This window comes from Mobula hypostoma, chromosome 9 (genome assembly GCF_963921235.1).
Source record: "Mobula hypostoma chromosome 9, sMobHyp1.1, whole genome shotgun sequence".
Classification (NCBI taxonomy): domain Eukaryota; kingdom Metazoa; phylum Chordata; class Chondrichthyes; order Myliobatiformes; family Myliobatidae; genus Mobula; species Mobula hypostoma.
This window is the reverse complement of record NC_086105.1, coordinates 114,381,520-115,421,837: the sequence shown is the minus strand read 5'-3', so window position 1 is coordinate 115,421,837 and position 1,040,318 is coordinate 114,381,520. Positions and strand designations below refer to the sequence as shown.

General features: G+C 40.8%; 1 protein-coding gene across 2 annotated transcripts; it reads left to right on the top strand.

Moving 5' to 3' along the window:
* Positions 1-197,476: 197,476 nt before the first annotated feature.
* sdk1a (sidekick cell adhesion molecule 1a) lies at positions 197,477-977,056 on the top strand. 2 transcript variants are annotated; one of them, XM_063058961.1, is made up of 45 exons: positions 197,477-199,062; positions 459,858-460,014; positions 466,078-466,184; positions 478,661-478,808; positions 573,109-573,242; positions 664,747-664,858; positions 695,917-696,107; positions 696,845-696,928; positions 701,238-701,432; positions 707,340-707,456; positions 710,128-710,295; positions 730,839-730,941; positions 734,236-734,412; positions 736,043-736,179; positions 767,307-767,454; positions 771,818-771,958; positions 781,435-781,616; positions 788,097-788,212; positions 788,743-788,938; positions 802,967-803,065; positions 813,615-813,806; positions 814,933-815,054; positions 822,778-822,887; positions 831,047-831,197; positions 834,564-834,801; positions 837,997-838,112; positions 843,676-843,862; positions 861,854-861,952; positions 867,878-868,072; positions 881,888-882,089; positions 884,546-884,649; positions 893,192-893,262; positions 901,745-901,880; positions 908,131-908,187; positions 914,878-914,979; positions 915,077-915,192; positions 919,873-920,059; positions 927,611-927,748; positions 928,754-928,915; positions 953,762-953,887; positions 954,674-954,838; positions 963,948-964,085; positions 968,125-968,245; positions 969,571-969,700; positions 971,392-977,056. In XM_063058961.1, the coding sequence occupies exons 1-45, from the start codon at positions 198,468-198,470 to the stop codon at positions 971,668-971,670; spliced, it is 6,951 nt and encodes a 2,316-aa protein (XP_062915031.1). In that variant the 5' UTR covers positions 197,477-198,467; the 3' UTR covers positions 971,671-977,056. The 2 variants fall into 2 exon arrangements, with proteins under 2 accessions (XP_062915031.1, XP_062915030.1); XM_063058960.1 differs by having other exon boundaries at positions 459,855-460,014.
* The last annotated feature ends 63,262 nt before the right edge of the window (positions 977,057-1,040,318 follow it).

The following is a 1,040,318-nucleotide window of genomic DNA, read 5'->3' as shown; positions in this document are numbered from 1 at the left end:
GTTTTGAACAAGGGAACAACATTTGTAACCCTCTAATCCTCCAGTACTTCTCCCGTCCCTATTGATGATGCAAAGATCATCGCCAGAGCCTCAACAATCTCCTTCCTCGCCTCCCACAGTAGCCTGGGGTACATCTCATCCAGTCCCAGTGACTTATCTAACCTAATGCTTTTTTAAAAGCTCCAGCAAATCCACTTTCTTAATGTCTATAAAGTCCTTTTCCCTGGTGAATACTGAAGCAAAGTATTCATTAAGTACCTCCACTACCTCCTCCGACTCCACGCACACGTTTCCACTATCACACCTGATTCGTCCTATTCTCACATGGCTTATCCTCTTGCTCTTCACATACTTGTATAAAGCCTTGGGGTTTTCCTTAATCCTGTTCACCAAGGGCTTCTCATGGCCCTTTCTGGCTCTCCAAATTTCATTCTTAAGCTCCTTTCTGGCAGCCTTGTAATTTACTAGAGCTCTAATGGTACTTAGTTTCTTGAACATTTCATAAGCTTTTCTTTTCTTCCTAACTAGATTTTCCACATCCTTTGTATACCATTGTTCTTTTACCCTACCATCCTTTCCCTGCCTTAATGGAACATTCCTATACAGAACGCCATGCAATTGTTCCCTGAACATTTGCCGCATTTCTGCTGTGCATTACCCTGAGAACATCTGCTCCTAATTCATGCTCCCAAGTTCCTGCCTAATAGCATCATATTTCCCCCTACCCCAATTAAATGTTATCCCAAATTGTCTGCTCCTATCCCTCTCCAGCGCTATGGTGAAGGAGATAGATTTGCGGTCACTACCTCTGAGATGCTCTTCCACCAAGAGATCTGACACCAGACCTGGTTCATTTCCCAATATCAGATCAAGTACAGCCTCTCCTCCAGTTAGCATATCTATATATTGTGTCAGGAAACCTTCCTGTACACACCTCACAAACTCCACCCCATCTAAACCCCTTGATCTAAGCAGATGCCAGCCAGTATTAGGAAAGTTAAAATCACCATCACAACAATCATATTATTTTTGCACCGTTCCAGAATCTGCCTCCCTATCTGCTCCTCGACATCCCTGTTACTGTTGGGAGGTCTATAAAAAACACTCAGTAGAATTATTGCCCCTTCCTGTTTCTGCCTTCCACCCACACTGACTCAACAGATATCCCCTCCACGATTTCTTCCTTTTCTGCAGACATGAAGCTATCCCTGATAAGCAATGCTACACCCCCACCTCTTTTGCTTTTCTCCCTGTCCTTTTTGAAGCGTCTAAAGCCTGGCACAGTAGGCAGCCATTCCTGCCCCTGAGACATCCAAGTCTCTGTAATGGCCACAACATCATAGTTCCACGTATTGATCCATGCTCTAAGTTCATCTGTCTTGTTTATGATACTCCTTGCATTAAAATAGACGTATCTCAAACCATCAGGCTGAGTGTATCTTTGCTCTATCATCTCCCTATCCTTCCTCACAAACTCCCTACAAGTTGTCACTACTTGTGCACTACAGCCCCATCCTCTGCCTCTTCTCTTTGGTTCCCAACCCCCCAGCAAATCTAGTTTAAACCCTCCCCAATAGCATTAGCAAACCTCCCCACCAGGATATTGGCCCCCTCGAAATTAAGTGCAACCTGACCCTCTTGTACAGTTAACACCTGGCCCAGAAGAGGTCCCAATGATTCAGAAATCTGAATCCCTGCCCCTTGCTCCAATCCTTCAGCCACACATTTATTCTCCACCTCATTCTATTCCTATTCTCACTGTCGCGTGGCACAGTCAGCAATTCCGAGATTACTACGCTTGAGGTCCTGCTTCTCATCTTCCTTCCTAACTCCCTGTATTCTGCTTTCAGGACCTCCTCTCTCTTTCTACCTATGTCATTGGTACCAATATGTACCACGACCTCTGGCTACTCACTCTCCCATTTCAGGGTGTTGTGGACGCACTAAAAAACATCACAAACCCTGGCACCTGAGAGGCAAACTACCATCCGTGTTTCTTTTTCACCCCCACAGAATCACCTATCTGCTTCCCCTAACTATAGAGTCCCCTATTACTGCTGCCATCTTCTTCCGTTCCCTACCCTTCTGAGCCACAGGGCAAGACTCAGTGCAAGAAGTGCGGCCGCTGTTGCTTCCCCCAGGTAGGTCGACCTCCCAACAGCACTCAAAATGGAGTACTTATTGTTAAGGCAGATGGCCACAGGTGTGCTCTGCACTACCTGAAGCTCACCCTTCCCTCTCCTGACGGTCACCCACTTATCTGTCTCCTGTGGCCCCAGGGTGACTACCTGCCTCTAGCTCCCATCGATCATCTCCTCACCTTCCCTAACAAGCTGTAGGTCATCAAGCTGGAGCTCCAGTTCCCTAACTCGGTCTCTAAGGAGCTGCAGCTTAATGCACCCGGCGCAGATGTGGCCAGCAGGCAGGCTGAAAGTTTCCCAAATATCCCACATCTGATACCCAGAACAGAAAACGGGCCTTGCAGTCATACCCACTATTCTCAAGTTAGAGGGAAAAAGAGATAGGAAAGTGTCTTACCTTGCCTAGGCCCGTCCTCACCAAAGCCTCATTGAGCCAAAACCCTACTACTCTGACTCACGCTACTCCTACGATCGTTTCATTCGGCAGTTTCCCTTTTATCCCGGAACCTTCTCAGCGGCCTTGCGCGATGACGAGCTACTGCTCTTTTTGGAGCATGCAGGAAGCTAGGGTTCACTGCGACTTGACATACTTTGAGCTTCGTGTTGGGTGTGAGATATTGATATTCTTTTCTTAAGGTACCCAAAGGTTGTTCTAGTAATGGGGATTTTGGCCATGTAAATCCATCTTTACTGAGGGATGGCTCCCAAGACCAAACAACCACATTTTCTAGTGTTTCACTATGGTAGGGATCTATTATTGTGATAGGACAACCGCCTTTTTGTTCTTGGAACTGGGTGGCAGACCAGGTTATCTGGGAGGTAGGTAACTTGGTGAGGGAGGTGAGAGGGGCAACAATTTGGTGGTAGTTTCTGATCAAACAGCCGTAGAAGTTGGAGAAGACCAGGAAACGCTGTATCTATTTGAGGGAGCATGGTAGTGGCCACTCAACAATGGGGCACACTTTCTTTGGGCCATGCTTATGGCTTGGGGTGAAGATGTAACTCAGGAAGGAAATGACTGGGTTGTGGAACTGGCATTTTTCTAATTTGCAGTACAGTTGGTTTTTGAGGAGATGTTGAAGGACTGATTGGATGTGACATATTTGGTCTTGGGGGTCCCTGCAGAAGATGAAAATGTTGTCAAGTTAGTTGAACAGACCCTTGTGCAGCATATCTCAGAAGATCTTGGTAATGAAGGTTTGGGGGCTTGGAAAAATGGCAGGACTATTGGAAAGTACAAAAGGCATCACCAGGTGGGTGATTTGGCCAGTGGGTGTTATGAAGACTGTCTTCCACTTATCCCCCTGGCAGGTGCAGATCAATTTGTACGCATTCTGTTGATCCAGGTTTGTGGAGATCTGGGCCAAGCAGACTGTTTCATTATCCACTAAGGAGAGAGGGTAGTGATTCTTAATGGTGATTGTGTTGAGTCCACAATTGTCAATGCAAGGACAAAGGCCCCCATCTTTCTTTTTGATAAAGAAGAATCCTGCACCAGCAAAGGGGCTGGGAAGGGCGAATGAAGCCACACTGCAGCACCTCAGCGATGTAGTCATTTCGGGCTTAGGTTTCAGGAAGAGAGACTGAGAACAGACAGCCTTGGGGAGGGGTGGTGCCCAGAAGGAAGTCGACTGTGCAGTCATGTGGTCTGTGAGGTGACAGAGAGCTGGCTTCTCTTTTACTGAAAGCGCTGGCTAAGTTGTAATGCTCCTGTGGGAGTTTGGTGAGGTGAGGAATCCTTCTGTCTCCAGTGAGTTACAGGGTGAAGTTAACTGAGATTGTTGACAGGTGGGACCCATCTCAGCAGTGAACTGGCTGACCAGGCAAAGCAAGAGTCATGAATGGAGAGCCAGAAGTAACCCAGAACAAGAGGAGTGTTAGGTGCATGGAGCAGGAGGAATTAGATGGACTTGCAGTGCTCTCCATTGACTGTCCCAGACCCCCAAGGGCTGCGATGTTGAAGGAGTGAGCAATAAGTTCAATAGGAGGCTGAGCAGCACACAGAGAATCCAGTCCAGTAAGCTGCCTACTGCGCCAGCGTCCGCCAGAGCCTCCTGTGCACGTAGAGCCAATGGCGTTTGGAGTACAGAGAGACTGAGACAGACTATGGTGCTGCAATGAGGGGCCCGGAAGAGCTTGCCAGATAGGATTCAACTCGTCTCTGTCTGGAGGGGTTCTTTCCCAGATGCAGTGCACACTTGATGCGTTGGTGGTCGGCTGCTCTGCAGTACATGTTTCTCCACCAACACTCGTGCTCTTGGCTCTCGGGGGTGTGGTGTTAAGGGAGTTCTCTCTAGCTGCTTTAGTTCTGGAGATGTTGGTGAGGAGGGCCCTGCAGCATGAAATGGTTCTGGGAATAGAACTAGGGGGTCTGGTTGATGATCTGGGGGGTGCAGTCGGGGAGGTCATTCCATAAGATGCTTGTCAATATGGAGAGTCAGAGTAATGAGGCTTTTGAGGTCGGTGGACATCTCCTGGGTAGACAGCTCATCTTTCAAGCGCTTCAAGAGGCTGAGATTGTGACGGGCCAGCAGCACTTCTACACTCCAGCTGCTCTCCACTGCTAGGGTCCTGAAGCTTGATGCGCTGCCTCCCTTCCACTTCCTGGGTGGTTGAGGGCCTGGCACAACTCAGCAGTGAAATCCTCATATTTGGCACAAATGGGCATTTTATTGTCCCAGTTAGCAGTGGATGAGGTCAGAGCTTGCCCAGTCAAGAGGGAGGTGAAGGCGGCGATCTGGGCCCCGTCCATAGACAGCTGGGGCTCGAAGTATAAGGTGCAGTGGGACAGAAAGTTGCAGCACCAGGTCGAGGTTCCATCGAAGGGTTCAGGCACAGGAATCCAGAGGGAGGAGGGAGGAGGTTGACTGGTGCAAAGATGCTGTACGGGGGCAGTGAGCTGGAAGAGAGTGGTGAGCAGTTGGTCAAAGGTTTCCTGCTGCTCCTGGATTGTATACTCGAATCGGTGGATAACTTCCTTCAGGAGAGCATACTCTGCTGGGTCAATCGATGGTTTACTCATCTTGTCAGGGGATGTGGAGGAGGCTTGACCTGAAAGAAGAGCAGCAGAGAGGATTCAACAGTAACTGATAGCTTTCATACTAGACAGCAAAATAGCAAGACATGACAGGCAACAATCCAAGAGAGAACAGAATCTTAACACAACAGCCAAATGGTTGAGGTCAGCTGATTTGATGCATGAATGAGGACTGTGGATAAGTGCTGGAGTTAAGTCGGCTGCAAGTGAGGAGACTGGAATGAGCAGCAGATCAATCCTATTAGCTGCATAGAGACTGGGAGCTGCCTAAAAGAACAGGCCTGAGTGTAAGTTGATATTTCAAGTTGAGGCCCTGCATCAAGACTGAGAGGGAACAGGAAAGATTGCCAATATATTAGCAGTGCAATGAGGGTGGAATTGAGGCTGGTAGCTGATAGGTGGGAATAAATGGGCAGAGGATGAATGCAGATGTAATCAAGGGGTTGTGGGGAGTGCAGAGGCTGGTAGGTAATAAATTGAGTCAGATTGTGAGAGGATGAGAGAGATGAACAAAGAAAAGAAAACTAGGTACATATTTCAAACATTGTGTTGATATTACAGAACAGCTTGATTATTCCACTAAATAATTTTTAAAATTGCATAGTACTGGTTATCTCAACAAATAACAGATGCACTAATTTGAATCCAAACAGCTGCAGAAATTTTAGGACTTAAATGACAGAGACGGATATTTTATTTCCAGTTTCCATGATAAGTGGAGACTCCATAATTACAGCTATCTTTAATCAAAGACTTAATGTATTCACTAATGTATGCTTAACTCACTTGACACTGATAACCAAAGAAAAAGAACAGTTAACATATTTCTTGATCTTCTGATGATATTTTATCCAGTTTGTACTGTCTTATTTTCAAATAAATTTTCACATTTTAATTAAATCACTTTTTTATTTTTCTGCATTCCTTTCATATGTTAAATATTTCTTCATTTCTTGTTTTTTTTAGAGTAATTCCTATATTTTGACCTTGTTTGCAAAAATTTATTCTCACCACGATTGTATTTATACACTTGAAAATCATACTATATTATGGTTTCTGTTAAAGCTTGTAGTTATTACAAATTAAAATATTTAATTAAGGAAATTAAGAGCAATGAACAAATTAAGAAAGCAGTAGTCTAGTGCAGACCTTTCCAAACTTTATTTTTGGGTACCTCATCTCCTCCCATATTGACCAGTTTATGCTAGTGAGGCCACAGCAATGATGACAGATAAGATTCCACCTCAAAGCAAAGGTAGTTGTTGGGATGCCAGGCAGATAAGCAGAGAGACCCAATGCAAACTATCCAGCCTAAGCAGGAGGCACACAGGCCTTACCCTGCAGAAGCTAAGCCAGGTGGTGCAGAAGTGGATCACCCAGAGGATCAACCATCCAGGCCTGCCACCACCAGGCCCAGAGTGAGGGTCAGCCATCGCGCACTCCTGCTCCACCGGATGAGAGTGCGCCCAACTGGGGGCTCAAGCTTCAAGAGTGAGGTAACCCTTTGTTCTCAAAAGCCCTTCCCTGCTGTGCTGGAGTATCATGCCTTCAAGCCAAGGAGGTGCCTGAGGTCTGACTTCTGGCTTTGCCATTCAGCTCTTCAGCCCAATCCTGACACTAAGGACCAATAACAGCAGCTGGGTGATCATGCTAATAAGTACCCATGGCTTTACACTATCATGAACATATAACTCACCATTGTACAAATTAGAGTCAAAGAGAGAGCAGGAAAAGACCCTCCAGCCCACTGTGTCTGTGCCAACCATCAACCACCCATTTACAATAATTCTACACTAACCTCCTTTTTATTCCCAGTTTTATCAACTTCCACCAGATTCTACGACTTGCCTATGCACAAGGGGCAATTTATAGCAGGCTTACGAAGTTACGTGTCTTTGGAATGTAAGAGGAAACCCATACATTTACAGGGAGAATATGCAAACTCCATATCGTGTTGATAACATCCAAGGTCAGGATTGAACTTGAGCATCTTAGTGCTGTGACGTAATCACTCCACTAATTGGACTGCGCCCAATCAGCGAACAGGAGCACGAGAAGAAGCAGCAATTTCACTCTGGACCCCAGTTGAAGATTAAAAAGAGCGACAATTCATGGAAGTTTTCAGAATTGAATTGCACCCAATTAGTGAATGGGATTCATAAGAAGGGATGAATAAAAATAAGGCAGGAGCAAGCGGTGTGGCTATTGTGTGAGTGGGCCAGCGCTGGAGTGGCTTTGGCTCATCAGGCTCGGGCGAGGTAAGTATCTGGTCAGTTTCTTCTTCTTCTTCTTTATTCTTCAGAATATGTTTGTTAGGGTACAGTTAGTGGACTGAGGATGGCTCCAGGGGCTGTGTATTGTTTTTTGGTGTGAGATGTGGGAATTCTGGGAGACCTTCAGCCTCCCAGATAAAAGCATCTGCACCAGGTGGACCAAGCTGCAGCCCCTCAGGGAACATGTTAAGGAACTGGAGCTGCAGCTCGATGACCTTCGTCTCATATGGGAAGCTGAGGAGGTGATAGATAGAAGCTACAGGGAGGTAGCCACCCCTAGGGTGCACGAGGCACGCAACTGGGTGACTGTCAGGAGATGAAAGGGCAGCACAGAGTCCCCCTGTGGCTGATACCCTCAATAATAAATATAACATTTTGGTTTCTGTTGAGGGGGACAACCTACCGGGGAAAGCCACAGCGACCTGGTCTCCAGTACTGCGGCTCAGAGGAGAAGAGAGGTGAAGAGGACTGCAGTTGTGATAGGAGAATCCATAGTTAGAGGAAGAGAGGCAAGATTCAGTGGACGCGAGAGAGATGGTATGTTGCCTCTCAGGTGCCAGGGTCTTGGATTGGATCAATGGTATTCTAAAGGGAGCGAGTGAGCAGCCAGAAGTCTTGGTACATATTGGCATCGATGACACGGGTCAGAAAACTGAGGAGGTCCTGAAGAGAGATTTTAGGGAGCTAGGTAGAAAGCTGAGAAACAGGACCTCCAGGGTAGTAATCTCTGGATTGCTGCCTATGCCATGCACCGGTGAGGGTAAAAACAAGATGATTTGGCAGATGAATGCTGTGGAACTGGTGCAGGGGGAAGGGGTTTAGATTTCTGGATCGTTGGGATCTCTTCTGGAGAAGATATGACCTATACAAAACGGATGGGTTACACCTGAACCCAAGGGAGATCAATATCTTTGTGGGCAGGTTTGCTAGAGTTGTTGGGGAGGATTTAAACTAATTTGGCAGCGGAATGGGAAACTCACTGCTAGGGATAAGGATGGGGTAGTTGGTTTACAAACAGAAGCAGTGTGTAGTGATCCTGCTAGCAAGGGGAGGCTGATGATAGGGCAGAATTGAAAAGGGTGATGAATACAGGGCTGAAGGTGTTATATTTGAATGCATGCAGTATATGGAATAAGGTAGTTGAACTGGTAGCACAGTTTTAGATTGGCATGTATGATGTTGAGGGCAACACCAAATTGTGGCTGAAAGAAGATTATAGCTGAGAGATTAACATCCAAGGATGCACATTGCACCAAAAGGACAGGCAGGTAGGAAGAGGCAGTGGGGTGGGTTTTTTTTGGTAAAATATGAAATCTAATCATTAGAAACAGGTGACATTGGATCAGAAGGTATAAAATCATTGTGAGTAGAGCAGCTTGTGATTGAGTCCACTAGGGGAACAGCTATTTTGGATTGGGTGTTGTGTAATGAGAGCTTAAGGTAAAGAAACCCTTAAGAGCGTGTGATCATAATATTATATAATTCATCCTGCAAGGAGAAGCTGAAATCAGATATATCAGTATTACAGTGGAGTAAAGGGAATTGCAGAGGCATGAGAGAGGAGCTGACCAAAATTGATTGGAAGAGAACACTAGCAGGGATGATGGCAGAGTAACAATAGCTATAGTTTCTGGTAGCACCGTATAGATACATCCAAAAGAAGAAAAAGTATTCTAAAGGCATGATGATGCAACCGTGGCTGACAGGAGGAGTGAAAGCCTCCATAAAAGCCAAATAAAGGGCACATAATAGAGCAAAAACTAGTGGGAAGTTAAAGGATTGGGAAGCTTTTAAAAAAGCCAACAGAAGACAATTAAAACAGTCATAAAGAATGAAAGGATAGAGTACAAAGATATAAGATAGGCAATAATATTAAAGAGGATACCAAAAGTTTCTTCAGATATATAAAGTGTAAAAGAGAGTTGACAGTAGATACTGGACCACTAGAAAATGATGCTGAAGAAGTAATAATGGGGGACAAGGAAATGGCAGACAAACTGAATTAATATTTTGCATCTATCTTCATGGTGGAAGACATTAACTGTGTGGTGGAAGTTATAGAGTATCGGGGGCAGAAGTGAGTGGAATTGACATTACTAGGGAGAAGGTGCTTGGGCAACTGAAAGGTTTGAAGGTAGATAAGTCACCTGGACCAAATGGTCTACACTCCAGGGTTCTGAAGGCTGTGGCTGAAGAGATTGTGAAGGCATTAGTAATGATCTTTCAAGAATCAATAGATTCTGGCATGGTTCCAGAGAACTTGAAATTTGCAAATGTTATTCCACTCTTCAAGAAGGAAACAAGGCAAAAGAAAGGAAAGTATACATCAGTTAGTCTGACCTCTGGTTGGGAAGATGTTGGAGTCGATTTTTAAGGATGTGATTTGGAGTGCTTGGAGGCACCTGATAAAAGTCCAAAGGTCAAAGTCAGTATAGTTTCCTGAAGGCAAAATCTTGCTTGGCAAATCTGTTGGAATTCTTTGAAGAAATAACAAGGAGGCTAGACAAAGGAGAATCGGAAGATGTTGTGTACTTGGATTTTCAGAAGGTTTTTGGCAAGTTGCCACACATGAGGCTGATAACAAGTTAAGAGCCTGTGGGAAGATAGGAATATTGAGAGAGCATTGGCTGACTGGCAGGAGACAGCGAATGGGAATAAAGAAAGCCTTTTCTGATTGGCTGCCACGACTAGTGCTGTTCCACAGGGTTCTATGTTGGAACAGCTTCTTTTTATGTTATATGTCAATGATTTGGATGATGGAATTGATGGCTTTGTGGCCAAGTTTGTGGACGTTCGAAGATAGGTGGAGGAGCAGATTGTGTTGAGGAAGTAGAGAGGCTACAGAACTACTTAGACAGTTTGGGAGAATTGGCAAAGAAGTGGCAGATGGAATACAGTGTCAGGAGGTGTATGGTCATGCACTTTAGTAGAAGAAATAAAAGCATAGACTATTTTCTAAATGGAGAGAACATTCAAAAATCTGAGGTGCAAAGGGACTTGGGAGCCCTCATGCAGGATTCCCTAAAGGTTAATTTGCAGGTTAAGTTGATGGTGAGGAAGGCAAATGTCAGCTTTCATTTTGAGAGGACTAGAATATAAAAGCAAGGATGTAATGTTGAGGCTTTATAAGGCACTGGTGAGGCCTCACTTGCAGTATTGTGAGCAGTTTTGGGCACCTTATCTGAGAAATGATGTGCTGACATTGGAGGGGGTTCAAAGGAGGTTCACGAAAATGATTCTGGGATTGAAAGGCTTATCATATGAGGAGTGTTTGATGTCTCTGGGCCAGTACTCACTGGAATTTAGGAGAATGAGAGGGCATCTATGAAAAGATAAAAGGTTTTGATTAGAGTGGATGTGGAGAGGATGCTTCTTATGGTGGAGGAGTCTAAGGCCAGAGGACACAGCCTCAGATTAGAGGGACGCTCATATAGAACAGAGATGAGGAGAATTCCTGTAGACAGGGAGTGGTGAATTTGTGCAATTCATTGCCACAGGTGGCTGTGGAGGCCAAGTCATTGGGTATAGGTTGATAAATTGGGTATAGGCAGAAGTTGATAAATTCTTGATTAGTCAGGACATGAATGGATACAGGGAGAAGGCAGGAGATTGGGGCTGAGAGGGAAATGGATCAGCCATGGGGAAATAGCAGAGCAGACTCAATGGGCCAAATAGCCTAAACCTGCTCCTATATCTTATGGTCTTATAATTGCACCATTGTGCTGCCTTCAGTATCTATTTCTACACGTAGCCCCCAGATATAGCTTGTAAATTCCTGAGGATACAGATATTGCATTTCAGGAACATCTTATGATCATACGTATGGAAATGGGAAATAATTAAGCAAAATTACATCACTTTAACCTAGCCTTCTTCAGTAATCAGGAAGTGAAATTAATTTACTGTAAGAAAGTTTGACATTTCTTCTTACGCTTATTGGTGTAGTTAGCTATCAAAATTGACACAAATGTCTTGAAGAAAAATGGTTTTATTTTCAGCTCTGTATTTTTTTGGTAAAGATCTATGAGGCAATCAGGCGTTATTCAAATCACGAGTGTAAAGCAATATAAAAGGGTCTCAGTAGTCAAAGAATTAATTTAAAATGTGGTAATGTGAATGCAGCTTTCTGTTCTTAATGGTGGGTTTGTGTCATTGGCAGAAATTGGACATTTCTCTTTTTGGGAAGAGAGATGTAGAAATTTCAGTTTGTTTTTGCAGATGAACATTTGCAGCCTAAAGTAATTCACAGCCATTGGGCAACACCTGAATTTGATTTCTTGGATTAGTTACTTGTCAAATTTATGCTAAGCTAAGATAAATAATCTTTTACTCTCAGGCTCTGTAGGTTATCACTGAACAAACACAGAATATGGAACTTTAAACCTCAGGAATGACTGGGTTTTCAGTGATCAGAGCATCACATCTGCCAACAATGACACCAGGTTGGAAATAACATGTGAACCCACTGACCAGATTTAATTCAGGCTGTGATTCAGAAAATTAAATACAAAATCTAATCATTAAGATGAAACCTTAGCAGCTGTTTGTGAATTTAAGGCATGCATATGGTTTTCCTGAGCTTCCTGGAATTCCCGAGAGAAACAAAATCACAAAAATATAGCAAGGATCTGAGGAGCTGACAGGCAAATATGCTAATGAATGCTTCTGTCTCCCTGCTCTTAGCTTTAGTGATTCCATATAAATCTTTCTTTGGTTCAATTGTGATGGTCCCTTCCCAAAAAAATATGGATAGAAGCTTTAATAGGATTTGTGCTTACTTTGTCAATTTTGATATTCAATTTGGCTATTTTAGAACTTATCCATCACTTCTTTACAGATGTTAGTAGATCAACTGAGAGGCAACAAAATGGGAGTTCATCATTCTGTGGGATCCAGAAGCAAAACAGAAGGATAAATTTTAGGCATATCAAGAGGTGTTAAGAGAGGGACAGCACGGTAGTATTGTATGGTGGCCTTGTAGTGTCAGCAACACTGACCCTGCCACTGTCTATAAGGACTTTGTATGTTCTCCCCATAACTGTGTGGGTTTCCTTCACATGCTTGGGCTTCCTTCCAGATTCCAAAGGCGTACAGGTTTTGGTAATGATTCGTGAGTTATGGGCATGCTAAGTTGGTGTCGGAAGCGTGCCAACACTTGTGGCTGACCCCAGCACTATCCTGGCTGATTCGATTTGACGCAAATGACGCAGTTCACTGTATGTTGTGCTGTTTTGAGGTACGTGTGACAATGAAGCTAATCTTAGAAGTTGTACAGTACGCATTACCAAGATGCAACAACACATGACAGCAGGACAGCAAGAGTACAGATCATAAGAGACTATAACTTGTGAACATCACCTGTTAACAGAGGCTGAGTTTGGCTATTATAGATGCTAACTATCGGAAGAAACAGCCATTTAGTGCTTCAGGTCTCTTCTACCATTCAACATGATTATGGGTGATCATCTACCAAGTAGAAGTCAAGAAGGAAAAATGAAGAAAATGGCAATAGATATACAGTGAATTGGGAGATATTGGGACCAGTCCATTTTGGCCAAATTAAGCGGCTGCTCGAATGAGCAGAAATTTCATGGAAATAGTTAATAAGGTATATAAAAGGCAAACTACTGTTAAACCGAGTAATAAATTATGTATTTAAATAAATAACAGAATAAATTAGAACACTCCCAATACTACTACGGTACTATAAAACTGTGTTTAAGTTCCTGATAGTTATCAATGGAGAAATTAATTGAATGTGCACTGGTGTTCTTTTGATTGACTGTAAATGAACAAAATCAGTGCAGACACCTAATGCAGATAATGGACTACCTTCAAACAGTTCTTCCAACAACTGCATCCTCCAAATCTTCCTTTTTCCTTTTAATTGTAATATTCAAGATAATTGTCAACACCTTCAAATTCTTCATAGTTCCTAACTTACTGAGGTCGTGAAATCGTTTCATTTTCACTCCTAGCCATTTCTGGCATCTCTAAGCCTGAATGCTTGAAACCTCAGTGAGCAAAACAGTTCTGAATCGTCTTGCTGTTTATTACTCACCAACTACCAGTGCAAAAAAAAAATTTTAGCTTTTTGAACACAGACAGGCAAGTGACGCAATTTAAAAACTGTTTGCTATAAGCACAACATTGTGTCTAACAAGCACGTGACATGCACACGATTGACACTGTTTGGAAAATATTTGGCAACAGTCTCCTGCCCCAGTTCAGCAACATAGTGTTCCAAACTATTTTCTTGATTTGTTTCTGTTCCTTAAGAGTTGTCCCAAATAAGCAGATGCCCTGATTAACTGATGGCCCAATTAACCAGACTTCACTGTATTAGGATGGAGGCAAATATGCTCACCATTCCTGATTGAAGAAACACATTCTTGCTATAGTCTTTTGCAAGCACACCTAGCACACCTTCTTGGTGCCTCATGCTAACTTCCTCGTCCTACCGCATTGGGAGCATTACAACCTCCAACTTCCAGCATAATCCAGCATGGTAGTCAGTGCTTATTTCCTCCTAATTTCATGTTGTGTGTATACATAGTCTTTCAGCGTGCTTTTAAATAATTGATCTGATGCTGAATCATCCACGTTATCATAATAATAAGTAGAAAGCTCATGATATGATGTGTTAATCCTATGGCTGAATTAAAGTGACTTAAAAAGATATACAGACAAAATAAAAGTTCTCCCACTGCCAGTGTGTCAGAAAAATTAAATTTTAACCAGTGTTTGAGCAGAATTGCTTATCAACTACTAATCTTGATGTCTGCGCATTTAGTGTGTGGAACATGAAAATAAATTGGCCCAAAATATTATCTAGTGACCCTTGTCAAATGTGTTTGCCTGTGGAGATCAGTTAGACTATATTAGCTCAGGTGAGATGAAGCCTCTCAATAATTATTGTTTGAATTCACGTATTAAAAAAGAGGATGAGGTGCTGTGAGACATCTTGCATTAAAAGAAGCTTGAGAGAGTACCTTAAAAAAGAAGACAAAACAAGATTTTAAAGTACAGTAGATTCTAAAAATATGGAACAAAAACAGGAAAAAATAGCAGAAAGTATCCAATAGGTCAAGGAGAATCTACAGAAAGACAGGGAAAATCAGAATCGGATTTAATATCACCAACATATATTGTGAAATTTGTTAACTTAATGGCGGCAGTACAATGCAATGCATGATAAATATAGAGAAAAATAAATAAATGAATAAATTACAGTAAGTATATATTATTATTAAATAGTTAAATTAAAAATAGTGCAGAAACAAAAATAATAAAAAAGTGAGGTAGTGTTCGTGGGTTCAATGTCCATTTAGGAATCAGATGGCAGAGGGGGTGAAGCTGTTCCTGAATTGCTGAGTGTGTGCCTTTAGGCTTCCCTATCTCCTTCCTGATGGTAACAACAAGAAGAGGGTGTGTCCTGGGTGCTTAGTAATGGACACTGCCTTTCTGAGGTACTGCTCCTTGAAGATGTCTTGAATACCACCCATGATGAAGCTGAGCATGTAATTTTACAACTTTCTGTAGCTTCTTTCGATCCTGTGCAGTACCCCCTCCCCCTCCCCCTCCCCCATACCAGACAGTGATGCAGCCCGTCAGAATGCTCTCCATGGTATATCTGTAGAAGTTTTTCAAGTGTCTTAAGTGACAAATCAAACCTCATCAAACTCCTAATGAAATATAGCAGCTGTCTTTCCTTCTTTATAGCTGCATCGATATGTTGGGACCAGGTTAGATCCTCACAGATCTTGACACCCAGGAACTTGAAATTGCTCACTCTCTCCACTTCTGATCCCTCTATGAGAAATGGTTCCCATTTTTCAGAAGTCTCAGGTAATGGTCTCAGGTAAATTAAAAGTTGTGAATATTGTAAATATTAGGGTAACAGAAAAAAATGCTGTGTAAACCCAACAGATCTGTTGAGCAAACTGAGTTTCATTTCTAACGGCCTTATTTCTAGTGGTGATGAGTCAGCCTGCAGAGGAGGGGTTAACACCCTGACATAGTGGTGCCAAATAACAATCTCTCCCTCAATGTCCAAAAAACAAAAGAGCTGATCGTGGATTACAGAAGGAACAGAGACAGGCTCGCCCCGATCAACATCAATGTGACTGCAGTTGTGAGGGTGAGTAGTTTCAAGTTCCTAGGTATACATCTCACCAAAGATCTCACCTGGACTGTATGCACTGGCTGTGTGGCAAAAAAAGCACAACAACATCTCTTCCACCTCACGCGACTGAAGAAGTTTGACATGAGCTCCCAAATACTTGAGAGCATCCTGACCAGGTATATCATCGCCTGGTATGGGAAATGCACCTTGATCGCTGGGCACTGTAGAGAGTGGTACAGACAGCCCAGCACATCTATGGATGTGAACTTCGATCCACTGAGGACATTTACACAGCAGGTGCGTAAAGAAGGCCTGAAGATCATCAGGGGACACCAGTCACCCCAACCATAAACTGCTTCAGCTGCTTCTGTCTGGCAAACGATACCGCAGCATTAAAGCCATGACCAATAGGCTATGGGACAGCTTCTTTCTACAAGCCATTAGACTTATAAATTCATATGTCTATACATTGCAACGGAGTAATAGCGCAAAGATTTTTACTCCCTCTCCTCGTGGGATGGATGTAAGATTTAAATAAATTCAAATTAAAATTCAAGGTCAGTGACTTTCCATAGGAGCCGAAGTGTTAGCTCTGTTTCTTTCACCAAATATGCTGTCCAACTTGCTTCTGGCATTTTAAGCTTCTATTTCAAATTTACAGCAAATGCAGTTTACTTGTTCTGTTTTTGTGAGAAATAGTGATGCTTAGGTAAGCACAGGCAGAGAAACTGCTTTCAGTGTGGATACAGAGAAAAGAGAAAAACCAATTGTCAACAAAGTCAGGGGGGCTGGAGTGATGAAATGGTGAAGTAGGTGATGATGCAAGGTAAAATCCAATGGTACAAGGGAATAATAATTAAAAAGAACAAAGAATGGTCTGGAGGAGGTTTTAATTCTGAGACTAGGCCATTATGATCATCTGATTGTGGAGGATTGTTCAGATGATAGGCATCAACTTCAAGCACCAATTCATTTTCTCCTCCCATATATATACATACCGGCTGAGCATTTTCAATAGATTCTGTCTTATTTCATTATTAGTACCTAATGTCTGGAAAAAATAGGAGCTATAACAATCAATTGATATGAAATTGGGTCTGGAACTGAAAAATAGTGACGTGGACCAAAATGAATGCTTGAGTGGTAACCAGCAGGGCTTGAGTAATTTAGAAACTCCAGATTGACCTTCAGCTTGAGGCTAAGTTAGTCACTGTAAAATTAGGCTATTATTATCCACCCGACTCTCACTTACCAGATTTTTCTCATACTTGTTCTGCATGTGTTTTATAAGAATGAGGCTCGTTAAATGGAGCATTGGTCATGACCAGATAAGTTTTATAGCTCACACTTCAAAGATATCACTTCAAATGTAAGACAACTATTAGAAAAGACAAATTTGACTTTGTTCAGATTTGCCAAGTCTCTAGTATTCATCTTGTAGATTTTTATATTAACAGATCAAATGCAAATGCACGAGAACAATTAAAGCAGGATTTAGAATATGATTTTTAATGTTATGATTGAACATTCATTTATAAATTACAATTAAAATTAGTTCAAGAAGGGCAGTGCTTGCTGGACATTATGGTTGAAGGTGGGAAATGTTTTGGAGTATGACCAACTAGAGTTAATAGCACCACCTATGCATGTTGGAGTAAACACTGCAAGGAGGAAGTGGTACAGGCAAATTCAGAAAGGAACTATAACAAAGAGAAACCAAAGTGGCTGAGCTCTGCAACACAGAAACACTAGTCAGTAGCAATAACAACTCTTCTGAAACTAAAATGGTGCTTGCACAAAACAAATGTACAGTGAGTCACCAAATAATGAATGGGTTTATGAAAAGGAGGGGGGAATAGCAACAGAATTTACAGAAACTCTACTGCGAACCCTGTGCAGTGCATTCAGACTCCTTGTCACGTAAGAGCACGTGTAAAACCTCAAATAAACCAAGGGAGCACTTTCTACCACCGTTCACATCTCTCTTTTACCAACAATACAAAACAGAGCTAGTGAGAGTGAGAATCTATTATAAAGCCTCGTGAAATGAAGATGTTCACTGATTGAACCTCCATGGCCCGAATTCGGAGAAAAAAGTGACATCACAAGCAAGAGAAAATCTGCAGATGCTGGAAATCCAAGCAACACGCACAAAATGCTGGAGGAGCTCAGCAGGCCAGGCAGCATCGATGGGAAACAGGAGTCAAGGTTTCGGGCCGAGACCCTTCATCAGGACTGGAGAATAAAAAGGTGAAGAGTCAGAGTAATAAGGTGGGGGGAGGGAAGCAAGAAATACAAGGTGATACGCGAAACTGGGAGGGAGGAGGGGTGAAGTAAAGAGCTGGGAAGCTGATTGGTGAAAGCAATACAGAGTTGGAGAGGGGGGAATCTGATAGGAGAGGACAGAAGACCATGGAAGAAAGACAAGGGGGGGAAGGAGCACCAGAGGAAGATGATGGGCAGGTAAGGAGAGAAGGAAATGGAAATGGGGAATGGTGAAGGAGGGTGGGGGCATTCCCAGAAGTTCGAGAAATTGATGCTCATGCCACCAGGTTGGGGGCTACCCAGACCGAATATAAGGTGTTGCTCCTCCAACCTGAATGTGGCCTCATCACAACAGGAGAGGAGGCCATGGAATGACATGTTGGAATGGGAATAAGAAGTGGAATTAAAATGGGTGGCCACTGGGAGATCCCACTTTTTCTGACAGAGCATGGGTGCTTGGAGAAGCAGTCTCCCAATCTACATTGAGTCTCACTGATACACAGGAGTCCACACCGGGAGCATGGACACAGTCTATGACCCCAACAGACTCACAGGTGAAATGTTGCCTCACCTGGAAGGGCTGTTTGGGGCCCTGAATGGTAGTGAGGGAGGAGGTGTAGGGGCAGGTGTAGCATTTGTTCCACTTGCAAGGATAAGTGCCAGATGGGAGATCAGTGGAGAGAGATGAATGGACAAGGGAGTTACATAGGGAGTGATTCCTGTGGAAAGCAGAAAGTGGGGGGCAGGTAAAGATGTGCTTGGTTGTGGGATCACATTGGAGATGATGGAAATTACGGAAGATTATGAGCTGGACGTGAAGGCTGGTGGGGTGGTAGGTGAGAACAAGGGAACCTCATCCTTGGTGGGGTGGCGGGAGAACAGGGTAAGAGCAGACGTGCATGAAATGGAAGAGATGCTGTTGAGGGCAGCGTTGATGGTGGAGGAAGGGATGCCCCTTTCTTTGAAGAAGGAGGACATCTCATTTATTCAGAATGAAAAGCCTCATCCTGAGAGCAGGTGCAGCGGAGATGGAGGAATTGAGAGAAGGGGATGGCATTTTTACAAGAAACAGGATGGGATGAGGTATGGTCCAGGTCGCTGTGAAAGTCAGTGGGTTTATAATAGACACCAGTAGATAAGCTGTCTCCAGATATAAAGTAGTATTTCTGTTTGCATTTAGTTTTCTCCATGTTCACTCTTTGTTATTATTGTTATTAGATTAGATTAGATTCAACTTCATTGTCATTGTGCCAGGTACAGGTACAAAGCCAATGAGATGCATTTAGCATCTGACCAGAATTATTCGCAATTTTAAAAATAATACAAGTCTATAGAAGCACGTCATTCTAACCTCCTACCACCCTCACGTCCCTTACTCAGTAAACACATAACATGAACTTAATGTGCAAAAATAAGAAAATACCAAAATAATAAGGAGCCTTTTGTATTGCAAAGCCCTTGTTTTTCCACATATTTTATAACCATCATGCACTGTGCTCAACATTTTTAATTCTCCTGAGAAATAAGTAGCTGTAACTAACACTTGCAAGCAAGATAGGCAACTGCATGATTTCTTGTTCCCTTTTCAACCCAAGTAGTAACACAATCTGGTGAGTTTTTGTAACCTACAAAGATGTCTGGTACTTTTCACAAACTGAGGATGTCCCAAAGAACTTTTCAACCAATGAAGCACGGGGTCCACATTGTAGCTGTTGACAGATTCACAATACTTGTCCATTCCATGTGATGGAATTGAGCAGAATGTTATGCTTATTAAAAATATATTTACATCATAATTGGACAGTCAGCTTCTGCAGAGTGAGAAGTAAAATTAATGGTTCAGGTTGATTGATAGAAAGGATTATTCTTTCTATTAAGTACTGTGAATCTGTCAACAGCTATAATGTGGACCCTGTACTTCATTGGTTGAAAAGCTCTTTGGGACATCCTCAGTCTGTGAAAAGTACCAAGCATCTTTATTTATAGATTACAAAAAGTCACCAGGTTGTGTTACTACTTGGGTTGAAAAGGGAACAAGAAATCATGCAGTTGCCTATCTTGCTTGCAAATACTAGTTGTAATTACTTATTTCTCAGGAGAATTACAGTACTTGATAGCTATAAAATGTATGAGAAACAAGGGCTTTGCAACTCAAAAGGCTCCTTACTATCTTGGTATTTTCTTATTTTACACATTAAGTTCACGTTATGTGTTTACTGGTTAAAGAAGGTGGTATGAAGTAAGACAAACGGACTTTATGTTATTGAATAACCGCTGGCTCCATTAGTGTTTTAATATTTTAGTCTCTCCTTGTGGGAATTTTTTTAGAAAAAATATAATCAGGAAAATATTAATAGCCACTTGGAGACATATGGATGTTAAAGATAAACTGGTATGGATTTGTTAAAAGCAAATCATTTGTGTTTTTTATGTAAAGTCCAAGAAATGTTATGACAGAGAAGGAGTCTATTCGGCTCATTGTGTCTGGACTGGTAAGAAAAAGAGCTATTCAATCTAATCATATTTATCCAGCTCCATTCTGACTTGCAGCATTGGATATTTAGCCTTGCAGATTGCACCTCGTATTGCTTTTAAATGTGATGATAATTTCTGCCGCCAACCCCCTTTCAAGCAGTGTGTTCCAGAGTCCTGCCACTCTCAAGGATAAAAACCTTTTTCTCATCTCTTGTCTAATCCTTTTACTTTGACTGGAGTGGCAGAGTAGAGCAGCAAGTCTCCAGAGCTGCCTCACAGCTGCTGTCTCCTTCGAGGTTGTACATCCTTCTTGTGACTTCTTAGATTTTCCCTAGGTGCTGTGGGTTCCTCTCACATCCCAGACATGTACCGGGTAATTGGATACTGTAAACTAGTCCTCATATAGTTAGATAATAGGAGAATCCGGCTGGAGTTAATGGGCATGTGAGAGAGATTAGGCTGGAAGGGGAGCAATGATATTGAACTGAGACCGAGCGCAGATGATGGGCCAAATATGCCTCCTCATTTTTGACCTCCCTATTAGGTGCAAAAATGGCTGTCCTCTTTATCCTATCTAAGTTTGAATGATTTTATACACCTCGGCCTCTCAGCCTCTTCACTTCCAAATAAAAAACAGCTCAATTTTATCCAAAATTTCTCCATAGTTTCAATTTCTTTTATCCCGATAACATCTTTAGTAATTTCCTCTATATCCTCTCCTGTGAAATCACATCTTTCCTGTTGTGCCCAGAACAGTCCTTCAGCAGTGGCCTAACTAGTAGAGCATACATTTCGTATGTAACACCGGACTCTCATTTCTGAGGAGACCCTATCTGCAAGGCTCTGGATTTAATGTCAGGTTGAGTAGCTCTTTTTGGAATGAGGTACAAGAGACAGAAGATTATAGAATGCTGGAGGAACTCTGTGGGTTAGGCAGCATCTGTGCAGAGAAAGGGACAGTGATGTTTTGGGTTGAGACTCTTCATCTGGACTGCTAGGAGTCAGAAACATGCAGTCTGGGATTGGGGAACTATGAGGCTGGAAAGCCAGCCCAGATGAAAGATTTCAAACAGAAATGTCAATGGTCTATTTCTCTTCAGAGAAGCTGCCTGACCCATTAAGTTCCTCCAATATTTTGTTTGTTGCCCTTTTTGGACTGGCCTGGCTAAACCATCTCTTTCTTCTGAGAGACTTTCTAGGATGGTTTTATTAAATGTTTAAGTTCATGGAATAGGACTCAGCACAAAGCCATGGCTGACATCCATACCTTTCCTTGATCTTGCAACATTATAAACTACATTGTAATGATATGAATGAAAAAGAAAATCTATCAAGAAGGTCCTCTTTGATAAGTGGGTTAATGGCAGCTTTCTCTTTCCCTCTGCAATGAAGTTTCTTTGACTTTCCTCACCATGAATAATTTATCAATAAACAAAGAGAGCTTGGAAATAGATCTACATGAGCACTTCTGATATGAAAAAATATAACTTAATTGAGATTTCATCCAAATTATAGAAAAAGGCATTGTTTATAGTTTTACATTATTTTATCAGTTTATTCTACTATTGGGAACTGAGAATTAATGTTTACGAGAACATTTGGAGCTGCAGCAGATTGATCTGGAAAAGGTATTACGAATTTTTATTAAACTGGGCTCTGGTCCAATAGAAGTCTGCTTAAGATAAAGTAAATGAGACACTTCAGCCTGTTATTTTACTCAGTTTAAAGCAAGATGATTGGGAGGAACATGCTTTCAAATGTTTTCAGAGATTATTCTTAGCATTAACCTCCTAACTTTTATGTTTACCTATGTTTATTACAGAACCTCCCAAAATTATGCTGTTAATCACTCATGACTGACATTATTTTGATTATTTGTTCCTGTGCACAGGCATTTGATATAAATAATATTTTGACATCAAAAGCAAATGTCATGTCATTTCCTCTCACACTTCAAAGCCACCCAGTTCAGTTTAGAAAACATCTTATTGCGAGGTACAGAGAAATTTGACTATCAACCCTTAATTCTTCAAAATGTCCAACAATCACCTGTTTGAAACCTGGGGAAATATCCATCAGGAAATCCCATGATACATTGTTTTGGGCTACTACCTCAAAGTCCACCTGTTCTATCAGATGTCAACCAGGAAATGAATCCCAGATTCTAATAGCACAATCTGTGAAGGAACAGGCAAACTGAGAACTTGTTGTCAGGACTATATTATATATTCAATAAACAACAATGTTCAGAATTAAATTTGTTTATAGCACTGGAAATGGTTCTTTTCCAAAATTGTACTACTTCCAGTGATGATCTCTGGATTCAGACTTAAATTGCATAACTTTCAAAGGCATAGATATAGAATAAAGGATGAGAGTGTCAGAGGGGATCTGTGCAAGAATCTTTTCATCCAGAAGGAGTTTAGAATCTGGAATGCATTCCCTGAAAGAGTGCAGGTGGAGGAAGATATTTTCACAACATTCAAGAAGTACCTAGAATTAAATCTTGAATTGTTAAGGCACAGAGACAATGATCCAAGTGCTAGTAAATGGGATTAGAACAGATGAGAACTTAATGGACTGCAGGGAGACAGTTAGATGAGCAATCTTTTTCAGTGTGGTATGACAATGACTATGATATCCAGACCAAATATGTTCCACATTATTGAAGCAAACATGGTTATTATCACCTGTTACAGTCAGAGTCACAGTTATCTGTCACCTGACAATTGTCTCAGTGGTAATTTTGAGCTAACGCTGATGACCCACATTTCAGTAAAGTCTCCATTCAAATTCTATCTGATAAATAATGGGAAAACTTTGGTGAAAGTATTTTTTGAGCATACTTGATTTTTAGACCATGGATTTCATTTGGTGGTAATAGTGCTATGAACAATCAAAATCCAGCAACTATTAGGAATCAGATCAATTTTACATTTAACCATATAACAATTACAGCACAGAAGCAGGCCATCTCGGCCCTTCTAATCTGTGCCGAACTCTTACTTTCACCTAGTCCCACCAACCTGCACTCAGCCCATAACCCTCCATTCCTTTCCTGTCCATATAGCTGTCCAGTTTAACTTTAAATGACAACATCGAACCTGCATGAAAACACCAAAATGACAGAAACAAAATTGAAACCTTCAGAGCAGAACCAACCCGTATAATAGAGTATAAAATGGAAAACCCAAACAAGAGATTTAAGCTCAGGAAATAGCAAGGAAATACGTCATACAAGGCATGATCAAGAGAACAAAAGCTTTGTGAGAGTTTATAGATAGTCTCAAACAAAAGCTTGCTGTATTCAAAGCCAGACTAAACAAATATATGAAAAGCACCAAAGAACACAGAATTATGAGTTCAGGAACAATAAGAAAAGTTCATTAAAGGATATTGAAACTAAATTTGATGCATCAGAATGTCTCCAACTCTTGTACAGAATCACAAACAAACACAGAGACAATGAACTTTTGGCCAAATGTCTGGTCAAACAGACCTATGCATAATTAAGAACAAGCTGGATTTGTGAGGAATAAGTACATTTATTATCAAAGAAGGTATATATTTTTTTCTTTAATTGGGTTCTTTTGGGTTTCTTGCTTTGTGGCTACCTGTGAGCAAGCAAATCTCAAGATTGTATAATTTATACATTCTTTGATAATAAGCATACTTGAAACTTAAAAAGAATACACTCACACAATTGAAGATATGTTAACACCTGATGGAAATAGTAGAAACAGTTATAAAAAATACCCTCAACCAGAAAAGTACTGGTATTGATAACATTCATAATTATTGGTATAAAAAATAACTTGCCTTCATCTACATCAACAATTTTCTTAAACCTCCTAAAAAAGAGTGCCCAAATTTTTGACAGAAATTAAAGCGCATCTCTTACTGAAAGGAAAACAAACATCACAAATGTCCCATCAAAATATCATCCTATCAATTGTTTACAAACTATATATAAAATTGTAACATCGTGCATTTGCATTTTTTTCCCTGTTCAAAAGGTGAAATTTGGGAATGTACTCTTCCAGTGCAAGTACATAATATTACCTAAGTTATATGGGACAAAAACAGACTATTCAGGCCACTATTCCATACTACCATTTTAACTGTACTCTAGCCTCTTCCAGTCTTTCATTAGCCAAATCCATCAACATAATCATTTTTAATCATTTTTTCCTTATATGCTTGTCTATTTCCTATCAAGTCTACCATTGTATCAACTCTTCCCTGCAGCTATAACAAGTAACAAGTCGCAACCTGAGAATGGTTGGAGTCCTATAATATTGACCTTGAGGGATTTGCAGATATGCATTAACGTACTTTGATTACCTGGTGGTGAATTATGCAGAGTCCATAAGAAAACAAGGATGTTCCTTTAGGACGGAGATGAGGAGGAACTTCTTTAGCCAGAAGGTTGTGAATCTGTGGGATTCATTGCCGCAGACGACTCTGGAGGCCAAGTCATTGAGTATATTTAAAGTGAAATTTGATAGGTTCTTGATTACTAAGTGTCAAAGGTTACAGGGAGAAGACAGAAGAATGGGACTGAGAGGAATAATAAATCAGCCATGGTGGAATAGTGGAGCAGATCCAATGGGCTAAATGTCTTATTTCTGTTCCAATGTCTTATGGTCCTGTGTCTGAAACCACAAAGTGACTGCATTTATAGAACAAAATATGATATGGATTAATCATATTTACATATATTTGAAAGAAAAGACTGGCATTTTTGTCAAAGCATAAACAAATTAATGTCTAATGCTGACTTTTATTTTTAATTATTTCTAAAAATAAAATGATATTTAATTATAGCAACTTATTTTGAATTCTATCAATTAAAATTTCAGGAATGCACATAGTTGAAGGGGTATAAGCAGACATTTACAGATATTATCATTGACAGAATGTGATTAAAAGTTTCATAGAATTACAAATCAAACTCGAAAATAAGTAAATGTGCATAAATCAATACAAATCTAACACACTTTGAGTCACTGTGTTCACTTGACACTTACAATACAGACATAAGAATTCTTTAAAAAATGCAACTGTAAGACTGTCTGCTCCACTTCCAGAATCCTAGCTGATAGTTCATTTATTAATGATTCCAGAGCAATATTTTCTTGCCAATCTGAGAATGTGGGATAATATGAACATCTATTGATGTTTACTGACAAAAATTGCATCCTGCCAGGCCATTGTGAAGACACAAACATAACATTGAAATACTACAAACAAGAGAAAATCTGCAGATGCTAGAAATCTAAGCAATACACACAAAATGCTGGAGGAACTCAGCAGGCCAGGCAGCATCTATGGAAAAGAGTATTGTTGACATTTCAGGCAGGACTGGAGAAAGAAGCAGAGTAGATTTAAAAGGTGGGAGGAGGGGAGAGAGAAACACAAAGTGGTAGGTGAAATCTGAAGGGGGAAGTAAAGAGCTTGAAAGTTGATAGGTGAAAGAGACAGAAGGCCATGGAAGAAAGAAAAGGGGAGAGGAGCATGAGTCAATGGGTGGGCAGGGAGATAAGGTGAGAAAGGGAAAAGGGGATGGGAAATTGTGAAGGAGAAGGGAGATGGGGGGCATTACCGGAAGTTCAAAAAATCAATGTTCATGCCATCACGTTGGAGGCTACCCAGATGGTACATACGGTGTTGTTCCTCCAACCTAAGTGTGGCCTCATCACAACAGTGGAGGAGGCCATGCATGGACATAATGGAATAGGAATTAAGTGGAACTAAAATGGATAGCCCCTGGGAGATTCCACTTTTTCTGGTGGATGGAGCAAAAGTACTTGGTGAAGCAGTCTTCCAATCTATGTTGGGTCTCACCAATGTACAGGAGGCCACACCAGGAGCACCAGACATAGTATATGACCCCAACGGGCTCACAAGTGAAGTGTTGCCTCACCTGGAAGGTCGGTTTAGGTCCCTGAATGGTAGTGAGAGAGGAGGTGTAGCACTTATTCTGTCTGCAAGGATAAATGCCAGGAGGGAGATCAAGTGGGAGGGACGAATGGATAAGGGAGTCGTGTAGGGAGTGATCCCTGTGGAAACTGTGGAAAGTTGAAAGTGGGGCGGGAGGAAGATGTGCATAGTGGTGGGATCCCATTGGAGATGGTGGAAGTTTCGGAGAATTACGTGCTGAACGTAGAAGCTGGTGGAATGGTAGGAGGGGACAAGTGGAACCCTATCCCTGGTAGGGTGGTGAGAGGATTGGGGTGAGAGCTGACGTGTCTGAAAAGGAAGAGATGCAGTTGAGGGCAGCATTGATGGTGCAGGAAGGGAAGCCCCTTTCTTTGAAAAGGGAGGAACATCTCCATTGTTCTAGAATGAGAAGCCTCATCCTGAGAGCAGATGCAGCGAAGACGGAGGAATTGAGAGAAGGGGATGGCATTTTTACAAGTAACAGGGTGGGAAAAGGTATAGTCTAGTTAGCTGTGAGAGTACTAGAATACTACAACTTTTCTTCAATCTGTTTTTTATTCTTTTCTAACTTTCTTATAATTTTTGAGAATTAAAATGAGCAGCAGTTTGCAATTTGTTAATGTAGATTCTTTTTCATTTCTAAGTTTACACATGTCTGCACCAAAATATCACTTTGGAGAGCATTTATGAAGTGCACAGGATGAAGAAAATCCTGTCTTCCAAGCAATACTAAACAAGGATAACATATTTATTCATAGCTTGTTGGATAATGGTGACTCTTTCAGTGAGGTTATCAAATTATACTTAGTTACGTTAAGCCAGCATCTTCAAAAACTTTTGAAAGTTTTAAATTAAGGAATTACAGCCAAAGAACTGGAGAAGCAATGGTGGATTACATCAATGAATAATGGATTTGTTGCAGTCTTGTAATTTTTGGAAGTTCCTAAGCCTTACACTGAAAAATTGGTTTGTGTGCTGCATACAAATCCTGACATGTCTTGCATCAGGTCCACAACATTCGAAAGGGGGAGGATGAAAGCCAGAAATCGTGGTACATTTTGGCACCAATGATATAGGTGGGCAAAGGGAGAATTGAGGGAGCTAAGTAGAAAACAGAAAAGCAGGACCTTCGGAATAGTAATCTCTGGATGACTGCCTGTACCAATCCCAGTGAGGGTAAGAATAAGATGATTTGGCAGATGAATGCATGGCTGAGGAATTAGTGCAGGGGGATTTTCTGGGGAAGGTATGACCTGTACAAAAGGGATGGGTTACACCTGAATCTGAGGGGGACCAATATCCTTGTGGGCAGGTTTGCTAGAACTGTTTGTGGAGGATTTAAACAAATTTGGCAGGAAGGTGGGAAACTGGGTGATGCGGATGAGGATAGGCATTTGGTATACAAGCAGAGTCAGTATGTGGTGAGACTATCAAACAGGACAGGCAGATAACAGGGAAAAATTGCAGTCAGTGGGATGTGTTGCAGTGCATCAGGAGGACAAATACAGGATCGAAGGTGTTGTATTTGAATGCATACAGTAGACGGAATAAGACAGGTAGTCTTGTAGCACAGTTAGTGATTGGCCGGTACGACATTGTGGGGATCAATCAGTCGTGGCTGATAGAAGATTATAGTTTAACTTCCATGGCTACACATAGTTTCAAAAGGACAGGCAGGTAGGCAGGGGGCAGAATAGCTCTGCTGATAAAAAAATGAAATCAAATCCTGAGGAAGAGGTGACGTAGGATCAGCAGGCGTAGAATCGGTGTGGGTAGAATTAAGGAACGGCAAGGGTAAAAAGACCCTGATGGACGTTATATACAGGTCTCTGAACAGTAGCCAGGATGTGGGCTACAAATTACAACAGGAGATAGAAAAGGCAAGTAAAAAGGGCATTGTTATAACAACATGGGTGATTTCAACATGCAGGTAGATTGAGAAAAATCAGATTGGTGCTGACTTTGGATCCCAAGAGAGAATTTGTAGAATGCCTGCGAGATGGCTTTTTAGAGCAGCTAATGGTTGAGCTCACTAGGGGATCTGCTATTCTGGATTGGATGTTGTGGAATGTACTGAATTTGATTAGAGAGCTTAAGGTAAAAGAACCCCTTGGAGAGAGTCATCATAATATGATAGAGTTCACCGTGCAATTTGAGAGAGAGAAGCTAAAGTCAAATGTATCAATATTACAGTAAAGCAGGGATTCCCAAACTCTTTTATCCTTTGGACCAATACCATTAAGCAAGAGGTCTGTGGACCCCAGGTTGGGAACCCCTGCAGTAGAGTAAAGGAATTACAAATGTATAAGAGAGGAACTGACCAAAGTTGATTGGAAGGAAACACTAGCAGGGATGACGGTAGGGCAGCAATGGCAGGAGATTCTGAGAGCAATTCAAAAGGCACGGGATAGATATATCCCAAAGAAGAAGAAGAGGTATTCCAAAGGCAGAACGATGCATCTGTACCTGACAAGAGATGTCAATGCCAGCATAAAAGGGCAGGAGAGTGTATATTATAGAGCAAAAATTAATGGGAAGTTAGAGGATTGAAAAGCTTTCAAAAACCAACAGATGTTGGGCATACTTCTTTTTATGATGTATTTCAATGATTTGCATAACAAATTGGTGGTTTTGTGACCAAGTTTGTAGACAATACAAAGATAGGTGGAGGGACAGGTAGTGTTGAAGAAGCAGGGAGGCTCCAGAAGAATTTAGACGGATTAGGAGAATGGGCAAAGAAGTGGAAGATGGAATACAAAGTGTGGTCATGCACTTTGGTAGAAAGAAAAAAAACATTTGAAATGGGGAGAAAATTCAAACTCTCAGTTGCAAAAGTACTTGGGAGCCCTCATGCAAGACTCCCTAAAGGTTACCTTGCAGGTTGAGTTGGTGGTGAGGAAGGCAAATGCAATATTAACATTCATTTTGGGATGACTAGAATATTTTTTTAAGAAAGGATATAAGGCACTGGTGAGGCCTCATTTGGAGTATTGTAAGCAGCTTTGGTCCACTTATCTAAGAAAGGATGTACTGACATTGAAGAAGATTCAAAGGAGGCTCATGAAAACCATTCCAGGAATGAAAGGCTTATCGTATGAGAAGTGTTTGCCTGTACTCACTGGAATCTAGAAGAATAAGCGGAGATCTCATTGAAACCTCTCTAGTGTTAAAAGGCCCAGATTCAGTGGATGTGGAGAGGTTTTTTCCTATAGTTGAGGAGTCCAGCACCAGAGGGCACAAACTCAGAATAGAGGGATGTCCATTTTGAATGGAGATGAAGAGGAATTTCTTTAGCCACAGAGTGATGAACCTGGAAACCAGGTCACTGGGTGTAGTTAAGGCAGAGGTTGATAGATTCTCAATAAGTCAGAGAGTGAAAGGTTACAGGGAGAAGGCAGGAGAAGGGTTGAGAGAGAAATGGATCAACTGTGATCAAATGGTGGAGCAGACTTGATGGGCCATATGGTCTAACCCTGCTCTGATGTCTAATGGCCTTAAGATCTCTAGTCTTAAGCCCATCATCCCTGCTGGGACATATGCCACCACTAGCAGCTCATCAGAGTCCTCTGCCCTGGGTCAGTCTTTCAAATTGCCCACGGTGAAGTTCCTTCCTCTCTCAGCGATGAGGTCTTTGGAGCTTCTGTCATTGTTTCTGTAGCTCTGGGTTTTTACAGAATGGGAGTCAAACCCATACCTGATCGTCCTCGTTTCACAGCCAGGCTTGGGATGTCTCTGTTACTATTTAAGTAACTGGGGTGAAAAAGTGGATGGATGGATTAGTAAGTTTGAAAATGATACAAAGATTGATGGGGCTGTGGGTAGTGTAAAAGATTACCAAAAGATAGAGCAGGATATTGGTCAGTTGATGTTATGAGTGGAAAATTACTGAGTTTAATCTGAGTAGGTGTGAAGTGTTGGACTTTGGAAGTTCAAATTGTAAGAGTACAAGATGTATTTAACTGCAGGACCCTTAACAACATTGAGTGTAGAGAGATCTTGGGGTCAAGTTCATAGCTCCCTGAAAGTGGTGCACGGATTGATAGAGTGGTAAAGAACGTGTATGGAATGTTTGCTTTTCTTAGTTGAGACATTGGGTTCAAGAGTCAGGAAATGACATTGGAGCTTTATAAAACACCAATTTAAGCCACATCTGGAGTATTACATTAAAGAAAGGATGTGGAGGCATTTGAGAGGGTGCACAGATGCTGCTTTAGAGGACATCTGCTATGGGAAGAGCTTGCACAGGCTTGGATTGTTTTATCTGGAGCCACGGAAGCTGAGAGGAGACCTCTTTGTTTATAGAATTATGATAGGCATAGATAGAGTGGGAAGGCAGAATCTTTTTTTCCAGTGTCAAAGTGTCTAACATTAGAGGGCAGGCATTTAAGGTGAGAGAAGTTAAGCTAAAAGAAGATGCAGGGAAAGGTTTTTCACACAGAGAGTGGTGGGTATGTGGAATGTGCAGTCAGAGGAGGCAAATACTACAGATGTGTTTGAGATGCTCTCAGATGGACACGAATGTGCAGGAACAGAGAGATATAAACATTGTGAAGGCAGAATTCGTTTAGTTAGGGATTTAATTACTTGTTTAATTAGATCAGCATAACATTGTGAGTTGAAGGACTTGTTCCTATGCTGTATTGTTCTGTGTTTCATGTTCCACTTTCCTTTCATAAAACCACATTGATATTGTTTGCAAACAACAGGAATTCTGCAGATGCTGGAAATTCAAGCAACATACATCAAAGTTGCTGGTGAACGCAGCAGGCCAAGCAGCATCTATAGGAAGAGGCGCAGTCGACGTTTCAGGCCGAGACCCTTCGTCCGATTGATATTGTTTGATAGCCTTGATTTCTTTCAATGTGGCTTACTGTAATATCACTGGCATTTTACATATTATACTTCAGCTACAGTGTCCTGCTTTCTGTCTTCCACTCTTTTCGAAGAAGAGTTCCATTTGCTCTTTTACAATCTTGTGAAACCTTCCCCAAATATTTGAAACTACTTGATAGCGAGTAAAGGCTTTAAAGCGTGCACAAAAAAGGCGTAGGTAAAATTGATGTTTAATATCTTCCAGGCTATCATGACCTGATGTTATAGAAACTTGTTATTATACCAAATTGATTGCCCTTGTAACTGACAAAAAGGACTTGAGAATGTTTGATGATTTTTTTAAAAGCTCATTAGGTGTGTTATAGTGAAACAGCAAATGTACGTCTGGGCACAAAATGGTTATGTATCTAGTCCGAATGGTAGATGAGAAATGACTGCAATCTATGAAAGAGAAGATTGGAGTGATATCAAATACACCAAAAAACTTCACAGAATACGGGGACTTCATCTGCATGTTAGAATATTACAACAGGTTTTACCACAAAGCCTATCATTATGATGAGGAGTAACGGCAAGTGCAGCATGAATGTATGGCAGGTCACTCCTGGTCTGCAATGACACTAAAACTTTTTCTTAAAATTCCTCTACTTATGGTTGGCTCTGTTATCATTCAGGTTGTGGTTAGATGTTACATGCAACCTATGATGTACAATGCCTATAAAAATAATTCAAACTCATGTTTTGAACTCATGTTTTGTTTTACAACATTGAATCACGATGGATTTAATTTGGCTTTTCTGACACTGATTAACAGAAAAGACTCTTTCATTTCAAAGTGAAAACAAATGTCTACAACTTGGTCTAAATTTATTACAATCATTAAACACAAAATAATTGATTACATAATTACTCACATCTTCACATTTAGTAGATGCAACTTTGGCAGTAATTACAGCCTTGAATCTGTGTGGATAGGTTTCTAATGCAAACAACAGGAATTCTGCAGATGCTGGAAATTCAAGCAACACACCTGACGAAGGGTCTCGGCCTGAAACATCGACTGTACCACTTCCTAGAGATGCTGCCCAGCCTGCTGCGTTCACCAGCAACTTTGATGTGTGTTGCTTGGATAAGTTTCTATCAGCATTGCACACCTGGGCACCACAATTTTTTTCCATCCTTCTTTACAAAACTGCTCAAGCTGTCAGATTGCATGGGGATCATGAGTGAACAGCCCTCTTCAAGTCCAGCCACAAATTCTCAATTGAATTGAGGTCTGGATTCTGACTTGGCCACTCCAGGATATTAACTTTGTTGTTTTTAAGCCATTCCTTTGTAGCTTTGGCTTTATACTTGGGGTGGTTGCCTTGCTGGAAAGCAAGTCATCTCCTAAGTTGCAGTTCTCTTGCAGACTGCATCAGGTTTTCCTCCAGGATTTTCCTGTGTGCTGCTTCACTTTACCCTCTACCTTCACAAGCCTTCCAGGGCCTGCTGCAGTGAAGCATCCGCACAGCATGATGCAGCCACCACCACGCTTCATGGCAGTGATAGTGTGTTTTTGACGCCGAACATAGTGTTTAGTCTGATGGCCCAAAAGCTCAAATTTGATTTCGTGAGACCTTAGAACCTTCTTCCAGCTGACTTCAGAGCCTCCCCACATGCCTTCTGGCAAATTCTAGCCGAGATTTTATGTGAATTTTTTTCAATAGTGGCTTTCTCTTTGCCACTCTCCCATGAAGCTGTGACTGGTGAAGCACCCGGGCAACAGTTGCCGTACGTGCAGTCTCTCCTGTCTCAGCCACTGAAGCCTGTAACTCCTCCAGAGTTGTCATAGGTCTCTTGGTGGCCTCCCTCACTCGGCCCCTTATTGCATGGCCGCTCAGTTTTTGAGGACGGCCTGCTCTAACCAGATTTACAGCTGTGCCATATTCTTTCCATTTCTTGATGATTGACTGTACTCCAAGGGATAAATAGTGATTTGGAAATTTTCTTTTTATCAATCTCCCTGACTTGTGCTTTTCAATAACCTTTTCACGGAGTTTCTTGGAGTTTTCTTTTGTCTTCATGATATAGTTTTTGCCAGGATACTGACTCACCAGCAGTGGGACCTTCCAGATACAGGTGTATTTTTACTACAATCAATTGAAACACCTTGACTGTACACAGATTTATATATAGCCAAGATACCTTAACTTATTATGTGACTTCTAAAACCAATTGGCTGCACCAGTGATGATTTGGTGTGTCATATTAAAAGGGGATAAGTACTTATACAATCAATTATTTTGTGTTTTAGATTTGTAATTAATTTAGATCACTTTGTAGACATTTGTTTTTACTTTGACTCGAAAGTTTTTTTCTGTTGATCAGTGTCAAAAAATAGCCAAATAAATCCACTGTGATTTAATGTTGTAAAATAATAAAATATGAAAACTTCCAAGGGGAGGGGTATATATTTTTATAGGCACTGTATGGACTCCTCGCCTGGTGACAGAAAATGGTAAGACTAATACACACTCATGAAAAAGATGTTGTTACTAATCGCTGTCATCCCAACTTGCTTTTGCAAGTCCCACATAGAAATCATGGTAGAAGACCATGATATTGTTGTTCATTTTCAGACTGAAGTTAGCCGTCCCTATGATGGCAACATCAAGTCTACAAAGATGGAAATATTATTCTTTAATTAATGCTATAATCTCACGTATTGCACTGCAAGACAGATTACAACTGCAGGTGATTGAAAAGCAAAAAAAAAAAAAAAATCCAGTGCTTGAAAACTGAAATAAATACAAAAAATCCTGCATGTACTCACCAGAAAGACTGAATGTTTTTTAAACATATGTATAACTGTCATGTTCTGCATTTGATGAAGTGTCATTGATCTGAAATATTAACTCTGCTTCTCTTTATTTACCCAGATGCTATATCATATTTTCAGCACTTTCTGTTTCAGTGCAGATGGTTTCTGAAGGCTCTTACATGAAAAGGCCACAGTGAATTTCAAATATAAGATGTTATGCAACATTTTGTTGATAACAATTTCCAGTTAAGGGCTGAAGAAATTGGAAAAATCATTCCAAAAAGTGCCATCCTAATATAGGTAGATGAATGTACGCTTACAGTGTCTAATAAATCTGAAGTCATTGTCTAATATTCAGATATAAATTACTAACAGATCAGGATTGTGTTAGATGAGATAATGAGTGATTATTTTTGGGGAACTTCAAGGGTGAATCTTAGGGGGACTCTATGCTTGTCAGCTTGTCATGGCTTATAGAAGGATGCAAGGATGGAGGCCTGTAGGCTTTGTTTATTAGCCTGGATGTTAAATTAGATTTAGTTGGCCAAAGTTCTGCAGCACATCTTCCAAGGATGTGAGCTTAGGGATGGAACCAGCCTTTGAAACTATTCAAAGGGTTCTCTTTGACTGTTTCAGATGAGATCCACATTTTAATATGGAGCCACTCTGTGGATGTTCACCATGGTAGAAAGACTCATGGGGTTTCAGAAGAACTAGCATCAGCCAATGGTCTATGGTTCTGTTCCAGACATTTTATTTGTAGCAGTGGAACAATTAGTGTCAGATCAGTCCATTCAGCATGTGGAGGAGTTTTAAAGAAATAACTGACGAATAATGAATTGAACATTTCTGTGCAGCAGAGAGTTGCAATCTTCTTTTGACGGCAACCTATCCACCATTGGGTATGCCCCTGGCTGTGAAGCTTGGCACGAGATGGGCCAGTTGTTTGCAAGGTTGTCTCCTGATGCAAGAATTACATGGTATTTCTTCACAACATACTTTACATTCAGTCACTCTATGGATAAATCAAACAGTGAAAGATAAATATATCCCCAGTGAGAATGAGTAATTCTTTTCTTAAGTGACATGTGAAATAGTTACATCTGACATGTCACCCTAGCTGCATAGGAAGTCACGTTCTCACCAGCTTCTTACTCAGAGACTCCAGACATTTGCCATTATTGGTGCTATTAAATAATAGTCAGGGAATGATCACCCAAAGCAGATATTCTGTGACATTCTTCCGAGTCACCTTGATGAATTGGTTCATTCTTTTCATTTTTCTGCTGGAATGACCAAGGAGAGCAATAACTTAAAAATGAAGGTGGCCACACAGGATTGATGACAACAATGTGGGGCCGCAGACCGTCCTGCACCTGTGCTATATCACGCAGCACCTCATAACTACAGCCTCTGCGCTGAAACCCTGTCAAGATCGACAGGAGACTTCTGTCAGCTTTGAGACTCTAAGAAGCATTGTTCCATATCTTTTTAAACCACTGTGCTGTGACATTAGAAGGGATAGGGAAAAAAAACACACTGATTCTGAAACTGAGAATGCTACCTGAGCAGCTAAATGGTACCCATTGCTAAATAAATGTTCACTTTACTTCCACTTCCATCTGAAACAAATATTGATGGTTAGAATTGAAACATGCAGAAAGACCAGGGAAATAGATTCCCTTATGTCCCCCAGAAAGTTATCTTTCTGAGCCATTTTGTTGGATATCTCTTCACCATCTCCATTTCCACCGTATAATCATCATTTACTGCAACCATTTACAGCAAATCCCTTTCGAATTGTTAAGTACTTTTGCTAACTAAATTGCATACTTGCAGCATATGCACTAAATGCTCAGGGTATTAGTGAATGGTTTAGGAAATCTCACTTCCAGGAAAATGCCACTCCATTGAGTGCAATTTAATGTGTTTGTTCAGTCAGGCTAGTAGAAAAGGACATGTGATTCTGCAGTATTTTTCACCATTCCAGGACACTCCAAAGCACTTTAGGTTCCATGAGGTATTTTTTCAAGCCTTCTTTCTGTGGTCGTGTATGGAAGTACAGTAGCAGATCTGTGCATATCAAGTGGACGTAATGTTTCCCAAACAATTCTTTCTCAAAAGTGTCCACAAATAGAACTTGAATCATAGAAGCATTAAGCAACCTTCACTTCCTTATTGGTAAGTGAATATTTCGCAATGACTAATTGTTTTCAGGTAGAAACATGGAAGATGTTACCTGGGAATGAGGAAGCAAGTGAAGCAGCAGGTAAATTGTTGGGTTTTGAAGGAATAGAGGAGAAAATTCATGGGAATGATTCTGGGAATGAAAGGATTAATGAATGAGGAGTGCTTGATGACTCTGGCCCTGTACTCGCTGGTGTTTAAAAGAATGGGAAGGAATCTCATTGAAACCTATCGAATATTGAAAAGCCTAGATAGAGTGGATGTGGAGAAGATGTTAACTATAGTGGGGGAGTCTAGGACCAGAGGGAGCAGACTCAGAATACAAAGACGACCCTTTAGAACAGAGATGAGGAGGAATTTCTTTAGTCAGAGGGGATGAATCTGTGGAATTCATCACCATAAGTAGTTTGATAGGTTCTTGATTAGTAAGGGTATCAAAGGTTATGGGCAGAAGGAAGGAGAATGGGGCTGAGAGGGGTAATAAACCAACCATGGTAAAATGACAGAACAGACTTGATGGGCTGAATGGCCTAATTTTACTTCTATTTCTTATAGTCTTTTGGAGTCTTTGGGGGTGGGGGGTATTGCAGACCATCATCATTCTCTTCATTGGCTCACACTGAGATAATATTTCCATCATTTCTATTTGTTCTTGCCTTCTGGTTCAATCTCTGATTCATTGCTGCAATGGATCTGTAGGGAAGGATGGTAGAAGCTGAGAGTGAGTGGTAAAATCATCGGCATGAAAGGAGAAAATGGAAGTAAAGAAGTTGCGCATACGTGCAAATGGAAGCAAAGAAGTTGGCACTAGGATGTGTGATGACACTTGCAGGCTGACCCCAGCACACCCTTGATTGTGTTGGTTATTAATGCAAACGGTGCTTTTCACTGTATGTTTTGATGTACACATGATAAATAGACTTGAATGTTGAATCTTGAATATTTTGTGTCAGAAAGACCGATAAATGTCCAACACCATTATGATGCCAGCCTCACTATATCTAAAGACAGGTATGCTCTCCAAGGAGTACCATGGGCTGCTAGATCAGAATGGATCCAAAGGTGAAGATATATGCTCATTCGCCCTGCCTTTGGCAGATGCTGAGCATCAATTTCTCCTGACTGACAACACAAGTTGAAGGCTTGGCATGGAGAGCATGTGCCAAATAATCAGGAAGAACTGGTGCAAAGAAAAAGAGATTGTTTTAGGTTGTGTTTGTGACAGCAATACATGACCGCAATACAAGAAATCCATTGATCAGAACATGTGGTCAAAGTACTCTTTAACAGTTGAAGGTATATCAGGCATCACTGCACAAAAGGAAGAAAAGATAAAAGCAGTGTGTCACATTGTTGTTCTTACTGATATTGTTAATCTTCTTAGGGCAAGGAAGTTGATACACACTACCAGTGCTATCTCCCACCCACATGCAACATTCCAAATAACGTTCATTCACTATGAATTCCAGTGTATTTATTTCTTGCAGATGTAAGCTATCACATAACATGCTTCAAATAAATTGGAAATGTGATAACCTCAAGTTTCAGAGAAGGCATTTTATGCAGCTGTAATATATATCTTTTCACAAGTAATGTTTTTCAGTGGAATGCATTCCATATGATTTTCACAATCTACAATGAAATGACAAAATGCATATGGGTCAAAAATCAATTAGCCAGCCAATTCATCAACAAGAGACATTAAAAAAATGTGAAGTAATAAAGTTAGTATGGATCATGCACTATTTGTTTAAGCAGTTGAATATATCTAGGCTTTTGTAGAACAAGTCACAGACAATTTACCAGGATAGAATGAAGGGGCTGCTGTTTGGGGAACAATTGAGCTGGTTTGGTCTATTTTCACTGGAGTTTTGGAGAATAAGAACTGATCTGAAACAGTCATATTGGATTATGAGTGGGCTTGATAGATTAGATGCATGGTTTCACAGTTGGAAAGTTGGTTATTTAAGGGCAAAAACACAAAAAGCTGGAGGAACTCAATAGGTCAGGCAGGATCTATGGAGAGGAATAAACAGTCGACATTTCAGGCCAACCCTTTATCAGAGCTGGAAAGGAAGGGAATAGAAGCCAGAATAGGTGGGTGAAAGGAAGAAGTACAAAGCTAGCAAGTGAAAGGTGAAACCAAGTGAGGTGGGTCATTTAAGGAATCTTTTCTCTCAAAGATTAGAACTTTCAAGCCAAGACTATCATCAACTGATCTAGGTTAGGCAATTCATTACACAACTCTTAATTAATCAAACCTTGAACTTTATTGTCTCTGCACAAACTCCAATGTAACAATGTTGACCCTGGACCAACAACTTAAAGTGTGAATTCTGCTGTTCCCTCTGTACCAACACTCACTCAGACCACCTGCTCCAATTTATAACACTGAAATAGGGGATGTCCCATTAGCCAAATGATTGACTCTTCTTCTCCCAGTCCCAGGCACGTGGGTGTTGCTTTCAATAGTAAGGTTCCATATTCTCATTGCGTGCATTCAAAGCTCTTCATTCTTATACTCTTCCCTTATCAGTTCAAATGTTGTGTTTCGATCTTGTTGGCTCAGGCCGGTCTGATTAATGTGTGCCAATTACCCATTTGCTCTAGTTCAAGCTAACATCTTTTTATTGCCCCTCTCACAAGTAACAACTTGTAATTAATGTCTTTTTGTTCTGAATCAGAGCAGACCAGCCAGTTACTCGGCTCAGGTTACTCAGGTCAGACAGACTCCCCTATTCATAAACATACAAGTTCTATCATACCAAGGAATCCCTTATAAATAAATTCTTATTTGAAAATGATCTCGAGTTCAGCAGATTATCAACACCATCCACTTTAAAGCACTTTGTTACAGCTGTTCCTGAGCAAAACCATTTCATAAGACAGATCACAAAATGGAGGTTCAAGAGCAGCTTCACAAAATGGCAGCCTCCATTCCTTCACCCACATAGCAAAAACAAAGACAATGGTTTATTTTCTTCCACTATCTTTGATGTTTTCTAAATTTGATGTTTTCTTCCATATCTTAATTTCTTCATGGTCAACAAGAGAAATATGGAAATTTTGAAGAATATGCAAAGCTGAGTCAATCCTGTCACACAGTTCTAACAGATTCCGATGGTAACTACTATGCAAGCATATATAAAGCCCACCTGACATCTTTTTAACTCTATGAAGTGTCACCTGCATCCCACCTGAAGTTTGATTTCTAGCTGAAGGAATTCTGTAGTTTGAATCTTTTCAGGGAAAAGTGACCTGCTACCAAGTGAGCAATGAGATGCCACTTGTGAGCAGAGAGCTGCTCTCAGTAGACACAAAGATACGACTCATGAGCTGTTTGCTGTTCTATGGGAGGCTGCTACTAAACAGCTCCTGCAGAACAGCTACAAAAAGATCCTGTATTTATTCTGCTGGTAAGAGCAAAGGAAATGCCACAAGTGATCAGATTGCTCTCGTACTGAAACAGCAACCTGGCATACAATGCCAAATGCAGAAGCAGAGATGTGCCACAGAACTCATTCTCACAGGCAGACTTCCGGTTAGAGCAGGACTCTATAGGTCCTGTATATAGCAGTATAGGAATGAACATGGTAAGGTCCGATATTTGTAATGTGAAAAATAACAAAGCATGCTGACTGAGGATATGGTTGCCTCCTGTCACTCAGGCACCAAATTACCTCCCTTCATTGGTTTGAAGGAAATAAGAGGGGTAACAGGATTTTCTCTGGGAACTAGAAAAGACTTAATGGGCCGAGAAGTATGAGATGAAGTCCGGACCTTTAATGTGTGTCCCACAATTCTTGATGTGTACTCAAGAGCTGCCATATAATTTAGTTAATGAAGGAAAAAGACCTGTTATTTATTTACTTATGTATTTATTTACAGATACAGCATTGAACAAACCCTTCCGGCCCAACGAACCATGCCACCCAGAAACCCACCTATTTAACCCTAGCCTGATCACAGGACAATTTACAGTGATCAACTATCCTACTAATCGGTTCGTCTTTGGACTAAGGGAGGAAACCTGAGCACCCGCAGGAAACCCACGTGCTCATGGGAAGATGATTCTTAGAAATATCTCTTGCTTGGTGTGGTCTTCGAGCTCTTTTAATGGAACCGTCCAAAGGAGGCAATGAGATGGTGAGGAACATGAACAAGGCAGCATAGTGAAATGAAATATCCACTCAGTGTTGCTTATTCACTCTATCTGCAGGATTAAAACCTACATGTACAAGTAATTAAGCATTAGCCAGAACTGATTTATTGAGCAGGATGGCATGACAATGCAGGATTCCTATCTGATTGGTTTGAACAGAGTGAGACACAGTCCTTCTCCTAGTTTCTTGTTATTCATCTTGAATTGTCCAAATATTTCAATATGGTTTAAACAAAACTTACGCCTCAATGTGAGATGTACGAAGCTACTGACTTCAAGAAGCCAATGTGGATTTCGTTGTTTTGAAACGTTAACCCCGCAGTGCATCTTCCTGTCCATTGTAGCCCCGTCTGTTCAATACACTATATATTGTTGTTTGTTAACCCTCAGCTGCATCAGCTTCATTAGGAATATTTGCTAATGATGTTGAAGAGCAGACACAAGTGTTAAAAATTTACAACCATTGTTATACCATATAAATGAAGCTGCTCTGAGTATGGAAGTCAGAGTACTTAAAGTAAGGAAATGGAGAGATATTGTGTAAAAATACTTAGTAACAGGGGGAAGTATTACTGTAATTTCTATCTACAGCACTTGGGGAAATTGTTTATTGGTGTAGGAAATAAATGGAATGTAGAGAAAGTTATCCATCTATTTTGCAAGGAAACCAGGATTGTGTAAGGTGTTCCTGTGAATTTTCTCACGATAGGGGATTTTTTTTTAATTGCACATCCACACATTGTTTCCTTCCTGAAGCATAATGACTCAGTTTGAGGCCATCAACCTTTTCTTAGTCTTCTGTTCCTGCTGGTTATTCACCTGTGTTACTCCTTCCTCAGGCTCAGGCACATGTCAGCTAGGCCATGCACCATGCGTGAAGTATACAGATTGGTGTGCACTGCATCATAGGCCCATGCTGCTGAGCACACCAGTCACTTACTTTAAGAGTCTGATGGAAATCCTCACCATTCTCCCTGCAGTTCCATGTCTGTTGTTGCACTGATGGTTAGCTGGGGTAGAGGGAGTGTGTACAAGTACCAAAAGTCTTTCAGCAAGAATCCATTTCTTGTAGCATTATCAACAGAAACTGCTAGGTAGTACAGATCCACCAAGCATGAAGGAGTCATGTGAACTCATTGTACTTACCAAGAGACAATTTTTCTTCGATTAGCAACCTGCATCCTCACAAAATAAGAAACCCTTTCCATTCATGAAGCTATCCAGGTTCGCCAACGGAACACATAAAGAACCCTCATAGAAATATGAGTACTTTTCATGGCAGCCTTCAGTTGTGGGAAATCAATCATGCTGGCAAATCTTAGTGCAGGCAATGCCACCTGCTGCTCACTAAAATCCAAGTAAATAAAGTCAAACTTTTCTAATAAAGAAACTGGGTGTCAGCTCTAATAATGTAATATGGAGCAAACTAAACTAAATGCCAGAGATTAGCAGTGGTTGCCTGGAACCTTGAAATGTTCATGAGGGATTTTACTCATTATTCTTGACAATATAATGAAACACCAAGAGACAAAGAGAGCTGCTAAAGCATAGGCATCTTGATTATTCCATTCACTCGAGTTACTTTGAGCATATGCTCCTTATCTTTCATGTATATCACACATTTACATACACTAGAATTAGAGAAAATTTATGTACACAGGAGGCTAACAGCCCAGCCGGCCTACAATTTTCAATAAAGGGCTGAACAGTACTATCCTAACTTTCAGCATTCAGTCTACAGCCTGGCAGATGAAGACACTTCAACGTAGCTTTCATATCTGTACAAGTAATGTGGGATTCTGCCTCCACTAGCATTACATTTAATAAATGTTCTGCACTCCCATCACCCTCTTATGAAAGGTCTTTTCCCGATTTTTTTTCATTTTGTATTGTAAACTACATTATGAGGGGTATAGAAGGGGTAAATGCAAGCAGATTGTTCTCCCCACTGGAGTTGTGAGAGACTAGAACTAAAGGTCATGGGTTAAGGGTGAAAGGTGAACAGGAGGGGAACTTCTTCACTCAGGTGTTGATGACAGCGTGGAATGAACTGCCTGTGAAAAGAGATGGACATGGGTTCGATTCTGACATTTAAGAGCAGTTTGGATAAGTATATGGATGGGAGTGGTATGAAGGGTGATGGTCCAGGTGCGGGTAGATAGGACTAGGCAGAATAACAGTTCTGCACGCACTAGAGGGGCCAAAGGGCCTGTTTCTTTGCTATAGTACTCCATGCCTTTATGACTGTATCACTCCAATCCACCCACCGATTATGTTAATTCAATTCTCATGGTTTTTGATCCTCTCTAAGAGAAAGGAATCCTTCCTATTCACCCTGTCTAAGCCCCCAGAATCTAACACACTTCAACAGAATGCCCAAAGAAAACAACCTGAGCTTGTCTAATCTTTCATCATAAGTACAGTTCTCCTTTGAACCATCTCCAGTGCAATCACACCTATCCTGCAATCTTGAGTTAACAACTGTTCATCAGTTTTCAAGCTGTGGTCTAACAAAGATTGATTGCAGTTCTGTTACATCCTCCCTTTACTTACTTTCTCAGTTAGTAATGAAAAATATCACTTTATTGATTTGTCCTGTTACCTTTAAGATCTGTGAAAATATACTCTAAGGTCCCTGCTTCTCCACACCACTTAATTATTGTATAGTTCCTTGAATCATTGCAACTTTTCCAATGATCATCTTGCCTTTCTCAGAATTAAATTCCATTGACCAATTCCCAGTCAAAATGACCAGACCATCTATTATCTCACTGCTGCCTATAGCTCTCCTTCTCATTGTCACTCATATACCCCATTTTGTATCATATCCTGACTTCTTTATTATACCCTCTACAATTAAGTCCATATTCTTTATGGATATGTATATAATCTGAAGTGTGGGACTGAATACTGAGTTCTGTGGAATCTAGCTAGTTTCAGCCTTGCTGGATGATAAGAAAAATTGTTACCTATTAACTTGTGCTTCCTATCATGAAGCCAATTTTGGATCATTTTGTTACTCTCCCTTGGAGACCATAGGATTTTACTTTTTTGATTAACTTACCCAATGGAAACTTGAATGCCTTGCTAAAATGCACTCTCCTCATTGGCCCATCTCTCCACCCATGCTTCCAGTTAAATCCTCAAAACAAAATCAATCAGGTTTGTCAGACTCAACCTTCCCTTGAGAAATCCACGCTGATAATCCATGCTGAGGTTTCCCTTTTTGAAAGAATGATTCATGTATTTTCATTATTGAGACTTAACCTTTGCAAATTTTTTTTAGCCACTTTGACCTTCTTAAAATGTGCCATCGGCACTGTATCCACTACCTTAGAAGCTATCTTTTTTTAAAAATTTCTCTCCATCTTTATTGGTTTAGCTTAAGGATTACATTAATGATAATGACTTTTTGATATTCTCCTGCATATCTCTGGCAAGAAGTAAGTGACTTAGAGGGACATGTGGCCATTACATGGACTTCTATTTCTTATTTTCACATAATAATTCTATGTATTGCATTCCAAAATCCTACTTCCAAATGTCAGATTTGTTAGGTGGTTTTCAGATATGGAATCTGCTGTGTTGTTCAAAATGTTCCTCTGTACGGCACAAGCCATAATCTTGGTTCTGTCTTAACTGCTTCTCTTCTTCTTTCCCTTCAAGATTTAGCTGATCTAAACAAATTGTGTTCTGACCTTGTGCATGTGCAACTCAGCTGTGGCATTATTCACTTGTTTAGCCATAGAGTCTCTTTGTTTAACTTGGGCACCTTTGTAACAGATGGTTTTCAGATGCTTCTTTGACAATTCTCATTTATACCTATATCCTCTCTACTGATTTCTCTAAGCTACGCTCAAACTGCGGTTCTTCACGGAGGTGGATTCCCATTCTTGGAGCTCACCGACCAACCGTTTTCGATATCTCCAAGAGTGGCATACAAGACGTGTGCATTGTGGTCAACTGATTCCTTGTCAGTGTCACCAACTGGAGCGTCACAGGAGAGTAGAACGTTGAGGCAGTGGCGACTGTCAGAAGCCTCTGCACTCGAGCGATCATTCTCTCTCGGTGGTGGGGACGAAGAGTCTGCTGGTTCTCAATTCGGGTGAACTCAAGTAAGTGTCACTGCAGACAGTAACACTGAAACAGCAAGCTGTTGGTCTCACCTCTCGCTGTGGAGGGGGTGACATGGCTCTCAACCTTGTTAGTTTGAGGGAGAGAGAGAGAGACAGAGAGAGATCCTGTGGTAAGCTCTAGTTTTTGCTACTGCTTGTGGCTATAAACTGTTGGTACAAATTAGAATTGTCAATAACAGCACTTAAAAACATCCATTACATGAGACGGAATTCTTTATCAGTTATTTCCATAGATGTTACAATTTTGCACAAGCTGTGAAATTTTAATAATTCAAAAACTTCGATTGAATTAGCTCAAGTTAAACCACACAGACAAAAATTAACACAGCACACAGACAAAGAAAGTGCTGACGTTCCTTTTCCAACACTTCAAGAAAACTTAAAGAAAAGGTCTTCAAGAAACCAGTATAAAAGTTTTACCTTTTTTCAGATTCCCATTTACAAATTTGAAGCTTTCCACAACTTCCGATAGTTTAGCATTGCAAAGAAGTTGAAACTTTTACACCAGTTCACTGAATGAAATAACTCTTGTTTTTATAGTGTTAAATATTTGCCAGCTTTCAATACATTACTGAACTAAATTCAACTAACATAATAATTTTCTCGTGCTCTTACATAGCATTATATTGTGACTGCGATTTCTCACAATTACAATTCATTTCCACTGTACTATTTATTCAAAAACACTTCCATACATTCCGTGAATGAACTGAAGGGTTCATGCACCCAATCATGTGCACCAAGGTTTCTGCAAGGCCATGTCTGAGTAGCCATATCGTCTCCTGTTCTAACGTGATCCTTGTCAAAATTATAACTTCACACTAAATGTTCTCACTGCTTTAATGCGTATTTAGTTTATTAACCTTTTCTTTTGTCTCATTAACTGCAAGTCATTTATAAATTTGCCAATGACACAACAATTGTTGGCAGAGTTTCAGATCATAACAACAACCTTGCACTTAACATCAGAAAGGGTAAGGAAATGCTTGTGGACTTCAGGAAGGGGAAGTTGAGGGAACACGCACCAGTCCTTATCGAGGAGCCAGCAGCAGAAAGGGAGAGCAGTTTCAGGTTCCTGGGTGTCAGCATCTCTGGAGATCTATCCTGGGCCCAACATATTGATGCAATTACGAAGAAAACACCACAGCAGCTATATTTTATTAGGAGTTTAAGGAGACTTGGTTATGTCACCAAAGGCACTTGGAAATTTCTACAGGTATACAGTACAGAGCATTCCAGCTGGTTGCATAGGGGTCTTCTTCCTGATATACTCATGGATGTTCTCCATTTCTTCCAGAATGTGGCCTTGACACTTCTGAGTTCCCGTCCTCCTTTACAGCAGCTGTGGATGGAAGCGTATACAACACATTTCACCACAGGTCCATGCCCACAAAAACTTTAGAAATGTCATGATACTGCTCATTCAGGGTTGGTGCTGCAATGTGCAGCAATAGTGCTGTGGCCATGTGCCATAATATCTCCTTATGTAGTTTGGTGTAAAGTTTTGCATAAAAGCACTTATTGATTCCACTGATTTAAAACTAGTACCAACAACATCGAAGAAATCACCAACGCAGTTACCTCCTAATTCAGTTTTTGTAAAGATGCCTGCATCCCCACTAAAGGGCATGCCCCTTTCTCACTAGGTAAGAGGTGCAGGAGCCTGAAGGCACACACTCAGTGATTCAGGAACAGCTTCTTCCCCTCTGCCTTCCAATTCCTAAATGGACATTGAACCCGTGAACACTACCTCACTTTTTTAATAAATATTATTTCTATATTTTGCATGATTTTTAGTCTACTCAATATACATATATTGTAATTGATGTACTTATTTATTATTATTATTATATATTATTATTTCTTCTTCTATATTATGTATTGCATTGAACTGCTGCTGCTAAGTTAACAAATTTAGATTAGATTAGATTCAACTTTATTGTCATTGTGCTCAGTACAGATACAAAGCCAATGAAATGCAGTTAGCATCTGACCAGGAATGCATAGAATAGTGTTATTTACAAAATAACTGCAATAAAAAGTAAGTGCTACAGCAAATATAAAAGTACTGAGACAGTACAATATGGGTGCAATACTGCTTAGTGCTGTGGTGTGAGGTTCAGCAGGGTCACAGCCTCAGGGAAGAAGCTCATCCTGTGCCTGCTGGTGCGGGAGCGGAGGCTCCTGTAGCGCCTACCGGATGGGAGGAGAGTAAAAAGTCCATGGTTAGGGTGAGATGCATCCTTGATAATGCTTTTTGCCCTGCCCAGGCAGCGTTTATGGTAGATGTTCTCAATGGTGGGCAATTGGGTGCCAATAATCCGCTGGGCAGTTTTCACCACCTGCTGGAGCGCTTTGTGGTCTGATACAGGACAATTGCCATACCACACTGAGATGCAGTTGGTGAGTATGCTCTCAGTGGTACAGCGGTAAAAGTCCGACAGTATCCTGGGACAGAGGTGAGCTTTCTTCATGCTCTGCAGGAAATAAAGGCGCTGTTGCACCTTTTTGATCAGGATGGAGGAGTTCAGAGACCAGGTGAGATCCTCGGAAATGTGGACACCAAGGAATTTGAAGTTTGGTACTTGTTCCACTACAGCTCTGTTGATGTAGATGGGGACGTGAGTGTGGCTCCTAGCATGCCTGAAGTCCACAATGATCTCCCTGGTCTTCTGGGTGTTAAGGGCCAGGTTGTTGTCGGCACACCACACGGCCAGGTGCTGGACCTCATCCCCGTAGGCCATCTCGTCATCCCCTCTGATCAGGCCAACTACCCTGGCGTTGTCTGCGAACTTGATTATGGAGTTAGAACCATGTACAGGAATGCAGTCATAGGTGAAAAGAGAGTACAGAAGAGGGCTCAGCACACAGCCTTGAGGCACGCTGGTGTTCAGGGTGAGAGTGGAGGAGGAGAGGTTGTCTAACTTAACTGATTGGGGTCTGTTAGTCAGAAAGTCCAAGGTCCAATTGCAGAGGGATGAGCTGATACCAAGCTGGTAAAGTTTGTTGATCAGCTTGGAGGGGATCACAGTATTGAATGCCGAACTAAAGTCAATGAACAGAATTCTGACATAAGAGTTGGGGCTGTCCAGGTGGGTCAGGGCAGAGTGAAGTGCTGTGGAGATGGCATCCTCTGTTGACCTGTTGGTGCGATAGGTAAATTGATGGGGGTCCAGGGTAGTGGGCAGACAGGATTTCAGTTGTGATAGAACCAGTCTCTCAAAGCTCTTTGCAATGATGGGGGTGAGTGCAACTGGACGGAAGTCATTCAGGCCTGTGGCAGTGTAATGCTTCAGCACTGGCACGATGGTGGCGATCTTGAAGCTTGTGGGGACAACTGACTGGACCAGGGACAGATTAAAAATGTCCGTGAAGACCCCGGCCAACTGCTCTGCACAGACTCTGAGCACACGACCAGGTATTCCATCCAGACCAGCTGCCTTCCGTACATTCACCCTGCTCAGGGTGGTGTAAACATCAGAGGTGGAAAGTGAGAGAGGCAGTTCACCAGGTGGGAGATCCGCTTTGAGGGTGACCTCCTTGTTCTCTTGGTCAAAGCAAGCGTAGAAGTAATTGAGCTCATCAGGGAGGGAAGCAGAGTTGGAAGGGGGCACAGTACTAGGTGGTTTGAAGTCTATAATGACCTGTATGCCATGCCACATGCGCTGGGGATCCGAGGAGTTGAAATGCTCCTTGATTCTCTGTTTGTATATGTGTTTAGCCTGAGAGATTCCCCTCCTCAGGTTGGCCCTGGCTGAGCTGTAAGCCTCCCGGTCTCCAGACCTGAAGGCTGAATCTCTGGCTTTGAGCAGGAGGCGAACTTCTCTGTTCATCCATGGTTTCTAATTGGGGAAAACTTTTATTTGTCTTTGTGATGTCACTATCTACACACTTGTTGATGTGCTCAAGGACAGAGTTGGTATATAAATCAATGTTAATCTGAGAGTCTGTGGTGGCATGGGCAGCAAACACGCTCCAGTCTATGTGCTGGAATTGGTGCTGAAGAGCAGAGTCAGCACCCTCCAACCAGATCTTAATAGTCTTCACTGGGGATTTCACACGTTTAATGACCTGGCTATACTTGGGAAGTAGAAACAATGAAAGATAGAAGAACTGTCCCAAGTGGGGAAGGGTATCTCAAGACACATGCCAGTGATAATAAACCTGATTCTGAATTCTGAATAATCGCCGGCTTCAGCAATATTAAACCCTGGTTCAATGTGGAGCTCAGAATGCTGTGTTTGGAGAATGAGGAAGGAATCAGGAATGGAGATAATGGGGAGCTCAAAACAGCCAAGTACAAACTGGACAAGGCAATCAGAGCTGCCAAATACCAATATTCAGTCAAAATGGAAAACCAATTTTCTACAAATGACTGGAAAGGCCTCCAGGTCATTACCACCTGCAAAGATTACCTCCTCCAAAAATGATTAAATGAGTCCTACTGCAGATTTGACTCACAGATCACACTTCAAAGACACCCACTCATCTGACCATCACCAATGCCCCACACCCTTTGTTGTCAAGGAAGAGGAGGCAAGAAAGCTGTTTCGGAAGCAAAATATCAAGAAGGCTACTAGCCCTGATTCTGTCTCCGCTGTCATCCTTAAACATTGCAATAACCAGCTGAATACAGTCTTTACAGAGATTTTCAATCAGTCTCTTGAACTATGCATTGTTCCAGGAAATCTATTATTATTATCTCAGTCCCAAGAAATGAAAGAGCACTGTACACAATGACTGCAGGCAAGTTGCACTCACATTAGTCATAATAAAGAATTTAGAAAGTCTGGTCTAGTCATTTTTCAAATCGATAACTCAAAATGTTCCAGGTGCCCTGCAGTTCACCTGCAGAACTAATGTATCTGTGGATGATGCAGTTAACATTGGCTTGGACTTCATACTACAGCACCTTGATTCCTGTGGTAACAACTGTATGCCAGAATTTTCCAAACATAACCTGATAGCGTAGTGGATAGCACAATGCTTTACAATAACAATGACCCAGATTCAGTTCCTGCCACGGGCTGTAAGGAATTTGTACGTTCTCCCCATGACTGCCTGAGTTTCCTCCGGGTGCTCTGGTTTCCTCCCACAGTCCAAAGATGTACCGGTTAGTAGGCTAATTGGTTATTGTAAATTGTCCCATGATTTGGCTCAGGTTAAATCAGAGGTTGCTGGGTGATGCAGCTTGAATGGCTGGACAGGCCTGCTCCATGCTGGAGCTCAATAAATAAAAATAAAAATAAAAATAAAAATATTTAATTCAAATGCATTTTGAATGTATTGTTACTCTGTGACTTTATAGATGTGAAAACTTGAGCTTCAGATTTTGCCATGCCTCTCATTAAGCTCAAAATTGGCATTTATCTGACCATACAGAAAATTGTCAGGACAATAAAAAGCAAGACAAATACAAAGTTTACTCTCTATCTCCTGCAGAGTGAGTAAACTGAGCTTTGGTGGTACTAGTTAGTAAGATTGCCAATACTCTGTTTTAGCTCCAGACTTCAAATAAAAAAAAACACAGACTATTCAATTTGCAAGTCAGAAACTAAGTTAGTCTGTGCTTACGTGCTACACGGTCTGAATAATAATCAGGAATGGACTGAGCACGCAGGACACTGACTGTCAACAGGATCCAGGAGTCCAACCATCTAACCTTGTAATTCAAATGTATTAAAGGTAACAAGAAACATCTGCCATTGCTGTTCTGCTGTCATCCCTGCTAGAGTCCCCTTCCAATCAACTTTGCCCAGCTCCTCTCTCATGCCTCTGTAATTCCCTTTACTCCACTATAATACTGATATATCTGATTTTAGCTTCTCCTTCACAAACTGCCTGGTGAATTCCATCATATTATGATCACTGCCTCCTAAGGGTTCCTTTATCTATGCTTTCTATTCAAATCTGAGTCATTACACAACACCCAATCCAGAATTGCTGTTTCTCTGGAGGGCTCAATCACAAGCTGCTCTAAAAAGCCATCTTGTAGGCATTCTACAAACTCCCCCTCTTGATATCCAGCACCAACTGATTTTCCCAATCTACATATATTGAAATTCCCCCATGATTAACGCAACATTGTCCTTTTTATATTCCTTTTCTCTCTTCCTTTTTGATTTGTAGCCTATACCCTGGCTACTGTTTGGAGGCTTGTATATACTGTAACTCCCATCAGAGACTTTTTACCCTTGCAGTTTCTAAAGTCTACCAGCGAGGATTCTACATCTTCCAATCCTATGTCACCTCTTGCTAAGGATTTGATTTAATTTTGATTTAATTCTGCTTACCAGCTTCTCCTTTCAATACAATGTGTATCCTTGGATGTTAAGCTGCCTACTACAACCTTCTTTCAGCCATGACTCAGAGATGTGCACAATATCATACCTGCCAATCTTTAACCGCATTACAAGAAGATCTACCTTATTCCATATATTGTGTGCATTCAACGATAATACTCTCAGTCCTGTGTTCATCACCTTTTTTGATTTTGGCCCCCTGTTACACTGCAACTCATTCCACTGACTGCTATTTTGCCCCATCATTTGCCTGTCCTTCCTGACAGCTGCACGACACAATGCATCTTGTTGTATACCAACTGTCTCATCCTCAGCCCTACCAGTCCGGTCCTTCACCCCCACAGTTCTCTCAAAGCTGCTCGCAAAGGTCTTGGTTCCCCTCATGTTCAGGTGTAACTTATCCTTTTTATACAGATCATATCTTCCCCGGAAGAGATCCTCATGATCCAAAAATCTGAAATTCTGCCCCCTGCACCTATTATTCTGCCAAAACATCCTATTCTTACCCCCACTGGAAAGTGGCACAGGCAGCAATCCAGAGAATACTTTCCTGGAGGCTCTGCTTTTCAGCTTTCTCCCAAACTCCCTATGTTCTCTCTTCAGAACCTCCTCCCTCTTCCAACGATTTCACTGTACCAATACTTCCAGCTGCTCACCATCCCCCTTGAGAATGCTGTGGACCCAGCCAAGGTACCCTTGACCCTGGCACCTGGAAGGCAGTGTACCATCTGGCTGTCTCTTTCATGCCCACTGAATCTGCTCTCTGCTCCTGTGATGATGGAATCCTCCATCACAACTGTAGTTCTATTCTCCCCACTTCCCTTCTGAGCCACAAAGCCATAGAGGCCCGGTCGCTGCAGCTTCTCCTTGGTAGGTTATATCTCCCAACAGTATCCTAAACGACATGGCCAAAGGGGTACTCTGCACTGGCTGCCTATTACCCTTCCCTATCCTAACAGTCACCCAGGTAACTGTCTCCTGCAACATAGGGATACACCCCCCCTCCATAACTCCTATTTATTACCTCCTCATTTCCCCATATGAGCCGAAGGTCATCGAGCTGCAGCTACAGTTCCTTAACATGGTCCTTAAGGAGCTGCAGCCCAGTGCACTTCATGCAGGTATAGTTACCAGGGTGACTGGAGGTCTCCCAGAGTTACCACATCTCACAGAACGTACCACTACCTCCGGACCCATTCTCAGTGTACTAACAGAAAAAAAAATTACTACAAATTTACTTATTCACTTACTTAGGACCTCTGTCTGTGCTTGCCCAAGCCTGTTGAGCCAAAGCCAGGCCACTTGAACACTGCTGCAATCCAACAATGGCCGCTCCGCTTACACATCCAATCTTTTCTGATTGTAGCCCACCGAAAAGAGCCAAAAGCACAGGAGCTCTTTTAAAACCTGGCGCTGTGTCATCAACAAATCTAGCACCGATTTCAGCCCACTGTAAAAAAATCCAACAACTCCTGGTGCAATCTCAACTTGGAGGTGAATGCCCTCAAAACCATATTGACTGCAGGAGAAATGTGTCTCCTCTCCACACTCTCATCATCGACAACATACAGTTTCCTGGGCACCATTATTTTTGCAGGAACGCATCTGGAAGAGCCATATCTCTTTCATTAAAAAAGGTTTTGGCAGTGGATGTAAAGCAGTTGATAACACTCCACCTTTCCCAGAACATACTGGGGCAATTCTACATTGTCATCATACAGAACATCCTCACATCAGCCATTACCGTCAGGTTTGGTACAGTACCCTCTCGTGTAATATGGAAACTGCCGTAGACTGTCAGACTGGCAGAAAAGGTCATTGACTGCTGTCTACCATCACTGCAGAGCTTATATCTGTTAGGACAAAGAGGCATGCCGAAAGAATCTTTGCAGACACTACCCACCCTGAAATCTGCCTTTTCCAAAAGCTCCCTTCTGGGAAGTACAATAGGGCTATTAAACCAAAAAAAATTATGACATTTTAAAAGTTTCTTTCCCCAGGCAGCTAACCTGATTAATCAGTATAGTTAGCTCCCCCCTCCACTCTATCTACAACTCATTTCACTGCACGGCACTGGAAACTCTTTAAACCACATTTCATAATACTGTTTGTGTATTTTATTCCATATCAACACTTTAACCTTTAACTTTATTTTTATATAGTCCTTTATTCTTTATAGTTCTTGAAAGTTGCTATTTTTCATTGGATGTCGAGCATTTACCAACTCACCACAGCAAATTCCTAATACAGGGGGCTTTGGTTAATTGGGACACACCAGAACCAGTACATTTTGCACCATTTAAGTGGCTGTCCCTGTTATGTTTGTGCAATTACATATCAATTAAGTAAAGACATACATGCAGAGATGACTTTAACTGATGTATTCATATTGCAAGGAGAGAGAGAGAGAGAGAGAGAGGGAGAGAGATCAATGTGCATCCATAGACAACAGATCAATGTGCATGGGTAAGTTATCATTTCATAAGTGGTGCAAAGGGTAGTCATTGCTCTAAAAGAAATAGATCCATACATTACACTTCCTTCCCCTTTAGATTAATGTAACATAAAACTGTACATGTAACAAAACATTCAATTTCCCTTTAATAAACCATATTCAAATAAACATCCTTTCACAATAACAGTCCAAAACTAACTTCGCCATCCTGAAGATTCAGTCTTTTGGGTGGTGCTCTTTTGCTTTCAGGATAGCGCCTTTGGGCCTATGGAGAGTTGATTGTGAGGAAATACCTCCTTGACTCCTTGATCTCCATTTTCAGATAAGCTTGTAACAAGTCAATCTTTGAAAACCTCTCCCCACCTGCCAAAGATGTGAAAAGTCTCTTCTATTCATGGCAGAAGACACTGCACAGTACACAGCACGAGGCTGGTGCTCACTTTGTAGTCCCCACATATGCAAACAGTGTGGCCTTCCCTTTCTTGATCGCCGGGACAATTGGCACGGTCCAATTGCTCCACTCAACCTCAGAGAGAATGCCAGACACTTCCAAGCTCTGAAGTTCAGCATCCTCTTTAGGACATAAGGCATGGGATGTGTTTTATGGAATTTTGGTATTGCTGCTTTAACCAGTTCAATTCTGGCCTTCGTACCTTTGAGTTTACCAATCCCCTTCTCAAACAGCTTCTCATTAGCATTAAGCAGTTGTGCCAGTCTCTGGTTAGTGTTACCATTTGTGCTGCTGTTGCCTGTTGATGGCACATTGAGAGCTTTGATTGTGTGCCAGTCTAGTTGGATTTTTCTCTGATATTGACACCCAAGCAGTACTGGCCCTTCACTTTTCACTTTTCAACACATAAAGCTCTAACTGCTGTGTTTGGCCTCCATATGTCACATTCACTTTTAGTTTGCCTTTGGGTGACACTTTTTTGTTTGTGTAGGTCTTTAGCATTACTGAGGTCTTTTCTAATGGTAGCTTAGAAAACAGTCTGCTGTATCAGCCTCTGAAACTATAGACAAAGCTGACCCCGTGTCCTGTTCCATTTTCAGTTTTACACCAGACACATCTATTGTGATCCATATGATTTTGTGATCTGTTTCAGTAATACTGTGCAGTTCTAGGCATGACAGCTCACCTTTGCCAGAATCTGTTGTCTGTTTCACTTTTGGTCACTTTATGCATTTGCTTTGTTTTGTGCTTGGATCTTCTCACTCTGTGCGGTTTTTCTCTCTGTGCTTTTTGTCTGACTTGCACACTCTCTCTGTGTGACCTTATCTGAGACACTTTCTGCAGACTTCTCCTTGAATTAACTTGTTACTTGCATCATGGGAGGATTTGCCACATTGATAACATTTTTGGCTTTTTGCACCATCCACGGACATGTTGTGTATTTCACGTTCTAAACTCCTTTTCTATAGTTCTGATGCCTCTATTTCTGCAGTCTCTAACAATGTTACAATAGTCAATGCCCATTCTAAAGTTAGATCTTTTTCGGACACTAGTCTCTTTTGAGTGCTTTGACTATGCATGCCATATACAGTACAAGCTCGTCCCTTAATGTATCAGAAAGTCCATCTCTAAAGTTACAGTACTGAGAAAGTTGCACAGTTCTGCAATGTATTCAGAAATGGAGGAATCCATCTATGTTCTTTTGATTGACTGTATATAAACAAAATCTAAACAGGTATCAAGTGCAGATAATGGATTGCCTTCTTACAATGCTTTAGATGTTTGCATTCTCAAAATCTTCATTTTCATTGTAACATTCTAGATGATTAACTTGTTGAAGTAATGAAATCGTTTCATTTTCACTCCTGGCCGTTTCTGCCTCTCTCAGCCTGAATGTTTGAAACTGCAGCAAGCAAAACAGTTCTGAGTAGTCTCATTGTTTATTTCTAGCTATTAGTGACAAGAATCACTGCTTTTTTTCAACACAAACACAGACAAAAGACACTGTTCTCCCTAAGCTCGCTGTAGTGTCTAATGGCCACATCAGTGTACGTGACTGACACTAGCTAGAAACTGTTCGGCAACAGTCTCCTGTCCCAATCAAGTGGTGTAGTGTCCCAAATAAATTTGAAGGGAATCCCAGCTATTCTCTCAAATTTAGCTTCTGTTCTTTACGAGTTGTCCCACATAAACAGCTGCCCCAATTAACCAATGGACAATAGACAATAGACAATAGGTGCAGGAGTAGGCCATTTGGCACTTCAAGCCAGCACCGCCATTCACTGTGATCATGGCTGATCATCCACAATCAGTACCCCGTTCCTGCATTTTCCCCATGTACTTTATACTTCGTACTTTATTGTCGCCAAACAATTGGTACTAGAACGTACAATCATCACAGCGATATTTGATTCTGCGCTTCACACTCCCTGGATTACAAATATTAAATATTAAAGATATTAAAAATAGTTAAAATTAGTAAATATTAAAAATTGAAATTATAAATCATAAATAGAAAATAGAAAAATGGGAAGTAAGGTAGTGCAAAAAAACCGAGAGGCAGGTCCGGATATTTGGAGGGTACGGCCCAGATCTGGGTCAGGATCCGTTCAGTAGTCTTATCACAGTTGGAAAGAATCTGGCCGTACGAGTCTTCAAGCTTCTGAACCCTATCCCGGAAGAAAGAGGGATGAAAAGTCTGTTGGCTGGGTGGGCCGTGTCCTTGATTATCCCGGCAGCACTGCTCCGACAGCGTGTGGTGTAAAGTGAGTCCACGGGCGGAAGATTGGTTTGTGTGATGTGCTGCGCCGTGTTCACAATCTTCTGCAGCTTCTTTCGGTCTTGGACAGGATAACTTCCATACCAGGTTGTGATGCACCCTAGAAAAATGCTTTCTACGGTGTATCTATAAAAATTAATGAGGGTTTTAGGTGACAGGCCAAATCTCTTTAGTCTTCTCAGGAAGTAAAGGCGCTGGTGGGCCTTCTTGTCAGTGAACTCTGCTTGGTTGGACCAAGTCAGGTCATTTGTGATATTGACCCCGAGGAACGTAAAGCTTTTGACCTGTTCCACTTGCGCATCACCGATGTAAATTGTGTTGTGCGGTCCACTACTCCTTCTGACGTCAACAACCAATTCCTTCGTCTTGCTGACGTTAGGGATATTGTCCTCGCACCATGCCACCAGGTTCTTAATTTCCTCTCTGTACTCAAACTCATCATTACCCGAGATACGGCCTACAATTGTTGTGTCATCGGCAAACTTGTATATTGAGTTTGATGGAAACTTGGCTACACAATCATGGGTGTACAGTGAGTACAGCAGGGGGCTGAGTACCTAGCCTTGTGTGGCACATGTGCTCAGAGTGATTGTAGAGGAGAGCTTGTCCCTTATTTTTACAGCCTGGGTCCTGTCTGTGAGGAAGTTGAAGATCCAGCTGCAGATCTGTGTGCTGAGGCCCAGGTTCCGGAGCTTAGGTATCAGTTTATTTGGAACGATGGTATCAAGGGCATGGTATTATCCCTTTACTCCACTATCTTTAAGAGCTCTACTCTTTCTTGAAAGCATCCAGAGAATTGGCCTCCACTGCCCTCTGAGGCAGAGCATTCCACAGATCCACAACTCTCTGTGTGAAAAAGTTTTTCCTCAACTCCGTTCCAAATTGCCTACCACTTATTCTTAAACTGTGGCCTCTGGTTCTGGACTCCCCCAATATCGGGAACATGTTTCCTGCCTCTAGCGTGTCCAATCCCTTAATAATCTTATATGTTTCAATCAGATCCCCTCTCATCCTTCTAAATTCCAGTGTATACAAGCCCAGTCGCTCCAATCTTTCAACATATGACAGTCCTGCCATCCCGGGAATTAACCTCATGAACCTACGCTGCACTCCCTCAATAGCAAGAATGTCCTTCCTCAAATTTGGAGACCAAACCTGCACACAGTACTCCAGGTGTGGTCTCACCAGGTGTGGTACAACTGCAGAAGGACCTCTTTGCTCCTATACTCAACTCCCCTTGTTATGAAGACCAACATGCCATTCACTTTCTTCACTGCCTGCTGTACTTGCATGCTTACTTTCAGTGACTGATGAACAAGGACACCTAGATCTCGTTGTACTTCCCCTTTTCCTAACTTGACACCATTCAAATAGTAATCTGCCTTCCTGTTCTTGCCACCAAAGTGGATAACCTCACATTTATCCACATTAAACTGCATCTGCCATGCATCTTCCTACTCACCCAACCTGTCCAAGTCACCCTGCATTCACATAACATCCTCCTCACATTTCACACTGCCACCCAGCTTTGTGTCATCTGCAAATTTGTTAATGTTACTTTTAATCCCTTCATCTAAATCATTAATGTATATTGTAAATAGCTGTGTTCCCAGCACCGAGCCTTGAGGTACCCTACTAGTCAGTGCCTGCCATTCTGAAAGGGACCCGTTAACCCCTACTCTTTGTTTCCTGTCTGCCAACCAATTTTCTATCCATATCAGTACCCTACCCCCAATACCATGTGCTCCAATTTTGCCCACTAATCTCCTATGAGGGACCTTATCAAAAGCTTTCTGAAAGTCCAGGTACACTACATCCACTGGCTCTCCCTTGTCCATTTTCATAGTTACATCCTCAAAAAATTCCAGTAGATTAGTCAAGCATGATTTCCCCTTTGTAAATCCATGCCGACTCGTACTGATCCTGTTCCTGCTATCCAACTGTGCCACTATTTCATCTTTTATAATTGACTCCAGCATCTTCCCCACCACTGATGCCAGGCTAACTGGTCTATAATTTCCTGTTTTCTCTCTCCCTCCTTTCTTAAAAAGTGAGATAACATTAGCTACCCTCCAAACCACAGGAACTGATCCTGAATCTATAGAACATTGGAAAATGTTTACCAATGCATCCACATTCTAGAGCCACCTCTTTAAGTACCCTGGGATGCAGACCATTAGATGCTGGGGATTTATCAGCCTTCAGTCCCATCAGTCTATCCAACACCATTTTCTGCCTAATATGAATTTCCTTCAGTTCCTCCATTACCCTAGGTCCTCTGGCCACTATTACATCTGGGAGATAGTTTGTGTCTTCCCTAGTGAAGACAGATCCAAAGTACCTGTCCAACTCATCTGCCATTTCTTTGTTCCTCATAATAAATTCACCCGTTTCTGTCTTCAAGGGCCCAACTTTGGTCTTAACAAGTTTTTTCCTCCTCACATACCTAAAGAAGCTTTTACCTCCTTTATATTCTTGGCTAGCTTACCTTCATACCTCATCTTTTCTCTCCATATTGCCTTTTTAGTTATCTTCTGTTGCTCCTTAAAAGTTTCCCAATCCTCTGGCTACCTGCTCATCTTTGCTATGTTATACTTCTTCTCTTTTATTCTTATACTGTCCTTGACTTCCCTTGTCAGCCACAGTCACCCCTTACTTCCCTTAGAATCTTTCTTCCTCTTTGGAATGAACTTATCCTGCACCTTCTGTATTATTCTCAGAAATACCTGCCATCGTTGTTCCACTGTCATCCCTGCTAGGGTATCTTTCCAGTCAACTTTGGCCAGCTCCTTCCTCATGGCCCCATAGTCCCCTTTGTTCAACTGTAACACTGACACTTCTGATTTTCCCTTCTCCCTCTCAAATTGTAGATTAAAACTTATCATATTATGGTCACTACCTCCTAATGGCTCCTTTACCTTGAGTTCCCTTATCAAATCCGGTTCATTACACAACACAAGATCCAGAATTACCTTCTCCCTGGTAGGCTCCAGTACAAGCTTCTCTAAGAATCCATCTCGGAGGCACTCCACAAACTCCTTTCCTTGGGGTCCAGTACCAAACTGATTTTCCCAGTCTACCTGCATGTTAAAATCCTCCATAACAACCGTAGCATTACCTTTGCGACATGCCAATTTTAACTCTTGATTCAATTTGCACCCTATATCCAGGCTACTGATGGCCCAATTAACTGGAATCCACTCTCCATGTAAATGCATATGATGAATAACGTTGGCCCTGATACTTGATCCTTAAAGATCCTTTTCAAGCACAAAAGAGAAATATGTAAAAGTTCTTGCGTCTTAGAAGTATTAAATTTATTAAGAAACTGCACAGTAGAAATCACTTAGAAACAAAGCTTCTAAGTGATTTTGTTTTCGCCAATTTATTTTCGTTTCTCTTAGGTTTCACTACAGACACAGAGGTGACCAAACACTTGTTAAGAATTACCTCTTATGACAAATTTGATTTCAATTGAATTCCATGAACTGCACCAGGTTACCACTCAAACAGCTGGCAGCCTGAATGTAGAGGCAGTAAACAGGTTTAAAGATATGAAGGAACACTTTACAGCTCACTTCAAGAAAGAGAGATGATACAAGAATTGACTTTGAGGGGAAAAGATATGAAGACTAAGTAACTAAAAATCAGTCTGATATAGGTTTTGGTCAAGTTGTTGCCAAGACTTCCGAAGTTCTCTAAACAAGCATTTAGAGAACTGCTGATTAATAATGGGCAGTGTGGACAATGATTTATTTTTCTGAGATGACAATGAGCAGTCATTGTTGTCCATGAGTCAAGAATAACCTCTACCACCGATTTGCATAAAGGTACTGAGATGACTTCGGAACCCAATCATGAAACCACAATCCTACCCACACATTGCAGACATTTCCTTACAGGTCATCTGCCTACTTTCTGGGAGCTCAGTCCTCTACCCTCCTCCTCTCTCAAACAGCTTCAAAGCCAAAGCTCTTTTCCTCTATTACTTAGAGGAAGAATAAGTCACCAGTGAGGCTTTCTCCTTCAGTATCTACATCAACTTTCCTGAGATACACTTTCAGCATAAATTTGCAGCAGTTCTTCAGACCACCTGAATGAGGGTGGGCTGGGGATGCAGGGCTTGCTTGGACAGATGAGAATCTGGTATCTGCATGCAGGTCTAATTCATGCAATGTAATCATTGCTTCAACACTGGTGATGATAGCCTTTGTTGACAATGCTGATGTTAATCTGGCGAACCTCTTACTTTTTGCAAATCACCTTCTGGAGCCACTGGTAACTTCTCAGATTCTTAAGGTGCTGTTGGTAGGTCACCCAAATTTCTCATCCATAGAGGACTGGGATGATGATCTGTATTATGATGTTCTCCCTTTGATGATGATCAGTGAACATACTATATACAGGACCTGTTTCACAAAGGTGGCATTTGTGCACTGGATACTATGCTGAATTTTTCAGCTGTTAGTGACATTTACAGAGAAAAAGTTTCCAAGGTAACAGTTGCATTCACCTTTTTCTTCATGATAATTGTGGGGGCTGATATTCATGGTATGAGGCAGGCTATTATAGCATTTTGATCTTCTCAGTGTTGTGAGAATTCTAGATTTTTTTTACAAGTGTGGCCTCAGGGTTATTCTCACTGTGCAGAAGAATGATGTTCCGCGAAACCACTGTAGACAAGTGTGTTCCCACAAGATCATCCAGCTTCCCCAAGGAGAAGCCCTGGTTGAACCATGGCTTCAATCTGCTGAGGGCCAGGTCACCGGCATTCAAGTCTGGTGACCTAGACAGTTACAAGAGGTCCACATAGAATACCCAGAAAGCCATCTCATGGGCAAAGTGGCAATTCTGGACCAAACTTGAATCAATGAGGGATGCTTGACAGCTGTGGTAGGGTTTGAATACCATCACCTCTTATAGAGTCAAATCAAACGACATAGGTGACAGCAGGGCTTTGCTTCCAGATGAGCTCAATGCCTTCTATGCTCACTTTCACTGTCCAAGTATGGAGGAACCATCATGATGACTCTATGATTTCAGTTTCAGAAGCTGGCGTGCGAGCAGCCTTCAGGAGGGAGAACCCACGAAAGCATCCAGACCAAATGGGGTACATGGCCAAGTACGAAAGTCCTGTGCTGATCAACAGACTGCAGTATTCATTGAGATCTTTAACCTCTCACTTTGGCAGTTTCAACTACCCACCTGCTTCAAGCAAACTTCAATTATACTTGTGTCTAATGAAAAATGTGGTAACCTGCCTCAGTGACTACCGTACAGTAGCACTTACATCCACTGTGATGAAGAATTTTGAGAGGTTAGTGATTAAATGTATCAGCTCCTGCCTGAGAAGCAACTTGAATCTGCTCCAATTTGCCTACCAGAGCAACAGATCCACAGCAAATGCCATCTCGTTAGCTCTTCACTCAACCCTGGAACATCTGGACAGCAAAGATGCATACTTTATTGACTGCAGCTTGGCATTCAATACTATTATCCCCTCAGAACTAATCAATACTCTTCAAGACCTTGGCCTCAATATCTCCTTGTGCAATTGTATCCTCAATTTCCTCACTTGCAGACCCCAGTCAGTTCCGATTAACTACAACATCTCCTCCACAATGTCCATCAGCACAGGTGCACCACAAGGCTGTGCGCTTAACCCCTGCTCTACTTGCTTTACACTTATGTCTGTGTGGTTAAGCACAGCTCTAATGCCAAATTCAAGTTTACTGACAACACCACTGTCATAGGCCAAATCAAAGGTGGTGATGAATCAGAAAACAGGAAGGAGATTGAAAATCTGGTTGAGTAGGATTATTATAACAAGCTTTTACTCAATGTCAGCAAGACCAAGGAGCTGAGTATTGACTTCAGGAGGAGGAAAGCAGAGGTCCATGAGCCTGTCCTCATTAAAGGATTAGGAGTGGAGAGTTTAGCAATTTTAAATTCCTCGGTGTTATCATTCCAGAGGAGCTGATCTGAGTCCTGCACATAAGTTCAATTATGAAGAAAGCATGGCAGCGCCTCTATTTCCTTAGGAGTTTGTGAAACTTGACATGACATCTAAAACTTTGAAAAAACTCTTATATATGTGTAGTGGAGAATATATTGACTGACTGCATCATAGCCTGGTATGGAAACACCAATGCCCTTGAATGAAAATCCAACAAATAGTAGTGGATATGGCCCAGTCCATCACAGGATACATGGTGACATCTACTGTATATACTTTGATAATAAATTTACTTTGAAGTTCTTAGCAAATCAAATATCAGTGCTGGTTGCTGCGGACACCCTAGTTTTCACTTCAGATGGTGACAATTAGAGAGTCATCCATTCTTTCTGAATTTGATGTCAACTGTACTGGGGAAACAACTTTTACAGGATTGGGGTGATAGCACATTCTGGCTCAAGCCCAGTTTGGATGACAAATTAATCCAGGCCTTTACTGAGAATGGCAATCATCTAATTGTGAAGAAGCACTTAATAAATTTTGGATGGCAGTCAGATATGTCCAGCACCTTACAATAGGTTTCATGTATGATGAGTTAAGGCCTTTGTCAATTCAGCGAAAACTACGTTCATGTCCTAATTTCCTTATTTTGATTCTGGGATAATTCCTGAATCTGGTGGGAACAAAGGTCATAACAGGATGGTCTAAACTCTGCATTGAAATGCCAGCAGGATTTCCTTGATAAAGAGAAACAATTGGTTTAAAAATGGGTCAGGATATTTCTGCTGTAAAGAGGAAGACAATGCCATAAATTCCACTGTTTGACTTACTTTCTAAATCACTTACATTTTGTGTCCTTAGGAATCTTCTCATTATTCCTGTTCTGAATCGATTCTGTAAGAATTCTTTACCTTCAGACTTGCAAACTTGAACTAGTTTACCATCCAACCATGTAGTCTTTTGCTTTTGATTTACATGAAATTATGTCATACTACTTTAGGGATGGCGTAGTGATTAGGAATGTTTTATTAGCAACTGGTGGTATCAGTGAAAAATGTCAATTCAGTGCAGTGAGAATGGATTTAGTCATTGCATTTGTGGAAACTGGCTTATGATTCATAAGTCTTGAAGTGATCCTTCTAAGATATGTCAACCTGTCTCAGGCACCGAGCAGTGTCAGACCAAAGCAACTTACACTGCAAGTGGTTCTTAAATCCTGAAGAAGCTCATGTCATGCTTCTGATATAAATCTCAATCTCATTGGCTTTTTCTAGCCACCACTCATTTCTGATGACATAGATCATCATTTGGGCATCAGCCTTGAGCTGCTGGAATGATTACTTCTTCTGCTGGTATTATCCAGTATACACTGATTCCATCACCAGGATCAGTTTAATGAAAATAATGCTAAAATGTCATGCCTTCTTTACCATAAACGTACATCATATGACTGAACAAGAGTAGAACATTTGATGTATTATGCAATATAAATTTCAACGGGCTCAAGAAAGCCAATGCAATCAAGTTAAAGTAGAAAGTTAGATTAAAATTTTGTTCCATGACAATAAAAAAGTACCAGTTGACAGGAATTTAAGGGACAAGAGAGATGCTTGATGTTTGAGATTTCGCCGAGCTTGGCAACTAGCTTGCAGATGTTTCATCACCAGTCAAGCTGACTTTCTCAGTGCGGAGTGTTTGGTTTTACTCACTGGAAGTGCTCGCATATATATAGGCCCCCGTCAGTCCTGATTGGCCATCTCTTCGGTTGACCTTTGAATTCTATTAGCTTGTGTTTTCTTGGCACTTAAAGGCTCATAGATGGCATCTATTTTGATATGTTTGCTTACAGAGTTATCAGAAGAGAACTACGCTTCTAAAACTTCTTGTGCCCACTTCGTGTTTGCCTGCGCCGGTTGAAGTGGTGTCCTTCTCGGTCTTCATGTATCGAGATCAGCAACAGTAGATCATGTCTCCATACCACTGGTTTGTAAGGGAGATGTATGCAATTCACCACAGCTCAGAATTAGGTTATTTTCTTTTAGCTTTTTGTTTAATTAAACTAAAACAAATAAGCCACAATTCCTAAATTTGCCAATTACATTGTTTTTGAGGGAGAGAGATCTGGGTTTGGTGGGCACAAAAATAATAAATAGAATTCAGTCCAGAAAAGTGCAAGGTAACATACACTGAAGAGCAAACAAAGCAAGAAAATACATGATAAGAAACATACTGTCAAAGAAAAAAGGGATCTTGGAGATCATGTCCACATAACCCCTGAAGACAGCACTGCAAGAAGATAAGCTAATTCAGAGGGTATAGGGAATGCTTGCTTTATTTGCAGAAGCATAAAATACAAGAGGGAAGTCACATAAGAACTGAATAAAAGATTAACTGGGCCACAACTTCTACATGCAGTTCTGTTCATCACACGGTGATTGATAAGATAGCACTAAGAATTTGCAGGGATTTACAAGAATTTTGTGAAAATGAGAAAATAGCATGGGTGTTTTTTTCTTTGGAACAAAAGAAATAGTGGACATATTTAGTTCGGTATGTAAAATTACTGTATGTGAGGACTAGACAGTGGAAATTGAAAGGAGTAATTCTTCTGAGCAGAGATATCTGTAACTATAGGACATTTATTTAAGCTAATGGGTAACAGAATCAGAGGAAAGCTGAAAACAAAAAAAAAATGTAATGCATCCAGTGGAAATCTTTGAAAGGGAGGTAGAGGAAGTAATTCTTAGCTTGTAGCTGGATAAATATTTAAATAGCCAGGAGCTGATAAGTGAAGTTTTTCAGAAGTCCAATTTACGTTAGAATGGAGATACTGGGCTGAATGACCACATGGGCTGATAAGTGAAGTTTTTCAGAAGTCCAATTTACGTTAGAATGGAGATACTGGGCTGAATGACCACATCACAGAAAATGAATCTCAAGGTGGTGTATGGTGACATATACACATACTTTGATAACAAATTTACCTTTCTGTGCAAAAATATCTTAATGTTAAACTAACATTTTCAAGAATAGTTATTATATAATCATTGTCACTCTCTTGCCTCCAAAACTGTAACTTTGCTTCAAGCTAAAAAATTTAAAAATGTTTTTTACTGATGCAATGCCTAGGATAAAGATGAAGGAAATAAAATTTGAAATGACTATTCAAACACAACTTCAAATCAAAAATGACCTTGGGAGTCTTTTGTGATTTTGGGAAATACTACAACACCTAACATGCAATGATGCATTTCTTAAGTAGAATGTTGCAATGGTGGAAGTCCAGCAGCCAATTTGTGCATAGTAAATTCTCACATATCACTAAATCATCTATTTTAATAATGTTTCCAGAGAAATATTTATAAAACAGAACATCCAGAGATGATATCACCACTCCTCTATAACATAGTGTCAAGAAAGCCTTTATCCCTTGCCTGAATTGCCTGAAGACTTAAACATAAGAAATAATGGATACTGTTGTCGTTGTTGTTGTCACTTTGCATTAAAATCCAGTCATGCAACAAATAGCCAAACAATAATCACAAATCAAACTCTCTTTCAATGTTTACACATTCAAGAACTATTAAGGAAAGGTTCAATGTAAATTATTTATGTACAGCATATTATTTCCTATCCCATCTATATTATTTTCAATTTGCATTTTTTATTTTCATTGTTCAACAGCAAGCTATTTGATTATAGCAAGAAACCGCAGGTGTGCAAAATACGAATCTAGTGGAAAGCTGTTAAATGCATGTAATAAAATTGCCTATAGGACTATTTAGTTTTGCAAGGGAAGATGTCTTCTACAATCATTGGTCCTTCCTTTCAAGAAAATTTATTTTCCTCAGAATTTTTTTGTTGTGTACTTTCCTCACCTCATTCCTTCCCTAAAGGAACTGCCTCATAGAATCATTTCAAATTTACAATGCCTACTCAGGCCATTCTGCTGCACGTCAGCTCAAGCTTCCTCCCACCCTTCTTCAATCAGTCCTGTTATTGTATTTATTCCCTTGTCCATCATGCATTTAATTAGTATCCCTTTAAATGTGTTCGTGCCATGTGACTTAGCATCCTGTATTGTTACCTCTGTCTCAGTAAGGAAGAAGTTCCAGAATTTATTAGTGATTTGCTTGCATTTATATTCCATTAAATAAACATTTAACACAGAATAAGACAATTCAGCCCAACTTGCTCATCCCTGTTGTATTTCTGAAAACTGCCCAACGTTGTTGATCTCTTTCCTACAAGTTATTGTTTGTTCAGAGATGCAGATGTGAAGATCACATCTGGATGCCATTCAGAAGGTGACAGAGAACCAATGGAAGCAATCTTTCTGTATCAACTCTATTAAATCCATTTATCAGTTTAAAACACTCTATTAGAGCATTCAAAAGGAATTCATCCTCCTGATATGTATATTTCACATTTATACATCATTTTTATGAATCTTCTCTGTTCCCTTTCCAGTGGCTCAACAACACTTTCATAATATAGTGTATTTCATAAGTTCAAAGCTCAAAGTAAATTTATTATCAAAGTACATATATGTCACCCTGAGACTCATTTTCTGTGGGCATACTCAATAACTCCATAAAAGAATCAATGAAAGACCACACCAACTGGTTGTTCAACCACTGTGCAAAAGACAACAAATTGTGCAAATGCAAAATAAAGAAATAATAATAATAATAAATAAATAAGCAATAAATATCGAGAACATGAGATGAAGAGTCCTTGAAAATGAGTCCATAGATCGTGGGAACTTTTCAGAAATGGGGCAAATGAAGTTGATTGAAGTTATCCCTTTTGGTTCAGGAGCCTGATGGCTGAGGGGTAATAACTGTTCCTGAACCTGGTGGTGTGAGTTATGCGGCTCCTGTACTTTTTTCCTGATGGCAGCAGCGTAACGTGGGTGCATAGGGGTCCCTGTTGATGGATGTTGCTTTCCTCCAATAACGCTCCATGTGGATGTACTGAATGGTGGGCAATGCTTTACCCCTGATTTACTGGGGTATATACACTACTTTTTGTAGGATTTTCCATTCAAGGGCAGAATTTATGCAGACTCCATATAGTTGAACCAAGATTCCATACAAATTTAGCATTGCTCCCTTATTTTTCAATTCTATCCCTCTGCAAGTAAATTCTACCAATTGGCTTGCTTTCTGCATGGATATTTTAACCAGTTGCACACATTCTACTGATATTTATGACCCCTAAATTTGATCTCCAGTAAATGGAAACAATTTTTCCACATTAACTTGATTTAACAGCTACACTTCCTTGATGGCCCTCAGATGACCCCTCAGCCTTCGCTTTTCTAGACAAAAAAAGGACAACCTGACTGGGTCATTACAGACTGCTATAGCTATTCATTTCTGCTATTATTCTTGTGCATTTGTTTCAGACCTTATCAGATACCTCAGTATCTTATTAATGTTGTCTCAGAATTTGCAGCCAGCGACAAAACTGAAAGTTCTCCACAAAGGTATGGTGATGTTTGTGACCTGAGCTTCCCTTTTTTCGATGTCAGGTGGCATCAGGCCAAAAGCAACGAAGCATTACAAAGAGCCTCGAATATGCATAAATGTATAGAGATATGCAAATCCTTCTGTAGGGCTCTCAGTATACTAGGTGGACTGTTAACTGTTGATCGCTTATTACCAAAATGGCTTCTCTGAAGTGCTATATTAAAATGGCTTCTCGTAATGTTAACTGCTGAGCAAGGGGTTCTCTGTAACTGCAATGTTTGGGTTATACAGGGAGATAATTGGAATTGTATTCATTTGTTAGCCAATGGAAGTCATGTTCTGTTATCTTGCATATGTGTGCTGAGTTGAGGAGCGCAGACTTTTTCGGGAGGTGAGCAGAGGGAACGTACGTGTGAGGAACAGACGGTGGTTCCCGGGCGGCGGTCACCGGACCTCAGGGGTTCGGAGGGTGGCCAGAGTCTTGGAAGGACGTTGTGGATGGAATTGGAGGTGTGAGCTCCAACGTATTAAAATATTATGTGCACAAGACTGATAAGTTACTTATGTGGTGCCTTTTCTTGTAGTTGTTTGTACTAACCCAGCACCAAAAATTTGCTATAAAGTATAATTCTTTACTTGCACTTTGTATATTGTTTCATATTTGTGTCGTGGCTGATCATTGGGCGACTCACACCTCATCCACACCAAAGCAATAGCACTGTTTGGCGGGGTCAACGGCTATTCACCCTAGGCAACGGGGGGGGTCAGTGGGGCAAAGACCCATACACTTACATATTTAAATATTTATGGAAGATTATAAAAAACACAGATAATATTAGATTTTAAGAACTGATAGTCTGATAACTAGTATTTTTTAATGTGTTGTTAAAAATCATGTGGATCAGATGCAAGATTTTCAGAATATTTTATAGCAAAACTAGTTTGTAAACAGTTTAAACTTAAAATAGTTCAAGTGAGCTCCCTTAACTGTACTGTTGGATCTGAGAAATCAGGTTTAGAGTTTTCACATGAAGCTAAGTGTGTATGAAAATTCCAAAGTTAACATAAGCTTCATGAAGAAAGGACAACAAAAAATAGCAGTCTGAAAGCTACTTCTATTGTGCAATCAACACGTAGGCTAGAAGTGTTAATTGTACAAGAGGAATAATAGCGATAGTTTATCTAATATTCTTCATTTTTCACATTTTAAATGTAACTTTTACATTCAGTACTGCTAAAAAACAATCTAAATGCTTGGTTTATTTCTTTTTTAAAGGGCTTATTAACATGGTGATTTGTGTAACTGAGTCCCTGGTTACTTTGTTCTTCTATAAGTAGCCATTTTGCTTGGAGCATACAGTTTTTTTTATTATTCCTGCCAAAGTGTACAGTTTCTCAATTATTCTATATTGAAATTTATTTGCTAATTAAATTCACATGCTGTAAGTTTATGGCACCTTAAATTTAGGAAAATTTTCCAAAATGTATTACAAAATTTTGGATTGTCACAATTTGGATACAAGCCACATTTGAAGATTTTCAGGCAGGTTAACAAGTATTTCAGTTTAAAAAAAAGCAGACTTTAATAAGAAGGAAAGAGAGATAGAGGAGAGGAGAAATTTAAGGAGGGGTTTGTGAGGCTAGCCCACTTTCAGCTGAACACACAGTGAGCAAAAGCAGAACAACCAAATAAAAGGTAATGAAGAAACTAAAACTTGAGGAGTTAAGATATCTCAGAGCAAACCAGAGTAGAAAGAGATTAGAGAGATAGGCAGGGGTTGCTTTAAGAGAAAGATGTAAATCTTAAAATTGAGGCATTTTAAGTCATGAAGCACTTCCATCACTTTAATGGAATTATATAATAGCTCTTAATCATTCATTGTTGGGATGTGAGCATCGCTAGCAAGACTAGCATTTATTGCTCATCTCTATTTGACATTGATATGTGGTCATGAGCCCCATTCAGAAACCACTGCAGTTTGTGCATCACTAAATGAATCCTGCCATTCTTCCTGTTATTTACATACTGTATCTGCATAATGTTGTAATCTTAGTACATTACCCTTAGTTTCTAAGGGATGAAATTATGTCATATGGCATTATTTATTTCCAAGCATGAGGTGATGGAAAATCAATCATCAAGAATAGATTATGTTTACACCCATTTCTGGATTGCATCCATCAGAAAATTTAAGCCGGCACTTTTGGAAGGGATCCAGATGTTTTCAACATCACATGTACCCCACTGTCATTAATCAATGTGCAATATAGGTTTCCAGACTTAATGTCTTAAATTGGAGCTCCAAGGTCTAGAAAACAACTCTCCCTTTTCAGCCATGTAAAAGCAAAATGCATCTCCATTGCCTATGGACCCAACAAGACTGGCAATTCAAAGACCACTCACATTATAATTAGACAAATCAGCAACCAAGTTCAAATGTTCATAGATGCCTTTTCTACTTTCTAATTTTCCCTAAATCATCACATATTATTACTTTGAGCGTAAAACAGCCACATGATTAATATTTACCATCTGTGGTTGCATTATTTATAACATTTTTTTGCCAAATATCACAGGCCGCTAAGGAAAAGGAGGAGGGACCAAGATGGGCACGTGTGTGAAATCCACATTTCAATGGAAGATATAGCTGCATTTCATTCTATCTTAACCTTTGAAAGAGCAATAAGGTACACGAGTCCACAAGGCCTGATAAGATAGACCACAGGTTATTGAGAAAGGGAAGAGAAGAGATTGCTGGGACCTTGACCAATATCTTTGTGTCCTCTCCAGCCACAGGCAAGGTCCCACAGGACTGGCGTGTTGCTAATGTTGTTCCATTATTCAAGAACAACAGTCCTGAAAACTATAGACCAGTGAATCTCACATCAATGTTAGGGAAGTTACTGGAGAGAATTCTTAGGGATAGAATTTATGAGCATTTGGAAAACCATGGCTTAATTAAGGAAAGCCAGCATGGCTTTGTGCAGGGCAAGTTGTGTCTTGCCAACTTGATTGAGTTCTTTGATCAGATAACCAGGGTGATTGATGAAGGTTGTTGTTACATGGATTTTAGTAAGAGATTCACAGGGTCCCTCATGAGAGGCTCATCCAGAAGATTAAGATGCATGGGATCCATTGTGTATTGGCCTTTTGGATTCGCAGCTGGCTTGCCTATTAAAGCTGGTTGTGATGTATATAAATAGCCTGGATGAAAAAGTAGATGGGTGGGTTAGTAAGCTTGCAGATGATACAAAGGTGGGTTTTATTGTGGATAGTGTAGAAGACAGGCAAACAAAACAGTGAGATATAGATCAGTTGCAGTTCTTGGTGGAGAAATGGCAGATAAACTTTAACCTGGCTAAATGTGAAGTGTTGCACCTTGGTAGGTCAAATGTAAAGAGACTGTACTCTGTTATTTGCAAGACTCTTAACTGTGCTGATGGGCAGAGGGATCCTGGGGTCCAAGTCATAGATCCCTGAAAGTGGCTAAACAGGTAGATATGGTGGTTAAGAAGGCATATGGCATGCTTGCTTTCATTAGTTGAGGCATAAGACCATAAGACGTAGCAGCAGAATTATGCCAATCAGCCCGTCGAGTCTGCTCTGGCATTCCATCATGGCTCTGTAATTCCCTTTATTCTATTGCAATATTGATACATGTGACTTATGCATCTCCCTCTCAAATTGCAGCATGAATTCAAGGGTCTGTTATACTAAGCTCCCTAATAAGATCTGGGTTATTGCACAACACCCAATCTAAGATAGACTTTCCCTAAGTATGCACAAGCACAAGTTGCTCTAAAAAGCTATCTCATATGCATTCAACAAATTTCCTCTCTTTCAACCTGACACCAACCTGATTTTCCCAATCCCCTTGCATATTGACGTCCCTCATTACAATTATGACATTACCTTATTACATGCCTTTTCCAGCTCCCTTTGCAATCTCAACCTCATATTTTGGCTACTATTTGGTAGCCTATATAAGATTTCCATAATGGTATTTTTATCCTTGCGGTTTCTTAACTCCACCCACAAATGTCACTTTTTGTAAAGATGTAATTCCATCTCTTACCAACAGAGCCACACTACCGCCTATGCCTTCCTGCCTGTCTTTTTGATACAAAGTATATCCTGTAATGTTAAGCTCCCAACTATGGCATTCTTCCAGCCACAACGTCATACTGACCATTCTCTAATTGTGCCACGAGTTCATCCACGCTATTCCGAATGCTATGCGTATTTAAATACAGCATCTTCAGCCCTGCATTCTTCACCCTTTTGAATTTTGTATCTGTGGCACAATTTAACTCTTTGCACAGTCTGCATTTGTACCCAATCATTGGTTTGTCCTTCTTTACTTTCATGTTACATTCATACATTGAGTTCAAAAGTCAAGAAGTTATACAGTATTGTAGTTTTATTAAACTCTAGAAACATAGAAACGTAGAAAACTTACAGCACTATACAGGCCCTTCGGCTCACAAAGCTGTGCCGAACATGTCCTTACCTTAGAACTATCTAGGTTTACCCATAGCCCTCTATTTTTCTAAGCTCCATCTACCCATCCAGGAGTCTCTTAAAAGACCATATTGTTTGCGCCTCCACCACTGCCACCGGCAGCCCATTCCACGCACTCACCACTTACCCTTGACATCTCCTCTATGCTTACTTCCAAGCACCTTAAAACTGTGCCCTCTCGTGCTAGCCATTTCAGCCCTGGGAAAAAGCCTCTGACTATCCACACGACCAATGCCTCTCATCATCTTGTACACCTCTATCAGGTCACCTCTCATCCTCTGTCGCTCCAAGGAGGAAAGGCCGAGTTCACTCAACCTATTCTCATAAGGCATGCTCCCAGGCAACATCCTTGTAAATCTCCTCTGCAACCTTTCTATGGTTTCCATGTCCTTCCTGTAGTGAGACAACCAGAATTGAGCACAGTACTCCAAGTGCGGTCTGACCAGGGTCCTATACAGCTGCAACATTACCTCTCAGCTCTTAAACTCAATCCCACGATTGATGAAGCCCAATGCACCGTATTGCTTCTTAACCACAGACTCAACCTGCGGAGCAGCTTTGAGTGTCCTCTAGCTAGGCTCTAGTTTTTTTAATGAGGTGACGAGGGTGATTGATGAAAGTAGATCTGTGGGATGTTGTCTACATGGATTTTAGTAAGACGTTTGTCAAAGTCCCTCATGGGAGGCTCATCCAGAAGTCTAAGATGCATGGGATCAATGGTGAATTGGCCATTTGGATTCAGAACTGGCCTGCCCATAGAAGAGAGAAAGCAGTGGTCAAAGAGATTCTTTCTAGTTGGAGGACTGTGATTTGTGGTGTTCCACAGGGATTTATATGCAATGCATGTCAATAAACTGGGTGAAAATGTAGATGGGTGGGTTGGTAAGTTTACAGATGATATGAAGATTGGCTGTGTATTGGATAGAGTAAATGAATGGTAAAGAATATAATGTGAAATGAGCAGAGAAATGGCAGATGGAATTTCACCCAACCAAATGTGTAGTGTTGCCCCTTGGTAAGTCAGATGTTAGGAGACACTGTACTATTAATCGTAAGACCTCAACGGTGTTGTTGAGAAGAGAGATCTTGGGGTACGCGTTCATAGATCCCTGAAAGTGGCTAAACGGGTAGATAGAGTGTTTAAGAAGGCATATGGCAGCTTGCCTTTATTAGTTGAGGCATTGAGTTCAAGAGTCAAGAAGTTATCTTGCAGTTTTATAAAACTCTTGTTAGGCTGCATCTGAAGTTTTGCATACAGTTCTAGTCACTCCAATATAGTGTAAGGGGGTTTCGACTTTTATGTTACTGCGGAGGTTAATTAAAATGGCATCTTTGTTATGTTAATCTGGGGAATGCGGCTTTGTTGTGTTAAACGCTGAGAAAGTTTGCGCTAGCAGCTTGTTTTGGTTTAGAGTGTGATAAGAAATATGTTATTAACCAATTGGGATAGTTGTTATGTTTTTGGTGTATTTGAAGATACTGTATGCGTAGGGTTTTGGGGCAGAAGGCGGGAGAGCGAGACAGAGGATGGACGAGGTGCTGTGATGTCCACTAACGGGGTCGGACCCCGAGGAGGGCGTTCAGTGAGGAGACGGAGATGGACCCGTGTGGAGCGTCTGGTCGACCACCGTTGTTGGTCCCAGGCGGCCGGTCGAGGTGGTCCGAGAGGTCGCAGGGTGAAGAAGAAGGTCCTTGAGCTCCAACGGTTTTGTGCACGAAGAGATTGAACTTTGATAAGTGTGGCGCCTTTTATTTTCCTTTTATATTTTATTCTCTCTTAATTATATTGTTCCAGTAATATCTATAAACTGTAAATCATATCTGGTGTATTGTCTGTTATTTGGGCGGGGTGGGGTACATCACACAGCATCCACACAAACTAATTATCCAGTTTGCCGGGGCCGAGGGCTGTTTCCCTAGACGACAGCGAGCCGAGCAAACCTGAGGGTGGCCGGTGGGGGCTACAATAGGAAGGATGTCAAGGGTACAGAAGAGGTTGACCAGAATTTTGCCTGTATTAGAGGGTGTGTACAATAACAAGAGTTCTTTGACTGTTTTCTCTGGAGCGATGGAAGCTGAAGGGAAATCTGATAGAGGCTTAAAAGACTACGAAAGGCATAGACAGAGTAGACAGACAGTATCTTTCCCAGGGTTGAAATGTCTAATACCAGAAGGCTGAGTGGGAGTAACTTCAAAGGAGAGTTGAGAGACTTTTTTTTAAAAACATAGAGAGGGGTGGGTGCCTGGAATGCGGTGCTTGGGGTAGTGGTAGAGGCAGATACATTGGAGACCTTTAAGAGGCTTTTAAAAAGGCGTGAGAATGTGAGGAAAATGGAAGGATATAGACATTGTGTAGGCTGAAGTGATCAGCTTAGTTAGTCATTTGATTACTAATTTAGTCGGTTCGGCACAACATTGTGGGCCAAGGGGCCTGTTCTTGCGCTGTACTGTTCCATGCTCTATGTTCTATGTAATGAGTGAAGTCTCCACAGGCTCAGAGTAAATAAACCAGTGATCACTGAGGCTGTGATATTCTACAGGCAAACATCTCACCCTGTGTTGAGTCTGCTTTCCTCGGGGTCACAGTCACTCTCAGCTTTCTAGCCTCATTTCAAGCTGCTGCTGTTGAACTCTTCAATGCTCTTTGCAATGTTTGGAAGGTCTCTATTGCTTTGTGCTCAAGGTAAAGCAACTTGGTGTAGGGGAAGTTCAGCAAGGAGGATACGGCATTTGGTGCTTGTGGATTTCACACAGTGCAGATTATCATCAAATGCACTGATGTGGCAATCAAGATTCTCCTGAAAAATCCAGATCTCTTTATGAATTGCAAGCTCTCCAAGTGGTCATTAATCATAAGTAGAATTTTCTTCAGGTCAGTGACATGTATCCTGGAAATTCACAGCCATTCTTAAGGCAACATGTTCTTAAGATTAAATGTTGCAAGACAAGGGTTGCCCACGACTTCCATGGCTTCTTTAGTCCTAACACCCACACTAACGTCTACAATGAAACCACAACATTACCATATTGATACTAGATAATACCATCAAGATGAGATTTTGTTCTCCTCATGTATCCAGGCTGCACATTCCAAGTAGATGTGATAACTTTGCAGTTGTTCAGTCTATTGCTGAGGTAACCATAAGATCAAGAACATGACTATGTGGCTCTTCAGAGAAATGAGGCTATGTCCAGACATGCTGTCAGGTTCAATGATAAAGCCTTTACCATTAAAAATGTTTTCATGAAGACAAAGCATCACTGTTAGCAGTCAGTTCCAGAGGAATAAAATGACTTGGGGATATATTGTATATTAAATGTTATACTTATTAAGATCTAGATAACCAGAGAAAACACCAGCAATCTTTAATAATTGTAGCCTTGAGGAAATGGCCAAGAAATTATGTTCACTAAAATTAAAGAAAACAAAAATACTTAATTATTAATGATCTATCTATAATGGTTGGAGTGTTTACGGACATCTCCAACCTCTCGTTTTGGCAGTTTGGGGTACCCACTGGCTTCAAGCAAACATCAGTAATAGCAGTGCCCAAGAAAAACATGGTAACATTCCTCAATGACTATCATCCAGTAGCACTTTTACATCCACCATGATGAAGTGCTTCAAGAGGTTGGATATGAAGCATATCAACTCCCTCCTGAGGAGCGACCTGCAGCCATTCCAATTTGCCTACCGTCAAAACTGGTTAAGAGTAGATGCCATTCCATTGGGCTTCACTCAGTTCTGGAACACCTGGACAATGAAGATGCATATGTCAGGATGCTCAACATTGACCACAACTCAGTGTACAAAGTTATTATCCCCTGTGTGGCTAAGTGTAGCTCCAATGCCGTATTTAAGTTTGCTGACAGCATCACTCTTAGTGGCCGAATCAAAGGTGGTGATGAACCACTATACACGAGTGAGATTGAAAATATGGTTGAATGGTGCCACAACAACAGCCACTCAATGCCATAAAAATCAAAAAACTGATTATCTACTACAGGAGGAAGAAGCCAGAGGCCAATGAGCCAGTCTTCATTAGGGATCGGCATTGGAGAGAGTCAGCAACTTTAAATTCCTTGGTGTTATCATATGAAAGGTTCTGTCCTGGGACCAGTGCACAAGTGCCATCACAAAGAAGGCACGACAGCTCCTCTGCTTTCTTAGGAGTTTGTGTAGAGTCAGCATAAAACCGCAGGACATAGGAACAGAATTCACCCACTTAGCCCTTTGAGCCTGCTCCATCATTCCATCATAGCTGATTTATTATCCCTCTCAACACCATTCTCCTGCCTTCTCCCCACAACCTTTGACACCCTGACTAACAAAGAACTATTCAACCTCTGCTTTGAATATACCCTATAACTTGGCCTCCAAGTGGCAATGAATTCGACAGATTCACTACTCTCTGGCTTAAGAAATTCCTATTTTCTAAACCCCTATACTCACTGTGCAGGAGCTCTTCCTTCTTTCTACCTATTGCTGTTGACAAGATGCACCACGAACTTTGGCGGCTCACCCTCCCTCTTGAGAATCTTCTGCAGCCTCTCTGAGACATTCTGGGAGGCATCACATCATCCTGACTTCTATTTCATGGCCATAGGATCCACTGTCCCTCCACCCCTACCTATTAAATTGCATATCACTATCACTCTGCCTGATGTTACCCTTCCCATGTGAGCCCCAGAGTCAAGCACAGTGTCACAGGCCTGGCCGCTGCTGCTGTGGCCAGATAGGTCATTCCCACAACCTCCCCCAACCCAGCAGTGTCAAATGGCTGCACTTGAAGCTGAGGGACAGTAGAAGCCTCATTAATGAAGCTTTCAGCTTCCAGCTCCAGCTTCAGTTCCTTGACATGTCATTAAAAACTTTTACAAACTCCTATAGATGCACAGTGGAGAATATCCTGATTGGTTGCAACATGGCATGGTAGGGGAATTAAGGCTTATGGGGAAAAGGCAGGTAGATGGAGATGAGTCCATGGTCAGATCAGCCATGATCTTATTGAATGGCAGAGCAGGCGCGACAGGTTGCACCTGAACCCGAAGGAGACCAATATCCTGGCGGGAAAGTTTAATAGAGCTGTTAGGGAGGGTTTAAACTAATTTGGCAGGGGGATGGGAACCGGAATGATAGAGCTGAGGAAGGGGAAAACAGAAATAAATCTAAGATAGTGAGCAGTGAAGATGTCAGGAAAGACAGGTAGGTGATGGGGCAAATTTGTAGCCATTGGGATGAGTTGCAGTGCAATAAAGTTGCAGTGAAATCAAAGCAAAAAGTATCAAATACTGGTCTTAAGGTGTTGTACTTAAATGCACGCAGCATAAGGAATAAGGTGGATGATCTTGTTGTACAGCTACAGATTGGCAGGTATTATATTGTGGCCATCACTGAGACCTGGCTAAAGGATGCATGTCTCTGGGAGCTGAACATCCAAGGATACATGGTGTATCGGAAGGATAGGAAGGTAGGCAGAGGGGGAGGTGTGGCTTTATTGGTAAGAAATTATATTAAATCATTAGAAAGAGGTGAGATAGGATCGGAGGGTGCAGAATCTTTATGGGTTCAGCTAAGAAATGGCAGGGGTAAAAGGACCCTGATGGCAGTTATTTATAGGCCTCCAAACAGCTGCAGGGATGTGGACTTCAAATTACAACTGGAAATAGAAAAGGCTTGTCAGAAGGGCAGTGTTATGATAATTGTGGGGGATTTTAACATGCGAGTAGATTGGGAAAATCAGGTCAGCACTGGATCTCAAGAGAGAGAATTTGTAGAATGTCTGCGAGATGGCTTTTTAGAACAGCTTGTTGTTGAGCCCACTAGGAGATCAGCTGTACTGGATTGGGTATTGTGTAATGAACCGGAGGTGATTAGAGAGATTGAGGTGAAGGAACCCTTAGGAGACAGTGATCATAACATGATTGAGTTCACTGTGAAATTAGAAAAAGAGAAGCCGAAATCTGATGTGTCGGTATTTCAGTGGAGCAAAGGAAATTACAGTGGCATGAGAGAAGAACTGGCCAAAGTTGACTGGAAAGGGACACTGGCGGGAAAGACAGCAGAGCAGCAGTGGATGGAGTTTATGCGAGAAATGAGGAATGTGCAAGACAGGTATATTCCAAAAAAGAAGAAATTTTCGAGTGGGAAAATGATGCAACCATGGTTGACAAGAGAAGTCAAAGCCAAAGTTAAAGCAAAGGAGAGGGCATGCAAGGAAGCAAAAATTAGTGGGAAGACAGAGGATTGGGAAGTTTTTAAAACCTTACAAAAGGAAACCAAGAAGGTCATTAAGAGAGAAAAGATGAACTATGAAAGGAAGCTAGCAAATAATATCAAAGAGGATACTATAAGCTTTTTCAAGTATATAAAGAGTAAAAGACAGGTGAGAGTAGATATAGGACCAATAGAAAATGATGCTGGAGAAATTGTAATGGGAGATAAGGAGATGGCAGAGGAACTGAACGAGTATTTTGCATCAGTCTTCACTGAGGAAGACATCAGCAGTATACCAGACACTCAAGGGTGGCAGGGAAGAGAAGTGTGTGCAGTCACAATTACGACAGAGAAAGTACTCAGGAAGCTGAATAGGCTAAAGGTAGATAAATCTCCTGGACCAGATGGAATGCACCCTCGTGTTCTGAAGGAAGTAGCTGTGGAGATTGCGGAGGCATTAGCGATGATCTTTCAAAAGTCGATAGATTCTGGCATGGTTCCGGAGGACTGGAAGATTGCAAATGTCATTCCGCTATTTAAGAAGGGGGCAAGGAAGCAAAAAGGAAATTATAGACCTGCTAGCTTGACATCAGTGGTTGGGAAGTTGTTGGAGTCAATTGTCAAGGATGAGGTTACAGAGTACCTGGAGGCATATGACAAGATAGGCAGAACTCAGCATGGATTCCTTAAAGGAAAATCCTGCCTGACAAACCTATTACAATTTTTTGAGGAAATTACCAGTAGGCTAGACAAGGGAGATGCAGTGGATGTTGTGTATTTGGATTTTCAGAAGGCCTTTGACAAGGTGCCGCACATGAGGCTACTTAACAAGATAAGAGCCCATGGAATTACAGGAAAGTTACATACGTGGATAGAGCATTGGCTGATTGGCAGGAAACAGAGAGTGGGAATAAAGGGATCCTATTCTGTCGGTTACTAGTGGTGTTCCGCAGGGATCGGTTTTGGGGCCGCTTCTTTTTACATTGTACATCAACGATTTGGATTACGGAATAGATGGCTTTGTGGCTAAGTTTGCTGACGATACGAAGATAGGTGGAGGGGCCGGTAGTGCTGAGGAAACGGAGAGTCTGCAGAGAGACTTGGATAGATTGGAAGAATGGGCAGAGAAGTGGCAAATGAAGTACAATGTTGGAAAGTGTATGGTTATGCACTTTGGCAGAAAAAATAAACGGGCAGACTATTATTTAAATGGGGAAAGAATTCAAAGTTCTGAGATGCAACGGGACTTGGGAGTCCTCGTACAGGATATCCTTAAAGTTAACCTCCAGGTTGAGTCAGTAGTGAAGAAGGCGAATGCAATGTTGGCATTCATTTCTAGAGGAATAGAGTATAGGAGCAGGGATGTGATGTTGAGGCTCTATAAGGCGCTGGTGAGACCTCACTTGGAGTACTGTGGGCAGTTTTGGTCTCCTTATTTAAGAAAGGATGTGCTGACATTGGAGAGGGTACAGAGAAGATTCACTAGAATGGTTCCGGGAATGAGAAGGTTTGAGAAACGTTTGTCCGCTCTTGGACTGTATTCCTTGGAGTTTAGAAGAATGAGGGGAGACCTCATAGAAACATTTCGAATGTTGAAAGGCATGGACAGAGTGGATGTGGCAAAGTTGTTTCCCATGATGGGGGAGTCTAGTATGAGAGGGCATGATTAAGGATTGAAGGGCACCCTTTCAGAACAGAAATGCGAACAAATTTTTTAGTCAGAGGGTGGTGAATCTATGGAATTTGTTGCCAGGGGCAGCAGTGGAGGCCAAGTCATTGGGTGTATTTAAAGCAGAGATTGATAGGTATCTGAGTAGCCAGGGCATCAAAGGTTATGGTGAGAAGGCGGGGGAGTGGGACTAAATGGGAGAATGGATCAGCTCATGATAAAATGGCGGAGCAGACTCGATGGGCCGAATGGCCTACTTCTGCTCCTTTGTCTTCTGGTCTTAAGGTCTTATATTCTTATGTTCAATGGCCAAGAATGAAAAAGCCAATAGAAAGTGACGGATCCAGCCCACTGCATCACAGGCAAAGCCTTCCCCACCCTTGAGCACATCTACAAGGAGTGCTGCCAAATCAAAGCAGCATCTGTCATCAAGAATCCCCATAATCCAGGCCAAGCTCTCTTCTCACTACTACCATCGGGCAGGAAGTACAGCAGCCTTGGGTCCCACACTGCCAGGTTCAGGAACGGTTATTGCTCTTGAACGGTCAGGCTCCTGAGCCAATGTTCAGAACTGATTCTACAACCTACAGACCAATCTTCAAGGATATTTTTACAACTCACGCTCAGCATTATTTTTATTTGCACAGTTTGCACTTCTGCACTTCAGTTGTTTGTTCGTCTTTGTCTATTTATGTGTAGTTTTTCATAAAATTTTACTGTATTTCTTATTTTTCCTGTACATGCCTATCACCACATCTGCCATTCCATCCCTTCCTTCTGCCACCTCCCATGAGGCAGAAGATACAAAAGCCTGAAAGCAAGTACCAAGGACAGCTTCTATCCTACTATTATAAGACTATTCAACAGGTCTTCAGTACAATAAAATGGAATTACGACCTCACAACCTACCTGTTATGGCCTTGCACCTTATCATTTGCCTGCACTGCACTTTCTCTGTAACTGTAACACTTTATTCTGCATTCTGTTATTGCCTCCCTTTGTTTCGAACGCCTTCATTCTATGGAAATGAAGGCGTCCAAAACAAAGATTTTCACTGTACCTCAATACATTTGATGATAAAATAGGTCAATTGGGAAAATCAGGTTGGTAATGGACCTCAAGAGAGTGAGTTTGTTGAATGCCTAAGAGATGGCTTGTTAGAGCAGTTTGTCGTTTAGCCTACAAGGGGATCAGCTATACTAGATTGGGTGTTACGTAATGAACCAGAGGTAATTAGGGAGCTTAAGGTAAAAGAACCCTTAGGAACCAGTAATCACTATGTGATTGAGTTCTACTTGAAATTTGATAGGGAGTAGGTAAAGTTTGATATAGCAGTATTTCAGTGGAGTAAGGGAAATTGAAGTTGTATGAGACAGGAGTTAGCCAGAGTAAATTGGAAGGAGCTACTGGCAGGGATGTCAGCAGAGCAGCAATGGCGTGCGTTTCTGGGAAAAATGTGGAAGGAGCTGGCCATGTGTATTCCAAAAATGAAGAAATACTCAAATAGTAAAATAGTACAACTGTGGCTGGCAAGGGAAGTCAAAGCTATCGTAAAAGCAAAAGAAAGGGCATACAACAAAGCAAAATTGATAGGTTCTTGACTGGACATGGCATCAAAGGTCACAGGGAGAAGGCTGGGAACTGGAGTTGAGGAAGAGGAAATAAAAAGGATCAGCCATGATTGTATGGCAGAGTAGACTTAATAGGCCAGATGGCCTAATTCTGTTCCTACGTCTTATGGTCTTATGGTCTAAAATCATGAGCACTGATGACCAAGTAGAGCTGCATCACTGCAATGAAGAGTTTCATGTAGTGCTCCTTAAGCCTTTTTCACAGTATTGATCCTTCCACAGAAGAGTTTTGCTGCATTGTTAACATCAGCACTTTGAATCACAATTCATGCTAATAAAGATACTCCTGTGGAGTGAAAAAATATTGAGCTGGAAGTATCATTTAAATCAGAAAATTACCTTCTTTTATGCAACTCAAATAAATTATCCTCAAGTCTACAAATGCTACATCCCGGACAACAAAGCACAGGTAACATTAATATTAACTTAGTGATCTCTTGACATTTCTTTTTCCAATATTTTTAGTAATTTATACATATAAAAATACAGAGTACAGGAAAAAGAATATATATGTCAATACATTAAACTAAATCACATATAAAGACTCCTTACCCTGTATTCGAACAAGTCAATTAATTTGTAACATTGAAAAATCATAATTTTATTATCTCTTGACATTTCAATGCTCATATATTTTAAATATCACAATACTCATCAGAAGGCGAATGATCATCAAAGAATAACTGCAGTTGTTGGTAAATTTTGTTGTTAGGTATCAGTAAATGGTATATAGTATTGATGAATGTGCAAATTATGGAAGCATTAAGATAAGGCACATCTTTTCCAATGGACCTAATTTGACATGGGACTACCATGTAACCATGTTTTAATACTCCAGTAATGCTCCAGGTTTCTCTGTATGTACAAACATATCCTTTGACTTGTCATTTGTGCTGCTGATCTGCCTGATAACAGTAAAATGGGTTAATTATTTTTAGAGAAGGAAGACTTTTTGTATGAAATAATGACTTTGCCAAAATGAAAAAGCAGGTATCCTGGAGAGATTCATAAGTTGCAACAGTGGCTCCAAAATGCCTGATTAAATGACAACTAATTACCATAATTCTGAATCCTTAAAACTGTGCTCTTAACATTTGAAACAATTCCAAAACAATTGATATACTGTATCCCTACAATTACAAAGTAATTGCATGACTTCTTTGCTTTTTTCCAACATATTTTAAAAGCCCGTGAGAGGCTTTGACTTTTTTTGTCTGATTATATGCTGACATGATGTTGGAAGAGTTGGATTTTACAAAAGGCCATCAGGTGACAGCACAGAAAGCTAGCTATTAAATATTATACACAGGGCAAATGGTAGTTTATTAATCGGACTGGGCTTCTCTCAGTGACAGCTAAACAAAATGATTAGATATGGGTAATTATGTTGATACAGATGTCACATAGAGCCTGTGATTAATCAGGAGTTATTTTCTTTCGCATAATTGTCAAATGGGCAGAGCTTGAGTGCAGAAGTCAAATGTTTTCCAGTAGTACTGGTAATATGAGTGATAGATTTTGCCCAACTTGCTAACAAATATTAGTCAATGTATTGGATTGAACTCCTAATAGTTAGGCAATGTATGTGTTACTCCGATTGGCTTCTATTCTAACTTTTCCAGTTATTGTTATACTTGCAAAATAAATCCATCATTCATCCAACTAGACTGTGGTATGTTCCCATATGCCACTTAAAAAAAACTATATTGTTTTCAACAGACCAGTTACATTTATGCATTATCAAAACAATAACAAAATATATACTGTATGATTAACAAGCAAACCATATTCAGTCTTTCCCCAAGTGACCTACATTGGCTTGTATTAATTTTATTTTAGTTATTCAGAGATACAGCACAGTTACAGGCCTTTTCAGCCCAACAAGCTTGTGCCACCCAATTACACCATTACACCCTCTGACCAATTAACCTATGTTCTAATCACTTCTCCATCTGCATCTTCAGAATAAGTAGTTTCTCTTCTGAATTTTACTGAAGGAATGCAGTCAACAGCCTCCTCCTCTGGAAACACTCTGTAGTTAAGAAAGAACTTGAAACATAGAACAGTACAGCACAGACCATTTGACTTTCATCCATGTACCTATGGAACATAGAATAGTACAGCACAGTACAGGCCCTTCGGCCCACAATGTTGTGCCGACCCTCAAACCCTGCCTCCAATATAAGCCCCCTACTTAAATTCCTCCATATACCTGTCTAGTAGTCTCTTAAATTTCACTAGTGTATCTGCCTCCACCACTGACTCAGGCAGTGCATTCCACGCACCAACCACCCTCTGAGTGAAAAAACCTTCCTCTAATATCCCCCTTGAACTTCCCTCCCCTTACCTGAAAGCCATGTCCTCTTGTATTGAGCAGTGGTGCCCTGGGGAAGAGGCGCTGGCTATCCACTCTATCTATTCCTCTTATTATCTTGTACACCTCTGTCATATCTCCTCTCATCCTCCTTCTCTCCAAAGAGTAAAGCCCTAGCTCCCTTAATCTCTGATCATAATGCATACTCTCTAAACCAGGCAACATCCTGGTAAATCTCCTCTGTACCTTTTCCAATGCTTCCACATCCTTCCTATAGTGAGGCGACCAGAACTGGACACAGTACTCCAAGTGTGGCCTAGCCAGAGTTTTATAGAGCTGCATCATTACATCATGACTCTTAAAATCTATCCCTCGACTTAAGAAAGGTAACACCCCATAAGCTTTCTTAACTACCCTATCCACCTGTGAGGCAACTTTCAGGGATCTGTGGACATGTACCCCTAGATCCCTCTGCTCCTCCACACTACCAAGTATCCTGTCATTTACTTTGTACTCTGCCTTGGAGTTTGTCCTTCCAAAGTGTACCACCTCACACTTCTCCAGGTTGAACTCTATCTGCCACTTCTCAGCCCACTTCTACATGCTATCAATGTCTCTCTGTAATATTTGACAATCCTCTACACTATCTACAACACCACCAACCTTTGTGTTGTCTGCAAACTTGCCAACCCACCCTTCTACCCCCACATCCAGGTCATTAATAAAAATCATGAAAAGTAGAGGTCCCAGAACAGATGCTTGTTGGACACTACTAGTCACAATCCTCCAATCTGAATGTACTCCCTCCATCACCACCCTCTGCCTTCTGCAGGCAAACCAATTCTGAACCCACCTGGCCAAACTTCCCTGGATCCCACGCCTTCTGACTTTCTGAATAAGCTACCAAGTGGAACCTCGTCAAATGCCTTACTAAAATCCATATAGATCACATCCACTGCACTACCCTCATCTATATGCCTGGTCACCTCCTCAAAGAACTCTATCAGGCTTGTTAGACATGATCTGCCCTTCACAAAGCCATGCTGACTGTCCCTGATCAGACCATGATTCTCTAAATGCCCATAGATCCTATCTCTAAGAATCTTTTCCAACAGCTTTCCCACTACAGACGTAAGGCTCACTGGTCTATAATTACCCAGACTATCCCTACTAACTTTTTTGAACAAAGGGACAACATTCGCCTCCCTCCAGTCCTCCGGTACCATTCCTGTTGATAATGAGGACATAAGAATCCTAGCCAGAGGCTCAGCAATCTCTTCCCTCGCCTCGTGGAGCAGCCTGGGGAGTATTCCATCAGGCCCCAGGGACTTACCCATCCTAATGTATTTTAACAACTCCAACATCTCCTCTCCCTTAATATCAACATGCTCCAGAATATCAACCTCACTCATATTGTCCTCACCATCATCAAGTTTCCTCTCATTGGTGAATACCAAAGAGAAGTATTCATTGAAGACCTCGCTCACTTCCACAGCCTCCAGGCACTTCTTCCCACCTTTATCTCTAATCGGTCCTACCTTCACTCTCGTCATCCTTTTTTTTCTTCACATAATTGAAGAATGCCTTGGGGTTTTCCTTTACCCTACTCGCCAAGGCCTTCACATGCCCCCTTCTTGCTCTTCTCAGCCCCTTCTTAAGCTCCTTTCTTGCTTCCCTATATTCCTCAATATACCCATCTGATCCTTGCTTCCTAAATCTCATGTATGCTGCCTTCTTCCACCTGACTAGATGTTCCACCTCACTTGTCACCCAAGTTTCCTTCACCCTACCATTCTTTATCTTCCTCACTGGGACAAATTTATCCCTAACATCCTGCAAGAGATCTCTAAACATTGACCACATGTCCATAGTACATTTCCCTGCAAAAACATCATTCCAATTCACACCCGCAAGTTCTAGCCTTGTAGCCTCATAATTTGCCCTTCCCCAATTAAAAATTTTCCTGTCCTCTCTGATTCTATCCTTTTCCATGATAATGCTAAAGGCCAGGGAGCGATGGTCACTGTCCCCCAGATGCGCACCCACTGAGAGATCTGTGACCTGACCCGGTTCATTACCTAGTACTAGATCTAGTATGGCATTCCCCCTGGTCGGCCTGTCCACATACTGTGACAGGAATCCGTCCTGGACACACTTAACAAACTCTGCCCCATCTAAACCCTTGGAACCAATCAGGTGCCAATCAATATTAGGGAAGTTAAAGTCACCCATGATAACCATTCTCCCTGTAGCTCTCTATCTAAGAGTCTCTTAAATATCCCGAATGTGATCACCTCTACCCCTATCCTTGGCAGTGCTTTCATCCACCCACCACTCTTTGTGCAAAAAAAAACTGTTTCAGCGATGACCCCTATAACTTCCTCCAACCACCTTAAAATTATAGCCCTTTGTGCGAGCCATTTCTACCTTGGGAAGAAATCTCTGGCTGTCCACTCTCTGCCACTTATCATCTTATACACCGCTATCAAGTTACCTTTCATTTTCCTTCACTCCAAAGAGGAAAGGCCTTGCTCGCTTAACCCATCTTCATAAGACATGGTCTCTAATCCAGGCAGCATCCTGGTAAATATCTTATGTACCCTCTCTGGTGCTTCCACATCCTCCCTACAATGAGTGGACCAGAACTAAACACAATTTTCCAAGTACGGTCTTCTTAATCACCCTATAAACTTGTGAGGCTGTTTTAAATTATCTATAGTCCTGGACCCCTAGATCCCTCTGTTCCTCCACATTGTTAAGAATACTTCCATTAACCCTGTATTCTGCCTTCAAATTTGACCTTCCAAGGTGAATCACTTCAGACTTTTTCTGGATTGAACTACATCTGCCACTTCTCAGCTCATCTCTGATCCTGTTAATGTCCCCTTTTAACATATGGCTTTTGACACTATCCACAGCTCCACCAACCTTTGTTTTATTTGCAAACTTACTAATCCACTGTTCCACTTCCTCGTCCAAGAACAGAGGTCCAGAACAGATTCCAAAGGAACTCCATTGCTCGCCAACCACCAGACAAAATACGCTCCGTTGACAACCACCACCTCCCTTCTATGGGCAAGCCAATTCTGAATCCACACAAGCAAATTTCCCTAGATCCCATGCCTCCTGATTTTCTAAATGAGCCTACCATGAGGAACTTTGTCGTACTAAAATCCACTTACTAAAACACCACATCCACCACTCCGCCTTCCTCAAACAATTCAATCAGCTCATAAATTCATGCTGACTATCCCTAATCACACCAGACTATATTTCTCCAAATGCACTTAAGTCCTGTCTCTAAGAATCTTCTCCAATAGTTTGCCTACCGCTGATGTAAAATTCACTGGTCTATAATTCCCAGGATTATCCCTATTACCTTTCTGAAACATTGGAATAAGGAATAACAGTTGTCACCTTCCAATCTTTTGGTACTACTCCTATGAACAGTGAGGATGCAAGGATCATTGCCAAAGGCATAGCATTCTCTTTCTTTGCTTCCCAAAATAAACTGGGGTATATTCCATCCAGTCCTGGGGACATTTCTGACCTAATATTTTCCAAAGTTCCAGCACATCCTCTTTCTTAATATCAACATATTCCAGCATATCAGCCTGTTTTATGCTATCCATACGTCCGTCAAAGTCCCTCTCATTGTAAATACTGAAGCCAAGTATTTACAGTATTAAGTACTTCCCCTGCCTCTTCTGACTCCAGGCACATGCTTTCTCTTTTATCCTGATTCGGTCCTTCCACCACTCTAATCATCCTCCTGTTCTTCATGGATGTGTACAACACTTCAGGGTTTTCCTTAATCTTACTCACCAAGGCCTCATATCTCCTTCTAGCTCTCCTGGTCTATTTTCAAGCTCTTTCCTGGCTATTTGTAACTCTCTAGAGTCCTGTCTGATCCTGGCTTCCTTAACATTAGGGATATCTCATTCTCCCTCTTGACCAGATGCTCCACATCAATTGACAACCGCAATTCTTTCACCCTACCATCCTTCCCTGCCACAATGGGTCAAACCTCTCCAGAACCCCATGTAAGCACTCCCTAAACAAACTCCGTATTTTATTGCACATCTGCTCTCACTCCATCCTCCCGCCACCCCACTAGGAACAGGGTTCCCCTGGTCCTCACCTACTGCCCCACCAGCCTCCGGGATCAGACAGGACTCTAGAGAGTTACAAATAGCCAGGAAAGAGCTGTAACATATTATTCTCTGTAACTTCCGCCATCTCCAACGAGATCCCTCAACTAACTACATCATTCCCTCCCCCCCGCCCCCGGCTTTCCGCAGGGATCGCTCCCTTCGCGACTCCCTTGTCCATTCGTCCCCCCCATCCCTCCCCACTGATCTCCCTCCTGGCACTTATCCTTGTAAGCGGAACAAGTGCTACACATGCCCTTACACTTCCTCCCTTACCACCATTCAGGGCCCCAGACAGTCCTTCCAGGTGAGGCGACACTTCACCTGTGAGTCGGCTGAGGTGATATACAGCATCCGATGCTCCCGAAGTGGTCTTCTATATATTGGTGAGACCCCATGCAGACTGGGAGATCATTTTGCTGAACACCTACGCTCTGTCCGCCAGAGAAAGCAGGATCTCCCAGTGGCCACACATTTTAATTCCACATCCCATTCCCATTCTGACATGTCTATCCTCCTCTACTGTAAAGATGAAGCCTTACTTAGGTTGGAGGAACAATATATTCCGTCTGGGTAGCCTCCAACCTGATGGCATGAACATTGACTTCTCTAACTTCCGCTAAAGCCCCATCTCCCCTTCATACCCCATCCGATATTTATATACACACATTCTTTCTCTCACTCTCCTTTTTCTCCTTCTGTCCCTCTGACTATACCCCTTGCCCATCCTCTGGGTTTTCCCCCCCTCCCACTTTTCCATCTCCCTGGGCCTCTTGTCCCATGATCCTCTCATATCCCTTTTGCCAATTACCTGTCCAGCTCTTGGCTCCATCCCTCCCCCTCCTGTCTTCTCCTATCATTTTGGATCTCCCCCTCCCCCTCCCACTTTCAAATCCCTTACTCACTCTTCCTTCAGTTAGTCCTGATGAAGGGTCTCGGCCTGAAAACGCCGACTGCACCTCTTCCTAGAGATGCTGCCTGGCCTGCTGCGTTCACCAGCAACTTTGATGTGTGTTGGTCCACATTTTATTGTGCGTTTCCTTGAGTACATCTGTTCCCATTTTACACTCCCAAATTCCTACCTAATTGCATTATAATTCACCCTCCCTCAAGTAAAAACTTTTCCACACCAAATGCTCCTATCCCTATCCAAGGCTATGCTGAAGGTCAGGGAGCTGTGGTCACTACCTCTGAAATGCTCACCTGTCTCAGTTCATTGCCTAGTACCAGATCTGGTATGACCTTTTCTTTAGTCAGCCTGCATACATATTGTGTCAGGAATCGTTCCAACAAATTGTAGTTCATATTGGCCTCTCTTAGTTCCACTTTTTTTAACGCACTCACCAATTCTTTCTTGTTGCCAGTTGGTGGGCTGAGCGTTCGAGGTCTGATGTTCTTGTTGCTATTTCTCAGTATAGATGATGTATTAATTTTTGTGCGAGAGAGGGGGTTGGGGCTTTGGGGTTTGATGTTTCCATGTGGGTGATCCTTTACTGTCTGTGCAAGGGCAGGTTTTGGGGTTTTCAAGTTTTTATTTCCTTTCCTTTTTGTGCAGGGGGAGAGGGGTTGATGTCTTTTCTTTCAACTACTTCTAAGGTTTTTCTGTATTTCATAGGGATCTGGAGAAGGCGAATCTCAGAGTTGTACTCTGCATAATAAAATAAACCTTTGAACCTTTGAATTCTTCCTGGACACACCTAACAGCTTCCACTCCATCTAACCATTTGGCAGTAAGGAGGTGCTAATCAATACTAGGGAAGTTGGAGTTGCCCATAATAACAAACCTTTCCAAAATCTGCCTTCTGATCTGTTCCTCGATGTCTCTATTGCTGTTGGAGGGAGGCCGGGTTTCTATAGAATATTCTCAATGGAGTGATTGCTCCCTTCCTGTTTCTGACTGCCACCCACACTAACTTAGTAGACAAACTATCAACGATGTCCTCCCTTTCTTCAGTTGTGATACTATCCCTGATTAGCAAAGCACTCCCCCACCTCTTTTATCTCTCTCCCTGTTGCTTTGAAAGATCTAAATACGAGAGCATTCCTGCCCTTGAGACAGCCAAATTTCTGTAATGAGGGAACATTGTAGTTCCATGTACTGATCCACACTCTAAGTTCATCCCTCTTGTTCTTAATACTTGCATTAAAATATAGACATTTCAACCCATCCCACTGACTACAATTATGACTTATCCAGTAGCCATCTTTCCTCACAGACTCTCTACATGTTGCATCTACCTTTACACCAACTGCTCCAACTGACCTATCACCCTGTTTCCCACCTCCTGCCAAACGTAGTTTCAAACCTCCTCAACACTCTAATAAACCTACCCACAAGGATATTCCACACGGAACGACCACTCTCCGCTGAACATTGATGACTCCTTCATAGAGATCGTTAAGAGCACCAAATTTCTTGGTGTTCATTTGGCGGAGAATCTCACCTGGTCCCTCAACACCAGCTCCATGGCAAAGAAAGCCCAGCAGCATCTCTACTTTCTGCGAAGGCTGAGAAAAGTCCATCTCCCACCCCCCATCCTCACCACATTCTACAGAAGTTGTATTGAGAGCATTCTGAGCAGCTGTATCACTGCCTGGTTCAGAAATTGCACCATCTCGGATCGCAAGACCCTGCAGCGAATAGTGAGGTCAGCTGACAAGATAATCGGGGTCTCTCTTCCCGCCATTACAGACATTCACACCACATGCTGCATCCACAAAGCAAACAGCATTATGAAGGACCCCACGCACCCCTCATACAAACTCTTCTCCCTCTTGCCATTTGGCAAAAGACACTGAAGTATTCATGCTCTCACGACCAGACTATGTAACAGTTTCTTCCCCAAGCCATCAGACTCTTCAATACCCAGAGCCTGGACTGACACCAACCTACTGCCCTCTACTGTGCCTATTGTCTTGTTTATTATTTATTGTAATGCCTGCACTGTTTTGTGCACTTTATGCAGTCCTGGGTAGGTCTGTAGTCTAGTGTAGTTTTGTGTTGTTTTACGTAGTTCAGTGTAGTTTTTGTATTGTTCATGTAGCACCATGGTCCTGAAAAACATTGTCTCATTTTTACTGTGTACTGTACCAGCAGTTATGGTTGAAATGACAATAAAAAGTGACTTGACTTGACGTCTTGATTATTTCGCTTGAGTTCAGAAGTAACCCATCTCTGTTGTGTAGGTCATACCTTCCCCATCAGAGATCCCAATTATCTACAAATCTGTAACCCTGTCTCCTTGCAACAATTTTTCAGCCACACATTCATCTGCCAAAATCGTCCTTTTTCCACCCTCACAGGAAAATGGCACGGACCGCAATCCAGATGTTACTACAGTTTGAGGTGTTGCTTTTCAACCTTCTACCTAGCTCCCTATCTTCTCTCTTCAGGACCTCATCCCTTTTTCTTCCTATGTTGTTGGTACCATCGTGTACCATAACTACTGGCTGCTCACTCTGTCCCTTAAGAATGCTGTGGACCTGATCTGAGGTGACCCTGACCCTGGGACCCGGGAGGCAACATACCATTGCAGGAGTCTCTTTCACATCCACAAAATCTCCCACCTGTTCCACTCACCTGTTCTCACTCCTTCCCTTCTGACGCATAGAGCCAGACTCCATGTTGCAAGTGTTGGACTTACTGATATCAGCACTAATGTTGTTGAATGTTTTGATGGTTATGGGGTTGCTGAGGACACTGCCGCGGGTAATAGATCACAATCTTAGATATAATATTCTGTAAATGTAACTGTCCATTGTCCATTGACTCTTTTATGTACATCTCCCATTGGAAATATGTCAAAGTCCAAGTACATCTATTAACAAAGTATGTATACTTTACGCATCCTTGAGATTTGCTCTCTTACAGGCAGCTACAAACAAACCCAACAGGCCCCTTTAAAACAAAAGAAGACTGTCAAACACCCAAAGTGCAGAGAAAAAAAAGAAAAAAAAACGTGCAAATGATAAAAGTAAGCAAGTAGCACTCAGAACTGAAGTTCACAAAAATGAGTTCACACTGTGATAGTCGCAAGCCCCAGCCACAGTTCAGTTCAGTGAGTATACCTCGCGGAGCAACGATTCTGATTTTGTCAGAAATGTGAACAGAAAGTGAGGGTTTAATTTAAAGATTGCATGGATGAACTACAACAATTGTTCATCCCAGTTTGGCAAAAGAATAAACCAGGGAAGGTAGTGCAGCCACAGCTGACAAGGGAAATTAGGGATAGTATCAATTCCAAAGAAGAAACATACAAATTAGCCAGAAAAAGCGGCACACCTGAGGACTGGGAGAAATTCAGAGTCCAGCAGAGGAGGATAAAGGGCTTAATTAGGAAAGGGAAAAATAGATTATGAGAGATAGCTGGCAGGCTACATAAAAACTGACTGTAAAAGCCTTTATAGATACGTGAAAAGAAAAAGGTTGGTTAAGACAAATGTAGTTCCCTTACAGTCAGAAACAGGTGAATTAACCATGGGGAACAAGGACATGGCAGACCGATTGAATAACTACTTTGGTTCTGTCTTCACTAAGGAGGACATAAATAATCTTCCGGAAATAATAGGGGATCGAGGGTCCAGTGAGATGGAGGAACTGAGGGAAATACATGTTAGTAGGGAAGTGGTGTTAGGTAAACTGAAGGGATTAAAGGCAGATAAATCCCCAGGGCCAGATAGTCTGCATCCCAGAGTGCTTAAGGAAGTAGCCCAAGAAATAGTGGATGCATTAGTGATAATGTTTCAAAGCTCTTTAGATTCTGGATTAGTTCCTGAGGATTGGAGGGTGGCTAATGTAACCCCGCTTTTTAAATAAGGAGGGAGAGAGAAACCAGGGAATTATAGATCGGTAAGCCTGACATCGGTGGTGGGGAAACTGCTGGAGTCAGTTATCAAAGATGTGATAACAGCACGTTTGGAAAGCGGTGAAATCATCGGACAAAATCAGCATAGATTTGTGAAAGGAAAATCATGTCTGATGAATCTCATAGAATTTTTTGAGGATGTAACTAGTAGAGTGGATAGGAGAGAACCAGTGGATGTGGTATATCTGGATTTTCAAAAGGCTTTTGACAAGGTCCTACACAGGAGATTAGTGTGCAAACTTAAAGCACACAGTATTGGGGGTAAGGTATTGATGTGGATGGAGAATTGTTTGGCAGACAGGAAGCAAAGAGTGGGAATAAACGGGACCTTTTCAGAATGGCAGGCGGTGACTAGTGGGGTACCGCAAGGCTCAGTGCTGGGACCCCAGTTGTTTACAATATATATTAATGACTTAGATGAGGGAATTAAATGCAGCATCTCCAAGTTTGCAGATGACACGAAGCTGGGCGGTAGTGTTAGCTGTGAGGAGGATGTTAAGAGGATGCAGGGTGACTTGGATAGGTTAGGTGAGTGGGCAAATGCATGGCAGATGCAATTTAATGTGGTTAAATGTGAGGTTATCCACTTTGGTGGCAAAAACAGGAAAACAGATTATTATCTGAATGGTGGCTGATTAGGAAAAGGGGAGGTGCAACAAGACCTGGGTGTCATTGTACACCAGTCATTGAAAGTGGGCATGCAGGTACAGTAGGCAGTGAAAAAGGCGAATGGTATGCTGGCATTCATAGCGAGAGGATTCGAGTACAGGAGCAGGGAGGTACTACTGCAGTTGTACAAGGCCTTGGTGAGACCACCCTTGGAGTATTGTGTGCAGTTTTGATCCCCTAATCTGAGGAAAAACCTTCTTGCCATAGAGGGAGTACAAAGAAGGTTCACCAGATTGATTCCTGGGATGGCAGGACTTTCATATGAAGAAAGGCTGGATCGACTAGGCTTATACTCGCTAGAATTTAGAAGACTGAGGGGGGATCTTATTGAGATGTATAAAATTCTAAAGGGATTGGATAGGCTAGATGCAGGAAAATTGTTCCCGATGTAGGGGAAGTCCAGGATGAGGGGTCAGAGTTTGAGGATAAAGGGGAAGCCTTTTAGGACCGAGATGAGGAAAAACTTCTTCACACAGAGAGTGGTGAATCTGTGGAATTCTCTGCCACAGGAAACAGTTGAGGCCAGTTCATTGGCTATATTTAAGAGGGAGTTAGATATAGCCCTTGTGGCTAAAGGGATCAGGGAGTATGGAGAGAAGGCAGGTACAGGGTTCTGAGTTGGATGATCAGCCATGATCATACCAAATGGCGGTGCAGGCTCGAAGCACCAAATGGCCTACTCCTGCACCTATTTTCAATGTTTCTATGTTTAATCAAAGATAGTCAGTCTAGTTTTGTTAAGGGGGAGATCCTGCCTGACTAATCTGACTGAGTTTTTTTTTGGAGGTAGCAATGTATTCATAGCATGGCGCAGTTGATGTAGTCTTTGACAATGAGGTCTTTGACAGGATTCCATGTCAAGTCAAGTTTATTGTCATTTCGACCATAAGCTGCTGGTATAGTACACAGTAAAAATGAAACAGCTTTCCTCCTGGACCCTGATCCTACATGAAACAACACAAAACTACACTAGACTATGAGAGACAGCACAAGGCTACATAAAACGACATAAAAACTGCACTAGACTACAGACCTGCACAAGACTACATAAAGTGCACAAAACAGTGCAGGGCAGTACAATAATTAATAAACAAGACAATACACACAGTAGAGGACAAATCACAATATAATAATAAGTGATGTAGGTGTCAGTCTTGACTCTGAGTACTGAGGAGTCTGATGGTTTGGGGGAAGAAGCTGTTGCACAGTCTGGTCGTGAGAGCCCGAATGCTTCAGTACATTTTGCCAGATGGCAGGAGGGAGAAGAGTTTGTATGGGGGGGTGTGTGGGGTCCTTCATAATGCTGTTTGCTTTACGGATGCCGCGTGTGGTGTAAATGTCCGTAATGGCGGGAAGAGAGACCCCAATGATCTTCTCAGCTGACCTCACTATCCGCTGCAGGGTCTTGCGATCTGAGATGGTGCAATTCCCGAACCAGGCAGTGATGCAGCTGCTCAGGATGCTCTCAATACAACCTCTGAGGAATGTGGTGAGGATGGGGGGTGGGAGATGGACTTTTCTCAGCCTTCGCAGAAAGTAGAGACGCTGCTGGGCTTTCTTGGCTATGGAGCTGGTGCTGAGGGACCAGGTGAGATTCTCTACCAGGTGAACACCAAGAAATTTGGAGCTCTTAATGATCTCAACGGAGGAGCCGTCAATGTTCAACGGACAGTGGTCGCTCCGTGCTCTCCTGAAGTCAACAACCATCTCTTTTGTTTTGTTCACATTCAGAGAAAGGTTGTTGGCTCTGCACCAGTCTGTTAGACGCTGCACCTCCTCTCTGTATGCTGACTCATCGTTCTTGCTGATGAGACCCACCACGGTCGTATCATCGGCGAACTTGATGATGTGGTTTGAGTTGTGTGTTGCAGCACAGTTGTGGATCAGCAGAGTGAACAGCAGTGGACTGGGCACACAGCCCTGGGGGGGTCCCCGTGCTCAGTGTGATGGTGTTGGAGATGCTGCTTCCAATCCGTACTGACTGAGGTCTCCCAGTCAGGAGTTCTAGGATTCAGTTGCAGAGGGAGGTGTTCAGGCCCAGCAGTTTCAGCTTTCCAGTCAGGTGCTGCGGAATGATTGTGTTGAATGCTGAACTAAAGTCTATGAACAGCATTCGAACGTATGCGTCTTTTTTGTCCAGGTGGAAGGTGGTGGCAATGGCATCATCTGTTCAGCAGTTGGGACGACATGCGAACTGCTGGGGGTCCAGTGAGGGGGGCAGCAGGGTCTTTATGTGCCTCATGACGAGCCTCTTGAAACATTTCATGATGATGGATGTGAGAGCAACAGGACGGTAGTCGTTGAGGCAGGACACTGATGATTTCTTCGGCACGGGGATGATGCTGGCGACCTTGAAGCACGTTGGAATGATGGCGCTGCTCAGGGAGATGTTGAAGATGTCCTGAAGAGAGATTTCCGGGAGTTAGGAAGGAAGCTGAGAAGCAGGACTTCCAGGGTAGTAATCTCAGGATTGCTACCTGTGCCACGTGCTAGCGAGTGCAAGAATGGTAGGTTCAGGCAGATGAATGTGTTCAAAAAGGACGGGTTACACCTGAACCCGAAGGGGACCAATATCCTGGCGGGAAGGTTTAATGGAGTTGTTAGGGAGGGTTTAAACTAATTTGGCAGGGGGTTGGGAACTGGAATGATAGAGCAGAGGAGGGGGAAAACAGAAATAAGTCTAAGATAGTGAGCAGTAAAGATGTTAGGAAGGACAGGCAGGTGATGGGGCAAATTTGCAGCCATTGGGATGAGTTGCAATGCAATCAAAGCAAAAAGTACCAAATACTGGACTTAAGGTGGTATACTTAAATGCACGCAGCATAGGGAATAAGGTAGATGATCTCATCGTACAGCTGCAGATTGGCAGGTATGATATTGTGGCCATCACTGAGACATGGCTGAAGGATGCATGTCTCTGGGAGCTGAACGTCCAAGGATACACGGTGTATTGGAAGGATAGGCAGGTAGGCAGAGGGGATGGCTTGGCTTTATTGGTAAAAAATGATATTAAATCATTAGAAGGAGGTGACATAGGATCGGAAGGTGCAGAATCTTCATGGGTTGAGCTATGGAATCGCAGGGGCAAAAGGACCCGGATGGCAGTTATATACAGGCCTCCTATTAGCTGCAGTGATGTGGACCACAAATTACAACAGAAATAGAAAAGGCTTGTCAGAAGGGCAGTGTTATGATAATTGTGGGGGATTTTAACATCAGAGTGGATTGGGAAAATCAGGTCGGCACTGGATCTCAAGAGAGAGAATTTGTAGAATGTCTGCGAGATGGCTTTTTAGAACAGCTTGTTGTTGAGCCCACTAGGGGATCGGCTGTACTGGATTGGGTATTGTGTAATGAACCGGAGGTGATTAGAGAGATTGAGGTGAAGGAACCCTTAGGAGGCAGTAATCATAACATGATTGAATTCACTGTGAAATTTGGGAAAGAGAAGCCGAAATCCGATGTGTCGGTATTTCAGTGGAGTAAAGGAAATTACAGGGACGTGAGAGAGGAACTGGCCAAAGTTGACTGGAAAGGGACACTAGCCTGAAGGACAGCAGAGCAGCACTGGCTGGAGTTTATTTGAGAAGTGAGGAAGGTGCAAAACAGATATACTCCAAAAAAGAAGAAATTTTCAAATGGAAATGGATGCAACCGTGGCTGACAAGAGAGTCAAAGCCAAAGTTAAAGCAAAGGAGAGGGCATACAAAGAAGCAAAAATTAGTGGGAAGACAGAGGATTGGGAAGTTTTTAAAAGCTTACAAAAGGAAACTAAGAAGGTCATTAAGAGGGAAAAGATGAACTTTGAAAGGAAGCTAGCAAATAATATCAAAGAGGATACTAAAAGCTTTTTCAAGTATATAAAGAGTAAAAGACAGGTGAGAGTAGATATAGGACTGATAGAAAATGATGCTGGAGAAATTGTAATGGGAGATAAGGGGATGGCGGAGGAACTGAACGAGTATTTTGCATCAGTAATCACTGAGGAAGACGTCAGCAGTATACCGGACACTCAAGGGTGTCAGGGAAGAGAAGTGTGCAGTCACAATTACGACAGAGAAAGTACTCAGGAAGCTGAATAGTCTAAAGGTAGATAAATCTCCTGGACCAGATGGAATGCACCCTTGTGTTCTGAAGGAAGCAGCTGTGGAGATTGCGGAGGCATTAGCGATGATCTTTCAAAAGTCGATAGATTCTGGCATGGTTCCAGAGGACTGGAAGATTGCAAATGTCACTCCGCTATTTAAGAAGGGGGCAAGGAAGCAAAAAGGAAATTATAGACCTGTTAGCTTGACATTGGTGGTTGGGAAGTTGTTGGAATCGATTGTCAAGGATGAGGTTACAAAGTACCTGGAGGCATATGACAAGATAAGCAGAACTCAGCATGGTTTTCTTAAAGGAAAATCCTGCCTGACATATCTATTGCAATTTTTTGAGGAAATTACAAGTAGGCTAGACAAGGGAGATTCAGTGGATGTTGTATATTTGGATTTTCAGAAGGCCTTTGACAAGGTGCCGCACATGAGGTTGCTTGACAAGGTAAGAGCCCATGGAATTACAGGAAAAGTTACATACATGGTTAGAGCGTTGGCTGATTGGCAGGAAACAGAGAGTGGGAATAAAGGGATCCCACTCTGGTTGGCTGCCGGTTGCCAGTGGTGTTCCACAGGGGTCCGTGTTGGGGCCGCTTCTTTTTATATTGTACATCAATGATTTGGATTATGGAATAGATGGCTTTGTGGCTAAGTTTGATGACGATATGAAGATAGGTGGAGGGGCTGGTAGTGCTGAGGAAACGGAGAGCCTGCAGAGAGGCTTGGATAGATTGGAAGAATGGGGAAAGAAGTGGCAAATGAAATACGAAGTTGGAAAGTGTACGGTTATGCACTTTGGCAGAAGAAGTAAATGGGCAGACTATTATTTAAAGAGGGAAAGAATTCAAAGTTCTGAGATGCAACGGGACTTGGGAGTCCTCATGCAGGATATCCTTAAGGTTAACCTGTATGTTGAGTCGGTGGTGAAGGAGGCGAATGCAATGTTGGCATTCATTTCTAGAGGAATAGAGTATAGGAGCAGGGATGTGATGTTGAGGCTCTATAAGGCACTGGTAAGACCTCACTTGGAGTACTGTGCAGTTTTGGGCTCCTTATTTAAGAAAGGATGTGCTGATGTTAGAGAGGGTCAGAGAAGATTCACTAAAATGATTCAAGGAATGAGAGGGTTAACATATGAGGAACGTTTGTCCGCTCTTGGACTGTACTCCTTGGAGTTTAGAAGAATGAGGGGGGAACCTCATAGAAACATTTCAAATGTTTAAAGGCTTGGACAGAGTGGATATGGCAAAGTTGTTTCCCATGGTGGAGGAGTCTAGTATGTGAGGGCATGATTAAGGATTGAAGGGCGCCCATTTAGAACAGAGATGTGAAGAAATTTTTTTAGCCAGAGGTTGGTGAATCTGTGGAACTTGTTGCCACGGGCGGCAGTGGAGGTCAAGTCATTGGGTGTATTTAAGGCAGAGATTGATAGGTGTCTGAATAGCCAGAGCATCAAAGGTTATGGTGAGAAGGCAGGAGAGTGGGACTAAATGGGAGAATGGATCAGCTCATGATAAAATGGCGGAGCAGACTCGATGAACCGAATGGCCGACTTCTGCTCCTTTGTCTCATTGTCTTATGCCAACTGGTCTGCACCTCCTCTGAGCACTCTGCCAGGAATATTGTCTGGTCCAGCAGCCTTCCATGGGTTGACCCTGCATACAGTTTTCCTCACATCGGCCACGGTAAGACACAGCACCTAGTCATAGGGAGGAGGAGTGGCCTTCCTCACCACCATGTCATTTTCCTCCTTGAAACCAGCATAGAAGTTGTTCAACGCATCTGGGAGGGAGGCATCACCAGCACAGGCAGGTGGTGTTGTCCTGTAGTTGGTGATGTCCTGAATGCCCTTCCACATACGCCACGTGTCGCCGCTGTCCTGGAAGTTGCTGTGGATTTGCTGGGTGTGTGCACGCTTTGCCTCTCTGATGGCCCGGGACAGCTTGGCCCTCGCTGTTGTTAGGGCTGCCCTGTCACATGCTCTGAAGACTGAGTCACAGGAGACCAGTCAAAAAGGTTGGAGCCCCTGGTATCCAAGCCAAATTAACAAATTGGATAAAAAAATAGTCCTTATACCTGTGAGAAGATGCATCTTCGGCAGACTGAAAGAGGCGCAGAATCAGACATGGAGTCCAAGGAACTATTGAGGAACTAAATGACTCGTTATGGAAAAATCCAAGGATCCCTCAAGATACGGCAGTGAAGAAGATATGCTGGCTATTTGCCTTCATGAAGCAAGTACAGAAGAGAAGAGATGGCTGTGAAACATGTTTATGAAACACTGACTTATCTACAGGGGGTACTGTGCACAGTTCTGGTCACCGCACTATAGGAAGGACAAGGTACTGCAAGACAGAGTGCAGAGTAGATTTATCCATCTGTTGTCTGGCATGGCGTATTTCAGTTCTGCAGAGAGACTGGATAGATAGTTTTGTCATTGGAGCAGAGGAAGCTGAATGGGACCTAAATGAAGTGTACCAACTTATGAAAGGTATACTTAGAGTGAGTAAGAAGAAACTTTTGCCCTCTAAAGAGTATCTAAAACTTAAGGACACAGTAAGGAACAGAAGGTTTAGGAAGAATTTTTCAGTAGAAAGTGACTGGAATCTGGAACACCCTGGTTGTGTGAATGATGCAGTCAGATGCTCTCACATTTAAGAAACATCTGGATAACTACTTGAATCATTATAGAATGGTAAGTTACAGCCTAAATGCCAGTAAATTGGATGAGTATAGACGGGTATTTGATGATTGGAATTGTTATACTGGACTGTAGTGCCACTCCTGTGGTAACTCTGTTGTTCTACACCACTTGGATCAAAACCAGCAGCAACAGAAAAAGCTTCCCTTTTTTTTTCCAGAAGACTCAAAACTCAGGCATGATCATTGAATCAAAACCTTCACTTTTTGGCATCTGAAGTAAAATGGCATCTTTTTTCAATGTTGTTCTTATCCCTCCATGCCAGTAAACTCAAGCTTGTTTGGAGTTGACTTTTCATGAACTACCACCTTGTACCTCATAAGGCTATGTGGAATAGCTTAATATTTAAATATGAATGTAGTTGCCTCTTTAAAAAACCTTCAACCTCACACTGGATGCCAGATGATAGATGAAATATTAAGATACGTTTGTTGTGGTTCCTTCTGAAAATCATTGACGTAGTACCAGTGAAACTGTGATGCATGACAAACACGATTTTCTTCCATAAATACTGACACAATCTAAGGCTGATTCTAGAGGGATGGTATTTCCATGGGCTTCACCGCCAACACCTTAGAATGACTGTCAATAATGAATAAGAAATAATCATGTCCCTTTTCACAAAAAATCTATCGACACGTGTTAAAAAGGTTTTGTTTTAGCTCTGTTCCCACATGCAATGTTATTTTCTTTTAGTTGCTCTGTACTGCTGATGATCAGTGCAGTGAGTCATCAGCTTCTCTGCATCTTAATTCAAAATCAGTTGACCAAACTGCTTTCCTTACTCCTATACATATTTCAGTCATTATCTTTGGTCTTGCAACACATACCCTGCTTTAAAAAATCCCTCATCACATGTCTTTTACACTTTTCCACATCCACTGTTATGATCATGAGAGGAACTCAATTGTCTTTGACCTGGACCCACAGCAATTTACTCTTCCAATAAACAATGATGATGAAAAAATACTATTGACAATTCTGTGAGGAAATGTAACTTTCCCAAGAACTTTCTCAGTTTGAGAAAATACTCTTTAATGCGTTTTACTCTTTAATTTTAGAATTTCCTGAAAAATTGCTTCAAAAGCATTGCTGAAATTTGAAGACGTTTTTCTTCTCCGTGCATAGCATTCACACTACTGTCTTGGCTACATCAGGTGTAATGTAATCCTTTTAAAATTGTGACTTTTCAAAAGTTCAGGAGAGAATTTAACAATATGCGGGAGTCATTATAATTTGATGGAGACACATTGTTGGCTATACTGACTGATCTTTCATTGCAGTAAGTTGGTGACCAGAAACTGAGGAGGTGAGATGGTGTAGCAGTATCCAGCAAGGAAACCATATGTGGGGGGTGATGGTGTGAGGCTAGAGGGTGATGACGAATGGGCATAATTGTAATAGACTATTATATTTCTTAAAGGGACCTAATTTGAACTGTGTTTCCAGCTGTAGAAAATATGATCAGGGATCACCCCAAGAAGGTCCCGTTTTGCCCCTTTGATTTCATATTTCAAAAGAAATATGAAGACATACTCCTCAATAAGCAGCATATGCTATCTATGTCTGTGTAGTGTGATTTAAAATGCCAGAAGTTGCATTGAGATGTGCTCTACATCCATTTGACTGTATAGCAGGGATACTTCCATTGTTCCATTGGCATTTCAGGTCCTTTGAAGATTCTGAATAAAAATCTTAAATTTGTAGAACATTATTTTCCTTTGCATTTATATCTTTGTACTGAAATTGAATTGTCGGCTGCATTGAATGTGACATGGTGCAATCCAAGTTACAGGCATCTGTATTCAATTAATTAATTCATTCCCATTAAGTTTTCATTATACTTTTCCTGTTATTAATATAAAATATTCAGACTTCTGTGCAAGCTTTGCCCCCATGATTTCATGTTTCATCACCCAAATGGAATTTTGTTTTAAGAGATACACACAGCAACTTGGAGCTGTCACCAATATCCTTTTATCTGCATTGGAGAAGATGTTTTTTGTTGATCAGACTGAATCAGCACGCCGTTTTCCAATTACAAGGATGACAAACTGCTGAGAAACAGTCACAATAATTAAACATAGGAAAATGTGAGCCAACTAATGAAGAGAATGGTGTAATCACTAGTGTAAAGCAAATGCCTGTACAATCAATTCTGCAGCTAATTGGGCTCTTATGAATTTCTAATAAAGTGAAAATCCATTTTAAACTTTACTGAGTAACATGGTTGATGTAAAGGCCAAACTTACAGGATAAAATGTTAGCAGATAATGCATTTGAGCTTCAGCATTTAATGTGATTGCAACAATAATTTAGAGTGCGGAGGTCCATTTCGGTTTGTAAATACTAAAGCCTTATTTAGATCCTCTGAATTTAGATAAACACACATAGTTGTAATAATAAGAGTTGGCTACTTGTTCAGATTATATGGAGATTGTTGGCAACGCAGAGTAGGATTTGCTTTATATAGCTGAGGCTGGCAACAGAGCTTCATAATTTCCATTCTTAAGCCACTTTGGAAAATAGAAACAGAAATAAGTTATTAGGACTCTAGAATCCTAGTGGTTCGGGTGGTTGAGTCACAATCCATTGATAATGAATTGGAATAATGTAATAGTTAGAATAAATAGCCAATTTACAAAGGTTTCTTTTCACATAAAATCCAGTTGAATTGCTTTCGGATCATATAACGCATAAAGTGTAACTCGACGTTAAAGAATGCCATGGCCATACTGCTTCACTAAATAGAGCAAGTTCTATAGTATTCAGCCACTTCATCCAAGCCATTTATATAAATTGCAAAATTGTGAAAAGTTGAGGCTCAGTGCTGATCCTGTTGATGCATCGCCTGTGCATCTAACTAATCTAGGCCCATTCACCACATTGAGGAGATTTTTAAAGAGACACTTAAATAGGCAAGTTTCTTATGCTAAGGCTGTGAACGACAGACTTAAACAGCCAGCTAGGGGAAATCATCATTCCTGCTTCCATTCTATCAATCTCCATGTGAGATTATTTCAATGTAATCACCTTTCATTTAATCACCATGTTCAACTCAAGCAGTGAACAACATAATAAAAAAAACTAAAGAGAGAACCTTGGATCAGCATACAGAGCATCAAGAAAACCCCAGGACAAATGTTCAAATCAATTCTTCTTAATTACTGTTCATAAATTGAATTATTTTGATTTGAAAATTGAGCAGAGACATATTAAGCAGGATTGCAACTTATCTTCACACTTATCCCAGTTTCCATCATAACTGGGCAAAGCCATGAATTCCTTGTCTATTTTTGAGGTGTTGACATGTAAATTAGGCATATAGTAATATGTTATGATGCTGCCATCACTTTTCCTTCCCTCAGTATGTCTCATTCTGCCGAAGCTGAATTATACTGCCTAAAACACAGGAAAAAGTGAACTTCTAACTGCTGCTCAGTCAATTTTCAGATTACCTGTGTCAGAGTGAAAAATGAAAAATATTTCACTTCAACAATGAAGCAGTAGAATGATAGTAGCCTTAGTGAATAAATTGCTGCTGAAACCATCCCCAAGCACACTTTTGAAAATAATGCTCAGTTATTAGTTTTATATTGTAAGGCCATTTTCCTGTGGCCATCTGAGCAACAGAAGAGGGTTTAAGTCAGTCAGATGATCACTGAATTGAATTGAATTGAATTGACTTTATTACTTACATCCTTCATATACACGAGTAAAAATCTTTACGTCACATCTCTGTCTAAATAGGCAATGTGCAATTTATAGTAATTTGTAATAAATAATATGTACAACAGGACAGCCAATATAACATAGAAATACAAATGTATCAGCATGAATTAATCAGTCTGATGGCCTAGTGGAAGAAGCTGTCCCAGAGCCTGTTGGTCCTGGATTTTATGCTGTGATACCATTTCCTAGATGGTAGCAACTGGAATAGTATGTGGCTGGGCTGACTCGAGTCCCCAGTGATCCTTCAGGCCCTTTTTACACACCTGCCTTTGTAAATGTCCTGAATAGTGGGAAGTTCACATCTACAGTTGCGCTGGGCTGTCCGCACCACTCTCTGCAGTGTCCTGTGATTGAGGGAAGTACAGTTCCCATACCACTGTCTGCTCTCAATTGTGCCCCTGTAGAAACTTCTTAGGATTTGGGGGCCCATATCAAACTCCTTCAACCATCTGAGGTGAAAGAGGCACTGTTGTGCTTTTTTCACCACACATCCGGTAAGTACAGACCACGTGAGATCCTCGGTGATGTGTATGCCGAGGATCTTAAAGCTGTTCACCCTCTCAACCCAGATCTATTGATGTCAGTAGGGGTTAGCCAGTCTCCATTCATCCTGCAGTCAACAGCAAGCTCCTTTGTTTTTGCAACGTTGAAGGAGAGGTTGTTTTCTTGACACCACTGTGTCAACGTGATGACTTCTTTTCTGCAGGCTATCTCATTATTATTTGAGATTAGGTCAATCAATCTTGTATCATCAGCAAATTTAATTATGAAGGAAAGAAAGAACTTGCATTCCCGAAACGTGGACTGTACCTCTTCCTAGAGATGCTGCCTGGCCTGCTGCGCTCACCAGCAACTTTGATGTGTGTTACTTGCATTTATCTTGCACCTTTTAAAATCTCTGGTTTACTCATGCGCTCTTAAGGCAATTAGATACTTTTTGAAGGTTGATCAGTCCTCAGTAAGTATAGCATGTATGCGCAGCAGCATCTCCTTCTGTACTATGGGTTCTGAATGTGAGTGTATTTTCTTGTTAACTTTCCACTCAAGATTAATAGATTCTCACAATAAATGGACAAATCTAATTGTATGAGCAATGTAAATTTTGCAACAATTTATAAAAATAACATTAATTGATATTTTTTCAACGTAAGTATGTGCAATGATTAGAAAGATAGCATAATTTGTGAATGGTGTAATATTTAGTGGAGATGAGAATGATACAGTGTATGGTCATGGCTTCAGATAATTTTTTGAAAATAAAATGTAAAATCCATGTTATACATTTCCTTTCCAGATTATTTTTAACCATCTACACAACTTCTTTTGAAACCCCTCCACAATATTTACTAATCTCATTTCACTCTCTCCTTCCTCGATGTCTAATCTATTTATGGACATTGACCTACAGAAGTAAAGTGTGGTGAAACAATGTTCCGCATAACATTATTTGCGTGTAATTCAAGTTGACACTTCAGTGTAATGCTGTTTGGAACATCCCCGATTCTAGTCCAAGGTTCAACAAGATCATGGCTGAGCTTAGAACATAGAACAGTATAGCACCATATGGGCCCTTCAGCCCATAATATTTTGACAACCTATATAAATCAACTTCACAATCAATATAATCCTTCCCTCCTACACAGCTCACAACCCTTCATTTTTCTGAGATCCTTGTGCATATCTAAGAATCTTTTATATGTCTCTATTGTGTCAGTCTCTATCCCCACTCTGGGCAGTGCATTCCAAGCACTCACAATTCACTATGTAAAAAAACTACCTCTGATATCCTCCATGAACTTTCCTCCAATCACCTTAGAAATATGTCCTCTCATATTAGCCATTGCTGCCCTGGGATAAAGGCAGTGGCTCTCTACTTGATCTAAGCCTCTTATCATCTTATACAGCTCTATCAAGTCGCCACTCATCCTCCTATGATCTAAAGAGAAAAACCAAAACTTGTTCAACCATTCCTCATAAGACATGTTCTCTGATTCAGGCAGCTTCCTGATAAATCTCTTGCACACACTCTCTAAAACTTTTACATGCTTTCTACAATGAGATGACCAGAAGTGAACACAATATTCCAAGTGACGTTCAAACATGATTTATAAATGCCACAATGACACTTTCCAGATGTGCTAGACTGTGTGTTCCCTGTAGGCAGAGGATTCTGGATTTGACAAGTACAACTAAGTGTTTATGTCGTGCATTCCTCTATCCCAGGACTACAAATTGAATCTATGGTAAGACCTTGTTATAAATCAAATCTAGCTACCAAGAAGACAGCAAATTATTTAGGACAGAACTGAACACTACTGTACAGTAAAGCAGACAATTTCAGCAACCAATATTTTAACCAATGGATAACAATTGTTCATACAATTACTGTCTTGCAATGACTCAGCACAGAGGCACGTTAAAACATCATTTATAAATACGAATTACAATGACACTTTGTAGATGTGCTGTGTTTCTTGTGTAGAGAGAATTCTTGCTGCTTGATTTGAAGAGCTCAGCTAAATGTTTGACTTGTATGCTCTTCTGTCCCCTTTGCCCCACTGATCTCTTCAGCAACTTGAAAGTGCTGACTTTAGCCATCTGTCTTCAATCTACTGTCCTCATGATTCATCACTCCCATTTTGATCCCCTGTCCCCTCCTGGTTCCCGCTAATCATCCACCCTTCTCTGTTCTCCTCTGACCATTCTAATCTCCTTGACACCTCACCCCGCCTCCCGATAAAAACATTGATCTCCTCTACTCCCCTTGCAAATTGTTGTTGTTTTCCTGCAAGTAAACCTGGAATCATTAGTCATAGAGTCATAGAACACTACAGCACAGAAACATGTCCTTTGGCCCATCTAATCCATCCCAAAACCACTGAAACTGCCTAGTCCCATTGACCTGCTCCAATACCATAGTCCTCCATGCACCTACCATCCATGTACCTATCCAAACTTCTCTTAAACATTGAAATCAAGCTTGCGTGCACCAGTTGTGCTGGCAGCTCATTCCATACTCTCATGACCCTCTCAGTGAAGAAGTTTACCCTCATGTTCCCCTCAACTCTTCACCTTTTACCCTTAACCCATGACCTCTGGTTGTAGTCCCACCCAACCTCAGTGGTAAAAGCCTGCTTGCATTAACCCCATCCATACCCCTCATAATTTTGTACACTTCTATCAAATCTCCTCTCAATCTTCTACCATTCCAAGGAATACAGCCCTAACCTATTCAATCTCTCCTTGTAACTCAGGTCCTCCTGACCCAACAACATCCTTGCAAATTTTCTCTGTACTTTTTCAACCTTGTTTACATCTTTCCTGTAGGTAGGTGACCAAAACTGCACACAATATTCCAAAATTAGGCCTCATCAATGTCTTATACAACTTCTGTATTCAATACAGTGATTTATGAAGGCCAATGTGCTAAAAGCTTTCTTTACAACCCTGTCTACCTGGGATGTTCCTTTCAACAAACTATGGACCTGTATTCCCAGATCTCTTTGTTCTACTACACTCCTCAGTAGAGACGGTGCAAGAAATGAGAAAGGATAGACTTGTGCTCGTATACAAAAGTGAAATGAATATTTATTTCTTAAAGAAGTAATGTTCACTTCTAAAGCAAATGGGAAAAAATATCATTTTGAAATCCTTGTCTTTAGTGCAAGAGATTTAGATGGGGCAGAATTTGTTAGGTGTGTTCAGGAAGGATTCCAGACACAATATATGGACAGGCTAATGAGGAGAGGGAATACTGGATTTAGTACTAGGCAATGAGCCAACTCAAGTGAAAGGTGAGACACAACCTCCTTGACCTTTAGCATTGCTTTGGACATGGATCAGAGCAGATGGGGCAGTATTTAATTGGCAGAGGGATATTTATGATGCTATTAGGCAGGAACTTGTGAGCATAAATCGGGAACAGATGTTCTCAGGGAAATATACAATGGAAACGTGGAGGTTGTTTAAGGAGCACTTACATAGGATTCTGGTTAGATTTGTCTCACTGAGACAGGGAAAGGGCGGTAGGGTGAAGGAACATGGTTAAAAAGAAAGGTGGCACATTTAGTCATGAGGGAGAAGGAAGAATATTTTAGGGTTATTAAGTCAAGATCAGACAGGGCTCTTGAGAGTTCTAAGTCTAATGTAACGGCTTCTCTGTAATGTTTCACTGCTAAGGTAACGGTTTCTCTGTAGCAGCAATGTTTGGGTTATGACTAGAGATAACGGGGGCTTTGGAATGTATGCTAGCCAATGAGCAGGATGTTGTTTTTTCTTGTGGGTCTGGGAGCAGGGATTTCACGGTCTTTTTGTCAGGGAGAGATGAAGAGAGAAGGTGTGAATGGAGAGTGTTGGTAGACCACCAGATGGAGTGGTGGAGTAGCGAGGGTCCGAGGGTCAGCTACGCTCAGAGGAGGTTGACATGGAACAAATGGACAGAACTGTGAGCTCCAACGTTGTGCATTAGACTGTTTCATGAGAATGGGCCCTTTTCTTTTTTTAGTTTCTTGACTAACCATATAGTCAAATTAAGAATTATAAAGCTCAGTCATTTAATCGCGTATTGTGTACTATTTTGTTATTTCATGATACTGATTTGTAACAGGGAACACACTGCACAGCATCCATCCTAACAAGATTTCTTAAGTTTGGCCGGGCTGAGGGCTGTCTTCCCCTAGATTAAACCACTAGATGAGTCGAGAGTTACATAAGATAGTCAGGAAAGGGGATGAGAAGCAACATAGGAGAGTTAGAAAGGGATATTAGAAGGCCTTGGTGTCCAGGATTAATGGAAACTCCAAGGTATAATACATATACTGTACATGAAGTACAGGAGGATGACTGAGTTAAGGGTGAGGGTAGGACAAAAAGGGATGAAATAGGAAACATGTGCCTGGAATTGGAAGAGGTAGGGAAGATCCTTAATGAATACTTTGCTTCAGTATTCAGCAGTGAGAGAGACTTGGCAAATGTGAAGTCAGTGTAGAACAGGTTAATGAGGTGACCAGAACTGAAAACAATATTTCAAGTGACGTTCAAACATGGTTTGTAAATATTACAATGATGCTTTTCAGATAAGCTAGATTGTGTGCTGAAACACATTGAGGTTAAGAAAGAAGATGTGTTGGAAATTTTGAAAAGCATTAGGATAGATTCGTTCCAGGGGCCAGATGGGACAATATCCCAAATTACTGCAGTAAACAAGAGAAGAAACTGCTGGGGCAATTGACAATGATCTTTATGTCTCAATGGTCACAGCAGTCGTACCAAAAGACTGGAGGATGGTAAATGTTATCCCTTAGTTCGAGTGTTAATAGGGATAATAATGGAAATTATAGACCATCAAGTGGTTGGAAAAGCTACTGGACAAGATTTATGAGCCTTTGGTGAAGTATAGTCTGATTAGGCATAGTCAGCATGGCTTTGTTACGGGCAAGTTGTGCCTCACTAGCTTGATTGACTTTTTCGAAGTGATAAAACATATTGATGAAGGTAGAGCGGTGGATGTGCTGTATATAGATTTTAGTAAAGCATTTGATAAGGTTCCTCAAGGTAAGCTCACTCTGAAAGTCAGGTGACATGCAGTCCGTGGAAACTTGACTGCATTGATTCAGAAATGTCTTGTCCACACAAGGTCAGGGGTGGAAGTAGGTGGAGTGTATTTTGCCTGGAGGTCCATGGCCTGTGATGTTCTGCAAGGATCTGTTCAGAGACTCCTTCAGTTTGTGATTTTTTTGTAATGGAATTGGGTGAGGAAGTGCAAGTGTGGCTAGTATGATTGCAGATGACATGAAGGCTCATGATGTTGTGGATAGTGTAGGCTATTGTTGTAGCTTAGAACTGGACATTGACAAGATTGAGAAATAACAAATGGAGCTCAGTCTAGAAAAGTGAGAAGTGATACACTTTGGAAGGTTGAAATTGAAGGCAGAATGCAAGATTAATAGCAGGATTCCTAGCAAGGTGGACGGACAGAGAGATCTTGGAGTCTAGTCCACAGATCCCTTAAAGTTCCCACACAAGTTGCTAGGATGATTAAAGGTGTTTGGTATGTTAGCCTTCATTAGTCACGAGACTGAGTTTAGAGAGCAGCAAGGTAATCTTGCAACTTTATAAAACTGGCTAGAGAGCACTTGGAAAATTGCGTTCAGTTCCAGTTGCTTCATTATAGGAAGGATGTGGAAGCTTCAGAGAGGTTGTAGAGGAGATTTACCAGGATTCTTTCTGGATTAGAGAACGCCTTATGAGGAAAGGTTGAGCAAGCTAGGGATTTTCTCCTTGTACTGAAGAAGGATGAGAGGTGACTTGATAGAGGTGTATAAAATGATAAGAGGCGAGGCAGAGAGGTGAGCCAATGTCTTTCTCCAGGGCGGCAATGGCCAAAACGAGAGGACATACTTTTAAGAGAGTGGAGGAAAGTATAGGAGGGATATCAGGATTATCTGTAATTTTTACATAGTGATGGTTAGTACATTGTCTGGGATAGATACATTAAGGGCTTTTAAATGATTCTTAGATAGACATATGGATAATAGAAAAAATGGAGGGCTTTGTGAGAGGGAAGAGTTCGATTGAGTAGATTAAAAGGTCAGCACAACATTGTGAACTGAAGGGTCTGCACTGTTCTATGTCCTAACAAGCAAGTTGATAAAAAAAAGAATTGGCAACGGAGAAGATGTGTTGCAGGCTCCCACCCTCAGTTATACATGTATAGCCAACAGGAGCATATGCATGGGACTGATTGTGGGACAAGATGTTATTTGGATTTATTAAATATATTGGGAAATTCACAAGAACACGCTGTACTTTTCATGCCAACACTTATTTCTGACATTAACTGCTACCTAGCAGATTCACATTTCTCAGTTCTATTACCGTCCAAAGCACTATCAATCTGTCAAATGGAAATACTCATTGCTTCACCATTAACGCTCCTCAAACTAAAGTTTCATCGTCGACAAAGAGAAAACATTTCTCCCCATCTGCAATCCTTACACTGCAATATGATTCCAGTTGGGCAAAAACAATTCCACAAGCATCTATGTTTACGCTGAGCCATCAAGCCAATGCATTGCCTCCCCTCTCAGGTATCATGATTGATCCTGTGACACAATAGCAGTGTCAGTATCCTGTTTCGAACAATAGCAGGAACATATAGGGATTGTCCTCCCTGTATTCTTACAGTGTCTAGCTGAAAGAAAATTTTACTTCATAAGTTTTATTGCTTTATTGCCACAGCATTTTTTTTATTTCCGTAAAACATCAAATAAAACCAAAGGATTCCCTACAAAAAGACATGATAATTGAAGGAAAATTACTCAGGTTGTAAAACTAGACAAGAATTGCACTGCTGAATTAAGGTTGACATTAACCAGCAATTTGAAATGACCCACTTGCTTCCAGTTCATTGACAGTTGAAGCTGTTTACTATAGGCAATTGTCTTCTGTGCACTGTCCTTTTCAGTCCACATTGTATTTCACTGGATAGTGTGGCTCAGATCAGGAGCGGAATAATTGAACTTGGGATGATGCATCCTTCCGTATAACCAAAATGATCAGAAAGAATCTGAAGAGACACTGAAAACTAATCTGGTCCCAAAAAGTGCAATACGTCTTGGGGAATCATTTAAGTAACTGAATTTATTCTAAATTTTATTCAAAAATTTTAAGAATGCAGTGAATAATAACCTAAATGGAAAAAAGTGAAACAGTTGTCAAAAGATAAATTCTTTGAAAGATTCATCTCATCTACACTGGCATTAGTAGTAAGATTTATTATTGTAAATATTATTTCACCTAAATATTCGAAGATAGTTACTGCAGACTTAAAATGAATAGACGAAAATTAGTACAGTGTTGAGAAAATGAATTTAAAAATACAGTTTTCCAGATGAAGCATAATGGAAAAGAGAATAGAAGCTTTGCACAGAGGTCAAGTCAAGTCAAGTCAAGGCATTTTTTATTGTCATTTCAACCATAACTGCTGGTACAGAACATAGTAAAAATGAGACAACGTTTTCCAGGACCATGGTGCTACATGAAATGATACAAAAACTACACTGATCTACGTGAGAAAAAACACAAAAACTACACTAGACTACAGACCTATCCAGGACTGCATAAAGTGCACAAAACAGTGCAGGCACTACAATAAATAATAATAAATAATAAACAAGACAATAGGCACAGTAGAGGGTATAGTAGGTTGGTTTCAGTCCAGGCTCTGGGTATTGAGGAGTCTGATGGCTTGGGGGAAGAAATTGTTACATAGTCTGGTCATGAGAACCCTAATGCTTCGGTGCCTTTTTCCAGATGGCAGGAGGGAGAAGAGTTTATATGAGGGGTGCGTAGGGTCATAATGCTGTTTGCTTTGCAGATGCAACGTGTGGTTTAAACGTCTGTGATGGCAGGAAGAGATGATGATCTTCTCGGCTGACCTCACTATCCGCTGCCGGGTCTTGCGATGCGAAATGGTGCAATTTCCAAACCAGGCAGTGATGCAGCTGCTCAGGATGCTCTCAATACAACCTCTGTAGATTGTGGTGAGGACTTTCCTCAGCCTTCGCAGAAAGTAGAGACGCTGCTGGGCTTTCTTTGCTAAGGAGCTGGTGTTGAGGGACCAGGTGAGATTCTCCACCAGGCGAACACCAAGAAATTTGGTGTTCTTAATGATCTCTACGGAGCAGCGACCTGTGAGAAATTGTAACGTGTAGAATAGCCGATACCTTTTCAGTAAGAGATGTAACTAGCATTCACAACAACAGAAGATAAAATATCTAAAAGGGAACAATCAGACAGTATATTGTAATAACCTGACTACACATATGATGAGTCTCACCCTCCTCCCAATACTTTGAAATATTACACAGTATTCATTTTAAACATATGCATCTTTCTTTAATTAATGTCATAGGAAAGTCCATTTGGTAAGCATGCTCAAGGTTTTTTTGCAAGATTGTATGGCAGCTTTAATTTTAGTTGTATTGATAATAAGATAAGAAAGTGTACTGGAGTAATTACTTATTCAGTACAGATGCATGGTAGTATCAGCTCATTTCTAGTAACAAGCTATTGTGCAAAACAGGGTGAGACCAATCACCAAGAGCAACATATTTCAATGCAGTTATGTGCTTCTCTGCAAAATCAACCTTGCAAAGGAACATTATAATAGATTTTTGTTGTAGAGTTTTAAGAAAACATTGTTATTAAAGCTTACGACAAATAATGATTTTCTTAAATATCATTATCACAATGGGCTTACCATCTGTTTGTACTAAAATGTTGCAAAAGGCATTTTCACTATTAACATTACAGGTTTTAAGGTTTGACAAAAGCCTAAACCAAATGAGATGTTTCATTCAGCAGCGACAGATTGCATTGCACAATTAAGTTTGGTTTAAAATACTGCTGATATTTATAACAACTGGTCCATTCACAAAAAAACAAGTACCTAGGTCATACTAACCTTTAATGAATAATTGTGGCATTTCTATTGACTTTTGGGAAAATATCTTTTGAAAGATCGCCAAGGACATTTATAGGTCTCTAACTCACAAAGTGTAAAACAGTGCCTCCAATGATATTTAAACTTGGCCATGTGAAGTTTGGTTACCCTGAACTCCCTGAGGGTGGTTTCTGTTGCTGGGATGTGAATTCATGAAGACAAGCAGCCCTCTGGTAACCTATTCACATAGCCATTTGTAAATAGTGAAAACTGCCAGGCTATTCGACTAAGTATGGCATCACAGATGCGCCCAGCATTGAAACACAGACTGTGCGTGGGTTTAAATGTTCACATATTCACAGATAACTAAGCATAAGAGGTCATAAAATAACATTCACAACGACGGTGCTGGAACACACCCTAGCTTTATTTTTTTCATATCTAACACGGAGATTCTGAAACCAACTTAGATTCACAACTGCTGCCTGACATGTGATCTTCTGCACTGGATAACTGAATCTCACAGCATACATTGATTTTATCCCAGGTAATTTCAGGGGTTTTAATCAGATCTCAACTATTTACTGCCTGTCACACCACTGGCATTTAGGGCAGCAATGAAGGTCCTCTGTCTCTGGCATAGTTCATGGCTTCCTTCATCATGTCAGTAACTTCCTCTCAGTTTTCACTATTGTCAGGCATGCAGGTCCTGGGTAGAGACTTAGGAATACCATTGCACTCAGATGTAGGAGGGTTCTTCAGTGTTGTTTCCGGAACAATTTTGTTTTACCAGTCAAGGTTGTTAGCCTTGAACTGAACCCCTGAACCTGGAGGACTGCTAGATCACTCCTAGTTTGTCCTCTACCCTTTGCCTGTATGGTATGGGTGACCCTACCAAGAGCTACCCTGACTCCAGCCAGTATAGCTCTCTGGGTCATTGAGACGTGCAAGCCACCAAACCATAAAAAGCAACACACATCAAAGTTGCTGGTGAATGCAGCAGGCCAGGCAGCATCTCCAGGAAGAGGTACAGTCGACGTTTCAGGCCGAGACCCTTCGTCATGACTAACTGAAGGAAGAGTGAGTAAGAGATTTGAAAGTTGGAGGGGGAGGGGGAGATCCAAAATGATAGGAGAAGACAGGAGGGGGAGGGATGGAGCCATAAAAAGGTTGTGGTCCTCTTGGAGGAGATCTCAACTAAGCTCATGTCAAAGTGTTGCCCACCATTACACTGATTCCCCTTCATGGATGGAGAAAATAGTTAAGATCTCAAACCATCCCTCTTCAAAGAAGTGTGTTTTCATAGTTGAACCAAAATTGTTGCAGGTAATGGAAATTGCAGATTAGACCAGCAAATGAATTAAATAATAAAATAAAGAGCAACTTTTGGGGATTTCAGATTAATGGAGATTTTAAGAAGGATGAGAAAATGTTGAAATATTACAGGCATGGCTTTATTTTAGTTTATTCTATCATGAAGAATTATATTTAGTAGCTGTTTTATTAATCTGATCAAAGAAGCTCACTAAATACAGCTGTCTCATTGAATTTATTTATTTATTTATCCGTTTGAGCCACTGAAAACCAAGAATATATGTACACAGACTCTTACAACTGGTTTCTTCTGCATATGTTGATATCTTTTGATGTTTCTCTAACTTAATTTTAAACATTTGAGAATAAAATTAAAATGTCTTCTTCAAAGCAGAAAGTTCTTGAACCATTTACTCGCGGTTAGTTATAACCAATATGAGCATGCATATACACATGGTTGAAGGTAATCCTATGGAAAATAACTAATCCCTTACATCGAGTTTTTAAATTACTTTGCTTGTGAACTGACAAAGCTTGTAAAGGTGGGTGCAACTGATTAATTTATGATCATGACAATGAAGGGTGACATGAAGAGACATCCATGCCTTCTCAGCAACACATACAAAACGCCTCAGTACAAATGAGCACTGTTTGTCGTGTTTAAGGACAATTGCTATATACGTATGTATTAATTGAAAGAGGATACTAAACCCTTTGTTTCTGGCCTCCATTCAAGAGTGGTGCTTTATCTGATTGTCCCAACCACAAGATTAGGTTAAATAGTTAACACCTTCCTTACAACTAACATTAAGCTTCCACCAAGCCAGATATAACATTTAAAGTTGATTGTTAGTCAACAAGATTCCATTGGCTGAAGGATAAAAAGGAGTACATTTCCTAGTTGGAGTATAATTTTACTTGTCTATCTTTATCATTTGGAACTATTTATCATTTACCATTGAACCTATTTATCATAGGTTTTATTGTGAATATTGTGTGGGTTTATTGACCAGAAGCGACACAAGCATTCTAAGTTGTGGGAATTCTGCAGGACAGAAAGCACTAATCATAAAGAGTTTCCTACAAAACCAGTAATTCCAGAGTCTTGTTGAAACAGAATCTCGGAGATTCTAAGATCAAAGAAAAAATTCTTGAACTACTAGCAATTTCAAGCTATGTGTTGTACTTGCTTGAGTAAAAAGGTGAGGTTCTGTAACAACCAAGGTAGATTACAGATGAGGAATGCTTTATTATCAACAACTCCTTGCACTTACATAGCACTTTTAACAAAATAAGAGGCAATTTGCAGAGTATTGCAAACTGAAATATTAAGACAAGTCACCAATTTGGCAGGGAAATTCAGCACATTAAGTGCCTGAAAGCATGACTGTCAATGATGAGTTAATTAAAATTGGGAATGTGCAAGAAGAAGTATTAAAAACAAAGATGTAATTTTTAATTTGTTGTATCAATACAAGAGATACCACCAATTTTATCAGTATGATATGAGTATTAAATTACCACATTAATAATCTGAGGCCTAGATACCTGGAAACAGGCTCAAATCCAAACATAGCTGATGGATAATTGAATTAAGTTGAATAAATAATATGAAATTAAAACACGTATCAGTATTAGTGTTCATAAAATAAACAGATTTTAATCAAAACAAAAGGTCATAACGAAGCTCAAATTCAGAACTGAACTTCATTGAAGGAAATATGTTGTCCCCATGCTGGCCGGTTGAGACTCCAGACCCACAGTCACATGGTTGATTCTAGTTGCCCCCTGAAGAATAGGGAGACAAGTGTTTAAGAAAGTGGATTCATGTCCAGAGCCTTGGACAATGATCAAGCAACAAAAGGTCAAGTCCCACCACAGCATCTGAAGAATTTCAATTCAAGCAACTGAAATCTGGGATATATTTAGTCAATTTGCCAATACTGACCATGAAACTACAAGGTCACCTGTAAAAAACCTTGTCTACTTTGTTAATGTTCTTCTGGACATGAAATATGCCTTTAATACCTCAGTTCAGCAGCAATTAAAAAGAGAATAAATGCAACACACACTTCTCATGAACAAATTACAAAAATTATAATCTCCCAGCCAGTCAATCCACGGCATTAAGCCATTGCATTTATATGCAAACTTAATACTGAATGAACCTCCAGCAAAGTAAAAGGATTTGTTGCACAATCACCCTGCAAAATCATCTCCACAAACATTTGGTGTTTCTCCACATCGATCATGGGTAAAACCCTCCCAAAAATTGAACATATCCACATGAAAGATTGCAATGAAAAAGCAGCATCCATCAAAAATCCTCACCACCTAGGCAATGTTCTCTTCTTGCTTCTGCTATCATGTAGAAGTTACAGGTGCCTCAAGACTTGCACCACCAGGTTCAAGAACAGTTACTACCCCTCAACCAGTGATGTATCTAAGGTATGGCACGTGCCCTGGGTGCCACTTGAAGGGGGGGGGTGGGCGCCACTGAGGAGTTTCTATTAAAGTCAGACAAGCCATTATCAGATAGTGAAAAAAGAATTTTCTTCAGATGTATGATCTGTCTTTGATTATCATGAATGAGAAGCACTAGGATGGCCTTATTTCAGAGCATTGTGTAAGAAGACTATGGAACGTTTCTTCAGGAAGAAGAAGGAAAGTGGAGCTGAAGGACGGAAGAGACGAAAGTTGGTGGCGGAGGAAGCCAAGAAGTCGAACAAGTTCTTCATGCCTTTCTTTGAAAAGCCCGGAACAAGTAGTTCGACACGTTCCATGGAGTCGCCTGCACGTGTTACAAGTTTGTTAGAATCCGAAGGTGGATCAAGTACAAATACATCACAAGCCGAGGAGGAAGTCAAGTCAGATAAATCCGAGTACGACGAGATTAAGAGTGAGACTGCCACAGAGAACATGGACGTGACAGGAGGGGAAGACAATGGTAATGGTGGTGATGTTGAGTTTATTGACGAGATTTTACCTGATGAGATTGAACCTGACGACACTGAACCTAGTGAACTGGATGGTGTCAAAGAGCCTGGAACTGTCATACCAGAGGTGATTGAACAGCATGATGTTGGACTTCTGAAGTTCGACAAGGATACTGGAAAAGCAATTCTGCCTGACGCGTTGAGAACAGAAATAATAAAGCTGGGTTCAAAGTATTTTCAGAACAATGAAGGGCCCTTCCTACCAACAAATAACCGCTCAATGAACAAACTCAGAACCTGGTTTTGCGAGGACACAGGGAGTCACTTCAGCTAGACAATTACTCCAATGTGGGAAATTTCCTTTGCTTACTGAAACGACTGGCCATCTTTGACCCTGTCATAAAAGTACACCTCACTCATTTGGAAAGTCATCCTGGATCCACGTCTTATCTTTCACTGGGTGTCCAGAACAAATTCATCCACATGATGGCATCTACTGTTCACCAGAGTTTACTGAGAAGCATTCGTAAAGCCAAGTACTATGGTCTCATGTTCGACTCGACTCCTGATCAGGCACACCGTGAGCAGATGTCTGAAGTAGTGAGATACGTGGAAGTTGATTTTGAGAGGAAAACAGTCCATGTTAGAGAGTCCTTCCTTAGTTTTATCCAGATAAACCAGAAGGATGCTGAGAGCTTGGTTGAAGACATCTTGAAACAGCTAGAGAAGAGCAAAATGGAGCTACAAGATTGTCGGTCACAGTGTTATGACAACACTGCTGTGATGGCTGGACCAGAAGTGGTGTTCATCAAAGAATAAGTGAGAAAAACAACCTGACAATGTTTGTGAATTGTGACAATCACTCACTCAACTTGGTGGGTGTACATGCAGCCAAGCAGGTTACAATGATGGTCACGTTTTTTGGAACCATCGAAGCACTCTACGTGTTTTTCTCTCGTTCAATACAGCAGTGGGAAAAACTCAAAGGACATGATAGACAATGAAATCGAGACCAGTGAAACAAGAAGTGACGCAAGGCAGCTGTACAACCACATGTTGAGTTACGATTTTCTGATTTTGCTAGGATTTTGGAACAAGTCCTCATTCGCATTGACTGTATTCAAAAGTGGCTGCAGGATCCTGCAGGAACTTCCATGGTGTTGCCCTGGATTTGAAACCCCTCTGAGATCATTTTTATGATGTAAGAGAAGTGTTGGTCAGTGAGTCACTCGAAGAAGGAGCCGGTCTCTGTCAAGAATGGAATATTGAAGTTGAAAGACGTCAGAGACGAAAGAAACAAATGGCTGATGAGAACTCGAGAGATGCTGGGCTAACAGCTAAGGAGGAAATGGAAAGAGTCATGAAGGGAACACTCGACCATCTTCACAGAGAAATGGATGAAAGGTTCACTCGTTTGCACGACACCGACGCCAAGTTTGGGTTCCTTCTCTATGTTGAGGGACTGTGTTACGGCGCTGACGGTAATGACCTAAAGAAGAAGTGCGAAAATTTGGGTGAATTGTACAGCTCTGATGTTGATGGACAGCAGCTATATGAAGAAATTTTGGATTGCAGAATGTTGCTATCAAGGTGGGTCAACATGAAAATATCAAGACCTGAAGAGCTTCTTGAAGTTATTGTTCAGTATGGAGATGAGAGTGTCTTCCCCGATCTTCGCATTGCTATTCAGATAATGCTAACCATCGCAGTTTCCATCGCCAGCTGTGAGAGATCATTCAGCAAGTTAAAACTAATACTTCCATATTTGAGAGCCTCCATGGGTCAAGGCAGACTCTGTGATCTTGCTCTGCTGAGTGTAGAAAGAGGAGAAACTGAAATAATTGACTTTCATCACATCATAGACCAATTTGCATCAGTGAAAGCAAGGAAGGTGCAGTTATAATTTTCATGTAGTGCCATAATTTGATAATTAAAAGATTAACGAGCTTGACTTCTATTTTTGAGCTGATATTATGATAAAGTTATCTAAAAGATGGGTGTCAGATATTTGGATAGGGGCGCAATTTCAGTGCTTGTCGTAGGTGCTATTTTTCCATAGATACACCTGTGCCCTCAACCATTAGGCTCTTGAATAAAAGGGAATAACTACATTCATTTAAAGACTGTTATAAAGTTATATTTAAGGATGGTACAGTGCCTATAAAAAAGTATTCTCACTCCTTGGAAGTTTTGATCTTTTATTGTTTTACAACATTGAATTACAATGGATCTAATTTGGCTTTTTTGACACTGATCAACAAAAAAGACTCTTGTGTCAAAGTGGAAACAGATCTCTACAAAGTGATCTAAATTAATCACAAACATAAAACATAATATAACTGATTGCATAAGTATTCACCCACTTAAATATGACACACCAAATCATCACTGATACAGCCAATGGGTTTTAGAAGTCACATAATTAGTTAAATGGAGATCACCTGCATGTAGTCAAGGTGTTTCAATTGATTTTAGTAAAAATACACCTGTAGCTAGAGGGTCCAACTGCTGAACCAGATGTAGTGTGTATTCAGGAAACTTGGTTGAAACCAACTTCAGACTTTGTGGCATATGGGTATACAATGATAAGGAAAGATAGAAATCTGGGGGGAGGAGGGGGTTGTGCTATGTTAATCAAGCAAGTTATACCATATAAGGTACTGGAAAAAGGAGATAATCAGGAATACATAGTGGTGAAAGTGTGGGAGAGAGGGGAGGGAGTGGTTATAATTAACTACTGCAATCCATGTAAAAGGTTGTATTTGGACAGCCTATTAAGGATACAAGGACAAAACAGACATAAAATAATGTGGTGTGCAGATTTCAATGCTCACAGCACAACATGGGGGGATCCGATTACAGATTCAAATGGAAAGGTAATTGAATATTTGATGGAAGCAAGGGATTTAATATGTATGAATGATGGTAGAGGAACAAGGATAAACATAACAACAAGAACTGAGTCAGTATTAGATATTATGTTAGTGTTTAATACCTTGGCTGGTGTTAGTAACTGGGGAGTTTGGACTGCTTCAGCAATAGGCAGTGATCACTACCCAGTTTTGTGTTCAGTGGGTGAAAGAGTTGAAGTAAGACCAGGTGGTGGAGTCCCAAAGTGGGAGTTTGGAAAAGCAGATTGGGGTAAGTTCTGGAAGTTGAGTGAAGAAGCATTGACAAAGATTGATATTTCTGGAAATATAGATGAATTAAACAGTCAGGTGACTTCAGCAATTATTATGGCAGCAGAAGGATATATACCCAGGAGTAAAAATAGGATGAGTAGAAAACTGGTACCATGGTGGACAGAGGAATGTTGTCAGGCTGTAAAAAACAGAAATAGAGCATTCAGGCTAGTTAAAAGAACCCATAATAGGCAGCATTTGGTTCAATATAAGAAGCCACAGGCAGTGGTGAGAAGAACTATACGTCAAGCTAAAAGGGCAAGTTGGAGGAGTTTCTGCTACAAAATGGAAAGAACAACACCTGTGGGAGAGGTATGGGGAATGATTAAGAGGATGGGAGGAGATAGAAGGTAATGGGAATATCCAGTAATGATATCTGAGGAGGAAACAGCAGTCTCCAGTAGGGATAAGGCTGAGATTATGGCCAAGTCGTTTGTACAGATACACAGTTCAGAAAATTTGTTGGAAGAAGGGAGAAGGAGAAGGGAAAGAACAATGAGTCAATGCCCAGGTGTGTTTAACAGGAGGGAAGAAACAGATGATATAATTGATGATCCATTTATGTTGGCAGAAATGGTGAGAGCAATAAAGAGATCGAGACCAACCTCCCCAGGGAAAGATCTGATATGCTATGTTATACTAAAAAATCTAGGAGAAGGAGTGTTCTTGAAGTTACTGCATTTTTATAACAGAGTGTGAGAGGAGGGAAGATTACCAAGTTCATGGAAAGAAGCAGTAGTAATTCCAATAAGGAAACCTGGCAAGGATCCATCAAAACCCACTAGCTACAAACCAATAGCATTAAAATCAAATATATGTAAGATAACAGAAAGGTTATCGTATGAACTTGGGAAGAGGGGAATGCTGGTGAGCTATCAGAGTGGTTTTAGGAAAGGAAGGAATTCCATGCACTCAGTGATAAGGTTAGAGACTGAAATAAGAAAGACCCAGGCAAATAAAGAGTCAGTAGTTGCAGTGTTCTTTGACATTGAAAAAGCCTATGATATGATGTGGAAGGAAGGATTGTTAATTAAACTGCACAAGATGGGGATTGGTGGGAGAGTGTTTAATTGAATTGAAGATTTTTTGTTTGATTGAAAAATTTAAGTTCGGATTGGATCAGAATTATCAAAACAGTACAGAGTGGGAAATGGCACACCTCAAGGTAGTGTGATTAGCCCGTTACTTTTCATCATTATAATCAATGATGTCTTCGCAAAGGTACCAGTGGATATCGGTAGGTCACGGTTTGCGGATGATGGGACCTTGTGGAAAAGAAGCAAGAACATGGAGCATATAATCAGGAAACTACAAGGAGCAATTGATGAAGTGGTGGAGTGGGGTTATGATTGGGGATGTAGATTTTCAGCAGAAAAAACTCATTTTGTATTTTTCACCAGGAAAAGAATTGAGGTGGGGAAGAAGTTAAGGATGTATGGGATTGAATTAGAAAGGATTGGATCATTTAAATTTCTGGGAGTTATATTTGATTCGAGATTAACATGGGCAGACCATATTAGGAAAGTTGAGGAGAAATGTGAAAAAGTAATAAATGTGATGAGATGTTTGACTGGTAGGGAATGGGGAGCAAGTTGTTCAGCGTTGAAGAGAATGTATGTGGCTTTAATAAGATCTGTGTTGGACTATGGAAATATAGCATATGGATCAGCAGCTAGGTCTCTTATAAGGAAACTGGATGTGATTCAGGCTCAGGCTTTGAGAGTGTGCAGTGGAGCTTTTAAAACATCACCAGTATCAGCCCTACAGGTATAAGTCGGAGTAATTCCTTTGAAACTAAGAAGGATGCAATTGATGGGAAACTACTGGGCTAATTTGCAGGGGCACAATAATTCTCACCCTGCAAGGGGAGTGTTGCAGGAGTGCTGGGAAAATGGGAGGTTTCAGAGGGATAACTTTAATCGGGTAGGGAATGATACTGCTAAAGAATGTGGAGTGTTTGATCTAAGGATAAGTCCTTCAGTAGTTTATCTGGTTGTAGCTCCATGGAAGCTTGTATGGCCTGACATACACTGGCATTTGTTAGGGGTAAAAAGCAAAGGAAAATTTAAAACTGATTTGGTAAGCGCATTTAACTGTCATGTGATAGAACAGTATAGTGACTATACTCAGATTTATACAGATGGTGCTATGGAACCTGAAACAGGAGTGACAGGGTTTGGGGTTGCTATACCAGCAAAAGAAATTGGAATCAGCAGAAGAACATCTAATAAGTTAGGGGTGTATACAGTGGAGATGCTGGCAGTGTTGGTTGCATTGCGATGGGTGGAGAAAGCTGGACTATTCAAAGCGTTGATATGCTCAGATTCATCCTCAGTTCTAGCAAGTTTAAGGTCTTTTCACTCAAACAGTTGGCAAGATGTACTTTATGGAGTCCTTCAGTCAGTCACAAGAGTTTCAAATCAGGGAGGTCAGGTAAAATTTCTATGGGTTCCAGCACATGTAGGGGTGAAGGGGAATGAGGGGGTAGATGAGTTGGCAAAGACGTCATTAAAGAAAGAAAATATAGAAATGCACATTAGTATCAGTAAAGCAGAGGTTAAGTGTGTAATCTGGGGGAAAAAATCAACCAAATGTGGCAAGAAAGATGGGACAGGGAGGGGAAAGGGAGGCATTTAAATTGAATACAAAAGAGTGTTGCAGGTACTAGGGTAGGTGGTGGATACAGAAGAGAGGAAACTGTGTGGACTGGGTTAAGGCTGGGGCACTGAGCATTAAACAAAACATTGAAAATGATAGGGAAACACCAGACAGGATTGTGTGAGGAATGTCAGGAAGAGGAGTCAGTAGAGCATGTAGTTCTGAGTTGCAGGAAGTATGGGATACAGAGAGAGATGATGAGAATTAATCTAAGGGAATAGGGGGTGGAGGAATTCACATTAAAAGGGTTGTTGGGCATGGGTGAGAGAGCACATGTCAGGGTATTTTTAGCTTTCTTAAGGGGTACTGGGTTTTTTTTAATAGGATATGATGGATAAGCAGGAATAGGTACTAAAATGGCCAAAGATGGGAGGATAGAGAGTAGATTAGGGTGTGTGTGTGTGTGTGTGTGTGTGTGTGTGTGAGTGAGATTGGGTGAAGGGATTTAGAAAGTAAGTCTATTGCACACTCCGGAGCAGAAGGTGGCGGTAATGCACCAGTAAGCTGGGTGCCAACCGCCATAAGACAAGAAGAAGAAGAAGGTGGTCCAACTACTGGTGAGTCAGTATCTTAGCAAAAACTACACCATGAAGACAAAAGAACACTCAGGAAATGGAAAAAATATAGCATGGCTGTAAATCTGCCTAAAGCAAGCTGTCCTCAAATACTGAGTGACTGTGCAAGAAGGGGACTAGTGAGGGAGGCCACCAAGAGACCTATGACAATTCTGGAGGAGCTACAAGCTTCAGTGGCTGAGATGGGAGAGACTACACATGCAACTGTTGCCTGGATGCTTCATTAGTCACAGCTTTATGGGAGAGTGGCAAAGAGAAAGCCACTGTGGAAAAAAAACTCACATGAAATCTTGGCCAGAGTTTGCCAGAAGGCATGAGGGAGACTCTGAACTCAGCTGGAAGAGGTTCTCTGGTCTGATGATCCAAACTTGAACTTTTTGGCCATCATGTTTGGTGTCACCCAAAAACCGCACATCATCAAAAACACATCATCCCTGCAGTGAAGCATGGTGGTGGCTACATCATGCAGTGGAGATGCTTCACTGCAGCAGGCCCTGGAAGGCTTGTGAAGGTGGAGGGTAAAACTAATGCAGCAGCATACAGGGAAATCCTGGAGGAAAACCTGATGCAGTCTGCAAGAGAACTGCAACTTGGGAGAAGATTTGTTTTCCAGCAAGACAATGATCCCAAGCATAAAGCCAAAGCTACACAGGAATGGCTTTAAAACAACAAAGTGAATGTCGTGGAGTGGCCAAGTCAGAGTCCAGACCTCAATCCAATTGAGAATTTGTGGCTGGACTTGAAAGGGCTGTTCACTCACAATCCCCATGCAATCTAATGGAGCTTGAGCAGTTTTGTAAAGAAGGATGGGGAAAATTGTAGTGTGCAGATGTGAAAAGCTGATAGAGACCTATCCACACAAACTCAAGGCTGTAATTGCTGCCAAAAGTACATTGACTAAATACTGACCTGAGGGGGGTGAGTAACTATGCAATCAATTATTTTGTGCTTTTCAAAAATTGTAATAAATTTAGACCACTTTGTAGAAATTTATTTTCACTTTTATACTAGAGTCTTTTTTGTTGATCAGTGTTTAAAAAGCCAAATTTAATCCTCTGTGATTCAATGTTGTAAAACAATAAAAGATGAAAACTTCCAACAGAGGTGAATACTTTTTTTAGACAATATATACTGTTATTTCATGCTCGTTATTTATTGTTATTTATTTATATCTGCATTTGCACAATTTGTTTACAGTTCCTGATGCTTAAAGTTACTGTTCTATAGATTTATAAGTATGCCCACAGAAAAAGTATCTTGGGGTTGTATGTGGTGACATGTATGTACTCTGATAATAAATTTTACTTTGAACTTTAGTGATTGATGTCTAAATTGAGAGAGGTACCATACAGATGAGAAAAACAGCACCTTCACATTGTAAATGAAAACTGCAGACGGTGGTCATTTGAAATAAATCAGAAATGATGGAAATATTCAGTAGGTCAGGGAACATCTGTAGAAGGAGAAACAGAATTGACATTTCAGGTTGAAGACTTTGCATCAGAACTTGGAAATAAAACAAATTTGGGACTTTAAATCTCCATCTCCCTCCCTGTCAGGCCTATCTCTCTGTAGCCTCGTGCATTGTTACAAATACAAGCTTGAGGAACATCGTGTCATCTACTCACAAACAAGAGAAAATCTGCAGTTGCTGGAAATCCATGCAACACACGCAAAATGCTGGAGGAACTCAGCAGGCCAGGTAGCATCTATGGAAAAAAAAAAGTACAGTTGACGTTTTGGGCCGAAACCCTTCAGCAGGACTAGAGAAAACAAGACGGGTCTCGGCCCGAAACCTCAACTGTACTTTCTTCCATAGATGTTGCCTGGCCTCCTGAGTTCCTCCAGCATCCTGTGGAAAGCAGAGGGGGTCGAAGGAGGTAAAGATATGTTTGGTGGTAGGATCCCTTTAGAACAGGGATCCCCAACCTTTTTTGCATTGCGGACCGGTTTCATATTGACAATATTCTTGCGGACCGGCCAACCGGGGGCGGGGGGGGGCGAGGGCGGGGTAGGGTTGCCAACAAACAAGAGTAGCAGTCAAATATGTTGGGTTTACCCCGAGAAAGACTATAATGACCATGAAGCCTTGCGCGGGCACCAGTGCGCATGCGTGTACGTGCCGATTTTTTTTCTACTAATCGTTTTTGGGGATTCTGTTCGGGGGGGTGTTAATCACGTACGCAATATAAGTGATAAGTGGCTAATACACTCAATTTCAATTCTAAAATAGTTTATCTAACGAATTTAATATTAAACACAGCGCGTATTTTCCTCGCATGAATATAGTGATAAGTCAATTATCAGGGGAGCTTGAAGTAAGTGTTGAACGAACTTCCAGTAGAAGTGGTAGAGGCAGGTTCGATATTATCATTTAGAGAAAAATTGAATAGGTATATAGACAGGAAAGGAATGGAGGGTTATGGGCTGAGTGCAGGTCGGTGGGACAAGGTGAGAGTAGCGTTCGGCACAGATTAGAAGGGCAGAGATGGCCTGTTTCCTTGCTGTAATTGTTATATGGTTATATAAGTCAATAGCATCATAACATTTTAAGTAACGTTTGGATATTAAACACACAGCACATATTTTCCCCGTATGAACATATAAAATCATTGCAACACACCAATATCGCTGAATCAGTGGGAGCCCTGGGCTTGTTTCCCTGCAACAAGACGGTCCTATGGAGGGGTGATGGGAAACAGCGATACTCGAAGGGGGTTCCTTATGTCCAGTCTATTCCGCAATTTAGTTTTCGTTGCATTCATTGCAGAGATATGTTGGAAATGGAAGCAACGTTTTCAGTGCTTTCATGGCTATCTCAGGATATTTAGCCTTGACTTTGATCTGGAATGCCGGCAGAGATGTTATGTCAGACATGCTTTTCAGCCCGCAGTCATTTGCAAGCTCGAGGAGTTGATCTCCTTCCCGCGCTGACATGGATGGTGTGTGCGTAATGACCCCGCGTGCATTCAAGCTCAACAGTGGGCGTGACAGGGAATGAGGAAAGGTGCAGCTGACTCATATCGCCAAATCATATCGTTTCCTCGCGGCCCGGTAGCGCATGCTTTGCAGCCCAGTACCGGTCTGCGGCCTGCTACCGGTCCACTGCTTTAGAGATGGTGGGAGTTGTGGAGAGCGATGTGTTGGATTTGGACGTACATAGGGTAGCAGGTAAGGATAAGAGGAACTCTATCACTGTTGAGGCAATGGGAAGATGTGGTAAGTGCACACGTTCAGATAATGGAGGAGATGTGGATGAGGGATGCATCAATAGTGGAGAAAGTGTAACCTCACTCTTTGAAGAAGGAGGATATCTCTGATGTCCTAGAAAGGAAAGCCACATCCTGGGAACAGATGCGGTGGAGATGAAGGAACTGAGAAAAGGGAAAAGCATTCTTACAGAAGATAGAGTGGGAAGCGGTTTAGTCAACGCCACTGAGGGACTCGGTAGGTTTATAAAATATATTGGTCAGTAATTTGTTTCCAGAGATGGAGACAGAGATATCGAGAAAGGGCTGTGTACATACATCTATTGATGCTTCTGCACACATCTTCAGTGATGTTCCTGGAATCATTGGGTGTTTTGGGTCTTTCAACATCATACAACCTCCTCCAGGTGACCCAGCCGGGGCTGATCAGACCCCAGCTTGTGTCCAGATGGCTTGCTACTTATGACTCCATGGCTCCCCTCTTTTGAGCCACAGCCATCTTGAGGTCCTCTCTGCCGCATCGGTGGTACTGCGGATGGCTCTCCTCTTCCTCTCTCCCTCGATGCCCAAAATGCTGAAGGCTCTAACTAAGGAATGGGCTACGAATCCCCTACAACCAACCTCCACTGGGAGACACCTCGCTCTTCATCCAGCCTGCTGACAGTTGCTGACCAGTCCTGCGTACTTGGAGAGCTTCCTTTCAAAGACCTCTTCCAAGCTATCCTCCCGTGGGACTGTCAGCTCCAGCAGCACCACTTGCTTTGTAGACTCAGACACTCGGACAATGTCTGGTCGCAGGGTGGTGGGAGGGATGTGTCGGAAATGGACCAAGTGAATTTAAGGGCAGGGTGGAAGTTAGAGACAAAGTTGATGAAATTGATGAGTTCAACATGGGTGCATGAAGCAGTACCAATGCAGTCGTCAATATAGTGGAGGAAGAATTGGGGAGCGTTGCTGGGGAAGGCTTGGAACATGGATTGTTCCACTTAGTGAATGAAGAGGCAAGCAAAGCTGGGCACCATGCAGGTGCCCATGGCTTCCCCTCAAGTCTGGAGAAAGTGGGAGGACCCAAAGGAGAAATTGCTGAGGGTGAAGGCTAATTCTGCCAGACAGACGAGGGTGATGGTGGAGGGGAACTGGTTGGTTCTTTTATTGAGAAAGAAGTGGAGAGCTTTAAGGATTTTTCGATGGGAGATGGAAGTTTTCTACGAACTGGACATCCACGGTGAAAATGAGACAGTCAGGGCCAGGGAATTGAAAGTTAGTGAAGAGATCAAGAGCTAGAGAAGTGTCAGAGATGTAAGTGGGAAGGGACTAAACCAAGGGGGAAAGAATAGAGTCGAGGTATGCAGACATGAGTTCACTGGAACAGGAGCAGGCAGAGACAATAGGCCTATCAGGACAGTTTGGCTTGTGGATCTTGGGTAGGAGATAGAAGTGAGCATTGTGGGTAAGGGAATTGTGAACTTGGTGGCAGTGGATGGGAGTTCTCCAGTGATGATGCATTAGCAGCTACTCAACAATATGAAAAATTGCTCTTAATTATTAACAAAGTGTTGGAAAGTGTTATCAACAGTGCTGCCAGGCACCACTCACTTACCAATAACCTGCTCACCAATGCTCACTTTAAGTTTCAATAAAACCACGCGGTTCCTGACCTCATTCCAGTCAAGAAGAACAAAAGAGCTGCATCTTAGAAGTGTCCCTTTATCATTGTCGTGGCTTTGACTATGTGGTATCAGGAAACCTTGGTAACATTAAAGTCACTGGAATTCATAAGGAAAACTCTCCACTCACTTGAGTCATGCCTCACACAACAGAACATGATTCTGCTTGCTGGAGATCAATAATCTCAGCCCCAGGACACCGCTGTAGGGATTGCTCAGGGCAGTGTTCTAAACTAAATCATCGTTGGCTGCTTCAGTAATGATATTCCCTGCCTCTTAAGGTCAAAAGTAGAATGTTTGCTGATTATTGAACAACGTTTATTTCCCAGTTCCTCAAATAATTATGTCGTCTACATCCGAACACAGCAGGATCGGAGCAACAAGCAGAGATGGGCAAAGTGGTAAACAACATTCATGTGAAACAGTTGCCTGCCAATAGCAAGAGAGAGTTTACTCCCTGGAAGCACATGGTATTTACTAAGACTGGGTTCCCATCATCAACATAGGCAATCCAGTTGACCTTAAACCTAATCATAAAAGTCACATTGATAGCTTGACTTCAAATGCCGACCACAATCTGGGCAATTTGCAGCGTGACTTATCCTGAGACTCTTCAGAGCCTCTCCATTATAGACGAGTCACAAATTAAAGGTGCAGTGAGATGTGCAATGGAATGCTATCTACTTGTCCTGGTGAGCGTCCAGTGCTCAAGAATGTCATCACCAGCAAGGAGAAAGCAAACTTCATTGGAACTCTATCCACCAGACTAAATGTTCACTTCCACCAGCTCTGGGACACTGTGACTGCCGAGGACGTGCACTGCCGCTATCACAGGACCCGTTAACTTCAATCTTCAGCACTCAGCTAGCTTGCAATATGTTACCCTCCATGTCACTCGTCATCCTACTTTTAAATATATCATTAAGCAAAAATACCAGAACTTCTCACCAAAAGAGATGAGACTACCGACACAAGGACCACAGCCATTCTGCAAGATGGCTCAGCATTCTGGGGGGGGGGGGAAATGGGCAAATAATAGTAGCCTTGCCATCCATGCCCTGATAAGCAGAAGTGAAGAAATAACACAATTGAACAATATTACAATCTACTGATCGCTTTTACCCTGGTCCTTACAAAGAGAATATTTTACCTTTCCCTCGCTGACACAGCAAGATGGTTGTTTAAAGTCACCATAGCAACAATTCTAGTCAATTTTACAATTTAAGAAGGCCATCACTATCAGTTTATTAAGATGTACAAATCAGTTTGATGAAAGAAAAAAATATAAAGTATTCTAGTGAGTGAATCGTACTTACCACCTTTATTAATAATGGAATGCAGTTAATCTGTAATTACAAATGTTACCAAACTTTAACACAATTGGAAAGAATTACTTTCTCATAATGGACAATCAATGCAGGCTCTCACTATCTTTGGCCTCTATAACAGTGTTCTGAAACATCCATCAACCTGCATGCCTTCACCGAGTAGATGCTCTGTATTCTGATTTCCAGAGACTGGATCTCTGAGAATTCATGTTGTAGGCAGGAATAACTGACCTTAGGTTCACCATGAATCCCCACAGGAACCTGAAAGAGCAGTCACCAGTTACTGTTCTGTTTTCATTTTAAACTGGAAGGACGTCAAGTTCAAAGTTATTCATCAAATGAATTGAGAAAAAAAGATACTGAAATACTTTTACTTAAGGTCACCCTCCACAGTTCAATATTAATAAACATTACAAAAACAGAGTAAAGGAAAAAATATAGGCTAGAAATTGTTCTGTTCACTGAAATGGTTTGTTAAAGTGGCGCTGTGTGAGTAAGCCTGTGTGAGACACACACGTCAAATTTTTGTGAGACCCACTTCAGACTAACATTTGCAATCAGTGGGGCTCATGACATACACAATAGATGAGGCCAATTAAACACACTTAAGAACATTGATCCCCGAACTCATATCATTGGACAGCTATTGAAGGAAGTTAACTGGGCAGCAGATTCGGGGAGGAAAGGTTGAGAGGATTCTGATGTGGAAAGAGGATTGAGGATATTGAAAATCAGGATTAGAGAAAGAAAGGTCAAAGGAAGCAAATATGGTCAGCTGGTGAAGGAGAACTGGGGTGGGAGGACAAGAACGAAGGTGTTGATATTTAGCCTGGCCAGGGAGAGAACTGACGTTCTCAGCTGTAGATGAGTCAGGGAAACCATCAGTTGGGTCATGTTGCTATTAAAATTCCAATGTAAGGTTCACAAAAATCATTGAATGACGCAGCAGAATTTCAAGATCAGTGACTTTATAAATAGAAAATCAGCTTGGTATTCCAGGAAAGGTCAAGCCTTATTGGTATCTATTCTTCACACATATTCTACCAATGTTCAATTAGTTTTTACGGGCAAGAACAGCTTGAATAGTATTTAGTTCTCAATCAATTTCACAAAAACAAATTATCTGGTCATGATCCTATTGTTGATTGAGGGAGCTTAGCACGTACAAATAGTTTCCCACATTATAACAGTAATTACACCTCATAAGGTCCGCATTGGTTTTAAAGTTCTTTAGGGCATCCTAATGCCATAAAAGAATTACAGAATTAGAAATTTACTGCTCATAAGGGAGACAGTCAGCCCACCACCTCTAAACTATCTAAAAAAAGCACCATTAGAAATTGGTCCAGTCAAGGACACAAACAAAGTACATGGACTAGCAGGGTCAAGTGCCCAACAATTATACTCCCATCTGTCCACCAACACTCATCTCTGAGCAAGTTATGGACATATATATAACATTATGTATAATTTTTAATGTGCTCCTCCAAAAGCAGCCAAATTTGAAACCCAACACCCTTCCCAGAAACCAGCAGCTTCGCTTGTTTACTGGCTGCAAGCAGTCAGTACCAGTTGCAGTCCCAAAATTCATTAATTAGCATTGAAAAGCTCAAAGATGTCGGCCACTGCCTAAATTGGTATGATGAGTTTCGCTGGGGAGGTAGAATGCAATTCGAATAGTTTGGTGGTGAGAAGCATCTGTTTGCAGTTTGTCTGATTAAGGAGGAGTTAAGAAGACCAATATGCAATTTGTCTTTCAGTAGGATTTTTATAGACAACGTGTTTGACTGCTGAGCACCAGAATATAGTGGTTTCGAACAAATTCCATTAAAGAATGCTGAATAACAGCATTGTAAAGCAAAAAAAAAAGATGCTGGAAATCAGAGATAAAAACAGAAAATGATAATATATAAACAACAGGAATTCTGCAGATGCTGGAAATTCAAGCAACACACATCAAAGTTGCTGGTGAACGCAGCAGGCCAGGCAGCATCTGTAGGAAGAGGTGCAGTCGACGTTTCAGGCCTAGTGTTAGTGTTAGTCCTGACGAAGGGTCTCGGCCTGAAACGTCGACTGCACCTCTTCCTACAGATGCTGCCTGGCCTGCTGCATTCATCAGCAACTTTGATGTGTGTTGTTAAATGATAATATATACTCAAGGTGATTATTTTCCACATTCTGCTTTTATTTGGAGTTATAGTTAGTCTTGTCTTTGGAGATCTCCATAAGAACATAACACCATATCCTTGGTGTTAATCCAGGGCTTTTAATAGGCCATGCAATTGAAAGCTAAGAAGGTTTGATTTGACTTTCAGAAGCTTAAAGTAATTATTATACGCCACTTAAGCCAGACAGTTCATGATAGATGTTGATTTCTCAAACTGATTTTTAAAAATCATAGAAAAATATACAACACATATCAGATTTTATCTTCCATTTTGTTATATTTGCTATAAACTTACATCGAGTATAAAGGCAAGTATGATACATTAAAATGAAACTGATTGCTATAGTCTTTCTGTGATATACCCTTATTCACTGTCTGTCCTCAAATTCTTCAAAGACAGCCCCCATAACAAGGTCCGCCATTCCTAATTGTTTCCATTAATTGGAATCCATTTTGTGTGTTATTATTTTATCCTCTTCATTGACTCAAAATGGGTCTGCAGCCACTTTTTCTGGTGCTCTCAAATAATTTGTAGCTTTTCTATTTGCTCCATTTTTTCATATATTCAACAATACAATTGTTCTTAGTTGATCAAGTTACTATTAGATTCAAATATGTGTCAAGCGCTATTTGATGAAAGCACTCAAGCAATTAACATTTCATAATTTTGCAAAAAAAGATAATAATTTAAGTGTAGTTTGGTAGTTTGGTTATTATGATAATTAGTAAATTCCACCTGCTCAACACTGCCCATGACAACCTACGCCAGAATTCTATCATCAAATTTTCCTGGCAATGCAATTCAATGTTACATATCTAATAACGGAACCTTTGTCAAAAACTGCCTCATCTCTAAGCTCTTGAATTCTCACTTTAATCAGTTCATCTCTAAGATCACTGATTCTGGCTTGCTCAATTTTTTTGGTTTAGTATCCCACCATTGGCATCTCTGCTTTCAGTTGCTTTGGCCTTGGAATTCCATTCCTGCATCTCTCTCCTCCTTAAGATGCTTCTGAAAACCTATCTCCTTGACCAAGCCTTTGCATATTTCCTGCATTAAAGCATATTGCTTCTGAAAACATCTTGTTAAAATTTCACTCTGTTAAGGAAATAGATAAAAGTATTCACCTCCGCCCCCCGGATTTAATTTGGCTTTTTTGAAACTGATCAACAGAAAAAAAAAACTCTTGTGTCAAAGGGAAAACAGATCTCAACAAAGTGATCTAAATTAATTACAAATATAAAACACAAAATAATTGATTGCATAAGTATTCACCCCCTTTAATATGGCACATTAAATTATCACTGGTGCAGCCAATTGGTTTTAAAGGTCACGTAATTAGTTAAATGGTCATTACCTGTTGTGCAGCCAAGGTGTTTAAATTGATTGTAGTAAAAAATACACCTGTATTTGAAAGGTCCAACTGCTGGTGAGTCAGTATCCTGGCAAAAGTTACAGTATGAAGTCAATAGAACACTCCAAGCAACTCTGCAAAAAGGTTATTGAAAAGCACAAGTCAGGAGATGGATACAAGAAAATTTCCAAATCACTCAATATCCATTGGAGTACAGTTGTCAATTATCAAGAAATGGAAAGTGTATTGCACAGCTGTAAATTTGCCTAGATGAGGCTGTCCTCAAAAACTGAATGACCTTGTCAGAAGGGGCTTAGTGAAGGAGGCCACCAAGAGACCTATGACGATTCTGGAGGAGTTACAAGCTTCAGTGGCTGACCTGGCAGAGACTGTGCATACAACAACTGTTGTCTGGGTGCTTCACCAGTTGCAGCTTCATGGGAGAGTGCCAAAGAGAGAGCCACTGAAGGGGGGGGGGGCGGGGGAGTGAAACTAACATCTTGGCTAGAGTTTGCCAGAAAGCATATGGGAAACTCTGAACTCAGCTGGAAGAAGGTTCTATGGTCTGATTAGATTAGATTAGATTATGAAGACACTCAGTCCTCATTTATTGTCATTCAGAAATGCATGCATTAAGAAATGATACAATGTTCCTCCAGTATGATATCACAGAAACACAGGACAGACCAAGACTAAAACTGACAAAAACCACATAATTATAACATATAGTTACAACTGCACAGCAATACCGTAATTTGATAAAGAGCAGACCATGGGCACGGTAAAAAATGTCTCAAAGTCCCGATAGCCCCATCATCTCACACAGACGGTAGAAGGGAAAAACCCTCCCTGCCATGAACCTCCAGCACCACAAACTTGCTGATGCAGCACCCTGGAAGCACCCAACCACAGCCAACTCTGAGTCCGTTCGAAAACTTCAAGCCTCTGGCCAGCTCTCTAATACCGAGCACCGAGCACCATCTCTGCCGAGCGCTTCAACCCCAGCCCCGGCGCCAAGCAACAAGCAAAGCCGAGGACTCGGGGCCTTCTCCTCCGGAGATTCTGGATCACACAGTAGCAGCAGCAGCGAAACAGGCATTTCAGAAGTTTCACCAGATGTTCCTCCGTGCTCTCACGTCTGCCTCCATCAAATCAGGATTGTGCACAGCACCCTACTTGACAGATAACAGATATTCATCACCACAGTGGCCACGCGTGCTGCGTTGCGCCGCCATCTTCTCCTCTCCTCATTTACAAATGAAACCAAGACTGAGTTATTTTGCCATCAGACTAAATGTTATATTTGGCATGTCAAACAGCAGGCATTATCAAAAGCACACCACCCCTACCAGGAGCAAGGTGGTGGCTGCATCATGCTGTGGAGATGCTTCACTGCAGCAGGCCCTGGAACGCTTGTGAAGGTAGAGGGTAAAATGCTACAAAATACAGGGAAATCCTGGAGGAAAACCTGATGTAATTTGCGGGAGAAATGCGACTTAGGAGAAGATTTGTTTTCCTGCAGGACAATGACCCCAAGCATAAAGCCAAAGCTACACAGGAATGGCTTTAAAAAAATATAATATCCTAGAGTGGCCAAGTCAGAGTCCAGTCCTCAGTCCAACTGAAAATTTGTGGCTGGACTTGAAAGGTCTGTTCCCTCACGATCCCCATGCAACCTAACAGAACTTGAGCAGTTTTGTAAAGAAGAAAGGGGAGAAATTATAGTGTCCAGATGTGCAAAGCTGATAGAGACCTATCCACACAGACTCAAGGCTGTAATTGCTGCTAAAGATGCAATCTGCTTAATACTGACTTGAAGGGGGTGAATATTTATCCAATCAGTTATTTTGTTTTACATTTGTAATTAACTTAGATCACTTTGTAGAGATCTGTTTTCACTTTGACACTAAAGAGTCCTTTTTTTTCTGTTGATCAGTGTCAAAAAGGGCAAATTAAATCCATTGTGGTTAAAACAATAAAACGTGAAAACTTCTGGGGGGAGGGGGAGTGAATAATTTTATAGGAACTGTATTTAAGTTGTGAATGTGTTTAATGACCATTTGTTTTCAGAATTCTGGGGCAGAATTTCATCATCAAATTTTCTGAGTATCTACAATGTAATGTTACATTCCTTGTTATTAAACGTTTCCAAAGCTGACTTAACCCTCAATTCTCAAATCCTCAACCTGAACTAATTCATCCCAATACTCTATATTCCTCTAATTCTGGTGCCTTGAATGTTTCTTAATTTGGCGTCAAAATTCTAAATCTAATAGATTTGTTGTTGTTGTTCTCTCCCCCCCACCCCAATTCCTACCAAACCCTTCATTGCTGCTTCTGTAGGTCCAGCAACTGATTGAAAATAGCGGGGAGACTAATGAAGAACAGTATCAGCAACAACGTAAGCTTGTATATTCTGCTGCTATGGAAACTGGGTTCAACTACAAAATCAGATACATGCAGCTGCAGTTCTGGAGGCTGACATGAATGAGGATGGCAGGCCTGCAGGAATAACATCTCCAAATAAAAGAGCCGGTGCAGATATGTCGATTTTAATTAGTTTACAGCCCTGATCTTATGAGTTCAGTGTCTGAATCTGAGATGGCTCAGATCAGGTGGAGCTGCCTCAAAAACCAATGAAGTTAGAAAAGCTTGGAAAAGACTGTGACAAGGAAAGTACGAAATCCATAAGCACGTGGATGGTTGGGGGCAATGCCTAAACATACCCAAAGAGAGATGTCCATTACTAGGATGCCATCAATAACCACTCATCTCTAATTTCCTCTAAACCAAGAAGGCAATTAAAATCAATCATGTTGGTGGGCCTGGAGCTGCAAGGAGGCAAGATGGCAAATTTCCTTCCCTGAGAAACAGAAAGGTTTTTGTATCAATCCAATAGCTGATAGTCCATTATTGATACTAGCTTTTCTGGTTAAAGGTGTATTCAGTTACAGTACTTGAATTTAAAGTTCCCAGCTACCTTGTTGTACTTTGAGTTCACAGATACTAGCCCAGTAATTTATTTATGATGCTGCCATTTCCATTTTGCTGTCACCTTCAAAACAACGCAAAAAAGCCTAGACCAAGTACACAGGACCATTTAATAATAATTAAATTCTAGGTATGCTCCTTTAGCTGAAGAGGATTGCCTGGAGAAAATGTTCAGCAAATAAGTTAACTTGAGTTAGTGAGCTACTCAAGGAAGAATCTTGGCAGCAAGTGGTCTGTCCAATTTAATTATTGCCTGTTGTGCTGCTGGTGTTTAGGGCAGCAATGAAGGTCCTCCATCTGTCTGTCCTTACCCGTCTTCTCCATTGTGCTCCAGATGTGGTTCAGGTTTATTTCTGCCACCACAGTATTTCACCAAGTTGTCTTAGCTCTCCCGCATTTCCTCCATGCTTCAGGGGTCCAATGAAGTGCTGTTCTAATAATGATGTTGGCCTCTCTTCTCATCGCATACCCAATCCATCTTCCACATTCCATGTCCTCTTGGTGACACTGAAGGAGTGAGGTGTGGTTGGACATCTTTCTTGGCCAAGGTCGCCTAGCTTGCCAGTGTTGTACATGGTTTGTACATCCCAGAAAACAATTCTGGTCTTGCTCTCGGCAGTCTTCAGGGCTTCTTGTGTCGTGTTGGTAGCTTCCTCTTGGTTTTCAGTACTGTCAGTCATGCATGTACTGAGTGGAGACACAGGAATACCGTCACACCACATATAGGATTCTTCATTGCCATTTCTGTAACAATTTTTTTGACCAGTCAGGGTTGCTAGCCCTGAGCTGAACCCCTAAACCTGGAGGACTAATGGACCACTCTTAGTCTGGTCTCTAACCTGACTCTAGCCAATGTAGCTCTCCAGGTCTTAGAAGCATGCAAGCCTCCAAACCCCACAGCAAGGTTGTGGTCGGCTTGGAAGCCTGTCTAATTTCTTAGTTGGAAAATGATGTTTGGCATGCAATGAACTAAATTGTGGGTAAACCTAAAAGGCTTGACAGTTCCTGCTGTTTCCTTGCAAAAGAATGAAAAGGAGGGGTCAAAATTTATGCTGGAAACCATGCACTAAAATAACAATGCACAGGACATCTCCAACAACCTTTCCGGTGTCGTACATAAAAATTCCTCAGTTCTTCGATGCTTTCCTTGAAATACTGGTAGAAGCAGAAAGCAATAGAGAGGTGGTTTAAACCTCAGGGGCGGAGAAGTGTCCAAATGAAAAGGCTTGGATGGAGGTTTCCAGGGAGATGAACGCCAGTCAAGATGCACTTTGGACTTGTGTTCAATGAAAAGAAAATGGTAATCTCATACACATGGTCACGTTTGTGTACCTGCACATGAAAGACCATACTCTTGCACTGCTCCATGCAACACATTGTTAGTCACAGTTATCTAACAATAAACACATATCAATCATTTCTAGATTGCAGTTCACCCCTTTTCAAGGCAATTAGGGATGTTCAATGAACATTATGTATCAGCTACTGGAACAAAAAACACCACTTAGAGACTAAGCATGGGATGGTTGATCCTGTATGACACGCTTTCCAATTAATTACACAAGGTTCCAAAGTCGAAGAATACATAATGTCCTTTATTAAGAAATTAACAACGCAAACAATCTTGAAGCAATAAATACTAATGAAACTAAAAGTCGTGATATAACAAGATAAGCATTCTTAGCGTATTACATGTACTTAAGCTTTCTTCAGCATAATTAAGCTGACTTAAGGGAACTTTAGTGATTTTAAATGTAACTAAGTGGTGAACTAAAGAGATCTCGCCTCTACCTCACCCCCCTTAGCTTAACTGAACAAAAGACAAAAGCATGAATACATAACTAAAATTCTTCGCTTCTTTCAGACCCCCATCCACATGACTGACTTCATAATAAATGCGCAACACAAAATGCAATGCAAATAGAAAATAGATACATGGTTCCTACACAGTTGATATACATATATATTCCATGAATTAGTTCAGAAAATGGAAAATGAACCAACTCAATGACATCTGCAACTGTGCATGAGGATGATCAACCTTCCAACATTACTGTGCTCAGTTCTGGTCACCTCACGACAGAAAGGATGTGGAAACCATAGAAAGGGTGCAGGGGAGATCTACAAGGATGTTGCCTGGACTGGGAAGCATGCCCTCTGAGAATAGGTTGAGTGAACTCAGCCTTTTCTCCTTGGAGCAACGGAGGATGAGAGGTGACCTGATAGAGGTGTATAAGATGTTGAGAGGCATTGATCATGTGGACAGTCAGAGACCTTTTCCCAGGGCTGAAATGGCTTGCACAAAAGGGCACAGTTTTAAGGTGCTTGGAAGTAGGTAGAGAGGAGATGTCAGGGGTAAGTTTTTTATGCAGAGCGTGGTGAGTTAGTGGAATGGGCTGCCGGCGGCAGTGGTGGAGGCGGATACGATAGGGTCTTTTAGGAGACTCCTGGATAGGTACATGGAGCTTAGAAAAATAGTGGGCTATGAGTAACCCCAGGTAATATCTAAATTAAGTACATGTTCGGCACAGCATCATGGGCCAAAGGGCCTGTATTTTGCCGTAGGTTTTCTATGTTTCTATTTCAATCCAACTCTGTGGAAATGTTCCTAAATTTAAAACAATACTAGACTTTGCTTAAAATTATACTCATTTTTATTCCTAACTGAATTTGATCTAAGCAGGTTAGCTTTGAAATTTAATGGTATATATATATTTTTATACATCCTACAACTAACATCTAGTCTGAGTCATGTACATGAAGACAGGTCTGATTAATAGGAAGGAGCCCTGCATCTGCACATTTTAAAAGGATCATCAATTACTTGTACTTTTGTTGGACCTGAGAAAAATCAATCATTGAATATTACCTACAATTACTATGCACTAATGTGATAAAGTTAATCACTGACACTGTTTTAGAGCACAAGTACTTGCACAAACTGTATTCACAAGAAACTGATAATAATAATACTGGAATCAACTGGTACAAGTACCCAAAGCACGTATTTTCATCCAAAATTAATTTTTGACTTTTTAAGGTGTTGCCTTAAATATTTGTTGAGTTTAATGAACAAACATCCTCCTTCATGCAGTCATATAAAAATCAAGTGAAAAATACAAAGGTTGTTGGGACAATCAGTTTTGTAGTAATGCAAATGAACATTTATCACCACATTTTTTGAGCTTCTTGCCAACCTTTGTCATTCAGGCAGATTTTAAACTTCCCCATGGGTATACGAATATCTTCATGCATATATTGAAACTCCCAGGAATAATCTGTCCCAAATATAAATTGCACAGAGAAAAATAATGATAACACTGAAGTAAAGCATTGTTAGTACATAATTATAATTACAGCAGTACAGTGCTTTTAAGTCTACAAACGTAGAAAGAAAACAGAACCACAAATTCTCAAGATATCATCCTGGCGCCAGACAGCCAGAACACTGATGACCTTTGAGTCCTGTGGACGATTGATCCCTTTTTGAAATACTGTCAAACTCAATAGAACTGACAGAGGAAAAGATGAACAGTAAGTCTCAAAGGTAGAATCTTTCCATTTGGGTTGCATTGTATATAGCTAATGAGGAAAAATCTAAAAGAAATTGTGATAGCTGCATGAAATTAATTTATTCCTGTAAACAATGATAAACAGTAACCTAATCACAACATTGTTTAAAGCATTATGGGACAGAATTTCCAAAAGAGCTCTTCCATGGTAACTTCAGTTTGCATTCGCACAGTCCCTTTAATGTGTAAATGTCTTAAGGAGCTTTATAGGTGCACTTTCAAACAAAAGTTAGCACTGAATAACATAAGAAGATTCAAGCTAGATAGCCAGAAACTTTAAGGATCTCTGTTGCATGAGGAGAAAAAGGCAGAGAAAGAATAGATTTTAGGGAGAATTCTGGAGCTTTTGGACTGGAAGCTGAGGAATAGCTGCCAGTGATGGAATGATTGAAATCAAGTTTACATAGGAAGAGAGAATTCATACAGTAAGAAATTAACATAAGTAGTGACAGTCAAGGCCTTAGATGAAGATGAAGAGAAGCTGGAGGAATTTAAAATTGAGACGACTGAAAATACTGAAATTAGAATGAATTAACAGTCCTGCTGAAGGGTCTTGGCCCAAAACTTCGACTGTACTTTTTTCCATAAATACTGGCTGGCCTGCTGAGTTCCTTCAGCAGTTTGTGTGTGTTGCTATTCATTTTCTCTCCAGGTTGCAACAAACATTGGCAATGATCTTACTTTTAATTTTTATTTTTCTTAATGTCACTCTTGCACCTTCATCCGTTGGCATATATTTAACAATTGAATAAAAGAAAAATAGGCTTTTATATCTCACCTATCACATCCATTTCATGGCATCCCAAGCACTTTTCATTCAATTAAGTACTCTTGTAACCACGAATCAAATGTTTATTTAACTGGCTTTTATTTGATTTTGTGGCCAAGTTTGTGGATGATACGAAATTCAGTGAAGGGCCTGTTAGTTTTGAGGAAGCAGGGTGTATGCAGAAGGATTTGGACAGGTTAGGAGAATGGGCAAAGAAGTGGTAAATGGAATATAATGTAGCGAAGTGTACGGTCATCAACTTTGGTAGAAGAAATAAAGGTGGAGGCTATTTTCTAAACAGAGAGAAATGTCAGAAAACAGAGGTACAGAGGGACTTGGGAGTTCTCATGCACAATTCCCTAAAGGTTAGTTTGCAGGTGGAGTCAGTGGTTGAGGGAAAGTAAATGCTATTATTAGCATTCATTTTGAAAAGACTAGAATATAAAAGCAAGGAGGAAATGCTGAGGCTTTATAAGGCATTGGTCAGACTGCACAAAGTATTGTGAGCAATTTTGGGGCCCTTCATCTGAGAAAAGATGTGCTAGCATTGGAGAGGGCCCAGAGGAGGCTCACAAGAATGATTCTGGAATGAAAGGGTTAACATATGAGAAGTGTTTGTTGGCTCTGGACCTGTACTTACTGGAGTTTAGAGAAATGAGGGTGTGGGGGGGATCTCATTGAAATCTATTGAATATTGAAAGGGCTAGAAAGAGTGGATATGGAGATGATGTTTCCTATAGTGGGGGAGTCTAAGACCTGAGGGCACTGCCTCAGAATAGAGGGATGTCTTTTAGAACAAAGGTGAGGACAAACTTCTTTAGCCAGAGGGTGGTGAATCTGTGGAATTCATGCCACAGATGGCTGTGGAAGCCACATCACTGGGTATATTTAAAGCAGAGATTGATAGGTTCTTGACTAGTAAATACATCAGAGGTTACAGGGAGAGGCTAGAGAATGAGATTGAGAGGGATAATAAATCAGTAATGGCGGTATAGTAGAGCAGACCCTATAAGTCTAATGGCCTAATTCTGCTCCTATAACTTATGGTCTTATGGTCTTGATGGAAGAATGGTCACATCGGAGGACATAAAACATTTCTGATTGCAGTCATACATAGGCAGACCCTGGTATCTTGCTTGAAGGACACCATTGAATATTGGGCATTTCTATTAAAATAAAAACTTCCACTTTTCATTTTTCTGGTGCTAATTCTTATTCCACTTAATTGCAAGGACAATTCAATAAATGAGCTCAATATTACCCACACTGCCCCAACAACTACACTATAGGTGATTTAGACTACTGAAAGGCGGTCTGTGCAATTAAATTGAACAAATTTAGAGATTTGAAGATAGCATCAGGAAGTGTACATAAGTTCCTAATTACAGATACAAGCAATAAAAAGCCTGCAAGTGTGATATCTACTCGTAGATTCATGTGCTAACCTTAAGGTTTACTTGGCCACTGCCAGGCACTAATCAGTAGAGGGTGCTGTGTGATCTAAATATGCACGTTATGACCACTGTGTAAAAATGGAATTCTACACTCTATAATGCATCAAATACATAATACATTCATGAGCACACATTATATAATCCAATTAATCTACTTATTTGGCTGATAATTTAACCCTTCTTTAAGCTAAATATGCAATAAATATGAGGAATTAAATCTTTCTATTGCTCATATTATGAAAGGCTCATCTATTTAACAAATAGAACCATCACAGAAAATTGTCATGTCAAATATTACTCGATGATGTCATTTGTAGAAAAACAACTCTGGTGAAGTATCTTCAAAATGGACTATTAACTATGATTCTCCTGCCAGAGATGTTCTCTGATCCACTGAGTGAATTGAACCTCTTATTTTATTTCAGACTTCCAGTATCTGCAGTTCTTCAAAATTCAGAAGGAAAGGTCTCACGGTTTCAGAAGTTTTGACATACAGATTGTGTTACTCTGCTCTTTAAAGCTCTAATGGTAGTGCGATAGCTTGAAAACCTTCACATGGATAGAGGGAAAAATCTTTCACCTATTATTCTATGACTACATCAAGGCTACATCAATGCCCTAAAGTACTCCCTGTTCTCAATCCACCATTCACTCCTCAAACCCTTTCAATGATAAAAGATGCATTAAGATCTCACTTCAAACATATCCAATATTCTCATGTTTGTCACACTCACTATCCTGCAAGTCTTAATTTAATAAGAGAACTGGTTTAATTTAATTCTGTCTTTTTTAACTTTCCATTTTACATAACTTCATTTAAAATATTAGATTTCTTGTATAATCAACCAAATAAGCTCAGTCCTTTGTTTGCTACCTTAATGAATTACTTAGTGGGGTGTATTAATGTTTATGCTGAATGTGAGAAATGTGTCAGCCATTATCCACATCCTCCATAGCTGATAAATGTGAAAATCCATTGTTACTATTTTGTAGGAACACCGGATCTCTGATATTTAATTCAAACATTACATTGTTCGATCGATAAACAAATAGACCGGCAAACAATGAAAAGTATCCGGTGCACCACACCCAGACATTTAATCTCAGATGTGCAGAAGCCTTGTAAACAAGGCAGCAATGTGCAAGCGAAGCAAAAAAAAATGAGGTTGTATAACTTCAAGTTATATTGGGGTTGAAACCGGCAATGCAGATAATGAATTGGGCAAGTAGATAATGAATTCAGAAAACAATCACAGGCAGATTCCCAACAGTAGTTAAACCTTTAATGTATTCAAAACCTATTTAAGGCCATCCTACCTAAGCTGCCATTACCGGTACGATGGAGACACAAGAGATTCGAGATGCTGGAATGTGGAGGAAAAGCATCCCGTTGGAGCAATTCAGTGACTCAAACAGCACAGAATCACAGAAACATAGAATATTACGTAGCATGGAAGATTCCAGAATCTAATGCCATTGATCTATTTGTACATTTTGGATTCTTTCCTCCCTACTTCCCTGAGCACATCTATGGAAATCATCTTAATGTGTCTGATGGCCAATGTCAGAACTTGTAATGAAACCATAGAAAACTATAGAAAAACTACAGCACAGAAACAGGCCTTTTGGCCCTTCTTGGCTGTGCCGAACCATTTTCTGCCTAGTCCCATTGACCTGCACACGGACCATATCCCTCCATACACCTCCCATCCATGTATCTGTCCAATTTATTCTTAAATGTTAAAAAAGAACCCACATTTACCACCTCGTCTGGCAGCTCATTCCACACTCCCACCACTGTCTGTGTGAAGAAGCCCCCCCTAATGTTCCCTTTAAACTTTTTCCCCTTCACCCTTAAACCATGTCCTCTGGTTTTTTTCTCCCCTTGCCTCAGAGGAAAAAGCCTGCTTGCATTCACTCTATCTATACCCATCATAATTTTATATACCTCTATCAAATCTCCCCTCATTCTTCTACGCTCCAGGGAATACAGTCCTAACCTATTCAACCTTTCTCTGTAACTGAGTTTCTCAAGTCCCGGCAACATCCTTGTAAACTTTCTCTGCACTCTTTCAAACTTATTAATATCCTCCCTGTAATTTGGTGACCAAAACTGAACACAATATCCAGATTCGGCCTCACCAATGCCATATACAACCTCATCATAACATTCCAGCTCTTATACTCAATACTTTGATTAATAAAGGCCAATGTACCAAAAGCTCTCTTTACAACCCTATCTACATGTGACGCCACTTTTAGGGAATTTTGTATCTGTATTCCCAGATCCCTCTGTTCTACTGCACTCCTCAGTGCCTTACCATTAACCCTGTATGTTCTACCTTGGTTTGTCCTTCCAACGTGCAATACCTCACACTTTCTGTATTAAACTCCATCTGCCATTTTTCAGCCATTTTCCCAGCTGGTCCAAATCCCTCTGCAAGCGTTGAAAACCTTCCTCACTGTCCACTACACCTCCAATCTTTGTATCATCAGCAAATTTGCTGATCCAATTTACCACATTATCATCCAGATCATTGATATAGATGATAAATAACAATGGACCCAGCACTGATCCCTGTGGCACACCACTAGTTACAGGCCTCCACTCAGAAAAGCAATCCTCTACTACCACTCTTTGGCTTCTTCCATTGAGCCAATGTCTAATCCAATTTACCACCTCTCCATGTATACCTAGCGACTGAATTTTCCTAACTAACCTCCCATGCGGGATCTTGTCAAAGGCCTTACTGAAGTCCATGTAGACAACATCCACTGCCTTCTCTTCATCCACTTTCCTGGTAACCTCCTCAAAAAACTCCAATAGATTGGTCAAACATGACCTACCACGCACAAAGCCATGCAACCAATGCAGCACAAAGAGCTTGCAACTAAGGTCTGAGTATTCAAAGTTCAAAGTACATTTATTATCAATGTGCATTTACAGTACGTCAACATATTCAACCCTGAGATTTATTTTTTGTCGCCATACTCAACAAATTCATAGAATAATAACCAGCACAGAATTAATGACAGACCGCATCAACTTGTGCGTTCAAGCTATGCAATTACATAAAGAAAGAAATAATAATAAGCAATAAATATCAAGAACATAGGATGAAGAGTCCTTGAAAGTCAGTCCATTGGTTGTGGGAACATTTCAATGACAGGGCAAGGGAAGTTAAGTGATTTTATGCCCTTTGGTTCAGGAGCCTGATGGTTGAAGGGTAGTATCTGTTCCTGAACCTGGAGGTGTGAATCCTGAGGCTCTTATACCCTCTTCCTGATTACAGCAGTGAGAAGAGAGCATGATCTAGGAGGTGGGAGAGTATATTCTGATGATGGATGCTGCTTTCTTGTGACATATGCTTGATGGTGGAAAGGGCTTTACCCGGGATGGACTGGGCTGTATCCACTATTTTTCGTAGGATTTTCAGGTTAAGGACATTGGTGTTTCTAGTCAATATATTCTCAACTAGATATCGATTGAAGTTTGTCGAAGCTTTAGATGTCATGTTGAAGTTTCGCAAACTTCTAAGGAAGTAGAGATGCTGCCATGCTTTCTTTGTTATTGTGCTTACATGATGGGCCCAGGTCAGGTCCTCTGAAATAACAACAGTGAAGAATTTAAAGCTGCTAAACCTCTCCACCTCTGATCTTCTGATAAAGACTGGCTCATACACCTCTGGTTTCCTTCTTTGGAAGCCTCTTGGTCTTGCTGACATTGAGTAAGAGGTTGATGTAATGGCACCACTCAGCCAGATTTTCAGTCTCCTTCCTATACGCTGATTGATCACCACCTTTGAGTCAGCCTATGACAGTAGTGTCATCAGCTAACTTGAATATGGCATTAGATCTATGGTTAGCCACACAGTCGTAAATGAGTAGAGCAGGAGACTAAACACATAGACTTATGGCGTACCTGTGCTGATGGAGATTGTGGAGGAGATGTTGTTGCCAATCTGAACTGACTGGGGTCTGCAAGTGAGGAAATCAAGGATCCAGCTGCACAAAGAAGGATCAGGTATCCCGTCTGGGCCAGATTGTTTTTGGAGGTTCACCCTCCTGAATGCTGCTCGCATGTTGTCCTCAGAGACTGAAATCATAGGATCATCAGGGGTTGAAGGAGAATGTGATGGCTCCTCCATGTTTTGATGGTCCCTCCATGTTTTGATGGTCAAAGTGAGCTAAGAAGGAAGTGCTGCTGTGCTAGCCCTGAAGACAATGAAAATTAGATTGTAGCTACCTCGTCTCTGGAGTTCTGATTCTCCTTGTCTTACGTCTATAATGACCACGACTATAATTTTAGTATTTGTTCAGCCAGCTGCAGCCAGTGTCGTTATGGTGGGTTGTATGCATTAATGTCTTTCATTTCTGTCATTTCCTCCAAGATCATTGACCAGTGGAACTAGGGACAAAGTAATCAATAAGTTAACAAGTTCATTTGACTGTGCTGAGACAAAGTTGGATTAAGGAATCAACACCAAAAAGCTTCTCCAAATTTAATTCATGCTAGTTCAGGAGATCAGGTTTATGAAGGAGTTCAAACATCTAATTATGATATTTTTCATTTCAGTTTTTTCCCAAAACCGCCACTGCAAAAATGCTAACAGAGATTTCTGAGCAATGGAATTTAAATTTAAATTCCAGATAAAATGACTGAATTCATGCCTCGTCAAACTCATAGATATAAAGGATTAAAAGTAATCTATCTGCAGTTCTTAAGTTAAAATAGTATTTCATTTGAAAACTTCAAACCAAAAACTGCTTTCAAACCATTGCAGTGTTCTTAAGTTCAAAGTACAAATTTCAAAGTAGATTTATTATCAAAGAATGTAGTTCACAATGAAAGATCAAGTCCATTTTCTGAATTACTGAACCTTTACTGTGAATAGTGTTTTTTTTAACCACTACGAGGACCCAACCTCATAAAGTCTATATTGGGGGTTAATTGTACATATTAAAAAATATTTGCTTCATTGGCCTTTACATATTGATCCTGACAAAGAGAATGTATAAGACTATTCAGTGAAGCATCACAAGCTCATTTCAATTAACAGCAAACCATCCTCCTTTTTAGAGCTGTACGCCACATTATTGTTGCAATATATTTCCAAGGACTTCTCTAATAATACTCTTGTGGTGTTAACGTGCAATGAAACAGAAAACTGTGTAGATTTAGCTTGATATCATGGACGTTTTGTCCTTGATAGCTGTTGTCCAAAATCCCACTGACTTGAAAATTAGATTTTTTTTGTTCTGTCATCAAAAGGATTCCAGCCTTAAGCAACATGTCGAACAAAGGCTGTAGGATATACATTTCAATGAATATTAGTTCTTTTCATGAAAATAATGTCAGTGAGATAAGGCTGTTTTTTTTTACATTCCAGATACAAAGCATGAAGCAAATATTTAATCCTCTGTGCTTCATCTGAAAAGTGAAGGAATTTTGATCATTTCTGTTTTTAGTTCTATAAAAGCTTACAAGATATTGAATTCAAAAAAATCTTTTCTCAAACATTACAGATCTGCAAAGTAGATGACTTAAATGTTTTTTAAGGATTATTTCACCCAAGGACAATGAGATTACTACAAACGTTTGTATATGAACATTCAAAATAATGTTACAAGGGAGATTTTTTAAAAAAAGATTGAACTACACCTTAGATATCATGATGAATTTTATAGATTTAATAATTGACTGGATATTATTGGCAGACACCAACTAATAAGATAAGAAAATTCTTCTTACTAATTAAGTCTACTATTTTGTTGAGATTGAAAAACAGAAACTTCACATAAGGACCTGCTTATAGTATTGAATTGAATTAAAATTGCACTGATCTTGCAAAATCGCCAGAAGTTTAATGAGCCCAGTACTATTTTTCATCATAAACAGCTGTGATGTTACATCAACAGCCAGTATTTAGACAAGGCTCTATTTCTGATCCATAAAGAAAGACTCGAGGGACAAAATCGAATGACACAGTACTTTTATATTCTAAACAGGAACCTTGGCTTCGTGCACCTCACCAGAATTATCATTTCATAAACACTCTGCTGGAAATGTTGAAGAGACTTTAGTGCTCAGAAAATAATTACAATGAGAGACTAGCTTACTCTTCAGATTTGATGATGAAGATAGATATTTTAGTTGAGTTTCTTTCTTTAAGATGTGGTTGTTTTAATTTATTTCTTGTTCTTGCAGATTTTGTGAAGTCTTCGGCCACATCTGTAGATGATTAATAGAATATCACTGCTTTATGGAACATTGCTTTCTTTGTTGTACAATCTGCCACCTACAAATGAAGGGAGACAAATAGTTAATTGCAGTACATTAGAAAAGAATTCTAGTGGAACATTAATATTGCTTCTGGTTTGGGGGAAACAGCCAGAGAAAAATGGAAGAGATCTGTGAAACCACATTAAAAGACACGTCCCTTGAAGGAAAAATTAACCTGGTTGTTCATTGCTCTGTGAAGCAGCCTACCGAAAGTTAATGGTTCCTTGATCCAACCTTTTATGAATAATTCTGAAGCTATTCATTTTATTTTTCTGAATTCTGTGCACTCACTCATAATGATACATGTCCCAACAAATATATCTCTGTAATACTAATTTTTTGTCAATGTTATATACAGATATCTCCTTTCAGTGTGAACAACCTGAACAAGGTTGCAACGCCTTACAGCTATAAAGACATTAGAAACATAAATTGTATGGATATGTGGACAAGCAATTAATTCTGATTGCATTAAATGGCACTTCAATAAGTTTCCTGTCCAAAACCAATTGCTGTTCCTTTCCGTGCCATGTGGCATATCAGACAGCAAGCTTGCCATTTCTTTAACATTTTTTGTCAACTTTTTACAAGGCTGAGTTACTAACTCGATGCTCAACCCAGCACAGATGGAAAGCATGCAAGGAGCCAGTCGGATTTGAACCCAGGACCACTCATGTCAGAGTCTGCTGCGGTTGCCACTGCACCACCAGCAGTAACAACAGCTTGCTTATAGCTACATCCTCATTCTTATTATGACCAGCATCCGAGCATGTTATGTTCTGTTTTGAGGTGTGTGTTATGAGTGATTTCTGTCAAATCAACAGAATATATATTTATTTTTTGTTTTTTTATTTCAAAATATACTTTATTCAAAAATAAATATATACAATAAACCATTCAATAACTTTTCATCCTTTACATACGTTTCCATTATACACAGTACATATCCGTATTTATAGCCACCCACGTGGCACTCCAGTAGTTCAGCTTAGCATATCATTGTTGAGGGGTATACTCCCCGCCCACCGACCCCTCCCACTCCCACAGGTGGAGAAACCTATACTGTGGTCCTTCCCCACTGAGCCCTTGCGGTGGCTGCACCAAGTTTCAGTGCGTCCCTCAGCACGTACTCCTGCAGCCAAGAATGTGCCGGTCGGCAGCATTCTCCCACGGACATCTCCATGTGCTGGTAGATCATCAAGTTTTGGGCCGATCAAAGAGCGTCTTTCACCGAGTTGATGATCTGCCAGCAGCACCGGACGTTGGTCTCCGTGTGTGTCCCCGGGAACAGCCCGTAGATCAGAGAATCCTCTGTTACGCAGCTGCTGGGGATAAACCGTGACACTAGCCCGTCCATCCTCCTCCACACCCTCTTTGCGAACTGGCAGTGTGCAAAGAGGTGGGTCACAGACTCCTCCTCACTGCAGTCCTCCCGTGGGCAGTGGGGTGCGGAGACGACGTTCCGGGCGTACAGGAGGGCTCTGACTGGGAGGGCCCCTCTCACCGCCAGCCAGGCGAGGTCTTGGTGCCTGTTGGTTAGATCTGGCGATGAGGCATTTTGCCAGATGAACTGGACAGTCTGCTCAGGGAACCACCCCACTGTGTCCATCACGTCCTTCTCCTGCAGTGCCTGCAGGACACTACGTGCCGACCACTGCCTGATGGCCCTGTGGTCAAAGGCGTTCTCCTGGAAGAACTTTGCTACGTAGGACTTACAATAATAATATCCACGAAATATGATGAATATAACACCAAAGAAATCTAAACCAAAAACAGAAAATTACAGAAAGTAAGCACATTTAAGTTGTAGAGAGCATTATTGACAAGATAATGATCATCAAATTTCAAGAAATCTATTAAAGGCGGAGGCGTAGCGAAGTTAAGATAGCCCTAAACAGCAAGTCCTTTGCTTGCATCTTCGGAAACAGCTCTATTTCCATCTTTAATATCTTTATTTTTCCCTTTCAGGGTTCTTTTGAAGACCCTGACCTGGAGTTATACACTGACTTCGGTTCTTTGCGGGAATGGGACCAGTTCTCGGGATTGCTGGACTGGCTGTTGTTCGGCACGCCAAGGGTTCGGCCTGAGAGTCCGGCTCAAATTCGGAAGCCTAAGCTCTCGGAGCTCTGAAGACGGGCAGATCGAGGGTCGGTGTAATGGCAGGAAACCCGCGTGTCGTCGGGGAAGTCAGGATATCTGCTGTGGGCCCGAAGACCTGGGATTTTTGCGGTCTTCAGGCACAAAGCTTGACAAAAGCAACATAACAGATTTTTAACATCGTAAACCAGCAAGTTGTTTGTTATTTCTCCCCACTCGCTGGGGAAAAAACGGAGACACCTCTTTCTCCTGTATTAGGGAGAGAGAGACTCTGTGATATGTTGAACACCGGATGAAACACAAAGTCTTTGGGGTACCTGCAAGTCTGTGTCTTTGCTATTGCTTTGCTCACACTGAGTGTTCAGTGCTGGTACCAATGCTTGCTTTATTTTGCTGGTGGGGGGAGGGGGGATTGTTGCTTGCTGCTGTTTACGCGCGGGAGGGAGGGGAGCTGGGGGGGTACTTTGGGGTTCTTATGTTTATCTGTCGTTCATTCATTGGGGCACTTTTCTGTTTTCATGGATGTTGGCGAACAAAAAGCATTTCAGGGTGTATATTGTATACATTTCTCTGACATTGAATTGGACCTTTGAACCTTCAAAGTTCAATAGTCAAGAGACAAAAAAACAATAAAATGAAACAAATTGAAGCTGAAAATACAGCCAGAACTGTGAAGAGAGAGAGAGAGAGAGAGAAAGGGATGGAGACACAAGAGCCTGCAAATGCTGGAATCTGGAGCAATCAATAAACTGGAACTCAGCAAGTGAAACAACAACTTTCGAGGCAAAGGGGTGGTCAATGTTTCGGGTCCAGACCCCCAGTGTCAAGACTATGAGCATAGAGAAGGATAGCCAGTGTGTGGAAATGAGAGGGAGAGGTGAGACAGAAGCTGGTAGGTATCAGGTGGAACCTGATCAGAAAGGTGTGGTGGGGGATTAATGGTATGGGCAGATAAAGACAGGTGGGGGAGCAAGTTCAGGAAAGGTGAACCAATATCGTGGTGGACAGGTACCGTATATGAGTGATGGGCAGATGGAGTCTGAATGGGAAGGAAATAAGTCTTGGTAATGGTATGGGGGGATAGAAAAGATGAATGAAGGGAGAGAAAACCTGGGTGGACTGGTGGGAGTGGGAGAGGAGCATAAAGGGTGTGGTCTGCCTGAAACCGTAAAATTTAATGTTCATACCATGGATTATAGGTTAACCAAGCATTCCTCTTCCAGTTTGTATTCGGGCTCACTATAGCAATGGAGAGAGCAGAGGACTGAGAAGTCTGTTTGAAAAATGGAAAGGGTTGTTGAAATAATATGTAATTGAGAGCACAAGATGGTCATAATAAACAGAGTACAGGTGCTCTGCAAACCAGTTGCCTTGTCTATCTTGATCTTGCCAATGCAGAGGAAGCAACCTAATGAGCACTGAATGCTACAGAAAAGGTTAAAGGAAGAGCTCTGCCTCACCTGGAGAATAGTTTACTTAGCTGGATAGGGGTAAGGGAAGAGAGAAAGGGATAACCATCTTCTATGGTTGTAGAGAAAAGTGCCAAGGGATGAGAAGGGGTGAGTGGGAATGGATGAACAGATCTGGAAGCCATGCAGGGAATGGTCCCTGTGGAAATCAGAGGCGGGGGGAGAGATGTTAGAAGTAGTGCCAACCCATTGGAGCTGGCTGAAATGGAAAGGATAATATACTGGATGTTGAGGCTTTTGGGGAGAAGTGGGGGGAGGGGAGTGAGAGCTGATGCTCAAGAAATGGCAGAAATGTGTGTGAAGGTTCCATCTGTCAACTACAGCAGGGGGGAAGGCACGTTTCCGGACCAAGTCAGACATTTCAGAATTCCAGAGTAGGAAGTCTCATCTCGAGAACAGATGCAGAGGAGGAGGTAAATTGCTCAGTGTTATCATTTCAAAGGATCTTCTGGGGCCCAGCACGCAAGTGCAATTATGAAGAAAGCATGGCAGCATCTCTACTTCCATAGGAGTTCATGAAGATTTAGCACGACATCTAAAACTTTGACAAACTTCTATAGATGTGTGGTGGAGAGTATATCAACTAGCTGCATCACAGCCTGGTATGGAAGCACCAATGCCCTTGAGCGAAAAATCCTACAAAAAGTAGTGGATACGGCACAGTCCATCACAGGTAATACCCTTCCCTCCATTGAACACATATACATAAAGCAGCATCCATCATCAATAACCCTCACCACCAGGACCTGCTCTCTTCTCACTGTTGCCATCAGGAAGAAGGTATAGGACTCTCAGGACTCACACCACCAGTTCTGAAACAGTTATTACCCCTCAACCATCAGGCTCTTGAACCAAAAACTTCACTCAACTTCACTTGTCCCATCACTGAAATGTTCCAACAACCTATGGACTCACTTTAAAAGACTTTTCACCTTGTGTTCTAATATTTCTTGTTTATTAATTATTATTATTATTATTTCTTTTTGTATTTACACAGCTTGGTGTACTTTACACACTGGTTGAACACCCAAGTTGGTGCGGTCTTTGATTGATTCTATTATGGTATTATTCAATTATGGATTGATTGAATATGCCCACAAGAAAATTAATCTCAGGATTGTATATGGTGACTTTGATAATAAATTTACTTTGAACTTTGAATTTTGAAATGTAACATTTTATGTTGGGTAGCAGTGTAGTTTGTGAAATTTAACAGCGAAGTTTCGGAGGATGTAGGCAAGAGGATATCACAGATGGAAGTTAATGTGGAAGAATGTGTAATCATCTACTTTAGCAGAGGAAGTAGTAAATTGTTTCCTAAGTGGCAAATGTTTGAAAAGTGTCTGTTTGCAGAGAGACATGGGTATCGCTGTACATAAATCACTGGAGGTAAACGTGAAACAAGTAAACAACCTTGGCCTTTATTGCAAGGGAATTGGAGTACAGGCCAAGATATCATACCCATTTCTGTAGGGCCCTGCAGATACCCCGTGCAAAATATTGAGCCAATGTCTGGTCTCTAACTAAGGAAAGATATACCAGCAATAATGAGAATGCAATGAATGTTCACCAGATTAATTTGTGGAACTAATGAGGATAAATTTAGTGGCTGTATACACTCTAAACTTCACAAAAAATAATAAATATCTCATTAAAATATTAAAAGTTCTTGTGGAACTTAACTAGGTAGATAATGGGCTATGGCTGGACCCAGAGGTCACAATCACCAAATAGTCATGACTGAAAAGAAAGGAAATGTTGACACCCAGAGGACAGGGAGTCTTTGGAAACGTCTCCACAAATAGCTGTGCAAGCTCTGAGAACATATTCAAGACTGACAGATTTTTGAATAGCAAGGAAATAAAAGGATATGAGGTTTGTGCAAATAAATAGCAGTGATAGAAGGGACAAGTGACATTACTGAACAGCAGTGTAGAGGCTGAGTGGCTTCTATTTTGAAAGTTCATCTGAATGAAAATCAATAGCCAGCAACATAAATGGTTGTCTGATATGCCTGGTATTTCCTTATTTCTGCACAGATGTGACTTGTTGTTGGTATTACTTTTACTGCATTGCCAGGCGGCTTGATAGCATGACAGAATCAGAAGCAAATACGAGAGATGCCAGCAATCTGAAGAAAGTCAGAAAATGCTGGGGATACCCCGTGAATCAGAATGTATCACTGGAGACAACAGATTGGCTGACACTTTTGGGCATGCACCCTTCACTGCAACCCTGCAAAAGATACTGTGTTTTGTATCTCCATTGCTATTCAATGATCAATCACTAGCAGATCTTCTCATCACAAGACAGCACAGATTACTTTTTCTATCTCCCAAGTGAAATATCTCATCATTGTAAGTACCAGTCAAGAACTGACAACACTCAATGTAGTCATAACCAGCATAATCCTCCTGTGCTGGAAGCAAGTATTTTACTGCCTGTACTACTAGGTCTTTTCTGTATCTCCAGGGACTGATGACACAGGGCAGTAAAAGTCTTGAGCAGTTTTGAATATTTCCCAAATAGGTGAACCAAAATGGAACATACGCTCTCTTGTGTTGCTAAGTAAAACATATGAAATGAATGTGAACATTCAGTACCAATAGCTTTGTAAGTGATACATGATAACATAAAAATATATGAAACAAATTGTATCCTGCAGAGATACAAATATAAACCATCATATAATTTTCATATATGCAGATCATACACTTTCATAGAAACAGAAAGCTACAGCCCATTACAGGCCCTTCGGCCCACAATGTTGTGCCAACCATGTAATCTACTCTAGAAACTGCCTAGAATTTCCCTACTGCATAGCCCTCTATTTTCCTAAGCTCCATGTACTTATCTCTCTTAAAGAGCCCTTGTCAAATTTCACAGAAAGCTTTTCATTGAGTTTTCCAGAAACTAGCAAAATGTGCTAATTAAGTTAGTAGTACTTAGAAGTTTTGTGTGAGTACACTTCACTGCTCAAAATCACAATACCACAGAGAGGTGAAGACCATTCCCATGACTCTAATGATTGATCTTGCAATGCAAAAATAGAGGAGTCTGGGTATTTCCAATAATTAATCCAAAAGTAATTTATTTGTCTATTTTAAATGGCTAAATTTTGGCTTGCTGTATAATCAACTGAAGTATTCTGTAACTGTAGTAAATAGCTAAGTAGTTTATGCAAGAAAAGCTACAGTGAATAATGGATACCAACACAAATGTGCAAATTATTTAGTAGCATGGCGGTACATTTTAATATCTGATTTATAGTACTTAAAATTTTAATATCTAATTACATATCATGCTTTATTTATTCTGTATGCATGTGGTCAGTCTATAAACATTTTTCACGCCTCACCTTATCAAAATCACAGTTCGAATGAATAGAATGTGTTGGAGATTAGAATTTTCACTCCTCTGCACCTCTTCCCACAGCTTTTCTCCAAATAAAACAAATTGTCATGGATGAGTCAAAAGCATGTTGAAACTATCCAAGCTAATGACAACCATTTAAATGCCAGTTTTTTAATCTTTAAATAGGCAATATATTTAATGAACTGATTTATAATCCCTCACACTTTAGAAGAATATATATACAAGTCCCTTGTTACCAAGTTAAACTGCTGATGAGGAACCATCTCAGAGTATCCTTTTTGTATGGGAATCCCCTGACCAAATATTAATGGGGGCAAGGTCTTATTCCTGCCATATTTCTCCTATTTGTGATATCAGTCATGGAGAACTGAATGCAAAATAGCTGTTCATAGCCTCACTTTAACTATTAATACTAAAGGACAAACCAGGGTACAAGAATGCGCAAGAGATCCCAGTAACAGTTCAGATCTCTGTTCACAATAGTTAAGCAATAGTTATGACTTTGAAGCATATTTTCCTCTGAAGAATTTTCTTGTTTTGCTACTGAAACTGCAATAATATTAAGTCAATCATAAAGCCATAGTTATAAGATCCCTAGAGTTGCTTGGAGTTTCCTAGAGGACTGGATGTTGGACAACCTTGCAACAGCCTGAAGTTCTTTCTCTGAAGAACATGTGGCTTATATTTTCACAAACCTTAACAATGGTTCCAAAGTATGGAAATTTTTCTTCAGTCTAGTGAAATGGCACAAGTTATCAATGAGATAAATAATTTATCTGCTGACATGTTGAGCAAGAGTGATTTTCATTGGACAGTATCTGATCCCTGGGCATTGTAAAATGAAAGAAATCCAAACTACATACAGGAATGAAAGAAGTTATCAAGAAGTTAAAAGTACTGCATTTGTCTTTAACAAAATAGCTCAAAATATCCTATTGATTGGAAACCCATTGTTATACTATATTTGAGGCTCAAATGCACTTCTTTAAAATAACTAAACATCTGCTAATTGATATCAGATGTGGAAATAAATATTCTCAGAAGTGTACATGTTAAATTAAAGCTAATAGCATCAGAAAAGGTTTAACAAAAGCACCAAGTGCCAAGAGAACAATTAATGGCTACACAACCAATTATATGTAAAAACTGATGTCATAACAAGATTGAACTTTGGCTCCATAATATTTAGTATCATAATTAATTAATACCAAATCTTCGCAGACAACAGCTGTCTTATTGATAAAGATGTACTAAGGCCTAGAAATTCTATAGTATAGCACATTTATTATAAACAAGAGAAAGTCTGCAGATGCTGGAAATCCAAGCAACACACACAAAATGCTGAAGGATCTCAGCAGGCCAGGGAGCATCAATTGTACTCTTTTGCATAGATGCTGCCTGGCCTGCTGAATTCCTCCAGCATTTTATGTGTGTTACAACATTTATTATGCCCAGATCTGTGATGATCACAGATCTACCCAGTTTCTCATTTATCCTTCCCTACCACTGAGCAAAATAATATTACCTGAAAATGAACTGATAAATGAGATTGGGTGCTTTGTCCTCGTGTTACATCTTTTAGTGACTCCATTATAATAGATTTCACATGTAATAAAGTCAATCAACTTAACAAAAATAACTGATAACTTGCACAATTTATTTTACAATATAAATGCAACTGACGAATGGCACAAGTCTTGAAAAATGGAACGGGTCTTACTACAGGAATGTCCTGCTCCTCCATAAGTTAGATTCTGTCTCTACAAGGCAGGATTGATGAAGGGTTTCAGCCAGAAACATAAACTATTTATTCCCCTCCATAGATGCTGCCTGACTAGTTGAGTTTCTGCAGCATTTTCTGTGTGTTGCTCAATATTTCCAGCATCTACAGAATCTCTTGCGTTTATACCTCTACAGGAGTATTTTCAAGGAAACTATCCTTACAAAAAGGTCATATTTCAATGAAACACTCCTTAAAGCTAAGATCATGTTTCATCTTCATATCAAGAGTGAAACATGACCTTACACCCACTCCAATTATTCTACAGCCTTTGACAATATTATCCATGGCCCTTTGGATTTCCTCCCATCACCACTTATCTCTCTGATATCCTCAACTTTATAACTGATCTCCTTCACAATCTCCTCCTGACTACCTGATCTAACCTCCCATGACCAATCATCTTCCAAGCACCAATCTCCCCCAAATTCCTCAATCATGTCCCTTGTACCAATCTATTCCCTGATCATTGTCCAAGCACTCCCAAACATCTCACTGGTGTATAATAAAGCTGGGAGTGCACAATTCTGTATGTAACAGAGGGATCTGTAGTTCTATAACTTAGGCAACCTAAAACACTCAAAACTTCTACAGATGTACTGTGGAGAGCATCTGACAGGCTGCATCATTCTCTGGTATGAGGGGAGGGGTGAATGCACAGATTCAAAAAAAGCTACAGAAGTTGTAAAATTAGTCAGCTCCAACTTGGGTAGTAACCTTCATAGTATCGAAGGCATCTTCAGGGAACGATGCCTCAGAAAGGCGGCATCCATTATTAAGGACCTCCATCACCCAGGATACTGTATCCTCTCTTCTCATTGTTACTATCAAGGAGGAGGTACAGAAGCCTGAAGGCACATTCTCAGTGATTCAGGAACAGCTTCTTCCCCTCTGCCATCTGATTCATAAATTGACATTGAACCCATGAACACTACCTCACCTATAAAAAAAAATTTGTTTTTGCCCACTTGTGATTTAACTATTTATTATACATATATACTTAATGTAATTGATTTACTTATTTATTCTTTCTATATTATCATGTATTGCCACTAAATTAACAAATTTCATGCCATATGCTGGTGAGATTAAACCTGATTTTGATTCTGATTTCCAGAACAATATGGTGGCTTTGAGGCTTCACACCAAATCGTGAAAATGCATGTTGTAGAAGCCCAATCTGATGGAAGTGTCAGAAAAGTTAAATTAGATATTAACAGTTCAAAAGCCTTAGCAATGAGTGCTAATATTATATATAATACAGAAAATAATAATTAGAAACTCAATGACAGTAAAAAGTACATTTCCAGAAAACAATTACAGTCAGCAAATGACTTTAATGAAATGAATATGCTGATCTAATGAATCTTTCAAGAAAGACAATGGGGAATAGCAAGATTGGGTGTGGGGTATGCTTCCTTTCAATTAGTTTTCATGTTTTGGAGTTACAAAACATAACAGTGGCAATGAAGTATTTTAAAAACAAACCTGAAGCAATTACTTACCTGACCAAAGTGCAGCAAGATGGTCGAGTTTAAAAAACGGAGCACATTTTTTCTTTAGAGCAGAAAATTTTCTTGAGGAAAGACAAATGAATTTTTAAAAAGGCAGAAAACAGAACAATTCACGGGTTCATAAACAGTGAGTATCAGGTTATAATAATCATTAAAAGGGCAGAAATGGCTGGCTATATCAGAAATTGATGCGTTTGATTACACAATACATAACTGGATATTGTATACAGAAAGGATTGAGCAGTATTTTAAAGCAAATGGAATAGCCATTGTGAAACAAGTGCCAGTGTTTGCTGAATGCATTGGATTTAAAGGCATACAGTTTACTTACAAGTTTGGCTGCTCCAACCAAACCAGCTAAAATTAGCTTTGCTGATATTGTGAAAGTAATGCAGAAATATTTAGAACCAAAGTCATTGTTGATAGCAGAATGCTTTAGGTTTCATAAGTGGAATCAAAAGGAAGGGCTGTTCATTTCAGCATACGTGGCTGAATTGAAGAGAATGTCTGAACATTGTCAGTTCAGTGACAGGCTTAACAATGCTCTGACAGATCGTTTAATTTTGAGGAATCTTACAAGAAAGCATTTAAAAACAGCTCCTAACTGAAGCACAACTTACATTTAAAAGAGCCGTTGAAATAGCTGTATCAATGGAAACAGTAGACAGAGATGTAATTGAGTTGCAGTCAGGAGTGAATGTGAGTGTGAACAAAATAGCAATGTCTAAACATAAACTGGCTGATCGAACAAACTGTGTACCATTGTGGCAGGTGCTGACATACACCTAATGCAGGTTTAAATGTGAACCTTGCAGAAAATGCAACAAAGTAGGGCATATACAAAGAGCATGTCAAGCAGACAAAAATAAACAGAGTGCACAGAGAGGAGAGAAGGATAAAAATTCAAGTTGCAGTTTCAAAAAGAGCACTAATCTGTATGCTGTTGAAGAAACATCTGATAATGATGAGAGTAATACAGCACTGAGTAGCCTTGAGATTTATAATATGAAAACTGACATGAGGCAAACCATATAACTTACACCTGAAGTGAATGGTGAGTTAATTAAAATGGAACTGATGCTGTTTGGCTGTTTCAGTCATTCCACAAAATGAATTTGGACAGCATTTCAAAGACACAGAACTGAAACCTGCAGATATGCAACTAAGGAACTTAGACTAGAGAAAAGATAACTCCTGTGGCAATGACATTCATAACAGTGGTTTACAACGATCAACAAGCCAATTTGGACTTGTATGTGGTAAAATCAGAATCAGAATCAGGTTTATTATCACCAGCATGTGTCGTGAAATTTGTTAACTTAGCAGCAGCAGTTCTATGCAATGCATAATATAGAAGAAAAGGAAAAAATGAAGTAAAATAATAATAATAAATAAATAAATTACAGTATAAGTATATTGAATAGATTTAAAATCATGCAAGAAACATAAATAATATATATTAAAAAGTGAGGTAGTGTCCAAGGCTTCAATGTCCATTGAGGAATCGGATGACAGAGGGGAAGAAGCTGTTCCTGAATCGCTGAGTGTGTGCCTTTGGGCTTCTGTACCTCCTACTTGCTGGTAACAGTGAAAAAAGAGCATGCCCTGGGTGCTGGAGATCCTAAATAATGGATGCTGCCTTTCTGTGACACTTGAAGATGTCCTGGGTACTTTGTAGGCTAGTACCCAAGATGGAGCCAACTAAATTTATTACCCTCTGCAGCTTCTTTTGGTCTTGTGCAGTAGCTCCCCCTCCCCCATACCAGACAGTGATGCAGCCTGTCAGAATGCTCTCCATGGTACATCTATAGAGGATTTTGTGTGTATTTGTTGACATACCAAATCTCTTCAATCTCCTAATGAAGCATAGCCGCTGTCTTGCCTTCTTTATAACTGAATCGGTTATGTTGGGACCAGGTTAGATCCTCAGAGATCTTGACACCAAGGAACTTGAAACTGCTCATTCTCTCCACTCTGATCCCTCTATGAGTATTGGTATGTGTTCCTTCGTTTTACCCTTCTGGAAGTCCACAATCAGCTCTTTCATCTTACTGACATTGAATGCCAGGTTGTTGCTGCGGCACCACTCCACTAGTTGGTGTATCTCGCTCCTGTACACCCTCTCATCACCATCAAATGGGTCAGCATTGTGAGGTTGTGATTGGCTAAGACAACTACAACTTAATTAGAGATCCATCCACCATTTGAGTACCACATCCCCTGTAATAGAGTCAACCGAAAGCAAATTAGGAAAGGTAAGGGATGATGCCACAGCAGTGTTCAAGGATGGCATTGGAAAACTCAAATATATAAAGGGAAAAATAGTGTTAAATGAAAATGCCACACCCAGGCTTTGCAAAGCTTGTCCAGTTCCTTATACCGTCGGTGATAAAGTAGTGCCAGTATGCCAGATTGCATGGAGGTTAAAGGAATTCTTTCCAAGGTTGATCATGAAGGATGGGTCTGTCAGGATCTCTGGTGATTTTAAGGTCACCTTCAACCTAGTACTGAAAATAGATCAATACCCTCTACCCAGGTTAGAGATATCTTCGCAAACCTTTCTGAAGGAAAACATTTCAGCAAAGTGGACTTAGCTGAGGCCCTATCTAGAGATGGAAGATGAGTCCAAAGTGTCTGTCCTCATTAGCACTTACAAAGGGCTTTATTAATATAATAGGCTTATTTTTGGAGCATTCTGGCTGAAAGCGAAGTACCAGATGATGCAGGTTGCCCAGGACCTCAGTGTTACCTGAGTGATATCATTGATATTGGTAAGGATGACAAGGAACATCTCCAAAATCTCATGTCAGTGTTAAAAAATTAGGTTATGTGCTCAGAGCACAAAGTAACAAGTGTGAAATCTTAAAACTAAACATCACTTACTGTGGTCACATCATCAATACACAAAGATGCAGAGAAAATTCAAGCAGTGGTGGATACAGGTGTCTGCCGCTTTTCGAACGTTCGCTTTATGAAACCTCAGTGTTACAAAAGACCTACATTAGTACCCTGTTTTCGCTTTCAGAAGGTGTTTTCACTGTTATGAAGAAAGACAGCGCACGAAAAAAATCAGCGCTTGATAAAAGGCAGCGCGTGCCCCGAGCAGCCGCTCTGCCCCGGATTCGGAACGGCATTGCTTTAACACATTGCATTGAGTAGCCATTAGCAAGATGAGTTCTAAGGTGTCAGAAAAGCCTGAAAGAGTAACGGTGTTACACTTAGCGTAAAACTAGACATAATTAAGTGTTTTGATCGTGGTGAACGAAGCAAGGACAAAGTGAGTTTGGCTTGTGGAAGTTGACGAAGATGATGTTGAAGAGGTTTTGGCATCCAATGACCAAGAACTGATTGATGAAGAGCTGATGCAATTGGAAGAGGAAAGGATAACAATTGAAACCAAATGCAACCGAATGCAGAAAGTGAAGCAACTGTGTGAGATTTTCGCTACAATGATAAAGTATGACTTTAATTTTGACATCGACATCGAGGCGGGCAGTCATAGGAGAAGATGAGCTGCCTGCCCTGATCGACGATGAGATGACACCCCTGTGTCCTGCCACCCCAACACCCGGGCCCCGGAGAGATACTGTACCGATTTGCGAAGAACGCAGCGGTAGCCGGGAAGCACACAGCACATCTTTAAGAAAAAAGCCGAAGTAAACATGCTAATTAATTAGGTGCCGCCTAGCACGTAATTGTCGGCCCAGATCAGAGGCGATGCAATCGGCAATCGCCTCTGATCTGCGCCGACATTTACATGCCGGGCAGCACCTAATTAATTAGCATGTTTATTTCGGCTTCTTCCTTAACGATGTGCTGTGTGCCTCCCGGCTACTGCTGCATTTTTTGTGGCAATGTATTGGGTCGGCGGCCTGGAGGGTGGGGGCCACTGCATCACCCAGCCTGCAACGACTCAGTCTAACACACCATCATCAGTGTGCTCGGCGCTGTTTTCCCAATTCCGGTAATTGATACTATACTGTACATACATTATTTCTACTTTATATTAGCTGTGTATTTTTACGTGTTATTTGGTAGATTTGGCAGCTTCATAGTTTAAAGGTTACTGGAGAGTGCGTTTATGCCAACAGCGCTTCCGTGAGATTTTCTACCGAGAGAGCTTGCGTGAGATTTTCGCTACGAAGATCTGTGCAGACAATTGTTGTAGAGAAGTATTTCTACTTTATATAGGTTATGTATTTATCATATCATTCCTGCTTTTACTATATGTTACTGTTATTTTAGATTTTATGTGTTATTTGGCGTGATTTGATAGGTTATTTTTGGGTCTACGAACGCTCACAAAATTTTCCCATATAAATAAATGGTAATTGCTTCTTTGCTTTACGACGTTTCGGCTTACGAACTGTTTCATAACAGTGCTACCTTCGGATGGCGGGGGAAACCTGTACCCCAACGCCAAAGGACTTGTCACAACTGAGGTCCGCTTTAGGATTTGTCAACTACTATGACAGTTTATTGCCTACCTGGATACTGTGCTCCAAAGCTTGAAATCATTACTACAGATTGGGGAAAAAAATGGCGATGGACAAAGTAGTATGAGTTGGTTTTCAAAAAAGTAGAGGATATGGTGACGTCAGGCACTTTACTGACATATTATGATCCACATCATCCAGTGAAGCTTAAACCTGCCAGTGACACCTCACCTTATGGTATAGGTGCAGCCATGTCACCGGTTATAACTGATGGAACTGATCACCTCATAGCCTTTGCATTATGTCCCCTTACTGCTGCAGAGAAAAATTGTGCATGAATTGACAGAGAGGCCTTGAGTCTGGTTTGCGGTGTAAACCGTTTCAACTAGTACTTGTATGAGGGAGCTACTGGTCATTACTGATCATCACTACTGTGCGATTGAGAATCTCCGGAGGGGAACGCCCCAAACCCTCAGCTTTGCCTATTGCCTGTTGCTAGGGCCAGGGTCGAAGCGCTCGGCAAAGATGGTGCTCAGTGCTCGGTGTCGGAGGGCTGGTCGGAGGCTCGAAGTTTTTGGATGGACTCAAGAGTCGGCTGTGGTCGGGTGCTGCATCGGCAAGTTTGCGGCGCTGGAAGCTCATGGCAGGGAGAGAGTTTTTCTTCCTTCTGGCGTCTGCGTGAGATGCTGGGACTTTCGAGACTTTGAGATATTTTTTACCATGCCCATGGTCTGTTCTTCTATCAAATTACGGAATTGCTTGCACTGTTGTAACTATATGTTATAATTATGTGGTTTTTTTGTCAGCATTTTTAGTCTTGGTTTGTCTTGTGTTTCTGTGATATCATTGCGGAGGAACATTGTATCATTTCTTAATGCATGCATTACTAAATGACAATAGAGGAGGACTGCGTGTCCTCATAATCTAATCAACCACTAGTGTCTGTTTTCAGTCCATGGAAGGGTGTTCCACCGATAGTAGCACCATGAATGCAGAGATGGGCTGCTTAATGGAGGACACAACTACAAGATGAAATTCAAGAGGACAGCTAATCATGGAATTGATGATGCATTGTCCCATTTACCTTTGGAAAAGGAGTTATCCAAAAAATTTACAAAGGAGGACACTCCCCTTGAAATACTCTCCCTAATGCAAATCAAATTCTCCCTATCATGACAGAGATGATCCAAAGGGAAACCAGAAAAGAGCCCACACTGTCTCAGGTCAACATAGCAACACAGAATGTCTGGAATGTGCAACAGAACCCCAGTTCTCCCATTTTCCCAGTACCAAGGTGAACCTGCCCTTGACAATGGTTGCTTTATGTGCGGATTGTGAGTTGTTGTACTACCCAATCTGAGAGGTGAACTGATGGAGCAGCCACATAGAACATAGAACATAGAATAGTACAGCACAGTACAGGCCCTTCGGCCTACAATGTTGTACCGACCCTCAAACCCTACCTCCCATATGAGCCCCCACCTTAGATTCCTCCATATACCTGTCTAGTAGTCTCTTGAACTTCACTAGTGTATCTGCCTCCACCACTGACTCAGGCAGTGCATTCCACGCACCAACCACTCTCCGAGTGAAAAAACTTTCCTCTAATATCCCCCTTGAACTTCCCACTCCTTACCTTAAAGCCATGTCCTCTTGTATTGAGCAGTAGTGCCCTAGGGGAGAGGCGCTGGGTGTCCACTCTATCTATTCCTCTTATTATCTTGTACACCTCGATCACGTCTCCTCTCATCCTCCTTCTCTCCAAAGAGTAAAGCCCTAGCTCCCTTAATCTCTGATCATAATGCATACTTTCTAAACCAGGCAGCATCCTGGCACATCTCCTCTGTACCCTTTCCAATGCTTCCACATCCTTCCTGTAGTGAGGTGACCAGAACTGGACACAGTACTCCAAGTGTGGCCTAAACTGAGTTTTATAGAGCTGCATCATTACATTGCGACTCTTAAACTCTATCCCTCGACTTATGAAAGCTAACACCCCAGAAGCTTTCTTAACTACCCTATCCACCTGTGAGGCAACTTTCAGGGATCTGTAGACATGTATCCCGAGATCCCTCTGCTCCTCCGCACTACCAAGTATCCTGCCATTTACTTTGCACTCTGACTTGGAGTTTGTCCTTCCAAAGTGTACCACCTCACACTTCTCCAGGTTGAACTCCATCTGCCACTTCTCAGCCCACTTCTGCATCCTGTCAATGTCTCTCTGCAATCTTTGACAATCTTCTACACTATCTACAACACCACCAACCTTTGTGTCGTCTGCAAACTTGCCAACCCACCCTTCTACCCCAACATCCAGGTCGTTAATAAAAATCACGAAAAGTAGAGGTCCCAGAACAGATGCTTGTGGGACACCACTAGTCACAATCCTCCAATCTGAATGTACTCCCTCCACCACCACCCTCTGCCTTCTGCAGGCAAGCCAATTCTGAATCCACCTGGCCAAACTTCCCTGGATCCCATGACTTCTAACTTTCTGAATAAGCCTACCGTGTGGAACCTTGTCGAATGCCTTACTAAAATCCATATAGATCACATCCACTGCACTACCCTCATCTATATGCCTGGTCACCTCCTCAAAGAACTCTATCAGGCTTGTTAGACACGATCTGCCCTTCACAAAACCATGCTGACTGTCCCTGATCAGACCATGATTCTCTAAATGCATATAGATCCTATCTCTAAGAATCTTTTCCAACAGCTTTCCCACCACAGACGTAAGGCTCACTGGTCTATAATTACCCGGACTATCCCTACTACCTTTTTTGAACAAGGGAACAACAGTCGCCTCCCTCCAATCCTCCAGTACCATTCCCGTGGACAACGAGGACATAAAGATCCTAGCCAGAGGCTCAGCAATCTCTTCTCTCGCCTCGTGGAGCAGCCTGGGGAATATTCCGTCAGGCCCCAGGGACTTATCTGTCCTAATGTATTTTAACAACTCCAACACCTCCTCTCCCTTAATATCAACATGCTCCAGAACATCAACCTCACTCATATTGTCCTCACCATCATCAAGTTTCCTCTCATTGGTGAATACTGAAGAGAAGTATTCATTGAGGACCTCGCTCACTTCCACCGCCTCCAGGCACATCTTCCCACCTTTATCTCTAATTGGTCCTACCTTCACTCCTGTCATCCTTTTTTTCTTCACATAATTGAAGAATGCCTTGGGGTTTTCCTTTACCCTACTCACCAAGGCCTTCTCATGCCTCCTTCTTGCTCTTCTCAGCCCCTTCTTAAGCTCCTTTCTTGCTTCCCTATATTCCTCAATAGACCCATCTGATCCTTGCTTCCTAAACCTCATGTATGCTGCCTTCTTCCACCTGACTAGATTTTCCACCTCACTTGTCACCCATGGTTCCTTCACCCTACCATTCTTTATCTTCTTCACCAGGACAAATTTATCCCTTACTTCCCGCAAGAGATCTCTAAACATCGACCACATGTCCATAGTACATTTCCCTGCAAAAACATCATCCCAATTCACACCCGCAAGTTCTAGCCTTATATTCTCATAATTTGCCTTTCCCTAATTAAAAATCTTCCTGTCCTCTTTGATTCTATCATTTTCCATGATAATGCTAAAGGCCAGGGAGCGGTGGTCACTGTCCCCCAGATGCTCACCCACTGAGAGATCTGTGATCTGACCCGGTTCATTACCTAGTACTAGATCTAGTATGGCATTTCCCCTGGTCGGCCTGTCCACATACTGTGACAGGAATCCATCCTGGACACACTTAACAAATTCTGCCCCATCTAAACCCTTGGAACTAATCAGGTACCAATCAATATTAGAGAAGTTAAAGTCACCCATGATAACAGCCCTGTTATTTTTTGCACCTTTCCAAAATCTGCCTCCCAATCTGCTCCTCTGTATCTCTGCTGCTACCAGGGGTCCTATAGAATACCCCCAGTAGAGTAACTGCTCCCTTCCTGTTCCTGACTTCCACCCATATTGACTCAAAAGAGGATCCTGCTACATTACCCACCCTTTCTGTAGCTGTAATTGTATCCCTGACCAGTAATGCCACCCATCCTCCCCTTTTTCCACCCTCTCTATCCCTTTTAAAGCACTGAAATCCAGGAATATTGAGAATCCATTCCTGCCCTGGTGCCAGCCAAGTCTCTGTAATGGCCACATGCTAGTCATCTAGGCATGGTCAAGATGAAAGCGCTGGCTCAAAGCTTTGTTTGGTGGGCCGGGATAGATCGGTAGATTGAGCCGCTTGCCGTGCACTGTTCAGGACGCCAACACTTCCAGAGGATGCCAACAGCACCATGTCTATATCACTGAAAACGGCCTGCATTGCCCCGGCAGATGATTCATGTGGATTTTGCTGAACCATTCAAGGGCAAAAATATATTAGTAGTAGTGGATGCAGATGCCAAGTGGCCAGAAGTGTTCGCGATAGCCTTTACTACATCCTCGCACAATGTTAGAAACCATAGAAACCATAGAAACTACAGCACAGAAACAGGCCTTTTGGCCCTTCTTGGCTGTGCCGAACCATTTTCTGCCTAGTCCCACTGATCTGCACACGGACCATATCCCTCCATACACCTCCCATCCATGTATCTGTCCAATTTATTCTTAAATGTTAAAAAAGAACCCACATTTACCACCTCGTCTGGCAGCTCATTCCATACTCCCACCACTCTCTGTGTGAAGAAGCCCCCCCCAATGTTCCCTTTAAACTTTTCCCCCCTCACCCTAAACCCATGTCCTCTGGTTTTTTTCTCCCCCTGCCTCAGTGGAAAAAGCCTGCTTGCATTCACTCTATCTATACCCATCATAATTTTATATACCTCTATCAAATCTCCCCTCATTCTTCTTCGCTCCAGGGAATAAAGTCCCAACCGATTCAACCTTTCTCTGTAACTGAGTTTCTCAAGTCCCAGCAACATCCTTGTAAACCTTCTCTGCACTCTTTCAACCTTATTTATATCCTTCCTGTAATTTGGTGACCAAAACTGAACACAATACTCCAGATTCGGCCTCATACAACCTCATCATAACATTCCAGCTCTTATACTCAATACTTTGATTAATAAAGGCCAATGTACCAAAAGCTCTCTTTACGACCCTATCTACCTGTGACGCCACTTTTAGGGAATTTTGTATCTGTATTCCCAGATCCCTCTGTTCCACTGCACTCCTCAGTGCCTTACCATTAACCCTGTATGTTCTACATTGGTTTGTCCTTCCAACGTGCAATACCTCACATTTGTCAGTATTAAACTCCATCTGCCATTTTTCAGCCATTTTCCCAGCTGGTCCAAATCCCTCTGCAAGCGTTGAAAACCTTCCTCACTGTCCACTACACCTCCAATCTTTGTATCATCAGCAAATTTGCTGATCCAATTTACCACATTATCATCCAGATCATTGATATAGATGACAAATAACAAGGGACCCAGCACTGATCCCTGTGGCACACCACTAGTCACAGGCCTCCACTCAGAGAAACAATTCTCTACCACCACTCTCTGGTTTCTTCCATCGAGCCAATGTCTAATCCAATTTACCACCTCTCCATGTATACCTAGCAACTGAATTTTCCTAACTAACCTTCCATGCGGGACCTTGTCAAAGGCAAGATTGATGCATTTTCACAAGGACTCAAGTCTGTGACAATGAACCATGGTTTGTGGAGGAACAGTTTCAGTCATTTTTGAAAATGAAAATGAATGGAAGACACCCAGCTACAAATGACTTAGTGGAAAGGTGCGTCCAGAGTCTAAAGAAAGCACTGCAAGTAATGTTAGCTGAACACACTACACTGACATTGAACCAGAGGCTTCATAATTTCCTCCTTGAATGTCACAATGCAGCGCATTCCCAACCAACATCTCACCTGCTATGCTGTTGCTGGGATTCTTGCATCCATGCTTGGATCTCCTGAACCCAATCTCAGAAGGAGTATGCAGGCCAAATAGCTGAGACAACTTAAGGACTCCTCAAACAAGGAAGTTCAATGTTTCATTCCTGGACAAGTATATTCCTGGTGAAAGACTACAGAGATAATCAAAAGTCGGGTACTGGGAAAGATTAAGGACAGAACGGGACCACTCTCCAACACAGTAGAGAGTGCATCTGCTATCACCTAGAGACGGCACATCAGTCAGTTGAGGAGAGCAGAGGCATTTGTTGGAGAAGAAAAGTGGCCAGGGTTTCAGAGCCACTTCCTGCAGTCCCAGAGTCAGCTCCTACAACCACTACGGAGGAGGCCCACAGTCACCAGTCTCACCTGCCAAGCAGAGTGACCCCCCCGTCAGAAAAGGTGTTATCTCACAAGAGTAAGAAATCCTCCAGAAAGTACGCCAATGGCGTAGGACATCACACCACCATGCCATACGTGTGCATCTCACTTGAAGTAAAAATGAACTGAAAATTGCATCTGTTGGCTCCTTTGTTTTCCTTTCAATTAGTTTTTTTTCATGTTTTGGAGTTCCAAATCTTAACAACTGTGATGATAAATTTACTTTGAACTTTAAACTTTGAAAGATGAGCCTTCTTTGGTAAGCTGTCTGGATGCAATATCATAAACACAAAATGACAGGATCTCCCAGTAGCCACCCACTTCAACTTTGCTTCCCACTCCCATTCAGATATGTCCATACATGGCCTCCTCTACTGCCATGATGAGGCTAAACTCAGGTTGGAGGAGCAACACCTCATATACCGTTTAGGTAGTCTCCAGCCCCTTGGTATGAACATAGAATTCTCCAACTTCCTGTAATTCCCTCCCCCTCCTTTCCTCTATCCCTATTTCACTCTGCCCCCTCCTCCAGCTGCCTATCACCTCCCTCATGGTTCCGCCTCCTTCTACTACCCATTGTATTTTCCACATTCCTTCTTCACCTTTCTTGCCTATCCCCTCCCTGCTTCTGCTCCCCCACCCCTTTATCTTTCCCCTTACTGTTTTTTCACCTGGAACCTACCAGCCTTCTCCTTCCCACCCTCCCCCCACCTTCTTTGTAGGGCCTCTGCCCTTTCCCTCTACAGTCCTGACGAAGGGTTCCGGCCTGAAACGTCGACTCATCGTTTCCATGGATGCTGCCCGATGAAGCCACACTCAGGTTGGAGGAACAACACCTTATATTCCGTCTTGGTAGCCTCCAACCTGATGGCATGAACATCGACTTCTCTAACTTCCACTAATGCCCCACCTTCCCCTCGTACCCCATCCGTTATTTATTTTTATACACACATTCTTTCTCTCACTCTCCTTTTTCTCCCTCTGTCCTTCTGACTATGCCCCTTGCCCATCCTCTGGTTCCCCCCCCACCCACCTTGTCTTTCTCCCTGGGCCTCCTGTCCCATGATCCTCTCATATCCCCTTTGCCAATCACCTGTCCAGCTCTCGGCTCTATCCCTCCCCCTCCTGTCTTCTCCTATCATTTTGGATCTCCCCCTCCAGCTTTCAAATCTCTTACTAACTCTTCCTTCAGTTAGTCCTGACGAAGGGTCTCAGCCTTAAACGTCGACTGTACCTCTTCCTAGAGATGCTGCCTGACCTGCTGCGTTCACCAGCAACTTTGATGTGAGTTCCTCCAGCGTGTTGTGAGTGTTGGATGCAATATCAGTTAAATAAGAAAGTGGCATACTTCTCCATGTGCAGTGAATATGCTCAGGCAAAGAAATATTACTATACAATTTTTCGCACTGCTTATCTTAAGCATAACACAAATACAAAACTAATCAAAAGTAAACTGTAAAAATGGAGTGATATCTTGCAAATCATATTTCTCACAAACTTCTGCATGATTCTAACATTAATTGGAAACTAGTATTAGTCCAAACAGACTTATGCTCCGAAGTGTAAGCTAAAACAGCAGAGATCCCTGTGGTGGCCTGGGTGATTCATCTCTATTACATCTAATTTCCTGCTATCTTTGCAGGAATGAACAATGCCTGGAAGCTAAAATGCTGGCAGGGGACCACCCATTCTGTGTCGTTAAATTCGAAAATTCTTGCTTGATATTTGTTTTAGCAAGTGGAAACTTGAGCTTGCATTTCACTGCTGTGTCTCAGCAACACATTCAGCTTCAATAAAGACTGCAGCAAGTGCAGAGTGGTAATATACCAAACTTCATTTATGTTTACTGAAAATTCACAGATACTTGGTATTCTGCCACTATTTCTGCTGTCTGTATATGCATTTGCTACGCGGCTTGAGGCAAATGGTTCATAACGGTTTGCATTGACATAAATTTTACTACTTTGAAATGGCAAAATGTCGTAAGTCCAAAGTTACGTGGGTGGTTTTAATGCTTAAATGCATTTAACAAAAAGTTTAAATGCATTTAAAATGAGTTATGGCTACCAATCGATAACACAGTACAGTATATGAAAAAATTCACTGCAACCTTGTCAGCAGTGTCAGAAATGAGCAAATCTCAGATCGCAATTTAAACTCTTCCATATACTGTACATTACAGTAAAAGAAAACACAGTTACTTGCAGCATTATGAATATCACAAGTATAACTGTTAACACCATAAAATGTTCTGCAAAGACATACTTATTCACCTCCTCCGATATCCAATAATGTCACAATGGCCTTTTAAACAGCCCTGGGTACAATATTGCTGCATTCTGCTTGTCATCTGAAGAGGTTTGTACATAACGTTCTGGGGCAATTATTTCCAAATTCGTGTGCATTCTGCATATTGCTAAATGTCTTTAAATCCAAGAGGTTGTTTCTTTTCCAGCAATCTGGTTTCTTAAGAATATTTTCTCACCTGCACCATAGGTGATTCTTGGGATTACTTGAAAGGCAAGGAGAAAATTGAAATATATTTAAATTCAATCCTTGAGAGCAACTAAGAAATTCGATACCAGATGCTGCAAGCATCACTTTGAATTTTCTGTAATCTTGAGTTCTACACCTTTATTTTTGTTGATTTTTTTAAACAAATAATTGCTAAACATGCCACATAGATTTCAGCAGACAAAGCTATTGTCACAAGACATTGCTCAATGGATTGAAACATAGTTTACTTTGTCATTGTGTTTCCTATCAATATTAACCTCAAAGTAAAGCTTCTGATTTTAGTCTGAGGCACATAGAAGGAAATAATTTGGCATCTAAATTGTATCATTTTAGAGTTCAGGATGTCCCAAAGCCCCTTGCAGCAAGTTAAGTACTTCTGAAATTTGATCATTTTTATAACATAGAAAATGAAGTGGGTCAGATTCCTTTAGTGGGAGAGGTTAGTGCTTGAGTCATCTTGTTCGTAAATATCCCTTGGCAACTGGTTTTACAGTGACATTGCCAGAGAATTGTATTCAATGAAAATATCCCCCTTCTGTAGAACAGGGGTGCACTTAGCAAAGGAAATCGATGAGGAGAACACAATAGCATCAGTAAGAGCTTACTGATCTTTTATATTTAATCAGTATTTATAATTTTATACTTCTGTATTATCTTTAGGAAGAGAACGTGGTGGACAAGGAAATAGATGATTCGTGTACAGGTCAGCAGCAATGCCACACCAAAGCCAGTTTCAAAATAAGTAACAAAATACATCAAGACAAAAAACTATTCTAAATTGGAAAAGGGTGAAAACTCTGGAAGGTTCTTTCTTTTTAAATCTTTTTATTGAATAAGTATACAAAAAGGTAAGCCATATAGGCACTAATACACTCTTAGAATATAATAAAATTACAGAAGATATTAATACAGAAAATAATGATACAAACAATGTAATTTAAACATAACATACTAAGGTAACATAATAGTATACTAATTTTTATATATATATATATCAATAGAGAAAAGGAAAAAAAAAACCCCAAAAAAAACCCACCATGCAACTAACTAAAAGCAAAGCAAAGCAATGGGCTAACTTGGAACCAAGTAGAGTTAAAGAACTTAAAATCACGTCCTCAAACCCGACCTCCATTAAAAACAGTAAAAAAAACAATAAGGGTATATAAATATGGAGCAAAAAAGAGAAGAAAAAAAAATTACATTAAATGAAAATATTAAATAAAAGATCTCCAGGTCTGTTCAAATTTAAGTGAGGAATCATAAAAATTGCTTCTAATTTTCTCCAAATTCAAGCATAATATCGTCTGAGAAAACCAAAAAAAAGGTGGTTGGAGCACTAAGCTCTTTCCAATGTTGTAAGATACATCTTTTCGCCATTAAAGTAAGAAATGCAATCATTCTACGGGCTGAAGGAGAAAGATTACTGGAAATTACTGGAAAGGGGCAGGTGGGGCATTAGTGGAAGTTAGAGAAGTCAATGTTCATGCCATCAGGTTGGAGGCTACCCAGACGGAATATAAGGTGTTGTTAAGTTGAGTATGGCTTCATCGTTACAGTAGAGGAGGCCGTGGATAGACATATCAGAACAGGAATGGGATGTGGAATTAAAATGTGTGGCCACTGGGAGCATGATCTCTAACTTCCGCTAATGCCCCACCTCCCCCTCATACGCCATCCGTTACTTATTTATATACACACATTCTTTCTCTCTCTCTCCTTTTTCTCCCTCTGTCCCTCTGACTATACTCCTTGCCCATCCTCTGGGTTTTCCCCCACCTCCCCCCCTTCCTTCTCCCTGGGCTTCCTGTCCCATGATCCTCTCATATCCCTTTGGCCAATCACCTGTCCAGCTCTTGGCTCCATCCCTCCCCCTCCTGTCTTCTCCTATCATTTTGGATCTCCCCTTCCCCTCCCACTTTCAAATCTCTTACTAGCTCTTCCTTCAGTTAGTCCTGACGAAGGGTCTTGGCCTGAAACGTCGATTGTACCTCTTCCTAGAGATGCTGCCTGGCCTGCTGCGTTCACCAGCAAATTTGATGTGTTTTGCTTGAATTTCCAGCATCTGCAGAATTCCTCGATTTAAAGTTATATTAGAAACTGTTTAAATATATCAGTCATGGATGAGTGATGCTCATTTCGTCTGCACTGACAGTAAGTACAATGCACTCTCTCTACTGCCCATTACACCACTGGTGTTTAGGGCAGCAATGCAGGTCCTCCATCTCTGGTGGTGTTCAGGGCTTCCTTCATCGTGTCAGTAGCTCAGTTTCCACTGCTGTCAGTAATGCAAGTTCCAGGTGGAGAGTCAGGAATGCATCACACTCAGATGTAGAAGGACTCTTCATTGCTTTTTCCGTAGCAATTTTGTTTTACCAGTCAGGGTTGTAGGCACTGAGCTGAACACCCGAACCTGGAGGACCGGTGGACTACTCTTAGTCTTGGCCTCTACCCTTTGACCTGTTTGGCACGGGTGATCCCACCAAGAGCCAGAACACAAAGCCCTGACTCCAGGTGACATAACTCTCTGGGTCATTGAACATAAGCCTCCAAACCCTACGATAAAGTTGTGGTCATCTTGGAGGAAATATGATGCACTGCTGGTCTTAATTTTACCTGCAGGTAATGGCTCGCAAGTTATAAAAGTTTTATTTTAATTCGAAGGTTGAATTGTTCTATGTAATTGTAAATAGAATGAGTGACTATCTGTGACAAATGGCATTTTTTTTCACATTTCAAGCTATGCTAAGAAATCCAAACAATACTTATATTTTATACCTACCTATTTCAAGTCAGAAATCAGTCATTCTGAATGCCAAGCAACCATGGGATTTAATGTTTAGCATCATACAACTTAAGAATAGGCCCTTCAGCCCATCATGTCTACGCTGACCATCAAGTGTTTATTTATACTGGTCCAGTTTACTGGCACTTGGTTTGTAGTGTTCTGTATCTGGGAAATCCAAGGCCACATCTAGATCCTCTTTCAATGTTGTTTGACCACTCACACAACTTGTATTGTCCTAATTCCATCTACTGTATCTTCTTAGTGGAAAAAAATCTTTATCTCATCTTCTCTAAACTTTTTATCCCTTACCCAAGAAATATATACTCTAGCTTTGGACACCGTTTTTACCCTTTTTATTCCCTGAGGTATCAATACACATACTTCGTTTGAAATAGATTACATACAAATAATAAAATATTGTCATTTTAAGTTATTACTTGAATGCAACAGAACTAAAGGAGTAAGACAAATTTGTCCCCTTAAGCTTGGTCTGCCATTTTGAAAGATTGCGACTGATTTGTCACTCCATTATCGAATGTTTCTTATTACCTATGATTAACAAAGGCCCACTAATGGCAAGTTTAAAGTAATAACTGAATAAATGATGTTTGTGAAAGAGATTTCTAAATTTCTAACATCATTTGCATTTTCTAGTTACACTTCAGAAGGACCTGCACATTGCTTCTAGTTCTAGATATTACAGCCAGCAGTAATAATTTTTTTGCCTACCCTTTCAATATACTTTAATGTTTTTAAATTTGATCAAATATGTGAGGCCTATATTTAATTGCTATTCTGTTGTTTCTAGCATTTTTACCAATATGAAATTGCTGTGTTCTACAATTTAGATTAGATTATGAGGACAAGCAGTCCTCTTTTATTGTCATTTAGTAATGCATTCATTAACAAATGATACAATATTCCTCCGGTGTGATATCACAAAACACAGGACAAACCAAGACTGAAAAAACTAACAAAACCACATAATTATAACATATAGTTACAACAGTGCAACAATACCATAACTTGATGAAGAACAGGCCATGGCACAGTAAAAAAGTTCAAAGTCTCTCGAATGTCCTACATCTCACGCAGAAGAAAGGAAGAAAACTCTCCCTGCCATGCCCGACCACAGTCCGATTCTGAGTCATCCGAAAATTTCGAGCCTCTGATTAGCCCTCTGACACCGAGTACCGAGCAGCATCTCTATCCAAATGATTCGACCTCAATCTCAGCTGCCAGCAGCAGGAAAAGCAGGGGATTTTGGGGCCTTCCCTCTGGAAGATTCTTGATTGCCCAGCAACAGCGGCAGCAAACCAACGTTTCAGAATTTTAGGTCCAAAGTGGTAACCTTATCTGAGACACATTTGCCACGGTCTTGCCTATCTGTTAATCTATAAATATTTCTAATATGCTTTTAGATGTACCAATGACAACTACTTTCTGCTGCTAACATTATTCTTCATTATGTTAACAGCACATTTTGATAGGTGGGTTTCTATTACATTAAAAAAAGTCTTTGACAATAATCTGAGTAGTTGAAAGTAGTTGTGAGCCAGTCGCAGTTGGGTGCCGGGGCTTCGCTGGCCATTCATTACAGCAGACTCTAAAACTCCTTGGAGTTAAAGGATTGCAGTGCAGAAGAGCTACCAAGAACATTCTGGAGGCTGTTGAAAAGGCCTCGCGGTGGCTGTGGATCCAGAAGGGGGATCCGTGGATTAGTGCGCCACTTGGACACAACTCAGGGGCTGATCACCCCCGGCTGAGTCGCTCGGTCGAGGTTGTCTGATGACTAAAGACCCGAAACACTCTATGACCCCGGATTCATCACTGAAGACGTGTCCAAGTAGCACCAGAAGGTGTATTCTACAACTAAAGCCAATAGTAGATCCTGAAGGCACACCACTTGACATGTCCTGCCAAATGGACACCCTGTTAATTTCTCTGTTCCTAGCTCCTACCATTCAATTGATTTCATGAGTTCAATTTTGGTTACAAACTACATCAAGATCCAGTTAAATAATCTCTTGTTCTCTAACTTAGTTCACCTCCTCAAACAAAGTCATGAGGATTGTCAGGTATGAACCTACCCTCTTTACATTGTGCTGGTTCTCTGATCACTTGAATACATTTTCATAGCTCAGAAATACATTGACGAAGTAAACAACTCTCAAGAATTTTACTTCCATTATAGAACATTTACTCCCATCTATCCCTCTTCACTCATGGTTCACTAATTTCTGGATGTGCATACTGTACCATTTCATAGCTGGTCTTAGGGAATCTGTACACACTGTCCACCAGGGAATCTGTGCATACTATCCACTGGGGAATCTGTGCACAATGTCCACTGAGGAATCTTTATAAACTGTCTACTGGAGAAATCTGTATACACTGTCTACTGGGGAAATCTGTATACAATGTCCACTGGGGATATCTGTATACACTGCCCGCTAGGGGCCTCTGTTCGCACTGTCCGCAGGGGGGTGGTGGCGCTCTGTGCGCACTGCCCACTGGGGTGTGTGGGGGTGCTCGATGCACACTGTCCACTAGGGACTTTGCATACACTGTCCATTGGGTAATCTGTATTCACGGTCCATTACAGACTCTGTATACAAAGTCCAGTGGGGAATCTGTCACACTGTCTTACATCTTTTTCCATTTCTTAATGTAGTCTCAACTGTCTGATCACCTTTCATTATATCATGTTTTATCATTGAGGTATCATTCTTAGTCACTAAGTCTAATCCTCGTCCCTTATCATTTTCTTCATTATTTCTATAAATTCTACAGGCTTAAGATGTAATTAATGCAGACTGACCTGACACAATGAAAAGTTACCAATTAGTATTAACTCAGAATATAGCAAGTTACTGCATACCACATATTGTGCAGAATAATCTGTGAAGATGAAAGAGTAATAGAAAATGCAATGGGAATAAATGAATCCCCAAAGTATGATTCGCAGCATTTGTTGTTCTCTCCTTTACACTTTACCAGCTATTTCCACAGCAGGGTAAACTGATCATGTGATTTCATTAAGGCATTGTGATCTTTATGCTATATGCTTTATTCTCTGCTTGTGGAATTGTGTAAATATTTGAGGGTGGAAATTGCCTGACAATGGGAAAAGAGCAGGGCGGAGAGACCAATGAGGCTGGTCCTTCAAAGAACCAGTAGAGGTACAATGGAAAACTGAACTTCCCAATGCGGTGTGAACCAACTAATCTATTCCCTTTCAGCTCAATGTAACGCACTGTAAAGATTCACTGCTAATGTAATGGCTCCTTTGTAATGTTTCACTGCTAAAGCTAATGTAATGGCTTCTCTGTAATGTTCACTGCTGAGGTAACTGTTTCTCTGTAGCAGCAATGTTTGGGTTATGGCTGGAGATAACAGGACTGGGGTCTGCATGTTAGCCAATCAGAGATTGTTGCTTTGTCTTATGTATCTGGAAGGATGCTTTTTCACAGTCTTTGTCGAGGAGAGATGAAGAGGAAAGACGTGTGTGGAGAGAGCTGGTAGACCACCAGATGGAGTGGACTGGGATCTGAGGGTCCGAAGGTCAGCAGCGCTCGGAGGAGACCGATGGTGGAAGTGAGTGAGCTCCAACGTGAACTTTTGACTTTTTCTTGAATTGGGCTCTTTTTTAATTTTCATTACTAATCCTACGTTCAGATTAAGATTCATAAAGTTCAATCATTTAATTGCGTATGGTGTACTGTCTGATATTTTGCATTGTGGGTTTGTAACTGGGCAGTACATTACAGAGCAACCACACAAATGTGATTTCCCAGTTTGGCGGGGCCAAAGGCTGTTTCCTCTAGCCTAGTAGTCACCAACCTTTTTAAGCCCAAGATCCCCTACCTCGACCTTAGTGAAAGGCAAGATCTACCTACTAAATCATTTAAAGAAAAAACAGCTCAGATTGTACTTCCAATTTGAGGCCTTTTATTTGGGTTAATTGTATCTGAATTACACAAAATACATTTGTCAAACTTTCAAATTCATTCAAACAAGAAAACACTGTAACTACCATATCAAACAGGCCATAGCTGTCTTTCTTTAAGAATATTACAATACTTCACACCTTTAATTCTAAGTTTCATTATTTAATTTTATTTCAACACGAAAAATAAATGAATAAAAATTGACTGTTGCACTCAGTGTGATGACTGGGGCTGAATACTTTCTGCTAGTTCCTTGAAATTTGGCTCATAACTACAGACAGCCAGACTGAGACAGTCTGTGAGGTGTCTGTCAGTAAGACAGCTCCTGTACTTAGAGTTAATAATTTTCATCTGTGAAAATGCAATTTCACATAGATAAGTCGACCCGAAGTAGGCACTGACTTTTAGTGCTATAAAACCAACGCACACACCACGCATTGCTGGGGTCCCATCAGTTGTAGTTGCCACCAGTTTATGAATGGGGTTGTCATTTTCACGGGCATTTTTTTAAAACTTGTTGTAAATATCCTCACCTTTTGTTCTCTCCTTTAATTGCAAAAGAGTGAGGAAGTCCTCCTTTGTTGTAAAGTCCTGGAAAGCCATTCTGACAAATACAACAAGCTGAGCTGTTTGCATTACATCCAGGGATTCATCGAATTGTAGTGAAAAATATCCATGTCCTCTGACAGTGACTCTACCCTCCTTGTCACTGTTGCAGGGCCAAGCGGTATATTATGTATTGCAGTTGTGATGTCGTTTTTGTTTTTAAAGTCATTGAAAACAGTCTCTGTGGTAATGGCCATTGCTTCCTTGAATAAATCGCCATCTGTAAAAGGCTTCTTGTGTTTAGCCAAAAGGTGACTTGCACGAAATGATGCTTCAATCGCAGCCTTATTTTGAGCAGCATGTTTTGTGAAAAACGATTGCTGGGCATTCAACCCAGCTTTCAGCTCAACTTTCCTGGCATGAATTGCGATCTTTGGGAGGTAAGTATCTTTAAATTTCTGGTGGTTGGTGTTGTGGTGCCGCTCCAGATTCCCTCTTTTAGTCAGTGCTTGTGTTTGGTGGCACAACATACATACACACTTGTCTTTCACCAAGGTAAATAGAAATTCCTCTTCCCATTCTGGAAGGAATTTGTATATTTTTGCCTTCTTTCGTGGAGCCTCCGCCATGCTATCAGGATATCACAAGCGAGTGCCATATATTGACGTTTGCGACAGTCTTTACTCTTATCGAATCTAATTGGTCACTTTGATGCAGCACAAGCTGCACTGAAAACGCAGTTCATGGAGGGGGTGCTACACACGTGTGCACTGGGCAGAAAGAAAGGAACTAAAACCCTGCAACCTGGAAACAATCTCTCTTTACAAACAGCTTTCAGTAGTGAAAGTATTGCTATGTTACTATTATCCTAATTAGAATTACTTATTTTTATAATGCTCACATTACAACAGTATTTGTGTATTTTTTTTTATTTTTTTCGGGATCGACTGGGAAAGTCTCAAAGATCGACCGGTTGTTTGCGATTGATGGGTTGGCGACCGCTACTCTAGACCAACTCGAGCTGGGCGAGCCTGAGGGTTACATCAAGATTACGAAAGGAACTACTAAACAAGGCGATGACTTAGTTCAAATTCGCAGCCCACAGTTCTTGGGTTAGACACAGCAAACAGCTCCAACAGAGTAAATACAACCTTGTCTCATATCGTCTCAAATACTTTAAAGTCAATGATGAGACAAGAGACCGCAAATGCTGGAATCTGGAATAACAAAAAATCTGCTGGTGTAACACAGCAGGTCAAGCAACATCTGTGAGGGGATAGGAACTAATGAAATTTCTGGTCGAAACACTGCATTATGACTGGACAGGACACATCAAGCTGTGCCAAATGGGAATTCCTGGAAAATTCCCGAGCCCTTGACAGGCACAGAAGCAAGTAGTATCATCAAGGAGGAGCTGGACAAGCCTGACCTCTATGTTTTAGAGTTTGAGCATTAACTGGTGTCATTATGTTATATGAAGGTTAATTGGGCATCCTGCAGTCACAGAGGATCTGAATGACCACCACAGAAACAATGAAAGCTGTCGTGTAGTTCAGGGCTCTTCCTTCAGTTAATCCTGACGAAGGGTCTTGGCCTGAAACGTCGACTGCACCTCTTCCTACAGATGCTGCCTGGCCTGCTGTGTTCACCAGCAACCTTGATGTGTGTTGTGTGTAGTTCAGAAGATGGCTGAGGCGATTTTGATCTTCAAACCGTGTTAGGTTCCAAATACAGACAAAGACAAGAGTTTTCTGTGACAATGGAGGAAGATCAAGAGAGGCATAATTCTAGGGGATGCAACAGATCTGGGAGCAGAAAGGCATTACTAACATCACAGACATGATTCCAGGATTGAACATTGCCATTCTGCTGCTAGGAATGAGAATATCAAAGCTGCTGCAAAACATTGCAGAGAAGGATAAACATCCAGAGGTGGTAGTCCATCTTGATACCAACAATATAGAGGGAGAAATGGATGAGATCCTCTTAGCAGATTTTAATGAACAAGCAAAGAAATTAAGATTAAGTATCTCAATTGTAACATTTTCTGTTGTCTCATGCCAGTGAATATAGAATTAGTCAGAGACATAAGGGATTGCAGATGCCTTCTACTGAAATAAAGAGGAAAACAACCTGCTGGAGGAATTCAGAGGGTCAAGTAGCATTGTAGAAGCAAAAGGATAGTTGGTATTTTAGGTCAAATGCCTCATTAGGAAATTGCAGCATTGTATAGATGAATTTGTGGGTGGAGAGATTTTGCAGGAAAAGATAGGTTTTAGATCACTGGGTAATCTAAAACCTATCAGTTCTGGGAAATGTTGTAACTGTACAGGCTTCGCAGATTGCGCCTCAACAGGTCTGTGATCTATATCCCCTTGGGTAGGCTTTCTAGTCCCATTAGAGAAGATTTAAAGTAGCTTGCCAGATGAATAGAAAACTGAGCAAAGATTCCGAACAGAGATACGCAGAATAGGACATGGAAGGCTGAAAATTAATAACAGACATTGAAATTCTGAGGGACCAAAGATTCCAAAATCAATAACAAAATAAAATATTCTGGTGATGCTAAATGGTATATTCCTTGCTAAATGCAAGTAGTATTATGAATAAGGCAGGCATGTTGAAGACATTGATAGGTGTTTGGGAGTGTGATATCAAATCTACTATTGAAATTTCCCTTAAAAAGGGAGATAGAGACTGGGGTCTAAAGGAAGGGGAAGGGGGAATATTGGTTAAATAACAATTATGACTATGAAATGAGATGTGTCAGAAAGATCATTAATTGAACCTATATGGGTTGAATTGAAAAACAAGACGGATAATAATTTCTGGATTACTCTATGTCATGGTGCTGGCTGGTGGCGTAGTGGCATCAGCGCTGGACTTTGGAGCAAATGCTCCCGAGTTCGAATCCAGCCGGCTCCCTTGCACGCTTTCCATCCGTGCTGGGTTGAGCGTTGAGCTAGCAACTCAGTCTCGTAAAAATAAGAAAGCATGCTAAAAAAATGCCATAATGACAGCGTCCTGATGACTCCACTCGGAGTTAAGGGCTTTCTTCTTCTTCTTATTCTTCTATGTCATGGTGCAGTGACTATAAAAATAGAGTGGCTACAATTCTGGATTTACTTATAGGGAATAAAGCCAGCCAAGTAGAAGGAGTATCAGTGAGCAGTGATCATTATTCAGTTAGCTTTAGTAAAGTAGGATAACAGAAATTAAGTCTCCACTTAGGGCAAGACCAACTTTACTAGTCTGAGAATTGATTTAGCAAAAGCAGACAGGAAGGAATTACTTGGAACCATAGGAGACACTTTAGATGAAGATTCAAAATTTCAGAGTAAACATGTTCTTATGTAGAATAATGGGGAAATTCCCAAATCTAGAGCCCCCTAGATGAGAAGGTGCAAGAACATAAGATAAGGCACAAAGAATTATATTACAAGCAAAGAATTTAAAATAGCAGAAAGCTTGGAAGAGAATAGCAATTTGTCAGAATGAAATTATAAGGACATTAAGAAAAGCAAAGAGACAATATGAAAAACATATTGGCAATTGGCATCATGGAAAATGCAAAGCAGCTCTATGAGTACAAAGAAAGAGAGAGAGGAGGAGGATAACTAAGAACAAAGCCCTTGAGAGATCTAAAATATGTTCTTTCTGGAGAAGTAGAGAATATGGGCCAGATTCTCGGTGAATATTTTGTAATAATCTTCAGAAAGAAGTGGTGTGATCCAAATGTTGTAATCAAGATGATTGACTGTGAAATACTAAATGGGAAAACAAACTAAAAGGAGAATTATTTAGGGGTCTATCATCTTTGAAAATGAATAAATTGCTAAGCCCAGATCTAATATATGTCAAGACAGTAAAAGATGAAAGAGTGGAAATTGGAGAGATCGTCCTACAATGTTTCACTCCTCTCTGGTTACAGGAGTGATGTCAGTGGGTTGGATGACTACTAATGGGGTAACATTGATAACATTGGTGGGGTGAGAGTGAGGAGGAGGGATATACCAAGCAATTACCTCCAGATGGTTTAACTTCAGAGTTGGGCACATTTTTGGGTTTCATTGTAAAGGACTGTATAAATCTTGAATTTTGAAAGACCTGAATTAATCAGGGACAAAATTCATGCCTACATTAAGGGAACACAGTACTTTACAATAAATTAGATTTTTTGAAGTGGTTATAAGGATGCTCAATGAGGACACTGTGATTGACGTAGAGAAATGGCAGACCGGTAAAAACAGTAAAAACCTTTTGGATCCTGTAAGTGGTGGCAAATTAGAGCAGAAGCAGATAACAAAGGGTAATGGAAGGCTGTTACCAATGGAGTTCCATTGTGCTTAGTGTTGTAACACAGATTAATAGTATAGATCTAAATGTGGGGAGCATGATTAAAAAAAAGGTTTGCAGATGATATAAGAATCTGTGTGCATAAGAGTGAAGAGAGAAACCTTAGACTGTAGAAATATAAAAATGGTCTGGTTACATGTGCAACATAGCATGGGAACTTACCCAAAAAAAAAGGTGCTGAGTTTTGTAAAAGTAAGAGCTGTCCACAGGTCTTTAAACATCGCAAGGCAGGTCAATAAATCAACAAAACATATTGGTAGATTTCCTTTATTAGCCAAGACAAGAATTTAACAGTAAGAATGTTAAACTAAAACTGTATATAATGTGAATTAAACTCAAGGTTGAGCGATCTATACACTTCTGGTTGCCACATTATAGGAAATATATAATTGTGGAGAAGAAATTTACAATGATGCTGCTAGAATTGGAGAATTGTGGCCATGGACAAAGAGCTTAGGTTGTTTCCTTTGGAGCGGAAGAGGATGAATGGAGACTTCACAGACATGTATAAGATTATGAGAGGCCTTTGTAAACTAAACAGGAAAATTTCATATTATTTAGAGACAGGCTTAAAAAACTAAGGGGCATAGATTTAATCCTATTTGTAGGAAGCTTGCAGGGGAACGAGGAAAAGATTTCTCACCTAACAGAAGGCAAGGGTTTGGAACTCACGGCCTGAAAAGCAGAAACCCTCATCACGTTTAAACATGTGCACTTGAAGAGCTGTGACCTCCATTGATGCAAACCTAACACTGGAAGATGGGCAACTCATGATGGGTGAAACGGTCCAGTTTGCAAATGTCCTATGTATTGATATTTCACTTTTTAATCAGAAATGGATAGCACATGGAAAAGTGGAAATGTAGAGTTTAGTAATTCTATGTTGCAGAATTATTCAGCAACAAACTGTTGCAACACTATTGCCAAGAGGTTCAGAAAATACCTGAGAAGAGTAAATTATAGAATAAATAAACAATTAGTCTTTACTACAACCAGTTGTACATGTGCCATTCAACTATTTTTGTAATTAAAAATCTTACCAGACAATAACATCCAAATGATAACATGAAATGCCTAGCTTCTCATTTTCATAGATTACTATTGATAGTTATACTTGAAACAGGTGCTTAAGATATATATCTGCTTTTCATTGTATGAAGTACACAGCAAAAATTATATATTTGACACATCTTTTCAATAAAGATGTCAGACTTCATCATATCAATATTTTTGCCTTGTTTCTTTACCCATCAATTTTTCCATCTGTTCTCATCTTTTAAAAGTAGTGTTAGACCACTGTTCCATAACCATCATTTATTTCTATGCAAGTCTATTGGGTGAAGTTATTCAGTGCAAGAAGGAACCATTAAAATATACTTTTTATATTCCTTGTGTGTCAAAATAGTGAATTTGGAGCACATGCACAATTTCATGGTGTCATGTCCTAGAGTGCATAATATCTTAGTAAATTTGGACCCATGGTCAGTTGTGAGAGATAGAGATAGATGGAGAGATAGATAGATAGATAGAGATAGAGAGAGAGAGAGAGAGAGGGGGGCGAGGGGGAGAGAGAGAGAGAGAGAGGGAGAGAATGAAAGAGATATACAGAGAGAGAGATAGATAGAGAGATAGCCAGAGATAGAGAGAGATACAGAGATAGAGATAAAGAGAAACTGAGATGGAGAGATAGAGAAAAAGATAGAAAGACAGAGTTATCAAAAAAGAAAAGAGAGGAAGAGATAGAGACAGAGAGATAGAGATAAAGGTATAGAGATAGAGAAAAATATTGAGAGAGATAGAGAGAAACAGAGAGAAATATAGAGAAAGGGGGATAGAGAGATAGAGGCTCCTACTCCTTGGTCTAAATGCACCACAGTGCAACTGAGGATTAGGCTTCCCAACCAACAGACCTCAGATAGTCAGGATGGAGGATGGATAACCACTCCTTCCTGCCCATCATCCTCAATATGGGTGCCTCCCAGAGCTGCGTGCTGAACCCATTGCTAACACGCTGCTCACACATGATTGCATGGCCAAGCCTGAGTAATCACATTGACAAGCCTGCTGATGATATGACAGTGATAGGGCTCATCAACAACAATGACGAGATGGCATACAGAGAGGAGGTGGAAATGCTCAAGACCTGGTTCCAGGCAAGTAATCTCCTCTTCAATTTCAACAAGGCAAAGGAGATGGTTACCAACTTCAGGAGAACTCTGCCCACTAATCCACTCCTCCTCACCTGCTACCACCAGTAATTGATCATTTCCTGTCACTTACCTTATGTACAGACATTCCTGTGCCTAGCGTTATTTTATGGACATACAATCAAACTCTGTATATAAGCTTATGTATTTATATTTATTTTGTTTTTTTATTATTTTGTTATCTAACTGTGTTTTTCTGTGCTGTTTTGGATCTGGAGTAACAATTACTTTGTTCTCCTTTACACTTGTATACTGAAAAATACATTAAATAATCTTGAAACTTTTGAATAGAGATAGAGAAAGCAAGAGAGACAGGGATGGAGAGATTGAGAGAGGTAGAGACAGCGACAGAGATAAATGAAAGGTGACTTAGTCAAGTCATTGATTTCTTGGAGCTCCGAACCAGGTATTGTGGTGCTCTGGGTGTGACATCAATTCCCAGAGTTCCAGGTCTATTGCCAACGACTGCATTTTCCAGAGCACATATTTATGTTTCTTCAATCAGTCCCTGTGCAAATACAGGACACTACTACTTTTCAGCTCTTCAACAAGACCTCCAGAGTAGTACCTGAACACTCCAACTCCATGTACTTTCATGACATGTCACACTTGTGAAATCATTAACAGCATCTATTTGATCTAAGATGCATTGTCCACCAACTAACTTGAAGTAAAGCAAGCGAGCTTTAACTGGAGCTGGACATACACGAGATAGGACTTCTGCAATGCATTCAGGTAATGAACAGTGTGGCTGGTTCAGGCTTTATGCTGAAATCATTGTAATGAATTGGCAGCGTGAAGTTGGAATGGTGCCTGGTTTGCAATCAATGGCCTCAAGTTAATACTACATTGTGATCTCTGTGCCCATTTTCAAAGTCTATCCAATTTATCTCCCAATGGATTCTACCAAAAGTATTCAGACTTCTTTCAAATGGCTGATTTGGAGCACCAGCTATAAATCTAGTTTAAGGTTAATTACCCAGGCTTATGCTCTTGAGGAGAGAGTTTGTTTCTTTGTAATGTCATAATGAAGTTTGTATAGAGGTCCAGATATCCTTATATAAATTTCATCAGGTTGCCACAGCACATTTCACAAGGCTCCTAACATACAATTTGCCCATCAACTAACTATGGTGGCAACGCCGCACTCAGATCAAATATAGCACTTCACAATTTTTGTGCTACAGGTGGTTTTCTATTGAGTCAAACTGGAAAGTTTACACTGAATTGTAGTTTCATTCCAAGCTTTTCTCCAACCTGCTGCAGTGTGGTCGTCTCAAGAGCAGGGCCTGAGCACGTGCTGGTAGGCTTCCAGCAGAGCATGCTGATGGATTGGTCTAAGATGCTCCTCGTGAAGTGACCAATCTGCATATAGATCTGTCATGGCAGTACTGACGAACACCGGTGACCATGGAATTGATGGAATATTCAGGGGTCTGATGATGGAAGTGATTGCTGAATTTCAGTTGAACATTTATTCATTTGGAATTAGTCCAGATAGGTACATGTTATTACACAAAGTATTAATGTCAGAAGCAAGGAATGGGGTCCCACCAGGCTGGCTGCCCTGCACATTTCAATGCTTCACCATATGCTCACCCACCTCCTGATTTTCACGGCATCTTTCAAAGGTGATGACTAAAAGGTTAACACATGCTTCTAGTGTCACATCTAGGAGGTGTGGGATTGGAACATGGTTGTTTCTGCTACAAAAGATGACATTGAAACAATCATGTGCTTTGTGACTTTTAAGATAGGTGTTGGATGTGAATGGATTTGGCCAGCCTTCACTTGCTGGAATACTGTGCCATTTGGTCACAAGGGTATAATTGGGCAGCGAGGGTTTGTTGGGCCAGAAGTGCCTGTTACCCTGCTTATCTCTAAATCTATTGAAAGGTCCAACATTATCATGTCTTCAACTTCACTGAAAGTTATACTTATTGCCATATTATCAGATACACAAATGTTCTTGAACCATAGTAGATTTATTGCTTTATTAAATATCGAAGCAGGTTAAACAGCATTTCTGAGGGAGTGTTACGTATCCCGTAACTGGGTTGCCAAACCAGCAGAAATGGATCACTCAGTTGGAGTGTGGATTACTAGAACTAAGAAAGTTTTATTAAAGAAACAAGCAACACAGTACTCTAATCAAGAAAGGATAATAAATGCAACAGTTCAGCAATGATAAACACACATGTACACAGAATTAAGATAACAAGATTAATCAAGCTCTATCGTTGTCTAGGGGTAAATGACCAGTTTCAAAGTGACACAAAGTCCAGTTCAATTTAGTTCAGTTCGCAGTAATCGTTGCCATGGCGATGGACAGTGGGTGGGGGGGGGAGGAGGGAGCAAAACGAATGACTATTCAACACAGCCTCCACACACACCTTCGCAGTCAGCTTTCGGGCGAGCCCTTTGTGATGTCATCTGAGGTCACCGACCGTGACCCCTCCGTTTCCAGATACGACCGTTTCTCTGCGCTGAACCTGGCACCCAGGCAAGGGTGGACACACACCAGGTTCCCGCCGATCCTGCCTTTCCACCCTGAGCGTCTAAGGCTGATCCCGCGATCAGCCGTCCAAGAGCTTCCCACCGACTTGTGAGAGGCGCACCGCTTCCAGGGTCTCGTTACCTCGGGTGTCGTGTCTGTCCTGCCTTAGCGAACCTGTCCCTTTTTATCCCCCTGCGGGGGTATCGCCTGTCCATCACTTCAAGCAGTTCAGGGTTCAAAGGGGGAGCCGCTCTAGACAGCTCTCTCTCCCGTCCCTTCATTACACACCTCCAAATGCTGTTCCATTGTCTTCCTTATCTCTCTCTCTCCCGAAGACAGGTGGCAGACTAACTGCTGATCACACAGGACAGCTAACATCTTATCTATGTGTATTCTTGTCACAGAGACTATTATTTAATCTAAGAGACTGCTTTCTTTGTTGAAAAGGCTGGTAGACATCAGTCAATTGATTTATAATGTCCATTGTATGCAAAGTACAGGAATTCAGATTAAATATTCTATATTTGATGACTTGAAAGTAGAAAATTTCCCCCAAAACAAAAAAAAGCTTATCATAAACATGAGAATGACAGCAGATGTTGGAAATCCAAAGCAACACGTTCAAAATGCTAGAGGAACTCAGCAGGTCAGGCAGTATCTATGTAAAATGAATAAACAGTCGACGTTTTGGGCCGAGACCCATCTTCAGGACTGAGAAGGAAGGGGGAAGATGCCAGAATAAAAAAGGGGGGAGCGAGGGCAAAAGGCTAGCTAAAAGGTGACAGGTGAGGCCAGGGGGGTGGGAAAGGTCAAGTACAAGAGAAGAAGGAATCAGATAGACGTGGAGAGTGGACCATATGAGAAAGGGAAGGAAGAGGTGACCCAGGGGAAAGTAAAAGGCAGGAGAAAAGAAGTAAAAGTAAGAATGGGAAATAGATGAAGAAGGGAGGGGAGGGAATTTTTTTTTAGCAGAAGGAGAAATCAATTTTCATGCCATTAGGTTGGAGGCTACCCAGACTGAATGTAAGGTGTTGCTCTCCACCATGAGTGTGGCCTCATCTTGACAGAAGGAGAGGCTGTGGATCTACACATTGGAATGGGAATGGGAAAAGGAATTATAATGTTTGGCTGCTGGGAAACAAATGCGTGCGTCATTAAACCTGTCATAACCAAAAACTTTAAGAACAAGATAACAGACTTTCTGTTTCACTCTCAATTTTCCAGCAAATGGTATTTAACATGTATGTTTTTTACCATAGAGGAAAAAAATCATAAATTTCATTATAAATAAATATCCTAGGGACTTGGATTAGCTCTTGAAGCACTGGCAAAATTTAATAAGAGATTGGGTTTGTGTTCTTGCCCTGATAATTTTTATCTTATTGAAATGTGTATAAGAGATAAAACAATTTTAGCGCCAAAATTAATTTTCTTACTTAATGGAGAAGGTAATATAATTTAACATTAAAATATTATTCTTTGCATAATTATTGCGTATAAGAGCTTAAAATTATATACATTTTTGCACCTTGTGATGAAGATCTGAAGGCAAGAGATACTCTTTGACAATTCTGTACCCTAAAATGAATATTTTGGTTAATTTCTCAGATGTTAAAATGATATGTGGAGCTCTAGTCTTTTAGAAACATAGAAAACCTACAGCACAATACAGGCCCTTCAACCCACAATGCTGTGCAGAACATGTACTTACCTTAGAAATTACCTAGTGTTACCTTGAGCCCTCCATTTTTCTGAGCTCCATGTACCTATCCAAGAGTCTCTTAAAGGACCCTGTCATATCCACCTCCACCATTGTCGCAGGCAGCCTATTTCAAGCACTCAGCACTCTCTGCGTAAAAAACTTACCCCTGACATCTCCTCTCTACCTACTTCCAAGCATCTTAAAAATGTGCTCTTTCGTGCAAGCCATTTCAGCCCTGGGAAACAGCCTCTGACTATCCACACAATCAATGCCTCTCATCATTTTATACACCTCTATCAGGTCACCTCTCATCCTCCACCACTCCAAGGAGAAAAGGCTGAGTTCACCCAACCTGTTCTTGTAAGGCATGTTCCCCAATCCAGGTAATATCCTTGTAAATCTCCTCTGCACCCTATCTATAGTTTCCTCATCCTTCCTGTAGTGAGGTGACCAGAACTGACCACAGTACTCCAAGTCTGGTCTGACCAGGATCCGATAGCTGTAATATCACCTCTCAGTTAAACTCAATCCCATGGTTGATGAAGGCTAATGCATTGTATGCCTTCTTAACCACAGACTCAACCTGTGCAGCAGCTTTGAGTATCTTATGGACTTGGACCTCAAGACCCCTCTGGTCCTCCACTATATTAATACTATATTCTGCTATCATATTTGACCTACCAAAATGAACCACCTCAGACTTATCTGGGTTGAACTCCATCTGCTACTTCTCAGCCCAGTTTTGCATCCTATCCATGTCCCACTGTAACCTCTGACAGCCCTCCACACTATCCACATCACCCCCAACCTTTATATCATCAGAAAATTTACTAACCCATCCCTCCACTTCCTCATCTAGGTCATTTATAAAAATCACAAAGAGTGGGGGTCCCAGAACAGATCCCTGAGGCATACCACTGGTGACCAACCTCCATGCAGAATATGACCCATCTACAACCACTCTTTTCCTTCTGCGTGCAAACCAATTCTAGATCCACAAAGCAAGGTCCCCTTGGATCCCATGCCTCCTTACTTTCTCCATAAGCCTTACATGGAGTACCTTATCAAATGCCTTGCTGAAAAATCCATATACACCACATCTACTGCTCTGCCTTCATCAACGTGTTTAGTCACATCCTCAAAAAATTCAATCAGGCTCGTAGGGGACAACCTGCCTTTGACAAAGCTATGCTCACTATTTCTAATCATATTATGCATCTACAAATATTCATAAATCCCGTCTCTCAAGATCTTTTCCATCAGCTTACCAACCACCGAAGTAAGACTCACTGGTCGATAATTTCCTGGGCTATCTTTACTCCCTTTCTTGAATAAGGGAACAACATCTGCAACCCTCCAATCCTCCGGAACCTCTCCCGTAATTGATGATGCAAAGATCATTGCCAGAGGCTCAGCAATCTCTTCCTTCACCTCCCACAGTAGCCTGGGGTACATCTCGACTGGTCCCGGAGACTTATCCAACTTTATGTTTTCCAAAAGCTCCAGCACATCCTCTTTCTTAATGTCTATATGCTCAAGCTTTTCAATCTGCTGTAAGTCATTCCTATAATCTCCAAGATCCTTTTCCGTAGTGCGTACTGAAGCTAAGTATTCATTAAGTACCTCTGCTATCTCCTCCAGTTCCACACACACTTTTCCACTGTAACACATGATTGATCCTATCCTCTCACGTCTTATCCTCTTGCTCTTCACATACTTGTAGAATGCGTTGGGATTTTCCTTAATCCTGTCCACCAAGGCCTTCTCATGGCCCCTTCTGGCTCTCCTAATTTCATTCTTAAGCTCCTTCCTGCTATCCTTATAATCTTCTAGATCTCTATCATTACCTAGTTTTTTGAACCTTTCGTAAGCTTTTCTGTTCCTCTTGCCCAGATTTTCAACAGCCTTTGTACACCACGGTTCTTGTACCCTACTATCCGTTCTCTGTCTCATTGGAATTACCTATGCAGGATGCTACGCAAATATCCCCTGAACATTTGCCACATTTCTGCCATACAATTTCCGTGAGAACATCTGTTCCCAATTTATACTTTCAAGTTCCTGCCTGATAGCTTCATATTTCCCCTTATTCCATTAGGCACTTTCCTAACTTGTTTGTTCCTATCCCTCTCCAATGTTATGGTAAAGGAGATAGAATTGTGATCACTATCTCCAAAATGCTCTCCCACTGAGAGACCTGACACCTGACCAGGTTCATTTCCCAATACCAGATCAAGTACAGCCTCTCCTCTTGTAGGTTTAGCTACATATTCTGTCAGGAAGCATTCCTGAACACACCTAACAAACTCCACCCCATCTAAACCCCTTGCTCCAGGGAGATGCCAATCAATTTTTGGGAAATTAAAATCCCCCACCATGACAACCCTGCTATTATTACACCTTTCCAGAATCTGTCTCCCTATCTGCTCTTCGATGCCCCTGTTACTATTGCGTGGTCTATAAAAAGCACCCAGTAGAGTTATTGACCCCTTCCTGTTTCTTACTTCCACCCACAGAGACTCAGTAGACAATCCCTCCATGACTTCCTCCTTTTCTGCAGCCGCGACACTATCTCTGATCAGCAGTGCCACGCCCCCACCTCTTTTGCCTCCCTCCCTGTCCTTTCTGAAACATCTAAAGTCTGGCATTCAAATTAACCATTCCTGCCCCTGAGTCATCCAAGTCTCTGTAATGGCCACAACATCATAGCTCCAAGTATTGATCCACATTGTAAGCTCATCCACTTTGTTCATGATGCTTCTTGCATTAAAATAGACACATCTCAAACCCTTTTCTATCACCTACCTATCCTCCCTCTCACACTGTCTCCAAGCTTTTCTATTTGTCAGCCAACCGCCCCTTCCTCCATCTCTTCAGTTCAGTTCCCACCCCCTAGCAATTCTAGTTTAAACTCTTCCCAAGAGCCTTAGCAAACCTCCCTGCCAGGATATTGGTCCCCCTTGTACAGGTCATACCTCCCCCAAAAGAGATCCCAATGATCCAGAAGTCTGAATCCCTGCCCCCTGTGCCAATCCCTCGGCCACACATTTACCCTCCAACTCACTCTATTCCCATACTCACTGTCGCGTGGCACAGGCAGTAATCCTGAGATTACTACCTTTGAGGTCCTGCTTCTCAACTTCCTTCATAACTCCCTGTAGTCTGCTTTCCCTGTTGTCTTTTTGTTCAGTAGTTGATATACAGAAGTGTCTGTGCTGTATCACAAAAGTGATACTTCCAGAAATTACTTCAACCTTATTTTAATTCAAAACCATGAACTCACCTTGTTCCTTCAATAGAGCTGTACAATTTATTTATGGAATGACAAAGTAATTATTGAATTCCGTTATTGAAATGTATTCGTCTGCAATTGTCCACAGAAGTACAAAATACCTGACAGCAGAAGGGAAGAAAGATGCAGCACAGTTATGTTAGTTCTGATCAAAGATTGCAGGTCTGATATACAGCCAGACGCATTCTCTTGTTATATAAAATTTTGTTTCTGTTCAGAAAACTGATTAATTTAAAGAAAACTTTCTACAGCTCCTCTTAACTCAATTTATTCCATGGCTGTGGCATCACTTTCAGGGATTCAGTGGATAATGTTCTGTCTGATATTTGTTTACTTTGTTATTATTTGCATGATTATTTCTTTTGATCATTGAGTGTCTGATGGTCTTTGTTATGTGGGTTTTTTAATTGTGTTTCTTTGTTTGTGGCTGTCTGCAAAAGACAAATCTCAAGGTTGTATACAGTATACATACTTCGAAAATTGACAGATTAATAACCATAGCATAAGAGCTTCAATTATTGTATCAGTTCAAAGTTCAAAGTAAATTTATTCTCAGAGTACGTACGTGTCACCATGTACAACCCTGTGATACATTGAAATTGCTCCCTTAAAGTCAAAACCGAATCGAAGGCAAGGACAAGTTACATAACTGTCTATCTAGCATTTCTATCAAATTTGCAACTTGGAAAGCAAATTGTAGCAGACAAGTGGAAATTCTTGAGATAGATATGAGCCTCCTTTTCTCCACCTTTAGATCCTTGGTAACATGTTTATTTTTCTAAAAAGCAATACAAGTAAATTATATTTGACAGGCTTGACTTGGCATTATATTCAACCTTAGCAAAAGGCTGTGATATTCTCTCCTGTGTGAGGTAGTTTCTACCTGCAGTACAATGTTGAGAAACTGGACAGTGCCATCTAGTGTGTAATGTGGAAAAGGGAACTGAAAAAATTGTGGGAGAAGCTGAAACAATTTTCTGGACCATGAATGTAAGGTAGTAGCCATATATGAAGAAGTGTTGGGTACAGTATACAAAATATGAAATTGAAGCTGCACAGGGTGATCTGGAAGTGCTCAGATAATGCGAGTTGTGAGGCTGGTAAATAGTAGGATCTATAAAAAGATCAGTAAATTAAATCTCTAGAAGATATGCTTAGTTTCGTCATGTTTAGGCATATGATGTGCTTGGTTTTAATCAATATTGCTCCTGAATGACAAAAACATGATTTTTTAAAAAAATAGTTTTTGAAACCCATTTTAAGATGGAGCCAAATCTGAAACTGTGAACACTCTGATCTGATTAGAGAAGAAAAACCTGAATTGCATAGGAAGTTAGCAAAGTGGCAATTAAATAAATAAGCAAAAACTTCTGCCATTAATTATACCTTCACACTCTGCAGCAGATGTTTACCAACATGCAATTCAGAAAGCTCCTTGTTAGTTATCGATCGCAGTTATTCTGGCTCTACTATATTTCAAACATGCTTTCGAATCATATTCAAGCAGTATTGTTGGATAAGTGAAGTAAAGTTGACTGGATCACAAAATAAACACCACACCATGAGCTGGAAGCTTTGTGCTGAGTATTATACAATAGACCATTTCACAAAAGCTTGACTTCCGTTTACAATATATTTAGGAGATATCAGTTTTCAGAAACTTAAAGAAATAAACTATGCCAGAGGAGTTACTTAAATGAATCCTTTAGTGATTGCTGTTGTCTTTTTCAGAATATAAAAAGCTCCTTTTGTGAGTAAACACAAAATACTCTGCAGATGCTGAGGTCAAAGCAACATGCACAACACACTGGAGGAACTCAGCAGATCAGGCAGCATCCGTGGAAACGAACAGAAAACGTTTCAGGCCAAGACCCTTCGTCAGGACCTAACGAGTTCCTCCAGCGTGTTCTTTTGGTGAGTGATCAATTTTTGCTCTATTTTTAAACCTTGCTTTTCTTGCTTTAATTTCCCAAATATAGTTAAAATTTGCAAATAAATTATTGTTGCCGCATCTAAATCTAGACTGTTGTCTGATTCATTAGGAGACACAGTAGAAACTGTACATACATTCGCATGAGGGTGTGGCTGTGATGTAGAGTATTTCTATTCCCCAATGATCAAGTCCAAGATTTTCAAAGCCAGATGAAGTGAGGCATGGCTTACTCATGGGAGATACAGTATATCATTACAAGGGAAGAACTACATCTGTGAATAATAAAGATTACAGCTGTTCACAATTTTGAAGGAGAGTTAGGGAAATTTGCCATTTATTACCAGAAATGTAGTGTTGGCCAGAAATAAATAAAATATGCTGTTATGCAAAATGATATTAGTTTTTCAAGTTGTCAAAGTAAAAACAGAGCTAATGAGAAACTTATTTTAGAGGAGGAGCACTTGGATTCAAAAATGTTATACTTAAATAAGTTAATGTGCGAAAAAGGAAATTATCTAGATAAAACTGATGGTTACGATGGGAGTTAGGAGAGTGGCTTGAGGAGATGGGGGATAAGATGACAATAGGGTTATCAGGAAAGTCAAAACGTAGGATAAGTGGAGCACAATTAGGTTTCATTGGTCCAATAATATTATCATTGCCACTAAACGAGAATATCCTTTGTATGATCTCCTTTGTGAAAACAAATCTGCAGGTTACATTTAATGTAATTTTAATACACTACTTATTTTTCATCCTGTAAATTTCATTGATAATTCCTTTACTTACTATACAAATGCAAATTCCAGGCCTTGGTTCTAATAATTACCTTACAGCAACCAACCTCTCCACTTGACAAAAATAGACCTAATCACTTACAGAACACATCCGTTTTAGTCTGTATCCTGAACCTCTGATCACATTCTCTTTAATTCTCCACCACACACCCACTTCAATTTTTTCCAGCCACAAACTATGGGGATTAATAACATGTAAAAAAAAAAGCCCTGGAAATAGCAATCAATTCCATTAGGCATCTGGCCTCAACAAGGAAGTAGCCACCATTTCATTTCATATAACAATTCCTGGCAATTGCATTGCCATTACATTTCCTCAAGATTCCCTTTGCTTTTATACTTGAACCATTTTGAATGCCACATGGTAACACCCCAGAGACTCCTCTCCAAGAAATTTACCATTCAAATCACTGTCACCTCACTAGCTCAAACTCACTTCCTGACAGAATTGTGGTAATAATTACGCCAGGAGTACAGCAGTTCAAAATGGACAACTGTGAATGCCAATAAGTTCCAAGTTACATTCCGTGTCCACATGTAATATGCATGTGTGTGTATATATAAATACTCTATAACAAAATAAAACGATTATATATATATATATATATATAAAATAGTAATCGTTTTATTGTGGGCCACCTTGTAGTTATTATTCAGTCTCCCTTTTCTCTCATTCCATCCCAACGTTGACTTCTTTCGCAAACACGAGGAATTCTGCTTTCCCTGGCTTTGTACTTACTTAAGAGCATTCTTTATTTATAACTACTTCACACCATGATTTATGAAGAGCAGCAACCTCGGCAGTTAACTTGCAATTTACACCAGCGTACTCCGAACCTCCGAGTATTTATTGTTTTCTTTTACCACTCCTCTTTTCGGTTGGGAGAAAGTCTTTTTTTTTCCGGACCAATCAATGACGAGATTCCGCTCACTAATGAGCAGACAGCACCTTTCTGTGGACCGTGCAATTAGAAACGGAGATCGCAATTTTAACCAATCAATGCCCCGATTCCGCCCGTTTGCCCTGCGAGAAGGATAGCAAGTCGGCCAATCAAACACGGGAACTGTCCCCGGCGGATTCTCAACCAATGCTGTTTCGAGTTATGGTTAATGGTGGTGGCCAATGGGGATGCGCTTGAGCTTTCTCCTGCTCGAAGCGAAGGAGTTTGTCTGGCGAGAGCGAAAGCGGCGGGGAAGGAAAAATTAGAAACTTCCGTTACAAATGCTTTACATCAACATGAAAGCGAGGAGGGAAGTAAACGACAAGGATTTATCTGCAGAAGTTAATGCTTTCTAGTCTCCAGGGGTTCAAAGTTTTCGGAATTTAGGTCCCCCTCCCCTAAAAGCATGTTGGATGTGTTTTTATATCTGTGCGTGTGGGGTGCTGTGTCCTTAGTACCGTTCAAAGCACAAACTGAATGATAAAACTTTGTCAACAGCAGGCTTTACGGCGGGGTGAAGGATTTGCTCAAAGTTGGGAGTTACTCCAAGTGTGGAGATGTAACTTTTGAGGTCGAGATTGAGTATTGTTGGATCTCATTAAAATTTCGGGATTTTACTTCTAGTACCACACTATTGGGGGAACAAGCAAACTTTCCTCGGAAATATAACATTTCCAGCATCTGCAGATTTTCTCGTGGTTGCGTTCGGAAATATAAACACGTTTTTTTAAAAAAAGCGCCCAGATGGTTGGAGTTAATTATCAACCCGGAGTTAAACGAGGGAGTTAAGTTCAAAGGGATTAATTATTACTGTCTGGAATTCCCCAGCTTCGGAACAGAAGGTGTCAGTGGAATTGCGAAAACAGATTTGGGAAGCAAACGCGCCCATTTCTACCTCTTTCCCCTGTGTCGGGGTGAAGGCGGTTGGAAGAGGGTATCGCGGCGGCCGTTCAGGAAATCAGGACTTTGGAGAGGGATCCGAACGCTGACCGGAGAGGTGCTAATCATTAATCTCCAGGCGGCAAAGGATTAAACCAAACCCGATCCTCCTCCTCATCGCAACCGGGCAAAAGAAAATACCAAGCAGCAGATCCGAGGTGGCGTTGATTTCTTTTTGAAAAGAGACGTTGGTTTGGGAGGAGGAATCAGCAACTGAAAGAGTTAATACCAAAGCATAATCAATTGCAAGAGAGCGATCTGACTGCACTAATCGAGGATATCAACAGATGATGGGAGACGCGAGTTCTGGACTGGTCGATAACCCGCTGACCGCAGTGTTAGTTGTGGATGGTGGTTGCCCAGAGGCTAAAACCCCGGGCCAGGAGGAGCTGATCCATCATTCGAGCGGGGAAACCGGGAAGGGGACACCGCACTCTGAGGCTCCGAGCCATAAACTAATTGTAAGACCAGCGACATTTGTAATCAATCATTCGAAGGATCGATGCCAAAGCACATATGTGCAAGGTCCGATTGGGACCTTTCACCTAAGAGGAGCCGATGAACAGGGTTCGGCTCAGCTCCCGCATTCAGCCCGTACTCAGGTTATCGGAATTGCCAAAGAAAACGAGAGTACGGACAGTGCAATCAGTAACCAAAGAGAAATAAAGCGAGGGCCTTGTTTGAGAGCTGTAATCAATAATCAGGTGATTAGGATCCCAAGTGGTAGTGGGATCGGTGCGGTCATGGAACCGAAATCGGGAGAATTAAAAAACACGGTCGGATTTGCCAGTGCGGGAAGAAACTTTAATATGTTTGGATGTTTTGGGAGATTGTGGACATTTGTGCTGTTTCATATCCACGTGCTACAGACCCTTGCGCAAGGTAAGATGAGACTAGTATTCAGTAGGTCTGAAATCATCCTCTGGCGTGGAGGCTTAAAATGCTGTTTACACGCAGTTTTGTGTTTCTTTAAATCGTGATTGCCGAGTAGAACAAGTGCGCATTGTAGTTTGACGATTTTATTTTTTATTTTTCAAAGTTGCTCCACGATCAATAAGAAAAGTAGCGATTTGAAAACTGCAGCCAGATAGCGCATCGAAAGAGTTAAACATGGAATTTTATACGCTATCATTTTTCACAGGCGGCTTACTTTCCAAACTGACTTGTAGTGTTAAGGAACAATTATCCATTGGCGACTAGGCTAATGAGACGGTGTCCTCTTTCAATTTCTTTCCAGGGAAGAAGAATAAATAATTAAAACATTAGGTATCTATCAGTATAAATTAGCGCCTTTACCGGCTCCACTTTTCATTGGCAATAGCAGTACCAAATACCAGTTCAAAGCAATCTCCCAATCCCTGTTCTGTTTTAATTTATTTTGATCTAGCAGTCTCCAATCTATGAACAGAACCCGCTCCAGTTTACCGATTAAAAGTGTTGTTGCTTCGCGATCGTCTTGTTTGATCTGTGATGAGTCACAGAAAGTATTAGATACAGAATTGTTTTTTTTAAACTCGGCGAATAAACCAGCGTCGCATCTTGTATGTTTTGCTATTGAAATTTAGTTTCTTGAAGTCGACATCATCATTTATATGCACTGGTACTTTATTCAAGTTCCAGTGCTCCTCGTATCCCAGGAAGTGATGTTTGTTTAGCAAAATGGAAAATTGCAAATCACTAGCATTTTAAGTTCCTATCGATTGAATGTTTTAAAGATTGGAGAACCTGTCGACTAACTTGTTTATTTAATATCCATATCTTCAGTTCATAGTTGTCATAGTTCGCTTTGCCTGTGAAAATAGTTTCAAATAAAGGACGGATTGATTAACCATTTGAAAGGATGTGGTATTAACATTTTCTTCTGAGCTAGATCTTGCATCGGTTGATTACAGTGGGATGGGCAGCCCATTAGGCACTAGCATCCAAATAAGATATCAACTCAGAATCAGGAGTTGATTCTCTGAGCTCCATTTTGCAGACTACCCAGGATTACTTTTAATATTAAAGCAGAAAGCTACCACTAAACCAAAAAACTCATTTTGGAAAAAAAATTTAAAAATACAAAAAGAGAACAATGGCACAGGTAAGTATGTTAAAAAGCTTACCGGAAATATACTCAGTTTTACTAATTTTGGAGGCAGTCCAACAGAGATTCACCAGGTTGTTCCTGGAGACGAGAGGGTTGGTTGTCCTTTTGCTGGCAGTTGAGGAAATTGGATCAGTATCCTTTGCAGTTAACAAGAGTAACTGATGAAATCTAAGGGGGCATTGCAAGGTAGATGTTTTCACTTGCAGAATTTTGAATGAGGAGACTGTTACAAGGTAAGGGAATGGTTGTTTAAAACAGATGCAGTAGGATTTCTTCTTGGTGAATCGCTGAAATTCAAGCATAGGAGGGTAGTAGTGGAGGCTAGATTATTGGAGGTATTTTAAGTGGAGATAAATTTTTGAAAAATCTGTGAATTGCGGGCAATGGGGAATTGGCACACAAAATAGGAGTGGAGATCATATTGAATAATGGAGCAGGTGGCCATCTCCTGCTTATATTTTCTTTGCATTCTTTTGATACTTGGAATATATTGCAGGGGTACCTAGTTGTTCAGAAATCCTGTTTCTGTGTGTTATCCCTCTGACATTTTCTTGAGTGCTTTATTAAACATTCATTGCAGGTAAAACTAAATGTTATATAGTTCTTTTTTAATTGCAAATCCCAAGAGAGCATTTGCAACTAAAATCATTAATCTGCATACCTGAATATCTGCTTTGAAGATCCGTAAAATAACAGAAGAAATGGATCATAAGGCATAGCAAGTCAACCACTTATCATAACAAGGAAGTTTGTCATGCATTCCATTCAGCAGGATGAGATGAACATTTTGCTCCAAGTTTAGTACTAATTAGCTTTTTTATCCCTCAAAGTGGCTGAGGTTTAATTGGTCGACAGTAACAAGTTAGGTGGCAGATTGTAAATTGCCAGGTGTAAATTGGGAGTAGGAAATTGCAAAGGGGCTGAAAATTGTTGATGAGAAAATACTTGAAAGGCCCAGGGAATGTTGGCCTTTACCTAATACACGCAATACATTCATTGGTTCTACAAAACTTTGGTCTGATCCTACTTAGGATGTTGTGTGTAGTTCTGGACATTTCTTGTGAAGAAACAAATGCTAGCATTGGAGGAAATACTAATCCAATTGATCCAGGAGCTGGATTATAAAGACGAGTTGTATGGAGTAGACTTCTACTGTAGTCCCTTGAGTGTAGAAGATTAAGGGACCTAATTGTCGTCTTTAAGGTGATTAAAGTTGCTAAGTAGATTGAAGCTCTACTCTGGTGGAAAAAAATGTTAACACAGAGACATAATCTTAAAATTCGTGTCAGGGAAGGTAATTAAAAGCTATTGTTTATTTTTAAATTTTGTAATACAGCATTGCGATGGGCCTTTCCGGCCCAGCAAGCCCGTGCTGCCCAGTTACACCCCAGTGACCAATAAACCTACTGACCCAAATATCTTTAGAATGTGGAGCAGCTGTAAAACACACGGTCACAGGGAGAACTTGCAAAGTCCTTATAGACAGCAGTGGGATTGAACCAGGGTTGCTGTCACTGTAATAGTGTTAGACCATCATGCCGTTCCTGAACGAAATCTTGGACACTGTTCCTCTTTCTAATTATGAACCTTCCACAAAGAGCAAATTCGTAAACCAAAAATTCATTGATTTTTATTAGGTAAGGATGTTGAAGACCTTGGGTCCAGAAATAATTGATGGAGATTTTTTTTTCTCCACCTACTCCACTTTTGCTGTTCGCAACTTACACTTTAACGACACAAGTAACAATACAACCTTTTCCTAACTTCAATATTGTATGCAAATTTATGACTATGTTGTTACATCAACCAAATATCAGAGGTTTGTAATGATAAACTACTTAATGCAAGTTTGTGTGCACTTGGAAAGAGGAAAAAGTCATTCATCCATTGCAAGTTATTTTAATTACTGTTTTCAGTAAGGTTTCTTTGAAGTTTAAGCATTTCTATGGAGCTCTCTGCATCTCACAATCCTCCCTATTACCACCTACTCCCTACCTTGGGTTCCAAATGTATAAACATATAAAAGATAGTAACTCAAAGTATAGCCTTGCTGTTGGATTGGTTAGTATTTTGTTTTCTTGTATGAATTTATATAAAACTCAATTTAATCCAGAGTAAATCATGCTAGCAGTCGTTTCAAGGTGAAACAACCATTGGGAAATTAGGCTGGGGACTTGAATGCACAATTGACATTGGGACTGCTGACGTTCTCCTGGTTTCAGGTGTTTGGTAGATGACGCCAGGCAGTATCTGTAGAAATGAGTACAGTTGGTGTTTCAGGCCGAGGCACTTCAGCAGGACTTGGATAAATAAAGATGAGGAGTAGAGTTGAAAAGTGGGGAGAGGGGAGGGAGAAACACAAGGACGCGTGGCCACTTTGGGTTTCATCCGGGTGCTCCGGTTTCCTCCCACAGTCCAAACACATACCAGTTGGTAGGTTAATTGGTCATTGTAAATTGACCTGTGATTAGGCTAGGATTAAATCGGGGGGGCGAGGAATTGCTGTTGCTGGGTGGCACAGCTCAAAGGGCCGGAAGGACTGATTCTGCGTCTCAATAAGTAAAATAAAATAAGAAAACTAAAGCTGTAGGTACAACTTTGTGGTTGTCTGGACAAGTCACAGCAGAAGCAGGATCACAGTGTGCTTCTCCCCCCCCCCCCCCAATATTTAAAGAGGCACTATTGACATGATGTGACTGTGGGTTTCTCAAAAATCTTCCCAAATTGCTAGAATTAGATTAGATTATGAGGACACTCAGTCCTCGTTTAGTGTCATTTAGAAATGCATGTATTAAAAATGATAATGTTCCTCCAGTATGATATCACAGAAACACAGGACAGACCAAGACTAAAACTGACAAAAACCACATAATTATAACATATAGTTACAACAGTGCAAAGCAATACTGTAATTTGATAAGAGCAGATCATGGGCACGATAAAAAAAAAGTCTCATAGTCCCAATAGCCCCAACATCTCACGCAGATGATAGAAGGGAGAAACCCTCCCTGCCATGAGCTTTCAGCGCCGCAAACTTGCAGATGCAGCATCCTGGAAGCACCCGATCACAGTCCGACTCTGAGTCCATCCGAAAACTTTGAGCCTCTGACCAGCCCTCTGACACCGAGCACTATCTCTGCGGAGCGCTTCGACCCCGACCCGGCCGCCAAGCAACAGGCAAAGCCAAGGATTCAGGGCCTTCCCCTCCAGAGATTTTGGATTACACAGTCGCAGCGGCACCGAAACAGGCATTTCACCAGATGTTTATCCGTGCTCTCACGTCTGCCTCCATCAGATCAGAATTGTGCATGGCACCCTACTTGACAGATTATAGATATTCATCACCGGAGTGGCCGAGCGCGCTTGAATGTACTAAAAGTAATAAATTAGTTGCAAGAGCAACTCAGCAGGTCAGGCAGCATCAGTGGAGTCAAAGGGGTGGTTGATGTTTTGGGTTGAAACACTGCATCGTGGCTTCCAATAGTGATGCTATGCTTTATTTCAGCAGTGGAGACCTTGGCACTGGAGACATTGGAATGACCATGACTGTTTGGGATTGGTCGGGGTGTTGGTAGTGGTCTTGTGTTGTGGGAGGTAAATCAGAGGCTCCTGGACTTGGTACAATGATATGCCATCAGCAAAAGTTCTACTTGCACAGGATGTATCAATTTTACTGAACAATGTATTCACAGAGTTAGGTTTTCTAATCCTGTTATCACAGAACAATTTCAAAATGTTGTGGGATGACCTTTGCCATGCTTTCATGCATGGACTGCCCGCTCTGTGAAAATCAGTGTCACGCTGGCTCACAGCTTCAGGAATATTCCACGTTCCTGCAGTGGACTTCTGCTTCATCTCCCAATTTGCTGTTCACTGCAGCTTTGGAGAGGATACTCAGGCTGAAGAATGATTTTACCTCCTTGGCAGTGAGTGCTTGGATCACTTCAGGGAATTGATTGTCGACTTCAGGAAGGAAAAGTCAAGGGACACCAGTCCTCATTGAGGGATCATTGTGGAAAGGGTGAGCAGTTTCAGTTTCCTGGGTGTCAGCATCTCTGAGGATCTATCCTGGGCCCAACATATTTATGCAATTATGAAGAAGGCATGACAGCGACTATATTTCTTTAGCGTTTAAGGAGCCTTGGTATATCACCAAAGATACTTGCAAATTTCTAGATGTGCCATTGAGAGCATTTTAACTGGTTGTATCACTGTCTGATATGGAGGGCCCACTACACACGAACTGAGAAAGCTGTAGAAAGTTGTAAGTCTGCCAGAGCTATCATGGGCACTAGCCTTCCCAGTATCCAGGATACCTTTACATTTTTCTGAATAATGATTGTAATTTATATTTTTTAATGTATTGCAACTTCTTGCTTCCCTAAAGCAACATATTTCATGACATTTACCAGTAACAGTAATTCTGATTCTGATTGATTTCATTGAGGAGGAAGAGTTTACTTTAAGGCACTGGATTTTTCACGGGATTGTCCATATGGCCTTGTCGTTGTGTGCACCGTATTTCACGACTTTGCGAACAGGAGGCAGGAACTGCTGGTGGTGCAAGAGTTGCAAAGGTACATGGAGCTTAGAGTTCAGAAGGGAAAGTGTGCAGAACAACAGTGGTAGATGAATATAGGTAGCTGCAAGGAGAAAGGCACTTTTCAGTATACACTGCCTTGTCTTCCAGCAAAGCAGATGTAAAGATTGTCCTTCTCCTCATGCCATATGTTGTGCTGAATTTGCATTTGTATTAGTTGCACTATTGACAACTGGTTACCTACCTTAACTCACTCTCTTAACTGTAAAGGCAGTCCTCAGCCTTTGAAGCCAACATGTGAGCAGCCTTCAGTAGGGTGAAGCCACAGAATGCATTCGGCCCAGGCGGGGTACCTGGCCAACTACTAAAAAACCTGTGCTGAATAAATGGCTGGAATGTTCACTGAGATCCTTACCCTCTTGTTTTGGCAGTCAGAGTTACCCACCTGCTTAAAACAGACTACAGTTATACTAGTGTCCAAGAAGAACGTGGTACCCAGTCTCACTATCATAGCACATACATCCACCGTGATGAAGTGTTTTGACAGGTTGGTGATGAAACACATTGATTCCTGCTTGAGAAGTGATTAGGGTCCACTCTACTTTGCCTGCTGGAGCATCAGGCCCATAGCAAATCCAATCTCATTGGCCCTTCGCTTAACCCTGGAATATTGAGACAGTAAAGATGTATACAACAGGATGCTCTTTATTGCCTACAGCTCAGCATTCAATACCACCATCCCCTCAAAACTAATCAAAAAGCTTCAAGACCTTGGCTTCATTACCTCCTTATGCAATTGGATCCTTGATTTCCTCACTTACAGACCCCGGTCATTTCAGATTAGCAACATCATCTCCTCCACAATCTCCATCAGCACAGGTGCACCACAAGGCTATGTGCTTTGCCCCCTACTCGACTTGCTTTACACTTTTGACTGTGTGGCTAAGCACAACCACAATGCATTTTCAAGTTTGCTGATGACACCAGTTGTAGGCCAAGTCAAATGTGGTGATGAATCAGAATATAGGAGGGCGGTTGAAAATCTGGCTGAGTGGTGCCATAGAAACATCCTCTTAATGTCAGGAAGACCAAGGAGAGAATGATTGACTTCAGGAGGAAGAAACCAGAGGTCATTGAGCCACCCTTCATTAGCGGATCAAAAGTGGAGAGGTTGGCAACTTTAATTTCCTTGGTGTTGTTATTTCGGAGGACCTGTCCTGGACCCAGCATGTAAGTGTGATTACAAAGAACACATGACAGCGTCTTTACTTCCTCAGGAGTTTGCAAAGATTCGGCATAACATCTAAAACTTTGACAAACTTCTACAGATATGTGATGGAGTGTATATTGACTGGCTGCATCACAGCCTGGTTCAGAAACACCAATTCCCTTGAACGGTAAATCCTACCAAAGGTACCTGTCCATCACAGGTAAAGCCCTCCCTGTCATTGAGCACTTCAATGTAAAACATTGGGGTAGGACAGCAACAATCATCATCAGAGACCCCGCCACCCAGGACATGCTGGTTCTCACTGCTGCCATCAGGAAGGTGGTACAGGAATCTCAGGACACTCCACCAGGTTCAGGAACAATTACTGTCCCTCAACCATTGTGCTCTTGAACCAAAGGGAAAAACTTGACTCAACTTGCCCCATCCTTGAAATGTTTCCAGAACTTATGGACTCACTTCCAAGGACTCTTTATCTATATTTATTTCTTATTATTCTTTCTTTTTGTATTTGCACAGCTTGACCTTTGCATACTGGTTGAACGCCCAAGTTGGTGCAATCTTTCATTGGTTCTATTATGGTTATTATTCTATTATGGATTTGTTGAGTATGCCTGCAAGAAAATGAACCTCTGGGTTGTATATAGTGATATATGTACATTGATAATAAATTTACTTTGGACTTTGACTTGCAGCTTCCCTTTATGACTTCCAGATTCTGGGTCTCTCCTTGCAAGTATTGGCCTTGGGGTCTTTCTGCAATTCTAAATTCTCTTGGTCGGTTCATGGTTTGATACAGAATTAAATCTTTTTCTATGAAGCATCCCCCTCCTGTTCCTTTGGTTCTCCTACTCCAAAGTGCTTTCACATCGGTAGTCCAGATAAGTCCCACCTATCTTTTCCATTTTTGTTTCATTGCAGTTGGGTTATCGTTGTTAAAGTACTTCACTGATTATGTAACATCGTTGTAATTGTTACTGCACCTCTCAAGTTGAGAACAATTGATTGCTCCTGATAGTTCATACAAGGACTTTATTCTACATATAAGTTTGAATATTTAGGTATTTTTGCTGTCTTCACCTAGGCTTGCAGTTATCTATTATTATACCAGTAACAATCAGCTCTCCTGTCCTTCGTTGAGGACTTGGATGGCATTGGAAGTGTTTTCAAGTTTGTTATCTCACTACTGCAAGGTAACCACTTCAAAGTAATTACGCTGTAGCTGTGAGGATGTTGTATTGGAGTATTGCCCTTATTTCGTGCTGGTTTGGTTCATTCTGTGATCAGCTGATCTGGAAATTCACTCTTTCAATTTAGCAATTTAGTTTTTTTTCCCCCTCTATTTCCTGATATACTTTCTTATCCTTGGAGAACTTCACAGACCATTAACTTCTGTGTGGTAGTTTCCAGTATGGTACACACTATCTTCTACTCTGTGGTGGATGTTTTAGCCCTCTAACCGCCACAGATCTGAGATGCTCCATTTATATGGAAGGATACGTTTCTGTGCAAATCTGAATACCCATTCCTCATTCTGGTTCCTCACAAGATTTAACACCAATAATCAGCTACCTCAGGTAATCTCTCACATGCTGCTTAGCAAGATCCACCTGCACTGATATAAAGCATCTGTAACTGAATCCCTAATTTGGACGCTGAACTTCGTTCCAGCACCAGTTTTCTGAACTGCAGGTTTTTATTTTTGACGAGAATATGATGTTTATTTGTGCACTGTTGACTGGGTGGTGATTTTCACTTTGATGAGTCAACCATAGTTACCATCTGCCGACTCTCACGTTTTTGTCCAAGTAGTTTTGCCAGGGTCTCGAGGGAGTCGTGACTTCCGTCATTGCATTTATGGCACTGATGAAAATGTTCTAGTCTTGCATCAAAACTGGGAGGTTTCTGCTTAAACCCTGCGTCCTCCCTTGGGAGAGACATTGTGGGTGCTGCCTTAGTCAGACCATCGTAGGAAGTGTCACTTTCTGATCAGTTTTTCATCTTGACATGCAACAATTGTGGAACCTGTATTCAGTTGAATATTGACTCATCAGGAGGTCTCATTTCAGTACATATTACCCGATGACAACTGCCATTACACAATGTCAGATACTTTTAAGACTAGTTTATTTCAGGGAACTTGATGGAAACAGATGAAATCAATTTACCTACTGCTTTAGAGTTAAAGCAAAAGACTTGCAGGCCATGATTGTAGAATTTGTCCTCCAGTTCTTCTAAACAAGTCTGCAGTATTCAGATCAATCAGATTGAGTTAGTTATTAATGCATTTGAATTTAATTTAATGAGGGTGGAAGGGATTGGAAATACTTAATATTGCACGTGGAAGTTGAGTGATATCTGAAAGCAAGAATGATTTTAGCAGGACTAGGTTCAATCCAAAGATGCCTTTTTGAGATGTTTCTCGTGTTCAAATCTTTTGCAGATTTATTGGTATGAGTGGTGTTCGAATTAATTTAATTTCAATTTTTGTGTCATTTAAAAAGAATATAATGTGAAAAGCAACATAACCTCAATTTCCCACCAGTGAAACTAACCCACATACAAGGTAAATGGTCAAAATCTTTATAGATGGGGAAAAAGTTATTTTTAAAAGAATATGCTGAGAGTAGTCAGAATAGGTCAGAAGTGTTAACCCTATAATGGATTTCCTTGAGATTAGGTTAGCTCAGGTGGATAAAGTGATTAGTGGCAGTCAGTACCATGTGGCTGTTGCAGAATGCGTTGCTGTCAGCTGATTGTTTATCAAAAATGGCCAATCTTGCCTTGTAAACAAATGTGGCAGCCAAAATGGATATGCTGTGGAACACACAAAATGCTGGAGGATCCAAGCAGCATCTATGGAAAAGAGTAAACAGGCGGTGTTTCCTGCTGAGACCCTTCATCAGGACTGGAGAAAAAAGATGAGAAGTCAGAGTAAGAAGGTAGTGGGAGGGTGGGAAGATATACTGGGTAGTAGGTGATAGGTGAAACCGGGAGAGGGGAAGGAATGAAGTAAGGAACTGGGAAGTTGAATGGTGAAGAAGATAAAGGGCTGAAGAAGGGGGAATCTGAGAGGAGGACAGAAAGCCATGGAAGAAAGTGATGGGGGTGGGTGGGTTTGGGCAGGTAAGAAGATAAGGTGAGAGAGGGTAATGGGGATGGTGGGGGGGGCATTATCAGAAGTTTGAAAAAGTCAGTGTTCATGCTGTCAGGTTGGAGGCTACCCAGATGGAAATAAGGTGTTGCTCCTTCAACCTGAGTGTGCATTGATTTCTCAAACTTCCTGAAGAAGGGTTTCGGCTTGAAATGTCAACTGTTTACTCTTTTTCCATAGATGTCACCTGGCCTGCTGAGTTCCTCCCAGCATTTTTATGTGTGTTGCTTTCAATTTCCAGCATCTCTGCAGATTTTCTTGTGTTTATGTAACCACTAGGGGCACAAGACCATAAGACATAGTAGCAGAATTAGGCCAATCAGCCCATCGAGTCTGCTCTGCCATTCTATCATGGCTGATCCCGGATTGCACTCAACTCCATACATTTGCCTTCTCACCATATCCTTTGCTGCCCTGACCGAGCAGGAAACGATCAACTTCTGCCTTAAATATACCCATGGACTTGCCCTCCACTGCAGTCTCTGGCAGAGCATGCCATAGATTCGCTACTCTCTGGTTTAAAAAAAAAAGCCTCTGTTCTAAATAGGTCACCCCTCAATTTTGAGGTTGTGCCCTCTAATTCCGGATACCCCCACCACAGAAAACATCCTTTCCACATCCACCCTGTCTAGTCCTTTCAACATTCAGTTGGTTTCAATGAGATCCCCACACATTCTTCTAAATTCCACTCAGTACAGGCCCAGAGCTGCCAAACGCTCCTCATATGTTAACCCCTTCATTCCTGGAATCATCATCGTGGCAGTGGGAATACATGGAAAAGGGAGAAAACCTCTTAGAAGGTAACTAAATAGCTATCCATTTTATAATAAAACTCAGCCTGATTGTTGAATCTATAATGTTCTTTAATATCAATGCATTTTATATCTATGTGAAGGGGTCAATGGTAGTGAAAATTGCTTGTATGTTTTTGTAATGGAAAGTGGCCATGGCTATTTTCTAGTTTTAATAAAATACCTTCTTGTGTGGTCCTGAGTTGTCACAGAGAAAGTTAACTACAGAAGTATTGGTTTGTGTACCTAACACTCTGACCTTTGCACTAGGTCTTTGCATTCCTTCAAAAGATAGTGTTGGAGTAAAGAATGCTGAATCTACATATTTAAGAAATGCCATGGGACAGAAGTTTCTACTTATTGCATTGCTTTAGTTTGAAGGAAAGCTCTTTTGCGTCATTGTGCTTCACGCATAAAAAAAGAAAATAATGTACTCTGCTCTGTTTCTAAAAATAGTGCTGTCGCACCTTTCTAAATACTTCAGTTCTATAAAAATTCTCACCATTAATTTACAGTACGAGGACAGAACAAGTTCATAGATACAAGACCAGGCAGGCCTTTATTTTTTTTTTAAGTTGTTGACATAAGTGCCAGACATGTAGTTGACTCCAGAGAGCATATACAATCCATTTTCCAGTAGGATTACTAAATTAGGGACAGCAGGAATGTGGCTGTCTTTATCCCCTTTTAAGTTAGCTGAGATTACTTCTTGCATTCCAACTGGGTCCGAATCAAAACTGTCTAATGTGTAGTTCTAGAGATGAACTTAAAACATTTATTACTTAGATATTCTAGTGTTTCATATGCCAAACTAATGGGTGAACTTGTTTCTAATTCTTATGGACCAGCTTGTAAAAAAAATTAACTATATCTTTTAGATTTGTAGCACTTGTTTGCAAAGATTTCACGTGAACCACTCTACCTGAAATGTTAAGTACTGCCAGTTATTTAACAAGCGATGACAAACAAGTCTTCTGATGCAAGTTCAAAAATGTCACATTTTAAAACAATATAATCAATAGTAATAATGAAGTAATTTCATATCCAGTGCTAAAATGAAATATTTACTTTTTAATGAGTGTTTAAGTTCTCAAAAATAATCAAGTGTAATGAAATGTATTGCATTTATTAATACTAACAGTAGAGATTTCTGAAAGTTAGAAAGACAAATTAGTTTAATATTGGTGTAAACATACTCAATTTCTTCCACTCTTTCTTTGAGACTGAATGAGAAACTGATTGAAGGTTTCAAATGGCCCTGCCTTGTTTTGTTTTCATATCTGTCATATTCCAAAGATTTGCAGTTGAACCCTGGCCCACTTGAGAAAAGTAAATAATTTTAACAATGGGACTGTGGAAAAAAATTAGGCCTGCCACTTATCTGTTGAAAACGCCTGTTCATTTTCAGGTTCCGTTCTGATTTCCTTTTTAACCAGAATGTTACTTGAAGTTAGAGAAAAGGAGGGAAACAAAATAAAAATTGGAGGCTATAGCTAAACCACCATGTATTAAGTTAAATGTTCCCCACCCAGTGTATTTTGTTCAGTACTTATTCATGTTTCGTATTAATCATATTGGAATGAACAGGAAATGTAAGCTTTTGGGAGTTTGCACAGAACAAATGAATGTTGCTAATTGCTTAACATTTTAAACCACAAATGCATTTGAATTACATGACGATTGCAGAGCTCTGCCCCGATTATAAATTTCACTTTTAAAAAAAATATATAATCTGTAAAGATTGAGTTATCTGCATATTGAGATGTTTTATATAATTATAACAGCTGATAGGATTATGCAGTTTTATGAATTAATTACTGCATTTCTTCTCTGTGCTGTACAGCAGAGAGCAAGTGGTAGCTGTGAAAAGAGAGACTGAACAACCAAAAAGACCCAACCATTAACACAGCCACCACTTAATTTTACCCACACTGCACCAGAAAATGTGGATCCTGCATTGGCCTCTACAGCCATCTGAGGACCCATCAATAGTCAGCCCTTTAGGAAAACACCCCACTCGACTGGAGAAATTGCTCCACTACAACTGCATGTCATCTTAAGCAGTGAAATTTAGGAGGTTAATTTTGTCCTGCATTTCAAAGTGTGGAGGGCAAAACACACGAGGGAGGGATATTGAGGTGCAGAGATCTGAAGAAAGGTGGTGAGTCCAATGGGAACTTGAGGAACAAGGGAGGGGTAGGCAAGTTTGAGTATGTTGGTTCTGGGTAGAGATTATGAATTGAGTAGTTCGGAAGTTACTTGGAATGAAATGAAGAACTGTGTGCCGTTACCTGGAACTGGTTTTGCTGTGAATTGTAACATATGGAATTTGTTTCTGCACTGGCAAGTAAAATCTGTAAACAATTTTCTCGTGCACAAGTGTGGTTGAATTCTAGAATGATGGATGTTTGAAGATGTACAAATTACAGAGCTGAGCATTCATACAGTGACAAGACTGTAGTGATTTTAAGGTTCAGTACTCTAGCCTGACTGTGCCATATTTTAAATTTTTTTTGCATCGTTTCTGTGACATCCATTTTTCTCAGCATTGTCAAAGCCTGAATTATATATTCTGCTCATCTTTTTTATAATAGACCTGTGAATCTTCATAACTTAATGTCCTTGATACTCTGAATCCTTTTAAATCTATCACTACCCTTTCAAAAATCACGTGAAAAAACTTAAAATTCATGTATTGCTCATATCTGGTGAGAAATAGGAAATTCTGCAATAATAGGGAAAAGAATAAAGTAGTTCAAAGTTGTGGTCCCTTGGAGGCAAGAGAGTGATAAATTAACATTTTTAAAATTCATCATCACTGCAGAAAAGATGTACATTTATGAAAAATAGAAGGAAACCTTAAGAACAATAATGTTGTTTGAATACGTATTGTAGCAGAAATATGAACTCTTATTAATTGTCAGTGTAAAAGCTTGGGTTTGATGTTTTGAACAAATGAACTAGAGAGATAGTAGATGCAGCAGAGATGATTTTCCAATAATCCTAGATTCTGGAACTGTCGTAACAGACTGGAAGGTAATAATTATAACACTGTATACTTCCCGTTTAAGGTGGTACTGGTGAAGCACAGCGAAGACTTGCTGGTAGCAAACAAAACTATTAACTACTCTATTAAGCAGACTTTTTCTTGGAAAGGATCACTGTCATCAGTAGCCTGTAACTTCCCTTTTGGAGTTGAGCTTTTGAACCACCTGTATGACCTGGCATTTTTTGTGGCGTGAACTGAAGTCTCGTTGGTGTAGGGTGGTTGCCGTGAGGTGGGTACGGCCCGAATTGAGACAGTGGGGCCCAGGCATGAGAGCAGGGAATGAGCCAATGTTTGGATATCAGTGGAATGGACCTGGAGCTGATCTGAAGCAACAGAACCAAGGCGAGGCAGAGTTGAGGCAGTGGGGCCTGAGAGTGAGGAGCACTGTTTGGCCGACCAGATTGGAAAGTGCGGGTAGAAACCAAATTGAAGCAGTGAGGCCTGGGCTCAAGAGTGCTTCGAAGTGGCAGGGCGGGGGTCTGAGAGTGAGGAATGACCCAAGGGTTAGCTGATTTAAGCGCTGGGCCAGATTGAAGCGGTCAGCGTGCTGCAGCCACAGAAGAAGGACGGACTGGTGTTCAGCTCGCTGTGTTGAACTGAGGCTATGACCTGCACCTAACGGGCTGCAGTGATGTGTGGCTTCGTGGCTGCAAACTCGCTTCCATGAACTTCAGTTCTGAATGTTATTTGAATACTTTATTGTTTTCACATTTTGTTATTTTTTCCTGCACATTGGGTTTTTGACAATCTCTTTAAAAAAAAAAATGGGTTCTGTTGGTTTTCTCTTTTGTGGCTGCCTCTAAGGAGATGAAGCTCAGGGTTTTCTGTACTATACATGCTTTGATAATAAATGTGCTTTGAACTTTGAAGAAAGTCAGGGGAGATAAAGGTGAATGTTACAAAGTTCTTGTAGTCTGGAAAATTTGAGTGAGGCTTGACAGGCAGAAGATAACCAAATCAAAGCACAAGGTAGTGAGTGGAAAAGCAAAGCTGAAATGGAACGTCAACAACTATATGGTGTGAGATTTGCTATTAAGAATGAACACCTCAGTCACTCACTTAATGAACGACACTAGTGGCCCTATGATTCAGTTCATTGCGAAGCTGCATGCTAATATCACATGTGAATGCGCCTCTCAGTGGTGTGGATGAGGCTCAGCACAATTTCTATTCCAACCTTCTGACTGGGTTGGGAGAGCAGTGGAAATCTTAACTGGCATCAGAGGTGAGTAGCTGATCTTCTTGAGTAAATTCAGTGTCACTGCCAGAAATCTTGAGGAAAATTGTGATCTGTATTGAGAGAGGAGGGAAAACTGATTCCAATAAAGTCCTCCTGACAAAATGCTCAGAGCACTCTCATTTAGGAGAAGAATCTTACAGTGCTTCGTAACAACGCTCTGCTTCAAGCACTGACACATAATTGCCTCCAAAGTACACCACAAAGATGTCTAGATGACACAAGTGTTGTCCTGATGCACCCTGTTCTCTCTGTCATCACTCCCCAGAGCCATGGTGGCATCAGAAATGTTGCCACAAAGTGATGCTGAAGGTCTCAATGTGACCACTGAGAAGCAAGAATACCTTAGGAGATTAAGAGTCTCCTCTCCCATGAGGAGGGTATTTTAGAGGACCTCAGAGATACAGTGGTATGGCCATTTTTCAAAAAAGGAGATGCATTTGGTTTTGATTGCTCCAGAGAAGGTTTGCTACTGTCTATCTCGAATAGGTCATAACAAGGGTACTCCTCTTCCCATGGGCTAAAGAGCGGCTCCCTGAATTGCAGTTTGGATTCTGATCACTTTGGAGCATAGTGGATGTGATCTTTGCTGTACGATGACTGCTGGAAATGTGGGGAGCAATGTCAACTGCTGTACATGACCTTTTATGACTTTTGCCTTTGGCTCTTGAGTCAGATTCAGGTGCTGTTCGAAGTCATTTCCATCCAGGTCATACGAGGTGTTTGCTGGGTTTACTGCCAAATCCCAAGAACTTGTAGAAGTGGCTTTCTCCCATTTAGTGGTGTTAACACCTGGCCTGAAGATTTCAGTTTCTTCAGTTTCCAATACCTGCTGTAACATTTGCATATTGATCCAGGGAAAGTGGCTCAGCACATTTAATGAGATAAGGGAGAATACTGGGGTTTGATGGAAATGACTGGCCTAGGGATGGGAAGTGCAGTAATGATACACGCATCTTTTCATGGATGTATCCTTCTTTACCCTCCCAGTGGATGAGAACTTTTTTTTTGCTTAGCAGATACTTGGAATTCTCACTAGATGCTTAGACAATGAGTGTTGAAGATTCTGATTTGATAAGAGAAGGAAGAAATATAGCGATTGGGTAGGAAATTTTGTGAGATACAGGTTTTGCAAAAATTTTGTTGAATTGTAAAACAAGATTGGGGCTTATAGCCTTGTGCTATTTTTATTTTAGTAACAGAATTAAGGTCTTGGATTGAAGGCATTTTAATTTTGTATTCCTATTCTGATTCACCTCTTTGTGGCTTCCTTCACTGTCTTAACAAAACATAAAGCTGAAACAGCTTTAGAATAAAGCCTCATTTTCCATCTGGGCTTATTGAAATCTTCTGTACAAAATATCAAATTCAACAGCTTTGGATGATTCACCTGGTTTGTCTGTATAAGAACTGGTCACTTCTGCTGTGGGTCATTCTTCCATTAAATTGATTCACTTTTTCTGCACTAAGACTGCCTGACCTGCTTGGTATTAAGAGCATTTCCACGTTCCTTTTGTTTTCTCACATGAACAAATTATCACTGTTGTGGATGTTGCCACTCCTATTGCCTTATTCCCATGCAGTGCTTTCTGCAATTAAAATTAATTTGCTTTCTGTCTTTCCTAATTTTGAGGAAGGGTGTTTGTTTCTCTTCCTATGGATGCTGCAGATGACCTGTTGAATGTTTCCAACATTTCCTATGACAAGTACAAAGATGCAGCAAAATAAGATTCAAATATACTTTAATTGAAGATTTGGTGACCAGTTCATATTACAGTAGCCTTTTGTGTTTTGCAGTCTTTGCTCTAGTCCTTTATTTTGGTCTGGTTTATTTTCAACAGTTCTAGTCATCCTGAGACATCTAGTTGACAGGATATAAAAATTCAGACTGCAGAGTATTTTGTGACTGTTGTCTGTTCCAGTATATAATCAGCTTCCTAGGATGGGCATGGAGCATGGAGAAACAATTTCGCTCTATATTTCTTCTACCCCCTGCCCCCCCCCTTCCTATCTCTTGACCTGGTATGAAATAGTCTATATTGTGCATGTAAAATTATTTCCCTGAAAACTGATGAAGCACATCCAAATGGAGAGGGTTTAACAGAATCCTAATCCTGGTTCTGCATGCTTGGTGTCATCCTGTATATTTTCAACCTGTGCTCCTTTTATTCCACTTTGTCATTTTTTTCTGTTTTCAATTTACAACTTTTCACATGAGCTCTCAGATGTTCGCACTCTTGGGGATGCAGTGCCTTAACTATTCATATGTTCCCTTTAACATTACAGTCTCTGTAGTTTTCTTTTTGTATTTGTTTTCACTGAATAATATGTCATGTTTTTATTTTAATTTGCATGTTATTACAATAATTTCCATACTGTTTTACTTGTACTCCCATTCTGTCCTTTGGTCTGTTTGTCTTCAAGTGCTGTTATTCTTTCTAGTTCTGGTGAGGGATTGCATCTAAACACATCTGAGCGAGCACTTGAACCAAGGCATAAAAGACTATGAATCTAATGCAGATAAATGGGATTAGTTCAAATGGGTTCAACAGTCAGTGTGAGTATGATGGGTCTGTTCTCTTCTGTATCATTCTATGACTCTTAGACACTAAAAGCAGTAGTCTGTTTCCTTTCTATAAAAGGTCACTGAGTTGTATGAAATGGCTGACATATTCTACTTTCGTTCAAAAGTTTCAGAATGTACAATTCTTGCTTAGCAAGAGCCATTTGGTTATGTGTCGGAACCACAGCCAATAACCTAATAAGCAGAGATAATTTAGCTGTTTGGAATGTAGGGTGCTTCAGGCAGTTCTGTATATTCTGGGCTGCCATTGTGAGTTTCTACTTGTGTACCTTTGGAATCTGAATTAACTGTTCAGCATTACACCACCTGTTGTCTGAATAAAAGCATTGTAATATGATTTTAAATCCTCTTTTCAATGTGTGAGAGAGAGAAGGAAAAAAAAGAAGTCTAAATATTGGAGGTAAGAGTGGGGCCTGCCTTGTTATGGTAATGGTGATCTGGTTGCCCCAAGGATACCCAATGACAGATGTCAGCACATTTTTATCAGGCTTGTATTTACCCCATTTTGCTCTTGATATGACGAAGGATGTGATCCTGTACAAGATTGATATGGAAAGTGCATTGGGCATGCAGGGATAAATTGAATTGTAGATATTCATTTGAATTTCTGGAACATGAAAACAGTCATTTCTGTTTTCTACTGGGAAATATCAATTTTTCATTTTTTCAGAAACACGTTTCTCTCACAGCGGCTGTGAAACAAGCTGTGAAACAAGAAGAGGTAATAGAGGCAAGTAGAATTACAGCATTCAAAAGCATTTGGGCGCATGCTTGGTTTGGAAAGGTTAGAGAAATATTGGCTAAGTTCAGGAAAATGAGACTGGCATAGGTAAGAATCTTAGTTGGCATGGACGAATTGAACTGAATGGCCTGTTTCCATGTTAACCAACTCTAAATTACTGCTGAAGACACAGCATTTTTTTCAGTGTTCCTCCTTAACTCTGGTATTCGATATTGTTTATCTTTTCATCTGTATGTTAAAGGAAGTCAGTTTGGAATTTATTGTGGAGCACCATTGTCTGCTTGGGAGCTTGTAGTCGGGTTTTTATTGCTTGAAGTTGTCACGCTGGCTTAAGTTCCACACAAAAGAGTTTCTTTGTGCTGGGTTAGCAAAATAACAAAAATTAAAAGATAATGTGAGGGTGTGACGTGGAGTCAGAAGAGGTTACAGAGGCTGGAATCTGGAGGAAGGCAGCAGGTCAGGTACCATCTGGGGAGGGAAGTGGACAGTCAGTGTTTGGAGTTGAGATCCTTCATCCGAGACTAAAAGGTAGAGGGGAGGTAGCAAGTATACAAAGATGGAGGGAAGAAGTGGAGCAAGAGTTGGCAGGCGATAGTAGGTGGAAGTAGGTGAGGAGGCATGATGGACAGATGGAGGTGGGGAGAGTTGGAATGGTGTCAGACGGTGAAGCAAAAGTGATAAGTGGGTTAATGATGATGGAATCTGAGAGGAATGTGGAGCATGGAATAAAGGGAAGGTGAAGAGGAGGGGAACCAGTGAGAGGAGTGTATGGGTGATGGGCAGGTGGGAAGGGAAAGAGATGGTGATGGGGGCTGGGTGGATCACAAAGAGACATAGTGAAATAAATTGAATGGTTGGCTGTTTTATTAGTGTAATGGAATTTTTTTCAATAAGTAATAGGGCAGATATAGTACAATGGTTATGATAAAATTATGTTATAATCATTATGATGACTCTGGGATTCTGAAGGCAAAAGCAATATAAAGCAAGCATTAAAAGGTGCAATCTTCCGTAAAGGTTTGCACACAGCAAACTCTAATAATCCACTTTCAGACCTTTTGGAAACCCTGGTGGTTTTGGCATCTGGCTCAGCTGGTAATTTTGCCATAGTCTCATGCCACTCGCAGCCACCCAGGTCTCAACATTCCACTCTCGTTCGCCAGGACCCAACTTTGAATGCTGTCTTTAGTCTGGACAGGGGTTTATTTCTTGCATTATACTGTAACCTTAAGGGGTACATTGAAGTATTTATTACAATACTGTGCAATATCTTTATAAACAAAATGAATGTATTTTTGTGTGTATCTGTCTGTCTTCTGGCCAGGCACCACTTTCACCCCAATCATACCTGATTATCAGTTATATTATGTTCTGAAGTTAGGAATTGAACAATAAACATCACTTAAATTACAAACTGTACATGTTATTTTCTAATTTATTCATGTGTAGTCTCATAATTTTTTTACTGATGCTAATTGTAGTCAGTGAAAACTTCAATAAAGTATTATAAACGGCTATTCAAGGAGGTAAATAAGTAGCAGATGCTCTCAACCAGGGGAAAAGTGAAATGCAATATAAACAAGTGGCCACTCTATTAGGTACACCTCATTAATGCAAACATCTAAGCCAATCATGTAGACATGGTCAAGAGGTTCAAGTGTAGTTCACACTATACATCAGAGTGGGGAAGAAATGTGATCTAAGTCAGTTTGTATGTGGAATAATTGTTGGCAGATGAGGTGGTTTGAGTATCTCAGAAACTGTTGATCTCCTTGGATTTTCATGCACAACAGTCACTAGGATTTACAGAGAATGGTGTGGAAAAACAAAAAAAAATCCAGTGATCAGCACTCTGGGTGAAAATGCCTTGTTAATGGGAATGGTCAGAGGAGAATTTCCAGATTGGTTCAAGCTGACAGGAAGGTGACAGTAACTCAAGTAACCACACGTTACAACAGTTGTATCCAGTAGAGCTTCTCTGAATGCATAATATATCGAACCTTGAAGCAGATGGGTTACAGAAACAGAAACTTCAACGTTCAAAGTAAATTTATTATCAAAGTGCATATATATCATCATATACAACTCTGAGATTAATTTTCTTGCATGCAATCACAGTAAATACAAGAAGCACAATAGAACCAATGAAAGATCGTACTCAATAAGACAGACAAACAACCTATGTGCAAAAAACAGCAAACTACAAATACAAAAAGAAATAATAAATAATTAAGCAATAAATATGGAGAACATGAGATGAAGAGTCCTTGAAAGTTTGTCCATAGGTTGTGGGAACGGCTCAATGTTGGGGCAGATGAAGTTGAGTGAAGTTATTCCATCAGTTCAAGAGCCTGATGATTGAGGGGTTTTAACTATTCCTGAACCTGATGGTTCGAGTCCTGAGCCTCCCGTACCTTCCTGATGGCAGCAGCGTGAAGAGAGCATGGCCTGGGTGGTGGGGGTCCCTGATGATGGATACTGCTTTCCAGTGACAGTGCTCTTTGTAGATGTGCTCAATGGTGGGGAGGGCTTTACCCATGATGGACTGGGCTGCATCCACTATTTTTTGTAGGATTTCCCTTCAAGGGCTTTGGTGATTCTATGCCAGCTCATGATACAACCAGTCAGTATACCCTCTGCCGCACATCTATCGAAGTTGTAAAAGTTTTAGATGACATGCTGAATTTTTGCATATTTCTCAAAGTAGAGGCACTGTCGTGCTTTCTTCGTAATGGCACTTAATGTGCTGGACCCAGGGTAGATCCTCTGACAGGAGTTGCTAACCATCCATCTCTGATCCCCCATTGAGGACTGGTTCACTGACTTCCAGTTTCCTCCTCCTCCTCCTCATGTCAATAGTGATCTCCTTGGTCTCGCTGACATTGAGTGAGAGGTTGTTGTGGGACTATTCAAGCAGATTTTCTTTCGCCAACCTGTATGCTGATTTGTCACCACCTTTGATTCAGCCAACAACAGTGGTGTCATCAGCAAACTTAAATATGGCCTTGGAGCTGTGTTTAGCCTCACGGTCATGAATGTAAAGTGAGAGCAGGGGACCAAGCACTCAGCCTTGTGGTGCACTGGTGCTGATGGTGATTGTGGAAGAGATGTTGTTGCCAATCTGGACTAACTGGGGCCTGCAAGTGAGAAAATCAGGTAATAAGGCATAGGTCTTGAAACTTATTGATTAGTTTTGAGGGGATGATAGTATGGAATGCCAAATTGTAGTCAATGAAGAGCATCCTGGTGTATGCATCTTCACTGTGCAGATGTTCTTGCATCAGCTTTCTGATGCTGGTGTTTATCCCCTCTCCAGATGCAAAGATAGATTATTAAGGCTTAAAGGGTCTTAATAAATGAGAGAATGTTTTTGGTAGTCAGCAAAATGATTCAAGCAAAGGTACAGTCTAATAACAGAATTAAAGGGAAAGCTAAATAAATATTCTATACTGTGGTTATTATGTGTGTATCACCCTGGTTCACATTTTTACTGCTGTGCTGTAGGTATTTCATTTTAGTGGTTCTGTAAGAGCAGTCTGTTTGTTTAGGTTATTGTCAGTAAGATGAAAGAGTTGATTGTGGACTTCAGGAAGGGTAAGATGAAGGAATACATACCAATCCTCATAGAAGGATCATAAGTGGAGAGAGTGAGCAGTTTCAAGTTCCTGGGTATCAAGATCTCTGAGGACCTAACCTGGTCCCAACATATTGATACAGCTATAGAGAAGGCAAGACAGCGACTATAGTTCATTAGGAGTTTGAAGAGATTTGCTATGTCAACAAATACACTCAAAAACCTCTATAGATGTATCATGGAGAGCATTCTGACAGGCTGCATCACCTGGTATGGGGAGGCGGGGGTTACTGCACAAGACCAAAAAAAAGCTGCAGAGGGTCGTAAATTTAGTCGGCTCCATCTTGGGTACTAGCCTATGAGTACCCAGGACATCTTCAAGGAGCAGTGTCTCAGAAAGGCAGCATCCATTATTAAGGACTTCCAGCACTCAGGGCATGTCCTTTTCTCATTGTTACCATCAGGTAGGAGGTACAGAAGCCTGAAAGCACACACTCAGTGATTCAGGAACAGCTTCTTCCCCTCTGCCATCCGATTCCTGAATGGACATTGAACCCTTGGATACTATCTCACTTTTTAAATATATATTTCTGTTTTTGCACGATTTTTAGTCTATTCAATATACATATACTGTAATTTATTTTATATTATGTATTGCATTGAACTGCTGCTGCTAAGTTAACAGATTTCATGACACATGCCGGTGATAATAAACTTGATTTTGTTATGAGATGCGGAGGAATGTGGATCAACCAATTAGGATGGTGAAACATGGAGGTTTTGTGAGGAACGCTAAGGTTGATCTTGGGGTTTTTTTTGTTCGGTGGGAGATGAAGAGAGAAGACACTGTGGAGAACCGGTCTTCGGATTCAACCCACTGGAGGGCTGTTGATAGAGCAAGGTGCTGGGATCTCCTGAAGATTGGTGAATATGTGCAACTTTTGGAAGAGTTGAGCTCCAACTTGTGCACATTTGACTGTTTAATTATTATGGACCCTTTTTGTTTTCTTTCTTTAAGAACCTTTAAGTTAAGATTCATAAATATAATTTCTTTAATCATCTTGGCACTGAGTTGTAACAGGGTAGCAAATTACACAGCATCCACACAGACTGGTGTTTGGGGTGGGAGAGCCTTCTGTATACCCTAGTCCTTCGCAACCAAGGAAACCAGCAGGGTTTCATGTGAAATTATCTGCACAGAATGCATAAAATATTCATTAAGAAAATTTGAGTATTTACAGAAACACGCTTTAAAGGCAATGAGATGTGAACAAGGAGAATGGACTGAAATAGGTACTTGTGTGTTGTGTAGTACCTGTCACTGGGCTGGATAATCTGTTTCAGCTCCGTAATAAGTCTGATTTTCTTCATTGCCTTGCATATTGAGCACTCCTGCCAAGTCATGCTTATCACCTCACACTTCCTCTTCCTCTCACGCTGTGCTGGATTGTGCTTCGTCTGTCTCATTTCATGTTTTTCCTGTGGCACCATTTACCACATGCAGTTCGAATCAGTCTGGGTACCTGGCTGCCGTCGTGCAAAGTGAACTCTGACTCGGCTGCCTGTGTTGGATTCTGAGACTCGGTCTATTGGAGTCGTATGTGGAACTGTCTCAGATCAAAGGTAAATGTGCAACTTGCATTGATGGATCCCAATGTAGTGCTGCGTTGGAGGGTCCTGGTTGTCATTGGAATGCCTAATATTGGACAGGCTTGCATGCAAAAGATTGATGGATAAAGATAAGTTCAAGTAACTTTTTTTCTTTGCATTGGCAGCTAGTGACGGAACCATAGATGCTGATACCAGTTACGATCTGGAATATTTCACCGCCTTGATTGGTCACAATGGCACTGAGCAGCTCTTGCTATCGGGTATTGAAGCGCCTTGTCTGAGATAAATTCTGTTCCCTTTGTATTCTGTATTTCTTCCAAGTTGGGTTATCATGTAGAGGACACAAGATCTTCTCTGATTGCGAAGCGAAGCTGTCTCAGGTCTGGTTAGTATTTGGATGGGGGCTGCCTAGAAATACTAGATGCCCATATTCCCTTTGTTTGGAACCACTCCTCCCCCATCTTCTCTCTTTCTGAGAACTCTCAGTTGCATTCACAAAACCGTACTATTCAGCTGTATCAAGTGTTGCTTAACTGATTGGTTTGTTGTGTTAGTTCTCTTAATCTAGGCACAAATTCCTTTATTTTTGTGGGAATAATTGCAAGGTCAACTGGGCAGAGTTTCCTTTTGATATGCGCATTTGCTGGTTCAGTTGATCTGCCAATTTTGTTCTTTGTGCTTAAATATAATCATTTAATAGAACTATCCTGCTTCCTTGACCATTTGAAGAGATGGCAGGGAAGATTAAATCATCACTGTTGTGGAATAGTGTAGGTCCACACGGACGAGAGAAGCAGAAAGTGGAATTGATTATCAAATATACCAAGATACAGCGAAAAGCTTGTCTTGCATTCTGCTCATCATGATCAAATCATTGAGGTCAGGCCCTCTGATGGTCAGGGTCAATTATGAGCAGTCTATGTGATGTGCAAGCCTGGACAGTACGATATAGAGGGGAAGCTGCTGCCCGTATTCCCCTCTCCGCACAACTGATGAATCAGAATGAATGGCACCAGTAGCATCTCAGGAGTTGCCAAGTCAGAGTTGAACCCAACGTAGGAGGACTGTCTTAGAGACTCGAGCTCCTGAGTTTTCTCTTTGGGTTTACTCCCAAAGCTTTTCCCATGAATGGGTATAGCCGCAAAGCAACTGAGTTTTGAAATCAGAGTTTTCCTTCTCATAAATGTGCTGCCAATCATGGCTGATAAGCCCCAGCTGCCCGAAGTAACTGGTTTTAAAGTGCCAATAACTTGCCTTGGCTCCTTCTGTAGAAGTGGCTCCACTGGGCTTAGTAGCTAAGCCACGTGTGAAAGCTAGGAGCCCCTGGCTATGACAAGCTTGAGGAACATATCATTGGGGTACGACAAGATAAACCAATACCAGAATGCAGGAGCTGGACTTAGTTGTCAGAGGCTATTTGAGACTCACATCATTGGGAGCATTTAATGGCTAGTGTGAACTTATCCTCACTAGCACCCTTGTCTGTGATAACCTTAAGGAACAAATCATTGAGGTACAACAAGATAAACCAATAATAGAGAACGAAGTGTAACAGCTACAGAGAAAGTGCAGTGCAGGTGAACAATAAGGTGGGAGCTCCTGAAAACATAAATTGTGACGTCAAGAGTCAATCTAGGATCCATTCAATAGTCTTGTAACAGCAGGGTAGAAACTGTCCTTGAGCCTGGTGGTAAATACCTTCAGGGTTTTGTGTCTTCAGCCTGATGGAAAATGGAGAATAGTGAATGTCTGGGGCAGGTGGTGTAGTTGATTGTGCTGTTTAACAGACAGTCCATGGGGGGGGGGAGGCAGTTTTTTGCTGTCAAGTGCAGATCGGTTGCCAAGCTCAGTTGTGATTCATCCAACTAGGCAACTTTCTATGTTGCGTTGATAAAATTAGTAAGGGTTGAAGGGGACGTGCCAAATTTCTGCAGCCTCCTGAGGAAGTGAAGGTGAGCTTACTTGACCATGCTGTCAATGTGGTTGGACTAGGTTGGGTTATTGGTGATGTTTTGTCCTAGGCCATTCCCGTACAGCATTAGTGAACTTGTTTTTATTCAAGACAATATAGTACTGCCCTCCATTACTTGTATTAGCATTTTGTTCTAGATGACTTAATTAACAATTTAAATTCTCTAGTGTCACAGTAGGATTTTAACTCTAATTTTAAGATTACTAATTGTGGCCTCTGGTGTATTAATCCAACCTTTAAAAAAGAATGCTCTGGTTACCTGACTGCCGAGCAGGTTTTTGAGGCTGAAAGTAATACTCTCGTTTTCAGTGTCCAAGTAAAACTGTAGCATGTTGGAACAAGGAGTGAGAAATACATCTGTGGAATTTATTACCAGAGACAGCTGTGGAGGCCAAGTTATTGGGTATATTTAAAGTAGAGATTGATAAATTCTTGATTAGTAAGGATGTCAAAGATTACTGGGAGAAGACAGGAGAGAGGTAATAAATCAGCTCTTATGGAATGGTGGCGAAGACTCGATGGTCTGAATGGTCTAATTCTACTCCTATATCTTGTCGTCTTAGAGAATCTTAATGAGGCAGAGCCAGGAAACAAACTATGAGAAAGCACAAGGATTCTAGAAAACAATTGACTAATGGGAAATGATGTTTACTCAGACTATATAAATGATAAACAATTTTTGGTTTTTATATTTTTTATGAGAGATATTAGCATTTCAGTTCATATGGCATTAAATGTAATGAACTTTTATTTTCTCCATTTTATTGTTATCCATGTCGAATATAAGCCTCTCCAAAAACCCGAGTTGGTCTTAAATAACAACACACATCAAAGTTGCTGGTGAATGCAGCAGGCCAGGCAGCGTCTCTAGGAAGAGGTACAGTTGATGTTTCGGGCCGAGACCCTTCGTCAGGACTAACTGAAAGAAGAGCTAGTAAGAGATTTGAAAGGGGGAGGGGGAGATCCAAAATGATATGGGAAGACCGGAGGGGGAGGGATGGAGCCAAGAGCTGGACAGTTGATTGGCAAAAGAGATATGAGAGGATCATCGGACAGGAGGCCTAGGAAGAAAGAAAGGTGGGGGGACCCCTCCCCCTTTTGGCCTTAAATAGCTACATTAGTCAACTCCTCCCTGTTCACTCTTTCCTCTCTGTCTGTTCCTGCTTTTTCTTTGTGTCTCCTCCTTCTCATCCCTTTCATTCCCATCCTACCTTTGCTGCTGCACTGGGGAATGTGTGGGGTGGAGCAAGTCGAGTAGCTGGAGTTGGGATGTGAGCGGCAGGCAAAAGCTTTAGCAGTGGGAGTAGAGGAAATAAGTTCAGTAGTTGGTTAGTTGATGTGGGTGGATCTAATATCCAAAATAGCAGCAGTCTTCGTGGCATTTGCTTTCTTTTCAAAAATTAATAATGTAATTTACATTTTATATTGCAGAGTTTAAAAAAATGAAGTTATTATTTCAAAATTGATTTTAGCTTGCAACCCATGCAGCGAATGTTTAAAAAACATTTCAGTGTACAGTTTCATTGGTTTCTCATCAAATACTGGATTATCTTTCTATTTTGCATCCCATTGTTGTGTGAAAGAAATCTGTTACTGCCTAACACAGCACATGAAAATAGGTGCAGGAACAATCCGCCAGATTCTTTGAGACTTCCCTGCTATTGATATGATCTATGTTGGCCTCTATTCTCCTGTGTCAATCTGTGAGCTATTAGTAAGACATGGAATGGGCTACTTCTCTTGTGCGGAAGGATGGACGATGCTATACTTTATGTGCTGAAGTTGAAAAGAGTCAATGGGGGATTTTGAAAGGATGTATGTGCAAAAGATGTTTATTCTTGTGAGAGAATCTAGTGCAATGGGTCACTTTAAAAATAGAGGCTATAAACTTTAAGACAGATGAGGCATTTTTCTATGTAAGGTTTATGAGTCTTTGGAGCTTATGGTGGAAGCAACACATTTGATTATTGTTAAGGCAAGGTACTGAATATAGATAGAATAAGTAAGGGGATGAAAGATTACAGCAGATAAGGGGGAAAGAGATTATAATTAGATTTGCGTTTTCGCAAACAGTGTGGCATGATTGAGAGTGAGAGTGACCTACTCTTGCCCTTAATTCCTATGTTTGTAGAATATAAAATAAATATCATAATTCATTTTTCTAGTCTTTTTCCAAGCGAAGTGTTGCAGCTTAATCTCAATTTAACATGGCCACTACCACAAAACAGTGGTCCTTTTTACATTATTGTTGGTTGTTATGATACTCCAGTTGTTAAGAAATGGTTTATCCACTGACACATAGTGAGAAATGCCACAAGCAATCTTCTGAAAATAAACGAAGATCAATCAACCTTTGAGATGCCTTGCTGATAGTCCATCTCACCTGTAAAATTTCTGTGGCTTTCTTCTCTTTGCACTTTAGTTAGTTGTATCATTAAAATACTTCTGATCATTAATCCAGGTTTGGCCCTCACAATTTGAGTATTGTTAGCGACTGGTGAAATGCATAACTTTTTTTTTAAAGAGCAGCAATTCATTAAAAACTTTCCTTTTTTCACACTGCCAGTAAATATCTTTGAGCATTATCTTTTTTCTCCTTTAGCTCTTTTACTTTAAAGAAAAGCTAGTGGAACCAGGCTTTTTCTGGTTATTCAAGTGTTTATGCACTATATCTTATTTCCAGAAAATAATGTGAACCAATTTCCTCTGCACACAAACCTGATTTAAGCATATTTACAAGAATGTCAAATTACTGTCTTAAATGAATTCCCCAGCTGTTTGCTGCTTGAAGTTACAAAAGTGCCAAAAAAATGCTCTGGTCCCTGATGAAATTGACCACCTTTGAGATATACTTCCCAATCTTTTTGCTATTCCCAAATGTTTTATAACTGGTGAAAGGAGTTCTATAAGTGTAAGTAATTCTCTTTTCAAAATTGATTAAGTGGGATTAAAGCTTCACTGATTACAAAATGTATGTATCTGTCCAATGCACTCAGGTCAGGCCGACTTTGCTGTCTTGGGTTGCATTTCAATCATTCATAAAGCAAGCTGGAAGATACAGTTGAGCATTGTGTTTGCAAATCATTGGTTGTTTAAAGTACATGTAAACAGATACTCTTTTTAATGGTATTTTCAATGATGGAAAAATAAAGCTTTGTGCTTTTTGTATTTGGTGATGTGGCAGGTACAACAAAAGTGAAATGCTAAGTTTACTTTGTCAGAACGATTTTTGAGTTTAGCTCATTTACATTTAGCAAATGACTTTGGCTGCCAGTCTTCATATCTGAATATGCATGCTGGACTTCATTTGGAGTTGCGGTGCTGAACAATGGGTTCCTAAAAGCCATGAATCCCAGACCAGACAATGCTGATTAAAATTCATTTGGATGTCTGTGGTGTGCGTGCGAGTATGGAGGTGTGGAGTTTCTGTACAGTTTCAAAGAAAACATTGTCCATACTTTGTAAGTATGAAATTGTCCTTTGATGTCTCGCACATAAAATACCAAGCCCCACATTGGGCCAGCGAGACCTTTCAACCGAAAGCGTCTCCGTATGATACCTGCTGTACCTTGTTTTGTCAAATAAAGAAGCTGCTTTGTATCTGTCAGGCTTTTTCTGGTGGCTTTATTCACGCAACAAAAAACTTTTGATATACATATAGGATGATATTGCAGTTTTGTAGATTGTCATTGAAAGCTTCAGCACCAAAGATTTTAAAAGGTATAACTTGTCCGTTCATTTTTCAAGCACTTAATTTTGGAATTTAAGCTTTGGTTTCAAAGGTACTTGTTTGAAATAAGAAATTATTGCTTTGCACTCCAGGATTCTATCCGGTCAGTAGGACCCTCCCTTGAGTGAGGATCCTAAAATTTATATAAAAAGTATTTTGAACTTGTGTCACAGACAAAAAAAAGTGCTGGTGGAACTGGTAAGCCATCTGTGGAGGGGAAGATACAGTCAGTGTTTTGGGCTCAAACCTCTCATTAGGACTGTTAAGGGAGGGGCCAGAAGCAAGAATAAGAAAGTGAGGGGTGGGAAGGATTACAAGCTGGCAGATGATAGGTGAAGGCAGGGGAGGGGGGTGAAGTAAGAACCTGGGAGATAATACGTGGAAGAGGTAAAGGGCTGAGGAAGAGGAATCTAATAAGAGGCAGTAGGCTATGGAAGAAGAGGAAGGTGGAGGGGAACCAGAGGGAGGTGATGGGGTGTGGAAAAGGGAAGGGCTGACGGGGTAACCAGAATGAAGAATGGAAGAAGAGCAGAGGGAAAGGGAGAAATTATCGGAAGTTGGAGAAATTGAGGTTTATGCCATCAGGGTGGAAGCTACCAAGATGGAATATGAGGTGTTGCTCCTCCAACCTGAGTTTGGCCTCATCATGGTAGTAGAGGAGACCATGGACAGAAATGCCAGAATGGGACATTATTTCCCTTTGCGCCTTTCCGGTGCTGATGAAGGGTCTCAGCTAAAAATCGTGACTGTTTATTTTCCTCCGTGTCTGCTGCCTGACTTGTTGAATTCTTCCATTATTTTGTGTGTGCTGTTGAACATTTCCTGCACCTGCAGAATATCTTGTGTTTTTGATCTTGTGCCATGCAAGATGAAGGAACTTGGAAGTATGAGGAAAAGCATATTTTATAAAATGAAAATTAAGAGTTTGTAATTAACGACTTGATAAAATTATGAATAGAGGTTAAACGATAACTGTTGAAATAGAACTATTTGAAATTGGGCAAAATTTGGGAAAAGGATGAAGGAGTAGAATTCAATTGAACTTTTAGGCTAAGTGGCTGCTTCTTGTGATGTACTTTTCCTTGACTTAGTCTGGACTCTCAAGAAGTCTCTGTCCATACCTTCTTGGTGCTGGTGCTGCAGTCTTCAGTCTCTGCCTATACTCAGGGAGTAGACGTACAGCTAGGTGATCAGACTTCCCGAAGTGAGGGTGTGGAATAGCACAGTAGGCATTCTTGATGGTGGTGTAACAGTGGCCCAGTGTGTTGTTTCCTCTGGTAGTGCAAGTGATCTGTTGATGGTAGTTGCTTAGTGACTTTTCTTCAGACTGGCCTGGTTAAAACCTCCCAAAACGATGGTGAAGGCGTTAGGGTGTACTGTTTTGTGCATGTTGATCCCATTGCTCAGATCTTCTAAAGGCTGCTTGACATTGCCCTGAGGAGGAATGTAAACTGCTACAAAATGACCGCAGAGAACTCCCGTGGTAGTTAAAAAGGACGGCACTTAACTGCTAGATATTCCAGGTCTGGTGAGCAGAATTGGGATGGCATTGATATACTTGTGCACCAGGAAGAGTTGATTATGAGGCATACTCCTCCACCTCTGCTTTTGAGATACTCTATGGATCTATCCTGACAGTATATGGTAAACTGTTGATCTGAATCCGGTATGGAAGGGGTTAACCAGGATTCTGTGAAACAAAGGACACAACGCGGTCCTAATGTCCCAAGGAATTGATTTGGGGAAGTTGGGAGGACATGCACCAGTCTTCATTGAGGGGTCAGCAGTGGAAAGGGTGGACAGCTTTTTGGGTGTCAAAATTTGTGAATGTCTATCCAGGGTCCGACATATTGATGCAATTGCAAAGAAGGCACATCTGTGGCTATATTTCGTTAGGAGTTTGAAGAAATTTGGTGTGTCACCAAAGACTCTTGCAAATTTCAGCGGATGTATTGTGGAGAGCATTCTTTTGGCTGTATCATTCATTGTCTGTTATGGACAATGCACATGGTCGGAGAAGGCTTCAGAGGGTTGTTGGCTCAGCTAGCTCCACTCTATTATGAGCACTTGGTCCCCCCCACTAATATGATGCCTCAAGAAGGTGTAATCAATCCATCATTAAGGACCCTTGCCATCCAGGACATCCCTTCTTCTCTTTCCTACCGTCAGAGAGGAGGTACAGGAGCCTGAGTGTTCAGATTTCTGAATGTTCCCTGAACACTACTTCGCTCTCTTTTTGCACTACTTTTTTATATTTTTATATCTTAACATTTTTTAGTATATTACATTGTGCTGCTGCTGCAAAACACCGTATTTCACGACATATGTCAGTGATAATAAGCTAGGTTTTGTTTCTGAAATAGCAGGAAATGTTTTTGGAAGTTTCTTCTGTGTAATCAAGACACACTAAGTAATTCCAGGACAGCTTACGATTCAATTTGCTAAATTAGTCAATGCCTGAGTTGTAAGCTGCATTAGGATCTGTTCATCTGTTTAACTGAAGTTACAGACTGAGTTTCTGTCCTTCCTTTGGCTGCAGGAACCAAGCAAGGCATTACTTTATTGGCTTGCAATGCATTTAATGTTTGAGTCAAATTTCTTGGCATCATTTTGGATAACTTCAGAGTTTCCTCGTTGTTTCCTGTCTTGTGCTTGTGTGCTATACCTAGACCAAAGGGAATGTGGTAAATGCAGTTGGTGTGCTGAGAGTTAGAGGGCACAGTGGAGTGATGTGGGTGACCCCTTTCTTGCTGTGGAGCTGCCCAGTGCTGTCCTGTAGGGCAATTGGCCCTCTGCTGAAGCAGTCTTAGGAGTAAGTAACATACATCAAAGTTGCTGGTGAACGCAGCAGGCCAGGCAGCATCTATAGGAAGAGGCGCAGTAGACGTTTCAGGCCGAGACCCTTCGTCAGGACTAACTGAAGGAAGAGTGAGTAAGGGATTTGAAAGCTGGAGGGGGAGGGGGAGATGCAAAATGATAGGAGAAGACAGGAGGGGGAGGGATGGAGCCGAGAGCTGGACAGGTGATAGGCAGAAGGGGATACGAGAGGATCATGGGACAGGAGGTCCGGGAAGAAAGACGGGGGGGGGGAGTGACCCAGAGGATGGGCAAGAGGTATATTCAGAGGGACAGAGGGAGAAAAAGGAGAGTGAGAGAAAGAATGTGTGCATAAAAAAGAGTAACAGATGGGGTACGAGGGGGAGGTGGGGCCTAGCGGAAGTTAGAGAAGTCAATGTTCATGCCATCAGGTTGGAGGCTACCCATACGGAATACAAGGTGTTGTTCCTCCAACCTGAGTGTGGCTTCATCTTTACAGTAGAGGAGGCCGTGGATAGACATGTCAGAATGGGAATGGGATGTGGAATTAAAATGTGTGGCCACTGGGAGATCCTGCTTTCTCCGGCGGACAGAGCGTAGATGTTCAGCAAAGCGGTCTCCCAGTCTGCGTCGGGTCTCACCAATATATAAAAGGCCACATCGGGAGCACCGGACGCAGTATATCACCCCAGTCGACTCACAGGTGAAGTGATGCCTCACCTGGAAGGACTGTTTGGGGCCCTGAATGGTGGTAAGGGAGGAAGTGTAAGGGCATGTGTAGCACTTGTTCCGCTTACACGGATAAGTGCCAGGAGGGAGATCAGTGGGGAGGGATGGGGGGGACGAATGGACAAGGGAGTTGTGTAGGGAGCGATCCCTGCGGAATGCAGAGGGGGGGGGAGGGAAAGATATGCTTAGTGGTGGGATCCCGTTGGAGGTGGCGGAAGTTACGGAGAATAATATGTTGGACCCGGAGGCTGGTGGGGTGGTAGGTGAGGACCAGGGGAACCCTATTCCTAATGGGGTGGTGGGAGGATGGAGTGAGAGCAGATGTACGTGAAATGGGGGAGATGCGTTTAAGAGCAGAGTTGATAGTGGAGGAAGGGAAGCCCCTTTCTTTAAAAAATGAAGACATCTCCCTCGTCCTAGAATGAAAAGCCTCATCCTGAGAGCAGATGCGGCGGAGACGGAGGAATTGCGAGAAGGGGATGGCGTTTTTGCAAGAGACAGGGTGAGAAGAGGAATAGTCCAGATAGCTGTGAGAGTCAGTAGGCTTATAGTAGACATCAGTGGATAAACTGTCTCCAGAGACAGAGACAGAAAGATCTAGAAAGGGGAGGGAGGTGTCGGAAATGGACCAGGTAAACTTGAGGGCAGGGTGAAAGTTGGAGGCAAAGTTAATAAAGTCAACGAGTTCTGCATGCGTGCAGGAAGCAGCGCCAATGCAGTCGTCGATGTAGCGAAGGAAAAGTGGGGGACAGATACCAGAATAGGCACGGAACATAGATTGTTCCACAAACCCAACAAAAAGGCAGGCATAGCTAGGACCCATACGGGTGCCCATAGCTACACCTTTAGTTTGGAGGAAATGGGAGGAGCAAAAGGAGAAATTATTAAGAGTAAGGACTAATTCTGCTAGACGGAGCAGAGTGGTGGTAGAGGGGAACTGATTAGGTCTGGAATCCAAAAAGAAGCGTAGAGCTTTGAGACCTTCCTGATGGGGGATGGAAGTATATAGGGACTGGACATCCATGGTGAAAATAAAGCGGTGGGGGCCAGGGAACTTAAAATCATCGAAAAGTTTAAGAGCGTGAGAAGTGTCACGAACATAGGTCGGAAGGGATTGAACAAGGGGTGATAAAACAGTGTCGAGGTATGCAGAAACGAGTTCGGTGGGGCAGGAGCAAGCTGAGACAATAGGTCGGCCAGGACAGGCAGGTTTGTGGATCTTGGGTAGGAGGTAGAAACGGGAAGTGCGGGGTGTGGGAACTATAAGGTTGGTAGCAGTGGAAGGGAGATCCCCTGAGCGGATAAAGTCGTTGATAGTGTGGGAGACAATGGCCTGGTGCTCCTTAGTGGGGTCACGATCGAGGGGTAAATAAGAGGAGGTATCCGCGAGTTGTCGCTGTGCCTCGGCAAGGTAGAGGTCAGTACGCCAGACTACAACAGCACCCCCTTTATCAGCGGGTTTAATAATAATGTTAGGATTAGTGCGGAGGGAGTGGAGAGCAGAGCGGTCCGAAGGAGTGAGGTTGGAATGGGGACAAGGTGCGGTAAAGTCGAGACGGTTGATGTCCCGTCGGCAGTTGGCAATAAAGAGATCCAGAGCAGGCAGAAGACCAGAGCGGGGTGTCCATGAAGAAGAGGAGGGTTGAAGACGGGAGAAGGGGTCATCGGTGGGGGTGGAAGAGTCCTTGCCGAAGAAGTAGGCTCGGAGACGGAGACGGCGGAAGAAAAGTTCCGCATCGTGGCAAACACGGAACTCGCTGAGGTGTGGGCGAAGGGGGACAAACGTGAGGCCCTTACTGAGAACAGAGCGTTCTGCCTCCGACAGTTGAAGGTCGGAGGGGATGGTAAAGACCCGGCACGGATGAGAGCTGGGATCAGAGGGGGGAGGGGGGAGGCTGGGGGTGTCAGTGGAGAGGGGAGGGTTGGGGTGAGAGGAAGATGGAGCCTCTGAGGGCCCAGGAGTTGACGGTGGGATCTGAGGAAGACGGGGCTGCGGAGTGGTGGTGGGGGAAGGGGAGACGGGAGTCACAACAGCAGCACATAAAGACCCGGCCTGGAGTTCAAGGCTGGAGTCGCAGTTGGTGGTTGCGCGATCGCTTTGAATGTCTCCATGGTCGTTGCTGGAGTCCGGGTTTTGAATATGTCCTGAGGTGTTGGAGCCGCCGAGATCAACGGCAGAGGCCGCAACCGAAAGTTCATGCCTGCTAGCGTCGGGGCCAGCAGGCTCTGGAGTCCGTAGATGTAGGATCTTGCGATCTTTGCCTAACATGACAAAGTCAAAGAAACGGCGATTGCAGGCGTGGATCCGACGGAGGATGAAATAGCGGGTAGGACCATTACAGACGGCGAAGAAAGTGTCCCGAAGGTGTGGAAGGGTCTGGGATAGGGACACCAAGTACCTCCTCATGGCGGAGAGCGTCGCCTTCAGAGCTTGACGGGAGAAGCGGCGAGAGGCAGAGTCAATGAAATGTGAGTACCTGGGATCCTCAGAAGGTCCAAATTGAGAGGCTTGGAAACGAATCCTAAAGCCAACTGGAGTAAGTTGGCGACGGAGGCACGTTCCAAGAAAGGATACATGGCAGTGATAGCGAGTTTGAGTCAAAGTCTGGTCGAAAAGTTGAAGAGCCGAAGAAATCACAGATGGGGAGCAGTGAGAGATGGTTTCACTGAACTCCCGTCGAAGAGAGGATCTAAACTTCTTCGGTGTAGGCATCACCGGAAGAGGCTTCGCAGTAGTGAATTTAAACGCAAACAACAGGAATTCTGCAGATGCTGGAAATTCAAGCAACATACATCAAAGTTGCTGGTGAACGCAGCAGGCCAGGCAGCATCTATAGGAAGAGGCGCAGTCGACGTTTCAGGCCGAGACCCTTTGTCAGGACTAACTGAAGGAAGAGTGAGTAAGGGATTTGAAAGCTGGAGGGGGAGGGGGAGATGCAAAATGATAGGAGAAGACAGGAGTGGGAGGGATGGAGCCGAGAGCTGGACAGGTAAGTGCTGTCTCTTTGCAAAAGAGTAAAACTTTTAAACCAGGCAGGTCATTGAAAGTAAAATCAGTAAGCGTGGATTCTTTAAACTGTATTTTACTCGGTCTTTTGGGGTAGTTTGTTCCATGTTTAACTACGGGTGAACAATAAGGGAAGATTGAGACCACTCTTAGTTGGAAATGGGGAATGTCACTGATATTAGGGTGAACAGCAACAGATTTTGCTAAGTCAAATTTCTTAATATGCAAATTGAAAATCAGAATTGGGTTTAATATCTTTGGCAAATGTCATGAAATTTGTTATGTGGCAGCAGTACATTGCGATACATAATAAACACTGTGAATTACAATAAGTATAAATAGTTAAATAAGCAGGCAAAAAAAGAGTAGAGATAGTGTTCATGGGTTCAATGTCCATTCAGCAGTCGAATGGCAGAGGGCAAGAAGCTGTCCCTGAACCACTGAGTGTGAGCCTTCAGGGTCCTGTACTTCCTCCCTGATGGCAACAATGAGAAGAGGGCATGTCCTTTTTGGAACATCGCTCCTTGAAGATGTCCTGGATGCTGTGGAGGCTAGTGCCCATGATGGAGCTCACTGACTTCACAACTTTCTGCAGCTTCTTTTGATTCAGTGCCGTGTCTTCCCTGCTGCCCATATTCCTCGCCCCCCCCCCCAACGACCAATACCAGGCGGTGATGCATCCGGTTTGAATGTTCCCCACAGCACTTCAGTAGAAAATTGCAAGTTTATTTGGTGGCACATCAATTCTCCACATTCTCAAAATGAAATTTAGCTGCTGTCGTGACTGCTTTGTAACAGAACAGTACTTCAAAATATGCATATGATACTTGCGTGGAATTTATCAATTAGGTTGGATAAAGCTGTTTCTTCTTCATTCACTTCAAAAGCTCTTGTCTTTAAATATGCCAAGCAATTGCACTGAAAATTTGTAATAAGTGTTTTGATTCCGCGAATTAGAAGTTTATGCATATGATCTCCATGTTACAGGAAAGTTGTGTTCCTGAAGGATGGCCCTTTTCATGATTTTCTGCGACCTGAAGCTGTGTCATCTGTGCATCCATTAAGAGAAATGTGTTGAAAACAAAAATAAAGAGTTGTCTGTTTATTTTTCTTCACATAAATACAGGCACTAAATTTTATTCCGTATCTCAATTTTTGGGAGTGATTTGTGTATTCTTTAAGACTGAAAATCCTTTACTCAAATGGCCATAACACGTGGGTCACCTGTTAGGTAAATGTAAATAGTTCATCATCATCATTATATCATTCTTTTCTGTCTTTTACGAATTGGTTACAAGAGTTGCTTCTATACTTTGTTCAGCTATAGAACATTAGGTTCATTTCAGAATCATAGTCAGGTTTAATCTCACTGGCATACATTGTAAAATGTTGTTTTGCAGCAGCAGTACATTGTAATGCACAAAAAATATAAATTACAAGAAATATATATATAAAAATTAAATAAATAGTGCAAAAAAGAGGGGAAAAAATGAGGTAATGTACATGGGCTGACTGTCTGTTCAGAAATCTGATGGCGGTGGGGAAGAAGCTGTTCCTAAAACATTAAGTTCATGTCTTCAGGCTCCTGTACATCCTCCTTGATGGTAGTGATGTGAAGAGGGCATGTCCTGGGTGATGAGAGTCCTGATTGATGGATGCCGCCATTTTGAAGCATTGCCTTTTGATTTGTCCTTGATGCTGGGGAGACTATTGCCCACGATGGACTGGCTGAGTTTGCAACTTTCTGCAGCTTTTTCCAATCCTGTGTGGTGGCCCTTCCATATCAAATGGTGATACAGCCAGTTCGAATGCTCTCCGTGGTTCATCTGCAACTAACATACCAAGTCTTTTCAGACTCCTAGTGAAATATAGCTGCTGTCGTACCTTCTTTGTAATTGCAAAAGTAATTTGGGCCCATAATAGATCTTTAGAGGCGTTGACACCCAGGAACTTGAAACTGCTCACCCTTTTCACTGCTAATCCCTCAATGAGGACTGGTTTGTGTTCCCTTGACTTCACTTTCCCGAAATCCACAATCAGTTCCTTGGTCTTAGTGATGTTGAGTGCAAGGTTGCTATTATTTTGACACCACTCAACCACGTGATCTATCTCACTCTTTTATGCCTCCTTGTCACCATCTGAAATTCTGGCAACAAGCAAATTTATAGATGGCATTGGAGCTCTGTCTATCCACACAGTCATTGGTGTAGAGAGAGTAGAGCAGTGGGCTATGTATTTCATTGTTCTGTGCTTTACTATTTTGACTGGCAACTGAAAGTCGATCTTGGGAAACAATTAAAATTCTTTAACTTCATCGCTTCATCATCCCTGAGGCCTGACCTGTCAGAAAACTCGAAGCAGGTGGTCATGATAGAACCGTGGCTTGGAAAGACGTGGTTGAGGAGGCATTTGAATATAAGAAAGCAGAATACCAGGAGCTGGTAGAGCAGTGCCAGTGATGGATGGAGGGTACAATGCCAGCTTTTAGAGGTGGGTTGTAGAGGTTTTGCTGGCTGCTCGCTCTGCAGTGCCTATTCTCCCTTTGGCGTTACGGGGACTGCAAAGAAAAGAACCATCTGGACCATCACAGAGGCTGCTGGGACACAGGCCAGGGCCTGATCAACCCTGGCTGGGTTGCCTGGGCGAGACTGATGTTGAAAGACCCAAAACACCAGATGATCTCGGGTTAAATCACTGATAATGTGACCCAGCACATCCTAGGATGTATCTTGGCATCATTCTCCTCCAATGTTACCGACTCTTTCAGTAAACTATCATGGTTTTCAAATCAGTTAATTTCTGTACTATGCTTCTGAAATACAAGCTTGTTTAAAATAACTCAGTGCTTGCATATTTGTGAGAAGGAAGGCTCTCTAGCTGTAGTTAAGAAATATTTTACTTTAATATGGCATTGGTTTTATGATGTTTATCAAAATAACCATGAGCCACTTTTATATCTTTAATGTAGATGCTTGACAAAAATGCCAACAAAGAGGTCTCTTCCAAAGTGGTTTCAGCTGAGTCATGTCTGGTATTCCCTTCTAATGGCAAAATGTATCATGAGCTTGACAATGCACCTTGCCATTCATATCTACTAATAGGAATGTGACAGCTTTTTTTAAAAAAAAGCTTCCAAGAATAGTTGTTCACCGCTTTAGGGCTTCACTAATGCTTATCCTCTGCAGCCGTGGTAATTCAGCTAACTGCAAATAATTCGACTTTCTTTGGCATCTGCAGCAGGTTATTTATAATCCAGTTAATTGCTGTACTATGCTTCTGAAATTGTAGGTTTGTTATGAAGAACACATTGCTGATACAGCTTGGAGAAGGAAGGTTCCAAAAATTGTTGAAAAGTCAAATTTTCAAAGTTAAAAGTTTCTCTTTCAATAATTAATTTGCTAATTAACTGTTTTATTAAAAGAACTTCAATGGCTGTATATTGTCTATAAAGTATAAAATTTAACCTTCAATTTGAACTGATCCACTTCTGCAATAGCACTTCGTGTATTGACATCTAATCTTGGGCTGTGTGACCCAAATAGAGGAACAGTGCCCACTGTTCCTCATGGTTCTTCAGCAACCATGTGTAAATGGCTGACATCATGGTACACTGGTCAGTACAGGTCCTTCTCAGCCCCAGGGGTCTGGGTTCACTCTGTGGATGCTATTTCTGTGCAGCTTACTTGTTCGAAACATGATTGTGTTGCAATTTTCCCACATTCCAAGCATGTGCTGATTTGTAGGTTATAGTGCAATCACTCTAGACAAGTAGGATGCTGGAGTTGTCTGTAAGTGGATCCTCAGGTGGTTGTAGAGTCTGATCCAGGATCCATATATTCTGGTGCAGTGTGGACACGAGTAAGTGGTGGCTGTGGCTGGTGTTCAGTCTCGCCATTCGCAGCTGCCGCTTGTTCTCTGTGGTACAGGGGAGGTTGCGCTCATGTAACACAGCTCCCTGTTGAAGAGATTTCCTTTGGGTGTGTCCATTGAATGCGATGTCCTCCCAGTGTTTAATGTAATGTTTAGTATCTTCAGGCTGATTTTGATGGTATTGTTGAAGCATTTCTTTGCCCACCAGGGGCTCACTGATCATCCTTTAACTGGAGTAATGGTCTGTTTGGGGAGACGCGAGTTCGGCATCTGGCTGACGTGACCTATCATCGGAGTTGGTGTTTTATCATGGGGAGGTTGCTGTTCATGTTGGTCTCCTCCAGTACACTGGTGTTATTAATGTCTGTCCTTGCAGCCAGTCCTAAAAATCTTAGGTAAGGATCTTTGATAAAATAGTTCCAGGACTTTCAGGTGCTTACTGTAGATGTTCCATGATTCAGCACCATACAGTAATGTAGGAGGGACAACTAATCGATCGACCAAAAGTCTTGATTGGACTTGCAGGTTGCAGGTTTCAAAGACTCTTTTCCTCAATCTTGCAAAGGCTCCACCAGTCAGTGGTTGATCTCCAAGCCAATGTCTGAATTGATTGGCTACTGTTGTGTGTGGCAGTGGATTGTGGGGGGGCGGGGGGTTGTTTGGCAGAATGGAGTCAATGAGAATGTGAGTGAAAATAGTTTGCCAGGATATAATTGCACGTAATCGGATTGGTTGGATTGCTCCTGAGAGCTAGGATTAATTTGAAACCAGTACTGTTTTTCTGTGTCATGAGAAATATGAAGGTGATTATCTGGCGAGGACAATATCAAACTGAAGTACAATAGTGTCATTTCCTTCCTGCCTTTATTTTGAAATACATGCAAGGGATGATATAATTGATCGTACATTGATGTTGAGTTAGGTTTGTTGTTGACCTCGAGCTGAAGTCTATTCTAACTTGTTAGTTTCATCTTGGCATTTTCTACCACTTGTAAAACCACTGATCACATTATTTTCCTCCAGTATCTTGCCTGTCTCAGTTGGACTGCTTTTGGTTGGTTATCAGTTCTGTCCGAGCATAACAAGAATGTTGGTAGTATGAAGTTTTATTTCCTATTGACGTCTTATTAATGATCTCTATCTAATCCCATGTGAATCTAGTTTTGTTGCCCCTCCCTATCCTCCCCACCAAGTTTTCACAACTTTTATTCCTTGGTTACAGTATCATAAGACACAAGGGGTGGCTGCTAAATTGATGACATAAGCTTTTCCTTTGTACTTTGCCCTTTCACTGACTCTTGCAATTTGCTTCCCCGTTTCCATTCTTTCTGACATGTTTTTCCCCTCCATAAATCCTTGATAAATCGCACATTCTTTTAACTAAGCATTGATAATTCCAGTTTCCAGTGTAGATTGTGTAAATTTACTAAATTGGCATTCTATTCAAACTTCTATCTTCTTTATCACAAACATAAATGCATTCAAGAAAGACTCAAGAGACTCCAGATGCTTGAATCTGTAACAAACTCACCTGCTGGATGAACTCATTGGGCAGAACAACATCTGCCGAGAGTGCAGGGCCTTGACCACAGGTGTCAATTCTCTTCCCTCCACAGCTGCTGTTGAATCCAGTGTCCATCCAGTGGCTTGATTTTGGCCCAAACTAATTCACCCTCTTTAGCAATGAATGCTTCTGTCAAAAGCTCAGCCCATCTGCTGCTGAAACATTCATCTATGCCCATGTCCCTCCCAGACTGTTCCATTGCCCATATTCTGCCCGTTATAAGTTTCATCTTGTTACATTAAAACCATCCTCTTTCTGCCAGGAAAATTGTTCACTGTTGCCAATTTCCATGCCAAGCAGCACTGATTCCCAGTACCCTTCCCAATGAAATTTTCATTCTGCTATTTAAATTGGACCCTACTCTCCTCCTTTCCTATCTTTTGTCATCTTCAACCCACAATTCTTATGATTACTTTCTTATCGCCTCACCTGCCACTCCCTTACGCACCATCACTTCTGTGCCGCCAAGTGCCGTCATTCTGGTCAGCTTTCTCTGTATTTCTTATTCTCTGTCAATCTTTGTGGTTAGTGCCTTGGTGGTTTTTGTATTATAACACTTTGTTTTCATTCACATCTACAATCCAAGCTTCATTTATTTCTTTTAACGTTGCTTCATTAAATTTCTAATATTTTTATGTTACTGATTGGTTGATTTGCATCAATTAGGTCTGTTTACCATTATAAGCATGTAAGTTTGTGGTTTTTTTTCTCTGTGAAGGAGAATATCAGCTACTGTACTTATAATTGGCTCCAATCTGCTTGGTAGCTTTTCCCAATATTCGTAAGTGGGGAGCTGGTCGCATCCATTCATTGCTTGGCTTTTAATTGCTTCAAGTAACTTGTCAGTGCATTACATAAACTTCAGGTAACACACACTTATCGAATGCAGTACTTCAAGTGCTGCACCAAAAATGCAGTGGGCTCTGGTTAATTGAGCCACCGGTTAATTGGGGAAGCCACTTATTTGGGACAACTCTTAAAGAAAAAAAACTAATTGAGAAAACAGCTGGGATTCTTTTTGTTTATTTGGAACACTATGCTGCCTAATTGGGGCAGGAGCCTTGCCAGCCAGTTTCTAACTAGCTTTAGTCGTGTTCAGTCGCGTGTCCATTAGATACAGCATTGTGCTTCGAGGAGAGTTTTTAAATAGCGTCAGTTACATGTGTTTGTGTCCAAAAAGCAGCGAGTTTTGTCTCTGATAGTTGGTGAGAAATAATCAGATTGGCAATTTAAAACTTTTGCTCACTGCGGTTTCAAGCATTTTGGAGATGCCAGAAACAAGTCAAGAGTGAAAATGAAGCAATTTCACTCGTTTAGCAAATTAGAAACTACGAAGTATTTGAAGGTATTGGCAATCATCTTAACTATTACAATGAAAGTTAGAATTTGGAGGATGTAATCATCGGCAGTGTTATATGAAGGCAGTCCATTATCTGCACTAGGTGTCCATGCTCGTTCATTGAATTGACTTTATTACTTGTACCCTTCATATACATGAGGACTAAAAATCTAAATGTGCAATGTGCAATTTATAATAAATAGTATGTACAACAGGACAGTCAATATAACAGAAATACAATTGTATCAGCATGAATTAATTAGTATGATGACCTGGTGGAAAAGCTGTCCTGAAGTCTGTTGGTCCTGGCTTTTATACTGTAGTCCAGTTTCCCAGATGGTAGCAGTTGAAACAGTTTGTGGTTGGGGTGACTTGGGTCCCCAGTTATCCTTTTTACATACCTGTCTTTGTAAATGCCCTGAGTAGTGGGAAGTTCACATCTCCAGATGCGCTGGGCTGTCCGCACCACTCTCTATAGAGCCCTGGGATTGAGGGAATTACAGTTCCATACCAGGCAATGATGTAACCTGTCAGGATGCTCTCAATTGTGCTCCTGTAGAAAGTTTTACAGTTCAAAGAAAGTGGCGTGGATGAATTCCTCCATTGATAAGTATTAGGAACTAATACACAGTGTTATTGTAGTGCAGTAGTATTGGTAGTGTTTTACTTTGTGCTGTATTTTATTTAAGTACATAATTTGTTGCTTAGTTTGTCTTTTTAATATATCTTTTTAACTATTTCCATGAAACTTTGATCTATTGGGGTCGCGACTTCAATGGGCCAAAGTGTACTGGTCCTGATGTATCCCAATGAACTGGAATCCACTCTACTTGCATTTGGATTCATTTTGCACAGTTATTATTTCTCAAACTGCATGTGTTATAAAATATGTACACTTGGAGTTTTCAATATCTGATCAGTCAATAGATGGAATAAAGTGGTACTCAAAGATGGGAATAACAAACTTCTATAAATCACAGTTGTAGAGAGGGGTAGAGTCTACAACTGAGACATGGGAAGAATCTGGAGAACTGAGGTCACAGGGAAGGCGTGGCAGTGTCAAGCGGATAGCATCCAAGGTCAGCATTGAACACTGTCTCCTGCATGTGAGGCAGCAGTTCTACTATGTGCACCGCTGGTAGAGTTGTACAGTGATGCAGTTTATTGAAACATGCATCTTACTCATTGTTCTTTAATGATATGCAGGTAGAGAGCCTAGAAAGGGTAGGGACTCCTGCTCATTTTCCAATTTAATTGTGTTACAAAAGGAATGTACAATAATCTATCCATATATGGAAACAGCAGTCTTGTTCAGAAGCCTTTGAAGCCTCATAGCCAAGTATCTTTTGCACCATGTGCTGCAGTCTTGAAACATGGAACAACTTTAAAAAAAAAATTGAATCATGTAGAACTTCAGCTGTTGCTGGCAGTGAATGTAGAATCAAAATCAGGTTTAATATCACTGGCATATGTTGTGAAATTTGTTAACTTTGAGTTAGGAGTACAATGCAATACGTGATAAATATAGAAAAAACTGAATTACAGTAAGTGTGTGTATATACAGTGTGTGTGTATATATATATATATATATATATATATATATATATATATATATATATATATATATATACACATTTTTAAAAAAAGTAGTGAGGTAGTATTCATGGGTTCAAAGTCCATTTAGAAATTGAATGGCAGAAGAGAAGAAGCTGTTCCTGAGTTGCTTAGTGTGCACCTTCAGGCTTCTGATGGTAATATTGCCCTGGGGGATGGGTGTCCTTTATGATTGACACCACGTTCCTGAGGCACTGCTCTTTGAAGATGTCTTGGATACTACAGAGGCTGGTATCCGAGATGGAGCAACTAATGTTACAACTTCCTGCAGCTTGCTTTGATTCTGTGCAGTAGCCACCCCCCCCCACACCCTCACCCCACCAATCCCAGACGGTGATGCAGCCAGTCAGAACGCTCTCCACGATATATCTATAGAAGTTTTTTAGTGTTTTAGGTGACAAACCAAATCTTCTCTAACTCCTAATGAAATATAGCTGCTGATTGGCCTTCTTTTCAATGGCATCAATATGTTGCGACCAGGTTAGGTTCTGAGAGATATTGATGCCCAGCAACTTGGAACTGAAGTGTGGATAAACCCTTGAGGTGGTCCTGCTGCTGCTGATTTTTCCTGCTGTTAGTGCATATGACAGAAAGTTCTTGAGTTGTGGGCACAGGAACATGCCTTTCAGCCCAGCACATAAGACACTGATTGTTTTGCTACCCTAATGCCACTTGTTCGCATTACATGTGTATCCTTCTATATCTTGCTTGTTTAAATGCATGTCTAAATGTCTCTTGAACATATTGTTTGCCTCTGACTTTAGATATCAAACTCTCCCTATGTTTAAAACAAAACTTTCTTCTCAAAATTCCTTTAAAATTCCTTCCTCTCACCTTAAACCTGCATTGTTTTACTTTTGATGTATCTTCCGTGGAGCGAAGTCTAGGTGTGGTTGAAACCAGTGTTATGTAAAGTTGTAACGTAATGTCCCAAATTTTATATTCTGTATCCTATCTTCACCACCTATCGACCAGGGAACTGAGAATTTAAACCCTATCATCTGCCTTTTGATCAGCATTCCTTTGTGCCCTATCACTTACCGTGTATATTCCTATTTGATTACCACGTGCCTTCATCTTCTGGTACAGACTTGCATGTGGGACTTTGTCAACAGCCTTATTAAAGTCCATATATGCAATATCTACTGCTCTATCTTCATTAACCTTCTCAGTCATATCCTCAAAAAAGAATCTTGGTCAAATTAGGGAGGCAGGTTCCCCCCCCCCCAAAAAAAATTATGCTGACTATCCCTGATCACCCCTTTGCCTTCCAATTGTACTGCAATTCTATCCTTTGGATTTTCTCCAATAATCCTGTTACCACTGACATGGGGCTCACCAGACTGTGGTTAACGAGCTTAGCCCTGCCCCGCTGCTTAAATGAAGGAAAAAGCATTAACTATCCTCACTTGTACCTCACTTGTATCGAACAAAGAAGCAAAAGTCTCCCCCAGAGCCCCAGCTGTCTTCTTCCTTGCTTCTTATAGAAACCTGGGATAGATCTCATCTGGCTCTGGGCATTTATCAATCCTGTATATATCTCATTACATCCAACACTTCCTCTTTCTTAATACTGATCAGTTCCAGATTGGCCAGCTACTCTCCCTGAATTTACTGCCTTCTATGTCTTCTTGTTTTAAGTACAATGAGAAATATAGCCCCACATCAGCTGGATAAACATATAGATTACCACTTAGGGCTAACTTTTGTTTTTCCTTGGCTACTCTTTTATATACTCCTTTTACACTTAGAGTATGAAAGTTTATTGCAGGATTCTGAAATCAGTTATTCATATTTGTGACCTGACACAGCTGGTTTGGTATCCTTGGCAACAAGTTGGTGTATCTGATCCAGCTCCTATTATTTCTGGGTTTTAGCTGTTTTTAAGTGTGTCTAGTAACTGCCAGTGTATTCATGTTTACACAGCATAATAATTTCTGTATTATTTAAACTTTTTTGAAATTAAACTCAATTTTTATCTTAAACTTTGTGCAAATTGCAACTTGGACCAATTTTCTGAGTACAGGTACATCTGTCCACTAAAGTTGAATTTATTTTTTACTTCTACCTTGATAAAATAGCAGGTTAGCTAAATAGCAGTTCAGCTAAACAGTTCAGTTTGGTAGACTTTTTGAAAACATTTATGAAGTATTAAAATCATTCAGATGCACATTTTTGATTTGCAAAGTTCAATGCAAACATTTTTATAGCTTGCTAAATTTTGTTTCCTATTGACCAGTATTTTTCAAATCTCTCCTGTTTCCCTATGTACATTAAAACAACAACTAAATGGAAGTTCAATTGCTTTGCATTTCCTTTTTTTTAGTATTTGCAATTTGATTTTTTGCTTCCATGAATGATAAATGACAATTACTTTGCAACCATTTTCTGTTGCCCAGAAACTCTGGAAACTTCCAATTGGGAGTCTTTGGCAATCTTGTTACAATTTTAGAACATAGGACATTGAATATTACAGCACAGTACAGGCCCTTCAGCACACGATGTTACACCAACCTTTTAACCTACTCCAGAGTCAATCTAACCCTTCCCTCCTATGTAGTCCTCCATTTTCTATTTTCTGTCATTCATGAACCTAAGAATTTTGTAAAGGTCCCTAATGTTTCTGCCTCTACCACCACCCCTGGCAGGGTGTTCCAGGCACCCACTACTCTATGTAAAAGAAACTTATTTGTGACATCACCCGATCTCCAATCACCTTAAAATTATGCTCTCTCAAATTAGCAATTTCCATCCTGGAGAAAGTCTCTGGCTATTCACTCAATCTATGCCTCATTATCTAGTGCATTCCCTATCAAGTCACCTCTCACTCCAAAGAGAAAAACCCTAGCTTTCTAATCCAGATGGCATCCTAGTAAATCTCGTCTGCACCCACTACAAAGCTTCCACATCCTCCTTGTAATGACCAGAAATGAACACAATATTCCATGTGTGATCTAACCAGAGTTTTACAGAACTGTAACATCACCTCTCTGTTATGGTTTGTATCTTCAAAACATTTTAGTAATTAAAAGGAAAACCAGAGAGCTGAGAGATGCGAGTCTTAGTTCGTGTTTACTTTAAGTGTGGTATGGCGTGGTAGTGTCATGATGTATGGAATTCATTTCTTTTTACATATAACCCCTAATGAATTATTTATATGAGTGCTTAATCAACAACATTTAAAATAACACTGAAATTCTACTTAAATATTAAATACACAACACTCAGCTCTTGAACTCAATCCAACGACTAATGAAGGCCAACACACCTTATGATTTCTTAACAACCCTATCAACTTGTGTGACAACTGTGAAGGGTCTATGGACATGGATCCCTCTGGTCCACATTGCTAAGAACACTGCCATTAATTCCATATTCTGCCTTTAAATTTTCATCTGAGGGAAAGGGGATTGATGGCATTTTCCTTACAATGCTCTCAGTTCTTGAAGATAAGTTAGAATTCACAATGGGAGGACGCATCAGGAAGATTGTATGGCTCTGAAGGTGCTGAGGGGTAAGTTAGAGAAGAATGTTGGTTTTAAGAAGGTAGAGCCCAGATTACACGCATATCTTTAAGTAATACCATGGTAAACCTTTGATTATGATCTGCATTATTGTTAAAAACCAGTCCCATCCTCATGTCTTGTGTGTAAGTGGAACTGTTGTGTTAGTGACCTGGCTGCAATTGTGTCATGCACACAAAATGCCAGCAACAGTTTCAACCCATGCCTTTCAGTGTTAACACACAAGTAGTCCTCCAACCCCAAAAGTTTGAAACTATTTGAATAGATAATCATATTTCCAAAATTTTCATTATTCTGCTTTTGTATTAAAGCTTTTCCTTTGACAGGATAGTGAATCTTCAGCATTCTCTACTCAAGAGGGCTACAGACGCTCAGTTTATTCAAGTCAAAGATCAATGGTTTGAATACCAGGCTTAGAACCAAGAGATTTGAGGTTCATGCAGGAAAGCTTTTGTGCAAAGGTTTTTTAAAAAAAAATCTTCCATTATCTTATTGGATATCAGAACAGGCAGGAGGGGCCAAATGGCCTAATTCTGTTTTAGTTTCTCATATTGTTCTAGCATCACTTTTTCCCTTCAATTTAACTTGTTCCATTGATTTTCATTTGAGATTGCAGTTCGTTGGCTGAGAGGCATAAGTTCCAACCAAAGAATCACAAAGTCACTGGAGCCTTCAGGGCTAACTTTTAGAATTGAATTGTTCGTGACTCTGGCTCCACTTAGATATATCCCTGTGCGGCTCTTAAAGCAAGGGAAGTTCTACTGGTATACAGGCCAATGTAGTCATAGTCATACTTTATTGATCCTGGGGGAAATTGGTTTTCGTTACAGTTGCACCATAAATAATTAAATGGTAATAAAACCATAAATAGTTAAATAGTAATATGTAAATTATGCCAGGAAATAAGTCCAGGACCAGCCTATTGGCTCAAGGTGTCTGACCCTCCAAGGGAGGAGTTGTAAAGTTTGATGGCCACAGGCAGGAATGACTTCCTATGACGCTCTGTGCTGCATCTCGGAGGAATGAGTCTCTGGCTGAATGTACTCCTGTGCCCACCCAGTACATTATGTAGTGGATGGGAGACATTGACCAAGATGGCATGCAACTTAGACAGCATCCTCTTTTCAGACACCACCGTGAGAGAGTCCAGTTCCATCTCCACAACATCACTGGCCTTACGAATGAGTTTGTTGATTCTGTTGGTGTCTGCTACCCTCAGCCTGCTGCCCCAGCACACAACAGCAAACATGATCAAGCATACCAGCCTTTTTTTTAACCAAATAAAAATAGTCTGGTTATTTATTTCTGCTAAGCATGGGACCTTTCTGTGAGCAATTGCCAGTTATGCCCCCCTGCAGTTGAACAGGGATTGGAGCCTTGAAAGTACTGTACTTCATTGACTCCTTGGAATACACTTTGGGGACCAGATTTGCTTTTAATCTGGATATTGTTGAACAGATTAAATTCTGTCAGTTAACTCTGAACTCCAAGCAGAAACTGTTTGATTTATGTTACAGAATGATGTTTTAGTACATGAGGTCCTGCGGTCTTGCTTTCTGAACCATCTTTTTGTTCCACTGGGGCTATAGATTCACACTGGGGCAATGTTTAACTTTGAACTCTGTTCTTTTTTCCCCAGTATTGCATAGGTTTGCTTTTGCCTGTTTTAAACCTGTGAAGTTGGGAAGAAGTTTAAGATGAACCTAAGAATCATTTTGCCATGTTCATTGCAAAAATGGTATTTGGCTATTTGGAAAAATGATGGTCCATGGGTTTGCAGTGTGATTAACAATACTATCCGTCTATGCATGCAAAGTCTGGGAATTGGCAGTGTACGTTAGCGTGTTGAAGTAGAAATTGTCTAGTTAAACTGCATAATGGAGACCTGAATTCTGGAACACCATCAAAATTTGAAAAATCACAAGTGATGGTGGGAGAAACATGGTAGTAATTGACATCACTGAATTGAGGTAATTACAGTATAGCAATGAGGAGGAGTGATTAATAGTGGTCTTTCAAAGGAGCAAATGCAGCTATATTGAAAGGAGATTAACACCTGCTTAATGGGGTGGAGACCAGACTGGGTTTCATGAGGCAGTAAAAGGATTATCTCTGGGTCTTTTGGAGAATGGCAGGAAAAACAAAACTGGTCTTATTCAGCAGAATTTAAAGTAGAGAGTGGGAGGGCAGTATAATAATAGATTGGGATTGAAGGAACCAAGATATAGAAGAATAAAGAAAGCATGGTTGAACAATGTTAAGAGAGGAGAGACAGAGTCCAAGAAAGGAAGAGTGGTAAACCTAAAGGAAGTGGTCAGACATTTAAAGTTATGCTAAAATATTTATTAATGTGGAATTTGAGTTAAAAAGGTGACATTGGTGTAGATATAAACAGATGGCAATCTGAAATCTTCTAAAGCAGAAGATCTCTAATGTTTAACTAATTTAGAGATTATATTGGGATGGTTTGCAGCATTGTTTTCATCATAAAACATTTTTCAGTTTATAGTTACAAGATGTGATAAAAAATATTTAGCAGAGTTGGGAAGAATATTGGCAGGCATACATGACTGTAAATCTGGGATGGGCCGGTGTTTTATGTTTGACCTTTTAAGTCTCTTTGTACTTTCTAAATGTTGGGTAGTTAAATATAAATAAGCTTGATCACTTTAATAGCCATTCGGGGGTTTGGTACAGAAACGCTGGCTAGCTGCCATTTGTGTCCACATAATCTGGCCTTCCATCATTTGTGTGGTTGCTGACTGTCATTAAAAAGATAAATTGATGTGTTTTTTGTTTTAATTGTATATGGCTGTATTAATTTTAAAATGTTATTTTAACTATTTCTGAATATCTCTGATCAGAGAGTCACAGAATTGGTAGAAAACACTTTTTGACAGCACATGTTATCAGAAGATCATCAGGCCGGTGTTGGGGTGGGGAAGTAGCTTCTGAAACTTGCAGTCTGCTCTCACTCAGGAAGGGCTGCAGCATGCAAATAGCTTAATGGGCATCCCATGAAATGCGTATTCCATGGGAGTATACATGCAGAACAAGGGCTGGGTTAAGCAGGATCAGTTAAATATAAACAAGAGCTACAAAGACTTAACTGGTCAGTTAGCAGAGGAAGTTTCTGTCTGGTTCATGGGATATGCAAGGCCCATGCAGTATGTGGAAGTAGTATATGACTCTCATGCAAATTGTCTGAATACAAAGTAAATTTCTAGATTATAAACTATTAATCTTAAAATCTTGTATTTTCCACTTTTTTGTGTTCTGCATTTTTAGCGATCTGTAAGTGCAAAGGAAGACAGCTGGATGTACATGAGCATATTGAATTTTTCACTGTTTTTGCATAATGTGTTGGGCTGTGTGTGTGTGTGTGTGTGTGTGTGTGTGTGTGTATATGTTACATCTGAAGAGATGCTTGATGTGTTTGAACGTGTGGTAAAGATGGCAAAATAGATCTGAAAGAAGACAAACCTCCAGTCCTATCTATTCCATATTATGTGACTAACGTTGCAACACTAATCTTGAAATAAGTTTCCAACAACATACTGCATCCTGGGTGGAATTCTCTGTTGCCGGGGAAGCTGAAATATTGAATCATCTTGGAGAGCATCCTGCCCTTCTACAACTCAGTCTTTTGCAGTTTTTGCTGGTTTTGCAGGCCAGTGATGTTATGGGGATGGAACTAGACTCTCTGACGGTGGTGTCTGAAAAGAGGATGCTGTCTAAGCTGCATGCCATCTTGGTCAATGTCTCCCATCCACTACATAATGTACTGGGTGGGTACAGGAGTACATTCAGCCAGAGACTCATTCCACCGAGATGCAGCACTGAGCGTCATAGGAAGCCATTCCTGCCTGTGGCCATCAAACTTTACAACTCCTCCCTTGGAGGGTCAGACATCCTGAGCCAATAGGCTGGTCCTGGATTTATTTCATAATTTACTGGCATAATTTACATATTACTATTTATGGTTCTATTACTATTTGTTATTTACGGAGCAACTGTAACAAAAACCAATTTCCCCCGGGATTAATAAAATATGACTATGATTATGACTATTTCTTCAATTATTTGAAGTCCAGTGTTCAGATTACAACTTTTGGGCAAAGAACTGCAAATTGATTGTCTCATATTTGAATCTGTGCCCATTTTTCTACTGTCCAGTCATATGAAAAGTTATCCATCAGAGTTTACTTGAACTCCTGAGCCTTATTTTTATATAGGATCTCCTCACAGAAACAACATACTTTTCCACAATTGTTTTTCATGACTGATCTCTTTTAAAACAATGAAGAAAGTCAAAGTCCAAGTACATTTATTATCAAGGTATGTATACCTTGGCTCATTCCCTGCTGCCTCGTTTGGGCTCGTACATGCCATGCCACAACCGTCCTGCACCTTCAAAACTTCAGTTCACACTGCAAAAATGCCATGGTCGTACAGGTGTTCAGAAGCTCAACTCTGAAAGGGAAGTTACAAGCTATTGATTGCAGTGATCGTTTGCCAGAGAGTATTTTCTTTGTTTTGTTAGCTACAGGCAAGAAGTTGCCGTGCTTCACCAGCGCCATCTTAAACCAGAAGCCATTTTATCTTCTGAGCAATGCTGATGTGTCTTTCATGATTCAATTGCATAACGTTTGTTAGAAATGTTTTTGCTTGATGGCTGAGTTGGAGAGTTTCCACACACGCAGTTGTATGGTTTGGGGAATTGGACTGTTTTGTTGTCAGCAGAATATTGTTTACTGGCAGACCATTTCAACACCCATTCCCATTCCCACACTGACCTGTCTTTCTCAGTATCATCTACTAGTAGGATTCAAAGTGGAGGAACAACATCTTGTATTCCACCTGGGCAGTTGACAACCAATTGGTAGTAATATCAGGTAATCCACACAAAACTCTGGAGAAATTTTAACATGGAGGGTATGAATATTGAGTTTTACAATTTTAGTTAACGTTTCATCCAGACACTCCCCCCCCCCCACCCCCACTTCCCCAACCTGCAAATCCTCTGGTCCTATTTTGTTCCATTTCCCATCGACATCCAGTGGCTCTTCACACACCGTAATTCCCTTCCTTCTCCTGGTTCCATCCACCCATTTCACACATAGATTCCCCTCACTGCCACCCCCCTCCCCAATTTGATTTCAGTGGCTGTTTATCTCTCCCCCGATGGTTCCCATTCACATCTTCTTTATTAATCAGAATCTAGCACTGGTAGCATCTTGTGTTCCTGCTCATCTCCTTCCAGCAGCTGCTCCATATCGTCACATGCCCCTCCCCCATCAGTTTTCCCCCTTTTCCCTCTCTCTGTCTGCCTCCATCTGTCACTTACCTCCCACTATCTTCAATCTTCATTCCTGCTTTTCTCCCCTACCTCTGTTCAGTCCACCAGTCACCTCAGAATTCTTTCTCGCCACTCCCCTTCTGCTCTTCATTACTGGCCATCTTGCCCCTCTGCTCTGTTTTGATGCAAGGTTTCAGCCTGAAACAGTGACAGTTCCTTTCCTTACTCAGATGCTTCTTGACCCACTGAGTTTATTGAGCAGTTTGTTGCTCCAGATTCCAGCATCTGCCGAATCTTATACCACCGTTCTGTATATATTCATTGTGCTGGCTCACTCTGGACGTGGCGAGTGATAGATGAATGGTGATTACACCTTTGTTCTTCATGAAGTTTATTTTATTGCTTGATGCATGTTGTTTTTCTTGCTTCATGTAGAATGAACTAGATTTGCTACTGATCAGCCAAAATGCATGCCATAGTGAACTGCTTGTTAGATTTTGCCTGGATTTCCCTTTTTGCATTGAGTCTTCCTGTCGTTTTGACAGATTTGAATTTGATTACCATGCATTGAGACGGTTCTACAATATACACTTGTGGGCTAATACTTCCCTCACACCCTTTTACGTTATCTCTGCTCTTTTGTGTCAGTTTCCAAATTGTACTCCTATTTTGCCCTCTTGCTTTGAATGGGATTTTAAAAAAATTAGTTTTGAAAGTCTGGGTTCATTACATGTATCTACAATGTACAATAGGGACTGAATGTTTTAGGTATATAATTTCAAGTTTTTTCTTCCCATTGTTATTTTGAAAATTACTGCAATTTTAAGATTTTACTTAATTGTAAGGCCATTTATTTTCTGAGACTTAGTAAAGCCAAATGCACTGAAATTCCTCTACTTTGCTATCTTATCCATGTTTCAAAGTACAGTGTAGGGGTCGTTGAAGTCCAATGTAAGCCTTTATTTTGGTCTGCTTGGCTGCAGACCCTCTGAAACATACACCTCATTGGTTCAGTGCTCCTCTTATGGGGCAAGCTTGACCAGTCCCAAGGCAATTGCACAATGCAGTCCTGAAATGAAGCCTCATATTTTGACCCCTTATTGTGGTACGTTGACGATGAATAAAACTGAGAGTGGGAAAACTCAGTAAGTTGAATCACAACTGTGTGGAGAGAAACAGCATGCATTTTAAGTTAATGATCAAAGGTACCACAATAAGGGGTCAAAATATGAGGCTTCATTTTCTTTTTGAAGTGTAGAAACCTAGCGTGGACTCTATTGGATAGGTCCACTTTCACTTCTTCTATAACACATTGATCTTAAAGCTTTGTTTCTGCATTCAGCTTGTACCAGACTCTTGAATTTTAACAAGCCGTCTGTGCCACCTCATTGAATGCCTCCTGAAAACCCAAGTACATCACATCAATGTGTAGCCATTTATCTGTCACGTTATCTTTTTAATCGTTTGTTTTCTGTAGTCCTTTAATGAACTAATTACATAGAACCACTTTGGCACCGTTTCCAAAATAATCCCGACTGCACCTATTAAGACCCCTATAAGTAATTGCACATAATTCACTGTTCTTGAAAGTCCATTTGCAATGTTTAATTTAAGTAATGGCAAAGTCTCAGAAGTGTGAGCTATTATGGAATAATTACAATGAGAACAGTGATTATTGAGGATTGGGAATGCATTGTCAGCTCTGAGGCTGAAAGAATGGAAAGTATCTGGTACTCAAGGTAAGTCTGTTAGTGAAGAATGCGTAAGGATTTCTATTAATACAGTTTAGATGCTTTTAAATGGTAAACTTATTTACATAAAAGTTTAAGGAGTGCATCTTGTGGCAATTAAAAACTTGTGATTACGTTGAGGTGTGCATGAAATTGCTTTCACGTTTTCGGCACAGCAACTTAATGAGCATTGTTGATGGGTCCCAACCCAGAATATCTTTATACTGGGTCTACTTGCACTCTTTGAAGTTTGCTGTAGTACTAGAATAGTGATTGTTTAACCATCCTTTTACCTGCGCAAAAATAGACCTAACCTTTATAAGAATGCATGGATTTTGCTACTTACCTGTTGTGATGTTGTATGATGTTGGTAGGGTTGCTAACTTTCTCACTCCCAAATAAGGGACAAAAGTAGCAGTCAGTACGGGACACTTGTGTTTACCCCGAGAAAGACTACCACAACCAGGAAGCCTTCCGCGGTGCGCATGTGTGTGCATGCCAGTTTTTTTTTCCTCTACAAGTCGGTTTTGGCTTAATCTTCCCGATTCTGTTAAATGAAACTACACTGTACATACATTATTTCTACTTTATATAGGCTCTGTATTTATCATATCATTCCTGCTTTTACTATATGTTAGTGTTATTTTAGGTTTTATGTATTATTTGGTATGATTTGGTACGTTTTTTTTGGGTCTGGGAATGCTCAAAAGTTTTTCCCATATAAATTAATGGTAATTGCTTCATCGCCTTACACCATTTCGGCTTACGAATGGTTTCATAGGAACTCTCTACCTTAGCGGGGGAAATACGGGACAAGGGCGGTCCTGTATAGGACAAACCAATTTAGCCCAATATACGGGATGTCCTGACTAATACGGGACATTTGGCAACCCTAGATGTTGATTTCTTTTGTGATGACCATTTAAAGAGCATGCATATTGGCCAAGGCCCATCGCAACCGAGAAACTTTGTGGCCTTTAACCAGAATCGCAGATTTCGATCAGCAGAGATACCGGGTACTGTAGTTTGTAGTCAGCTGACTTAATAGCAATGTTGCCAGGGTCAATTTCACCAGAGATTTAGGAGCCATTAAGATGACATGGAGTCGCATATTATGCGAACTAGCCCATCAGCATACCGAGTCCATGCCGATCAAGTATCCATTTAATCCAACCCTACATCCCTTTCTCAATTCTGTAACTCACCCACATATGGGGAACAATTTACAATTGCCAGTTAAGCTACTAATCAGTGCACCTTTAGAAGTGAATGGAACCAGGAGCACTGAGAGGAAAGCTAGTGTAGACCCTATTGGATAGTTACGTTTCCATGGCCTCGGAGAACTTGCAGACTCCACACGGATCAGGATTAAACTCTGGTCATTGGAAATATGAGACAGCAAGCCTACTAGCTGTACCACTGTGTACCACTGTTCTTTCATTTATTAGAGGCCACATGGAAACATAATGAGAAAATACTAATTCCTTGAATTACTTGATCTGGCCTGTAAGAGATCATTTAGATTTAAAGGTGGTATCTTGAGAATTATTGAAATATTGGTCTTCCTTGTTCAAACTGCAGCTCTGAGCTTGCTGTGTTAAATAGAGGATATGAGGTTATCAGAGCAGCCTCTCCTCTGCTGAGCATCATAACCAGAGTGTCATTTTCCTTATAAATGCAGCATTTGAATTTTTTTCCCTTTGATAGGCATATTTCTTGATCTAACTCTCTCAAATTTTAATGTTGGTGCTCTGCTCTTCCCTCTAATTTTAACGTTCTGATTTTTGGACCAAAATGATTTCTCAGTTCATTGAGGAAATTAATTATCAGCTTTCAATATGTCCCCAGTACTGGTTTTTCACTTGTCAGACATACATTTTGTTTGTAATAATATTTCTTATGACAGTTGGGATCAGTTTGCTCTTGCATGTTTTGCTTGAAATCATGTTTCCCTTCATATCCTAGATGGAATTTGAAAAGGATGTTTACATTCTCTTTCTCCATTCCACTCTCATTTCGTAACCCTAATTGCTCGAGAAACATGTCTTAAATTTGTGAAGGGATAATTTATAGTTATATTCACTGAATTCTAGTCGCTGAAAATGTTATTAACAGCTTTGGTCAAATGGGCTTAGGAATTAGATAATGTAATGATACTTCTCTATTTCGGACACATCTCAAGAACTGATGAGACACTGGAACGCGCTGTGCTTAAAGGCAGAGTAGAAGGAAGCCACTCCCGAGGCAGACAGAGGACAACCTGGATCGCCAACATCAAGAAGTGGACCAGCCTCACCGCCAGCAATGCAAGAGGTTTGACTGCCGACAGATCGCAGTGGAAGAAAGTGGTCGCTGAGGCTCTGGCAGAGTATGGCACATGATGATGATGATGAATGATTCTTCGTGCTTGAGAAAAGTAGTATTTTGTGATTTGTTTTGTGTCCATTTGAAGTTTGACCAGGCACTTGATGGTTTGCGGTCATGAGCTGTGAGACATTATATTGGTGCATGAAGAAGAAGAAAGCCCTTAACTCTAAGTGGAGTCATCAGGACGCCGTCATGATGGCGTTTTCTTAGCTGGCTTTCTTATTTTTATGAGGCCAAGTTGCTAGCTCAATGCTCAACACAGCACGGATGGACAGCGTGTAAGGGAGCCGGCTGGATTTGAACTTGGGAGCCTTTGCTCCGAAGTCCTGCACTGATGCCACTATGCCACCAGCTGGCTATATTGGTGCATAGTTTGAGAAATTTGACAGTTTTTCCCGGAGCAACGATTGTTCACATTCTTGTAATTGGATAACTAGGTCTTGTAATGCATTGTTAGAGCAGAAAGCCTCTAAATTAAGACTTATTTAGATTTTATCTTTCTCTATCCCATCATTGATCTACCCTGATTCTCCAGAATGTCTTGACACCCTTTTATTGCCTGCAACTGCTTCCTCTCCCAGTACCATAGATCTTTTCTTTAAACCAGGGGTTCCCAACTTGGGGCCTATGGATCCCTTGCTTAATGGCATTAGTCCATGGCATAAAGAAGGTTAGGAACCCTGCTTTAAGTCCTCACCAGTTTGCAAATTTGGGACCACAACTGAAACAATTCTTGACATGCTGCATCAGCCATTTAGACAGCAATTTCTTGCCCTGCTCCTCATAATTCAGTCTTGTTTGTTGTTACTGTATTTTGAAAGTAGTAATTTGTGTTCAGTTTAAGAATTTACCAGATGGTGGCCATTTGTTTTTTCAACCTTGGGAATCATAAATGTCAGAAATCTGAGACTGATGGGTTCTTCAAGAGTATCTAATAGTTGAATGATTTGTAAGTTATTTAAAAAATGCTTTTACTGCTTAAGTATTTGCAGAATATACCTTTTAACCACGCGTCTTAATCAGAAGGCGAGAGAATTATCTCCTCTCAAATAACTTCTGGAATGTATGCAAAATCTAACTGATGTTGGTAGATACACATTTTTAAACTATCAGTTACAGGCATGCTTTCCTTCATTTGGCAGAACACTTTCTATCTTCATTTTTTTTGCCCCAAGGACGTCAAACAGCATATTATTTTAATTTTAGCCAAATATCTCATGCCTTTCTACAAATTAAACATTTGCTATACAGCTGGCAACCTCAAGTCAGCAATGTTGGGATTTTAATGATCATATCTGTTTACATGGAAATTTGCTGTATTGACACGTATCTTCACAAAATGTTTTACTGAACTTACACTAATTATTTTGATCTTGTTTTGTGATGTAGCTCGTCTGCAGTATTAGCTGATTATAATAACTATTTTTCCGTGTTGTCTTTCACTTTGAGTTATCTGAAATTCTCTCTTGTGTGTCCCTGTGGAAGTGCAAGACCTTGCTTCTCAGTATATCATTGGGAAATTTGTAGTGTTTCATCTAGCGGTGAGGAGCTTCAAATTCCGTTATTTGGGAGAATCACATTTGATTAAGAATTAAGCAATGTATATGCTTCCAATTGCAAGTACTGTAAAACATGTATAGTGCTTTTCAGGATGCAAGTGGCTTCAAATGTGATAGTTTGAAATGAAGAGCATGTTAGACATAGCTGCCACTTCATTAAGCATTAAAATTTTATAATCTTTGAAAATTGTCTTAATTTTAACTGCAATTAGATTTTATCTTGTTCAAACTGTGTGTCATTACATTTAGGCTGACATTTACTGAAGAATAGAATCTCTTGAATTTAAGAGTAAATGTTCTGCTGTGAGCTTTGAATAAGTGGGAGGTGCAGTTTGTTTTATCAGGACAGATATGTGGCTAATGATGTAATTATAACTTGCATCATAGATCATAGTGTTTGAATCAGAAAGGTAATGGGGAATTAGCAGCATCGTCCCCTTCTGCTTGAAGTGCTAAACAGCAGCTGCTAAACTATCTAAAAACCCATTGTGGAACAAGCTGGTGTTATTCTAAATTTAAATTAGTAATTATTATTATTTTAATGTTCTTTTTTGCTACTTTGTACAATTCTTCCTGTTTTGAACTTGTGAATAAATATCTTTCACAGCTTGGGGATAGATAAAATATTTATCTTCATCTTTTTAAATTTTGCAGGTTTACTGTTCTTTATATTTTGTACATGGTAAAATAATTCTGGTTTAATTTATTTACTCTTCTGGCCAATGACTCTTGTTCATCATTTTCATTGTTGCTGAACAAAAATGTCAATTGTAATGAAATTTATTAAATTCACTGCTAATTGAAATATGAAATGTATGCTCAGGTGTCACTCCATTTTCTTCTTGGGTAGTTACTCTGGATTGAGGATGATATCCCCAATAACCCATGCCCACTGGCACTTGGCAGTGCATTATCAGTCAATGCTTTCATGTTCCCTTTGGCTTTTCCTCGTCCCTTTTTCTCCCCCTGGTATCCTTCTGGGAACTTGGCTTTGTCATTGACACGTTCACCCTGATCAATTTCTGGGTGGAACTATTGACCAGAAACTCGGTGGACTGACTAACTTCATTCTAATCTACAAGAACAGATCAGAAGCCGTGGATCCTGTAATGAGTGACTCACCTCCACACACCAAGGCCTTGCCACGGTTTATAAATATAGGCACCCATTAGTCTCATGAGACCATGGATTTGCACCTTGGAAGGTTTCCAGGGTGCGGGCCTGGGCAAGGTTGTATGGAAGACCAGCAGTTGCCCATGCTGCAAGTCTCCCCTCTCCACACCACCAATGTTGTCCAAGGGAAGAGCATTAGGACCCATACAGCTTGGCACCGGTGTTGTCGCAGAGCAATGTGTGGTTAAGTATCTTGCTCAAGGACACAACACGCTGCCTCAGCCAAGGCTCGAACTAGCGACCTTCAGATCACTAGATGGATGCCTTAACCACTTACAAGGAACTAATTTGGATGCTGATAGTATTGCCTCATTAAGTGTTCAAGGGCAATTACTCTCTGCAACCAGAATGCCATCTAGGACAAAGCAGCCTGCTTGATTGGCTGGTGAACAATGTCTGCAGTGTATACTATTTGGAAAATGCACTGTATCTATTGGTCTAGGCCATCTAACAGCTCGTCATAAAATGCTTGTCTCTACTACCAAGTAGAAGGTGGCAGCGGGTGTTGAGAAAACTGCCACAGGAAGGTTCCCCTGAAGGTTCTGCACAATCCTAATGTGGGAATATGTCACCAGTCCTGCAGCATCACTGCCTCAGTCTAGGAGTTCCCTACCCAACAAGGCTGTTGTGCTGTCAGCAGAGGTTTCACGAAGATGGTTCATCACTGTCTTAAGGGCAAGCAAATAGATTTGCATTTTCAGGGACATCCAGACCCTGAAAATGAATATATATAAGAAAGTTTACTTTTGGACTTGACTTCCATTCCCAACCTCTTGAATGACCTTCAGTAAACCCAGTTTCCTGTCATCTACTCTGCTTTCCAATCCACTTCAGTCTTCAGCCCTCCCCCCCACTTCCTGTGAATCTTTTGCCAAGTTCCAAGAAACTTCTCCTCTCTATCTCTTTACTATCGCTTTCTCTCTTCCCTCTCAAATGCACAGACTCTGTCTCGCTATTTCTACTGCCCAGCGCTCTGTCCGTGATCACACTCTGCAGTACTGGGGAAGAAGCATAGGAAAAATTATAGCGTGCATTTGTTGTGTATGAGGCCTGTCCTACCATACATCATAATGCGAGAATCTTGGGGTCTCATCTCAAATAAGACACATTTCTGCCTGAAAACACGTCGATAGATTTCTAGCCCAAGGTTATTTTTTTAAATCCTTCCCCTGCCACTCCTCTGAGATAGACAAGTTAGTTCACTGCAAAACATACCTAACTTCCAAATTTTTCGGTCATTTGGTATTTTAATTCAAAGGCAGTCAGCCAGGTTGGGAAGCTGTGAACTACTCTGGGACAACCAAGGCAAGCTGGATAAATTTCGGCCGAGTCATTTAGAAGTGCCATCAGATTTCTGCATGACTTCAGTGGGTGTCTAATCCACTGCTAAAACCAGCAGCTTTAATATTAAAATCCAGCAGTGGTGTGAAAAGTGTTGCTGCTCTATTTGTAACCACTTCTCTACCCTTTTCACACTGAGGAGGGAAAGCTGAAATTCTTCTCTACATGACTTGGAAGAGGAAGATTAGTGTACCATCACTTACAGTACCTTTAAATATTGACAGAAAATGAAGTGATTTCAGCATGTTGTTCACTACTTGCTAACTGTAATCTCTGTGAAAAAAGTAATTCAACGTATCTCTAATGTTGAAATGCATCTGTATTTGTTTTCGTATATATGATTAAGAAAAGTGTAAGGAACAGGACCAGTTATGAATTTTTTTCATTTAAATCTTATTTTCTACCTGCGTCAAAAAATTGTTTCAAGAAAGCTATTGATTACATACGTCTGTATGGTGTTTGAGAGATCCATATCTATTGTGGTGGTATTCGAGGTTATGAATTGTAACGTCTATTTTTGATTAGTGGTCAGAAACCAATTTTACTTTTACTTAGGCTGTCCTGCAATTTTTGATAACAGCATTTCAGTCAGTAAAGGTATGAAGTAATTGCCTCTGTATACTGTCAACCTGTAAGCTGCAATGTATTCACATCTTATAAGTTGCCTGTCATTCTGAAAGATGATCTTCTTTTACTTAAGTGATCTCTTGAGAATGTGGGTGATTTGCTCCCAGTATATTCAGTGGGTTTTGAGGTGACTGATGAAGTCATTGTTGGACCTGCAGACTCTGCCACAATTAGAGCAGAAAGTTCTTGATGGAGGGGTCAGGTGGGTAGTTTGTGAGTTAGTCTGCACGTTCTGCTGGCTGCATGGTCTTGATGCCTGGCCTACCAGTTCTTAATACCATCGAAACGGTTGCTTCTCCATTGTGTTTAGCCATGAGTCAGAGCGTCTGTGGGTATGCTGTATTTTTGCAAGGGAGGTTTGACTGCAGCCCTGACTTCACACTCTGTGCAATTTACAATGGTCGGTTTATCCACCAGTGTGCTCTTTGTAGCTGTGAGAGGAAACTGAAGTATGGAGAGGTCACTGAGCTGCGAGACAACACTATGGGTTACCTCTCTGTGCTGTCTGTAAATATTCTGAAGGCTGGAAAACACACGAAGCAGAAGTTGTAAATCTGATTATTTCTAAATTAAACCGATTTAAATTAAAGTAATAAACGTATTTCTGAACATTATTTGAGAAAGTTGTCATCACATAGTGTATAATATAGCACCAGAGAGAAAGGGGAATAATAGGAAGAGAATTTGAAGTAAATATTAGAAAACGAAAGATGAAATAGTATGCTCTAGCCGGCAAGGTATTCATCTGATTTTATGTACTCCATCACTTGAATATGACAGCATGATAAAAGAGACATTAGAGGAGGGGAGTGAACTTGATAGTTTGAATGTATGTTTTCAGTTCTTGATACCTGTATTTTTGTGATATCAAATAAAGGTTAAAAGAGAAAGATATACATACGGTCTATTGATCGAGTTTGTGTGGTGCACCTTGAGCGTTTTGTTTGGTGTTGGGTTCATCACTGTATGATGCTATGCCTCAAAAATTAGATCAGATGATTTTTCTGTACAAATTTAATACAACTGGTTCTTAAATGACTTTTAAGAACTCTGATCACTAGACCTGGTTAATTCAGTAGTTCAAAATAAATTTGATTGCAAATTTCAGTTCATTTAAATGTTTCCTTTGGTTTATAGATGTCGGATATTTCTGAAACGTCCTTTATATAAATTGATTTAAATGAACACTGTGAAGTTTGCTATTACTGCCTGTCAAAAACCATCAGTTTAAGAACAAAATCTCTTCATAATTGATAGAGAGGAGAAGATGGAGGCACGATGCAGCTCGCAGTGGCCACTCCAGTGGTGATGTCTCTTATCTGTCAAGTAGGGTGCTGTGCATAATCCTGATTTGATGGAGACGGACGTGAGAGCATGGAGGAACATCTGGTGAAACTTCTGAAATGCCTGCTTTGCTGCTGCTGCTACTGTGTGATCCAGAATCTCCGGAGGGGAAGGCCCCGAGTCCTCGGCTTTGCTTGTTGCTCGGTGGCCGGGGCGGGGTTGAAGCGCTCGGCAGAGGATGGTGCTCAGTGTCGGAGGGCTGGTTGGAGGCTCGAAGTTTTCGGACGGACTCGGAGTCCGCTGCGGTCGGGTGCTTCCAGTGGTGCTGCATCGGCAAGTTTGCGGTGCTTGGAGGTTCATGGCAAGGAGAGTTTCTCCCTTCTACTGTCTGCGTGAGATGATGGGGCTATCGGGACTTTGAGATTTTTTTTTTACTGTGCCCATGGTCTGCTCTTTATCAAATTACGGTATTGCTTTGCACTGTTGTAACTATATGTTATAATTATGTGGTTTTGTCAGTTTTAGTCTTGGTTTGTCCTGTGTTTCTTGTGATATCATTCTGGAGGAACATTATCATTTTTTAATGTAAGCATTTCTAAGTGACAATAACCGAGGACTGAGTGTCCTCATAATCTAAAAATTTAAAATGAAGCTATAGAAAATAAAATTGAATTACTTGCAGAATTTCAGATTTTGTTTTGAAGCCACATATTTATCCTAATTACTGTAACTATTGGTCAGGAGATATTGCTAGTTGTTGACGTAGTGAACCTTAAAAAGGAACCTTCTACAGTGTCTCTTGTGTTCTCAGTTTGAAGATTTCAGTCATTTAATTGTTTGAATGTTGTTTTGTAAGATGCACAAAATATGTGATAAATTTATGCAGTGTGCAGACAACAACAATAAAAGGTTCCATTTTTTGGCACACAATTTTATGATGCTTTGCATTTGTCCAAAAAGAGCTTGGAAATATTTGTAGCCATTGACTACTGTATTGGGCTTTACTTGACATCGTCCTCACAATGGAAGTGAGTATATGTTTTGTAAGTAATCATTTAAATAAACAAATTTATTAGTTGTAAGGTCATCTGTAGTTTAGTGAGAATAGGAAAAAGGAAAGGGTGGGGAAGTAGAGGGAATGTAAGGAAACGATAAATCAGGAGAAAGGATCTGAAGCAGAGGTACATTTAAAAGAAAAGGAGACAGATGAGTCTGAAATCTGGAGCAGATAAACAATCTGGGAGAAACTGAGTAGATCAAGCAGCATCTGTGAAGGAAAGGAACTGTCAATGTTCTGTATTGAAACCCAAGCATCAGGGGGAAAAAAGGTTGAATGTAATATGCTTGTAGGGAGAATCTTAGCTGATTTCATGATGATTTCAACTTGTACAGAAGTTATTGCTTCTTGCTGTACAAGAAAAGAGTTCTAGTTTGAAGCTTGATCAACAGATAGATTACTTCAGCAAGCAGACCAAAACTCTTTTCTTGCTTTTGTCATCAGTCTTGACCATCACCTTTACATTCCTGGAGAGAATAAAAATAGTGCACTTACATATTCAGTTGAACCCCGATACAAAATGAGACGTTTTCATACTGTGTTGACCCAGACAGCAGAACTAATTTTCAAAATAATACCACAGTTATGGGATGCACTAAAATTTCAAGGCCATGGTAGTTCAGTCAACTAGTTTGTTTTTACTTATATAAACCAAGCAATAATTTAGATGTTTAATAAAATGAGGTGAATGAGTACTTAGAGATTTTTTAAAACTTGAGTTATAAATGAGAATTTATTTGTATTGTATAGATTTTTAATGATGCCCCTTGATTTTTGTGTGGTTCCAGTTGTATTCAAACTCCTGTCCTCAAATTGATATGAAATAATTTTATGTTATTTTACTTTTGTTTCTAAATGTTTAAATGATTTTCAGCCTTTGGATCTGAGTACTAGCAGAATTAGAAAACTTTTTATCCAATAGCAGCGTGATGTCAAATATTTATTTATCATTTCCTTCTGAAGATAGAACTTCAAAGTTTATTGCATTGTCTTGTACATTGTTAATACGTAAAATATGAAGATAAAAACCCCAGTGACCAAAAGGTTCAACTAATTGTCACTTGCTGGTCTTCCTATGAAAAATATTTATAATATTTTGACCAAATATTTCCCCTTGTCTGTTTGTTCATTATAGTAATAAGGTTGTGGTCTCTTTACTCTCTGAGCTAATCCTGCTGTACTGTGTAAGTGCAATATGAAAATCTTCCTTTTTGTGTTGGGCAATGACAGAGGGCATTGGATTAGAGAAGTCACTGAGAGAATTTAAGCCCATTCCTTTCAAACTGTGTTTTCCTACTGTTGGGGAAGGATAGAGTTACATATGCATTATATCTCCCAAAACACATCTAAAATGATCTATTTTGAAATGCAATTACCACTTAACAAGGACAAATTGGTTCAATATGTAGAATCAAAGAAATTAAATTTGCGATGATAGAAAAAATGTAACAGGAGATTGATGGATTTGGAGGAGATCCAAGGCTCAAATTATTTCTCCTTCACTTTTCTTTGATTTCTTCCTGCTTTTCATTCCTTGTACTTCCTCTGATGCTGTCATAGAATGCCAGTTGTTTAAAGTCCGAAGCAGAATATGACTGGTATTCAGCAAGCATAAGAGCTCAGGAGCCTAGAAATTCCATTAGATTAACATCAACACTGGAATTAACCAGACTCATGTAACTGATATTCTATTTTGCAGTGGCACAGGAAGTTTTGATTTCCACTTGAATCATGTTAAATACAACTCTCTTTTACATTTGTCATTAATTTGGTATAAGAGCTGGTTGCAGAATCATAGTGCTTGTATGTTCAATAAATGCTTGTTTCTTAGATAGTGATTTCTATCACAGATGTATTATTAGTCTTGAAAATAGTGTGTGGTATCTGTTTGAATGTGAATGCTCTGCAGACTGCTGCCTGAAGATATACATGGCTCCTTATTCACTTATGGACAATAAGATGTTGTTGGCAAGGCCCAAACGTATTGGACATCCTTAATACCTTTTGAGAAGGGTGTTGGTGAGGGACTTTTTTGAGTCACTTTTTTTTTCTTGTGCTGTCTCTCTAGATCAGGGATGCCCCACTATTTTTATGCCATGGCCCAATACCATTAAGCAAGCGTTCTGTGGACCTCAGGTTGGGAACCCCCATCTCTAGATCAAGGGCTTGCATTCACTCAGGTTTGGTGTGACTAATGAGATCAAGATGAGAATGGCGGACTAATTTTATCAGACAAGTCAAAAGGGCCTTATTGAGTGGGTAGTTTATGCAGAAGTACACTTCTTTCAGTAATTAAATGGGGCTTCTGCATGCTCTTAATGTCTGCCTTTTAAGTGTGCTGAATATGATTCCAAGTGGTTATGAACCAGGAGTTTTCAAGAATCTGCAGACGTTTTATACTTGAAGCAAGATTTGAGCCCATCCTTGAACAACCTTCTGCTCATTATAAAGGTTAGCTCCACTTGGTGATGACATGCAATATTGCAGCAGAAAGTGACGTACGCAAGTGTTGGCAATGATGCGGCTTTGTTGGATACCATTTTTCACTGAGATTGGTCCTCCTGTAGGTCTACTGGAAGTGTTGTTACTTGCCTTTTGTTTGGTGCAAATGGAAGGTAGAGAAGATATTGCTTGTAGGCAGCCAAGTTTGAGGTGAGTGTTCCATGGTTTCCTCCAGATTGATAGAGTGAATAAAAGAAGGTCTGGTGCTGCTTCCTGCATTTTTCTTGGCGTTGTCACACAGGAAACATTGTTGTATTGGGTCTCCAGGATTCTAAGCAGTGTTAGCAACTGGTCCAGAGCCTTACTGTTTTTGAGTTGGGATACAACCACCTTGATAAATTGGCAGTTGTTGGCTGGAGTAAAGATGCTCATGTTACAGATGAGTCACAGCTGAGAAGGGCTACAACATGTTTCTTGCAGTGTACATTGATTGCTCCTCTGTCCTTGATAAGTTCGCCTCTATTCTTGGACGTCACTGAGGTATTTTTGACAGATGGATTTACATGGTTATGGTTCCCATGCACATTGTAGCTGTCAGGAAGTCCTGAGTTTCTGACATCGCCTTCATTCCCCATATGTCCTTTGGACCTCCATGTTCAGAAGCCTGTAAAGCTTTTTCTTTTCTCAAGAATAAAGGTGATTCCAATCCAGGAAAACTTTGTATCTTTGAAGATTAGCTCATCAAACTATTTGTCACTCTAATCAAACAAGTCTCAGTTTGTCTTGATAGAAAAGTCAAGAATATCTTCACAGGTGACGTCATGGTGATGGTCAGTTCAGTAATCAGGTAATGCAAATGTCTTTGTAGTCCCTCCTCAGGCATGATTTCATCTAACATGTGCTGGCTAGTGCCTGGACTTTGGATGTTGACATGATGGCTTGTCTTTCTCATGAAACTGGTTATTCATTATGACATAGACAAGTACTCCAAGCATCTTGTCAGGAGAATGACTAGGTTGGAATTGATCTTCCGTAGTCAATCTTTCAGTCACTGAGGAGAATCACTTCACTGTGTTTCGCATCAGGCTGTGAACCAAGACTTTTTGTAAAATTAGAGTGGAACATCTCCCCAGCCTTATCCAGGTTGGAATGTGTGCGCTATTGACGATATTGCTTTGCTTCGCTTCTATTTTACAGTGTGCCAAAGAGACATAAAGGTATCTTTTGATGCTGTAGGCAGTGTAGCTTAAATGTTAGACTAGACCATTTTGATAGCAAAGCTCTCTGCAGGAAGGAGGTGTTCATCTTCCACTTTGTCCTTCCAGTGAATGATGTAATCACAGCCCTGAACTTCAAATTATTCATCATATCTACCTTGGGCAGTGTGCCTGTCCTGTGCCCTACAGGTCATCAATCCAACTCTATGGGTAGGGAAAATAAGAATCACTGACTTTCAAGTTGTGAAATGCATTGTTTTGCAGCAGCAGTACTTTGCAAAGACATAAAAATTACTATAAATTACAAAAGCAGCCTCTTGTGTTCCTGTGCATTGTCGCCTTCATACCAGGCTGTGATGCAACCAGTCAGAAGGCTCTCCACCATACATCAATAGAAATTTGCAAGGGAGCAGTGAAGTGGTGGAAAGATGATAGGGTGGTGTGCAACTCAGAGGGGAACCTGCAGGTGATGATGTTTCCATTTCCAGTTTGTAGAGATTATGGATGATTTGGCTGTAGAGTTTAATACAGGTTGAGTACCACTTATCTGAAAAGCTCGGGGCCGGAAGTATTTTGGATTTTGTTTCTTTTCCCCTCAGATTTTGAAATATGTACTGAGATAGTTTGGGATCGTCATAATTCCTGACTCTGAATTTATGTGCTACCAGTAAGTAGTTTTTGTCTTACACTTGTTCTTCACATATGTGTACTGCTGCCACTCTGTGTGTTAGATTTTAATCTGCAACGATCAGTGAGTTTGTCTGCTGCTTCATGATCAGCAGATGCTTTATCACCACAAATCTTTAAAAATGTAATACTGTGCCTTTTCTTAAAATCCTACAACCTTAAAATACCTTCAATTTCAGTTTGTTGTGATAGAACTTTGCTTACTTAATGATCAGCATACCGTTAGGCATCATATGTTCACTCCTGGTAAATTATATTTATTAGAAAGTTGATCAAAAGACATGAAACAATTATCCAAAAATAAATCACGAGAACGTACTATACCTTTGGTTTTCCAATCAAAGTAAGCTTGATCCATAGTGGAAGGTTGAAAAAGGAAATTAGATATAATAGGACTTGCTAAAATAATTTACCCAGATCTCACTTTTTTAGATACCTACAGATTAGAAACTTTTTAATTACTGCTTCTCCTAATTTTCCACACTCATATCCAATGGATACTTTGGAAAAAATTTTAGATCTAAATCTCTCTCAGAAAAGTGTTGTAGCAATTATTTATAACATAATTGTGAATTTATGTCCTGATGTTTCCAATAAAATTAAAACTGATTGGGAAAGAGAACACAATTTAGATCGTAATTTTTTTGCCGATGCCGTGTTTTTCTATTTTTCATTAACTACTGCTCATTACATACGTGAAGTAATCTGTGCTTCACCTGGAAACCTTCCCAGCACGTTGTGGAGTTTTCCATTTGTGACATATGTTATGTCACTGTTCGAAAGAAATTTTTGTATTTTGGAGGTTTTCTGATTTTGGAATTTCGGATAAGGTGTACTCAGCTTGTTAGCCGGCTGGTGGCATAGTGGCATCAGTGCCGGACTTCGGAGCGAAGGCATCTGAGTTCGAATCCAGCCAACTCCCTTGCACGCTTTCTATCTGTGCTGGGTTGAGCATCGAGCTAGCAACTAAGAAAGCCTGCTAAAGAAAAATGCCGTCATGACGACGTCCCAATGACTCCACTCAGAGTTAAGGGCTTTCTTTTTCTTCTTCTGCACTCAACTTGTATTACTTAAGTCCTTATTATGCAGTATTGACATAATTTAATTGTTAATGTGTTAAGACTAATGTGAATTTCACTCAACTTTTATTGAATGGACCTCCCAAAGCAAACAACATTGCTTTAATAATTGGTGTGATTAGAGTGAAGGTGAGAAGAGTACTTTGACTCAAATGTTAGTGGTAATCACTCCCTAAAACAATGGCAGAGACAGAAAGCGTCATGAAGTGAAAAAGTGCCTCGTTGTTTACTTGAACTAGTGAAGTGATGGAAGGTGGGGATTTGTCTCAAATCCCCTACAGACCCTACAGACATATTGTGATTTTAGTTAAAATGTGACATGGTATTGAAGCTCTGTATTAATGCATGGGCAGGTAAAGACAATTTTCTGAGTTAGCTGGGAATCAAGGCACAGTTGTCGCCATCTTCATCATGACCTGTGTGGATGAGTGTGTGCCTCTGAGAACATACTGGACATGCCCAAAGAGCTGTGAATAGACCAGGAGATTCGTAGTCTACTGAGGGTAAGATCTGTGACATTCAACACCAGTAATCCAGAACTGTCCAGAATCCAGGTACGACCTACGGATGGCTATTTCAAGAGTGAGAAAAACAATTCTGATTCAAGTTAGAAGCGGAATTGGATACAAATAAGCTCTGATAGTGTTTGCAGGCCATTACTACCGACAAAGCGAAACCTAACATCATGAATGGCCGTGATGCTTCACTCCCAGATGAGCTCAATGCGTCTTATGTATGATTTGAAAGGGAGAATTCCTGCAGCATCTGGTGACCCTGTGACCTCTGTCTCGGAATGTCTTTCAAGAGGATGAACCCTCACAAGGTGTCAAGTCCTGATGGTGTACCTGGTGAGTCTCTGAAAACCTGTGCCAGAACCTGATGGGAGTGTTTAAGGACATCATCAATCTCTCTCTGCTGCAGTCAGAGGTTTCTACCTGCTTCAAAATGGCGGCAATCATACCAGTGCTCAAGACGAGCAAGGTGAGCTGCCTCAATGACTGTCACTTAGTTGCGTTCACATCTACTGTGATGAAGTGCTTTGAGAATTTGGTCTTGGCTAGAATCAACTCCTGCCTAAGGAAGGTCCTAGGGCTGACTACATTTTACTTATTACCATAATAGATCTAATCTCACTGGCTCCCCATTTGGCCTGGATCACCTGAGCAATAGCAACATTTATATGTCAGGCGGCTGTTGATAGCTTAGCGTTCAACACCATCATACCCCTAGTTCGAATTAGCAAATTCCAAATCTCGGGCAACACATACAAAATGCTACAGGAAATTTGCAGGTCAACATTTCACACTAAGACCCTTTTCCCCCTTCCCCTACTTTTATTTTCCTTGGGTCATCCCCCTTCTTTTCCATTCTGAAGGAGGACTAGAGGCCAGATGGGTGGGAAAGGGCTGGAGGAGAAGGAATCTGATGAGAGAGGAGAGGGGAGAACGGGAGAAGGGAAAGTAGGAGAAGCTCCATGGGGTGGTGATAGGCAGGCGAGGGGATGCCAGAGTGTGGAATGGAAAAAGAAGGAAGGGAGAAATCAGCTTGGCCTCTGTAGCTCCCTCTGCAACAGAATCTTTTACTTCCTTACTGGAAGACCACAGTCAGCGAGGGTCCGAAATAGTATTACTTTACAATCAACACCGGTGCACCTCAAGGATGTGTGCTTAGTCCACTGCTCTACTCTCTACATGTGATGGTATGGCTAGGCACAGCTCAAATGCCATCTGTAAATTTGCAGAATACACAACTATTGTTGGCAGAATTTCAGAAGGTGATGAAGAGGCACAGGACCAGTTGGTTGAGTTGTGTGGCAACAACAGGCTTGCCCTGAACATCAGTCAGACCAGGGAACTGATTGTGGACTTCAGGAAGGGGAAGTTGAGGGAACACACACCAGTCCTCATTGAGGGATCAGCTGTGGAAAGTGCAAGCAGTTTCAAGTTCTCGACATCAACATCTCTGAGGATCCAACATATGCAGTCGTGCAATGTACCCAACATATTCCTGCAATTACAAAGAAGATATGACAGTGCATATTTTTCAGTAGGAGTTTGTGGAGACTTGGTACGTCATCAAAAATTCTTCAGATTTCTACAGATGTACCATGGAGGGCATTCTAACTGGTTGCGTCACTGTCTGGTATGGAGGAGGCTCAGCACAGGATCAGAGAAAGTTCCAGAAATCTGTAAACTCCGCCAGCTCCATCATGGACACTAGTCTCCGCAGGCTTCGAGGACTTCTTCAAAAGGCTGTGTTTCAAAAAGGCAACCTCTATCACTAAGGATGCTCATCACCCAAGGCATAATCTCTTCTCATTGCTATCATCAAGGAGGAGGTACATGAGCCTGAAGGCACACATTCAGCGTTTCAGGAACAGCTTCTTCACCTCTGCCATCAGATTTCTGAATGGACAGTGAGTCCATAAACACTACCTCAGTATTTTCCCCTCTCTTTTTGCACTAGTTATTTAATTTAATTTACTTTTTTACATATACTTACATGTAATTTATAGCCTTATTATTATATCTTGCAATATGCTTCTGCCATAAAACAACAAATTTCACATATATCAGTGATATTAAATCTAATTCTTATTCTGAGAATGCTCACCAGCAATTTTCCAGTACTTTTGCTCTCTCTTTGCACAACTAATTTAATTTAATTTTTAAATTATACTTATAATAATTTATAGTTATTTTATTATTATGCATTGCAATGTACTGCTACCGGGAAGCAACAAATTTCACAACAGTTGCCAGTGATATCAAACCTGATTTTGATTCTCCTAGCTTCTACTGTCAGTTTGTTAGTTTTATGAGTGTATCATGAGAGCATAATGTTTTTTTTTAACTTACAACACCTCAAGGTAGGAGCATATGCTTTTTGTAATTCAGTCCCTTTGTGTATATTTGGATTATTTAGTCTTTCTCCTTTGGGTCCTTGAAACAACACACTTTTTCCAGTTAAACAAAGGCAAAGCACCATGGCTGCTGAAAATTTGACATCAAACTAGACGCCACTGGGAATCTCCAGCATGCTGAGTTGCCCTTGTACAGCAAGAAGCAGAGTTATTGTTTCACATTGATGACCTTTGGTCAGAACTGGAAGAACTTTTTTAAAACAGTACAGATCCATAAAAAGAGGGTGGAGTTGGTGGGGGGTGGGGTGAGGGGTGTAAGAAGTGGGGGGGGAAGGGAAAGAAAGAATGTGTAAGGTCTGACTGTGGATTGAATGACAGATGATAATAATGCATCTTTTTAATATAAATTATTGTTCTATTACAGAGCTTAACTAACTTTGTGAAATGGTGGAAGTGACCTGTAAAGATGTACTGTTTTTTAAGCAATTACAACATCATACTAAAATTAAAACATAATTAAGAAATCATTGTAAATAATATAAGGATTTTGTTGTGCTGCAGCTCCAGCACAAAAAGGGAATGAAGTGATTTCACCCGAACCACCTCCGCCCTCCCACCATTCTACGTGTGGTTTGCAGAGCCCAGATACGGTAACTGTAAAAGATTGTTCTGGGTGCTTGCTGTTTGCTTCTGTCAAAAATATCATTTTGTATGTAGGTTTAGCTCTGATTTGGCAAAATGGAATTCAGGGAATTAAATGGCTGTCGCTCCATGCTTTAATTGTTGAATTGTTGAACCGACTAGTAAAATAGATTTATTCTGGTGCTGTTACTTAATATTCACACAATACATATTGAATGCACGGGAGAAGGTAATAAATTTCAGTTAGTGGAATTTGCAGATTGTTAGATTAGAATTTGAAGCTGTGCTAGGTTCAGTATGCTTGATTAGTTGAAGTGAATAGCCTTTTTAGTTTCTTCCATTTTGTTTTTACTTGCTGCAGTTGTGGACATTTGCTGGGTTATTTGTTGAAGATGCTTCTCATAGCTATTCTTTTAAGCCTTCCTACCTTATGCCATGCATAATTTTAGTACTCTTTTTAGTTCGTGTTAATCCATTTTCCTTTACTTTAAAAACTTTTTTTTTGGAAGTCTGCACTAAATTGTTACAATTCTATCTCGCCCAGTTTTTGCTTAATGTTTTGAATTCTGTTATGCTGACCTTGTTGTCCAAGTTGAATTCTTCAGTCCTAATTGTATTTTTATATCTGCTGAAGAAAAGTGGCACATTACATCACCAGATGGTTCTTTATGGATATCTATTCCAGTACACTTTCATTCCCCGCAAACCTTTCCTTATTATAACTTTTCACATGGGACAAGTGGTTCTGACTGTGCTGCATCACCCAAGTAACTAAATAATAAACTCAAGGAATGTACATGTAGATCCTTTTTAGTGTGTTGACACATGGCATTTTGGTACATTGCATTGTTCTGAGGATCCCAACTTGGATTGCCGTCTGATGTGAAGAGAACTGGCAGATTTTTTTTATCAATATCCAAGCAGAATTATTCATGTAATTACTTAACTTTATTCTGTATGATGTCTGAATCTATTATGTCAAGATCTATCATTATATGGCCAAAACCTTTCTAGGTCTATGTCATCTGCTGTTTTTATTTTGGCAAAGTTTCAAATGAGACTTGGTATTACAGTGTGAAGAAATTTCAGCCTGCCATATTCTCAAATTCAGAGGATCAGATTTCTATTAGTCAAGTAAATCCATTCTAAATTCATGTACAGATAGCGTTTTTAATGCAAGCAGCCTCCTCCCATTTCCAAGCTTCGAATGTGTTATTAGTCTTCAAGCACAATGGGAGTATAGAATGAGTAGATTGATTCACACATTCCATATATTGAAGTTGTTTAGCAATATCCTTAAAATTGTATCAATACAAAATGCTCTTGATGAAATATCACAGATTTAATATTAACATTAATAAGCTGAAGATACTTGTATCCTTTTGGGGAAAAAATGGATGATATTTTACTCAGGGTTTCTTTTTCCCCTTGCTTGCTTTGTTTTTTCAATTGCACTAATGGTAGCAGAAATAAAACAGCAAGAATGACTGGACTTGCTATAAAGCTGAGTGCATCTTATCCTAGACTTCTATTCTGGTTAAGCCAGTGTCTATGAAACTGACAATTTTGTTGGCAAATATATTTTCATGTTAATACAGTTATCATTATGCAGATCAGGCAGATGGTCTGCAGTTCCATGAACCCTCAACTGCAGCACATCATTGGAATACACTATCCGTGGAACATTCGATTCCTTGTCAAAAATATTCTCCCTTAATTAGACTTAGAATGGATGCACAACACATCTGATTGCAAGACTGTTTTGCTACTCCTACTAATTGGATGTTAAGATTTCTGCTTAACAAATATAAAACTCCTTTATTTCTGAGGGTTGTGGAATTGCAAATTGCATATAACTTGTAAGTAAAATGACTTGCAGCTGTCATGATAAAATCAAAGATAATTTCCACTGGAGTTGATCTATTGATCTAACATTCTGCCCCAATTCAGAAACTTATGAGTTCAGTCTGGATTTTGATTATTGCTACTTGGTGACCTAATGGTAAGTTTAAAAGGTAAGACCCTTTGTAAATTGGGGGGACCGCTCCATCGAGCACCTCCACACCACAAGCAACACTTCTCAGTGGCCAAATATAATAATTCTCATTCCAATTCCGATGTGTCGTCCATGGCCTTCTCTTCTGCCAAGATGAGGCCACCCTCGGGGTGGAGGAGCAACGCCTTATATTCCATCTGGCTACCCTCCAACCTGGTGGCATGAATATCGATATCTCAGGTGAACAAATTGTGCCCCCCCCCATTCTGCCCTCTGACCTTTTACTACTTCTCACTTGCCTATTACTTCCTCCTAGGTCCCCTCTTTCCTTTCTCTTTCTTTAGCCCTTGGCCTTTCCCACCCACTTGGCTTCACCTATCACCTTTCAGCTAGCCTCCTTCCCTCCCCCCTTCCAACCTTTTTATTCTGACATTTTCCCCCATCTTTCTCAGTCCTGAAGAAAGGTCTCAGCCCAAAATGTCAACTGTTTGCTCTTGATGCTAACTGATCTGCTGAGTTTTGTGGTGTGTAAGCTTAAAAGGTTTAAAGTATTGGATTTACAGTGATATTGGCAATGGTGATAAGATTAGCTTTTAATCAATCATTTAGAGTGCTTATTAATTATCCTGTCCTACTGTATGGTGATCTAATACATAATAGAATGGAGTAGGATTGTCCCAATGCATGATTCGCAAAAGTGTAGTATGTTGCACAACTAGTAATTGGGAAAGCTATGAAAATGTCTTGTTTACCTCTTGGGAATTGAATATAAGAATAGTGGTTTCATAATTATTATAAGGCATTGAGAACACATCAGAGTACTATGAACGGTAATAACCTTCTTATTAAGGAAGAATCTTAATGGATGGTAAGCAGTTCTGAGAGGGATAATAGATTGGTACTGGGTTGACTTGTGAACAAGGATTGAACAGACACTGTAGATTGTAAGAGAGAGGGGACTTGATTGAAGCAGATTTGTTAACAGCAAATTATTTTAAATTTAACTTTGATAAAAATTCTTGAGATTACAGATGAGTGGATGAAAATGATACAGTTGTTGTGGAGTAGTACATGATTTTCCAGAAGTTTTTTATATGGTACGGTGGGGGAAGGGTGATGCAGTCACAATCTTAAAGGATATGACATAAAAAGGATGTTGATAGCATGGTTAGAAGTTGGCTAAGTAACCAACACAGTGGGTTGGGTTGAGCGATGTTTATTTCGACTGGAGGAAGGTGAATACTGATGTTCCTCAGGGATTTCTATTGTTGCTCTTGCTCTTTTGCTTTGTGCAAATTATATTAATTTCATGGTGCAATGCATAATTTCTAAATTTACAGCTGATGTTAGGGTTTATCATGGATAGCAGATATTAACAAAAATGAGGGGACAGAAGAGACTGCAGGACCATTCTTCAGGAAATATAACCTATTCAGAAATTCAACTCGGGGAATGATAGTAGATGGAAGTTCATGCTAATTGGTGTTCATTGAAAAGTTCTGAATGAGATCTCCCAGTGGCCACACATTTTAATTCCACATCCCATTCCCATTCTGATATGTCTATCCATGGCCTCCTCTACGGTAAAGATGAAGCCACACTCAGGTTGGAGGAACAACACCTTATATTCCATCTGGGTAGCCTCCAACCTGATGGCATGAACATTGACTTCTCTAACTTCCACTAATGCCCCACCTCCCCCTTGTACCCCATCCATTATTTATTTATATATACACAATCTTTCTTTCTCTCTCTCTCTCTCTCCTTTTTCTCCCTCTGTCCCTCTGACTATTTCCCTTGCCCATCCTCTGGTTTTTCTCCCCCCCCCCCTTTTCCTTTTCCCTGGACCTCCTGTCCCATGATCCTCTCATATCCCTTTTGTCAATCACCTGTCCAGCTCTTGGCTCCATCCCTCCCCCTCCTGTCTTCTCCTATCATTTTGGATCTTCCCCACCCCCTCACACTTTCAAATCTCTTACTAACTCTTCCTTCAGTTAGTCCTGACGAAGGGTCTCGGCCCGAAACGTCGACTGTACCTCTTCCTAGAGATGCTGCCTGGCCTGCTGCGTTCACCAACAACTTTGATGTGTGTTGCTTAAGGTATTAAGTGCCTGTCTCCTGTTTTAACACATCTTTAAAGACACTTGCCACTTGTGTACAAGACGGGTCTGTTTTCCCATTTAATATTCTGGCTAGTTGTATGTTTGAGGAGCCACTGCAACAAAAGATGTATATGTTGGGTGTTTGAAGCTTGTGCTCAGAAACCTTTGGACAAGCTACCCGTATCTGAATATTGAAAACGATTCTTTTTTAATGTAAATGCGTATGTAATTCTGCAATGTTACCTGTCTACTTTCAAAATGATCAGATTAGGCAATTATAGCAATCAAAACTGTATTTAATAAATTATTGTTGTCTTTGTTTTAAGAAGTATAGTACATTGTATAGGGGAAGCTAGATTATGACAACCTGCTTTGCTAAATAAGTCTTCTGTAATCTCCCACTAATGGCTTCCAAGTGGCTCAGTTTAGTCAGTCATAACATCTGACACAAAACTTTGTATTGTGAACTGTGGAGGCTAGTGATGGATTGCTGTAGGATATAGATAGGCTAGTGGAAAGGACACCCACAACGAAGATGAAATTTAATTTAGAAAAATGTGACCATGCATTTTGGTAGAAAGAATGAGGAGAGGGAATTATAGAATAAATGTTCTTGGCATTTATTCAATTATTTATTATCTGTATTAATGACCTGAAGAAAGGAATGAAATATGAGGCTTCTGAGGTTTCCAATGATACAAAGACAGGTGGAAGGGCATTGTTGTGAAGAGGATGTTACAATTCTCCAACAGGATGTATACTGATGTTGGGTGATTAGATGCAGAAAAACTCACAAATAGAGTTTAATGTAGAAAAACTTGAGGTCTTACACTGCAGTAAATAGAAGTTTGTTATCTAAATTGGAAGAGTTTGCAAATGAGTGAAGTTCAGGGGATAATTGTGTGTTAGATTCACAGAATCATAGAAAGAGATACAGCATAGAAACAGGCCCACTGAGTCCATCCATCTGCTTACTCACATACACTGTTCCTCCCTGAGCGTCATAGGAAGTCATTCCTGCCTGTGGCCATCAAACTTTACAGCTCCTCCCTTGGAGGGTCAGACATCCTGAGCCAATAGGCTGGTCCTGGACTTATTTCATAATTTACTGGCATAATTTACATATTACTATTTAACTATTTATGGTTCTATTACTGTTTATTATTTATGGAGCAACTGTAACAAAAGCCAATTTCCCCCAGGATTAATAATGTATGACTATGACTAAATCCCATCCTTTTATTTTCCTCTAATTCTCAACAACTTTCCCTGATTCTATCCCTCGCATGCATACTTTAGGGCATTTTATCGTGGCCAATTAATCTATCAAACTTTATGTCTCAGTAATGTGAGAGGAAACTAGATGTCAAAGGAAAACCATGCAATCATGGGGAGAAGGTGCAAACTCCACACAGAGAACATTCAGTGTTAAGATTTAACCTCAGTCTCCCCTGCTCTGAGACAACAGCTCTATTAGTTATGCCACTGTGCTGTATGAAAGACAAGATGTTGGTCCAACAAGTAACTAAAAAGGCAAATGGCATTTTGGTCTTGATTATAAAGGAGTTAGAGTTATAAAATAGAGAGGTTTTGTATTAGTTGTACGGGCTGTAGGTGATCTTTTCCCTGGAATTTTGATTACTTCTTGTGGTCTTAACTTTTTTAAAAAACATTGCAGTTATATTAAGAAAGAGTCACAAAACTAATTCCTGAGATGAGAGGGTTTTCTTAACGAGAATGTGGACAGTTTGGATCTTTAGAAGAATGTGGGGTAAATTTATCTGAGGAACATAAAATATTTCAAGGGTACTTGACAAGAGAGATGTTGATTTATTTCACCAGTGAGAGAGTGATGAACAAGAGGACTCAATTATAAGTTAAAGGTTGTTCATGTAATGCCTAAGAGATTTCTCCTCTTAGAGGGTAGTTAGTCTCTGGTATTCTCTACCCAGAGTGTGATGGAAAGTAGATCATTAGAAATATTTCAGTGGAAGATGGATAAATATTTGAAAGATTGAGGAACTGAGCACAGACGAGCAGTTGCGGGTATCATAGATGGGGTAAGTATAAGGGGCCTGTTGGCCAACTCTTATTTTCTTGAGTGTTCTTTAATGAAGAGGTTGATGACCGTAGGTCACAGATGTAAAAGAATTTTGGGAGTGATGTGAGGAGAAAACAATTATAAACCATGTTGTTGGAATTCCAATGGAATTGCCTGCAGATGAGGTGGGGGTAGATTCTTTTGCAGTGTCAAAGAGGGAATTGGATAAATGTTTGGTGGAGATTTGCTCTGGTAGAGAACTGACTTGAGCAGCATGACCCTCACCTTGTGCTGTAGTTATGCTGTGAGGTCATGAGGCATGTTGCCAAAGTGAATGTCCCTTCTTGGGATAATTGAGAACTATGGCCACTGTTCATGTGTATGGGGGTTGCCCATTTCAAGTTCAAGTTTAATTGTCCTTCAACCATACATGAATATCCATGACTACAGCCAAATATTTGTCACTGGAGATTGTGAACTCTCTCAAAGGACAATAGAAACAGAATCTTTAGTAATTTTTTTGGGCAGATAAAGATAGATTTTCAAAAAGCAACTGGACAAAACTTTATTTCAGATTAACCGGACCGTGAAGTTTTGGTTGCAATTAGATCAACCATAATTCTGTCCAATGGCAGAGAAGACCTGAGTGGTCTACTCTTTCTCTTGTATGTTTACACCAACTATGTTTCAGATGCCATGCCTTAGTACTGAGCTTAAAAAAAATGCACAGATCTGTTACAGAGCAATTTAATCATATCTTGTATGATCAATGCAAATAAAATATGGCCTTTCATTGTAGGCATCATCTTCTGGAGGATCTTTGCAAGGCTCATCTACTGCTCATTTTTCCCCATTTTTTCCACCAATAACTCTAATCCCAGTTTTGCCTCTTTGTAGGCAAGTAGGACTGTCACTGGTGCATGGCATCTCTCTTGGGCACTTTTTAATTTGACAGCCTTTGTATCTGAAGTCATTTGCTTTACTTCACTTGAATGTTACTTGCATCTTTGTACGCTCCAGTGTACTCTGTAGAAATATTAAAACAAAAAGATTTATTTTTCTGAGAGACCAATTAGCAAACCAAACAAAATCATTTCTAGTGTAGGGACAGAAATACACCACTTTCCCTATTAAGTGTTTGTAAAAAGGTGTTTTAATTTAATCTTTTCTCTGGACCTGTCATTATCAAGATTTTTACAAGTGAACAACTGACTACTTAAAGGAAAAAAATGTCTTAGGAGAACACCATCACTCAAATCAGCTCAAAGGCTGTTTATCAGAAAACTTTTCATTAAAACTTCTAATGAAGACAATAATAGGCTTGGGGTTTGTGGGTAGAAGGAACACATTTCCTACATGTGCATTTCCAGTTTTTATTACATGTAACTTGCTGGGTAAAACATGGTAAACATTATCTGAATAGAAGTTCCAAATAGTTCTCAAATACCTTTGAGAAATTTTGTGGATTGTTCAAAGTATCAAGTAAGTAACCCATACAGCGACTGAGGAGCTGTAATTAGATGGGTGATATTGGTAATCCAAGGTTTTCCAATCTTTTAGATGCTAATTATGCCTGAATTCACTGATAGATATGTTACTGGAAGAGATGCTGAGAGAGAAGATTTTTCTGCATTTGAAAGGGCAAGGACTGATTAGGAATAGTCAGCATGGCTTTATGCGTGGGAAATCAAGTCTCAAGCGATTCATTGAGATTTTGTCTTTTGAAGTGGTGACCAAGACGATTGGTGATAGCAGGGTGATAGATGTCGTGTATGTGCACTTGATGAGGTCCTGCATTTTAGGCTGATCTAACCATTGACATCAGAGTTGGCTCAGTGGAAGAAAGTGATAGTGGTCGCTTATTTTTCAGATTGGAAACCAGTGACCAGTTCTGTGCCACAGTGATTGGTGAGGAATCCACTGTCGTTCGTCATCTATATTAACAATTTGGTGAGAATTTACTTGGCATGCTTGGTATGTTTGCAGATGACATCAGAACTGGTATCGTGCACAGTGAAGGTGTTTGTCTAAGGTTACAACAGGATCCAGATCAACTGAGAAAGTGAGCAAAAGAATATCAGATGGAATTTAACTTAATTTTGGGGAGTTAAACCTTGTGCACAGTAAATCAGTAAGAGACAGGGCCCTAGAACGTGTTGTAGTACAGAGATCTAGGGGTATGTACAAAGTTCTCTCAAAAATGGCGACACAGGTAGGCAGGTAGTCCCTATTAGGTGTTTGAAAAAAGGATGTTTTAATTTAATCTTTTGGTATGAATGATGTGAGTAAGCTTGAGAGGGTGCAAAAATGGTTCACAGGGATGCTGCCAGGACTGGAAGGCTTGAGGTTGGAGAAGAGTTGGGATAAATTTTTGCTGGAATGAAGGAGGCTGTGACTTCATAGATTGTGTATAAAATCATGAGGGGCAAGTTTTAAAGAGAACCCGTGAAGCAAGATTTTCTACACAGTGGGTGCTGAGTATATGGAACATACTGCCATAGGAAGTGCTGGAGCTTGGGTACAAGTACAACATTTAAGACATTGAATAGTTTCATCAATAGGCTCAAGATAGTTTAATATAATGTCCAGTGAACAAGTATAAAGGAGAATGAAATAATTGTTACTCCAATGAAGCACAAAAAAGTACAGTAAGATGAAGAACTCAATAATAAAATACAATAAATATGCATACATAAGATAGTTTATGTACATTGATTGTATGTACATAAGCTGATGGGCCAGCTGGTGGTGTAGTGGCTTCAACACTGGACTCCAAGGCAGATGGTCCCGAGTTCAAACCCAGCCGGGTCCCAACCTGGACAGCCGTGGTATCTGCGTGGAAGAAAGGCCTGGCAATCAACTTCTGTATCTTGCCATGAAAACCCTATGGACCCTATGGTTCACGAGGTCACGAATAGTCAGACTCGACTAAATGACTGAACAACAACAATCGTAAGGTGACTCTGACAGGAAACGATCAAGTAGTGGTGGCAGGGGATCTGGAGGAGTTGGTTAGTGGGTGGAGGTGTTGATCAGCCTTTCTGCTTGGGGAAAGTAACTGTCTTTGAGTCTGGTGGGCCTGCCATGGATGCTATATAACCTCCTCCCTCATACGAGTGGGGCAAACAGTCCATGAGCAGGGTGAGTGGGATCCTTCATGATGTTACAGTCCTTTTCCAGCACCTTTCTATATCTATGTCCTTGATGGTGGGTAAGCTGGTGCTGATAATACTTTGGGCAGTTTTGACTACCCGCTGTCGAGCCTTCCTGTCTGCTGCAGTGCAATGCCCATACCATGCAGTGGTACAGTTTGCTAGGATGCTCTCTACTGTTCATCTATAGGATGATGTGAGTGTAGATGTGCATAATCCAGCTCTCTTCTGCCTCCTCAGAAAGTAGAGGCATTATTGAGCTTTCCTGATTGTGTAGGATATGTGCAGGGACCATGAGAGGCTGTGTGAACTGTGTGCTCCAAGGAGTTTGAAACTGTTTAGCCATCGATGTAGAGAGGGATGTGAGTGTTGTGAATCCTCCTGAAGTCAATAACAATCTCCTTTGTCTTTTTGACGTGGGGAGGCTATTTGCCTGGCCATGGACTGGGATATGGGTGAAATGCAGGCAAAGTGGGAGTAGCTCAGAAAGGCACCTTGGTTAGTATGGGCAAGTTGAGCTGTTTCTTTGTTGTAAAATGACTCTGAGTCATTACAGGAAGGATTGGTGTTCCATTAATTTCATCTGTACTTTATGTTCAGCTGATATCATTAGCTTATGTCCACATGTATATTGTTTAGACTGTGAGTCACTGGATAAGACAAGGGTGTAGTGTATGTTTTAAAACTTTTCTTTCCTTCTGCAGCCAGCAGACATGCTGATATCAGATACTAAAGGCAAGATCAGGGAAGCCAGACAAACTGCATTTAAATCTGGGCCATTTAATGTGTCGGACCTTGACAGTACTTTGCGCTGGGGATGACTTGATAAAGCCTTTGGGTTGGGCTGCTCTGGGGTGACCCTACTTGCGTTACTACTTTATCCAGGTCAGACTGATTTACTTGGGGTTGCTATGTTCATCCTCTGGTTCTGATCAATATCTGGTGTTTTGTCTTTCAACAAATGATTAAGTATGTTTGAGATTTCAATGTTCAAAGTACATTTATTATCAAAGTTTGTGTACATTATACATTCTTGAGATTTGTCTCCTAACAGGCAGCCATGAAACAAAGAAAGCCAAAAGAACCCAGCTTTTAAAAAAAAGACTGTCGAACACCCAATGTGCAGAGAGAAAAAAAAACACATCATACAAATAGCATTCTGAACTGGTCTGTAAAGAGAGTTTCATAGTACAGCGCAGAGCTGAATCATGGGGCAATGATCTGATTTGGCCCATCCCTTGCCTCAGGCCTTGACGCCCTGACCTTTACAATCTGGGCCGGCCCCTAAATCGATGTCCAAGCATCGGGTTTAATCACCTGGACCCCGCTGCCTTGATTCACCCTGTAGTCAGAGGAACACTCACAATGCGCTGGAGGAACTCAGCAGGTCAGTCAGCATCAGTTGAAAAGATTACTCAACGTTTTGGGCCGAAACCCTTCGTCAGGACTGAAGGAAGAACTTTGGGGAGGGTTTGAAGAATGCTGGTAATTGAAAAAAACAGTAATTTTTAAGACAAAGGGGTGGGGGAGGGGAAGCAGGGAGGTGATTGGCAGGAGAACAATAGTAGAAGGAGGCAGAACTATGAGGGAGGTGATGCGAAATAGGGGTAGAGGAAGGGAGAGGGAGGGAATTACTGGAAGTTGGAGAATTCTATGTTCACACCAAGGAGCTGGAGACTACCTAGACGGTATATGAGGTGTTGCTCCTCCTACCTGAGTTTAGCCTCATCATGGCAGTAGAGGAGGCCATGTATGGACATATCTGAATGGGAATGGGAAGCAGAGTTGAAGTGGGTGGCTACCGGGAGATCCTGTCTGTTGTGGCGGACGGAGTGGAGGTGCTTGACAAAGCGGTCCCCCAGTCTGCGTCGGGTTTCACCGATGTAGAGGAGGCCACACCAAAGATGACCCCAACAGATTTGCAAGTGAAGCGTTGCCGCACCTGGAAGGACTGTTTGGGGCCCTGAATGGTGGCAAGAGAGGAGGTGTAGGGACAGGTGTAGCACTTGCACTTACAGGGATAAGTGCCGGTTGGGAGATCCGTGGGGATGGACGTGCGGATAAGTGAGTCGTGGAGGGATCGATCCCTACAGAAAGCGGAGAGGGGTGGAGAGGGAAAGATGTGCTTAGTGGTGGGGTCCTGTTGAAGATGGCGGAAGTTGCGGAGGATAATGTGCTGGATCCGGAGGCTGGTGGGGTGGTAGGTGAGGGCAAGGGGAACTCTGTCCCTGTTGTGGTGGCGGGAAGATGGGGTGAGGGCCGAAGTGCGGGAAATGGAGGAGATGCGGGTGAGGGCATCATTGATCACCATAGAAGGGAAACCACGATCCTTAAAGAAAGAGGACGTTTGAGATGTCCTGGAACGGAAAGCCTCATCCTGGGAGCAGATGCGGTGGAGACGGAGGAACTGGGAATAGGGAATGGCATTTTTGCATGTGGCGGGGTGGGAAGAGGTATAGTCGAGGTAGTTAGGAGAGTCAGTGGGCTTGTAGAAGATGTCAGTGGACAGTCTGTCTCCAGAGATGGAGACCGAGACATCGAGAAAGGGGAGAGAGTGTCAGAGATAGACCAAGTGAATTTGAGGGCTTGGTGGAAGTTTGAAGTAAAGTCGATGAAATTGACGAGCTCAGCATGGGTGCAGGAAGCAGCACCAACGTAGTCGTCAATGTATCGAAGGAAAAGTTGGGGAGCAGTACCAGAATAGGTTCGGAGCACAGACTGTTCCACATAACCAACGAAGAGGCAGGTGTAGCTGGGTCCCATGTGAGTTCCCATAGCTACAGCCTTAGTCTGAAGAAAGTGGGAAGAGCCAAAAGAGAAGTTATTAAGTGTGAGAACCAGTTCCGCCAACCGGAGGAGGGTAGTGGTGATGGGGAACTGGTGAGGTCTATTATCCAGGAAGTAGCGGAGGGCTTTGAGGCCTTCTTGATGGGGAATGGAGGCGTATAAGGATTGGACATCCATAGTAAAAATGAAGCGGTTGGGACCGGAGAACTGGAAGTTATTGAAGAGGTGGAGGGCATGGGATGTATCGCGAATGTAGGTGGGGAGGGACTGAACTATGGGTGACAAAATGGAGTCCAGTTAGGCAGATACAAGTTCGGTTGGACAGGAGCAGGCAGAAAGTATGGGTCTACCGGGACAGTCAGGCTTGTGTATCTTTGGGATGAGGTAAAACCGAGCGGTACGGAGTGTGGGAATAATAAGTTTAGCGGCTGAGGATGGAAGGTCTCTGGAGTTGATAAGGGCAGTGATTGTGCGGGAGACAATGGTTTGATGTTTTTTGGTGGGGTCCTGTTCCAGGGGTAAGTAAGAGGAGGTGTCAGAGAGCTGCCGTTTGGCCTCAGTGAGGTAGAGGTCTGTCCGCCAGACTACTACGGCACCACCTTTGTCACCCTGCAGTCAATTTGTTAGATTTATGGCAATAGCTAGGTTGTGCGTAGAAAAAAAAATCAAACTGCTCAGGTTCATACTGAGGTTGGATTGGCCATGGTTGGGTCAAGCACAGGGTCTTTCAGAAGAACTGGATCTGATACAAACATCCTGTTGTAGGTTGTTCCACAATTTTATGGCTCACAACTTGAAAAAGTGTGTTTTCTCTGCAAATCCATTCTCTGTATTTCAGGACCCGATGGTCCATACAGTGGCTGAGCCTTTATTTATTTCAAGTGTGAAATTACTGGAAATACTGATGATAAACTTGGGAAATGATTGAACTGAATTAAGGAGATTGCGGTGGTTTTAGAACTGGCTGTGTATCAGGTTCGCATGTTGAACTACTGAGCATGTGAATCATTTCAAACAAGTTCTTTTCAATATTTGTGGGAATGTGAATATTTGTTTCATTTGTTACATTTGAGAAGTTTATTGAATTGAGCAAGAGAAAGTAAAAGGATGATAGAAATTACTTAGAAATTTTCACAAGTTCCCTCTTATTTAATTATAGAATTATTTTGGCCATTTTATTCAGAATGGTACAAGGAAGCAGATTGAATTTAACTATAAAATGATTTTCAGAAATCTGCTTTAATTGGTTAAAATATAATAAGAATTCTTGACAATGAAAATCCTTAATTTGGAAGTGAGAACCACATTTTTTATTATTCATTGATTATCCTTTGACTGTGTTAATTACATTTTTTTCAATAGTTTGGATTTATATGAATACATATTTTTCCCTTTGAAGATTACAAGTCAACACAATACTCAGTTTGGGAGTAATAGGACAGAAACAGATGCAGAGTATTTTGAAAGCAGAGGAAAGATAGAGGGAGACAGAGTAGGAGGGATTTGGCTTAACAGGGCTTCAGTGATAAAGGTTCGAGGCAAGGTAGGTTGCCTGTGTAGATTACAGACAGGAAGTATGTCTGTGAGGTCGCTGTTCTGTGCTCAGTGTCAGATGTGGGAAGTCCTGGAGACTCCCAGCCTCCCAGACGGCCACATCTGCGCCATGTACATTGAGCTGCAGCTCCTTAGGGACTGTGTTAGGGAACTGGAGATACAGCTCAATGACCTTCATCTGGTCAGGGAGAGTGAGGAGGTGATAGAGAGGAGCTATAAGCAGGTATTCACACTGGGGCCTCGGGAGACGGATAAGTGGGTAACTGTCAGGAGAGCGAAGGGCAGGAGTCAGATGCTAGAGAGTACCCCTGTGGCTGTACCCTTTGACAATAAGTACTCCTGCTTGAGTACTTTTTGGGGGAGACGGGGAACGGCCTACCTGGGGGAAGCAACAGTGGCCGTGCCTCTGGCACAGAGTCTAGCCCTGTGGCTCAAAAGGATAGGGAAGGGAAGAGGATGCCAGCAGTGATAGGGGACTCTATAGTTAGGGGGGTCAGAAAGGCGATTCTGTGGACACAGGAAAGAAGGATGGATGGATGGTAGTTTGCTTCCCAGGTGCCAGGGTCTGGGATGTTTCTGATCACATCCACGATATCCTGAAGTGGGAAGGAGAACAGCCACAGGTCGTGGTACATATTGGTACCAATGACATAGGCAGGAAAAGGGAGGGGGTCCTGAAAGTAGACTACAGGGAGTTGGGAAGGAAGTTGAGAAGCAGAACTACAAAGGTAGTCATCTTGGGATTACTGCCTGTGCCACGCAACAGTGAGTATAGGAGTAGAGTGAGGTGGAGGATAAATACGTGGCTGAGGGATTGGAGCAGGGGGCAGGGATTCAGATCTCTGGATCACTGGGACCTCTTTTGGGGCAGGAGTGACTTTACAAAAAGGACGGGTTGCACTTGAATCCCAGGGGGACCAATATCTTGGCGGGGAGGTTTGTTAAGGCTATTGGGGAGAGTTTAAACTAGGATTGCTGTGGGGTGGGAACCAAACTGAAGAGACGGAGGAACAGGCGGTTGGCTCACAAATAGAGAAGGCTTGGAGACCGTGCGAGAGGGAGGATAGACAGGTGATAGAGAAGGGGGGCACTCAGGATGATGGTTTGAAATGTGTCTATTTTAATGCAAGGAGTATTATGAACAAAGCGGATGAGTGTAGGGCATGGATCAGTACTTGGAGCTATGATGTTGTGGCCATTACGGAGACTTGGATGGCTCAGGGGCAGGAATGGTTACTTTGAGTGCCAGGATTTAGATGTTTCAGAAAGGGCAGGGAGGAAGGCAAAAGCGGTAGGGATGTGGAACTGTTGATCAGAGATGGTGTCAAGGCTGCAGAAAAGGAGAAAGACATGGAGGGATTGTCTACGGAGTCCCTGTGGGTGGAAGTTAGGAACAGGAAGGGGTCAATAGCTCTACTGAGTTTTTTATAGACCGCCCATAGTAATAGGGACATCGAGGAGCAGATAGGGAGACAGATTCTGGAAAGATGTAATAATAACAGGGTTGTCATGGTGGGAGATTTTAATTTCCCAAATATCGATTGGCATGTCCCTAGTTCAAGGGGTTTAGATGGGGTGGAATTTGTTAGGTGTATTCAAGAAGGTTTCTTGACGCAATATGTAGCTAAGCCTACAAGAGGAGAGGCTGTACTTGATTTGGTATTGGGAAATGAACCTGGTCAGGTCTCAGGTCTCTCAGTGGGAGAGCATTTTGGAGACAGTGATCACAATTCTATCTTCTTTACCACAGCATTGAAGAGGGATAGGAACACACAAGTTAGGAAAGCATTTAATTGGAGTAAGGGGAAATAGGAGGCTATCAGACAGGAACTTGGAAGCATAAATTGGGAACAGATGTTCTCAGGGAAATGTAGGGAAGAAGGGTGGCAAATGTTCAGGGGATATTTGTGTGGAGTTCTGCATAGGTACACTCCAATGAGACAGGGAAAGAATGGTAGGGTACAGGAACTGGTGTGCAAAGGCTGTTGTAAATCTAGTCAAGAAGAAAAGAAGAACTTACGAAAGGTTCAAAAAACTAGGTACGAAAGATCTATAAGATTATAAGGCTAGTAGGAAAGAGCTTAAGAAAGAAATTAGGAGAGCCAGAAGGGGCCATGAGAAGGTCTTGACGAGCAGGATTAAGGAAAACCCCAAGGCATTCCACAAGTATGTGAGGAGCAAGAGGGTAAGAAGTGAGAGAATAGAACCAATCAGGTGTGACAGTGGAAAAGTGTGTATGGAACCAGAGGAGATAGCAGATGTACCTAATACTTTGCTTCAGTATTCACTATGGAAAAGGATCTTGGCAATTGTAGGGATGACTTTAGTGGACTGAAAAGCTTGAGCATGTAGGTATTAAGAAAGAGGATGTGCAGGCCGGCTGGTGGCGCAACGACATTGGCGCCGGACCCGGGAGCGGAGGTTTCCGGGTTTGAAACTAGTTGGGTCTGCCCTCAAGTATGCTTTCCATCCGTGCCGGGTTGAGTGTCGAGACTGCAACTCGACCTCGTAAAACAAAGGGAAAATACTGTGAAAATGTCTGTGTGAGGAGTGGCACTCCACACAGTGTGCCTGTCTGTCTCTCCCCCCCTCTCCCCCCCTTCTCCCCCCCTTCTCCCCCCTCCCCCCTCCCCCTTCTCCCCCCTCCCCCCTACCCCCCTCTCTCCCCCCTCCCCCTCTCCCCCCTCCCCCCTCTCCCCCCTCCCCCTCCTCCTCTCTCCCTCCTCTCTCCCCCTCTCTCCCCCTCTCTCCCCCTCTCTCCCCCCTCTCTCCCCCTCTCTCCCCCCTCTCTCCCCCCTCTCCCCCCCCCCCCCCCCCCCCCCCCCCCTCCCCCTCCCCCCTCTCCCCCCCCCTCTCCCCCCCCCCCCTCCCCCCTCCTCCCCCCTCCCCCCCTCCCCCCCTCTCCCCCTCCTTCCCCCCCCTCCCCCCCCCCTCTCCCCCTCTCTCCCCCCTCCCCCCCCCCCTCCCCCTCCCCCCCCCTCTCCCCCCCTCTCCCCCCTCCCCTCCCCCCTCTCCCCCCCCTCTCCCCCCTCCCCCCCTCTCCCCCCCCCCCCCCCCCTCCCCCCCCTCCCCCCCCCCCCCCCCCCCTCCCCCCTCTCCCCCCCCCCCCCCCCCCCCCCCCCCCCCCCCTCCCCCCCCCCCCCCCTCCCCCCCCTCCCCCCCTCCCCCCCCTCCTCCCCCTCCCCTCCCCCCCCTCCTCCCCCTCCTCCCCCCTCCCTTTGCTCAGCGCTTTGTAAAAGCTATGAAAAAGACATCATCAGGGACGCATGCATGGACACACAGATGCACATGGACACGCAGGCACACACCAAAAAAAAAAGAGAGAAAGAAAGAGGATGTGCTGGAGCTTTTGGAAAGCATCAAATTCGATAAGTCTCCGGGACCGGACGAGATGTACCCCAGGCTAATGTGGGAGGCGACGGAGGAAATTACTGAGCCTCTGGTGATGATCTTTGCATTACTATTGGGTCCGGGAGAGGTTCTGGAGGATTGGAGGGTTGCGGATGTTGCTCCATTATTCAAGAAAGGGAATAGAGATAGCCCAGGGAATTATAGACCAGTGAGTCTTGCTTCAGTGGTTGGTAAGTTGATGGAGAAGATCCTGAGAGGCAGGATTTATGAACATTTGGAGAGGGATATTGTGATTAGGAATAGTCAACATTGCTTTGTGAAAGGTAGATGGTGCCTGATGAGTCTGATTGAATTTTTTGAGGATGTGACTAAACACATTGATGAAGGTTGAGCAGTAGGTGTGGCCATGCAAGGCTTATTGAAAAAGTAAGGAGGAGGCATGGGATCCAAGGAGACATTGCTTTGTGGATCCAGAACTGGCTTGCCCACAGAAGGCAAACAGTGGTTGTAGACAGGTCATATTCTGCATGGAGGTCGGTGACCAGTGGTGTGCGTCAGGGATCTGTTCTGGGACCCCTCCGCTTCGTGATTTTTTATAAATAAACTGGATGAAGAAGTGGAGGGATGAGTTAGTAAATTTGCTGTTGACACAAAGGTTGGGGGTGTTGTGGATAGTGTGGAGGGCTTTCAGAGGTTACAGCGGGACATTGATAGGATGCAAAACTGAGCTGAGAAGTGGCAGATAGATTTCAACCCAGATAGGTGTGAGGTGGTTCATTTTGGTAGGTCAAATATGATGGCAGAAAATAGTATTAATGAGAGAAGACCTGATAGAAGTGTATAAGATGATGAGAGGCATTGATCATGTGGATAGTCAGAGGCTTTTTCCCAGGGCTGAAATGGCTAGCGCAAGAGGGCACAGTTTTATAGGTGCTAGGAAGTAGGTACAGAGGAGATGTCGGGTAAGTTTTTTTACGCAGAGAGTGGTGAGTGCATGGAATGGGCTGCCAGCGACGATGGTGGAGGCAAATACGATAGGGTCTTTTAAGAGACTCCTGGATGGGTACATGGAGCTCAGAAAAATAGAGGGTTATGGGTAACCCTAGATAATTTCTAAGGTAAGGACATGTTCGGCACAGCTTTGTGGGCCAAAGGGCCTGTATTGTGCTGTAGGTTTTCTATGTTTCTAAGTATAGATTCTTGACATTGAAGAGGTGAACTATTACCATAGGTTGTTGAGAATGCAGAGGTAAAATTGCATTGTGATTGGCCCTGACCTTATTCAATGATGGTGCAAGGTCAGGTGGCTGAATCATTTTCTCCTGATTCATATACTTGTACTGGGGTTTATTTTAGCTGCTTAATAGAAAATTGTATTCTTAGCTGACTGGGAAACTTGCTGCAGGTCTCTTCGCTGAAATGGTGGCTTATATTGGACAGTAATCTGATGTTCCAGTGTAATGAGTGACTGATGTACTATATTATGTGCCATCTTACAAGAGAAGGCCTGACCTCTTAGGTCGACACAAAAGATCTCATGCCACTACTTGAAGGGCAAGGGAATTACTTGTCAAGTGGTGAGTGACTGTAATTTGAAGAAGTACTTGAGAGCACCAGATGCACTAAGGGCATGATTGAACAATCTTCTGCTTTGTCTATTTGATATCAATATTAAAACTGATTATTATGAAGTGTGGTCAGTTCGTTAGCACTACAGCTAGGATAATTCTCTCCTTTCCTCCTTCCCTCTTGAAGTCGTATGTAACCACCTTGAGGTTTCATTATATTCAAACATATGCTGCTTACCTGAAGCAGCATGCAGCAGCGAGTACAAGTTCAACCCAGAGCCTGTCCCCATTGACAGCTTTATGAGCAAAAAAAAATCATTGGCATTGAACCAAATGAAGTTACGTCTTGCATGTAACGACCAAACGATGCCTTGTGCTATTTTATCATTTCAGTACAGAAATAAACCACCATGCATTGGCTTTGAATTTGTTAAAGTAAAACTTGATCTGTAGATCCATTGGGAAAAGCACCAATCAAGGTGTGTGCTGATTCCCTGATGGTTAATTGGGTAAATAGTCTGATTTGTGTCAGCTTCAGCTTGGATTTCTTTCTTGGTTAGTTGCTGTGAAATGTGAATATGTACTGTACAAAGTTGGATGAGTTGGGTTTTGAGGCTGTACTACATTGAATTTTATTAGAATCTCTAATAGAGAAAGATATCCAAATTGAGGGTTTCCATTTAATAAAGAAATAAACTTTCTGACTGAAATAACAAAAGAGTCTGATCAATTGTTTACTCTGAAAGCTTGAAACAAGATGAATGTTTGATAAAAAAGCATTGAAGGTTTTTTGTTTTTCTTTACTTTATGATGCTATAACATCCCGATGACTGATAACTTTTGATGTTTTAGCAGAAAAATTCCATATAATTTTCATTAGAATTGAACAACATTGCTTAGAAGTTCTTCAACCGTTGAAGACTTGAAGCTGTCACACAGTTTTGTTTGAAGCTTTGGAAGTTATTTTTATTTTTCATGTGCAAATTATGGGGTATTAGAATCTGGACTATGTGGCATCCATTCTTGTTGATTGACAAGATGTTAAATGGAGGTTCTGAGCCACATGCACCAGACACAGGTACACCAATAATTGGATTATTATTAGGGCTCACAAGGATTCCAAAAGGAAAGGAGGTGCCAGATATCATGAAAGATTGTTGTGGTGGAAAATTGAATGCTAGACTCTTTGGCAGAAGGCCAGATAGGAACAGATACTTTTAGTGGCACAGATGTGGACAATAACACTCTGCAGTCGATGAATGTGTTGCTTCTATGCTTTCGCTCAAATATATACAGTGACATTATTTGTGTTTTGCGAAATGACTGATATTATTCAAACATAATGTGTGGCTTCCTACTTGAAGTGCAACAAACAGATAGAATTTATGGGAATTCATCAAGGCGTCATGGGATATCATATCACATTTGCTGATATATTATAGATAACAGTCCATTGTAAGCTATATAATAAGGCCGTGTAGAGTGATAGAGTTTTACCCTTATACATTTCTAAATATTGCAAACATCATTCATTAAATTTATCTAGTCAGTTTTGCACAACAATCAAATTTTTTATTCTAATAGTGTCCTGTCTTGTATAATTTACATTTAAGTTGTGAATGTGTTTATATGCTTTGTTCTCACTGTACTTACATGTGTACAAGTGCATATGATAATAAACTCAACTTTGGCTTTCATCTCCGTCCATTTTTAAGATTCAACGATTCCTAGACTGTCGACTTGTGTTTTGGTGTTTTATATTCTGTGTCTTTTCACTCATTTTTTTGGCATTTGTGCAATTTGTTCGTTTTATTTGTGTTGGGGGTTTGATGTTTTTTTGGAATGGGTTCCATTTCGTGGCTGGCCGTGGGAAGAAGAATATCATGGTTGTATACTGCATACATTCTTCGAAAATAAGTATACTTAGGATTTTGAATCTTTTCATGGAAAGTCATTGCTTAACTTTCCAGTGGGTAGCTGAATTTCCAGAGGTGAAATGCAGCAATACTTCAGCTGGAGAATGTTGAAACTTGTTTCAGGCATTATTGTTTACTTTTTCATTGTTTCCTGATGCACGTGGAGCGTGCAAGTCTGTGTGAGTTGTGTGAACTTCTCATTTGCTCTAGGTGAGCAGACGCAATGATTGAATTTAACTAAATTCTGAAATTCATGTTGCGTAGTAATTATGACAGCTCATTTATCATGAGGTGCTAGTACTTTGACATTTAAATGCTTGAAAGTAGTTGATATTTTAATTATTTGTGAATGAATATGTGTGACTGATATTCTAATATGATAGCATGAACAAGTAGTTCCATTTCCTTTTTTTTTTGTCCAGAAGATCCAGTTGTCTCTCATTTGGTGAGATGTGGAAGGAGGATCCTGGGAGAGTATTGTATGAGAAAAATGAGGGGCACACTGGGGCTGTGGATTGGAAGTCTGAGACTAGAGAGACATTAATGTGACCAGGATTGAAGGAGCACTCTATAGAAAAATTTGTTCCTCTTGTTCAACCTACCAGGGGATCAGCTATATAGTACTGGATTGGGTGTTATACAATGAACCGGAGGTGATGAGGGAGCTTAAGATAAAAGACCCCTTAGAAGCCAGTGATCACAATACGATTTTCAGCATGAAATTTGATAGGTATAAAGTAAAGTCTGACGTAGCAGTATTTCAGTGGAGCAGATGAAATTAGTGTTATAAGAGAGGAGTTGGACAAAGTAAATTGGAAGGAACTATTGCCAAGGATGACAGCTGAGCAGCAATGGTGTGGGTTTCTGGGAAAAATTAGCAAGGTGCAGGACAGATGTATTCCAAAAATGAAGAAATATTCAAATGGTAAAATAGTACAACCGTGGAAGTCAAAGCTATTGTAAAAACTAAAGAGAGTGCATACAACAAAGCAAAAATTAGTGGGAAGATAGAGGATTGGCAAGCTTTTAAAACCCTGCAGAGCAACTAAAAGAATCACTAAAAGGGAAAAGATGAAATATGAAAGCAAGCTAGCAAACAAATCAAAGTGGATAGTAAAACCTTTTCCAAGTATGTATAAAAAAAAAAGAAAACAACGGAAGAGGGATGAAAGTGGACCACTAGAACATGAGGCCAGAGAAATAATAACGGGACAAGGAGATGGCTGATGAACTAAATGAGAATTTTGCATCAGCCTTCACTGTGGAAGACAGTAGCTGTGTGCCAAATATTGTAGTGTGTAAATGCAGTTACTATTACAAGGGAGCTCAAAAAGCTGAAAAACCTAAGGGTACATAAGTCACCTGGATCAGATGAACTGCGCTCTAGGGTTCTGAAAGAGGTAGCGGTAGAGATTATGGAAACATTAGTAATGATCTTTCAGGAGTCATTGGACACTGAATCATTGGAATCAAAGATTGCATGGATGAACTACAACAATCGTTCATCCCAGTTTGGCAAAAGAATAAACCAGGGAAGGTAGTGCACCCGTGGCTGACAAGGGAAATTAGGGATAGTATCAATTCCAAAGAAGTATACAAATTAGCCAGAAAAAGTGGCTCACCTGAGGACTGGGAGAAATTCAGAGTCCAGCAGAGGAGGACAAAGGGCTTAATTAGGAAGGGGAAAAAAGATTATGAGAGAAAACTGGCAGGAAACATAAAAACTGACTGTAAAAGCTTTTATAGATATGTGAAAAGAAAAAGATTGGTTAAGACAAATGTAGGTCCCCTACAGACAGAAAGAGGTGAATTGATTATGGGGAGCAAGGACATGGCAGACCAATTGAATAACTACTTTGGTTCTGTCTTCACTAAGGAGAACATAAATAATCTTCCAGAAATAGTAGGGGACAGAGGGTCCAGTGAGATGGAGGAACTGAGGGAAATACATGTTAGTAGGGAAGTGGTGTTAGGTAAATTGAAGGGATTAAAGGCAGATAAATCCCCAGGGCCAGATGGTCTGCATCCCAGAGTGCTTATGGAAGTAACCCAAGAAATAGTGGATGCATTAGTGATAATTTTTCAAAACTCTTTAGATTCTGGACTAGTTCCTGAGGATTGGAGGCTGGCTAATGTAACCCCACTTTTTAAAAAAGGAGGGAGAGAGAAACCAGGGAATTATAGACCGGTTAGCCTGACATCGGTAGTGGGGAAAATGCTAGAATCAGTTATCAAAGATGTGATAACAGCACATTTGGAAAGCGGTGAAATCATCGGACAAAGTCAGCATGGATTTCTGAAAGGAAAGTCATGTCTGACGAATCTCATAGAATTTTTTGAGGATGTAACTAGTAGAGTGGATAGGAGAGAACCAGTGGATGTGGTATATTTGGATTTTCAAAAGGCTTTTGACAAGGTCCCACACAGGAGATTAGTGTGCAAACTTAAAGCACACGGTATTGGGGGTAAGGTATTGATGTGGATAGAGAATTGGTTGGCAGACAGGAAGCAAAGAGTGGGAATAAACGGGACCTTTTCAGAATGGCAGGCAGTGACTAGTGGGGTACCACAAGGCTCAGCTCTGGGACCCCAGTTGTTTACAATATATATTAATGACTTGGATGAGGGAATTAAATGCAGCATCTCCAAGTTTGCGGATGACACGAAGCTGGGCGGCAGTGTTTGCTGTGAGGAGGATGCAGGGTGACTTGGATAGGTTAGGTGAGTGGGCAAATTCATGGCAGATGCAATTTAATGTGGATAAGTGTGAGGTTACTTTGGTGGCAAAAACAGGAAAACAAGTTATTATCTGAATGGTGGCCGATTAGGAAAAGGGGAGGTGCAACGAGACCTGGGTGTCATTATACACCAGTCATTGAAAGTGGGCATGCAGGTACAGCAGGCGGTGAAAAAGGCGAATGGTATGCTGGCATTCATAGCAAGAGGATTCGAGTACAGAAGCAGGGAGGTATTACTGCAGTTGTACAAGGCCTTGGTGAGACCACACCTGGAGTATTGTGTGCAGTTTTGATCCCCTAATCTGAGGAAAGAGGGAGTACAAAGAAGGTTCACCAGATTGATTCCTGGGATGGCAGGACTTTCATATGATGAAAGACTGGATCGACTAGGCTTATACTCATTGGAATTTAGAAGATTGAGGGGGGATATTATTGAAACATATAAAATCCTAAAGGGATTGGACAGGCTAGATGCAGGAAGATTGTTCCGGATGTTGGGGAAATCCAGAACAAGGGGTCACAGTTTGAGGATAAAGGGGAAGCCTTTTAGGATCGAAATGAGGAAAAACTTCTTCACACAGAGAGTGGTGAACCTGTGGAATTCTCAGCCACAGGAAACAGTTGAGGCCAGTTCATTGGCTATATTTAAGAGGGAGTTAGATATGGCCCTTGTGGCTAAAGGGATCAGGGGGTATGGGGAGAACGTTGGTACAGGGTTCTGAGTTGGATGATCAGCCATGATCATACTGAATGGCGGTGCAGGCTCGAAGGGCCGAATGACTTACTCCTGCACTTATTTTCTATGTTTCTGGCATGCTGCCAGAGGACTGGAAAATTGCAAATGTCACTCCACTCTTTAAGAAAGGAGGAAGGCAGCAGAAAGGAAATTATAGACCAGTTGGCTTGACCTCGGTGCCTGAGAAGATGTTAGAGTCAAATTTTAAGGATGAGGTAATGGAGTACTTGATGACACAGGACAAGATGGAACAAAGTCAGCATGGTCTCCTTGAGGGGAAATCTTGCCCAATGAACCCGTTGGTATGCTTTGAGGGGATTATAAGTAGAATGGATAAAAGGGATGCAGTGGATGTTGTATATTTGGACTTTCAGAAGGCGTTTGACAAGTGCCACCCTTCCCTATTCTGTTCTCCACCCTGGCCTCTTAACTCTTCCCACTTGTCTGTCACCTTCCCTTTCTCCCATGGTGAACCCTCCTCTATGATCAGATTCCTTCTTCTCCACACCTTTACCTTTTCCACCCATTTGGCTTCACCTATCACTTTCTACCTTTATTCCTACCCCTGCCCCATCATTTTATTCTGGCCTCTTCCCCCTTCCTTTCCAGTTCTGAAGGGTTTTGGCCCAAAACGTCGACTCTTTATTCATTTTCATGGATGTTGCTGAAGCTGCTGAATTCCTCCAGCACTTTGTGTGTGTTGCCTAGGATTTCCGGCATCTGCAAACTTTGTAGCTGTGAACTCACTTTTGCGAGCTTCTGTTCTGAATATTGTTTGGTTACTTTTACTGTTGACATGATAATTTTATTTTTGTTCTGCACACTGCGTGTTCATTGGTCTTTTTTTAATGGGATCTATTAGATTTCTTTGTTTTGTGGCTGTCTGTAAGGAGGTTGTATGTCCTGTACATACCTTATAATAAATGTACTTTGAACAAATTATATGAATTTAGTTTGCTGCAAAACGAAATGGAAGAAGTGCAAATAATTATTGTCCAGTTCCCATATAGTGGGAAGGGAGGAGTTTAATATGTTGATGCTAAAATTTATGAAGGAAGTTTGTAATTGCATATTCTTTTTCAGCATTCTGTAAGCTCGCAATTTGCTAGATGCTGTACAATTTTTGGAATGAGAGACTATAAATGTTCTTCAAGTCATTGTTCCTTCTAAAAAGGCACAGAACCTTCACATTATTCATCCTCAGTGAACTGAATTGGACAGGAATCAATTACATCACAAGCCACAAGCAATGTATGAGGTTATAAAAGTATGGGAAGAAAATTAATTTTGAATGTTTGATTTTTACTATCTTCAACAGATTCAATGAAATACTTTTCCCTTAAAACAAAGAATGTGAAAATACTGTGGAAATTTGTATTTTTGGAATTACTTTTCTTAAAAATCACAAAGAGAAAATAAAAACTTCCTGTATAGTCATTGAATCTACAAGCAGAATACAACATGTGCCATTAAAATCAATTTCTGTTGAATTTTATTTTTTAACTGTTCGATTGGTATTGCGATTTGTGTTTGTATAGATAATGTTTCAAAGTGAAGTATGCTTTCTAAATGGTTTATTCAAAAGAAAATATAATAGAATATGATGAAATGAACATGCACAAAAACTGTTTAACACTACAAACAGTAAGTCAGTCCAGTCATGGCAAAGTCAGACACAGCAAAACACTATGATTGATCTGAACAGTAAAAATTCAAACAGAGCTAAACCTTTTGTGCATGACTGAAATGTCCTGCAGCTTATTGCAAACTGAAGTGGGGAGGTGGGAGGTTGGAGAGTAGTTTTAAAATCATAAAAGTGACTTTCAGCTAATGTTAGTCCATACTCAGACCAACTACATGATATTGATAACGGATGTATCAATTTACCTAGAACATTTTGTCCACTTTAATGTAAGAGAGGGTTATTTGGATCATGGTATATGTTTTGAGAAAAGGTAAGTCTCATTGCACTGTGGACAACTTTGGACTTATGGTCACAGTAAAGGGTGAATGAACATCCCTCAGCTTCACATGTTACTGTTAAAAAAATATTTAATTCCATACATTTAAATAATAATTTTCAACATTGCTTATAATTGTATGTAATCCACAGATGAAAGAGCGTGTTCAAACTCTTCTCAGCTTAGAGTTCAGAACTGCAAAGCAATCGTGTAGCAGTGAATAGCCCACTGGTGATGTTGTCCTGTAGTTAGTGATGTCCTGACTGCCCTTCCACATGCGCAGTGTGTCGCCGCTGTCCTGGAAGTGGCTGTGGATTTGCTGGACGTCTGCACGCTTTGCCTTTCTGATGGCCCGGGACAGTTTGGCCCTGGTTGTTGGTAGGGCTGCCTTGTCATCTGTTCTGAAGGCGGAGTCATGGGTCCTCAGCAGCGTGGTCATCCATGGCTTCTGGTTAGAGTGTGCAGTGATGGTCTTGGACATAGTGATGTCATCAATGCACTTGCTGATGTAGCTAATCACTAAGTTGGTGGAGTCACCATCGGTTGCAGCCTCCCTGAACATGTGTCAGTCAGTATGCTGAAAGCAGTCTTGAAGAGCACATCCTCTTCAAATCAGTATATCTTTATCTGGAGTATTGAATAATTAGATAAAAATGATCCCAAATTTTTTTTTCCATAAAGTAAAGCTTAGTAAATCATCTTCAGGAAATTAACTCTGACCTGGAGCTGATGAGTGGTAAATCTTGTGCTCTGTATTAAATCCATGTGGACATCCACACAGTCTAGAGAGGGTGTTGTGCTGTGTATGGCCAAACAGATACTTTGTGTGGAATTTGGAAGAGCTGAAAAGTGTATGAAACAGATATTTCAATTAATTATTTTCATTGGAATTGCAGATTTTGATTATCTTTGAAGTTCGTGGCAGGGTTGGTCTCACAGGTGGCAGTGCAAGCTTGGGCTGTCCGTTTTTGAGGAAGTCTCACTTCAGTTGATCCTCTCTGTCATTAAACTGGACAGTATTTGCTGCTTGCTAGCTGAGTGAGATCAGTTTCACACAAATTCAGCAAAACTGCAGCAAAGATGAAAATAGTGCCTGGGATCACAGACTTGCATCTCTGATTCATGACTAAGATTACGTTTGAGCATGCTGACTGATCTACCTAAATTCTGGCACTCAGAAACAGCAATGAATGAAACTGATTAGAAGTTTAAATGAGGAAAGCTCCATGCAGTGCAGGTACGTAGAGAATAGCAGTCAGGTCATATGGAGTATGCGAATGATTTGAAATTAAATGTACTGAATAAATTATCGATTGAAATCAGAACTGTTATGAGGTGTGGTTGACATGTAAAGAGATGCATAAAGACTGGTTTGGAAGATGCAGTAGTGACAATTGGAACTTGATATAGAGTAATGCATATGGGTAGGACATGCGGTAAGGAATTGCTTTGGAAGTACTATGTGCAAAGGAACAGGGTGAATCTTTGAAAGCATTCTTACAGATTCCTGAAGGTCGTTGGTATAAGTAGATTGTTTAACAGACGTGTGATACCCGCCTTTGTTTTTTTGGACGAGTCACAGCATGCAAGAGCAAGTAGGTTTTGTCATAATTGAAACATGTCAGGCCCCAGCAAGAGTGCATTTGGGGTGACTGCTTTAGAAGAGATTTACACAGTCGTTGTTAAGGCTGAGTAACTTTACTGATGTAGAATGATTTGGCTGGAATGGTTTTCTGCTAAAGCCCTTTCTTATGCAGGGAACAGGAAGAATTCCAACTAAGCACAGCACACCGTTCCTGCAGCACTGAGATCAATAAATGGGAAAGGTAGATTCAAAGCTTATTAATGGAAAGTGTAGAAGAATGGTAGTGGAATGGTGGGCGGTGAGGACTGAGGGAGTTTTCTTTTTGTACTTAGAGCAGTGGGATTTGGAAATGAAAATTTCCAAATGATAATAACAAATGAACCTTAATCATAGTTTTGTGACCTTCATTAATATGAATGCAAAGTCAGCAAGCAAAGCACAGCAAGAATATATAGCTCAACGTGAGTTTTTTTTTCATAATTTTAGTTTGGTTAGCTGTGTTGACTGAATGATAAATCTGAATTCACATCAGGGCATGGGCAAAAAAAAATCTAGGCTGACATATTACTGTAGATGGGGTGCCAGGTTGTCACAACACTGAGAGTAATTTATTATATATGAATTGCAGCAGGACCGTATGGTGCCACATAAATTGCAAGTCTCTTCTGTACCTAGGGTGTGTTTGAAATGATGTGAGTGGTTGTCTGTGAATAACTGCTCATTTATGTTATTGTCCCACCTCAAAGGAAAATGGCTTCTCTGATAAGTGAACACAATCTGTTGCAACCTCATTCTTAATACTGTTTTAAAATTGCTTAGTTCTGTCCTTGAATCGTTTACATGTGGGATTTGCACCGTATGCCTGTATACAACTGGATGATTTTTTATTGTTTGCTGTTTATCAAAAATTGAAAATAATCACCCATACTGTCACTTAATGAAATTTGTGCATTACTTTAGTGAGCAGCATGGCTAATGGCAAGCATAAAACTTCCCCATTAATTTCAATGTGTTAATTTAACATGCTTTGTCAGTGACATGTTTTGTAGTCTGCAGTAATGTTTGTGCTGCCTGGTAGTTTTACAATAATATTTCAGTGAATGGACAGAAATGTGGAACTGCTCCCTTGTATGGTAAGATAGACTCTTGGCCTCACAATCAACCTCATCATGACCTTGATGCTTATTGTCTGTCTGCATTGCACTCTCTCTGTACTGTAACATTTTATTCTGCATTCTGTTATTGTTTTTCCCTTGTACTACCTCAGTGTGATGAAATGATCTGTGTGTGGACGGCATGCAAAACAAAGACGTTCGGTTCACAGGAGGCAAAACCAGGAAGAACAGATCTACAAGTACAAGATCACGGTATTCTGTCACATTGAGTGTTGCTGTCTGAGGATGTTCATGTGTTGAATCTCTGCAATGTTTTGGAGCATAGTGGTCTGTCTGCTTGATTTGATGGACACACTTGGCCAGTAGCTGTAAAAGTGACCACCACAATTGGTTTGTGCCACTGTATCCTTCCTTGACTAGGTGGCTGCTTGGCTTTGGTGCTTAAGCTGACTTCAGAATTGCAACCACATTGCACACTGAAGATATATATACCCAAATGGTCGTCAATATGGTGATATATATGTACTTTGTCAATAACTATACATTGAACTTTGAACAGGCTGCATTGATGGGACAGAACATGCTGCCAGCATTGAACATTCTGTACGTACTACCATCCTAAGTGGCTAAATAAATTGTCACCTTTTTACAGATGTGCCCCTGTTTTTTTTTTATATATTTTTACTTAGAGATATAGAGCAGAACAGGCCCTGCCAGCCCAACAAGACACAGTGCCCAGCAACCCACATATTTAACCCTCGCCTAGTCACAGGTCAACTTACAATGACTAATTAAACCTACTAACTCAGTGGTCCCCAACCTCCTGGATGGTGGGGCGAGGGGGTCCCTGATGATAGATGTTGCTTTCCTGCGACAGCGCTCTGTGGAGATTGAGAGGAGGGCTTTACCTGTGATGGACTTGGCTGCATCCACTATATTTTGTAGGGTTTTTTCCCTTTCCCTTTTATGCTTGAAGAGAGATTCTTAAAGGCTGTTCCTGGATTATTGATGGCTTCACCACTCTGAAATTACAAGATTTTGTTACCGCTTCAAAATTGAAAGTTTATTGACATTGATTTTAGAATCAGTACCTTGGAGGGAGTGGGGGAACAGGTTAGGATTAACATTTTAAAGTGCTAACTGTAGTGTTCTCGTGCAGTGTGTTGAAACTCTGACTAAACACCAAGTTAAACTGGAGCCAATGAAGACAGAGTCGTAGTAAAGTTAACCATTTACTGTTCACCCTTCCACATTAACATCGCATGGTGAAAACTGTTGATTAAAAAAAATACAAACATATACAGCGTCTGTTTCATTCTGGACACCAGGTGTGCTCTCTTCTTTTAGCGAGTGTCTCCAGCCGCCCCGAGTAGCGGGCGAGAGGGTCGCGTCAAACTGCCATCGGGCTTGAGCCCACCCCGCGTTTGAAATTGAAAAGCCGGCACATGTGCCGCCCCAACTGCCGCTTCCTTAACAAAAACTACGTTAATATTTTCACTTCAAATACATTCTTATGAACTTACGGCGCTGCTTCTATAATGTTTCTTTGTGGGTAGAAACTGAGCTCTTCACGATCATGCTGCACACATGGCACCCACCTTCACACCTTCCCGAACCAGAAGTTACCCACAACACGTGGCGAAACCGGAGGTGATGTCATCACGTGCCGCAGTGTACCATAGACAATGAATTTACCTTTGTTAAACTGTAACATAATTATCAACCTTTAACTTAAACTAGAAAATAGTTACAAACAAATCATTTAAAGCATAGACTCAACAAAGTCAGATAAATGCTTTAAGGGCAGCACACTAACTTTTTTTCCCCAGAAGCAGACATGGCTGATAATATCTGGAGTTGATCGAAAAGGAAAGGAGGAACAATGTCTGTGCTGAATCCTTTACTTCATTCTCCGCCTGCTCTTTATTTTGTAAACAGTCTGGAGATTCCAGTTTGAATGTCCTTGATTTCTTTCTTTCTCTGTTTCCCATCTCCCACAGTGTTACATTGAGATATTGAGTTATTCTTTTGTCGCAGTTGTAGCAAAATTGTGAGCCTAACTTGTCACAATTAACATAATGTTTGAAGGATTCTCCTGGTGATTTTATTCTTGTGCTCTATTGACACATACAACATAGAAACATAGAAAGCCTGCAGCACAATACAGGCCCTTTGGCCCACAATGCTGTGCTGAACATGTACTTACTTTAGAAATTACCTAAGGATACCCATCTATATACTACTAAAATTCTCATGCTCTGTTTGTTTGTGACCTCCAATTAGCCCAAATGGTGCATTACAGCGGTACTTTTTTTTGACTAAATCGACTTAAAATGTGCTAATTTACAGAATGCAGGCAAAGTTCAGGGTTATATATTTGTATAAAATTGCTCACTCGTCAATCAACAGGCCCCGCTTTCCACAACCCGAGCCGATTCCAGCTTTAATGGAAACCACGACGCAACACCACGATGCATGCGCACGGCCAGCCTCAGCAGCACCTCATGATGCTCACAGCAGCGACACCAACTGCAGCAAAAGGGCAGGGCTATCACGTCTATTTAGGAGCGTGCCAACCACATCATCAAGAAAGATCAGCATCCTGGCGGCTTTGGTGTTACTGCTTCATATCTTCTATCAAGCATTAGGGTAAAAAAATATGGACAGCCTAATTATGCCGCGTGGAAAGAGAAGAGGGATATTATGGTCAAAAGATGACGCCAAATGTCATTGGGTAGTGGCAAGGAGAGGGAGAAAACAAGAATTGGATGAGGCCAGGGCCGCAGGACTCCAGGATCAAAGAGTCAGGACAAGAAAGATGAGAGTAGAAGAGACAGAGGAGGAGAGGCATGCATGTCGCCAAAATGACAACAGTAGGCACAGACGGAGGAGAGAACAAGAATCGGATCAGGCCAGGACCGCACGACTCCAGGATCAGAGAGAAAGAACGAATGGTAGAAGAGATGAAGGATGAAGGGGCTGCGCGTCTCCAGAATGACAAAAACAGGCAGCGAAGGAGGAGAAAGGAAGGGACAGAAGAGAAAAGGAAAGATCAACTCAAGAATATGCGGCAAAGTGTAATTATTGCAAGAATTGCTGAAGACGACAATTGCCGCTTTTGACGACGATACCACGACAGAGAAAGAGCAAGGCAAAATGCACAGATTGCATGGTATAACATTTCTGCTGACGTTGGTACGATGACCAGAGTATGCCCTCACTGTCGTGCCTTCCTATTCACTGGAGAAATCGCAAATTTCTGCTGTATGAAGGGAAAGGTCAGGATAGGCAATTTGCAGCCTCTAATTAATGAACTCCTCAATTTATGCAGCAATGATGAACATATTGCAAACAAGTTCAGGAAGAACATCAGACAATACAACTATGGAAGAATGTATTGATTTCATCTACCCGACATTGGACAATCCTGCAGAACTGTTCTCGAGGATTCTATCTTGGTTCCTCTCAATGAAATGATGCGAAAAATAAACTTCACATGTATTAGACGCTTCTGGAATCATGAAAGAATACTGTTTCTTCAATGCTGTAAGTGAAGGAGCTAACACCACATTTTCCAACAGAATTCCTTGATTTGGTCGAACCCTCTGGATTGCCACCACATAAACTGGAATTGAAGAGGGGATCTCCCATCATTTCAAAGAGGAACTTGGATCCACCAAGGCTTTGCAATGGAACGCGAATGATGGTGGAAGAACTGCACGACAATCTCATCGTAGCAAAGATAAACACTGGTGCATTCAAAAATGACATTGTCATGATCCCAAGAATTACTCTCAGTTTATCAGAAGGGGAAGATGTCCCTCTTCAGTGGAGCCAGTTCCGGATACCGTCATGCTTTGCTATGACTATACATAAGGCCCAAGACCAAACCATGGAGAATGTGTTGATTTATCTGGAGAAACTGGTATTCCAGCGTGGTCAGCTGTATGTGGCTTTAAGCCGGGGAAAAAGAAATGAAAATGTTAGAGTATTATGGAAGGATGGCAGATCAACCAGAAATGTTGTCATCAAAAGTATCCTTCATTAAACAAGCAGGAGCTATATTTGTCTTCTTTCATCTTTCTTCTTTAATAAACTGAGTTTTTCTTCTTTATTTTCCAAAGCTGAGCGATAGCAAGAGCATTCACGGAAACTGAATGTTCATTCTGGTCACATCAGACTGCACTACCTTTCTGTTAAAGGGTGCCCCAGCGGGTCACCCGGTTGTCTAGTAGCCCTCTATTTTTCGAAGTTCCATGTACCTATCCAGGAGTCTCTTAAAAGACCCTATCGAATCCGGCTCCACCACCGTCGCTGGCAGCCCGTTCCACAGACTCACCACTCTCTGCATAAAGAAACTTACCCTGACATCTCCTCTGTACCTACTTCCAAGCACCTTAAAACTGTGTCCTCTCGTGTTAGCCATGTCAGCCCTAGGAAAAAGCCCCTCTATCCACATAATCAATGCCTCTCATTATCTTATACATCTCTATCAGGTCACCTCTCATCCTCCGCTGCTCCAAGGAGAAAATGCCGAGTTCACTCAATCTTTTCTCATAAGGCATGCTCCCCAATCCAGGCAACATCCTTGTAAATCCTGCACCCATTCTATAGTTTCCATATCCTTTCTGTAGCGAGGTGACCAGAGCTGAGCACAGTACTCCAAGTGGGATTTGACCAGGGTCCTATACAGCTACAGCATTACCTCTCGGCTCTTAAACTCAGTCTCATGGTTGATGAAAGCCAATGCACCATGTGCCTTCTTAACCACAGAGTCAACCTGCGCAGTGGACTCGGACCCCAAGATCCCTGTGATCCCTCACACTGCCAAGAGTCTTACCACTAATACTATATTCTGCCATCATAGTTGACCTACTAAAATGAACGACCTCACACTTATCTGGGTAGAACTCCATCTGCCACTTCTCAGCCGAGTTTTGCATCATATCGATGTCCTACTATAACCTCTTGACAGCCCTCCACACTCTCCACAACACCCCCAACCTTTGTGTCACCAGCAAATTTACTAACCTGTCCCTCCACTTCCTCATCCAAGTCATTTATAAAAATCACGAAGAGAAGGGGTCCCAGAACAGATCCACGAGGCACACCGCTGGTCACTGACCTCCATGCAGAATATGACCTGTCTACAACCACTGTTTGCCTTCTGTGGGCAAGCCAATTCTCGATCTACAAAGCAATGTCCCCTTGGATCCCATGCCTTCATACTTTCTCAATAAGCCTTGCATGGGGTACCTTATCAAATGCCTTGCTGAAATCCATATACACTACATCTACTGGTCTACCTTCATTAATGTGTTTAGTCACATCCTCAAAAAATTCAATCAGACTAGTAAGGCATGACCTGCCTTTGACAAAGCCATGCTGACTATTCCTAATATTATGCCTCTCCAAATGTTCATAAATCCTGCCTCTCAGGATCTTTTCCATCAACTCACCAACCACTGAAGTAAGGCTCACTGACATCTAATTTCCTGGGCTGTCTCTACCCCCTTTCTTGAATAAGGGAACAGCATCTGCAACCGTCCAATCCTCCGGAACCTCTCCCATCCCCATTGATGATGCAAAAATGATTGCCAGAGGCTTAGCAATCTCCTCCCTCGCCTTCCACAGTAGCCTGGGGTACATCTCGTCTGGTCCAGGTGACTTATGCAACTTGATGCTTTCCAAAGGCTTCAGCACATTCTCTTCCTTAATGTCTATATGCTCAAGCTTTTCAATCCACTGTAAGTCATCCCTACAATCACCAAGGTCCTTTTTCCGTAGTGAATACTGAAGCAAAATATTCATTAAGAACCTCCACTATTTCCTCTGGTTCCATACACTCTTTTCCACATCTCCACCCCATCTAAACCCCTCGCTCTAAGAAGATGTCAATCAATTATTGGGGAAATTAAAATCTCCCACCACAACAACCCTGTTATTATGACACCTTTCCAGAATGTCTCCCTATCTGCTCTTCGATGCCCCTGTTACTATTGCATGGTCTATAAAAAGCACCCAGTAGAGTAATTGACCCCTTCCTGTTTCTAACTTCCACCCACAGAGAATCAGTGGACAATCCCTCCATGACTTCCTCCTTTTCTGCAGCCGTGACACTATCTCTGATCAGCAGTGTCACACTCCCACCTCTTTTGCCTCCCTCCCTGTCCTTTCTGAAACATCTATAGCCTGGCACTCTAATTAACCATTCCTGCCCCTGAGCCATCCAAGTCTCTGTAATGGCTACAACAACATGGCTCTAAGTACTGATCCATGCTCTAAGCTCATCCACTTTGTTCATGATGCTCCTTGTGTTAAAATAGACACAACTCAAACCATTGGTCTGAGCATATCCCTTCTCTATCACCTGCCTATCCTCCCTTTCCACTGTCTTCAATCTTTCTCTATTTGTGAGCCAACTGCCCTTTCCTCTGTCTCTTCAGTTCGGTTCCTACCTCCCCGCAATTCTCGTTCAAACTCTCCCCAATAGCCTTGGGAAACCTCCCTGCCAGGATATTGGTCTCCTCGGATTCAGGTGCAACCTGTCCTTTTTGTACAGGTCATGCCTACCCCAAAATCTTCTTTCTCTCTGATCAGAAACATGACCACTAGATACTGTTGGGGAGTCGGGGGTGGGGGTGTTTCTGACCTACTAGGAGTAACCACAGTGAGCAGGTCTCTGAGTCTGGCTCTATGGCTCAGAAGGGAAGGGGGAGAAGAGGAGTGCAAAAGTGATGGGGGATTCCATAGTCAGAGGAGTAGACACGAGATTCTGTGGATGTTGAAAAGACACCAGGATGGTATTTTGCTTTCCAGATGCCAGGGTCAGGAATGTCTTGGACTGTGTCCACATCATTCTGAAGGGGAATAGTGGGCTGTATCCACTACTTATTGCAGGATTTTCTGTTCATAAAGCATTGGTGTTTCCATATCAGACTGTGATGCAACCAGTCAATGTACTCTCCACCACACAAATATAAGTATTTGTCAAAGTTTTAGATGACATGCCTAAACTTCGCATTCTCCTAAGAAAGTAGAGATGTTGCCGTGCTTTTTTGAAATGGCACTTGTGTGCTGGACCCAGGGCAAATCCTCTGAGGTGGTAACACCAAGGAATTTAATGTTACTGATCTTCCAATGAGGATTAGCTCATGGACCTCAGGTTTCTTCCTCCTGAAGTCAATTATCAGCTCCAAAGTTTTGCTGACATTGAGTGAGTGGTACCACTCAGCCAGATTTTCGATCTCCTCCTATATGCTGATTCATCACCATCTTGGATTCAGCCAACAATAGCGGTGTTGTCAGCAAATTTAAATAGTGCATGGGAACTTCACTTAGACTCACAGTCATAAGTATACTGCTTGTATATTTATGGGGCTAAGCACACATCTGTGCTGATGGAGATCGTGGGAGAGATGTTTGTGCCAATCTGAACTGACTGGGGTCCACAAGTGAGGAAATCAGCTATCCAAGCAACACACGTAAAAGTTGCTGGTGAACGCAGCAAGCCAGGCAGTATCTCTGGGAAGAGGTACAGTCGACGTTTCGGGCTGAGACCCTTCGTCAGGATGCTGCCTGGCCTGCTGTGTTCACCAGCAACTTTTATGTGTGTTGCTTGAAATTCCAACATCTGCAGATTTCCTCGTGTTTGTGTTTTTTAAATCAGCTATCCAGTTGCACAAGGCCTTGGGGCCTAGGTCTTGAAGCTCATTGATTAGTTTCGCTCTTGAATAACCTTGACAATTATGAGGTCTCCCATTCACAAGCTAGTTATATAAACCCAGTTTATAAGATTGCCATTTCCAAGTGGGAAACTGGGTGTACAGGGCTTCCCTTCCTCCACTATCAACTCTGCTCTTAAACGCATCTCCCCCATTTCACGTACATCTGCTCTCACTCCATCCTCCCACCACCCCACTAGGAATAGGGTTCCCCTGGTCCTCACCTACCACCCCACCAGCCTCCGGGTCCAACATATTATTCTCCGTAACTTCCGCCACCTCCAACGGGATCCCACCACTAAGCATATCTTTCCCTCCCCGCCTCTCTCTGCATTCCGCAGGGATTGCTCCCTACACAACTCCCTTGTCCATTCGTCCCCCCCATCCCTCCCCACTGATCTCCCTCCTGGCACTTATCCGTGTAAGCGGAACAAGTGCTACACATGCCCTTACACTTCCTCCCTTACCACCATTCAGGGCCCCAAACAGTCCTTCCAGGTGAGGCATCACTTCACCTGTGAGTCGACTGGGGTGATATACTGCGTCCGGTGCTCCCGATGTGGCCTTTTATATATTGGTGAGACCCGACGCAGACTGGGAGACCGCTTTGCTGAACATCTACGCTCTGTCCGCCAGAGAAAGCAGGATCTCCCAGTGGCCACACATTTTAATTCCACATCCCATTCCCATTCTGACATGTCTATCCACGGCCTCCTCTACTGTAAAGATGAAGCCACACTCAGGTTGGAGGAACAACACCTTATATTCCGTCTGGGTAGCCTCCAACCTGATGGCATGAACATTGACTTCTCTAACTTCCGCTAGGCCCCACCTCCCCCTCGTACCCCATCTGTTACTCTTTTTAATGCACACATTCTTTCTCTCACTCTCCTTTTTCTCCCTCTGTCCCTCTGAATATACCTCTTGCCCATCCTCTGGGTCACCCCCCCCCCCGTCTTTCTTCCCGGACCTCCTGTCCCATGATCCTCTCGTATCCCCTTCTGCCTATCACCTGTCCAGCTCTCGGCTCCATCCCTCCCCCTCCTGTCTTCTCCTATCATTTTGCATCTCCCCCTCCCCCTCCAGCTTTCAAATCCCTTACTCACTCTTCCTTCAGTTAGTCCTGACGAAGGGTCTCGGCCTGAAACGTCGACTGCGCCTCTTCCTATAGATGCTGCCTGGCCTGCTGCGTTCACCAGCAACTTTGATGTATGTTGTACAATGACCCAGTTCACTATTCAAAACTTTACAGGAAAGCATTTTTTCCCCCCAAGTCAATGCTGACACTAGACTTCAAATTAAAACAATAATCTCTTTCAATTACTTTTTTGGTTGTAAAGAGGGAATAGTCAAACAGCCCTCAGCACAACAGGTCCATGTCAACCACCAAGCACCCATTTGCGTTAATCCCAGTTTGATTTTACCCATGTTTCCATCAACCCTTTTCCCTCCCCAAGATTCCACCAATCACCTGCCTGCAATTTACAGCAGGTAGTTGCCAGAACAGCTAACACATATTTGAGAAGTAGGAGGAAACTGGAGCACCCTGTGGAACCAGCACAGAGTGAGAAGGTGCTGTAGGTCAGGATTGAACTTGGGGTGTCGCAAGAACTGAGAGGGACTGCTCCTCTAGCTGCACCATAGTGCTGCCCCTAGGGAGTATCGGAGAGCTATTGTGCATTTTTGCTAATTCACCACCAATGTTTTCACTAAGGGGCATGATGACCTGAATATCTTTTGTGGATTGAGACACAAACTTCAATCACGATCAGCTCCAGTGAACTGGAAAATAGATGGAATACACTCTTAAGAACAAAAAAAAATACTGTGATTGTTGGAAATGTGAAATGAAAAGGTGCAATGCTAGAGATGCTCAGTAGGTCAGGCAGCATTTTTGGAGAGAGGAAATTAAAATGAATGTTCCATTTTACTTTCTTCAAGATCCATGGAGAACTCAGAGGACAAATGGAAGAGAAGGTGCCTGCATGTCTGGCTTAGAGTTTAAATAAAAAGCCTTGCAGCAAGTGCCATCTGTCATGAGGTGGACCATTTTGTGATTTCACCATAATATCTGGTTTTCTTTGCTTAGGTTTATTCACTGAGATACAGCGCGGAATAGGCCCTTCCAGCCCTTTGAGCTTTACTGCCCAGAAATCCCCCCGATTTAACCCCAGCTTAATCACAGAACAAGTTACAATGTCAAGTTAGCCTACCAACTGGTATGTCTTTGGACTGTGGGGAGAAACCGCGGCACCCGTAGAAAACTGGCACATTCCTCGGGGAGGATACACAGACACCTTACAGATGACATCAGAATTGAACTCTGAACTCTGACACTCTGAGCTATATAAGTGTCACACGAATTGCTACGCTACCATGGCACCCTGTTTAAAGTAAATTTATTATCAGAAATTTAAAAATTGTTTATCTATTGGTATTTCTTTCTCCTTCAGGCCCCCCTGGAACAACGATGTGAGGTGGGAGGGCAGACAAAAAGTAGTTTTTAGTTTTATTTTCATTAAAATTGAAACGTTAAATAACAGATGTATGCCACCCTAAGGTTTTGTATTGTTATAAATAATTTATGCATTTGTTCCTATGTATTGAAATTAATTCCATTACTGCAGTAGTGTTGGAATCAGGCCATTTTTGTAGAAATGACCTGTGTGGAATTTTGTTTGTTCACATTCTGATTACCAGTTGCAGCAGGAAATATAAAGCATCTGTTACACTTTGATAAAGTGTTTTAGTCTGAAGAAATTTAATCACCCACTGAAGAATGGTAAAAACCCATGAGCAGATTGATTTTAAAACTTGAGTTTCTGAAATTGAGAGTGAGCCAAGAAACGAAAACCCCAGAAAGTAAATATGAAAATAAGGTATTTTTGAATATTTGCGGATTTGCCACCCTAAAAGAACAGAAGTGAATCTAGATAGTATTTAAGATGACATTCATGTATATGTCTGGAGGCAAGTATTTGGTTTGATTACAATGAAAATCATTAGTTTATAAAAATAGGTTTACTGTGTTAAAAATCAAATGTTATGAGAACTGCATTAGGAATAAAACAATTCTCAAAAAATTCACAGGTTAGCATATCTTAAAAATGTTCAGACTTATTTGAAATTGACCTTTTCTAAAAACATATGGTTGTTTTCATCATAGAGCAGTATATTTCTGAAGATGCTGTCTTTCCATGAGCATTGTTAATTTATGTTGGTCATTGACTAGAACTGTTCCCAGAGGTTAAATAGAATTAAGTGTAGTGTGAAAGATCATTGCCAAATCCATTTAGTATATGAAACAGAGACTGTTAAAGGAATAAAATAGCTAAAAATGTTGAAAATGCAGCAGAACAAGAGTTAATGATTCAGTTTGAAGAACCTTCCTTTGATCCACAGATGCTGTCAAACCTGTCGAATACTTCCAACATATTCTATATATTTTTAATTTCAAGTTTGATAGCAGTTGTAGTTTAAAAAATCAAGTGTATTTTAAGAGTTTTGTGGCCTCCATATTGTACCACAATCTTTCACATAAAACATAAGAAATAGAACCATGAGTAGGTCTCTAGGCTTCTCAGGCATCTAATGCCATTCATTCAAGTGTGAGGAGAAAAACAGAAAAACCTACTGCACAATACAGGTCCTTCGGCCCACAAAGCTGTGCCAAACATGTCCTTACCTGAGTAATTACCTAGGGTTACCCATGACCCTCTTTTTCTGAGCTCTATGTATCTGTCCAGGAGTCTCTTAAAAGACCCTATTGTATCTGCCTCCACTAACGTCACCGGCAGCACATTCCATGCACTCACCACTCTCTGTGGGGAAAAAAAACTTACCCCTGATGTCTCCTTTGTACCTACTTCCAAGCACCTTAAAACTGTGCCCTCTCATGCTAGCCATTTAAGCCCTGGGAAAAAGCCTCTGACTATCCACACGATCAATGCCTCTCATCATCTTATACACCTCCAACAGGTCACCTCTCATCCTCCGTCGCTCCAAGGAGAAAAGGCCGAGTTCCCCAATGCTTCCCAATCCAGGCAACATCCTTGTAAATCTCCACTGCACCCTTTCTATGGTTTCCACGTCCTTCCTGTAGTGAGGTGACCAGAACTGAGCACAGTACTCCAAGTGGGGTCTGACCAGGGTCCTATATTGCTGCAACATTACCTCTTGGCTTTTAAACTCAATCCCACGATTGATGAAGGCCAATGCACCATATGCCTTCTTAACCATAGAGTCAACCTGCACAGCAGCTTTGATTGTCCTGTGGACTCGGACCCCAAGATCCTTCTGATCCTCCGCACTGCCAAGAGTCTTAACATTAGTAATATATTCTGCCATCATATTTCACCTACCAAAATGAACCACCTCACACTTATCTGGGTTGAACTCCGTCTGCCGCTTCTCAGCCCAGTTTTGCACCCTATCAATGTCCTGCTGTAATCTCTGACAGCCTTCCACATTATCCACAACACCCCCAATCTTTGTATCATCAGCAAATTTACTAACCCATCCCTCCACTTCCTCGTTAACGTCATTTATAAAAATGATGAAGATTAAGGGTCCCAGAACAGATCCCTGAGGCACACCACTGGTCACCGACCTCCATGCAGATTATGACCCGTCTACAACCACTCTTTGCCTTCTGTGGGCAATCCAGTTCTGGATCCACAAAGCAATGTTCCCTTGGATCCCATGCCTCCATACTTTCTCAATAAGCCTTGCATGGGGTACTTATCAAATGAAATGCCTTGCTGAAATCCATATATACTACATCTACTGCTCTACCTTCATCAATGTGTCACATCCTCAAAATATTCAATCAGGCTCGTTAGGCACGACCAGTCTTTCACAAAGCCATGCTGACTATTCCTAATCATATTATGCCTCTCCAAGTGTTCATAAATCCTGCCTGTCAAGATCTTTTCCTTCAACTTACCAACCACTGAAGTAAGACTCATTGGTTTGTAATTTCCTGGGCCATCTCTACTCCCTTTCTTGAATAATGGAACAACATCCGCGACCCTCCAATCCTCCGGAACCTCTCCCGTCCCCATTGATGATGCAAAGATCGTCGCCAGAGGCTCAGCAATATTCTCCCTCGCCTCCCACAGTAGCCTGGGGGTACATCTCACCCTGTCCCGGTGACTTATCCAACTTGATGCTTTCCAAAAGCTCCAGAGGATGTTTGAGCATATTTTTCGAGAAGTGGTCAGAGCGAAGTCGAGATGGAATCGGGGAGTGTGAAATGGAGAAAAGTCACAGTGGAGGAGTTTCAGAGCCTATCCACCTAAAACAAGAGTGAGGTTTGATCAATCTAAGCGCTAGGCTGAATTGGAAAGATTGGGTAGGGGCTGAACTGTGGTGGCAGGTTCCAGGTCCAGAGCATAGTAATGTGACAGGGCGAGGAATGACCCAGTATTTGGAGTATTTAAACACCAGGCCAGATGGATTGAAAAGACAGGGGGTCGAGCCAGTTCTGCCCGCTGCTCTGCTTTTTGCTCCACTATTTCTGAGGTTGTGCGCCTGCTCCAGCTGTTCCAGACTTCGTGTCTGCGATCTCTGCAACCTTTTGTTCTGCTGTGTGATGAACTGAGGCTGTGGGCCTGCTCTGGTCTTCGTGTCTGTGCACTCCCTTTCATTCTGAATCCTGTTGCTTGCTTTTATTGTTTACACAATTTATGTTTTTTTCTCTCTCTCTCTGCACGTTGGATGTTCGTTGGTCTTTTATTTAACTGGGTTCCTTTGGGTTTCTTGTTTTGTGGCTGTAAGGTGAAGAATTTCAAAGTTGTATAATATATATACTTTGATAATAAATGTACTTTGAAAGTACTTTGGACATTGAAGTCTTGCAAGATCTGATTTTTAGGCTGGACTGCTTTTCCTTGATTTTTCCATTATCCTTAACTTCCTTGAGATTGAAATATCTATTGATTCATCTCAGCCTTGTGCATTAGTGACTTGTCATTTTTAACTTTTGAAAGAGTTTTGAAGGTTCATTTCCGTGTAAGTCATGGTCATTTCTTACCCTAAGACTTAGTTTCTGTGGAAGCATCCTTATACATCTCCCTGTCAATCCCCTCTGTTTTAAAAAATAAAAATTCAGTAAGATGAACTCTTATTCTCCAGAAAGTATGGGCCAGTTTTGCTTTATCTCTGTGCAAATTTTTTCTTAGGAGCCCACAAAATAGGTGGAGCTGAATGAAACAACTGGATTCCTAGCTTGTCCAGAGTTCAAAGGAGTTTATTATGTTTGCACAGGTACAATAAAAAACCTTGCTTGCAGCAGCAAAGCTGAGGCTTCTGTACCGCTGCAACCTGGGTCTCCATACCTCCAGTCTTTTACAATCTTCTGTTCCTGATCACTGCTTCAAGGGTCGGATCAAATTGCCCTTAATTTCTCTCCATTCCTTCTCCCAATTAATATCTGCACTTAGATTCCAGTTCTACAGACCTGAACCAAAGTTCATTAGAGTGCAGGCAGTTACTATAGATGTGCTGTAGTCGCTGGGCGTCCCCTTTAACGATTCATATATTAGTACAGTTCATTGCTGAACCTCCCATTCACATTAAACCCTTATAAAGAAACTAATTGGAATATACTTTTATTTGTTTGATCTTAAATATGCTTTTTAAAACTAACTAAGGTAAATAGCTTATGCAGCCATTATTTATCCTTTGGCTTATAAATTTTAAATGAAACTCCCAAGCATAGGCACAAAAATAAGTTTAAATAATTCTTGATTGAACCTATTGTGGTATCTTCCCTTCCCTGTGCAATTAATTCCCATGTTTGTCAAATTCATGACTTTCACACCTGCCTAAAATGTGCTCTGCACACCTCTGAGGGATTTCAAAACCTAATCCGGTCCGTCTACCTTCAAACCTACTCAAGTTCCCCAAATACCGACTAAACGTCTGTGATGCCAATTAATGTAGTCAATCACAGATGACCCAATTAACTGTTAATAGCATACAGCTTGCCTATTGTAACCCAACTGTGTTCAAGAAAGTGCAAGGTCAAAGTAACCTCCGGATTAATTTCCCATTCTCACCAAGTTCCTAATTTTTGCAATTTGTTCAAACTGTTATTTGTCTCTGCTCCCTTGATCATTTTTATCGATTAACAAATAGAACATAGAAATTTACAGCATATTACAGGCCCTTCAGCCCACAGTGTTGTGCCAGTGATGTAACCTACTCTAGAAACTGCTTAGAATTTCCCTAGCACATAGCCCTCTATTTTTCTAAGTTCCATGTACCTATCTAAGAGACTCTTAAATGACCCTATTGCATCTGCTTCCACCTCCGCCGCCGCAGTGCATTCCACGCACCCACCACTCTCTGTGTGAAAAACTTACCCCTGACATCCCCTCGGTATCTATTTCCAAGCACCATAAAACTCTGCCGCTTCGTGTTAGCCATTTCAGCCCTGAGAAAAAGCCTCTGGCCATCCACTTGATCAATGTCCCTCAAAGTGTCCCATTTTGAGAAAGCATTCAGTACTCAAAAGTGTTAATTTCTACAGGTTCATTTCTATGATGTATGCACAATAATTTTTTTTTCCGAATCCCAGTTAACTGAATAATTATGCAGTTGAGTTGAGTCATTAATATCTGAATTGCATGAAGGTTGAGAACTGCATATCTCCTGAATGAAAGAGATATGTTGCTCCAAATTTTACAATCGTATAACATACAGAAATACTACTGGAGGACAAGCTGAAAGGTTTTCTGTAGTACCGTTTTACTTGAGGTCAATATATGAAAATAGTGCACAACTAAACTGACACAAAGTTTAGAATTTGCTAAAAAGGTTGTGAAGTTCACAATGGAATTCTTTCACTAACTGATTAAAAAGGACTTGCAATTATTCAAAAGTGAAATACTGTACATATTGTCACCTGAAGCAAAAAAAAGCAGAACTAGCCAGCAGGTGAAGCAACATCTGTGGAAGGCTGTCGAAAGGATGTTGGCCTAAAACGTTACCATTATACTTTTCTTTACAAAACTACTGCTAGATCTGTTTTTAAACTTTTGAAAGATGATTTTTGGCTGGGGCATAATGACAGTTCCCCTTTGTTCTTCGAATAGTGTCAATAACATTTTTTTTTGAGTGAAATTAGACACTAAAGCCAAGTTTCCACACTATAACTACATTGCGCTGAAGTTCTACATAGATATGTATTTGAGGCTATAGACATTGAACTCGTTTCTCTGTGACAGAAAAACTGTGGGCAATGCTAGTAATTAAAATACTGCATATGTGTATAGAAAGAATTATGTCTTTATTAGTATGTGGTTTTTAATTATGTTGCCAAAAGTATAATTTGACCATCTTTTCTGATGCCCTTGGGATACCAGTTCTGGTCAACTTGCTGAAACTTTATCTAATAGAGCTCAGTTTGGCTGAGTTTCTTTTCTAAATCAGTTATAGGTTGTTGTTTCAAGCTCCACCTTGCCATCTAGATAGCACCCCCCCTCCCCCCGGTGAGTTGAAGATGCTGAATTTATATGAGTCACAAAACCAGTTTTCCATTGGTTTATCCTGATGAACCTTCAAACTCATGGAAGAGCAAAGAGTTCTCACCAAAATTTCTCACTCAACATAAACCACTAAAAAGATTAACTCACCTTGTGGGTAGTTGTGGATTCTCGTTCCGCATGAAATGACTGGTGCATTCACACACGTAACTGCATTTGTGAAAAATTTCCAGGAGTGGATAGTATGCTAAATCAGCAGCTTATTAAAAATCTTAGATCTCAGTGGAGCTTCTGCACCTGTCTTGTACTTATCACACTGTACATTTTTTTCACACGTGTCAATTCAGACCTGTTATTTCTCATGTCTGTTTTGTAATGGAGAATTGTTTATTTATTTATTATTATTATTTCTTTTTGTATTTGCACAATTTGTCATCTTCTGCACACTCGTTGAACACCCAAGTTGGTGCAGTCTTTCGTTAATTCTATTATGGTTATGGTTCTATTATAGATTTATTGAGTACTGTATGTCCAAAAGAAAATGAATCTCAGGGTTGTATATGGTCACAATATATACTGTGATCATAAATTTACTTTGAACTTTGTCGTGCTGCTTTTTTTTTAACCTACCAATATAGTACAGACACTGCATTGCTTCTGTTTTCTATATCCCAAACTCTTCTACTTAACATTTTTTTTAAAAGAATTGCTAATGACAAAGTCAGATCATTTTAGAATTCAGAACTGAAATGAAACTAAGTAATGATGCATTTTATTGACTGTCTAGTCTGAACAAATTGGTCTCTGAAAGCCTGTTGTAGAATGCCTGCAGGTGGTGCTCTAAGAGTAACAGTATAACTCATTAAGCTAAATTGCAAGGTGGACTCTTGTGATCTTCCTGTCCTGTCTAGTTTTTGAATATTGTCATGGATTTGGAGAACGAAAGTTCTTCCTTTTTACCATGCTCTGATTGACTTTAGCATTCAGACAAGTGAACGCGCAATGCAATTTGTTCCCATGAGGAGTTTATTGAAATAAAGAACTTCCATATCAGTACTCATGCAAAATGATCTCAATGGCAGTAACCAGAAAGCTCAGATTGAAAGGTACATTTTAAGTGTTTTTCATCAAAGGGAAAATAATATTGAACAATTTGTTACCTGTGAGCATTTGTTTAGGTAAATAATCCCCTCCTACCTCTGGGAGGTCAGAATTTCTCTCAGGTTCTGGTCTGAATTATCTTATTAAGTTCAGATATCTTAAATAGGAAGGCACGAGCTTTGGCCCCACCTTACTTTTGATCCTCTGAATTTAATAGCTTGTTCTTCTGACTTGAATGGATTTGGTCATTCCTCTTTAAATTTCCAAACATTGTGCTTCAAAGATTCAAAGTCTATTTTTATCGAAGTATGCACTGTATGCAGTACACAGCCCTGAGATTTGCCTTCCCCACAGACAGCCATGAAACCAAGAACCATGGAACCAGTCTGTTCAAAGAAAAACATCCAACCTGCCCTCCCACCATATGCAAAAGAGAAACCGCGGCAAACCACAACAAAAAAAAAAGCAAGCAAAAACGCAGAATATAAGACACAAAATCAAAAGGCAGGTTTCAGTTCAGCTCATTTTGTTCTACTCCTGCTCTCAGAAGTACAGAGGTTAAACTGAAAGCAAAGAATGGTAATAACTTCAGCATACAAAGGTGCTGCCCTCTTGCTGGATCTTGGAGATTCATGCTTCAGTGTCAAGATAATGGATCAAGATCACATTGTTTATCTAAAGGTTTAAAAAGCTGGAAAATCTGACTTCTATTGCCTCAGCTCATAGGAACGAGTTGTTCTATATTATTTTCCCTTTGATTTAAAAAAAACCTTAAATGTACCTTTGAATCTGAACTTTCTGGTCATTGCCATTGGAGCAGGAGCACCTTGTGATATGAGATGAAAATCAAAACAAAATGCAGATCTCAGAAATTGGAGGTAAAAATGGAAAATGCTTGACATACTCAGCAGGTCAGGCAGCAGCAGTGGGAAGACAAACATTTCAGGTTAAAGTTTCTTCATCAGAAATGGGAAGGAGCCAAAACAAGTTAAGGTTTTAGTTGCAGGCAGAGAGAACAAATATCACATGAAGAAGTCCACCCAGTTAAGGGTGAAAGTTGAGAGGTTTAAGTGGAATATGAGGGGAAACTTCAGAGGGCTGTGAGAGTGTGGAATGAGCCACCAGCACAAGTGGTGCATGCAAGCTCAATTTCAACATTTAGGAGAAGTTTGGATAGGTACGTGGATATGGAGGGCTATGATCCTGGTACAGGTCAATGGGAGTAGGCATTTTAAATGGTTTTGGCATAGACTAGATAGGCCAAAAGGGCCTGTTTCTGTGTTGTAGTATTCTACGACTCTATGACCCTAAGATTGAAATAAGAGTTTATCTTTAATTAGTACAATACAAGAATGATTAGTGCAATATTTGACACATTCAAAGAAGATGATCAACTAAAATCAAAGCAGTGGTAGCTGGGGGGTGTTGGGAAAATGATCCCAGATAATTTATTTAATTAGACTGGGTGACAGCTACCAGCAATGGAGCAACCTGATTTTTTTTTTCCATTCTCATGTTGATAACAAGTAATAACAGTTCACTGATTCATTATCTTCATCCTTTCAGTCGAGTGTTTCAGACTCTCAGCTTTTTGGAGCTAACTTGCCGTTGTATTTAGTGACCATCGTGATGGTTTATTAGTGATGGATGCACTCTGCCCAAAGAGAACTAATAAATGCTTTTAAAAATCAGTACTCAGGGCTAGTCTAGCAACTCCTGAGATCCATGTGCCATCACAGGGTTGGGCTGAAGTAGCAGGCTGCAAGTTCTGAATTATTATCCATTTTATTTTGTTAGTGGCATTGACTCTATTACAATTGAAACGTGTTCTTCTGATTTGCATTATTTACCCATTTATATTTAATTTGAACAAGGAGATTCGTGATGAATGTAAATGAGTAGGAACTGAAGTACAAAACTGCAAACAAAATCGTTCAAATTGCTAAGGACAAATCAAGAGTTAGACTATCACTCAGAAAAATACATGAATTGATAGATAGATTTAACACTTCAGTGAATAATGGAATGTTATTCACTGAATGTGACAGGTATCGAAGCATTTGGCAAACACTATTATGGCAGCACTGCTGAATTAGATGCTTCACTGTATGGTCCATTTTAAACAGAGCATGATGAATGAAGGAGAAGACATACCAGCACACATCAGTTGTGTTCAATCTTCAAGTGATGTGATGAGCATGAATTGAAGGTGACCTGTAGCAGAAGTTGATGGAGGAAGTGTTTGCTCCAGTAAACATATCAGAAAGGCATCCTGGTAATTCACCGAACTGTGAAGATTTCTGAACTCTGTCTCTGTGCCTGCTTCTGGGGGAAAACGCAGTCTGATCAGAATCAGGTTTATGTCGATAATTTTGTTGTTTTGCAGCAGCAGTACATTGCAATACATAAAAACCTATAAATTAAAATAAGAATATATGAAATAAATTAAATAAGTCATGCAAAAAGAGAGGAAAAAATAATGAGGTAGTGTTCATGGATTCATTGTCCTTTCAGAAATCTGATAGTGGAGGGGAAGAAACAGTTCCTTAAATACTGAGTGTGTGTCTTCAGGCTCCTGTAACTCTCCTTGATGGTAGCAGTGAGAAGAGGGCATGTCCCGGGTGATAGGGGTCTTTAATGATGGTTGCTGCCTTTTTAAGATGTCCTGGATTCTGGAGAGGCCAGTGGTCATGATGGAGCTGGCTGAGTTTAAAGCTTTCTGCAGCTTTTTCCGATCCTGTGCAGTGGCCCCTCCATTCTAGACGGTGATCCAACCAGCTCTACTCAGTACATTTGTAGAAATTTGCGAGTGTCTTTGGTGACATACCATGTCTCCTCAAACTCCTAATGAAATATAGCCACTGTTGTGCCTTCTTTGTAAGATCATCAGTGTGCTGGACCTAGAATTAATCTTCAGAGACGTTGACACCCAGGAACTTGAAAATGTTCACCTTTTCCACTGCTGATCCCTCGATGAGGACTAGTGTGTGTTCCCTCGACTTCCCCTTCATGAAGTCCACTATCAATTCCTTGCATTTACTGACATTGTGTTCAAGTCTGAATTTCTATCAAGGGATTGTATTATTCATAAATAAACTCAGTGACAAAAACGTTGAATTAGCCATGGGCAGGAAACTGTTTTGGTTATAGACTTACTATATATTAAGCTTTTCTCACACTCACCTTAAACCCATGTCCTTGACCACCTTAGGAAAAAGACTCATAATTAACCAACGTATATCCCTGATAATTTTATAAATCTCCCAGTGGTCACCCCTCAGCCCCCTTTGTTTGAGTGAGAATGTCCTGCCTATCCAATCACACCTAAATTTGGCCCTCCATTCGAGTTAATGTACTGGCGAAACTCTCCTGCACTCCTTACAGCCCTACCACATCCTCCCTTTAGTGCAGTAACCAGAACTGCACACAATACTCCATGTACAACCAAACCAGTGCTTTAGACAGCTGCAGCTGATGTCTCAGTTCTTATACTTGATGCGTTGGCCTCTGAAGGTAAGCATGGTGAATGCCGCCTTCACTGCCCAATTTTCTTATGATGCTATTTTCAGTTAAGGTATGACCTTGCACCCCAAGGTCCTCCTGTACACATGCCAACTCTACACAAACTTCAAATAAAGTAGGATTATGAAGGATAGATTAAAATAGGATGTTGAATTAAAAAGGAAAGATTAAAAAGTAAAACATAAATTATATAACTTAAACACGAGTAAACCTGAAGATGCTGAAAATCCAAAACACTGCGTACAAAAAAATGCTGGAGGAACTCAGCAGGCTGCATTTATGGAGATGAATAAGCAGCCAACATTTTGGGCTGAGATCCTTCTTAATGTCAACTGTTTATTCATTTTCATAGATGCTGCCTGCATGTTTGGAGTGCAGAACATGGGCACTTGGAGCACTAAAATTGCTCTCACTGAAGATGTATTTTGTAAATTAATTTTTTGAACTCGGGGACAGTAGGATTGCTGGAGGACAATTTGACATACCTGTAAATGGGGAGGAGCATTTGGACAAGTAATTCCAGACCCTAGGCACCTCTCTCGGAAGTATGTAGAATCACAATACTGTATAGAGATGGTGTGAAGTGAAAGATATAGATCCACAGCAATCAGTCTTGTATGTCAGATAGAATGCTGTAAACACCAGGGTGAAATCTGTCAGGACAACTAGAATGTTAAACTTGTCACCTTGCGGCAGGAGGTTCTTCAGTAGACTATGTGTCATAAGTAGATACTTAATGATGTAATACTTTGCAGCAGATTGCATACAGATGTGATGGAAAGGTGTGAAAGCTGAAATTTTATGTGGAGAACAATGAAGAAATAAATGAAATACTGTAATTCTAAAATGAAAGCAGGATCAGAGGGACCTAGGGTATGTGTGAATAAATAATAGAAAGTGACTGGTCACTGTAAGAAAATGCATAATAAGAAATTCAGGCTTCTGAGTTTTATCAAAAGGGGCAGGGAAGTCATGCTGAACCTTCATAAAACAATGATCTGTTCTCAACTGGAGTATTGGTTTCAGTTCTGGTCAGCTTTCTTTTATTCAGGAAGGATGTCAAAACATAAGATAGAGCCAGGAAAGATTTATGGCAATAGTTCCTGAAATAGGGTTCTGCAACAATAGGAGGACTGGGACTGTTTTCCTTAGAAAAGGCTGATGATGTTTGCTAGAAGTACAGTATATAAAATGAGGGGGTCTGAACAGAATAAATAGTGGGAGACTGTGTCATTTGGTTGTCAGGTATCAAAGACAAGAAGACATGGGTACATTAGAAAGGGGAAATAAAATAATAGCATTATGAGGGAAAACATTTTTTAAGGTAGCCTATGGTTGGGATCTGAAATGCTCTGCCTGCAGATGTAGTGGAGGCACGGGTCTTCAAGAGGGAATTGGTTAAATATACAGTCTGTTGCTAAATGCTAGATAATTTGCAAAGCAGTGGGGTGGGTCCTGTTTGTATTCTGTGATCTCTGTTATAGATGACTCCAGAAATTATTAAATTACCTTTAGTAACCCAACCCTGTAAAATCCCGCTGTTCTTTCATTTTCACAGCTGATAGCATTACCTACTCACCTAAAGCACTCCCTTGGTCCCTCTTGATTTACAATCCACCTCAGCTCTTGTAATTTTTTGAACTAACTTCCACCTCCCAAATCTTCAGGTGGTTCTCCCTTAAAGTCCAGTGTGATCTCTACAGTCAGGTAAACCCCAATATTAAGATAGTGCCATCTGTAATCACAATTATTAGTTCTTCCCACTTTAAGTATTATTTAATTCTCTGCAATCTTTGTCACAACCAGACTATCCTCTTCTAGTTCTCTCCCCCATTGATTGTTTTCCTTGATTCCTTTGAGTCAATATATCTTCAAGAATAATTTCAGGGTGTACCACGTACCTTTTTTCCCGAGAGACATCAAAGTGTCTGTCCTGGGACCTCTTAGTAATTTAACTGAATTTTAAATTATGTCGCAAGGTCAGTTTTCAGATAGGCAATGACAATGGCGCTAAGTGGAACCATCACTTCAGACTCCCTCACTGTCCATGGTATAAAACTGCTTATTCAGTGTTTAGGAAGAATAACTGTGCATTACAACTGAACACATTGAATTTGTATTTCATGCCTACGGAAATTTTATTAATTGTCTTCCTTTTATATGGCATGTGAATTTGTATAAAAGTTAAGGGGAAAAAACACTTGCTGTTGTTACCTATTCTCAAGGATTTTTGAAATGAAAAATGGGGCAAACATGATACAGGACTATACAGTTGCATAACACTTCTCACTGAATAATTTTTGGCTTTTAAAATTAAAATGAAAAATACTGAAAGATGCCCATTATGATTTTCAAAAAAAAATTTGTAGAGATGTCATTGGTTTGACTTTGTTGAAGTTTGGTGATCACTGATTTGTCATTCTTGAGCATGTTTAAAAGCAGATAAACATGCCGTTTTTGTTCATTAATGACGCACAATTTTTGCATATTTAGATTCATTGACTGGTTTCATTTGGTTGTGTAAGCATGGTATAGAATTTAACAAGCATGCACATACAAAGTCTGTACCAGCAAAACTGAGCAGTGCTCACCTCATTCAATATTATTGCTGGAATTCCTGTTATTTTGTGAATTTCAGTGCAAATTTTCATCAGCAACAGGTGTCTGTAAAAGGGAGATTGTGCTGCTCATTTGCCTGTTTTCTAAGAAGTAATGTCAAGATTACAAAAATGCAGGATGTAGGTCTAGTCAGTGCGTCTGCTTCCTTCTGTTTCACTGTTTCTTTATTGGATGACTTCCACCACTATTTTATTATAAGAACTATAAACAACTCAAGTGACTTATCCAGTAAGGTTTCAGTTTAGTAATAAGCAGTGATCTCTAAGAAATAAGTGTACAGTATTTCTTGTCAAATGGAACTTCATGTTTCAAATCCCAGTGGAACAATATTTTACTGGCAGTAATTTGTTTCTACTTAATGTGGTCAAGGCACTTGAACCTAGAGTGTTTTGGAATATTTTATCAATACTGTATATTCTTACAGGTTTGGTGTATTTTTGATTTGAATTTGGAGGGTTTTGTGAAGATAGTCTTGGTGAAATATGAAATACATAAATATAATGTATACTTCCAGTGACATGTAGACTTTATCCATTAAACAAATGTAACCCATTGGTCAGAAAAGTGCCAGGATTCACCCCTGATGCTCAAGAGTTAATTAAGATGATTCCATGTCCCTTGTATGTGGCCACCTGGTGATTACCACAAAAAGAACAGATGTAAGTATGTTGAGCGATAAAGAGGGATCATCTAACAACTAAATAGTGCACAAAATAAAAAAATGAACAATAATCATTTTGCCAAAACCATAGATGATGCCTGTCATTGATCAAATCGTACAGCGAAAGGCTTCAGGAGGAGAAAGAGTGGAAAAGAAAACAAATTATTATTGTTCTAAACCGAAGCTTCCGATTTAAGAAAACATTAATTTTCAGAGAAGCGCGGATACCAAGCCAATATTATCAGGAAGTTGCAGTTGTATTGACATTTGATGCAGGTGAATCAGTTCCTTAGCGCTGAATTGCACTGATGGAAGTTTCTATTCAAAATAAATTTATTGTATCAAAGAAAATGTTACTGCATTCATGATATTAAAAAAACAAACCACCATCTGCAAACATTTTGGAATTGATACCATGTTATTACTCTGCCTCCTCTGTTCAGCACTCTATTATCATTTCAGCCACTGCCTGGAAGGAGTCTGTATGTCCCCCCACCCCCCACCCTACCCCTGTGACCAGGTGGTTTCCTCTGGGTGCTCCAATTTCCTCCCACAGTCCAAAGACATACTGGTTGGTAGATTAATTGGTCACTGTAAACTGACCTGTGATTAGGCTAGGATTAAGTTTGCGGATTGCTGGTCAGTGTGGCCCGAAGAACCTATTCCAAGCTGTATCTTCATAAATAAATAAAACAGATAAACAGATAAAGGACCTTCACTATCCAGGCCTTGTTTTTGTTTCTCACTTCTGTCAATGAGTATTAACTACAGGAATCTGTTGACATCTCGGGTATTTTAAGGAGGGGTATCACTCATAAGTTGTCCTTTTTGCTCTACATCTCTAATGTGGAGTCCTCTCTACCCTCAATACTCCCTTTACTTTATGAATTTAATCAGTTCTCCGGATATAAACTTAATCTTCATAAGAGTGAACTTTTTCCTTTGGATAATTTGTTATCAGTCAACTTTGACCTTTTAAAATTGTAAGAAATCAATTTACTTGGGTATAACAATTACTAGGAATTATAAATTTCTTTTTAAAGAAAACTTTATCACTCTTTTGGAATATGTTAAGAAGGTACTATCAAATTGGTCTCGCCTTTCTCTATCGTTGATTGGACGTATTAATTCTATTAAAGTGCATATTTTGCCTAAATTTTTATACTTATTTCAAGCCCTACATTCTCCTGTAAACTGTCTGAATACAATTTTGAATGCATTGTTCCCACAACGATTGCAAGTTGTCCAGGCCCTGAAGCAGCCAAGCAGCCCCAAACCATGATGCTCCTTACACCATGCTTCACAGTTGAGATGAGGTTTTGCTGTTGGTGTGGACTGCCCTTTGAGAGAGTCTGCCCATTGCGAATACACTTCTCTTCAGATTTAAAAAGGCGAAAACATAGAAATCTCATGCATTCAAGAAACTAGTCAAGGAGAAATATTTCTGAGCCTTAGGGGAAAAGGTACAAGAGTGAAAATAAAACTCTGAACATGTAATGAGAGTAGGTCATGTGACAAGAATACACATAGATAAGATGTTAGCTGTCCTGTGTGATCAGCAGTTGGTCTGCCACCTGTCTTCAAGAGAGATAAGGAACAATGAAGCAGCATCTGGAGATGTGTAATGAAGGGATGGGAGAGAGAGCTGTCTAGAGCGGCTCCCCCTTTGAACCCTGAACTGTCTGAAGTGATGGACAGGCGATCTGGAGATGTGTAATGAAGGGACGGGAGAGAGAGCTGTCTGGAGCGGCTCCCCCTTTGAACCCTGAACTGTTTGAAGTGATGGACAGGCGATACCCCAGCAGGGGGATAAAAAGGGACAGGTTCGCTAAGGCAGGACACACGACACCCGAGGTAACGAGACCCTGGAAGCGGTGCGCCTCTCATGAGTCGGTGGGAAGTACCGGACCTTAAACGCACAGGGTGGAAAGGTACGATCAGCGGGAACCCGGTGTGTGTCCACCCTCGCTTGGGTGCCGGGTTCACTGCAGAGGATCGACCGCATCTGGAGGAGGGGTCACAGTTGGTGACCTCAGGTGACATCACAAAGGACCCGCCCGGAAAGCTGCTTGTGAGCAATATCGCCGGTCTGTGAGTGGAAGCCGTGTCTGAACGATCAGTCGTTCCCGTTCTCTCTCTCACTCTCCCCCCACGTTGTCCATCGCCATGGCAACGATTACTGCGAACTGAACTACTAAATTGGACTGAACTTTGTGTCACTTTGAAATTGGTCATTTATCCCTAGACAACGATAGAGCTTGATTGATGCTGTTATCTTAATTCTGTGCACGTGTGTGTTTATCATTGCTGAACTGTTGCATTTATTATCCTTTCGATTACTGTGTTGCTTGTTTCTTTAATAAAACTTCCTTAGTTCTAGTAATCCAGACTCCAACTGAATGATCCATTTCTGCTGTTTTGGCAACCCAGTTACGGGGTACGTAACAGTCACTTTGGGAAGAATGGCTCCAGGATTATATAATGACTGAGGGATGTGTTAGTAATCTAAATGTGAAGTCTGTAGAATGAAATTTGAAGAAAAACATGTAAATGCTGCTCAGAGCTCTAGACCAAAGTATCAGAAGACTGAATTTGGATTTTGATGAAAGTTTTTTTTACTTAAAAAGATTTTAGTGCAATAATAACTTTTGAGAGTTAAAGGGCAAAAGTTTAGAGGTAACACGAGGGGGAACTTCTTTACTCAGAGAGTGGTAGCTGTGTGGAATAAGCTTTCAGCAGAAGTGGTTGAGGCACGTTCGATATTGTCATTTAAAGTTAAATTGTACAGCTATATGGTCAGGAAAGGAATGGAGGGTTATGGGCTGAGTGCAGGTCGGTGGGACTAGGTGAGAGTAAGCGTTTGGCACGGACTAGAAGGGCCGAGATGGCCTGTTTCCATGCTGTAATTGTTATATGGTTACCTGTTTTTTATTCCTAAATCCTTTTTTGACTCTTTAGATTCGATTATATCTTCTTACTTATCGAAGAACAACACCCCCCCCCAATTAAACAAAGTTCATCTTCAGAAAACTAAAAAAAAGTGGGGGATTAGCCCTACCCAATTTTAGGTTTTACTACTGGGCAGTCAACATAGGCTACCTTACGTTTTGTTTATACTACATTAATTGTGAAGACTGTCTGGTTTAGCTTTCTTCAGAAGTTAATTCTCTTAATAAATTTTCAATTATTTCTCTTCTTGGTTCTTCAATTCCTCCCTCCTTGAGTAATTTAACTGATAATTATGTAGTTAAACATTCTTTGAGGATTTGGTTACAATTTAGAAAATTCTTTGGTTTATTTGGTTTTTCACTCTCTAGTCCTATTTTTTCTAATTATTTTTTTAAACCTTCTTTGATGTAGTTTTTAAAGAGTGGAATAGACTAGGTATTAAATGATTTCAGGATCTGTTTGTTGGAGATAGTCTTTCCTCATTTGATCAACTATCTATTAAATATAATCTTCGTAAAGCTCACTCTTTTAGATATTTACAAATTAGAGACTTCTTGCATTCTCAACTTCATACATTTCCTAAATGTCCAGATAAGAATTTAATTGATACAATTTTTATTTTCAAACCTTTTCATAATGGATCCATTTCTAATATTTATAGTATGTTGTTGGCAATGAGAAATATTCCGTTAGACAAAATGAAAAACCTCTGGGAACAAGACCTACAGATTTCAATTGATGAGGATACTTGGAATGAAATTTTTAACTTGTTCACACCTCTTCGTTATGTGCGCGTCACTCCCTTTTACAATTTAAAGTGGTTCATAGCGCTTATATGACTAATGATAAGCTCTCCCATTTTTACTCAGATTTTTCTCCATACTGTAATCGGTGTAATGCCGAAGAGGCCTCTAAAATTCATATGTTTTGGTCCTGCCCGTGGCTTGATAAATTTTGGAAAGAAGTATTTCAAACTTTCTCGGAGCTTTTTAAAGTAAATTTTAAACCCAACTCTCTTACTGCCTTGTTTGGCTTTGTTGGAGGAAATGACTTCACCCTTAAGCCAAATGATTTGCATATTTTGGCTTTTATTTCTCTTTTAGCCAGAAGAGTTTTGTTGCTCAAATGGAAAGATGCCGCTCTGCCTGCTCTTGCCCATTGGTTGATTGATGTTATGTCATGTCTAAATCTAGAGAAGATTAGGTGTTCTATTTCTATACCTAGACAAGATTTTTTCACATCATGGGGACCTTTTTGGAACTACTTTCACAATTTTCGACTTGTTCAGCAATGATGATGGCTATTATATGTGTAAATTTACGACTATATGTCCAAGATTTTTTTTCTTTTAACCAAACAGCTGATTTTTTTCTCTTTGTTTTGTTATGGGGTTTTGATTTTGCTTTAGATTAGAATAAAATATACTTTTTCAATATTATGGTTAATTTACTATACATAGTTATGGGGCATTTTAATCTTGTTTCTGTTTCCATAATATAATGTATTTTGTATTCGTCTATGCAAGTAATTAATAAAAATATTGAAAAAGAGCAGATAAATAGATAGATTAAGGACCTTCACCATCCAGGCCATGTTTTTGTTTCTCATTTCTGTCAATGAGTATTAAGTACAGGAGCCTGAAAGCTTATACTAAAGGTTTAAAGGCAGCTTCTTCCCTACTGCCATCGGGTTTGGACTGATCCAAAAAACCCTCATTCTATCTCAGACAATATTTCCAAACACTTGCACTAATATGATTTTTGTATATTATGTATAATTTATGTTAATTTAAGATGATGTAGTTTATGTTTGCTACATTTGCAGTGTTCTGTGCTGCTGCTGCAGAAAGCTAATTTTTCATTATACCCTGGGTATGTATGCCCATGGCAAAAGCCTTGATCTTGAAATCTTAGATTAAATGAAAATATTTTTGGGATATGAGCAATACTGGGAATTCTGCATATATTGTATTTCTGGATTTTTTAAAAGTACTAATGGCTTATCAACTTAAAGCTACTTGAACTGCGATAAGTAGTTTGGAAATTGGCTTCTGGTGAGGATAGTCCAGATCTTAAACCAAAGATAATGAAGGAATAGCAGGATGTACCTGCATCAGGTAGGGGTGTGATGAGGTGAGGAAGCTGGAAATGATTACACACTAGTGACTTTGCTGCTATATTTCTTTCTTAGAAGTAGAGTTTATAGGTTGTATTCATGGCATTGAATAAATGTTGGTGTATTGATATTATAAATACTTATTTTCTACATGCCACAGCCAATGTACTTTGGATTCAAGTCATCAATCAAAAAGTTTGCTCTATCCTGAATAGTGTATTTTCTGTTAGGCGTGCCTTAATCTTCAAAGATGATGGAGAGGCTTTGAGGATGGACCGAGCAACAATAAAGCATTTACAGTATATTTGAAAGTCAGGATGATATGTGGCTTTATTTACTTCTGCTACAGTGAAGAATCTTCCACAAGCTGGAGAGAGCAGATACTGCAGATGCTGAAACCTGGAGCAACACAAAAGGCATTGGAGGAACTCGATGGGTCATGCAGTAATTTTGAAGGGAAATGGACAGTCAGTATTTTGGGTTGAGACCCTTTGCCCACAATCTTGTTGGTTTGGGAGTTCCAGGATTTATATTCTGTGAATAAGGAATTATAGTGTAAAGTTTGCTGATAAACATATGTACTTAGAGCAGAACAGTCTTTTGGTGCTTCTTCAATGATCTTCCTTCTATCAGAAGGTCAGAACAGATGATATTCACAATGATGGCATTTTCCAAGTTGGGATGGTGTATGCCATGGAGGGGAACCCCTTGTTCTTTTCAGTGTTAGAAGATTGAGGTGTACTGTTGGATAACTTGGGTGATTAACTGCACAGAATTTTGGAGGTTGCTGCTGACTGTACCACTTGGCAACAGCTGTGTAGGGATGGGGTTCGTATTCTGGAGATGGAAAGAACAACCAGAAGACAACAGAAGAGAGCCAGGAGAAAAGCAGCCATGGTTGCCACCACTATCACCACCTCTACTATATATACATGTCCCACCTGCAATAGAGCTGGTGGGTCCAGGATAGGACTGTATAGTTAGCAAAGATCTCACCGTTAAAGGAGTGGATGTTGTCATCGGATTTCGATGGACAATCGAAGATTTTGTAGATACAGTATGTGATATTTATCCAATAATTACTATTTGCACATGGAGGGAATTATGTTGAGGCTGGTGGGTGGGTTGTTAGTTAATTGGTTACTTTATCCTGGAATGTGTCAAGCTTCTTGAGTGCATTTGGAACTGCATTCACCCATCACGTTCCTGTCTTATGCTCTGTAAATGAGAAAATGCTTTGCGGTGTCATGTGGTGAGTCACTCACTTCAGGATACTCTACCTCTGACCTGCTGAAGTAGCTACTGTATACACCTGGCTGGTCCAATTGAATTTTTGGTCAGTGGGACTGCCAGCTTGTTGCTAGTGCAGGTATCAATAATCGTAATGTTGTTAAATGTCAAGGGTAGGTAATTAGATACTCTCTTGTTACCTGGTGGTGTAAATACTACTTGAATACCGAGGTTAGATGATTAGATTCCTGGACCGTGTTGATGGACAGTGTCTTGTCTCTTCAGCTCATTCCGACTTGCTATTCAGATCATACTGCATGTAAGCACAGACTAACTTGTTTTCTAGCTTGCAAATTGAATGATTCATGATTTTATTTATTTTGAAGTTTTGAGCCAAAACTGAGAATCAGAATCAGTTTTATTATCATTGGCATGTGACGTGAAATTTGTTAACTTAGCAGCAGTAGTTCAATGCAATACATAATATAGAAGTAGAAGAAAAATAATAATAAGTGCATCAATTATAGTATACATATATTGAATAGATTAAAATGGTTCAAAAACAGAAATAATATACATTAAAAAAGTGAATTAGTGTTCATGGGTTCAATGTCCATTTAGGAATTGGATGGCAGAGGGGAAGAAGATGTTCCTGAATCACTGAGTGTGTGCCTTCAGGCTTCTGTACCTCCTACCTAATGGTAACAGTGAGAAAAGGGCATGCCCTGGGTGCTGGAAGTCCTTAATAATGGAAGCTGCCTTTCTGAGACACCGCTCCCTAAAGATGTCCTGGGTACTTAGTAGGCTAGTACCCAAGATGGAGCTGACTAGATTTACAACCCTCTGCAGCTTCTTTCTTTCTTTCTGTGCAGTAGCCCCTCTCCCCCCCCCACCAGACAATGATGCAGCCTGTCAGAATGCTCTCCATGGTACACCTATAGAAGTTTTTGAGTGTATTTGTTGACATATCAAATCTCTTCAAACTCCTAATGAAGTATAGTTGCTGTCTTGCCTTCTTTACAGCTGCAGCAATATGTTGGAACCAGGTTAAATTCTTGGAGATCTTGACACCCAGGAACTTGAAACTGCTCATTCTCTCCACTTTTGATCCCTCTGTGAGGATTGGTATGTGTTCCTTCATCTTACTGACATTGAGTGTAAGGTTGTTGCTGCGACACCACTCCACTAGTTGGCATGTCTTGCTCCTGTACACTTTCTCATCTCCATCTGATATTCTACCAACGTTGGTTGTGTCATTAACAAATTTGAGCTATGCATAGCCACACAGTCATGGGTATAGAGAAAGTAGAGTAGTGGGTTAAGCACACGCCCCTGAGGTGTACCCGTGTTGATTGCCAGCAAGGAGGAGATGTTATCACCGATCCGCACAGTTTGTGGTTTTCCGATTAGGAAGTCGAGGATCCAATTGAAGAGGGAAGTACAGAGGCCAAGGTTCTGTAACTTCTTAATCAGGATTGTGGGAATGATGATATTAAATGCTGAGCTGTGGTCGATGATCAGCATCCTGACATGGGTGTTTGTGTTGTCCAGGTGGTCGTCCAGGTGGTCTAAGGCCGTGTGAGTAGCCATTGCGATTGCATCTGTCATTGACCTATTGTGGCGTGAGGCAAACTGCAATGGGTCTAGGTCCTTGCTGAGGCAGGAGTTCAATCTTGTCATGACCAACCTCTCAAAGCATTTCATCACTGTAGATATGACCCATTAAGGCATTGACAATCCTATTAATCAGCACCACCAAAGCTCAGTTTACTCACTCTGCAGGAGATAGTGAGAAGACTTTGCATTTGCCTTGCTTTTTCTTGTCCTGACAATTTTCTGCATTGTCAGATAAATGCCACTGTTGAGGAATGGCTTAGCGAGAGGCATGGCTAATTCTGAAGCACAAGTTCCCTCAACTATAGAGTCACAGCGTAATGATACCATTCAAAAAACATTTGAATTAGAGCACAAATGCAAGGGGCTTAGGGAGACATGGGCGAGCTGGGATGTTGTTTGGTTCCATTACATTTGCAGTATCCAATGTTGTATCCCATTTCTTTGAATTGTTTTCCTGAGGAACTCCTACAGCAAAATGCTTGGGTGGAATTGACTGACCTCCAACTGCCTTAATTTTTCTCAGTCCTTGTACTTGCCATTCAGCTTTCATTTACAAGTCTGGTTCAAGATAATGTTCAGCTATGCTGCTGCTAATTCCAAAAACTTCTTTGAAATTGTTGGATTCTGTAATTCTTCCCTTGCTTTATTTCAGAATATTTGTGCATTTTAGTCTTGCTTCTTGCAGAATGACCCATGTGTTGCCTTGCCTTGCCATGTTTTCTGAATTTAGACTGAATTGTTTGAATACTCACTCCTTATCTACTTTTATGTACCAGTCAGTATAAGAAATTCAGTTTTAACTCAGCTAAGTCTTAAGTTTCTTCCATCCTGTGATATATAGGATCAGGGCAATGAACTGCCTGCAGGTCTTAAGATGCCTGCTCAGACATAGCCTGTATAGTTCAAGAAAAACTACTACTATTTATGGACATAGTTCATCAATATATTAGCACTGTTCCTTGTTACCCACAGCAGTTCAATTATTGAGTGTTGTATCTACTATCGTCATGGTGCTCTTTCAGGTTTACCGTGCTATTTCAATACCATTTATGAAGCATTTTCATTGCTAATTTTTTGTGTCTGTTCCCTCACATTTATCGATATTATATTAATATTGTTAATTTAACTGGTTATGTTTATTATTCATTTTGCACATTGGGTGTGTTTTTTTAAATTAAGCTGCAATACATTTATGGATTTGTTTAGTTTAAGTTGACTTTCTGAAATCAAGTTGTTAATCAAACCCTATAATAATACTTGTGTTTCACTGGTTGTGTTCCCCAAGCTTGGACTTTCACAATAAAACTTAAGTCAGTCCCTTTCAATAGCATTTGGTTAATGTTGAGAGCTCGAGGGTAGTCACAGACTCTTCTTCTTATGTCAGTGTAATAGCTGAAAATAGCTATTGTTTTGATATATAATTTAGTGAAGGAAAATCTGTTCATGAATTTTCACCTGGGTCTGTTGAAACTAATTTGGAAGGGTTCTTTACTGGAGGTACTGCCTCAAGAAGGTGATATTTATTATCAAGGATTCCCATCCTGACCATGCCCTTTTCTCGCTGCTGCCTTCAGCCAGGAGGTAAAGAAGCCTAAAGTCCCTTATCAACTGGTTCAGAACCAGCTAATTTCCTACAAATATCAGGTTCTTGAAAAGATCTGCACAACCCCAAGAGAATGCCTCTTGCACTACAATGGACTTGTTTCTCATTTTCCCACTTCTTTGTATAATTCACGAGTGACTTATGTTTGGTGCATCGTCTAAATCTACAGTAATTGCCTGTGATGCTGCAGCAAACAATTACTTGGCTCAAATGGATGAAACAGTACCTTTTAAGGGATGGTAGTTCATGACCAGAATCTCCAAAAGTCACATTCATTATCTAGAGTGAAAGCTCTGATTGTTATTTCTTGAGACATTGACTATATCAGGGTTCTATTAACACAATATTATTAAATGCAACTAAACATACGTGTCAGTAAATTGAAAAGTAGGGCGGATAGGCAGAGGGAGCGTGGTGGCTCGTTGGTGAAAAATAATGAAATCATATCCTTAGAAAGAGGTGATATAGGATTGGAAGATTAGCATTCTTGTGGGTAAAGTTAAGCAACTATAGCAAGGGTAAAAAGATCCTGATGGGAGTTATATGCAGGCTACCAAACAGTAGTCAGGATGTGAGATACAAATTACAATGGGAGATGGAAAAGGCATGTGAAAAAGGCAATATTACAATAGTCTGGGGGATATCAATATGCAGGTTGATTGGCAAAATCAGATTGGTGCTGGATCCCAAGAGAGGAGATTGATAGAATGTCTATGAGATGGTTTTTCAGAGCAGCTTGTGGTTGAGCCCACAATGGGAAAGACAAGTCTGGATTGGTTGTTGTATAATGAATGAGATTTGATTAAGGAGCTTAAGTAAAGGAACCTGAGGTAGAAGTGATCATAACATGATAGAATTCACCCTAAGAAATGACATGAAAAGACTGCTTCTATTCATGTTATATTTGAGAAGGAGAAGATAAAATCAGATACATCAGTATTACAGTGGAGTAAAGAGAATTACAGAGGCATGAGAGAGGAGCTGGACAAATTTGATTGCAAGGGGACACTAGCAGGGATGATGGCAGAACAGCAATGGCTCGAATTTCTGGGAGCAATTCGAAAGGTGCTGGATAGATACATCCTCAGGATGAAGAAGTATTCTAAAGGCAGGATGATGCAACCATGGCTGCCAAGGAAAATTAAAGGAACATAAAAATAAAGGAGAGGGCATATAATATAGCAAAAATTAATGGAAAGTTAGAGGATTGGGAAGCTTTTTACAAACTAACAGGCTTTTAAAAGAACCCATAAGTAAAGAAAAGATGATATATGAAGGTAACCTAACCTATGATGTCTAAGAGGTTATATAAAGTGTAAAAGAGAGGCAAGAGTAGATATCGGACCACTGAAAAATAATGCTGGAGAGGTAGTAATGGGGGGGGGGGGGGGACAAAGAAATGGCGGACAAACTTAATAAGTATTTTGTATTAGTGTTCACTGTGGAAGACACTAGCAGTATGCAAGAAATTCAAGTGTCGGGACAGAAGTGAGTGTAGTTGCTATTACTAAGGAGAAGATGCTTGGGAAGCTGAAAGATCTGAAGGGAGATAAGTCATCTGGACCATATGGACCCCCAGGGTTCTGAAGAGGTAGTGGAAGAGATTCCAGACACATTAATAGTAATCTTTCAAGAATCACTAGATTCTGGAATGGTTTTGGAGGACTGGGAAATTGAAACTATCACTCTACTCTTTGAGAAGAAATGGAGGCAGAAAAAAAGGAAATTATAGGCCAGTGAGCCTGTCTTCAGTAGTTGGGAAGATGTTGGAGTCCATTATTAAGAATGAGGTTTTGGGGTACTTGGAGACATATTATAAAATAGGCCAAAGTCAGCATGGTTTCCTTAAGGAGAAATGACAAGGTGCAGCACATGAGGCTGCTCAACAAGATAAGAGCCCATGATATTACAAAAAGAATGCCAGCATGGATAGAAGCGTCTGGTGCTTCTGATGCGGACTTCTACATATTGCCGAGACCCGACGCAGGCTGGGAGACCGTTTCGCTGAACACCTATGTTCTGTTCACCAGAGAAGGCAGGATCTCCCAGTGGCCACACTTGTTAATTCCATGCCCCATTCCCATTCTGATATGTCTATCCATGGCCTCCTCTACCGTCAAGATGAAGCCACACTCAGGTTGGAGGAACAACACGTTGTATTCCGCCTGGGTAGCCTCCAACCTGATGGCATGAACGTTGACTTCTCTAACTTCCGTTAATGCCCCACTCCCCTTCTTACCCCATTCGTTATCTATCTATCTATTTATTTATTATTAATTTCTCTCTCTCTCTCTCTCTCTCTCTCTCTCTCTCTCTCTCTCTCTCCCCCTCCTCCTCCTTCTCCTCCTCCCCCCTCTCCCCCCCTTTCTCCTTCTGTCCCTCTCACTACTTGCCCATCCTCTGGGCTCCCCCCTCCCTTTGTTTTTCCCTAGGCCTCCCGTCCCGTGATCCTCTCATATCTCTTTTGCCAATCAACTTTCCAACTCTTAGCTCCATCCCTCCCCCTCCTGTCTTCTCCTATCATTTCAGATCTCTCCCTCCCCCTCCCACTTTCAAATCTCTTACTAGCTCTTCTTTCAGTTAGTCCTGACGAAGGGTCTCAGCCCGAAACGTCAACTGAACCTCTTCCTATAGATGCTGCCTGGCCTGCTGCGTTCACCAGCAATTTTTATGTGTGTTGCTTGAAATTCCAGCATCTGCGGATTTCCTCGTGTTTGCGTGGATAGAAGATTGGCTGACTGGCAGGAGGCAAAGAGTTGGAATGAAGGGGGCTTTTTCTGGTTGGCTGCTGCTGACTAGTGGTGTTCTGCAGGGGTCAGTGTTGGGACTGCTTCTTTTCACGTTATATGTCAGTGATTTGGGTGACAAAATTGTTGGCTTTGTGACCAAGTTTGCAAATGATATAAAGATAGGAGGAAGGGCAGGTAGTGATGAGGAAGTAGGGAGTCTGCAGAAAGATCGGAGAATGGGCAAAGAAGTGTGAAATGGAATATAGTATAGTAGGAAAGTATTTTGTTTTGCACCTTGGCAAAAGGAATAAAGTTGTAGACTATAGAAAATGGAGAAAATCAAAAAATCAGAGGTGCAAAGGGACTTGGGAGTCCTTGTGCAGAATTCACTTAAGGTTAAGTTGCAGCTTGAGTCAGTGGAAAGGAAGGCAATTGCAATGTCAGTGTTCATTTTGAGAGGACTAGAATATAGAATGTGGAGAGGACTCGATGGGCACCATTGAGAGCATCCTGACTGGTTGTGACATTGTCTGGTACAGGAACTGTACTACCATCAATCATGGGGCACTGCGGAGTGGTGCGGACAGCCCAGTGCATCTGTGGATGTGAACCTTCCTCTATTCCGGACATTTACAGCAGCAGGTGTGTAAAAAGGGCTCGGGATCATCAGGATCACCAGTCACCCCAATCACAAACTGTTTCAGCTGCTACTGTCTGGTAGACGGTACCGCAAACATTAAGGCCAGGACCACCAAGCTCCAGGATAGCTTCTTTCACCAGGCCATCAGATTTATCAATACACATTGATCTGATTGCATATCTGACTGTACATTGATCTGATTGTACATACATGTATACAAACAATTATGTATGCAATCTTAGAGTTTGGGCAACATCCTCACTACCCTCCTTATTGCTTGTACATTGTGACGGAGACACAACATTCAGATTTTTACTCCCTTGGATGTAAGAAATAAAATAAATACAAATACAAATAAAAACAAAGATGTAATGCATTTGTCAGACTGCACTTGGAATACTGTGAGCAGTTTTGGACTCTCGTCTAAGAAGTGATGTGCTAGCTTACTTCATGTGCTGCCTTAACTCAGTACTTGCATAGACAAAGAATGAGTTGAAATGTATTGATCAATATTATTTAATTCACAGCAAACTTTTCAAAATTAAACTTGTAATACTGCTACTAGTATAAGGGTGGTTCCTTAGTCTTACAATTCCTGTCACTGTAATGGGTTGCTTTAGAAAAATAGAAATTATAAAATAGAGATCTGTGATGTCTGCTTATAAAGACTGTTCAACCTGTATCCTACTGCAGAAATATGTTCTTTCATTTATAAGATGCAGCTTCACTCAAACTGAAGTTCAGTTTATATCTTCCAATCTACCAGCAATTTTCCTTTGATGTTTGTAGTAGATATTGCATCTTGGAATTCTGATTCAAAACTAGAAATTTTGACTGAAAATAGAGAGGAAAAAATATCGTCATGTGTCATTCTGTAGACAATTCTTCATTGGCTATGCAGGATATTCTGATTTTAATTGTGGGAGTGAGGCAAGTAACTTGCAAATGTTGATCTATAACCACATGAAGTGGCACGTTACTTAGTGATTAATTTTAATGTTCAATATTTTAAAAAATCATTATGAAACAATCCGTAAAGTGGGGCTGTTTTTTGATAGGTAGAAAATAATTGTGTATGTGTTTTATTTAGGATTTTCCAGTTATAAAAAAAGCACACATATTGTCCAGGCAACTGTAAAGGTTGTTGTACTGTAGGGTTTTATTCATTGACATTTGATGGTTTTCATCTTTTCCAATCTACTGCTTATTTGCTTCAAGAGCCACTGGTCAATACCAGTTTTCTTTACCAGACTCTGAACATCAAGAGCACTTGTTTTCTTAAGTTTCTGGGATACTGAACACAAGCAGTTGCTGGAGTGAGTGCAAGATTATCTTCAAGTGAAATTGTAATAATGATTTCGGGTCAGTGGAAATTAGCATTGCCATTGGGAACTGGGAGAAAAATGGCCTGAAGTTCATTTAGCATTTAAATTGAGCAAAACTTTCTGAATAAAGAAATTGTCTCCTTTTTGGAATTGGTTTATTATTGTCACATGTACTGAGATACAGTGAAAACCTTGTCTTGCGTACTGTTCATACAGACCAGTGCATCGAGGTAGTACAAGGTCAAACAATACAGAATAAACTATAACAGCTCCAAAGAAAATGGAGTGCAGGTGGATAATAAGGTGCAAGATAGTAATGAGTTAGGTCATGAGGTCTGGGGTGATGGTGGAGGCAGATGTATTAGGGAATTTAAAAAATGTTGGACAGACAGATGAATGTGAGGAAATGGAGGGACGTGGACATTGTGTAGGCATAAGGGATTAGTTGGCCATTTGATGACTACTTTATTTGGTTCAGCACAACAGTGTGGGGTGAAGAGCCTGTTCCTGTACTGTACTGTTCCACGTTCTATATCAAATGTCTAATTTATCACACTAGCGATACTTATTAGTCCTATAACAGCGGGATAGAAACTGTCCCTGAGCCTGGTGGTACCAGGCTTTTGTATCCTCTGCCCAATGGAAGAGTGGAAAAGGGAGAATGTCCAGGCACAGAGTGGATGGGGTCTTTGATTATGCTGGCTGCTTCACTGAGGCAGTGAGAAATACAGAGTCCAGGGAGGAGAAGGCTGGTTTCCATAATATTATCAATTATTGAGTTAGGTGATTTTTTAAAAAATAAAGTGCCTTTGGGTTGGAGATGAAAGGGTGCTGAGAAAAAAGGACTTAATTTGATTTAGTTTGTCATCATAAATATGTCAACAACCGTTGATTATGTGAATTGGAGTTTTAGATTTTTCCTTGTTCTCTAACATTCCAATTTGTAAGGTGAACCTCTGTCTTAGAAACATAGAAAACCTACGGTACAATACAGGCCCTTCGGCCCACAATGCTGTGCCGAACATGTACTTTAGAAATTACCTAGCGTTACCTATAGCCCTCTATTTTTCTAAGCTCCAGGAGTCTCTTAAAAGACTCTATCGTATCTGCCTGCACCACCGTTGCTGGCAGCCCATTCCATGCACTCACCACTCTCTGTGTTTAAAAACTTAGCCCTGACATCCCCTCTGTACCTACTTCCAAGCACCTTAAAACAGTGCCCTCTTGCGCTAGCCATTTCAGCCCTGGGAAAAAGCCTCTGACTATCCACACGATCAATGCCTCTCATCATCTTATACACCTCCTATCAGGTTACCTCTCATCCTCCGCTGCTCCAAGGAGAAAAGACCGAGTTCACTCAACTACAACCTCATGCCTTACAAGGTGTGAAACGCAAGGCTGTGTGGTGCTCCACGCCTCACGCAGACAGTAGGTGGCCATTGAGTCACAAAAGTTCATCCGCCCTTTGACAGGTTTTGTTTTTGGTCCTGCTGGGTGCCTACACACCCTCCTCCCTGGTTAACCGAAGTGCACCAGGGGATGCGCGGTTGAGTCGCCGACAACCCGACCCAAGACAGATAGTACTGGGCTACGTGGTACCAGTAGCAAGGCAAGGCCCTGACCTGCCTGAGAACTATTCTCACTCAACCTATTCTCATAAGGCATGCTCTCCAATCCAGGCAACATCCTTGTAAATCTCCTCTGCACCCTTTCTATGGTTTCCACATCCTTCCTGTAGTGAGGTGACCAGACTGAGCACAGTACTCCAAGTGGGGTCTGACCAGGGTCCTATATAGCTGTAACATTACCTCTTGGCTGTTAAACTCAATCCCACAATTGATGAAGGCCAATGCACCGTATGCCTTCTTAACCACAGAGTCAACCTGCACAGCAGCTTTGAGTGTCCTATGGACTCGGACCCCAAGATCCATCTGATCCTTCACACTGCCAAGACTCTTATCATTAATGTTATATTCTGCCATCATACTTGACCAACCAAAATGAACCACCTCATACTTACCTGGGTTGAACTCCATCTGCCACTTCTCAGCCCAGTTCTGCATCCTATCGAAGACCCGCTGTAACCTCTGACAGCCCTCCACACTATCCACAACACCCCCAACCTTTGTGTCATCAGCAGATTTACTAACCCATCCCTCCACTTCCTCATCCAGGTCATTTATAAAATTCGCGAAGAGAAGGAGTCCCAGAACAGGTCCCTGAGGCACACCACTGGTGATTGACCTCTATGTAGAATATGACCCATCTACAACCACTCTTTGCTTTTGGTGAGCAAGGCAATTCTGGATCCACAAAGCATGGTCCCCTTGGATCCCATGTCTCCTTACTTTCGCAATAAGCCTTGCATGGGGTACCTTATCAATTGCCTGTTTTGATATGTTTTGGTAGCATGTTGCAGTTACTTTAGCTAGCTAACTGAGGTTTGTGCCAACTTTCGTAAGTATTTAGAAAGATAAGGCCCCATACAGAAGGTCAGCCTTTTTGAAGCCCAAAATGAAACTACAGCAGGTGGAAACATCAGGGTGTGCTTTGTTTTGTGTTGATGAAAATTCATTGAAAATGTTAATGAAGCAGGCATTTAATTACTAACAATGAAAAATAGAAAAGAATAAATTAACTGCGGAATAATATCTGTTTATAATTTAGAAATTTGCTGAAAACCCGCTGTTGTCTGGTCCCAGAACAGTGGTGCATAGCACAATGGTATTGAAGATTTTAACCAACTATCATGAGCCATCTCTTGTCATCTACTACAGATTAGACATGAAGTGAGGAATGATCTGGTCTTGAATAAGGTTTTGAAATTGTAGTCTCAAGAAATGTGGTAAATTTACAAGGTATGATGTTGAATAAAGTATGCATGAAAATGGGCAACAAAGTAATCAAATTGCTCAATTAATTGTTAAGAATGTTTTGAACCTTTATTTTCATCCTTTTCTCAAGAAGCCAAACACAACCAGAAGTATATGGTCAAAGTTTCAGATTACCAAACAATGTCAAAATGTTTGATGCCATGGGATCCATTGTAACTGAGTTATAGCAATTAATTAACATGACTGGGGCAAATAAATCAGATCCACTCATCTAAACTGTTTGAAAAATTTGCAATCTACTTTTTCTTCCTGCACAATTTCATTCTGAAGTTCAGGGCCACAGCCTTGGTTTTGAAATGGTCCAGCCTTCAAATACTTGGAAGAAAAATATTTGGAAGCATTACCAAAATTTTCTGGGACAGTTAGATTTGTTTCTCAAAATATTTGCTACCTCCGTAGTTTCAAGAACGAGAAATTGATGTGGTATTTTGATTGCATTTGAAATTGTATTGATATGAAAAAAATGGACTGTAACTACTGTTTTGAAAAGAAACATTTCTAACATATCAGAGTATCATTTATAAGGGCTTTGCAATAAAAACACACCAGAATTTTGCTTGGCTGCAGAAAGATTTTAAATATTCATAAGTGAGCTTCATTATTTTTGAATAAACTCATAAGAGATGGAGTAGTGGATTAGTGGACTGCTGCCTCACAGTGCCAGAGACCTGGGTTCAATCCCCTGACCTTGTGTGAAGTTTATATATCTCACTGTGACCATTTGAGTTTCATCTGGGTGCCTTGGTTTCCTTCCGTGTCCCAAAGATGTGCGTTTTCGTAGGTTAGTGTTCTGAAGTTAATTGTCTCTATTTACTGTGTAGGTTTAAGATGATGCCCAGCGGCTACTTATCAGTGGCAAGTAAAACAAATAAAAGTACTAAATACCTTATTAATAATACTTTGTTAATAATGATCACCACTAACAATGGAGAGGTGAGGCAGAGTTGAGGCAAGCGGAGGCAGGGTCCATGCAGAGTCTAGGCATTCCTGAGAGCGAGGAGAGAACCAACGTTTGATTGATCTAAGTGCTGGGCTGAATTGGGCACGGGCCGAATCATAGCGGCAGGGTTCAGGCGTCAGAGCTGTTGAAGAGCGAGGAACAACCCAGTCTTTAGATGATTTAAGCACCGGGCCGATTTGGAAAGGTCAGAGTGGTGGGACCGGAAGCAAGGGACGGACCGGTTCTGCTCACCACTCTGTGACGTTTACTCAGCTCAGTGCTGAACTGACACTGTGGCCTGCTCCGGCTGCAGTGATGCCAGGCTTCATGTCTTTTGTAAAACTTCATTTCGGAATGCTACTTGCTCACTTTATTGTTTGCATGATTTTTCTCACTCTATATATTGGGTATTTGAAGGCCTTTTTTCTGATGGGTTCTTCTGAGGTTTCTTTGTTTTATGGCTGCATATAAGGCAGCGAATTTCAGGGTTATATAGTCTATACATACTTTGATAATATACTTTGAACAGTGTGAGTGGTTAAATTCTGGAGCAAATAGGTGGGAATGTGAAATCAATGCAGCATTGCTTACATTAGTTGGTTCGTTTAGACTTGGTGGGTTGAAGGGCATGGTTATCTGCTGCATCATTCGATGACTCTGTGGGATCCCAGTGCAAAATGACATGAAACACAAGGGGGGAGCATAGAGCTATTTTGTAAACAACATGAGAACAGTGGCAATACACTGGACAGAGATCGGTGTGGGATGGGTAGTACTTAACCCCATTCTCTTGTCCACATTCCGAAGAGTTTGGATGGATTGTATGGATTAAAGATGTACCTGTGTTTGTTTTAGACATTTTTCATATCTTCATCCTTTTATAGTACAGAGATCGAGATAAATATCTGAAAATGGTAGTAAAATTGAGTTACTTCCTAACATGACTATAGCTCAGGAGAAGGCCATTTAGCCCATTTGGTCCAAATGAATACAGAGTAAAAGTAGTTGGGCTGGTCCAATTCCCCCACCTTTCCCAAAATACCCTTTCCCCTCTTTCCCTGCAGATGCTTGTTCTGCTCTAACTAAATTTGCCTCCGCTACTTTCTGCTGGCAGTGCTAAATTAACTTGCTAACCACTAGCTGAGTTTTAAGAAAGATCCTCCTGTTACATCTTCTATTAATCAGCTTCATTCTATGCATCCTTCATTCAAGATCCCATGTATTTCTTTGAGCATTCTTTCAACTTGCCCTGCCACTCTCCATGACTCATATGTTGCTAGATCCCTCCACTCTTCCAGTTGGATGTTTCAGTAGGTACATGTAATGTCAGAGAAATGTATAAAATATGCATCCTGAAATTCTTTTTCTTTGCAAACATCCACAAAAACAGAGGAGTGCCCCAATGAATGAATGACAGTTAAATACCACAGACCAGCTCTTGCTCTACCACGATGCTCTCATGTCTTTTTCTTCACAAATGTTTAATATAATTAATGTATAACTTGTGCTCTGTGTGCTATCTGAATCTATGTGTATTTGTGTTTTGTGTTGTCTCTGAACTTCATTGTACTTTTACATGACAATAAACTTGACTTGGTTTGACATCTGGAGGAAGCAAATGTATATTGCACAGTTGATATGTTGGTGACTTTCATTCACCCTGCAGTTTTACTTGAGCGTCCAGTTCCACTTTAATGATCTAAGTTAAAAACACAAAAATACTGGAAACAATCTGCATGTGAGTCAGTATCCGTGGGAAGAGGAAGAGCTGGCATTTTGGGTCAAAGACCATCTGCATCTTCCCACTCTGTATTCTGACACGTATCCCATATGAACCAGCTGATTTATCATTTACAAGGGCAAATAGCCCTTTTAGTATTGTGTCTTTATCAAATTTTTCTTCATCCAGAATCTCAACTACTTTCTTTTTGAAGATTCCAGCAGCACCCGTGCGCACCTCTGCGGCCGACCTCTCCGTGAGTAGATGTACTTCCTTGTCTTTAATGAACATCTTGCAACCATTTCCCTTTTACACACCCTGGAATATTTTTGGCATCTGTTTAATATTTGCCCCCAGTCCTTTCTCATGTTCGACTTTTGGCTGTCGTATTTCCCTTTTTAATCCTCTTTTGAACTTGCTGCATTTAACTTAGTTCTCTTGTGTTAGCAATCTGGCATTTGGGTCCTGCTGTATTTCTCTTCATGGTCACCCAAGGAATTCTGACTCTAATTTCCTTTTCCCTCTCTCCTGGGAATTTTTCCTAGATTGTAGCTGAAATATTCCCATATTAAAAGCATCCTAATATTCATCTTTGATTTTCCGTCTAAGCTTTGATCCCACGTTACCCAGATATTGGATCTGACTGTTTAATTGTTATTTTCTTTGCAGTCTAACAATTAATTATCTGCTTCTATTTTAAATAGTTATTATATTCATGTAACTGCGTAATGTGCTTGCTAGTGGTCACACTGTGTATATGTGTATCTTCAGTGTGTCCCTATTGGTTGGTTATATTGGGAAGTTCTGGAAGCTTCTCTTGGTAATACATTACCTGACGAAGGGTCTCGGCCTGAAACGTCGACTGCGCCTCTTCCTATAGATGCTGCCTGGCCTGCTGCGTTCACCAGCAACTTTGATGTGTGTTGCTTGAATTTCCAGCATCTGCAGTATTCCTGTTGTCTTGGTAATACATTATTTGGATAAGAGCTTTCTCATTGGTTGACTTCCCTATGAATGTGAATGGAATTTTCTTCATCTGCGTAGTATAGAAGCTGGCCATGAGGCCACTGCTATCTCGGTCTCTTAGTTCTTAGATCTTTTGACTTTCCTTCTCTTCAACTAGTGGACCTCTGTCACTGTCCATTTGCAACTCTCTTTTTTCTATTAATGCTTAATAACAACAATCATGAAACAACAAATTTTGTGCCTCTATCCTGACGTCTGATAAAACCCTGGATTAAGACTCTAGAATCCAATAAAACAGGTCTATTCTCATTCCATATTTAAGGTGATCATTATTATTTTACAGTTAATCTAAACCATATTTTATTCTATGCACCCACTGTTCCCCTCACTCCACTCCAACTCCCCCCCCACACACACACACAGACACACACACACACACACACACACACACACACACACACACACACACATGATTCCTGCTCTTCTTGTACTGGCTCATTCTTAATTAGAGTCAGTAGTTTAATCACACCTCTATTATTTCTTGACTCTAATCAGATAGATTCTCAATTTCATCACAGGTGGTTTTCCTCTGCCTTCAGCGAAGTAATATTCCTCTTAATTAATGGCACTTTCTTTCTTTCCTGTATCCAGGGATGCTTAATAATTTCATCCCTTTTAACTTTGTCATTAGTACAGAGATGGATCACAACCTTTGGCTGTAAACACTTCCCACTAGAATGTTGTGCAGCCACTTGGTAATCTCCTTAACCTTGGCACTAAGCATCAAACAATCCTCCATGTGCAAAAAAGAGCTTCGTGAAGGCGATCTGTTCCCATTATTGGTGAATTCCCTCTAACCTGGGCTTCTCAACCTTTTTTATGCCATGGACCAATACCACTAGGCAAGGGATTTGTGGACCCAGTTGGGAACTCCTGCTCTAGCTAATGCTCTTTGACTCCCAAGCACAATGTATTATGCGTTTCTTGCCCCCAACAGTACTTGCAGTTGACCTCTGGTTGCATGACAAGCTGTTCTTACCAATGTCCTGAACTGTATGCCTTCTCTTTCTTAGGTGTTTGCATGATGATCACCCATTTCTCCTGGGTTTTCAATCTCCTATTCTCTTGAACTGTGAGCAGACCGCTTCCTACTTGTCAAGGAAACACTAAGTCTCAGGAATGGACCATGGTGACATCAGTTGTTGCTGATACTCCAAAATAGAGCTTGTTATGTTTTGTAACTCCAAAACATTAAACTAATTCAAAGGAAGACACAGAGTTCTGAAATGTGGATCTAACTTAGAGTTTATTTTTCAGTGAGGCTCGCACGTATCACATGGTAGTGTGATTACGTATGCAACTCACCTATTTATACCTGCAGCCCACACAACAATTCCTTGGATGACACCTTCCAGATAGTCAATCATTTCAGTGTTTCTGTCTTCCATTTATTCTTTTCAGTTTAACTTTGATTTTGAAACTGTTGAAGCCAGTGACCTTCCGTTTGTAGTTCGATGGAGTGAGCTAGCGCTCTGCTGTCCCCAAGAAAAACCCAGACGAGTAATGCAAACAAGCTCAGAGAAGAAACAAGGGGCCATGACCGATTATATTTCTCGCAGGTTGAAACGTCAAGGAAGGTTGAAGCATCGAGGCAAATGTGGAGGACAGCAAGCAGTTCTTGGAGAGGCTGCTGCGTTCGGGTCGCTTCCCGCGTAGGGGCCGCTGGTTTTTGCTGTTACCCTCAGAGGGGCCATTGGGCCCCAATGCTCTTGGAGATGTTATTGAAATTCTGAGATTTATGGATTGGATTGTAGTTCATATTATCCGCTTTCAGTTCTTTTTTTTTCATGTTCTCACCCATTCTTTCTTGTTGCTGGTCGGGCAGGGGGTTTGGGTGATCTGTAATTTTTTGTGGTTGGGGAGGGGTTGGGATCTGAGAGTTTTTGTTTCTTTTTCTTTTCATGGAGGGACGGGAGTTGATGTCTTTCATTCAACTACTTGTGTGATTTTTTTTGTATTCTTTGGCTATCAGGAGAAGGCAAATTTCAGAGCTGTATTCTGCATACATACTTTGATAATGAAGTGAGCCTTGGAACCCGTTGAACCTTAATTACTGACATTAAATACACCCAGAGCTGACCACAGTTCCTACACTGTTCAGTGCATGGGAGCATCCTGGTGTGATGACCTTTCATTCTGTGGACTCTAGGTGTCCTGCTGCCGAGTTTATCAACTGACAATGTACTTAAAATGCTATTAATATTAAATTCTTACTCATTTAATTGTTGTTAGCAAACTTTGTTTTCCTGGCACTTAGTTTAAACCGCGATTCTGTTTTCTCTTGAGCTTTTCACTTATCAGACGTCTGCTCTCTGCAATCCTTTGCCAGGAGAGTTTACATTGTGCTCCCCCGCACTCATTTATTTACTCAGTGGACATTTGTTTCTTGTGCCCCATTTAAACTCGGAAGGGCTCAGTTTGCTGTTCTCTTTTCACTTACTGATGTTTCCAGCATCACCTGAAGATAAAGTCTTATGATAGGACCATGTCTATAATTTATTGGGGTAGTCAGCCACGTTGAATATAAAATTCATGGTAATCAGTAATGTATCTGCTGGAGAAAGGGCAAAAGGGCACCGGTTGATGTATACCAACAGTGACTTCAACCGAATTTTTTTTTACTTGAGATGGAATGTAGCTTCAACCTCCCCCCCCCATACATACATACATACACACACACACACACACACACACACACACACACCCCACTTGTTTTGAATGTGAAACACTAAAACCATTTGTCCTTCTATGGTAGCTGCTAGGGTAAGAGGACTTTGTTTCTTCCAGAGTGGAAAAGCTGCTCCTGTGGCTATGCACAGCCAATGGCAAATGAAGTGAAATTGACTCCTCCAGGCCAGTGCACCTCTCTACTTCCTGCTTTTGTTTCGATTGGATGAAACATCCATCGCTCCAGCTATTTCTGTGTATATCCTTCTGTTGTACTGCAGTGAACTGGGACTTGTGTGTCTCTCTACATGCCGTAAACCCCAAATCTCCTTTGTCCCTTCAGAGTGCAAGCATCTGAGGCGATGTCATGTGATGTAAGCATTGGTGATGCATTGTGCGAATCTTCAGCATCAGAATCTTCGCATGTTCCTCTTTCCTCCTGCTCTTCTATCTGTTATTACTACTGCTTCCACTTCTCATGTTACAGGTGGAAATGTTAGGTGACTTCTCCTGACTCCCTGAACAGAAGTAAAGTCATAGAGCTGCATTAATAAGATGATTCCATGGCTCCAGGTATTGACCTCCTTCCCAACAATTCCAAGTCCAAATGTGGAGGGTCTCCACTTTTCCCTTTGCAAACTCTACCTGTCCAATGCAGCCATTATATGTGTTGCAGCTTCTGGCCTCAAGGTGAGTCTTTTTTAAGGGCTGGTACCATTTTCTGCTTGCTCTGTGGTAAACATTGGTTGTAATTTAAATGAATCTTTGGTGCTAGAAGAAGCACTCTTTGGGAAGCAATGTGCTAGTTTCAGAGGGGTTCAATTCAATGCAGGCATATGCTGCATGATTTTCTTAATATATTTAAAAGGTTGAGCAAATCACTTTCTAGACAATAGGTAGCTAAGAACTAATATTTTCAGGTAAATACGTTTTGAAATAAACTGAATAAAAGCTATGTTTACTCATGTTTGCAAATATTCAATTTGTCCCTCCATACAATAAGAATTTGTGGCCTTTACATTAGAATACACATTGGACTTTCCATCTGTGAGGCCTTGGGTCTGCCTGAGTTGGGAAGTTGTGGCATTATATTGAGAATAATTTCTCATACTCGCTATAATTTTGAAAATGAGGTTATTGAAACAATTCAAAAAAGCTGTTGCTTTCATTTGAGGTGCAAAAATTTCCTTCATCATTTTAAACGTCATGCAATACTGCATATTCTGAGTCACTGATGTTAGAAGGTTTTGAGTGACTGCGAAGAATAAACATCTGTTTAAACGAAAATATTCTGATCACATTCTTATTTGAGTTTATGGAAAAATAATTACTGCAGTCTATAATTATAAAGGAATAATAGAATTAAATAAAACTCAGTGATTTAGGGTCAGAAACTTGAGTAATATGCAGAATAATTAAGTCATATTTGTAATACGTTTAATTACAAAACCATACAGAACTGATGACATGCTTTCAATCACTTGTTAGAATCATTGTTTTAATATTACCTAAGGCAAAGGCAATTAACACAAGAACAACAATTATATAACTCTTTTCAAGACTGCAGGGAATCTCAAATTACTTCACAACTAATAAAATACTTTTAAAGCCATGGCTGATATAATTCTACTCCAGAATGGCAGTGGATAAATATTCAATTATTCTTTTCCTTTTGTCACTTAGAACATTATAGCTAATTTTAAGTATAAAACTATGAAATGGATGTTGTGTGGCTGTAGTATCTGGGAAACATGGAAAAAGATCCCTTCATACTGTAGGTTGGTGCAACAATGGTAGTGAGGTGCTTATCTCCAGCCACTTAGAGGAATTCAACTTTAGATGGCTTCTTCAATATCTGATGCAAAAATCAGCAGGCTTTTCACAAGTAACATATTTAAAATGCTAAAGGAACTCAGCAGGTCAGGCAGCATCTATGGAAAGGAATAAATAGTCAACATTTCAGGCCAGGACACCTCATCAGAACGTGCACACTATTGCCCTTGAGATTTGGATAGTCTAAGGTACCTCTGTGGCTAAACTGGGTAATCCAGCTCTCTAAATGTAGACCTGAGGCCGCTGGTACTGGAATTTGGAACATCAAACAATCTGCTGGAAGAGGGTCGGGCAGCATCTGTAATCAAAATCCTGCATCTGTAATTGTCAATAGTGTTTATTAAAGATACTGCTTTAAATCTCAAGTTTTATTTAAATTAATTTCTTCCAAAGGTGATAGAGGTGAATTTGTTAATATGTCATGGAATCCTTCCAACTTTCTCCCTAGTCCCTCACTTCACCCACAGCTGCTACCTCCCGTCTCACCAACCCCATCCCCTTCACCTCTCGAGCCCCTTCTCTCTGCATCAAACCGAGTGGAAGCTCGGGAAGCAATTGTGTGACTCAGCCTGTCAGTATAGCGTAAAATTCAACCATCTGGCAAAAGATATTGTCTTGTCCCTGCCTTTGGGTTCTCAATTAATTGAGGTCTATTTTTGACACTTTTGTTGAGTGTGTAAAAAAAAAATTAAAACTATTAACTTATGAGTGTATCAATATCTTGATTGGCAATGTGTTTAGGTTCTAATGTACCTGCTGCACACTTTGAACTGCCTGCAGTTCTGTTTCACCTCCCAGCAACTGAGTGTGTGAAGTTTTACTTTCTGTGTACCCATTCCTTTTAATTTCTGGTTTGTTTTTGCCAGAAGATTTAAAAAAAAACATGGCGACTTATGGGCTGAAAATGATTGATTTTTGTGTCTGTCTTTACATTTTATTTGTCCAATATGAATTCTAGCATTTTTTTCTCTCAATCTTCAGGCTATTCCAGTACATTCCTGGCTGAGCTTCACTTAGCCTGCGGCCATAGAGCTCTGCTGTTGATGCCCAACTCAAACCAAGCCTTGTTCATCCATCTGTATGGTTGCAATAAGCAAAACAAACCTTGCAGTGACTGTGGTGAGGACTGTCCAGGGACTACTATAATAATACCTTATAGCCTAATATAGGCCCTACCCTTCAGAAGGTTGTTTGCAAGAAAGTGTTGTCTTCGGAATTGATGATGCCTCTCTTGTCCAATCCCTACCCCATCTTTCCCCCTATACATCCTGTCCATTGATTCCGCGGTACAACTGCCTGAGCAATAACCTGGCAATACCTTTGAGACTTGAGCATACAAAATGGTGTTTGATTAGGGCATTGAAAGGCCTGTAGTGGTGTGGATATGTCCAATGTGAATTGATGCTTTGAAAAGAGAAATAATGACGGTAGGAAGAATGGAATTACATTAAAAACATTGATCTGGGATAATGATGAATTAAATTAGTTGTTTCGTCTGCATTTTTGGAGAAGGGATATCTGTGTGCCATGCTCTTTATGAGGTTGAAATTGGATTTTGCAGCGGTAAGCATTTGAAGATTTTTAAATGCTATGGGATACGTATACCTCGGCTTGTAGCTCCGATGCATAGCTGTAATAAGGCACAATTAAGGCTTTCATTTGCTATACTATTTTACAGTAAATTCATTATTGAAAGAAACATTAATTATTTTTGGCCACATCTTTCTACAGGGAAGGAGAATAAACTGGTTCTGAGCCTCCGATGATCACAAGTAGTTAGACAGTTATTTAAAGAGATACCAATATTTTTAACTGGATCAATTTATGATGTTTCTAGTACTTAACACTGGTCTGCTTGACTGGGTACAGGAGGAATAAGTTATGATCATTGGGTAAATTATGAAGCTGAAATTGTAGTGATGTTGCTTCCATACTTAAGCTTCCTACTTGTAAAGAAGTTTTTTTTTACAGCGCCAGAAGATATTTATCAATTAGTAATGCTAAAATCATAAGACATAGGAGCAAAGTTGGTCTATTTGGCCCATTGAGTTTGCTCTGTCATTCAATCATGCCTGATTTATTTTACCACTCAGCCTCCTTTTCCAGCCTTCTCCCTGTAACCTTTGATGCCATTATTAATCAAGAACCTATCTACCTCCACTTTAAATATACCCAGACTTGCCACCCACAGCTGTCCTTGGCAATGAATTCCACAGATTCACCATCCTCTGGCTAACGAAATCCTTCCTTATCTCTTCTAAGGGTTCGTCCATGTATTTTGATACTGCGTCCTCTGGTCTTAGATTCTCCTACTGTTGGAACATCTATTCTCTCTGGACCTTTCAATATTTAGTAAGTTTTAATGAGATCTCTCCAGCTTTCTTTCATCCATTCTTCTAAACTTTAGTGAGTACAGCCCCAAGGTCATCAAATGCTACTTGCACGTTAACCATTTCTTTCCTTGATCATTCTTGTAAACCTCCTCTGGACTCTCCTAAAACTGCTCATAATATGTGGACTGATCATGTCTTAAAAAGACTCAGCATTACACTCAACCTGCAAGTTGACCTTTAGGGAATCCTACACTAGGACTCCCAAGTCGTTTGGCACCTCCCATTTCTGAATTCACTCCCAGTGTAGAAGATAGTTTGTGTTTTTATTCCATCAACCAAACTGCATGATCATACACTTCCCTGCTTAAAAAAAAGTGATCAGTAGACCAGTAATGCTTATCATAACTTTACTTTAGTTGATGTGTTTAAATGGTGAGGTATACCAAAATAATGACACTTTCTAGATAAGTACATGGATAGAAAAGGTTTGAATGGCTATGAGCCAAATGTGACAGATGGGACTAGTTGCTGGGCCACACAGTCAACCTGGACAAGCTGAGCTGAAAGGCTTGTTTCTGTGACTGTATGACTTGAAAATTGTAAAATTATCATTTGAACTTTAGTTTTGAAATTTGAAATCATTCCCATGTTTGTGGCTGTTTATTGTTGGAATATATTTTGGATGTAGGGGCATTATTCTATTTTAATCAGTGAGTATGTTTCAGGGAAGTTGTTGGTATGTGTTCGGCTGTTTCTTCAGAGTGATAACATTTTTGCTGAAAAATACCATTACATTATTTTAAATACATTTACATGTACTACATTGTTATACTTTGTAATGATTACTTGAAAAATTTAAAGTGCACCATGTGTCAGATTTGCTGATGTCTTCATTTTGAAGCAACTTGATAGTATTTCTCATTCTCCATTCTTTGGTCACCAAGGAGATGTTTTGGTGAGTGAGGCCGTCTGTGACATCTCACCTTGGGAAAAAGGAGAAGAAGTTGTTTAGCAATTATTTCTGACGTTTTGGTGAGTTATAAACAACCTCTCTGCTGAAGCTACACAACATGCATTTAATCAAGGTAGTGGAATCATTTATTGTGAAAGACACAACTGCCAAAAACTGGGGTTATCAGCATTATTCTGCACTTCAGAAATTTGATTTAAATTTTTTGTTGATATTAAAGATTCTTATTTTACATGAAGGTAACACTAGGTGCTCATAAAGATAACAACACAAATACATTATTACACATAAGAGGAACACATGGTAGCAGATTGGTTTTCTAAGCTTTTCAAAATATGAAACTCGATATGTTGTTTTGCTTTTAAGCTTAATACTAAAAAAAGGCCAACATGGTTTATTATCTAGTAACTCATTAAAATAAGAGAGCTTTTTTTTGTATAAAGGATTCATTTAGTTGTCTCCATGAGATGACCTTCTTTAAGCTTGGTAAGTAATCTTAAATGTCATAATGTGTTACTAATGAATGATATGATAGTACTGTGTTAAAATTGAAATCAATAAATGTTATGAAGAAAGCGCATGCCTGTGATGGCTGTCATTATTGAAGGTCAAGCATCTCAGTCCCAAGATATTGCAGTAGACATTTTTCAGGGCAGTACCCTGGTTCCAACCATCTTCAGTCACTCACTCATTTCATCAATAACTTTTCCATTGGAAGAGTGATGTTTGCTGATGATGGCATGTTATTCAGTTCTATTCTCAATTCTTTGTCAAATGAAGTAATAAATGCTTGCACGCAACATGACCCAAGCATTATTCAAGCAAGGATGTGATAAGTAGCAAATAACATTTGTGCTGCAGAAATGATTTGCAGTGATCATCTTCCACAAGAGAGCGTCTAATCACTTATACTTGACACTCAACAGTGTCACTGGCCAAGTTCTCCACCATCAATGTCGCTAATGACTACATGCAGAACTGGGCAGCTGTATAGTTACTGTGGGTACTTGGACAAATCTGAAGGCGGATGTTGTGCATTGAATAACTTCTTCCATTGAAAAGCATTTCCATCTAACAGGCACAAGTCAGGATTGTAATGGAATGTAATACTTTCCAATGATCTGGATGAGTACAGCTCCAGTGATTCACAAGAAACTCAAGAACATTGGTTACAAAGTAGCCTATTTGATTGGCACCCCTCCTATCAATGATATGCAATGTGCACCAATAACAAAAGGCACTACAGTTATTTGCCCAGGCTACATCAGGCAGTACTCCAATAGTATCTCCCAAACCTCCTTTATTTACCATCAGAAAAGACTATGGCTTCAAGCTTGTTGAAATGCATGCTCTCCTAGCATGAAGATATTTTTTCATGTCTGCACAGTCTAATTTCTAGAACTCCCCTTGCCGTGGCATTCAACAGCAATAAATTCACCATTCTTCAGAATGGTTCAAGATTAAGTTTCGCACCATCTTTACAAGATCAATTAAGGAAGAGCATCAAATAGTGGCTTTATCAAAGGCAGCCAGATACCCAAAAATGAATAAATCCTTGATTACTACAATCAATAAATAATCTGTCAGTGAGAGACTATGAATCTTTGATGATGAAATGTGGTTGGCCTTGTAAAGAAGTAATTGAAAGTTAACATGCCGAAAGAAAATATCTTGCAGAACTAACAAGGCGAATACTAAGAGCACATTTTCTTCTGGCTGAGTAATCTAGCATTAAAAGTCGGTTTTAGAATAAGCGGTAGATTATTTTGAACTAAAGTGAGGAATTTCTTGGTCAGATGATGATGAATGCATGGAGTACTCTGGAAACTCAGTCAGTAGCTCATTCCAACGGGATGTTAAATGAATCAAAAGATGTTGTGATAATGCAGAAAATTGGGTTGTGATATTGTGAAATAGGCCTGAAGGGCCAAATAGCCTACCCGTGTCTGGTATTATGTAATAAAACTCACAGAGGTCTGTCATCATTTGGTGTTGTGGTATTTATTATCTGATCAATACCATTTTGCATAAGAAACTTGAGAAGTAGACAAAATTTCCACATTGATGTTTGAACAATATTAATTTACTCTCTATAAAAATGACATGCCTCACCAGTAATTGCTGACACTGTGGTTCATTTCTTGGGTTGTAATTACATTATGTAGCTTGGTATAATTAAGTGATATTGTGTAATGGAGGTAATAAAATGTTAAAAATATGTCCATAGGAGAGATGTTAGTATAGAAACTGTTTTAATGCCAGGTGTTATCTGCAAATCTTAGTTATTTTGATTGTTATGCAAAGTGCCTTGTACAAATAAAATCCCTCATCTGGGTATTTGGGTGGTATGCACCTACTGTATTCCAATGAACCTTGAATCTTTTGTGGTTTTTAGGGTAAATACTCTGACCACCTATCCAAAGCCATACCCTGATGACTGGCCAGTCGTCTTACTTAATTGTTGCCAGTTTGTCCAAAGGACAATTGATGAAGTGACCACTGCCATGTTCACAAAGGCAATTCTGTGCACTTGATTAAAATTGCATTCCAGGCATCAGTACTACGCTTAAAATACTAGCAAATATCTTTTTTGCATCTCTCCGGCAAGATTTTCTTTCAACTTGTGCATCATTCCTTTCCTTTATTGTTTATCATGATTTGTAGGATTTTAATAATAAATGTACTTCAATTGCCTTCTGAGTTCTTCAGATAATGCTATACCACGTAAATTCTTTTTTCTAATTCTTCCTTTTTGATACTTTCTATGACCACTAATCAATTCAGAGACAGATGAATTTAAGCTAGAGTTCGAGAAATCAAACATTAGTTTCCACTGTTGCTTTTTTTAACATTTTCATTTCACGTTAACCTCAGAGAAGTTAACAAAATGGATCATTCATTGCTCAGAAAAGGATAAGTATTTCTGGTAAAAGTCAATATTCTGAAATGTAAACTCTTTTATCCATAGATACTGCCTGGTATGTGAAGAATTCCAAGCATGTCATCATTCTCTTTCAGATTTCCAGGATTTTTGCTTTTTGTTATGTGTTTGTGGCTCTGAATTTCCAGCATCTGCAGAACCTTTTGTGTTAATACTTTTTGATGTGTTTTCTGCTGAGTTAGCACCTCTTAAGCTTGCCTTTCTCTCATTCAAGCTATTCTGAATTCAATGCTCACTCATATCTCTTGTCATTGTAAACCACAATTTTGTTCTGTCATTCTTCTTGTTTCAGTCTTGAATTGCTCATCATGTGCACTGAATGTGGTAGAATTTTGTGGTTCAGTAAATTGCCTCGCTGTTCACGGTGTATCTATGAATTTTGCTGGTTGTATGCTTTCATTGTTGATTTCCCGTTTCTGTTACACTTCATGTCAAATAATTATTATTTTTTTAAATCTACCTTTCTGTTAACAGTGTTGCTCTTTACTCTTCACTGCTGCTTTCCACAGTTTCTGATAGACTCGGAGCAACTGAAGAAAATTGCTTGTCGCTCTGTAAAACAGGTATTGTTGTGTATCCAACACTTGATCTTCGGTATTGCAGTCAAAAAAAACGTTACTACAGCACTTGTTATCAGAGGGCCCTCTGCTACATGTTCAAGAGTCTCTGCTTATGCCGTGACAGGGAGCTGATTTGCTGACAGATTACCATGCCTCATGAAGGATCTAAGCAACGTCACCATAGCAATGGTGTCCATTGGGCAGTATTGCTGAACTGTGACTGATTGAACGGTGAGAGCAAGTGCCTGAAATTTCATTTGTAATTCAGTATCTATATCTGTACAAAATATTATGCTTACAGCTGAACTGCTGACATTTCTTGTGCTGTTTGGTAAGGATTTTGTTCCCCAGTAATGCTGGAAGCTACTTAAATGAACCCAGGAAAAGCACTCACAATGTTGCGGTTGTATACAATTTTGCCATGCTTTTGAAGCAATGGAGGGAATTTTGTTAATTTGCTTGTCTTTGGGTATATACAGATAAAATATACTGCTGATCTTTAAGCATTAGAGAAAAAGGCTGAATAAAGCAATCAAACAAAACATTTTAACTATTGCAAAGGCAGACCATTTAATCCAGATTTTTGGAAAACAAAATGTTTATATTGAAGATGCGTAAGAGGCAGCTGGATGAATATTGAAATGGCAGCTGCGAACTCTGATTTTTGACTCCCCGTCCAGTCTGGGTTATGGAACATTTTGCTGAAAGATCATCGCCCTGAAATGTTGTCTCTGTTTTTCTCTTTCCATGTGTTGAGATCTAATTTTCTGTAAAAATCTCGTGTGGCATCTTATCAAAGGCCTTTTGAAAATGCAAATATACTCATTCATCCTTAGCTATTCTGCTGACAACAGCCTCAAATAATTCAAATGGATTTGTCAAACTTGAGTTCCCTTTCATAAATCCATATTGACTCTGCCAAACCTTATTATTTTCTAAGTTGGTTACCTCTTCCAAAATAATAGATAACAATATTTTCCTATTAACAATGTCAGGCATCTTGGTCAACAGATCCTTGATTTCCGTCTCCCTACTTTTTTAAATAGTGGCGTTGCAATTCCTGCCCCTGTCAGTAAGCATGGTTTTGGAACCTCATTGTTATAGAATAATTCATCATGGAAATGAGATCTTTTGCCCAAGTCATATGCTGATCAAGTTGATCAAGAGTGAGTTCTTTTCCTGGGTTAAACCTTTCCTATCCATGTACATATCTAAATTTTTTTAACCATTGCAATGGTACCTGCCTCCATTAGTTCCTCTGCAGCTAGATTCACATTCCCACCACAAGAAGTTTGTTTCTTGTATCTCCGTTCAGAACTAAATGACTACTGGCTGGTGGTGCTGACACCAGTCATCTTGAAGTGCTTTGAGCAGCTGGTAATGGCATATATCAAGTACTCCATTCCTGCCACTCTGGACACTCACCAATATCTTTACCAACAGAACCACTCTACGACAGATATCACAGCATCTGTCATGCATTTGGCCCTGACGCACCTAGAAAATAAGGACACACATGTCAGAACGCTGTTTCTGGATCTCAGTTCAGCATTCAACACTATTGTGCAAAGACCTTGGTGAACAAACTGCTACTCCTTGGTTTGATTGTACCACTGTGCAACTGGGTGTTGGACTTCCTAATGGACAGACCTCAGATAGTCAGGATGCACAATCGTTCAACAGTGTCCCCCCCTCCCCCGGTCTATGTGCGGAAGCCCATCATCTGTACACTGTGCTCGCACATGACTGCCCGGCCAAACACTGGAGTAATCACTCTGTCAAGTTTGCTGATGACACGTCAATGGTGGGGATCATCACTAACAACGATGATATGGTTTAAGAGAGGAGATGGAAGAGTTTGAGGCCTGACTCCAGGCAAATTAGCTCTTCCTCAATGTCAAAAAGACAGGAGAACTTGCACCACTCACAACCTGCTTTACATTAGCAGGACAGCAGTGGAAGCTGCAGGCAGTTTCAGATTTGTAGGAGTGCACATCTCACACAACGTTCATGGCCCCAGAACACATCCTCCATACACCAAAGCATCTACTTTCTGAGGAGGTTGGAAAGAGCTGGACTGTGCATATATATACCCAGATCATTCTACAGATGCACAGAAGAGAGCACCCTAACAAGTTGCACCACTGCATTGTATGGAAACTGCACTGCAGCGGATAGGAAGGTTCCACAACAGATAGTGAAAACTGTCCAGTGCACCACCAGGACCAATCTATCTGCTATTAAGGACGTATGTACATAAAAGGGCCAGTGACATAATGAAGGAGCCCACCTATCCCTCTACATAGTGTCCATGCCAGGACCACCAGACTCAAAAACAGATACTTTTCCCACTAAGGCGGACACACTTCCACCACAATTACCGTATGCCAAAGTGGTGTGCTTAGCTCCTGTTCTACTTGCTTTACACTTGTGTCTGTGAGGCTAAGCAGAACTCCAATGCCATATTTAAGTTTGTTGATGACACCACTGTCATTGGACGCATCCACAGTGGCGACGAATCGGTATATAGGAGAGAGGTTGAAAATATGCCTTAGTGGTGCCACAACAACAACCTCTCACACGATATCAATAGATGCTCCTCCGCACTTTGTGTGTAAACTTCTCTTCAATGTCAGCAAGACCAAGGAGCTGATTATTGACTTCAGAAGGAGGAAACCAATAGTCAATGAGCCAGTCCTCATCAGGGGATCAGAGTTGGAGAGGATCAGCAACTTTAAATTCTTCAGTATTATCATTTCAGAGGACCTGTTGGATTTGCTTATGTGGTTTGAGAAGACTGAGTAAAGTGTGTAAAGTTGGCACTATTTTGGTGAAAATAGTTACAACTATTTATGCTTATCCTCAAATTATGTCGATCTGAATCCAGGAACAGGCAACTACCTGACAAGCAGCAGAGATGAGGTTGCAAAGAAGAATATTGGGAAAGACGATGCAAAGAATCAAGATGTTTTATTGAAGTTGTATAAGGTATTGGTAAGGCCTAATTTGGAGTATTGGGTACAGTTTTGGTCACCTACCTACAGGAAAGATGTAAGCAAGGTTGAAAATATGCAGAGACAATTTGCAAGGATGTTGCCTGCTCTGGAGGACCTGAGTTATAAGGAAAGATTGAATAGGCTAGGACTGTATTCTTTCAAACGTTGAAGATTGAGAGGAGATTTGATAGGGGTATAGATAGGGTAAATGCAAGCAGGCTTTTCCCGTGGAGGTTGGATGGGACTGCAATCAGAGGTCATAGGTTAAGGGTGAAAGGTGAGAAGTTTAAGCGGAACATGAGGGGAAACTTCTTCACTCAGAGGGTTGTGAGAATGTTGAATGAGCTTGCCAGCACAAGTGGTGCATGCGAGTTCAGTTTCAACTTTTAAGAGAAGTTTCGACAGGTACATGGATAGCAGGGGTATGGAGGACCATGCTCCAGGTACAGGCCGATGGGAGTAGGCAGTTGAAGTAGTTTCAGCATGGACTAAGTGGGCAGAAAGTCCTCTGTTCGTCCTCCCCCTCCCATCTCCCTTTCCCACTCTCCACCCCCACTCTCTCCCCCTCACTCACCCTCCCCTTCTCTGCCCTCTCACCCTCCCCCCCCACCATCCTCATCTTGTATTAATATTTATTGTGGTCTATATCTTCGTGTGTTTTTTGTGCTGCATTAGAGCCAGAGTAACAATTGCAGTATTTCATTTCATTTACACCTGTGTTCTGGAAATTACATTAAACAATCTTGAATCTAAGTCTTTCCCTCTCTTCTGTTAAAACTATGGCCTCTAGGTTTAAACCCTCCTATCCTGGGAAAAAGACTTTGAATTCACCTCATACATACAGCTTGTGATTTTATATCCCTCTGGAAGATCATTCCTCAGCCTTGTACGCTCCAAGAAAACAAAAGCCCTTGCCTATCCAGTCTCTTCTTGTAACTCAATCAATTAATGTTGTGTTTTGAAGATGACAACTACTATCTTCATTGAGCAAGTCCTTTATTCAAAATCATAGTTCATGCAGTCCTGGCTGTCACCCATTTTTTGTATCTCACATCTCAGCCAAGCTACTGGGAAGAGAAAGTACTTATTTCAAGATAAGGCATCAGAAAGAGCAGACTGTGTGACCTTTCCAGAGCTGATGGTCGTCAAGGACCAGTGCTTATAGACTTCTGGAGATCTTGGTAGGCCATAATTGTAACGAGAGTCTCATATGTGTCAAATCTCACACTCCAGTTGGAAGTAGAGGAATGAGGAGTAATAAGGGAAAAATAATTAACATCTATTAATTTCACTTTCAGACTGTCTCAAAACATTTAAAACTCACAGTGTGACGCTATTACAGCTCGGATCCTCTGACAGTGTTGCACTCTGTCAGCATTGGATATTTAACCTAGATATTTGTTCTCATGTCTCTTGACTGGGACTTAATCCCAGTTTTTGATTTAGAGTCAGGGGCCTAGGCGCTAAAGGACAGCTGACGCAAAGAAGAGCATATAACTTCCAGAAGGATAGATTTCATCAAATGAGTGTGAGTAATGAAAGTTTGCAGTCTGACACCTTGGCATTAGACCATAGGGCTTCACTCCTGGCATTGGTCATCCAAGCCACCATCTCCACTGTGTTGATGAAAAGTCACTGAACTGAAATGTTATATTTGTTTCTCTGTCATATTGAGTACTTTCAACATCATCTCCTTTTATTTGTCTGCTGTGTATCTGGAAGGTTGAGGATCACCCATGACTTACATACTTTAAACTCTCAACGAAGGCTTTAGGATCTAGATTATTCTTGTAAACTGTGGTGTCTCTCTTCCATCCCCTACAATCCTCTCCCTATTTGTTTCTCATAGCCCAGCATTAGTTTCAGCAAGAACAACATGCGTCCCCTTTAAAGCATACAGGCTGTTTTTAAAGATTGCAGGCTGTTTTCAAATAATTGTCATTTTGATTTAAGATCACCTGTTAAAACTGACAGGCAATGAATAACATGATTAAAGCCCACTGGATGTAGTATTAATTGCAGCATGAAGTTGGTACACTGCATTGCAACCAGTGAGTGCAGGTAATCATGCAATGTGATTCTGGTTTTTTTTGTCAGTTCTGATGATGGGATGGGGTGGGGTAGGTTCAATATCTTCGACTAACATAATTCAGATGGCATTTTGAGGGTGGGGGAGAAGAAGGTGTTATACAGATAGCATGTATAAGTTGCAAAGACCGTTTAAAGGTTGCATTGTATTGATATTAATTCTTAGGTTTTCATGTGTATAATATCAAGGCACTTGCCTAAGTTTTATTTTCACAAAACATATTTTAGTCATAAAAATTGCCACTGTATGTCAAATGGTGTTACGTACCCCGTAACTGGGTTGCCAAACCAGCAGAAATGGATCACTCAGTTGGAGTCTGGATTACTGGAACTAAGAAAGTTTTATTAAAGAAACAAGCAACACAGTACTCTAATCAAAAGGATAATAAATGCAACAGTTCAGCAATGATAAACACACATGTACACAGAATTAGGATAACAGGATCAATCAAGCTCTATGGTCGTCTGGGGTAAATGACCAGTTTCAAAGTGACGCAAAGTTCAGTTCAACTGAGTTCCGTTCAGTTCACAGTAATCACTGCTGTGGCGATGGACAGTGGGGGGAAGGAGAGAGAGAGCAAAAATGAATGAATATTCAAACAGCTTCCACACAGTCCTTTGATATTCTTCGCAGTCAGCTTTCGGGCGAGCCCTTTGTGATGTCTTCTGAGGTCACCGACTGTGACCCCTCTGTTTCCAGATACGATCTTTCCTCAGCGGTGAACCCGGCACCCAGGCAAGGGCGGACACACACCAGGTTCCCGCCGATCGTATCTTTCCACCCTGTGCGTCTCTGGCTTGGTCCGCGACCAGGCCTCCAAAGACTCCCACCGACTTGTGGGAGGCGCACCGCTTCCAGGGTCTCATTACCTCGTGGTGTCGTGTGTGTTGCCTTAGCGAACCTGTCCCTTTTTATCCCCCTGCTGGGATATCGCCTGTCCATCACTTCAAACAGTTCAGGGTTCAAAGGGGAGCCGATCTTGACAGCTCTCCTTCCGTCCCTTCATTAACATCTCCAAATGCTGCTCCATTGTTTTCCTTATCTCTCTTTCTCCTGAAGACAGGTGGCAGACCAACTGTTGATCCCACTGGTGCCAGCACAGGACAGTTAACATCTTAATCTATGTGTACTCTCATCACAATGGAACGTGACATTTTATTTCAGATATTGTTTGCCATTATGTTTTTGTGACATCGGGATTCCTCTACATGCATTGGTGAGCTAACTTTTTTCATAAATACCCCTTATTCGAAATTCCAAAATCTGAAAACCTCCGAAATTCAGATTGTGTTTTTGAGCGCTAACATGATGTCACAAGTGGAAAATTCCACAAGACACTGGGTAGGTTCCCAGACAATGCTTAGGTCTCTGCCCATCACAGCCAGATCTGAGCAGTGACCTCACATATGTAATGAACATAAATTAATGAAAATTAGAAAAATATTGCATAAACCGAATAATGAAGATCTCAGTCATGCATTGTGAGTGTCAGAGTGAAGATGTGGCGCTTAGTGGTATGCTGATCATGAAACAAGCAAAGATCTATCTTGATGAACTAAAAACAAAGTAATTGTGAATATTCAGCAGGCTGGTTGAAGAAATTTAAGAAAAGGCACGGCATTTAATTTTTAAAGCGTCTGCTGATCATGAAAATCGAGAACCAGAACAAAACTATGATGCTGTTTGTATTTATACATTACTTAAGAACATTATATTTTTAAAACGTTGCTGATGAAAATCTAACACCAGAACAAGTCTACAATTTTTTATACCTTACATAAAACCTTATAAAAGTAAAATACAAATATAGCATACTATGAACTTTTAATCAAAACAGGACATCATAGGTGGAGACTGAAAGCCTCCCATTGTTTGTCGTTGTTCAACAGCTGATTCAGGTATTCTCCGGATGCGACAGAGCTGTTTTTGTTACCCTGCACACATGATTTTGTTCTCTTAATGGTATGTAATAATTTTAACAGTGGTTCAGTACTGTCGGAGCACACCGGAGTATCGCTCCAGCACCTGTGTAAAAAAAAAGTCAAAATAAACAAGTGGGGAATTTAACAGCAGCCACTTATTAAATAGAGGGAATTTTACGGGAGCGAGGGTTGGGGAGAGGGGGTGGTGGCTGTGGGGAAAATACCACTAATAACATTAGGATATTTGACGTTTTTGGTGAAATCCTGGAGCTCTGACTGTTTTGTGAAATTCCTCCTCGCTTGACCCGTTATCCCAGCATACCCTGCTGTAGCCTCCCGTCATTTCACCGATCCCCAGTCTCTCTCCAGCACACGTTTGAGCATTGTTTGCTCAGAAAATAAAAATCTTAGATCTTTCGAAAAGTGGCATGTTGCCTGCCGAAGTGGGCTGTAAGGTCGGTAAGAACAAATTGAGCATTTGCACAATAAAGCGGAAAGAAGCTGAAGTTCATGGAAGTGTTAGTGCTACCCCTACAACGGCAAAAATGGTCTGTCTGGTTCGTGATAAAGTGCTTGCAAAGACTGAGAAAGCATTAAGTGTGTGTCTAGAGGACATGTCACAGAAGCATATCCCTGTTGGTAGCAAAATTATGCGTAAAAAAAGTGAGCACTACTGTGTGGGGTTTGAGGAGAGCGAGAGGAAGGAGTTTAAGGTTTGTAAGGGATGGCTGGCTAGCTATGTAAAGCGCTACAGTCTCAAGAACTTAAAGATCACGGGAGAATCGGCATTGGCTGATGTACCAAGTATCCTAATATGGAGCCGATGGAAGTACACGCTTGTGGATGTGAACTATATGGATTTTAGTAAGGCATTTGACAAGGTTCCACACAGTAGGCTTATTCAGAAAGTTAGAAGGCATGGGATCCAGGGAAGTTTGGCCAGGTGGATTCAGAATTGGCTTGCCTGCAGAAGGCAGAGGGTGGTGGTGGAGGGAGTACATTCGGATTGGAGGATTGTGACTAGTGATGTCCCACAAGGATCTGTTCTGGGACCTCCTACTTTTCGTGATTTTTATCAACAACCTGAATGTGGGGGTAGAAGGGTGGGTTGGCAAGTTTGCAGACGACACAAAGGTTGGTGGTGTTGTAGATAGTGTAGAGGATTGTCAAAGATTGCAGAGAGACATTGATAGGATGCAGAAGTGGGCTGAGAAGTGGCAGATGGAGTTCAACCCGGAGAAGTGTGAGGTGGTACACTTTGGAAGGACAAACTCCAAGGCAGAGTACAAAGTAAATGGCAGGATACTTGGTAGTGTGGAGGAGCAGAGGGATCTGGGGGTACATGTCCACAGACCCCTGAAAGTTGCCTCACAGGTGGATAGGGTAGTTAAGAAAGCTTATGGGATGTTAGCTTTCATAAGTCGAGGGACAGAGTTTAAGAGTTGCGATGTAATGATGCAGCTCTATAAAACTCTGGTTAGGCCACACTTGGAGTATTGTGTCCAGTTCTGGTCACCTCACTATAGGAAGGATGTGGAAGCATTGGAAAGGGTACAGAGGAGATTTACCAGGATGCTGCCTGGTTTAGAAAGTATGCATTATGATCAGAGATTAAGGGAGCTAGGGCTTTACTCTTTGGAGAGAAGGAGGATGAGAGGAGACATGATAGAGGTGTACAAGATAATAAGAGGAATAGATAGAGTGGATAGCCAGCGCCTCTTCCCCAGGGCACCACTGCTCAATACAAGAGGACATGGCTTTAAGGTAAGGGGTGGGAAGTTCAAGGGGAATATTAGAGAAAGGTTTTTTACTCAGAGAGTGGTTGGTGCGTGGAATGCGCTGCCTGAGTCAGTGGTGGAGGCAGATACACTAGTGAAGTTTAAGAGACTACTAGACAGGTATATGGAGGAATCTAAGGTGGGGGCTTATATGGGAGGCAGGGTTTAAGGGTCGGCACAACATTGTGGGCTGAAGGGCCTGTACTGTGCTGTACTATTCTATGTTCTAAGTCTCTCAGAAAAAAAACTGTTGATCACAAACTATCAAAAGCTCACACTGTTGCTCTAAGTGTTGAAAATATAACTAGTAAAGATGCTCTTGGAATGTGACACCATGAATACTTCGCATCTGAAGGCAACTTGTTCAATTTTTCGTTCTGCATGTTATTTAGCTCAGAATGACAGACCATACTCTGATCACTTTGGCTTATTGGAACTTCAAAAAAAATGGTGTTGACATTGGAATTGGGCTGCATTCCCGCAGTAGTGCTACAGAGATAATTAATCACATAGCCATTAATACAAAAAAGAAAATTTGCCAGCATATCAAGCAGATAAATGGCAAATTTTCTGTTCTCATTGATGGATCAACAAGCCTGAGCATTAAGACTGCCCTAATAGTTTATTTGAAATGTGAAGATAATCCCCAGTTTATGTTTTTAGATCTAATTGAACTGCTTGATCAGAAAGCTGCAACTATTGCTAAGCATCTGTTGAACTGTCTCAATAACCATCGGTTTGATGACTCTTACTTGAAACAGAACCTTGTAGCATTTGCTAGTGATGGGGCGAGCATAATGCTTAGTGTCAAATCTGGTGTTGCTACAATTGTCAAGGAACTAAATTACCCTGATGTGTTAATTTGGCGCTGTCTTAATCACAGATTAGAACTTGTGGTAGGTGATTCGGTGAGAGAAGTTCATGGAATAAATCCTGTTCAGTCACTTATGGACAAATTGTACTTTGTTTATAGTAGATCACCTCTAAATCAAAAGGAACTGTCTGAATGTGCCTCTCAACTAGAGCAACAAATTTGCAAAATAGGCTGTGTTCTGGGCACCAGGTGGGTAGCTCGTTTCGAACAGCTTCAGCAGTGTGGCAAAATTATGAAGCACTGTGTTTTCATTTTAAAAAAGCAATGAAGGATGAAACAAGATCTGGGAGTGACAGAAAAACCTATGAAGGTCTGTTGAAAAGACTCCCTTCAGAACAGTTTCTATTGGACTTAGCTCTAATGTATGACGCGTTGCATGAACTTGGTTTACTCAGAGTGTTTATAGAAACGCCACTACTATGATTGTTTATGCAGACAAACTGATCCAACGGAGCATAAGATTACTGCATGGACTAAAAGAGCAACCTGGTACAAAAACTCTAGAAGCTCAAGAAGCAGCTGAAAAGGGGAAGTTTGGAGAAATTACCTTAGCAAGCAACAACAAAATTGTCTCCATTAATTATCTACAGTTTCTTACTAGTCTTACAAACAATTTGCAGCTCGTACGTTCACGGCAACATCCTTGAAAGGTTCTCAAACTTCTGAACCTCAAAGTATGTATAAATCCCTGCTAAATGAAATGTGTGTCCTTGATAAAGGTAACTGGCCTGCTGAAATACCACCTAATTATGGAGAAGCTGCAATATCATCTCTCTGTAAGAGGTTTAAGCTTTCTTCTTCCTCTGTAATAAATGCCTTTAGAGATTATGTGGAGGATTGTGGATGCCACATCCCCCAAGATTTACACCCATTACTGAGCTGTTCACAAGTTATTTGTATTAGTACTGCTGAGTGTGAGAGAGGATTCAGTCACATGAACTTGATAACAACAACAACAACAACAACAACACGCTCAAGAATTCTCATAAAGCATGTATCAGCACTTAAGTTTGTTAAGCTACATGGACCTCTAGTTCAATGGGATCCCGAGCTGTATGTCACATCACGGCTGCGGTACCACAGATCAAGCGATGACACCAGAACAAGAGTTACTTCAGACCCCTGAACACATATTACGCCTGACCCTTTGTGGAAATTGTTGTGAAACTTCTCATTGGTGGCATTTGGTAAGTAGGTAATTACTTTTAAATTGGTAAAATACATGATTACCATCTTTTTCTTTACTTGTTTGATAATATTTTATGATAATTAGTGAGTGCAACTGTGCAATACTTTGTCATATTATGAAATTAAGTATTATATTTTTAATTGTACCATCTATACACTGAAATGTAGTGATAGGCTATAATCTTGTTAATGTCTTAACTATGACTATATTTCTGTGGAGCTCTGGAATTCGTATATTTCTTTCATCTTGGTTTAGTGCTTGACATTATAAGAAGCCCTATTCATATATATATATTCATATATATTTGTGTACCTGCTCAGTACATGAATGGGGCAAGGAAGTTGCCCAGTACATGAAATGAGCAGGTACACGAATTGGGTGCGACATATATATAGAGAGGGTATAGGAAATGGCAAGAATTTTGTCAGCTCTGGCACTTAAAAAATTAGCACTGCGCCCCTGATTTTAACTATAAGTATATAATGTGTAGTTAAAGACTGCTTACCGGTAGAAATTCAGAGTTGGCTATGATGGTGATCCCAAGCTAACTCATTATATATTCTAAAATATTTAAAAATCCAAAATACTTCTGACACCAAGCATTTCGTATAAGGGGTACTCAACCTGTACTTTTGAAAATTAGGATTTGGTATAAATTTCCGCTTTATTTTTTTCACTTAAACCATTTAGATGATTTATTTCCTCTAAATCTATTATTTAGAGGGAGGGACGAGAAGATGGCAGCGCGATGCAGCGCACACAGCCGTTCCGAATGATATCGTATGTGTTAACTAGGGGGCTGTGCACAATCCTGATTTGATGGAGACAGCCGTGAGAAGCACGGAGGAACACCTGGAGAAACTTCTGAAATGCCCGCTTCGCTGCCGCTGCTACTGTGTGATCGAGAATCTCCGGAGGGGGAGGCCCCAAATCCTCAGCTTTGCCTATTGCCTGTTGCCGGGGCCGAGGTTGAAGCGCTCAGCAGAGATGGTGCTCGGTGTCGGAGAGCTGGTCGGAGGCTCGGAGTTTTCGGAGGGACTCGGAGTCGGACTGTGGTCGGATGCTTCCAGGATGCTGCATCGGCAAGTTTGCGGCGCTGGAGGTTCACTGTCTGTGTGAGATGATGGGATTTTCGAGAGACTTTGAGATTTTTTACCGTGCCCATGGTCTGTTCTTATCAAATTACAATATTGCTTTGCACTGTTGTAACTATATGTTATAATTATGTGGTTTTTGTCATTTTTTCAATCGGTTTGTCATGTGTTTCTGTGATATCATTCTGGAAAAACATTGTATCATTTCTTAATGCATGCATTATTAAATGACAATAAAAGAGGACTGCGTGTCCTCATAGACTAATCTAATCTAATTTGTAGACACTCATATTGCCATATATAAATAGTAGGTGCAGCAAGTTGGTATGCTTACCTGCATTAGTTATTTTAAGACTTGTTGAGGTTATTAAAACATTTTTCAAATCAGAATTGGCATGAGGAATCACTCAATAATCCTTTATTAAATGTATTATCTGTCGAAGCTGTTTATGGAGGATTAACTTCTGAAAATTATTCTCAGTATGGTAGAAGATACTAAATTAATATGTAATGTTTATTAAATGTTTTCAAGAATTAAAGGCCAATATATTTGTGCATTTATTGCACATTTTGTGTACATCTGTTACAGTAGCATAATGTTGGAAGCATGCAAATGAACTGTGCAGAGGAAAAAAAAATTATATGATAGCAATCATGTGATGACGGTGATTACCCTGGACAAGTGTATATCACATTTAATTATATCCTTGTGTCTAATTCATTGCGTTCCAATCTGTGGTGGTGCCAGCAATATCTAAGGCAACAGCAAAAATCTGTTAAATTTAGAAAAAGATTTTCAGCACAAAATTATAGGTCTCTTGGTTACAAAATAGCCAGAAGTAGATTATGTTAGAGAATCGTAAAAATCAAGTGACATTTTCCTTGGGTTGGGACATAAGATATTCATCCAAACATATGACGACAGCCTATACTTTGCAAAGTACAATTTGGAAGCAATTGAGCCTGACCTTCACTTAAAAATCCAGAACTTCTATTTTTGCCCAGAGTGGAACAAAACAGCTTAAACCAAAAAACTCAGAGGTAAAAATTATGGCTGAATTGTAATTTGCAATATTTATGTGCACTTTATGATACAGATCTCTCAAAAAATATTGAAAGGGAAAGTACGAGACTTATGAAGGTCGTCATGTTCTGGGTTTTCTACATGTCTGGTAGGTGTTGATGATCAGCATCCAGTTGTATATATTACCCATCTCGAGTGTGCTGCTTCATTGTGAGTTGGAACTCACAAGGGTCCTCCTTTAATTACAAGTCACATCTCACATTGGTCCTCTTTTAATCACAAATAGCATTCGCAGTGACTCTCAAGTCTGACTCTTCATCAGATTCCTCTAGTTTGACTCTTAAGTTTAATATTTCCACACCTTCTTCACCGTTTCCTTTGTTTCCAGAACCGTCTGTCATGATGTAGCTTAATATTCAAGTTTTTGATCATTCTGATGCAAATGATGTCCTTTTCCTGAGACCATATCTTTTGACTCTTACTAGCAGCTTGCCTGTTTTGTAGAGTGCATGAAGTGAACACCTTTTGTCACACAAAATATCTGTGGTTGAGGGAATGAATTTTGCAGGAGCAAACGACCTCCATTTAACCACGTAAAAGTTTGCCACTCGCTGCTGAATTAATACGCCTTTCTACGTGCTAATAGATTTCTGGACATATGTCTTTAATTTTAGCAAAAATAAAGCTGTAAATAATATTAAGTTAATCTGTGTCGCCTGGCATGGGTTTTCAAACCGTAAAGTAGGGTAAAAATCAAAACAAGGCACCAGATGGTAATATGGTGGTAAGATTTCTGATAAGAAAGGTACTAAAGCTAAATGCAAACAGAGTTGGTCTGGCTGTGCAAAGGTCACTTTGCTTTCACAAGTGTTTAATATCATTGAGCTGCTGAGCCCGAAAAAATAATCTAATGTAATAGTTTGGTGCTTTTCACATGATTTGGTATGAGTATGTTGAAACAAGAAGAAAAGCATCCTTGACTCTGCTGAATGGATCGTCTCAGAGGTCAAAATCCTCACCTAACTAACCGGTCCTCGCTATAGGTGAAAATTTAACTCTACAGATGGCTAATATGAAGGGAGGAAGGAACTGAGAAATTTAAATCCTGAATGGAACTGAACTGGTTTGAAAAGAATGTTAAAAAGAACGTTATGCTTTGAAAATAGAAAGATAGGACTGTAGTCAAGATGAAGGGACAAAAAAGCCTGTCAAAATAAAGTGTCAATTTTAATTGGACTTCGGTTTTACATGTATTGGCTCTAACGAACAACTGTGCCCCTTTGTATGGAACCTCTTGCTAAGGATTGTGTGAAATCAAATAAACTAAAGCACCACCTGAGATTATCACTCTTCTCAGAGTCATTCAACTCATTTGAAAGCATTAAGGAATTAACTGTGTCAGAGCACTTGAAGCATCTTATCTGTCAGAAAACAGCATGACAGTTAGTGGCCTTGTTCTGCTCGTGCTAGTTGCAGTGGGAGCAATAATATTGGGGTTGAGGAGGTGCAGTTGGGGCAAGCAGCCAACTGATGGATAACAGAGTTGGCAGTCCAGAAATAGTCTCAAACTGAAACATTAAAAATCACTTTTCCTCTACAGATGCCTCTAGTAGCTTGTATTGTGCTTCCGATTACAGCATCTGCAGTCTCTTGTGCTTTTCTTGCTGCAACCAAGGGAGGAAGTCAGAGTCCTCCTTTGCTATTCAGATTGATGAACTGACTGATATTGTAGGCCTGGTTCTTGTAAACTGTGTGCATACATCTACTGATGCCTCTGGACACATCTTCAGTGATGTTCCTGGAATCATCGGGTGTTTCGGGTCTTTCAACATCACACGCCCTTCTCCAGGTGACCCAGCCAGGGCTGATCAGACCCCAGCTTGTGTCCAGGTGGCTAGCTACTTATGATTCCATGGCTCCCCTCTTCTGAGCCACTGCCATCTTAAGGCCCTTTCTGCCGCTTTGGTGGTACTGTGGATGGTTCTCCTCTTCTTCTCTCCCTCGATGCCCAAATTATTATTAGTTATTATTATTGTTGTAATATTAGTTGTATGACCTTGTGAAAGATTGAGAATATTTTATTTTAACGCATTGCACCGACACGAACTGCTTTATGAGAGCTATTAAAATTTTTAAATGGATACATGAAGGTTAATTAAAAACTGAGTGTAACTGTTGTTTGGGATAATGAACTGATTTTGGTTCTGATGGGTGATTGGACTGATATATTTGTGAAGCTCAGTTGAATTTTCATTGCACAAGAAAGAACAGGTTAGTTCGGAGAAGGCACAATGATGTAGACTGTACAGTTATGTAACAGCTGCTATGGCCCACATTCAATTCTGGTTGCTGGTGCTTTGTGGAGTTTGCATGGGAGGGAGGGAGGGAACATTGACTCAGACCATGAAAGGCCTGCACGGGGCATTTTCATGCCTTACAAGGCGCAGATTGGAAGTCTGTGTGGGGCGCCACTCCTCGCACAGACTAGAGCAATATGTGATTAAATGCCTTGCTCAAGGGCACAAAGACACTGCCACAGCTGAGGCTCGAACTAGTGACCTTGAGGTAACTAGACGAACGCCTTAACCACTTGGTCACGTGCTTCACAAGTTTGCGAGTTTGCATGCCTTTCCTGTGAATGCATCAATTTTGTCTGAGTGAACTATACAATCATAGGGTCATAGACCAAAAGACTTTTCAGCCCACAAACTCTATGCTGACCATCAAGCACCCATTTACAATCATCTCCTCTGAACCCATCTTATTCTCTCCACATTCTATCAATTTTGTTCTGGTTCTGCCACTCACAATGGACTGTTTACAGTAGTCAATCAGTCCATCAAATCACATGTCCTGAGGATGTGTGAGAGAAACAGAATATCTGGAGAAAATCCATGCAGTCACAGGCAGAACGTGCACGCTCCACATAGATGGCAGTGAAGGATAGAATTGAACTTGGGTCGCCGGGGCAATTCTGCTAGTTGTGTCACTCTGCTGGTACTGTGATTGCATCCGCATCCCAAAAATGTGCAGGTTAATAAGTTAATTGGCCGCTGTAAACTAATTCCACCCAAATACTACCACTTCTAGGTGTAATGAGAAATGCACAAAAATGCTGGGGGAGCTCAGCAGGTCAGTCAGCATCTATTGATGGGATTAGACAGTTGACTTTTCTGGCCAGGACTCTTCATCAAGTCCCTACATCAGGACCTTATAACCCTCCATGGATGCCGGCTGAGTTGTTGAGTTCTCCAGTATTTTGTATGCTCAAGGTTTTCAGCATCTGCAGTATCTCTTTTACCTCTGGGTGTTGTGAGGGTTTGGGGAGAAGAAAGGGGGATTGTGGAGGATTGGCATCAGTGGTTGTTTGATGGTCAGTGAGGACGCAGTGGAACAAAGGGCCTGTTTCTCTGTGAAAACTCAATGATTCTGTGCTATTTGTCTGTGCCAGTAAATTTTGCGTGTGGGACCTCCACAAGGAAATTCTGCTGTACACAATTTCCAGGATCTTCAGTCAGTTCAATTTGCCTAAATGAAGAGACTGACTAAAGTTGTATCTGGTGGATACTGGGAAAGTAGATAGGTTGGGGTTTAACTTGGTAGATAGAAGGATGGTTATGGATTTTAGTTGCTGGGTGGAGAAAGAAGTTGCAAATTAGATTTATCAAATAGCATAATACTTTGATTGCCTGGTGCCCATTATCTCCTAGATAAATTAAACACAAATCATTGCATTCCCCCGGCACATTTCCTATTGTATGTCTCCCATCCAGCTGATCCAGATTTGCCTGTACATTATGGTGCTTAATACCTTGTAGGTCAAGCACAATTGAATTTTGTTGCTAAGGGCCTTTGCTCAAAACTGTATGCCATATTAATGTGTCATTTTGGGTGTTATAAAGTCTCTAATCTTTAAAAGTTGTGTAGAACCTGAAGAATTTGTCACTTTAACATTTTAGTTAATGTTATGTTTTTAACTGTTGCAACTCCCAAAATCGGGACAATATGAAACTGTGATGCTCCACGTAGAGACATGCACTTCATTAGCTCCGAGAGGATTTTTAAAAAGCAAAGACAATTAACTGACCTGTGTCTCCTATGTTGCCCACTGCCAACTTTTACTAATGCATCAGCGTTTATGTGTCTCTAATTATAAAACCATTAGACCTTTGGAGCTTTGACTAATCAAGAACCTATCAACCTTCACTTTAAGTAAACCCAATGGCTTCACCTCTGCAGCCGTGGCAATGAATTCCACAGATCCATCACCCCTGGGCTAAAGAACTTCCTCCTCATCTCTGTTCCTCATCTTTCTTCTAGGTTGTGCCCTCTGGTACTAGGCTCCCCAATTAAAGGAAGCATCCTCTCCACATCCGCTCTGTCTAGGCTTTCAGTATTCAATAGGTTTCTGTGAGATCAATCTCATTTTTTAAAAACTCCAGCAAGTACAGGTCCAGAGCCATCAAAGGCTCCTAACATGCTAACCCTTTCATTCCCAGAATAATTCTTGTGAACCTCCTGTAGACCCTCTCCAATGCCAGCATGTTTTCTAAGACAAGAGGCCCAAAACTCCTGTCAGTACTCCAAGTGCGGTCTGACCAATGTCTAATAAAGCCTCAGAATATATCCTCGCTTTTCTACTCTAGTCCTCTCAAAGTGAAAGTTAACATTGGATTTCCTCCTTTATTACTGACTCAACCTGCAAGTTAACCTTTAGGAAGTCCCTTCGCATCTCTAATTTCTGAGATTTCTCCCTGTTTAGAAAATAGTTTTCACCTTTATTCCTTCTATCAAAGCACATAACCATATCTTCCCAGTGCTATATTCCACGTTTCACTCCTTTACCCATTCCCTTAATCTGTCTGAGTCCTTCTATAGATTCCCTGCTTCCTCAACACTACCTGCCCCTCCACCTATCTTTTATTGTCCGCAAACTTGATCACAAAGCAATCAATTTCGTTAACCAGTTGACAATATTCAGGGATTCATCTTCGAGTCTGAATGAGTACGCCACAGTTGTCACTGACCTCATCAGTAGCTGCGTGGATGAGTGTGTGTCTTCGAGAACACACCAGGCATACCCAAACCAAAAACCTGTGGATGAACCAGGAGATTCAGTGCTGAGGGTCATGTCTGTAATAATCAAGACTGGCGATCCAGAACTGTGCAAGAAGGCCAGGTATAACCTACAGAATGGTATTATAGGGGCGAAAAACAATTCCAATTGAGGTTAGAGACGGAATCAGATGCAGGATTGATCTGCCAGTGTTTGCAGGTCTTTACTTCCTGCAGAGTGAAACCTAACATCATGAATGACAGTGACTCTTCACTCCCAGATGAGCACGCCTTTTATGCACGCTTTGAACAGGAGAATAAAACTACACCTGTGCAAATCTCTGCAGCATCTGGTGACTCTGTGATCTCTGTCTCAGAGGCCGGCATCGGAACATCTTTCAAGAGGGAGAATCCTCACTAGGTGTCGGGCCCTGGTGCTGTACCTGACAGGGCACTGAAAACCTGTGCCAACCAATGGTCCGGAGTGTCCAAGGACCTCTTCATTCTCTCATTGCTGCAGTCAGAGGTTTCCACCTGCTTCAAAAGGGCAACAATCATACCAGTGCCCAAGAAGAGCAGGGTGAACTGCTTCAACAACTATAGCCCTGTGGCACTCACGTACCACGCTGAAGTGCTTTGAGAAGTTGGCCATGGTATGAATCAACTCCCTGAGCAAGGACCTGGACACACTGCAATTTGCCTATCACCATGATAGGTCTACAGTGGATGCAATCACACTGTCTCTCCACTTGGCCTTGGATCACCTGAACAAGAGTAATACCTGATCAGGCTGCTGTTTATTGACTACAGCTCAGCGTTCAACAGTCATATTCCCCGTTCTAATAAAGGTAAAGCTCTAAACTCTTGGTCTTTGTACCTCCCTCTGCAACTGGATTTTTGACTTCCTCACTGAGAGACCATAATTGTGCAGATCAGAAGTGACATGCCCTCCTCGCTGACAATCAACGAGGCACAGCTCAACGAATCATACTTAGTCCACTGCTCTGCTCTCTCTGCAAACCAATTTGTGTGGCTAGGCACAGCTGAAATGCCATCTATAAATTTGCCGGCGACCCAACTATTGTTTACAGAACGTCAGATGGTGACGAGGAGACATACTGAATGGTGTTATAGCAATAACCATGCACTCAACGTCAATAAGACCTAGGAATTGATTGTGGACTTCAGGAAAGGAAATTCGAAGGAACACACTCCAGTCTTCATCGAGGAGTCAGCTGGGGAAAGGGTGAACAGTTTCAAGTTCCTTGGTGTTAATATCTCTGAAGATCAATCCTGGACCCAACATACTGATGCAATTACAAGGAAGGGACGGCAGCAGCTGTATTTCATTAGGAGTTTGAGGAGAATTGGTAGGTCACAAAACACTCACAAATTTCTACAGATGTACAGTGGAGAGCATTTTACTGGTTACGTCACTATCTGGTATGGAGGGCTCACTGCACAGGATCAGAAAAAGCTGAAGAAAGTCGTAAACTCATTCAGCTCCATTATAGGCACTGGCCTCCCCGGAATCGAGGGCAACTTCAAAGCCAATGCTATAAAACAGTGGCGTCTATCATTAAGGGCCCCCATCACCCAGGAAATGCCCTCTTCTCATTGCTACCATCCAGAGCCCGAAGTCACACACTCAACATTTCAGGAACAGCTGCTTCCCTTCTGCCATCGGATTTCTGAATGGACAATCAAGATATGAGCACTGCCTGACTTTTTTCTTCTCTTTGTGCACTATTTAATATTTCCTTTTTTATATATTCTTATTGTAGTTTATAATTTTTATTATATATTGCAATGAACTGCTTTTGCAAAACCATATGCCCCTGAGGTTAAACATGTGCCAGTGATTCTGACTCTGATATAACGTGAAAAGAAGCAATCCCAACACCGAACACCACCAGTCACTGGCAGCCAACCAGAAAAGGCCCCTTTATTCCCTCTTGCCAGTAAGTCAATCTCCTATCCATGCTGGTATCTATCCTGTAATACCATGGGCTCTTATCAAGCTCATGTGTTGCATCTTGTCGAAGACTTTCTTAGTAAAGAACATCCACTAACTCTCCTTTGACTATCCTGCCTGTTATTTCCTCAAAAGGATAGTGTTCTGCAGAGTTTTAATTCTTTGTGGGCCTTAATTCTTCTCTGCACAGCAGCTCAGAGTTGTGTAAAGTACTGCAGCTTAAAATTGAATGATATTTTCTCTACAGTTCTTACTCTGGTGTTGCATTTCACAACTTCACATTCCTCTGTGTAAAAGACTTCTGTTCTCTGTCCTGGTATCGAATACATTGTTCCTTATGCCAGCTCTTCTTAGACGCTTTAGTCATTGGAAGAAGACTTCTCTTTTAAATGCAGTAATTACTTTAAATGCTTCTTTTGAAGATTACCCTTTACTGTCCTGGAAGACAGCCACAATATTTTGAAAACATTCAATGTTGTGGACAAGTCAACATTTAAAATACCACCAAATTCTGCTAATTGATATCCCAGCATGAGGTTGTCTGTGCCATCTAACCACTTCTAGACAAACCTTCTACTCAGAATCTTTTTCATGTTCATGGAAAATAACCACAGCAGCTGGTCATGACAGTGTTCCTCCAAGTTACAAACAATTATAACATACAGTTTCATTTCATCTTGGTCTTTCCATAACCATGCCTCTCTATCTGTGTTTTAGAATAGATTGTAATTCATGAAAAAGTAGAAATATTTAAGCTACAAATAGCTCCTTAAAATGACAGAAATATTCAGCTACAAACCAATGTTCTCACCAAGGGTAATTTGATAATAATTTAGTACAAATCAAGCCCTGTACCCAAGATGCGGTGCATTCCTTTACTTTGGTCCTGTAATTTTATATTTTCTGTAAGATGCAAAATTATTAAGAAGTTAACTTACCATTTTGTGTTCATACTACTACTTAAGCATTTAAAATCATGTAATTGTTTCTAATAATGTCCAGTTATTATCTATTATAAAATACTAATATAGTCAGTTATTATTTATCATAATAAATAAATAATACATTTGAATTTGTGTTTTGGTCCCTCTGTATATTTGTAGCCACTATTAATTCAGTAGCAGACCTTCATGCAGTGTTCATGTTGTGTACTTCAATATACATGAAATTCGCCTTTGAGCCATGCAGCCTATATTTAATTTGGTTTGTACTGAAGTCAGAGAGCAAACATTTGACAAGGAAGCTTTGGATTGCTGTAAACATTGAGGAAAAGACCTGCACGCAATTGTGAATTCAACAGAAATGCTTCCCAAGTTGACAATCCACTGCACCTTGTTGATTTGCTCCTTGCTGAACTACTGTTCATTGTAGGTTTCATGGTGTTGCATAGACAGCAGCAATGGGTCATTTAACCCGCAGTATTAACCTCTATGAGATTTAGGACAGGGTAGTAGTTTGGCTGGGGAAAAAAATAATTTTATATAATCGACTGTAGATACTGGAATGCTGGAGCAACACATAGAATATTGGAGGGACTGATCCTGATGAAGGGGTTTGTCCTGAAATGTTGTCTGCTTATTCCCCTCCATAGATGCTGCCTGACCAGCTGAGTTTATCCAGTATTTTGTGTGTTGCTTTATATAAATACAATACTTTTAGCATTGCTTCTTTTCAAATATTACATCATATTGATTGAATGACAAGAAACTGAAGAACCTCTTTGAGGTCTGGGCTAAGCAGCTTTACTCAAGGGTCCCATTATAGCAAAAGACCTTGAGCATTTTTAGAGGTTTGAATTTTGGAAGCAGCAAGTTTTAATGTTACTGTCTGGAAACCATTGGCTGATATTTAATTAGATCCATTGCTTAATTTTGATGGGTGAGTTCCATGGGTTCTGACGTTGTTATTCTTCTATTGGCCATCCTTGCATACCTTCACGTATAGGGTAAGTTAATACACTTTTCGTTTTCTGGTTAGACTTTTTCCCCTTACAACTATAATAACTATATAATTTAAAAACTAAGGGTTGAAAGAAAGTAAAAATAAATCATTGTGGTTTATCTTGGTGCTTACTTGCATAGGAATTAAGCTTTAGTTCTTTTAGTAGAGGTGACAGGTTTGGGAGGCGGCTTCGTCAGTCTTAAGTTATTGCAGCACATTTTCCGGACCAGGTAATAGTCATGTGTTGTGTGTAGAGGAAGTAAATTTCCAAGGTAGTGGATAGGATGCCAGCCAAACAGGCTGATGGATTTTACATGTTCTTATTAAGGCAGATGGAGAATTTTTCATCACAGGTCCTCACTGTGAAAAGAGTCACTCATTGCACGAAACTCACTGACAAGCTGTTTTCGTTAGGGCATTTGTGGCTGGTCTAGTTAAATTTCCAGTTAATGGTCAGCCCAAGGTTTTCGACAGGCTTTTATTTTGTGATGGTAGTGCTGGTAAATGTAGATATATGGTTTGATGCTTTTTTATTTGAGTGCTCATTGTCAGATTTTTGCGTGGCAAATCTTACTTGACAATTTTGGCAGTTTAAGTTTCAGTGTTGCCCAATTCTTGTTGTTATGAATCAGTCAGTGGAAAATTTTCCCTTTGACTCCCTTCAGCTTCAATTTTACTGAAGCGTTTTTCTTATGCCTCCTGTTAAAGTCGAATCTGGATAAAACTTGGGAGACCAGCTTCTTATAGTACGTCAGTTTATTGCGCACCCTCCTGCAGGAGTTTGAGACCCAGTTGTCAGAAGGAAGGCACGTAAGTACTGCCACCATCCGACATGTGGGCCCGCTCTCTCCGGTTACAGTCGTATATTTATACATAGTAAGCCCCATACATTACTGTTAGAAGATGTCATTTGAACTGGTATGCCCACTAAGTCTGTGGGTGAGAAACTTAGTTACAGATAAGAGAGTTTGCTAGGCCCTGACCTAATTACAGATGGATGTTCATTCCTGTCCTTATTGGTGAGTTCTCCTTCCCCTACTCAAACGAGGGTACAATGTACAATGTTATCAGACTCTCTATGTCTCTTTGCAAACCAAGGGAGAACTAGTGTAAGCCAGTTTTAGCTAACTGCAGAAGACAGAGTTTACTTCAGTTCAAAAATTCCTATTCAGTCCCAATGATTCTTTTAGCCAGAGGTTAAATAAGTTCAAAATGACTTTTTTATATCCTCAATTCCTCACTGCCTCAAATGATGCTTTGATATCAGCCACTCTTATCTTAACTTTGAAATTCAGCTCCCAACTTTTTTTTTCTTTTGTGTGTTCAAGGTTGCAGTTAATTCTGGGATTGTGTAACCATGGTGGAATAGAATCTGAACCTAAGAGAGCTGTTTCTTGTTTAATGCGTGCTATATGATAGCACTATAAACAGTACTTTCTTTCACTGTGACGATTTTAAAGTTGGTTGAAGGTGAGATTGGTATAATGGTAGTGCAACAGAATATGATGTTAAGGAGCAGGAGGATGAATGATTCAGTAGAACTGCAGTGCTTTTGTGTTGGTGAAAATCAGATGACCCCAACTGATTCTCTGAGCTCAGTGGTTAAATGGAAGTTAAAATTGACTGGCGTAGATTTGAAACTGCTTGTACTTTAAAATAAAACACCTTTTCCCAATTGAAGTCAGATTGATATGAACCTGGTTCTGGTAAGTTAAAATGATTCTCTGTCCTTAAAACACTAATTGAAAGTTCAGAGTAAATGGAACCCTATACTATACCAGCAACACAATCTTTGATTCTGTGACGTGAGAACATTGGAGAAAACTTGTATGGCTAGGATTTTGATACACAAGGGATGTTGCTTTGATAACAGTACTGTTAAAAATATCCATATTACAGTTTTCTTGCAATGCAAGATCAAACCAGTATGATTCCTAAACGATTTTCTTTGGATATTTGGGGAGGGCAGGTAAATTTGCACCACATGTTGTCAGTTACACGTGGCCTCATGTTTTGGCCCTCTGGGTTATGAAAATTCACTCTTACAGAATCTACAAATCATGACCCAAATATTTGAGATATAGAAAAAATGCAGGTCGACCTTCACTAATCCAGCACCATTGGGACCTGAGATGTGCTGGATTAGTGAAAATGCTGAATTACAGAAGGATCACATTAAGCATAATTAGTGCCAGATTATCGAAGGAACCGGATTACAGGTAGTCGGATTAGTGAAGGTCGACTGTACATTCACTTCATTGAATTCATTTGGAAAATAAATCAACACAAAATTTATTTACCTTTCATCTCATGTTTTTTTTTTGACACACATGCAGATGATATGGCCCTGTCCTGTGGAAAGTAATTTTACACCCCTGTTTTCTTGGAAAACATAACCCCCACCTCAAAACCTCATGTTCACTGGTATTCTAACTGTGGCTTTGGTGCTGAAATATATCAACTAGTCTCACTCGTTTTTGCATGGCCGTGCTGGACTCTGCTTTCTTTTATGTGAATCTTTAGTGTACTATACCTGAAAAAGTTGCCTAGATCTACTTGATATGTTCAGTGTTGATTTTCAAGTCAAATAAGCAAGTCAAATTGCACAAGAGCCTTCAAGCAAGACTGGCATTATCCATAATGTTAAAAATATATAAATAAACCAAAGTTTGCCTGTTTTTTGTTAGAGTAGTAATCAAAGATCTTGGCTAATAACTAATAATGGGCTAATTTGGTGGAAAATATGTGTGGTTCAGAAACTATACCTTAATTCTAAATCTTATTTTTTAATGCAGTTCTTTGCTCGTTCCTCTGAGAGGGCACTCATTTGGCCGGGGAGCTGAACACATTTCTTCCCTGATTACTCTCAATAACCTCAATATTTGGTAGCATCAACCTTGCGTGGGAACCCCTGAAGTTAATATGCTGAGAGTAAAATCTGAGAGGAAGGCTGATGTAGATACAATATTACAGCCCATTGTGTCTGCACTGTGTTTAGATTTGTATCCCCCTTTTCCCTATCCCCCTTTTCCCTATCCCCCTTTTCCCTATCCCCCTTGTACTACTGCATAATGATAGACCTGTATTCACTCGTGGTATGACTCGTTATTATGCTATGCAATGTATAGTACCTCCGGATTTAGAGCTAGATGAAAACCTGTATCTAGATTCAGCTCCAGACCAGGCAGAGCCCGATAACATCCCTAGGTCTCTGTTCCCTGGTGTTCCTACTCCGTGTCCCTCAATTCCTTGGCCTTGCTGTGCATCAGGTGAGCCATGGGCAATGGGTCCGGTATTAAAATAGGCTTTGTGGTATTTGGTCCTGCTTCTGTTTTCAGTTGCAACAATGCATTTCACTATATGTTTCAATGTACATGTAATAAATTAATCTAATCTGCTTTTACTAGCACCACTGAGACAACTAACGGTATAAAAATAACATTGCTGTACATCCCCTTTAAATCTGAGCATTAATACTGTGTACAGGTATTTGAAGTTTTATCGAATCAATGAAAAATGAACAAAGTCCTGGTGTAGTATTTCAAATTTAAATTAAAAAAAAATTAAGCTGGTGTGTTTGTTTTACTTTGATGTGTTTTAATCATTGTATCCAATTATCCTTTTAAGGTTTTACTGAGGTTTTACATTTGTAATGATAATGAAGTTAAAATATAATGAAAATTGTATATTAATATTCACTCATATTCATTTGTCTTTAATCTTTGCAAGTTGTAAAGCTGAAAGGCATGAAGAAGATTTTGAAGGTTACAGTGGTGTCTTTGATTAATTTTAAACATTCACTTATTGATTTAATTATCATGATTATTTCATGTACACTAAAATTACGATTTAGATAAATCGTAGCGTACCATTTTAGTCCAATGTAGCACTACAAAAACCAGCATTCAAAAACATAGTGGATTAGATTAGTTGCTCTTTTAAACAAATGCAACTTAAAATATAATTATGCTGCTTGGCCTGCTGCGTTCACCAGCAACTTTGATGTGTGTTGCTTGAATTTCCAGCATCTGCAGAATTCCTGTTGTTTAAAATATAATTAGATGTTTTCCTTCTCCTCCCAATTCCAGTACATTAGTAATCTCATACCAATGTCATATTACTACTTTTAGAATATGTTAGTTGAAATCTAACAATCTGAAAATGATTCGATGTTTTTATTTCATGGTAGACTTGAAGTGCTGCCATTGCTGTAAAAGCTACACCATACTGGAAAAGCTCCTTTAGATGTTAATAGTGAAAACTAATATTGTATGTTCTTTGAGATCTCCATGGCCTGTTTGTAATCTGTGGCTAATGTATGCTTTTGCTTGTTTTACTGAATGCACCATTGCACAATCATCTACCCAGCCTCTTCTTATTAATAGCTATTTATGTTAATATTCACTTTAACAGTGCTTTTGCAACATATGCTGTTTTGCTGATGGAAAAAAGGAGAATTTTCTTGATGTTGCCTTCTAAAAGTTCTGAAGAGCAGGACATTTCTCAATGGACATCTGTTAAAACAGGTTTAGTGACATAGTTTTCTGTGGAACCTCGTGTGCATATTGAGAATGCATAAATGCCAGTCTTAATACTGATCATATTTGAAAAGAATTGTTGCATTGTCGTGTTTTTAATTTTAATCTGTCATTCTAATTATATAATCACTTTGGAAATCTATTTAAGATGTTGGCGTATATCGGCATTTCTATCAAGTTTTTTGGCTGTGACTTTTAATGGCATTACATGTAACTTCCATACTATTCTATGCAAATGTTTATATATATCTATTCCATAAAGAAAACATAAATATTTAAATGTTTTTGCAAGCCCTAATTTATACATTTTGTAACTAGCTTTTCCTTTAAGACATATGTCTTACTTGGAAAAAGAAAATCCCTTCTCTCGGAAGTAAAGGTCCTGAGTGTTATGGTCTGGTCTAAAGTCCGCATTCCAGTTCATGGTCTGGTCCATGGACTCCAGACTCAGAATCTTCCGGCTATCCCTTGTTTCAGTTGGACATAACCATGAGCACCTGATGCTCATCTTGGGGCTGGGAATATAAGTGGCCCTGGGATCGAGTGTGGTTGCTGGGTTGTCTCATTATTCTCCCCTTGGAGCCACCCACCGGTGGAAGGCTTGTGCAGTTATCGAGATATGGATTTGGCTGTTCTGTAGCCTGCCGAGGTTACCGGCCACCTCGAGTCTTGGAGCCACCCCGGAACTAGCTCCCTTCCTGTCCTTAGCCTCCGTCAGGTAAGCCAGGCCGATTGCCATTACCCTGCGGTTAGTTCTGTCCCTTCCTGCCCCTTGCCTCTGTCGGGTAAGCCAGGCCGTTTGCCGTTACCCTGCGGTTAGGTCTGTCCCTTCCTGTCCCTTGCCTCCGTCGGGTAAGCCAGGCCATTTGCTGTTACCCTGCGGTTGGTTCTGTCCCTTCCTGTCCCTTCCTGTCCCTTGCCTCTGTCAGGTAAGCCAGGCCGTTTGCTGTTACCCTGCGGTTAGGTCTGTCCCTTCCTGTCCCTTGCCTCCGTCGGGTAAGCCAGGCCATTTGCTGTTACCCTGCGGTTGGTTCTGTCCCTTCCTGTCCCTTGCCTCCGTTGGGTAAGCTAGGCCGTTTGCCATTACCCTGCGGTTGGTTCTGTCCCTTCCTGTGTCTTGCCTCCGTCGGATAAACCAGGCCGTTTTGCCGTTATCCTGCGGTTGGGTCCATCCCTCCCTGTCCTTGCCTCTGTGGGGTGGAGTTCCGTGTCCTGTCCAGGAGTCCCACGTCCTGCCCAGGAGTTACCTTGAAGTACCCTTGCCCTGTCATGTCCTCGTCTACTCTTCAGGAACCCGAGTCTCGTCACGTCTTCGCCTGGTCTCCAAGAACCTGAGCCCGAGTCAAGACCCAGGTTCTGGGTCCTTGTCCAGTCTCTGGCTCGGAGTCCACGCCCAGGCTCCTTGTTCTCAGTCCCTCATCCTGGTCCTGCTTCCCTAGCCTAGTCTGTGTTCCTGTCCCTACTCCTAGTCTGCATCCTGTCCCGGAATTTAGTTTTGTCTGTTCCCGTTCCCAGTACTTCAGTGTCTGTGTCTTGCATTTGGGTCCGTTCCCTATGCCCCCCATTGTGACACTTAGTACTAAAACTAATTTCCCATGTAATGCTGCTCTAATTATTGTTTGATTATTTTGGGTGGTCTTGCTGTACAATTGGAGGAATACTAATCTGCTAGTTATGGAGGTGAAAAATGAGTTGATTTGGCTTTTAATTACACTTTTAACACTGGTGCCTCTGAGATCTCTGGGCATTAAGTTAGTAATACAATTTTATTAGGATCTGTTCTTTTTTATGGGGAAGATGTTTACATTGCTCACTAACAGGATTAGCTACAATGAATGAAGCGTAATTCAAGACTTCTAATTCTATAATTGTGGAAGGTAATTTTAAATTAACATTTCAATTGAAACTTGATTTACAGCAACAAGTTTTCTTTGAAATTGTTCTTTTATATCCTGTTAACATTTGAGGTCTTATTTCTCACAAATCATGCTGAGCAGCATCAGTGTTGTCAAACGATAAATCATCCATTTGTATAAAGATGAAATACACTCGGGCTATGTCCACACTAGACTGGATAATTTTGAAAATGCCAGTTTTGCGTAAAAACGATAGGCGTCCACACCAGGCGTTTTTGAAAATCCCTCCGTCCACATAAAAATGGGTATTTGGGTGAATCTCCTCCTACTGGGCATGCACAGGACACATCTACAGAAAACAACCGAAGAAGAGGTGGTTTTCTGTTTCCGTTCCCACCACACACTGGTGCGGCCGGGTCGTCTCCAAAACCGCTGGTCTTTGTACGGTTGATAACGACGTTGACATTGTGCAGATCCATTACACAGCAACTGTGAGCACAAATGACGCCGTTTTGTACGTAGTTATGCTACCTGAATGTGGTAGATAGCTATATTTAACTCCAAACAAGCTGTTAACGTAGGCAATAAAGTAAACAACACATGCATGAAGCCGTCTGCCATTGTTGTTGTGGTGTTGGAGGTTGCACTTAAGAAAACAATGAAATGCCGCGCTGCCGCCACCATCTGTTCCAGCACATCATGACAGTGTTTTAAAAAATATTCGGTTACCCTGTAAACACTACGACGGCTATTAGTGGTTTCCAGATTTATTCACTCTGGAGAGCATTTCTGAAAAGCTCCGTTTTTTGGGGAGGAAAACGCCGTTTCAGTGTGGACGGAGGGTCAAAATGAAGAGAGAAAGCTTCGGTTACGGATTTATCCGGTCTAGTGTGGATGTAGCCTCAGGTGCCACTTTATTAGCTACACCTCGTTAATGCAACCATCTAATCAGACAAACATGTGGCAGCAACTCAATGCATAAAAACACGCAGCTGTGGCCAAGAGGTTCAATTGTTATTCAGACCAAGCATCTGAATGGGGAAGAAATGTGATCTAAGTGGCTTTGACCATGGAATGATTGTTGGTGCCAGACGGGGTGGATTGAGTATCTCAGGAACTGCACCACTCCTGGGGTTTTCACACACAACAGTCTCTAGAGTTCACAGAGAATGGTGCTGAAAACAAACAAACCAAAAAAAAATCCATGGAGCAAACAAAAAAAAATCCAAGTTTTGTGGGCAAAATGACTTGTTAATGAGAGAGGTGAGAAGAGAATGGTCAGACTGACAGGAAGGTAACAGCAACTCAAATAACTACATGTTGTCACAGTGGTGTGCTGAAGAACCTTCCTGAATGCACAACACGTCAAACCTTGAAGTAGATGTTCTACTGTAGCGGGAGTCTACAAAGATGCACTGTGTCTCCATTGTTATTGGGTACAGGAGATACGGAATCAAGTGGCCACTGAGTGTAAGTGCTAATTTTTTTATGGAATAAGAATATCAGTTAACCATAATTTATTGCCCATCTGCAAAACATTATTTCTAAGTTTCAATGTTGTATGTGACTTGGAGGTTAATAGTACTAATGTTCCAGGTCACCAGCCTTCCTGCCGTAAAAGGTTTTGGGTCTGAGTAATTGTTTTAAAAGTCAGAGGAAGTATAGATGATTCTTTTTGGAAAAAAATAAATGTGTTTACTTCCCCAATCTTTAATCAAATAGGGAAAAAATTGCTTTGCTATGCTTGATTTGGATTCTGACCATCAGACTTGTCCTTGGTAGCTTGTGCTAATGGTGGCATGGTTTTAAAATTGATTGCACTAGATTGAAATCTGAATCACAGCTGTGTAGCAATGTAGAGTGCTGATCATGCTGATGATGTACTGAATGAAGGAAGCAGATCTGTCATCAGGGATACTGTCCATTCTCAAGGAAAATACGAGATCTTCTTGTAACTGATACAGTAGATATTCTGTCCTGGAATAGTACCCGTGAATAGTGTATATCAGGGGTCCCCAACCTCTGTGCCGGAGACCGATACCAGGCCGCGAAGCATGCAGGGGTACAGCGGTATCCGGAGTGCACCCAGCACATCTTTAAGAAAAAAGCCGAAATAAACAAGCTAATTAATTAGGTGCCACCCAGAAGCCAGTCTTCATTAGAGGAACTGAGGTGGAGAGGGTCAATAACTTCAAATTCTTCGGCAGTAAGGATTGACGTTTCTCCCTCTGAAAAGGGTCAGAGGATCTTTCCTGGGACTAGCATGTAACTGTCATTACAAAGAAAGCCGGGCAGCGCCTATACTTTATTAGAAGTTTGTGTAGATTCAACATGTCACCTCGATCCTGACAGCCCTGTCTTTCCAGCCTTCCCTGTCTGGGCTGGCGTTTAAATTGACCAAACAATGGAACAGCTAAAGGCTCCAGCGCCCTGGAAAGAGGAGTGAACATTGTGTAGAGCAAGTGAAATCGGCAATCACCTTTGATCTGGGTTGACATTTACGTGCCGGGCGGCACCTAATTAATTAGCTTGTTTATTTCAGCTTTTTTCTTAAAGATGTGCTGGGTGTGCTCCGACTACCACTGCAACCCTGTATGCTTCGCGGCCCGGTATCGGTCCACGGCCTGAAGGTTGGGGACCACTGGATAGTTTGTACACACTGAATGAGTTACACATTGAGTCTCACACATTTTGCAGATTTTCTTTAAAGGTGGTATATGGAGTGGATGCAGAATTGGAAGAGAGGAATGACAAAATATGGACTGCATTTTACAAATAAACTGAACTTTAGGTCTTTATGTAGTGATTTTGTTATTGATTTAGTTTGTAGTAACTAGAACGTAGCAATTAGTCCATGCATGTTGGATAACCTGTTAATTAATCATTCTTGAAGATATAATATCCCTTTTAAACTTGTGGTAAAGTTGTGGGACAACATGGGAGAAGGAGAGCAGAAGAAAAACAAAGTTACTTAAGTACTGAACAGAAGAATTCTTCTGGCTAGTCTACACAGGACCAGCTGTGGAGGTGTTAGCTGAAAATTTCCATTTTGGCAGTAGAATGGTTCTTAATTGCATGGTGGATGAAGGATGAGGCCTTCTGGGAAAAAAAAATTGAAATTCTAAACTTTGTAAAATAATATGTAAAGTTTTTCAACAACGATTTTGTATTGATATGTCTTCATACAATATAAATGTTCAGTTGAGGCCCACTCCAGATTTTCAAGTGAATCCTAACATTATTTCAAGGATGGTGACTTTTGTCTTTGGAATAAATAAATAAATACAAGTTTCAGACTGCTGGTTTTACTTTTGATAGCACTTTTGTGTCTTATCTTGGAGAATATTATATCTGGCTCCAGTCTGCTATGCTAACCAAAATTGATTATCTAGGTCTTAAGAAACTTTTATTCAGTTGAAATTGATTATTGTATTTGTTTTTTAACAACAGGGTTGACACTTCTGCATTGATCTACTATTTATAAGACACAGTTGGATGCTTCAGTTAATGCTTGTTCTTGTTATCAGGTTTAGTATCAGTTCCTACTAAGGGCATATGGGTAAGAGCAGTGTTGCATCTAACTTGGTGCATCTAATTTGGAATGAGATGAATTAAACTGGGAAGCACACTTCAAATTGCCAGTTGATGCAAAATACATGTTAGTTATGCTAGTGTTACGTGATTCCAGTTAGATGGCGGCACAGTCGGTCGCAGCAGACCCTCTGGGCCCAAACTAAGGTGTAATTGTTTGCCCTATACATCTTTTTTTTAAGCGATGGCAAGACACTGCTGGATATTAAGGATGGCAAGTATGGCAGGCCTGCCCCACAAAAAAGTTGCTCAGTAATGGAGAAGCTGGACTTGTTGGGGACCATGCTGCTGCCTGCTACAGGAAGATGTCCGAGGCAGTCTGCAGTCTAGCAAACAATGCAAATGATTGTCTTGGGCGATTTTCTTGTGATCACATAGTACCGTTGGGGCATTTGTGATGTAGAATACTTCAAGTCTGGCTTACTGGATCATTGGGAGTGTGACGGCGGGGGAGCTGCATGGCTTCGGTTGTTACAGGCCCTCATGCCTTGGGTTCGCCTGTTGCAATCACCCAGGGGAGGAGATTCTGAAGTTGATGTGGCACCACAGGAATCCATGCTGGGCTGGGGTCTGGCCTCTCCCGTCTACAGCACAAACTAATTGAGAAAATAGCCAGCATCCCTTATGTTTATTTGGGCACTATACCACTTAATTGGGACAGAAGAATGTTGCCGAACAGTTTCTAATTAACATCAGTTGCATGCACTCGTGTGGACACTACACCATGCGTAGAGTGAACAGTTTTTAAATAGCGTCAGTTGCATATGTTTGTGTTCAAAAAGCAGTGATTTTTGTCACTGATAGTTGGTGAGAAATAAGCAACAAGACAATTCCAAGCTGTTTTGCTCATTGTGGTTTCAAGCATTCTACGAAGAATTTGAAAGTATTGACAATATTACAATGAAAATAAAGATTTGGATGAAAGCCCTCCATTATCTGCACTAGGTGTCTGTGCTGATGTTGTTCATTTACAGTCAATCAAAGGAACATAGCAGTGTGCACTGGATGAATTCCTTTGTAGAGGTACTGGTAGTGTTTTAATTTGTTCTTGATTTCATTTAAATACATAAATTATTACTCAATTAAGTGGTAATTCACTTTTTTTTAATACCTTTTTAACAGTTTCCTGCACTGGTCCCAATGTGTCCCAGTTAACTGGAATCCATTGTATTGGGTGGGGAAAATAGCACAATTATTGTTAGTCAGAGCGAGCTACAGAATATATGTTCAGCCTTTCCAATCTGGTGAATCACTTTTGCACACTTCTATTACTGCCACATCCTTTATACAGGATAATGACAAGCAGCATGCATGATATTGAAGAGCTGTCTAACCAATGTTTTCTACAATGACAGCATGATGTCCTAGCTCTTGTATTCAGCGTCCTGGCTGATGAAGACAAGCAAAACAAAAGACTTTTTCACTATCCTATCAACCCAAGTCTCGACTTTCAAAGACTTGCACCCAGAAATATCTCTGTGCATTACTGTTCCACTTTGGTTTGGCAGTGAAACGTGCTTTCCTGTTAACATTTGGACAAACTTAGCCATTAAGAAATGGCACGTTTTTTGTGTCTCATGTTAGACTGAGGATTTTTAGACATCCATCATCATGAAAGTCCTTGACTGTTAATAGGAAAAGTGTAGTATATAATTTCAAAAGCCAAATCTGGCTTAATATCACCGGTCTCTTTTGTGAAATTTGTTGTTTTTTGGCAGCAGTACATTGTAACACATAATAATAAAACTATAAATTACAATAAAAGTTTATATAAAAAAGAAAATTAAATAAGTCGTGCAAAAAGAGAGGAAAAATGGTGAGGTAGTGTTCATGGATTTATTGTCCTTTCAGGAATCTGATGGTGGAGGGGAAGAAGCTGTTCCTGAAATGTTGAGTGTGTGTCTCCAGGCTCTTATATTTCCCCCCTGATGGTAGCAATGAGAAGAGGGCATGTCCTGGGTGATAGGGGCCCTTAATGATGAATGCTGCCTTTTTGAGGCATCACCTTTTGAAGGTGTCTTGGTTGCTAGGGAGACCAGTGCCCATGATGGAGCTGTGAGAAAGTGTTTCCTCATTAATTTGTTTGAGGTGCCAAGAGCACATGCAATTAAAATACACTCTGAAAGTCTTCAATGAATAAGATGATGGGTAATTATAGAGGGGTGCTGTAATGTGACATGGACCACTGGAACATAAATACTCATGAAAGTACATTCTTTCTCTCTAATGCAATTCTTCATTTTTTGGGGGCATTATTTGACCATCACAGAATGTTCCAGTTAATTTTAACTTTGGATATGCAGGAGGAGTATTGTATGTTTAGTATTTCAGTAATATTGTAAATATATTGCCTGATTAAGCATCTTTATTTGATTAAGGATTCTTTGTTTACTTAATGTATTGTGGCTTATCTGTAAAAGTACGTAAATGGCGTACATCATCATGCCATTGCATAATCCATGCATCCTCATTAAAGTAAAGCAAAACTAACACCCATTCTCTGAGGCTCCTGTCTTTTTCCTTTCAATTAGCGTTATGTTTTAAAGATTTTAAAAAAGGGAAAGTACAGAGAGTTTTATGCCTAAGTAGATGGGTTGTGCATCAGGCAAGGATGAAATCCTACAAAAGCAAGTCAGAAGCACAAGGCAAACAAACTAACGTCTCTATTTCATTTGACTGTCACAGGCCGCAATCAAGAAAGTTAAGAAGTAGGATGGTATTTTCACTAAGTTATTCTAAATACTTTTAATTGGATCTTTGGGGGATTTTCTCCAGGTTGGAGAGATTTCATGGATCCTTTGAAAGAAACCAGTGAAATCCATTGAATAAGAAGAATTAGTGAATTGAGATTGAAAAGCTGTCAGTCTAAACTCATTATAAATGGCAGCTCTACAGTTGCTCTGGGAAATACATTGCTCATGACATTGTACTGATATATTCCTTGACATCTTCGGAGAAGAGTTAGAAGTGATTCTTCTAACTTGCTGGCAGCCAATTTATACCAAGCTTTGAAGAATCTTGGTGACAAAGCAGCAATAATGTGCCACCTCAGTTAGTGGTCAGAAGATACAAGATCTTCATTTTCATTGTCAGCCCACTGCTGACACTCCACCCCCACCTTTAGCTTTACATTATATAATGCACAGACAGTTTACAGCAGGCAGTATCCTGCAAACAGGCATCATAGTCTACTTGCCCTGTCTACCACTGAGGCATAGACTATCGTGTCAAGTGTTGGCAGATTCATGCACTTCGTTGTGAAAGCCTTGTTGTTTGTTGGACTTGGTAGGCATTTTTTGTTATTGGTGTCAAAGTGATTAGAGATGTCAGTTTTTAACTTCAAAGTTATTTCAGGGTTCCGTAGGATTTCTTGCTATCCACATGTAGAGGTATTGGGGAGGTAACAAATTCTTTTGCGTGAACGGTTCAATTTTGCCATGAATGAGCGAACTCTTGGATTTTTTTTGCTCTAAGGTCTTGGAAGTTTAAAAACTGCATTCATGGAGGTAATCATTTCCACCCATCTGTGCCTCAACTTCCAATAAGGTATCTGCTTGGGTTAATGGATACTGAGTGTTGATGCTTTCTTGGTGTGAATAACAACTCTTAAAATTTGCTCTCTTCTTCCTGCTCTCCTTTTGATAGGATAAGAAAAGACACAAGGATAGTTTAAATATGAGAACATACAGGTGGTTGTTCATGCGCATCATCAATTTTAACTCATTGATAATGCAGTTCAGATGAGTGAGTATTGTATGTAAGAGATTTTGTGGATGCAAAATTCTGTCATAAGTCAGCTTTTGGTGCCCCTCTTTCTATCTTCAAGAGCCATGGTCTGATGTCCTGGTTAGCCGATATTCATCAATGTTTAGAGGGAAATCTCTGATTCTGTGCCTTGCTGTTATATGTGAGCTTTCGTAAAGAAGAAGAGACCAAAGTAATCCTCTGTTCAGAGATGGAAGTAAATAAAGTATTTGTTAGTGGTAACAATGTGACGGAGTTATGACTTTCTAAAAGGTGAGGTTAAACATCATTGGTGATTTCATGTAAAGGTAATGAATTGACATTTGTGCATGTGCAGATTGGCTTGATGTGAGGATGTGAAACTGCAGAGCTTTGCACTTAGGAATTTGTCACCATAATCACATTTTCTGCTCTCATAACACCATTTGAATGCAAGAGCACAGGATCATAGTCTGTAACTGACCCATGTAGCTATTTCCATCCTCAGACTTTTAACATTGGCTGTAGCATTCTTCCTCAAACCAGTAAGAAAAATGACATCCCTGCATGAACTTGCAACTGTCAGCAAAGCATAATTTAATCGACTGTCCATTTACCTCTCCTGTGAAATGAACTCCTGTGTCTCTTACACCATTCCTTTAAATAATTGAGCTTAAATTGAGAAGATAGCTAGGATTCCCTTCCTTTATTTGGGACGCTCTGCTGCATAATTGGGGCAGGAGACTGTTGCTGAACAGTTACTAACTAGTGTCAGTCACGTACGCTGATAGTTGTCGAGAAATAAGCAGTAAGGCAATTCAGAATTGTTTTGCTCACCATGGTTTCAAGCATTCAGGTTTGGAGATGTCAGAAGTGGCTGGGAGTGAAAATGAAATGATTTCACTACAACAAATTAATCTTGAATATTACAATGGAAATGAAGATTTGGAGGATGCAGTCGTCTTAAGCATTGTATGAAGGTAGTCCGTTATAGAAACATAGAAACATAGAAAATAGGTGCAGGAGTAGGCCATTCGGCCCTTCGAGCCTGCACCGCCATTTATTATGATCATGGCTGATCATCCAACTCAGAACCCAGCCTTCCCTCCATACCCCCTGACCCCTGTAGCCACAAGGGCCATATCTAACTTCCTTTTAAACATAGCTAATGAACTGGCCTCAACAGTTTGCTGTGGCAGAGAATTCCACAGATTCACCACTCTCTGTGTGAAGAAGTTTTTCCTAACCTCGGTCCTAAAAGGCTTCCCCTCTATCCTCAAACTGTGACCCCTCGTTCTAGACCTCCCCAACATCGGGAACAATCTTCCCGCATCTAGCCTGTCCAATCCCTTTAGGATCTTATACGTTTCAATCAGATCCCCCCTCAATCTTCTAAATTCCAACGAGTACAAGCCCAGTTCATCCAGTCTTTCTTCATATGAAAGACCTGCCATCCCAGGAATCAATCTGGTGAACCTTCTTTGTACTCCCTCTATGGCAAAGATGTCTTTCCTCAGATTAGGGGACCAAAACTGCACACAATACTCCAGGTGTGGTCTCACCAAGGCCTTGTACAACTGCAGTAGTACCTCCCTGCTCCTGTACTCGAATCCTCTCGCTATAAATGCCAGCATACCGTTCGCCTTTTTCACCGCCTGCTGTACCTGCATGCCCACTTTCAATGACTGGTGTATAATGACACCCAGGTCTCGTTGCACCTCCCCTTTTCCTAATCGGCCACCATTCAGATAATAATCTGTTTTCCTATTTTTGCCACCAAAGTGGATAACTTCACATTTATCCACATTAAATTCCACATTTATCTGCATTAGGTGTTTGTGCTAATTTTGTTAATTTACAGTCAGTGAAAAGAACATGGCAGATAAATTTCTCTGTCTATAAATGTTAGGAACTAATACACAGTTTTATAGTAGTGTAGCGGTATTGGCAGTATTCTAATTTGTTCTGTATTTCACTTAGTTAAACAATAGTTTGAAATTTTTATACCTATTAACTATTTCCATGAAACTTTGGATAAATAGGGAAGCTGCTTAGTTGGGCTAAAATGTATCGGTCCTGATGTGCCCTGATTCACCAGAATCCACTATACTTCATTGTTTTAAAGTGCATTGGGTTATCTTAAGCTTGCTAAAGATGTGTTTTGAAAGTAATCCATTTTATAATTGAAACTGGCACTTGTTGTATAGATAGATTGTTTTTGAGATGAGCTATTAAAGTGATATCATCTCCACATGTTTGGGTAGATGTATTAGATTGTATAACTCAAAATTTTGTCTTAGCTGCCCAAGTAGTTATCTGCAATGCAGATCAATTACATGTTTAGAAGATGAGCATTTTTGACATTGGTTCAGATCTATCACAGTGATACATGACTTTTCAATTTTGAGGGTTATTACAGCTAAAGCGTATTAGAATCAGATGACAAAAAACAGGCTCCTCAGTCACCATGTCTGTGCCAGTCACAAGTTCCTATCTGTACAAACTGAGAAGAGTTACTGGATAATGGTTAGGCCAAAGTTTTTTGTTGACTGATATAACTGGCAGACCATTGTCTTATCGCCAGAGATTCACAAGCAGTTGTGACATTTCTCATGAGATGAGTCAGCATCGTGAACTGGGAATTGATGCTAGGCTAATGGCATTTAAACCTTCAAAGTACATTTATTATCGAAGTACATTTATGCCACCATATACTACCCTGAGATCATGTTCTTGTGGGCATTCACAGTAAATACAAGAAACACAACTGAATCAATGAAATACTGCACACAGCAAAGACAAACAACAAATGGGCAAAAGACAGCAAGTTGTGCAAATACAAAATAGAAAATAATAATAAATATTGAGAACATGAGTTGTAGATTCTTTGAAAGTGAGTCGATAGGTTGCGGAATCAGTTGTGTTGATATGAGTGAAATGATTTTATTTTATTTAGCGATACCGTGCGGAGTAGGTCCTTCTGGCCCCTGACAAACCCAATTAACCCTAACCTAATCATGAGGCAATTTACAATGGCCAATTAATCTACCAGTACACCTTTGAACTGTGGGTAGAAATTGGAGTACCCGGGGAAAACCCACGCATTTCACGGGGAGGGCGTACAGACCTCTAACAGAACGGCACTAGAATTGAACTCTGAACTCTGGAGTGCCCTAGGATGTAAAAGCATTGCACTAACTGCTGTGCTACTGTGGCACCTGTTTATGCCCTCTGCTAACCGCTAACCACTCAACCATTGAGTAATGTGGAATTGGATAATCTTAAGTGTTGTTATAAATGAGAATAAAACATGGTTTCCTGATTCATCAACTGCAAGTATGCTGTTAGTATTTTAGACAGAGTTGGAGAACCAGATGGCATTGTCAATATGCTGCTCTTGAGGGTCAGCTATGGTACTTTACATGCCTTTTTCAAAATTTGTAATTTCATGTGGAAATTCTGTTTTACTTTTGTAGACATGGAAAAGAGCACTATGTAAAAATGTTAAACTATGCCATGACACTAAGATTTGCTTACGTGTTGGAAGAATTTGTTGCCTCTAGGTGAGGGATAAGTGGCTGGTTCCCAGACTAAACTCAGTTATAAATAATACCAAAATAGCATTTCTATTTGCAAATCTGATGTGCTTTCCCAGGCAGAAAGTAAGTTGATGGGGGAAGGGGGATGAAGTGAGAAGCTGGGAGGTGGAAAAGGCAAAGGGCTGAAGAAGAAGGAATCTGATAGGAGAGGAGAGTGGACCAACAGGGAAAGGGAAAGGTGGACGGGCTGGTAACAGAAGGAGGTGATAGGCTGGTAAGGAGAAGGGAAGAGGTGAGAGAGTAGCCAAAATGGGGAATGGAAGAAAAGTAGGGGGAAGAAGAAGGGAAAACTTACCAGAAGTAGAGAAATCAATGTTCATGCCATCAGGTTGGAGGCTACCCAGACGGAATATGAGATGTTGATTCTTCAACCTGAGAGTGGTCTCAGCTTGGCAGTAGAGGAGGCCATGGACCAACATATGGGAATAGGGGATTGGACTTAAACTGGTTGTCTGCCGGGTGATCCTGCTTGTTGTGGACAGAGAGAAGGTGTTGTATGCAATATCAAGTTTATAGGAATGAGAGGTGATTTTATGGGGATTATGTCAAATTGCCAGGTACATACAGGATTGTTTTCCCCTAGCTGGAAAATTAAAATGAGGTGTTTAAGTCACAAAAAGGTGATTAACCCCTTCAGGATAGTGACAAGCAAAAATACTTCACTCTGATTATAGTGTGTGTTTCAGATTTTTGGATATTAAGTCAGTCAGTGGCTAGCATAATTGTAAGCTGCAATAATATAACAAGCCATGATTTTATAGAAAAGCAGAGCAGGCAGGAGGAGCTGAATAGCTCATCCCTGCTTGTTTTTCTTGCATTCTGATGTTCTAGGGCAATGAATACTTAGTTGCAGAATGTGTATATTCACACCTGAGACTGATAACTGTTGGGCTCCATGAATCAGAGGAAATGGTGACTGGGTCACAAAATGGAATTGAAGCACAGGATCAACCATGCTATTATTTATGGATAGAAAAGCAGGCTTAAAAGATCATAAGGGTTATTCTTGCCTCTGCTGCTTATGTTTTTTATGAACGTGGAGTGCATTTCTTCTGGCCAGCATTTTTTCCTGGCTCCTCTCCCTCATTACATTTCATCTCAATTTAATTTACAAGCAAAGCAGAATTGTATGCCAGATAGCCAGAAGTAGAATGTAATCTGTAACATTCAATAGAGGAGCTGGAGAAGCTAGATTGAACTATATGCCCTGCAAGGTTATTTTATGTTATTCTAACTCTGGTTTCTGAGTTTAGTATGCATTATACAGGCATCAATTTGGAATGCACAGTAGTTGCTTTACATGCTCTAAATGTTTGATACCTAAATGGATATGTAAAATGAAGTGTAACAACGGCATTCGCAACTAATTATAAAGGGAAAGTTAAAGGATGTTCACAACTTGACATCTTGTTGACATCTTGAAAGAAAGTAGGAACTACAACAAAGTTACACTCATCAAAGTTGTCCGTTCACCAGCAACTTTGATGTGTGTTGCTTGAATTTCCAGCATCTGCAGAATTTCTCGTGTTTACAACAAAGTTAGTCAGTTTTGATACCGGAGGAAACCCTGATGTGAGAGTTGTAAATGTTTCCACGGTGGTTATGTGAGCACCAGTTTAACGAGGCTAGATCTTGGATTTCTTATGGACGTAGCTAGATTTGGCTGTACTAACGATGAAACTTCCGGTAAGATGGTGGCGTGCTTAGTCGCAATGATCTCTCCAGGTCCAACAAATCATGCAAAGTTTGCCTTAAATGGTTTGCTTGTGATCAGAAGACCCGGTTGGACATTGGTAATACAAAATGCTGTAGGTCTGGGACGTTAGCTCGTAGGTGAGGCTGACGGCAGAGGAGCTGCATGGCTCCGGGTTGTTGCGCGGACCAGGTACTGAAACCACGGCACCTCTTGTTACAGTCTCCACTGTGGAGGAGGCACCAGAGGCCATGTGGGTACTGCGGGGGTGCTGGAATCTGTGCTGGGTGGGGCTGCTGCTCTCCCATTGGTGCTACTCACCATTAGACGGTGAACAATCAAAGTGTTGGGCTGAGACCCTTCCTCAGGACAGTTCTTGGCTTGAATCGGGTCTCGGCCCAAAGGGTTACCTGCTTACTCTTTGCCATAGATGCTGCCTGACCTGCCGAGTGCCTTCAGTATTTTGAGTGTGTTGCTTTCGATTTCCAGCGTCTTCAGATCTTCTCGTGTTTGTCAGAGTAGTTTACTGTTTACTTTTCCTCTGAAGTGGCTTAACAAACCATAAAAAACTGAAGTGTGAGTAACATTGTGTTACATTGCTTGAAGATCTTGCCTCATTTTGTGATCTGATGGATTGTCACTGCTAAACCTGCTATTGAAACCCCATTTACAGTGAATGAATATAAGCATATTGCACTGATTCATTTTTGGAATTCCAAGATGTTTCCATCAATTTATGTTGCAACAACCAGGATTGGAACTATGAAGATTTATATTACAAATGGAAGCCAGTCTGTGCCGCATCTTTGTCAGTGCAAAATATAAAGCTAATCACACCGCTTCCTGCTCTCCTACGTTTTTTTATGCCATGGACCAATAACATTAAGCAGTGAATATTGTACCATGTTGCCCAGGTATCATTATTTGAAATTTGCTTCCTCAATTTCTTCACGTCACTGTCATCCTTTTAAGACCCTCTTCAACATCCATTTGCACCATAAATGTTGTTTCTTGTTACTAATGGCTCACCATTACATTTTCCCACATTTCCATGGGGTATATTCATGTTGTGGGCTGAGTCAGAGTGAATCTCGAAGTTCCACGTACATTTATTATCAACGTACTCTATATGTCACCGTATTCAGCCCCGTGATTCATCTTCTTGCAGGCATTTACAGGAAATACAAAAGCACAATAGAATCAATGAAAGACCACAATCAATAGGGCGAACAAACAACCAATGTGCGAAAGACAACTTATTGTGCAAATGCAAAAGGAAGAAAAAAACTAAGCGATAAAGATGAAGAGTCCTTGAAAGTGAGTCCATAGGTTTTGTTCAGTCAACACACATCAAAGTTGCTGGTGAACGCAGCAGGCCAGGCAGCATCTCTAGGAAGAGGTACAGTCGACATTTCAGGCCGAGACCCTTCGTCAGGACCAACGATAAAACTTCCAGTAAGATGGTGGCGTGCTTAGTCGCAATGATCTCTCCGGGTCCAACAAATCATGCAAAGTTTGTCTTAAATGGTTTTCTTGTGATCAGAAGACCCTGTTGGACATTGGTAATACAAAATGCTGTAGGTCTGGGACGTTAGCTCGTAGGTGAGGCTGACGGCAGAATCAGCTGCATGGCTCCGGGTTGTTGCGCGGACCAGGTACTGAAACTACGGCACCTCTTGTTACAGTCTCCACTGTGGAGGAGGCACCAGAGGCCATGTGGGTATTGCGGGGGTGCTGGAATCTGTGCTGGGTGGGGTTGCTGTTCGGTGTTCAGTGTTGGGGTGAGCGAAGTTATCTCCTCTGGTTCAAGAGCCTGATGGTTGAGGAGTAATAATTGTTCCTGAAACTGGTAGTGTGAGTCCTGAGGCTACTGTACCTGATAGCAGCAGTGAGAAGAGAACGTGACCTGAATGGTGGGGGTCCTTGAGGATGAATGCTGCTTTCCTGCGACAACTGGACATGTAGATGTGCTCAATGATGGAGAGGGCTTTACCCATGATGGACTAGGCTGTATCCACTACTTTTCCATTCAAGGGCAGTGGAGTCTCCATAGCAGGCTGTGCAACAACCAGTCAGTATACTCTACACCACACATCCATAGAAGTTTATGAAGGTTTAGATGGTGTGCTGAATCTTCGCAACCTTACAAGAAAGAAGAGGCACTGCTGTGCTTTTTTTCGCAATAGGACGTATGTTTTGGACCCAGGACGGTTCCTCTAAAGTTATAACACTGAGGAATTTAAAGTTGCTGACCCTCTCCAACACTGATTCTCCAATGAGGACTGTCTTATTGACCTTTGGTTTCCTCCTCCTGAAGTCAATAATCAGCTCCTCGGTCTTGCTGACATTGAGTGAGAGGTGATTTTTGTGGCACCACTCAGATTATCAAGTTCCCTCCTATGTTCTGACTCATCACCACCTTTGATTTAGCTAGCATCAGCGGTGACATCAGGAAACTTAAATATGGCATTGGAGCTATGCTTAGCCTCAGAGTCATAATTATAAAGTGAGTAGAGCAGGGGACTAAGCACAGAGCCTTGTTGTAGACCTATGCTGATGGAGATTGTGGAGGAGATGTTATCAATCCGAACTGACTGGCGTCTGCAAATGAGGAAATCAAGGATCCATTTGCACAAGGAGGTATTGAGGCCAAGGTCTTAAAGCATATTGATTAGTTTTGAGGAGATGATAGCATTGAATGATGAGATGTAGTCAATGGACAGCATCCTGATGTATGTATCCTCACTGTCCAAACGTTCCATGGGTAAGTGAAAAGCCAATGAAATGGCATTTGTTGTTGACCTGTCGTGCAGTAAGCAAACAACAGGAATTTTGCAGATGCTGGAAATTCAAGCAACACACATCAAAGTTGCTGGTGAACGCAGCAGGCCAGGCAGCATCTATAGGAAGAGGCGCAGTCGACGTTTCAGGCCGAGACCCTTCGTCAGGACTAACTGAAGGAAGAGTGAGTAAGCAAATTGGAGTGGATCCAAGTCGTTTCTCAGGCAGGAGTTGATATGTTGCAACTCCAACCTGTCAAAGCGCTTCATCACAGTGGAGAAAAGAAGTGCTAGAGGATAGTCATTGAGACAAGTTACCAAATTCTTCTTGGGCACCAGTATAATTGAAGCCTGCTTGAAGCAGATGGGTACCTCTGGCTGCCAAAGCGAGAGTTTAAAGACATCAGTGAACAGTCCAGCCAGTTGATAAACTCAGCCAGGTATCCCGTCTGGGCCGGATACTTTCTGTGGTTTCACCCTCCTGAAGGATTATTTCACATCAGCCTGAGACTGAAACCACAGGGTTATCAGGGACTGTGGAAGTTCATGAAAGTACCTCCATATTTTGATGGTCAAAGTGAGTATAGAAGACATTGAGCTCATCTTGGGAGTGAAACTTTGTCATCTACAGTATGCCGCTTAGTTTCACTTTGCAGGAGGTGATAGCATTCAAGCCTTGCTACAGCTGTTGAGCATCTTTCAGTGATTTAGTTTGGTCTGGAATTGCTAATTCACACCTGAGATGGTTTTCTGTAGATTGTACCTGGACCACTTGTATTTTACTCATTGCCAGACCTGAACACCACTAATCTGGCTCTCAGCAAGTTGCGGATCTCGTGGTTCATCCAGGGCTTCTGGTTGGGGAAGAGTCTGAATGATTTTGTGGAGGCAACCTTATATACAACTTTTTAATAAAGTCCACAACAACCGTGGTGTATTCGTTCAGATCTCCTGATGAGTCCTTGAACACGGCCCACTCCATCGACTTGAAGCAATCCTGTTGCCAGCCGCTCCTCTGCCTCCTGCAACCACCATTTTGTTGTCCTCACTTCTGGAACATTGCTGTTTAGCCTCAGTCTGTATGCAGGTAGAGGAGGACAGCCAGATGATCAGGTTTTCCAAAAGGTGGTCTAGTAATGGAACAGTAGTCATTCCGTTTGGTAATATAGCAGTGTTCCAGTGTTGGGACCGGGGTGCTGCAGGTGATATGTTGATGATAATTGGAAAGAGATTTTTTCAAGCAAGCCTGACTGAAGTCCCTGACAATGATTTGAAAGGCATTGGGGTCGGCTTTTTTTGTTTGCTGTTGGCAGCGCTCAGTACCTCGAGTGCCTGTCTACATCAGCCTATGGCTTTATGTAAGGAAATTAGAGGTCAGTTTGCTTGACTATCAGTGTTGGAAAGATGTTGGAGTCTATTATTAAGGTTTTGGAGCATTTGGAGGCACATGATAAAATAGGCCAAAGTGAGCATGGTTTCCTTAAGGAGAAATCATGTCTGACAAATCTGCTGGAATTCTTTGAGGAAATAACAGGTAGGATAGAGAAAGGAAAGTCAGTGGATGTTGTTTATTTGAATTTTCAGAAAGCCTTTGACAAGGTGCGGCACATGAGGCTGCTTAACAAGATAAGAGCCCATAGTATTACAAGATGGGTGCGAGCATGGATAGAAAATTGGCTGGCTGGATGGAAGAAAGGGTGGGAATAAAAGGGGTCTTTTCTGGTTGGCTCATGGTGACTTGTTCTGCACCACAGGGGTCAGTGTTGGGACCGCTTCTTTTCACATTATAAGTCAATGATTTGAATGAACGAATTGATGACTTTGAGGCCACGTTCGTGGACGATGTGAAGATAGGTGGGGGTGCAGGTAGTGTTGAGGAAGCAGAGTGGCTGCAGAAGGATTTGGACAGATTGGAGGAACAGGCAAAGAAATGGCAGATGGAATATAGTGCAGGGAAGTACACTGTCATACATTTTGGCAGAAAGAATAAAGACGTGGACTATTTTCTAAATGGGGAGAAAATTCAAAAATCAGTGGTGGAAAGGGAGTTGGGAGTCCTCATGCGGGATTTCCTAAAAGTTTAACCTGCTGGTTGAGTCGGCAGTAAGGAAGGCAAATACAATGTTAGCGTTCATTTCTAGAATACAAAAGCAAGGGTGTAATGCTGAAGCTTTATAAGGGATTGGTCAGGCTGAACTTGGAGTATTGTGAGCAGTTTTGGGCCTCTTATCTAAGAACAGATGTGCTGGCGTTGGAGAGGATCTAAAGATAGTTTGTGAGAATGATCACAGGAATGAAAGGGTTATTCTGTGAGGAGGGTTTGATGGTTCTGGACCTGTACTTGTTAGAGTTTACAAGAATGAGGGGGATCTCATTAAACCTATTGAATATTGAAAGGCTTGGACAGAGTAGACATGAGAGGATGTTTCCTGTCGTGGGTGATTCTAGAGCCAGAGAGTACAATTGAGTAATATCCGTTTGAAAAGAGACAAGGAAAAAGTTCTATAGCCAGAGGGTGGTGAATCTGTGGAAATTGTTGCCACAGATGACTGTGCAGGCCAGGTGATCGGGTATATTTAAGGCAGAGTTCGATAGGTTCTTAATTAATCTGGGTGTCAAAGGTTACGGGGAGAAGGTATGAAAATGGGGTTGAGAGGGATAGTAAGTGAACCATGATGGAATGGCAGAGCAGGCAGGCTCGATGGACCAAATGGCCTAATCCTGCTCCTATGTCTAATGGTCTTATGCTATATTTGCTAACAAGATACTGGGTAGAGGAAGTTTCATACTCCGACATTTTAGTCTGTCTTGGATTCATTACAATATAGTGGAATATATTTTTAGAACATAGAAAATAGAAATCTACAGCACATTACAAACACACAATGTTGTGCCGACCATGTAACCTACTCTAGAAATGCCTAAAATTTCCCTACCACATAGCTGTCTATTTTTTTAAGCTTCATCTACCCGTTTATGAGTCTCCTGAAGGACCCTATTGTAAGACTGTTAAGAGTCTCTGTTGCATCTGCCTCTACCACCTTCACTGGCAGTGCATTCCATGCACCCACCACTCCCTGTGTGAAAAAACTTACCCCTGACATCCCCCTTGTACCTACTTCCAAGCACCTTAAAATGATGCCCTCTTGTGTTAGCCATTTCAGTCCTGGGAAAAAGCCTTTGGCTGTCCACACGATCAACAATCATTGCCTCTCATCATCTGATACTCCATGAGGTCACCTCTCATCCTCCGATTTTCAGAAGAATCTCAGAAATATTCTTGCCAGGTTGCTGTTATATGTATATTTTGTGGCACGGCAAAAATGCTGGGGGTTAACCTCACGATAGACTGGGACAGACTTTAACTTTTTTTTAACATATATGTGGACAGGAGTCTATGATTTTCTTCTGCAACAGTTATTGTAGCTGTGTGGGGAAGTGTTTCTGTTCTGCAGCAATTCTGCAAACTAAGCAAAAATATGAATTTGGAAGTAAAGGGTAGTAGATCAGCTCTGGGCCAGGATGACATCAAAGTTTTAATTTAGCGATGGAGGGCAGAATAAATTCTGTTTGTATAAAGGCTGAGCAATGAGTTTTGTAATGGTGCTGCAGTGCATGTATATATTTTAGTGCCTAAGTCAACAAATATGATGAGACATTTTATTTAGAAATTTGATCTTGGAGAGTATTTAAATCATATAGTGACCACAATTAGATGCACATTAAAATTTCTAACATTTGACTATATAATGAAATCAGAAATAATGCCCTTCCACATGCATTATGTACCAGATCTTAGGAGTTAAATATAAAGATTTTTTTCCCTCATTCCAGTGCATTATGATTTAATAAGAAGTTACAAAACATCATTAATGTGAAGCATTTAAAGTGCGCCACTGGGTGTTTTGGGTTCTTCTCTCTGTTTGTATCTCTGGCTTATGAGTAAACAGTGAGGAAATGAAGACTCAGGATAGTTCTAAATCACTTCCCTGCTTGCTTCCAACTTGACATTAAAGTTGATTCGCATTTTTTGCCATTGTTGCTGCGATTCATTTAATACTGCACTGCTGTACTGGTATCATTGTACATCTGTCATCTGAGCAGTAGGGCACTCACATGTTCATTCTGGGGCGGTTTGATTTCTACATGTCTCCTTATAGAACCATAGAACATTACAGCACAGAAACAGGCCTTTTGGCTCTTCTTGGCTGTGTTGAACCATTTTTCTGCATAGTCCCACTGACCTGCACCTGGACCATATCCCTCCATACACCTCTCATCCATGTACTTGTCCAAGTTTTTCTTAAATGTTAAAAGTGAGCCCGCATTTACCACTTCATCTGGCAGCTCATATCACACTCCCACCACTCTCTGTGTGAAGAAGGCCCCCCCCCATGTTCCCTTTAAAGTTTTCCCCCTTCACCCTTAACTCTTAACTCATGTCCTCTGGTTTTTTTCTCCCCCAGCCTCAGTGGAAAAAGCCTGCTTGCATTCACTCTATCTATACCCATTATAATTTTATATACCTCTATCAAATCTCCCCTCATTCTTCTACACTCCAGGAAATAAAGTCCTAACCTATTCAACCTTTCTCTGTAACTCAGTTTCTCAAGTCCCAGCAACATCCTTGTAAACCTTCTCTGCATTCTTTCAACCTTATTAATATCCTTCCTATAATTTGGTGACCAAAACTGCACACAGTATTCCAAATTCGGCCTCACCAATGCCTTATACAACCTCACCATAACATTCCAACTCTTATACTCAGTACTTTGATTTATAAAGGCCAATGTACCAAAAGCTCTCTTTACGACCCTAACAACAGGAATTCTGCAGATGCTGGAAATTCAAGCAACACACATCAAAGTTGCTGGCGAATGCAGCAGGCCAGGCAGCATCTCTAGGAAGAGGTATACCTTCGGCCTGAAACGTCGACTGTACCTCTTTACGACCCTATCTACCTGTGACGCCACTTTTAGGGAATTTTGTATCTGTATTCTCAGATCCCTCCATTCTACTGCACTCCTCAGTGCCCTACCATTTACCTTGTATGTTCTACCTTGGTTTGTCCTACCAAAGTGCAACACCTCACACTTGTCTGTATTAAACTCCATCCGCCATTTTTCAGCCCATGTTTCCAGCTGGTCCAAATCCCTCTGCAAGCTTTGAAAACCTTCCTTACTGTCCACTACATCTCCAATCTTTGTATCATCAGCAAATTTGCTGATCCAATTTACCACATTATCATTCAGATCATTGATATAGATGACAAATAACAATGGACCCAGAACTGATCCCTGTGACACACCACTAGTCACAGGCCTCCACTCAGGGAAGCAATCCTCCACTACCACTGTCTGGCTTCTTCCATTGATCCAATATCTAATCCAATTTACTACCTCTCCGTGTATACCAAGCGACTGAATCTTCCTAACTAACCTCCCATGCGGGACCTTGTCAAAGGCCTTACTGAAGTCCATGTAGACAACATCCACTGCCTTCCCTTCATCCACTTTCCTGGTAACCTCCTCGGAAAATCTCTAATAGATTTGTTAAACATGACCTACCACGCACAAAGCCATGTTGACTCTCCCTAATAAGTCCCTGTCTGTCCAAGTACTTGTAATCCTATCTCTTAGTACTCCTTCCAATAATTTACCTACTACTGATGTCAAACTTACTGGCCTATAATTTCCCTGATTGCTTTTAGAGCCTTTTTTAAACAACAGAACATGAGCTATCCTCCAATCCTCTGGCACCTCACCTGTAGATACCGACATTTTAAATATATCTGCCAGGGCCCCTGCAATTTCAACACTAGTCTCCTTCAAGGTCCGAGGGTATACCCTGACAGGTCCTGGGGATTTATCTACTCTGATTTGCCTCAAGATAGCAAGCACCTCCTCCTCTTCAATCTGTATAGGTTCCATGGCCTCACTACTTGTTTGCCTTATTTCCATTGACTCCATGCCAGTTTCCTTAGTAAATATAGACGAAAAAACCCATTTAAGATCTCCCCCATTTCTTTTGGTTCCATGCATAGCTGATCACTCTGATCTTCAAGAGAACCAATTTTATCCCTTACTATCCTTTTGCTCTTAATATACCTGTAGAAGCTATTTGGATAATCCTTCACCTTGACTGCCAAAGCAACTTCATATCTTCTTTTAGCCCTCCTGATTTCTTTCTTAAGTATTTTTTTGCATTTTTATACTCCTCAAGCACCTTATTTGCTCCCTGTTTCCTATACATGTCACTCATCGCTCTCTTCTTCTTTATCAGAGTTCCAATATCCCTTTAGAACCAAGGTTCCTTATTCTTATTCACTTTGCCTTTAATCCTGACAGGAACATACAAACTCTGCACTCTCAAAATTTCTCCTTTGAAGGCCTCCCACTTACTAATCACGTCCTTGCCAGAAAACAACCTGTCCTAATCCACGCTTTTTAGATCCTTTCTCATTTCTTCAAATTTGGCCTTTTTCTAGTTTAGAACCTCAACCTGAGGATCAGATCTATCTTTATCCATAATTAAGTTGAAACTAATGGTGTTATGATCACTTGAACCAAAGTGTTCCCCTACACATACTTCCATCACCTGTCCTAACTCATTTCCTAATAGGAGATCTAATATTGCATCCTCTCTAGTTGGTACCTCTATATATTGATTTAGAAAACTTTCCTGAACACGTTTTACAAACTCTAACCCATCCAGACCTTTAACAGTATGGGAGTCCCAATCAATATGTGGAAAATTAAAATCCCCTACTATCACAACTTTATGTTTCCTGCAGTTGTCTGCTATCTTTCTGCAGATTTGCTCCTCCAATTCTCGCTGACTGTTGGATGGTCTATAATACAACCCCATTAATTTGGTCATACCTTTCCTGTTTCTCAGCTACACCCATATGGCCTCGGTAGACAAGCCCTGTAATCTGTCCTGTCTGAGCACTGCTGTAACATTTTCCCTGACTAGCAATGCCACCCCTCTACCCTTCATCCCTCTGCCTCTATCATGTCTGAAACATCGGAACCCTGGAACATTAAGTGTCCAGTCCTGTCCCTCCTGTAGCCAAGTTTCACTAATGGCTATAATGTCGTAATTCCATGTGTCAATCAACACCCTCAGCTCGTCAGCCTTCCCCACAATACTCCTTTTATTGAAATAGACACACCTCAGAAGATTATTACCACCACACACAACCCTTCTATTTGTGACTTTGCATGAACTTTTAACATCATTTATTTTCACCCCCGCTCCACTATCTGCTCTGGTACTGTGGTTCCCATCCCCTTGCAAATCTAGTTTAAATCCTCCCCAATAGCACTAACAAACCTCCCTGCAAGGATATTGGTCCCCCTGTGGTTCAAGTGTAACCCGTCTCTCTTGTACAGGTCCCACCTGCCCCAGAAGAGGTCCCAATGATCCTGAAATCTGAAACCCTGCCCCCTACACCAGTTCCTCAGCCATGTGTTCATCCGCCAGAGCAACCTATTCTTACCCTCACTGGCACATAGCACAGGTAGCAATCCGGAGATTACCATCCTCGAGGTCCTGCTTTTCAACTTCCTACCAAGCTCTCTATACTCACTCTTCAGGACCTCCTCACTCTTTCTTATTATGTCATTGGTACTGACATCTGGCTGATCACCCTCCCACCTCAGAATGCTGTGCACACAATCAGAGACATCACTGACCCTGGCACCCGGGAGGCAACAAACCATCCGGGAGTCTCTGTCACGACCACAGAACCTCCTTTCTGTACCTCTAACTACCGAGTCCCCTATCACTACCGCTCTCCTCTGAGATCCGGCTGCCGCAGCTTGTCCCAGGCAGGTCATTTTCCCCCCAACAGTATCCAAATCGGAGCATCTGGTTATTAATCCTTTGGATTGCACTAAAACTGAGCAAGTCTTTTACTTTTGACCACTTGGGAGTCAGAGGGTGAAAGCTGAAAGAAATGGAGGTGGTTGTCAAAATCACCTGAGGAGTTTACTTTGGTTGTAAGAGTGCGACTCTGTTATACTGTCTTCCCTCTTTCCAAGAAAGCAGGTGATATCCATCCTTTAGCTAATGTTGTATATATTAACAAGCATTTTATTGTGATATCGGCAAGCTTCCTAAAATCTAGGCTCATCTTACAAGTGACAGTTCCGAAACTACGAGGGGTGATTGATAAGTTCGTGGCCTAAGGTAGAAGGAGTCAATTTTAGAAAACCTAGCAATCATTTATTTTTCAACATAGTCCCCTCCTACATTTACACACTTAGTCCAGTGGTTGTGGAGCATACAGATCCTTCTTTGTAGAAGTCGGCGTCTTGGACCTCCAAAAAGTGGTCCACAGCAGGGGTGATTGATAAGTTCGTAGCCCAAGATAGAAGGAGATGAGTTATTAACTTCAAATTTTCTGCATAATCACTCAAAGAGTTGAACTGCACGTGCATGTAACAAGAGCTGTATAACTCATCTCCTTCTGTTTCCAAAGTGTGAGGTCAGCTGTGTTGCACAGGCTTCATTATAACGGGTTGCTGGTGTGAAAATAGATTGTTGGTCTTTGGCTCAAAGTTAATTGAGTTGTGAGGTGATTTAAACCAGTTGCTGCAGAGCAAACTCATCCCCAATGAACATTATTTGGCAAAGGATGGTTGTGGTGAGAAAGGAGAAGTGTTTCTCTTTAATGGTGTGGGGTTGTCTTCTGAAACTGAATTAGGCAGAGTTTGCTGTGTAGTTGTGATGTAAAATAAAATGTTTCATTTTGAAGAATTAGGCCATCTTGTATTTGGCGTTAGAAATAAACCAATTCTGTAAATATAATTTTGATCTACTGTATGTAAGTTAGTTTATTAGAATGGTTTAATGTAGTCATTAGAAATCCTTCTATAATATTTATGCACAATACACCTGTATTTTCACTTGAGACTTTTCAATGGTTTTTATATTCAGACATTTGCAATATTGTTAGATGTATAAAAATGAACAATGTCTTAATGCATTTACCTTTACCATGGCAAATTTTAATAACTTGGCAAGGAAAGACTTCAGTCATAACTTAATTAAAGCCATGACTGATGTGTGCTTTATATAAATGTGAAAAAGTTAGAGTGAATGGGATGCATAAAATCTTCCTTATTAACCTCCCTCCAAAACTACTAAACATATCTAAATACCCATAGTTTCATATAATCTAAATCGTAGGCACCATTCTAAATGTTCAGCCAGTGAAAGTGACCTGTGGTGTTTGTATTCTGTGGACCAGTGTTGTCAGTCATCCTTTAAATTACAATTTAAATTGAATTTGAATATGATCTCTCTTGAATGGATTTTTTTCTTTACATTATTCTCATTTTGTGAGGTTTTGCTGCTTTTCACAATAATGCATAGCTAGATCCATTTCCCAACCTTTCTGAATCTTGTTTTACTTTGCAGACTGAAATTTGCTAAACTTTAGATAGGCACGTGAATGTGCAGGGAATGGAGGGATATGCCATTATGCAGGCAGAAGTCATTCATTTAGTTAGGCATTTAATTGCTATTTTAGTTGGTTCAACACAACATTATGGGTCAAAGGCCTGTTCCTATTCAGTATGGTTCTTGTTTTTTGTTCTGGACATTGATTTTTTTTGTGACATTTCTTCTCTTCGATTTTCTGTTTTAAGAATTTATTTTGGAGGTTTGCACTTCCTGTCCTGGATTGCACCAGATACTTTGGGGACACCAATATTTTAGCTAATATGTATTCTGAAGGTCTATCTGTCTTTGCTAACCCTTTCCTTTGTGGTGGTTAACTACCTTGAACAACTGTGGTCCAGGTGTTGGAGGTATACCCACAGTACTGATCTTAGGTAATTTGATTCCTGAGAGATTAAATCCTTACCTACCTTTGCTCAACACCTTGCAATTTTTGGATCCTGAAGTTCACGTCATCCAAGATTAGTGTTGCCTATATTGTTCTCTATAAGTACGAGTTTATGCGTGGGTGTAGTTGTGAATTGCCCTTTGAGCAGAGCTAATGAGCAAACCCATATAAAGCCTCGGGGCATTGCAAAAGATTTGGGATTTGTAACCTTTTTTTATGTCATGGACCCTTACTGTTAACCAAGGGATCCCTGGACCCCGGGTTGGGAACCCTTGTAGGAGCTGCATAGGTTCACTCGGCCAAATTTACGTCAGTAACTCTGAACATTATATAAAATCATATTAAATTCGTTAATGAGCTAAAAAGAAACTTTCATTTTGGAAATTCTTAATCTTGTTTCAATGCCCCTGGCTTAGTAGGAAAATATGCAATCTGTTTCAATGTTATATGGGTTGGTCAACTGTCCTTTCATTTACAGGCCTCTCTGTACCATTCAAGGTTGTTGGCAACAATACAAGAGGTCTGTCTTTATTTTCTCTACCTCATTGGGAATCTTCCCTCTGTGCCTTGTAACACCTGCAATAATAGTGGCATTTCTTAAGATTTAAGCATATCCCAGCACGATATTTAGAATGTTCTCTACTCATTTTAAGACCCTACTTAAGTCACCTGGCTGAACCATTTGCTGAAGAAGTGCACAAGTGCTAGGAAACAGTGCCCCTCGTGAGGTATTTCTTGCAGTTTTATTAAATCTCATGATTTATTTTCTCATTTTATCTCCCTTTGAAAGCCAATCTGATGGTTATCTCACTCATGAAGAGCAGCAACTAGGCCTGTGACAGTTGCTTGCATTTTCTTGGCTGTTATCTCCATTTGTTTCTCCTCCCTCGAGATGAGCTTTGTTGGAATATTTTCTCAACATAATAGAAACCTAAATAGTTTGGACCATTTTCATTTTTGAGGTTATTTATGCTGTTTGCAAAAGATAGCCTGTTGTGAAGTCCTTTGTTACTCACTAAAGGAGGCACTACAGAAATTGTTTCAGGAAAACTTGTATAACAGTATATTATTTGATAAAATTTACTTATTTTCAAGCATTTTGTTTCTTAAGTAATCCTTAAATGTTCACACATCTGTGATACGAATCAGTTTAACTTCTATATCATTAGAAGTCTTGCCAGGAAATGCGAAAGCAGGGCTTTTAAATGTTTCACCACCCTGGTTATGTCTTGCATGTGCATTGTCTGGGAAAATTATGGATTAATGGACTCCAATTATTTTTTGTCTGTTGATATAAATGGATGGAAAATCACATGAAAATGATTCTCTCCATTTCTAATTATTTGCTTGCTGTATATAAGAAGTTCAACTTGTGGTTTCTTTTATTATTCTGTCTTCGTCAGTCATTTATAAAATTCGCAGTTTCTGTTTGCTGATGCTTAGAATCAAAAACCCATTTAGATGAAAATCATTACTCTGAAATTTTAACACCTTGTTAGGATAAAATCCAGTGGCTTCCAATTCCACAGCCATAATAAATTAATTATATATCATAATTATATACAGGTGCACATTCCTTTATCTGAAATTCTGAAATCCAAAAAGCTCTGAGAACCAAAGTTTTTTTTCGCCGACAGCTGACGTCACTCAGGTGTGACGTGGCAGCACTAGCAGAGGCCACCAGACGTCAGTTGTGGCTCAGCGTCTGTACTGGTTACACGTGCATTTGCTGTTCACTGATATTTTGTGTTCACTGTTGACTTTGTGTTTAATTTCACTGTGAAAATGTCAAAAGGAGCTGCAGATACCCCTATGGGTGACAATGAGAAAAAGAGAAGGAATCTTCTCTATCAATAACGCAGAAAGTGGAGTTATTGCAGAAGCTTGATCGTGGTGTGTCTGTGCGGCGTCTTACTGAAGAAAATAGTGTTGGAACTACCAGTATATATGATTTAAATAAACAGAGAGACAAGTTACTGAAGTTTTATAGTGACAGTGACAGTGACGTTCTACATTTATTCCAATAAGTCATTTACCACGTGTTTGATTCGGTTCATTCGAATCTGTATATTTTTATATTTTATTGAATGTTTTTCTTGGAAATAAAATTTCTTCTTGTCATTATTCCCTAAACAATACAACTATTTACATAGCATTTACATTGTATTAGGTATTGTAAGTAATCTAGAGATGATTTAAAGTATACGGAACATGTGCATAGGTTTGATGCACCGCTGGGTCCTAAAGTCCACTGCACTGAGCCAGGTTAAATAAGGGACTTGAGCATACGTGTTTTTGGTATCGTGGGGTGGGGGGGTCTGATATCCGAAAAATTCTGAATTCCGAAATGCAACTGGCCCCAAGGATTTCGGATAAGGGATTGTGGACCTGTATCATAATGGGTGTATTTAAGGTAGAGATAGATAGGTTCTTGATTAGCCAGGGCATCAAGGGTATGGGGTGAAAGCAGGCAAGTGGGGATGACTGGAAGAAGTGGATCAGCCCATGATTGAATGGCAGAGCAGATTCGATGGGCTGAAAGTCCTACTTCTGCTCCTATATCATATGGTCTTACGTCTTATAGCTTGGGTTAATATTTTCATATAAATCTTCACAGTACAGTTTTGTCATGTGCTTTTGTCTTTTGTTTCTTTAGTTGCCCCCATTGTCTTTTCTTAGGCAGTCACTATGGAATTCAGATATCTTCCTTAAATTCCGGTTTTATGAATTCAGTATGGGAACCATGGTTGGGGCAGAAGATGCCAAGGGGATGGGCACCAATATAGTTTAAATAGTGCTACTTTTCCACCCTTTGTGTTATACTTCTGTGTGCTTCTGATACATTAACTTGAGAATCTGAATACCACTTTGAATGCTGCTTCTTTAACAATTGTGGGTAAGGGATTCCCAAGAGATGCATTTTTTAACGTGGCATTCAACATATCTTGCATATTTACTTCTGTCTGCCGGCAATCTTTCACTGTCGTAGAATTGGAAGTAGTGCCTACTTCAGGAGCTTGGTGTCAGGCAGAGACTGCAGGTGATATAGCTTGCCCAGCAAAGCCAACTTAGTTTCATTAGGGCCTTGACGTTGGGACACTGACAATCGATTTGCTCATTACTGCAGTGAACTTGAAGGGTTTTACAGTGGCAGTATTGATGTTATTCATCTGGTGCTACTGTCTAGTGTGTATCGGTCTCAGAGCCTGTGGGGGGTAGAAAGGGTTGAGGGTGGAGTGGCATTAAGGATCACTGCTGTTTGGTACATCACAAAGGTGACCAAAGCTATACTAGTCTGGACATTGAAAAGTAGTTCTAAAATTTTTTCTAGATAATGTTGAGTGCATCATGATGAGAAAAATGAAGCATTCCCCCCCCCCCCCACAGTGATCTTCACTGAGATTGCCTCTGTTATAAAGATCTGTTGTTCAGGATCATTGCTTGAAAGTCATAGTTGAACAAATGTAAGGCAGAGATTAACTTCTGTGGGCAGCTGGATTTGAGGAAGCTGCTCTGAAGTTTCTCTGGATTGACAGAGTCAAGGCTTCATAGTTTTTTGCAGTTTTTATTTGACCTGCTGATATTTCCAGCATCTTGCGTTTCCAACTTACTTCAAATTATTTTCATTAGTTATTTTTAAATCTGCAAGCATTTTTACTGGCATTTAGAATGGAGATATTTTATATTTGTTAACTCAATGCCTCAATACCGATAAATCATTGACTAAATCTCACAGAAGTGCTGTGTTGTCAGCCAGTTGCACATGGCTTGATGAAGTTTGTGTTTCTAATTTTTTCCCGATTGAAAGGAATTGATTTTCAAATGATTCAATTTGTATGACTGTGATGATTGTCACAATAATCTTTCATGTTGTGTTACAATCATCTCTGAAACTAAAACTATCTGAAGGTACCTCAGAAGGTTAATCCAAAGCTAATTGCTGCTGATGCTGGAAATGTGAAACAACAACAGGAAAATTGTGTTCAGGATTCATCTGTGAAGAGAGGAACAGTTAACATTCTTGAGCAGTGATGATTTTGCAAGAATAGCAAATAAAACAAATTTTAATTTGCAGAGAAAAGGGATGAAGCGAGCAAAAGGGAATCTTTACAATAGGGTGGAGATCTGGAGAGATGATTATCTGTAATTTTAATTGATTTGTTGAGACCAGAGGGCTGTAATACAACAGACTGGCAAATAAGATACTTTTCTTCAGGCAAACATTGAGCATTGTTAGAAAAATATGAGGTCGAAGTGGTGAAAATGGCGGTAGAATTAAATTATTAGGCAACGGGGACTTGAAGGTTATCCTTACTGGCTTCTTTGTAAGAATTCTCTTGGCATCTTGGGGAAGTTCACTCACGCTTCCTTTTCCACCATACCCATTACCTTTCATGCCGTAGCTATCTATGTGACAATTAGAAATTCAACATTTTGCTGTTGTCCAGGATTCTAAATAATCTCGGTATTACTTCCAGTTTAGTGTTCACAATTTGCTGTGCTCCACACCAGACAAACCAAATCACTAGCAGAATATTGAGAAATAATGTAACAGAGCAGCATCCAACAGCAATGTAGGCATTGAATTGAGAAGTCACTCCTTGCTTAGTCAGCCTTAGAATGCGTTCGTCATGAACATCTTGAGATGGGTATTCAAATTGTGAGTGTGCAGCACAGTCAGTCTGTAGTTTGACATACTCGTTCTCACACTCATATCTTACGGACCCTTTCACCAGAATCCTTGCACGTGTCTTGTCCTGATGGCAGAACAGATCTACGTGGCAGTACAGTAAAGGAGTACTGACGTTTGAAGCCCACTCTCCCCAGGCCCATCTGCCTTTAGCTGCTCTATCAATGGCCATATGACAATAAGGCCAGAATTGGAAATGTTCACTGATATTTGCACTATATTTAATTTCATTCAAGCTTCTCAACAAAGAAAGCAGCCCATGTCTGTACGCAGAATGGCATTGGGAGCATTTAGGCATGGGCTGAGAAGTGACAAAAAGATTCACACATTCATCAGGCAATGCTCATCTTATATATACTCATCTCCAACAAGAAAGCATCTAATCTCTTCCCTCAGCACTAGCAGCATCCCTGTCATTAGATTCCCCACTATTAATATTCTGGGAGTCAACAATGACTAGATATTCAACTGGACCAGCTACACAAATACCATGGCTGCAAGAGGTTTGGTTAAAGGCTTGGTATCTCTGGTGAGCGACCCATCTATCACTCCATGGCTTCTTTGCTATCTACAAGACACAAGATAGCATTCACTTGTATGGGTGCAATCCCAACAGCTCTCAAGTTTAACACTGTCTAGGACAGAGCAGGCTGTTTGATTGGCAGTTAATAAACTGCCCTTAAAAACTCAATCCCATTAGCAGCAGTACACAGTTGCTGCACGTCTAACCAAAGTGCTATTTGAATTGACTTGACTTTATTACTCACATCCTTCATATACATGAGAAGTAAAAATCTTTACCTTACATCTCTGTCTAAATGTGCACTGTGCAATTTGTAGTAATTTATAATAAATAGTATATATAACAGGACAGGCAATGTCACATAGAAATACAATTGTATCAGCAAGAATTAATCAGTCTGATGGCCTGGTGGAAGAAGTTGTCCCGGAGCCTGTTGGTCCTGGCTTTTATGCTTCTGTACTGTTTCCTGGATTGTAGCAGCTGGAACAGTTTGTGGTTGGTGTGACTTGGATCCCCAATGATCCTTCGGGCCCTTTTTACACACCTGTGTTTGCAAATGTCCTGAACCATGGGAAGTCACTCTCTGCAGAGCCCTGCCATTGAGGGAAGTACAGTTCCCATACTGGGACACTTCTCATACATAGATTTCTCACCCAGGCTGCTCAGATGTGCCTTTCAATCTGATGACAATCACCAAGAAGTACAAAAAAACACCAGGTACAAACATGTTATATACCATTCTGACTTTTAAATTATGTCATCATTTCTTCATTGTTCGGTGTAAATCCTAGAACTCCTTCCTCAGCAACATTGTGGAGCACTTCAAGCAAATGGACTGCAGAGGCTTAAGAAGGTTGTCCAACATTACCTGCTCAAGGGGAATTAGCAGTTTAGCAGAAACACCCAGATTCCAAAACAAAGAATTTTTCTTTTCAGTTGAGAAAATCGTTCCAGACATTGTCACTTTGGATCTCCACTCCACTTGCATAATTCTTTCTGTGCTTGGCATTCTATACTGTTCCAATAAGATTCATTCCAGATTCGGGGAATAGCATTTCATCTTTTAAATTCACACATTAGAGCCTTCTGGGCTCGGTGACACATCTAATAAAGAAAATTTGCCATTCCAGATTTGTATTTCATATTCCCAGAAGAGATTTCTCAAATCCTGCTGCTCCTTTCCCAGACATGCAGTACCTTTTCAGTTTGCTAGCCTTGGCTACTCCCTGTTAGCCACCATCAATGCCAGTTGTGCTATGGAATCTCTTGATGTCTCTATTCAATCACAGACGTTTCAATCTCTTGGTCCCTTTCCAAGGGTGGTTGGAATCCGAGATACATTGCTTAAGGGGTGATGGAGTCCAGTTACTCTCATAATGGTTAAGGCAAACACATGAAATGCCAAGGCATAGAAGGCCTTGGTAAATGGGATTAGTATAGATGTGCTTGGTGTTTGACGTGGTCATAATGGGCATAGTGCCTGTTCTGTGCTGTTTGGCTCGATGGCTCTGAAACAGTAATTTCTCATTATCACTTTCCTCCTTTTTGAGCAGCTGTGTTGTTGATATATCGTCATTCTTCTCTTGGAAGTAGCCAGATGACCTACTATATAATGCTTCAAAGTGCCCAAAAATGGATCTAGATTACTTAACCCTTCTAAAGTATTTCTGTCTTAAAACAATCAGTTTAAATTTTTTGTATTACTATTAATGGTACAGACAGATGAGCAATTTTGAAGAGGTTTTAATATCCTGCCACTTGAACAGTGAAAATAACATTTTTAAAAGTGCTATTTAACTCTATTCCGCACTTACTGTATATTTAGTGACACCCATAAACTTACTGGATACAGAGAACTGTGCTGACGTGTCCTGTGAGCAATGCGGCTCTGCTAGCTATCACATGATTAAATTAATTTGACTTATTGCCAAGCAGTGTGCCTGTCAATGAACCCAGCTAAGGGACCAACTAATCATAGGCCAATCTTATGAGTGAGCTGTCTGTAAGATATGATTTAGAATGTTTATCGAATAAAATGCTGCATTCACTTCTCCAGCGTGATTGATGATATTTGATTGTAATTTTGTTCTGCAGGGTAAGGGTTGTGGGTCATTTGTGATCTGATAAATATTTTTAAGCTTCAGTGTGCTACGAATCTTAATGTCACTCAGAATTCGTAATTAGTTTGCTAAAGGGATGTTGGTTTCTAAATATGACCATATCTGAATAAGAGCTAACTATAAAGTCCATGTAGTTACATAAGCACGGATCATTTTAAGTAGTGGCATATTGGGTTGTTTTGCAAAGGAAATAAAGAACCTGAGTTAGTTACATTTTGGAATAACAGATTGCCTGACTTCCGTTGACTTAAGTAAAATATCTTCTGAACTCCAGACCCCACAGAGCAGTGTGTTTAATGGTGCTTTATTGCCCTCATAATTTGCATTGACTGTATGTGAATTCAAGTTAGAGTCACACAGACCAGAAACAGGTCCTTTGGCCCATTATGTCCATCCCAACCCTCAAATTCTGCAGCTATTTTCCTTTACAAATTTATTCTCTGCTATCTTCAAATATTTTTGGTCTACACGGTTTCTTTTTGCTTTTACACAAGCCTGTGGTATCTTCTGGAGAGATATTTATTCCTTGGATTCTTTGTTCTGCTCCGACGTTTCTTCACTCTGAATACATTTGATTTTTAAAATGTCATTTCTCTTCATAAAGTGATGTTGAGAAAGCAGTTGAGAAGTATATGAGATCCTGGGCTTTATAAATGGAAACATTTAGAGTACAAGAACCAGGGATTAGTAGTGAATCTCTGAAACTATGGTTTGGCCATACCTGGTCTTCTGTATTCAGTTCTGCCCACCACAATATTGGAAAAATTTGAAGGCATTTGAGCGGGTGAAGAAGAATTTTTCACCGGTCTTCAACTCTTCTATGTCTTTGTCGGTGTTTCTTTGTCTTAGATCAGGGGTTCCCAGCTTTTTTTATACCGTGGACCAATGCCAATAAGAAATAGGTCCATGAACCTCAGGTTGGGGACCCTGTCTTATGTTATTTGTTTGTTCTCCTATTTTTGTTCCTGTTGTTGCTTTCTTCATAGCTGCACTTAGAGTCTGCGTGTGCGGATACCATGACTTAATGTTTATGGTACTGAGCTATCAATGCAAATTTAAGCTGAAGCAGGGCAAGCTGTGAAATTAAATTCCATGAATTTTAGTCATATCTGGCTAGCACCAGAAAATAATCATGCAAAGCTGCGAAATTGTCATAAAAATTCTTATGATCTGTTGTTCTTCAGAGAGGAGAAACACATTAGTTTAATCTATATGCGGCTTCGCTCTCAATCAAAGTGCGTTCCTTCATGCCCACAGAATAATAGATTGAATAGACAATACATATTCTATTTAGTTGCTAATGTTTTTTAGATCCCAGGAACAAATGGGAGCATAAGTAAATGAATGTTCATCTTTTGCCTCCCTTATGTTTGTTTTCTCTGTGCGCCCTCTTGCTTATCAGCTTGACTTTGAGATGCATGTCCATTTCTTGACGGGGAACAATAGGTACATTCAGCCGATGTGAGCCACAGCACTGAAAATTACTGCATCCAGTAGGACTGCAGGTATGAAGGTGAGAGCAAAGAACCTGCTCTGAATTGTATGATCTGATGAAATACAAAACGCTGGTAATTATTGGGGAGCATAGTGGTGCAGCTTCACAGCTGTAGTGTCGTGTTCTGACCTATCTATATAGAACTTGTACATTCGCACTGTTATACAGGTTTCCCCCGCCATCCGAAGGTAGAGCATTCCTATGAAACGGTTCGTAAGCTGTAATGTGGTAAAGTGAAGAAGCAATTACCGTTTATTTATATGGGAAAAATTTGTGAGCGTTAGCAGACCCAAAAAATAATCTACCAAATCATGCCAAATAACACATAAAACCTAAAATAACAGTAACATATAGTAAAAGCAGGAATGATATGATAAATACACAGACTGTATAAAGTAGAAATACTTTTCTGCAATCATCACAGCACTGTCTACCATAGCGAAAATCTCACGCAAGAGCTCTCGGCAGAAACACTCTCTCCAGTAACCTTTAAGCTATGAAGCTGCCAAATCATACCAAATAACACATAAAAACACACAGCCTATATAAAGTTGAAATAATGTATCTACAATGTTGTATCACTTACCGGAATCGGGAAGACAGTGAGCACAGTGATGATGGTGTGTTAGGCTGAGTCGTCAAAGGTTGGTGTGGTGGGAAACTGGGGTGTTATCTCATCGTCGTCTGTTTCCATCAGGGCAGGCAGGTTATCTTCTATGTCTGCCTGCCTGCCTCGATGTCGAAGGTTGAGGTTCTTTGCCTGCTGTGGCTGATGTGGAAGGCTTGAAAAACTACAGTATGCTTGACTACTTAGCCTTGTGCATTTTTCTATCATACAGTTCTTTGTAAGCACTCAAACCATCCTGCAAGTATGCCCTAAACCTATGTACCCTTCCAAAATTAAAGTCGTACTTTTCTGCAATCATTGCAGCATTGTCAGTTGCAGCGAAAATCTCACGCAATTGCTTCAGGTTCAGTTCCTGGACAACTTCACTTTCGGTCCGTTCGCTACTGCATTCGGTTTCGATTGTTATCCTTTCCTCTTCCAATTGCATCAGCTCTTCATCTATCAGTTCTTGCTCATGGGATGCCAAAACCTCTTCAACATCATCTTCATCAGCTTCCACAAGTCAAACTCACTTTGTCCCTACTTTGTTCACCACGATCGAAATGCTTAATTATGTCTAGTTTTATGCTAAGTGTAACACCCTTACGAGCTCTTTTAGGCTTTTCCGATACCTTAGAACTCATCTTGCTAACGGATGCTCAAAATAAATTGACATAAAGCACAGATGCTCACAGGCACATGTTTAAGCAATACCGGCTAGAGTGCAGTTCTGGGGGAGGAGCTTGGGCGCTGCCTTTTTCGTGCGCTGCCTTTTTTCACACGCTGCCTTTTTTCGTAACAGTGAAAACACCTTCTGTTAGCGAAAACAGGTAACTAATGTAGGTCTTTCGTAACAGCGATCGTTTGAAAAACGTGGGACACCTGTACAAGATTTCCTCTGGGTGCTCTTGTTTCCTCCTTGCCCCAAAAATGTATGGGTTTTTAGCCACTTTAACTTGTCCTGAGTATGTCAGGTGTAGAATATGGATGGAAATACAGGCAGAATAGATTACAGGAAAAAGCAGCGAGGAAAGGCGTTATTCTATGAGTTGGCATCGACTCAATGGGCAGGTTGGATTACTGCCACGGAGTATGGGAATAATCAGATCATGCAGTTTCTGAGTTTAACTGAACTTGCCAGATGAATTGAGAAAGCAATCTTTCCTGTCTTAAAATCTATTCAGCAAGGTTTCAAGCAGAGGCAGGGCAATCAAAATTGGGTGGGTTGAAGTAGTCGGAACAAGCTTAGTCACAAAAACCCCTGGTACAGCAAAATCTGATCATTTATCCAGTCTGGCCTCCAAACACACTGTTTTGGTGTTGACTCTTATTTGACCTCATCAAACTTATTTGAGCTTATCAAATCATTCAGTTGCGTCCAAATTGTGATGATGAAACCCAATACTGATAAAAGTCGACAGACCATCTGGCTTTAATCTGGGCACTTGGGTTTAAGTGTTCCTGTGTTTCTCATGGACCCAACAATCATGCATAATCACACTCATCTCACATTCATATTCATATTCATCTCCATCAGGATAGTTCTCCCAGACTGGCAAAGCAACAGTCATGTTGAAAATTCTAGCCATTGTCATCACGGCTCTTGGATATGCCATGTTTTATGGACAGGAAAGACTCACCAGATGAAAGGGTACGACTTTGTGCAATATGGAAGTGTATATGAGATTCCTCACTATTGATCCCATGTTCCATGAAGTGTCATTACATTGGACACTTTATGGAATCTGGGAAGTCAAACACAGGACACCAAGTTACCCACCAATTACCACTTACAGCTCTCCTTCAACATGTGGTAGATGGCTGTGGATGCCAAGTCATCGGGTATGTTTAAAGTGGAGGTTTTGATGAGCCAGGGTGTTAAAGGTTACACGAAGAAGGCAGGAATATGAAGTTGAGAGGGATAATAAATCAGCAATGATGGAATGGTGCAGCGGACTTGATAGGCCAATTGGCTTAATTTTGCTTCTATATCTTCCGGTCTTATTAATGAACTCTGGTAAAACTGAATTCAGTGAGATTCATGGGAAAACTATCTACAAACTGGAGTCATCCTTTGCATAAAAGAATATGATTAAAGTTGTTGGAAAGCAGTCTCTTCAGTCCCAGACGTTGTGGCAGAAATTCTTAAGGGGAATGTCCTAGGCCCAACCATCTTCTATTACTTCATCAGTAATTGTCTTTCCATGATGAACATGAGTGTTTGTTGAATAGCAACAGTTATCTTGGCGCTTCACAACTTGTAGATTCTGCACCAAGGTGTACGCTGTTACAAGAGTCATCCCTTTTAACAGTGATCAAAGAGGCACAGAGAGATCTGTATTTACCAACAAGTATTTTATTGATTAAACTAACAAGTACGTAAATTCATGCCTTCTGTGCACACTGACTAAGTTTCCCTGACTCTCCTGAATAATCAAAGAACAGCTAAGGTATTACCCGGGCAAAGGAGTCTACTCTGGGCAGGCGTTGCTCGTAGTCCCGATTCACTCGCCATGGAACTGAGCATGCCACTGACAATATACTGAAGTTCTACTTGGCAAGGGTGTCTTCGTGAGTTTGATGTTCAGGAAGCAGAAAGCAGCAGGCCCTGAGTTTCCTGGTGGAACTTGTCAGAGCAGATCTACTTGCTCCAGACAGTCTGTTCGGACAATGATTCTTTGTCCCCGCAATTTGATAAGGTTCAGATGCCACATCTGCTCTTTCATTCGGGCCTGAAGTAAAATTACACATTGGTCTCAATGATGTCATTGGATATATCAATTAATTCCCCATCAGCAAGGGCCCTTACCTACACTCTATGGATAAAACTAGAATTGCTGATAATGTTGTCATGGGTTCTTCAGTGCATCCAAGCAAGCTTCCAAGAACCGATGATTACATTATCAGCAATACTAGCATTATCCATAGATAGGTATCAGTAATTTTACTACTTGCCTACTGTTGGACAATATGCTGTGTCTCTTCCACCCTGAGAAAAGCCTTTTAGTCTGAATAAAATCATCTTGTATTTATTTTCCTATTGAGCTCATTAATTTTCATTGCACTATGATTATTTGGAGTCTGAGATCAAGAAGAATTAAATTACTGACGTTGATTAGTACTAAACATTGAGGCTGAATTGAAGTTTATAGATTTGCCTGTTAACTAGTTCATGAAATTTGATTTATTTTATCTGTTGGGTAATGTGTCTCTAATTAAATATTTCATAGTCTAGATGAAACACGTAATGAGATTTGACACTTTCCAATCAAGCTGCTTTGATACAAAATCAGAGATGCATGAAGAACTCAGCCAGTTGGGCAGCATCTGTGGAAAGAAAAGCCAGTTTCATGTTTTTGGATACTTTTCAAGATTGAGGATTAATTTTCTTTTTAAGCTTTGTGGTATATAAAAATATTAAAGTGATTTTGCAGTTCATCAGAACTACAAACTGCTCTTTTTTTTTAAAAAAAAAAGAGCCACGAGGTCTTTGAAATGCTGTAATTTAATTTTCTTTCAGCTCAGAATTTAGGTGTTCCTCAAATTAGAAAGGTTGTTACCAAACTTTGCAGTAGATAAATTCAAAAGATCTAATATTTCTGTGTCTATAGTAGCCTGGCTAGATTTCTGTTTTATTTCAGAATCAGCATCAAGTTTATTATCACTGACCTGTCTTGAAGTTCGTTGTATTGTGGTAGCAACACAGTACAATTTATAAAATATACTATAAATTACAATAAGAAATATATAAATAAGTAATGTGAAAAGAGCAAAGCTAGTGAGAGGCAGTGTTCATGGGTGGGTCATTGTCCATTCATAAATCTGCTGGTGAGGGGAAGATGCTATTCCTGAAACATTGAGGGTGTATGGTAGTAGTAAGAAGAGAACATGTCCTGGGTGATGGGGGTCCTTAATGACGGGTGTCGCCTTTTTGAGGCATCGCCCTTTGAAGACGTCCTCTGTTGGGGAGGCGAGTGCCCATGATTGAACTGTCTGAGTTTGCAACCGTCTGCAGCCTCCTCTGATCCTGTACAGTGGCCCCGATCACAGATGTCACAGGATTGATTTTGTAGCCTTCTCAGCTGCCAAAGGTCCTGGCTTTGAGATGCGAATTTATCAATAAGCTTGCGTTTCTTCATAAGCATCCTCAAAATATGTGGGTGTTTAAGTTAGCAGCAATAAAGCCATTTAAAAGTTCAGTCAGCACTGAGACATCAACACTGTCAGTACTGAATCCTACATAATCTGTCAGCAATTCTATTCAAAGTATCGGCCCACCAGCAAACGAGTAGTTAGATCAAACAATTGATATTTAGTAATAAGTGAAGTGAATGGTTCAAATATAGAAATGCATACATCTTGAATATTAACTGAGCAACACACACAAATTGCTGGAGGAACTCAGCTGGCCAGGAAGCATCTATGGAAAAGAGTACAGTCGGCGTTCCTCCAGCATTTTGTGTGTATTGTTTGGATTTCCAGCATCTGCAAATTTTCACTTGTTTGTGATTGAATATAAACTCAGTCAGTTTTCATCCATATAGGAGCAAATTAAATTCAGATAACAAGTACTGTCGAACCAAGAATGAATATAACTTAATGCTGGTTAAGGCACAGCTTAAATTTATGAATTGTTTCATGACGTGCCAGGAATAGTAACATACAAAAGTGATGAAGATACTGACACGAGTTTATTTATTTCAAAAACAAACTTAATTCATCATGTATAGGAAATACAACACAAACAGTAGATGCTTTTTATTTGAAGTGACAAGTCCTACCAAGGCAATGCATTCTGTTTACAAAGCTTTAATGCTACTCTTAAACCCTTTGAACAGTACATCTGTTCGAGGGGCAGGTTGACTGGATTCAGCCCTTCGGTGTCAAGTGGCAGCAAGAAATTTGATTGCAGTTCTTCCCCACAATGAAAAGTAATAGGCAATCAAAACAGCCGTGAGAGCCAGACGATAGCAGCAGTTACTGTAAAAAACTTCTGCCCTATGTAGGCAGCATTGCAGTATCACGCACCCAGTGTGACAGAGTTCAGTCTTATTTCAATTTTAAAAGTCTCTCAAAATTGGAGTGCACCTTTCCCCAAGGCACTGAATACTGGGTTGACGTGTGCGGTGGGATGGAGTAAGCCACTATTCCATCTTTGTGTCAAAAATCAATTTAATATTTGGTTCCAAGATAAGGGACATAGCACATATTAAAATACAATTTCAATTTCAAAAATTAACTTCATTCATAAAAAACTACAAATACAAAACAAGAGTGCAATGTTGTTCAGTCCATATGTTCACAATGTTATTAGGTCAAAATATTTGAAGTGTAAGTATATTCTAAGTTCGAGGTGTCATTGCCACTCCAGGGCTCTTTGGACGGTACAGTTACAACAGAAAATGATCTGAAAATGAAAACAAATCAGTTTATTTCTGCAGGAGACCATGAAGCCGCCAGTATGGGAAATATTTGCTCAGTATTGTTCTGGTGTTCATTCTATCTTGTGATGCCTTCTTAAGATTAAAAACTAGTTTTGGTTTCTGTTGGGGTTATTTGAATCATTGTTCAGTTATATTGTCATTGTTTTTCTGTTGTTATCTTAATTTAACTCTATATAGCATTCACTGTATGAATTTAAGCCTTGGAAACGCCACTGGCGCCATTAATTTCAGATTAGTAGCCCATGTATTTTTTTGGAATACTAAAGAGTGTGATCTAAAAATACTCGGTTGTAGATTGTAATTTTCAGTTCTTATCTCCGTTTTCTTTCAGAATCTAATGTCATGCCTTTCAGAAGTTGAATGTTACTTCTGCTTAGTTAATGGTTAGAGGACAAAGTAGAAAGTTGTGATGGTGCTTGATGAAAAATCACACTAAGCAAGGATTATTTCAACCTCTCAATGCTATGGGCGGAAGTTCCCATTTGCTTCAAAAAGGCAACAATTATACCAGTGCCTCAGAAGAATAATGTGAGCTGCCTAAATGACTATCACCTGGTAGCACTCACATCAACAGTGATGAAATGCTTTGAGAGGTTGGTCATGACTAGACTGAACTCCAGCCTCAGCGAGGACCTAGACCCATTGCAATTTGCCTATCGCCACAATAGGTCAATGGCAGACGCAATCTCAATGGCTCTCCACACGGCTTTAGACCACCTGGTCAATGCAAACACCTACGTCAGGATTCTGTTTATCGTTTCATTTCAGAAAATTTTTTGATCTTAACCAATTTGGGCTAGCGATTTCTATCTTAGGTAACATATTTTTTCCTCCCTCTTTTACGGATCGTGCTTTTCAAATTTGGAAGACTAAGGGTATTTCACGGTTTTTGGATTTATTTTTAGATGGTTCCCTTATGTCTTTTGAACAATTATCTAATAAATATAATTTATCAAGAATACATTTTTTTAGATATCTACAAGTTAGAAATTTCCTAAGTACTATACTTCCTTCTTTTCCAATGCTTCCTCCTACATACATTTTAGATACTATAATTAACCTTAATCCATGTCAGAAAGGTGCATCGGCTATGATTTATAATATTATTATGAAACTTAGGAAAGCTCCATTTGATAAGATTAGGGTAGATTGGGAACAGGAATTGGGGTCTATTATTTCCATGGATGACTGGGGGCAGATTTTACAATTAGTCAATACTTCCTCTATCTGTGGAAACATTCCCTATTTCAATTTAAAGTTGTTCATAGAGCACATATGTCCAAAGATAAATTAGCTCGCTTTTATTCTCATATTAATCCTTTTTGTGATAGATGTCCGGGGCAGATAGCCTCTTTAACTCATATGTTTTGGTCTTGTCCTACTCTGGAAACTTTTATGAGAGACATTTTTAATATTATCTCCAAGGTATTGAATATAGATATCTCTCCTCACCCTATTACTGCTATCTTTGGACTACCTAAAATTTCCAGTAATCTTTCTCTTTCAGCCTGTAGAATGATTGCATTTCTTACTTTAATGGCGAAAAGATGTATCTTACAACATTGGAAAGAGCTTAATGCTCCAACTACCTTTTTTTGGTTTTCTCAGATGATATTATGCTTGAATTTGGAGAAAATTAGAAGCAATCTTTATGATTCCTCACTTAAATTTGAACAGACCTGGAGATCTTTTATTCAATATTTTCATTTAATGTAATTTTTTTTCTCCTCTTTTTTTGCTCCATATTTATATACCCTTCTTGTTTTTTTTTTACTGTTTTTAATGGAGGTCGGGATTGAGGACGTGATTTTAAGTTTTTTTAACTCTGCTTGGTTCCAAGTTAGCCCATTGCTTTGCTTTGCTTTTAGTTAGTTGCACGGTGGGTTTTTTTTGGTTTTTTTTTTCCTTTTCTCTATTGATATATATATATATAATAAAAAAAATTAGTATACTATTATGTTACCTTAGTATGTTATGTTTAAATTACATTGTTTGTATCATTTTTTGTATTAATACCTCCTGTTATTTTATTATATTCTAACAGTGTATTAGTGTCTATATGGCTTACCTTTTTGTATACTTATTCAATAAAAAGATTTAAAAAGAAAGAAAGGATTCTGTTTATCGACTATAGCTCAGCATTTAATACCATCATTCCCACAATCCTGATTGAGAAGTTGCGGAACCTGGGCCTCTGTATCTTCCTCTGCAATTGGATCCTTGACTTCCTAACTGGAAGACCACAATCTGTGCAGATTGGTGATAACATATCCTCCTCTCTGACGACCAACACTGGCGCACCTCAAGGGTGTGTGCTTAGCCCACTGCTCTACTCCCTATATACACATGATTGTGTGGCTTGGCATAGCTCAAATACCATCTAAAAATTTGCTGATGATACAACCATTGTTGGTAGAATCTCAGGTGGTGATGAGAGGGTGTACAGGAGTGAGATATGCCAACTTGTGGAGTGGTGCGGCAGCAACAACCTGGCACTCAATGTCAAGAGAGCTGATTGTGGACTTCAGGAAGGGTAAGACTAAGCAACACGTACCAATCCTCTTAGAGGGATCAGAAGTGGAGAGAGTAAGCAGCTTCAAGTTACTGGGTGTCAAGATCTCTGAGGGGGGATCTAACTTGGTCCCAACATAATCGATGTAGTTATAAAGAAGGCAGGACAGCGGCTATACTTTATTGGGAGTTTGAAGAGATTTGGCATGTCAACGAATACACTCAAAAACCTCTATAGTTGTACCGTGGAGAGCATTCTGACAGGCTACATCACTATGGTATGGAGGGGCTATCGCACGGGATCGAAAGAAGCTGCAGAAGGTTGTAAATCTAGTCGGCTCCATCTTGGGTACTAGCCCAGGACATCTTTGGGGAGTGGTGTCTCAGAAAGGCAGCGTCCATTATTAAGGACCTCCAGCACCCAGGTCATGCCCTTTTCTCACTGTTACCATCAGGTAGGAGGTACAGAAGCCTGAAGGCACACACTCAGTGATTCAGGAACAGCTTCTTCCCTTCTGCCATCCGATTCCTAAATGGACATTGAATCTTCGGGCACTACCTCACCTTTTTTTAATATACTGTATTCCTGTTTTTGCACATTTTTAAAAATCCATTCAATATACATAATTGATTTACTTGTTTATTTATTATCATTTTTATTTTATTATTTATTTTCTCTTTGCTAGATTGTGTATTGCATTGAACTGCTGCTGCAAAGTTAACAAATTTCATGTCACATGCTGGTGATAATAAACCTGATTCTGATATTTACTTTTCTAAAATTCCTTCTGTAATGGGTATTCAGCAAACAGTTACTGAATCAGTATTAGGAAAGTCTGGTTATTGTGGTAGTTTGAATAAATATCAAAAGTTTAAAAGCAGGTGGGAAGCGAGAGAAAGGCAGGGACTTGGTAAGAAAATAGTAGGGTCTTATTTAGGTCCTTGGCAACGAAGGAGATGGTCTTCATTTCTGGATAGTTGAATTTGAAGAAGCTGAAGGAAAGTAAATAATGGTAGAATTATAGGGCAAGAGGATTAAAAAGATAGAGAAAGGTAAGGGACTTGTAAACAAGGGTGAGTATTTGAAAATCAAGTATTTTGTAGCGAACATTGGTTAATAAGAACAAGGATGTTGGTCAACTTGTTATGAATTAAAACTACTAGTTATTGTAGATCAGCTTATGTCTATAAGGCTGATTGATCAGAAGTGTGTGTATATCAAAGGCATAAGGAATAGATTTAATAGCAAACAAGATGAGGCAGAAATGGATTTGAATCAATAAGCTGTCTTTGTGTCAGTATGGAAAACTGCTCTTATCTTGGGGCAAATAGGACACTAAGCTCGAGAAACTTTCTACAAATGGAACAACCCTTAGCACCTATGAAGTATAACAAAGGTGTTAAAAGACAAAGTAAATTATTGCATGGACTGGAAAAAAGAAATGAAAAACCAAGCATCTCAAGTTTTCTTTGTTTCTTGGACCCTGCGTTAAGCTTTACAGATAGTAACACTGACCATGTCCCCGCGGTGTTACCTGATCTTAGTGTTTCTTTTGAAAAGATTAAGATATAACATGCATTTTATTTTGGCAGGTGTCCTTATTGTTGGTTTCATATATTCTGTACAATAGTTTCTCTTTTAAGTTATGTTATATTTTAAGCAGTAAATGAACTTCAAGTCTTGTGCCGTGCTAAAGGACTTGTGCACTCTTAGGCTTTGCTATATCTTCTGATAAGATTTTGGACATGTTTTCAGCAGCGTAATCAGTTTATCATGAAAAAAAAACAAATTGCAGCATTGAAGAACGAGCAGAATTACAGTTTCTTGGTGTCCTGCCAATATTCCTCCTTCAACCCATATTCCCTACAAAAAAAAATCAGTCACTCTCTGATTTGCTGTCTCTGAGAGCTGCTTTCACAATGTGCTGGTTATGTTTGCTAATGACTACATTAAAATTTACGCATTGATTATTCAGTGTTATAAAGTGTTTTGAAGTGTCTTAAGGATGCAGCATGACAGCACTTTAAGCTATTAGTCTGATATTTTTAAAAAATCATGAATTAAAATAACATTGTGTTGGTGTCCAATGCCAGATATTCTACTACATACGAGGACTGAGCCACTCTGCACAATTTAAGAACAACATATTGCAGAGATACAAGATACAAGTTTGTGTAGAACTTCCATGTTCTTCCCATTACTGTGAAAGTTCCTCGCAGGTACCTTGCATCTGCTACCATCAGGGTACAGCAGCCTGAATCAGGCAGGTTTGTTATCGCCAGCATGTGTCGTGAAATTTGTTAACTTAGCAGCAGCCGTACAATGCAATACATGATAATATCGAAAGAAAAAAATAAGTAAATCAATTCCAACTAAGTGTGTGTGTATGTGTATGTATACACATATATGTGTGTGTGTGTGTGTGTGTGTGTGTATATATATATATATATATATGTATATTAAATAGTTAGATTAAAAATAGTGCAAAACAGAAATAATTTGTGAAGAAGTGAGGTGGTATTCATGGGTTCAATGTCCAGTAGGAATCGGATGGCAGAGGCGAAGAAGCTATTCCTGAATTGCTGAGTATATGCATTCAGGCTTCTGTACCTCCTTCCTGGTGGTAACAATGAGAAAAGTGTGTCCTTCATCATGGAAGCCACCTTTCTGAGGCACTGCTCCTTGAAGCTGTCCTGGTTACTGCAGAGGCTAGTAACCAAGATGGAGCTGACTAATCTTACAACTTTCTGAAGCTTATTTTGGTCCTGTGCAGGTGCTTCCCCCCCCCCCCCCACTAGAAAGACAGTGATGCAGCCTGTCAGAATGCTCTCCATGGTACATCTATAGAAGTTTTCGAGTGTTTTATTTGACAAACCAAATCTCTTCAAACTCCAGATGAAATATCACTGCAGTCTTGCTGCCTTTATAGCTGCATTGATATGTTGGGACCAGGTTAGATCCTCAGAGATCGTGACACCCAGGAACTTGAAGCTGCTCACTCTCTCCACTTCTGATCCCTCTATGAGGATTGGTATGTGTTCCCTTGCCTTACCCTTCCTGAAATCCGCAATCAGCTCTTTCGTCTTGATGTCGAGTACAAGGTTATTGCTATGACACCACTCATCTAACTGGTATATCTTGCTCCTGTGTGCCCTCTCATTTCCATCTGCAATTCTACCAACAATATTTGTATCATCAGCAAATTCATAGATGGCATTTGAGCTGGACCTTGTCACACAATCATGGGTATACAGGGAGTAGAGCAGTGGGCTAAGCTCACACCTCTGAGGTGCACTGGTGTTGATCGTCAGCAAGGAGGAGATATTATCACCAATCAACTTAGATTGTAGTCTTCTGATTAGGAAGTTGAGGATTCAGTTGCAGAGGCCCAGGTTCTGTAGCTTATTGGTCAGGACTGTGGGAATGATGGTGTTAAATGCTGAGCTATAGTCAATGAACAGCATCCTGACATAGGTGTTTGTATTGTCCAGGTGATCTAAGGCTGTGTGGAGAGCCATTGAGATTGTGTCTGCCATAGACCAGTTGTGGCGATAGACAAATTGCAGTGAGTCCAGATCCTTGTTGAGACAAGAGTTAATTCTTTTCATGACCAACCTCTCAAAGCATTTCATCACCATAGATGTGAGTACTATTGATGATAGCCATTAGGGTAGATCACACTACTCTTCTTGGGCACTTGTATAATTGTTGCCCTTTTGAATCAGGTGGGAATTTCTGACTGTAGCAGTGAGAGTTTAAAAATCTCCTTGAATACTTCTGCCAGAAGTGTTTTTGGAGTGTTACTAAGTACTCCATCGGGTCCTGCTGCCTTGTGAGGGATCACTCCCCTGAAAGGCAGCCTGACATCGGACAGGGATCACAGGGTTACTGGGTGCAGTAGGGATCTTCACAGCTGTAGTTATAGTCTCCCTTTCAAAGCGAGCATAGAAAGTGTTGAGCTCATCTGGTAGCGAAGCGTCGCTTTGTAGGAAGTAATGTCCTGTAACCCCTGCCAGAGTTGGTGTGCATCTAGTGTCGCCTCCAAACTCCTTGGAATTGTCTCTTCGCTCTTGAAATAGACTTCTGCAAGTCATACCTGGTTTTTCTTGTACAGACCTGGGTCACCAGAATTAAATGCCACAGATCTAGCCATCAGCTGGCGAAAAATCTCCTGGTTCATCCACGGCTTTTGGTTTGGGAATGTATAGCAAGTCAGCTCTGTGGATGACAACTGTGTCTAGCTTCTCTCCCCCTGCCATCAGGTTTCTGAGTGGCTCATGGACCAATGAACACTAACTCTCCATTTTGCCCTCTTTTTGCACGATTTATTTACTTGTTTATTTCTATACAGACAGATAGATACTTTATTGATCCCAAAAGAAATTACAGTGTCACAGTGGCATTATAAGTACACAGATATACAAATATTAGAAGAGAAACAAGAAGAATAAAAATTAAAACTAAATATACAAGATTTACAAGTCAAAGATTACAAGATTTCCAACATTTCCAAGTTCACACTAATAAGATGGTAGTGCAAGAATTGCCGTAATATTATACAATAATGGGTCAACATTCACACTGTTCAGATAAGAAATAATGGTAGTATGGCACAGATTGGCACAGGGTGTCTGCGATAATGGGGTGTGGTAAGCAGAGGTTAATAACAGTCTAACAGAAGGGGGTCATCACTTCCCCAGCTGTAGTTTGACTCCTTATAGAGCCTAATGGCTGAGGGCAAAGGTAACCTCATATGGTGCTCTTTGGAGCAGCACAGTTGGCTTTGTCTGTTACTGAAAGTGCTCCTCTGTTCAGCCAAAGCTGCATGCAGAGGGTGAGAAACCTTGTCTAGAATTGCCAGAATTTTCTGTAGGGTCCTTTGATTCTACTGCAGCCTCCATTATGTCTAGTTTGGCACCTATAACAGAGCCAGTCCTTCTAATCAGTTTGTTGAGCCTGTTGGCATCACCCGAGTTGATGTCATTACCCCAGCACGCTACCAAACAGAAGATTGTATGGCAACAACAGACTGGTAGAACATGTGAAGGAGAGGGCTGCGTACTCCAAAGGACCTCAGTCTTGTAATCTTTGACTTGGGAATCTTGTACGTTTAGTATTAAAGTGACTTACTTTTTAATTCTTCTTGCTTCTTTTCTAATATTTGTATATCTGCGTACTTGTAATGCTCCTCAGGAAGTGGAAGCAACTCAGTCCCTTCTTGTACACAGCCTCTGTGTTGGTGCTCCACTCAGGTCTGTCGTCCAGGTACACCCACAGGTACTTGGAAGTCCTCACCACATCCACGTCTTCACCGTCAATAGCAGCAGTGTAATTCCTGTTGTAACCTTATAGTAACTTTTTTATGTATTGCACGGTACTGCTGCTGCTAAACAACAAATTTCACGTTATATGCCAGTGATAATAATTCTGATTCCGAGAGCCATTGTTCAGGGATGTGATTTAAGAGATTATTAGGGTTTTGATCGAGATGATCATCAGTAGGGAGACTTGAGTGTAGAAGATTGCAAACTACCTGGAGAAAGATAGATTGGAGTCTCAGCCATCAGTGAAGCAAGCCTCATCTCTGCGGTTGCTTATGGGACTTGAGTGACAACAGAACAATGCTGTCTGCCATCTGATATCATTGTGCTACCCAGCAGCCTCTGTGTGCGAACTCCATAACTGAGTGCCACCATTTGTCGAGGAAAGGCATTCTTATTTTCATGTTAAAATTCAAAAGCTATGGCTCATTGTTTCACTGCCTCATAGTTTGCTACAACACAGTTTCCTTGTTCACTTTGTCACTGGTTGCCCTTGAAAGCTTCAATGAGTTAATTACTATTCATTGTACTAATAATGTGATCAATCACTAGACATATTAGCTGCTTTCAGCATTTTAACTGTCAGAGACTGTTCTATTTGGGATTCAGTTTAGTATGTGAGATGTTCATTTGAATGAAAGTTTACAAACTTTGTGGATTGGTAAGAACAGGATCAGGATAGATTCCAGACTAGAGTTGTATAGGGTGGTGAAAGCAGTTAATTGGTCCTACTCGTGCATGTCAGCCAGGATGCTTATTGGTGTACAGTATATCCCATTTGCCTGCATTTGGCCCACACCCCTTTGAGACTTTCCCATCCACTTACCTCTCCAAATCTCTCTTAAACTTTGTACTTGTACCTGCCTCTACCACCTCCTGTGGCAGCCGGTTCCGTATATCAATCATAGCTTGTGTGAAAAGCTTGCTCCTCACATTCTCTTTAGATCAGGCCCCTTTCACGTTAAACCTAAGAAATCAAAGATGAAGGAAGATAAAAGCAAATTTTAGCCAGAGACTGTCATGATGTCACTATATGTGTGTCTGGAAGCAGATGCATTCTGCCCAGATAAATCCAAGCACCCATGCACAGGCAGACACCAAGATGGACACATCTATTCTTACCACCCTCCTTAGCCCCATCCTCCTTTAAGCTCCCACTCTCTATCTGTTCCTCACACACAATGGCTCTTTCCATTCATTCCATACATTATTGAAGAGGACAATCTGCCACATGGTAGGTGTTTGTGCATGAATTCTTATATTGCTCATGGCTGCTGTATCTTTGTCTTTTATTGTTAGATGGAATTTTCTTCTTGGATATAAACATTTTACTAAATGCAGAAAAGTTTCCTCAAGGAGTTTAATCACAGGATTGAAGTCTAGGTCCAGTGACAAGGAGGTTCAGGAAAATTACAGGCAAATGATCCCTCTGAACAGTGTTTGCACGAGCACATTTTCATTCTCCATTGTATGGAGGAGAAGGAGAAGATGGCAGCGCGTGCGGCCGCTCCGCGATGGTATCTGTATTTGTTAAGTAGGTACCGTGCACAATTCTGATTTGATGGAGACAGACGTGAGAAGCACGGAGGAACATCTGGAGAAACTTCTGAAATGCCTGCTTCGCTGCCGCTGCTACTGTGTGATCCAGAATCTCCGGAGGGGAAGGCCCCAAATCCTCGGCTTTACTTGTTGCTTGGCGGTCGGGGTCGAAGTGCTTGTCAGAGATGGTGCTCGGTGTTGGAGGGCTGGTCGGAGGCTTGAAGTTTTCGGACAGACTCAAGAGTGGGCTGTGGTCGGCTGCTTCCAGGGTGCTGCATTGGCAAGTTTGTGGCGCTGGAGGTTCATGGCAGGGAGAGTTTTCTTCCTTCTACCGTCTGCGTGAGATGTTGGGACTTTCGAGACACTTTGAGACTTTTTTTTACCGTGCTCATGGTCTGTTCTTTATCAAATTACGGTATTGCTTTGCACTGTTGTAACTATATGTTATAATTATGTGGTTTTTGTCAATTTTTCAGCCTTGGTCTGTCTTGTGTTTCTGTGATATCATACTGGAGGAACATTGTATCATTTCTTAATGCATGCATTACTAAATGACAATAAAAGAGGACTGCGTGTCCTCATAATCTAAATCTAAATCTAAATCTAAATTTACATAAACAAACAAGATGCACAGGCACATTCTTGTCCACACTAACTTCCATAGCCACTCTTTGTTGTCTGCTCCCTATTTTCCCCATGCCTCAGATATTTTTTCCCTTAATCCCTTGCTACTTTTCAAACCTTCCTTTCTGTTGTCTTCTCCTTCCTCCCACTAATGCCCCCAGCTCATCCATCCCCCAATCTTTGTGGCTCCCATCAGCCTCAAGCTTCTGGCTGCTTGTTCCACCTTGGGGTGAATCTACTTGCCTTCAAGGAACCATTGGCATTCAGTAGTTCCTTGAATGTCACCTTGTGTAGCCCAGTGTGGTCCAAAGTTACGAGCTAGCTCAAAAGATGAGTTATTACTGGTTGCTGAACTGAGGAGGTGGGGTGGTGCTTCCACACTGCCAGGTAATCCTCATTATAGCCCTGCCAGATAGCTGAATAGCCCAGGGCCTGCAGGCTCCGTTTGTCCAAAGGCCAAGGCCATCCCTCAGTTCAGGGCTGAAGCAGAGTCTAGGACAAGTAGCCTCAACTGCCTTCCTGAAAGTCTGTAATTTCCCAGCTGTCAGTACTTTCTTGGAGTGAGATCACTGCCAATCACCTTCCCAGTTTCCTCTCGCATTCCTGGAACTGTGCCAACTAGGGAATAATGTGGACTTCCCAAGTTTCACTATGAAAACTTCAGAGAATCCCTTGATGCCTTTCCATTGTTGCCCCACATTGGCAGACTTGCTGGTGGAGGACATGGTCAGTCAAGTTGGTGGCAAATGTAATGTGCCCATAGGATAAACTTGCTTCTATCCATAATGCGTTGGAAGGGTGTTGGCACCCACTTCTTAAAAACTTGCTCAACAGAATAGAATTGATGCATGATTTTTTATTATTTTTAAAGTATGCAGCATGAAAGTGGAAAAAGTGATCTATTTGCTTGACAGACGCACTTTCATGATTTGAACAGTCATTATTCCATAAAATTCACTCCTTGAGAACATCCATCTCCAAGCTCTGAATGGTCATATTTTTGTGGTAAGTGGCCAGACTAAATGAGCTTCAAGTGCTGCCTGTGAATGTGCATGATTGAACATTTAGATAAGCAGCAGTAGATGAAATCATGATGGGAATAATTACCCTTGCATATGTAATCTGAAATTAAGAAATAGTAATTTCATATATTTAGCCAAATAATTGCTCAATAGTGAGCAGATCAGCATCAACCCTGGAAACGTGTCTTTTATCCTCCAGAAGAAAAGATGAAATGTTGATATTAATGCCATTGCCATTCATCAAATAGGTCAAATATATATGTATTTCCTAAATACAACTTCAGCACCAGTGTGGCCAAACAAGTGTTCAGCACACTGGTATGCTCTATCCATACATTCACACATGGAGGATAGTAAATTGCATGCGTTATCAGAGGGTCACTGTTTCAGCTTTGAGCAGTGGTTGACTGTTGCAAAAAAAGGGATGAAGACTGGTCACTGAAGTGTAAAAATATATACATTATTTTATTCTTTTTTAAAAATGTGCACCTAATGAAGTAGATATGTTTTTTTGAACATGCTCTGACTATTATGTTTATGGATGTCTGTTAATTTTGAGTGAGGTCTTGATTTGTGTTACTTAAGCAGCAAGCACTCTTTCCGTTCTCCATGCTGTTTGGTTTACATATTGCTTGAACACATTTCCTTGCTAATAGGAAAACAAAAATTTTCATAACTAGTTATAATATAGTTGCTCTCATTAACATTGTTCTGTAAATATCAGTATTTGGTCATGTAAATCATGGGAGGGAAGATAGAATACCGAACAAAATTGCCGTTACTTACTTTAACAGGAGATCACGTTTAATAAGTCTGTAATACTGCACCTTGTATAATCTATGCATCTTGCATGGAAAATGGTTAATTAAAATGCCAAATAACCTTTCCAGTCTTTGCTAACTTCTCCAGAACATTCTTCAGAAATAATTTATTTGACAAGAACTTGGGTATTTACAAATTATTATTGCTTTAAAAATGAAATAAAATATGTTTCACATTTCCTGTGTTTTGTGACCTTCTAATTGTATACTAAGCCCCAAATATCAATTGTGTCCTAAAATATTGTGTATCGTTATTGTCAGATAAATATTTCAAAGTTCAATGCATTTAAAGCAATTTTATTTGATATTTTAAAGAGATTACTGATATTTCACTTTCTTTTCTGATCTCATCTGTTCTCACCATTCCTTATTTTGTACTTGCTAAACTGTTCAGCAAGGTTTTGTAAAAAAAAAATTGCACCTTTCAGATGTTTGTCTCCCTTCTAAGAATTCTCAGTGGGTTTTGGGTGTTAACCAGCTTAATGAACATCTCTGTTGCTGGATGTCAAGGACAGTCAAACTAATAGCAAATAACAGTCAGTGTAAATAAAGTGAAGGTCAATCTCACTGGGAGTTCCAGTTTTTCTCTGTGAAACTTTCTTTGAGCTTATAGCACAGCACAGTTAGTTCTTTCCTAACGCTGAAATGCAGCTCAAATGCTGCTGCTGACAAGCAAATTATATACACAACTTGAAATATGTAATGCAAAATGCACACTCTGTATGTGTGCTATGTAATTGAATGTTATCAACAACTTGATTGATAAATCTGATTGGGGACTTAATGACAGGCATGTGTGAAGAGGTATCCTGGCATTTAAAGGTGTGCAATATGCATCATGAAGTCGCTTAAACAAAAATATTGTGTTCTTATGAAGCCCATGAGTTGCTTAGTCTACTGACACCAAAGCAAGCTTTAATTGGAGACCAGGTGTTACTTCCTCTAAAGGGCATATGAGCTTACAGCTGCAGAGTTTTCATATGTCTCATTTCTTCCAGATAGTTTTTTTTCGCTGTGCTTTCTCGCACTTTACAATTTATTTCAGACTGCAGGTTCCCTGATCGTTAGTGCAAACAGCAACTTCCTCCAGATTCAGACTCCCATTTTCCTTCCTTTTTACCTTCTAACCCACTGCCCTGATTTTCTATCTATCATCTCCAACTCTGCCTCTATCCATCTTATTTCTTTCTACTTGTCTCTCCCATTGATCTTATCTCTACTGCCCTACTGTTTCTACCCATCGTTGATTCTGTTAAAGCCCTGATCCTATCCTTTATATTGAGTTACAGTACATAGCCATGCAGCACAGCAACTAGTTCTTCAGTGTGCTGCGTTTTCACTATCCATCATCTACTCCTACACACTAATCCCATTTGTTCTCTCCAAATTTCTATCCACGTAACCCCCAGATTTTACCGTTCACCTACAAATTTGGGGCAATTTATAGTGAGTAATTGACCTACCAACCTGCACTTGAGTGAAACTGCACCATCCAGGGAGACTCACACCATCAATTCAATTCAAGTTAATTGTATATATGAATACTCATGAATACAGCCAAACGAGACAGTGTTACTACGAGGTCAAGGTGCAAGGACACATTACCAACAGACGCACACAGTAAGCACACACAAGATCACAGTCACGTAAAAAGAGGCACAATGCTCACCTCCCCCCTCCCCCCACGACACCACGGTTTGATTCATACAACTCAACAAACCCATATAGAATATCAGTAAAAATACGACGCAGAATGTGTGTGTGTATGTATATATAGTCCTCGCCCCGACGCTCGACTTCCTCTAAGTGAATCCATGGCTTTGAGGCCCAGTCATCGCATGTACAAGCACATATAGTTTAGATCACAGGGGGAATACTATCAAGATGCACTGCAACAACATACCAAAGTTCATAAGGCAACACATTTCAGACCCACAGCCACTACCACCTAGAAGGACGAGAACAGCAGAGACCTGGGAACACCACCACTTGGAAATTCCCCTCCAAGTCACTCACCTCCCTGACTTGGAAACATATCGCTGTTCCTTCATTGTCACTGGGTCAAAATCATGGAACAGCACTGTGGGTGTACCTACACCTCAGAGACTGCAGTGGTTCAAGAAGGCAGCTCGTTGCCACCTTCTCAAGGGCAACTAGGGATGGGAAATAAATGCTGGTTTAGCTGGCAACGCCCACATCCCATAAATGAATGAATAAAAACAATATGCAAACTCCATACAGGAAAAAATCATATGTTACTTTAAGCCTATAGTTTTTTTTGTGTAGAAAGTAGCAGATAAGGCAACTTATTTTATTTGGCCATTCAGTTGAAGGGATCTGAACTCAGGAAGTAAAATGCAGCTGAAGTCCATTTATCATGTCCTTTAATGAGTAAATTGAAATTGGCATCAGTATTTGTTTTACTGTCTGTTTTAGTCTCCAGATTAAAATAGTCCCAGTAATTGTGAAATGCCAGAAATAGAAGTGTCACAAATGCTAATATTTCCTCTCACATCTTCCTTATTTCAAATAGTACTCTCATAATGTATTTGTGGAAGTGTTACCATTTTCCAGTGACAATTTTCTCAAAGTTCATTTAGCAATTTTGGACTGAAGCATTGCATACTGCTTCACATCTGTGGTAGAATGAATTACTGAAAAAAAAACAGTATTCTAATTAAAAAAAATAATTAGGACAGTGAAATATAAGTTAAGCAGAAAAGGCAGCCAAGTAAACATGTGGAATTGTTAAAGATTAAACTAATGTCTGGGCTGGTGAGTAGGAATAAAGATGGGTTTCCACATTTATATAATCAGGTTGCAGTACTAATTTACTAAGTGTGGCCAATATTAGGAGTGCTGCAAAATTATTGAGAAGCTCTTTGTGTTCAAGGCTGCATTTCCTCAATGTAATTGCACTTTAATCTTTTGATTGTTTCTTTATATCACTGGCCAGTGTCTGGTTGCTTTAATATCAGTGCTTGATGTTTCAGTTCTTTAGTCCTGAGTTGAGTATGTACTGTGTATTGTTTATGGGACTAAAGTAATTAATTTTAAATTTAAGGATACCTTAACAGACTATTTAGCCCAATATGTCAGTACCAGCTGCTTGCCAGATTGATTTAAAACTAATCCTATTGTACCATATTTCCTTATACCCCTGTGCTTAAAATGTTATCCAACATTCCTTGAAAATACATAATTGTCCCTGCCTCAGGCAATCCAATGCCACATAAATCACAGCTTCAACAATAAATACTTTGTGCATAAGAAAAATTTCTTACCCATAGAGACAAATTTAAATTGATGACCTCTTCTTGGAAGCTCATCAAAGAAAGCAAAAGCTGCCCCATTAACTGTATGGAATTTATACATAATTTAAATTAATGAATGACTTCTATAGTATAAATACGGTTTCCTCTGCATACATACATGGCGGGAGTGGGTAGATCTCACTGAAACCTATTGAAAACTAAAAGGCTTAGATCAAGCGGACATGGCCTTATGATTGTCCACGTGCAAAGCCATGCTGGCTATTCCTAATTAGACTGTGTCTTTCCAAACACAAATTAACCCTGTGTTTCAGAATTCCTTTTAATAACTATCCACCACTGATGCAAAGCTCTAGTTCATTCTGTTCTCAGTCAGGGCCTCACCTTTGTCCATCTCGGTGATTTCCACGCTCACTGTGACACCAGACTCTTCTTCCATCGCCTCTGTCTCTGTGCCTGCTCCTTTGGCAAGGACTCTCCAGCCTGCACTGATGACCCCTTCTCCCGTCTTCAACCCTCCTTCTCTTCTTGGACACCCTGCTCTGGATTTTTTTAAATCTCTATCTGCCGATGAGTGATCAACCATATTGACTTTAACTCTCGTCTCTCCAATTCAAACCTCACTCCCCCTGAACACACTGTCCTCCAGGCTTCTCTCTGTGCTAATCCCAACTTTTTTTTATATAGCAAAAGCCAGTCCTGATGAAGGGCCTCAGCCCAAAATGTCGACTGTTCATTCCCATCCATGGGTGCTGCCTGACCTGCTGAGTTCCTGTGCTTGGGTCTATTTATAGCTAGTTTTTGTTTTTCTGTTATTGTATCTTGAATGGTTGTGGTTGGTTGCAATTAGAGTTATAGTTCCTATTTTTTTTCCTCATTAAAGCATGAACAAACTAATGCAAAGTGAATTTTGTTTCATTTCATAAGATAGCTATTGCAACATTATTTCATATTTTTGATCGAAAGTAATTACTTAAAGCTCACATGTTTGTGTAGGTAGTTGATTTCTGATTTCCCATTGGCAGTTCTTTTAAAAGTGGAAAATTTTACTTAATTAAACTTTAGATTTAAAGTTACTCCATATTACCAAAGAAATTTGAATAATTTTACATTAAGTTAATGATATCATTTTTTTTGTCCTGTTGAAAATGAATAGTTTGCACACTTTTTTCTCTTGCTGGCGGTTTGATGTTTATCTTTAGAAGCTTTTTGTATGACACACGGCTCCGGGGTTGAACACCTAATTGTTTTTTTTTCCCTCACTTTCCTTTGCTTTAGTAGCATTTTTTTTCTCACCAAAATTTTTTCAATCTTTAAAACAATGTTCTTTTTTCTTGAGACATTGTAAATGTTGCCTACTTCGATGTACTCTTGTTAATTTTGGATAATAATAATAAAAAGATTTGAAAAGAAAGTACTTGCAGAGAGGGCCAAGGGCCTACTATGAGTAAATGGGACCAGCACAGTCAGCTTTACAATTACATAACTCTGTATCAGGTATTTTTGCCTGATCTTGAAAGCAGCTGCTCACAGATTTCACATTTCACATTTCAAAATGTTGCAATCCAGTGTTATTTCAGATAAATTTCTGGTATCTATCACTAATTTTGTCACAATCAGATGTTTCAAATGTATTAATTTGCAGTTGTAGGCCAGTATTTATTCCCATTACTAATTGCTGTGAGACTGATTGGCTTGCAAGGCCATCTCAGAGTCAACCATATTGTGTTTCTGGAGTTGCGTACCTGTATGCTAAACCTGAGGAAAGACTGTAACTGGTAATTTCAAAATGACATTAATAAGGATTAGCTGAGTTAGCTGAATTTAAATTGCACTGCTGCCAAATGGGATTTCAGTGTAGGTTTGTTAGTCTAGACTTCTGAGTTCCTTGTTTGTGAATTTGACCATTCCGTTATTACTGTATCCTATTAAATAGATCTCATAGAAACAACAAAGCAGCAAGTAAAAAGCAGAAGCTGGATCATGTGGCCCTGTCCAGTGTGTGGCTGTGCTGAGCTATGCTTTCAGGCATGCTCCAACAGCTGAGGGCTCTCATAAAGCTCATTTTGCTCATTTCCGGGTGATGTACTTAATGTCACAGAAAGGGAGGATGAAGCACAATATTGAAATATTGCTGAATGCAGCACAATTACCCCTGTCTTGTTAACATGGGTGTGTTATAACACTACTGTAGCCACCACAAAGAAATCATCCAAGACTTGCATTTCTGTCATTTCCATACCATTCCTTTGCATGAAGTTCTCACAAGTTAATACAGGTAATGTTCCTTACAGGAAAGCAATTCTGCAATTGAAGCCGCTGAGCAAAAGCCTTCAGACGTTTGTCTAGCTTCTCGCATGGTTTCATATCTATCTACCAAAAGCATAGATCTTTCCATGACGGTATTGAGGATTGGCCTTGACTTTGTACTGAATTACGTGTGGCCCATCTTTGAACACTGGCAGACCAAAGCTATCATAAGCCTGATTTTTGCTGTATTCAAAGGTTTCACATTCCCCTTCTACCCTAACCTTAATCCTGTCATATTTTGACTGGTCAACTTTGTAAGTGACAAAGTAAGAACTGATTCATTTCTCACATGCCCCTGCAGGAATCCACTCCATTACATTAACCTCATTGTCAAAGACTGCAAGTAAACCTGCTCCACTCATCATTTCATTCAGAGACTGTGACTTCTTGTTGTAGATTACTCAACTCAAGGAAACATCCTTCCTCTTGAGCCCTGGGAGAATTATGTACTTTTCCTTTTCTGAGCCACAGGCTTGCTTTGCTCAATCTTGACTCAAGCAATTAACCTCCCACACTTGGAACCAGTTTAATGAATCTTCATTGCACTCTCTCCAATGTCAGTCAATTCATTTTTAGCGAAAGAAACTAAACTCATACTCCAGGTATGAGTTCTCCAAAGCCTTGTATAATTGTAGCAAGACATCTTCTTATAATAAAAGTCGGCATATCATTTGCTATCCTCATCACTTGATGTATCCGCACTTTGGTTTCTAATGACTTGCATACAAGGATATATAGATTATCAATTCAGAATCAGGTTTTTATCACTGGTGAACACGTCTTGAAATTTTTGTTTTGGAGTGCATTACAGTGTTAATACATTAAAAAAGTTATAAATTACTGAATGACTAGTGCAAGAGAAAGGAATAACAAAGTACTGTTCATGGATAATTCAGAAATTATTATAATATATAATGGTTTAATAATTGTAAGATCACCCATAAAATAAGCAAATTTATTTGGACTGAAATAGATTTATCCTGTATCATAAGCATTTGGCTTTGTTCCTGGGAATATTGCAAATACAGTTAGTTTGAAAGGATTCTTGAAAGAGATCCCCTATCTGTGATGCTTATTGTTTGCATATCAGTCTGACCGACAGCAGATGCTATTGCTGTTCCAGATCTGATGATCTGAGGAATGTAGCAGCAAAGATGCAAGTCTGGTTATACTGTGAATATTGCCAAGAGTAGTTAGGTAGTTAGGAAAATGACCCTGTTGGCTATATGTAAGAGTACAGTTCACCACAAGGAAATTAAATCTCTTTTACTTTGTGAATTAAATTGGACAGCACTTAGAGCATATTGCTTTTTAATAGAAAATATTCAGTTATGAAGAGATTTGTGCTGTGCCAGAAACCTAATCCTTCTTGCCCTTGAGTAATTGAAAGATCTTTCAATCCAGTATTTCCATTGACACTGGAGAATGTAATCCCATTCGAGACAGAGAAGTGTTTGTGGAGTTAGTTAATATTCTTTGGGCTTTATATGAATTTAAGCCTAGTTATTGCAGCCAAACACATTTAAGCTTTAGAGCCACAATCATTGGTTTGCCTTGAAAAGTAATTCAAAATCCACAGGAAATCATATCATTAGTAAAATTATTGGCATGAATAGCTTTAAAAGAGGGTGGGTGGGGATGGGGAGCTATCAGTTTAGTTGGTGTACATCAATTTCATGGTGGTAATTACCAAGATTCATTATTTCATGGACCAAAGGACTAGATGGGTGGAACTGTAATCATTTGATTTCATTCTTATCCATTCATAGCCAAAGATTTATAACCAATGCCTTTTTCTTTTACCTCATTACCTTGGATGTCTCCCAAGGAACTATTCTTGCTGACTTTTCTTTCTCATCAGCATACTGCTCCATGGCAGTATCATCCAAAAACACACCATCAGTTTCTATGTCCAAATCTATATCACCATCCATTCTCATCATTCCGGTGTTTTTTTTAAACTGTTGGATTGCTTATTGGCTTCCAGTACCAGTAAAGAAGTTGCATCTCCAAGTAAACCGTGGAAGAACAAACCATCGTTTTCTGCCATGCCACAATCCTTGTTACCTACCCAGTGCTTTAACAATTCTCTGTTTAGAATTATTGTTGAGTTAACAGTAATATTCGCTTGTCTTATTGCATTAGTTTTCACTGTGTAATGGTGCCCATGGTCATGCAGCTTCCTGCCAGTCATTGTTAGTGTTGAATGCATAGGTGTTTGATATTTACATAATTCACTCAAAGAAATTGCAATTTTGTAAGTGGGTTGTAAATTCTTATTGTTTATGATTCTTTGAAAGGCTACATTTGTGCTAAGTGAATAAGAGCAATTCAGATAATTCATAATCTCTTATTAAAATCATATTTTAAGTGCTTACATGAAGATTAATTGAGTAAAAACCTACCTACTGATGTGACTCAGGAAGATTTGAATTTGTAGCAGAATTTTGATGATGTTGGGTTACTCTGGTTTTGAACCTTGGGGGATTGATATTGGTCAGCAGTTGGATGAATTGGTCTCCCACTTCACAGCTTGCTCAAGTTTTGTTTATGTAAAACAGACTGGGTTGTATGAAACTAATGAAGGCTGATTCTTTTGTGGGAAAATAATTAAAATAATTGTTGAAAGTGTAAATGAAAATCAAAGAGAAGATTACAGATGAATTCTGAAACAAAAAAAATGCTGGCAAAGTCAGGAAGGGCCTCAGACTGAAAACATTGTTTCACTTCCTAAAGATGCTACCCGGCTTGCTGAAATTTTCCAGCATTTTCTATTTTGATTACTCCTCATCTTTTTTTCTCCAGTCCTGCTGAAGGGGTATTGGTCCGAAATGTCGACTGTACTTTTTTCCATGGATGCTGCCTGGCCTGCTGAGTTCCTCCAGCGTTGTGTGTGTGTGTGTGTGTGTGTGTGTGTGTGTGTGTGTGTTGCTTGAATTTCCAGCATCTGCAGATTTTCTGCTGTTTGTGAGTGGATGTGTATGCCCCGTACACAGAGTAGGATGCCACCTCACTCTCCTGCTGTTTCAGCTGACCACTTATCCTCCTCCCATACCCATAGCTTTTGTCATTGGATAACCTTTAGCAAGGTGTTGACGATTAACATTCCTTTCTAGTAAGTCACATGAGATGATATGCTACAGCATTAGGTTATAGTACTGTGCAAAAGTCTTGGGCACATAGATATAGCTACGATGCTGAAGCCTTTTGCACAGTACTGTACTGCATTTGTCAATGTGGAGCAGTTTGTAAATCTGGCTGGAGCAAAGATATTAGGAGTGGTGAGGATGGAGTGCTGTGGGAGGAATGTGGGACAGCAAGCTGAGAAGGAGTGCCAAGGGCAGGGGCAGTGCGGATGCAGATGCACCCAGCCCTGAGACACCAGGCAAGATCATTTGATTCCAGATAATTGGTTTATTGATCATTACAGAATATCTCTCTGGTGCTTCCCACTCCTTTCCCCCTTTCCAAACCATGATTCCCCTCTCCCTGTGCCCCTTCCCACTCTCAGTCCACAGTAGAGACCCATATCAGAATCAGGTTTATCCTCACTCACATATGTCAGGAAACTTTTTGTTTGGCAGCAGTACAGTGCAATACATAAAATTACTACAGTACTCTGCAAAGGTCTTGGGTGTACAGTATATAAATATATATATAGTGTGTGGAAGACTTCTGCATAGTACTCTAAGTCGTCTGAGCAGCTCCAGAGAAAAAAAAGTGTTGATGGCAAAGTATTCATAAACTGTCCCATATTCTGATATTAAAAACGCAAACAACAGGAATTCTGCAGATACATCAAAGTTGCTGGTGAACGCAGCAGGCCAAGCAGCATCTATAGGAAGAGGTGCAGTCGACGTTTCAGGCCGAGACCCTTCGTCAGGACTAACTGAAGGAAGAGTGAGTAAGGGATTTGAAAGTTGGAGGGGGAGGGGGAGATCCAAAATGATAGGAGAAGACAGGAGGGGGAGGGATAGAGCCAAGAGCTGGACAGGTGATAGGCAAAAGGCGATACGAGAGGATCATGGGACAGGAGGTCCGGGAAGAAAGACAAGGAGGGGGGGTGACCCAGAGGATGGGCAAGAGGTATATTCAGAGGGACAGAGGGAGAAAAAGGAGAGTGAGAGAAAGAATATGTGCATAAAAATGAGTAACAGATGGGGTACGAGGGGGAGGTGGGGCCTTAGCGGAAGTTAGAGAAGTCGATGTTCATGCCATCAGGTTGGAGGCTACCCAGACGGAATATAAGGTGTTGTTCCTCCAACCTGAGTGTGGCTTCATCTCCACAGTAGAGGAGGCCGTGGACAGACATGTCAGAATGGGAATGGGATGTGGAATTAAAATGTTTGGCCACTGGGAGATCCTGCTTTCTCTGGCGGACAGAGCGTAGATGTTCAGCAAAGCGGTCTCCCAGTCTGCGTCGGGTCTCACCAATATATAAAAGGCCACATCTCACTCTCCTTTTTCTCCCTCTGTCCCTCTGAATATACCTCTTGCCCATCCTCTGGGTCACCGCCCCCCCCCGTCTTTCTTCCCGGACCTCCTGTCCCATGATCCTCTCGTATCCCCTTTTGCCTATCACCTGTCCAGCTCTCGGCTCTATCCCTCCCCCTCCTGTCTTCTCCTATCATTTTGGATCTCCCCCTCCCCCTCCAACTTTCAAATCCCTTACTCACTCTTCCTTCAGTTAGTCCTGACGAAGGGTCTCGGCCTGAAACGTCGACTGCACCTCTTCCTATAGATGCTGCTTGGCCTGCTGCGTTCACCAGCAACTTTGATGTATGTTGCTTGAATTTCCAGCATCTGCAGAATTCCTGTTGTTTGCGTGGAATTCTGCAGATGCTGGAAATTCAAGCAACACACATAAAAGTTGCTGGTGAACGCAGCAGGCCAGGCAGCATCTATAGGAAGAGGTGCAGTCGACGTTTCAGGCCGAGACCCTTCGTCAGGAGATATGCTGATATATTTTGATACAGCTGATATATTTTGGTTCTATACACAACAACTGCAACAATGATCCTAAAGTATTGTATATTCCATTAATTGTCAACTTTCTCTTTGAAAGCTTAAAATTAAGTCGCTTTGTGTTTATTCTCAAGTTGCAAGTTGCTATTGGAACCGTCTGGTTGAAGCTCTGGCTACCAAGGTGCTCATCACTCCTAGTTTTGTTGAGTGCTGATGTAATTGAAATGGCAATCGACTTTTAAATTACCTGAAGATATACCTTGCATGTGTTTTGACTCCTTTGTTGAGATGCTTTCGCCAGAGTTGATCTTTGTCCAGTATTTGCTGGAATGTTGATAGAGTTTAAACCCTGTAAGCCTTCAGAATTTGCTTTAAAAACTCTTGTTTCTGCTTGCCGGTTTAGTGTCATCCTGACCATGGAAGTAGCTTTCAATGTTAATTAAAACTCAATGGGATCTATCCTGTCTTAGACACTGAGACATGTCTACCAGCCTGAGAACCATTAATGAACAAAGCTGTTATCAATCTACCTTGTTTATCAGATTACTGCTTTGCAGCTTGACTTGGTGACAATTTTTCATCATTTTCGGTGTCATCTTAGAACCGGCTGGACTCAAAGAATATTTTTTGCCCTCAGAAGGATAGTAACCAGCTCATCATTGAATACTCTTCAGCTCAATGTGTGGAGCTCTTGAAGGAATATTTAGCTAATCAAATAAAATACCATACCTATGTCCATATATTTATATAAGTATGGAGGTAATGCCTTTTAATTTCTGACGTTTTCAGGTTGAATATCCTTGTTACCTACAAAACTCACTTCTGCTTTAAAAATGATGGACAGGTATGCTCTACAGCAAGCAACCATCCTTCTGAATGCATTTTTTACTAATGTTTGTAATTGACATTGTTAAGGATGAAGTCATTTTGATGGTTAGTTGAGCAAAGCTTGTGGTCTCCATTTCTATCTGATTGCTGTTTCGACTGTATTTAATGTTATCTAAGTAAAATATAGTAGCTTCAAAATGAAATTGATGAAAATCCCTGAAAAAATTTACTATGATTTTGCAATGTAGTTCAAGTCGAGACATGGTTTGGAGTAAACATCAAGGTGAGAGTGTTTTTATGGTCCTCTCTCATCTTTGTCTTAATGGCCATTATTATAGTACTGCTGACAGACATAAGGTAACAATTTATTTTTGCTCATTTTATCATATCAGGTGGTGTATGGAATAGAGAGTGTGCAAAGTTGACAGAGAGGTTGTTGTACCTGCCAAAAACAAGTATAATTATTAAGTTTCCTCAGTTGAGTAGTTTGTTAGTTGGAATACAGTTTCCTCTTGTCTGCAAGTAATGTCTGCAATATCAAATTGCTGGTTCATCGCTCAACTCAACACGGATGGAAAGCATGCAAGGAACCAGCTGGATTTGAACCCAGGACCCCTCTCCTCGAAATCCGGTGCTGATGCCATTACAGCACTGGCTGGCTTCAGAGTGTTTACACTCAACAAATTAATTTGTTACAAAGTGAGCCATATTTACCACCCCAAACACGAGGAGATCTGCAGATGCTGGAATTTCAAGCAACACACATAAAAGTTGCTGGTGAACGCAGCAGGCCAGGCAGCATCTCTAGGAAGAGGTACAGTTGACGTTTTGGGCCGAGACCCTTCGCTACCACCCCAATGCATCTTTTGAGATTTCTACACCTGTAACTCAGGAAGTAGCATCATTTTGCATCCCTGCCACTCCTTATTAATTGAATTCAGGCCAATTGTCTCATATCTTGTTTTCTTGTTTTGTTCCTTGCAATCAAAGAGAAAGTCTGGATCTGATCACAAGTGTTGATATTCATGGTCTCAAAGGCAATATTGATGATGGAATCTATTGCATGAATTATAAGCATAATCTCTGGCACATAACGAGGTGTTTCAGACATGGGGATCTACTTTCATAGTAGGCACATTGAAATGAGGTTAGTGTAAGGTATTGCATCTCACAATAAATAAACCAGGTAAATAGAGCAGGCTGAATAAGAGTGTTGTGTGGAACATGGTGAATCACCAGCTGGTTTCACAATACACTTTTCCAGCAGTATGTCAGGTGGCTGATAACCTGAACAAATTAAATTCTACAAATGAGCCTTTGGATCTTCAGCAGACATAATTCTTATTTTCATCTTGTGTAAACTGCATGTCAGTGCCCCTAAACGTTATCTATATTACACAGCTCCTTGTTACTTTACAAGACTGAAACATTGACATAGTATCTCCTCTCCTCTGCAAGCGATTTCGCATTTTCACTGATTTTAAAATTCTGCCAAGTACTTTCCTGTGAGTCTGTGAGATAGTTACAGCTGCTATAGCCACACGTGCAGTAGTGTTCTCATTTGTATTTCATAATGAAACTGTTAGCCATCCAGAGCTTTATATTAGTGTGCAGCATGATGGCAGGCTTCTTTGTTTCAGCTGCATCAATACCACTGAAAGGCTGTGAACCAATATGATGGTTCAAATTCTAAAGTATCTTTGCAAGCTGCTGACAATCATTTGTGTATACTTCACAATGGGGCACCCTTAGTTACTGTATGTCTGTTGTTGCAGATAAAGTGTTTGATTACTGCAAACTAGCTGAATAGATCCTTTAGTCAAAGCAAGCAGAGATGCCCTGTGGTTACCACGCTATGCTCGTTAACCCTGTTCAATTTATGTGATTTATTCAGTGTGAGATGCGATATCCTACGCCAGGGGTTCATAACCTTTTTCATCCCATGGACCCCTTTGGCATTCTGGTGAAGCCCATGGTCCCCTTCTCAAAATAATATCTTCAGATCAATAAAATAAAATAGGATTACAAAAGAAGCCAGTTATACTGAAGTACAGTTATCAGTATATTTAATAAAACTAATTTGTGATGTAATAATATATTTTAATGCATTAAATAACAAGACTATACATTTAAGGTATAGGCAAGTTAAAATTAAATTTTATTTTTAAAGACATAGTGTGAAACCTGTTGCTTAGCTTGAATAAGGACATTGAACTGTGGGGTGATCTTTGATAAAGCAACATGCATGTCATGGTGGACATTCAGTCGATTTTGATTTTTTTCTTTTAATGGTTACAAGTATTAAAAATTCTCATTCACAATCCTTTTGTTTGTCAGTCCAGTGAGCAACTTTATAGGATGCTTCAAGAAAAGGTTTTTGGAAGTGTCCCAACTTTTTCATCATACTTCATATCCTTCGACATTTCAACTTAAATTGGTTCTGCAAAAAATATAAAATAAATAGTTAAAATAAAATGTATGATTTTCAATTATTCAATTAAAATATTTGATTCAATTGACATTTTTGAAACTCATTATTTTTGTATTGAGTTTAATTTGTTTGATAAATCTGCAAAGAAATAAATAATCTGTATGTTAATACGGTGAAGTGTAAGATATTTAAGAAATTTGTATGTCAATGAGTAAAATAAGGCAGGTTTTATAATTTACCCAAAATTTTAACAGTTTTGATGGATTTTAGATACTAGGATAGACACAAGGATTACAACATCCTGGAATTTGGCTATTGTTGCTCATAGAATCACATGGCTTTCCGTGCCTTCCTAGAAATAATTGTTCTCATTTCCGATATCGTTCGCAGTATTCTTGCAAAATAATAATACATGAACACACTTCAACGGTTACCCAAACCAGCAGGCATGTTTGAACTTGTTTGGCCTACACTCTTAGTCCACACACGTGACCTTGTGGAGGGTTAAGAGTTCTCATTTGAACTGTCCAGTTTTGCAAAGCTTTAGCAAACAATAAAAACAACTTACCTCCTTTACATAGATAGATAGATATTTTATTGGTCCCAAAGGAAATTACAGTGTCACAGTAGCATTATAAATGCACAGATATAAATATTAGAAGAAGAGAAGTTGAAAGAATAAAAATATATGTTACCACAAACACTAACAGGAGAGTGTCATTATTTCCCTGGCTATAGGTTGACTCATTATAGAGCCTAATGGCCGAGGGTAAGAATTATCTCATAGCGCTCTTTGGAGCAGCACAGTTGTCTTAGTATGTTACTAAAAGTGCTCCTCTGTTGAGCCAAGGTGGCCTGCAGAGGGTGAGAAACATTGTTGAGAATTGCCAGGATTTTCCACAGGGTCCTTTGTTTTATCACAGCCTCCGGTATGTTCAGTTTGACTCCAATAACAGAGCCTGCCTTTCTAATCAGTTTATTGAGCTTGTTGGCATCACCCATGTTGATGTCATTGCTCCAGCACACTATAGCATAGAAGATTGTACTGGTGACAACAGACTTGTAGAACATGTGAAGGAGAGGCCTGCCTATTCTGAAGGATCTCAATCTTCTCAGCAAGTAGAGGCATCTCTGGCCCTTCTTGTACACAGCCTCTGTGTTGGTGTTCCACTCAGGTCTGTCTCCAGATGCACTCCCAGGTATGCATTGATCAACAAGCAATTACAGGGAATGATGGAGAGCAACGTGGATGTCTGGGTCACAAATGTGAGAAAACGCAACTTCACTGTTTGGTGGCTAAACAACTACTAGGCACAGGGCTGCCCAATAGTTGGCCAGCTACATAGCATGAGTGTCTGTAGAAGGAAGTCCGTGATCGCGTTCGATCTAGCAGCGGGTCAGATAACTACCATAATTTGGAAGAAGTGCTGAGTGTGCTGTAAATTATATTTTGAGATATTTGTAACACCTGTAATGTGATATGAAAATAACTGTGATTTCTACTGGTGACAAAATCACAGGTACTACTAATACTACTGTGGTTTGTTGCCAACATTTAAAATTGAAGAAGCAGCTACATTTCAGTTACAGGTTAGTGAATATAACGATGTAAACTTTTTCCCGTCAAAGTTCACAGACTGTCTGGAATCTATCCATGGACCCCAGGTTAAGAACCTCTGCCCATACTGACTTGATTTTTTTAGTCTAAGAAACTATATTCTAATAATAAAATGTCAGTCTGCTGCTTTGGAAGTGACTGTTCATGATCATTTACTGCGCTTGCCCATCCCCAACAAGGTTTGATGTGTTGTGCATTCAGAGATGCTCTTCTGCACGCCACTGTTGAAACACATAGTTATTTGAGTTACTGTTGCCTTCCTGTCAGCTTGAAGCAGTCTGGCCATTCTCTTCCGATCTCTCTCTCATTTTCACCCACAGAACTGTCACTCACTGGATGTTTTTCATTTTTTTGCACCAGTCTCTGTAAACTGTAAAGACTGTTGTGTGTGAAAATCCCAAAAAAGCACAAGTTTCTGAGATGTGAAATCACCCTGTCTGGCACCAGTTATCATTCCACATTCAAAGCCACTTAGACCAAATTCTTCCCAATTCTGATACAACAATTGAACTTCAACCATGTCTGCATGTTTTTATGCATCAGTATCTGTCACATAATTGGCCTGATTAGATATTTGAATTATTGAGCAGATTTACCTAATTAAGTGGCCAACGAGTAAGATTTCCATGTCTGAAGACCTCATTATGTGCCAGCAATGATACCTATAATTCATTCAATAGATCACATCATCTAAACTATCTTAGAAGCAATGGAATCCAAACACTTGGGATCAGATTGATTGGAAGGACCGAAACAAGAAGTAAGATGTGAGGTGATTAGAATCAGTTTAATTCATAAGTCAGTGATGCTAAAAAGGTACCAATTCTTGAATTACAGGTTCAGAAATTTGTGAAGTACTTTGAATGTTCTGGCCACACAGCTTCATTCTGGGTATAACTGTTTATAAACTTGTTGATGACAGTACTGTTGTTGGTAAAATGTCAGATGGCAATACAGGAGTGAGATAGATCAGCTGGTTGAGTGGTATTGCAACAATAACCTCTCATGCATCCTCAGCAAGACCAAGGAATTGATTGTGGGCTTGAGGAAGGGGAAGTTGGCAGAACAGCCACCAGTGCTCATTGAGGGGTCAGCAGGTGGAAAGGGTGAGCAGGTTTCAGTTCCTGGCTGACAACATCTTGGAAGACCTATCCTGGGTCCAGCACATTGATGCAATCATGAAGAAGGCCTACCAGTGGCTTTACTTCATTATGTGTTTGAGAAGGTTTGGTATGTCACCAAAGACTCTTGTAAATCTCCGTAGATGTATGGTGGAATCACTGTCATTGCATCACAGCCTGGTCTGGAGGCTCCAATGCCAAGGATCTAATTTCCTCAGTTGGCTCCATTACAGGCACAAACCTTCCCACAATCTAGAACTTCTTCAAGAAGCGGTACATCAGGAAGGTGGCGCCCACTACAAAGGGCTTTCACCATCGTGAGAGATCTGCTCTTTTCGTTACTGTCATGGGGGAGGGGGGCGGAGAGTACAAGAACCTGAAGATCCGCTCTCAGCGATTCAGAAACACTTTGTTCCCCTCTACCATCAAAGTTCTGAACAGTCCGTGAATCCATGAATACTACCTGGTTATTCCTCCTTCTGTAGCACTATTTATTTATTTTGTAACATATTAATTTTATATCTTTGCACTGTACCTTTGTCACAAAACAACAAATCTGATGACAGACGAGTGACAATATGCCTGAATCTGTTTCTGAGAATCCCAGCAGGTTTTACTTCTTAAAATGACCTGTCTCTTCCTACTCTAGTGTTCTCATTCTTCACCAGTTTTCAACCTATGGTAATATATTGTCCGAATCACATGGGCTTTAATTTTATTAAATAATCTCTGGTATGGCATTATGTTGAAGTCCTCATCGAAGTTCAAATGCATGACACTCTCTGTTTTGCCATTTTCTGTTCTATTTGTTACAAACACAAGAAACTCTAAACACACTTGACAAATGTGATTTCCTTTTCATAAATTCATATGCCCTCTGAGGAATTCTAATATTATTCTCTAAAAGATTTGCCTGTATCTTTTAGTTTTTTTTTTGTTTTGGTAATTGTTGATGTTATCGGTAATTCTTTCATAGAGTAGATCAAGTAAGTCCTCTGTGGTTTATCATTCTGTGTGTTTATGTAATTTTAATGTATGATAGAAGCTGAGTTTTATAATTGCATTTAAGATAAAGGTCAGCAACTAAAGCAATGCTACTGTCTGTTGAACTTTTAAGAAGGGCCTGCTCTAGCTGATTGCACCACCTACTTTGATGTTTCTAATCCATCTGTTCCTGAGCTGTAATCTGATTGATGCTGTAATTATGATAGCTTAATAAATTTCAGTGTCAGTTTACTTTAACATTTGGTTTAATTTGTACGCTGCTCCTGACACTTTTTATATCAAAATTGATTTGCCTGTAACTGTGGACTGATTATTATTAATCTGAAGGAGCAAGTTATGAAATCAGGTCATAAATTAACTTTAACCCTTCTGACTGGCTAATGTTGCACTTAGCTATTCCAGCAATATGTCTTCATCAATTGAAGAGCACTCACTTCTAGATTTGAAACTTAGGAAAACTGCCATGCTGGTTCTGACCTTGTCCTCGAGTTCAGATCTTACACAGTAATAATAATGTACATGTTAAAACTACTCTTCGAAAATGTTCTCTGTAATCATAGTTCTAAAAAGAATAGAATGATTGCCAAAGATTTAATTGTTCTGATTTAAGTGCCAGGACCTGAAGTATGGAATTAAATTTAGGCCGTATTTTTCTCATTGTGGGAATTATGATTGACTCTGAGTTGCAGATCTCTGTACTAATGAATGTGCTAACATTTGCGATAACAGTTGCGTTCAGCACAATTATTTTTAATTCAACAAGCCGATGTGAAGTTTAGTAATATCACTTTAATCGTTGCAATGTTTATACTCTGAAAGATCTAACCCTGTGAAAATAGTGTGCAAGATAATTTCTCTAGAAACTGGAATCACTGAAGGATGCTCAACAGCTGTGGCAGGGTTTGAATACTATCACCTCCTACAAAATAAAACCAGGTGACATGGGTAACAACAAGGTTTTGCTCCCAGCTGAGCTCGATGCCTTCTATGCTCGTTTTCACTGGCAAAACATGGAGGTGCCTTCATGAACTCCCACAGCCCCTGATGGTCCTGTGATTTCAGTCTCTGACAATGATGTGAGGGCATCCTTCAGGAGGGTGAACCCATGAAAAGCATCTGGCCCAGATGGGTATCCGTCTGAATACTAAAGACATAAGGTGATCAACTGGTTGAACCATTCACCGATGTCTTTAACCTCTTGCTTTGGCCGTCTGAGGGACCCACCTGCTTCAAACAGGCTTCATTGATACAGGTGAATCTTGAACATTGTGCCTCAATTAAAAAAAAGCAGTAATCTACACCAATAATGTCTAAAAAGGGATTTGTAATCCTCGGTGGATCTTAAGACCTATTTGAAAACCCCCATTGATTAAATTTGATACTTCAACACTATGTGATTCTGAAGATGGCTGTTCTTGAAGGAACCACGTACTGAAGAGTCAAAGTGATCTTTCTCTGACCCATCGTTATCTAAATGAAGTTTTCTTGTCACATGTCAGCAAGATAAACGCTGTGTTTTTTTTTAAATGGTCCTGAAAGATTTCTTGTGAACAGCACAATGATGATTAGAAATTTAAGGATTCTGTAGAAAGTACTGTTGAACACAGGCTCGTATGGCAATTTATCTTTAAGGATCTCCACCATACTCTCATCTTGCTGCTCCATCAGGCAGAGGGTACAGAAGCCTGAAGTTCCAACCCATCAGTTTTAGAAAACATTTAGTCTCCTACATCTACCAAGTTTTTAAACTGAGTTGCACAACCTTATTCCTACCTCAGCAACAGAACGCGATGGAACACCTCACTGTACCATCAACTTCGTTTTTTTTTGCACTAATGTCTTGTCTTACACAATCTGTTTCTTCACTGCATTGTATAATTTATGTTGCATGTTTTGTCTGTATCAATATGCCTGTGATGCTGTTGCAAGCAAGCTTTTAATTGTATCTGTACCTCATCAGACATGTGGCAATAAACTCCATTTGATTCAGTGTAGAAGTGGGGATTAGAGTGGTTATGATATTTCTCGAGAAGTATCAGAGAAAATTTAGAAGAGATTTTTGTCCTATTAAAGGCATAGATAGTTGAAGGTGAATGAAGTGCAACAATTTGGTATGTTGGTTTATTATTGTCTTATGTACTAAGGTTCAGTGGAAGAACATCTCTTGCACACCCTTCATATCGATCAATTCGTTACAAAAGTACATTAAGGTAGTACAAAATAAAACAATAATAGAGCACAGAATGAAATGTTAGAGTGACAGAGAAAGTGCAGTGCAGGTAGACAGTAAGGTGCAAGAGGTCAAGAGTCCACCTTATTCTAAATGAGGAACTTCCAGTAGTCTTGTAACAGCCTCCTGGTCTCAGTAACACCCTCTTAACCTGGATAAAATGATGCACATAGTGGTCGGCAGACAGATCCTTTGAGTGCTTTCTTCCTTTCCATTGTATTCTGATGCTCTTCAGTAGATTTGTGTGGAAAGGTACTTTGCTGGATTTTATAGTTCCTTGCGAATGAGATTGGAGATTCTGCCAGATGTGAACTTTGAACTTTGCTGAATCGACTTGTAAAGTAGGCATGTGGAAAAACATCTATGTTGCCACAGCCTGCATCTGTATACTGTAGTCTGTTGCCAGAATTTGAAAAGTAGATTTTCAATGAACACGATTAATTACTTCCTTTCATACAGTAGCCCCTGGGATCCTGTCAGAAACAATTAGTGGATGTCATGGCAGATTTGCGAATATAGCTTTGTCATCTAGTAATTAAAAAATAATTCATTACATGTGTACCAAATTTGATACATGATTCATTTTCTTTAAGCCAACGTTTAATTGCAAGAAACCATCCTTTATATTTAAATGGTGAAGCATAAACTGATAACCAAGCTGCTTTTACATAATTCACAGATGTGCACCATTAGGACAAATTTTAAAGCTGAAGCACAATTTCTGGTTTACTAGAACATAAAAGTTGTTCATTTACTACTTTTTCCAATTTGTGGATGTTTGCTGAGAACAGATTTGTGTTGCATTCCTTTGTAAGACAGCTTTGTATTGTGCCTTGAAATAGAAACATGCAGGAGTAGCTTCATAGATATGCAAAAAAATGTAGATAAATTGTGATGAATGAGGTCAAAGAAGCAACTTTTGAGGTTGTTTTCTGAAAAGAGAAGGGCAATGGAGATGCAGCAAGATTCAAGTACCTCTGCCTAAGTTTGTGTAAGGCCATTGCACTTAGCTTCAGAAATTCAGGTCATGGCTGGAATTTTGAAGGCAGTTTGATGCCCTGACATAATTATACAAGACACACAACTTTCTTGATTAGAGTTGATGGACTAGTCATGCTGATAGCAGATTGTACAACGTACCACCCATGGCTTGCTGCAGAATGCAGGTCCGTACATTTTTGACTAATGTACTTACTTTACGCATCCTAATGTGACCTGACCCTCCCTGGTTCACATCAGCACTGTTTCAAGGACAGAACTCGGGCATGCTGAGTTCAAGAGCCCAATACATTTCACATCTGGCTCCTGGACTTAATGCAGGCATCTGTTCATTTGAATGGGGTCATGTGGATTGAAAGGTAACTGCAGAAATATTACGTTTTATTTTAATTACCTCCTAATGCTTCTGATTAATTAAATATTTTGAGTAACTTCTTAAATATCAATGTTCTTTAAATATATTAAAGTTGATTTCAAATATCTCTTGTCAATTTGAAGCATTTATAAATAAGATTAAACAACACAGGCTGTTAAAAGTTTGACCCAGGGTTTGCTTGGGAGCTCAGCCTCAAGTGCCACTATCAGAGGGTAAGTGCCCATCGTGGGGTAGCCATCAGAGCAAGGCATAAAGCTTAATTTCATCAGATTGGCCACAAAAATGTTAGTATGGCTGCAGTCAGTGCAGGGGTTGGGGTGTGGAGTGAGGCCAAAGAACATATTGCACCTAGCATGATCTGGCCCAATTTCCAAGCATTTTAATGCTGATTTTCATGTCTTACCCTGTCAGTGTACTTTACATCATGCTTTTGTGTTTACTTTCTCTCATAGGAAAATTCAAAGTTTAAAGTAATTTTTTTTATCAAAGTATGTAAAAGTCACCATATCCTATCCAGGGATTCATTTTCTTGCAACTGTTCTCAGTACATCAAAGAAGTACAATAGAATCAGTGAAAAGCTCCACACAAAGACTGACAAATAACCAATGTGCAAATACAAAAAAAATCAAATAATAATAATAAATAGTACTGAGACCATGAGTTGTAGAGCTCTTGAAAGTAAAAGTGGTTGTGTTCAGTGATCACTTCAGTATTGTGGTGAGTGAAATTGTCCATGCTGGTTTAGGAGCCTGATTGTTGAAGGATAATTGTTCCTGAACTTGGTGCCGTGGGATGTAAGGCTGTGAAGGTGTCCAAGGGACCATTGCAATTTTCTTGTTAAGGTTGTGAAGGCGGAAGCTAGGACATGAATGTTTTTGAGTGGGGTCTGCAGAGAGAATGGTAAGAATAGAATAGATCTATCAAAATAATTTACACAACCCGGGAATAAAATGACTAAGGTTACGAGATTATGGGAGCAAATGTGTGTGCAGTAGCATTGCTGCTCATATTTTTGAGAAACTGGTGCAAAAAGAAAACAAAGCATGCATCATTCTTTATAACCACAAGGTGTATAACACATTAATAGTCATGTGAGATAATATTGGTTTTGGAAACTTCAAACCTGGCTGAAGCTTTTATTATGTTATTAAGAATGTTATTAAATCTGTTGGTGAGTCCTTCTGGAGCTGTTAAACTTTACTGGCTGTAACGTATTTGTATTTTTTTTGATTGCCTTGTTTTCTGTCATAGCACAGCTTTATAATATGTCCATTTTCACTTTCAGAAGATGTTTCGCCTTATTTTAAAACGGAACCAGGGCCGCCACAAGTTCATCTTGAGGGAAATCGTCTGGTCTTAACTTGCCTAGCTGAAGGAAGTTGGCCACTTGAGTTTAAGTGGTTCCGAAATGGTACAGCGATCACTGCGTTTTCAAGGGAATACAGGTAATAGAAGGCCCAAAACTGTGCCATAGCTAACAAAAATACATTGATTATGTGAATATTTAAATGATATCACATAATTTTATTTAGAGTTGTTTGTAAGCTAGCTTTATTATTGGTTGGGCATTGATTACAAACAATTTTGAAGATGTGCCTTAGCACAAGAAGGTTATTTCAGCTTGGGAATCTGCATGATCATCTTCACTCCTTTTGTTTGCCCATCTAGAAACACCCTATCTGTTACAGCTTTGTCTTGTAGTTACTTGTTGCAAACAAAACTGAAAGAACCCGAGCCTCCTTCTCAAACCAGGCTGATCAATCACTCGCAGCATTCGGGAGTATTTTTCCTGCTTCAGGTGTAATGTGTTGGTGACAGCCTGAAAAGGTTGCCTTCAAAGTTGAAAGTAAATTTATCGTCAAAGTACATACATGTCACAACATACAACCCTGAGATCAGTTTCTTGTGGGCATACTCAATAAATCTATAGAATAATAACCATAACAAAATTAGTGAAAGACCGCCCAACTAGGACATTCAGTCAGAGTGCAGAAGACAAGCTGTGCAAAGACAAAAGAAGAAATAAATAAATAAACAAACAAACAAACTATAAATGCAGAAAACATGAGACGAAGAGTTCTTTAAAATGAGTCCATAGGTTGCAGGAACATTTGAATGATAGGGCAGGTGAAGCTGAGTCATGTTATCCCCTTTGGTGCAAGAGCCTGATTGTTGAGGGGTAATAACTGTTTTGAACCTGCTAGTGTGAGTCCTGAGGCTCAGTTGTGGGGTGGGCTTTTACCCGTGATGGACTGGACCTTATCCACGACTTTTTGTAGAATTTTCCATTCAAGGGCATTGGCATTACCGTACCTGGCTGTGGTGCAGTCAGTATTCTTTCCATTACACATTATAGAAGTTTGTCAAGGTTTTAGATGTCATGCTGAATCTCAGCAAACTCTTAAGGAAGTAGAGGCACTGTTGTACTGTTTACGTAATTGCATTTATGTGCTGGGCGAAATAATAACACCCAAGAATTTAAAGTTGCTAACCCTCTCCATCTCTGATCCTCTGATAATCATGGACGTTTGGTTTCCTTCTCTTGAAGCTGATAATCAGCTCCTTTGTCTTGTTGACACCAAGTAAGAGGCTGATGTTATGACACTGCTCAGTCAGATTTTCAATCTACTTCCTATATGCTGATTCATCACCACCTTTAATTCGGCCTCCAATAGTGGTGTCATCAGCAGTCTTGAAAACGGCACTGGAGTTGTGCTTAGCCACACAGTCAAAAGTGTAAACTGAGTCGAGCAGGGGGCTAAGCACATTTCGCTGTGGTGCACCTGTGCTGATGGAGATTGTGGAGGAGATGTTGTTGCCAGTCTGAACTGACTGGGGTCTGCAAGTGAGGAAATGGAGGATCCAGTTGCACAAGGAGGTATTGAGACCAAGGTCTTGGAGCTTGTTGGTAAGGTTTGAGGGGATGATGGCATTGAATGCTGAGCTGCAGTCGATACAGAGCATCCTGATGCATGCACCTTTGCCGTCCAGGTGTTCCAGAGTTAGGTCTTGAGCCAATGAAATGGCATTTGCTATGGACCTGTTGCTCCTGTAGGCAAATTGAAGTGGATCTAAGTAGCTTCTCAGGCTGGAGTTGATAGGTTTCATCACTGTGGTTGTAAGTGCTACTGGGCGATAGTTACTGAGGCAAGTCACTACGCTCTTCTCGGGCACTAGCATGATTGAAACCTGCTTGAAGCAGGTGGGTCAAACACACTGCCAAAGCAAATTTTTAAAGATTTCAATGTACGCTCCAGCTAGTTGATCAGCACTGGCCTTCTATACTTGGCCATGTACTCTGTCACATGTTCGGCAACAATGGATATTAATCGAGTCAGGTTTTATAAAAACAATCAAACATTTACTCAACTCTGCTCAATATAAAAAAAGTAAACAAATGAAAATCTTAACCGGAGGTGAACTGCTATGCTGCCATTTAACAAACCGCCACTCAGTACTAGTTCTTAAAGAGATAAATGCGAAAACAGTTCTTAAAGTGGTAAATTCAAACACAGTTCTTAGAATGGTAAATTCGAAAGTTCAAGAGATTTATACAGTCAATTAGGAGAGACTTTCCTGAAGTAAAGAATTCCTCGAAGACGCGACACTGCCAATCCCAGCCGGGTCCTGCCTTGTCTGCAGGATTCACGATGACGGAAATAAAATGATTTAAGGGCACTGAGCTTTCCCTCTGGAAACTAGAGACTGCACGGCCTTTTCTGCTGCTTTTAGCAGAGGCTATCTCATGCAGATCACTCTTACTTGAACGAATTTAATAATGGTCGATCCTTTCAACCGTCGAATGACTCCTTCTGGTTCCCATCTTCACTCTCCAATACTACTGAAAAGATACATCAACAAACCTGGCAGCGATTGGTTAAACTGCCGGCCCAACACTGTTGTACCTTACAATAGAACGTAAAACTCCGTTTTAAATCAAAACTGCGTCATATGGCAAATACACAGCGGAGCGGAGTATCTGGCTGATTGACTGGAAAACTAACTGCATCACCCCAGGGGTCTGCTTTTATACCCGTGGTGAACATGTCATCACGTGACCTCACATTGGCGGGAAAATTACATCAGGTGACCTCCAAAAGACCATTACATCATCCTTATAAGACAGTCATAAGATCCATGAGGTATGTAACAACTGCATCTCAGCGGGATGCTTTTCGTGGGCTTGACCTCCTGAAGATTGCTCACATGCAGCTTCAGAGACTGAAATCATAGGGGTATCGGGGATGTGGGAGTTTGTGCTGGTTCCTCCATGTTCTGACAGTCAACGCGAGCATAGAAGACTTTGAGCTCATCTGGAAACGAAGCCCTGCTGTCACCTATGTTGCTTGATTTAACTTCTTAAGAGGTGATAGTATTCAAGTCCTGCCATAACTGTTGAGCGTCCTTTGTTGATTCAAGTTTAGTTTGGAATTGCCACTTTGCCAATAAGATGGCTTTCTGGAGATCATACCTGGACCTCTTGTAACTTTCTTGGTCACCAGACTTGAATGCTTCTGCTCTAGCTCTCAGCAGTTTGCAGATCTCCTGGTTCATCCAGGGCTCTGAATGATTTTGTGGGGACACACTCGTTTACAACTGTTTTAATAAAGTCCGTTACAACCATGGTGCATTCATTCAGATCTTCACTTGAGTCTTTGAACACTGCTCAATCCAGTGACTTGAAACAATCCCATAGCTGCTGCCGTGCCTCCCGCGACCACCTCTTTGTTGTCCTAATCTCTAAACTGTTGTTCTTTAGCTTCTGCCTGTATGCAGGTAGGAGAAAGACAGCCAAGTGATTTGATTTACTGAAGTATTGTCTGGGCCTGGAGCAGTAGGCATTCCTTATCTTATTATAGCAGTGGTCGAGTGTGTTGGGACCTCTGGTGCTACAGGTTATATATGGCTTGGTTAATCTATGAATAGGGGAGCTCACTTGAAACTCCAGAAGAAAGTATCTCAATGGCACTGGTTGAAAACAATCTTTCAACAGCTGATGAATATAATCTGCATTTCATATTCCTCTGCATAAAACAGGGTTTGCCATATTTCAAACCTTTGTTTTTTTTTTGCTTATTTGTAATTCATGAACTGGAAGCAAACTGTTATGGGATGAAGCAGGCAGCAGATTGATCTTCCTGTATTAATCAGCGAAGAGTGACTTTTAATCCTGCCACTGTGCTGCCATCTGATTTGTACCCATGACTAGCAAGAAATACAACTGCTTGGTAGCTGGGAGTGCTTCTATTAGGGACTAATGGTCAATTCTTTTGTTGCCGGGGATAATATCTATGTTCTTGGCTTCTAATCCACTACACCACTGGAATAATCTACTTCTTTCTAACCTCAACAAGCCTTTTAGCAGTTTAAGTACCACTATCTCAGTATTCGCTTTTGTTCTAATAAAAGAGCTGCCATTTTTCAAGTCTATGTGTTTTCCCTTAGGCAGCATCCCTCTGAATTTGTGCCGTGACCATGGTATTTCCTCAATTTCTTTTCCCCCAATGGCATAGATTCCAAAGCTGCATTGAATACTCTTTTGCTCTATCACCAGCATTTTCTTTTGTTTCAGCCTGTTATATTGAAACGTTTTGTGGCCTCTCGAGTCCATATCAGCTATCTGAACATAGACATAGAAAACCTAGAGCACAATACAGGCCCTTCGGCCCTCAAAGTTGTGCTGAACATGTCCCTACCTTAGAAATTAGTAGGCTTACCCATTGCCCTCTATTTTACTAAGCTCCATGTACCTATCTAAAAGTCTCTTAAAAGACCCTATTGTATCCGCCTCCACCACCGTTGCCGGCAGCCCATTCCACACACTCACCACTCTCTGCGTAAAATACTTACCCCTGACATCTCCTCTGTACCTACTCCCCAGCACCTTAAACCTGTGTCCTCCTGTGGCAGCCATTTCAGCCCTGGGAAAAAGCCTCTGACTATCCACACGATCAATGCCTCTCATCACCTTATACATCTCTATCAGGTCACCTCTCATCCTCCGTTGCTCCAAGGAGAAAAGGCTGAGTTCACTCAATTGTTTTCATAAGGCATGCTCCCCAATCCAGGCAACATACTTGTAAATCTCCTCTACACCCTTTCTATGGCTTCCACATCCTTCCTGTAGTGAGAAGACCGGAACTGAGCACAGTACTCCAAGTGGGTTCTGACCAGGGTCCTATATAGCTGTAACATTACCTCTGGGCTCCTAAATTCAATTCCATGATTAATGAAGGCCAATACAGAGTCAACCTGCGCAGCTGCTTTGAGCGTCCTGTGGACTCGGACCTCAAGATCCCTCTGATCCCCCACACTGCCAAGAGTCTTACCTTTAATACTATATTCTGCCATCATATTTGAAGGGTAGCCTGAAGAGGGGTCCTTCAGGAGCTGCTGAGTTCCTCCAGCATTTTCTGCATGTTGTTTTGAATTTCTAGCATTTGCAGATTTTTTTTTCTGTTTGAAGATCTTGGTTCTTTGTTGACTTGTGTAAATTCTAATAGCTGTTTTAAAAAGATCTTGAGAAGCAGTGAGTTTATCCCACCTCAGGTTTCATTCAAAGTGAATTTTAAAATGTTTGGAGATGTGCTGACCAACTCACATTCATATCCGATAAAAAGAATCAGTCAACATATTAAAATTCAACTTATGAATCTTACGACTCATCAATGGTCATAAGTTTCCTGCTCTTTTAATAGAACTAAGGCTGTTTGATGTGTAAACAAGGCAGGCTTTTTGAAACAAAGGGTTGAGCCTTGACACCGAAAAAAGCCCTTCAGTCCATTCATCCACCTTACATAATCCCATTTTCCTGTGTTTGCTGCATGTCCATCGTTTCCTTTCCCATCCATGGACCGGTCTGAATGCTTTTCTCAGCTCGTCTGTCTTACCTCCAAGTCACTTTGCATTAAAGTAAATGCAGTTAAGCTTACCAGCCCCCTTATGTTTGGCACATCTCTCTAGCTGCTCCACCCACGAGACTTGCTGCTCCATTAATGTCGTATGCTTCCCTCTTCCCCCTCCTGCTACACTGTGCTCTTGGGTCCCACATTCCTGCATCACCAGCATAGGCCACTACAAGTCAGTATGGCAAAATGTCTCTGGTGGTATTTTGCTACCCTTCCTGTTCAGGTGCAACCTATCCTCCTCGTTTAGAAGAGCCTTTCCAGAAAAGAGATTCCATTTATCCACATATCTGAAGCTCTGTCTACAGTACCAGCTCTTCAGCCACTCGTGCATTTCTTGTTTCTAAACTGAGTAACTTGTGGCACAGGAAGTTATTCTTAGATTATTATACTGGAGATCCTGTTTCTTCAGCTTTCTGCCTTTCACAGGACCTCATTTCTCTTTTTACTTGTGTAAAGTGACTTTTCCTTGCTAGTTGATAAACTGTATGAGTTACATCTTGATCACTGAAACAGTTGTTGATGGTTGTTGATCATTGATGGCTTTTACTTTCTGCCCAGATTTATGCTGAACACTAAACTAAACATTCCTTTCTGTCCAAGGTATGTAATCCCATCACTCCAACGATCGGACACTGGGTTTTACCAGTGTGTCGTCCGGAACAGAGGGGGAGCACTTATGCAGAGGAAGACAGAAGTACATGTAGCATGTAAGTGGATGTCACATTTTCATCAATATACTTTCTCTTCTCTATGTACCCGAAGTCTTTAAAGTTCAAAGTAAATTTATTATCAAAGTGTGTATATGTTGCCATGTGCTACCCTGAGATCAATTTTATTGCATCTATTCACAGTAGATCAATGAAGTACAGTGGAATTAATCAACTAACAAAGACAGAGAAACAACCAATGTGCAAAAGAAGACAAACTGTGTCAATACAAAAATAATATTAATAATAATTGAATAAGTGATACTGAGAACATGAGTTGTCGAGTCCTTGAAAGTGAGTCCATAGGTTGTGGAATCAGTTTAGTGCTGAGGTGACAGATTATCGCCACTAGTTCAGGAGCCTGCTGGTTGAAGGGTAATAGCTGTTACTGAACCTGCTGCTGTTTGACTTAAAGCTCCTGTACTTTCCTGATAGCTACAGTGAGAAGAGAACATGGCCTTGGATGGTGGGGTTCCTTGATTATGGATGCTGCTTTCATGTGGCAGCTCTGCTTGTAGAGTGCTTAGTGGTGTGGAGGAGTTTTCCTGTGATGGATTGGGCACATATCCTCCACTTTTTGTCTGCTTGGTTATTGGAGTTTTCATAGCATACTGTGATGCATTCAGTCAGGATGTGCTCCAATGTGCTTCTTGACTGGAATTTTATTAGAGTTTTAGATGACTTTTGAGAAAGTAGAGGTACTGCCCTGCCTTGTTTGCACGTGCATGTTGATCCCAGGACAAATCCATTGAAATGATAACACCAAGCAATTAAAGGTTATTGACCCTCTCCACCTCTGATCCCTTAATGAGTATTGACTTGTAGACCTCCAGTTTCTTCCTCCTGTAATCAATAATCAGTTTTTTTGGGTTTTGCTGACATTGAGTGAGAGGTTGTTGTTGTGGCACAATGAGATTTTCAATCTCCCTCCTATATGCAGATTCATCCCCATCTTTATTTTGGCCCACAACAGTGGTGCTGTCAGCAAACGTAAATATATATTTGGAGCTGTACTTAGCCTCACAGTCATAAGTTACAAAGCAAGTGGAGCAGGGGATAAGCTCTTGTCCCCTTGTGGTGCACCTGTGCTGATGGTGATAGTGGAGGAGATGATGTTGCCAGTCTGCATGTGTGGAAATTGAGGACCCAAGCCTAGGTCTGGGAGCTTATTGAGTAGTTTTGAGGAGAGGATAGATAGGGGATGAGCGATATCATTGAAAAGTACCAATGAATAAACCTATTGATTTAGTAACAATGTGTCACCTAATTCATGACACTGCCAATACAAGTTGATTCATTTGCAGCAGAGCAAATTAAGAAAAGTAAACAAAATATAATGATTTAATTTATATATTACCAAAGACTGTTCACTGATATATTTTCTGATACCTTACAACTCAATTAATGGAGTGAAGTCTTCAGTAAAAATTGTTATTTTAGTCAAGTTACTTTAGTCAGATTAGTTTGTGCCTCCATTGCCTATAGCAGTTAGTCAGAACATTCAAATAATAGTTTCCCCCCCTTACTTAACCGGTAATTTGTTTTCTTTCTAACGTTACTTGAAAAGTACCCTTGATGGATGTTGGCATGAGTAGGATAGAACAACTTCGAATCACGGTCACCAACAATTGAAACTGTTAAATAGCAGGTGTTTTTTTTTCTATTTTCTATAATAGCATTCTTTCTGCACTAGGTCAATATTGTATAATAGAAATCACTGACTCTTCAAGGTGTTAAAACTGAAATTATTCAAGCTGCAAACAATTATACGAGGTGATGCTTTAAATATGAATAGTGTAAATGTTGATGATTGTATTTTCATGAAAATATCTACCATAATCATATGCACAATTTTACTGTCTTTCTCTTCCTCTAAAGTTTGGACTTACGGCATGAATTTAATGAGGCATATCATATGTTATTGAACAAAAACAGAACATGCTGGAAGCATTCAGCAGATGAGGCTGCATCAGTCACGAGGGAAAGGGCCCTTCAGCCCTGATGTAGGTTCTCGGCCTGATATGTTGACAGTTCATTTCCCTCCATGCTGCTGATTTCCTCCGGCAGTTTTGGTTTCACCTTTCAAATCACCCTGCTAATACTGCCTGACCAGCATTTTATGTTTTTGTTTTGGATTTTCAACTTCTGCAGATTTTTCCCTTATACCATATGTGACTGAATCTTTGGCACACTTAACTACTGAAAAAAATACCAGAGTACTCGCAGAGAATGTTAACCTTTATGATGAAATGCACTGAACTAACAGAGCTGGCCCAAAGCCTTCTGCTTGTGTGCTCACTCTCTATCTCACTCCCTCTTTCTCTGCTCTCCCTCAGCCCCTGGTTCTTTTCTAAGTCCCAATTTTTGCCTTTCCCTCCCAACTTGACAGTCCTTCTGACCCCGAAGTCTGATCTCTCTCTGGGCCTCATCATCTGCCTCTCACTCCCTGACCTTGTCCCATAAGTGTTTGACTCTTCATCAGGAAAAGTAGGGACAGGGCCTGTGTCTGCTTTCCCTCCCTATCCCTGCTCTCCTAAAATACACCCAGCCCTACTTATCTCAGTCTGCTATGCAACCCTTCACCCTCTTCGCTTTCACTTATTGTAGACCAAATATCAATCCCAATCATTTCTCCACTCTTCTTTTAGACCAGCTTCTCGATTCATTCCTCTCACCCAGTCTGGAATCTCTGCTGTCATACCGGTGAACTTACATTCTTGATGGTCTTACAACCACAACACAGTTGAACACGATGAACTATTGCTCTTTTGGAACAGTTGTTTTTGTTTGGCCATATTGGAGTAAACCAGATCAATAACTTTATTTATTTTATTCAGCCACTCCAGTGCTGAGTAGACCTCTCCAACCCTTTGACCCACGCTGCCCCGACAGCCCTACAATCCCAATTAACCCTAACCCAATCACAGGACAATTTGCAATGACCAATTAACCTACCCAGTATGTCTTTGGAGTGTGGGAAGAACTTGGAGCACCTGAGGAATACCCACGCATTCTACAGGGAGGACGTACAAACACTCCTTCCAGAATGGTGCCAGAATTACACTCCAAGCTCTGGAATGCACTGAGCTGTAATAGCGTTGCGCTAAGCACTGTATTGCAATGGCGGCCACATTCGTGGATGACACCAAGTTTGGGAGCGTAGTGGATAGTCAGGAAGGCTTATCAAATCATGCAGCAGGGTCTGGACCAGCTGGAAAAATGGAATTAAAAATGGCAGATGGAATTTAATGTAGGCAAATGTAAGGTGTTGCCCTTTGGGAGGGCAAACCAGTACAGTACTCACACAGTCAGCAGTATGGCATTGAGGGGTCTGGTAGAATAGAGGGATCAGGGAATACTGAACCATAATTCCTTGAAAGCGGCGTCACAGGTAAACAGAGTTGTTAAAAAAGGCTTTTGGTACATTAGCCATCACGAAGGTGGTGGTATAGAAGGTTATTGTAGGTTATAAGGGGACATTGATGGGATCCAGAAGTGGTGGATGGTTTTTAATCCAGAAAAGTGTGATGTGATACACTTTGGAAAGCCAAACCTGATGGCAGAGTGCAACACTAATAACAGAATTGTTAGTAGTGGATGGAACAGAGGGACCTTTGGGTCAATGTCCACAGATCCCTCAAAGTTGCCATGCAGGTGAAATCGGCTGGTTAAGAAGGTGTGTGGTGTGTTGCCTTTCATTTGTCGGGGGATTGAGTTCACGAGCCCGAGGTAATGTTGCAGCTCGACGTAACTCTGGTTAGACCACACTTGGAGTTTTGAGTTCAGTTCTAGTCGCCTCATTATTGGAAGGATCTAGAAGTTTTAGAGATGGTGCAAAGGAGATTTACCAGGATGATGCCTTGATTGAAGAGCATGTCTTATGAGGACAGGTTGAGTGTGCTAAGGTTTTTCCCTTTGCGGAGAAGAAGGACAAATGGTGACTCGATAGAGGTATACAAGATGATGAAAGGCAGATATAGAGTGGACAGCCAGAGACTTTCCCAGGGCAGAGATGACTAATATGAGGAGGGCATTATTTTAAGATGGTTAGAGGGAAGTATAGGGGCATGACAGGTAGTTTTCTTTACACAGTGAGTGGTGAGTGGGTGGAACGCTCTGCCCAAGTGGTGATTGGAGATAGATACATAAGGGACGTGTAAGAGACTCGTAGACTGGCACATGGATGAAAGAAAAGTGGACGACTGTGTTGAGGGGGAAGGGTTAGATTGATCTTTGAGTGGGTTAAAAGATCAGCATCACCTTGTGGGCAGAAGGGCCTGTATTGATCTATGTTCTATGCATGTCTTCTTTACTAAGCAAAAATAGATATATCAGAATTCTCTCTTTCGTGTACTTTTGCCTAACAAATTGGATTGCACTCTGCTAAGTCCATTTTTGCATGTTTCCCAACCTAACATTTCTGCGGAAAGATTAAATAACCCTTTATCACTATTCATTACATTTCATTTCTGAAGAAGATATGAGTCCATTTAATTCAAGGTGTGATATAAATTAAACTATACAGACAACTCTTTCTCTTTGAATTATTTTGTCTGTATTTTCACATTCCAGGAAGCTTGTAGAAAATATTTCACTTCACTGCTCTTCTAGTTTTGGAGAATATGACTCACCCCTATTGCCTTTCACTTTTTCATCCTGTTGATGATGTGGTTGTTATTGATCACACAACTGACTGTTTCCTGGACGTGCACTATTCCATTCTGTATTCAGCAGATGAAATGGAAGGGTTGCAGTAAAATAACTTTTCCTGTGATGTTTTGCCTTGCCAGAAGGTATGGATGATGTAGATTTGGTGTAGAGTGAAATGATTGCATCGTTATGTAGCTTCATTTATTGGGTTTACACAAGCTTCATAATTCCTATTTAGACTGTTTTAATTGGACCCTTTTGGAGATAGTTCTGGTGACTTAGCTGATTATGTTGGAGTTTCTGACCTCAGCCTGCCTCCAGACTGTCAGCTTTTCATCATACAGCTTGCTGTACTGTGTTATGGGATGTGAATTGACCCAGATCATTACAGGTATGTGAGGCAGTTTGGAACACTGACTTATGATCGGTTTACAACCATGAACTATTGAGGTGAAATCCAATTGTTTTTTTTTCCAGTTTCCACTCAATATTATTTCATTCTAAAACAGTGAAAACCACCCTAACTAAGTTGCTATCTGTTCTATCCAGTAATGTACTTCATTGCTTTCGTGCATTGAACTGTTAAGGCTTGTCTTTTTTCTTGCTTTGCAAGTCAGACTTGTAGGCTACTAATTTATCTTGTTAACTGATCTGATTCCTTTAAGTTAATTTCAAGTGTAAGGAATTGCTTGTTTACTTACAGCCATAGCATACTTAAGTTAGATGATCAATTCTAGTTACAGAAAGAAGACAGTGTTGACCTGGTTATTTCCTAATGAACCTGGTTACTATTGAATGCTAGCTTCTAATTTCTTCTGCTGCGGTCTTTACTAAGAACATAATCCATCTACAGTATATAATGTTCTCATTTTCATTGGTTTGCCATAGCTGTATTCTGTATTTAGAAAATCATTTTTGTTATAACTTATTCTATAAATAATCACATTGTGGAAAAAATAAAGTATTTTTCAAACCTCAGATGGCATTTTGAATAATAGCAAACTTAATCCATTGTGTTGAAATTGTGCCATAATATATATTATAATTTGTTGTTGCTTGGCCACTAATTCTGAAAGGTTTTGATGGGTAATTAATAGAAAATGCTAAGCATAGCATCAATATATCATAATTCATGGTACACTATCATGCAGAAATAGATTGGTCTTGTGAATTATCAGTGCAGAGTTGACTGATCTCTGAGTATTAGAAATGCAATTGATCTGTGTTAAAGAGGAATTACCAAATCAACTGTTACTCTGGTTCAGAAAGCATAAACCAACAGATGCTGTGATTCTGAAATAAAATAATAAAATGCTGGAAATATTCAGCAATTCAGGCAGTCCATGCAAAAATGTTTGTGATGGTGTCTTTTAATCAAAATCAAGAACGTTTGGAAAATTAGACCTTTTGGTTCATTAGCAACGTGGAAGAATGGACAGGATAAAGGGAATTTCTGTCAAAAGGTAGAGGCCAAGAAGAAATAGTTGACAGCTACTGGTGTTGTCTGAAAGTGGGTAGTGAACTGTTAATGACAGCTATTCTGTATGAAGGAAAGATTGGGATTTCTCCACTCTTTCCGCTTCTCAACAACTTGTACGTGCCTGTTTCCTACACATTTCGACTCCTGATAAAATGTTATCAGCCAAAAATAGTTAACTCTTTTTCTCTGTGCACAGATGCCGAACGTTTCCAGATCTTTGCCGTTTTCTGATGACTATGGTCTCCTGCTGGAAAGCAGACCATGTGGACATCTCTTAAGAATAGGCTAAACAAACCTGAGTGCAATGTTCAGAGAAATGTGTGTATACAAAACTGTGCACAAAGAATGTGCATCAAAGGCAGGCTCTACGATCATCATCATTATAGCCTGTCACACCAGATAGCCAGCCACTCTAGTGTTGTTTGGTTGATGTTGAGCAGAGGCACTAGGATGAATGATGAGGAATACATAACAAAGGCAGAATTGATGTCTTTAAAGTGGCTGAACATTGGAAAGGGGAAATGAAAGTGTTCTTTCAGAGATACAAAACCATTGAACAAAAGAATAAAAATATAAACACCAACTCTGAGAATAGATAGTGAAAATCCAAAGTACTGTGAAAGAGGATTTTGCTATTGACAATAGGAATGAAATAAAGCAGCATGTGTGTGAGGAGAGGATTTGTGCAATTGGTTCAGTTAACTAAAATTTAACTTTTAAACTAGGTAATAGTGCATTAAACAAATCAGGGGAGAAAACACACTTTTGTCTAACGCCTCTCTTGATTTTCATGAACTGACTCACTTTTCCATCTATTCTTACAACGGTAGTTTGTTCCCAGTACAGATTTCTGATTAGGCGGAGGTCTTTCGAATCTAGATCTAGAGTTTCCTGCAATATTTCGAATAACTTATTGTGCTTCACTTTATCAAATGCTTTTCTGTAGTCGATAAAACAAACAAATCAATAATTTCAGATATGTGATTGACACTGTATTAATTGCAAGTACAGAGGAAGAACTACAAAACTTAATTGATATAGTTGTTGAAGAAAGTGCAAAAATGGGTCTATCTATTAATTGCAAAAAGACAGAATGTATGGTGTTATTCAAACAGAAGGAGAATCCTATCTGCAGGCTGAGAATAAACGGGGAAGGCATAAAACAAGTACAGAATATTTTTTGCTACTTAGGAAGCTGGGTGACATCAGATGGCAGGTGCGACTTGGACATTAAAAGAAGAATAGGGATGGCAAAAGACACCTTTATGAGAATGAAGGGTATACTGACCAACACTAAATTAGGCATGACAACTCGCCTCAGAGTAATGAAAGGTTAATGTTTATCCAATTATGTTATATGGATCAGAATGTTGGACAATATCTAGCAACATGAGGAAACAAATTGAAGCAGCAGAGATGTGGTTTTTGAGGAGGATGCAAAGAATATTATGGATGAAACGAATATCTAACGAGGATGTCATGAACAGAGTAAGCACAAAAGAGAAATAATGTATGAGATCATGAAAAGACAATGTAACTTCATTGGACATGTGATTAGGAAAGAGGAGTTAGAATGCACAGTAATTATGGGAAAGAAGGGAAGAAAGCAAGAGGAAGGCAAAGACAAATGATGATGAAGACAGCAGCCAGAGAACTGGAAATGAATACCAATGAATTGATCCACTTGACCTGAAACAGGAGTGTGTGGGCCGTGGCAGTCAAAGCTCAATCTGGGCATGGCACCTGATGATGATGATGATGATTAATGCATTGTTATAGTGCTCTGAGATAAGTAGAGTAGTTTAACAAATGAAAATCTAGTTCGTGATGAAATGATGATTCCAGATTAAACATTTCAGCTACCATTTTCAACAATCAAATGTTAAAAATTAACATTAATTGATAAGAAAAGGCAATAGAAGAACTCTTGAAAGATTGTTAAGTGCATAATCTTACTCCCTTTGGCAGTATTTCTTACTTTTCTTAACATACTCAGGGAATTAACATGTTTTAGACTTTAAAGTTTTAGGGTATTGACAATATTGTCCAAAACACTCTTGCGAATAGAATGGACCAAACACTTGACAATTGGAGAGGAAAAAAGAACAGACCTGAGCTCTCTGTCTACCCCTTAGATTAGAGTCATAGATCAGTACAGTCAGATACAGGCCCTTCGGCCAAACAAGTCCATAGCGACCACTGTTCTCACCTACCTTGATCCACTTTGCTGCATTCAGCCCACATCTCTCTAATCCCTGGCTCTCCACGCACCTATTTTGAATGATGCTGCTGTATCTGCCTCAGTCACTTCTTCTGCAGCTCATTCCACATACTCACCAAGCTCTGAAAGAAAAAAGTTTCCTGTCGGGTGCCTTTTAAATCTTACTCCTCTTTCCCTAGATCTGTGCTACCTGGATTTGGGTTTCCCACCCTGAGGAGAAAAAGCCATTACCATTCAGCTTATCTATGCCCCTTATAATCTTAAACATTTCTATAAGACAGTCCCTCATTCACCTATGTCCAAGAAATAAAGACCTAGTCTGGCCAACCATTCCATAACTATGGCTCTCTAGTCTTTACTTTCTTGTAAATCTTTTCTGCGCTCTTTTCATTGAATCACATCTTTCCTAGTGACCTAAGCTCGACATAATACTCCAAATTTGGCCTCATCAGCATTACACAACTACAACATAATGTTCCAACTCCTATACTGAATGCCCTAACTGATGAAGGCCAGCATGCTACGTGCCTTTTACACCACCCTGTCTAACCAAATAGTTGTTAACATTTTTGTTCTAATGAATTTGTTGGAATCTTACTGATGTTTATGATGAAAAAGGATCTAGTTCTTTCCCTGCGTATATAACGCCAGCCGTGCTGAGCCCCAGGTCATCCTTGACCCGTGTAACCTGTGATTTGAGCTTCTTTATGGATGGCTGGCATTTACAGGATTCCCTGTGAATGCAGAGCAGCGTATATTGGTCAGGTGGAACGCATGGTGGAAACCCTCATCAAGGAGCACCTGAGGTGTGTCTGTTTGGGATTTCTGGAGAAATCGGCGGTAACAGAATATTGCATTCGCAATGGCCATAGGATTGATTTCAACAGCGCAAAGCTATAGTGCCGTGCCAGTGGATTTTGGGACCACCTGGTGAAGGAAGCCATTGAAATAAAACTAATTTTTTATTTTAACAAAAAACAAAGTCTCGCTCTAAGAACTGGAATTCAATCGTATAACAAGGTGGGAGAGCAGAAACCTGATTGGATGAGGACGAACAAATCAGGAGGGATGGACCACCGGATTGACATGCCCAGGCATCATCCTTGATGAAGATGGCAGAGTTGGTCATATAGAAACATCAGTTAAAATCAATACCTGTACTTAGCTGGAAGCCCAAGAAGAGTTTATTCGTGATGCTTAAATGGCTCTTATCTCATAAGTTCTTATGGGGTATGCCAGGGTAATGTTTTCCTTGGCTTGTGTATGTGGAATCAGAAGGTTTTCAAATAAGGGCTCTGCCATTTGGGGCTGATATGAAAAAAAAATGCATTCACTCAGTAGGTGTGAATCTTTAACACTAACTCCAAGGGGGCTTTGGAGGCTCAGTTGTAGAATATTTTCAAGACACCAATTGCTTGATATTAAGGAAATCCAAGGGTATACAGGTTTCCCCCGCCATCTGAAGGTAGAGCGTTCCTATGAAACGGTTCATAAGCCAGAATGTCATAAAGTGAAGAAGCAATTACCATTTACTTATATGGAAAAAATTTGTGAGCGTTCACAGACCCAAAAAATAACCTACCACATCATGCCAAATAACGCATTAAACCTGAAATAACAGTAACATATAGTAAAAGTAGGAATGATATGATAAATACACAGCCTGTATAAAGTAGAAATACTTTTCTACAGTCATTGCCGCACTGTTCTCCGTAGCGAAAATCTCACGCAAGCGCTCTCGGCAGAAAGACTCTCTTCAGTAACCCTTAAGCTATGAAGCTGCCAAATCATACCAAATAACGCATAAAAATACACAGCCTATACAAAGTGAAAATAATGTATGTACAGTGTAGTATTACTTACTGGAGTTGGGAAGACAGCGCCGAGCACACTGATGATGGTGTGTTAGGCTGAGTCGTCGGAGGTTGGGGTGGTGCAGTGGTCCCTAACCTCCAGGCAACGAACCGATATTGATCCGCGGAGAATGCAGCGGTAGCTGGGACCCACCCAGCCCAATCTTTAAGAAAAAACCCAAAATAAACAAGCTAATTAATTAGGTGCCGCCAGACACGTAAATGTCGACCCAGATCAGAGGTGACGCAATTGGCAATTGCCTCCGATCTGGGCCGACACTCATGTGCCAGGCGGCACCTAATTAATTAGCTTGTTTATTTTGGCTTTTTTCTTAAAGATGTGCTGGGTGCGTCCCGGCTACCGCTGCATTCTCGGCAGCAATGTATCGGTCCATGGCCTAGGGGTTGGGGTGGTGGGACACTGGAGTGTCATCTCATCGTTGTCCTGTTTCCATCAGAGCAGGCAGGTCATCTTCTCTATGTCTGCCTGCCTCGATATCGAAGATCGAGGTTCATCGTCTGCTGTGGCTGGTGTGGAATGTTTGAAAAATGACAGTGTGCTTGACTGCTTAGCCTCGCACATTTTTCTATCATACAGTTCTTTGTAAGCACTCAAACCATCTTGCAAATATGCCCTACACCGACGTCCCCTTTCAAAATTAAAGTTGTACTTTTCTGCAGTTATTGCAGCGAAAATCTCACGCAGTTGCTTCATGTTCAGTTCTGGACGACTTCATTTTCGGTCCGTTCACTACTGCATTCGGCTTTGATTGTTATCCTTTCCTCTTCCAATTGCATCAGCTCTTCATCTATCAGTTCTTGGTCATGGGATGCCAAAACCTCTTCAACATCATCTTCGTCATCTTCCACAAGCCAAACTCTCTTTGTCCTTACTTCATTCATCACGATCGAAATGCTTAATTATGTCTAGTTTTACGCTAAGTGTAACACCCTTACGAGCTCATTTAGGCTTTTCCGATACCTTAGAACTCATCTTGCTAACGGCTGCTCACAGGCACATGTTTAAGCAATGCTGGCTAGAATGCAGTTCTGGGGGAGGAGCTTGGCTGCTTGGGGCGCGCGTTGCTTTTTTCACGCGCTACCTGTTATTGCGCACTGCTTTTTTCACGTGCTGCCTTTTTTCGTAACAGTGAAAACACTTTCTGTTAGGGAAAACTGGTAACTAATGTAGGTCTTTCGTAATAGCGATGTTCCGTAAAGCGAACGTTCGAAAAGCAGGGAACACCTGTATAGGAAAATGGCACTGAGGTAATAGACCTTGTGAGCTTATAGAAGGTGGAGCAGATATTAGAAGCTGAATAGCCCCATTGTTTTATTTCTTACATTTTTATGATTACTTTCATGTAAAATGAACTTTTCTGAAGTCAGTTTCATGTGTTGTTGAAATACTTCATTCTGCTTTAAAAACTGTGTCTAAGTTCTATACAAATTTTGAGCTGAGAATTCATTAAAGCTAACCCATATTTTATTCACTGCAAATCCTAGAAGTCATGTCTTGATTTTGAGTCTGTTTTCATATTTCAGATAGTAGGAATGATATGAGTTTGACAGTTTTGCTGCTGAAATGCTTTTACCCTCCAGAGGATTGCTTAATGTTCTCGAATTTCCAGTCCAAATATTAGCTGCAATAATTCTTTTGCCTCCTGACTCTCAAAGTGACTGTTGTGTACTTTTTTGATCTTTCCCTCTGTGGAATCTTTTCATTGCAAGTTTAAATAAAGCAAATTCACACTTTTTGGAACAGAAGACTGATGTGTGAAAGACACAATGCAGAAATAAAAATAATTTTTTACACAGTTGTGCTTACTCAGCGATTACTGAAATAAGTTTTCTTTTATCTGCAGTCAGCTTCTCTGCATGTATCTTGTAAGATGTGTAATGGTACTGCAGTAGATAGATGTTTCACTGTATAGTTCCAAAAGATAGAATGTGAAATACTGTACATATGCATCTCTTTCCTGCATTTGTTTCCTCGTATGGAAGCGGTTGCTTCAGATACCTTTATTTGGTGCCCTCCTTGACCTGAGAACCAAAGGAGAGAAAATGAAGTAAAACATTCAACTAAAATTGGATGGTGTTTGTCCAGATTGACTCTTGAAATGTTATTTATTATTAATATGAAGTTTATTATAGAAGTTCCAGTTGATCAGTTTATCTATTTTTTCACAGTAAATGAAGGATGCATAAATATTTTCATGTTTGATTGTTTTTCACATTTAATCAATAGAAATTTCTAATTTTATATCTACAGACATGGGGAACTTTGAAGGAGCGGATCAACATATTGCAATAACGCAAGGCCAGGCAGCAGTGCTAAAGCCTCCGAATCTCAGCAGTTATCCACAGCCGCAAGTGACATGGTTTCAAGATGGCCAAAAAATTATCCCTAGCAAGAGAATGTAAGTGAACCTCTTCATGGTCAATAGTGGGGAATAATTTTAAAGTGGAATTAGGAATGAAGTTATAGATTTTCTTAATGCTGATGTAATATCGCAGGATTTAGTACAGTGTTTCACTCAGAACCAAGCGTTGTATGTGAGGATATGTTTTTAAATGCAGAGATCAACATTGTTTAGAATCATCTATCCATAATCCCCTATAAATGCACTGCTGTAAGGAAATAATACTGATATAAATAACTACAAGATCTGTCAATGTTATATTGATGCAATGCAATTGTTTGTGGTTGGGGAAAATAAAGAACGATATTTTGTTGCTAAATACTCATATTTGCCTTGATTCAATAGAATGGAACAATATCTTGTACTTGTCTGTTGCTTGTGTGTATGGCTAAACTTCAAATGTGGTATCAGTAACTTGGGTTTAAAACAAAATGAGTGCGTATTGAGAAAATGACAAGTAGAAGTTAATAAATGCTGAGAGTGGGGGAGGGAGAGACTGAGGAAGAAGGGGAGAGAGAGAATGATAATTTAGCACTTGGGGTGAAGGCATGGTCACCAATGGTAAAGTAATTCAATCAAAAATCAAGTTTTGGATATGTGCAGGAAATATCTTGGAAAGATCGGGCAGAATGAGACCAAGGAGGAGATTGAAAACAAGGGTGAAAATGTTCAAACTCAGGCACTGCTTCATTGCCTGGTATTGTGAATAAGCCAATTTAGGCTGATAATGAAAAGGACCTGATACAGGTAGGCCTTGAGCAACGGAGTTCTGAATGAAGTCAGGAATTCATTGGCATGCTCAGCATAGAAGTAACAAATAGCAGAATGAGGATGTAATTTGCAATGAACTGAGAAAGAATGAACCTGGACAGGTGACAGATTTCTTGGTGGGTGAGTATTTCGAAGATGGTGACCACAACTCCCTGACCTTTACCAAACCCTTGGACAGGGGCATTAGCAGATGTTATGGTGAAGTGGGGGGGGGGGGGTGGTGGAGAGAATTATAATACTATTAGGCAGGAATTTGGGAGTGTAAATTAGGAACAGATGTACTCAGGGAAGTGTACAATGAAAATGTGGAGGTTGTTTAAGGAGCACTTGCATGTGAATTTGGATATGTTTATCCCCTTGGGGGGGAAGGGTGGTAGGGTGAAGGAACCAGGTTGAGAAGAAATGTGAAGCATCTTGTCAGGAGGAAGAAGGAAGCATTCTTAATGCTGCCTTCGTTAGAGAACATGTCACATGTGGAGCGATTGTGGTTTTTCTCTTTGAAGTGAAGCAAGATGAGAGGTGACTTGCTAGAGGTGTATAAGACGATAAGAGGCCTAGGTAGGGTGGACAGTCAGTGCCTTCTTCCCAGGGTGAAAGTGGCTAATACCAGGGGACATAATTTTAATTATAATTAGAGGATTTCAAAGGTAGGTTTTTTTACACAGAGAGTGATAAGTGCGTGGAACGTGCTGCCAGGGGCGATGGTAGAGGCAGATACATTAGGGACATTTACAAGACTCTTAGATAGGCACATGGATGAAAGATGAATGTAGGGCTCTATGGGAGGGAACTGTTAGAATGATCTTAGAGTAGATTAAAGGGTCGGCACAACATTGTGAGCCGAAAGACCTATACTGTGCTGCTGTACCATTCTATATTCTGTAGTTGACAAAAAAAGGTGGAACATTTAGTCAGGAGGAAGAAGGAATCATATTTAAGGTTAAGGAAGCAAAACTGAAAACAAGTAATCTTGAAAGTTATAAAACAGCCAGGAAGGAGATTAAAAGGTACTTGGGAGAGCTAGAAGTGATCATAAGAAGTCCTTCGTGAGTAGGATAAAGAAAAACCCCAAGGCATTCGACATGTTTGTGAAGACTAGGAGAATGACTAGAGTGAAGGTAAGACTGCCCAGGGATAGAGGGGGGAAATGTGCCTGGAGTTGGAGGGGTAAGGGGAAATCCTTAATGAATGCTTTGCTTTAGTGTTCACCGTTGAGGGGGCCTGGATTAAAGTGATGCCAGCAAGAAGAAGCTAATTTGCAGAAGCATGTCCAGGCCGAGTAAGAGGCTGTGTTAGATCTTTTGAAAAGCATTAAGATAGCAGACATCCCACCTCTCCCGGAAATTCCGGGAGTCTCCCGCATATTGATGGTGTTACCTCCCTGAAATGGGTTTTTGCAGAGTGGGATGTCTGGGATAGAGAAGTCTCCAGGGCCAGATGGGATATACCCCAGGTTACTTTAGGAAGTGAGAGAAGAGATTAAAGATGATCTTTGCATTCTCACTGGCTTTAGGAGTAGTACCAGAGGACTGGAGGATGGCAAATGTCGATCCTTTGTTCAAGAAGGATAATGGGGATAATCTTGGGGTTTACAGACCAGTAAGTCAGAGAAAATTTGTATGTTAGTGGTGGGAAAACTAATGGAGAGGGTTCCTTGGGACTAGATTTAAAAGCACTTGAAGAAGTATAATATTATTAGGGATAGTCAGCATGGATATGTGAGGGACAGGTTGTGCCTCATGAGCCTGATAAGCTTTTTTGAGGAAGTGACAAAAAAAATGAGTGCATGGTGTATGTGGTATATGGTAAGTGTTTGACAAGGTGTCCCATGGAAGGCACATTCAGAAAGTCGTGGCATGGGGTCCATGGAAAGTTGACTGTATGGATTTGGAATACGTTTGCCCACAAAAGGAAGAGGGTGGTAATAGGTAGAGCGTATTATGTCTGGAGCTTGATAACTAGTGGTGTTCAGTAGGGATCTATCCTAGGACCACTGCTCTTTGTGATTTTTCTAAATGACTTGGGCGAGGAAGTGGAAGAGAGGATTTAGTAAGTTTGCAGATGACATGAAAGTTGCTGGAGTTGTGGATAATGTAGAAGGCTGTCACTGGTTACAGCAGGAAATTGGTAGGACGTAACTGGGCTGAGAAGTGGCAGATGAAGTTCAGTCAAGAAAAGTAACAAGTTACATTTTGGAAGGTGGAATTTGAAGGCAGTGTACAAGGTTAATGACAGGATTCTTAGCGGGGTGGAAGAATAGAGGGATTTTACAGTCGAAGACCATCGACCCCTTAAAGTGCCACGCAAGTTGAGAGAGTTTTTAAGAAGGCATGTGGCGTGTTGGCCATCATTAGTTTGGGGATTGAATTTAAAAGTTGTGAGGTAATATTGCGGCTCTACAAAACAATGGACAGACTACACTTGGAACATTGTGTTCCTTTCTGTTCACCTCATTTTTGGAAGTAATTGGAAGCTGGCTGCAGAGGAGATTTATAAGGATGCCTGAATTAGAGAACAAGTCTTATGAGGAAAGGTTGAACAAGCTAGGGCTTTTGTTTTTGGAGTATAGAAGGATGAAAAATGACTTAATAGAGATGTATAGGATGATAAGAGGCATAGATAGAGTGGACAGTCAGTGCCCTTTTCCCGGGGCGGCAGTAGCTAATACCAGAGGACATTCTTTTAAGATGATTGGAGAAAAATTGGGATGTTAGAGGTATACACAGAAAGTAGTGAGTGCCTTGGATGCACTGACAGGGTGGTATGGAGGCTGATATATTTAAGAAACTCTTTGGCACATAGATGAAAGGAAAATGGAGGGATACGAGCTAGATGTGAGGGAAGGATCTGATTATTTGTGTAGATTAAAAGGTTGGCACAATAATGTGAGTCAAAGGGCCTGTTCTGTGCTGGACTGGTATATGGTCTATACAGTAAAGGGGCAGGATATATTCCAAATATGGCCTGGACGATGTTGACAAATAATTTTATGCACCGCTTGCAAATGCCAAATACTTGGAGAGCAACAGACAGTAGAAATCATTCAGCAACAATCTTACTGGTAGTAAATGCTACCTTCCAACAGAAGTGGAAAGATTAAACGTAGGAAGGATATTACCAATGACTGAGGAGATGAGGACCGAGGTTCACTGTCTGAGGATAAGGGGAGGCCATTTAACACTGAGTTGAGGAGGGATTTTTTCTTCCAGAGAGTGGCAAAATTATACAGCTCTCTACTACAGAAAGAAGTTGAAGCTAAATCTTTAAACATATTCAACAAGGAGATGGATATTCTTAAACCAACTATGTTGCATTGGGGTGATCAGCGCTAATCACACTGAATGGCAAAAGAGTCATGAAAGAGAGAATGGTCTACTCTTCTTGCTCCTTCTTTTAAAAAATGCTTTTATGTAGCAGAGTTGACGGGATTCCTTCCTGATGTTGAATATGTGACATTAAGAGCTTGGGTTTGTTTTACTAGTCCACAATTACAAGACATTTAAGCCAGATCTTTGATTCCTGCGTCAAATATCAACAATTAGATTTTATTTGATAATCATACAAATGCAATGGTTTCAGGTAAGAATTCGTGGACTTCAGTTCCGATTGTTATTTGCTTGCTTTTATCGCTTGCATGATCTGTGTTTTATTTTCTGTCTACACATTGAGTGTTTGACAGCAGTCTTTTTTAAGGGTTCTTTTGGGTTTCTTTGCTTTGTGGCTATCTGTAGGAAGACAAATCTCAAAGTAAACATACTTTGATAATAAATGTACCGTGAACTTTGAATTCATCAGCCTTAATCATTGTTGAGGGAAATATTAAACTCTGACTGAATTGGATTTGCCATTAACACCTTTGTTCATTTTCTTCATCATTTCTTCTGAAATGATTGAGTTTGCCAAATAATTGTCAAGTTACAATTATCAGGTGAGTTTATCATGTCCCGTGTTCTTCATCATTTACAATTATTGGACAGAATAATGGATGGGTTCAGGCTTGATTATTGAAATTTCATGTGTAATCTCTTGTCTTTTCATAGAGACTTGTTTATGCCCAAAATTGTAATGTTCATTTGCAAGTACATTGTTGTGACACTTGAAAATTAAAAGTTGCTGATTTTACTAGTTGTTTGTACATTTATCTGAAACAAATGAGGTGAGTCTCAGCTGTTTATAAAGGAGGAAAGATTTTGTTTTGCCTGTACTAACCATCAGTTATTTGTAGGTTAATTAGATTATTTCAATGCATACTTCTGCAAATAGAAACCAGTGCTGCTTGGAAAAAAGAAATCACTAGCCTGTGTCCATATACGTCAAATGAGAGTCACCAAGAAAATAAATGAGATTGATATTCGGGAAAATCTTTTCCTGACAAGTAAAAACAAGTTCAATTCTTGACTTCTAATGATAAAGATCAGTTCTTTTGATTTTGTTGTTTTTCACAATATTTACCGTATCAATTTTTGGCCTGGTTTGTGGCCATTGCCTACATTTCAGCATTTCACTATTTTTACGTGTTCCTCTGTATTCTGCCTGTCTCTGCTCATTAACCTGTCAAGCAGATGGCCTTGTCAACTGCTCATCACCATGGCAGTCCTGGCCTCACCTTATCAGAGAGATCCTTGTCTACTCTACCCACTCCTTCTCCAACTTGAAGCTAACTTATTTTCTTGGTTTTTCAATTCTGAAGACAAGTCTCCAATTTGAACTACTAACTCTGTTTCTTTTCCAGAAATGCTACCTTGACAACATTTTTTGTCTTTAATCCCAGTGTTGATACAGAAAGTAATCTTTATTTATACATTATCTACACACTGTTCTGTAGTTTGGGAGGAGTGCAGTGAAAGGCCAAAATTTATTGACATTCCTACTCAGTTTCTTTGCCCGTTTTGGAATGTTACCATCATATGCATCAGAAAGATTAAAGGAAATCATTGTCACTGATTCAGATTCCAGCTTAGCGTCAAAATGTCTTGTGATGATGGGTGTCAATGTGTTTTCTGCCTTCCAACTTAGCGTCAAAATGTCTTGTGATGATGGGTGTCAATGTGTTTTCTGCCTGAACTGAAGGCCTTGTGCAAAACAGAAAGAGGGCTGTTTTGGATAGATCCCTGGAAATTTAATATGTCTAGGCCAATTGTAGTGATACTTTTGGGTTTGGTTTGCTTTTGATGTGAGTTAGAAGTCTAAGCAGGCTCCTGTTTCTCCAAATGTTCTCCTCCTTTGATGGAAGCATCACTAATGGGACAAACACATCCCACCGATTTTATAATAACGTGATTTACTGCATTCCTATAAGAAGAATAACAATATGATCAATGCTTTCATCAAGCACTCATCCACGAGCCTGACATCCTGGATATTTTCAAAAACACAAGAGGTTCTGTTGATGCTGGGAATCCCAGAGCAACACACACAAAACGCTGTATGAGCTGAGCTGATTATGCAGCATTTATGTGTGTTATCCTCAGTATATTGTTGAACTTAATTTTTTTCACAAATATCTAATACACTTCATGACCAATAAAATGAATGTTGTGATGCACTTTTCATCTTTCTGGTCAAGAAATGTTCTGGCGCTCTGCTTAACAGTCACTTTGTTAATGGGAGATGTGCATGAGCAGTATAAAACAACCATTGCTTCATGTATTTCCAGTCTTCCTTAGAGGAGCTTTCTCATTACCTGCACACATGTTCCAGATTTGTTTTAGCATTTCAAAAGGCAATATCTTCTGCTGTAGGTTCTGTATCTATCCGTATAGAAAAGAACAGCTAAGTATTTTTCAATCACTTGAGCAAGGCCTGATCTGCTTTGAATAGAGGAAGTTGTAAGGGGATCTTGAAGGATACAAACAGAGGTGTTCCCATTAGCAGTGGAGTCAAGTACTTGAAGATACAGAATGGAGGAGATTCCAAAATAACATCAGGAAAACAAATTTAAAATATAAAATGCACTGCACTTGGTAAAGAGAGAGAGAGAGAGAGATTCAACTGTAATATTTAAATTAAGTTGGAAAGGCATCTAAAAGAAAATAAGCAGTAAGGTTAAAAGGAAAGGGTTGAATTGCTTTCATATAAAGCTAGTAAGGACTGACAAAGTGAAGGGCCTCTTCCATAATGTGATTTTTATTTCCTTCTAATCAGGTTTTCACCTCGCAGTAGTTTTGAAGCAGTCCTGAAGAGAAACTAATAAGCTTTATCATAATCACACAAGACATCAGTTAATCTATTTGTTACTTGAATAGAAACAGGAAATGCTGGAAGTACTCGGCAGGTCAGGCTGCAAATGTTGGAAGAGAAATTTCAACGTTTCATGTCAAGACTTGTTGTCAGTGGTGGGAAGGTGGGGCACAGAAAAGGAAGGCTTGCTAGGGTGCAGGAAGAGAGAGGCTGAGGGGATGCCTCTGATTGGGTGAAAGTGGAGTTACCATGGGGATAAACTGTGAACAAGATATCTGGTCAATGAGTGAATGAAAGTAGTTGGGTGAGAACATAGACAAAAAAGTGTAGGAGAAACACACAAAAACCTGGAGAACTCAGCAGGTGAGGCAAATTCTGTGGAGGGACTTGGCCAGTTGACATTTCGGGCCAAGATCCTTTTTCTATATGATGATACTGTAGTTATCAGTAATTATCTTGTAAAATTGCTTGAATCACTTTACCTTTTAACTTATGAATACAGGTTTAGCTAAAACTATTAGTTATTAGTCCTAATATGCTCAATAAATTTAGCAATGAATAAAATGTTCCTTTGCTCATTACCAGGATTAGTGGTCAACTAAAATGTAGATATTGATTAGTCAGTAATGCGTTCTGTATTACCTGACCCTTTGATTGCAGTACGTGCTAGATCTGCACTGTTAAAGCAAATTGAAATTCTACCAAATCGATAGTTGATTCCTTCAATAATAACTTAATAAATATATTAAATGCAGTGGTCCCACTTTAGTTTAAAAAGAAATCACTTGGTAAAATATCAGCATGATTAAACAATTCTGTCCCTGAGCTCGAGATTATGCAAAGTAGTTGAGGTAGTTCTGCGAAAATAGAGGAAAACTGGGCTAGAAATCCACTGTAATATTTTCATGGAAAAGCTAGTTTTTTTTTATGCTGCTTTGCAAGAAGAGTCCATTTTTCAAAGATTATTACAGAGAATAGTGGCAATTCAAGAATATTGCTCTCAACTATAACCGACTTTTGAACCCTGCTCCAAACTATTATGTCTCAGTCAAGCATGTGCCACAAAATGTGAGGAACTTGCAAAATATTTTAATCAACAAAATTGCTTAAACTATTTAAGGAGAGTATAGTTACAGATACTAGTAGCCTCTATGGCCAACCTTGTGAAAAAATGGCTGCCATGTCAAAATTTACAAATACTTCTGATTCAGAGCTCCACAAGATTGTAATAAAGAGTAAACTGTCTGTTTGCCGTCTCAACTGTCCCTACCACACTGTTCAGAGACTCTTTTGCAACTCTGTTCGAAAAATTACTAACACATCCCTTGAAAGTGGAGATTTTCTGGATGCCTTCAAAGTTGCAGATGTCAAACCCCTACTTGAAAAGCCAAACCTTGATAGTGAGATACTAGCTAACTAAAGGCCTATATCAAATCTTCTTCCAGTGCAAGATTCTTAAGAAAGTCATTTTCAATCAACTCAGCAATTTTCTGAATGAGAACAATATTCTAAATACGTTTCAGTCAGGTTTTAAAGCAAACCACAGATTGGAGACAGCTCCCTTACCCAAATTGTCAGTGATCTAGGCTCTGCACTGATGCCAACAGGGTCTCAGTTCTAATTCTTCTGGATCGATGTACTGCCTTTGACATAAATTAACCACAACATTCTCCTAGATCACCCTGAGAACTGAGTTGGTCTTTCTGGTAGTGCCCTCAATTGGTTTTGCACATATATCTTCAAGGGAATTTTTTTTTTTGCCTGTCTTGGAGACCAATTTTCTAAAAGATATGATTTACCTTTGGGTTTCGCTCAGGGAAGCAGTATTGATCCCCTACTCTTGTCCTTATACATGCTTCCCTTAAGGGGAAAAGCTTGATTTCTGCAGGTATGCAGACGACACACGATTGTATATCTTGGTTGAGCCTGATGATGATAACACCGTATTTTGTATGACTACTGGTATGTCTGCAATAAACAAATGGATGGGCAAGAATTTCTTAAAACTAAATGAAGATAAAAGTAAAATACTTTTGGTTGGTCCCAAAGCCAAAAGAGATAAACTTCTTGATAAATTTGGGAACTTGGCGCCTCTTGTAAAATCAGAAGTAACAAGCCTGGGTGATATCTTTGATTCAGATTTGAATTTTAAATTGCACATAAAGAAGGTGACCAGAACAGCATTTCTATACTTAAGAAATATTGCAAAGGTATGTCCATTACTATCAGTTAATGATGTTGAAAATCTAATTAACACCTTTATATTTTAACTGTTGTGCTCTGTTTGGCAGATTTCTTTAAACCTAAAAGTAAATTTTGTCAAAAGTTTTCCCTTTATCATACTATGATCTATTTTCTCTGCTGTTGATATCCTGGGTATTCATCCATTGGCTCTATTGTAACCTTTTGCTTTTTTTTATATTCTACTAGCTCTATTGTATCTTTTGGTATCTTTAATGTTCTGCACTTAACTAGCCCAAAGTTCATGTTTATATCTTCAGTAAATAGTTCTATTACTTGGATTAATTGCTTTAGCTTTACTGACAAAGGAGTGTATAACTTCAAATCGTCTATGTATAGATGTGTGTGTGTGTGTGTCTGTATATATATACGAGGGGTGATTGATATGTTCGTGGCCTAAGGTAGAAAGAGTCAATTTTAGAAAACCTAGCACATTTATTTTTCCTGCATTTACACACTTAGTCCAGCAGTCGTAGAGCATACGGATCCCTTCTTTGTAGAAGTTGGCGTCTTGGAGCTCCAGAAGTGGTCCACAGCATGGGGTGATTGATAGGTTCGTGCATGCAACAAGGGCTGTATAATTCATCACCGTCTACCCTAGGCCACGAACTTATCAATCACCCCTGCTGTGGACCACCTGGAGGTCCAAGACATACTCTTTTGGCATCCTTTCTGCTCTTCTGTATTATTTTTATTAAATCTCTCCAAGATTTGAGTATGTAATCTAACTGATGGAGATACTGTTTGAATGGAATTATTAATCCGATCAAATGAAGTAAAGGAAGTCCGTACTCAATTCTGAAGAATTCCTCCAACATCCTATATGACCATCACCAACAGAATCAGAATCAGGTTTATTATTATCGGCATGTGGCATGAAATTTGTTAACTGAGCAGCAGCAGTTCAATGCAGTACGTAATATAGAAGAGAAAATAAAAATAATAATAATAAATAAATAAGTAAATTAATTGCAGTATATGTATATTGAATAGATTAAAAATGTGCAAAAATCAGAAATACTGTATATTTAAAAAAAACTTGAGGTGGTGTCCAAGGTTTCAATGTCCATTTAGGAATCGGATGGCAGAGGGGAAGAAGCTGTTCCTGAATCGCTGAGTGTGTGCCTTCAGGCTTCTGTACCTCCTATTTGATGGTAACAGTGAGAAAAGGGCGTGTCCTAGGTGCTGGAGGTCCTTAATAATGGACCCTGCCTTTCTGAAACACCACTTTGCAGGCTAGGACCAAAGATGGAGCTGACTAGACTTCCAACCCTCTGCAGCTTCTTTCAGTTCTGTGCAGTAACCCTCCAACTCCCCCCATGCCAGACAGTGATGCACCCTGTCAGAATGCTGTCCATGGTACATCTATAGAAGTTTTTGTGTGTATTTGTTGACATACCAAATCTCTTCAAACTCCTAATGAAGTATAGCTGCTGTCTTGCTTTCTTTATAACTACATCGATATGTGGGATCAGGTTAGATCCTCAGAGATCTTGACACCCAGGAACCTGAAACTGCTCACTCTCTCCACTTCTGATCCCTCTATGAGGACTTGTATGTGTTCCTTCATCTTACCCTTCCTGAAGTCCACACTCAGCTCTTTTGTCTTACTGACGTTGAGTGCCAAGTTGTTGCTGTGGCACCACTCCTAGTTTGCATATCTCACTCCTGTACGCCCTCTTGTCACCACCTGAGATTCTACCAACAATGGTTGTATAGTCAGCAAATTTACAAAGTCACATGTATATAGAGAGTAGAACAGTGGGCCATGCACACACCCCCGAGTGTGCCATGTTGTTCGTCAGCGAGGAGGATACATTATCACCAATCCACACAGTTTGTCGTCTTCGGGTTTGGAAGTTGAGGATCCAATTGCAGAGGGAGGTACAGAGGCCCAGGTTCTGCAACTTCTCAATCAGGATTGTGGGAATGATGGTATTAAATGCCGATCTATAGTTGTTGAACAGCATCCTGACGTCGGTGTTTGTGTTGTCCAGGTGGTCTAAAGCCGCATGGAGAGCCATTGAGATTGTATTGTGGTGATAGGCAAATTACAATGAGTCTAGGTCCTTCCTGTGGCAGGAGTTCAGTCTAGTCATGACCAACCTCTTGAAGCATTTCATCACTGTCGATGTGAGTGCTACTGGGCGATAGTCGCTTAGGCAGCTCACGTTATTCTTCTTTGGCACTGGTATAATTGTTGCCTTTTTGAAGCAAGTGGGAACTTCTGCTCATAGCAGTAAGAGATTGAAAATGTCCTTGAATACTCCCGCTAGTTGGTTGGCACAGGTTTTCAGAGCCTTACCAGGTACTTCGTCCAGTCCTTCCGCCTTGCGAGGGTTCTCTCTCTTTAAAGACAGCCTAACATCGGCCTCTGAGACAGAGATCATAGGGTCATCAGGTGAAGCAGGGATCTTCACAGTTGTAGTTGTGTTCCCCCTTTCAGAGTGTGCATAGGAGGTGTTGAGTTCATCTGGTAGTGAAGCATTGCTGCCGTTCATGCTATTGGGTTTTGCTTTGTAGGAAGTAATGTCCTGCAAATCCTGCCAGAGTTGCCGTGCATCCGATGTTACCTTCAACCTCATTCGAAATGGTCTCTTTGCCCTAGAAATAGCTGTTTATCTCAGTTATTGTTTGCGGACCCTGCACACCAGGACTGACCATACTACAAAAGCAACCAATTTACTGTGAAACATGAAGAACGTGAAAGCAACATAGAAATATATGTTATTTCCTTAAGAACCTTTAGAATTTTGCTTCCTCATGATCTTGTTTCTATAACAGTAATGCCTTGCAGATTGGCAGCTGCTAATTTGCAGCCATCGTAACTCATTTCTTTTTGAAAATTGTATGAATTTTTTACACTTCAGAATTCTCAGAATAATTGTTTTCATTTGTGCCATCTAATATCAGCAGTAAGGCTCCAGACAAACTACAAATGGTTGATGGAAAGCTCTATTTACTTTTAACAGTGGTTACATATTTTACTATATTTCCAATATTTTTGGCTTCTCCGGGTGGCAGATGAATTTTAACAGTTAGCATTCTGTTTTGCTGCAGTTTAATGCATGTTGTTGGCACAAACCTCAAAATCTGGGAGTCCATAGCATTCTTAAATTTCTCTTAATAAGTTACTCAAAATAGTAAGCTTCAATTCTTGTCCCTTGGTGTCAAAGACCATTTCTGCTATAGGTTTCCATACTTTCATAAGTTAAAGTTAACCACTCTATGTTTGTTACAAATAACTGATGGGAGATGTTGGCTCCATCTGGTTAGATTTTAACCTGGGACAAAGGTTTAGTGTCATATTTACTGTACCATATGCAAGCACTCTTTCCATGTCTTTTGACATTTCATACCATGTTTGGTAGTAAGCAAAATATTATATAATTTACATGGTTTCCCATATTAAAATGATGTAATCAGTTCCTGACTGGACATTCCAGAATCAGAATCAGAATCAGGTTTATTATCACCGGCATGTGTTGTGAAATTTGTTAACTTAGCAGCAGCAGTTCAATGCAATATATATATTGGAGGAGAAAAACCAATAAATAAGTAAATCAATTACAATATACTTATATTGAATAAATCAAAAATTGTGCAAAAAACATAAATAACATATATTAAAAACGTGAGGTTGTGTCCAAAGCTTCAAAGTCCATTTAGGAATCGGATGGCAGAGGGGAAGAAGCTGTTCCTGAATCACTGAGTGTGTGCTTTCAGGCTTCTGTACCTCCTACCTGATGGTAACAGTGAGAAAAGGGCATGCCCTGGGTGCTGGAGGTCCTTAATAATAGACACTGCCTTTCCGAGACACTGCTCCATGAAGATTTCCTGGGTACTTTGTAGGCTAGTACCCAAGATGGAACTGACTAAATTTACTGAGTATATGAAGTGTCCAGGAATTCATCTCTGTAAGCCAGCAACAATGCATTGTACTCCATCTCCAATTTTTTTTTAAAGTTTATTGGGGTACAGGATGTATAGGCCCTTCCATCCAGCAACCCCTGATTTAATCCGAGCCTAATCACGGGTGAATTTCCAATGACCAAGTAACCTATTAACCAGTACTGTATGTCATTCGACAAGGGAGGAAACCCACCCAGTCACAGGAAAAACGTACAAAGTCCTTCCAGGCAAATGAATCCGGGTCACTGGTGCTGTAAAGCATTGTGCTAACCAGTAAGCTACTGTACCACCCTTGCTGTAGTAAGTTGTTGTATTTTGTTTAATTATCCATTTCTAAACTCTTTCTTTGTGTTGGAACATCCACTGGGGTAACCTGTATGTTGATCTCTTCCCTTGAGAGCAAGCAGTCAGCTGTGTTGGAAGAAATTTGTTCATTTCCTGTCATTAATTTTTTCGACTGAGTGATGCCGGTGCTCAGTTGCAGATCTGCAATAGAAAAGGAGAGCTGGTTGTTGTTTTGCCACTGACTGGAATACTAGAGCTGCATAGAAAATAGGGATACATCTGTGCCCCCGCCTTGATTATTTAGATGGTACTCTGACTGCAGCATGTTCTCCAAATCCAAGTATGTTTATTACAAATTAGTTCAGCCTAAGTCATCAGAATCTTCAGGCATATGGTAACCAGATTCAAACCTAAACACTCAATACTGACTTAATGATGCTGGAACATTGCTGGTTCTTTCTTTCCTCAAGTATTTATCACATGATTAAGTTAGATGGAGAAATTTGTGTTGGAAATGGGGCATGTGTGGATGGGCATCTGTTCTTGATTTATTTAAATGAAAGTCTTACTGGAGTACAAACCCTATAACAGCCTGTACCCAGGAATCACCAGTGGGTAAGAGCAAGGAAATTTGTGTCTTGCACATTTTTATAGCTTAAAAGGTTTGGCTTTGAATTTCTTGTTTCCACACGTTAATGTCTGGTTCCGTGGCTGGCCTTAATTATATGCTAACAATGATCCTTGGGAAAAAATGGGGAAACTGTGCTGTTCTGGCTGAGTCAGTGCTATAGATTTCCCGTGTAAACAATTTACACTGTAATTAGAAATGTAACTGAGGCAACAATAGGAGGAAGTTTAAGAAATGTAGATAAATTTGTTGTACCAAATCATTGAAAACTAACAAACCATATGAAACCATAAGCCATAGGAGCAGAATTAGGCCATTTGGCCTGTTGAGTCTACTCCACCATTCAATCATGGCTGATCCTTTTCTCCCCCTTCTCAGCCCCACTCAGCCTTCTCCCTGTAACCTTTGATGCTGTGGCCAATCAAGAACCTATCAATCTCTGCCTTAAATACACCCAACACCTTGGCCTCCACAACTGCGTGTGCTAACAAATTCTGCAAATCCACCACCCTCTGGCTAAAGAAATTTCTCTGCATACTATGTTAAATGGATGCCCATTTATCCTGTGGCTGTGCCATTTTGTCCTAGATTTTCCCCTCTCCCACCCCCCCCCATGGGAAACATCCTTTCCACATCTACTCTGTCTAGGCCTTTTAACATTCCAAAGGTTTCAATGAGATCCCCCTGCCCCATCGTTCTGAATTCTGGTGAGTACAGACTCAAAGCTATCAAATGTTCCTTGTATGATAATCCTTTTATTTCCGGAATCATCCTTGTGAACCTCTGCAATGCCAGCACATCTTTTCTTAGAGAAGGAGCCCAAAACTGTTCATAATACTCAAGGTGAGGCCTAACCAGTGTGTTATAACACCTCAGCATCACATCCTTGCTCTTGTATTCTAGACCTCTTGAAATGAATGCTAGCATGTCATTTGCCTTCCTCACCACAGACTCAACCTGCAAGTGAACCTTTAGGGGGTACTCCCATGTAGTTTTGCATCTCAGATTTTTGGATTTTCTCCCCATTTAGAAAATAGTCTACACATTTATTTCTTCTACCAAAGTGCGTGACCATGCATTTTTCAACATTGTATTTCATTTGCCACTTTCTTGCCTATTTTCCTAATCTGTCTAAGTTCATCTGCAGCCTTCCTGTTTCCTCAACACTAACTGCCCCTCCACCAATCTTTGTATATACTGCAAACTTGGTAACAAAGCCATCTATTCCATCATCTAAATTATTAATATGCAGCATAAAAAGAACAGTCCCAACATTGACCCCTGTGGGACACCACTAGTTACTGGCAGACAACCAGAAAAGGATCCTTTTATTCCCACTTGCTGCCTCTTACCAATCAGTCAATGCTCTAACCATGCAAGTAACTGTCCTGTAATACCATGGGCTCTTAACTTGGTAAGCAGCCTTATGTGTGGCAGCTTGTCAAAGGCCTTCTAAAAGTGCAAACATATAACATCCACTGTATCCCCTTTATCTATCCTACTTGTAATCTCTTCAAAGAATTAGGTTCATTAGGCAAGGTCATGAGGCAAGATTTTCCCTTAAGGAAACCATGCTGACTTTGTCCTATCTTGTCCTGTGGCACCAAGTACTCCATAATCTCATCCGTAATAAGTGACTCCAACATCTTCCCAACCACTGAGGGCAGGCTAAACTGGTCTATACTGTACTTTCCTTTCCACTACCTCCCTCCTTTCTTAACGAGTGAAGTGACATTTGCAATTTTCCAGTCCTCCGGAACCATGCCAGAGTCCAATGATTCTTGAAAGGTCATTGCTAATGCCACCATAATCTTTAACGCTACCTCTTTAGAACCCTAGGGTGCAGTTCATCTGGTCCAGGTGACTTATGTACCCTTAGGTCTTTCAACTTTTTGAGCACCTTCTCCCTTGTAAAAGTAACTGCACTCACTTCCCTTCCCTCATACTCTTCAACACCTAGCATACTACCAGTGTCTTCCACAGTGAAAACTGATGCAAAATACTCATTTACTTCATCTACCATCTTCTTGTCCCCTGTTGTTATTCTGTGACTACGTTTCCTATATCCACTCTCCTCTCTCTTTTATATTTTACATACTTGAAAAAGCTTTTTCTATCCACCTTGATATTGTTTTCTAGCTTGCTTTCATATTTCATCTTTTCCCTCCTAATGATTCTTTTAGCTGCTTTCCGCAGTTTTTTTAAAAAGGTTCCCAATCCTCTATCTTCCTGCTAATCTTTGCTTTACTCACCATTCAGGACATGCTCACTTCTTGTTTCTACTATCGGGGAGGAGTTACAGGAGCCCGAAGACACACACTCAACATTTTAGGAACAGCTTCTTCTCCTCTGCCATCAGATTTCTGACTGGCCATGAATTCACGAACACTCCCTCACGATTTTCGCTTTCTTTTTGCACTGCTTGTTCATTTTTTATGTACACATAGCGGCTACTTTATTAAGTACAGGAGTGGAACCCAATGTGGTCTTCTGCTGCTATAGTCTATCCACTTAGAGGTTTGCTGTGTTGTGTGTTCAGAGATGCTTTATTTCACATCACCGGGTCTAAGAATGAGGCCTCAATACCCCTGTGTGCAAGTGGTGCTTCGACTTCCTCACTTGCAGACTCTAGGCAGTTCGGATCGGCAACAACATCTCCGCAATCATCATCAGCATAGGTGCAGCACAAGGCTTTGTGCTTAGCCCCCTGCTCTACTTGCTTAATACTTATGACTATGACATTAAGCACACACCCAATGCCATATTTAAGTTTGCTGGTGACACCACTGTTGTCGGCCATATCAAAGGTGACAAATCAGCATATAGGAGAGAGAACTTGGTTCAATAGTAGCACAAGAAAAACCTCTCTCTCAATGTCAGCAAAACCAAAGAGTGATTATTGACGACAGGAGGAGGAAACTGGAGGTCCATGAGCCGGTCCTCATCTGGGAATCAGAAGTGAACAGCAACTTTAAATCCCTCGGCGTTATCATTCCTGGGTCCAGCACAGCCGCGCATCTCCTTTCTTAAAAGTTTGCGAAGATTTGACATGTCATCTGAAGGTTTGACTAACTTCTATAGATGTACGGACTGGTTGCATCATGGCCTGGTATAGAAACAGCAATGCCCTTGAATGGAAAAGCCCACAGAAAGTGATGGATACAGCCCAGTTCATCACGGGTAAAGCCCTCCTCACTGTTGAGCACATCTACAAGGAGCAGTCACAGGACCTCACCATCCAGACCATGCTCTCTTCTCGCTGTTGCCATTAAGAAGGAGGTACAGGAACCTCAGGTGCGACACCACTCAAATAGTTATTACCCCTCAACCATCAGGCTCCTGAACTTGAGGGAGATAACTTCGCTCTCCCCAAAACTGAAATGTTCCCACAACCTGTGGACTTGCTTTCAAGGAGCATTCATCTCATGTTCTTGATACTCTTTGCTTATTTATTTAATATTATTTTTTTTTCTTTTCTCCCTTTTTGTATCTGCACAGTTTGTTGTCTTTTGCACATTGGTCTGTATGCATTTTTTATTGATTCTTTTGTGTTTCTTTGTATTTATTGTGAATGTCCTCAAGAAAATGAATCTCAGGGTAGTATATGGTGACATATATATACTGTGATAATAAGATTACTTTGAACTGTTGTTACACATAGTTATTTGAGTTATTGTTGCCTTCCTGTCAGCTTGAACCAGTCTGGCCATTCTCCTCTGACCTATCAAGGCAATTTTCCCTATAGAACAGCTGCTTACTGGATGATATTTTTGGTTTTCGCACCGTTATCTGGAGACTCTAGAGACAGTTGTCTGTGCAAACCCTAGGCGATTAGTGCCATCCCGTCTGGCACCAGCAACAATTCCACAATCAAAGTTACTTAGATCTCATTTCTTCCCCATTCTGACATTTGGTCTGAACAACAACTGAACCTCTTAACCATGTCTGTATGCTTTTATGATTAGAGTTGCTGCCACATGACTGGCTGACTCTGTATTTACATTAATGAGCAGGTGTACCTCATAAAGGGGCCACAGTGTGTATTTCTTATAGTCACATATGGTCTATTTTATATTTTGCACTGTACTGCTGCTGCAAGCCAACAGATTTCATGGTATATGTCAGTGAAGATAAACCTGATTCTGATTCACATTCTGGTTCCTTTGTTTTAGTTGTTTTTACTGTTGCTTGTTAGCCACACAAACAAGTGTGGATTTAAATTAATCTGATTCGGGGTATTAAAAGTCCCAAATCATGGAAATTTCTACAATCTAGATGTGAATGTGTGCGTACCTATGTGTAGTAACATGACAATTCTGCTAGGATCTATCGTCCTTGACTTGCTAGCTACAGCGCTGGCCTTTACAAACTTTTAAGAATATTGCAAATACTTGTCATCTTTATGTATACAGTATTTGTGCCTTTTCTATCTTTTTTCACCATAACTTCAGATCAAAGTCTGAAATATCTCTATAATCCTGAAACTTATTTTAAAGAATACTCAAAATAAATTGAGTGCAGGTACATCATGAATCAATTGATCAAAACTTTTATCTCCCTGTTACTTAAAGGTATTTGTTTGAAAGAAATACCTGACTTGGTATGTCTCGTGGTTTTGCCATGTAATTGAGTTTTCTACACATGCGGCATGAAATCGGTGCATCAGCATTAATGAGAGTTGATTTGGAGCTGTGTTACTTTATGTGGCAAAGAATTCATCAGATTGTCACTTTCTTATCTACATTTATATTTTATGCCCTTCCACTCTTAAATTAAAATGCAGAAACTCATTTTATTAGAAATTATTGGTTATCTTTTCAACAGTTATTCATCTAAAAATCTTAATCCTTGGGCTCTTTGAAGACAATTTAATTTTTACAGTAATTGCTCCTCTTTGATATAAACATTATTAATGAATATCTATGGCAACTGTTGTAAATTTTAGGGAACAAGGAAGTACTCTTACTTCTGTTAATTAATGGAATAGTGTTTTCTTAGCTTATATACAAATACAATTTAATTTTAGTGAAGACTTTTAATTCATGGTGAAGCATGTTTTCTCCACGAAGGATGAAGCAGTTTAAAACAATTCATGTTTATGCAGTGCCATTCCTGTCTTTAGGACATTCAAAAATATTCGCAATGTATTCAGTCTAAAGGGTAGGTAGTTAGCGCGGCCAATTTCTGAAGTAGAACCATATTACCCAAGGGGTAAATTTTGGGCAAGACACAGAGAACTCCTTAATCTTCTTTGAATTTCAGTACGTTATGCATCCATTTGAGGGGTTCTGAGACTTAACATAGATTTAATGAGCCTACTGGCCTGTAATGCTGTAAGAAAATATGAAAATGAAAATCTCATCTGAAGGATATTACTAATGACAATACAACTCCACACTTATATTTAGCCCTGGATCTCAAGCATCTGGAGTGAAGCTTGAAAACAGGCATCAGCTACCACTGAGTCCGGGAGAATATCTAAAACAGTTTGTGCTTCTCCATTGAAATGAAACAGACATCACAACATTTATTCAAACACAAAATAGTGCAACGCACATAAAATGCTGAAGGAACTAAGCAGGTTAGGCAGCACCTGTGGAAATGAATAAACAGGCAAAGTTTTGAGTCGAGACCTTTCAGGACTGAAAATGAAGGGGGAAGATGCCAGAATACAAAGGTGGGACGAGGGGAAGGAGGATAGCTAGTAGGTGATAGGTGAAGCCGGGTGGGGGAGAAGGTAAAGGGCAGGAAAGAATCTGATAGGGGAGGAAGAGAGGAGAGTGAACCATGGGAGAAAGGAAAGAGGGAGTGCCAGTGGGAGGTGATAGGTAAAAAGAGGTAAAGGGTCCGAGTGAGGAATTGAAGAGGAAAGGGGGAAGGAAATTTTTTTTTACTGGAAGTAGAAATCAGTGTTCGTGTATCAAGTTGAAGGGTACCTAGCTGGCAAATGAAGGCTCCTCCATCCTGAGAGAAGCCTCATAATGGCACAGGAGGAGGCCACAGACTGACATGTTGGAATGGGAATAGGAATTAAATTGGTTGGCCATCTGGAAATTCTGCTTTTGGGAGATGGAGCAGAGGTGCTTAGTGAAGTGGTTCCCCAGTTTACGATGGGCCACATGTAGTAGACAACCGCAGCAGATTCACAAGTGAAAGGCATCTGGAAGGACTTTTGGGGGCCCTGAATGGAAGTGACGAAAGAAGTGAACGGGCAGATGTAGCATTTTGGTCACTTACAGGGAAATGTGCCAGGAGGAAGAATAATGGGATGGGACGATTAATGTGGTGGCTAAGGGAATCACAAAGGGTGTGATTGCTGCAGAAAGTGAAGAGTTGGGTGGATCCCTTTGGAAAAGGCGGAAGTTGTGGAGCGTGATTTGTTGGATGCAGAAGCTTATGGGGTGGTAGGTTAAGATGAGAAACTCTATCCTTGTTAAGGCAGCGAGAAAATGGTGTGTACGTGGATGTCCAGGAAATCGCGGAGGGCAGCATCAAAGGTGGAGGAAGGAGAACCCCATTCTTGAAGGAGGGCATCTCTGATGTCCTGGAAAGGAAAGCCTCATCCTGGGATCAGATGCAGTAAAGATGAAGAAACTGAGAAAAGGAATAGTATTTTTACAGGAGACTTGGTGGAAAAAGGTACAGTTAGGGTAGCTGTTGGACTTATAGGTCTATAAGAGATGTCAGTAGACAGTTTGTCTCCAAGGATGGAGACAGATCGAGCAAGTGGAGGGAGGTTCAGAGACAAATTGAGTTGGCATTTAGAAAATTTTAGCCGAATAAGTCAACATGAATTTGTGAAAATGAAGACATACACAGCAACCTTGCTTGAATTGTGAAATTAATTTATGGCTATGGTTGATGAGGATGCTAAGTCATTAAAAAGCATTTTTACAAGCTCTTTTATAAAGGATCAAACAACTTAATTTTAGGAAAAAGAAAAGAACATTGGCAGCAAGGAAACAAAACTGGCAAAGGGGCAAACGTCAAGGAGAGCTGATGACCATGAAAGAAAAACAGAAAGTAGAAAAGTAGAAAAGCAGCATTTGAATAAATGAAATCAAAGTGTTTTGGGTCCACTATCCTTCCTATGAATTGCTGAGCTACGCTGTTTGACTGGCAGAATTCTCCCAGTATCTCAGTTTTTGTTTCTGATTCCAGCATCTGTAATTCTGCCCTATTCAGTTATTTTCCATGATATTTAGATGAAAAGTGCAAAACTGGTTTCTAATTCACTACGTCGTGTTTCTGCTCAAAGCAAGCTTATATATCACTTATTGTCGAAGAGTGAGGAATGTAGGAACGTTTCTTAACGATTATCCATTTATGTCTCTTGAGAAATTTATGTTAGGCTGCTTCCTGTCTGAGCAGTTGGACAGTTATTCAGTGCAACTTTGTTAATTCACAGTCAGAAGCAACTCAGGGGACATGGGTAATCTATTTTATGACTGAATTGTTTATAGAATTCCCCATTTTTATTCAATTTTTTTTATCAGAGCTCATACGTGTTTAAGAAACGGATCAGTGTTAATAGCTTGGGAGCAAACCTAGGTATGCCATGCATGAAGTAATTCACAATTTTTAATGAGATGAAAATAATGGAGAATATTTTGTTTTGAGACGTATTTCATTTTGAGAACGAACATCATCCTAATCTAAACTTTGACTTTAATAAACATTATTATATTGATACATTATTTGAGGACTTGCTTTACATTCAATACTTGAATATGAAATATGAGTGTGCCATATATATAGATTTCTATTGAAAACTGAGTTTATTGCCAAAAGCAAAAATTTTAATTTTATTTTTCATCTTGCGAGAAACGGCTGTAAGATGATGCCTCTACAATACATGAATTGTGTTGAGATTTTCTTTATCAGCCCATTTCTTCTACTACCAAATGTTCACACGACGGCACAGTGACAGTCACTTTGGATCACAATGTACTGAACACAATGCTGAACTAAATCATCTCCTGCATATTCAAACCCCTACACTGGACCAGGAAAAACAGAGAGCGAAAGGATCAGATTAGTCACACAATTCCTGTCTTGAATTCCCAGGAACTGGAAAGTTGATGATTTATTGTAACTGATCTTCTGTGTCCCCCTCCGCTGAAAAGAAAAGTGTTTAGATGGATGCACGATATTACCTTGCATTGCCAATGAAAAGGGAAGGTAAAACTACTGTTTACATGAACACTTTCTTGCCCTCGAGGCAGAACCAAATGCTTTATAACTTCCAAAATAAAATGACTTATTTATCTAGGAATGGCCGCCAGTTTATAATAGTAAAAGAAATAGCAAGAAGGGTAAGCTATATGGTAAACACAAGGAAGTCTGTAGATGGTGGAAATCCAAAGCAACACACACAGAATGTGGGAGGAACTCAGCAGGTCAGGCAGCATCTATGGAAGTGAATAAATAGTTGATATTTCGGGATAAGATCCTCCTTCATGACTGAGAAGGAAGGATGGTGGAAACATCTTCCTTCCCTGTCCTGAAGAAGGGTCTCGGTCCGAAACATTGTCTTATCTACTCATTTCCATAGGAGCTTCCTGACCTGCTGAGTTCTTCCTGCATTTTGTGTGTGTTACTTCAGCTACATGGTTCCTCAATGGCTATGTTAGGCTGATCCTTGTTGCCAATTTCACTTTCCCATCTGACCTCCTGAGTTCTAAAATGTATGCACTTCAGACATGAGTATGTCCAATGACTCAGTTTCTATGACTGTTATAACATACTGCACGTGAAAGTCCGACACATATATTGTGCAAATGAATAAATAATTTTGATAACATTGGTGTTCAAAATTTTGGCCTGGACTGCTGTAGAACTTGTCTTTAAATGGTCCCTGGGAATCTTAGACCAAAAAAGCCAAGCAGGTTTTGTTTGAATAGGTTATTCAAGAGTCAGCATTTCTGATAATGTAGCATCTCCTCAGTACTTCATTAAAAGGATTGATTTCAGTTCTGAACGGGGCATTGGTCAGTAGAAAATCTTGCACTGATTTGAGTTTTTCATTGTTCTTTTATCAGCTTTCCCTAACCAAGGCTGGCAAGTGCCCGCCCATCGCATTTGAGGCAGAAATCTAAGTACGTCAGGATCCCAAGAACTTGGGTCCTGGGATAATTGAAGTGGGAATGCATGGAGGGATCTATAGTAAATGTTGTGCTGGAATGGAATCTCTCTAAAAGACTGGAGATTATTATGGATCACAAGTATTCCTCAAAGGGAGGGGAAAAATCACAAAAAAATAGCAACAGGGGAAGCAAGAACAGTTAAAAAGGGTGTTGTCTTGAGAAAAATTAAGGTGGATAAATCCACTGGGCCTGACAAGGTGTTTGCTCAGACCCTGCGAGAGGTGAGTGCAGAAATTTCAGGGTCCCTGCGCAGAAATACTTAAAACATCGTGAGTCGTGGATGAGTTGCCAGAGGATTGGAGGGTAGCTAATATTTTTCCTTTGTTTAAGAAAGGCTAAGAATAAGCTAGGAAATTATTGGCTGGTGAGCTTGACATTAGTAGTGGAAAAGTTATTGGAAGGTATTCAATGGGACTGGATATATAAGTATTTGGATAGACAGGGACTGATCAGGGATAGTCAATATTATACCTTCTACCTGATGGCAGCAGCAAAAAAAGAGCATGGCCTAAGTGGTGAGGATCTTTGATGATGGATGCTGCTTTTCCATGGCAACGTTTCATGTAGATATGCTCAGTGGTTGGGAAGGTTTTACCCATGATGCACTGGGCCAGATCCTACCTTTCATAGGATTTTTCAGTCAATGGCATTGGTGTTCCTATACCACGCTGTAATGCAGTCAGTCTGTACACTTTGCAACACACATCTATGGAAATCTGCCATGGTATTCGTTAATGTGCTGAATCTCCACAGACTTAGCCATTGTGCTTTCTTCGCAATTATATTTATATGATGGGTCCAGGACAGGTCCTCTGAGATGGTGACACCCAGCAATTTAAAGTTACTGACTCCTCGACCTCTGATCCTCTCATGGTTACTGGCTCATCGCGCTCTGGTATCCCTCTCCTGAAGTCTACAATCAATTCCTTGGTCTTATCAACATTGAGTGAGAGGTTGTTTACACCACTTTTCAATTTCCGTCCTGTATGCTGACTTATTACCACCTTTGATACAGCTCACAACAGTGGTGTCATTAGCAAACTTGTGTATGGTGTTGGACCTGTACTTGGCCACATAGACATTATTGTAAAGCGAGTAGAGTAAGGGGCATCCAATTGCACAAGGGGGTATTGAGGCCCAGCTCTTGGAGTTTACTGATTAGTTTAGAGCAGATGATGGTGCTAAATGCCAAGCTGTAATCGATAAAGAGCATTCTGAAGTATGCATCTTTGCTATGCAGGTGTCCCAGGGTTGTGTGAAGAGCCAATGAGCTTTTCATAGCCTCTCAAAGCACTTCACCACTGTGGATGTAAATGCTTCTGGGTGACAGTCATTTAGGCAGGTTATCATGCTCTTCTTGGGCACCAGTACAACTGAAGCCTGCTTAAAGCAGATGGGTACCACACACTGCTGGAGCGAGAGGTTGAAGATACTTATGAATACACCAGCCAGCTAGTCGGCACAGGTCTTCAGTACTCGACCAGGTACTCCATCCAGACTGGATGCTTTCCTTGGATTAACTCTCTTGAAGCAACCCACACGTCATCTTTAGATACTGAGACCAAGGAATCACCAGGAGACATGGGGGTGCGAAATGGTCCCTCTCTGTTCTGATGATCCAAACAGGCAGAGAAGGCATTGAGCTCATCTGGAAGCAAAGCTTTGCTGTCCCCTATGTCGCAAGATTCAACTTTGTAGGAGCTTATGGCATTCAAACCTTGCTCCAGCTGTCGAGCATCCCTCGTTGACTCCAGTCTTCCTTCCAGAGATCATACCTGCACCTCTTGTAACATCCTTGATCTCCAGACTTGAACGACTCTGATCTGGCTATCAGCAGGTTCCGGATTTTGCAGTTCATCCAGGATTTCTGATTGGGGGAAAACCCTGAACGGTTTTTTGGGGACACACTCATCAACAACTGCTTTAAAGAAGTCTGTAATGATCCTTGTGTAGTCGTTCAGGTCCTCAAATGAGTTCTTGAACACAGCCCAGTCCGCTGACTCAAGACAATCCTGTAACTGTTCCTTTGCGTCCCGCAACCACCTCTTCGTTGTCTTGATCTCCCGAACCTTAGCCCTTAAAGGCGCCCGTTTAACTGCTCAGCATTTAACTGTCGAATCAAGTCAAGTTAAGTCGCTTTCATTGTCATTTCAACCATAACTGCTGGTACAGTACACAGTAAAAATGCAACAATGATCCTCCAGGACCATGGTGCTACATGAAACAACACAAAACTACACAAGACTACCCGAATGGGAGATCTGAAGATCATTAACATAATTTCATAGTGCATTGTTATGAGAGAATCTACATGCTGCAGACTGCAGGGAAAGTAGTTAAGAAGAATAATATTTACGAGGAAAACTGGTACAATTTTCTGCAATCCGCAGAGAGTTGTCGATGTGTGCTTGTACCATCTTTGATTCCGTATTGTCTGTTTTGCCAAGAGTGTGTGTCCTAATTTATGTGGAAGCATTTGAACGGTTTACGTTAGTGTTTTTCCTATGTCCTTTTACTGCTTGCAAGTTTCTGGAAGTAATGTAGGTGATTCAAGCATTTATCTCATTTTTTTCCTCTATGTTAGGTGTGTTATTTTAGACAGAGTATTTGCTCAGGATATCAATTTGGCAAAGTTCATGTTGAGTATCCACAAACTTTGAGAATGGTGCTCTGTGTATTAAGCAGGCTTTGTAGTTAAAGTTCCTCTGGCACTGTTCTTCTAACACCAACTGTTCAAGCTGGTGATGAAAATAAATATCCAAGGAAAGTTGCTTTGCCATAGAAGGACAGTGGCATAAAAGAATTTTATAATGATATATTTCTTTGATATATTAGCAAGGTTTGCTGCTCATTTATTCTCCTTTAAAAATACATAGATTGAAAAATGGTGTTGCAGTTAGGAGGATAGAAATGAGTTATTGGCACTGTAGAATTTATCAAAATTAGCTATTGTTATATTGCAGTCGGGCAAGCATTATTCTCCTATTTCCAATACAGCCCTTGCAGCCATTTTCTCCAAAGCAACTTAAAAATGGAAAACAATTTTTCAGGAATTTTCCAATAGTGAACCAGAATCTTTAGAATCAGAATCAGGTTTATTATCACCGGCATGTGTTGTGAAATTTGTTAACATAGCAGCAGCAGTTTAATGCAATACATAATACAGAAGGAAAAAACACAAAATAAAATAATAATAGTAAATAAATAAGAAAATCAATTACAATACAGTGTATCGAATAGATTAAAAATCGTGCAAAAACAGAAATAATATATATTTTTAAAAAAGTGAGGTAGTGTCCAAGTGTTCAATGTCCATTTAGGAATCGGATGGCAGAGGGGAAGAAGCTGTTCCTGAATCACTGAATATGTGCCTTCAGGCTTCTGTACCTCCTACCTGATGTTAATAGTGAGAAAAGGGTATGCCCTGGGTACTGGACGCTGCCTTTCTGTGACACCGCTCCTTGACGATTTTCTGGGAACTTTGTATGCTAGTACCAAAGATGGAGCCGACCAAATTTACAACTCTCTGCAGCTTCTCTCGGTCCTGTGCAGTAGCCCCCCCCCCCACCCAATACCAGACAGTAATGCAGCCTGTCGGAACATCTATAGAAGTTTTTGAGTGTATTTGTTGACATACCAGCTCTCTTCAATCTCCTAATGAAGTATAGCCACTGTCTTGGCTTCTTTGTAACTGCATCAATATGTTGGGATCAGGTTAGATCCTCAGAGATCTTGACACCCAGGAACTTGAAGCTGCTTATTCTCTCGAATTTTGATCCCTCTATGAGAATTGGTATGTGTTCCTTTGTCTTACCCTTATTTTGTCTTCATCTTACTGTAGTAGAAAGTACTTACAATTGTACGATTCTTTTATAGTTTAGACTTTATGGAAGACTTATGGTTGTTCTAATTGGGAATGCTGATAATCTTTGAAATCCGAGACTTGATCCTTACACTGCCAAGCTAGGAGTTAACGCTTAAATTTTGTTTACAATCCTGTTGGTTCTCTGGGTTACTGAATGGGAGTCCAGTAGCTGAACCTGGTGTTGCTGTGATTCCCTATCATTATACCGAAGAATTATCTTGTGGGTCTGATCCTAGATGACACTGATTTCCATGGGAATTGAAGGACAATAATTTGGGAGACAAAGCAAATATATTTCATCTTATCTTGAGTAGTTTTAGGGATCTGAGAAAGGCTGGCATTTATTGCCTGTAGGAAGATGATGGTGAACCATTGCCTTAGTTCACTATAGCTTTTCCAGTGAAGATTATCCCTTATGCTGTTAGGAAGGGAATTCTGGAATTTTGACCCACTGACAATGAAGAACTGGCAATATATTTTCAAGTCAGATTGGAGTGGAGTGTGCAAGTTCAAGGTTCAAAAATTCAAAGTGAAGTTATTATCAAATAGTATATATGGCACCATACACTAACCCATGCGTTCGTTGTCCTGAGCTTCACTGGGGAACTATCTGAGTACCCTAGGCAAGTAACTGCAGTGCGTTTAGTAGGTGAATGTTTAGCGTAGTGCATAGGTGCCAATGAAGTGAGCTGCTGCTTTGTACTGCATGCTGTTGGGAAGTGTTTGCACATCCAGAGCAGTGCAGAATGTTCATACATAATGCCTTGTAGATGGTGGAAAAGTCTTTGGAGTTTCAGGAGGAGAGTTACTTGCTGCAGGATGCACAACTTCTGACTTGCTATTGTCATGCCTGTACAGTATACTAATGGCTTGTTCAGTTGAGTTTCTGGTCAATGATGACCCCTGCTAATCCCACACCCTCACCACCTCCTAGGAACTTGATGTTGGGATTTCTGTTATGGCATTGAATGTCAAGAGTAGATGATTAAACTGTCTCTTGTTGGAGATGGTCTTTCCTTGTACATTTGTGACGAGAATATTATTTACTGCTTATCTTTTCATGACTGATTGTTGCCTGGGTTTTGTTACATGTGGGCAGACTGCTTTATTCACTGGAGCCTTGCAATTAGAACTGAGCATTGTGCAAACATCCCACTTCTGACCTCACGATGAAAGAAAGGTCATTGATAAAGCACATTCAATGTCTTTGCCTCCACAGTTATCTCAGTTTGGTATTTTAATATTATTTTAAGTGTTTTATAAGAACATTAGAAATAGAAACATGAGCCAACCAATCAGCCTCTCGAGCCTTCTCTGCCATTTAATAAAATTATGGCTGATCTGGTTGTAACCTCGACTCCATGTTCCCGTCTACCATTTCAGTCCTTTGCTTGTCAAGAGATAATCTACCCTTGTCTTAAAATTATGCAAAGAGTTAGTTTTCACCACACTTGGAGGAAGAATTTAAAGGTGTTATGATCTTTTGTGACAAAATATTTTGCTTTGTCTCTGTGTTTTTAAACAGTAACCCCTAGTTTGATATTCTCCCATGGGTGGACCCATCATCTCTGCTTCCACCCAATTAATAACACTTCAAAGTCTTACATATTTCTCATCTGACTCTCGTAAGCCAACGCAGACACAAATCTGGAGCATCCAATTTTTTCTCTTTGAGATAATTAATACTTCCAAGTATTTAATGAATCAACCTTCTCCTAATTCTAAGGTATACATCCTTCCTTATATAGGGAGGCCATTACAATGCCCAGTACTACAGATAAAATCTCACGCATTCCTTAAGTGACTAATGCAAGACCTCCCTAGATTTGTATATAAATGCTCTAGCATTCTGTTTGCTATCTTGATTACTTGCTTTGGCTACATGCTAGCCTCTTGAACTGGGACAGTGAGATCCTGTTGGATGTTAGACCTTTCTAAATTCTCCCCATTTAGGTACTATATTTTTAATTAACTTCCTGGTTGAATTTCACAATTTACCATTTTATGAAGATCAAAAGTATGCAGATGATGGAAATCTGAAATAAAAGTAGAAAATGCTGGAAACACTCAGCAGGTTAACTTAATTTAGCTTATTAATGTCCCTTTGTAGCCTCCATATCCATTCTTCACAACTTAGTTTCAAAGCAATCTTCCATGTCATCAGCAACCTTAGCAACCATACTTCTGATACCTTCAGATCAAAAAGAGTTGTGGTCCTGTGCCCCACTGCAGGTTACATCTCGCCAACAGTGAAAGAATTATGAAGCCACCTCGCTGTTTTCTGATAGCCAATCTTCTATTAATGCAAATATGTTCCTCCTTCACCATGACCTTTGATTTTCTGCAATAATTTTTGATTTGAGATCTTAATAAGTGCCTTATGAAAAGTTTTGTTCATTCAATGGTTCTCTATCCACAGAGCATGTTACATTTTCTAGGAAGTCTAGTAAATTGGTCAAATCTACTTCCGCAATCGCCAACCTATGTTGACTTTACCTGATTAACCTATGATTTTGTCAAGTACTATAGCTTGCTGTGACATCATTAACAACAGTTTGTTACACTTCTGCCAAAGCAGGTGTTAAGGTAAAAAAATTCTGTAGCTTCTTGGATGAATGAAGGAGTTTTTTTCTGCTATTTTCCAATCTAATGGAACCCACCCCAATTAAAATAAGTCTGACTTTGTGAGTTCAAATATTGGAATTAGGAGGTAAACAAGCCTGTTGATTATTTTGTAACCCTGCTTAGGAGTACAGTCAGTGAATGCAAATAGACATTTTTTTAGGTAACAGTTTAATGGTCTAATCTTACCCAGATTTTGGGGATGGGTAAATGTCAAAGCAGGAGCTACAGATGCATGCAGACCATGGGTAGAAAGATAAAATCACTAAATACTCAGACAATTAACCTCCAGATATGTTCTGAGAAAAGGTAGGGAGTGAAAGTACTTAAGTGAGAGCAATAAAAGAATGAAAAATAAATTAAGAGATGTGGACAGCCACATGAACTTGGGGTAGAGTGCTCTGCATACTAATCAAGTTGCAGGTTACGTGAAGGCTGAAACTTTGGGCATAGGTGTGCAAATCAAAAGGTAGAACAGGCTGACAAAATGATGAAATAGGAACGAAAAGAGCAATACTGAAGGTTAAAATCAGAACAAAGTAATAATGGAGTTGGCAGAAAATCAGATATTCCAGCCGTAATTCTGCATGGATAAATTGGATGGAACATTTATCGGAGAAGTGAATCTACACCATGATACAGGTATGAGGAAGGGCAGGAAACAAGCACACATCTGTGAAACTAAGTTAAATCTGAATACATATATATATATATATATATATATATATATATATATAAAATACACACACACACACACAGTGGATTCCGGTTAATTGGTCCATCAGTTAATCAGGGCTGTCACTTATTTTGGACAACTCTTTAAGAATAATTTGAGAAAATAGCTGTAATTCCCTTCTTTTATTTGGGACACTATGCCACCTAATTGGGGCAGGAGATCTTTGCCAAACAGTTTCTAACTCGTGGCAGTCATGTGCACTTGCGTGGCCATCAGACACTGCCCCGTGCTTGGAGTGAAAAGTGTTAAAATAGCTTTAGTGGTGTGTACTAATGTTCAAAAAGCAGCGATTTTTGTCACGGATATTCGACGAGTAATAAGCAATAAAACAACTCAGAACTGTTTTGCTCACTGCGGTGTCAAGCATTCAGGCTTGGAGATACCAGAAATGGCTGGGAGTGAAAATGAAATGATTTCACAACATCAACAAGTTAGAAACTATGACGAATTTGAAGGGACAATATCAACACTCACCTTGAATGCTACAATGAAAATGAAGATTTGGAGGATGCCATCGATAACAGTCTATTATACGTAGACAGTCTATTGTCTGTCCGAGGTGTCTGTGTTGATTTTGTTAATTTAGAATGAGACGTGGATTAACTCCTCCTTCAATATGTATTAGGAACTAATACACAGTTTTATAATACTGTAATTGTATTGGTAATGTTCTATTCTATTCTGTATTTAACTCAAAAACATAATTTGTTACTCAGTTTGTCTTTTTTATGAAACTTCGGATAATTGGGTCTGCCACTTAATTGGGCCAAAACATACTGCTCCTGATGTGTACCAATTAACTGGAATCTACCATATATATGGTGTTTATAAAGTGTATTTATAAATGACACACTGATTGAAAAGTGCCTTTCAATGAACCCAGATATAATCAACAATTCGAAGTGTTTTGATGAATAGGTTGTATGCTTTGAAGCTTTCGAATGTCAGATCGCATCTGCCAAGGCAGGATGTTAATTCCCATTGTTACCACGTATAGTAACAGTGGAAAAGAAGATAAAACTTGAAGAGATACTCCTACAACTGGAGCAGTTGATTGGGTGGTGGTCACAACGAGCTTATAGCATCTACAGTTTTCTATGGTTGCTGTTCTGGGGCGCAAGATAATCAGATGCCATGCCTTACAACCACAATCAGCCCATGAGCCTTGCATCCAAGACGTCATTCTCCATAACTTTTGCCATCATCACAGGCTGTTATCACCAAACACATATTTACTTCCCCTCCCTCTCCCACTCTCCACTTTCTGTGGGGATCGCACCCTCCTTGATTCCCTTGTCTATTCGTCCTTCCCCACTAATCTCTATCCTGGAACATTTCCCTGCATGCAAGGGAAATGATACACCTGCCCATTCTCCTCCTCTCTCCTCCAGTCAGGGCCCTAAATATTCCTTCCTGGTAAGGCAACAATTTACCTGTGAACCTGTTGGCAGTTGTCTGTTATATCCAGAGCTCCCATTGAAGCCTCCTCTACATTGATGAGACCTAACATAAACTGGGGGGGGGGGGATGGGGGGATGCTTGTTGACAACCTCCACTCTATCCTCTAAGAGCGGAATTTGCCATTGGCTAACCATTTTAATTCTTATTCCCTTTCCCATTCTGACATGTTGATTTATGGCCTCCTCTTGTGCCATGATGAGGCCACTCTCAGGGTACAGGAATAACACCTCATATTTCATCTAGGTACCCTCCAATCAGATGTCTTGAATATAGATTTCTCCTTCCGATATTTAAAAAAAATTCCCCCTTCCTTCTCTCGTCTTCCTTTCCCACTCTGGCCTCTTACCTCTTCTGACCTGCCTATCACCTCCCCGTGATGCCCTTCTATGCTCACTAATCTCCTCCCTGGCACACATATCCCTGCGTGCAAGAGAAATGATACACCTGCGCATTCTGCTCCTCTCTCACCTCCAGTCAGGGCCCCAAATATTCCTTCCTGGTGAGGCAACAATTCACCTGTGAATCTGTTGGAGTTGCCTATTATATCTGGTGCTCCCATTGCAGCGTCCTCTACATTGGTGAGACCCAATGTAAATTGGGGTGGGAGGGTCACTCTTCTATCAAATTCCTCCTGCTCTAGCCCTTTACCTTTCCCACCCACCTATCACTTTCTGGCTTGTCCTCCTTCCCCACCCCCCACCTTTTTATTCTGGCATCTTCCACCTTCCTCTCCAGTTGTAATGACGGGTCTCGGCCCGAAACGTCAACAGTTTATTCATTTCCATAGATACTGCCTGACTTTCTCAGTTCCTCCAGAATTTTGTGTATGTGGCTCTGAATTTCCAGCGTCTGAAGTATCTCTTGTGTTTCTGAAACAAGCAATCAGCAGGAGTGATGATCCAACTTACACCAGAGTAGAAATCCCCGCTGAAGCTTACAGCAAATGCAATGTTAGAAGTGGTACTGAAGCTGATTGAGAAATCTACATTGTTGACGACATCTAACACACTATTTGAACGATGAAGACCAATAGAATCTGTTCTGTGGAGTGTTGGCAAAACCGCATGTCTGTTATTTCCACAAACTGGTGGTGAGAACTGGACCACAAGCTGAATGCTGACAAATGCTCAACCAAAGGGAAGGAATTCCAAATCATCAGAATGGTATGCAAATCAAATATCAGGATTTATTATGTTCCCGAAGGAGCGCAGGGATTGTCAATGATAGACTTTGTAGACAAGCTGCTGCAGGAGGCGCTGGAGATTCCCCAGACTATGGAGATTGAAATTGAAAGGGCGCATCGTTCGCTTGCCAGTGCCCGCCCCCCCCCCGCCCCAGAGACAGAGAAGATAAACCGCGCATAGTACTTAGATTCAAGAGCAAGGCGGAGATTCTGCGAAGGGCCTGGGGTAAGAAGAGGGTGTTTTGGAATGGGAAGTTAACTTACTTCGATCATGATTACCCCCCCCCCCCCCGGCGGTCCTACAGAAACGGAAGGAATATTCCGAAGCAAAGTGAATATTAAAGCAAGAAAAGATTCAATTCCAAACCCCATACCCTGCTAAACTGAGGGTATTTTACCAAGAAGGGATGCGACTGTACCAGACGGTGGAAGAGGCGACTACAGACATGAGCAACAGAGGACAGTCCATTAGCATGGTCAAACCCAGGGAAACTCTGGCTCAAACACGAGGAATTCTGCAGATGCTGGAAATTCAAGCAACACACATCAAAGTTGCTGGTGAACGCAGCAGGCCAGGCAGCATTTCTAGAAAGAGGTACAGCCGACGTTTTGGGCTGAGACCCTTCATCAGGACTAACTGAAAGAAGAGCTAGTAAGAGATTTGAAAGTGGGAGGGGGAGGGGGAGATCCAAAATGATAGGAGAAGACAGGAGGGGGAGGGATGGAGCCAAGAGCTGGATGGTTGATTGGCAAAAGGGATATGAGAGGATTATGGGACAGGAGGCCCAGGGAGAAAGAAAAGGGGGGGGGGTGAAACCCAGAGGATGGGCAAGGGATATAGTGAGAGGGACAGAGGGAGAAAATGGAGAGAGAGAGAAAGAATGTGTGTATATAAATAAATAACCGATGGGGTACGAGGGGGAGGTGGGGCATTAGCGGAAGTTTGAGAAGTCAATGTCAGGTTGGAGGCTACCCAGACGGAATATAAGATGTTGTTCTTCCAACCTGAGTGTGGCTTCATCTTTACAGTAGAGAAGGCCATGGATAGACATATCAGAATGGGAATGGGACGTGGAATTAAAATGTGTGGCCACTGTGAGATCCTGCTTTCTCTGACGAACAGAGCATAGGTGTTCAGTGAAATGATCTCCCAGACTGCGTCGGGTCTCGCCAATATATAGAAGGCCACATCGGGAGCACCGGACGCAGTATATCACCCCAACCGACACACAGGTGAAGTGTCGCCTTACCTGGAAGGACTGTCTGGGGCCCTGAATGGTGGTGAGGGAGGAAGTGTAAGGGCATGTGTAGCACTTGTTCTGCTTACAAGGATAAGTGCCAGGAGGGAGATGAGTGGGAAGGGATGGGGGGAAGGAATGGACAAGGGAGTCGCGTAGGGAGCGATCCCTGCGGAAAGTGGGGGGTGGGGGGAGATGTGCTTAGTGGTGGGATCCCGTTGGAGGTGGCGGAAGTTACGGAGAATAATATGTTGGACTCGGAGGCTGGTGGAGTGGTAGGTGAGGACAAGGGGAACCCTATTCCTAGTGTGTGTTGCAGATTTTCTTATGTTTGTGAGCTTTAAATAAGACTGATGCCAGTATGGTAGAAATGCAGGACTGGGCAAAAAAGAAAAGAGTTAATTGAGATAGGGTCATATCTAAGGGATAGTGTAAGAGCTTATTTTCAAATGCAACCAAGCATATTTGTAGGCTAGTACTCTAAGTTCCCATTCGTCAGAAGGATGAGTTACAATGATGAGAGCAGTTAGAACCCGTTTTTCAGAACAAGGGATTTCTGGAAAGCTGATGTGTGATAATGGAATCCAATTTACTACTAATGTATTTAGAAAGCTGCCAGAGTGATACAATTCACCATCGTAACGGCATCCCTGTTGCATCTGAGATGACATAGTTTACAGAGTGTCACATATAAATGATCAAGGGGACCCTAGTAAATGCAGAGAAACAAAGGAAGACCCAAATCCTTCATTGTCACCGAGTCACAGCTCTGAAGACTAATTTGAAATCATTAGCTGAGCTTCTGAATAAAAGTATAAGGCAGCTTTGCCCACTATAATACCCACCACAGGAGCAAATAGTGTGACAATCATTAACTGATACACAAAAGGTGGAAAAACAACAGTGTTAAATTGATGCGCAAGTTATGAAGAGTATAATCAATGCATATATAATATCAAATTATGATAAGTCATCCATTACCTCTTGATTATAGATCATTCTGACTGAGATAGGCCAAAAAATGAAATAAAACTGAATTCATATTTGAGGAGCAACACACATCAAAGTTGCTGGTGAACGCAGCAGGCCAGGCAGCATCTCTAGGAAGAGGTACAGTCGATGTTTCGGGCCGAGACCCTTCGACAGGACAGACGAAGAGTCTCGGCCCGAAACGTCGACTGTACCTCTTCCTAGAGATGCTGCCTGGCCTGCTGCGTTCACCAGCAACTTTGATGTGTGTTGCTTGAGTTTCCAGCACCTGCAGAATTCCTCGTGTTCATATTTGAGAATCAAGATTGCGTAATGCTGCTTTTAATATGTGAGGCATATGTTGATATTTACATTTGTGTACCCACCTGGGGATATTCGTGTCACTTTAACAATTAACAAACTGAGGAACTGTACTTGTGATACAGTGATTTGAAAGATGTATTGGTAGAGTGATCACTATTGATATACCAATAATCAAATTGTGATATTGTAAATTTCAATTTGTTGTTCTTTATTCCAAATTAAAAATCTTAAGTAGATAAAGCCCAAAAAGGATGGATGTTGAAGTAAATGTAATAACTTGGAAGAATTATAGTTCGAAATGCTAAGTACAAAATCTATCCTTTTTAGACATAAACGAAGTTAAAATAAATTTATTATCAAAGTACATTTGTGTCACCATATACTACCCAGAAATTCCTTTTGTTGGAGACATTCACGGTAAATACAAAGAAACACAATACTGTAGATCTATGAAAAACTGTAAACATACAACCAATGTGCAAAAGATAACTAAATTGTTGCAAATAGAAGAAGAAAATTAAAATAATAATAAATAAATCATAAATATTGAGAAAATGAGTTCATGCGTCCTTGACAGTAAGTCGGTAGGGTATGGAATCAGCTCATTGTTGGGGTTTTTGAAGTTATCCCCTGTGATTCAAGAGCCTGATGGTTGAGGAGTAGTAACTGTTCCAGAACCGGGTGGTGTGGGACCTACGGCTCTTTCCGTGGCCTCCTGTACTGCCACAATGCAACCACACTCAGATTGGAAGAACAACCCCTTACATTCCGTCTGGGCAGCCTCCAACCTGATCCATGAACATCGATTTCTCACACTTACCGTAATTGCCCTCCTCTCTCCTTCAGCATTCCCCATTCCCATTTTCCTATCTGATTAGGTACCCGTCACCTCCCTTTGGTGCTCCTCCCCCTTCACTTTTTTCCTTAGCCTTCTGTCAGATTCCCCCCTCATCTCTTTCACCAAGCAACTTGCCAGCTCTTTACTTCACTCCTCCCCCTCCCAGTTTCACCTATCACCTACTACCTTGTACTTTTCCTTCTCTTCCCCCCACCTTCTTACTCTGACTTCTCATCTCTTTGTTTTTTCCAATCCTGATGAAGGGTATTGGCCTGAAATGTCGACTGTTTACTCTTTTCCATAGATGCTGCCTGGCCTGCTGAGTTCCTCCAGCATTTTTTGTGTATTGCTTTGTACCTCCTTCCTGATGGCAGCAGCAAAAAGAGAGCATGACCTGGATGATAGGGGTCTTTGATGATGGATGCTGCTTTCTTGTGACATTGCTCCTTGTAGATATGCTCAATGGATGTGCTTACCTGTGATGGACTGGGCTGCATCCAGTACTAGTTGTAGGCAGTTCTGGTTCAAAGACATTGGTGTTTCCATACCGGGTCATGATATAAGCGGTCAGTTCCAGCACACATTGATAGAAATTTGTCAGTTTTAGATGACATGCCAAATCGTGGTTAATTTCTAAGGAGATAGAGGTACTGCTGTGCCTTTTTTGTCATACGTGCTGAACCCAGGGCAGAAACTCTGAAATGATAATGTTGAGGAATTTAAAGTTACTGATCCCCTCCAGCTCTGCTCTTCTGATGAATACTGGCTCCTGGACCTCCTATTTCCTCCTCCTGTCATCAATAATCAGCTCTTTGATTTTGCTAATGTTGAGTGAGAGGTTGTTTTATCCTAATAAACAGCTGATTTATTGTGATAAAAGGCAAAGCTAATATCTCTATTTTGTTGAATAAACCTTTCCCCTTTGAGTTTACCTGCAGTGGCATAAGTCATCAATTATTAATATCTGTGTATTTTTATCTGTTTCACTTCCCTTCAAAGTAATTAACAGATGCTTATGTGTACCAGGTACTTAGTTGTCAATGCTGAAAGTTTGCCAATAAATTAGTTATTTATTCCTAAATGTCTCATTTTTGATGATTTCCCTGAAGCTTTGTTCAAAGTGCTATTTTTCGTTGCACCATAATGATGTAAATAAGGTGCATTTTTTTTAAGACTGCCAGTAGGGATTTATCCCCTTTATTCTAATATCCAGGAGCTTTGAGAGAAATCTGCCGATTGGGACAGGCCTGTGATGGGATTTGCACATTTCACATAAACTTTATGGACCTTTCCTAACACTGGAGAAGATGTTCTTCTAATGCTACTGATTTACAAATATACTCTGCTGTGTTAATAGGTTTGAATAGGCAGGGGTGTCTCAAATTGTGAAAACACCATTTGGGATAACAATGCAAATAGACATTATATGTGAATCATGTGCAGGTAGTGGATCAGCAGTATTTATGCTAATGGTGCAGTAATCAGTTGTTAATTACCTTGTCTATCCATTTGATAGATGATTATGGATCTGTCCAGTTTTGACTGACATTGGCAGAACATGCATCTGAAACCTGACATTACTGAACATGAGCCTAATAAAACAAGGAAGTTTGTCCCCACATCTTATTATAGATTGATGTAGTCATTAACCCTTGTTGAAATGGATTGATTTTTACCTTCTGGCATAACCTATGATTGGAGAATATATCATTCACTTGTGTTTACATGGGCAGCACCAATAAAATGGGATTAAGTCTCAAAGCCATTGCTGACCTTCTATTGATTTTTATCTGCGCTTTCCTTTAACCAGTGTTGTAATCAGGCAGAATATTCAAAGACTTCTGTAGAATCATTTTATGATCTATCAGAGATTGGCAGGATTAAAGTATGACATTGGCAGAATTAATAACTTGTTTGTAAGTAATTATATTGTCAGAAGTATTTAGTTATAACTTTATTTTTTACATCAGATATATAATTACTGCGGTGTGCTAAAAATAGTGGCATATTATTACGTTCACAAACTGCTTAAATATAGCATAATATGTTAAATATTTCTTCAACAGTCCTGATGAAGGGTCTTGGCGCGAAATGTTGACTGTCTATTCATTTCCATAGAAGCTGCTTGACCTGCTAGGTTCCTCCAGCACTTTGTGTGTGTTGCCTTGGACTTCTAGCATCTGTTATCTGTAGAATCTCTTGTGTTTGTAATATTTTAAAATTTAATTTTCTGCAGTCAAATGATGTTGACCCAATATGTACTTTAACACTAGCCTTACAGTAATTAAAGAAAACAAGTAATAATAATAGAGCGAATTGCCTTCATTTGAGAAATTTGTTTTCATTCTTGTACATGAATCATATGTTTATTGTTTGTACATTTATTGGAGGGTTCAGTGATTTCGTAGAACTAGTGATTCTGTTGGTTGAGCAGCCAAAACTGATTGTATACTGTGTAACTGATTAGAACTAAGCATTGTATCATACCCATGTGCAGTACACAGTGGAGCGTATTGCTACATACTGCCTGGCAGAAGAAGTGGAAGTTGGTTTAGTAATTCCACCGAGGGATTTGAAGGAGTTTATGAAAATGGCATTGATGTTATCCCTCCTGTTCTACCTTTTGGTAATCTGTGTCTCTGAAGCACATTTAGAGGGCAGAGGATTCATCGCTGCCCAGTAAACTGTGTTACTCAGGCCAAGTTGTTTTCATGCCTAACCCAAACTCAAAACTGCACTTAGCAGTGGAACAGATTACCAGCTTGTCAGAGGAAATTATTCAAGAATGTTATCAAATCCTCCTTTAAAAGACATAAGAAAATGTAATACCTGTACTCCTTGACCCATGACCTCTAAAAATAGGGATGTCTTGAGAGAGACAGTAAGAGTCTTGAGTTTATACACTGAGAGCACAAATAAACCTATCACAAGAATGTTCTCAAATCCTCCTTTATGAGGCATAACAAAATGTAATACTCACACTAATGTCCCTGATCTATGACCTCTGAAAATAGAGAAACCATGAGATGACAGTAAGAGCCTTGTGAGCACAAAAACCCCCCATGACAAATGGTGAAAGGTGTGCACCATCTCCCAAATTACCTACTTTTCCCTCTGTTGGGTACCTGCGGGTCTCACCTTGCTTTGTCGCCTCAGATCTCACAGAACTGGAGTGGAAGAAATAACATACAGTCTGCTAGAGGGACTCAGAATTGAGCAGCATATATGGGGCAGATGGAAATTGTCAATGCTTTGGGTTGAAATTCTGCATTTGAACTGAGAGGAAAGATAGCCCATATGATTGATGGATTAAGGAAGAATAAAAAGTGATAGGTTGCACCACATAGGGGAGTGGAAAAGGACTGGAGTTGGAAGTTGAATGATAGATGGAGGCAGAGAGAAAAACACTTGAGTGTTAGATGGAGTGAGTTTTTATAATTTTTTGCAGATTTCTGATTTCCTGCAATTATAGGATTTTGCTTTTCGAACTACCTTGGTTGACCTAGCTAATTTCTGTTCCCAGTGCTACCCTTGAATTTTGAGGTGAAGTCCAAGGCATAGAATTTTATGAATCAAATGTGGGTGAATGGAACTAGCATGGATAGAAGATTGGCTGACTGGCAGGAGGCAAAGAGTGGGAATAAAGGGGGCTTTTCTCGTTGCCTGCCAATGACCAGTGGTGTGCTGCAGTGGTTGGCGTTGGGACTGATTCTTTTCACGTTATATGTCAATGACTTGGATGATGGAATTGATGGCTTTGTGGCCAAGTTTGTGGACGAATCAAAACTAGGTGGAGGGGCAGGTGGTGTTGAAAAAGTAGCAAGTCTGTAGAATGACCTAGACAGATTAGGAGAATGGACAAAGAAGTGGCAAATGGAATATGGTGTTGAAAAGTGTATTGTCATGTGTTGTGGTAGAAGGGATAAAGTCGTAGACTACGTATTTTCTAAAGGGAGAAAATTCAGAAATTAGAGGTGCAAAGGGACTAGGGAATCGTTATATAGGATTCCCTAAAGGTTAACTTGCTGGTTGAGCCAGCCAGTGGTAAGGAATGCAATGCAATGTCAGCATTTATTTTGAGAGAACTAGACTAGAAAAACAAAGATGTAATGTTGAGGCTTCATAAGGCATTGGTCAGGCTGCACTTGGAGTATTGTGAGCACTCTTTGGCCCCTTATCTAAGGAAAGATGTGTGGCATTGGAGAGGGTCCAGGAGAGGTTTACGAGAATGATCCCGTGAAGGAAAGTGTTAATGTATGAGGACGGTTTGATGGCTCTCGGCTTGTACTTGCTGTAGTTTAGAAAAATGGGTCTCATTAAAACATTGAATGTTGAAAGGACTAGATAGAATGGATATGGAGAGGATGTTTGCAATAGTGAGCGAGTCTAGGACCAAAGGGCACAGCCTTAGATAGAGGGACATCTCCTTAGAACAGAGGTGAGCAGGAATTTCTTTAGCCGGAGGTGGTAAGTCTGTGGAATTCATTGCCATAGGTGTCTGTGGAGGCCAAGTGACTGGGTATATTTTAAATAGACATTGATAGGTCCTGGATTAGCGAGGGTGTCAAATGTGATGGGGAGAAGGCAGGGGAATGGGGTTTAGGGGGATAATAATTCAGCCATGTTGGAATAGCAGGGCAGACAATGGCCAAATGGCTAAATTCCACTCTTATGTCTTTTGGTTTTATGATCTAGCTAGTACAGAAAAGTCCACCGATTGGCAATAACTTGATGAGCCAAAGGGCTGAAGCTGTGTGATTCTATAACTGTGATACAGAAGTAGGTTTCCCCAATGCAATGAATGTCCTTCTTTGCATCAGTGGCTTGTCCTTTATGCGTTAGCTAACAGACATACAGGAAATCTGAAACAAGAATTGTGTGTTTATGCAACCCACACAAAGTTCCCTTTCTCAGCAATATTTTAGTTTTAATTAAAATCAGCTTACCATGTGCTCATGTGATATAGCTTTTAATACATTTTTTTATGTTTTCACAATAGAAGTTGCCTGATAAAACTTTTTAAAAAATGAATGACCCTGCTGGCTTTGTGATTGTAAAATAGACAGAGCATGATTATTGACAGCTGGTTTGGAAAAAAAAGGATAGAAATACATGCAGAGGTCACTACTTCACAAGTAGATTTACAATGCAAACTTCAAAATTAGTAAATCTTATTCATACCTGCTGTGGTAAATACTTTTTGGATTCAAGTAGAGATGACGTTCTGCTGTTAGACGATTGTGCCATCTCATGCTTTCACCTTGCTTAAGTAATGCTTGAATAATTTTGCAAAGAGTTCCTTCTCACAATGGGAACTTGCTTTTTTTTTACTTGGAGGGGGTGAACTGACTCAAATTTCACGATAATTTAGAGATCCTGCCACTTAAAATGTTAAAAGGCAAATCTTATCAGGGTATAATAGGGGTTTAAAAAATGAAAAGAGAATAGTTGGTAGCTTTTACAAAGGTATGAATGAGTGGGAGAATGTTCTACAAAGCTGAACTCAATGAAGATCAGCTAATTGTATAGTTGTACCTTTAGTTTCCTGCTTCATTGCTGAACCATCAAGAACAGGAAGGCATAATTCTCAGTTTATGCCAGATTACTTGATCATAGAAAATTAGGTGATCTGTTTACTATATTTGCCCTCAATGTCTCTTGGGTAGAAATGGAAAAATAACATCACTTTCACAATAAATATTAATGCTGTGACATATGTTGGTGGAAGAGGGAAAACAAATACTATTATTAGTTCTTAGTGTGCACTTTCCAAATACTGTACTGAGATAAATTGCATGACCCTTCAGGGTTACAGCTACTTGTCATTTTTTTTTGTACCTGTGAGTCACTGATAAGGCCAGGGTTTATTGTCTGTTGCCTATTGCACTTAAGAAAATGGTGGTGAGCCACTTTCTCAGCCCACTGCAGCATACTCCCACAGCTCACTGGGCAGGGAGATGACAGATTTGGAACATGTGATGGAGGACTGGCAATGTGTTTTTTTTCCCAAGTCAGATATGTGACTTCGAGGGAAAATACAGTTGGTGTTATTCTCAAGCACCCACTGCCCTTGTAGTTAGTGCATATTGCTGTCACTGTAGTTTTTAGGCTGTGAATAGGTGCTAATTAAATGGGCTACTTTGTCCTGGATGTGTTGAGAATTGTTGGCACTTTACTCATCAAGACAAGCAAATGTACTGTGTCACATTCCTAACTCTCACTTTATGCATAGTGCAAAGGACTGGAGTGTCAGAAAATTAAGTAACTCACTGAGGATATATTTATTTTTATGATGTAGAAGGAGGCTTTGTGATAGCTTCATTTCCTGTAACAAATCCTCTCATGTGGTAACCAACTCCCCCTGATTCTCCAACTACCCAGCTACTCTGGGGATAATTTACAGTAATGAATTAATCCATCAACTGGCATATCTTTGAAGGAAACCCCAGGATACGAGGGGCGAAATACATGGAAGAATGACATTTGAACAGTACCAGAGGTCACGATTGAACCCAATTCATTAAAGCAGGACAACCTGTGTAGCTCACTATGCTGTTACTATATACCCGGACTCTGACTCAGTCTTAATAGCAATGGTATTTTTTTGACTGGTTCATTTGAGCTTCTAGTGAGGTGCCTGGAGGTCGTAGTTAGTGGGGTCATGGCCATGGTAATGTCGTTGATTGCTGAGGCAACACAGGTGGTTTCACTCTCTTTTTTGGAGATGGCCATTCCTGGTGCCTCGTGCCACAAACATTACCTGCCACTAATCAGCCGATGCCTGAATGTTATTGAGGTCTTGCTGCATGTTGACACAGACTGATTCTTTTACTGAAAAGTGAAATTAAACAATATGCAATTACCAGTAAACATCTTCAGTTCTGGCCTTTTGATGCAAAAGGTCATTGATAAAGCAGCTGAAGCTGATTGGTACTGAGACATTCATGAAAGCTATTGTTCAGAATGCAGGTGGGAACTAAACTGCAATATGAAAAATATCACAATTGTTTAAACAACATATTTTAGCATTAATTTAATTAATTGGACTGAGATGTGCAAAATCTGGGCAACTTTATAAAATTTTATAAAACACTAGTTTTGGCTACGTAAGTAGTTTGCCATAATGCTGCCTGAATTAAGGGCATGTGCTATAACGAGAGTTTGGACAAACTTGTGTTGTTTACTCTGGAGTGGCAGAGGTTGAGAGGATATCTGATAGAGGTTCATAAGATTACGAGAGGCATAGATAAAGTATACAGACAGTATCTTTTTCCCCAGGGTTTGAAGATTCTAATAAGAGAGGGCTTTCATTTAAGGTGAGAGGGAGTAAGTTCAAAAGAGATCTGAGGAGCAAGTTTTTTTACACAGAGAGTGGTGGGTACTTGGAATGGACTGCCTGGGGTGGTTGTAGAGGCAGATACATTGGGGACTTATAGGAGACGTTAAGAGAGGCACATGAGCATGAGGAAAATGGAAGGATATGGACATTGTGTAGACAGAAGGGATTAGTTTAGTTGGTTATTTGATTACTTAGTTTATTGGATTGGCATCACATTGTGGGCAAAAGGGTCTGTTCCTTTGCTGTACTGTTGTACGTTTGACGTTATCTTGGATGTTGTTAAAACTTCTTCATGGCCTCTTTGCACTGTTGATCTTAAATGATTTTTAATTTGCCTGTTGAGATTATTCGCATTAAGATATTTCTACAACTCGTGCACTCCTTCAAACTAGGTAAAAATATGCAATTTATTTTTTCGTTCACAAGAGATGTTACTGAAAACGGCATCTTTGTTTTCAAATGACAACGTACACGGAGAAAAAGGTCAGCCTTGCCTACAAGTAGATTTATTTTATTGCCATCATAGCTAACCACTTGCTTTGCAAATAGTTCCAGGAAAGGATGAGAACCAGAATCTATTTCATGAAATTTGTTGTCTGTGCGGCAGCAGTACAATGCAAAACATAATACACAAAACTGTGAATTGCAGTAAGTATATTTATATTAAATAGTTAAATAAGTAATGCAAAAATAGGAATAAAAAAATTAGTGAGGTAATGTTCGTGGGTTCAATGTCCATTCAGAAATCAGATGGCAGAGGGGAAGAAGCTGTTACTGAATCATTGAAGCTTTCAGATAGGGACGTACAGTTGCAAGAAAAGGTTTGTTAATCCTTTCCAACTACCTGGTTTTCTGCATTACTTATAAAATGTGTTCTGATTTTCATTAAGTCACAATAATAATCACAATTTACGTAAACTAATAACACACAAATAATTGTACTTCTTTTGTCTTTATTGAACACATTGTTTAATTTCTCACAGCCCAGGCTGGAAAAGTATGTGAACCCGTGTATTTAATAACTGGTAAAACCTCCTTTAGCAGTAATAACCTAAACCAAGTGATTCCTGTAGCTGCTGATCAGAATTGCACAATGGCAAGGAGTGATTTTAAACCATTCCTCAATACAAAACTGTTTCAGTTCATCAGTATTTCTGGGATAATTTGCATGAACCGTCCTCTTCAGGTCAAGCCACAGCATCTCAATTGGTTTAAGGTCTGGGCTCTGACTTGGCCATTCCAAAACATGAATTTTCTTCTTTTTGAACTTTTCTGTTGTTGACTTACTTTTGTGTTTTGGGCCATTGTCTTGTTGCATCATCCAATTTACATTAAGCTTCAGGTGACGGACTGCTATACTGGCATTCTCCTGTAAAATGTCTTGATTACAGTTCATTGTCCCTCAATGATTGCAAGCTGTGCAGGCCCTGCCCTTTTGCCTCCAAACATAATGGTGTGCGTTTCTACCAAAAAGTTCAATTTTTGCCTAATCTGTCCACAGACATTATCCCAGAAGGGTTGTGGAGCATCCAGGTTGTCTTTCGCAAACTTGAAAATTATAGCAAAGTTTTATTTGGAGAGCATTGGTTTCCTCCATGATGTCCTTCCATGAACACCATTTTTGTTCAGTGTTTTTCTTATAGTGGGCACATGAATGGAGTCATTAGCAAGTTCTAGAGATTTCTGCAGGTTTCTTGCTGTTACTCTTGTTTTTTTTCCACCACCTTCAGCATTGAACATTGTGCTTCTGGTGTGATCTTTGCAGGAATGCTCATTCTTAGAGAAAGTAGCAACAGTACTGAATGTCCTCCATTTGCAGGCAATTTCTCTTTCAGCGGAGTCATGAACACTCAGGTTTTTAGAAATCGTTTTGTAGCCTTTTCCAACTTCATGCATCTCTACAATTCTTCTTCTAAAGTCCTCTGAAAGTTATTTTGATCGAGGCATGGTGTATAGAAACAGATCTTTCTTAAGAAGAGCAGGCACTGTCAGTAAACTGACTTTGTCATTTTTATAGGGTAGGGCACCTATACAACCCACACCTCCAATCTCATTGATTGGTGGAGGTTATTGTTGCTAAAGGAGGCTGTACCAGTTATTAAGTACACTACAAGGTTTCACACACTTTTCCAGCCCGGACTATGAATAATTAAACAAAGTGTTCAATAAAGACATGAAAAGTACAATTGTTTGTGTGTTATTTGTTTAGGCAGATTGTTTGTCTATTATTGTGATTTAGATGAAGATCTGACCACATTTTATGCGTAATTAATTCAGGAAACCAGGTAATTGCAAAGGGTTCATAAACTTTTTCTTGAAACTGCACTTCACAAAAAAATAACAAACTCGTATAAGTAAGGTAGTGCTTGCTTGCGTTTTTCCCATCAAACCTAGCTTGTCTTCTCAGAAGGGGGAAACTTCAGTGTGGAGAGGGGAAAGAAGCAAAATCTAAAGCAAAAGTATTTTGCCATGGGTCAATAAATAAGGTAATGCAAATCAAGATGCCAGATGGCAGATGATGTTGCCGGGAGTCATATTCAGTTTCACAGAGGGATGACTCTGGTGTCTGTCATTTCACTTCGTGTTCTCCTCTGGGACTAATGATAGAGAGAAGGGGGAAATAGCCCAGCCTTACAGGCTTGTTGTACCTTTTGCCCTTGCATCAATTTATCTGGAGATTTGGTACATTTACTGTCAGAACCATTGTCCTGTAAATAATAATTTGTACTGATTTTCTGTGTTGTTTCACTTAATCTGACTACTTATTTGCTATTTATACCGTAAGTTGCTTGAAAAAACAACCTCCCTGTTCATCTTTTTCTATCCGTATCTTCAGAAGTAAATTGATGACTTCATGCTAGCAGTTCTCCTAATTTTTATGACTAGACAAGAATGGTTTCACACACTGAATGCATTACCAAATGAACTTCTGGTATTGCATTTCATAAACCAACCTAGATCATTAAATTTTAGTAAGATCAGTTACTCAAATCAATGCAGCATTTAAACATTGCCTCATAGATCAATGATAAACAACAGCTAAACTGAATGTAATCTAGAGAATCAATGACACCCAGGCTTGATATTTTTCTTAACACCAGGGCACTGGCATTTGTGGCTTCTATTATTGAACCTTGCTACTCACTGTCACATAGTTGTTGGTTGGAGATGACTGGAGAACTAACTTAGGTCATGTTTACTGTCTTTACTGGATTAAGATTGGTGGCAAATGGGAGGCCAGATCTTGGGTTTGAAATTTCAGAAATAGAGTTCATTGATGTGGGGTCCACAAAAGCACCACCATCAGCTATTACCATTCGTTTGTCTTTTTATAGGTGTTCATCCAGTCTGCCACAAACCCTTTTGCACAGCAGTGTGGTGCAAGTTGTTAGCTACAGCCTAGAAAATCAGGTGCAGCTAAAGAATGCGGAGTTAAGATTGGTCATGGGGCCTGTGGCTGGCAAGTTTGGGGATGAGGGAGGGCTGTCTAGCCTGGAGCTCAGTGTGATTGGAAGGCCAGCCAGCATTCTGTTGTTGTGGGTGATGGTAGGAGAACATTGGGATTCTGACTGACCTGTGCATGTGTGAGTTTGTTGGGCGCAGTGGTTGCCTTGAATGGAATCAGAGGTAAGATTGAGGCCATGTTTTTGGCAGCGAAGGGAGGAAGGAACATGATTGTAGATCAGGAATCAAAGGAGGCCTGGGAATCAGAGAGCCGGAAGATTTCCTAATGTTGAGGTGATGATGGAGTCGAGGGGTGCTGTGGGGTCCAAGGATATACAGTCGGCCCTCCTTATCCGCGAGTTCCGCATGCGCGAATTCAACCAACCGCGAATCGAGAAAACCCGGAAGTGCTCCACCAGCACTTGCTGTTCGAGCACGTACAGACTTTTTTTCTAGTCATTATTCCCTAAACAATGCAGTATTACAACTATTTACATAGCATTTACATTGTATTAGGTATTATAAGTAATCTAGAGATAATTTAAAGTATACGGGAGGATGTGCGTAGGTTATCGTGGATCGGGATTGAAAAAAAAACGGAAGCTCTCTTACTAAGTAAGTCGGAACAGGTACATCTGGTATTATTTAGCGTCAGTTAGTCAAACGTTTGTCTTAGTATATAGTATATATTTTACCCTTCTATGCATATAAAATACTTATGAAATGTAGGTTTTAGCGCCGGGCTCGGGAACAGAAATTCCCTAGTTCGATCCAGTGACGGACCGCTCCTGAGCGCACTCTCCATCCGTGCTGGGTTGATGTGGAGGATCAAAAACCCAAAACCCCAAAACCCAATAATTAAACCACTGCGTTGCTCAGTAATAATTGTAGCTTTCATCGAGGCAGGGCCTTTCTCACTTTCTCCTTTCAAATTGTTCCAATCGTTGACCGACTGTAGCCCAACGCTTTTCCAATGACCGATGGCGTTTCACCTCTTTCCGATCGCTTTATTATTTCCACTTTATTTTGAATCGTGATCGTGATTATTTTCATGAACAGAAACACTGCGGATTCAGAGCTCCACTGCCAGGTCCTAATGTCCACTGCACTAAGAGAGGTTAAATAAGGTCCGGAGTTCTGCTGGGTCCTAGGGTCCTAAGGTCCACCATATTAGGCAGGTTGAATAAGGGACTTGAGCATCCGCGTTCTTTGGTATTTGCGAGGGGTCCCGGAACCAATCCCTCGCGGGTAAGGAGGGCTGACTATAATGGAGATTGCTTGGAGATTAGGGTCATGAAATGTTTTGGGGATAAGGAGGAGGAAGAAATACAACTGAGAGGCAAGGGGTAGGAGAACATTTCTCTTAACTTGCAGGTCAGCCAAATCAGCGCAGTGAGAGAAAGACTGCGGTGGAAGGAAGTTACAGATATGGACAATGTGGTTCCAGGTTTGATGCACAATTCCATAAAGCGTCAAGGTCACAAGGATAAATTATGACAGGAAGTGACCATTCAGAATTCCAAAATAATGCAGAATAGCTGAGTAATGGTCATTACCTTGCTTTATTCATGAGAGAGAGAGAGAAAGAATCAATTGCATAATGCTGAATAAAACTGGATAATGCAACTCATTTTGCAGTCAGCATTACCTTATGACTGGAACTGAATATTCATAGTTCTCCTCTGCACACTGTTTCAATCACTCCCAAAGGAACCAAAGAAATATTTGTTGAGATTTTGGAATTGGAATTATTTTATTATTATTATCACATGTACTAAGATACAGTGAAAAGCTTGTCTTGCACACTGTTCATACAGATCAATTCATTACACAGTGCATTGAGGTAGATCATATGAAAGCAATGACAGAATGCAGAATAAGGTGTTACAGCTGTTGAAAAAAGTGCATTGCAGGTAGATAATAAGGTGCAAGATCGTAACGACGTAGACTGTGAGGTTGAGTCCATCTTATCATACCAGGAAACCATTCAATAGTCTTATAACAGTGGAGTAGAAGCCGACTTTGAGCCTGATAGTATGTGCTTTCAAGCTTTTGTGTCTTCTGCATGATGAGGGAGGGCTGAAGAAGCAGTTTTATTTCACAGTAGGTTAAGGAACTGAATGCCAGTTGTGATCAGATTCATTTAATTCAACCAGTATAATTTACCTTGTAAGGTAATGCCAAATAAAAAGCATCATTTACGTCTCAGACGCGAGGCTTACGTCTCAGTATTGGTGTATCTTTTCGATAGTCTAAAATCTGTAATTCATGTTTGGTTACACCATAGAAGGAGGCCGTACAGCCCATCAAGTTTATGTCAGCTCTCAGAACAATCCTATTCATCCCACTCCCTGTTTATTTCCTTCTAACTTATTCTGTTGTGTTTATTCTTCTTCTTTGGCAGCCCTTCATAATTAATGATAACTTGTCTTCACTCTGGTTTTGTGGTCACGTGACAGGTGCCAAATGAAGCTGGTGTGGAAACTGCACATTCTTTCATATGTGAGGCAAGAAATGGTTGAAAGAGGGTGGGTAGTTACTGAAGTGATAGATTCCTTCCACGCTTCTGCAAGGCCTGGATACTCCTAATACATGCTCATCGAATGTTTCTTCTCGACATCGTGTGATGGACCATTGTTTCCCACAAGTCACTGAGCATGTTACATTTCTTCAAGAAACCTTGAATCTTTTCCTCTGTTTTCCTGGTAAACTCTTCTCATGATGAAATTTGGAGCGAAGTGTCTGTTTTTGGAATCTGGTGAAAGGCATTCAAATAATTTGGCTTGCCCATGGTAGAAGCAAGGGTTTAGTGCAGAAGCTGATTGCCTGAGAGAGGAAGCTGACATTGGCTCACTAATCAAACAGCTGGAGGAAGTTGAGCAGTACTTGTAGAGGTAAACGCATGATTACCATTTTGGGTTGAGATCCTGCATCAGAATTGAGAGTGTAGAGGGAAGACAGCCAGTATAATGAGACAGAAAGAAATTTGAAATGGGCTGGTAAATGATGGGAGAAGAGGGAGGATGTATAGAGAGAAGCTGTGAGATGATGGGTAAAAATTCCCTCTTTGTGATTTCCCCAGCTCTCTAATCTTTAATTCATTAGTCATATCCCCTCCATTACCCCAGTTTTAATCTCTATTGCCTACCTCAAGATCTCCTTTTTCTTTGTATCAGGAGATAATTTAGACAAAGAAAAGATCGTGTGCATGCTGGCTTGGAATTGCAAGTTACAAGTGTTTATGTGTGTGTATATGTAAGCGTTTGAAAATTGGACCCTTATGATCTTGTACAGTACTTTGTAGGGTACCTTTACAACATTTTGTTGAAGACTTTAGGGGCAGCACAGTGTAGCCGCTGGTACCTCCCTTTGCTAGAGACCCAGGTTCAAACCTGTTCTGGGTTGCTGTCTGTATAGACTTGTTGCATTCTCCCTGTGACTAACTGGGTTTCTTCTGATTTCTTTTTGTATTGTAATTACATGCATGTTGGTAGATCACTTGGCCACTGTACTTTGCCCCTCGAGCATGGGGAGAAGAAAATGTAATTAATGTTGGATTGATGTAAATTGGTGATTAGTGGCCAGCATGGACAATGGGCCAAAGGGCCTGTTTCTGTGCTGTGTCTGTCTATAGCTCTCTAATACAGTATTGTCCTTTCAAATATGTCAAAATATTTTGTACTCTTCAATTCTTCTAGGTCACGTAGTAATGAATAAAAATAACCACTTTTTTCTAATAAAATTAGAGTGATTGTTAGAATACAGTCATACGTATATGATATCACCCAAAGCAACTGCAGAAATAGAAACTTAGATTAAAAAAATACAAAGACAGAAAATGTTCCAAATACCCTGGACAACAAAGATTTTGCTTCTCGAAAACTTTTGGGTATACCCATGGATTTTGGGCTGTTGATCATAAAAATTACCATGAAATTTCCCTATCATACACCATTTAAAAAAACACCTATATTTGTTATTTCGATTCATTATTCAAGTCAGAATAACTGATGCCAAGATGATGGAAAGTATTTTAGTTGTTCCACCAATCAAACTGGTCATCAATGACAGGCAATTCAAAGAATTTCTAGTGGGACCAGAGAAAATCGCATGGAAGGCATTCAAGGATGTTGTTGAAAATCATCTTTGCAAATACAGAACACCAACCTACATGCAGCTGGTTGACAACATGCTTCAAGCATACAAAACCATGAAATGCAACAAGTCACTAAAGATTCTTTTTCTGCTTTCCCATTTAGATGACTTCCCTGCAAATCCTGGTGCTGTCTGTGATGAGCCTGGTAAAAAGTTTCACCAGGACATTGTGGTCATGGAGAAACAATATAAGAGCAACTGAAATTCATCAGTACTAGCTGATTATTGTTGGACGCTTAAGCGAGAAGTCTCTGATACTGAATGCAAATAAATCATCAATTCTGACATGTCTATCCACGGCCTCCTCTACTGTAAAGATGAAGCCACACTCAGGTTGGAGGAACAACACCTTATATTCCGTATGGGTAGCCTCCAACCTGATGGCATGAACATTGACTTCTCTAACTTCCGCTAGGCCCCACCTCCCCCTCGTACCCCATCTGTTACTCTTTTTTATGCACACATTCTTTCTCTCACTCTCCTTTTTCTCCCTCTGTCCCTCTGAATATACCTCTTGCCCATCCTCTGGGTCACCCCCCCCCCCCGTCTTTCTTCCCGGACCTCCTGTCCCATGATCCTCTCGTATCCCCTTTTGCCTATCACCTGTCCAGCTCTCGGCTCCATCCCTCCCCCTCCTGTCTTCTCCTATCATTTTGCATCTCCCCCTCCCCCTCCAGCTTTCAAATCCCTTACTCACTCTTCCTTCAGTTAGTCCTGACGAAGGGTCTCGGCCTGAAACGTCGGCTGTACCTCTTCCTATAGATGCTGCCTGGCCTGCTGCGTTCACCAGCAACTTTGATGTGTGTTGCTTGAATTTCCAGCATCTGCAGAATTCCTGTTGTTTGCGTTTAAATAAAACATTTTTAGTTAGTTTGAACTATTGCAAAGCGTCGGCACCATTATGCAATTAAATGTATAATATTCAATAAAATTTAATTTCTTATTTCTCCAAATTATTACGTGATATAAGTAGCCTGAAATTATATTTGTATTTAGCTTCGAGTGGTGAACAAAAAAAATTCTGATGGAATAACATCTACAAAAAATAAATTTTGTCCAGATTACTCAGCAGGGTCGGCAGAATCTATGAAGTGAGAAAGAGAGTTTGTTTCAGGTCACTGGCCTTTCTTTTGGTTTTCCTCAACCTGATAAGTATTTCCAACTTATTCTATTTTTTACTTCAGATTCCCAGCATTGGCAATATTTGCTTCTGAATTATAGTGCAAGTTCAACATAGGGTGCCACGTTTTGTTGTATGTTCAAATACAGCTGTATTATCACATTTTCCTTGATGTTAATTAACCAAATGTGAGCTTTGCTTACAAGTTGACTGTAAAAGATGTTCCCTCGAACCTATATTATCTCAAAGGAACGCATTCAGCGCATTCTGCCCTGATCAAATTGAAGTTCCAAATACCATGAACCTCAAAAATCAAAATTAATATTTAAATGAATTTCTCTGAATTTGGAACTGAAAACCGGGTAAGGTAGGAAAATGTGAGCGCAGCAATGTAGATTAGAATGATTAAAGTAGAATCAGTCTTTGGATTTATTTTATTTTTTTAAAAACTCTTGGATAACCTTATTATACAGTTATTATAAAGCTTTGAGATACACCATTTGTATGCTCAGGAGAGTTAGATTATTATAAGGGGAATTATTTTAATCGGATTCTGAAAGAGTTCCATCATTAACTGTATTATATCCAACAGAGTTCTTGGATAACCCTTCTCTATCTAACCTCAGCAGGCTAGGAAGCAGAACAGTAAGGCTCTTGAATGAATTTAGAGTGCTGTCGTGCCATGATCGCAATGACACTGTGACCTGGTAGCCAGGCAACAGAAAACTTAATATGAGCAGTGCCAAGTAAGATGAAAAATAAGTGAAATGCTAGGAAAATACCTGTTTGTTTGTGGAGGAGATGTGAGGGCTCTGTGATGGTTTTGAGGCAGTTTGTTTTGGGAGGTAATTGAAAATGATTGGTAGTTATGGGTTGCTTGTCTGCTAATTAAAGCAAAGAGCCACTGAAGAGGAAAACACCAATTATCCCCTTCATTTCGGCTTTACAAACGAAGCAGGGTTTTAGCCGTTCAGTAATATTCAAAGGGTTTGTGTGCTAACATTCGTATTTAAAAAGCATGTATTTTACATTTATTCAATGGAGATAAAGAGAATCTTCACTTGAATGTTCAATAAAATCACATTCATCTATATACTACTAAAACTCTCATGCTCTGTCTGTCTGTCTGTTTGTGACCTTCAATTAGTGCAAATGGTGCATTACAGCGGCACTTTTTTTGGCTAAATCGAATTAAAATGCGCTAATTTACAGAATGCAGGCAAAGTTCGGGGTTATATATTTGTATAAAATTGCTCATTCGCCAAAATCAACAGGCTTGCTTTCACCCGAGAGCCAATCCGCCATCGTGGAAATCGGGACGTGACAGCCCGGCGCATGCGCGCAGCCAGCCTCAGCAGCGACACCTACTGGAGCAAAAGGGCAGAGCAGCTCTATTTCGCGGGGTCACATTCTGGTAATCACCATCAACATGTGCAGGATTGGGACAGATCTAACTGCCACCCATCAATAAGAGATAATTAAATCTTATGACGTACTTCGAGACACCCATAAAACCTTTTGCTGCAGTCAAAGGACAGCGGTGACTATATCACGTCTATTTAGGAGAGTGCCAACCACATCATCAAGAATAATCAGCATCCTTTGGTGTTACTGCTTCATATCTTCTATCCAGCATTGGGGTAAAAAAAAAATGGTCAGTCTAATTATGCCGCGTGGAAAGGTAAAGGGACATTATGGTCAAGAGATGACGCCAAATGTTGTTGGGAAGTGGCAAGGTCTGGGAGAGAACAAGAATGGGATGAGGCCAGGGCTGCACGACTCCAGGATCTAAGAGTCAGGACAAAAAGGGTGAGAGAAGAAGAGACAGAGGAGGAGAGGCATGCACGTCTCCAGGATCAGAGACAAACAACAAACAACAGAAGAGATGAAGAGACGGGGGATGAAAGGGCTGCACGTCTCCAGAATGACAAAAACAGGCACAGAAGGAGGAGAGAGGAACTGACAAAGGAGCTGAGAAATGCACGTCTCCAGGATCAGAGACAAAGAACAAACAGCAGAAGAGATGAAGAGACAGCGGATGAAAGGATTGCACGTCTCCAGAATGACAATGAGCGGCACGAGGATGGCAGATAAACCAGAAATGATGCTATCAAAAGTATCCTTCATTAAACGAGGCAGAGCTATATTTGCTTTGCTACGCGTCGTTCTTCTTTAATAAACTGAGGTTTTCTACTTCAGTCTCCAAAGCAAAGCGATACCAGTAGTGTCCAGGAAAATTTAATGTTCATTCTGGTCACATCAGACTGCACTACCCTTCTCTCAAAGGGTGCCCCAATGGGTTACCCCATTGTCTATTTTCTACAAAGTTTCATTCATTGGAAAGAAGTGATTTGGTGAATAAGTATGGAGTGGGAGTTCCATTATCAGTATTGTATAGAATTCCCTTTCTTAAAACCAGGCTAAAATTGGAGGATAATTGAATCCTGAGATTTTCCTTTGGCGCATACCCGTACTACACCAGTCTCCAGGACATGTGAATAATTTATCTATATGTTACAGCAAGATGATCTTACGAAAAAGTGTAGCCCCCAGAATGATTAGATTTGGGGCAGTAAGGTAACAAGAAGCTTAATCAGTAATTCAAGCCATGCACCACTGTAACTATTGTCTGTTGGATGGTTTGCAGGAATCTACCTACTCATAGGAGTCAGATTTCTTTTTTAACTTCAATAAGAATTTTCTCCATATAATTAAATACAATTAAAATTTAATCTTCACCAGCCAGTTTGTCAGAATTCCATTCTTGAAGCACCTTTGCCTTCCTCTCTGTCTATTTAATATTCAGTTAGTTGAAAATATCTACTTAGGTTATTAATCTGATTTTGATTTCATTTTCCTAAAACACTGCAGTGTAGTCTGCCATCTATTCCTGTGAGTATTTGTTTCTTACCGCTTGCTTACAGGGATTCTATTCCTATTTTATTGTTGGCTGTTCCTTTTCTCCATTGCTGTTAAATTATCTTACAGTCTTAGAGTTGTAACAAGGTGTGAGGCCATTTGGCTTATTGTGTCTGTGTTCACTCTTTGCTGAGCAATCTAATCAGTTCCAATCCATAAGGCCTAAGATGTAGGAACAGAATTAGGCCATTTGGCTCATTGCTATGCCATTGCATTATGGCTGATCCAATTTTCCTCTTAACCCCAGTCTCCTGCCTTCTTCCTGTCTCTCTTCATGCCCTAACCAATCAAGAATCTGTCAACCTCTGCCTTAAAAATACATAAAGCTGGCCTCCACAGCTGCCAGTGACAAAGATTTCCACAGATTCATCACTCTCGAGTGAAGAAGTTCCTCCTCGTTTCCATTCTAAAAGGATGCTCCGCTATTCTAAGCCTGTATCCTCTGGTCTTAAAGTGTTTCATCATAGCAAACATCCTCTCCACCTCCACTCTATCAAGGCCTTTGACCATTTGATAGTTTCAATGAGGCTACCCCTCGTTCTTCTGAATTCTAGTGAATGCAGACGCAGAGCTATCAAATGCTCTACTGTTGAATCATTTTCAACAACCTCCTTTGAATCCTCTCCAGCACATCCTTTCTAAGATAAGGGGCCCAAAACTCACAATACTCCAAGTAAGGTCTCACCAGTGCTTTTATAAAGTCTCAACATTACATCCTTGCTTTTATATTCTAGTCCTCTTGAAATGAATGCTAACATCATATTTGCTTTCCTCACCACAGATTCAACCTGCAAATTAACCTTTATGGAATCCTGCACAAAGACTTCCAAATCCCTCTTATCCTCAGATTTTTGTATTATCTCTTCATTTAGATAATAACAAATCATTTCATTTCTTCTGCCAAAGTGCATGACAATGCACTGCCCAAAACTGTATTCCATCTGCCATTTCTTTGCCCATTCTCCTAATCTGTCTAAGTCCTGCTGTAGCCTCTCTACTTCCTCAAAACTACCTACCCCTCCATCTATCTTCATATCATCTGCAAACTTTGCAACAAAGCCATCATCCAAATCATTGACATATAATGTAAAAATAATTGATCCCAACAGAGACCCCTGTAGAACACCACTAGTCACTGGCAGCCACACAGAAAAGGCTCCCTCTATTCCTACTCTTTGCTTTCTGCCAGTTAGCCGTGTTAGAATCTTTCCTGTAATACCATGGGCTCGTAGCTTGTTAAGCAGTCTCATGAGTGGCACCTTGTCAAAGACCTTCTGAAAATCTGAGCACACAATATCAACTGATTCTCCTTTGTCTATCCTGTTTGTTACTTCTTCAAAGATTTCCAACAGATTTGTTAGGCAAGATTTTCCCTTGAGGAAGTCATGCTGACTACAGCTTATTTTATACTGTGCCTCCAAGTTACCTGAGACCTCATCCTTAACAATCGACTCCAAATTCCCTTGATCTTTCCAAGTGGCCTTGTAAGTTATTTTCGCTCAGGTGTTCATCTAATTCCCTTCTGAAAGTTGTGGTCTCTTCTTTTTCCACATCTTGCAGGCAGTGATATCCAGATTCTATATCCATCTTATACCTTTTGCCCATCATTTTGAATCAATGTCACTGGTGCGTAAACCGTTTACAGGTTTCCCCCACTATCCAAAGGTAGAGCGTTCCTCTGATACGGTTCAAAAGCTGGAATGTCGTAAAGCGAAGAAGCAATTACCATTTATTTATATGGGAAAATTTTGTGAGCGTTCGCAGACCCAAAAATAACCTACCAAATCATGCCAAATAACACATCAAAACCTAAAATAACAGTAACATATAGTAAAAGCAGGAATGATATGATAAATACACAGCCTACATAAAGTAGAAATACTTTTCTACAATCATTGCCTGAACTGTTCTCCGTAGCAAAAATCTCACGCAAGCGCTCTCGGCAAAAACACGGCGCAAGCTCTCTCCAGTAACCTTTAAACTATGAAAATCATACTGCCAAATCATACCGAATAACATGTAAAAATACACAGCCTATATAAAGTAGAAGTAATGTATGTACAGTGTAGTATCACATACGGGAATCGGGAAGACAGCCTTGACCACACTGATGGTGGTGTGTTAGACTGAGTCGTCGGAGTTTGGGTGGTGCAGTGGCCCCCACCCTCCGGGCAGCGAACCGATACCGATCCACAAAGCATGCAGGGGTACAGCGGTAGCCGGGAGGCACCCTGCACATTTTTAAGAAAAAAGCCGAAATAAACAAGCTAATTAATTAGGTGTCGCCCGACACGTAAATGTCGGCCCAGATCAGAGGCGACGCAATCGGCAATCGCCTCTGGTCTGGTCCGACAATTATGTGCCGGGTGGCACCTAATTAATTAGCTTGTTTATTTCGGCTTTTTTCTTAAAGATGTGCTGTGTGCCTCCCGGCTACCACTGCATTCTCCGCGAATTGGTATCTGTCCGCAGCCTGGGGGTTGGGGTGGTGGGACCCTGGGGTGTCATCTCATCGTTGATCAGGGCAGGCAGGTCGTCTTCTTCTATGTCTGCCTGCCTCGATGTCGAAGGTTGAAGGTCGAGGTTCGTCGTCTGCTGTGGCTGATGTGGAAGGCTTGCTTGACTGCTTAGCCTCGCGCATTTCTCTATCATACAGTTCCTTGTAAGGACTCAAACCATCTTGCAAATATGCAACCGACGTACCCTTTCAAAATTAAAGTCGTACTTTATCAACTCATCCGGTTTCGATTGCTGTCCTTTCCTCTTCCAATTGCATCAGCTCTTCATCTATCAGTTCTTGATCATGGGATGCCAGACCTCTTCAACATCATCTTCGTCAACTTCCACAAGCCAAACTCACTTTGTCCTTACTTCGTTCATCACGATCGAAACGCTTAATTATGTCTAGTTTTACGCTAAGTGTAACACCCTTACGAGCTCTTACAGGCTTTTCCGATACCTTAGCACTCATCTTGCTAATGGCTGCTCACAGGCATGTGTTTAAACAATGCCGGCGAGAATGCCGTTCTGAATCTGGGGGAGAGCGGCTGCTCAGGGCGCGCGCTGCCTTTTTTCATAACAGTGAAAACACCTTCTGTTAGCGAAAACAGGGAACTAATGTAGGTCTTTCGTAACAGTGAGGTTTCGTAAAGCGAATGTTCGAAAATGGGGGACACCTGTAAACGTATTCTACCTCTTTACCTTCCTAAATCTATTATGATATTGTCTAAATCTGTCAGATCTTCTTCAAAATTTCTTACTGAGGAGATCAGAACAGTTTCTCCAATCTACCTTGTATCTGAAATCCCTCAGTCCAGGATCTACTTCATGAAATCTTTCCTGAAACCCAAATAAACACCTTCATATTCTTCACAATGAGTCATGATCAGGATTGGCTGTAATACTCCATTTGTAGGTGAAACAGTGCTTTAACAAAGATTCAGCTTAACTTCCCCTTTCTGCATTCATTGCTTCCATTTATGAAAATCAGCAGCTCACATACTTCATTAACTGCTCTCTTAACATGCATTTAAGCATTCCAGATCCCTCTGTACTTGTATGCCCTTTAGAATTGTGTGTTTAGATTTTTTTTCTCTCTCATCATTCATTTTGACAGTGCATCAGTTAATAGCTTTTCTCTAAATTTCAGTCACCACTTGTCCACCTATGCTGCTGGTCTCTCTATGCTTTCTTTTGGTCTATACATAATCACACAAAATGTTGTAGGGTCTCAGCTGGTCAGGCAGCATCTGTGTTGGGGGAGTGGAATCGATAGTTGATGTTTCAGGCCAAGTCCTGATGCAGGGTCTTGGTCCAAAACATCGGCACTTTATTTCCCTGAATAGATGCTGCCTGACCTGCTGAGTGTCTCAGCATTTTGTGTATATTGCTAAAGATTTGTAGCATCTGTAGAATCTCTTCTGTCTCCTCTTTTGATCTATTATTATCTGCCTCATTCTCTAAATTGGGCATCATTTACAGATTTTGAAACATGGACCTTACATCCATATCCAATAGTATCAAATAACACTTAATGAGTAATCTTAACTCCTTTAAACTGCTCTTGTGGTTGGGATGTTGCAGGCTCTAATTAAACAGAATTAAAAAGATATAAATTCCAGAAATGTGTGTCAAATCAGACAGCATCAGTAGAGAGGGGTGCATAGAGGTCAGTGACCTGAAATCTTCTCTTTCTTCATGGAATCTGTTAAACTTAGTTAACATCTTCTGTTTTCTTTGTAAATTTCCAACATTTGCATTATTTTGCTCTTGGATTCTTTTGGGGAAAAAATCATTAATTTTTTAACAAAGATTCACAGACAAAAGGGTTAAATAGGTTTAATATTCACAAACAAAAGGGTTAATGACAGAGTGCATCAATTATTAATGATTTTTTTACTGCTCTGGAAATCTTGAACAGATTTCACTTAGGTTGAAATGGGAATAGTCATTTCAAAATGTGGTCGCATAGTAATGCTTAGCCTGTCATGTAAAAAGCAACCTTTCCCAGAATAAATGTTTACACATTTTCTGGGTTGAATCATGTCTCTTTGAATATTAGCTTAAGCACTCAGCAGGATGAATCATGGATGTGCTGCTAACAACAGCAGAGACACGTGTAATGATATTATAGCCATTGTAATACTTGTGTACAGCACTGCTGGAAGAAATTGCTCTTTATTGGTTCAAAGCAGGTTTGTCACTGGTCACTTAAAATCCACCCATGTATTTTATAGCTTTGCAGCTGCACAATTTAAGGACGGGCTTCTTGACCAGGCCTGGCGTGACTCAGTTTTATCCTCGTAAAGTTTTTACTCAATTGCTTTTCACTGGGGTTCCCACAGCCATGATGTCAAACCCCTACTTGTCCAAGCTTGTGACACTCAGCCAGTCCCCCACTGAACATCTGGCCAATTCCACCTTGTGATCACTGCATCCCATTTCAATCCAGTGCAATATTCATGTCACCTCTCCCACTTTTTTGGGGGTTTTGGTCACCCAGAATGTGTGCTCTGATCCACCAACATCTGGCATGAGTACTCCACCACCCAGTAACTCTCTCTCGACAGGTGATCACTACCCTTAATCCCCTGATAACCTCTCTTCCATCTCCATATTTCACAATTGCCTTAATTACGCATGATCTCCTCACAGTTGCAGCTCCCATCACCACCACAGTTTACTGTGTCACGTACACGCAACCCTGGGGAAAGTACCGGTTACATGCACGCAACACTAAAAGTATCAGCAGCAGTAGAACACACCTGGAGTCTGGTTTTGCTGTTAACAAGACACTATTTTATTAGTAACTACATTATATAGTAACTTAAACCAGGTAAATCAAGAGTTAACGGTGTTATGCATGTTTAGGTGTATAGATAAAGTTCCCAAACTTATTCAAGCTCAGGTGGCAGGAGTTGAAGTCCTATGATGGTATGTAAGAAAGTTCAGTTCAATCCTCAGAATATTTCATGCAAGATATTTGTAATCCAAAGGCGAATGTTGTGAGAAGGCAATTACATTGATACTCCACAGATTCCACGACAGCAATACAAAATAACAATAGCAGTAGGTTTTATCTTCAAAGTTGTTCCACTCCACACACGAAGTATCACGGTCAGTGATCTTCAATGAATATCATTTCAACACACGTGGTACTACACTCAAATTCAGCTACAGGACATCCCAAAGTGGTGGCCACAGGATACTTAAACCAAATCCACGTATGGATTATCGCCAACAGTAGCTCATCACAAAGGGGACCCTCTTCCAGAGAAAATTACCACCCAGGCAAGGGTAGACACAGTGGTAGATTCCACAAGGTCACCCCAACCACGCAACGTGATAGCCACTTAACCAGTTTCACATTATACGAAAATAACTCCAACAGTGATTTGCCACGGGGGTGCCTTTCTTCAGTGAACTACCACACCCAGACAAAGGTAAGCACACACGTGGTATTCACAAAGGTTTTCCCCTCACCAGAGAACCAACTCCTGTGGACAATCACACTTTCGTATTCGAATGGAATCAAACTCACCCTTATGGGCTACTTGGAGAGAGTCCAAACAGTGACCTCTTTGTCACTAGGTTTCTTCTGTTTCAAACCTTCCTCTCCTCTCCTCCCTGCGAACTTCTTCTAGTTGCAGTACTTTGTGAGAGTCGTTTATCAAATATCTTGATCGATCTCAACTCACCCCTTTTGGGCTACTGGAAGTTTAAACCAGCGACTGACTCACTGGTGTCTTCCATTGACCGAATCCATCCCGACTCTGAACTGTGTGTGTCTGTAAGAGGATCATCTGACCTTGCTTATTCAAAACAAGCCGCGAGAAACCATAAAACATTCATTGTCCATCAAATAACTCCACCTCTCTCACCATAGTAACCAAACAATTTTGCAGTCAGTAGAAATCCAAAAGTCAGTCTCATTTTCTCGGCGTTTTAGAGTGATAGTCCATAATGAACGAAACTTAAGATCCCATCACAACCGGCACCCAATCATTGTGCCCAGTATTCCTCTTCCCAATGACTCTCCCTCCCCACCCTGCCATCCTCACTCAATCCCAATATCCACGGTGTCCTTTGTTCATTCATGTTTCGAAGCTGAGCATTGTAGACTCTTTGGCCTATTCACTGAAGCACATGAAACAGTGGACTGTACTTATGAGTTGTTTTCTAATCCCTTATGTGCAATGTTGCTCTCTGGCAATTATGTTCCACAATAATTTGGATCACTTCCTATATCTTGGAGGCCATTTCTCAGTGAAGGAAACTCAGATGATGAAAGTTACCATTCCATTCGCCAGCATAGCTTTCAGCCATCTGAAAGTAGGAGCAATTGAAAATCAAATATTCATTCCCAAGATCAGGCTTATGGTGTAGGATGCCTCAGAATGATGAACAGACAGCGACCATCTCATAATTCTGTAGAAATACTACTAAGGCTTTCCAAAAAAAAACTGTAGAAATTATTAAACCAATGTCATCATCCTCAGCCAAGCCAGTATTCCAAGCCGTGACTCAGAGGGTCCAGTTGGCTGGCCTTACTGTTTGCATACTCAACACCACATTGTTACCATCACAGCAAAGATGGATGGAGAAAATGATTGGGTATTTTAAATATCTCCTTGATGAAGTGTTACAAACCCATCAATCTACATGAGTCCCTGGAATGAAATCACCATGTCTTCTCGCAGGAACCATTCAGAAAACCACCTATTCAAGAACCCTGTAGTTTACTTGTAACAGAGCTAATGGATCCCACATTGGTTTTATTGGCCACCTAGTAAGCTATACAATTAGTGTCAAAACAGGTTATCCTCAAGTCAGAAGGACGAGTGGAAAAAAGAACAGGGATGGCAAAAAAAAATCAACCTGCATAATATTTTATTGTTCACTTGTGCTCTCTGTCTCACTGTATCCCCTATTTCTATCTCCCTCCCTCTCCCTCTTCCACTTTTTCTAATCCCTCTCCCCCACCCTGAGTCTCTCTCTCTCTCTCTCTGTCTATCTCTTTCTGTCTGTGTGTGTCTTTTTCTCTCTCTTTCTTTTTTTCCTCTCTCTCCCTCCCTTTCTCTCTCCCTGTCTCCATCCCTTCGCACAGATGCACGTATAAGTTCAAGAATAATTACAAAAGAAGCGTTGATTATTTCTGGCTCAAATTTGAAAACCTGACCTTGAAAATGGATTATCATGATCTCAAAGTGATCCTCATCCATTATGCAACAACTAGTTTGGTCTGTGTTCATTGTTTTAACCATTTATAGTTAATGTTTTCTGTTTTTCTTTCTATTTACTTGCTGTTGTGACATTGATGCCCAACGCATCACCATCACCGGCACCAGCCCTCTTGCCATCAAGGACATATACACAGGATGGTGCCAGGAAAAGGCTAGCAATATCAAGAAGAATCCCACCCACCTTACTTATGGACTGCTTGTCCCCCTCCTATCAGGGAGGAGGCTACATAGCATCACCGCCAGGGTCACCAGACTCAAAAACAAGTAGTAAGGCTGATCAACACCTACACCCATTAACCCACCCTACCACACCCCACCACTGCTACTTTATCATTTCCTGTCAGAGTTACCTCACTACAGACACTCCTGTACTGAGTGTTACCTTACGTACGTATATTCAACCTATATACAGGTTTCCCCCGCCATCCGAAGTTGGAGCGTTCCTATGAAACGGTTCGTAAGCCGGAATATCATAAAGTGAAGAAGCAATTACCGTTTATTTATATGGGAAAAATTGAGCGTTCACAGACCCAAAAAATAACCTACAAAATCATGCCAAATAATACATAAAACCTAAAATAACAGTAACATATAGAAAAAGCAGGAATGATATGATAAATACACAGCCTATATAAGGTAGAAATACTTTTCCACAATCATTGCCGCACTGTCCACCGTAGCAAAAATCTCACGCAAGTGCTCTCTCCAGTAACCTTTAAGCTATGAAACTGCCAAATCATACCAAATAACACATAAAAGTACACAGCCTATATGAAGTAGAAATAATGTATGTACAGTGTAGTATCACTTACCGGAATCAGGAAGACAGCGCCGAGCACACTGATGATGGTGTGTTAGACTGAGTCGAAGGTTGGGGTGGTGCAGTGGTCCCCACCCTCCAGGCCGCCGACCGATACCGATCTGCGAAGCATGCAGGGATATAGCGGTAGCCGGGACACACCCAGCACATCTTTAAGAAAAAAGCCGAAATAAACAAGCTAATTAATTAGGTGACACCTGGCACGTAAATAACGGCCCAATCCAAATCGCTGATTGGGCCGACATTTACGTGCTGGGGGGCACCTAGTTAATTAGCTTGTTTATTTCAGCTTTTTTCTTAAAGATGTGCTGGGTGCATCCCGGCTACCGCTACATCACTGCATGCTTCGCAGCCCGGTATTGGACCGTGGCCCGGAGGTTGGGGTGCTGGGACATTGGGGTGTCATCTCATCGTTGTCTGTTTCCATCAGGGCAGGCAGGTCATCTTCTTCTATGTCTCCCTGCCTTGATGTCGAAGGTCGGGGTTCGTCTTCTGCTGTGGCTGATGTGGAAGGCTTGAAAAACAACAGTATGCTGCTGCTTAGCCTTGCACTATTTTCTAACATACAGTTCTTTGTAAGCACTCAAACCATCCTGCAAATATGCCCTAAAGCTACGTAACCTTTCAAAATTAAAGTCGTATTTTTCTGCAATCATTACAGCGAAATTCTCACAGAGTTGCTTCACGTTCAGTTCCTGGGCGACTTCATTTTCGGTCCGTTCGCTACTGCATTCGGTTTCGATTGTTATCCTTTCCTCTTCCAATTGCATCAGCTCTTCATCTATCAGTTCTTGGTCATGGGATGCCAAAACCTCTTCAACATCATCTTCGTCAACTTCCACAAGCCAAACTCACTTTGTCCTTACTTAGTTCACCACGATCGAAACGCTTAATTATGTCTAGCTTTATGTTAAGTATAATACCTTTACGAGCTCTTTGAGGCTTTTCCGATACCTTAGAACTCATCTTGCTAATGAATGCTCAAAATAAATCAAGATAAAGCACAGATGCTCACAGGCACGTGTTTAAGCATTGCCAGCTAGAATGCAGTTCCGGGGGAGGAGCTTGGCTGCTCGGGGCACGCGCTGCCTTTTTTCGTATCAGTGAAAACACCTACTGTTAGCGAAAACAGGTAACTAATGTAGGTCTTTCGTAACAGCAAGGTTTTGTAAAGCGAATGTTCGAAAAGCGGGGGACACCTGTATATAAGCTATCTTGTGTGTTTTTTATTTATTGTGTTTTTTTATTATTGTGCTCTTTATTTTTGCTTATTTTTTATATGCCACATTATATCTGGAATATCTATTATTTCATTCTCCTTTACACTTGTGTACTAGAATTGACACTGAGTAATCTTAAATCATCAGTAATTGCTTCTAACTGGGCTGAGTTCTAAATCAACCAGTTAGCTGGTCAGGTGGACTCTAGATTTCTGACTGGTCAACAGATCACAGTTTTTTGTTTAGAATAATCTGGTAGTTTCTTAGCTGTCATGCAGAACCTATTTTTTAATTCCAGACTTATTTACTTGCATATAAATTCACCAGCTGCTGTGCTGAGATTTGAAACTGTGACTCAGAATCAATGGTCCAGAACTCTGGTTGTTAGTGTAATAATGGCTAGTGCAGTAATGGTTATGCCTCATAGCCCAAGATACAGGCACACTAAAAGGCATAAACCCTCTTGCAATACTTGTTCAGTTTATTGCCAGAGGAGTCTACATTACATTTCTCCACTTTAGAAATATTGCTAGTCATTCATAGCTCGAGCATGTTTTCCGTGTTCAGTGGTGTTGAGTGCACAATGAAGAACTAGTCATTGAAATTCTATGGAGGTTACCCGCTGATTCTGAAGCAGGCTTGAATGGCCTCATCGAGTTTAGGCAAAACAGAATGCCTTCTCTTGTGTAGCCTCTGCACCACCATCAGTGATGTTCCTGTCAGGTGAGCTGCCTGAGCTGCAGCCTAGTTTTCTGTGCCCAGAGCACAGAAGGGAGAAGAGAAGTGTTCAGACTTGAATGTACTATCTTCTAGAGTGCAGGCATCCGACCCTGCACCCTCGCACCCCCCCCCCCCCGGTCGACCTCCAAGGGTGTATGTGATACTTTGTTTAGTGATTTTGTCTAATCTGTAAACCAAGTTCGGTATATGTAGAAAATGTGACATTAAATTATGTACCTATATTATCATGGAGTCTTTTTTTATTCTATTACAACTTCAAGCAAGTCTTCAGGGAGTTTGACCTCATCACGTACGACATCAATAGAGTAGCTCCTTAACAGCTAGCCAGCTAGTTTAAATAATGTTAGCTATGCTAATGAACGAATGACCCCTGTTAAACTCACCTCAGCATGTCTTTTACGTTTTAACCCACCATGGGCATTAGAAACATCACTGTTGTAAACAGTGCAGCGAGCAACACTGTCATTATTTTTGAGGTCGACTGTAAAGCCTGCCCACAGAGAAAATTGATAGGTCTACTTAATACGAAGAGAGACCGATCAGGATGCTCCCTCTCACTCTCGCTCTTCCTCTCTCTCTCCCTCTCAAAAAAATCGATTTCCAGGATATTTTATATAACTTGCGGGCGTCAGGGAGCCGCTATCAATATGTGGGGGACTCCCGGAACTTCCAGGAGAGGTGGGATGTCTGAGAGTGATCCCTTAATAAGCAAGATAAAAGATTGTTGTTGTTCTTTTCCGTGCCTTTTGCCGCATCGGGCACCAACCTTGCTCTTTCTTATGAAGCCAAGTCGCTAGCTCAGCGCAGCACAGATGGAAAGCGTGCAAGGAGCCAGCCAGATTTGGACTCGGGACCTGTCGCCTCAAAGTCTGGTGCAGATGTTAAAAGATAGAGGAAGTTAAGTTACATAGTTTGCTTTCCTTCTGTTTTAAATTTATTTATAACTTTATTTTTGGTTAATTTATTACTCATTTTAAAGGTATTTATTTCAAATTTAATGATTTTTAAATCTTTCACAAGCTTCTAAAATTATCAAAATCACACATATTAATTGAGACCAAATTATTAATATCAAAGTTCTGCCCAAGCCTTGCGAGTTGTCAGGGGTATTTCAAAGGTGGGGTCCCTGCCAAATGCAGCCTGAAGCCACACTGCAAGTCACGAAGGGGAGGTAGGCCAATGGTAATTTTTTTTGAGCCTGAGCCCAGCCCTGGCATAATACAGTTGGTGTATCTGGCCAGCCCGATCTGGCTATAAGTCTTCTCAGGTCAGCAGTAACAGGACTCTGTGACCTCTTCTGTACAGAGCACCTGTCTTGTACCATACCTGGACTGTTCTGCCCTTGGAGCCCAAGATCACTATCTCTGTCACCCTGAACATCTTATTGGATGCAGACCCCTGCTATATTACATAGTTTGTTGATCATGTTGGCGTTATAGAAGTTGCTGACACGTTTTGCTCAGAGGATCTTGTCTTATACTGTGGCAGAGACCAACAGAATTGGCAGTGCGTTGTGAGCATAGATGCAATGTTTTGGGTTTCCCTTAGACCTCTTTGGTAATCACAGTGTTGCTCATATGGTGTCGATAGGCTTTTTCCCTGTCTTCTGTGTGAGGTGTAGTGTGATTGTACAAATCTCTTCTTTTACTTTCTTCTTCTTACTTTATAATTTACGTTATTTTTTGTATTTTTTTTTCTCACGGTAACACGTCGAAGCTGCACCCTCTCTAACATGCTGGTAGAGAGAGTTTTATTTGGGTTTTCTTTAGTGCTGGAAATGGTTACATCCCAACACGCGGGACAGAAGCAAGGACGCATTGTGTATTCCACGGACCAGCAAATCCCGGCTGGCTTAGCTAACAGAGTGGCGGACACCCCTGCTGAAATCCAGAGGAAAACACACAGAGGATGCAGAGGGGGATCACAAAGCCGAGGAAGGAGGACCGGCTCGAGACAACAGAGACTTTTGAAGAAGAGGAGTTCGGTGGGTAATACCGTTCCGGCTGACCGGAAGTGCACTGAGAGCGGTAAGCGTAAAGGAGTTCCGTGCTAACTGATTTGGTTAACAATGGATGGTGCAATCCGGGGTATATTACGATCGAGGAATGTGTTTGCAGACTGGATATTGAACTTTTTACTGTTGGACTTCGGCCACATTCCACTGTGATACAACATTTGGCGGCACGGGAGGTCGTTCCTGCCTGTGGCCATCGAACATGCAGCTCCTCCTGTGGAGGGTCAGACACCCTGAGCCAATAGACTGGTCCTGGACTTATTTTCCATCTGGCATAGTTTGCATTTTGTTGTTTGATTGTTGGGGTTTTTTGTATTGCTATATTTACGCTCTATTCTTGGTTGGTGCGGCTGTAACTAAACCAAATTTCCCTCGGGATTAATAAAGTATATCTATCTATCTATCTAACTTAACATGACATTTGGACTGCGTCTATAGAGAGAGAGAACATTTCACTATCAATGCTCAGGCACCTTATAGTAAGTGGGATGTACTGAATATTGGTTTACTATTGTCACATGTACCAAGATAGAATAAAACGTTTGTCTTGCATGCCGTTACACAGAACAAATCGTGGCACGGTGCAACGATGTGGAATAAAATAGAACAATAACAATGCAGAATAAAGCATAAAAGCTACCGAACATGTGCATTGCAGGCAAAGGGTAAAGTGCAAGATCATAATGAGATGTATATTTTTAATATTAATTAATTAATGGGATGTGAGCATCTCCAGCTAAGCCAGCATTTACTGCCCATCCCTAGTTGCCCTTGAGAAGGTGGTGATGAGCTGCCGCCTTGAACCGCTGCCGTCCCTGGGGTGTAGGTTCACCCACAGTGCTGTTAGGGAGGGAATTCCATGATTTTGACCCAGTGACAATGAAGGAATGGCAATATGTTTTCAAGTCAGGATGGTGAGTGACTTGGAGGGGGATTTCCAAGTGGTGGTGTTCTCAGGTATCTGCTGTTCTCATCCTTCGACATGGTAGCGGTCAAGAGTATATATCTTATCGGACAAGAGGTCCATTCAATGATATACAATTTTCTCTGCTTTGTGAACCTGGTCTGTGTCTGTGGTTTATAGAGAATAAGAAGAACATGAGATATTAGTTAATCATTATAACCCAAGGATGAGAAAACCTCCGGGGATTCAGAATGAATTCATCACATATTAAATCAAGTGGATTTATAATGGATCCCTTAAAATAATTACGGTAACTGGAGTGTTAGCATCTGGAAAGTGGTCATCAGCGATATATCCGCAGTCACTCTAGTACTAGAAAGACTTAGGTATGATTGTTCAGTACGACAAGTTCACAAAAGACTATAGTTTACTAAAGCATAAAATTTAACAAGATCTGGAGGTGCCTTAATTAGTCCAGTAATCTGATGGACCTCTGAACTGCAAACTTGGATCAAATGTATCTGGAAATTGATGTTGACTGTTTTATAATTTGTCCAAATTGATATCTTGAGACCGAACTGGTGCCAGGAACCTCTGGTAGCAACATTGGCAGCATGCAGATGATAATTCCAGCAAGGTACTTTGAAATGCACTTCCATTTTAGGACATGATGTTGCAAAGGTGGGTGACAGGCTTTTGAGTCTGTTTGCATCATGGCACAAGGAAGGTTTGAAGAACTGACAAAACCTATTCCAATGAAACATCTCACATGGTCTCGAAGCAGCGATTAGCATTCATAGAATGTACAAAATGCGCTTGGAGTTTGGAGGAGAAGATGGTGGCGCGACGCAATGCGTGCGGCCGTTCCGAATGAATATCGATTATGTGTAACTAGGGGCTGTGCACAATCCGGATTTGATGGAGACAGCCGTGAGAAGTGCAGAAGAACTTCTGGAGTAATTTCTGAAATGCTTGCTTCGCTGCCACTGCTACTGTGTGATCGAGAATCTCTGGAGACGAAGGCCCCAAATCCTGGGCTTTGCGTATCGCCTGTTGCTGGGGCCGGGGTCGAAGCGCTCGGCAGAGATGGTGCTTGGTGCTCGGTGTCGAAGAGGTGGTCAGAGGCTCAAGAGTTTTCGGACAGACTCGGAGTCGGACTGTGGTCGGATGCTTTCGTGATGCCGCATCGGTAATTTGGGGGCACTGGAGGTTTACCGTCTGTGTGAGATGATGAGACTTTCGAGAGACTTTAAGACTTTTACTGTGCCATGGTCTGTTCTTATCAAATTACGGTATTGCTTTGCACTGCTGTAACTATATGTTATTATTATGTGGTTTTTGTTAGTTTTTAAGTCGGTTTGTCGTGTTTTCGTGATATCATTCTGGAAAAACATTGTATTATTTCTTAATGCATGCATTACTAAATGACAATAAAAGGGGATTGCGTGTCCTCATAATCATAATCATAATGAGCAGAATCTTGAATGGGGAAGAAATGCTGTATAATTACAAACGTTTGTACATCAGGTTATAGGAGCATGGCCTATTTCCAAACTGTGCAACAGCTTGAATTAACGGTGCAATTCCAGATGCACAGTGCCCATGATAATGACTCTATTTGATATCTATGCAATGAACACACCTGATTTCCTCAGTTATGGATAAGGCCAAGGGAGAAATTTTTAGCATTTGTTTCTGACAGGAGGTAGGAGGAGATCTGTTGATCTGTATGAGGAGATCTTTGAAATACTATGTATAGTTTCCTGATAGTAAGCACGTCCATCACATTTTTTCAACAAGCACTGCAACAAAGCTAGCTCCTTGAAGCAGAGAATAGGTAGATGCCATTGACTCTCAGAAAATGTTTATCTGTGGTGCCACTGCTTTCAAGAACTTTTAAGTAAAGATAGAGTGGAAGTTCCAAAATGGCACAATATCACAAGATGTTTTGGTCCATCACTTTCACTTCCACTGTCACTTGATCTATGCCCTCAGATGGATTATTGAAGATGTAAGTTTAAGGACATAGAGCACAGAAACACGCTCTTTGGCTCATCAAGACTGTGCCAGGTATAAACCACCTGCTTACACTAATTCTGAGTTAATCTCAGTTTTATTCCCTTCACGTTTTCATCTACTTCGCCTAGATTCCACCACTTTCTTACACACTATGGCCAATTAACCTTCCAACCCAGACGTACTGGGAATGTGGGAGGAAACCCACACTATCACAGGTAGAATTTACAAAGTCCGCGCAGACGGCACCCAGGGTTAGGGTTACACTGGATCTCTGGTGCTGAGAGGCAAGGGGCTGCACTAGGTGTACCATTGTGCTAGTCTGACTGACACCTCCCTGATCCTTGTCACGTCCTGATTATCTTCCACAACCATTTCCATGAACAATCTCCTTCATTCTCTCCCTCCCAGAGACACCTGTTTCCCTGTAACCCTCTCTTCACACCCTATAAGCTAAGTATTTTTAAATCACAAAGATAACTTGAGTTATCATTTCCGATAAAATCCAGCATTACCCTTGATTGTCAACCAATAATATTGACTCCAGAAATGATTTATCTTTATAGCTACGGTGGTGTTTCCCCACACACTGTCTGACAGACTGGTGGATGGTTGCTGACTATCACTTAAGGAAATCATAAATGTCTGTGATGGATGGCTATGATGAGCTTTTTCCTTGCAAAAGCTGGCTTCTGATTGTATTATCTCTGCTTGATGGGCTATGCCCTGTGGTAGCAAGCAAGGGCTCCACCTAAAATTCACGGAAAAGTGCTGTCAACTTGAGAAAAGACAGTAGTTTTTTTGTGTGACAATGGAACTCTTCTGGGACCAGGCAAACAATGAGTTGCCGGTCTGTTGTGACGCAGATTATCAAACTGCCCTCATTGCTTCCAGAAACACGCCACCAGTGACAAACTCCTGTAATGTGGCATTGTGCTCTCTGGGAGAAGCAGTCTAATTCAAAAGAATAACAAGCTGCTACTGGACTGGATCTCCCTTGTATGTTTATGACAAAGTAACAATGAGAAGAACTCTGATTAAAGTGGCCATAGATTCCGTAGAAGTATGAAGCCTTCAGCTAGCTTCTATCTGTGGAATTGCGGCAATGCAATGACACCAGCTGTGTCCAGACTCCTGATAGAACGATCGATTAGTACAAATCTCTCAATTATATTCTATATCCCTGCAAACTGATGCTTTACCTACAACATTTCTGTGCTCCTGGCATAAATTGCAATTCAAAACTACAACCAGCAACCATTGTGTCTTAACAAAAAAAGAACATTGCCCTGGTTTATCGTTTCTCTTTTTTTTGAAAGTCAGACGGAAATGGAAACTTTTGCCTCCAACTTCCACCCTGCCCGCAAATTCATTTCGGACATCTCCCTCCCCTTTCTTGATCGCTGGAGACAGTTTATCTACTGGTGTCTATTATAAACACACAGACTCTTACAGCTACCTGACCGTACCTTTTCCTACCCTGTACTTGTAAAAACACCATCCTCTTCTCTTAATTCCTTTGTCTCCACCCCATCTGCTCTCAGGATAAGGCTTTTCACTCCAGAACGAAGGAGATGTCCTCCTTCTTCAAAGAAAGAGGCTCCCTTCCTCCACGATAAACACTGCCCTCAACCCCATCTCTTCAATTTCACACACGTCTGCTCGCACCCCATTCTCCCGCCACCCTCCATATCCAGTAAGTAATTATCTACAACTTTTGCCATTTCCAACAGGATCCAGCCACCAAGTACATCCTTCCCTCCCCTCCCCTCCCCTCCCACTTTCTGCGTTCCGCAGGGATCGCTCCCTATGTGACTCCCTTGTCCATTCGTCCCTCCCCACTGATCTCCCTCCTGGCACTTATCCTTGCAAGTGGAACAAGTGCTATACCTGCCCCTACACCTCCTCCCTCACCACTATTCAGGGGCTCAAACAGTCCTTCCAGTGAGTCTGTTAGGGTCATTTACTGTATTCGGTGCTCCCAGTGTGGTCTCCAGTATTTTAGTGAGACCTGACATAGATTGGGAGACTACTGCACTGAGCATCTATGCTCTGTCCGCCAGAAAAAGCAGGATTTCCCAGTGGCCACCCATTTTATCTCCACTTCCTGTTCCTATTCTAATATGTCAATGCATGGCCTCCTCTACTGTTGTGATGAGGCCTCACTCAGGTTGGAAGAACAACATCTTATATTCCGTCTGGGGAGCCTCCAACCTTATGGCATGAACATCAAATTCTCAAACTCCAAGTAATGCCCTCCTCCCACTCCTTCACCAGTCCCCATCCCCTTTTCCCTCTCTCACCTTATCTTCTTGTCTGCTCATCGCCTCCCTCTAATGCTCTTCCCCCCTCTTCTCTCTTCCATGGTCTGCTGTCCTCTCTTTTTAGATTACCCCTTCTCCAGCCCTGTATCTCTTACCAATCAACTTCCCAGCTCTTTACTTCACGCCTCCTCCTCTTAGTTTCACCTATCACCTTGTGTTTCACCCTCCCACCCCCCACCTTTTAACTTTACTCCTCAGCTTTTTTTCTCCAGTCCTGCTGAAGGGACTCAGCCTGTAAAAACCTCGACTGTTCTCTTTTCCATAGATACTGCCTGGCCTGTTGAGATCCTCCGGCATTTTGTGTGTATTGTTTGGATCTGCAGCATCTGCAGATTTTCTCTTGTTTCAGAAATGGAAACTGGTTCTTTTTGAAACTGACCACATTCATGAGTTTTACAGCTTTACCTGGATGCTGAAGGAAGGCTTAACAGCTGCAGTCCAATTCTCCACAGATACTCCATGATTGGGCTTACTAAATGAATGAAACTTTAGTGCAATCCTAACTCAACTCAGGTGCACAAGGGCTTTCAGACTTGTGGATGAGGGGACACCTGATCAGACAGCTTTAGATCTGACTTCAGGCTGCTAAAATATCTTTTAAAGTTCACGATGTGTGCTTAAACTAACTATATGACCATAAGATATAGGAGCAGAATTAGGCCATTTGGCCATCGCATCTGCTCCAACATTTCATCATGGCTGATCCAGTTTTCCTTTCAGCCCCAGTCTCCAGCTTTTTCCCCGTATCCCTTCATGCCCTGACCAGTCAAGAATCTATCAACCTCTACCTTATATATTCATAAAGATTTGGCCTCCCCGGCTGGCTGTAGCAAAGAATTCCACAGATTCACCATCCTCTGGCTAAAGAAATCCGACCTCATCTCCATTCTGAAAGGAGACTCCTCTGTTCTGAAGGTGTGTGTTCTGGTCTTGGACACTCCCTCCATAGGAAACATCCTCTCCACATCCACTCTATCAAGGCTTTTTACCATTCAAAAGGTTTCAATGAGGTCAACCATCATCAAACGCTCTTCATATGCCAAGCCATTCAGTCCTGGAATCATTTTTGTGAACCTCATTTAAACCTCCAGTTTCAGCACATCCTTTTTAAGATAAGGGGCCCAAAACTCACAGTGTTCCAAGTGAGGCCTCTAAACTGCTTTCTAACAGCTCAACATTAAATCCTTGCTTTTATACTCTAGTCTTCTTCAAATGAATGCCAACATTGCATTTACCTTTCTCACCACTGACTCAACCTGCAAATGAACCTTTATGGAACCTTGCACAAGGACTCTCAAGTCCCTTTGCACCTCAGTGTTTTGTAGTTTCTCGCCATTTAGAAAATAGTTAGCCTTTTCATTTCTTATACCAAGGTGCATGACCATACACTTCCCAACACTGTATTCCATCTGCCATTTCTTTACCCATTCTCCTAATCTGTCTGTCCTTATGTAGCCTCTCTACTTCCTCAAAACTACCTGCCCCTCCACCTGTCTTCAGATTGTCTGCAAACTTTGCAACAAAGCCATCATTTCCATCATCCAAATCAAGTTTTCTAACTGTGAATGCCTTCTAAAATGTTGTTCTGATACTATTGCCATGGCTACCTCAGTAGTGAAGCCAACAGCAATATTACATCTTGGAAGGTAATTGTTGGCCGCTACTGGCTACTGAGGCTGATATTCTCAATGGCCAGAGCTGCCTGAAAGAATGGATCCTGGGGAGACAGGTGCCCACTGCTCCTCTAGTTTCTGACACTAACTCATACTCTGACCACTGATGCTGACTCTGAATACAATGGTAGCCCTGCAAAGCGCCAAAGCTGTTTGAAGCACTATTGCTCCACATTGCTCTTTTGCAGCCCTCTGTTCGATACCATCGTGGTGCAGAGACTTTGTCGTGGTGTGCTTCTTCCACTGCTTGAAGATTCAGGGACATGAGTCACCTCCCATAAGTGAGAGGGCAAAGAGCAGAATAAATCCCACCTGACTAACACTTCAGTTCTCAGCAAAGTGACTGCTGTATTGCAGGAGTTGTCATAACTTGAGTGTGCTGGTAAATGCTGACACCGTTCTCAGACTGCGGTTCAACAAATTGGTGGTTGCTGTCAGGGACTATAGAGGTACAAATTTCAGGTCCATTTTGAAGGTTGGCACAAAAGAAGATTAAACTCAATTTCTAGGTGCACGTGCCTTGCTCACGACCTGCACAATGTGAAAGAATTATGCACTTGTACAGTGAGTTTCCTCTTTTCTCATGTTCTTGCCTTTTACAAAAGTTTGACATCTCCCTTATCAACTCAAACTTTGTCAAGCACCTATGGATTTATTATTTTTTCTAGACTATTCTAGTGGTACCTTACTAGCAATTTGCACCATCCACCTCTACTTCTTTGCTCTCTATTGAGAATTCTGTAGCATCCCCTTGAAAATATTTATAGAAAATACATTTAGTTTTATGTTTGCGATTTCTGCCATTCTGTATTGTGCACCTCTTTGCCTTTAATTGACCTCCACCCCACATTTTGTGACATATTCATTATTTTTCTTTCTCTCTCTTCCCCCACTCCCTCCCTCCCTTTCTCTCTCTTTCCACACTCTCTGTCACTCTCTTTCACTCCCTCTCTCTCTCTCCCTCTCTTTCCCTCTCTTTCTCCCTCTCTCTCCCCGTCTCTACCCCTCTCCCCACCTCTCCCCCCCTCTCCCCCTCCCCCTCTCCCCTCCCCCTCTCCCCCTCCCCCTCTCCCCCTCCCCCTCTCCCCTCCCCCTCTCCCCCCCTCTCTCCCCCTCCCCTCTCTCCCCCTCCCCTCTCTCCCCCCTCTCTCCCCCTCCCCCTCTCTCCCCCTCTCTCCCCCTCTTTCCCCCTCTCACCCCCTCTCTCTCCCCCTTCCCCCTCTCTCTCCCCCTTCCCCCTCTCTCCCCCTTCCCCCCTCTCCCCCTTTCCCCCCTCTCCCCCCTCTCTCCCCTTTCTCTCCCCCTACCCCCTCTCCCCCCTTTCCCCATCTCTCCCCCCTCTTTCCCCCTCTCTCCCCCCTCTTTCCCCCTCTCTCCCCCCTCTCTTTCCCCCTCTCTCCCCCCTCTCTTTCCCCCTCTCTCCCCCCTCTCTCTCCCCCTTCTCTCCTAAAGTGAATAACATTTCCTTTCTGCTCCTTAACTTTGAACTGACTGGATGTAATATTTCACCAATTCAAGGCAGCTGTTCTCTCTATTATTGTAACATCTCCAATTAGGCTAATCACTTTACCTGCTTTATTTCTTGCCAGTTTCTTATTTTTCTGATTTCCTTGCAAACAAAAACAATAATTGCTCAAGCTCCTACCTTTTTATCATCATTTTGGCTATCACCATAACATCATAGTTCTGCAGGGCTATTTCTGTGTGCATTTAAAATCTAGTTTTGTACGCTTTGCCGTCTACCTTACTTTGCTCTGTTGCTAGCTATGTTCCCCACTTTTGCTCCCCGTTGACCTCTTCTGTTACTATATGTTGGAGACCCTCCCCTGATAATTTTGTCTAAATCCTCCCCAGTCATACCAGTGTATTGAGCATTGACCAGAGGACCTCAGACTTTAACTCAAATGCCACGTCAGTATATTCTGCAGCCACTGTTTTATTTTGGCTGCACCTACAAGAATACGCATGGGTAACCAAGCAAGGCAGAATTAGCTCTGCCGTTCAGGAGCATTTGAACGGCCAGGCACAGTACTGCAGTGCTGATGATGCACAGTTTTCACTGAGTGGTCGGTGCATGTATAAAGTTGGGATTCAGTCATCTTTCCAGGCATATTATTGCAGTTTATGTTGAATTTTTAAATTAAGCAAACACACAATTCCTTAAAGGCAATGAAGATTATATTATGGGCGATGATAGACCATTATTTTGTATTTCCAGTGGTGAAGCTGATAATCTGACTCTCATTTCAAGCTTAGTAATTAATGAGAGTCTATGTATGTGTTGTGTGTAACATAACTTTTGGAAATATATTTAATCGTATAGCAGCAATTCTTATCCAAACTAACATGAATGTCAAGTAGCTGAAAGCAGTTTAATATTTGATGGATTACATTTCAGCTCAGGCTTTGAAAAGCTGCCAGCCATAAAATTCTGAATAGCATTATAAATGTCTACTGGTGGGGATACGGAGAGTGGTACAATGCACATTGAAAGCATTCAAGGTTTGGGCCCTTGTGGTCATGAACATTGATTCCTTGCACAAAGGAAAGTGATTGTGATTGCTGGAGGTCAGTCATCCAATCTCAGGGTCACAGTGTCAGGGGTTCCTTTGAGTAGTATACCAGGCCAGACCATCTTAAGCTGTTTCACTGATGATCTTCTTTCTATCACAAGATCAGAAGAAGGGATATTTGTTGATGATTTCAAGAATTTAATTTCATTTGCAAATCTCCACCTGCAGAACAAAAATCAAAAACGTTCAATTGCATTATTTGTGAATCATTTTCTCTAACAATAGGGAATCTATCTACCTGTACTTTACCTTAAGAAGCATTACTGACCCTCACTATCAATATCAACACTAAGTTGTTAGGGATATGGTTCCATGGAGTGTGTCTTACTGTAGCTGGACAGAAATATCCTCAGATCATGCTAATCTTAAACAGAAAGTTGACCTTTTATTTGCATCACACACAAAATGCTGGAGGAACTCAGCCAGTCAGCCAGCATCAATGGAAATGAATAAACAGTCAACATTTTGGACCAAGACCTTTCTTCAAGACTGGAAAGGAAAGGGGAAGATGCCTGAATAAAAAGGTGGGGGGAGGGCAAGGGGGCTAACTAGAAGGTGATAGGTTGAAGCTGGCTGGGTAGGAAAGGTCAAGGGCTGGAGAGGAAGTAATCTAATAACTTCTTCGTGTGCACGCACTGTATTATTTGGTTCGTGTCCAGTCTGCTAGATGGTACACTTCAGTTTAGAAGCACATATGATTCTTGCTCACACGGCTAGAGGTTCAGTAGCTTGGCCATTTGGCAGCCTTAAGGTGGACGTGGTGCAGATGAATATACAGGCCAGTAGCTTCAGATAAAAGCTGTTTTATTGATACTGTTATAGTTGAGCAGACTGGCGCTTGAATTCAATTCAATCAAGTCTATCAAATGTACAAAATTAAAAACAGTGAATACTAAGGAATATTGGTAAATGACATCTTTGTAGTAGATGTACTGCTTTACTGGATCATCTGAATAATGCAGGTGCTAATTTTATTATACCAGTGTACTTCTTATGATGCTGCTAAAAGAAACTGGAAAGAGGAGAAAAAACAATCAAGTGCATAAATAAATCTCTTTCCTTCAGCCTTCTCAGTCATAAGTATGCATTCGCCTCAACATAAATCTACTCTCAGGGCTTTGCAATCCAGCCTTTGAACATTAGCTCACTCATCAATTAAGTTGAAGGGATTTAGGATTCAGGGCCTTGGATTTCCGAAGAAATTATCTGACAGAGCTCTACAGGAGTCTCTGTTAGAATAAAGTCCACATTGATAACAGGAAGCCTGCTCTGAACCTGGGCCCAGGCAGAATGTGCAGATTATGGGATCAGACAACATCCTGGCTGTAGTACTAAGGACTTGTGGCAACAGACAAGCTACATTTCTAACCAAGCTGTTCCTGTACATTTACAACACTGGCAAGCAGGACAAATCCAATCTCTGTCATTACTGCCAGTAAGCAAAACGATAGAAGCTGTTGTTGATAATGTTATCAAGCATCACTCATTTATCAATAACTTGCTTCGAATCACTGAGCAATACAGCAAAGATGCAGGTCCTTTGGCCCAACTAGTCCATACACACCATGGTGCCCAGCCAGCTGGCCCCATTTCCTGCTCAGAGGCCCATATTCCTCTGAGCACTGCCTCCCTTTATACCTAGCAAGTGCTTCTGATGTGATACTCCTGTACCTGCCTAGTCTGTAGAATGATGTAAAAGAGCAGAAGTGGGCCATTCAGTCCCTCTAACCTGCTCCACCATTTAATATCACGGCAGGTTTGATTTTATTTTGATCCACTTTCCCCGTAACCCTCCATTCCCTTTGCTCCCCAGAGTTCAAAAGTCTTTTTCAGCTAGGAATAACTATGGTGGCTCTGTCTCCACAGAACCCTGCCAGGAAAAGCATTTCAGCATCCATTACGTCCATCCCCTCCAAATTGTCTATCTCAATAAGATTACCTCTTCTAAACCCTAATGTGTATGCTCCTATACACATGGAATTATACACATGGCAACAAGCCTATCAGCCCAAATCGCCTACCTGCCTAAGCTATTTGCCTGTGTTTGGCCCATATCTCTTTAAATCTTTCCTATCCATGTATCTGTCTTGGTTTTGTTATTCCTCTCCATGCTTTGTGGCGCATTGGGCAGCAACCTTGCCATTTCATTAGCATTTTATCCAGTTTTTTCTATGAGGCCGAGTTGCTAACTCGATGCTTAACCCAGCACAAATGGAAACTGTGCTAGGAACCAGCCAGGCTCGAACTCGGGATCACTTGCCTTGAAATCTGATGCTGTTGTCACTACACCACTGGCTGGAAAAGTACGCGTCTGGATGTATTTTAAATGTTGTAATTGCACTCAACTCAACTGCTGCCTCTAGCAGCCCGTCCCATGTACCCACCACCCTCTGTGTGAAGAAATCACTCCTCAGGTCCCCTTTACATTTTTCTCCTCTCACCCTAAACCCATGCCCCCTCATAGGTTTAGACTCCCAGGAAAATGACTATGACCATCCATCTTACCCGTGGCCCATCTGACTTTATAAACCTCTGTAGGGTCACCAGTCAGCCTCCTCCACTCCAGGGAAAACAGCCTCAGCCTATGCAGACTCTCCTCACAACACAATATCCTTGTGAATCATTTCTGCCATCTCTGGCTTCATCAGATCTTTCCTATAGCTGGGCAACTAGATCTGCACATAAATGCAGTGCCACCAACATCTTGTACAGCAGTAACAGGATGTCCCAACTCTTATACTCAGTGCCACAACCCATGAAGGCCAGAATGCCATATGCCTTCTTCATGAACCTGTCTCCCTGAGGGACTGCTCAGGTTCTCCTAATATGTGGGACATTCCCTGCCTCCAAACCAAATAGTCCTTATTTTTACTCTCTTCAGCAGTGGCCAAAGTTCTATATTCCTGCAGATCCTTCTGTATCTCACACAGTTCCTTCAGTGCCTACTGCATGTTCTCTAAGCTCTCTCCATTCAAATAAGGTTCTGCGCACCCATCCTCCCACCAAAGTGGTCAATGTCACTCTCCTTCATGGAATGTTAACATATTGGATGACCTGTGTTGGGCCCGACATATAGACGGAATTATAGAGTCATAGTTTATTGGTGCCCAGTTTCATATTTGTCATGATCACCCAGCTCCAGACTTCATAAGTGGCCTTTACTCCAAAGTATCAGAGCTGAACTGCAGAGGGGAGGTGGGAGTGACTGTACTTGCCATCAAGTGCGGTGCCAGGGAACTGATTAGTTGGCAGCGGGGGTTAAAAGACCTCAGTAGTTGGAATCATATCTCCTGGAAAGGAAGATGGTGGTTGCTGTTGAAGATCTATCATTACAAATAATGTCAGCAGCTTAATTTCTATGCTAATGTTGATTTAGCAATCTGAAGGCTTCTGCAAACTTTGCTGAATTTGTGTGACATACATAGCTCCTTGTTTATGCCAATTCCAATTGTACAAATAACAGATAAAATATGTCTTTGTAAGGATCAAGCTAGCCTTAAAGTGGCGTGATTTTTGACCGACTGATAAAATTAGACCTACTTATGCAATGAACTTTAAAACTTAATTTATTCCAGTTGCAGCTCAAGTTAGGGTTAGGGTTAGGTCAAACATGCTGCTACAATTTAGCTGTCCTGTTAATTTTTACCAGGGTTAACTATTGGGTGGATTGTATTTCTACTGAAGTAACAGTTTTGGTTAATACTGGATATTGGTCACCACCAAGACAACAACATGATGTGAAACAATAAGTGTGCATTTTTCCTCCTCCTTGCAAGTACATTCATATTGGTCTCCAAGACTGATTAATAACTTGCGTTTTTTTTTAATGTTATTGTAGCTTATTTGGATGTTGTTGTTACTGAGAGGCATCTTTGTTGACAATATTTTCTTACCACTTAAACAGCACTTGTTTAGTGAACTCGGCCTTTTCTCCTTGGAGTGGTGGAAGATGAGAGGTGACCTGATAGAGGTGTATAAGATGATGAGAGGCATTGATCATGTGGATAGTCAGAGACTTTTTCCCAGGGCTGAAATGGCTAACACGAGAGGGCACAGTTTTAAGGTGCTTGGAAGCTGGTACAGAGGAGATGTCAAGGGTAAGTGTTTTATGCAGAAAGTGGTGAGTACGTGGGATAGGCTGCCGGTAACGGTGGTGGAAGCGGATATGATAGGGTCTTTTAAGAGACTGCTGGCTAGGTACATGGAGCACAGAAAAATAGAGGGCTATAGGTAACCCGAGGTGATTTCTAAAGTAAGTACATGTTCAGCATGGCACTGTGGGCCAAAAGGCCTGTATTGTGCTGTAGGTTTTCTATGTTTCTAATACTATGACACTGGCAGCTTCCTTTGTTAATATGGTGCTAACTACTTTTAGTTTATCTCTGTCAACAGTTCATTCCTGCGATTTGCAATAGTTTTATACTGTTTGAGGATGAGTACCGACTGATGGTTACCATTCACATTGAAAGAATTTTGGAGTTTGATATCTTGTCCATTCTCTGTTTTCGATCCTTTTAACTGTGTTCCCCTCATCAAAAGATACAAGTAGCATGAAACCCCAACTGTATTTAAAGCAATCACTAATATCAAAACAGCAGTCTGAACCCCATCACATGAAAACTTATTCACACTAAAGAACCTGAGTTTTCCATTTGAAGTAAAATAAAATATTTAACACTTCTTGTCTTTTTTTCCCTCTGAAGGTTAAGAAATATTCTGGAACAATTAGAATGAATCTTTGTCATATCATTTACTGTCTAATCCCATCAGTAGTTGATATTCTAGGCTTTGCAGAGATAACTTTAGCGGCATTTTTCCAGTGCCTTGACAATTTGCCAGTCTCAGAAGCTTATTGGAGGGTGATGATCACTGCTGCCTGATAGCCAGTCAGTTTTGTGCCAGATCTAAGGTCTGAATCTTCAAATCTCCTTTCCCGTCGTTCAACCAAAGGTTATGCAGGTACATTGAAGGTAGTGGTGAAGTTCATCATCAATGTCTACCTTCGCCAAGAAGTAGCTCTAGAAAAATGGAAACTAGTCCACATTTTGTTGGGTTTACTGTGAACCTTCATTGTCAGAAGAGAGTGTGGTGCAGTAGGAACAGTTCTGTCTTGTGTCTGCTGAGTGGCGTCTTGTCACTGGTGACACTGAAGTTGATTTATTATTGTCCTATGTGCTGAGATATGGTGAAAAGCGTGTTTTACATGCCGTTCATACAGCTCAAATCAATACACAATGCACTGAGATAGAAGGAAGTAAAGCAATAGCAGAATGCAAAGCTAGTTGTTCTTTTCATTCTGTTTTCTGACCTTTCACTAAGATAATATTCTACCCCCCACACACATGTGGGCCTTTACTTAAAGTTACGAAGTGTTATGTGGAATCTTTCCAACCATTTTTGGGAATCCAGATGTATCACATCCATTGGTTTCTCATTGTATTTCCTTCCAGATAACTCCTTAAAATGCACTTTTACATTTTCAAGCACGACATTTTTTTTGTTAAATCATTCTAACTGTACCAGATTATATCACCATTATTTATGTTCTGTTGCTACACCTTTGAAGGCAGGACAATGTGATGTCGGCGATATTGTTAGACCTGGTGATTGACTGGGTTATGAGGCAAACAGTGAAAGATAACTTGCAGATGACCTCGCATTAATATCACATATGCACCAGCACATGCAAGAGAAAACCCAGGGCTTATGTACCTTTGCTGTACAGGTTGGACTCGGAGTCAGCCAGAGAAAGACTGAGATCATGACCCTCAATGTAGAGACGACTCATCCCATCAAGGCATACGGCATTGACTTACCCAGCACCGGCAGATTCACCTACCTGGGCAGTATCATTCAGTAAGATTGTAGGACCAAGGACAACACCCAGTGCAGACGCAGCAAAGCTAGAAATGTCTTCAGATCAATGAGCAGCAGGTGAGGATCAACTAAGTCCAGCATCCATACCAAGGTGAAGCTGTACTAGAGCTGTGTTCTGTCCACACTCCTGGAATGATCAGAATGCTGGCGCATGACAGGGAGCAACCTCACCAAGCTTTTGTCATTCCACACCGTGAGCCTCTGGAAGATCCTCCATGTTTTCTGGCCAAAAGCAATCTCCAACTCTGCCCTATTCCTTCAGTGCCATCAAGAGGACATGGCTGCAATCATCACGAGGAAATGTTGGAGATGGATTGGGCATGTGATGAGAGAGAGGCCAACTCTATAATCAAGGCAGCACTTAACTGGACCCCTGAGGGCAGAGGAAACGTGAGAGACCAAAGACGATTTGGCACCATACTGTAGAGGTAGCTGGTGTACATCAGAGAAAACAGCCAAGGACAGATGGAGCTTAAGGACCTTCATTGCTGCCCTAAACGCCAGTGGTGTACCGGGCAAGATGTAACTACACCTTTAATGATGAATTCTAATATTTTGCTGACCCACATCTATTAGTCTAATACATCTTTAATTCTGTTTTCTTACTCCTGATCCTTTCTTAAACAAGTTGTGGTATTGTTCCAAAATAGAGGAAATGTTGGAAAATTTCGGTAATACATCTGCTGTTTTAGAATTCTAGGATCCAGGCTGTCCACTACAAGCAGTTTGTTTGGCATTTGTTCTCATAATTTCTCCAGTGCTCTTGCCTTAGTAATATTAATAACTGTAACTTCCTATCACTAGACCCTTGGTTCCTCTCCATTTCTGTTGTAATTACAGTATTAACTTTCTGCTGTGAATGCACAAGCGAAATATTTATTTAATGCCTCAGGTGTTTTTTTATTTCACTATTATTATTTCTTCCATCATTGTCACATGGGACTCTCATTTCATATTTGCTACTCTTCAATTTTATGTAGCTGCAGAAGGTCTTTTATATGTGTAGTTCAGTATATTTTGTGATTTATCTTCTTCATTTCTATCAATTCTATGGCCGTTTGTTGCTTCTTCCAAAAATTGATTTCAATCCACGTGTTTATTCTTTGAAAGATTATAAAGTTGTTTTGATTTAACATATCCTTAACTTCCTTAGTAAGCTATGGATGTATCACTTCCGTGACAAAGCTGTTTCTCTTCTGTGGAATGTTCATCTATTGAGGATATAGAAGCACGCCATTTATTTCCAAGAATTGTTTAACAACTGGCAAACTTTTTCCCCGTCTGCTTTAATCATTGAACAACTCAAACTTATGTAATTGGCTTTACTTGACTGCAAGACTACAGTTTCTTTCTGAAATTACCTCCCTCTTATAAACCGAATACAAAATTGTAATTTTTTAACACTTGCAGTCGTCTGGCCTGCTGCTGAGGATGTCCTACAGCCTCCCTATTAAAACATTATGCAGAAAGAGGCATAATTTGTCTGTTACTAAATGCCCATTTTAATCCATTTGGTCTTACTCTGTCAGAAGTAGCCCCATTGTATCGTACATCTCATTATTGAAATCTAACAATTTTTTCTCTCTTTCCCGTTTGTCCTTTTATTTCAGATTTCCAGTAACTGAAAATCTGTTGATTTTTCACAAATTAGTAATTGCCTTTCCTCATAATATCCTTCCTAAGGTACAACTAATGAACCCTATATCATTCTATAAACTTCCCTCTTCCCAAGTTAATGCTTTGATGTTCCAGAAAAATATAATTGCTGGTTACTTTCGCAATTTGATTTGCCTAATCTTTATGAATAGTGGTACAAACACTATTTATTTCTTGACTTATTCAATTTCTAGATATACTGGTGCTGTTAAGGTGCTTGTATGCCCTTTTATTGTTGTCCATTATTGACACCCACCTGAAAAGTACTAATTCCAGGCCTTCTTGAGCCAAGACCATTTGTTATCCTTTATCATATGAACTATCTCTTATTTTTGGGAGGGGTTCTGGGCATCCCTGAATTGACCAGCTTTTATTGCCTACTCCTAAGTTCTCCTGAGAAGGAGGTGCTGAACTGCAGTAGTCCTTCTGATGCAAGTGCTCCCAGAATGTTGTCAGATGAGCAGTTCCAGCATTCAGAACCGATGATGATGAGCAAAGTGCGTAATATTACCAAGTCAGCTTGGTGTGGGTTGGGGACGTGGTGTGTGTCAGTGGGAGGCGGTGGTATTTCTGTATACCTGGCTGCTTTTCACCACCTTTGTAGTTAATGTTGAAGGATTGGGAAGTGATGACAAATTAGTCCAGGCAAATAACTGCTGTGCGTTTTGTCGATATTACACAGTGCAGCTACTGTGCATCAATCAATAAAGGAATAAATGTTCAACACAAAATAATCTGCAGATGCTGGGGTCAAAGCAACACTCACAACACGCTGGAGGAACTCAGCAGGTCGGGCAGCATCCGTGGAAAAGACCGGTCGACATTTCGGGCTGGAACCCTTCATCAGGACGGACGAAAGTTTCGGCCCAAAACGTTGACCGATCTTTTCCATGGATGCTGCCCGACCTGCTGAGTTCCTCCAGCATGTTGTGAGTGTTGAATAAATGTTCAACTTGTTTGAATGCCAATCAAGAAGGCTACTCTGTCCTGGATAGCATCATGCTTCTTGAGATTAGTTGGTGCTGACTTATCCTGCTTCTGATCTGTATTGTAAATTATGGAAAGGATTTGGTGTCAGGAGATTTTACCACAGAATACCTCACCTCTGACCAATGCTCGTAGCTGTTGTTGAGTTGTTAGTCAGTGGTAACTCTCAGCATGTGGATGTTGAAACACATGCCAGTAATATTGCCATTGGATGTCAAGGATAGATGATTAGATTTGTTCCTGTTTGAAATGGTCACTGCATTTCTATTGCACATACATTAACAGCCCATGCATGATTAGGTCTTTCCCAGATCAGAATAATGCAGGGTTAACAAACTGATAGATTAGCCATCATCTTCTCTTCACAATTGTCTGATCAGTTGAGTATTCCTGGGCATTTTCAGTGTTCATTCCAAGAGGAATTGTTTACCTTTATACATGAGGAAATCTGCAGATGCTGGAATTTCAAGCAACACACTTAAAAGTTGCTGGTGAACTCAGCAGACCAGGCAGCATCTATAGGAAGAGGTACAGTTGATGTTTTGGGCTGAGTCCTTTCATCATTTACACATGAAGGGCAACTTACAGTGGCCAACCGGCATATCTTTGGGTTTAGCAGGGAACTGGAGGAATCTCAAGTGGATACAAAGAGAATGTGCAAACTTCACATAGCGAGGATGTTGCCTGGATAGGAGAATAGGTTGAGTGAACTCGGCCTTTTCTCCTTGGAGCGACGGAGGATGAGAGGTGACCTAATAGAGGTGTATAAGATGATGAAAGGCATTGATTATGTGGATAGTCAGAGGCTTTTCCCCAGGGCTGAAATTGCTAGCACGAGTGGGCATGGTTTTAAGGTGCTTGGAAGTAGACACGGCGGAGATGTCAGGGGTAAGTTTTTTATGCGGAGAGTGGTGAGTGCATGGAATGGGCTGCCGGCAGTGTTGCTGGAGGCGGAAACAATAGGGTCTTTTAAGGGACTCCTGGATGGCTACATGGAGCTTAGAAAAATAGAGGGCTATGGGTAAAGCCTATGTAGTTCTAAGGTAGGGACATGCTTGGCACAGCTTTGTGGGCCGAAGGACTTGTATTGTGCTGTAGGTTTTCTATGTTTCTATAGCACAGGATTGAATTGAGGTCGCTGAAACTGGGAGGCAGCAGGGTCGTAACCTGCACTACCATACAACCCTGTGATTTAGCCTTTTTTGTAATGAAAAAAACCAAGCTGGTTGGGGAGAAATTCATCTTTGATTTGTAGTCCCAAGCACATCTAACTTAAGAAAGATGGTGGGGTGTTCAATCATATCGGCTTCTACTGGATCGACCAGATGTGTTACCGTGTTTTAAAAAATTTTTTTTTTTTACAATCACAAGACTAGGTCTACCCCAGTAGCGAGTCACTCATTGGTGGAGATACTGAAAGAGCAGGATTTGTGTGGGTAGTGCTGCTACCTGCATCAGAGAGGCATTTGAGGAGTTGGTGTGTGAAGATGGTGTGTGCAGTCTAACAGTGAGTGATCATCTTACTGGCTTTTCTTGTGATTGCAAGACCCCGTTGGACATTGTTAGTGTGGAATGTTGCAGGTACAATTCACAGATTTATTGGCAGACGGCAGGAGGAGCTGCGTAGCCTCGGTTGTAGCAGGGTCTTGACCTCAAGCCGAGGTGTCACCTGTTTACAGCCACCCAGCTGAGAGGCGTCAGAGTCGGTGTGCTCCATTGGAGGCAGTGTGGCACGACATCCAAACTGCAGTCAGTGCTGCCCCCCAGTGTTTGCCTGGCAGAAGACAAGTTGTCTTTCGTTCGACTGCAGACTGCTGCAACATTCATGGACTCTGGGTCTTGGACTCTATTTTTTTGTGTAACTATATCTTTTACTGATATCTTGTATGTGCTTGCAATCTGATATGTGCTATATGTGCGTTTTACTGTGTATGACTGTTGGTACTGTGTTTTACACCTTGGTCAGGAGTAACACCGTTTCATTTGGCTCTCTTCATGGGTATTCATTATTGACAATTAAACGTGATCAAGGAGTAGTGACTGCCAGTTTACTTACCGTTTCTGCATTTGATGATGCAGGAGATCAAAATTCACCCCTCTGTCTCCAAATACCAGTATGCTTAAAGCTAGTGATCAGAGTAGGCATTCTCCCATTTGGTTTTTCCCTTTTCTTAAATTTATTAATTCCAAATCAATGTGGGCTGGTAATGTAATAGTGGTTAGCATAACGCTGACACAGCACCAGTGTCCCGGGTCCCATTCTGCTGCCAACTTAGTCTGTAAGGAGTTTGTACTTTCTACCCGTGACCATGAGGGTTTCCTCTGTGTGCTCCAGTTTCCTCCCACGTTCCAAAGCCAGATGGTTTAGCAGGTTAATCAGTCATATGGTATAATTGGGCTGTGGAGGCTCATTGGGCCGGCAGTGGCGCATCTCTAAATGTAATAGAAGTAAAATAAATACACAAGCCTTAAAATTTCCAATCCTTTGTTGTTCTACTGGAATTTCTGATGTTGTCCACTGAGTTTCAAAGGAAGATACTGCAATATATCTTGCGATTTATTTAATGCAGCAGGTTCACCAGGAGATGATCCTTGTTTCTTTTTATTTTCCTTCTTTATTTTGCCCTGGAATGTGCTTACCTAGGTTTATGCTTCATATATATCCTCTCACTGGCTGTGGGATCAAAACAATTTATGGGACTTAGTTTACAGTTCCAGTCAAGTCCTGCACTCGTTTTCCAGGAGTGTGTACTGATTGGCACCCCTGGGAGAATTTGACTTAATTTCCTGTACGGTGCTACAAAAGGAGTGTAACACAGGGAGCGGCCATTTTGCCTGCAGTTCTGCCGTGAATGGGGAATGGCATCATAACCTTGGGAAGGTTTGGTTGAATTTGCAGTGACATAAAGCACCCTTTACATTGTCTTTACCTCACTCAGGGAAAGGCAGTTTCCCCTGCAATTTAATCTATGAACAGCTGCTGTATGATGGCTTCAACACTGATGCCTTGAGAAGAATAACAGCATTTTAGAAACTTGGAAAAATAGTGGTCTCCGGTTGTTGTCAGGATCTAATTTGTTTAGTGTTCTCTTGCCTCATTTGTTAACTGGTTTAACTATCATTCTCTGTTGTCTAATTTAGTGGTCCCCAACCTCCGGGCCGCGAAGCATGCAGTGGTACAAGAAAAAAGCCGAAATAAACAAGCTAATTAATTAGGTGCCGCCCAGCACGTAAATGTCGGCCCAGATCAGAGGGGATTGCTGATTTCACTTGCTCTATGTGATGTTCACTCCTCTTTTCAGGGCGCTGGAGCCTTTAACTGTTCCATTGTTTGGTCAATTTAAACGCCAGCCCAGACGGGCTGAAAAGACAGGGCTGTCAGGATCGAGGTGACATGTTGAATCTACACAAACTTCTAATAAAGTATAGGCGCTGCCGGGCTTTCTTTGTAATGACAGTTACTTGCTGGTCCCAGGACAGATCCTCTGACACTTTTCAGAGAGAGAAACGTCGATCCTTAATGCTGAAGAATTTGAAGTTATTGACTCTCCCCACCTCAGTTCCTCTAATGAAGACTGGCTTCTGGGCGGCACCAAATTAATTAGCTTGTTTATTTCGGCTTTTTTCTTAAAGATGTGCTGGGTGCACTCCGGCTACCGCTGCACTCCTGCATGCTTCGCGGCCTGGTATCGGTCCGCGGCCCAGAGGTTGGGAACCACTGGTCTAATTGTACCTAGGCGAACATCTCCCATGTGTTCTAGCATGTGACTTGAAAGTTTCCCTATTTTAGTTTTAATCTATATTTCACTTCAGATTTTTCATCCTAGGGCTTATATAGATTTTCTTATATAGATTTGTAAAAACCCATAGTAAAAAAAAGATTAAATGGAATATCTGATTCAAATAAAACATCTGATTGCCAAAGATTTTCTTGACAGTTCTCAATCTATCTTTACCACACATTACACTTGGACATCCAAAATAATTTAATTTCAATAGATTGGCTGCAGTCAATATTTTTAAGTCAAACCGACAGATCATTAAATCTTGCTGTGGTTTTAATGCTTTGTTATAAATACATATGATATAGATGACAGTGAGTTGTAAAACTAAAATGTTATCAAATGCGTGTGAATTAATGTGCTAGAGAGGTCAAGAATGACTTTAGGGCATTAGCTTTTAAGGAAAGACCATCAGAGACATATTTATGAAAATAATATTGTATTAAGTCAAGGCATTTAAAATACTAGAAGATGTAGATCATGTTGTTTATGAATGAAAGAAGCCTTTCAATCTATCTAGTTTGTCCCTCCATTGAAATTCAAGGTGCCTTGTGATAATATCGAAGTACTTCGTGAATAGTTCTGCAGTGCTTTTAAGGTTCCTTAGAAATTCCAGAGAATAATAGTGACTTTCAATGGTATGTGACCAAAAACAGACTTCTCACAGAGTGAAATAATGACAATGATGTAAGGGCTGTTTTGTATCATTGGAATTTGAACCAAAAGATACCAGAGTGATGATGTCAATCACATTCAGCCTTTCTGCTACATCCAATGCCATCCAATAAATAATATTTAAGTATGTTATTTATGGGCCCATTTGAGGCCATGTTTCCCATTTTGAACAGTAAGTAATGTTGGAGTATTGTGAATGGGTTGTGAGATTCATAGATCCGGGGATCCAATGAATGAGTCATTGGTTGGGAAAACATTTTTAACTGTTACGTTGATCCTCATGGTTCGCTACTTCATTCTGGAGGGGTACTTTGCACTTCATGAAGATGTGATAGAAGGATTAGGGTTTGCTTTATTTTTAATAGCAACAAACATACATTCTGATTCTCTATTCTTATTTTCAATTGCTAAGAATTACAATAAGCAAGTTTTTGAAATCTGCCACATAAAAAGGAAGCAATTGAAGATGAAGAGGATGGAAGCTTCTATGGAACAGTGACAGAGTGCCCCAAAAACCTCATATCAGTAATTCCTCTGCTAAAGTTTGTGACATGAGATGTTCAGAAAGTTGTGAAGTGTACATACATAGTACATAGAATAGTACAGCACAGTACAGGCCCTTTGGCCCACATTGTTGTGCCAACCTTCAGGCCCTTATTCTGCTAGATTTGAAACTATAAAACATAAAGGGTATACTGCTTTTCAAATTTCACTGATTACTATCTGGACATTTGCCTTGCTTCCGCAGGGTAGAAGCATGGAATTGGTAAAGAAATTCTGGAGACGTGGACGAAATGCTATATAATAAGTTCTACCTTGATCTTGATATGAGAGCATGATCCAGTTTTTTCAGAGTATGCTCACTGTCATGTGCTGATACAGGCATATGTGGAACTACAACTGCATCAATGCCAGAGGAGATCTTCTGGTCATGTTTTTACACATGATCTATTCTGCTGGAAATTGCAGAAAAAAGTTGTCTCAAAGGAAGAGTTTATAAACGTTCGGTATTTTAGCAGAGTATAGCAGAAATTGAGAGTGAGATTTACCATTTGCCCATCACAGCCCTGGAAGAGTATAGGACAGGGGTAGGCAACCTATTTTGACCGGCCCGCGAGCAAATATTGAGATACTATACTTATCTGGCCCGCGAGCGATTTTTCCTTATTCTGAGGCTTCGTCCACTCTAGACCAGATAATTTTGAAAACGCTGGTTTCGAGTGAAAATGACAGGCGTCCACACTAGGTGTTTTTCAAAATATTTCTGTTCACATTAAAATGGATATTTGGGCAAATCTACTCCTACTGGGCACGTGCAGACACATCTACAGAAAACAAGCGAAGAGGAAACGGTATAATATTTACGTTTCCGCGGCGGCATTGTACTATTTCCCCTGGTCAAAAACTAGAGTACCAAAAACAACAGCGAAAGAAAGTTTTCAACAATGTCTTCGAGGAATACCATGAAAACCTCCGCTGGAAAAAGCAGACCGGACTTCTTTGTTTAGACAGGCAATGAAGTCGAGCTATTTCTGTGAGTTACAAACGACTACAAAGTCAGCAGAGCGGTGGAGAACGTGGAGATGTTTAACTCCAAACAAACTATTAACGTAGACAATAAAGTAAACAACACACGCATGAAGCCGTCCTGTACCCAAGATCAACAAGAGAGTGGAATCTTCTGCCGCCAGATCTGCCGAGTATTTCTGACGTTAATATTTTTAAAGATAGACTCAATCAAATCATTTTAGGGGATCTAGTCAAAAAAGCTCACTTTACAATTTAACTCTCACGCCGTTCACACTGACTGCGCGTTATAACAGCCGTTTGGCAGTGCTTGCGCAGTACCAAGCAGAAGCAGAAAAAGCATTGTTGTTGTGTTGTCATGACAGCGTTTTTAAATCTCTCTGTTTACCCCGTACACACTACAACGCACAACAATCATTTTCAAATTTACACTCTTTGGAGAGTGTTTTAGAAAAGCTCTGTTTTCGGGGGATGAAAATGCCGTTTCAATGTGGACGGAGGGTCAAAACGAAGAGAAAAAGCTTTGTTTTCAAAATTATCCGGCGTAGTGTGAACACAGCCTGAGTGTTTCACACGACCACACTGATGGACCTGCATGGCATCTTGTTACACTAGCCCCAGGTTCCGTTTTGTTCCAAACCAAACACTGGTATATGCGAATGACGGGAAAGCAGACTACCTTATTAATATGTATTAGATACTCTCCATGCACGCACAGGTTTTCAGATGGGATCGTTCAAATTTGTAAACAGAAACAACGTCACTATGTTTTAACAGGAAATCCATGCTAAATATCCAGATATTTACATGTGATACAATACTTTTTGAATAACGTGCGTTTTGAAATAAAATCAAAGAAAACAATTCCAATGGCAATGAATGCAAAACGCAGGAAGGTAGACGCTGAATGCCGAAAAAGCAGTGAAAATGATGGAAATACCCGTGCCAGCTACGAAGTCTCAAAACGTATTGCAGAAAAGATGAAGAGTTTGTCTTCATGAAGAGTACAGACTTGAGAGACTGCTCAACTTGCAGTGTTTCTGCGAGGAGTGACCTCAAGTTTTCAAACTTTTGAAGAGTTTATTCAATTAATTCCTATGAAGGACACAGTTACTAGAGCAGACATTTTTGAAGCTTTGTTGAAAATGATGTCAGAAATGAAACTTAATGTGTTGAAGCTAATTGGCATCACAACTGATGGGGCACCAGCAACGGTGGGCAGAAAAACTAAACTGAGTTCTTCGATTACTAATTGGCATCCTTGGTTAAGCACAAATGATTTTCTAGCATGTGTTATTCATTAATTTGAGGCAAAACATAACTAGATGTATTTAAATGGATAATTCCCATATTTCAAGTTTTTTATGGCATTTATCTGGCTCACCGTCCACTCATTAATACGCGATCCGGCCCACAGAGGCAAAAAGGTTGCCGACCCCTGGTATAGGACATTGCCGCCAATGTGCGCTGTTGTCAATCCCTCTACTTTGCTACATCAAGGCTGATTCCACTGATGATTTAAAGTTCTTAGAATAAATTCTGAGGTTTCAAGTTCTGATTTGGTAACGGGATAATATTACATTGATAGGAATTCATACTTAAAACTCAAAGAACTGGCTGCATATAATATACCCATTGCATACAGAGGTTACGTAGGATGCGGGTAGCAAGGTTCTGGGGAAAAGGCAGGAGAATGGGGTTGAGGGGGATATTAAATCTCCCATGATGGAATGGCAGAGCAGACTCGTTGGGCCAAACGGCCTAATTCTGTTCCTTGTCTTTTGGTCTTGTATTCTTAATATTCATGTCTTTTCCTAAATTGAGGAATGAAGTGCAAATTCTTAGCATTTACCTGGATAATTAAACAATTAAGTTAAGCAGAGGTGACATATTTGTCGTCTGTGTTTGATTTCCGTTAAAGTTTTTTGTGGAAGTCTACTTGATTTAGCTGCCAGACAAACATGTACTGATTAAAGCATAATCTAGAGCACCAGTCCGATTTGATACTGGGTGAATATGATATTGTTGAAAGTCTTGTCTTTTGGGTGGGAGCTGAACCATTGGGCTCTTTCGTGTGTTCAGGTAGCTCTCTTGCCATCTTCCAAACAGTTTTCACCTACTGTTTTGATAAACATTTTCTGCAGTTGGAAAACGTTTGGGTTATAAGCGTGTTATGTTAGTGTAACAAGGCTGCATTTTTCCTGCACAACATTGAAAGTCAAGAGATTTTTCTTCAGTCTGTGGGAGTTTGAGTGAATTTTCAACATCCAATAATTCCCAGCATAATTTATGCTATTTAGCTGTTGGAATTATATTTAACAATTCTGAAAGACTTCATGGAAGATTGGGTTAACCATGCTCATGTTTTTTTTTGTGTTTTTCTTTAACAGTGCGATTACACTTGACAATCATTTAGTACTGCTTTCGGTGGCTGCGGCAGATACGGGAAAATACTATGTACAAGCAGTCAATGAAAAGAATGGGGAAAATAAGACGAGTCCATTTATCTTCCTGACCATTTCAAGTAAGTGTGGAAATATATAAATATTTTGTTCTTTTACTTAGTAAGAGTAGGTGTTCTGCGGTTGTCTGCACAAAGCCTGTTGAGACATTGGCCTACAGTTGGGTTGAGTTGTTCTCTGATCTAGGCAGTTTACTTGCAAAGGTTTTGTCACCATATGACAAGACACCATCAGTTCGCTGTTGATTGTGGTGTGTCCTCCAAATGCTTGGCCTTTATGTACTTAACCATTGGTTGATTGGTTGCATTTTGGAAACTCAGTTGTGATGTTGGGAGGAGATCCTTCTGCTGATTGGTTGTATCAGTCGTCCCCAACCTCCAGGCCACAGACCGATACCGATCCGCGAAGCATGTAGGGGTGCAGCGGTAGCTGGGACGCACCCAGCACATCTTTAAGAAAAAAGCCAAAATAAACAAGCTAATTGATTAGGCGCCACCCGGCACGTAAATGTCAGCCCAGATCAGAGGCGATTGCCGATTACGTCACCTCTGATCTGGGCCGCCATTTACATGCCAGGCGGCACCTAATTAATTAGCTTGTTTATTTCAGCTTTTTTCTTAAAGATGTGCTGGGTGCATCCCGGCTACTGCTGCACCTCTGCACTCTTCGCGGATCAGTATTGGTATAGGCTCCAGAGGAACAGTTTCATTCGGTTGTATTCATGTATCGTTGAATGGTAAGTAAACTTGAATTTGATTTTAATTTGATTCCTTGGATGCCGTGCGTTTGCTTGCACCATGATGCCCAGACGAATTTGCGCCCTTCTCAGTCTTCGTGGGTAGAGACAAGGGAGAGTCGGCCATGCCACTTTACAGGCGGTTGATGTTCATGGATCCTTGTAGATAGTTTTCTTCCAGTTTGGCTAACCTGATATTTGCAGGAAATCTGATGCAGACAAGACTAATGTGGTCTACAGAATCCAATGCGGGGACTACAGCAATGCAACCCAACAAATAACCACCCGAGGTACGCACTTTCTGAATTATTTCTAACATTGGCTTAAGCTTGGTTCCAAAAATAAATGAACCTATGGAAGTAATGACAGAGGTTCAAGTATGAAATAGTCATTGAACCTAACCTAGATTTTAAAGGGGGCAGATTTAAAACCTGATGCTGTTATAGAAAACTATTGGGTCAAAGACATATTATTTTGAAGATGCCTGTATTAGTTTCAACATTTACCTACACATTTCTGGACTTTGGAAAACCCACTGGGTGAAGGCTGGTAAAAAGGCTGAAATCTGAAGTGATTGCTTTTGGCACAGTGGTTTAAGGGTACACTGTACATTAAGTGCATTCATCTGCGTGTTTATGTTGTTAACATCAAAGTTTGAGAATAATAAGCTTACAAGCAATGAATATACTGTCTTTCTTTTTAATTGCTGACTGAAGACTGCATACTTAATGGCCTCTATTTTAGCCTGAAGGCAAGTTCGGTGTGGGAATGCTGTTGTGATTTAGGAAACTCTGAAGAACAGAGTTCCCAAATGTCCTAGAAAAATTAATTGCATTATTTCTGTTTGTGATTGGTAGCTTGAGGACAGGAAGGCTTTGGAGTGTGGAAAGCCTTCTTCAGAAAGCATTCAAGTAGAAACAGGCATTGGAGAGGTTGTGGGTCAAAGCAGAATCAGGTGTTAACCCAACCCATAAGGGGTAATTCTAGTTATCATTGGAGTTTGGAGGAGTAGGGGTGGGGTCAGGGATAGGAAAAGAGAATTTGTTTGGTAGGTGATGCATATTGGGCAGAGAGGATTATGAAATGCAATTGGGAAGGGATTGCAATGGTTGGGTAAATATATGGTACTTTGAGTGTCTGATGGTTGTAATGGGAAAATAAGTGGTGGGTGGAGTTTCAATGATGAGCATGGAAGTTGAGGTAGGGTTGGATAAAATAGTAGCTGGTGGAGATGGAACAGATGATGTGGTCTGGGTTTATTATCAAGCATTAGTGACAGGTTTTACCAATCTTTGACTTCAAAATTCCAAACGTTTTTATTTAACGGAAATGATTAAGAGATGGTTCCTTTTATAATGTTAAAAAAGGCATCCGTTAGTCTTGCTTGACCATGGATCTCTGCCTGGAAAGTCTTCACTCTCCAGGGCGCAAGCCTGGGCAAGGTTGTATGGAAGACCGGCAGTCGCCAATGCTGCAAGTCTCCCCTCCATGCCACCGATGTTGTCCAAGGGAAGGGCAAGGGCCGATATAGCGTGGCACCAGTGTCGTCGCAGAGCACTGTATGGTTAAGTGCCTTGATCAAGGACACAACATGCTGCCGCGGCTGGGGCTTGAACTCACGACCTTCAGGTCGCTAGTCAAATGCCTTAACCACTTGGCCACGTGCCCACACTTAATTAAACCCTAAATCTCTGGACAAGGTGGCGCCAGAGTACAACGCTCCCTCGGTTGACATCTTCCAGATAGCTCACGAAAATATGCATTTTACTACTTTTAAGTCTGTTTTTCTCCTTATATGTGTTTCTGGGACTGTTAGAGTTAGAGCCTGCGATTTACAGTTTGGAGATCATTTGAGTGATCCAGTACTTAGCTGTCTTCGAAAGGTGATGAACTGAGAGCTTGGATACATACATGGAATTATGATGTAGTGGCCATTACAGAGACTTGGCTGGCACCAGGGCAGGAATGGATTCTCAATATTCCTGGATTTCAGTGCTTTAGAAGGGATAGAGAGGGCGGAAAATGGGGAGGAGAGGTGGCATTACTGGTCAGGAATACTATTACAGCTACAGAAAGGGTGGGTAATGTAGCAGGATCCTCTTTTGAGTCAGTATGGGTGGAAGTCAGGAACAGGAAGGGAGCAGTTACTCTATTGGGAGTATTCTATAGGCCCCCTGGTAGCAGCAGAGATACAGAGGAGCAGATTGGGAGGCAGATTTCGGAAAGGTGCAAAAATAACAGGGTTGTTATCATGGGTGACTTTAACTTCCCTAATAATGATTGGCACCTGATTAATTCCAAGGGTTTCGATGGGGCAGAGTTTGTTAAGTGTGTCCAGGACAGATTCCTGTCACAGTATGTGGACAGGCTGACTAGGGGGAATGAATACTAAAGAAATACCACTCCTTTACAGGGTCAGTCTGAGTAACGTTTTCTTTCCTGGGACAAGGACAAAGATAAGCAGGGAGTTTTGACATTGCTGTACATTTGGTCATGATTGAACAAGACTGAAACAAGAGGAAGGGAGTTAAATACCACTACAATGAAACACTAATTGGCTGCAACGTGCATACTCACGAGAATGACTTCTGATCCCGTTCAGACCCTGCATCAGTCCGTGGTTGTTACGGGGAGACCAGTGAATAGACAGCAACAACATCTCCTCCACAATTTCCATCAGCACAGGTGCACCACAAGGCTGCGTGCTTAGTCCCCTGCTCTATTCTCTTTATACTTATGACTGTGTGGCTAAGCACAGCTCTAATGCCATACTTATTGACACCACTGTCATAGGCCCAAGCAAAGGTGGTGACGAACCAGCATATAGGAGGGAGTTTGAAAACGTGGCTGAGTGGTGCCACAGTACCATCCTCGTATTCAAAATCAGCAAGACCAAGGAACTGATTATTGATTTCAGGAGGACCATGACCCAGTCCTCATTGGAGGACCAGAGATGGAGAGGATTAGCAACTTCAAATTCCTCTGAGGACCTGTCCTGGGCCCAGCACGTAAATGCAATTATGAAGACAACATCGCAGCGCCTCTACTTCCTTAGGAGTTTGTGAAGATACAGAATAACTTGTAAAACTTAAACTTTTATAGATGTGTAATGGAGAGTATATTGACTGGCTGCTTCACAGCCTGGTATGGAAACACCAATGCCCTTGAATGGAAAATCCTACAAAAATGGATATGGCCCAGTCCATCACGGGTAAAGCCCTTCCCATCATTGAACACATCTACATGAAAGGCTGATGCAGGAAAGCAGCATACATAATCAGAGACTCCCACCACCCAGCATATACTTTCTTCTTGCTGTTGTCATCAGGAAGAAGGCACAGGAGCCTCAAGACTCACACTACCAGCTTCCTGAACAGTTTTTATCCCTGAACCATCACAATCTTGACCAGAGGGGGATAACTTCAGAACTTCACTTGCCCCATCATTGAAATATTGCCATAACTTATGGTCTCACTTTCAAGGACTCTTTACCTCACATTCTTGATGTTTATTGCGTATTTATTTATTACTTCTTTATTTTTGCGTTTGCACAGTTTGTTGTGTTTTGCATACTGGTTGAACACCGAAGTTGGTGCAGTCTTTCATTCATTCTATTATGGTTATTAATCTATAATGGATGTATTGCGTATGCCAGCAAGAAAATGGTGACATATGTGTTCTTTGATAATAATCTACTTCGAACTGTGGTTATGGTCAAAGAGAAATATTGGCACCAATGTGGAGCAAATTAGGGTATGAGCCTTCAACTCAGAGTATCATAGAGACAGACATCTGATTACTGAATGATGTGAGATGTTGATCTGGTGGGGGAAGAAGTTGAAAAATAAGAATTTGACTTATTTGATGGACCTCTCAGTCTGGCAATGCATTGGGAAGATCAAATTTTCCTGGTAGTACCTGGCTATAGAGGTAGCAAGGTAAGGTATTGTGTTCTAGGTTCTCCAAAAATAGCATTTTACAAGAAATGATACTATCCTGTGTGTAATTAGTTGGGGTTCTTTTGGTATCTCACCTAAGAGCAGCAGTTTGAATTTGTGGAGTTAAATGTGGTACGATTTTCAGTTACATAACCTTGAAACGAAAGTGTAATGCAATTGAATTTCTGAGTAATTGTGTTCTAATATTTATTGCAGCCTCAGCTAACATTTTAAACTTTTATCTGTGATCATTATAATTTGTTGATTGAAAATAGTTTGTGGTGTATTTTATTGCAGTTTCTAATCAATTTCATTTAAAAAATATCAATGACATGCCATAAAAAGACTTAAGACACAAACTTGTTTAAGTTTCTAAGAGATTATAGTTTATTTGCATTATAAAGATTTCCTGTCAGCAGTGATTAAAGAAAAGAATTTGATGTATAAAGACAAGTTAATTCAGCAGCAGGTAATCATGCTCTTTAAATATTGTGATCATATCTATGTAACTTTTCTAAGAGGCAAATATATCAAAATCCTTAAATTTCTCTTCAGCTGCTAATTTCATACTCGATACTATTCTTACCAAATTCCTGGGAAACATTTCTGTTTAGTCACTGCCATGTCCCCAAGCAACCCAAAGCCATGTGAACAATTGAATAGGCACTGTGGGTATCTTGCTTAGGGCCAAATTGGGTTCAAGTAGTTGGGGAAGAGAGAGACAGGGACTGGAAGCTCCTTGTCAACACTTAGGAATAGAGAAGTGAAGCCTTGCTTACTTTGGATTGAGCCCTGATGGAACTACATCGAGGAAATACTTGACACATCTCATTTTCTTAACTAAGGAAGGATATAAAGGAGATGTATGAAAAGTTCACCTAACTAATTCCTAGGTTAATGGATTAAGTACATTGGCCTTGTGCCCTCTTAAATTTAGAAGAATGAGAGGTAATGTCACTGAAACATGCATAACACTTACGCATAAAAGAGGATATATAGGGTGTTGTTCTCCCAGGCTGCCTTGTCTAGAATAAGGGATTCAGTACAAAGATGAGAAGAAATCGCTTCTCTCAGCGGATGACGTTTCTTCAGTAGTATCCCTCTCAAAGGTCAATGGATCTTACTTATTGAGTATGTTCACGGCAGAGATAGATACTTTTTATGTGAAGGGAATTCAGGGACTGGTGCAGGGAAGTGATGCTTCGATGAAAGGTTATCTATGATCTTACAGAAAAGCAGAGAGGACAAATGATCTGCCCCATTCCTATTTCCTATGACCTTATATATTTGGGACTTCAGTTCAGGTTGCCAGGGGATGGAGATGGTGTGCCAGAGGTGGGTTGTCTTCATAGATTGAGGCCTGAAGAACAGAAGATTTGTTTGGGGTTTTATGATTGGGTGCTTGGATAAGCTTCTTCATGTTCTTCTATAATTTTGAGGTTCCATTAAATTAATCTTAATTTACAGCCCAACATTTGACCCCTTTATTATTTATTAAACGTAGTGTTTAACATAGAAGTAATATTTCTGATAGCGGGGGAACCTTAGCAATCTTTCTTCTCAGTCAGGGATTCTTAACTTTGTTTTAATAAAGAAATGCCAAACAAGAATGGTAGAAGCATTCAGCAGCTCAGGACCATCAGTGGAGTAAGCAATATTCAGTGTTCCGGGTCAATGATCCTTTATCAGAATAGGAAAAGGGAGGAAACAAACAGGTTTCAGCGATGAAGAGGAGGAGTGGAGAGAATAGGTCCAATATCTGTGATGAGGTGCAGATCAAAGTTATCGTGGTAAAACTACTTTTAAAACTGTCGGAATGCAGTAGTGGATGGAGATGGAAAAATGGACGAGGCAGGATACTTTTGGAATGCTGAAAGGGAAGGTGGGGGGAGTGGGTAATTGAGCTGAAGTGGCTGATGATGAGATCCTTTTGCAGGTAATTGACATTATGGAAGATTTATATGGTGCTTTGGTGGAAAGCAAGAACAAGGGAAATACTAATATCTGGCTGGAAGGAGAGATGAATGAGGGGCAATTGCAGGAAGTAGAGGAGGCGTTTTCAACCACTCCCCTTCTCATTGCACTTGGCCGTGCAACCTTGGAAAATGCAACTCCTGCCATTGTTGATTCTCCTTCCATCACAAGGAACTCAATAACCCATCAAATCTATACCTGTGTGCTCATGCAGTTGTTCACTCGATCGTCTTCCAGTTCATGTGTTGTATCGCATGCTCACAATGTGGAGAAAGCAGGCACACGTTTGGGAAACTGCTTTACACAGCACTTGTTATTCAGTCCCTGAGGGAAACGTTGAGCTTTCTGTCACGTTACTTTAATTCTGACTCCACGCCACAGTCTACCCTCCCTATCTTGCATTGATCCAACAATATAAAACACATGTTTGAGAAACAGCACCTCGTCTTTTATGTGGAGACTTCACAGCTTTTGGGACTTAATATTGCATTTAATAATTTTTATTTCCCTCCATGGTTTTTTGGCTGGGTGTCTCAGTTTTAGTTTGTTGCACTTTGTTATCTGTCTCCAAAACTTGTTTTTTCCCCAAGGAATTGACCTGAAGTATCTGCTGCTCTGACAGTTTTATTAATGGGAACACACTTGATTAGTTTGTAAAGATGCAATTAGATTAATTATTTAACTCTCCCTTTCATCTTGGGCTCAATGTGTTGATGTGTATTTAAGCCCCAAAACTGCTCATTAAAATGATTTGAATTATGAACAAATTAGATGAACAAATGGAAATGATGGATAGTGTAGGGATAGTTAATACATTAAGCCTGCCCCATATAGTCATGTTGCAATCAAATATCATGACCCCGTAATGCTCCCCATCGACCAGCAGTCATGTAATCCCCCCCTGAGAGAGGTAAAAAGCATTAATTGCAAACCTTGGACCATTGCAGGGAAAATAAAGATAATTGGTGATACTTCCTTTTTGACCTCAAAGACATTATAATGAGTCCTAACAGTTCTCAGATTCACTTCACTCAATTTCAGTCAATATCAGTGGCTGCGAGAAGCTCACTCTATTCCCCTTTGAAGATTTGCTGTGAATTTCTGCTGTATGAGCTTGCAACTTGAACCCCTGCAAAAAGTGAGCACTTCTGGTATTAAACCTATAATGCTGTGCTAATGTAATTTATTTACTTGATGTCCAGTGGATGAATATCCTGGGCTAATATTTCACTTTATTATGTTTCCTTCTCGTCTCGGCAAGACAAATTGCTAGACGTTGGTTGACATCAGGTGCACAGCGTATGAGCAATCCCGGGCATGAATCTATCTGTTAACAGGTTGCGAATTTGGCTTCCAACACCAGCAAACTGAATGAATATTTAACCACAATCTGGTTGTTTTGAGAAATTTAGTCAATTTGTTCGAATTAATTGCCCTCATTAAAACCACCATGCACACGTCATGCATGACTGTCATTCATTAGGGTTGGCATATGTATTTGCATTAAATATATCTACTTTCTGAATCACGTGGCTCTTTGAAGTAAAGTATAATGCTTAAATGGGTTTGCAGTCTGTATTAGTGCGATCATAAATTTTACTTCTATTTTGGTCGAGCTGTTCAGTTTGTGTGGATAGCTTTGCAAAAAATCACAACTTTAATCCATTAAATACTAAATCGAAAGCATGCTGGGATAAATTATAAACAACTATTTGTTTATGTGATACAATAATTGATACTTTAAAGAAATCAACCACTCTGATATCTTGCTAGACACAAAGCCTGGTCAGTATTTCAACTACTAGACCAATGGGCACCACAACTGAGTAGCTTCTGACGATGCGATAGATTCGATTTTGTTCCTCCCCTTTTCATCTCGGGCTCAATGTATTAAAGTGTATTGAAGCCCCAATAGTATTCACCAAACTGCTGTATGTCACCCTGTTTGTACATGAAAGGCTTTGCACTTCATTCATGATTTATTTCCTTCTTATCTTTGAGAGAACTGAATAATTAACAAGAAACTTACCATAGTAAGATATAGAGCAAATAATGCCAAACAATGATATCAATGAATTTCTTTAAAAAAATTTTTTTTTGGCATGTGTGTGCGTCTGTGTGTGTGTGCGCGATGGCAGCGGGATGATGTTTTCTTCATGCTTTTACAAGGCGCGGAGCAAGAGAGAGAGACTGTGTGGTGCGCCGCTCCCCACACAGACACTTTGCAGTATTTTTCCCTTTATTTTACGAGGTTCGAGTTGCGATCTCGACACTGAACCCGGCATGGATGGAAAGTGTACTCGGGAGTGGACCCAACTGGGTTCGAACCTGGGAACCTCCGTTCCAGAGTCTGGCGCTGATGTCATTGCGCCACCAGCCAGCCCGATATCAACGTATTTCAAGGGAGAGATAGGAAATGTTCTCTTCCTAATTTGGTTGATGGAGCTTTGTTGTATTTTAATGAATTAAAGTGTGAGCATATGTAGCTCTGAATGTTTTTATATTATTCACCCTGTTGACTCAATGATTTTACATTTCTTAACTCGACCCAAAAGTTGTGAATTTGGTATTCTTGAATCAGAGATTAGTGGTAATATTTTATGAGTCCCTACATTATTATGATTAAGTATTACCTTCCAAAATGCCTGGTTATAACAACCAAAAATAATTTGTGGTGATCAATGTGCAAAGTTTAATTCTGGCTATTTTGAGTGGGTTTCAGAGAGAACTTAATATTGAATCTCTGGAATAAAGCTCTAGTTTTGACTGCTGCTAATTGCAGTCAGACTGCAGAAAATTGCTGCAAGGGGAATAAAGGAAGTTTCAATATTCAATATTCAATAAAATTAGCAGATGCTAAAATGGAAAATTATGTCTGGGAACATATTGTAACATGAATATTTTATATTTTTTTAATAATGTGTGCAAAGGAATAGGGATCAAAGGGGAACTCTCAGGAGATCTGGTGCTAATTATCACAGATCTGATGAGTAAACGGATAGCTACTTTGCTGTGCAAATTCTTAATGATTTGAAGAACATCATTTGAATTTGAACGAGTGCAAATTAATCTGTAATCCAGTGTGTTAGAAATAGATCCTTGGTCCTTGCACAAAGTGAACATTTTATGCATTACTGTACATTGTATTTAATTGATGTCAAACATACTAAATTTTAAACTCGAGTACATCACACAGTGGCAACGGCTAAAGCCATTGAAGTCTCTATACCCATGACTGTGTGGCTAGGCTTAGCTCAAATACCATCTATAAATCTGCTGATGATACAGCCTTTGTTGGCAGAATCTCATATGCTGACAAGAGGGCAAACAGGAGCAAGACGTACCAAATAGTTGAGTGGTGTCACAATAACAATCTTGCACTTAGTGTCAGTAAGACCCAGAGATGATTGTGGATTTCAGGAAGGGTACGACGTGAGAACACAAACCTATCCTTATAGAGGGATCAGAAGTGGAGAGAGTGAGCAATTTCAAGCTCCTGGGTGTCAATATCTCTGAGGATCTAACCTGGTCCCAATATATTGATGCAGCTACAAAGAAGGCAAGACAGTGGCAATATTGATCAGAAGTTTGAAGAGATTTAGTTTATCTCCTAAAACATTCAAAAACTTCTCCATATGTACCCTGCTGAGCATTCTGACTAGCTGCATCACCATCTGGTATGGGGTGGGGGTGGGGAGCGCTCTACTGTACGATATCGTAGCAAGCTGCAGAGAATTGTAAAATTAGTCAGATCCGTCCTTGGATACTAGCCTTCATAGTATCTAAGACATTTTTAAGGAGTGGTGCCTCAGAAAAGTGATTTCCATCATCAAGAACCCTCACCACCCAGGATGCGCCTTCTTCTCATTGTTACCACCACGAAGGAGGTACGAGAGCCTGAAGGCACACACTCAGCGAAACAGGAACAGCTTCTTCCCCTCTGCCTTTTGATTTCTGAGTGGACATTGAATCCATGAGCATGAGCTCACTACTTTTTTTAAAATTTCTGTTTTTTTGCACTACTTGTCTAAATTTGACTATACATTTATGTACTCTATTTTTTCACTCTATATTTATTTATCATGTATTTCATTGTACTGCTGCTGCAAAGTCTCACGACATATGCCAGTGATATTTAACCTGATTCTGACTCTATGTCGACCTCTGTGAGGTTTACTATGGCTGATGCATTAGCCATTGTTGAAATGGCAGTATACCTCCTGCTATTTTGATTAAATATGAGAAACTTTGATTAACCTACTGCCTTTCACAAATTTTGAAGAATGTAAGTTTCTTGATGAATAATGAAATGCATTTTGCAATATAGTCACGATATTAGACGACGACTCATAGCACTTACTTTCTCCAATTCTGCAAGAGTCGAAGTTTCTCAGTTTTCACACGTCAGTAGATATTTCCATCTTTCCAGCTCTCCAGTCAATAGGTTTGAACTTTCTGTTTTGCTAAAATCTCGAAGTTTAGTTCTATATGGACAAAAAACAAATGATGCCATGATTGAACCTTGGCTCCAGCGGATTTGAACGCCTGATCTTTCAACTCCGATAGTAAAACAAGAAGTGCTAGAAGTACTCAGCAAGTCAAGTGGCATCTGTGGCTGGAAAGATATTTTCGATATTATTTCAACGGTCCTAAATATAGACTTACAACCTCATCCAATTACTGCTATCTTTGGACTACCAATGAAAGACTTAAATAATTTAACCTCTTCATCACGAAGGATGATTGCATTTCTTACTTTAATGGCTAGAAGGTCCATTTTGTTGAATTGGAAAGAGATTAACCCTCCTAAGGTATTTCATTGGTTTTCACAAACTATGCTGTGTTTGAATTTGGAGAAAATTAGAAGTGCAGTTTATGACCCTTCCATTAAGTTTGAAAAAACTTGGAGGCCATTCATTCAGCATTTTCATTTGATGTAATTTGATCATTTCCAAACTTGTTTTATCTCTCTGTACTGTTGTTGGAGGGGAATGGAATCGTCGACACTAAGGTTTTCTTCTTTTCCATTTTAAGTTGTTAGTTTTGCCCAAGTCTTTTAGTTTAGTTGATTAATTTTGTTTTTCTTTGGGGATGGGGTTTTTTTTTTGGGTTTTGTTTTTTTTTCTTTTTCATGATTTTTTTTCCAGTTTTTTTTGATTTGTATTATCCGTTGTCAGTTCTACATGATTGGGAGCTTTGTTAACTTACACTATTTGATTTTACAATTACTTTTCTTAAGTGTAACAATATATCTCCTATTATTTGTATTATTGCTATGTTTTGTTTCTGTATTTCGAAATTAATAAAAAGATTGGAAAAGAAAGTGGCATCTGTGGAGAGAGGATTAATATTTCAGGTTGACAACCTTTATTTCAAACTGTGCAAGACTGGGAAACAAGCATGTTTAAAATTGCAGAGAAGTGGGAGGAGTAGAGAAGACAAAGGGAATGTGATTTCCCTCTATAAACCAGAATGCTGGAAATAACATCACTAGAGAGAATAAAATGGAATTAACTTTACATATTGATGACCTTTTGAACTGAATTTGTTTGCTTTATTACAAATTGAAAAGGTTGGCTATCTGAAAGCGATGAATTTATTGTTGAGTCCCGAAGTTATGTCTACAAGCTTATGTTGGGCTTCTTTGCAATAATGCAAGAGGGCAGAGATACGGAGATGGGAGTGGTAGGGTGAATTAAAGTGACAGGTGGCTGGAAGTTCGGTTTTATCCTTCTGGACTGAACGGTATTCCACAAAGCAGCCGCCCAATCTGTATTTTGTTTCTCAAAAGTAGAATCTACTTCATGGACATCAATCCATTACACTACATTAGAAAAAAAAACTCCAAGCCAGGTAAGCCAGTCTTCACCTAGGAGTGTTTAGATCCTTGGATGGTGTGAAGGGAAATGGTGAAAGAGCAGATGTTGTGTCTCTGGGACTGCATGGGTAGGCTGTGAGAAGGAGAGTGAGTGTTAGTGGAGATGAAGGAGTGAATTGGGGATGTAATATTCCCTTTTGAATGTTGAAAGGGGAGAGGAAGGCAGTATTTGTCAGGTGTGTATTTCCTTGATAGTGGTTTAAATTACCAGGGACGATCCATTGAATGTGTTGGCACATGGGGTTGGAAAGTGAGAGCCAGAGGAATCATGTCCTTGCTCTTTGAGGGAGGATTGGGGAATGGGAAAAGAAATGCAGGTGTGAGAATCTTGTCAGTTGTGTGGTTGGTTAAAAAAAAAGTCCCTTCCTAACGCTGTGCGCCACCACACTCAGTAAATCATCCCTTTCAATTTTTGCCACTACAGAGTCTTGGAAAACTATTCAGCCCTCCCCCCAAAGCCATTGTTCACGTAAATGAGTATTGCAATCAGGGATTTTGCTCAATTAAGCTGAGAATTTTCATTTGTGAATCACCTGCTGCTTTTTCACAGTGGAGCCCAAAAATCAGAGAAAATTGTGAAGCATGAAAAACTAAAAATTCAAAACCTGAAATGTCACCAGTTCAAAGTGTTTAGCCGCCTTTGATCAGCCGCCTCTGAATTAAACTATCTTTCATAGCTATTCCAGTCAGTAGTCTTTTTCGACAAGTCTCTTGTTGATTCCTCCGTGCAAAATTGGTCAAGCTGTACCAGGGTTAGTTGGGGAGCGGTGGTGGACGTTAATCTTGAGGTCTTGCCAGAGATGTTGGATTGAGTTAAGGTCAGGACTATGACTGGGCCACTCGAGAACTTCAATTTTTTTCATTTGAAGCCATTGTACGGTTGCTCTGGTAGTGTGCTTTGGGTTGTTGTTTTGCTGAAATACAAACTGCCTGCCCAGTTTATACTTCGTGGCAGAGGCTTGCAGATGGTTATCCAGGAGCTCTCTGTATTTAGGAGTGTGTATCGCCCCATCAATCCTGACCAGATTTCCAGTCCCTGCTGCTGAAAAACATCTCCAAAGCATGATGCTACCTCCACTATACTTTACAATAGGGGTGGTGTTAGCTGGCTGATTCGCAGTATTAGATTTATGCCACTTTATGTTGAGGCCAAAATGTTCCATTTTATCCTCATCTGACCACGAGACCTTCTTCTACGTTTTTACAGTATCTTCTAAGTGACGTTTTGCAAAAGTCTTTACGGGCAAAGCCTTAGAGATTGTGGACCCAGTAACTCCGTCTCCAGTTGCAGCCACTGACTTCCGCAGCTCAGTCGCAGTAACTGTTGATGTCACAGAAGCCTCTCTTACCGGTGCCATTCTGCTCTAGAAGTTAAGTTTAGAGGGGAGGCCTGACCTAGGCAGTGTAGCTGTGGTTTTATATTTTTCCTCTTTTTCACAGTGGACTGCACTGAGGTCCAGGGTATGTTCAGTGCCTTTGAAATAATTTTGTAGCCTTCCCCAGATTTGTACTTCTCTATTATACTTTCCCTTACTTAGCTCGAATGTTCTTGTATTCTCATTTTGGTTTGGTTTTTTCAAAATCTACCATACTGCTGGACCTTACAGAGAGAAGGGGTAGTTACTGCTTTCTTATAAAGTAATTGAAAATACATGATCCTCCAATTTTCTACATCAACACATTGGGTGAGTTGTTAAGGTAATATATTGCAATACCCCCAGAGTCTCCCTAGAGGGGAGGAGGATGAGAGACTCAACAGGATGGTTATACCGGCAACGGCCAGGACAGGAAACACGACTACGAGGAAGCTAAAGCAAACAACACTGACCGGAGAGGAATTCACGGTAAGATGTCATTGCGGGAAAGTCTGCAAAAACATCAGAGGGCTCAAGATACAACAGAGCAAGTCTAGATGTGGATCAATGGTGACCCACGTGCAGCGCACAGACTTAGAGTCCGGTGAGACAAAGGAGAATTCCAGCCAGGAAGCACCCCACAGAGCTGAAGATCTCTCCGCACCTGAGTCGCCTCAGCACCGAACAACAGACCAAGTGGGTTCCTCTTCCGCTACTCCAATCCATTCGTCAAGGAAAGATAGGATCAAATGGCCTAGATCGTCAGACAATGTCGCCTGGATGCAGTTCGATGATGATCTAGATGACATCCTGGAAGTTGCCTTAGCAGATCCAGTACACAGAAAGATCGACTCACTCACAGCCATAGTGTACAATCTAGCTAAGGAATGATTTGGCCCAATGGAGCGGAAAAGCCAGCCCGAGTTACCGCGGTAACCAAATAGGAGGGAAACAGAGATTTGGCGCTTGAGAGGCGAATTAAAGGCGCTCAACAAGGGGTTTAAAACCAACTCACCGGCCGAAAAAGAAAGTATCAAGAACTTAACCAGCATGCTGCGGGAAAAGCTGTGCAAACTCTGGAGGGCGGAACATCTGCGACAGCAAAGAAGGAAGAAAGAGAAAAGGCGAGCACAGTTTGTGAGAGATCCATTCAGCTTCACCAGGACTCTTCTCGGCCAACAAAAATCTGGTGTACTATCCAGCTCGAAGCCAGAGGTAGAGAAGTTCCTGCGGGAGGCACACAGCGACCCACGGATGGGTCAGGGACTAGGAACCAATCGGGCTGTGCATAGACCAGAAAAACTATCAATTGAGCTGAATGTGAAGGAGCCTACATGGCAGGAAATCCAGGACATCATCCGGAAAGCTAAAGCATCAGCTCCCCAGGCCCAAGCGGCATACCTTATAAGGTGTATAAGAAAAGCCCAAAACTTCTTTGGAGGCTGTGGAAGGTCATGAGAAAGATCTGGGCCAAAGGTACTTATCCATCAAGTTGGAAATTGGCAGAGGGATGCTTTATTCCAAAGGAAGAGGTATCTTCCACAATTGCCTAGTTTAGGACAATTTCTCTCCTGGATGTGGAATGTAAGATTTTCTTTTCTGTGCTTGCAAGAAGGCTGACCTCTTACATGACGCAGAACCACTATATCAGCACATCCATCCAGAAAGGCGGTATTCCAGGCTTTTTGGGGTGTCTGGAACACACCTCAATGATTAGCCATTTGATCCGTGAGGCCAAGCAGAAAAAAGGCGACCTAACAGTTGTCTTGGTTAGACCTCGCAAACGCCTACGGGTCTATTCCACGTGACCTCATCCTAGAAGGACTCGACCACAACTACATCCCAGTGGCTATTCGAGACATGATCACCAGCTACCTACGAGGATTCAAACTCAGATGTACATCAGCCCATTTCACAACTAGTTGGCGGGACCTCCAGAAGGGGATTCCAACAGGGTGCACCATCTCCCCCATCCTATTTATTATGGGAATGAACCTCCTATTATCAGCAGCAGAACATGTAACCCGCAGCCCGATGCTGGAGTCAGGCATTGTTCAGCCAGTTCTACGAGGATTCATGGACAACATCACTATAACAACTGTGTCACATGTCCAAGCAAGATGGGTATTGGAAACCCTGGGTAATGTAGCCACTTGGGTGAGGATGTCCTTCAAGGCTAAGAAGTCCAGGTGCATGGTGATCAGAAAGGGCAAAGTTACTAGCAAGTTCAGCCTCCAGGCTCAGGGTGAGGTCATCCCTTCCATCGAAGATAACCGGATAAAATGCTTGGGGAAGTGGTTTAATGTGTCACTGACAGATGGGGCCAATGTCACCAATGCTGTGAAGCAGACAGAGGAGTGGCTGAAGAAGATTGACAAATCTGGACTTCCGGGTAAATTCAAGACCTGGCTGTACCAACATGGCATTCTGCCCAGGTTTCTCTGGCTCTTCACACTTTATGAGTTCTCCATGTCTGCCGTAGAGGGCATTGAGAGGAAAACCAACCAGCACCTGCGGAGATGGTTGGGAGTTCCCCCAAGCTTCTCTTCAGTGGGCCTTTATATTCGATCTGGGCAACTGCAGCTTCCCCTGTCATCTGTTGTGGAGGAATTCAAGGTGGCAAAATGCAGAGCTTTATTAAGCTTGAGAGATTCTAATGACGTCTTGGTAAAGCAAGCAGGTGTTACAACCAGATCTGGGCGCAAGTGGGCAGCCAACGCAGCTGTGGAGGAGGCAGTGTGTTCTCTGAAGCTGCAAAATATCATCGGCAACCCCTGCATCGGGCGGCAAGGCCTCGGCTCAGTTCACTTCCAGAAGTGGGGAAACGCAAGCATGAGGAACGGGTGAGACATAGTACAGGCAGAAGTACGGATCCGTGAGGAAGAGAAGCGGATGTCAAAGGCAGTGGAACAAGGGTCCCAGGGTGCCTGGACAAGATGGGATCTGCCTAAGCGCAAGATCTCATGGGCAGAGTTATGGAGACTGGAGCCCTTCCGTATTTCCTTCCTCTTGCGATCCGTGTATGACACCCTTCCTTCACCATTACATCTGTACACATGGGCGATGAGAGAGGACCTGAACTGTAAGCTCTATGGTCAAAAGGGGACACTGGCTCATATACTGTCTGGGTGTAAAACAGCTCTAACTCAGGGACGGTATAGGTGGTGCCATGATAAGGTGCTTCTGGCTCTTGCTGACACACTAGAGCGAGAGAGATGCAAGAAGAGGACAGCTGGCACAGATTTGAGGAAGGCCATCACCTTCAGCAAAGAGGGAGCTAGGCCTTTCATAACCAAACAAGCAAAGCCCAATCTGCTGCTAATGGCCAGGTCCTGGGAGGTGAGGGTCGACCTGGGAAGGAGGTTGCAGTTCCTGGATGTGGTGCACACAACCCTGCGCCTGGACATTGTACTGTGGTCAGCCGAAGACAAGAAAATAATTCTGGTCGAGTTGACTGTGCCGTGGGAGGAGGGATGGGAAGAAGCCCACGAGCAAAAGGCCTTGAAGTACCAGCCGTTACTGCAGGAGTGTAAAGACAAGGGATGGTAGGCATGGTTGTTCCCTGTAGAAATCAGCTGCAGAGGTTTCCCAGCCAAATCAGCATGGCGGTTGTTGTCAGATGTCGGCCTGGACAAAAGGAGCAAAAAAACAAGCAGCATGTAGGATGGGGTAAGAGGCAGAACGAGCTTCTTGTTGGATTTGGAGTAGGCGAGCGGGGGGGGGGGGGGGGCGCTGGAAGCCAGGAGCAGATGGGCAGTGATTTGGCCACCGCTGCCGGCCCACCAACTGGAGAGTGTCGTGGTTGAGGGTCGAAACAACACTCGATGAAGGTTAGGAACCACCTGATGACATCTGCTCCTGGCTGAAGGCTACAGTTACCTTATAAGGTAACTGGAGAATGCACCCTAACAGGTGTATGTAACAAGTAACTACTGAGGAAAGTGAGCATAGTAATTACAAAGGGATTGAGTACCTTCTCAGCCTCACAATGTTAGTTTTTAATTTTTAGTAAATTGATGACAGGTTTTGTAATTTTTATTTTGATTTGACATGATGCACAATGTTTTGTAGATTAGCTCAAAAATCCTCCTTCAATATATTTAAATTTAGAAAATGAGACGGTAAAATGTGAAAATAGTTGTGGGGCTAAATACTTTCCCAAGACACTGTGTACACCTGAGAATTATTGCCATCTTCTCCACTTTCAACATCCCAAAGGAAATATTACATCCCCAATTCACTCTTTCATCGCTACAGACACTCTCTCCTTTTCACAGCCAGCCCGTGCAGCCCCAGAGATACAGCTGCCTTTTCACCACTAAAGCATTTCTTCAAGGTTTAATGCTTTCCAAAATTTAATGCTCTTCAAGATTTGCAGTGTTCCAACACTACTCTTAAGAAAAAACTGAGGTTTAAAATCTCTCCAGTTCTTGTCCTTTAATCATACCACTGTACTGATTTTCTGTTTAACTCAAGCAAAATTGTTACTAGCCCATGTATTTCAAATGGCTTTCTGAATTCAAACCAAGATACTCCAAGGGCATATTTATATGACATACTGTAGAGTAACTTCCACTTGAAGCCGTTATATTTAATTTGAAGCCTGCATTCTGTTCTGTTCTTCCTGTAAGATGAATTTGAGAGCACTATTGATGTCACAGAAAACTTACTGTGTTCTGGTTAAATGGCAAATTTACATAACAGTGATTGATTTGTCTAATAGGTCAAATAATTATGACCTCCATCTACATTAGTGCCCCAACCTTGCACAATGCACATTAACCTCCTTCCCAAGATGCTGGTAGGCCTATTGTTTCAGCCTACTCTGTCCCACTGAACTGATCTTACTACCTTGACTCCATTCTTTCTCTTCACTCACATCTTTTGACATCTCTACTGCTCTCAACTGTTTTGATAGTTTTCAAATTTCTGTTTCCAATCAACTTATCTTCACCATGGATATCCAACCCAGTGCAACTCCATCCATGGGCAGAATGGGCTGAGCGCTTCTATTTCCTCTTTCTCCCTCCACCCTTTCTCTCCTTCAGCCGAATTTGAACATGTTCCCAAACCATTCAGAGATGTAGCTATAAGAACTTGCATGGGACTAAACTATGCTTCTAACTTCATTGAATATGTAGAACAGTCTTTGCTTCAGTGCTATTCTGGCCCCTATCCTTAACACATTTTTTTCTCTTCATAGTCCGATTGCCATTTTTTTGAATTAATTGTTACCTTAACAACTTTATTTCATTAGTTTAAAAAAATATTATTGAGGTACAGCGTGGAATAGGCCCTTCAGCCCTTCAAGCCATGCTACCCAGAAATGGCCAGTTGAACCCTAGCCTGATCACAGGACAATTTACAATAACCAATTAACTTGCCAACTGGTACGGTTTTGGACTGTGGGAGGAAACCGGAGCACTCGCAGGAAACTTGTGCGGTCTCGGGGAGAACGTACAAACTCCATAACTTGAATTATTAACCTGTTTTGCTCATGTGAACATTGCTTGACCCACCGAGTGGTTTCAATAATTTCTCTGTTTTAGATTTCCATGATTTCACCCTTTTGTTTCAAATGATAATTTACCTCTGTTCATCTCAAAAGACAACCACAGATACTGGAAATACTCAGTGAGTTAGACCACTAGACCATAAGGTATAGGAGCAGAAGTAGGCCATTCGGTCCATCATGTCTGCTCCACCATTCAATCATGGGCTGATCCAATTTTTCCAGTCATCCCCACTTCCCTGCCTTCACCCCATACCCCTTGATGCCCTGGCTAATCAAGAACCTATCTATCTCTGCCTTAAATACACCCAATGACTTAGCCTCCACAGCCGGCCGTGGCAACAAATTCCACAGATTTACCACCCGCTGACTAAAGTAATTTCTCCGCATCTCAGTTCTAAATGGATGTCTTCAATCCTGAAGTTGTGCCCTCTTGTCCTAGAATTCCCCTGCCATGGGAAATAACTTTGCCATATCTAATCTGTTTAGGCCTTTTAACATTCAAAATGTTTCTTTGATATTACCCCGCCCTGCCCACATTCTCCTGAACTCCAGGGAATACAGCCCAAGAGCTGCCAGACATTCCTTATACGGTAACCCTTTCATTCTTGCAATCATTCTTGTGAACCTTCTCTGAACCCTGTCCAATGTCAGTATATCCTTTCTAAAATACGGAGCCCAAAACTGCACACAATACTCTTAAGTGTGGTATCACGAATGTCTTACAGAGCCTCAACATCACATCCCTGCTCTATTATTCTATACCTCTAGAAATGAATGCCAACATTGCATTCGCCTTCTTCACAACTGACTTAACCTGGCAGCAACTCTCAGACCAGAAACTGAGTTAATGTTTCAGGTCACTGTCCCTTTATCAGAAGTTGCACAGGAAGGGAGGGGTGTCATGAACAAAGAGAATCTGGCTTCAGGTGAAAACATTCAAAGGTTCCTTTATTATCAAAGTATATAACTCGGAATTTCTTCTTCTCCAGATAGCCATGAAACCAAGAAAGAAAAGAATGACATCACGATCATCGACCCTCAAATCCCCCTCCCCCGCACAAAAAAATGAACTATAAACGGAACAGGATCATCAACCCTAAAATCCCCTTCCCCTGCACCAGAAAAAATTGAGGAAGTTCGGGCGAAAAACACAGAATATAAAAAACTATAAGACTGAAAGGAAAATCCATAGTCCAAGACCATATCCATATCCAAATCACAGAAAACCTGGGTAACGTTCCTCAGGTACAGTGGCAGGACATGCAGGCTTCCCTCTCTGGCACCATTGCAATCCCACCAACCATCAAAAGGCAGATAGCCTGCACACACCTTATGTATCTGACTCCTAATGTTTCCGAGTTCTGCGGAGAGATTGTTGACCAGACCAGTTAACTTTGATTCTCTTCATATAGATGCTGCCTGACTTGCAGGGTATTTCCTTTATTTTGTGTTTTTGTCGCCTGATATATCCATAGTCTGCATTATATATCGCATTAATCTGTGCTCAGGGCCACTTGCACAACAGATTTCTGCAGCTCTCCAACCCTAATGCATTGCACATAATATTGTTGCTTTCTGTTTATTCCATTCATTATCCTCAGTTTGAGTCACATTATGCTCTTTTTTAAGTGTGATGGTGAGGACTGAGTGGCAATGCATCTATTTGCATAAATTCAGTAGTGCATTGCTTTTGGCATTGAGATGTGAAGTATACTGTCTGAGATCCGGGTGTGAAATGTAATCTCAAGCCACTATCCTGCCCTATTTTCAAATTCAGTTTGAGATGACTTAGTCTGTAAATCTGCCCAAGAGAGTTGTACCCAAGCAGTCAGACAGTTCAGTAATTAATAAGTTTCCAGATTTCGGAAGTTGCCCAAATAATCAATCAGGTAAAGTATTCATCTCTAACAAACGTGCAGAATTCAAGTTTTAGAAGCAGCTTTTGATTGTTATTTGCAAACTTTCATTGCAATGATCAGTATAGCGGTTCAGGATCAAGTCCTGCTCAAAGGATAAGAGTTCAGGCATCATGGCTGGCCCCCCAGGTCATTACGGAGTAGGTGTTGCAGGGTTAGAGGTCCCATCTATTCTTAGATATAGGGTATCAAAGAAAACAGGTTATCTACATGTTTGTGGGAGCTGCTGTATAGAAATCAGCATTTGCGTTTACCACGACTGCAGTTCAGAAAAAAATCTTAATTGGTTCAGCAGTGCTCTGGGACATTTTGGGGCTGTAGAAGGCATGATATAAGGATAAATCTGTCCATTGTTAACTGTAGAAAATATAAAATGAATGATCATTAAAGGTAATAGACATATCCTTGTAGATATTTTACAGAAAAATGCTGATGCTTTTTGGATCCCAGAGATATGCAAAAATCATAGACAATGTGCAAGTGTAAAAAATTGTTGTGACAGCCTAAGTACCTGATATTTCTACTGATGAACACTGTGTTTTGTGTAAGATCATTCATACCATTACAAAATACTATATATTTCCAGCACTGACAGTCTGTCATTTTTCTAGAAATGTTAGAAATATGTTTGTGTATTACCAAAGCAATTAATCTTCCTTATTATGCCACACAGAAACAGAACACTGAAAAAATGAAAGGCATTGTTCAAAAATAAGAACTTTCTGAATAGTATGTGGAATGCTAATCTTGTCGTAATAAAAGTGACAAGATGAAGAATTGGTCTTCCAGTCATCTGAAAGTTTATAAAAATAGATGATACTCTGTCAAATTACTGGTCAGCTCCACAAGATTAGATACAAATACACTGTAATGAACTCTCTGCAAAATCCTGAAGCATTAATGTCTTCATTGTTTACTAATGAGAAAAATGTACATACAATGATTAATCTGCACAGAAAAATTCTCTGTGCATTTTTCCCCACAAAAATGTTATTTGAGAACCTGCAGGTTTATCTAATGTATATTTTTGTTTCAAATGAATTATAGATTTTAAATTACTTACCTGGTTGCAGACTTCAATGACAGGTGGACGATTGGTTTATAGAACATTTCCTTTCTGCGTGCAAGACTACCCTTGAGAATTGCCTGTCACTTTAATTCTCCATTCTGTTTTCACTCTGACCTCTCTTTGGTTGGTCTACCACACAATTTCCATAAAACTCAACACAGGCTATACCTAGGCATGTTCCAGACCTGCAGTTGGGAGAATCTGGGAAGATCTGTCTGTGCTGAGTGTTGGGGCTTAGGATCAAGTGAAAGGGAGCATATACTGGCTCAAGAGGAGTAGCTATTGAAGGTCGGAACTTCCATCAAAATTCTTGGATATTGTTGGATCAAAGGGTCAGGATTAGAGTGTGGTCAGTCAAGAGGAATCTTGGGTACTTTGTGGATTGAGGGATTGCAAAGGTCAGGATGTTCTTTGGTTGAGTCCAAGCCTTGAGCTGGAGTGGTGTTTGCGAGGATTAGAGTGTTGGGAGGCCTGGGCCTGGGGCTCAGAAAGTCATGTGTGACATTGCTACAGTGGGGGGGGGGGGTGGGTGTGGGAGGGGGTGTGGCTAGAGGGGCAAAGAATCAATAATAAGCAAAGATTTATTTCCAGTGGTTGAAGTTATAATGTGGAATTGTACATTGCTGTGTGAAAACCAGTTTGGTGGTGGAATACCAAGTTGGTCATTTCCAAAACAAGTTGATCTAATTTTCCCCACGATATTCCAGAAAGTGCGTGGCCCAAAGAGTCACACCATTTCTGAGCACAAACTGTGACTTGCACCAGAAAGTGCCCATTCAAATTTCCAGTGATGCAGTCTGATCTGGAAATGGTTGATATCCCATCTGAATCTGAAAGAAATGATTTACAATTGCGTATTACTGGGGAAAAAAGGTCAGCATTATGCAATTGAATTTCTTGTCTATGATCCCTTTTCAAACGATTTGAAGTAGTTACTGAAGCATATTAAGTCTGAGATAGTTCACCTAATTCATGTGAATGAAATAAAGATGAGTGTTGGCTCTATGAATCACTCCAATGTACATGTCAGATAATTTTCCTAGAAACAGTCTCTATCCAGACTGTCTATGCAACTGTCTTCTGATGCAGCTGAAAGCACAGTAAGCATTGCTAACATACACTGTTTATGAGGAAAAGGTCTTTTTATAGAATAGGAAAAATAAATATTGTATGAGGTATATAAACAGAGCTGAGGTGCATGGAAAGAATGATGCTCATTTAACAACTTTATTATCAGTTTATTAGTTAGTAAATTCTACTGAAATATGTCAAATGATGTCATTTTAGGTTTAATGACTGTAAAATAATTGCTGAAATAAATTTGATGTGATCCAGCTGCCTGTTCCTCAGCTATGAACAATGCATGTAAAACTAATCATGGCTATGCAGGGTTAACATTTGCTAAGGGTTAAGCAATTAAACAAGACTAATTATCTTTACACATTATATTGGATTGTTACAGAAAACAAGATAATTATTGTGTAGAAGGTGTTGAACAGAGACATGCATATTGCACACGTCATTTTACTATCAATATTAGGCACAGCAGAACACAAGGAACTGTAAGACCATAAGATATAGGAACAGAATTGGGCCATTTGGCCCATCGAATCTGCTGTACGATTTCATCATGGCTGATCCATTTTCCCTTTCAGCCCCAATCTCCCTTCTCCCCATATCCCTTCATGCCCTGACTAATCAGGAATCTATCAACCTCTGCCTTAAATATACCCAATGACGTGGCCTTCACTGCTGCCTGTGGCAACACGTTCCATGGATTCACCGGCTCCTGGCTCAAAAAATTCCTCTTCATCTCTATTCTAAAAGGACACCACTCTATTCTGGAACTGTGTCCTCTGGTCTTAGATTCCCCCAACATAGGAAGCATCCTCTCCACGTCCACTCCATCAAGGCTTTCAACATTCAGTGGGTTTCAGTGAAGTCACCCATCAAAGCCTCAATAAAGCCTCAATGTTACATCCTTGCTTCTATATTCCAGTCCTCTCAAAATCAATGCCAACATCGCATTTGCCTTCCTCACCATCAACCTCACATGCAAATTAACCTTTGGGGAATCATTCAAGAGAACTCCCAAGTCATTTGCACATCAGATTTTTGAATTTTCTCTCTATTTAGAAAGTAATCTAAATGACCATACACTTCCTGACACTGTATTCCATCTGCCACTTCTGTGCCTATTCTCCTAATCTGTCTAAGTACTTCTGTAGCTTCTCTACTTCCTCAAAACTACCCGCCTCTCTCCATGTCTCATGAAGGTCTTTATAACAATGCTGTCTATTGGACTGGATCACCATGTAGTCAGCTGTTGCACAAACACTCCACTAAGATACTGTCACACGCGCTAACCTGCTCCTAATGCAGAGACCTCGCTGAGTTGACCATCTGTACCTTAAACCATAAGATATAGGAGCAGAATTAGGCCAATCGGCCTACCGAATCTACTCCATCAATCCATCTTGACTGATTTATTATCCCTCTCAAACCCCATTTTCCTGCCTTCTCATAACATTCCACTCCATTTCTATAAAGATCCTTTCAACCTCCTCTTTAAATATACCCAATGACTTGGCCTCCAGTCATCTGTGGCAATAAATTCCACAGTTTTACCTCTCTCTGGCTAAAAAAAAATCTTCCTTATCTCTGTTCTCAAAGGGACATTGTTTTATTCTGAGCCTTTGACCTCTGGTTGTAGACTCTCCCATTATAGCAAACATCCTCTCCGCACCCACTGTCTAGACCTTTCAATATTTGATAAGTTTCATTGAGGTCAGTCCTCGTTCTTCTAAGCTCAAGTGAGTACAGGCCCAGAGCCATTAAATGCTCCTCCTATGTTAACCCTTTCATTCCCAGGATAATTCTTGCGAACTTCCTCTGGATATTTTCAATACCAATGTATCCTTTCTTAAATAAGGGGCCTAAAACTACTAACAATACTCCAAGGGTGGTTGGGTTGGGGATGGTCAGATGAACAGGTGGCAATGGGGATGGCTTTGGGGTGGAAGGTGGGTTTGGGGGTTGGGAGGTTGGCACGAAACTCTGCCTGCAGCATTCTCACTGAAAGAGAATTTTCTTCTAAACCTTCAGAAAGCAGTGCTCCATTTTAGCTATGGAAGCCCTGGTTGCTCCCTTTCTAGACTTTGACTGCTGGTCCAGCTGTATGTAATTACTGCCTGGGGTGGCTGTGAGTATTTACCTGAGAGGCAAGAGAAATGATGAAGTGATGTACAGACAGGAAAGCATGGCTAAAATTCATAGGGGACTAGGTGGACAATGCTGTGACCCACACCACAATGCTATTGGATTAAACTTCAGACCCATTGCTGATGTGCTGACAGACTCCAAATCAAAGATGTCCAGTCATTTCTTTTGTCGGTTTTCTTCCCAGAGTCAGCTCCTAGCCTAGTCTCTGCAGCACTCTACCAGCAGTGGGGAAATGTCTGTAATTAGAAGGGCATTGCTCTGCTTCTGGGTGTCAGCTGTCTGTTCACGAGGAGGAATAGTCCATGGGCTTGTGTTACCTCTCGATTCCACAAATGGAGCCACTTTGCAAAGGGAAGACTTGAGAGGTACGCACATAAGCTATAACCAAGCCAATTCTTTAGAATGGAGAACACGCATTTTGACAAATTTGATTCATTGAAGTGGAGTGGATTCCTGAAGAAGATTTATTTTTCAATGCATAGGGAATGGGTTTTATCGAAGCTTTGGTGACCTCTCAGTCGTGAGAAGGGTTCTGTTCAACAGTGAGGTATTGGGTATGTGAAAGTCCCCTCCTTTACAGGGTCTGCTCCCCAATTCCAAGCCATCTTCCTGTAAAATGAGGAGGTTAAGCACACAGTCAATGATTATTTCAGCAGGCTAAAATCAAATTATAGTCATGGTGTACATATGTGAGTATAGTAATGTGTAGGTGGCAACTCAGTGTATGTGTGCATCTCCTATTTTGTGCCAGTATAAAGAAGATCTATGTAATTGTGGCAATAAGAGAATCAGTATCTTTAATGAAGGCCTTTTTTCAGCCTTGCCTTGTTGTTAGTGTCATTTCAGTCCTCAAAGGCAACGTTCCCTTGCTATGTTCTTCTATGGCTGCTCCACCAGCACCTCTCCCACACTGCCACCCCCAGTGCAGAGGACATCGATGCAGGCATAAACCTCAGCCATTAGAAGCTAACTATTCCAGCTGTTGAACTTGGAGTTCTCTCCTATGCTTTCCAGTCTCTCTCTCCTCCATAGCAGAAAGTATGTGTGTAGCTTTAAAGCCTGAGCCCCTGCTATCTGGCAAAGTGCCAGCACTTGAATTACATTGAAAGTGATTCTGTTTAGGATTTGTGATTTGGAAGATAAGCAAATGAATGGTGGCTAAATCATTTATCATGCTGTTTTGCATATGTTGGGAGCTCTTTTTACAATTTTTTTTATGCAACAATGTTTTAATGCTGCAATCTTTCATCACTGATTACTAACTATATACGTACTAGTAGTATATGATAGATTCTGAGCAGTAGTGTGTTAATTGACAATTATTATTATGCCGACAGAACTACCGGGTCTCGTCCTTACCTGGCCCACAAACTAAGTCAAAAGTCACAAGGTGAAGCAAGCACCTGGCCCAAAAGTGGCAGCTCCCAGTAAGGCTAATTAGCTTTGGTGATGAGAATAGCAAACATGAGTTGTCCTGCTGCCTGTAAACTGACACTAAATCAGGAGAGAGAAATAAAAGAATTTCGGAAACTCGTAAAGATTGCGGTTGCTAATAGGTAATGAGGGTTTCTGCTAATAGGGGAAGAGATAATAGATGTAGAGCTTAAAAATTAGAAGTGAACATGCAGAAAGTATGATATTATTGAAGTGCAGTAGACATAATGAAGGGCTGAGCAAGAATAAGATAAGCATTGATAAATGGACCAGCTGTCTAAGGTTTATAGAAGCAGAAGACGTGGCAGAATCAGAGAGGCTTGCGCAGTGAGAACATTTTAGAATGAGACGTGTAAAGGTAACAGTAAAACTGAAAAAGTTGCGGAGACATAGGATTTGTGTTGCAAGTAAAGAACCAGGCAGAGAGGATTGGAGAATGAGAGTGGAAAGCATATGGAGACTAAAACATAGGGAGAATTGTATTCTAAATTTGATTCATTGTCAATGCTGAAGTAAATAAATGCCAATAACTCAGTAGTTCATGTATTTTTGCCTCCCAGTGTCAGATTTGTTGGGAACAACATGGAGATATTAAGGAAAAGTAAGGTAAATTCCTTTGATCACCGGTTGTTAGATCTGGCATGATTTTTCTTTGAATTGTGATTTGACCAGTGTATCCCTTTCTGATAGATCTGCCACCACTGAGGAATTGCATCAGCATATATTTCTCAATTATTTCAATACATTTTTTTTCAATCTGATTGCAAAATGCATGTCATTTCTGGTTGTTTAAAATAAATAACCATCTTTATATCGATAGCCACCTTAGCTTATTTGTTTTTTATGCAGTGAATTATTGTTTTAAACCCAGTTTTAAGTTGACAAGCATGTTTTGCTGAGAATGTAGGCACTGGAAATTTTAGCAATGTTTCAATACACTGTTGATGAAATTATATGACATCTCCAAGACCCTGTGAAATGTGCTATCACTCCTTGTAGCTTTAAAAAAGGTTTTATGTGTCATGATTTTAATCATTTTCGGCAATGTTTTATCTGAGGTGATGGATAACAATTTTATGAAGACTATGTTTTCCTATGCCAATATCTTTTGACTGGCATTTGGCATTGACTGGGGTGACAGTCCATTGATTTTCCAGTGAAGCTGACATCACTAGCCCAGTTCCCAGATGTGCATGGTGATGTGAAATGGCCTTAAAGGAGTGAAATATTAGATTGCTTGTGCTGTACATTAATGAGAAAGGCATGCTTTGCAAATGTTACATTGTGATATATTGCTGCTAGCAGGGCTTAATTGTAATAACTGATTACTACAGTGTCAGGAAAGAGCATGCAATCTTTAAAAAAAAGTTCCAGTAAGACTCAAATCAGACAGCAGAATTTGGCTTTATCCATTTTGCTGTCGTTAACATTAACCTTGCTTTAATTAAGAATTTATTTATTGAATTTATTAGAATGAGTTGTAATAGTGGCTATTGTGGATCTTCTCTTCATGTGCCTTATGCGATACACACTTGGGTGATCATGGCTTTCCACATCGAACGATCCCATGCAGCGTCAATGATATCTCGCGCACTTAGATCTGTTAGTTCTTTCAGTGTCCATATATCTTCTTCTTTGCCTTCCTCTTCCACGTTTCCCAGGCACACGGCCTTGTAATGTAAGGCATTCTATTTGTCCCTTTCTGATGACATGGCCCAGGAATTTAAGTTTCCTCTCATTTAATGTTCTCATTAAAGATCTTTTTGTATGGGCACGTTGGAGTACTGTCTCATTAGTTACCCTATCTCTATATGATATTTTCAGCATTCTTCTAAGAAGCCACGTTTCTGTTGCTTCTCAGTTTTTCTGGAGTTCTGGTGTTATAGTCCATGTTTCGGAAGCATACAGCAAGATAGACCAGATGTAACATTTCAGTAGCCTAAGTCTTGTTGTCATAGAAATGTGTCTGTTGGTAAAAAATGGGTTTCATTTTTTGGAAGTTGGTTTTGGCAATAGCAATTCTTCTTTTTATTTCTACTTTACTTCTAGCATCTTGTGATATAAAGGTACCAAGGTAATTAAAGCTGGTCTTTTGTTCAATTTCTTGGTTACCGATGTATAATTGGCAGTTGGGAGTATCTTGCTGTTTTGATATTACTATACATTTGGTTATTTTTACAGTAGACAGACCAAAATCTGCACTTGTTTTTACTACTTTGTCTAGGAGGATTTGTAGGTCTTCAGCAGCACTTGCTATTAGGGTGGTATCGTCTGCATATTGTTGATGATAACACCTCCAATTTTTATCCCATCTTGGTCTTCTATTTCTCTGAGAATCATTTCGCTATAGATATTAAACAATTCCGGTGAGACAACGCAACCCTGCCTAACTCCTCTTTGAATTTTAGTCCAACTGCTTATATTATCATCAATTTTTACTGCCGCCGTTTGGTTCCAATATAAATTTTGAAGCGGTTGTTGGTCCCTTCCATCAATGTTTAGTTTAGCGAGAATTTGAAATAATTTTTCATGTTGCACTTTGTCAAATGCTTTAGTGAAATCAATAAAACATAAAAAGACATCATTTTGATATTCAGTTGCCCTTTCTGAAAGCATTCGTAGGATGAAAATTGCGTTCCTATTTCCTCTATCCTCAATAAACCCATATTGTAGTTTAGAAGTTTCTGGTCTTAACTTGTTTTTAATCCAACTCAGAACAATTCTCAACAAAATCTTTATTATGTGACTCATAAGACTGATTGTTCTATAATTTTTGCAGCCAATAGTTCCAGGAATTTTTGTCAGAGTTATAAATACTGATTTCAAGAGATCGTCAGGCAATACACCAGACTCATATATGTCATTAAACAGTTCAAAAAGAATACCTATGGCCAGATCTTCTAGGGCTTGTATCATTTCCTCTGAAATTTCATCAGGTCCGGTGGCTTTACCATGTTTCATGCTTTTCATTGCTTTTGTTACTTCTTCTTTGGTAATAGGTGGGCCAGAATTAGGGTGTTTAATATCTGGGGGTTCCCCTCTAATATCCTCAAACAGCTGCTCTATATACTGAATCCACCTCTCACATTCTTTATCTGGGTCTGTAAGTATGTATCCGTCTGCTGATCTTAGGCATCCTGTAGGAGAGGTTTTCTTAATTCCAGTAATTTCCTTAATTTTCTTGTGCATTTCTTTGCTGTTGTTAATATGGCCTTCTACTTCATTGCATTTTTAATTCAGCCAATCTTCCTTTGCAATCTTGCACAATTGTCTGGTCTGTCTGTCTAGCTGTCTGTATTGCACTTCATTATTTTTCACTAACCTTCTTTGTTCCATCAGATCTAGAATTTCTTGGGTTATCCACCCTTTGCTGGTGTGTTGGATTTCTTGTACTGGGATTATCTCCTCTGCTGGTTGTTGAATAGCATATTTAAATCTGTCCCAAATAGGTGTTGTTACGTTTTCGTTGAGGTGTTCCTCTACAACTGTCTTGAGTTGTTGCTTAAGTATGTTATCTTTTTTAAGTTCTCCCAACATATACTTCTTTCTCTTTATTCCACCTTTCAGTTTCTTTAGTTTTGTTTTAATGGTAGCTACTACTGGATGGTGATCTGAACCACAGGTTACTCCTGGGTAGGCTATTGTGGATAACAACTAATAAAAAGACAGACCTACAAGGAAAAACAATCAAAACTTGTACTTACTGTTTTCTCCTTAGTTTGATTGTGGAAATGTGATGGCTTGAAAATAGTGGTGCATAAATATTGCCTGAAATTTAAACTAACATTTCCTGTTCTTGGAAAAATCTGGCAAGCAATTTTAGGAATAAGAGATTTATAAGGAAATATGAGTCCAAATTGACACACTGTATTTGGTACCCTAAACCATTAAAAATAGTGACAAAGGTAACAAGAGTATAGAAATGTAAAAATATATAATTGTAAAGTGAAGAAGCTGTGTTAAACCTTAAGGACTTGAAAATTCTAAACTTTGTTCTGTTCGCAACAACTGGGAAAGGGATATAGAGTCACTGAAGAAGACATGGCAGAAGATTTCCAGTGTTTACATCCAAAATAAAAAAAGGTTTAAGTGTATTAATGACAGAACACCCTGCAGCTATTCTTACTTGATAAGGCTGAGATGGCCAAACTATGAAAGTATTGGCATAGGAAAGGTATTTCCCTTTGTGGAACATCCAAAACAAAGAGTATAGGTGTTGAAAGTATTAATAACCCAAACAAAAAGAGGTCTACTGGATAGGAATGACCAGAAATGAGTTGGCAGAGTGGCACTTTTATAATGTCCTTGTATTCCTCATTTCATTCAACTTGCTTTGCTCACTTTTATGCTGTGGGATTGCTACTTTACATCTACATCTCGCAATATTAATTGACATATATAAGACCTTGAGACAAGTTAATGAATAATGCTAGTTGTAATTTCACATTATCTGATAACTGGAAATATGAGCGTAAACAGGAATTCTGCAGATGCTGGAAATTCAAGCAACATACATCAAAGTTGCTGGTGAACGCAGCAGGCCAAGCAGCATCTATAGGAAGAGGCGCAGTCGGCGTTTCAGGCCGAGACCCTTCGTCTGACGAAGGATCTCGGCCTGAAACGTCGACTGCGCCTCTTCCTATAGATGCTGCTTGGCCTGCTGCGTTCACCAGCAACTTTGATGTATGTTACTGGAAATATGAGTTCTATTTTCATAAAGTTTGAAGAGTTTGTAAAGGGTTTTGTTGAGTATTATTTAATGGATGCAAATAATTTTCATTAAAACCAACTAAATCCGTCTATACAAACTTGATTGTGAAATATTTAAATTATTAGAACAGTTATTGTAACTGCAGTTTGGTCAGCACCTGTGCAGAATCGTGATTAACTGAATCAAAATGATGCTTAAACTTAAAATTTAAAATTTGTTTTGCTTTTAGAGCTGTTTGTAGGTAAACAAGCTATAAAATGAAATCTACATAAACATACAACTGAAATGAAAATTTTCACAGCCAAAGTAATGCAAAGAGTTAACACACTGTTCGTTTACTCTGGAGCCTTGGTATTGATGTGATCAAGCCAGAAGACAAAGTTTTCCTTCTTAAATCCATATACAGGCTCTGGTTGCTGCTGTTCATCAGCAGACACGGCAGGAAATGCTGGAAATTCATCCATTTATTGAAGATGGATGAATTCAAAGTTAATAACCTACTAACAAAATTATGGCATTTAACCCCACAAATTTTGATAATGCCATGTAATACTAATGTTAATACTAGTAAGAAAAAAAATCAGCCAGTAGAGATGCTGCTGTACATGTGTCATTTACAACTCTGAACTGATAGTGCCTTCCTTATTGGAAAAATTGTGGGCTTTGTACTGTAAAAAAAAGTCAAACTGATTTGGTGAGCAGCAAATTTCTAATAGCCTGTAATATTACTGGGCCAGGGCACTTTGTCCAAATCCCTGGTCTCTTTCAAGTCAATGCTAATACATGTAACCCTCCGGTTCTGTTGGCTGTGTAAGTCTGGGGAAGGCAATCTCTGGCACCACCAAACGTATGAGACTGAGGTGCAAAACCTCCCGTTTGTGTGGATCCTGCGTGACTTGTCACCCTGTTATAAATCAGCACCACAAAATAACAGACGGTACACCATTTGCAATTAAACGATAGGTTTATAGTTCTTAATTTGACTAAAAGGTTAGTAAAGTAAAACAAAAAGAAAAGGGCCCATTTTAATGAAACAGTGCACAAGTTGGAGCTCATGGCTTCCCTTCCGCCGGTCCTCTATCGATTTCCACAGGCTTCGTCAACTCTCGGCCCCACTCCAAGTCCATTCCTTTCTGGTGTCTGTGACCTCTCCGTTCTGGCATATTCTCTCTCCATCTTCCACCGAACAAAAGACCTAGATCACCTCGGTCTCAGGCACACAACAAGAAAAAAAAAACACTCCCTTCATTCCTACATTCAAAAGCCACCGTTATCTCTAGCCATAACCCAAACACTGTTGCTACAGAAAAACCATTACATACAAAATGTCTACGTACTGTATATTTTAACAGCCTAGTCTATGTGAATAAGTTCATATTTAGGAAGGTGTTAGAATCATGTGGATTTGAGAACAGCAATGAACTACATTTGTATGCAATGAGAATTATAAATTATGATTGGTGCAATATGTTACATGACTCCGATATTGCCTATGGAGGAGTGCCCCACATTGGAAAGTCAAGACCATATTTATAACTTCAAACTGATAAGCCTTAGACGGTGCTAGAGTAGTGCAGGTAATAGAGCCACTGCTGTACCTCATGGTTCCAGTGACAGAGTACATTTGCGTAAATGGGTGGTTGGTGGCCAGCATAGTCCCAGTGGGCCGAAGGGTCTGTTTCTGTGCTTTATGACTATGACTTAATCAGAATCAGGTTTAATTTCACTGGCATATGTCATGAAATTTGTTGTTTTATGGCAGCAGTACATTGCATTACATAATTTAAAAATGATAAATTACAATAAGAAATAAATAAATGGATAGCCAGAGGATTTTTTCCCAGGGCTGAAATGGCTAACATGAGGGGACATAGTTTTAAGGTGCTTGGAAACAGGTACTGGGGGGATGTCAGGAGTAAGTTTTTCACACAGAGTGGTGAGTGAGTGGAATGCATTGCTGGTGGAAGCGGCTACAATAGGGTCTTTTAAGAGCTGCTTAGATAGGTACATGGATCTAAGAATAGAGGGCTATGCGCTAGTGAGATTGTAGGCAGTTTCTACAGTAGGTTACATGGTTGGCACATAATGCCTGTAATGTGCTGTAGTTTTCTATGTTCTGTGTTCTAAATATATATGTATGTGTGTGTGTATAATTTTAAATTAAATAGGTATTTAAATATGTCCATTAAGAAATCTGATGTTGGAGGGGAAGAAACTGTTCCTGAAACATTGAATGTGTCTCTTCAGGTTCCTGTACCACAGCCTTGATGGTAGCAATAAAAAGAGGGTATGTCCTGGGTGATGGGGGTTTTTAATGATGGATGCTACCTGTTTGAGGTATAGCCTTTTGAAGATGTCCTTGATGCTGGGGAGGCTAGTGACCATGATGCATGGTACATCTGTAGAAAATTGTAACCCTTTGGTGACATACCAATTCTCCTCAAACTCCTAATGAAATATAGCCACTGTTGTGCCTTCACTGTAGCTGTGTCAATATGTTGGCCTAGGATATAGCTGCTCTTCAAAGATGTTAACACCTAGGAACTTAAAACTACTCATTCTTTGCACTGCTAATCCCCCAAGAGGACTGGTGTGTGTACCCTTCCTGAAGTCTGCAATCAGTTCATTTGGCTCACTGACATTGAGTGCAAGGTTGTTGTTGCGATACCACTTAACTAGCTGATCTATCTCACTTCTGTATGCCACCTGAAATTCCACTAACAATAGTTGTATCGTTGACAAATTTATAGATGCTGTTTGAGCTGTGCCTAGCCAGACTTTATGGGGCATAGAGAGTAAAATGGTGAGCTAACAATGCATCCTTGAGGTGTGCCAGTGCAGATGCTATTTCATCCGCTCTGACTGTAGTGTCCCGGTGGGGAAGTCAAGGATCCAGTTGCGGAGGGAGGTACAGAGGCCCAGGCTTTGGAGCCTGTTGATTAGAACTTAGGGTATGATTGTGTTGTACGCTGAGCTGTAGTCAATAAACAGCCACCTGAAGTAGATATTGCTATTGTCCAGGTGATTCAAGTCCAAGTGGAGAGCCAGTGAGATTGCATCTGCTGTTTACCTATTGTGGCGAGAGGCAAATTGCAGCAGCTCTAGATCCTTGCTTAGGTAGGAGTTGATTCTGGGCATGACCAACCTCTCAAAGCGCTTTGTCGCAGTAGACGTAACTGCCACTGGGTTATAATTGTTGAGGCAACTCACGCTGCTCTTCTTAGGCACTGGTATGATTGTTGCCCTTTTGTAGCTGGTGGGAGCCTCAAACTCCAGCAGTGAGAGTTTGAAGGTGTCCTTGAACTTTCCTGCCAATTGGTCGGCACAGGTTTTCAGTGCCCTACCAGGTGCACCATTAAAGCCTGACAACTTGCGAGGGTTCACCTTGAAAGATGTTCTGACGTCAGCCTCCATGACTGATCACAGAATCACCAGATGCTTCAGGGATTCATGCAGATGTCGTTTTATTCTCTCTTTCAAAGCGTGCATAAAAGGCATTGAGCTCATCGGGAGGTGAAGCATCACAGCCATTCATGATGTTTGATTTCGCCTTGTGGGAAGTAATGGAGAATGATTTTGAGGAAAATGGATAATTTCAGGGTAACACAGTTTAGCCTCCGCTAAAACGTCATACTCACTAAGGCAAGTTGAGACTTCCGGTAGAGCTCATGGAGTGAAATCGTGTTCTTGTCGCTCCATTACCTCTGAGTTTTTTCCTATGATCAGCTACATTTAAGCTAACCATTAAGGCACCGATTTTTACAATACCTTGCAACAGATTGTGTTTTTTGATATTTGGATGCTTTCAAAGTCTGCTATGTCTAAGAACGGGAAAGACGGCAAACCTCCAGTTAGACCGAAAGTTACCGACCCTCCTCCGATTGAACCACCGTTAACTTTGAAAGCTATATCGGATCTGATTCATATGGAAATTTCAACTACTATAATGGATCTGATTCGTGTGCAAATTTCAACTAAACTGCAGAAAATTATTGATGTAATTGATAAAATGGAAACATCTATCACGGAACATCAGACTGCTATATCTAATCTTCAAAAATCCATGCAACAAAATGAACTCAAGATGGGGAAAATTGAAGAAACAATTACTGTAATGAAGAAAAAACTTGACTTCCTGACTTTTAAAAACTCTGAGTTAGAATGCAGAATGCGACGACAGAATATTCGAATTATTGGTATTCGTGAAGCTGCTGAATCTGATGACCCTATAAAGTTTTTTTCTCAACTTTTAAAAGATTCATTTCCTACTTTATTTCCTGACCAACCACCACTGTTGGATCAGGCTCACAGAGTCCCATTATATTCGTCTAAGTCAGATAAACCTCGGCATGTTATTTTATGATTTCATTATTTTCAAAACAAGGAGAAATTGCTTCGATTCGCTCGACCTAAAGGTTACATTGATTACTCGCAGCTTCGGTTTTGCCTGGTGGAAGATTTTAGTAAGCAGGTTCGGGATCAATGTGTCCGTTACAGGTCTGTGATGTCGGAACTCTACAAGATGGATTTAAAACCAGTGTTGCTTTATCCTGCACGTTTGAAGATTCGATCGCCTGATGGGTCTTCCCATTTTTTTGATTCTCCATCGGAAGCCCAGAGTTACCTGGATCAATTTTCGCCTTCAACATCTTAATCGCAATTATTAAATCATCTCTGTTTGTTCGGAGGCAGTTAATCTGTTTGGTTAATTTTTTTTATTTTTTTCGCTTTATATGAGGGCAGAAAAGTTTTTTTTTCGGTTTAGTTAACATGGTTGCCAAACTCTTTTTTCTAACTGCGTCATTCCTTTCCTTTTCCCTTGGGATTCTGGGTGGTTGTTTCCCCCGCATCATTTTATGTATTTCCTTTGAGGCCTTAAACTTTGTAGTTTTCATACGTACTTTTTGTAGTTTTCCTTGCTAGTCTATGCTAATTGTCTCATTTTCTTGTTTAACTATATGGTCTGTTATTGGTTAACGGTTTTCTTTATATCTACCTGTTTTTTATTTGTATTATATCGGGTTTGTTTTAATTGGTGTACTTTTTAAGAATTTCTCCACTGTTTTATAACTTCAGCTGATCCTCTTATATATACACTTTTTTTTATAGTGAGCGTCTATCGGAAGTCATGGGGGTAGTTCTAGTGCTTGCTTCTTTCTGGCTGGTCTATCTTAGATTTAGCTTTGGGGGTATGGGGGGCAGTGGGAGGGGCTTCACTTTTTAGTTTTTTTTTTCTTGGGCTACTTACATTACCGAAGTATTGGTTGCATTCTCCTTCCAGTTATCTCTTGTTTGTTCTGTTCCCTTTCCGGGTGCGTGGGTCGAACCTATTGTCAATCCTCCTTTTTTTGCGGGTTGAGTTTAGGGTTTATGGAGTCTACTATTAATTTTGTCTCTTGGAATACTAACGGTCTTAATCATCCAATTAAAAGGAAAAAAGTTTTTAAAGTATTCTGGAGACTTAAAGCACATGTTCTATTTTTACAAGAGACCCATGTGCGGAGGGGGGACAGATTACATTTTTTCAAATTCTGGAAGGATTAACACTTCCATTTGAATTCCAACGCTAAGATTCGAGGAGTTTCTATTTTTATAGATCCCTCAATCACTTTTGTACAACATGATATTATTTCTGATCCGAATGGCAGATTTCTATTGGTCAGTAGTTTACTCTTTAATAAAAAGGTAGTTTTGGTTAACGTCTATGCTCCTAACATGGACTGTTTGGAATTTTACAAATCATTATTTAATTTGTTCCTGAATTTGAATGAGTTTTCACTAATTTGGGGCGGGGATCTTAATACTTGTTTATCTCCATCTTTGGACCGTTCGGCTCCTTTACGGACCTTACCCAATAAATCTGCAACCTTGATTAACTCATTCCTTTCAGATTCCGGGTCGACGAACATTTGGCGTTTTTTGCATCCTCAGGAAAAAGATTTTTTTTTTCACATGTTCATCGTTCCTACTCAAGAATTGATTATTTTTTTTTTATTGACTCTCGTCTTATTTCTTCAGTGATTAAATGTGATTATGACTCTATAACCATTTCGGATCATGCTCCACTTAAGCTTTCTATTAAAATACTGGCCAATACACAAAATAATAGACAATGGCGTTTTAATTCGCTGTTGCTTCAGGACTCAGATTTTGTTAACTTTATGAATGAACAGATTGATCTCTTTTTTAAAATCAACTATACAGAAGATATTTCTATGAACATCCTTTGGGATACTTTTAAAGCTTATATTCGTGGTCAGATGATCTCGTACTCTGCTGCTTTGAGGAAGAGGTTGAAGGACGAGGAGCTGGTTATTGCTGACAAGATTAAGGAAATTGATAAGATATATGCTACAGCTCCCTCTGAGAAGTTGTATAAACAAAGAACTGAACTTCAAATGGAACACAGTTTATTACTTTCGTCCTTGATTGCAAATCAATTAATGAAAACAAGAAGCGAATTTTATATACATAGTGACAAAGTTGGTAGACTGTTGGCTAACCAGTTGAAGACTAACTGTTCTAAATTTCAAATTAATCGGATTTATAATCAAAAAGATCAACTGATATTTGATCAAGCTGAGATTAATCAATGCTTTTTTGATTTTTATTCTTCCTTATATCAATCAGAGTTTCCACGAGACTCTAAATATATGTATGACTTTTTAGATAACCTAGATTTCCCTAAGATTTCACATGATATATCTTCTATGCTTGACACTTCCTTTACTACTGATGAGATTAAGAATGTTATTTTCTCTATGAGCCCGGGGAATGCTCCTGGTCCTGATGGGTTTACCGCGGAATTTTATAAATGTTTTGCATCTTCATTAATCCCTTGGTTATTCAGGGTTCTGGAGGCCTCATTAAAACTTGGTAAACTTCCCGAATCCTTCTATAGAGCATCGATCTCTTTAATATTAAAGAAGGATAAAGATCCGGCTCAATGTGCATCTTATAGACCAATATCCTTATTAAATGTTGATTCTAAAAACTTTTCTAAATTATTAGCAAACAGATTAGAAAAAGCACTTCCTTATATTATTTCGGAAAACCAAACGGGTTTTATTAAAGGTCGTTACTCTTTTTATAACATTCGCACACTGTTAAGCATTGTTTATACCCCCTTACAAAATGATCCTGAGTGCGTCATTCCCTTAGACGCTGAAAAAACCTTCGACAGAGTCGAATGGCCTTACTTATTTAAGGTGCTTGAAATGTTTAATTTCAGCCTGAAATTTATATCCTGGATCATTCTCCTATGGCCTCAGTCTGTACTAACTCTTTAAACTCACCTTTTTTCCCTCTTTTTCGAGGTACCAGACAAGGTTGTCCTCTTAGTCCTTTTTTATTTGATATTGCATTAGAACCTCTTGCAATTGCTGTTCGAGAATCTCCAAATATTATTGGGATAACTTGGGGTTTAAAGTCCCATAAAGTATCATTCTATGCTGATGACTTACTTTTATATATTTCTAATCCTCAAAAATCTATCCCTGCTGCTTTAGATTTGTTAGCACAATTTAGTCTTTTTTCAGGTTATAAGTTAAATCTCAGTAAGAGTGAACTTTTCCCGATTAATAAGCAAGTTCCCTTATATCAGAATCTTCTGTTTAAATTGGTTAATAATCATTTTTCATATCTTGGGATTAAAATTACCTGTAAACATAAAGATTTATTTAAGACTAATTTCCTACCCTTAATCGATCACATTACTCAACCTTCATTTAAATGGTCTCCATTTTATTTAACTTTGATTGGTCGTATTAATGCTGTTAAGATGTTTATTCTGCCAAAATTTTTATATGTATTTCAGGCACTACCGATTTTTGTTCCAAAATCCTTTTTTGATAAAGTTGACTCTAAAATTTCTTCATTCATTTGGCAAAGTAAAAACCCGAGATTGGGTAAAATATATCTACAGAAAGCTAAGAGAGATGGAGGTTTGGCATTACCTAACTTTAGAATCTATTATTGGGCAATTAATATTCGACACGTGACATTTTGGTTACTTGATCAAGATACACTATCCGTTCCTAAATGGGTAGTATTGGAATTACAATCTGTTCAAGGTTATGCACTTGGCTCCATTTTAGGTTCTTCTCTTCCTTTTGATTTGAAACGCCACAAACAGGTTTGTAACCCGATAGTTAAACATACCTTACGTATTTGGTTTCAATTCCGAAAATTTTTCGATCTTAATCAATTTGGGCTTGTGATTCCTATTTTAGGCAACATATTCTTTCCTCCCTCTTCCATGGACTGTGCCTTTCAAATTTGGAAGACTAATGGTATTTCACGGTTTTTGGATTTATTTTTAGATGGTTCCCTTATGTCTTTTGAACAATTATCTAACAAATATAACTTACCAAGAATACATTTTTTTAGATATCTCCAAGTTAGAAATTTCCTAAGTACTATTCTCTCTTCCTTTCCGACGCTACCTCCTACATATATTTTAGACACTATAATTAACCTTAATCCATGTCAGAAAGGTGTAACGGCTATTATTTATAATACTATTATGAAACCTAGGAAAGCTCCATTTGATAAGATTAGGTCAGATTGGGAAAAGGAATTGGGCTTTATTATTTCAGCGGATGACTGGGCGCATATTTTACAACTAGTCAATACTTCCTCTATCTGTTCTAAACACTCCCTAATTCAATTTAAAGTTGTCCATGGAGCACATATGTCTAAAGATAAATTAGCTCGTTTTTATTCTCATATTAACCCTTTTTGTGACAGATGTCACGGGGAGATAGCTTCCTTAACTCATATGTTTTGGTCTTGTCCTACTTTGGAAACTTTTTGGAAAGATATTTTTAATATTATTTCAAAGGTATTGAATAGAGATATTTCTCCCCATCCTATTACTGCTATCTTCGGATTACCTAAAATTTCCAGTAATCTTTCCCCTTCAGCCCGTAGATTGATTGCATTTCTTACTTTAATGGCGAAAAGATGTATTTTACAACATTGGAAGGAGATTAATGCTCCAACTACGTTCTTTTGGTTTTCCCAGACGATACTATGTTTAAATTTGGAGAAAATTAGAAGTAATCTTTATGATTCTTCAGTTAAATTTGAACAGACCTGGAGATCTTTTATTCAACATTTTCATTTAATGTAACTTTTTTTCTCTCTTTGTCCATATTTACATTCCCTTCTTGCTTTTTAACTGTTTTTAATGGAGGTCGGGTTTGAGGACGTGATTGTTTTAAGTTGTTTAACTCTACTTGATACCTAGTTAGCCCATTGTTTTGCTTTGCTTTTTAGATTAGTTGCACGGTGGGTTTTTTTTGGGGTTTTTTTTTCTTTCCTTATTGACGTGTATGAAAATTAGTATACTATTATACATGCCCTTACACTTCCTCCCTTACCACCATTCAGGGCCTCAAGCAGTCCCTCCAAGTGAGGCAACACTTCACCTGTGAGTCGGCTGGGGTGATAGACTGCGTCCGGTGCTCCCGATGTGGCCTTTTATATATCGGCGAGACCCAACGCAGACTGGGAGACCGCTTTGCTGAACATCTACGCTCTGTCTGCCAGAGAAAGCAGGATCTCCCAGTGGCCACACATTTTAATTCCACATCCCATTCCCATTCTGACATGTCTATCCACGGCCTCCTCTACTGTAAAGATGAAGCCACACTCAGGTTGGAGGAACAACACCTTATATTCCGTCTGGGTAGCCTCCAACCTGATGGCATGAACATCGACTTCTCTAACTTCCGCTAATGCCCCACCTCCCCCTCGTACCCCATCTGTTACTTATTTTTATACACATATTTTTTCTCTCACTCTCCTTTTTCTCCCTCTGCCCCTCTGAATATACCCCTTGCCCATCCTCTGGGTCCCCCCCACCCCTTGTCTTTCTTCCCGGACCCCCTGTCCCATGATCCTCTCGTATCCCTTTTGCCTATCACCTGTCCAGCTCTTGGCTCCATCCCTCCCCCTCCTTCTTCTCCTATCATTTTGGATATCCCCCTCCAACTTTCAAATCCCTTACTCACTCTTCCTTCAGTTAGTCCTGACGAAGGGTCTCGGCCTGAAACGTCGACTGCACCTCTTCCTAGAGATGCTGCCTGGCCTGCTGCATTCACCAGCAACTTTTATGTGTGTTGCTAGTATACTATTATATTACCTTGTTATTTTATATCTAAACTGTACTGTTTGTATTAACTTCTTTTTGTGTATTAATATCTCTTGTGAAGTTATATTGCAACAGTGTATCAGGGTCTATATGGTTTACCTTTTGTGTACTAATTCAATAAAAAGATTTAAAAAGAAAGAAAGACAAGTTGAATAGTTGAGTGTGCGTGCAGTAGAGTTCCGTTGGAGACCATACATGTGATAATCAGGTAATTAGTTTTTTTGTGGTGTTGATTGAGAAGAAGTTCAACAGGATACTAGCCTACTTCCCTGTGTTTTTGACTAGAGATAGAAAGCATTTATCATTTGGCAGAACACGCAAGCAGCACTTTAGTCAGAAATCTCTGCTGCAGCACAGCACCTTCAACCTTGCAGGATTTCGTCAGCATTTTCACGAAAATGTCACTTTAGATTATGTGTTCAATTGTCTATGGTACATATGGAGCTTTTCTAATGCCGAGGCAATGGTGCTGCCAGCAGAAAGAAGCTGGAGCAAATAGAAATTTAAATCACTATTCTGAATTCGTACTTCTTTGAGTAAAAAACTGACAATGCAAGTCTGGAATTTATTTCAGGTTTTTCATGAAATGTTCATGAAATTTGTAAACCAAGTTAAAAAAGCAAAACCCAAGCCTACGCTTTGCTCAACTACAGTAAAATCAGATATACTCCCGATATTGTATATTGCGGCTTAATTTTCCTATTTTTAAAATTTTAACAGCAATGTCTTTGGTGTAACTTGTACTTTAACATCATAAAAACTTCCTGAACAGTGAAAATGGAGATTATTCACCTATTCTCCAGCTGCACCTGGGAGGCAAACAGTATGGCAAGAGGTTTTAATTGGAAGAATGGAGAGGGCAAGCTCCTGTTACATAAGGTTCAAGTTCAATTGTCATTCAATCATACATATGTATACGACTAAGTGAAACATCATTCCTCCAGCTACAATAGCACATACAGTCACAAGATAATATTAGCATAAGACGCTGAGTGACATGGCCTGAAGGTTGATGGTGTGTAGGATGTTGGATTAGAGCCACATGACTGTGAGAACAAGCACTCAGCTGTTCCTCATCTCGTGCTGGGTCAGCCGCAGACAAAGGCAGTCCAGCTTGTCTTCTAGGGAATGACCACTGGACAGCAGCATGGATGGATCTAGGTCTTTAATATCATGTTCATGTCTGTTCTCAAGGAAATATATGCTTATTAGAGAGGTAGTACATTGAAGATTAACTAGATCAGTTTCTGAGATGATGGATTGCCGTAAGAAATGAGATTAAGCAGACTTGAATGTTGAGATAAGTGTGAACACAATTATTTCCATAACCAGGGTCCATAGTATTATTATTAGGAATGGGCTATTCAGGCAAAGATGAGAAGGAATTTCTTCACCTCAGAGGACACGGTCTCTTAGAATTCTCTACACATGGGCCATGGAAACTCAATCACTGAGTTGGTTCATAACAAAGCAAAGCAGATATTTAGATATAAAGGGAATCATAGATTAGTGCAGAATAGTGGCACCTCCTATCAAGGCTAACAGCACTTTCTGGGACTGGTACCTTGCTGACAGGATCACTCAGTCAGGTATCTCCCAGGTCCCACCTGACAACTTTTTTGGCCCTCCTTTATCTGACTTGGGCAGGTGCAGGTGGGTCAGGACGGTGAGTGGCAAGCTAAATCTACTTTAATTTACTTTCCTCTCTCACATATTCTAGACAATGCAATGAATAATTCATGGAGGATTGTACAGTTGGGTAAATTTCCTAATTTGACAATTAATTTAAAGTACACCTTTGTACTTTTTCTGTGTACAGAATTGCTCAAATGTCCTTCTGAAAAAACGAACATTTTTTGCTAATAATTTGCTAAAGTTAGAAATAAATTGTTTATCATTCTGCAAATACATTGTGAAGACAGAATAAATATTTAATTCCTTATCTCATCTGGTATTAGCTTAACAAGTCAATACAGGTTGTAGAATAGTTATATGACTGTTTAAAAAGAGGGTATATTTTCATTCAGGTGCTATTACTGCAAACCTAGAAATCTGGAGTGCCTCCCGCTTTGATGTGTCCATCCACTTATGCTAAGAGCTTTGTAGTGATGTCTGCTTACACACGACTTAAGTCAAAAATATAAGGAAGACCGAAACCGACAGGTTCATGGTAGGAATCTACTGAAATAGTAAAAATCTTTCTTTCACTAAATAATTGACATTTTCATTATATTCAGTAATAAAGTGACAAATATCAGTCCAGACTTGTATTTTGTTGAATGAATGTAATCATGAAGCTTTAATTTTCAATTCCATCATATGAAGAGGTCTATAGAAGTTAATGCTGGTTAGTCTAAATTGTCTTTCCCTGTGCTGTAAATTCAATCATTCAGTCATATCCAATCATACTGGTGGTCCCCGTTTTCCGAACGTTCGCTTTACAACACCTCGCTGTTATGAAAGACCTACATTAGTTACCTGTTTTCACTGTTACGAAAAAAGGTAGCGCACAGCCGAACAGCCAAGCTCCTCCCCCGGAACTGCATTCTAGCCGGCATTGCTTAAACACATGCTTTATCTCGATTTATTTTGTGCATCCGTTAGCAAGATGAGTTCGAAGGTATCGGAAAAGCCTAAAAGAGCTTGTAAGGGTGTTACGCTGAGCGTAAAACTAGACATAATTAAGCATTTCGATCGTGGTGAATGAAGTAAGGACGTTGTCTGCACGTTGAACTTGCCTGCGTCCACCATTCACACTATTTATACACAGTGAGAAAGAATTTTGAAAGCTGCCGATGTTACTGTTGGTTCTGCTCGTAGCAAAGTGGTCTCTCAGTCAGCATCCAATAATGGATAAAATGGAATGTCTATTGCTTGAGCGGATTGATGGGTGTACAAAGCGTGGTGTTCCGTTAAATTTTCTTATACTTAAAGAGAAATCAGTCAGTCTTTTTAATAAGCTGAAACAGAAAGCACTGGACGATGGTGATGAAAGTGTTGCGAAAGTGGAATTTAAAGGTAGTCATGGGTGGTTTGATCGGTTTCTGAGGCGAGGGCAGCTTCGTAGTTTAAGCAGTGGTCCCCAAACTCCGGGCCGCGAAGAATGCAGTGGTGCAGCGGTAGCTGGGAGGCACCCAGCACATCTTTAAGAAAAAAGCTGAAATAAACAAACTAATTAATTAGGTGCCGCCTGGCACGTAAATGTCGGCCCAGATCAGAGGTGATTGCCAATTGCGCCAGGTGGTTATTCATATAAGCAAGTGTTTAACTGTGACAAAACTGCAATTTATTGGAGTCTTCCCAATTCCGGTAAGTGAAACTACACTGTACATACATTATTTCTACTTTATATAGGCTATGTATTTTTATGTGTTATTTGGCAGCTTCATAGCTTAAAGGTTATTGGAGAGAGTGTTTCTGCCGAGAGTGCTTCCGTGAGATTTTCACTGCGCTAGACAGTGCTGCAGAAAACTATTTCTACTTTATATAGGCTGTGTATTTATCATGTCATTCCTGCTTTTACTATATGTTACTGTTATTTTAGATTTTATGTGTTATTTGACATGATGTCGTAGGTTATTTTTTGGGTCTGGGAACGCGCAAAATTTTTTCCCATATTAATAAATGGTAATTGCTTATTCACTTTACGACACTCCGGCTTACGAACCATTTCATAGGAACGCTCTACCTTCGGATAGCGGGGGAAACCTGTGTTGAATTTACAGCACAAAGATAGATCATTTAGACCAACTAGCCTTTATAATTTGTTAGGCCTCTAACTAGTCCATTCTTCAAATTCTATCTGGAGTACATAAAAGCCCTGCACCACCTCACAAACTACCCACTGTCCACCTACTCAGATACCTCCTAGATATTAAGTGGCAAAGTCTGGAGATTCCATGTTGATTTCAGCATTCTCCTTAGAATCCATAAAACTGAGGTGGGTGGAAACAAGTATTCCTCAATCCTAAATGGCATTCATAGCTAGGTGGCTGTGCAACAGGCAACAGAGAGTAAGCTTATAAATGGCTGTTCAGAGTGAGAGAGTTTTCCCAAGGATCTATGCAGGAACCACTGTTAGGAATTTATTTTAATAATTTTGACTTTGAGATTCAACACAATTTCTAAATATGCAGACAATAACAAAATAATTGGGATAATGGATACTGAGGAAGGGCAGAAATAATAAGGAAACAGTAGTCAACTTGTAGAATAGGTATATAATTGACAGGTGAAGTTCAATATATTTAAGTGTGACTTATAATATTTAGTATGAAAATAACGGGTCATATTATTGTAAAATGAAAATTTAAATGGTTTAGAGGAGCAAGTGAGCCTGAAAACAAGTTTTCCTCAATTTACAAACATTTGATAATGAATTTTAACTTTCATAACACTGACATCTGGGTATATATTTTCAATTTGCCAGGATATGTTGCGCTGCCATGAATAGAGTATTGTTCTCTGTAGATAGGAAGATGTTGCACCAAAATTCCCACAATGCATTTCATCCTGCTTTTTTTGATTTATAAATTATCGCTTAATTAAATGTTTTCCAGAAATGTGTCCGTAATGTAAATCAAGGAATAACTGTACACAGATCACTCACTGAAAACAGCAAATCACGTTATTAAGGCTGTATGAAAACATACAACATGAAAACATTTTATTTCTAAGTAGTAGAATATGCTGAAATTAGACCACATTTTGAAGGATAGGTACAGTTCTGATCATCAAATAAAATAATACAGATATTTTCAAAGTAAATTTATTATCAAAGTACATACTGTATATGTCACCATATACAACACTGAGATTTTTTTTGTGGGCATACTCAATAAATCCAAAAACCATAATAGCATCAATGAAAGACCGCAGCCAATAGGGTGGACAACCAGTATGCAACAGACAACAAGCTGCAAATAAAGAAAAGAAATAATAATAAATAAGCAAAAAAATTAGAACGTGAGATGAATAGTTCTCAAAAGAGAGTCCATAGGATGTAGGAACAGTTCAGTGATGGAGCAAATGAAGTTGAGTGAAGTTATCCCCTTTTCAAGAGCCTGATGGTTGGGGGGTAATTGCTGTTCCTGAACCAGGTGGTATGAGTCCTGAGGCTCATGTACCTTCTTCCCGATTAGCAGTGAGAAGAGAGCACGTCCTGGGTGGTGGGAGTTCCTGATGATGGATGCTGCTTTTCTGTGACAACGCTCCATGTAGGTTGCGCTCAGTATTGGTGAAGGCTTTATCCATGATGGACTGGACTGTAACCACTAATTTTTGTAGCATTTTCCGTTCAAGGGCATTGGTGTTTCAATATCAGGCTAGGATGCAGCCAGACAATGTACTCTGCTACACACATAACACCATAAGATAGAGGAGCAGAATTAGGCTATTTGGCCCATTGGGTCTGCTCCGCCATTTCATCATGGTTGCGACTTCAGAGATGATTGTGAACTTCAGGAAGGCACAGGCTTACCACTCCCTACTGCTCATCTCCATGGAGAGAGTCAGGAGTTCTAAGTTTCTTGGAATGCACATCATGGTTGATCTCACCTGGTCCTTCAACAACACCTCTTTAGTCAAGAAAGCACAGAGACTGAAGTGAGTGAGGATTCCCACCCCCCATTCTAATCACATTCTACTGGAGCACCATCAACAGCGCCCTGACCAGCTGTATCAGGGTCTGGACTGGGAATACCGAGGATTCTGACTGCAAGATCCTCCAACTTATTGTGAGGACAGCTGAGAGAATCATTGGGGTCTCCCTCTTCTTCAACCCCATCATTTGATAATGTGAATATATACTAGAAGCAGTGCATTTACAGAGGTCTCATTGACCTCTACCGTCAGGCTGAAGGTACCGCAGTATAAGAACAAGGACTGTTGGGCTGGGTAATAGCTTGTTCCACCAACGATGAGTCTTCTGAACACCTTGCTACCATGCAATACACATTATTTATGACAGTTCCAGCAGTAGTAATGGAGTTGTATATTTAACTATATGTTGTATATGCACTTTATGGCCACTTGCACATCTACAGAATACTTCTTTAAATCTGTTAATATGGTGTTAATATAATTTTATGTGCTGTATGTGATAAATGTACTGTGTTTGCACATTGGTCCCAAAGGAACATTGTTTCATTTAGTTGTATACATGTGTACAGTTGATTAGCAATAAACTTTAACTTGAACGTAACCTAAATTCTTCAGAAGTACTGAATACTTTGGGTGGATTAGGTACAGCCATAGAAGTTCATATGCATATCATTGCTATTTTATTGTCATTTGTATGATAATTTATTTCCAAAGTATTTTATGTTTACACGAGGAATTCTGCAGATGCTGGAAATTCAAGCAACACACATCAAAGTTGCTGGTGAACGCAGCAGGCCAGGCAGCATCTCTAGGAAGAGGTACAGTCGACGTTTTGGGCCGAGACCCTTCGTCAGGACTAACTGAATGAAGAGATTGTAAGAGATTTGAAAGTGGGAGGGGGAGGGGGAGATCCAAAATGATAGGAGAAGACAGGAGGGGGAGGGATGGAGCCAAGAGCTGGACAGGTGATAGGCAAAGGGGATATGAGAGGATCATGGGACAGGAGGCCCAGGGAGAAGGAAAAGGGGGTGGGGGGGAACCCAGAGGATGGGCAAGGGGTATAGTCAGAGGGACAGAGGGAGAAAAAGGAGAGAGAGAGAAAGAATGTGTGTATATAAATAAATAACGGATGGAGTACGAGGGGGAGGTGGGGCATTAGCGGAAGTTAGAGAAGTCAATGTTCATGCCATTAGGTTGGAGGCTACCCAGACGGAATATAAGGTGTTGTTCCTCCAACCTGAGTGTGGCTTCATCTTTACAGTAGAGGAGGCCGTGGATAGACATGCAGTAGAGGAGGCTGTGGTGTAGTCCTTCCAGGTGAGGCAACACTTCACCTGTGAGTCGGCTGGGGTGATATACTGCGTCCGGTGCTCCCGATGTGGCCTTGTATATATTGGCGAGACCCGACGCAGACTGGGGAGATCGTTTTGGTGAACACCTACGCTCTGTCCGCCAGGGAAAGCAGGATTTCCCAGTGGCCATACATTTTAATTCCACATCCCATTCCCATTCTGATATGTCTATCCACAGCCTCCTCTGCTGTCAAGATGAAGCCATACTCAGGTTGGAGGAACAACACCTTATATTCCATCTGGGTAGCCTCCAACCTGATGGCATGAACATGGACTTCTCTAACTTCCGCTAATGCCCCACCTCCCCCTCGTACCCCATCCGTTATTTATTTATATACACACATTCTTTCTCTCTCTCTCTCTCCTTTTTCTCCCTCTGTCCCTCTGACTATACCCCTTGCCCATCCTCTGGGTTTTCCCCCCCACCCCCTTTTCCTTCTCCCTGGGCCTCCTGTCCCATGATCCTCTCATATCCCTTTTGCCAATCAACTGTCCAGCTCTTGGCTCCATCCCTCCCCCTCCTGTCTTCTCCTATCATTTTGGATCTCCCCCTCCCCCTCCCACCTTCAAATCTCTTACAATCTCTTCTTTCAGTTAGTCCTGACGAAGGGTCTCGGCCCAAAACGTCGACTGTACCTCTTCCTAGAGATGCTGCCTGGCCTGCTGCGTTCACCAGCAACTTTGATGTCTGTTGCTATTTTATGTTTATCCTGCTTTCCAAGTTCACTTGTGTTATTCTTGAAATTCAAATGGACATTTGGAGATTTTTGACTACATATAAGATGCATTGTTAACACATGATGTTTGTAGAATGATGTAATTGTCTATTCATTGCTTTTTTAGAACATTTTCAGGTAAATTAGGGTTGAATAAATGTTAATTGCAAATACCTTAATTACTTTTGGGTTCCTGAATAATATCATCAAGTGCTTCTGTTGTCATATTTTACAAACTATCAATGAAAGAAAATATTTAATATATCTCTCTTTAGAAGAGATTATCTCAACCCACCCCACCTCAATGAATATAATCTGATAATGTGAATTTCTGAAAATTGAACCCTATAGGCCTTAGTGTTAGAAACATAGAAAACCTACAGCACAATACAGGTCCTCGGCCCTCAAAGTTGTGTCGAACATGTCCCTAGCTTAGAAATTACAAGGTTTACCCATAGCCATCTATTTTTCTAAGCTCCATGTACCTATGCAAAAGTCTCTTAAAAGACCCTATCATATCCGCCTCCACTACCGTTGCTGGCAGCCCATTCCACGCACTCACCACTCTCTGAGTAAATGTTCATGGATAAATGCCTTAATGAAGCACAAATATTTAGAAAGTAAATCTTACAGCAGTATATGATAAATACAGATTGATAGGAAGTATGTGCTAATTTGTCACTGATGCCTAAAATTCCTACTGCACTCACTATACAAACATTGATCAACCTGGTCAAAGTTTAGTTGTAATTGAGACTTCAAAGAATCATACATTACACCTTCCTCCAGTGCTCTTCTTCCAAAGTTTGGGAGTCACTGCTGGTCTTGTGATTTTAATATAGCGGGAGGTTGAATGGTCAATGGTGGTGTGATCTGGAGACCATCCAATTGTTGTTACTTTTGGGTACGACTGAGATCACTGAGATCGGAGCATGAAGGTTTGATACAGGGGGGTGGTAGAGCTCACGCCACCTGCTTGTTACAAGCGGTGGGTTGGGAAGTGGGTGAGATGCTGCAAATATGTCGGGGAGTAAAGGGACCGGGAGATTATCAGATAGTTGACAATGAAATTGCGGGAAGCAACTTAGAAAAGTATTTGAAGGTGGAACATGGCTGAGAGTAGCTGATTTAGTGCGGGGGGGGTGCTCAACAGCATCGGTATTTTATTTAGTCTATACACTCTCACACATTACACTGGAGAAGTCAAGCCACATTATCCTAGGAATGTTTAGTCTCAGGGTTCCAAGGTGATATAATTCACACTCCCCTGCAAAACTCAAAGAGGAGTATTTTATAGGGACTAACATTATTCCATGCAGCCCTGTCAGGTAGATTGTACTGATTCACTTCAGAGATTGACATGTCCAATTTTCAGATTGCCGTGAAATGACCCAGAGAAATTGTTAGCATGTGCCAGTCATGCGAAATTCAGTTTTCATTTACGCGGTGCTATGAGGCTCAGCATCGGGAACATTGCCACTGTTCAGAATGGTGTTACAGAACTAACACCTGCTGGGATCAAACGTTATCTATGATGACAACTTGAAAACGGTTCTCTGTTTGGCTTGACAGTTTCTAAATACCGTCTGTGGATAATATTATTTATCATTTATTAATTACCTTGGGTAAACTGCAGAAAGTTGTTGTGGTTATATTGTGAACATTTTAGCTTGGCTGTTGCAAAGGAATTGAACTGTTGTGCTGAACATCGATCCTTTTTATTGTCAGAACTGATTGTTAAACTGTTTACACATAACCCTCTCCTATTTAGCCTGACATTTGTTTCTTGTGAATAACTCCAGTTTACAAAGCCAACAGTTACTACTGCCCTTTCTCATATTTGTTGTTACTGCTGTTCCAGAAATCAAGCCCTGCACCTTGTAATTATTAACTTCATAGCTGTAAGAGTAAGAAATGCTTCTGAAGCTGGAACACAGATTAATATGGGATTAAGAAAGCAAGTTCTAGCAAGGTGAAAAGCTTAAGAGAAACTTGAAAGGAAACTTCTAGGGAAACTTCTTCACTCAGAGGGTCATGAGAGTGCGGAATGGGCTGCCGGTATAGGTGGTGATGTGAGCTGATCTTCAATATTAAAGAGAAGTTTGGTTAGGTACATGGGTAGTATGGCAATGGAGGGCATGGTCACAGTGTAAGTAGATAAAAGTGAGCAGCTTAAATGGCTCAGCAGGGACTAGATGGGCCGAATGGTCAGTTTCTGTGTTGCACTTTTTATGACTGTCTGACTGTATAGGTTGGAAAGTAAAGATGAATAATTATTGCTAATTTCCTACAGTATAGATGCAGTTGTACATTTCCAGTTACCTCTCCCCTGATTCTATCACTTGCTTACACACCAGGGGGAATTCACAGTGTCTAGTTAATTTGGAATGTGAGAGGAAACTATAGTATCCAGTGGAAATCCATGTCACCAGAGGGAGGACATGCAAACTCCACACAGACAGAACTGAAATGTATTGCTGTATGACTATGGATGTCAGGAATGATCTGGGTTGCTGGAGGTGTGAGGTGGGAGTCACCCAGCTGCATCGATGTACTCCTCCCTCAGGTTTTATTTGATACTCATCAATGTGATAAAAATGAAACTTGATACCTGATATTAAGATAGAGTCATAGAGCACTACAGCACAGAAACAGGTCCTTCAGCCCATCTAGTCTGTGCAGAACTATTATTCTGCCCAGTCCCATAGACCTGCACAAGGACCATAGACCTCCATACCCTTCCCATCCATGTGCCTATCTTTATTTCTCTTCATTGTTGAAATTGAATCCACAGCCACTACTTTTGCTGGCAGCTTGTTCCACAACACACTCACCATCCTCTGAGTGAACAAGTTCCCCTTGTGTTCGCCTTGAATATTTTACCTTTCACCCTTAACTCATGACCTCTAGGTCTAGTCTCACCCAATCTCAGTGAAAAAAGCCTGCTTGCATTTACCCTGTTATAATTTTGTATATCTCTATCAAATCTCCCCTCATTTTCCTACACTTCAAAGATATTTGATGAAAATTCTCCTTGCAATTAAGAATTCCAAAAAAAATGTGCATATGCTGGTAGATAATTTTGTAATATTAGGATAACTACAACTTGTTCAAGATGTGCATATGCTGGTAGATAATTTTGTAATATCAGGATAACTACAACTTGTTCAAGATGTTTATATTTCCTTGTAATTTGAATTCATAAACTTATTTTTAAAAGCATTTAAAAATGTTGGTTTGAGTTAGTGCTGTGGTTTTGATTTTCTTGGAAAGTTTGAACTTCAGCCTTACAGCAGGCAAGAACATGTTAGACTGACCCCAGAGTAAAACGAGAGGAGGACAGTTAAAGTTACATGTCTTTAGGGTGCATTGTTAATCTGAAGCCTTGTTCTGCCTGTTCAGGTGGGTGCAAAAAAACTTGTACTTCTCAAGGAAGAGCAGACACTTCTGTTGCTGGTTTCTATTTGGCAGTTTTCTCAATCATTGTCATTAAAAATAGATTAATGGTTACATATTCCATTTGTTTTAGAAGGAATTTTGCTATGTACAGTAGGCTTTTATATTGTCTACCTGATTGCGTTTCATAGGCAGTGAGTTAGAAGTAAATAACTCGGAACATTTTTGAGGTTGTAATGTGTAAGTTCAAATGCAAAGTCTGTTCAACATGTAATTTTATGGTTTTTTCTGTCCTGTCAGAACACATGGCATGGATTTTGAGTCCTGTGATTGCATTATGAAGTATAGTATAATGCTATAAAAAGTGAGTAGTTTTGAAAGTTATGAAGGACATGAATGTACCTAAAGCTGTACCAATGACGCAGTGACAAGGATGTCATGCATTCTTGGGCTTTTCACAGAATATCAACTATAACTTGAGATTCTCAGTTGGATCCTTTTCTATTTGTCCAAAATCTTAACGGAGAAAAGTGATCAATAATAAAGATTAGTCATTGGAGTAATAATGTTATAAATATTTACATTTCCCCTCCCACATAATATTTTTAGAAAGAAGCTCCTAAAAGAGATTTCAAAACATTAAAAATGTTACTAAATCGTGTTTATCTACTAACAGGTACAGTATCCTCAATCTAAGCTCCAATCTGTGTGCTGTTCTAGGGGTGGGGGAAGAGGGGTGATGTTGGAGTATCATGTTTAATTGCACCATGCCTGACAATTCTGTTGGAATTCTTTGGGGATGTAATTGGTAGGATAGATGAAAGAGAATCGGTGCATGCTGTTTATTTAGATTTTTGGAAGGTCTTTAACATGGTGCCACACATGAGGTTCTAATCAAGATGGGAGTCCATGGTATTACAGGAAAGCTGATACCATGTATAGAAGATTGGTTGATGGGCAGATAGCAAAGAGTTGGAATCAAGAGGGCCCTTTCTGTTTGTCTGCTGGGGATTAGTGGCGTTCCCCAGAGGTCAGCTTTGGGTGCACTGCTTTTCACGTTATAAGGTATCGTATTGATTTGGATAACAATACTGATGGCTGTGGCCAAGATTACGGATTGATCCAAAGGTACGTGGAGGACAGGTTGTGCGAGGAAGTAGGGTGACTGCAGAAGGACTTGGATCAGTTGGGAGAATGGCAAAGAAGTGACAGATGAAATACGGCATAGGGAAGTGTGTGATCATGCTCTTTGGTGGAAGGAATAAAAGCATAGACAACTTTCGAAATGCAAGAAGATAATTCAGAAATCAATGGTGCAAAGAGACTTGGGAGTCCAGGAGCAAGATTCCCTTAAGGTTAACTTGCAAGTTTTGAGCCCCTAGTAAGGAAGGCTAATTCAATGTTAACATTCATTTCAAAAGGACTAGAATATAAAAGCAAGGATGAAATGCAGAGGCTATATTAGGCATTGGTCAAACCACATTCAGAGTATTGTGATGCACACGAAATGCTGGAGGAACTCAGCAGGTCAGGCAGTATCTGTGGAGTGGAATAAATAGTCAACATTTTGGGCCAAGGCTCTTCATAGCAGTTTTGGGCCCGGTTTCTAAGGAAGGATGAGCTGGTGTTAGAGACCATCCAGGCGAGGTTTACACAAATGATCCCAGGAATGAAAGAGTTAATATATGAGCAGCATTTGGTGGCTCTGTGCCTGTAGTCACTGGAGTTTAGAAAGGTGAGGGGGTTCTCATTAAAATCTATTGAATACTGAAAGGCCTGGACAGAGTGGAAGTGGAGAACATGTATCCAGTTGGAAGAAAATCTAGGACCAGCGGACACAGCCTGACATAATGGGCATCCCTTTAAAACAGAAATGAACAGGAATTTCTTTACCCAGTGAGTGGTAAATCAGTGGAATTCATTACCAGAAGATACAGTAGCAACCAAGTTGTTGGATGTACTTAAAGCAGAGGTTGATAGGTTTGTATTAGGAAGGGTATCAAAATTTATAGCGAGAAGGCAGCAAAATGGGATTATGTCAAGCTGTTACATTTGAAATTAAAATATTGCAAAGGTTAGGGCTGTGAACTAAAAACAGGAAATGCAAGAAATATTTAGCAAATTATGGAGCATACATGGAGAGAGAATGAGTGTTAAGTTGATTATCTTTAATCAAAAAATGAAGAAATTGAAGATAATATTTCAAGTTCAGAGAAAGGTGGGAGGGCAGAGAGAAAAGAAATGGGAGGTTTTCAATAGAGTGAAGACTAGGCGAAGTTGAATATAATAAGTGATGTCAGTAAGGATTAAAGGAGAATGGCAAGGAGTAGCGAATAACCAAAGATATGCCTTGGGGACATATAAGTGGGAAGGGAATGAAATCTAAAATTACCAGAGAAGAGAGAGAAAAATTTGAAAGCTTGACATGTGAAATACAAATCTGAGATGTCAAATTATCTAAAGTTCTTGTTTTTTTTTTAGTCAGATTCTATAAGGTGCCTCAATGAAACATGAGGTTCTGCTTCTGAAGTTAATGTGCTTTGTTATAGAAACCCAAATATAGCGGGTAGATTGGGAGTAGGATGCACTGTAGATCTCGTCAAGCTTTTACTGTTTACCTGTGATGTGTAGTACATGCACTTTGAATTATATCTTATTAATTTATTTTTGGTACTATTTAGTTTTATCTGTTGCATGTGATGTATGTTTTGCTGGTGCCCCATGGATTGTTTCCTTTGGTTATATACTGTATAGTGGTGCTAAAAAGTTTGTGAACTCTGCAGAATCTCCCTCTAATTCTGCATAAATATGACCTAAAATGTGATCACATCTTCACACAAATCTGAAAACTAGATAAAGATAACCCAATTATATAAATGTATGTTTTGGGACTTACATGAAGATAAGTACATTTGAAAGTTGGGAAAAGGAGGATATTGAAGGTTAAATTGAAATACACCATAAAATAGGTCTGGGTAGAAGACGGAACCAGAGTGTTTTACATGGATTGGTCTCTTTAAATGCTAAACAAAAAAAGAGGGAAGAGAGGATGCATCTGGTGATGGCAACACCTTGAATTACGGGGATGTCTTTAATTACAGGGATGGTCCATTGAATGTGAAGGCTAGTTCATTGGAAAGCAAGGGTAAAGTAGGCCAAGAGGAAATGGAGCAAAAAGAGCTGAGAGCCTTTTTTTAGCTGGTGTTCGAACATGATGTCACTAGGGTAGGTTATTGAAATGGTATCCTTTAAGTAATATGGATGGGAATCTGCAGGTTTGTAGTAGACTCCTTGAAATGAGGTAGAGAGGTTGTGAAGAGGAAATGATAGTAAAAGGTGGATCAGGTAAAAGTGAGAGCTGGAAGCCACACAGAAGCAGTGTTACTTATCTTGTGTGGGAGGAAAGGTTTGCAGGCCTGACTGGGGTGGGTGTGCTATCCATACTTCAGTGCCTGAGCTGCCACTGGATGACCTTTTCTTATAGTTTCTCTGAGTAGCTTCGTAGAACTAAAGAGTTTGATAGCCAAGTTCAGAGAGCAGGCAATTAGGGAACATACAAATATAATCATGATTAAGCCAATTAGCCCCTCAAAACCTGCTCTACCATTCAGTGAGATCATGGTCTCCATGTCACTTTCCCACGCTCTCCATATCCCTTGTCTGCAGATGCTGGAAATCCAAGCAGCACACACAAGATGATGGAGGAATTCAGCAGGCCAGGTAGCATCTGTGGAAAAGAGAAAACAGTTGACTTTTTGGGCCGAGACACTTCATCAGGACTGGAAACACAGATGAGAAGTTAGAGGAAGAAGGTAGGGGGAGGAGAGGAAAGAGCACAAGGTGGTAGGTGATAGAAGAGGGTAGAGGACCATGGAAGAAAGGGAAGGGGGAGGAGCACCAGAGGGAGGTGATGGACAAGTAAGGAGATAAGGTGAGAATGGAGAAGGACGGGGTGGGCAATTATAGGAAGTTTGAGAAATCGATGTTCATGCCATCAGGTTGGAAGCTACCCGGATGGAATATAACGTGTTGCTCCTCCAACCTGGGTGTGGTCTCATCACGGCAGTAGAGGTGGCCATGGTTGACATGTTGGAATGGGAAGTTGCATTGAAATGGGTAGCCACCAGGTGATCACATTTTTTTCTGGTGGATGGTGCTTGGTGAAGCGACTCCCTGTCTAGGCCAGGTCTCACCGATCTACGGGAGATAACACTGAAAGCACCAGATACAGTAGACGAACCCAACAGACGTACCAGGTGAAGGTTCACCTCATCTGGAAGGACTGTTTGAGTCCCTGAATGGTAGTGAGGGAAGAGGTGTATGGCCAGGTGTAGCATGTATTCCACTTACAAGGATAAGTACTAGGAGGGAGATCAGTGGGGAGGGACCAATGGGTAAGGGAGTTGCGTAGGGAGCGATCCCTGTGGAAAGCTGAAAGTTAGGGTGGGGGGAGGGAAAAATGTGCTTGGTGGTAGAATTCCATTGGAGGTGGTGGAAAGCACGAAGAATTATGTGCTGGACGCAGAGGTTACTTGGGTGGTAGGTGAGGACAAGAGCAACCCTACCCCTGGATGGGTGGCGGGAGGATGGGCTGAGGACAGCCTTGTGTGTGATGGAGGAGATGCTGATGAGCACAGCACTGATGGTGGAGGAAGGAAAGCCCCTTTCTTTGAAGAAGAAAGACACCTCATTAATTCTGGAGATGGAGGAAATGCTATCCCTTCTCTTAGTTCCTCCGTCTCCACTCTTTCACATTTTCTACGTTCCATCCACCGCCCCACATTCCCCCATTCTCATTTCCCTCTCTCACCTTATCTCCTTACCTGCCCATCACATCACTCTAGTGCTCCTCCCCCTTCCCTTTCTACTATGATTTTCTACCCTCTCCTATCAGATTTCTCCTTCTCTGGCCCTTTATTTCTTTCACTAATCAACTTCCCAGCTCTTTATTTCACTCCCCAGCCCCACCCTCCCAGTTCCACCTACCACCTCGTACTTCTTCCTCCTCTCCACACCACCTTCCTGCTCTTACCTCTCCTCTGTTTTTCCAGTCTCGGCCTGAAATGTCGATTGTTTACTGTTTTCCATAGATGCTGCCTGACCTGCTGAGTTCCTCCAATATTTTGTGTGTATCACTAGGAACTTAAGGTCAATCTCTGTGATAATACATTGCAGACTCATTCTCTGGAGCTGTTTGTGGCAGACAACTTCAAAAAGTGGGGTAGCACTTTGGCAGCCTGGGTCCAATCCTCAGCTGCAGCAATGTCAGAGTGGAGTTTGCTCACTTTCTCTGTGACTACATGAGTTTCCTCCAGGTGCGCACTGTCTTTCTCTCACAGCTCAGAGTTATGTGGTCATTGTTAAATTACCCCTAATGCTAAGGTGAGTGATCTAATCTGGAGGGAGTGGATGGAAATATGAAGAGAATTGTGATTGTGTAGGATTAATGTGAACAGCTGCTTGGCGGTCAGCTCATCTTGGTGGGCTGAAAGTCCTGTTATGATGCTTGATAACTCTATGGCAGCTCTCTGAGAAGACTTGTTTTTCACTGGAGTTATGCTCCCTTGTTCTAGTTTTCATTACTAGGGACATATCTTCTCAGCAACCAGCCTATCAGTTGCCTTTAGAATCTTGCTTGTTTCAGTAAGAGTACCTGGCAGTCTCATCACTGACCTGTAAGGTTGATTCAAGATTGCTGTTGTTATTTACCATTTCCCTTGAAACACAGGTCAACCATTTCACTAAGCTTCCTGAGTATTCGCTGTACCTTCATGTTTATGTTTCATGTATGAGGACCCAGGCACTGCTCCGCAACACAATACCTTGTTGTTTGACTTCTTTTAACTGACTATTTACTTCTGTCAAAGTGGAATACCTCAAACTTTTCAACACTAAACTCTATCTATCAACTTCTTGCCCACTCAATTAACCTATCAGCTGACTTCATGGAAGCTTTTTCTGTCCTATCCCAGCTTCTGTCATCAGCAAATGTGGATACTGTACACTGACTGGGTCCTTTCATTAATACAAATTATGAATAATTTGCAGCATTCCGCTCGTTACAAATTGCTAATGCCAAAAAAATGACCCATCTATTCTATCTCTCTATCTGCTGATTAAACCAAATAAAACTCATTACATTATATATGGAGTCATATAATAGACCAGACTGTGAGTGACTGTAAAATTTCCTTTTCTGAAAGGAATTAGTTATCCAGGTATATTTTCATGACAGTCTGATCACTTTGTAGTCCCCAGCGTTAATATTACTTTTTCTAAATTTAGATTTATTTAATTAGCTAAATTTAAATTTGCACTGCCACAGTAAATTACAAATGTGTATGCCCACCTTCATCTGGCAGTCCAGTAACATTATCACTGTGGCCCCTATTCCTCAAAATTTACAATTTGTAGTGTTGTATGGAACAGTTCTCACACCCCCCCCCCCCACTTTCTATGAAGATAATCTATTTTTGCTTTGTATTCAGGACAGATAAGGAATAATAGCAAATTCTTTAAATTATTTATAAACATATCCTGTTACAGTGATAACAATACTGCAAAATATAATTCATTCATTGTTTTCCTAGAAGTCTAGTTCAACCGGACCGCCCTCAGGTCAAATAGTTATTACAGGTAGGAAGATTAATTTCTTTCCCCAAATGAAAAGACCATGTTAAGTTGATTCTGTTTTCCTTGCAAAGAACTGAATTTTGGTCATCATCGTGACTTTAAAGACCTGATTTAATTTGCATTAATTTTACCTACTCAATATCAGTCTTGTTGCACTATGACTGCAAGAGCATCTAAAATGTAGTCCTGGGAGAAATAGTTATTTTCTGACTATTGCTGTTTGATAAATATTCTGGAGACAGCGATGCATTCCAAGAGGTGTGTCAACTAAATTAGTGGTGGTGTCATCTGATTGCTTTGCCACAGTAAGAGAGACAGAATCATTCCACCAGCTGAAGGTTTAAATAAAAAGTTACAAAATACTGGGGATTTAATATAAATACTGATCTGAATGGCAGATTAGCCAACCTTTGAAAGAGAAGCGGTAGTTTTAACATTCCGCATGTGAGACTTCATTAAATTGCCCAGCCACCAAAAGGATTTGGGGCCTAACCTCAGGCTGTGGATGAAATTTAGCGAAGCCTGAGGCAATGAAGGGAATTTGCCAGGTCACCTCAAGCAAAGGCTCTAGCTGGAATTGTTCCTGTTATTAGGCTGCCTGAGTTTCCCACCCAACACCTTTGTTGGTATACTAATTGCTTTTCTATAAACTGGGCAACAAGGTATACTGTACTTTGGAGCTTGACTCAAAATGAAAGGACAATGAGAACAAGATGAATGCAAGCTCACATCTTAGCCAGAGGGTTAAGAGAGACAAGATGATGCTTGGTGGCATGTGGTGGTAAACCTTATTATTTCCTTTATATTTTATTTATTACTATCTGACACCTATGCACATATACATACACACACACACATTGATGCTTGTAGTATTAACTCTACTCCTCCCCCTCGAACATCATCAGTTTAGTACAGCTAACAGAGTATGTGGCACTGAAAATCAAAAGCTGCTCATGGTGAAAATCTGAAATAAAATCACAGAACACTGGAGGTGCCCCAGTCAGTGCCGACAGGGTCTACTGAGTATTCATAGCATTTTCTAATTTTATTTCCGTTGATCAGTAGACAAGGCAAAGCAAAAAAAAACTCCAGGATTTTGCATGCATTCATGACAGCAGCCTTAAACATCCAGCTATGTATTTTTTTAAATAATTCAACTTTGAATTTCACAAATTATCTGCTCTTATAAGAATGAACCTGAGCAGCCAGATATACAGCTCCCTAACGAAGTAAAAATTGCAAGTATTTAACAGATTGTGCAGCAACTGGGGTGTGAGAAAAATACCAAATGTTCCTGGTCAATGACTGTTCATCTGGAGGTAGTGAAAACTATAGTTCAATGAAAAATCACCAACTTGAAATGTTAAGTCATTTTCTCTTCATGACTGCTGCCTGACGTGCTGAGGATTTCCAGCAATTTAGTTTTTACTTCAGATTTTCTGTATGACAGTATTTAATTTCAGTGGTGGAGATGTTCACTGCACTATTGGAACCATTGCGTTACAGCTTGGAAACTTAAAAAGGGCCAGATTTTCAGTTCTGCCATCCTTTTGTTAAGAGTCATTAAGACAGAAATAGAAGATGAGCATTTGTACAGCACTTTTCACAACCTCAAAACATCCTAAAGAGTTTTATAGCAAATGAAAGCCAAGAAATTGACGTTTTCCTGAAGTGCTGATTGATCAATGATTGATTTTTGGATTTTAAAAAAAAGCAGGTTAGATCATGTGAGTAATAGTTCCTGAGAGGAATCATGCCAATGATTAAATTGGGTAGGGCACTTATATTTGCAGTTCACACTAGAGTGCCTGACCTTTTCCCAGCAGTAGGTCATAATGAGTTGCTGGTCACGTACCACGTGTTTTCACCTGTGACAGCATAAATTGGAATTCAGCGATCTGCACAGTAACCATTGGGGAACAGTTGTAGTAACAGTTAAGAGCACAATGCACTATGTTCTAGCTTTACTAATTATTTAAAGGCATTTGCTAGTGATAGCATGAATCCTTTCATATATGATTATGGTCTGCTCAAGCAACCTACAGAGTCCACAAAGTGTGTTGCTACTTGTGACAGGGAATGTTTTTCCACCCAGGATGTAGCCGCTGAGCTACTCATAAAGTGGATGTTTTAGTAGTGATATCTGTTCCATTACTGATTGCTTTTGGAGGTGTGTGGCACAAAGGGAGGATCACAGACTTGGGGGCAGCAAGAAAAGACATACACATCTGTGAAAAGCCAATTCCCATTGAGCTTTTTGAGATGCCACATCTACCTGGATCAGTCTGAAGAGTAAGGAACGTGCAGCTCGGCTTTCAGGGCCTGTCATGACAGAGATAAATGAAACCTTGCCTACTGATGTTCAGCCATGTTCTTGTACCTGGACTGCACACTCTGTGGAGATCAATGTGACAGTGACTGTCAACCTACTGAGCAATGGAGTTTTACAGGCAGAGTCTCAGTGAGTGTGTCAGTGCGTCAAAAGTGGTCACCAAGGCTCTCTGCTGGCAAAGGAGGAATTTCAGTAAGGGATGTCCCAGGACTGAAATGTGCCCTTATTGTTGCCTTTGTGCATGCAGGCACTGACCACACCTGCATACTTGTGCAGAGTTCCCATTGATAACCCAAATTTTTTCATCCATTTTCTTAATTCACAGCTGGTCATCAATGTGAGAAGAGATTTTTTTTTTGCTGCTCAAATCCATGTTTCCTGGTCACCAGCTACTAAGGGAGCCCATATTGCTGGTTATCTTCAGCAGCCAGCTCTGTATATAAGATTAGCGCGTGTCAGACCAGAGCTACCCTTTACCTCTGTGGCTGTCTGCAGTAGTTCATGCTCCAATCAAAGCAGCTGATACCAGTACACTCAGAGATCCCCTCAAAACCAACTGAGTAACAGAAAATGCCTTTGGTCTCTCCAAAATGTGATTCCATTGCCCGCATTTCTTCAGGGGTGCCCTGTAGTGTGTGCCAAACCCAATGGTGTGCAGCATGCTAAGCAACCTGCTCACTCCGCCATTGTGGCGGAAGAGCAGCTTGTAGATCCAGAGGCTGATGGCCATGAAACAGAGTTTTAAGCATGGCAGTTGCTGGACAAGGGGAAGAAGTGTCTTCAGTCAGCACGTAGGGAACCTTTAAAGCCTTCCAACGGAAAGGCTGTGAAGACTTTGTCACTGATTATATACAAAACAGAACTCAAAAGATTTCTAGTTATTTAAAAGTGTTAAGTAGATCAAGAGGTGCGAAGGTACTGCAGGAACGTGAAACTGAGGTAAATAAATAGTTACGAATGATCTTGTGGGCTCAAAAGGCTGAATATGTTACTTGTGCTTCTAATTTTTATGCACATCATGAAGGCATGCACTGAGAAGTGAAATCGTATCGAGGGACGGTACTCTTCTGCTTGGTCGACTCTAACAGTGCCTATGCCCAGAGAGAAGTATGGCCACGTAACTCAGCATCATTTTCCTGCCTTATCACCATTTCACTTGATTCCTTAATATCCTGAAATATATCACTCTCAGTTTTGAATGCAATCACTGGGCCCCCACCTTACAAAGATTCAACACCCTCTAGGTAAAGAAATTTCTCCTCATTTCAGCCCTCCATGTCTTTCTCCTTACTTTTAGACAACTTGCCTTAATTCTAGTTTCTTCAGCCAAGGTAAACATTTTCTTATTTCTACCCTGCCAAACCCTCCAAAACAATTTTTATTGTACAAACTGACAGTGTATTCATCAATGCTGGCCACTCTGTTGTGACCTCTGTTCTCCGTATACTGAAGACTGATATGTGCTTAAAAACAGAATGCATTTAAAGATGGCTGGTGTTGTAATAAAGAATTATCAAAATCAAATATGATATACATGAAAACCCCTTAACATTCTTTTGTCATTTTGATAATAAGGGGCTGGAATTTGGAGCAAGTAACAATCCCTGATGTCCCTGTTAGGGTTTCAACCCAAGCATCGACATTTCGTTTACCCCAAAGATGCTGCCCAATCCTCTGAGTTCCTCAAGCAGACAAAATTTAGTCAGGGCAGTTGGCTCTTCTTTGAACTAGTGGCTGGGAATCTTTTAAATCCACTTGTGGAAATCAGTTGGACCTCAGTTTTTAACAAATGTTGTCTGAGTCTAGAGTGACAACTTATAGTTCATCTAACTCTCCTGGATTGGACTTGAATCCGCAACCTCCTAACTTAGAGGTGAGAGTACCAATGACAGAGACAGAGACACAGTTAGCAAAATTATGGATTTCAGATGCAATACTTGAATTTTCTGTTTGTGATCTTACTGGTTAAATATCCTGCTAGACTGATTTTATCTTGTGTTGTGACATGATTTGTACATGGCTTCCACTGATGATACTCCATGAGATTTCTTGAGAGTAGCAGACAACATTGTATACCACGTTTTAACATACATATTTAATATAAAACAAGATTAGAGGCAGATTTAGCTGGTATCACAAGTCTAGCTTACCTTCCTTTAATATTTTGGTGAAAGTTGGTATCTGTAATAAATATTTAAGCACAAGTTAAGCAGCAGCTTGGGATAAGAATCTGAGGTGAGGAACGGGAGCAAGCACTCAGTTCGTACGTGACACAACAAATCATGTGTCCAAGAGAAAGATTCACTAGCATTCAAAGCCACATTCCTTTTCTGTCTTCTGGATAATTTTCACCACTGATTCTCTGAAATGCTCTCTGTTCTAAAATGGGTGGCCCAGTAGCATAGCGGTCAGCCTAACACTTTACAGTGCCAGTGATCAAATTTCAATTCCTGCTAGTCTGTATTTACTTCGTATGTTTTCCCTGTGGCCCTTGTGGGTTTCTTTGGGTGCTCCAGTTTCCTCTTACATTCCAAAGACTTGTGGATTAGGGTTATGTTGTGGGTAAGCTGTGGTGGTTCCGGAAACATGGTAATACTTGCAGGCTGCCCTCAGCTCACCTTCGTACAGGGTTGTCTGTTGATGCAAACAACACATTTTACTGTATGTGTTGATATTCATGTGACAAATAAAGATAATCTGATCTTTAATCTGTTTCTCTCTGTGGCTGTCCACAGCATCTTTAAACATAATTCTTATGTTCCGCCATCTGCAGGTGGTTTGGTTTGCTTCGCTTACATTTTTTGATTAAACTTAATGGATGTTTTCCACCTCAAGTAGTATTCCACCGTAAACAAACTATTCCCCTCCTTATAGAAGGATTCTGACATTCAGAACTTCCAAATTTTATACTTCCTGTAATCCTGCACTGCATGCCTAATGACAATTTTCTGTACAAACTCATTTATGTCCTTCTTCACCAGAGGTGGGGAGGCAAATAAGATGAGACTGCATTCTTCCCTTCAACCTAATTGTTAGCATTCTTCTCTCTATGTTGGAAATACTGATCCCAATTTAAATAAATCAAACTCTCATTCACTAATCCATTTCAAAGTCCCAGCAGTTCACCACGTTGACCTTACTCACGTACAAATTCACATTCCTGCAGATCTCGAATGCCACGGTAGTGGAACAGTTAGCGCGGCACTATTACAGCTCAGGCGTCAGAGTTCGGAGTTCAATTCCGGTTGTGGGAACATTTCAGTGATAGGGCAAGTGAAGCTAAATGGTCGAGGGGTAATAACTGTTTCTGAATTTGGTCGTGTGAGCCCTGAGGCTTCTGTACCACCTTCTTGATGGCAGCAATGAGTCGAGAGCATTGTCCTGAGTGGTAGGGATCCCTGATGATGGATGCTGCTTTTTAGTTGAAAGTATTATCATTAAAAGAACATAAAACCACATTTTGACAACAAAGTAATGCTAATGGACATGAAAGCTGGTACTTAGCTGTATAGTGCAATACATTGAGTAATATTGTGGATTACTGTTTATAGTAAGACAACTCATTTGATATTCATGAGGTGAAATAAATTCAAATAGTTGTGTGAAACTTCCAAATGGAGTAAATTTAATGTGTTTGATTTTAATACAGATGAACATTATTATTGTCAAACAGTCAATTTGGAAGCCTGTGAAGTTCTGTCTAAACTCATGGTAATTTTGATCTATCTCATTCTCAACAGGAGAATTAAAGTATTTTTTTCCTAACATCCATCTCCACGTTGTCAATTTAATGCCATCCATATGCACTTAATGGGTCTCAGCATCCCCTCTTATTCAAGGTCAGTTCACGATTTATCCCAGGACTGTTACATCTGTAGATGCAGTTGATGTGGATCAAGTCCAAGAAGATTCAGCTGCCTTTTTGAAGTCTGTTTCTGAATGGGATGGTTGAACCTCAACTGTTAATAAAAATCCATAATTACACACTTCAGCATCATTCAACCTTACAGTAAATATCACTTTAAGTACAACTTCAGTATTAGTTGAACTACAGTACAGTACAAGCTAACATATTTTGGAAGCAGTGGTAATCTTAACAATTCCTATGAACATCTGTGGACAGTAATATAGTATAATATGAGCAGTGTTATTTTTTTCTAAATTATTATTCTCTCAAAGAAAAAGGAATGCTTCTTTTAAAATCCCATAATATTACTCTCTGGTCAAGTAAATTTTAAAAAGCAGATGTAAGAGAAAATGTATTTACATTGGTAATTGCATCCAGAGGTGATAAGCTTATAAAAGCCTTTGGGAACCATGGTAGTGTAGTGGTTAACACATCACTATTACAGCTCAGGGTGTCAGAGTACAATAATGGCTTCCTCTATAAGGAGTCTGTACGTCCTCTCCATGGACTGCATGGGTTTTTCCCAGGTGCTCCAATTTCCTCCCACAATCCAAAGATGTATCAGGTAGGTTAATTGGTCATTGTAAATTATCCTATGATTAGGTTAGGTTTAAATCGGAGTTGCTGGGTGGCGTGGCTCAAAGGACCCATTCCATGCTATCACTGGAGCGCGAAATGCAATCTTTGTCCTTAGAATAATTTGTGAGAGGTCTAGAAAGAGCTATTTCTATGTTTCACTGATTATACCAAAGATTTTGATAAGCTGAGACATGACGGGCTTATAAATTATCCCTCAGCACTTGGACATTGATGGGAACAATATCAGAATTATCAGTAATTTGTATTGGGAACAAAGAGCAGGAATGAGAGATGAAAATGAGACAATTGATTTTGCCCAGATTAGGAGAGGAGTCAGACGTGTTTGTGTTCTCTTGCCCGACCTATTCAACTATTCTAGCGAGAAGATTTGAAGAGAAATTAACAGTATTTCAGGCATGATAAATGGCGGAAGCAGTTTGAACAACCTACAATACGCAGACAACACAGTGCTGATAGCTACTTCTATAGAGAAGCTCCAAGAAATAGTCGATGAAGTCATTGAAGAAAATACTAAGAGAACATTGACCATCAAGTGCAAGGAGACTGAATGTATGGTTGTCACAAAGAAGAAAGAAATACATAAAGGCCAACTGAAAGTGGGCACCAAAGCAATTGAACAAACATGGAAGTTCAATTCCTTAGCGAGCATGGTAACATCTGATGGTAGGGCCGATGTTGAAATTAGAGGAAAGATTTGGATTGCTAAATGCACATTGGAGCATTTGAGCAAGAAACTAAAGAAATAACATCATTAAACAACACACATCAAAGTTGCTGGTGAACGCAGCAGGCCAGGCAGCATCTATAGGAAGAGGCGCAGTCGACGTTTCAGGCCGAGACCCTTCGTCAGGACTAGTCCTGACGAAGGGTCTCGGCCTGAAACGTCAACTGCGCCTCTTCCTATAGATGCTGCCTGGCCTGCTGCATTCACCAGCAACTTTGATGTGTGTTTCTTGAATTTCCAGCATCTGCAGAATTCCTGTTGTTTGCGTTTAAATAACATCATTACTATGGGTACAAAACTCCAGTGTTGTGGTACTTCGTGCATTCCACACTCACATGGAAGCAAACATTAAAGCAAAATGAGGAAAGATTCGAAGCTGCAGGAAGATGGTTTTTGAGAAGAGTGATGAAAATATTGTGGAAGGACAGAGTAGCAAATGAGGAGGAGTTGTGAAAAGACAGAATAAGAAGAGAGCAGAATTCATCAATCAGGAAACGGCAGCTGGAATTTTTAGGACATGTACTGAGGAAAGAGAAACTCAAACATCTTGCAGTGACGGGAAAAATTGATGGAAGTCAAAAGTCATGGTCGACAGCACATGACGTTCATGTGTTACATCAAAGGATGGACAGGCAAACATTTTGAAAAGCTTATTAGAACATCTCGGATTAAAGACAGATGGAAGGCCGTGATTGCCAACATCATACGATAGGGCACACAATGATGACAATCTCTAAATAGAATAAATAATTTTTCCTGGTATTAACTGAATATTTATTTAATTTTCATTCTAAATTATTATTGGGTGATATGATTTTGAATGCTTCCAAAATTAAACAGGTACCATTTCAAAAGGAGCATTAGCATTAGGTGTAGCTTGATTATAAGAACCTGAGTTTCCTTTGTCTCTATCAAAGCAACAACTACACTGAGAGAAAGGATAAAATAAGATTTTGTTTCTCAATGAGCGTTATCCAGAAAATCCACCTGATTTTCTTCACTTGCCTCATCCACAGCAGGTGTAAGGAAACTATCACATTTCTCGAGACCATTTAGTTAGCTTACATCTCTGATCCGTCTAATTTTCCAGTACATGAAGTCTAGCCTTCCCAAATCTCCCTTCTCTCAGAGCCTGATCTTTCACTTTGCTTTTTTAGAATTTATCACCTAGAATGTTAACCGTATCCATGAGACCCTCCCCTGTGCTTGTGTGGCTCTGTTCCAGTGATGATATTAAATGGCGTATATACTCAACAGGGCAGCATCTGCCAGTATCAAAGAGCACTACAGCACAGGAATAGGCCCTTCAGCCCATCCAGTCTGTGCCAAACTGTTTTTCTGCCCAGTACCATCTACCCACACCTGGACCATAGCCCATTAAACCACTCTCATCCATGTACTTATCCAAATTTCTCTTAAACGTTGCAATTGAACCACCATCCATCACTTCCACTGGCAGCTCATTCCATACTGTCAGCCACCCACTGAGAGAAGAAGTTCCTCCTCAGGTTCCCCTTACACCTTTACCCCTAAACCTACAACCTCTAGTCCTAGACTCATCTAACCTCAGGGAAAAGAGCCTTAGTTTACAACTTCAACATAATATCCTAACTCCCGGACTTAATGTTCTGATTTATGAAAGCCAATGTGCTACAAGTTCTCTTCACAGCCCAATCTACTGTGACACCACTTTCAAGAAATTATGGATCTGTATTCCCAGATCCCTTTGTTCTACCACACATCTTAGTGCCCTGCCATTCATTGTGTAAGCCTTATCCTGATTTGTCCTCCCAAAATACAACACCTCACACTTGTCTGCATTAAATTACATCTGCTATTTTTCAACCTATTTTTCCCGCTGGTACAGATCACATTGCAAGTTTGATGGCCTTCGTTGTTGTCCACTATGCTTCAATCTTGGTGCCATCCGAAGACTTGCTGATCCAGTTTACCACAATATTATCTAAATAATTAACATTATTTAGATAATAAACAGCAGACCCAGCAGCAAACCCTGCGACACAACACTAGTCACAGGCCTCCAGTTAGAGAGACAACCATTTACTATCACTCACTGACTTCTCCCACTAGACCAGCGGTCCCCAACCACTGGGCCGCGGACCGGTACCGGGCCGCGAGGAAACGATATGATTTGGTGATATGAGTCAGCTGCACCTTTCCTCATTCCCTGTCACAGCCACTGTTGAGTTTGAACGCACGTGAGATCATTACCCACGCATCATCCATGTCAGCGCGGGAAGGAGATCAACTCCTCGAGCTTGCAAATGACGGCGGGCTGAAAAGTATGTTTGACATAACATCTCTGCAGGCATTCTGGATCAAAGTCAAGGCTAAATATCCTGAGATAGCCACGAAATCACTGAAAACGTTGCTTCCATTTCCAACGTATCTCTGCAATGAATGCAACGAAAACTAAATTGTGGAATAGACTGGACATTAGGAACCCTCTTCGAGTATCGCTGTCTGTCGACGGGACCGTCTTGTTGCAGGAAAACAATCCCAGGGCTCCCACTGATTCAGCGATATTGTTGTGTTGCAATGATTTTATATGTTCATACGGGGAAAATATGTGCTGCGTGTTTAATATCCAAACGATACTTAAAATGTTATGATGCTATTGACTTATATAACTATATAACAATTACAGCATGGAAACAGGCCATCTCTGCCCTTCTAATCTGTGCTGAACACTACTCTCACCTAGTCCCACCGACCTGCACTCAGCCCATAACCCTCCATTCCTTTCCTGTCCATATACCTATCCAATTTTTCTTTAAATGATAATATCGAACCTGCCTCTACCACTTCTACTGGAAGTTCGTTCAACATTTACTTCAAGCTCCCCTGTCCTCCCCTGATAATTGACTTATCACTATATTCATGCGAGGAAAATATGCGCTGTGTGTTTAATATTAAATTCGTTAGATAAACCCTTTTAGAAACGAAGTTGAGTGTATTAGCTAATTATCATCTATATTCCGGTCGTGATTAACATTCCCCCACCCCCCCCGAACAGAATCGCCAAAAACGATTTGAAGAAGAAAAATCGTACACACATGTGCAAGGCTTCATGGTCATTGTAGTCTTTCTCGGGGAAACCCAGCGTATTTACTGCTACTCTTGTCCGTTGACATCCCTTACCCCCCGCCCCCCCCCGTCAGCCGGTCCGCAAGAATATTGACAATATGAAACCGGTCCGCAGTGCGAGAAAGGTTGGGGACCCCTGCACTAGACAACTTTGAATCTAATTTACTACTTCATCCTGAATGCCAAGTGATTTAATGTTTTGGACCAGCCTCTTAGGCTTTGTCAAAAGCCTTGCTAAAGTCCATGTAAACAATGTCTACCACCTTTCCTTCATGAACCTTCGTGATAACCATCTTGGTAAACTCCTGAAGAAAACTCTGTAAGATAAACATTGTAGAAAGAGAAATATATTTAAAGTTTCAAGTCAAAGACCCTTTACAAACACGGTTTCATCAAATCTCTTAGACATGAAATATCAATTATGTTTCTCTGTGTCCAGATGCTGCCTGACCTGCAGAATAGCTCCTGCATTTTTCTGTTCTTACTTAAGATTTGTAGCACCAACAATTTTGTTTGATTTTTATTTCTTGTGCTAATAATGTTCTCCTTCTTGTTTCCATCCACTGACTGTGTTAGTGGTCTAGGGTTAAGCTTGCTCTGCAAAAGATCCTGAATCATTTGTGCCCCATAATTAAGCTATGGGCAGTGCAAAAGCTAATGCATGATCCACATATTATTCTATTAAAGGGTTTTAGTTACTGCATTGCAACCCCATTTCACCATGCTGCTCGCTAATGGCAGTGCTGCCCTCACAATCAAGCTGTGCAAATTGTGATTGGCACCACGGCTATGAATGTATCAGAGCTAGTGCTGGTCACCTTTGTTATCATGAGGAGAAAACTGACCTCAGGCATTTTCTTTGCAGTAATGTGATCACATTGAGTGTTTCTGCACCATCTGTTTGTGACTTCCTCTCTCTAGACGTCGGAATCTGCTAGTCCTGCAGGGATGTACGAGTTATTGGCTTAGAGCATCCAGTATTGATTTTGTGGCTGCTGTTCAGCTTTGAGTTGATTTTTTTTGTTGACACAATATTCTCACACTGGACAAGCTTACTTGAGATCAGTAAATTTAGCAGTTGTGGTTACGCATAGATACACCTTCCATTTTGAATTTGCATGATGCAGTCAAGTAGTCTTGGAAGGGCTTAAATATCCAACCCAAAACGTTGATTTTATAGGAATTGGATTACTTCCATAAATATAGCAAACATAATCAGTTAATCATCTATCTTTTAAATGTTAATTGGACAATAAAATTAAAGAAGTTTAGTTAATGCTTCACTCTTCTGTTTACACTTCCTTAAGGAAATTTAATGACTTCAACTAAAGCATATTCAGAATATTGTGAAGAATAGAAAGTAAACTATGCTTTATAAAACATTAATGTAGCAAGGATGTTTTAAATGCTATCTTGCCCTTTCTGGTTGCTTACTTTATTGCAAATCAACTTTTTGTGGAAATAACACTATGACTAGATGCAGATAGAATTGAAGTATTCACTTCAGGATAGAAAGATGCTGCAATAACAATTCGGAGGGAAATTGGTAGGGAGATCCAAAAGATAGTGCTTGAGAAGCCTCTGCCCTAGGGCTTGTCCAACAGGTATGAGGTAGTTGCTCCCTGTGGGGTTCATGTAATTGTCAAAGTATGTATGTACAATACAACTCTGATATTTGGCTTCTCCAGATAGCCATAAAATACAGAAAGATTATGGGCATTGATGAATAAGAAGACATCAACTCCCCTTTGAAATCCGAAAAAGAAAAGAGAAAAAACTCACAGACCCTGAAGTCCCCTACCACCTCCCCTGTAGAAAATAAACAGTGACAATAACAATCCCCGACCTCTTGCTCTCAGAAAGAAACAACAACAGTAATAATCTCCGACCCCCTCACCTGGACCAGATGGACTATACTCCAGGATTTTGAAAGGGATAACTAAAAAGATTATGGAGGCACTAGTAGTGATCTTTCAAGAATCACTAGATTCTGGTATGTTTCCAGAGGAATAAAAAATCACAGATGTCACTCTACTCTTTACAAAGGGAAGAAGACAAAAGACAGGAAATTATAGGCCAGATAGCCTGATTTCAGTGGTTGGCACGGTGATTGAGACCATTATTGAAGATGCATTTGCAGGCATGTGATAAAATGGGCAAAAGTCAGTGTGGTTTCTTGAAGGAGAAATCTCGTCTGACAAATCTATAGAAATTCCTTGAGGAAATGACAGACAGCATAGACAAAGGAGAGTCGGTGGATGTTGTTTACTTGGATTTTCAGAAGGACTTTGACAAGTGCTACACAGGAGGCTGTTAATCAAGAAAGGAACCCATGGTATTACAGGAAAGATACTGGCGTGGAATAAAGGTGCAGCAGACTATTTTCTAAACAGGGATTAGAGGTGCAGGATTACTTTAAATTAACTTGCATGTTGAGTCAGCATAAGGAGCAAAAGAGCAATGTTAGCATTCATTTTGTGAGGTCCAGAATATAAAAGCATTGACCAGACTACCTTTGGAGTATTGTGAGCAGGTTTTTTTTATTTCTAGAGATGCAGCACAGTGACAGGTACTTCTGGCTCAACAAGCCCATGCCGTCCAATTACAGTCATGTGACATTGGCGGAATTGAATCCGGGTTACTGGTGCTGTAATGAGCCCCATTTCCAAGAAAGAATGTGCTGGCATTGGTGAGGGTCCAGAGAAGGTTTATGAGAATTATCTCAGGAATGGAAAGGTTAAAATATGAGGAGCAACACTCACAACATGCTGGAGGAACTCAGCAGGTCAGGCAGCATCCGTGGAAAAGATCAGTTGATGTTTCGGGCCAGAACCCTTCGTCAGGACTGTAGAGGGAAGGGGCAGAGGCCCTATAAAGAAGGTGGGGGGGAGGCTGGGAAGGACAAGGCTGGTAGGTTCCAGGTGAAAAACCAGTAAGGGGAAAGATAAAGGGGTGGGGGAGGGGAAGCAGGGAGGTGATAGACAGGAAAGGTGAAGAAGGAATAGGGGAAGACACAATGGGTAGTAGAAGGAGGCGGAACCATGAGGGAGGTGATAAGCAGCTGGAGGAGGGGGCAGAGTGACATAGGGATAGAGACAGGGAGAGGGAGGGAATTACCAGAAGTTGGAGAATTCTATGTTCATACCAAGGGGCTGGAGACTACCTAGACGGTATGTGAGTTGTTGCTCCTCCAACCTGAGTTTAGCCTCATCGTGGCAGTAGAGGAGGCCATGTATGGACATATCTGAATGGGAATGGGAAGCAGAGTTGAAGTGGGTGGCTACTGGGAGATCCTGTCTGTTGTGGCGGACAGAGTGGAGGTGCTCGACAAAGCGGTCCCCCAATCTGCGTTGGGTTTCACCGATGTAGAGGAGGCCGCACCGGGAGCACCGGATGCAATAGATGACCCCAACAGACTCACAAGTGAAGTGTTGCATCACTTGGAAGGACTGTTTGGGGCCCTGAATGGTGGCAAGAGAGGAGGTGTAGGGACAGGTGTAGCACTTGCGCTTATAGGGATAAGTGCCAGGTGGGAGATCCGTGGAGAGGGACGTGTGAAATATGAGGAGTGTTTGATAGCTCTGAGCTTGTACTCCCTGGAGTTCAAAAGAATGAGAGAAAATCTCATTGAAACCTACTGAATATTGAAAGGCCTGAATAGAGTGGATGTTCAAAGGTTTATTTAGTATCAGAAAATGTATACAGTATTCACAAACATCCATGAACCAAGAAACCCCATAGAATGAATGATAGAAACATCAAATCCCTGAGCTCCCTCTCCCCCCTCCATTCGCATAAGCAGCAGCAACAGCATTGATTTGCCCCTCCCACACCCGTGCCAGCAGAAGTACACCTTGCTCGCCCCCACCCCGCCCCACCATGCGAGCAACAGCAGAAGTGCCCCCAAAGAGTCTTTGATCCACAGTCCATCAAAACTAGTCCACAGCCCAGCACCTTGCTATCTCAAACAGGCTGTCTCTCCATCGAGGGAGATAGAGTTGCTCCTGTAACAAGAGTAGAGACCAGCAACTCGCTGCTCTGATGTTAGTCTTCTGTGTCGCTTCTCCATGTCACCCCTGTCCTGAGGACTGACAGGCTCTCACTTTGCATCGAAAGGGGGGTTGTGGGGGAGAGGGGAGACCGCTTGAGTACAGGAGCCTTCCTCCGACAGCAGATGGAGATTAACAAACACACCACCTGCTGTCTTGCTGTCCCAGCATCGATGTTTCAGACTCCTGTGACACTTCAATCGGTAAAATCCCTGAGGACCCGGGTCGAACACGGGGCTGCTCTCCGACCCCTGACTTCCGAACTCCCAGCTCTGAGGGCACGTGTGCCTGGAGTTAGTGAAGCGCTGGGCTGCACAGTTCGGTCCGGAAGCCCACCGCTTGAGAAAAAACGTAGTTTGAACTGTAGATCATGGACTCTAACAGAACCGCAGCCATCTTGAAAAGAAAAGAAAGACATAAGAGAAAACAAATAAGCTGTTTCTTGGATGAACTGGAAGAGATCACCTGGGTCTGCAGAACCTGCTGGCACCATCTTTCCTCACTCCTCCTCTTACTGCTCTGTCCCCAAACTTCTTATAATGAGCAGTTTTAAACAAGTTTGCTGACATTTTATTCAATTCCCTTACTGCCCTTTTTCATGAACCCTTTTCATTTTAAATTCCTCTCTATTTGAAACATTGGTGAACAGATTCCTTGATAGCTCAGATAATAAATATTCTGCTCGTTGTTCACTTGATTCTATAAGCCAGATTTCCGATTCTGATTCTAAGTCATTTTAATTTGTTTTGGTTGCCTTTCATTCAAACTTTTGGTCTCTGAGGTACTACACGGTGAAGCAGCAACTGGGTAGATGGTCATGAGGATTGATGAGCATAGTCCAACTCACTTCAACCTCCTCAGAAAGTTGACGTCAGTGAGCCTTCCTGACTGACTGTGGAGGATACCTTCTAGAACCATGAGAGGTTATGTGAGACGTATGAAACTCCTGGTAGTTTTCAGTATTGTACCACCGATCTGAAAAGGGGTTTGAGTGGTGTGGGTTTTCCTGAAGCTGATAACCACCTGCTTTGTCTTGTTGACATTCAGCAATAGGTTATTTGCCTGGCACCAGGCCTCGAGCTCTTCCACCTCCTTTCTGAGGACCGTTTCATCGCGTTGCTGATGAACCTTAGCACCATTGTGTCACTGGCAAACTTGAGAATGCGACTGCTCAGTTGTTTGGCTGTGCAGTCATGTGTGATCAGAGTGTATTCCACCTGACTAGTTTCCATTGATTTTTGGTGGAAGTATCAACATTGGGTAGAGAAAGGGTCAGACCAGGTTGAAATTCCATTAGCTGGTAACAGTCATTGTCCAATTTCCTAAAATGTACTATCTGTATGTGATTTGCACCTATGAGATTTTATTCCAAAGAAGATGAAATTGGATTGAAAAAAAAGTGGAAAGAGAATAAGTGGAAAAAATCACAATACTTTGCTGTCAACAGATATTGTGTTCTGAATGGCTCTGAATTTTACTGAAACAGGCCCCCCACTTGTGCTCATCAATAACATACACTTGACTGTGTACAGAACAATAATCATTCTACCTGAGCTCCTATTTAAGCCCAGCAGTAAGGCCTTAGAAGTAGTCCTGTGGTGTTTAGAATCCATAGAGACAAGCTTGAAAAATTGCAACCTTACATTTAATATGTATATTTAAAAGTCATAACTTACATGTCACTAGGAATCTCATAGGTACAGGAATTGCTGCAGCACTTTTTCATCTCCATTTGTACTGCTGCAGACATGCTGATGTTTTATTTCTTGATGTGGTATTTTGCAGAAAAGATAACTGACTGTAGCCATCAGAAAAGCATTAGATTTTCACTCTGCAACTAGGCTGTTCTGTGGACAAGTCAAGTCAAGTCCCTTTTTATTGTCATTTTGACCATAGCTGCTGGTACAGTACACAGTAAAAACGAGACACAATGTTTTTCAGGACCATGGTGCTACATGAAACAATACAAAAACTACACTGAACTATGTAAAAACAGCACAAAAACTACAGTAGACTACAGACCTACCCAGGACTGCATAAAGTGCACAAAACAGTGCAGGCATTACAACAAATAATGAACAAGACAATAGGCACAGTAGAAGGCAGTAGGTTGTGTCAGTCCAGGCTCTGGGTATTGAAGAGTCTGATGGCTTGGGGGAAGAAACTGTTACATAGTCTGGTCGTGAGAGCCCAAGTGCTTCCATGCATTTTGCCAGATGGCAGGAGGGAGAAGAGTTTGTATGAGGGGTGCGTGCAGTCTTTCATTATGCTGTTTGCTTTACAGATGCAGCGTGTGGTGTAAATGTCTGTATTGGTGGGAATGTTGCTGTTGGCTTTGACCTTCTCTCTTAATCGGATATACCTTCCAGAATGCCATCATGTTGTTAGGTGATTCCAAGGTCTAGAACTAAGAATGGTAGTATTTTAGTGCTGATAATTATAATAATTTTTGAAGGTACTGTATGTTGTTGAAAATACAGAAGCTGTCACATTTAATTTCAGTTCTTAGGTAAGTTACCGTTTTGCTTAATTGATATAATTTTATCACCAGAATGTCAGAAAATGTGGATAAATCGCAAATAAATATCACCCAATGGCTTAAAGACAAGTTAAACTGAAAATGATATGGAGGGGAGGGCAGCCACTGAACAGGATCGAAGTAAGCTGCAGAGAGTTGCAAAATTAGTCAGCTTCATCATGGGCACTGGCTTCCATAATATCCAGGACATTTTCAAGGAATGGTGCCTCAGAAAGGCAGGTCTATCATAAAGGATCCCCACCACCGAGAACATGCCCACATCTCATTGCTACCATCAGGAAGGAGGTACAGAAGCCTGAAGGCTCACACTCGATGATTCAGGAATAGCTTTTTCCCCTCTGCTGTCTGATTTCTGAATGGACTTTGAAATCATGAACACTACCTCACTACTTTATTATTTCCTATTTTTGCACTACTTATTTAACGATTAAAAATTACCGCAATTCACATGTTCTTTCTTTTCTCTCTATTATCATGTATTGCATTGTATGGCTGCTGCAAAGTTAACAAATTTCACGACATGTAGCGGTGATATTGAACCTGATTCTGATTCAGAAATGTTGGCAAGTTAACAAAATGAAATAATAAGTGTAATATCATGGATACAGACCCTCGCCCAACCAGTGCATGCTAAGTATGGTGCCGTGCCAGAGAAGTAATTTCCTGCATTGTCTCATATCTTTCCTAGCACCCCCCCCCCCCACCGCCCACCATTGTCCTTTCCAAGTGCTTCTTAAACAATACTATTGGACCTGCCTTAACCACTTTCTCTGGCAGTTCATTCGATGTGCTCACCACCCTCTGCATAAAAAGGTCTCGCTCAAGTCCCCTTTAAATCCTTCCTCTTTCGCCCTATACCTCTGCCCTTCATAATTTAAAACTACTGTAATTTAAAACACTACTATAAAGTCATCATTCTCATTTTTCTGTGTTCCAAGGACTAAAGACCTAGTCCAACCAACCTCTCTCTATAACTCAGGCCTTCTTGTCTTGCTAATGCCCTCATATATCTTCTCTGTACTCTTTCATTCAGATTGGAGTATCTTTTGTGGATCTTAGTATGATAAAGTTGGGTGAGAGGAGAAGCAGTCAGGATTTCTGCTTCTAAGCACCATCCTTTGAGAAATTATTGGTATGGTATAACCTGGCAGGTTTCAGTATTCTTGATAAAGACTTGAAGAGCATAGCTAAAGTGGTTGACAGGCTGAGAAATCATTTCTATCACAGAGATCTACAGAAGATGTTTAATTCCCAAGCTAGTATTTTTCAACATGCTTGTTGTAAGAGATTTTAAATATTGTTGATACCTTTGACGTGAAACCACCCCATCCAATATCATGCCACGTGAAAGAGGATGAGATGTCCTTGATAGCAAATTAAATTGGACAATCTCAGGATAAAGCCATTGAGAATTTTGCTTGGCAATGTTCCCTGGTTTAACTGCGGCATCAAGCTGAATTCTTAGGTACACACAAATATGATGATCAGTAGCTTGGTAGTAATAATCTTTGTTCTTTGATCAGAAGGTCGTGAATTGATTCATACCACATTCTGGAGGCTTTAGATCAAATTCTTGACCAAAATTTCAGTGCAGTACTCAAAACAGATGCTGGTTTTGGGATGAAAATTTAAACCAGGGCACAGTTTTGTTCCAATGAATGTAAATGTTCTTAAAGTAATATTTCAAATGAGAGTAAGGAGTCCAGGCTAATATTTATCCTCAAGCAACATTATTAGAGTAGATTATCAGGTGATTATCCTTATCTCATTACTTTTTATTGGAACTAGTTGCATGCAATTTAGCTGCTACATTTCCTGTAGGTATGACTTTACACAAAATATTCCATTGTATGTAAATATTGTGGAATGTAAACCATTATGAAAGTTCTTGCTCTCACCAGTCCCAATCTCAATGTTTTAGAAATCTTGGACAATGTCTATTGTGTGTTGCTCTGAGCAACCTCTAAATAAGATGTGGCACAGGAAGTTCCAATATAATTATCATACTCCAAATTAAGTTGGGCTGTAAAAGCCACAAAACTGGATTCTGTGCCTTAAATGTGTTATAAAACGTTTCCCCAGTGAACTTTTGAAAATGATTTAAAGATTTGATTAGAAATCTTAAGACATCAAAGGCATTTAGCTCACAACAGCACATTTCAGAATTTCTTGACCTTAATTTATGCCATGAATAAAGATATTTGTGGCTGGATTCATAATACAGGAATGCAGCAATTAAAAATAGTAGAAACTTTATGGCTTATATTAGTTACATCAGTTAATGTAAAGTAAAAGGGGAAGGTTCTTCATTTACTGGGTCATTGTCATGTGGTGACTACCTATCTGTTGAGTGCAGCAAAGATGTTCAAATTAAAAAAAATAGCAGCACAGCATATGCTTCTTTACAAGGGGGCAGAGAAGTCCAGTTTTTTAAAAAAGGAAGAAAAAGAACTAACTTCACAAGAGTTATAAGCAATGAGTACTGGGTGATAACCACAAATTTAAAAAAAACAAGAATGGCTGGCTCCATCAGAAATACAGATATATTCAATTGCACATGAGATAACTGGAATATGTATACTGAGCGAATTGAGCAGTATTTTAAGGCAAATTGAATAGACAGTGAGAAACAAGTACCAATTTTGCTGACTGCTTTGGATGGAAAAGCATACAGTTTGCTTAGATGGTTAACTGTTCCAACCAAACCTGCTGACATTATCTTTGTTGATATTGTGAAAGTAATACAGGAACATTTAGAACTGAAATCATTGTTGATTGCAGAATGAATTAGGTTTCATAAGCAGAATCAAAAGGAAAGGAAGTCCATTTCAGTGTGCATTGCTGAATTGTAGAGATTGTCTGAACAGGGTCAATTCAGTGATGGTTTTAATGTTGCACTGAGAGGTTGTTTAGTTCGTGGAATCTTACAAGAAAGCATTCAAAGACAGCTGCTAACGGAAGCACAACTTACTTTTAAAAGAACTGTTGAAATTGCTGTATCAATGGAAACAGCAGACAGAGGTGTAGTTGGGTTGCGGTCAGGAATGAATGTGAGTGTGAACAGAATTGCAGTGTATAAACAGAAACCAGCCTGGCCAAGCAAATTGTGTTACCGTTGTGGCTCACATACACCAGACCAATGCAGGTTTAAAGGCTGAACTTGCAGAGAATACAACAAAGTAAGATATTTATGAAGAACATGCCAGGCAGACAAAAACTAAGTGGATTGTACAAGAAAGAGAAAAAGTTAAAAAGTCAAGCGGAATTTCAGAAAGAGCACTATGCCTGCTTTTGATTTAAAAAAATCTGATATAACAAGAGTGACCCAAACTGGGTAGCCTTGAAATTTACAATGTGAAAACTATCAATAAACAAGCAATATGGCTTACACCAGAAGAAGCAGCAAATTAATTAAAATAGAACCGATACCTGGCTTGGCTGTTTCTGTCATTCCACAAAGTGAGTTAAAACAACATTTCAAAGATACTGAACTGAAGCCTGCAGATACCCAACTAAGAACATACTGGAGGAAAGATCATTCTTGTAGAAATGACATCTGTAACGGTGAAAGACAACAATGAACAAGCCACCTTGTGCTTGTATGTGGTAAAAACAGGAAGGCCAGCATTGTGGGGATGTGAGGACTGAGACAACTACAACTCGATTGGAGATCTGTTCGCCATTTGCATGCCACATGTCCTGCAATAGAGTCAACTGAAAGTGATTTAAGGACGGTAATCGATGATGCCACAGCAGTGTCCAAGAGTGCATTGAACAACTCAAGCATATCAAAGTTAAAACAGTGTTAAATGAAAATGCTACACCCAAGTTTTAACAAAGCCTGTCCAGTTCCTTATACCATCTGTGATAAAGTAGCCAGTAAGCTAGCTCACTTCAAGGCTGAAGAAATTCTTTCAAGGTTGAGTGGAGCCCATGGGCAATGCCATTGCTGCTTAAACTCATTTTGTGGAATGACTGAAACGGCCAAGCCAGTGCCAGTTCCATTTTAATTAATTTGCTATTTCTTCTGGTGTAAAAATGGATCTGTCAGGATCTGTGGTGATTTTAAGGTCACCATCAAACCAGTACTGAAAGTAGACTAATAGCCTCTGCCCAGGGTAGAGGATATCTTTGCAAACCTCTCTCGAGGAAAGTCCTTCAGCAAAGTGGACTTAGATGAGGGTGGAAGAAGAGTCCAAAGTTTTCCTCATCATCAACTGATGCTGCTTCGTTTAGAGATCAGAGATTAAGGGAGCTAGGGCTTTACTCTTTGGAGAGAAGGAGAATGAGAGGAGACATGATAGCAGTATACAAGATATTAAGAGGAATAGATAGAGTGGACAACCAGCGCCTCTCAATACAAGAGGAGATGGCTTTAAGGTAAGGGGTGGGAAGTTCAAGGGGGATATTAGAGGAAGGTTTTTTACTCAGAGAGTGGTTGGTGCGTGGAATGCACTGCCTGAGTCAGTGGTGGAGGCAGGTATACCAGTGAAACTTAAGAGACTACTGGACAGGTAGATGGAGGAATTTAAGATGGGGGGGGTTTATATGGGAGGCAGGGTTTGAGGATCGGCACAACATTTTGGGCTGAAGGGCCTGTACTGTGCTGTACTATTCTATGTTCTATGTTCTAACACTCACAAAGGGCTTTACGCTACTAGGCTTATTTTTGAAGTAGCATCTGCACCTGTAGTCTGGCAGAAGGCTATGGACCAGGTGTTGCAAGGTGATGAAAGAGGACCATCCTTTTGACATATTCTCCCTAATGCAAATTGAATGACTCCCTACTATGGCAGAGATTGTCCAAAGGGAAACCAGGGAAGACCCCATGCTGTCTCGGGTCTACATGGCCACCCAAAATGGCTGGAATGTGCAGCAGAAACTCCAGTTCCCCACTTTTTTCCAGCACCAGGATGAGCTTGCCCTTGATAAATTTGCATTTTAAGAGTTGTTGTACCATCCAAGCTGAGAGCTAAAGTGTTGGAGGAGCTCCATGCTGGCCGTCTACGTGTGGTCAAAATGAAAGCACCAGCTCAAGACTTTGCCTGGTGGCCTGGGATAGATCAGCAGATCAAGCAGCTTGCCATGCACTCAGATGCCAACATGTAAAGAAGATGCCAAGACTGTTCCCAATAGCCTGCACTACAGCTTTGAACACTGTTGATGTGTTGAGAAGCCTCTTCTCAAGGCCTGATGTTCTCAGTGACAATGGAGCACAGTTTGTTGCGGAGTAGTTTCAGTCATTCCTGAAAATGAATGGAATGAGCCATGTAGCACCAGGCACTTATCCCCCTTGCACCCAGCTACAAATGGTTTGGTACAAATATTTGTCCAGAGTCTAAAGAACAAGCAATATCAGCAGGACACATCACACGGACACTGAATCACAAGCTCGCCAATTTCCTCTTTGCATATCACAGTGCAGCACACTCCACAATCAACAACTCACCCACTACGCTGTTTCTGGGTCGTTGCTTGCATTCTCACTTGGATCTCCTTAAATCTAATCTCAGAAGAAATTTGCAAGCAAACAGCTGAGACAAATTCAAGCAACACACATAAAAGTTGCTGGTGAACGCAGCATCTCTAGGAAGAGGTACAGTTGACGTTTCAGGCCAAGACCCTGCCTGACAAAGGGTCCCGGCCTGAAACGTCGACTGCACCTCTTCCTAGAGATGCTGCCTGGCCTGCTGCGTTCACCAGCAACTTTTATGTGTGTTGCTTGAATTTCCAGCATCTGCAGAATTCTTGTTGTTTGAGCTGAGACAAATTCAAGGCTTCTCAAACACAGAGGCTCGATGTTTCACTCCTGGACAAGCAGTTGTGGAAAGGGACAACAGAGATGATCACAAGTGGGCACTCAGATAGGTTAAGGACATGGAGATGACACAGCAATCAGTTGAGGAGAGCAGAGTCAATTGTCAGAGAAGAAAGGTGGCCAGAGCCACTTCCTGCAGTCCCAGTGTCAACTCTTACAACCTCCATGGAGAAGGCCCCTGAACCTGACATCGTTTTCCAGCCACAAGTCTCTCCAGCTAAGCACAGTGATCCCCCTTGTCAGGAAGAACATTATCCAACAAGAGTAAGAACACCTCCAAAGTGATTAAATTTCTAAGCCTGTATGGGACAATTTAAAATTTAGTATGTTTGTGGATGTCTGTATCATAGCTGTATTATATAGTGTAGTTTACACAGCGTATATGTATATAAATAGAGATGCATTCTGTATTGAGTTGGAATTTATAGCTAAACAGGGAGGAGTGTTGTGTATTTTAACTTTAATTTTTACTATTATTTTTGCTTACAGAAACATCAAGGCTCAAATTTTATTTAGGTGTTTTGTCATTTAGCTCATGTTAATTCCATTACATGACATTTTCTAAACTTTTATTCCAGCCTGAAAACCTGTTTAAGAGCGAACCTACCATCAATACAAGCAAGAATGTTTTACTAAAAAGTGATTTTAAATTTGTCCCAGAAATGTTCATTCGTTTTCAATATGCTTTCAATGTATTATGGAGGTAATTCAGCTTTTTGGCAACAAATGTGGTGTAAGATGTTGATGTCAATTTACCTTCTCAAAACTTGATCGCAGCTGAGGTTTTCTGCATTTTTGGCATTGCTGTTAATCTGTCTATTGGGTCGTGAGTGATCTCATTTACGTGGATGGTAGTAATGGTTCACTTGGTAGTTCGCTAATTTTTATAAACCATTTTGGATAAGTTGAAGTGAGGTGCAGCTCTTGCCCACCTTGGCAGCCAAGCAGAAGGAAAGAGTCAGTGCTAAGGAGTGTGAAGAACTTCAGTGACTTCTGCAGCTGGGACTGACTTTGTAAGCTTTTTAACATCGGACTATACTTGCTTTAGAACCCATAGAATATTTTGAAATCTATTCTCGTTGCACAGAGTGAACTGCTCATGAAGTATATAGAATACTTGAAAGAGCTGTCAAAGAAGATAGCACTTCACCAGAAAGGTGAAAGGCAACATGGGAACACCACTTTGACACTAGAAGCACTGTGACTCACTGTCTCCTTTCTTGAGGGCAACTAGGGCTGTAAAATAAATGCTGTCTTTCCCAATAAAACTGCATACTGAAAATGAAACACAATGAACTGCTCAAGGACCAGCTAGGTGAGGTTGTGGCAGAGGCAGGTTTCAAGCAACCATTGTAGCATTAGTGTCTCTGTAGCCACATCTCTGAAATATTATTGATTTTTTCCAAACTTTTTCTTACTTTTCCATCATAGAAAATTATTTAAGCCCCTTGTGTTGCTTCACCATCCAATGGAATCTTAACCTGTTTATCACCTGCTTAGCCTGTCAGCCCTATTGTCACAACAGAGATGACAAGGAAAAATCGTACTTATCAGAGTTGCAATAAATACTTGACTTAGCTTCATTTCCAATTGCAGAAGAAAATCGCAAACTTCCAATTTCAGACTTGGTGGGACTGGTTCTAATTTTTTTTGGCGTGTGCGTGCGTATGCGATATTGGCGGGACGATGTCTTTTTTTCATGCCTTTATGAGGCGTGGAGCGAGGGAGAGACTGGCGCGCCACTCCTCACCCAGACATTTCGCAGTATTTTTCCCTTTATTTTAGAAGGTCGAGTTGCGATCTCAACACTCAACCCTTTCCCGGATGGAAAGCGTACTCGGGAGCAGCCCCGACTGGATTCGAACCCAGAAACCTTCCTTCCAGAGTCTGGCGCTGATGTCATTGCGCCACCAGCCGGCCCTGGTTCTAATTTTTAAATAGTGCCCTCTCGTCACATCCCATTAGTATAAGGCACTTAGATTTAACCTGTCAGTTCATCTACAGGAGTAACAAGGTAGGGTAATCTAGTTTTAAAGTTGTATACATAAGAAATATTACAGGAGCTTCTATTCTGAAAAGTCCTCAGCGACTGATGTAAGGGCCGTCATTACATATCACTTAAGACTTCTCTTCTGCTTGACCTTTGCCCTGACATCTATCTTTCATCAAATATAAGTAGTGGCTTTTCAATCAAGTGTCCATGCTGGAACATGATACCATTTCAGCCGTCTGTGTCCACATGTTCAGTTATTATCATATTACCAATTAGGGGCACTCTTTACTGCATGACATAATATGCATGCATAATAAAGGATAATTATACCTTCTGTTACACCTATCTTTAAGTATGTTTCAGGGCATGTCGCAGCCAGTAAGATCTATGTTATCAGTCAGGATGCAGGCATTTTATCAATGGCTCATCTAATTCAGGTGCTTGTCCTGTTACTTGTCACTGCTGGCAGGAACTTATTCTTGGGTTACAAGTGTCTACTACACTCTATTAATGAATTGTTCTGAGGGGGAAAATCAGAGACCAGCTTTGTACTACTGCCTTGAGAGACTTGAGATATCAGGCAGATTAGTCGTAGACTTTGCAATTCTAATGGGCTCTGGATCTGTATCTTTGTTGATTCAAGAAATTCTGATGTAAATCTCACAGGCATATCCAATTTTCTGTTGATGCCTAAACATAGCAGCTCATTATGTGAACGTTAAGGAACAAATGAATTTTTAAATTTCTCCAAATATCGGGTACCTCTCTGTGTCAAAGTGTTTCTTTCTCTATGTCCACCCGATTGGATTTTAGACAATATAGGCCCGCATTATATTGCAGATATTCCCACTGTCGTCTCCATTTCTTTTCATCTACAACTTGACACACTTTTTCCAGATATCATGTTGGATTCTTGACCCAAACAATTGACCTTGTTTCCCTTCCAACTGATGCTGCTCGATCTGCTGGGTGCTCCCAATATATTCTCTGTTTTTGTCTCAAGTTGTTTATCCAACCCCAAGGTTAGATTTCTGCCTGAAATTTACTGAGAGGTGTCCTTACTGTTGTTAAAGTACATACAGTCATAAATTTTCTTTCTGTTATTTTGTGAAGATGAAAAATGCGATGTGACGTAGAACAATGGGTATTATTGATTTTATGGTGTACAACAAAAAGGATGTTATTGATTTTATGATGTAGTACCTCTATCAGATTTTTGATGTAAAACCTGCAGTATTACAAGATTTTGTTTTACAGTATAATGCGATAAAACCTCTATCCTTTACAAAGAGTGATGTTTGACAGGCTTCAACTGCAAACAGTTTGGACAGATGTTTAATGGCAATTATGTTTGGAAATTTTCTATGATAAAAAGTAATGAAATGTTTCATAAAATACATGAACCGCTTCAAGGAATAAAAACTCAAATGAATTTCCATCCATTTGATTTCATGGATGTAACACTGAATGTAGATATGCCATTGCCACACTATAGCTAATGGCTTGGAAAATCCAGTCTATTTTGTAAATTATGCAACACTGTAGTGTTCATTTTCTTCTTCAGGCTGTGGTGTAGGTGTAAGTACGAAAAAGGATCTTCTTTCCCCATAATTTTCACAAAGGTGAATTGTGTACATGAGCACTGTCATCTAACCAAGTTGAGAAATGTGATATTTGTACATATGACATAATTTACAGTGTTTAAGGTATGTTTATAATTGTTTCAGGGTGTATAGATATGAAACATTAAGTAAATATATTTCAAGTAAACTGTTCTTTCCTTAGTGTTATTTAATATTATTCATAATTAAGTGGAAGATCTTAGAATATTTTATGAAGCATGGGAATTAATTTGAACGTAGGGCTCCTTTTGACAAATACATCTTAAAATGGAAAATTGTACATGTCACTGCTGGAGGATGTGACAAAGATAATGGATGAGGTTAGATTAGATTAGATTAGATTATGAGGACACGCAGCCCTCTTTTATTGTCATTTAGTAATGCATGCATTAAGAAATGATGCAATGTTTTCCAGAATGATATCACGAAAACACATGACAAACCGACTTAAAAACTTAACAAAAACTACATAATTATAACATATAGTTACAACAGTGCAAAGCAATACCGTAATTTGATAAGAACAGACCATGGCACGGTAATAGTCTCAAAGTCTCTCGAAAGTCCCATCATCTCACGCAGACGGTAAACCTCCAGCGCCGCCAACTTGCCGATGCAGCATACTGGAAGGATCCGACCACAGTCCGACTCCAAGTCCGTCCAAAAACTCCAAGCCACCTACCAGCTCTCCGACACCGAGCACCATCTCTGCCGAGCGCTTCGACCCAGCCCCAGCAACAGGCAACAGGCAAAGCCGAGGATTTGGGAGCTTCGTCTTCGGAGATTCTCGATCGCACAGTAGCAGCGGCAGCGAAGCAGGCATTTCAGAAGTTACTCCAGGTGTTCCCCATGCTCCTCACGGCTGTCCCCATCACACCTGGATTGTGCACGGCCCCCTAGTTACACATACGATATATATTCGGAACGGGCGCGTGCGCTTAGAGCGGTGAATGTTGATTACATGGACTTAAGTTTGACAAGAATTCTTATGGTAGGCTAATCCAGAAGATTAAGACACATGGGATCCACGGAGATTTGGGAGAATTAATTGAAAATTGGCTTGATCATTGAAGACACTGGGTAGTGGTGGAGCCGTATTATTTTAACTGGATATCTGTGACCAGCAGTGTCTGTAAGAATCACTGTTGTGACCTCTCTTATTCGTGCTGTATGAAAATGATTTGGATGAAAACGTACTTGGGCTGATCAGTAAATTTGCAGACAAGATGAACATTTGGTGGGGTTATGGATTCTGAGGGAAGCTGTCAAAAGGTACTGCAGGATATTGAGCAGTTGTACATTTGCACATTGCATTCGGCCTAAAGATATTATGAGGCCAGTTAAACTCTCACACCCTTTAATTCTGAACACAAAACTTGCGATATGATTTAAAAATATCACATTGCTGCTCCATAAAGAATGATCATTGTGATATATAGGGCACCTTTTCTGCAGTGGACACCTCATGGACCAGCACCTATAAAAGCAATTGAAATTGCCTTCTTCTATTGCACTATTTATAAGATACTCCTTAGCTGTTCGTATTTGGTGCAAATCACAACTCTGAGCTTGTAAGTTCCAGAATATATTTTGAATTATAGATTCAGATTTATTTAAGGCATTTATACCGAAACATACTTTGAAATGCATCATCTATGTTAACAACCAACACAGCGTAGTGATGTGCTTGCGGCAGCCTGCAAGTGTCAACTCACATTCCATTGTCAACATAATGTGCTCACACAATGCTCGGTAAAACAACACACACACACAAGGAAACATAGCACAACAAGCAGCAAAGGAGCAACAACAAAACAAGCCCCTTTTCTACTGTCCACCCATCTGCAGACACCAGCCGTCCTCCAACTCCAGAACAGGCCTTAAACCACCAGTCTCCAGGCTTTGGCAATTGGGCTTCGATTTCTGGATTTCTGATTGACCTTCTGGCTCCAATGTTCATCATTAACCCCCAGACTATCCAATGACAATTGTACCCTCAGTTCTAATCAACAAGCTCCAAAACCTGAGCCTCTGTACCCACGTCTGCAACTGGATCCTTGACTTCCTCACCAAGAGACCACAGTCATTGCGGATCGGGAGTGACATCTCTTTCTCACTGACGGTCAACAGAGGCGCGTTCAAGGATGCGTGCTTACTCCACTGCTGTACTCTCGCTGCTCCCATGACTGTGTGGCTAGTCACAGCTAAAACAACATCTGTAAATTTGCTGATGACACAACTATTCTTGGCAGAATTTCAGATGGTAATGGGGAGGCATACGGAAGCAAGATGGATCAGCTGTTTGAATGGTGTCACAGCAATAACCTTGCACTCACCATCAGTAAGACCAAGGAATTTCAGGAAGGAGAAACTTGAGGGAATACACACCAATCCTTGTTAAGAGGTTAGCAGCAGAAAGGGTGAGCAGCTTCAAGTTTCTAGCTGCCAACATCTCTAAAAATCTCTCCTAGGTCCAACATATCAATGCAATTACAAAGAAGGCATAACTGTGGCTATATTTCATTAGGAGTTTGAGGAGAGTGTCATCAAAGACACTCACTAGTTTCTACAGAAGCACTGCGGAGAGTACTCTAACTGGTTGTGTCACTGTCTGGTATGGAGCGGCCACTGCAGAGGATCAGGAAAAGCTGAAGAAAGTTGTAAACTCGGCCAGCTCCATCATGGGCACTAATCATCCCAGCGTCAAGGACACTTTCATAAGGCGATATCTCAAGAGGGTGGCATCCATCAATAAGGACCAACATCACCCAGGACATGCCCTCTTCTCATTGCTACTATCAAGGAGGAGGTACAGGAGCCTGAAGGAACACACTTAACATGCAGGAACGGCTTCTTCCCCTCTGCCATCAGATTTCTGAATGGACAATGAACCATGAACATCAACACATTTTTTTTTGCCTTCCTTTTGCACTTCTTACTTAATTTTTATACATATATAGTTTTTATTGTAATATATATATATAAAATTATTATAAATTGCAATGTACTGCTGCAGAAAAGCAACAAATTTCACGACAAAAGCAGGTGAAATTAAAACTGATTCTAATTCTGACTGGACCCCAAATTCCAGATAAATTCCAGGCTCGAACTCTGCCTGACTTGCCCTCATGCCTCCTGCCTGTGTGTCCTTCAAGCGTGGAGTGGAGGCCGGGACTGTGGATAACCTTCGTCACCCGTCCGTGCCACTGGTCTTCGAATGCGGTGCAGAGGCCTGGACTGTGGATGTCCTTCATCACCCATTTACATCGCTGGCCTTCGAGCTCAGAGTAGAACCCTGGACTGCGGATATCATTTGTCACCTATACATGTTGCTGGACTTCAAGCACTGAGCGCAGAGTGAAGTCTGTCTTCTTAACTCCTTCATGACCCTGCCCCTAAACCCTAACATGACCTCTACCTCCCTCTCTGTCCCCAAAGCTATCCCTACAAACTTAATAAACAGCTAAGTCTGAACCATGATCTTGACGGAGAATGCAGCTCAGAGCTCTCTTGGAGAAATAAGGAGTGGCATTGTCTTTGTTTAATCCTGCAGCTTCAATATCTGACAGGTCACAGTTAACTTTCAACTTCCAGTATATGGGCTAGTTTACTAAGTGCAGAAAGGAGGCCTGATTGAATCCATTGATTCACACCCTTCCTGATTCTTCACAACCATTGAAGCATCTCCTAGTTACATGTCAGTTGACGATGGAATAGTCTCCACTTTCATTAACTCTGGAGGAGCTCAGCATCACCGAGGACATATCCACCTTACTTAATTTCCACCCTGTCCATTATTTAACAATCACTCACACCATCACCTGTGCAGCAAATACAAGGTATATCACCTGCAAAATTCACAGCACTAACTTGCCAAACAACCATCCAAACTAGTAACTTCAGCCATCTCAACCAGCAAATGCAGCCAGAGCAAAGAATCACTGTCAAGATGATCTCCTAGTTACATATATCTTACATAAGGACATAAGAAATAGCAGGAGTAGGCCATCTGGCCCATCGAGCCTGCTGCGCAATTCAGTAAGATCATGGCTGATCTGCCCATGGATTCATCTCTTCCCCATAACCCTTAATTTCCCTATTATGCAAAAATCTATCCAACCTTGCCTTAAATATATTTACTGAGGTAGCCTCCACTGCTTCATTGGGCAGAGAATTCCACAGATTCACCACCCTCTGGGAAAAGCAATTCTTCCTCACCTCTGTGCACATAGATTTTCATTGTTTCTGGAACCCCCTCGATAACAGTATACTTCATCTTGAATGTAGTTAAGCTGGCTAATTAATGTGTTTTGCCAGCACCCACCCACAAAGTTCTAATGAATGAAGAAAACAGAATCTATCAACATTTATGTGTAACTACTGTTAAGTGGCTTCAAGATATATCCCAAATATGATTGTATCAACCAAACACAAAACTTGGACAATTAATTTGGTTTTGACGAAACCTCAGATGATTGAAAAAAAAACATTCTTTTTATTACATCACCCCCATTTTGAGGACATCAGATCATGTAACATCCAACTTCCAGAATTTCTGTTTCATAATTTCTCTTAGCCATGGATCACATTTATTTACCTTATGTGAGTTTGAAAGTTTCTTTCTTTCTTGACTCAAGATATTTTAAGTTTCAATTATGAAATTGTAATTTTGAAAAGTATAACACAATTTTGCACCAATATATTGTTTTATATTTTGCTTAGAGGTTTTTTTTCTGTCAGTATAATTTTTTTTATTTTTAAATTTTAAAAATGTTATTTATAAAACTATATACAAGAACTACAAAATTAGTGCATGGCTTTCTTTATATTAATTATGTTGTCTAGCCTCAACGTTTATAGTATTCTCAGATGTAGACATTTGTAGTGTTAGGACATTCTTTCTACAAGGCAGCATTGCAACTCATGGGGTCTTTTTGGGTAATACACATTTCAGGTGTTTGAGATCCTTTTATATAGCCTCAAGCCTCTGTGTTTAGTGGTGACCGGACCTTAAACTGCAGTCCTCCCCCCCCCCCACCCCCAAAGAAAACTTTGTTTTGGCTGCACAAAGTTTCATTATGTCTCTAAGCATGTACTCCTGTAGCCTGGAATTTACCAGGCTTTGAGATGTATATTGCAAGGTAACTGGACCAGGGCTGTTTGACATCCTGTTATTCAGTTGACTGGTATGGGGTTAATTCTACAACATTTGGAATAAAGAATTGATAGGTTCACTTATTTTTTTTTGTGATTTTCATTCTTCTTCTTACAGATACTGCAGATCGAGCTGACCCTGTGGCACCCAGGATTGTTGTCACTCCAAAAAACACCAGTGTTGTGGCTGGCACTAGTGAGGTCACTCTCGAATGCATTGCAAATGCAAGGTTAGTAGAAAACAAGCAAGGTCAATGTTGGTGAGTGCTTAATTATTTAAGTTCTGATTCGTAACAAGGCGTTTTGACACTTTTAACTATATTTTCTTTGTTCTTTCTATACATCTTCACATATAAGACAAGATAAAATTTATATTCATTTATTTGTGTGAATGAAAGTAAAAAATCCACAGTTATGTTCTCGAACTCTCAGAAAGTATTTAAGCTCTTGGGAGAAAAGTAGCCTGTCTACTTATATCTGTTGTTGTTTCAGTATTCTTCACATTTATGGGTAAGCCTAGGTAATATCTAAGGTAAGGACATGTTCGGCACAGCTTTGTGGGCTGAAGGGTCTGTATTGTGCTGTAGGTTTTCTATGTTTCAATTTAGAATTAGAAATCAACTTACCACAGCTTATTTGATTGATTCAAGCAACACACACAGTGCTGGAGGAACTCAGCAGGCCTGGCGGCATCTAGGAAAAGGGTACAGTTGACAATTTGGACCGAAACCCTTCAGCAGGACTGGAGAAAAAAGCTGAGGAGTAGATTGAAAAGGTGGAGGGAGGGGGAGAAAAACACAAGGTGATAGGTGAGACCTGAAGGGGGAGGGATGAAGTAAAGAGCTGGAAAGTTGATTGGTGAAAGAGACAGAAGGCTGTGGAAGAAAGCAAAGGGGGTAGATACACCAGAAGGAGGCGAAGGGCGGGAGATACGGTGAGAGAGGAAAAAGGGGATGGGGAAATGGTGAAGGGAGGGGGGCATTACCGGAAGTTTGATAAATCGATGTTCATGCCATCAGGTTGGAGGCTGCCCAAACGGAATATAAGCATATAAGGTACTGTTCCTCCACCTAAGTGTGGCTTCATCACGACAATGGAGGAGGCCATGGATGGACATATGAGAATGGGAAGTGCAATTAAAATAGTTGACCACTGGGAGATCCTGCTTTTTCTGGTGGATGGAGCGTAGATGTTTAATGAAGCAGTTTCCCAATCTATGTCAGGTCATGATTGATAGTTAGGGTCAAGGTTAATCTCATGATATTCTGAGAGAGAGATCTTTTGACATAAAAAGACACCTATGCAGTCAGAGACATCCATGAAAGAAGTGAAAAAGGATGATTTATTTCCTTATTCTAATTTCATGTCATAAAAAGACTTTTTGGTCAGTGGTATGATTCTGGCTTTGGGTGATAAAACGTGTAATATGTGAGAGGTCCTGGACGAGCCTATTTATTCCCCAAGGGTGCATATTTGAGTGGCATGGTAGCGCAGCATGTAGTGTAACACTATTATAGCACCAATGTCACGGGTTCAATTCTGCTGCTGTCTGTAAGGAGTTTGTAAGTTGTTGCCGTGACGATGTGGGTTTCCTCTGGCTGCTCCAGTTTCCTCCCACGTTCCAACACTATATGGGCTAGAAGGTTAATTGGTCGCATGGATGTAATGAGGGCCACGGGCTTCTTGGGGCAGAAGGGCCTGTTTACCATGCTGTAGCTCTAAATCTCTTAAAAGGCAACTTGAATTCAAAGCCAAACAAAAAATCACTGAAAGGATAATGGAATACAGAATCAGAATCAGATTTATTATTCCTGATATGTCACAGAATTTGTTGTTTTGTGACAGCAGGACAGTGCAAGACATCCTAATTACTGTATGCTACAAAAAGTGCAGAATAGAAATAACAAAGTAGTGATCATGGACTGTTCAAAAATCTGGTGGTGGATGGGACGAAGCTGTTCTTGACATTGAGTTGTGGGTTTTTTTAGGCTCCTGTACCACCTCCCTGAGAGAAGTAAGGAGAAGAGAGCATGTCCTAGGTGGTGAGGATCGCTAGTGATGGATTTATCAGACCTGCTGAAGGGTCTCGGCTTGAAAAGTCGACTGTTAACTCTTGTCTATAGATGCTGAATTGAACTGACTTTATTACTTACATCCTTCATATACATGAGGAGTAAAAATCTTTACATTATATCTCTGTCGCAATGTGAAATTTATAGTAACTTATAATAAATAGTATGTACAACAGGAGTCAATATAACATAGAAATGCAGTTGTTAATCAGTCTGATGGCCTGGTGGAAGAAACTGTCCCGGAGTCTTTTGGTCCTAGCTTTTATGCTGCAGTACTGTTTCCCGGATGGTAGCAGCTGGAACAGTTTGTGGTTGGGGTGACTTGGGTCCCCAATGATCCTTCGAGCCCTTTTTACACACCTGTCATTGTAAATGTCCTGAATAGTGGGAAGTCCACCTCTACAGATGCACTGGGCTGTCCACATCACTCACTGCAGAGCCCTGCGATTGAGGGAAGTACATTTCCCATACCAGGCAGTGATGCAGCCAGTCAGGATGCTCCCAGTTGTGTCCCTACAGAAAGTTCTTAGTATTTGGGGGCCCACATCAAAATTCTTCAACTCTCTGAGGTGAAAGAAGCACTGTTGTGCCTTTTTCACTACACAGCCGGTATGTACGGACCACGTGAGATCCTCGGTGATGTTTATGCCGAGGAACTTAAAGCTGCTCACCCTCTCAACCCCAGATCCATTTATGTCAATAGGGGTTAGTCTGTCTCCATTCCTTCTGTAGTCCACAACCAGCTCCTTTGTTTCTGTGACATTGAGGGAGAGGTTTTCTTGACACCACTGTGTCAGGTTGAGACTTCTTCTCTGTAGGCTGCCTTCTTATTATTTGAGATTAGGCCGATCAGTGTAGACTCATCAGCAAATTTAATTAGCAGATTGGAGCTGTAGGTGGCAACACAGTCATGGGTATACAGAGAGTGAAGGAGGGGGCTTCGTACACAGCTCTGAGCGGCACCTGTGTTGAGGGTCAGAGGGGCAGAGGTGAGGAAGCCCACTCTTACCATCTGCCGGCAATCTGACAGGAAGTCCAGGATCCAGCTACACAAGGCAGGCTGAAGGCCGAGGTCTCTGAGCTTCTTGTCAAGCCTGGAGGGAATAATAGTGTTGTGTGCTGACCTGTATTCCAAGAACAGCATTCTCACATAAGATGCTGCCTGGCCTGCTGAGTTCCTCCAGCATCTTATGTGTGTTACCTTAATGATAGTTACTGCCTTTTTGAGGCACTGCCCCTTGAAAATGTCCTCTGTGCTGAGGAGGGTTGTACCATAATTGGAAAGCTTAAAAGAAAGAGAAGGAGATAAAGAAACACAAATAATGGCTGGATGATGTTAATGGGGTTGGGTTCCTTTCTAACTTCATCCTGCATTAATTCTCCTCTACCTTATGTCATAACCTCCTACAAAGTTGAATTTTGCAACAAAGGAGACAGCAGAGCTTCACTTCCGGATAAGCTATGCACTCTATGCTTGCCTTGACCACCAGAACAGGGAGGAATTATCTCGCAACCCCATATCTCCTGATGATCCTTTGATCTCGGTATCCAAAGATGGCATGCAGATTGCCTTCAAGAGAGTGAATCCAGGGAAAGCATCAGGCTTAGACAGAGTACCTAGCTGAGTACTAAAGACCTGTACCAACCAACAGGCTGGTGTCTTCACGGATATCTTCAACCTCTCACTCCGGCAGTGTGTGGTACCCACCTGTTTCAAGTAGACTTCAGTTGTAGTGGTGCCCAAGAAGAGCATGGTAACCTGTCTAAATGACTAGTGCCCAGTGGCACTTACATCCACAGTGATGAAGTGTTTTGAGAAGCTGGTCTTGAAGCATATCAGCTCTTGTCTGAATGGTGACTTGAATCCGCTCCAATTCACCTACTGAAGCAACAGGTCTACAGCAGATACTATCGTGTTGGCTCTTCACAACTCTGCAATATATCTGTACAGGAAAGAGGAATACATCAGGATATTCTTTATTGATTACATCTCAGCACTAAACACCATCATCCCCTCAAAACTAATCAGTAAACTCTCAAGACCCGGATCTCAATACCCCCTTGTGCAATTGTATCCTGGATTTCCTTACTTGTAGATCCCAATCAGTTCGGATTGGCAAAAATCCTCCTCCACAATCTCCATCAGCACAGGAACACCGCGGGAATGTGTACTTAGCCACCTGCTCTACTCGCTTGTGTTGCTAATTACAGCTCCATCACTCCTTAATTTACCATGGTAAATTATCAGCGGTGAATAAATAGTAACAATATTTTTAAAATATTTCTGCCCTCACATATTTCCTGTCAATTAAAAAATCTGACATTCATCTTTAAAAAAGAACACATTGATGTCAGCATGTAAAAGTGTGCTTTTACCAGTGAAATACCACAATGCAAGTGGTGTACTGTAGAATATTATAGCATGACAATACAATTACTGACATAGAAATATATCACATAAATGTAAAGCCATAAAATAGATATGATCAAAATGAAATTCATGATCCAATTTCCCCTCTTCCTGCACCCCCCTTTCCCAACCTCATCTCTACCCTAAACTCACACCGTTGTTGGACAAAACATGAAATCCAAGAGAAGTGGGTTCTCAGTTCTACCCTTGTTTCTCAAATTAGCTGCTTGTTTTCCCTCTACTAAAACAGGAATAACGGGAAAGGGTTTTGAGGTGCTCTCCTTCTCCTCATCATGCTGGCCATCTTGCCTCTCCACTCTCAATCCTGATGGAGGGTTTGAACCTGAAGCATTGACTATTCCTTTCTTTCTCTATTTAACCCGCTGAATCTTCCACCAGATTGTTTTTCACTCTAGATTTCAGTTTCTACAATCTCCTGATGCACAACTATTTGTTAGATGCTACCAACCAGGAAAATATTAATTTACAAACTACAGGAAGTCTGCAGACGTTGGAAACCCAAGCAACACACACAAAATGCTGGAGGAACTCAACAGGCCGGGCAGCATCTATGGAAAAGAGCGCAGTTGACGTCTCGGGCCTAGCCTTTCAACAGGACTGGGGAAAGAAAGATGAGAAGTAGAATGAAAAGGGGGGGGAGGGGAGGGAGAAATGATAAGTGAAGCTGGAAGGGGGAGAGGTGAAGTAAAGAGCTGGGAAGTTGATTGGTGAAAGAGATACATTCTGGCGGCGAATCCATGTTCCCAGGAAGGATACATGGCAGTGGTAGCGGGTCTGGGTAAGCATGTGGCCGAGGAGTCGAAGGGCTGCAGAGATCACAGAGGGGGAGTAGTGAGAGAGGGTTTCCCTGAGCTCCTGTTGAAAGGAAGATTTAAACTTCTTCAGGGTAGGCATCCCTGGAAGAGACTTCGTAGTGTAGTAATCCAATTACAAACAACAGAAAATCTGCAGATGCTGGAAATCCAAGTTTAGTGCCTTTTTCCTGTTAGCAAACCAATCTTCTAACCCTACCAATATCCCTGTATTATTTTCTACAATATACACAGCTTATAAAAATATTCAACCCCCTTGGAAGTTTTCATGTTTTATTGTTTTATAACAGTAGATTTAATTTGGCTTTTTTGACACTGATCAACAGAAAAAGACTCTTTCATGTCAAAGTGAAAACAGATCTCTACAAAGTGATCTAAATTAATTACAAATATAAAATGCAAAATAATTATTCACCCCCTTTAATATGACACACCAAATCATCACTGGTGTAGCCAGTTGATTTTAGAAGTCACATAATTAGTTAAATAGAGATCACCTGTGTGCAGTCAAGGTGTTTCAATTGATTGTAGTAAAAATATACCTGTATCTGGAATGTCTGACTGCTGGTGAGTCAGTATCCTGGCAAAAACTACACCATGAAGACAAAAGAGCACTCCAAGCAACTCTGCAAAAAGGTTATAGAAAAGCACAAGTCAGGAGATAGATACAAGAAAATTTCCAAGTCAATAAATATCCCTTGGAGTACAGTTCAGTCGATCATCAAGAGATGGAAGACTATGGCACAACTGTAGATCTGCCTAGAGCAGGCTGTCCTCAAAAACTGAGTGACCGTGCGAGGAGGGAATTAGTGAGAAAGGCCGCCAAGAGACCTATGACAACTCTGGAGGAGTTACCAGCCTCAGTGGCTGAGATGGGAGAGACTGCGCATACAACTGTTGCCCAGGTGCTTCACCAGTTGTAGCTTTATGGGAGAGCGCCAAAGAGAAAGCTACTGTTGGGGAAAAAAAACTCATCTGAAATCTTGGCTAGAGTTTGCCAGAAGGCATGTGGGAGACTCTGAAGTCAGCTGGAAGAAAGTTCTATGGTCTGATGAAACCAAAATTTGAGCTTTTTGGCCACCAGACTAAACGCTATGTTTGGTGTAAGCCAAATACCTCACATCATCAAAAACACACCATCTCTACCGTGAAGCATGGTGGTGGCTGCGTCATGCTGTGGGGTGCTTCACTGCAGCAGGCCCTGAAAGGCTTGTGAATGAATGCAGCATACAGGGAAATCCTGCAGGAAAACCTGATGCAGTCTGCAAGAGAACTGCAATTTAGGAGAAGATTTGTTTCCCAGCAAGGCAATAAGCCCAAGCATAAAGCCAAAGCTACACAGGAATGGCTTAAAAACAACAAAGTTAATGTCCCAGTGTGGCCAAGACAGAGTTCAGTCCTCAATCCAATTGAGAATTTGTGGCTGGACTTACAAATGACTCTTCATTCATGATCCCCATATAACCTGACAGAGCTTGAGCAGTTTAGTAAAGAAGAATGGGGAAAAGTTGGAGTGTCTAGATGTCCAAAGCTGATAGAGACTGCTCCACACAGACTCAAGGCTGTAATTGTTGCCAAAGGTACATCTACTAAATACTGACTTGAAGGGGGTGAGTAATTATGCAATCAATTATTTTGTGTTTTGACATGAAAGAGTCTTTTTGGTTGATCAGCGTCAAAAGCCAAATTAAATCCACTGTGATTCAGTGCAGTAAAACAATACAACATGAAAACTTCCAAGGGGGCTGAATACTTTTTATAAGCCTTCTATTTGAAGCAGCACATTATCAAGTGCCATCTAGATACATCCACCAGTATCTCTTTAATTACACAATGTAACTTCTTCAAAGAACTCCGATAGATTGGTTGAGCAACAGACACAAAATGCTGAAGTAACTCAGCAGGTCAAGCAGCATCTATGGAAAGGAATACACTATTAATATTTTGAGCCTGGTCTCTTCATCAGGACCTTCACTTGATGAGAGGTCTCAACCTGAAAATTCTACTGCTTATTCCTCTCTATTGATTCTGTTTGACCTGCTGAGTACCTCCAGCATTATGTGTGTGTTACATTGAATTTCTAATACCCGCCGCATCTCTTGTGTTGATAGATTGGTTGAATTTATTTGTATCTTTTGCCAAATATCGTTGCCTGATTATCTTAAAAAATGTTTGTTATTAATTATAGCTTCTAATATTTCCCAATTGTAGATATTAAGCCAAAGATAGATATTAAGCTAACTGGACTTTCTGTTTTCTAATTTCTGTCTACTTGCCTTTTTGAATAAAATAGTTGCATTTGCTATCTTTGAATTTAATGGAATCTTCCTAAAGTCTAGGGAGTTACAAGAAAGTAAATCAATGTCTTGCAAGCTGTTTTTATTTATTTGTTTGTTTGTTTAGCCATCTATCAAGTTAATTAGTTAGAGATACAGTGTGGAGTAGGCCCTTCCAGCCCTTCGAGCCGTGCCGCCCAGCAACCCAACGGTTTCACCTTGGCCTCACAGGACAATTTACCATGTTGAGTTAGCGTACTAACCAGAACGTCTTTCGACCATTGGAGGAAACCGGAGCACCCAGCGGATGGGTGGGCACACACAGAGACTTGTGACACACCGACCTTGCTTACAGAGGATGCCGGAATTGAACTATAGACTCTGACGCCCCAAACTGTAATAGCGTCGCGCTAACCACACTATAGGATGAAGTCTGTCAGGACCTGGGGATTTGTCAGCCTGTGTTTCATACAAATACCTCAGTACCATTTCAGACTATAATTTATTGAGTTCATTTTTCTTGTAGCCAGTTCCTGATTTTCAAATTTTTCTTCTGGAATGTGTCATGTCCTCACAGATGCAAAATTACTGCTTCCACTATTTCATTTATTTCCTCAGAATTATTTTATGTATGACAGCACTGACTTTGTTGTGAATAATATAGAAACTTGGGCTGTTTTTATATGTCTTTCGAGTTTTCAAGTTTTGTATGTAATCTATTCTTCCTTTCTGTATTAATATTTTAGTTATTCTTGGCTGTTTCTCATATTGTATTCGTTCTAGTGTCCTATCCTGTGTCTTTGCACAATTATCCCCAATCCGCTTCAAGGTTGATATACTACCTTTAATATTTTTAGTTTTATCACTTGTGGGGGCTCCTCCCCTTTCATTTTAATGCTTCTCATAGTTCTGTTCAAATATCTGGCACTGTATTTCAATTGATCAATTCCTTAACCATAGTTCCAGATTACTTTGGCTGTGCTGTCTCGGAATCTTAATTGCCCTTATATGAAATCCATTTCTTCTCTCTCTCTCTCTCTCTCTCTCTCAAAGTGAATGTAAAATTCAATCATATTTTAATTGCTGCTACCTAGGAGCACTTCACAATGAGATGTTGAAATTAATCTTTTTTTTGCATGGTACTACTACGGAGCATTATAGACGATCCCTCTCACCCCCTCCATGATTTACTGGACAAACAGAGGAGCACCTTTAGTAACAGACTGATACCACCAAGGTGCACCACTGAACACCACAGGAGATCCATTCTCCCTGTGGCTATAAAACTCTACCACTCCTCATCCTTAAGTAAATGGTTTCATTGCACATCTGTATTTTGTACTATTATTTTTATTTATTTTAATTTATTTTTATTGAAAGAGTGACACAATACAGAATATATAATGGATTACATTTTCCTCCATTTTGCTTTAGTATCGTACCCCCAAGACAAACCTCCCCCTATCATGGCAGCTAATATATTTACAACACAACAATTCACAAATACAAGTACAGACATTTCACAACCATACTCATACCCCCACACTACTTCAAGATGACGGCTCACACACATCTGCAACATGTCAGATGATCCAAAATACACTCATATTTACAATTCATCAACCACCCTGTGAGGTAAATTATAAGCGTGTTAAATGGGAGGCAACTTCCCAAGTACAATCAAATGCCCTCAACTAGTAGGTAATTCCTTAAGACTCCCAAAATATGATAAGAAAGGTCCCCATTTCGAATAGGACTTTTTCCACAGACCCCCTCAAGGTGAATTTAATCTTTTCTAATTTCAGAAAAAACATTCCATCTTCTAACCAAGCAGCAGCAGTTGGGGGAGTGGCAGATTTCCAAACCAGCAAAATTCTCCTACGGGCCAATAGCGATGTAAATGCAATGATATCCAATTGGCTTGCATTTAAACCCAAATCATCATCTGCCACACCAAATACAGCTATAAGCAGGCAAGGTCTCAGTGTCACCCCCAAAACCTCACTGATAATTTTAAAAACCAGTGCCCAATAGTCACCAAGCCAAGGGCATGACCAAAATGCATGTACTAAACCAGCCGGAGAGAAGGAACACCTGTCACAGCCAGCTTCTGTCCCAGGGTATATGTCTGCAAGTCTGGCTTTACTTAAATGTATCCTGTGTAAAACTTTAAATTGTATGAGCCCCAGTCTAGCACATGATGATGAGAAATGAACCCTATTCAATACTTTTGCCCAATATTCCTCTGCCAGATCCATACCGAGGTCATCCTCCCACCTACTCTTAGTTTTGTTTAGATCTTGAACTCCCAAAGACATCAGTTGAGAGTATAGTTCAGAGATCAGCCCCTTATTGTCAAAGCTAAGAGTGAATTTTTCCCATAACATAGCAGGTGGTAGAACAGGAAAAGAGGGAAATTTTTCCTTGACAAAGTGGCGAATCTGCAGGTATTTAAAAAAATGATTATGCGGAAGGCCATACTTACCGCGCAGGTTATCAAAACTATCAAATATGTTATCAGTATACAAATCCTTAACGCGCATAAGACCGTTCAAACCCCATTGTCTGAAAGCTGAATCGAATGTGGAGGGAGGAAATAAATGGTTTTTATGAATGGGGCCCAAAACTGAAGCTGATATGAACTCATAGTGGCAGCGAAATTGATTAAAAATTTTGAGGGTGGAGAGCACAACCGGGTTAGATGTGAATTAAGAGGATTTCAATGGTGAGGAAGAATACACCAAAGCTGGGAGAGACGAGGAGTGGCAAGACTGTGACTCAAGCAGGCACCAGATTATATCTGGCCAGTGAAGCCAAAATAATACTTTTTGAATGTTCAATGCCCAGTAATAATGAATAAAGCTGGGAAGACCCATTCCACCTACGTCACGACCTCTTTGGAGAGTGTGCTTATTAACCCTTGGGACCTTATTTTCCCAAATAAAGGAGGTTATAGCTTGGTCGACTGATTTAAAAAATAACTTAGATAAGAAAACTGGCAAACACTGAAACAAATAAGAGAAATCTAGGAAGTATAGTCATTTTCACTGACTGAATTCTCCCAGCTATAGTAAGGGGTAAACTGCGCCATCTCTCGAAATCAGCCTTCATTTGGCTAACCTGAGACCTGTAGTTAGCTTCAAACAGAGATGTAAAAGAGCGAGTAATGTGTATTCCTAGGTATACAAAACCATCTTGAGATAAAGGAAAAGGCAAGGATTCCTGTCGGATCTAGGGCCAAGTTATTAATGGGAAAGCATCTGCTTTTTTGAAAGTTCAGTTTATAGCCAGAGAAGGCTCCAAATTGACCGAATAATGACACAATAGCAGGACTACTACCTACAGGGTCGCTAACATAAAGTAAGAGGTCATCAGCATATAGGGAAACATGGTGTTCCATGTCTCCTCTTCTAACACCTTGAAATAATGTAGTTGACTTAAGTGCAATAGAAAGAGGCTCAATTGCAATTGCAAAAAGAAGCGGGGACAATGGGCAGCCTTGGCGAGTGCCACGTGTTAATGGGAAATAGTCAGATCTAAAATAATTTGTCTGTATACATGCTAAAGGCAAGTGGTATAATAGCTTAACCCAAACTATAAATATTCTGCCAAATCCAAATTTCTCCAAAACACTAAACAAGAATACCCATTCCACTATATCAAACGCCTTCTCCGCGTCCAAGGAGATAACAACCTCTGAACTTGGAAAATCACTGAGTGAATAAACCACATCAGCCAGTCAACAGATATTAAAAAAAGAATAGCGATTTTTAATAAAACCTGTTTGATCATCTGAAATTATCTTGGGAAGGGGACATTCTAAACAACATGCAAGCACTTTAGCCAAAATTTTCACATCTACATTCAAAAGTGAGATGGGGTGATATGATCCACATTGAGTCGGGTCCTTGTCCTTTTTAAGAAGTAGTGAAATAGCTGCCTGTGAAAGAGAAGGGGGTAAGGAGCCGTTCTCCAAAGATTCCTGAAACACTTCTAGAAGGACCGGTATGAGCTTATCCTTAAATTTCATATAAAATTCTATTGGATAACCATCAGGACCTGGGGACTTACCACTCTGCATAGCCATAATGGCATTATTAATCTCTTCCTGCCCAAGACCCGATCTAGGTTCTCCACCTCCTCTGGTTCAAGAGTTGGTATTTCCAAATTATCTAAAATAATGTTCCATATTTGTTTTATCTGAGGGGAACTCTGAGGCATACAGAGAGGAATAAAAAGTTGCAGAGATGTTATTAATCTCTTTTGGATTGCTTGTCAAGTTCTGGTGCATGTCTCTTATCTGGGGAATAAGTCGTGATGCAGCTTGATGTTTCAACTAATGAGCCATAAGCCGGCTCGCCTTGTCACCATATTCATAATAGAGGCCACATGTCTTAAGAACTAATTGTTCTGATAGGTTTGTAGATAGAAGATTAAACTTCGCTTGCAAATCAACCCGGCTGTTATATAATTCCGCAGTGGGTGCCTCGGAGTATTTTCTATTCAGGTCCAAAATAGATTACAATAACACTTGCATTTCCTTCCTATGCTCTTTATTGGCATGTGAAGTATAAGCTATTATTTGACCCCTCAAGTAAGCTTTTAAAGTTTCCCAAAGTAAAGAGTACGATACCGACTCAGTTTTTTTTGTCTCGAAGAATGTGTCAATGTTAGCTGATATATAACTACAAAATTTCTCATTAGAAAGCAAAAGGGGGTTAAGTCTCCACAGAGGCCGTTCTCTAACGTTTAAAGGAAAACATAGGCCCAGTTTCACGGGTGAGTGATCAGATATAACTATAGCAGTGTTATTCAATTTGTCTAGTCATTGGTATCAAGGAGTTATCTATAAAGAAATAGTCTAGCCTGGAATAGGAGTGGTGAACATGAGAGAAGAAAGAGAATTGCCTAACTGATGGATTCAAAAATCTCCAAGGATCCAAATAACCATTTTGTTGTATAAACATCGAGAAGGCCTTTGCCATACCAGAAAATGTTCCCCTAGGGCAAGACCTATCAAGCAGTGGGTCAATAGCACAGTTCAAATCTCTGGAAAAGATTAGCTTATGTGTATTCAGGTTAGGTATTAATGACAAAACCTTATTTGCAAATTGAACATCGTCCCAATTAGGAGCATAAACATTTACCAAAATAACAAGTATCTGAAAGAGAGAACCAGAGACTATAATAAAGCGACCATTAGGGTAACTGATTACATCAGATGGTGTGAGCTGCATTCTTTTGGTGATTAATATTGCCACCCCCCCTGGACCTACTATTAAATCTGGAATGAAAAACCTGACTAATCCATGCTTTACGAAGTCTATTCTGGTCCTCCACTCTTAAATGTGTCTCTTGTAGAAATAGTATATCTGCTTTTAATTGTTTCAGATGAGAGAAAACTTTAGCTCTTTTAACTGGACCATTGAGCCCCTTTACATTCCAAGAAATAAACCTCACAGGGTGGTCTCCATCAGCAGCACTCCCGTTAACCATATCAAAAGACACACAGGGCCTACAATCCAAAACAGTGCGAGGGCATCAGTTACACACAATAATGCACAATGAAAAGAAAGTCTGATCAATCCCTAACATACAAAAGAATAAACTGCCATGGTAATCCCCCAAAACACTCCCCTCACCCCTTTACACAAACAATAAAAAAACCCAATTAACTCCCGAAACCTAGATCTACCTCCCCAATTGAGGATGATCGCAGGCAGTACCCAACAAAAAACTTCCAGGGCGTTCCCCATACAGCCCAGCTTTCAATCTAATCTAGGGTGGCTCCCCTCCTTAACATTTATCCTATCACTTATACTACCTTTAATATAGCATATAGGCTAAAGATGACACAGGTCAAGCTAAGCATTAAAAACAAGAAAAAAACACTGAACAACTTAAACGCCCGAGATACAAATCCCAAATATTTACATTTTGCTGGTTGAAAGTTTTGTTAATCAGTTTCGGCAGCATAGCAGTTCGACCCGATCGCGTTCCACAAATTAAACTGGAAAAAATGAACAAAGAAAGGGATTGTGAAAATTAACAGTTTGCCTCGGCATGAGGCCCCTTCCATGCTGCATGGATAACCTAAAAAAATGTCATTGCTCTTCTCGTTCTTCTTCTCCCCAGCGCGAATGGTGAAACTCTTTGGCCGCCTCTGGTGTATTGAAATAATGCTTTTTACCTTCATGCATGACCCGGAGCTGGGCAGGATACAAGAGGCCAAACCTGACCCCTTTCCCGTAAAGCAGGGATTTCACCTCCTTGAAAGCTGCTCGTTTTTTACCCAGCTCCGCACTAAAATCTTCATAAAAAAACACGCGGTGTCCGCGGAAATACAGCTCCTGCTTCCGTCTATTGATGATGTGTTGCTTATCTTGAAAGGAGTGAAAGCAAACCAGGAATGTTCTTGGTCTCGTTTGCTTGGCTCCAGAGACACCAGATGGTTTACGTCCGACTCGGTGAGCACGCGAAAGCATGAGAGGACTTGGGAAAAAATTTGTCCCCAGCACTTCGTCAAAAAACTTGGTCATAAATTTAACAGAGTCCGAACCTTCCAAATTTTCAGGAATACTGACCACTCTCAAATTGGATCTCTGCGACCAATTTTCGAGATCATCAAGCTTTCCCTTCAGAAATGCGTTTTCGCTCTGCAACGCTGCAATGGCGGCTTCGGCGCTCACCAGTCGGTCACTGTAATCATTCAGGCCGTCTTCAACCCCACGAATGCGTTCGTCGTGTGTCTCGTAAGCAGACATAATTTGTTCCATGGTAGCATTCACTGGTGATAAAGCATCTTCAAGTTCTCTTTTTAGGGCAGAATGCACCGCTTGCGTCATGTCAGAAATAAGTACTAAACGAAGCCTCTCCAAGTCATCGGGTAGCGCAGGTTTGGGTCCAGATCCAGCAGCGTGCAACGGCGCCATTACTGTAACATCAGCCTTCTTGCTCGAGGCTTCGCTATCTTTTTCCCCAGTTTTACTTTGAAGGTACATTCTACTTGCCATTTCAATGTCCAGCTATGTCCCGCGTTGTTCACAATAGTAAATATTCAGTTATCTCGAGCACACGGCAAAGATAAACAGGTAGATTTTCAATAAAAATCGGGAGCCACACTCACACGCACCGACTCACTCCATACTCGACCCCGGAAGTCCGTACTATTATTTTTAATGCACATTTTGAACTTCTCATACCTCAGTGCTTACATTTTGTATTTTAAAATATATATTTCCGACTGAGCAACCTTGCAACAATCATTTCCCTGGGGATAAGTAAAATTTTATCTTATCTTTTATAGCCTGTTGTCTGCTTTACTCAAAAGCATACTGTTCAAAAGAAGTTGTTTCAATACAATCCTCAACCAATTACTTTTTACATTTATTACATTTGTCCACAAATTAAAATTGTCATATGTTTCTGGCAGCTCCGATATTTCTTTCCTTTATGCTCCCACCTACTGTGGGGTCACTGTTAAATGGCTTGCATGCAACTCCCTCTAGTGACTTAATGTCTTTAGTAACTTATATTCATCTAGGTCCTTGTTCCTGAGTTTAAAGCATTCTCTGCTACTGTTCTAAGCCTGCCATTATGTAACAGATGCTCTCCTCCATCCTTGACCTATATCTTGATCTTCTTAACTGTTATGTACCCTTCAGTATTCAGGTCCTAACCCACATCAACCCAAAGATATGTCTTAAAAATTGCTATCAGATCATGCTTATTTATTTCTATTTTGCTTTCATCTCTTCATTCATCTGTTGATGGAAACCGGTGGGTCATAATGTGAAAGAGGCTCTCCTGTCCATGTTTGACCTGACGTAGTGAGGCATCAATGTTGAGCACTCTCAGGTCCACTCATTCTCATCTTTACACACTATACCACCATCTCTCTGGCTGTCTATCCAGAGAGAAAGGAGTTATACAGAAGGACAGGCTCACTGGGCTGAAGTAGAGGTCTGGTGCATTGTCAGTAGATATGATCCTTTGAATTGCATGTCAGTCTGTTGATGTATTAGTCTATGAAACACTGCACTATTTAGAAGCCAGCCCCCCAAAAGAAGACTGTAAATGGGTAAAAATTGGCACTAATATTAATGCATTTCCAATATAAGAGCCAATGTTAATACCCAGGTTGCATGTCCCTTTTTTGTTTTGCCAGATTCTATTTATCATTGACATAAGAGATTCTGCAGATACTGGAAGTCCAGAGCAACACACACAAAATGATGGAGGAACTCAGCAGACAGGTAACATTCATGGAGAGGAATAAACATGTAGAGGAATCTTGATGAATGGTCTCGGCCCAAAATATCGAGAGTATATTCCTCTCCATGGATACTGGCTGACCTGCTGAGTTTCTCCAGCATTTTGTGAGTGTCACTCTTTATTTATCATTGTTAAAGTGCGAAGTTATTTAATCTTGGAAATTCTCCAGTTATTTTCAAGCATATGTGATTTGTAACAAAATTATTTTTGGTCTACTTTACTCTTGTGAATTTTTTATCCTCTGTTTGGAAAACTGTATTTCTGCAAGTTAGCTTTAATACTTAGCCTTGTTCAAGATTTTATTTATTACCAATTGTTTATCCAGACATTGGACATAGAATTGATATTAATATGTTAAACCAATAATCCAACAGTGTTGACAGATAATGGACATTTTTTACAGAAAGAGATGAAAATCTGGCAATAACAGAATCCTTCACTTACCATGAGACCATAAGATGTAGGAGCAGAATTAGGCCATTTGCCCATTGAGTCTGCTCCACCATTTCACCATGGCTGAACCATTTTTCCTCTCAGCTTCAATTTCCTGCCTTTACCCCGTATCCCCTCATGATCTGACCAATCAAGAATTTATGGTCAGGGCATGAAGAGATGCAGCTTCCAGTGGCAACGAATTCCATAAATTCACTACTCTAGCTAAAGAAATTCCTCCTAATCTCTGTTCTAAATGGATGTCCCCTCTATTTTGAGGCTGTGTCCTCTGATCTTAGTTTCTCCTACCATAGGAAACATCCTCTTCACATCCACTCTATTGTGGCCTTTGACCATTCAATAGGTCTCAATGAGGGCACTCCTCATTCTTCTGAATACAGGCCCAGAGCCATTAAATTCTCTTCATATGATAAGCCCTTTAATCCTGGAATCATTTTCTTAAAACCTCCTTTGAACCCTCTCCAGTTTCAGCACATCCTTTCTAAGCTAAGTGGCCCAAAACTGCTCACAATACTCCAGGTGAGGCTTCACCTGTGCTTATAACATAATATCCTTGCTTTTATATTCTCATCCTCTTCAAATGAATGTTAACATCACACTTGCCTTCCTCACCACCGACTCAACTTGCAAATTAGCCTTTATGGAACCCTGCACAAGGACTTCCAAATCCCTTTGCACTTCAGATTTTTGTATTTTCTCTCCATTTAGATAATAGTCAACCCTTTCATTCTTCTACCTTGTTACATACACCTGTTAGGGTGCATTCTCCAGTTACCTTATAAGGTAACCGTAGCCTTCAGCTAGGAGCAGGTATCATCAGGTGGTTCCTAACCTTCACAGAGTGTTTTGGCCCTTAACCACTACACTCTCCAGTTGGTGGGCCAGCAGTGGTGGCCAAATCACTGCCCATCTGCTCCTGGCTTCCAGCTTCCCTCCTCTCGCCTGCTCCAAATCCAACAAGAGGTTCGTTCTGCCTCTTCCCCCATCCTACGAGCTGCTTGTTTTTGCTCCTTTCGTCCAGGCCCAGATCTGACAACAACCGCCATGCTGATTTGGCTGGGAAACCGCTGCAGCCGATCTCCACAGGGAACAACCATGCCTGCCATCCCTTGTCTTTACACTCCTGCACTAAGGGCTGGTACTTCAATGCCTTTCTCTTGTGGGCCTCTTCCCATCCCTCCTCCCACGGCACAGTCAGCTCAACCAGAATTATTTTCTTGTCTTCGGTTGACCACAGTACAATGTCCGGGCGTAGGGTTGTGTGCACCACATCTGGGAACTGCAATCTCCTTCCCACATTGACCCTCATCTCCCAGGACCTGGCCGTTAGCAGCAGATTGGGCTTTGGTTGTTTGGTTACGAAAGGCCTAGCTCCCTCTTTGATGAAGGTGATGGCCTTCCTCAGATCTGTGCCAGCTGTCCTCTTCTTGCATCTGTCTCACTCTATTGTATCAGCAAGTGCCAGAAGCAACTTATCATGGTGCCACCTATACTGTCCTTGAGTTAGAGCTGTTTTACACCCAGACAGTATATGAGCCAGTGTCCCCCTTTGACAACAGAGCTTACAGTTCGGGTCCTCTCTCATCCCCCATGTGTACAGATGTAATGGTGAAGGAAGGGTGTCATAGACGGATCGCAAGAGGAAGGAAATACGGAGTAAATGCATGGTCATTCACTTTCTGACACTGTATTCTATCTGCCACTTCTTTGCCCATTCTCTATTCTGTCTTAAGTCCTTCTGTAGCCTTAAATTATCTAAATCAACTTTCTATATGAATAATATAATATAGATGGCTATAAAATTCATGATATATATAATTAAGTTGCAGCAGCAAATACAATTAAACTAGACACAATGGAATTGAATTATATTCACCATCCAAGGTCTCCCATTGTAACCTACCGTCTAATGGAATCGTTTAAAATCAAGAAGCAGCAGATATCTGCATCCAGTTGGCACAAAAGGAGCAGGTTACTTTACTGATGCACAAATAGAATTTAATTTTTTGCTTGGAATGAACAAGGTTTTAATTATTATTTTTTGCTGGAATGCATTCTAGCTCAGTGTTTTTCCAAATTTCAGAATTATTTCTGTGGATTTGGAAACATTATCGCTACCAACTTTGCAAAGAATAAAAGAGATACTTTCTTATTTAGAAGGAGAGAACCTTTAGTATTCAATTTCTATAAGCCTTACGACTATGTAATTCTTAAACTTGCGTATCAAATATCATACATTTATCTCCTTTGCTTACTGACATTAATGACAACCTGTGTAGTACTGCATCATTCTCATTTAGCCATTTCCATATCACAAAAAGTTTACCCCAAACTAGCTATCATTACTGTTGTTGATATTTTGCATAAGAAGTAATTGTCAAATATAACCCCGGCTGGTGAAATTGATGACTGCTTGTTTTGCAAAAGCTTTGCATCATGAACAACATTACTTTGAGTATAGGAGCTGGAGTCATGCTTGTTCATTGAGTTACTCCATTACTTTTATCAGCCTTGGTAGCTCAATCATTTCACCCCAATTCATACCTTTTATCTGTATTCATGATTCACAAGTTTAGTTCCAAATTATATTCTACCAGTTTGGGTTCCTCAAGTAAAGGAAGAAGTGTTTACTCCCTATGCTGTCAAATATCTTTGTTACTTAAAGCATTTCATCTTCATCAGAGATTTCAGTGTCTTTCTTAAAGATCTATATGTATTACATTAGCAGAGCATTTTAAACTGAATACTGACCTAAGTTTAATGGGAATGATGACGTTGAAATCATGATGCTGAAAACCCTACTCCTTAAAGTTGGCAGAAAGTATAGGATTTCTAAAAATGCATAGTTTAACACACAAATCTTGAAGTTGCTTATAGTTTTTGTTTTCTGAAACATAATCCAAGGAAATCAGTGAAATGATGTTAGTTCCATATATTTAAAAATTGTTCTCACTTAAATAGGTTGAAAAAGATGCTCTTTATTGTTTGAAGTTTCAAGTATGTTTCAAATAGGCCATCATTACTATTAAGCCATTTTTCTAGACAAGACAAACAAACTATGACCCTCTGACCACATTTGGCTCTTACAACTCTTAATTTTGTCTGCTAAATGAGTCTACTCCTGAGGGGAAAGCTCTGTTATTTTGCTGGAGATCATAGAGGAAGTTAGTGGTCAGAGAATCATATGACAATGAAGATTTGCCAGAGGGAGGATCAGATATGGGATCAATGAGAGGAATATCCTGGTGGATTGTAGTAGTATGGATTGTGTGTGTGGAGCAGAGTATCTGAGAGGATTGTTGGTGTGGGGTTTGACAGGAAAACCAGAGGCTGATGTTCAAAAAGAGAGTGTCATAAGGGAGTTGATTCACAGAGAGAGAGAATCCTTGTGGGGACGAGTTGAGAATTGGTGAAATTGCAGTGGGAATGTTGGAATCAGTGAGTGAAATAGGTTGGGAGAATTAGCTCATCACATTGGGGGAAGCTGAAGTGAGGATTACAAGTTTGGAGTAGGTTCGGAGAGAGGATTGCTGAAGGAGCACAGTGCAAGGAATTATAAGGGGTGCTGGAGAGAGGTTTGCAATTATAAAGGGCAATTCTTCCCTTGATTCCCACAATATCTGAGGATTCACTATTCAAGTACTGAAGATTTATCCACCTTTATTGGCTTTAAGATCATTAGCACCTTCTGTTTTGTAAAAAGTGGATATGTTCATTCCTGTCCATAAATGTTGCCTGACCTACTGAGTTCCTCTAGTATTTTGTATGCGGTATTTATTTAAGACTTGTACTCCTTGGGAGGCTCCACACAGATGACAACCATCACAGGATTTTCTCCACAGCTACCTTTGTACTCTTTATATATTTAATAAAATCCCTTAGGATTTTCCTTTACCTTGTTTGCCTGAACTATCTCGTAATCATTTTGCTTTTCTAATTTTCCTCTTCAGTGTACTCTTATGTCTTTGGACTCGTCAAGAGATTCGCTTGATTCCAGGTGCCTTTACCTGACATATGCCTCCTTTTTCTTGACCAAAGCCTCAAATTTTCACATCAGCCAAGGCTCCCTAATCTTGCCAGCCTTGGCCTTCATTCTGACAGGAAGATGGTGGCCCTCAACTCTCTCTACTTCACTTTTTAAAGCCTCTCACTTGCGAGACAGTCCGTTACTTGCAAACAGCCTCTCCCACTCAACCTTTCCAAGTTCCAGACTAATGTTATTAAAATTAACCTTGCTTCAATGTAGAAATTATCTTGAGACAGTTCTATCATTTTCTATAACTATTTTAAAACTAATGGAATTATGGTCACTGGTCCCAATGTGCTATCCCAGTGACACAACAGTCACTTCTCCTACCTCATTTTCTGTTGACTATTGGTCGGACCTATATGACAAACTATTCAAAGTGATCAACCATTCAAAACATTGAACAAACGATTCAATAAACATTCAGAAGACAAACCATTCAAATGAACTGTTTGTTGACTGTTTGTTTATTTCCGTAGATGCTGCCTGACCTGCTTAGTTCCCCCAGCATTTTGTATGCATTTCTTTGGATTTCCAGCATCTGCAGAATCTCTCGTGTTTATGATCAACTCTTTGTTATTTCCAAGTTCCACCCACATAGCTTTACTGGATGATAACCCACAATGCCCTCTCTCATCACCCTATTCATACCCTCTCTAGCATCTGGCACTGAGATTACAACCATTGAGGTCCTGCTTCTTAACCTCCCTATATTAACTTGACAGAATCTCATCCATTTTTCTACCTTCGTCATTGATACCAATGCTTACCATGACCTCTGACTGCTCACCCACCCCCTTAAGAAAGTTTTACAACCTTTCAGAGACATCCTTAACCCTAGCACTTGGGATGCAATATGCCATCCTGCAGTCTCATTCATGGGCACAGAATCTCATGTCTGTCCCGTCTCATATTGTAAACACTCATGGGCACAGAATCTCATGTCTGTCCCGTCTCATATTGTAAACACAACAGATTCTGCACATGCCAGAAATCTCGAGCAACGCTGAAGGGGCTCAGCAAGTTGGACAGCATTTATAGCAGGGAATAAAGAGTCAATGTTTCAGTCTGAGGCCTTTCATCCAGACTGGTGAGGAAGAGGGCAGAAGCCAGAATAAGAAGTTGGGGGGAGGCAGATGAAGGACTATAAGCTGTCAGGTGATAGGTGAAATCAGGTGAGGGAGAAGGTGGATGTGGGGGAGGGGTGATGAGATAAGATGCTGGGAGGATACAGTCGAAAGAGATAAAGGGCTGAATGAGAATGAATCTAATAGGAGAGGACAGTGAACCATGGAAGGAGGAGGGGAAACAACAGCAGCTGAGAAACCAGCGGCAGATGATGGGCAGGTGAGGCAAAGCAACAGGGTGAGCATGTAGTCAGAATGGGGCATAGAAAATGAGAGGTGTGAGGGGGAAAGATGGAGAAATTGTTGTTCATGCCATCAGGTTGGAGGAAGCCTATCACTGTTAGCTCCCCACCGCCGTCTTCATCCTCCCTTGCTTTGCATTGGAGACAGCTGTTATGCCACAGACCTAGCTGTGTCCGCTGTTCTCTGAAATGTAATAGCATTTCATTGATAAACTCAAAAACAACATGGGCTACATAGTTGTTTGCTTGAGGTGACCTGCATAACAGTGTACATCTCCATTTACTGCAGTCAACTAAAAGCCTTTAAATGATCTTGTACTGCTCGTGAAATCCTTCTTCATATAGTAAAACTCCAACTCACCAATTGAGTGCTTCCAGTGAGAAGTGGCACCAACTGGGAATACAGGATGCGACAAATGAAACCACTGCCTCTGATTTAAGTTAATCAGAAAAAACTGAAGACTGCAACCCATGGATTCTGAGCTACCAATCACCAGGTACTGCTAGTTGTCAGGAGGGACTAAGGAGATCAATCCCATTAGTTATTCAGACTAACCTGTTTCTGTTCCCCATAATAACAGTAAATTTTGTATACAGTATTGCAATTTTAAAATTCAGCCTCTTCCTCCAGCTGTCCACCAGTTCATTCAGGGACACACTCCATACAAAATTGCATTTCAGCAATTTAAATAATGAATTATTTTACATTTTTCCTTTGAAATGACATATAAACTTTCTAATGACCTTTGTCCCAGGGGCCTATTTTAAAAATCAGAAAGCTAAATGAGAAAGGTTGGCCTTTCTCACTTAAATTGCCTCCCACAGACTAATAGATTTGTAATAGTGATTGCTGCTGACTCTTGACAATATTGAAGCAAAGATATGTTGTAAGAACACATTAACAAAAATGTCAGAGGAATGCTCGACTACTTATCAAAGAAGTCTCGGGATTAACCAGACTGATCACCTCAAACTCCTCCAAAGCCATTTCACCATTGCTTATGTGGGTTGGAACATGCATGTCTAGATTCCCTTCTTATTTATTAGGTCATGGAAGGTGCCATTTGGCTGATTGCATCCATTCTGACTCCTAACATTCCCATTAGATCCCTTTCCCAGCTAGCCTTGGGAACTATTTTCTTTCAATTATTCTTGTGCTGCCCACCTAAGCTAAGGGGTAATTTAGAACAGCTACTTAAATCAGTTTGTCTTCAGCATATGAGAGGAAACCAGAGCATCTGATGGAACCTCTCAGAGTCACAGAGCGAATGTGCAAACTCCACACACTCAGCACCCAAATAATACCTGGATCCTTCAGTCTCTAAGCCGATCTAATTGCTGACTAGCGATGCTTGTTCCTATGCTTCTGGTCATAGTCAGGTAATTGCTTGATCTGGCTTCTCATTCTGCAGTTTACCTCTGGCATCCAAAAGATCCATCCTTAGCTCCTTTGTTTTTTTTTCTCTCTCCTTCTGTAGCTGCCTTTCAGCATTGTTATTCAAAAGCATGGCATCAGTTTCTGCATATATGCTGATAACCGTCCACTCTATGCCATGGTTATTTCTCTTATTTTCATCATTATCCACACATTGTGTAACTGCTTACCCAACATTCAGTGCTGGCAAACTTAACATTTCTTCCCGATAGAAATTAATTCGCTAAAGATTAATTGTATTCCATCCTGACTGTAGATCAAGTTGACTGAAATCCCATTTGTCAATAAGGTAGAATTTATGCGGTATTACTATGTTAGATCATGTGTTCTAACATAACTATTGGTTATATTGACCCCTGGCTAAGCAGCATCATAATTCTGATATCCTCTTGTTTTCAAATCTTCCTTGTCACTTTACCTCTTCCTTTGCTTGTAATCTCTTCCAGCCTTAATCCCTCTGAGAGATATGATCTCCTCTAGTTCAGAGTCCTTTTTTCCATAGGTTATTGCTGCATTGTCATGGCTCATTCCTTAAGCTGCCAAGATTCTGGGGTGCTCGCTCCCTAAACTGCTTTGTGGCTTTTTCTTCCTTTAAGATCTTCCTTAAATTAATCTGCCTATTTACCTTGACTTTGGATGTCTTTCCAACATCTCCTAACATGGTTCACTATCAAACTTTGTTAATCATAGTGTAACGTAAATGCAAAAAAAATGATATTTTGTCTGATTTACATCTCCCTCCATGACCAGCCTCCAATTAGGATCCAAAGAGTTTAACGAGAGAACAGATTAGTTCTTCATTGCTGTTTATAGGTCAGAACTTGGAGTCAATTATTAACCATATGATCAAGATAGTATTTAAATATTGAATAAGCAAATAATTTGTGCATTGTATTAATTAAGTTATGAAGTTAATGATAAATGGTTACAGTAGTGATTGCAGAGGTTATGGCACTGTAATTCAGCAGTAATTGCTAACTAATTCTAATTCACAGTTTAGAATTTGAATTTGTGGATAACTGTAAGTTAGAAGCTTTGGAAAGTCAATTTATTAATTTCAAGGCTATATGTTTGCAACTAACAATATTTCCAGGTTAGACGAGCACATTATGTCTTGGTATAGGTAAATTGACTAGCTTCATGTTCTTTAAGATAATAGGATTAGTTCTACTCAGATGTAAGAATCTCCTCCTTCTGAAGTCATGCTTCTTGTTCCTCTAGGATCTTCTGATTCTGTGCAGATTCCCTTCTGTATTGGATTAAAACCTCCTCTCTTTTATCTCATGAAAACTCACATTTCATTGGCATGCACATATGTGTTCTATACATGTTCTCTGACAGTCACAGTTTTAATCTTACAGAGACTAACTTCTGATCAAAATCTCAAAATCATCATGTTAAAAGAGGACAATAACTATAAAATAAATCTCTGATTAATCTTAGAATTGAAATCTGGAGTGTTAAAATATCATTCAATTGTTTGAAAATTCAATTAAACGTTTTTTCTTCCTTATTGAAATGCACCAATAAACAATTCAATGTTATTTTGCATCAGGATGGAGTTTCTACTCAGCATTTCTAATTGTAAGTTAGCCTTGCGGCCCTGACTCATTTTCTACATTGGGGTGGGTGCACGTAATGACATTATTCTCTCTCTGTTGCTCCTTTTGGAGCACTGGAGGTGAATTTGACCTGCATTGCTCCAGGGGCATCAGTGATTAGCCACTCTCTAGACCATACAGTCTTCCTAGTGAAGTGCTGGATAAGAGCATCTATCGGGTAGGTAAATCACTTGCCTTCATACCTTTGTGATTTGTTCTAACCACCAATGCCGGAAATTGCTTCTCAATGAAAATAGTTTCCCAATTTCCCCCATTCCAACCCCCCCCTCACATGTTAATGGTAACATGCAGCAAGTTAATGACCATAATTTGGTCCTCCTGTGATTCCTCATTTTCCAAATCAGATATTTGATATAAAGTTGTTCTACAATGCTTTTGACAACACTTGCTGATGAAACAAACTCTCTAAATCTTTACTATTAACAAAGGAAGTTCAAGAATTAATAATGGTTGTTGCCTCATTACTTAAACAACCTTCCTTTTGTCCCACTTTAAATAGTGGATTCAGTACCGTTATCCTCATTATCATTATCAGGAGATGAAAAATTGGGCAAGATTTTCTATTTTATCTTGGGGCCTCATATGTGATGATGCCCCACGTGGTCACCCAGTTGGAAAGCAGAGAATGGAAGGACTTGGCTCGTGGCGTTGCTGACCATTTCAAATACTGCAGATCGAGCTGACCCTGTGGCACCCAGGATTGTTGTCACTCCAAAAAACACCAGTGTTGTGGCTGGCACTAGTGAGGTCACTCTTGAATGCATTGCAGATGCAAGGTTAGTGGAAATCAAGCAAGGTCATTGTTGGTGAGTGCTTAATTATTTAAGTTCTGATTCGTAACAAGGCTTTTTGACACTTTTAACCATATTTTCTCTGTTCTTTCTATACATCTTCACATATAAGGCAAGATAAAATTTATATTCATTTATTTGTGTGTGTGGATGAAAGTAGAAAATCCACCAGTTACAGGTTATGTTCTCACAATCTCAGAAAGTATTTAAGCTCTTGGGAGAGAAGTAGCCTGTCTACTTATATCTGTTGTTGTTTCAGTGTTTTGCACATTTATGGGCAACCCTAGGTAATATCTAAGGTAAGGACATGTTCAGCACAGCTTTGTGGGCCGAAAGGCCTGTATTGTGCTGTAGGCTTTCTATGTTTTTCTATGTTCCACATGTGAGACTGTTATTCACAATTTATACTTGCAGATGATATCAGATTAGTTGGGGTGGGTACAGAATTCATATATTCAACACTGGGGCAAAACTGCAACAAGTAGGAGAAATTTGAAGTGTTATATATTAATCTTTGAATTGATCTCCTTGAGCATCTCACTATTCTGAAAATTGCTTTTAAGGATATGTGGATTTTGGGTAGTCACTGGTCTGGTCTGTCTCTTCCCACACCTCACACTGGTTCTAATTATTGCTTTGGTTCTTTGTTAAACCTTATTTTACTCATACTTCTCCTCAATCCGTTTCTCACACCCTTTTCTTTTAATTCCTTGAGACATAGGTATATTATTTCCTCCTTGAGCATCTTGGTACAGTTAATGTTTTTAACCTTTCATGCATTAACAACCAAATGACATTCATTATCACTAGTCAACATGTTGATCCTTGTGGCCACTGTCAGGCCCACTACAGAAGCTCACCCTGTGAATGATGATCCAGAGCCTCACAGAGAGGCTATTACCTGTCATTTCCTTGTAATCAACTCTTCCATCATTTTTGGCATTATCTGTTTGGGTGACATGCAGAAATTGTTGCTCTTATTTGTCTGACAGCTCAGAGACTGAACTCATAGAACACACTACTCAAGGCCAAGATTTCTGAAATATGTTTTCTTTAAATATAAATCAGAAAGAAACAATAAATAAAGTGCTGCAAGTGCAATAATTCGCAACTACAAAGAAAAATACAGTATGCACTGATATTGACTACAATCCCTGATTACTGAGACAAGTCTAATTTCATTCTGGTCCTCTTTATCAGGTAGTCCCTAAGGATTAAGATTGACGTGTCCTGGTCCTCAGGTGGCTAAGGTGGGAATCGCTTGATATTCCCCAGATGTGGCAGGAAGGGACTGACAGAGTGGGCAGTGGCGTCCACTTTTGGCCATTTATACATGTTTCATTATCTTTAAATGCTGTGTGCGTATTAATCAATATGGTTAATGTTTTTCCCCTTGATGCATTAACAGGCCTTTATTATGGACAGCCAACATAAATGTTACATTACTGTGCAAAAGTCTTAAGTGTATATGTATGTGTATATATAATATACACTAGTGTGCCTAGGATTCTTGCACAGTCCTGCAGTCATTTTTTTGTATTGACCTCTACTGCTGCTGCAAAAAAGAAAAACAAATTTCATGACATATGTGAGTGATGATTTACAAACTTGCTCTCTGCTCCAAGTTGACAAATACAGTACTGTGCCAAGGTCTTGGGCACCCTAGCTATATTTAAGAGTTCGGCACGGACTAGAAGGGCCGAGATGGCCTGTTTCCGTGCTGTAATTGTTATATGGTTATTTATGTGCCATATATACAGTACTGTACATCTCCACTTTGAATGGTCATGGGCCAGGGATTCTGAAGAGACATTTGGGCTTTTGCAGTTTTTCAAGGTGGCCTCGAGTCTCTTCATCTGTCTGCTTGGTAATCATTTTCTGTAATAGAGCTCAGAACAGAATTCTGGTCTTGGGAATTTAAGAATGTGACCTGCCCAGCGGAGTCAAGTAGAACTTGATGATGGGCATGTTAGGCTGGGAAAGGACAGTGGTATTACTTTGCTTATTCCTTCAGGAGTTTCTGGTGCTTTGAGGTGCCTAGGGTAGACTGTCCAGGTCTCAAGTGCATAGAAGAAAGGCAGGAATCCTTGTTACCCAGTATTTTCGTGCTGAGTCTGAGGACTTGACTTTCATTTGTCCAAGTGGCATGCTCGCACCTTAATGGTGGTAATGAAATTTTCTCATTGATAGCTTCCTTCGTTTGAGGTAACTCTTGTGAGTATGAGAAATGGTCCACATTTTCAACGGTCTCACTGCAAACTTTATCATCAGAGCACCAGGTTTGGAGAAGCTTTGTTCTTGGGGATGCTGAGTATAAGACCCAGCCCTTTGAATACTTAATTGCACAAGTCAATGATAGCTTGGAATTCAACCTTGCAGTGTGCACAAATGTCATTTACATACTATAGTAAGGCTTCTGTGACTCAAGTGACTTTGCTTCTGGAGTAATGACCATGGACTGAAAAGCTTTCCATTAGTTCTGATGACCAGCTGAACTCTCATAGGAGCTTTCTTCGAGTTGAGTGCAATAAGAAAGTTAGAAAAACATGTTGAGGCAATTCTGCAGCCTTTTTGACACTGATCTTTATTAAGATTGGCTCTCTTTTGGACCCATTGTGGGATTCTTTTATGCCATTGTGATGGAAATGAGTTTCTGTGGGTACTCATGTGAGGAGGATGATCCACAATTTTTCCTGCTTGACGGAGTTAAAGACTTTCACAAAGTTCAGAAAGGCAATGTGTACTAATAATCTGCTTAAATATGTACTCAGTTCATGTCTGTAAAGTTATTTTTATATTTAAAAGACAATAAAGTTCTGCTCTGTTCAAGAATTTGGCGCTGAAACTGTGTTGGTTTCATAATGCATGCTGGTGCACTGAACTCAATCAATTTCTGACATATTTCTAGTTAGTTTATAACACATTTTGCAGTACTTCAGTAATAATGTTCTAGAGTGAAGTTTAACTGTGCTTTATGGTGTAACATTTTCTATCTTCTTTCTTGTCATTTATTGTTTTAGAGATGTATGTGGTAATCCTAACATTATTGTTGGTGGCAGTAAATAATGGTCATCATTGAACTATGTAATTCATATCACGTTCTAAATTGCAATGAAAGATCTGTTTTGTTTTAATATTCTGATATTGCAAGTTGACTGATGGTGCACAAGTGATTCTGAATATTGTGAAAAAAGTGATTTAATCAAGTAAATTTTTATATTTGCCCTTGTAATTATAAATTATATTTTCATTACATTTGCTCATTCAAGCCTTGAAACCATTGCATAATATGAAACATAATGTTTGAATATAATCACTGTATGTGCATTTTATCTTAAAGAGTTCTTGAATTCTCCGATATCTGCAGTACTTCCATCAAGGCTGTCTTGGAAGTTCTTTCATTATTTCTATCATAAGTGTCTGTGATGTCTGGAATGATAACACCAGTTTGAAGCCAAGTATTAATGGATCATTACACGAGAGATCTCTGTAGACTGAATACTGCATTAAGCTGAAGAATGCAAATGATTAAATGATGTATTAAACTCAGGAACTGCAGCCAGTCAGTTGGTACAGTGCACTTGTTGTCTAACTGCTGTTCAAATAAGTGATAACAAACCATTGCAAATACAAAATCTCATAATGTAATTTCTCATATCCAGCAAGCTCTCTAGCAAATGCCAAGGTTAGCTTAGTTGAATTATGATGCGCATTCTGTAGTAATTTCTTGTGGTTATAATTAAAGCATAGGTCCTCCAGTAATATTGCCAGCATTATACCGGTACCCAAAGGTGAAACAGAAATTGGGATATCCACTTATAAAAATGAAACTTTGATTGGTAGTGTGTGACACTGAGATACACTCTCTGAGTGGTGCTTTAAAAAGTAGGTGCTTTTCAAGATTGTTTAATGTCATTTCCAGTACACAAATGTAAAGGGGAACAAAATAATTGCCACTCTGGATCTGATGCAGCCCAAAATATAAGGTAAAGAGCACAGTGCATTAAATATAACTACATAAGAAAGCTAGGCACATGAGTGTCTTACATAAGATGACTCTGACAGGAAATGATAAAGTAATGATGGTGGTGGTGGGGGGGGGGAGGTTTGTGGGTGGAGGTGTTGACCAGCCTTACTACTTTGGGGTGGGGGGGGAGTAACTATTTTTGATTCTGATGGCCCTGGCGTGGATGCTATGTAGCCTCCTTCCTGATTGGAGTGGGTCAAACAGTCCATGACCAGGGTAGGTGAGGTCCTTCATGGTATTGCTGGCCTTTTTCCAGCACCTCTCTGTATAACTGTCCCTGCCAGCAGAAGGCTAGTGCCGATGATGTGTTGAAGGCCTATAGCAGAAAAACAGTATAACAGAGATTCCTTGTTAGAAAAAAATAAGACAAACCCTGTGCCCATGCACCAGCACTTCTGTTAGACATATCTGCATTCCTCTGTGAAGTTCCTGAGATCTGGCATTGGTAGGGAATTAACTCTGGTTGAAGATCTTCCATATTGCAGATGATGTTGCTAGCTAGGAGGACTCTAGCTACTGCAAGTTTTCTATCTCTGGGTTAAGCCAAATGCGTATTAGCCATCTCATTAAAAAACAGGAGGAAGGTGGCTACTGCCAGAACAACAAAGAGACCTTCCTGTATTTAATTCAGTCAGTTTTATTGTCCTTAATTTTTAAGTGTGAGAATGTTGTTCTACCTTCTGAAGCTGGGGAGAGTCCTCACCAACTAACCAAATATTTTTGTGAGTGCAGCTGAGACCGACTCTGCACTGGACTATGCTGCATGGCGTCTACACTGGTAAGCTGGATACAGCCTCACGGAGCAACACCAATATTAGCTACTTATAAAATATAGACATGACTCTTTCAATCCATTTTCTATATTAATTTTATTTTCTCTAAGACAATCTTTGGATGAAAATGACCTGCAAATTACTACTTTGGTTGGATTGCCCAAATTTTGCTGGGATCATACTTGTACTCCATTACTGAGATATTTTTCCTCAGTTCTATGTTCAAAGTAATGTTGTTCTGTCAGGTTCTGGAAGTGCAAGTTGGTGTAGGCATCTATGACTTTAATGAGCAATAAACTAGTGAAGTGTATTCTTAAACTGTAAGGGATTTGGGCATTGAGAAAGAAATGAGAAGGACTGAGAAGGAAGTGACTTGAAAGGGATCAAGTCAAGAAGTGAAAGAGAAAGAAAGGGGGGAAACTATTAAAAGGAAGAGGCAGAAGCAAAGTTTCAGAAAGAAAATCAGCTCTTGAACAATGCTTATGTGCAATTTGAAATTACCTAATTAAGTTGTTCCTCTTCTGGGTTTAAGAGGTTTAGGGACATTATAGGATCGTAAATCTAATCATAAAACAGATGCTTGTTAGGTTCCAGTCCTAATTTTCCACACCATTTAATTAGTGATTAATGTGTAAGTGCAGCAGTTTAGTGAAATTCGTAGTGTACTGAAGAGCTGAATTTTGTTAGACCAAAAGAGTGCATCGAATCATCCAATAACTTGTGATTTGCAATTCAAGGCTATCTTTATTTGCCTACGAGATGCTGGACAATATGCATGTTAAATTGTGGTTGAGTGCCATTAAACTCTCCATTATTCTTGGCAACAAAGTCTGATTAATTCATTTACAGCTCACTTCCTCACGTCAATTTAATAAAATTGACTGGTCATTGAATGTTAATATATGAATTAATGTCCTTTCCAACAGGCCTTTGGATAGACTGAGTATTACCTGGAAACGAAATGGTGTGAAACTGAAAAGTGGGATGAATGATTTTGGAAGACGTTTGATGATCTTGAATCCAACCTCAAACAGCACTGGAAAGTATGAGTGTGAGGCCACGTTGCAGAGTAGCAGTGTTCCTCCTGTTCGTGCTTATGCCTATGTGTCCATAATAGGTAATAACACTGAGTTTAATCCTCTGCAGTTTGAAAGGGGGATAATTATTCACAGCACTTTATTGATAACATTGACTTTATAATGTTGACTGATGAGAACTAAAGCCAAGACTTTAAAAACAGGGTTCTTCCAAAGCAAATGAACAATTTTGTTTCTTGATGCACCAGTCCAGTTAAAATCTTTTAAAGATGTTATACCAGCAAAGATAATTGTGAAAGTAATTCTTACAATTCTTCTCCTGTATTTTGGGATAAGTTGAAGTAGAAATATTGGATTTTCATTAATATTAATACTTTGCTTCCTAAATATAGTGCTGAAAAAATCATGACTCTTCTATGATCTTCTGTTAAGTCGCAGAATCGATGATGCCTTGTTAGGACTGGATCTGTTATCAGGCCTGTTGCTGTAAAGGGTTATAGGATCAGGGTTGAGACAGCTTTTGTGATGTGTTTTCAAGGATCTAGTCATCAGTGGTATCACCACAGACGTGTGTGTCTGGCACTCAGTGACTAAGGTTGCCATTGAGTACCACTTCATATATAGTCTTAAGTTAGATCAGTGTTGGAGTTGTTGATCTAGTTGAAGGTTACCCAGTGCCCTATATCCTAGAGAGGTCCTTTGAAGTTATTTTTGACAAGGGACCATATCTAGGGAATATTATAAATATACTGAATTTTTAAATTTGAAATCTGCTTGGATATCATTTTTATTTAAAATCATCATTTTTCTTCTGCAGCACCACCATATTTTACTGAAGAGCCCAACAGAAGGATTCAGGGTGAAGTAGACAAAACTGTTGATATTCCATGTCGGGCTATGGGTGAGTGTTAATGAAAGACTAAAATGTCCCACCTATTTTTGTAATTGATTATTTCTGCAAATGGTTTAGAGGGGAAGAGTACTGGTCAGGATGTATTTGATATCCAAGAAAGCCTTCGCAAATATATTTGTTTTTATATGTCTTTAAAGTTGAGTCCCATTGCCTGTCATTTGTAGTCATGTTGGAGCCCTGGAATTAACAGTTAGAACTGGTCAAAAAGATGGGCAATGAGAGATTTGCCATACGCTTACCAAAGTCGTGATCTTTCAGCCAGGGGGTTTGGCATGAAACGGGCTTTCTTCTGAATAATTAAAGTGAATTTCTGTTTATTTGAAATAAAATATTCCTTTTTAAACATTATATTGAACTGTAAAAGAGCACTTTCATTACCCAAAATTACAATATGGATACTCACTGATAGTTTGGATTTATTTTTCTTCATTAGTTAGTTAGGTTAGAGTTTATGAAAATACAGGAAATGTCTTTTCTCTGTTTGTGTATCTCAACTATTTACTCCAATGTTATTCTGTTACTGAAATTTAAAATAATTGTAGATGCTGGAAGTCTGTAACAAAAACAGAAAGCCTTAGAAATATTTGGAGGTATAGTGATCATTTAGGATAATGAAATTAAAACATAATCTTACCAAATGGTGGAAACAGCCTGAGGGGCTATATTGTTTACTCAGGCTATTTCGAAGGTTCTTACTTTAAGTATGTTTAGAAGAAGGCAATCAAAACAATAGTGTTGATCATTAATAGATCTTTCTTTTAGGAAAATGACTCTTGTATCTGGATTCCAAAGCAAGTGCTTTCATCAGATTTTTATAGAATAATTCTTTAAATTACACGTATAGATGGCAAAAGAAAGACTTGCATTGATAAAGCAATGTTCATTATTACGGGCATCCCTGAAGAAATAATAGGACATGCAGCAGTCAAATTTGCTTTGTTCACTCAATGGGGGCAATGCTGGCAAGACTGGCATCTGCAATAGATTTCAAAATTGGTCGCTAGCTAGGCTGTTTCAGGGACAATTAAGAACCGTATTGAGTGTGGTAACACATAACCAAACTTGGTGATGCCAATAGATCAATTCCCTTAATAAGAATCCAATAGTTTTCCGGTGAATGTTAAGACACTAACTTACTTTGCCCAAACATTATGTGCATTTATATTTTCAAATTACTCGAACTTAAAAGCTTTAGTTGCTCAGGAAGGAATTGAACCTACAGTATGTCTGATCTTAGCAATTGAAGCATTTGAAAGTTAGTACAGTGAATTAATCACCATGCTGTTTTACCCAATTACACACAGTGTATTCACACAAACAGCAAATATAATAACCGGCTAATCAGTTTTACTGAAGTTGACTGAAGTTTAAATATTGGCTACGCATCAGGGATAATTGTCCAGCTTCTCTGAGTCATAATGTTTAATGTTCTTCTGCAAAGACAAGTGTGCCCTTCAGTTAACATCACATCTGAAATGCAGTGCCTCTGTTGTGGTAACTTTCTTTCAGCACTGTACTGGAATGCCTGTCTATATTTTTTAGTACACAGTCCTTTGTAGTGAGACTGGAATGTTAATCCTTGCAAATGTAGCCCCCCCCGGCCACCCTCGGGGTCGCTCGGCTCGCTCGGCTGGCTGTTGTCTAGGGAAACAGCCTTGGCCCCGCCAAACTGGATAATTCGTTTGTGTGGATGCTGTGTGAGGTACCCCACCCCACCCAAATAACAGACAATACACCAGATGCAATTAAATGATTTAGTTTATAGATATTACTGGAACTATATAATTAAAAGAGAATAAAATATAAAAGGAAAATAAAAGGCGCCACACTTATCAAAGTTCAATCTCTTCGTGCACAAAACCGTTGGAGCTCAACGACCTTCTTCTTCACCCTGCGACCCCTCGGACCACCTCGACCGGCCGCCTGGGACCAACAACGGTGGTCGACCAGACGCTCTACACGAGTCTGTCTCCGTCTCCTCGCTGAACGTCCCGCTCGGGATCCGACCCCGTTAGCAGACTCACAGCACCTCGTCCATCCTCTGTCTCACTCTCCCGCCTTCTCCCCCAAAACCCCGCGCATACAGTATCTTCAAATACACCAAAACCATAACAACTATCCCAATTGGTTAATAACACCCTCTTATCAGACTCTAAAGCAAAAAACAAACTGTTAGCGCAAACTTTCTCCGTGTTTAACACAACAAAGCCGCATTCCCCAGATTAACATAACAAAGACGCCATTTTAATTAGCCTCCGCAGTAACATAAAAATCGAAACCCCCCCTTACACATATATGTTTTTTTAAAAAAAGTACAAATGCTTGACTGGAATTGTAGAAATAATTTAATTGAAAATAATTTCATTCAGACTTCAGATCCTGAAGAGTCCTCTCTAATATTTTTCATGGTGTAAATGTCATCACTTGGCATAGTCCATTGATCCACATGTGATATAGGCTTTAATAAGGCCTAATCCTAGTCAAAGCACTCTCCGTGATGGTGCAGCAGTTAGTGCTGCTACCTCAATTTCCAGTGACCTAACTTCAATCCTGACCCCCAGGTCCTGTTTGTGGGGTGTATGGCTGTTTCTCATGGAAAGGGGTGCTCTTGTTTTCCAAAGGTGCACGTGCACCTTGAGTTAGTTTGAGACATGCAAAGGTACAGATTAATTGGTTGCTTCAAATTGTGTAGGCAGATGGCAAATAAAACGAAAAAGGGTTTATGGATGTGAAGAAATAAATATAGGGGGGATGAGAGGCAGTGGGACTGTTGGGATTGCTCAGTTGAGATTTCATGCAACACACACAAAATGCTGGAGGAACTCAGCAGGCCAGGCAGCATCCATGATAAGAAGCACGGTTGACTTTTCGGGTCGAAACCCTTCAGCAGGACTGGAGGAAAAAAAGCGGAGGAGTAGATTTTAAAGGTGGGGGGAGGGGAGAGAGAACCACCAGGTGATTGGTGAGACCTGGAAGGTGAGGGATGAAGTTAAGAGCTGGGAAGTTGATTGGTGAAAGAGACTGAAGGCCATGGAAGAAAGAAAAAGGAGGGGGGCACCAGAGTGAGGTGATGGGCGGGCAAGGAGATGAGATGAGAGAGGGAAAAGGGGATGGGAAATGGGGAAGTGGGGTGGGTTTGGGGGGCATTACTGGAAGTTTGAGATATCGACGTTCATGCCATCAGGCTCCCCAAATGGAACCTCCAGCGGGATCCCATCACCAAGCACACCTTTCCCCCCCGACCCCACCCCCCCATGCGCCCCGTTTTCTCCTTTCTGCAGGGATCACTCACTACGCAACTCCCTTGTCCATTCGTCCCTCCCCACTGATCTCCTTCCTGGCACTTATCCTTGCAAGCGGAACAAGTGCTACACCTGCCCCTACACCTCCTCCCTCACTACCATTCAGGGCCCTAAACAGTCCTTCCATTTGATGCGACACTTCGCCTGTGAGTCTCTTGGGGTCATTTACTGTGTTCGGTGCACTTGGTGTGGTCTCCTGGACATTGGAGAGACACGACGCAAATAGGGAGACCGCTTCGCTGAGCATCTACGCTCCATCTGCCAGAACAAACGGGATCACCCAGTGGCTACCGATTTTAATTCCACTTCCCTTTCTCATTCTGATATGTCCAGCCATGGCCGCCTCCACTGTTATGATGAGGCCGCACATAGGTTGGAGGAGCAACACCTTATATTCCATTTGGGTAGCCCCACCCTGATGGCATGAACACCAATTTCTCAAACTTCTGGTAACGCCCCCCCTACCTTCACCATTTCCCATCCCCTTTTCCCTCTCTCACCTTATCTTATTGCCCACCCACCACCTCCTTCTGGTGCTCCTCCCCCTTTCTTCCATGGCCTTCTCTCTCTTTCTCCAATCAACCTCCCAGCTCTTTACTTCACTCCTCCCCCTCCAGGTTTCACCTATCACCTGGTGGTTCTGTCTCCCCTACCCCACCTTTTAAATCTACTCCTCAGCTTTTCTCGTCCAGTCCCACCGAAGGGTTTTGGCCTGAAACATCAACTGTGCTTTTTTTCCATGGATGCTGAATTCCTCCAGCATTTTGCGTGTGTTGCTTGGATTTCCATCATCTGAAGATTTTCTCTTGTTTGTCCTTTCAGGTTATAATTAGTAAGTTCCCACAAGACATTTGTCTATGTAGTTATGATGATTGAAAAATACCAATGTTTTTCATTGCATCTTATTGTTATTTAAAAACTTGAAATATTGTCATGGGTCTATTGCTTCAAAGACATCACTTGCATAGTGTGGTTTAACTTTTAATTATGCACAGGTATTCCTTTACCCAGTCTTGAGTGGTACAAAGATTCAGTTCCAGTAGTCAAGTTGAACAACAGCAGATACAAGGAGATGGTAAGCGGGACCTTGCAGATCCAGAGGCTGGTCCCTGAAGATTCAGGAATATTCCAGTGCTTTGCATGGAATGAAGCAGGAGATATTCAAACTCCTTCCTATCTTACTGTTACCAGTAAGTATCAGTCTGCTTTTTTTTATATGGGAGATCAGGCTTGCCACCAAACATTTGAACTAAAGAGAAGTTAGAGTAGTCCAACAGGACTAACAGCAATGTGATAATGAAGTTAACACATCATTATTTCATTTGCTGAGGCATGCAAATTATTTACTTCCTAACATCTCATTAGCAGTTCTCACTGAGGCACGGCACTAACCTCCCGTTCCATCGCAGCTGTATTGTAACCCAGTGTCCAAAATTAATAGTTTCAATTTCTTCCTGGAATGCTATAAACAAACAGCCATTCCATTTATTTGAGGCTAAGCATACATTTATAAAAGTGTGTGTTAGCTTGTTTATCAGAGAAACTGAATTGCACAATGAACTCTCAGGAGATAAATGCATTAACTCCTTAAGTATCTCTTGCATGTATGGGCATAAAAACAGATGATCCTGTTTAGTGGGATTAGTTCCAGGAATGTTTACACACTTAAATCTGTAGTTTAAACAGATTTAAGTGCTTTTATTCTGAGACACTCAAGAACTCTTGCTGTTAACAGATGTACTGATTGTACTTTATTTGTAGCAGTTTATTTTGTAGTTTCTACAAATAATAATAAGGACTTGTTGCAGACTTCTTTCCATTTTATGAGTCCTTTGCTCAATTTATCTCCAGTTCCAGAATTGAAGCTTACCAAATATTTAAAGACCTAGATAGAATGGACGTGGACCGAATGTTCCCAGTTAATGGGGGAGCCTGGGAACAGAAGGCATATCCTCAGAATAGAAGGATATCCCTTTAGAATAGAGATGAAGAGGAATTCCTTTAGCCAAATGAAAAGCCTCGAGAATTGCATTAAGATTGAAGCTGTTGGTTTGTGCAGTTTAATCTCACCAATAGTTCCAAGATTAAAGGAACATATTAAGGTGCAGTAGGCATGAAGAGGAAAGGGTAGTACAGACTTGTTAAGGTGAAGGCACAGATAAAGAAGTGGGTGTTAGCTGACTTTTACAGCGCCAGGAGGAATAGAACAACATGGAGCAGTTGTGAGAGAAGACTTCAAAGACTAAGGCTTAGTTACTGAAAGATCATCCTCAGATAATGACGCAGAAGGAATCAAGACCATCCAGTAAATCTGTTGTCAGGGGAGCTGGAACATGTGGCTAGTCACGAGCAGTCCAAGTGTTTTGTGCGAGGTTGTGGGAAGATATAAATGTGGGGATTTTAAAATCAATTTGTTGGGAAACAGATAGGCATCGGGACATGGCAATGATTTTTATGTGTGAGGAAGGATAGATGCCCAGGTTCTGAGTTAATTGAAGTTTGAAAAGCTGACAAAGCAATGTTCTTAAGTGCTTGTCAATTAAGGAATTGTAGATTAAGGGATCAGTGGAAATGCAGGAACACACTGCTTTGAAGAAAGAATGAAATTTGCCAATGAATCTTTATTGGTTAAAAGAAACTCAGATCAGAACAAGATTTAATATCACCAGCATAGGTTGTGAAATCTATTAACTTAGTGGCAGCAGTGCAATGAAATATATGATCGATAAATATGGAGAGAAAAAGCTGAGTCACATTAAATATATATGTGTGTGTTAAATAGTTGAGTTAAATAAGTAGTGTAAATTAACAGAAATAAAAAGTAGTGAGATAGTGTTCATGGGTTCAATGTCCATTTAGAAATCAATGGTAGAGGGAAAGAAGCTGTTCCTGAATCGCTGAGTGCGTGCTTTCAGGCGTCTGTACCTCCTTCCCATCAGTAACAGTATGAAGAGGGCATGTCCTGGGTGGCGGGGATGCTGACTTTCTAAAACACAGCTCCTTGAAGATGTCTAGAGAGGCTGGTACCCATGATGGAGCTGACTAATTTTACAAGTTTCTGCAACTTATTTTGATCTTGCGCAGTAGCCACCAACCCCCCCCCCCCCCCGCCACCTCCCCACACCAGATGGTGATGCACCCAGTCAGAATGCTCTCCATGGTACATTTGTAAAAGTTTTCAAGTGTTTTAGTGAACAAACCAAATCTCATCAAACTCCTAATGAAATATAGCCACTATCTTTCCATCTGTATCAATATGTTGTGTACAAGTTAGGTCCTCGGAGATATTGACACCCAGGAACTTGAAATTGCTAACTTTCTCCACTTCTGATCCCTCTATTAGGGTTGGTTTGTGTTCCCTTGTCTTACCTTTCCTGAAGTCCAAAATCATCTCTCTGTTCTTGTTGATATCGAGTGCAAGCTTGATGCTGTGACACCACTCAACTCACTGGTGTATCTGACTCCTGTACGCCTTCTTATCTCTATCTGAGATTCTGCCATCAACAGCAAATTTACAGATGCTATTTGAGCTATGCCTAGCCACACAGTCATGGGTGTGGAGCGAGTAGAGCAATAGACTAAGCACATGTCCCTATGGGGCACCAGTATTAATTGTCAGCGAGGTGGAGATGTTATTTCCTATCAGCAGAGATTGTGTTTTTTTGATATCACAGTGGATCAGATATGTTCACCTAATCAACTTAAGCATGTATGGGCATGAGAAGATTGATGCGCCAGATCCAAAGTCAAAAAAAAAAGGTGCTGGAAATGCCAAAAAAACTGGCTTTTATTTTGTTTGATACTAACTGAATGAAAGTTGGCTTGTATTAGAATATTTGCTGGAGATCTCATAAGACGTGACATTTTAACACTAACTAAAGTGCATATTTGAGCATATGGGGTGACTACATTAGGTTAAATAGGATCTGAAACAAAAGAGAAGACATCCAGAAGAGTGGAACAGGTTCCAAAGAAGGTCAAAGGCGATATGAAGAACAAGGAAGAGCATAGGAAATCTCAGTTTCATAAGCTATCAGCGGCATTGACAAAGACAACTGTGAGCTTGTGAGGAAATTGAAATTAGTTTATAAGATGCTCAGTGAATTCCTGGAAAGGTGAATATGAAGTTGAGTATTCAGAGCACACTCGAGGATAATGTAAAACTGAGCACAAAGAGATCGTGGTCCGAGAAATCAAATGTAGCCAGTTTTAGTGATGGACAATAGTTTTTGAAAGAAGTGAGGACAGACAGTTAGATTCAGATTCAGATTTGTTCATCACATGTACATCGAAACAGAGTTGTTTGTGTTAACAACCGATGATGTGCTGGGGGCAACCCGTAAGTTCCACCACACACAATGCTTGCCAGAACAAAACTAAACAGAACACAACAAGAACAGCAGCAAATCAAGCCCCATACACCCACCCACCCATGCACATTCCCGAGAACAGACTGTCTCCAGCAGACTTGTACTGGGACTAGGACATTAGGCCTTCAGCTTTTGCAGAGATTCACAGCCTCTGGCTCTGTCCATCGGGCCTCCACTTCTGCACTTAAGATCGACCTTCAGTTTTTGATCTTTGGTTGTTGGTCCCAAGACCCACAGGTAATGATGAATGAGGACCCCAAGAATTAGTCCTCAAACTCCAATCTCACCAATTCGTTTACTGGCCCTCATTTCACATGCTCGCACAGATCACCAATCCTGAAACCTGCCAACATCTCACTGACTCTGGAAGTGGGGTCTCCAGCCCTGCGCTTCACTGGTCTGCCAGCCCAACGTCCGACCATGGATATCCTATGTCTGCCTCGCAGGCCTTTGAACATGGAGCAGAGGCTTAGACTCTGGCCTAATCTCTAATTTCCCCACATCCCAGTCCCTATACCTCTACCTGACCCCTAACGGCTCTCTCTGTCCCCAAAACCATTACTACAAACCTAAAAAAAATACCAAGTCTGAGCCACAGCTCTCAATGCAGACTGCAGCTTGACGCTGTCTTGAACTGATTACACACTGGACAACAAATTTTTTCAAAAGTGTTGATTCCTCAGAATTTTTTTGTTTATGATAGACTGCTTGAAGATGAACACAAATATAATTTCAGACTACTGGTATCACGTAGGAATTTAAGAAACAACAAATTAACTTTTATTGAATATAATGTGTTTAATTGCATAATGGTGCTGATGCTTTGCAATTGTTCAACTAAGTTAAAAATATTTTGTTAATGATTTTCATTTGTACTCAGTGTCTGAGGCTTCTCGCTTAAGTGTCCAACAATAATTTGCCAGCATTGATGGATTCCAGTTGCCCTAGTATTTTTTCTCCATGACCGCAATGTCCTGGTGAAACCTTTCACCATGCTCGTCAATAACAGCACCAAGATTTGCAGGGAAGAAGTCTAAATGGGAATGCAGAAAATGATTCTTTAGTGACATGTTGCATTTCATGGTTTTATATGCTTGAAGCATGCTTTCAACCAGCTGCATGTAGTTTGGTGCTCTGTAGATGCCGAGAAAAATTTCATCAACTTCCTTGAATGCCTTCCATGTGATTTTCTCCGGTCCCACTAGAAATTCTTCAAATTGCCTGTCATTGATGATCTGTTTGATTTGTGGACCAACAAAAAATGCTTTCCTTAATCTTGGCATCAGTTATTCTGGGAAGCATCTGTCTCAAATATCAAAATACTTCCTAGAAATTTTTGTGCCTGGTGATAGCAAATTCCATCCTTACAGTCCTGAACCCAATAGTTATTACTAAAACCTGTCCTGCCATGCAGCAGCTGCACCACCTAAGCCTGCCTGGACAAGATAGGAAACTTTCCAGCTTACATTGTAGGCAACATTTTAATTGACTTGAATTATGAATTGAAATAATAAACATAAGTTTATTTTAAAAAAAAGATGCGTGATAGGGAAATTTCATGATTTTCATGATCAGTAGTCCAAAATTCATAAGATACCCCTAAAGGTATTCAGGAAGCAAAATCTTTGTTAGCAGATGGTGTGTTAAGAACAGTATTGAAAAGAGGAATGTGACAGTGAAGAATTGGTATGAAAGGTGCTAACACAACAACTTGTAGACTTCTTGAGACCTGTTAGTTTGATGAGATGGTGATGGTGTTAAATCCTGATTTTGATTGTATTGTTTCTTTACTCAAAAGATCAACTATAAAATCTAAAGTGAAAAATAAAACCTCTGCAAATTAATAGCTTTATTGTGCAGTATCCATAGTTACAGCAGAACCACAAACATACAGTACGAATGTACTTTGGAATTTCTTACTGTGAAACAATAAACTAGCTTGGCAAAGAAGAACTACCAAATGCCACAGAGTGAGTATAAATCATGATTTCTCAATGACATCAAGGAAATAAGTGTCAATAAGAATAGAAAATATGAAAATACTTGGCAGATAGGCAGTGTCTGAGAGCTTGAAAACCGAATTAGCATTTTAGATCATTAAACTTTCAAATTAATGCTCAGTAACTCGAAACATTAATTGTCTCCATCTCTCCACAGCTGTTCCCCTGAACTGACTGGTATTTCTGATATTTGGTACTTGTATTTCAGATTTCCAGTAGCAGTAGCTTTTTTTTTGTTGTGCTGTTTAAAGAAAATAAGTTTCTCATCTAGGTCATATTAACTGAGAGAGGTCAGTTTATTTTTATTCAACTTTCCTTTATTCTGAATTCTTCAATATCTTGATAGGCAATATTTGCCATCTTAAGTTTCTTCATCTCTAAAAGATAGGTATTTTAACCACATACTATATTTTTATTGAGTTGATGATTAAAGCAAGCAATAATTCAAAATGTTTAGCTAGGAACTATAAAAAATAAATTAATTTGTAAATACAAGATCATCCAACAGAAGAATTTTATGATAAAATAATCTGAGGTGCTTAATCATGTTCTGCATGATAATACACAGATTGCTATATGTACATTCAATTTGGCAAAAGATGACCTTTTGTCCATGATTGTGATTAGGGAGAGATACAGGGTAATGAGATTTCATAGTAAGGCAGGCCAGCTTTGTTCATTCTACCACAAAAGAAGTTCTCAAAGTCTTTTTTTTTGTTTATTTCAGATATTGCACCTTTCTTCGTCAGAGCCCCAACAGACACTGCTGTAACCGATGGAGCAGCTGTGGTTTTACACTGCGAAGCTTCAGGGGCACCTAAACCTAGTATTACATGGAGAAATGGCAAGTACAATAAAATATTACTTTGAGAAGATTGGGATTACTTGTTTCCACCATTTTCCACCTTGCTGCGTGTGTGTGTGTGTGTGTGTGTGTGTGTGTGTGTGTGTGTTCCCTTATTTGGGACAGGAGACTGTTGCTGAACTGTTTCTAAATGGCATTGGTTGCATCTTGCGTGGCCGATAGGTAAAACACCAAGCTTAGAGTGAACAGTTTTTAAATGGCGTCAGTTGCGTGTGCTTGTATTCAAAATGCAGTGATTTTTGTCGATGAATTTATCTAGTGTACTCTTCTGATTTTCTTTTATTGTAAATGAACAGAATCAGCACAGACACCTAATGCAGGTAATGGACTGTCTTTATGCAAAGCTTTTGGCAATTGCGTTTTCCAAATCTTCATTTTCGTTATAACGTTCAAGATGATTATTGATACCTTCAAATTCTATGTAGTTTCCTAACTTGTTGAAGTAGTGAAAACGTTTCATTTTCATTCAGGGCCATTTCTGGCATCTCCAGGCCTGAATGCTTGAAACTGTATTGAGCAAAGATTTGAAACATTTCCGAATTGTCTTGCGGCTTACTTCTTGCCAACTGTCAGCGACAAAACCCACTGCTTTTAGAACACAATATATACCCTATAGCACTGTGCAAAAGTCTTAGGCACATGTATATAGCTAGTGTGCCTAACACTTTTGCACAACAGCACTGTAGTAATTTTATGTACTGTTGCCACAAAAAAAACCAAGTTTCTTGACATATGTGAGTGATGAAACACCTGATTCTGATATGGGTCTCGATTATGGACTGAGAATGGGAAACGAGCAGGGAAAGAGGAATCATGGTTGGGAAAAGGGAAAGAGACAAGGGAGGGAATGGGAAGCATCAGAGGAACATTCTGGAATGATCAGTAAACTAGTTGTTTTAAATCAAATGGCCTTGCCTGGTGTCTCGGGACTGGGTGAGTCTGCAGGAGTGTCAACCCCACCCTGGCACTCCATCTCTGCAACCTGTCCCACACGCACCAATGGCACTCCACCCTCACTATTCCCACATCTTTGCTCCAGACAGATTTACAAACTCGCTCTCCGCTCCACGTTGACAAATACAGTACTGTGCAAAAGGCTTAGACACCCTAGCTATGTATATGTGCCTAAGACTTTTACACACTAAGTACTGTATTTAATCAGCCTGTTTCAAAGTATATTTTTGGACAATACCGGTAGATAACGAAGGTTCATTTTTGAAATAGCATGTCATTTTGTATACAGGCTTGGACTCATTCTTTCTCTCAATAGAACTAGCAGTAACTGATAGAGAATGAACTCAGCTGCATAATTACTTCATGCTGTTAGAAAGATGATCACAGTTTAACACCAAACCTTCCTTGTAAAATGAGGGGGGAGAAAACTTATCTTGTCACATCACCATTTCTTCTCTCAAAAGTGGTAACACATCAGCTTCAAAAAAAAACACTAGGCAACAACCATGTATACTAACAGAGCTAAAAGGTAGATTTGGACATGTACAGTATATATTATACATCTGCTCTTTACAGCATGTATGCAATACGGTTGACCATGACAGATCAGATTTACGAACACTCTCACTGCTGAGTACCTTTCCATTCATCAAGTTTTTCCTTTAACTGAAAAGCTTGAAGGTACATTGCAGGTTTAATTCTCACTCCAGTCAGATGATATCTAATCAGTTTACATAAGACATAAATTATTATTTTTTAAATCTGTGTATTTTTTGCTGTTTTGAAGGCTGAAGTGTCAAAAGGTTTTGCATCTGCTTTGCATATAATTTGTAATCCAGATATGAACAACACTCACAAATGAATTAGTTTTTAGAAGTGATCATTTTATTCAAATTTGTTTGCATATTGTTGCATGTAAAATATTTTCAAAACAGTTCAATCTGGTAGCTTTCAGGTTATATTTTTCAAATTGCGTATTATAAAGTATTCCGTGATATATTTAATAGTAATCTAGTGCATTTGCACTAAAACCTCTACTAGTAATTAAGAACGGCAAAGAACCATTCGTAATGTTATTCACATACTATTATAAGATTCTTTATAAAGCAAGTATTTGCTAATATTTGGAGAAAGAAGAGGCTGGAGGCACTGAAAGCTAGAGCATAAAAATTGCCGGAGGAACTCTGTGGGTTGGGCAGCTTCAGTGGAGGGGAATAAGCGGTTAATGTTTCAGGTTGAGACCCTTGTTCAGTCCTTTTCCCTCCACAGGTGCTGCCTGACATGCTGAGTTCTGAAAGCTGGCTGGGTTTTTTTGTTTGCATTTGTTAATTCCTAATAATGCCTTACTTATGTTTTAGAAAATCCCTAATATTAAGATCTTCCCCAGAGGCCTCCACACGGCCATAATTGATAGGAATTCACAGTGGTAATTAATTGATCTGGAAGCAATATTAGCTTTGTTGATTTGACTCGATCTCAATGGGGGAAAAGTAATGCATGCTGGAAACTTTATTTTTATACCTCATTAGGTTAACATTGTTTATCATTTTTTTTCTGCTCTTACTTGCCCTCAACCTTTTGAGCTGTGGTGTCTGCACATTATTCTTACGTTGTCTACATAGATGTACCTGTATTCCCACCAGGAATATCCATGCTCATATATCCATATTTCCTGACCGGTGTCCTTATTTTACAGGTGATAAGGTTTTAGCAAGTGGTTCGGTACAAATTCCACGGTTTGTACTTCAGGAATCGGGTGGGCTGTTGATCAAACCAGCCCATGTTGAAGATGCAGCAACATATACCTGCTTTGCAATGAATTCTAAGGGAGCGGTGAATGCATCGGCCAGTCTCACAGTGTGGAGTAAGTTCATTTAAATAAGGATGGGAATGAAATTGGGACTAACAAATCTATGTTTTAAATTGAAAAGGTTTTCTTCATTGTTGCGCTGAATATCTTAACACACAATGCACTGTGATAGTGAATGTTGATTGGTTGTCCAGCACCAAGGCACCACAGTTAAGCTGAAACTTGCTCTTAGTCAATAGACACTCAGGGATCATGACTCTAAGTGTGGACAGTACTGCATTCTGTAGGATACAGGGTATTAAGTCTGATCTTGCTTATCTGTGCCTGACTGGGGAAAAATTAACTAAATCAAACATTGATGGCATTCCTCCAGGATCCTTTATCATTTAACTGCTCACTGGGTGAATGATCTGCACCATTAGAGAGTTCTGCTTATTGGTTACAAGGTATTTTGATGTTAACTCCTCTCTAAAGTACTTATAAGCATGATGCACTCTGGGAATAAATCAAAAACAGTCTACGTAACAATAAGACTTGAGGTTGTACTGTCAGCTCTCTGGACATCTAATTAATGTTCCTTCTTAGAGTGAAGCAGTTTGTCCCAAAGGTGGGCAGAAGTTAATTGCCTCAAGAACTTCATGAGATCACACCTGACTCTGAGGCAGAGGAAATCTGAGTGTCTGGTAAACATTCGGGAGAAAAATTGAAATGAACTTCTTTTTTAAAAAAAATTTACATTAAAATCAATTTTGAAACATCTCAGACAATAATCAAGGGAATAAACTGTCTAATTTGGCATAGCCAAAAAGCTGTGGGGAGAGAGAAAAGAAAACAAAGGAAAATATAACATGACTAATTTGAATCATAGTCATGTGAGAATTTGTTAAAAAATGCAAATAAATATGGTTGACATTAGATTTTTAACACGGTGTACTGTATGTCAGTAAATTGTCGAAACAAGTGATTTAAATGCTGCTAACTTTTAGAACCTTCATTTAGATTCTGTTGATTGCTTCACATTAAGTAATATATGCCACCAGCTACTGTCCAGAGTATAAATCAAAGGAATTTCCAACTTTAACACCTTTAAGAATAATTGCTTGTCCCAGTTTGTGCCATTGACAATTAATTGTACAGTCCATGTCATTATTTGTGACATTTGTAGAAATTCATCTGTCCAATTAGCACCTGTGGCCTTTCAGTTCAAACAGCTCATTTGAAGAAGCTGTGGGCTCATTTTTGCTGACATCTTCTTACAGTAACTGCCCATATTTAACCATGTATGTTCCTGCATCTTGGTTCTCCCCCCCCCCCCCCCAGCAGAGTTAGATGTTCTGATGTTCTGATCTTAACTGCAGCTCCGATTTCCCAGCTGTACTCCCTTAATGGAGCATGCAATGTGTCCGGGATGGAGGTCGGAAGGGACTGGACGAAGGGGGACAAAATCCATTTGAGGAATTATGCCGACATAAGTTCAGTGGGGTAGGAGCAGGCAGAAATAATGGAACTAAGGGTATGATTGTGTTGAATGCTGAGCTGTAATCAATAAACAGCAACCTGATGTAGATATTGCTATTGTCCAGGAGATCCAAAGCCAAGTGGAGGGTCAGTGAGATTGCATCCACTGCAGGCCAATTGTGTGTGATGTGCAAGTTACAGTGGGTCCAGGTCCTTGCTTAGGCAGGAGTTAATTCTGGCCAAGAACAACCTCGCAGCAGGACTTCATTACAGTAGATATGAGTGCAACTGGGCGATAGTCGTTGAGGCAGCTCACCGTACCCTTCTTGGGCACTGGTATGATTGTCACCCTTTTGAGGCAAGTGGGAACCTCCATCTGCAACAGATTTTCTCTGTCCCGCCAGGTACACCATCAAGGCCTGACTCTTTGCAAGGCTTCAACCTCTTGAAAGATGTTCTGATGTCACCCTTCAAGACAAAGGTGATAAGGTCACCCGATACTGCAGGGACTCACACAGGTGTAGTTTTATTCTCCCTTTCAAAGTGTGCATAAATGACCTTGACCTCATCTGGGAGTGAAGTATCACAGTCATTCATGATGTTAGGTTTTGCATACCCTGCAAACCCTGTCAGACTTGACTTGCATCCAATTCCATCTCTAACTTCAATCGGAATTGTTTTTTCACGCTTAAGATAGCTTTCCATAATTCGTACATGAACTTCTAGATAATCAGTCTTGAATGCCTCAGATCTAGCCCTCAGCAGACTACAAATCTCCATGGCTTTTGGCTTGGGAATGTCCGATATGTTCTTGAAGGCACACGCTCATCTGCAGAGGTCTTGATGAAGTTGGTGACGACTGTGGCTATTCATTGGGGTTCGAAGATGAATCTTTTGATGTTGTGCTGTCCACTGATTGCAGACCTGGCAGTACTCCTCTGTCTCCCTTGAGCATATCTTCTTGGTCCTCATCACTGGTCTTTAGTCGTTGCTTCCTCTACCTTTAAAAGACTCTCCTGTCTTTTCAGTGGATGGTGAAGCCATCGGTCTGCAGCAGTGCCTTTGAAATGGCGGTGGTGAGCTGTGTTTCCGTGAAGCAAAATACACAGCGGTCCCTGGTGGGCCTCTGGAACTGCAATCTTTCAGTTTTATTTTCCCAAGACTGTAGAATTGCCAGCAGGATAGTCACGAGTGAGGTCCTAAGGGCTCTGCCTGAATTGCAATTGTACCTGCAGACTGGTGTGCTTTCCACACTTACTTTTTCTTAAAGGGGAACTGCATTCACAATTCAAACCTGCAGTCAGTGTCAACCGGTTTTGTGTATCAGTAGAGTTTTTACAACATCTTAAAACAACACTGAAGTATCCTTGGACTGTTAATTGCAGCGGTAATAATCCCAAATGGGAATATTTGATGATTCCCATTGGAGCTGCATGCAGAGTTGCCACTTTAAAGGAGCCATTTTGATGTTGGGGCCCTGAAGAGTGTTGTATAACAGTGGGACCTGGGGCTACAGGTACATTGTTTTCTGAAAGGGAAGACACAGGTCGTTGGGTTGGTGAAGAAGGCTTTGGCATACTTAATATCATCGGTCAGGCAGTGATCGTTACAAGGTATCGGTGAGACTGCACAACTGTGAGCAGTTCTGGTTTCCTCGGTGGAGGAAGGATGGTATTAAGCTGGAAATCTTGCAGAAATGATTCATGAAGAAGTTACTGGAGCTTGAGGGGTCGAGCTATAAGGGGAGACTGGTTAGGCTGGGACACTGTTCCCTGGAGTGTAGGAGGCTGAGGGGTGACCTTTAAAGAGGTTTATAAAATCATGAGTGGTATAAAAATAAGGTTAATAGTCAGTTTTTTTTTACAAGAGGAGAGGAATATAACAAACTAGAGGGCTTAGATTTGCAGGGAGAAGGGAGAGATTTAAAAGGGATCTGAGGGGTAACTCTATTACACAGGAGGTGGTGGGTATACGGAACAAGCTGCCGGAGAAAGTGGTGGAAGCGGATACAATTAGAGTTTCATTGATATTTAGACAAAAGGGGATAGAAAAGCCTTAGGGGGCTTTCTTGGGTTGGCAATCTGGATGAGTTGGGCTAAAGAGATTGTTTTTGTGCTGTCTGCTGTGACATGCTTGTAAAGTACCTGAGTTGTTTTAATGATCTAAACCTATTTCTTTAAAAGGGAATTTTCATTATTAATAATTTTTAACATATTTGTTCATTGTTCTGTTATAAAAAAATATCATTCATACATCTATTTTTTTGTGAGAATTATTAATAGGCCCTTTCAGAAGGTGTTTCCTGATCATAAATCACTGAATTAAAAAGGTCCTCCTTATTTCTCTTGCTAATTATTTTAAATATTTGTCCTCTACCTATTGGCAATTTCTGTGTATATTTTCTCCTCTGATTAGCATTAGCTTTCTCTCTGAGGAAACGCTCCAGCTGTGGTCTGACTGATAGTTAAGAATTTCCATGCCTGCATCCTCTTGAATATTTGAATGATCAAATATTCCCATTTGGGATTATTACTGCTGCAATTAAAAGGAGGAGGAGAAGATGGCGGCGCGACGCAGCGCGCAGCAGCCACTCGGGTGAATGATATCTGTAATCTGTCAAGTAGGGTGCCGTGCACAATCCTGATTTGATGGAGGCAGACGTGAGAGCACGGAGGAACATCTGGAGAAACTTCTGAAATGCCTGTTTCACTGCCGCTGCTACTGTGTGATCCAGAATCTCCTCGGCTTTGCTTGTTGCTCGGCGGCTGGGGCGGGGTCAAAGCGCTTGGCAGAGATGGTGCTCAGTGTCGGAGGCTCGAAGTTTTCGGATGGACTCAGAGTCGGCTGTGGTCGGGTGCTTCCAGTGCATCAGCAGTTGTCAGCGCCTGGAGGTTTATAACAGGGAGAGTTTCTCCCTTCTGCTACCTGCTATCCGGACTATCGGGAGTCGATCGGAACTTTGAGACTTTTATTTTTACCATGCCCATGGTCTGCTCTTTATCAAATTATGGTATTGCTTTACACTGCTGTAGTTATGTGTTATAATTATGTGGTCTTGTCAGTGTTAGTCTTTGGTTTGTCCTGTTTTGTGATATCACTCTGGAGGAACATTGTATCGTTTCTTAATGCATGCATTTCTAAATGACAATAAATGAGGACTGAGTGTCCTCATAATCTAATAATCTAATCTTTAAAGATCCCACTTGCTTTTCTCATTTTCTACCATGTGTTCTATTAAGTCAGGAATATCAGGCCTCCTTAAGAGTGGAACATCCAATGAGACCATATGTGCAGATTTAGAAATAAAAAGGGGCAATCATTTTGAAGGCATTATACTCTAGACATCTTAATAGTCAACATGTACTAGAGGAGCAAATATGCAGGGAAGTTGTAGGTAGGTATAGGAAAAATAGATTTGTAATAATAGGTGATTTTAAATTCCTCAATGTTGACGGGGTCTGCCTTAGTACTGAGGAATTAGATGAAGCAGAACTTGTTAAGTGTAACCAGGGAAGTTTTTTGAAGCAACATGTAGATTCCCTACAACTGCATGGGCAACACGCCACCTTTCAGGAATTAAAGCTGGGCAAGTAGTTGATGAGTCAATAAACTATTTTGACCAGTGCCCATAAGTTTTGAGAAGTATAAGGGATTTAGGGGTACATTTATGAAGGAAATTGGGAGGGCAAGAAGGGTCATGAGGTATCTCTGGCAGATTCTCAAAGATCCTATTAGCATATTAAGGACAAAAGTAGAATTAGGGAGAAAGTAGACCCCCTTAAGGATTAATGTGATAATCTATGTGTGGCAACATAGGAAATTTTATTTTATTTAGAGATGCAATGCAGAACAGGCCCTTCTGGCCCAACAAGCCACACCACTGCACGACCCTAGCCTACTTACAAGGCAATTTACAATGACCAATTAACCTACTAATGGGTGTGTCTTTGGAATGTAGGAGGAAACTGTAACACCCAGAGAAAACCCATGTGTTCATGGGGAGGACGAACAAACTCCTTTCAACTGCATGGGAATTGAACTCTGAGTTCCAACAACCCGAGCTGTAATAGATTCACACTAACTGCTACGCTACTGTGGCACTTGAGGCCTTAAATGAAAGCTGTTTCTCAGCATTTACTGTAGCGAAGGACATAGAAGATCTTGAGTTCAGGAAAGGGAACAGTGATACCCTGGAGTATATCAGCATTATGAAGGAGGAGGTGTTGGAGCTTTTGAAATGCATAATGGTGGATAAAGCCCCAGCACCTGACCAAGTGTATCTTGGAATTCTTTGGGCGCAAAGGAGGAGAATGCTGGGGCCTTGGAAAAGATTTTTATATCTATGTTAGCTCTGGCTGAGATGCTAGAAAACTGGAGGATAGCTAATGTGACTTTATTTAACCCAGAGAACCATAGGCTGGTGAGCCTTACATCAGTGATGGGAAGAACTATTGGAAGCAAATCTAAGGGCTGGAATTTATTTGCATTTGGAAAGGGAAGGTCTGATTAGGGATAGGCAGCGTGGTTTTGTGCATAAGAAATCGTGCCTTTTGAATTTGATTGAGTTTTTGGATGAAGAAATCACGCGAATTGTAGAGGATAGGGTAGTATGTGATGCCTGTGTAGATCTTAGGGAGGCTTGAAAGTAGAAGTAAGAGGTAATATGGTGGTTTTTCAGATTGGAAGCCCGTGACCAGTGGTGTGTTGGTAATGTATCCTGTGCTGTTTCTCATTCTAATAACCTAGATGGGAATGTAGCAAGTTTGCAAATGACACCAGAATTGGTGGCATTGTGAAAGATTAGGATTGTAAGAGGTTGCAACAGGATATCGATCAACTTAGAAAGTGGACAAGGGAATGGTAATGGACAAGTGTGAAGTGATGTATTTTGGACAGTTGAACTGGGACGGAATTGGCAGTGAATTGCAGGGCCCTGGGGAATTTTGCGGAACAGAGTGACCTCAAGATACACATGCAACACACATCAAAGTTGCTGGTGAACGCAGCAGGCCAGGCAGCATCTCTAGGAAGAGGTACAGTCGACGTTTCAGGCCGAGACCCTTCGTCAGGACTAACTGAAGAAAGAGTTAGTAAGAGATTTGAGAGGGGGAGGGGGAGATCCAAAATGATAGGAGAAGACAGGAGTGGGAGGGATGGAACTAAGACCTGGACAGGTGATTGGCAAAGGGGATATGAGAGGATCATGGGACAGGAGGCCGAGGGAGAAGGAAAAGGGGGAGGGGGAAACCCAGAGGATGGGCAAGGGGTATAGTCAGAGGGACAGAGGGAGAAAAAGAAGAGTGAGAGAAAGAATGTGTGTATAAAAGTAAATAACGGATGGGGTACGAGGGGGAGGTGGGGCATGAGTGGAAGTTAGAGAAGTCGATGTTCATGCCATCAGGTTAGAGGCTACCCAGATGGAATATAAGATGTTGTTCCTCCAACCTGAGTGACATGAATGAGTAACCTGATGGCATGAACATCAACTTCTCTAACTTCCACTAATGCCCCACCTCCCCCTCGTACCCCATCCGTTATTTACTTTTATACACACATTCTTTCTCTCACTCTTCTTTTTCTCCCTCTGTCCCTCTGACTATACCCCTTACTCATCCTCTGGGTTCCCCCCCCCGCCCTTGTCTTTCTCCCTGGGCCTCCTGTCCCATGATCCTCTCATATCCCCTTTGCCAATCACCTGTCCAGCTCTTGGCTCCATCCCTCCCGCTCCTGTCTTCTCCTATCATTTTGGATTTCCCCCTCCCCCTCCCGCTTTCAAATCTCTTACTAACTCTTCCTTCAGTTAGTCCTGACGAAGGGTCTCGGCCTGAAACATCGACTGTACCTCTTCCTAGAGATGCTGCCTGACCTGCTGTGTTCACCAGCAACTTTGATGTGTGTTGCTTGAATTTCCGGCATCTGCAGAATTCCTGTTGTTTGAGATACACATTCATGTTTCTCCAAAAGTGCCGACACAGATAGATATGGTGGTGAGGATGGTATGTGGTATGCTCGACTTCATAGGACAGAGCATTGGGGGGTAAGAGTTAAACTAAACTTAGAGTATTATTTGCAGTTCTGGTCACATAGAAGAAGGATATCTTTATACCAAAGAAGAGGCAGATGTGATTCACAGAGATGTTGCCTGGTTCAGAAGGCTAGAATTATAAGAAGAGATTGGTTAGGTTGGGTCTGTTTTACTTGAAGTGAAAGAGGCAGAGAGGTAAGAAAATGGAGGCGTTGAAATTATGATGGGCATAGATGGGGGAGATGGCCAGCGTTTATTTTCTATATTAGGAATGTCTGAACTTGGTAGACTCAAGATTAAGGTGGGAGAGGGAGTTTTAAAAAGAATCATGCGGTGGGAAATATTTCACACAAGGTGTGGGTATCTGAAATGAGTTGCCAGAGGAGGTGGGGGAAACAGGAATGGTCACAATATTTATGAAGCATCTGTATAAGTACCAGAGAGTAAGGCAAGGAGGGTATGGAATTAATGCAGGTAAGTGGGATGAGTGAAGTTAGGTATGGTGGTTGGCCAAAGGGCCTGTGTCTAGACTGTGTTACCCTATGACTGTAATGATAAACATTTAGGCAACTTTTAAAAACTGTCCTAAGTCTTTTCTGTAGCTATTTTTAACTAATTTCCAGTCTGTTCAAATATGCTAGCACTTGCACATTAGCAACTGAAACATGTAATTATAAATCTTATTAAATATTTACATACGGCAATTTTTTCAAATAATGAAATAAAAATGTTCAGCAGTTGTGTCCCATTAAATAAATATTTCCCCATTTTAATCTGAAAACTGCAACTTTTTATTTAAAAATTAATTTATAAAAAGCATGGATACGTATACAAGGTTTACATAAAACATTCAGGAAATATCCGTTATTCTCGCATTTATCATTTTAGCTCACTGAAAGAAGTTCTGTAACTTCTCACTAACTAAAACATTCATGCATTGTGGCAAGTGATATGACATACTCATTTTGGGTCAGATGAGCCTGCATTTAGATTTAAGTTGTATAACTTTCCGAATTGCTTGCAATAAGGTACTTTCTCATGTTTTGCAATATATGCACCAGTACACTTTAGGTCAATATCAACTTTTTACATGAGAAGCGCTTGATTGCAAGAAGTGTGGCATGCATGCTAATGCATTTTTTGATGCAGTAACATTGGCTTTGCCAGCTGATTGTACATTTCACCAACTGGGTCAGGGACCCTATATGTATGTAAATACTGCTACAAGCAGCCACATTTTGAAGTCACTTCTATAGGAAATGAACTTTGTCTACTACTTCTATCTCCCGGTAGTCAGCTGAAGACATCCATAAGTTGTTTATTTATATTTTAAGACAGCAGATTATTTAGGGACGATTACATATGTAAATTACATAAAATGGAGCCTTCATGTTTTCAGAATAGCAATAAAAATTTCACCATACTTTAAAAGGAACCAGTCATTACCCGTTTCTATTCAGTGTTGTATGTATTTTAAAATTATCATGAAGTTTCAAAAGGATGAATTATTTATTTGGTACAGGAAGGCTGAATACAGTGCTGCTGCAATTAAATATTATTCATTAATCTATTGTTGGTGTTTACAACAGTGGCGCTCTTGGAAAAGCAGTCTCATTAACCCTACTGACTTAGAAGTAGAGATATTACGAAAAATACCCATGATTGCAATAAATCTCCTTTGGTTCAATTGGGTGTTTAAATCCTACCTCTGTATCTATGTTTGAAGTGCAAGAAGCAGGTTCCCTCCGAGGTATGAGCTGATTAACCTTGATGGAGCTGTTGTGTCACAGAAGAAGCCCAATGGGAGAATGTGTCAGCAACTGACAGGTGGACCTGCTTAATTTTTTTCAACAGCCTCCCAGCAGTTCAACTATTTTAAATTCAGCAGCGAAATGCATCAGTTTATGATTATTGCAAAATGCCAAATAAGTATTTACAGAGCAGGAAAACCTCAGAGTGGGTGTAAGTAACATCCATCCAGTGTAATGATAATGAAAACCAAGATTGCTTTGAGCCTTATCAAGAATAATATTAACGTCTTCTGTATTCGTAAGCAAAATTTTACATGGATAAAGTGTATCAGCCAATCAGATTTACCCTTTGAGTAAGAGATGAATATTGAATATGACAAAGACTATGGTACGTGGCAGTAACCTGCCGAAATGCTCCAAAACCAGCTATCCCTCCAGCCAAGCTATTTCATTATAACACCAAAAACTTGGGTGCCTTCCCAGTCATGTCATGTCCATGGAAAGCAGGATAAATACAAATTCAATTGACTAATTATTGCCCATCAGCAGTAAAATGAATTAAGGCATTATTGATGTGGCTGCTCGGTGACACGGAGCATAATATCCAGGGTCTATGCCTTCGATATCAGACTCTACCTCCTCACTCCATATCACACCTTTCTTGAAAATCCCCAGCATTTTGTACCAGTTTTTCTCAATTTATGACACTAGCATTGCTCACCTTACCAACGGTGTGAGGAATGGAAAACTTGCTGCCCAGATTGCAAGGTTTTTAAAGCTGACAGACCAAAACTGTCCACCTGCACCCTCACCTTTAGTTGATAGGGTAGGTAAGTGCCTTTTACCTTCAGAAGTGGAGACGTGATTAGATGCAGGTTAGGTGATCCAGCAGCAGAAACGCAGAGGCTGATCGGCCTTAGGAAGGAGAGAAACTGGTGCACGAGCAAGGGCTGTCCTTTGTAACGCAGAGCCAAGTTGGATGAGTCCAGTGGCTGTTCTGGCAGCAGGAATTCAAAGGGTAGTCAGCCAGCAGGAGGGGTCAGGCAACTAGACTGGACTAGACCACCAGTGGAGATGTTGATCTGGTAGTGGGAATGTGACCAATCTAACAGTGGAGTGGGGAGGCTGGTTCAACAACATTTTCTGTGCTATTTCCACCTATCCTTAAACAATTAATGATGCATTCCATCCAAACCTGGTGACATTTAAGATGCAGCCAGCCTCTCTAGTACGTCCCACTTAAGTTTAAGCCCTTCTGTACTGTCTCCTTCTCCAATGATACTATGGCAGCACTTATTCATTGGTTAAAATGGTGAATCAGGCATTCCTGCTCTAACTATTAACATGTATTTTTTTTCCATTCCCAGTGGGACAGTTGCTAGAATGCCCAGTGTAAATGGTTCTCCACAAGGACTGCAACTATTCTCCTCCAGCTTCTGGGAATTTTGAGCTTTGCAGTAAATGGTGGTTTTGCCAGTAACTGACATTTTCATAGATCAATAACCATAAATAATATAGTTACAGTTGCTACTTAACACTCTGTTCTTGATCTTCTGAATGTCTGCGTGATCATAGTTCTTTAACATTAGACCACAATGAGTCAACAATTCAAACTGGATAATAGCAAAGTCTCCAGATGATGGAAATCAGAAAATAAGTCAAATGCAGGACTAACTTAACCTTGATGGCAACACTCACACCATGAACACAGCATCAGAGATTGATCATTTAGAAAAGAGTATGTTCACAACCATTTTTTTAAATTGACTATCTCCTGCCCAATTTATCTCCCTCAGGGCAGCAACGTCAATGTCCATGCCCATGCATCTGAAATCCTGTGAGCTTTCACAGGAGTCTTGTTTCCAGGTCTGTCATCAATGGCACTATGTTTGAGAGCCCTAATATTTCAGGTTGCATACTAAATACCATCACCTAGTAGCTGCTGGAAGATTTTTGACTTGCTGTGAAAGATTTGACACTGAGCCTGAGGCTCCGGAGGGTTCCTGTGCTGTGGAAGACGTCCTGCCTCGTCCCTGTGCCGAAGACGCCTTGCCCCAGCGGCCTCAGTGACTACAGACCGGTGGGATTGACCTCCCACATCATGAAGACCCTGGAGAGACTTGTTCTGGAGCTGCTCCGGCCTATGGTCAGGCCACACTTAGATCCCCTCCAGTTCGCCTACCAGCCCCGACTAGGAGTTGAGGATGCCATCGTCTACCTGCTGAACCGTGTCTACGCCCACCTGGACAAGCCAGCGAGCACTGTGAGGGTCATGTTTTTTGACTTCTCCAGTGTGTTCAACACCATCCGCCCTGTTCTGCTGGGGGAGAAGCTGACAGCGATGCAGGTGGATGCTTTCCTGGTGTCATGGATTCTTGATTACCTGACTGGCAGACCACAGTACGTGTGCTTGTAACACTGTGTGTCCGACAGAGTGATCAGCAGCACTGGGGCTCCACAGGGGACTGTCTTGTCTCCCTTTCTCTTCAGCATTTACACCTCGGACTTCAACTACTGCACAGAGTCTTGTCATCTTCAGAAGTTTTCTGATGACTCTGCCATATTTGGATGCATCAGCAAGGGAGATGAGGCTGAGTACAGGGCTACAGTACGAAACTTTGTCACATGGTGTGAGCAGAATTATCTGCAGCTTAACGTGAAAAAGACTAAGTAGCTGGTGGTAGACCTGAGGAGAGCTAAGGTACCGGCGACCCCTGTTTCCATCCAGGGGGTCAGTGTGGACATGGTGGAGGATTACAAATACCTGGGGATATGAATTGACAAAAAACTGGACTGGTCAAAGAACACTGAGGCTGTCTACAGGAAGGGTCAGAGCCATTTCTATTTCCTGAGGAGACTGAGGTCCTTCAACATCTGCCGGACGATGCTGAGGATGTTCTACGAGTCTGTGGTGGCCAGTGCGAATATGTTTGCTGTTGTGTGCTGGGGCAGCAGGCTGAGGGTAGCAGACACCAACAGAATCAACAAATTCATTGGTAAAGCCAGTGATGTTGTGGGGATGGAACTGGACTCTCTCACGGTGGTGTCTGAAAAGAGGATGCTGTCTAAGTTGCATGGCATCTTGGTCAATGTCTCCCATCCACTACATAATGTACTGGGTGGGCACAGGAGTACATTCAGCCAGAGACTCATTCCACCGAGATGCAACACAGAGCGTCATAGGAGGTCATTCCTGCCTGTGGCCATCAAACTTTACAACTCCTCCCTTGGAGGGTCAGACACCCTGCGCCAGTAGGCTGGTCCTGGACTTATTTCCTGGCATAATTTACATATTACTATTTAACTATTTATGATTTTATTACTATTTAATTATTTATGGTGCAACTGTAATGAAAACCAGTTTCCCCTGGGATCAATAAAGTATGACTATGACTAAGAAGGGGCAGGTGATTTTGATTTACGTCAGCTAGCATTTCTGGGTCAAGAAAGTCGACTTCAGACTGCACTGCCTTGCCTGGAGTGTTAACCATTGATATTAAAAATGAAAATGCTGGAAACACTCAGCAGGTCAGGCAGAGAGGGAGAAAGAGATCAATAAACTTCCGCAACATACATCAAAGTTGCTGGTGAACGCAGCAGGCCAAGCAGCATCTGTAGGAAGAGGTGCAGTCGACGTTTCAGGCCGAGACCCTTCGTCAGGACTAACTGAAGGAAGAGTGAGTAAGGGATTTGAAAGTTGGAGGGGGAGGGGGAGATCCAAAATGATAGGAGAAGACAGGAGGGGGAGGGATAGAGCCGAGAGCTGGACAGGTGATAGGCAAAAGGGGATACGAGAGAATCATGGACAGGAGGTCCGGGAAGAAAGACAAGGAGGGAGGGGGTTGACCCAGAGGATGGGCAAGAGGTATATTCAGAGGGACAGAGGGAGAAAACGGAGAGTGAGAGAAAGAATGTGTGCATAAAAATGAGTAACAGATGGGGTACGAGGGGGAGGTGGGGCCTTAGCGGAAGTTAGAGAAGTCGATGTTCATGCCATCAGGTTGGAGGCCACCCAGACGGAATATAAGGTGTTGTTCCTCCAACCTGAGTGTGGCTTCATCTTTACAGTAGAGGAGGCCGTGGATAGACATGTCAGAATGGGAATGGGATGTGGAATTAAAATGTGTGGCCACTGGGAGATCCTGCTTTCTCTGGCGGACAGAGCGTAGATGTTCAGCAAAGCGGTCTCCCAGTCTGCGTCGGGTCTCGCCAATATATAAAAGGCCACATCGGGAGCACCGGACGCAGTATATCACCCCAGTCGACTCACAGGTGAAGTGATGCCTCACCTGGAAGGACTGTTTGGGGCCCTGAATGGTGGTAAGGGAGGAAGTGTAAGGGCATGTGTAGCACTTGTTCCGCTTACACGGATAAGTGCCAGGAGGGAGATCAGTTGGGAGGGATGAGGGGGACGAATGGACAAGGGAGTTGTGTAGGGAGCGATCCCTGTGGAATGCAGAGAGAGGGGGGGAGGGAAAGATGTGCTTAGTGGTGGGATCCCGTTGGAGGTGGCGGAAGTTACGGAGAATAATATGTTGGACCCGGAGGCTGGTGGGGTGGTAGGAGAGGACCAGGGGAACCCTATTCCTAGTGGGGTGGTGGGAGGATGGAGTGAGAGCAGATGTACGTGAAATGAGGGAGATGCGTTTAAGAGCAGAGTTGATAGTGGAGGAAGGGAAGCCCGTTTCTTTAAAAAAGGAAGACATCTCCCTCGTCCTAGAATGAAAAGCCTCATCCTGAGAGCAGATGCGGCGGAGACGGAGGAATTGCGAGAAGGGGATGGTGTTTTTGCAAGAGACAGGGTGAGAAGAGGAATAGTCCAGATAGCTGTAAGAGTCAGTAGGCTTATAGTAGACATCAGTGGATAAGCTGTCTACAGAGACAGAGACAGAAAGATTTAGAAAGGGGAGGGAGGTGTCGGAAATGGACCAGGTAAACTTGAGGGCAGGGTGAAAGTTGGAGGCAAAGTTAATAAAGTCAACGAGTTCTGCATGCGTGCAGGAAGCAGCGCCAATGCAGTCGTCGATGTAGCGAAGGAAAAGTGGGGGACAGATACCAGAATAGGCACGGAACATAGATTGTTCCACAAACCCAACAAAAAGGCAGGCATAGCTAGGACCCATACGGGTGCCCATAGCTACACCTTTAGTTTGGAGGAAGTGGGAGGAGCCAAAGGAGAAATTATTAAGAGTAAGGACTAATTCCGCTAGACAGAGCAGAGTGGTGGTAGAGGGGAACTGATTAGGTCTGGAATCCAAAAAGAAGCGTAGAGCTTTGAGAGCTTCCTGATGGGGGATGGAAGTATATAAGGACTGGAAACCATGGTGAAAATAAAGCGGTGGGGGCCAGGGAACTTAAAATCATCGAAAAGTTTAAGAGCGTGAGAAGTGTCACGAACATAGGTCGGAAGGGATTGAACAAGGGGTGATAAAACAGTGTCGAGGTATGCAGAAATGAGTTCGGTGGGGCAGGAGCAAGCTGAGACAATAGGTCGGCCAGGACAGGCAGGTTTGTGGATCTTGGGTAGGAGGTAGAAACGGGAAGTGCGGGGTGTGGGAACTATAAAGTTGGTAGCAGTGGATGGGAGATCCCCTGAGCGGATAAAGTCGGTGATGGTGTGGGAGACAATGGCCTGGTGCTCCTTAGTGGGGTCACGATCGAGGGGTAAATAAGAGGAGGTATCCGCGAGTTGTCGCTGTGCCTCGGCAAGGTAGAGGTCAGTACGCCAGACTACAACAGCACCCCCCTTATCGGCGGGTTTAATAATAAGGTTAGGATTAGTGCGGAGGGAGTGGAGAGCAGAGCATTCCGAAGGAGTGAGGTTGGAATGGGGACAAGGTGCGGTGAAGTCGAGTCAATAAACTTCCATCAGAGTTGGTTTACCAGGCTGCTAGGCAATGGAAAGGCAGTGGCAGTTCTTCTGCCAGGTAAGAGAGAACCTCTGCACCTCTCAGCTATTTCTTGTTCCCCAGGACATGGCTGGAACATTGCTGGTAATCTCCAGGAGGATAGATTGTTCAAATGCCTTGGCAGCTCTGAGTGTGGGCAGATATTGGAATCTCCACTATGGCACTCAATCACTGAATGAATTCTGCTTCTACGGTAGTGGATAATGAATTGTAAGATGATGTATGTTGAGTTGTCCAATAATATTGAAATTTCTATTCCTCCAATGCTGCATCAGGTGGGCTCCAGGATCGAAATAGGGCTATGTACAAGGTTAAAGCTAGATTCCTCTCACAATCTTTGAGGCACTAAACACTTCCTGCAACACTTAATAACTGGTTTAATATTGGTCTTAGCAGTGTCATTCTGTGCAGATTCACTATGGTGGAAATATTTAGTTTATTGGACATTGATTTTTCGTCTTGTCATTGTATTTTAACTGATCACGAGGAAGAACCATTGAAAGTTTAGATAACCATCAGGCAGCATTCATTACTGGATATAGTACATAGATTGCATCAGAAACAGAAGAATAAAAGAATGGGACATTTTTTTTGACGACCACAGCATATGTAAAGTACTGTGCAAAAGTCTTAGGCACATATTTTAGGCACAGCTGCGTGCCTAAAACTTTTGCATAGTACTGTAATAACTTTATGTTTTGCACTATACTGCTGCTGCTGCAAAAAAGACAAATTTTATGACCTATGTGGATGATGATAAACCTGATTCTGATATGGGTCCCTCTGGTGGACTGAGAGTAGGAAGGGGGCAAGGAGAGAGGAATTATGGATGGGAAGAGAGGAAGGAAAAGTGGAGGGTGCAGGAAGCACCAGAGGGAGATTCTATGATGATCAATAAACCAATTGTTTGGAGTCAAATGACCTTCCCTAGTGTGTCAGAGCTGGGTGCACTTGCATCAGTGCCACTCCCCTGCCCCTGGTACTCCTCTGCCACCTGTCCCACACTCCTCTGCAGCATTCCACCTTCACCATTCCCAACATCTCGCTCTCCACTCCATGTTGACAAATGGTGCAGTCTTAGTCACCCTATCTGTGCATGTATACCTTAGATTTTTGCACAGTAGTATATGCAGCATGTGTTGGAATAGAATCAAAAATCAGGAGACCACCTTGGCATATGTGAGTGACTTCAGTCAACAGATTATCTGTAATTGTGTCACTCATGCAGTTTTTTTAATATGATCATTAAGTTCACAAATGACACAAGCTTTGACTGCAGGAAGAGGCTTTACTCAGGTGATAAATGTCCAGTTCCCACCTGAGGAACTACCAGGAGATGCTCCTGACATCATCTACCTCGAATATTTGTTTTCCTTTTCTGTATTTTCCCCAGGGATTCTAACCACTACGTAAGATCTCCTACCATGGTGGTGCATCAGAAAATGATGTCGTATTTATCTTGAGCATTCTTCTTTTTCTTACCACGTGGCAGTGGTAATGACTCACAAACACAAAAAGACCTGCAGCTGCTGGCAATCCAAAGTAGCACACACAAAATGCTACAGGAATCGCTGAGCTCCTCCAGCGTTTTGTGTGCGGTAATAACTCATGCATTGACGTCCAGGATTTGAACCCTTAACAGGACGCGGTATTGGAGTGCTCTGGAAAAGGTCACATCGGTGCATGGTTTAACAGCTGAGATCAAACCATATTGGTGATCAGAAGTTCTTGCTTGGATCTCGTATGGAATAAGTGTGATCATCAGTTCAGCCTCCAATGTTGGAGTAGCTTGTTGGTGTTGCTGCAGAGGAAATGGTTACCAACAGATAATTTTCCTCAGTTTCCTCATTTTCTTGAAATCCACTTTGCTAAATGAGGGAACTCAGCTCTGGGATTTGATTTGGTCCCCCACCAAATGGAGCTTACTAAAGGCTATTTCTAATGCTTGTGATGCATTATGCATTGTGCATTGTGCAAATTAGAAAGTCACTCTTCTTCTTGGGCAGTTCCATGGGATAAAGTTCCCAGAGCCTCAAACAGAACAGCAGAGCGTCAGATCTCCAGAGCGTCAATGCTTTGTGAATTAAAGTATTTGTACACCTTATTCTCTACATGTGCACCTGTACTTAAAATTTATTTAATATCTGCTGTTCTGTGTAAACTATCAACCTCTTCTTAAACTACAGTCATCCATTTTTGTGTTCAAGGCCATTTCAGAGGGTAGGGAAGAGTTAACATACAAGTGTGGGACTGGAAACTCGTGTAACCTAGACCAGATAAAGGGCAGCAGTAAACCAGTTGGACATGGCAATTCAACAACATGAACATTTTAAAATTTTCTTTATTCATCTTACCATTTGTTTTATGCAATTAATAAATAATTTTTCTCACCACAATGAAAATAAATCCCAAGCACATCCATGGATCATTATTAAACATTGATGTACTTGAATAAAAAAAACAAAGGCACATCAAACAAATCAAAGGACCATGTAATGAGAATTTTTACACATGCAAACTAAAATGCTGATTACTTCCTTTCTCATAAAGCAGGCAGATAGGCAGCAAGTATTCTCTTTCATACCATCTGTTGAAAGTTGGCATGTGATAATTGTTGTAGGTCAAAGAGAAAGCAAACAGGTGGCACTGAAAGGAATAGCCAGGAGTTATTGCCACAAGAGAATAACAAGTGAAGGATGCATGAAAGTCATAGAGAGAGAAAAATAAATTACATAAACAAAGCTTGAGGATCTGAACATCCTCTGGAAAAACAACATGTATCCCACCGAACATTCAATTTAGACTGATGACCTTCAAATTCATTCTGGGTCCACTGGACCTAGTGTTTTATTGTTATTAAATATAAATTTATTGTGAGTTTCCAGTCTTGTTAGATTAATTTGCATGCTTTATTTTGCTCTAAGTTTCATCCCGATCTTGCTACTAGAGAAGCGTCACTGTCTTGGGAGAAGCCAGTCTCTCATGTCTAGTCTTCTCCAGGGATTTTCATGGTGTTAAACAAAATCCCAAATTGGTCAGAGTATTCTTCAGGACCCAGAGTGATGTGATAGGCCAATGTGAGAGGGAGCAATTGCAAAGGGGATCTGAGAGGGTAATTTTGCGCACAAAATGTAGTTGGTGGTTGGAATGAGCTGCCAGAAGAAGTTGTGGAGGTAGGTACAGTAACAACATTTAAGAGGTATCTGGTCAAGTGCTTGAATGAATAAGCATAGAGGAATATGGGATTTATGCGAGGAAGTGGGAGTAGTAAAATTACTTATTGTGTGGGTTGAAGGACCTGTTTCTATGTCGTACAATTTACACAAAATGCTAAAAAGTAAAATGTAGAGTAAATGCCTTAGCATAAATCAAATAGAATTTCTTTGTCTTCTAGAATGCCTTTATGTCCTGAAATAAAGTCAAACAACTGCTAGGAAGTTACTTGTAGTCTCTCATCCCCTGCATCCATTTTATAATCAAGTAAGAGCCAGCTGGAGTTAGTGTTTCCAGCAAGCATTAATTCAGAATTCTTCTACGGTCTGTTTCTGACCTGGCTGCATGATAAAATCAATTATCATAAATGATTATCAAGCTAATTTACTTTCCAAATAGCAGATTGGTATCAACTGTGGGGGCGGAGGAATGCTTGTTAAATGAGCCAGCCTGCCATTCCATTGAGCTTCTGCTTTTCATGGGAGTGAGCAGAATATGCCAATTTGAATGAGGTGGTACTCATTTTGATGAGCTGTATAAAGCCAGGAAATGCTTCAGTTTAAGCAACCTACATCAAAGTTGCTGGTGAACGCAGCAGGCCAGGCAGCATCTATAGGAAGAGGCGCAGTCGACGTTTCAGGCCGAGACCCTTCGTCAGGACTAACTGAAGGAAGAGTGAGTAAGGGATTTGAAAGCTGGAGGGGGAGGGGGAGATGCAAAAGTTTTTTTTGAGTTTAAGCAACCTTGTGCTTTTCTCAAAGAGAAACTGATTGTATCATAAACATACATAGTCCATTCAACTCACTTTTTGCAGTAATAATAGCAATGGAAATAAAAGAATAGAAAATAGAATTGATTTTACTATCTTGTACAATATTGGCATGATGGTGAAGAAAATAATTAAATCTTTGTCGCAGGTAAACCTTTATATCAGCCTTTTTAATATAACGTCTGGTTTACGTTCAAGCAATTAAACTGTACAACACTAGGATATTACAATTGGCCCTTAACATGTTTAAGATTACGTTTATGCTCCTTAAAGTAAACATCAATTTTATTTTAGCATACTTTAAAGCTAGGTTAGTATTACTCATAATAGAAGTTAAACAGAGCTGTTGAAGCATTAATAGTGTCCATTTCCTTGGGAGTAACCTGTCATCTGATGAGAAATTGTATGTCTTTCTTTAGCCTTTAGTTAACAAATTTTTCAAAACTACAGTACTGTGCAAGAGTCTTTAGACACATGTGTAAAGTGATTGAAACTGAATGTTTCTGACTATCAAAAAAATACTATAAAGAGCAGTAAACAGATCAAAAAAAAAACTAAATCAAATGAATATTTGCCTTTCAAACTGCATTTTAGGTATATTTTTATGCAGTTTTGTAAGAAAATTGGCTGGTAGGTTGTTCCAAGCATCCTGGAGAACTTGTCACAGTTCTGCAGACTTTGGCTTTCTCACCTGCTTCTGTCTCTTCAGGTAATCCCAGACAGCCTTGATGATGTTGAGATCGGACTCCGTAGCGGCCATACCATCTAAAACCATTTAGAAAATCTAGCATGCCTAAGACTTTTGCACTGTGCTATAGAAACTGGAGAAGTTACTTAATTTTGTAATCAATATGGATGGAGTAATGAATTTGCATTGTTCAGTGGTTTGCGATTAGTAGCATTAGAGTATGATAAGATGATGATCAAGGTTATTGATTTTACAGAAGGACTGGTAAATCCTGAGCTACTAGACCTACAAAATAGTGAAATCCTCTAATCCAATGGAACAAAACTAAGTTTGATTTATTCCTGCATCATAAACTAGTGAACCTAAGTATGAATGAGAATTTTGAAATGAAATTTCCCATATCCCAATAAAAGAAATTAAAGTAAGTACATAGAAAATGAAATTGTCACACTGGCCCCAGATTTGCATCCTCTAGGTCACAATGTAGATATAGCACAAGTGTTTCATAATGTAGACTTTGAATGCACCTTCAATTCTCATATCATGCACAGTTGATCAAATGGAATAGGTTGTTTTTTTCTCAGCATATAATTTGTGTTATTGCACAATAAAGAATGCTGCTTTAATCTAAAAATCGTATTGCTTGAAACGTATTGAGTAAAAATGGAAATCAAAGTGAACTCTCTGCCAGGAAGAGGCAAAAGAAGCAGCTGAGTTTAGTGAAATGTCCAGTATGTGATACATGAATATCTTGATAATATTAACTTCCTTGTATTTCTTCTAGCACGCACCTTCATTTCAGTCCCACCTGAAGACCGCAGTGTCATCAAAGGAACAACAGCTGAATTGATGTGTGGAGCAACCCATGACTCCAGAGTCACAATTCGGTGAGCTTCTCCAGTTCAATTAAGATAACCATTTCATTAGGGTGTAACTGCTGAAATAGCCCTCAATAACAAGATCAATCATACTCCCCTTGTATAGCTGTAGACCATGTTACTTCCACAGAATTTTGACATTAACAGAAAGGAACACATCCAGTTTAAAGGCTTAAGAATCACATTCTATTTTTCAACCTGAATTATGTGCTGCTTAAAACTCCTGAATGCCTTCCTTTGGCTCAATACCACTTACTTTTTATTATTCCTCTATGAAGTACCACAAAATATTTTTTCAATGTTAGCGGTGCTATTTAAATACAAATTGCTGCTCAATTCCAATTTCTTCAATTGGTCTATTGCCAGTGAATGCCAATAGAATTGTCTGGAACTGATATCTGACCAAATGTGGAACCCAGATGTCTTTGACTTATGCTCATGCAATGTTATTACTTTCAGTACTGTCAGAAGCAGTGACAAATTTCCCATCAATTTCTCTCTATTCATTGTCATTGCAAAATAAAAGGAAACATCCTTACCCTCTAAACCTTGTCGCTGGCAACTCATCAAGTCTGTATCTTGTATGTAATATCTGAATATTTATAGGTCCTGTTGTCGTCATCATATTCAGATACTATAAACTACAATTTAAGCCTTTTTGTAATGTTGTATGTAGAAACTTGCTTGTGGATTAAATTTCACAATGCTCTGCAGCTATTGGAACATGATTTTGTACTCACAACATTGTATATTCTCTGCTAAAATATCAAAGTCATGCAGAATGGAAAAGGTCCTTTGGCTCACCTATTCTGCATTGACTATCAACCGTCTATTTACAGCAATCTTGCACTAATTTCACATATTCTCCCCTTAATTATATCAAGTCACCACAGAATTTACCACTGACCCACATACCAGGAAGGAATTTACAGTGGCCAATTAGTCTAACAATCCACAAGCATTTGGGATGTGGAGGGAAACTAGAACACCCCGAGTAAACTCATGTGGTCATGGGAGATATGTAAACTCCACACAAACAGGTACAGTAGCCAGCATCGAATCCTGGTTGTTGGCACTCTGGAGCAGTGGCCCTACTAATTGCGCCGCTGGGGTTTTGCCCTCCTTTGTATTTGAGGTAAAAATCCCAATATTTACTGAGGCAGAGAAGAGCGAAGCAGCAGAAAGTTCTAACCAGAAGAACACCCTGAAATTATAATTCCACAGCATGCATGGGTCATCGTACGAGTAACCAGCCAGAATTGTGTCTGATTGACAAACCGATCTCTCTCTGGTGTGGACAACACTATACAAGAGAATGCAGACACAGAGAAATCAGGATAGAGGTCATGACTAGGTTTCTGAATACATTGGGGTTGGGAATGTTGATGGCAATAGTGAACAATCAGATGGTGGAATCAGGAAAAGAAATCAAAGGATGGTCAGTGATGAGAAATAGGAGGCTCAGCAATGGGATATGGGAGGAGTGCACAACAAGAAATAAGAGGAGGGAATTTAGTAACATGGTAGTGTAGCAGTTTGCACGTCACTATTACAGCTCGGGGCACTGGAATTCAGAATTCAAAATTCAATTCTGATGCCATCGTAAAACGCTTGTATATCCTTCTTGTGAATGGTTTGTGCCAAGTTCTTCGGTTTCCTCCCACATTCCAGAGACATACTGGTTCGTAGTGTGGTCATTGTAAGTTGTCCTGTGATTAATTTAGGTGTTACGAGAATACACATAAAATTAAGATGTTTGCTGGCCTGGGCTAGCATCAGTGGCATCAGCAGTTGGTCTGCCACCTGCCCTCAGGGGAAGGAGAGATAAGGAACAATGGAGCAGCGTCTGGAGATGTGTAATGAAGGGATGTGGGAGGAAGAACTGTCTGGAGCGGCTCCCCCCTTTGAGCCCTGAACTGTTTGAAGTGATGGACAGGCGATACCCCAGCAGGGGGATAAAAAGGGACAGGTTCGCTAAGACAGACACACACGCCACCCGAGGTAACGAGACCCTGGAAGCGGTGCGCTTCTCACGAGTGGGTGAGAAGTCCCAGACAACGACAAGGGTGGAAAGGTACGATCAGCGGGAACCCGGTGTGTGTCCGCCCTTGCCTGGGTGCCGGGTTCACTGCAGAGGATCGACCGCATCTGGAGGAGGGGTCACAGTCGGTGACCTCAGGTGACATCACCAAGGACCTGCCCAAAAGCTGTTTGTGAGCCATCTCGCTGGTCTGTGAGCCATCTTGCTGGTCTGTGAGTGAAGCCGTTCTGAATGATGAGTTGTTCCTGTTCTCTCTGTCTCTCTTCCCCCACGTTGTCCATCGCCATGGAAACGATTACTGCGAACTGAACTTTGAGTCATTTTGAAATTGGTCATTTACCCCTAGACAACGATAGAGCTTGATTGATGCTGTTATCTTAATTCTGTGCACATGTGTGTTTATCATCACTGAACTGTTGCATTTATTATCCTTTCGATTACTGTGTTGCTTGTTTCTTTAATAAAACTTTCTTAGTTCTAGTACTCCAGACTCCAACTGAGTGATCCATTTCTGCTGGTTTGGCAACCCAGTTACGGGGTACGTAACATAGGGTTAAGTAGCTGGGTTGCTAGGCAGTATGGCTCGTTGGGTCTAAAGGGCCTGTTCTGTGCTGTATCTCTAAATTAATAAATAAATGTCAATGATAAATAGGAGACTTGTGTATGGGAAATAGGAGAGGTAGTCAGTGGGTAATGGGAGGAATCAAATCAAGGAGACATTCATGGCTATGGGGTTGACAGATAGTCAAGGAAGAGATGGAGATGACATCAGAGTAACTGATGATGTAGGTGTGATCTGAGTTAAAGTGGTTCAGATATTCCAGGAAGGTTGGGGAGGAGACATACATTGAAGAAATTAAGAGTTGTTTGAGGGCACAGAAGAAACCTTCTATGGGTCCTGTCCTTCAAAAAAGATTTTACCTGTTGCATGGTATCGTCCTTGCCTCCCTCCAGCTGATGGACTTCCTGAGGCCGAGATGAACAGCAGTAAGGCAAAACATTCTGAGAGGCATGGTTTCCTTCGAAGATTTGATAGAAGTGCTACCCATGGGTAGTAGCAGTTTAGTCATCCATATATCCCACCCCAAATGGAGATGGGAATGAGCAAGTCGACATAGGCCATATTCAGGTTTAATTTAAGCTTTTATATTTAAATTGTACTTCTTGCCCAACCAAAGCCTATTTGCGTTCAGAGTTCAGATTCCTCCAGCCTTTCATTTAGATACATTATTGATGCTACATCTTATTCACCTTTTTTCTAGATTTGTTTGGAGAAAGAATGGTAAAATTATTGATGCAAGTACTGCACCCAGAATTACTTTAGGGCAAAATGGCTCACTTCATATTAGCCAGACTTGGTCGGGTGATATTGGCGACTACACCTGTGAAGTTTTGTCCGTAGGAGGGAATGACTTCAGAAGTGCTCGCCTGGAAGTCATGTGAGTAAAAACATTTCATTTTATGCCTCAAGCTGGAATTTGGTTTCGTAATAGACTTGTATTGAATTTCTGCAACAATTCGTAGTGCAATTTTCCATTATATGGTGAGTAACAATCAGATTTAGCACTGAAATGTATTCTGCCACATACCATTTTAATACCGATTCTTGCTGTGCAGCTGCTTATTATAGTATATGAGCTTAAATCATTCAAACTACAATTTTTGTGAGTTTCTTTAACAACAATGTTAACTCATCTGAAATAGTAGGTTAAGCTCTCTTGTTAAATTAGCAGATGGGGAAACATCAGAAGTCTACACACAATTCTATCATGACAGTTTCTAGGCTTGTATTGCAGTTGGGAAATCGTATAAGCGTACTGTGAATAAATCAGCAGCATTTATCGAGCATTAAATTATGACAGGCAGTCAAGTCTGGAACATTACCTGCATTGTGGTTCACTAGGATTTAGTTTCATTTGATAGTCAGATATAATGGTTGGCATAGATATGTCTAGGCATAAATCAAATTTATTCGTGGTGTGCAGTGTCACTCATCAGATCAAATAGAGTTTACAGGTGAAGAAGAGTTAGAGAATGGAGGATGATATGACCAAGGCTCAGAAACATTATTCAGTTATCAATTTAAAATCATTCATTCTGTCTGTATTGTTAAACTTCAATAAAATTCTGTGTCCACAGTTACAAAGGAAAACATTTACTGTATGTAAACACATTGTAATCATCCCCTTATTCTTGATTGTGCTGGAAGAGCAGCGATTTAGTTTTACATTTCTCAATGGCCAATTCTGAACTGAAGAGAACCACCTCTGGTGTTGGTTGTTCACCTACTGCTCGCCTGTATAGCATCTAAAAATCCGAGAAACAGCAATTGAAATCCATCTGTATCACTGGCATTGGGTTCACTTGACTGCCCAACCAATACTGGAAACTCTTGGAAGTAATTTCCAGATGTACGTATAAATGGGTGAACACACTTCATGAATTCCTGCCTGATTTTGAACAGCTAAACTGCAGTCGTTAAAGAGACTTTCAAAAAAAAAAGCCATGAAATATTTTGTGCTTCTTTTTACTGGATCATGGAAGAGCTCGGCTCTGAAAACAAGACTCTGATTTGGTGGCAGCACATCTGAGGCTGTCTCGTGGGCTCTGTTTCGGTGTATCTGAGGCTGTCTCATGGGCTCTGGTTCGGTGTATCTGAGGCTGTCTCGTGGGTTCAGGTTCGGTGTATCTGAGGCTGTCTCGTGGGTTCAGGTTCGGTGTATCTGAGGCTGTCCTGGTGGTCTCAGGTTCAGTGTCATCACCACAGGTGAACGGCTGAGCCATTCTGCCAGCTTCTCTGGGGCTCCAGGTGGAAAGCAAAAATTTTCTGCTCCTCTGATTCACAACCCACCCTGAGCTGTGTAATTTAACTGCTTAACTATAAATGACAAAGCAAAAACCTAATTATTATTTGACAATACAAATAGAATATATGATTGAATTATCATAATGTGCCCTTAGGCATTGAAATCTGATTGTACTTGATCAGAATTCTAGACTCGGTCTTTATACTGTATGGTAAATCAAATTGTCTGTAGATTGTAATCTCCTGATTTTGTTTTTTTTCAGTGAACTCCCACATCCACCCAGGAACCTGCAGGCAGCATTGAATGCTTCAAAAAGCCGGACAGTGGATTTATCATGGACTCGACCTTTCAATGGAAATAGCCCTATTCTGCACTACATTGTGGAGTTATCTGAAAACAGTGAGTGCTGCTGGAAGAGCTTTAATTAGCATGTTTTTGAACTAAATGAGCCATGTTTTATGAAGTATCACTGACATGGTACTTTTCCAAAGAGCATGTTATAATTAAAAGATATCAGTTAGTCATGGCAGGCACTAAGGTAGACAGAAGCCATATTTAATGTAAGCTAAGTAACTCTAATGAATTTGTGTTCTATTCTTCTATGGCCTATGCAATTAGGAGGGGGGCACTGAAAATGAGAAGTATTCTGTAAGGGAGGGTCCTGTCTCTTAACTAAATGGCTGCAGTATTTCATAGCGAGACCATAATTTGTTTGCCTTTTAATTGAAATTATTTTAAATGTATTTTCTTATTTCAACCTTGATAAATTAATATTTAATCTTTGTTCCATTCGAGAGATAAGCTTTATGATTATAATGGTGCTTTGAAATTGCCCTGCTATCTCAGTTAATGTTCGGGATGTGTTAGTAGATGTGAGCGTGTTGGTGGAATCAATGAAACAAGATAATCTTGCTCTTATATATAGAGAATCAAGATTGTTTAATGTCATTTCCAGTACACAAGTGTAAAGGAGACTGAAATAATTGTTATTCTGGATCCGATGCAGCACAAAAAACATAGTAAGAAAAAGAACACAACAGTAGTTTATATACATAGATTGATTGCATGTCCATAAAGTGACACTAAGCACAGGAAGGCCTGTACAGAAGGTGATCAACAGGAAATGATAAACTAGTGGAAATGATAATAAAGTATTGGTGAAGGGTGTAGAGGTGGGCTAGTGGGAGGAGCTGTTGCTCAGCCCTACTGCTTTGGGAAAGGAACTGTTTTTGAGTCTAGTGATCCTGATCTGGATGCTATGTAGTCTCCATCCTGGTGGGAGTGGGACAAACAGTCCATGAGCAGGGTGGGTGGGACCCTTCATGATCTAATTGCTGAAAGATATGCTGTGACAGTGCTGTCTGGCTGGAGACAAAATGCTATCGACATATTTACAATTCCAGGATCAGGAACCTAAGTGTCAAGAGCTTGCATGGATCTTGGAATGAATGGGGGGGATGGGTGAGGGGTGGGGGGGGAATTCCATCATATCTTACAGTCCCTAAGTGGAGCACGTGCTGCCAGTTCTGAGCAGAGGCCCGCACTCAACCAGAGTGCAGCCATGAGGACCACATTTCAGCGTTCAGTATCCATTCTGCCAGATTTGGATTGCAGCCATGATTCAGCGTTCAGTATCCATACTGCTGGATTCGGACCACATTTCAGCGTTCAGTATCCATACTGCCGGATTCGGATTGCAGCCATGAGACCCACATTTCAGCGTTCAGTATCCATACTGCCGGATTTGGGTTCAAGTTTATTACACCTACGTTGAAACACAGTGTGAAATGTGTCATTTGTGTTAGCAACGAAGGCAACATAAGGATGTGCTGGAGGCAGCCCGCGGGGGTCGTCACATATTCTGCTGCCAATGTAGCGTGCCCACAACTCAATACAGAACAACAGAACAGAACAAAACACAACATGCTAAGCAACACGTGAAATAAGCCCTGTTCCACACGCCCTCACACCTATCTGCCATCCGTGCACATAGACAGGCCGTTTTCAGCCTCCTGCCTCTACGGACTCATAAATCTGCAGACATTGGGCCCGACTTCCATAGTGGACTCACAGAGATTCACAGACTTTGTGGCTCCCATCGGGCTTTGACTCGATCTGCCAGGCTTCAATCTGGACTGCCCATTCATCGCTGCCATTTGCCCTCTAAGGCAGCCTCTGCCAAGTGCTGTGTACTAGTTTATTGCTGGAGGAGCAACAACGGAGAGCAGGGCTTTACACCTGGTTCCTGCCATTGCAGCGTGCAGCAGTACTTCACATTGGCTTCCTTGCACAGTATTTTACAAGCCCTTCAGCCCACAATGTTATGCCAACCTATCTTCATTAAAGTAAGGAAAGTGTTTAGCTGGAGAAGTAAAAGCATTATTATGAATCATCACTCTGCTGAGTCATGCTAAACTGAGTTCAGTTTTGTGAGAAAATAAACTGTTGTTTTTACTTGTTGATTGTGTAAAATTTATGAAGCTATTTTGTTCCAGTACTTCAGTTTTAAAATGATATGAAGTGATATAAAGCCAGTAGTCTGGCTGCTTTATTGTTTAGTAATCTTGCTCACTGTGAGAGTGGGAGCTTAACTCTCAGAACTATTTTAAAATTCAAATCATTAAAAGAAATGATTGCAGCATGACATTTACCTACCTATCCCTTTGGTGAGATGACATATTGGATATAGAAAGGGTGCTGGCTTCAAGGTTTGTTGTGGCTGATGCTTGGCAGAAGATGAACATGTAAGTACAAATGACCGCAGGACAAATGGTCCTTGGGAAATTTTTTAAAATCAGATGTGTAAATTAATTAATTAACACTGTACTATACTTCATAAATCAACAAGGAAATAAATCATAATTATTTTCAGCTTTCTCTTTAACCCTTTTGAAGTTGCAAAGTACATAATACAACCTTTGCTGCAGCCTGTTTTCACAGTACTTGTACCATTGTGACGGGAAGGTTATAATATATTATTTGCTGAAGATGTGTAAATTTGATTCCGAGCAGACCAGAGTAGTAGGTTAGATTCTATTATAAAAGAGTAAAAGATCAAAGTGCCAGCTTTCAATGAATCTGTTCTTCCCCTTTTAGAGCTGATTACATGCTAGCTTCCCATTCTCCCTCTGCCTCTGAAAGCAATTAATTATTTCATTTGAAGACTATTCCATAGGTGCCCAATTCTGTAGCTACTATTAATCAGATGAGTCCAGACAGCAATAGCTAGCCGACTGTTCAGCCAAACCTGATCCTGTTTACAACAGGTATCCGTGAACATTTCTAGCAAGTGTTTTATATCACAAGTAAAGGAGGGATCCGTGGTTAATTTCTTGTCCCTAACCTTGAGAGCCAAGATTGATTGCTGTACTGTTGTTGCTGACCCACTGAGACCAACTAACAGAGACCAAGCTCGGTACTTTCATAGTCTATAACTCAGATACTCACTTGAGAAGCTGACTGAATTATCAGGTGAGTTCTATTCCTTTTATTACAGTGGGCAGCACTTTCATTGTCATGGTAATAACCAGAACATATTGATTTTCTTTGGATACATATAATCAGAACAAAAACCTTGGGTTTTTGAACATACTGGTATTAAGATTTTAGAGTTATATAAAAGAAACACAATGTTTTAGACATATTCAATGTTTAAATCGACATACACAAGTTGCACTCAAGTAATATTTGATACATTGTGGTAAACTATCTTCTACTGCAAAAACTGGAGGGCCAATATATTGTTTGCACTTTTAATTACTACTACCACTCTGGTAGAGTATAGTACTATCTTACATTAATGTTTCGCTTTTAATTATATTAGTATACCTGAACAAAGGATATAATTACAGGTTCTAACAGAGTTCAATTCCTGAAAACTGTTTGTAACCTGAACTGCTTAAGTCAGAAATGAACAGAAGCAGTGTGGACACGAGGAAATCTGCAGATGCTGGAACTTCAAGCAACACACATAAAAGTTGCTGGTGAACGCAGCAGGCCAGGCAGCATCTCTAGGAAGAGGTACAGTTGATGTTTCGGGTCCTGACGAAGGGTCTCGGCCTGAAACATTGACTGTACCTCTTCCTAGAGATGCTGCCTGGCCTGCTGCGTTCAGAAGTAGTGTGGGAGGGGTTCACAGAATCACCTGTGATAGGACAGTGAGCAGATGTGGGATGTGTGGCCACCAACAAGTCTCAGCATTCCCAGCTCTGCTCACTTCGACCTAACCCCCAGAGGGTTTGTAAGGGGAGTTTGTTGGGGAGAGATAGCACATGGGGTTGCCCCATTCCCACCTGACAGATGATGCTGGAAGCTCTGCAGCAGCTGGCAAATCCATCCCCATCTTCCCCACTGGTCTCTCAAGCACTCATTTGTCCATAATTGGGTTTTCATAACACTTGGAGGACCTGTATCTATAAATTCAACTTTTCTGCTGGACTTCAGGTAGTTCTATTTTTCTTAAAAACTATTTAAATTTCCCCATTGTTTATTGGAATCCTGAAAAGTTTCCACTGCGTGTGTATACTTTATGTATCAGTTGGTCAACCACTTGCAGTGCAGATTTTCCATGATCTGGATGGAGCTGGTGCATCTAGTTTGTTTTTCAATCAGTAGTTAAGCAAAAAGAATCACCATGGATTTGTATAGGAGACATTATGCCTGACAAACTCAATTGAATCCAATAAAGTCGTTCCAAATATTTAATTTGAGTCCTTCATAAGGGACTGTAGGATAACCAAGGTTGAAGCTTGTGGAATTCAAGGCAAAATATTAATCTGCTTAGAAACTCTGCTACTTGCCAGAAGGCAGAATGTAGAAATAATTGGCACTTAGTCAAATTAGCAGAATGTTGGTATTCTACAACCATCTGTGATGAGGCTGAAACTAACTGTTCTCTGTATAAATGACATAGATGATTGGACTAAAAAACCAGGTATTCAAATCATGAAGATCTCTTAGTAGAGAAAGTGAGTAGAAAAAGTTGTAAGAAATAGATTTAATTTAGGTAAATGTGATCTTATCCACGTAGGACATTAACTTAAATCTGATTAACTCTGAGCGAGCTGACTCCAGTTACCATCTCTGGGTTCAGATCTGCTCAGTGATGTCCACTTTAAGTTGCACGGAACAGGCCTCACAGATACTCTGAGAGCTCACTTCAGCAGGAGTGACTAGAAGACCATGCAGTCTGCCCCACTGCAATTAAAACTCATGGAAGTGCCGTGTGTTCTGCATGTCTGGATTCCTGTGTGATTACCTAGAGTCCTTTGTGCATTACACATTAATTGAAAGTTGCAGACTTTTTAGCCAACATTGTAGGCCTCTTACTTTCAATTGTAGATTATCTTTTCAGTGAAAGTGGATAATGCATTCTTCTAAAGTGTGCCACTGCACAGTATAACTATTAATCAAAACTACTTATTAAGCAATGAAAAGCTGAAAGCAGTAAAGGTTCTGAGAGTCCTTGGTCCAGTACAGTGTTCTCCTGATGCTGGCCATTCTATTTGGAGTACAAGGAAATAGCAGTCCCAAGTCCTGGTGTTCAGCACCACCGCCCTGTGGGTGACCAGGCTCTCTCTCGCTGCTCAAGGAGGCTGTTCGATCAGTTTCTCTCTCTCTCACTGGTGCCAGAGTCTTGGTTCTTGGGCAAGGTTTAATTGACACGCTTTGTGGACTGGACTCTATAGTTCATGTTATAATGCGGTCCTGGTTGCTCCATTTTTGTTGGTATACTGTGTGGTTTTGATCGGGGCGGGCTGGCTCTGTGGCCTGAACTTAACAAATGACTCCGAGCTAGATTGAACTGAATATTCCTGGTTTGGTGTCCTATATTATGTGATATTTGCTGGGTTTTTTTTTACAATGTTCAGCAATGCCCCTCCTACCCTTCTTACCCCATCCCTTATTTATTTATTATTTTTTATTTTTTTTCTCCCTCTGTCCCTCTCAGTATAACTCCTTGCCTGCTCTCCATCTTCCTCTGGGCTCCCCTCCCCCTCTCTTTCTCCCTAGGCCTCCCGTCCCATGATCCTCTCCCTTCTCCAGCCTTGTATCCATTTTGCCCATCAACTTACTAGCTCTTAGCTCCATCCCTCCCCCTCCTGTCTTCTCCTATCATTTCAGATCTCCCCCTCTCCCTCCCACTTTCAAATCTCTTACTGTCTCTGTTTTCAGTTGGTCCTGACAAAGGGTCTCGGCCCGAAATGTCGACTGTTCCTCTTCCTATAGATGCTGCATGGCCTGCTGCATTCCACCAGCATTTTTTGTGTGTTGCCTGGAGTATATGCCTGGTGGTTGCATCTTGTGTAGCTTGACAGAAAGAGTATTTAACTGGGAAAGCCAGGCAGCATATTACTTAAAGTCAGAAGAGAAAAAAGCTTAAATATAAATGAAATCTCTTAAATTAGTTTGTTTTCTTTGCTAATTTGAAAACTTAACGTACATTTAGATTGTTTCATAAATAATATCTCAATGCCTGGCTTAATTTGCAGTTAAAGCCGCACAGAGTTGACAGACTATTAGTTTTTTTTCTCAATTAAAAAAAGTCCTGAGGAAATCTGGCCTTGGAAACAACTGCTGATAACTAATCTCATATAAACATAAGAAATGGGTAACAGCAGTTGAATTTAATCAAGCTTTTTAGGTAGTGAAATTTCCCAAGCTACTTCACAAAGGCTTAATTAAGCAAAAATTGACACAAGTAACAAAGGATTTAAACATTCATAATTTTGACTGGGATAAAGAAATGTCAAATTTTATGTCTCTGAGGCAATTTTCCAAATGTTAATTGCTTGTGTAAAGCCTATTTAAATCAGAATTGGGTTTATTATTACTGGCATATGTCATGAAATTTGTTGTTTTGCATCTGTAGTACAGTGCAAGACAGAAAAATAACTAAGTTACGAAATAAATAATGCAAAAGATGAATAGCAAGGTAGTGTTTATGGGTTCATGGACCATTAATATGTTGACTTCTGTACCTCCTCCCTAATGGTAGTAAAGGACATGTACTGTATGATGAGGCTCTTTAACGATGGGTGTCACCTTCTCGAGGCACCGGCCTTTGAAAATGCCCTCGATGGCGCACAGGGTTGTGCCTGTGATGGAACTAGCTGACTTTACAGCTCTCTGCAGCCTTTTGCAATGCTGTGCTTTGAAGGCTTCATACCAAGCTGTAATGCAATCAGTCAGAATTCTCTCCACCATACATCTCTAGAAATTTCAGGGGCCTTCCGTGACATACTGAATCTCCTCAAATTTCTAATGAAGTAGGAGTCTTGAATGTCACAGATCTAGCATTCAGCTGTGGAATATTTAAAGTTCAGAGTAAATTTATTATTAAAGCACATACATGTCACCATATACAACCTTGAGATTCATTTTCTTAAGGGCATACTCAATAAATCTATAATAGACTAATAACCATAATAGAATTAATGAAAGACCATTTGCCTTTTGTCCAGGCAGTGTGTAAAAGACAAAATAATGCCAAGGAATTTAAAGTTACTGACCTTTTCCACCTCCAGTGCCCTAATGAGGACCTCCAGTTTCTTCTTCCTGTAGTTAATAATCAGCTCTTGGTTTGGCTAATGTTAAGTGAGAGGTTGTTATTGTAGCACCATTCAACTATTTTTTCATTTTCCCTCCTATATGCAGATTTGTCACCACCTATGATTTGGCCCAAGTCAGCAAACTTAAATGTGGTATTGGAGCACCTGGGCTGATGGTGATTGTGGAGACGATGTTGTTGCCAATCCGTACTGACTGGGGAATACCTGTATAAAATGGTTAGCTTCGGATGAAAAAGATGGATTAGAATGAAGAATGTCATTGAAATGGGTAAACATTAGAGTGGAGAATATCTGAAAGACAAAGTTAGGGTGGAGTGTAGGCAGAGTGAAATGAGGAAAAGGATTTGGATGATAGACTGTGAAGTAGGAAAATTTCACCCCCTTTGCCCCCTGTTCACCCCCTGGCTGAAAAGAGGGTAAAGTGAAAAGACATGAAATTCAACTTGGTGTCATAGGGAAGTGCTGCTATGAAGAGGAGAAATACTAATCCAGTTCTTCTGGGGTGGCAGGTTTAGCTATTATCAGAAGCTAGCCCTTCTTCTTTTGAAGTGCCAGTCAACATTAATTGAGCTTAATTTTTATGATATGTTGCTTTGAAAAAAGTTGAGCAAGTCTAAAAAATGTAAACCACTTCTTTCCATTCAGCATTCTATATGTTTAAACAGAAGTGCACTGCTGTCCTTCCTCATCCTGAATCACATATTGCATTGCTTTATGAAGAGTTTGTGGTCTCTACTCTTTTCATTCATGCAGAAGATAATTTATATCTGTTTCCTTTCATCTCCTCCCTGCGTCAGATGACATATTCACTTTTTAAGCTGCTTATGGTAAACAACACATTGATTTTTTTTTAACCTTAGTCCTTTTGTATTTTCATTTAGTCAATGTGAAAAAGATATTTGATTGAACTAAAGTTTCAAATTCTTAATGGGTTTTTATATCAGTTGTCATCCTGTAATGGTATTTTTTTTCTACTGCCAGTGCATTTTATTTCAAATTTTAAAAAGCTTTGTATTTAATTCCCTTAGGTAATGACTTGAAGCCTTGAAGCAGGCTGCATCAATTTACCAAGAAATCATTTTTTTGATCATTCATTACTTTATGACAGTCGTATTTCATCTAGCACAAGTAAATGTTTGTAATTTTACCTAAGTTTTATAAAGAAATACCTAAGAATTTATCGCACTAAGGCACCAGCTGAGGAAAAAAGCTTCAAGGATACTGAGATTTTGAGTTCCAGTAACTAAGTTTGCTTACAAGTTCTTTGAAAGGCTAAAATGCCTTTTCAGTGAATATTGATAATATTTGTATCTGAAGATTAAAATAGAAATATTATTACTGCAACTTTGTGTCTTATTGCAGGAGGACTTCCATTTTCTTCCCTCCCAACCAAGTCAGTTTGGGATGAACATCTTCACTTTAATGTGAAGATGTCCTATAGGTTCTCCTGATCAGTCCTGCAACTGAACCTTCCACTGTGGCCCACTTGCATGTATCTCAACTGACTCCACATACTAATCTCCAGGCTTACGTTGGTCCCCACCATCCATCCCACCAAAGAAAATCCTACCATCCCAGTCCTGCCCCTTCCACCATGCGTCACGTAAATATGTCACCCCCTGCCAAGGTTGAACAAGAAATCTCAGAGTAGATCAGAACCTGGAATGTTTTCAGTCTTGCTTTACCCTGATGAGTTTCATTAACATTATGACGTACAAGTAGAATGGCCAAGCACATGCAGCTCCGTTGTTTGGGAATTTTTATATGCTTTGAAAGTCAATCAGCTCATCACCTTTCCAATCAAAATTCCATCTCCAACATGGGTCATATCTTGCTTCATTTTATATGCTGCAATGCAAGTGGCATCAATTAATGTGCAAATAGCCAATCGTCATTACTTTTTGGAATATGACAGCCCAAGCAATCATGCATTCTCAAGCTATAAATGGGTAGGCTGTCTTAAAATTTGACCGTAGGGGCCAATTCGGGATCTACAGACTCTGGAGCAGTAGGGACAGGGGACCAGATGTGATCGGCTGCTTGGGTGGTAGGATCCTTCCTGAGTTTCCTCTTTTCTTCAGCAGTCACTTTTCTGGATTCCTCAGAATTCTTGGGTGCTCAGTGGATTGGCATTCTCCAGCAGACAGCTGCTGCCACTTGTTGACATCAATATTTGCCTGAGAGAGCTGCGATTGGTCGTTGTACCTCTTGCACGGGGCATCACAATCTCCCTTGCCCTGAGATAGCTCTCTGTAGAGTACTGCTTCAATAACCTGGAATTGTCCATGTAAGACACATGGCCTGACCAGCGGAACTGCTTGAGCAGCAAATTGGCTTCAATGCTTGGAAATTGAGCTTTCTTCAGGACCTCATTGTTGGAGACACAATCCTGAAATCTGATACCCATGATGGAGCAAAGGCAGAGCTGATGGAAGTGCTCGAGCAATCGGATTTGCTTACTGTACAAGACCCCGGCTTCAGAGCCATATAGCAGTGTTGTGACAATGGCAGCCCTATACATCTGGATTTTTGTGGACAGACAGCTGGTGGTTCTTCCACACATGTTTCTGGAGGCACCTGAAAGCACAGCTGGCTTTGGTTAGTCAATTGTCAATGTGCCTTACTACTGTAGCGTTGTTGGAGATGACACTGCCCAGGCAGATGAATTGCTCAACTGTGGTGAGAGGGTGGTCATCAGTGGTGATCTGAAGTGGGTTGTAAATGCCACGCAGGGGCTTCTGCTGGAGGATCATTGTTTTCTTCAGACTGACCATTAATTCAAAAGCCCTTGCAGCCTTGCTAAACTACAGTCTATAGCGTCTCTTCTGTTTGCGTGACAAGAACATGGTCATCCGCGTATAGTAGCTCAAGAATGGGCTCCTGCACGGTTTTTGTTTGGGCGGGAAGGCAGCGGAGGTTGAAGATATTTCCGTCAGTGCGGATCTGAATGCAGCTGCATCTCTGAGGTGGTCTCTTTCGCTTCCCATATCTTCATAATGAAAAAGATTGGCAAAGAGCGTTGGTGCCAAAACACAGCCTTGTTTCATGCCAGAACTGATGGGGAATGGATCAGACAGGTTGCCGTTGTGTTTAACCTGACCACTTTGGCCTTCAAAGAGCTGCTGCAGTATACTGAGGAATTTTGGGGGACAGCTGAGCTTTGACAGCGCCCATCGTGGCTGACTGTATCAAAGGCCTTGGTCAGGTCAATGAACGCCGTGTACAATCCCATGTTCTGATTATAACACTTCCCCTGTATCTGGCCAAGAACGAAGATCATGTTGGATGTGCCTCTGCTCGCTCTGAATTGCACTGACTCTCTGTGAGGTTGCCTTTAGCAATGGTAGGGATGAATCTGTCCAAGAGAATTCTGGCGAGGATCTTCCTGGTGGTGGACAGCAGGGTAATGCCAATCCAATTTCTCCCCTTTTTTCTTGTACATGGAGACAACTACAGCATCATAGATCATTTGGGACTGAACCTTTCTCCCAGCAGAGCATGGACAGGTTTGTGGTTTCGCTCAGGAGAATGTCTCCAACCATTTTGTACGCTTCCACTGGGATCCCATCAATGCATTAAGTGAAGTGTCTCCCGTAGCCTCTCATTTCCAGGTGTTTTGATCATTGCAAAACCACTGTTAAGCTTGCCATGCAGGAGGTCGCTGGCATATGGCCTCTCCTACACTACTGTGCCCATAGCAATCATCCCTTCATGTCTTTCTGAGTTTGCTATGTCATAGCATGACTGAGTGTCCTGTGGTATAACTGGACAGGCAGGCTGGTCTCATCGGCCTTGGCTGGGTACCAGCCTAGGAGAAGGACAGCTCCAATTCCAAACCCGGGTAGATAGGACTCATTAGCCTTGCCAGGCAGTCTGTCTAGGAGAAGGAAAACTCCGATACTCAACCTACAGCCTTGCAGTTGTCGCAGCTTGCTGTGCCATTGTGGAATCAGTCCGCGCACACCGATCCTCACTATAAACCTACACAAGGCAGGCGGGAAGAAAAGTCCTACAGCGATGGAGAAGGGGTGAAATGACAGGTGTTAGATGACACTGGGAGTCGCAGTCTCAATTCTGCATGTAGGCGGCTCAGACCCATGGGTCGTCTATCTATTGACCTGAGGCAACAACAGCCTTCAGCAGCCCTCTGAGTGACCAAGCAGCACCTCTTCAGGGATAGCATTGCCTGTTCCTGATGGAGACAGACCTAGAAAAGGTGGTCCCAAAAAATCTTTCCTCATCACCACCTGCTTTGTTCACCGTGCCCAGTGGGCATCTTACTCAAGTGGTAAGAAAAAGGAAAATAAATCAAAAGAAGTCAATATATCTCTAAATTGTGTGCTGGAATGTACGCACAATGCAGAACTCTACAGAAGGTGACTGACCCCAAAGATGCTCAGTGCTTGTGACACAAGAACTAGCTTGGTGGACAATATCATTGCTGCGATAAGCAAAGTACATTTTGAAGATGGAGGATCTTTACTAGAGCATGGTGCAGACTACACTCTCGTCAGGTCAGGCAGAAGCCGCAACAAGAACAGACTCTTTGGGGTGGCCTTCATGATCAAAACCACCATCGTCAATAAGCTTCAAAGCCAACTGATCCGACACTCAGATTGACTTATGCTCCTGCGACTCCCGCTGCAAGACAACCAATTTGTCACCTTTGTGAACATCTGTGCCCTCACACTACAAACAGACCCTGCTGTCAAAGAGATGTTCTATAGGGAGCTGAAGTCCCTCCTATTGGAAACATGTAAGGCAGACAAAATTATCGGCCAGGCAACTTCTATGCCGGGGTGGGTAGAGATGTCAAGGTATGGCCGGGAGTCTTCGGTCATCATGGTGTCAGAAACTGCAACGCCAATGGGAGGATGCTCCTGGAGTTCAGCACAGAATTAGATCTGATTATAACAAATACACTGTTTTAACAGAAAGCCAGGTTCAAGATGACCTGGAGACACCCCCGATCCAAACACTACATCCTGGTGTGCCAGGATGTTCTACACGCCAGGGTCATGCCGAGCGCAGACTGTTATACGGATCACATGCTGGTCAGGGCGAAAGTCAGACTGGTTATCAAGCCAGCAATAAGGAAAAGGGAACCAGGGTTGAAGATACTCCAGGTGGATAAGCTCTTTGGCCTCTGACATGTACTCCAGATTAAGCTAAGGGAGAAACTGGACAGCAAAGGCACCCCAAATGCAGACTTCAACACAGGAAAGAAATGGAAGCACCTGAAGACTGTCATCCAGGATGTGGCTGTCAAGGTAGTTGGGTACTCCTCAAGAAGAAACAAGCACTGGTTTGATGAAAATGACATTGAAATTTGGAACCCGCTGCAAAAGAAACACCCCTCCCATTAAGTGTTGCTATCTAGACCAGACAACCAAGCAGCCAGGGCAGATTTCAGGGCTGCAAGCAGCAACCCTCATGCCAAACTGAGACAGATGCAAATCGATTGTGGACTGACCTAGCAGAATGAACATAGCACTATTCAGACACTGACAACACTCGAGGCTTCTACAAATCACTGCACATTGTGCATGGTCCAACTCATCAGATTAACACTTAACAATTGTTGGAGTTCCCATGTACCTAAGGCCTCATCTTTAATGTTGGAGCTCACATGTTTCGGACATGCTGTCAGAGCAACCGAGGCAAATAAGCACTGGTGCATTCCCAACATTGTATATACTGCTACCACTGTCTTCAAATGCTGGACAGAATGCACATAATATCGGCTGGAGGGCTGAGTACCAGCTGGACATATTGCCTTATCCCAGAAATTATTGAGCCTTTTGGGGTTTTTTTGGAGCTACTCTTGTCTTGGGAAGCAGAGACTATTCCTTCACCTTCTTGACATTTTCCTTTAGGCAGGTTACCCAGCCTCTGACCTGCTCTCTCAACGTCAATGTGGTTGGTTGGGTTCTGATCAGTGTGTTAATGATGAGAGACCCAGCACTTGTAATGCCACTGAAAATCCAGAATAGGTAGTCGCACTCTTTTATTGGAGATCATTGCTACTTGGCATTTTGTAATGTGAATGCTCCTTGCCATTTGTGAGTCCAGACCTGGATTTTGTTTAGGTGTAATGTTCCATTATATTGACTTGTGTATGCCTAGGGGAAATCCCACCCAACACCTGCCTCAACACTCCCCTCAGGGTCAGTCGCCGCCCGAATCAATCCCAAACATCAATCATCAGCCAGCACACCCAGTAAATTTTAACAAGTACACTTTATAGATATTACTAATTCTATGACATTAATAGGAATTTGATACAGAGAGGAAAGTAATGAAAAAAAGGCACCAACACTTATCAAAGTCCAAGTTCTTCACGCGCTACCGTTGGAGCTCAATCGATTCCGGACGACCACCTGAATCCTGTCAACTCACGGCTCGGGACCACCCGGAGTGATCGACTGGAGCCTCTCTGCACGTCCGCCGTCCGCCATCCTCCTCCGACTCCCCGCCAAAACCCCGTCCACCGTCCTCCCAGTCTGTCCTCTGACTCCCCGTCTGTCCTCCGACTCCCCGTCTCTCCACCGTCCTCCCCGTCTCTCCTCCGACTCCCCGTCTCTCCACCGTCCTCCCCGTCTCTCCTCCGACTCTCCGTCTCTCCACCGTCCTCTCCGTCTCTCCTCCGACTCCCCGTCTCTCCTCCGACTCCCCGTCTCTCCTCCGACTCCCCGTCTCTCCTCCGACTCCCCGTCTCTCCTCCGACTCCCTGTCTCTCCACCGACTCCCCGTCTCTCCACCGTCCTCCCCGTCTCTCCTCCGACTCCCCGTCTCTCCACCGTCCTCCTTGTCTCTCCTCCGACTCCCCGTCTCTCCACTGTCCTCCCCATCTCTCCTCCGACTCCCCGTCTCTCCTCCGACTCCCCATCTCTCCACTGACTCCCCGTCTCTCCTCCAACTCCCCGTCTCTCCACCGTCCTCCCCATCACTCCCCGTCTCCCCCGACTCGCCATCTCTCCACCGTCCTCGCCGTCTCCCCCGACTCCCCGTCTCTCCACTGTCCTCCCCGTCTCTCCGCCGTCCTCCTCGTCTCTCCTCCGCCTCCCCGTCAAAACCCGTCCACGGTCCTCCCCGTCTCTCCTCCGACTCCCCGTCTCTCCACTGTCCTCCTCGTCTCTCCTCCGACTCCCCGTCTCTCCACCGTCCTCCTTGTCTCTCCTCCGACTCCCCCCCCCGCCAAAAACCCTGTCCACCGTCCTCCCCGTCTCTCCTCTGACTCCCCGCCAAAAACCCCACGCACGTCCACCGTCCTCCTCGTCTCTCCTCCGACTCCCCATCTCTCCCCCGACTCCCCGCCAAAAACCCCGTCCACGGACCTCCCCGTCTCTCCTCCGACTCCCCGTCTCTCCACCGTCCTGCCCATCACTCCCCGTCTCCCCCGACTCGCCGTCTCTCCACCGTCCTCGCCGTCTCCCCCGACTCCCCGTCTCTCCACTGTTCTCCCCGTCTCTCCGCCGTCCTCCTCGTTTCTCCTCCGCCTCCCCGTCAAAACCCGTCCACGGTCCTCCCCGTCTCTCCTCCGACTCCCCGTCTCTCCTCCGACTCCCTGTCTCTCCTCCGACTCCCCGTCTCTCCACTGTCCTCCTCGTCTCTCCTCCGACTCCCCGTCTCTCCACCGTCCTCCTTGTCTCTCCTCCGACTCCCCATCTCTCCCCCGACTCCCTGCCAAAACCCCGTCCACCGTCCTCCCCATCCCTCCTCCGACTCCCCGCCAAAACTCAGTCCACAGTCATATCATACAGCATGGTATCCGAAAAAAAACGATACATAACCACCCATTGGCTAATAGAAGGCTGCTATCTCACTTTAAAGTAAAACAAACTGCTATCGCAAACTCTCTTCAGCGTTTAACACAACAAAGCCGCATTCCCCAGATTAACATAACAAAGTCGCCATTTTAACTCTACAAAAAGAAAGACCCCGTACACTCTCCCCCACCACAAAAAGTCATGCCCTCATGACGTTACCATAGTTCACCAGTGCTCTTTGTAAAACACAAAACCCAACCCAGGTGCATAAAGCAGTGACATAACTTTGCAGGGCAGTAGAGATCACACCCTGCTCTCCCGGCGCTATGTAAGTGAGTCTTTCCGGGGGATGCCTACTCCTCTGAGGCCTCTGTACTTGCTCTGCTGACTCTCCCTGTTCAGACACCCCAGGTGACACCCCCAGCCTATCTGTCGGACCTTCCCCCTCATCAGGATCCCTCTGCCCCTGTGAGCCCTCTGGCTCGGGTTCTGCCTCCACCCTCTCCTCCCCCAATCCCGGCTGGAATACAGGCGGCTCTGCAACACCCTCCCCCAATCCTGGCTGTAATGCAGGCGGCTCTGTAACACCCTCCCTCGGTTCCCCTAACTCAGTGATGGAAGGGCCAGGAGTCTCTTCTCCCGGCACCGGGGAATCAGCGAACGGAAGCAGGTGCCACACGTCCGATTCATCATCTTCCGATGACGTATCCCTTCTCGAGGTGGGGGCCAGCCCTGCCTTCTTCGCAGCGGGCTCTTCCCTCGCCCCGCGCCCTCGCAGAATCCTCGTACTAGGCGTAAACTCCCATTCGGGCTCTGGGTCCATCTTCACCTCTCGACCCAGAGGCAACAGGTGGTTCCGATGGAGTACCTTGACAGGCCCCTGCCCGCCCTCAGGTCTCACCCAGTAATTAGGTCTTGCTACTTGTAGCTATGGATTGCTTCACATTCTGGTAAGTGGAGAATGTCGTGTAAAAATTATGCAAACTTCGGCACATCTCCACTTCTGACTTTATCATGGATGGAGGCAGACACAGATAATTGGGCCTAGGGCACTGCCCTAAGGAATGCTTACAGTGCTGTTTTGGGGCTGGGATAATTGACTTCCAACAACCCAAAACCATCATCTTAGGTGCAAGGTATGAGCTGGATTTATCTTTTCATGTGATATCTATTGGCTTCAGTTTTACTTGAGCACCCAGTTGCCACACTTGGTCAAATATTCTTTGAAGTTAATTGCAGTTGCTCTCTTTTCACCTCCGGAATTCAGATATTTGATCCATTTTTTGGACCAAGGATGTGATCATGTTTGGAGTGCATTGGTGAACATGTCATTGGTGAGAAAGTAGTTCTTTTTAGCACTTTCCAGGACATTGCCATTACTTTGATGATTGAGAATCACATAATTGGACTGTAGATAACTAGATTGGACTTGTGCTACTTTTTGTAAATGGATGTACCTGGCCAGTTTTCCATGTTGACAGATGATGCTGGTGTTGTAACTGAACTGAAACAGTCAGACTAGAAAAGCGCAGAAGTTTGGTACGGCACCCAGGATTTTGTCTGCTCCCGTGGTCGTTACTGCATCCAGTGCCTTCAGCAGTTTCTTAATATCATTTGAATTAAATCAAAGTTGATGAATTGCGACTTCTTCTAGGTTCTCAGAAGAAAGTGACATGCACAATGCATGCAGTACTTCTGGTGAAAATATTTGGAATGCTCCAGCCTTTGCCTTTAGAACTCATGCTGATCTCTGCCGTTGTTGAGGAAAGGGATGTTCTTGGATTATCCTCCTCACATAAGCTGTTGGAGTGTCCAGTGTAATTCACAACTAGATGCAGAATCTGACCATGCAGTCATGAGTGTGCAGGGAGTAGGCTAGGGGGCTGAGGACACAATCTGGTGGAATGCAAGTGTGAAAATAATCCTAGTGGAAGTATTGCTGCTTATCCTTACTAACTGCGTCTGGAAGTCGATGATTCAGTTGCAGAAGGAGGTGCTTGACACCCAAGTCTTAGAGTTTTACGTTAAGTTTGCTTAGAATTACAGTATTGAAGATGGAGCTGCACTCAGTAAACGATAGTCCAATGTAGGTGACTGCTGTTCAGATGCTCCGGAGATGTGTGCAGGGCAAGGGAGATGGCGTCCTCCATAGACCACTTTTGGTGGGATGCAAGTTGTAGTGGGTCAGTTGTCGGGATGGGTGGTGATATTCTAATACCCTTTTGTTCAAAACTTGCATAGAAACACATTTGGGTGTGCTGTTGTTGGCGATGCTGCCTGATTCATTTTGTAGCTTGTTACAGCATGTAAGCCCTGCCAGAATTGACTCAATTTTGGACTGTAATTGCTCTTACCATCTCCGATACTATAGAGGTTGTACCTGTTTCTTGAAAAGATCAGGGTCACCTGATAACAATAGGGAGTGGACCTCCTGTTTCATCCATGGTGTCTGGTTTAGGAAGATCCAGATTGTCCTCTCTGGTACACAGTCCTCCGCAAATTTGCTGATAAAGTCCATGATGGTGGTGACATACTCATCTCAGCTGGAAGCTGAGTCATGATCCTATGTATTTCTTCGTAATTACTGCAAATGCCTCCAAGAAAATGAATCTCAGGGTAGTATATTGTGACATATATGTACTTTGATATTGAATTTACTTTGAACTTTGAGTCTTTGAACATGGACCAATCTATTGGCTCAGAGCAGTCGTGTAGAAACTCACCTATTTCCTTAAACTAGCATTTGCAAGTAGATTTACCTCTGTAGCCATCAATGCCTTTCTTAACCAAATAAATATTAAGTTATATTCTACTGAATTTGTGTAACATGACCATTGACATTGTTGGATCCTGTGGTCTTTGCGATCGAGTTTCTTCAGAAGTTAAGGATAAGGCATAAAACTTGCACCTTACAGCCGTATTCTAAGTGTTACAAGAACACAGAATGAACAGAACAGAGCTGAGAAAAAAAAGTTGAGGTCATTCTCTACAAATACTACTCCAAATAAAAAAAATTACAATGTTCCTGTGATAATAATTAACCTATAAAATAGCGAGATTCAAGTGGCATGACACCTGCTGCAGAAAAACTAAGAAACTTCTAGAAAAATACAGAGGCAGCTGTACCACAATTACTGGACAATTTATTGAAAAATTATACATATATATACTACAGGTAATTATATAAAAGAAAGAAGCAAACAAAGAAAAGTTAAAATACAAGAAAAACAACAATTTCACCTGAATCAAACACCATTCTTTATGTGTATATTTCCTGCATATCTGCTACTGTTGGTGAAATTGTTGGCTATTCTCCAGTATTGTTGAAGGGATATGACATTTATAATTTGTGGTATTTATAATTAAAATCAAAAGAGAAATACAACCTGCATCAATGCTATCAGTCTGATTTGGCACATGAGATCTTTGGATCATGTGCTTTTAAACGTATCACCGTGACCAATCAGGTTCAATCTCATCTCTGTCTTTATAACTCAGTGTTATGATACTCTGAATTTGCCTTCTAATTTTCCTCTATTCCAATTCTTTTCTATCAGTTCTTTGCTGTAATAAGATGTCTGAAACTGTAGGCATTATTCAAAGTGACATCTTCCTAATGGACTTTAGGAAGCAAATACAACTTGCCGATCTTGTTATGAGGTATCAAATATTGTAACACTTTACTCACAATAATATTATGAATTACAATTAAGTGCATCAATTTAGTTTTCAACATTTTTTATAGATTTTCAGAACTGAACTAACTAACCTTTAAGCTGTTGATCGTGCAATGGTACTTTCATTAAATCTTGTCTAATTTGCTTTCTATTTGAGAAAAAAGCTACATTCTTAAATAGAAAATCCTGATATCCTGGGGGAACTGAACAAATCATGGTCTGTTATTATCACTGAAAAAAACATTAATCTAGTATTCTTTCTCCAATTATATAATTTTCACATTAATATTTAATTAAATTCACTGAATTTTGAGAGGAAAATTCTATCACTTGTGGATTTATGAATTTTGCAAAGACGACTTTGTCTTTCCAACGATTCCATGAGCATCGAAAATTTTAAATAAAACTGTGCTACAAATCTCATTGATCACATTTTTAAAGCATATTCTTAAAGCAAGCATCAATTTTTCCTGTTCAAAATTGATCGTATTATATTTTAGAAGACCATTTCCAGTAATTGTATTGCTGAAATTACAGCAGTTCTTCAAAAGTTCTTATTTCATGTTTAGCATTTCCAAATGCCAAAGGATTTCATTTAACTATAATCTCTTCTCATATTTCATATAATATTTATATTAAATTCTATTGATAATATGAAATAATGGTTAAATGTTATATATGTTTTAATATTCATTTTATTTTATTACTGTATTATATTTAATATTTATGTATATTACTGTAAAATCGATTATTAAGGTCTTCTTAACACAATCAAATGTCATTCACAGGCTTTTTTTCTCTCATTCCCACTAAGTCGTAGTATATTTCATTTTCTGACAGATGGTGATTTTAATTAAGTTACTTGTCATCCCCCATTTTTTCTATATAAAAAGTATTATTTGGTGTTATGAAGTCTTGGCTTTACATGTGCTTAATTTATACACAGCTGAAGGAAATTAAAGTTTATTATTACTTTCATGAAAAGCAAAATTGTTCAACGTTAAAATTTTTTTCTGTGAAAATATAAATAAAAGAAGCCACATTAATTTATGAGGCATATTTAAAGTATGTTGCTTAATTACAACATGGATAGTTGTGTAATTTTAGCTTCCCTGTTTGTTTTGGTTTTAGATTGAAAATGTTGAAATCAGAAATAAAGACAGTAATACTAGGGAGGGCAAGTGGCAACCATAGAGAGAGAAAAAGAGTTAGTATTTCAGGTCAGTGCATCTTGTTCACAGTCAGAAAAGTAAAAAGACCAGTTACAGAGAGAGATAAGAGTAGAGAGAACAAAGGGAGTGTTTGTCCAGGCACCTGAGTAACACAGTAACTTTAGATTCTTGTGATATGTTCTTTGTTAAATATGCTTTCTATGATCATCTATAATCTATGGTTCCAAAGACAATTGAAGGTGCAAAAAAGTACATTGATTAGTAGGTGATTGGCATGTCAAGTTTTATGCTTTAATATACTTGGTTGTAGACTGGGTAGCTCAGCATTATTGCTGAATTTGTGTGTTTGAGAAATAATCATGTCTCAATGCAAGTTGTTGCAGCACAGGTGGAACTTTGGTTTCTAGCCAACAGTGTGGAAAGTTGCCCAGGTTTGTCTGCTCCAAAAGAAAAATCATAAATGCAGCCTGGCTAGTAACTGACCCATCAATCTGCTCTCACTCATTGGTAACAAGTGAAGGAAGGTGTCATTTTCCAAGTTACTTAGTAGTATTGGTGTATAGTTTGTGTTGTCAGGATCCCTTGCCTGCAGGCTGCATTGCAGCATTGAAAAAAAGAGATGTATTTCAGAATTGTGTTTGAAAAGTTACCACCCTTGACAGCATTTGAGCATCTATGGCCTCAAGAAGCTGTTGTAGAATTGAAGTGAAAGCTAGTCGAAGAGAAACTTTGCCACTGGCTTCTTACAAAGTACAAAGCAAAATAGATTTAGTTGTGGGAGAAACTAGCATGACCCCTCGACAATGCTGCAGGAACATTTCAGGTGCCTTGTCTTAACCATCTGCAGATGCATTATAACTGTCCATCCTTTAACCATAGTCATTCTGGAAACGGTTGTCTAATACTCACTTCCATTCACAACTCCACAGACAATAAAATCCTTCCCTTCTTGTCATGATCTGGGTATCACTCAGCCATGGGTTGATAAGTGACTAGTAAATGCAAAGCCACAGAGTGTCACATAATGGACCATATCTAACAAGAGATTCAACAGCATTATCATCCTTGAGTTTTTTATCATCAAGATCACGGGTGGTAAGTGGGAAATGGGCAGGGTTGGGAAATGTGTTGCCTTTGACCTGAAACTTAATTGGAGCAACCACATAAATACTGTGGATACACGAGCAGTTCAGAGCCTGGGTGTCTCGTAGTGACTCTTTGACACTCTTCTGTCTTAAACGTTGACCATGGCACAAATCAGGGCAACAGAGGAGCATAAGCACTTCCCCAAAAGATGCAGTATCAACAACACTCGAGAAGCATGGTATCAAACAGCCAACTTAATTGGCACTCACTTTGAACGTTCATTTTATCCACAAATGACGTAACTTGGCTGCAGTGTGCACCATCTGCAGAAGTAGTGCGGCAAATTACCAGGGCTTTTTACAATGCAAGATCTCTATCACCGTAAAAGCAAGGCATAAAGGGGAGCCTATAAATTCTCTTCCATGCCCACAGTTTCCTGCCTTAGAATTGTATTGCTGTTCATTTATCATCACTGGAACACTCTCCCCAACAGCACTGTGAATTCCTCACTAGACAGATTACAGCAGTTCAAGAAACAGCTTACCATCACAAGCTAAGGAGCAGTGAGGAATGAACAACATGTGCTGACATTGCCAGTATTACCCCTTGGATATGAATACAAAAGAGTGGGAAATTTTGAGTTCTGAATTTTGAAATCTAGAGAAAGAATGAGTGAAATAAGAAAATAGTATTTGTTTTAATATGAGTGATAACATTGACAGAAGGAACATTGATTAGATTGTTCTAATTGGTCTTTTCAAAAATACTTTTGCTATTTGGTGTAGTGAGACTGTTAGCAAGGAGAGGCTATTAACAGGGCAAAATTGCAGACAAAATCAAAAAGGGTAAAATACAGGACTGAAGGTGTTATGTTTGAATACGCACAGTATGCAGAATAAGGTAGAAGGACTTGTACCACAGTTACAGATTGGCATGTGCGATGCTGTGGGCATCTCTGAATCATGATTGAAAGAAGATTATAGCTGAGAGCTCTTTTGCAAATAAAAATAAATCAAATCACTGAAAAGAGATGACAAAGAGTCGGAAGGTGTTGAATCTTTGTGGGTAGAGCTAAGAAACTGCAAGGGTAAAATGACCCTGATGGGAATTATATACAGACCCCCACACATTAGTAAAGATGTGGTCTACAAATTACAATGGGAGATAGAAAATGCATGTCAAAAGGGCAATGTATGATAGTTTTGGGGGATTTCATTATGTAGGGAGATTGGGAAAATCAGGTTGGTGCTGGATTCCAAGAGAGGCAGTTACTAGAATGCCAAGGAGATGGCTTTTCAGAGAAAAGTAGTTGAGACCACTCGGGGTTCAGCTATTCTGAATTGGATGTTATGCAATGAACCAGAATTTTTTTAGGGAGTTCAAGGTAAAGGAACCCTTAGGGGCAGTGATCATAATATGATGGAATTCACCCTGAAATTTGAGAAGAAGCTAAAGTCAGATTATCAGTATTACAGTCGAGTAAAAGGAATTACAGAGGCATAAGAGGAGCTGGCCCAAAATTGATTGTAAAGGAACACCAGCAGAAATACTGACAGAGCAGCAATGGATGGAATTTGGAAGGCACAGGATATTACCATCCCAAAGTTTTCTAAAGGCAGGATGACACAATCGTGGCTGACAAGAGAAGTCAAAGCCAACGAGAGAGCCTATAATGATGAAAAATTAGTATGGTTAGATGACTGGGAAGCTTTTAAAAACTAACAGAAGACAACTAAAAAGTTATAAAGAAGGAAAATATGTAATGCAAAGTGAGCTAGCTAATAATATTAAAGAGGATACCAAAAGTTTCTTCAGATATATAAAGCGTAAAAGCGAGGCGAGAGTAGATATTGAATCACAAACAAGAGAAAATCTGCAGATGCTGGTAGTATCTGTGAAAGTCCTGCCAAAGGGTTTTGGCCCAAAATGTCGACTAGACTCTTTTCTATAAATGCTGCCTGGCCTGCTGAGTTCCTCCACCATTTTGTGAGAGCAGATATTAGACCGCTGGAAAATGATGCTGGAGAGGTAGTAATGGGAGAAATGGCGAGTGAACTGAATAAGTATTTTGCATCACTCTTCATTGTGGAAGACACTAGCAGTATGCTGGAAGTGTGGGAGTGTCAAGGGGCAGAAGTGTGTGAAGTTGCCATAACTAAGGAGAAGATTCTAGAGAAATTGAAAGGTCTGATGGGAGATAAATATGTGGACCAGATGTATACACCCCTGGGTTCTGGAAGAGGTGGCTGAAGAGATTGTGGAGGCATTAGTAATGATCTTTCAAGAATCAATTGACTCTGGCATGGTTCCAGAGGAATGGAAAATTGCAATGCCACTCTACACTTCTAGAAGGGAGAGGCAGAAGAAAGGAAATTATAGGCCAGTTAGTCTGACCTCAGTGGTTGGGAAGATGTTGGAGTCAATTGTTAAGGATGAGATTTCAAGGTACTTGGAGGCAAAGATAAAATAGGATGCAGTCAGCGTGCTTTCCTTAAGGGAAAATCTTGCATGACAACTCGATTGGAATTCTTTGAAGAGATAACAAGCAGGAGAATCAATGGATGTGTGTACTTGGATTTTCAGAAGGTCTTTGACAAGGTGCCATGCCCTTGATATCACAGGAAAGATGCTAGCATGGATAAGGCATTGATATCACAGGAAAGATGCTAGCATGGATAAGGCATTGGCTGATTGGCAGGAGGCAAAGTGTGGGAATAAAGGGAGCCTTTTCTGGTTGGCTGCCGGTGACTAGTGGTGCTTCACATGGTGTCTTGGGACCGCCTCTTTGTATGATAAATGTCATTGACTTGGATGACGGAATTGATGGCCTTGTGGTCAAATTTGTCAGACAATGTGAAGATAGGTGGAGGGGCAAGTAGTTTTGAGGAAGTAGAGAGGCTACAGAAGCATTTAGACTGATTAGGAGAATGGGCCAAGAAGTGACAGGTGGAATACTGTGTCGAGAATTGTATGGTCATGCACTTTGGTGCAAGAAATAAAAGGGTAGACTATTTTCTAAATGGAGAGAAAATACAAAAATAGTGAGGTGCAAAGGGACTTGGGAGTCCTCCTGCAGGATTCCCTAAAGGTTAATTTGCAGGTTGAGTCAGTGGTGAGGAAGGCAAATGTGATGTTTGCAGTCATTTCAGGGTGATTAGCATATAAAAGCAAGAATGTAATGTCGAGGCTTTACAAAGCCATGGTGAATTCTCATTTGGAGTATTGTGAGCAGTTTTGGGCCCCTTATCTAAGAAAGGGTGTGCTGACATTGAAGAGGGTTCAAAGGAGACTCATAAAAATGATTCCAGGATGGAAAAGCTTGTTATATGTCATATTATGGCTCTGGGCCTGTATTCACAGGAGTTCAGAAGAATGAGGGGTGACCTCATTTAAAACCTATTGAATGTTGAAAAACCTTGATAGAGTGGATGTGGAGACTATTTTTGCTATGTTGAGGGAGTCTAAGACAAGAGGGCACAGCCTCAGAATAGAGGGGCATCTTTCTAGAATGGAGATGATGGCCTAATTCTGCTGCTCCTATATTTTATGGCCTTCTTTACTTTTGGGGTTCACTCATTCCATAGTTTAATCTGCTGTACAACATCAGATGGCACTTTCATTACTCTCTTATTGGTCAAGTATCCATTGGAAACACTGGCATCTAGCTTTGCAATACCTTCTGATATGTAGCAGATACTTTGGATATCGGAATATTGTCTGAGCCAGCAGTTCAGATTCCATGAGAAGTAAATGTTAATGAAAGTTAGGAACGTTGCACAAGCTGCACAGAGTGTGTGATTTTCATTCCCGGGCTTTCCATGTAACTGATTAATATGTGTAGCACCCCGCAGCGTCCAACACCATGCAACCTGTGACTGCTGTTCCTCATGTTCACATACAGAAGCAGGCTTGCAATGCTTATGAAATCTACTTCTGTACAAGTTAATGGCATCCTTCTGAGTAATCGAAAGATCACTAACATACGAGGGGTGATTGATAAGTTCATGGCCTAAGGTAGAAGGAGTCAATTTTAGAAACCCTAGCACATTTATTTTTCAACATAGTCCCCTCCTACATTTACACACTTAGTCCAGCAGTCGTGGAGCTTACGGATCCCTTCTTTGTAGAAGTCGGCGTCTTGGACCTCCAGAAAGTGGTCCACAGCAGGGGTGATTGATAAGTTCGTGGCCTAAGGTAGAAGGAGATGAGTTATACAACTCTCATTATATGCATATGCAGTTCACCTCTTTGAGTGATTATGCAGAAAGTTTGAAGTTAATAACTCATCTCCTTCTACCTCAGGCCACAAACTTATCAATCACCCCTGCTGTGGACCACTTTCTGGAGGTCCAAGACGCCGACTTCTACAAAGAAGGGATACGTATGCTCCACGACTGCTGGACTAAGTGTATAAATGTAGGAGGGGACTATGTTGAAAAATAAATGTGCTAGGGTTTCTAAAATTGACTCCTTCTACCTTAGGCCACGAACTTATCAATCACCCCTCGTATGTAATGAAATTTGTTGTTTTCTGACAGCAATAGTTTAATCGTTCCATTTAATATCAGAGAATGTATACAACATACAACCTGAAATTCTTACATTTCACAGACAGCCTCGAAACAGAAGAAAACCCCCCAAAGAATGAATGACAGAAAAACGATGTTGAACCCCAAACCCCAAAACTCCCTGGGCCCCCCACCACAGAAGTAGCAGCGTACAGCATCAATCCTTCACCCTCCCCCTCCCCCAAATTATTTCTAGCATAAAGCATCAGCATTCCCATCACCCACCATTGCAAGCAACTGCAAAGCCCCCAAAGAGATACCATATTCTACAGTCCCTCAAAAACTGTTCACTCCAACATTTCATCATCCCACAGGCATCCTCTCTCTCTCTCTCTCTCACTAACAAGGGAGAGACAGAACTCAGTCCACAGTGACAGGGGAGACATTTGCTGTTTCAATGTTACAGTCAGTCCGAAGCATTGTTTTTTTTTTATTTTAAGTTCTCTGACTTGAGAATCAGCAAATTGATTACCCAGTGCAGACCCCTCTGACAGCCTCTCTCACTGTCTTCGATGTTCCGCCTCCAGTTACCTTTAGTATGCAACACTGGTGAAAATTCGTGTCCATAGAGCTGCGCAGGGTCCGAAGCCGCCCGACTTCAGGCCGAACCTGGACATACCAAAACGCAGCCGATCGGTGAGCTCCAAGAATGGGAACGTGCCGTTGTGCAGAACTGCAGTGTTTGAGTGTCACTATAGATCAGAGATCATGATAGAACCCTAACCACCTTGAAAAGGAAAATAAAGACATTAGAATAGGAAGAATTTAACTGTCTCGCTGATGAGCTGGGAGAAGTTGCCCTCTGGTGCCATCTTTAGTTCCACTCAATTTATTGTAATACATACATCTGATTGAAACGTATAAAATCATAAAGGGATTGCACAGGCTAGATGCAGGAAGATTGTTTCCAATGTTGGGGAAGTCCAGAACGAGGGGTCACAGTTTGAGGATAAGGGGGAAGCCTTTTAGGACTGAGATTAGGAAAAACTTCTTCACACAGAGAGTGGTGAATCTGTGGAATTCTCTGCCATGGGAAACAGTTGAGGCCAGTTCATTGGCTATATTTAAGAGGGAGTTAGATATGGCCCTTGTGGCTACGGGGATCAGGGGGTATAGAGGGAAGGCTGGTGCAGGGTTCTGAGTTGGATGATCAGCCATGATCATAATAAATGGCGGTGCAGGCACGAAGGGCCGAATGGCCTACTCCTGCACCTATTTTCTATGTTTCTATAATAATTTTAAAATCCATAAATTACAATAAGAAATGTATTAAAAAAATTAAATAAGTAGGGACAAAAGAGAAAAATGGCAGACAAGCAAGATACTCGTTGACCAATCCCCACCCCTCCCTCTACAATATGACTGTTTAACAGGCTTTTACCATGCCAGTTAAATTCCAGGTCATGGTAACCAAGCAGTACTTTCCACTGACCTTGCAAAGATGCAGATTTTACGAAGCTCACTGGAAAGCATTTCTTCCCTGCCTTAATTATCTCCTAACAACATTAATATGACTGCTGGTGATGACTTAAACTGATGGATGAGATGTGAGTGGATTTAATTTTGATTTGATAGTGCAGATTTTTTATGGAAGCAAATATATACATGTCCAAAGGACAGACAAAATAAATTTAATTTGTAGTTTGCCACCTTTACAGTTCTGAAATTACTGACTTCCCTTTTCTTGTGCATCAGACTAAAATTCCAGAAACCATGACAGAATTTAACTTAGTCAGCAAGTTGATCTGAGATAAGTCACATGTTTAGAATTCTAAACTTTCAGGGAATGTCTGATATTAGATGAATGCTTAGTCTCTCTTTCTACCAAACAGAGCCAAATAAGTGAAATTAATTATTGTAGCAGTCTATTATGTAAGAATATTAACTGCTCCAACTGAGTGATTGCAGGATTTGGAGTTTTGCAGGGATTGCTACTAAATGTACCTACCAATTCTGAAAAAAACCTATACATTTGAATTACAGTCAAGGTCAATTTCTTTATGTCTGTGGGTTGAAAGTTAAATAATGAAAAATGAAAATGCACTGACCATCAAACAATAATGCATCTCAATTCGGGCCATAACCATTCGGGAAGGATGAGGGGCGGGGGAGGGGGATCTCATTGAAACCTTTCAAATGTTGAAAGGCCTAGACAGTGTAGATATGGAAAGGATGTTTCCCATGGTGGGGTGTCTAGTTCAAGAGGGCACAGCTTCAGGATAGAGGGGTGTCCATTTAAAACAGATGCAGAGAAATTTCTTTAGCCAGAGGGCGGTGGATTTGTGGAATTTATTACCGCACGCAGCTGTGGAGGCCAGGTCGTTGGGTGTATTTAAGGCAGAGCTTGATTGGACATAGAATATAGAAATCTACAGCACATTACAGGCCCTTCGGCCCACAATGGTATGCCGACCATGTAACCTACTCTGGAAACTACCTAAAATTTCCGTAGTGCATAGCCCTCTATTTTTCTAAACTCCATGTACCTAACTAAGAGGCTCTTAGGAGACCCTATTGTATTCACTTCTACCACCACCGCTGGCAGTGCATTCCAGACATCCACCACTCTGTGTGAAAAGCCTACCCCTGACATCCCCTTGGTACCTATTTCCAAGCACCTTAAAACTATGCCCCCTCGTGTTAGCCATTTTAGCCCTGGGAAAAAGCCTCTGGCTATCCACACGGCCAATGCCCCTCATCATCTTGTCCACCTCTATCAGGCCACCTCTCATCCTCCTTTGCTCCAAGAAGAAAAGGCCAAGTTCACTCAACCTACTCATAAGGTATGCCCTCCAATTCAGGCAACATCTTTGTAAATCTCCTCTGCCCTCTCTCTACAGTATCCACATCCTTCCTGTAGTGAGGAGACCAAAACTGAACATAGTACTCCAAGTGGGGTCTGACTCTTGAACTCAGTCTCATGTTTGATGAATGCCGACAGACCATACGCCTTCTTAACAACGCTGTCAACCTGTGCAGCAGCTTTGAGTGTCCTACGGACATGGACCCCAAGATCTCTCAGATCCTCAACACTGTCAAGAGTCTTACCATTTATATTATATTCTGTCTTCAAATTTGACCTACCAAAATGAACCACTTCACACATCTGGGTGAAGTCTATCTGCCACTTCTCAGCCCAGTTCTGCATCCTGTCGATGTCCCACTGTAACCTCTGACAACCCTCCAGACTATCCACAACACCCCCAACCTTTGTGTCATCAGCAAATTTTCTATCCCACCCGTCTACTTCTTCATCCAGGTCATTTATAAAAATCACAAAGAGGAGGGTTCCCAGAACAGATCCCTGCAGCGTACCACTGGTCGCCAACCTGCATGCAGAATATGAACCATCTACAACGAACCTTTGCCTTCTGTGAGCAAGCCAATTCTGGATCCACAAAGCAAGGTCTCCATGGATCCCATGCCTCCTTAATTTCTGAAGGAACCTTGCATGGGGAACCTTATCAAATGCCTTACTGAAATCCATATACACTACATCCACTGCTCTACCTTCATCAATGTGTTTTGTTACATCCTCAAAGAGTTCAACCAGGCTCGTAAGGCACGACCTGCCCTTGATAAAGCCATGCTGACTATCCCTAATCAGATTATATCTGTCCAAATGCTCATAAATCCTGCCTCTCAGGATCTTCTCCAACAATTTGCCCACCACTGAAGTCAGACTCGCTGGTTTTTATCTCTACTCCCTTTCTTGAAGAAGGGAACAACATTTGCAACTCTCCGGTACTTCTTCAGTCCCTATTGATGATGCAAAGATCATCGCAAGAGGCTCAACAGTCTCCTCCCTCGCTTCCCACAGTAGCCTGAGGTATATCTCATCCGGTCCCGGAGACTTATCTAAGACTTATCCTGCTTAATGCTTTTCAAAAGCTCCGGTACATCCTCTTTCTTAACGTCTATATGCTCAAGTGTTTCAGTCCGCTGTAAGTCCGATGTATGTCCAATGGACATGGCATCAAAGGTTACAGGGAGAAGGGGCTGAGGAGGGGGGAGAGAAAAAGGATTGGCCATGTTTAAATGGCGGCGCAGACGCGATGAACCAAATGACCTAATTCTACTCCTATGTCTTATGGCCTTATGGTCTTTTAAGCTCAGCTGAAGTAATTTGACAAGTTTTTAGATATACTCATAATGTGTATTGTTTAGCAATGCAAGACATTCAGACAAAGGAAGTATATGCAACGTGTGGAAAAGGCCTTGTACCAGACACCCATTGGCCTATGCTTGCTGTCCGTGAAATATTAAAAAGCCAGGCCATTCCAGTATAAATCTGAAGGCATTATAATGTGAGAGTGGTGTGCAATCTAAAAATTAACAGGGTATTAATGTAAGTTTTTCTAAATTATTACCATTTCTGAAATATTTTTAAAGGCGCTAACGCAGGAAAATCTGCAGACGCTGGAAATTCAGGCAACGCACACAAAACGCTGTTGCAACTGCAGATGCTGGAAATGCATTTCGCCAGCGTTTTGTGTGTGTTGTCTGAAATATTTTTGATTATTTCTGTGTATTTGTGTAACTGGATGTGTGCATGAGTAAATAAACATGATGCCTTTACATTTTCTGTTTATTCTACCAAACCTCCAAATTCTAAGCTAAACAAAATAGCTACATTACAGCAAGAACCTCTATTGTTAGAATAAAGTATTGGTAACCCTTTCACTGTTCAGTCTGCAATAGTGATTCTGCCACTTTAATTCTCCCTTCCCCTCCTGACTTCTTCGTTCTCAGCCATTGTCCCTGTTCCAATGAAGTTTTTCTACCATTAACACACTGTACCAGCTTCTGGACTCAGCAATGCAAATAATCAGCACCTGGAGCACTGCTGTTTCACAATATTTTCTTCTGGGAATTTCAAATCCTGTTTCTTCTTTCATCATTAACATCTCCAATAACCATACTTCCTTACTTGTCCCATTACCATCCTATTTCATCACACAACATTGTCACTTTTATCACTTAATCTGTTCTAACTTTCGATTGATCAATGTACTTTCGTTTTTGTTTATTCTCCCTTTCAACCGACTTCAACTGTTTGATGCACTTTAAATCTGTTTAAAACTTTTTCCACGTCTGTCCAAAGGTCGTTTACCAGAAAATACTGTGAATGCCTTTTCTCTCACTAGAAATGATCCCTAAGTATTTCTAGTACTGACAGATTTTATTTAAAATTTAGGCATTGAACCAGTCATTGGACATCAGTGCTAAAATTCATTTTGATAATGCACTGACCAAGTAAAAGAGCTTCTCATTGTGTTAATGGCACCATTTGTGTATGAGTCATTGTTGTTGTGAATAATATTGATGATAGCTGTGTCAAATGTTCTCCTGAATAATAAAATGAACGAATGGCAGCCTGGCAGTATTAAGCATTAATGTATCAACATACTTTGCACACACAAGGTAGGATGCAGGGCCAAAATCACAAATTTTGCATATTTTCCTTATCTCAGTTAAGCTGTTACGTTTTTTTTTCTAACTGTAGTTGATTATTGATTAGTGGAATCTTGGGCTGGGTAACTAATTAATAAAACAATAAAAAAAACAAATGTGTTGAATTTTTTCATTAAATTACAATTAAGTTTGTTGACATGAGTTGTATTTTACATAACTGATGTGCTATTTCATCCTTGGGGCTTTCTACTTTTTTTATATCCTATAGATTCTCCATGGAAGGTACAGTTATCCAATATTAATCCTGATGTAGTGCACGTTACTGTGAATGGATTGACATCAGCTCGCTCGTACCAGTTCCGAATCTGCGCCGTGAATCAGCTGGGGAAAGGGCAGTATAGCACCGAAACCAACAGGTACACTCTTTTCCAATAGAGAAAGCAAAGTTTAATCAGTTCTATATTTACTTTGATGCATAGGATTAATACAGTATGCCCCAACGCAGTGAAGTATCTGGTTCACTAAGTTGCTATATTTTTCATCATTTTAATTTTTCAATATGCTGCACACTGCCCTTACTGAGCGAATCTATTTAAAGATAGTTTATGTGCATTAAATATATACAGTATATATATATATATATATTAAATGTTTATATGTTTTTATCTGAACATCAACAGAATACTAGAGGTTCAGCTTGGAATGCAGGTGATGTCTCTGAACATCTGCATAATTATGAAGAACAATTCCTCCAAAGTATCCTAACGAATAAAAACAAAAGCAAGGAGCATAGCTTTGGTTAATTTAGTGCAAAGTGTTCCCCGTTTATACCTTGAAGAAAAGAAATTATTAATACACCATCTTTCCATCTTCAGGATCTACCAAATACTTTACAGAAATTGAAGTATTCTTGAAGTCTAGTCACAATTGGAATGTGGGGAATACTACACTAACTTCAGAAGTGAAATAATGACTTGGGTAGATTTAATGTATTTTGTGAATTTTGGGAAACTGAAAATATTTTTGAGCTGAAGCTTGGTACAAATTTAGGAAGGAAGTTCAGAAATATAGAAGTTAATGCAACTAAAGGCTGTGTCTTCTATAGAGTGCTAATGGATGAGTTTAGAAAAGGATATATGGCTGGAACATTGATCAATGTGATGTACAATGTGGCTGTGCACAGCATTAATAACATTGTTAAGAAGCAGGAATGAGTGAAACTTTCAAGGATCTTGCTGATAAATGAATGGGATTAATGGAGAACTATATACATGTGATTTTATTTTGCCATGATTAATTTTCTGATGATAATAGGCAATGGGAGAAGGAGAACATTAAAGAACAGCCCAGAACTGGTTTGTCCATGGTTAAATTTTGGCCTAAACACGCAAAACCTTCTTGTCTTCAAGAGGTTTCATAGGATCTTTTGCATTCAACCTAGAGTGCAGAAGAGGGCATTGTTTAACATCTCTTCCAAAGATGAAATAATCAATGTAGCCACGGAGATGAATTTCCAACAGCGGATGGGAGGGGTCCAGAGGAAATCAAGTGGTCCTGAGATTAAAACCCCTGTGAAAGGTTAAAGTTCTGTTCATGTTCATGCAGAGTGCAAGTAGGTTGTGGATGGAGTGATTCAAGCAAAGAGATCAACAGTGAGGTGGCAAGAATGGGTGACAAGGGAGCAAGACTTATCTGTTGATGTGATCAGCTCAGAGAAGTAATATCCTATACTGAGTGACTCATCCCCTCGGTTCTCCAAAATCTGTATTTGCATACAGGGCACAAGTAAGGAGTATATGGAGTAATTGCAGTAGTAATAACATCCAAAAAGTTCACTGTTATCCACCTGATCAGCACCCCTTCCATTAGCCCAAATGTTCAATCCTGTCATTAGTTTGCCCTATGTAACCTCCACAACATGTGCTGCAGTAACTTGCCAAAGCTTCAACTTGAAATCCCAAACCCACATTATCTGCCACCAAAGAATGGGACAGCTAAGTACATAGAAACAACACCACCTACAAATCCTTCTCTGAATTGTACACCCTTGGATGTTGGAAAAGTATTGTTCTGTCTTCATTGTAATTTGGTTAAGATTCTGGGATTCGGTCCAAACAGCATTGGGAATCCCACCCACCATCTGTAAAGCTTCAAGAAAGCTGCGAGCTACCATCTTCATAGATCAGTGACATTGAGCATTGTCTGTGATTCCTACAACAGATGAATAAACAGAAGCATTGCTGAACATCGTACTCTTAGTCCTCAAGAGTAAGAAGCCTGCTAAAGAGCAATGCTAGAGGCTATTAATAGATAGACACTAACAATTTGGTGGTCCATTCAGAGGAAACATCTGTGCTTACATGGTCAAAATGGGGCATTTATTACCCACTCACAATTAGTAAGCATGGATATATTAAAGGTGGTTTGGATATGATTATTATAAGTGAAAACATGGGTATTGTTTCAATTATATCAAGTAGGATTGAAGACAATTTGGATTGTATCCCAACTCTAGCATGATCCAGTTGGGCATAATGGTTTTCTTTCTGCATCAGTCTTAGCTGACTAAAAAATGTGATGTTATCATAGAAGAGAATGCAGGATTGAATGTCCCTTTTGTATTCATCAAACAGCTAACAGAGACATTAAGCTACATGTATGCAGGCCAAATGAATTTTAATTAAGTATTTGACAGAATTCTTTCCTCCCTTTTCGAACAATATGCCAGATGATATATCACTTGCTTATGCAGAACAAACATGTTGTTTTTGACTACTTGTTGGCCTGTTTAGTTATGCGCGTTGTAAGACATTGACATTTTGCACCTTAATGTGCTTAATTGTGAAGGTTGAAGATTCTCCTCTTTACATCACCCTCACTTAAATCTATCACCGTGAGCAATGAGGAGATTAGAAGAATAGCTTTGGCAATCCATTCACTCAGCAGAGATTCAAAATAATTTACATGGTTAACTCATATTTTCTCATTTTCTTTAACACAGAGGATGCCTCAAGGATCAGATCTCTCATCTCCATGAACTCCACCCATATTCTTCTACCATTCACTGCACTTGGTGTAATTAATGCACCAGCCAGCATTAACGTACAAAGGCTTCATCTTTGGGATGTGGGAGTACGGCACAGAACCCATGATGTTGTGCTGAACTAATAAATAAATGCCTAAAACAACTAACCCCTTCTGCTTACACAATGCCATATCTTTCCATTCTTTGCATAGTTGTAAGTCAATATTAATTATTGTGCAGCACGAGACCCAGTCCAATTAATGATGTCATTAATTATGCAATGCAGCGAAACCAATAATATCATTTTTTATCAATACAAAATAAATGCCTTTGGCTGTTTTTCCAGTCTTGGTAAGTTCATGCATACAAGACAAGCAACAGCTGTTTACACTCACGTGGCCTTCTCTGAATATAGCAGGAATCTGGGTTGTATAAGGATTCTGTTCTCCGAAATGTCTGTAAACTGAAATTTCCGTAAATCAGAAGTAAATGATTTCCCCCAGAATTGTAGTGTGAAACCTTTAGCCTCAGCAGTCCTTGGGAACTGACTTACAAAGAGTGCAATAGGAATGGTCAATGTTGGCAATAGGAGTTCTTACCAGCAAGTGAACTGTGATAAATCTTTGCCTAGATGTAGCCAGGAGTGGGGTGATGGTGAGGGATTTGTTGAGGATGGAGTGGGGAATCTGATCTGCTAACAAGCAAGAAAGCTGAGCATTTTATTTTCATTTAATAAAAGAAAGTGTGTGCTGATGAGAGACGGCTTAGAGCATCCTGACTGGCTGCATCACTGCCTGGTATGGGAACTGTACTTCCCTCAATCACAGGACTCTACAGAGAGTGGTGCGGACAGCCCAGTGCATCTGTAGATGTGAACTTCCCACTATGCAGGACCTTTACAAAGACAGGTGTGTAGAAAGGGCCCAAAGGATCATTGGGAACCCAAGTCACCCCAACCACAAACTGTTCCAGTTGCTACAAGCTGAGAATCAGTACCGCAGCATAAAAGCCAGGACTAACAGTCTCCGGGACAGCTTCTTCCACCAAGCCATCAGACTGATTAATTCATGCTGATTCAGTTGTATTTCTATGTTATATTGGCTGTCCTGTTGTACATACTATTTATTACAAATTACTATAAATTGCACATAGCACATTTAGACAGAGGCGTAACGTAAAGATTTTTACTCCTCATGTATGTGAAGGATATAAGTAATAAAGTCAATTGAATTCAATTCAATTCTTCAAAAACTGAAGCAGAGCTTGGAGAAGGCACTGGCCTTTTCTCTAGGTGAGCTCTATTGGTGTTTCCTAATGAAGGGATTCAAGTACTCTACCTGACAGGGAAGTTTAGAAGAATTTGCATGAAGTTCGATTTCATAGGGCAGGTCTTTTGTAACCTGGACACCCCTGTACAGGTACAAATAGATTTTCTTTTAACCTGTCATAAATATTGCTCAACAATATGACTTCTGTTTAAACATTTTCAACACCAAATCCAAAATTTTTAAGAAATTCTTGAAGAATTAAAAACAAAGCTATGTTCAGAAACACCCTGGAAGGCAATATTGCCCCTCACTATTAAAAATCAGAGGCATGGGCAGCTATTATATTTCTTCTTACACTGCAGTACTCCTGCTTCTGAAGATGATTATTTATGTAAAATATCAAAAGTATTTTTAGCCTTCTATTTCATAAATTTTGTGAACAATGTATCTGTATTTTAATTCCTCATGTAATGCACTTGATTACAGGCTGCTATTACCAGAAGAACCACCTAGTGCTCCTCCACAGAACATTATGGCCAGTGGTCGAACAAATCAATCCATAATGGTGCAGTGGCAGCCTCCTCCAGAGCAAGAGGTCAACGGCGTCCTCAAAGGTTACATTCTCAGGTACAAAGTGAAATATTAATGTCTCCCTACACATAAAACTTTGAATTAAAATAAGTGGAATTCACATCAGAAAATTGCTAACAGAGAAATTTGGAGGAAAGATATAGAAATGTAATTTGCAAAACATTAAAAATTTACACTGTGATCATACACTGTGATATTATTTTCCTGAACAAAAATAATAGGTGGAAAAAGACATCTATAAGTTTAGATAAGCACATGGATGGGAGGGGTATGGTACAGGTACAGGTCGATGGGCCTAGGCAAAATAATAGCTCGGCATGGAATAGATGGGCCCCCTATTCTCTGTTTTAATGCTCTATGACTCTATGACCTGATGTGATTTAATTTGGAAACCAAAGTTCTGATAAAATTTCAGAGTCCAGGTTAAGAATAGCATTAGAAATCGCACTTCAGTGCAACTGATGTTATTTTTGTGGAAAATCAACACTTTACACAGGTTTTGTTTTTGAGTTGCAGTTGGATTTCTTACTACACATGATTTTTAATACAATTCTAAAGGGGTTTTTGTACTGCAGATTAATATAGTATTCTGGCACCTCTGGGATCCAAGTTTAAATTAAGCTTGGGCTGACAGAATGAAAATGCCACCCAGGAGTTCGCTGGCATAATATTTTTATCAGTGATTGAAATGTGATATTTTTTCCGTTTTGGAATTATCCCAGGTGTTTTTAGTCATTGCAGAAATTTAGCTGGATATTGCTCAGAGTGGTTCTGCTCAATTGTGTGAGGTGTATTAAGTACTGAATGGGCATCAAAAGACGTCAGTAGTTTTGCAGTGCTGTTTTACAACATTGCAATGTGAACTTAACTCATATTATTCCATAATGTGACTGTCCTTCATTCACAGACCAACCTCACCTTCATAACACTATCAGCTCAGCAGTTCCAGCTTTTCACATTCTCAATCAAAGAATGAATGACAGAACCCTAAAGCCCCCCCAGCTCCCCCCTCCCACGCACAAGCAGGAGCAAGGCAATGCCACCCCTCACCAGCAAAAAAGCATCAGTGCCCTCTACCAAGCTCTCAAGTGTGCTGCGAAGCGTCAGTAAAGAGACAGCCTTGCAGTACCCCAAAGACTACTCATTTACCTGATAATTCAACATACCACCTTCTCTCTCTCTCTCTCTCTCTCTCTCTCTCTCTCTCTCTCTCTCTCTCTCTATCTCTCTCTCTCTATCTCTCTCTCTCTCTCTCTCTCTCTCTCTCTCTCTCTATCTCTATCTCTCTATCTCTCTCTATCTCTATCTCTCTATCTCTCTATCTCTCTCTATCTCTCCCCCCCAATAAGGGAAAAAGAGGTGTCCCTGTTTCACAGTGAGAGGGGAGACATAACAAACAACTCGCTGACTCGCTGAGAAGAGGGCTCAGCACACATGCCTTGAGGTATGCCAGTTTTCAGGGTGAGAGTGGAGGAGGAGAGGTTGTCTAACTTAACTGATTGGGGCCTGTTAGTCAGAAAGTCCAAGGTCCAATTGCAGAGGGATGAGCTGATACCACCGTTGCCAGAAACTGGAACTGGAGCACTGGCATTGGGGGTGTGGCAGACTTGCACAGAGACCCCAGGGAGGCAGCTCTCATCAATGCCAAATTCTTTAGTGTTGCATTTTTCAGGCTGGATCTCCATAAAGAGCAGTATTTACAGAGGCTACCGATTATCAAGGTAGCTATCATCAGAACCTTCTGCACCCTATGCCTTATTCTTAAGTTGCTGTTTCGATGCTTTGCCCTTGCACACAGTTTGCTGCTCTCTACAATATTGGGTAGGTTGTTAATTCACCATACTCTAAGCAAAATAATTTATTATATCTTTAGTCGAGCTGCTAAAATGGAGTAATGCCATGAGCTGCCAGCAATGGAGACTCTCCCAGAGTCAGGCTGCCATAGACTACTTGCATGTTGCAACTTGAGCTCCCTTTCAGATCTCAGAGCTCTTCATGTGTTGCAAGGGCTTCTGTTCACTCAGTGTTCAGATCAAGGGAGGAGCTTCCCCAGGTCAATACTTCCTTGAGTATTCTACAGCTGTGTATAATTTATTTATTAAGGGGCAATCATAGCTACCTATTGATTAAAACTGGGGTGAAAGGCTCTCCCTGGATTTTCATTCTTGTGTCCTCTCTAGTCACTATGAGGGACACTACAATGAAAAAATATGGCAGTTGACGGAGTTCAGTTGTGACTGCTGTTAACCACTTTAAAATGTGTTTTCGCTGCCCACCTTACCAGCTGTTACTTGTAACAAAAGGCACAACTTGGCAAACAGACAACGAGGACTTGTGGTCAAGTGCATCCAAAGAAGAGAGCAGAAATGAAGAGAGGTCAGTGAGGAAACAGAAGACGAGGATGAACATCAGAAGAAAGAGGACAATCAGAGAGGAAGATGGCACCAGCAGTACCTTTGTACTTGCATGTCATAGAGAAGTACAGCACAGAAACAGGCTATTCAGCCCATCTAGTCAATGCCAAAACCATTTAAACTGCCTACTCCAATGATCTGCACCTGGCCCACAGCTCTCCATATCCCTACTATCCATGCAACTGTCCAAACCTCTCTTAAACGTTGAGATCGAGCTAGCACAGACCACGTGCTGGCAGCTTATTCCGCACTCTCATGGCCCTCTAGGCGAAGGTGTTTCTCCTCATGTTCCCCTTAAACTTTTCAACTTTCATCTTTAACCCATGACCTCTGGTTGTAGCCCACCCAACCTCAGTAGAAAAAGCCTGCTTGCGCTTACCCTATCTATGCCCCTCAAAATCCGGATCTGGGCCGTACCCTCCAAATATCCGGACCTGCCTCTCGGTTTTTTCGCACTACCTTACCTTCCCTTTTCTATTTTCTATTTACGATTTATAATCTAAATTTTTACTGTTTACTATCGATTTGTACTCTAGGGAGCGCGAAGCGCAGAATCAAATATTGCTGTGATGATTGTATGCTCTGGTATCAATTGTTTGGCGACAATAAAGTAAAGTAAATTTTATACACCTCAATCATATCTCTCAATCTTCTACATTCTAAAGAATACAGTCCTAACTTATTCAGTCTTTCCTTATCACTCAGATCCTCCAGAACCGGCAACATCTTTGTAAACTTTCTCTGCACTCTTTCAACCTTGTTTACATCTTTCCTGTAGATAGATGACCAAAACTGCATACAATATTCCAAATTAGGCCTCACCAATGCCTTATACAACTTCAACGTAACATCCCATCTCCTGTAATCAGTACATTGATTTATGAAGGCCAATATGCCAAAAGCTTTCTTTACAATCCTGTCTACCTGTGACACCACTTTCAACAAGTTATGGACCTGTATTCCCAGATCCCTGTGTTCTACCACACTCCTCAGTGCCCTACCGTTCACTGTTTAAGACCTACCCTGGTTGGTCCTACTAAAGTGCAAAACCTCACTCTTGTCTGCATTAAATTCAATCTGCCATTTTTCTGCTAATTTTTCCAGCCGATGCAGATCGCTCTGCAAGCCATGATAGTCTTCCCGATTGTTGCTACACCCCTAACCTTGGTGTCATCCACAAATTTGTGGATTTGTGGATCCAGTTCACCACATTATCATCCAGATCATTGATATAGATGACAAATAACAAAAGATCCAGCGCTGATCCCTGTGGTACACCAGAGTCAGAGGCCTCCAGTCAGAGAGGCAACATCTACTACCATTCACTGGCTTCTCCCACAAAAACAATGTCTAATCCAGTTTACTACCTCATCCTGAATGCCAAGTAGGTGAACCTTCCTGACCAGCCTCCCATATGGGACCTTGTCAAATACGTTACTAAAGTCCATGTAGGCAACATCCACTTTCCCGGTAACTTCCTTAAAAAACTGTATAAGATTGATTAGACATGACCTACCATGCACCAAGCCACGCTGACTATCATCAATCAGTCCATGCCTATCCAAATACTTGTATATCTGGTCCCTTAGAAAACCTTCCAATAATTTTCGCACTACTGATGCCAGGCTCATTGGCCTATAATTCCCTGGTTTCTGCTTAGAGCATTTTTTAAACAGCAGGACAGTATTGGCTATCCTTCAATCCTCTGGTACCTCTCCTGTCGCTAAGGATATTTTAAGTATCTCAGCTAGGGCCCCAGCAATTTCTGCACTTGCCTCCAGTCAGGTCCAAGGGAACATTTTGCAGGCCCTGGGCATTTATCTATATCAGGATTTGCCTCAGGGTAGCAAACACCTTCTCCTCTGTAATCTGTACAAGGTCTACGATGTTGATGCCATTTTGCTTCACTTCTGTAGGCTCTGATTAAGTACAGATGTAAAGAATGCATTTAAAATCTCCCCATCTGCTTTGGCTCCACACATGGATCACCATTCTGGTCTTCCAGAAGACTAATTTTGTCCCTTGCAATCCTTCTGTTCTTAATATACCTGTAGAATCCGTTAGGATTCTCCTTTACCTTGTCTGCTACAGCAACTTCATGTCTTCTTATAGCCTTCTTGATTTCTTTCTTAAGTGTTTTCTTGCATTTCCAGTACTCCATAAGAACCTCATTTGATCCTCCTTGCCTACACTTGCTATGCACTTCGTTTTTTCTCTTAACCAGGGCCTCAAGAGCTCTTGAAAACCAAGGTTCCCTACACTTGTTATCTTTACCTTTTATTCTGACAGGTACATACAAGCTTCGTACTCTCAAAATTTCATTTTTGAAGGCCTCCCACTTTTCAGGTACACCTTTTCCAGAAAACAACCTGCCCCTGCCCCAAGCCACACTTGCCAGACCATTTCTAGTACCATGTAGTACAACCTAATGCCAAGCTGTGTAAAAGAAGAGTTTTGTCAGGCACAGTCATGTAGCTTGCAGATTCTCATGGAATTCAAAGCCTTATGGTTCACAAATTCAACAAAAGTCAACAGATTCAGATATCTTGGCAGCATAATAACAAGTGATTGCAGGTGCGACACAGATATCAAATACAGAATAGCAATGGCAAAAGAAGCTTTCCAAAAAATGAAGACCATATTAACTGACAGAAAGATGAGCACGCACACTAAAAACAGAATACTGCAGTGCTACATTTATTCTATCCTGACTTATGGAAGTGAATGCTGGACCATTTCTCCAATAATGGAAAAGAGACTAGAATCAGCTGAATTATGGTTCTACAGGAGAATGTTAAAATTATCATGGACCACACACACATCAAATGAAGAAGTTCTCAGAAGAGCCCAAGCAGTTCGATCACTCATACCAACAATAAGAGAAAGACAACTCAGATTCCTGGGATGCATCATGCGGAAAGATGAACTAGAAAAACTCATACTCTCTGGAAAGATAGAGGGGAGTAAACCTAGAGGAAGACCTCGGTTTATGTACATCAAAAGCATAGCCAGGTGGCCACACATCGAGGAAATGAAAGTCATCCAAAGAACGAGGGATTGATCTATATGGAAAACCATGGTCACCAATGTCCGCATCGGATATGGTACCTAGACAGACAGACAGATGGTTCACAGCCCACCAATCCACCTTCGTTTCTACAATTACCACCTTTATGTAATCCATCAGAGGGAAGGTCAATGTTTCTTTTTTTTTTGATATCTTTGTTTTCCACGGCCAATGGCGAACACAAGTTAAAGAAGTTGTTATTACCATATTTCTATTTCTAAACCTCAAAGCAGATGTGAAACATGTGACGTGGAATACAAAGAGAATGCCAACCACATCGAGATAGCACTTTTTGTCTAATTCTGCTAAATTTGATCTTAATCCACTACGATGGCCCTCTGCTTGAAATGCCTGTGTGTATTTACATCTGCCTGGCTGCTTTTCACCTGCTACTTATGTGCTCCATCCACAGACAGGGGTTAATCCACTCATGACAAGCAGCACCTTCCATTAATCAGCCTTGAAGTAATTGATCAAGTAGATACTTAGAGCTTATTGAAGTCAACTGATTCAATTGATTGGATGCCATGGTCAATTCTAAAAGTGAAATAGCACCAATAAAATTTTACGTAAAGACACACTTGCTTCTCTTTTTGATTAAATACCATGGTGAAGCATGATGGCCGCATTCTGCTCCCTTAAAGTGCACCCTATTAAACCTCAGGAACTTACATGGATACTCTTTGCATCATTATCTCAGCTCTTGGTTTCCTTTTCAACATAAGAATTAGAATCCTTGCGCTGAAGAGTTAACTGGAGATGGTTGGGTTCTAAGGCACACAAGGTAAAAGGGCAATTTTCTTTATGCTCATCAGGGGTGATTTCATCATGAATCCGTTACTTGGACTTTCCTGCTGACTTTAGTATCTGAATACATGGTTATTTTGAAAATAGAACAGCATAATAATAGGACATCTTTGGAAGTAAAGAAATGGATATGACTCATGGATCATTGATTCTGATGTTTCTGTTTCTACAATTTTCTTCTAGTGAAAGAGGACTGGCAGCTGGAATGTGAGACATCAAAGCTTATTAAAGGCATTGTTTATTTACATTATATATCTTGCTTCTTCAACAATGAAGCATAGTCTCCTTTTGTATTCATATATCATTATATTGTTATACCCACAGGAGTTACTTTTTATGGAATTCTTTGTAACCATTTGGTCCAGCTTAGTAGTTAATAACTTACAGGACCCTTAACAACCCTGATTAACAGAGGGATCTTGGGGTCCAAGTCCATAGTTCCCTGAAAGCGGCTACACAAGTAAATATGGTGATAAAGAAGGCTTGTGGCACGATTGTTTTTATTAATCAAGGCACTCAGTCGAGGAGTGAGGAAGTCATACTGCAGCTCCATAAAACTCTGGTCAGGCTGCAGTTGGAGTATTATATTCAGTTCTGGTTAATCCATTATAGAAACAGTGTGCCCTCACTAAGGAGGGGTACAGAAGAGGTTTACCAGGATGCTGCCTAAATTAGAGTGTATGTATATAAAAGGAAAGATTGGACAGTTGGCTGAAGAGAGGTATGACAGAAGTTTATAAAATTATGAGAGGCTTAGATAGGGTTAGGATTTGGGCCAGTAGATACATTCTTCCCTCGATCAAAATGTCTGATACCAGAGGGCATACGTTTATGGCTCGGGGGTGGGGGGGTGCAGAGTTCAAAGGAGATGTGCAGGGCAAACTTTACACAGAGAACAGCCTGGATATGCTGCCAGGGGTGGTGGTTGAGGCAGATACAGTAGAGACATTTAAGAGGCTCCTGGACAGATAGATTAATGAGCAGGGAATTGGGGGGGGGGTGATATGAACCAGGTGCAAGAAAAGGAATTAGATATTATCAGCTTAAATAGTTCAGCACGACATTGTGGGTTTGTTCCTGTGCTGTACTGTTCTGTGTTCTGTTTGCTAAGAGGAAGAGTAGCTGTTAGAACCCTGATGAAATGGCTGCAGTGGCACACCCAAGGCTGACTGAGAACCTTATTTTTATAACATTGACTATAAATGAATCCTCATGTGCTTCAATGAATGGTTATCCATTTGAAGCTTTGAGATCTCCCAAAAGTGCTCCAACCACAATGAGCTCAACTACAGCTATATAGTCATTTGAGTAGCTCCAGTCAGTGCTATGCCTAAAATTTCCCTGCTTTCACATTTTATGAGATTAAATAAAAGTGCTTTGTTCCTTCCCGGCCTGTTAGCATTACCCATTTAACTATCTTGGACAACTGCTTCTCCTTTCTCTTTAATTGTCTGAAGTTCCCTTTGCCACATCCCATCACACCACCCTATATATACCTTCAGAACTAGTTATCTGATGTATAATGGCAATAGTCCTAATGTGATTTGTGGACTATGCCTTAGCAGGACATCTCCTCCTGTGTGCAGTACTGTGCCACTGTCTCATAAATTGAAACCCCTCTCTTCCACTCACTAGTCTTTGAATTTATCTCCTGTTCTTACTAATTTTATGCAAGATTGAAGATGGCTTGGACATAATGAAATTATTACTTTTGTTTTTGTTTAAGTTGGATGCTGAATGCTCATATTTCTCTGCAGAATCTCCTTCTTTGTCCATTTTTGTCACTGGATCCCATGGGAACCACAACAACTGGATCTCTCCCCTCCCACTGCAGCTTCTTTAAGTTTGAGGAGTCCTTAACCCTGAAACATTGCAGGCAAAGTAGCATCTGGGAATCATGCTCACAGCTGCTGAGAACTGTATCTATCTCCCTATCTGTTCCTTCCTATTTTCTAAACTTTCTTTTTACTCCCACAACTTGAATGACCAAGGCAGATTTTTAGCTCTTCCACACTGCCTGCAAAGACTTCCATTTAAGACAGTCGTGCAAGTTCAAAAATTTTAAATTAACTGATATCTTAATCACTTGTGCCTTTTCCCCTTAATTGAATGAATAGGAAAGCAGGTCAGTACCAGCTCCCCTTTGAGAATTCCCTCACTGATTGGTAATCCCAGCTTTCCTTCCTTCACGAGGAGTTCAGCATCGGAGCATATATACGTGCCCGGAAGCAAACTGTTGGGAAAAGCAAGGGAAATTGTTCATAAATAAACCATTTAAACTTGGGCATGTGGTTTTTCAGGTTGATGGGCCAAATGGCCTAATTCTGCTTCCTATGTCTTACGGCCTTATGATCTTATGCTTCATATGTTATAATCATTAAACATATTGAATATTTCAGAATGACCAAGAGTTTCAAAACCATTAATTGTGTGGTTATCATTCATTCTGATTCTTAAGCTTTTTACAATAAATGGCATGAATCAAAACTGTAGGGTGCATTTTGATACAAAGTGTTGTAAATAGTTGGGTGTCATATTCATGAGTTTAAGCTATTTAAAAGTTACATAAAAATCCAGGTCTAACTTTTGTATCTTTTTTGAAGTACTACAAGATTATCTCAGAATACTGTTGTTTTCAACTATTACTATTGTCTTTTGTGTTTTGTTTTAATGATTGCAACAGAAATGAATCAAGTAGCCATGGATATTGGACAAGGAGCAGTGTTTGTGACATCTGATGCCAGTGCATTAAAGTTCAAGTTTAAGTTTAATCATCATTCAACTGTACATGAATATAGCCAAACAAAACAGTGTTCCTCCGAGGCCAAGATGCAAAACATATTACCAACAGCATACAGCATAGATGGTTATGATAGCAGAAAATATACAGTCACAAAAAATATATAGTCCTAGTGCCTAAATGGCACGTCCCGTAGAGTGATGATGCATTGGATGTTGTCCTGGTCCAGCTTGTTCTTCCACTGAGCAAACACCTGAGGGCACCACCGAGCAAACATTGGAGGGCAGCTCTGATGGGAGGGGCAAGTCCCCAATCACACCATACTGCCTCTGGTGTTGCCCTTCCAGAACTGCTGCAAACCGATGGCATAGTACACTATTATCATTTGTAGCTTACCTATTATCATTTGTAGTTTAGTATAGATGAAATGAATGTATTTCCACATCAGTTCCCATGATGCCAATCTTTTTTTTTGCTTTTGCAGATATCGACTTGCGGGTCTTCCAGGTGGCTACCAGGTGAAGAACATCACGAGCCCTGAGGTGACCAACTGCCTACTTAAAGACCTCATAATTTGGACCCAATACGAAATTCAAGTGGCAGCATATAACAGTGCTGGTCTTGGTGCACACAGCAGGGCAGTAACAGAATACACGTTACAGGGAGGTAAGAAAATGATCTTCAAAGGTAGGCTTTTTGAAGTTGTGTCTTTTCTTACTCCCTGATATCCTTCCTCTCAGTGACTTCCGTTGTACTTTTAACATCAAGCGTTAACAAAGTGAGCATCCAGGCACGTGATCATGTTGACATTGATGTCATGCCTGGGAGTGTTCCATCACTCTGTGAGAAGGGCAGAAATATACAAGTTTGTAAATTACACACACTTTCCCAGCTTACATTTAATATTAGATTGGCACTAACAGAACAAATTTGCGGAGGAATTGGTTAAATTTCTCAGCAGCTTGTGAAATTAAATTCTCAACATTTGTGAGACCAAGTCCTGTCATTGCAGAGATAGTGAGTATCTTTAAGGTTTTACCTGATATTCTGCGGCATATTCAGTTGTTTTAGGAATCTATAATGCAAGAATTAAACTATTTTAATTGAACCTGATCCTGAACAGTCCCTGCTCAGATATAGAACAGTGAAGAAGAATCCGGACACTAACTGATGGAGAAAATTTTTGAAAACAGTGGAGGAACACTGTGTCGTTCGGCTGTATTCATGGGTATTTATGTGTGGTTGAATGACAATTAAACTTGAACTTTAAAAAAGAAATTCTGATCTTATAATCACATTTATTCTGTTCCGTCCTTTTAAGGGATTAATTGCTGAGGGAGATTTTTCCCCTTGAGTGCTGCATATAATTCCTTAAATCTGAGGAAAGAAACCAGATCACAGAGTTCTTTATCTTTTCATCATTACTTTAGAGACTTTGAAGTGTAATATTGTTTTGATGCTCTTGTGGTCACAAGGACTGCACTCAGAGTTCGGCCACAAAAGTCAAGGCAAGAGGGTGAAATCTGCTCCAACCATACATTTGCCCTTAAGGTTATTGAGAAGAATAGGCCAGTCACAGCAGGCAAGCAGTTAATATTCACAGATTATACTGCCAGTCTTTAAATCTTAGCAATATCATGTATATGTCTTCAAGAAGCAAATGGAGAGCCCTGAGGCCATTTGACAAGAACATTTTTCCTTTTGCCAGTATTCATTTCCAACACAAGAGATTCTGCAGATACCGGAAATCTTGAGCAATACGCACTAAATGCTGGAGGAACTCAACAGGTCAGGGAGCATCTTTGGAGGGGAATAAACAGTTGTTTTGGTCCGAGACCCTCCGTAAATGCTGCCTGACTTGCAGAGATCCCCCACCGTTTTGTATGTGTGATGCTTCATTTTTATTTGCGTTTCAAATGATGAAGAGAAGCAATTTACAAGAATTTAGTATTAAAATGAAAATTAACATGTGTCCAATGCAACTACAACATCAATAAGTGTCAACTTTGAAATCCACACATTGTTTTACCTGTGTGCATAGAAACTAAAAAGCTCTGAGTTATTTATATATTAGAAACTGTCTTGCTGTTACCTTGGTTCCAAGCACTAATGAAATAATGTTATGCCAGTCAGATTTCATGCAGGTTGGTATTAAACCAGAGGAAAATAATTGTACTTTCAATCTCACTGCCACCTTTTCTTTTATGTGAGTGTTCCATCTGGCAACTCCATGTCATGGCCCCCATTGCATTTCTAATTTGAAATTACAGTTTTTCATTGTTTCACTACTGTTCAAAAATAACTCAATTAAGTGTAGGCTTAGTAGAACTTGGTGCTTTGCGTATTGCAGGTAGTGTATTAGTTCCAAAGTTGCAACTTGGGCATACATGCTTATTTGTAGTACTGTCCACCTCATATTGACAAAGGCATGTGGTGTAAAAACTTAGCAATGATGCAAAGCAGCCAATTAATTATTGCAGAGTCACAAGAGATGGAAGAAGGTGGAAATCAGGATCAATATCTGACCCACTGAGTTCCTCCAGCCCTTGGTGTGTCACAAGTAGCGATGCTGATAAGAACAATAAGAACATCACTGAATTGGAGCTTGCTGTTTCCCACTCTTAACCTTGCACAGTTGTGCATATGTTCAGAAGCAGGAAGGAATCACAGCAGAAATGATTCGGAGAATGATCAAACCAATTTCAGATTAGGTCCTAAAATGATTTCTGCTGGCTGCTGTTACATCCAACCAGATTGTAGAAGGTCATTTTGCGGAGTTGTAAGGGTAATGTCTGCATTTAATTAAGCACATCCCCACTGAAACATGTCAGTTGATTGCTCTATAATTCCACTCTCAGAGCAAAGTAAGAACAGTTTTGCTATTAGTTATTGTTCACAATGGCAAATAAGATTTCTTCCAGGTTATAGTGGGAGAAACCGCAGCATCTGCGGATGGTTGTCCACTATTGCAGGAGAGTCACTGATGTTTTCTAATCTAAGGGCGATGAGAATGTTTCATTCTCATTTATTCACAAGGATTTTACCCAGGACTGGAGAGTTTGAGCTATAAGGAGACAATGGATAGGTTGAGGCCATCTTCCCTGGAGTATATCAGGCTGGGGGAGTGACCTCAGAGAGGTTCATCAAATCATGTAAGGCATAGATACATTGAATGATCAGTCTTTTTTGCAGGGTTGGGGTGTCTAAACAGCAGGCACAAGTCTAAGGCAAGCGGAGAAGGGTTTAAACGGAACCTGAGGGGCATGTTTTTTACATGGAGGGTGGTGGATATATGGTACAAACTGCTAGAGGAAGTGGTAGTGGCAGGTCCACCATTTAAAAGATATTTATACAAAGTCACAGATTCTAGATGAGAAAATCTACAGATACTGGAAATCCAAGAAACACACAAAATTCTGGAGGAACTCAGCAGGCCAGGCAGCATCTTTGGAAGAGAGTTAACAGTAGACGTTTCCAGGCCAAGACCGTTCGTCAGGATTTCATCAAGTCCTGATGAAGAGTCTCAGTCAGAAACATTGACTGTTTACTCTTTTCCAAAGTACTTGAATAGAAAAGCTTTGGAGGAATGTAGGTTAAATGCAAGAAAGTGTGACTGGCTGTGGTAGGCAAATTGTTCAGCATGAATGTTGAGCCAGGAAGTCTGTTTCCATACTGACTTTATATGACTCTGATTATCAGCTAGAAGCCAGCGGTATAAGCAAGACAGAACGTTCAGTGGCAAAACCGGGTGTTGTGCCACAGAAACTGACATGGCATTATATTTTATATATCAGATGAGGGACTTACAGTAGCAAAAGTGAAATCAGCTCATTCATTGCCCAGTGAACTGTAGAGTATACAGGCATCATGCAGGTTACTGCCCAGCGACCTCGCTGAAATCAGAAATATTCCATTTTGTGTCACGTTCAACTTCAAGTTTATTGTTATCTAATTGTACCTATATACAACCAAACAAATCAGTGTTCCTCTGGACCATGGTGCACCAAACCAAAATATTACCACCAATAAGTTCACAAAATATACTTCAAAATGCCAGTCGTGCGCAGCACAGAGAAACAGTAAACAGCTTGCTGTCCTCGTTACGAGACCTCGATTGTGACAGTGTATTTAGTACTCAAGCAGCTCTGGGAAAGATGTTGTTACCGAGTCTGGCAGTCCCAGTCCTGATGCTCCTGTGCCTCCTTCAGACGATAGTGGGTCAAAAGGATTGTGGGATGGGTGGTAGGAATCCTCAGCAATGACCTGAACTCTACAATGCTGGTTTTCTGATGATCTCCTGTATGCTGCACGACATACTCAACATTATGTGCATTCAGAATGTGACACCAGCTGGTGGAGAGCAGGAAATGGAAGAGAAAGGAAGGGGTTAGCCCAGACAGGTTACTTTTTTTATTTTGAGCTGTGTGAACAATTCATCCAATCATTCCACTAATAAAACGTCACAGATTGTAGTTGGCTACCGTTCAAAAGTAAAATACAATACTGAAGCTATCTGAGATTTCCCTGCAGAATCCTGAATTTGGGTGGCCTTGGCTATCGTTTGAAGCTCTGTTGTGACTGGAACATTCTCAACTTGCTTTCTCAGATTAATAGTCTGCTGCTGGAAATTATTCAGAAACATACCAACGGCTACAATGTTAACGAGTATCTCTTCCTGTGACTTCCCCTGGAACTCCCAACACATTCTATTATATCACAGAGAATAGTTGAGTTACTGAAATGTTAACAACATCAAAACAGCAATTAAACAGATATATATGACACATACTACATTCCATAATTAATAATAAGAAAAATAAATCAAAATCTACTAAGGACACGGTATCTATGTGCCTAACTTTAGCACAAAATCCTATAAGTACCTGGGTTGACAGACTGTTGTCCCTGATCTATCCTGAGTGACTCTTGTCATCCAGGGCTTTTTACTGAATTGTGGTATTCTTACTCTTATATCCACCACAATCAATTAAATCTCTCAAGTAGTCTTTCTAAAATATTGCCTGTTCCTTCAAAGTAGGATGCCCTGACCCCATATGAGCCCCCGGAATGTGGCATGCCTGGAGTTAATGCAGCCTTTTACCACAGAATGTTTATTATGATCCTGACTTGGTGTGACCTTGTTGCTCCTCTCTAATGTGCAATAATATTTTCAAGAACGGGTGTGACTTTCTGGTCGACTTCAGTAAAATCCACAGCATCTTTCCTTATTCTTTGGGTTCACCAACTTCAGATAACATCTCCCATCTGGCTTGTGCATCGATAACCCATCACTCATTAGTTCAGCATCCATCACCTTCAAATGAATAGCTTGCTAAGGGAGGTTGCATGTTGTTTTAGGGTCAGGTTGAAATGTAAGTGGTTGGCCTTGCACCAGCATCTTTGCATAAAAAATCTACTGGATTTTTCTTCTATAGCATTGACTGTGTTTTGCAGATACACTGAATTTGATCCTGTCTCTGTTTCTAGAAGTCTTTTATTTACTTCAGTGAGCTTGAGTGTGTTCAAAGACAGTCCATGATCATTCATCTCTGACATTCCATCTTTAAATGTTTTGAGTTTTCATCTTATTAGCACTGTTATTGTGAAGAGCTCACTATGGCGGTGGCCCTGCGCCTGTTATTATTGTGTCAGCATTGCCAAACATTATTTTTAATACCTCTTATTTTAGGGCAATATTTTAAATTTTATGCACATTAGTATAACTTGGGAATTGTACGTTCAAAGTTCAGTATACATTTATTATCAAAGTACCCATATGTCACCATATACATAGATAGATAGATAGGTATACTTTATTGATCCCAAGGGAAACTGGGTTTCGTTACAGCCGCACCAACCAAGAATAGAGCATAAATATAGCAATACAAAAACCACAAACAATCAAACAACAAAATGCAAACTATGCCAGATGGAAATAAGTCCAGGACCAGCCTATACAACCGTGAGATTCATTTTCCTGTAACATACTCAATAAATCCAATAACCATAATAGAATCAATCAATGAAAGACCACACCAACAGAGCGAGCAACCAGTGTGCAAAAGACAACAAGCAGCAAATACAAAAAGAAAAAAGAAAATAACAATAATAATAAATAAAAAAAGCAACAAATATCAAGAACATGAGATAACTTGATTATTCAGTGCATTTACCTGTTTGTTTTCTACTCATGTATCCAGCTACTTCTGCAAATATATTATGAATCAGATCTAGGCAAATCAGAAGAACTGATATTTGGGAATAATTTTAAAAGGGAATCCCGCCAAAAGAAGGGTGAATCAATCTGCACCACCTTTATTAGACTTATTATCATCCCTATAATAAAATATTATCATTCAGAAAGGAAGACATGGTCTTACAGCATGGAAACATGTTAAATTTTCTCTATTCTTTAATTGTGCTAAGCTCAGTTGGAGCCAGTGAATTTACTTATTTATTGTTGATACAGCTCAGAGAAGGCCCTCCTGGCCCTTCGATCCACGTTTTCCTTACAACACCCAACAAACCCTAACCTAATCCCAGGACAATTTACAATGACCAATTAACCTACCCAGTACGTCTTTGGACACTGGAGGACCCAGAGGAAATCCACGCCTTGCACAGGGAGGATGTACAGAGGCTCCCTCAGAACAGCGCTGGGATTGAACTACGAACTGCGGAGTGGCCCCAGCTGTAACAGCGTCAAGCTAACTGCCACACTACCGCTACTGTTACTTGGCCAGTGAACTTTGATGGAGAATATGCTAGTTACTTTCAAGCTGCAGGTCATGTATTTTCAGTCTATTTGGTGTTTTTGCACACAGCAAAGGTGATAAAGGTGTTTATAATGAAGCAATTTTTTAATCAAATAATGCACAGTCTATAAGCAGGGTATCTTTCTCCATTAAGTCGAGGATGTCAAGTTCCTTCCAATTGAACAGTAATCTAAATGATTTGACCTCATTATAGCTTGTTCACAGAACATTGCAGAGTAAAGAATGTGAATTTCGACAAAATTGATGAAGCATTTAAAAATTATGCATGACTGATTCATTAAAAGAAAAAGTTTGCAGAGCTTATCACTATCATCTGGCATATCGTTGTTGAATTCCGAAATATAGATATTGATTGTTCTCTTATATATAGTCCCAACAGCACCCCCTCAGAATGTAGAAGTGGAAGCCGTGAACTCCACCACCATCAGGCTTACGTGGGATCCTCCTCCTCAGCAGTTCATAAATGGCATCAACCAAGGCTACAAGGTACTAAAACAGATTGTAGTATCTAAAATTTAAATCAAATATTTCTCAGTTTATAGAAGTGAAATCGATTGTATCATTGACATGTTACTTTGAGCAACTGTATCAACAGTTAGTACTGAAACAAGCAAATCGGGACATAGTTTGAATCTGTTGATTGAGTTGATATCCAAAATGGCGTTAGGATCCTCTACATCCTTAGGCTAAGAAAATGAGTAAATCAGCTTCTTTTAGTTATGTCCCACTGTCTCTGCTCCACATTTCTCCCAGTCCCTCCTTTCCCTTTCCCTGGGGCAAAGAGTATCTATGCCTGTAGAATGAGGGGAAAAGATTACATAACTTTGGTGATCCACTGCCACTCTCACAATCGCTCATTATATACCAGATCTTGAAGAAAGCAGGGGGCGGGGAGTTAGAGGAGAAAATTATCCAATAATACTTAGAAGATTCTTTTTTGAAATTGTGGATTTAGATTTTTGTGTACATATATATTTGCAAAGTTTTCCCCATTTCCAACGTTTTTTTCTCATCAGCTCCTTACTTGGATTGCGGACCCACCAAATACAGTTGCAATGATGACAATCGCCCCTGATTTCCACGGAACACGCCATGAAGCCCTACTTACCGGCCTCAAGAAGTTCACAAAATACTACACATCGGTACTGTGTTTTACAACACCAGGCAATGGTCCCAAAAGTCCACCCAAGATGATTCAAACCCATGAAGACAGTGAGTACCTGAGAAATGTCACTTCACTATGTAGCTTTATTCATAGGAAAATTCATAAAAAGGATCTGTTGGAGCTAATTTGAACTACAGGGTGCTGAGAAGGAAGGAGGTGATACAGATGACCATGCAGTAAATCATCCTTCAGAAGAGCAGGATGAAGTTGAAAGTAAAATGCAAAAGTCAGAAAGAAGAGAGTACAAAACCCAAGGGAGAAGCTAGACATTCCTTTGTTTAAACATTTAAACAGGAAGGTCTAGAAGAGCACATTAATATGTTGATTTGAATTCAGCTTTCTTCAATACTTTGGTTTTCCCAAGTTGCTTTTTCTAGTGGAGTAAGAGGGAGTTATTTATATTACTCTTTGCTTCTTCTGGGAGACAAATGTGTAAGTATATTCCAGTTCATTGGAACAGGCCAAGCTGAAGAAAGCATTTGCACATTCAAAAGGGAGAGTTAATTTTAAACCATTTCAGGCAGACTTTAAAGGATTAGTGCTATGTAAACCTATTGGTTCTTGATGGTAGTGTTGGAGTTTTATCACCTGTTTAAGTGCTGTTCTGAATCCTGAGAATGAGAAGAGCGCACAATAAACTTAATGTAGCTAAGGTACAATCATACAATTGGTGAGTTTTAGCTCAAATGAAATCAGCAGTCCTAAATATTCTAATTTCTGCCCTATGGAATGCAGCATTATGGTAAAGGAATTGAGAACCACTGATGTAGGAATCATAATAGCAGATTTGTATGTTTCATTGTATTTGTAAATCAAGTCATCATTCTACTTTGGATTGGTATTATATTTGTTTGTCACCCTGCTTTATTTAGAAATCGCTGTCAAGACTCTTTCTTATTTACATAATTTTTCAAAATATGCAGGAAAGAAGCAAAATATGTTCCCAATGGGGGAATCCCCTATTCATGATTTACTTCTGGCTAGAAGTGGAAATGCAGGCAATCTGCGAACCTGGTGCTGCAGTTGGTACAAACTCTTGACAATAAACCTTAGAGATTTTTACTTCTTTATATACAGTGTGAATGTTTCTGACAGGACCAAAATATATTGTCCATCCCTAATTCGTCTTGAGAAAGCTGTGAGAAAAGTTCCCTGTTTGAATCTCTACGGTCAAACTGTTATAGATGCTGCATTGGTGCTGTTGGGCAAAGTCTTCCACGACTTGGATTCAGCAACGATGAAGGAATAGTAATACATTTCCATGTCTGAGGGGTGTTGAATTCTGTCAGGAATGTGGAGGTCCAATCACAAACAAGAGAAAAACCTGCAGATGCTGGTGATAGCATACTCACTACTTACTGTGTTTGAGCTCTGATTAGTGCAGATTGTAGGTTTGAGAGGTGCTATTGAAGAATCCTTATTTAATTGCCGCAGTGCATTTTGTAGATGGTGTACATAGTATTGGAAGGAATGCATGGGCAATCTGGCAGTGTGTGCCAATCATTTTTATTGCTTTCTTTCATATTATATTCCATGATCTAAAGTCTTATGTCTCCCACTTATCATTTCTTAGCCCCTGTCATTACCACCCATTTCTCTCCCCACCTGACTCCATCTGGCATTCCACCCACCCCCCCCCCATCCACGTATCACTTTCTAATTCTTGCCACACCACCCACCTCTCCTAACCCTTTATTCTACATATCTCTGTTTGTTTTGGCATTGGTGGAAGGGTTCAACCCAAAATACTGACTGTTCATTTCCTTCAACAAATGCTGCCTGACCCATTGAGTTCATCCAGCAGTTTATTTTGACTGCTTCTTATCCATTGCCTGAGCAGTGGGATGTATTCTTCCATACTCTGCAGATCTGGGGTGGATATCCAACTTCTGACCTGCACTTGGAGCCACAGTATTTATGTTGCAGGTCTGGTTGTTTCTGGCTGAGAGAACTCCTCTGACAATTAGAAACATTTGAAATGTCAGCAATATCATGAGGAGTTCCACTCATCCTGCTTATGGACTGTTTGTTCCACTCTCAACCTGGCTGGTGGTGTAGTGGCATCAGTGCCGGACTTCGGGACGAAAGGTCCCGAGTTCGAATCCAGCCGGCTCCCCTGCACACTTTCCATCCGTGCTGGGTTCCAAACTGGTGATCTCTTTGGCAGAAGGCAATGGCAAACCCCTGCTGTATGCGGTTCCCCACTATGCCAGAGAGGCGTGGAGGGAAATCGTCCGCTAACCGGAGAAACTCCGGATGCGGTGTACCTTTCCTTTTCGTTCCACTCCCATAGGGAAGGGGCTACACAGTATCCACACCAGGATCACTAAACTCAAAAACAGTTACTTCCCCCAAGTGGTCAGGCTCATCAAACCCTCCAGCCATTAATCTACCACCATCATCCCCACCAGCATTACAGCCACTCCTCTCCAGAAATCCCCCCAACACCCTTCATTCCCCCATGCACTGCCACTTGTACTTTGTGTTTTGTAGGATTGCTTTTATATTTACATTGAATGTGGGGTTTTTATGCTTATTGTGTTTGTTTATGCTGCATCGGATCCAGGGTAACAACCATTTTGTTCTCCTTAACATTTGCTTACAGCAGAAGGGCAATAATTAATCTTGAATCTTGAAGTAACTTTAACTAATTTTATACTTTTAAATTTATTTGATGAAACATATTAGTTATAGAACTTGATTAAGAACGTTAAGGTTGATTAAAGTAATGAAAAGAACACAATGTTTACAAGGTCTAACCTTTCCAATCCTGGCCAATGATCCCATTGAAGTGTGTGAGACGTGTGTAAACATGACGGAGTGACTATGAAGTGCATTCAGCTGCTCAGATCGGTGCAGCTGTGCTCCACCCCTGGACTCAATGGTGAGTCCCGCAGCCAAGCAGGAGGCCAGAGGTGCTGATTTTGAAAGCCCTGATTGATACTCTTTCTTCCTCCCTTATAAGTCATGAAGTTATACAGCACAAAAACAGGCCCTTCAGCAAAACTGGTCCATGCTGACCAAGATTCCCATATAAGCTCGTCCCAATTGCTCTCATTTGGCCCATATCCTTCTTAATCAGGAGTTTCCAACTCTTTTTATGCCATGGACCAATGCCATGAAGCAAGGGAGTCCATGATCCTCTGGTTGGGAACACCTGCTCTAAACCTTTCCTACCTCAACAAGTATCTTTCAAAAGCTGAAAATGTACCTGCTTCAACCCTCATGATTTCCCATTAAACCTATCTCTTCTCAGCTTAACCTTTAGTTCTTGATTTCCCACCCCAGAGAAAAAGACTGTGGGTGTCGATCCTATGTATGCTCCTCCGATACTCCAATGAAAAACATCCCAACTTGCTTAACCTCTCTCTATAACTTAGTCCTTGGAGACACGGCAACATCTTCGTAATCTCCTCTGTACTCTTTCCAGCTTTGTGGCATAATTTCTCTATCAGGCTGACCAAATCTGAACACAATATTTCAAGTACAGCCTCACCACCATCTTGTGAAACTGCAACATACTCAATAGTGACTGATGAAGGCCAGTTCTGCTAAAAGCATTCTTCACCACGCTGTCTACCTGTGACACCACTTTCAGGGAACCATGCTCTTGTACTGAACACAAGAGATTCTGCAGATGCCAGAAGTCCAGACAAAACTCATCAGGTTAGGCAGCAACTATGGAAAGGAATAAACAATGAAGAGGAACCAAGTGATCCTGGCAAAACTCAAACTGGGCTTTGCAGAGCAGGATATCAGTGAGGAAGTACCACTTGATAGCAACAGATTCCATTAGTTTGTTGATCACTGAGTGTAGAATAAGAGGAAATAATTAGCCAAAAAATAAACTTTTCTGGGACATACAGTACTGTGCAAAAGTATTAGGCACATATATATATAGCTGGGGTGCCTAAGACATTTGCACAGTACTGTATTTGTCAACGTGGAGCAGAAAGCCAGTTTGTAAATCTGGTGGGAACAAAGGATAAATGAGAAAATCTGCAGATGCTGGAAATCAGGTGGGACAAAGGATGTTGAGAATGGTGAGGGTAGAGCGCCATGGGAGGGGTGTAAGACAGGTGACAGAAGATATGCCAGGGCAAGGGGCGGCACAGAACGTAGACACACCCAGCCCTGAGGCACTAGGCAAGATCATTTGATTCAAAACAGTCGGTTTATTGGTCATTAGAGAATGTCTCAGGTGCTTCCTACTCCCTCCCCTCTCTCTCCCTTCCCCTCTTCCCAACCATGATTCCTCTCTCTTTGCCCACTTCCCACTCTCAGTCCACAATAGAGACCAATATCAGAATCAGGTTTATCAACACATATATCATGAAGTTAGTTTTTTCTTGCAGCTGCAGTACCATGCAATACATAAAATTATTACAGTACTATGCAAAAGTCTTAGGCACCCAAGGTACATGTACGTGCCTAAGACTTGTGCACAGTTCTGTATATAAGCAATTTTCCACTTTAGCTTGGCTAGAAACATGGCTAGTTTTGAAACACAGGACATTGTCTACTCCCGTAGTCTTTGCTGTATCCAGTACTCTTAGCATCCTCTTGATATCACATGGAGTGAATTAAATAGGCTGAATCAGTATCCTGTGATAGTGGAGATCTCACAGGGAAATAGAGATGGATAATCCACTGGTTGAACATTAGTTGTAACTATTCAGCTTTGCATTAAGCACTAATGCTTGACCATACTATCGTTGAGAAAGGGTGTTCTTGGAGCCTCTTCTTCCAAATTAAGTTATTTAATTGCCTGGAACATTCATAACTGGATGAGGCCAGACTGCAAAACTTTGATTTGACTCATAAGTTGTGATATTGCTTTGCTCTGTCCATTGCATAATGCTTTGGAATGCATGTTCTTCTATAAGACCATTTGACATAGGAGCACAATTAGGCCATTTGGCCCATCGAGTCTACTGCGCCATTCCACTATACCTGATTTGTTATTCTTCTCAGCCCCATACTCCTGTCTTCTTCCCATAGCCTTTGACACTCTTACTAATCAAGAACCTATCAATCTCCAATAGGACTCACAACTCATGAAGCTTGCATCTTATGAACCAGGGTTAATCTCTTAGCTTGATGATACTAGCAGAGTGAGGGACGTGCTGAGCAATGAAAATACTGATTTTGTTGCATAGATTTATACAGCTACTCATGGTCTGTAGTGCCTTATTATGGATGCCAATTTTCGAGCTTCCAGGCCTGCTCTGAGTGTGTTCTATTTAGACGATACTAGTGCCACACAACATGATGAAGGAGGTCTTTAGTGGAGATGGGACTTTAAGTTGACCAAGTTTGTGCGGTGATCAGTTCTACTAGTGTCACTGTGGACTTTGCCCTTCAGGATTTGATTAGCTCGGTCAATTGTGGAGTCCTCTCACTATCTTCAATGACTCTTCCAAGTGGGAAAGCAGCAACTCATCAGCTGAGGGAGACATTCTTGACATCATCATTTAGATGCTGGAAAGACAAGCACTAATACCTTAATCTCTGATCTTACTTTTCTGATAACACTGCTACTGCCACTTCCTGATCAAGACAGACTAGTGTCAATGTTTATGTGCTAGTAATTGCCAGAACTTGTGGAACATCCCAGTGATGTGCACAGGACCAGCATGTAATGGCATGGTTTTCCCTATAATTATTTAGCACATCTAGAACTTGGTGTGAGCACGTACATTGTATTGTGAATGTGATTAAAATGTGTTTTCAAAAACTGTTACCATTCCTGCAGTCACCTGTCAAGTGAACCTAGTTCTCCAGAACATGTTAGATGCTGAAAATTCTGTGATGGCTTCCTTCTCATTGGTGAGACCTTTGTTACTTATGATTTCTCGTAAAGAAAAAGACCAAGAAATGTGGCATTCTCCTCCTGCTGGAGTGTGAGAATTGTCATGGAAAGAGCTTCAGAAAATGAAACATTGATAATATTTGATCAGCTTAATCAGTATTAGCCATCTGTGGTATCTAGCTATCCCATGCTCCACCTCTGCATCATTAGCAGAGTGAGTTGTCAGGAATTGTAGCTTGGCATCAAGAATTATACACAAGCGTTGCTGAAGCATGACAACACAATGTTTGCTATTGTCAGTCACAGTTTATCAACTTTGACAACATTTTGCGAATTCTCATTACTCATCCCATGGAAATAGTGTAGCTTCATTGGGAATGCATGCAATACTCTCTACTACATCTCCCTAAGAGAGAATTTACATTTATATAACACCTTTCACATTTTCAGGAAATCCAAAAGCACCTTCAGAAAATCCAAGACCATTTCGGAGTCAACGAAAGTGCTTTCAAGCCGAGCAACTGTTGTCACCTACACAACTGTATTCTATATCTTGTAAGAAAAACAAATGTTGTATCTAGGCTTAGACTGTAGGGGATCATAGAATCAAAGAGCACAAAAATGATTCCTTTAGCCCATCAAATTTGTACATCAATTTTATTTTTATTCTTCCCACATACTCAATAAGTCCCCCATATTCTTCCACTTACCTGTACACCAGGGGCAATTAACTCTGACCAAATAACTACCAACGACAGTGTTTTTTTCGGCATGGAAGGAAACCAGATCATGGATGAAGACCATAAGGTCACAACCAAACTCCACACAGACAGTATGAGAGGTCAGGATTTTGTGCAGGTCCACTACTGTGGAGATCAAGTCATTGGGTATGTTTAAAGTGGAGGGTGATAAGCATGTCAAAGGTTACATGGAGAAAGCAGGAAAATGAGGTTGAGAGGGAAAATAAATCACCCATGTTCAGATGGTAGGGCAGATTTGATGGGCTGAATAGCCTAATGCTGCTTCTATGATTTATGATCTTTTGAAAGTGAGAGACAGCAGCTCTGCTTGCTACATTATTGTGCTGCCTCAGAGGGCTTAATTGTGAAACCCATATACTTCCCTGGCTAAATTAACTGATCTACTTCAGTTTTAACTTCATTCCTTTTTATCATCTAATTCAATAGCTGGTGTAAGTCTCTTCAATCTTTTTCCCGCCATGATCTTTTCTTTCCTGTTCTACAAATGTAGTGTAACTCTGAAACTAATTCTGGTAAAAGGGTTTGTGTATTATTCCCTATGTCTTCAGTTTGTAACTTGCCCACAAAGGTCACAAATTAAGCCCTTTTTTTAAATCGAACTATACAAAACCAAAGCATTATTGAGCTTAAACCCACTTCCTGGCATTGCACTCCAGCATCTGACCTCCCAGTTTATCTCTGGGCTCAAGGTTGACTACAAGGGCATTCCATGATGACCTGAGGCTAAGGCAATAAAACACTTCTTATTTTATCCTTTAGATTAAAGCATGTTATATGTAAATATCTATTTATTATTTCAACAACTGTATTTAATTATTGACATTTAATTAGTCTGAGCCAAAGATGTTTTTATATTTTTATCAATAACAATTAAGGAATTAAACCTTCTAAAGTTTCTGAATGTTTCTGATGATCAGTTCTGGTCACCTTACTACAGAAAGGATGTGGAAACTATAGAAAGGGTGCAGAGGAGATTTACAAGGATGTTGCCTGGATTGGGACGCATGCCTTGTGAGAATAGGTTGAGTGAATTCGGCCTTTTCTCCTTGGAGCGATGGAGGATGAGAGGTAACCTGATAGAGGTGTATAAGGTGAGAGGCATTGATTGTATGGATAGTCAGAGGCTTTTTCTCAGGGCTGAAATGGCTAACATGAGAGGGCATAGTTTTAAGGTGCTTGGAAAAAGATACAGAGGAGATGTCAGGGGTAAGTTTTTTAAGTTGAGAGTGATGAGTGCGTGGAATGGGCTGCCGGCGACATTGGTGGAGGCGGGTACAACAGGGTCTTTTAGGAGACTCCTAGATAGGTACATGGAGCTTAGAAAAATAGAGGACTATGGGTAACCGTAGGTAATTTCTAAAATAAGTACGTGTTCAGCACAGCATTGTGGGCTGAAGGGCCTGTATTGTGCCTGTAAGTTTTCTATGTTTCTGCCAACGAAAGCACAGTAAAAGAGCCTTATACCTGAAGCTTGGTTACTACTTGCAGTCTACACCACTGGGGAAAGGCTACAACATCTCAAGCCCATGATAGAATAAAGCAGCTTCATAAATAAACGGGACCTTTTCAGAATAGCAGGTGGTGACTAGTGGGGTACCGCAAGGCTCAGTGCTGGGACCCCAGTTGTTTACAATATATATTAATGACTTGGATGAGGGAATTAAATGCAGCATCTCCAAGTTTGCGGATGACATGAAGCTGGGTGGCAGTGTTAGCTGTGAGGAGGATGCTAAGAGGATGCAGAGTGACTTGGATAGGTTGGGTGAGTGGGCAAATTCATGGCAGATGCAATTTAATGTGGATAAATGTGAAGTTATCCACTTTGGTGGCAAAGTAGGAAAACAGATTATTATCTGAATGGTGGTCGATTAGGAAAAGGGGAGGTGCAACGAGACCTGGGTGTCATTATACACCAGTCATTGAAAGTGGGCATGCAGGTACAGCAGGCGGTGAAAAAGGCGAATGGTATGCTGGCATTTATAGCGAGAGGATTCGAGTACAGGAGCAGGGAGATACTACTGCAGTTGTACAAGGCCTTGGTGAGACCACACCTGGAGTATTGTGTGCAGTTTTGGTCCCCTAATCTGAGGAAAGACATCCTTGCCATAGAGGGAGTACAAAGAAGGTTCACCAGATTGATTCCTGGGATGGCAGGACTTTCATATGAAGAAAGACTGGATGAACTGGGCTTGTACTCGTTGGAATTTAGAAGATTGAGGGGGGATCTGATTGAAACGTATAAAATCCTAAAGGGATTGGACAGGCTAGATGCAGGAAGATTGTTCCCGATGTTGGGGAAGTCCAGAACAAGGGGTCACAGTTTGAGGATAAAGGGGAGGCCTCTTAGGACCGAGATTAGGAAAAACTTCTTCACACAGAGAGTGGTGAATCTGTGGAATTCTCTGCCACAGGAAACAGTTGAGGCCAGTTCATTGGCTATATTTAAGAGGGAGTTAGATATGGCCCTTGTGGCTACGGGGATCAGGGGGTATGGAGGGAAGGCTGGGGCGGGGTTCTGAGTTGGATGATCAGCCATGATCATAATAAATGGTGGTGCAGGCTCAAAGGGCCGAATGACCTACTCCTGCACCTATTTTCTATGTTTCTATGTTTCATGGCTAGTGAAGGAGTTGACTGCGAGACATGGTGTAGGTCCAACGAAACACTCACAATGCGCTGGAGGAACTCAGCAGGTCAGTCAGCATCAGCTGAAAAGATTAGTCAACGTTTCGGGCTGAAACCCTTCGTCCGGACTGAAGGAAGAACTTTGGGGAGGGTTTGAAGAATACTGGTAGTTGAAAAAGCAGTAATTTTTAAGACAAAGGGGTGGGGGAGGGGAAGCAGGGAGGTGATTGGCAGGAGAACAATAGTAGAAGGAGGCGGAACTATGAGGGAGGTGATGTGAAATAGGGATAGAAGGAGGGAGGGGGGAGGGAATTACCGGAAGTTGGAGAATTCTATGTTCAAAATTCTAGGTCCAACACTATCCCTTTATTTGTAATATTAGATTGGGTAACAAAACTGGCCTGTTCCTAGTTGTTGTGACATAACTTAGATATTTCAGCAAGGGAAATGTATGGGTTGCAAGGTTAGGAGAGAATTGCACACTCTCATTGAAGGAAACTGCACGTCATCTTAGAGGATGATTTTGTGGAAGTGTGAATTGGGAAGGGCCAACTTCAGAGTGCACCCTCATGAAGTAGGGTAGTTGTCTGAACTGGTTTGCCAGAAGGTAGAATGTCGCAGGTGAAGTGGCACTTATGGGTTCATGAATGCTTTCATCCTTGGAAAGAGTACGTTCCTGTTTCACAGAGCCACTGCCACCTCAATCACGGAGGCATTTCTACTATTGTAATAACCTGTGGAGAACAGATTGCTAGATTGCTGTAATACCCAGCAAGCTCCTTTGATCACTGGTATCCACAGTCTTGATGGTAGTAAACTGAACTCACAAGGCAGTGGTTAATTTGCATAACAGGTATATATATTTTCACTGCATCATTGCTAACCCATCAGGTTGCCCCTTTATGTTCTACAAAAAAGCTGAGATTTGGGCTGTTACATGGTACACTGAAGGACATTCAAGCCTAGTGACTCATCTCATGTAGTGCTCCTCCAGGTGACAGAATTCCTCAGTGTCAGAGTGTGAGTGACGGTTCAGAATAATAAGTGAAGCTGTACAGATAATTCTGCTGGAACATGTGATTCCATTAAGCAAATTGGTTATAAAGTGGTTGGTAGTTTAGGGAACACTGTCCGCATTACATGGACCGCATTGGTTATGGCATGATTGAGATCTTGAAAACCTGCTTAAATCTGTGCTTTGAAGACAACTACACATGTTCTGGTACAACATGACTTTCTATAAAAAGGTGAGGTTTCTTTAAAATGTACAGTAACTATCAGCTTCTAGCAGAACTATTGTAATGCACACAAAATGCTGGAAGAACCCAACAGGTCAGGCAGCTTCTACGGAGATGGATAAGCAGTTGCTATTTCAGGCCAAGAATCTTCCCCAGTCGGAGTCTTGGACCGAAACGTCAGCTGTTTAATTTCTCTCCATTGGTGCAGCCAGACCTGTTGAGTTCCTCTGTATGTGTTGCTCTGGGTTTCCAGATTCTCTTGTGTTAGCAGAGCTATTGTTTCATTTTCAAATTCTGCTCCCACTTCTACAGCTTCCACTGTTGTGGTACAAATGTTGGGAGATCCGAAACAAAAACCAGCCATGGATATGTGGGAAGGTTGTATAAGATGATGAGAGGCATTGATCGTGTGGATAGTCAGAGGCTTTTTCCCAGGGCTGAAATGGCTAGCACAAGAGAGCACAGTTTTAAGGTGCTTGGAAGTAGGTACAGAGGAGATGTCAGGAGTAAGTTTTTTACGCAGAGTGATAAGTGTGTGGAATAGGCTGCCGGTGACGGTGGTGGAGACTGATACAATAGAGTCTTTTAGGAGACTCCTGAACAGGTACATGGAGCTCAGAAAAATAGAGAGCAGTGGATAACCCTAGGTAATTTCTAAGGTAAGGATATGTTTGGCACAGCTTTGTGGGCCAAAGGGCCTGTATTGCACTGTAGGTTCTTTATGTTTCTATGTTGGAAATGAAAGAGATACACGTGTACACCATTACACTTAGGGACTCACAGCTGATCATGGGATAGGGAAAGAGGTGTACTGTCACCTTCTCAAGGGTATAAATTGGCAGGCACAAGATGCTGGCATTATCAGCAACATGTTTTACAAGTATGGAAATATACAGAGCTATGGATTACAGGGACCCACCTAACGTTTGGATACTGTATGTACCATTTTCTCCAGCAAGTTAATGGGGAGTAGAAGAGCAAGGCATATGTGAAGTGCATATGGTAAAGTAGAGCATTTCAGTGTTCATTATAAGTACTTGGTGGAGAATTTTGGTAGTTCATTGATGGAAATTTGGGACACCAAGCTGAAGCCAGTGGTGCATTTGAAGACAGAGTTACTTACCTTGAGTGAGGCCAATGAACCTTTGTAGTGCCACAGCCAGTTGGCATACAGAAACTAGAATATGTGACAGTACGATCTAGGAACAGGCCCTAAACCCGTGATGTTTCTGCCAACCTCGATGCCAAATCTGCCTGCATGTGATCTATATCCCTCTATTCACTGAATGTGCATGGAGCTCTGAACATGCCCCTTAATGGATGTCTTGTTTATTGAGAACCATACTTATCTGCTCCCTTTGTCTTCTGAATATGTGACTAAACGGCCACTCTACCCTGTCCGCCAAAACCTTTGGTGCTAGACTGTACAACCACTTCAATAGCCCTTCCTCTTGTTCCATAACTGAATGTCTCCCAGGTCGGACACAGTTTTATAAACTCCCGCCTGCACATGGCGCAGCAATAATGCATGCTGGCTTTCTCTCGTATTGGCCACTCATGAAATTTGCCACCAGCTAAGGTGATAAACCATTGAACAATAGTGCTAGCCACACTATGAACAGTATATTTCCCCTTTTTTTGCATCGATTATTTAACTAAATGTTCTTTTTTTTTATTTATATATACTTCTCAAAGGTCTCAAAAGTACATTTAATGTCAGAGAAATGTACACAATATACATCCTGAAATGCTTTTTCTTCGCAACCTTCTACGAAAACAGAGGAATGCTCCAAAGATTGAATGACAGTTAAATGTTAGAATCCCAAAGGCCCCCCAGCTCCCCTCCCTCCTGCACGTAAGTGGCAACAAGCAACGTTCTTCCCTCCCTCCACTGTAAAACAAAAAGCATCAGCACTGCCACCAAGCTCTCAAGCGTGAGCAAGGCAACAGCAAAGACACTGACTTGCTGTTACCACAAGGACTACTTTTTCACCCAGTATTCAACATACCACAGGTTCTCTCTCTCTCCCTAATAAGAAAGAAAGAGTTGTCTCTGTTTCACAACGAGAGAGGAGACATAATAAACAACCTGCTGGTTTACAACATTAAAAGTCCCTTGCGTCGCTTTTTCCAAACTCTGTGCCCAAAGATCTTCCATCTCTCACGGCACGCTGGTCCAGGACATCGACCTTTGATCTGCCTGTCTCCAGAGCCCCGAGATCCTAGGCCTCCAAAGGCGAGCCCTTGGCATGTCGGATAACGGCCAGGTGGGTCCCATTCCTGCAAAGAACCGAAGTCAGCGTGTAACTCCAGGTCAAGGTCTTCAAAAGAACCCTTTAAGGGAAAAATAGATATCAAAAATGGAAATAGAGCTGTTTCTGAAGATGCAAGCAAAGAAGTTGCCATTTATCGCCATATTGACTAAGCTCCGCCTTCATTGTGATTTATGGTTTTTATTACAGATACTCTGTATTGCATTGTACTGCTGCCATAAAACCACAAATTTCAGAACATATGTTAGTGATATTAAACCTCATTCTAATTCTCTTACAAATATGGTATGGTTGACTTGATCACTTCAAATAAAGGCAGGTTAATTGTGCATCTAATTAAAGCCTCTTTATGTATACAATAGAATTCTAAAAAGGAAATTCACACATACAGGAAATTTGTTTTCTTTAGCATCTTATAAATTTAAGTCGTGTGTTTTACATTTTTCCAGTACGTTACCTCAGGCATTTTTTTTTACCCCATTAGAGGACACACAGTAGGGACTTTTGTAATTTGCACATGCACGCGCTGTCATTAATTGTCACTACCTCTGAAATTTTCAGCTGTATTTTTTTCCAAAAGGTGATTTATCTTTCTGGCTTTTGCTTAATAATGTGCTTTGTTTTCTTGCCTAGACGGTCGATTTCGGTCTGTTTGCCATAAGCTGTGCCTGCTGTTTCTGAAATATTATGTGCTTTAACTGACAGTCAAAGTAAAGGCGCTTAAAAAGATTTATCTTGCATGTGAGAAAAAGATCCTAGACAAATTACTTTTGCCAAGTGCCTATATTGAATAATTTGTCCTAACTTTAAATCAATCTGGCCATTAAAGTTTAGAAGTTTAAAATACAACAGAGATCGTGATGTGACTGGCACTCCTGGATCATGAGCATGTGCATTTTTTTTTTTGTTGACCGAGCTCCTGTCAACTTGCACTATCTGGTTTAGGTAACATAGACCTTTATTACATATTTAAATACAATAACTATTCTTGACAATGTTTTGTACTGTTGTACTGCAGTTTAACTCTGTGTGGTTACAATTTATAAATTTGACACTTGTCTGATGCAGTAACTAGGATGTTACTGTGCCACACATGCTGTGGTTTCAGCAGTAATTTGATGTCACCCCAGTGTCAGTCCTGAAGTGCTTACTGGAAAAATGTCCAAATAAGATAAGCAACGCAAAAGCAGTTTTTTTTTCTCCCCCATTTGAAATTGTCTCATGATTTCAGAGTATACGTGTAACCCCTTGAATTTGTGGGTTATGTGATCTGATGCTCTTCAGTGTTTTTTTTTCTGTAATAACTGAGTGCTACATTGGATTTACCCATCACTGTCTTTAACTGTCTTCTTTTACATTTTCACAGGACCAGGACCCGTAGGGCACTTGATGTTTTCTGAAATCCTTGATACCTCTTTGAAAGTCAGCTGGCAAGAACCACAGGAGAAAAACGGAATCCTCACAGGTGGAAAAATGTTTCGATTCACCTTTTATTACAACTGTTTCACAGTCATAGAGGTATTCAGCACAGAAACACGCTCTTAAATCTCCTCATCCATACTGGTCAAGTTACCTACCTGAGCTAGTTCCATTTGCCTGCATTTGGCCCATATCCCCCTCATCCTTCACTATCCATGAACCAGTCCAAATGTATTTTAAATATTGTAACTGGACGCACTGCTGCCTGTTCCTCTAGCAGCTCTTTCCACAAACCCACCACCCTCAGTATGGAAAACTTGCCCCTCAAGCCCTTATTAAATCTGTCCCCTTTCTTCTTAAAATAATGCCCTCCTCTACCCTCTGAAAAAAACCGTGGCAACCTCCCCTTACGTATGCCCCTCATGGTTTTATATGCCTCGGTAAGGTCACCTCCACCACCTCGACTTCAGGGAAAACAGCACTGCCTTTCCAGTCTCTACTCGTAACTTAAGTCCTTCAGTCCCAATATCATCCTTGTGAATTTATATGAATGTTGTGAAACCTTGCTGCACCTACTCCAGCTAAATAACATCCTTCTTATAGCTTGCTGGCCCAAACTGCAAACAATACTCTCGACAGCATCGTGTACAGCAGCATGTTTTTTAATTTTAAAGAACTGGCTACAGAACAGAAGTCAGGCTGCCAGCCCAGAAAATTGGGCATCAGATAAGAAGCTGTGGACTAAATCCAATTCTTCCTTGTAGTTTTCCTTCAACAGTAGAGCTCACGGCTTCTTCCATCAGACAGCAGCATACCAGCGGGATTCCTGCTGAAGATCCATATCCTCGCCTAACCCTCAGTGATAGTCTAGTTTCCCACAAACCCCATTTTCCTATCTTTCCCAGCTAGATCAAACCTCCTCCTTCCCACTGCCCCTGCCCCATAGACCACTCTTTACTACAGCTGGGAGATAAGTTAAGAAAATTAAATTGTCAAATTCAATCTGTTATCATCTCTACAGAAGAGATCAGACATTGCAAATTTGCATGCAAAACTAGAAGGCATAACATCATTCCTGAATGAATTAAGAAATTAAAGCAACTACTAATTTAGATGAAACAGGATCTAACAACTCAGTAGGTTAGCAATTAATCATCCATTTGCAAAGTTCTTCATAATTCAATAAAGTGTTAACACTGAAACTAGTTGAAATTGAAGTATTTAAATGAAAGTGAACATTAATAGCAAACTTAAAATGTAAAATGTGAGAGCCAGATCAGGATTGTGAAATCAGGAAATGATTGTCCAGAGGATTCTTTATAAATAAGAGCAGGCAGGACATCCACTGTGGGGAGTAAAGAAAGCTCTGAATGTGTGAACAGCAGGAAGTCATGTACAAACAGCGGAGGTCAGCAGGTATAAGCACAGAAACTGGGTTCTGTTTAAAAACCTTTCAACATCTTCATATTACAAATAGCACTCGTATTTTTTAATTCTCCTTGCACATTCATCTTTGTTGGTACTGGCCTGAATTGTGCTTACCTTTTGCCAGCAGTTTGAAAGAGAAGCAGCTGGATATTTTTCGCAACTCACTGGGTTCGTAATTTCCATATCTGTGTTTTCTATCTAATTAAGCTCCCTTCATTAGAATGGAGCTGCCGATCTTCACTGGATATTTAGGTTTACCTATGCTTCTTCTTTTGCTTTCTTTATTTCTGTCCTTTTTTAGATGGAATACTATTATTATTTCATATTTTTTTTACAAAGAATTTTTGAAGTTTTAATCATTGAAATTAGTTACTGGAGATAGGTGGAAAGGTCTTTGACAGCATGAGCTATAGTCTAAGAGTAGGGTCTCAGTTTCTACCGTCTGAGGACTGGTTGCTACCAGTGATGACACCATATCATGTTCTTCAGATGTGAAGAGCTCCATAAGGCAATTCTAACAATGAAAGCAGAGCAGGAATGTACTTGAGAAACAGGCAGTGCTAAGTAGGATGTGGGCCATTAATTAGTTAGAGTTAAAAAGAAAACGAAAGGTTAATCTTAAACACAGGAGATTCTGTAGATGCTGGAAATTTTGAACAACACACACAAAGTGCTGGAGGAACTGAGCAAGTCAGGCAGCATCTATGTCCAGGAATAAACAGTTGATGTTTCAGACTGGGTTCCTCCAGCATTTTGTGTGTGCAGCGGGTTAATATTCTAGCTCACCTTATTCTGCAAGATTTTCCATCTCCTGTTTTCCTCCCTTATTCTCCAGCAAAAGGGGAATATAACATACCCAGGCAATCCCACCCCTCACCCTTTGTTTCAAAGAGGTTTCCTTTGTCCGATCTATCCTTTCCATCACCTTTTCTGCAACTTTAGCTACCGTTGTAACCCTCTTACCGAGCTTTGATGAAAGATCTTCAACCTGAATCATTAGCTCTACTGTCGTTTCCACAGATACTGCCTACCCTGCTAAGTGTTTCCAGCATCTTCTGTGTCTTTATTTTTGGTCATCATCTCCACCAACTCCCAGTCTGTTGAAAATGTTTGGGGAGGATACTCATTCAAATGCTAGTTATCAAAGTGCAACTTCTATAATCAATGCTTTCAGACATTTTAAGTGACATTCCAAGTACATGTTAACAAAGCGCATATGTGTCACCATATACAACCCTGAGATTTATTTTCTGTGGGCATACTCAACAAATCTATAGAATAATATCTGTAACGGAATCTATGAAAGACTGTCCAACTAGGGCGCTCAGTCAGAGTGCAGATGACCCCAAACTCTGCAAATGCAAAAAGAAGAAACAATAATATAAATAAATAAGCAATAAATATCAAGAACATGAGATGAAGAGTCCTTGAAAGAGAATCCGTTGGTGGTGGGAACAACTCAATGATGGGACAAGTGAAGTTGAGTGAAGTTATCTCCTTTGGTTCAAGAGCCTGATGGTTAAGGGGTAATAACTGTTCCTGAACCTGGTGGTGCAAGTTCTAGGGCTCCTATACCTTCTTCCTGATAGCAGCAGTGAGAAGAGAGCATGTCCTGGATGCTGGGGGCCGATGATGGATGCTGCTTTCCTGCGACAGTTTTTTATATAGTTGTGCTCGGTGGTTGGGAAGGCTTAACCTGTGATGAACTGGGCTGTATCCACGATTTTTTGTAGGATTTCCCATTCAGCCCTTAAATGTCAGCGGATGCCTCCTCATATGCAAAGTATCAATTGCTGGACCAATGAGTATTTTAGCTCTGGATGAGCACCGAACGGATGTTGCAGTTGAAGATTACTTTGTGCCATCTTGTTTCAGTGATTGAAACTGTTCCCTGCTACTGTTTACAAATGAGAGAAGTACTGGTGGAAGATATTTGATTTTATCATAATCTCACAGATTGCAATCATTGTGGATTCAATTGTATGAAATAATAATTTCCTAGCAAAGATTATAAACACAGAAGATTCTTCAGATGCTAGAACTCCAGAGTAAAACATACAAAGTGCTGGGGGAGCTCAGTGGATCACGAAAGGAATGAACAGTTGAAATTTCAGTGATGGGTCTCAGCCTGAAACTTCGACTGTTTATTCCTTATCATGGATGCTGTCTGATCTGCTGAGTTCCTCCTGCATTTTTTATGTGTTACTTCTGACAAAGGTTTTGATTAGCAGAAGAATGAAAGACTTTTTATCAGAAGGGATTAAGAGATGATTGCGTCGTGGTTTGTAAACCAATAAAAGGGTAGGAAACTAGCAGTTTCTAGCAGTTTGAGGGACTGAAACAAGGCAGAGATACACAAAAGATCAAAGGTTATTTAAAACATAGAGCATTACAAGATTTTTTTTTACACAGGACATTGTGAAGGTGATCTATCTAATATTGGAGTTGGTAACTGAAATCATTAACTGTACCAGTGTTAAAAGAAGGTTGGATAATTTATGGACAGAAGGAAAAATGAAGTGATTTGGAACGTGAGCCAGCATTTGGGATTAGGAGTCTTGTTCAGAAGGTGATATGCACCAATGCACAAAATTTCATTGAATAGCTTGCTTCAATATTGTAATTGATCTGGGTCTATTAAGTGCACAATTCACTGTATTCAATATTCCATTAGATCTTGAGTGAATTATCACATTTTTTGGTAAACTGTAATGAATTGGTCACCTGTTCTATGCACTGCAATTTTTGTTAATGGAAATAGCTTATCAGATAGCTGCTCAGTTCCCATGAATATTTCAATTCCAATCATATTGCAACTAATCTCTTCAATGTACTCATCAAAATTGAAATACAGACAGTTTCTTTGAGCAGTGGGCTTACAATAAAACAGAAATATTAAGATATTGACTAATGTTTATATGTGATATCCAACTGTTTTGGTTATCAATAACCAAAATTGGGATTTATATTTATTTATCTGTTGGGATTTAGTTTCCCCAGCATTTTGTGTGTGTTGAGTGGGATTTATGAGATGGATCATGAAATTTGTGATTTTCTTTTCTTCTAAGCCCTCCGTATTAATGATGAGTTCTCCCGAGCCCCATATCCAAAAACAGCTGGGTTTTGTTTTCATTGGCACATGTGTAGCCTGCATACAACATAGGTCACACAGCTCTTGATCCCTTTTTGCCTGAGACGTTCTGTCCTCCACACGCTCTATCACACCTCCTACAAACCATAAAATCCTCTGTACATAAAGAAATCCTGAGACATTCAGCATTTTAGAAATGGAAGCTCATGGCCTGCTGTGATCACATAGTTACTGCACATTTTCAATCACTGAAGAATTTTTAGGCTATTGGCTGTTCAGATTTCTGAAATAGAGACATCATTTTCTGTTTTTTTTATTCAAGACCAATTCCTACTGCAACATATTAAAGAACAGGATTATAGTCTGTTTCAGATGAATATTGACAGTGAGAATTATGATATGACAAACATAATTGTGAACAGTACTTTAGAAAGCAAGTATTACTTTCAAGATAACAGAAGCCAGTTGTTTCTATCTTCAATTTTTCAATTTCATGCCTCAAAAATCTATTGGCTCTCTGTTTCACAAATCTTATCATATCACCAATCAACTTAACCATACTGTCACATAACTTATGCTTGCTACATAAGCCTTTAAGTATCAGACAGTGAACAATTGTCAATAACCCCATTATGTTAAACAGAAACCAAATATCGTGTCGGGATTTGAGATTACACAAAATCCTTTGCAGACCTATGGAACCTTAAAATCTGCTTCCACAGTGTTATGTGAAAATTCACCCAGCTGCTAATTTGTAGTGCATGCTCAAAGACATTTATGGTAGTACCATCACCATATGGACTGTAGCGTTTCAATAACAAATACCTTCTTGAGAACAATCGGGTATGTAATATCAGTGCTGGCGTTGTAAGTGACACTTTCACCTCAAGAATGATTAGTTTTAAAAAAAATGCATTGTGTTGTGCAACACAAGGATTATTATGATTGCTGACAAAGATGAATTTAATCTGAACCGAAATTCTGCTATCAAGCATTTTTGATTCAGATAATAAGAGTAACTTATTTACAGAGTACTTTTCACACAGGCGATGTAGCTCAAAGTGCTTTACAATGAGATAAAGTGCAAACATGAAAATAAAAGACAAAATTAAAAAATGAAGATAAAAGACAAAAAGATGTTACATGAAAGCAAGGTTAAATAAATAGATTGGAAAGTGTCAGCTCAGTCTGCATCCCTTATAATTTTAGGAATTGAATTCTACAGTTTAGGGGTGTAGTTTAATAAAGCTGACCTGCCAATCAACTTTTGAGGGAGATTGTTTAAATTTAAGAGGCCAGCAGAAGAAGACCTGAGAGCTGAAACGGGTTTATAAAACGAAAGTGATCATGTGATATACTCTGGTCTCAAACCATTAAGAGCTTTAAAAATAAGTAAGAAGACTTCAAAATCAATTCCAACAGATACAGGATGCCAATGCAGAGTAGCTAGTATGGGAATGATCTGCTCCCTCATCCTAGTTTTGGTTAAAAGATTAGCAGCGGCGTTCTGAATGAGTTGAAGTTTGTCAATAGATTGCTTTGGAAGGTCAGTAAAAAGTGCATTGCAGTAATCTAGTCTATTTGATGTAAAGGTATGAATTAGTTTTTCAGCATCATTGCATGACAGAAACAGGCATACTTTGGTAATATTTCTTCAGAGTAGAAATGCTGTTCGGGTCACCTTCTTTATGTGGAATTTAAAATTCAAATTTGAACACCAAGGCTTGTTACTTCTGATTTTACAACAGGAGCCAATTTTGTACTTTAGATAATTTTGTAGTAGTCAAGGTCTGTGTTCACAGACCTTGTTAAAGAAAAACCTTGTTTTTAAAATTCCAATTTCAAATCCACCCATGGCCTCACCACTCCCTGTTTCTGATTTGTCCTCCAGTCCTGTAATATTCAGCTATCTGCACTCTTCCAATTTGACCTCTTTTGTATCATTGCATCTAATTTTCTTTCATTGCAAAGCTGTAACAATTGGAATTTCCTCCCAAAACCATTTTACTTTGTTACCCCTCCCAACTCTCCTTTGGGACATGCATTAATTATGTATTCTAATATTTGAGTTTCAAATTTATTTGCTGATGTAATCATGAAACCCCGGAAGTAATTTTATCCTATTAAAGGTGCTTCTAGATTAGAAGTTTTAGATAAACCTATTTTTAAAAATTATATTTTGGAAACTAATAAGACAAAAATCTGTCAATTTCAGACATGATAATTTGCTGTCATTAGATTATGAGGACACTCAGTCCTCGTTTATTGCCATTTAGAAATGCATGCATTAAGAAATGATACAATGTTCCCCCAGAGTGATATCACAAAAAAAACAGAACAAACCAAAGACTAACACTGACAAGACCACATAATTATAACACATAGTTGTAGCAGTGTAAAGCAATACCATAATTTGATAAAGAGCAGACCATGGGCACGGTAAAAAAAAGTCTCAAAGTTCTGATCGACTCCTCATAGTCCCGATAGCAGCCGGCAAAAGGGAGAAACTCTCCCTGCCATAAACTTCCAAGCGCCGACAACTGCCGATGCATTGGAAGCACCCGACCACAGCCGACTCTGAGTCCATCCGAAAACTTCGAACCTCTGACCAGCCCCTCCGATACAGCCTCCCGAGCACCATCCTCTGCCGAGCGCTTCAACCCCACCCCGTCCGCCGAGCAGCAAGCAAAGTGGAGGACTCGGGACCTTCTCCTCTGGAGATTCTGGATCACACAGTAGCAGCGGCAGCAAAGAAGGCTTTTCAGAAGTTTCTCCAGATGTTCCTCTGTGCTCTCACGTCTGTCTCCATCAAATCAGGATTGCGCGCAGCATCCTACTTGACAGATTACAGACATCATTCACCGGAGTGGCCGCTGCAAACTGCGTTGCACCGCCATCTTCTCCTCCCTTTATTCAAGTCATTCAAGACTTATTGAGACTATTTGTTAATGAAATCTGTTTATATTTTAATTAATGCGATTTTAATAATTGTTTTTTATTGGTTGTACATCGCCACTAGGGTTTCTTCAGAGGTTAAAGTTATCATGGAGTCACACAGCAGAGAAGCAGACCTTTTGACCCACTGAGTCCTTACCAGACGAGTACCCTCCTACACCTAGTTTACACTAATCCCAATCTACTCACCCCACATTTCCGTCATCTCCCATGAATTTTCCCTTTCACCCGTGTGCTAAAGAGTAATTTACTGTGGCCAGCTCACCTCTTAACTCACACGTCTTTGGGATGTGAGAGGAAACTGAGGCTCCCTATGGAGAACGTATCAACTCCCTTTGCCAGGACTGAACTGGGGTTGCTGGAGATGTGAAGTAGCAGCTCTATTAACTGTGTCGCGTTCAGTTTTAGATTTTAGTTCAAATGCTGACAAGGAAAATTCTTGTTTCTATTCAAAAGAATCAACTAAGAAGTACCAATTATTGTGCTCTATTTTATCTGCCATTAGAAAATAAGATGATTTTCTAAGTATATTCAATTGTTTCTGCTATAAAAGACAACTAACATACAATCTACACCAGTGATTTAAGGTTACTGGTATTTGTTGTACAGAATCTGAGTCATACAAAGATTGATTGCTTTTTAATGCTCCCTCTGTTTTCAGTTGAGTCACATACCTAAGCGTTCTGATATCACACTTCATAATCATTACCTCCACATGCTGTGTCTGCTTCTCCTGCCATTTCTGAACTGCTTAACACAGTATTAAAAGATCAAAGCTTGCAGGAACAGCAGACACTCTCAGACCTATTTCATTACAACATCCAAACTGCAATGTACTCCGCAGCAGTTAACAGAAACATGCCTCTATCTTATTCTCTCAGATGTTTATCAGTTGCCATAAACAGCAGATGTTTGGGCTAAGGGCCAACGTGACATTTATGCTCTGGTTTGGTTACCAGACTCAACAATTTTGAGTTGAGATTTGTGCTCTTTGGGTGGTAAATTAGGAGAGAAATTATCTTTGTACCTAAACACTCCATCTCAAACTCTTAAAGAAATTCCTTTTTTTTTGCCTTATATTTGGCAGAATTTTCTATTCACATGCCTGAGTGTATTGGACATGCAGACACAGTACATTAAGAAATAATAGAAGTTACCAGAGCTTAGCAATAGAGGAGGCCACCCGCGACATTTCATCCATTTAAATTGACGCACAGAAACTGATGGGCTCCCTTAAAGGTATGGGATTTCTTCCCCACCCAGACCCACCCTACCATCTGCCTGGTTTTCCTCTATGCAAAGTACTCAAGCAGTTCAATATACCCAGGGCAATAAAAGATTGATATACTCATTATCTTTCAGTAATAGTCCTTTCAAAAAATACATGTAAAATTTTGACAAGTGTTCTGATTTGTGCTCATCTGTGCTTCCATGCCACTTTGCATAGCATCATTTAGTCTGCCACACTCTGAGCTGATAGGCTCATGTCTCTATGCCAAATTTTTGTTCTGCTTGCATGTATTTCTGACAAAATGTTCGATGAAAGAGTAAAATTTATCTGCATGCAGAAACCTTGAGAGCATTCCTGAATATTCTTCATTTTAACTCATAACTGGAAGTACTGTATCAGAGTTACTACAGATGATGATGAAAGTGAATGTTAACCCTTTGATGGTGCAGATTGCTCAGTGATCTAAGAAACATCCAGTAAAGGATCACTGGCCTTGAATAGAGAAACCAGCTGATGTCTTATTTATTATTGTCATGTGTGCCTGAGATTCTGTCACCCCTTGAGCAACACACACAAAATGCTGGGAGAACTCAGCAGATCTGGTAGCAACTGCAGAAGTAAGTAACCGGTCGATGTTTCGGGCCGAGACCCTTCATCAGGTTTGGAAAGGAAGGGGGAAGATGCCGGATAAGGTAGTGGGGGAAGGGGAAGGACAAACTAGAAGGTGGCAAGTGAAGATAGATGGGTAGGGGAGGGGAGATAAAGTAAGAAGCTGGGAGGTAATAAGTGAAAAAGACAAGGATCTGGCGAAGAAGGAATCTGATGGGAGAGGAGAGTGGATCATGGGACAAGGGGAAGGAGGAGGGTTCCAGAGGATGTGATAAGCCAGTGTGGAGAAGAGATAAGAGGCCAGAGTGGAGAAATGAAGAAGAAGGAAGGGGGAGGGGAAAAATTACAGGAAGTTGCAGAAATTGATGTTCATGCCATCAGGTTGGAGGCTACCTCGATGGAATATGAGGTGTTGCTCCACCAACGTCGTGGCAGAGGAGGAAGCCCTGGACTGACATGTCAGAACCTGGTTGGGAATTGGAATTGAAATGGTTAGACATGGGGAAATTCTGCTTTTTGCTGATGGAGCTGAGGTTCTCGACAAAGCGGTTCCCCAATTTATGTCGGGTTTCTCTGATGTAGGGGAGGCTGCATCAAGAGCACCAGATACAATAGATGTTCCCAACAATTTCGGAGGTGAAGTATTGCCTCAGCTGGAAGGACTGAAGATGAGGGAGGAGGTGAAGGGGCAGATGTGACACTTGCAGGGTTAAACACCAGGAAGGTGATTAGTGGGGAGGCACAAATGGATAAGGGAATCATGGAGGGAATGATCCCTGTGGAATGCAGAGAGTAGGGGAAGTAAAGATGTGTGTGGGTCCCGTTGAAGTTGGCGGAAATTGTGGAGAATGATATGTTGGATATGGAGGCTCCATGGGGTGGTAGGTGAGGACAAGTGAAACTCTATCCATGTTAAGGTGAATCCATCCTTAAGGTTAACTCGGGTGCAAAGGGTTTGCTTTGTCCATAGGGTTAGCCAGGCAAGCAGATGACAAGTTTGGGCAGCAGATCAATAAGTTCTGCTCCAAGAGAACACTAGTGTTTCTGACTATTTTCAATATTTGAATTGCTTTCAACACTATGTCATGAGCTTGTATGTATCATTGCCATTCAATCAATTTTCCTGTATGAAGACTTTGATCTGTGTCACTTTAAATCATATCAGGCCACAAGCTGACAGAGTAGTTTCACTGATGAAGGATGCACTCTAAAAATAAGACAAATCTGCTTCGAAAAGAAAGACAAGGATTAATGCTTGTTGAAAATCCATCTCCTGTACAGGTTACCAGGTTTCGTGGGAGGTGTTTAATAGAAACGATAGTCGTGTGAGCCTCAAATTGTCAAACACAACACTAGAGTACAAGATAACAGGACTGACTTCCCTTACTACATATACCATTGAGGTGGCAGCCATGACAGCAGCTGGGAGTGGAGCAGTAACATTATCTGCCATCTCATCTGGAGTGCCACCAGGTGAGATATTTCTTTGTTATTGGGATCCATTTAGTACTGTACCTTCACTCTTTCAGTAGGTTAGGATTTGTTAACAACTGAGAACATGTGCCCTGCTGTTAAATCTTTAAAATAGAGGATGGATTTACTGTGCAAAATATATAAATTTCTTACAGAACAGCCAAAAATATTGAATGTTTCTATAATGTTAATATACATATATGAGGCACTGAAGGTTTTGTTTAAGACGCTCCTGCTGGAGACCCAAGGTGATGGGCACCGATGAAAGGGCCTTGCACTGCCAACAATAAACCTGATTCAGTGTTGCAAGGGTTTAAGGGACATACAAGAGGTTGAGAGAGGGATTATTATTGCGTGGGAGGGACATGACAACAGACGGGAGGATCAGCTTGTGGAAAGAATCGGGATCTCAGAGCCAGTTAAATTTGTGAGAGTGGGACTTTTGCAGAGCTTGTCATCAGCTGCTGGAAGGTCAGGCAAAGTAAAGGCAACAGCTTTGCCTGCAGATCGGTGGGTAATGGGAAACAAAATTCAAAGGAGGAATATTAGTGTTTAGTGTGGTAGTTGTGAGACTCAGCTGAAAATCAGCAAGGGGAGGTTGTATACTGTGTGTGCGGGAGAAGCAGTGTTGAATATGGGTGGCATTTGCTGTGGGAAGGTTTGGGCAAACTGGTATTGTAGGCCCGAGGAAGAACTGCTATGACTTAGTTGGCTTAAAGAGGACCACTGGGCTACATTCCAAGTTAGGATCGTGCACTTATGGTCATAATGAAGCAGACTGTGCTAGATTATTGAAACCTGCTTCTTCCTGGATGGCCCACCCTAGGCACAACATCCAAAACTGATTAGTACTTTATTGATGCTACTGCAGATGCTTGGGGTCCTGCATGTACTATCATGTGAGATTTATGTAAAACCCAAAAGGTAAATCCTAATAAGTCCATAATTTTCCTTTGCGCTTGCCTTTTTTATTGATACTGAATTGCATAATGCCCAAAATACGGTGCAAACAGACAATTTCTAAGTTCAGTTGGTTTCGATAATGCAATAATCTTTTAGCTTTCTCATCAACGTTCAGTGTGAAAGGAAAAAAAAGAATGACACTGTGCATTAAACTGTTTTACAGAGCTCCCGGGTGCACCATCTAATCTTGTGATCTCCAATATCAGTCCCCGATCAGCCATGTTGCAGTTCCAGCCAGGGTTTGATGGAAAAACAACCATCTCAAAATGGATAGTGGAAGGACAGGTATTGGGCAAATTTACGATGCAAATCTTCAGTAATTATCAATCATCTTTCTGACAAGAAACTGAATGGGGACTGGGAAAAATGATATATTATCTTGCCATCGATAACATTTCCTTTGTATTCTGTTTGCAGAAATTGTAAGCTCCCCAAGTGCATGTATATAGTTAAATGACAAAAACTTGAGTTTGAGTTCATCTTTCCAGGGACAACAACCATGTGTGTTTATTTTATCTATACCCCTCATGATTTTGTACACCTCTAAGGCATACTCCTCAATCTCCTATGCTCCGTGGAATAAAGTCCTAAACTGCCCAACCTCTCCCCTCAAGTTCTGGCAGCATACCTGTAAATCTTCTCTGCACTCACTCCAATTTAATGATGTATTTTCTCTAACACAGCAACCGAAACTGTACTCAAGTGTAGTCTCACCAATGTATTGTGCTGTGCAACTGTGATAAAATATCCCCACTCTGATACCTAATGCCCTGTTCCTCAGGGTCAGTATTGAGACTGCTGCTTTTTGCATTGTTTGTCAATGATTTGGATTATGGAATTAATGGGCTTTGTAGCAAAATTTGTAGAGGTGGCGGGGTCGGTAGTGCTGAGGACTCAATGCAATTGCAGAAAGATTTGGACAAATCGGAAGAATGGGCAAAAAAAGTGGCAGATGGAATTCAGTGTTGGGAAATGTATGATAATGCATTTTGGTAAAAGGAACTATAGGTGGACTGTTATCTAAATGAGAAGGTTCAAACATCAGAAGTGTAGAGGGACTGGTCAGGCTGCACTTGGAGTATTGTCAACAGTTTGGGCCCCCTATCTCAGAAAGGATGTGTTGTCATTGGAGAGAGTCCAGAGGAGGTTCACAAGGATGATTCTGGGAATGAAGGAGTTAACATATGAGGAGCAGTTGGCAGCTTTGGACCTGTACTCACTGGAATTTAAAAGAATGCGGGGGAATCTCATTGAAACCTACCAAATATCAAAAGGACTAAATAAGATGGATGTGGGGAGGAAGTTTCCTATGGTGGGTGTATCCGGAACTAGAGGGCACAGCCTCAAAATTGAGGGCAACATTTTAGAACAGAGGTAGGGAAGAATTTCTTTAGCCAGAGAGTAGTGAATCTGTGGAATGCTCTGCCACAGACTGCAGTGGAGGCCAAGTACATGGATATATTTAAGGCAAAAGTTGATAAATTTCTCGATCAGTCAGGGCATCAAAGGATATGGCGAGAAGGCAGGTGTATAGGTTGAATGGGATCTGGGATCAGCCATGATGGAATGGCAGAGAAGACTCGATGGGCTGAATGGCCCATCTCTGCTTCCATGTCTTATGATCTTATGCAAACTGGGTTTCCTGAACTGCCAAGTGGAATACATGAGTTAATAAAGCATTAGATTGCTTTGATTTATCATAAGGCTGATGTATCAGCTGCACCAGTATATAAGTCACTGTTATCCCCCGCTTTTTGAGGACTTCAATCTTTCTTGTACGTAAAATATATTTAGCCTTTCTGTTTTATGCTTAGGACAAAAATGAAAAATAATTCAAGTTTTAAATTTCTAATTGTTCCATTAATAATGCATTGCTTTCCCTTTGCATTTTTGTTTCAAGTAACGTTTAGCAAAAGTATGAAGAATTTTATTTGCTGAACACACTGGCATAGACGATGCATTGGTGAAGCCCCACCCACCTCCTACATTTGTTTTATTATAGTGATATGATAAAACATTTTAAAATATAGTGAGTAGCTACACAATAAGTATATACCTATTCACTATACAGGTGTGCGCCGCTTAATGTCCGTTTGGACAACGTCCGATTGCATATACGTCCGTATTCCCGATCGGAGAACATGACGTAGCAGACGTAACCAATTTCGTGTATCACGCGTCTCTTGAGCATAGTAGCGTTACCTCTCTGTTTAATTTTCTTCTGAAAATACTACTGTAAAGTGCATCATAGCTTCCAAACGCAGCAAAACCACTCCTAGTGATAGCAGCAGCGAGAGGCAACGGAAAAATATTGATTTGGAAGTGAAACAAAAGGTTATTAAACAATATGAAGGTGGAAAACCAGCTCAGGATTTAGGCATGTCGCACTCGACAATCACAGCAATCCTGAAAGACAAAGAAAAAATTCTCAAAGCTGTTAAAGGATCGGCTTCACTGAAAACTACAAGGCTCACGAAAATGCGAGAGGGACCTATATCGGATATGAAGAAATTGCTAATGACATGGATTTAGTCAATACAGGTACACTACAGTACTCCATATAGGTTTGCTAAGTATAATATGGTGTTCGCACAACGTCCAAATCACATAACGTCCGATTTGACAGAACGTATCGTGGATGTTAAGTGACGCATACCTGTATTTCAAACTTGTTTTTATCATATCAACATGCTATACTTTGGGAAGGAAAACAGCTAGTTTACTTGGTGTGTATCTGCTCAAAGTATTTTGTTTTCTTTGTCATCTCATTATAATAAAACAAATAACCAGGTTTGAATGATGCTGCAAAATGCTGAATTTCACTGAACGCATGGAGAACCCGAAATCTGTTTAATAAAAGCTGCATAAAAGCAGGAAAATTTCACATAATTAGAAACATCTGAGGAATAATCTTGCATTAGGCCAGTGGTCCCCAACCACCGGGCCGCAAAGCATGTGCTACCGGGCCGCAAGGAAACGATATGATTTGGCAGTATGATGAGTAAAAAACAAAAGTCGCTTGAGAGTTTCTTTGGAAGAAGTGGTAGGGAACATAAAAGGCCTAATGATGATGATAACGCAGAGACAGCTGAGGCCGAGACTGCAAAAAAAGAGAAAGCTACCTACAACAGAAAATACAAGGAGTCGTACATAAAATATGGCTTTAATGCGACCGGTGACTGGCACGCTCCAAGCCCCCTGTGTGTGATATGTGGAAACAAGCTGTCTAATGAGGCAATGATGCCCTCAAAACTGCTTTGGAACCTTGAGTCCAATCACCCTGCACTTAAAGACAAACCTGTTGAGTTTTTTGAGTGGAAAAAACGTGAGCAAGCGGGACAGAAGCAAGTGCTGAGATCCACCATCTCCACAAATGCTGCTGCTCTGAGAGCGTAGTCCTGAGTGGCTAGCCGTATTGCTAAGGCTAAGAAACATCTGTATGAGCAGCTTTGCGCGGAAATGGATGCAGATCACAACCCCCTTCTCTTACACACTGAAGTCAGGTGGCTATCAAGGGGGAGAGCCCTGGCCAGGGTTTTTAAGATAAGAGAGCAGCTACAGAGATTTCTTTCAGGAAAAAAGTCACCACTGGCAGCACACTTTGGTGACGAGGAGTGGATGGCAAAACTCGCTTATCTGTGTGACATCTTCAACCTGCTCAATGAACTCAATTTGTCACTTCAGCGGAGAATGACAACTGTCTTCAAGTTGGCAGATAAAGTATCTGCTTTCAAAGCCAAACTGGAACTGTGGGGATAGCGAGTGGACGGGGGCATATCTGACATGTTCCCAACATTAGCTGGGATTTTGGGAGAGACGGAGGCTGCACCGTCCTTCTCACACAGCTGGTGCACAATCACCTATCTTCGCTGTCGACAGAATTTGAGCATTACTTCCCAACCGCAAATGACCCAAGACGTGCAAAGGAATGGGTCCGTGACCCATTTGTGAATGTCCCCGGTGAATCATCCATGTCAGCGTGGGAAGAAGATCAACACCTCGAGCTTGCAAATGACGGTGGGCTGAAAAGTATGTTTGACATAGCGTCTCTTTTGGCATTCTGGATCAAAGTCAAGGCTGAATATCCTGAGATAGCCACGAAAGCACTGAAAACGTTGCTTCCATTTTCAACATCATATCTCTGTGAAGCAGGGTTTTCTGCAGTGAATGCAACGAAAACTAAATTGCGGAATAGACTGGACATAAGGAACCCCCTTCGAGTATCGCTGTCTCCCATCACCCCTCGATGGGACCATCTTGTTGCAGGGAAACAAGCCCAGGGCTCCCACTGATTCAGCAATATTGGTGCGTTGCAATGATTTTATATGTTCATACGAGGAAAATATGCACTGTGTTTAATATCCAAATGTTACTGAAAATGATATGATACTATTGACTTATAAGTGACTTATAATTGACTTGTCACTATATTCATGTGAGGAAAATATGCGCTGTGTGTTTAATATTAAATTCGTTAGATAAACCCTTTTAGAAACAAAATTGAGTGTATTAGCCACTTATAAGTGACTTATAGTTGACTTATCACCTATATTCCGGTTGTGTCGGTCTGCAAGAATATTGTCAATATTAAACCGGTCCGCAGTGCCAAAAAGGTTGGTGACCCCTGCATTAGGCAATCCTAGTTTCCTATATTTTAAAAAAACAGGTAGGCATAAATCTGTGATTCCTATTTATGATCAATGTTTTGACGCTATGCCAATGTCCAGATTCATTGGGAACCAGAAACCATTGCATGTTTTGCTGAAATAAATTTCTCAGCTGCCCTGCAGTTTTGAAAGGCTTCAGTGGTTTGCATTTCTCCCTGCATCAAGAGCCAATTGGTTTAGTTCAAAGTAAATGTATTATCAAAGTGCATATGCATCGTCAAATACTATCCTGAGAAACATTTTCTTATGGGCATTCACAGTAAGTACAAAGAAACCCAAGAGAATCCGTGAAAAAGTGCACACAACAAGGATGAAGAAACAGCCAATGTACAAAAGACAACAAACTGCATAAATACCAAAATAAAAAGTAGTAATAAGTCTCAAGAACTTGAGTTGTAGAGGCCTTAAAAGGGGTGGATAGTTGTGCAATCATTTTAGTGTTGGGGTGAGTGAAGTTTTCACTTCTGGTTCAAGAGCCTGATGGTTGAGGGATAATAACTTGCTGAACTTGGTGGTGTGGGGCTTCAGGCTCCTGTACCACCTCCCTAGTGGCAGCAGCGAGAAGAGAGCATGGCCTACTTGGTCTTGATAATGGGTGCTACTTTCCTGGATAGCGCTCCTTGTAAATGTGATGAAAAGTTAATTGATTCACTTTTGCTCGAGTGGTATTCTTTCCATATAGTGCAGTTGTTTTCACAGAGATCACCAGATGGGTGGATTAGTAATTTTGCAGACAATATGAGGATTGGTGGAGTTCTGGATGGTGTAGGAAAGTGCAGAAGGAGACAGTGGGGTACAGATCCGTTGCAGATATGGGTGGAGAAGTGGCAGATGGAATTTATCCTGGTCAAGTGTGAGGTGTTGCACTTTGGGAGATCAGATGTTGACTGACAGAAGTTGCAAGAACCGGAACAGTGTAAATATGCACAGGGATCTTCGGGCTTCAGTCCATTGCTCTCTGAAAGTGGCTACACAGGTTGATAGGATGGTAAAGAAGGCATATGGCTTGCTTGCCTTTATTAGAACATAGAGTGTAGAACACTACAGCACAGTGTGCGTCCTTCAGCCCAGGAAGTTGTGCTGACCTACCTCGTTAATCAGGGTAACCCTTCCTTCCTGTGCAGTCAATAACCTGCCGGTTTTCATATGTTTATGTGCCTGTTTAAAAATGTTTAAGAGTTTCTATTGTACCAATCTCTATAACCACCCCAGGCAATGGGTTTCAGGCACCTACTATTCTCTGCATTTTAGAAAGAAAGCTACTCCTAATCTTTTATCCACTCACGTTAAACAAATATTCTCTGGGGTACTGGCCACTGTCACTCTGTGGAGAAAGGTTCCAGTGTCCACTCTGTCTATTCCTCTCATAAGCTTACACATCTTTATCAAGTTGCCTCTCATCCTCTGTCACTCCAAACAGAAAAGCCCTAGTTCATGCAACCTTTCCTCATACAACATGTTTCCTAATCCAGGCAGCATCTTGGTAAATCTCCTCTACACCATCTCTATAGCTGTCACATCATTCCCATAACGAGGCGACCAGAGCGGAATACAATGCTACAAGTGTGGTCTAATCAGAGACTGTAACATTGCTTTGTGGCTCTTGAACTTAACCCCATTCTCCTGCCTTTCCCTGTAACATCTGGCATCCAGACTTTCAACCTCTGTTTTAAATATTCCCAATGAACTGGCCTTCACAGCTGTCTGTAGCAATGAATTCCACAAATTCACCACCCACTAGCTGAAAAATTCCTCCTCATATCTGTTCTTAAGAGACGTCTTCTGTCTTATCTCCGTTGTGAAGGGACATCCTTCTAATCTGATACCATGCCCTCTGGTTCTAGATACTCCCACTATTGGAAACATCCTATCTATGTTCACGCTACTAGGCCTTTCATGATTTGGCACTCAATGAGATACCCCATGCCATTCCCCCCGCCCCTCCACCATCATTCTTTTAAACTCCAGTGTGTACACCACAGAGCCATCAAACACTCCTCAGTTGTTAACCCTTCCGATCCCTGAATCATTCTTGTAAACATTCTCGGGCCTTCTCTAATGCCAGCACATTCTTTCTTAATTATGGGACCATAATTGCTCTCAATACTCCAAATACAGTCTGACCAATGCCTTATAAAACCTCAGCATCATTGCTTTCATAGCTAGTTCTTTCAAAATGAAAGCTAACTTCAGAATCAGGGTTTAATATCACTGCCGTATGTCATGAAATTTGTTGTTATGAAGCAGTGGTACATTGAAGTACATAAAAACAGTAAATTATAGTAAATAAATATATATAAAGTTAAAGTAAGTAAGTAGTGGGCTAGTTAGTGTTCATGAGTTCAATGAGAAGAGGGCATGGCTTGGGTAATGGTCATGGTGAGGGATGCTGCATTTTGAGGCCTCGCCTTTTGAAGATGCCCTCAATGCTGGGGAGGCTAGTGCCCAGGATGGAGCTGGCACAGATTGCAACTTGCTGCAGCTTTTACCGATCCTGTGCAGCAGTGCCCCCTCCATACCAGACGGTGTTGCACCAGTTAGAATGTCATCTGCAGTACATTGCATTTGCCTTCCTTATAACTAATTTAACCTTTAAGGAATCCTGCACTAGGACTCCCAAGTTCCTTTACACCTCTGATTTCTGAATTCACTCCCTGTTTAGAAAATCGTCTTCTCCTATTTATTCCAGTCAGGGAATAACTGGAGAAAATGTCTCCTGCTTCACTACCATAACCATATTAATGTCAAAGAAACCAATTTTATTCAAGGAGGGTGTTGAGCATTTTCTAGTCATAGTATTTAAAAGATCTAAGAAAAATATCAGTTTGCTGATAATGCAAAATTACAGATATACCTGGAAGTTAACATGGTTACTGGACTAACTCTCCACCAGAACAAGAAAATACCTCACTCATCAAAAATAGTACCTTTTCCCAGATAAGTTGCAAAGATCTTTGGCAGAAGAACACAGAACTATGTCAAAATGTTTTAGGAATTAGTAATACAGGCAAGTTGTTTGTATACAGTATATTCTATACAAAAAAATTCCAATTTTAAATTGAATATAAACCAAATACAACAAATTATCTTTCCAATCTGATTATAACTTTTCAACAGATTGATTAAAGTAGCTTAAGAAAACTAATAATGAGTTTACATTTATATTTTTGAAGTGTTGAAACACAGTATTCTTATTTTAAATGTTAAATGTTTGAATGAAAATGCTTTTCGTTATTGCCTATTTTCTTGTTATTGCTCAGTAAACTATGCAACTTACCTCCTTATTTAAATATTGTAGATTATATCTCCTCACATCCATACTTCAATGTTTCTCTTCTCAGATTGGAGTGATTGGAGAGGATGAAGAATGGGTTTTGCTGTATGAGGTGGAGAATGAACCAGATGCCCAGGTGTTAGAAATCCCTAATTTGATTCCTTATACATACTACAGGTGAGACAAAGACACATATTTTTATCCTTCTTTTAACAATGTATATTATACTCATACTAATGTAATTTATTTTAGATACAGTCTCTATGAAAAAATAATTACTGTACAGAATTTGGGGGATGTGAACATTATGCTGTTTTATCGTTAGCATTTAGTTCTTAATGGATTCTAGACTTGAAAGAGTGAAACTACCTGTAGGCAATAAGAAACCCATGTGGTCATTCTCCAACTAATTGCCAGTGTATGTAGGATTTAAACTAGCTTGGCTATTTCAGTTAATCCATAGGATTTACATTGCAATAGAGAGTATCCTTTAAAAATAAGTTAAGATTCATTTTTGAGGGATTGTAGAGATTTTCTCTGTATTTCGATACTTGGTGCCTGACATGATACTATTTGTTCCCATTCACTACACAATACTTTGGCAGGGTCAAAAAAAATCTCACAAAATTTCCAAAGGACTTGCCCAAAATGAGAATTAAAATATTTCTTGATAACCCTAAGGTAATCTTCTGTTTGACACAGTAAAAAAGGCATAGCTTTACCCATAATCTTCCTATAAATGTCCTCTAAATTTCCACAGGTAAGGCATTTTACTGTTGCAGTACCAAGGAGGCTTCTCAACTATGTTTTGTTATCCCTGCTCCTACCGAGTATCTCCCAGGGTATAGTGTAAGTGAGATGCACAATACATCAGTGTTGTCAGTAGAAGATGAAAGATGTTGTGGAATGCTTTGCTGCCTCGTACAAAAATCACTTATAATTTGTTGAATAACCACCAAAGCTAAAACAATGCATTTGCACTAATGAGAGAACAGTCTCGTTGTTTTATTACAGGACATGTAAACACTGTTTTGCAGGTGGTCCTAGCATTTATCTTATTTTTGCACTGTATGGGTGTGATGTGTGATTGTGGCAGAAATTAATGATTTTAATTGATTTTATTTTTCTATTTATTTATTTATTTGCTTGTTTGTTGTAATACAGTGTAGAAAAGGTCCTTTTGGTCTTTCGAACCACACCGCCCAGCAATCCCTTGATTTAGTCCTAGCCTAATCATGGGACAATTTACAATGACCAATTAACATAACAACCAGCATGTCTTTGGACTGTGGGAGGAAACTCGTGGTTGCAGGGATAATGTCCTAACAGGCAGAGGCAGGAATTGAACCCGGGTTGCCGGTACCTTAAAGTGTTGCCTGAACCACTACATTACTATGACGCCCCTGACGAATAGTGTCAAACATGCTACGTAGTAGTGGCAATGTGTTGTTGCAGAGTGCACCACAAAAATCCCTACCAATACAGCCTGATATATTCTGTGCAGAGCACACCATGTTATCACTGCTATATGGCACATTTAGCTCTGCAGACAGGAGATAAATTTCTAGGCAAATGACTGCTGCTTGTGTACATAATGCAGTCGGTTGTAGCAAATTGAAATTACTTGCTGCTAAATATGTCAGACTTATAATTAAATGTTATTGCATCATTGGAACCTGGAATAAGCTTTAATTATGAGATGGGGAAATGAGACTCACTGTCTTCATCCTTTTAGAAATGTTAAGGCTGTGTTTTTCACTTGGATATTTGTATTCACTAGTTGCTATTGAAAAATAGTTTTGCATACTAAAATTATTTAAACAAAAAGTCCAATCAATGGGTCTAGATAGTCACCTTAATCCCAAAAAAAACTTTTCCCTGTGGGTAGTAGGTCTGTCATATTTGTTCAATTCAACCAACTGAAATTTCCTACAAAATAGATAAATACATTGTCTCCACATTTTTCAGATATTGCCATGTTAAATTTAATATGTTCAGTGCAGCCATTTGCTGCGATTGATCAGGAATCTTTGAGAATAAGGTAGTTTGACAGATGGAGCAAATGATTGAAAGCCATTATCATGAGAAGAGTATACTTAACATTTGCAAACTGAATGTTGGGGAAAAAACAGATTCAGTTATAAAACGTACAAAAATATATTTAATGAAAGTCACAAGCAAAATAAAAACTTTCAAACCATTATTTTGCTCTGAGATTGTCATTATTGTAAGCCCTGGTTTGGCTTTATATATGCATCTGTATAAAATTCATAGGTAAGTATTTCTGTGCACTGCTCTTTGGCAGACATAGATCTTTTTACTGCCAAATAATGTAGAACAAATTCAAGTGTTAACAAAAATGAATGGATTATTCAGCTCACTGATTTATTTTATAACAACCTAGACTTCATTTTGGAACAAATCTTCAAGTTATTCTTAGTGTCAAAAAAATGAATCATTTCTTCTGAGTAATAGTAAGCATGTTTTTTAAAAACTGAAGCAGAAAGTTTTTTTGAAGCTGCAGCATTTATATTCTTCTATGTGGATGCAAGAGTCAAAGTTCAAAATGGTCCTAAATTTGTGAAAATATTAACGTTTTGATTTTCATGATTAGGCTGCCTGATGATCTTTCTACATCAGGAGTCCTGATGCAAAGTCTCAACTCAAAACACCAAGTATTTCTTTACTTCCAGAGATGTTGCCTGACCTGCTGAGTTTCTTACGCAGTTCATTGGTTGCATCATCTGCAGCCTCTCATGCCATCTGATTGTCGTTCTGGCCATTTTAGCATGCTCTCTGCACAAATTTGGCTTTCTTTTTCACCATACCACCTCTGCTTTTTGGATTTCTGACTGCCTTGCATCATTTTGTGATTTTAAAAATAGGCCAGTCACATTTTGCATTTGCAAAGTTACCATGTGCCGACATGAAGGTAGTATTATTGGTAATTGCATGAGTTTATGTGGTCCCCAGTGTTCCCTCTAATTTGTAATGACCTGTGTGGGCAAAAATCTTGTGCTGTGCAAATTTTCTTTTTGCCCAGTGACAACAACATGAGCACTCGGAATTTTTTTAAGTGGGAGTAAACTTGAAGCTTTTCTAAGGAAAATAAACTACCAAGTCCAGTTGTTGTTTATTGTTCAAAATAAACAAAATAATATAGATCAATGAGTCTTATACAATATACTATATGACAACATGTAATAGCATCAATATCAATAATATTAAGGTATTCCACTTTAAATGAACTAGCAGTCTTGCCGAAGGGTCTCGGCCTGAAATGCCGACTGTGCTCTTTTCCATAGATGCTGCCAGGCCTGCTGAGTTCCTCCAGCGTTTTGTGTGTGTTGCCAGCACTTCTTCTGTGCCTCATGCCCTTTGCTTCTTTGGAATTCAACGTAGTGAATCAATAATTTCTTCAATAAAACAGTAGAAATAAACCAGGTTTAAAATCTGCCGACAAATCATCACGAACTCCACCTTGTCAAAATCGCATCAGAAACCGGAAAAGGAAATGTGATTTTGTACAATTGTGAAATAAACTTAACATGCCAGTGCAAACTTTTGTGCACAGTTTAAATTCCTTTGTGGGCTAGTAGCAAAAGATGTGTGTATGTGCATGGGTGCATACCTGAGAGGGAACTTTGATGGTGCTGTAATGTAAAACACAGTCATCCCTTGGTGATTTGTGCTGACTTCATAAATAACTGTCAGGACAGTTTAGAAACATCTTTAGAATAAGGAAGTAAATAAGCCAAGATGAATGAGAACAAGTGAGTAATCTTGTGAGAAATAAAAACAGATCTAGTGAGAAATCTTTGACATATACTTAAAAAGGAAAATATTAACAAGAGTTAACTTGGACCCCTTGCTATCTCAGATGGGAAAAATTATGTGGAAATAGTGAATCGACAGAGAAATTAAAAACATCTATTTTTTTTTCTGTTTCCATGGAAGATAGTTTTCAGTTTCAGGACATAGTGTAGATTGTCAGATCAAACATGAATGAGGAATTAAAGAAAGTTAGCAATAAAATTGGATAAAGTAGCAGGATTGAAAGCTGATAAATGCTAGTACTTGACGATAACGGCCGAGAGAGGTAGCTATAAAGGTAGTGGGTTGTTATCTTATAAAATTCCGTGGAATCTTGAATGATCCCCACAGACTGGAATGTAACAAATGTAACCTTACTTTGCAAGAAAGGCAGGGGAAAGAAAACAAGGAACTAAAGATTAGTTAGCCAAACATCAGTAGTAGAAAAAAACGCACATATTTTTTCTTAAGGCGGTAGAAGCAGGGCATCGAGAAAATAATGATAGGATTGGGTCAAACAGCATGGTCTCGTGTGAGGAAAATTTGTTTGACAGATTATGTCGAAGTTGTAGCTATCTGAGGGGGTGGCGGGTAATGTAGATGCAGTGTAATGGAAGATTTTGATAAGCAGTCACTAAACAGATTATCAAAACAAACAAACTCCTGGGATTATGGTTAATACAATCACATTTGCTAAGGATTAATGGATAAGAAATAGCAAATAAGAATAAACTGGTCATGTTGTGAAAGGCTGTGACTAAGAGGCAGCCATTGGGGATTGTGCGGGGAGCTCAGCTGTTCACAATTAATGGCAAAGATTTAAATGAGAAGACCATGAGTGATAGACATATCCAAGTGGAAAAAAACACTTCAGTGGAAAAATAGAAATGGTGATCATTTTTCAAATGGTGAGAAATTGAAATGTGTTGGTGTTCAGTCAGACCCATGTGTCCTTATACATGAATCAATGAAAGTTAGCATACAGGGAGAGAAAGTGGGGAGATCTGAGTGAAAACATCATCCAGCAATTATATTCAAATTATACCATTCATTTCCACCTTTACCTCCATTCAGGGCCCCAAATAACCTTTCCAGGCAAGGTAGCACTTCATCTGTGAATCTGCTGGGGTCGTCTATTGTGTCTAGTGCTCCTGATGTGGCCTCCTCTACTTCGATGAGACTTGTTGTAAATTGGAGGACCGCTTCGTTCATCCACCAAAATTGGCCAAACATTTTAATTCTGATTCCCATTCACATTCCGACATGTTGGTCCATGGCCTCCTCTCACGTCAAGATGAGGCTACCCTCGGGGTGGAGGAATAGCATCTTGTGTTCCGTCTGGGTAGCCTCCAACCTGATTGCTTGAATATCGATTTCTGTTTCTGGTAAAAAATGTTTCCCTCCTTGCCTCTTTCTCTATTCCCTACTCTGGATTCTTACCTCTTCTCAGCTTCCTATCACTTTCCCTGGGGTTCCCTCCTCCTTCCCTCTCCTATGGTCCACTCTCCTCTCCTATCAGATTCTTTCTTCTCTAGCCCTTTACTTTTCCCACCCAACTGGCCTTGGCCTATCACCTTCCAGCTAGCCTCCTTCCTCTTCCCCACTCCCCCCCCCACTGTTTTATTCTGGCACCTTCCCCTTCCCTTCCAGTTCTGATGAAGGGTCTCGGCTCAAATTGTCAACTGTTTGTTCGTTTCCACAGACGCTGACTGACCTGCTGAGTTCCTCTAGCATTTTGTGTGTGTGTTGTTTCATACCTAGGATACTGTCTGCAGAGCTGGTCTATATGCCTAAATAAGAACACTCTGCGATAGCGGTATCAAGCGAAGCATTCAAGACCATACACAAAGCAAAGAACTCCCGTCAACCTCACCCTTTATGAAACATCAGTCTCTGACAACAAATCCCCATGGTGAGACCCTGGAAAGTGTGAACCATTTCCCGTACCACAGGCGTCATCCCTTAGGAAAGGATAACATCTGAGATAAGATTCGCCATTACCTTCAAGGTGTCAGCATAACGTTTGGTTTATAAAGAAAAGGGTGTTGAAACAGCAAAATCTCAAACCTAGTACAATTCATTGAATAAATGCTGGTGTATGTCTAGCAAGCATATCAAAGTACTAGAGAAGTACCACTGGAGCATTGTCTGCTCACTACTCCAAATCTACTGGAAGATAAGTGAACCAACATCAGTGTTTCTGCTGAGCCAATACTCCTTTCAATCAGGATACTCTCCACTGTGCATCTATAGAGGTCTATCAGAAGTATAGATGCCATGCCAAATCTGCACAAACTTGTAAGAAAGTAGAGGTGTTGCTGTACTTTTTTTGAAAAGGCATTTACAGGATGGTCCTGGAACAAATCCTCTGATAATGCACAGGAAATGAAAGTTACTAACACTCTCAACCTCCAATCCCCTAATAAGCACTGGCTCAAGGGCCTCCAGTTTCTTCCTCTGGTAGTCAACAACCAGCTGTTTGATTTTGCGCATGTTGAGTCAGAGGTGGTTGTTGTGGTACCACTCAACCAGATTTTCAGTCTCCCTCCTGTATGCCAATTTGTCATCACCTTTGATTCGGCCAACAACAGTGGTGTCGCCAGCGAGCTTAAATATGGCATTGGAGCTGTACCTGGCCTCACAGCCATAAGTGTAAAGCAAGAAGAGCGGGGGAAGCACACAGCTTTGTGGTGCGTCTGTGTGGCAAAGATGGTGTTGCCTTTAAGGACTGACTGTGGAGTCTGCAAGTGAGGAAATCGAGGATGCAGTTACACAAGGAGGTATTGAGGTCTAGGTCTTGGAGATTATTGATTAGTTTTGTGAGGACGATGGTGTAAAATGATGAGCTGCAGTCATTGAAGAGCATCCTGATGTATGGGTCTTCACTGTGCAGATGTTCTGCAGCTGAGTGGAGAGCCAATGAGATGGCACCTGCAGCTCATCTGTTTGTGACGGCAGGAAAACCGGAGCGGATCCAAGTCATTCCTCAGGAAAGAGTAGATATGATTCAAATGGTTCCATTTAATATCAGAGAATGCAAGCAATATGCAACCTGAAGTTCTCGCTCTTCGCAGATATACAGGAAAAAAACATGAGTATCTCAACGACTGGGGTTCTAATGCTTTTACTGTCACTCAAAGCCCCCTTCTCCCCCCTGCCATGCACAAGCAGCAACAAAGCATCAACCCTCCCCACTTATTTCAGTAAAAAGCATCAGCACCCACCACTCACCAAGCAAGCAAAGCTTCCAAAGAGAGACCATGATCTGCAGCATAACAGAAACTAATCATTTACCCGACAACTCAACGTGGCACAGGCTCTCTCTCTCTCCTTGATAAACAGACAGAGAGGTGTCAATATAGCGAGTGGAGTGATTAAACAAAACAAATCGCTGCCTGCGATGTTAAAGTCTGCCATGTTGCTTTCATTCCGAGTTCTCCGACTTGAGAATCAGTTGTAAGCTTTCCCCCACCATTGAGAGAGAGACAGAGAGAGAGCGATCCGAGTACACAGGCCTCCATCAGCCAATCCGCTGCTTGTGTTGTTGAGTTTTCTCCCGCGATGTTCAGTTGGTGACATCGACATGGGATCGGTTCGTCCACGGGCTGCAGGGCTTACCCCAAAAACGGCCTGTCGGTGAGCAGGAACCATTACCGTAAAGAACTACAGTTTGAGCTCAGCTCTAGATTAGGTACTTGGAGAATTCTGAGAAGGTAGTGAATTTCTGCACTTCTCTACCCTGCATGGTGGAAGACACATCAGTAAATATATTTAAGGCGGAGATTGATAAATATATGCAAGACTGAGGAATTAATCAGTGAATGAGTCAACAGGTGTGAAACTCCAAATAGCCTTCTCCTGTGTTTTATTTCTTATGAAGGGAGATGTTGGCCAAATGCCCATTAATAGATATCCAATAATGTTTTCTGTAAGGTGTGTGCATTTTTGAGGTGAGTTTGTTTCCCAAACCTTGTTTGTGGTCAGTTGGTGAAAATGCTTGCTTGATACATTTTGTACCTCACCAATGGGAACTGACTGCAGACAAGGTTTGGAAAAAGGTGCTGATATTAGTGAAATAGTTTCACATCATGAGCCTTTGCCTGCAGGGGGAAAGTAAGTGCTCTGTTTTTTGATGTATTTATTGCAGCTGTTTTAGTGCTTGGCATCAGCTTGTACCTTCCTGCAACAATGCAGCTAAGATTTTAGAATTCCATGCATGTCCACACATGCATTTTTAATGGACGTCTAGATCTCTAAAGCACAGGACCAGAACCATGCACAGAACTCATCATGTCAGTGGTAGCCTTGAGTCAAAGATATGGTACTTATTTGAATTTCTGTTCTCATTTCAAATGTTGAATGAGCTATCAAGTTTAATAGGCCTGTGTAATATACCTGACCACCTGGCTAATGGGGAATATGGCAATTTAACTCATGCTGGAATTATAAAGATTATATTTGATTTAACTCTGAACAATGAAATTAATTCTTGTGATAAGTGTACATCATTATTTTGTCGTTAGGTTTCGAATAAAACAGATGAACATTGTGGGCTCCAGTCCTGTGAGTTGGCCTTCCCGTGTGATTCAAACTCTGCAGGCTCCACCCGACGTAGCGCCAGCAAGCATCACAGTGCGAACTGCAAGCGAGACAAGTCTGTGGGTCCGTTGGGTGGTAAGTGAAGATGCTGTGTTAATTAGTGAAATGAAAAAAAATAGATTTAGCTAATGGAGTAAGAATGATGCTTTCCAAATTAGTGAAAATGACAAGCTGCAAAATAAGAGCAAGTTACAACAGATGGGAATTTCTGTTAAGAGTTTTGTAAGATTTGGTGGAAGGACTAAACAGGATGCCACAGCAAGTGGTGTTAAAAGTACAACAAAGTTTAATTTACAGTAATTTCTTAGATTGACCAAGTTTGCAAATGATATTGATCTAAGAGGCATTTAATCAGTGTGTTGCACAGAAATCATAAAATGAATTGAACTGACTATTAAATTAAAGATAATAATGGAAGATAAAATATAATGCTGACGATCTTACAACTCAGTGAAAAATTAGCTGACACATGGACGTGTTAGTATAAATAAAGATGAACTTAATTGAGAACTGTGAGTCTTTCTGGATATATTTGCCCAGTTCCATTTTGTAAAAGAATATTATGACAAGTCAGAAAGTTATTTATGCAGATAGTTACTATGCAATGGATTTAATTCTTATGTTGAGAGTAAATGCAAAAACTGGAATCATTTAAGAATGTTGTAGTGTTATGGTTGGTTTTCTGGATATTTCTGGATAGACTGAAATAAAAAAAGCACAAATAATTATCTTGTAAACAGGAAATATTCATAAATCTCATATTTTCTGTCACCAGACACTCAGTCATCTCTGTCAACAAGTGCATCTTTTGAGAACGTCCTTAACTTAATCATTTATAGTAAGCTTGTCATCTGTAATGAGAAGTTATGCGGGAGATTTTCAATGAGGTTTTTCATACTGATTTTATAGAAAGCTGTTCAAAATAAACGGCAAAGTGGTTCCAGGGATGTATGGTTTTGCTCAGTCAAGCCTTACTAATCAATTTTCTAAACCATTACTCAGGGTTCAATATGAAAATGTTTTGATATTTTAATTAGATTAAAACTTTGTGTTCTTCCATGGATGCAAATCAGTTTTCCACACTTTTAAATCTACAATATATTTCTTAGATCTTTTGACAGATTGAAACACTAGAGGCTGCAGTTCTTTCATCAATATATTTTTATTAACACTAAATGGTGTTACTATTCAGCATCATAGTGCCTGGATTCTGATGGATTTTGCTGGTAGTTATGCCTGGAGGGGAGCAGGTGCTTGCTGAGATTCCCCAGCATTTATCTTCTATGATCCCAGACCAGTACAGGATACCCATCTCATTCATTTGATTTGGGTTTATGAGGTTAAAGAATTTTCCTTTTTTTAGTAGATTAGCTTAAGAAAAAGTTTAGAAGCATTTTTGGAGTTATTTATTTATTATTTAGTTTGTTTGTGACTGTATTAGACATTCGAAGACTCTGGGCCGGGTCTTATTGACTGTAGTGTTTGCAAACGCTTGAGTTCTGATGCTGAAATGGGTCTTGCATGTATGCACTGTGAAATGCAGGAGTCTCAGACTTTGCAAATTTGACAAGGCAGAATCTGTTGTTTTTCATCACTGTCTGGTTCCATGGGAAATCCAACAGCAGAGTCAAATCTTGCTGGGATTCCTCAACAGTAAATTGTGGAATCTCTGTTTATCCTGGGTGGGTAAAGATTTATTGATGCAAGAGGAAAGTATGTCATTTTATTTGTCTTATTTTTTCTTTTATTGCTTTTTTTTAAATGTGTGTATTAGGTTTAAACAAACATTAATCACTTTCTTAATTATTTTGTTGAATTTTAGTTGATATTGAACTTCTCTGAGTGTCACATTCTGCAGGCAGCTAACTTTGCTGCCTTTCACCATCTAGCCTTGTGAAGTCCAGTGTGTGGAGATGAGGCGTCCAATCCACAGAGGTGTAGATTGGGATGGATGGAAATTGGGAAATTCCAGGTTGGAGGTCAGACTAACGTGATATGCCCCAATGGAAAAAGAGCTTGTATCTTTAACCAGCGGAAAAGCTGGGGTATGGGGTTCTGCACTCGATCAGAATCAGTTTTATTATACATGACCTGTATTGTGATTTTTTTTTGTGTTTTGCAGCAGTAACAGAGTGCAAGGCATATACATAATTATAAATTACAAAATAAATAAATGAATAACATGGTTGTGTTCGTGGAGTGTTCAGAAATCTGATGGCGACGGGTACAAGGATGTTCTTAAAACATTGAATATAGTTCTTCAGGCTTCTATAGCTCCTCCCTAATGGTAGTAACACAAAGAGGGCACGTTCTGGTTGGTGAGTGTTTTTAATGATGCTTGCAACTTCTCGAGGCACCACCTCCTGAAGATGTCCTTGTTAGTGAGAAGAGTTGTACCTTAAGGTTTACTTATGAAGCCTTCCCCATAAGTGGTATAGCCAGAAGGCAATGGAGTTTTGAGATCAGAGTTTTCCTTCTCTTAGATGACCTGCCCACCACAGCTGACAAAAATATGTGAAGGCCAGGAGCTGAACATGGTTGTCAGAAACTATTTGAGTCGCACACCATTGGCAACATTTGATAGGTAGTGGGAACTTGTCCCCATTACCACCTGTGGCAATAACAACCATAAGGAACCTTTTCATACCTGCACTGGAACTTACAGAATTATGGTCACTAGTCCTAAAGTGTCCCCCTCCAGACACTTTCGTCACCTGCCTATTTTCTTAAGATAAAGTAAAGTACTGCTCCTTCTCTATAGGATTCTCCACATATTGTCTCAAAAAAAAAGTTTATTGGATGTTCTGAACAAATTCCACCCCATCAAAGCCCCTTGCAGTGACACAATCTCAGTCTATACTGAGAACGTTAAAATTCACCCAACTGCTGTAACCCTATTGTTCACACATTCATCTACGATTTGCTTATGTATCTGTTCCTCTAATTCCCACTGAATATTGGGAAGCTAATAGTATAAAGGCAGCAAAGTAATCAGCCTTTTCTTATTTCTAAATTTTACCCATGTGGCTCATTGGACAATCCCTCCAGGATATTCTCCCTAAGAACTGCCTTTATGCTCTATTTTCCTAATAAGTATATCCCAGAAAAGTTTTTTAAAAGGGTGGTTGGATACAGTGAGTAAAAGAAAATCAGTCAGGAGGAAAAATACTTGGAATCAAACTTGCTCAATTTATTATTGTTTTCCAGTGTATACAACTTTGCTCCGAGCTAATACACTCAAGTTAAGAACAAGAAAATCAGCCCATTCTCAAATTCATTGAGTACTTCTTCACAGGGATTAACAACCAAATTTCTTTTTTAGATTAAACAATTTGCTTGTTAATGTACTATAATGTATTGTCCTTGGCTCAGAAACAATTTATATGATTACCAGCATGTTCCATTTCATCCATAATCTACTTGATATTTATTTATTCACAGCCTCTTCCGGAGTCTGAGTACAATGGTAACCCTGAATCAGTTGGATACAGAATTAAGTATTGGAGACTGGATGGTCAGGGCACGCCTGCGACCCAGATCATTAATGATCGTCTGGAGAGGGAAATCACCATCGAGAATCTGGAGGAATGGACCAACTATATGTTTCAGATCCAGGCTTTTAATGCTATTGGATCAGGGCCCTGGAGCCGTCAAGTTCAAGGATGCACAAGAGAATCAGGTACTCTTGAATAAAACAAAGTATGAAACTATGATATGAGATAGGAAGCACCTTAAGATTACTGTCAACTTCAGGAAAAATATGTAAAAGCATATGTTCAGCAATGTCCATGATAGAAGGTGAATAGCCTTCATATCTTGTTTAGGTGTAACATTATAAGACCAAATATAAGTTGTCTTTTCCTGCTTACTGCTGGTCCTTCACTGCAGCTGAAGAATGTTTTCTTTTCTTCTGTTACAAGTGTATGCTTTTTTTTAATCCTTATGGCATGATTTCATAGCTTTATTATCTAGATTCAAAGTGAATTCTCATAGTCTTTTCTTTTTGAATGCTGATAGCTGTCAGGGCTTTGGTCCTGAAGATGAAAGGAATCAGCTATGCTGATCCTTTTGTTTTTCAATTAGCCTACAAGAATTTCAACCTAATTTAAATATATTTTTATGTCTTTCTGTACTTTTGATATTTTTGTCAGTGCTTTTGCTTATAAAGCCTCACTTTGAGGATTTTTTTTAAGCTGACAGTGTGGTAATACTTCATTAATATCATTGGATGTAAAGTTACTACTTACTGAGCTTTGTAACCAGAGTTCAAACCAACTCCTCCAAATGTCATCATCCTTGAAGATTAGAAACAAAATATTCAAATCATCACAAATGTACAGAAAATGTGAATAAAAGTGAATTGTTTAAGATGCCTTGTTTCTAATCCAATGGTACAAAGTCCTCCTTAAATCCTCAGAATGGAGATCCATAGTTTGATTTATCATACTGAATCAAATTCTGTGTGCTCTTATGAGTGTACAGTTCATGTGGGCATGCTGTGTCATCCTAAACAGGCACTTTTAAGATGTCAAGGCAAGTCATCAGATGTATGGATAGAACCAGTTTCAGCCAGCTGCAGTCCAGACAATTGTTTTGCTTGGCATATTATGCGTATTATTTTTTCCGAGTTTTGCTTAGCGTGTTGACCTATGCCCGGCATTTGAATTTCTTTTCTGAGTGTGTTTTGCATATTTTGAACGTGCCAAGTTAGATGCACAACAACAACAAAATACTAAATCTCACAGGAATGCACATATTTTTTCAAAACAAGCCCTGAGGTAAACATCGTCATTGTTCTTAATGGTCGTTATCCAGCAGCCAGCTTCATCCTTCTGGTCAAAGAGTGAAGTCTGGCAATGGAGTCATAATGCTAGACTCTTACAAATTGAGCTCTTCATGTTTGTTAATGAAATTTTTGATGTTAAGTGGTGTATAACCTGAGCAAGAGTAAAGCAAAAAGTTTAAATATAAAGTCCATTTTTGGTGGACTTAAACATCCAGAAAGACCATAAGACAAAGGAGCAGAAGTAGGCCATTCGGCCCATCGAGTCTGCTCCGCCATTTTATCATGAGCTGATTCATTTTCTCCTATTTAGTCCCACTCCCCCGCCTTCTCACCATAACCTTTGTGAAAGAGTAGAAGGCAAAGCATTCTGTAGTATTGGAATTACCAGTGCAAAGTCAGAGTGGATGAATGTTAGTTTACTTTTACTGTATCCCCACAGAACAAATTCTTGAGGAGCTCACCTTACCCTCGGACTTTGGGGGTGGAGGGAAATAATAAGTTAGGGCTGTTTCCCCTTGCATAGAAGTGCACTTATATGGATATGGAACAAATTTAAGAAACTTAAATGCCTCCTTCTATGTCATAAGGAAATTTGAGGAATAGGATTAAGTGTTAATTTTCCAAAGATCAGGAGTTCTCATTGATTTTTTTCTACCCCAGAATAATGAAGAAGATTCAAGGTAATTAACTCAGCGAAGAGTTATCATGAAGATACTTTATTTACTCGAGATTGTGGGCAATTGAATTGTGTCTGGGTGTTGGTAGTACCTTTTTTGCCTAGTCTGTCAATAAATGATGCAATGAATTATCTCCTCAGTTCAACTCTCTACAGCACTCCTAGACAATTCATTGAGATTAGTAATTCTTTCTGTAGGGAATTCAGTGTGGTTTGGTGCAATTAGTTAATCAGGGAAAAAACCTTGGGATGTAATCCTAAACTAATTGTATCACTGTGGTAAAATGTAATTGCCACAGGTTAGCTTATGAGCAAACAAAGCTGTACTCTGATTGCCAATATCGAATCATTTCTTCGATCCATTATAGGAACATCTGTGATAAAAATAATTTGGTGAACCATGTAATAATAAGATATCTAAACAATATTTAACACTTTCAGGCGTAGTAAAATAATTTCAGAAAAGGCAATTCCCAATAATTGCTCATTAATGTTTTAATTCCACAAAATAATGATGAAAACACATTAACTCCAAAGGTTCCTTTGGATTCATCAGATGTGTGGAGAGAGAGAGACAGCTGCATGGGCAACAGCTTGCTCTCCACTTCATACTGCCCTGGCTAGAGTACTAGCCATGCTGCACTGACATCCATGGTGGACCTCAACCAACAGAGGACTTCATTACCTCAGTGGACAACACAAGCAACTTTTCAGTTCATTTTGCCAACTTCTGCTAGGAAGCTCGAGATAATATTCAATAACGCTTGTATGAAAGGAAATAATCTCTCCATGTTTAATATTTTTTCTCAGTCTTCTCTTTATAATTTAATCAAAGTGAAAACCAAGCTGTTACCCCTATTTAATTAACTGGTTGATATATTATACAGAATTTCATTATTCTTTAAGCATAGTAGAGTAGAGTCTACTCACTTTGCCAGTAGAAACCCCAGTTTATTTTGAATACCAGGTCCCATTATCATCCGGTCATTGTGCTACAAGCTGAAACTGAACGCCCTGGATCATACAACAATAGAGTGTAACTTAACCTGAGAATGTGTTTAGAGTTCAATGCATTTCTTAAATAATACCTAGGTAATAATATCTATTGGCATCACAAGATTATTCATTAAAATGACCATTATCTTCAGACATCCATTCAAGCAACTATTTGATTGACGCCAGCAATCTGAAGAGAGTTCTTCCATTTCATTTTCTCATTTTCATCAGGTTTAAGGGCTCAATATCCATCTCTTTATCCGATTTAATTATTGTGTATGTTTTGTGTGTATCCATGCATTTGATCCAGCTGTGATAATTGCTTCGTACAGTGTATAATTTATTTCAGTTAATTGTAAAGTCTTTGATTCTAATGATTTTCTGGTGAAATTTCTTCCTTTGCTCTTTAATTTCAGTTCCATCAGCTGCTCCAGGAAATGCAACAGCAGAGGCTGTGAGTCCTACACAGATCCTGGTTATGTGGGGACCAGTTCCAGAATCAGATCAAAATGGACTTATACTAGGATACAAGGTATCACGTATCATTGACTTAATTAAAGAGATAAACATAAAAAGACAGAAGGGTCCGTTCATGTCATAACATGAAAATGTGACTGTCAGGTTCCCCTTTCCAACGTTAACCATGTAATCTCCCAAGAAAGATAAGAGCTAAAAGTAAACTGTACTGACAGCAAACAGACCTGATGAGGAAAACACAGAAAAAAATAGATTGATTCAGGGAACTCTCCAAGCATTGATATGAAACACTTTTAAACATGAGTAATGAGTAACTTCTAATGTAACAAATATTTGAATGCAGAGTAATTGAAAATTTCAAGATCGTGCTCAGTAATTTTTTTTTATGAGCTGATATTGTCAAAGGACGTGGAACCAGAAGGCATAAATAGATCTGAGTTGTAGATAGGCCTTGATCTATTAGAGTGGCTGAAATCCCTTCTGCTGTTCCTATATTCATCAATGCCACTACTGCGCAGATTTTGAAATGATAGAGTATTAATCTGATGTTGTTCCATTGCCATGCATATCATGTCTCTACAAAGCTCAGTTCATCCTGTTTAACTCTGCTGGTTCAGAAATGAAACATAATCCATCCAATGTGTCACATAGTTAGTAAGCAATTTAAAATGAATCTGGAATTTTTACTTTAAACCTTCAAGACTCAACCATATGCTCAGGCCAACTCTACATATAAATACTAAAATGCTGTTTTGCTAAAACCCTGGGTTATCATGTTGGTCTGGCAGAAGATCAGGTGTTTCTTGTTTGATAGCTCATTATATAAATAAGCCCTAGAAAAAAATATATGATTGATGTACATGTGCATCATAATGTATAAGTACAGCTGGACAGTAGGCCAAGTCTAATAACATTATTAATCTACTTACTAAACACATATTAGTCTAAAGGTCATCTGTGCGATTTTGAAATATATGCACTGTTTAATGTTTTCTTGTATGTTCTCATTATTTTTATGATTCTGTTCCTCTGGTTACTTCTCATCAGTTATCTCATGAAAGAGCTGCAATGCTAGCCTTGGAAACTATTATCAATGTTGTGCCATGGTTGGCCTTCATACAGTATTCAATGCCTAATTATTCAACATCAGAAAATAATGTATATATACTATGATGGGAAATGAATAAGATTACATTTGTGCAGTTTCAAGCCTTCAGCTAGACAAAAAAATTGTGCTACAAATATTTAACTATCATTAACTTTTAAATATGTTTATTATTTTTATGCAGAATATGGTCTATATTTTTTAAGAAATGAAAAATATTTTCCGTACTGTATGATTCAAAGGGTTAAAAAAATTCCCATAGCAAAATAGAGAATATTCTACGGAGTTTTTAAATTATTTCTGTAACTGACTTAAAGGCTTTCTCAGAAAGGAGAATTAAAGCCATATTTCACCATGTTTCCATAGTCTAGTCTTTTAATAATGGTCAAATATGGCTTTATAAACACATAACTCTAGAAGTGGTTTAATTTTACTTATTTCTTTTTCTTGTCATGTGGATGACAATGCCAAGGCATATTTATAGTTCCTCACTGCTTGTCGTGAGAAAAAAAGCAGTGGTTGACTTATTGATGTTGGAGAAACAGCAATTTATGCCCATGTGAAAATGAAATGTGATGCTTTTGAAGTGTATAATTTCTTGGATTTTTTAAAACTGGGTTTGTCTTGGGAAAACTGTCATTATTCAAGAAGTAAGTTCACCTGTGATGTGATAAAGGTATTCACTTCCCTTGCCAGCCTTCATGTAAAAAAATAAATAATTTTTAAGGGAACATAGGACAATGTAACCAGTACAGGCCCTTCCTGTACTGTGCTGATCTTTTAACTACTCCCAACATCAATCTGACCCTTCCTACTACATAGCCTTCCATTTTTCTTTCATCCACGTGCCATCATGCCCTTATTGTATCAAAAACTGGCACTGCATTCCACATACCTACCAAGCTGTGTGCAAACAAAAACCTACCACTGATATCCCCCCGCCCCATACTTTCCTCCCAACCGCTTAAAGTTATGATCCTGAAAGTCATATCCACTCTGGGAAAAAGTCTTTGGCTGTCTTCTCAATCTATGCAAGTCTTAACAACCCTATCAACTTGCGCTACAACTTTGAGGCATCTATGAACATGAATCCCAAGATTCCTCTGTTCCTCCCATTGGTAAGAATCCTGCTATTAATCCTGAATAACTATCTTCAAGTTCAACTCTCCATTGTGAATCACTTCACACTTTTCTGGATTGAACTCCATCTGCTACTTCTCAGTCCAGCTCTGCAACCTATCAATGTCCTGTTGTAACCTACAACAACCTTCTACACTATCCACACCACCGCCAACCTTCATGTCATCTGCAAAGTTACTACCCCACCTTTCCCCTTCCTCATCCAAGTTATAAAAATCACAAAGAGCTGGGGTCCCAGAACAGATCCCTGCCAAGCACCACTGGTCACCACCCTCCAGGCAGAATACAATCCATTTTCTACCATCCTCCGCCTTCTGTGGGCAAACCAATTCTGAATCCATGTAGCCAAGTTTATCTGGATTCAACGCCTCCTGCCTCTCTGAATAAGCCTACCATGGGGATCCATGTTAAATACCTTATTAAAATCTATATACACCATACCCACTGCTCTGTCTTCATCAATATGTTTTGTCACTTTTTCAAAGACTTCAGTCAAACTTGTGAGGCATGACCTGCCCCTCATAAAGCCATGTTTCTATCCCTAACTAAAATATGCTTCTTCACACGCTTATAAGTCCTCTCTCTAAAAATCCTCTCCAATGATTTGCCTACCACTGGTGAATTTCTCACTGGTCTATAATTCCTAGAGTTCTCTCTATTATTTTTCTTGAACAAAGAAACCACATTTGTCACCTTCGAATCATCTGGCACTATTCCTATAGCTATTGAGGCTGTAAAGATCATCTCTAAAGGCGCAGCAATCTCTTCCCTCGATTCCCATAGTAACCTGGGGTATGTCCTATCAGGTCACTTATCTATCGTAATGTTTTTCAAAAGTTCCACACATCCTCTTTCTTAAAGTTGACATGTTCCAGCATATCAGCCTGTTCTGCACTGACTTCACATTTGTCACGCTCCCTCTCATTGGTGAATTCAGAAGCCAATTACTCATTAAGGACCTCCCATATCTTCTCCGACTCCAGACATGTTTCCTCTTCTATCCATGACTGGTCCTATCCTCACTCTAGTCGTCCTCCTGACCTTCACATGCATATACAATGCCTTAGGCTTTTCATTAATCCTATTCGCTGAGGCCTTCTCTAGCTCTCCTGAGTCCATCCTTAAGCTCCTTCATAGCTGTTTTGTAACTCTCAAGAGCCCTTGTTTCTTACAACTTAAATTTTTTTCTTCCTCTTGTCAACCCTGGCTCCTTCACCCTGCCATCCTTTCCCTGCTTTAATGGGAGAAAGATATCCAGAACCCCATGCAAGTTGACCCCAAACAACGTCCACATTTCCATTATATATTTCCCCAAGTACATCTATTCACTGTTTAGCCTAATAGTATAATTCATCCTCCTCCAATTAAATACTTTCCCATACTGTCTGCTCTAACACTGTCCAAGGCTTTGCTAAAGGTCAGGGAGTTATGGTCACTGTCTCCGAAATGCTCTCCCACTGAGAGGTCTGTCATCTGACCAGGTTCATTATCTACTACTAGATCCCGTATGGCATCTCCTCTGGTCATCCTATCTGCATGTTGTGTCAGTTCATTAGGCGTGTACTTCTTGAGCGCAGCTAACAAACTGATATCTGAACCTTTCGCACTAAGGAAGTGCCAATCAAGATTGGGGAAGTTGCAGTCACCATGTTGGTGGGGCAGGGGGAGGGGGGTTGCTATAGAATACTCCCAATAGTGTGATTGCTCCTTTTCTGTTTTACTTTACCCACAGTGACTTAGTAGACATTCCCACCATGATTTCCTCACTTTCTGCAGCTATGATATTATGATATGATACGATCCTTGATTCATAATGCCACTCTACCACTTCTTTTACCTCCCTCCATGTCCCTTTTGAAACATCTAAACCATGGAACATCCAGTAGCCATTCCTGTCCTTATTGGCAACCATGTCTCTGTAATATCCACAAAATCATTGCTCAATGTACCGATCCATGCCCTAAGTTCTTTGCCCTTGTTCCTCATACATCTCACATTGCAATAGACACTTTTCAACCCATTCTACTGACTGCAATTATGCCCTTGCAACTATCTATCCTTCCTCGCGGTCTCTCTGCAGGCTGTGTCTACCTTTACGCTAATTGTCCCTTCCACTGACCTATCATTCTTGTTCCCATCCCCCTGCCAAACCAGTTTAAACCCTCCCCAACAGCTCTAGCAAATTTGCCTGCAAGGATATGGTCCCTCTTGAGTTCGTGTGTAATATATCCCTTTTGTACAGGTCATACTTCCCCCAGATCCCAATGATCAACAAATCTGAAACTTTAACCCCTACACCGATTCTTCAGCCATATATTCATCTGCCAGATGAACCTATTCTTGCCCTCACTGGTGAGTGGGACAAGCAGCAATCCAGAGAGTACCACCCTTGATGTCCTGCTTTTCAGCTTCCGACCTAGCTCCCTATATTCTCTCTTCTGGACTTCATCCCTTTCCTGTTTGTTGGTACCAATATGTACCACAGCTCCTGGCTGTTCACCCTCCCCGTCTGGAATGCTGTGAACCTGATCTGAGACATCCCTGACCAGAGCACCTGGGAGGCAACATGCCATCCAGGAGTCTTTTTCACATCCACAAAATCTCCTGTCTCTTTCCCTAACTAGTCAATCTCCTCTTACTACCACTCTTCTCTTCTTCCCCTTCCCTTCTGAAGAAAGCGATTGACTTTGAATAAGAAAGCACATTGTATGATTGTTAATCCTAACATCAGAATAACTTTATGTATATATTTTCACATCATTGGACCTTCCAAAGTGAAGTCAGTGAATTAGATGCTTTGAGCAATTATTCTGTTGTATGGGTAAATATAGCAAGTGAATATTTCCAAAGTAAGATCCTGTGTACATCAGCTAAACAGTTAATTGACTAACTAATATCAAAAATGGGTAAACATCTCAAAAAATTCCCCTGCTTTCCTTTTGAAAATTGTCATGAAATATGTTGTTCATCTTATCTGATAGAACCTTAATTCAATATCACATTTGAATAAAGTATCTCACTCACTGCTCATATTTGCTCCTCCTTGAATTGAGGTTTTGTTTGTGGTTTATTTTCTCTACCTTATTTAGCATCTTTGATTCATCATCATGAATTTTTGCCTGGGGAGAAGCAATTTCCTTCTTCAAGTCCTATTTCTAAGATCTTGCAATTGAGGAACAGTTGTTTGTCTGATAACATCTTTTGATTTAACTTGTCATTATTTAATGTTATGAGCTTAAACTTTTAAGAGATACTTCAAAAATTTTGGCAAGTAAAGCAGACTGTTAATTCAAATTTAAATATGTATAAAATGAAATGAAAAATGTGCACTTTAACTTGTGGAGCTAAACCATACATATATATCCTGTCCTAGATCCTGTACCAAGAGAAAGGTTCTGAATCTACACAAACACATCTAGTGAAAGGAAATTTTACACACTCTGTTGTTTTGAACGGTCTGAGGAAATACACTCAATATGAGATTCAAGTTCTGGCATTTACCAGGATTGGGGATGGAGTACCATGTTTCCCAGCTCTAATGGAGAGGACGAAAGATGATGGTATGTTGCAATATATATTTCTTCCAAAGGTTCAGACAAATGCTGGTGGAAAAGGATAATCTGACCTAATTGCACTTCCTGATTCTAGGTTTACTGTATTACATGTCACGGTACATCTTATTCTTCCAGGCTACCAATCCTAATATTAATAAAGTAACACATATTTATGAAATGCAGTTTTAAATCTTGAGCATTCCAAAATATTTTAGCAGACATATCTTGATTTTCCATATCATGATTCTTTTTGTTTGAGCAAATACAGCAACACGCAGTGAGGTGATGGTATTGTGCTCATCCAATTACTTTCTAAATCTCCCTACATCAGCCCAAAGGGCAGAGTTCTAGAGCACCGTAAGCTTCTAGCTCTGCTGGACAAAACTTGTGCTTCAAATGTATCCCATCCAGGCCTCATGTTATTTTATAATTCTTGATTAAATTTCCCCTTAGCCTAATTTGATTCAATGAAAGCACCCCCAGCCTTGCTCATAGCTAAGATTCTCCAATCCCAGCACCATCCTTGTAGACTTCCTTTGTAAATTCTCCAGGACTGGCAGATGCCAGAGTGCTAAGTGTGTTAGTAGAGGGTTGATGGGCAAGTGATCGTGAATGTGGGTGTCTGATGTTTGCACGGGAGCTAAAAACATCAGCAGCAAAGATTTGAGTGGGTTAGCGCAACGGAAATGATAGAAATTTATGGAATACCCTTGTCTGGTAAAAGAGACTTGAGTCTCTTCTGTAGCAGTTCAGGATGTATGAAGCCTGTTAATTAATTCCAAATCAGTTCTCAATCCTCCAGTTCAGGTTTGCTTTAATGTTCTTGCAAGCCTCCATGGTGCCAAAGAATTTTGCACAAGTGACTTTAAACTAGCATTGTAAACAGTTACACATGATCATTGGACTTTGTGTCATTAACACATCGTAAGCATGAAAAATCCAGTAATGATTTCAGGATGAGTTTTCTTTTCTGACCTGAAGTGGCACGCCCAAATCCAAACTGTTTGGGTATCCCTAATAAGCAGCCATGAAAATAGTCAACTCTATTTGAAGGAAGTAGGAAATGGAAAAACATTTCCTGTTATTTATCATATACTATTATTCTTTTTTGATATTTACACTCTGACTCCTGAGCAGTCTCAGTCCTGGACAGATTATTTTCATAAACACCACTTGGAAGAAGCTATTGTCACTAATACATCATACACTTCAAACCACCTAGTGCTGTGCCCCCTTCCAGCTCTGCTTCCCTCCCTGATGAGCTCAATTACTTCTACGCTCGCTTTGACTGAGAGAACAAGGAGGTCACCCTCAAAGCGGATCTCCCACCTGGTGAACTGCCTGTCTCACTTTCCACCTCTGATGTTTGCGCCACCCTGAGCAGGGTGAATGTATGGAAGGCAACTGGTCCAGATGGAATACTTGGCTGTGTGCTCAGAGTGTGCAGGGCAGTTGGCTGGTGTCTTCACGGACATTTTTAATCTGTCCCTGGCCCAGGCAGTTGTCCCCACAAGCTTCAAGATTGCCACCATCGTGCCAGTGCTGAAGCATTCCACTGCCACGGGTCTGAATGACTTCCGCCCAGTTGCACTCACCCCCATCATTGCAAAGTGCTTTGAGAAACTGGTTCTGTCATATCTGAAATCCTGTCTGCCCTCTACCCTGGACCGCCATCAATTTGCCTATCACACCAACAGGTCAACAGAGGATGCCATCTCCATGGCACTTCACTCTGCCCTGACCCACCTGGACAGCCCCAACTCTTACGTCAGAATGCTGTTCATTGACTTTAGCTCGGCATTCAATACTGTGATCCCCTCCAAGCTGATCAACAAACTTTACCAGCTTGGTATCAGCTCATCCCTCTGCAATTGGACCTTGGACTTTCTGACTGACAGACCCCAATCTGTTAAGTTAGACAACCCCTCCTCCTCCACTCTCACCCTGAACGCCGGCGTGCCTCAAGGCTGTGTGCTGAGCCCTCTTCTGTACTCCCTTTTCACCTATGACTGCATTCCTGTACATGGTTCTAACTCCATAATCAAGTTCGCAGACGACACCATGGTGGCTGCCTGATCATAGGGGATGATGAGACGGCCTACAGGGATGAGGTCCAGCACCTGGCCACGTGGTGTGCCGACAACAACCTGGCCCTTAACACCCAGAAGACGAAGGAGATCATTGTGGACTTCAGACATGCTAGGAGCCACACTCGCGTCCCCATCTACATCAACGGAACTGTAGTGGAGCGTGTATCAAGCTTCAAATTCCTTGGTGTCCACATTTCCGAGGATCTCACCCGGTCCCTGAACTCCTCCATCCTGATCAAAAAGGCGCAACAGTGCCTTTATTTCCTGCGGAGCATCAAGAAAGCTCACCTCTTTCCCAGGATACTGACAGACTTTTACCGCTGTACCATTGAGAGCATACTCACCAACTGCATCTCAGTGTGGTATGGAATTGTCCCATATCAGACCGCAAAGCACTTCAGCGTGTGGTGAAAACTGTCCAGCGGATTATTGGCGCCCAATTGCCCACCATTGAGAACATCTACCATAAACGCTGCCTGGACAGGGCGAAAAGCATTATCAGGGATGCATCTCACCCTAACCATGGACTTTTCACTCTCCTCCCATCTGGTAGATGCTACAGGAGCCTCCGCTCCTGCACTAGCAGGCACAGGAAGAGTTTCTTCCCTGAGGCTGTGACCCTGCTGAACCTCACATCACAACGCCGAGCAGTATTGCACCCATATTGTACTGTCTCAGTACTTTTCTATTTGTGTGCTATAGCACTTGCTTTTTATTCGCAGTTATTTTGTAAATAACACTATTCTTTGCATTTCTTGTCAGATGCTAACTGCATTTCATTGGCTTTGTATCTGTACTGGGCACAATGACAATAAAGTTGAATCTAATCTAATCTAATCTAATGCATAGCCATGGGGGTGTCCTTATTGATAATGTTAACACAGAGTGCCTCACAGTTGGGAAACATTGACACAGAAATATGTTTGTACTTGTATAATTCACATGTACATACACTAGCTATCTTGTATACATCATAAAGAATGTAAAGACATAATTTAGTCTGTTGCTAAAATTCCATCTGTAGAGATGAATTTATGGTAATTTTCCTTAATTTTTCAATGTAAGAATCATGTCCTGTTTTAATGAAGCTTTTGAACTTGATAATAAACAGGAGATATTTATTCTCAAGTACAGTGGATTCCAGTTAATTGGACACAATGAGACCAATATATTCTGGCCCAATTAAGCAGTTCCCCAACTAGCCAAAGTTCCATAAAAATAGTTAAAAAGGTATAAAAAAGACAAAGTACCATTTAACCGAGTAACAAATTATGTATTTAAATGAAACAGATCAAATTGGAACACTATCTATACTACTGGTGGTTGTCCGTCGATTCCCACGATAACAAGAATCCTGTGTGGGAGAGTTTTTAAAGTGGAAAAACCATTGCACTGGGACAGTTCCAGTCTCTCAACCTCGGAAGTCAAGGTCCAGTAGGACGAGTGGACGTGACAACTAGCAACCTCCCTGATTGCAGTGGAATACCTCAACTTCTGTCCCTCGTCAATGCTCTCCACAAGGCGTTGTATCTCACTGTAGATCTCACCTGCCCAGTCTGCCAGAGCTGACCTCACCTGTTAGGACAGGCATGTCCCTATCTCATCTGGGTATGTAATGTACCGGCTATCCTTACCTGGTTTAGCCCAGCTGCTGAAGCAGTGTCACATGCAAGTACATACTTGAAGCTACAGATGAGAGCTGAGTGTCCAGTGAGGATCAAAGGTAACATTCAAGATGATTGTCAATACTTTCAAATTCTTTGTAGTTCCTAAATTGTTGAAATAGTGAAATCCATTCATTTTCACTCCTGGCTGTTTCTGGCATCTCCAAGTTTGAATGATTAAAACTGCAGTGAGCAAAGCAGTTCTGAATTGTCTTACTGATTATTTCTCACCGGCTATCAGTGACGAATATCACTGCTTTTTGAACACAAACACACGTAGCTGATGCCATTTAAAAGTTGTTTGCTGTAAGCATAGTGTTTAACAGCCACACAATATGCACCCGACTGGCACTGGTTAGAAAATGTTTGGCAACAGTCTCCTGCCCCAATTAAGTGGCATAGTGTCCCAAATAAACAAAGGAAATCCTGGCTAGTTTCTCAATTTTTTTTCTTTAAGAGTTATCCCAAGTAAGTGGCTTCCTCGAATAACCGATGGCCGAATTATCTGGAATACACTGGATATGTAAAACTTTGGTGTTGGCTTATTTATGTGATTGAAATTCTTAGTGGGAGAGAGTTTTATTGTCTTTAAATGAGCTAAATCAACTAAGTGAAGTTTCTACTAACTAATGTAACATACTCAGGCACTCTCAGTGTGATCCCCATCATGGTATTCGCCCTCTTATGTCTTGTCAATTGAAACTGTTCTTCCCTCCTCCTCTTCCTTCATTGCCAGTTGTGAGATAGAACAGTAAGCATGGACAACCTTGATGCAATAGACAATGATGTTCGACAATAGCAGACACTCTGATATAATTGTCCAATTCCCAATTTTCTTCCATCCTCTTGAAATAAGTTTCATTTCAGAGGCTGGAGCCAAAGGGTGATTGTTGTACTTGACGGAGGCCGATCATACCAGACCCATGGATTTGTAGTGGTCGCTTTGTGGAGCACTGCACTCACATGACCCTGAATATGTGATTTAAATTTTATTGAGGTACAGCGCAGAACAGGCCCTTCTGGTCCTCGAGCCATGGCGCCCTGCAATCCCCTGATTTAATCCTAGCTTAATCACAGGACAATTTACAGTGACCCATTAACCCACCAACCGGTACATCTTTGGACTGTGGGAGGAAACCAGAGCACCCAGAGGAAACCCACACAGTCACGGGGAGAGAATTCACAAACTCCTTACAGGCAGTCGACGTCTCAGAATGAAACGTTTACTGTACTCTTTTCCATAGATGCTGCCTGGCCTGCTGAGTTCCTCCAGCATTTTGTGTGTGTGACTAACATTCAGTGTTCACTTCATTGGAAACACCTCTACACCTGCTCGCAAATGCAGATTTTTAATGAGCCAATCATATGCCTGCAACTCAAAACCTAAAAGCATGCAGACATGGTCAAGATGTTCAGTTGCTGTTTAAACCAAACAACAGAATGGGGAAGAAATGTGATCTAAGTGATTTTGACTGTGCAGTGATTGTTGGTGCCAAACAGGGTGGTTTGATTATCTCAGAAGCTGCTGATCACCCGGGATTTTCATGAACAAGTCTCTAGAGTTTACAGAGAATGGTGCGATAAACAAATAATATCCAGTGAGCGACAGTTCTGTGGGCAAAAACAGTTTGTTACTGAAAGAGATCAGAGGAGAATGGCCAGACTGATTCAAGCTGACGGGAAGGCAACAGTAACTCAAATAACCATACATAACAACAGTGTTGTGCAGATAAACATCTCTGAATGCACAACATGTCAAGCCTTGAACTGGATGGGTACAGTAGCAGACGATCACAAACATACATCAGTGGCCACCTTACTAAGTACAGGAGGTACCTAATGAAGTGGCCACTGAATGTATTGTGAGTGATAGCAAATAAATATTCGTTGAAATATAAGAATAGTTTTAAGGAGAAGTAGGAGGGTTCTTCAACTTAAGCTTTAGAAATTGGCAATTATTGAAGAGCCTCATTAAGTAAGATTAAACTGCAGACTTTTCTTTTAGGTTAATTTCCTTGATAACATTTAGTATTAAGATCTGACTGGCACAAGTGGGCAGCAGGTAATTTAAAACTTGGACTAACATTTATGAATAATCATTAATGGTCATCTAATTGAATAGAATTGTTGCATATGCAAATCCATGTGGATACTTATTGATTGTAAACACCCATGAGGTTTGAAGCTTTTCTTTGGAACGTTAAAAATTGTGATTCATTTCAAATTGTTCCACTAATTAAATCATGTTCGATTTCACAGGGTAAAACTGCTGATATGTCCAATTTTTGTTTCAGTTAAGCTGCTTTCTCCTAACCCTTGAAAGCCCGAGAAGAAAAGATATTTTTGTAATGTCTTCAGAGATAATTATGATGTTATGTAAAGTAGTTTTGTTAAACAAAAGCAGCACCAGCATATAATTCAGACGCATTTGTGAAATTGGTGTTTAACTATAACTGGCATTTAAAATCAGTGTGGCAACTTGGAAGTGGACTAATTCTCGTAGGGCAATTATCCCATCAGAACTTTCAATCTCAGCTACAGCATTCTGTGGAATCGTGAATATCATTGTGGCCAGTTCATCTAACAATCATAATTTTGCTTCGTTTAGCCCATAGCAGCATATGAACTGTATGATAAAAATAATAGATATTAAAAAATAAGTTTAAAATTTTATGGCTCATACAAAAAATTTTCAGTACTCAAGAAGTAAAGCACATATTTTACCTCTTCAAAGTAAAACGATAAGTACAACAAACCAGAAGGGAAAATTCTTGCAGCAAAGTATTTTTTTATTTTCCTTTTATAAGTCTTTTGGCAGGTGACAAAGGTTTAATGCCATAATCAGGCTTTTTCATGAATATGACTATTGGAGAAATTGAACCTTGCCAGAGAGATTTATTTAGAAACCTGTGCTGTCATCTATTTTTGACAGCCTTTCTACAAGTCTGCCAGATCCCAGTAAATCAAATGAAATATCTGCTGATGGCCTTGAAAGCTGCAGACTAGTTCAAACCAAGCCATAGGAATGCATCTGTAATGTATGCCATTTTGTTGCCATTGACAACATTGCTGATAACCCCTGGCTGAATTTTTGTCACTACCGCTTGTCTCTTGAAAAATACTGTTCTGCACTTAAATTTATCTTCAAAGGTGTCAAGGTTTGTCCGAATTTTATTCTGATTCAATCTGGATGAAGAACCAGATTAACAGTAGTGAAGTAAACAGATTTAGTTTATTTGATTCAACTGGAAATACCTCTGACTTTCAGAGCATTGTTAACCAGATCTCCTGTTTTTATTAGGTTTTATTCAAGTTTTGTATAAAAGAAATGCTCAATATAAAGATTTTAAGATAGGGACAGGATGTTTGACAAACTTTTCAATGCCAAAATCTGTCTCCTGTTCCCATGAGTTCAGCCTACCAGTCTGGCAAAAGCAGAATTTATTAGTTGAAAGATTATACCAATTGTCAAAATAGACTTTGTACAATTGTGTGCACTTATCTTTTTGGTGCTTGGAATGCACATGGCTCCCACTTAATATTCAAACATACAGGATTGACCTCTGGCAACAAACAGAAACCAGAACCTCACCAAACAATACAGTGCAAGACCCCACAGAAATGTTGCCAGATGGGGCACTGCTTGACAGGCGGAAGTGGTGCACTCTCAACAGAGCGGGAGTTTGTAGGACGGGAGACAATATAGTGAAGTGGGGTTTAAAGACCAGCGAATCCTGTGAGTGTGGCGAAAGGGTGCAGAACGTTGAACACGTTCTGCGCAACTGCCCACTCTCACCTGACTTAGCTGACACTGACCTGCTCAACATCAGCCAAACAACACTGTCTGTCTGGTGTGACAAGCTACGATGATGACTTAATATTCAGTAACAGTGCTTCCGAATCACATACCCTCTTGAACGTAGTGTCTCCATAGTGTCTGTGCCAGTTTTAAAAGGTGAGCAGGGCCAGCCAGGACTTGTCTGTGGAGCAGGAGATTGCCTGGGTTAATAGTAGCTAAGGCTAATTAGCAAGGACCAATAAAGAGAAGTGGAGTTTGAGCAGAGTGGCCATTATGTGAGTGGGCAGTGTTAGAGTGGTTATGCTTTGGCTCAGTAGGCTTAGGCTAGAACTTAAGTTTGAGACGCTAGATGTAGGCAGGATGGTAGTTCAGGCAGTGGAATGCCCCTCCTGTAAGATGTGGGATTTCAGGGTGCCTAACGGTCTTTCTGATGACTGCATCTGTAGAAAGCACACTCAACTTCAGTTCCTGATGGACAAGGTCAAGGAACTGGAGCTAAAGTTGGATGCACTGAGGACCATCCAAGAGGCTGAAAACTTTTATTAGAGGTGGTCATATTGCAAATGCAGGCTTCAGCTAGTAGATGGGCACCACCGGGAGAAGTAAGCAGTCAGTGTAGAGTTCCCCTGTGGCCATTCCCCTCGGCAACTGCTGTACCGCTTTGGATGCTGCAGTGTACCTACCGGGGCACAGCAGCAGCAACCAAGCCAGTTGCACTGTGGCGGGCTGTGAGGCTCAGCAAGAAAGGGTAAAGTAAGGCAGAGCAGTAACGATGCGAGACTCGGTAGTTAGGGGGACAGACGGGAGATTCTGTGGCTGTGATGGAGAAGCCAGGGTGGTGTATTGCCTCTCAGGTGCTAGGGTCCAGAATGTCTCAGAGTAGCTGCAGAATATTCTCAAGAAAGGGAATGAGCAGCCAGAAGTCGTGGTGCACGTTGACCCCAATGACAGAGATAAAAAGAAGGAAAAAGTCCTGCACAGTGAGTGAAGGTAGTTTGGGAAAGGTTGAAGAACAGGGTAGTCTTCTCTGGATTACTCCCACTGCCATGTGCTGGTCAGAGCAAGAATAGGATGGTTGTACACTTGAATGTGTGGCTGATGAAGTGGTGCAGGGGGCAAGATTTCAGATTTCTGGATCATTGGGATCTCTTCTGGGGAAGTTATGACCTGCACAAAAAGGACAGGTTACACCTGAACCTGAAGGAGACCAAGATCCTTGTGGGCAGGTTTGCTAAAACTGTTGGGAAGGGTTTAAGCAACACACGCAAAGTGCCGGAGGAACTTGGCAAGTCGGGCGGCATCTACAGAAAAGAGTAAACAGTTGCCGTTTCGGGCCAAGAACCTTCATCAGGACTGGAGAAAAAGAAAAAGTCAAAGTAAGAAGGTGGGGGCAGGGGAGGAAGAAATCCAGGGTAGTAGGTAATAGGTGAAACTGGGAGAGGGAGACAGGTGAAGTAAAGAGCTGGGAAGTTTATTGGAAAAAGAGATAAAGGGGAATCTCATAGGAGATGACAGAAGGCCATGGAAGAAAGGGAAGGGGAAGGAGCACCAGACGGAGGTGATGAGTAAGGAAGGAGATGAGGTGAAAGAGGGAAATGGGAATGGTGAAGGAGCCATCGATGTTGTCTGACCTGCTGAGTTCCTCCAGGATTTTGTGTGTGTGTGTGTGTGTTAGTTACTTGAATTTGCAGCATCTGCAGATTTTCTCTTGTTCGGGAAGGGTTTAAGCCTGAGTGATACGGCTGAGTGTGGGGCAATTGGTACCCAAGTCAAGGCAGAGTGTAGTGAAACTGAGATGATAGGGCAAAATTGCAGTCACTGGGATGAAGTAAAGTGTGACATGGAGGCAAAATCAACAAGGGTGATGAACACAGGAGTGAAGGTGTTATATTTGAATGCATGCAGTATAGGGAATAAGGTGGATGATCTTGTAACGCATTTAGAGATTGACAGCTATGACATTGTGGGCATTACTGAGACATGACTGAAAAAAGATCATAGAGGGCGCTTAACATCCAAGAGTACGCCTTGTATTGAAAGAACAGGCAGGTAGACAGAGGAGGTGGTATGGCTCTGTTGGTAAAAAAAAAATGGAATCAAATCCTTAGGAAGAGGTAACATAGGATCAGAAGATGTCGAGTCCTTGTGGGTAGAGTTAAGGTACTGCAAGGTAAACAGGGGAGTCAGTGAATTTTATTTACTTGGATTTTCAGAGGACATTTGACAAGGCACCGCACATGAGGCTTCTGAACAAGATAAGAGCTCATGGTATTACGGAAAGATACTAGTTTGGATAGAAGATTGGCTGATTGGCAAATAATTGGAATAAAGGGTGCCTATTCTAGTTGGGTACAGGTGACAAGTGGTGTTCAGCGCGGGTTGTTATGGAGGCCACCTCTTTTCATGTTATACATCAACGATTTGGATGGCGATATTGATGGCTCTGTGGCCAAGTTTGCAGACGATACAAGGATAGATGGAGGGGCAGGAAGTGCCGAGGAGTCAGAAAGGCTGCAGTGATTGGTCATAAACTTTGGTACAAGGAATGAAAGCAGGAAAATTCAAAGATCAGAGGTACAAAAGGACTTGAGAGTCCTTGTGCAAGGTTCCCTGAAGATTAACTTGCAGGTTGACTCTGTGGTAAGGAAGGCAAATGTAATGTTACTATTCATTTTGAGAGGACTAAAATATAAGAGCAAGGATGTGATGCTCAGACTTTCTGAGGCGTTGGTCAGACTGCTCTCTGAGTATGCGAGCATGTTTTGGGTCCCTTATCTAAGAAAAGCTGTGCTAGCATTGGAGAGGGTCCAGAAGAGTTTCAAGAGTATGATTCCAGGAATGAAAGTGTCAATGTGTGTGAAACATTTGATGGATCTGGGCCTGTACCTGCTGGAGTTCAGAAGAATGAGCAGGGATGGGGTGTAGGGATTTCGTTGAAACCTATGGAATATTGACAGGCCCAGACAGAATGGATGTGGAGAGGATGTTTCCAAAATGGGTGAGTCTAGGACCAGAGGTCACAGCCTCAGGTTAGATGGATATCTATCTACAACAGCGATGAGAAGGAATTTCCTTAGCCAGAGGGCAGTGAATCTGTCAAATTCGTTGTCACAGATGGCTGTGGAGGCCACGTCATTGATTATATTTAATCTAGAAGTTGATAGGTTGTTAGTCAGTCGTGGCATCCAAGGTTACAGTGAGAAGGCAGGAGAGTAGGTCTGAGAGGGACAGTAAATCAGCCCTGATGGAATGTTGGAGCAGACTCAATGGGCCAAGTGGCCTAATTCTGCCCCTATGTCTTATGGTTTTAAGGTTTCCATCATTGTTAATGGACAAATAAGGTGTTTTAAATTGAAAACAGTTTCTACCCCACAATGTATTCTGCCGCAGAAACGAACAAGTCTGGGTAGCAAAATGATGGAACTCTATCTGGAAACAGTTTTAATCCGATTTTTGAGTAAGGAAGCAATTCAACTAGATTGCAATAATTTCAATCCACTTGAATCGTCCGTGGTATTGAAAAGTGGGTCAGGCATGATTTAGCTTTGATAGGGACAAGGGAGATTCCTGTGAAGCTGATGTGTGTTGGAGATGTTAGTTTTGGAAATTCTACTGCTTATTTGTTTATTTAGAAAACTGCCATGTTTTGAACGGTGACTGTAAAATTAAACCAACTTTAAAATGTTTAATTTGACAGGGATTATGTAGAGTGTCTCTGTCACCTGTGGATTTGTGGTCCAGAGTAAATCAGCAGTAGAGAACTCCACTTGGCCAATATGTCAGCTCTTAAATGGAGTTATTGAGTTGATCACACACTAATTAGAAGGGTTGGTCCAGAAATTGGATATCAATTTTATCTGCACCATAGAAGACAATTTCAATACAAATCACAAGAAAAATTGAGGACAAATCTGTGATTTTCATTCCTGACCCTATAATTGCAATAATGGATGGTGGAGTACTGTAATGCCATGTGTGACTGACACCCTCTTTCCCCATTCGCAATGCTGCCATCACCTCCACTGAGACTTTCCTGAGCCCACCCTTCCCACTCTTATATGGCTGTGTATGTGATGTCACATGTCTCTAATGCTGCCACAAGTAAGTTTTTCATTGCATTTGTACATATGTGTACTTGTGCATATGGTAATAGACTCACATTTGAATTGAACTTTGTCCCTTGGCACACAACTCCTTTATCTTTTTTTCAAAATCACTCTGCCTTTATCTTTTAATGACTCTACAGCAACCTGAGCAGCTGCACTTCTTGCCTACATGAATGAAGAAAGCTGCTGGGTGAGCTGATGATGACCGGAGAAAAGAAAGGAGGGTAATGGAGTCACAAGAAGGACTGCAGATGCTGAAAATCCGGAGCAAAACACAAAACGCTGGAGGAATTCAGTGGGTCAGGCAGCATCTGTGCTCGGAAATGGGCAGTCGATGTTTCAGCTCGAGACCCCTCATTAGAGCTGGAGAGAAAGAGGAAAGGTCGCCAGTACTAAAAGGAAGGGGTAGACCATGAACTGGCAGGTGATAGGTGGATCGAGATGAGGGGGAGAGTGGGAAAGATGTAAAAAACTGGGAAGTGACCAAGGGTTGAAGAAAAATTGCATGTGATAGGAGAGGACAGAGGACTGTGGAATAAAAAGAAGGAGATGAGGGAGGGAACCACATGGAGGAATGTGTGGATGATGGGCAGATCGTGAGGGCTGAAGCAGGGAAAGAGGAGGGTGAAAGGGGGCTGATGGGATAAGAGAACTGTGAGTGAGTGTGGAGGACTGGTCAGCTGGTCAACCAGAAAAGGTGCTGGAGTGGGCCACGGACTTAATATTGCCTATTGTAAGTATGGCAGCCTTTGCTTCCTTTGTACGATTAACGTATCTTATACCTCTTCCTCACTATAGAAGTCCTTCTGCTTGTGGTTTTGAAGCAACTTGTTTTACCGGGGGCGGGGGGAGCATGGATGGATTGTGTTAAGGAATGCCACACGTGTTTAGGTACTGTACCTGTCAAAAAAATCCTGGCAGTCTGTATAAGCTGAAAGATCTGGCGGCGCAAAGTGTTAGAGAGTGAGGTAGAGCACACGAACGTAAGAGAGGAGTCCTGAGAGAAATTGTTGATAAGTGAATGAGGGTGTTATGCATCAAGTAATGTCTGCTGCCAGCAGTGCAGCTTTGCATTCAGGTTTGCTTCAACTGTCTTGAATCACACATGTGAGATGTGGCTCTGCATTCAGGTCCTGGGGCTTGTTCCCAATTGATAGGAAACTGGAGGCATGTCTGAGAGTGGTGGGACTATCTGTGTGTGTGGGTCGGTAGGTGGGAATGGTGGGAGGGAGGAAAGGGGCTTGTTTTGCTGTTCTTGTTTGCTGTGTTCTCTGTTGTTCTGCCAAGCAATGTGGGCATGTTCAGTTGCCACTGGAATGTGTGGTGGCACTAGTGAGCTGCTCCCAGCATATCCCTAGGTTTTGTTGGTTGTTAACGCAAATGATGCATTTCACTGTCTATCTCGATGTACATGTGGTTAATGAATCTGACACAGTTATCTCCTCCCACTTCTCTTTCTGTGTCTTTCAGGAAGCCCTCCAGTATGATCTCAAAATAAAAGTAATCATTTACAGTAATTATTTATATATTGATAGCTTCTTACGTCAGTGTTAATAGTTACCACTACTTTGCTGACTGCAAAGTATCGTAGGTTGAATATCTAGTTCAGCAGAGCTGTATGTACTGAGTGACCTAATTCATTTGAATATTGACATCCTGGACAAATATGGTGAATGCAAGCAACTTAGTTTTTTCCCCCCTCTTTATTTTAAAATATTAATATCTTGAATTAATTTCAAACACAAATGTGTTTTAAAGTTAATAGATTGATTTTTGATTTTTATCTATTTTTATTGTGTATTTTACTCTTATTTTGCCTGTTTCAAATTGTTTGGATTATTGAAGACACTTTCAAACTATTTAAAAACAGACTTGTTCTATTAGCACACTGTCAAAAGAGCATGAAGATTGAAAGGTGAGACCTCAGCATCTGTTACTGAGATTACACCTCTGCTCATGGACAACAGTGCTTCTCAAAATGAGGGCGTTTCAAGTCCTAGGGCTAAGTTCAGCCACACAGATATCATAAGCAAGCAAAAGGAACAATCTAGATCAATTTTGCTGTGTCCCAACAGTAATTATTCTGCTGTCAAATGGTACAACTTTCAAAATCTTAGTGGTTGTGGGACTCCGATAAAACCACTTAATGAGATTGAAAACATTTAGTAACAAGTGTCATTGCTTGCAGCGGATGATACACTCTTTGGAGTGATACAGGTTGTCTCCATTATCACCTTTTAATTTCATTGCAAGAGAACCTTGTGTTAATACCCTTTGTAATACAATTGCCTTATTCTTCTTCATAACAGCACACAGGGTACATTATATAACTCAGAAAGTAAAACCTTTCTCTTTCCAATACACACCTAAATTTTGCTGCAAAAACAAAACAGCTGGAGGAACCCAGAGGGTGAAGCAGCATCTGTCTTTTTTGCTACACATTGCCATTTTCCCCTCCGAGGGGGAGAAACCACAACCTTTGCCCTCCCTCCAATTCCCTTTGTCAAGCTTTAGTTCACAAATCTGACAATGTTATCTACCAATTTAAATGTCTGACTGCTTCATTTTTCTGAAAGCTTTGGTCTGCTGCAGTGCTTAATGAATATATTGAATCTAACATTTACTGCAATCCACACTAGGATATATTAACGAGCCTCATCTATTTTCTGATATGCAGTGTATGACGAATGTGGTTTTGAGATTGCAACTGTTCCAACTAATTTATTCTTCAGAGCATTAAGATAACTTGTTTGTTTAAACACTGAAAAATTAAAAATAGCTCCATGCTAATATCAAATACCTGGATATTGACATTTTAAATTTTAGCCATCTTGTTCAGAAGTTTTTGAATGCAAAGAGTCCAAGAAATGAGTTATGTATTTTGTTAATGTTTATTCGTGCACATTCTAGGCTAATGACTGAAAGAATTTTGTGCAAAGACAAGGTTTTTTTTCCACAGACAAAACCATGAACAATTTCATTACTTGAGATTGGAAGACACCACAGATCCACTGTAGTAGAAATCTATATTTGATCTCTGCATACCTGTAAAAATGAACAAACAAGATAGAAACCAGCAGAATGTAGGCGCAGAGAAAGAAAGTTCCCTCAGATAGGCGCTAAGTAAAGGGAGTTAGTCATAGAACAGAAGAACATAGGAGTCACACAGCAAAGAAACAGTCCTTTAGACCATCCCGTCTGTGCTGAACCATTAACCAGCCTAATCCCATCAACCTGCACTGGACCGTAGCCGTCCATACCTTTCCCATCTATGTACCTATCCAAGTTTCTCTTAAATGTTGAAATTGACCCCCCTGCCCATCAAATCAGCCCTCAATCTTCTACATTCTAAGCTAATGACTGAAAGAATCTTGTACAAAGTCAAGGTTCTGTTCAGCCTTTCCCAATAACTCAGGTCCTCATCCCAGCAACATTCTTGTAAATTTAGTCTCCATTCTCTCAATCATTTTTACATCTTTCCTGTAGGTAAACAGCCAAAATTGCACACAATACTCCAAATCAGGCTTCACTGACATCTTAAGCACTTTCAATATAACATGCGTCTTTGGACTGTGGGTGGACACCCACGCGGTCATGGGGATAACGTGCAAACTCGTTACAGACAGCAGCGGGAATTGAACCCGGGTCACCTGTACTGTGCCAGTCACTATGTTATTACTGAGGAAGAGGGTTGAAAGGACTTCTTTTTAAGCTAAACTACTGGAACAAGTAGTGGTATGTGTTTTTTTTAATTAATTTCAAATGATTAGATAAAAGGTGAGTTCCTAGATATAGTGTACTGGTATGGTGCTGATGTGGAGGCAGTGTTTCTGATGAAGGAGGAAGCAGTTAATGAGCGAGGGTATATGGCTGGGAGGAGGGGCTTGAAATGTAAGGACAAAGCTGCTGGAAACGAGGCAGTAACAAAAAGTAGGATGTCACTTTTTGTTAACTGAAAAGAGGGTCTTAGTGGGAAGAGTGTAGGGAAAAAAGAAAACACCATTTGATGTAAGGAGACAAAGGTTTAATTTTAACATTTGTAGAGGAGGTATGGATCACAATCTCATTCTGCTGCAGACGAGTTGGAGCATCAGCTATATAACATGCAGAGCGAAAGGTAGCAGACTGGTGGTCAGGATCTGGAGTGCTCGCCAAATTTAACATTGCGTGACTATGACTATATTGGGTTTGGAGTGCCCAAGACCAGCTATCCCCAGGGCAGTGCAGTCCAATTTCCCTCTCAGTACTTCAAAAGGCACACTGTACAGGGTTAACACTATAACCTGATGATAAAGCAGACATCCCACCTCTCCCGGAAGTTCCGAGAGTCTCCCACATATTAATAGTGGCTCCCTGATGCCCGCAAGTTATATACAATATCATGGAAATCAAATTTTTTTGAGAGCGAGCAAGAGAACACGAGAGAAAGCAAAAGAGAAAGCGCGAGAGCGACCACAAGAGAGAGCGAGAGCAAACAAGCGAGAGTGCGCGAGCGAGAGAGAGAGCAAGCAAGCGAGAGCGTGCGAGCGAGAGAGTGAGAGAAAAAGCGAGCGAGAGAGCGACCACGAGAGAGAGAGAGAGCGACCACGAGAGAGAGAGAGAGCGAAAGCACGCCATGGGAGAGTGTTCCAAAAAAAGAAAATATAAAACGTACGTCACTAAGACGACAGACAGCACTAAAGTGTACCCTTGCCTAATAGGGGTCAAAAATAATGACAGTGTTGCTCGCTGCACTGTTTGCAACAGTGACTTTTCTATTGCCCATGGTGGGTTAAAATGTAAAAGACATGTTGAGGTGAGTTTAACTGGTGTCATTCATTCATTAGCATAGCTAAGGTTATTTAAACTAGCTGGCTAACTGCTGAGGAGCTACTCTATTACAAACATCCCACCTCTCCCGGAAGTTCCGGGAGTCTCCTGCAAATTGATTGTGCTACCTCCCTGAAATGAGTTTTGCAGGGTGGGATGTCTGATAAAGTTATGTCAGGATCACAAGCGTAGCCCTCAGCTGAGAGTCAAATTTCACAAGTGACACATTTCAACCTGTAAACTGTAGTAAATATGACTTATTCGAATTAAATTGATGTCTAATAATGTAGAGCTAGAAAAAAATAAGCTGTTATTCAATTGAATTTGAAGTCAATGTTTCTGTCATAGAACTGTATGAAATTGGTGTTGTACTTAAGCATCTTACTGTGAAGTACAGCAGTTTGATGAGATAAGTAGGGATAGACCTACCATTAACTCAAACGTTGAAGGACTGAAAAGATTTGCACTTTTGAAAGATGCAGTCAGTACTTTACATGTCAAAAGAATGCACTGTTGTATTGGCCACCTTTCCTTCACTGTCATTCATCCTGCTTGGCAAAGAGTACAGTGTACTCTTGGCAAAGTGTAAGAAGAAAAATTCACCCAAAGGGCATTGTGGGTTTGAACTCAGTGCTACAAAGATAAGACTGAAATCCTTATCACTTTCAACAAGTACTCAACTGTGTGCTTAAAGAGCTGTGACCGGCAGGCCTAGTGCTAGAAGGTAGGATTAGGTTGGGCATCGCAGACGTACTGGGCTGAGTAACTGCCTTTAGTGTTATAAGTTTTCTATGATACTGTGATTCTGTAATCTGCTGAAGGCTTTTGTCAAAGGCCAACCCGTCTGGTTGAGTAGGTATGTTGCACTTTACAGGGCATTAGTTCGTCTACACTTCGAGTATTCTGGTCATCATCTTATAGGAAAGCTGTGGTTGCACTGTAGAGACTGTAGAGGCGATTCATCCGGACGTTGCCTGGAATGGATTACTTTAGTTCAAATCAGTGCCAGAACTGATTTTGTAGTTTATCTTCCCCTCCAGTACAACCCTGAATAGATTAGCTAAGATCTGGAGCTCATTATATAGGGTAATGCTGCATCCAGGCCTCTTTCCCCACTATCCTTGAACAGCATTTTGGTATACCTTTAAATTATGCACCATGTAATAGCAGATTATTTACTGAATTCCAAATGTAAAATTGTGAAATGTGTACTGTCAAAAATATAATTATTGCAAATCATCATTAAAGCCAAGAATGTTAATCAAATAATTAAAATCATACTTGCGGTATATTTCAATAAAGTTGCACGATATGTGTCTTTACTCTGTGTTTGCATTCCCTCGAGTGATGCTATTGATTGTTTTTGGGGTTGTGACCTACAGTCCATGTTGGTTTGAAAATTTAATCAAGACTCTGAAGAACAGATTTATTTTTAAATGTACAATCAGTAGGCAATAAATTAAATATTTGAATTATGTTTCAAGTTAGGATTAAGGACTTCATTATGACTCGTTCTTTTATGTTATCAGTTCCAGGTCCTCCCATAAAGCTGATATTCCCGGAGGTCCAGTTAACTTCAGTGAGAGTAGTTTGGCAGACACCAGAGAACCCAAATGGTATTATTCTAGGTAAGACAAAAGAATGTGTAAACTGGTGAAATTTTCTGATGAAGAAGTATTGTTGTGATTGCTAAGAGTTTCTTTTTTAAAGTATTCCTCTCTGCATTTTGTTTCTATTTATTATGTCTTTGAAGCTTTTGTCCTTGAAGCTTTTATCCGTATACATGTTCTGAAAGAAAATATAGAAAAGGTGGGCAAGAAACTTTGCCATAGCAACTATTGCTATTCTGCACCCAGCTTAATGAAATTAAAGCAGATAAATATTTGCAGGATTGTTCTTTGCCAAATAATGCAACACAATTTTTTACAAGCCTCCATTTAGAGACCGGCGGAAGTACTGAGTCTTACTAAAATGAATGCTTTGGTGAAGCAACATGTAATTGCCTTGAGCAACACAGTACACTACATAAATAATTAATAGGTAAATAAAAAGGAACAGAACAAGCATACTGTCTTGTGGTGACACTAAGTGGTAATAAAATGTATTGCACTGTTAATATATTTATTGTACAAATGTTATCCGGCTCCATTCATGTCTAACAAATAGACCCAGATAACATGTTTAATGGGTTGCCTTGTAATTAGAGATTTAAATAATATCAAAATGAGCTGCCGTCATTGTGATGCACTGATTTATTGGCAAGGGGATTTGGGAGTCGATGTTCTTGTTGCATTTTGCTTGGGTAGAGGGGGATTTGGGGTTGATGTTCTTGTCACTTTTTGTATGGTGGGGGTGACGATCGTGTTGCCGTTCTATTTTTGTTCTGGGGGTAGGGTGAGTTTCCTATTTCTGGTTTGCTGTTCAACTGACTTCCATGGTTTTCTTTGTTTCTCAGAGTTGTATACTGCATACATACTTTGATAATAAATGAACTTTTGAACCTTTTTGACCCTTTGACTTAATTATCATCTCATATGCTCATCTCTCTCACTGGAAGTTCCAGAGGTGATTTGCTTATCCACTTCGAGACGCCCAAATCTGCTAGCAGATTCTTTCAGATGTTTATAATTGGCAGAGCTGCGCACAGATCAGGATTTCTTTCCATAAGACCATAAAAGATAGGAGCAGAATTAGGCCATTCAGACCATCGAGTCTCATCCACCATTTCTTCATGGCTGATATATTTTCCATCTCAACCCCATTCTGCTTTCTCTTTGTAGCCTCCTCATCTCCATTCTAAATAAATGTCCCTTTATTCTAAGGCTGTGCCCTCTGATCCTAGACTCCTCAACTATAGGAAGATCCTCTATGCATCCACTCTATCGAGATTTTTCAACATTCAGTAGGTTTCAATGAGATCGCCCCTCATTCATCTAAATTCAGGTGAGTCCAAGCCCAGAGTGATGAAACGCTCCTCATATGATAACCCTTTCATTCCTGGAATCCTTCTCATGAACCTTCACTGACCCCTTTCCAATGTCAGCACATCCATTCTTAGATAAGAGGCCCAGAACTGCTCTCAATACTCCAAATAAGGCCTCACCAGTGCATTATAAAACCTCAGCGTTACATCCTTGTTTTTATGTTCTAGTCCTCTAAATGAATGTTAACATTGCATTTGCCTACCTCACTGCCGACTCAGTCCTTGATGACCCTGTGATTTCAGTCTCTGAGGCCAACATGAGGACATCCTTCATGAGGGTAAACCCACAAATAGCATCTGGCCCAGCCATGGTACTTGGCCAAGTACTAAAGGCCTGTGCTGATCAACTGGCTGGAGTGTTCACTGATATCTTTAACCTCTTGATTTGGCAGTCTGAGGTACCCACCTGCTTCAAGCAGGCTTCAATTATACTGGTGGCTAAGAAGGACGTGGTAATTTGCCTCAGTAACTAATGACCATTAGCACTTATGTCCACTGTGATGGAGTGCTTTGAGAGGTTCAGGATGAAATGTATCAACTCCTGCCTTAGAAGCAACTTGGATCTGCCCCAGTTTGCCTACAGTCACAACAGGTCAGCTGCAGGTGCCACTTCATTGGCTCTTCACTCAACCCTGGAACATTTGGATGGCGAAGATGCATACATCAGAATGTTTTTCATTGACTACAACTCAGCATTCAATACCATCATCCCTTCAAAACTAATCAATAAGCTTCAAGAGCTTGGCCTCAATATCTCCTTGTGGAACTGGATGCTCAATTACCTTGCCTGCAGACCCTAGTTAGTTCAGATTGGCAAAAACATTTCCTCCACAATCTCCATCAGCACAGGTGCACCACAAGTCTGTATGCTTAGCCCACGTTTTACTTGTGTTATGCTAAGCACAGCTCCGTTTGCTGACGACACCACTGTTGTTGGCCAATTCAAAGGTGGGGACAAATCAACATATTATAGGTGGGAGATTGAAAATCTGGCTGAGTGGTGCCACAACTACAACCTCCTACTCAGTGTCAGCAAGACCAAGGAGATGATTATTGACTTCAGGAGGAGGAAACTGGAGGTCCGTGAGCCAGTTCTCTTTGGGGAAGTCCCAATTTTAAACTCCTTGGTGTTATCATCTGAGAGCATCTATCCTGGGCCCAGCAAGTAAGTAGCATTACAAATAAAACATGCAGTGCCTCTACTTTCTTCAAAGTTTGCAAAGATTCGGTATGTCATCTAAACTTTGAGAAACTTCTATAGATGTGTGGTGGAGAGTATATTGACTAGCTGCATCACAGACTGGTATGGAAACACCAATGCCCTCGAATGGAAAATACTACAATAAGTAGTGGATGCGGCCCAGGTCATCACAGGGAAAGCCGTCCCCAGCATTAAGCACATCTACACGAAACGTTGTTGCAGGAAAACAGCATCCATCATCAAGGACCCTGCACTATCTGGGCCATGCTCCCTTTTTGCTGCAGCCATCAGGAAGAAGGGACATGAGCCTCAGGACCTACATCACCAGGTTCAGGAACAATTATTACCCCTCGACCATCAGGCTCTTGAGCGAGAGTCGATAACTTCATTTGCCCCATCGCTGATCTGGACTCACTTTCATCTCATGTTGTCGATATTTCTAGCTTATTTATTCATTATTATTATTTCTCTTTTTTTCTTTTTGCACTTTCACAGTTTGCTGTCCTTTGCACATTGATTGTTTGTCCGTACTGTTGACGACTGTCTTTTTTCGTTGATTCTATTGTGTTTCTTGTATTTTGTGTGAAGGCCTGCAAGAAAATTAATCTCAGGGTCGTACATGGTGATATATATGTACTTGGATAATCAATTCACTTTCAACTTGAACTTTGAATTTTTGAACTTTGTGTACCATAAACTGTGTTCCATTTCGGTGATAGAATAGGCAAAGGTTTTTTTTTAATCTTTATGGGGCCTCACTCACAATGTGTCCTTTGCATATATTGTATTGTTAAGTGTTTAAAAATCTTTTTTAGATTTGTCTCAATTTTGATCTTATACAGATAAGGTAAGTATGACTTGCTTGTACCAAAGGGATTTCAGTCTTCTTCTGCATTGGAGCTGCCTGAATGTTTAGTGCTTTGTGAATGGCAAAAAGGTTCTCTCATGCTGCAACAAAGGCTATTTTGTACATTGCTCTTTGCTAAAATACAGGTTTTTTTCAGTTTTGAAGTCTATCATTAAGGCATATCAGACTGATTTTAAAAGATCTAGCTGAACGCAACAAAAGGAACAATATAAAGCGAAATATAAATTGCAGCAATAAGTCAGTAAAGACTAGAAGCAGCTTCACCTCTACTTGTGTAATTGATAATTGCAAGAACATTCCGCTGCAATACTTTTACAGATGTGGAACAGCTCTGATATGTATTATCTGAACAGAAAGTAAACCCTTGTATATTATCTGTACAAAAAGCAACCCCTCAATATTAGGAGTATTGTCTTCGTGATTTAAATTTACATTACGAGTACTTGAGTCAGCTCCTGCTGGACAAATATTAAGTTGATTAAAGAAATGAATCAGACATTTCAGCATCACATTGGGCATGGTGGGCAAAAATATCCTGGGACCAAATAGGTATATATAGGAGAAGTACCCAAAATTGCTTAATGAATCTACTTTATATACAGCCTTACTTCAGCATGGTACAGGACGTGCTAAACATATTGCAACTGTGCACATTTACAGGAAAATATCAGGTTTTACCCACTTCACTGTGAGAAATTTCTGCTGACAATCTCCGCTATGCCCTCTTTATAACACTGGTCCATTTTGTTGTTATATTTAAAGTATCACCATTTGTCATTATGCCCCTGACCCATTGAGAATACATGCGATTCTTGAGCAAAGAATTTCCTCTGTCACATCATACCTGAAAGAAATTTTATAACTGAATTGGTGCAGCAACTAGTGCACTTGGCCACAGTTGTGTCTGTGGATCATATGGTAAGTGCACTGGTCAACATGAAGCCTGAGTCAGAATTTAGAAGTGTTCAATTTTGTTTGTAGTCTGTGCCTTAACAAATAATCACAGTCGGGTACAATAAGGATGTTACAATTGACCTTCGTATCTGAGATTGAAACAGGAATAGGCAACTAAGATTTCTGCCATCTAGCAGAAGTATAACCTGTCTGAGGAGGAAAAAACACCACAGTCTAATAACCTAATATTGCTCTGTTTTGGGTTCACATTGCAATAAGATGCAGTTTAGAGAATGTACTTAAATTCGGTTGGTGCCTCAGTATGAAGAGAAAATTGGGGTAATGCAAATGAACATCTAATGATCATGTTATAATGTGATAACCTGTATTATAGTCATAGTCATACTTTATTGATCCCGGGGGAAATTGGTTTTCGTTACAGTTGCACCATAAATAATAAATAGTTTTAAAACCATAAATAGTTAAATAGTAATATGTAAATTATGCCAGGAAATAAGTCCAGGACCAGCCTATTGGCTCAGGGTGTCTGACCCTCCAAGGGAGGAGTTGTAAAGTTTGATGGCCACAGGCAGGAATGACTTCCTATGATGCTCTGTGTTGCGTCTCGGTGGAATGAGTCTTTGGCTGAATGTACTCCTGTGCCCAACCAGTACATTATGTAGTGGATGGGAGACATTGTCCAAGATGGCATGCAACTTGGACAGCATCCTCTTTTCAGACACCACCGTCAGAGAGTCCAGTTCACTCCCCACAACATCACTGGCCTTACGAATGAGTTTGTTGATTCTGTTGGTGTCTGTTACCCTCAGCCTGCTGCCCCAGCACACAACAGCAAACATGATCGCACTGGCCACCACAGACTCGTAGAACATCCTCAACATCGTCTGGCAGATGTTAAAGGACCTTAGTCTCCTCAGGAAATAGAGACGGCTCTGACCCTTCTTGTAGACAGCCTCAGTGTTCTTTGACCAGTCCAGTTTATTGTCAATTCGTATCCCCAGGTATTTGTAATCCTCCATCATGTCCACCCTGACCCCTTGGATGGAAATAGGCGTCACCGGTACCTTAGCTCTCTTCAGGTCTACCACCAGCTCCCTAGTCTTTTTCACATTAAGCTGCAGATAATTCTGCTCACACCATGTGACAAAGTTTCCTACCGTAGCCCTGTACTCAGCCTCATCTCCCTTGCTGATGCATCCAACTATGGCAGAGTCATCCGAAAACTTCTGAAGATGACAAGACTCTGTGCAGTAGTTGAAGTCTGAGGTGTAAATGGTGAAGAGAAAGGGAGACAAGACAGTCCCCTGTGGAGCCCCAGTGCTTAAACTGTTAGGATGTTCTAAATATGTAATTTAGAATCAGAATCAGGTTTATTATCACTGGCATGTGACGTGAAATTTGTTGTATTGTTTTAAATACATTTCATGAAACTGTAACAATAGCATGAACTTAAAACTTGGATCTGGGTTGTATAATGATAAACTTCTACTGTGATTTAGCTTGGTATTCATTTCACACAGTCATTCTGCTCAATATGTTAGACTTATTGATCTGCAATTTTGATTTTTTTTTTGGGGGTTTTGCAGGTTACAGAATAGCTTACCATTTGGCAACCAGTGAGCCAAGTAAATTCATCAACATAGAAGTCAGTTCCAATGCTCGCCAATATTGGGCAACCAATTTGATACCTGAATCGCCGTATGTTTTTCGTGTATCCGCGAAGACACGTCGGGGCTGGGGGGAGCCAGTGGAGGCAGTGGTGATCACTACACAAACTAGAGGTATGTTATCAAATCGCGTAGCTATTGTTAGTTTCTTGAAAAGTAAGTACTGAATTTCTAATAAAACAATTATTTCATGATCTTCGAATACTTCCCTAAATATAATCAGACAAATAATGTAATTTTGCTGGAAATAAAAATAATCATTGTTCCTTATCTAGTTAAGGAATATAATCCCAATATAGACATGATTGATAACAATGTGAATTTAGAAACATACGAAACCTACAGCACAATACAGGCCCTTCGGCCCACAAAGCTGTGCCGAACATGTCCTTACCTTAGAAATTACCTAAGGTTACCCATAGCCCTCTATTTTTCTAAGCTCCATGTACCTAACCAGGAGTCTCTTAGGTACTTTGGTATAATAGTGTAATATTGACAAGGTTCTCAATTCCAACTAGGCAAAATGTTAAAAGTTTATTTGCCATGGTGGTCAAGTATTTAAAATCCATATATCATCAAAGATAGCAGGATGAAGCAGTTTTGTGAGCTTTTGAGCTGTGATGGGGAGATCTCATTCAAACCTATCAAATATGGAAAGGCCTAGATAGAGTGGATGTAGAGAGGATGTTTACTATAGTGGGAGAATCTAGGATCAGAGGCCTCAGAATAAAAGGATGTCCCATTCGAACACCGATGAGGAGCAATTTCTTTAACCAGAGGGTGGTGAATTGGTGGAATTCATTGCTACAGAATGGCTGTGGAGGCCGAGTCATTGTGTATACTTAAAATGGAATTTGATAGGTTCTTGAGTAGTAAGGCTGTCAAAGATGATGGGAAGACGGCAGGAGAATGGGGTTGAGTGGGGTAGTAAATCAGCAGACTCAGTGGGCTGAACGGCCTAATTCTGCCCCTATAAATTATAGTGTCTTACAATCTAAGATCCATGGAAAATGATTAAAAAAGAGTATAATGACTTACTGTGGATCATCCTCCAAATTTTCAAAGATGGTTGTTAAAGTTAAGAGATGGTATTAACATTTAAATATATGAATTGAATTGAATTGACTTTATTACTTACATCTTTCATATACATGAATAAAAATCTTTGTTACGTCTCCATCTAAATGTGCAATGTGCAGTTATAGTAATTTATAATAAACATTATGTACAACAGGATAGTCAATATAACATAGAAATACAGTTGCGTCAGCATGAATTAATCAGTCTGATGGCCTGGTGGAAGAAGCTGTCCCAGAGCCTGTTGGTCCTGGCTTTTATGCTGCGGTACTGTTTCCCGGATGGTAGCAGTTGGAACAGTTTGTGGTTGGGGTGACTCGGGTCCCCAGTGATCCTTCAGGCCCTTTTTACACACCTGTCTTCATCAATGTCCTGAATAGTAGGAAGTTCACATCTACAGATGCGCTGGGCTGTCCGCACCACTCTCTGTAGGGTCCTGCAATTGACGGAAGTACAGTTCCCATACCAGACATATTATGCACAAATAGACCACTTCAGTTGGAAACAAGATTTATGAATAAAAATTGGATATCATACTGCTGTTTCTTGCAGCAAACTGCAAAGAAAAAAAAATATTTAATCCAGATTAAATCCTTTTTGTAACAATTGCCAGTTGAATCATAGCAGACAGAAACTTCATGCAGATTCTTCCTCTCCTGACTGACCCTTATGTTCTGATATAATGTTCAAATAATTTCTGTGAAACATTCTTCCCGGAGCTCTGCTGAGATGTTCAGGTACTAGTCACTAGACCCTCCAGTGACAACATGGCCTTACACTGACTAGGAATACCTGTAAGGCAAGCAAAATAACTATCTTCATTGTTAAGACTCCACCCATTCCTCCTCTTCCACCCACCACGTAACTGCGACAAAATAGACCCTCTACAATATCAGATCTCCTTCTCAGATCCATTCTTCCCACCCTCTTCCACTAAATATGCCAGATCCTCCCCTTCCCTCACCCCACCCCAAACCATAACACAATAACAACATATCTGCCAATATGCATTAATGCCAGGATGTGGTTAGACTGTACCCTCTGACGCCTTCCATTGCCAATCACAGTCTGCAATCCCTAGCCTTTTCTGGCTCTGCCCTATTTTAGTTAGAGTGCTCTAGAATTTCTAAGGAAGTAAGATTGCACAAGTGATGTTCTGTAAATTATTGCCTTGCAGTTTCACATTTTTCTCAGCGTTTTTTTTTAGCTGTACATGAATAGCTTGTCTAAGAAAGGTTAGTTCCAAATTATACAGTAGCTCTTTAGCACAATAGTTGAAACATTGGGAGGAGGGTGGGGGAAGCAGTTGACAATAACAGGTATTCACAGTAACGTCAACTTCAAGTTTTCCATCAAGGCAAACAGCATTCAACTTTTTCCCTGTCATTGGATTAAAATCCCAAAATTCCCTGCCCAGTAGAGCTATAATAGAAACTACAGCCAGTTCCAGAATCCAGCCTACCATGAACTTCACAAAGACTGTTGAAATTGAGCAATATTTGTCAGCAATGCCAGTGATGCCGACATTTTAGAATTCTAAAAGAAATCTTGCTAATCACAGTATAAATCTATGCAATATGTAAAATGGATCATTTGAAAAACTATATATACCTAACATAACATAGAAAATTATTTTAAAATATTAGCTATTTAAGACAATGACATTTCAATAAAAGCCAGCAGGAGCCTAAATGGATTAGCAGAACAATACCTCAAAAATTGTTCCCTAATGATCCTGTGATATTGCTGATTAATCAGATCCTTTCTTCCCCCTGCACACTTGGCCCCTACTCATTTGGTGTTCACATTCACGTAGTGAAAGAAACTACCGACATTATTTAAGATCTTGGCAATGAAATAATCTCATGAAATCCCAATCTGAGAGATTGGAAGCCTATGAAGACTTGGCTCACTCAGGTTTGCCTATTTAGTTGAAAAGGCAGCAACTTGTGGCAGTTTGAAGCCCCATTCGGCGTTTGGGATTGATTGACCAGGGCTTGACAAGGTGCACCCTCAGACCCTGTAGGAGGTACGTGCAGAAATTGCAGGAGCCCTAGCTGTAATACTTAAATCATCCTTAGCAACAGGTGAGGTACCAGAAAATTGGTGGATAGCTAATGCTGTTCCGCTGTTCAAGAAAGGCTCTAAAAATAAACCAGGAGATTATAGGCCAGTGATCCTGACGTCAATAGTGGTAAAGTTACTGGAAAATATTCTGAGAGACAGAATATATAAGTAATTGGATAGACTTGGACTGATTAAGGATAGTCTGCATGGCTTTGTGCGTGGAAAATCATGTCTAACCAATTTTATAGAGTTTTTTTGAAAATGTTACCAGGAAGGTTGATCAAAGGAGAGGCAGTAGATGTCATTTACTTGGATTTTCAGAAGGCATTTGATAAGGTTGCCTAACAAGATAAAATCGTATGGTGTTACAGAAAAGATATTGACGTGGATAGAGGAATGGCTGACAAGCAGGAGGCAGCGAGTGGGAATAAACGGGGTGTTTTCTGGTTGGCTGCCAGTGACTAGTGGTGTTCCTCAGCAGTCAGTATTGGGACTGCTACCTTTTACGTTGTTTGTCAGTGATTTGGATAATGGAATTGATGGCTTTGTGGCAAAGTTTGCAGATGATACAAAGATAGGTGGAGATGTAGGTAGTGCTGAGGAAGCAATGCAATTGCAGCAGGACTTAGACAAATTGGAAGAATGGGCAATGAAGTGGCAGGTGGAATACAGTGTTGGGAAATGTATGATAAAGCATATTGGTAAAAGGAAAAATAGTGTGGGCTATTATCTAAATAGGGAGAAGGTTAATTTACAGGTTGAGTCTGTGTTAAAGAAGGCAAGTGCAATGTTGGCATTTATTTCAAGGGGAGTAGAATATAAAAGCAAGGAGATAATACTGAGGTTTTATAAGACACTAGTCAAGCCGCACTTGGAGTATTGTCAACAATTCTGGACCCCGTATCTCAGACAGGGTGTGTTGTCATTGGAGAGAGTTTAGAGGAGGTTCATGAGGATGATTCCAGGAATGAAGGGGTTAACATATGAGGAGCGCTTGGCAGCTTTGGGCCTGTACTCACTGGAGTTTAGAAAAATGCATGGGGATCTCACACTGAAACCAAAGGAATGTTGAAAGGATGAGATAAGGTAGATGTGGAGTGGATATTTCCTGTGGTGGGTGTATCCAGAACTGGAGGGTACAACCTCAAAATTTAGAGGCGACCTTTTAGAACAGAGGTAAGAGGATTTTTTTTTAAGTCAGAGAGTAGTGAATCAGTGGAATGCTCTGCCACAGACTGTGGTGGAGGCCTAGTCCGTGCTATACTTAAGGTAGAAGTTGATAGTTTCCTGATTGGCCAGGGCATCAAAGAATATGGTGAGAAAGCAGGTGAATGAGGTTGAGTAGGATCCAGTATCAACCATGATGGAATGACAGAGCAGACTCGATGGGTTGAATGGCCTAATTTTGCTCTTGTGTCTTATGATCTGAAATTAATGAAGGCAAGCAGTGGATGTTGTCTGCAGGAAGGCATTTGACCAAGTCCCACGTGGGAGGCTGGTCAGGAAGTTTCAGTTGCTCAGAACTCAGGATGAGGTAGTAAGTTGAATCTGTGGGAGAAGCCAGAGAGTGGTAGTAGAGGGTTGTCTCTCTGATTGGCAGTCTGTGATTAGTGATGTGCTGCAGGGATTAGTGCTGCTTTGTTGTTATTTATCATCTATACCAATGATCTGGATCATAATGTGGTTATCTGCATCAGCAAATTTGTGGGATTTGTGATACCAAAATTAGGGGTGTAGCGGACAGCAAGGAATGCTATCATGGCTTGCTGTGGGATCTGGACTAGCTGGAGAAATGGACTGAAAATGGCAGGTGGAACTTAATGCAGGCAAGTGCAAGGTGTTGCACTTCAGTAGGGTAGGTCTTACTGAACAACAGGACACTGATAGTCATAAAGAAACCTTTTGGCACATTGGCCTTCATAAATCAATGTATTGAATACAGGAGATGGGATTTTGTGTTGAAGTTGTATAAGACATTGGTGAGGCCTAACTTGGAGTATTGTGTACAGTCTTGGTCACCTACCTACAGGAAAGAGTACAGAGAAAATTTATCGGGTGTTGCCAGGTCTGGAGGGCTTGAGTTATAAAAAAAAGATTGAATAGGTTATTTCTTAGAATATAGAAGATTGAGAGGAAATTTGATAAAAGTATAAAAATTATGAGGTGTATAGTTATGGTAAATACAAGCAGGCTTTTTGTGCTGAGGTTGGTTGGGACTACAACCAGAGGCCATGGGTTAAGGGTGAAAGGTGAAAAGCTTAAGGAAAACATGAGAGGAAACTTCTTCGCTCAGATGGTCGTGAGAGTGTAGAATGAGCTCCCAGTGCAAGTAGTGCATGCAAGCTCAATTTCAACATTTAAGAGAAGTTAAATAGGCACATGAATGGTCAGGGTATGGAGGGCTAAAATCCTGGTGCAGGTCGATGGGAGGGGGCAATTTTAGTGGTTTGGCACAATCTAGATGTGCCAAAGGGCCTGTTTCTGTGCTGTACATTTCTATGACTCTAAAATAGTACACAAAACTAATGCATTCAGTCTTTCCCAGAAGAAATTGGTGACATAGTATATGGGGACATATATGTACTTTAATAAAAATCAAAGTATATATTGAAATTTGAACTTTTAGAATTTTACCATATAATAGCAGGACAATAGATCTTTTGTACGGGTGGAGTAAAACGATTTTTCAGAATGTTTGAAAACGCTATAGTGTATGTTTCAACATTCGGCTCCTCTCTCTTTAAATTAATTTTTCATACCTTATAAAGAAAATAAAAAATGCATGATTTTCAAAATCAAAGGCAAGCTACATAAGCATTTTTTAAATCTAAAATTGTTACAACGTCCCAGAAAATCAACCATATAAAATATCAAATTAACATTTTCTGGAGACAATGTATATCCCAACAATTTGCCTCCAGCATCAGAAGATAAATTGGGAATCATTTTTGAAACCCACAGAAGTAACCTGTCTTCTCCTTTAGAATGACATCTCTAACTCCAGAGCATAAATCAGACCAAACTTTCAGTGAAAATCTGCAGAGGTTGCAAATTATGGATGACACATTAACCAGGGGTTCTGCTTGTCAATGTTCTTTCTTTAATCATTGCTTTTAAAAACAGATTTCATCAGTGTTTATGACACTTGATGCTTGCACACTTTCTTCAGTTTCAACAGGATTCCACAATGTTAAAGTAATTCACGGTTAAATCCTTTGTAAAATTTCCTTGACATTTTTTTTCTAGCATGCATGTGCAGTACAGCTCCTCCCCAGTCAGATCAGAATGAAAATGTGGTGTAATATCACTGGCATATGTTGTGAAATTTGTTGTTTTGCAGCAGTAGTATAATGCAATGCATTAAAAAAAATCTATAAATTACAATAAGACGTGTCGTCTGTATATGTAAAACTTAACTAAGTAGTGCAAAAATCGAGCCAAGGAAAATAGTGTTCATGAGTCAGTTCATTGTCTGTTCAGAAATCTGATAGCGGAGGGGAAGAAGCTGTTCCCAAAATGTTAAGTGTATGTCGTCACTGAATTTAACTTCTTTGAAAAAGGGTGCCATTATTCTTGGAACCAAATGCCAAACAAGGCAAACATTTTCAGAGAGGAATGAAAGTATATTCAAGACAATTGGCATTTGTCCTTCAGTTCACTGTTTGAAGTTGAGGTTTAGCAGCAGGTGCTATTTGACACAACTTTCTCATTGACTTTAACATTTTGTATTCATTCCAAGACAGCAAGCACTGTGATGGAAATTTTTCTAAAAGAGATGAAGGATACAATCTTCTTAATTGAGAAGCTAGTTAAAAACCAAAATTAATTTGCAGCACAAGATTTAGAATAAATAAAGAGAAGGGACACTGGGATAAATTAAAATATGTTGGAGTACTTTTGTCAGCTTCCTTGTAGGAAGATATTGATAATTATTTCTGCAGCAGTTCATGTTGCCGTTTTCATCTTTACTGCCAGTGAAGATTAGCACTAATTCAATGACAAATGATGCTGACAGATAAACATCAATGGAAAAAGCTGCACTGTGTATTTATTTTTATTAAATCCTCTTTTAGCAGATTGAGAAATGTATGTGTGCTGAACTATCAAAAATTTGTCATGGTCCCATGGTTAAGGTACACATATCCAATCAATACCTTGACATTGCTCGTGCATAACACTGTAAGCAAAATCAATCACTTTGAGCATAACTTCTGAAAATATTTATTACTTGATATTTATTTCTGGAAATCAATGAAAACACATGACACAGGGGGCCAAGTGCTGAGCCAACACTTCCAGACACTGATAAGCTTTAACAAGTATGGCACACTTTGGGTAGCAGAAATTGGCAGTGTATTACATTATAATTCCCTTTGATCTTCAATTAGTATTATTATATCAAGTAAAACCATTGGGCCAAATTATTAAAATTTAAATGAGTTGCAAGGCCATTTACCGTTATAGTCCAATTACTTCACATTTGACTTTGTAAAAGGATTACTAAGATTTTTGGAGCCTGAGTTCAAATATTTCAATTAATTTTTGCTTAATTAATCTTGGAACATTATAATTTCAACCATTCATTTCATTTGGAGTGAAGGCGGTTTTATGGGTGAAGTTGAAAGACCTTGGCCTGTTAGTAGGGTTTTACTTTAACACACCCCATCCTGTGGGAGCAGTGATCAGAAAGACGAATAGAAAAAAGAACAATTCTGCAGAGTATTGTATATGTTAAAGGTTCCTCGTTAACACTGTGTACTGTTCTGGTCACACCTCCTTTTGAACGTACTGCCGAACTCTGATTATGCAGACAGGAAGTAAAACTTTTGATCCCAGATGTGGGCTGGGAAAGATTCATAAACCTGTTTCTTGGAACCTGCAAAAGGACTGGAGGAGATGTAGGTTCTTCAATCCTGACAGGAAAGAGTTGGAGCCTGATTTGTGCAAAAGTGTGTCTGATACCTGCCTGTGTCAGTAAGAACAAGACAAGTGCTGGTGACCTGGAAACTGATTCCTGGTCAGTAATATATAGCCACCCACAACAGAATTAAGTTGAGAGGCTGAATACAGTGTGCTTCCTGTGATTCTGAGGTACCCATCATCAAACATTGATGATTTCCACTGATTTCTACCGATGAATTGTGGAGAGCATTCTAACTGGCTGCATCACCATATGGAATGACAGCTCTCAGAGTATACTTAGTCAGGTCTATCATAGCCTCCATCGTATCCAGAATATCTTTAAGGAGTGATGCCTCAAAAAGCAAGCACCCATAATAAGGACCCCATCACCCTGGACATGCCCTCTTGTCCTTGCTACCATCAGGAAGGAGGTACAGGAGCCTGAAGGCACACACTCAATGATTCAGGAACAGCTTCTTCCTGTCTGCCATCTGATTTCTGAATGGACATTGAACCCATGATCACTACCTCACTACTTTTTTATTTCTATTTTTGCACTAATTTAACTATTTTATATGTATCTACTTACTGTAATTCACACTTTTTTCCCCGTTAGTGTGTATTGCATTGTATGGCTGCCGCAAAGACAACAAATTTCACAATATATGCCAGAGATATTAAACCTGATTCTGAACTTTGCAAGGCAAATTGGGGACTGTTTGTTGTAGGTTCTCTTTGGTACGTGGTGTGTTCTGTACATGCGAGGACATTCATTTGTGGTTACTGGAGACAAAACACGTTTGGAAGTTGGGATAAGTTTTCCATGATGGGACTACCTGTACTTTCTACAAGATGGAACGTCACTGTTAGGATGTGCTGGCATTGCAGAGGGTCCAGAAGAGATTTACGAAAATGATCCTGGGAATGAAATGGTTAACATATGAGGAACATTTGATGACTCTGGGCATCTACACTCTGAAGCCTAGAAAAATGACAGGGGTTCTCATTGAACCCTACCAAATATTGAAAGGCTTAAAGCGGATGTGGAGAGGATGCTTCCAGTAGTGGGAGAGTCTGGAACCAGAAGGCATCGCCTCAGAATAAAGCATCCCTTTAGAAAAGAGATGAGGAGGAACTTCTTCAACCAGAGGGTGATGAATCTGTGGAATTTAGTGCTACAGTTTCTTCAGAGGCCAAGTCACTGGGTATATCAAAACGGAGGTTGATAGGTTTTTCATTAGTAAGCCATCGAAGGTTATTGGGATAAGGCAGAAGAATGGGGCTGAGAGGGAAAATAAATCAGCCAGGATCAAACAGCAGAGCAGACTTGATAGGCTGAAGGACCTGGTCCCACTCCTGTTCCTGAGTCCTATGGTCTTACAATTTTAGCAACACACATCAAAGTTGTTGGTGAACGCAGCAGGCCAGGCAGCATCTCTAGGAAGAGGTACAGTTGACGATTGTTCATTTGCAATATAGCCCTTTTTAAATTCAGAGGTTAGTTTTTCTTTTTCAGCTATAGAAAGCATTTGTTGCAGTTTGAAATTCCCACATGAAGTTATGAAATTGTGTGAAGCAATGAGTAGCTGCCTTCTGCAGCGATGGACAATGCATCCTTATTGTGGCACAGAACACTAGAATTGGCCACTTCATCAAAGGGCAATTAACAGCACCAAGACAGGTGCTAAGGCAATTGCTTTCATCCTGGTAAAAGGGAAGTCATTTAAAGGAGGCTCTAAGGCTGATAACTGTTTGTTTATTTTTCTTTATTGAGATACAGTGCGGAATAGGCCCTTCCGGCCCTTCGAGTATCGGTGCTCAGCAGTCCTCCAATGTAGTCCTCGCCTAAACTCGGGACGATGACCAATCAGTGTGTCTTTGGACTGTGGGAGGAAACCAGAGCACCAGGAGAAATCCCACGAAATCACGGGGAGAATGTACAAACTCCTTACAGGCAGTGGCAGGAATTGAACCCGTGTCCTCTGAACTGTTAGACATTGTGCTAACCACTACACCACCTTTGATGTGGAGGGGTGGTGGTGGAGGGAGTATTATTCCCTGCAATCCTACAAGGTGTAAAGCTTAACTAACTGCATATAAACTCAATACAAATGTATTTACATTGGCCTTTGTTTCTGTTCCCACATACATGTAAATCAGCTTCTCATGCATTGACAGCACATTGCTAAGTCAATGTCATTATTTAATAAATAAAACCTCAGCTCCCTTCAGAGAGAGGGAGAACCTATTTATGCCAGAGCCCCTTACTTTAGGACGGGGGTTCCCAACCAGGGGCCCATGGACCTCTTGATTAATAATGGGAGTCCATGGCATGAAAACAGATTGAAAACCCCTGCTTTAGAACAGGGAATTTATAGGAATCAAAGCCTTTTCGCACTGGGGAAAAATCTCGTAAAGTATCTCTGATGAAATCCTAAGTATCAATAGCCTATGAGTCACCACAATTGTTTTAGTTCCAACCATGTATCATTCTCCATCTCTTCTCCTCAGAGAGTGGTCAGACACTCGGGTGTCAGCAATGCCTGTGTCTCCGCACCGGCAGATACATTGATCAATCACTTTGTCATCGTCTGGTTAAGCACAAGGTGCTGCCTTCGTATCCCTTGCCTGACTTTAAGCATAATACTTTCCTGGCTGAGAAGAAAAGGGAAAATATTTAAAACAATCTCAGCCACAGTAGAGGAAAAATGTATTCTGCTCAAAGTACAAACTTCATGGATGAATACACAACAGAACACTTCATAATAAGGGAAGAAACACATATTAATGTTCAATAAAAGTGAATGCAAAATGTTTAGAAAGGAAAGATTTTAAATTATCAAAGAACATTAAGGAAAATAGTAAAATATTTTATAATCATTAATCAAAACACTCCCAGAAATATATAACACTTGTCATTGGATGCGAAGAGATGCATCATTTTACATTGGCTGCTAAGATCAGTAATGAGATAAATACACTAAATAAAAAAAGAGAGCTGTATTAAACAAAATAAACTCAAAGATGATGGAACCCCTGGTCTCACACACAAAATGCTGAGTTCCTTCAGCGTTTTGTGTGTGTTGCTTGGATTTCCAGCATCTGCAGATGTTATCTTGCTGGTGATTAGAACCCCTGGTTTGCCTGGGTTGATTTCACTCACTGTTTGAAAGAATCTAGAGGCATCACTACACAGATTTAATAATTCAGTATAAAAGTCTGTCAGCCAGATGACTGGTGGCCAGCAAATTATTGTTTGCAGTTAAGAATGGAATAGAACACATCCAGATAGTTATAAACCGGCCAGCTTACCAGTATTGATAAGAAAAATAATGGAATCCCACCTAAAGGAGGGAATTAAAAAATCTAGTAATAAATGGCATCAATGAACCATCAACACGGATTTCAAAAGCGAAAATTGGCTTGACTAACCCATTGAATCAAAAAAAGTAGAACGTGTTAATTTAATGAATTTAACTTATCCAGATTTTGAAAGGATTATAAGAGAGTCAGGGAACAAATGGCAGACATGAGAAAATCTGCGGATGCTGGAAATTCAAGCAACACACAAAAAATGCTGGTGAACGCGGCAGGCCAGGCAGCATCTATAGGAAGAAGTACAGTCGATGTTTCGGGTCGAGACCCTTTGTCAGAGCTAATGGAATAAAGAGATAGTAAGAGATTTGAAAGTGGGAGGGGGAGGGGGAGACCCGAAATGGTAGGAGAAGACAGGAGCGGGAGGGATGAAGCTAAGAGCTGGGAAGTTGATTGGCAAAAGGGATACAAGGCTAGAGAAGGGGAAATATCATAGGACGAAAGGCCTTGGAAGAAAGAAAGGGGGAGGGGAGCTCCAGAAGAAGATGGAGAACAGGCAAGGAGTTATTGTGAGAGGGAAAGAGAGAGAGAGAAAAAACATAAATTAGGGTTGGGGTAAGAAGGGGAGGAGGGGCATTAACGGAAGTTAGAGAAGTTCATGCCATCAGGTTGGCCAGATGGAATATAAGGTGTTGTTCCTCCAACCTGAGCGTGGCTTCATCTCGACAGTACAAGAGGCCATGGATTGACATATCGGAATGGGAATGGGATGTAGAATTAAAATGTGTGGTCACTGGTAGATCCTGCTTCCTCTGGCAGACAGAGCGTAGGTGTTCAGCGAAGCGGTCTCCCAATCTGCATCGGGTCTCACCAATATATAGAAGGCCGCACTGGGAGCACTGGACGCAGTATATCACCCCAGCAGACTCACAGGTGAAGTGTCGCCTCACCTGGAAGGACTGTCTGGGACCCTGAATGGTGGTGAGGGAGGAAGTGTAAGGGTAGGTGTAGCACTTGGCAGAGTGCTTTATTAGCTGGCTTCAAGACAGAAACTAGAGTAGGTGTAAAAATAAGAAACCATAGGAGAAGAAGGTAGATGATACTGTTCCACAAGGATTAGGGCTGAGGCGATTGTTGGTCACAGTTTACTTTAACAATTTAGACTTCTCGGTCAAAAATGCTGCTTCTGAATAGTTAATACTGAGGAGATCTGCAACAAGTTAGAGGGGAGCATCGATACACTTGTGAATGGTGAAAAATTATGGCAAATAACATTCAACATGGTTAGTGCGAGTTTGTACATTTTGGCGGGAGAATAGGGAAGTCAGTTATTATTTGAGAAGTGTAATTTGTCTCATGACCAAGCCTCTGGAAGGAGTTAATTCAATGATGGTGATGACAATAACTAGTGGACAGAAAAAGCACTAGTCCTTTACATTTTGGCATGAGCAGTAAAGATATTACACATATTATTGGTTGCCACTTCAGTAATGAAAATGATCCTAGTTAGGTATTTCGTGAGTTCATTGATTCAGTCCCCCTTTGAGCATCATAGGTAATTGAGGTCTAAAAGAATATTTAATAGAAGAAGCTCTTGGTCATGAGGAGTTTCAGCCTGTTTCCGGAAAGAAATCTCCTTCTGAAGAAGCCAGTGGTAATTTGTATTAATCTGCTTATGCTTCTGTGGCATTCATTGAGACATCACTTAGTTTTAATGATAATAAACATCTGATCATCAGAAACTGTTGGAGAAGGATATTGTCCTTATTCCCCAATATCTATCCATTACACAGTATAGCTCCTGAAAGATATAGGCAGCTATGACTCTCTTGAAAGAATAACACATCCAACCTCCAGGATATATTGCGTTAACTGGGAGAAAGTTACACTCACTGTCAACTATCATTAGAGCATTGAGGTTGTAGATGACCTTATGATTCAGGAAGGACTTCAGGTTCTGAAGGGAAGCCGTAGAGTTACTTCAGTACACTTTATCACAGCTTGTACCTTGGGGATGCTGGCAGATCCATATTGCCTCTTTTTTGCTTGAAGTCAGATATCCTAGAGCACAGAGCACTGACTTCGTTGAAAATGTAGGCCACGATGTTCGATCGACAGTTTACAGCACTCTGTAATAATTCTGAGGTTAGAAACTTGAGCATAAGTGGCTAGACCTCAATTGATAGGAGTAGTTCGGGCAAAAGTATGAACTTATAATCTGGATCCCACAAGATCACAGATATTTGTAGTGGCTGTCTTGGTAAACCTTAGGCTTAGAAAGGTTGCTCTTCAAAGATGATGAGATTGGCCAAGATCTCTATAGCTCCTGGGAAATGAAGTTGATGATAGATGGTAATTCCTGTGCTTCCAAGTATTAAACTGATGATTCTTCTCCTGAGATATTTTGTTCCCTTGATTGCAAGCAGCGTTGCACTTTAAATGCAACAGTGGTAATAGAAAACATTATTCAAGTGTGTCCAGTTAATTTTTTTTTCATGCTCAAAGACACTAAGGTGTGGTTTAGGAGAAATATTGGAAAATAACTGTTTTGAAACTTTTCTTGTACAGATCGCCCACAGCCAGTTACCAATCTGACAATACCGCAGTCTGAGATTCACAGTCGCAGCCTATTGTTGCAATGGAATCCTAGAAATGATGGTTCATCGCCAGTGCGCTACTTTACAGTACAAACTAAAGAATACCCTAGCTTGGAATGGCAAACACACACCTCTTCGATCAACCATGATGCTACGTCATACACGATAGAACGGTAAGATATGCAATGTGTTCCTGTGTGCATAAAATTCTAAAATGTACTTACGAAATATTTTTAAAGTTCCTGACACTAAGAAAAACTTGCACTAATTGCCTGTCATCAGGTAGTTATACCAGACAAAGGAAAATTCTGAAATAAGAATGAAATTGCAACAAGCCCAATCAACTCCTAAAAGAGAAAAGAGTTGGCAAAGATATTGATGGGACTGATCAAGGGTTGGTGTATGCTTTTGACCTTGATATAAACTTCAGGCCAACACTTAGCAAACTTTGAGATATCATTTCACTTGATTTCTACAGTCTGGGACCAACCATGGGGAATCTACGAAATCCCAAAATACAGAAGTTCCTACATAGGTTAAGGAATGAAGCACTGACTTCCAAGCATCAACTCACGCTGATCTGAGTGTACTATTTATTATAAATTACTATGATTGCACATTGCACATTTAGGCGGAGACGTAACGTAAAGATATTTATTCCTCTTGTATGTGAAGCATGTAAGAAATATAGTAAATTCAATTCAATTCAATTCAATAGCCAGCATACCAGGAACTCTATAACTGGCATTATAATGATATTGATGTCATTTTAGTAAAATAATCATGAAAATGGGCATGCCAATGTGATGAAGGGAAAAGGTGAAATATCATGATTCTGTTTTAAAATTTAATACTTGATTATCAGTGAACTTTTTATCATGAAACGAAGGAATGTGAAGTTGTGTTTGTATAATTAGTCTGTTGTGACCAAAGAAATGGTTGGTCAATAATTTATTACTTGTTATGTTGTTGAAAGTCTCATTTTTATTTTATTCAATAAATCTTAATATTTTCACTGTTTGGATAAATGCCTAGAAGTTGAACTCCACATCAATTCATTGATTTTGATTGAACATGCTAAAACTGTGAAGGAGCAGGGTATCATTGACAGCAGCTTCCATATCTTTGTGTTTGGTTGCAATTGTATGACTGTTTGAAGGTTCTGTCACTTTTAAACAGTAATGAAGGCACACTCCGATGGTTTTGCTGTCGATACAACTCAGAACTCCAGGCCATTGTTTAACCAGCTCTGAGTTAGGTTTGCAATATAACAATATCCTGATCATTCCTGCTGAAAGTCTTTGATCCCTGCTCTGCCCTGCATTTCATTCTCCCAGTCATGCTTCCAATTTTATTTGGAAATTGCGGTTCAATTTGGCAGCAGTCTTGGCTCTGAAACAGAAAGCGTATGCAAGTTCACCCTACACTTTAGGAATCTAGAGAACAAGAAAGCCGAGGTTAATGTTCTAGAGCAGTTACAGGGAAGTTTTATTATTACCATTTTTCAAATAATATGATTCAAGGCCATATCCATTTTCATTCTGAAGTGCATGCGTAAAATTTCCAGGTCACCATTTCAAGAAAAAGGCATGCCATTTGCTTCCAATATTAATCCTTCAGTCAACATCTGTAATACAGGTTAACACATGGATGGTGGTGGGATCCAATGTGAACAAATTGATCCCACGATTTCCTCGATTGCAGCAATGGCTATTGGTTTTCAAGTACTTTGGAACACTCTAAGGGTATGAAAGGTGCTGAATAAATGTAATTTCTTTTCCTGCTTACAAAATTGTTATTTTGCACTGAATGTACAGTATAATATACTGCTAAAGTTCTATTGTCAATAGAAAATCATGGACACACTCAAATGTTTCTAGTAAACCAACTCATAAGACAACTGCATTTTATTTTCTCGTTGAGGTTCTATTACTACTGTTTAATTTATTCATATAAAATCTTTACGAGCTCCTCTTATTAAAAAATACTTCAAATTTTCTGGTAAAAATTGTAAGTATATTAAATATTTTTTCTTCTTCTAGGTTTTATTAATTTTTCCAGCATCTAGGTATGGAACACAAGGCCAGACTTTTTTGTAGCCCATCTCCTTTAAGAAGGTGGTGCTGAACCTGATCTTTATTTTGAAAATTTCTATTTACCTCCATCTGCAACCTTTTGGGGAAAGAACTTAAACTTTCCACCATACTTTCTGTAAAAATTCCCTCCTAATTTTACTTCAGAGCAAGTTTAAGTTTAAGTATTGTATTTTGAGACTTTTAATTTTGTGGGATGTTATATTTCTTATGGAACAAGATTTCCAGAGATTTCGTACTAGAAACTGGCCAGCAATTGCAGTAGATTAGACATCTGTGCACTGTTTCTAGTAAACTATGTTTCCTACATTGAGGCAAGATCTTAATAGTTCTTTAGAGTTATTGAGAGAAGATTATTCTTAAATCACTATTGAGCTATAAGAAACAACATTGAAATGCTTTCAATTATTCCTTTGTACTTAAGTTTGTAGATTTTGAGTCATAAATTCATCACTGAGATGATGCAGAACCTTATCATGTAAATGTTGCCAGAAAAATGTCATACACCACTAACTATTAATTCTCTTCTTCATCAGTTTGAAGCCGTATACTACTTATCAACTACGAATGATGGCAACTAATGATATTGGAGATAGTACTTTCAGTGAGGAAACGGAGCGAGTGATGACACTGCAAGATTGTAAGCACAAGTTACAGAGTTATTCTACTCTGTTCTTTTATTCAAAGATTTCAACTTATCACATTTTATTGTACACCTATCTGAAAATTTTATAGATTTAGTAATTACGTTTGCTGCATTTTGTTCCTATTTTTGATTTGTTTGTATGGGAATGGTGTATTAAGTATAAAGTATTCATGGTCCTCCCTCTGGTTATATTTACTCAGATTAGGAACTTGTACAGTTGGCAAGAAATAAATTGCATTAAGACATCAAAACAGTTTGCCAGCGAGAAGAATAGAAAAGATTTTTTTTTACCACAAAGCGTTCTTCAGCAGTTGGTGGTAGGAGCTCGGGTAAACAGTTGAGTAAGTAAAATAGTTGTAGTTACATCAGTTTTAATATTATTTGTACATACCATCATCATAACAACCTGTAATTTGGCTTTATGTTTAAAAAAAACACAAACCTCATGCAGGCAGGTTTGCTAGGGCTGTTGGGAGTGGTTTAAACTAATATGGCAGGGGGATGGGAACCAGTATTATAGAGTTGAGGATGAATCAGTAGTTTTACAAGTAGATGATGGATATAAGGAAGGACAACCCAATGATTGGGTACAAATGCAGACAGTGCAAAGAGTTAAATTGTACCACAGCGGCAAAGTTCAAAAGGGCGAAGAATGCTGGACTGAAGGTGCTGTATTTAAATGTACGCAGTATTCAGAATAAGGTGGACGAACTCGTGGTGTAATTGGAGAGTGGTCGGTATGATGTTATGGGCATCACTGAGTCATGATTGAAGGAAGGCTTTAGTTAGAAGCTTAACATCAAAGGATATACTTTATATGGAAAGGACAGGCAGGAAGGCATAGGCAGTGGTGTGGCTCTGTTGGCAAGAGATGGAATAACATCTTTAGAAAGAGGTGACATAGGGTCAGAGAATGTTGAATCTTTGTGAGTGGAGTTAAGAAACTGCAAGGGTGAAAAAAACCATTATGGGAATCATATATAGACCTCCAAATAGTATCCAAGATGTGGGGTTGAGATTGCAGAGGGAGCTGGAAAGGGCATGTAATAAAGGTAATGTCACAATTACAATGGGGGACTTCAAAATGCAAGGTGATTGGGAAAATCAGTTTGGAGACAGTGATCATAATATGATTGAATTCATACTGCAATTTGAGAGGGAGAAGCATAAGTCACATGTGTTAGTACCACAATGGGGAAAAAAGGGAATTTCAGAAGCATAAAAGAGGAGCTTTCCCAGGTGGATTGGCAGAGTATACTGGCAGAGTAGAGGTGGCTGAAGTTTCTGGGAATAGTTCACAAGGCACAGGATAGGTATGTCCCACAGAAGAAATAGTTCTCAAATGGCAGGGCTAAGCAACTGTGGATGACAAAGGAAGCTGACTACATAATAGCCAAGGAAAGGGCATATAATGTAGCAAAAGTGACTGAGAAGTTGGATATTTGGGAAGTTTTTAAAATCCAACAAAAAGCATCTAAAAAAGCCATAAGAAGGAAAAGATGAAATATGAGGGCAAACTGCCAATAATATAAAGCAGGTTACTGAAAGTTATTTTTCAGTTATATGAAGACTAAAAGGGAGGTGAGAGTTGATATTGGACCACTGGAAAATGATGCTGGTGAGGTAGTAATGGGGATGAACTTAATATGTCTTCACTGTAGAAGAGACTAGCAATGTGCCCAGAGGTCCATGAGTGTCAGGGAGCAGGAGTGAGAGTCATTGCTATTACAAAGGATAACTTAAGGCAAACTTAAAAAGTCTTAAGGTGGATAAGTCACCTGCACCAGATGGACTGCATCCCAGAATCCAGAGAGAGGTTGCCGAAGAGGTAGCAGACGCATTGGGTATCATCTTTCAAGAATCACATGATTCTGGCATGGTTCCAGAGAGCTGGCATATTGCGAATATCATTCCACTCTTTAAGAAGGGAGGAAGGCAAAAGAACAGAAATTATAGGCCAGTTAGCCTAACCTCAGTGGTTGGGAAAGTGTTAGAGTCCATTATTAAGGATGAGGTTACAGGGTACTTGGAGACTAATGATAAAATAAGTCAAAGTGTACATGATTTGTGTAAAGGAAAATCTTGCCTGACAAATCTTTTAGAATTCTTCAAGGAAGTAGCAAGCAGGATGGACAAGGGAGAGACAGTGGATGTCATTTACTTGGAATTCAGAAGGCATTTTATAAGGTGCCACACATGAGGCTGCTTAACAAGATAAAATCCCATGGCATTACAGGAAAGACACTGGCGTGGATAGAGGAATGGCTGATGGGCAGGAGGCAGTGAATGGGAATAAAGGGGGCATTTTCTGGTTGGCTGCCAGTGACTAGTGGTTTTCCTCAGGGGCCAGTATTGGGACTGTTGCTTTTCACATTGTTTGTCAGTGATTTGGATAATGGAATTGATGGCTTTGTGGCAAAGTTTGTAGATGATATGAAGATAGGTAGAGGGGTAGGTAGTTCTGGGGAAGTAATGTGATTGCAGAAAGATTTAGACAGATTAGAAGAATGGGCAAAAAAGTGGCAGATGGAATACAGTGTTGGAAAATGTATGATAATGCATTTTGGTAAAAGGAACAAAAGTGCAGACTATTTTCTAAATGAGGAGAAAATTCAAACATCAGAGGTGCAAAGGGACTTGGGAGTCCTCGTGCAAGACTCCCAGATGGTTAATTTACAGATTGAGTCTGTGATAAAGAACGCAAGTGCAGTGTTGGCATTCATTTCAAGGGGAATAGAATATAAAAGCATGAAGGTAATGTTGAGGCTTTATAAGACACTAGTCAGGCTGTACTTGAAGTATTATCAACACTTTTGGACCCCATATCTCAGAAAAGATGTGTTGTCATTGGGGAGTCCAGAGATGGTTTACGAGGATGATTCTGGAAATGAAGGTTTTAACTATGCAGAGTGTTTGGCAGCTTTGGGCCTGTATTTTCTGGAATTTAGAAGAACGTTGGGGGGGGAGAGGAATCTTATTTAAACCTTCCTAATGTTGAAAGGACTAGATAAGGTGAATGTGGAGAGGATGTTTTCTATGGTGGGGGTGTCCAGAGCTAGAGGGTACAGCCTCAACATTGAGGGGTGACCCTTTAGAACAGAGGTAAGGAGGAAGATTTTTTAGCCAGAGAGTAGAGAATCTGTGGAATGGTCTGCCACAAACAGCTGTGGAAACCAAGACCATGCCTATATTTAAAGCAAAAATTGACAGTTTCCTGATTGGCCAGGAAATCCAAGGTTATGGCGAGGAGGCAGGTATATGGGGGTTGAGTGGGATCTAGGATCAGCCATGATGGAATGGTGGAGCAGACTCGATGGGCTGAATGGCCTAATTCTGTTTCTTTGTCTTATGGTCTTATTGTCTTATTGTCTAAATATTTATTGTGTTGTCTACCAACCCTGCTATACACATTCAATGTACGTTGAGTTCACTAATTAAGACACTAATTTGATGAAAGCTGTTTCATATTCCAATATTCGAAACACATGTAAAGAACCCCCAAAATATTCATGCACTGGTTCTCTGGCTGAAGTAATTTAGAAATGAGTTTTAAAGTGAAAACTATATTGCTGCATATTTTACAGCACATTCCATGCAAAGTACAATAAATGCCGAAATCCGTGCTTGCAATCCTAAATGCTGAATTAACAAGAACATTCAGTTCTGTTTGTCTAACACCTTTAATATAGGAAAATGTCAGAAGTAGTGTAATCTGACAAAGATTGTCCTGAGTATAGGCAACAGAAAATCATGATGTTAGTCTCAGTGGAATTAAGGTGAAACTTACTGAGCCAGGAGAATAATTCTCTCAGTACAACAAAATCTTGAAAGCAATGATAAAATAATACACCTGTGGTTTCTCCATGCATAATGCATGACAATATTGTGCCCCCTACCACTATGAACTCAGTTAAACTCCACAGTTAAGATTATATATTTTTGTGAATCCTCTGAGTTAAATGAGAATATCTGTTGCACTGTATTTCCTTCGATTGCCTCCAGCCAAATTTCTCTGAGAATATCATAAATGCTCTAAACTGTTTGAAATTTCATAAATTAACTCAAGTACATTCAGCACAAGTGATGTAAAAGAATGCAGTCCCAAACCAGGAAAAATCAAGGCTTTGGACTATCATGGACTGCTCAGTTCAACCACGTAAGACCAAAAGGTGGTTCTTTCCATCTTAAAAAATGAGGATACAACTGATGTGCTTCTCAGGTGTGCGGTTGGGTTGTAAGGAAGCTTTGTGTCATTTTCAACACATTCTCAGATATGAAATACAGAGGTTAAAGGCATCTGTCAGTCGTGCAAGACCATGGATCTGCTCCTGGAAAGTCTTCACTCTCCAGGGCGCAGGCCTGGGCGAGGTTGTGTGGAAGACCAGCAGTTGCCCATGCTGCAAGTCTCCCCTCTCCACGACACCAATGTTGTCCAAGGGAAGGGCATTAGGACCCATACGGCTTGGAACCAGTGTCGTTGCAGAGCAATGTGTGATTAAGTGCCTTGCTCAAGGACACAACACGTTGCCTCGGCTGGGGCTCGAACTCACGACCTTCAGGTCGCTAGTCCAATGCCTTAACCACTTGGCCATGTGCCCACACATAGAGCATAGAATGTTACAGCACATTACAGGGTCTTCAGCCATTGATGGTGTGCCAACCTTTTAATCTAATCTTAAGATGGATCTAACCCGTCTCTCCTTTATAGCCTTCCATTTTTCTATCATCCATGTGCCCATCTAGGAGTTTCTTAAGTGCCCCTAGTGTGTATCTGTCTCTATCACCACCCCTGGCAAGGCGTTCCATGCACTCACTGTGTAATAAATACGGGTTATGTTCTGACATATTCATATAAGGAGCATGCAAATGGAAATTTTTTAAAGTCTGATGTTGTTCATATTCAGGGTGAATGATTTTTTTAAGGAAAGATTGGCATTAAATTGCTAAATTACTGAACAAATATATTTTGAAAAGATATTTATATTTGAAGGATGCAACCAACAGACAATGTGCAAATAACACACCACTGTGAATTTAAACAATCAGACCACAAATGTTCTGGTGGCATTCCTTCATTGCTTCTGTAATTTGATATCTGAATCAGACTTGCTTCCTTGTAGTGCTGAGATTTGTGCTTATCCAGCCGGCTTCCATCATATTTTCACTCTGAGTGGCTGAATCAAGTAAAATAGTGGGATAGATGTTGCTCTCTGTATGACTGCTGCACAATAAGTCCATGGATTGAAAATGACAAAGATAAGAGCTTAAAAGTTATGTGCCAAGTTCTTAAGGAATGTGTAGGGAAAAGTAGTTCTCTAAAACCTGAGTTGTCAATCTCTGGAATCTAAACAAGGTGAGAGAGGAACAAAAGAAAATCCCTCTTACATTTAGAGTAAGTTAATTAGTAGTAAAGGATAATATTTCAGTCTGGACATCTGATAGATTAACAAGAAATACAGAATCTTATTGAACTGGATTGATTAACCTATCATTTGCTTGAGATCTTCAGGTCACCACTTTGTGCCATTTCAGCCAATCTCTTTTTGTTTCTGAGTTTCCATGCCAGCCAGTGATCCAGGTAGTGCTGGACTTTTGAATGGTGGAGGGGGGGGAGGTGGTGGAACGGAAGGGGATCCTCTGACTGAGTGAAACCTTGATGAGGAAATCTCATTTGCTTGGACTCTAGGGGCATGGGCTGTGGAATGGGGTGAATGGGATGCTTGTGATCTGTTAATAATGAATTCAATAGAGCCAAAAAGATTCTCAATTTTTAACTCATTCAACATTTAAAGAGGGAAACTATAATTGGACTTCACCGCACCTTGTCCCCATTCCAACCTCACTCCTTCGGAACGCTCTGCTCTCCACTCCCTCCGCACTAATCCTAACCTTATTATTAAACCCGCTGATAAAGGGGGTGCTGTTGTAGTCTGGCGTACTGACCTCTACCTTGCCGAGGCACAGCGACAACTCGCGGATACCTCCTCTTATTTACCCCTCGATCGTGACCCCACTAAGGAGCACCAGGCCATTGTCTCCCACACTATCAACGACTTTATCCGCTCAGGGGATCTCCCATCCACTGCTACCAACCTTATAGTTCCCACACCCCGCACTTCCCGTTTCTACCTCCTACCCAAGATCCACAAACCTGCCTGTCCTGGCCGACCTATTGTCTCAGCTTGCTCCTGCCCCACCGAACTCGTTTCTGCATACCTCGACACTGTTTTATCACCCCTTGTTCAATCCCTTCCGACCTATGTTCGTGACACTTCTCACGCTCTTAAACTTTTCGATGATTTTAAGTTCCCTGGCCCCCACCGCTTTATTTTCACCTTGGATGTCCAGTCCCTATATACTTCCATCCCCCATCAGGAAGGTCTCAAAGCTCTACGCTTCTTTTTGGATTCCAGACCTAATCAGTTCCCCTCTACCACCACTCTGCTCCGTCTAGCAGAATTAGTCCTTACTCTTAATAATTTCTCCTTTTGCTCCTCCCATTTCCTCCAAACTAAAGGTGTAGCTATGGGCACCCGTGTGGGTCCTAGCTATGCCTGCCTTTTTGTTGGGTTTGTGGAACAATCTATGTTCCGTGCCTATTCTGGTATCTGTCCCCCACTTTTCCTTTGCTACATCGACGACTGCATTGGCGCTGCTTCCTGCACGCATGCAGAACTCGTTGACTTTATTAACTTTGCCTCCAACTTTCACCCTGCCCTCAAGTTTACCTGGTCCATTTCCGACACCTCCCTCCCCTTTCTAGATCTTTCTGTCTCTGTCTCTGGAGACAGCTTATCCACTGATGTCTACTATAAGCCTACTGACTCTCACAGCTATCTGGACTATTCCTCTTCTCACCCTGTCTCTTGCAAAAACGCCATCCCCTTCTCGCAATTCCTCCGTCTCCGCCGCATCTGCTCTCAGGATGAGGCTTTTCATTCTAGGACGAGGGAGATGTCTTCATTTTTTAAAGAAAGGGGCTTCCCTTCCTCCACTATCAACTCTGCTCTTAAACGCATCTCCCCCATTTCACGTACATCTGCTCTCACTCCATCCTCCCACCACCCCACTAGGAATAGGGTTCCCCTGGTCCTCACCTACCACCCCACCAGCCTCCGGGTCCAACATATTATTCTCCGTAACTTCCGCCACCTCCAACGGGATCCCACCACTAAGCATATCTTTCCCTCCCCCCCTCTCTCTGCATTCCGCAGGGATCGCTCCCTACACAACTCCCTTGTCCATTCGTCCCCCCCATCCCTCCCCAATGATCTCCCTCCTGGCACTTATCCGTGTAAGCGGAACAAGTGCTACACATGCCCTTACACTTCCTCCCTTACCACCATTCAGGGCCCCAAACAGTCCTTCCAGGTGAGGCATCACTTCACCTGTGAGTCGACTGGGGTGATATACTGCGTCCGGTGCTCCCGATGTGGCCTTTTATATATTGGTGAGACCCGACGCAGACTGGGAGACCGCTTTGCTGAACACCTACGCTCTGTCCGCCAGAGAAAGCAGGATCTCCCAGTGGCCACACATTTTAATTCCACATCCCATTCCCATTCTGACATGTCTATCCACGGCCTCCTCTACTGTCAAGATGAAGCCACACTCAGGTTGGAGGAACAACACCTTATATTCCGTCTGGGTAGCCTCCAACCTGATGGCATGAACATTGACTTCTCTAACTTCCGCTAGGCCCCACCTCCCCCTCGTACCCCATCTGTTACTCTTTTTTATGCACACATTCTTTCTCTCACTCTCCTTTTTCTCCCTCTGTCCCTCTGAATATACCTCTTGCCCATCCTCTGGGTCACCGCCCCCCAGCCTTGTCTTTCTTCCCGGACCTCCTGTCCCATGATCCTCTCGTATCCCCTTTTGCCTATCACCTGTCCAGCTCTCGGCTCTATCCCTCCCCCTCCTGTCTTCTCCTATCATTTTGCATCTCCCCCTCCCCCTCCAGCTTTCAAATCCCTTACTCACTCTTCCTTCAGTTAGTCCTGACGAAGGGTCTCGGCCTGAAACGTCGACTGCGCCTCTTCCTATAGATGCTGCCTGGCCTGCTGCGTTTACCAGCAACTTTGATGTATGTTGCTTGAATTTCCAGCATCTGCAGAATTCCTGTTGTTTGAACTATAATTGGAGGTTTTTTTAAATTCACCCTTCCTTCCAATTATTCACAGCCACCCTTAGCCATGAACCTCAGCCTACTGGGATGTTTTACTGGCAGAGATTAAGTCACATAATACTTACCCCTCTCATCAGCTCAAAAATCATGCTGCCAAAAAACATCACCAAAGGTTTTCACATTCATCACCTCTGAAATTACAGAGATTATAACAGAGGAATAACTTTGCCTTCAGCGAACAAGTTGACTGCCAAACTCCAAAGGGAATTTGGCAAGGATAGCACAGGAAGTAAGAATGATGTGCATTTGGCCATAAGTACAGTGATTACCTGGCAATTAGTAGTTTGAACGATTTGCCCCAATGTGGTGTCAGTTGCTTCACCCATAATTTTGTTTTTTTTTCCTCAGTGCCCAGTGAGCCACCAGTTATTCTGTCTGTGATTCCATGTACAACTACCTCAGTCCATGTTCATTGGCAGGTAAGTCAGTGTCTCTGGTTTGTAATTAAATGCTCTGTGTGTTGAAGGTATTTGCTCAGTTAATGAAATACACAAAGACTTGGTTTTACATTTATCATAAGAACATTATTTCAATTACACTGCAGAAAAGACATAATCATCAAAATTACAGAACATTCAAAGGCTTGTTAAAGTTATCATGACATTTTAATTATGATATCTCAGCATGCTTTATCTATAATATGGAATTTCTTTAAATGCTTTGAAATTTGATGCCAGATAAACATGTATTATGTGTATCTGATATTGCAGTGGATTACAGACATTACTGCTTTTGTATACTTAGCAGAACAAACAACTGAAAATTGCTGGTGAAATATTGGCTGTATAAAAAGACATGTACGCTGTAGTAAATAGCTTTAATCTTTTTAGTAGTGATTTATTCATTATAACAACACGATTGAAATTATCCTCCTGGCAATAGAGCTTCTGTTTATCCTGTTACCATAGTTTAGTAATACTCATGTAACATTGGTTGAATGGAAGGAGTGTCTGGAACTTCACTGATATATCTTGAATCCTTCCTCTCTGATAGCAAGATTCACACAGATCTGTTTCTGCTAAAGAACAACATGAAACAATGTTCAGACCTTCAGGATGCTAGTGAAAATGATTTCCTATTAATGCAATTAATCATGAGCATTTTGTCAATTTCTTCTCTTCTGCTGACATGGGGCTGTGCCAACTGATGTTATTCCTGCACGTCTGCGTGGGCTTCAAGGGTGAAAGAGCATTTCTCAGACCTTGGTACATCACTAGGTCTTCTGGCTCTGCCCTAAGGCAGTATTTGTCTGCTGTTGCAGTACCAATCAGTTTTTATTTCCCCAAGGGCAGCAGCTTTTCTACCACTGCTGTCCTCCAACAAGCACTATTGTACCGAACGAGGTAAACATTTAGGACAACACCCGTCGAGGACACACAAAGCGTTTTCAGGGTCTTTGAGTCTCCTGGCCTAGAGGCAGATAGAACTAATTTTCTCAGTGCCCTTGGGGTTGTGCTTGTACAGACAACCTATAAGGGTATCAAAGGTTATGGGGGAAAAGCAAGAGAATGGGTTTGAGAAGGTAACTAAATCAGCCATGATTGAATGGTGGAGCAGACTCGATGGGCCAAATTGCCTAATTCTACTCCTATGTTTTATGATCTTTTTTTTCCCCCATTGTGAGTCTTGTAACATTCATTTTTGAGATGCTTTACATCACCCCGAAATTTTAACTGGATATTTCCTGGTTGCAGCCACCCTCCTGCCCCTGTGGACCACAGGGTATACGTAAAAGGAGCTCTTGGTAGCCTGTGATTGGGGACCTACAGCATTCTGTTTTCTTGCTGGCATTCTGCCCAAATGAGATCTCTGCTACTCTGAGATCTCTCCATCCTTGTCACCTCGCACCTAGACTGAAGCAATCTCTTCCCTCATTAAAAACCCACAATCAGCATATGCCCACCTGTTCTACTAATCTTCATTTTCACCCTGACCTGATCCACTTCACAAATGCCAGAGTTCGCTTCTCCCAATCCTAACTGAAAATTTCAGTTTGTAGCCAAGGTCCGGAATATTCTGAAAGGGCAATTCAGCATTCACTGTCAGTTCCGTAGTGAAGTCAGGAGGGGTGTTAGAAATAACAGTGTTCACAAGGATAACTCACTCGAGAAGTGTCCATTCTAATTTCTGGACTGATATGAAATGAACCAGAAATGGTTGTTAATGCATTTCACACTAGGTTAAAATCAATTACATTACACAGAAAGAAAGAACAGTATTACTTGATTGGATTTCCAGGATCTATGTCGCTCAGTATGTACAAACGTTTGTACATCAGGCACACAGAGAGGCTTCTGTTCCAAGTTTGCACTATGCTCTATTAACGCTATTAATTGTGGATTGCATCCTGCAATTTTATGCAACAATATCAATCATAAAATGCTTTAAAAAAATACACCACATGATTGAATTTCTAGGCCATTGCATTTTGCCCAATGAACCAAAAGCAAGCTCACTATGGACCTGCAATTATACATAACACTCCAGATGTATAGTTCATTACACAGAGAAAACAAAGCACAAGGCTGTACTGAAACCTGCGAGCTGCTATACTAGCTGGCTAGCTTAACTAGGATATAAATTGCTCCTATTACGTGGATTTGCCCGTGAGAGCCATGTGAGGGAAAAAAAATGCTCAGAAAACCTGTTTGCTTTATTTTGTGGCAACCATTTGCTTGGAGAGTTTTGTGAAAAGAATCAGCAGATTAGATTGAATAGTTTTGAATGTTTAGTTATTACCAGTCAGAAGCTTTCCCATCTGTTCAGTTGAATGGAACGGTTATTTATTTTGTTCAGTCAGTACCTAATTTTTCTCATGCAAGAAAAATCAGGAATTTTCTGGATCCATACAGTACATCCATTTCAAATTCTGGTTTACAAAAACAGGAATCTGGTCCTTTACACAAAAAGCACTGGAAAAACTTAGTGGGTCTGGAGCAAAATAGGCAACATTTTGGGTTGAGACCTTTCATCTGGACCGCCTGGCATCTACAGTCCTTTGGATCTCCATCTGGCCTTTCAAAGCTGTTAACTATTCAATGAGATTAAGACTGATCTTCCATCTCAACTCTTAAAATTCCCTTGTCCCTTAATTCATGTCTTAGTTACACTTAATCCTTAATCCCAACAATTTTCAGGTTGGGTAGAGATTCCAAAGATTTGGGATCTTGAGGTGCAATTCCATTGTCTCCGAAAGTGGTAACACAAGTAGACATTGGTTAGGGTGTTGAATACAAAGGTTGGGAAGTGCTGTTGCACATGCATAAGTCTTTGAGTAGGTCAGCTTTGGAGTACTATGTGCAGTTCTGCTAACTGCATTACAGAAGAATTTGGAAGCTTTGGAGAAGCTGCAGAAGAGATTCTGAATTAGAGAATATTAGCTATTCAGAGAGGTTGGATAAGTTGGTATTGTTTTCTCTGGATAATCAGTGGCAGAGAGGCAACCTGATACAAGTTTATAAAATTATGAGAGGCATAGAAAGGGGAGATAATGAGGAGTGAAAAGGGCAACAGAAGGTGGTGTACACAGCTTAATCCACCTCAGGCAAAGCCTTCCCCACCATTAAATATATTTACATGGAAGCAGCATCCATCATCAAACTTCCCTACCATCCTGGCCTTGTCCTTTTCTTGCTGCTGCTGTTGGGCAGGAGGTACGGAAACCTTAGATCCCACAGTTCCAGGTTCAGCAAAAGTTATTACCCTACATCCGTTAGGTTTCTGAACCAACGTGGATAACTTCTGTAGTACTACTCTGAACTAAGGCCTTGTTCTGTATAATTTTTCATAAATTCTATTTTTTTCATAAATTCCTGCAAGAAAGTAAATCTCAAGGTGGTATTTAGTAATATACATGTACTTTAATAATAAATTTACTTTGAATGTTTTAAGGTTAGAGGAGAGAATTTTAAAGGAGATTTACAGTACTTACTGTCCATTATGCCACTGGCATTTAGGGCAGCAATGAAAGCCCTCCATCTCTGCCTGTCCATACCGTCACACACAGATGTAGAAATTTTCTTCTTTGCTGTTTCTGTAACAATTTCTTTTGACCATTCAAAGTTGTTAGCCCTGAGCTCAACCCCTCAAACCCGGAGGAATGATGGACCACACTTAGTCTGGCCTCTATCCTTTGACCTGTTTGGCATGGGTGACTCTACCAAGAGCCAAAGCACAAGGCCCTGACTCTAGTCAACATAGCTCCCTGGGTCATTGAGGCACACAAGCCTCCAAACGCTACGACAAGGTTGTGCTCCTCTTTGATTTACTTACGTAAAGAGTGGTAGGTGCTTCGAATGTAGTACCAGAGGAAGTAGCAGAAGCAGATATGATGGCAGTGTTTAAGAAGCATTTAGACAGGTGTATGAACAGGCAGGAAGTGGAGGGATAGAGACCATGTGGATAGGTATAATCCCAGATGGGATTAGTTTAAACTAGCAACATGGTCTGTTCAGCCATCATTCACTTTTGTGTAATCAGAAAGTTTGGATACATTGCACTCAGACTGCTTAGCTAAGTCATTTGGTTGTAACTTTTTCACGATCAAGAACGATAACAGAGCAGTATGATCAAACGTTTTCATGATCAAACGATAACAGAGCAGTATGATCAAATGTTTGTGAGTCACGTTACCCACAGTACATGCTGGGCAACTTGTGAACCAGTCCCGCCGAGACGAAAAACGTGTGCACTCAAAAGCCCACACATAAAGTGAGTGCCTCTCGCACATGGGAGCCCCCCAGTCAATTCACTGCACAGTCAGCTGCATGCACAAGAGCCACGTTCTCACGATATATCCAAGATGGTTCACAAGTTATAGAATGTACTTAAAATTCCTGCTTATTCCTGCTCTACTCTCTGCACGTGCTAAGATATTATTCGTAGTCTTTTGATACTTGATGTTGTAATCTCCTGCATAGTAGCTCATCAAATGTTTTGTGAAATCCAAAAACACAATAACTTGTGAATCCCTCTTAATGGCTTTGCAAGTTACACCCACAAAAAATAATAGGCCAGCAAATGTTTCAAGCACAATTTCCCTTCTATAAATACATGTTGAACCTCCATTTTATCATGCTAGCTTCAGTGTTTAGCTGGCATATCCCTAATGACAAGTCCTATCAAGAAAGCTGTAAACTGCAGCAAGTAATTACTGGCCTAGTCAGGATGTTGAGAAGTCGCAAATGGAATTTAATCGAAAATTCTCTGAGGAACTTTTGGGATTTATATTTGTTTCCCTGTCTTAATGTCAAGAGGAAAGATGAGATAAGTGAGTTGGAAATAGAGGGGGCTGAGGGAGATTTAATTAAGGTGTATAAAATTATCAGAGTTCTGGTTAGAGGGGACTGGAGGAACTGCTTCCCTTTGCAAAGATGTTTGTAACGAGGCACATAGACTGAAATTAATGATGAGAAGTATTATAGAGGATTTAAGAAAATCTTTCTACAAGAAGGCAGTGAGGGCTGGAACTCAATGTCTAAAAGAGTTGTAAAGGCAGAATCCTCATCTTTCTTAAATAATACTGGAATGTCCACTTGATATGTAGTAACTTACATGATCATGGAGCAAATGCAGAATGACGGATTATGCCAAATAATCATTATTCAGCCAGTGCAGATACAATGATTTCTTTCTGTGCTAGTAATTTCTATGATTTTCTGTTACTGATGTCAGTCAAATTACTGCTGTTCATTGTTTTATTTTTCCTGAATAACAGGGTGACATTTTAATTCATGGTGCTAATTCTAAAGTGTAGGAAATTCTAACCATCTTCTATGTCCATTAACAACTCATTTAATTTCCCTTTTGGTATAGAAATTGCAAAGCATCTGGCCGTAAGTTCCTACAAAGGATTGCAAGGACTGCCGAGAGGATCATAATACCATAAGACCACGAGACATAGGAGCAAAATTGGGAAATTCAGTCCATCAAGTCTGTTCCACCATTCCTTCCTGGCTGATCCCATTCAACCCCTTACACCAGCCTTCTCGCCATATCCTTTGATGCCCTGACTGATCAGGAAACTATCAGCTTCCACCTTAAATACACCCACGGACTTGGCCTCCACCGCAGTCTGTGGCAGAGCATTCCACAGATTCTCTACTCTCTGGCTAAAAAAAATCCTCCTTCCCTCTGTTCTAAAAGGTTGCCCCTCAATTTTGAGGCTGTACCCTCTAGTTCTAGGATTCATCAGGGTCTCCCTTTCACCCATCAGAGATACTTATTCAGAGCACTGCATACCAAGGCCTTCAATATATTCTGTGGCCCCTCCCATCCATCCAACAATCTCTTTGACCCCCTACCATTAGGCAAGAGGTACTGTGGCATCAGGACAAGAACTGTTAGCATGGGTAACAGCTTCTTTCCCCCAGGTTGCAAGACTACTGAACTCCCTACCACCACCCACGTCTCATCACACGTGGAGCACCTATAGCATTATGCTGTTTACTTTTTAGCATATGTCTTAAATGCACCTTGTTACTTGTTATTTTATTTGTGATAATATTACTTTATGTGTTGTGTGTGAGTTATATATACTGCGTTGCGCAGCTTGGTCCAGAGTAAAGTTGTTTCATTTGGCGGTATACATACATGTGTACAGTTGAATGGCAATAAACTGAACTTGAACTAAGATGTAGGAAATCAAGACCAAAAAATGTTGCTTTCCAGTCTCAATAATTTCTTCAGTACAATTTATTTATTTGTTTTTTTATTTAATGAGATACAGCGTGGAATAGGTCCTTACAGACCTTCAAGCCACACTGCCCAGCAAACCTTGATTTAATCCTAATCTAATCACATGACAATTTACAACGACCGATTAACCTACCAACCACGAAGTCTTTGGACTGTGTGAGGAAACCGGAACACTCAGAGAAAGTCCACACGGTCTGGGGGGAGAGCATATAAACTTCTTACAGGCAGTGACAGGTTTTGAACCCGGATTGCCTGGTACCATACTGTGCCACCTCACGTACTGGTATTAAATAGGTTATTTCCCTAATTCTCACTAGAACCTTGGTTCCTCCATTTTTGCAATGTAAGAACACAATTGTCTGGAAACTGAAAACGCATGGTGCTGGTATTTTCAGCTTCGCACAAATGAAAATCAGTTTGATGTGGAATAAATCACATATGTGACTACTTAGGGTCCGGAAGTGCCGATCAGGAATTTAGGCAAGGTAATTCTTATGGTGTGCCACCCTGGTGGCACAGATGCAATTCCCATATCAAGAATGATTTTGATTATGTCATTCCTAGTGCAAAGGAATATTTGCAACATTGCATGGATCATATTTTCCTGAAGACTGTTGTCATTGGTCAATTCTGAGTCAATATACAAATTAAAACACAGCACCTTAATCCTTGACCCCTTAAACTCTTAACACAAACCCTGTACCATCTTCCAATCCCTGTTCAACACTCAAAACCCATATTTGATCTCCCTCACATACATGGACAAACATTTTTTCTCTCCCTCCCCCTCAACACTACTGCTCTGACTAATCTGCCCATTGGTGTCTGTACTGTCTCATGTGCCTGATCCTAAGTATAGAACAGACTAGGCTCCCTGCTTCCAAGCCGCTCCCAGAATACTGGCTCAGACTCCCCAACCACACCTCTTGTTCCCCCTCATTAAGTAGTATGTTTTATACTGATTCCCCTGCTTGCTGTAACATATATCAGGTCAAACACTTCCTCTGTTTCCCAATTGCAAATATAGGAGTGTTCCCTACTCTCCCGCAGCCCAGCACAGACATTGACCTGATCTCTTATTTCTACCACCCAACCAAACAATTGCCAGATTGATCCATTCCAGTCTCCCTCATCACGTTCAAGAAACCAGAGCATTTCTAATGCCAGAGAACCTCTGATACAAGGACCCCTAGGCCAATCTATGGAATCTGGTTCTGGGAGAGGAGGAACAGGCAGCAGATTTCTGAATGCGATGCCTGGCTTTTTGACGCCTCAGACATAACTGAATTATGATGGAGTGAAGACCAAAATGCCTATTGCCCTGGCAAATCTGCCTAAGTGCAGTACACCTTTCAGGTTCACTGGAAGTTCTGGGCAATTGTATTTCCTGACTCCATCAAAATGGCATCTGTTTCTGTTTGCACGGGAAGATATTTATTTCTATAATCCAATCTTTTACAATCTGTTTTATATTTCTTTATAATTTATTCTTCAATTCTATTTTCTCTACCATTATTAATTTCTTGATTATTCTTTGCTGGGTTTTCAAAACCTCCCGACCCTCTAACATGCTACATCTTTACAAAGATGATGTTTTACTCTTGTAGCTTTGTTATTAACTTTCTCCTCATTATTCTCTGCTTCTAATAGACTAGCATTTAATTGTGTCGTTATTCCTTTTTTTATGTAATTGTAGAAGGTTTTACAATTTGCCTTTATATTCATTGCTAGTTTTTTCTCATCTTCCATTCAGCTATTACTGGTTTCTAAAATTCAGTAATATTATTTCCTTTCAATGTAAACTTGTTGCCCATGGATAGATCACTGTTCCAATTTCCCAACACAACAAAGCCAACCCAGATCTCATCAGGTATCTAGATACATCTTTCTAGAGGAATCACTGTAGGGAGATCATGGCCATGAAGACTTCGCTGCTCATTTCTTTTTAGGTATCCGGGACCATAGTTGCACTAACACTAAACCAACTTGTGATCTGCTATCTGAATGTGACTGGATTGGTCAATTGCAGGTTATAGGGCTAATGCTGCTTCTGATCCTGTACCTCCTGAAATCAATGTTAATTAGTTTTCATTAATAACTTGATGGGATTTGAAGAGAACAAGGCAACAAGAAGACATTTTGAGGCCCAGATTAAATTACTAGGTTACAAAACGATATGATGGGAATAACTTTTGTTTTCTTTAGCCACCAAAGGAAGGAAGTTTAAATGGCATACTGATGGGATTCCGCATCTACTACAGAGAACTTACGTTTGAGCATGTACCAGGATTCAATACACAACCCATCGGGGAAACTTCTGCTCTGCAGGGAGAGTTAACATGTGAGTGACTGCATGGGGAGAGTGGCAGATACGTGGACGGTGTTGATGTATTCAAAAATAATTCTCCTTTGTTGTTTATATGCTGTTTCTACAAGCCCTTAAAGACTCATTGTTTTAGAGTTATCTGTATTAATGTTACTTCTCAGAGGTTACAAAAATGTATATACAGTTTTATTATATTGAAACATATAGCCTCAGTTCTGAAATCTACAAACTTTCTTCAATTAAGTATGTTCTTCTGAGGTGCTTGATCCAAAGCTTGTACCCAACAACGCTTCAGTTTCTATGGCTTTGCCTTAATGCATTATATTTCACATACAGATGTTTTGCAGTCAGAATTTGACTATGCACTTACAGCCACACTACCACTTCATGGATTTTTAAAAATTGTCTTCCTATTATGAATTTATGAATTGTTTTCCCTCACTTATCTGAATTGATTCCAGTATTCTGGTTGTAGCTATGCACAACATTAAATGTGATGTCAGTTTTTCAGTATGTCATATCCAAAATGCAATGTTTTTTTTTATTTTCATTCATACATATTGTCTGGAGGTTGCTGGCAAGGGGAACCTTTCTGTCCCATTTCTTACTGCTCTTGAGAAAGTGAGATACCTTTTCAAAACGTGACAGTCCTTGTGGTGAAGCCATTCCCATGGTGTGGCATGGGATGGTAGTTTATTTTCAAGGTAGGATGTGGATGGAGACCTTATGGTGGTGGTTTCCCTTTTTGTGCCCTTCCTGATGCTAGTAGTAGGGAGAATTGAGGAGCTGATATTGAAGAACACTTCAGTGGAATATTTGGCCAAACTTGTAGAAATTTCAAGTAGCAAGGATAATTAAAAATTCCCTAAGTGACAGAACACAAAGTGTGAAGGTTTTTGGAAATTCAACTATTGAATTACATACAGGTCTGTGTATTTAAATATAGGGAGCAAAACTAAGATGATTGACATTGATTTGGAAAAGTTGGTAGCTTTATTGATAGTGAAGCATAAAAATCTAGGCTATAGGAAGATGTCAATACACTGGTTAAGAGGGTGTGAAAGTGACACATAAGAGTTTAATTCAGTATAAGGAAAGCCATACTAGGCAAGGGAATACATGATAGCTTGTGAAACAATGAGAAGTTGACACTTGTTGCCTTGGCAAAGCAGCCAACCTAAAGGTCCCACTCATCCCAGACATTTGTTCTTTTTGCCCTTCCCACTGGGCAAAATATACAATAGCCTGAAAACACATATCACCAGGCTCAAGAACAGGTTCCATCCCACTTTTATAAGACAATTCAATAGTTCCCTAGTGTGATAAGATAGACTCTTAACCTCACAATCTAATTTGTTGTGACCATAAGACGTAAGAGCAGAATTAGGGCATTCAGCCCAACAAGTGTGCTTCTCCTTTCCATCGTGGCTGATTTAATACTGCTCTCAACCCCATTTCCTGCCTTTTCCCCCAGAGCCTTGCTAATGAAGAACCTATTAATCTCTGAATTAAATATACCTAATGACTTGGCCTCCGTATCAGTCTGTGGCAATGAATTCCACAGGTTCACTGCTCTTTGGCTAAGGAAATTCCTGCTTATTTCTGTTCTAAAGGGGCATCCTCCTATTCTGAGGCTGTGCCCTCTGGTCCTAGGATCCCCCGCTATAGGAAATGTTGCTCCATACTGCCGACCTGCACTGCACTTCCTCTGTACTGAAGCACTTTGGTTATATTACCATGAACTACTTCAATGCACTGTTGTAATGAACGGATCTGCATGGACAATATGCAAGACAAGTTTTTCACCTTGTTATATGTGGCAATAATAAATCAATTTACCAAGCATAGACGAATAAAAGTACCTTGAAGTACAACAGGGCCGGTGGATGAGGTAGGATACAGCATGTGCAACAATACAGCACAGAGAACTTCAGCCCACAAAGTTGTTCCAACTGAATTATATTAGTAATCAAATGCTCAACTAAAATAATCCTCTCTGCCTAAACAATGTCCATATCCTTCCATTCCCTGCACATTCATGTACCTATCGTATTAGTTTCCATCACCACTCAGGCAGCAGTGTTAAACAGATATACAGGATACTTATCTTTATTGGCCAAGGCATTGAATACAATATTGGGGCAGTAAAACTGAAGCTGGTTAGCACATTAGTTAAGCCTTAGCCACAGTACAGTGTACTGTTCTGCTGACCACGCAGGATGGATGTGATGTGTGCAGAGAAATTCATGAGGATGTTGATAGCAAATTATGGTATTGAGGAATGAAAATGAGATCAGTTGCATTTTCTTTGGAGCAGAGGAGACTAAGGGGAGGTTTGATTGAAGAATGTTGGATTATGAAAGGGAAGCAGAAAGATCCCATTTTACTTAACAGAGAGGTCAGTAACTCAGAGGCATTGGTGATTATCAGAAGAATTAGAAAACAATTATTAGTGGTGGGAGTTTGCCTGAAAGGATGATGGAGATGAGTTATTGGAGGGTCAACAATGATAACCAACAAATAAGTTGTTGGTTATTGCTATTACTATTGGTTTATTATTTTCACATGTACCAAAGTACAGTGAAAAGCTTGCCTTGCAGATTGTCTATGCAGATCAGATGATTACACAGTGCATTAATGTAAAAGATAAAAATGCAGAATAAAGGCTTTTGTATCTTTTGCCTGATAGGAGAGAGGAGCAGAAAGGGTGTCTGAGGCAGATGGAGTCTGTGAGTATGCTGGCTGCTGTATTGAGGCAACAGGTATAGACAGTGCACAGAGCACAGGCTGTTTTGTGTGATGTATTGAGCTGTGTCCACAACTATATGCAGTTTCTTGCGATCACGTGCAGAGTAATTGCCGTACCAAGCTGTGTGCATCTGGACAGAATGCCTTTTATGGTGCATCAATAAAAATTGGTAGCAGTCTATTGGTACATGCCAAATTTATCCTCCTGAGGAAATAAAGGCATTGGTGAACACATGACATCAATGTCTTTGGACCAGAACAGGATATTGGTGATGTTCACAGCTAGGAAGCTGAAGCTGTCAACCTCAACACCATTGATATAGACAGGAACATGTGCACTGCCCCCCCCCCACCCCCCATCACCTATCTGAAGTCAATGAGACAAACTGTTTGGTTTGGTTGATATCCCCTTCCTGTATTCTGACATCATTATTTGAGATCCAGCCCACTACAGTGATATCACATGTAAACTTGTACAAGAAACTAGAGCAGACTGGAAGAGTTAGAGTGATGTTGTTGAGGGTCTTTTTATTGATGACGTTGCTTTTGTTTTGTAGGAGTTGGCTCCTCTTTTAATTGGGTCGAGCTGAAGAAAAGTCCTTAATAATTTCTCTGGACTAATGTCCGGTTAAAGTAGCATTTAGGCTTCATTGAATATTTAAAGAAGGACTTTGCTTATTTCTGCTAAAGATTCTTGTGACTTCCTCAGAGCAGATTAGAAAGGAAGAATGGGACCTCGTTACATAATTCCCACTCAGAGTTTTAAATGATTTGAAGAATAATAAATATTTACTTTGAAATATAGAGGAAAGATGCACCATCATGGATTCTCATATAAGTGCCTAGATTACTCAGAGTAGCTAACACTCATACTTTCATTTATTGATACTGCATTTGTGAAGCAAAAAAAAAATCTGTATTAAAGGCTAAAATGTCACTGAGGTAGTGCTTACAAAATCTGAATGGTGTTCCATCAGTATGTTGGCTTATTTATTTAATCCTTATTCTACCTAAATGCCTTTCCATTTGCACTATTAACTGAAGCAGTTTATTGATATGGTTGACCTAAATAGCTCACCTTGAGTTCATTCATTTCTAGGATGGTATCTGTTGGTGTCATTCTCATTTAAAAACAGGCATTCAGAAAGTAGAAGTTTCAATTTATCTTGCTGATGAACAAGACATTCAAGCAGCCTTTCTTCATACACTAGTTGTAAATGGTGCAAGTAACCTCAGAAAAATAACAGGTGTTTCTGAATCGTTGCATACACAGTAATTGTTTGGCACTCCCTTATAGGAAGTGCGTTAGACTATCATGGAAATAATATTGCTGATTCGCTGGGAAAGCGCAAGGAATAAGATGGTGCGGTTATGATGAGGACCCAGGAAAATTGGAAGGGCTACAAATTCAGATGTGTGATACTGCATTTCACAAATAGCTTGTCCCTGAAAGTTTAAACGCAAACAACAGGAATTCTGCAGATGCTGGAAATTCAAGCAACATACATCAAAGTTGCTGGTGAACGCAGCAGGCTAAGCAGCATCTATAGGAAGAAGCGCAGTCGACGTTTCAGGCCGAGACCCTTCGTCAGGACTAACTGAAGGAAGAGTGAGTAAGGGATTTGAAAGCTGGAGGGGGAGGGGGAGATGCAAAATGATAGGAGAAGACAGGAGGGGGAGGGATGGAGCCGAGAGCTGGACAGGTGATAGGCAGAAGGGGATACGAGAGGATCATGGGTCACCCCCCCCCCCCCGTCTTTCTTCCCGGACCTCCTGTCCCATGATCCTCTCGTATCCCCTTCTGCCTATCACCTGTCCAGCTCTCGGCTCCATCCCTCCCCCTCCTGTCTTCTCCTATCATTTTGCATCTCCCCCTCCCCCTCCAGCTTTCAAATCCCTTACTCACTCTACCTTCAGTTAGTCCTGACGAAGGGTCTCGGCCTGAAACGTCGACTGCGCTTCTTCCTATAGATGCTGCTTAGCCTGCTGCGTTCACCAGCAACTTTGATGTATGTCCCTGAAAGTCATTCTTTTCCTAGTATGGAGTGAAATCCAAGTACCGCAAATTCCAGATGGAAGTCTGCCACTCTGAAGATTTGACCTGACTCTTTATCAGCTAATTAATGCCCATCTTGTCATTATTGTATACAGTAGGGTCCAGAATTTCCAGTCAGCCATAAACACATTAAAAAAAAATCCCTGTTCCACCTTCCCCTTCTCCTCTCCTCCAGAGCTGTCTGTAGTCCTGTACCCTATAGCACCACAGCTAGGTGCAGAACACACAAAGCACAACAAACAGTTATGCCCAAGGCCCAAAGTTTAGTGAAGTTTGAAGCAGTGGGCATATTAGCAAAACTACCTTTGGCATATCACACAACAGCCATAAAGGAAGACTTTTGGGGCATGTGTTAACTTCTAGGCTGAGGTGTTTCAGCAGAACAATGTAGATTAAGAGGGAAACACGAGGAAATCGGCAAATGCTGGAAAGCCAAAGGAATACACACACAATGCTGAAGGAACTCGGCAGGCCAGGCAGCATCCCTGGAAAAGAGTAGACAATTGGTGTTCTGGGCAGGGTCTTGACCCGAAACGTCAACAGGTTACTCTTTTCTATAAATGCTGCCTGGCCTGCTGAGTTCCTCCAGCATTTTGTGCAGTTTAAGATAGGCCTATTAAAACTGTTGGACAAGATGAAAGGGTTTGACAGTGAAAATAATAACCAGTGACAGACATGTAAAAGATGTAAATTTAAGATTCATAGTAATATGTATTTCTAAACAAACATATTGCATCCTTGGCTTCCTCCTTCATTTGGGGTATCAGAAGTGCCATCAAATAGAAACTAAGGCAGATGTTCGAAGAATTATGCCCCGTGCAGAACTGTATTCTGTAATATTTGGCCACCACTAGTTTCTAAAGTCAATTAAATTATAGTGTTTAAAAAGAATTAAGTACTTGAATAAATTCGTTGTGGACTATTGGGAAAGAGCTTGATTAAAATAGCTAATTCCATTATCAAGCTAGGAATAATAAAAACACAATGACCTGAGGCAGCCGCCTTTTGATTTTAAATTTCTGAGATTAAATGAAATGTAATCAGGTTACAGAGATGTAGCAGGAAAGAGCTATATATATATATAAAATGTGCTTAATTACCAGCTCTAGCCAACACCAGCAAGTAACCTTCACTGGGTTTGAAGGCAACATATTTTCATTTGAAAATCCAACCAAGCTTTACATGCATCAACCTGAAAAACAAACTCCAGTTAACATGTTAATTTAGTTTGCAATGTTTCTCACCTTTGTTCATTATAAACATAAAGCTGATGTTTCTCCCGCGTCAGCAGTGTTGTTCTAAATTGGAAATTGAATATACTTTGTATAAATTATGTACTTTAAAGAGAATCTCCATCACTTTTTTATGTATTATAATTAAACCTTAACCTCTTGTTAGTGTTTGCAAATACTAATCTTCTAAATCCCAACTCACTTGTTTTGCTTTACTTACCTTACATAGCTGAGAGTAGCTTCAAGACAATCAGCAGCTCCACAGTAACCGAATTCGAGCTAACACGTAAGTGTAGACACACTGATCTTTTGTTTTTTATGTTGTTATGATTAATGTTGATGTAACTTGGCTTTTACATGTATTCAAAGATACTTGGATTGAAGTACTGTACTGGTTTGGAAATGATGTATACTCTTTAAAAGCAATTAGTTATCTAACTGTTTTCTAATACATGGAAAGAGAATTTTGTACAGGCGGGTTTTAATTGTTTCCTGTCATTTCAGCAGATATTTTTGTCAGGTTTCTGTAACACTAATTTCTTCTGTTTCCTCACTCTCACCTGGTTTTCCTATCTCTCTGCACACAGTGCACTTTACTTCTCCCTTTTTCTGTTACTGGCAATTAATTTAATTTCCTCTCATTACTTTTTAAAAGGCGAAATTTAAATGCCTTATTTTTGTGTAATAAACTTTGGTGCCAGCTGTGCTGTTTATATGTTCCATCTTTCCACTCGCTGTTCCTCGTTTGTATTTTGTGAGCCATCTCAAAATGTACAGACAGCCAACCTCCTGATACCAGTATAGCGAATTGGTTCTGCACAAAGAAACAATGAAACTTGTGAAAGGATAAATTAATGAATGTGAATGTTAATTTATTGAAACATGATAAATTTTATATTTAAATCATTTGAACTTAAACTTCATTGAATTATAAAATTATTATGGTGCAGAATTAAGCCAGTTGGTCTCTCAAGTGCTCCTAGTCACAGTCTCACGGTTTCAGTGAACCGGGTTCAATCTTATCCTCCACTGATGCCCGTGTGGATTTTGTATGGTCTTCATGTGAATTTATTAGTTTCCCTCAGCCACCCTAGTTTCTTCTCATGTGCCAAAGATGTATTGGTTGTTAGGTTATTTGGCTATTGAACATTGCACCAGTGCTAGTGGGTGGTAAGGGAGTTAATTTGTTAATCAGTTTGTGTTGGTAAATTACAAGTAAGGAAGCTGGGGAGTAGGTTTAGTGGAATGAGTTCTCCTGCACTTGATGAACAGTTGCATCCATCATATAATTTAGTCGAGTTCTTGGGCACAGCTGAATATAGTTTCAGTTTTCTTAATTGATTCTCTGGCCTGCTTTGAGGGACTGATACCACCAAGCGCATGTCATTGCCAATGGTCCTGTGCTGTAACTGAGGGTATGAGGAAGAAATGGGAGGGGGTATTGCAGCTGAATACTGTACTGGGGGAGCACTTTCGGGTCCTTTTCTGTGATGGTCAGATGGAGAAAGGAAAGTAATATTTGGAAGCCTTGGGGTGCAGTGGGCCAGTGAAGGAACAGAGGTAAGGGGAATTTGCATTGATGGTCAGAGGGAAGGATGCCAGAACCATATGTTCTAATGTGAAGAGTGGGGGGATGTGAATCGTGCTTAATATTGAGCCGAGCTTGAAGTATGTGTTGGTGGCAAGAGGTTATTGGGGATGGAGGATTTCACTGAGGGTAGGGGATGGGAGGTCAATGGTTTGGATCTGGGCCTTGGGTGATCAGATGATTAGGGAGGGCAGAGAGAGATTAGGAGAAAGTACGGGGTTGGGGTTTCAGAACAGTTAGTAGTGGATGACAGTCGTACACGACTGTGTAACTAAGAGCCCTAGCTGATCAGATTGACAGATTAGCACAGCACTGGAAACCAAGTTGACCCTGAAGTTCCCATTGATAATCTCCCCAGGGCATCAATGTCCGATTTCTCCTGCAATGGTTTAAAAGGAACCTTGCAAAAGGAATTTTGTCATCCTGTGTGCCCTCACACAAACAACAAGTTGGAGGCACAGAGATGCTCACAGCTAAGTTTCCCGGCTATATTTCCGGAGAATCACTAAATGACCTGGAAATGGTCTTTCCCATTTCACTCTAAATCAAAATCAGTTTTCAATTCATAATGCTAAAAGAAACAGTATTATGTATTGGATTTCTAAGCAATTTCATTTTACTGTGAAACTCTGGCACCGCAAGTCTCATCAGAAATATTGCAAACTAGAACATTATTCACCTTGATTTAGTGAGTTACTTTTCAGTGGCTTCTCTTCACTTTCCCATACTGATGTTGTGTGTGTTCACCAAGAATCTACAAGTAGCATGTACGTAGAGTCAGAATCTGGTTTAATATCATTGGCATATGTCGTAAAAACAGGTCAACAGCATGGCTCTTCGCACAGCTTTAGACCACCTGGACAACACAAATACCTATGTTAGGATGCTGTTCATTGACTATAGCTCAGCATTTACTATCATCATTCCCACAATCCTGATTGAGAAGTTGCAGAACCTGGGTCTCTGTACCTCTCTCTGCAGTTAGATCCTCAACTTCCTAACCAGAAGACCACAATCCGCGGATTGGTGATAACATCTCCTCCTCCCTGACGATCAACCCTGGTGCACCTCAGCGGTGTGTGCTTAGCCCACAGCTCTATTCTCTATATATACATGACCATGTGGCTAGGCATAGCTCAAATGCCATCCATAAATTTGCTGATGATATAACCATTGTTGGTAGAATCTCAGATGGCGACGAGAGGGTATACAGGAGCAAGATATGCCAATTAGTGGAGTGGTGTCGCAGCAACAACCTGGCACTTAACATCAGTAAGATGAAAGAGCTGATTGTGGACTTCAGGAAGGATAAGACGAAGGAACACATACCAATCCTCATAGAGAGATCAGAAGTGGAGAGAGTGAGCAGTTTCAAGTTCCTGGGTGTCAAGATCTCTGAGGATCTAACCTGGTCCCAACATATCAATGCAATTATAAAGAAGGCAAGACAGCGACTATACTTCATTCAGAGTTTGAAGAGATTTGGTATGTCAACAAGTACACTCAAAAACATCTATAGATGTACTGTGGAGAGCATTCTGACAGACTGCATCACTGTCTGGTATGGGCGGGGTGGGGGGGGGAAGGGGGGCTACTGCACGGGACGGAAAGAAGCTGCAAAGTGTCGTAAATTTAGTCAGCTCCATCTTGGGTACTAGCCTACGAAGTACCCAGGACGTCTTCAGGGAGCAGTGTCTCAGAAAGGCAGTGTCCATTATTAAGGACATCCAGCGCCCAGGGCATGCCCTTTTCTCACTGTTACCATCAGGTAGGAAGTCTGGAAGCCTGAAGGCACACACTCAGCGATTCAGGAACACCTTCTTCCCCTCTGCTCTCCGTTTCCTAAATGGACATTGAACCCTTGGACACTAACATATTATTTCTCTTTTTTGCACAATTTTTAATCTATTCAATATATATATACTGTAATTGGTTTACTTATTTATTATTTTTTTCTGTTCTATATTATGTATTGCATTGAACTGCTGCTGCTAAGTTAATAAATTTCATGACACATGCAAGTGATAATAAACCTGATTCTGATTCTGAAATTTGTTGTTTTGCAACAGCGGTACTTTGCAATACTTATTATAAAAAAAACTATAAATTACAATAGGAAATTACATATATATAAATTAAATTAAATAAGTAGTGCAAAAAGAAAGCAAAAATTGAAAAGAAATAGGTAGTATACATGGGTTCTTTGTCCATTCAAAATTCTGATGGTAAAGGGGAAGAAGTTGTTCCTGAAATACTGAGTGTGTTTCTTCAGGCTCCTATACCGCCTCCTTGACGGTGGCAAGGAGACAAGGGCATGTCCTGGGTGACAGGGATCCTTAGTGATGGATGCTGCTTTTTCAAGGCATCTTTTTTTGAACATGGCCTCGATGCTGAGGAGGCAAGTGCTGTGATGGAGCTGGCTGAGTTTGCAACTTTCTGCATTTTTTTCCAGCCCTGTACAGTGGCCTCTCCATACCAGACAGTGATGCAATCAGTTAGAATGCTTTCCACAGGGCATATGTGAAAATTTATCGGACTCTTTGGTGAAATGCCAAGCCTCCTCAGACTCCTAATGAAAAATAGCCTCTATCGTGCCTTCTTTGTAATTGCATCAATATGTGGGGCCCATCTTCAGAGATGTTGACAGGCAGGATCAAAACTGCTCACCCTTTCCTTCTGATCCCTGGATGAGGATTGGTGTGTGTTCCCTTGACTTCCCCTTCCTGAAGTCTGCAGTCAATTCCTTGAGTGCAAGGTTGTTGTTGAGACATCATTCAACCAGTTGATCTACCTCATTCCTGTACACCTTCATTTCCCTTCAGCAACATCATTAGAAAGTATTGTTAGTTTCCGTGTGTGTGTGTGTGTGTGTGTGTGTGAGAGAGAGAGAGAGAGAGATGATGCGCGTGGCCAAGTGGTTAAGGCATCGGTCTAGTGATCTGAAGGTTGCTAGTTCGAACCTCAGCTGAGGCAGCGTGTTGTGTCCTTAAGCAAGGCACTTAACCACACATTGCTCTGCGACGACACCGGTGTCAACCTGTATGGGTCCTAATGCCCTTCCCTTGGACAACATCAGTAGCGTGGAGAGGGGAGACTTGCAGCATGAGCAACTGCCGGTCTTCCGTACAACCTTGACGAGGCCTGTGCCCTGGAAACCTTCCAAGGCTCAAATTCATGGTCTCACAAGACAAACGGGTGCCTATATTGTGATGAGGACCCACAGCTTACATTCATCATTCTCTTTTTCATCCCTCAGCTAACTCCAGATTGTCATTCTGCTTGTCCTGCATCCAGCATTGAGTGAGCATGATTAAAAATCAAGACCAGTAATTTGGTGCCTATGACAAACTCCATCCACAGTCTCATGTTCCATTCCCTAGCCATTGACTCCATATCCACTCTGCCTAGGCCTTTCGGTAGGTCTTAATGAGAGCACACCCCCCCCACACACCCCAAACACCAGTGAGTAGAGGCCCAGAGCCATCAAACACTCCTCATACGTTAACCCTTCAATTCCTGGGATGATTCTCATGAACCTTCCCCAATGCCAGCAAACGTTTTCTTAGATACTCACAACATGCCAAGTGGACTCTAACCAATGCCTTATACAGCCTCAGCAAAACATCCTTGCTTTTATCTTCAGTCCTCTCGAAATGAATGCTAAAATTGCATTTGCCTAAGTTACCTGCAAGCTAACTTTCAGGGACTCCCAACAAAGTCTCTTTGCACCCCTGATTTTTGAATTTTCTCCCCATTCAGAAAATAGTCTACGAGTTTATTCCTTCTACCAAAGTGTGTGACCATATGCTCCTTACCCTATATTCCATCTACTATTTTGTTGCCTATTCTCCCAGTTTGTGTACATCCTTTTGTAGACTCTCTGCTTTCTCAACACTACCTGCCCCTCCACCAATCATCTGCGAACTTGGCCAGAGCCATCAATTCCATCATCCAAATTATTAACATATAACGTGAAAAGAACCAGTCCTAACACTGACCCCTGCAGAACACCACTAGTCACTGACAGCCAACCAGAATATGCCCCTTTTACTCCCACTCTTCACCTTCTGCCAGTCAGTCAATATTCTGTCCATGCCTGCATCTTTCCAGTAATACCACGAGCTCTTTTCTTGTTTTGCGGCCTCATATGTGACACCTTGTTAAAGGTCTCCTTAAAATTTAAGTAAACAAAATCCATTGGCTCTTTTGTGTCTGTTCTACCTACTATTCCCTTAAGGAAAACTTGCTGACTTTGACCTATTTTATCATGTGCCTCCAAGTACCCCAAAACCTCATCCTTAATATTGGACTCCAAGATCCTTCCAACCACTGAAGTCAAGCTAACTGGCCTATAATTTCCTTTCTTCTGCTTCCCTCCCTTCTTAAAGGGTGGAGAGAAATTTGCAATTTTGCACTTTGGTCTATGTTGGCTCTCAGTTCAGCAGACCTTCAATTTTAATATTCTTATACTTATTTCCAAATCCCTCAATGGCTTGACCTTTCTTAAGTTTATAACCTCCATTCTGTATTTTGGGGAAAAAAATCTGATTATTTTCCCCCATCATCCCCGATTTCAATTGTTTTGTGGCAACTATGCTTTCTCTTTGTAAATGCTCTGTGTTTTTAAGTATGCTAATTGATAAAAGGAAACTCAGAGGACAGAGTAGATTTGGTAAGGACTGAGATGTAGTTATGTTAATATCCCGACATGTAAAAAACTACAAAACGTTACTCTAATCTGTCACCATCTGACAACTATCTGACAAAGCCAACTGTCATCAAAAGAAGCACGAGTATTACTTAGTGTTTACTTGGAGGATTCTTCTCACTTTCCTCTTTCTTTGTCCCTTTGGAAGTCCCTACAAAGGACTGTGAGAATGGCTGAGAGGATGATAGAGATCTCCCTACCATCCATTGGGGATATTTGTGAGGAGCACTGTGTACACAGGGCCCTTAGTGTTAGCAAGGATCCCACCCGTCCATCCAACATTCCCTTTGACTTTCTACCATCAGGCAGGAGTCTCCAATGCGTGAAATCAAGAACGGTCAGGATGGGAAATGGTTTCTTCCCTCAGGCCATCAGACTTCTGAACTTACTGCCACATCGTATTCAGAGTATCAATGGTTAATCTGTTCTGTACTGACAATATTTAATTTATGCACTACTTTGTTTATTTATGCATAATTCATCTGTAGATTTTATCTTTACTCTGCTAAGTTATTGTGTGTTATGTGTATGACTATGCTTTACACCCTGGTTTAGAGAAACATCTCATTTGACAATATACATATATATAGTTAAATGACAATAAACTTGACTATAATTGTAAGTAAAGGTAACTTTTGCATCTGTAAAATATATTGGGAGTTTTTCATATCTATTCACAGAACTGAAGAAATACACAAGATATGAAATCTTAATGAAAGCATTTAATGTGGTGGGCGAGAGTCCAGCCAGCAGTCCTAAGGAGGTCTATGTGGGAGAAGCAGGTAAGCAGGTAGAGGGAAAGAGTTGTATCTTACTTTTTATCAACTTAATGCATGCTCAACTAATCTCCATTAAACCTCTGTATGCTTCTTCTGTTAGTTCCTACAAGAGGTCCTCAAGATGTAAGTGTAAGACCCCTCACCGCAACCCAACTGGAAGTTACATGGCATCCACCTCCAGCCGAGGCACAGAATGGGAAAATACAGGGTTACAAGGTAATCATAAATTTAATGAGCTTACTTACTGCCTGTTATGCTGCTGGCATTTAGAGCAGCAGTGAAGGTCCTCCATTTCTGTCTGCCTATGCAGTCACACACAGATACAGAATGATTCTTCATTGCTGTTTCCGTAACAATTTTTTTTTACCAGTCAGGGTTGTTAACCCTGAGCTGAGCCCCAGAATGTGGAGGACCAATGGACCACTTTTAGTCTGCCCTCTACCCTTTGACCTGTTTGACAGGGGTGATCCTACGAAGAGCCAAAGCACAAGGCCCTGACTCCAGCCAACATAGCTCTCCTGGTCATTGAGGCACGCAAGGCTTCAAACCCTATGACAAGCTTGTGTCCTCTTGGAGGTTTAATGACTTGGTAAAAACATAGTTATTGTGTAAGTGGATAACTGTGTGTTTCATATAATCTATTTTATACTTTTGGAGCATACCATTGAGGTCTCTTTACAATTAACTGCTGCTTTACCAGGTGAAGCTTTGTAACCCCCCTAATACTGGCATTTTCGTAGAAAATTTCCATAAGTTTCAAAGCATTTTAAATGTATACACTGTTCAATATTGGGAAGTAGAAGTCCATGGAATTGTTTCTTTCTGGAAGGGTAGAAATTTTTTTAGTACCGACTCTACTTTTGCACACTTATTGAATAGTGAAACTGGGTGAGATAAATGGAAGAGATCTGCACACATTTGTCAAATTAACACTACACTAATGAAATTGGAACAACGGAGGGTTAAAAAACCTTTGAAAATGACCTTGTTTAACTGTGAATGTGATTGTTATAATAGTCTGCTTCACTCCATGGTCAAGCTGTGAATTTATTAAGATTAACATCCTGTTTCAAAAAGTGTGTTAACGTAACCAATACTGCAATTTAAACCAGATGGATACAATGACTGAAGGTGGTCATTGAAATAATGTACAAAGTATACAACCAGTATTGAACATGTATTTGGAAAACTCAATAAGATAGAACTTGAAGTTACTAAAATGAATCCTGTTATACATGTCAAGTTTTATGCTTATGTCATGTCACTGCATTAAATGATAAGGGAAAGGTCCAAGAAAATTTATGTGATGTAATTTATTAGCGTTTGAACTTTATAACAAGAGGCATTGGCTTTTATCGTGAGAGGATTTGAGTACAGTCATAAAGGTGCATTATTGCAATTCTATAAAGGCTTTGTGAGATCACACCTGGAATATTGTGCAGATTTTTGGTCTCCCTCTAAAATAGAATTTACCTGCCCAACGGGGAGCGTAGCAAAGATTCATTAGACTGGGTTTGAAGGACGGTGGGTTTGCCATGTAAGGACAGACCTGTGTCCTCGAGTTCGGAAGAATAGAAGGACATCTCCATGAAACTTAGAAAATTCTTGCAGGGATCACCAGGCTGGTTGTAGGGGGAATGATTACTCTGGCTGAGGAGTCTAGAACTGGAAATTTCAAACTGAGGAAGAGACTATTTGGACTGACAAAAGGAGAAACCTTTGCATGCAGATGCGGGTGAATGCTTAGAATTCTGTACTCTAAGAAACCATGGAGTCTCAGTTATTCAGTTCATTCAAAACAAGATTGATAAATTTTCCAATTTCAAGGTAATCAGGGATTCAAGATTCGTCTATTTATTACATGTCCATGAAAGCATACAGTGACATGTGTCATTTGTGTTAACAACCAACACACCCCCGGTGCACTGGGGGCAGCCCGCAAGTGATACTACACATTCCGGCATCAAGTTAGCATGCCCACAACATTCAGCATAACAACACAGGAGACGACTAACAACAAAACAAGCACCACTCCTCCTCCCATCCATGCACATTCACAGTCTTCTAACCCCAAGACAGGCCATCTTCTTCAGCAACCATCCTCCATCAGAATCGAAATCAGACTTGGACACGTAGACATTGGGCCTTCAACTACCCCAGTGGACTCACAGAGATTCGCAAACCCAGGGCTCAAACGCCAGAGTTGACGACAACATGACCCCGGACACAAGACCTCAAACTCTGGTCTCACCAATTCACGAATCCAGGAAGGGGAGGTTGTGGGTGTGGTGGTGGGGGGTTATTATATCTCATTCATCCTGAAGCAGATCAGACAAAATCTAGAGTTCTGGGTTCTGTAGCAATCCCTGAGAGAAAAAAAAAACACTTTTATTTGAGTTATATAACAGATCGATCAGTCAATTATTACAATTCAGCCCTGATATGGACAGGATGAAATTATTTATGGACTGTACCAGGGCACAAATCAAAGAAACAATCTGATGTGTGTTTGAAAAGAATCTTTATTTACCAAGATGTCTAGGAGAAGGTAAGTCCTAAACAAAAGAAACAATTTACCTACATTACACCCCCCCCCCCCACAGAATAGGTTGCATCTGCCCTTTTTTAAAGAAACATTTAAGTTTGGAGATCTAACTACAACAATGTTTGATGTAATGTTTTGTGCCTCCTGAAATCAGTATTTAGGCAGCTCAGTGCAAGAGAGAACCAGAGAAGTTGAAGTAGTTGACCAACAGGATGACAAGAGTTACGGTAAAGGATTGTCTTGAAGCTTAATGCTCAACTCAAGCAGACAACTGAGCAAAGTGAATTCCTGACTGAACTGTCAGAGAGAGAGACATAACAAATATTCTGCTGCTATTCTATAGTACTTATTGCAACTTACATTATAATTATTCCTCCTGAATAAATCGTTAAACCATTTATTATTTCTCAACCCTGTTGGACATTTAATGGTCAAACCTGAGACATATTTGCCTGCAGCAAGATCTAAACCACATTCAAATATCCACCAATAAGTGACAAGTTATATTTCTGTCATATAAATGTCAGAAAATGATCATCTTCAACAAGGAAGAATCCAATCATTCATCCTTGATGTTCAATGACATTATAACCATGGAATCCCCAATCATCTAGCTGTTGGGTAGGTCACCATTGACCAGAAATTCAAATGTGCTAGCCACAAAAATGCTGTGTATGTAAATGGAAGTCAAAGGCTGTGTGTTCTGTGGTTAGCAGCTTGCTTCCTGATGCCATGAAATATTTCTTACATCTACAAGTCACAGGTCAAATGTGTGATGAAACTCATGATATTTGCCTGGATGAGCGCAGTTCCAAAAATACTCAAGATGATCAAATACCTGTAAAAAAAAATTGTAAATAATTTGTGTTTAATTTATACTTTAATTGTGAATGCTGCTTACATAACAGTATACGACTGTGATGCCTACAATAAATTTTCATTGCACCTGTGCATACGTGTTGTGTATATCACAAAGACTTAATTTTGACCTTACCTTTGAATGCCATTCAGAATAGAGCAGTCCATTTGATAGACAGTCTACCTATCACCAGCATACTGTGGCTGCAGAATGAACCATCTGGAAAATACAGATATTCTGACAGAATCCTTCAAACTCTACCAACAAGAAATATGAGGGCAGCAGACATGTGGAAACGCCATGGTTCTCCTCCAAGTCACACACAACATCCAAAACTGGAAATAGGTTGGCATCTTCACTGGCCAGGATGTGTAGATCCTTGAACTTCCTTACTGTGGATGTACAACCAAAAAAGATTGAAGTACTTCAAGAAGGTGGTCTTGCATGGACAACCTCCATCCCGTAAATTAATAATGAAACAAAACTGGTATTTGCAAAGCTGCAGTACAGTGAAGAATCTGAAAAAACAATTCGCTCAACACTGAGCAGGAAAGGAAAAGAAATGTTTTATTTATTTGCAGTCCTTTCAATTCCAGACATCCCACCCTGCAAAAACTCATTTCAGGGAGGTAGCACCCCTGCCCCCTGCAACCCCATATCCCCCCCGCCCCCAGTCGACCTCCAAGGGTGTATGTAATACTTTGTTTAGTGATTTTGTCTAATCTGTAAACCAAGTTGGGTATATGCAGAAAATGTGACATTAAAATATGTACATGTGTTATATTATCATGTTTACTCTATTACAACTTTAAGCAAGTCTACAGGGAGTTTGGCCTCATCATGTAGGACATCAATAGCGTAGCTCCTGGGCAGCTAACCAGCTAGTTTAAATAATGTTAGCTACTCTAACGAACAAATGACACCTGTTAAACTCACCTCAACATGTCTTTTACATTTTAACCCACTAAGGGCAATTGCAAGCAACACTGTCATTATTTTTGAGGTCGACTGTAAAGTCCGCCCGCAGAGAAAACTGATAGGTTTACTTGGCATGAAGAGAGACCTATCAGGATGCTCGCTCTCCCTCTCCCTCTCCCTGTCAAAAAAATCGATTTGCAAGATATTGTATATAATTTCCGGGTATGAGGGAGTCGCTATCAATATGCGGGAGACTCCCGGAACTTCCGGGAGAGGTGGGATGTCGGCAATTCCTGTGATCCTGAGATATTCTTGGGTTGGTACTTTTCTTCTCCTTGTGCCTGTTATGCTGTTGGTGTTAAGGGCAGCAGTGAAGGTGCTCCATCTTTGTCAGTGTTCAGGGCTTCCTTCATTGTGTCAGTAGCTTCATTTTGGTTTTCACTACTGTCCATCACACAAGTCCCGGGTGGAGAAATGCTGTCGCACTCAGATATACAAAGATTCTTCATTGCTGTTTCCGTATACAGCATATAGCATATGGTACAATAAAAAATTGTGAAAATTGCCTCTGCAGATCTATTACTGGGAGCAACAGAAGCAAAATGATACAGAGAAGATGAGGATCCTCTTCCTCCCAGAAAACACCATCCGACTGAAAAACCTGACAAGCTACACCTTGTACATGGTTAGCGTGTCAGCATTTAATGCTGCAGGGGATGGACCAAGGAGTGAACCTGCTGAAGGAAGAACACAACAGGCTGGTAAGAAATGGGTTCAAATGTTATTCAGAACTTTTGTAATAACCAAATACCTTAATAATGATTACATTTTCTACTTATTACTGAAGTTCCTTTGTATCTTGCCATTCATACTGCATTATAATATAGAGATACATTTTAATACTTGGCAATAACAGGAAATCTTTGAAAGCAACTTTTATCATGTAAGGTCTATATAATTCATTGCAAATCATGCTTTGAGACTTGCAGCAAATAGTAAGGACCTTCTGGGCAGCAACCCTTCCATCATATGTTTCCAGGCCACCTTGTGCACAATTACATGCACCAATTTACATCTTGCCCCTACTCTGTAATGTAACTTGTTCAAATATCATTAAGTACACTCAGCTGTTTCATATTAGAAGTAATCAGTTGTCTCCCCATGAATCTTTGGAAGATATCCCAGCTGAATTGACATTGTGCTACAAAAATGGGAGGCAATGGTCATATTCATTGACCATTACCTGCTAAATTAGCTAATCTTAGCTGATCAATTTCAAAGCACCACTCTCGGCAACCTTTCAGAAAAAGAAGATACAGGTCAGAGCTCCTGATTACTATCCAGTAACCCCTGCTGGAATGTAAGTGTCTATTGATGTGAGCTCAGCTATGATTCGCCTCATAACACACTGCTTCTACTCTAGAAGACCATGTGTGAAATGTGATCGTCTGGGTTTAATACACCTACAGAAACTAGAATTGTGATGTAGGTTCCAGTACAGAATTATAGCACTGTAAAAGAGGCCTCTGTGAATTTTCCTCCCGTTTCAGTTCTTGACCTGGTGCTACTACTGTTGTAAGATGGTTTCTAATGAAGACTGGGGAAGAGAACATGATTGACATGTTTGCAACTGGAGACAATTTATGGAGTGCGTTTTCAAGGCAATAATTGTGACATGAACATCAACATTAAGAGCAAGTTAACTATATTTCTAACCATATATTCTAGTAAGGAAGTTTAATTATGAGCCCAAGGGGGTCTATTAGCCTTGTGGGCAGGTATGCTAGAACTGTTGTGGCGGGTTCAAACTAATGTGGCAGGGGAATGGGAATAGAGCTGAAGATGGGGCAGTTGATATACAAGCAGAGGCAGTGTGCTGTTAGACTACCAGGAAGGACAGAAAGATGATAGGGAAAAAATTGCGGTCAGTGGATGAGTTGCAGTGTAATGGTGGACAAAATTGAAACGCATAATGAATACAGGACTGAAGGTCCTGTATGAATGCATGCAGTATACAGAATAAGGTGGACGATCTTGTAGCACAGGCAGGGATTGGCTGGTATGATGTTGTGGGCATCACTGAATTATGGCTGACAGCATATTATAGTTGGGAGCTTAACATCCAAGGATACACATTATATTGAAAGGACAGGCAGGTAGTAAGAGGGGATGGTATGGCTCTGTTGGTAAAAAGTGAAATGAAATCCTTAGAAAGAGGTGACATAGGATCTGGAACTGTAAAATCCTTGTGGAATAAAGTTAAGAAACTGCAAGGGCAAAAAGACCCTATTGGAAGTTATATACAGGCCTCTGAACATTAGCCAGGATGTGATTTACAAATTACAGTAGGAGATAGAAAAGGTATGTCAAAAGGGCAATGTTACAAGTCATGGGGGAATTCAATATGCAGATAGATTGGGAAAATCAAGTTGGTGGTGGATCCCGAGAGAGAATTTGTAGAATGCCTACGAGGTGGCTTGTTAGAGCAGCTTTTGGTTGAGCCCACTAGAAGATCAGCTATTCTTGATTATGTGTTGTGCAATGAACTGGATTTGATTAGAGAGCTTAAGGTAAAGGAACCTTTAGGAGACAGTGATCATAATAATATAGAATTCACCCTTCAATTTGAGAGGGAGAAACTAAAGCCAGTTGTGTCAGTATTATAGTGGATGAAGGGAATTATTGAGGCATGAGAGAGGAGCTGGCCATAGTTGACCGGAAGGGGACACTAGTAGGGATGACAGCAGAGCAGCAATGGCTGAGTTTCTGGGAGTAATTCAAAAGGTGTAACATAGATATCCTAAAGAAGAAGCAGTATTTTGAAGGCAGCTTGATGAAACTCTGGCTGACAAGGGAAGGTAAAGCCAAAGAGAGGGCATATAATAGAGCAAAAATTAGTGTGAAGTTAGAGGAATGGGAAGCTTTTAAAAACCAACAGAAGGCAACTAAAAAGCCATAAGAAGAGAAAGAGGAAATATGATATTAAAGAGGATGCTAGAAGTTTTTTTCAGATATTTAAAAAGCAAAAAAGAGGCAAGAGTAGAAATAGGACTGCTACAAAATGATGCTGCAGAGGTAGTAATGGGAGACAAGGCAATAGAACGTGAACTGAGTAAGTATTTTGCATCAGTCTTCACTGAGGAAGACACTAGCAGTATGCTGGAAGTTCGAGAGTGTCAGAGGGCAGAAGTGAGTGCAGTTGCTTGGGAAGCTGAAAGGTCTGAAGTTGGGTAAGTCACCTGAACCAGGTGGGCTACACTCCAGTGTTGTGAAAGAGGTACCTGAACGTGAAGGCATCAGTAGTGATCTTTCAAGAATCACCAGTTTCTGGAATGGATCTGGACTGGAAAATTGTGAATGTCACTCCACTCTTCAAGAAAGGAGCAAGGCTGAAGAAAGGAAGTTACTGGCCAGTTAGCCTGGCTTCAGTGGCTGGGAAGTTGTTGGGAGTCAATTGTTAAGTATGAGTTTTTGTGGTACTTGGAGGCACATGATAAAATAGGTTAAAGTCAGGGTGATTTCCTTCATGGAAAGTCTTACCTGACAAATCTTTTGGAGGTTATTTGAAGAAATATCAAGGAGGATAGACAAAGGAGAATTGGTGGATGTTATCTACTTGGATTTTCAGAGGGCCTGTGAATAGGTGCCACACATGAGGCTGCTTAGCAAGAGGGAAGATATTAACATGGATAGAACGTTGGATGATTGGCAGGAGGCAGAGTAGGAATAAAGAGACCCTTTTCTGATTGGCTGCCGATGACAAATGGTTTTCCGCTGGGGTCAGTGTTGGGACTGTTTCTTTTTATGTTGTATGTCAATGAATTGGATGATGGCCAAGTCTGCAGATGGTATGAAAATAGGTGAAGGGGCAGGTAGTGTTGAGGGAGTAGTGAGGCTGCAGAAGGACTGAGACAGATTAGGAGAATGGGTAAAGATGTGACAGGTGGAATTCACTGCAGGGGCATGTATGGCCATATACTTTGGTAGAAGGAATGGAAGTATAGATTGTTTTATAAATGAGGGGAAAATTCAGAAATCCGAGGTGTAAATGGAGTAGGGAGTCCTTGTGCAGGATTCCTTAACAGTTACTATGCAGGTTGAGTCAGTGGTGAGGTAGGAGAGTGCAATTTTAGTGGTCATTTTGAGAGGACTAGCATATTAAAGCAAGGATGTAATGCTGAGGCTTTATAAGGCACTAGGGAGGCATGCCTTGTAGTATTGTAAGCAGTTTTGGGCCCCTTGTCTGAGAAAGGATGTGCTGACATTGGAGAGGGTCCAGAAGGGGTTCACAAGAATGATCCCAGGAATAAAAGGGTTACTGTATGATGAGCATTTGATCACTCTGAGCCTATCCTGTACTTGCTAGAATTCTGAAGAATTAGGGAGAATAGCATTGAAACCTATCAAATGTTAAATGGCCTAGATAGAGTGGATGTGGGGAGGATGTTTCATATAGTGGGGAGTCTATGACCAGAGGGCACAGGCTTGGAATAGAGGTACGTCCATTTAGAATAAAGATTTGGCCAGAAGGTGGTGGATCTGTCGATTTCGTTGCCACAGACGCTGTGGAGACCAGTTCCCTGGGTGTATTTAAGACGAAGGTTGATAGGTTCTTGATTAGTCAGGGCATGAAAGGTTACGTAGAGAATGCAGGAGAATGAGGTTGAGAGGGAAGTGGATTAGCCATGATGAAATGGTAGAGGTGACCCAGTGACCCGGAGAGCCGAATTGCTTAATTCTGCTCCTATGTCTTATGGTCTTATGACTCAATTTCTAACAATTGCTAATCAATTGCTGAGTGTTTGCTGTCAAAGATTGGATAGAGGAGATTTTCTGAGGTGGTGCCAAGGATGGTAAAGTTTGGTCTGGATGGTTTAGGGTGTGATTGTTTTCTTCAAAAAAGGGTTAGCTGTGGAGAGATTTAATCAAAGTATATAAAATTAGATCAACAGGAGACAGCCATCCCTGGAGATGTTTACAAATGGACACCATAGATATAAGTAATAGTTGGATGTATTGGATAGAATGTAAGCAAATAAAATTCTCACAGCGTGGTGGAGATCTGGAATCTCTGCCTGCAAGGGTAGTGGAGGCAGATGCTATCACAGCGTTTAATTTATCTGGATGCTGTAAAAGATAAGACTAAAGTGGGAATTCCATATAGTCTGAATAGCTCAGAAATTGGTTATTGGAAATTGGTGTGTCAACCAGTCTCTTTTTAGGTTGTAAGTTGCTATGTAACAGTCAAAATAAAATTATGGAAACTGGGAAGAAATATCCTAGTTATTATTGTCTCATTTTCCAATGCATGTTTAAGAACTAAAAATTAAAGGTCTATTTAGGACTGTCGTGTGATGAGAATCTGAATTTATTTTGCTGGTATTAAACCCAAAGTTGCATTGCACAAAGGAAGTGATTTGGTTTATGAGCTTAATGTTTTCTAAATGCAACATACAAAGAATTCTCTACATTGTAGTTACTTACTGAGGAAGATGAACATAGAATAAACTGGAAGCACAAGAAATCAGGCAGTGCAAATTTTTGAAGTTGAAAATGTGTTTTCAGTATTCTTCTAGAATCGCGCTCAGGAGATTAAAGGACAGATCTGCCACTTCTTAGCCAATTTCAGCATCCTGTCAGTGCCTCATAGTAACCTATGGCAAGCTTCTACAGTATCCACAACACCAACAACCTTTGTGTCATCTGCAAACGTGCCAGCTCACCCATCCACTTCCTCATCTAAGTCATTTATAAAAATCGTAAAGAGCAGGGGTCACAGAATAGATTCCTGTGGAACACCGCTAGTCACTGACTTCAGGGCTGAATAAGTCCACCTTCTGCCTTCTGTGGGCAAGCCAGTTCTGAATCCATAAAGCAAAGCTTACCTAGAAGTCATTGCCTCCTGACTTTCTGAATGAGACTGCCTTGTGGAACGTTGTTAAACACCATGCTAAACACCACATCCACCACTCTACCTTCATCAACTTGTTTTGTCACTTCTTCAAAAAGGTCATTCAGACTCGTGAGGCACAACCTGCCCCTCGTAAATTCATACTGACAATCTAGTCAGTCTGTGCTTCTCCAAACACTCAACCTGTCTCTAAGAATTCTCTCCAATAGTTTGCCTAGCAGTGATCTAAGACTCACAGATCTATAATTTTAAGGATTATTCCTATTACCTTTCTGGAACAAAGGAATACAATTTGTCATCCTCCACTATTTTGGTGCTACTCCTGTGGCCAGTGAGGACACAAAGATCATTATCAGTGCCCCAGCAATCTCATCCCTCACTTCCCGTAGACACCTGGAGAATATCCTGTCCAGCCTCAGGGATCACTTTAACTTAATGCTTTTCAAAAGTTCCAACACAGCCTGTTTCTTAACCTCGACCTGTTCCAGCACATTAGCCTTTTCTGAGCTTACTTCACATTCGTCAACTTGTGAATACTCAAGCAAAGTATTCATTAAGGGCCTCCTCTGACTCCTGGTGCTGGTTTCCTTCTTTATCCCTGGTCAGTCCTGTTCTCACTCTAGTCATCCTGCTGTTCTTCATATATGTGTAGAATGCCTTGAAGTTTTCTCTAATCCTACTCACAAAGACTTTCTCATTCCCCTTTTAGCTTTCCTGATTCCTTTCTTAAGCTGTTCCCTGGCTGCCTTGTAACTCTCAAGACCATTGTCTGATATTTGCTCCCTAAATGTTAAGTATGCTTTCTTCGTGCTGTTCACTAAATGCTCAGTCTTTCTTGTCAACCATGGTTCCTTCATCCTACCATCATTTCCTACCTCAAAAGGACAGACCTATCCAGAACCCCATGCACTGCTCCCTAAATAATTTCCACACTTCTGTTCCCAATTTATGCTTCCAAATTCCTGCCTAATAACATGATAATTAAATACTTTATTATACCGTCTGTTCCTATCCTTGTTCAATGTTATTTGAAAGTCAGGGAGTTGTGGTCACTATCACTGGAATGCTTGCCCAGCAGGAAATCTGTCACCTGACTACGGTCAGCAACTAGTACTAGATCCAGAATGGCTTCTCATCATCTTAGCTTGTTCCATGTCTAACACACCTAACAAAATCTGTCCCACCTAAACCTCTTGCACTAAGGAGGAGTGAATTAGTATTAGTGAAGTTGGAAGTTACCCATGCCAACAACCCGGTTATTTTTGCACTTCTTCCTAATCTGCCTCCTGATCTAGTCTGCGGTGTCACTGCTGTTGGGGGGGGGGGGTAGTCTATAGAATACTTCAAATAGAGTGATTGCACCTTTTTTCTGAGTTCAGTAGATGATACCTATGCAATGTCCTCCCTTTCTATAGTTGTGATGCTATCCCTGATTAGCAATTTCTCCCACCTCTTTTACTCCCTTTCTGTTCCTTTTGAAGCATCTAAACCCTAGAATATCCTAAGGACTTTCTACAGGGGCACAATCGAGAGCACCCTGACTGGCTGCATCACTGCCTGGTATGGGAACTGTACTTCCCTCAATCACAGGGCTCTGCAGAGAATGGTGCGGACAGCCCAGCGCATCTGTGGATGTGAACTTACCACTATTCAGGACATTTACAGTGACGGGTACGTAAAAAGGGCCCGAAGGATTATTGGGGACCCGAGTCATCCAACCGCAAACTGTTCCAGCTGCTGCCATCCGAGAAATGGTACCATAGCATTAAAGCCAGGACCAACAGGCTCCAGGACAGCTTCTTCCACCAGGCCATCAGACTGATTAATTCACACTGACACAATTGTATTTCTAAGCTATATTGACTGTTCTGTTATACCTACTATTTATTACAAATTACTGTAAAATACACATTTAGACGGAGACGTAACGTAAGGATTTTTACTCCTCATGTATGTAAAGGATGTGAGGAATAAAGTGAATTCTATTCATATCCAGCAGCCATTCCTGCCCTTGTGACAGCCAAAGCTTTGTAATGGCCACAACACTGCAGTTCCATTACTGATCCATGCTCTAAGTTCATCACCCTTGTTCCTGATACTTTCTGCATTATCCACATTTCAATCCATCGAACTGCCTATAATTATGTCCTTTCGACTGGTTGTACTTCCTCACTATCTCTCTTCCAGGCTGTGTCTACCTTTACACCAAAGGTCCTGTCCTCTAACCTTTCACTCTGATTCCTAACCCCACGCCCCCCCCCAAACTAGTTTAAACCCTTCCAAAAAGCAAATCTGCTCACTAGGATATGTCAAAACTGAAGGTAAGCCATGAATATATAAAAGCAAATGTATTTAAATATTTCTTCGTCTCTCTTTTTGTTTTTTTTTTCTTCCACAACAGCTCCAAGTGCTCCCAGTTTCATTACATTTACAGAAGTTACGACCACTACGTTGAAAGTGTTGTGGGGAGAGCCAGCTATGCCCAATGGAGTTCTCAGGGGATACAGACTGGTCTACGAGCCACTGGAAGCTGTACGAGGTAAAAAGAAGACACTGAAACGGAGCAAGATTTGAAAAACAGAGCAGGAATAAAAAAGTGGAAAGGAGAAAACACTGCATTTCAGGCAAAGTTTATGGAAAGAGAAACAAAGTTAAAAGTTCATTTCAATGGCCCTATTTCAGAACGGGGAAATAAAACAAGTCAGTTCTAAGTTGAAAGGAGGATGGGTGAAGAAGGATGGGACAAATAGAATATATCTGATAAGGTGAAAGCAGGGATTCTGTGGGGATAAGTAATAGATGAAATCATCCAATGATAGGTCAGTATGAACAGAAAATGCTAACTAAAGAATGTAAAATCTATGAAATGAGTGCTGTCAGAGAGGACACAATTAAGAGAATTAATAGCTGCAAACTGTAGAGTTGTAAGAAGTACTCAGATGTTTAGGCTATGCTAGTGGAGAGAGACAGACTGTGCCAGCATTACAGCTGGGTGACCTGCAAAAGACTGGGTCACTGGAATAGATTGTGTCTCTATTATCCTTCCAATAATTTTTACCTAAAGATGGTTCTAGCTTCAGCCAATTATTCAAATTGGCAGCCTAAGGTCATTATAATAGCAAAAATCAGGGACGTTGGAAATCTGAAATATTAAGAGCAAAAAAATGGAACTGTTCAGCAGGTCAGGTAGCATCATATTGAATTAACACTGTATGTGATGACCACGCACTAGAACTGCGATAAATTTGAGGTAACCAGCTTTTAAGATGTAGAGGAAGATGGCAGGGAGAAGGCAACGAAAATGAAGGCCTGTGACAGGGTAAAGACAGGAGAATTGATTCATTACTTTGCCCTATTTCACACTGTCATTCAATATTTAAATTACTCCTACAAAGCTTTGAATCCATTTTAAGAAGCTGGCCCAGTCCTTGAACAGCAGATTTAAACTGCATTGTTGACAAGTGGCACCTTTGTACAGTTCTTGTGTAGTTTGTGGAACATTTATTTTGGAATACTTTTGTTTACTTTTTCTTGATTTGATTAGGTGTGAGTAAAGTGGTGACAGTTGATCTTCGAGGCAACGATCAACGCTGGCTGAAGGTTCGAGATTTGTTTAAAGGAGTACCCTACTGCTTCCATGTCCAAGCCAAAACCTATACCTTTGGCCCTGAGATTAAGGCTAATATTACTCCCGGTCCAGAAGAAGGTAAGGGCTGAATTGTGCATGTCTGTTTGCAGATATTGCCATATCACTGGACCCAGGTATTTATAATTGGTTGATAGGAAAGGAGGGAGGAAGCCTTGGGATATGAAAGTCTTGCTGATGGTAAGAGCAAGCTATCATTATAATTTCTCATGCAGAGCAGGAAAGGCCAGCAGCATGTCAACACTGATTTGAAAGGGATCCATGCTTAGTGAGTGTTGGGAAGTGGATCAAAGCCCAGCTCTACTGAAGGAGAGATCAGTGAGTGGGAGAGCAGGAAGCTCATCCAAAGTTAGGCAACAGGTCATCAAGGATGGGGCTAGTGGAACAGGCTGGAGATTGAAAGACAGGTTCAAGTAATTACAGATCAAGAAGAAGGTGGGAGAACTGTGGGACAGGTTGAAGGTCAACCAAAAACAGCAAATCAAACCAGTGATAAGAGGTCACATTTGGAATAAGGAAAGGTGAGTGTTTGGTTGAATGCATTTCTAGATTCAAGAAGGATGCTCTAAAATATATTTTCCTTTCTGCAACTGCATCTCGTGCTCCTGTTCCTAATGCATGGCAAATGTTACCTTTAAATCTGACTCCAAGTGTACAGTCTGAGCTGGATTTAATTTTAAATAGAGGTATCCTGCCTCTCCAAAGCAGTATGTTCAAAAGGTCGCCCACCAGACCACCTGCAAAATGGCATGAGGTATGAAAGAAGTGGTATGGGTTAAGGTTCCTTAATTACTAATATTAATCCCCTTCTTCTCCCAGCTTTGGGAGTGGGTCATTTGTGAGTGTATTCAACATTGCCCCAAAGAAATCAGTAACATTTGAGTCAAAGGAACATGCAGGAGTCTGGCTTTGTAATCAAATAAAAAAAAGTTACAAAATTTTACCTTTTAAATATTCATCTTCCCAACATTGAGAATCATATATATGTACACCATTTCTTGAGTGTGTCCCTTTCAAAACTGTTGCCAACTTTAGTTGTATGTGTTTCTGAGATGTGATCACGGAAAGCTGATTACATTACACCTAACTACAGTCCACAGACAGTATTGCTTTGATTACTTAAAAGTAGATCCTCCTGTTTCTAAATATCCCGTAATTGTGGTTATTATCTTACATAAAAGGCTCCAAGAATTGCAAGGCCACCCACGAGCAGCTGAAGTGCATAGATGTAGGCTATGTGCTTAAAATCTTCATGTATTGGACATCCTGTGAAAAATGTCTGATTTCAGGTTAATAGAGTGGTGACAAATCTGACAATCAGAAGCTTAAACACCAAAAGCTGTAATGCAGCCTTTACTACCAAATGCTTAAATTTAAATGCATGGTTATACACCCAATGGCCATTTTTTTTAGTTACACCTGCTCGTTAATGGAAATATCGAAACGGCCAATCATGTGGGAGAAATGTGATCTAAGTGACTGACCATGGAATGATTGTTCGTGCTGCTTTGAGTATCTCTGAAACAGCTGATCTCCTGGGGTTTTCATGCACAATGGTGCCTAGAATTTACAGACAATGGTGCGAAAAACAAAAAAAAATCTAATGAATGGCAGTTCTGTGAGCGAAAATGTCTTGTTAATAAGAGAGCTTGGAGGAAAACTGCCATATTGGTTCAAGCTGATCGGAAGGCAAGAGTAACTCAAATAATCATGGGTACAACAGTGTTATGCGGAAGAGCGTCTTTGAACACATTGAAGTGGATGAGCTTCAGCAGCAGAAGACCATAAACATACACTCAATGGCTACTTTAGGATGTACCTAATAAAGTGGCCACTGAGAGTACTCCTAGAGCATTCTGCACATCCATTGGATTTCCACAGTCTCAGTACCAAGTACATGTCCATCGAGCTTGAGTACACTGCACGTTTACTGTAGATTGATAGTTGTTAAATATTTTATTATTTTATATTTTGTTCCTTAGTCACTTCAGAAAATAATAATTTAAGTGATTGTGGTTCATAAGCTTTAAACCACATAAACACGAGGAATTCTGCAGATGCTGGAAATTCAAGCAACACACATCAAAGTTGCTGGTGAACGCAGCAGGCCAGGCAGCATCTCTAGGAAGAGGTACAGGCAACGTTTCGGGCCGAGACCCTTCGTCAGGACTAACTGAAGGAAGAGCTAGTAAGAGATTTGAAAGGGGGAGGGGGAGGGGGAGATCCAAAATGATAGGAGAAGACGGGAGGGGGAGGGATGGAGCCAAGAGCTGGACAGTTGATTGGCAAAAGGGATACGAGAGGATCATGGGACAAGAGGCCCGGGGAGAAGGAAAAGGGGGAGGGGGGAAAAACCCAGAGGATGGGCATGGGGTATAGTCAGAGGGACAGGGAGAAAAAGGAGAGAGAGAGAAAGAATGTGTGTATATAAATAACGGATGGGGTACGAGGGGGAGGTGGGGCATTAGCGGAAGTTAGAGAAGACAATGTTTGCGCCATCAGGTTGGAGGCTACCCAGATGGAATATAAGGTGTTGTTCCTCCAACCTGAGTGTGGCTTCATCTTTACAGTAGAGGAGGCAGTGGATAGACATATCAGAATGGGAATGGGATGTGGAATTAAAGTGTGTGGCCATTTTCCACTCATTTTTACAGTCCATTGATAGCCACCAACTACATTCATCAACCTGCGCCTGATCTCTCAACCAATCTTCTCATTTAAAGAATTGCATCCGGGGATTTTTTTTTTATTAAACGCTTAACACTAATTATCCACCACTGTGATTTTAGCAGAATAAGTAATCAAGTTCTCAGAACTCAGTCATAGGGCTGTATCTTAATATGTAAATGCAAAACGGAACCAAAATTTTATGAAATCTTCCTTCGTCTGTTTCTCACTGAGGCAGCACACAAGAGGCATTCTGTCTCTAGGAAACCAGTGTGTGATGATTTAAGTGCTATAAATGAGACTGTCTGCTTTTAACCCATGTGGATTGGGTTGTGCAGGTTTTGGAAGAGTGATGGAGCTGGAGTTAGGTAGCTCTGAACACCTAAGATAATCTTTACAGCCCTACAGTATATCCTCACTGGCTGAACAAACTCCCCAGTAAATTTCAACCCCTGTCACAAGCTGCTTGTTATGAACTTGGTTGCAAGAGGAGCAGGTCTGGCATACCATTGTTTTAGATGTGATAGAGTGGAAAGGGTTAAAGGGTGAAGGGTGGCATTACTAGTCAGGGAAAATGACAGGGCAGTGCTCAGTCAGGACACACAGGAAAACTCGTCTAGTGAGGCTTTATGGGTGGAACTGAGGAATAAGAAAGGCATGACCATGTTAATGGGGCTATATTAGAGACCACCCAACAGTCTGTGGAATTTAGGGAACAAATTTGCGGAGAGATCACAGACTTACAAGAAACATAAGGTTGTGATAGTAACACACACAAAGTGCTGATGGAACACAGCAGGTTAGGCAGCATCTATGGAAAAGAGTCAATAGTAGATGTTTTGGGCTAAGATCCTTCTTCAGTACTGAAAAGGAAGAGGGAAGATGCCAGAATAAAAAGGTGGGTTGGAGAGAGGAAAAGCAGGCTAAATAGAAGGAGATGGGTGAAGCCAAGTGGATGGGAAAGGTAAAGAGCTGGAGAAGAAGGAATCTAATAGGAGACGAGATTGGACCACAGCAGAAAGGGAAGGAGAGGGTGCCCAGGGGGAAGTAATAGGGAGGTGAGAAGAGGTAAAAGGCCAGAGTAAGGAATAGAAGAAGAGGGCAGTGAGCGGGGGGAGAAGAATATTTTTACCAGAAGGAAAAATCGTTCTTCGTGCCATCAAGTTGGAGGCATACAGAGGCATAAGAGGAGGCCTTAGACTGACATGTTGAAAGGGGAATAGGAATCGAAATTAAAATGTTTGGCCACCAAGAAGTTCCACTTTTGGCAGATGGGAGCTCTGGACACAATAGACGACACCAGCAGACTCGAATGTGAAGTGGAAGGACTGTTTGGAGCCCAGAATGTGATACTAAGTGATTTTAACTTTCCACTGGGACTCCTATCCTGTTAAAGGACTAAATAGCATAGAGTTTATCAAATGTGTCCAGGAAAGTTTCTTTAATCAATACAGAGAAATCCTAACAATAGAGTTTACAATGCTTTATCCCCTATTAGGGAATAAGACAGGGAAGGTGACAGAAGTTTGTATAGGGAACACTTTGCATCTAGTGATCATAATGCCACTAGTTTCAAAGTAATTATGGAAGAGGATACTTCTGGTCCTGGGGTTGAAATTCTAAATGGAGAAAGGCCAATTTTTTAAAAAATAATTTATTTTATTCAATTTTCAAACTTGATTACATAGAATAATATCTACCCTCCCCCCTCCCCTTAAACCTTCCCCCCGATACATACCCCTACCTAAAAAAAAGGACAAAAAAACAGGGAAAAAAGGCCAATTTTGATGGTATCAGAAAGGATCTGACATGTGTGGATTTGGACAGGCTGCTTTCTGACAAAGCTGTACTTGGTAGATGGGAGGTTTTCAAACGTGAAATCTTGAGAGTACAAAATATGTATGTACCTGTCAAAATAAAAGACAAAGGTAACAGGTTTAGGGAACCTTGATTTTCAAGAGATATTGAGGCCATGGTTGAGTTAAAAAGGAGGTACCTGGCGGGTATAGGCAGGCAAGAACAAATGAGGTACTTGGGGAGTATAAGAAATGCAAAAGAACACTTAAGAAAGCAATCAGGAGGGCAAAAGAAGGCATGAAGTTGCTCTGGCAGACAAGGTGAAGGAGAATCCTAAGGGCTTCTACAGCTATGTTAAGAGCAAAAGAATTACAATGGACAAAATAGATCCTCTGGAAGATCAGAATGGTAATCTGTGCTTGAAGCAAAAAGAGATGGGGGGATCTTAAATGGATTCTTTGTATCTTTATCTACTCAGGAGATGGATACAGAGTCTATAGAAGTGGGCCCTGTAGAGATTACAGAGGAGGAGGTAATTGCTACCCTGAGGCAAATCAGGCAAGATAAATCCCCAGGGCCTGACAAGGTTTACTCTTGGACCCTGTGGGAAGCAAGTGTAGAAATTTCTGGGGCCCCAGCAGTAAATATTTAAATCACCCATAGTGACATGATGTACCAGAGGATTGGATTACAGCTAATGTCATTCCACTGTTTAAGAAAGGCGCTAAGAATAAACCAGGAAATTATAGGCTGGTGAGTCTGGCATCAATAGTGGGAAAGTTATTGGAAGGTATTCTAAGGGACCAGATAGATGAGTATTTGGATAGACATGGACTGATTAGTGATAGTCAGCATGGCTTTGTGCATGGTAAGTCATATCTAACCAATCTCTTAGTTTTATGAGGAAGTTACCAGGAAAATTGTTGAAGGCAAAGCAGCAGATGTGGACTTAAGCAAGACATTTTACGAGTTCCCACATGGAAGGCTGATCTAGAAAGTTCTGTCGCTTGACATTCAAGGTGAGGTAGTTAATTGGATTAGACATTGGCTTTGTGGGAGAAGCCAGAGAGTGGTAGTAGATGGTTGCCTCTCTGACTGGAGGCCTGTGACTAAAGATAGCAGGGATCAGTGCTGAGTGCATTGTTGTTTGTCATCTATATCAACAATCTGGATCATTATGTCATTAACTGGATCAGCAAATTTGCAGGTAACACCAAGACTGGGGGTGTAGTGGACAGCAAGGAAGACTGTCAAAGCTTGCAGTAGGATCTGGACTAGCTTGAAAATGGCGGATGGAATTTAATGCAGACCAGTGTGTAGTGTTGCACTTCAATGGGATCAACCAGGGTAGGCCTTACACAGTGAGCATTAGGGCACTGAGGAGTGCAGTAGAACAAAGGAATCGGGGAATACAGGTCTATCATTCATTGAAAGTGGCATCACAGGTAGATAGGGTCATAAAGAAAGCTTTTGGCACATTGGCCTTCATAGATCAAAGTTCTGAGTACAGGAGATGGGATGTTATGTTGAAGTTGTATAAGACATTGGTGAGGCCCAATTTGGAATATTGTGTGCAGTCTTGGTCACCTACCTACAGGAATGATGTAAATAATATTGAAAGAGTTCAAAGAAAATTGACAAGGATATTGTTGGGTCTGGAGGACCTGAGTTATAGGGAAAGGTTGAATAGGTTAGCACTTTTTATCCCGTAGAACACAAGATTAAGAGGAGATTTGATAAGTTATACAAAATTATTAGGACTATAGATAGGGTAAATGCAGGCAGGCTTTTTTCCACTGAGGTTGAGTGAGACTACAACTAGATGTCATGGGCAAAGGGTGAAAGGTGAAATGTTTAAAGGGAACAAAGGGGAAACTTCTTCACCCAGAGGGTAGTGAGGGTGTGAAACGAGCTGCCACCACAAGTGGTAAAAGCAATTTTAATTTTAACATTTAAGAGAAGTTTAGAGAGGTACATGGATGGGAGGGGTATGGAGAGCTACGGTCCGTGTGGAGGTTGATGGGACTAGGCTGAGTAAATGGGTTAGCATAAGCTAGATGGGCTGAAGAGCCATTTCTGTGATGTGGTCTTCTATGACTCAATAACTCTAGCACCCTTCCCCCTCTACCCTAAATTCTGACTCCAGATCGACACTTGCTTTTACACCAGGAAATTTCAGCTCAATCTCTGACTGCTAACAGGCCTACATCATGAATTAACTTCTGATTGCCTCTGTCCAGCATCAGCTGTCCCCCAGCTAATTTTTGCTTCCTTCCACAACCAACATCTCCTCCAACCATCATTCGCCAGCCCTGTCTGCTGACTTCTTCCGTCCATCCTTTTATTCCCACTGATATCAATCAGACTTGGTCCCCTTTTCTCTGACCTGCAAGCCTTCCCTCCTTAGCTCCATCCACTCCTCCCCCTAACGATCCCACCTTTCCCTCTGACTGCAGTCTACTCCCCCACCTAACACTATTCCTGTCCCTCTGATTGCCCTCACCATTGCTCTGTTCCACAGCACCATCGCAGCTTCTCCGTAAAGTACTTGTTCCTTACCAGGAGTGCCGTAGGCTTGTCTAAACCACCAGCTGACTATCTGCTCCTCACACCATCTGCTGTCCTTACCCCACTCCCAGTTACACAAGAACCACTCTGCTCTTCCCTGCAAAATATCGTTCTTATCCAGACCCCATACCTGATCACCAACACCTTAGGCCTGGTAGCATAGTGGTTAGCACAACACTTAACAGTCCAGGTGACCAAGGTTCAATTCCCGCCGCTGCCTGTAAGGAGCTTGTACATTCTCCCTGTGACTGTGTGCGTTTCCTCCACGTGCTCCGGTTTCCTCCCACAGGCCAAACACATGCTGGTTAGTAGGTTAATTAGTCATTGTAAATTGTTCTAGGGTTAAATTGCGGGTTGTTAGATGGCGCAGCTTGAAGGGCTGGAACGGCCTGTTTCACACTAAATAAATAAATAAAGTCATCCGTTAGTCTTGTGAGACCATGGATTTGCACCTGGAAAGTCTTCACTCTCCAGGACGCAGCCCTGGGCAAGGTTGTGTGGAAGACTGGCAGTTGCCCATGCTGCAAGTCTCCCCTCTCCACGACACCAATGTTGTACAAGGGAAGGGCATTAGGACCCATACAGCTTGGCACCAGTGTCGTCGCAGAGCAATGTGTGATTAAGTGCCTTGCTCAAAGACACAACATGCTGGCTTGCCGGTGGCTCGAACTCACAACCTTCAGATCGCTAGTCGAATGCCTTAACCATTTGGCCACGTGCCCACTCTGTATCAATAAATAAATAAGCACCACTCACCCTTTATCTATTCCTATTCTGCTTCCCCAACTGCTGTCCTCTTGCAAGATGTACAGAAAATCCGTTTTAAAACAACACCCCTACATATCCCTTCTCACCATACACCCTCCAGCGTACAACTCCGAACAGATTTTTCTCTGAGCTTAAAATTTTGCTGAGCATTCAGGGAGGGTTAAATGGCCCCATATGGAAATTAATGACAGTTGCGGTTAGATAGTCAGCACTTTTTGGATGCCACAGAGTTGTTTCCTCACTACTGGATTTTTTTGAATATCATTAAAATAATGCTGCTTTTAAAAAATGTTGGAACAACAGGAGTGTAAATATTATACTTGGTGAAAAATATTGATTCAATTTAACTACATGTTAATATTTGTTAAAATTAAACAGTCAAGCTTTATGGGAAGTAGTTTTCACTGTAGGTTTATTTATAAACTCATTTACAGTCAAACTGGTCCCAATAGTTTACTTATGCATTTTATTTTGATTTTTTTCCCATGTCCTTACATAAAATCAAACCAAGGACAACATGTACCTTCAAATGAAATGCATAAGCTTCCTAGAAGTGAAGCATTGGTTGGTCATTACCTGAGCCGTGGTACACTCAGACCCCACTTAACACTGAGGGTGTGGTCCTTGGAGGTGGTGCACAGTGTAAATCCGCGCTACGTGGGGTCATTATAACATTACTTAAATGGACATGTGTGTCTGATTTTTAAAAAATCAAACCTGAGATGTATGATATTATGTATATACAGTTATTCCCTGACTTACGAACGGCCTGCCATAAAGCCTATTATATTAAATATTGGTGAGACCCGACGCAGACTCGGAGACAGCAGGATCTCCCAGTGGCCACACATTTTAATTCCACATCCCATTCCCATTCTGACATGTCTATCCACGGCCTCCTCTACTGTCAAGATGAAGCCACACTCAGGTTGGAGGAACAACACCTTATATTCCATCTAGATAGCCTCCAACCTGATGGCATGAACATTGACTTCTCTAACTTCCGCTAGGCCCCACCTCCCCCTCGTACCCCATCTGTTACTCTTTTTTATGCACACATTCTTTCTCTCACTCTCCTTTTTCTCCCTCTGTCCCTCTGAATATACCTCTTGCCCATCCTCTGGGTCACCCCCCCCCCGTCTTTCTTCCCGGACCTCCTGTCCCATGATCCTCTCGTATCCCCTTTTGCCTATCACCTGTCCAGCTCTCGGCTCTATCCCTCCCCCTCCTGTCTTCTCCTATCATTTTGCATCTCCCCCTCCCCCTCCAGCTTTCAAATCCCTTACTCACTCTTCCTTCAGTTAGTCCTGACGAAAGGTCTCGGCCTGAAACGTCGACTGCGCCTCTTCCTATAGATGCTGCTTGGCCTGCTGCGTTCACCAGCAACTTTGATGTGTGTTGCTTGAATTTCCAGCATCTGCAGAATTCCTGTTGTTTGATATTAGAAATTCGTCAGCTCGAGGCAGGAGAACACCATCCACCATTTTAACACTGTGTTGAGTGTGTAACTTTGTATTTGGCTTAGATTTTTCTTAGCAAGGTTCACCCTGGCCCCCCTTTTCCAGTCAACACCACCCCCACTTGTCCCATTTAACCTGTCTCAGTGCAGGTGGACTTTAGGACCCGAGGGAGCTCAGAACTCGCCGCCTGCGGCTGCTCCTGAATCCACAGTGTTTCTGTTCCGTTGACGGAAAACGATCACGATTGAAAATAAGGTGGAAATAATAAAGCGATCGGAAAGAGGTGAAACGCCATCGGTCATTGGAAAAGCATTAGGCTACAGTCAGTCAACAATCGGACCAATTTTAAAGGATGAAGTGAGAATAATGGAGCATGTGAAAGGCCCTGTCCCAATGAAAACTACAATTATTACTAAGCAATGCAGTGGTTTAATTATTGAAATACATACATTTCTTAAGTGGTTTATATGCATAGAAAGGTAAAATGTATACTATATACTGAGACAAACGTTTGACTAACTGACGCTAAATAATACTGGATGTACCTGTTCCGACTTAAAGACAGACTTAGGAATGGAACTTGTTTGTAACCCAGGGACTGCCTGTACAGTAATTCATGGAGAAACAAACACACAAATAGGCCTCATCTGTACATCATTGGAGTAGCAACACATCGCAGCAGCAGCAGTGGGATGGAGTAGGTGGTGATTCCATCCTAGACGAGGGACCAGGCTCTGGGTCCTCCTCTAACTTTAGCTTCTTCAAGTAGGTAACAAGATTTGACTGCTTTTTCTTAATTTTCTTCTCATGAAGCAGTTCTCGGGAATCATGTCACGAACACCTCTCTTTGCCTAATTGATTCACCCCCAGTCAGGGTTGTTATCGATGAACTGGTCCATGATGTGTGTGTTGAGGTTTCTTGGCTGCTGTTTCCCCTTCTCCATCCATTGTCAGATTCACCCAGGATGCATTGTTCTGCCAATTCTTGGAACTCTTCGTTATTAAGGCTTTCATTATTAGAATGCAGTAACTCTTCAACGTTGCCATTATTACCATCCTCTTTTCCCACTTCATTGGCCAGTTCAACAATGATGTAGATGGCTGGTTCCACCTGAAATCCTAGGATGTCGTTGCATGCTTCTGGCCATAGCTTCTTCCACACTCCATTCATGCAGTTTGAAGTTACTTCATCCCAGGCTGCTCTGATATTGTCTGCAGCTTTCATGATGTTGCAGTTTTTCCAAAACTACCTGATGGATTGTTTGTCTTGACCTTTTGTTTCCTCTACAAGTTGCTTGACTGTGCGACGAAGACAGTAGGCTTTAAAATTCAATATTACTCCTTGATCCATTGGTTGGAGTAATGAAATGGCATTGGATGGAAGGTAAATTCACTTCTACAGGAATGCAGGTCCAAAGCATGTCAAGATTCTCAGGGTGGCCTGGGGCATTATTAAGCACCAACAAAACTTTAGGTTCAAGGTGATGCTCCTCAATACTGTTTCACTGCTGGACAAAAATGTGAAACAAACCAAGTTTGGAAAAAAAACAATCGTCACCCAGGCTTTCTTGTTTGATTTCCAAATCACTGGTAGACAACTTTAAAATACCTTTCATTGCTTGTGGTGTTTCAGAGAGATTCACAATTACAGGCTTTAACTTAAAGTCACCTTTAGCATTGTCTCTTAGCAAGAGAGTTAACCAGTCCTTTGCAGCCTTAAACCCAGATGCATGTTTCTCTTCTTGGGAGATGAAAGTACGAGAAGGCATTCTTTTCCAAAATAGGCTCGTTTCATCCACATTGAAGACAAGCTTGGAAGGATAATCATCCTTTTCAATTATGGCCCTCAGTGTTGCAGGAAAATCCTGGGCTGCCTTGCTGTCTGCATTCGCCACTTCACCAGAGATACGTATGTTATGGAGGCTACTGCACTGTTTAAATCTATCAAACCATCCTCTGCTGTCTGTGAATGTTACCAACATATCATCTTCTTCTTGAAAATGCGTCTTGCCTTTTCCATTATTATCAGCTGGCTTAGGGGCATGTTTTGTTGTGTTTGGTCATCCACCCATATATTTAGTCTACTTTCCATATTTTCCAAGCAAATGGCTCTTTGAACGAGTCACCTTCATTAATGATAACTTTGAGATCATCGTTGCAGAAGCTTTTATCTTGCCTGCATTTTTTACAATTGTTCTGATCATCGATGTAGCTAATTTCAAAGAGATTCCAGCATCAACCTGACACTCACCAGCTTCCAAATGCCATATCACCTGCAGTTTCACATCCATGTTAATCCCTTTCCTAGATGTCTTAGATGTACAATCCTCACTGGAAGTTGCAGGCAGTTTTCCAGGTTTCGTAGTTAAAGAAAATGGAATAAATTGGTGAGGGAGCAAGAACATTTAAACACACAATGGAGGTAGTGTGTGAGTGGCTCAGAGCGTATGTAAAGCACTCTCATTGGCTGATTGAATGTTTACTATAATGGCGGCTGCTTTTGAGAAGTTTTACGTGTTGTTTAGAATGAATTTCTGTCATTTAAAAAAATTTCAATAAAGAATTGAATTATCGCATTGTAATGTCTCAGCGCTACGCGGGGTAGCATTTTGCGAGGTCTGAGTGTATTGCTTAACATAAGCTGTCAACAAAGATGTTTAAGCAAAGCTCTGAAGACAAAATCAAAAGTCATACATTATTTAAATTACCTGAGGCATGTCACTCCCCATAGTTGCAAAGTCTTTCGCCTGCGCATTGTTCTCTCGTTCATTCTCTCTCTCTCTCTCTCTCCCTCTCCCTCTCCCTCTCCCTCCCCCCTCTCCCTCTCCCTCCCCCCCTCTCCCTCTCCCTCCCCCCCTCTCCCCCTCTCCCCCTCTCTCTCCCTCTCTCTCCCTCTCTGTCACGCATGTGAATACACAAGTTAAAACCATCTCCCGTGTCTGTGCTTTTATTTAATTGGTATGTAGTTGTGCACAGACTCAACAAATTGACAACGAGGATGAACCTGAATGTCAGAAAATGTTACCAATTTTACCGACAGTTACGGGATGAAACAGTGAGTGTTAAACAGCACAAGAAAGCCGTCACAGATGCTAACAAATGCATGAGTACAGTGTGTAGTAACAGTGAAAGACACGTTGAATTTAAAGTGAAAATAACATGGTGATGGCTTTAGTTGGGAAAGTTGATGAATTTGATAGCCTAATGAAGGCTGGGAGTTGTACATCAGGAGGGTTGAACTGAATTGTAACACAAACAACATGGAGGAGCAAAGGAAAGCCACCAACACTTCTTCGCTTAGTGGGCCAAAGAACATACAGTCTCTTATGCAACATAGTAACCCCTGCAAAGCCAGCAAGCAAGACTTTGGACAAAATTGTTGCAATTTTAGAAAATCACTTGAGCCCTAAACCGCTGGTAATAGCTGATAGATTTAGATCTTATTAAAGGAATCTGTCAAAAGATGAAAGCCTTTCTGAATACACTGCAGAACTGTGCAAACTTTCCCAGTACTGTGACTTTAGAGATGGACTTTCTGATGCATTAAGGGACAGGCTTGTATAGTCAAAAACTCAAACGAGGCTACTGGCTGAAAGAGACCTAGATCGGGCATAGACCATTGCAATATTGTTAGAGACTGCAGCAAAGGATGCAGCAGAACTACAGAAAGGGAGTCTAGAATGTGAAATACACAAAATGTCCCTATATGGTGCAAAAAGCCAAAAATGTTATCCATGCGGCAAATCTTCCCATGATACAAGTTTCTGTAGTTTCAAGGAAAAGGTGTGCAGAAATTGTCACAGACAAGGTCACATAGAGAGAGTGTGCAAGTCAGACAAAAAGCACAACCAAAGAGAAAAAACACACAGAGTGAAGAGTTTCACACACAAAACTAAGCAAATGCATAAAGTGACTGAATGTGAAACAGGCGACATAGAGTCTGACAATGTTGAACTGTCATGTCCAGAACTGCATAGTATAACTGAAGCAGATCACAAAATCATCTAGATCACAATAGATGTGTCTGGTGTAATACTGAAAATGGAGCTGAATACAGGTCAGCTTTGTCCACAATTCCAGAGGCTGACCAAAACAGACTTTTCTAAGATACTATGGGAGAAAACCTCAGTGAGGCTAAAGATGTACACAGGCAAAAGGTGTCTCCCAAAGGCAAACTGAAAGTGACTGTGATGTACGGAGGCCAAACACAGAAGTTAGAGCTTTATGTATTGAAAAGTGGAGGGCCAGCACTTTTCGGATGTGAATGTTTGAGAAAAATCCAACTAGACTGGCACACAATCAAAGCTGTCAGTGTGACATCAACAGGCAATGGCAGCCCAAATAGTAGCACCAACCAGAGACTGGTACAGCTGCTTAATGCTAATGAGAAGGTGTTTGAGAAGGGGATTGGTAAGCTCAAAGGTACGAAGGCCAGAATTAAATTGGATGAAACAGCAACACCAAGATTCCAAAAAGTGCATCCAGTTCCTTACGCACTACATCCAAAAGTGGATCTGAACTGCAGAGCTTAGTGGCGTCTGGAATTCTCTCCAAGGTTTGAGTGGAGCGAATGGGCCACGTTCATTGGCCCAGTGATCAAGAAAAGAAATCCATTTGCATATGTGGGAATTTCAAGGTGAGCATCAGCCCGTGCTGTGAACTGTGCAGTATCCCCTGCCACGAATAGAAGTCCTCCTTTAATAATGGATACCACCCTTTAAGATGTCCCCGATGGTGAGGAGGCTTGTACCTGTTCATCTACAGTTTAGTCATTTCATATATAAAGAAGTAACATTCATTTAAACTCCGATAAATCAATATTGCCATAGAGAGAAGGAAGGAAAATCCAGACAGCTATAAAGAGAGAAAATGGGGACAATTGGATTCCTTGTCAATTCTATGAGGGCCTTTGGAAGGTCGTCATCATTGCCTGACAACTTTTTGATAATGTGGTGGCCAGAGTAATGGATGATGGAGAGTCTGAAAAACCAATTGCCAGTCAGCAGTGGTAAGAAACAAGGCTGTTTGCTAACTCGCACATTGGTTAGTATGATGTTCTCTGCCACAGAGTGTGATTCTTACCAATGAAGAAGATGGAAATCAATATTTTATATAGGACCAATGGTGCAATTTTTAATGTAACAACATCCTCATCCAAGACCAAATTACAAGAAACCATGTCAAGGGACTTGCTCTTTGTTGTGACAGTGCATTCAATGGAAGCTCAGAAGCTAATGAGCAGGAGAGCAGGAGCAAATTTTCCAGTGTCCAGGGCAAATTTTTCTCACAATTAGCACAAAATTATGCACCAACCTGTACAAAGTGCCCCATACACAGAACCAGACTTAAGAACTTGCCCACTACTGAAAGCATCTGTTCATTCATCTGAGTGGTCAGAGGTTTTCAGCATTGGGCAAGTTCAGAGAAATTGGCGACATCCTTTCAAAGATTAGTCGACATTAATGATGAGGTCAACAAAAGGGCATCAAAGCCAGCTCTTCTTAACTCAATTTTTAAAAAAAATTTAGTGATAGAACACAGTAACAGGCCCTTCGGGGCCAAACAAGCCTGTGCTGCCCAATTACGCCCATGTGACTAATTAAACTATTAACCCATTCGGCTTTGAAATGTGGGAAGAAACCAGAGCACCTGGAGGAAACCCACATAGTCACAAGGCGCACAAATCTCTTAAAGGCAGTGGCAGAATTAATCCCAGTTCCCAGTGTCTCCTTGGAAGATTGAGAAGAGTAAGAATGTGTAGTACAGTACATTGCAGGTCCTCTGTTGTGCCAACGTTTTAACCTACTCCAAAGTTAGTCTAACACTTCTCTCCCACATAGAAACAAAGAGGAATCAACTTAAAGACCAAGCTGTTGTCATGCCTATGTTATGCTTGGAAGAGATGGACAGTGTGCAGCAGAGATGCCAGATGTTTAATTCAATTCAAGTTTAATTGTCACTCAACCATACATGAATGCTTATGAATACAGCCAAACAAAACGGTGTTACTCTGTGGTCAAGATGCAAAACACAGTACTAACAGTCACACAGACCACAAAGTACACACAAGATAGCAAGTACAAATGGTATCGCAATCACACAATAAGAGAGTCTAAAACTCACATCAGCAACCTCCAGTTGACCACAATGGAGATTGTCTTCTGCCAAGTGAACATTGGAGGGAGTAGCACCACCTCCAGTAGAGCACACCGGCTCCAATGCCTCTCTCAGGCAACACCGTGACACAAAGCCTAGTCCTCACATGTACAAGATAGCAAGCACCTATAGAATATCAGTAAAATACAACCACACAAAATACATACAGGCATGTATGTAATCCAGACACTTCAGTCCACAGAGCTTGTCTTCTGCCAGGTGAACACGGTGTTGGGGGTGTGATCAGGGAGGTCAGCGCCAACTCTGTCCTGGACACCGCGCCACACTGCCCCCGGTGGAGCACACTGGGAACAGGCGACACTCTGACTTGAGGGCTAGCCCTCGCTATGACCAAGACCACGCAGCTCCTCTGCTCTCAACCATTAAATCAATGAATCGAACTTGCAGCATACCAGATTAGCAATGTCCAAAGGAGTCTTGCGATCACAAGAAAAATGACCAAGAAGGCCATTCACTACTGAACTGTAAGCCTCCATCGATTCAGGCAGCCCACTGCTCAGTCCTTCATTTTCTCTGCCAGCGAGCAACTCGCTGATGGTGTGGACCTATAGTACATTTAGTTCTTAATGTGTAGCAGAATCTTGCAAACATTAAAAACGTGTTAAATTGGACCTTTTGTTGACCCTGTAGAAGCTGCTGCCACCATCTTACCGGTATAGTTTAATCACTCCCTCATAGTACATAAAACAGTCGAGCACAGGCCTATGGCCCACGATATTGTACCAAACTAATTAGCTAATGATGCCTAATTACACTAATCCTTCTGCCTGCACATAGTCCATGCTCCTCCATTCACGTGGAGTATGAAGAGCCCCTTAATGTGTAGCAGAATCTTGTTGTAGCAAGCACCCCGGACAACCCATTGCTCTGTGTATATAAAAACTCCTCTCCTGCACACATCCGATGAACTTACCCCTCTCTCTCCTTAAATGCATGCCCTCTTATACATTTTATATGCCAGCTGCCTACTCTATATGCACCTTTTAACCACCCCTATCAAATTATGTAGCCATTTCAGGGAACTATGGACTTGGATTGTTTGCACAGAGACTGATACTGTAGATGTATACTATAAAGGCAGGTCATGTGTAATGAGAAAGTACACAGTTAATGGCAAGGCATTTAAGCTGTGATGATATACAGAGGGATTTGGGTCTGAGTCCATAACTCCTTGAAAGTTCCTGCACAAGTTGATGATAATGTCTGCACATCTGTAAGACTTCAGACAATGGGATATTCTGTCCCATTGTTGATAGAATTGCAGATCAAGTGGGAAGACAACACTGGAAGGATACCGAAGGAACTACTTGATGGAGAGCTGACTGAGAGCAAATGATCATGTGGTGGTCAGGATAAGAGTCACAATCTCCCTTAGAACATCCCTGAAGAGTTTTGATGTTGAAACACACCACTGGGAACAACATGCACTCGATCGTCCTGCTCGGTATATCCTCATAAAAATTTGTGGTCACTCATGTGAGAAAGCTAGAATGGAAGAAGCAAAAAGAGTATCTCAGAACTGAAGAATCACTGATGCTACAGCATTACATTTTGTCATCTATGTGAAAGGATTCTTCAAGTCCATATTGATCTAACCAGCTATCTCCATACACATTGCAGAACTATAGATGTCATAGGTCTTACTCAAGAATAAGTAGCAATCAACAACAGCCACTTCCTAGCATCTGGTACTGGAGCAACATTGACAGGAATCCTAACCAAGGCATCTTCAGACATGGGAGTAATTATTTAATTGGGTTAGGGAAGACGAGAAAAGTCAGACGCTTGTTTTTAGATCTGTATTTTGAATATTGGGGAAAACGTGTTTTCATTTTGTGTATATAGAAATGGACATTTTTCATTGTTGTCCAGCAAAATATCTGTTGTCCACTATAAGTGCTCATAAAGTACATTTATATAGCACTTTTGATTGTATAGCTACAGAGTAATCTAATGTATAATATTTGTACTGTGACTAGTACTTTCCCTAAGAGACATTTGCTACCATGGCAAATATAAATGTTGCCATGACAATTTCTGATTCAATTAAACACCATTTCCTTTACATACTTAGACATCTCTCGCCTGCACAGAGCAGCTCAAAGGGTGAAAAGAGTTTCTGAATTTTGTGTTCATATAACCAGAAATCACTTTAGTAATGCTAGTCTGATTAAAATGGCCATAATTTTTAATAATTTAACCCTATACAACAACAACAACTTCCATTTCTCTTGTGCTTTTAAAATGGTAAATACTTCACTGAAGGCTTATCAAAAAGGGTAGCACAGGAGTGAAAAGTGAACAAGTTTGTTTAATTGTCATTCAACCATTTAAATGAATACAATCAAATGTAATAGTGTTCCTTTGGGACCAAGGTGCAAAACACATAACCAACAGTCATACACAGCACAGAGCACATATAATTATGATAGCAGACAAACATACAGTTAGAAAAAATATTTAAAATATTATCATTAAGCCTGAGTCCCTGAGTGTTAGGGTCTGTTGTCCTGGAGCTACATTTCTGCAAGAACAGCCCGTAGCAGTTCTTAATATTATGCAGTGCAGCTGCTGAAGGTGGCAGTCCAGCTTGTTTTCCACTGAGTGAACACTAGAGGGCAGCACCAACAAGAGGGGCCACCCCCAACCCACCCTGGAATCCAGCAGCTCACAGACAACTCCTTTGTCTCCTTCCTCGGCAGCTGCACCAGGCGACCCTGAGACATGAAAGAGGGCCTGGTCCATGACACAACTGAAGCCATACAGCTCCCCCATTACCGTCGGTCTCGGCAATGAACTAGTGAATCAGACTCACAGTATTTTACATTCATCATCATCATCAGGTGCCATGCCCAGTTTGAGCTTTGACTGCCATGGCCCACACACTCCTGTTTTAGGTCAAGTGGATCAATTCATTGGTATTCATTTCCATTTCTCTGGCTGCTGTCTCCATCATCACTTGTCTTTGTCTTCCTCTTGCTTTCTTCCCTTCAATCTTTCCCATAATTACCGTGCATTCTAACGCCTCTTTCCTAATCACATGTCCAATGAAGTTACGTTGCCTTTTCATGATCTCATACATTATTTCTCTTTTTGTGTTTGCTCTGTTCATGACATTCTCATTAGATATTGGTTTCATCCATGATATTCTTTGCATCCTCCTCAAAAACCACATCTCTGCTGCTACAATTCGTTTCCTCATGTTACTAGGTATTGTCCAACATTCTGAGCCATATAACATAACCGGATACACATAACATTTCAGTACTCTGAGGCGGGTTGTCATGCCTAGTTTAGTATTGGTCAGTATACTCTTCATTCTTGTAAAGGTGTTTTTTGCCATCCCTATTCTTCTTTTGATGTCCCAAGTCGCACCTGCCATCTGATGTCACCCAGCTTCCTAAGTAGCAAAAGTTCTGTACTTGTTTTTCAAGTCAAGTCAAGTCACTTTTATTGGCATTTCAACCATAACTGCTGGTACAGAACGTAGTAAAAACAAGACAACATTTTCCAGGACCATGGTGCTACATGAAACAATACAAAAACTACACTGAACTACGTAAGAAAAAACACAAAAACTACACTAGACTACAGACCTATCCAGGACTGCATAAAGTGCACAAAACAGTGCAGGCACTACAATAAATAATAATAAATAATAAACAAGACAGTAGGCACATTAGAGGGTATAGTAGGTTGGCGTCAAGCCAGGCTCTGGGTATTGAAGAGTCTGATGGCTTAGGGGAAGAAATTGTTACATAGTCTGGTCGTGAGAGCCTGAATGCTTTGATGCCTTTTTCCAGGTGGCAGGAGGAAGAAGAGTTTATATGAGGGGTGCGTGGGGTCCTTCATAATGCTGTTTGCTTTACGGATGCCGCGTGTGGTGTAAATGTCTGTGATGGCAGGAAGAGAGACCCCGATGATCTTCTCAGCTGACCTCGCTATCCGCTGCAGGGTCTTGCGATCCGAGATGGTGCAATTTCCAAACCAGGCCATGATGCAGCTGCTCGGGATGCTCTCGATACAACCTCTGTAGATTGTGGTAAGGATGGGGGGTGGGAGATGGATTTTTCTCAGCCTTTGCAGAAAGTAGAGACGCTGCTGGGCTTTCTTTGCCATGGAGCTGATGTTGAGGGACCAGGTGAGATTCACCGCCAGGTGAACACCAAGAAATTTGGTGCTCTTAACGATCTCTACGGAGGAGTCGTCGATGTTCAGCAGAGAGTGGTCGCTCCATGTCCTCCTGAAGTCAACAACCATCTCTTTTGTTTACATTCAGAGACAGATTGTTGGCTCTGCACCAGTCCAATAGCCGCTGCACCTCCTCTCTGTATGCTGACTCATCGTTTTTGCTGATGAGACCCACCATGGTCGTGTCATCGGCGAACTTGATGATGTGGCTCGAGCTGTGTGTTGCAGCACAGTCGTGGGTCAGCAGAGTGAACAGCAGTGGACTGAGCACACAGCCTTGGGGGGACCCTATGCTCAGTGTGATGGTATTGAAGATGCTGCTACCAATTCGGACTGACTGAGGTCTCCCAGTCAGGAAGTCTAGGATCCAGTTGCAGAGGGAGGTGTTCAGGCCCAGTAGGCTCAGCTTTCCAATCAGTTTCTGAGGAATGATTGTGTTGAATGCTGAACTGAAGTCTATGAACAGCATTCGAACGTGTCTTTTTTGTCCAGGTGGAGGCCTTATGTCTTCCCCGTTTATTCTCAGCCTGCAGATAGGATTCTCCTTCTTTTTGGATATCACCATATATTCTGTCTTTTTGCAATTGATAAATAGACCCATTTTTGCACTTTCTTCAACAGTTATATCAATTAAGTTTAGTAGTTTTTCGTCCGTACTTGCAATTAACACAGTGTCATCTGCATATCTGAAATTATTGAAGTTTTCACCGCCAACTTTGATTCCCAAGATGTCTCTTATTTTTTGTAATATTGTTTCACTGTACACATTAAATAAATCAGGGGAGAAAACACACCCTTGTCTAACGCCTCTCTTGATTTTCGTAAACTGACTCACTTCCCCGTCTATTCTTACAGCAGCAGTTTGTTCCCAGTACAGATTTCTGATTAGGCGGAGGTCTTTCGAATCTAGATCTAGAGTTTTCTGTAATATTTCAAATAACTTATTGTGCTTCACTTTATCAAATGCTTTTGTGTAGTCGATAAAACAAACAAACAAATCTTTTTGCACTTGAATAGCTCGTTCTGATAGTACCCTTAACATCAATATTGCATTTCTTGTACCTTTGTCTTTCACAAAACCACAATGTTCTTTACCTATTTCAGCTTGTATCTTACTTTTAGCTCTTGTCATCAAAATTCTTAGAAGTATCTTGGTGATATGACTCATTAAACTTATGGTCCTATGTAATTCACATTCTATTGCTCCAGGTTTCTTAGGAAGAGCAATAAATACTGATTTTTTCATCTCTTCTGGTATTATTCCAGTCTCATAAATGTCATTGATTAAATCAGTAAGTTTTTCAATTCCATAATCTTCAAGGGCAGTAATTTGTTCGATTACTAATTCATCAGGACCTGCTGCCTTTCCTTTCTTCATCTTATTCAGTGCATTACGAACTTCAGATTTTAAAATATTTGGACCTTCAATGTTTTTCTTAATTTCTGTTTTTTTGCCTCGATTGTCTTCAAACAGTTCCTGAATATACTCAGTCCATCTGTTCATAATCTCATCTTTTTCCCTGATAATGGTACCGTCCTTTGCTTTCAAACATCCACCTGAAGAACAGAGGAGCTTTTTACCAGTGATATTCTTGATTTGTTGATGTAACCTTTTTGGATCAGTAATAGGGATTCTTTCTATTTGCTCACATTCCTGGTTTAACCATTCTTCTTTGGCTTTTTGATATAAGGTTTTAACTTTTTTATCTAAGGACTTAAATTCTATAGGATTTGCTTTCTTCTGTCTCCTTTCTTCCATTAGATTTTTGATTTCATCTGTCATCCATTTATACTTTGTGCTTTTTTTCTTTTTTAGGAATCATTGACTTTGCTGATTCTACCAAGGCATCCTTTAGAGAGTTAAATTTCATTTCTACATGATTGCTAACATCTTCAACAGATTCTATTTCTAGACTTTGAAATCTATTCCTTACTTCAATTGTAAATTTTTGTCTTAAGTTTTCTTCTTTAATTAAATGCAAGTAGTCAAGGGATTGTTCAGGTTTTTGCTTCTTTAGTTTTTTTAAGTTTTACTTTTACATGACATACTACTGGGTTATGGTCACTATTACAGTCTGCACCTGGATATGTTTTGCATTGAGTCACTGAGTTTCTAAATCTTTGGTTTATAGTAATAAAGTCAATCTGATTTCTAGTGTTATCACCTGGACTTTTTCATGATCACAACAAAAACATCCAAGACAATCACCTGCACCGTCCTCCGCACTCCGCCACCTTCCCTGGGTGGTTGAAGCAGGCAGCAACATAGTACACAACAAGTCCAACTCCACCGCTATCCAGCAGTTCACTGTAGTTCTCAATGTTCTTAATGACCATCAGTGCCTTGCGATTGTAAAAATGATATAAAGGACGAATAATCACACCTTTCTTTGGACTCAGAGAGGCTACTGTGTCCGAGTACGCCACCATCTTACCAGGAGAACGGCAAACTTCCGGTAAGATGGCAACACACTTCAATGCAACTCTACAGATGGGATTTGAGGGCAGTAGTTCAGTACATAGTTAGCAAAACTTTGCATAATCTCATATTTGTGAGGATAAAATAAGGAACCAAGCCAGCAATGCTTTGGACTAATTAAGTTTTGTGATGACCAAGGCACGGATGAAGATTTTATCCACAAATGAATCGAGGGAGGAAGAGAGATGGACAATGAAACAGAACGGTTTTGGTTTTGACAGAGATCTGTTGTTGGATCCTCGCCTGAAGATCATTTATGAATTTCATCCCAGAGTCAGTAAATAAGGTGTTGCTGCTTGCTTTTAATTAATATCTGTTTGGAGATCGTTTGGATGTTCCGGTGCTCTGTAGTCTCTGAGAAGATTCCAGGAGGCAGAAGCAACTTGTGCGAACGTCATAGCAGGCAGGTTGCGGGACAGTGCAAGCCAATGTTTGGCTCCATTTTGCCAATTATAGCTTCCATTGTTCATTGATCAAACCAACATGGGAGATAGAAACATCAAGGCAAGTATGGAAGGTGAGAGCCGGCTGCCAGCCTTTTGATCACTGAGCATTGCTCTGCTACGCTACTGGAGAGGGGAGAACCTGCTGCTGTGCCCGGAGTACGTTATCCAGGTTTTCTGCATTTTGGATGTGGACTTGGACTATAGACTTTCTTCAGTCTTATAGTTTTTTTAATATTCTGTGTTTCTCGCCTGATTTTTCATGTTTTGTTTGTGCGGGGAAGGGGATTTGGGGGTCAATGTGCCTGTTCCGTTTTGTTCATTTTTTGTGCAGGGAGAGGGGATTTGAGGGTTGATGACAATGCTGCCTTTTTTTTCTTTCTTGGTTTCATGGCTACTTGGAGAAGGAGAATTTCAGAGATGCATACTTCGATAATAAATGAACCTTTGAACTTTAAAACATGCCAGATTTTGATCAAACCTTTTTTTCAGCAGAGGCCATTTTCTCAGATACAGTAAAGAATGGACAAGAAACGCCATTCCCTCCAGCAAGGGTTTGAATCTGAGAAACGAATGAGTAATCAAAAGCTTGCCCAGGCATCATCATGCGGGCTTCCCTCCAATTACGTATGCTGTAGTTCAGTCACATCTTGTAATCAAGACTGTTGACCATTGAGTTAAGGGATGAGGAATGTGTATATATAAGAGGGATGATTGATAAATTCATGGCCTAAGGTAGAAGGAGTCAATTTTAGAAAACCTAGCACATTTATTTTTTAACATAGTCCCCTACTACATGTACACACTTAGTCCAGCGGTCATGGAGCATATGGACCCCTACTTTGTAGAAGTGGTCCACAGCAGGAGTGATTGATAAGTTCGTGGCCTAAGGTAGAAGGAGATGAGTTATACAGCTCTCACTACATACACATACAGTTCAACTCTTTTGAGTGTAAATACAGGAAGTTTGAAGTTTCTCCTCATCTCCGTCTGCTTTAGGCCACAGACTTATCAACCACCTCTGCTGTGGACCACTTCTGGAGGTCCAAGACACCGACTTCTGCAAAGAAGGGATCCGTATGCTCCATGACCGCTGGATTAAGTGTGTAAATGTAGGAAAAATAAACGTGCTAGATTTTCTAAAATTGATTCCTTTTACCTTAGGCCACGAACTTATCAATCACCCCTCGTATCTGAAAAAATGCCTGTGATAGATCTGCCTGTGATTTTCTCAGTTATAGTCATGATAATTATAGTGGAGAGCAACAGAAGGAGACTGTGCAATGAACAAGAACCATTTTTGGGTGGTTTTCCTTCAAAGTTGGCAACATTGACGAATGGTAGTTGTAATAGATTCACCTGGGTTCATAGTTCAAAGTACATACTGTAAATGTCACCATATACTACCTTGAGATGAATTTTCTTGCAGGCATCCACAATACATACAAAAAAACACAATAGAGTCAATGAAAAACTGCATACAAAGACAGACAAACAACCAATGTGCAAATACAAAAAGAAAACTAAATAAATATTGAGAACATGAGTTGTAGATGCCTTGAAAGTTAATAAGTATTGTGTGGAATCAGTTTAGTGTTGGTTGAGTGAAGTTATCCCTTTGGTTCAAGAGCCTAATGTTTGAGAGGTAGTAACTTGTCCTGAACCTGGTGTTGTGGGACCTGAGATTCCTTTACCTCCTTCCTGATGCAGCAACGAGAAGAGAGCTGGATGGCAGGCATCTTTGATGAGGATGCTGCTTTCCACATCAGAGTTGTCCCCTCACTTTTACAGCTTCCTTCTGTATTCACCCCAACCCCACCCCGTCCCCCAAAGTATCAAACTGCAACCCTTTGCAAAGGAGATGATAATGAGGTGCAAGCAGTAATCATGCTCTAGATCAGAGGTTCCCAACCTCCGGACCAATGCCATGGACCCACACCATTAAGCAAGGGGTCTGTCGACCCTGGATTGGGAACCCCTGCTCTAAATTCTGGCAGGACTCTATCTCAGCTCCCGTTCTCGTTTGTTTAAAGTAATTAGAATGAAGGAAATTGTGGCAGCTCACCTCAAACCTTTTGAAGAATTATCGAAAACATGGCTTTATTGTGTACGGTCAGACCCTTCTTATCAAATTAGACTATGTTATGATGGTGTCATCTTTGGTTGAGCAAATGGCAGAACACAAAGTATTATGTTTGATCAGGGACACAATAACTTTCTGTCATGCCACATACTCAAACTGTAACAGATATTGGATTGTGGAATTTCCACAGGTATTTGATATTAAAGTTTTCTAATTCCTATTTCCTAAGTATGTTTGTTTGCTTGTTTAATAATGGAATATTATTTTGCACAGGTTCCCCAGGCCCTCCTCTAAACCCCTCCATTAGTGAAACTGCATCTGCCGTCACAATCCATTGGGCACCAGGTATGCCTGGAGCTGGACCAATAAAGGGTTATATAATCGAGGCAAGACCCTCCGGTGAGCAAACTAATCCTCCTTTGGAATTCTCTGAATGTAGACTTTGTCACACATGAGTTCCTTGTGAGTCTGGAATTAATAAAATGCTGGTGCTTTACAATGCTGAATAGTAATTGAATTAAAAGAGAATAGAGCTGATTTAAAAAAAACTTGATTGTTACGGTTTCTATTTTAAAACTCTCAAGTCGAATCCTTGCTCTCCGCATTTTGGTGTTTCTATTTAAGTAACTTCTGAAGGTAATTGGATAAGAAAGCAGACATCTTTCAGTTATTTTTAGATTTAAAAAGGAAATAAATTTGTTGACAAAATTGCTGATATTTTTTCATAGAAGCTGAATCAAAAAGGGCCATTGAGGGCAGGGAAATGAGTATTTAGACTGTGACCAGGAGATTGGAAGTTTGTCAGAAGGCCATTGGAACAGTCACTTCGAGGGGTCCTTAGGCATGAATGAGAGTTCCAAGGACTCCCAACCTGGGGTCCTCGGACCCCTTGCTTAATGGTATTGGTCCATGCCATAAAAAGATTGAGAACCCTTGGTTTAAGTAAAACATTGCCTGTAGTGGAACACAGTGTACGTAGACAAATCCTCTGAGAAGATGGTGCCCTTCTGCCCAAATTACTAATTGTAACAGTGTGTCATAATTAAGCTAAAATAAAAAGCAACTAAACTGTTAACTGTCATTCGTAATGGTATTGAGCCAGACTGGAGAGTTGTCTTTGTTCTGTGGTATCTGTTTTATAATGTTTGCTCATTTTAACCTAACAGTTTCTAATTTCTAATTTAGATGAAGGATTGTGGGATACATTTGAGAAAGACATCCCAAGTGATGCAACATCACATGTGATTAACCGGGATAAGCTAAAACAAGGAGTGAGCTATGAATTTCGGATCATTGCAGCCAATCAGTTTGGATATGGTGAACCAAGTACACCATCCATTGTGAGATCAGGTAATCAGCTTATTCTTGTCAGAGAAAATTGACTGATATAAATAAGTTTATCAGAAAACTCTTGGTGAAGTGTTTTGTATCCTTATATTTATACCTATTTAGTAACAGTTTTTAACTTACTGAGTCTGGGAAATGTCTTAATTGCTGTGGATTTCTTGCAATTTAAATAGGCCTGCCCCCCCCCCCCACATCTTTATGTTGAAGGGAATAAGTAAATGCACAACTTGTAGGATAAAAGTGAAGCTATTGGAAGGACTGCCAGGCTGCAGATCACAGAACAGAGCAGGAAGCTGTCCAAAAGGAAAAGGAAGGAAATTGCAAAGTGGGAACTTTGGTGAATTTAATCATTGCCAAGTCAAATAGCATTCTTTTTAGAATCAGAATCAGGTTTACTATCACTGATGTACAGCATGTGGTGAAATTTGTGGTTTCATGTCAGCAGTAGATTATGAAGACACGTAGTCCTCTTTTTTTGTCATTTAGTAATGCATGCATTAAGAAATGATACAATATTTCCTCCGGTGTGGTATCACAAAACACAGGACAAACCAAGACTGAAAAAACTGACAAAACCACATAATTATAACATATAGTTACAACAGTGTAACAATACCATAACTTGATGAAGAAGTCCATGAGCACGGTAAAAGTTCAAAGTCTCTCAAATGTCCCACATCTCACGCAGACGGGAGAAGGAAGAAAAACTCTCCTTGTCATGCCGACCACAGTCCGACTCTGAGTCATCCGAAAACTTCAAGCTCTGATCCAGCTGTCCGACACCGAGTACTGAGCGCCATCTCTGTCCGAACGATTCGACCTCAACCTCGGTCGCCAACAGCAGGCAAAGCCGGGGATTTTGAGGCCTACCCTCCGAAAGATTCCTGACCACGCAGTAATGACAGCAGCGAACGAGTGTTTCAGAAATTTCGCCAGATGTCCCTCTGTGCTTTCACGTCCCTCTCCATCAAATCAGAATGGTCCACGGCCCCTATTTAACAAATACGATATCATTTTTCACCGGAGGGCTGAGCACGCGCAGATGCGCTGCTCTCTCTCCTCCCGCCATTGTGCAAGATATAAAAATTACTATAAGTTATGATAGATAGCTATTGCAAAAAAGGAATAGTGAGGTAATGCCCATGTGCTGTTCAGAAATCTGATGACAGAGGGGAAGAAGCCCTTCCTAAAATGCTAACTGTGCATCTTCAGGCTTCAGAACTTCTCCTCCGATCATAGTATTGAGAAGAAGCCATGTTTTGGATGGTGAGAGTCTTTAGTGATGGGTGCAGCTTTCTTGAGGCCATGATCAATGGAGCTGGCATGGCTTCTTCAGAGCCTTCATACCAGGTGATGATGCAACCAGTCAGAATGCTCTCCACGATATATCTGTAAAAATTTGGTAGAGTCTTTGGTGACATAAATCTCCAAAAACTTCTGTAGAAGTGTAGATGCTGGCGTGCCCTCTATGTGATTACATCAATGTGGTAGACCTAGGATTGATCGTCTGAGATGTAGGCAGACTGAAACTTGAAGCAGCTTACCCTTTCCAACCTATGTGGTCTCAAAGTGAATGCCACCTCACTTTGTAGAGATGTGAAGTCATGCAGTGAACCATATTGAGACCGATTACATAGAGAAGAGTAGACAAAGAAAAAACTAAATTAAAGAACAGGAGTCCATGTGTTACGGTTGCTGGCCATGTGAAAATTGATAAGGAAATAATCAGATTGAGGGAGGTCTACTGCCCTCGCAGTGCATTGCACTGCATACAAACCTGGGCAGGAAATTAAACGTCTTCTCAAAAATCACCTGAGCTGGAATCTTTCTTCAGGGTTCTTAATGAGAAAACTTTGTGAAACTGCAGAAAGTGTAGTAAAACACATATCAGATTCAATACAGAATTGTTGCACACCTGAATATATTAGTATTACCAATTATTCTCATGATCAGTGTTAAACAAGGTAATTCATACATGCAACACTTTTAATAACTATGGAGTGGACTAGAGTGCACTCATGGTGCAACAATAGCTTAATAGCAATGAACAATAAACATAACAAAACCTTCAAAGTGCATGAAATAAATACTTACCATTATTAAGGAGTTATGACTCACATATTATTTCAAGAGCAAGTGAAGAATGGATGGTGATGGATGTCTTTCTACCGTGTGTGCTTCAGGTCAAAATCCAAATTAATCCGCACAGGAAATTATATTAAAAATCAGCTTACGAACAGGAAGTGATGTTTGTAAAAAGAGGAACAGAGCCTCTAGAGGCAAAACAGGGGCTGATAACATAGCAATGACCAGTGGTGCAACCTCACCCTTAGAGAAAGCTCCACGTGAATTCAGCAAGAACTAGGATCTTAATGGGAAGAATGCTTAGGGCAATCATATTGACGCTAAACTCGTAAATAAGGATCAATTGGAAAAGGAAATATTAAGGGAAAATAAAAGGTGTAAGGTAATTGCATCAGAGAAAGGAAATGTGTGAGTAAAGCAATAGAGCAGAAGGACAGGCGAAGGTGTGCAGCTCATGTAAGCGTTATTTATTATAAATGCACGGTGTAAGAAATAAATCAAATGAATTGCAGGGACAGATTCTACTTACTGGGTGAAATATAGTAGTCATTACTCATACATGACATTTATTACTAAGATATGGTTGCAAGACAAGGCTGGGAACTGAATATACCAAGTTATAATGCCTACAAAGGAAACTGGCAGACAGGAAGCTTTAATGATTAAAGACAAAGTCAGAAGAAAGAAGATTACAAGGGTTTGCAGCAACCAGGCAGTAGCACCTAGATACGGAGAATTACAATGTAAAAACTTTGTGAGACAGCAATGAAGGTCTTCTATCATCTCCCTTGTGGAAGAATATCAAGGTATGGAGATTAAGTGAGCATGTGGGGTAGGCAAAACGAGTTTATTGGGGGAGTTCCAACTTACATATAAACTGAGGTAAACAGGCCCAGCTTGTATTGGATAATGAACATATTGAGGATAGTTCCCTGTAATTGTATAGAAACATAGAAAATAGGTGCAGGAGTAGGCCATTCGGCCCTTCGAGCCTGCACCACCATTCAGTATGATCATGGCTGATCATCCAACTCAGAACCCTGTACCAGCCTTCCCTCCATACCCCCTGATCCCTTTAGCCACAAGGGCCATATCTAACTCCCTCTTAAATATAGCCAATGAACTGGCTTCAACTGTTTCCTGTGGCAGAGAATTCCACAGATTCACCACTCTCTGTGTGAAGAAGTTTTTCCTAATCTCGGTCCTAAAAGGCTTCCCCTTTATCCTCAAACTGTGACCCCTCGTTCTGGACTTACCCAACATCCGGAACAATCTTCCTGCATCTAGCCTGTCCAATCCCTTTAGGATTTTATACGTTTCAATCAGATCCCCCCTCAATCTCCTAAATTCCAACGAGTATAAGCCTAGTTCATCCAGTCTTTCATCATATGAAAGTCCTGCCATCCCAGGAATCAATCTGGTGAACTTTCTTTGTACTCCTTCTATGGCAAGGATGTCTTTCCTCAGATTAGGGGACCAAAACTGCACACAATACTCCAGGTGTGGTCTCACCAAGGCCTTGTACAACTGCAGTAGTACCTCCCTGCTCCTGTACTCGAATCCTCTTGCTATAAATGCCAGCATACCATTCGCCTTTTTCACCGCCTGCTGTACCTGCATGCCCATTTTCGATGACTGGTGTATAATGACACCCAGGTCTCGTTGCACCTCCCCTTTTCCTAATCAGCCACCATTCAGATAATAATCTGTTTTCCTGTTTTTGCCACTAAAGTGGATAACTTCACATTTATCCACATTAAATTGCATCTGCCATGAATTTGCCCACTCACCTAACCTATCCAAGTCACCCTGCATCCTCTTAGCATCCTCCTCACAGCTAACACTGCCGCCCAGCTTCATGTCATCCGCAAATTTTGAGATGCTGCATTTAATTCCCTCATCCAAGTCATTAATATATATTGTAAACAACTGGGGTCCCAGCACTGAGCCTTGCGGTACCCCACTAGTCACGGCCTGCCATTCTGAAAAGGTCCCGTTTATTCCCACTCTTTGCTTCCTGTCTGCCAACCAATTCTCTATCCACATCAATACCTTACCCCCAATACCGTGTGCTTTAAGTTTGCACACTAATCTCCTGTGTGGGACCTTGTCAAAAGCCTTTTGAAAATCCAGATATACCACATCCACTGGTTCTCCCACATCCACTCTACTAGTTACATCCTCAAAAAATTCTATGAGATTCGTCAGATATGACTTTCCTTTTAGAAATCCATGCTGACTTTGTCCAATGATTTCACCGCTTTCCAAATGTGCTGTTATCACATCTTTGATAACTGACTGTAGCAGTTTCCCCACCACCGATGTTAGGCTAACCGGTCTATAATTCCCTGGTTTCTCTCTCCCTCCTTTTTTAAAAAGTGGGGTTACATTAGCCACCCTCCAATCCTCAGGAACTAGTCCAGAATCTAAAGAGTTTTGAAAAATTATCACTAATGCATCCACTATTTCTTGGTCTACTTCCTTAAGCACTCTGAGATGCAGACCATCCGGCCCTGGGGATTTATCTACCTTTAATCCCTTCAATTTACTTAACACCACTTCCCTACTAACATGTATTTCCCTCAGTTCTTCCATCTCACTGGACCCTCTGTCCCCTACTATTTCCGGAAGATTATTTATGTCCTCCTTAGTGAAGACAGAACCAAAGTAATTATTCAATTGGTCTGCCATGTCCTTGCTCCCCATAATCAATTTACCTGTTTCTGTCTGTAGGGAACCTACATTTGTCTTAACCAATCTTTTTTTTTACTCATATCTATAAAAGCTTTTACAATCAGTTTTTATGTTCCCTGCCAGTTTTCTCTCATAATCTTTTTTCCCCTTCCTAATTAAGCCCTTTGTCCTCCTCTGCTGAACTCTGAAATTCTCCCAGTCCTCAGGTGAGCCACTTTTTCTGGCTAATTTGTATGCTTCTTCTTTGGAATTGATACTATCCCTAATTTCTCTTGACAGCCCCGGGTGCACTACCTTCCTTGATTTATTCTTTTGCCAAACTGGGATGAACAATTATTGTAGTTCATCCATGCCATCTTTAAATGCTTGCCATTGCATATCCACCCTCAACCCTTTAAGTGTCATTTGTCAGTCTATCTAGCTAATTCACGTCTCATACCTTCAAAGTTACCCTTCTTTAAGTTCAGAACCTTTGTTTCTGAATTAACTATGTCACTCTCCATCTTAATGAAGAATTCCACCATATTATGGTCGCTCTTACCCACGGGGCCTCTCACGACAAGATTGCTAATTAACCCTTCCTCATTGCTCAATACCCAGTCTAGAATAGCCTGCTCTCTAGTTGGTTCCTCGACATGTTGGTTCAAAAAACCATCCCGCATACATTCCAAGAAATCCTCTTCCTCAGCATGGTTATGTCCTGGAACAATAGGAAACTGACAAACACAGGTATTGAGTCAGATTTAGTTAACATTTTGATGACCTGTAAACATTTGTCTGATAGAGATCATGATGTTGTAGGTAACAGCATCAAAGATTATGTATGGAAGGAAAGCAGGAGAATGGGGCTGAAAGGGAAAGTAAACCAGCCATGATCAAATGGTAGAGCAGACATGATGGGCAGAATGACTTAATTCTCCTCCTATATTTGGAGAACCAGCAAACACACAGAAAAATCCTGGTTGACCATGCTTGTGTTCAGTTCTGGATGTAATACCTCAGGACCCTAGAGGTTGTGCAGGCAGTTTAACAGAATGATGCCAAAAATCCAAAGTTCAAAGTAAATTTATTACCAAAGTACACACATGTCACCTATGCAGCCCTGAGCTTCATTTTTTGCAGGCATAGTCAATAAATCCAATAACCATATTAGAATCAATGAAAGACTGCACCCACAGGGCAGACAAACAGTGTGCAAAAGACAATAAACTATGCAAATGCTAAAAGAAAGAAAAGAAAAGGAATAATGATGGTGATAATAAATAAATAAGCAATAAATATTGACAATATGATATGAAGAGTGAGAGTGAAAGTGAGTCCATAGGTGGTGAGGACCATTCAGTGATGGGGCGAGTGCTGTTGAGTGAAGTTATCATCTCTGGTTTAAGAGCCTGACATTTGAGGGATTATAACTGTTTCTGAAGCTGGTGGTGCGAGTCCTGAGGCTCTTGTATCTTCCTGATGACAGCAATGAGAAGAGAGCGTGACCTGGGTGGTGGAAGTCCCTGATGACAGATGCAGTTTTCTGTATAGATGTGCTCAATGGTGGGGAGGGTTTTGCCCATAATGGGATTCAGACATGAGTGTTTGAAAAGAAAGAAGCAAAGTTCAATACTGACAATAGAATTTTGATAAAAAATCCTGGAACCAGAAATAAGGTGACTATAAAAAAAGTATTCTGTCCCCTTGGAAGGTTTCATGTTTTATTATTTTACAATATTGAATCACAGTGGATTTAATTTGGCTTTTTTGACACTGATCAACAGAAAGACTCTTTCATGTCAAAGTGAGAACAGATCCTGACAAAGTGATTTAAAGTAATTAGAAATATAAAACACAAAATAATTGCTGAAGGATTCACCCCCTTGAAAATGACACACCAAATCATCACTGGTGCAGTTAATTAGTTTTAGAAGTGGCATAATTAATTAGGTGGAGATCACCTGTATGCAGTCAAGGTGTTTCAATTGATTGTAGTAAAAATACACCTGTATCTGGAAGGTCCAACTGCTGGTGAGTCAGTATCCTGGCAAAAACTACACCATGAAGACAAAAGAACACTCCAAGCAACTCCACAAAAAGGTTATTGTAAAGTGGAAGTCAGGAAACGGACACAAGAAAATTTCCAAGTCCCTTTGGAATACAGTTAAGTCAATCATCAAAAAATGGAAAGAATATGGCACAACTATTAAATCTGCCTCGAGTAGGCCATCCTTAAAAACTTGATGCGGTCTGCAAGAGAGCTGTGACTTTGGAGAAGATTTATTTTCCAGCAAGACAATGACCACACGCATAAAGCCAGGAATGGCTTAAAAACAGCAAAGCTGGAGCAGCCAAGTCAGAGTACAGACCTCAATCCAACTGAGACCTTGTGGTTGGACTTGAAAGGGGCTGGTCACTCATGATCCCCATGCAATCTTGGCAGAGCTTGAGTAGTTTTGTAAAGAAGAAAGGGGAAAAATTGCAGTGTCCAGATGTGCAAAGCTGATAGAGACCCATCCACACAGACTCAAGGCTGTAATAGCTGCCAAAGGTGCATCTACTAAATACTGACTTGAAGCGGGTGAGTAATTATAGAATCAATTATTTTATGTTTAATAATTGTAATTAATTTAGACCAATTTGTAGAAATTTCTTTTCAGTTTGACAGGAAAGACTCTTCATTTGATCAGTGTCAAAAAAGCTAAATTAGATCCACTGTGATTCTATGTTGTAGAACAATAAAACATAAAAATTTCCTGGGGGGGTGGTTGGTGAACACTTTCAATAGGCACTGTAATTTTAGAAACCAGAAAATACAAAGGCTGGGGTGGAGGGGTGAGGGGAAAAAAGTAACTGTCTACAATGCTAATAATTTTTATGACATTGCCAGTCTTACTAATCATACCTCCTATATTCATAGCCAAGTATTTAATATGCATTACAAACAAAAAAAGTCCCAGCACTAGTCTTTAGGGCACACCACCAGTCACAGATTTACACTATGCTACCTATATTGGTCTTTAGTTACCACCTCATATTTATGAGGCAGCATATCACCTTGCAGAGCCTGACTATCACTGATCAGTCTCTACCTGCCTTCTCAAATGTACACCAATGCCTTCCCTGAAATTTTCTTCCATTGTTCCCCTATTACTGACGCAAGACTTGCTAACCTGAAGTTAGCTTAATGCAACGCTTCATAAATAAAATCCAGTGGCTTCTCACCTATGCCTAACAAATATGCAGAACTCTTCATTAAGGCCCCAGTTATCAACTCTCTTGTTTCCCAAAATCAACCTTGGATAGATCTCATCTGGCCCCAGGGATTTATCAACTGTTAAGCATCCCATAACATGCCTACCTTCTTAATTGACTTGCTGCAGATTATGTACAGTTCCCTTCTTGAATTCGCTGTTTCTATCTTTTTCTCCTCAATGAATAGAGAGGAGAAGTACTTACATAGATTTTGCCTACATCATTTGACTCCACACACAGATTACCCTTTAGTATCTAGGGGTACCCACTATTACCATGGCTACCATCTTGCGCAATGTACCTGTAGAACCTTGAAGTTCTCCTTGATCTTTCTTACCAAAGATATTTCATCATCCCTTTTATCTTGCCCTCCTAATTTCTTTCTTAAGGCTTCTCCTACACACTCAATATTCCTCAAAAACCTACCCTGATGCCAATTGCCTATACCTGCCAGCCCCCACCACATAGGTTTTTCGCTGTAAGGCTGTTTACCCAATCGCACAATTGCTGAGCTGCACAGACAAACATCATAGTCGGAAACGAGGAGCAACCAACACAAAACTGCCAGAGGTTTCCTTTTCTTTCACCAATCAAACCTGTAATATCCTTTTTCAACCAAGTTTTCTGAATCTCATAATCTTTGTTTTTCACCCTTACTGGAATAGGCCAGCATTGAACTCTCTCTTTTAAAGTCCTGCTTTTCAACTGCACTTTTATTTGGAAACAACTACTCCCAGTCTACTTTTGCCAGTTCTTCTCTCATGCTTAAAAATGAGATTAGTCTTCTCCCAATCCAAGACCTTAGTTTAGGGACCAACATCTCCCTTTGTGTAACTACCTTGAAACATACAGAATTATGGTCACGATTTCTCATGTGTTCCTCCATTGCCACCTGCCCTGCTTTATTTTCTAAAATAAAGCTGAGTACTTCCCCATCACCAGTAGGACTGTTTATATGTTCTCTCAAAAAAAAAATCTGATGAGCATTAAAGAAATTCTACCCCAACTAAGCCACTTGAACTAAGACAGTTCCTATAAATATTGGAAGGTTGAAATCCTCACTACTTTAACCATATTACTGTGGTTTGTCTTACAGCTCAGGTGGGAAATCCTCCATTTTATGAAGAGTGGTGGTTCCTGATAGTGATGGCGCTCTGCAGCCTCATTCTCATCCTTCTCATGGTGTTTGGGCTGATCCTACATGGACAGAACAAGAAGTATAAGAACAGCAATGGTAAAAAAAAAAACTGCTTTATTATGTTGTTTGTCATATACATTAATGATCTGGATGATGGGGTGGTAAATTGCATTAGTAAGTATGCAGATGATACTAAGGTGGCGTCGTGGATAATGAAGTAGGTTTTCAAAGCTTGCAGAGAGATTTCGGCCAGTTAGAAGAGTGGGCTGAAAGGTGGCAGATGGAGTTTAATACTGATAAATGTGAGGTGCTACATTTTGGTAGGACTAATCAAAATAGGACATGCATGGTAAATGGTAGGGCATTGAAGAATGCAGTAGAACAGAGGGATTTAGGAATAACGGTGCATAGTTCCCTGAAGGTGGCATCTCATGTGGATAGGGTGGTGAAGAAAGCTTTTGGTATGCTGGCCTTTATAAATCAGAGCATTGAGTATAGGAGTTGGGATGTACTGTTAAAATTGTACAAGGCATTGGTTAAGGCCAAATTTGGAGTATTGTGTACAGTTCTGGTCACTGAATTATAGGAAAGATGTCAACGAAATAGAGTACAGAGAAGATTTACTAGAATGTTACCTGGATTTCAGCACCTAAGTTACAGAGAAAGGTTGAACAAGTTGGGTCTTTATTCTTTGGAGCATAGAAGGTTGAGGGGGGACTTAATAGAGGTATTTAAAATTATGAGGGGGATAGGTAGAGTTGATGTGGCTAGGCTTTTTCCATTGAGAGTAGGGGAGATTCAAACAAGAGGACATGAGTTGAGAGTTAGGGGGCAAAAGTTTAGGGGCAACATGAGGGGGGAACTTCTTTACTCAGAGTGGTAGCTGTGTGGAACGAGCTTCCAGCAGAAGTGGTAGAGGCAGGTTCGATATTGTCATTTAAAGTAAAATTGGATAGCTATATCAACAGGAAAGGAACGGAGGGTTATGGGCTGAGTGCAGGTCGGTGGGACTAGGTGAGAGTAAGCGTTGGGCATGGACTAAAAGGGCCGGGATGGCCTGTTTCCGTGCTGACTTGTTGTATGGTTACATGGTAGGGAATTTTAATCGTTTCAGTCTCTGGTATTATTAGACAGAAGGAATTCAAATTAATGCCCATTACCATGGCCTTCTTCCCGCCCAACCCCGCCCCCACCCTCTTCCACAGACTCCAAAGCATCAACATATCCAATTTCTACACTTAACTGTTCGAGTTATTTGAGATACTCTTTCAAATTTTATCTCACCAGTCTTCAACATTTACTAATGGAATTGGTACATCTCCTCCCCCTTTTGCCAGTTCCACTGAAATGTTCTTGAGATTCATCTTTGGCTCCCTAACATTTCTCAGTTACGTGTTGGCTCTCAGTATCACTCTCTGGATTCACATAATCCTCCCATGTAAATGGCAATGTTCATCTGTCCCTTTCTTCACAATTACCTTTATCTCCTTCTGTCACTGTGCTCAAAACCCCAAACTTCACCCATTTCAATATAAACAGGTCTGGAGTTTTTGTTCAGTGCTCTCGAAAACAATTCGCTGTATTTGAACTCACTGATCATAAACACGTCTTACTCAAACCTGATCTGAGCTTAAAACTCTATACCAAAATTGCTATGAAATTTATCTATGCTTTACTTGACTCATACTCTCCAATACCTTGAGCACCTCCAAGTTTGATTTCTCTAATGTTGTTTACCTACAGCGCAGGTCATTCTTTAACAGACTGCCATTCATCCAGAAGCCTTTCATCTACTTTTCATCCTATCTGCACCATTCCTTACCAACCTCATTTCATTTCCTAAGTATATCATGTGGAAAAACCTTATTCTTGTACTCAAATACCTTTTTATCTCCATGTTTTAGAACATAGAACATAGAACATAGAATAGTACAGCACAGTACAGGCCCTTTGGCCCACAATGTTGTGCCGACCCTCAAACCCTGTCTCCCATATAAGCCCCCACCTTAAATTCCTCCATATACCTGTCTAGTAGTCTCTTAAACTTCACTAGTGTATCTGCCTCCACCACTGACTCAGGCAGTGCATTCCACGCACCAACCACTCTCTGAGTAAAAAACCTTCCTCTAATATCCCCCTTGAACTTCCCACCCCTTACCTTAAATCCATATCCTCTTGTATTGAGCAGTGGTGCCCTGGGGAAGAGGTGCTGGCTATCCACTCTATCTATTCCTCTTATTAGCTTGTACACCTCTATCATGTCTCCTCTCATCCTCCTTCTCTCCAAAGAGAAAAGCCCTAGTTCCCTTAATCTCTGATCATAATGCATACTTTCTAAACCAGGCAGCATCCTGGTAAGTCTCCTCTGTACCCTTTCCAATGCTTCCACATCCTTCCTATAGTGAGGTGACCAGAACTGGACACAGTACTTCAAGTGTGGCCTAACCAGAGTTTTATAGAGCTGCATCATTACATCGCGACTCTTAAACTCTATCCCTCAACCTATGAAAGCTAACACCCCATAAGCTTTCTTAACTACCCTATCCACCTGTGAGGCAACTTTCAGGGATCAATGGACATGTACCCCAAGATCCCTCTGCTCCGCCACACTACCAAGTATCCTGCCATTTACTTTGTACCCTGCCTTGGAGTTTGTCCTTCCAAAGTGTACCACCTCACACTTCTCTGGGTTGAACTCCATCTGCCACTTCTCAGCCCACTTCTGCATCCTATCAATGTCTCTCTGCAATCTTTGACAATCCTCTACACTATCTACAACACCACCAACATTTGTGTCGTCTTCAAACTTGCCAACCCACCCTTCTAGCCCCACATCCAGGTCGTTAATAAAAATCACGAAAAGTAGAGGTCCCAGAACAGATCCTTGTGGGACACCACTAGTCACAATCCTCCAATCTGAATGTACTCCCTCCACCACCACCCTCTGCCTTCTGCAGGCAAGCCAATTCTGAATCCACCTGGCCAAACTTCCCTGGATCCCATGCCTTCTAACTTTCTGAATAAGCTTACCGTGTGGAACCTTGTCAAATGCCTTACTAAAATCCATATAGATCACAACCACTGCACTACCCTCATCTATATACCTGTTCACCTCCTCAAAGAACTCTATCAGGCTTGTTAGACACAATCTGCCCTTCACAACGCCATGCTGACTGTCCCTGGTCAGACCATGATTCTCTAAATACCCATAGATTCTATCTCTAAGAATCTTTTCCAACAACTCTCCCACCACAGACTTAAGGCTCACTGGTCTATAATTACCCAGACTATCCCTACTACCTTTTTTGAACAAGGGAACAACATTCGCCTCCCTCCAATCCTCTGGTACCATTCCCGTGGGCAACGAGGACATAAAGATCCTAGCCAGAGGATCTTTTGCTGACTATTCTCAAGCTCCACACCCAGCTGCATACTCTGCTAACTGGTCTTTAGTCTCTGATGTAAACTTACTCCAGAAGCATCTTCATTTATTCAAAAGCCCTCATTTCACTGTGCATATATCTGTCTCGTTTATTTTCCTGATCCCTGGTCGTGCCACTGAAGCACTCTAAATCTGCATAATGTTGGACGTTATCTTTGCTAACATATATATCAGAAAAATTATCTACCTCATCTCTCATCTTCTGGTGTTTGAACTCTATAAATTGTGGCACTGAGTCTTCACTGGGGCTTCACAGACAATAGAGAGGGTCGAAGATTTGCAGTTTTTTCTGAATAATGTCAATTTTCAGTTGTGTAACTGAAAGTAATAGAAGTATGTGATTGAATTTAGACAAGTGAATTGTAAAACTTACATAATGACCTTGTCATTCACTTTAATCAAATCCCAGTAGTGGTTAAAATCTTTTGTACAATAAGACTACTTTTCCTTAATAGCTTAAAATAAAAGCACTTTCTTCATTCCCTTGTTCTTCAAATCTGTCTTTATTTGAATTATGTTCTTGTTTTCAGTAATGCTATAATATTGCACAAAGCTGCAAGTTTTCTTGATCTGCAAAAGGAACCAAGGTCTATACTTTCTGCTTATAAAAAAGGTCGAAAGTAAATCTCACCCTCAGCTGCGTATCCCAACAGCAAACACCTCTGGTCTTATGACAGCTATCTTATGCTCTAGGTAAAAGTTGTTCGAATGTGGAAGAAACTCTCACCTTGGATAATGGAGGGTTTACTGCCCTGGAGCTAAATAGTAGACATTTGACTGTCAAGAGCAATTTCTGTAAGAAAAATGGCACCAGGTAAGGACTTGCACCTGATCACAGCTGAACTCAGTTTATGATTATCACAGCAGTCACATTTCAGCACCTCCACTGAGCATTTCTCCCTGCGGGCAACATAAAGGGTTTAAAAGGCACAAGCATGAGCTTTTTGTAGCAACTAAGCATTTAACTTAACTTCAATGTTAAGACATTTCTTTCAAAGCAAATATAAAAGCCTATAGATGTTGGAAATCTGAAATTTAAACAACAGCTCTTAACAATATTTCGTTGTCCTAAAACATTAGCTCTTCCTCTGTCAATGCTATTTTCCTTCTGTGTTTAATCTGGGGCATATTTGCAACTGTGTCGACAGCACACTGGACTTTCTTCGTGTATCAGATCTAAAACCTCTGAGATAAGCTCCTCCTTGCGGATGTCTCCCTGTTTCTGTCCACAACCCAGTCAGTATTTTCATGTATGCTGCACCTTTCATACTTAGTGTTGCTTTGTGCGGTAGAAATAGTCTCTTGAGCCTTACAACAACCTTTACAGCAAACATGACCTTCCTTGGTTTACTTGGGTATGTCATTGTTATCTCAGATAAATGGTGTATCGTTTTGACACTACAAGTGTCATTTACAAATAATTTATTTGCTAATATTAAACTTTATTTGTAGTAACTACCTCAGTATCAGCAATATATTGGGCTTTAAACCTGAAGTTATATTTTACATCATTTGCTTATTATGTTAATATATTGATAAACTTCTAAAAGTTCTAAAACACTACATCTGGAGTATTGCCTACAGTCCTGGCCATTCTAAGGATGATGTGGAGTCTTTGGAGAGGGTGCAGAAGAAGTTTACCAGGATGCTGCCTGGATTAGAGGACATGTACTATAACAAAGGGTTGGACAAACTTGGGTTGATTTCTCTGGAGCACTGCAGGCTGATGGGTGATATGATAAAGGTTTATAAGGCATAGATATAGAGTAGACAGACTGTATCTTTTTCCCAGGGTTGAAATGTCTAATATTAGACGGCATGCATTTAAGGTGAGAGGGAAAATTTTAAAGGAGATGTGAGTGGCAAGATTTTTTTATACAAAGTGATGGGTGCCTGGAATACGTCACTTGGGGTAGTGGTAGAAGCAAATTCGTTAGGGACATTTAAGAGACACTTAGATAGGCACCTGAATATGAGCAAAATGGAGGAATATGGACTTTGCAGGCATAAGGGAAGATTTTTGTTGGCCCTTTGAATACTAATTTATTTGATTTGGCACAACTTTGTGGGCTGCAGGGCCTGCTCTTCTGTGTTCTAATTGCTGGAAGTGTGAACAATCATAATTTGTCTTCTTACAAGGTTTCCACCAAGGCCAAGCCCAGGAGGGTTACGCTATTCCGATGAGGATTTATGTAATAACTACAATGGGATAATGCTGACAGAAAGCACCACTTTAACAGAGAAGCCTACTGAAATATCAGGGTCAGAGGTAAATGACAACTCTTCTGTTTCATCTTGTGTCCATTGGATCTTGTATACCACTGTGCAGCCATGGAAGGGACAACAATCACAACTCTGGACTGTTGCTTGAATCCAAACGTTTCTACTCCTGTGTGCTGAAAGGCCACTAACTATAGATGTTGTAGGGAGAGAGAGGATATATTATCCCTTTCACAGCTTAAAAACTTGCCTAAGTCTATTCTGTCACTGATATTTACTGCTTCGGAACAAACACTTTTGAGCCCTGTAGATCTTCAAGTACACATCTAGATACGTACAAAATAAGGTGAAGGTGTCTGCTTCTACCGCCCTTGCCCTCAGTGAACTCTATCGCCTCCAGGATTTCCTTGTTTCCACTCAAATCCCTCCGTATGTTTTAAATCTATACCTCCCAGAAAGTAATCCCCTCATTCCTCTGTTCCAGAGAAAACAAGCCCAGCCAACCAATTTGGCCTCATTGCTGATTTGATTCTCATAAATGTCCATTGGTTTCTAAGAGAAAACTAATTATATTTTTAAAAAAAGGAATATATATGCACAAATTAACATTATGAACCACTAGGACTGGGCAATAGTACTGGCCTCGCTGTATCTGACATCTTCCTAAGAATTGGTCTTGCTACCAGTTTGGATCACTTTCAATAAGAATGTTATCAGAAGCAGGACTGAGTTATGTGGCCCTTCACTGTTTCAACTATACTCAACTTTAACAGCTGTATTTCCATAACATGATTCCATTCAAAGAAAATAAAAAGTGTGATTTTCTCATCTATGCATATCACAGTCAGTACTTGTAAAGTTTGACTGACAATTTTTCAAATCCATAATTGTTAGGGATCGTTTTATTGAGCAGTATCTTCAAATCTTTGGTGTATGTGTATATTCATGCCAAGACACACAATACTGCTTGCCACATCAGATGTAATAGAAAGAACATTTTAAAGGTTCTCACAAATTCCCTCTGGCTAATTTTCCTTACAAAGCTACACCCAATTGATTTGAAGCATTAGATGTTAAAAATAGAAATATACTTCATTGACTCATTTTGAAACATGTAGTAGAATGGGTCACAGCTCATGTACTTTCCACATGGGGAAAATACTTAGAAAGGCTAACTATAAAACAGTAGTTTGGTTTTGAAATTTTTAAAAAAATGTATTGGTTATTTTCTTTTTAGGGGGTATTGCAAAAAATCGGCAGTTCCAGACACCTTGTATTTGAACCACTTATTCAGCTGTTGTTTTAAAAAGCTGCAGTCCAGTAAAAATCTGAAACTAAGTCTGTAGGTGATGTTCTGTTGCTTGTTAAAGGTATAAGATAAGTTCCCAACTGTGTTGCAGGGACAATTCCATCTCCAGAGATAAACCAAAGCAAAGTGTTTCCATTTGCTAACCAGTGGATGTGACCAAAATATAGCAAGGGTTCTCAGCCACTGACGATAATTGAGGCAATAAGGAGCAATAAACTGTTCTATAAATCTTGCATATAGAAAACAAGATCTTTAAGTTCAGGTAGAGAAGTCCCAAATTATAATAGTGTTTTCTTAATCAGTTTGATCTGAGGGTAGAGAGGCCTGGCCTGTATATTGTCACAGTATGTTAAATGAACCTGGACAATAGAAAATAAGTATATTTTTTAAAAAAACTAGAAGGAAAGCTTGAAAATGTTATTCTTTTCCAGGCAACTGACAGTGAGTATGAAGGTGAATTACCAAAAAGCACACACTCATTTGTGAACCACTATATGAGTGATCCCACCTACTTCAACTCATGGAAGAGGCAGCCAAAGGGGCTTCCTCGAGCTTCAGCTTACACTTATGAAGAATGCACAGATGGTGAGCAGGAGCCGTACTACCCAACAGTGATCACAACGCAGAGTTCAGGCGGTGCGTACGTGCCCACGGCTCAGCCCGCTTCTGGGTCAAGGACTCCTGTGACTGGGTTTTCTTCCTTTGTGTGATATTTCATTCTGAACAGCGTAAGACAATTTCTTCATTAATGGACCACCGTGCCAGATGAAATGACTCATAATTACAGATGAGAGAAAACTGTCTAATGGAAATTGTCATCTCCAAAGCTGCCTAAAAAGTGCCTTTTACATGTTGGTAATTTCATTATACCAATATAGCAGTGGTGTAGTGACATTTAGTAAAATTGGTGTCCCATTCATTTGAATGTGACATTCACTGTTTTCTTTTGATAGTATTTTGTTTTAAAAATATGCTCCTGCATCATGTCTTTGTGTCCCCCATCTTGGAAGCATTAAAGTTTGTTTCAAAACATGTGTTTTAAGCTTGGTGTGAAACTAGCCCAGACAAACTAAAGTAAGGCTCCTTCTGTCAGTCAGCTAAAAGAAAAAACACAGTGTGAAGCTGGCCGAGAGTCCGCTAAAAGGCAGAGATTGAGCAGAGTCACTTGCTGCTGTGGTAAAATACAGGAGTTGCTGATGTCACCACTGCATGAAAGGGCATGTTTCAGGCAGCTTTTATCATTGCCTTATAATTTCATCACAGCTTCAGTACTGGGTACCTCAACTATGAAAGTAAGTCAGACCTACAGTAACATCACCACCAGCTGAAAAAAGGTGCAAATCTTCACATTTTTCAAACTTGGAAAACAGCATCTGAAGATGATCCCCCCCCAATTATTTAGAAAATATAAGTAGTAATGAAGAGATTGGCTGTCCAAAGTTATATATAATGTTTCAGAAATGGAAAACAAACACAAAAATTAGCAACCATCAATCCAGTTTGAATTCTGGGAAGTTTGAGAGGTTACAAGCTCTTAAAGTGAGTTTCCTTAAGAATTGCACTTAATTCAGCTCAGTTTATATTCTCAGGATAATAAGAGTTTAATGACCTGTAGATGTTGCCCATCTATCCATTTATCTGTGTACCTGCCAACACTAACAATCTTTTGCCTTTTATTTTACTGTATGATTTTTTTCCGGCCTTCAAATTTGTTTACTTGAGAACTGTCTATGTATCACAGCTGTACATGGGGTCTAAAGGCATAGTGGTTAGTTTGCTGGACCCAGCAGCTGACGTTCTGCACTGTTGATCCAAAGGCACAAGTTGAATCTCTCAATAGCAGATGGAGAATTTAAATTCAAGTAACTAAGTAAATGTGAAATAAAAATAAGACTCATCTTATGGTAAGCATGAAACTACTGGATAGCCTGAGTACCTGAAATCATTCTTCCACTTAAGACAGATTTGGAGTATCTGCAGAACAGACAACAGCCCATGGTACTCATGCTTAAGAAGTAATGAGAGTAGTAGAAATAGCTACAAGGGGGAATGGTGATGAAGGAAAAGAAATGGAAAATAGCCGCATTTTAATTCTGTGTACAAATACCAGTTAAAACTTCAATTCACTTTGAACAAATAAAAACAGTAAATGCTGGACACACTCAGCACCAGTTGAGAGTGAAATTGTTAATATTTCAGGTCCGGAGCCATTTGCAGAAATTTACCCTTTCTCTAAAATGAAATAAATAATCTGAGTTTACTGCAATTTAAAAATTTGACAAAATGTTCCGGCACTGAAATGTTAACTTTTTCTCTTTCCACACCCACAGGAGCTGCCTGACTTGCTCAGTATTTTCTGTTTGCATATCCTCGAGCAAGCTTCTCGAGTCATCTTCCAATCCCTAATAGCCAATAGTTACAAACTTAACTGATGGTTTTCCATTTAGAGGAAGGGTAGACTTGCTACTTCTGTCTTCTTCCCATCACCTGCCAATGTCATCTTTAGAGATTAGCAAGACAAACAGGTGCCTTGATTTCCCAATCTATGCCACATTATTTTGACTGTTAATGAGTAGAGCATCAGCAACAGACCCAAATATAACAAGAACCGAGAGCAGGTTGCTCTTCTCTTTTTATTATTAATATGTGCCTGGCAATATAGCAGCCTAACTGTGGGACCTCAGTCACGTCATGGCCATGACAGTCTTCTCAGCAATACTGTAAGTCTGTCTCATGGTAAAGGCAATGTTGTGGCCCTTCTGCAGCTACTTTTAATGTGCAGGTTAAAACCTTGCAGAGTTTGGCTCTAACTTGAGGTGATATTGCCTGAAAGCAAAACAGGTTGTCTTTCTAATTGTCAGGAATAGAAAGCAGGGTTTATTACAGTACCAATGTAACAATCAGAATAGGCAGAGGGGCATTCTTAATGCATTCTAAAAATAGGAAAAGCCAGGGCTCCCAAAACAATGGGGTAAATATCTCTGCCTCAGTAATACTTGGAATCCTCCTCCTGCCTTGATATTGAAGCCCATTTAATAATGTCCATCATTGCTCAGAGCCTATAAGCATTATGCAACTATTGGAATACCTTTCCTTTCACAGGGAATTGTTATTTCTGAGATTGTTAATACCGTACCACCAGCAATTTTGTGTGCATTAAATTGCACTCTGGGTGTTATTGCTTGAGCCTTAACAGGGATCTGTGGTCAGGTCAGGAAACCTTTTAATTTGCTTTAGTTTTCCACACAATGATGAATTAACATTGATCACTATCGCTACCTACCTCAGTAAACCAATATTCAGTGTTTAACTAGGTTAGATTAGAACTGAATAAATTCAAATGATTTGATTTATCACTTATTTGTAATGTGGCCCAGAATCCTTTGTGAACATCTCGAATGAGAGAAAAATACGCCTCTATTTCAGGAGTGTCGTAGATTTTTTAGTTTGCTATGTAATTCTACATAATACTGAAAATTTTTGAAATACACTGGACGTATTCTTGAGTTATTTGAAAGATTTACATTTGGGAACCACTTCTAACATAGGATTCCTTGGTTGATTTTGTGGAGATTGTGTTGGTGCTATTTCTCCAGTGTCTTGAGATGCCAGCTGAAGGTCTTTGAATTTACAGGAGAGTCGAGTCACTGATGCCTGTAGACTATATTTTTGCATTGAAGTTAAGGTTTACTTATTGAATTAACAAATTACAGCATTGATGGAAAGTGAGCCAAGACAGTGCTTTACCAGCTGGCAAAACCATTCAAGGGTTATTTCTGCTAGGAGCGCAGAGCCTCAATGGTTAGCATAGAGCTGGCCTCCAATAGAGCCTTGAGGCAGGAACCACATTAGAAGAAACCAGTGGAACAAGGGTAGGTGAAGCTGTTCACCGTGCATCGAAAGGTCTGGGCACAAACCACGCTCCTTGAAAACAATCTGCTATCTTTTCATAAAAGAAATAGTATTACCTACTATTGACTGAATTACTGCAATGTATATCATATCAAAGTACATCATTTATTTTTGATTCATTTTTTGTTAAATTATAATTAAACATATTTAACGTCTATTAAGATGCATTTACAAATCCTAGATTATCACCTCATCAAATAAGTAATGTGCTAACTTGACCTTGATACGTAGAATTAACTTCTTGCCATCGTATTCTGGCTCTCTATCCAAACTGAATGAGCTAAATTGTCCCTTGCCTTTGATTATACATCAAAAGAAAGGAAAGCACTTAAAATTTTAAAATCACTGTTAACAATATTGCTAAATTGTACAATTGTTTAGTAAAATTAGCTGTGGAGACTATTTTCCTGGTGATGAAATAGGGCACTTTTAATGAAGGAAAAGCTTAATGACATTTGGAAAGAATGTTAGCTTAGTTCCACGGCCATCATTAAGCTTAACACATTTGAACTTGAATCTGTAGGTAACCACTAGAATTTGTTATTATGTATTATTTAATTAAATCTAGAAATTTTTAATGTATTTTGAGCTTTGTTAGGAGCACTTTTAGTTGATCAGTCAGTCTTGGAGTACTTTGTTCGGCCCAATATATTGCAATACTATATTAAAGCTAAATACAGTCATTACAGTGCTTTTACATCACAATTTAACTAAGATACCAATAATTACACATAATATTAATACCAAGCTATATTTATTATAGCATTACTTTATTATATATTAATTAGTTTTAACAGTTTAATAATTTAAAAACTTTTATAACCACTTTATGATTTGCAGTACCTTTTCTACTAGCAATGGCATTCTTTGCCCTTCAAATCTATTTCTTCAATTTAAGCTAAAATAAGAAAATCAATTTATTTAAAAAATAATTTCTCAAACTTTTTTTATTTCCAAGTACATGAGTTTTGCTTACTCTTTTAGATGGGGCATCGAATGGCAATTTTTTTTTAAGTATTTATGTCTCTCCCTCTCCCTCTCCCTCTAAGGCTTTATTCATGTTAGTAAGAAACTCACTGTATTGGTTTGTGAACTTCCAGCTTTTCTACAATGCACTGAGAAAGAATGCTTCTCATTCAGTGTAAATCAAAACAATTCTAGTGCCCTTCTAATACAGAATTCTTTCAAGGTTTAAGCTGCCTGAAAGTCTCCTTAACTCTTTAGCTGTCATGCGAACATTACAAATGGTGGCTTGAATATTGCTTAATATTATAAAAAGACACAACAGCATTTGATGAAAATATGCTGCATGTGATGGTGCTCCTCATCATATTGCAAACAATACATCACTTTCTTCTTGAGAAATACAATAGTTTCAGTTGACTGGTGGATGACTGCAGGTCTCTGAATACAAATTCCTTGGTTTGATGAGAGCTGTATTGAGGAATTGGTCTACAGGAAAAGATCTATTCAGATTATACTGCTGTGGAAGATCATACGCTACATGGAGGATGCTATTGATTTAGTTTATATAGTGACTTAACCTGCTGTCTAGCATTTCAAAACCACTGTCAACATGCCACACTTTAAATGCATCCTCAAACCATATAACTATAATCAAAACTTCTGCATTGGCAATTTTTGAAGAGGTTTTTTTTGTACTTTGTAAGGGACATGACTGGTACATTTTTGGTAACAATATGAATGTGTATTTTTACGATACTTTTTTTGTACAGCTGAATTTGTACCCACTTGTGAAATCCTAATAAAGTATGAAATAAATTGAAGCAGATGAAAGGTTGAGATCTATTCTCAGCAAAATCCAGTAAATGACAGATCTAATGTCATGTTTCATGGCACGTTATTATACCCAGTATTTCCATTTAGCAGTTGGCTTCAGTTGTTTCTTCAGTTAATTTCTAAGCCAAAACAACACTGTGTAACTTCTTGTTAAATTAATTCTCCTGTGTTGTTTCCTGTTAAGGAAAAAAATGTTGTAGATTCTATTTTTTTTGCCACAACATGTACATGGTTCACTCTGTCTTTTGTAAATATTATGTTGTAGAGAAAGTTTAAAATATGCCAGACATATTTTGGTTAAAGGGTTTGTACTGGTCATTATTTTAATGAAATCACTGTGTAAGTTGGATGAAACTCTCCAATTCTAAGCTTTATTAAAGCTGCTTGTTTGCTTAATCATTCTGTCTTCACAAAGTGTGTTAATTAGAAGTGTTCACAATTTGATTAACAGCTTCAAATACCCTGTTGCACAGTGAAATGAACAACTGGTTCAAGTGGCATGGGAATAAGGAAAGGAGCAATTTATTTATTCAGCATGGAGTAGGCCCTTTGAGCCACACTGCCCCAGCAACCCCATACTGACGCAATTAACCCTAACCTAATCATGGTCCAATTAACCTACCCAGTACCTGTTTGGACTGTGAGAGGAAACTGAAGAACCCAGGTAAAATCTATGCATTCCATGGGGAAGACATACAGACTCCTTACTGAGTGGTGCCAGATTTGAACTCCAAATTTTGGAACGCCCTGAACTGTGATAGTGTCACACTAACCACTACGCCCAGAACTAACTTAAAACATTCATTAGTAAAATGTGGAATTTGCTATGAACATAGAAATCTACAGCACATTACAAGCCCTTTAGCCCACAATGTTGTGCCAACCATGTAACCTGCTCCAGAGACTGCCTAGGATTGCCCTACCGCATAACCCTCTATTTTTCTAAGCTCCATTTACCTATCTAAGAATCTCTTAAAAGACCCTATTGTATCTGCCTCATCCACCGCTGCCAGCATTGAATTCCACACACCCACCACTCTCTGCGTGAAAATCTTACCCCTGACATCCCTCAGTACCTATTTCCAAGCTGCTCAAAACTATGTCCCCTCGTGTTAGCCTTGGGTGGTTCTACCTTGCAAACTTTTATCAGTCTTTGGCCAATTTTAATGATGTAATGTTAGTTTGCAATGAACTTGGCTAATAGTCTTCAGTGTGGTGCTGTCCTATGTAAACCGACTCCACGCACTCCCCTCCCTCCTACATAGTTTGTAACCTCCACTTTACCTACATCTATGTGCCTTAAATGTTCCTGTTGTATCAGTTTCTCCCATCATGCCCTGAAGTGCATTCCAGGATCTATCACACTCAGTGTAAAAACACCTACCTCTTAACATTTCCCCTAAACCCTTCTCCACTCACCTTAAACAGCAAATAAAAATGATCGTGGCTAAGATGGGAAACAAGAGAAAATCTGCAGATGCTGAAAATCCAAGCAACACACACAAAATGTCGACTATTTACTCTTTTCTGTAGATGCCGCCTGACCTGCTGAGTTCCTCCAGCATTTTATGTGTGATGATCAAGATGGGCTGGTTAAAACGAGACAGTGCAGCAGGAGTTTGAAAGTCACCTTCATGATCTAACGAAGTTTGCAGCCAGGGAAGGGCAGCAGACAGGTGGGGCGTGACCAAAATGGCACTTTGTGTTCCTCTATGTCACCCATCCAGTGCATCGATATGGGGCTTCGAGGAGGTTTCATTATGTTAACTTTGCACCTATTATTTGAGTTTTCTGGTAATAGAATGAACACTGTCCTCATCAGGAAGATCATTAAATCAAAATATTAACTAATAATAATATAATAAAGTAAAAAATTGCCAAGAGTTTATTCAGCTGTTCCCACTTAAATGGGAGTCTGTTTATTCATGAATGCCCTACTTTTGGTGGAACATTCACTGGAGAAAATAGGTGCGATTCAGAGGTACCTTTGGGCAATGTTAATCACCTAGAGATATTAGGATACTCTGCAGCTCTGCAGTAATAACTGAAAACTCTGTGAGTCTATCAGAGATGCCAAGAGACTGCACTAGTCCAATATCAAGTCCCAAGTCAGTTGTCTGTTGTAGCAGGGCTTACATGCTATAATGGTCCACAGAATGAAATCAGGTAGCATCACCTACTGCAGCACATGCCTCCTCGATGAGCTTAACTCATTCTATGCATGTTTGAACAGAAGGGGATTGATATGTCACCATCCACTCCAACAGTCACCAATGTACATAGTCACTGCCGCATATGTAAGATGAGTCTTTCAGAAAGTTAACCTGCAGAGAGCATCCGGCCTAGACGATGTTCCTGGTGTGTCCTTAAATCCTGTGCAGATCAGCTGGTTGGGGGTATTTGCAGATATTTTTAACCTCTCCCTGCTTCAATCTGAGGTTCCCAACTGCTCTAAGAAGATCACTAATGTCCTGGTACCAAAGAAAAACAGGACAATGTGCCTAAATGGCTCTGACATCCACCACCTTGAAGTGCTTTGTGAGGCTGGTCATGGCACATGTGAATTCCAGCCTCCCAGGCAACCTCGATCCACTACATTTCGCGTACCACTGAAACAGATCTACAGTGGAAGCCATCTCTCATCTCTGCAACATCTGGACACCTACATTAGACTATTGTTTATTGACTACATCTCTGCCTTCAGTATTATAATTCCAAACAAACTCATCATCAAACTTTGAAAAATAGGAGTCAACACCTCCCTTTGCAACTGGATCCTCAACTTCTGACTAACACCACAATCAATAAGGGTAGGTGCGTTATTATGTGTGCATAACAAAGAGCTTCGGTTCCCACATGGCAATGCAAGGGGTTCGCCTGGAACCAGAAGCTACGATCGTGATCTTGGTTGCATGCACAAAGGATTGAGCAGCAGGTCAGTAACAAAATACTCTAATGTAAACCCACGCCAAGTTTGTCTTTATTAAGAACAAACATAACGTGGTGTTAGAAGACAGCGTGATGTCTAAACATGGGGAATAAATGAATACCTTGCACAACTGAAAAAGAGACTGAGCACGAAATGTGCTAGCAGCAAATGAGGTGGGGTGCTACGTATGATAGAGGGAAGCTGGCCAGCAAGGCGAGAGGCCACATTGTTCCCAAAGTTCAGCAGTTAATATATTCACCAAGAGAGACTCAGGTGAGATGCCAAGAATTCCCTTCATGGCTAAGCTAAGTTCTCCCACACTATGCAGTTTATCAGCAATATAGCTGATAACTGAAAACTCTTCAAACATCGATTCAATACGTTTTGCTGCTAGTGGAGTGGGAGGGATGATGGAAAAACTGAAAACGTCTATTTTTCTGCATGAAATTGGCAAAGATGCTTCGGACATCTATAGCAGGTTTCAAATCGATGAGACAGCTCTTACTTTGGACACTCTGATGACAAAATTTGTGGGGTACTTTGTCCCAAGTAAAAACATCACGTTTGAGAAATGTAAGTTTTTTTTTCTTGTGATTGGAAACAAGGCGTTAGCTTCGACCAGTAACTAACTGAGCATCACAAACTGAGTGAGTCCCGTGAGTTTGGAGATTTGGGAAACTCACTAAGTTAGAGACAGTAAACATGAGAAAATCTGCAGATGCTGGAAATTCAGGCAACACACACAAAATGCTGGTGGAACGCAGCAGGCCAGGCAGCATCAATAGGATGAAGTACAGTCGACGTTTTGGGTCGAGACCCTCCGTCAGGATGAAGGGTCTCGACCCGAAACGTTGACTGTACTTATTCCTATTGAAGTTAGAGACAGAATAGTTTGCAGTATTCCACGTAATGGACTCAGAAAAAGACAGCTGCTTAAAAAAGATTTGACACTGGAAAAGGCTGTGGACATGTGTAGGGCAGCAGAGAGCACACAAGCACAAGCTAAGGAACTGCACAGGACATACACACAGTGCACACTGTGAAAACAGAGGAGCACTGCACAAGGCATTTCCCAAAGCAACAGCAAAGCAAAGAGGAAGGCTCAAACAACAAATGCGGAGGTAGGCACATTCCAAAGACATGTCCTTCTTATAGAAAATCCTGCAATAATTGTGAGAAGAAGAATCATTTTGCAAAGTTCTGCAAAGTTGGGGCTGGCAAGAGAAAAGTGCACATGGTTGATGAGGAAATGGAGGAATTCTTTGTGGATTCTTTACAGACGACTGGGGCTGGTAAAACAGAGTGACTGTGAATGAGCCAGTAATTCCATTCAAGCATAACACTGGTGAATCTGTTAACCTTGGATGATTACAAGACTCTCACAGTAAAGAGCAAGATTTACCAAGGCTGCACTGGAGAGAATGGTCCGGTAAAAGGAGGCTGTATAGTGACATTCAAGCAGAAGGGGCAGCACTGAAAATCACAGCTACTGATTGTAGAAAAGAGAGTGCAGTCAATATTAGGTCTGAGTGCATATGAAAAGCTCAAACTGGTGAAAAGAGTTTTGATTGTCGCTTCACGTACCAAAGATGACCACACAATACTCATGAAAAAGTACGCAGATGTCTTTGAGGGGCTTGGATGCTTACCTGGTGTACACAAAATTCACATAGGTGAGACAGTGACTCCTGTTGTCCAAGCATAAAGGAAAGTTCCATTTCCACTTAGAGACAAACTTAAACAGGAACTAGCATGCATAGAACGGATGAGTGTCATACAGAAAAACGAAGAACCAACAGATGGGGTGACCTCACTGGTCATTGAAAAATGGAGCATTACAGATCTGCCTAGACCCAAGAGATCTCAATAAAGCCACCAAGAGAGCATTTTAATTTGCCAGCACAGCAGGAGATGATGTCCTGGTTTGCAGGCGCCAAGTGGTTTAGCAAACTCGGCTGATCATCTGGGCTTTGGTAGATGAAGCTTGATGAGGCAAGTTTGAGACCGTGTACTTTGAACACACCACAGGGAAGATATCCCTTTCTTCGTCTACTGTATGGAATTCTGTCCGCACCAGAAGCCTACCATAAAACCATCCACATGATCTTTGAGGGAATTCCTGGTGTCGAGACCATGATGGATGACATTATCATCCGGGGGCCCATCAAGGGTGAACATGAAACACCACTGAGACAAGTGCTTGATGTGACATGGAATGTCAATTTGAAATTAAATAAAGAGAGCCTGGTGTTAAGACACTGATCTTCTTAGGGGATGTCATAATTGAAAAAAAGGGTGTAGCCTGACCCAAGAAAGACACTGGCCATTGAAAACCGAGAGGCCCCAAAACAATGACAAGACCAGAATCAGAATCAGGTTTATTATCACCGGCATGTGTCATGAAATTTATTATCTTAGCAGCAGCAGTTCAATACAATAAATAATATAGAAGAAGAAAAATAATGATAATAATAAATATATACATAAATCAATTACAGTATACGTATATTGAATAGATTAAAAATCAAGCAAAAAGCACAAATAATATATATTTAAAAATGAGGTAGTGTTCATGGGTTCAATGTCCATTTAGGAACCCCTCTGCAGCTTCTTTCGGTCCTGTGCAGTAGCACCCCCTGATACCAGGTTCAGATATGGCCCAAGTGCGGAGTGAGAGACACTGAAGCAAGTTGATAGTTCACAGATTTCAATATGAGGGAAAATAAAACAATAAAAGCCAGGCCAAACAGAGCCGTTAACTAAAACTCTCAAAAGGAAAACAAAGCCTACACTGTGGCTGAAAAGAACATCTAAGCATTAAACAAATAGCGCTAGTCTTCAGACTTGAAAGTCCAATATCTCAGGGAAGGCCGAATGCAAAACAGCAGTGAAGCTTTGCTATGCTCTCTCCAAGTCTCGACAAGTACGGAGTTAAATACTATCACGATTAAATAATAATTAGCTGACACGTGTATATTCACAAGTGCAATTGCTGTATCTACTGCACTGCCGAATCCGTGGTTGTGACATCCCCCACCACCCCCCACCGGCCCCCATATCAGACAGTGACGCAGCCTGTCAGAATGCTCTTCATGGTACAACTACAGAAGTTTTTGAGTGCATTTGTTGACATACCAAATCCCTTCAAACTCCTAATGAACTATAGAAGCTGTCTTGCCTTCTTTGTAACTGTTGGGACCAGGATAGGTCCTCAGAGATCTTGACACCCAGGAAATTGAAGCTGCTCACTCTCTCCACTTCTGATCCCTCTATGTGGATTGGTATGTGCTCCTTTATCTCACCCTTCCTGAAGTCCACAATCAGTTCTTGCATCTTACTGACACTTAGTGCAAGGTTGTTGCTGTGACAACACTCCACTAGTTGTCATATCTTGCTCCTGTGCGCCCTCTCATCTAGATCTGAGATTACACCAACAATGGTTGTATCAACAGCAAACTTAAAGATGGTATTTGTCTATGCCTTGCCACACAGTCATGGGTATAGAGCGTGTAGAGCAATGGGCTGAGCACACATCCTTGAGGTGCACCAGTGTTGATTGCCAGCGAGGAGGAGATGTTATCACCAATCCGCACAGATTGTGGTCTTCTCGTTAGGAAGTCGAGGATCCAATTGCAGAGGGAGGTACAGAGGCCCAGGTTCTGTAACTTCTCAATCAGGATTGTGGGAATGATGGTATTAAATGCTGAGCTATAGTTGATGTACAGCATCCTGACATAAGTGTTTGTATTGTACAGATAGTCTAAGGCCATGTGAAGAGCCATTGAGATTGCATCTGCTGTTGACCTATTATGGTGATAGACAAATTGCAATGGGTCCAGGTCCTTGCTGAGGCAGGAGTCCAGTCTAGTCATGACCAACCTCTCAAAGCATTTCATCACTGTAGATGTGAGTGCTACTGGGCGATAGTCATTAAGGCAGCTCACATTATTCTTCTTTGGCACTGGCATAATTGTTGACTTTTTGAATCAAGTGGGAACTTCTGCCTCTTGCAGTGAGAGGTTGAAAATGTCCTTGAATACTCCCATCAGTTGGTTGGCACAGGTTTTCAGAGCCTTACCAGGTACTCCATTAGGACTTTCCACTTTGTGAGGGTTCACCCTCTTTAAAGACAGCCTAACATTGCTTCTGGGACAGAGATCACAGGGTCACTGGGTGCAGCAGGGATCTTCACAGCTGTAGTTATATACTCCCTTTCAAAGCAGCATAGAAGGTGCTGAGCATCACTGCCATTCATGCTATTGGGTTTTGTTTTGTAGGAAGTAACGTCTTGCAACCCTGCCAGAGTTGTCATACATCCGATGTTGCCTCCAACCTCATTCAAAATTATATCTTCGCCCTTGAAATAGCCCTCCACAAATCGTACCCGGTTTTCTGGTACAGACCTGGGTCACCAGAATTGGATGCCTCAGATCCAGCCTTCAGCAGATGTTGTAACTCCTGGTTCATTCACAGCTTTTGGTTTGGGAATGTACCTCAAGTCTCTGTAGATGAGATATTTCTTGGAGATGGTGACCTAACTGGTTAACTTCATCCTTGACTGTCAACTGTGTCAGCACCATTTAGGCCACTCCTTTAGCATCAAAATGAGTGGATTTGGTCTTACAAGCAAGAAGAGTGTTTTCAGACACTGAAGAGCCCGTGCTCCATCAAGGTGTATTAGATCTTGGCTGATGCGTCCCAGCGTGGCCTTGGAGCAATACTACAGCAGCATGATGGCACATGGCAAACTGTGGCCTATGCATCAAGGGCTTTAACAAGCGTAGAAGCCAACTATGCACTGATAGAGAAAGAACTTCTCGCCAGCCCACATGCATTTGAGAGGTGCTACCTATGGAGAAGCTTTTGAAGTGGAGACAGACCATAAGCAATTGGTCTCAATTATGTCCAACCAGTGAATGACTGTCCCATGAGGATACAGCACATGTTGATAAGGCTGCAGAAATATGATGTGAAAATGATCTACATGCAGGGAAATATACTGTATGTATGTTGCTGATGCATTGTCTTGAGCAGTTGACAAGAAAGAAAAGAGAGACCAAGAAGTTAATGCAGATATACAGGCCTATGTTGACATGATTCTCACATCCCTTCCAGTATCTCCTGAGAGAACAGAGCAGATTAGGAAAACAGCAGGGTCAGAGGAAACAACGAAAGAACTCAAAGATACAATATGGAAAGGATGGCCAGCAGCTAAGAATGACTGTCCAATGTGTATTCGGGATTATTGGGCATGCAGAGCTGAACTATCAGTTGTGGAATAATATGGTCTTCGTAGGGAACAGGTTTGTGATTCCCATGTCGCTATGCAAGGAAATGCTCCTGAGGTAGACAAAGGACATCTTGATGAGGAAAAATATAAACATAGAGTTTGTGAAGTGATGTACTGGCCAAGAATGAACCAAGACATCAGCCAGACCATAGGTTCATGTGAAATATGCCTTACCTACAGACTAAAGCATCAGCCGCTATACCACACCTTGTACCAGACAGGCCATACTTCAAAGTTGGAGTGGATTTGTTTCACTGTAATGGGAAGAGACTGCTTTTCTAATTACCCAGAGGTTGCAACACTGCAGTCAACATCCAGCAAAGCAGTCAACACCTTCCTGAAAACTGTGTTTGCAAGGCATGAGATTCCATGTGAAGTGGTATCAGGCAATGGTCCACAATATTTGAGCTGTGAATTTGAGTCCTTTGCCAATATTTGAGTGTTTCAACATATAACTTCAAGCCCACATCACCCAAAATCTAATGGGTTAGCAGAGAGTTCAGTCAAGGTAGTGAAGGGCCTCATAAAGAAGTGCAAGATGGGCGATAGGATTTCCACAGAAGTCTAATGATTTCCTGAAGTATGCTACTGCAGAATAGCCTTTCTCCAGCCCAAATGTTACTATGTCGATGCATATGCACTAACCTCCCAAGGCATGAAAACCTGTTGACACCTAAAGGAGCACAGAAGGTCAAATTTGCTAAAGTGAAAGGGAAAGAGAAACAGAAAGAGTATCACGACAAGACTGCGGAAAGCCTACCAGTCCTGAAGCCTGGAGATCAAGTGCGAACCTGAGATCATGATTCTGGTACCTGGTCCACGCAAGGATATGTGCAAGAGAAAGTGGCTCCACATCGAGATCCAGAAGGAGTGAGGGACACCTCTCAGAAGGAACTATGTGTCACTACCACTGATTCAGCGGTGCAGCAGATACGGCAATTACGCCTGTGAGTATGCACGTGTTAGCTAATTATTATTTCATTGTGATGGTATTTAACTCCATTCTTTTCATCGTAGTGCTTGTCAAGATTTGAACAAAGCACAGCAACATTTCACTGCCTGCTTGCATTCGGCCTTGACTGAGAAATTAGACTGTCAAGTCAACTGAGTCTGACGGCTGGCAGTATTTATTTTATATTTAGTTATTCCTTTCTCCTGCAGTGTTGGCTTTGTTTTCCATTTATGAGTTTTAGTTAACGGCCCTGTTTGGCCTAGCATTTTTTTTTTGCCTCTAACTCCGTTTGCATTAAAGTCTGTGAACTATTGACCCACTTCAGTGTCTCTCACTCCGCACTCGGGCCATATCTGAACATAGTAACACCACGTGGATCTAATGACCACAATCTCCAGCCCATAGCTGTGACTCATCATCTGTCAGTATACCAAAGGGGCCAGCATATGTAAAAAAAAATGAACATGTTGATTAGAGTTCTCAGAAAAACACAAATATTAATGCAGCAAATGCAAGCAATACACCCGTGGAAACAAACAGCAGACCAAAAAGGATCATTAAACAACCTCAGAGACTAATTGAAAGTTGTTGTGTGAATAAGGGACTGCAGATGTTCATCCCAATTGAAGTTGAACTGTTGAACAGTTGAAATTTCAAACAAAAAGTGATCAGCTAAGAATGTAGATAGCTTTGTTCAAAGGGATTATTATTCCTTGGAGGCTTATGAGGACATAGTATTGTGTTTGTTTTTCTTTCAAGGGAGAAGATGTGTTATTTTGTGTGCATAATAAAGAATTTGATTTCCCAGTGTGCAATACGACGGATTCACATGGAACGGGAAGATACGATGGTGAACCAGTTGCACACACACAGGGTTGAGCAACAGTTCAGTAATAAAATGTTCTAACGTAAGCCCATGCCAAGTTTGTCTTCATTAAGAGCAAGCACAACAATAGGCAGCTTCACCTCCATCATGATTATTCTCAAAACCGATGCTCCACAAGGTTGAGTCTCCATCCACAACTCCATGTATACACATGACTATGTAGCCAGACATGGAAGGACTGAAACAGCTGAGCCAGTATCCAATTCCATTTTAATTAATTTGCCATTCACTTCTGATGTAAGCTATATTGCTTGTCTATTATTAGTAGAATATAAGACATATGTAACACCCTGGGAAATGTTCCACTGCTAACGTTAAGTGTTTGGGTTATAACTAGAGGTTACGGGTTCTTTGGGATGTGAGCCATCCAGTGAGGGGAGTGTGTTTTGAGTCGTGTGTATGAGGTAGGTCCTTTTGTTCAGCGGGAGATGAAGAGAGAAGACGCTGGGGAGAACTGGTCATAGGATACGACTCGGTGGGAGACCCATTTGTTCGAGATGGATTGCAAGCGACATTTGGAAGCTGGTGTGTACTATCATGCAGACCGAGGGCCCAGCGCGAGAGTGACAGACAAGTTCAGGATGAGCTCCAACTTGTGCACATTTGACTGTTTAATTATAATGGGCACTTTTTATTGTTTTTTCTTCTTTTCTTTACTAACCCTTTAGTTAAGGAAGATTCATAAATATAATTACTTTGATCGTATGCAGTGTGCTGTCCGTTATTTCTTGGCAGGAAGTTGTAACAGCATCCAGACAGACGGGTGTTTGGGATGGGAGCGTCAACTCGATATCACAGGTTTGGCAGGATTGGAGTATGCACTCCCTAGACTTACACAGCCAAGGATACCAGGAAGTTTCACATAGAACATAGAACAGCACAGTACAGGAACTGGCCATTTGGCCCACAATGTTTTGCTGAACCAGCTAAAAAACAAATCAAAAACACCCAAATGTTTTTGCCTCTAATATATTTGCCTCTACCACCATACCAGGCAGTGCATTCCAGGCATCCACCACTCTCTGAGTAAAAATCTTACCCCTCACATCCCCCTCTCATGTTCAACACATGCCCTTTGGTATTGGACATTTCAAGCCCTCGAAAATTCCTTTTTGACTCTATCTATGTCCATCATAATCTTATAAACTTCGATCAGATCTCCCCTCAGCCTCTGGCACTCCAGAGAAAATAACCCAAGTTTATCCAGCATCTCATGATGGCATATGCCCTCTAAACCAGGCGGCATCCTGGCAAACCTCTTCTGCACCCTCTCCAAAGCCTCAACATCCTTCCTATAGTGGGGTGGCCAGAACTGTATGCAATCTCCAGATATGGCCTAACCAGAGCTTTATAAAATTGCAACATAATCTCTCCACTTTTGAAGCTAATGTCTCGACAAATAAAAGAAAGCATTCTATAAGCCTTCTTAACCACCTTATCAACCTGTGTAGAAACTTTCAAGGAGCTATGAACTTGGATCCCAAGATCTCGCTACTCAGTAACACTGTTAAAGGTCTTGCCCCTAACAGTGTACTGTCTCCTTGCATTTGTCCTACCAAGGTGAAACACCACACAGTTATGTGGGTTAAACTCCATCTGCTATTTCTCTATCCATATCTGCAACTGATCTATATCGTGCTGTATTCTTTGCTTGTCTGCTACACTACCCACAACTCCACCAATCTTGGTATCATCCACCAACTTACTAACCCATTCATCTACATTTTTGTCCAGGTAATTTATATACATCACAAACAACAGAGGGCCCAGCACGGATCCCTGCGGAACACCACTAATTACAGAACTCCAGCTCGAATAAGTCTCTTCAACCACTACCCACTGTCTTCTATGCGCAAGCTTGTTCTGAATCCGAAAAGCCAATTCACCACGGACCCTATACTTCTTAATCTTCTGGATTAGCCTCCCATGAGGGACTTTGTCAAAAGCCTTACTAAATTCCATGTAAACAACATCCATTGACCTGCCCTCATCAATCTCTCTCATCACCTTATCAAAAAACTCAGTCAAGTTTGTAAGACATGACCTGCCCCAAACAAAACCATGCTGGTTCTCCCTAATTAAGCCATGGGTTTCCAAATGCTCCTATAGCCAATCCTTAAGAATTTTCTCCAGCAATTTCCCTACAACTGACGTGAGACTCACCAGTCTATAGATCCCAGGATTGTCCCTTGTTCCCTTCTTAAATAGAGGTACAACATTAGCCTCTTGCCAGTCCTCCCAGACCTCGCCTGTGGCTAGACAGGACACAAAGATACTGGTCAAGGCCCAACAATCTCGTCCTTTGCCTCCTTCAATAACCTGGGGCAAATCCCATCAGGCCATGGGGACTTATCCACCTTAATACTCAATAGGCTCCCCAACACTTCCTCGTCCTTAACCTCCTAATGCCCTGACATATTTCTACTTTCAGCACTGTCATCTTGGTCCTCCACATCCTTTTCCTTGGTAAACAATGAAGCAAAGTACTCATTAAGTACCTCACTCACATTCTCCACATCCAAGCAAATGTTCCCCCTTTATCCTCAAATGGCCCCACCCTAGTTATCTTCTTGCTCTTGATGTATGGATGGGATGCCTTGTGATTCAGCTTAATCCTATTTCCCAACAACATTTCATAGCTCCTCCTGGCTTTCCTAATTTCCTTCTTCAGTTCTTTTCTGACTTCTTTATACTCCTCTCTTTATATTCCTCTCATACTTCGTTTGACCCTAACTTCTGAAGCTTTACATACTTTTCCCTTTTCTTCCTGACTAAATTCATCACCTCTCTGGACAGCCAAGGTTCTCTTATCTTTCCATCCCTGTCCTTCAAACATTTTTCACAATGTAAGCATCAAGGTTATGCAGTCCTGTGTCAGTCTCATCATTATCAGATTTTTCATCAGCAGCAAGCAGATTAGTGCTCTTTTTGAAACTGTAATTTGACTTTCTATACTTCTCTCTTCCCTGTGCATTCCATTTATTTTTTCTCCACCCAACATGCTCTTTGGATGTGCCCTACTTTGTTGCATTTTCTGCAGGTTTCGCCTTTAAACCTGCATTGGTCTGGTATATGTGAGCCCCTGCCACAATGGTAACACAATCTGTTCGGCCAGGCCACTTTCTGTTTAGACGCTGCAATTTTGTTCATGCTAATTTTCATTCCTGACTGCAACTCACTTATGTCTCTCTCTGCTGCAATAGCCACTGTTACAGCTATGTCAACTGCTCATTAAAATATAAATGTTCTTCAGTTTGGAGCCGTTTTTGAATGCTTTCTTGTAGGATTGCAAAAACTAAATGATCTCTCAGTGCATCCTTAAGCCCATTGCTGAACTGACATTGCTCAGACAGCTTCTTCAATTCAGCTACATACGCTGAAATGGACCACCCCCTTCCTTTTGTTTATGCTTATGAAACCTAAAGTGTTATGCAATCAGCAATGGTTTCAATTCTAAGTGCCTCTACAGTACTTTCATAATATCAGCAAAGTTCATTTCAGCTGGTTTGATTGTAACCATTAAAATTTGAATCAAATTGAATGCCTTTAAGTCCAAACCACTCAGTAAAACTGGCACTCGCTTTTTATTGGCTATTTCATTTGCCTCAAAATGCTGCTGCACTTGCTCAGTATTCAATACCCAGTCATCTCTTGTGCAATTGAAAGCATCAATCTTCCCAATGTAGACCTCCGATTCAGCCCTTCTGTTTTATTTTATTTGTGCCCGGTCGTCCTGTTTACGAACACGTGAATTTGTCTGTTTTCTGCCTTTTTTTAATCTTTACATCCCTGTCCCCTTGCGAAGTAAAAAAGGTGCTGCATTATTTTTTAACCCAAATGACTTGCTGCAATGTTTTTTACTTGACCATTTCTCACTGCACGTCAACAGGTCCATTCCAAACTTCCTCATTGCTACTGTTATGTTTTTATCTCCAAAGCATAAAAATGAATGGAAAGGGAAACAAGGAGTCAGGAGATAAACGTTTGTACTTTGTTTTTACTTTCAGCAAGGCACACACGTATAACGTGGTAGCATCATGATGTTTGCAATTCATTTATTTTTACATATAACCTGTAATTAATTATTTAAATAAACAAGGTTGCTTAAGCAGACAATATATTTACAATATTACTCAAATGCTACTGAAATACTTGATACACAACGCAATGCACACGTTTCTGTCTGAATCAATGGTGCTGAGATTGAGAGGGTTGAGAGCTTCGTTCCTAGGAGTGAACATGACAAATAACCTGTCCTGATCCAGCCATGCAGACACTACAGCCAAGAAAGCTCACGATAATGCCCCTGCTTCCTCAGGAGGCTAACTAAATTTGGCATGCCCTCAATGACCCTTACCAATTATCACTAATGCCTCATAGAAAGCATCCTACCTGAATGTAATATGGGTTGGTACGAGAACTGCTTTGTCTGTGACTGCAAGGAAATAGAGAGTTGTCGACCCAGCACATACTGAAAACCAACCTCCCCTCCACAGAGTCTGTCTGTACTCACTACCTCAGTAAAACAGTTGGCATAATTAAAGACCCCATTCATCCTGAGCATTCTCTCTTCCCCCCTCTCCCAGCAGGCAGAAGATGCAAGAGCCAGAAAGCAAATACTAACTGCACTTTTGGACTATTTATTGGTTCCCAAGAATAATAAGATGGACTGTTTACTTCACAATTTTATCTCATTTCGATCTTGCACCTTATTGTCCACCTGCACTGCACTTTCTCTGTGGATGTTACACCTTATTTTGCATTCTGATATCTTTTATATAACCTGATACTACCTCAATAGACAGTATAATAAATTGATCTGTATGAACAGTATGCAAGACTGAGGTACTGCCCTCCTTGTGTGTGAAACTGGAAGTACACAAATCAACAATAAACCAAACTCAACTTAACTGAACACACTTCCTGCCATCTGTATCCCCCTTCCTGCCTGAGAAGAAACACACTTCCTGCCATCTGTATCCCCCTTCCTGCCTGAGAAGAAACACACTTCCTGCCATCTGTATCCCCCTTCCTGCCTGAGAAGAAACACACTTCCTGCCATCTCTATCCCCCTTCCTGCCTGAGAAGAAACACACTTCCTGCCATCTCTATCCCCCTTCCTGCCTGAGAAGAAACACACTTCTTGCCATCTCTATCCCTCTTCCTACCTGAGAGGAAGCTCCCCACAGCAGGCTCAGTCTTTTGCTCCAACCCCAATTTATTAACTGTCTGTAGTGAGTACAGAGAATCAGGATGTAGTGTCAGAGCTCCTGGTGTTTTATTTGGGCAGCACATATATATATACAATTGAGTCAGAGTAAAACTGAGAACGAACTAGAAAAATACCAGAAGTACTTAATGCAGCAAATTTATGACAATTAAGTCTCACACTCATAACAAATTAGGAATATATGAAGCTAGACTCACATGTGAAATATACACAAAATGGGTAAACAAAGTTTTAAAGTATGCAAGAAGATTAATACCAGGTAAACATTACCAAGGCTGGTCGAATGATATCGATAATCGGGAATAAACCTTTACATAATATGATAACAAACTATCGCTCAGATAGTGTCCTCCTTTATGAACTGAACCAACATTTACAGATGATTGTTTGTGATAGTGCAAACAAAGAATAGACAATGCTGGATTGTGTAAATGTGCTACAGTCTTTCTGAAAAACCCCACCGAAACAAAATGGCTGCTCTCTTCATCTGGTCCTACTGACTTACAAATTTAATGGCAGCAGCGCCATCAGAATTAAAGTCAGACAGATGGTGATAGATAAAGTAGATTCAACTGGGTAGAGTGTAGGCTGGTGGGAACTAGTTAAGCTGATTGGGGTTGGAACAAAGGGAGTTTTCTTTCAGGCAGGAAGGAGGATGGAGATAGCAGGAAGCGATGAAGAAGATGGGGGTAGCAAACGGGATTGGGTGATAGGCGTTGCATCTAGGAAAGCAAACGGCAAGTTTCTGGGAAACAGAAAAATAAGTACCTGATGGAGGACTATAGTAGATTATTATCCTGTGATGAAGGCAGCAGACAGGATTTAAATAAAAGAAGGAAGTGAAACTCAAACAAAGTTTATTATCAAAGTACATATATGTCACCATATACAACCCTGAGATTCACTTCCTTGCAGGCATACTCAATCCATAATAGAATCAATGAAAGACCGCACTTACATAGGTGTTCAACCAGTGTACAAAAGACACAAACTGTGCAAATACAAAGAGAAAGTAGTATTAATAATAAATAAGTAAACAAATAAGAGGTTGTTTTTATGGCACCACTCAGCCAGGTTTTCTATCTCTCTCTTATGTACTGATTCATCACCACCTTTGATTTGCCCTACAACAGTGCTCTTGTCAGCAAATTTGAATGTGGCATTGGAGCTGTGCTTAGCCACACAGTCATAAGTGTAAAGCGAGTAGAGCGGGGGGCTAAGCACCCCGCCTTGTGGTTCATCTGTGCTGATGGAGACCGTGGAGTAGATGTTGTTGCCAATCCAAACTCACTAAGGTCTAAAAGTAAGAAAATTGAGGACCCCATTGCACAAGGAGATATTCAGGCCAAGATCTTGAAGCTTATTGGTTCGTTTTGAGGGGATGATGGTATCAAATGCTGAGCTATAGTCAATAAAGAGCATCCTGATGCATGCATCTTTGCTGTTCAGATGTTACAGGAGTGAGGGAAAAGCAAAAAAGATAGCATTTGCTGTGGACCTGTTGCTCTGATAGGCAAATTGGAGCAGATCCAAGCAGATCCTGAGGCAGGAGTTGATACGCTTTATTGCCAGTCTTTCAAAACACTTCATCACCATGGATGTAGCTCTACAATAAACACTGAGGCAGGTTACCACGTTCTTCTCAGGCGCTGGTATAATTGAAGCCTGCTTGAAAGAGATGGGCACCTCAGACTGAAACAAGAGTTTAAAGAGTTCAGTGAACGCTCTAGGTAGTTGATCTGCACAGGTTTTTAGTACTTGACTAGGTATGCCATCTGGGCCAAATGCTTTTCACCCTCCTAAAGGCTGCTCACATGTTGGCCTCAGAGACTGAAACCACAGGGTCATCAGGGGCTGTGGGAGTTTGTGATAGTTCGTCCATGCTTTGACTGTCAAAGTGAGCATAGGAGACATTGAGCTAATCTAGAAGCAAACCCTGACATTGCTTATGTCACTTGATTTAACTTTATAAGAGGTGATGATTGTCAAAAGTTTAAGGCTTTGCTGATTTTTGAATGTGGGCCTGTTTCTGATATCATTCCAATATGACTAACTAAAAAAAGCATTGGGAGAGACTAATGGTACAAAACCTTTAAGAGATGGAGCACTTGTTATTTTGTAAAGTAAGTAAGCAATGTGAGAAAACTTTGGGGTTAGAAGCTGTGGGAGGAAGGAAAGTAGCACCAAAAAATTATATTGAATGACAATGGCTTTTGAGAGTAGACATTAAATGTTTAAAAGTGTTTTGTGATGGAGTTAGAACAGATAGCTTATTGGTGTGGATTAAAGTAGACGGAAAAAAGTTGGTGGATACGGTTAATTTAGATTACGAGTTATATTGTTTGAATCTATCACCACCCCTCTGAAATGTATTAAATGACAGGTTTGGTCACGTATAATGCTAAAAGTGGTGTTATAGATATGGTGAAGATGATTATGGCAATTGTGGAGAAAGTGTTAGGCTAAAATATAGCATCCAGGAAGGAGAACAGAGCTCTGCTTATGCAGGGTGTCCTGTGTATAAGAAATCTGTAGAAGTTCAGTGCATTCAGGTGGAAAGGGCCATACCATATGCAGAGGCTCTGCAGAATGTACAGTAGACAGTGACAATGGGACCTATTAATATCCAAAATACAGATAGTTTAAAGACGGTGTGCAAAGTGCATGATTGTATAACAAAGGATTCTCTGATGCTTGATAAAGTTCAAATGTTCACGATTCAAAGTGCATTTATTATCAATGAATGTATAAATTATACAACCTTGAGATTTGTTTGCTTAAGAGGCATTCACAAAGCAAGGAAATTGAAAGAGCCCAATTAAAAAAAATAAGACCAACTCCCAGTGCCCACAAAGAAAGAAAAAACAAAACAAATCACGTAAACTATAGGTGTGAGCATCATCAATAGCATTCTGAACCAAGTTGAATCTTTAGATCCAAATCCCTGAAGCAGCTCGGAATAGGCCCAAATCCTCAGTATTCAGTTCATCATTGCGGAGAGAGGAGCCCCCAGACAATCCAAGCCAACATTTAAATTGTCCAAACCTTGCATTAGGAACCAGGCCCTGCCATGGCGAATCGCTCCGAGCCTAGATTTCACTGGCAGAGAATCCTTTCTCAACCTTTCCCAATCATCTCGGCACTTAGAGCAATCCAACCTCGCTCTACTCTCAACATTTGCCTTTCCAGTCTATCTGGGCTGGCGTTTAGATTCTCCAAACAGCATATTGTACCTCGAATTAGGACCCAGGCTTCTCCGCCGCGAATCACTCCAGGTCTAGTACACATTGCCCAACGCTTCGCTTCAAACCTAGATTTCACTGCCAGAGAAGCTGTTCTCAACATCTTAAACCAGAAGTTCAATTGGAGAAAGTTTGTCAGTTTCATGGCAGATGTGCTAAATTTTACAGCATAAACTAAAAGTAAGACAGAAAGATAAATTATATTAAAAGCTGTAGAAGAACATCTAGAGATAAAAAACTTAACTCTGTAAGTTATTAATGATGCTTCACGAGGAGGAGTAAGCATTCTTCAAACTTCAAAGGAGGGTTGTCAATGTTTTTTCTAATCTTACAATGGAATAGAAACATAGAAACATAGAAAATAGGTGCAGAAGTAGGCCATTTGGTCCTTCGAGCCTGCACCGCCATTCAGTACGATCATGGCTGATCATCCAATTCAGAACCCTGTACCTGCCTTCTCCCCATACCCCCGATCCCTTTAGCCACAAGGGCCATATCTAACTCCCTCTTAAATATAGCCAATGAACTGGCCTCAACTGTTTCCTGCGGCAGAGAATTCCACAGATTCACCACTTTCTGTGTGGAGAAATTTTTCCTCATCTCAGTCCTAAAAGGACCTTTATCCTCAAACTGTGACCCCTCATTCTGGACTTCCCCAACATCGGGAACAGTCTTCCTGCATCTAGCCTGTCCAATCCCTTTAGAATTTTATACATTTCAATCAGATCCCCCCTCAATCTTCTAAATTCCAGAGAGTAAAAGCCTAGTCGATCCAATCTTTCATCATATGAAAGCCCTGCCATCCCAGGAATCAATCTGGTGAACCTTCTTTGTACTCCCTCTATCGCAAGAATGTCTTTCCTCAGCTTAGGGGACCAAAACTGCACACAATACTCCAAGTGTGGTCTCACCAAGGCCTTGTACAACTGCAGTAGAACCTCCCTGCTCTCGTACTCGAATCCTCTTGCTATGAATGCCAGCATTTTTCACCGCCTGCTGTACCTGCATGCCCACTTTCAATGACTGGTGTACAATGACACCCAGGTCTCGTTGCACCTCCCCTTTTCCTAAACGGCCACCATTCAGATAATAATCTGTTTTCCTGTTCTTGCCACCAAAGTGGATAACCTCACATTTATCCACATTAAATTGCATCTGCCATGAATTTGCCCACTCACCTAACCTATCCAAGTCACCCTGCATCCTCTTAGCATCCTCCTCACAGCAAACACTGCTGCCCAGCTTCGTGTCATCCGCAAACTTGGAGATGCTGCATTTAATTCCCTCCTCTAAGTCATTAATATATATTGTAAACAACTGGGGTCCCAACACTGAGTCTTGCGGTACCCCACTAGTCAGAGGCCTGTTAGCTAATGGTCACAAGTTTAAGAAATTTGGGGGGGTTTCTTCTATTTTGAAGTTTTTTTTCTGTTTTGTGGATGTCTGCAAAAAGTAAGAATTTCAGGTTGTATCCTGTATATATTCTCTGATATTAAATGGAGCCTTTGAAGCATTGATAGAACCATTGAATTTATTGAAGATTTACCAAATAAACTTGATGTTGTACAGTATGGGTACAGGAAGCCTGGGTTGAAATCTTGTCCAAATTTTAAGGTTCAAAGTTATGTCATAAGGCACGATTGGATAATTGGCAACAGAGGAGGAGCGGCTACCTCTGCCAAAAATGGGATAGCCCATTGAGTCTTGGAGACTGGCATGACTTATGCATCAATGGTGGTTGAAATTTTTGGGAAAGAATAGTAAAGTACAGATAATAAACTTTTATAACCCTTGTGAAAAGTTAACATCTGATGTATTGGAAAGTGTAGGTGGAAATGGGAAAAGTAACATTATATGGTGTGGATATTTTAATATTCATAGTACTATGTAGAGTTGCCGTGACACAAATGTAAATGGGACAGTGATGGAAGACTTTCTGGAAGAAAAATGTTTGGTGTTCTTGAATGGTATAAGTACAAGGATAAATCTTTCTAACAACACTGTTTCTGCTATAGATCTTACGCTGGTATCTGCAGATAATAACAAGTGGTGTAACTAGGAAATGTATAATAATACAACAGTCATGAGTGAACATTTCCACATTATCTGCACAATGGGAATAGCTGTGCATCAGAGTAAAGGTCTTCATATTACCAGATGGAATTTTAAAAAGGCAAATTGGGATGTATTTGATGATTTATATGAAAATAGATTTCCTGATCATCTGGATTTGGAGGATATCAAGTTGAGTAATAATACCTTGTGCTCTGTACTCAAATCAAAAGCTAAGGAATCAATTCCAATTCACTGGAAGATATTAAAAGGAGAGCTGTTCCCTGGTGGATGGATGAATGTAAAAGAGCTGTGAAGCAGCAGAATAAAGCTTTAGGAAGGTTAGGCAGTGTTACTCCTGTTTGTCTTTCATACAATATGAAATAGCTCAAGCTACAGTTAGAAAAGTAATCAGAAGGGCAAAGAAAATGTATTGGAGAATGTAATCTGATAGCATTGGGAAAGAGATCCAGGTAGGGGAGGTTTGGGTTATGATATGCAGAAAAGTGGGGGGAGGAGTTAGAAAACTTGATGCATTACCAGTTTTTGGAACGTAGCAGAAAATTATCTGTATACCAAACCAGATTTCGTAAACGGGGAATGACCAAGTTCTTGGAGTTAAATTTTGAACCTGATATTCATAAGGCCCAAGTTAATAATGAATCAGTAGTTTCCTTTGATGTAGAGAAAGCTTATGGTATGACATGGACAGAAGAATTGTTACCTAAACTGCAGAAGATAGGAATAGGATTTAGAATGTTCAATTGGATTCAACACTTCTTATGTGATAGAAAGAAAAAAGTTAGGATGGGAATAGCATTCTCTAAGGAGTATGAGATAGAGAATGGGACTCCACGGTGTGTGTGTGTGTGTGTGTGTGTGTGCACGCGTGTGCTTAGCCCACTCCTTTTTAATATTATGATTAATCCTATTTTCTTCAAAGTTGACTCAAACATTTCCAAATTATTATATGCTGATTATAGTGCAGTGTGGAAGAGAAGCAGGAAATTAAATTACAGTACTTAGCTAGGATAATGCAAACAGCTATTAATGAAGTCGAGGAATAGGGATGTCAGTGGTGAGGTTAAATTTTCTGTTGCAAAGACTCAAGGTATTGGTTTTTCTAAAAGGAATATTGCACCCACAATTGATCTCAAGTTATATGGCAAATCTCTTAAGCAAGAGTAATTGGTAAAGTTTCTAGGTATGTGGATGGCCACAAGGTTAACAAGGAAGGTGTATGTTAATAACATTCTGGAGAAGTGTAAAAACGCCCCTAATGTGCTCAGGTGCTTAGCTGGGTGTGATTGGGGAGGGAGTATGATGTCACTTAAACAAATGTATATTACTTTAATCAGATCTGTCTTTGATTATGGATGTGTTGCTTACGGGTCAGCCTCTCCAGTTGTCTTATAGCCCCTAGATCAAGCTCAGGCATTGAGATTATTTCGGTAATACTGGTAGAAATGGGTGAAGTACCTTGCCATCTACGCAGGTCACAGTTAGCAATGGTTTATTGGGTTAACATAAGAGGACATAAAGTTGGTTGTCCAATATTGGCAACATTGGTAGAGTATTAGGAGCACTGTTTTCTTAAGGTCTTCAGTTTTGGGTGGATGAGAAATGAATGGGCACCAAATGTTGGGTTGTTTAATGTGGAACATGGTCCCACTGTACCCCTTTTCTGACACTCCTCCATGATTTTTCCCTCTGCCTGTGGTTGAATTGGACCTTCGGGAAAAGACCAAGATGAGGAGTGATTGATTATCAGTGGCACAGGAAGTTCAACAAGGCAATTATTATGGATTCCTACAACGCTGCACAGATAGTTCAAAAGATCCAGTGAAAGGTCGCCCAGGTATTTGATTATGTTCCAAAGTTTCAGGTGACTATTAAGAAAAGATTATCGGACAAAGTATCAGTATTCATATCAAGAGATAGTTGCTATCATTTAAGCCTTGGAACGGGTCAAAGAAGTACACCCTGATTATGTACTCCTGTGCTCTGATTCATTCTCAGTCTGGACGTCTATTAAAACAGATAATTGTCATGGTCTGGTCCATGAAGTCTGGATTCTGGTTCACGGTCCGGTCCATCGTTCCTTATTCCAGGTTTTCTGGTTTTCCCTTTTCCTGTTGGGTGCTCTAATTGAGGCAGCTGATTTACATTTTGGACTGGCTACATAAATAGCTCCTTGGTTCAGCTTCAGTTGCTGGATTGTTCCTGTCCAAACCTCTTCTCTGCCACTTCCTCCTGAAGCCTTGCCCTGCAACCAGTGTCTGAAGCCTTGCCTCGCCTGTAACCCTTGCCTGCACCGCTGTTAAGTTCAACTGCTGGAGCAAGATAAGGAACTGTCTACCATTGTTTTGAACTCTGTGTGTCCACGCTTTCACTAGGTAGGTCCGTCTGTTTGCCACTACCTGGTGTTGGGAACTGTCTCTGTGTCCATGCCTTTGCTAGGTAGGTCCGGCCATTTGCTGCTACCTATTGTTGGGAACCGTCTGTGTCAATGCCTTTGCTAGGTAGGTCTGGCCGTTTGCCGCTACCTTGTGTTTGGGAACCGTCTCTTTGTACCCTCGCCTCCGCTGGGTAGGTCCAGCCATTTGCCACTACCTTGAGTGGAGACCTGTCTCTCAGTGTTCTGTGTACAAGTCCCGGCCCTACGTCCTGTTCCCAAGGAGTCCTGACTGTGTAGTGCCCTGGCCCCAAGTCCTCCCTCCAAGGCAGCAGGATGTAGGGCTGGGACTCATACACAGAACACTGAGACAGATCTCCACTCAAGGTAGCGGCAAACGGCCGGACCTACCCAGCGGAGGCAAGGCCACTGAGAGCCGTTTCCTAACGCAAGGTAGCAGCAAACGGCTGGACCTACCTAGCGAAGGCGTGGACACAGAGATGGTTCCCAACACTAGATAGCAGCAAATAGCCGGACCTACCTAGCAAAGGCATGGACACACAGACAGTTTCTTATCTTGCTCTGGCAGTTCAACTTGACAGCAGTGCAGGCAAGGCTCGGGGCAAGGCTCCAGGCTAGGCGAGGCTCGAGGCGTGAGGCTCCAGGCCAGGTGAGGCGTGAGGCTCAAGACAAGGCTCTAGGCCAGGCCAGGCCAGGCTCAAGGCCAGGCAAGGCGCGAGCTCCAATTGAGGTGTGAGGCTCCAGGTGAGGCGCAAGGCTCGAGGCGAGGCAAGGCAAGGCTTCAGACCCTGGTTGCAGGGCAAGGCTTCAGGAGGAAGGGGCAGAGAAGGGGTTAGAACAGGAACAATCCAGCAACTGAAGCTGAACCAAGGAGCTATTTATGTAGCCAGCCCAAAATGTAAATCAGCTGCCTCAGTTAGAGCACCCAACAAAAAAAGGGAAAACCAGAAAACCTGGAATAAGGAACAATGGACTGGACTGTGAACCGGAATCCAAGCTTCACAGACCGGACCATGACAGTACCTCCCCCCCCCACCCCCATGGGAGCCCCCGGCGACCCAAAAGGCTTCCCCAGACTATGGATGACACAGGCAGGTGGGGGGGTATTCAACAGGAGAGAACCCAGGGGAGCAAGAGTTAAACGACAGTGTCTGTGTTGCTGGGTCCATGTCTGGCTGGACTGTTCTGTCATAATGGGGCACTGGGAACAGATGCAAATGCCAGACACAGACACTGAAGTACTAGGAACAGGACCTAACTAGTGTTAGGGATGTGACTGGATGCAGACTAGAAGTTGGGACAAGAACACAGACTTGGGCTAGGACCTTGGCTAGGAAAGCGGAACCAGGACAAGGAACTAGGAACTAGGAGCCTGGGCTTAGACTCCGAGCCGGAGACTGGAAAAGGACCCAAAATCTGGGTTTTGACTCGGGCTCGGACCCCGGAACTAGGCAAGGACATGGCGTGGCTACAGGACAGGACATGGCTTGGGTTATCGCGGCTTGAGTTCCTCGAGGCGAGGACATGACGAGGCTTGGGTTCCTCGAGGCGAGGACATGAGGAGGCTCTGCATTCCTGTCTCTCCCAAGACCAAGGCTCTGTGTTCCTGGTTCCTGATCTGCCAAGACCAGGTATCTGTGTTCCTGGTTCCTGTTCTGCCAAGACCAAGTCAAGGCTTTGGGGTCTCGTCCTGTCCTTGTGCCTCGCCCAGCCCAGGAGTACCTCGTCCTGCCCAGGAAAGCCTTGAAGAATCCAAGCCTCACCAGTCCTGTAACCACGTCATGCCTTTGCTTAGTTCTGGACTCCGAGCCCGAGTCAAGACCCATGTTCTGGGTCCTTGCCCAGTCTCTGGCTTGGAGTCCATACCCAAGCCTCGTCACATCCTCGCCTTGAAGAAACCCAAGCCTCGTCACATCCTCACCTCGAAGAAACTCAAGCCTCGTCACGTCCTCGCCTCAGAGGAACCCAAGCCTCATCACATCCTCACCTTGAAGGAACCCAACCCTCATCACGTCCTTGCCTCGAAGGAACCCAACCCTCGTCATATCCTCGCCTCGAGGAACCCATGCCATGTCCTGTCCTGTAGCCACGTCATGTCCTTGCCTATTTCTGGGGTCCAAGCCTGAGTCAAGACCCAGGTTTTGGGTCCTTGTCCAGTCTCCGGCTCAGAGTCCAAGCCCAGGCTCCTAGTTCCTAGTTCCTTGTCCTGGTTCTGCTTTCCTAGCCAAAGTACTAGCCCAAGTCTGTGTCTAATGTCCTAGCCCAAGTCTGTGTTCTTGTCCCAGCTCCTAGTCTGCATCCAGTCACATCCCTAATTCTAGTCAAGTCCAGTTCCTAGTACTTCGGTGTCTGTGTCTTGCATTTGGGTCCGCTCCTAGTGCCCCATTATGACAATACTTCAAATTGTAGGCTAGACATTCTTCTTGAGGTTGGACAACATCTGTTGAGGCTGACAGGTCTAGGTCTGTGTATACATTTCAGATGGGTTTGTGGTCCATGAAGGAAATGAGGTGGCAGGCATTCTTGACAAGCAATCATTTAAAATTAAGATATAGATGTATTTGTGCCTTTGAAGAGGAAGATAAAAGCCATAATTAAAAAGTCTATTCAATCACTGTGGCAACAAAGCTGGGATAAGTAAAAGAAAAGATGGCATTTATATAAAATTCAGAGGATGGTGGGCAATTAATTGAGAGATGAGTATAAAAGGAGAGAAAAAGTTATATTGACATAATATAACTACGTTTTGGACAAACTAGGTTGAATAATTCCCTGTTCAGAATTAATATGGGTGATGCTGGCATCTGTAGGGAGTGAACTTGTGAAGAGATGGTGCAGCATATATTGTTTGAATTCACTTCCTGTAAGTGAGATGCAAAGGAAACATTTAATTGCTATATTGACAACATTGGGATGGACACAGTTTAACATAGAAAGTTTGTTAGGATAGCACTGTCATCATAATGTATGTAAGTGAGTATTTGGCTTTCTAAAAATCATTAGACATTTTGATATTATTTGAGTTCTTTTTTAGTAGTGGGGGAATTTAGTGGGTATACTTCTTGCCGCTTTGCTTCGCACTCCATAAAAGTTGCTGGTGAACGCAGCAGGCCAGGCAGCATCTCGAGGAAGAGGTACAGTCGACATTTCGGGCTGAGACCTTTCGTCAGGACCAACTGAAAGAAGAGCTAGTAAGAGATTTGAAATTGGGAGAGGGAGGGGGAGATCCGAAATGATAGGAGAAGACAGGAGGGGGAGGGATGGAGCCGAGAGCTGGACAGGTGATTGGCAAAAGGGATATGAGAGGATCATGGGACAGGAGGCCCAGGGAGAAAGAAAAGGGGGAGGGGGGAAAACCCCAGAGGATGGGCAAGGGGTATAGTGAGAGGGACAGAGGGAGAAAAAGGAGAGAGAGAAAAAGAATGTGTGTATATAAATAAATAACAGATGGGGTACGAGGGGGAGGTGGGGCATTAGTGGAAGTTTGAGAAGTCAATGTTCATGCCATCAGGTTGGAGGCTGGGTAGCCTTCCTGACGAAGGGTCTCGGCCCGAAACGTCGACTGTACCTCTTCCTAGAGATGCTTCCTAGAGATGCTGCCTGGCCTGCTGCATTCACCGGCTACTTTTATGTGCATTGCTTGAAATTCCAGCATCTGCAGATTTCCTCATGTTTGTGCTTCACACTCCAACTCAGTAGGTGGCAGTAATGCACTTTACGTTGGTCTGCCAACCGCCATTAAACTTTACAAGAAGTAGAAGAATTATAGTTGATAGTGCAGTCAGAATAAAAGTTGGTAGGGCTATATTTCAAAATAAAAGCCTGAACAACTAACTTTTCACTGTACCTCAGTCAATGTGACAATGATAAACCAATTCTAATTCCAATATATGAGCCTGGTAGTGTATGTTAGGAATGTGCAGTAGATTAGATACGTTGGATTGGATATTTGTTAAATTAATAATAATTGTTAAATTATTATTTTTCTCATAGTTTCATTTCTGTTATGCTTGCTTATATTTTTATAAAAGCACCAGTATGTGTGTAATTGTGTGTTCAGTGAATTTTCAGTAACTGTAGTGCAGATGATTCTGTAATTTTATAGAAGTTTCTCTGCTACTGATGTCACACCACTGAATCAGCCTATTTCATGGATTACTTATCAAGGAATGCCTTATCTTCTAGCTCATAAGACGACCACAACTTTGTTCTTTGTTCTCTGTTTTTCTTTCTTCTTTCTTTGTTTTTGTTCTTTCCCTTCCTTACTGTAGAATAAGTTGGTTATGAACATCTAATTAAATGGCAGTTACTACCAAATTTTATGCCTCATTCTTGACTTCTGAAGAACCTTTAGATCAAAAACACTAGACGTGGTCAGCAGGAAGTGAAGATTTAAGGATATGGAAGAATCCCAGACGAAATGGAAAGATTGAGCATGCACATTATTTAACAGGTGGTAAGACCTTCCTCCTGACTTTCCTAATTGTTGGAGAATTACCTACTTCTTGCTTCAACACACCATTTAAAAGAAGGAAAACTTTACTATGTTCTGTTTTGGTGAAGTTAAACTTGCGCTAGGACTGATGAATCATACAAGTTGACTTAATATTATTTGTATGACATTCATCATACATTGTCTATCAATAAACTAAACTGCATACAGTGAAGTTTGGTTGCATGGATTTAGTGATACAAGATTAAATTTCAATTACAATCTGGTGATACAAGCAGTTGCAAATTTAAGTGCTCTATGTTGGAAATCTTGAAGGCGATTTGACACCATGGCAAGAGTAGAGAAACACACTATACAGTGAAAGTGTGAACAGATGACTGAGGGTTTGGGTTCTTACTTAAACAAAGTATTCCAACTCAATAAAAGCATTGAAGAAATCAGAATAAAATATATCATCAATGTGGAGTTTAATGGAATTTAACTGCATGATGACATTAAAAAGGCATGGGATAAGGTACAGACAAGGCAAAAGGGAAAAAAATGGACAGATGCAGTCTTATCACAGTTAAAAAAAAGAGATAATGTGTTCAGTTAGAAGATCAGATATTTATGTTAACTAAACAAGTGAAAAGAGAAAAAGAGAACTGTGATAAATTACAAAATCAGTGTGAATGAGACAGTTAGACATCTAAAAATCAAACTGTGCATTAACTGTGTGAGTGAGAGAAAGACAGAATAAGTGTCATTGGATTGAAATGTACTGCACCGTGCTCGAGAACAAACTGGAGCAGTATCAAAAAGCATGGGAGGACCTCAGAAGGAAAGTCCTGATCCTGGTCCTCCTCCTTGGGACACATCCCTTACATCAGAAAATATTCTGAAGCAGTGCCACCATCAGAGCTTGAAGGAATTCCAGGATGGACATGATATAGATCTACAAGGGAATGATGGAACAAAAGGGCTGGCAGCCATGTCACGACTTGCCCCAGTAAAGACCACAGAAGTGAAGACATGCAGGAGTAATGATGGATCCTATGAAAGGAGCAAGGTGGTTTTTCACCAACCATCTGAACTGGAAAAGATTGGTAAATGGTCCAAAGACATTTTGCATCCTTAAAAAGGAGCTTTAAAGACTTGTGCTGCACTTCAACATATTAAGAACATACTGTATACAGCTTACACCATAATATGGCATCCAAATTCTGGCTACTATGTTGTCTTCCCATCAGGTCAAACTTGGGAGATGATAAGCAAAACCTAGAAGGTGGTTCAAATCCCATTAAGAAGTGGCTGGAAGAACAGAATCCAATACAGAGTGGCTGGAGAAAGATAGTTAATTGCAAGTAAAATAATTCTGAGGACATTTCTGAATACAAAGAACACTACAGAACAGTGTAGTTGAGTTACTCAGTGTTAAGTGAAGATAATAGAGGGATCAGACTATGATGCATTAAAGTCAATCTTTATGGATGGCCCGAAACTAGAAGATGCCAAATTAGTCAGGTTGACAAAATCAACTTGGAATGGATTTGACCACATGGAAAATATATTACCTATTGTCAACCAGCTGCAACAACATGGGATACTTATTAAAGCTCACAGACCATCCAACAGTCCAGTCTTACAGTGGATTACAGGGTTGTTAATCAATATATTGACAGGCTGACTTCTCTGGTGGTCAACCCATCAATTATTTTCAATGTACTGAAGCCATCACACAATTGGTTTACAGATATTGATATAGCCAATGGATTCTGGTCTGTACCACTCACACCTGAATGTCAACAGTGGTTAGCTTTTACAGTTGATGTACAACAATAGGAGGAGGAGGCTAACACAAGGACCCATATTTGTCCCACTGTCTACCACAAGGCTCTGAGACAACATTTGAGGGATCTACCAGCAATTGTTTAACTATTATACAGTAAGTGAATGGTGTTTTGATTGCATCATTTGATTGCACTGACTCATTTGCCACCCACATCCAAAAACTCAGAGGGAAAGTTGGTTTTCGCAATTCTCTCTTGAAAAAATTAGCAGGCACGAAATGGGGGGCTAATGCTCACACACTTAGATCAACTGCCCTAGCACTCTGCTATTCACCTGCAGAATGCTGTGCACCTGTGTGGGGCAGATCAGCCCATGCGAAGAAAATTGACCCGTTGCTTAACGAAGCCTGCCGAATAATCACGGGCACACTGCGCCCCACACCCACCAACATCATTTACAGATTTGCAGGCATTGCTCCCCCAGAGATCCGAAGATACACTACAACAAAATTGAAAAATATAAGCAGAACTCGGATCCACGGCACCCACTACATCATCACGTGCCAGTTCCCGACTGCCTAAAATCGAGGAAAAGCTTTGCTACAGTGGAGGAACTACTGCACGGAACATCCCCCCAAACATACAGGATTGACCTCTGGCAACAAACAGAAGCCAGAACCCCACCAAACAATACAGTGCAAGACTCCACAGAAATGTTGCCAGACGGGGCACTGCTTGACAGACGGAAGTGGTACACTCTCAACAGAGCATGAGCGGGAGTTTGTCGGACGGGAGACAATATGGTGAAGTGGGGTTGAAAGACCTGCGAATCTTGTGAGTGTGGCAAAAGGGTGCAAAACGTTGAACACGTTCTGACCTGCTCAACATCAACCAAACAACACTAGAGGGGCTGGCTGTCTGGTGCGACAAGCTATGATGAACTTCTGACACTGCAGCCTAGCGTAAAGATGTGCCTCACTTACTCAATTATTTTTCTTCCAAGGGACAAAAAGCAAGATTGGATAAGGCACAATTGAAACAAGAGCAAGTAATTTATTTGGGACAGGAATATTCCCAAGTTCAGCAGGAGATCACCAAGGATCATACGAAGGCTGTCAAGTCAGCAAAGCCACCTGCAATAGTCCAACAATTCTGATCATTTTTGTGTTTGCGTAATTACAGAAAGTATGAATTGATTCATATACTGAAATTTTGCAACCACTCAACAATCTGCTGAAGGGCAGCAAGTGCTCAGACGATCCAGGAGTCTTAATGAAGGACAATTAGAAGCATTTCAAACTTCAAAGGCAACATTATGCACGGCCCCTGTATTAAGAATCTCTGAAAGGGGTAAACTGTTTACCCTGTATGTCAAGGAGAATCATGGCTACATGATGACAGGCTTGGCTCAAGAACATGAGACCAACAGCACCCCATCAGCTATTACTCTGTCAGATTGGATAAGGTAGCACGTGCATGGGGTTCATGTATGCCAGCGGTACAGGCGGCCTACCTGGAAGTCATGGCTGTTTCCAGTACTGAACGTTCAATATGCCCTTTCTGTACACACCCTAGTAACAATGATAGAGCTTCTTAAGTAACAGCTACTTGATGGTCCAAATAGTCTGCTGTCCTTGAGACACCGAATATCATCATCCAGTTATCTGTCCAGCTTACGTACGATGACCACGACTTCTATGTTCGTGATTCTTGGATTTTCTTTCTTCTTTCTTTGTTTGTTCTTTGTCTTTTCTCTTTCTTGTAATCGGATGAGTTGGTTACTGTTATTTTCTTTGTTATGAACAGCTAATTAAGTGGCCATAACCCCCAAGTTTTATGCTTCATTCTTGACTTCTGAAGAACATGTGGATTAGAACATCTCCAGATCCACCATAGAGATTGATCCCACTAGGGATTCGGTTGTTCTGGATAGGGTGTTGTGTAATGAACCAGATTTAATTAAGGAGCTTAAGGTAAAGAAACCTTTAGGAAATAGTGATCATAATATGATAGAATTCACTCTGTGTTTTGAGAGGGAGAAGTTAAAGTCAAATATATCGGTATTACAGTGCAGAAAAGGGATTTACAGAGGCATGAGAGAGGAGCAGGCCAAAGTTGATTGGAAGGGGACACTAGCAGGGATGATGTCAGACCATCAATGGCTGGGGTTTCTGGGAGCAAATCAGAAGGCACAGGATAGGTACATCCCAAAGAAGTACTCTAAAAGCAGAATGGCACGACAGTGGCTGACAAGGGAAGTCAAAACCAAAATAAAAACAAAAGAGAGTGCATATAATAGAGCAAAAATTGTTGGGAAGATAGAAGATTGGGAAGCTTTTAAAAACAACTAAAACAAGCCATAGGTATGGCAAAGGTGAAATATAATAAAATCAAAGAGGATACCAAAAGTTTTTTTCAGATTTATGAAGAATAAATAGAGGTGAGAGTTGATATCGGACTGCTGGAAAATGACACTAGAGAGGTAGTAACAGGGGAAAAGGAAATGGCAAACGAACTGAATAAGTATTTGGTATCAGTCTTCACTGTGAACAATATTATCAGTATGCCAGAAGTTCAAGTGTGTCGGGGGGTAGAAGTGAGTGCAGTTGCTTTTACTAGGGAGAACGTGCTTGGGAAGCTGAAAGACCTAAAAATAGGTAAGGCACCTGGACCAGATGGATTCCAACCCAGGGTTCTGAAAGAGGTAGTTGAGAGGCTGTGGAGAGGTTATTAATGATCTTTCAAGAATCACTAGATTCTGACGTGGTTCCAGGGGAATGGAAATCTGCAAATGTCACTCCACTGTTCAAGAAGGGAGGGAGGCAGAAGAAAATAAATTATAGGCCAGTAAGCCTGACCTGACAAGGTGCTGCACATGAGGTTACTTAGCAAGATAAGAGCCCGTGGTATTACAGGAAAGGTGCTGGCATGAAGGGAACATTGGTGATTGGCAGCAGGCAAAGAGTGGGAATAAAGGGAGCTTTTTCTCAATGGCTTCCGGTAACTAATGGTGTTCCATAGGGTCAGGGTTGGTGTTGGGACAGCTTCTTTTCACATTATACTATACGTCAATAATTTGGATGACAGAATTGATGGCTTTGTGGCCAAGTTTGCAGATGATACGAAGGTAGGTAGAGGAACAGACAGTGTTGAGGAAGCAGAAGGACTTAGTCAGATTAGAAGAATGGGCAAAGAAATGACAGCTTGAATGCAGTGTCAGGAAGTGTATGATCATTCACTTTGGTAGAATGAACATAAGTGTAGACTATTTTCTAAATGGGGAGAAAATTCAAAAATCTGAGGTGCAAAGGGACTTGAGAATCCTCGTGTAGGGTTCCCTAAAGGTTAATCTGCAGGTTGAGTCCTTGGTGAAGAAGGAAAATGCAATGTTAGCACTCATTTTGTGAGGACTAGAATATAAAAGCTAGGGCGTAATGCTGAGGCTTTATAAGGCATTAGTGAGGCCTCACTTGGAGAATTGAGAGCAGTTTAGGGACCCACATCAAAGAAAGGATATTCTGACAATTGGAGAGGGTTCAAAGGAGGTTCACAAAAATGAAAGGCTTATTGTATGAGGAGCATCTGATGGCTCTGGGCCCCTTGCTTACCGGAATTTTGAAAAATGAGGGGTGATCCCATTGAAACATCTTGAATGTTGAAAGGATAAGGATGTGGAGGGGATGTTTCCTATAGTACGGGAGTCTGGGTCCAGAGGGCACAACCTCAGAATATAGTAACGTCCATTTGGATTGGAAATGATGAGGAATGCTTTAGTCAGAGGGTGGTGAAAGTGTAGAATTTGTTGCCACAGGTGACTGTGGAGGCCATATCATTGGGCGTATTTAAAGTGGAGGTTGATAGATTCTTGATATGGGGAAAAGATAGGAGGAAAAGGGCTGAAAGAGAAATAGATGAACCATGATCAAATAGCACTGCAAACTCAATAGGCTGAATTACTTAATTTTGCTTCTGTATCTTACGGTCTTCTAAACAAACTCTTGCCTCTAGGAGCCGGCTGCAAGCAATGCTCAATTAGTAGAATATAAGTTTCTTCTTTCTACTGAATAGAAGAATCTGTTGTGGATGCTTAGGAGAAGCTACATTCGGCCAGCAAACCATCTCAGTAATTGGGGCACAAGTCCATAGGGATCCAGAGAGGGAATTACCAAGGTAGCTGCTCTTTCCTTTTCACTGGGCTAGTTGGTTTGACCATATTATTCACTCCTTGTCATGGTCCGGTCCATGAAGTTCCCATTCCAGTTCATGGTCCAGTCCATGGACTCCAGACTCTGGGTCTTCCAGCTGTCCTTGTTTCAGTTGGGCTTAATCATAGACACCTGATGCCTGTCTTGGGGCTGGGAATATAAGTGGCCCTGGGTTCGAGTGTGGTTGCTGGTTTGTCTTGTCAGTATCCTGTCCTTGCCTCTGTGGGGTAAGCCAGGCCATCTTTGCTGTTACCCTGAGGTTGGACTGTTCCCTTCTCTTCCCCTTCCTTCTGGAGCCTTGCCTCCAACCTCTGCTTGGAGCCTTGCCTGCAACCTTGTCAAGTTCTACCACTGGAGTGAGACTGGAGCCTTGCTGTGTCAAGATAAGGAACTGTCTCTGTGTCCACGCCTTTGCTAGGTAGGTCTGCCTGTTTGCTGCTACCTAGTGTTGGGAACCGTCTTGTCACGTTCAGTATTCTGTGTAGAGCCCCGGCCCCAATTCCTGTTCCCTAGGAGGGGTCCTGGCTTTGTGTTCTGTGTATGAGTCCTGGCCTGAGTTCTGTTCCCAAGGAGGAGTCCTGGCTCTATGTTCCATGTCCCTGTGTTCCTGTCTCTCCAAGTCCGAGGTTCTGCGTTCCTGTTGTCCCAAGTCCAGGCTTGGCTGTTTCTGAGTACCAAGTCAAGGCTTTGTGTTCTTGTCCTGTCCATGTGCTTCATCCTTTGCTGGAGTTCCCTCGTCTTGTCCAGGAGTCTCTCATTCTGTCCTGTAGCCTCACCTAGTCCTGTCTCCCAAGACCATGTCATGTTTTCGCCTAGTTATGGAGTCTGAGCCTGAGTCAAGACCCAGGTTCTGGGTCCTTGTCCAGTCTCTGGCTCGGAGTCCAAGCCCAGGCTCCTTGTTCCCAGTTCCTTGTCCTGGTCCCGCTTGCCTAGCCAATGTCCTAGCCCAAGTCTGTGTGCTTGTCCCAGCTCTCTGGTCAAGTCCTGTTCCTAGTACTTCAGTGTCTGTGTCTTGCATTTGGGTCCGCTCCCAACGCCCCCATTATGACACTCAATTACTGTCTGTCTGTATTGAATAGATTAAAAATCGTGCAAAAACAGAAATAATGTATATTAAAAAAATGAGGTAGTATCCAAGGGTTCAATGTCCATTTAGGAATCGGATAGCAGGGGGGAAGAAACTGTTCCTGAATTGCTGAGTGTGTGCCTTCAGGCTTCTGCACCTCCTACCTGATGGTAACTGTGAGAAAAGGGCATGCCCTGGGTGCTGGGGGTCCTTAATAATGGATGCTGCCTTTCTGAGACACTGCTCCTTAAAGATGTCCTGGGTACTTTGTAGGCTAGTACCCAAGGTGGAGCTGACTAAATTTACAACCCTTTGCAGCTTCTTACAATCCCGTGCAGTAGCCCCTCCCCCCCATACCAGACAGTGATGCAGCCTGTCAGAATGCTCTCCAAGATACATGTATAGAGGTTTTTGAGTGTTTTTGTTGGCACGCCAAATCCCTTCAAACTCCTGATGAAGTATAGTCACTGTCTCGCATTCTTTATAGCTGCATTGATATGTTAGGACCAGATTAGGTCCTCAGATATCTTGACATCCAGGAACTTGAAATTGCTCACTCTCTCCACTTCTGATCACTCTGAGTACTGGTATGTGTTGCTTCATTTTACCCTTCCTGAAGTCCACAATCAGCTCTTTCACCTTACTGATGTTGAGTGCCAGGTTGTTGCTGCATCACTACTACACTAGTTTGGTATATTTCGCTCCTGTATGCTCTGTCGTCTCCATCTGAGATTCTACCAACAATGGTTGTATCATCAGCAAATTTATAGATGGTATTTGAGCTATGCCTGGCCACAGTCACGGGTATAGAGAGTAGAGCAGTGGCTAAGCACACACCCCTGAGGTGTACCAGTGTTGATCATCAGCGAGGAGGAGATATTATCACCAATCCACACAGATTGTGATTTTCTGGTTAGGAAGTCAAGGATCCAATTGCAGAGGGAGGTACAGAGGCCCACGTTTTATAACTTATCAATCAGGATTGTGGGAAGGTCTCAAAGCTCTACGCTTTTTGGATTCCAGACCTAACCAGTTCCCCTCTACCACCACTCTGCTCCATCTCACGGAATTAGTCCTTACTCTTAATAATTTCTCCTTTGGCTCCTCCCACTTCCTCTAAACTAAAGGTGTAGCCATGGGCACCCGTATGGGTCCCAATTATGCCTGCCTTTTTGTTGGCTTTGTGGAACAAACCATGTTCCAAGCCTATGCTGGTATCTGTCCCCCACTTTTCCTTCGCTGCATCAACGACTGCATTGGCACTGCTTCCTGCACACATACTGAGCTCGTTGACTTTATTAACTTTGCCTCCAACTTTCACCCTGCCTTCAAGTTTACCTGGTCCATTTCCAACACCTCCCTCCCCCTTCTTGATCTTTCTGTCTCTATCTCTGGAGACAGCTTATTTACTGATGTCTACGGACTCTCTCTCACAGCTACCTGGACTATTTCTCTTCTCAGCCTGTCTCTTGCAAAAATGTCATTCTCTTCTCGCAATTCCTCCATCTCCATCGCATCTGCTCTCAGGATGAGGCTTTTCATTCTAGGACGAAGGAGATGTCCTCTTTTTTTAAAGAAAGGGGCTTCCCTTCCTCCACCATCAACTCTGCTCTCAAACGCATCTCTCCCATTTCATGCACTTCTGCTCTCACTCCATCCTCCCGCCATCCCCTTGTCCTCATCTACCACCCCACCAGCCTCCAGGTCCAACATATAATTCTCCGTAACTTCCGCCACCTCCAACGGGATCCCACCACTAACCACATCTTTCCCTCCTCCACTCTCTCTGCTTTCCGCAGGGATCGCTCCCTACGCGACTCCCTTGTACATTCGCTCCCCCTAATCCCTTCCCACCGATCTCCCTCCCGGCACTTATTCTTGTAAGCGGAACAAGTGCTACACATGCCCTTACACTTCCTCCCTCACCACCATTCAGGGCCCCAGACAGTCCTTCCAGGTGAGGCGACACTTCACCTGTGAGTTGGCTGGGGTGATATACTGCGTCCGGTGCTCCCGATGTGGCCTTCTATATATTGGCGAGACCCGACGCAGACTGGGAGACCGTTTCGCTGAACACCTATGCTCTGTCTGCCGGAGAAAGCAGGATCTCCCAGTGGCCTCACATCTTAATTCCATGTCCCCTTCCCATTCTGATATGTCTATCCACGGCCTCCTCTACTGTAAAGATGAAGCCACACTCAGGTTGGAGGAACAACACCTTATATTCCGTCTGGGTAGCCTCCAACCTGATGGCATGAACATTGACTTCTCTAACTTCTGTTAATGCCCCATTTCCCCTTCATACCCCATCCATTATTTATTTATTATAATATATATATATTTTTTTTCTCTCTCCTTTTTCTCCCTCTGTCCCTCTCACTATACTCCTTGCCCATCCTCTGGGCTTCCCCCCTCCCCCTTTCTCCCTAGGCCTCCCGTCCGTCCGATGATCCTCTCATATCCCTTTTGCCAATCAATTTTCCAGCTCTTAGTTCCATCCCTTCCCCCTCCTCTCTTGTCCTACCATTTCTGATCTCTCCCTCCCCCTCCCACTTTCAAATCTCTTACTATCTCTTCTTTCAGTTAGTCCTGACGAAGGGTTTCGCCTCGAAACGTCAACTGTACCTCTTCCTATTGATGCTGCCTGGACTGCGGCGTTCCACCAGCATCTTGTGTGTGTTGCTTGAAATTCCAGTATCTGCAGATTTCCTCGTGTTAGCATCCTGACATAAGTGTTTCTAAATATATTAAAACAACTGCTCTTTGTTTATCAGCCCACTAATCCCAACACTAGTAACAGCTTGGTAAAGTGCTCCTTTCAGACAATCCACATTTCTTTGGATGAGGTATAGCTCTGCACTCTGAACATTTTTAGCAGCTGAACTGGGCAGAGTTTAAATATTTCCCACCATTATAAAATACTGGTGAAATTTGGGACTTTTGTAATTTTTACAAAATCAACAATTTTCTGAAATTGCAAACAGTTGGGGGAAAATAACCCTAATGTTATCAATCCAAGTGAGCTGAATAATGCCAATGATGAGGGAAGACCTTCTCCCACAAATAATTTATTGCGCAGTGTATTTTGATTCAACCTTTATCCATTGCTGAACATAATGAGATCATAAAGTTCCTTTATAGGGTGATGCACTGCTGAACTAATCATTTGAATGGCATCACTGTCCTGATGGAAAGATCAGTGGTGATATTTTACTTGTTTGTCCTATTTGATAGTGTTTTAGTTAATTTATATTTTTCATAATTATTAAAATATGTTGCATATGTTTAAAAGTCTCTAACAGTCAGGGATATTTAAAGACATTCAAAAGCTCCTTTTGCAGTGGGTTCACACCTCAGCAGTCCATCACCTATCTTCTTTGAGTTCGTTCTGCATCATGGGGCACTGTTTGGGTAAGAAACATTGAGTCACTGTACCCAGAAAAAGTGTGAGCAAGTGCCTGGCACAAGGGATAATACGTTCAAAGAGGATAAGAAACCACAAAGATAAGCCAGTTAGCCCCACAGTTCTGCTCTGCTATTTGATAAGGTCATAAGTGGTCCACAATAGCACTTTCCCACTCTCTGTCCTTACTGTTTAATTCTGTTGTATTTTAAATGTCTTTCCATATTTACTTCATTAACTCCATCTCCAGAATGCTCTGAGAGAAGAAATAACTCCTTTTTATTGAACTTGCATCTCCTATTTTCTAATACTTCCAAAAGGAGAAACATCTCCGCATTCACCCTGTAAATCTACCTCAGAATCTTTTACATTTCAATAACTTCCCACTTTCCGATACTCCAGTGGGTAGAGATCAACCAGCTCAGTCTTTCTTTATTCATCGATCCCTTCATCCTGTGAATCAATCTAGTGAACCTCCTCTGTACTGCCTCCAGGGCAAATATATCCTTTAGTGTGGAAACAAGGCAAAAAAAAAGTTGCATGAAACCCTCTCCACTTCTAAACTCAATACTCCTTTCAATGAAAGTCAACATTTTCCATTGTAATAATCCTTGCTAATTTTGTACACCTACTTTTGATGTTTAATGTCCTACAATCCCCAGATTATTTAGAATGGCAGAATTGTGTAGGCTTGCTCTACCTAACTAATTATTTGTGTTTTCATTCTTCCTTCAAAGTGGATAACCCACACCTTCCCACATTATATCCTATCAGCCAGCTTTTCCCGTCCCTTATCCTATCTCTCTCTTCCCAGGGCCTTTGTCTCCTCACAGCTTGCTAAACCACCCATGCTTGTATTGTCAGCAAGTTTGCCTTCAGTACACTCAGTTAAATAAAGATTACAAATAGTTGAAACCCCAATACTGGTCCCCATGGCATCCCACAAATTACTGATTACCAATCTGAAAACCATTTTAATCACATCAGTGTTTCCATTCCTTCGACAATCTCCTATCCATAGCAATATATGCTGTGCAACCAAATACACTACAGCTTGTGGTTTGTCTTTGTCCATGCTGTTACACCTTCAAATAATTCAGCTATATTTGTCAAAAATAATATCCCTTTCATTAAACCCTGTGACTCTTTACAGTTGTCTTATAACCTGTTACTACCTTAATGATTTCCAGTACTCTACTGGTGACGAAAGGTACGCTCATTGACCCATGGAGTTTTCTGCATTCTGTTCTTTTCCTTTCTTGATAGTGGCATTACACTTGCAGTTTTCAAATCCTCTCTGCTGCTGAAACTAAGGAAATTTTGTAGATTGAAGCTAATACATTCACCATCCCTGTGGCCTTTTCATTTTAGTACATAAGAGCATACCCCTGCAGATAGAGTTCAACCTGGAAAAGTATGTTGTGATACTTTTTGGGAGGTCAAAATTGAAGGCAAAATATGGAGTTAATGGCAGAATTCTTGGCTGTTTAGAGGAACAGAGGGTCAATGTCCATTGATCCCTCAAAGCAGCCATGCAAATTGATAGGGTTGTTGGAAAGGCATGAAGTGTCTTGTCCTTTATTAGTTGGGGAATTGAGTTCAAGAGCTGCAAGATAATGTTACAACACTATAAACTGAAGTTAGACCACACTCGGAGTATTGTGTTCAGTTCTAATTGCCTCATTTGTAGGAAGGACGTGGAAGCTTTAGAAAGGGTGCAGAGATTTACCAGGATGCTGCCTGGCCCAGAGAGCCTGTCTTATGAAGATAGGTTGAGCGAGTTAGGGCTTTATTCTTTTGACCAAGGGTGGGTGAGAGGTGCCTTGATAGAGGTGAGCAAAATGAGAAGAGGTATGGATCAAGTAGGCAGCCACAGGCTTACTTCTGTGGTGATATCACACGTCACGTGTAAGAACGTGATTGGACAGAGCGCTGAGCATGCGCAGAAATGAGAGAATGATCTAGAAAGCATGACTGTAAGAAACATGGTTGCTGTTTGCTGTTGTAAATAAAAGTCCTAGTTTTAATTCTTCCAGAATATGGCTTGTTCTTAGTAACCCACGCTAATATAAGGAACCCAACATGGTGTCAGAAGTCGGTCTGGAAGAATAATTCGTTTCACTAACATGGGAGAAGTGAGATAATCGGTGAAAAAAGAGTGTGAACTTTTTCATTGTTTGCTAACAGCTTTTAAAAATGGAAGATTTGCAACTCCCATCAATGCTTCAGCTGACTGGAAATGTAGCTGAAAACTGGAAAAGATTTAAACAGTGTTTTGAAATTTATTTATCGGTGATCGGAGCAGATAATAAAACGGAAAAAACAGAAACTGCAATTCTACTCCACATAATAGGGGATGATGCAATTGAGGTACATAACCATTTAACTTTTGAAAATGGAGATAATTTGAACCTAAAAGCGATAATCGACAAATTTGAAGCATTTTGTATACCAAAGTGTAATGTCATGTATGAGCGCTACAATTTTTTCAAATGTCGTCAGGGACCTTGTCAAACGATTGATCAATTTGTTATGGAGTTGAGAAACCACAGTAAAAGATGCGAGTTTGCAGAGCTTACAGACTCTCTCATTAAAGACAGAATTGATTGTGGCATTCTGGATAATGGTCTGAGAGAAAGAATGTTAGAACAAGATTCGAATTTGGAAAAAGCTGTGGCACTCTACAAAACTTCTGAGACTGTGATGTCACAGGCTAAAGAGCATTTTATTGAGAATTGCAACGTACACGCTGTGCATGAACATATTAGAAAAAATAATAAAATGGCAATGGAACCGACAGAGAACAAGACGTTATCTGAAAGAAAAAAACTTTGTGCTCGCCATGGGCAGGAGCACCGACCTTAAAAAGTGTCCAGCGTATCGGAAAATATGCAACAACTGTGCTAAGAGTAATCTTTTTTATGCTGTTGCAGAAGTAGAAAGGAAATAAAACACGTAAATGCAGTCCTTGAAAATGAACCTGAGGAGTTTTATATAGATGTGCTTTGTGAAAACAAACAAAGTAAGAATGACTGGGCTATTCCATTGCAAGTGAACCAAAACATTAATCTGTTTAAATCGGATACTGGAGCACAAGTAAATGTTCTTGCAGAATCTGAGTTTAATGTATTAAAGCCAACACCAAAGTTATATCTGACAAAAATAAAAGTGACTGGGTATTCAGGTGCAGACATTCCCGTTAAAGGAACATGTGTGGCAAAAGCACCACACAAAAATATGGTGCACACGCTTTCATTTGTGGTCATGCCAAAGAATGTACAGTCAATACTGGGTTTATCTGCCTGTGAGACTGAATTTGGTAGAAAGAGTTTTAGTCCTGGACTAAAGAAAGTCCTTTAGTCCTGGCAGAGGCCAAACTTGCCGGTACAGTACAATACGGATCTGAAGCCAAAGAGTGACAAGAATCAGGATGCAATTGAAGAATGAAAGCACAAGTGAAGGAATTGAGAAGTTTTATTAAAATGATGAAGTCTCAGCAAAAAAAAAGAGATTACACAGTTAATTAACGAATTGCGATTTCTTCTCAAAGACCTTAAGAAACAGCCAGCTTCAGAGTTTCAGTTAACTGATGCAGACCAGACAAAACACAAAAATAACAATGAAACACAAAAACTGTGTGAACCACTTAAAAGGTCTACTCGTGTTCGTAAACCCCCAGAGAGACTGGTGGAGACATGCTAAATTATGCATTTGTTTTGATTAATGTTGCTAATTGCTTTTCTTTTTAAGGAAAGGAAGATGCGGTGATATCACATGTCACGTGTAAGAACATGATTGGACAGAGTTCTGAGCATGTGCAGAAATGAGAGAATGATCTAGAAAGCATGGCTGTAAGAAACATGATTGCTGTTTGCTGTTATAAATAAAAGTTCTAGTTTTAATTCTTCCAGAATTTGGTTTGTTCTTAGTAACCCACGCTAATATAAAGAACACAACAACTCCCAGGGCAGAAATGGATAATACAAGGGGGCATAAGTTTAAGGTGATTGGAGGAAAGTATTGGAGATGTCAGAATTAATCTCTTTACACAGAGCATGGTGGGTATGAGGAACACTTTGCCAGGACTGGTGGTAGAGGCAGATACATTAGGAGCATTTTAAAAACCCTTAGAAAGGCACATTGATGATAGAAAAATGGAGGGTTATGGAGGACAGCAGGGTTAGATTGATCTTAGAGGAGGCTAAAGATGCCATGCAAGTTGATAGGGTTGTTGGTAAGGCATATAGTTAGTACAACATCATGAGCCAAAGGGCCTGTAGTGTTCAATGTTATATGTTCTTCTCTCTATAAAGGCCATTGTGTTCAGAATCAGAATCAGGTTTATTATCACCAACATGTGTCATGACATTTGTTAACTTAGCAGCAGCAGTTCAATGCAATACATAATATAGAAAAAAAAACACAAAATAAAATAAATAAATAAATTACAGTATACATGCATTGAAGAGATTAAAAATCATGCAAAAACAGAAATATTATATGATAAAAAAGTGAGGTAGTGTCCAAGGGTTCATTGGGATTCTTGGCCTTGAGCTACATTATTTTGACTATTTCTTTTTTTTTGCCTAAAATAAAGATTGTTTGAAATTTCCCACTCGCTTTTGCTCCTTGATTAACTATTATTATCAGTATGTTTTTAGTATCTTTACTGAGGTCCGATTGAAAGTAATCATTCAGAATCTGCACTGTTTCCCATTATTACTTTCCCATTCTCATCCTCGAATGAACCATTTTCTTATTTACTTTCTTCCTTCAGCTATATTTATAGAATCTCTTACTGTCTGAGAGGTGAGTTGGATTCAGAACAGTTCTGAAGGGATTTTCATTTTCCCAATGTAATGACTAAGATTGAGGGTTGGAATCTCTGCCTGAGGTCACAGCTCTCTATGGTTCTAAATCAAAGTTCATCCTGAAGATGCTAGCGCAGATTGTACAGATGAAAACTAGAGTTCTACAGTGAAAGGAAAGATAACAAAGTTGCTTTTTCTTTTTGATTTCTTTTGGAATTTATTACCACATTGGCAGTTCATATTGAATAGCAGAGGTGTGATATTTCAAACTGTACACCAGGTGGCAGCAGAGTATAATACAACTCAGTTGCTTCTAACAACAACAGGAATTCTGCAGATGCTGGAAATTCAAGCAACACACATCAAAGTTGCTGGTGAACGCAGCAGGCCAGGCAGCATCTCTAGGAAGAGGTACAGTCGACGTTTCAGGCCAAGACCCTTCGTCAGGACTAACTGAAGGAAGTTAGTAAGAGATTTGAAAGTGGGAGGGGGATATCCAAGATGATAGGAGAAGACAGGAGGGGGAGGGATGGAGCCAAGAGCTGGACAGGTGATTGGCAAAGGTGATATGAGAGGATCATGGGACAGGAGGCCCAGGGAGAAAGACAAGGGGGGGGTGAACCCAGAAGATGGGCAAGGGGTATAGTCAGAGGGACAGAGGGAGAAAAAGGAGAGTGAGAGAAAGAATGTGTGTATAAAAATAAATAACAGATGGGGTATGAGGGGGAGGTGGGGCACTAGCGGAAGTTAGAGAAGTCAATGTTCATACCATCAGGTTGGAGGCTACCCAGACGGAATATAAGGTGTTGTTCCTCCAACCTGAGTGTGGCTTCATCTTTACAGTAGAGGAGGCCGTGGATAGACATGTCAGAATGGGAATGGGATGTGGAATTAAAATGTGTGGCCACTGGGAGATCCTGCTTTCTCTGGCGGACAGAGCGTAGGTGTTCAGCAAAGTGGTCTCCCAGTCTGCGTTGGGTCTCGCCAATATATAGAAGGCCACATCGGGAGCACCGGACACAGTATATCACCCCAGCCGACTCACAGGTGAAGCGTCGCCTCACCTGGAAGGACTGTCTGGGGCCCTGAATGGTGGTGAGGGAGGAAGTGTAAGGGCATGTGTAGCACTTGTTCCGCTTACAAGAATAAGTGCCGGGAGGGAGATCGGTGGGAAGGGATTGGGGGGATCGAATGTACAAGGGAGTCACGTAGGGAGCGATCCCTGAGGAAAGCAGAGAGAGTGGGGGAGGGAAAGATGTGCTTAGTGGTGGGATCCCGTTGGAGGTGGCGGAAGTTACAGAGAATAATATGTTGGACCCGGAGGCTGGTGGGGTGGTCGGTGAGGACCAGGGGAACCCTATTCCTAGTGGGGTGGCGGGAGGATGGAGTGAGAGCAGATGTGCGTGAAATGGAGGAGATGCATTTGAGAGCATTATTCTTGTGTTGCATCTATTAATCAGTTAAGGTTTTGCTACTTTTTTTTTCTGGCTTTAACACTAGGAAAAGATATTTAAACAGACTTCTGCACAATTGTAGTTTAAACCCCACCAGATGGACTATACCATCTTCTCGCATCTACCATCGGACAGGAAGTACGGAAGCCTGAAGTGCCACACAACCAAGTTCAAGAAAGGTTACTTTCCTTCAAGCAGTAAGTTCTTGAACCAACCAGAAAAACACTATTAGTAAAGGTCTAGAATATTTAAGGCTGGAATTAAAATGAGCATGAATAACTTGAGATGGCAAAGTCATGAGCAAGTCTTTCAGCAGCAGAAGTGATGAGACAGGAGCAGTTGCAGAGAATATTGCTGATGAGGTGGCTACAGTGGAGGATTTGAATCTCTGTTCAAGGAAATATGCCTTCCAGTGTTATAATTTGCAGGATTCGGCCTGAGGGAAGGAACTGGGCTTCAGTGTGAAAGCAACACGTATTAAATTGCTTTAACCTCTTGATATCTTTTAGAATTTATCACCCTATCAGTAGTTCACATTTTTCATTGAGTACAACTTGTTGCTCATAATTTTGTTCCTTCATGAAATTATCTCCTGATATTGTCACAAGCCATTCTGAAATAATGCTCAGGTAGCAATGACAATCTCAAACCCATTCCCTGCATTGATTAAGCATTTATTCTGTTTTGCTCTCCACAAGTGCTGAGTGCCCTGTTTAATACTCCATGACTTTGTGTCTATGCCAATGACAGTGGACACCTTGAATTAGCAGTAAGTTAAGGCCTAGCACTAACACCAACCTCAGATCTGTAAAGTACAAAATCATTAGAAACATTAATTAATTGAATATCTAAATCTGGAACTGAAATTTTGTGAGATTTGGTGGTGATTAGTGACGTTTCTGGAAATGAATGCAAGCAAAGGAACTTTGACTCAGTATTGCTGAGCCAGTATCATAATCTTGACCTTTTCCAATAAGTACAACATATTCTCGTAATCAGCTAGAAACAGTGATAGGGCAATTTACTTGCGAATGTTTCATCACTATACTTGGAGGCTGTTGATTGTAGTGTGCCCTTTATATACTTATCAATCAGCTGATTCATCACCATTTTGGAAACTCAATTCTGATGTGGGAAGGAAATCTCTTCACTGATTGGTTGTTTGGTGGTCCATATTGGTAACCAATGTCTATTAGGATGCTGGAGGTTTCAGAGCTAGAGGTTCATCTCTTTACAATCTATATTAATAACTTGGGTGGCAGGGGAATCAACTGCAGCTTAGCTAGGTTTGCTGGTGGGATATAAGCAGATGGGTTAGCAGGTTGTGAGGAGGACACAAGAAACTGTTAAAGAATATAGCTTAAGTAAAGGGAGAAGAAATTGACAAATTGTCCATAAAGTTATTCGCTTTAGAAGGTAGACTCAGAAAACAAATTAGTTAAGTGGAGACTACGAGATGTTCTGGTATAAAGGGATCAGAATCAAAATCAGGTTTAATAGCACCAGCATATGTCGTGAAATTTGTTAGATTTGCAGCAGCAATACCCAATACATGATAAATATAGCAAATTACAGTAAATATATATACGTATTTTAAATAGTTAAAATAAGTAGTGCAAAAACAGAAATTTAAAAAGTAGTGAGGTAGTGTTCATGGGTACAATGCCCATTCAGAAATTGGATGGCAGGGGGAAGACGCTGTTCCTGAATCGCTGAGTGTGAGCCTTCAGGCTTCTGTCCCTCCTTCCTGATGGTAGTAATGAGAAGAGGGCATGTCCTGGGTGTTGGGGGTCCTTAATGTTGGACGTCGCCTTCCTGAGGCACTGCTCTTTGAAGATATTCTGGATACTACGGAGGCTAGTACCCATAATGGAGATGACTAATTTTCCAACTCTCTGCAACTTACTTCGATCTTGTGCAGGAGTCACGCGCCCCAATGTTGCCATAGTTCCCACCTCAACCGCGTCACCTAGCAACTAATTCCAAAAATTGGACCGGGTCTACCCAAACCAGAAGCCTTTGATAAATAGCTCAGCACGAGCTGCTCTCAACAGAAGGGATAAAGCCTTCCCCTCCAGCAGAGACCAACAGGAGCTCAGGAGATGCCACTATGATTCATGTAGAGCCATCAAGGTGGCAAAACGGCAACACTGTCAAAATGCAGTCACAACTCTGTGACAATGACACACGCAGCATATGGCAAGGACTGCACACCATCGCGGACTTCAAGACAAAATGCAGCAGCACAGCCAACATTGCTGCCTCACTCCCGCACAAGCTAAATGTTATTTTACACTCGGTTCGAGGTTGATAAGACTGAATCCCCGAGGAGAGCTGCCAAGGACATCTGTTCCTTGTTCACCTCAGAAGCTGAGGTGCGTAGAACATTCCAGTGTCTCAACAGGTGCGAGGCAGCGGGACAGAACCGCATCCCAGGGCCTGTCCTCAAAGTCTGTGCGGAACAGCTGGCTGGTGTTTTTACAGACATTTTTAATCTCTCCCTCTCCCAGTGTGAGGTGCCCTCCTGTTCCAAATCATCCACCATTGTCCCTGTACCTAAGAAAACCAAGGTAGCATGTCTGAACAATTGGTGCCCTGTCACCCTCACCTCAATTATAAGCAAGTGCTTTGAGGGGCTGATTAAAGACTACATCTGCAGCATGCTACCACCCGCACTGGACCCCCTACAATTTGCCTACTGATGGAACTGGTCTACCGATGACGCCATAGCCACAGCACTACACAGCGTTCTCACTCACCTGGAGAAGAGGGATGCTTACGTTAGAATGCTGAACCTAGACTACAGTTCAGCATTCAACACTATAATTCCCTCCAGACTTGACAGGAAGCTCAAAGTTCTTGGCCTGCACCCCACCTTCTCCAGCTGGATCCTGGTCTTCCTGTCAGATCACCAACTGGTGGTAATGGTGGGCTCCCTCACCTCTGCCCCTCAACACAGGTGCCCCAGGGTCCCCTGAGTGTGCTGAGTCCTTTCCTCTATTCTCCCTTTACACCCATGACTGCTCTGCCACAACAGCTCCAATCTGCTGATCAAATTCGCAGATGACACAGCATTGTTCAGCCTTATTTCTAGCAGTAATGAGACAGCCTACAGAGGAGAGGTTAACACCCTGACACAGTGGTACCAGGATAGCAACCTTTCCCTCAGTGTCCAGAACACAAAAGAGCTGATTGTGGATTACAGGAGGAACGGAGACAGGCTCGCTCCGATCAACATCAATGGGACTGCAGTTGTGAGGGTGAGTAGTATCAAGTTCCTCGGTATACACATCACCAGAATCTCACCTGGACTATACACATCAGCTTTGTGGCAAAAAAAAAGCACAACAATGTCTCTTCCACCTCAGGCGACTGAAGATATTCGGCACGAGCCCCTGAATCCTCAAGACCTTCTACAGGGGCACCATTGAGAGTATCCTGACTAGATGTATCACCTTCTATAGGGGAACTGCTGGCTGTATGTGCACTAACCTTGATCGCTGGGCACTGCAGAAAGAGGTACGGGCAGCTCAGCATGTCTGTGGATGTGAATTTCCCTCCATTGAGGATATTTACAGCAGCAGGTGCAGAAAGAAGGCCTGGAAGATCATCAGGGACACCAGTCACCCCGACCATAAACTATTACAGCTGCTTCCATCTGACAAATGCCACCACAGCGTTACAGCCAGGACCAATAGGCTTCTTTCTACAAGACTTATAAATTCACATGTCTGTACACTGCGGTGGAGTCATAACACAAAGATTTTTACTCCTTCACAGAGGGATGGATGTAAGATTTAAATAAATTCAATTCAATTCAATAAATCCCATTCAATTCAATGTATTCACCATCTTCTATGTGGGAAAAACTAACCCTTGGATCACCCTTAAAACTTTTTCCTCTGTCCTTAAACCTATGCCCTCGAATGTGAGACTCCCCTGCTGTGGGGGAGAAAAGACTGTGACTGCTCACTTACTCGTAAAGCAACAAATTGCTTTAACCTCTTGATATCTTTTAGAATTTATCACCCTATCAGTAGTTCACATTTTTCATTGAGTACAACTTGTTGCTCATAATTTTGTTCCTTCATGAAATTATCTCCTGATATTGTCACAAGCCATTCTGAAATAATGCTCAGGTAGCAATGACAATCTCAAACCCATTCCCTGCATTGATTAAGCATTTATTCTGTTTTGCTCTCCACAAGTGCTGAGTGCCCTGTTTAATACTCCATGACTTTGTGTATTTATTTTACTAAAGTAGCATCTATGCCAATGACAGTGGATACCTTGAATTAGCAGTAAGTTAAGGCCTAGCACTAACACCAACCTCAGATCTGTAAAGTACAAAATCATTAGAAACATTAATTAATTGAATATCTAAATCTGGAACTGAAATTTTGTGAGATTTGGTGGTGATTAGTGACGTTTCTGGAAATGAATGCAAGCAAAGGAACTTTGACTCGGTATTGCTGAGCCAGTTTCATAATCTTGACCTTTTCCAATAAGTACAACATATTCTCGTAATCAGCTAGAAACAGTGATAGGGCAATTTACTTGCGAATGTTTCATCACTAAACTTGGAGGCGTCATTAGTATGGCGAGACCTGACACAGATGCAGACTGGGAGACCGCTTTGCTGAACACCTACGCTCTGTCCGCCAGAGAAAGCAGGATCTCCCAGTGGCCACACATTTTAATTCCACATCCCATTCCCATTCTGACATGTCTATCCATGGCCTCCTCCACTGTAAAGATGAAGCCACACTCAGGTTGGAGGAGCAACACCTTATATTCCGTCTGCGTAGCCTCCAACCTGATGGCATGAACATTGACTTCTCTAACTTCTGCTAATGCCCCACCTCCCCCTCGTACCCCATCTGTTACTTATTTTTATATACACATTCTTTCTCTCACTCTCCTTTTTCTCCCTCTGTCCCTCTGACTATACCCCTTGCCCATCCTCTGGGTCCCCCTCCCCTTGTCTTTCTTCCCGGACCTCCTGTCCCATGATCCTCTCATATCCCTTTTGCCTATCACCTGTCCAGCTCTTGGCTCCATCCCTCCCCCTCCTGTCTTCTCCTATCATTTTGGATCTCCCCCTCCCCCTCCAACTTTCAAATCCCTTATTCACTCTTCCTTCAGTTAGTCCTGACGAAGGGTCTCGGCCTGAAACGTCGACTGTACCTCTTCCTAGAGATGCTGCCTGGCCTGCTGTGTTCACCAGCAACTTTTATGTGTGTTGCTTGAATTTCCAGCATCTGCAGAATTCCTGTTGTTTTCTTACATATCATTATCATCTCTGCTTCTACCACAACCCTCGGCAGCATGCTCCAGGAACCTGGGACTTCCCTGCACCTCTCCCTCTCCCTTAAACTTTACTCCTGCCACCTTAAGTCTGTGCCTGCTGATATTTCACTTTTCTACACCAGGAAAGAGTCCTCTTATGCCCCTTGTAATTGCTCCTTCTGTTCTTGTATTCTACCTTAAAGACACCGGACATGAGAAACTGTGGGGAAAATGAGGATTCTGATCATGGTTCCATGTGATAAGTTGTGCAAGGGACAGTGTGGACAAAGAAGTAGATATTATTCTTTTCTACAATGATTATATGTCCTGAATGGTAGTTAGTAAGTTGATAATTTGTAAGAACATGTCAGGGCCAGAGAGCAAGAAGGAAGGAACTTGTTGTTGTTGAGACAACCATAAATATAGAAAGAAATTCAATGGAGGGATTAAGAGCAACAAAGGTGTAAATGAACACACAGAATTATAAAGGATCTATGGATTAATGTCTGAGTCATATGAAAATTGGCATAGAATCAACGGGATCTGATCACGGAATGTGAAACAAGGCGTTTTGTGGGAGGAAAAGTTTTCAATCCATAACAGACTGCCGAGAATGAGAAAGAGGTGGGCGGGGGGTGGGGGGGGGGGGGGAGAAAGGAACGATCAGGGTAATATTACAGAGCTGCAGTATAGATTAGATAAAATGACTGTCTCAACAAAATATCGACCAGCAAACAGAACAACCAGGGGAAGATAATAATGTGAAAATTAAAATGAAACTAAAAATACCTTAAGAAGAGAGAAAAACTAAATATGACAGTAAGCTAGCAAATAATATCAAAGAGGTTCCCAAAAGTTTTTTCAGGTATATAAAGAGTAAAAGAGAGGTGAGGGTACATATCAGACCCCTGGAAAGTGATGCTGAAGAAGTAGTAATGGGGTACAAAAATTGTTGGAAATAAGCATCTTGCATCATACTTCACTGTGGAAGATGCTAGCTGTATGCCAGGAATTTGAGAGTGTCGGGGTAAAATGTAGTGTAGTTCGTATTACTAAGGAGAAGGTGCTTGGGAAGCTGAAAGGTCTGAAGATAGACAAGTCACCTAGACCAGAGGGACTACATCCCAAGGTTCTGAAAGAGGTAGCTGAAGAGATTGTGGAGGCATTAGTAATGTTTTTTCAAGAATCACTAGATTCTAGAATGGTTCCAGAAGACCTGGAAAATTGCAAATGTCACTCCACTCTTCAAGAAGGGAAGGAGGCGGAAGAAAGGAAATTATCGGCCAGTTAGCCTGACCTCAGTGGTAGAGAAGATGTTGGAGTCTATTATTAAGGATGAGGTTTCGGAGTACTTGGAGACAGATGATAAAACAGGCCAAAGTTGGCATGGAGTCCTTAAGGGAAAATCTTGCCTGACAAATTTGTTGGAATGCTTTGAGGAAAAAACAAGCAGGATAGACAAAGGACAGTCAAAGAATGTTGTTCACTTAGATTTTCAGAAGGCCTTTGACAAGGTGCCACACATGAGGCTGCTTGACAAGATAAGAGCCCACAGTATTACAGGAAAGATTCTATTATGTATAGATGATTGTCCTGCTCACAGGAGGCAAAGAGTGGGAATAAAGGGGGTCTTTTCTGGTTGGCTGCCAGTGACTAGTGATGTCCAACAGTGGTCAGTATTTAGACTGCTTCTTTTCATGTTATATGTCAATGATTTGGATGAAGGAATTGATGGATTTGTGACCAAGTTTGCAGACAATCCAAAGATAGATGGAGGGGCTAGTAGTGTTGAGGAAGCAGAAGGACTCAAATAGATTAGAAGAATGGGCAAAGAAGTGCAGATTTGTAGGGAAGTGTATGGTCATGAACTTGGCAGAAGGAATAAAGGTATGGATTATGTTCTAAGTGGGGAGAAAGTTCAAAAAGCAGAGGTGCAAATGGACGTGGAGTCCTCAGGATGATTTGCTAAAGGTTAACTTGCAGGTTAAGTAGGTGGTAAGGAAGGTAAATTCAATTTTAGCATTAATTTCAAGATGACTAGAATATAAAAGCAAGGATGTAATGCTGAGACTTAATATGGCTTTGGCCAGACTGCACTGGAGTACCGTGAGCAATTTTGGGCCCCTTATCTAAGAAAAGATGTGCTGGCATTGGAGAGGGTCCAGAAGAGGTTCATGAGAATGATTCCAGGATTGTAATGGATGACGTAAGAGGAGTGGTTTGATAGCTCTGGGCCTGTACTCACTGGTGTTTAGAAGAATGATGGGGGCCCTCATAGAAATTATTGAATATTGAAAGGCCTAGGTACAGTTGATGTGGAGAGGATGTTTCCCATAGTGGACAAGTCTAGGACCAGAGGGGACACAGCCTCAGAATAGAGGGACATCTATTTAGAACAGAGAAGAGGAGGAATTTCTTTGGCCAGATTTTGGTGAATCTATGGAATACATTGCCACAGGCAGCTGTGGAGGCCAAGTCATTGGGTATATTTAAAGTGGAGGTTGATAGGTTCTTGATTAGTCAGGGTGCCAAAAGTTACTCGGAGAAGGCAGGAGAATGGGGTTGAAAGGGATAATATATCAGTCATGATAGAATGGCGGAACAGACTCAATGGGCTGAATGGCTTAATACAGCTCCTATGTCTTATGGTCTTATGGTAATATCTTCCTTTACCACCAATCCCGGCAGGATGTTATGTGCAACCACCGCTCTAAAAAAGGAAGTACCTCTGATATCCCCCCAAAGCTTTCCTTCAAGCACCTTAAAATTATTCCTTTTTCTGCCCTTTTCCATTTCCATTTCCACCCTGTGAGAAAGTTTCCAATTCGATCTATGCCTCCTTGGAATAATCAAAAATGGAAAAAGAGGTGGGTGGTGTTGTGTATTTAATATTTCAATTTGATTAATCTTGTGTGTATATGTGTATATATATATATTTTGATTAAGCATCCTTTTTTAATTTTGACTTATGTGTAAAAATATATGTTAATTACACTACCACATGATATGTGCGTGCCTCACCAAGAGCACAGACAAAGCCTGACACACATTCCCGGACTTCCATCTTCATTTGAATTAGTTTAATATTTTGAAGTTGCAAAACATAACAAGTAGCATTATTATTAAAGGATGACATTAACAATTTAGAAAATCAGGAAGCATGAACAATTTGGTGAAGAATATCAAGGGGCAAAAATACTTGTGAAAGCGGACCCCTAAAACTAGTTAAATTATTAGGCAGGTGGTCAATTGAAAAAAATCTCTGCTTGTAGTAAAGATAATGCTATAATGATAGTGCTACTTAAATTTTCCAATCAAATCTACCAAAGGGAGACTGGAAAGTAAATTCGTAGGATGCAATCTAATCATTTTTCTAGAACAGCGAATAAGATATTTACATTTGGTTTATCTGTGTAGTAGGAGGGGGGGAGTTAATTTCTAATCTCAGAGTAAAAGTTCCAGGGAAGATTGCTCATTGTGTAAATGGAATTCATATTCAGTTTGAGGGAGTCAAATTTAATCCTGAAACTGGGCTTTCTAATTTATACATACAGGCACAAGGTGGCAAGTTGACTATCTACACTAAAAGTTATGAAAGGAGATAAACCGTGGCAGAGGTATAAATACATACTTCTTAATCTTAACTAACTTAATTTCCATTCGGTAGTAAAGACTTGGTGGAAAAAAATTAATGCACAAAATCATTTTCCCAGAGAAAGTGAATCAAAATCAAGAAGGCAATGAGAGAGCAAAAGATTTAATAGAGATTTGAGGGACAACATCTTCACACAGAAAGTGGTGCCTATATGGAATGAACTGCCTGAGAAAGTGACCGAGGCAGGGACAACAATAAATTTTAAAAGACATCTTGACAGGTACATCGATAGGAGGGTTAATGGAAGGATATGGGACAAAAGCAGGCCAGATGGGACTAGCTTAGATAGCATCTTGGTTACCATGGACAAGCTGATTTCCATGCAGCATTGCTCTATGACTCTGTAACTAAACAATTAAGTAAAATATTACTTTAGATTAAAGGAAGTGTTTTAATGTTGCAAAGAATAGCTTTAGACTAAGGTCAGGGAAAATAAAACTTGAAAACATTGACTAACAGTATTGGTGAACAGAAAGAAAGTAGGATTTGTGCAAAATATGAGTCAGGGAGCAGGAAGCAATGTGCCAGTTGGCTTATACGTCAGGGGAAAAAAGATATCAGCTGCTTTTAAAGATGTTATATCTGGGCATTTTATAAAGTTCAAGGGAATCAGGAATTGTGACTATAGTTTGTAAAAGTCAAATCATGTTTGACAAACTTAAGAGAGTTCTTTGAAGAATTAACATATGCTGTGGACAATGGGAAGCAAAGATTTGCAGAAGGCATTTGATTGGTGCTGCATCTAAGATAACAGAAAACTTAGAAATTCATGGAGTAGGAGGTAACATGTTGGTATGCATAAAAGATTGGCTAGCTAATAAGAAACTAAGAGTAGGCATAAATTTTGGCAAGATGTAATGAATTGTAAGTTCAGGGATCAGTACTGGAGCCTCAATATTTCACTGTTTATGTAAAAAAAAAATGTGGATAATGGCACCAAGTAATGGTTGTTAAATTTGGCTGATGTTGCAAAGATAGGTAGGAAGGTAAGTTAGGAAAACTATAATGAGGCTACAAGGTGATATGCTCTCAATGGTTAAGTCCATGGGCGACATCTGGCAAATGGAGTATGAAGTGGGAAAATGTGAAAGTGTGCATTTTGCAAAAAGATATAACATGTCATTGAAATGATTAGTGTTTACAGAATTCTGAAATGCAGAAGGATCTGTATGTTGTTGTGCATAATTTACAAAAGTTTAGTTTGCAGGTACTGCAGGAAATCAGGAAAGCCAACAAAATGTTTCCTTGGTTATTGGCAGAAACTGAATACAAAATAGGAAGGTTATGTTTTAGTTATATAATGCATTGATGGGAGCATATCTGCAGTAATATGCTTCCATTTTTAAGAAAGGATATAAATGGTTTGGAAGTTCAGAGAGGATAAACAAGAAAAATACTTGGAGTGAATGAGTTGACTTATGATGAAAAGTTGGACAGTATCACTCAGTGCTCAGAAGAATGGCAGGCTTTTTGACTGAAATGTACAAAATATTGTGGGGCCTTTTCAGGAGGGATGTGGAGAGAATATCTCATTTTATGGAGAGTTACGAACTAGGGTGTCACTGTTTAAAATATGGAGCTCATTTTAGAGGACAATGAGGAAGTAGTTTTCTGTCCCTTCTTCAGAGCCAGAGAAAGCAAACTATTAAAATATTTTAAAGCAAAGTCATATACAATCAGTGGCCACTTTATTTGATACACTTGCTCTTATTGCAAATATCTAATCAGCCAGTCATGTGGCAGCATCTCAATGCATAAATGCATGCAGACATGGACAGGAGATTCAGTTGCTGTTTAGACCAAACATCAAAATGAGGAAGAAATGTGATTTGAATGACCTTGACTGTGGAATGATTGCTGGTGCCAGATGGGGTGGTTTGAGTATCTCAGAAACTGCTGATTTTGAATTTTCATGCATAACAGTCACTAGAGTTTACAGAGAACGGTGTGAAAAACAAAAAGAATCCAGTTCTATGAGCAAAAATACCTTGTTAATGAGAGAGGACAGAGGAGAATGGTCAGACTGGTACAAGCTGACAGGAAGATGACAGTAACTCAAATAACCACACGTTTCAACAGTGGTGTGCAGAAGAGCATCTCTGAATGCACAACACATCAAACCTTGAAGTGGATGGGCTATTAGTTATCAAAAGTGTCTAATAATGTGGCCACTGACCGTACATTTTTGAGAAGGAAGGGACTAAAAGTTTATTAGGGAAAGGTGGGGATGTGGAGATGAGCTTACCTTCAGATCAGTTACCATCTTATTGAATAATGGGGCAGGCTGAAGAGATTGAACAGCCTACTCCAGTTCCCAATTTATATAAAATATAAACTTGAAAAGTTGTGATGAGAACAATCAAGGTAAACATAGGTCCCTCAGAAATTGAGTAAGGGGAATTAATAAAGGGGATTAAATACTGTAAGAGACACTGAACTTTTTTGTGTGTGATACAGAAAACATACCAGAAATAGTAACTAACAAAGGAGCAAAAATGAAGTACATAAACAACCAGTCCTGATGCAGAACCTTGGCTCAGAAAGTCATACATCCCTTTGAACGGTCTTGGCTTGAAATGTCCACTGTTTATTCCCCTCCACAGATGATGCCTGACTTCTTGAATTCCTCCAGCATTTTGTGTTTGTTGCTGAAGAATTCTAGCATTTGCACAATCTCTTGTATTTATTCCTTTGCTTCCACAGACACTGCTCAACCCGTTCAGTTTCTCCATCAGTTTGTTTACAGCACCAGGTCCCAGCATCTACAATCTCTTGTGACTCCATAAAACAATAATATCACTGGAAAGGAAGTCTGAGTGGGAATAAAGACTGTTTGGACCTCTGGGGTTGAATAACTACAATATGTTCTAAGGTTGTGAAAGAGATGGCTACAGAGAAAGCAGATGCATTGGTTGTCATCTGTACAAATTTCCTACAATTCTAGAAAGTTTGTGACAAGTTGGAAAACAACCAATGTAACAAATCCATTCAATTAACAGGGTAATGAGAAAGCAGAGACTGTATAAACAAAGCACTTGAAATACAAAGCATGAACAGACAGAGTTACAGTGGTTTTATGAAAGAGGACTCACATTTAATAGATTTATTCACTTTTTTCTGTGAATATAACTAATCAGGCAGATGAAATGAAATCAATATGTTTATCTTTCCAAAGGGTGTTTGTTTGAGTGCCATATAAAATGTTGCAACACAAGAATCAGCTAATAGAGATAAGGTTACTTTGGACAGGGGATTGTTTAACAGGTAGAAAGCAAAGGGTGGGGGCAAAAAGGTAATTTTGAATTTGAAAAGCTGCAGCTACTCAAGCACCTCAAGAATCAATGTTGGGGCTTCAGCCATTCATATTCTGTACAAATCACTAGATGAAGGGAATGAATGGATTGTATCCTTGTTAGTAAAGGTAGTTGGGAAAGAACATTATGGGGATAACACAATAGCCAAGAAACCATATCTGTTGTTTTGTGCAATGAAATCCAATTATGACTTATGTTATCTCTAAAAGCTTTTAAAAATAGAGCCACATATATTGCTATCAAGTCCAAACAGTACCAGTGTTCTCCCTCAAAATTACCACTGTGAGGAACAGGGTCAGGAAGGATTAAAGTGTCATGTTAAAGGAATAGTCTTAAGAAATTACCCCACAATGCAACTAGAAGTCTATCAGCTGCTGGGGAGAGTCGAGAAGAAAGGAGTTCATTTTGCATTGATAAAAGGGAGTGGACTAACAAACAGTACGTCCAAGAGGCAACCTCCTTATATAGTGGACATTTATGGAAAGATGAAAGTCAAAATTACTGTAGACTCTGAAAATCTGAATTAAAAAGAATTGCCTGCAAGACAGAATAGGCCAAATGGCATCTGAGGAAAGTGAGCCAGGAATAAACATTTCAAGTCAGATTAAGTGTCTTTTACTTCAAGTGTTAATTCATTTTCTTTTTCCATAGAAGCTGCCTGATGTGCTGAGTATTTTCAGCTTTTTTCTTTTAATTCATAGAAAGATGATGACAGTGAGGGCATGATTATGCTCTACAAATTTTGGCACCTCTGAGAACCATCCATAGCAATCAAATTTCCTTCTGAATGTGGGTGCAAATAACTGTATTAATTGGCGCGGCCGCTCCGAAATGATATCGTATTTGTTAAGTAGGTACCGTGCACAATCCTGATTTGATGGAGACAGACGTGAGAAGCACGGAGGAACATCTGGAGAAACTTCTGAAATGCCCGCTTCACTGCTGCTGCTACTGTGCGATCCAGAATCTCCAGAGGGGAAGGCCCCAAATCCTCAGCTGTGCCTATTGCCTGCTGCCGGGGCCGGGGTCAAAGGGCTCGGCAGAGATGGTGCTCAGTGTCGGAGGGCTGTTCGGAGGCTCGAAGTTTTTGGACGGACTCAAGAGTCGGCTGTGGTCAGGTGCTTCCAGGATGCTGCATCGGCAAGTTTGCGGCGCTGGAGGTTCATGGCAGGAAGAGTTTTTTCTTCCTTCTACTGTCTGTGTGAGATGATGGGGCTTTCGAGAGACTTTGAGACTTTTTTTTAACCGTGCCAATAGTCTGTTCTTTATCAAATTATGGTATTGCTTTGCACTGTTGTAACTATATGTCATAATTATGTGGTTTTTGTCAGTTTTTCAGTCGGTTTGTCTTGTGTTTCTGTGATATCATTCTGGAGGAACATTGTATCATTTCTTAATGCATGCATTACTAAATGACAATAAAAGAGGACTGCGTGTCCTCATAATCTAATCTAATCTAATCAAAACTTGAGGATTCCCCATTTAAAAACGCAAACACGAGGAATTCTGCAGATGCTGGAAATTCAAGCAACACACATCAAAGTTGCTGGTGAACGCAGCAGGCCAGGCAGCACCTCTAGGAAGAGGTACAGTCGACGTTTCAGGCCGAGACCCTTCGTCAGGACTAACTGAAGGAAGAGTTAGTAAGAGATTTGAAAGTGGGAGGGGGAGGGGGAGATCCAAAATGATAGAAGACAGGAGGGGGGGGGGATGGAGCCAAGAGCTGGACAGGTGATTGGCAAAGGGGATATGAGAGGATCATGGGACAGGAGGCCCAGGGAGAAAGACAAGGCGGGGGGGAACCCAGAGGATGGGCAAGAGGTATAGTCAGAGGGACAGAGGGAGAAAAAGGAGAGAGAAAGAACGCATGTATAAAAATAAGTAACGGATGGGGTACGAGGGGGAGGTGGGGTATTAGCGGAAGTTAGAGAAGTCAATGTTCATGCCATCAGGTTGAGGCTACCCAGATGGAATATAAGGTGTTGTTCCTCCAACCTGAGTGTGGCTTCATCTTTACAGAAGAGGAGGCCGTGGCTAGACATGTCAGAATGGGAATGGGATGTGGAATTAAAATGTGTTGCCACTGGGAGATCCTGCTGTCTCTGGCAGACAGAGCGTAGATATTCAGCAAAGCGGTCTCCCAGTCTGCATCGGGTCTCGCCAATATTTAAAAGGCCACATCGGGAGCACCGGACGCAGTATATCACCCCAGCCGACTCACAGGTGAAGTGTCGCCTCACCAGGAAGTACTGTCTGGGGCCCTGAATGGTGGTAAGGGAGGAAGTGTAAGGGCATGTATAGCACTTGTTCCGCTTGCAAGGATAAGTGCCAGGAGGGAGATCAGTGGGGAGGGATGGGGGGGACGAATGGACAAGCGAGTCGCGTAGGGAGCGATCCTTGCGGAAAGCAGAGAGAGTGGGGGAGGGAAAGATGTGCTTAGTGGTGGGATCCCGTTGGAGGTGACGGAAGTTACGGAGAATAATATGTTGGACCCGGAGGCTGATGGGGTGGTAGGTGAGGACCAGGGGAACCCTATTCCTAGTGGGGTGGCGGGAGGATGGAGTGAGAGCAAATGTGTGTGAAATGGGGGAGATGCGTTTGAGAGCAGACTTGATGGTGGAGGAAGGGAAGCCCCTTTCTTTAAAAAAGGAGGACATCTCCCTCGTCCTGGAATGAAAAGCCTCATCCTGAGAGCAGATGCGGCGGAGACGGAGGAATTGCGAGAAGGGGATGGCATTTTTGCAAGAAACAGGGTGAGAAGAGGAATAGTCCAGGTAGCTGTGAGAGTCAGTAGGCTTATAGTAGACATCAGTAGATAAGCTGTCTCCAGAGATAGAGACAGAAAGATCTAGAAAGGGGAGGGAGGTGTTGGAAATGGACCAGGTAAACTTGAGGGCAGGGTGAAAGTTGGAGGCAAAGTTAATAAAGTCAACGAGCTCAGCATGCGTGTAGGAAGCAGCACCAATGCAGTCGTCGAAGTAGCAAGGAAAAGTGGGGGCCAGATACCAGAATAGGTACGGAAGAACTCATTTTAACTTCTGCAAGGTAGCAATGAGTAGCAGCCAGTCTTATTGAGCCAATGTATGACCTGCAACTTGCTGATACTGCCTCAAGTAGGGCTGGAGGAGCCTGGCAATTAGTTTGTGATACTGGACCTTCCAGCTTGTACTCCTCCCCCTTCCTACCTATTCTGGCTTCTTCCCCCTTCCTTTCTAGTCCTGATAAAGGCTCTCGGCCCAAAAAATTGTCTATTTATTCCTTTCCATAGATGCTTCCTGACCTGCCGAGTTCCTCTAGATTTTGAGCATCTGCCGGATCGCTTGTGTTTATAGCTTGTGATGTGGTTGAACTCTTCCCATTATGTATGTGAACAATGCAGTGAGAGACTCCATGCCATCTGTTGATGATCACATGTGATGACAGCTACAACCAATTGCTGGACTATCTACCACCAATCCTGCTGCTACCTCTAATATTCTGGTCCAAAAGCAACAGAAACATTGTCACATGAAAGGCAATAATGTCTCAAGGACCTTGCAGAAGCTTGTTCTTATTAAGCAAGGCCTCTCAAACAATCTGATGATCTCAGACAACAGGGACTGCTTAGTGCCTGAGACATCTGGACTAAAGTCTACAAAAAAAAAATTGCATTAGTGAATTAACTGGTAGTTTCTCTCCCAAGACAAATTATCCAGTTTTACTGAATGCCTGGTAGGTACTCTTCTGAAGAGATATATCTGGCCCTCTCCTTTTGTTTACATAAACAGAGTGCACCAAGAAGTACGACTAACTCTTCCAAACTTTTGTGTAGTCTGGTTGGGAGAGGGGGACATCATAATATAATGAGTGCTGGATTAAGACCTCCTGCTGAGAAATTTTTAACAAGGAAAATGTTCCTGTGCATTTGCATATTGTAGACCTGGTATACTAATATAAAAGGCAGCACTTCCAGTTTCCTAATGGAAGTGAAAATCGAAAGAAGGATATGAATTATATCCATGATGTAACTTTCATAATCTTGGATTCTAAATTCAAAAAATTAACTGACTTCACAAACAGTTAAGTTTTTGAGGCTGCACTGACATTTCTTGGTAATTTGCCCAGAGCAAACAGAAATGCAATGAAGACCGGATTTTAGTAAGTGGGCCAATGTTTATTCTCTAACCAACAGACCAGGGAGAATATCCCAGTTCTTTGAGACACTGTGATGAAATATTTTGCAGTATTTTACAATATTTTTACAGAGCCTTGGTTTAAACTCTCCTTCAAAATACATCTCAAATGTTCAATAACAGTTAAATGTCTACACAAATGTATTTATTAAAGGTGTTGAAACTTAAAGGCTAAGTGAGCTGTTGAAGGAGTGCCCTGAAGGAGCTTCTAGTAATGCTTAAACCAATAGCCCAGTGGCACTGAAAATAAAAATAAAATTTTACTCCAGAAACCTGAAGTAAAAACAAAAAGTGCTGGAAACAATCATCAGGTCAGACAACATCAGTGGAAAACAAAACATTTACTGTTTCAGATCCAGGACCATTCATCAGAACTTGGTGGTCTTAGCAAGGACTGGAAAGACAATTGGTGAGGCACACTGGTGGACCATTGATTTTATTTAGCGTCCACTGAATGTGAGTGAGTTAAATGAATTGTAAGGAATTTTCTTCATTTATGTTACTGCTAAGGCTAATAAAAATGGCTTCTTTGTTATGTTAGAATAAAACGGCTTCTTTGTTATGTTATCTGCTGAGAAAGTGCTTCTCTCTCGCAGCTTAAGAGAATTGTATTCATTTGCTAACCAATTGGGATAGCTGTTATTCTTTCTTGTGTATCTGTAAGTTATTGTTCGCGGGCTTTGGTGCAGAAGGCGCGATGGGGACAGAGAGAGGAGACGCGATGCTGTAAACTGGGCAGCGGAACGGACCCCAAGTGGAAGTCCGTGGCCCAGGGTCTTCGGCGAGGAGAGGAGACGAAGACAGACTCATGTGGAGCGTCTGGTCGACCACAGTGGTTGGTCCCAGGTGGCGGGTCGAGGAGGTCAGAGGGGATCGAATGGTGGAAAGAAGACTCCGTTAATTGACCTCCAATTGTTGTGCACAAAGTGGTTGAACTTTGATAAGTTTGGCGCCTTTTACTTTCCTTTTATATTTTATCTCTATTAATTACGTAGTTCCAGTAAGATCTATAAAGTGTAATCATTTAATCGCATATGGTGTATTGTCTGTTATTTGGCGGGGTGGGGTACATCACACAGCATCTACACAAACTTGATTACCCAGTTTGGTGGGGCCGAAGGCTGCTCCCCCAAGACGAAAGTGAGCTGAGCGAGCCTGAGGCTGACCAGGAGGCTACAGAATTATGAAACTTAAAATGTAATCTTGGGTCTGGATTAGAATGAGCAACAAGTGAATAATAAAAAAATGTAAATTTAATTCTGAAATATTCATATTTTGGCATCTTCATTGTGTAACCCACCTTTTTTGGAAGCATTGCATAACAGCTTCCAACAATAGGTTTACAGTGCAGACCATGAAGATTGCCTGTGTGAAGAGGGAGAAAAGTGTCAGATGAGATATTCCTCAGTTTAGATTTAATAACATACAGCAGCTGTAACCTATAAAAACATTAGAAAGATGCAAAGCTAAACAGATATTTACCTCCTCTTCCCCTTTCATCAAAACACCATGAACTGTTGTGGGACAGATCATCAGCCAAAGTATTAGAGCATTTTCTCGGAGGATAATTATGAAATCAGGCTTTCATCTCTCAGGAAAACATCCTGAAAATACAAAGACCCTTGTTACATCTGCTAAGCACCCTGGAATTCAGAGTGTGATCATGAATGTGAACATGCCAAATTTGAATGAATAGAGCATTGTTCCAAACATGCAGCACGCTCATCGCTAAACAGGATAGGAACTCATCAGGCTTGGCTTGAGCTCTACTTTAGCCCTAGAAAAAAACATGGCTGAAATCTATCTGAAACAAGGACAGTGGAGAATTTAAAAGTCACAGCCGGGCAATTAGCTGCCTGATAAGTACGGCCTTTGATTCGTCAGTGACAATGTTTATGTGCTCAGTTAATATCGTTACTACTTGTTACATGTCCCAGGCTTCAGTGTTTCATCAGAACATGCTGGTCACTCCTACTTTTTATGTCACAAAATCTCTTTTTCTGTTTTGCAAATGGTTACAAATCCATCTGCCTTTTTCACAAAATATGAGGCACACAATGTGTAGTTTCAGTGCAAACAAGAGAAAATCTCCAGATGCTGGAAATCCAAGCAACACACACAAAATGCTGGAGGCCAGGCAGCATCTATGGAAAAGGGTAGTGAACCTTTCAGGCCGAAACCCTTCATCGGTGTTAGAAGATAGGGAGAGGAGAGAAAGAAACTCAAGGTGATAGATGAAACTGGGAAGTGGGAAGTAAAGTGCTGGGAAGTTGATTGGTGAAAGTGATACAGGGTTGGAGAAGAGACAATCTGATATGAGAGGACAGGCCATGGAAGAAAGAAAAGGGGGAGGAGCACCAGAGGGAGAACAAGGGATAAGGTGGGAGAGGGAAAAGGGAATGGGGAATGGTAAAGGAGGGGGGGCAGTACTGGAAGTATGAGAAATCAATGATTATACCAACAGGTTGGAGGCTACTCAGACAGAACATAAGGTGTTGTTCCTTCAACTTGAGTGTGGCTTCATTGCGACAGTAGAGGAGGCCATGGACTGACGTGTCGGAATGGGAATGGGAAGTGGAATTAAAATGGGAGATCCTGCTTTTTCTGGTAGACTAGGTATAGGTGCTTAGCGAAGCGGTCTTCCAATCTATGTCGGGTCTCACCAATATACAGGAAGCCACACCGGGAGCACCAGATACAGAGGATGATCCTAACTGACTCACAGGTGAAGTGTCACCCCACCTGGAAGGACTGTTTACGGCCCTGAATGGTAGTGAGGGAGGAGGTGTTGGGACAGGTGTGTCACTTGTTCTGCTTGGAAGGATGAGTGCCAAGAGGGAGATCAGTGGGGAGGGACAAATGGACAAGGAAGTTGTGTAGGGAGCAATTCCTATGGAAAGCAGAAGGTGGAGGGGAGGGAAAGATGTGCTTGGTAGTGGGATCCCAATGGAGATGGCAGAAGTTATGGGGAATTATGTGCTGGCATGGAGTCAGCTGGGGTGGTAGGTGAGACAAGAGGAACCCTATCCCTGGTGGAACCCACCCTACTCTCAAATTT

Excerpts from the sequence above, each read along its gene's own strand:
- sdk1a (XM_063058960.1), top strand. The coding sequence starts at position 198,468 with ATGATGGGAGACGCGAGTTCTGGACTGGTCGATAACCCGCTGACCGCA. Across the intron at positions 696,108-696,844 it reads TGCCTATGTGTCCATAATAG|CACCACCATATTTTACTGAA; the intron begins GTAATAACACTG and ends TTTCTTCTGCAG. Across the intron at positions 834,802-837,996 it reads AGGATGCACAAGAGAATCAG|TTCCATCAGCTGCTCCAGGA; the intron begins GTACTCTTGAAT and ends CTTTAATTTCAG.